At 44.8% G+C, this 1,077,640-nt stretch overlaps 2 protein-coding genes across 3 annotated transcripts; one reads left to right on the plus strand and one right to left on the minus strand.

The window, feature by feature from the left end:
- Nucleotides 1-251: 251 nt before the first annotated feature.
- Nucleotides 252-134,917, plus strand: LOC144773177 (interleukin-1 receptor type 1-like). 2 transcript variants are annotated; one of them, XM_078658049.1, is made up of 12 exons: nucleotides 252-483; nucleotides 26,616-26,690; nucleotides 28,161-28,230; nucleotides 58,437-58,692; nucleotides 64,597-64,780; nucleotides 66,089-66,257; nucleotides 103,678-103,743; nucleotides 106,584-106,713; nucleotides 114,277-114,425; nucleotides 129,125-129,268; nucleotides 132,241-132,408; nucleotides 133,372-134,917. In XM_078658049.1, the coding sequence occupies exons 3-12, from the start codon at nucleotides 28,173-28,175 to the stop codon at nucleotides 133,734-133,736; spliced, it is 1,689 nt and encodes a 562-aa protein (XP_078514175.1). In that variant the 5' UTR covers nucleotides 252-483; nucleotides 26,616-26,690; nucleotides 28,161-28,172; the 3' UTR covers nucleotides 133,737-134,917. The 2 variants fall into 2 exon arrangements, with proteins under 2 accessions (XP_078514175.1, XP_078514176.1); XM_078658050.1 differs by having other exon boundaries at nucleotides 264-495.
- Nucleotides 134,918-171,780: 36,863 nt separating this feature from the next.
- GRTP1 (growth hormone regulated TBC protein 1) lies at nucleotides 171,781-663,968 on the minus strand. The gene is made up of 8 exons (XM_078658051.1): nucleotides 663,253-663,968; nucleotides 598,841-598,992; nucleotides 514,147-514,305; nucleotides 436,065-436,189; nucleotides 381,858-381,954; nucleotides 292,925-293,097; nucleotides 257,664-257,849; nucleotides 171,781-172,211 (listed from the first exon to the last, which is right to left on the minus strand). The coding sequence occupies exons 1-8, from the start codon at nucleotides 663,312-663,314 to the stop codon at nucleotides 172,110-172,112; spliced, it is 1,056 nt and encodes a 351-aa protein (XP_078514177.1). The 5' UTR covers nucleotides 663,315-663,968; the 3' UTR covers nucleotides 171,781-172,109.
- Between the last annotated feature and the right edge of the window lie 413,672 nt (nucleotides 663,969-1,077,640).

Consider the following 1,077,640-nt stretch of genomic DNA (forward strand, 5'->3'; position numbering starts at 1 on the left):
TTGAAAAGGATAGTGGAGGGATAGAAGAGTGAAGGATTTCTAAGAGAAGATGAAAACAAAAATGTAAAGCATCTTTATTCCTCCATCACCTTCAGAACTGTGGCGTGTTTGGGGGGAGACTGCAGCACCCCCTAAAACCGGCACCTTTGGAACTAAGTGAAAGCTCAAACGATTAGACTCGACCGCTCTTGATTTTACACTTTACGTTGGAGGCTCAACATGTCATTGTGGGCGGGGCTTGTTTTCGCCTTGTTTCTTTCCCTGCTTCGCTTGTTCGCCTGCGGGGGCAGAGGCTCGTTCAGCCAGACTCCGCCAACTCCAGCTCGAGGTGTGATCCGCGGCAGGTCTGACCCTGCTCCGGTCCATTCTCCATACAGGCGGTGGGGGGGAGGCAGAAGTCTGGAAAAACCCCTCCAGGCAGGAGGCAGAAGTAAGGAGCCTGCAAGCCGATGGTGGCCCGCAGCCCACGCTCTCCTGGCACAGGTAGGCACGCAGGTAAACGCGCTCCGCGGCTTCAGAGGTTGTGAAGCTAAACAACCTCCGTGTGGTCTTCCTTCCTAACTCTTGCAGTTTCTTCGGGACTAAGATCATTGTTGTAAGAAAGGGTGCGTTTGGGGGCAGTTGTAGCGGGTGTCGTTCTCAGCACCGGGGAGAGGAGGGCAGAACGAGAGCTGCCAACCCCAAGAACTCCACCTCTGGCCCGGGGAGGGCGGCTTGCAGCTCCGGGTGGTTGCTCAATCCTCGCCTGGTACACCAGAGCAGAGATTTGTTTTGTTCGGTTACAAAGTGCCCCAAATACCACACGAGTGGCAAACTGGCTGGAAAACCGACTCCGAGGAAATGTATTCACTTGCTAAAACTGCAGCAGGAAACCGCTTCTGGCCATAAATCCAAACGCTGCAGTTGTTTTATCCCCCCCCCCCCCCCCCGAGAACTGTGTCCTGCTGAGATTTAAGTCCATTCTCAAGTTGAAACATGGTTTTTTGTGCCTCTTTCAGGCTGAAAAAACTCCACATTTCCAACAAGAATATTTCTAATTTTAAAAAATTCCATATTTCTAATTAAAAACAGAGTATTAAAAGTGACGTTCTGTTTGATAAATTGAAAACAAAACGTCCTTCTCCCCTCTCGAACATCACTTCCCTGGAATCTTAACGGGAGCCGCTGCTAATTTTACTGGATTCTCATAGATTGCTTTTAAGCTTTAACTATGCTTTAAACTATGCAGAGTTATGACTCTGCTAATGTTAGTATTTCTTACTCCAACCAAAGTCGTGGGGGTTGCATGCAAATATCTGAAAAGTTAGTGTGTACATTTCGACTCGATATTTTAGTATTATAATTAAAAAAAAGTCTAACCATTGTGGCTAACAATTAGTGTACAGCTGCACATCTACTGGTGAAACCCGATGTAGTGATAATGGGGCAGTCACCGGTTTTGTGATGTTACGCTTGGATTTTTTCTTTTCTTATTGGTCGATCATACTTTACACTATTAAAGTCACTACAGCTTTTTCTGTATTTATCTGTATCGCCGATTGGTGCAGATAACCTGCCATACTTTTTCTGTGCTGTCATGCGCTATAACAACATTTGCCTGTTATAGTTGTTAATGGACTAACATAGTCATATTGATAATATACATGTATACTACTAGTATAGCACTTTAAATAAAGGTCTAGTATTTGCCGTCCCACATTGTCAGCTTGCTTCTGTTCCATAATTTAGAGAGCGCTTTTTAACCACTTGTGAGGTCCAAAGTGCTTTTCTGGTGGCCGAATAAGCGTCACATTCGTTATGCATGTTTGCAAGGATGTTGGTTGATGTTTGGTCATGGGAAGGTATTTCGTGTATGTAGTGATCTACAGATCAAAAGTTTGAATCCCGGCAATACTGACGTGTTCTTCCATCATTCTGAGGTCGGTAAATTGGGGACCTATAAATTGGGTAATAGCCACCCTTGTTATTAACAGTGCTTTGAAACAGCAGAAGCGCTGTTCAAATACATTATTATTTTGTCTCTCTAGTGTCCTAATGCTTGCACACTATTTCACTCCCATAGGATGGGATATCTACTCCCTTAGTACTTGTGACTCTCAAAAGGTATCTTGACCAAGCAACAAAGACTTGCACAAGGAGATGACATAGGCTTAGAACTCGGATGTAGAATGAGAGATAATCAATAGCGAGTCTCATCCAGTGGCTGGAGACTCAAGCTTTTGAGGGTGCTCATGTGTAACATTCTGTCTTTCTTAAAAGAAAACTCTAATTCTTGAATCACGGTAGAAGACAGTACTTGCAACAACTGTATCATCAGCTGCCTGAGCTCTCTGGTGCTTCACACACCTGACTGGAATCAGAGCAAATACTCATTGGGCTACGTAGCCCGCTGTGCTATTCTCTACCAACCCAAAGCCTGATTTTGGAAAATGATGAGTGTTACTCGTTTGTTGTCTTCTCCCAGCTAGTGCTGCACAGCCTCGTCTTGGTTCCACAGGGCTAGTACCCCCCTGGACTGGTGGCCCTGTCAGCCAGCTGGTGCCTAATCTGAAACAGCGCACCTTCTAAATGTGAGTCTACTAGGATGCACCAGAGCAGAGTGTGTATGAGCAAGTGTTTTGTTGGCCTTTCTACACTCGGAGTGGAGGGTCAGCAAATGGGCACGTGGGTGTAGATTGGGACGCCACAGCGACACCCCCAAAATGATTTTGTGCTGTTGCCATACCCGTGACTTGCCTTGCACACGCACAGTAAGCAGATAGGTCTCTTAGGTTTCTCTTCATGAGTAGCTCTTGGATCTAGATGTATATACTAGCTCAGAAACTAGCAACACTGCAAGGTGTTCTCATAAGGCGCAGGCCCCAATGGCCGCTCCCAGAAAAGGAAACCCAGTTCGCCTTAACTCTAACAACCAAAGCAACTATCTTCTGCTGCTGTCCATGTGCCTTTTCAGAGGACTCGACGAACACAATACATGGATTTGACTCTTTCCACACGTAACCTAATCATACGCGTGCAGTCTGTGTGAAGTGAGAAAGCACATTTACGGAGAATGAAACAGATTTAGCAGGAGACTGTCAGTACACCCCTCTCCCAGGGGTACATATGTAAAGGACAACAAGGTGAATCTGGAGGTGAATGGGTCAGGATAATCTAAAAGCTGCCCTGCAAGGACTTTGGGCCCTACTCGCGTGTTGTCATGGTACTCCCATTGGCGTATCATATTGAGCTAACCTAGCCTTGGCGTGCAGCATTGTTTATCATTTGCCACTTACCTTACAATGTCCCTGTCTATTTAAGTGTCTCATGGTACCAACCTTACTATAGAACACTTTATTGATGTGTCTTGATACCTAAATGTGTGCTTGCATAGGGTGACAGTTGTGGCATATCAGTCAACATTGCTGCATCACAGGCTGAAAGATAGAATTGCCATTTTACTGCACCCTGGGGTGTGACAGGCTGATAGTGACTGTGGTTGTCACGAATCAGTATCCTTGCCAAAGCTTGCAGCATTGTTACTCGGTTTCTCAGATCAGTAGTCTGCCAATACAGTCTCTTCATTTAGTTCCCTTGACTGACAACCCTTATGTGTTAGTCTCATTCGGATATCACATATTGGTACACTTGACAGTGCAGTTTTCCCCCTCAAAATACCCGCACAAATGCCTCATTGTTATTCTTTGTTGATGTCACAGATTGGCAGTTTCTGCTCAGTGGACATTCCAGAGTTGTTGTTCTGCCATGTCAACGTCAGCCATGGTGATGTCACACGTTGGCACACTTGTTGCTGCTGTCACTAGCTGGGTGGAAGCCTGAAGTCTCAGTCATGACTCATTTGTTCCATTCTTTATTGTCTCTGCGCGCACTTTGGTATGATGGGTAGGTAAGTTATTTGTCCTTTCTCTGCCTCCACTTACTCTTAGTTGTATTTAATAGTTTTTGTCCTCAGATGCCATGCTATATCAAAACGTCTTCCCCATATACCTACTTCTCTGCATGACAATTGACCGTGACTTAAAATGTCCGATTATAGGATCTTTTTTTCTTTTGAATGGTCATCTCCTTACTTTCCATCCTCTGCATGCCTCCTCTCTCTGAGCACAGCGTATTTTAAGTCACGTGCATGTTTGCCTTAATCACTATTATTGTGTTTTCTGCAATTTGCCCACACCTGATTAAAAATAAAAGGAGAGTTTGCACAATTTGAAAAGTCCAACTAAGGACTGTAAAATGAGTATCCTGTATTTGCAGCCTTTCACGTTCCATTATTTACTTTTGATTTGCAATTTTTTAAAGCTGGTTGGATAAAAATGTCAAATTTTATAGACCTATCTTGAAAGCAGGCACTAGGTCTTCCGTCAACTTGGCTCTATAGCCTAAGTCAGAGGTCCTGTGATATTTCATGTCTATGCTTGTCTAGATTTTCCCAACATTTGCTATCTTTTCAATAGTAGTCTGGGTTTCTATTTTTAGATTGTGTTGTCATTGTTGGAAAAAAGAGAGGCACATTTGGGTTGCCTGGCTAGTTTTTGATTGTCTTTGCACGGCGCTGGCATGTTGTTTTTCTACCATCTCATGACACCTTCCATAATTTAAAGGGTTATAGTATATTGGATCTCAGTGTGGTTGAATGAACTGTAATGCCACTCTAGCCTATTTATCTGCTGTGTCTGGTAGTGGTGTGCTGTTTGATATTCCATTCTTCTCTGGGTGGGTCTATCCTGGATTTTTTCTGAAATTCTAATGCTGTTTTAGGCATATTAAATTATTCTTTCTTGGTCTAGTTCAGGTAAAACCCTGTCTAAAATTATATGTTTCCAGGAATGTTGGACACAAATGCTGATGATGCTGAAATAGACAACACTCCATGTTCTTCTTTGCACATCGACAAAGTGATTGTGAGAGCCCACACTTGTAGCCTGATTTAGTGAATGGTAGAATCAGAATTTCTGGAAAACCTGGTGGTATACCACCTGTATCGATACAGTAAATTTACCCTATCTATTTAGAATGAGATAGGTAGTGTGTTAAGGTGTTTGGAAATTACTTTGTGCCACCTCCTCATCTTTATGTGACGACGCCACCCATATTTATATTGATACAACCATCCAATAAAGAGTGTCTGATACAACAAGCGGTGTACGTTAGAATATTGTCGATCTAAATATCGCGATACAAAAATGTTGTTGCTAAAAAATAGACTACCAAAATATCACCAAGGTAAATCTATTCAGGGAATTTTACTATTCTTAACCCCACATCTACATACCTTCAAGATGTGTGCAGATTAAATTTAAGGTACGTCGTGTGATGTTAAGTAGGAGTGTGTGAAATTTGCGTAATTTGCTTTTGCATAATTATCCGGAATTTCAGGAACATTGTGATTCCACTAATTAGCTCTATATTTTAGTGCAAAATGCGCACACGGGGCAGTTTTTCGTGCAAGGATGTATTTCGCTCAAAAAGTGCAAAAAACACAATTGCTGTGAGCAATAGCTACTTGTGTTCTGTTGCGTTGTTCCTGCTCTAGAATTGCCGACATAGCGGCCCTTTTACTCAACTTGGACCTTGACTCTCCTAATCCTCACCGAAGCCTGGCTGAATGGATCCTCATCTACTATTCTTGATATCCTAGTCCCTCCCCAGTTACGATAAAATCCATCAGTACCGTGCTAACCATTTTGGGGGTGGTCTTGCTTGTATATATCAGGCTAACCTATTGGTTAAACTGTCACATTCTTCACTAGCCTCTGCCTGCGAATATATGAAGATCAACATCCCAACCAAAGACAACGCTTCCTGTGCCATGCTCACGGTCCCCCCCCCCCTTCTGTGATGATCGCACTTTCATCAAATAAATCATGGAGTTCATCTCCAGCAACAGTGCACCACACAATAGACAGATTTTCCTAGGTAACTTCAACGTTCGTTGGAATGACTCAATGACTCAAATGATCCACTAGTGAACTGCGTCAAGGGCTGTCTCCGTGAGCTCAACCTGTTCCAAGCCTGCAACAGTCCTACTCGTATTGAAGGGGCCATCTTAGACTTAATAATAGCCAAGGAAAACGCCATCCTTTTGGACACTATCTCACCTTGTGACTGTATCGACCACCACTGCATCACCTTTTCCATAGCGGGAAATGTAGCTATATCCTAAGGCCAGCCTGTGAAAACAACAAATTGAGTTAGAAACACTCTCATTCCAGGCTTGCTATCTGTCTCTGGCCACAATCTCCTGTCACCTCCCACTGATATGGTTAGCGCTAAAGACCTCACTAAGCACTATTTTAACTCTGTCCAACATTCTGGACTCTATAGCCCCCAATCAATTAAAGAGAATCCCAATGAGAAGATCCATGCCCTGGCTCAACTGTAGCTTCAATGAGGAACGCTGCATCCATAGGCTTGCGGAAAGAGCTTTCAGAATGCCCACCTCTTCTGTCAAACCTTGAACATCTGCGAATAGAACGAAGTGCCTACAATAGGTGCATCAGAAGGGCCAAATCATATTTTCTTCAGCAACTACATATGGCCTTCAATTATCTCAAAAAACTCTAAATTGGTTAAGCAACAACTTTTGGAAATGCAATTCCACCATGTCAGATTCTGCAACTCTACCTAATTGTCAAACCTTTTCCTCCTGCTTTTTTGAGAAAACCAAAATGCTGTGATTCTCTTACTGACTGATACCCCACCACGGCACACAACCATTTTGCAGGAAGTGTCCTGGCAACCAGCTCCTCAAACTGAAAAACAATGCCTCTTGGTCCACATTTCAGACATTTTATAACTCTGAACCCCTAAAACTACCGACCTCCACAAAATTCTCCCTCTTCTTCAATGACCCTCTCTCCTCCAGACTCCTCAATGAAACTTCGCACCTCCTTATAGCATTATGGGCAGAATTATCTATGCCTCCCTTACACAAGGCGCTATGCTGGACTAGCTAAAAAGTGGTCAAGTCACACTATTTTATTTTTTAAACCTGACGTGACCTTTCGGATCCCAACAACTAGCGCACCATTTCCAGCATCCCAACCTTAGCCAAACCCCTGGAAAAGGTCTTCATCAGCAGCTCTGCAATCACATTGCTCATCGCCAACTCATCGACCACTGCCAATCTGGCTTCAGATCAGGTCACAGTACTGAAACTGCCACGGTCCACAATGTCGACCTTCTATGCTTTCATGATCAAAATGAATCCTCTCTCCTAATCCTACTTGACCTATCATCAGCGTTTGACACGTTCAAACATGAGACTCTCCTCAACCTCTTAGAACACAGGATGGGTCTCTAAGGTGCGGTCTTCAAATGGTTCCGCTCAGTCCTACAAAACAGACCTCAAAGAGTCCCTCTCAATCACGCCTTATCTGACCAGGCATCTGTCATGATTGGCATACCCCAAGGCTTTTCACTCTCCTCCTCCCCCCCCCCCCCCCTATTCAATCTTTACATGGAACCCCTAACCGAAAACCTCAAGCTCTCTAACATCTCCTACCACATATACGCTGATGGTAGGCAACTTTACATGAAGATTGCCTGTCCGGATGACCTCAACCCTCGAAAACATCTTTAATCTTTCAAATGATTTAAGCGCATATTTTTCTTCATTACAAATAAGAATGAATTTTTTGTTAGTTGTTTTTTTTTCCTGAATATTGGGGGTTCTTGTGTCCATAAAAACTAAGTTCTATGCAGAGTGCAGCTTTACAGCTATAGGTTGTAGGTCTGTGTCTAACAAGCTGATTTCAGAAGCATATATGTTAAAATCTTTGCATCTGGTGTCCACGTCTTTAAGATGAGGAGGGTGCTTAAGATTCCAAGTGCAGGTTTACATGACCTTCAGCTGGTGAAGTGAATTCAGCATGTTTAGAGCCAATCTTAGGTCGCAAATTTCTAATTTGATTAGTTTGCTGGTGTCCTATTTGACATCTCTTTATTTTAGTGCATATGTAATTGCACAGATGTAGTTTAATGTCAGAGTACTTGGGACTCGCTGTCCGAAGATGTTGTTCTACATGCCTTCTCCAGACCTACCTCCGGGGCCGTTCTGCAGGACCAGCATCATTTTTCTTTCAAATTCGAAATCAATATGTTCGCTTCTGCCTCTCAGCTTTTGTGTGCTCTTCCCCATGCCTCCCTTTTTTTAGCCCATCACCTGCCTTCCCATATTCAAAGGTATCCTCAGAGCTCCACCTATTTTCTCAGTGCTTCAGGATGAACTATGTCCTCTTAAGATTCTTGAATGTAATCACATTTGATCTATCAAAACTGTTCATCGCCTCGTCGCTGTCACACCATTGGCCAGCCTGAGTAAAGGCATTAAGGTCGTCCTTCTGACCTAAAGTTCAGGTGTGCATTGCCTGACTGTGTAATGAAGGAATGGAGATGGGTAGGTTATCTTTTGGGGCATGCATGGTGTCTAGTTCCTTCATGATTATTTCCATGTTGTGTACTTGATCTTGCTTTCTTTTGGCTGGCGGTAGTTCTTCAGGAGATTCTTTCAGTGCTGTCATTCTTGATTTACTTGCTTAAACTTTCTGCCACTGTAGTAAGCTGGAATTGGTGCCTGAGTAGCTGTGAAAGACCTAAAACCTTCTGTAACCCACTTTTCCTACATCGACCTTGGGATCTGTGTGTGGGAGGAGGCGACTGTTCTTCCTGTGGCTGCAGGCAACCTCCGATGTGCATAGTGCAGCTCTCCCCCCCCCCCCCCCCCCTAACTAAGACACAAGTGCCACTCCTAGGAACTCTCAGGCCAGCATCACACTGCAGGACTCTCTCTCCCTGAAATGCCATAGTGAGGTTCCTTCTCGGCTCCCGAGTCCCTCGGCAAACAGCAGGGGCTCACACAGACAGCCGGACAGTGGACCATCAAAGCTGCATAGAGGTTGCGGTGTAGGCATGGGTTAAAGAGCCAGGTTTTCAAACCTGGTGAACGGGGTACTTTACATTACTCTCACTGTTGAGCCTGATGCAGGAAGACCGCACCCCCCACGTTGGCAGTCAACTTTCCTGAGTCAACAGGCGGCGTAATCTGACGGCAACTTTTCCTACTACATCGAATTTGATGTGTTGGACCGCACTTGCATAGGGAGCAGCGGTGAACAGCCTCTGTGCTCTGGGAGCGAAGAGGAAATCAAGGCGCGTCCGCCGTACTCGTCCACTCCATATCCTATACCCTGATCCGAATGATATTTAACACTACCTTTATTATTTGAAAAGAAATGTAGAAGGATAATATTTTTGGGGGCTGTTATGTGAAAAGTGTTCGGAAACACGCTTTGGTTTTTTTATGATGAACCCAGTTTATTATATTATGCTGTTTCGCGGTCGTCAGCAAACACTTGCTCCCGTCTTTGCAGTAAGTAACCTTTGCACCTTTCAGAAACTAACCCCTTTTCTACGACCAGGGTGCTCTCCACAGACGCAGCCTCCCGCAAGAAACCGGAAGTGACCTCGAGTTTACCCTCCGGTAACCTCGAGTACAACTGGCAATTACGTTGTTTGCCACAATGCAGTGTTTGCAGAATCACATGGCCAAACAGCTAAGCGTCAGTCGAGGCCATTGGAATTATGCGATGTCAGTGTTTCACCGCATAATTAATTATGAGTTTGTCTTATTTGCCACAGAAACTATTTTGCATATTTTATCAAAGGACAAAATTTGTTTCTAGCTCAAAAAGGATCAAAAGTCACTAAAAAAAGCTGTCCGATATGTTGCCGCACATTACCATACCCTTGCCCTCTTAACGACAGATCACTTTATTTTGCTGATTGTTAAGCTGTTAAACTGCTACCAAGAGAGGAAACCACTGCACAAACAACGTTAACTTTGCAAGCTGTGCAATAATGATGAAGCATAACTTGACTTTTCTTGCCGCATAATTTAGTTACCCTGCCACATAATGTGTTCCTCCCCCCCACTACATAATTTCTCAGTTCAAGAGGTTGGAGCCTGCAGACCTGCTACATTTCTTCTTTTGCTTCAGTCTCGAGATGCACCGTGTGCACAAAATTGATCCAATTCATAAACGTATTTCTGAGTAGCTGAAGTGATACTACTTCACTTACAGATGAATGTGTTGGATTTGTATTACAGTCAGGGCACGAGTTGGGGGGGTACACGCGGATGGACGGCGTCCACCCCCTTATTTGACGGGGGGTGCGCCGTCCACCCTGCCAAGAAGTTGGGCCCCCGCTGATAAAAGATGCTGAATTCGTCCCGGTGTAATTTCCAAACACCAGGGCACTTTCAGCAGCGCCTGCACTTTATCTGCTTTCGATCGGCAACAACGTGCAGGCGGGGAGGGGGCTCTCTCTTATTTCTAACTCCTGTTGGCTCTTAACAAAGGCCCAGTCTGAGGGGTCATCAGGCCTCCTTTTGTTCGAGACTCCTGGCTGGCAGCAGTCAGGAGCCTCACACCCAGATGCAAATGCAGCAGAAGAGAAACAAAGGCTGACTGACACCTTGTTTGCGCTTCACACATACTTAAGAGGCGCAGATTTTCACATTGTTCAGGCCCTGTTTAGGAGATATGCATGCACTGTAAGAACTGCAGATGCGTGGGTCTTTCCCAGTATTGCATAAAATAAATAGCATTTATATCGTGCTTACTACCCTTGAGGAGGCGTTGTAATAATTTAAATATCACTATTTTTTTTATTTTAAAGCACGATGGCTAGAGGAAGCTTTACCCCGACAAGTGGCAACATTGTTTTATATGTAGCGTACAAAAGTGTGAATCTACTGCCTAATTCAGAGAATTAGGCAGTATACTCGAAATGTGCTCCAATGTACTCCTAATACACCTGCTAAATATGTATGTGAGGGCTTAAGATGTGATGTCACGCAGCGTGATGTCACGCGTACTGATTAACTAGGTTAGTCCCCACACTTCTTATTTTAGTACTTGTACCCTGATTACAATCATAGAGAGAAACGGTTGACATTTTTTATGTGTTAAAGGCCTTCCAGGCAAGGTGACAGGGCTCTCAGAGAACCTGGCGGCGCAGCTCTGCTTGTGTTCTTTGAATGAAATCAGAAAGCACAGGTTGGAGGGGGGGGGGATTTGGGGGGGGGGGGGGGGGGGGTCGGTGGGGCTAGGTCAAGGATGGCAGCAATTCTTAATTTTTTTTCTTTCACATTTGCGATAGGAATGCATAACCTAAGGCTGTGTTCTGTATGGCTCCGCCGTTTCTCCTCTGCCACTGCGTAGCATTGGCTTATAATGGTGGGGGCTGCACATAACATATAATTATTAGTGGTCAAAAAGTGAATTACGGGGATGCTTTCCATCTCTGAGTTCTGAGTGGCGTCCTGGACAACTCGAGCTTCGCTCTCGTCGTGTTTTCTATGCCACTTCGGTCCCCTCAGTGAAAAACATCTCCGTAAATCACCATCCATTATTCTATATGTTAATTTACCCCTACATTTTTCACTCTCACTAAACTTTGTGAACATTATACTGTACGTGAATGCCTGATTAGGAATAACTGCTGCCTACTTTGATCATCCACATAAAACAGCCACAATGCAGCATTTCTGGTAGATGATTGCATAAAGCCTTGCCACTCTCTTACAGAACAGGTGATGGTTGAGGGCAGCGCTCTGCATTTTTCTCCTGCCTGTACTCCCAGCCCCTCCTTCTGAGATGCATTGTAGTGCTGGTGGGGCCATTAACAGGAGTTACTGGCCCCATTAGCCGGATATACTAAGCCAACTGGAATGACAAGATGCACTGTAACTCCAGGGGTGTCTCCTCTGGCACTGGGCACAGCAGGAGTCTACAGGTTGAATTCACGGTAATTACCGCCCGAGCCAGTCAGAACTGGAATTGAAGAGTCCCTGGGAAATTCTCACATCGAAGGGTCCTACTTGTAATTCGCCGACAATATGCACCCCCTCTCCAAGCTCTGATTTACCCTGAATAACCTCAATTACATGGAATAATGTCAACATTTTCAGTAGTAGTTCACTGTAAATTGTGCGACTCATTCACATTTTACAACTGAAAAAAGCAGGATTTTTTTTGTCTTCTCTCTTTCAAACTTCCTCTAGTGGTTTGACGTCTTAACTTTCTTTAGCTGGCAGCAATTCATCGAATGCAATTGCGACACACATGTAGAAGGAGGAAGTGCTTGCAACTGGCGAATCCCCAAAACGTGAACAGTTGGCGCTATTGCTTCCGATGTCCGTCTGGAGAGGAAGAGCAGCTGCTGCTGTCAGGATTTTTTTTAATGCCCTACTTTTCTACTTTCACGTGGTAGGGACTCTGCTTGGCAAGGCCGACTTTTCTCTTTAGACACGTTAGGAATCAGTGGTGTAGCAAGGGTGCCATGAGCCCGGGTGCAAGCAAGGCAAATGGGCCCTCAGTGCTGGACAGCTGGTACAATACAACAATAAGCGGGTTCGGAGGGTCCCGGTACCACTGCACCTGGCGCACCATTAGTAGCTACGCCCCTGGTAGGAATTCCCTTTTGACGGCTCGTTATTGCAGCAGGGCAAGGCTCGTTTCCTCCTTGACCAGGGCGGGGTCTTTGCCTTGCCAGGTAGGTCCATTGTTTTCCGAGGACAGGATCTGCTTTTTCAGGTCACGAGTTCTGTTGAACAAACAAGTGCTTTCCAGGAAGTGAGATGTCGTGGAGAAAGTTGGGTCCCTCCAGCTCAGTGGCACTGAACACAGAAGGCGGACATTTAGTCTGCCCAAAACGGAATACAACGCTGACTGTATGCTCCATCTGTGCCTACATTAATCCTCTAACTGTTCCATATTCACAGACCTCATCTGTGAGAAATCTAACTCCAACAAAGCCATCAAGCTTGGATTCTTAGCCATTTAAAAAAAAAATGGTGTCTCTTTATTTTTGACTGCACCAGAATTGTACTTGTTAATGGTATCCAGAGTGAGAACCCTGCTTTTTTTTCAACTTCACATGCCCGTCCATAACCACACAACCTGAAAATCCTGAAGAGTGGTTGACTACTGATGTGCCTAGCATTCAGGTGATTACCCCAGATCATCCAACATTTCTCGTCTTGCAGATTGAGTTGGTCCCCGCCCGCCCAAACCCCTCATTTAGTGTGCAAATTGGAATGTCTACGTGAAAGCTTTTGCAAGAATAAATGTTTTTAAAAAAAATACTTTATTTTTTATTTTTCATAATAACAATTGAGCATACAACATGCCGACAATACACACAGAGCCAGCAACTGCGTACAATTATTATAACCTCCGTATGCATTTTCTTTATGATTTACTTCTTTAAGGCAGAGTTTTCACCAAATGGCAATATGTTGCGGATTATAGATCTATGCATCCAGCATCTTGAGATCCCTGGGCCCTCCCAAACTGCTTGTTGTCTCTCTCCGTTGGGTCTCTGTTATAAATTGTTTTGTGACTCACGATCCATCTTTCTCTGATGTGATTGCCCTGGTATTCAGTGGCACACCTCCAAATTTGGGTCGGCTGGCGTAGGCTTCGCAGTTTGCGTAACATTTCAGCCCATAACACTCTCATGAAACTCATCGATCCACACTTCTTTCATATGTCGTTCTTCTGCTAGCTCTCACTCTGCCACTTCCCTAATTCAAGCCTGCTCCATTGGTCCACTATTTGACAGCCGTTGAATGACTATCCATCCTTTTTGCTAAAAGCAACCCCAGTGAAGGCAAATATTCTGTTGAGCTTTTTATCGTTAGATTAGAGGGTACCCCCTAAAAGGCAATATTAGAGTGACAATTACATCTAGATACCTGGCACCTTCCACAGTTTCTCAATTATCCCCCTCCAATAGGTTTCAACCTCGATGCAAAGCCAAACCATATGTAGGAATCCTGCATCCACAATTTTACATCCAGGGCATATTTTGGGTCTGGCTGGGTAGATTTGATGTAGTCTTGTGGTTGTAAAATAGGTACCATATATAAAAATGTCCAAGTTTGAACCTGGCATTGCAAAAGACCTTCCACATCTGGGTGCATGCTCGACTACATTGCCCGTCTGATAAAGGTTCCTGCATAACCTCCTCCCACTTAGATGTCGCTTTTAGGACCAGTGGAATCCTATCCATTTTTCATGAATCATACAAGTGTTAAATCAAATGACAAGCTGAACACGTATCTAATAAAGCCTATTAGGTTTTGGTTTATTCTGGAGGTGAGGGAAGACATTCATGTGTCCCTGGTCATTTTGGTCAGCTTTGCAAACTGCAGGAATTGACCCTAGCTTACACTAAATTGATCTTTCGCTTCTTGAAAAGTGATGCAACTGTGCCCAGAAATTGATAGCCTAGTGTTTCCCTCCTTCCCCCCTCCACCATGCCACAGACCCATTGCTACTTAGTTTTGTTAAAGGCTTTGGCCACCAGATTGGAAGTTACCTGGAGAAGGGTGGTTTATGCAGAACTAACTTCACTGCATTTTCCCACACCTTTGCCGCCTGATGCACAATGTATATACATTGTGCCTCCTGACTGACTCCCAAAATCAGTGATACCAGTGCATTTTCATCCCCAGCCCCATTGCCCGAAGACTCTTCTCCCAGGTGTGCTCTTCAGAGCACCACTTGGCTGCATGTTGGAGCTGTGCTGCCATGTAATACATTTCCAGATCTGTTAGCCCTAACCCTCTTTCATGTGTTTAATTTTAGGACCCTACTCTACTCCTTTTGCCCAACTATATCAAAGAGATCAAATGGTCGTCTATTTTCCTAAAAGTGTTGCGGGGTACTCGCCACATGAAATTCTGTAATGCGTAAAGACACCGGAGGTGGAAGTCCATTTTTGCAATGGCAATTCTTCCTGCTACGGAGAGTAGCAATGTTTTCCTGAAATGCATAGAGGCCTGCAGTAATAAATGTTTAATTGTATTTATGAAATGTATTCTAAATAATTACTAATTAAAAATGCCTTCCAATGTTTTCATACTATACAGCAGATAAATTGTTATACAGTTTGAATTAATGCCCTCTCAGGATTCAGATCTATGCAAAGGTTACTTTTTACTTAATTATATTAGTTTTGGTATCCACGTCATAGTAGGGTTATAAACTCACTAGCTAAGAGTCCGTTGTCTGGCCAGCCTGATATTGTCAAAACAAACGGGCTTTGACCAAACCAATAGGTCTGAATCTGGCTGCTTATCTTTTGGCTTTGCCAATGCTTAATTTGTTTGTGAATGATTTTTGTATGAATGTCACACAATGTGTGAAAACAAGCATTGTCTAAATGCCAAAAATGTATATATTTTTCTAAATATAAAATCACAGTACTCCCTGGCACTTAGGAGATTGCTTATTGTGTGGAAGTGCATATTGTGCAGGAGCTGAATGCCTGACTTGGTCAGGTAAGCCAATGGCTGGAGTGGGCGGCCGTGTGCCCTGCTCTGTATTGCTATGTTGGATGGAAGCAAAATGTGAATGACACTGTAGCAGACTAGTGGATGAACAGGCCTGACTAAAAGCATAGTACATATGTTGTCATCAAAACCTAAACTTCTTTATGAAACTAGACATTGTATAAAAGCTATTTATGTATAAGTGTGTGTACATCTCTCTCTCTATATCTCTCTCTAATCTGCAATCTGCGTGTCAAAATGTGATTCACACAATAGCAGAACAATGGTTGAAAATGGCCTCCACCCACCGCAGCATACATGTTTGGGGCAATGAGTCAACCCACTTCATACATTAGCTCTCCTGCACTGGGAGGGACTGCTTTTGTTGCTGATTACATGTGTCCATCGGCTTTAAAAAAAATGCTTTTCCATGCCAGGACTGATTGGGCGATATTAAGTTTTGTAAATGATTTTTGCTTCTCATTGTTTGTCATTTTCGAATTGTTTTAAGCCGTTCTGGTGTGTTTAAACTCTGACTTCAGCTTATTGTAATTCAAACCCAACAGTATTTCTTTGCAACAATAGGAATCCTATTTACTAGTGGTTGCAGTTAAAATGAAAGTGTATATGGGTGTTCTAACTACGCTTGCCTAATAAGTCCTTTCTAATTATATTAAAGGTAAATATGATATTATTTATTTATTTTTGCAATAATGTGGCTGCCACGTTGTGCGCTGTCATGTTTTCCTTTTTTTTTTTTGTGGCATCTGATTGCTACAAAAAAAATTAAACTTTGCCCCTGCTTGCAAAGCCCAGACTTACTAGCTTTGAAAATGCTTGTTAAATTTTGGGAATTTTTTAGGTCTCGCCTAAGATGGCACAGGTGTTGGCTCTCGCGAGGCCCTATATTACCCTACAGGGGGCTTAGAGGCCGGCCATTGCTTACCATTGGCTAGCTTCAATGTTACTCATTTGCTTCTTATTGGTCCTCTTACGTAGGCTTCATTCCTTTTCATGTTTGTTCCTCCCATAGAGCATGGATGTATTACTTGGGTTCTTCCACTGCACATTTTTTTGGGTGCTACCTTTTTAGGTCCTGACTAGATAGCACTTGCGCTGTCGGTTAGCGACCTGTTGTATAAATTGTTGGTGGAGTTCAACTCGGCCCATTGCTTCCCATTTGTCTGTCGGGGTCCTTTTCAAAATCCTTGTTCGGTAACAGCTAATCCTGCTTCAATGTCCCTGCTTGTTGTAATTGGCATCCTCCCATGGAGCAGTGCCTAATTTCCTGGTTCTTCACACTGTCTTTCTGTTGTTGTTATGGAACTCTTTGTTTCATTCACTCTCTCCACTTTGAGCTCCGATATGTTGTTCCTGCTCCAGCGCGGCACAACAGATGGTCATCAGCACTGCTGTGATTCCTGCTCATGTCAAATACTGTATTGCGTGCAAATCTTTCCACAAGAACCCTCCTCATGGAGCTGCCTACCTAAAGCATACTTTATATATCTAGTTTTTAGGTCAAGGCTACCGTCGCACTGCGAAGAAGATTTTATGACTTCTACAGTGGGGCTTTAACCCGCCTCTCTCTTCCATTGGCTAGCTTCGTAAATGTAGGCTAGCCATTGGAAGAGAGATGTCAATCATTCTTGGAGCAGATTCGTGGGCTTTTCTGTGTTTTTTTTAAGCTCTGCCCCTTTTTCCGTCATGCAGCGGTGGGTGTTTTTTTTTTTCTTTTTCTCAAGGCATGTTTTTGTCTTTCCTAACCTGTCTGTTGCAGGGGTGGTCTGCACGATTTCTGTTGCTGGGATGGATTTATCTATTTGCGAGCAGGTAAGCAGCATTTTGTAATATTTTACCCCTGCACTGCCTGCCGCATCCCCACTGGGAGGAGAGATCGTGAGTAATCGCACCGCAGCACCGGAGACGCTTCGTGTATCGAAGCGCACCCTCTCCTGTGCGCCGCGCCTCACGACAAAGAAGCATTTCCCCGCTTTCATCAGGCGCCACCCCGGAGTGTTCGTGGCGTACGCCAGAAGCGTACGCAATCGCACCAGCTTTTGTTTGTTCCCCCTACGCTACGTACCGCCTTGCCTTGGGGCCGTACGCCTCGCATCTGCCTGCAATCTCAATTGTTCCCCCTACGAGATGTACCGCCTTGCCTTGGGGCCGTACGCCTCGCATCTGCCTGCAATCTCAATTGTGCCCCCTACGAGACGTACCGCCTTGCCTTGGGGCTGTACGCCTCGCATCTGCCTGCAATCGTTAAGGAACAATCACCCCTGATCCTGCGAGCCGTACCGGCCTGTGGTTCTCTGCCGGGTACGACTCGCATTAGCTTGCTGTAGTGGAGTTCGCCTCGTATGCTGAAGCGTACCAACTGTGCCCCTGTACGCCGTGAACGTAACGCCTGAAGCGTACGCCGGCGCCCAGTCCCTGACCGCGGCGCAGAGCCTGGAAGATACGGCTCGCAAGCCGCCCTTGTGACCTGGCATTGTTTCCCCTTGAGGCCGCGCCGCACTAGAGCCGCCCTGAACCCTAGAAGCGTACAGGGTGCTCGGTGCCGCATTGCCGCCTCTGGGGTCCCTGACACCACAAAGGATCACCGATGACCCAGACCTTCTTAGAACCCCTCCGAGGTCCCGCCGGGACGCCCCCGCCCTGCGGCGCTCCACCTCAGCCGGATCCCCGCACGGACCAGGAACGTCTTCGCTTTGGCCCTACAGCTGCTGCAACGCAATCAGGTATATTGTGCTTCTAATCCCCGGGGCCTGCAGTGGACCAGAAGGTCCGTTTTTGTGACTGACAAGCCTCCTGCCTGTTAATTAGTAGAGGCCCCCACCCGGGAATCAGAACTGCGCAGATCGCTATTCACAAGAGCACTGTACAGTGCCTTAGAAATGACAATCTGGCACCACGTGTGGAGCCGGAGTGTATTGTATTTATTGGTAACAGTATATAGCTGTTAATGTTTTGTGTTCGCCCTGTCTTCAGTACTACCGGAGCCTTTGCGTGTCAGCAGGAAGGTTGCCGTGCTGATAGTGGCCACGGCTGCCATGGGACCGGCTCGCTTATGGCTGCAATGTGTGTTTACTCTGACTTTTATGTTAAGACAGTTGGAGTGCATAATCTGGGTGCATTACTATTTGCGCACAAGCATGCCTGCTGCCTGGTTCTCCAGGGAGCATGGCTGTGGCCCCAAGGTAATTGGGACGTGCCTCTTCTCCATCGGAGGGTCCCAGGGCTGGAGGTGATTCCTCTTCTCACCGCGGACTCCTGTGTCTCATATGAGTATTCCTCTTCTCCGGTACTCGGGACCCTCACCTGTTGATTAGATGAAAGCAGACATCATCCCCAGTGGTGTTCAGGGAGTGCATTCCTGTAATGTGTTTTGTTTGTGACCTGAGGAGTGGCTGCTGTGAGGCCTGAGCCTATTATTGCTCTGTGATTCCAGGGTATAGTCCATATTGGGACCTAATTAAAGGAAGTCTCATCCATTCTGCGCCATCCTATGCTCCAGCTCAAGTATCCACGAGAACTCGACCAAAATGTATGTAAAATCTGATCTGTCATTTTCTGCCAGGTGTTCATATTGTGAATTTCTTGCCTACTGTTCTGTATTCTCCCTTATTCCGCCTCGTCACCTGGCAGCATTTACCAACCTTTGTCTCCCTTCTACAGATCCTAGATCGTTAATTCTTCAAAGGCATTGTGAAAGTGTAGAAGGTGACAGCTCAGTTGGTGTGGTAATCAAAAAATGGGGGGTTGATTTATTGCCCCAACACCGGTCCTTTAGTGATCGGTCACTGGCCACAGAGAGGGTTCAGTGGCAGTATTTGGACTGGAAGCATCCAAAGCTGCAACGTTTTCCAGGGCCCTGCTTAATATATTAGTCCAGTCCACATTTTTTTCCTCAGAATTTTGGGACTTTGTCCTATTTTCATAATGGAATAAACCAAGTAAAAAAATCTGTCTGGAGCAGCACATCACAAATGAGCCTGGGAAGCTTGGCCTGGCTGAGCACCTTTTCTCCCCAGGGGACTGGGCACCTGGTTTGCTGCCAGGAGCTGTCTCCCTGGAATCTGAACAGTTAAGGGGTCACATTCCTTCTAAATCATTTTCTCCTGCAAGAGCGAGCTGCTAAATTGGCAGCTCCCATCAGTACCCCAGCCATCCCCTTAGCTTTATTGCCTTGTTCCACTCTCCTCCTGTGTTGTGATGCTATTCCCATCACTTCTGCCCTCCTCCCGCTTTACTTGATATTGCCTTCCCCTATCTGCCATCCGTCATGTTGCTTACTCCCTTCTGCCTTTCATCTGCTGTACTTGTTTGCCCACCCCCGCCCACCATAGCAAAAAAGTGCTTTAACCGTGCAAGTGCTAACGGTGTCCTAGCACTGTGTCTGCGTGGGTGGCTCTGTCTGTGTGCGTGGGTGGCTCTGTCTTTCTGTGTGTGCGTGGGTGGCTCTGTCTGTCTGTCTGTGTGCATGGGTGGCTCTGTGTGTGTGTGTGTGTGTGTGTGTGTGTGTGGGTGCGTGTGGGTGGCTCTGTGTAGGTGGCTGTGTGTGTGGGTGGCTCTATGTGAATGACTGTGTGGGCGGCTCTTTGTGTGTGTGGGTGGCTCTGTGTGGGTGCAAATGCAATAGGTCTCGCATTTGCGAGCGATTAAGCTATTGGCATTGTAAATGACAATCATTTATTTATGTTTTCAAAACAAAAACATAAATAAAAATAATGTCATGAGCAATGCCAATGGCTCTAACTTTAACAATGCCGAGACCATTGCATTGTAAATGCTTGTTTAGCCGCATGCGCGCTAGCGGTTTTCCCGATGCGCGCTGCGATTTTGAAAATCGCGCGTTATATGACGAGTTCAGCTCGTCAACCGCGTAGCGCACGTTACGCTCATGACGAGCTGAGCTCGTCATGAGCGTCGAAGAGGTTAAAGAGCAGTAAATGGATCAATAGCACCACAACACGCAATTACATGACGTTGTTTTTTCAAATATTTTAGCACGTGAAGATTAAATGAGTTGCCCCAGATATGCCGGAGAGCTCCAATTGTTAAATTGCTGTTATTGCAAATCGAACCTTTTCTTTTATTTCCATTTAAAAAAACTGCTGCAGTCTTTTCAAAAGAGAAGCAGATATCATAAAGAGCTAGCCAAAGACTTGGAGGGGAGAGAACCTGTTATTATAAAATGCATTCTGTTATAAGATTTATTCCATTCTTAGAAGGCCACCGTTGAATTTGCTGCTCACAGGTACTGCTTCATGGAACAGAGTGGGACGAGAGCGACGTGATGTGCAAATCTGTCCTTTTATTTGGTCAATGAGTTTATTCTGTTGGCGGACGGATATGAGTTAAACACGTCCACTTCCAGTCCTCTCTTATCCCTCGGATCCAAGATGGTGAGAACGAGACTTTTTTCACAGGGTGATTGCTTGGTTGCTGGGTATGAGGGCAAAACGAGGGGTCTTTTGGAGCCGTTTCACTGCCTGTAGCTTTTTAATGAGCGTTGTGTTTCTCCTCTGCAATTTAACGGTTGAAAATGACGTGGTTCCTTCCTGGTGTTGGAGGCATTGGCGCCTCTCCACCTTCCAGACCATCAAAGCGATTCTTTCCCAGGGTGGCGGGCAGCAGCACTGGAGACTGGGGAATTTTATAGGGCCAGTCTTTCCATTGCAAAGCAATCTGTGGTTTTGTTATTAAAACACGATTAGGATTACTTTTTGGGGCATTTGTTGGTCTGGCGCTGCTGTTTTGCGAGCCAAGAGGCATGGTACTTGTGGCTAGAGTACATCAAAATCGAAAATGGTATGGTTGTGTGATATCTGCTGCGCTTATGTACTTAATTGACTGTGTTCGGATGTGACCCTTGCCACGCTATAGGATGTACTGACATTTAAAGCACTTTTTGTTGCAGAACATCCTGTTTCCCTGGCATGATTTGTTTGACAGCTTGCCCTTCAAGGCTTGATAAGTGGACTTCTCCCAACCCTTTGGGGTACAGACCTGAGTTTGGTCCTCTGATCAGCATGTCTCACTAGCTGCCAGTTTCAATTGTTGTATTGTTAAATCTACTGCTTGCACACAATTTTTCAGTAGTATCAATATCGTAGACGATAAGTAGACATTGGGGTGAACATGGTGAGGATTCCGCCACCCAAGTTTTCTAAACGATTTTTGTGCTGTTGCTGTAAGTGAAGAAGGGTGTAAACGTGTATATTCCTATCCGGGAACCTCTAGTGACGCCTGTGGTAGTGCACCGTGGTTCGCCAGCACTGGATGTTCCTATCCGGGAACCTCTAGTTACTTGCCTTGTTGACGTTCGAGCATCTATCCAATTTTTATCCCATTTGTATTTATAACCAGTCACTGATAAAGTAGATCTGCAAGCACTTTACAAAACGTGTAGCCGCCTTTGGATACCATTTTGCCCCGTGAAGCATCTAGCATTTGTCTCTGAAAATTGAACGTTTGTACAATCAGGAATGTTAAGTTAAACAGATACATTTGAAAACAAATGTGGCTAATACCTCACCCATCTCATCTTGCAACCCCACTATCCCCTCCCATTCCTCACACACCCTATCTCCTCTCCATACTGCCTGCTCACACATACTAAGCACAGTATATTTCCCATGCCATTTCAAGGTTTCTGTCCCTCAACCCCATGCCCTCCTCCTCCTCTTTGGGTGTCTTCTGCATTCATAGGTCCTCCCTCTTTATGCGTCTGTGGCCTGCTTTCCCCTTCTTTCTCACACACGCTTTCTGCTCCTCTAGCTCGAGTTTATTCACCACTTCCTGCACAAGCTACCTATCCCTCTCAACTTCCTTTCTATTTATTCTTTGCAGCTCTCACCCCCATCGATTCACCATGCCACATAATTCCACTACACCACATACACTCCACACAATTCCACACCACACAATTCCACCCCATACAATTCCACAACTAACAATTCCAATATAACCCACAATTCCACACCACATACAATCCACAACACTCCAAACCAAAACACATAGGTAAAAGACATTGTCATATACAACTCCAATAGCTTTAACTTTGCCCAATGCAAGACCTATTACATTGCAAATGCTTTTTTTGTGTACGCACTCGGTGTTTGAGCTGCTACCCTTGTATACGTCTCCCCTCTCTTATCTGCTTTCCCCAGCACCTTCTGCCCACCCTCTGTTGAGCGTGTGCTCCCCGCCCAGTGTCATTGGCTCCCTCAATGTTGCCTTTCTCTCTCTTTGTTGCCTCCAGCCTCTGTGATCCCTTAGGTAGTAAAAAAAAAAAAAACAAGCATTGGAAATGCAATAGGTCTCGCAATAACGCGAGTCTGAACTATTAGCATTGTAAATGATAATGCCCTTTATTTTTGCGTTCTGGTTTTTGGAACATAAATAAAAGGCTTTGTCATTTACAAGGCCTATAGCTTAAATTTGCGTTAAAACGAGACCTATTGCATTGCAATGGTGGTGGTGCTGCTGAGTTTTCTCTGAATCTGCACTCTGAATCTGCATCTGCACTCTGAATCTGCACTCTGAATCTGCACCCACAATCTGCACCCACAATCTGCACCCACAATCTGCACTCTGAATCTGCACCCACAATCTGCACCCACAATCTGCACCCACAATCTGCACCCACAGTGTGTGAGTGGCGTTGCGTGTGTGAGTGGCGTTGCGTGTGTGAGTGGCGTTGCGTGTGTGAGTGGCGTTGCGTGTGTGATAGTGGGCGTTGCGTGGGTGTGAGTGGCGTTGCGTGTCTGTAAGTGTTGCTGTGTGGGTGAAAGTGGCACGGAGCCTTTGATGTGGCCTGGCGCAGGAGAAATGCTGCTGCTGCTAATTAAATACAAGAGCGTCCGGGAAGCGGCCGGGAAACACAAGTACGGCCGGCCACATAATTAGGGGAGGAGAAGCCGCACAGCACACGCTGGGAGAAGCCCTTTGATTTGCTGTGCGGCCGCGATGCGCGCTCTGTGCTGGGGGAGGGGGGAGGGCCATTAGCCTGAACTCGCGGCAAGATCAAACGAAGGGTGGGAGGGACATTGAGGAACAGATGGCCATGAAAGTGTATGGGCCAAAAGCGCGTGCCTGTGGCCACGTGCACTCGAAGAAAACGCCACGAAGAAAAGCGGTGGTTTGACAATCAGTTCGAGCACTTGAATTCTCGCCATTTCCCATTCCTTCGGAATGGTAAAGGCGAGACCTAAAAACAAGCCCAATGACCCGGGTAGCACTGCACTGCTTTGCTCGATGGCTAAAAAACTTTGACAAAGCCAATAAATCTCGTAGGCACGACACATTGTCTTTGCCAATGCTTGTTTTTTGGGTGGTAATTTTACCTACCCAGTACTAAGCAAATTACAGGGTCCTGCTCTTTCTGTTGCGTACGTTTTCTAATTAAAAATGCACTCCGATATCAGCTACACCTACAATACAAAAATAAGTGAGGCTATTATATAAACCTGTATTTCTTTCCAAAATGTTGCACGTGTATTATTCTGTTAAGTAGTTTATATGCCAATAATTAAACCATGAGTATTCTAGGATAACTATGTATTTCCAGGCAGCAACTTTAGTCTGGTGGTTGTTTGCGTAGGATCAGCCTTCTTTTATAATCCCCATCAAGTCCCGTGAGGGAAGAATGGTGTGAAAGTCATTTTAGTCAATACAGGAAACCAATCTACGTCTGCGGCGTGCAAACTCACATTCTCGTTTTCCACTTAAATGTGCGTGCGCGTGTGGGAAATGAACAATACAGTATTAGTAGTGAGTAATGTCACAGCTGTACTTTCATCTGCTTCTGCCCCAGGAATTCAGTGCTCATTTCCTGTAAATGTGTTGGAGCAGCGCCACACTGGGCTGGAAAAAGACATTTTGTAACCACCAGAAAGTGTCCACAGTTCGTCCAAAAAGCCAAACAACTGTAAAATTACAGTCTAAAGACCTCCGTTTTAAGCTGCTTTAGGTCTGTAGGTTTTCTTATAAAAAAGAATAGTTTTGTCAGACACGAGGTTGCACAACAACGTTTTCTCTGTATATAAAGGATGTCTTTGACTTTATGTCAAACTTCTGCTCTTGATGCTGGGAATGAACGTTTTAAAATCCTTCTTGAGCAAAGAAAGCCTTGATTTCCAAAGCGCATCAGAGAAGAGTCAAACTTCTCTCTAGTGGGAGGACTCATGGGAATCTCTGCCACTGCCAGTCATGGCTTTCTAGGAGTACTCTCGTGTGAAAATCGGTGTAAGCTAACTTTGATCTAGGGGGGTTATTCAGCAAGTTTACATTTTACTCGATTGTGCTTTTATGCCTTTTAAACCGTCTCCTTTGTCCAATTCTATTGGGAACGTCTTTTTGTCCGTTTACAAATCCCCTCCTCTGCACCCACTTTTAACATAGATAACTTCCAACACCGTTCCAACAACAAATCCCTACACCTACTTTTCAGGAGCAACTTTACATGTTTCTGTGTTAGAAAAATGAGCTAGTGACATGCGATTAGGCAACTGTACTTGTTTTTTGAGTTTTTAGTTAGATTCACACGCCACTCATTGTAGAAACAACCACGCTCCCCTTCTTTTTTTCTTCCTTCTTCTTTCAGGAATGGGGGAAATCCACCAGGTGCATTTTCCATATTGGTAAATGTGCTTTGCGGAACTAAAATTGCACCAGTCCATGTCATCCCAGCTTGAAAAGATTGTGAAGAGGGGAAGGGGAGGATGTTGTGTGTCTTGCTCCTCAAGATTTAAGAGATTCCAACTGGCAAGGCAGTTCAGATAGAAGCCAAAATGCTTCTTGGCCTCTTTTCAGTGAGACGATGCAGGGAAAGGGGTGAAGGACATTCAAGATTTCCAGGTTATCCTATCTGCTTATAATGCAGAGGATGGAGATTTCTGTTCCAGGTTACCGTCCATTTCTGATGACTATCTCCATTGCACCAAGGTGTGATTAGGAAAGTTAAATTGTGTACATGATAGACGCCTAGGTAATTCTAGACACCAGCCTGGAATAAACAATTGTTGATGAGGCACTGCATGAATAAACGCAATATATTTTTAGTGGGTTTCCAGAGAGCTCAGAATGGGATCAGAGAGATTATTAGTATCAGTTGTATGCAGAATTTTCACCAGAAAAGGCCACGTCTAATGGCCTGCTTTGTCTCGGTCTAATTGATTGCCCCCTCTTAACCCTCACTCTTCATAGTTACCTGTTTATCTATCCTTTTACCTTTCTATCCATTCTTGAGTCTATTTCACTCCCTATTCTTTTGTGCCCTCATTTCTTTCCGGACCTTTCTTATGATTCTCCCTTATACCTTCTACTCCCTCTTGCTTCCACTTTCCCCAAGTAACCACTTGCGGTTCTGAGAAAATTGAATCTGCTATTTACTTGAAGATTTTATGTTCATACATACATAAGAGATGCACATTGTAACTGTAAACAGGAAGCACAGACTTGCGTTGTTGTTGCACCGGACCTTAGAGATAGGAAGTTAGATGTTGGGACTTCAGAGGTGGGCGCTGGATGGCCACTCAGTGATGCACCCAGGGTGTCAAATGCCTCGGTGCAAGCAAGGAAAATGGGACCTCAGACCTTGAGTAATAAAAACCAGCCCTTGTATCGTGGTGACACGTCACCTGCAGCACCATTGAAAGTTTTGCTTGTGGTGTAACTCTCGCCCTGGGAATGGAAGAGAATAGCTAGTTGATGCCTCCCCATAAAAAACGCCATTATTCAGCATAAAGCAATATTATTTTTTTCATTGATAAGGTTAGTGTTGTCAGATTTTCACATTTTACGCCAAAACCCTGCACTCAACCTAGAGAGTATTATCATGACTCTTTGGAAAACCCCTATTTGATCATTATTCACTAAACACTCAATATAATTGTCTTTAAAAAAAAATTATGTTTGTAGCTAGATGTTGATCAGATAGTCACCAGAAATCCTCGTTGAGCAGAGGGGCACATTTCAGGGTTGTGTGCACAACAGTAGTCAAGAGAGGTTGTTCAGTGCGAATGATTTAATACTGTCCCAAAAATGTGGTGTGAAGACTTACAAAGCTATTTTGGTGGCTCCCATTTTTCATCATTGTAATGCCCTTTCCTTCATGAGCTGTCATTGAAACAGCATTGTAATCGTGTAATTGATGCTATTTGAGCAATTTGTTCAATTGAGATGTGGATTGTCGACACTTGGTGAATTGAGAATGCTCTACCAAATATACAATGATTTACTGACTGTATTTTTACTTTTTTAGGGGCTAATGATTTGAAGAAACTACTGGATAACGGCCATTAAAAATGAATTAGGACATAATGACTTGCAGCTTAAGGTATGTGCACATCATGTTAATTTACAAGAACATGCTGGCATGGTGAATCAGTTGGTTTTCAGGTTGAGCCTAGAGCAGCTCATGTGCTGCTTGCTCGACTTTAGTAAGGGGCTTTTCAAAGTGCTACCCACCGGCCACCAGCTTGCGGTTACAAGCACACTCGCTGTGCTGCGCCTCTCCAATCATTGCTGCGCGCGCATCCCTCGCATGCTTAGCACGTCATCGCGCTAGCTTTCATTTTCACCGTGATCGCGTGCTAAGCACGTGAGGGATGAGCGCGCAGCAATGTCCCTTGAAAAGTACCATCCCTTACTTTTTAATTTAAGAAAAACAGTTTGCCCTAAGTTCCACATGATCCAGAACTCTTATGTAGTGTGACCTATAACACTATATAGCCCTGAAGATCGTAGAATTAATAATAAAGAAAAGGAGAATTGATTAACTTTGGATGAAAGTGTTCATTTACTAAACTCACAGGTGTGCCAAGCTGGGACGTTTTGTCCTCTTTAGGAAAACGCATTGCTTAAATATTATTACTGGAGAAAAAGACCCTTAAGTGTGCAGCACAGTTAAACATTTAATAAAGAGGGTTATCGCAAAATGCTGCTGGGGCTGTAAATGAAACACTTTTGCTTAGCTGCGAAGCCTGTTCAGATAAAATATACTGTTCCTTACTATCCATACCGGAATTATGGGGGATAACATCATAATCCTGCAGTTTTCCCAGATACATTTTGAAAGGTAAAACTTGCTGAAATTTGTTATGTGGTAAAAATGTCCAGTAATTATTGGAGCTTGTGGATTTTGGTGCAGTAATCACTGAAACTTTCGTATAATTTTTCATTATAGAGGATAAAAACATAATTGGGAGCTTTTCATTGCATCTGGTGAATTTTGATCCAGTGGGGTCTGAATTCATTGGGTGAAATAAAAATATCTGCCCAAACGCTGGCACCTGTGAGGAGGACCGAAATATTTAGACATTGTTTATTGGTGACTTTGCAGATGCTTTAACAGTAGTAATAACCTTTATTTGCAACATCACGAATTAGGCAGTTTTTGAAATACTTTGTAAATAAAACATGTAAAATAGGATAATTGTGAGTGCCAGTACTCTAAAATGATCATTCAAATATGTGTGTGATAGGGTAATTATAAATGTCATTAAACACCTATTCTTTTATCAGACATTTTTATATTTTGAAAATGGCAGTGACGAACATGGTTCTAATCCTTACAGATTTCCAGCTGCCTTCTTGTTGTGGTTTGTTTTTTATAAATACGAGAATAGGTTTATAATATGTACAGTTAATATTAATTAACTAAATTCCAATTCAGTTTTATAGCAGAGTTGACCCATTGATATGTCTGTGAGTGGAAGTGAAAAAACATTATTTCAGAACTTTGTCAGAAAATGTAAAAATGAACCGTTTCAGCCCTCCAATCTTTTTTCCTTTGATTTCTTTGCAGCATAAGGTTACAATGGCATTTCTGGTGGCAGTCTGCATAGCCCTGCTATGTCTTTCTCTAGTTAAGGCAGGTGAGTACATGATTGATCCTTGATTACTCTGAAGCATTGACCTTTTTTCTGTCAAGTTGTCTGAGAGTTCAGTTTGCTAATGTACTCAGATCTCATTTACTCACGGCTTGTTGTATTTTTCACAAACTAGTCTTTTTTTCTGCACTTTCTCCTATGATCTTGTTCATGTTGCAAAATGCTCATGATTAGCACCATGTAAGAATGAAGGTCTTCCCTGTTTCTACTTTTCTGGTGACTCATTTGCATCAACGGCGCCTGTTTTCTCAGCATTACAACACCAACATTCCTCTTGCCCTTGCTTAACCTGCCAACACAGTTAATTTAAGAGTTGTTCAGTTTATGCTGAGTCATTTTAAGCCTCTGCATTGACACCTAGAATACAAAGATAAGCATTATGTTTGCGTAGCCAACACTTGTGTCCCAAGAGGAGGATGAGAGTAGCTTGTCGGTCTCCTACTTTGCTAGTTCAGTTTTCAAACTTCTTGACCACAGAATAGATATTCAGCAAAGTCCCTGATCTAAAAAGGAATTGATAATTTGTTTAATGCAAATTAAGAATATTAGCGCTCCATCTAAATTCTTAAGAAGTCTGCCACTTATGTCCTTAGTTTAAATTTGCACAAGATTGATGTTAAACACAGAATGTGCTGATATAACCAAAGGACCCCTCTCGACATGAGAGGGGTCAAATCATTATAGTTCTTAACAATTATGTATTTCATGTGGTTGCATTAATAAAGGGAGTAAAAAAACCTTGTCATGAAGAATTTGGCACTCGCCTTTTGGACCACGACTTCGCTCCATTGTGGTTTTAGAAAATATTACCTATTAAAGATTACTTACTTTCGTTGAACACTAGTAAGCACGTGTTAGACCAGGCATCTTTGGCGTAGTTCTCTAACATTTTGCCTTCGACCCTCCACTCTTGCCTATTCATGTTTGCTGGCTTTAGGACTTTTTTCACATTTTACCGTTGCTAACCAGTGCTAAAGTGCTTGTCTTCTCTCCTTAAAACATGGCAGACTTGGCTTTCACGCAATTGGCACATTTTGTTTACTCGTAAGTCCCTATTAAAGTGGTACTACATGTACCCAGGGCCTGTAAATTAAATGTTACTTGTGGGCCAGCAGCACTGATTGTGCCGCACACTTAAGTAGTCCTTTAGACATGGCCCAAACCTGCCAGTGCAGCCTGTATGTGCAGTTTCTAAACTGCCATTTCGACGTAGGAAAATAACCTTTTTGCCTGACCGTAGCCTTCCTTTTCAATACATATGTCACCTCTAGGGTAGGCCCTGTAAACCCCAGAGGGCAGAGTGCAGTGTATTTAAAAAGTAGGACATGTAATTTTAAGTTTTACATGTCCTGGTAGTGAAAAAACCTAATGTCGTTTTTCACTACTGCAAGGCCTACATCTCCCTTAGGTTAACACTGGAGTTATCTTCTTACATTTAATAAGTTGTAATTTCCAATTGGCAACAGGTGGACAAGTTGAGTTTGGTGCAAAACAGATAAATGAAATTGTAATAAAAAGCCATCTTTAATGGTGAAGTCTGATTGTAATCACAGTTCTGAAAATGCCACTTTTAGCAAGTTAACCATACCAGGGCAACCCAATATTCCCTTGTGGGTTTGGGTATTAAAAATCACATAAGTAATAGTGCCAACAAGGAATTCGTTCTTAGGCAAATATTGAAAGTACTATGTTAATTTTTCAGGATGCCTCTACATTGCACCGAAAATTAAATGGAAACTTACATATCAATTTAATTTTATATATATAAAAAGCCCTAATCCAACTGTTCTTGTGGGTGTGCTCTCTTCACCTGTGAAGTAGGAGTTGTTTGATTAAAAAAAATATATATATATATAATTTATATACACAATTTAATTTACAATGCCACATTCAGACATCCTGATCAGTTGACATAGTTTAGACTAACACTTCCTACTCTTGCCCTATATTCTAACACCTGTTCAAGATTGAAAGTCTGAACAGTTCTGTGTTTGAACTGTTGCAGTCCTATCATTTGCCTATGTGTGTCAGTGGTAACTAGGTTTATAGAGCAAGCTTGAGCTCTCAGAATTGGTTTTCATATGCTTGAAAACATGAACTGCTGGCCAAACCACAAGTTTGTTACCACATGTATGGGGAAACAAATATAAGGAAGACAAATAGTACATTTCCTGGAAAAAATTTATGTTTTTTGACCTAAATGAAAAGCAAATAAACAGAAATTGAACTTTTAAAATGCAATGGGTCAAAGTAAGGAGAAACGAGGCTTGCAATGAAGGACCACAAAGTATGTTCATGTGTGAAAAACGAATACTGAAACCCCTCGTGTAAATGCGACACACAGTATTGCAAAACAAGCAGAGAAATGTATAATGTAGAGTTCATAGAAATAGAACTGAAGCAAGTGAAATTATAACATCACAGGGGGTGGGAGCAGGCCGCTGACATGTCCAGCGTGTTAACCTCTAGCATCTTGGTTAATGTAGTTCATGTTTCTCGCTCAGATCTCAGTTCATAGCCAGTGCTCACATCATTATTTCAAAGCGCATCCCTAGACACGTGTTTCTGGATTATTCCTTCGTCAGTAGGGAAAAAGTATTAACAGGTTTCTGGACATGCTGCCGTCATCTATCAGGATAAGTTCCGCTCTCAGCATGCAGGCACTGCTCCCGAGTTCGTCAACTCGGCGGCTTGCGGAAGCCATTTATAACATCACAGGGGGTGGGAGCAGGCCGCTGACATGTCCAGCGTGTTTACCTCTAGCATCTTGGTTAATGTAGTTCATGTTTCTCGCTCAGATCTCAGTTCATAGCCAGTGCTCACATCATTATTTCAAAGCGCATCCCTAGACACTTGTTTCTGGATTATTCCTTCGTCAGTAGGGAAAAAGTATTAACAGGTTTCTGGACATGCTGCCGTCATCTATCAGGATAAGCTCCGCTCTCAGCATGCAGGCACTGCTCCCGAGTTCGTCAACTCGGCGGCTTGCGGAAGCCATTTATAACATCACAGGGGGTGGGAGCAGGCCGCTGACATGTCCAGCGTGTTTACCTCTAGCATCTTGGTTAATGTAGTTCATGTTTCTCGCTCAGATCTCAGTTCATAGCCAGTGCTCACATCATTATTTCAAAGCGCATCCCTAGACACGTGTTTCTGGATTATTCCTTCGTCAGTAGGGAAAAAGTATTAACAGGTTTCTGGACATGCTGCCGTCATCTATCAGGATAAGTTCCGCTCTCAGCATGCAGGCACTGCTCCCGAGTTCGTCAACTCGGCGGCTTGCGGAAGCCATTTATAACATCACAGGGGGTGGGAGCAGGCCGCTGACATGTCCAGCATGTTTACCTCTAGCATCTTGGTTAATGTAGTTCATGTTTCTCGCTCAGATCTCAGTTCATAGCCAGTGCTCACATCATTATTTCAAAGCGCATCCCTAGACACGTGTTTCTGGATTATTCCTTCGTCAGTAGGGAAAAAGTATTAACAGGTTTCTGGAGATCTGAGCGAGAAACATGAAACCAAGCCGCCGAGTTGACGAACTCGGGAGCAGTGCCTGCATGCTGAGAGCGGAACTTATCCTGATAGATGACGGCAGCATGTCCAGAAACCTGTTAATACTTTTTCCCTACTGACGAAGGAATAATCCAGAAACACGTGTCTTAGGGATGCGCTTTGAAATAATGATGCGAGCACTGGCTATGAACTGAGATCTGAGCGAGAAACATGAACTACATTAACCAAGATGCTAGAGGTAAACACGCTGGACATGTCAGCGGCCTGCTCCCACCCCCTGTGATGTTATAAATGGCTTCCCCAAGCCGCAGAGTTGACGAACTCTGGAGCAGTGCCTGCATGCTGAGAGCGGAACTTATCCTGATAGATGACGGCAGCATGTCCAGAAACCTGTTAATACTTTTTTCCCTACTGACGAATAATAATCCAGAAACACGGGTCTTAGGGATGCGCTTTGAAATAATGATGCGAGCGCTGGCTATGAACTGAGATCTGAGCGAGAAACATGAACTACATTAACCAAGATGCTAGAGGTAAACACGCTGGACATGTCAGCGGCCTGCTCCCACCCCCTGTGATGTTATAAATGGCTTCCCCAAGCCGCCAAGTTGACGAACTCGGGAGCAGTGCCTGCATGCTGAGAGCGGAACTTATCCTGATAGATGACGGCAGCATGTCCAGAAACCTGTTAATACTTGTTCCCTACTGACGAAGGAATAATCCAGAAACACGTGTCTTAGGGATGCGCTTTGAAATAATGATGCGAGCACTGGCTATGAACTGAGATCTGAGCGAGAAACATGAGCTACATTAACCAAGATGCTAGAGGTAAACACGCTGGACATGTCAGCGGCCTGCTCCCACCCCCTGTGATGTTATAAATGGCTTCCCCAAGCCGCCGAGTTGACGAACTCTGGAGCAGTGCCTGCATGCTGAGAGCGGAACTTATCCTGATAGATGACGGTAGCATGTCCAGAAACCTGTTAATACTTTTTCCCTACTGACGAAGGAATAATCCAGAAACACGTGTCTTAGGGATGCGCTTTAAAATAATGATGCGAGCACTGGCTATGAACTGAGATCTGAGCGAGAAACATGAACTACATTAACCAAGATGCTAGAGGTAAACACGCTGGACATGTCAGCGGCCTGCTCCCACCCCCTGTGATGTTATAAATGGTTTCCCCAAGCCGCCGAGTTGACGAACTCTGGTGCAGTGCCTGCATGCTGAGAGCGGAACTTATCCTGATAGATGACGGCAGCATGTCCAGAAACCTGTTAATACTTTTTCCCTACTGACGAAGGAATAATCCAGAAACAAGTGTCTTAGGGATGCGCTTTGAAATAATGATGCGAGCACTGGCTATGAACTGAGATCTGAGCGATAAACATGAACTACATTAACCAAGATGCTAGAGGTAAACACGCTGGACATGTCAGCGGCCTGCTCCCACCCCCTGTGATGTTATAAATGGCTTCCCCAAGCCGCCGAGTTGACGAACTCGGGAGCAGTGCCTGCATGCTGAGAGCGGAACTTATCCTGATAGATGACGGCAGCATGTCCAGAAACCTGTTAATACTTTTTCCCTACTGACGAAGGAATAATCCAGAAACACGTGTCTTAGGGATGCGCTTTTTGAAATAATGATGCGAGCACTGGCTATGAACTGAGATCTGAGCGAGAAACATGAACTACATTAACCAAGATGCTAGAGGTAAACACGCTGGACATGTCAGCGGCCTGCTCCCACCCCCTGTGATATTATAAATGGCTTCCCCAAGCCACCGAGTTGACGAACTCGGGAGCAGTGCCTGCATGCTGAGAGCGGAACTTATCCTGATAGATGACGGCAGCATGTCCAGAAACCTGTTAATACTTTTTCCCTACTGACGAAGGAATAATCCAGAAACAAGTGTCTTAGGGATGCGCTTTGAAATAATGATGCGAGCACTGGCTATGAACTGAGATCTGAGCGATAAACATGAACTACATTAACCAAGATGCTAGAGGTAAACACGCTGGACATGTCAGCGGCCTGCTCCCACCCCCTGTGATGTTATAAATGGCTTCCCCAAGCCGCCGAGTTGACGAACTCGGGAGCAGTGCCTGCATGCTGAGAGCGGAACTTATCCTGATAGATGACGGCAGCATGTCCAGAAACCTGTTAATACTTTTTCCCTACTGACGAAGGAATAATCCAGAAACAAGTGTCTTAGGGATGCGCTTTGAAATAATGATGCGAGCACTGGCTATGAACTGAGATCTGAGCGATAAACATGAACTACATTAACCAAGATGCTAGAGGTAAACACGCTGGACATGTCAGCGGCCTGCTCCCACCCCCTGTCAAGTGAAATTATACTATTTTATTATACTTACATTAATAACTATTTTTCACAATAAATTCAGATGAATAACTGCCAATAGAAATAATTTCCAGTGCCGATTTATTTAAGTAGGTGTGAAGGGTACTGGTGTAATTGGATGCCTTTAGGTTTTGTCCTGTTCTCTGTCCACCTAACGCGTGGCAAATTCCATCCTTGCAGTAATGGCATAAGATGAGATTGTGGGGCCTGAACTTGAGAAAAAGGTGTACAGGCCAGTTTTGCCGCTGATGTGCACCCTCGTATAGACTGCTGATCATGCACCCCATTACCAATTAGGAAAAAGAACTGGCTTTTAGCACTGGAGAGAGTGCCTCCGAGAATCAGTTTCACAGGAACTTCAAATGTGTCCAGTTCTATAACCAGGTTGTGCCCATTACCTTTCAGACATTGTGTCCCAGGTGGCCTATGCTTGGCTACTTTTGTGATAGGCTTCTTAAAATCATAGTGAGTCTGTTTAGCCTTTTGACTTAACGCGCTGGGACCTTACGTTCACTGATATTGCAGATCTTCTTGGTTGCTTGCTTATGTTATTCACTATGGAGTAAATAGGGGTATTATAATGATTAATAAAAAAATGGCAGCTACTTCCTTTCTGATATTTTAATTAGTTCATTGTACGTCCTTGCTCAATGTTATAAAAAGAGTCTCTTGATACCCCATACAGAAGTCCTTCTATATGGGGGTTATATTTCATGTGTTTTAATTTTCTTGCTGGAAGCTGTGCCCTTCTGTAATAATTTGGTAATATCAGTGCTTGCTGTGGGATATTAAGTATCAGCACTACATTTGAGGACACAGACACAATGAACTATGAATGAATTAACATGATGAGCTGATCTACAATAAAGAATACTGGCAAAGAGTATTTAAGCAGGATTGGTTTGTACCGCATATACAATTGAAATACAAATTTATTGAAACAGGACACTAGGCAAACTGATTAAAGGATTTTACTATTTTGGGCCAAGTGCAACATATACTGTAAGACGAGGGCAGCTATTGGGCAAATATCCAGTGACCTGCAAAAGGCTTGGTGTCCATGAATCCGCTGGTAAAAATAAATGATGATGGCAGAAATGGTGTTAAGGAGAATTTGGTTGATTAGGAGGCACAGCTTGTGATTGTTAGTGAATCCAGCCATCTGACAATGGCAGTTGTTACTTTGTCGTTTTATTTCATCTTTCAGTTAATGACTGAACATTTATTATGCAGCTTCCTAAATATTTAATAGTTCAACTATGCCCTCGTAGCCGGCCATGTGTTTAATGCTTTAGGCCTTGCACTACCGAGGATATGCCACTGTGTTTTATCCTTTTGTACTTTGGTTAGCAGATGGTTGTTGTGTTGACTGGACATCAATTTGTGTTGACGTAGAGCGCATAGTCCATTTCTGCATCTGTCCTAGGCAATTTTCCAGGATATTTTGAACGTGATGCATAGAAATTTAGGTGTCAAAGTTCTATTGACTGACATTTCCTAAAACATTCTGTGATGCTGTTTTTTTCATGTCTCCTAGTAGATGTGGCAGTCACTAATGTTTGAACAGATCTGATATTTTAGTTGGTGGGGTTTGATTAGTGAAGCCAGCATAGGAGGGACATTTAGAAAAGTAACAGTAATGAGGGTGAATGCCAAGGCACACCTCATAAATATTACTATTTGTGAACTATTGCGTTTAGTTGACTTCCATTGCAGAGGAACAATATTATCCATTGTAAGGATGTATCTGAGGTTCAGGTCTACTCTGTTGTTTTTAGCTTAATGACGTGGTCTATCTATAATATAATGTTACGTATAGGTTCAGTAGAATCAGTGCTTCATTACGGTCTGTGTCTAGGGTGAAAAGATTCTCACTGATGAATGCTACTGAATAGGTCATCTCTCCCATGGCTTTGAATCCTGATTGACCATTATTGTGATCCGTGTATTGTTGTTCCACATGTTCCTGAAACTGTATTATGACTTCTTATCCATGATTTTGTTTAGGTTCAAAAATTCTAGATGGGCCGCATTTGACTTGGACTTTTGGGCTGGCTATTGCTACCTTTTAGAGGAGCACATTTGAAACAACCTGGAATGCCACTTTATTAGGGATGCATTGATGATGTTTACAATGTTAGAGCCAAGTAGTTGGAACAATATTTGATTCATGAAGCAGGCTCCTCCAGTATGCTTGACGTTTTGAATTGTCTGCCAGCTTCCTCACCTCATTACAGTCCATTGAGGGCGGAATGAATGGTGTGTGGAATGGGAAGTGAACAAGATAACTGATTCTCTTTGTTCAGGTACTTCATTTTTTTGTTTTAAATTCAAAGAAACAAAGCTAGTTTCCACAGTGTTCTTTTGTAGTACATGGACTTTATAAAATAAGAACTCAAGTTGGAATGTATGCAGATGTTAAACAGTTCCCTTGATTGTTTGATTGTCCCTTTTGATGCTGCTGACAAAGTATAATGTTTTAGTCCCCATCAGTGTTATTTTCTCACCTAGTACTTATGTGAATTAGAAGCCCATCTGTGATAGATTGTGGGAGTGCAATTTTTCCAGATTATTTCCTTTCCTCTCAATGCTGGTAAGCTCCTTCCATACCACCCCTTGTGCTCTTGATGAGAAAGAAACCTATTGCAAAATGTGAATTGTACCGCAGATTGTATGGGTTACTTATCCAGGGATTATAGAGCCCTGTGCAGGGCCTTGAGGTAATTTTAAAATAGATTACCAACCAATTTGATGACTTAATCAAAATCTTCCTCAAACTAGCAACCCAGAGTTCCTTAAAAGTTCTCCTTTTACTGATCAAAATCCGTTTACGGCTTCCAACCATGCTTTGAAAACAACCAATCTTAACCCTGCATGATGATAGAGAACAGCCTCTGCATCTTTCTAGTTGGAGGCTCCTCCACATGCACTCCATGTTCAAGTGTGAGACCTTCTCTTTCTGCTCTGTTAACATTGTCTAAGTTTGCAGATCAAATCATCACTCTAACTTGTCAGTAAAGCCTTTCCCAGCCTCTCACATTATTGTATTTCCACTACTTCCCTTCACTAGCATTTAGCCCCTGAAACCTTGAAATATACATTAGCTTTTTCCTCCTGAAGAAATCCAAAGCGCATCCCATGCACATTTTACCCCTATCCCCATTTGGGATCTTCTCTCTACAGCATGATACTGGATAGGAAGGTAGCCAGATCACTCCATGTCAGTTCAGAGGTTCATTGGTGAGACCGAACTCCACCACCGACTAGAGTAAAACTGTGGAGGTGGTTTAAAGTCACAGAATACCATCGGGGACGTCTGTTAATGAATGCAATAAATGTTGTATGTGCTTTCATTGAAGTCAGATTGAAACATTGGTGTTGGGGGATGCTGAGAATCCCTGTCCAATTCACTTTATCGTATTTCCTTGGAGACTCCTTGACCCAAGTTTAAAAAGGAAAGCACTTGACATAATCTTTTCCGAGCTATCCTACTCAAGCATGATATTGCGTAGTAGAGGAGGAAATGTTTTTTTCAACTTTTGTGTTCCAATGGGTTCCCTGCTCCATTACTACTCGGCCACAGTGTGAGCAGAGCAGGTGGCTACTTTTCAGCGTCTGGTTTATGTCCGCATAATGCATACAGGACTCCTAAACATTCTCCTGCCTGTTAAAAAAGGTATCCAGCCAGAGTGTGTCTTAACATGAAGAAATAAGAACGCTGAAACTAAATACTATATGCTCCATACATTTCCTCCCGTTTGAACTTAGTATATACAAATAATATATTCTAAATCAAATTATATGGTTAATGATTTTTAGTGCATGTCTAGGCTGCCTTCAGAAAATTATTCCCAAATGGTGCCGCATTTAGGAATCTTGGTTTTGGGCATTCATTGTCCGTCTATTTACATATGAAGTGACTCTCTTGAATGGCAGGTCTCTCGTGTTGGGGGGCTCTAACTGGAAAAGACTATTTTGGGAAAGCATGACGCAAATATTGTTATTTTACAAATCGCATGAAATTTGCATTTTCATGCAAGCTTATGATGGAAGAAGTATTGTTTTAAGTGGATGAAATCCTGTAAATACTGAGCACCAACAAATCCGAACACGTTTTGGCAAAGTCAATAGGTCTTGCCTTTGCCATCAGGTGCCAAACTGTTCTATTTGCGTATGTGAGAAGCTGGCCCGGTATATGATGTCCACTAATTAAAGTGGGCACCTTGCAGCAGTACAAACAACCCTTATGGTGATTTAAGAGGTCAAAGATAACCTTAGAAAGCTATCCATGTGGTAGCTGTGGAGAGCAGCCTTCAAGCTCAGTCTTGAAAGGAATGTTAAGCAGCTTGTTTTACCAGAATGCAATCTTGTTGTATTGGTTAAATGAAAGGAGAACCACATAGTAGTTATAAAAATATGTATTTATTATTATAACACATCTTAAAAACCTAACAGTATCTGCTACACGCAGATAAACACAAAGCACACAATACTGTAGCACAGAAACAAACGTACGTAGCACTAATGCACATTGGGCTCCAAGGGGAGACAAAACCATATACTAAAATAGTGGTATAAGAACCACATCTCGAATCAAGACAGTGTCTAGGGGTTGTAGAATCGCTGGGACCCCAAGGAACCACCCAAGGTGAGGAAGTAGGGACCCCATGGTGGACGGGTGCAGTGTGAGAACACGACCGCGTGTTACGTACAATTCAATGGGAGAATCTTGGTTGCAGTTTTAGCAGTTTTAGTGTTTAAGGACCCTTCTCAGTGGATTACGAAGAAACTCTTTAGAACACAGAAGGTTGGAGAGCCACCCCACCCGTGGATTCCGAAGTACCAGAGTTACCGATCCCAGGGAAGCCGGGTGCATTGGGTCAAAGTGGTGTCGGAAACTGCTGTCTTTCTCTAGGGGAGTCTTCAAAGAAATGCCACTGCTGGAAAGAAGAAAAGTGTCCGGAGGATTCTTGAAGGAAGGTACGTGAAAGCAGAGGGGACAGAGTCTAGGTCACTCAGGGGTGACCAGGGGCTCTGTAGAATGCCCACCGATGTCTGGTGCTACAAGTGGGAAGATGGAGACCTTGACTCTGCAGCCACGGGGACCAGGAGACGTCAAAGATGACCAGGTGCCGGATACGAGCTGTCCCACCTAGGATGTTGAGTGCTGAGTGGTCGGTGTCCGGCAGTAGCACCAACAAGCCTTGGTAGCGGAAATCCTTGAAGGTCGCGGAAGGGCACGGTCTGGCCCAGCAAGGACCAGAAGACTCACTACAGCAAGGGGAGTCAAGGCAGGCCTGGAGCAATAAGGGGAGCCCAAGAAAATCAATGTTGTCCCTCAAATGGACCCACAGGATGAAGGAACAAGAGTCTCAAGTAACCCTGGGCGGCCAGCTACGCTCCGTGCACGGAGTGCACGGAGTGCCGTCTCCTACGCATTTTGCGTAGCGGGCGTAGCCAGGCGGCACTACGCGCGCTCCGCAGACGGTGCGTAGCCGGCCGCCACCCGCCTCCCTCCCGCCCTCCCCAAATACATAAATAAACAGTATAGAAAGCTTTTAAAAACACTTACCTTGTCTGCCGCGTCCCCGTGTCTCCCTCTCGCCGTCCCGCGATTCGCGCCGCCATTTCGGATCCTAATGCGCGGGCGGCCGCGCATGCGCATTTCTCATGAGGAATGCGCATGTGAATGCGTAATGTATTTGGGAGGGCGGGAGGGAGGCGGGCGGCGCGGAGTGGGGCTACGCGGAGTGCGCGGGTGGGCGTAGTTGTGTGCCCACTTCGCGTAGCTCCGCGGAGCCCCACTCCGCACACTACGCCCAGGGTTAGTCTCAAGGGGACCTCTAGCAGTTTCACAAAGTACCAGCTTGCAGGGCACACAGTGCAAGGAGGCTGAAGTCCTTTGTACGAAATATGTGCAGAGGTTGGGGCTATCAATAGCTCAATGCACTTAGTTGGAGAATACCAACAAGCATATGCAATTGCAAAAGTACGCGGTGACAGGGGTTCGGGTTATGCGGTCCCCACGAGGGATACTGGCCTCAAACTCAGTGAGAGGGCAGCTTGACCTCAAGGAACATAGGAACCCTCCTCCTGTGTTGCTGGAGCCTTCGTAGTCCGCAGGAGCTCAGGTTCAGCTGACCGGTCAGTTGCGTTACGGTGCCTGTGAATGCAGTAGAGTGACTCCTTCACCCCAAGGGCGATACTTCGGATGTCCTTGATGCTCCACAGGTCCTGCACAGAGCCTGTATGGTGCACGGGCTCAGACAATGCTTTGGACGGAGAGGGAGACTAAGTCGGGCCCAGACGAAGTCTAGTGAAGTCCAGAGTGTCCAGTGGTTTCTTGATCAGAATCTTGTCCACATCGAATCTAGGGTCCTACAGCCAGGTAAGCCCTTTTGTACCCATGGGAGAGGGTTGGACAGATTCAGGGGACCCTCCCAGGGAAGGGTCAGGACAGTGGGGAGGATACTCGCATGTCCTTTGTCCAGTTTCACGACGGAGCAGGAGCCAACGGCTCCCAGGACTGGTTTGAACTGGACTATGCACAGGGACACCAAGTGTGCCCCAGATGCAGACTTTCAGGCACTTTGGAAGTGCACCCCAGCCCCAATACACTAAATCCTGTCTAGGAGGTGGTCACAACTCCCTGTGACAAGATGTCTATTGTCCTGCCTTCCCCTGCTCGAGCTTGGCTCAGCAGCAGGAGGACAGAAATGTGTCTCAGGTCATTTGTGCTGCCCGGGTCGAGAAGGCTGGTATCGGAATGACCAGTGACCCTAGAAACTCGCTTCAGAATGGTGGAATCATACCCTCACACCGGTAACCGGTATGCAGGTATAATTCCAAGGTGTTTGATTCCAAACACAACATGTTTTGTTGCAGCCGGTTTCGAGATAGCATTTTGCACCTCTACCTATGTCTGGCTGTGTCACCGACAACCCGAGAGAATGGTCTCTGAAGGCTGCAGAGGGGCTCTGCTCATGTACGGGCACCCTCTCACGTAAAACCCAGCACCCTGCCTTCCGGATTGTCACGGCCTGTTATAGTGGTGACTTATACCCTTTAAGTCTAGTGACCTATAGCTATAGTAAACTTATATCTAAAGTAAGTGATGCAAGCACCATCTTACCCAGGCTGCAATGGCAGGACTGTAGTTCCATTTTGCACGGCCTCTCATGGGTGGCATAATAAATGCTTAAGCCCATGGGAGGGCTCTAGGGTACCTATGCCCTGGGTACGTTTGTACCATATACTAGGGACTTGCAAGGCTACCCCAGTATCCAATGCGGAGTATACCTAAGTACATGCATAACATTTTAAGGAGAAAGCAGATAGACTGGGGTCCTGATTAGCAGGATCCCAGTCAGATTAGTCAAAAACAGTGCAACATCAAGCAAAAAGTGGGGGTAACTATAAGAATCAGATCCTACTTTCCTACAGCTGTACTTTCTTCTGTTGTGCATGTGCACATTTGCATGGAGGCCATTTTGTAATGGAGTTTTTAAAAACATGCTGGCGCATGCATGGCTGCCATCTTTTAGTGGAGTTTCTTATGTTTTCTTAAACTACCATTACAAGATAGCTTCTGCATATGTGCACACAGCCACAGTGGTAATTTTGGAATGCCTTGCCAATGCCTCTGGAGCAAATTCATGATGTATTGGAAAAGGCAAAATACAATTGAGCTGGCACCAGGTATCGTGCTGCAGTGGAGTGAAACGGGAACAGCCACTTCCAGCAGTGAGGGAAATTGAGATGTGGGGCAAAGAGACAGCAGCAGGGGCTTGGGGGCAGAACAGTGGAGAGATTATTACAGAGCACTGCAAAGAGCTTCATGTAACCTTCTACAAAGTGCTACAGCTGTAACAGCAATTCACCCAGCCAGTGGCAACTTATTAAAATGCCAAAAGCCATTAGCTAATTAATAGCTAAAGCTCAGTATGCCTCTGTACCTTGTGTGTATGTGTATGTGTATGTGTATGTATATGTATATGTATATATATGTGTATATATATGTATATGTATGTGTGTTTCAAACCTGCCAACATGCACATTGCCACCATGGATCACCTAATATCACCACACAAAAACAGTCACCTATTAAAGTAGGCATACCACACTGAGTACTAGATCAGCTGGAAACTACTACGCAAAGTAGATTGCATCTCATGTACGGAGCCTTTAATCTTCAGAAATTCCTTACCGATTTTGGGACCTGCTTAGGACTGTGGTGGGTGGCTTCCCCTATTTTTGGAAAGGTTTAAAATTGCCAAGGCATGAAACCGCACTCCCCTCATTAGGTCACTTCCCTGCCAGTGACCCTTTGGGGCTCTGAGAGTCTACAGGCCCTCCCATCACTCGTAGGCCTCCTCTTACTGTTGAACCTGCCTTCTAACTCCCACACTTAGTATATCTTAATTTCCGAAGTTGGCACATTTAGTGTATATGTATTGGTAACGTGAAGTCTCTAACTAATAGCTACAGCTGTCTGCATGCTACACCTAACAAGCATTTGCAATGGAATAGGTATCGCATTTGGGAGAATTAGAACTATTGGCACTGTAAAATGAAAAATTATTTTACCTATGTGTTTCGGTTTGCGGTGCAGTGGCCTTTGGGACTTTATAAGTGTTTAGCGATGCACTTTGTAGTGTATGTAAATAAATACATACAAAAGATGCACAGGATCTGACCTTGTGTAATGTAATCGGGGGCAGGGTAGAGAGGGAGGCAACAGAAAACCAGAGAGAGAGAGAGCCAGGAGGAAGATAGTGTAGGAGACACATGGTACATGTCTTGAGCTGCAGTAAGACATCTGTGGCAGAAATGTAACATACACTTGGGAGGAATTCACAAGTGTAAGTTTATGCTTATACTTTTGAGTAACTTTTACTACTTTTGGCTATTCACTATTTTCGCAAGCATAGACTCACATGCCTCCAACTCATGAAACAGGGGATAGAGACAAATTTTGGCAGCTTATTCATAAACTACATTTTGGAGTTCTGTGGTATCATGCAGTAGCTGATGAATTATGAGGCAAGTTCGGCAAATCCGTAATTATGAGGAAAACGCCGTCGCTGCAGAATTGCGTAATTATAGTGGCCCCACTCAATACTCAGCAGTTCTAAAGTCGGAAGCTCTGGCCGTTAGGCCACATCTCCGGAAGGTGTCCTGCGATCACGAATTGCCTTTGAGTTTGCTAGCAAGAACATGTGGCAGATGTACCTGCGTCCTTTCTTCCTTTGGTGTAGGTAGATAAAATAGCTGTTTGGAGCAACAGTCTTCTGACGCACAGGGGAATTGGATACAACTAGTTTGTTTTGCACCTCCACAAATGAGGTACCACTGCGCAGTGCAACTTTTTCGTCTCTGCATCGCACCCCAGTCTGGACGCTTCGTTCCATCAGAGATGCGGAGCCTACTGTGCTGCACACCTTCTTCTTCCCTACTCTTAGCTTCTCAAAGCTTGTGGCTGCCCCTCACTTCACCTGCCCACAACAACTGTCTGAATTGGGTGTCAAACAGTGGTAATCCGATCCTCTTTTGACCTCAGCCCCATAACCTGTGTTTTTTTTTTATATGCTCGAGGAGGAGGGGCTGTGGAAGTTGCATGGTTTTGTGAAGAAAAACACGTGAATTCTTTGGCGCCAGCGAAGCTCTTGCGGATTGGCCGGAAACCCTATTGTCCGGAAACGATCAGGAAACCCGGAGTTTACAGCTGAGCCCTCCTTCGGGGCTAGTCCGTGCTCGCCTCTGTGCAGGGCTGCTTGAGGGTGGTTGCGAGAAGGCAGTGCAGAAGGAAGCGGCCCTTCTGTTTGCCATGCTCCCAGTTTCTTCCTACTCTGCGCCCCATATGCTGTGTACAGCCACACAGCAACTAGACTGGTTGCACTGGGGTCACTGGAAAACAGGCAGTCGAGCGCCCACTGGTCTGGTAAGACGAGACACACTTTTCTCTGTTTTCTAGAAGCAGCGCAGCTGTGGGATAACTCTTTGGGTGAATGCATCTGCTGTGGAAATCTGTATGGACCAACCGGTCACAGCTTTGTATGCCGCAGGACCGGCAGCTTTTTTCATTCTTCCAGGTCAATACTATGGGGTCTGGCGAATGTGGTAACAAGCACATCTGTTCACTGAGTTGCAGTTGTGCGTGACTGTGACAGCAAGTGTAGTAAGTGAACGAGTGACTTAATCAGGCGTACACTGGGTAAAGGGGATGAGACGTAGGTCAGTGTATACCCTCCATGTCTGTTACTGTATAAAGTATCAGACTTGTTCTGAGCTTCACCTCATACGAGCTTCAGCTTGAATTTTTGTTTAATTGCTCTGGTCTGCGTCAGTATTCATGTATCGAAGTACAGAAGTGCTGTTACTCAGTATCCAGAGTACCTGTTTTCGACTAAGTTATGGCGGTATTCTCCGATTAAATATATTATAACGGTGCTGATAAGTGCAGGTACTCTCCCTTTAAAATAAAAGAAGTGCAGACTGCGCCTGGCCTTTCAAAGCACTGAGAGACTGCAATATATCACAACAGGTCGGGGTTTACTGGACAGTTACGCTGCAGCTACCCACTGTTGACGCATACCAGCACTTTAATGAAGAGCTATGGCATGCCACTTAGGCCTTGTATAAACTAATTCAGGAACTTCCACCGTGCAGTCCCAAAATTCCTGCGTGACTTCTAATAGTTAAACAACTGGTGCACGCGCTCGCCACAGCGAGACATCTGTTTTGCATTATCGGCCACGATAATGCAAAACAGATGTCGGGCCTGCGGGTAACCGACACCAATAGGCCGTGGGCGGAGCAATGCACTCGCCTTTTGCCAATTGCGTGCTGTCTTTGTTAAAAAGACTCGTGCAAAGGCCAATAGCGTGGGGCAAAAAGAAAAGCACAAGCGTGTACTTTTCTTAGGTTAGTTTTGAAACCCCCTACGTGAGGTCTCAAACAAAGAAAGCAAGTGGTGCTGCGCACTTCAACGCTAGGAGCGAGACCTACAAACGGTCCCTATCCAGCCCTTTATTTCTGTCCTTTGATCAGTATCGAAACAAATGTATGAGAAGGGCTTCTTTTGGCGCAGAAAAAAATTTCAGCTTACATATGGTGTGTGCTGTGTTTCTACGTTGAATCAGTAGTCTTTTTCCTGCAGAGTTAGGGCAATAATAACCACGAAATTCTCGTGAGTGCAGTCTGAGATATTTTTAAATGCATCATAATCTGTGTACTTAACAGCCATTGCCCATCATTTCATTCTGTCATACTAGAGTGATGTTTATTGTGGCGTTGCCCATGATCCAGCATTTTCTTGACCCTCCCTTTTAAAACCTGCACTTAATCTTGGCCTGCCGATGAATCTTACTTGTGTGCACTGTGGGGAAAGGGAGTTAGCAGTGTACCTACACATTAACAGTGCAACCCATTTGACTACACGATGAGGCCAGGAATCAGTAGCCAAGTTGAAGGGTGTTTATTACAAATTAGTAATCAAATTTAAATAAATCACTCCTAAGACCATGCTATAGAAATACAAAATTGCAACAGGGAGACCAAGTCTCCTAAAGAGATTTAGACAAATCAATATGAAACAAACAATCAGTTCATCAGTGCTATACAAGCTAACAACACCAATATTTGATGCTCTGAAACAATCTAAAGTTATCTCGTCTATACATTGGTTGGACCTCTTTAGTTGTAACATCCCAAAAAATGTCCATGGTCCATCGATTTCACATGTTGCAGACAGGAACAATTCCAAAATGCCCCACACTAGACATGGGAACAACAGTTCTTTCACACACCCAGGTTTGGGGTCAATGGTCCATTCATTGACATTACAGTTCTCGTGTGCTCTCCGTCGAGGTCAGGTTCTCAGGCGATATATCTATTTCTAATAAAACAAGTATCTAGTCTAAACTAGCAATGCATGAGAGCCTTCAAGAAACGTCGAGTATGCATATTAAAGTACAGTGATTTCATGATTGCAACATGATAAAATACAGGCATTAAGAGTAAATGTCAAGTTAATATTAAATCAAGAATTTACATTTAATATACGTGTGCCCAACTTAAACCTAAATGAGTATAATTTCTTCAGTACTTTTAGTTCATATTACATCAGCACACAAGTATTCACGTTTCTCAATGTAAGCATGACTGAGAACTGCGTTGAAGTACCTACTTAGAAGATGTATAACCATAACCACCTAATCTCGCTAAAATTAAGAACACATTATGTATCTAAAATGTACTGTACATTATGCAAATACCATGAACAGTGTATCACAACATCACATGTCTTTATCTAACAGCCTTGAGAAAGTCGCGGGTTACATTCCCTCAACGACGAAACACGTGTCGGCTGTGGCGTCTCCAGAAATAAAACTACATCATCGACAAACCTGAATACAAGGAACTGAAATTCTTTATGAATGTATGACTGATGTATGGTGGAAACACATGTAAACTGTCATATTCTTACTAAACGTGTGCTAAGGAGTATCAAGTGATCTTGTGGCATCAGCCAAACTAGAAGAGTGAAAGTGGTTCTCTTCTCCTTGTAGCACCATATTTCACATTAACAATTGTTCTAGAAACAAACAAGGTGGACATTCCTTTGAGGCGCCACAACCTAGTCTAATACCACTAGTCAAGTTTAGAAAGTTCTTCAATACTAGGGGCAGACCATAGGAACACCATGACTTATGTTAGCAATGACAGGTTAAATAGAGATAAGGAAGCTGAAGACCTATTTAACAACATAGGCACCCAACAACCAAGTACTTCGTCAGGACAAGGGGGCCAACCTCCTAACCAAGAGGGTCTAAAGGAAAAATTTGTAAAATTAGAGAAACTAAAAATCAGTGAAACATCCAGGTGGTGGGATGCAGCTACTTTAAAACAGTATATCAAGGTAAAACGAGTTCCAAGAGGCCTCAGATCACAAATCATTCCAACATACGAGGACCTCGAACCTGATCTTTTATTAGCCTGGGAAAAGGAACTAACTAATAACTCCAATAATTTAATGATCATACGAATAGAAAACTGTGAAAGGAAAGTGGCCAAACTACAACTAGACATAGACAAACTGGAGTTAGAGATTAAAGAACTCAACCAACCAGATGTGACCAGCAAAAACTACCAGATACTAAACGACATATTACAACGACATGTCACTGACATAAAATTACGAAAAAGTAGGAAGCTCAAGAGAGATGAACGAGACTACTTGGGCGGCAGGGTGTTCACCTTTGCCAAAAAATATGATCACCTGGTTCCTAAAACCAAATCCCACACCCAAAGTGAAACCATCTCGGTTGGTTCTAGCACAACATCCCTAGACACAATTAACTCTAGTGAGAATGAGAACGAAGGACTGATGGGAGCTACCAGTACAGTTGACCCCAATAATAGTTTTTTTATTAGAGATCCACAGAATAAAGAAGGGGAACAGAGAGAGCAGAAAAACAGGACAATCAGGAAAACAAGGAGAGGCAAAAGAGGCGGCAGTAGGTCAGGACAGACAGGGAGTCAGAACCAGGTCCTGGAACCAGAATCAGAAAAAATAAAAAATGTATCGGTTATGAATTTGAGTGACTGTGTTCTCACAAAAGATTTGATAACAGTACTTGAGAAAGGCATGAGTTTTTGCCCTAATGAAAATTGGTGATATTTGTACGACTAAGATTGATCTGTTTAAATTCACGTGAAAAAATACTTTGAATTGAATAAACCAACAAATAAACAAATGCAGCAAAATTTGGGAATGTTGGCATGTGGTGATATTTGTATACAAGACATAGATAGAATTATGAGAGATCTAGATATAAATATGGACTATAACATCACAAGCAGTTTAAAAGAGAAATCCAAATGGACACCAACACTCACAGCGGGCAACAACATTGATCAGTTCTTCAAAGCAGTGACAGCTGATCTAGACAAACACAACTCAAAAGATAGTGCAACACACATACACCGAGATAACCTAACCAAAGGAGAAAGAAAAGCACTCATGGAGCTAAGTAGAAACGAAGAACTGACAATTAGGGAGGCCGATAAAGGGGGTAACATGGTGATAATGCAAAGTGATGATTATGACCATGAGATCCTCACTCAATTACATAACACCGAATGCTACGAACAAATCGGATCCAACCCTATAGGGAGATTAACTGAGTACATAAACACACTCCTAAAACGGTGGCATGGGATGGGTCTAATTGATGAAAACGAACACACATATCTAGGAGTAGACAAACCCAGATACCCGTGTATTTACACAGTACCTAAGGTACATAAACCTCACACTTTCCCCCCAGGTAGACCGATAATATCTGGAATTGGGGGACCAACGGAGAGACTATCAGAGTATGTTGACGTATTTCTGAAACCTCTAGTAGTAAACCTCCCATCGTACATCAGAGATACCAAGCATATTCTAGGGACCATGGCAGACCTACCGTGGGAAGACAATATGCTTATGGTCACACTTGACGTTGTCTCTTTATATACATGTATTAAAAGAGACACCGATTGACTGCTGTCAAAAAAATGCTAAGCAAACGACCTGCAAGTACATGGTCACATACAGAAATGCTCCTGGAAATGGTAGAAACTATTTTGGACAATAACGTATTTCTATACAAAAAGGATTGGTACAGGCAAAAACAAGGAGTGGCTATGGGCTCCAAATTCTCGCCCTCATATGCCAACCTAGTAATGGGAAGGTTTGAGGAGACGAGAATCTGGGGCCCACCAGCCTCAGAATGGAATAATGAGATACTCTATTGGGGCAGGTATATAGATGATTGTATCATGATTTGGACTGGAACACCATAAAAACTACACAAATTTCATGAATACCTAAATGACAATGACCAAAACATCAGATTTACTATGGAATATAGTAATACCAAACTCCCATTCTTAGATGTGGAATTCTATATTGAAAACCAAACAATCCATAGCAGACTATACAGGAAACCCACTGCATGCAACTCCTTACTGTATGCAACCAGTGCCCACCCAGAACACCAAAAAAGAGCAATCCCCTATGGGGAACTAGTCAGAACACGCCGCAATTGCAGCGATAACCAGGAATTTGAAACCCAAAAGAGAGGGGTGATCACGAGATTTGTTAACAGAGGGTATACCCAAAAACAATTACAGAAAGCAGCTAGCAGAATTGATGCAGTGGTCAGAGCAGATACCCTAAAAGAAAAACCTAAACGTATAAACAAAGAGGAAAAGATCAGGCTAGTAACAGGTTACAATAACTGGGCCACCATTCTAAGAAAAAGTCTTAACAGACATTGGCATCTACTCAGGACAGACACAACACTTAACAAATATCTAACAAAAAGACCCACACTAACGTTTAGAAAGGGTAAGACACTTAGGAACATACTGAGTCCGAGCTACCCACAAAAGACCAGTAAAACCACATGGCTAATGGAACCTGGATTCTACAGCTGTGGGATGTGTGTAGCCTGCAAATGGGCTTACAAAAAGAAAAAAGATTTTGAGGGACCGAACAATAAGAGACACCGTATCAACACTACTATAAACTGCCTTAGCAAGTTTGTAGTATACGCTCTGGACTGCAAATGCGGGAAAAGATACGTAGGAAGTACTAAGAGACCACTGAGGGACAGGATCAATGAGCACATTAGGGCTGTAAAACAAGGCGACATGCGCTACCCAGTGGCAGCACACATGTCCATCTGTCCAGCACAGACATTGAACCACTCTTTCCAATTTTTTGGATTTGAACACATAACCACCCATCCAAGAGGGGGCAACAGGGAACTAGCATTACGAAGGAGGGAGGCAATCTGGATAATGACACTTAAAAGTGTAGAACAGGGCTTAAACATTGACCATGAGTTACACTACTTTCTAGGCACATAAACATTTTGGAACGGCCAACTGAACAAAACCAGGACTGTAATTAACTGCCCTTGGACAAATGTTGAAATAAATGTGCCACGAACGTCGTAAACTATGTTAACTACTTCTGTAATGTATTTATGCCTGTATTCATTTTCCTTAAATATGTTTGGCCACATAATGGCACATAAATGTACTGAACCCATTTTGAATGGAGAAACCACAGATTCACTGGCCCACTGAGAACGTTATTCCCAAACGATCCAATCTAACGAGAAATCACATTTATCACCATCACTAAGAAATAGATTCCTTCACAAAACATAGTGAAATACCCACATTAGTGATCACGTTCACGTACACGACCACACTTTACTGTTTAGAAAACTAACCTTAAATAAGTATACACAAACACGCGAATATAGAGATATAACTGCCAAATAAACACCAAAAATGAACGCCTGTAAATTGGGACACATTTTAATGTTCTACAAATCACTATATACAAAATAAATGGAGGTCGATACAAAATAACTAAGATAACAAAATATTTTTAATTTGTAATAAGAAATCACGACTAACTCCATTAGTACGTAAACAAACTATTAATAATGCACACAAGATAGAATAACAAGGCACTGCTACTTACTAACGCCCTGGGCCATAGATAATATTATAATACAACTGGCAGGTCAAAATGGCCGCCATTTTCGTAAAAAGAAACCCACTCTAAGTATGTTTATGCAAACACCGGCTAAACCGGAAGTGAAAGAGGTTAGGAGACGCGGGACCTTTTTCGACTCAAAATATAAGGCACAAAAACGGGGATGCAGACACTGCACGATAAAGATTGCAGCGGGACCATATTTTGAACACGAGATAAGCAGCGAACAGGTAAGAACGAAGGGTTCACCATGAACGCGAGTAGTGTATATCTTATAATATCACAGCGACTGAGAGGCTATCTCCATGAAAGTCGTCTTTATGTGTGAGTTAGAGTGGCCAAAATAGAAGAGTCAGAGAATGCTTGAGTTGCCCATATTTATTTGACTAAATGACACACAGAATTTGCCGCAATTCGAAGCGTGACTTTAAGGCTAATATTGTGTAAATGCCAACCAATAGTATTTTTCTTAACAATTGCTGCCCATCACCAAAGGGCTTACAAGCTCCATAACGAGCAGTGACTTTACCAAATGTGATCGAGCATAATTAAAACCGCTGGATCACAGCCACGCCAGTATCCAAAACTGGGGTATGTAATAAGTACTTAACCAATAAGTAACTAAGGTAATATAGAGTCTTTAACCGGCTGACCAACGATCTTATCATGATTAGCAGGACAACGCACAATCAGATAGATGGAATTATCGAGCTAATACAACAAAGCCGCACTTCTAGACAAGATAGAATAAACGCAAGTCAAAGTTCGAATAAAAATACAGTGAGATAATAAACGTTTAAATTAATTCACAGCTGTCCGAAACATCGACCGACACTCCGGTCACAACGAATGTGCTAACCAGAAATAAAGTCCCCAAGCAGAACCCCATTGAGGGTTGGAATTATCACCTCAACAAATGTAAGTAAACAGACTAAGAACAGTGCGAATAAACTAAAATGTTAATACAAATGTAACTTACAAAGATCGGGACTCGAACTAAATTTCAATCTGCATTCCTTCCCCACAGAAATAACGACGTTTTGGAGAATAGGTATTTAAGCATGATTCACAGTTATGCATGCTATCACCAATCATAGCAAACTAGAGCCACACTTGCCCAAAGAATGAATCACTTTGCACACCAATAATTTGATGCATGATGACTAATAAAACCACTGGCTTCTCCATATTTCTCTTAATGGGTCCATAGACTTTCTGAACTGTCAGAAGCACTCAATGTACACCTAAAGGACAAGCATCAACTAACTTTGTACAGATAAATAACGAATGGTAACATAATAACTTAGAAGATGTATAACCATAACCACCACCTAATCTCTTATAAACCATAAAATCCATAGGTAACACCTCTTTAGTTGTAACATCCCAAAAAATGTCCATGGTCCATCGATTTCACATGTTGCAGACAGGAACAATTCCAAAATGTCCCACACTAGACATGGGAACAACAGTTCTTTCACACAGCCAGGTTTGGGGTCAATGGTCCATTCATTGACATTACAGTTCTCGTGTGCTCTCCGTCGAGGTCAGGTTCTCAGGCAATATATCTATTTCTAATAAAACAAGTATCTAGTCTAAACTAGCAATGCATGAGAGCCTTCAAGAAACGTCGAGTATGCATATTAAAGTACAGTGATTTCATGATTGCAACATGATAAAATACAGGCATTAAGAGTAAATGTCAAGTTAATATTAAATCAAGAATTTACATTTAATATACGTGTGCCCAACTTAAACCTAAATGAGTATCATTTCTTCAGTACTTTTAGTTCATATTACATCAGCACACAAGTATTCACGTTTCTCAATGTAAGCATGACTGAGAACTGCGTTGAAGTACCTACTTAGAAGATGTATAACCATAACCACCACCTAATCTCGCTAAAATTAAGAACACATTATGTATCTAAAATGTACTGTACATTATGCAAATACCATGAACAGTGTGTCACAACATCACATGTCTTTATCTAACAGCCTTGAGAAAGTCGTGGGTTACATTCCCTCAACGGCGAAACACGTGTCGGCTGTGACGTCTCCAGAAATAAAACTACATCATCGACAAACCTGAATACAAGGAACTGAAATTCTTTATGAATGTATGACTGATGTATGGTGGAAACACATGTAAACTGTCATATTCTTACTAAACGTGTGCTAAGGAGTATCAAGTGATCTTGTGGCATCAGCCAAACTAGAAGAGTGAAAGTGGTTCTCTTCTCCTTGTAGCACCGTATTTCACATTAACAATTGTTCTAGAAACAAACAAGGTGGACATTCCTTTGAGGCGCCACAACCTAGTCTAATACCACTAGTCAAGTATAGAAGGTACCTACTCGTAACATTAATTTATTTAGTTTCTGATGCTGTTATATTCTACTCATGTGAGGATGACTAAAAGGGAACAACTTGGTTTCTAAAGGTTACACAGACAATATAGCACACATTTACAAATAATAGACCATGTGTCCGTAATAAAACACATTAATGTGAAGGAAATTCTGCTTTCCATTCTATCAAATGAGTATCTCTAAAACGTCTGTCAAAAGCATTTCTGTGGAATAAGAGGTTGGTTCTTAAATTGAACATCAGAAACGTTTCTTTAGTAAGAGCATATTGTAATTGTGTTTACAGCATAACTTTTTCTTAGCATAAATCATTGTCACAATAGACTTGTGGGCAAGGTGCATGTTCATTTTGTGTGTCAGTCTCGTAGTTTTGCTCTGCACCACACAAAACTAAAAGTGGTTAGTGCATCGCAGATGGTGGTGATTCCCAACATCCTGAAGGCCATGCAATGGCACTCATCCATCCAAAATAAAGAATAAGCATTGGCAATACCAATAGATCGCGCCTACACAAGTTATTGGCTTGCCAATGGTTTAGCCATGTTGTACACAGTGTGACTGTTGTACAAGATGACTAAAAGCTGAAAGTAAAAATAAAAAAATACAATGTTCTAATGTGGCCAGTGCATAGCGCTTTTTCTTTTTTTAAATGCTGGAGGGAGGGTGGGGTGGGAGGCAACATGGAGGGAGTGGGGAGGCAACACAAAGTGCAGATGGGGGGGGCGACACTATGGCTTGACCATTGGGGGCTACGTCCTTGCGCTTTTTTTCTGGCGGTTGTGGGGCAACATGGACAACATCAGGAGTGTTCATGTGTGAGAGGAGCAATCAACTTAGAGAACAGAAGAGGGACAGGTCGGGGCAAGCATTACCAGCAGTAACTGGCGGGAGGAAGGGTGGTGTAGGAGGCAACAGCGGGAGGATGGGGGTAACCTTAAGGGTGAAGGGGAAGTGCTATTATACCGCTAGCATAGACTAAGTCATTGCTTTTTTGTGGGGTTTTTTCCAATGGCGATTTGTGGGGCAGCCCGGACAAAAGAGGGAGGGTGGACACAGGTGGGAGGGGAAAGCAACACAGACTGCAACAGAAGGAGGGAGAGCAGTTGGGGGCAAGCAACATGTGCAACAATAAAAGGGGTGGCAGGTAGAGGCAAACAACACCAGCAACAACAGAATGAGGGGATAGGTGGTGGCAACAATTCTGGCAACAATGAAAGGAGGGGGCATGTGGGTCAGGCAAGATGGTCAACAACAGACAAATGGGGTAGGCAACATGGGCAGCAGTGGAAAGAGGGAGTCCAGATGGGAGAAAGCAATATAGGCAATGGGGGAGGACTGTTGGGGGGGCTAGCAATGCTGACCACAATGGCAGGAGGGTGCGTGGGGCAACCAACTCGGACAACTATGGAGGGACGGAAGGAGGGCAAGTGATGGCTAGAAGATGGACAACAAAGGGAGGTGAAATACAGAAGGAAGTCAGCTGAAAATGACTAGTAAAGTGCTTAAAAACAAAAAAAAGTAGCACCTACATAGGTGATCAGTGGAGTGATATAATAATGTGGCCGTATTCCATGGTAGGGATAGACAGAAGAACAGAAATAAAGCCTATGGCGGCTTACAAATATCAAGCAAGCCAATGAGTGTGACAATGAAGCCAACCAATAGTAAGCAATGGGTGTGCTCTGAGTCCACTAATGGAAAACAAAAGGTCTTGATGAGTCAGTACACATGATGGCTAGGCGAGACCTAAAAATGCTTTGTACTTCCTAAATGTTTGCTTTCCTGGGTAAACTGTGCGCCTTTTAATCTTGGCCATATCTGTCAAAAAACAATTTTACTCGCGCCATCCTGCTTGCGTTTCTCTTTGGAGTCCCCAAAATTGATTCAGACGGACAGATGTTGTTTGACAGATTACATGAAAATAAGCATTTGCAATGAAATAGGCCTCACATTTATGAGAGTTTGAGCTATCTGCATTGTAAATGACAATGCCTCTTATTTATGTGTTATTAAAACAGATAAGTAAAAGGCATAGTCATTTTCAATGCAAATAGCTTAAATTCTCGTAAGGGCGAGACTTATTGCATTGATATTGCGTTCTGCGTACATGCTATAAAAAAATTCAAAAGCTTTCAGAGAGAGCGTGTCCTGCAACAGCAGGCAGGACAAACCTATTTGAGAAAATAGTGCTCGTAGGCTGTAATTAAAGTCTACCAAGTAGCAACTGGCGTAACGAGGTGTCGCCTTGGTAGGTTACAAAATGAGACCAGGCAATATTAAGGAGGGACTACTAAGCCTATTGGCCAATGACCAACCACAGTGTACAGTGGACAGTGACAAAATACAATGAAATAAATGGGCAGAGAGTAGGTGGAGCTTCAAGTCCCTGCCTGATTACAGCATGCCTCGCAGAGCAGTGCATGTGCTGGCCAGGCTCCACCTAAAAATCAGTTGTTTTTTGTTGGGGAAGACTTAATTTAAGAATTACAAGCCACACTCTTACTCACAAAAAGAATGCCCTACTTCTTGTTTAGGGCTTAGTTACTTTTGTAAAACCCAGCCCCATTTAGCTGGCCCAGACAGGCCTTGTTGGGCACTAAGCATTTTCCTGTGAGGCTGGAAGGGTGGGGTATTGTTTTACTGTGCATGGGGCTGGTTTTGGAGCTGGGAGCCATGGAGACGTTCGGCTGTTGAACTCAATTTAAAACGAATTGCCAAAACCAAGGCTTGAAAAATCCTCTCCCACTGGCATTGTCGAGCAAGATTTATTGAGGACGAGCTATTTTTAGAACCTACTTGCCCTTTCTGGCGATTAAAAAAATCCCCTAACTTCAGTCACATTACAAAAAGTACATGTAGGAAGTTAAACTGACTTTTCACCTCTGCCTTTGAAAGCAGAGCAAATGTGACAAGATGACACGATTTAAAGGCATCTTTATTGTCCACAAAGTGAAAGATCAATACAAATGCCTTTAAATCTTATCTTGTCACATTGCTTGCTTTCAGAGACCGAGATCAAAAGTCAGTTTGTCTTCCTACATTTATTTCTCTTTCTGTGACTGAAGGTAGAGGATTTTGTAAGATGAACTGTGTGACAATTGAACTGTGCAAAGCATGTTAAATGAAAGACTGTAAGATTTTTTCCTAACACAACACTGAAATAGCTAAGTGAACAGTTCAAACATTTCAATTAAATATCACTAGTTATGAAGACCCATTAGAACACTACTTGATGATGTGCAAATTTTAAATATTTTTGCTGAAACCCAATTTCCAAACATTGTTTATGCGCAATTATCAGTAAACCTACCTGTTAGCGGGAACTTTTTGTGGCCATTTCAATGGAAAATATGGTATCTGTATATGGCAGTGCACTACCACATCATGCTTTTGTAATATATTAATGAAAAGTAAGCTTTTAAACATGAACTGGGAATTATTACTGCTGCTGCCCAGATGACAATGCTATTAGTGAACATACAGCTAGATTCATCAACGTAAAATCGGCTCGCAAAGAGCCGGATTCTTAGAATCTGGCCCTTTGCGAGCGCAATTTTTGCATTTGGGATTCATCATCCCAAATGCAAAAATCGCTATTATAGAATTCGCATTTTTGCGAGGAATTGCATTTAAGGAATCTCTATTTGAGATTCCTTAAATGCAATTCATTAACCATTTTTAATTTGCGAATTCGCAATTTTTGGCCGCTTTTTACCGCGAAGTGTAACTTCGTGGTAAATAGCGAAAACTTAGAAAAATGCACTTTAGTGCATTTTTCTAAGTTGTATGTTACACACACACACATGTCCTTTGGACATGTGTGTGCGCAACACATGTGTACATTTGCATTTCAGGGGTGCTACAGGGTGTCCTTTGGACACCCCTGCACCCTTGAAATCGCATCCTTATTTGCGATTAGCAAATTGCTAATCGCAAATAAGGAATAACTCCCCATTCATTCCTATGGGCCTTTAGGCCCATAGGAATGAATGGGGAGTTATTCTTTATTTGCGATTAGCAATTTGCTAATCGCAAATAAGGAAGCTGTAGGAATCGCAATTTTACTTGCGATTTCTACATGAATCCCGTTTTGCAACTCCTTAATAGCGATTCCTTAATAATCGCTATTAAGGACTCGCAAAACGGGACAATGATGAATCTAGGGGTAAGAGGCAAGCCATGGATCATGTGTACCCTATATATGGCTCAATTCTTGTTCTACATGGAGCAAGCATTTAATCTAGTAAATAAAGTTTTTTTGTACAGCAGAAATAGCAAATTTTGTGATAATAAAGAAAAAGGCGACTCCATAAGACAAAATATTTGCATAGGATCACACAATTTGAGACCCGTTCACGGGTCAAGTACATTACAGTTAGGTTGAGTAGATTATTAAAGTTACTAGACCTGCAGGTCTAGTATATTTTTATGATTTCTTTGAGCCCGGAAAACACAGGGCTTTAGAGCCTCGATGCCAATCCATGGTCAGTATCTGCCAGCACAAACTTTAAATAAACATTTGTTTTTGCAATTGTTTTTATAGTCCGTAATCCCTACATAAAGAACGATAATCGCAGCCAGATGAGGAGCAATTACCTGTAGTTTGTTTTACAGAAGGTTAAATGAAGTGCTGTCAGTTACTGCCATAGGAGAGTGGGGTGCCCTATGATAGTGCACTCCTCCTTGACTCCCCTTGCCCTTAGTCAGAGGGGTAGCTATCAATAGTGAAGCCGGTGCAATGGCACCAGAGCACGGAGGCCTGAAGGGGCCCACTAAATCTGGATTATTGCTGTACTTTATTAACCTGGGCACGGGCCCTATGCTCTTTACTCGTACTAGGGCCTCCCGTCATTGTTATGCCAATGCACCTAGTGTGTGCCTAGGACTGGAGGTAACATAAGGGTGATGAAAAGTTCTCACACTAATCTTTCCATGCATACTGATTCTAGTTCGTCACCTCTAGAAATATCACTCATTTGTCCATCTTTTAGCACTTCTGTTTAATCATCTGCATAGTCCTCAATCCTCAAACATCCATCCTTTCTCAAATCTCTACACACATGTTAAATGTTTTTTCACACCTAAAATCAGACCTTTTGCCTTTGTTAATGATTATAGTATTTCTACTTCTGTGTAATAGTGTACCCTTCTGTTGAATTATGACATTTGTATGGTTGCCATCAAGAACACAGAATGTTACATAAAAATAATTAACATTGTACAACCTCTCACTACTAAAGGCTCTGACAATACAGCAATGTTTATTGCTGTTGTGAAAGTGATGCATGTGAGAGCTTGCGGGTGTGCTGACTTTACTTTTAACTTCCTACATCTGTTTGATGCTTTTTTTATAACACGTGTTTCTCTTTTATGTGTAGAGCAATGTGAAGACTGTGGTATTGAGTTTGATCGAACATACGTGTTGGAAGGCGAGCCAGTTTTTTTGGACTGCCCTCAATGTAGCTTGCTGAATTCTGAGGATAATGATGTGGCCTACAACTTTACCTGGTTCAAGAAAGATAGCAATATATCTATAACTACAGACCGTCTTTCTAGGATTTATGTGGTGGAGAAGACCGTTGCATTTTTCCCTTCAAAGTCAGAGGATGCTGGATTTTATGCATGTGTGAAAAGGTAAGTGTGGGTGAATATTGATGTGTTGGGTAAATCATTAGGTGCATCAATGTATGAACATCACTAGTGCTTCCTTTACTTCTACCTCTGTAGTGCTAAGCATGTGACATCACCAGTAGCTCCCCGAACAGTCTCCCTATGCGTGTAGTAGATGCGCTCCTGATAGCCCCCTGTGGGATTGCGCATCATATTCATGACCAATCTGGGTAATACTGTTGCTGGATGTGAAAATATGTTCATTCAGTGACTGCTCTGGGTGCTGTAATGTTGCTCCATAGACTTCTAAATCCATTTATGCTCTGGAATTATGGCAGACTGCAACCTCCACCAGGAATCCAAATACTTTGACCACCAGGGAAGTGAAATGGCAGGAGTGTACACAGGATAGGGCCGTGACTCCCCAACTACATATGTCTTTCCTCAGCGGTTCTGCTCCCTGAGAGGCATTTGGGAGGTAGACCTTCTAGTAGCCCCCATCCCATGTTGGAAATCCCACTAGAGCCAGGGATTTCAAAATGTATAGCCCACACCACAGAGCTAAGCTCCTTACCCTTACCCTAATTGTCCTCTTCACCTGGAGAGTAGATTTGTGGGTATGACTGCATCTGCCCGCTTTCGGGAAGGAGAGAGATTACTAGGAATAATGCATGTTGAGAGCAGGCCTCCTGGCATCAGGCCTGACTGCATCTGATTCCCATAAAGATAGCAGCCTTGCCCGTCCCCAGGAGAGGACAGATTGATGGGAAAGGAAAAGCCTGCTTGATAACAGGAAACTGTTGTCAGGCCTCCTCTGCATAGGGTCTGCCTCCTCCCAACTCCCTGGGGTTTACTTGCCTTTTCTTTCAAGTCAGTGATAATGATTATCACTGTGGGTTTGCTTCCACTTCTCTGTAGCTTATTGTGTCTGTACCGCTTGTCTATAAATGTTTGATCCTCTTTTCTATCTTGCTCCAGTGCTTACCTGATTTTATGTAATTCATGCCAATTTGGCCATTAATATGGGCTTTATTCAGTTTTTTAGGTCCTCGTATCGGCCTTAGATGTACAGTCTTGGCAGACCTGCACACTTTGCCGGCTGTTGTAATTGTTATTGCATTTATATAGTGCTTACTACCCCTGACGAGTGGGAAGAAATCCCATCTGAAACCCAATTTGCTACTTTGAAGGGAGCACATTGCAACATATTCACAAGCCATTTGTGTGGATATAATTCTTGAATGGTTACTTAAGTTTCTGTATACAACCAGTGTTTAAGAAGAGCTTACAACTTGGCTCCTTTCTAGCAGACTCTTCGGTTCCATCCAATTAACGTATATCACTGATCAAACTATTCTCATATTTCAGAAGCACTGGAGATAGTCCACTTTTCATAAAACATCTTGTCTTAAGAGCATCAAGTAGATCCTCAAACAAGTACAATAGCTTCACCTACATTTGTTTCTTTGTATATGATAGTAGACACAATTGTTCTTCTGTTACACCAAAAGGGTTCTAAAACTGGACAGTATACAAACATATGACCATTGTTTTCTTCTGGGACATCACAGTTCTGGCATTTACTTGTAGTTGGCAATTAAAATTTAGAAAGTGTCTAGGACACAGTGAATAACCCATGAAGCGTAAAAAAGTGTTATTCCTTAGTGTAGCCGGCTGAACAAGTTTAAAAATCATATTAATTAATACTTACAATTTGTTGTGTGCAACCAGCATGGACCCACGTTTCTTTCGAAGGAATCATTGTTTCTTACAAACCAAAATATTCATGTCATCTGGGAACAGAAGACTTGACATGGTCTTGAAATTAGTTTTAGTTTGGGATTTAATTCCAATTGTTCAAAAGAAATGTATGAAAATATTTGGAAATGTTTAACTCTGGGGTGTTTCTCAGAGATAACTTTATGCAAGAGCTCCTATGACCTGAGTTGTTCATTTTGCCCCAAAAATCATATACAGGCAAGCACCGCATTAGAGATAAATTGTCCTTTAATCTTTCAAACATGTCTGGAGAATCCCAACTTGGTTGCCATTTTCCATAATATATAATCCACAAGTCTTTTTAAAACCACATTTTGGAAGCTTCTTCATAATCTTTAACTGATCGTTTTTAGAATACTTGGGGCACAGATTGTATAAAGAAAAACTTCCTTTAATATATAATCTCATCATAACTTTTAAGTGCTGAACCCATTTGATGATCTTGCAATCTTTGCCCAGCCTTCCTTAATTACTGTCTGAGTTTCTTCCAAGACAGCCTAGCTCTATTTGATACCCCTTCAAAATTATCAGATATCCTTTCTATCTTAGTTGATTTCTGCCAACTTCCAAAGAGATGCTTCCTACGGAACACTTCTCAAGTTACTGGATGTTTCACTAGTTAATAATTCTTATGGATTTATCTACCTTGGATTTTCAGGCTAACCGAACACGGCTTGTTATACTGTATTGAAAATGCTGCATTTTACTGATTGCCCATCTTCGGCAACATATCATGCAACCTAATTCTATATCCTGCCTCTTTCTGCTTGAGTTTTCCAAATACTTTTTGTTTAAGTGGGGAGGCTAGAATTACATTTATAATAAGTCGTTCCTGTGAGCTAAATCTAGCTCCAGCTAGATTTTCTAATCTTTTCTTTAACATAGCTCACAAGTCTATAAACCATCACCCTAGAGACATTGAACCATATCAAAAATAAAAAACGTAACCTCTGTGCTCTTTTTGAATTTAGGACTGCTGCGAAGATCTGTTCTTTCACAGCGTAAGATGCAAAGTTTACCAGTGTCTTCCATAGCCCCTTTAGTTTTGTGTACCATTGAAAAGGATCTCTGTGTATGCTCTGTAGCTCCTGTGCTTATTTATCCACTCCTTTGTTGCATAGTAAGCAGACCCTTTAATATTGAAGATGTCTCCAAGAATTCAATACTCTCGGCTGAATAGACTGTACAAGATCCTTCAATATTTTAGTTCTCGGAGTAATGATCTTCTCTAGATTATTACAAGATTCATGAAACTCTTTCCGATATCACTCTGAGACCCCATGTCAACACATCATGGTGTTTCACAGAGCTTTAATAATTTCCTGAATAGGGCTTTCAGATACTTTTGGTGGCTTACTGCTATTTTGCAGAATACCATTAATATTTGGATTAGATACAACCGTGGAGTAGTGTGGCTCACTGGTTAGAGGCAGCAGACCCGAGAGCAGAAGTCAGCCCGGGACCAGGGTTCGATTCCCGACGCGGCAGGGTCATGGACCTTGGTCAGCGGACTCGATAATTCTCACTTCGGTGCTTACTCTAATCAGGGATCACACTCGGCAACTCTGGGCATTAGCTTGCCTAATCTCCACAACGGCCCCACCAATTCCAGGGATGCCTGGCTCCACCTTGGGGACTCCCAGCAGGGACCATCCCACAGGGAAAGCCAGGACGGGTTCCCCAGAGTTATACAGCACCGGGACGCCCCGTTGCTGGGGCAGCTGTGCGCTTTACAAGTATACTACATTTACATTTACATTTACATTTACAACCATCATTGAAGTTCTTACATGCCCATAAGTGGCCATTTCTCTTCAATGTTTGCTGTGGTATTAAAGCTATTCCCTACCAGAATTGTGGACACCAACAAAGGAATAACTGTAGCTTCTATGGGTAACTTGAAACTTTTGACCTTGCACCCAACAGCAGTGAGTCTAGGGAATGGATCTCTCCAAAGCTACAGTTTATTTTCAGGTACCCAGATCCAAAATTTGAAGGTGCAGTGGCTGACAGTTGTGGAGGAGATCGATCTATATGAGCAGATTCAGCTGCTGATTCATTGCCAAGTCTGCTGAACAATTAGGAGGAGAGTGGGGCGGTAAACTCAAACTGCGGGACATTTCAGAAAAGCTATTGCTGTTGGCATGTTCTTGTGTGGACTTTTGCGGCACCCTCTCTGCATTCTTGAATCTTCACTTATACTATTAATCAAAATTATTTATTTGGCAAAAAGCCATAAAAGACACTTATACTAATATTTTTCATGCACAGCTTTGAGAAATTTACTAATTCCTCTACTACGACTTGTGCCTACCTTTCTCGCTTGACCCGAAGGAGCACACTACCCTTACCCTCTTTTTACCACAGTAGCTAGTAATTTAAAATTATCACTTTGGTAAACCCTCTTGATTTGTGTTACTTTCCCTTCTCTTTACTAAGCTATATGTTTTGGTAGCTTATTTTTTATTTTGTACAGGCCCTCCCCCTTACAAAATATATTTGGAAGGAGCAAAGCTGCTGCCCCCTCCTCCCCTTCTGCTTCCTTGGGATTTTATTCAGATTTGGCCCTTGGGGATCCGGACCACAATCACCCGTACCCTTAATCACACCCTAGAAGGCTAAGAAGACCAGGGGCTGTAGAAGATTTGGCTGTGGACTCCTCAGAATTTTTCAGTAGAAGTTTAGAACCCACTCAGTCTCACATTCAGCTGCTCGTGCTACGGACAGGAGCCGGCAGGTTCAATCAGTTTCTTCTCCAACATCATTAGGACTCCCTGATTAAACATTGAAATCTGCAAACTAACTTGTTTCTGCACCACTTGGCACAACTCCTTTGTTGCCCCAGCTCGACATTAGCCGGTTTCGCCTGTCTTGCCTATACAGCCTATGTGTGACTACGTCCTTTTAAAGATCTTGCTACAGACAGCACCAACTGTCCATACAACATTGTATGTGTATGCAGAACTACACCGTTTCAGCCCTTGCTCATTATCAGATTAGTTTTTTTTCCAATGTCAGTTCCCTCTTAATTATGTTTGGCTTTCTTATTTATTCTGTTGTATTCCCTCCCCTGAAATATAGTTTTTTGATTTTTACCTGGCTTGGTGTATGATTTAACTGTTTACATCATTGAACTTCTTTTTTTTTTCTTTTCATTAAATGTTTAGCATTCCATGGGAATCTATAGCTTGCTCTTCAAAGCTCTCTCGCTCCTCAGCAGAGCAGCAAGTGCTGAATGCTGCTATGGTGCTGCCCTAGATGTTGCCCTGTTCACTATCCTTTGCCATTTCTTTGCATGGTGGTAGCTGCTATGGCTTTGCCAATGCAAGAAGCTAAATTCACTGTCATTGGCAGTGCCAATATCAGTAACTGGCCATGTTAAAAGTATGAAAAAACATTGTATTTTGTACCTGAAAATGGGTGCCTTCTTGTGTGACACAGTGAATTGCATCATGTGCATTGCCGTGATGATCAAGTTGCGTCTTGCAACATGTTGGCCATCTTGAAAGTATGAAAAACAAGATTTTCTTCTCTTAAGGTGGCCGGTCAGGCATCTGCAAAGCCGATTATGCCATTTGTTAACTTTGACAAAACTAGATCAATTGGCTTTCCCATTACTTGTGCTGCTTTTCAAACATCAAAGGCTAGGGCAGTGGTGGCCTTCTGAAAGTGGTGAGGCTAGAAGTAATTCGGAACCTCCACCTAGTCAGCAAAACGAGTGACACCAACTGACCCAATAGGGTGTTTTGCTTCTCGCTGAATGACATTGTCTCCACATTCAGCAGGCAGGCAAATGAATGCTCATATGGTCTACAATAGCACAAAAACAACAGCAAAACTGGTGGAGGCAGGGTCTGTCAAATGAAATGGCTGTGTACACTACTATGAAGCAATCGTGTCAAACCTTGTAGGAAATTGTTAGCCCATGCTGTAAAACGGAAAAATCAGCTGCTATAATTACAAAAAGCAACAGTGCATTTCAAACCATCAATACACAATTGGAAGCTCTGGACAAATTCTCAGCCCACGGTTTCTTTTCTATACAGTTTGATTATATGCAAAAGCTCAGCCATAAAAGACTTGAGTAAACTCTTTAAGTAACCTAACTTTTTTAGTGACCTTGATTTCTGTTCTTTTATTTTATTACAGGAATTCAACAAATTGCTGGACAAAGCAGGTTGAGCTCATTGTCTACAAGAACTTGGAAGGCTCTTGTTATAATCCTACTACCATGTTCAGGCAACAACTGTTTGCACAAAGCAACGATAGGATAAATTGTCCAGGCCTGGAACATTTTATTACCCCAGAACAGGCCCATGTTGTGTGGTTAAAGGTAAATGTTAAGATTTTGCATCCAGACCTTTGAATGTCAGTTTTTACTGAAAAGAATCTAGACGCTGCACAATTATTGGATTGTTGGTATTCCTACTTTTAACTTGCAAACCTACCATATGCGAGAATTTGTATTCTAGGCACGTTGTTAACAGTTTTCTGACACCCTATCTGAATTTTTAAGTGGTAAAAGCTGTTTTCTGTATTTTAATTTGTCAACTGTAAATTGCTTAATTCTTGTTTATATGCTAGATACTTTTTAAGACCCATATTTACATTCCTAACTGCCATTGTCCTAAACACAATGATGAAAATAATCTTTAATCTTACAGTATGTGGACTTTTTATGGATAACTACATGTATACCTACATGTTTACAGATGTATGCAGAATAAAGGATCTTTGCTCAAAATTGTATGCCCCATAACCCCTCCAAAGGCTATTTTCACATAGTCACACTGATTATGAGAGACATTGAAATTTAATGGGGAATGGTAAATACTAACAATATGGTTTTAAAAATACCTTAACTCCTTCTCTATCCAACCTCTGTATTACCAGCTACCACAATCACTTAGTTCATTAGTTCTCTTATCAATGCAGGAACAATGAATCAGTCTGTTGGAATTTGAACGTTTGAACTACAGGTTACACACAGATCTTTTAATCTGATATATTAACTCATTGAGTGTGGCCTCCTGTCACAGGAAGTCTCTTTATATTAATTAAGCCTCTGATTATTTCTTCCACTCAAGAAATGGCTTGATTTTATAAAAAAATAAAGAAAACTCAGCTGCCTGCCTGTGCGCTTTAATCTTTGGTGGCATGGCACTGACCGTAAAATACTACATTGAAAATAATTTCATCACTTGGGGAAAAAAAAGACTATAAACTTACCATTAGGTTGAACGATCTGAATGGCCCCATCCTGTGTCGATTTGCTTGCTTCTTCCTTGCTAGATGTTACTGGTATGAATTATGCCCCGATGATCCACATCACCAGGATTCACTCCACTTTGGATAGATCCTGCATTGAATAAACTAAGTAGTGCTCTGAGGTTTAATGTAGATATGCTAATCTTTTAGCCGTTGAGAGACGTGCACTTTTTTCTCCTATATGGCATATGCATTGAAAATCTTAGTTGTTTTTACGCTCATTCCCACTGTATCTTTGTAGTGTCTTGAACATCTGTTACTGCACCATATGATTTCTATTCCCAGTTTACTTCCATAAGCAGTGTTACCTCAAATGTGTCTTCATAGCCTGGTCTTTGGTAAAATCATGTAAAATAATGATGTTTTTGTTTAGGAATGTCAACCTTTGAATATTGACGGCAAAGGAATTAAACCTTTTGGCTTTTCGCTTCAAATAGAAAATGTGACTAAGGCAGACGAAGGAAACTATGCATGCAGTATATCACGTTACCATAATGGGGAGCTGTTTAACGTTTCTCGGGCTATTGAAGTGGAAGTTAAAGGTAAATGCCTTTTACATGTCTCTTCTAATAACCTAACCAAACACTGATTATGTTGCACTTACAATGTATATAGGAAAGTCAGCTTGCATATTTCTCTTTATTGCTCAATATTACTGATGACATTCATCGCTCTTTAGACAAAGGTGAATCCTCACTACTAATCATCCTTGACCTCTCTGCTGCATTTAATACTGTTCACTATTCCACCCTTCTAAACACTCTCAAAGATCGCTTTGGTTTTGAAGGCACTGTACTCAAATGGTTCTCCTCGTTCCTGCGAAATAGATCACAACAAATTAAGCTCAGCCAATGCCTCTCTAAACCTCAACCTGTCTCACTCGGTGTCCCTCAAGGATCTATCCTCTCCCCAACCCTATTCATTCTTTTCATGGAACCACTCACCCTCATTCTAAAATAAATCATTCATAAAATCAGTTATCACCTCTATGCCGACGATACTCGACTATATTACAAGATCAAATCCCACAATGACATCCTTCATCTCAATGATACCCTGATTAAAGTTCAAGCCTGGTTCCATCTGAATCATCTCAAACTGAATCCTAAAAAAACTGAAATCATCCTTTTCACTCCCAAAAACAATTCCCTTCCCATTCAACTCTGGATTAATGATATCAAAGCACTTAATTGCTCCCTCTCCACCTCTAATTCTGTCAAATCCCTAGGCATCAGCATCGATCAGAATGTTAATCTCATCTCCCACATTAAAAATGCAGCCAAAAGTGCTCTTTTCACCCATCACCAGCTCCAAAAAATTAAACCTTTTATTCCAGCTGATGATTTCAAAATCGTTTTCCAATCTCTTGTCCTTTCTAGGATTGACTGTGGTAACGCCACACTTACTGGCACCACTAAAATCCACCTCGCACCGATTAAATCTGTTCTAAACCTAGCTGCCAGACTTATTTCTGACTGTAAAAGATTTGACCACATCTCTCCCGTCCTCAAAAATCTCAATTGGCTACCAATAGAACAGAGTTCTTCAATCTGTGGGGCGCGCCCCCCCTGGGCGGCGCGACACTGTCTCAGGGGGGGGCGCGCACTCCACCCATAAATCTCACCTTTGTCTCACCAGCAGGCTGAGGCGCACCTCGAGTCAAATTTCGGGAGGGGTGTTTTTTTTCTTTTCTTCAAGCAAACAGCAGAGTGGGGCTTCAGGGTCCCTAAGAAGGGGTGAAAACCATCAAAGCCTCATTAACATGTAGAAGGTCTTTTAATGACCTGTGAAGTACTCTGGTGCAGCTGTGCAGGGAAACTGTCTCAGCCCGGGCTGACACCCCCTGACTCTCGGACTCTGAATTTTCTTAAGAGAAGGCAATGGGCTATTGTCCTACTTTCAGTGCTAGGGGAAATTCGTGGGGTACCAGCAATGACACAGCCATCATTGGTGCAGCAGGTGCAGTGATACCCCAAAGCGGCAGGGTGCCCTGGTTTCTTGTTTGCATTGGTGTCTATGGAACCATAGCAGCACCAGTAAGTTTTGGCTGTAGCAGCATCTGAGATCTTCAAGTTTAGTAACAGTGTGGTTTTGGCCTGCAGTCATTGTCTCGGATTATGGGGTTTAATGACAGAGGTGGTATCGCCCTGGGGGCCTGGAAATGGAATGCTGAGCTGGAGCCCGATCAGGTAGACCACTCCTCACCCCAGCATCACATGTGCTGTAGGGTTATGTTTTACAGACCTCAGCAGCCAAGACACCCTGTTTGTAGGACATCCTAGGAGAATGCAAACTGCTAAAACAACCTGTATACACAGCAGCGTATATAAACCGCAGGACCATCTGCTTGGTCAACACAATAACACAGGTTTGGGTAAAAGGCTACTTACTGGCTTGAATATGTTGGTGCACACCAGCTGATTGAATGGGCCTTTCCTACCTTTGACTCTAGATTTACAATTACTGGGTACAACAAATGGGCCAGCACTTCCAGACTTCTCATCCTATCAGAAGACGAGCAGCCAGCGAGCATATTAAAAAGGTGCATCGGCTTCACACTGGAAATGCCTCAGTAAGCCCTATACTTGCAAAGAGCAATAAGGATTTTACTCCACTCACGAAATTCTTTATATGTCTTGCTTGACAGCGTAGCTATCTATGAGACCTATTGTTAATAATTCTTTACAGTATACATATTGTGGGCTGTGGCTCCATCCAGAAGACTATTACTCTCTCACCTGATGAAACTGGCAGTTTGTTGTATCATTCACCTTGTATGGAGTGCTTGCATTGTAATACATGAGTGGCCATTTTACTTCTCAATAGTACACTTAATTAGCACACATTGAATTATTTAACTCATAATGCATTGTACATAGAAAATGCAGTTTTGTATTTTTCACTGTAGCAGTTTTTTTTTAACGTTGTACTCGGGAGTCAACTGCACTCCAGACTTTTGCCTTTGCTTGTTTTGAACCCGGGCTGACACACTGGGGGTCGGGGGAGGGGCTGTTGCAATTTCAACCGAGCAAACCAGGTTCATTCCTACAGCTGAAATGCTATGTATGGATAATGACACAGCGCGAATCACAGCAAACTTATATCTCAGACATGTTCAACCTTCACATAACCTCAGCAGTGAAAGGACACCCTTTAACCCTCGAAGCCTTGGGCATCTGGAAACCCTTCTCTCAGCCACCCTCAAACTCTGGATTCTTGGAAGTTCTTAGCTCCCTGCCCACCTTATGCTCCCAACTCTAGGATATACACACAGTGCGCAAACTACTACCCTGAACACTTAGACTTATAAAACAGCACACAAGAGCAAACACACCATAGAAATACAACTGTCGATACACATTGCCCCGTAACATGAGCAGAACAGTAACGAGCAAACAAAAGGGGGTAATGCCAACGGGATCAGTCACTCAGGCAGGACAGTGAGCATGCGCAGTACACCCTGAACACTGCACTATCCACGGGCCAGAATTATTTTCCATGTCAGAGGGAAGCCCGCACACATAGGTAAGCATTCTTCCCCGCGCGCCACATGACACACCCGCACCTCGGATTCTCACCCGGATTTGAATGAGTCAGATATTTACAGGCAGTAACATACACGTCACATGTTGCCGCAAACATGACCCCACTGCTCTGTTTCCCCTATTACTGTTGCACAAGGCAGGCATGTACCAGAGGACTACAGCACGCTGACGTGGTACTGAGCCTTCTAAGCACCTTAAATTACAGATGTGTACATATCAAGTTCTACAGTGCTACCTTTGTTGAAAAGGATAATAGGCTGAGTTGGCCCTGCCGTGATTCTGAGCTGTGATTAACATGTTATGCCGGGATTTCAACAGGAGTATATTTCACAGCAGCATCTATACGTATGGAGAGAGGAGAGAGGCGAGGGGGCCTCTCAGGGGATAGTGGGGAGATACCAAAGTGAAAGCACTCACACTGCACCTGTCTTTGTCTCACATCTGGTGCCTGAGCCCCACGGGAGGCGGACTCGATGAGGCGCAAACAAACTCAACACATGGAAAAGGTGTCTCTGTTAAATGGCAGGCTTAGGGGCCTTCAGCAACGGAAATCTACAATTAAACCACATTTTGTGCTCAGTTAAATCTGTGGATTTTGCACAAACCAGTGCATGCATTAGTGGTTCCAGCAAGTTCAGTCTAAGGAGCAACGGCACCGGCTCCGCTCACACACAGATGTGAATCATGAGTGGCACCGCTGGCAGCAGGACAAGCGTCCTTCATTCACACGGTACACTGGTGTGACAGTCTCCAGCAGTGGAAGCTTGCTGCACAGACCCACACCAGATACAGCAGCACTGCTTTCCTTATACTGGAAACTGTGACAGACTTTCCTCACACACAGGGACAGGAGCAGTGTAAACGTGCTCACAAGTATAGAGCAAGAACAGAAAGGGAGCCGTGCACTACTACATGCATCAGCACTGCAAGCTTCCCCCACACAAACAGAGAAGGGATTCCTTAGTGTTGCGACAACAGTACATTTATTCCTCTTTCATGCAGCTTTCATGCAGCACAGATATGATACGGCCTGAGGCAGGACAAACTTCCTTCACACTCAGTACAAACTCTCCTCAAATACATATACATCGTGGAACATAGGGGCAGCAGTGCAAGCTTCCCCCCTATGAACGGAGCTGGGATTCCAGGGGTGTGGCAACAGCAGTACTAGTATCCTTCATGTATGCAGCGCAGATATGAAACAGACTGCAGCAGGTCAAGCTTCCTTCACACTCAGTGAACATTACAAGCTCTCCCCAAATATATGTACATCATGGAGCATTGGTTAGCAGTGCAAGCTTCCCCCACACGAACGGGAAAGGTGATATAGCGAGATGAGGTGCATTGTTGGTGAGTGGTAGTGAGGGAATTCATGGAGAAGGAGGAAACTCATTGTTTTGGACATTATTTGCAAGATATGGCCCGGGATATGCGGGTGGCGGTCGATTATGTAGTGTACCAGATTCCAGAAATTTCTGTCAGGTGGTGGGGGGGGCCCGACATTTAAAAAAAATTCAGCGGGGGGGGCTCAACCTTCAAAAGTTTGAAGACCTCTGCAATAGAAGGACGAACCACCTACAAGATTGCTTGTATCACGCATAAAGCTCTTCACCAAAACACCCCCTCTTACCTTTCCGACAAACTACATAAAGCAGGGTGCTCCAGGTCCCTGAGGAGCACTAATTTCCTTGTCCTGATCCCTCCTAGACTAAAATGAAAAATGACCCAATCTCGTGCATTCTCTGGTAATGCTCCTACGATTTGGAACTCTCTCCCCAAGGATCTTCGCTGCAACCCCTCTTACCCTCTCTTCAAAAAAAGACTCAAAGTACTTCTCCTCAACAAATATTGGGGTACCTAATGGTTCTGATTCCGACCCTGCTCACTCTTTCTCTTCTCTTGCTCACTCACCTACCCACCCCCTCCCTCTTTTCATATACTCACTCCCCTTCCCTACACCCCTTTCTCTCTCTTTAATTGCAACACTCATCATTTTCTCTCTGTTTCTTTGCCCCCTTCACTCATTTAATGCAATGTTTTACCTCTTCTGAATTTTCTGCACTTTGTTAATTGTTTCTTAAATATGTTTACCTACCTTGTAAAGCGCTCTGATACTCTTGGGTCCAGCAGACCTATATAAAACCTTTTAAATAAATAAATAAATAAAATATTGATTGGTTTGTCAAGCTTGTCCTTCAGATTGTTTAACTAATTGTGGTCCGATTTTAACATAGACAGCAGAGGGACAAAGTAGCATGGAAAGTGTTTAAGTGCATGAACGTTCCTGTGATAACAATGTACCATGGCTTTTTTATGCCGATGAATGTGATATTAGGAAAATTGTGAAAGGATGTATGCAGGAGAAGACATGGGAAGTTTGTGGATGAATTAAGGATGATACATTTGGGTTGCAGAGCACCGGTGAAATTAAAACTGATGTCTATGTTGCAGACAGACTAAAGGGAGCATTCCTTAGTACTTCATAACCTTCTCTCAACCCCTTCTCTACAAACTTCAAACCCACACATCCCAGCAGCTACCTTTGTTATTGGCATACTAAGTAAGCCAATTTTCACTATTATAGCAGTTGTTAGTGAAGGTTGCCTTAGTTCGAAGTTACGGTTAGTACGTATTTCAGTATTATATCATGGAACATGTCTATATGGGTGAAAAGAACTTTGTGCAAGATAGGAATATCTCCAAAATGGCATAGTGAAATAAGTGTATTTATTTGCACTTCATTCACAGGCTTGGGAACCAAGGTACCATGGTTTATCAATATGCTAAAAAGTTGGAGTGCTTAATGTTTAGACTAGCACATTTGACCCACTTTTCCTTAAAGACTGGATTAATCACAGATCATAACCAAGATTTTGATGCAAATATTTCTCATTTACATGGTGTGTTCATGTATGTTTAGGTAGTTAGGTAAACTAAAGCATATTATGATCTAAAGCACATGCTTTTCTTTATATCGGCTGGTGGGGGTCTCTGTTTTGCTGTGCAGTGTGATGCGGTAGTGTCGGTACATGGTCCTCCCATTTGGCGCAGATGCAGTGTTCGTAATAATAGAAAGTGTCTGCTTGTAGCCCTAATTGAGTTGCTGGAAGTTGCAGTTGTGCCTACAGCACAGATGACCGGCCCACTAGGACTTCCATGATTTTTTTTTTTTTTTTGAAAATCTGTTTATTAGCATAGTAGGTAAAGCAGTCACAGAATTTCCAGTCCCGGAGGGAAACAGGGTAATACATACATAAGGTTGCTCAGAACATATAATTGCATAGTTGTCTCGATTTTGCAGTTTGTTGGTGACAAGAACCGTCACATTATAGACAAACCCCGGTCAAAGCTATCCCTCCCCCCACCCTCAACAAACCCACCCGACACTCTTACAAAAACATATGATTGAGCAATGATTAGACTGGGGCACGTACGGTAATACAACATATTGCTCCATCTGCCTGTACACATAGATGGAACGAGACTATTACAGTGATGGTGATTGTGATTGAGGGGGCCCCACGCACCTCTCCATAGCGCACCACCGTCAGTGACAGTGTATGTCAGTCCGGCTAAGGACACATTTATCTTACATTCGGAGAGGCACCTGCATCCTCGTCTCCTCCGTCGTCCCCAGCTTCAAACATACCTAATATGGTAAACCAGTCCAGTGAGATTGGCGTTTTCCTCAGGCCTCTGTATTCCTCCCGCTGCAGTGCATCTCCCTCTGCCTTGCCCCACCTCACCACTTCTGCCCTCCACAGTTCAGGGTCGGGAGGTCTGGGTGACTTCCACCTCATCGTGATGGCACGCTTCGCCAGCAACAGGGCCAGGTCCGAGAAACGTGCCGCCACGGTTCTGGTGCGTTGTGAGGGCCCCAACCCCAGTAACGTGCATTCCAGTGTAGGAGATCGGGACAGGGCGCCCGCTTTCTGGAGCGATTCATGGACCGTGGTCCAGTAGTATCCTAGTTTGGGGCATTGCCAAAGCATGTGTATTAGTGTTGCGTCCTCGGTGTCACATCGGGGGCAATTACTTTTCGCATCAGGAAACATCATATGTATGCGGCGTGGGGTCAGGTAGGCTCTGTGTAGGAGCATCAATTGGATGAACTTAAACTTGGGGTTCCTAGGTACTTTTTTGGGAAACTGAAGGATACGTTCCCACTCTCTATCCCTCAGGGGCCTACCAATGTCCCCCTCCCATGTTGCCCGGAGTGGCGACAGGTCGAAAGCCCTCCCCTAGCAGTGAGCCACCTTGTCAGGTGGGACTTCCATGATACCAGAGTTCCTACTGTGGCTGTCACTAGTCCTGGAGACTACAGTTTTAAGTCTCACCTGTGACAGTCATGCGCTCTGTCTTGCAAGAGATATTGTATGCAGTAAGGGGCTTGCAGCCTGCCCGTTGCTTACCATTTGTTGGCTACATTGTCACTCTTATTTGTTGCCTTCTCATTGGCCAGCACGTGATGCCTTCCATGTTGGTACTGGTACATTCTCCAAGCAAAATAACATATTATTTCAGCTTCATTGTTGTCCTTCCACTGATAGTTGTGATTGAGGCACTGCTTTTATTTTTTAATTCTCCTCTGTCATCCTTATGGAATGTCCTCCTATTTTCACTATGTTTAACTATGCCACACACACACACACACTTCAAAGAAGCCATTTTCTCCTTTGAAATGGATGTTTTTTGTGAAAACAGATATCTGTTAACATAACATTGTGACACCAGATGGTATGTCCTTCCAAATGTATTTTCACTAAGACATGGGTGCAATTGCTTTCTTTATATGATAGGATTACACATTTCTTTATTTTTCCTTTATTGAGAGATTAACAGATTTGCTTCGAACCACAGGGATGCAGTGCCTAAAAAGCATTGGCAAAACCAATAGGTCTCACTATTGAGACTATTGGCTCTGCCATTGCTTTTTGCTCATTCTGCGCAGCATGGGCACTGCTGACTTTGGAAATGATTTGTAGCCATGTTGTGTAGCAGTGTGGCTGCTGTGCAGCATGGATGAAAAAAGGATTATGATGCATTGTCTTAATAAAACATACATTCGCCCTGGCTGTGTCATAACACTTGCTAAATTGGTTTTAGCCACACTGCAAAGCATCTGTGCTGCTGTACAGAATGGCTAGAAAACATTGCCAAAGACAGTTGCTCTCATAAGACCGATTGCCTTTGCCAATGCTTGTTTGGGGTTGTCCTGAAAACAGTTGTACCGCAAAAATTGTAGAGGGTCCAGTTCTTTGGTACTATTTTGAATGATCGACAATGGAGTATTCCGGTGAGTTGAATTTGATAAAATATTCACTTTTCCAAGGGGCTGGGTGGAATCCATGCATCGTGGAAGTTTTGGTGCCATGGATTTAGGTGACAAACAAAGGCACTGTTCTCTTTATATCAAAAATATTTGCCTCCCTGTTTATGCCAGTGTTTGGGTTCTAGCAAGGCTCTGATTTTCCCATCTTTCCACAAATCTGCCCACAGTGGCTGGAAGGAGGTGTAAAGTGGTAGTTCCAGGGTCTTTTTCAAATATTGACACTCTTCTTTCTCAGGTAGTCAGGGAGTTACCATGGTTTTTGTGGGTAGGCTGGAGGTGAGGGTGCAGAGTTTTAGTTGAAGTTTTTGTAGATTGCTTTGATTTTGTTGCTGAAGAATTTCAAAAGGTTCTTGTGAATGGGTTGATGCTGTTAGTGGTAGAAGATGTTGAGGCGAAGTCTTTAATGAATGTGAGTTCTTTGCAGCTGATGGAGCTGCTGTCTAAGGTCTGCCTTTTGGCATATCTAATTATCTGGTGGTAGCGTGTCTCAGGACTTCTTTGTAGGTTTCCTTGTTGTTTTGATGGCAATTTGTTCTCCATCTTCTTTTCAGTTGGTTGCAGTGGTGTTTTGTTGCGCAGACTTCTTCAATTCACTAGCTTGCCTGCTTCTGGGTTCTCGTCTGTGTTTACAGGGTAGCAGGGAATTGGCACATTTTGTGATCCACTCGTCGAGCTGTTTGATTTTGCTATTTAGGTCATTGTCAGGGGTGTCAGGGTGTTGGACCAGTTTGATTCAGAGATGCTGCTCCAACTGTGTTTGACCAGGCTTGTGATGGTGGTCTTTCTTTGTTGATGGATGTTCATTTGGTTTACAAGCTTTTGTGGAGTGTGGTAGAGTTGGTGTCTTGTCTTACAGATGGAAGTTGAAGTCTCCTTGTAGGATGTATTCTTTAGAGTCTGGTGAGGGGAGTGACGAAAGTTGCAATGCTGTCGGTGAGGGTAGTTTGTGGTCCTGGTGGGTGGCAGATGAGGATTCTGGTGTACGTTGCTGAGATTCGAAGTGTGAAATCTAGGTGCTCCAAGTAGTGGGGTTGTTTGCTGTGGCCGTGGCGCAGTTGATGGATTCCTTAAAAGTTATAGCGATTCTTCCTCCAGGTTTGTGTTGATGGTTCTGCTGTGTGAATTTGTATCCTGCCAGGATGGCCGTGGCGATGTTGGTTGCGGAGTCTGAAGTCAGCCATGTTTTTGTAAGGAAGAGGCGGTCTGGGGCGTCGCTATCCAAAATGTCTCAGATATTCGTGGTGTGCTTGCTGAGTTAGCGGGTGTTGAGGAGCATGCATGATAGTTTCTTTGCATGTGGATTTGTAGGTGGAGTGGGAGTAGGAGGTGTGCTGTGTATAGTTTGAGAGTAAGGTGTAATCGTGGTAAGTGGGACTTTGCATGCGAAGTGTTAGCGGGTGCAGATGTAAGCACTGTGTGCTGTGCGGCAGCACTGTGTAGAGCGGGCAAATTGGGTTAAGAGATCTTAGAAACACTGCAGGATAGCGTAGGGAGGCAGAAGGATCAGGGTTTGTGGTGCTGGGCATGGCCCAGGAGCAGGCAGGATTGTGTTTGAGGTGCCAGTTGTGCACCCGCTGCTCATGTGCACCTGCTCTTTATTAGGCCCTGGGAGGTGGAGGAGTGCAGGGAGGGATTAGGTGGGGCTAATAGAGAGCGCAAAAAGGAACAGGTAAGAAGCAGGGAAGAGGAGACGGTGCGGAAGAATTGAGGGGGCGCGATTGGTGTAAGGTAACTGTTAGACCTGGTGTAAGGTAACTGTTAGACCTGGCGTCATTGGCGTGTGTCTCCCTTCCATTTTGACGGATTGCCTCCTCTGTTTTGATATGTATTTGCTGGATGTATGCTTTGGGCACTGTGCCACTGCTAATCAGTGCCACAGTGCAAGTGCTCCCTATGGTAAATTGATATACTAATTGGATTCCATGATTGCCTTATTTGATTTATCTGTCAGCCCCCAGTACAGTGCACCATGAGTGCCCAGGGCTTGTAAATCAAATGCTGCTGGTGGGCTTGCAGCACTGGTTGTGCCACCCACAGAAGCAGCTTGTAAAGTGTGTCTTAGGCCTGCCATTGCAAGGCCTGTGTGCAGTGTAGCACTGCTATGTCGACTTGGCCAAGTGCACCCACTTGCCAGTCCCTAAACCTTCCTTTTGCTTCATATTAGACACCCCTATGGTAGGCCCAAGGGCAGGGTGCATTGTACGTATAAGGTAGGACATGCTCTGATGTGTGTAGTATGTTCTAATAGTGAATTACAGCCATTTTTCACTATTGAAGGCTACCTGTTCTCAGAGGCCAAGAATAGGCAGTTAGGTTATTACATTCTTATAATCCTAACTGACTCGGGGAACATGGTAGAAATTCGAATTTAATATGCCTTAACTCAGAATAATAAAATACATATTTTAGTAAAGTTTATTTTAATATCCTGTGTTTGCAAATACCACTTTTAGAAAGTGGGTATTTGCTTGCCTGACCATTTGAGCCTGCCTCTGCTGGCTTGTGTATTCCCTGTCTGGGTTTGTGAGTGACAGGGCTGGGGAATTCCAGAAGACAGGCTGGGGCAGCCCAGTGGTGAATAGAGAGATCTGCATCTAGATGGGAGGGAGGAGTTGCACCTGGGACCTGAATAGGGCTGGACCTTCCCTCTACAATGCTGGCTCCACCCCCTGTGGCGGCTCCACCCCCTGTGGCTTGTCTGATGTCTCTGCCCTGCACAGTGAAAGGAGAGGAGGAATCATGTCAACGGAGTGCTCCAGAGATGTATCTTCCCTCCCCTGTACTGGCTCCACCTCCTGTGGGGCGGCTGATGTCTCTGCCCTGCACAGTGAAAGGAAGAAGAGTCATGTAAACAAAGTGCTCAGGAACTGGTTTGGACTAAGCAGAGGCCTCTCTGCCTTCAGAGAACAAAGGATTTTGGGTTATAAATATTGGAACCCTGATGTCAAGAAATCAGAGCACTTCTGGAACAAGAAACCTTTCTGCCAAGGAGAAGAACCAAGGAAGCTGCAGGAGTTTGGACTGCCCCTCTGCCAGTGTGCTGTTTGCCGGGTTGGCCTGCAGTGGTTGCCTCATTGTCAAGGGAAAGGAGAAGGAACTTTATAAGGGCTTTCATCTACAGAATATTCTCCAAGGGCTTGAACTGTGCTTGCCTCCTGCTGAAGTCTCAGGGACTAAATACTTCACCTCCAGCTCCCTCCTGAATTTCCTTGTTGGGAATTGTGACTCCAGTCCCTTGCGTGCCACTGGGAGTTGGAAGCGCGACGCATCGAGAAGAAGCGTGTCGCCGCTGCAGCTGAAATCATCGCAACGCTGGAGAAGTGAGCCTTCGCCGCATCTCCCTGGAAGCGTGTGTTCATTGAAGCTGCCTGCTGTCGCATCACCTGGAGAAGCGTGATGCCATAGAGAGTCGCCATCTCATCACCGGAGAAGCGTGTCGCAGGGCCTGTCGCGGCTCCAAAGTACAGAGTCGCCGCAAGGCTGCCAGGGCGTCATCGCATCGCCACATCAAGGGCGTCATCTTCTCGCTTCGCACCCGGATCGTCACATCGCATCAAGGCGCCATCTTGAGCACCGCAACGGGCCCGCAGGCCGAGAATCTACGCATCACCTCCGCACCGGTAAGGCTCACGACGAGTCCCCTACTCTGTGCAAGCCTTGAGGAAGGACGCAACCGTTCCCCCAGGTCATGGAACCGACGCATCTCCCCTTTTGCGAGCCTGTTGTTCACTTTGCGTTACGCATCCAGGTACTTTGTTGAGAACTTTGTCGCATTTAACAGCAACTTGAACTAAGAGACTTTAATCATCTTTTAAGCAATCTTAAGTGTAGTATTGTGGATTTTTGTCGTTTGTGGTCTTGTGTTTAAGTCTAAATAAAGAATACTTATTTTTATAAAACCTGTGTTGTGTCCATCTGTAGTGTCTTCACTATATGACTGTGTATGTTCACAAATGCTTAACACACTGTCTCTGAGATAAGCCTGTCTGCTCATGCCAAGCTACCAAGTGGGTGAGCAGGGGTTATTAAGGAGTGTAATCCCCTTATCCTGACTTAGAAGTAAGTGTCCCTATTTGGACAAAGGTGAATACCATTGCCAACTAGAGACCCCCAGATCTAACAGTAACACATAAGGCAGGAAGGTGATCGTGTGGAGGAGCACAAGGAGGATGGAGGGAAGTTAGAGGTGGGGGGGGAAAGCAGAGCACAGGGGGAGGAAAAAAAAGAAGGCAGAGTGAAGAGATCCAAAAAGGCACACAAGGGTGAGAAAGTCAAAACCATGGCAATGAGTGAAAGGCAGATGGGTGAGATAGAAAAAGAGCAAAGAGGCGAATGGCAAAGGCATGAGGGAGAGTGAAAGCGCATGAGTGGTAGAGGAAGCAGGAGCCTCAATGCGAGGAGCCTAGTCCACCAGTGCCTCATTATTTCAGTGGACTGGTCTCAGATAAGTCATGGTAGCAAGGCCTGGGGACCTGCTTAATTCAGTTAGCAGTTGGAATATTTTGTTCTTTTTTAAGGCCAGTCCAGCTCCTGGAAGTTGAATCTGGTCGTTATGGGGTCCTTGGTGAGGGAGAGGATGAGCTGGGCGTCGTCGGCGTAGGATACAATGTTGAGTCTGTGATGTCGGGCAATAGGAGCCATGTTGATATTAAAGAGCGTGGGGCTGATGGATTATCCTTGGTGTAATCCACAGTTGTTCTCTGTGGGTTCAGAGAGGAAGGGTGGAAGATTCTTTGGATTCTGCCGGTGAGGAAGGAGCAGAGCCAGTCGAGGGCGGTCCCCTGTATACCAGCTTCGTGGAGTCTGGCTGTGAGTGTGCTGTGGGAGATGGTGTGGAATGCTGCAGAGGGGTCGAGTAGGATCCGGGCCGCGGTGTGTCCTTGGTCAAGGAGGCTGCGGATGTCGTCTGTGGAGGCGAGTAGATCGGTCTCAGGGCTGTGGCTGCTGCAGAATCCGCATTGGGAAGGTTTGAGGATGGAGTTCTCCTCGATGAATTTCGTTAGTTGGGCGTCGACTATCTTCTTGGTGACTTTGGGTAGGGGCCAGACTTCTGCGCATTTCCAGTTGTCGGGGAAAGTGCTGGTTTCGAAGGTGGCGTTGATGGTGCGTCGTAGCTCCTGTGCAATGGCGGTGGCTCTGTGGAAAATGTGCGGGGGCAGGGGTCTGTAGGGACCCTTGAGTTGATGCCTTTCATGGTTGATGCAGTGTCTTTAGTAGGGGCTGAGGTCCAGGAGGAGATGGCTGGCGTTGCTGAAGGAGGGAGTGGTTTCGGAGTCAGGTGTCTGGTTGTTGAAGTTGTCATAGAGGACCTTGATTTTCAGATGGAAGTAGGAGCCAAGCATGTTGCAGAGGTCTTGGAAGGCAGTGATGTCCGTGGTTTTGCTGGGGGGGTTTGGTGAATTCCTGGATGATGCTGAAGAGTTCCTTTGAGTTCCTGGAGTTGGCAAGGATCTTGTTCTGGATGAAAGTACTTTTGGTGGATCTTATGCGTTGGTGGTATTCTGTCATGGCTTTCTTGTAGGTGGTGTGATCTTCTGAGGATTTGCTGTTTCTCCAGTTCTTCTCGAGACCTCTGCAGGTGCGTCTGGATTTTTGGAGGTCAGTGGTAAACCAGGTGGCCTTTCTCGGGTGCTGTCTGTCGGGGTTGTGCAGGGGCAGGTGCCAGTCTGTGCAGTTGGTGAGCCATCTGTGAAGTTCTTTGGCTGCGAGGTTTGCATCTGTAGAGGTGGAGTGGGCATCACGGTTGAAGGTGGAGTTTAGTTGCTCCAGTTCTTTCGTGGGGGCGGGGGTGGCGGTTTGGGGGCGGTAGGTTTGTTGACGTGGAAGTGTACGTAGTGATCGTTTGTCCAGGGCATTGCCTGGTGTGGCTGAAGTGGATGTTACCTTCGGCGAAGATGGAGTAGAGGGTGTATCCTGCCTTGTGGGTTGGGGTGGTGATGAGTTGTTTCAGTCCGAGGTTATCCAGGAGGGTGGCGAAGTTTGGGTCGCTGAGGTTGTCGAGGTGGAAGTTGAGGTCTCTGATGAGTAAGAAGACCATGGAGGCGGGGGCTGCGATGAGGTCGGCGATGGTAGTAGTGAACGCGGTTCGAGGTCCAGGAGGCCTGTAGGGGAGGGTGCCTCGTAGGGTTGTTATGGGACTGGTCTGGATCTGGAAATGGAGGTATTCGGTGGTGGGCAGTCTGACGCTCGAGGTGGTGAGTCGGAGGGAGCTCTTGTGTGCGATGGCAAGACCTCTTCCTGGCCGATTGGGGCGGACCTTCCTCTGGATCTTGTAGCTGTCTGGGATGGCGGTGGCGATGTCGGGGCGTAGGTGGAGTTGGTCCAAGTTTCTGTGAAGAAGGCGATGTCTGGCTTGAGGGGGTGCTGGCGTCAGATGGGGGGACTGCGGCCATGGGGGCGCGGAGGGTGGAGAATGTTTGACGGCAGGATAACTGGCTGTGGGTGGTGGTCGGCGTGGACAGCTGGCAGTTAATGTTCCTTCCGGGGTTAAGTACGAGCAGGGCAGCTGAGTCGTAGCTGTGGGTGGTCGGAGATCCAGGGCCTCTGGCGCTGTTCGGGTCGTGGACTGGTGCCGATGGGCTTGCCTTTGGTGCGCCAGCGGCGTAACATCCATTAAATAGGGAGAAAAGTGCCGTTGGGAGGTGGGGAGCGGGAACGGGGGAGAGGGCGCGGGGGAGCAGCAGCAGGAAAGAGTGCGGCCAATTGGGCACAGAGGACGCGCACAAGGGCCGCAGACATACCAACAAGCAAAAGGGCGAAATTACAGGTTCAACAGAAAAACACAGATAATAGGCAGACCCCCCAGGATATAGCGGCATAAATTGTCAAATTTAGCGGCACAAAAAAGGAAATTTAGCAGCATTATTGCGGCACTGTATTTTATTCGTAATCATTCCTTTTCAGCCTTAAATCAATGTAAACTGATTCAGCAGGGTATTCCACTGTGAAACTGGCATGTTTAACGTGTCTGTGGCTCTACGGAAGCACAGTCTCAATCTGTACCTCTTGAGAGGGGGCCGTATTTCTCCCTGGGGTGTTCTAGCACCCATGTATAAACCCCTGCCAGGGCACCGCTGCCTCCTGGACCCGTCTGTTTTAAAAAACAGTAATTTCAATCACCTTTTTAACATTGAAAATATATTGATAATACAAATATGACCCATAGAGGACGTCCTGCTTAGCTGCTGGAGCACTAGATTTACTAGGAAGTAATGCAGCGAATTGGTGAGTGGACAAAATACCAGGAAATTCATTTAAAAAACAATCCTCTTTTCTGGTCTAAAAGTCATGTGTGACAACGTCTGTGTGCAAACCTGCTGCCATCTTTACAAATGTTGCTCCATCTGAGTAATTTGGGCAGGGGACTAGGGTTGTTTAAATCACTGCAATGCGTTTGTTGCTGTGTTAACCCCTTTGGATCTGTACCCCCAAGGAGGCAGACTAACTGCATCTACAGTTTTGCAGCGTGAATCTTTCTGGATTCACTATGCTGTGCATTATTCCGCGGTCTTGTGGTTGGGTCCGGATTCGTAGTCTTTTCTCTGTTTTTTTTTTTTTTTTTCGTAGCCCAGGTGGGCGTCGGCGTCACACCCCCTTAGGTGTATTTCCGGTGACGTCGGCATGCTTCCTGCGGAAGCTCCCACTCTTGGGCGCCATCTTCAGATTCTTTTTTTCCGCGGTCGGGTCTGGATCGTTCCCGTTTGGGCTCCAGACATTTTTGGAGAAAGAAGAAAGAAAATACAGAAAAGACGAGGAGAAGTCATCTGAAGACTCCAGGGGACTTCATCGACGAACAGTCAGCAAGGAGAAGGCGTTTTTCATCGAGATCCTCGACGACCGTCGACGAACACGCGACCAGGGAGGCCCTGGACGCTCGATGATGGACAACACGCCGTTCAAGTTCTGCCGTAACTGCCACCACAAGTATGCGCAGAAGGACCAGCACCCGGTATGCAACCTTTGCCTACCGGTGAACCACGAAAGCGGAGACTGCAACGCCTGTTCCGCCTTTGCCCCGAAGACCCTTCGTGTGAGAGAGAGGCAGAGGGTAGCCCACGCCATCCTGCAGGGGAAGGCCCCGACTCCGTCCCTCTACGAGCTGGGGATGTCCTCCGAGGAAGAAGACAACGCTGCCGCAGAAGACGACAGCTACACGGTCGTAGAGACCGATTACACGAAGACTTCTGACAAGGTAGGAGACTCTTCGGCCCCCAAGAACCCGAGAGACTCTGAGTCTAGAAAAATCGAGGGCAAGACCCCGAAAGCGCCGACGCCAAAAAAGGCGGCGTCCGCGACTACTCCCAGGCCCAGCGGATCCTCCGAGAAGCAGTCCCCGGCGCCGAGAGCTGCTGATCAGCAGAAAACGTCGAAAATCGTCCCCGAAAAGGATCGATCGACGCCGAGGGAGAAAGACCCAAAACTGACGACGACGACGACCAGAGACCCAAAATCCGGTTAGACGTCAAACTTCGACACCGAAAGGCACGGCGCAGAGCCATCCGCCGAAAAGAACGGCCGACCCATCCGACGCGGAACACGCGGCCGAGATGGAGAAGAAGAGAAGGCGCCTCGAGGCCGAAATGGAGAACATCATACAGCGGAAGAAAGATTTCGACGCAAAGATGAAAGCCTTCACGATCCCTCACAAGACCAAGCCACCGGTGGTGGAGGCGGTCGAGGAGGAAGAAGAGATCGCCGAAGTCGCCGAGGAACAAGACCAGGACGTCGAGGTGGTCGACGACCAGGAGGAGTACGAGAATCCCTACGATAGTTACAACTATGGGGAGGAAGAGGAAAGCAGGACGGACACAGAGTCGGCACCCTTTGTCCTACAGGAGGTAGATTACATAGATGTCGACACCGACAGCCCGGAGGAGGTGGTCGACACTTACCCCTCGAGGCCCTCGCCGCCGGACGACATCGGGGCCTACAACTCGGTGATACAATCTGCCTCAGCAGCTTTCAAGCTCAAGCTCGACGAAGAGAAGCAGAAAGCAGACTTCCTTCTAGAGACATTGCTCCCAACACAAACGAGGAGCCAGTTCCTTCCAATGCTCGAAAGCGTCTTGGCTCAGGGGAAGGAAGCATTCAGGGAACCCGCAACATGCAAGGCAGTAACTCCCAGAACTGAGAAGAAGTACAAACATTCCACAAAGGACCCGGCCTACATTCAGGGCACGGTCTCCGCAGACTCCATTATCACGGCCACAGCAAGAAGGAGGGGTAACGTACCCACTACCTCGGGTCCGCCACCGGATAAGGAGAGCAAAAGGATGGATCTGGTGGGCAGAAGGATCAAACGGAATGCCGCGACCCACTGGCGCATGGCTAATTCCAACGCCCTGATAAACAGGCACATGTACCAGATCATGGAAGGGCTGGGGCAGTTGGTGAAGGACCTGCCCCAGGATGCCAGGCAGAAGGCCGAAAAGCTGGTTGAAGAGGGAAAAAACGCGGCAAATTCTTGCCTTAAGACGGCCCTGGATGGGGCAGACACCGCCAGCAGGCTCATGATGATGGGTGTCACGGAAAGGAGGCACGCCTGGCTCAGGATCTCAGGTTTCAAGCCGGAGGTGCAACACAGCATCCTGAACACACCGTTCAACGGCAACACGCTTTTCGGAACAACAGTTGATGAAACGCTCAGTCAACTGAAAAAAAAAAACGAAACGGCAGGATCCATGGGAGCATGGCAGTTCAGAGGGAACAAGAGGGGCACCCCGTCACGGAGGCCCGGCGGGAGAGGCGGAAACCAGCCAGGTACATCACACGAGGCTTTCCAGCAAACGCACCAGGCAGACTCGCAGGCTCAGCATGGTCAGCAGAAGCAGTCCTGGCAGTACCAACAAAGAGGCCAGTCCTTTCGAGGGAGAAATGGACGGGGACAAAATAAAAGAGGGGGGCAGCAGCCCACCTCTAAGTGACTTCAAAAAACTACGTGTGCCCGCACACAGAAAAGATCCCAAGAGGCAGCACGTACAGAGGGGTCAGGACAAAATAGACACCTACGACCACATAACACCAGTGGGAGGAAGATTAAGATTTTACCTCCGAGAGTGGAGAGAAATCACATCAGACAAATGGATCCTCAACATTATCCAATTCGGATACTGCATAGAGTTGGAGGGGAGGCCAACAAGCAGAAAACCAAAAAGAAAAACACTAGCAAGCAAGCAGCTGCAGTGTCTTCAGGAGGAGGCAAAGGAACTCCTGCGGAAGCAGGCCATAGAACGGGTACCCTTCAAGGAAAGAAACACAGGAATATACTCAACGTACTTCCTGGTACCAAAGGTAGACGAGTCAATGAGACCCATTCTGGACTTACGGTTCCTGAACAAATTCATAAGAACGCAAAAATTCAAAATGACCTCCCTGCAAGAGGTGCTCCCACAATTGCAGACCGGGGACTTCATGGTCACAAAAGACCTCAAAGACGCCTACCTGCACATCCCAATGAACAGAAAGCACAAACACATGCTCAGGTTCACCATTGGAGACAGCCACTACCAGTTCACGACACTGGCCTTCGGACTAAAATCAGCACCAAGAGTTTTCACAAAGTGCCTCGCAGCAGTCGCAGCGCACCTACGAAGGCAAGGGATACACGTATACCCTTACCTGGACGACTGGCTGGTGAAAGCAAACTCATACCAGAAATGCAAGCAGCACGCACATGCAGTAACGAGCACGCTCATAAGCCTGGGGTTCTCCATCCATTGGAAGAAATCATCAATGGAACCGGAACAAGTCAAGATCTTCCTGGGAGCACAGATCAACACCTTACAGGGCAAGGTGTTCCGCAGCGAGAAGAGGGCAAGGGCGCTGGTGAAGGAAACTCGCCTCTACCGGAAGGGACAAGCTCGGACAGTGAGGACTGCGAGCAAGATCATGGGCATGATGGCATGATGGCATGATGGCATCATGCATCCACCTGGTACCAAATGTACGACTCCACATGAGACCCATTCAAGAATGGCTACAGGAGCAATGGTCACAAGCTACAGGCGGTTGGGAGGATCTAGTGGTTGTAGCGCACGCAGTGCAGAAGGAGATGGCATGGTGGACCATGGAGAACATAACAAGGGGAAAGCCTCTAACGCCCCCAACGCCAACAGTGACCATCACCACAGACGCATCCCTGAAGGGATGGGGCGCTCACATGGAGGAACTCAAGGTGAGGGGACTGTGGACGCCAACAGATACGGCAAAGCACATCAATTACCTAGAACTGAAGACAATCTTCCTTGCACTGAAAGCCTTTCAAACAAGACTGTACAAACACAAGGTGTTGATACAAACAGACAACACCACTGCGATGTTCTACATCAACAAGCACGGGGCACACAGTCAGCCCCGCTTTCAACGCTGGCGCAGGAGATATGGAGATGGGCCATCCCTCTCAAGATAGAACTGCTAGCCATACACCTACCAGGGAAGGACAACATACAAGCCGATTGGCTCAGCAGGCAGACATCGGCATCCCACGAGTGGGAGCTCAATGCTCAGGAGACAAGGTACCTGTTCGACAGGTGGGGGACACCATCGGTGGACCTGTTTGCCACACGCCAGAATGCAAAATGCCAAAGCTTCGCATCCAGGCAGCCCGAGGAGGGGTCACTGGGGAATGCCCTATGGATAGATTGGTCAAGGACATTTGCTTACGCCTTTCCCCCGATACCACTGATGCACAGAGTGCTGAGCAAGTGCAGAGCGAGCAACATGACGCTGATACTGGTCGCACCACAGTGGGCGAGGCAGACATGGTACTCGCAGATCATGGAGATGACACAGGGTGCACCCCACAGATTCAGCAGGAGGAAAGACCTACTCTCCATGCAGAACGGAGAGGTACTACATCCAGAGCCAGAGAGCATGAGCCTAGTAGCGTGGCTCCTGAGGACATAGAGTTCGCACATTTGAGACTGCCAGAAAGCACCCTGAGGGTCCTTCGGGAGGCACGAAGGCCCAGCACTCGGAAGTGCTACGTTGCGAAATGGAAAAGATTCACAATATGGTGCAGACAGGAAAGACTTCACAATAAAATGAAGAGGGACTCCACAGTGCTAAGGTACCTGACGCACTTGCTGGAGAAGAACCTTAGCTCATCCTCTTTAAGAGTTCACTTGGCAGCGATAGTCGCCTACACAAGGGGAGAAACGTGCAGGAGCTTCTTCACATCACAGGTTCCTGGAAGGAGCGAAAAGGATCGCACCACCCAAGCGGGTGCCGCCACCTGCATGAAACTTGAACACAGTCCTAACGGAACTCATGAAAGAGCCCTTTGAACCACTTCACAAGGCCTCCCTAAAGATGCTAACTATGAAAACAGCCTTCCTGGTTGCAATAACGTCCTTGCGCAGAGTAAGCGAGCTTCAAGCGCTGACGCTACAAGAACCCTACATACAAATACACAATGATAGGGTTGTGATGATGACTGACCCACACTTCATGCCGAAGGTGGTATCCAAATTTCACATGAACCAGTCTATACAGATACCGAGTTTTTTCCAAAAACCAACTACTAGCGCAGAGCGAGCTCTGCACACCCTGGACGCCAGAAGGGCAGTCATGCACTACATTGAGAGGACGAAGGGACACAGGAAAACAAAACAGTTCTTTGTGTCATTCGCAAACAGCTTCATGGGGAAAGCAGTAACCAAAAAGACGATTGCACGATGGATCGCACAGACAATTCAACTCTGCCTCAAGCGTGCAGGTCAAGAGCTGGCAGAGGGGACACGTGCCCACTCCACTAGGAAGAAGGGCGCTACAATAGCCTTCCTGGCTAACACACCCATAGAGGACATATGCCTGGCGGCAACATGGGCTTTGGTACACACGTTCACGAAGCACTACTGTGTGGACATACAAATGAACAAGGAAGCTCAAGTTGGACAGAAGGTGCTACAGCACATATTCAACACCCAACGCTCATCTTCCACCCAGCCGCCACAGAGATGAGAAACCGCTACAAAATCTATGCACAGCATAGTGAATCCAGAAAGATTCACGCTGCAAAACGAATAGTTTTCTTACCTGTCGGTGTAGTTTTGCAGCTTGAAGATCTTTCTGGATTCACTAGCGAACCCACCCACCTACGCCAGAAAGATGAGGCTGGAGAGAGAAGAGGTGGTTAACAAAAGAAAGGACTTTTAAAGTACAAAGCGGTAAAATACCAACTAAATAGAACATTGCCATTACTTCGGAAACGGAAAAAAAAAAAACACGAAAAAAAAGAACCCGAAGATGGCGCCCAAGAGTGGGAGCTTCCGCAGGAAGCATGCCGACGTCACCGGAAATACACCCAAGGGGGTGTGACGCCGACGCCCACCTGGGCTACGAAAAAAAAAAAAACAGAGAAAAGACTACGAATCCGGACCCAACCACAAGACCGCGGAATAATGCACAGCATAGTGAATCCAGAAAGATCTTCAAGCTGCAAAACTACACCGACAGGTAAGAACACTATTCGTTTTCAGCTCAATGCTGTTTTCCCTGCTACTGACCCTGCCCAGCTCCCTCCCATCTTCTCAAAGAATACCGTACTGCCTGGCCAATGCTCCATCCATCTACCACCTGCAGCGCCTCCGATCGACCTATACTTACGGTGGGTCAAGCCCCTGCACCCTTGGTGTCCATCTGAACGCGGAGAGGCTAAGTAAGGGTGACTTTACTGTTGGGCCTCTTGGACCCCTCCTACTTTCGCCCGTTAACTGAACTGCTGCACTCCAAACACACACTAATCTCAGGCACTCCTACTGCTGATCGGATGCACCATCCATCTGCCAGCGCCCCCCACCCCCGTGTCAGGGGCCCTAGGAGCCTATATGCATACAGCGGATCAAGTGCCTCTCCCTGCCATGATCCCTGCTGCTTGGTGTGCTTCCCTATTACATCGATCATTTGTAAAGCAGTTACTTGAAAAACACTTACTCACTGTGCAAGGCGAGAGTGGCGCAGCCAGCGATTAGGTACGGCCCGCCTCGTGGCCACAACGAATTCCTTGGCAAACATCATCTGGACTCCAGGCATGAATGACTCTCCGCAATTAATAATGAGGGTTCCATCGGCCGCCGTGGTCCGCGGTCAGCTCCGGGCAGTATCTGTATTTTCATTTCGTTTTTTTTTTTTATTTACCACGTCGAGTTGAGCTCTGCCTGCCATTACCAGTGCAAACTCCGTCCCACAACCACCCGCTTACGACAGCGCTCTCAGTCCCCAGGCTGCTAAATTCAACTTTACTGCCTCAGTGTGGAGTGGTCTGCTGACGGCGGCGGTAAGGATTATGAGCAATATTGCCTCTTCATTAAGATTTTACAGACAAAAGAAAATATGATTACTTTGGCAACATTGTTGGCACTTATGCGCTTTTGTTGTTCTTTGGTATATGTAAGAATAACAGACAGATCTTGGACAGGCGGAAGCAGGTATTGGGCGGCTGCACGTAGTGACGTATGCGCGCACAGCCTATTATCCGGCATTGTTTGTTTTTCAGACACTTTGGCAAATATTGCGGCGATAATTATAAATATCGCGGCCATCGCGCTAGTCAGCCGATTTCGTGATTTTTTCGTGAATCGCGAAATGCTGGAGGGTCTGAACAATGCAAAAGAAAGACAGACAGAGACATAACAGGCACAACACGAAGACAGACAACAGTGGAACAGCATACCTTCCCTGGAGCCCTTCCTCTTCCCTACATTGCAAACGTTTCTACGACTGTGCCCCACCTCCTTTTTGGGGAAAAACGAACGTGCAGCACCTGTGCAGAAGCCACTTAACACAATAACTGGCACAATAGAGGATTACTTGTGATTTCTTCTCTGTGTGTTTACTGTTTTACTGGAGGAAAGCTCTGTAAGACATTGTCCGACCACAGCAGCCATATTATATGGTTACCTCTGTCTGTGGCATGAAGAGGTCGTACCCATCACAATTCTTTAAGGCCCACCCAGAACCTTTGTTTTGAAACTAAGATATCGCCATTATTACTCTACAGACAAACACATAACCCAAGAGGATTGTCATGTAGACCCTCTTTCACTGTTGACGGCTACCCACAGGATACGAATATATGCTTTCTTTCACTTTGGCCACCCATCTGCTGTATACTTGTATATAAACCTCATGACCCTAAACGGTACACCTTGTGACCCTAAACAGGAAATATTCAACAGTAATCACCCTTGGACGTTAAAGTTATGTTTCAAAATATGCCTTCTTTTGGAAATGACCTTTTTTGCGGGGTTACCCAACATTTTTTGCCTTCCTCCCTCTCTGTTTTTAACTTTGTTTTGGCTGGATTTAGGACTCTGTCCAGTTTTTCTGTACTGACCAGTGCTAGAGTGCATGTGCTCAGTGTCTAAAATGTAATGGCATTTGGGTTCTCCATGATTGGCATTTTTGATGTACTGATGCCTGGTAGAGTGCATCAGAAGTGCCCTGGGCCTGTAAATTAAATGCTGCTAGTGGGAGCTGCGGGTGTGCCATTCAGAGGGATACTTTGTAACTATCGGAGAGCCTAAAGTGATTCAAACACTACCGAGGCCTCTGTCCTGGCTCCTCACCATCAAAGAATACAGATAGACTGCCTGTTTGCGTGGAGCTAGATTAAATTTTTACCCCCATGCTGGCTGTGTTCAGCGGAAGTTAAGGAGTAGATCATTTCCCTGCCGATGAGGAGCCATCTGGTCTTAGTTTTTAACATGATTTATTTCCCAGCTCTCTCACTGATTGATGGTCGTGTCCAGGTTGCTCCCCTTACGTTCATTCACCCGGTCTTGAAGACCCGCTATTGAGGCTCAGATTTGCCCCCAAGCCACCCCCTTCCCCCCCCCACCCCTTTGCCAGGTCGACCCTTTGTAAAGCCTGGATTGTACATTTGGTCCCACAAAGGTACATTTGTGATTGAAACTAATGTCTCTGCTCAAAGAGATCATACTTGTGTACCTATAATAATTGTTACAGGCTATTTAAAAAAAATAATAATGATGTGTAGTGGGTCTATTTCCCTTTTCTTTCTTTGTCTAAATTTCGTCCACGGCGAACACTCTCTTTGCACCTTGTCACAAATTCTTTTGGAGCAACTGGTATTTGTAAATAGTGCGCTTATACTGAATTTTCAATACAGTTCAAAATTCATACATTTAAGTGTATTTATTTGTGCATGATGAAAATGTATATAGCTGTGTGCACTATTCCGTATATTCTTTACCCACCCCTATCTCGAGCTAGATGAGTGGAGGCCATGCTAATGGCACCAGAATAGACTAATTAAATTTTCCTTTCCTTTATTCTATCGGATTGGACCATTGTTTTCTGTACCACTAGTTGTGCCACCTACAGGAGTAGCCCTTTAAAACCTGTCTCAGGCCTACCCCTGCAGAGTCTGTGGGTGCAGTTTATTTTTTGATTTCAAACTCTTTCATTGAATTTTCGGAAGGCAAAAAGAACATAAGTACAGTGGTAAAAGAAATTAATACAAACTGGTTCAGTACCATGCACCGGAATGTAGGGTTACAGCAAGATGGGAGGGGGATCAGGCTGTTCAGTCATCATATCAGGGTTAAAGTGCAATATTAATACTCCTAGCAAATGCAATCTTAGGTTATGATGCAACCTTAGACACACATAGCACATGTTTGGTTGTGCGCATATCAAACAGTTTAATTGTGAGCAGTACGTCTAGATTAGTCTGTTAACCAATATACCTGAACAATGTCTACTCTTAGAGAGTATGTAAACATCATTTGCTTTGTTTGCATAACATGTGGTTGCAGGGTAGTTGTATATGACATTGTGTGACTTGCACTGCGGCGGAGCAAACTGTCCGCAATATATAAGGGAGCTAGGATGGGTGTAGCGTTGTTACACCTATCAGGCTTAAGCTTAGGTAGGCAACCTAAATGTAAGAGGAGGTAGCTAGGATTAGGGTAGAATTAAATCAGTATACACAAAAAGAAGCCACCCTGAATGAATGTCTGATTTTAAGGTGGAAAAAAGCGCTCTACGCCTCCTTCTTGTGGGGTGCTGGGCATATAAAAAAAATATGAAGTACTGTCCTCGCACACCACCAGGTGTCATGCTTCATCATCGGCAGTCCTCTCTCTCTAAAAAACACGTTTGATAGAGAGCGGGCCTTCACCTGGAGACAGGGAGGCACATTCATTATGGGTAGCTTCTTTTTGTATGTACTTGTCTTACTTGGAGGACAGCTCACCCTGAATACCCTGTAGCCTCTTGTTCCCTTGCCTTGAAATAACTAGGGTTTAGTGTGTGTATAAGTATTAAATCGGTGCCATTGCATATTCATCTTGCCTAATCATGGTGGCTCAAAGTTGAAAGAAGTGGTATCAAATAAGACCCACATCGGTCTGGAAAGGAAGCGCCATGGGGAGAACTGAAGTGCTGTATTATCAGCTCATCTCAGAAAGGTAAGCCATTCTTGCCACATACGAAACAATACACCCTTGAAGTTTTTCCAGTTGTTTAGTATCAGCTTACAGGCTAGTGTAAGCATGAGATCCAGTAAGCAGCTGTCATTTTCGTTTTTTAGGTCTTGCATAGCGTTGCAGCGCAAAATGCTGCTTGCTTTGCGAGGCATGCAGTATACAGTATAGCAGGGGGAAGTTTCGCCCACTTTCCAGCCATAATTTTGATTGGCTTCAATCACAAATTCTGCATTGTGATTGATTTTTGGCGTGTTAGTCCCACCTCCTGACGGCCATGCCGTCATTTTTGTTCTTCCGAGACTATCAGCCGCTTTACTTAAAAATCAGTTTTGTTTCCCTGCCTTTCCCCGTTCGCTCCAGCAGTCTGTAACTTCTTGGACCACAACCACCTCCCCACCCCTCCTGTTCATGCCTTCTTTCATGCCCGCACTTCCGTTTAAAATGCAATAGGTCTCGCGTCAATACGAGTCCTATTGCATTTGTAAATTCTTGTTTCCTCCTGTGATTGGCTGAGTGAATCCGCACTCTATTTTGCCTGACCTGTCCAGTCTCTAGTTTTTGTCCTAACTCACAGGGCTCCATTACCCAGAAGCAGAAGCGCTGCTGTGAGAAGGGTCAATGTCAGTAGTAGCAGTAGCGATCCAAGCCGGAAGAGTTTGCGCGCATAGACCCCGGACGCAAGCTTTGAGCAGCACACCGAAATAAGCGAGCCAGCTGCAGGGGAGCCCCACACCGTGCCCATCCAAGGCTCGCACTGCTCCGGGGGGTGGCTACTCTGCACTACCGTCATGCACAGCACCTGAGCCTCCAAAACCTATACTTCCTTTTTTTACGACCTCGTGGTGTGCGAGATCTGCATGTTGTTACTTTCCTATTGCCCCTTTAACTCTATTCTCTCTGCATTCGCTGCCCAAGAACTGCGCCTGCGGCACCATGTTCACGCAAATGGCCTCAGAAATGCGAGACTAGAATTAAGAGAACGTGCAGCCAGGCAAGAACGGGGCTACCTTGGGCGCCGCCAGCGGACACGTTGTGCTGGGTGTGTTGCTGAATAACCGCGTGGCCAGGGTGCAGTATCAAAGGAGCAGCTGGCAGCAGCCCCAACAGGTCAGTATCAGTACTTCCTTGATTAAGGGATCCTGTCTAGGTTGTACGACCCCACTTTGACCCCACTCCTGAGCTGTCTATTCAACCCTCTGCATATTATCAGCACAGCCGCAGAACATTACCTGTACAGCTCCTGATCTGTCTGTGCAGCCCCTCTGTGTAACCAGCACATCCATATTATATCACATGTACAACTCCTGAGATATGCAGCCCCTCTCCATTACCAGCACAACTGCAGAATAGCAGTATAGCTCCTGATCTGTGTTTGTGCCGCCCCTCTGCATAATCAGCACAGCCGTAATATATCACCATCCAGTGTGAGAATATATTTTTTTGTCAGTGTAAGCAGCATATCACGCTGCATAAAAAAGTCAGCTTTGTCAATACTTATAAGGTACCAAAGGTGAGACTGATTTGCTTGTTATTTAAGGGGTCTAGGGAGCCTGAAATTATTATATACGCAAATTCTCTAGTGGGAATAATCTTGAAGATGCACTTAATTCAATTGAAGATCTCATCTCAGTAAGTTTGCAGGATGGGGCAATAGAATAGCATATGAGCTAAGTTACCTTCATGTCGGTCACAGTTCCAGCAGTTGGGATTTTGGATAAGACCGGTCTTCCAGAGTCAAGAAGGTCCAATATTCTCTTGATAATCATAATCATGTATTTTGTTGGAGCGTGCGCTAGTAAAATTTTATTTGTGAAAGGGGTTTTGTTTATAGTTCCCCAATCAACCGAAATATTACTTGAGTTCAGCTCCATTTCAGCTCGTTTTGGGAGAGGCTCTATACAAGATTAAGCTGGAGGAGTTTGTAAATTCTGGATTCAACGTGTCTTGTATTGGATAGGAGGCCTAACAAGGTTTGATAGAAAAAGTTCAGAGAATGAGCATTTGTGGTCTGTACTCCCAATTTTTATAAATCTAAGTTGTCTAAACTTAATCTTCTCTGTACTATGGAGAAAGGTTGAGGTAAATCCCTTCAAAGTCTATTTGATAAGGTTGATGCCCTTCTCTGACCAGTTTGGCCAGGATATTAAGAAACCGTCAATCTTGAGTTTGGGGATGTGCCATAAGGGGACCAGATTAGAGTTCTGTATCTGTATCTTAACTTGAGATTTGACGTCTGAATGTAAGACTGAATTTTTTGTGTTCTGTATGATGTCTTTGGAGTGTGAGAGGAGTGCATTGGCAGAAGGGCTGCAAGGGGGATATTATTTATGAGCTATTTTTCCACGTCTACCCATGGTGGTGTATATTCTGGGTTATTGAAAAAACAGTTTGTTCCTTGTTTACAGAGGTAAGCTGTTTGGTCATTTCTAAATATGATTACACTTAGGCCCCCATTATCTTTGGCCATTCTTAGCTTTTTAAGTGAGATTCTTGGCTTCTTACCCTGCCAGACAAAGTTATTGAAAATGTTCTCTATCTTTTTAGGTCGCGGCCTAGTGTACACTGCGCAGCAGTGTTTGAGCAGCCAGAGTCCTTTTGGCAGGGTTTTCGAAACGGACCTGGAAATTCCACACGCTCGTGCGTGTGGATTTCCATTTACGGCCTGCTATTGGCCGTTCACTGCTTGCTATTTTGTAAAGTAGAGACCAATAGGCCAGAGTCGGGCGCGTAATTCCGCCCCTGGACTATTGGTGTCTATTACGCGCATTTCTGGCATATGCTTTCAATTATGGCGCCCACACACGGGCGCGATAATTGAAAGCATATGTTTTGCCATGGCACGTGCGTGCAGCATTGGCGCTGTCTCAGCTTCTAAGACATATTGCTTTCGGTTTCATCATTGCTCCGGGGGACCTGCTGGACTGCAGCCACCTGGATGTTACCGAGCTGCCCTCCCCGCTGCCTTCCTGGGCTGTTAGTATGTAAGTACCGAGGGAGCTCTGTCTGCGTGTCCATGGCACTGCCGCAAGACAACCCTTACCAAACAACCAGCCTCCTCAATAACTCCACATGACTTCTGAACACTGCCTCGCTGCATCTCCTGCCATGCGGCACGTTATCGTTGCAGCACCCCTGGTATCCCGCAGCCTCCCAGCCTCCTGTGGCATGCGAGACCCTGCGTACCCATCCACCAGACATCAGTGCACGCTTTCACCAGGCACACACACCACCAGCCATCAGTGCCCGCTTTCACCAGGCACACACACCACCAGCCTTCAGTGCACGCTTCCACCAGGCACACACACCACCAGTGCACAATTTCTACAGGCACACACACCACCAGCCATCAGTGCACACATCAATTGTTAACGTATCCACAATTAACTATTGTAGCAATCTCAGTATGGCGCACTTTGCTTTTAAACATATTCATCTAAAGGGCAGCATCACACCATTGCTACAAAAATAAATACACATTTTTTTGGCCTACAATTTATAGACTTTTGTTGCATTTGGTCTTGCAATATTTAGCAATGCCAATAGCTCAAACTTAATTAACCCGAGACCTATTGCATTGTAAATGCTTGTTTATGAAGTCTTCAGAAAGAGTCATGGATAACATGCAGATAAGGTAGTTAACCAATGATGCTATCATCATTTCCAAAGTCTCCGCCCTTCCCCACCAGGATAGGAACTTTGGGGACCACCCTTCAAGCCTCTTGAATTTATCAAGTAAGGATTTTTTGTTAGATTGTAGGGTGGTAATTAGATCGTTGGTAAATTCTAGTCCTAAATATTTAGTACAACCTTGTTTCCACACCAGCCCGAGGCCTCGAGAATCTGTGTTACCTAGATTATTAAGAAGTTTGACTTCAAAGTTTGTCCTTTTTAAGAGTATAAGCAGAGACTTGGGAAAACTCTTTGATGACATTAAGGTCTGTATGGCGGAGGTGGCGTTTTCAGAGATGATCAGTATATCATCCGCATAAGTGGCTATTTTGATTGTGGTACTGCCGAATGTGATGCCAGGGATGTCCTGGTCCTCCCTCAGGTGTTGAAGAAAAGGCTCCAGGACTAGTAGGAATAGTGGAGGTGAGCGGGGGCAACCTTGCCTGCTACCTTGTTTTTGATCCAGTGAAGATGAGATGATGCCTCCAGCTCTATCTAACTTTAGCCCTTGGTTTGTGGTAAAGAGCCATGATCATCTGTATAAGGTTATCGCCTAGGTTAAATCTCTCTAAGACCAAGGGTAAATACCTCCAATAAACTCTATTGAACGCTTTCTCTGCGTCTAAAGTTATCGCTACAGTAGGGGATTTTACTAGTTTTACTTTTTCTCTGGCATGACAAAGTAATCTAGTGTTGTCGCTAGACAGTCTCTGTTTTGAGAAGCCTACTTGGGAGGGATGAATGAGTTTGGAGATGTATTGTTGTATGTGTGAGGATAGTATTATGGCATAAATCTTGCAGTCCAAGTTTATCAGTGAAACTGGTCTGTAGTTCTTTGGGAAGTGGGGGTCTTTGCCATCCTTGGGTATTACTTTTATAATGGTTTAATCCAGGGTACCGGTAATCTGACCGGTTGTAGCAAAGTGTGAGTAGAGGTGAATGTCTGGTAGGATTTAGCATTGTAGCCATCAGGGCCTGGAGCTTTACCAGCTTTGTTTGATTCATATAATCTAATGCTCTTTTGCTTGCTGACCCAGATGCTTGCTCTAGTACTAACAATTTTGTTGTATTCATATTTTTTATTTACTACTTATATTTTGTTTAGCATACTGTTGTCATTACTAGAAATGTGGTGTATTTCTAGGTCTATGATGTCTTTTTCCAGATCTGAGTTTAGTGTTGGCATTTCTGTTTATCTTAGTTATTATTTTGAGTATATTGGTGGGGAGGTGTCAATGATGGAGAGGGTGATTTCAGATCACTCTTGATTTGATTGTAGTTTGATCTACTTTACTTAAAGAGTTGCCGGAGATTAACATGTAGTCAATACGTGAGTAGGACTTACGGGGAAAAGAGTAGAATGTGTAGTCCCTTTCTGTAGGATTCTGAGTTCTCCAGGCATCAATCAAGTTAAATTTAGTGCAGTTTTTAAGGGCTTTGTGGGATTTAGTAGAGTGGAATGGAAAATGCAAGTTCCTGTCCAATAGGGGTCTAGTTGTGAGTTAAGGTCCCCAGCTAGTATGAGTGCCATGTTACGTTCAAGGGTATCCTTCTTTACCGACCTCCTGGCCTCAGAGGTGATTTTTTTAGAGTCCATTGGAGCCATACTAGAGGAGGGACTCTGCTCCAACTCTTTTACAGTAATGGGGGGTTTTAATTTTCATCTTGAGGATCACAAAGACCTGGATACTAAGAGGTTGCGACAAGGGATGGGTAGGGGAATCTTAAACAGCTGGTAGAAGGCTCCACCCATGTAGCAGGACACACTCTTGATGGGATTTATTCCAAACTGACCTACACAGAGGTGCTGCCACTCCCTTGGACAGATCACTCCGCCATTCTATTTGAATTGTCAGAGCTAACTTATCTTCAATGCAGATCAGAGCCCAAGGAAAAGATAGCTACGAGGGCCTGGAAAGACATCAATAGCACAGAGCTAGGAAACCTACTCAACGCAACAGCCCAGAGCTTTCCCTCTAGAGTTGACAATTCTACTGTTGCCTACACAGAATGGATAGATGCTGCATGCGGTAAAATTGTGGACTCCCAAGCGGGCCCATCCATCATCCCCCTGGTATTCAGAAGAATTAAGAAAGCAAAAACACGCTTGTAAACAGCTCGAGCGAGCTTGGAGAAAAGGCTACAATAGGATTGATAAAGTGGTGTATAAATAAAGTCTCACACTTTATAAAAAAAATGCTCATTGATACTAAAAGGGTGTATTTTCGGAGCAGATCAATTAGGCAAAATCCTCCTCTAAAGAACTTTTTAAAACACTAGTTAAACTCACTGCCCTCAATAAGTCTAAAATACAGAGCAGTCCTGAATTATGTGAAAGTCTTGCCACCTTTTTTTAGCAAAAGGTGGAAGCCATCTTTTCCTCCTTTACGCATACACGGAAAGATGATACTGAGGTATCAGCAGAGCGTGGCTTTTTGGAGACAAAATACCATTGATACTAGATGGCTTCACACCATGAGAGACACAAGAATTTGGGTGTATTATATGGTCTGGCTTTGGGACCTAATTGTGGGATACACTCACCTTTGCTCTACCCGGGTAGCTGTGGCTTCGAGCTGCAAGGCTTGACAAAGGAACTTAATGTAAAGCATTTAACATTATCAGACCATGGAATAAGAAAGTCACTCAACACGAAAAAAATCAGATACCAGTTTATAAAAATAGAGTGAACTTGTATGAATTTTTTGCAACCTTGATGACCAAAATCCACAGGAGTGTTCCATAGATACATAATATTTTACTAAATAAATACTTTTAAATGCAGCACAAACAAGCATTAATCAACCATTGTTTTCAAACTTTTGACAAGTTTGAAAGAGTTAGTTTGGCAACTCCCGTCCTGGCTTGGGCAACCAAATCTGACTGGATGAAGGTCTACGGGGCCAGAGAGGATACTTTGAACAGTTACCTGGTCATGGCTATAATGGAGTGGCCCTGATGCGCAAGGATGCTACGTTTGAAGTGTGATCCAAGGGAGGTGCCTTTGTGGGGTGTCCTTGGTCCACAGGTGTTGTTGGGTATCTTTGGCCACAGATGTTTGGGTCCCACAAAGTCCTCTTGGTTGTTTTCGCTGGCCTGCCAATGCTGAGCTACTGGCTTCCTTGCGCCGCTGATGAGGTGAACACTTTTGTCAGGGGCTGGTGTCCCTCTTGAGTGATGAATCTGGACTCTGATGACACACCTGGATCCACGGATAGCTTGCAACTTTTAAATCGGTCACTTTGTGCTCCTGTCAGCAGGTAGTAGCAAATCCTCTGCAGTGGCTACCAGCTGGTCAGTTTGGGCTTCTACATCTCTTGTGTCCCTGGAGCTGGTTCCAGGGGATTAGCCAACTGATCCTTGGAGTCACTCTTTTGATCTGGAGATGCTCATCAACTTTTCCCTGAGCCAAGACATAGTCCAAACGTTACTAGCCCAAGGTGCAGTATGTGAGTCCTTCCAACAGTGCAGCATCTCTTCGTGCAGTTTCAAGGGCAGCAGGGCAGTTCTTTGGTCCTTTCTTCAAATCCAACATGTATGGGAGGAGCAGAGTGCCATATTCATCCCAGCAAAGTGCTTTGAGGAGACCACGCTGTCAGTAGCCAATGAGCTACTGGATCCCCTCCATTCTTGTGCGTGTTTCCTGGAATGTGTGGCACCTGGCTATCCCAGAGTGTACTATTCTAGTCACTCTCAAAATGTCGGGACCCCTCTTCGGTTGTCAGGGGCTTTGTAGCCTACTCTAGAGGTATAGCTACCTAAGGCCTATATACCCATGGAAAAAACGGTGCGGGGACAGGTTTTACCCCTTTCTATCCCTGCCTCCAATTTGTCTACATGAACAAAAGGCAGCCTGCCAGGCAGAGTTGTCTCTAGTGCCCTCCAATGGCGGCTTGCCCTTTGAAGCTCGCCTTTTGGACTAACACCTTGAGTAGCCTCCCTGGAAGAGCAGGTCACACCTCACTCTGTGGCAACTGCCTTTGTTCCGAAAGCCTGGGAGTTGTTCACACGTCTCCCCTGGTGGGAAGAAAGCAGTCCGATCTGTGTGAGGATGGGTGAATGTGCCTACAAAGGATTCTTTTCTCTACTTATTTTCATGTTTGAGCAATCAGTGGTAAGCTCTACACAGTAGCTTACGGATAGTTATTTCCAAAGCTGAATTACTTATTTCAACGTGAACAAATCTGAAAGAAAACACTTCAAGCGGGTGTATGCTTTTCAAAACGTAAGTTTATATCGCAACACATTTTAGACTGATAATTGCTAAAAAAAAATGAAAATAAGTAGAGAAAAGAATCCTTTGTAGGCACATTCACCCGTCCATACATCTATTACCCAAGCCTCCAAAGTTCTATTGGGTTTCCCACTTTTCTTTTTACTAGATTTGTGTGAGGCCACTAGACCAGCTGGGGCACAGAGTGGCTAGTTTCTAAAAGTTGGTTAAATTTATTAGTGCCATTAACTTCGACCTAAGCATCAGGTCGGATTTAATGCCACAATTAATTTGATACCTTACAGTATCCAGTTAGATAGTGTCATTCAAAAGTTAGCCAGACTGGGATGCCGATTGGTAACACTGTGTTAGCCAGAGGGGCTACTAACTTTCTTCCGCAAAACAACAACTTTAACTGTTTTGCTGCTAAGACGTGTATAAAATATGTCTTACTTAACAATGTATAGCTCCCTGCCATAGGGCTCCATAGATCTTTCTTAGGGGAGAATTACATGTTGAGTTCAGGGATAACGTGGCTTTGCCTTTGGTGTGGAATGGCAAAGTCAAGCTAGCAGTGTAATCACTTCCAGTCTGCAGTGGTAGGCTGGAAGCCATTTTGTCGTTTGTCACACTCTGGGTGGCAGAAACAGTGCTGTAGCCCTGAGTGGACACTGTCTTGCATACCCTGGGTACCTAAAACGAGATACTAATGAGTAATTCAGCACTTGCCAATTTGGTATAGCCAATTCGACATATACTTTGTAAGGGGTCAGAACACTAGCACTGAGGGTGGTTAGCAGGTCTCAGTGCACTTTGAGTCGAAAAACCAGCAGCATCAGTCCAACAATATGGGGGTGAACATGCATTTCCTTTCATATGCCCAAGACTTTGTTTCATGAAAAGGTCAGATGAGTTTTTCACCAAAAGAAACAAGCTTTGGACATTTGAACGCTCATGGCAAACACAAAAATGTAATTACTTTTTGTACTAAAGTTAACCTGTGAAAATATAAACTAGATAATCCCTACAAAAGCACAAAATTAGCAGTTCTCTCAACACACTGAAAGAACTATTTCAAATCCTCAAAGTTAATACTAAAACACCAAATGATCGCCTTTCTACACATTTTGATCCCAATAGAACAAATTTCATTACTTTACACTAAAACAATTGCAAACATCACAGAATGAATATCTTTCCCTTACCATATCCAAATAGTTAATGAACTTTCACAGATTTGTGTGAAGACTGGATCTAAGTTTGAGGTTATTTTATAAGAATGCCCGACAAAAGTTAAAAAAATTTGAGACCCACATTCCATCATGATTATATCATCCCAGCTACAATAATTAAAAACAACTTTCAATACTCAAGCAAAGTCTGGGGAATACTAATCTTTTCCTCCGTGCCTTGGGAACTATTTCCTGATACTCTGAAACAGGGAAAATGACACCCCTCTTTAATTATGCCATGGCTGATCACATTGCACTAATATCAGATGAATCATCAACTTACCTTCGTTGTAGAAAGTGATTAAAAAATGTTCTGCCAACCAAATTAATATTTAGATAAGAACAAAATACTTGCCACCTCCCAATCTGGATTTGACAAAGGATTTAGCACTGAAACTAATACATTAAAATTGCTAGATGACATTAATTCCATCATTAACAAAGTTGATGTTTATCCTGGTTATTCTGGGTACATAAAGGAAAGCATTTAACACTACTTGGTGCCAAAGACTTATCTTCTTGAACACCAGATGAACTTTAAAATAATGGTTCTCATCATTGGTGGCTGACTAACCACAACTAGTCCAGTTAGGCAACCCAAATGTTCCCCCAACCTCCTTACCCTGTGGTGTAACCCAAGGTTCTATCCAAGTTTCCTACACTTAGTCTAGTTGGAACCTAAAGTCTGTCTGCAAATTATGTTTGAGGACGTTCTCACAATCCAACAATATTCAGTTCATACCCAACTCTTTCTAACAACTCATAACTTAATGTCATCTGCACTCTGAAAAATTGTTTAATAAAGCTCCAAAGCTGAATCGCATTAAACATTTTGAGATTAAACACTTTGAGATTAAACACTGACAAAAATTAATTAATCATCCTGCATAGGCAAGACGACATTAAAGTTGGCTGAACCACAGTTAGTTGAATCCCTAACTTCTGCTTCTGAAGCAGAATCTTTGGGATATGGCTAGATACTCTTTAAAGCATGGTCTTGCACATAGGTCATAATGCAGAATTAGCTAGAATGATTGCACATTGCTCAGAAGAAGAACAAATCCAATACTATCCTCTCCAGACTTCAGGCATATTATCCAAACTCAGATCGTCTCCTGCATCGATTATGGGAATGACACCTTGATAGCATTGACTAAATCCACATTTGAACCTTTTAAAGCCTTTCTCCATGATACAAGCCACCCCCCCGTCCTTAAGATTATTCTCCTCCCTGCAAATACACTGGTAAAAAAAACAGTAACAATTGACATCAGACCCATCCTTCAACAGCTTCATTGGTTTGCCCTTGAGTGGAGAATTGCCTTTTAATATGACCTCCATTATCTTTAAAGCACTCCAAAGGCAACCACCATAAAGCACTCCAAATGCAACCACCAGAATTCCTTTATCACTCATTGAAAGCCTCCGGTGTTTGTAAAATCCCTGAAGCAAAGACACTATCAGACTTGTGGGGAAAAAAATCAATAGTCACATCACTGCAACTCATTCTGCCTCTGCAGTCTTCTCCATAGGGAACTCCGGGTGCATAGTGGCTTTTAATCCAGTCCTCAAGGAAACTAAAATCATACCTGTTTAAATGTCATATGGGCTGGTAATTCACGATCAATACAGCAGTTCATGCTTCTCTTTGCACTCTACCAGTCATCGACTTATTTTCTCTTTTTTTCTTAATGTTTTCATGTTGTTCTACTACCAACTCTCTTTGTCTCCTCTGCCCACTTTTGTTACCAGTACTCTAACTCACTCTCCACCACATAACTACGTTTACTGTTCTGATTCCATCTAATTTTTTCACACTGTCATTGTGTTTTTATCCAACCTTGCTTGCTCTTCCCTCTCCCTTTTTCCTTCTCTTTCCATCTTCAATCCAACCATTCTGCTTTCCTCCCGTTTTCCACTCGTCCTATCCTTTCCTATCCCTTTCTTCTTTTCACTCTCCCCAATGCTATATTCATATTGTTGAGTGGATGTTTCTAGGTTGTTTTAGTCCATCACTAGCTCCAGTCCTTTATGTGTCCCTGCTTACTCAAAGTGGGTTGATGTTGTCATCCATGCTTCCAGAGAAGATTGAGATCTCTAAAGTTGCTCTCTGTATAATGTGCTGCACTTTGTAAAAATGTAATTAAATCTGAAGGTGAACTACTCGCAATTAGTTACCAAAGCTGATATGTGCGCACTACTGGTTTCACACCATTTGATAGTCTTAAAAATCGACTGTGATTAGCTCTGACCTGCTTATTGGGCTGCCTTGTTCCTGCTAATAGACCTTCCTATTGTTCTCTGCCAGCGAAGCATTTCAGATGATCTGTGAGGCCCGAAATTGGTACTTGTTTTTATGGTCCTTTGGCTTTCAGACTTGTCTGTTTTATAATATTTCAGATATGCTTTTGCTTATTGCATTACTTGTTTAAAATATTTAATTGTATTTACATTAGCCCATAGATCCGATCACTACAGGTGAGGGTAATTCTTAATGTGTGAACTTAATTTTTTTTTCTAGTGCTTGAACAAGATAAACCACCAGTGATCATTTATCCCAGTGATGAAAAGCTGTATGTAAAGATTGGTAAGTAGCTTGACCGCAATTTCACCAAATAAATACTCACGATGTGAGAAAATAATGCAATACCAATTCAAGTGGTAGTTAATACAGTTGTACTAATTTGCTTGATTTGTTTGTTTTGTATCCCTAATACGATTGAATTTGGGTGGATCTTTAGTGTGTGTGCTGAAATACTGGTAACACTTTGTCTCCTTACAATGGTGGGGAGCAAATGAAGATCCAAGGATGAGATTTATTTTGGAAAAACATCAAATACACGTTAGTAGTTATCCTCAATTTAGAGATGCATCCCGCTTGAACATATGAATTTAAGGGGGTGAACGTAAAAATAGCTGCACCTAAAATTGAGTAACTGGAGGGCATGAAGAAATCTTAACAGACATGGGGATCTTTACATATAATTAAAGCTTGTGAAATTGAAGTCTTCCAAGTTACATAAAGAACTCCGATTTGATACATACGCCCCCATTATCTTTTAGGATAGAATGGGAGATATTTTGTAACATCTTACAAGTATAACTTCCCATTGGGACAAGATGGAGAAATAAAGTTTAGGCTTTCTGAACTCAAAATTTAATAACACATCTTTTACTAAAGATGGTTTTCAAATTGGGTGTTTGAAAATGCCACTTTTAGAAAGTAGACATTTTGTTGCTTAACCATTCTGTATTCCTCTGCCTGTTTGTGGATTGACTGTCTGGTTTTGGAGTGACATGGGCTGGGTATGTGCATGCACTCTAGACAGCTACTAGGGGGTTGACTTGTACCTGGCCTTTCCTGAATGACTCAAAGCTGAGTTGAATGGAGCTTGGCTGCATTTAGAGTAGTGGGAGGAGATATCCTTGCACCTGAATAGGGTCTGGCTCCCTTGCACAAGGCTGTCTCCACCCCCTGTGGTCATACTGCACCAGTGAGGACAGAACTGGTTTGGACTCAGCTGAGAGACCCTTGCACAAAGAGAAAAATGAGAAAAAGGGGCATAAGTAGTAGACCTTAACCCCCAGAGATGTACATCGCTTCTGGGCTCCAGAGGAACCTTTGCTAGTGAGAAGAGCTGAATAGCCATGAGGAGAAGTGCTGCCCCTTTGCAGTGTGGGGTTGGCCTGCAGTTGCTGTTTCTGCCACAGAAAGGACAAGGACTGGAGCTTTGCTGTGAACCTGCTTGAAGAAGAATCTCCAAGGGCCTGTGTGTGTGTGTGTGTGCTGGCCCCCTCTTTGGAATTCTCAGTGACACAAGACTTCATCCCCAGCTCCCCTGAACTCTGCTGCTGAGCGTTCTGACCTGCCAGGAGGTGCCTATTTCGGGTTTGGGCCTCTGGAGGTTGTTCCTGTTGTTGGGAGCTGGATGAAACCTGAAGAATTGAGCAAACCGATGCATCTCCCTTCTTGTGGCTGTTTTTCCAGATGCACGTAAGCCGTGCGAGAAGAATCTCCAAACACTGCTGTGCCGCTGCAGAGACGACACAGCGCCTGTCAAGGCTGCAAGAACCGACTCATCGTGGGATCGCGACTGAAGAAACCAACGCAGCACCGCTTGCCGCCGCTGCATCGATCGCCAGCACAGCCTGGATTTCCACACATCGCACCTGTGCAGCAAGTTTGCCAAGCGCATTACATCCGCGGACCAGCAGCGTCTTGGAGTCAATGCATCATTTCTCCCCACAGTCCGGATTCGATGCATCACTTCTCCTGCTTGCAGCAGGACTGTCACATTGCCTCCCCAAGGACTCAGGAACTGATGCATTTCTTTGTATCTCAATGCTTCCCTTCTGCGGCTGTTTGGCCTTGTGAATTTTGACGCATCTACAGGCACTTTGTGTAGAATCATGCATCCGTAGTTTTCTATGGACCAAGTTGCTTGAAACCTTTGAAAAGTCAGTCTTATTCCATGTGTGTTGGATTTTTGTCGTTTTGGTCTTGTTGAGTTTAGATAAAGATACGTAATTTTTCCTAAAATGGTGTGGTGTCCTTTTTTTGTGTTATCACTGTATTACTGTTTGTTTTGAGTACAAATACTTTAAACATTGGCTTTGGAATAAGTCTGTTTGTTCTTGCCAAGCTACCCAGGGGCTGAGCAGGAGTTATCGAAAGTGTGTATCCCCCTTTCTCTAACATGAGCAAGGATTCCTATTTGAACAAAGGTACCTACCTCTGCCAACTAGAGACCCCCATTTCTAATATGCATACTTAAAATAAATGATACATACACAATATAGGTAAGATTCAATTTAGTGTCTTGGGTGCTGAGGTTGGGTGGCATCTCCACCCGTGTCACCCTCTCCATTCCCCAGTCCCTACGCCTGTTATATGCGGTTCCTAGAATGACAAAGTGTTAGCGAGATGAGGATGAGGTGCAGTTGCTCCCGCTGATCGTGGAGAATCCTTTTCTTGTTGACATTGATAAACAGGCATGACTGACAACGATTTAACAACAGATTTCTCTGCAAATCTATGCTCTTCTTAAATGATCAGCTAATGTTCATTGTAGGGTTTGCTGCTAGGCTAGTTCTTCAGTATCCTGCAGGAAAGTTCACCTTGAAGTGGCTTAAGTCCCCCAAGGGTCAATGGAAAGATAAAATGCTGCATAAAGGAAACCGCAAGTGACCAAGTACATGGAAGGGGAGTGCTGTAAGGGAAGCATCTGCTCAGTTCACCCATTATATTAATCATTAATTCACTTGCTCATTCACAATACCATACAAAATCATCAATCTAAGTGACATACCAGACCAATTGGCTTTGCCAGTGCTTGTTTTACAGGGATTCTTTTATGTATGTGTTGAAGTCCATGCTAGTTTTAAAATGTTTATTCTTTAATTGTCTATTATTGTTACTTTTCACAGGTTCTCCTGTCCAACTGGCCTGCAATGCAACTTATACAACCAGCAATATCGTTGTTTTGTCGTGGGTAGTTAATGATACCTTTGCTGATTATTATTTTAACAGCAGCCAAGTGACGTTGAGAGACCCTTTGTAAGTACATCAACTAACACGTGATTGTGTTGTTCAAGAAAATCTCCCTGTTTGTTTGTGTTTTTTTGCTATTTTACATCAATTGCCACAAACATGGATTAAAATATGTGTAAATTTCTCAGTGGCAGAGTGTTGGCATAAAAATGCCATCCTGGTTTCAGTGTCGGAATAAAGTATTGTCAATATCCAGAAAGTACCTAAATGAGTTAATATTTGTTTTGTTTTTAAATATTTTATTGAAAAAATATTTGTTATAAGCTAAAACTAGGTTCAGGTGGAAGTTGAGCACTCCACACTATAGGAACACGTGTTGCTGGACATTGAATAATATTATATACTTGTGGTTACAGCTAAAATGTATGATCTTTCATATGTTGTAGAACGGAGATCCGAAGCTTGTATTAACATGATACACAGCGCACGTTTCATTTGTTACACAATCACACATTTAAAGTTGATAAGAAAAATGTATTGTTCAAGGCACAGTGAATTACACCGAGCTGCACACAAAATACACAATATTCACTGCACTGAAGATAGATCAGAACCCTAGCCGTGACGTTGAGATCGCATCTCAACCAATGTATCACATTTCCTGATTTCAGAATAGATGATTGCAGCATTTTCCTATTGACTTTTTCCTCTGAGAAAATCTTGTTTTTCATCTGTCTGCACCTTTGTGGGTTTATAAATATAGTAATAATAAACTGTTTTGTAAGAAGCATTGTTACACAGACAGAAATCTTTCTTTGAAGCAAAAATGTTATTTTCTTGGGCCTAACTGTATTGTGCTATAAACCATGCAGCCCTTTCTTATTCAAGTACAATAGCATGAAGAATTTGAATTGTAATTATGTTGTTGGATTGGTCAAGTCCGTCTTCACTTTGGGGTTTGCCCATTTATTGTACATTGCTTGAAGAAACAATTCCACAACGATAGCCATGTTCATCCAATGTCGTCCCTCATTATTTGAAGATATATATATATATTTACTGGAAAAAACTACAGGTTTCAGGGATGTGATTAGTTAAAAATTAGCATTTAAAAAACCTTAGAGATTCACTCAAAAAACCACAGGGGCGAGATATATATATATATATATATATATATATATATATATATATATATATATATATATATATATATATATATATATATATATTCACTGAAAAAAATCTACAGGTTTCAGGGACGTGATAGTTAGAAATTAGCATTTAAAAAACCTTAGATATTCACTGAAAAAAAGACAGGTTTCAGGGACGTGATATTTAGGCTGACATTTCACTCATACAAAACAAGAGCAATTCAGCCGTTTTAGTTAGCTGCGCTAACTAACTTGCGCCCCCGCAATGCACTGCTGATGACGTTGCATATTACATCACTCATGACATGGTAAGTGACATCACTGATGACATCTCAAATGACATCACTGATTACATTTTCTCTGGCAGCTCCACTATTCACCGACTGCTCAGAATGTTGGGCCTAGCCAAATATAAAACAGCAACCCTTCCCATGTCACTGTTGTTAGTCTCAACATGTTTCCGAAGACACTCCCACTCAGACAACTGTAGAATCTTTTATACACCCACTGCCGCTCCCACACAACCATTCACAAACCCATTCAGGAAGCCATATCAGTACTTGGGGAGAGGTGTGGCACCGCGGCCAGGGCGACTGACGCTGGAATTTAGGGATCACGGTTCGATCCCGGGCGCCTGCAGCAGATTAGCCCAGCACCATGTGACTCTGGGCAATAGCTTGTTTAATCTTCCTGACGGCCCCCACCGCCTGGAGACCCTTACGGGTGATTGTTTGTGCTTTACATGTGTGGATTATTATTATTATTATTATTATTATTACTTACAGACCCTCTCATTGATTCATTGACCTATACACACATCCACTCACTCATCCATACTGCCACTCATAGACCCACTCACTCACTAATATAGCCATTGACATATACACATACAGGCGCTGACACACTGAGTGAGTCACCCATAAAACTACTCACAAACCTAGACACTTCCCCCATGAGGTCACCCAAACAGTTACACACCCACCCACTTACTCATAGAAATAGGAACACATACTCACTCAGTTATACAGTCACTGACTGAAGCATGCACTCATCTGTATAGCCACTCTCACATTCACTTGCGCATATAGTCACTCGTATTTGACGTAACTCATTTATACTACCTTTCAGTTACTCACCCATACTGACACATTCACTTAATCCCCTACACAGCCAAACACACTCAATTACTCATAGAACTTTTCACACACGCAACAGTACCCCGTACAGCCACTGACTCACCCACTCACCAATCCATACAGGCAGTCACACACCACCTCACCCACACACACACAGACAACCATAGACGTAGTCAAACAACTAATCAGTCACCCATAAAACCATTCACGTACCCACTAACACACTCATACATCCACTTAGACATTAACTGACAGACCGATGCACACATTCATACAACCAGTCACTCACCCGTACATTCACTGAGACACTTAATTACTCACTTATACAGTCAGTCACGCACACACTGAGTCATCCAGTCACTCACAAACCCACTGATTCACCAATACACCTTGGTGTATATATATATATATATATATATATATATATATATATATATATATATATATATATATTTATATATATATATATTTAACACTCATAAACCTTTAAAAAACACTCAGTCAGTGGAACCATCGCTCAGGAATTCCTCTGCGTAAGACTTACAGGAGGTACCAGGAAGACATCTTGGCCCCCAAGGTCCCTCAGGAGTAAAGTGGACTTCATCCCCCCAACCAGTAGTGCACCACGAGGCGCGATTGCATAGTAGTGGAGGAAGGGCGGCGTGGCCTCCGAAAACCTATGAGCAATCCCACTGTGTGGGATTTAATGGAAGTACCATGGGGGGGGCAACTACCCCTCCTATTACCCCTAGTAAGTCCCACATAACAGGATTGCTGAGTTCTGATACGAGGCCATGCCCCCTTTGTCCACCACTCTGCAAATGCGCCTCCTGGCGCACTCTTGTTTGGGGGATTTAGTCTCCTTCGCTGCTAAGGGTCCTTAGGGGCCAACTAGCCTACCCGGTGGCTCCAGTAAGCCCCATACATTGGGATTGCTGAGAGGTGGTCGCAGGCCACACCCCCTTTCTCTACCATTCTGCAAACGTGCCTCCTGACGCGCTCGGGGTTGGGAGATCCCCATCCCCCGAGGCCTGGCCAATTTATTATTTAAAAAAATAATAATTTATATGGGAAGAGGGCTGAGCAGCCTCCTCCCCCAGGCGATTGTTGGCCCCAGGCACCCCCTCCCCCGGGCCTTGGCCATTTCTACTATTATATATTTTTAAAGGAGGGGGCTACGCGGTCCCCCTCCTCAGGCAGATTTCAGCCCCGGGGACCCCAACACCAGGAGCCTGGCCATTAAAAAAAATATATACATTTTAAAAAGGGAGTGGGGCCACTTTTGGCCCCGGGGACCCCATCCCCAAGGCATGGCCACATTCTTGTGGACCGCGGGGCAGACCCAAGGCCCCGTGGTCCCTTCTGGCTCCCTGCCTCCTGCAGTAGCCGGCATTGCTTTTAGACAAAGGGAGCTGCTAGCATGCAGCTCCCTTTGCCCAAAAAGAATTCTGCTTTGCTTCATGGAAACAAGAGCATTTTCAATGCTCTTGCTTCCATGAAGCGAAGCAGTGTTTGCTATGGTATGGCGGGAGCAGGAATATATGATGTTATTCCGCGGGATAATATCCCGCATACCATTACTCCGCATTTTTTATAATGCAAGTGCGTTCACTCCGACCTACCATGACCCCGCAAACATTTACTCCGCATATGCCTTTACCACGCATGCCATTACAACGCAAAGGCATGCTTGGTGAAGGCATATACTTTGTAAAAGTACTTTATTTAAATAGCCCTGAACCTTAAAAATAATCCTGTACCCCAAAACCCAAACCTAGCCCTGAACCCTAAAAATACCCCTGTACCCCAAAACCCAAACCTAGCCCTGAACCCTAAAAATACCCCGTACCCCAAAACCTAAACCTAGCCCTGAACCAAAACCCACCCTTTACCCTAAAATGACCCTGTGCACACCACTACCCAAACCCACCCTGAACCCTTAAAAGACCCCTGAACCCCAAAACATATACCCCTACACCCCAAAACCAAAACCATATACTTACCTTAAACTTAAATTTAAAAAACATATGATTTTACCATTCATGCATTTACAACTAATTTCGTTGTAAAAGCATGCGTGGTAAAAGCATATAAAATGTAATGCCATACGTTATAATGGCATTGCGGAGTAATGGTACTTGCGTTATCTTTGTATGCGGAGGGATTGTATGCGGATAAAAAGTTACGTCGTAAAGGTGGATTACCCAGGAGCAGTGCTCCCTCCATGCCATAGCAAACTGCAATGTCCATGGGGCGGGCACCCCAGGACATTGCTGGAACTGGCCCTGGAGAGCACCACCCTCCAGGGCCATGGAGGACTCCTGAAGGGGGTGGGGGGGCGGGCAGTGTGCAACCCTCATCATCTATGTAGCCCCGGGGAGGTGGTGGTCCCCGGGGTTCCATAACAGACCCCCCACATTTAATTATTTGGTGCCCCAGGGAGGTGGTGGTCCCCTTGGTTGTATGGGGGGGGGGGCTGAACCCGCACACCCTTTACTTTTTAAAGACACCCCGCAGAGGTAGCAGTCCCCGGGACTGTGGGGAACCGCCTGGCTCCCACGCATTTAATGCATACAACCCTGGGGAGGTGGCAGTCCCCTGGGCTGCGTGGGGATCAGGAGCCCCCCCACACATAAAAAAAAAAAGAATAAAGCTTGAAAGCAATGTGGCTTCGCTCCCCGCCATAGCGGATGAGCTGCACTGGTCGCAGTGAAGAATGCAGAAAGTGACGGATGGAATGCTTGAATTAATCTCGAACACTGGTAATTACTGAGGGCCGCATCCCATTACATCTTCCTTGATCCCTCCGATTAGACTCTGCCTCACACAAATCAACCTTGGTCCTGCTCAAATAGGAATAGTCCACCCTGAATTGCCAAACACGACCTCCCTGAACCAGAACACAAGTAGTCAAAGACTGTATTAGGCCTGTTTAGAATTATTCAGTCCAGGGTGCAACTTGCTTCCAGTGGCACATTGAGCATGGGATCCATGCCTCGGCATAGGATTCAAGGTGCAGCCTACTGACGAGGCCCAAACAGACTGAAACCAGTCTAGGGGTGGCTTGTGCTGTCTTCTGGAGGGGGGCTCTATCCATCACCTTGTTTGTTGTGGTTCGGATTTTGTGTTCACAGAGACACATACACACAATCAAGGTGAAATTAATGCAAAAATGGCATGCATATGCCCTTTTTACAAATTTCAAGACTTGTTCTCTACTTAAATCAGATTTATGTAATCAATCAAACAAATTTGAATAGCGCGCTACTCACCCGCTAGGGTCTCAAGGTGCTGGGAGGAGGGGGAGTCGCTACTGCTCGAACAGCCAGGTCTTGAGTTGTTTCCTGAAGGATAGATGGTCCTGGGGCAGCCGTTGGTGGGTGGGGAGGGAGTTCCATGTCTTGGCCGCCAGGTAGGAGAAGGATCTTCCTCCGGTGGTGGTTTTGTGAATTCGTGGGACGGTGGCGAGGGCGAGGCTGGCGGATCGGAGCTGGCGGGTGGGTGTGTAGAATGTGAGGCGGCTGTTGAGGTATTTGGGGCCCATGTCGTGGAGAGCCTTGTGTGCGTGGGTGAGGAGTCTGAACGTGATCCTCTTGCTGACGGGGAGCCAGTGCAGGTCTTTCAGATGGGCAGAGATGTGGCTGTGACAGGGGATGTCCAGGATGAGTCGTGCAGAAGTGTTCTGTATGCACTGGAGTCTTTTCTGGAGTTTGGCTGTGGTTCCAGCGTAGAGGGTGTTCCCGTAGTCCAGTCGGCTAGTGATGAGGGCCTGGGTGACCGTCTTCCTGGTTTCAGTGGGGATCCACCGGAACATCTTTCGGAGCATGCGCAGGGTGTTGATGTAAGGGCGTGGTCTTACATGTTTAGACTTTTTTTTTATCCCAAAAATGGAGAGGAACACCCACACCTAAAGTTGATGAGTCTAACAGGCTTCAGTAGGCCATAGTGGGTTCTCTAATCTAGATCTCAAAATATCATACTACCAGCTATAACTCCACCCTGATGCCTGCAACGTTAACACATTTTTTTACATCCATACTCCTCTCCAACTCCGCTTTGGCTTATGAATGCTGAAGGTGTTACAGAAGGCTCTCCATAGATATCTGGTTGAATGCCCACCATATCCTCCATGCTAATGATGTTTTTCTGATCCATGTCATGATGAAACAAGAGTATAACCGTAAAATTAGTTCAGCTATTCTGAGACTTTAGCTTCATAACCTCACCCAACCTTCTACACTCTCAGTTAACATGTCTATTCTTAAACTTCACCTTTGCCAAGTTCTTAATGGAGAGGTCGTCTGAGAATGGTGATCTATTGCATGTGTTTTATCGCAAACCTGACATCCCCGTCCCCACAGAGCCCCTGACAGAGATAATCAGAAATGGAGCTGAGTTGACAAGGGTCCTATTGCTGAAGAAGTAATTCTTTTTGAAAAAATCTAAAAGGGGGATACTTTTTTAAGAGGCGGGGTGCTTCATTGGTGGTCGTCATTCCATTTGTTAGCACTGTTCCCAGTCCATATTGAACAATATCGACTAACAACTCAGTCTTCACTTACTGAGAGTAAAAATCTGAACACTCTGATTTAAAATGAATCATTCACCTTCCACTAGAGCTGCAGTCTCTTCCATATCTGCATCTCTGGACACCCTTTTCATTTGGGGCTGACCTGAGATATTGGAGCCCTGTTTTTGAGGGCCACTGGGTAACTTGCTCTGAGAAGAGGAAACGCCAGCTTGGAGTATGGATTAGTATTACCTGTGGAGACCACCTCCACATCTTTGAATAAGCTCAAAGGGAAGTGGGTGTGTGTCCTGGAATTTATAGTGGGTGATGATGATCTAGCTGGGCGATGGGTGTGGATTATGTGTTGAGAAGGGATGGGACCCTTAACTAGAATGGGGAGCCCCACCTTCCTTGCTTTCAGTAGTGCCGAAAGAAACCTTTGTATTCCTCTGTATTTGCATCCATGTAGCATACTTTGTGCATTGTTCAGCGTTTATTGGATTCATAAGGGATGTCGCTTGTCTTAATTCTTACCATAAGGGACCATCTACCTGTGCTTTCCTGTAATGCACATTTGTTGAGCCTGCCCATGCCCAAATTTAATTTAAGTGCGCTAATTAACCTGCCCATTTGTGGCCCTCTGGTGCTAAAACTAACCAGGTGCACACTCATCAAAAACATAAATAGTAAATTAATATATATTTATATAGTAATTTACAGCAAGGTGAGGTTTTTCTATAGCATTGCATAGTTTTTCCAAAATGAAGCATTTTAAATTCATAAAATGAATTTAGACCGCAAGTTCCTAAAGGTTACTTCATTTCTTCCACAGTTCATCCGTTTTAGCCGATGGTACAACAGTGCAAACCCTGATCCTCGACATCGCATCTGTACAAAGAGAACATTATGGAATCAAGTTTTTCTGTTTTCTTCAAAGCATGACTGTTATGTCTGAGGCATACATTATGTTACAACCACCAGGTAAGTTTTGCCTTCCCTTTAAAATGTTCTCTTTGGAAGGGGCGGAGCTACCAGTGGTGCAGCTGTTACAGTGCACCTGGGACCAGTCCTGGGAGGGGGGGCCAACAACAACATCCGCTTGTGCAGCGAGGGGGCACCTAAGTAACCATAATGGAGTTCCGAAGGTGAAGAAGCATTAAAAAGGACTTTAACTTTCTTGTTTTTATGTAACATTTGCTGTGCGTTCAAAGACAGCCGTCAAATGTCAGTTTAGTCTTCTTACAAGTTGCTTCTTCTTTTGAAATGAAGAGTGGTGTTTACTTTTCTTTTGCTTACTGCAAAGTGTGAAGATTTTGTAAAGTGAACTATGTGAAAACCTTGCTGGTGTGAAAGGAGAGGCTGTAAGATGCCGTTTGCTTCTACGCTAAAAAAAAAAATGAATACCTATAAATTTCCTATACACATTTAAAAATAATCAGGAAAACACAAATTAAGAGGTTTTTTTTCTAATTCTAAAGTGTGATGAAAACAAAGACTTTAATGGCGTCAAAACAAATCAAGACACTTTACTTGGTGATGCGTGAAACACAAATATTGGCCGAAACCCAATTTCCACTCATCGTTTGTGCGCTACGTGACTTAATCAGTAAAATTGTATGTCTGTGCAAATTTATGGTAATTCCAATGGAAAAGGTGCGGTCAGTAAATGACAGTGGCTACCACACCATATTTTAGTAATATAGAATTGTGACAGTGTGTACCTAATTTCAACACCGGCTATATACTACACCCGTACCAATCTCCTGCTGAATGGGCGTGACTCATTTGCGACACTTGTTCTGAGGGTGATGCTTGGATTTTTCAGAGTCCCGGGGTACAGTGATGTAAAATTAATGGCAGCACCACCAGTCTGAAAATTGTTCCAGCACTGCTACCTAGTAGGGCCACAGGAGCTCTTGCAGCACTGGGAGCTTGCTCTTAGCGGTGTCTGATTCCCTCACCGAATGGCTGCACAGTGCGCATGCTCACCTTTGGAAATGCAGTGTGTGCCATTCGTCCCTGGCTGCCTGATTCCATCAGAGGTCATGGGGGGGGGGGGTGTGTGTGTGCGTGCGTGCGTGTGTGTGTCTGTGTGTCTGTGTGTCTGTGTGTGTGTGTGTGTGTGTGTGTGTGTGTGTGTGTCTGTCTGTCTGTCTGTCTGTCTGTCTGTCTGTCTGTCTGTCTGTCTGTCTGTTTGTTTGTTTGTTTGTTTGTTTGTTTGTTTGTTTGTTTGTTTGTTTGTTTGTTTGTTTGTTTGTTCACACGCGCTTCGACTGCTGTTGCAGATGGTGTCCATGTGAGGGAAGCTTTTATGGTTTCTGACCAGATCAGTATGTGTTCTGTGCGTGTAAAGGAAGCATGGGCTCCTGCCTGGTGCTGTACCTGAGAAGATTGTGATGCTCTTGGCCCGTGCTGTATGTCTTATGTGTGTGACACAAGGACCCCTTGTGCTTCTGCTCTCTGTGCTGTATTTCTGTGTCTTTTACGTCGGACCAAAAAACAGTTTAAGCTGTCTCACAAGCCTTAGGTTTTCTAAAATAAAAACCCAATCTTGCTTGAAGAAAATAGGATTTAGGTAACCCCACTTCATTTTTCATCAGTGTTATTCGCATATTAGTTCAGCCCTTCAGAACAGCATATATACAACTGGGCAGTGAATCAGTCCTCTTCAGCCAGTGGCTTTTCTGCCAATGTTTAGCTCTGCCTAGTAGACCACCTCTGGTCTTCAGGGTTTCAGGTAGTCTTGGTAATGGTATTTTGCCTGCTTACTCTGTGGTACGTTGCATCCAGAGAAGTCCAACCTCAGGAGTTATTTCCTTTAGTTCGACCCCCTAGCAGCTCACCTGCAATTGCTGACTGTCAATTGAGTAGTGATAGTACCAGCAGCTGTGCTGCCAGTGGTTCTGGACTGCAACTTGCTTATGCAGAGTGCCGGCATTACTGCTACAATCTGCAAAACCATGCCATCATTGTGAAATGATATTCTGCATAGTAATTTTCTTTTACTGTTCCAAGATGGCAGATGGGGGGAAACATCCTTTACAACGCAACCTTTACCACGCAGTGCTTTTACATCGCAACTTTTACAACGCAAACCATTACAACGCATTGCGCTGGGGGGCGCTCTAGGATAGGGAATAGATTTAATTTACTATCCAACACCTTCCCTACTATCCACGGGGACTGGAGTTGGAATAGTAAATTAAACTATTCACTATCCAGCACCCCAAAGCGCTATGCGTTGTAAAAACTGCGATGTAAAAGCATGCGTGGTAAAAGCATGCATTGTAATGTCATACATCCGCAGACGGGTGCTATGCTGTTTTTTGTTTTTTCTTGATTTCTTACTTTATTTATTTTAGCATATGTTTGCATACAAAGGACCACCTTGTTTTTTAGAATGCTAGTGAGTTTTCTTTTTATGCCCAGACTATTCACTGCAAAACTCCACAAAGATCAGACACACATCGGGCTCGATTGCAGATTTAGTGGTGCTGCGCCAGGTCTGCTGCGCAGCCAAAGCCATGGTCAGACCGCCCGCCAGATTAGTAGTTTCCTTCTGTCTGGCGGGCTGGTTTATGTTGTTCCCACGGCGGTGCCTCAGAAAATGGACACCGCAATTGGAGCACTAAAAACAGTTCCTGCATGGCATTGACTGAGAAGTCAATGCAGTGCAGTAACTGGGGCGCATACACACTGGGGCACATGTGCTCCCCTGCATGCACCCCCATGGTGGCCTGAGATTCTAGGTAACCGTCCCGACCCAAAAGCTGAAGTAAAAAACCTAGGAGTCTGGGTAGATTCCTCCCTTAGTTTTACTAGCCATACTAAGAAAGTCGCAGCCACTTGTTTTGGGATCCTACGGAATTTCAAACCTATCTCAAAATTTTTCGACCCTTCCACTCGTCAGCTCATGGTGCAATCGGCCATCCTCTCTTGCTTGGACTATGCAAGCGCCTTGCTGCTAGGGGTAAACCAGGCTGAGGTTGGAAGATTGCAGCGAGTGCAAAATGCGGCAGCCAGAACCTTGATAGGCCTCCCCCGCTGCCATCCGGTTGTGGATACCCTGACGAAACTCCATTGGTTGCCGGTGGCTAAACGGATTCAATTCAAAGCTCTCTGCCTTTCATTTAAAATCTTGAAGCTCGCGACTCCACCTATGCTCTGCCCTCTCCTGACTCCATATGTCCTCGAACGATCCTTGCGCTCGTAAGGCCAGCACCTGGTAGCGGTCCCTAGGATAAAACGCTCCATGATGGGTGGCCGCTCATTCCGCTATCTAGCGGCGAAACTATGGAACGCCTTACCATCTCGGCTGCGTGGCTTAAATGATCTCCTGACGTTCAGGAAAGCCATTAAGACCCATCTTTTCCTTTAGACCGGAACTTCTGTTACTGTTATGTTAGGGCTGCCGCACTGTGCTTGCGACAGCTCCCTTCCTACTGTTTGAAAAGCGCCGGGACGCCCCTTAGCTGGGGCAGCTGAGCGCTATACAAATATATGTAACATAACATAACATGTGGAGGAGCCACAGGAGGGCTTGTTGGGCCCCCTTTGTTTCGCTCTCTGCCATGGTGTTCATGGAGTAGGAACTTCCATGGCACTGCTGGTGGAGAGGAAACTCTTAATATGCTTGGTGGGTCTGTCACGGTCAGCTAAGCATATTAGGGCCTCCTGACTACTGCAACACTGGCAGGGATTTATTTATTTATTTATTTTGAAAGTTTTATATAGCGCGAACAAGATCTTTGCAGATATCAGAGCGCTTTACAAATACAGGAGGTAGGAAACAAGAAACATGGGAGAGATTAACAGACTTTTGAGCATAGAATACTTGTAGGTAAAAAATGAAAGGCAAAATAGGGTGGGTACATGGGGTAGCATAATAATTGACTAAAACCAATGATACAAATCGACAATCGAACAAACAAACAATAGTGCAGATAGGTGTATATCTTCAAATAGATCAAGAGTAAAAGTTCAGGTGAATTTAGTCATGAGGATAGCTTTTACTTTTTTAAAGAATGCAGAGGAGGAGATAAGTCTGGTTTCGTGAGGGAGTGAGTTCCAGATCCTGGGTGCCATTCCTGAGAAAGAGCGTTTATATGTTTTTTCCTTCCGTAATCTACGAGGTTTCAGGAGAAGATTCTTTGTGCTTCTAGTGGTTCTTGAGCCACCATATATTGTCAGTTTCTGAGTGAGGTAGCCGGGTGAGTTGTGGTGTACAGCTCTGTGCGTCATGCAGGCAATTTTCAGATGTATTCTGGCTTCAAAAGGCAGCCAGTTCAGGGATTTTAAGCCGGGGGAAATATGCGAGTGTTTTTTTGATCCAGTGATGAGTCTTGCTGCGTTCAAAGAGGCTCTCATGGGTGCAGTTGTAGAAAGAGGGAGTCCGCAAAGGGCGACGCTACCGTAGTCTAAGCGAGGAATTACTAGGGCTTGTACAGCAGTTTGGAAGTCTTTGGCTGGGAAGAAGGGTTTAAGTTTCCTCAGGGTATTAATTTGGAAATTACCTCCCTTAGTTGCTTTGCTGATATGCTGCTGCATGTTGAGATTGGTGTCAAGTGTAATGCCTAAGGATTTCGCTGAGTCCACGATGGTAGGTTGGACATTGAGTGCAGATAGGTGTTTAAGCCAGGTTTGGGTGGTGGAGATTTTCGCGGGAGGGGAGATCAGAAGGAACTCCGTTTTCAGAGCGGTTCAATGCGGCAGGGCAGTGACGGTTTGACTGCCCAAATGGAAATAGGGCGGTTGGGAGACCACCACTGCTGCGGCCCCCCGAGTCTGGCGGTCCGGGGAGCGCCAGACTCTTAATCAGGCCTATAGTCTACAGTGCTGATACAAGTATAGGTTGAGAGATTTGATAACCTCAGTGGGCATTCAGGCTTTAGTGTAGCCTACTTTAAGAGCATTGAATTTCACTAATGGACAACTGCACCAGATACTCAACCTGTGTATCCTATGCCACCATTTGTCAAAACTCTGCTCCTTCCTCTTGAGCAGTGTGCCTGTGCGTGAGAATTGTGCATGATCGAGTGCAGGATAGTAACTCTGTTCTATGACTGCATTGTGAGGGATGTTCCTGTGTCCCTGTACGATTAACATTGTATTTTGTGAGTGCAAGGTAATTGGTCTACAGGTTGAAAGTTGTGCCTCAGAGTGCAGAGGGAGTCCTATACCTGTTTGAGTGCTGTGTGAAGGAGTGTGCTTGTAGGAGGACAGCAGTGTGAGGTCCCCGCATGTTATGTTTAGTGTGCATGCACTTTACAAGGGCCAAACCCAATGGCTTTGGTAATGCTTTTAGGGTTATGTTTTGACTTGCAGAAATGCAGTGCAGGGAGAGAGAGGGAGAGTTTTGATACGACAGATGCAGACTCTGTCAAAGGAGGTTGAGGAGTGTTGAAAGCATCTGACAGACTGAATTGTCACCCTTGTGAGGGAGCCCAGTTACTTTGCTTGCACTAAGGCCCAATGCAACCTAGCTATGCTACTGCTTGGGCATCTGGTGTGCTAGCTGAACTTGTTTAAAAAAAAATCCAGAAGTCCATCCTCACACGGGTGGTCCCTTGTTTTCCTAATGTAGTCACATTTAAGGGCACCCATCTCTTGTGTGGAGGGTGAAAACAAAAGGTGGCACTCTGCAAACTGAGCGTTTTCCGTGTTTTTAAGTCATGCCACTGGTCCGTTTACTGTGCAATATATTTCTTACAGATGGAAAAATCCCTGTCTGTTCTTTTTTATGAATGTTGTTCCACCTTGATATACGTAGCCTGTGCGAATTTGCAAAGTTTTATTATTTGCTGCATTTGGGATAAACAACTTCAAAATGTTTTGCCCTGCAACTTCGAAGTGCAAATAGTTTTTTGCAACAATTTGTTATATCCTTAATTAACACTAACAAAATTGTTTTGCATAAGGTCAGCTTTGCAGAAAACGTTTAGTGTTCTTTTCCTCCGCAGTGACATTATGCATACAAATATTTATGGGTAGAAAAATTCTGTAAACGTTTACCTTTGTACAGATTGTGAAAGTGCTTTGCAGAAGATGCAACGTTTTACACAGAACCAAATTATATGCTAAAGGTTGCAAAAGTGTTCTTTGCATATAACGTAAGAAGTAAAAAATGAGTAACATCCCATGAATGTTTATACCTTTTAGGTTTCATGAGTAATCGCCAAATATAATGCAGGCACCTGCCGTAACAAAGGTCAAACATGCTACGCATGTGGCTTGCATGCCTGCAATCTCACCAATAGACGCATGGTGGCAGTAAAACGCCATGCATTCGATGCTGTTTAGCTAGACATTTCCAACCTCTCTTACTGCCGACATAGTGGCAACTGAATAGCAGTGTATCCGTCCACGTAATACCAGATCCTGTACTGTATGGAGCTCTTTAACAATTGAGAACAGACCGCTGCAGATATCTGTACCCAGATCCAAACAATAAGCGAACGGGTATATCATGTGTGCATACATGCATATATGTATGTATGTGTGTGTATATATCCATGTATTTTTTTTACAGTATATATGTACACAAACATATATGTACTTTTTTGAGAAAAGATCCCTTGGGGTCCCTGAGAGTACCTGGGGGGGCAGAGTATCTTTCTGGGCCGCCAAGTATCTTTCTGGCCCCCGAGTGTATGTTGGGTAGTGCATTTCAGTTTATGTATCTGTCTTGCCTTAGTGGGAGTTATTTAAATGTGATAGAATTTGGGGAAGATTAATTAAACTTTCTTTAGTGAGTGATCAGTCTAATTGCTGTGCATAGGGTTGCTTTTTGAAGGGCTAAGTGTTGTCCTAGAGGCCTATAGAAAATGTGAGAATGGTTTGGCCTTCGGAACAAGCTAATACATTTTTTAAAGAGAATTTCGGGACAGCATCACCCATAGTGGTTTGGGATACATTCAAAGCAATTACTAGGGGCTGTACACAACAATATATTTGGAAACAGAATAAAGTTCGAAAGGTGGAAATAAAAGAGAATATTGTAGCAATTTGTGTTGTAGAAGATCAACATGCGGAGTCAGTCCGGAAGGACACTGATAATACCGAGCGACTCGGGCTTACATTGATCGATTTAAGGTCTGCATTGAAGAAAACATTTAGGGAGACAATTGTGGCAAGATCTGAGAAATACCGTTTGGCCCAGTATGAATATCCATAACGTGTTTAACAATGTCTCATGCTAATAGTGAAATAATGGTGACCAGAAACTCCTTAAAAATGTATAGAGCATATATTGACTACACTATATCCGCCAAAGTAATGCAGTCACCATTGCACACAAAACCCAATACTCTAGCAAACACCATTACATGTGAAACCTAAAAACACACATTAATTCTCATTCTTTTTTTAAAATGTACCATGCATTAAATATTTCCATATAAAAGACCAAGTCGACGCCAGACCTGTTGGCTTTCCTAATGCTAGTTAAGTTTGCTGTTCTAAAGTATTTATGTGACACAGTCCTGCCAAGTGTCACATATCAGGCTTGATTCTAACGCATTTCAGTGTGGTAATCCGCATCACCACACTGAAATGCATTAGTCCCGCATTATAGCGCTGCTCAGCCGTCAATGCAGAGCGCTGCTATAATGCACTATAATGTCATAACTGTGTAAGCAACAGTAGCGCGACGCGCACTGTTCCCGGCAGGTTAAGGGTCTGGCAGGTCACAGCTCTGCGAGTTCTCTCTCACTACAACAATGTACTTTGCAGCACCGTGGTGGACGTCACATCCTGCTGGTGGAGCGGGGAGTTTTGAGGAAGGTGCCCCTCCGTGCAGGCCGTTTTGCTGGTGGCGCCGCAAATTGAATCATCAACAATATAAGTGTCTCCTCCTACGTCGGATTCCACGTGACGCTTCTGCAACACAAGTGACATGGGAGGGGAGAGTCTGGCGAGAGCTCCTGGTGTTAAAATTCAGTACCCTTCACTTGTGGGGGCGAGCGGACGGCATCGGACCGAACCAGGCAGAGCTGACGCGAGCAGGACTGGGCCCAAGGGGTTGGGCCGCTCCTGCACCTGGCTGCTTCAGGCCCTCGCACTGCTGGCCGCAAAGATTGAAATTAAATTACCCCATCTCACTACCCGGCTACTCATTCAGCATGATGGTGGCAAACTACTAGAAGGGGTGCCGCACCTGCGACCGCGTTTACCAGCCGCACTGGGTACAGAGGCCAGCCGAGAGGTGAGTGGGCACTGGGGACGGTACAGCAGAGCGAGTCAGTGACAGCCAGCGTCTCCTGACTGTTAGAGTGGTGGAGGGGAGGAGAAGGGCAAGGAGTGTTTAGGCTGTTGTGTAAGTAAGTCCTCTGAGGCCTGTGGCAAAATCGGGGCAGCAAATGGCACACCAATTACTAGACAATAACTGTCTTGCGCTGGAACCCCGGTGGCTTATTACGTCATAGCAGGGACCTAAGATATTCTATTATGAACTATCATGCAATGTTTTTCTCCACCCCATATCTACACGAGTGGATGCTGTTCGTGTAGGTCTAAATGCAGTGCTTGTGTGTGTTTTCGTCCTTATTTCTGGGTTTACTTTAGTCCACGTAGTGTCTTTATCTAGAGCTAGCACCTCAGACAGTAGAGTCCAAGCACTATGTTGTACATGGTTTCTACTTCTTGCTGGTTGCTCAAGCCAGAGTGAATGTGGAGTCTATGTGGAATGTTAGAGTGCGTGATGTCAGAGAGTTCAGAATGTGTGTGTGCCTGTGTGCCTGTGGAATGACAGTTGAGAAGAGTGGGCTGAGCATCTAACATCTAGCTCCTGGTGGGACTTTCTATGGAACTTGTATCAATCTTCTAATAAACCTACATCTTGGATAAATTACCTGGCTACCTGTACATTTTATCATTTCAATTACCCACGACATTTTGGCGACGATTGGACTCTTGAACCTACAGATTTTGAATTTTCTTCTACAAGGAACATTGAAACTGCAACTATATAATCCACTAAAGAAACTGCAACGTACGTATTACAAGCTTCAAGCATCTACATGAATATTCAAGTACGTTCTAAAGAAACTGGCAGCTCCAGCCCCACCAGTGGCCTTTTCACACCGGCCAGCCTTAAACAAGTCTGCCAGATTCTTCTTCACTCAAGCCTGAGTGTTTTTGCAGTATTTTCTCAGTTTTACAAGGTCTGAGTTTTTTACATTTTGAGCTCTGTGCTGCATCTAACAAGTTTTGGGAATTGACAACAGCGAGTTGCGTGCTAAAGATAACCGACACCCATGGTGAGCATTTAAGTTGATTTACGGGCTGATTATGCCCCTTAACCTGCTGTCTGTGGAGGCCTATCATGATCGACATGTGCTGTATCTTTTGAGTGCCAGCCACACTGTGAACGTCGAGGAGACGACCCGCTGTACAGTTTTGTTACCCTGGTGAGCTAGTGCATCTATTGATCATTTTCTAATGACAAGCACTCTTACACCTACATGGAGGTCTTGTACACAATGACTGGAATGTTGTGGAAAGGTTTACTATTTTCATTTGTTAGGTTAAGTACATCGTTTAACCTGCTGTATTTCAACCGTCCTTCGATATTTAAAAAGTTAAGGTTTGCATTATTCAGCAGTGTGAGCATCGAGTGCCACCTAGTGGGCTTGCCAGTGTACTCCATTTTCCGCCGTCAAGCTAATGGAAATATTGTTATCTACGGTCTTAAAAATGATTTATGGTGTCTGACAGCGTAATTGCGACATCTAGATAACGATTTGGACAGCATTCCAGTCCTGAGTGGAAGTCGCAGAACTCAAGTATTTGAAAAGTAAAAAAAAAAAATGAACAAATACTTTTTCTTGCCGGTAAATCAGAATTCATTGAAGCAAGCTGAAATTGGTTTATCAGTGGACTCTGGGAATGTGTCGTGAGTGTTTCTTTTATTAACTATTATTTCTATCGTTAAACCAACTTGAAGTCGTTACCTTCAATGTGGGCTCGAGCGAGCTGTCCAACTGTTTCTCCACTGTCCTCGAGCTGGTAGTGTGCTACGTCACTGACAGTTTGTGCTCGTTCGCCTAATGAAAACAACACTTGCATCACGTTGTTCACGTCGCTCCTATAAGCTCAACTTTCCGTGGAAAGGACGCAAATACGACGTTGGAGGCCATCATAGGCAACATCACCATGACAACACCACGGCAAGTCATTTATCGACATGTCGGATCGGAGCTGTTTCTGCTATATGGTATTTGTGAAAACTTTGTTTTTAAGGTATTTTGAGACAAAGAAAGGTATATTCTGCGCTACTCTAAAGACAGACTGCCACTCCAGTAAATCTCGAGTTCTCTTCACATTACACTTTGCGGGAGCTACTTGAAGTATTTGTGGAGAAGCCTATATTTTGCTTTAAGAACTCGGGTGAGAGAGTTCGCTCACCGGTGTTGTAAATTACATTATTTAAACTGTATTAATTATTTTACATTAATTTTGAGCATGAATAATCTAATCTCATCAAAAACTTTTTAGCAAATAGCATGGTTTCATATAATATAACACAATTTTCCTTCTAGCTGAATGTTATATTATTCACTGCTTCTTTTAGCCTTCTCATAAAGTTGTCAGGTACTGTATTTAATATTCTTAAGCACAAATACCATCTTTATTCGTAGGATAGTGTGAGAAAGAAGCTGGTCTTCTTGCTCTCATTAATTTATTCAGTGAGAGTGGTGCGCACACTCTTTAACTGTTACTTACCTACATATTTGTGTGATAACTGGCTTACTTTCACCATACATCCTGCAGTGTAAGTTTTATTCTTTTAGCCATGTTTTTAAATTAATTTATTAATAGTGCACTCTAGTTTATATAACTTTAAGTGTGTACTATTTAACTTTAAAGCGCAAGTAGTAAGACTCAATGCAATTCTCTAAATATTATATGACTCAAGAATATAGTGCAAGTATTTTAGCACAAACTTTAATTTTTTAGTAAATACAGGTATCAAAACACGTATAGATATCAAAACACGTTAGCTTCAATGTTTAGGAATTACAGGTATTAAGACGTGTTAGCTTCATATACTAAAGTTCAGGTATTAAGACGTGTTAGCTTCATAAATTAAAGTACAAGTTTTAAAACGTGTTAGCTTCTTAGATGAAAGCACAGGTATTAAGACGCATTTGCGTTATTATTAAGGAAGCACTGGTTTCAAAACGCATCAGCGTTATTATTAAGAAAGGGCAGGTATGAATACACCTTGACGTTATTATTGATAAGTTTAAGTATTGAGGTTACTTAATTATAAGTTGTGCATTCCCATTATATGTATACTGCAGTGAGATTTATACTATATGTTATTGCACTTTACAATTTTTTCAAATTCACATTGTTTGATTCCTCCAAAAGAAAGGGATATGTGCCATGTTTTATGGTTTATCCTTTTACTTTGCTTCTTTCTTTTCTTTATTCTTTTCACCTATTTCTTTCTCTCTTTCCTGTTGATCTGTCAACTTCTTTGCAAGTTTATATTTCATGTTATACTTGCTTAGTTGTAAATCATTATGTTTATTTCCTGTTTATTCCCTGTGAAGAAAAGGGGATATGTTGTACATAGTTTCTACTTCTTGCTGGTTGCTCAAGCCAGAGTGAATGTGGAGTCTATGTGGAATGTTAGAGTGCGTGATGTCAGAGAGTTCAGAATGTGTGTGTGCCTGTGGAATGACAGTTGAGAAGAGTGGGCTGAGCATCTAACATCTAGCTCCTGGTGGGACTTTCTATGGAACTTGTATCAATCTTCTAATAAACCTACATCTTGAAAAAATTACCTGGCTACCTGTACATTTTATCATTTCAATTACCCACGACACACTCCAAATGGAAAGTTAAGTGCGGAGGAAAAACATGTGGTAGGTGGCATTTTCAGCCGTGTGTCTTCTGATGAAGCAGCACTGTGCAAGGGATCCTTGTCATTCCAGAAGACCGTTACTCAAAAGGCAATTTTCTGAGAATCCGTCACAATGAGGCTCCAAACAGATGTTTTAATTATCACTACTTTACCCACTGCGGTGGACCAGCTACAACTGTACAACTGACTCTTCTGTAGCAAATATTTTTAATCATCCTCACTGAAAACCCATCCATATTCAAACCTTAACCACACGTGAACTATAAATCTTTACACTAAGCCTTGACCAGACTGTAATATGTACAGTATCACTAACCCTATGTTTGTTTTAACCCTAGACATAGTCCTTATAGTACTACTCTATACACCTTGTACCTCTGTTTCTAGTTGCTTAGTGCTCTGCATGTGTTGCTGAGGTTCTTTCTAGATGCCTGCCCCCTATCGAACCAGGCAGGGTGCAGGATCCTGAATGATTTTGATTTTGTTGTGGTGGGCACCACAGGAAAGTCAATCAAGAGCATATCTTTAACATGGTTCTCAAGCTCCTGGCCCCCACCCCCCAGACAACATGACTGTCTTTCACTGACGCTGATGTCCGCCCTTATATTATGTTGTTCACACCCAAATAGCTGAGAGGTCCCATGTACATACCGCTTACAGGCTACCAGATTTCCTATATGGATAAAAGTTACACTTAGTCCAGACTTGATCACCTTGGATTGTGGCTTTATTTTGCTCGCAAGAATGTGTCAATCATTGTCGTTAAAATGTCACTCATAATTACATTAAAATTATGAAAATGTCACACATAGCAATTTGAAACCTGGGCAGCTATGGTGACAGTCTTACATTCCACATGCCTGTAATTTAAGTGCTTAAATGCATATTTTCTTATTGTCCCCATCATATATTGCTGGTAAAATGCATTGCAAAAATTAAAGCTTTTTTTAACACTTGTAAAACAGCCACATCAGTTTTTTTATTTGATATTTTTCATTGTAAGCATATAGGTCAGTTTTCTTCTTTTTATGTTTGGAGCATATGCTTGCAATAAACAAATGTAAAAACAAATAAACAACTGTTGCACCAGCACACCAACACCAGGCCTATTGGTTTTGATACGGCTTGTCTTGACAATAACATGAATCAGCATAAAATGTAGCACACAATTATGCATTAAACTAACTTTTGGTACATTAAAGTATGAAAGGGGCCGAAACAAAGGTATAGGCAACAAAAATGCTTGCTCTCTTCTACAGTCAAAACTACTGAATAGAATTAAAACAAACCTTACATGAAATTTGAAATATTTCTCAAAATGCAAACTGTTTGTGGTTCAGTGTAAATACATTTGGTAGTTTTTGAGATATTTGGGTTAAAAAACAGTCGGGTAGATGTCAAAGGTTCAACTTACAGATTCCTTAGGGGTTTATTATCTGGTTTGGAACCTCCAATGGATCTTAGGATAATATATTTGAATAATAAAGAATCTGATTGGATGATAAAACATGCTTTCCTTTTGTTCGGTGTGGGATCTGCTGGTATTCACATTCTGATTGGCTCATCTAAACTGAAAATGTTTGTTGCTGTACTTATGTGATGCAAGGAGCCTGAGAGTATCTGTAAAATAAAATGCACGGAAAGAGAAAGGGGCCTAGGGCTCTTACTCTGACCCCTGAGAGGATGAGGTGGGTGTCTTTGAGGGCAGTTATTGTCCCTCAAAAACATTTTCACCAGATGATTCACGGCTCTAATAGATGAACTAGAGTCCTTTAAATCCTCGGTTTTTGGTATGTTTTAGGTCTTCAATTCTGTTGGAATCTTAGAATGCAAGAATCCAGCTGAAACTGTTGATCCAGGGTGCCATTGTGTGTTCTCACACTTAACACAATGCAAGAAAAAAAAGAAAACCCACATTGATTTGTGCTTTGTGGATGCAAGCCCTGCCCTAATGCTCCACTATGGAGACTTAAGCTGTGCACATTGGAGTTATTTCCACATGGGGACTGGAGATGGAGGCTGGCCAAAAGCCACGTACAGTACCCAAAGAAGCGGACATGGGTGTTAGCACAAGGTCAATTCTAAGGGCCTACCTGTACATTAATCTGACTTTCCTGAGATGTAGGTGAATGCTATGAAGTACAACAAGAAAAGAGAGATGTGATTGTGCTGGAATATTGCTTCTGGTGAATTTGATAGTGGGATTGACAGGTTTAATAAAAGTAGTACATTCTTCCTGTGTCTTGCCTGTAAGCCATCCTGTAAATAGGAATTTTTTGTCACTTGTGTGTCGTCCTCATGGATATAGCGTTGTATCATTGATAGATCTTGCCCATACGGGTGTGTCTTAAGTTGGTAACAACTGTGGTTGATGGCCTTTCAATGGATCTTGACATAAGAGCTTCAGCTAAGACCACAAGATCATCATCATATGGTAAACTGGTGTATCGTAACATCACACTTTGGCCATGTAGCTACATTTGGTCCTTTTAAGTGCAGTTTGGTGCTTCTCTCATGTTGGGACCATAGGTAGCTCCACAGTGTCACCTCTCTGTTGATGTATCCTTGGTTAGTACATACATGCACTCAAAAAATGATAATATGCAAAAAATAACGGTTGGACGTTTAGTACTTTTGTTGCTAAAAACTTGCAGTATCTGTCTTATTGCATTTTGGAAGTAATCTTCATATATTTACCTTCTCATTACAAAAACAGTCTTGCAAGTTAGAAATCATGATTTGAGATGTATTGTTTAAAAGAAAACTGTAGTTGTTCTAATGACAATGTTGCTTTGTCCTTTACCCACAGCTCCAGACTTGCAGGCGCCTTTGATCGCAAGCTTTGTTGCATTTGCCTTTGTCATTGTTATCGCTGTAGCAACATACAAATTGTTCAAAATCGACATTGTACTGTGTTACCGACATTCCCTTCATCCTATCATAAATAAAAAAGGTATGTTTGAAGGATCATTCAGTAAACATTATATTTGGGTTTAGTTAATTTGCAGCCTACTATTGTCTCAAAAGTTTGTTTTTTGATTCTTCTTTTCAGTGTCTTTAACTTTTTTTTTAAATAATTTTTTTAATTTAGCATCATGAAGGATGAAGTATGACTTGCTTTGAGTGAGCTCTGCCTCTAAATACATAGTTACCTGTGTTAAGGAATCATACATTTAAAAAAAAATTTTTTACATCGGTGTGGAGAGCATTCAAATGCTAGTAAAGTACCCCTGCGATTGGACCCAACACAGATTAAACGAATATATATACTACCATTGCATAATATAAGAATGTTTTTCAGACTGGAATGTATTTTTTGATAACTAAAAGTTTAATAATCTGGTCAATTTCATCACCCATGATTTTCAGTCCATCCACAGAGCCCCCGAGAGGTGCAATTGCTGCTGGTCTGTGCCTATGGTCCTCATATTCCGTTTTTTCCTGATGGTCATTTTGGTGGCCTCATGGCAATCAACCCGGTTTCTGAAGCTAAACCTTACCAAAAGCAAATTTGTTATTTATGCCATCAAGTAAATGCAAACAAAATTGTGCAGACTTTGTTATCAACTATTGACGTGGACGTATTCTCTACTGCAGATGGGATGTGGGTAAAATTCGAAAAACATACCTGGCTAAAAAAAAAAATACACCAACCAAGGGGCAGGATGTAAGAACATACTCTTCGCAGAAAGTGGTCGCAAATCTGGCATCTACTTTTTCGACCAGTGTTTTATTTTGCAAAATGGCCCATGTACTATATATTACTTTGCGAAATCATCAGTCATGTGGGGTTGCAGAACAACCTGTCTGATGAATATTAATTACACAGGTGTGTGACCGCCTCTGTTGATTGGTTATAATCACAGGAATGGTGGCCTGCAAGGGACGCAGAGCAACATCCTTGTGTTTGCATTCACAAACTGAAAACTTAAAAAGATTTTTAAAAAAGGTTTTGAAAAGCCTGTGTCCCTTAAAAGCTAGTGCTGTTTTGAAAACATACGTTTTCCATCTGTTAACATCAGATGGAGTAGGCAGTGTACCAGTGCTGGCACCGCCCCCCACTCGTCACCCATATCCTCAGAAAATTTACTTTAAAAAACAGAGTTCGGGGGCCAGTTTATGGTCCATCCACATGTTAATCTTCCACTATACCAGTTTTTTATCAGGCAGATGTGATATGATTCCATAAAGAGTCCTTGTTTTAACTTTTAGGAAAGCTTATGTTCATTACGGTGGGCCTGAGTTGGTTTGTGTGAGAAGCCAATGATCAAAGCAGTGGGACAGACTTATTTATTATGGGAAGCTGTTAAAGGCATCAGGCATTTAGGGGTAGATTGTTATTGTACTATGTTAAAGCCTGTAGACTGGTATTTTTTTTACTTGTAACCTCATAATTACCATATTAGGCATGGATGGGTTTGGTATTGGTCACCAACTGACTAACCCTAAAGGTGTTAAAAGATTTGCACCATAATAACCCTCATTCTGCCCTCTTAAAAGGGGATGTATATTGTTTTGCCAACTGTAAATTAGTACATATGTGTAATTTCATGAATTTATGCCTGATTTGTGCCTTGTATGGAAGGTTGGGCTTAACACATTATGCTTGATTTGGGCATGGTGACAACTCGAAGATACAGGTTGTAGACCTTAGTGGTTCATTGGGAAAGGTTTATCAGGTGCCGTAGGTCTGATCCATTTATAATGAAATGTTGTGACAAATTCAATAGGCCCAACTCATTTATTGAGAGCCAGTTGGCCTTTAAGGGTGGATTGTTCTTACATTGTGTTAACGCCTGTAGACAGGTTCTTTATTACATAGAATCTCACAAATTGTTGGAGTAGGCAAGAGCTTTGGCGTTGATTATTTCCCTTCTGACAAACCCTGAAGGAGTAGACTGCATGGAGCAGTGGGTCAGTCCTCTTCAGCCATTTTACCCTACAGCCCGGTTATTGATGGCATTTTGCCGGAGTACATGCACAGCTGCTTAAGCATGTGTATGCTTCAGTGTTAGGACCGGGAGTGGGTACTTTGACTTTCCAGTTTACTCTTTTATAGTCTCCTTTTATTCATCTCCTTTTTTCATTTAGTTTGTTTTGGACTTATTCCATGGTGTATCATTGTGTTACCCTTCCCAGATGGCTGCCATATTTAAATGCAACACATTAGCCATCTTTGACCTGTACAACAGTGGTAAACTTTACACAGTACCACTTCAAGATTGCTGTCCAATGAGATGGTTTCTGAGCTGACATTTTAGAATAGTATTCTGCTTAGTGCATCATTCTCTTAATGTTTCAAGGTGGCTGAAACGCGGCTGTCATGCTGGAAATTTAGTACAGTGATACTCTATGCACTATACCATTTCAATTTTGCAACCCATTGCTATATTTCAATTGTCACTTATTTATTGGAAGTCAATACCTTCTATGTTTAGGCAGAAATGTTTTTCCTTCGGTTCTACTTTATTCATTTCATTTAGCTTGCATATAATTATTGAATGTGTGTTTGTGTCTTATTGCGCATCAGTGAGTGGGTGAATGTATGATGAGTTATTGAGTGCTTAAACTCACTAGAGACTGAAGACGCACTTTCAGTTATAAACTAGGTCTGCAGCCATAGCCAATGCTATATTAATATAATTGTTCAGCATCCCATTGTTTCTAAGTTATGTTTGTGCTTTATTTAAAAAAAATTATTACAAAAGGAGTTCGAAAGAGAGGAGAGCAACAAGTTTTATAACAATATTAAGTGCATTAAAGTTAAACGTAGGTCATAAACTTGCTGAACTCGTTTGCCTTTCCAGCAATAAATGAGACTGAACATTGACATATAACTGAAACATAGCTTAAAGATAGTATATAAACCCTTTTTTTTTTTTTTTTTTTTTTTTTTTATAAACAACATTACTCTTTCTTTTTCAGCTTCAGATGGGAAGATGTACGATGCCTATGTTATGTTTCCTAAGGGGAGTGAATATCACCAAGTTTACACCGTAGACCTATTCGTACAGAAAGCGCTGCCTGAGGTTCTGGAGAAACAGTGCGGATATAAATTATTTATTTTTGGGCGGGATGACTTGCCGGGAGAAGGTACACTTTACAATTTATAGTAACAACAATGATTTGCATGTTCACTTGTCACTAATCGTTCCCTCTTGTAAAACTTTACCTTGTCCTTGCTTTTTTGTGTGTGCTCCAAATGTATCTTTTCACTTTGGTTGCGTTCGTTTGTGGGTGATGTCAATGTATTGTAGTGTATGGTTCCCTTTGCCTAATGCGAGGGCACAGTGTTGAACAAATCCTTGATATAGTAAACATACATTTATTCAGCGGTTAGGCTTGTCATTGCAAACTGGTTTATAAGGGACTATTTGGTCAGCTAATTAGTCCCCATTCGTCAAATCATGTTCACCCCACAGAGGGAGTATTTTTTGAGTATTCTCAGACTGTTTAAGTTCCCCATCACCACCACCCTCTCCCTATCTGTTTGCAGAAAAGAAAATAATTTCCCCTGTTTCTCATGTGGCCATAGGGAATGGGGGTTATGTGGAGAAGGTGCAGGAAAATCAGAGAGTTGTAGATTTGCATGCATAGTCCTTTCTAACTTTAGGAATACAAAAATAACAGACTAGTGGACCAGCACAGACTAATTTCTGTGCTTCTAAATTGTGCTTGCTTTTGTAAACTGAGCCATATTCCAGAGGTGGAATATAGACATCAAGCATCTGGCTATGGATTCGCATCCATAATATATTGTTGTATGCATGTAAATGGTCGTAGTGAATACTCCAGGTAGACACGTTTTTAACATCACTCGTTCTAGATTCCTAATGTTTGAACATATTAGATATTCTACTGAGAGGAAACTAAAGTGCTTAATGTCTTTTATTTTTTATTTTTAGAATGATGTGCTTTTACCAAGAAGATTAATTTAAATTTATTGTGAAAATGTCACGAATTATATCACAATTAAGACCAGAAATGACGAGTTTATTTGTAATTTTTATTTTGCCTGTTTTACAACCTTTCTTTTTTTGGCCTTACCGTTTACAGCTGTGGCAGATGTCATCGACGAAGCAGTTAAAAAGAGCAGAAGGTTGATACTGATTCTAACCAGAGAGACGTCACACAAAGACTTCCTGTATAATGAATTTGAACAGTGCATCGCTCTTCACGACTCGCTACTGAGCAACAAGACTCAAATCATTTTAATAGAATTGGAGAAAATAGACTACTCCAATGTGCCAGAATCTGTGAAGTACATCAAAGGAAATAGGGGGACAATCTCATGGAAAGGAGATTTCACAGGCAAGGAGAACCTTTCCCCAAACACAAGGTTTTGGAAGAGGGTCAGATACCGGATGCCACCAGCACCTGGCTCTTCTTCAGGAGAATCATCTTTTATTCCCGCTGTCTAAGGAGGCCGACAAAATTTAACAGTCGTTTCTAGGACACCAAGATGGAGCATTGTGTTCTATTTTTACATTTTAATTTCACAGCAGATCTTAAAGTGTTTGTGAAGATGGATGTGGGCAAATTGCGACACCGGGATGGATCAGATTTTGTTCGGCATGCAACTGTTTGTACACTTTTGTAATTAGAGCAAATGTGTGTTTTTTTACCCCGTGGTTACACTTTATAACATGATTCAAAAAAACTGCCCTCACCAAGTAGTGTCAGCATATTAATAGTGAATTTATGGAGCCCACTGTCTCCCTTGGGAGTCCTGGCACTACATTAGAATTACATGTTTGTATGCATGTCCTGCTGTCTAATTGTGGAAATTCTATAACATTTGCACTTTGACGTGCAAATATGTGTTTTAATTCAGAAGTGTTACATGTAGTTTGGACTCATAGCATCAGCCCAAACACAGTTAAAGTTACCACAGGCAAGCTTTGCAAACCATTTTGTGCTGTGCAAACAGGGGCCAAAAGATGACTTTGCTTCAAGTACTGTGATATATATATTTGCATTTTGTCCAGTCCGGGTGTGTCATTTCTGAAATCTCAGATAGTCGCTGGATCCCCACAGAAGATAAAAAAAAGCATCCATCAAAAGGCTATTCCATTAGACACCCAAAATGCCTAATAAATTCGTTTGTGTCCTTCCACTATTATTCTCTAAAGAGTTCACTTGATTTTAGGTCCAAGATTAACAGATTTTAAATCAATGTAATGGCGATTGAAGATGGTGCAAACTTTTAAATCAATCAGGGTTGGTGAAGTGCAACTACTCACCCGTGAGGGTCTCATGGCGTGGGGGGCGGCTCTCTTAAGAGCTGTGGTCATCCGAAGAACCTGGTCTTGAGGTCCTTCCTGATCTGGGGCAATGTGGGAGATTGCTACAAGTGGAGTGGGATTAAACACTGAGGTATGGACATACATCAATGTACTGTTTGCAAGTGGGAGTAATACAGCAGTGATGTTTAATCATGAACACCTAGTATACACGTCTGTGATAAATGCTAAAACAGCCACGTCTGGGAATTCCATGTAAATAGTTGTGTATACAAAAGCATATTTTGCACATTTTTATATTCAACAAATGTCCACTACAGAAGATTAAAGAAACTGAATTTACATTTTTGGACAATAAATCGTCCGTCTTCATTTTCTTCACGAGTTTCCATCAGCTTCACTCCTAATTTGTGCTTTCAAACCAAACTGCTAACTTAAATTGCAGTACTGCTCATTGAGCCTGTCAACTTCCTTGGTTTCTAACTCACTCAAGCAAAACTTTATTTGATTACTTTTAAACTCAAGAGACATTTTTAGTGTCGCTTATTAGATGAATCACTTTTTACCATATAACACCTGTTTGCCCTTTCCATTTGGCAATGCCCCGGTTTCACATCACTACTACTGTGAATGTGTGATTATATACGATTTTTTTTTCCACCATCTACTTTGTCAATAGTGATAAAACGGTTATTGTTGTCAGGTTTTAAGGTGCTTTCTTGGACTGCAAACAAGCAAATAGTGAAGTCCTAGTAAGTGTATTGCTTTCTTTCAAACAAAACATTTCCCTTACTCTACGTGCATTTTGTGGTGACCAGTTTTCCATGAAAGCATTTTTTTTAACAATGGCAAAGCCATTAGGTCTGACTTTAATTTGCTGACCTGATTAAACACTATAACAGAATTTCTGCAGTTAAAACATAGAAAATATAATTGCTTTCTGTCTACAGTGTACCACAGATAAAGAATTTAGTCTGTGATGATTGAGTGTACTTGAGAGATATAATATTGTCCCTCATACATGGCAGCACAGCGATTTAGGAGGCAGACTTAGACACCAAACATTCACAGGCATAAGGTGAGAGGAATACTTATGTGGGCGGAGTCAAAGCGCACTGCCAGTATATAAAAAAGAATTAGTGACACTAGGTCTTGCAGGCAAGTGTTCTGCCAAATCAGACCTTAAAAAAACAGACAACAGTCATTTATGTATATTGAAAGTAATCTTGCTAGGGTGTAGGAAGTCCAGGGATGGTGGTGGTTCTTGATGGGCAGTGCGCATAACTCCCCCAGGAGGTACTGGAGCTCACTTACATCAGGCTGCGGAAGGATGGAAAGGGCCACTAGTAGCAGTTTCATGCCGACTCCCTGTGTTAGTGCTGCGCTGTATCACGGTTTTGTTATTTTGGAATCTCCTTCATGCGAGGCAGCCTCATCTGTTCTCGGCATAGCTTTTTTTCCAGTTTTTGGGTGTGGGCTACCGAATGTGCTCCAATGCGTTTGCTATGATGGAGTTCGAGTTTTTAGCATTCGCATCTATCAGCTGCCTTACCGTGAACAGGTGATTTGGGGGCAGGGTAAAAAGCCTTGAAAAGACATTGAGAGTCTTCTCCATGGATTACAAAAGCCTTGCTGTGCTCATGCGCCCACTGGGAAAAAGTTGTTCCAGGGGAGGTGGCTGAGACCCTAACTTTGTCCTCTCTTGAGTATTTTTTTGGGGAGTTGAGAAGCTGCTCAAGTAAGTGGCAAAGTAAATTGGGAGTGAAAGGAACCCTCCTGCTACTGCAGGTACAGGCCAGTGGGCTTGAGAATTCTGTGAGTTGCAGCAGCAAGTGAAGGAAAAAATTAAATAATAAAGTAACCTGTAATTTGGCAATTATTTCACCTGCTAAACTTGCTACTTTTGGGTACTTGGACGTTAGTCCCTCTGCAGCCTCACAATTGTTAGAGTAAGAATTTAGTACCATGAAGTGAGCTGGACTATATTTTTGATCTAAGTAAGTTAGTATTACTAAATAGGAGCTCTGTAATCCCCCCAATTTTGTGTCAAAGGTGTTGTATACGGTCCCCAGGCAGTTAGGAGGAGTGATGGAAGACCACACTGATACTCACTAGGCTATTATAACAGATTCAGGTGTACCTACACCTGGTGTCTCTGGTAGTACAACTAAGGCCAGTCATTTGAGACGTAGTGAGGTTGCAGATGTGACTACATTACCAGAGCCCTCGGATAATATTACATCAGTTAATACATGTGATGCAGATAATCCCCATCAAATAAAAGCCTTAAAGGAGTGTGAGTGTCGGAGGCCGCAAGAAAAACGAAACCATCTGCTCAATACCTAATGTTTAACTATAAAACATCAGTGGACATCATTGTAATAGCTAAGCCACTAGGGCCATCTGCCAGTAAAGGTATCATGAATAATATTGACTCCTGAGGGTTAGTGGCTAACATATGGGCTTGTAGCCTTCCAGCCATTTCAATAATCTCAGTTAATCAATAAGGGTTTTCTCTGAGAGGATGAACTGTGTCCAACATCTAGAACAAGGCTGCAGGAATTATCTGATTGTCATGAGTTAGTTCCGGTAGAGTTGGCCCAGTCCATTACCAGTTGGTGACTGAAGTTAAGCCAATCAAAGGAATCCCAGTCAGTCATTTCCTCTAAAATTGAAGAGAATTTAAAGTTCTAGATGAGAAAATCCAGTTATATGAAAAATGGGAAGAGTTGGAGACACGCGTATCAACTATAGAAGATACTTAGAGTGGAGAGCAGATCTCAATATCTCAGCATCAAAGGGATCAGATGTTTGGTAAGATTAAAATCAAAGGAAAAGCGATCATGAAGAGCAAACCTGAGATTTTTGGTATACCAGAGACTTTAGGAAAGCGAGGGGAGATGGCAGAGGTCTTTGCTAAATTGATTTATAAGCATGTTCTCCAAGAACCTGAGTTATATCTCTTGATAGTAAGGACACATAGACTTCCCTTTGGTAAACCAAAAGAAGGTTCTAGGCTGCAAAGCATTGTCATATTGTCAAGATTTTAGGATGTAAAAAAATACTTAAGGCAATACAACTAAAATCTGTAAGGACCGAAGACTTCTCGTTTAAGGTTTTTCTGGGTGTCTCCTTTGAAACTTCTAGGCAGTGGTGGGAGCTTAAGCAGATTCTGGGCAAGTTTCATGCACTGGGGGTAAATACACAGATGGTGAATCCTGCGAGACTGAAAGTTTTGAGGGCAGGAAGATTTTATATTTTTTCATTGCTCTCTGAAGCAGAGTCAATCTTGACTACTATTCAGGATTCATGGAAGGAGCAAGTATGAAGTAAGACTTTATTTATGTTTGCAAAGAGGGCAACAGGACTGGCTTAAGTCCAGATTAAATGCACCAAGGAAATGCTATTGGAGCACTTGGTTGCACGCAGCTTTCAGGGTATAGGTGCACTGAAGAGCAGGGTACAGTTTTGGGATGGGTATGTTGGGGTAGATGGGTTGAGTTCACTAGGGAGTTGTAGTGTGGGATAGTGAAAAAAGGTAGAGGGTCAGTTGTGTTGGTTCTTCATGTCTTGGCTCTCTTTTCTCCATTTGTTTATTTTTTCTCTTTTTAGGTTACCTGGGCTCATTAAAATTATGTTGGGCAATATAAATGCTGTTAAAACAAAGAGGAAATGTCACACTATTCTAAACTGGATAAATACTCTTAGACCACGTTTTGTTTTGGCAAGCGACCCATGTGAAAAGCAATGACCCTAAGATATTGATCCCTAGATATGCAGCTATTGGTTGAAACTGCTTCTTTGGACTGTTCTTGTTTTTAGTTAGGGAGAGGTCAATATTCATTAAAATTAGCTTTTTTTGCCCTCTATCCTATTTTAAGTCACCACTTCTTTTTCTTTTGGTATTGCACTGCACATATTCCCATCGACATTCAATTCTTACGGTCACTAAGTGATTGTGGGTCTGACCCAGCTTGCCTTGGGTATGGAATCAGTCTCAATGATCAAGAGACATACCATTCCCATTTTGGATGACCAAGTGAGAATATTGATCATGACAAGACTTTGATGGGAATCTGATGTTTGTTTATGAGTCTCACCAACAATCACTTGTGGTTCTGTGTGCTTGGGTAGTATCGTTCCCAAGTTTAGAAAGACTACAAAGGCATTTGTGTCCTAACTCACCTTGGAAGGAATCTAAGGGGCATATTACCAACAACTAGCGATATTTATCGCTAAATGTGCTTGGCGACTTTTTTTTTTCCCTGCCTATCGCTGGATATTTTAGCGGAGAAAACATGCTATTAGCAACGTTTTTCTCCATAGCGCTAAAATATCCAGCGATGGCGGCGTAATGCGAGAATATCGCTGAGAATATAGCGATATTCTCGCACTAGTGACGAAATGCTCTTAGCCATGTTATCCACCTCCCATTGGATAACATGGCTAAGAACTGGTCAGAGCAGGCGTTAGTTTTTGGCGATAGCGGGAATGTTTCCATCGCTACGCCAGCCTTGTGAATAGGCGATAGCGCCGTAATCGACTGCTTTCAGTCGCTAACGGGTTGTGTACGCCCACTTTGCATGTCATTAGCGATAAATATCGCTGACATGCAAAGCGGGCCCCAAACCACTCGCTATCGCCCTTAAGCTGTCGCTAACTGCTGTTAGCGACAGCTTGATAATAGGGCGATAGAATTTTCGCCGCTTAGCGGCCGAAAACAGCCGCTAAACCGGCGAAAAGTGCCTATCGCCCCCCCTTGATAATATGCCCCTTAGTCCTCTTTGGAGTTCCTTTGAGGTCTTTTTAGACCCCCAGCTTTCTTGTTATAAACCCTTGAAATAGCGCCTGCTATTTGTGATTCACTAATAGCGAATCGCAAATGGAGAATATCTTCCTAATCATTCCTATGGGCCTCCTAGCCCATAGGAATGAATGGGTAGGTATTCCTTATTAGCGAATCTCAATTTGTGATTCGTTATTACGGAATATTAAGGATTTGCTAATATTTTAGCGATTCCTACCTACATTCAATTTTGCGAGTCCTTAATAGCAAGGATTCACAAATTTGAGTTTACCTACATCTGGCCCCATATCCTTTCATATGGCTCAGCTTATAATTGCAGGATGGGGTAGTGAATGTCGTAACTAGTAACTACTTGCACGGTTAAATCAAGCTGTTAGATAGCACTTTTTAGGAGCAGGAGCAAGGTTCATTGTGAAAATCATAAATGAAATGTTGGTTGATATATACACTGATATTCATCTTTAACATTGTAGATACCCCCGAAGAAGGTCAGGATGACCGAAATGCATTGGGTAATTTTGAACGTTGGGAATTAAGAAGTTTCTAAACGTGCCTGTGAATAAGCCTGGATAGGCGATAGCAGAGTATTAAGAAGCATGAAATAATGAAACTTTGCCTTTGACGTGATGGTTAAAAATATGGATGAAATGTCAAAATAAACTGGATAAATGGGCAAACTATGGATTACTTGTGGATACTGTTCAATATTGTGCATAAAAGCTGTGCAACTTCTTTTGTGACACGAAAACAGCGTGCCACTATATGGACTCAGTGCCCATCTTCACCACCACACCACGCCTAGTCCAACTTGTTATGCTCTCCCCATGGTCTTGCAGTTTCAACCTGTAACTCAACACTAAATTGTATTTAGCAATGTACCCCCACAAATCCTTCGACACTGCACTTGCGAGATATGGCCTAAACTCATTGACCATCACGTATCCTAACAATATCTCCAAGAATGCAAAAAAGAATCTCCAACACAAACTACTGAAACAACACCACAAAACACTGATAGTTGATACCTACTATAGCGTGACAAATGGCACCAAGAAAACTGACTTTATCTTCGATTCCAAGCACCCAGCTAAATGGAAAAACATCTTCCTTCTCTTCCTACAAGTCACTAAAACAATCAAAATACCCTATAGAACTAAACTGACGACCTCCCCCTCTCCTTTGTTTAGAGGAGAAATTGATATATCCATTTACAGGACAGGGAATATACACTTCTGTTAATTTTTTACTTTACTCACACAACAGGGCCATTTGCCACAAACTCCACTCTCCCCCTTACCACAGTCCATCAACCCTGAACAGCTGCCTTCTTCACCCTAAGGATTCACAAGCCACCTCTGTGTCACCCCTGGACATTACCGGTATCCTTGCCAAGCCTTCCAACACACACCACTGACTAATGGCCTCGAGCAAGACTTCCCATGATCCGACCCTTGCCAGTAATAACATGATAATAAACCCTGATGATACCCACCCTAAGCCTAGGGACGATGACCCCATCGTTAGGCCTTCATCCACTGTGCTAGTAGCAGATACACCCCTCCCTTCTAACAATAACCCTATTCTGCTCACACAGACTATCAACAATGCAAGGCCCATCGATTTCAATCGACACTATGGAACAGCACTCTCCACTCCCCTATACTCAAGACTTGCCACTCATCCTCCCTCTCTCAATGTATCCAACTATGGATCACTCCTGGACACAACCAGCAACCTTGCAGCCCCGCCCAACACTCAACGCAGACCATTACCCTCCAGTAGCACCTCGCCTGCTCCCACCCTTACAGGCAAGCACACTGACATATCCAGATGATGCCCACAGCAAGTCTAGGGATTTGGGCCCCAACCACAGATCAACACTGAATACATTCCTAGCTGACACCCCCCCCCCTAACAAGAAAGACCCTACTCATCTCACTCAGTCTTCAATCCTTGTCCCAATGGCACAGCTCACCCCCCTGCATAGTGATCTCTGCTCTCTCATACGAAGCACATGCTGCATTTTCTCCCACCCTCAAGGCGGGATGCACAAATAACTCACTCACACAGCTTCTGAACCGAATGGAACTTAAACTCGACTCCCTGGCAAATGACCTAGCACATCTTAGACAGGATCTCTCTAACCAGACCATCCCTGCCTGCTCGCACACTTATGAGAGTTGCACATTGCCTCCTCACACAAGTTCTCTGACAACCTCACAAGGCATCTCCTGGACCTCTACTCCCCTGTGCCGGCTGGCTAACAGACCTCATCGTTCTCACTGCCCCTTATCTGCACTGGAAGCTGCGGCTAAACTTTGGAACTCCCTCCCTTCCCAGATCCGCTGCTTGGACAACTATTTGATGTTTCGTAAGGCTATCAAAACCTATCTCTTTCCCCCGGCTTAGTTCTCTCTCCTTGTGTCTTGCTGCTCGCAGCGCCGGGACACCTCTTCGCTGGGGCAGCTGTTGTGCTATATAAGATGGCTTAGCATAACATCACATGTTCTCAGTGAATCTTACCTCCCTGTCCTTGGCTCCAAATCCTCCCTCCACAATCCCAGTAATAGTGGGAATAAATAGACCCCTGTAACCATCAACTCACCCAGACCGTCTGCTCAGTATACCACCATTCATACACTACGATCTGCTAAGGATAAGCCCTGCATTCTATCTTGCATGCTCATCAACTGTAGATTGGCAGCTCAACATGCGACAGGTATCGCTGAAACCATTCACAGAGAGGAATTGACATCACTTTTCTCGCTGAATACTGGCTCAATGACCACTCAACAGCCATACTTGACCTCCTCACCCTTACTGGTTACTCCATCATTAAACATGATGGACCTGAAAGATTAGGTGGCGGTCTACCCATAAACCACAAAGTTGATTTTCATCTTTCTATTTTAAATAACGTAGAATACTCAACTTTTGAATATCTCAGTGTGGAACTAAAAGGCAAAAGCTCCCCACCTATCAAACTTCACACCATCTACCACCCTCCTTTGGATCGCGCCCTCTTCTCAGAAGAGTTATCTGACCTACTAATTCAGTTTTCCTTAACTGACTCGAATGATGTGTTTTTGGGCGATTTCAACATTCATTGGAACAACGCAGATGACACCACAGTCCGAGACCTCATGTACCTTCTTGAAATGAATGACCTTAAACAACTATGCAATGAACCAACACACATCAAAGGCGCTGCCCTAGATGTGATTATCACCACAAATGAACCACGCTCCCTCCTCGGGAGATGTTGCCCGGGAATAACCTATCTGGTCCCCAGCAGAGAACTGCCAGCCTGGGAGGGGTGTTCCGGCATACCCTGCTCTTAGTAATCCGGAGGAAAGCTACCCCTCTTTCTGGGAACCTGTGCGCACCGAGTGACAGAGGGGACCCTAGGCCCGGAGGTGTCCGACCTCCTGGAGCCCTGGCTGGGATCGGGGAGGCGAATGAGCCCCCATCGGGACTTCCAGGGCAGCCCGGCCATCTGGTCGTCCCATTGGAAAGCATTGCGTGCGACCAGATGGCCGAGGGGGAGAGGATGACCAGATGGCTGGGACTGAGGACTCCCATCTGCCTGCCCGAGCTGAGCCTTCTTGGTAGGGCTCCTGCCTGCCCACACAGGGCTCAAGGGCTCCGCTTCCCAGAGGCTCAGAGACCCCGGCTGGGCCCCAGGCACGGGGAGACCCGCAGGAGCTCTCAAGGCCCGCACTCCCGGGGGAGGACTGCCCGGGACCCATGGAGCCTGCCCCGGGCACTTTGCCACACCGTGGGCCGGAGGAGGGAGCCCCGGATGCCTGGGAGGTGTTGCCCGGGCATAGCCCATCTGGTCCCTAAGAACCGCCAGCCCGGGAGGGGTGTTCCGGCATACCCTGCCCCTACTAATCCGGAGGAAAGCCAGCCCTCTTTCTGGGAACCTGGGCGCACCAAGCGATGGAGGGGACCCAGGGCATGGAGGCGCCCAACCTCCTGGAGCCCTGGCTGGGATCGGGGAGGCAAATGAGCCATCATCGGGACTTCCAGGACAGCCCGGCCATCTGGTCGCCCCATTGAAAGCATTGCGTGTGACCAGATGGCTGAGGGGTGAGGTGTGACCAGATGGCCGGGACCGAAAGGACTTCCATCTGCCCACCACAAGCCTTCGCTGTAAGGTTCCCGCCTGCCCACGCAGGGCTCGGGGGCCCCGCTTCCCTCCCGTGGGCTCGGGTACCCCAGCGGGGCCTCAAGCCCGGGGGAGGACCACCGGAGCTCTCGAGCCCGGACACCCGGGGGATGACTGCCCGGGAATCATGGAGCCCGTCCCGGGTTCTTTGTCACGTCGTGGGCCGGAGGAGGGAGCCTCTGACGCCTAGGGAGGTGTTGTCCGGGCATTGCCCATCTGGTCCCCAGCAGAGAACTGCCAGCCTGGGAGGGGTGTCCCAGCATACCCTGCCCCTAGTAATCCGGAGGAAGGCTACCCCTCTTTCTTGGAACCCGTGCGCACTGCGAGGCACAGGGGACCCTAGGCACAAACGTGCCTGACCTCCTGGAGCCCTGGCTGGGATCCGGGGAGGCAAATGAGCACTCATCGGATCTTCCAAGGCAGCCCGGCCATCTGGTCGCCCCATTGGAAAGCATTGCGTGCAACCAGATGGCCGAGGGAAGAGGTGCGACCAGATGGCTGGGACCGAAAGGACTCCCATCTGCCCACCCCGAGCCTTCGCAGTAGGTTTCCAGCCTGCCCACGAAGGGCTCGGGGGCTCTGCTTCCCTCCCGGGAGCTCAGGCACCCTGGCTGGGCCTCAGGCACGGGGAGGACCACCGGAGCTCTCGGGCCCGGACGCCCGGGGGATGACTGCCCGTGAATCATGGAGCCCGTCCCAGGCACTTTGCCATGCCGTGGGCCGGAGAAGGGAGCCCCGGAGGCCTAGGGAGGTGTTGTCCGGGCATTGCCCATCTGGTCCCTGGCAGAGAACCGCCAGCCTGGGAGGGGTGCCCCAGCATACCCTGCCCCTAGTAACCAGGAGGAAGGCTACCCCTCTTTCTGGGAACCTGTGCGCGTCGCGAGGCTCAGGGGACCCTAGGCGCAAATGTGCCCGACCTCCTGGAGCCCTGGCTGGGATCCGGGAGGCAAATGAGCTCTCATTGGGACTTCCAGGCTGGCCCGACCATCTGGTTGCCCCATTGGAAAGCATTGCGTGCGACCAGATGGCCGAGGGGAGAGGTGTGACCAGATGGCCGCTACCGAAATAACACCAATCTGCCTTCGCGGGAGGGCTCCCACCTGCCCTTGCAGGGCTCGGGGGCTGCAGGGCTCCCACCTGCCCTTGCAGGGCTCGGGGGCTGCAGGGCTCCCACCTGCCCTTGCAGGGCTCTGGGGCTGCAGGGCTCGGGGACTGTAGGGCTCGGGGACTGTAGGGCTCGGGGACTGTAGGGCTCGGGGACTGTAGGGCTCGGGGACTGTAGGGCTCTGGGCTCGGCGGGGTTGCTTGGAGACCCGACGCTGGGCCTCAGGCATGGGGAGGCCAGCAGGCGCTCCTAGGGCCCAGCCACCCGGGAAGGACTGCCTGGGACCCATGGAGCCTTGCTGGTCCCCGGGGCTCTGCACCAGGTGCCCTTGTCCTGGGCAGATGGCCAATTGGGAGGCCGCAGGATGGGTGCTCCCAAACCCCTGACTGAAACCCAGGCCCCGAGGCCAGTCCCTGCTTCTCAACCAAGGCAGGCCGGGGAGATGGGGGAGCCTGCCCAGGCACGAGGCACCCCTCTCCCGGGCACACAGACCCTCAGGACGTGCGCTCGTTTCCACACAGAGAACCGCCAGCCTGGGAGGGGTGTCCCAGCATACCCTGCCCCTAGTAATCCGGAGGAAGGCTACCCCTCTTTCTTGGAACCCGTGCGCACTGCGAGGCACAGGGGACCCTAGGCACAAACGTGCCTGACCTCCTGGAGCCCTGGCTGGGATCCGGGGAGGCAAATGAGCACTCATCGGATCTTCCAAGGCAGCCCGGCCATCTGGTCGCCCCATTGGAAAGCATTGCGTGCAACCAGATGGCCGAGGGAAGAGGTGCGACCAGATGGCTGGGACCGAAAGGACTCCCATCTGCCCACCCCGAGCCTTCGCAGTAGGTTTCCAGCCTGCCCACGAAGGGCTCGGGGGCTCTGCTGCCCTCCCGGGACCTCAGGCACCCCGGCTGGGCCTCAGGCACGGGGAGGACCACCGGAGCTCTCGGGCCCGGACGCCCGGGGGATGACTGCCCGGGAATCATGGAGCCCGTCCCAGGCACTTTGCCACGCCGTGGGCCGGAGAAGGGAGCCCCGGAGGCCTAGGGAGGTGTTGTCCGGGCATTGCCCATCTGGTCCCTGGCAGAGAACCGCCAGCCTGGGAGGGGTGCCCCAGCATACCCTGCCCCTAGTAACCAGGAGGAAGGCTACCCCTCTTTCTGGGAACCTGTGCGCGTCGCGAGGCTCAGGGGACCCTAGGCGCAAATGTGCCCGACCTCCTGGAGCCCTGGCTGGGATCCGGGAGGCAAATGAGCTCTCATTGGGACTTCCAGGCTGGCCCGACCATCTGGCTGCCCCATTGGAAAGCATTGCGTGCGACCAGATGGCCGAGGGGAGAGGTGTGACCAGATGGCCGGTACCGAAATAACACCAATCTGCCTTCGCGGGAGGGCTCCCATCTGCCCTTGCAGGGCTCGGGGGCTGCAGGGCTCCCACCTGCCCTTGCAGGGCTCTGGGGGCTGCAGGGCTCGGGGACTGTAGGGCTCGGGGACTGTAGGGCTCAGGGACTGTAGGGCTCAGGGACTGTAGGGCTCGGGGACTGTAGGGCTCGGGGGCTGCAGGGCTCTGGGCTCGGCGGGGTTGCTTGGAGACCCGACGCTGGGCCTCAGGCATGGGGAGGCCAGCAGGCGCTCCTAGGGCCCAGCCACCCGGGAAGGACTGCTCGGGACCCATGGAGCCTTGCTGGTCCCCGGGGCTCTGCACCAGGTGCCCTTGTCCTGGGCAGATGGCCAATTGGGAGGCCCCAGGATGGGTGCTCCCAAACCCCAAGCCCTGACTGAAACCCAGGCCCCGAGGCCAGTCCCTGCTTAGGGATCAACAACAATTGTACAGAGTTCCCCAGATTAAGTCAACTGAGTGACTAGATCTAACCTCTCTCTCGTTGAGTTTGACAAGAAAAGTGAATGTGATAAACCCTTTGCGGAATTAAGGATACCTCACACAAGTCAACGGTTGGACGACTACTGTCATCCCACCCGATGATCGTACAGTGTCATCATTGGTTTCCTGCTCCTACGGCAGGCTGGCGATGCAATGCCCGTCGGGCAGCACAGGGTGCTGCACTTTGGCGGAGTTCTTTTATTCCTTTGCCAATGGGTGTGTGAGTGTGAGGGGCCTGGAAAAAAGTGCAATAGTGAGCGTGAGTGAAGTTTAAAAAAAGTCAGTAGAGTCCATTAGGCGAAGCTTTAATAGTATGGCTCACTGCTTTGTTAAAAGAAAAATTGAGGGGTATTGAGGCGTGACAATTAAGGTGACCAAGCCTCATTCAACCCTCAGTTAAAGTGTGGTCGACATGTTTCTTGCCGCTAAGGCAATTCATCAGGACCAAAGTGCTCATATAATTGCTACCGATACCTCAGTGATTGGAGGAATCGAATATACGACCTGGAATGTGTCGTAGGATCAACCCTCCATTGAGGCCCTCCCTGGGACAAGGAAAGGAGACAAAAGAAGGGTACAGTCAATCACATGTCTGTTTTTTGTGAACATTGTAACACGTAAAAATAACATGCTGGTGATGTGTTCCGGGGGGGAAGGGAATTTACAGACCCCGTCAGGAGATAGCACTCGTGTGAGAGAGGGTTAGAAAGAAAAGTCAGAACGAGGTTGGACCGCGTCCTGCTAGTGACATATGAGCACCGCAATTCGCGTGCATAATTGTATTTGCATATATAGCGTATCATGCCATGCTGTATGTCGTATATGTAACATGCAGGCGCCGGTGAGTGTGCGCATTCACACACAGGAAACAATTAAAATTGAAAAAGGCACCATTGTAACACTCTAACTACTGGAGCTAGGCAAGTCGTGGCTAGCACCAGTGTGGTAAAAGTTCTTAATATAAGTAATCAAACAAACCGGGGAGGTAGTAAAAAGGGGAAGTCTTAGCCGCAGTCCCCGGTCGGAGATCCCACCGACTGACCTGGTGGGGCCAGAACTATATGTAATTCACCTGAAACGAGTAAAATCCACCGCTTATCAGGGGGTTACTTAGCGGCGAGGCTTACCGATTGGTGTAGTGCCGCTTGAGGTTCAACCGCGGCGATCGTAAAGAAACGCCTGTGGTGATCCTCGCGTTGGACCAGTGCGCCTTACCTTGCTCGTTTCTGGCATCAGGCATCTAGTCACCTACCCCGCCCACGTCGGTATCATCACAGGACAGCCGGTCAGACCGTGAGGTGCACCCGCCGCATAAGACAGCGAGTTGCGCGGGCGCCGTGGTAGGCGTGTCCGATGCGTGTTGCTAAGCAACGCGACGCGGGTGTGGAAAGTGAGGATTACCCAGCCTGGCTGAGAAGGTGAATGTGGGCGCCCTCTTGGAACAGGAAAGGTTGTTTATTTGGTGGCGAAAATTGTTTACTAGGACACGGACTATTAGGTCCGAGTTTGAATTATCTGGCTAACATTGTCCAAGGCACCGCATCATTAAGGCCGAGTTCATCAGTGTGCAGACTATGAACCCATCTTTGCTCCAATCTGAAGAGGGCTTGTTGGCTTATTGCGGAGTGACACTCTAGGACAGTCCATCGCATATTCTCTGTGGAGTGGTTGTGTTCTCTGCAGTGGTCGTACAGTCTTGTATGTGTCTTTAGGCAACGAATGTTACTATTGTGCTCCATGATGCGTTGTTTTACAGGGCGCATCGTCATCCCAATGTAAAGCATCTTACATGGGCAGATGAGAACATAGATACACCTTGAGCTATTGCAGTTGGTATGTTTATTGAAGGTCCAGATGAACTCCCTCGGTAATTCAATGGTTTTACCCTGGATGGTTTGAGGGCACACTACACATGATCCACAACGGTAGTGTCCAGTGACCGGTGGGAGGTCCCATAAGGTCTTAACCGGGTGTGTACTCGATTTTTTGGGGCGAGTGTGAATCAGAGTGTCTTTGAGGTTCGCTGTTCTTTTGAATGCAAAGCGTGGGCGCGGTAGTTCCATACCCGCTGTATTGAGGATCCCCCAGTGTGAGTTCAGTCTTTTTTATAAACGTTGAATGCTTGGTGTAGGATGTTACACATGTAATTGTGTCATCTTGCTCTTTAGGGTAGACTTCAAGCAATGACTCTCTGTTATTATTTAGTGCTCTTTTGGATGATGTCTTTAAAAGTCGTGTAGGGTATCCCCTCTCCCGGAGCTTGTGTTGCAGAATACTGGCTTCTTGTTTGTAGTCTTGGACAGAGCTGCAGTTTCTCCGGAGGCGGAGGAATTGCCCGAAGGGCAAGTTATCCCTCAGGGCTCTCGTGTGATGGCTCTTATAAAGGAGCAAACTGTTTCTATCAGTCTCCTTTTTAAAGAGGGTGGTACTGATCGTTGCAGGATCTATTCGGATGGTTAGATCTAAGAAGGGTATCGTTGTCTCAGAGATTGTGCCCGTAAACTTTAAGAATGGGTCCTGCTGGTTGATCCAAGTGCAAAAGGCCTCGCAACTGGGTCGGTCACCCTTCCAGAAGATCAAAATGTCATCGATATATCGACGCCAGAGGGTACGATTCTCTCGAAAGGGGTTATGTTCTGGAGGGTAGATGTGGTTCTTTTCAAACGAGGCCATGTAGATACATGCCAGACTCGGTGCGAATGTCGAACCCATCGAGGTTCCGCGGACCTGATGATACAGTTGGGATTCGTATCTGAAAAAATTCTCAGTCAGGGCTATATGGGCTAGCTCCATGATGAAGGCTATTGGGGTGGGGGACATCCATTCTTCTTGTCGCATCAGTGAGTCGACCGCTTCTAATGTGGCTTGTTGTGGAATATTCGTGTACAACGCCTCTACGTCTAGGGTTAGGAGTAGGTCGATGTCTTCTCTTCCGTCGATGTCATTAATCAGACGGAGGACGTCTCTGGTGTCTTGTAGATAGGATGGGATTTGTTTCACCAAAGGTTGAAAGAAGGCGTCACAGAATTGGGACAAAGGCTCCAGCACAGATCCGATGCCGGAGACAATGGGTCTCCCCGGGACTGGGGTAGTCCCCTTATGTATTTTGGGGAGGGTATAAAAATAAGGTGTGACAGGATCCAATATCACCAGGAATTCTGCTTCCTTCTTACTTATCCACTCATTCGTCTCAGCTTCAATGACAAGTGCCATGATGGTTGTCAACCGTTTAGTGGGGTCCTCCATGAGTGGTCTGTAATGTGTAGTGTTCGACAGTTGTCGTCTGCATTCACGGTCGTAATCCTCATAGTTTTGTATAACCGTGGCTCCCCCTTTATCTGCCTGCTTGATGACAATGGAGTCATCCCTGCCCAGGGAAATGGATGCTTGTCTTTCCGCAGCTGTTAAATTGTGGAAGGGTTTGATAGTTGGTTTATTCCGCAGGCTCATTAGAACCGCTCGCTCGAAGGTTAAGACTTCTGGTGGCACCATCCCATCAGTGGGGGTGAAGGTGGATGGTTTTTTCAAACCCGTGTCTTGACTGGGAAGTTCAGGTCGATCCTCGAAGAACGCCCGAAGGCGTACTTTCCTGAAGAATTGTTTAAGCTCAATCATTTCTAGGAAGTTATCAGGAGTTGGGGTGGGGACAAACCCAAGACCCTTTTCCAAAACACTCTTCTCTGTTGGTGAAAGGATTCTGTTGGATAAATTGACGATCAGACTCGTCTCCCCCTGGCTGCTATGCTCCTGGTTTCCATTGCTGTCGGTACTGGCGGTTGGTCCTGCCATTGTACTCCTTTCTGCCCGCCTCGCTTTCGCCCTCTTCCTCTAACCCAACCTCTGCCTTGAAAAGGTGGCGGATTAAGGGGGTAGAATTGCGGGGGGCCTTGTGGATAGAAAGGGTATTGCCATGGTGGTGTCATATGAGGTGGGCCGTGGAATACTGGGCCTTGATGGTAACCTTGTTGCCATGTGCGTGGTGGTCGTGGATTCCTAGAGGGATAGCCACCACTGGAGTCGCTGCTTGTCGATCCACGTCTGTTGTCACTGCCTGAGTTCTCATCAGACGAATAATTATTCTTTTTCCCTTTGAAATCATCTTTCAAATAGGGATATACCTTTTCTTTCGCAAACTTGGCAATATCCTTCTCAAGTTTTGTTGTCTTCTGTTTTAGTAAGAACTCATGGTGGTCAGCCATTTCTTGATTGATCTCAGATAACTTGGTGGTAAAAGCTGTCTTGTTATTCTTTGATATTGCGTTCTTCATGGTGGCCTCTAGGGCTGAGATTTTCTCTAGCAATGCGTCAGAGAGGCGCTTCGCTGTTTGGGTGATCAAAAAGAGTAGATCCTTGGTGCATTTCCAGGAGACCTGGCACCAGTCCACTTTGAAACGTTTATCATCCAAGAAGAGTCTTGGGATTATATTGACAATTAAGCCCTGTGGTGCTATGTTGCTTCTCAAGTATTCTGTCATCATGATCCCGTGGATCGTAATTCTTATAAGTTCTTGCTTCTCAACCAAGGCAGGCCGGGGAGATGGGGGAGCCTGCCCAGGCACGAGGGACCCCTCTCCCGGGCACACAGACCCTCAGGACGTGCGCTCGTTTCCACACATTTTTTCCAAAATTCTGCGTAGTGTGGCTACGCGCACTATGCCCAGCCCTAGTTGAATCCTTCATCATTCTTTAGCTCACTTCGCCGCCTCAGTTCAGACCCAGCTATATGCAAAGCAGTCTTGACCCTGTGCCTCATGGGAAACAGTCCAGCCCGAACTGCCAAGGTAGGTCTTCCCTGAACCCGAAAGAAGCATCCTGGGACCGGTTTCTGGGTAACATCCTTCATCAGCCAGGCTAGCTTGAATCCAGTGGCAAAGTGAGAAAGGGACCTAGGTCTGGGCATACCCGGCCAACTTAGGGCGAACACAGCAAACACAAGGAGATGATGGACGGAGCGCTGAAACTTTTCAGACACTCCCCCCCCCCCCCAGACACAGATCTGGGTTGAATCCATCATCATTCTTTAGCTCACCGCCACCTTCGTTCAGACCCATCTATATGCAAATCAGTCGTGACCCTGTGCCTCATGGGAACAGCCCCCCCCTCCACCCCGAACTGCCTAGACAGGTCCTCCCTGAACCAGAAAGTAGCATCCTGGGACTGGTTTCTGGGTAAAACCCTTCATCAGCCAGGCTAGCTTGAATTCAGTGGCAAAGTGAGCAATAGACCCACGTCTGGGCATACCCTGCCTGTGAGAAGCTGGCCTGGTATATCATGATCACTATTCTAGTGAGCACCTTGCACCAGTCCAAACAACCCTTATGGTGATGGTTGTAAAGTCATCCTTATAGACCAGCTATCCTAGTGGTAGCATGGACAAAAACAGTCTTAGGCTAAACTCAAGAGGGCATGTGAAGCCAGCTGTTTTACCATATGCAAACCTTTTAATACCAAATGAAAGGTCACCACACAGGTTATATATTCAAAATATATATGTATTTATTTTTAAACAACCCCCTGTACTCTTTATGAGCACAGATGCAGAAGCGTATAACAAGGAACTTAATATAACATACAATAAGTTGCACAATATGGATGGGCCCTGGTGGCCCGTTAAACCATATACTAAAATAGTGGTATAAGTACCGCGTCACGAACAATGGTAAGGCCTAGGGCCTTGGGAATCGCTGGGGCTACACTGGACTAACAGTAGTTAGGGAGTAGGAGGCCCACAGGATGCGGGTGCAGTGTCTAAATGCACACGCGTGCACCAATAGAAGTCAATGGGTGCGTAAAGTTAGAAAGTTAAAGAGTTAGGAGTCTTCCGATTGGACTAGAACTAAACTACTTGATACTAGGAGTGTAAATCTATACAGGAGCACCGCAGTACTCTCGTTACCTCACCCACAGGAAGCGGGTGCATAGGTGTCAAAGTATGTCGGGTTTCGTCGTGGAGTTCTATGGAGTCTTGGAGAAAAGATGCTGCAGGCGACCAGGAGAGAAGAGTCCGGTTGGAATCAAGGGTGGATCGAGGATGAAGAGTACCTGAAAGCAGAGCGGACAGAGTCTGGGTCACTAGCCAGTGACCAGGAAGGAACCAGGCGATGTCGGGAAGCAATCAGGTGATGTCGTGAAGCTCGTCTCTGCAGCCACGTGGACCAGGTGGTGTCGACGACGACCAGGAGCTGGTTACGGACTGTCCCACAAAGGCTCTCGCTGTTGGCGGTGTCGTATCTCGATTCGGAGTCAACAGGCCTTGGCAAATGCAACCCACGCAGGAATCAAAGATGGCTTCTTACTCAGGCCAGCAAGGACTGAGGGGCTTCTCCTTCGCAGGGAAGCAAGGGCCAGTCTGGAGCAGCCAGACCAGCGGTGTAGATTGTAGATTTCGTTGTCACAGAGGCCACTAGCCAACGGGCAAGTGACCGGACAGACGCGTCGAGCAGGATAATGCAAAAGGGCCCCACGCAGCACTCGGTGAGTGTGGAGAGGTGATCTTCGGTGCAGTTGGTGCTCAGGGCTGGGGCCTCTCAATCCCCAATGCATAACTTCGAGGGTGCCTCAGAAGTTGCACGGAAAGCAATTCGCTGGCTTTCCAAGATGGCCGGTCCCACGTCTCACGTCGCCTCCACAGGTCTCAGCTTTGCTGTGGATTGGGTCGAAGGAAGTCTGGAAGTCCGGGTCTTGTCAGGCTCTGTGTTCAAGCTCCGGCGGGAGCAACGACAAAGCAAACCGTTGAGCGCTTGATGGTGCCTGCTTGCACAGGGTGGTCACTCCTTGACCATAAGGGAGATTCTTCAGTCTTCTACGTCGAGTAGGATGTCGAAGGGTCCAGAGTTTTGTATCAAAGTTTCAGTCAGGATGATCTAAAGTCTAAGGACACAGCTCCTACCTTTATTCCAAATCAAAGGGCTGGATTACCTGCTAGGTCCCTCCTATGGGTGGGACCCAGGAAGGGGGTGGTTACACCCCTTTCCCCTTTGTCCAGTTTCACGCCAGAGCTGGGGCTGGAGTGCCCCAGCACCGGTTTGAACTGGACTATGCATGGGACACCTTGTGTGCCCCAGGCAGTGTCTCATTTCATTCAGCCCTCCCTGCCCCAATCCACTATCTCCTGTCTGGGGTGGTGCTAGCACCTCCCTGTGACAGGAAACCTATTGTCCAAGCCTCCCTCGCTGGAAGGACTCCCAGCAGCAGGAGGTCAGACTTGTGTCCGTGGCAGCAGCATCCCTTTTGTGATGCTGAGGCTCTGGTTAACTTTAACCGGGATTAATGGAAGTAACATGTCTTTTCCCTCTAGAAGGGTGGAATGCTACCCCCGTCGCCTGAACTGGTGAGGGGGTAGTATTCCAAAGCGTATGACACCTTACACGACATGTTTTGATAAAGCCAAACCAAAGTTAGCAATAACCGCGAGGATTATAATGCACTTAAGAGTATATGGTATGGCAATATCCTGGAACAGCTATAAGGACATGGTTCTGAAAGCTGCAGACAGGCTCAGCTCATGCTAGAGCACCATCTCACATAAAACCAGGCACTCTGCCTTCAGGGTTGTTAAGGCCTGCCTTAAGAGTGACTTATAGGTGCATATGTGTCCAGATTTAAGGTTAGACATAGGAATACTATATCTAAGCAAGGGGTGATTACACGACCTTGCCCCAGCTGAGTGATCAGCCAGTTGTGTCAGTTTGGATGGCCAGCCAGGGGTGGCAAAAGATATGCTGCAGCCCCTGGTAGGCCTTGGATGCACCTATGCCCTGGGTACCTATAGTACACTATACAGGGGCTCATAAGGTGACCCAATATCCAATTAGTTATGTACCTAAGGTACATGGAGTCCATTTTATAGAGAGAGCAGATAGCCTGGGCCCTGATTAGCAGGATCCCAGGCCAACTAAGTCGAAAACCAGCTAAACACAAGGCAAAAAATCAGGGGTAACCATAGTCAGGTATCGACCTTCCTACACTTTGGGCGAACAAAGCAAACACGAGATGATAGATGGAGCGCTGAAACTTTTCAGACACTCACCCCCAGTCAAATGTTCTGGGTTGAATCCATCATAATTCTTTAGCTCACTACACCACCTCAGTTCAGACCCAGCTATATACAAATCAGTCTTGACCCTGTGCCTCATGGGAACAGTCCAGCCTGAACTGCCAAGCCAGGTCTTCCCTGAACCCGAAAGAAGCATCCTGGGACCGGTTTCTGGGTAACACCCTACATCAGCCAGGCTAGCTTGAATCCAGTGACAAAGTGAGCAAGGGACCCACGTCTGGGCATACCCAGCCAACTTAGGGAGAACAAAGCAAATACAAGGAGATGATGGAAGGAGCGCTGAAACTTTTCAGACACTCACCCCCCATTCACAGATCTGGGTTGAATCCATAATCATTCTTTAGCTCACTCGCCACCTCAGTTCAGACCCAACTTAGGGCGTACAAAGCAAACACATGGAGATGATGGACGGAGCGCTATCTGTTGAAGGGACATGGGACCACTTCCCCCCTTCACCTGTTTGGGTCACTGCGTACCTCCCCCTCATTCTGATGGGGGAACTGGAGCCACCGTCTTTAGGATCATACAGAGGTCTTATTCCTTTGCAAGCTCCCTGGGGTCAGTGAGCTTACAATCAACCAGCTGTTGGCGTAGCTCTGGAAAACAATGACTGAACATGTCCTCTCTGGCAATCAAATTGTACAGACCCTCATATGTGTTTACCTCACTACCCTTCACCCAACCATCACAAGTAAAAGTTACACAAGTAACCTACAAAATCCCCCAAGGACTGTTAAGACAGTTTCTGACTGTCCCTGAATCTCAACCCGTACTTTTCTGGGGTGAACCCATATCTCTTTACAAGGGTCTCCTTCATTGTGAGATACCTCAGCCTGCCTCCATTTTCTAGGGCAGGTAGGGCATTGCTACCATCACCAGGGTTCTGCCTCCAAAGGCTAGCTCCCCAATCCTCCTCAGGGATCCTGTGCACCTCTAGAGCTACTTCATATGCCTCAAACCACTTGTTTGTCATCTCTACCTGAAAGTCGGGCACCAAGTCTCTAGGTGTGTGGGCCCTTTCTTTAGCACTGGTCACTGTAGTTTCACTGCCACCATTCCTGCTGGATTGTAACTTCAAGTCCAGCTCTGTAAGACTCAGTTCAGGAGCCAACCTAATGTGTCTCTCCTCCATCTCAAGTTTGGCCATCTGCAGCCCAAACTCCCTATCAGCTTTCCTGTCCTCCAGCTCCTCTGGGGACAGGCCTTGGGAGATCAAACTGCTTTCAGCTCTGGGAGGGTTCTCCAATTCTGGAGCAAACACATCCCCTTCCCCTGTGAGATGCATCTCAGACCTGCGTCTAGGTCCTCCACATCAACATCCTCATCCTGGTCCTCTGTTGCTGTCTGCAACTGGTGAACCGTCCTCAAGGCTCTCAGAGCTCTCTGAAGCTCTAACGTGTTGGAGCCTTTTGTGGCTGAGCTCATGGAGTTGTGTAAGGAATGGAGACTTCCAACAAAAGTGTTGCTCTCCAGTTTTGTGAGCTAAAATTCCATTCCTGCAGGTATGATCACAGACAGTCAGGTAGAATGAGAATGAATCGGAAAAAAGCAAAACGGCCAATCAAGGAGGAATTTAAACTCAAATCGATCTTGGATATGGGGTGACAGTATACACACAATCACTGTATGGCAGTGCACAAAGGCGGTGCACAAACACAAGTCCTATCCTCACCGCTGATCACTAATGTTAGAAAATGGCTTACTGGTTGACTAGAGTGTGAGCCCTGGTCAAACAGCAACTACAATCCTAGTCAGGGTGAGACACAAGCAAACCTCAAATTAACCTGTGCTGAACCCCCTGGTAGGTTGGCACAGATCAGTCAGGCTTAACTTCGAGGCAATGTGTAAAGTAGTTGTGCAACATTTCACACAGTAAAACAGTGAAATCACCACACAAAAAGATGCCACACCAAGTTTGAAAAATAGACCTTTATTTAATGAACAAGACTAGACCAAAACGACAAACATCCAACCAATTGAACTGTATTCATGAATTTTTAAAGAATAAACTGTAAAATAGCACCTAAAAACAGAAAGCACCAATCACAGCTCTATGGTCGCGCTGGAATGGATCAAAGTCAAAAGTTCAGGCCGATCATGATAGAGCGCGGTCGGATACAATCCCAGATTAGTCCTGCTGAAGGTTTACCTTCCTAAGTTGTGTGCCAAGAGTCTCATTCACGTGAAAGAAGATTGCTGGGAGCAAGGGCAGTGTCGCTGGTGGTAGTCAGCTTGACATGAAGAGCAGGTCTGGTGTCGTAGCTGGAGCTTCGTGTGGACTATCCACACAAGCGATCGATGCTTGTTGTGCAAAGAGACAGGCTGTCAGCAGCTCCTGCTGAATTTTGATGTGGACCGCGCAGTTCGGGTGCAAACGAGCCGGTCTGCGGTCGTGAAGAGGCCAAAAGCTATAAATGTATGAGGAGCTTTAAAAATTTGATTGCCAGAGAGCACATGTTTGGTTTTCCAGAGCTATGCCTTAGAGCTCAAGAGGCACACCAAGGGTCAAATTTACAGCCTATTTACTTCATACACACCCAGTGGCCTCAGCAATGATTCGAGCATTTCTAATAATCGCTCTCTAATCAGCCTTAGTGAATTCACTCTTACTACTTTCACAGAAGTGCTTAAGCTCATCCAGTCTACCAAATCTGGATCTCCTTAAGACCCCTGCCTCCCACCCCCTTCATTCTTAAGCAGATTCCCGTACCTATAGCTTTTTTATTTTATTAACATCTTCAATGAGATATTTGCAACTGGAATTTTTCCTACTATGTGGAAGAAGGCTTCCTTCTTCCACTTCTCAAAAAACCCAGTTTGGACCCAGAAAACCCAGCCAATAACCGTTCTATCTCAATACTGCCATTTCCTGCAAAGATGGTAGAAAAAATTATGAACACTCAATTGACACAATTCATCCAATCGTCTATTGCATCCCATACAATTTGGTTTTTAGAGCTGGGCACTGCACGGAGACTGCACTGATCAAAGCCACCACTGAGTTAAAGGCCACCTTGCATGAAGGAGGCATGGCGGCCCTCATCCCCCATTACTTATTGGCGCCCTTTGATACAGTGGATCATTCCACATCGATCCACCACCTCAAACATCTGGGCATTAATAACAGAGCTCTTGCTCTGTTAGATTCATTCTTGAAAGGCAGAGAACACTGCGATGCTGGACAGTTTCCACAATTAGCCCCCTACTTTTCAACATATATGTCACTGAATTAGTCTAATCATTAGGTCCTTTGGATTCTCACCCACCTCCTCTGTAGATGACACACAAATTGGGTTGTCTGCCTCCAACGATGTTAACTACACAAACTTCCAACTTCATAACTGTATGAGCGCTATTGCAGTTGGATGGGCAAACATTGCCTTAAACTGAACTCGAACAAAACCGAGGTTATCCTCTTAGGAAATAACCCACAATTCTGGAACCCTACCTGTTGGCCTTCAGAAATGGGAGAATTCCCAGCCAAGTCCAAAAAGCAAAAAACCTGAGTCACAATCAATGACAAGCTTAATTTTAGCAGACACATCAACTCAGTCATCTCTTCTTCTTTTAACACCCGGAGATTTATCAGAAAAATCCTTCCCTTCATTCCCCCCCAACTTGAAGAAAACAGTAATCACGTTGTTAGTCTTAACAAAGTTAGATTAATGCAACTGTTTGCACCTAAACCTTCAAAAGGAATACTTGAACAAACTGCAGTCTTTACAGAATGCATGCCTTCTTAAATTTCATTCGGTCTCCCAAGCCCTTAAAGGACTCCACCGGTTATCGGTAGGTAACCAAATTAAATTCAAGGCACTCTGTCTTACCTACAAAGCCCTTCACAACTCTGGACCAGAGTATCTTAAACAAACCCTAGCCTGGTACGAACCCAGAAGAGATTTGCAATTGATAGGATCATTGAAGGTTATCTACCCAAGATTCAAAAGATAGATATGGTGTGGTAGTTCCTTTGTTTCAGGAGCCTCTAAACTTTAGAATCTCCTACCCTTTAACATCAGAGTTGCTCTCTCTTTATTAACCTTCAGAAAGCTGCTCAAAATATGGCTCTTTAACAACTAGCATCCACCCCAGTCTCTATTTGTTATACTGAGTCAGCGCCAAGACACCTTTGGGTATACATGTGCTTTTATTAATTTATTAACATAACAGTTTTCAAAAAAATATATACATATATATAAACTTGGAAGAAGGGTAATTTTAGAAGTTTGTGCCATTTCTCTGTTCCCCAGGATAACTATCTGAGAAAGCACTTACTACACTGGCTGACCTGCTTAATAATGAATAGATCTTTAGTACTGGAATTTCAATGCCAAATGTAGGTCAAGTGTCTCCAAGGTTTTACCCAAATACTAAAGCATAATGGTGATAGTAGTGAACACTGGGGTACTATATACAATGATTTATTTTTTGATGAAAAGAGTAATCACTTGGTAGCTCCGCTTTTCAAGAACTGAGTCTATCCCATTTTTTTAGATTTGTGCCCACTATTTAAATACAGTTAAGTACACTGCACTCTTTAATAGTGTCATAGGCTGCAGTCACTCATTATGCTGGGTAGGTTTCATGTTTATCCATGTCGTGCAGTTACTCTTTACTCCTGTGTCAAAACACTATTACAGGAAATCACACCAATGAGCTGTAGAGAAAGAGGAAGCAGTCTTTTTTTTAAATTAATTTTCATTTATAGTGAAAAAACATGAACACCATACAGACACAGCTGCACATTACCACTCAAACAGTACAGTATAGGTCCCTTTTCCCTCCCTCCCCCCTTCCCACTGTATAACCATAGTTCCACATATGTAATTGTCTATGACCGAGACAAATCATGTTCTGAGCCTCTTTATATATGCAGTCTCACCCCACATAGTGCTCTCCCTCCTGTGTCCCCTTTTCAATTCACCCAGTTGGGTAACTTTCTATCTTCCTGGTAGCTAGCCTATACCTCTTGATCCCAACTCCCCCAAATCTTCTCAAACTTTTTCTCAAAATCTCTACCCTTGTGTACCTCTCGCTCTAGGATTTTACAGCATTCCACCCCACTACCCATTCTCTGAGTGATGGAGGCACATCACATCCCCATTTCTGGGCTCTATCTTGTTTCGCCACCATAAATCCCACATTCACCAGAATCTTCTGGCATCTCATAAGGTCTGAAGGTCCCCATATACCCAGCAGGATCATTGGAGGTATAAGCGCAATGGCAGCTTCAGGGATTTCGTTACTTGTTCCCAAAAAGTGATGTGTCCTAGGGCAGTGGCACCAGGTATGAATAAATGTGTCTTTTATACCACACTTCCAGAGGGAAAGAGCATCGCCAGCCCTCACAATTTTGTGAATCAAGGTTCTAGTTTAGTACATCCTATGGAGGAGCTTTAGCTGGATTAACCGGTGGCTAGCCTTAATGGCCACTTCTGTTGGGAAATTCAATGACTCCTGCCAGTCCTCGTCATCCCCAATATCCTGTTTCCATCAGTCTTAGAGGTGTGTTAATGTGCACTGTGTATTCCGCATTAATGTGCTATATGTCAGGGATATCAATTAGTGTCCGACTCGCCCATCTAGCAGCCTCCTCTCCAATGGGGAGTACTCCTAGGTCTCCTTTTTATCTATACTCCTGGTGAGTGCATGCCTTAACTGTCTGTACTTCAGCCATTGAGTAGTTGGCATCTTAGATTCCTTTTGGAGGCGATCAAAAGGATCCACACCATTAGCGTCCCACATGTCTGCAAGCATGGAGATACCTTATTCCGGCTCTGAAATCCCTTCAGAGAAGCCACTTGTCACAACCTTGTGCCTTTCCAGAGCGACATGCAGGGTGTGAGTCTCGCATTCGATTGCATGTCACAAAGCAGACTTCTCCACACTGCCAGAACCGTGTCCGTCGCCGGGCACGCCCGATTGCCCCCATATAACACAAGCATATAACTCTGGTCACCCATTCCCCATCTGTCCACTTGAACCGCCGGGTCCTCCCTGTCTGCATACACCCAGTCATTCGCCGCCATGCTGACCCGCGCTGCCTCGTAGTATTTTTTAACATTGGGGAGTGCTATGCCTTCTTCAAATTTGGAACGCTGTAGAGTATGCATCTCCATTCGGGGTGGTCCTCCCGCCCGAAAGTAATGTCCAAACTAGGGCATCCACCTGGGCAAAGAACGTGTTTGGTATTGTGTAGGGTCTGTTTTGCAAAAAATATAACAGCCGGGTTGAGCAATCATTTTAAACATGGCTGCCTTGCCTAACAGGGACTATGGTAACTGTTGGACTTGGCCCTTTTTGCAGGGTCATCCCTGAACTTTTTGCCTTCCTCCTGTATTTTGTCAGACCTGTTTTGTTGGTTTTATGACTCTGGGCACTTTACCACTGCTGATTAGTGCTAAAGTTCATATGCTCTCCCTATTATAAATTGATGTATGAATTAGTGATTCCATGATTGGCTGGTTTAGTTTACTTGTCAGACCCTAGTACAGTGCACTGAGTGTGCCCAGGGCTTGTAAACCAAATGCTGCTAGTGGGCTTGCAGCACTGATTGTGCCACCCACAGGAGCAGCCTGTAAAAGTGTATCTAAGGCCTGCCATTGCAGAGCCTATGTGCAGTCTTGTACTGCCATGTTGACTGGGCAAGTACACCCACTTGCCAATCCCTAAACCTTCCCTTTTCTTCATATTAGACACCCCTATGGTAGGCCCAAGGGCAGGGTGCATTGTAAGTATAAGGTAGGACATGCCCTGGTGTGTGTGGCATGTCCTAATAGTGAATTACAGCCATTTTCGTTTTTCACTATTGCAAGGCTACCTGTTCTCCATAGGCCAGAATGGGCAGTTAGATTATTACATTTTATAATCCTAACTGACTCAGGGAACATGGTAGAAATTCGAGTTTAGTATGCCTGAACTCAGAATGATAAAATACACCTTTTAGTGAAGTTGGTTTTAACATTCTGTGTTTGAAAATACCAATTTTAGAAAGTGTGTATTTTCTTGCCTAAACTATCCAAGCCTGCCTCTGCTAGGCTGTGTATTCCTTGCCTGGAGTTTGAGTGACAGGGCTGGGGAATTCCAGGAGACAGAATGAGTCAGCCCAGTGGTGAATAGAGAGATCTGCATCTAGATGGGAGGGAGGAGTTGCACCTGGGATCTGAATAGGACTGTGCCTGCGCCCCACAGTGCTGGCTCTGCCCCCTGTGGTGCATCTGATGTCTCTGCCCTGCACTGTGAAAGGAGAGAAGGAATTATGTCAACAGAGTGTTCCAGGGCTGTGCCTTTCCTCCACAATGCTGGCTCCACCTCCTGTGGGGCATCTGATGTTTCTGCCCTGCACTGTGAAAGGAAAGAAGGAGTCATGTAAACAGAGTGCTCCAGAACTGGTTTGGACTAGGCAAAAGCCCTTCTGCCCTCAGAGGACAAATGATTTTGGGGTATAAATATTGGGACCCTGATACCAAGAAATTAGATTACTTTTGGACAAACAAGAAGAAACCTTTGCTGAGGAGTGGAACCAGACAGACTGAGAAGAGACAATCTCTAAGCTGAAGTGCTGCTTGGGGATTGTCCTGCAGTGGTTGCCTGACTGCCAAAGGAAGGAGAAAGGAACTTTGTGTACTTTGTTTTCAACTTGTGACGGATCTCCAAGGGCTTGAAACAGAGCTTGCCTCCTGCTGAAGTCTCAGGGACAACAGACTTCACCCACCAGCTCCCCAAGAGTCTTCCTGAAGTGCCTGCAGTTGTGCTGGACTTTTTGAGGATTTGCGTGTCGCAAGGAGCTGGAACCGCGATTTAAGAACAAGAAGCGTGTCGCCAAACTGCCGCTGCTGCTTCACATCACGAAGCGCCACGTATTGCCGGAGAAGAGGATCGACGCCGCCGCATCACCGGGAAGCGTTTCGCAGAAGAAGAGGATCGACGTCACATCAGACGCCGCCGCATCTCAGAGAAGTGTGTCACGGGGCCTGTCGCGGCTCATCGCAGGAGAAGAGGATCGACGTTGCATCAGACGCTGTCGCAACTCCGAGAAGAGTGTTGCAGGGCCTGTCGCGGCTTGCATTGTTGTGGAAGCAACTCGCATCGCCAGGAGAGAGGATCCACGTCGCAGCAAACGCCGCCGCATCACTGGGAAGCGTGTCGCAAGGCCTGTCGCGGCTTGCATTGTGGAAAGCATCTCACATCGCCGGAGAAGAGGATCGACGCTGCAGCAGATGCCGCCGCATCACCGGAAAGCGTGTCGCATCAAGGAGAAAGCGCCATCTTTATTTCTTTGCACCGGATCTTTGCCGCATCTTCATCCCTGCAACACTTTCGTTGTAGAAGAGTTACACATCGTTAGGTACATTGACTCAAAGTGTCGCATTTTAAGAACTAAACAGAACTGAGCTAATTCTACCACTTTAAGTACAGTATTGTGGATTTTTGTTGTTTGTGGTCTTGTGAGAAGTCTATATAAAGAATACTTATTTTTGATATAAAACCTGTGTGGTATCCATCTGTAGTGTTGCCACTGGATTACTGTATGTGTTCACAAATGCTTTACACACTGCCTCTGAGATAAGCCTGTCTGCTCGTGCCAAGCTACCAAGGGGGTGAGCAGGGGTTACTTTAGGAGTGTACCCCTTTACCCTGACTAGAGGCAAGGGTCCCTATTTGTCACAAGTACCTACCTGTGCCAACTATAGACCCCCAAATCTAACATTAACGCACACCAGTTTTTTACTTTCCTTTCCAGTCTTAATCAGCAGGTTGAGGTTTACCTGGATGTATGATGTGGTGCCCCTGGTGATCTATATTCCCAAATACTTGAACCAGTGGCGTTCCACTTGCAACGGTAGTGGCAGCGGAGTGTGCTGCCTACAACCCCCTATTCGGAAGAAGAGGGATTTCTCCCAATTAATCGCATAGCCTCACAATTCACCAAATACTTGGAACAGTTCATGAAGCTAGTCAGTGATCATTCAGTATCAGTCAGGTAAAGTAGCATATGGTCTGCATACAACAATATTCTTTTTTCACCATCCTGAGTCTCCCCTCCAACCCCATATTAAGGCATCTATCCTCATGAGTTCTGCCAGGGGTTCCACCACCAACACAAAGAGCAGTGGCGAGAGAGGGCAACCCTGTCTTGTGCTCATCCCAATGGGAAACTGCCCTGAGAGGCAGCCATTGAGTTTTATCCTGGCCTGCGGACCATTATATAGCAATGTGATCCAGTTAATATAGTAGGGCCTTAACCCCATTCTTTCAAGAAGCAGGAACAAGAAAGGCCACTCTACCGAATCAAATGCCTTGTGGGCATCCAAAAACACAATGGTCCAGGGTTCCCCCTCCACGCCTGTCTGTGCTATTTTGTTATGGAGGCACTGCAAGTTAAGTTTTGACGAGCGATATGGCATAAAGCCTGTCTGATCTGCATGGACCAGATCGGTCACCATAGCAAGTTATCTGTTGGCCAGCATTTTTGTGTCCACATTATCTAATCAAATCAGTCTGTAGGAATCACATTTGTTTTCGGGTTTTCCTGCTCCTTGAATATGAGGATAATTGTCACTGTACGCAAATCTGCTGCCAGCGTACTGATGCGGCGCTCATCGCGATGAATCGAGAGCAGCAGTTTAGCCACGGTTCTATCTATTTTGTGGAAAAATTCTATGGCCAGCATAATCGGGCCAGGGGTCTTCCCTACCTGCATCTGAGTCAGTGCCACCATGATTTCCGACTCTGTGAGATCCGCCTCCAGTGTTTCCCACTGGTCAAGGCTCAGGGATTTAGCTGAGCAGTCATGCACAAATCTTCCAATTTCCTCCTCTGAGGCACCCACCCTGGGTTCATAAAAGCCAATCTAATAGATTGCTAATGCTGCACCAATTTGTCTACTACCCCTCACAATCTCCCCTGTCTCCAGTCAAAGCTCCCAAATATGCATGTTTTCCCGTTCCCTGCTACCTATCCAAGCTAGCAGTTTACTGGCCTTGCAAGGAAGGTTTTCACCTCATGGCACACCACCTCCTGGTACTCTGTGCATTTGAGTTATAGGCTTTGTTTAAGGGGTGTCACAGAATGGGTATTGTGTTCCCTCTCTAATGCCTCTAGTTCATGTTCTAGTGTCTAAAGACGTTTATGTTGTTCACTCTTGTCTGCCACTTCTGCTGCTATAAGTACAACCATCATTGTTGTCTTATATGACTCCCAAATTGGGCTAAAAGAACAGATGATGGATGGAATGCTGAATTCATCAAACATACACCCCTAGTCACAGATCTGTATTAAATCTATTGTTTGTTTGCAAGCTGCGCCTTTTCTAGTTCAGACCCATCCATATGCAAATCAGTCTTGACCCTGTTTCCCATGGGAAGTGTCCAGCCCGAACTGCCAGGCCAGGTCTTTTCCTAGACCAGGAACAAGCATCCTGGGACCGGTTTGGGGGTAATACCCCTCATCAGCCAGGCTAGCTTTAATCTGGTGGTGTAGGGAGCACGGGGCCTACGTCTGGGCATACCCTTCCCACTTAGGGCAGCAAATGCAAAAAGAACAGATGATGGATGGAATGCTGAATTAATCAAACACTCAACCCCAGTCACAGATCTGGGTTAAATCCATTGTTTTTTTGCACGCCACGCCATTCCAGTTCAGGCCCAGCCATATGCAAATCAGTCTTGACCCTTTAAGTCGTTACTGCTTGTCTCCTACCTCTGCTGCTATAAGTACACCCATCATTGTTTCCTTATATGCCTCCCAGATTGTGCTAGCACTTTTTACGGTGCCCTCGTTCTCTCGAAAGTAGAGCTCAGTAGTCCTTTCAAGTGCCTTTACCACCTGTATGTTGGCCAGTCGCAACGTAGCCATCTGCCAACCCCAGAGTTCTTTAATCAGTCTCCTTTGCCACATTAAACATAAAACAAATCACTACTGTACTACTCCCTGTGGCCTAATATTGTTGCAGTATTTTAGAATATTGAATTGCTGTAATGGCTCTAACAGATATTTATCTATTTATGTATTATATTTTATGGTTTCATGTACTTTTATGACTGGTTGCCAAAAAAAATTAATGATTGATTGAATTATTCAAAATGTTCAAACTAATGTAACGTAAAAGTAAACAATTAGGGCTTCAGTGATAAACTGCATTTTGTAGTATGTAAAGTAGTACTACTGCCATACTACAAAATGTAATTCACAAACCTATGGCTGGAGACATCTGCCTCTTCTCTCTTTTCAGTGCGAATATTTCTACCATGGTTGCAGAGATATCTGTACATAGGTAGATGAATTAGTAGTAACTGTAGTAGGAACCAGGGGAATGGTGGTGAAAAACAAAAATGGGGAATAATTACCACTGAATTGGAGGGGTTTAGGGAAAAGGGATAATTTAAACTTTAAATGTTTTCTTTTTTTTTAATTAAATACATTACCTAATTAAGTTTACAAAATAGTAAATACAAATGTTAGTGAGGGTGAGTATTTTTTAAATTGTTCAAAAATGTATATTAGTAAAAAAAAAAGACTGCATTTAAATTATTGTATCTAATACAGGTTTAATTTGTTAATGTGATGTAACATATTTTATTATTTACAGGTTAGTAATACATCTTTCAAATCAATTTACATTATATATCAACATTTTTTTATTAGTTTGTTTATAACATAATGTACATGATTATATTTCCCTATACTTCCCATAAGGAGATCTCCACCTGAGAGGTGAAGATCTCCAAAAACAGATGGAAAGTTACTAGCAATAACTTAACACTCATAAACCTTGTACTAGGAGGCGGCAGCCAATCACTGGAAGGGATGGAGACATGCAAGTGCACACCTAAGCGTAAATCTCCACTCTGAAATGGTGAATAACAAAGAAGTGGATAGCAACAACTAGATGTGGACGTAAATTAACACGCTAGAATATACATACATACATATATATATATATATATATATATATACTTGTTAATTATGCCCTTACTGATTGAAACAAACGGAAAAAGAAAACAAAAAATGGGCATAGGGATCAGGAGGGATTAAAAGAAAAGTAAAAAGTTGCATAAGAGACACAAGGGGACTCAGAAATCAATGTAAGTCAATGGAGTGTGGAAAGCTGGGACCTAGACAACCCATCATTCTGATCCATTATGGGGTGATGTAGAGTCGATGGCTCTGCCCGGAAATGAAAACTAGGCACTCTTCATGCCCAGTGGGTGATGGAGTTAGTAATCTTAGCTTATAACATTTCTGTACGTCGAAGCTCTTCAGTGGGGGAGGCTGTAAGTTGTAGCCATACTGGACTACGTGATGCTGGGTATCTGTCTGAGACTTCTTAGTAGCCTTTAGATGTACAGTAAAATAGAAATATAAAAACGTTGTTACTTCTGCCTCAAAAGTTCAGGAAATGCATTGTTGGATACAAGCCTTTGGGTTCGAGATGTAAGAAAGGAAGGTTCCCCACAAATTGAGTTAATTTGCACAGCACTATGTTCAGTTGCAAATAGTTCAAGGTTACTTCTGAACGACCTACACTCAAATACAAGGAGGACATTTTACATGCGCTGGCTGAAGAAATGCCCAGCTCCCACTGGTCTATTGGTTCTCATGCAGACAGACACAGCTTTGTCTTCAGGAAATTCTGGATTTTCCAGCTCCAGGAGGGAAGTTCCTGGAGGGCAAGCAGGATGTTTGCTTTGTTAGATCCTTTTACCCACTAAAGAAAAAACTAAAATTAATGTACATTTGTAAAGCGCATGTTTACTCGGGAGGTTAATAGCATGGTCTGTTGTGTTATTTATTTTTTATAGGGCACAACATAAACCCAATAGCTTTTTGGTGTTACTAATTAACCAACGAAATTAAGGCACAGAATGGAAGAAAGGATAAAAGGCTTCAAACAAGGTCTATTATCAAATAGCATTTGTTTTTAATTCCTACAGAAAAACAAGAAGTGAGTGAGAGCATGCATTTCCAATAGAATATTGTTCCAAGCCATTGCTGCAGCAATGGAAAAGGCCTTTTCATCAATAGTAAGTTTTGGGAATAGATTTACAAAGGGTTTCAGGAGTGACCGAGTGTGCTGTACAATTCTGGTTGTATCATGGAACAACACATTCCATTGCAACGCATGCCTTTACCAAGCATGCGTCACAACCTGAATGCCTTTCCCACATATAACCTTTACCACGTATGCTTTAACAACGTATTTTGTTGTAAAACATGTATGGTAAAGGCCTATGCTTGATAAAAGTTTTCCCTAACCCCTGCTCTCAGTCCTCAAGCCAGTTCCTAGGCCTCCCCCACACTGTCCCTTTTTTAAAAATTCCAGACCCCTGCCCTAATGCCTAAAAATAGTCCCCTGCGCGACCCCCACAGCCCCCACCTTTTTTAAAAATTACCGACTCTTTCCTAAACCCTAAATCTAGGCCACAGAGCGACCCGCCCCCTGTTAAGATGACCCAACCCTTCCCTAAGCCCTAATTCTAGACCCCAGCACGACCCCCACCCTGTTAAAAAATACCCGACCCTGTTACAAAATACCCAACCCTTCCCTAAACCCTAAATCTAGAACCCTGTGCGCCCCCTCCTAGCCTCCAGCCCTTTTAAAAAATACCTGGTCCCTGCCCTGAACCCTAAATCTGCCCACTGGCCCCCAGTTCCTTTAAAATAAAATTGCTTCAGTCCTAAAAACAATCACCCTTACCTTTTATAGGACGAGGCAACTCTTGTGAGGCTCTGTACATACAGGTCGTCAAGAGGAAGCGAAGGATCTATTCACTCCTCTAACGATGCTGATAGCCTTTACCACGCAGGTGCCATTACCATCATATGCCCTCACCACGTACTTTTTAAAAAGAAATGCGTGGTAATAGTGTATGTGTGGCAATGCCTGCGTGGTAAAGGCCCTGCGTGGAAACAGCAGCGTTGAAATGGCTGTTTCCCTACAATTCTATGCTTTTCCTGCAAGATTTTGTAATGAACTTTAAATTCATGCAATGCTTTGTGCCATGGGAAGCCTGCACAAAACCTTAGTGGCCAAACCTCCTTAGTCTTTGGTACTTGTGGAAGCCATTTGTCTTGCAGACCGTAGGAAATGCTGTGGCACATAGTCTGGGGAAGCATTATCAGGTAGATTCATCATGGTCTCGATTTGCGAGTCCTTAATAGCGATTATTAAGGAATCGCTATTAAGGACTCTCAAATCGGGATTCATGTAGAAATTGCAAAATAAATTGCGATTCCTACAGCCTCATTATTTGCGATTAGCAAATTGCTAATCACAAATAAGGAATGCGATTTCAAGGGTGCCAGGGGTGTCCAAAGGACACCCTGTAGCACCCCTGAAATGGAAATGTAGCCTGATGTTGCGCACACACATGTCCAAAGGACATGTGTGTGTGTGTGTGTAACATACCACTTAGAAAAATGCACTAAAGTGCATTTTTCTAAGTTTTTGCTATTTACCACGAAGTCAGACTTCGCGGTAAATAGCGGCCGGAAATTGCGGATTCGCAATTTAAAAATGGTTAGTGAATTACATTTAAGGAATCTCAAATAGAGATTCCTTAAATGCAATTCCTCGCTAAAATGCGAATTCTGTAATAGCGAATTTTGCATTTGGGATGATGAATCCCAAATGCAAAAATTGCGCTCAAAAAGGGCCAGATTCTGAGAATCTGGCCCTTTGCGAGCGCAATTTGCAATGATGAATCTGGCTGTATGTATCCTGACGGAAAATGACACATGACTTAAATAGGACACATTCTTGTATTGGGAGCGAATGTGGGGACTTGGAGTGATATGATTCCTTCTAGTTCCAGTAATGAGTCTAGAACATGGGTACTCACAAACTTTCTCTCAGGGGCCAAATTTACAGTGTGGTTTGTGGCCGAGGGCCGCACCGGTAGGGGCGGTCTAGAGCAACAAAAAAAATGACCATGAGGTTGAACACAGGCCCCTGCAGCGGACGCCTTCGTCCACTAAGCCACCAGACCCGGCATACACAGATCTCTCTCTCTATCTCTTTCACTCTCTCTCTCTCTGTCTCCCTCTCTCTCTCTATCTCTCCCTCCCTTTGTCTTCCTCCCTCCCTCTCTCTCTCTCCCCTCTCCCCCTCTCTCTCTCCCCCTCTCTCTATCTCTCTCTCTCTCTCTCTCTCTCTCCCTCCCTCTCCCTTCTTCTCTCTCCCCCTCCTTCTCTCTCTCTTTCTCCGTCTCACTCACTCTGTCTCCCGCTCTCTCTCTCTCTCGGTCTCCCGCTCTCTCTGTCTCCCTCCCTGTCTCCCCCTCCCTCTGTCTCCCTCCCTCCCTCTGTCTCCCTTCTGTCTGTCTCCCTTCTGTCTGTCTCCCTTCCATCTGTCTCCCTCTATCAGTCTCCCTCCGTCTGTCGCCCACTGTCTCCCTCCCTCTGTCTGTCTCCCTCTGTCTGTCTCCCTCTGTCTGTCTCCCTCTGTCTGTCTCCCTCCCTCTGTCTGTCGTGCCCTGTCTCCCTCCCACGGTCTGTCGCCCTCCTCCCTCAGTCTCCTTCCCTCTGTCTGTCTCCCTCCCTCTGTCTGTCGTCCTCTGTCTGTCGCCCTCAGTCTCCCTTTCTCTTTCTCCCCCTCTCTCTCCTCCTCTCTGTCTGTCTCCCTCTATCTCTCCCTCCCTCTATCTCTCCCTCCCTCTGTCTGTCTCCCTCCCTCTGTCTGTCTCCCTCCCTCTGTCTGTCTCCCTCTGTCTGTCGCCCTCCTCCCTCTGTCTCCCTCTATCTGTCTCCCTCGGTCTGTCGCGCTCTGTCTGTCGCCCTCTCCCCCTGTCTCCCTCCCTCTATGTCCCTTGGTCTGTCTCCCTCCCTCTGTCTCCCCCTGACTCCCTCCCTCTGCCTTCCTCTCTCTCTTTCTCCCTCCCTCCAATCGAACCACCTCCCTAAGAGTAGGTTGTGAAGGACAGCCCTGCCGTTAGGCAGGGGCAAGCAAGCTTATGTATGTGAGCACCATAAACCTGCATGCCAGGCCAAATCCCTGCAGGAAATATATGTGCCACATACAGGCACGCAACACCCATCGAGTTCAAAGGGCTTCGCCCCCGCCTCCTCCTCTCGTGTGTGTCAGCCCTGCTGAGACAGCTTCCCAGGAGCAAACACAGCTGCACCCGAGTAGTTCACAAGTCTGTAAAAGACCATTTATATGCTAACGAGGCTTTGTTGTATTTCACCTCTTCTTAGCGCCCCTGCATCTCCACTCTGAATATCGCTGCCCATAGAGCAGAGTCTCTTGTAGTCCGCACTGCTGTAACAGGCGGTGTTTGCTGACACTCATAAATATTTTTTTTTTAAAAACAGGTACATGTCTGCAAGGTACGCGGGCCGCCAAGGAAGGCTTGCCGGGCTGCTGGCTGACCGCGGGCCGTACTATGAGTACCCGTGGTCTAGAAGATGTGATTTGAACCATCCGCAGCCTTCATCAAACATATCTAGCTTGACAAGACCAACTAAGTTGCCACAGAAGAATCACGATTGAACAGGTGCTTTAAGGTCACCCAAATCAACGGCACTCACTTTACTGACCTCACAGAATGAAAGTCTGAGTGGACCTGCTGCGAGTTGACCCCTCAGATCATGAGGGCAAACATATGTAAATGTACAGGAATTTATATAGCGCAAATCACCGAGCGGTTTCTAAGCGCTTGCTTAGGGAACCCGTCCTGGTATTCCCCTGTGAGATAACCCCGGCAGGGTATCTGCAAGGTGAAAGTCAGGCATCCCACCGCGAGGGGCCGTTGTGGAGATTAAGTAAGCTATTGCCCAGAGTCGCAGAGTGTGAACCCATGAATCGAGTAGGCACCGGAGCGAGAATTGTCGAGTCCATGGACATTTTAGGACTCAAGACCCCGCCGAGCCGGGAATTGAACCCTGGTCCCGGGCTGACCTCTGCTTCCAGGTCTGCCTCCTCTAACCAGTGAGCCACACTTCTCCACTCCCCTGCAGTTGATGCGTTTGGTTATAAAGCCATTAGACCCAACATCATGAGAGGAAGGTGAAAAAAAGGGGACTTGCTGGTCGGTCATTAGAAAAGTCCCATAGTTTGTGAAAACGTATTAATGCTGTACAGTAGTCTCTGGAATGAAGAGGAAAAGGTAATTGTATTCACATTGAGAACAGAGGATACAATGCTGTAAAGGTTGGGCAGATCCACACACTGAACGCTAAATAAGCACAGCAAATCTAACTCCAAGAATACTTTTATAAATAATTTATTGAAAATATCACAGTAGATCGTAGTCGAGCTTCCTTTAATTTCATATTCTAAGTAATCAGTAAGAAAATAATCCAAACTGACGAAGTGTTTGAGACAACTCTTATTAATTTACAATTCATAATCTCTGGTTCTAGGTAGGATGAACAGCTTAAATTTCGGTGGAAATGAACTACAGTAAGTAAAAATAATTTACAGCACTCAAAAGTCAGTAGGAGTTGGTCAAGTACTTGCTACCAGTCATGGACGCAAGATCAGTCAGTGCAATTATTCATTGGAGGAATGTGCGGTTATTGAGAAACTATGGCCGAGATCAGCCCGGGAAGCTATCCTGGGCAAGGAGGGTAGACCGGGACGTCTCTCGTAGTTTGTTGATTGTCGCCATTGGAAGACTTCCAGGTTCTGAAAATATTTTCTGTAAAAAAAAAAAAATATATATCATTGTTAAACCATGTAATAATCTGGCAAAGATCTTTTACGCTACTGTGTTGTTAAAGACCATATTACGATTTAGTTTCTGTATATTTATCTTAGAAATATCACATCGTACAGGTTACTACACTTTGGAACAATCTGATAAGTGGTAAGAAAATTAAACCCAAGTCACACACGCTGTGTTTCAGAAACTAAGAGGGCTTGACGGCCCAAGTAGGCATATAGAGACATGCCCAGTAAATATCTCCAGTTTGATTAGATCAATATACAGCTCACTCCCTAAAACCAACATAATTAACCTGGGATTATTGCTGGGAAACAAAAACACCTCTTCCCACTTCGGTTCAAATTGTTCAGTTATTCAGATTAGTATTATAGGTAGAGATCTTTAAGAATATACTATTAAGATACCTTACTACTGTTTCCTCCTCTCAAAGATGTATTCCATTCAGGCAAAACGAGCGTTATGAATCTCTCTTGACTGAAAAATAGACACTTATCATTTTACCCTCTGTCAGAGACTGTTAACCGCAGTCACAGACCATCTGTGTATGCCAAGATAACCAACATCCCAGCACCATGCAAGACAGCCTCAACATCCTTGCCATCACACATAATAACTTTACACAATACTCTAGTCAAATGGAACACAAAGGGTATTCATTCTAGTGGTTGGGCAGTAGTCCTCACCCCAGTAATTCGCCATGCCAGAATTTTAATTTAGAGATATTTTGTGACGCTGGGCATCTGCTTCACACCTCGACTCATATCATAGAGACAGACTGCAGTGAATCAATCATTGAGGCGAGCACTATGGAAAGGCTTGCCTTGGCTGGCAGAGTCACAATACATCTGGAAGAATGTATGTCTTCCTAATTATGTATTCACTCCGACTTTTTATCCAACCTACAATGCTGAAGGCTACATCAGATAGTCAAATATATAACTGTGATCAATTAATGATGGAATAACATTGTGGGAAGGGTATAATCATGAAAAACTCAGAAATTATAAAAAGTCAAATGCCTTTAACATATATCAAGTGCATATGTGTGAATATGCGGACGGCCAGAACAAAGCACAACCCGAAATGGAGTAGTTAACTGTCTCTCTGAATATCTGTCAATAGTAGTAAATAAAAACATCCAATTCTGTGTCTGTACTGGAACATCTATTTCACAAAGCAGAATCTAGTAGTAACATGGACCAACCAGTTATGCCCATAGCAAGTTAAATTAGGGGAATCGTGTGGTTTAACGGCTTGAGGGCCAGCCTTTGGAGCTGGAGAACCAGGTTTGAGTCTGGCGGGAGGCTCAAACATCCTGTGATTTTGGGCAAATCACTTGGGGCCTCATTACGGTGTCGGTCATAAAGCATTTCAACCGACTCCTTGTCAGAATCGGTTCCGACCGACTCAGGTTTGAAGAGTCCACCTGACCAATTACAAAGTTTCCGAACATTGGGGCCCATTATTATCGACCATAGAGGAGGAGGGAACCTCCGCATGGCCTGCGGAGTTCCCTCCTGTCCAATTAGGATGTGACCGCCACCCTGGCGGTCACATCCTCTATTTTTACCATTGCGGCGGGTGTGGCTTCAAGCTGAACCCGCCGCAATGGTAAAAATGCATACATTGCATTTGTATGCAGAAAGCGGCAGGCACCGTGCGGTGCCTGCCGATTTCTGCATACAAAATGCAGGGGGGTACCATAGGTACCCCCCATGTGCACCCCCCAGCCCCCTTCACCCAGGGGGCCAGCAACGGGCCCCCGCAGTGAAGTTCCACATGCTTTTCCACGGCGGAAAACCCGCCGCGGAAAAGCATTTTTTAAAGCCCATCCTAATATGGCTGGCGGTGTCTGAGAGACACCGCCACCATATTAGAGCTTTTCCGCCGCGGTTGTAAGCCAACCGCAGCGGAAAAGCTGCGGACGGAAACCAGGACCCACCAGCCATCCTAATGTGGCGGTGGGTCTTTGGTGGGTCCGCGGCAGTTTTTCCGCATCCTCCAGGCCGGCGGTGGCTTCCGCCGGCCCGGAGGATGTGGAAAAACCGCAATCGTTACAGGCCCCATTGATTGGTCGGACTCCCATTGAATTCAATGGGAGCCTGTGTTCTGACCAACATAGGCTCCCATTGAAAAATGGGGTGGTTGCAGAAAACCTTTCACCCTGTTGCAGGCACCCCATGGTGCCTGCCACACTGTGCATGGTTGTAAAGATGGGTCCCATGGGTACCCCTATGGGTTCCAACAGGAGGCCTCCGGGTGAAAGGGGGGTCCTGCTAAGGGCCCCGAAAGCCAGTTTCTGACAGCCGTTTCGTGTCAGACAGACCAATTCGGAAATGCTGTCCGAATCCGACATCGTAATATGTCTGTCGGAAACGCGGTCAGTAGACCTGTACAATTTGGCACCGACTGTCTCGGAGTCTCGAAATGCCAGTCGGAAAGACCGAACGGTTACCTTATATCGTAATCGGTCTGTCGGAAATGTTTCTGAGTTGGTCTGAAACATGGGTGAGAAAAATTCAAATGCCGTTTTGGAGCCTTTCTGACCGACATCGTAATGAGGCCCTTAATCTCCCCTACCTAAAAACGAATGTGTACGTCTGTAATGCAACTGGCGCTCATGTAAAGTGCTCTGATACCTTCGGGTTGAGTAAGCGCTATATCATTATATAAAAAAATATGCAAAATTAAGATGCAATGTTGTAACACAGCGATAATACCAGCATCTCAGAAGATCAAGGACAGTTGCAGGCAACCTGCCAGCAGAACCATATTTGAGATTTCAACAGACAACAGAACAGAAACAAAAACCCATATAGAACATCTGTGCTGAAAGCAATACATTTGAAATACAGTGAGAGGGGCCCGACGAAACCAAAAAGGACAAGGCACCGCGCATGACTCAATGTCAAAAGTATAATTCCCTTTGGGTACATAGATTAATAAACACTCCACATCCACTCACATACATCAAACCAGAAGTAATGGGAGCAGAAATTAAAGGGATATCGAAACACGTATGGTTCTATTTAATGAAAAATTATTTTGTGTCACATATAGAGCAAGTTAAAAATTACTAAAAAACTTGAATCATACAAAATTCATAATATAAAAATCGGAAATTACTGGCATGGTACTATTAGATGCTGTAAAATTGTTTTATCTGGTGTCTTGGGTATTTTTATGGGCAACTATGGATTGAATGCATTTTCCCAGAAAATTCATGAACCGCTTACAGACATTATACACTACACCCGATGCCAAGATAGTCACAATGGGAACGACATTGCAAAACATAAATATCAGTAGGGGCATGTGAAAGAGATGTCTAATATCACCACTTTTATTTTCTATCTATATGCTACCCTATATTTAATTAATAATTAGTTTACACTACATAATACCAGTAATACTAAATAGAGTTCATCTCCAGATCTCTGCTTCTGCGGACGATGTGGCAGTTTACTCTAAGAGTGTGATACAGGCTATGAAAACTATTCAGATAATTGCAGAACAATGTGGATATGAGTTCAGATCGACTGTTGATAAAACATAGATGGTGATCAACTATAAAGAACAGAAGAATGGCTGCCATATAGTAAGAGCAGCATCTTATCTCAGCGTTAGAATAGATAGTCAAGTGGATACAACTATTGGTACCAATTACGAAGAACCATTGAATGAATGTACACACATTTTTAAATGACTAATACAAAACTTCAAAATAGGCATAAATGATTTTTGTGTGCTTTTTTTTTTTCCGGTCCGGCCAAGAGGCAGCTGTTGTGTTTTACCAACCTCATATTTTCCAAAAACATTCCATTTATTTAAAAATAGACATAAATGTACACCTACAGTACCTTTCAATCAGCCCAATTAAAGAGCCATTCAAAATGTTCATCTGCTCATACTCTGAAGTATACAAAATTAAGTGGTGGATGGAAAGCTTGAATTAATCTCAGCTATTGAGAATCACTCTGGGCTGCAGCCCAGCCCATTGTTATTTTTCACATTATAACTCTTCAGTTTGGACCCAGCTATATGCAAAACAGTCTTGACTCTTCTCCAATAGAAAACGTCCAGAGCGAACTTCCTGGCCAGACCAGGTCCTCCCTCAGCCGGAACACAAGCAACCCAGGACCAGTTTCAGGAGGGAAATGGCCTTTACAATGACTCCTTGACAACGAAGCACCTGAACCATGACTCCTTAACAACGACCTGAGCCTGAATCACGAGTCTTTTAACCCCTTCGCTGCGGGGTTATTCCCCTGCTGTGCTGGGGGGAGGGGTGCGCGCACAGCGCCCCCATGCTCATGACGAGCTCAGCTCGTCATGAGCTACAGCGCTCTGGTGCTCATAACGAGCTGAGCTCGTCACAGGTGTATTGACTCCTGTGGAACGCTCAGCACAGCAGGGGAATTCTCCCCGCACCTGAGCGTTCCACAGGCCATGACGAGCTGAGCTCGTCATGAGCACCAGAGCGCCGTGGTTCATGACGAGCTCAGCTCGTCATGAGCGTCGAAGGTGTTAACCACTAATGCATTTACAACTACCAAGGCCAACAACCTATAATATTTTTAAGTTTAAAATTACCTCATAAGGCCAGTAGATGGCACTCTTAGATTGTATATGACAGCTGTATAAAAAATACATAGTAAAAAAAATGACATTAAAATGTAAGTATTTTGGTAAGTATTAAAGGTAAGTAGGTATATATATATATATATATATATATATATATATATATATATATATATATATATATATATATATATATATATATATGGTTGCAAGTGTATTTTTAAGGGTTTAGGGTGGATGTGGGTTTTTGGGTTGCAAGGGTATTTTTAGGGCTTTGGGTGGGTATGGGTTTTTGGGTGGCAGGGGTAATTTTGGGGTTTAGGGTGCGTATGGGTTTTTGGGTGTCAAGAGTACTTTTTAAGTTTTGGGTGGGCATGGATTTTTGGGTAGCAAGGGTAATTTTAGGGTTTAGGGTGGGTACGGGTTTTTGGGTGGCAAGGGTATTTTTAGGGTTAAGGGTGAATGTGGTTTTTGGGTGGAAAGGGTAATTTTAGGATTTAGGGTGGGTATGGGTTTTTGGTGGCAAGGGTATTTTTTTACGTTTTGGATGGGCTTGGGTTTTTGGGTGGCAAGGGTAATTTTAGGGTGGGTATGGATTTTTGGGTGGCAAGCGTATTTTTAGGGTTAAGGGTGGGTATGGGTTTTGGGGTGGCAAGGGTAATTTTAGGGTGGGTGTGCGTTTTTGGGATTTCAAGGGTAATTTTAGGGTTTGGGTAGGTATAGGTTTTTGAGATTGCAAGGGTATTTTTAGGGTTGAGGGTGGGTGTGGGTTTTGGGGTGGAAAGGGAATTCATAGGGTTTAGAGTGGGTATAGGAGTTTGGGTGGAAAGGAAGTTTGTAAGGGTTGGGGTGGGTGTAGGTTTTTGGGTGGAAAGGGATTTTATAACATTAAGTATAGGAGTATAGTATAGTATAGGGGTGTGTGTGTATGTGTATATATATATAGTGTTAATACTTACCTAGATTAATTTAAAAAAGCATGTCTTTAGCATGCATGCATTTACCATGAAATGTAAGTGTTTTGCAGGTACATACACACCCATCACACACCCACATCCATTACACACACACACACCCACACCCATTACACACACACACACACCCATTACACACACACACACCCATTACACACACCCATTACACACACCCATCACACACACACACACACACACACACACACACACACACACACACACACACACACACACACACACACACACACACACACACACACACACACACACACACACACACACACACACACACACACACACACACACACACACACACACACACACACACACACACACACACACACACACACACACACACACACACACACACACACACACACACACACACACTCTATATATATATATATATAGGTTTATGCTTTCCTGTAAAATAGATACATTAATGGGATAAAGGCAATCATGGTAAAGGCATAGTAGTTGTAAAAAACAGTTGTTGTTAAAACTTTAGTGGTTTAGAATACGTAGTGGTTAAGGAGTAGTTGTTTAGACTGTAGCTGTTCAAGTGGTCGTTGTTCCATCATACAACCGTTTCAGGATTTACATGTGTAAACTATGGTATACACAAAACAAATGTAAATATTCTTTCACTATCTGCATGTATTCTCTGGGATGCCTTGTCCTCAAAATAATTTAACATAATCTTTCCTGTTCCCGTATGGCTATCACGTACAGGTTGCACACCACGCAGCGCCATCACATGTAGCTCCAACATGAAAAAGGGAACTCCGGCATTCAAACTCCCAACATTCAGGAGTCATTGGACCTAAATTAGGTGCTAGGCTGGGTTGATCCTATGATGAAGTAAGTGTGCCTCTTCTTTTAGGCAACTCAGCTCTTAGTCTGAATTTGTGGTAGGGTACTGATGAGTGATGTAATGTAAATGTAAATTGATACTTGTATAGCGCACTACTCACACGCAAGGGTCTCAAGGCGCTTGTACGAATACCGCTGTGGAACCCATCCTGGCTTTCCCTGTGAGGTGTCCACTCCTGGGCACCCCCAAGGTGAAGCCAGGCATCCTTAGCGTTGTGGGGGCCGTTGTGGAGATTAAGCAAGCTATTGCCCAGAGTTGCAGAGTGGGACTCCATGATTGGAATAGGCACCGAGGCGAGAATTATCAGGTCCGTGGAATTTTTGAGCCCAAGACCCGCCGAGGCGGGGAATTGAACTCTGGTCCCGGGCTAGACCTCTGCATCAGGGTCTGCCCCTCTAACCATTGAGCCACACTTCCCCACAGTGATGTGGATACTCTCTTTTTACAGTGTGTGACACTAGGAGTATCTTGCCAGGGGCCCGTTGGTTCTCTAAAAATGAGTGTCTTTCTACTGATGAGAGTATGATTACTAGTCTGTCTGTCTCTAAAATAAACTATTACAGCAATATCATTTATTGCATCAATGCATCCAAAAGACTTTTCTGAACAATGTCCACATGTTTGCAATGGATGTGCATGTTTCTGGGATGTTTACGAGTTCAAGAGGTGTTGAACAAGTGATAAACGGCTTTCTACAACACTAATTGTGTCATATGTGTTCAAATGATTTCATATAATCCACCACACAAGGCATGGCTACGAATATTTATCTCCATCACATTGATGAGGGCACCGTGTACACAATCAAGGTACCTTGATAACTATCTCTTTTTTTTTTTTACAGGTACCAGTATATATTATTATTATTAATTTAATTTATAAGGCGCAACAGCTACCCAAAAAGGGTTTCCCAGCACCGAACCAGACCAAGGAACAGATACCAGCTTAAATATTATTGGTTAAAAAGCCAAGTTTTTAAGGATTCGCGGAATTGGACATACACCGTTTCATTTCGAATTGAGGTAGGGAGAGAGTTCGATAAGGGGGGACCAAGATATGCGAACGATCGGCCGCCCATCCGGAATAGTCTGACTCTGGGCACAGAAAATTTCCCTGGGTGGATGAGCGAAGACAACGAGAAGGCACGTAGGTGTGGAAAAGTAAATTTTGCCATGTTATATGTGCCTACGTGTTCCCCATCTTATGTTATATGTGCATGATCGATATGCATGTATTCCCCTCTGATCGATTAAAGACGCAATTACAGTTGTGTCCATCTCTAGTATGCCAGTTTCCAGTTATCGTGAATACAACGAATATCAGGCCTATGTAAAGCTACGTTGCCACGTTTTCACAGTGTGCACGTTAATTCATTGAATTATCCCCGTTTCTAGGCCTCAAAAGGGCCCGGACTCAGATTCAGCTCCTGTTTCCTGAACCCTCTCCGAGGAGTGATACAGCCCCCACCTGTATCCCTGACCCTTCACTTACTTTCATGCCACGCAGTGCCCGGCTCGGCCTGGCTCTGCCTCCCAGTCTGCCAAGAATATGTTATGTTTCTAGTTATCAGTCCAGCCCTCCTTCTCTGCATTCCTAAGCTACTGAATCGCATCAATAGTTTCCGTCATGGTCTAGCCTTTATGTCTCCATGTAAGAGAAATACTGTATTAATATTCATAGAATATTCCTCGCACACACACTACATGTAGAATTATGCATGCACCAGTCTTAATGTCTGTTAGCCTTTGCCCTGATAACTTTTGGATTCTATCAACATGTACTCTAAACATCAGATACCAGATAGGCCCTGGGTACATGTCGCTCTGACACTCCAGACTTTAGTCTCCTCTTCTAGCGCAGAAGTCATAGCCCCCAGTTCTCCCTAGATAACACGTCATTGCCAGTTTGCGCGCACCACCAGGTTAGAGGTCCCAGCTGCTCAGGTAGCCCCCTCCATGTTTCCGCCCCGTTTATGACATATTCTGTTACGTTTACATCACATGACTATGTATACGCCCTGTACACACCTCTTGTTACACCCACTTTATGCCTTATCTTTCGCGACTGCTACAAACTCCGCCTACTGCTACGCCTACTGTATTGAATGCAATGTATTTTGTTTAACTATATATATTGTGCACTGTTATTAAAGTTTGCTAGCCGATTCCCAGATCCTGCCCCCGGCAGCTGCCGGGCCCCTGCCATCCCATTCCCGTACAGGCTGTCCTGTTCCTGTCCTTTTATGCTTAATTAAAGCCTGTCAACTTCAGCTACCTCGTATCTTGACTCTTATTTATTGAGCTATCTGTTTATATTGTATCCAGTCAAAAATAGAACCGGTAATTAATTATTTATTTACCACATAATGGCGCCCGAATAGGGACTTGCCCTTTCCCCACGCGCCGGAGAAGCCACGCAGGCCCCCTGATCCTCTGCAGCCGTGACGGAACCATACCGTGCACGTGCAGATATTTCTGCTTCAAGTATCCCTCAGGCCCACGGAGGAGACGGAGGTTGCGGTCCAGCGTCCAGACGAGGCGGTGGAGGAACGCGGCGAGTCCCGACCAGAGCCCAAGCCGAGAGTCCAAGGTCCGAGGTATCCGGAGGCCCACCTGTAACTGAAGTCCGAAGTTCGTCCGTCCGTCGTCGTAGCAGTCCAGTCCAGTCCGAGGCCTTCCGTTCTTGCTGCCCGGTGAGTACCGTTGCTGGGGTAGTATCTAGACAGGGTCAATTAATTTGTCTCTGGTCCGTGGGTTTGGGTACACAGATCCAACACGAAGTGTTCACCTAGGTGGATGCGGGTCCTGACGTGTCTCTTTATGAGACCGGTAAGTTTTGTACTGTTTTAGCAGTGCATCTAGTCAGTCCAGTAAGTTCTGTTCTCGAGAAATTCATGTGTTCTGTTCTCAGTATTTCAGGTAGTATTCTGTCCGAACTGTTATTTTAAATGTTATTTCATGTGTTTTCAATGTCGTGGTATGAGTGATTTGTTTTCTTAAAGTTATTATTGTGTTTATCGTGTATTGTACTGTGTCCAGACTCTAGCCTAGTTATGTCTCTGTTCTCGAAGTTACGTCAGTTAAAAACTAGAAAAGGTCTGCTCGAGGAAGCAGTTCCTGTCCCGCCTAGGGACAGTCCAGGTCATTTTATGTATCATAAACATGGCATAAGTGCCATATTATATCTAGATTTATGGGTAGAGTACACCAAGGAATTAGAAGAGAAATATAGATGGCCTGTATCAGGTACGTGGGATGCCGAGTGCATCATGCGAGTAGAAGAAGCATTATGGAAAAAGAAATCCAGACAGTCCCAGAAAGATGCCATCGAGTTATGGCGCAAAGAATCTCATAAAAGAACAGAGAAAGAAATCAGAAAGTCAGAGCTAAGTAGAGAATCCTCAGAAAGAGCCCAAGAAAGGGAATTGATCGAAATAGGTGAACGAGTTAAAGCCGAACAGTCAGACAGACAGAGAAATGCCCTCATTAAGGGTATGTATCCTCTTCTTGCTGAGGGCTTGCCGAAAGCAACCCCGGAAGCACCATGTAATTTTCCGCCGCCATTAGTTCCGATTAAGCTACGTCACAAACCGACCGCAGCTGATATTTTTCTCTCGTCCTATTTGGACGACACAGTCCCAGAATATGCAAATCCTGCTCCGCCAGCTCCTGTAAATAATGTAATTCCTGTTCTTCCAGCCACCGGGGCACCTGTTACAGCACCTGTTACGGTACCCCCGGTCCAGCCCATAATACAAGTTCCCGCTACATCGGTCACTCTGCCAGCACGAAGAGTATCAGTTGACGATTCCAGTTTAGGGGCCGCGGGGGGAGGTCCTCCTGGTACCCCGCCGCCACACAAACGTGTAACATTAGTCGAGTTACATGAACGTGCGTTACAGCGTACGCCCAAACATCAGTCCGTTGCAGATATCAGACGAGCTCTTACCGAATGCCATTATGATCCAGTCCCAGGCGATGATAATATGGTTATATATTCATTGCGTGTAAGACGGGTGACCGAGTATTTGGACACCCTACCGAATATGAAAGAAGATCTAGACAGAATATATCGTTTCATCCGTACAGGAGACGATCCAGAAAGTATTGGCGAAATCATGTCTCTAAGGAAAGCTGAGACTCAGCTCATGCTATTAAAATTTTTAATCAATTGTTTAATAAGGGAACAAGATTGTCCGACTAAAGATCCGACCGAAATGAAAGTTCTGACAAGGTGGAGTGATAATATAGCCGAGGGTAGACACAAGACACTCAGTAGTATAGAGAGTATGTACAAGAAAATTCGTAAGGAAATAATAAGGTTACACGACAATCGTAAAACAGCACAAGTAAGCGAGAAAGAAGACAACACTGATACTGAAGAAGTAGAAGACGAGAATACCGCCAGAATAGCGTATGTAGGTAGATCTAGACTTCCCTACCGACATTCACGCCTAGAACATAAGAAAGTTTTCCCTCCTCCAGCACCAGAACAAGGTTCTCTTGAACAAGTATTTCAAGCTACCGATCACATCCTGAAATCACGAATCGGTTATAGTGAACTTAGTACTATGCATGAACAAGAACTAGCCCGATCAGCAGTCCGATGGGTTACTGATTCTACCACTTTTCCAGATGAAATAGTGGCACAAATGTTTCTGAAACTGCCCCCAGCCGAGCAGCGACTGGTGGGTATGTATATGATCCAGCACCTCATTACACTGTATGAGGGTCAGCATTCTGATCCAGGTCCGTTACATGATGTTCTGAACGAGTTACTCCAGTATAAATGGAAAGGTTTAGGTACTGATTTAATTAGCGTCATTCTAGAACAGCGCCACAAATATAGAACGTTTCTGAATCCGCATTTTGTTCAAGTCTCACCTCCAGAGAGTAAACCATTTTACATAGATAGACAGCATCCGTTACGAGAAGTACACCCAGTTAGGACAGCGGGTGGTGAAATGCAACGAGTATTTGTTTACACCCCTATCACAAAGATGGAACTCTTAGAGATGAAGAAATTAATTCCCTGTCACGACAAGGATCCAGCAGGGTTCCATCGAGAATTAAAAGACATACTCCGTATGGGAGAATACACGTATCCAGATATTATTAAAATGTTAAAGGTCCTGTTGCCCGCAGGGGTATATGAAAAACTCAAGGAAAAAGAATGGGAGGTGGGAGAGAAAAAGATTGATTGGACAGCTCTAGAAGCTGAAGATAAAATACGAGTACCAGGTACCGGTCTTGGGGATAAATGTAAAGAATTGCCCGAGTTATTGATACAAGTTTTGCCAAGGTTACTAGCCACGAAAAAGGAAGATTGGGATGCAATCTCAGCATGTAAACAGAAACAGGATGAAGACACTAGTGATTTTTATTCTAGATTTGAAAAATGTTTCATTATCAACAGTGGTTTAAAGACAGGTAGCGAGTCATACCCTCATCTTTTTGTTACTAAACTAGTCGAGAATTCAAGTCCACAAGTTAAAAATCGAGTTTTGAAAGTCGAAAGTAGTTGGCAAGCTAGTACCCCGTCACAAATGTTACAGATGCTCCAGTATCACCAGAACAGAATCAGGGAAGAGCAAGAACACGAAAGAAGACGTATGAAAGACACGAAAATGAAAGTACTAGTTGCACAATCTGTTCCACAAGACAGTCAGAAGAGGGGTCCGAATCAAGCCAGTCATCCTACAGCTCCCGTTAAAGGGACATGCAATTATTGTAAACAGCCAGGTCATTTTATAAACGAGTGTGCAGTTCTGAAACATAACATAGCAACTGGTAAAACTAAAGAAAGACCACGTCCGCCTAGACAAGAACAAGTTTCGCAGACTTCTCAGCCACCACAGAATGCACAACAGACAGCTCCAGCACCGCAGCCTATCGCTGCAACACAGCATGTTACACAGCAGATGTACCAGTATGCCCAGACAGAGTATCCAGAGTATCAACCGTATTCATGAAACAGCCTAGAGAGGGAGGTAGGCTTGCCTCTCATCGAGATACCTGTAGATCAAGAGGGTCCCTATGTACACAGTCAAGTATTAGGGAAAGACAGAAAGTTTCTGATTGATACAGGGGCAAGTAGGACTACTATCAGTCATGACGAGGTTCCAGGGGCTCCGCTCTCAGGCTCTAAAAATGTTTCCCTTGGATTTTCAGGAAAGCCTATTGTAAACGAGATTTCAAAGCCAGTTACTCTAGAAGTTGGTCCATTGTCCCGAACTACTGATTTATTACTTACGAAATCATGTCCAGAAAATTTGTTAGGTATTAAAACACTGAAAGAATTAGGTGCAGTAATTTGCTGTTCCCCAGAAGGAATCCGATTGTTCTTAAGGGACTTTAAAGGTCACTATGTATTACGTGATTTTGATCCAAGATTGTCAAATGTACCGCAGCATTTATGGGCGCAAGGTCCAACTGATGTAGGTTTTATGCAAATCACACCCCATCGTGTGACTCTCAAGCAAGGTATAGTCTTGCCACGAATCAGACAGTACAGATTGCCACCTGAGGCTGTAGCAGCCTTATCCAAAATTATTGATGAGCTCATTGCTCAAGGAGTGATTGTAGAAACTGACTCCAATGTATGTAATTCTCCTATCATTCCAGTCATGAAACGTACTGATCCAAATGCACCTCCAGTATATCGATTAGTGATTGACCTTCGAGAGCTTAATAAATGTATCATACCCCAGTATCTAGTAGTCCCAGATATTTCTTCCCTATTAACAGCCATTGATTCTGAAGCTACATTTTTTACTGTAATAGACCTCAAGAATGCATTTTTCAGTGTTCCCATTCATCCAGACAGCCAGTACCTATTCGGTTTTTGTTTAAATGGAAGGAGCTATAAATTCACACGAGCTCCTCAAGGTTTCACAGAAAGTCCTAGTATTTACAGTCAAGCACTTAAAAGACAACTAGACAATATTCACATGCCAGCTGACACTGCCCTGCTCCAGTATGTCGATGATCTACTGATCACAGCCCGTTCTGAACTTGATTGCGAGCGAGCGTCACTTGCAGTCCTGTATTTCCTGGCCGAGATGGGGCACAAGGTGTCCCCTTCGAAGCTTCAATTCTGTGTCCAGCAAGTGATCTACTTAGGCCACTTACTGTCCAAGTGGGGTAGGCAGTTGACACCAGACCGTATCCAGTTAATAGCGAGTCTTCAACAGCCCAAGACACAAAAGGAGGTACGTGCTTTTATCGGCCTCACTTCTTACTGCAGACAATGGATTCCTCAGTATGCATTTCTAGCCAAGCCACTGATACAGTTAACGACACAGGAGGCAGCCGTATCGACTGTCCTCCCTTGGACATCTGAACATACACTTAGTTTTAATGAATTAAAGAAAGCTTTATGCCAAGCACCTGTTCTAGCAACACCGAACTACAGTAAGCCTTTTACACTTTTTGTCACAGAACGTAATGGTACTGCATTATCTGTTCTCACACAAGATCAAGCCGGACAGTACAAGCCCTGTGCTTATTTTTCGAGCACACTAGATCCAGTAGCCCAGGCTCTGCCTGCGTGCCTCAAGTCAGTTGCAGCTACAGCTCTAGCTATCAGACAAAGTGATTCCATAGTATTAGGACACTCCCTGACAGTACAAGTTCCACATTCCGTGGAAGTTCTTTTAAACCGAACACAGACTCAGCACTTGACCATTGCACGTTTAACAGGTTATGAACTGACACTGTTCCAGCCACACATAGAAATCAGACGCTGCAACGTTTTAAATCCTGCTACACTGTTACCGTCAGTTACTTCAAATCCTGCCACACATGACTGTGTGGAAGTTGTTAACACTATGACCAAGCCAAGACAAGACCTGACAGACATTGCATTACCTAATCCCGACCTGACACTTTATGTGGACGGTTCATGTATGAGAACTAGTACAGGAGAACTAGTAGCCGCGTATGCAGTAACTACTGAAACCGAAGTTATTGAAACACACCGTATTGACACCCTGTCTGCTCAAGCAGCAGAGCTAGTTGCTCTGACCCAAGCCTGCATACGTGCCAAGAACCTGAAAGTGAACATATATACAGATTCACGTTACGCATTCGGAGTTGTACACGACTTTGGAGTACTCTGGCAGGAGAGAGGTTTCATGACTTCTCATGGAACCAAGATTCAGCATGGTCTCCTCATTCAAGCTCTGTTAGATGCAATACATTTACCGACAGCTATCGCTATCATGAAGTGCAAGGCACATACGAAAGTTACTGACATCATTTCCCAAGGTAATGATCTAGCAGATCGAACAGCCAAGCTTACAGCTCAGACCCCAGACATTCCAGTTAACAAGACACAGACATGCATTCCAGAACAGACTACTTGTATGACAGTTAAGGACCCTACACAAGATGTCATAGACATACAGTTACATGCCACTCCCGAGGAAATCAAGAAATGGTCCGAACAAGGAGGGGTCCAGACAGATCAGGGATGGGTGACGAAGGGAAAAGCCACATGGTTTCTCCCCGACTCTATGGTTCAAGTCATTATCAATACCGCACATAGTCCAGCACATCTAGGAGAAACAGCCATGTTAGACAGTATACAGAACCTTTGGTTCAACAAACACTTACGAGCTGCAGCCAAGCAGAAAGTCCGTACCTGTATGATATGTTGCCAGTTCAATCCAGGTAAAAGTGTCCCGGTGGAACAAGGTGGATTCCAACCCCCTGACCACCCTTTTGAAGTCCTCCAGATGGATTATATTCAGATGGAGCGATGTCGAGGTTTCAAGTATGTCCTTGTAGTTGTATGCGCTTTGTCCAGGTGGACAGAAGCATATCCAGTTCCAGATTACACAGCCGCGACCACTGCCAAGCAGCTGGTTCGTGAATTCTTCCCCCGTTATGGACTCCCTAGGGTCGTGTATTCTGATAACGGCCAGCCATTCTCATCTGAACTCATGAAACATGTTTCCCTTTTGTTAGGGTACCAGTGGAAGTTCCATTGTGTGCGCCATCCTGAAGCAGCCGGTCTCGTAGAGAGACATAATCAGACCCTGAAAATCCGTATTGCCAAGACATGTAAGGAGAAAGGTGTAGACTGGCTAGTTGCCCTGCCAGTTGCTTTATTCTTTATGCGCATGGTCGCACATTCCAGATCAGGTCTGTCCCCTTATGAGGTCGTATTCGGCCGCCCCCCAAACATGTGGGGTACACCTAGACCCCGCAGTATTACAGATGTTTCCAGTAATATGTTGACAGATTACCTAGCTTCCTTGATGTCTGCCCTACACTCTTGTCGTTCACAGGTTGCCGCCGCATTTCCAGACAATACTGAAGTGAAACCGCATGAGGTCATTCCAGGTGACCTAGTACTGGTCAGGAACTTTGATCGTTCAAGTCCGCTGGAGCCCCGTTGGAAGGAGCCACGACTAGTCCTCCTGACCACCCGCACGGCCGTGAAGTTGGAAGGCCGCAAGGGATGGGTCCATCTGTCGCATATCAAGAAATTCCATGGAGTCCGGAAAAAGACGTTTATAAAGGACATTTCTAAAGACTGTTCCATTTCTAAAGACTGCCTGAAGCCAGACTCTAAACCAGACATTGATTTGAATCCCGAACTGAAAGTTCCTCTGTTAGAGAAAACTCCGCAACAGGAGTATAAGTTAAAACTCCGGTCTAGTAAAATAAGTCAGCCAGTTTAATTGTCTAAGTCCCCCTCGGGTGAAACGGTTAGACAGGTATCTGACATGTATGAGATAGACCCCCATAGTGAGAGAGTTAGTCAAAACTCTATCAGATGTATCGTTTTTCTAAGTTTTCTATTGTTTCTAAGTTTGATGGTTACCTGCACAAGTTATGCATTGCATTTATGTTTTCCAATTTCTCATGTAAATAAGTTTTCTAATGCCACAGTAGAGCACACATTTAGTGATCTGCCTCCTCACGAGTTATCCTATCGTCTTGCTATGAGAAATAATACATTCATTAGAATGTTACACTATTCACACCAGACCAGCAATGCCACTAATTGTTGGGTGTGTGGTCGACTCCCCCCTTTCCAGACACCGAAGGGAGTTCTGCCACTCTTTCCTTATCCGTTTTCACATAATGGTTCGTGTGGAGCATGGTCCACGTTAACGTCATCTTCAAATGATATGTCCCTTCTGAATAGAACATGTTTTCCAGACAAGCAAGGTCTCTCCCATAGAACAGGGTTAGATCTAGAAAATGAAGTTTATAATTTAGGTAATTATTCTTCGAATTTTATGGTCCTGAATGTTCAGTCTGATACTACTCCAGACTTACCTGCTATTTCAGTACTACCAGTAAAAGGCGAATTATGTGTCCGAAATAATGGTTCCGCACATGTAGGACATAGTGATTGTACTACTACTGTCGAGTATAGTGACAGTGGGAAATCTATTTTTAAAGCCTCACGTCATTCTTATTTTGTTTGTGGTCAGACCGCATATGTTCGTCTGCCCCTCGAGTGGGATGGAACATGTTACATTGCCTTCCTACTGCCACCAGTTTTTCTAGCCCCATCTGATTATCACAGAAACACACATCTAGTACACGTCAGACATAGAAGGGAGATCGAGTCCCCAATTGTCGATCAAACTGAAACTACTCTAGAACAGTATCAAGACTTTAATAAAGTTTTCTTCTTCTTTATAGGACCTGTCCAGAATAGTAAGTTAATACGTAGACTAACCAGAACCCTTGAAGCAGTAGTGAATGAGACTACTTCTGCTCTAGGTAACTTAACTGAAGAGCAATCTGCTATGAGATTTGTCGTGCTCCAAAATCGTCTCGTTCTTGACGTCATACTGGCCGATAGAGGAGGAGCATGTAGAGTCATCGGATCTAGTTGCTGCATTTTCATTCCTAATAACGCGCCGTCTGTTTATTCAGCTATAACCAGACTTCATAAAATTGCCCATCAGTTACACCAGAATCCAGGCACCTGGACATGGTCCGGTTGGCTCTGGAGTATCATATCTGCCTGGGGATGGAAAGTATTGTCATTCCTAGGTATTGCAGTAATGATCATATTCAGTTGCTGCCTCTGTATACAATGTGGCCCTGCGATTTGCGGCATGTGTGCTACCTCTTGTATTCCTAGTCCTAAGTCCCGTTCCAAGACAATTCGAGACGAGCAAATGATGCTTTATGAAATAATAGATGGTATCATGAATATTGATGTATCCTGATGGAAACGTAGGGCACAAGGAGGGAATGTGGAAAAGTAAATTTTGCCATGTTATATGTGCCTACGTGTTCCCCATCTTATGTTATATGTGCATGATCGATATGCATGTATTCCCCTCTGATCGATTAAAGACGCAATTACAGTTGTGTCCATCTCTAGTATGCCAGTTTCCAGTTATCGTGAATACAACGAATATCAGGCCTATGTAAAGCTACGTTGCCACGTTTTCACAGTGTGCACGTTAATTCATTGAATTATCCCCGTTTCTAGGCCTCAAAAGGGCCCGGACTCAGATTCAGCTCCTGTTTCCTGAACCCTCTCCGAGGAGTGATACAGCCCCCACCTGTATCCCTGACCCTTCACTTACTTTCATGCCACGCAGTGCCCGGCTCGGCCTGGCTCTGCCTCCCAGTCTGCCAAGAATATGTTATGTTTCTAGTTATCAGTCCAGCCCTCCTTCTCTGCATTCCTAAGCTACTGAATCGCATCAATAGTTTCCGTCATGGTCTAGCCTTTATGTCTCCATGTAAGAGAAATACTGTATTAATATTCATAGAATATTCCTCGCACACACACTACATGTAGAATTATGCATGCACCAGTCTTAATGTCTGTTAGCCTTTGCCCTGATAACTTTTGGATTCTATCAACATGTACTCTAAACATCAGATACCAGATAGGCCCTGGGTACATGTCGCTCTGACACTCCAGACTTTAGTCTCCTCTTCTAGCGCAGAAGTCATAGCCCCCAGTTCTCCCTAGATAACACGTCATTGCCAGTTTGCGCGCACCACTAGGTTAGAGGTCCCAGCTGCTCAGGTAGCCCCCTCCATGTTTCCGCCCCGTTTATGACATATTCTGTTACGTTTACATCACATGACTATGTATACGCCCTGTACACACCTCTTGTTACACCCACTTTATGCCTTATCTTTCGCGACTGCTACAAACTCCGCCTACTGCTACGCCTACTGTATTGAATGCAATGTATTTTGTTTAACTATATATATTGTGCACTGTTATTAAAGTTTGCTAGCCGATTCCCAGATCCTGCCCCCGGCAGCTGCCGGGCCCCTGCCATCCCATTCCCGTACAGGCTGTCCTGTTCCTGTCCTTTTATGCTTAATTAAAGCCTGTCAACTTCAGCTACCTCGTATCTTGACTCTTATTTATTGAGCTATCTGTTTATATTGTATCCAGTCAAAAATAGAACCGGTAATTAATTATTTATTTACCACATAGGGATAAACCACGGACTGCAGATACTGGGGGGGGGGAGGGGCTGCACCTATTTTGATCATATAGCTCAGGGCTTTGAACTTAATTCGGTTCTCTACCCTGAGCCAGTGAAGGTCCTGCAGGTGACCGGAAACAGAGATCGCTCTAGGAACCAGGCAAAGCAATCTTGCAGCAGAGTTTTGAACCATCTGCAGCATACGAGTCACCTCCTTATTGGTCCCCAGATAAAGAATGTTACCGTAGTCCAGTCTAGAGGTGACAAGCGCCTGGACTACTGTTCTCTGGGTATGCTCCGGCAGCATCCAAATAATCTTTTTTATCCATTTCAAGATGGTAAAACATGTGATAGCTACCTTAACAGCTTGATGTTGCATGGTTAGTGAATCATCAATGATGACACCCAAGTGAGGAACTTGGCAGGAGGGCTGAGGAAGAGCACCCATCTTACTAGGCCAGTGCTGGGGGCCTCAGAGATCCTTGTTTTTCCCTAAAACCAAGACCTCTTCTTCTCTCCGTTGAGCTTGAGGTAATTAGCCTGCATCCAAGAGGCAATTTTACCCAAGCCCAACTGGAGGGGGGGAATTCTCGGCCGCCCTCTCCACTGAAAGAGAGAAAATAATCTGGGTGTTGTCTGCATTAGAGAACATGGACAGCCCAGCTTCTTCAGCAACATCAGCCAAAGGTCTGACATATAGATTGAATAACAGAGGGCTGAGAATGGAGCCCTGAGGCACCCCATAGGGTGAAGAAGGGTATCGGAACTGGCTGTTGGGAGACAAGACTTGGAAGGTCCGATTGGCAAGAAATGAAATAAGCCAATTGAGAGCTGAACCACAAATGCCCAATGATCTTAAGGGTTTCACTAACACGGTGTGAGACACCGTGTCGAATGCTGCGCTTAAATCAAGCAATAAAAGAGCCACCGTATCTCCAGAATCTAGGTGTCGACGCAGTCTTTCCGTGACTCCGAAGAGAGTTGTTTCAGTTGAAAAGCCGGCTCTAAAGCCCAATTGGGATGGAGTAAATGTGGTTCTCTAAAATCTTAGAAAAAGCAGTTAACCGAGAAATAGGCCGGAAATTGGAGGGCAAATCAGGGTCCGCGTTAGCCTTCTTCAGACGGGGGAGCACCACAGCATGCTTCCACTCTGGTGGAACTATTGCTTCCTGTAATGACGCATTCAGGAGGTCCTTAATTACCGGCAATGATGGCAGCTCAAGCTGCTTGAGCACAGAGATAGGGAAGAGGGTCCCTGGGAGAACCTGATTTAACACTGTCTAAAAGACGTTTAAAAGAATCCATGTCTAATAGAGGTCATGTATCCAGTTCGTTTGTGGGTACAGAAGGCACCCTATCATGATCAAGGTAGGTATTGTCAATTAAAAACAGTGTGGATTCTGATTGGGGGAAATTATCAATTTGCAATGGAGTTGGAATATTAAGCTGCAATCTCTCTATTTCAGAGTATATTTTCTCTACTTTCTAGAGAAAGAAATTAGCCAGATCTTTACATTACCGAATATTTAGCGAAGGGGGCCTAGATTGAGTTTTGGAGCCTGGGAGCTCCTTGACCATGTTAAATAGTGTTTTGGAGCAACTCAGAGCACCAAAAATGATTGCCGATGCATACTCCGCACGTTCAGCCTTGCAAAGATTATGGTATTTTTTTTTTAGCCCTCTTATAAGCAATTTTGGAGTCAGACGCATAGTTCCTCATCCAACATCTTTCCAGCGCCTTACATTTGGTCTTCTCTATTTTTAGTTTATATAGTATATATAGTTTCAACCCCCTACATTAGGCTGGAGGTACAAAACAAGACACTTTTGGTATACGTGTAAGTGCATACGTGATATGAGCGTGTAGCACTTTCTCACATTCATTTCTAATTAAAAGTGATCTATACCTAATAACCTGTGTGGTACTTGGTTGTTGCTGACAAAAACTGAAAGATCTTCCGACAATACCAGCTGACACATGTTGACCAGGGAGTGAGATGGTCATTAAACTTTACCATACACCCCATTGCCTGATTTAACAATGCCAAGGCTGTTTGTCACCATTAAAGATTAATTTTGCAACCTTAGACTTTTCTAATCCCCTCTTTTTTTCAAGTACCCTCGTCTAAAACCTGCAGACTACCAAACTAAATGCTCTTCCCATAAATGGAATTGAGCCCGTACCGGGTGAGGGCTTGACGATGAAGCATGCCACCCAGAAATATGTGGGGGAGAGTCCGATAAAAAGCAGGAGTTTTGCACTCTTTTAGAGTGGAGGCTTTCTTTGTAGAAATTTATGGTCACCTCCCTATGATTTTTGTATACCTCACGTTGCACGTGTGCATGCATATGGCATTTCTATATTTTACAACATCCTAGTTCTGGTCACTGCATGCCATTTTAATTTTGTTAGTAAGGGGTTTGAAAATCTACTCCTAACCAGTGGCGTCCCAACAGTACGGCCGTCAGGGCTTCTCCCCCTCCCTTTTCCAAAGAATGGTGCGTGTCTGGTCAGGCTGAGCAAAGTACAGCCTGACAGACACTCACCATGTCAGGGTCAGTCAGCTAGGAGCGTTACATGTGCAGGCACTTGGCAGCTGAGCCAAGGTTTGTGGGGGCTGAAAATCTCATAGATCCAGAGGATCTTCCCTGTCATGACGAGGGGCCGTGTCATTGACAGTCAGCCTTGGGCACTGGAGTTTTAACCACTGAGATGCCAGGGCTAGCTATATATCATTGACGCCTCATACACCACTCTTTCCAAACTTGTCATAGAGTGGGTGGGATCAGCAGGTCCTACTGAACTCACTACACACTATGAGGAATTTGGAAAGGTCCTCCTCTTATTTGCTGACCCATGTCAAGGTTAGCCTCCAGCTACTTCCTGGGCTTTCGTAAGTCTCCCACCTGCCACTCACTAGTCCTGGTATCATTATTTGGGTGTGTGTGCTTATGTATGAATGTATGTGTATCTGTACGTATGATGTGAACAGCAAGTTACTAACCTTAAGTAACACTCTTTCTGGTGGATATTCTATCTAATCACAGATTACTCCCCTTCAGAATATCCCCAGGCACCAAACTTGATCCAGAAGATTTGAAAAGCACTACTCCTGAACGCTGGTAGGTGGAGTTGTTAAACTCCACACCGACTTCGCTCCGTCCCAAAGTGATGATGGATCAGCATAGAAGCGTCACACCTGCGAGTTAGTCCATTTATTTCTTGACTCAGTCGGCACCCTTGGGTGCGGAGCCCAATAATAATATAATCAGAGGTACAAGTATGCAGACCCCCAGTTTGTCGCTGACCTAACAGTCAAAGAGCCCTTCTTGTTGACCTACCTTTCAAACCAGTAATGGTTTGTGAATGCACTGACTCCCACGCCACGGTCTGACAGATATCAAGAAAAGTCACTCTGTTTGCCAAAGCAGTGTTAGGAGCATTGGTCATGTGGGAAAGGGCCCTCAGTCCTTCTGGGGGATGCCTCTTGGTCAATGCATAACAAATCTTAATATAGAGGATTAGCAACATTGACGGAGTCCATTCCTGCAATGCCTTGCTGTTAGACCTGTCATCCTTAGAGTGGTCTTCCCCCAAACCTTTTGCCTACTTACCTCCTCTTTTTGCTGATTTTTTTGTTGCTCTTGGAACTCTGAGCATTTTACTACTGCTGACCAGTGGTAAAGTGCATGTTTCATCTACCCTAAACATGATAACATTGGTTTATACACAATTGGCAAATATCATTTACTTGTAATTCCCTTGTAAAGTGGTATACCATATACACAGGGCATATAAGTTAAATGCTACAAGTGGGCCTACAGCACTGATTGTGCCACCCACACAAGTAGCCCTTTAAACATGTCTCAGGCCTGCCACTGCAGAGCCTGTGTGTGCAGTTTCACTGCCAATTCAAATTGGCATTTGAAACCCTTTGCCAAGCCTTAAAGTTCCATTTTATTACACATGTCACCACTAAGTTAGGCCCTAGGTAGCAGGGTGCTGTGTAAGTAACAGGTGGGACATGTGCTTTTAAATTGTGCACGTTCTGGAAGCTAAAAACACCAAAATTAGTTTTTCAATACTGTGATGGCTACTTATCTCATAGGTTAACTTTGAGAATGCCTTAATACACTTTTAAGCTGTGCCATGTTTTTTTTCTCACAATAAATGTTATCGCGTTTTTGACGCATATCAAGGTCAAGCCGGCCCACATACATATACAGAACAGTGTAATGGAAAATCCAGTGAACAACTAGAACAGAAGAACATGCACAGTGTATCCAGACTACACCCCACCCTCCCCAAGTCAATAGCAATGCCCCTACTCAGATGCAGCAAAAGACCCCATCTCAATCCCTCCTGCTGCATGACCATAATGATGTATTTCAGCTTCCAGTTGAGCTTCCATGGTGTGGACAGGGGCCAATACTATACCCCTGTAATCTGCCAGCTGTGCCAAGTTTTATACTTTTGGAATGGCAAATCCTCTTTACTGGTAAAGTTGGATTAGACATTACTATTTTAGACATGCCACTTTTAGAAAGTGAACATTTCTCTACCCTTCCAGCTCTGTGTACATGCAGCCTGTCTGCAATACACATCTGCGATGGGTGACAGTTACACTTTGTGTATCCACTCTAGACAGCCACAAATAAAGGGAAGTTAGGTGTATCTGAGGACCCATCTGCATACTGATGGTCTATCCTGGGCAGGTTGGGAAGGAAGAGCTGACATACCTGAATAGGCAGTGTCCTGTCACCACACAAACGGTTAATTACCCCACTGTAGCAGTGGCAGCCGACACAAGCAAAAAGTGGTGAGGTGGGTGGACGAGGTACGGGTGAAGGCTCGGTTTGTTAAAAATAGTAAATAAATAAAATGTACCTGGTGTTGCCAGAGGTCTTGTGCCTCGGTATTCCTCTCCTTCCTGCTCCCAGCAGTCCCTGGGGCAGCATCAGAGACTCCCCATCAAATCATCGCGCTCCTCTCTTGCTATTACCAAGCATGAAAGCATCACCGGAATTGGCCTAAGCGGGCTGGTTTAAAGCTCGCTGAAGCACAGGGAGTCTGTGCTACTTCTCCAACCTGGCTGTACAATATAGCTGGGCTGGAGAAACCTAACTGCGCTTAAAACGGCCGTCCAAACCGACATGCACACTTAGCAGTGCACATCACTCCACTTGCTATGGTCTGGCCCCTCCCCTCCCTAACATGCTGGCTAAACCAGCAGCTGAAAAATAAAACAATAATAAAATATTGCGGTTTTTTCCAGCTGCTGGCTCAGTGCCAGAGGGGAGACGCTCCTCCACCATTGCAGAGGAGCCACTGCTGTACTGTAGTGAGTCTGGAGCCAGAGTTAGGGAGAATGGACTTCTGTGCACTTCAAAGACCCTTCTTTGAAGTCACCCCTACTTCAAAGGGACAACTGGGTATAAGTAGTGGGTCTCTGACGCCACCAAATCAGATACTTCCGGACCTGTAACTGGGTTCGGTTTGAAGAACTGCTATGCTGAATCAAGGACTGACACTCTGCTGGACGGCTGATCTGGAAGACCTACTTTTCTCCTGTGCTACCCTGTTGCCTGGTGCTCCCTGACCCTGCTAAGGGAGAGCTTAACTCTGCCTTGCAACTGAAGTGATCTTCAAGGGCTTGTTGGCTTTCCTCCTGTTGCTTGAGAATCAGGGCTATCAAAGTCCCTACATCTGGTTCGCTGGAAGAGGACCCAGATACTTGCATTAGAGAAATCAACACATCTCCAGTCTGCGTGTACCAGCACCGGTGCATCAACCCTGTTGTGGGAGTAGAATTGGTGCAATGCTCTCGGAACCAATGCATCACCTTGAGAGCCTGACACATCGGAACCGAGCATCACCGCTGCAGCAGTGTGGAGAGATTGACACATCGCCTCCACTGTGTGGAGAAACCTGGTGCATCACACTTTGAAACCAACATATTTCGGACCAGTGCTTTGTGTTTGGAACCGATGCATCGTCACCACTGCAAGGAGAAAAATCGATGCATCACCTCAACTGCGGGCTCGACATAGACGCATCGCTCATCTGCACCCCGCATCTTGCTGTTGGGAACATGATCAAGGTATTCCGTTCACCGTGGCTCTTGTGCTCCATTGCAGTGATTATGTCACAATGCTAGACCTGTTACTTATGGTGATGTGATTATCCTTGACTAGGCCCTCCTATATCTCCATTAGGATGGGGACATTGCCATCTCTACAGGCTAATGTTTCTAGACCAGGTGCACCACTTTCTGACTCTTTAAAACAGAGAACATTGATTGCCCATCTAACTCTACCAATCTCTACCTCACCTGCCACCCACATCTAGTGAGAAAAGCACAGGTAGGGGGGGTTTAAACACAGCAGTAAGATGAGGATCAAGATAAGAAAAACGTGAGGAAAAGAGTGGTGTCGCCTCACGGGAGTATCACCGTGGAGGCTCTGCAGGAAGGTACTCGCCTGCCGCCTAGGATCTCATCATCAGCGTACACCACTCGAACAGAAATTGTGAAGTGTCAAAGAAAAAGAATAAGAGTAGGTGAAGGTGCTAGGGTACCAGTGCCTGCATATACACCCAGATTTGTGTATAGCAAGATAGAACCCCACTGCGTTAAAAATGAGCTAATACTAGCTGGCCTTCTGTGATTTATTCTAGGCTGCTAGTCTGCTCGTGTTAAAATGCCGACATGTTTCATTGCCTATTAGAAAACTCACGGCAATTTCTTCAGGGCTTGTGTATCTTCACCCTACACCCATTCATTGGTATTTCGTTTCTCCTGTATAGGAGGGCATACCTATACCTCCCTTTCAATGGTCTCTGTGTCACCAGTTCCAGTGATGTTCCTCCCAACTGCTCACGTCAGTTTCGGAGCAGGCTGTGTCCGGGCGTTATCTCGGCAGCCTCCATTGCAGTGAGCCTGAACTGTTGACTTTGCCATGGTCAAGTGTGGCCAGATAACCCCTATTGGCGCTTATTGCATTCTAAGTGCTAGAACTCTTAAAAATTCATATCTCGACTTCGACTTATTGGATTTTTGTCACTTGGTCTTGATTTATTTATAAAATTATTATCTATTTTTCTAAACTAGCAGGGAGTTTTTTAGTGGTGTTTTCGTGGTGTCTCTGTGTGTTGTGTTGCACAAGTACTTTACACAGTGCCACTATAGATAAATCTGACTGATTTATGCCAAACAACCAGAGGGTGAGCACAGGTTATCTTTTAGCGTGTATCTGATTTACCCTGACTAGGATTGTGGTTCCTGCTTGTACAAGGTGCATGCCTCTGCCAACCAGAAACCCAATTTCTAACACCTGCCTTTTTTGCTCTAGAGATCATACACCCAATCAACTTTTGTTTGATCGATGTAGAAGCTCAAGGCCGTCTTGAGATAGAGTCAATAGAGTCTCTACTCCTCTTTCAATGGGTTAGGTAGAGCAAGAATGTTGGCATGATGATCGATTGCACTGTGCAGTGTGTTCAGTGGATCCCCAACAGGTGTGCAGAGGTAAAAGCAGATCATTCTAATGCTCTTTTTATGGTAATGTGAGTGAGCAGTTAGGCTTATCAGAGGGTAGTGCTAAGCATTTGTTGTCACAAAAACAGGCAATAAATGAGACACACTCAAGAATAGAGTCCAATTACGAAAAATGAAATCATATCTTTATATATATTTTCAGAAACCAATGACTTTGTTCTACAGTTAATAAATGCTTTGTATGTCAATTTTTAACCAAATGCAGTTCAAAACACAAATGCTTACAGGTTTTAAGCAAGAGCGGTCAATACCGTCAGGCAGAGTCCGGCACGGTCAATGGGAAGAAAAGCATAGGGTTTGCCAGCAGAGAACCGCCAACACATTTACCATCGTGGTCGATGGAAGCAACACTCCACCACATAGTTTTGGGGAGACAACGGTCGCCCAGAGTTCAGGGGAAGTTCTACTCCAGGAGAGTAAGAGTTTTGGAAGTCACAGTGTTTGGGCACAGCAGGCAGTTCTTGGTTACCTAGATCAGAGGTGCGGGAGGTCTTGGGATGCAGAACTGGTTCTTCACCGGCAGCATTCAGCAACAGGTATGGTGAGGGCAGTCCGTCGCCGTTGGGTGGTTGTGCCCAAGTTGCAGCTTTCACACAGTCGACGACACCGAAAAGCGGGTACAGGCTCACAGGAGTGGTGTGGAAATCGCAGAAATTGATGTTAGCATAAGCTGAAGCCATTTCAGTTGTGGCATCCATTTTGTTAAGCCATGTGATTCTTCTGTCTTCCGTCTTCATTGTTGCTTGCCTTTCTATTCTGCTTCAGTCATCAGCTTTAGTTAACTCCTTCTATTCTAAGCCAGAGCAATGTATGAACTGAGAAAGGCCTGTAGCTGCTAGAATGCACCTGTTTTAGAATGTAACTGTCCGGCTATTCCAACTGATGTAAGCAGTTCTGTCTCCCCTCCCACTTTGATGACCAGGTGATATCTGTCTGCACATGTTAGTCAATAGCTACTCCTGTGTATGCCTGTACCTTCTATTTTGAGTCTCCATGCTTACTCAGCAACAAGCTGGGTATAAAAGACCCTTGGTTTCTGTATTCCTTGTACTACCTCCTACAGTGCCCGAGGGTGTTGTATAGATGTAGTCCCACTCATGAGTGATTAATAAACTTGTTATTTGATATTCCAGCTTCAGTGCCAATCTTTATTTTATTGGTTTGAGGACCAGTGGACAGATAAGGGTGAACCCCTGCACAAGTGGGCCCTTAAAATGGCTCATTTCCACAGTGGGGCTGTTTCCAGCATTGGTCGCAGGTACTGTGAGGATCCCTCAGTCTGGTGGATGCACTGAAGGGGTCGGTTACCAGGCTGGTAACCAACAGACCTTGGCTGCCGAAACGTTTGGAGGACAAGGTAATTTGCGTTGACACCAGTCCGTGCCAGTCTTCACCTTGTGGAGGTCTTGTGCCAGGGACTAGTAACACTAGTCCAAAGGGAGGTCCCAGGTAATTAGCGAAGGCTGGCAGGGCTTTGGGGTTCTTGGAGGCTGCACAGGTCTTAGGTAGGGACATCATACCACAGTTGTTGAGTACTTTCTCAGTTGACAGGATTTGGAGCTGGTTTCTTCTGCAGCATGGTTCAGTTCATGGATCAGCAGCAGGTCTTCTTCCTTTTGTCTTCTTTAGGTCTGTGGAATCTAAAGTCAAGGTCTCAGGAAGCTACCTAAATACTGCATTTAGGGGCATTACTTTAGGGTGTCTACACCCTCTAGTGACTACTTCCTGTGGTAAGAGGCACTAACCTAGCCCTGATTGGAGGTTTTTCCACCATCCCAAGATGGTGGAATTTTAGGATAGGTGTTCGCCTTGGCTGTTCCATCCTAGAGGTAGTTTAGGTTGAGGGAGGGGGGACTCTCCTCCTCATCTAACTAATTTTCCTGCCTTTCTTTCTGCCACATGTGGAGCAGGAAAGGGGGCTTTGTACTCCTCCACTATCTAGAGGTTCCTGGGTTGGATTTCAAAGGCGGCTACGCCTTTGAAGCTTCCCGCCCGGGAAGACTATCCTTTCCTGTAAGGCGGCTGTACAGAGAGAACATGGAGTTCACTCATGAGAAGAGATGAAGTTATTGCAACCAGGAATTCATTCTTCAGAGTACGAAGACGTAGCAGGCAGCTGTATGCTGCTTTAAAGGGAGTGCACATAAGGAAAATGAGGACCAAATTGAGAACCCACAGTAGAATCACAAAGGGTCTGGGAGGAAACGTGTCAAACCTTTTATAAACCTCATTACAATAGGTGATTAGAACAAGCATGGCTGGTCCGGCCAACGCAAAAAGGCTGAAAGGGCTGACAAATAAACTTTAACAGTGCCCACTGCAAATCCTTGCTGGGCCAGAGATAAAAACAACAAAACCTTCAACACTTTGGCCTATAACTGATCCGTATTGTGGGTGCCACAACAGGACACAAACTTGCAGAGGGATACCTGGCAGCAAGGGTGACATCCACAAATTCGGTAGGAAGATCGAATGTAGTCAACTGCCGCCACTCAATCTGAATGCATGGAAGTGTAGATTGTGCAGGTTTGGGTGCAGGATCCTGTCTTCCTGATGTAACAGGAGATCTTACCGAAGTAGTAGCCTGATCGGGGGGATAGATGCTCATGCCCAGAAGTTCTGAATGGCACACTCGCCGTGCCCAATTTGGACTCACTAGTATGACTTAGGCCCAATAGTTTCCAGATATTCTTCAAACCTCAGGACTTGAGAGACAGTGGCAGAAAGGCATTAAGGTGTCCTGCGCTCCACCTTATCCGAAACTCCAGCACCTAAAAGTTCTGGCACTGCATGTTCAACTGTGGCAAAAAGATCTAACCAGGGTACTCCCCATTGCTGAAAGATGCTCTGTGCCACCTCGGATGCAACTGCAACTCAAGATCTGCCAGGTACCGCTGGCTAAGTTTGTCTGCCGTGATGTTCAAAGATCCTTTTAGGTGTTTCACAACCAGGGAAATGCCCTGATGCTCAAGCCCGCTCTAAAGACCAAATGCCTCTTGGCACGGGGCCCCACACTGCCCTGTTTGTTATTATTATATTATTATTATTACATTTCTTATATAGCGCCAGAATCGACCCCCGAAGGGGTATCTCCGCGCTTGCCTTGGGAACCCGTCCTGGTTTTTCCCTGTGAGATAGCCCCTGCAGGGCATCCCCAAGGTGAAAGCCAGGCATCCCGCCGCAGGGGGGCCGTTGTGGAGATTAAGCAAGCTTAATGCCCAGAGTTGCAGAGTGTGAACCCATGATTAGGTCAGGCACCGAAGCGAGAATTATCGAGTCCGTGGACATTTGAGCTCAACACCCACATGGCGTTGCTGTTATCCTTAAGAACATGAACCAGCTTCCCTTTGATGGATGACTTTTAGTTCCTGGTAAATGGCCTTTAACTCCAACAGGTTGATACATAGACAAGTGTCTCTTAAGCAGACCAGGGTTCTCTGATCTCTACCTATACCAGACTGCCTCCCCAACACAGCAATGACTCATACGTCACCACAGTCAGCTCTGAATGAGGCTTCTGCTGATAGTCTAATTGCAGTTGTGTAGCCACCACACAAATGTTTTCTAGTCTCCTCTGAAACCTGGATGAAAGCAGACATGTTCCCCTGGTGTTGGCCTACTGAGACTTCAAATTCCACTGGAATATGCCAAGCAACAGGTAGAATGCAGGAGGCGAAGAGACCATGAATCCACAGAGCCACTCTTACTGAGACCCAAGACAGAGGCTGAAACATCAGGATCATATCCCAAATGTCCTGGACTCGTTGTGACAGATGGAGGGCCTGAAATAGCACTGTATCCAGAAAGGCTCAGATGATTAGGTGGCTTTGCAAAGGAATTAGGTGTGATTTTGGCACGTTGAGTGTGAACCCCAATGAAGTCAGGAGTTTTGCTGACATCTGGAGGGGGTCTACACCTGACTGTGGCGAGGCTGCCTTCAACAGCCAGTCCTTGAGGTAGGGGAAAATCCCCCAAACTCCAAAGGTGTGCTGCAACCACCACCATCACTTTCGTGAACACCTGAGGGGCATTGGTGAGGTTGAAGGTGACTATGCCAAATTGAAAATGTTCCTGGCCTACCTTGAACCACAAGTATCATCTGTGTGTCTGCAGGACCAAAGCCACCATCTAGTTGCTTTGATCCAGGGCTGGCGGAACCTGGACCACCGTGTGCATCTTGAATTCATCTTTCTTCAAGGTGTACAGAGGATGGAGAACTGAAATAGGAAAAAGTCCTCCATTTTTTTCAGCATGAGTAACAGCCAGTCCCTATATTTGGGGCTGCAACCCTCTCTATGTTTCCTTTGACCAAAAAGCCTGCACCTCTTGGAATACAACTGAGAAGTGCTCCTCTGAAAGCTGCTTGATGTGGGTGGAGGATGAGGTTAGCCGAAAATAAATGGCAGGGTATAGCCTCTCTGAATAATCTGAAGGACTCACCTGCTGAATGTTATATTTTGCCACCCTCTGAGGTAACGTTGGTCTCTGCCTCCCACATGGTAGTAGTGTGTCACTAAGTGCAAACTAAACTGACATGAAAGCTGGGGTGGGGGGCGCGTTAGTATATGTGCTGCCTTTGTGGCCTGGAAGAAGTTGTCTGCTGATCCCTACCCCAACCCTGAAAGAGCAGCAACTTCGACTCTCTGTTGCAGGGGCGGCTCCACCATCATGGCAGAGGAGCGTCAACCCACTGCTGGAACCAGCTGACGTACGTAAAATGAAATGATAATAAAGCAGTTAATAAAGCTGCTTTATTATCATTTTATTTTACTACAGAGCCGCCAACGAGTCTTGAGGGCGGGGCTTCCAGCAGCAGGAGGAGGTGTGAGCTCAGGTACTGCCGCTGCGAGTGTAGGTTTGGCCAGCCGTCCACGGCCGACCAAACCGACTTGCACACTTGGATATCTCCAAGGTGTTGCTTGGAGATATCTGCAAGGCTCAGGGGCACAGGCTCCCAGTCCCTGCTGGAGTATGGAACCATCCCGCTCCGCCAAATTCTTATGTTTCTCTCATGCTGGGTAATACCAGCATGAGAGTAGCAGGAAAGGGCACCCTCCTGCACAAAAAACAATCCAGAGAGGGGTTTTCCTCTTTCTATGTGTGCTGTAGAATGCAGCACACATGGAAAGAGGAAATAACGTGGGGAAATGAAAACATTTCTCCTCATTTCGCCTGCTATGGGGAGGAGTAAGGTTTTGCAGCTGCCCCAGGTTTACATGGGTTTGTAAATCTGGTGCAGCGTCAAAATCCATAGGTGTTGCGTGGGAAAACCCATCGCAATGTCCACAGAAGGCCTACTTGACATAGAGTAAGGCAACGCAGTGAGTTACTCCAGATCTATGAGGTCATGCAAAGCCACGCAGAGTGACTTTTCATGGCCTCATAGATTGATTGAGACGCTTGTGTCACCTGAGATTAAAAAAAAAGTGTCTCTGGTTGCTCAAGCGTCTCATAAATCAGCCCCAAAATATTTTGTTGGTTCTTTAGGTCTTTCAACATCAGGTAGCTACATATAAAATAATGGGTAGCTTAAATGAAAAATACATCTTAAAAAGTTGTTACTCAGAGGGAAATACACTGTAGTACATTATGAAACCTCTATTAGTTAATGCACTGGCGAGGTCTGTGTATAACCAGAGAGCCACAGAATTTAATTTGGGTGATGCAGAGAATAGTGACTTGTGTATTTTTAGTGCTACGAGGTCACAGCCTGTGACAGAAAGCACTTTGAATGTGTAAGTCATTATTTTATGCTTGCATTACACACATTATAAGATAGACTGCTGCAAACTGTGCAAATTGTTTAGGATAAAATGGAGCTTCAAAAATATAGATTTTTAGTAACACATGACAGTAGGTAATGCATCTTTTCTTTTTTGCATAACTGTCCCTTCAACACCTCCTCAGGGGTACTAAGCGCTGTGTAAATACAATTACGATTAAAAGCAGGTACTTCACAGTTCAGTTTTAAAGCTTTTACTACTACCACTAATAAAAAAACAAATCTTTGCCATCACAATGCTTGGAGTGAATCGAGCAATTAAAGCCCGAACTGCTCCCAAGCACCTTTTACCTTTGCAGATTAATTCATAGCAAAGGTTTGCATTTTATTCAGGAAAGCACGCACCCTGGCACGAAGGACTGTTTTACCTGTCTTACAGGCCTCTTCATTTCAAAGCACAGAAGCCTCAATTAACTTAAGCTGAAGAATTTTAAAGATAAGAATGAACCGTTCCAGACAGTGAGCACATGTTCTGGATTCCAGGCAGAATCAAGGCCTGGAAATGCTTGACCCCCTTCCCAAGACTCCACGGCCCCCCTGGGGGTCGCGCCCCACAGTTTGAATACCTCTGCTATACACAGTCATTAAGGAATACAGAACAGTTTGAGGGTGTGCGCACACAGAGGTAGTGGCACATCCAGCCATCAGAAGGTGTCACGGGGTTGTGGAATGCATATTACAGTAGAAAGGCATGAGACAAACTATCTAATATACTTTGGGGGACGATGTATACAAGCACTGTGTGAGCAGAAGGTGTGGGACGCGGGAGTCTGAATGCAGGGGTTAAGTTTCAGTTTAAACGAAAAGTTACTGTTACAACCCATGAAAAAGGCCACCTACTAGACCCCATTTTCTCCAATTTGGATGAATTAGCAGTAAAGGAACCCCTTTCAGTGCCCTGGTTTGACCATTTTCTAATCCCATTTTATTGGACCCCCACTTGCGCCATGCCCTTAACTAGGCCTACCTAGAACTATGGCACGTCTCTGGTCTAAGCTCCCATCAGAACAATGGATCACAGTTTTAGAAAATTCTAAACTGACCCCCGATCTAGATCCCATCATTGCTAATGATAATTTTAACAAATGGTTAGAAAGCTCTCTAGACCAGGTTCTCCCGAAGAAAATGACCCAGATGAAAGATGGGACTAATAGAATGGCATGGTATTCTCCTAAGCTTCAGGAGTTAAAACAAACCTGCAAAAACTTGAAAGAAGTTGGAGGAAAGATTTCTCCTCAAATAAGAAAATAGAGTATAGGGAGGCACTTAAAATGTACAAAGCAGAAATCAAACTGGCCCAGGCTGCATTTTATGAAGTAAAAATCTCCTTGGCAGCAAACTCCTCGCGTGAAATCTTTTGCATTGCGAAAAAACTGCTCAGAGCATTCTACTCCCAACTACACCAAATGCCCCAGACGTATGTTGCAATAATCTCGTACATTTCTTCCAAAACAAAATTCAATCCATTTACACATCTTTTCCCCCTGCAGAGTGCCTTATCAACAAACTTCGGATATTAGTCCTCACCGTAAGGAACACTATCTAGAGGCATTCCCCAGGATGGACCTCGAGTCATTAAAAACCATTTCGGCCAGTGCTTAATTTGTAAAAAAAGAAGTGCAGGTGCTGAAAATTTTGCCAAGGAGGCCACAGCTCACTTCTTCCTCCGGTGAGCCCCACTTTCAACACTCTCACTGCCTCAGTCTCTATCTTCTAACCTTGATCTGTTGTCTGTCCCCTACGTCTTTGCTCTAAGAGTCTATCTTCTAACCTCTCTAATTGTTTTATATCATCTTTGTCACACCTGGTGTGTTACCTTATTCCTTGCATTTCTCATTTGCCCTCTATTCATTCTACCCATGCCCTTTTATCCTTTTCACTGGTATCCATGCTCTGCCCTCTCTCCCCTCGATTTTGGCTCTTTACGATCACTCTTCTAGCAGTGATTAGCTGTGTCTCCGTTTTATCACGTGCCTGCTTTTTTCCTCTGTCCTGTCCTCTACATCCTTTCATTCTATCTTCTCTCTTCTTAATGCTCTCTTCTTCACATCATGGTTGCTTTCTCTTTGTATCTGATTTGCTCTCCTTTTCTTCTACTTAGCCCCGCCTTATCTCTCTCCTCTCCTGTTGTTTCTTTCTCCACTTTACTCCTGCTCTCTCTCTCATCTATAACACTGTTGCTGCCTGTGACCCCTGTCATTAGCCTGTACATGTCCCTGCTATTTTGAACTCTGCGTTTTCCTGCTGTCTTTCCTAAAGAAGAGGAAGATGACATGTGTTTTACTTTCTTACCTACACCGAGTGCAAAAACAAAATATACACCAAATGAAAATTCTTTTTTTGCATATATTAATCAGTGCAGTATAACAGGCATCAGCTCAAGCACAGCAGGTGATGTCACTACTAGTGCTGCCTGTAATTAGTAGGTCCAGGGAAGGCGACGGCATTGGCATCCACTGCTCAGCTTGCTGTGACCCTGCCTGCTACAGCACAGGCATTGTCCCCAGCCGTAATGCTGCCAATGCCGGTAAGTATGGCTGTGGTGCCTACTGGACTCACGCACGCTCAGCAATTAACATGCTGGGGTGCAGCTCACAGATTCTACAGGTGACGCCATGGCACACAAAAGTTGTGTTTAGGCACAGCCGCATCGAGCACGTTGAGGATAGCAGCAATGCAGGGCTGCAGGATATGCTACTCTGGCTACACAGCAAGTGGAAAGTCCACACTTACTTTCGTTTATTCTTCCTCAAGAGCCCTCACTCCCAAGTTCCAAATGCGCTCTTGCAGCTTTCTTGCCTCAATTCCGTCTTGAGCCAGCCCCCAGCTACAATTATCCAATGGGAGGCTTAGGCTTAGGCAGTGGCATGGTGCAGTAGACTCTGGGAATAAAATGCAAGACATAGTTTGTCGATGACTTCTTGGATTTGTGATCGGCAAGATGACATCATCACTAACTTGGTGATACACAATCATTCTTGCCTGGACAGGCGTATGCTGGCCTGTCTATGAACATTTACCAGCCAGAAACCATGCAATGTATGTTATTCTTTTTATTTTGAATTTGAACAATTAATATTGAGACCACCACCTGCAGGGTCAGAAATTGTAGTCCTGGCCCTGTGAAAGAAGTGCAGGTGCTGAGCACCTGAAAGCTCCTGCTCAAATTAAGCACTGCACATTCCTGATCAAGGCAAATGTCATCACTGGATTCAAAACTCGTCACTGTTCAAAAGCAGTGAATAACTAGTTTCGTTTTTGCTCCGTTTTTCACTGCTCTAATGTCAGAGCAGTGAAAAGCTGATTTTGAATCAGGTCTGGCTGGTTCTGATCTGCTACCTCCCTTGGATCTTTAGTGACCCTTGCCATCTACACCCGGCCTCCTTCCGTCTCTCTAGACTCTAGAGCCCCAGAAGATAACCACAGTATCTCTTATCAGTCGGGGTTTCGATAGAACCAGGGATGACAGGGGGCTGGCCTGTTCTTGCAAGCAGCTTAGTGCCGATATCGTCAACCCCTCGCTTTTTAAGTAGCCGTGCTGTGCAAAATAAGCAGTCCACACAAGTTTTGTTGGGAAAACAGTTTGCTGCAGGTTTATTACATACATGCCAACAACCAACTTGGTAGGTTAACTTACGGGCGATCCAAGGGCAGGCAGCGGTGACTAACCTAAGCTGCCACGCCCACCTGATGAGCCAAACTGCACAGTGGCCAGCCCAATCAGTGCTACCAGTTATGTGGGGGTTCTCCCCCTTACATACCATGGACCCCTAGTCCATAACTTTAACTCATGCCTTTTTAGTGGTGGACTGTATCTAGGCAAGCCCCCGGTTGCTCAGGCTTACAACCCTCCGAAGGACTAGCGGGCACCGTTGTCTCCAACCAGTGTCCTGCCCTAAAGACTCCATGGATTTTGGCATAATGCACCTCTATTGTGCTCCTGAAAGGATGCCCCTCGTACCAATCAACCTCCGGATTGCCCTGTAACTCCGCCTGTAACACAAATGTATACATTAATACGTTGCGTTCGTTAACCAGCCCTCCCGATGGCATGCAGGGTAAGCGGATGGGAGGGTGACAGCATGTCCAGCGGGGAACAAAGAGGGTGGTCAGTGGGTGGGGGCAGGTATAAGTACCTGTCCCCAGCCCACTGGAAATGACGCAGCAGAGGCACCTGACGTAAAAGGGACATCAAGAGGAGGGGGTCCCTGCGACATGGTGCAGGGAGGTGCCTAATGGGGCACTAAGGGGGCCGCCCTCTTACAGGGCCCACTGCGTGTGCAGCGTGCAGCCGCATTCCCACTGCCACTATGAGAAAGTCATGGACCCAGAGCAAAACACTGAGGTTGATAAGGGCAGGCATGATTCAATGGGTTCTGGGGATAAGGCAAGATTATAGGTATTTTTGTTCAAATTACGATGGGGTGATGTTAAAATGTCAACTAGGTGACGGAGGGCATTACAAAAAGGGGTCTGGGGGCTGTTACCAAAGCTGATGGAGGGCTGGGAACAGAGCACTGTTTTTTTAATTTTGACTGGGTGAGTATTTCACTGTCGATGGCGGATACGGTGCCAAGTTCTTCAGTTCTTAAGTATGTTTTCTCGACAAAGAGAGAGTGAGGTGGTAGGACTCTGGGTATAAAAAAAACTGACGAGGGAAGGGGCATCTTTAAGAGCAAGAGAGGAGGACTGAAGGCTGGTAAATATATTTGTATATTCGGGGCAAGGGGACAACTGAGTTTGGGGGCTCGAGAATGGTAAAGGGGGATAACAAAAGCCAAGATGTGTTTTGCTCCCAATTAATGACTCCTCTCCATCCACGGTCAGCTTGTTGGGGGTAAACATAAAATTATAGGTGGGTAGCTGTCAATAATGACATCAAAGAAAACTCAAGCCTTGTTCTCATTGACTATATCACTTGGAGGAAAACAATCGTATTAATGACGGCTAACCAGACATACTTCTATATGACGTGGACAGGTTTTCTTTCTTAAATGGCACTTTAGTGCCCTCTTCCGAGGTACTGAACAACTAATCCTCCCCCACTTGTTCTGTGCACTTTGGATGTCTTGAATTTACAGTCTGCTAGGCACCAAAAAGCTGTTCTTTTCCTAATGTTGTCTATCAGCAAAACGAAGACTGACGTGCTCGGTTATCAAAAGTTGAATTACGCAGGAATTGTGAGGGCGGGAGTGTGTTCGGGTTCCCTTGTCTACCCCTCTGGTATAAACCTCCACACTTCCTGTGGCTTGAGAGACAGACTCTCCAGGTTCTGTGCTAACCACAAAAGATGTTATTCTCTGCTCTTCATGGTTGCCTTGACGAGGCTTCCGCCTCAGGGAGACATTCTGCATTCTGGAGACAAAAGTCTGCACAACCAATTCCAAATATGGGGGGGGGGAGAGAGAGAGAAAGAGAGAGAGAGAGAGAGAGAAAGAGAGAGAGAAAGAGAAAGAGAAAGAGAAAGAGAGAAAGAGAAAGAGAAAAAGAGAGAGAGAGAGAGAGAGAGAGAGAGAGAGAGAGAGAGAGAGAGAGAGAGAGAGAGAGAGAGAGAGAGAGAGAGAGAGAGAGAGAGAGAGAGAGAGAGAGAGAGAGAGAAAGTCAGCAGGTCAGCTTTTATGCACATGCAAAATGGTGGGCCTTTGGCACATCTATGGGAACAGAAAACACCACATTGGAATGGAACAGTTACAACAATGTAAGGTATTTGTTGGCTTTATTTCTAGAATTACCCTTTCCTGAAAAGGGAGTTTAATTTTTTTAATTGAGTATCTGCTGGGAATGCTGGAAAAAACACAATGTACATAGAATAGAGTGTAAAGTCTACCAAACAAGAAGTACCCAATTTTTGTAATTTTTTTAAGGCCACTAAAGTAAAACCCAGGTCTAGAAATATTAAATACACTCTTTCGCGTGTCTGTGTTGTAGCTACTACATTCTGTTCACTTATCAAGAAGCACTTACTTTGTTCGGATATCTCCCGGGTCACAGGGGACAGGAGATGGGAGCTGGGTAACCGGATTGATGCGTTAAAGGATTTAGAGGCCCAGGTGCAGCTGCGGTTTCCAGCCTTCTTAAAAGTGGTTCTAGCAAATAAAATGCATAACTTTAGGGTTCCCGAGGCAGTAGATAGCTTTTTGGCACAATGCAATGCCGCTGTGTAAGATGTGGGGTCAGTGAACCAGCATTCAACTCTATTTCTTAACACTATACTAGATATACAGAGACTAGGGGCTCCCGGCTCAAATAGGCAATATTTATTGCCGATAGGTAGTATGGGAGGGTGGGGGGGTTGGGGGGTGTTGGGGAGTTCTGGGTGTTTTCACGTTGTTTGGTGGGGCACATTGGGAAAAAATAAAAAAATATATATTAAATTCATGTGACATTACAACCTCTAGTAGCCTCTGCAGAAGGTGGAGTCAGATCTATGTTGGGGGATAGGCCTACCCAGGATGGAATCAACACCTTGAATGTCTTAGTTGGAATGTTAATGGCTTGAGAATTATAAGAAGACAAAGTCTAATTCTTCAGTATTTAAGGAATAGTTCAGCTAAACTCCTTTTGCTTCAGGAGACTCATCTCCTGCAAGCAGAGTGCAAGACACTATTTGGTAAATTAAAGTGGGTGGATACAATCCTTGCTTCGGATCAGCAATGCTGCTCTAAGGGGACTGTGATAATACTAAAAAGAAACTCTGGAGTAGAGGTAACTAAGTCCCAGGAAGATTGCAGAGGACGTTGGGTCATCACTGAGATTAAATTTAGGGGGGTCAAATATACCCTGGTTAGCTTTTATGGGCCTAACAAGGATGATATTTCCCCTCTGAGTAGCCTTTGTTTGGCCCTTGCCGAGTTTGAAGCACCCCTGATCCTGTCTGGGGATTTTAATGTACTGTTAGATAACAGACTAGATAGGTCCTCCCCTCGCACTCCGATAGCAGTTGCTCGTGTAAAAGCGCATCTCCTGAACATCCTAAAAAATTTCAACTTATGTGATGTGTGGAGAAAAAACAAGGTGAGGCTAAGGAGTATTCCTTTTATAGTAAAAAGAACTTTCATTATTCCAGGTTAGATTATGTAGTTATGGAACATGCGGACATACATAGGGTACTCTTAATCAAATATATGCCCATTCATTTATCGGATCATGGTGCCATGCCTCTCAAACTAGATTTCCCCCCGAATTTCTCTTTAAGAAGATGGACATTAAATAGACGGTTTCTCCTGTTATCTTCTACTCCATGTTTTCTGAAGTTTGAAACTGAAATCTTCTTCAATAATAATCTTGGGTCTGCCCCCCTGTATATCGTCTGGGATGCCTTTAAGGCTTGGCTGAGAGGGATACTCAAAAGGGCAGTATCAGCGTGGGCTAGGTCAGAGAGGGAAGAATCGGCCAATTTAGAACAGCAGATAGCAGGGGCCAAAACTGAGTTGAGGGCGTGACCTCCTGATGACCCGGGAAAAGAGCAGTGGGTAAAGGGAGTGGAGGAGTGTCAACTAAAATTTAAACTTAAAATTGAAGAAATTGTACATCAAAAGTGGGAGATAAGTAAGATGAGAGAGTTTGACCAAGGGGAGAATTGTGGTAAGTTTCTTGCCATGAAGTCTAGGACTGATAGAGCCAATATGTATATCAGTAAGATCAAGATGGCACCCAACTGACAGAGGAAAAAGACAAAATAGAACAGGTTTTTTTTCAAGATCTATACCATGAAGATCTCCAGGGGGTGGATGAGCTTACAGATAGTTGGTTGATGGAGAAACAATTGCAGCGGTTAACAGAGGCTAGTCAAGAATTTCTCTTTAGAAATATCTGGGAGTGAGATACTGGAAGTATTAAACTTGGCTAAAAAGGGAAAGCTGCTGGCCCAGACGCAATTCCGATCGAGGTTTATTTCATGTTGAAGGATGAAATCATTCCGGTCTGGATGAAGCAGTTTAACGAAATACTAAAGGGTTCTTGCACACTACCTGACTCATGGTCGGAAGCAGTTATTACTCTGATTCTGAAGCCCGATAAGGACCCTTTTCAGTGTCAATCATACCGCCCAATTTCCTTATTAAACGTTGATTGTAAGGTTTTCGCAGGGATTCTGAATAAACGGCTTTGTAAAATTATAGGCCAAATAATCCATGAAGACCAAAATGGATACCTTCCGGGTAGGCAAAAGTCAGACTTGGTTTATACTTTAGTCAGTACAGTGGACATGGCATCATCATTGTGTCTCCCTCTATCAATTATTACAGTTTACGCGGCCAAAGCATTTGACCGTGTTAACTGGCATTTCCTAGACAGGACTCTGAATGTTATGGGCTTTAATTCGGGTTTTAGAGAGGTCATTAAAAAAATGTATAGTTCACCACGGGCTCGGATCTTAGTTAATGGCAGCCTTTCCCCGCGTGTTACCTGGGCGTAGTAGGCGTAGTGGGGCTACGCGAAGTGGGCAAGAAACTACATCCACCTACGCACTTCGCGTAGCCCCACTACGCGCCACCCGCCTCCCTCCCGCCCTCCCTAAATACTTAAATAACCTTTTAAAAAGAATAAAAACCACTTACCTTGTCCGCTGCGTCTCCGGGGCTCCCTCTCGTAATCGCGCCGCCATCTTGGATACTAATGCGCATTTCTCGTGAGAAATGCGCATGCGCGGGCAGCCGCGCATGCGCATTAGTATCCGAGACGGTGGCGCGATTACGAGAGGGAGCCACGGGGACGCAGCCGACAACGTAAGTGGTTTTTATTCTTTTTAAAAAGGTTAAGTATTTAGGGAGGCGGGCAACCTCGCTACGCCCTCGGAGTGGGCGTAGTGTTGCCTGCTACGCCTTCTTTGCAAATGGCGAAGTAGGCAACACCACGTCCACTCCGTGGGCGTAGCGAGGTACTACACCCAGGTTTAGTGTTAACAATGAACGTGGAACAAGGCAGGGATGTCCGCTGTCCCCCATTTTATTTGACATTTATTTGGAGCCTTTTGCTCAGAGTTTAAGGCTAAATAAAAAGATTGTTCCATTTAAAGTGGGTGGGTTTGTTAGAAAACTAGCTATAAATGCAGACGATCTAGTCGTGTTCTCATCTAATGTAGACACTACCTTGCACGAGCTTATATTTGAAACTGAAACCTTCGGAAAGTTCTCAGGTTATGAGATAAACAAAGATAAGACGGAGGTTATGGCCTGGAACATTGCTAATCAGGGAGAGGCATACACGATAGAACTTAGATATCTCAGAAACACAACAACTCAAGATCCCAGGAAAATCCCAAAGGTGAATTTAGACGGAGTTTCAAAGGAAGTTGAGGTTCTTCTAAAAAGATGGCAGAACATACCACTATCGCAATACGGCAGAGTCAACCTGATTAAAATGTGTGTCCTCCCAAAGTATACTTATCTTTGTAACAACATAGCTCTGGAATTTCCAAAAGCAGAGATCTTTAAAATTCAGGGTAAGATTTCCTCTTTCATTTGGGCAGGAAGAGGGATTAGACTGTCCTGGAAAAAACTCAGGCGCAAATTGGCACAGGGTGGTATGGGTTTACCTGACCTTCAGCTCTACTGCTGGGCTTACTAACTAAAAAATGCTCGGATGCTATTGTATACCCCGAATAACTCTCTAATTGGTAACAAGTTCAAATCCAGGCTGGAGGGGTAGGAGACTATGGTTTTATGTACAAATTTGGCTCTCCCAAATTTTACAAAAAGGTTCGTTTGAAAACGCTGGGCATGGCGGCCAAGCTCTGGTTGGACTGTGGAGTCTGTTTGGGACTTCCTTATTACAGCAAATGGGTGCCGGTGTGGGACTCTCCTAGAACGCCGGAGTGCCTTTTAGAGGCCTTAGCTCACCCACTAAAAGCGGCAGGAGCCCGAGTATGGGGGGATCTGGTACTAGATTGCAAATGTCTTTCCTGGGATTTCTGGAACTAAACCACAGCTGGAACTCTGTCTAGATTTAAACACCATCGGTTTACGTCATGGTGTAATTCTCAAAACTGGTCGGGTTGTGTGGATAATGACATGGAGAAGGACTTGCAAAATCAATCCCCGAGTAAGAAAGAAGTTGCCTTATGGTATAACTATTTTCTGGCTGCAGCAGAAAGAAGAATGGAAAAGCCGTATCGGATATGGGAGAACTACTTGCCTGGTGAAGATTGGAAGGAGTTATGGCAAGTATCTATTGATAGGCTTTATTCTGTGATTAAATCTGCTGCACTCAGAAGAAATTGTTTCTTCACACTCCACAGGATATACTGGACCCCTTTTAAGATCTCTAAATTGAGGGGTGGAGGAGCAGCTACTGATAGAGGTGTGGCTCTCAGAACGCGGATGATGTCCATATATTCATGTCCTGTCCCAAGATACACAAATTTTGGTTGGATGTCGGTAAGGCCATCTCCAGGGTTCTGGGTATAGATATGGAGGTAAGCCCAACTCTTTATCTTTTTTGGTGTGGTGTCTATGCCGGGTGGGATATGACCTCAGTGTGGGCCTCAATACAAACTGGTGTTTTACCTGATGTTGTTGGCAAGGAGGGAGATCTTCCTGCTGTGGCGACAGGAAACGTCTCCTACGAGGAATGCCTGGTGGAATTCTGTTAAGTATTATCGAGCCATAGACCAGAGGGTTAATGTTTCTAGGAACAGGGTAGACGCTGGGTTGTTCTGGAACTGGCTGGATGACCCCCCCTGAGTAGATTGTAGAATCTGGATTATCATATGTTAGATCTGGATCTAGGACATCTTCCAATGATTAATACCTCTGGGTCAGCTTAAGTTGAGTATAAACGGGCACTCCCCGTTTAGAACATATCAGCTGAGACTAAGCATTCACCAAAAGCTATTTGCGCCAGTGGTGGGGCAGGTCGAGAGGTGGCAGTAGCTACGGAGGTCATATGAGGAAAAAAAAGAAGCACTTACTAACAAGGTACACAATCTCACGTTAGAATCATATTTGTTGTGGAAATAGAGATGTTTTTAGAAGAAGTGCTGACGATTCGCCATTCTGGAGCTCCATGTGTCTTACAGAATTTGAATATTAAAAGGCAGTGATTGCAACTGAGGAAGCTACTGTATGACATGCAGAACAGAGAATGCATTCCAACAATGCAGTGGATGCCATTGAATAAAACTCTCTTAAACAGTGGTTTGCTCCCCCTGGATTGCAGCCCCCCACTTCCATCCAGGAGATCATGAACTAAACACAAGACTGCTCTCAGCGGCACCTACAAAGGGCCAGCACAGGAACCAATTCTGGGAACTGCGCTCAGCTTCATTCACTGGCACACAAATGCTTCAGTGAGGGAGTGCTTGGGGAGGCAATGCAACAGTTCTGCTGCACGCCGGAGAAGTGATGCGTCGAATTCGGACTGTAGGGGGAAGTGATGCATCAAGTCCAAGACGGTTCTGCTCTGTGGGTGCTGCGTCTGGAAAACTTGGCGCACAGGCACAATTTGTGAAAATCTGGTACGTGCCAGAGGCATCTGTCGCTGCAGCAGACAGGCGCTGCATCGATTTCTTCAGCCAAGTCCCACAATGCGCCGTTTCTTCTACCTGCACAGAAGGGCCTGCATCGGAGTCGGTGCGGTGATCTCGAAATTCAGAGGTCAGTGCACTGGACTCAGAGTGCAGCGGTTCTTTGGGCCGCTGACCGGCGCTGCGTCGATTTCTTTGGCTGCATGGGGTTGTGCGTCTGGATTTTCTCCTGAACGACGCTGCTGCATCAAAAAATACAGACGCCGATGTTGCAGGTTTCCTCCGTTCTTTGTAGTTCTTTGCAGCAGGAAAAACCTTCAAAGGCCCAGAGATGGGTTTGGCACCTCAAGGCGGCTCAGAACTCCTAGCAGTAGAGTTGAAGGAAGCTGCAGGTGAAGTCTTTGTTTTCCCGAGACTTCTTAACAAGAGGCAAGCTCTACATCAAGCCCTTGGAGAATCATCTTAAGCAGGATACCACAGCAAGGCAAAAGTCCAGTCCTTTCCACTGCCCACAGACGGTGCAGCAACTGCAGGCCAAACCAACAAAGTAATGCACAGCAAAGGGGCAGTACTGCTCCTGTCAGCTCTTCAGCTCTTCTTCTTGGCAGGGTCCTCTTAATCCAGAAGTAATCTAAAGTTCTGGGGTTTTTGGTCTAATGCTTATACCCCTTTCTCCCTTTGAAGTCTTTGTTCAGAAAGTCTCTCTTGCTCAGCAAAACCAGTTCTGTCCTCCCTGGTCCAGCCACACTACAGAGGGCGGAGAAGGCATTGTGCAGGACAGCTACAGCCTATTCAGGTGCCAGTGACAACTCCTCCCACCACTCTAGCCCAGGATGGCTCATCAGTATATGCAGGGTGCACCTCATCTCCCTTTGTATGAGTGTCTGGGGTGAATGCACAAACAAGCCCCTGTCAGTTTAACCAGACATTGATTCCACAGGCAGGCAAAGGCACATGATGGGTAAACAAGAAAATGGTGATAAGGAGACTGAGTGTTGAAACCCTGTTGTGCCGTTGCTGTGCGAAACGCCGCCCGCCCGTCCGACGCTACTCCCAGCAGTAGCCCTGCCCCCACGCCCATACGTCAATCGTCATGCAAGCGTCAGCACCAGTTGAGTGCCGCGTCGACGGCAACGCAGGACTAAGTGGGAAGCGGAGGAAGAGAGGCAAAAGCGGTGTGCCGAGCCTGCTGGTAGCGGCTTAAAAGCGCTGATTGCTGATTGTGTCAAAGGTAACAGCCCACCGTGAATTGGAGTGACTGGGGCACGGGGCCTGGGCGCGGAAGCGGCTCTTCTCGCACGCACAGCAGAGGTAAGTGGTGAGGCGGAGAGGCGCGGTAAAAGCCTCATTGAGATTGTGAGAGTGGCCACCTGGGACATTAATTAAACAGTGGCCGATCTCCTTGAACCTTCCTAAGTAATAAGTTTAAATCAGCGTTTGTGGAGCCAGGCGTCCCCAGAAAGAGCTCCCAAGAGATTGGGTGATTGTCCGTCTGGGCCCATTGTTTCAACAGTAGCAGATCGCCCTAAACCCTTAACAGGGTAAAAGTTTAATCTAGCAACTGTGAAGCTGGTAACCCCTGAGTAAAACACCAGAGATGGCCCTCAAGAAACTCAAAAACACCCCGTAACATAATCTAAGGCCAAGATTAAATCCAGCAAACCCAGTAAAATCAGGTATATTGGAAGAAAGCAGAGGGAGCCAAGAGCTGACACCTGTGAAAGGAAGGAAGAAAGGAGCAAAAAGGAACACAGCTGTAAATAAAAACCAGGGTAGCTCTGCCTCAAAATCAATAAAGGAATATGTGGGGAAACGTTTTTTAAAAGTCTTCCCACCTGCAAAAGATCAAGACCTTGAGATAATTGAGTCAGCACCGCAAAATGTGAGTCTCGGTAGGGAAGAGAATATGTATATCTCCTTACCCTTGGAAGGAAATACAACTGAATCCCTAATCCTAGCTAACCAGTCTCTGCAGCTGTTATTGGACCACAGGGGATTAGCGTCACCACGGTTGTCATCTTCACCACAAGGTATTTTCTCCTATGACCCGGAGATAGGCCCCCAGGATAGCCCGATCTCAAAAGAGGACACAGGGAGAGAAGATGAAAGTACATCGAGTAGTAAGTTAAACCAGAGAAGAAGTGAAAAGAAAAGTCCGCCTGAAATTCGGAATGCCAATCTAGAACAATGCACGGAACTGAACTTAACCCCTGAGACAAACTGGGAGCTTTCGGCAATGTCCGCTTCATCAATGTTGGATCTAATGCTAATACTACAAAGAACTGTTCAAGGACTTCTAGAAGTGACACTGACAAATAATGATATTTTAAAAACTCAAAAAATGTGTTTAGCTAAAATAGAGGGGGAGTTTCAGGGGATCAGATGCCACATGCCATCTATGTTAAGACAAAACCCTGACCCCGACCCTCAGCCCCGGGTAGAGGTACAGGTAGAAACTGCCGAACCACCCAAAGAAAGCCATGAGGTGTATATCTCAAAGTGGCCAATGAGGGTAATAAGAAGAGGAGAGTTGACTAGACGTGGGCAAACAAATAGAGCGAGGTGTGTAGGAAGGAAATCACGAAAGAAAGGGAGTGAAATTATAGAGAAAGGCCCAAGGGTGGAGAAGGTGATGGGTGAAAGGGGGTATGAATCAAAGTTACCCAACCCTTCTATGAGTACAATAAAGAAGAAAACCTTAAAAAAGCAGGAAAAAATGCATACTTACATAACATCTCCAGCCTACAGGAGAATTACGCTATGAATAAAATCACATCACAGCCCAAGGAGCCCGGGAGACAGCCAGGTTGTGTCTATGGAGGAAGTTTGCAACCATGGATCACCCGGGAGGTGCGAGGTAGCAGGCCTAACACTCAGATAAATAAGGCCTATACGACAGAACCCCTGACACTAAACGGGGTAAAGAAAGAGGGGAGTGAGAATATGTGGCTACACTTTGAACCAATCCCATTAAGGAAAGGGGGTAAGAAGCTAGGAAAGAGGTTGCCCCTAAATAGGTCACAACTTCTGCAAGGGTTTGCCAAATGCCATCATCTGAAAGGTATAGGATCAACTGATCTAAGACAAGTGGGTTTTAGGCAAAATAAAGAAGGGACGGATGTGACCAGAGTAATGATGTACTCGAATCTGGTAAAAAGTATGATTGAGAAAGCAGCAAGTGAGCTACAGAAAGAGGGAATACGGCTATTAGCCGAAGAGGATATACTATTAGAAGTAGAAGGGAAGGGGTGGCAAGGAAATAATTTTCTAGGATGTCATGCAAAATTAAGAAAGAGACAAGTAAGGATAAGGACCCAGAAGAAGATGAAGGAGCACCCCTGGGAAATATTAAAATAGTAGCAAATAATTCAAATGCGGAAAATTGGTGGGGAAACTGGAGCAAGGATATAGGCCACGAAGGTCCCTCAACTAGAGTCTCTGAAGGGCATGGGGAGGATGGCTGGCTAGATGACGTTGAATAGGTAAAGGGTACGCCACATAGCATAAGAATAGCCTCCTGGAATATAAATGGCATTGGAGATGGAGCCAAACAAAAAAACATAAGGGAATTAGGAGAAAACACAGAGATTATGTGTATCCAGGAGACTTGGCTATGTGTCAAGACCCCGACATTCGACGGCTTCTCCCAGCTAAACCGATTAGCAAAGAAACATAGATTTGGCCGCCCAGCCGGGGGAATAATGACTCTGGTGTCAACTAAAATAGGGAAGAAGGTGACTGAAATAACTGTAAAGTGTAAATGGCTGCTTGCTTGTAGGATAATGCTATGTGATTTTGCAAAAATGAAAATGATAATGCTTATACATGTATACATGCAATGGGACACCACAGAGGAATATGCAGCAGAAATGGGATATTTTAAAGAAAATATGGATATAATTTGTGAAAAGTATGGCAGGGATTTGATTATGTTAATGGGAGATTTTAATCATAAATTACACCCCAAGAAAGTAGATTGCTGGTTTCAAGAAATATTAGAGGCCTACGATATAACGCAAGCAACTTTCCCAGAATGTATAACAACTGTCAAGGACATCAGTTGGGAAACTTTTTGGGACCCAAAAACCTCTTTTGCCTAAATGGAAGATCCTCCTTAGATTGCCCAGCAAAGAAAACATTTAAGTTAGGTTCCCAAAACTGTCCAATCGATTATGTTTTCACGACTCCCTGGAGCTTCCAACTAATTAAAGGGTTCAGGATTTCGAATAGAGAAGGGAGTGACCATAACATTTTAGTTCTGGAGCTCCCTGATGTACATTTGAACCCTGTACCCAAGTCATTGAACAACAGGTGGAATACCCCAGGCGGTGTACAACTAGGTTAACAGAAGAATATGTGGCCAGACTAGTAAAGTTACAACAGAACTTAGACCTGGGCACAGTAAGCGTCCAGCGTTTAGATTGGTACGTGGGATAAATTGAGGAAGTGGTCCAAACCCTTAGCGATGGATTGAGAAAAGGTAAAATAAATGACAAATCGAACCATTCAAAGCAGGAGGTACAAGGACGGTGGTTCACAAAGGAATGTCTGGAAAAGAAGAGAGAAGTGAGGAGAATGGCACGTCGCCAATTTATAAAGGGCTGGCAGGGTAGTGGAAAAGCCCTCGTGATTCTAAAAAGAGAATATAATATGTTAATTAGGAAGGCAAAAAGAGAATATAAAGAAGGCTGTTGGTTCAAATTACTTGAGGCAATTGAGTCAAGGAACCTACGCCAGTTCTGGAAACTAGTTCATTCGGCAGCGGATCACCAGACGGCCGCAATGAACTGTGTAGTGGAAGAAGCAGCCTGGGAGGAATATTTGCAGGACTTGTATAGCCCCGGGAGAAACCGAGAAGAGAATCAGCATCCAGATTGGAGCGGTCTGGTAGCAGATATAAAACACGACTTTTCAGTCCCTGAAGTGAAAAGCACGATAAAAAGCCTGAATTAAACAAGAGCAGCGGGCCCAGATAATCTCCCGGCCTTGACAATTAAAACCCAGACAGACTGGTGGGCTGAATTTTTTGTCAAAATGTTCCAAGTTATTTTAGATACTGGGAGGTTCCCCAACAACTGGAAAGGGGCAATAATAAGGCCCATACACAAGAAAGGTGATATGCATACCCCAAAAAACTACATATTAATCAATCTGTTAGATATTGGGGAGAAGATATTTGCAAAAATTGTGTTAGGCAAACTAAAAAATTGGGTGGAAAAGAATTCAATTGTCCCAATAGAACAGGGGGGATTTAAAGAAGGGAACTCCACAGTACGCACTTGCCCGGAAGTCGATAGAACAAAAGGGGAAAATGTACTGTTGCTTCGTCGACTTCCGGGCGGCCTTTGATTTGGTGGACCGCAGGAGCTTATGGGAGTGCTTGATCAAATATGATATCCCAGTAGGCCTACTGACAATTCTAAAAGAATTGCACAGAGGAAACTGGGCCCAAGTAATTAAGGCCACTCAAGGGGCACTGACAAAGAAAATAGCCATAGGAAATGGGCTAAGACAGGGCTGGCCTCTCTCCTTTTTTCAATTTTTTTAGCAGACCTACCAGCAGCACTGGAAGTAGAAAGAAGCGCAAGCCCCAGAATGAGCGGTAGGAAAGTAGCAAGCCTGCTATATGCGGACGACCTAGTGATAATTGATCAGACGGAGCCAGGGCTACAGAGAAAACTAAATGCTTTTAGAGACTACTGTGAGGCTAAACTTGTAGTGGTAAATATGGACAACACGAAGATTTTATGCTTTGGTAAAAGGTCCAAAAGTTTTAGCTGGTATCTAGGTCAAAGAAAATTGGAAATTGTAAAGGAATATAAATATCTAGGCCTAAGGTTTGAAAGCTCCTTAAAATGGGGTACACACTTGGAAGCCCAAAAAGCAAAAGCATCGTCCTCCATCTGTGGATTGAAAAAATGTAATAAAGACTATCGGGACATGTCACATAAACCAATGTTAAAAGCTTATGAAGCTATGATCCCGCCCCAAGTATTGTATGGGGTAGAAGTTCTCCTTTTAAGTGGCAAAGGAGGGTGGAATCGGGAGAAAGGTAAGGCCTTAAAAATGCTATTGTCCCTACCTAATTCAGCTATGATACAGGCAATTAGATTAGAGACAGGAACAATAGCATGAAATAGCCAGGCCCAAATGGCCCTGGCAATATTCTGGAAACGTCAATCGCAAGGGGACACACAAAAGGTTTCACATTGGTGCAGTGAGGAAATCCGGCATAGCAGCCTAAAAAGGGCAAAGGAAGTGAGAAGGAAAATAAAGGCGATAACTGGGAGTCTAAAGGTGAGAGTAAACCAGAATCCCTTAGATGTAGCTTTTACCAAGAGTTTACTTAGGGCCCAAGGTATGGAGCAATCGAGGAATCAGGACCTACAATACTTGAGAAAGAAAAAAATCGGTCCAATGCATGATAAAAGCGTGGGAAAATGATGCTTGGTACCCGTATCTAGAAACCCTGCCAAACCACGGTCTTAGATGCGAAATCTTGAAGATACGAATTGGCAATAACCCATGGCTAATGGAGGGGAAACTAAAGGCAGAAATGCTATATCCTGACGGATTATGCAAATGCGGGCTGGGGACCAAGTGTGAAATACTGCACATATTGTTAGATTGCCTTAGGATTCTAGAGGTGAGAAAACTGTTTTTACAGCCACTATTTGTAAAATACGGAATAAGGTCACGAGCTCAAGCCATTGCATTACTGATAGAAATGAAAAATCTGGATATCGCAATTGCACTAGGAAATTATATGAGAGGTGTAAACCGTTTTGCTAGGGAAAAACTTAAGCAAGGACTGTGATTCATTTATCTTCAAACCCTCCCACTCAGTAGATAAAGGCTTAAGACCAAAGGGAATTTTAGATCAATTGGTTTTAATTTATTGCTGCTAAGAAATAATGATGTGGGTAAAGTACCTTTTAATCTTAGGATCTAGGTTATCATTGTTTTATGAGGTTTTTACCTTTTTAACTGAGTCTATAAAACTGAAAATATAGCGGCGATGGTAGATACGGTTTAATCACAGATGTACTAAGCAAAGCTGTTCGGAAAGTAACTGTGTGATTTTAAATGTTAATGTGTTTTTTGGTTTTTGTTTTGCTGCTGATTGGTATTGTATAGTTTTATGTATTTATAAGATCTTGGAGTTTAAAGACTATGGTCTAAGTAAACAGAGTTCTCTCTCTCTCAAGAAAATGCCCACTTTCTAAAAGTAAAAGGAACAAATGATGGACAGAATGCGGCACAATGCAAACATTCACCCCGTCACAAGGATCTAGGTTTAATCCATCATTCTTTTGCTCAACACGCCACTCCAGTTAAGACCCAGCCATATGTAAATCAGTTGTGACCCTGCTCCTCATGGTAACAGTCCAGTTCGAACTGCCAAGCCAGGTTCTTCCTGGACCGGAAACAAGCATCCTGGGACCGGTGTCGGGGCATCACCCCTCATGAGCCAGGCTAGCTTGAATCCAGTGGTGTAGCGAGCACAAGACCCATTTCTGGGCATACCCTTTCCACTTAGGGCGATAAAAGCAAAAGGAACAAATGATGGAGGGAAAGCGAACTATGCAAAGTATTCAGCCCCAGTCACAAGGATCTGGGTTTAATCTTTCGTTCTTTTGCTCACCACCCAGTTTGGACCCAGCCGTATGCAAATAAGTCTTGACCCTGTTACTCTTGGGAACAGTCTAGCCCGAACTGTCAAGCCAGGTCCTCCCTGGACCGAAAACAAGCATCCTGGGACCGGTTTCAGGGCGTCACCCCTCATCAGCCAAGCTAGCTTTATTCCAGTGGCGAACTGAGCACGGGACCCATGTCTGGGCAGACCCTTCCCACTTAGGGCGACAAAACCAAAAGGAAGAAATTATGGACAGAATGCTGAACACTGCAAACATTCACCCCCAATGACAAGGTCCCATGCTCACTGGGGGTGAATGCATCTTAGGAGAAAGCAGTTAACCTCCTGTTGATAAGACATCAATTGTGTTGCTAAATTCCAGTATTCTCACAAAGAAGACACAAATATATTTTAGGTAAGCTTGCACGTGCCACTGTCTGCCAGAACTCAAGTAATTACCAAATACACCTGTTAATAAGCAGGTTAAAGATAGAAGCTGTGGCTGCACACTGTTCTTTACAGGCATTTGTTTGGGTAGCAACAGTGTTAATACATGTATTAGGTAGAAAGAAAGATCCTTTCAAATCTGTGAACCTCACTTTTATTTAGATGTCCCAGGAACAGGTTCACAACAACTGACCTGCGCTTATAGAAAGTGCCAGGCTGGATGGCGAATTGCTCACTATAGTTGAACTGAGAGAAACACAGGTGATGATTTTAGGAAATAAGCCAACTCTGCAAACAACAATTGGACGGCCAGAGAGCCTGGTAACTCCACCCACCCCTTTATCTCCCATAATGAGCCTAGGCATGTGGTTGGACAGCTCCCTATCAGGAGGCCCAAGTAAAATAAACAGCATCTTGTTTTGGGCATGATTAGAAGCCTACGCAAAATCCTACACTTTTTATCCATACAATCTTGGAGAACAGTGGTCTAGGCATTGAATCTTTCCTACCTGGACTATCGGTATTTCTCGTAAATGGGTTCACCCAAATACATTATTAAGAGACTCCAGCTAGTCCAAAATGTGACAGCAACGATTATCTTTTAGCGGTCCAAGCACTCCTCTGTAAAAGCTGCACTGGCCTCCTTGCACGGGTTTAAAGTAGAGGAGAGGATTATGTTTAAGGCACTTTATCGGGCCCATAGGGGAATCAACCATAAATGGCCCCTTTGATAACAGACTTTTTGGTACCTTACAGCCTTAATAGAACCTTAAGATCTTCTAAGGCACCACTACTAAAGGTGCCGGAAATCCAAAGGTTCAGATGGGGAGGTAGATCATTCTCACATTTTTGAAGCTGTAGAATTATATACCTGCTGAAGTGAGAAACTAAATTAATGCTTAAAACATGGCTATGCCCACATTAGCCCTAGCTATTTACTGTCCTAGAAGTGCGGGTTGCACGCTATGACTCCCTCAGTTCTGGGAAGCCTTCAGGTAACTAATTGCTTTATAAATTCACATATCATAGCATAATTCCTTTGGAGTACACAGACACTGAATTGTCCATGGACTGTAATGGAGGCACAGTGTTTAAAAAGTATCTTCCCACCAAAGGTAAAAAAATTTAAAAATGTATATTTTTATTATGCATTAATAATTATTATAAGTATTTTACTATAGTTAAAAGTAACTGAATTCTATTTTAATAAATATTAGTGTTACAATGATTTATGAATTGAAAAAAGTGGTTAAAATATTTCAGACTCGAATAATGTTTTAGAATCTTTTTTTACCATTACATCATATTTATTTATATTTGTAACTATTTTAAATCATTTAATATAACGATATATTCTAGTTTTTTTAAATTATTTTAAATTCCTACCTCTATTACTTTCTATGGGAGTGTGTTGCAGTACCAGTGGTTGCCCATCTGCGGTGCTGGACTTACTTCAACTCTAAGCGGGAGTAATTGACTTCTATTGTGGGTCCCTTTTTTGACTGTAGTAACTTTGGAAGTGCAGTTAGTGAATAGCAACAGACTTACACTTTTGTAGGAGGGTGCTTGTCCCTACCTAAACCACCCCTTACTTCGTCTTAACCCCCTCCCATTTATTAGCAAGTGTGTCCCTTTTTACAGCCTGTCCCTTTTCCACCCACTCCCCTAGTAACTCCCACATTTACTATTAGGTAGTAAATTTACATGTGTGAGGACGTCCCCGTACAAAAAATGGGAGAAGTGTAAATTTACAATCGTGAGTTTGTGAATAGCATTTTGTAAATCTTTGGTAGCGCTATTGTAGTACTACAGATGGTACTACACAATGCAGTTTGTGAATAGGCCCCTCAGTATCCACCTAAGCACTGGGTAAAAAGTGGGCAAGCAAAGGCAAAGCCAACAGATCTAGCTTTAATGTGCCAAGCCAGGCAAATGCAGACATGTACAAGACCCTCTGGGGCAGATATACTATTTGTTTGTGCACCGCACTGCAGCAGCCGCAAATGCTGCACTACACTACATGAAAAGGATAGAAGAGGAGAGCGCCCTATTTACTAAAATAAGGCACACTCCTCCCCTCTCACTAGTGCTGACGCTAAAATTAGCTGCTGTGCGCCACGAAGACACCTTTGCGTGATGGTGCAAGGGTGTCTCCGTGAGTCTAGCATATGTTTTGAACTGGAAGGAACCCTTCCAGTACAAAATACCATGCACAGACTCACTTTAATCATTTTCCCATTTTGCATGTGAGCTGTAAAGTGCAGCACATGCAAAGTCAAAAAAAGGAAGGAGAAATGAAAGCATTTCTCCTTCACTGCGCCTACTTGTAAAGGGTGCAGTTTTCTCACGCTAACCCCAATCTACTTTATTTAGTACATATGTTTAGTGTGAGAAGCCTTAGGTGGTTGTATGGGAAAGCCCATGCGCCACCCTTGGTACGCCACCCCATGGCGCAAAGTAATGCAAAGCAGCGCTATGTGCTGCTTCGCATTACTTTTCCGTTATTTCCAGAGCTAAACAAGTTTAGCTCTGAAAAGAAAATTGAGGGAAAATATTTTGCACCGATTTGTGTCACTTTTGTGATGCAAACATGCCGCAAAATATTTATAAATCTCTCTCTCCCCACGTTAGCAAAAATGTCCAATGCCTGTCAAGAATAATCTCCCCCTAGGTACGACTAACTCCCCAGCCATAGGCACACATTCCATTCAACATTACAATATCTATCACCAAACTGACTTCAAAAAGTTATTGCAAATAGTTTCAAGTTGACCTAGGGATTTCGGTGTCACTGTTTTCCTTTCAATTTTTTAAGCAATATTATTTTTTTCAGAAATTCGCTGATACATATACGACAAAAGTGACGCATTTGATGCAGAAATAATAGGATTGTGAAACATATGAAGCACAAAAAAACGGGTGTTTATATTAACCTAACATAAATATGCCTCAACAGACGTAAACGGTAAACTCACAACTAATGTTTAAAAGGTACATACAAGCTCATGATTTACTGTTAAACGTGTACTTTGCTGTTTTATGCTTTACAATGTGGGCAGCAACACCGAGAAATTGATTAAGGGGTACTTTGACAGAATACAATACAGCATTTGAAGCCCATTCATGGTACATTCTAATTGCGCTAGTCTTTTTAGTGCATACGTGTGTACCCTAAAAGAACCAGAAGATGGCAGCATTGTGTAATCCATTGAAAACAGTTGTCCATTTACATCATATGTTATAGAATAAATATACCACTAGAACCTCGTAATGGCAGATTTCAGGCAAAGCGCCTGGTTGTGGAATAAGGGCGGCGCTCAGGGACATCTATCGCACTACGATTGAAGACCGTAGCCAACATTTTAAGCAAATTTCTCTGCCACGGGGGCATAAACGCGCTTTGTTTTCAGACTGTGACTTACTTATATGCAGGCCTCTAAAGTTAGTATTAACTCGCTGGTTTCTCTCACAAGAATTGTTAGTGTCCTGTAGATTACACGTACAATTGGAGTAAAATAGCCCGCCAGCTGCCTCCTTCACATTTTGACCTGTGACTTAGAGAACCTGTTCCATTCTCTGTTATTTCCTCAATATCATGATTTTTATCCGTTTTCGCTATCCCTGTTCAAGCTTTGGGCCCTTGACGATGCAGCTTTCATCGGTTTATATGTTTTTCTATTTTTGTCTAATTAGGGCTATTTCATTATTACTTTCCTTTCGCTTTGTTTGCTGTTCCACTAGTTTAGCTCTATACCCTTTGCATTCTCTATCTCATTTCATCACTTAACCTTAGATTACTTTTAGAATTAAAACTAAAAGTTATTAGCATTTTATTCCGTTATATATACGCAGCATTTTATTCCGTTATATATACACACCATTTCTGCTTTACAATTAGCAAAAATAAACATTACAGGATCGTGCCTGAGAGTAAAACACACAAAGAACATATAAAAGGACTGAACCCCATATATACAGAGGTTATTAAGAACAAATTTACTTCGTAAAAGCTCTTTCAGGTGGATACTAGATTTAATGGCAAAGAATATTCACTATGTGCCAGACTGGATTTGGAGATTTTTTCATAGCAGTACTCCTGCACCCCGCGAGGTGGCGCTGTGCAGCTTCGCATTGGCTCTATACTGCCACTGGGTCTAACTGTGGACCTTTTTAGATGTTCAAAAGAGGCCATTCCAGAGAACAAGGATATGGGAGAGCAGTGTGGGATCTGCGGTTAGATAGGGAATCCATCAGAAAGAGTGTGATCGAAGGTAAGTAACTTGTACTTTTGATAGTTACTTCTAACTGCAGATTCCTCACCTCAGAATAGAAACCATAGCATTAGTTCCCCAAGGCGGAGGGTCTGTGCTGGAGTGGACTCAGACCAAAAAACCTTGCAGACCTGAGCAGGCAAAGTCTCCTTCCTGCCAGATCTGGCTTTCGAGGCAGTAGTACTTCATGATCACATGCATAGATATCCATGTTGCAGCCCGGAATATATCAGGGACAGGCACACCTCCAGTGATAGCAGCCTTACCCTTGGTAGAATGGGATCTCCGATCGTCCACCCGGGGGCTACTTCTTGGCCAGTGCGTAGCAAATCTTAATGCAGATGGCTATCCACCCCAACTAGATCATCTCCTGCATAGCCTCCCCTTTTTTTTTTAGCTTTAAAGATCTCACAATAAGCAGATCACCCAGTAGGTGATCCTTGGAAAGATCTATGCAAAAGCTTAGAGCACTTTCGTGGCCCAATAATTGAAGCATCTCCTTCTATTTCGAAGCGAAGCAAAGAAGGTTGGCAGAGTGGTGGAATGCCCAACGTGGAAGTGAGTTACAATTTAGGTAAGAAGGCGGCAGAATCCTAAGCACCAATTTATCAGGCAGAAAGGGGTGTAGAGCGGTTGCACTCAAAGTGTTGTAATTCACTCATGCAATAAGCTGATGAAATTGTGTGAAGAACAGTTTTGAGAGTCAAGAGATGCAACCAGCAGCCATGCATTTGCTCGAAGGGCGTACACATGAGAAATGGCAAGACCAAGTTATGGTCCCACTGTTTCATCACAATGGTGTGGGAGGAAACATGCGTCAAACCTTTAATGAAACTTATCACAGCACGTGATTTTAAACGTGAATGCTTGGTCCGGCACACGAAGAAAGGCTGAAAGAACCAACAAATACCTTTGATAGAGCTCACTGGGCTAAAGGCAAAATAAATTCAATTACATACAAAAGCTTTGCCTGTAAGGGGTCTGTATGTTAGGCATCGTACCAGATCACAGATTTGTCCCAGCACCTGGCATAAATGGAATTTGTGGAAGGGTGCCTGGAATAAAGGATGACATTCACCACTTCAGGCAGCAAATAAAATGCAGTCAATATCCACAGCTCATCCTCCACGCATGGAGGTGTAGACTGCATGATTGAGGTGGAGGACCCGGATGTACGTTGTTACAATGCATGCTTTTAGCACGCATGCTGTAACAACGCGGTTTTTATAACGTATTCTTTTACAACGCATAACATAAAGGGGTGTTGGATAGTGAATATTTTAATTTACTATTCCAACACCAGTCCCCGTTGACACTAGGGAAGGTGTTGGATAGTAAATTAAAAGTATTCCCTATCCTTGAGCGCCCCCCAGAGTCATGCGTTGTAATAGAATGCGATTTAAAGACCGCGTTGTAATAGCACTGCGTGCTAAATGTTGTGTCGTAAACGACGTTCCCCGGAGGACCCTGCCTTGTTGCTGAGGCAGAAGATCCTCTCCAAGTGGCAGCTTGATCAGAGGACATATGCTTATACTCAGACGGTCTGGATACCATACTCTCCTGGCTCAATCCAGGGCTACCAGGATTGCTTTGGCCCATTCATTCAAGATCTTCTTCAGCAGCAGGAACGTACGTGGGAGGAAGGAGTACCCTGAGTCTCTTCCTCCATTCCAGCCAGAATGAGTCTCCCAAAGAGTGCACTTGTGGAAACTCCAGAGTGAAAAACTGTTGCCACTGTGCATTGTCAATGGTGGTGAAAAGATCTACTGAGTGTTCTCCCCACTGGTTAAAGATGCCCTGCACCACCTTGGGATGTAACTGCTAATCCAGATCAGCCAATGATGTTTGCTTAGGTTGTTTGCCCTGGGATTCAGGGACACCCCAGGAGAATGGCAGTCATTAAGATGCTACGGCTTCATCACCATCTCCAGGGACACAAGATCTCCTGGCACAGGACCCAGGAGCCCATCCCGTCCTATTTGTTGAAATACTATACGTCAGTGGTATTGTCCATGCGAACCTGCACTAGCATCCGCTTGATGGTTGACAGGAAGCCCTTCAGAGCCACATAAATGGTCCACAGCTGCAGAAGACTGATGTGGAACCAGCCCTCCACTGGACATGAGAATCCTTTGATCACCACCTTCCCCAGGTGACCCGACCAACCCAACAGTGATGCTTTTTTCATTGCAGTCCGCTACAAGTCTGTAAGGGAGATTGACCTATCACAGGGCAAACGGCAGTCTGTCAACCACGTCTGTAAGTTTTGTGTTGCCTCCTCTGAGATCTGGAAGGCGATGGAAAGGTGATACTGGTGTTGGGCCCATTGGGACTTCAAGTCCCACTGTAAGGTCTGCATGTGATACCTGGCATTGTTGACAGGGAGGATGCAGGAATGTAAGTCATCAAGAAGCCTCAGAAGGAGTAGTTTCTGTTCTGTAACTCCAGTTCTGTAGTAGGGGTATCTCTGTTATAGTCATAATCTAGTGAATAGTCCCGCCCATGTGCGTGGACCCCGGCAATCAAAAATAATCTCTTAAGCTGTCAAAAAATTGCAGAACTGCAAAGACACTTAAGAGAAAATTTAAAGACAAATAATGCAGCCTATATCCACAGGCTACACTGTCCAGTACTTCAACTAGAAATTCCACCAAAAATCCACAAACAGCAAAGCCTGTCCAGATTTCCCTTGCCTTTACTGCAAAACCCCTCAGAAATGATAGAGAGGAAGGCCTGGACAGACAAGCCCCATAGGCTGCCATTATGTGGCTTAAACAGGATACTGTGCCTTTAAGGAAACCTTCTAGAACCTTCTCCCAGTATCCCAGAATGCATAGCAGGTCCCACTGACTTCAGTTCTTTTTGAAGGCGTAAAACGCCAGACCTGTAGCATTAATTACATGAACAATTCTCCACCGGGGAGGAGGGCGGGCGCTTATGACTATAACAGAGATACCCCTACTACAGAACTGGAGTTACAGAACAGAAACTACTCCTTCTGTAGTAGGGGATCTCTGTGTACAGTCATAATCTAGTGAATAGAATGGCAAGCCCATCCCCACACCAAAGCGGCGGTGGAGAAAGAACATGACGCCACTACTGTGCGAACAAATTCCGCAGCGAAGCCTGCCCAACCTGAGCGTCTGCCCTGGCATCAGAGTCCAGGCAGTAATGCTTAGCAAAGGTATGAACCGACTTCCAAGTGGCGGCCTTGCAGATTTCTGCAATCGGCACACTACGGAGCAAGGCTGTCGTGGCAGCTTTGCCCCTGGTGGAATGAGCCTTAGGCTTACCTCCTAAGGTCTTATTAGCTTTTTGGTAACACAATTGAATGCAGGACACAATCCACCTAGAAATGGACTGCTTAGAGGTAGCAAGACCCGTCCTGACTGATCCATAATTGACAAACAATTGGTCTGGCCTACGAATATCTTTGGTTTTATCCAGATAAAATTTCAACACCCTCCTCACATCCAGGGAATGTAAAGACCGTTCCGCCGGAGAGGAAGGATTCTGAAAAAACGTAGGCAAAGTTATGGTCTGGTTGACATGAAAATCAGAAATAACCTTGGGAAGAAATTTAGGGTGAGTACGCATCACAACCTTAGCAGCATGAAAGACAGTATAAGGTTCAGTACAACACAACGCCTGAATTTCACTCACCCTGCGGGCCGATGTAATGGCCACGAGGAACGCCGCCTTCCAGGACAGGTGCTGCAACGAAGCCTTGTGAATGGGTTCAAAAGGCTCCTTCATCAATCTGGACAGCACCACATTCAATTCCCATGAAGGCGAGGGAAGCCTGACAGGAGGGAACACCTTCTTCAATCCTTCCAGAAAGTCTTTGATCACAGGGATCTGGAAAAAAGAAGTCTGTGAAGGGCATTTCCTGTAGGCAGTCAATGCAGCAAGATGAACCCTAATGGAATGAACATTAAGGCCAGACTGCGCCAAATGTAAAAGGTAAGGAAGGATGACATCTTCCTTGCAGGTTGTAGGGTCATGGTTCCTAGACTGGCACCAGATACAAAACCTCTTCCACTTGTAAGCATATGAAGTCCTAGTGGAAGGTCTCTTAGACTCCTTCAGTATGTCCATGCAATCCGCGGGCAGATTCAGATGTCCATACTGCACTATCTCAGGAGCCATGCCGCCAAACTCAAAGACGAGAGGCTGGGGTGTAACATCCGCCCCCCGAACTTCGTGAGAAGGTCCGGCCTGCACGGCAACCGAATGTGAGGAAGGAGAGATCGGTGAAGCAGGTCCGTGAACCACCACTGCCTGGGCCACTCCGGGGCAATGAGAATCATCCGAGCCCTGGACCGGGCCAGCTTGATGAGTACCGCCGGAATCAGGGGAATGGGTGGAAAAGCGTACAGAAAGCTGTTCGACCAGCTGATCCATAGCGCATTCCCCAGAGACCCCGGCTGGTAGTACCTGGAGGCGAAGTCTCGGCATTTGCTGTTTTCGGCGGTGGCGAACAGATCTACGTCCGGAGTTCCCCACCTTGCGAAGACTTCTCCCAGCACTTCGTCGTTTATGACCCATTCGTGGTTTTCCTGAATGAGTCTGCTGAGTTCGTCCGCCTGAACATTCTGCACACCTGGCAGATGGGTAGCCGTCACCGTCAGCCCTCTGGCCAGGAGCCAGTGCCAGATCGTCTGCGCCTCCTGTGACAGAGTGCGAGATCTCGAGCCCCCCTGCTTGTTGAGGTAGTACATCGTGGTAGTGTTGTCCGTTTGCACAAGCAGGGAGCTGGTCTGGAAGGACAGAAGAAAAGCCTTCAGTGCCAATTGAACAGCTCTGAGTTCCAGGAAGTTGATGTGATAAGTGGCCTCCACCGGAGACCACGTTCCCTGAATCTGCAGAGTCCCGGAGTGCGCTCCCCATCCCAGGAGAGAAGCATCCGTCACGACAGTCTGCGTGGGAATGTCCTTGTGAAAAGGAACCCCTCTGAGGAGATTCTCCGCCGAACACCACTTCAGAGACTGAAGAGCATGCAGAGACAGACGTATCCTGTCGTCCCAGGATCCTTTCCTCTGATCCCACTGGTCCTCCAAGCACTCCTGCAACGGTCTCATGTGCAGGCGTGCGTGCGGCGTCAGGAAGATACAAGAGGCCATCGAACCCAGTAGAGAAGACACCGTCCTCACTGTTGTAGATGGAGTCGACATAAGAGCCTGAGCCTTCCGAAGGAGAGATAATCGTCGCTCTTCCGAAGGAGACACGCTTGCAGACAGCGTATCGATGGAGGCTCCCAAGTACTGTATGCATTGGACCGGAGTCGGGACCGACTTGGCCATGTTGATGTGCAACCCCAGCTTGTCCAAGAGAACGCACGTCTTCTGGAAGTGTGCTTGTGCTTCCGAGAAGGAGGATGCCTTGATCAACCAATCGTCCAGGTACGGGTAGACAAACACCTTGTTCTTCCGCAGGTGCGCCGCCACCACCGCCATGCACTTCGAGAATGTTCTCGGCGCAGACTTCAGTCCGAATGGGAGTACTGTGTATTGATAATGATTGGTGCCGACTTGGAACCGCAGGAACTTCCTGTGTTTGCGCGCAATGGGCACATGGAAGTATGCATCCTGTAGGTCTATGGCACAGAGCCAGTCCCCTTGTTGCAACTGAGGATAAATCTGATGCAACGACAGCATGCGAAACTTTTCCCTGCGAATCCACTTGTTTGCCTGTCGCAAGTCCAGAATGGGCCTGAACTCGTTCTTGTCCTTCTTGCGAACCAGGAAGAACCGGGAGTACAGGCCTCTTCCCCTCTGGGACAGAGGCACGTCTTCTATCGCCCTTTTCCTTAACAGGGTATCGGCCTCCACCTGGAGCTCTAGCAGCTGAAACCGCGAGCTGACCGGAGGAATCGATGGAGGCGGGCTGGTGAACCGAAGACTGTATCCATTGCAAACAATATTCAGCACCCACTTGTCCTGAGTAATTTTTCTCCACTCTGCCGGAAAAAATTGGATGCTTCCCCCTACCGGAGTGGGTAACGGATCCGGGGGAAGTAAGTTCCTAGGGCCTAGACCCAGCCTAGCCCTTGGGCGTCGGAGCCGACTGCTGGCCTCCCCTGCCCCTCTGGCGCTTCTGGAACGGCTTACGGAACTGTTGTTGCAGTTGCGAATGTCCCGAAGCCTGGCCACGTCCACGGCCTTGTCCACCGGACCGCCGTTGGAAAGAGCGGTACGGCTTCTTCGTCTCCTTAGGCTTCTCGAGGCCCACCGCCGTGAGCGTCTCGGCCTCCGCTTTCATGCGGGCCATCTCGTCGTCCGCATGCTGTCCAAAAAGAGACTTGCCGGAGAACGGCAGGTTGGCCACCCTCTGCTGTGCGTCCGGTTTCAGGGACGTAAGACGGAGCCAGGCGTGACGCCTCTGGTTGACCCCATGGCAAAACCCATGAGCAGCCAACAGGGAAGAGTCCGCTGCCGCACTGATGATCTGGTTGGCCACCAGCATCCCTTCACTCAGCACTTCCTGAAAATCCTCACGCTGTTCACAAGGCAAGTGCTCCGCAAAACGCTCAAGGGAGTCCCAGAGGGCGCGGGCGTACCGACCCAACAGCGCCGTGGCACTCGCAGCCTTCATGGAGGTGGCGGCAGTTCCACAGACCTTTCTCCCTGCCGAATCCATCCACCTGGACTCCTTATCCGGGGGAACCGTGGATGACGGAGCGGAGGCATGTTGTTTGCGTGCCGCCGTCACAATGACGGAGTCCGGAGGTGGTTCCGCTCTCAGAAAAGCCGGATCCGAATCCGGGGCCCGGTACTTCCTCAGCAACCTAGATGGCGCCGCCTTTGTCACCGCTGGGGTGAGGAAAAGGTCCATAGCTGGTTCCTCCAGGCCCGGTACCAGAGGAAGGAGAGGGCGAGACGAGTGTTTTTGGTGCAACGTCTCAAAGATCACGGACGTCTTCGGCGTGGGCACTGTCAGGGGTATGCCCAGTTTCGCAGCGCCCCTCAAGAGGACATCCTGGAACGCCACCAGGTCATCAATTGGGGACACCCTCGTATCCGGTGATCCCGACAGGGTAGGAGAACGATCCCTGGAGCCAGAGGACCCCGTGCGGGAGCGAGACTCGCGCCTCCTATGGCGGCGTCTCGACCGCGAGGACGATCTGTGTCGCGACCTGTCCCGTCTCCCAGAGCGAGAGCGAGAGCGAGACCTGCCAGTCCGTGGCCTCCCCACCGGTTTCCGTGGTGGAGTCTTCCTCGGAGCCTCCTTGGGCGCAGGTTTAGGGGTCCCCTTAGGAGGTACAGGCAAAAACGGCAGCGAAGTGGACCTCGGCGGAGGTACCTCCGGCTGCGGTGCCGGCCCACGCGGAGGGACCGGTGGCGGCGGGTCGTCCGCTGGAAGTGGAGGCAGCGTCGGAGGATCCTCTTGAGGCAGAGGAGGAGGAGGAGTGACCGCCTTCGGAACAGGTGTATGCGTCGACCGAGGCCGAGAAGGAGTGTACACCGCAGAGTACACCGTGCCCTGTGATCCTTTAGGCGAAGAGGGCTGAGAGCCCGCCCCTTCAGCCGGAGACCGCTTCCTCTTGCGTCCCCCACTGGAAGCAGTGTGACTCCTGGGACTAGAATCCCTCTTGCGACGTTTTGGAGAGCCTGACCGACTCCTAGACGTCGACCTCGGTCTGCTCGACGTCGAGCGTCGCTTTTCCGGCGTCGAAGGGCGTTTCCTTGACTCCGGCGTCGAACGCCGCCTCCGCGACGTCGACCTCTTCTTCCTCGGCGTCGAACGCCGATCCCTCGACGTCAAGCGCCGACTCCTCGATGTCGACCTCTTACTTCTCGACGTCGACCTCTTTCTCCTCGACGTCGCACGCCTCCTCGAAGTCGAACGGTCCTTCCTCGACGACGAGCGTCGCCGTCGTCGTCTGGATGTTCTCGACGTCGAGGATCCCCTCGACGTCGACCGGCGGTGTCGCCTCGACGGCGAGCGCCGATGTCCATGACGTCGGTATGAAGCCCTCGACGTCGACGCCGAAGACGACGTCGACGGCGGCTTCGTCCACGGTGGCTTCGACGTCGAGTCGTCCCGACGTCTCGACCCGGAGCCCCGGGGAGAAGGGGAGCACACCGCCGTCATCCCTCTCGACGTCGTCGTCGACGCTATCGACGTCGACGGAGACCGGGATCGCTTGCTGGGCTTCCTGCCTCTGGGGATGCCCCCAGAGGCCTCAGCAGAGGCAGAGGGAACCTTCCCTGACTGCCCAGACCCACCTGCAGCCTGCAGGCGCCTCTCCTCAAGGCCAGACAGCCTGATCTTCGCCCTTTCCTTCAGAGTGCGAGTTGTAAACTGCTGGCAGATGACACACTCCTCAGGGACATGATCTTCAGGGAGGCAGACGATGCAGATATCATGTGGATCACCTCTGGCCTTCTTCCTCTCACATGCTGGACACTTCACAAAGAGGCCAGGCATTTTAGAGCCCTAAAACACCTGAAGCAGCACACAGAAGAGAAGAGAAAACCAAGAAAGTAAACTGCAACACTTTTAGAATACAAAAGTGCCAAAACATGCAATAACCCCTTGAAACAAGGGAGAGCTCAATGCCAGGGTCCTGTAAGCAGGAGCCGGAAAAAAGAACTGAAGTCAGTGGGACCTGCTATGCATTCTGGGATACTGGGAGAAGGTTCTAGAAGGTTTCCTTAAAGGCACAGTATCCTGTTTAAGCCACATAATGGCAGCCTATGGGGCTTGTCTGTCCAGGCCTTCCTCTCTATCATTTCTGAGGGGTTTTGCAGTAAAGGCAAGGGAAATCTGGACAGGCTTTGCTGTTTGTGGATTTTTGGTGGAATTTCTAGTTGAAGTACTGGACAGTGTAGCCTGTGGATATAGGCTGCATTATTTGTCTTTAAATTTTCTCTTAAGTGTCTTTGCAGTTCTGCAATTTTTTGACAGCTTAAGAGATTATTTTTGATTGCCGGGGTCCACGCACATGGGCGGGACTATTCACTAGATTATGACTGTACACAGAGATCCCCTACTACAGAACCTCCCTCACCTAAATCCAGGGGTCAGCCTGAAACACTGGGATCATACACCAAATGACCTGGACCCATTGCTATGGAGAGAAAGCCCTGAACTCCGCTGTATCTAAGAGTGACCCAATGAATGCAAGCCTCTGAAAGGGAATCAGGTGGAACCTCGGCTAAGTGATGCTGAACCCCAATGGTGTCAAGAGTTCTGGCGTTGTCTGGAAGTGGTCTATGACTGACAGGGGCGAGCCTGTCTTTAGCAGTCAGTCATTGAGGTATGGGAGTATAGGGATTCCTGACCTCTGAAGATGGTCAGCAACCACCACCATCACTTTTGTGAACACCTGAGGGGTTCTAGTAAGGTTGAATAGGGACGCGGTACACGAAAAATGCTTCTGGCCCACCTCCAACTACAGGTAATGCCTATGGGACTCCAGGTCAGGAACATGAAAGTACTTGTCTTACAAGTCCAGGGACCCATCCAGTCACCTGGGTCGAAAGCAGAGGGGATCCGGTCAAAGTGAGCATCTTGAATCTATCCTTATGTAGGAAGACATTGAGAGGACGGAGGTCTGAGGCCCCCACTCTTTTCCAGAGTCAGGAAATAGAGTAACAGCCCCAACTTTCTCTGCGTCGGGTACCTTCTCTATGGCACCTTTAGAAAGAAACAGGAGGATGGACAAAACGGCTCTTGTGTATTAGGGAAATTGGGTAGTTCGGAAAGGAATTGCCAACCCTGGAGGTATGTTGGATCCTGTCTCCCACAGTTTGGGCATGAGCTGCTGAGGGCAAACTAATGCAGCAGCTTGTTGGCCTGTGCAGCAGTGGAGGACGAGTTGAAAGACGTATGCACCTGCTGGCCAGCCCATTGTCTACCAGATCCATTTTCGCGGCCCCAAAAAGGTTGGGCTGTTTGTGACATCATGGTTGGAAAGGCTGCCTCTGTCTATAAATTATAAAAAACAAAGGAAACCCTGAAGTAACTGGGGACCTGGGGTATCAAAACTGTATAAAGAACAATGGCCCCTACCAACATAATGTTTTCTTTGAAGTTAGAACACAAGAACATTTTTAATCCAGAAAACAAATTTAAATTGTAAAATAGATGACAAGAAAAAAACCATTTCAGTGAGTTGCAAAAATGTGCACAGTGCTCAGGCACTCATGATACTCTTGAAGGCATATATTAATATGTGTATCACGCTGGATTTAAACAAATGAGGTGCTGTCTATTACAAATTATTACCATGGGGGGGGGGGGTAGCGGGTTTCGACGGACAACGACGAGGGGAAATGATTTATTTATTTATTTTCCCTCGTCATTGTCAGTCAAAATCCACCCCACCACTCTTACCTGCACAGGCCGCGGCTGGACACTGCATGACCAGACAGCGAATGTGCTGCTCCGTGCTGTTTTCTGTACCTCACACTTATTTACACGACACTCCCGTTTTTCCAGCTGACCTCTTGTTTGCAGTTATGCATATCCGTTTCTGCTCAAACAGCCATTGTACTGCTTCATTTCTATTCCTCTGTCTATATGCCAGACCTCTGGAGTAGCTCCTAAATATGTTTGGTAGCGGCCAACAGCCCCAAGGAATGTGCTGTAGCTCTACTATCTCTAAAGCATTCCAAAGCAGAGTCCTCCTTTTTACCGTAGAGACGGGATTCATCAAGGGGCATGTCCATCAACAAAGCCAACACATCGCCAGATGAAGCGCCATGCTGGAACTAACCACCATGCCAAGGCAATCTGTGGGATCCAAATCTGTGCGGCTAACATATTTGGCTGAATCTCGTCCATCATGTATTGTCTGAACCAAAGAGGCCCTCAGATCTACTGGGACTGCCCGCAAAGGGCATCGGTGTAACGACTTAACAGGTAGACCGCATTGACCAATGCTATGCCAGACTGGCTGAAGGAAACATGTTTTTTTTCAAAGGTGACAATCCTTTTAGATTCCTTACCGGGAGAAGTGGTGGGGAGGGGGTTGAGATTCGTTTTACGGGGTGAGAACTGCACAATAAGGTCCTCTGGAGTGGGACACATGGTAAGAAAATCCAGGTCGCCAGGCGCTGGTCTGTGAGGTCTAGCTCCATGCCTGGTCGCAGGCGGGCAAGAAAATGGTTTTGCCCAGGAAGCCATCAGAGTATCAGTAAGAGCATCAGTGAAAGGAAGCAAGGGCCTCAGATGTTGCCTCTCCAGGCTGTAGGATTTTTGGCAAAACATTTTATTATAGGGCCTGATTTAGAGTTTGGCAGATGGGTTATCCGTTTCAACGTGATGGATATCTAGACAGCCTTATTACAAGTGCCCTATGATGGGATATCCATAATGTTTGTTATGAGATTACCTGCCTGTCAAATTAAAAATCATGCCCTTAGTCTCAACGGAGGGCAGCAGTAGCTCTAGCACCTCGGATGACCTACAAACCAGCACTGTGAATGAAGCACTCTCCTCTGTTGTTGGACCACGTGGCAAGTTGAGCTCTGCTCAGGTAGGTGTCAGGCCCAGTGGGGTTTTGAAATTCAAGGTATGAGGAATCATCAGTGTAATAAGAGGGGAGCGCCATTATCATCATCCTGGAGTGCAGGCTGCTCATGCACAGGATCAAAGTCAGGACCAGGAAGCTAATGGAGCCTCTGTTGATAGCTATGATGCTGTAGAGGCACAGGAACAGAGCCAGTCTACGTGAAAACCAGTTGCGTTTTAGTAATTTTGCAGCATGACATCGGCCAAGGTCAGGCTGACGTTTGTTCAACACCGGTATGGCTTGTGCGGCCAGTGTGGAAGTCTGTACTGTAGACGGTATAGGCACAGTAGTATGTCCCAAGAGGGCACACAGTGGTATTGGAGGACCCGCTGTGTAACCTGACTGAAGGCTCCTGTGGTTCCGTGGGGCCCGAAGGAACATCTGAGGGGTCTGGGAGTGCACTGAATATCTGCAGCATGCTCTATTTGAAAGCCTCGATCTGCTTCGGGATAAACAATGGCCCAGGAAACTCAGGGTGCATCTAGATCGGCTCAGTGATCAGCAACCTTAATGGAGTGTGACTTACCTCCTGACGCCCTCACACCTTCTCCTTTGGAGATGGAATGGCAGGATGCGGTCGAGTCCTGCTTTGCTTTTTTTATTCTTTCATTTGCACTTGGATCTACCAGAAGACTGAGTGGGAAGTGAAATGTTTGTGGGAAAGGCTCCAAGATCGAGACTGAGTATGGAACCATGGCTTGGACTTGATGTGGGACCTGCTCGAAAGCCATGCGTTCCCCTTGGGCTTGGCGACTTGCAGCTTTGCCTCCCAGTCTCAAATTGCCTTTGGGTGCATAAGGATATAGGGTGCACTTATCACACAACTTTTGTATCCTGAGTCCAGGCACCAAAGACACACTTTCTGGAGATCTTCGACCGACATCTGCTTCTTGGAGTCATGAGACAGTTTGAATCTGGTCATTTTTGGTAGAGGCATGTTCCCTAGCACACTGGATGGAGTGTGGAAGTCGTTGAAAAACTAACAGAGTCAGGAGTTGAGCTCCAGATCTATGTTGATTGGCATGGGACTGATATCAGTGTGTAGGGGTGGTGCTTATATACAACTCTGCTCTGTCACTTCCAGTGGCGTAACAAAGGCCCCTGCAGGCCCCGCAGTGCGGGGGGCCCCAAGCTCTACAAGGCCTCCTCAGTACAGTATTCTGGCCTGCGAGCTCCCAAGTATGTCCGGAAGGGGGCCCCTCCTTGCACTTTGCAGGGAGGCCCCCTCAAGTTTCGTTACGCCACTGGTCACTTCCGAGGTGGTACGGAGCCTCCTGGTACAACCTAGAAGCGCACCGGAACATTGCTATGCAAAATCACCAGATCTAGTCTGGCACCTGGGAAATATGTTAAGGTGAGGAATCTGCAGTTAGAAGTATATATTAGAAACTATATCTATTAAACACCTGGAGTAGAAAAAAATTCACTCCTGGACAAGAAATCTTTCCTTAGTTAGCTCAGCTCTTACACTGAAAACAATAATAACAGCGTGGTAGGCCCTTCCACAGAAACTAAGATCATTTTTAATCACGAACAGTTGAACAGCTTGACCATATATTTTTCAGGGTTGCCTCCATGAATTTCAAGGCATATTGAATTAGTCTCAAACCCACAAGCACAGCCACATAGCTTCAATTCAGGTGCCAATATGTTGTTTTCAAATTTCTCGTTGGTAACAAATTAGGCTCGGCATTTGGTAAAAATAAAAATATGCAATAAGGTCTCTGTGCTTAAATGGCACAAACAGCAGATCCTACCCTGCTGGTCAAAGTTTTTTCCAAAACACTATAATTCCCAAGATATCTACTTGTTGGAAACAATGTGTTAGGAAACTTGTAATATATATTTGTAGAGGGACTACTGCCAGTGAAGAGTTAGTGAACGGAAGTGTTGTCTTTGCGTGGGGGTGAACTTTTCCTCCCAAAAAAACCTCTAACCATCTCTTGTGCTACAACCCGTAGCACCATAATAATGGGAGCAGATACTGCACAAACTGTTTCACAGCTGGTTGTAATTATTAACGAGGTACCCATTCACCTATCTCTGTATGTGTGTTAAAACCCGACCGCTCACCAAAATCACTGCTGTTGGGGTATTTTCAGGGAAGTAATGTGTATAGCTGAAATAAAGAATCGCCGACATTTTGCAGCAGGCATACCCATTTTTTAAGTGAACAGGAGTTAAGGGTATTTTGTTAAATGGACTTAAATAGGACAATCAGTCTCCACATAGAGACACCGCTAATGCACCAGTAAAGTAAATCAGGCATTCCTAATAATAAGTCACTCACAGCACATCAGTCCCAATTGTTGTTTCACACGTCTTAATACGCATTTGAATGCAATCACAGAAATATGGGTACTCGGCAGCATCTAGTTCCTAAAAAAACACGTACTTTCCGCCACCAACTAGCAATTCATAATTGGCCAAGGAGAGGACACACCCACATCTATGTAACATACACCTGTCTCGCACATCCACCTTATTCTTTCCTTTTCTTTAGTCAATACTATTTGAAATAAATTAGATAGTTTCTGCTTTCAAAAAATGCTCTGGCATACTACTTCTCTCTTATTTTCTATCCCTTTAAACACAGTAGCGGCTGCTACTGGGGAGTAGTGGTGTGGCGGGTGTGTTCAAAAAAGGAAGGGGGGATATAAAAAACTCACTTACATTCCCGGTGGCAGGCTCTCCTCCATCCTCTTCGTTCACGTCCACGATGCAGGAAGCACCCAGGTCCCCTAACCAATCACAACAATGCCTTACAGTAGCGTTGTGATTGGTCTGGCGCTGCGGTTTGGTGCTCATACGGAGACAGAGAGCCTGCGCATGATCCCCACCAGGCTGTGTAATGCAGCCTGGTGGGGAACATGCAAAGTGCGCATCACTGTTTGGCCAGCGCAAGAGGGCCGGCCAAACAGTTCATGCGCACCCTAGAGTGTTCTCTCCAATCCTCCCCTCTGCAGCCAGCACAGCCCGCCTCACCCGCACCTTTACAGCGCCAGTCAATAGTGAAAAATAAAATAATAATAACATTGTTATTATCATTTTATTTTTCCTGTGGGGCGACGCTGCTCCGCTTTAGCGGAGGAGCCGCCACTGTTTAAACATTCTCTGAAGACGCTGATAAAAGCAGGCCAGGCAGAGGCAAAGTAAAGAATCCAGGAATTCACAGGACAGACTAGCAGGCCTTTTCAATCTATGCACCCAAGATCTGCAACAGCATCCCTGAATCCGCCCAGACACTGCTCCAATTTAGGAAAGCGTTGATTGAAGACTTAGCTCTTTAACCCCCTCCCCCATGCTCATGACGAGCTCAGCTCGTCATGAGCCACAGTTCCCTTGTGCTCATGACGAGCTGAGCTCATCATGACCGTTGGAACGCTCACACGCGGGGATAATTGCCCTGCTGTGCTGAGCGTTCCATTAAACGGGCGTGGTCGTGACGAGCTCAGCTCGTCATGAGCACCAGGGCACTGTGCGCGCCCCCCCTCCCCCCAGCACAGCAGGGGAATGTGCCCCGCAGCCAAGGGGTTAAAAAAGACTCCATCACAATGCAATAACTGTCCCCAACCCCGCGTTCTCTCCTATTACTCGCTGACTTTGTGCTGGTCTTTGACCATGTACAGGGCTCCGCTGCCTTTGTTGCCTCCACACCTGTGATGTAATCATGGTCCATCACTGCTTGAACAAGTACTTGAGAAACAGCAGGCATCACTCCTTAGCATCACACGGATACTTGCTATCGCGAGGAGAGCAACCCCAACACTGGCACTCTAGCGGCAGCAGAATCTTTCCCTTTGCCTTGTACAGCCAACCGTGAGTCCAGCCCCACGAGACATGGAGACTGCAGGGCCGCACATGCATATGGAGGCAAGTTAATACAATGGAGCTAGAGAGTATCAAAGATTCTCCCATGAATTTCAGCTGTATTTTGGAGAATGTCTTTCATTAGGTCTTCAATGTAAATGAAGAACAACTCAAAACAAAAGAATATATATGCCATGGAGAAATCAGAAGTGCGTAAATGTATGCTTCCAACAACGTAAGACACAACCTCGAAATACAGAAATTGTAGGTCAGACGGGGCCCGCTGTACTTCAAGGATTTAAAAACGTAATAGATTAATGTAGGCACAAAAAGCTTTGACCTGTTCTAAAATTTCTGTACTGCACCTCTTCTAGCTTTAAAATATGTCATATGTTCGGAAACGCACCGGTATTAAATCACTGCACAGATGTACGGTTCTGTCAGTTACAGCTAAACGTGGACAAAACGCTAGGGGGTGCCCAATAGTGCCATGCTGCTAACAGACCCGGACCGGCCTTCTATTCAACCGGGCATTTCCCTGGTGGGCTGGAGCCCTGGGAGGCCAGATTTGAAAGCCTTGGGGCGCACCTGGCGCCTCTGTCACTTTCCCCAGCTCCCACAGGTTACCTGCAGCAGGCATCCGGAGCCTTCAAGAGAGGGAGGGGGGAAGGGAGAGAAGAAAAAATTAGAGAGGGAGAAGGAGAGAGGAATGGAAGGAGTTAAAGAGAGAGACTTGCCGAGAAGAAGGGGGCGGGCAGGTTAGGGAGTCTTTTTAGCCAGGGCAGCCTTTTGTTACTGGGTTCGTCTCAGGTCACGAACAGCCCAACTCAATGGTCACTATTCATTTTCAGACTTATAATTAGTTATATTCTATGGGGATTTCTTCATTATTGGAATTAAAACTCTACCCTGCTCAATGCTTTGTATTTTAAAGTTGACACTGGCCCCTCTAGCACAAAATGCACCCTTTTCCAATGCCTAATGTGAAAGGGTTAAAAAAAAGTTGTAAAATAGCAGCACACCCTTCCGCTACCCCTCTCACAATCCTCTGGACAAGCATGCATCCAGTTTCCACCACAGAACATACATGCCCTCAATACTCTTTCTGTCTGTGCTCCTTATTGTAAAGTAGTGAAAGAGGACAGGTAACGCGAGAAGCTGGTTTTCCTTTTTGACTTCTTTTCAGAAACGTTCTGTGCAAGTGGACACTATTCAGTCTGTCGAGTATCAGTTGCAGGATCCCGAATGAAAGCCAGGCATTCATGCAGTGGAACAAACCACAGCGCCAACTCCAAGTGACCTAATAATAAAATTAATTTGTCCTTTTTTTGTCAACATGAAAAATCGTTTTTTCACCTTTACATTAACCCTTCTCCCAGGCTTTAAAAGATATTTGACAAATGACGTTGACATCTTTGTGTGCATCTGAACAAGATAAGGGGTATATCGCACACCCCTGCAGCGTCGAGGAGTCCCCATTCATTCTAAAGACTACAGATATATGCTCAATATGGGATGCCTAGGGACCCCATGTAATATTGAAGGGTACCCAGTTTATTTGGCCTTATGCAGTGATGTGCATCAAACAACACTTAGGGCCTAATTACGATGTCGGTCTGAGTTGCCTCCAACTGACACCATTTTGTGGAAGGAACCCCCCACTATAGGTCGGTGATTCTGACAGCACAATTACAATGCGACCGCATATGTTGCAGTTGCAAACTTCCATTTTTCATTGGGAGTTTGTGCGGTCGGCTGAAACTGCCTGCAGCACAAGCTCCCATTGAAAACTAGAAGTTGTTAAACCTCCCTGCCCCATGTGGCAGGCACCTTATGGTACCAGTGCACATCCTATTCTTGATAACTATTATCCAATAGGCATCTAGCCATACGCATCCGATATGTCCAATGTACGTTAGTCCATAATTGAGGCACACAAATTTCATCAATATTCAATGTTCTTTTATTCTCTTGTCACAGCCAGCCAATGGTGCCTGCCTCACAGTGTGGGTATGTTTAGGCCAAATGCTGAGGGCAAGGGGGAGGGGGCTCTGCTAGGGGCCCGTAAAGTCACTCTCTGACAACCAATCCATGTCGGAAAGGCTGACATGGATTGGCTAACGGAAACTGGTATCATAACCACGATGGTGGAAACGCCGTCCTTAAGGGATTATGAGGGCTTTCCGACAGGCCAACAGGCTCCTTGAGTCAACCCGAACTGTGTCAGATTGCCTGGCCTGTTTAAGCTCCGACTGCCGCCTTCATATTATGCCAGTTGGACTTTAAACCTACAATGTTGGTCGGAGGCTTTCCGACTGGCATCGTATACAGGCCCATAGTCTTCTTTTTCTATTTAAAAGAAAAACTAACGGAGCATCCCATGATTTTTATTGTTATCAATGAAGTTAAAAGGTGACCATTCCACAATGAGAATTTGCATTACCTTTCTACCTGCACCTTGATTCTGGGATGCAATCCCACAATAAGGGATTACTGATTGCTGCTATTGTATACATTTTCATCTGCACGAAGTTTGCGCTTACATTATCTTACATATATATATTTTTTAAATGTACTGAAAAAAAACCAACGGTTAAAGTGATATTATAGTTAGGTGATGAAGTCAAACAAGAACTAACATTTTGAAGCCAAAACTACTGAACTTCAACAGTCCCAGACCAGTAAGCAAACTATAAACTTGCACTCCCGTGGTGCATCGCTTTTGACTTCACATATCACATCGCTCATGGCATGTTAAATTACGTCATTGATGATATCGCTCATGACATCTTAGATGACATCCTCCTGTAAGTATGACTGTGTACTACATACTTTTTGCACTAGAAGGTGTTAAACAAACTATACTCATGACCAATTTTCTATCACCCCTCAAGTGGTGAGGGAAAAATCCTTTTGTCACATTCAGGAAACTAAGTATACCTCTCAAGTCACACAGGTGTTAACCTTTTCTTTGTTGGTATTCAGCTGTCTAAGAAATTAAACAGCTCTGTACACTTTAAGGAGTCGGAAACTTAATGTGCCTTGAAAACCCTCTGAAAAGTGATTTTTATTTATTTACCATAATGGGGTGTGCCTGTTAAACACCACACCTGACATACACTTTTAAGTCAACAAGTTACAGGTATGCATTAGCAACTGATAAGGCAAGTGGAGCCAGGCTCTATAGACAACCTTGTTTAGTCAGCCAGACATTATACATTTTTCAACAATGTATAAAGTATCAAAATATTTACGGAACTTCTGGAAATAAATATCCGCTCCTTATAAGCCTCCAGTTTATATAGAAATTGTCTGTAGCACTGTACAACAAACATTTAATGTGGGCATATATACAGAGATCAACAGTTGACTGATCTATTGTAAACAGAAGCTTTAAATGCATTTATTTTTTGGCAACAGGCCTTGGATACAAGGGACAACAGTTTGAAACGTGCCTCTACTAACATGTGTGGTCAGTCTCTATATTGTTTGATGGAAAGTAGTGCTTATACTCAAAACTTTACTGGCAAGTAAAGTGTGTATGAATGCACCATGAAATGCATTGTGAAGTAGACTTGTCTCCTGTGTTCTATATTGCTATTCTATAGATACACATGTACACAGAGAATTTATATGCCGTATATGACTGTATGTCTTTTAATAAAACTTTGTTAAAAAAAATCTAAGGTTTATGGAGTAATGCAAATAGCAGCATTATTGATGATGGCATACATTATGTCATAAATTATGTCGCTAACCATGTCATGAGTAATGTAATATGTGAGGTCATAAACAGTGCATGACGGGGGCACAAGTTATAGTTAGCTCACTGAACTATAACTGGAGAATTTCAGAGTTTTCTGGCTTTTTAAACATTAGTTCTTGTGTGACTTCATCACCTAACTATAACGCCACTTTACACTTTGTTTTATTTCAAGTTTTTTTTCCATGTAAGCTATGGTCTTACCTCCACACTAGAGGTGGGCGAGTCACTGAAGGTCAAGCCAGAGTCCTGGTTCTGGCTCAGCTTGAGGTTTCCTTGGGCCCTCTAGCCCAAAATGAACTGAGCCTTCATGTGGCTTAGGCCAGCCAACCATGCTATAATGTGCACCAAAAAGACAAAGCATTAATAAAGCAGGAGAATGAGATATCCATTTTAGAAGGTGGGCATTTGGTATGTGCCAAAGCACCAATGCCTGAGACCAGATGTAGGCCTTTTGCCTGTATTGGGGCCAGCTCGTACTGTTCCTCAGAACTCTAGAGGTGCAGCAGCCCCTTCCCAACCCAGCAAAGACTATCGACCGGCCCATTGCCATTCTGTGCAGAAGGCAATGGCCCAGCTGGAGCAAGAACAGCATGCTTTGGGCCTCCTCCAAACGCAGCCTCAGGACACAACAGGGAGGCTTCTGAGCAGCAGTGTTTAGATTCCCCTTGCAAAGCGAAGTGGTGTGTCCAATTGAGGGAATTCTGCGTTGGTACGTGCACCCCCATTTATGGTGCCAGATGAGGAATCTCCCAATCTGATTTTGCCCATCTAGTTTCTAAGTTGGACAGTTTGAAAACAAAAAATCTGGGCGCAATCTAGGTCTCCCTGATTCACAAAATGGTGTGTTCCCAAGTTAATATTTTTTTTTCTTCAATATCACCTTCAAATAAGTGAGTTCAGGATGTGCACTGTGCAAAGACTTCTAGTGTTTAATTTAATAGACTATAATGTTGCTCCATGTATAAAGGCCACATGTAGGGTACAAATAACAGACTTGCCTTTTGCATCATTATTGGTATTGTTGTTATGCAAAACAGAACCCCTTCAAGAAAGAAAATTCAAAATCATTTGAGATTTGCTATTGGCTGAGCTCACTTTGTTCTTTAGTGCTGATTCCTTCATAACATTGGAATACGGATCCCCACTATTAAGACTTTGGGCCTGATTACGAATTTGACGGATAGGGTTACTCGGTCAGAAACGTGACAGATATCCTGTCTGTCCGATTACAATTCTAATATTTCCTATGAAACTCGTAATACAGCGGACGGGATATCCGTCAAGTTTGTAATGGAGTATCCCATCCGCCAAACTCGTAATCAGGCCTTTTAACAATTTCATGTGCGCCGCTGGAGCTGAAAGCGTGACCTGTAAGAATATTGGCTAAACCCTTTATGCAGCTGTGGGATGGGCCCAAGAGGGGTTCCAGCTGAGCCAGAGCCAGGTCTCTGGCTCGATCCAAGGCTCGACCTACAGTCGCTTGCCCACCTCTAAGAGGTAAGACTTTAGCTTACATGAAATAAAATGTAATCACACCGATAAGGTAAATTCAAGCTGTGGTTCTCATTTACAAAGGAAAAACAACTTGCCAAACCCAAGTTATATGTTGACTTTGCCATATTTCAAATTATTTCATGCAGACTTTTGTCGTCAGTTAGAGGGGGGGAATGAATGTTTCTAATTACATGTTTAAAAACTATCAATTTTAATAAGTACCTCTCAATGCAGTGACATAATCTAATGTACTGAGGTTAAACGCTCCAGCATGGTTAACAAATACACTTTCATGCGAAGATATTTCATCAAAGTTGTACATGATGTTTGTTGCGCGATTTATGGGGAAAGCGTTTCCAGGGCTTGGCCGGGGCACGGGCTTTTAGAGCCAAGCCAGACCTGTGGATCAACTCTCCTTGTTAAGTTGTTGGCTCTTTTCATTTTAAGACACTTAATCCATCTAACCCTGGACTAACAGTAAATTGATGTCATTTATCACTATTTCATGGAGTAATCTTACAACTTGACATGACTATTGTTGATCTTATGGTAGTAACCTTAACCATGACATGGCCATCCAATGATCTACTCATTCACCATCAGCTTTGCTACCATACAATACTTAACACGAAGCCCGATGGTATAAAGTTTTAGCAAACAATTAGGAAGTGTTTGACTATGTTGTGTTTATAATTATATGAAACCATTAGTAAGTATGTGCTACATCACACCAAGAATTGACGTGTATTACGTTGAGTATATGCCAATATTGTGATGGTTTTTATTAACCTAAAACAAAGTTTGATACATTGTTCCATGCCCAAGTATAATGTCACTTTAATCTTAGTGTTTTTTCAGTGAATATTTTTTTTTTAATCTTAATCATATTTTAAATGTAGGGTTTGTGACTCTTTCTTCAGGCAGGGAACCCCAGTGCTGATGGTGGGTGGCCATTTGCAGTAGAGCATTGGACAAAAGGCCTGGCCTCTGACCAGACGTTGTGCCCAGCTCTGTAAAATCACCCACCTGATCCTGTCTTTTGTTTAGAGGAGGCTGTATGAACAGTTTTACCTTGGGATATTTTTTGAGCCTTTTTTGTGTGTTTTTTTCTCACTTTTTCGGGTTTATGATTACAAAAAAGTGTTTTCAGTTGTGAACTTCTGTTTTATTCAACTTTGTATTTTGCGAGAACCCCACAGGGATAACTTTAGCAGCTATTTCATCACTTTGGTTAGGCAAGAAACATAATTCTTAAATGTATGCACTTTTGTGTCAGCAGTTTCCAAGTTCTCTCTTAAGGAACTGAAGGATGGGCAGTTGGCAGCTGTGGTGGAGGAGCCACCTGAGGAAGACTGGGACAGATCAATACTATGTGCTGCAAGGGCCTCAACTAACTCTTGATTTAAATTATTTCGTTTATTTATTTGCATCAAGCATATATGACCCAGTTAAGCCAAAAATGATATTCAGTGCCAAATCGGGAAGACCTCCATGCTGCCAGGGAAACGAAGCAGACTTCCTTGACAGGTCTGGTAATGTGCAGCTCTGTGTGGATACTGGAGTGAGATGGTGGTGGCTGGAGGAGCAATGACAGGATCTTAATGTGTAGGTGACGTTCAAGTGATATTTGTAGGGACTGTTTTATTATCCAGAATCCGGTAAACAAGCGATTAGATTTGTAAACCTGTCTTTGCTTTTGACAAAGCAGAGGTCGCGAAGTCGGCACTATCACTGAGCGGGTGCAACAAGAATAGGCGGGCAACAGCGGAGGTTTCCCTCCTGATGTCAATAGTCTCCAAAACAGGGAAGCAATACACAGTCAAAACTCTGGAACTATGTTAGAAAAATGTGTGAGAAATCACAAGAGAGGGCCCCCTTGAGTGATTAACAGTGTTTCTGGATTACTGGTAGTATTTAGTACGAAAACATATGACTACCTACACATCCCATAGTTTATACTGTTACACTATACAGTTGTTTGAATAAGTTAAGTAACAAAGACCTGTGATGCATGATTGTCCAGGTGTAGATATCACTATGCTGAGTGAATAAGCATTTGTAAGTTGAAATGTAGGAGCTGAGAATGTATCAGGAGTTGGGGGTACTACCAGAACTGACAGATTACGATGCGCGGCAAATTAGCTTTGGTTCATTGCTGATATCTTGGTTGTAAAATATTATGCTGTTTACGGAAGCGCCTCTTCATTTATTTATAAAGCGAAACACGTTTAAAACAAAGGTTAGTAGTATTGAGGTGGTCAAAGTGAATTATAATTGTGATGTAACGCAAGATGGCAGATCTAGGAGCCTCAGGTAGGTTGCTGGTATGAGTGATTTGATGGACGTCAAAGGAGTAGAAGCTCTATGGGTTGTTTGTTTTTAAAAGTGGATACTGACAAAAGGATCAATAGAAGTCCACCGCTTCTAGGAGCAGAACAGTAACTTTGCTCCTCCATCAGCTAATGGAGTCATGGAGTGCATCCTTAAGGAGTTAGTCATGGATTATTATTGTCTCCTGATTAAGGTGGGTCAGTTGAATCTAGATTCAAATTGTCTGGTCACGCAAAGAATCCACCTAGGAGTTTGCTACACTTCGATTTGAAGTAAAACTGTTTGTTAGCGATTTATTATAGACAATGTATTATAATACTAGGAATAAAACCATATACTGTGTTCTATGTCTTGTGTATTCACTGAAGCTCTTTGTTTAATGTGGTGTGCATGTGTTATATTTTGCAGGGTTTACTCTGTATTTTTCTACAAATGTGGTATGCCTTCCAATATCTTGCCTGTTTTCCTATGCCTTGCACATGCTCTCAAGTGCAACTCTGGTTTGCAACATGTAGCTTTTTGAGTGGTGGTTGGAAAACAGTTTGCTTACCACCTATAGAGGCTTGTCATCCTTTTGCAATTCATCACATCTTTCTGGGCCTAATTGAACAAATTCAAGAATCCATATAACATCTTTCTGGGCCTAGGTGAACAAATTCAAGAATCCATATAACATCTTTCTGGGCCTAGGAAAACAAATTCAAGAATCCAAATAACATCCTTCTGGGCCTAGGTGAACAAATTCAAGAATCCGTAAACATCTTTCTGGGCCTAGGTGAACAAATTCAAGAATCCAAATAACATCTTTCTGGGCCTAGGTAAACAAATTCAAGAATCCATAGAACATCTTTCTGCCTAGGTGAACAAATTCAAGAATCCACAGAACATCTTTCTGGGCCTAGGTAAAGAAATTCAAGAATCCATATAACATATTTCTGGTCTAGGTGAACAAATTCAAGAATCCATATAACATCTTTCTGGGCCTAGGTAAACAAATTCAAAAATCCAAATAACATCTTTCTGGGCCTAGGTGAACAAATTCAAGAATCCATATAACATATTTCTGGGCCTAGGTAAACAAATTCAAAAATCCAAATAACATCTTTCTGGGCCTAGGTGAACAAATTCAAGAATCCGTAAACATTTTCTGGGCCTAGGTGAACAAATTCAAGAATCCATATAACATCTTTCGGGGCCTAGGTGAACAAATTCAAGAATCCAAATAACATCTTTCTGGGCCTAGGTAAACACATTCAAGAATCCATAGAAAATCTTTCTGGCCTAGGTGAACAAATTCAAGAATCCATAGAACATCTTTCTGGGACTAGGTAAAGAAATTCAAGAATCCATATAACATCTTTCTGGTCTAGGTGAACAAATTCAAGAATCCATATAACATCTTTCTGGGACTAGGTAAACAAATTCAAGAATCCATATAACATCTTTCTGGGCCTAGGTAAACAAATTCAAGAATCCGTAAACATCTTTCTGGGCCTAGGTGAACAAATTCAAGAATCCGTATAACATTTTTCTGGGCCTATGTAAACAAATTCAAGAATCCATAGAACATCTTTCTGGCCTAGGTGGACAAATTCAAAAATCCATAGAACATCTTTCTGGGCCTAGGTAAAGAAATTCAAGAATCCATATAACATCTTTCTGGTCTAGGTGAACAAATTCAAGAATCCATATAACATCTTACTGGGCCTAGGTAAACAAATTCAAGAATCCATATATCATTTTTCTGAGCCTAGGTAAGCAAATTCACGAATCCATGTAACAGCTTTCTGGGCCTAGGTAAACAATTCAAGAATCTATATAACATATTTCAGGGCCTAGGTGAACAAATTCAAGAATCCATATAACATCTTTCTGGCCTAGGTGAACACATTCAAGAATGCATATAACATCTTAATGGGCCTAGGTAAACAAATTCAAGAATCCATATAACATTTTTCTGAGCCTAGGTAAACACATTCAAGCATCCATGGTAGATGCAGCAAAGGCTGGAAACAACTGTATGCAACTCCGAAAAGGTGTTTATTAAAGCCGGGGGTTCAAACACAGTGCTGCGATACAGGAAGTTTCAGCCATTTTCAAGAATCTGCTCATAGGCAGCACAGTCGAAGTCGATTGTTTTAGTAAAGAAGTGGAACGGGCAGACTTTCTAAAAAAAAAGGCTTAACAAGCTTAAATTTGGCGACAGACGCCAATGATTACATGAAACTCATTTCTTTCAAACAGGTCGTTCTGGTTGGGATTAAAGTGAACTATATGGAGAAATCACGGAGGTTTGCTAACAGAGAAAGTTCATTTTAGGACCGGGAGAGCTGCAGGAAAGCCAGAGATTGGGATATGCTGCAGTTGTGAATCTTCATGAAAAGGGTGCATGATAAATAGTTCTTAAATCAATTTTAGGGACTTGCACCCTCTTTTACTAACTTTATAAAATCTTATTAAAACAAGCATTTACAATGCAACGGTTTCGCCTTTGCAAAAGTTAGAGCTATTGGCATTGTAAATGACAAACGTTTTATTTATGTGTTGTTTTTGAAAACAGATAAATAATTGGCATTGTCATTTACAATGCCAATAGATTAATCTCTCGCAAATGCGAGACCTATTGCATTTGCACCCACACACACAGACACACAGAGCCACACGCACCCACCCACCACACAGACCCCCTGTTTTTAAATGATATCGACCCCCACTAACATGCTGTGCCTGGACAATTTATAGGTATGTTATGACTAAATATGAAGCTAAAGAGCAAGACACGACACAGAGCAGCATTAATTATCATAAATACACTGCACTGTAATATAATGCTAAAGTTTCGTTTTTTGAATTACTAAACATAAAGCATAGGATAAAGCGCAAGATGGTGGTTATTTTAAAATTGCAAAGCAGCAGCCCGGTAAAATAAGAGAAGTCGGAAACTGAATGTTACCACTTCACGCGCAGAGTGAATAATATTTGACAGTGCACAATGGGGAGTGAGTGACAAAATGAGGGGACGGGGAGAGGTAAGTGAGGGAGCACGGGACCTGTACCGAGAGGTAAAGGGGTCGGAGCGGTGCTTGGAAAGGGGTCAACGAGCGCGAGACGGCGGTGGGTGAAGAGGGGGCTTGGAGAGAAAACCATCATTCAGCGACAAGTGCCAGGGTGCCGGTTTAACGGAAGATATCGCGATACGAATGCCGATCGCAATATCCTGCTAAGGGAGACAGGGTATGTGAAAGATACACCTTGCCCACCCCACTTCACCTCCCCCCACACACTCACACACTCTCACCCCACCTACCTGAGCATGGACGGGCAGTCAGCGTCGTCTCTCCAGAGGGCAATCCATCCCGGGCTGCCAGGCGAAGTGCGCCAAAAAGCAGACCTAGGTGGTCAAAACAGTTGCTTTTCCCGACCAGCACCAAAATCGAAAAAAAACAGCTGCCTCACGAAAAATCATTTTGAAAACAGAGACTGAAGTGTCTGCCTTGCGTGAGTGTTGGACGAGTTCTTCCGCTGTGGGTGGACGAAATCAAGAATCTGTCCAGAGGGGGTAGGGGGACGCGCAGCAAATCACGGGGACTCGGCATCTGCCGACAAACACAGACATCGCTGCCAGGCCAGGATGCGATTACACTGCTTATTTGCGCGGATGTTTACTTCAGGAGAGAGGTTAAAATGGAGCAGGGCTCCATTGTATAACAAGTTTGTAAAGTTATAAAAATAATAAGTTACATGAACTGTTGTGCGGTTAAGTGTAGTTATATGTAGCAGCACGATCTGAAAATACAGCAGTTTGAAGGAAGGCATATGGGACAAATTGTATTTGGGGTAAAATCAGCATTTTGCAATGGAAGGGGCAAGAGAGTCATTACTTCACAGGGGAGGGTTAGAGTTAATACATACTCGTAGGCAAACCAATGCCAGCAGGAGCCTATAGCAGGAGTTATAACCCTTGTATGAAATGTCAGCAGAGGGGAAAGAAGGATTATGGAGGTGGGGGGTGCAGCAATGGGAGTTTAGCGTCCCTGGGGGCTGACGCAGGAGAGGATATGGGAGGCTCCATTTCCAGGAGGGGGCCCTGGTGCCTGGAGCAGGGAGAGATGCTGCGAGGCTCTGCCTCCCCTCACTTCTTGGCTCAGCTGCTGCAGGAAGTGTGTGGGCTTAAAGTGACACTGCAGTGAATAGTGCCTGATCTGTTTGTCTGCAAAAACATTTTATATTATACTTGTTTATCATTGAGCTGATTAAACATAATAAACACCACAGTTTTTTACAGAGCGAACTTGACCTGACGGTATTGGGCCTCTTTACATGAGCAGCAGTTACATTACACCAAGGCAAATTAATTTTTGGGGTACAAGGAGAATCATATGATGTCAAGCAGACGCCGAGACTAGAACTTAGCTTGCCAGGTTTTAACGCATCACACCACATCCTTTCTTACATTTAAAAAGTAGAAACGCTGGGAAATATAGCAATTAGAACTCAGTGGGGTAATAGCGTGCTTTTCATTCATATATATTTACACTGCAGCAAACAATACGGGTGACAAAATGCAGCTTTTAGGAAAACATGTTGCCTTACTTTAATTTCTGAACCATCCAATACAATTGACCGCTTTTGGTTGTAATAAAGGAAGCTCGCACTTCAGGTGTTCCTACTATCCTGCCACAAGACCGAATAGGTGAAGCCCGCTAACACCGTAACAAGTCCAAACCAAAACACACTTGACAAACAAGAGGAAGGGCCCATCATCTCTCATGAAGAGGGAGAGAGAGTGTATCAGTTGTGCTGTACAACTTAAACAAAACACTTCCCCTGTTTCCTGAGCCTCTGCACAAACCCTGCTGCTTGAGCAGCAACAAGAACAGGCGCATAATGTAAATTGTGACAATTGTATCAAGAATTCTATAAATGCACAAACGTACAAAATTAATGTAAATGCACACTCACTGGCCTTGCTTGCCCTCCATCTCTTCTAGTGAGGCACAAATAATGGGAATAAAGCAAAACACTGCAATCAAGGCAAACCATGTGTGGCGTCATTGCAACAGCAATATTGAGAACAGGGCACTGACTTCGCTGTGGGATGCCCGTTCTGGCGGCTGTGTTAATAACCGAGGGACTGCTCCGTCCTGGTTTAGGGCCACCTCGCAGCATGTGATCGCATTTCTCATTCTTAGCATAACTGAAGATGAACGTGTCTTACAGCAAACTTCAGAACTACGCTGCTCAGCTGCGGCACCTCTGTCTCCCATGTTAACAAACGTTTGCAGCTCACAGGCACATCTCACATTCCCGGCGTGCAAGAGTGCGTGATGTTGTATTTTTTTAATTGAGCTGCAGTGCAGACGTATCCTGGCCGGACTGCTTGAACCTAGTCTGCCCCTGGCTGCAATCGTCCACAAAATAAATATAAGGGCTTTCTGAGCATGATCGTTAAGACTTGCCTGCTTCATGTTCTGGAGCGAATGTTAAAAGCGCTTACTGAACACTTGTACAAACGGCCGCCATTGTCCCGCCTGCACTTCGAAAGTGTAAGTGGGCATTGCGTGCTGATTGTAAGCGAAGCACGTCTTTGTGCCAATAAATTAAACAAGCGCACGTCTCCATGACCGCCACAAGCTGCGAGACAGCAGGAGGAGGCGGGAACAAAGGGAACAGGAACACAGCTAATGGAGGGGGGAGCGGGAACAGAAACTAACAAGTCAGGTCCCGGGCCGGCCAGCCAATCACAGCGCGGCCCGGGGAATGACGTCAGGGGGGTGTCCCGGGCCGGCAGCCAATCACAGCGCGGCCCGGGAATGACGTCACGGGGGTGTCCCGGGCCGGCAGCCAATCGCAGCGCGGCCCGGGACAAAGGGGCGGGGCTTAAAAAAAGCACCAGAAACGCCCCCGAATCGCGTTTTCGAGAGAAAGCGCGATTGACAGCCTCTGCCTCCCAATGGCTAGCCTCCATTTATGGAGCTAGCCAATTGGAAACAGAGGCTGTCCTAACCTCACTATTAAAAACAACAGATTTCGATCTGGGAGGGGCTTCGCCCCTCGCCAGGTTACGAAACCTAAAAAGGGTGTAACCAGGGAACATAATATAAGTCAATGGGACAAGAGACAGAACTGTGATACACACTTACAATAGAGGTAGCAGGAGTTAACACAACATGCGTGGTGAACATGCAGACATGGGGTTGTACTACATTTAGAAATATACATATTTTCAATATAAAATAATGGTGACCGGTAATCATGTGAGAACGCTGAATTAGGACTTTCATAATCATCCATGCCCTCTAGGAACTGCCTGATACCCGGTACTAGGACTTTTAGCTGGCAAGGGCAGTCCTTAATAGGCAACAGAAGCATGGCATTTCGGCGTCAAGCCAGAAGCAAAAGCACGTTACCTTAATAATATTTTTGATTATTAATAAACAAATCGGACCACACTCACATATCAATGAAATTGCAAATAAATTCACCTGCATGAACGTGTGACAATCCGTGACAAAAGATCCCTTCGTGATTTCTTTAAATTTTTCACAGACATCAGGAAAGTTTTTTGCCTCCAAGATGTAAGCCTGATGCCGTTTGATTAATGTTAAGGCCACTCGGAAGAGGAGTTTGGATCCCTCGAAGAACAAGCAGTCCCAGACTCGCAGCACTGTCTGTGGAAAATGAAACCGAGCACATTCAACACCATGGAATCATTGTAAATATTTTTTTACATTGTAAACACGCGTCAGCGAACTATATAATAGAGTATATTAGAGCATAGGAGTATCACAAGTAAAACATTACCAAAACACACATTTCTGAAAATTAAAGTCTAAAAAGTTTTGAGCGGATAAAAAAGGTACTCACTAGTAGTCTTGGGTCTTGTTGAACGGGCGTTAAGGCCATTATGCTCCAGAACATTAATCACAAAACAATTTAAAAAGTCAGGCCTGCGCACCTGCCCAAAAAGGAGGCTCGGGGACACTGCCCTCCGCCAGGCCCAGATTTCCAGATAGATCCCTGGTCACTATTCACCACAAAAAGGAGGCAAAGGCTATTTTCATAGGAGAGGAGTAGGTGGTTAGCCGTCTGACAATTGGAGCTTTGTGGCTACCAATGCATAAGTCACAACAGGGTGTGACTTGTATTTACTGGAACACTCAGTCTCCCTTCATCCTGTCTCACAGGAGAACTACAAAAGCGCCCCGACTGACAGAGGCAGAGAAGGAGGGCGTGGCCTAGCCGCCGACTGTAATGGCTGCACGAAGTTGAGGCTCCGCCCGAATCCCCGTCATCCAGGGGCGTAACACAGGCCCCCGCAGCCCACGTGGTGCGGGGGGGGGGGGGGGGGTGGGCCTTAGCTCCAAGGGGCCCCCTCGGCACTGCACTCTGGCCGGAGAACTCCTGATTGAGCCCGGAGGGGGCCCCCCTAAGTACCGTGCAGGGAAGCCCCTCACTTTTCGTTACGCCAGCCATAAACCGACCTAAACGCTGCCATTCAGGATAGCCAGTTAACTGCACATTCTGTCGCCATACCTGGGACCATCCTGATGTGAGGAGGGGCAGCATGGACACTGCGGATGGTGACCCAAGTTGTCTGGGGAGTTGGATGGGCCATTGGGCCCTCGCTCTAATCTGGCTTCACGGCGGTGACGCAAGAGACCTACGCTACTGTGGTCTCAGACTCAGAGGAACTGCATTGCGGTGCCTGGGTGTTCCGATAAAGCGACAATTTGCAGTGCCATGCAGTGTGACCCTCACCTCACCCCACCGGCCCGCAGATTGATTCCACCAACTGCGTAGGCCTGTGCTGCGGGAGTGACGCCAACGGGGGCCCTGCTGCTGCGGTGCCGGGATGGCGACCCACCTGAGGTTCTCGCAGCTGTAGAGAGAGGAGATGCAGAACCTGGCGCAAGAGTCAAGTGGGATATGCGCTGATGAACAACACCCAGAAACCAGTGAAGGCCGGCCCGAAGTCTTCCTGGAGGCCCAGAGGTGACAGGGGCCGTGTGTGAGCCTGGGAGCCACCCTTCGGGCCATGTTGGGCCGGACCGCTGCCTCCTGTTCGCCTTGCTTCCTCCCTGCACGCACTGCTCCTGCATCTGCTGACAACCTTCAACGGCACTGGGTGACATTTGAATATTACTGGGCCTGTGCTCCAGACCTTGCGATCCACACCTACTGCTGCGGAGGCCAGGGCCTAATCTTCAGCTGCGGACCAGCGCCTGGCCCCATCGGAAGCTCCTGCGGGGTCAGCTGCCTGCCCGATACATGGAGGGATGAAGGTCCCCATGTAACCTATGGGCTGGACGCTCTCACCCTTTGTTAGCTACCAATCCTGCAACACATTGGAGATCCCACCAGTCACCACTGACATGGCTGCATAAGCTCTGGCAAGGCATTTTATAATGAACATAGCTTGACCCACAGGAACCTACACCTCAGACCCAGTTGCTCAGCCCTGGCTGTCGGGCCACTCCTACCTGCTGGGACAGCCGAGAACTCTATCCCACCATAAACTACTTGCGTGTGACCATTGGTAGCTCTGCACCCCCTCCTGCCCCTACTTGTGAACTGCTCCAGGGCAGGTGGCTGTGGGCCTTTCCACTGAGAACTGGTAGGTACCTCATTACTCCTTGCAGAGGTTGCCTTCAACACCATTATAAGCACCACATTAGTCTTCTGCCTGTGCTCTTGATTGCTGCAGCATAACTAAGCACAGCGGAAACTACTAGCAGAGAGCTGTGAATAGTTGCTTGGACCGGATTTCCACTCCACGTCCTGCTACACACATGCTTTGGTTTGAGGATACCCAAACAGAGCTGATTAACCTTTGATAAGTGAAAGCCTCCTGGCGCTACACAGAATCAGGCGATGGCTGAGGGTGTGGTACATAAGATGCGGGGCATACCTCGCTGTCTGGCAATCATGAGGGAGCTTCGATTGGGCTTTCAAGCCATAGATGGCGATTCAACAGTTTAGATGAAAGATTAGATGAGCTGGGCGAGCATCTTGACTGTAATGAGCATAGGTTCGACACTCCTGAAGAGAGAGTGTCAATTCTGGCAGATGAAGTGGCCCAAACAGTAAAAAATTGGATAGTTTGGAAAGACTCAGGAAGACAGTAGCAATGATTTTGGAGGCAAGGAGTAGGCGGAATATTATCTGTATCTTAGAAATCCCAGAATCCACAAAAACTGGCCCCCTGGATCAGTTTGTCGAGGCAAAGACTCTATCACGCCAACCTTCATGGTTGAGAGGGTCCACCACTTACTTGGGCAATGCCCAAACCTGGGATGCCCACCGAGGTCACTGATTGCTCAATTGTTGAACTTAAAGAACAAGACACGGCCCTACGTCTGGCTAGAGAAAAAGGCCCATTGAACTGGCAGGGATAGGCCATCTCCTTGTTTCCAGACTTTACTGCGAGGCACACCGCAAGGATACTGGAGTCAAGGCTACGTTCCACAACTTGAATCTGTTTTACAATCCAACTGATGTGGACTTTTTGCTGACAATATTCCGAAGAATGATCCTCATAGCGGTGTGACTCCCTGGTGATGTCACCACCAGACATCCATTCCAGTGCTGATCTCTTTTCTACTAGTTGATGTCCTAGAGTTTGGCATGTTTATTACTGATTCATTGCAGGAACTGATGACACACAAACACTGAACCTTTACAAATTAATGGCTTGGTGCTCTTTGAGAAAGTGTTTTCCTGATAGAAAGAAGTGTTTAATTCTTTATCCTTTCCCACAAGGAACGGGGACCCGACGTGACACTACCACATCCCATGTGGTATACACATATATGTCAATTTGTTACCACCTAATGGTTAGAGGGATTATGTCTTTTGAAATTCTGGTGTGGTTGGGTTTTACTTGGCAAAGGTCTGCCAGGTATGGGAGGGGGAGGTGGGTGTGAAATATGAGGATTTGTTCGTATGTTTGAAGTTCCTGATTCACTGTTATGAGTTTGTACCGTATCACTTCACATACATTAATTTTTGCTATTACTACTCAATGTCACTACACACTAATGTCCACCCATTCGCAGACATCACCCTAATGACCTGGAACAAAGGGGTCTGAATGATTTGTGCAAGGGTAAACAAGTGCTCCAGTGTCTACAACGCTACAATGTCGATACTGTTTGCTTACGAGACACTCACCTGTCCCCCAGAACACCATCCATATTCGCATCTGTATGGGGGATGCATCGCTTCTTTTCTAGTTATAGGACTTAATCAAGGGAAGTGTATCCATACATAAACAATTGCCATTCTAGCTTTCCACGGTTTATACCGACATGGAGGGCAGGTATCTTTTAGTTGCTTCAGAGCTCCGTCCATCATCTCCTTGTGTTTGCTTTGTTCGCCCTAAGTTGGCAGGGTATGCCCAGACAGGGGTCCCTTGCTCGCTTTACCACTGGATTCAAGCTAGCCTGGCTGATGAAGGGTGTTACCCAAAAATCACGTTGGTATGAGAGGAAAGGCTTTAGGATGTCGTTTTCTTCGAACACACAACACAATTGAAATACCTATAATTGAACTGTATAAATATTTCAAAATAAATTAATGCGAAAGCACAAATGAAGCACTTTTTGTTTCTAATTCCAAATTGCGATGGAAGCAAATCAAGGCACTTTACTTTGTAAAGTGCAAATGATAAATATTCCTTAAAAGACATTATAGTTTGTGCGCTATATAGTTTTACCAGTAAAAGTGTATGCCTGTGTGCATTTAGTAGTAATTTCAATGGAAAATGTGCTGTCTGCAAATGACAGTGGCTACCGCACCAGGTTTTAGTGATATATTTGTAACAGTGTGCGCCTGAATAGAACAAAAGCCAGAATCTGTCATTGCGCGGGATCCTGATAGGGCTTCCCAGTAGAGCCTTCCATTCTTTTATCGGTGTATGGGCGACTCAAATCAGTTTCCCATTTGTCATGTAGCTGTGTGAGGGGAGGCGCTGCAAAGGTATGCAGCGAATCCGCTAGCCAGTGGATTAGATGTCTCCCACGCCCTAGAGCATGTAGGTATTACATAGTTATGTGAGTAGGTGGTTCATTTGTTATTTCCCCTCATCTTTGAATCAAAGTCCATATAAGTGAAGCATGTAGCAGAAACGGACCCGATGGGAGCCCATTTTTTTCAATCAAAACTGACATATGGTAAGAGAGAGCCATCCAAATAAAGGTAGCCCATAGTCTGAATCCCAGCTGCCTCCCAGTCCACGAGCTCTGCTCTAGTGGTGAAGCTATTACCATGCGGTGTACCCAATAGTGCCAGCTCTGGGGTGTATGGGAAAGTGTGGCATGTGACATATAAGCAACACTTATAACATCGGTAAGCTACCTGTATAAACAGAGGCATTGGCAATGGGGGGTCAGGCGCATGGATGAAAAACTTGAAATAAGGCAGCATAGCTCCAGGTCAGTAGTGGCATGGCCGTATCTGATAGGTGCAGTGTCACTAGCCGGCGTGTCACCCACTGTAGCTGCGCCACTAGGAAATAGTGCGCAAAATTGAGTACTGCAAGGCTATTGCGATTTGTTGGCAAACAGAGTTTTGACAGCGCAGCCCTGCAGTGGAATTTGTTCCAAATGAAGTCATGTATCACTCCCTCAAAAGACCTCAAAGGTTTGCAAAATAATATAATAGCCGGGAAAGCACCACCATTTTAAGGAGCGTCACACGACCCGTCACGGATAGTGGGAGTGACTTCCAGAAGACCATCTGGGTGCGCAGCGATGTGACAGAGCGGCCCAAGTTACATTCAAAAAGATCTAGTGGGGAATGATAGATCTTAATTCCCAAATATCTAAACACATTAGGCTGCCTGGTAAGTTGAGTTGAGTCCACTAGGATATTGGAGTCTGGCACAGCAGGGTCAAACAGGAATGAGCGCGATTTGCTCCGATTCACATGTGGGCCAGATATGGAAGCAAAGTGCTGGAGGATATTCACAACCACTGCAGGCTTAGCAGTAATGTCCCATAGATAGATAAGTAAATCATCTGCACATAAGGATACAGAGTGTGTGCCATCTACCAATGAAAGGCCCCAGTTTGTTCCACCAGCCCCCGGGAGGGTTGCCAAGGGCTTCATCGTCAGCGAGAAAAGTAGTGGCGACAGGGGGCATCCCTGCCTGGTGCAGGCTTGTCAAGTTCCTGTTTTTGCTCTAGTGAGAGTGTGGGTAGTGTCACAGTAGACATATAAGAGTGTTGTGGTGTAATGACATACCAGTTCCGTTTGAATGTCTCTCTGCAAATGCAAGAGAGTGCAGTTTGTTGATCCCAGTCCACTTACAGGGACACCTAGGCGATCTTGACAGATCAGCTTGGCTAGGAGGGATCCCACTTTGTCTGCTTCAGCATGGGTTTTGGCTGATTGAGCAGGGTAGTTATGGCAGCGTAGCCACTGCAACAGCACTGCTCGCTCAGCATGTCCCTCAGGATTATCTGCTACCGCCACTTCCAATCGTAATAGCCTCCGTTTCACTCGTATCAGGTCCTTATCAAGCAGTTTACGAATGTTCCCCATTAAGCCTAGGCATGCGCCCCGGAGTGTTACTTTGAATGCATCTCATTTTAGTGAGCGTGTGTTTTTTGTGCCATCTTTGTTATCAAAATACTCTGTGATTGCTGTGCTCACTGCTGCAAGGAACCTCCAGTGTAGTGGGTTGTAACCTCCAAATGAGAATTGGGGGGGCGTGTCGTGTTCCATGCCAGGAGCTTATGGTCTGAATGTGTACAGCCCAAGTAGTGGCGACAGGGGGCATCCCTGCCTGGTGCAGGCTTGTCAAGTTCCTGTTTTTGCTCTAGTGAGAGTGTGGGTAGTGTCACAGTAGACATATAAGAGTGTTGTGGTGTAATGACATACCAGTTCCGTTTGAATGTCTCTCTGCAAATGCAAGAGAGTGCAGTTTGTTGATCCCAGTCCACTTACAGGGACACCTAGGCGATCTTGACAGATCAGCTTGGCTAGGAGGGATCCCACTTTGTCTGCTTCAGCATGGGTTTTGGCTGATTGAGCAGGGTAGTTATGGCAGCGTAGCCACTGCAACAGCACTGCTCGCTCAGCATGTCCCTCAGGATTATCTGCTACCGCCACTTCCAATCGTAATAGCCTCCGTTTCACTCGTATCAGGTCCTTATCAAGCAGTTTACGAATGTTCCCCATTAAGCCTAGGCATGCGCCCCGGAGTGTTACTTTGAATGCATCTCATTTTAGTGAGCGTGTGTTTTTTGTGCCATCTTTGTTATCAAAATACTCTGTGATTGCTGTGCTCACTGCTGCAAGGAACCTCCAGTGTAGTGGGTTGTAACCTCCAAATGAGAATTGGGGGGGCGTGTCGTGTTCCATGCCAGGAGCTTATGGTCTGAATGTGTACAGCCCATGTAATAAGTGTGCATGACATGCTGTGCTACCTCCAATGTGCTCATCAATCTTTCTAGTCGCACATGTAGCATGTGCAGCGTAGAGTAAATGGAGTATATCTTAGCTGTAGCATTCTACAAGGCCCCAGTTATCTAACCTGCTTGCTAGAGCTCTGGCATTTGGTGAAGCTGCACTGTGTGGCGGGTAAACGATTGATCTAGGTGTACATCTAGTATGCCAATCAAGTCACTGGGTAATAGCTATGGTACCCCCACTACACCCTGAGAGTGTGTTAAGATATGATGAGTGATCTGTGTTTGGGGCATATTATTTGTCTACCATTCAGCTTGCCCAGCACAAGAGTGTATCTGCCCCAAGGATCCAGCTCAACATCTTGTATACAAGAAGGGCAGAATGCCATTGGGTGCCCGCCCAAACCAGGGTCTAAGAACTAAATGTCCACCAACAAGTATTTCAGTGTAGGGAAGATAGCAAGAAGCAAACAAGGACAGTTCACTGTGGACCCCTTTCAGTTATGGTGAAAATGGAACTGGTGCAAATACTTGTGTGGGATTTAGGTTCTGTATACTATGGTAAATGGAACCATTCCTCAAGTGAGGTGGGGATCCAAGCGCTGCAGGCAGCTCCTGTCCGTGTGCATCCCTGTAGATCATATGATGTCCTCTGGTGTCTGCGGGGTCACCTCCGGTGGAGGTATCGAATCTGTTTGGGAAGGCCACAACTCCACTGAGCTGTCCCCACTGGAAGACTGAAGCGAGTTTGCATCAGGGCTGCTGCGCTGTGTCCTTTTGGCAATTGCGGCTGTATGTTCCAGCACCTGACGGCGGTCAAGATAAACTGTTCCAGGTTCTAGAATTTTCGATGGCGATCAGCAGGGCATCAAATTTACTTTCCATAGCCGTCAACAGTGCCGGTCAGGGTCACTGATAGCAGTCTCCCTATCTCCAGGTGTGTGAGCTCACAGTGCCTTCAACAGCAGTGACCCCCCCCCAATAGGTATGTGGCTAATCAGAGCAGAGGACAGGGCGAACACCTCCACAGCTAATGACCCAGTTCCAACCTAGACAGTCCAAAGCAGATTGCTTGCACCTCCCATAGTGCAATCTTTACTAAATGCTGGTATGTCTCTGGTAAACTCAGAGGCATGTCAGTTATCATGTGCACCTTACAAGTGCGCTAGATTATTATTTTCCACAGTTCAAAATTATAGTCCGTTAAGTCAAACTCAAGAGGACTCATCCTTACATATTTCAAGGTTTTCTTATATGCAAATGAAAAAAATAGGAGGTACAATAAAATATATTAACTGCCTAGGATTACACAATTTGGTCAAGTAGTAGTTTTATTTCAGGTTTTCTGGTCTCACATTCCATAATTCAGCAATTAGATTACATTCAGCCTTTCTCACTCCTGTTTGAAATCAATCTTATGCTTTGTCTTCCATTCTTAGTGCATGAGGTTAGAGTGTGGGTAGCAGGCAGAAGCCACAAGAAAGCTCAGTTCATTTTGGACTCAAGGGTTCAAAATGACATCAATTGAACCAGAGCCTAGCATTTGGCCTAAGCCTTCAGTGGATGTTAGAAATTGGGTTACTGGTTGAGAGGGGTGAAACCTTATTCGAACAGGAATCACAATCTCTGCCAGGGTGAAACACAAGCAAAACCCAAATTATCCTGTGCTTAACTCCCTGGTAGCTTTGCACAAAAGCAGTTAGGCTTAACTTAGAGGCAATGTGTAAAGTATTTATGCAGCACTTCAAATAGGAATAAAGTAAAAACTCAACACATGAAAAATCCCACACCAATTTAGAACAATAGAGCATAATTAGATTAATTATTAGAGACCAAAATAGCAAAAATCCGATCAGTAGAACCAGAGATACACAATTTTAAACGTTTTAGTAAGTGTCAACTATCTGTTCGAGCCGAACTGGGGCAAAGTCACAAGTTGAGGCCAACCAAAATGGCGCGGTGAGCAGATACAGGGACCAAGTTAGATCCGCTGAACAAGAGTACCTTAAATCTTGGTTGCAGAGCGTTGCGAGATCCCACGTCCAGGATGCGTTGTGCAGTGGTGGTTCTGAGAAGCTGTAATACTAAGTCCTGCTTCATCATAGAGGATGCCGTCGATGAAGGGTTTGCGATGTGTAGTCCTGCATCGAAGATGCGACATGCACACGCTATTTCTGAAGACGTTGCGGGGCTTACAATACGGGTTCCTGTGTTGTCTTTGAGGATGCTGTCGACAAGAAGCTTACGATGCAATGCGAAGGCCTGCCTCGAGGGTGCGTTGCACATTGGTGGTCCCAATGAGGCTGCGATGGAAAGTCTTGCATTAGGGATTTGTTGCTCAGCGGAGATTCAAAGGAGACTGCGGGCTGAGATGATAAGTCCTGTGTCAGGGATACATCGCGCAGCGGCGGTTCGACAGAGGAGCTGCGAGGAGAGACATTGTGCGGCTTCAGTTCTGCCACAGGACCATAGCATGGAGGACAAATCACCTTCTGACCCACTTCCAAGGGTTTGGGACTGGGGTGCCCCCTCTTGGGGGGTTGGACTCACAATAGACATAGTCCAGGTGATGGCTTATAGGTGCTTGGAGCCTTTTCTGTCACCGAGGCTTTTGATCAGGAGGTCAGCCAACTGGCCGTTGGCGTCATCTGTTAATCCTGGGCTAAAAGTGCAAGTCCAGTTCTTCACTCATGTAGCAGGCAAGCAGGACAACAGAGTAGCAGTCCTTCTGGCAGAACAGCACAGCAGTCCTTCTGTGTCTTTCACAGGTCAAGGGTGTACTGAAGAGTTTGATTTGAGGGTTGATTATTTATACCTGGTGCCCACTGTGAAGTAGGAGAAGGTTCTGGAGGTTTCCACCCGTAGAGGTGCTTGAAATGTCCTGCATCCCTGCCCCACATTGTCTGGAGTGACAATAGACTAGTGTCAAAACCTTTGCGAGTGTGCTCAGGCAGAGCATTTGTGATGTGAAAGTGTGGTAGGTGACACCTCCTCCCCCTTGTTAACTCAGAGATGGCCCATCCTACCAACACCTATGGCTGTTTGTTTCACTGTTTGTGAGCAATATACAAAGATATACTGCCAGCTGCACCTAGCCATGTGACCCAGAAAACAAACTTCAAGTACCAAATGGTTGGGGCAAGAAACTACCAACTTTATAAAAGTGGCATTTTCAGAACATCCTCGACTCGAAACTCAGCATGACCAACCAAGTCAACGCAGTCTCCTCCACCTGCTTCTACACCCTCCGCATGCTCTGCAAGATCTACAGATGGATCCAGACAGACACATGGAAAACCGTCACCCACGCCCTCGTCAGCAGCAGACTCGACTACGGAAACACCCTCTACGTCGGAGCCCCGTCCAAGCTCATCAACAAACTTCAAAGAATCTAGAACGCCTCTGCATGCCTGATCCTCGACTTCCCGCGCCGAGACCACATCAACCCCCACCTGAGAAACCTGCACTGGCTCCCCGTCGACAGAAGAATCTCCTTCAAACTCCTGACCCACGCACACAAGGCACTCCACACACCGGCCCAGCCTACCTCAACAACCGACTCTCATTCTATGTACCCAACAGGAAACTCCGCTCCGCTGACCTGTCACTGGCCGCCATCCCACGCATCCACAGAACCACTTCCGGGGGCAGGTCCTTCTCCCACCACGCCGCCAAGACTTAGAACACCCCCTCTCTTCCTACCACAAACTGAAGACCTGCAGACCTTCAGGAGACTACTCAAGACCTGGCTCTTCGACCACTAGCAGCAGCTCCCCCCCCCCCCCCTCCCCCCCCAGCGCTTTGAGACCCTCGCGGGTAAGTAGTGCGCTTTACAAATCCTCTGATTGATTGATTGATTGATTTTAAATCCAACTTTACCAGTAAAAAGAGCTATACATTAAAATTGTTTAGACACCACAATCAACAGTTTTACCTGCCCCAATTGAAAGTTATCACTTATTAAATGTAATAAGTTAATCACATATTATCCTATTGGAGAGGCAGGATTGTAGTACTGAAAAAACAAATATAAGAGATTTTCACTACCAGCACATGTCGAACTTTGGAAATACACTGCACCCTGCCCCATGACTGTTTAAGGCCTACACTAGGGGTGACGTATAGGTTTTAAAAAGGAAGGTTTAGGCCTGGCAAAAGGTTCATTTTTCCAGGTTGAAATGGCAGTTTAAAACTACACACACAGGATGCAATGAGGGCCTGAGAAATGTTAAAAAGTTTGGTACCATCTCATCCAATTGAACTCCAAGCTAAAAGGACATTTAGAACCCATTTCATATATGTTTTAACAACTTTTTTAGGTTTATTAAAAAAAAAAAAAACAAGGATATCCCAAAGTTAAATTGACAACTTTAGTTCATTAAACAAGAGATTGTTTGGTCAAAGGTCAAAAGAGTCAGAGACAAATTCGTTCAGTCTTCTTGCTAGATTGATCCACACAGATACCCACAGCAAAATGGGGGTGATTTTTATATGGTTCACAACCTACTTAGACCCAGCTTCCTCAAATAAGATTACTGTCACATTAGACGGAGGTAAACCAAGCATGCACTTAAAAATGTATTCTCTTCTGCCTGGACACAGGATGCATGGACGCATCCCCAAATTGCTATCCCAAACGTCACTAAAGCAGTGTTCTAAGCACTATAAACTGCTAGTAACCAAGTCAAGTCAACTGTGATTAAAAGATGATACCAAGATACTGGAAGGTATTCACAGTGCTGATTATTGTGTTGCCTACATATACAATTCATGATCTTTATATTTTAGGGGGGTCAAGAGTCCTAATTTGTGAATTTGCTACATTTGTTTCCAGCTCGAGGATCATACAAGTCACATAACTGGAGATCAGTTCTTGAAGCCTGCTTGATGTTCTTTACAAGAGGACGGTGTAGTCTATGTAGAGAAGGAATGCTACACTTTTCCTTCCTAGACTTGGTATGCCTTATGTTTAATTTATTTTTGGTTGCTGTTGCATGTTTGTATGGAAGCTGAAGAATCCTGTATGACCCATATAGGGCCCACAGTGTAAAAAATGCTGGCATTTGCAAGGACGTGGGATCCTGAAAATATATGACTGATTTATGATGTTTGAAGAGATAATACATGTTCCTGCAAAATAGTGCTACAGGAGGAGTTCAGATGTGGAGAGTTCAGCACAGTCTATCTCGGTGAAGGCTGATTTGAAAGGGTGATGATTCACACAAAGCGACGGTGAGCACGAGGTCCGACAGAGGATCCGTTGAGTATCTAATGCTTTGCTACTGTGTTAGACTTCAGATATGTCAGATATGAGAGTGTGCTTTTCTCGACCTACTTTTTCAGCCCTACAAGAGGGAATTTCTTGAGGGTGTTCTGGTCTGTTCAGGCAGGAGCTCCTTAATTCAACACTGTAGAAGGTGTAATTCTTCGATTGTCCTAATCTGTTATGGTAGGAATTCCCTGTGCAGTGATCTCTTGACATTGGAAGGCAGCCAATCATGTAGACTTCCACTAGAAAAAGCTAGGTGTTTTGTATCCAATGTGAGAACTCATATATTTTGCGGAAACTGGGCTAATGGATGTTTTGATCCCGAGCTCGGAAACATGACTTCACTCTAAGTCTGTTTCACAGTAACATCTTACCTGTGTATTCCATAATGCAGCCTAGATATCCTATCAGGACGCTAGGAATCTAAATTGCAGGACTTCTGTGAAACAATCCATTGTAGTTTACATTTGGTAAAATGTTGGAGGAGTTTGCTGGTCCCACTGCATAAGTATATCTGCGCAACGGTTCCAAGTACTGTTCGGTCTATTAAATGAGATATGTTCTTTTGGAAACTAAGGGGAATAATGGTTAAACGTTATTTCTTTGCTGAATTTGTGTTTCCCTATTTCCTCTTAACCCAGAAATCTTCAACTGTTTTTGTCAGGGCTCCCCCCACCCCAATAAGCAAAATGTTTTGAAGTCACCCGTACCTCGCAAACTCTACTGTAAGGACGGTAGGTGGTTGAGTGGCACTTGACTGGGACGTAGTTGGAACAAAGGGGAAGGACGAAAGGAGGGGTTATGAAATCATTTTAGGGGTACTTTTACTTGGCCCATAACTCACATCAAATAATCCCCCTCACCACAACCCTCTACCCTGGGCATCCATCTAAGGCACAAAGCAACACAGGTGCAGCAAGAGTAGCCCGGGGCCTAATGCTATCAAAGAAGAGATTTTCACTACCAGCACATGTCGAACTTTGGAAATACACTGCACCCTGCCCCATGACTGTTTAAGGCCTACACTAGGGGTGACGTATAGGTTTTAAAAAGGAAGGTTTAGGCCTGGCAAAAGGTTCATTTTTCCAGGTTGAAATGGCAGTTTAAAACTACACACACAGGATGCAATGAGGGCCTGAGAAATGTTAAAAAGTTTGGTACCATCTCATCCAATTGAACTCCAAGCTAAAAGGACATTTAGAACCCATTTCATATATGTTTTAACAACTTTTTTAGGTTTATTAAAAAAAAAAAAACCAAGGATATCCCAAAGTTAAATTGACAACTTTAGTTCATTAAACAAGAGATTGTTTGGTCAAAGGTCAAAAGAGTCAGAGACAAATTCGTTCAGTCTTCTTGCTAGATTGATCCACACAGATACCCACAGCAAAATGGGGGTGATTTTTATATGGTTCACAACCTACTTAGACCCAGCTTCCTCAAATAAGATTACTGTCACATTAGACGGAGGTAAACCAAGCATGCACTTAAAAATGTATTCTCTTCTGCCTGGACACAGGATGCATGGACGCATCCCCAAATTGCTATCCCAAACGTCACTAAAGCAGTGTTCTAAGCACTATAAACTGCTAGTAACCAAGTCAAGTCAACTGTGATTAAAAGATGATACCAAGATACTGGAAGGTATTCACAGTGCTGATTATTGTGTTGCCTACATATACAATTCATGATCTTTATATTTTAGGGGGGTCAAGAGTCCTAATTTGTGAATTTGCTACATTTGTTTCCAGCTCGAGGATCATACAAGTCACATAACTGGAGATCAGTTCTTGAAGCCTGCTTGATGTTCTTTACAAGAGGACGGTGTAGTCTATGTAGAGAAGGAATGCTACACTTTTCCTTCCTAGACTTGGTATGCCTTATGTTTAATTTATTTTTGGTTGCTGTTGCATGTTTGTATGGAAGCTGAAGAATCCTGTATGACCCATATAGGGCCCACAGTGTAAAAAATGCTGGCATTTGCAAGGACGTGGGATCCTGAAAATATATGACTGATTTATGATGTTTGAAGAGATAATACATGTTCCTGCAAAATAGTGCTACAGGAGGAGTTCAGATGTGGAGAGTTCAGCACAGTCTATCTCGGTGAAGGCTGATTTGAAAGGGTGATGATTCACACAAAGCGACGGTGAGCACGAGGTCCGACAGAGGATCCGTTGAGTATCTAATGCTTTGCTACTGTGTTAGACTTCAGATATGTCAGATATGAGAGTGTGCTTTTCTCGACCTACTTTTTCAGCCCTACAAGAGGGAATTTCTTGAGGGTGTTCTGGTCTGTTCAGGCAGGAGCTCCTTAATTCAACACTGTAGAAGGTGTAATTCTTCGATTGTCCTAATCTGTTATGGTAGGAATTCCCTGTGCAGTGATCTCTTGACATTGGAAGGCAGCCAATCATGTAGACTTCCACTAGAAAAAGCTAGGTGTTTTGTATCCAATGTGAGAACTCATATATTTTGCGGAAACTGGGCTAATGGATGTTTTGATCCCGAGCTCGGAAACATGACTTCACTCTAAGTCTGTTTCACAGTAACATCTTACCTGTGTATTCCATAATGCAGCCTAGATATCCTATCAGGACGCTAGGAATCTAAATTGCAGGACTTCTGTGAAACAATCCATTGTAGTTTACATTTGGTAAAATGTTGGAGGAGTTTGCTGGTCCCACTGCATAAGTATATCTGCGCAACGGTTCCAAGTACTGTTCGGTCTATTAAATGAGATATGTTCTTTTGGAAACTAAGGGGAATAATGGTTAAACGTTATTTCTTTGCTGAATTTGTGTTTCCCTATTTCCTCTTAACCCAGAAATCTTCAACTGTTTTTGTCAGGGCTCCCCCCACCCCAATAAGCAAAATGTTTTGAAGTCACCCGTACCTCGCAAACTCTACTGTAAGGACGGTAGGTGGTTGAGTGGCACTTGACTGGGACGTAGTTGGAACAAAGGGGAAGGACGAAAGGAGGGGTTATGAAATCATTTTAGGGGTACTTTTACTTGGCCCATAACTCACATCAAATAATCCCCCTCACCACAACCCTCTACCCTGGGCATCCATCTAAGGCACAAAGCAACACAGGTGCAGCAAGAGTAGCCCGGGGCCTAATGCTATCAAAGAAGGACAATGAGTCTCACTCCCCTGTCAAGTAGGAAGTCAGACAAGATCGGTGTCTGTCTTATTGGTGCCACTGCATCTGCTGCACAAATCAAATGGTAAATATGGCTCTGAGAAGGAGAAAACAGACTACCCACTATGCCCTCCTAAAAAAACAGACTACCAATCTATGCCCCCATGCCCCCTTCTGAGCCACCTCTCTAAGGCCCAAACTAGACCAGGCTTTCTCCCCTGCCTCTTCTGTGGGCCTCCATGAAAATTATCAAAGACTTTAAGAAACACTGGTGCAACAAGGCCCCTAACACTAGCAAGCAAAGTGGGCCACCCCTCCTATTTTGCATAGTAAGACAGAATGTTGGGACAGTAAAGGTCACCTGCATGGCTTTGGAGAGAGAGAGCATCCCTGCTGAAGGTTTTTGATCCTCAAAAGCACTTGAGGTACTTTCTGTAACACTATTTGAGACCGAGGATAGGGTTCTGTGCTCCTGATGGGTACACCATGTGCACTCTCTTCTGGTTGAGTGCAACTACCATAAGCTCATCAAGCTGTAGAGGAGTGCCAGTGGTGGCAGAGATACCGCTTCTAGTGGAAAGACAGTCCTTTGTACTTGCCCCTTTCAGGAAAAGAGTTGTCTACTGACCTCCCCTGCTTTATAAACTGGTCAGTCAGTCTCCTGCAAATGGGTCCTTCACTCATCCCTGCGCGACGTGGATGTTGGGTAGGTGTACCATTCAGCATTAATGGAAAATGCATATAGCCACAGTGGGTTCCTTTTGCGTTTGCTGCACTTCAGTGGTACCCAATACGGAGAGAGTAATTGCAGATTGCAGAACTGTTCTCTGGACATTTCATTTTTTTTTTAAACCTTTATTGATGACAAAAGTGATAGGCATTACACAGCTTCACGCCTACAACCTGCAAGCGCAGGCCGGCAGTCACATAGAATAGAGCCCAGGGCAGGCACAGAAGTAAAAAAGGGGGCACGACAATAGTACCTAAACACAGCATGCCGCCTACAACCCTCTGGGCCGGCCGCGATAGAAAAGTGGCCTAGTCAGGTAGTACAAATGGCATAGCTACAGGGTAGAAGCATATTGTATACCAGCAAAAAGCAATTGAGGCTTCATTTTCAATTTTTTAATGAAAGAAAAAAACAGAAATCGAACTCAACTGGGGAAAGTCCTTCCCATGATATACCACCATACAGTGTATGTGGATCAGAGGATCTGAGGGTGAGGAGCCTTAATGCAGTATTAAGTAGTGGGAGGAGCAACCTCCATCAAGGGCAGTAGACACCGCACCAACGAAATACTTCTGGCTGGTATGGGAAGGGCAAAGGGGGGAGAGGGGGGGGGGGGGGGAAGAAGGGGGGAGGGGAGGGGGGAGATTCATAACCCAACCCATGAGGTCAATAATGTGCAAAGGTCGTGTATGTAGTGCTACATGTAACATGTTGCTAACGTGAGTGTGCAGTCAGGTGCAAAGTATGCGTCGCGGACCAGCCTAAAGCCGGGCATCAGGAACTGCCAGGATGTAGAGGAGTCTATCTATTGGTACGGGGGACGATAAGAGAGCAGAGGTGGAGGACAGTGAGTAAGGGCATTGATTCAAGTGTCCGGATGCTCCTCACTCCGTTGACGGAGGAGATAGGCTGTCAGGGGACCCAGATATCTTTGGGACGTGACTTATGTGGTAAGAGTTCGGCATAATTGTGGAGGTGATCTTGCCAGGTTGACATAGTATTGAGCCAAGTTTTGAATTTAGGAGCACGACCTCTACCCCATCTACAGGCTACATGGCGTTTGGCTAATAAGAGGCCCAGTGCGAGAAACTTTCTATGTGATTGCAGTGCAGGGACCGAGTGACCTAACAGGGCCGTCTTAGGACAGGGATCAATAGCAACCCCAACCATATCCGAAAGGGCACGAAAATCGGCCTGCCAATATGCCCCGACGGAGGGGCATGTCCACGCCATGTGGAAGAAATCGGCACCCTCCACCCCACATCTAAGGCACCGGTTAGTGTCACGGAGGCCAAGCCGGAATAGTTTGGAAGGAGTAAAGTAAATGCGATGCAAGAATTTGAAATGTATCAACCGGAGCCGGGTATTACCGGTTACTGCATGAGTGTGCGAGCAGCTCTCCTCCCACTGATCATCCGACAGTGGGGAGCCAAGGTCATTGTCCCATGCACTGCAGACTTTGAGCGGAGGCGGCGTTGGGGCCGGCTGGGCATGCTTGTACAGCATTGACACCACATGTTTGGGGTTGCCCGTTTGTAAAAGCGAGTGCTGGGGGGCTAGTGTGTCCGGCTTGTCAGGAAAGTTCGGAGTAACCGCCTTAACGTTCTGTCGCAGCCGGACATAGAGGAACGTGTCCATGACCGAAGCGGCGTTCTCTCCGAAGAATTGCGCCGATGTCCGGAACTGCCCCTGGAGGTATAAATCACCCCACGTGTGAATCGCCAGTTTCAGGAGTAATTTACGACCAATCTCCTCACAGGCGACTCGCAATCTAGGGTCATGTGCTAGAGGCATACATGGTGAGTACAGAAACTTAACCTCCATGTGATCCGCTATTCGCCTCCACGCCTGCACCGTGCAGTCGACAGTGGTAGGGTCTCGGTCCGAGACTTTCGGCGTAGTATAGAGATATCCCGACGGTTGCGCAGGGCGCATGTATCCATCTTCCACCGCCAAATGGGCCATGAAAGGGGGGGGGATGTAGCCAGTACGCGACGAAGTGACCCTGGGCACAGTCGTAGTAACGTTGAAAGTTAGGAACGTCGAACCCTCCCTGGTGATAAGGTAACATGAGCATCTTTAGGCTAATCCTGGCCTGTTTACCACCCCAAATAAGCCTCGACATCTGGGAATTGAGGGCACGGAAGAAATGGGAACCAGGATTATGTGGTATGTTAGTAAAGAGATATAGCAATTTGGGGAGGACCACCATCTTTATAAGTGAGACACCTCCTGCTATTGAAAGTGGGAGATGGATCCACTTGGTAATGGTATCGGTTAGTTTGTCAAGCGCGGTACCATAGTTAGCCCTGATGAGGGTCTCACGATTCAGTGACACCACAACCCCGAGATATTTTAGGTCCTCCGTTTCCCAAATCAAGGGATAGTCCAGGGGAAATTGCGTGGTCTTATCCGTTAAGGGGAATAGAGCCGACTTCGACCAATTAATTTGTATTCCCGAAATAGCGCCGAATTTGGTGATTTCGCGTAGTATGGGGTTGAGGTTTTGTTCTCTGGACATTTCAGGAATACTATGGAAAGGAGGCAGTGTACCCTTTTGAAGCTAGGGCAGAGCTTTCAAAACTGTGGGTTGAGACCTAATTTTTGGTGGGGTTGGGGAGCATGAGCATTAAATAAAGATGCCTTTAAATTCTGCGTTTATCTTGTCACATTTGCGATGCTTCAAAGGCAGAGGTCAAATGTCAGGATCTGACTTTTGGCAAATTGCTACTTATTATTTTAGCATAGGGATTGGAGAGTACTTTTCCTTCTCTGACTGCAAAGTGAAAAGAGTGTTGAAAGTGAGGTATGTGGCAATCACGCTGGAGTATAGGGAGTGTGAAAGGAAAGACTGTAGGATGTTGTTCTTTTGGCAACATACAGAAACATGTAAATAACTGTAAATGAACTGTATATATTCAGCAGTTAGGAAAGCAAAAATAAAACACTTTTTCTGTAATTCTGACGTGGGCTCGAAATAGAGATTTTAATAGGATCAAAGCAAATCAAGCCACTTTACTTGGTGATGCACAAGTGATAAATATTCTCAGAAACCCGATTTACTCACATTGTCATTTGTGCTATATAGTTTTATCAGTAAAAGTGTAGGTCTGTGCACACTTTGCAGCCATTTCAATGGAAAATGTGCGGTCTCTAAATAACAATGCGCTACCACACGATTCTTTAGTTACATAAAAAAATCACCCAGCCTCGTGTCCATTAAAGGTAGGTGGGTTGCAAAAGTCAAGGTTCTAAAAAGTTGCGAAGTACTAAGCTAGGGAGTTTCCCCCTGGCCTTTCCTATGCTATTGTTTTCTGAACAGGCTGCCCCCATTGGTTAGCAGGTAGTTCATAGGGACAGCATACCCTTCTTTTGTTTCCTTGTAGGTGTCTCCTGTGATGAGATACAAGGAAAATACTCATAAGCAGAAGTGGGGGCCATGAAGGAGCCAGGACAGCACGAGCCGAAGATTTCCGCTACAATATCAGGGAAGGACCAGCACCAATATGTTAGGATGAGGCCCAGGAGAACCCAAAGTGTCTCAGCACTGTGACCTGACCATGCACTCCTGAGGAAGGAGGGTATTTTGGAACTTAAATCTACCTGAGATCCGATGCTGCAAAGAAGCCACAAGGTACCTCAAATATTCTGACTGCAGTCGCGGTCTCTAGAAAAAACAAGCATTTGCAATGCAATAGGTCTCGCATTAGGAAAGTTTGAGCTATTGGTATTGTAAATTACAAATTTTGTATTTATGTGCTGGTTTTGAAAATAGCTAAATTAATGGTTTTGTCATTTACAATTCCAATAGTTTTAACTTATGCAAATGTGACACCTATAGCATTTGTAATGCAATATGTGTTGTATTTACGTGACTTAGATGTATTGATATTACAAATAGCAATGGCATTTCTTTTTTTTAATAATTAATACTTAAATAAAAGTTATTGTAATTTATAATGGCAATAGCTTAAACATTTGTAAATAACTTTTGTGAAGATTATGTTCAGTGTATTTTATTGTGACGAAAATCCAAGAACAGAAGTGAAATATTAACATCTTTTAGTGACATTTGTAATAAAGCTTGAAACATTGAGAGAACATATTTGAACCAGTTGTTGAATGGTTGCACAGATTGATGCTGTGGTGGCGCTGAGTGATGTGGTGGCGACGAGTGATGCTGTGGCGATCAGTGATGCTGTGGTAGCGCATAGTGATGCTGTGTTAGCGCATAGTGATGTTGTGATGCCCCTGAGTGATGTTGTGGTGCCCCTGAGTGATGTTGTGGTGCCCCTGAGTGATGCGATAGAGTGAGGGCGATAGATAGAGTGAGGGCGACAGAGTGAGGGTGCGACAGAGTGAGGGTGCGACAGAGTGAGGGTGCGACAGAGTGAGGGTGCGACAGAGTGAGGGTGCGACAGAGTGAGGGTGCGACAGAGTGAGGGGGCGACAGAGTGAGGGTGCGACAGAGTGAGGGGGCGACAGAGTGAGGGGGCGACAGAGTGAGGGGGCGACAGAGTGAGGGGGCGACAGAGTGAGGGGGCGACAGAGTGAGGGGGCGACAGAGTGAGGGGGCGACAGAGTGAGGGGGCGACAGAGTGAGGGGGCGACAGAGTGAGGGGGCGACAGAGTGAGGGGGCGATAGAGTGAGGGCGATAGAGTGAGGGCGATAGAGTGAGGGCGATAGAGTGAGGGCGATAGAGTGAGGGCGATAGAGTGAGGGCGATAGAGTGAGGGCGATAGAGTGAGGGCGATAGAGTGAGGGCGATAGATGGAGTGAGGGCGATAGATGGAGTGAGGACGATAGATGGAGTGAGGACGATAGATGGAGTGAGGACGATAGATGGAGTGAGGACGATAGATGGAGTGAGGACGATAGATGGAGTGAGGACGATAGATGGAGTGAGGGTGATAGATGGAGTGAGGGCGATAGAGAGAGATGTAGAGAGAGATGTAGAGAGAGAGGGGTGTAGAGAGAGGGGGTTTAGAGAGGGGGGTGTAGAGAGAGGGGGGTGTAGAGAGAGGGGGGTGTAGAGAGAGGGGGGTGTAGAGAGAGGGGGGTGTAGAGAGAGGGGGATGTAGAGAGAGGGGGATGTAGAGAGAGGGGTGTAGAGAGGGGTGTAGAGAGAGGGGTGTAGAGAGAGGGCTGTAGAGAGGGGTGTAGAGGGGTGTAGAGAGGGGTGTAGAGAGAGGGGTGTAGAGAGAGGGCTGTAGAGAGAGGGGTGTAGAGAGAAGGGTGTAGAGATAGGGGTGTAGAGAGCGAGGGGGTGTAGAGAGAGTGGGCTAGAGAGCGAGGGGTGTGTAGAGCGAGGGGGTTGTAGAGAGAGAGCGGGTGTAGAGAGAGAGAGGGGGTGTAGAGAGAGAGGGGGTGTAGAGTGAGGGCGATGGAGTGAGGGCGATAGATAGAGTGAGGGTTATAGATGGAGTGAGGGTTATAGATGGAGTGAGGGTTATAGATGGAGTGAGGGTTATAGATGGAGTGAGGGTTATAGATGGAGTGAGGGTGATAGATGGAGTGAGGGTGATAGATGGAGTGAGGGCAATAGATGGAGTGAGGGTTATAGATGGAGTGAGGGTTATAGATGGAGTGAGGGTGATAGATAGAGTGAGGGTGATAGATGGAGTGAGGGTGATAGATGGAGTGAGCGATAGATGGAGTGAGGGCGATAGAGAGAGATGTAGAGAGAGAGGGGTGTAGAGAGAGGGGGGTGTAGAGAGAGAGGGGTGTAGAGAGAGAGGGGTGTAGAGAGAGTGGGCTAGAGAGCGAGGGGGGTGTAGAGCGAGGGGGTGTAGAGAGAGGGGGTGTAGAGAGATAGGGGTGTAGAGAGAGGGGTGTAGAGAGAAGGGTGTAGAGAGAAGGGTGTAGAGAGAAGGGTGTAGAGAGAAGGGTGTAGAGAGGGGTGTAGAGTGTGAGGGGGTATAGAGAAAGTGGGCTAGAGAGCGAGGGGGTGTAGAGAGAGAGGGGGTGTAGAGAGAGAGGGGGGTGTAGAGAGAGAGGGGGTGTAGAGAGAGGGGGTGTAGAGAGAGGGGTGTACAGAGTGAGGGGGTGTAGAGAGAGAGGGGGTGTAGAGAGAGAGGGGGTGTAGAGAGAGAGGGGGTGTAGAGAGAGAGGGGGTGTAGAGAGAGACGGGTGTGGAGAGAGGGGTGTGGAGAGAGGGGTGTAGAGAGCGAGGGGGTTGTAGAGAGCAAGGGGGGTGTAGAGAGTGAGAGGGGGTGTAGAGAGGGGGTGTAGAGAGAGAGGGGGTGTAGAGAGAGAGGGGGTGTAGAGAGAGAGGGGTGTAGAGGGAGGAGTGTAGAGTGAGGGGTGTAGAGAGAGGGGTGTAGAGTGAGGGGTGTAGAGAGAGGGGTGTAGAGAGAGGGGTGTAGAGAGGGGTGTAGAGAGGGGTGTAGAGAGGGGTGTAGAGAGAGGGGTGTAGAGAGAAGGGTGTAGAGATAGGGGTGTAGAGAGCGAGGGGGGTGTAGAGAGAGTGGGCTAGAGAGCGAGGGGGTGTAGAGCGAGGGGGTTGTAGAGAGAGAGGGGGTGTAGAGAGAGAGGGGGTGTAGAGAGAGAGGGGGTGTAGAGTGAGGGCGATGGAGTGAGGGCGATAGATGGAGTGAGGGTTATAGATGGAGTGAGGGTTATAGATGGAGTGAGGGTGATAGATGGAGTGAGGGTGATAGATGGAGTGAGGGTGATAGATGGAGTGAGGGTGATAGATGGAGTGAGGGTGATAGATGGAGTGAGGGCAATAGATGGAGTGAGGGCTATAGATGGAGTGAGGGTTATAGATGGAGTGAGGGTGATAGATGGAGTGAGGGTGATAGATGGAGTGAGCGATAGATAGAGTGAGGGCGATAGAGTGAGGGCGATAGAGTGAGGGCGATAGAGTGAGGGCGATAGAGTGAGGGCGATAGAGTGAGGGCGATAGAGTGAGGGCGATAGAGTGAGGGCGATAGAGTGAGGGCGATAGAGTGAGGGCGATAGAGTGAGGGCGATAGAGTGAGGGCGATAGAGTGAGGGTGATAGATGGAGTGAGCGATAGATGGAGTGAGGGCGATAGAGAGAGATGTAGAGAGAGGGGGGTGTAGAGAGAGGGGGGTGTAGAGAGAGAGGGGTGTAGAGAGAGAGGGGTGTAGAGAGAGAGGGGTGTAGAGAGAGAGGGGTGTAGAGAGAGAGGGGTGTAGAGAGAGTGGGCTAGAGAGCGAGGGGGTGTAGAGAGAGGGGGTGTAGAGAGAGAGGGGTGTAGAGAGGGGTGTAGAGAGAAGGGTGTAGAGAGAAGGGTGTAGAGAGAAGGGTGTAGAGAGGGGTGTAGAGTGTGAGGGGGGTATAGAGAAAGTGGGCTAGAGAGCGAGGGGGTGTAGAGAGAGAGGGGGTGTAGAGAGAGAGGGGGATGTAGAGAGAGGGGGATGTAGAGAGAGAGGGGGTGTAGAGAGAGGGGGTGTAGAGAGAGGGGGTGTAGAGAGAGGGGGTGTAGAGAGAGGGGTGTACAGAGTGAGGGGTGTACAGAGTGAGGGGGTGTAGAGAGAGAGGGGGTGTAGAGAGAGAGGGGGTGTAGAGAGAGAGGGGGTGTAGAGAGAGAGGGGGTGTAGAGAGAGAGGGGTGTGGAGAGAGGGGTGTGGAGAGAGGGGTGTAGAGAGCGAGGGGGTTGTAGAGAGAGAGGGGGGTGTAGAGAGCAAGGGGGGTGTAGAGAGTGAGAGGGGGTGTAGAGAGGGGGTGTAGAGAGAGAGGGGGTGTAGAGAGAGAGGGGGTGTAGAGAGAGAGGGGTGTAGAGGGAGGGGTGTAGAGAGAGGGGTGTAGAGAGAGGGGTGTAGAGAGAGGGGTGTAGAGAGAGGGGTGTAGAGAGAGGGGTGTAGAGAGAGGGGTGTAGAGAGAGGGGTGTAGAGAGAGGGGTGTAGAGAGAGGGGTGTAGAGAGAGGGGTGTAGAGAGAGTGGGCTGTAGAGCGAGGGGGATGTAGAGAGAGGGGGGTGTAGAGAGAGGGGGGTGTAGAGAGAGGGGGGTGTAGAGAGAGGGGGTGTAGAAAGAGGGGGGTGTAGAAAGAGGGGGGTGTAGAAAGAGGGGTGTGTAGAGAGAGGGGGGTGTAGAGAGGGGGTTGTAGAGGGACGGGTGTAGAGGGACGGGTGTAGAGGGACGGGTGTAGAGGGACGGGTGTAGAGGGACGGGTGTAGAGAGACGGGTGTAGAGAGACGGGTGTAGAGAGACGGGTGTAGAGAGACAGGAGAGACTGGTGTAGAGAGAGGGGTGTAGAGACAGGGGTGTAGAGAGAGGGGTGTAGAGAGAGGGGTGTAGAGAGGGGTGTAGAGAGAGGGGGGTGTAGAGAGAGGGGGGTGTAGAGAGAGGGGGGTGTAGAGAGAGGGGGGTGTAGAGAGAGGGGGGTGTAGAGAGAAGGGGGTGTAGAGAGAGGGGGATGTAGAGAGAGGGGGATGTAGAGAAAGAGGGGTGTAGAGAGAGAGGGGTGTAGAGAGAGAGGGGTGTAGAGAGAGAGGGGTGTTGCCCGTGGGACTGTGCAGGCGGGTGCTGCTTTCACAGCTGTGCTGGCATCCGTGGGTTCCAGCACTTACAAAGTGCAGGCAGGTACATCCATGCAGCCCGATTAATACAATGGTGGAAACGGACCTTATCTCTAAGCACGTTACAATATAATGCGAGGGTGGTCAAGGTTGAAAATCCAGGAGCGCTTTTCTCGGGGTTTAAGCGCGTCTGCACGAAAGCGACTGGTTGGGGGAGAAATTAAAAATGTCCGATCATGCGCTACGAGTATTGTAAATGTGACTAAAGTACCTATCAAATGCCTACAACTCGATAGGCAGCGGGTGCGGATAGGACTCCTGAGGCGGAAAGCCGGGAGTGAGAAAAACGCTGTTTTTTAAAAAACCTTTTAAAATTGTTGTGATACTATGCTCTGATCACCCCCCCACCTACTTGCACTTTGTGACTTTTTGAACAGCGCTTCACGCTGCAACGACTCTCTTCCTGGGTAGCCATTCTCGAGGGCGCGGCGCCTGATTGAAACACGCCCCCTCGGTTGGCCACGCCCCCCGCTGATCATATAAATAGAGCGCGTCAACGCTAGGCGTCGCACTAACGATAGGACTCCTGAGGCGGAAAGCCGGGAGTGAGAAAAACGCTGTTTTTTAAAAAACCTTTTAAAATTGTTGTGATACTATGCTCTGATCACCCCCCCACCTACTTGCACTTTGTGACTTTTTGAACAGCGCTTCACGCTGCAACGACTCTCTTCCTGGGTAGCCATTCTCGAGGGCGCGGCGCCTGATTGAAACACGCCCCCTCGGTTGGCCACGCCCCCCCTACTTCCCGTCCAGCCGCTATAAATCATGTGTCTTGGTAGGAAGCGCAGCGGACGAGCGCAGCGGGCGCGTCGATTGCGCGCCGAAGGCGCGCCTAAGGCAAGCCCGTCTGCGCCCGTCCGCGACTGGCCGGGACTAGGGGCGCCTCACTCTACCCCACTTATCACCTTCACCCCGGACCTACTACGCACCTACCAGGGCCCCTGGCCCATCTCGGCTACAACAAGCTCTCGCATCGCTGCTCTTGGCATAGCTCCCCTCACTCCCCCTTCCCTTCTTACTCCCACAGTTGGTATTTCCCCCACGAGGTGTGGGTCTGTTTCTCCGCCAATTCCTAATAATCTTACTGCCTTTTACCTTAACACTAGATCTGCTGTTGCCCATGCGCACGAACTTTCGGTCCTGCTGGACCTCCATGCTCCCGATCTTCTCTTTTTAACTGAGACTTGGTTCTGCGACGACTCCCTCCCTGCTCTCCTGTCCACCTTACCGGCCTCCTACTATGCCCTCAGGGCGGATCGTTCTTCAGGCAGAGCCGGGGGTGGCGTGGCGGTCATCGCACGTACCACTCTCCCCTTTCAAATTTTACCCCTACCGACCATCGCTACTACGGAATTCCTGGTGATTCGCACAGTTTCCACCTCTCCCCCTCTTACCTGCTTCCTCACTTACCGTCCCCCTCAGTCCCCTTCACAGTTTCTCCCCGACTTTTTGGAGGTCCTGGCCACCATTACAGTCAACAATTCTTCCATCTTGCTTCTTGGCGATTTTAATTTCTGGCCCTCTGATCCCGCCGAATGCTCATCATCTAAGGAATTCTCCGATACCCTTCACTCCCTCAACTTTACCTCTCATGTTCACTCCCCCACCCACATTAAAGGTCATCGGCTCGACCAGATCTGGTCTCTGAACTGCCCTGTGGAATCACTCTCTATTTCTCCCTGCTTGTGGTCTGACCACCACCTGATTTCTTTTCATCTTCCCATTCTTCCCCCAGCTAAGCCCCTCCGGCCCAAGAATACCTGGGTCCGATCATGGAGCCGTGTCAACCTCGAGCATCTCTCCTCTCTCCTTACTGGCTCTCTTCCTTCTCTTCAGGGCCTCACCACTACCTCCCAGGTTGATGCCGTAAATCAGTGGCTTTCTCATAGCTGCGACTCCGTTGCCCCGCTCAAGCGCATTACCTCCAAACGCGACAAAGACGCTAATCGGTGGTTTAACAATGAGCTTAAAACCACCAAATTAATAGTCCGCCGCGCGGAGCGGGCCTGGAGGAGAAATTACTGCCCCACTCTGAAACTGGGATACATCAACATCCTGAGCCTGTACAAAAAAGCCATCTTGGAGGCTAAAACATCTTACTTCTCCTCCAAAATCTTAGCAGCAGAGAACCAGTCCAAAGAGATCTTTACCATCGTCCATAACTTGGCTTTCTCGGACAGAACTACTCTAAAACCAGCCCCGTCCGAAGATCTCTGCTCCTCTCTTAATAACTATTTCATTCAAAAAATTGCCACTATCAAGGCTAACATCCCCCCACCGTCCCCATCTTTTGTTGATCCTCAATGTCCTCCCGCCAAGGGAACACTGACCACCTTTCCCCCTTTTACTAGGGAAAGTCTGACTTCTTTGGTGCCTTTGATCAAATCTGGTTCCCCACTCGACCCCTGCCCTGCCCACATCCTCCGTCATGTCTTTATTTCTTGTCCAGATCCTCCCCTCCACCTTCTCAACAGCTCCCTCTCACAAGGCATAGTTCCGAACTCCTTGAAATCCGCGGTCATTGTCCCTATCTTAAAGAAACCTGGGGCAGATCCCTCTGTCCCGGCCAATTTCCGCCCCATCTCCCTTCTGCCATTTCTGGCTAAGGTGCTCGAGCGCCATGTAATCTGCGCTCTGAGCTCCTTTGTGGAGAATCACGGAGCTCTTGCCCCCCGCCAAGCCGGTTTCCGCCCCGCACACTCTACGGAGTCCGTTGTCATGTCGGTCTTAGACACCCTCAGGGAGGGTATGGACACCGATCAGCACCAGGCCCTCGTGCTCCTCGATCTCTCAGCCGCCTTTGATACGGTAGATCACAACATCTTACTCTCCCGTGTCGGGGCGGCGGGGATCGGGGGGAGTGCCCTGGTCTGGTTATCCTCCTTCCTGAGCGACCGCACCCAGGCTGTTCGCCTGGGTGACTTCACAGCGGACACCGGAAAGTTCAGTGCGGGGTCCCCCAAGGTTCCTCTCTCTCTCCCCTCCTGTTTAATCTGTACATTGCCCCCCTGATTTTCTCTCTTCAACAGATGGAGGTCGCCGTATTTAATTATGCGGATGACCTCCAGCTGGTCTTCAATCTTTCCTCTCCTTCGGCTGTCCTCAACTTTCAAACTGTCATGCTTCACATCAGGGACTGGATGAACCACAACCACCTTAAACTCAACCCTGATAAAACAGAGTTGGTGTTGACGGGTGGCTCGTCCAGTCCCTGGTCCCCTCTTTTTTGGCCCCCTTCTCTTGGTTCTTCTCCTGTTCCCTCTTCCTCAGTTAAAACCTTGGGTATAAAACTTAATTCTCAACTCACCCTACACTCCCAGGTTAGTTCTGTGGTGTCTTCCTCTTTCCTCTCACTGCGTACTATACGTAGGGTGTCCCGCTTCTTCACTTTTTTTGCCCTCAAACTTATTATCCTGGCCATGGTGGTGTCCCGCCTGGACTACGGGAACGCCCTATATGCTGGTATCCCTGCCTACAGCCTGCGCCGCCTACAGCAAATACAAAACCAAGCGGCCCGCCTGGCCTTCAATCTCCCCAAGTTCCACCACTCTACCCCACTCCTGAAATCTCTTCATTGGCTCCCCGTGCGAGCTAGAATTCAATTCAAGCTCGCATCCATCACCTTCCTGGCCCGATCAGGTCTGGCGCCGGCCTTCATCTCCTCTGAGATTGTCTCTTATGCCCCCACCAGGGCCCTACGTTCCTCCTCCCAGTCCCTCCTTTCTATCCCACGTTTCCGGAGAAAGAAGTGGGGCGGTTCCAAATTTGCTTTCCTTGCCCCCACCCTCTGGAACTCTCTTCCCCTTGACCTTCGCTCCATCCCCCTCTACTCACAATTCCGTAAATGCCTTAAAACCCATTTATTCACCAAATCCTTTGAATAACTGCTCCCTTCTCCTTCCTTCCCTTTAACCTCAGTCCCCGTTAGCTATAGCGCCAAGAAACCGCTGGTATACGTTGCGCTTTACAAGAACTTTTAAACTCAAACTCAAACTCAAACAATACAATACTTCCACTGCTTGGTGCAATTAAAGTGATTGTGGGGTTTGGGGGGAAATCAAGGCAGCTTGTTTGTGCCTAAACGCTGAGGCATTGCTTGGGCTCCAAGGAGCCTGACTTCTTGATAGCGTTGGTGGAGCGGGGAGACCCCAGGGAGTGGAGGAACCCGGGCGCAGAAGGAGGATGTCGGGCAGAGCAGCGAATGCTGCGGGAGAGAAGTGAGGAAGCATTGCTGTGTGTTTATGGAACAGTCTGCCTTTGTGTTCAGAGGGTGGGTCTCATAATAGGAAGCGGGCGGGGGGATCGAAAAAGCTTAAAGGAACATACGACGCAGAGCAAAACAGAAGTAAGGCGGCGCCACTTCAAGAAAGCTTGTTAATACAGAAGTCTTGTAGAAAATTGGAAATTCCTACACACCCTACTGTTTGAACAATAATCATGCATTTGGAAAGTGAAGCGCACTGTGAAGATTGTGCTGCATAAATAAATCAACGATGTGCGCAGCACATCTGTTCAGTAAAAAATATGAAATGCGATAGGAAAGCGCCTGCAAGATTCAGTAAAAAACATGAAAAAAAGTGACGACAAGAACAGCAGTGGAAAAAAGAGTAGGCTAATGCAAACAGCTCGTGAGAAGTTAAAATAAAACACGTTGCGATGGATGACAGGGATTCCTTTGAAGTCTGATGCTGAGGCTCGGGGAGCAAATGGCAAGCGCGCGCATGGAGCACATGCACTGTGCGTAATCCGCCTGCCAAAGCCCTCTTGGTAAGCTTTCCTAGTGCACCTCTATATGTCTCGACAGCTGCAATGCGCAAGCGCATTGGCAGGTCGAGACCTAAAAAACCTGAGTGCTGGAACTGGATTGACAGAGAAGCCAGTACCAATGACTAAGTACTCACCATGACAACTAGTGGTGGCCACTAAGCTTGTTTGGCTGGTGGGTTTGTGTGTGGGCCAGAGGAAGATCCTGAATCACAAGATTCACAAAGTTGCGAGCACTGCAACTCCACACCTGCATTGGACTGGTCCGGCCTGCGCTCACCTGTGACATCACACCACCACCGCAAATGCCAGACGGGCATGGCCCCTGCCTCCTCAACTCTGTGAACTGAGTGCCGCTCACCACATAGAGCTGCAATGCACACTGACACGCTGCAAAGAGGCACTGCCTGCCATAAAAATTACATATAAAAGGAAATAAAGGTACCATGCATCATGGGAAGAACCCAGGCGTAGGGAAATGCAGAATGAGAAGGTAGCTGTCTATATGAACCCTCTACCAGGTTTGTAGACATCACTAGACTTTTCTCACTTCACACACAACCTTGCGAGAAACTCAGAGTGTGAATAAAGTAAAAACACTTCTTACTAAAAGACTAAACATTGGCTGGACATATATTTGTTGATCTGTGAAGGATGTCCGGTTGACCTATGAATCTGTAACCCCGAAAGAAAGCCTTCACTACTCGACGTTGCTACCCTGAGGGTTAAGTGCTAAAAGGGAGTACTTGGTGCTCAGTTTTGAGTCTATATTGAAGTCCTAGACACCACTAGTAAATGGCTCGGATTGATACTATTTGAGCCCAATAACTCCTGGAACTCCTAAACAATTTCTCACACAGACCAATTGGAGTGCAGTAGGCTTTCACACCACTTGACCCTTGGTACCACTGCACCTGCTACATTGATAGCTATAGCTCTGCGTAGCAGGGTGGCTCATCCACAATTCCTTTTTTTTTTAAGTATTGAACTTCCAAATCTTGCACCCTTCCCTGTGCCAGCTCTCGGAGTCTTGTGTCCACTCTCTTCTCTGCCTCTTTTTCCCTCAGGGGTCCAGATGCTGGGACATTCCCCTCAGCCTCCTCCCTCTAGACTTAGTTTAACAGCATGGAAGCCCAGGAATACACTTCTAGGACATCATTATAAGCACTGGCAGACTGTCTCTCCTCCTCACCTTGTGCCCTCACTCCATGCAGATAAATTTGCTTCACTAGGTATGCAATCACGCTCCCTCAGGGAGACCCTGTTGAAAACCTCTGCCTTTAACAGAAGAATTAAAGTACCAAGATGCTCGTCAGTATCAAAAAGGTAGTATGTAATGTAATACCTCAAAATGCAAACCATATACCTAGAAGGCTAGGCAGAGGGCAGAGAAAAGCATTTTGTTCCTGAGGTTTGATCAAACCTAACTGTAAAAGTCTAGCAGTTTCTGACACAGAGACAGTGTATCCGGGTGGAGCACCTGCTACTTGCCATTAGATGGGAATACGAAAACAGTAACCACACCCATTTATTAGGAGAAGTGACAATGCTACAGAAAGATCTTTTAGAAGACCACACCATAATAAAAATTGCCACAGAGGCAGATATAAAGGGCTTGTAGGGTCCACGACCCAGCAATAATTCAGAGCAGGAATTTTCACAGTATTTATCATTGTCTGACATGTCTTCCGGCGAAGTCCTTCCCTAATGCGGGCCAAGGAGGCAGGCCCGGCTCCAGGATTTGGGTTCTGGGTGGGCCATAAAGATAAGTGGGGTTGTCTAGAGACTCACAGTTGTCTGAGAGCAGGGTCTGGGAATGCTGGACTTTCTTGTTCGGGCGAGAGCTGCACACCATACCTATTGCCGGGTTCCACTAGTTATAGCTGTGCATTTCTAGAGGTTTAAACCTATAGCACAAGTTACTACTTGTGTAACGATATATCTGTAAGAGACATTAGTTAGTGATAGATTCCTTACCATAGAATATGCCCAGGCGTCAGACTAGATCCGGAAAGTTTTTGTCAGCAGTACCCCTGTGCGTCGGAAGGTGGCGTCCTGCAGCTCCAAGTCTGCCACTGGCGTCGTAGGCGCTGAGATAACGTCACAGAGACTACTTAGGCGCCACCCATGCACGCTAACATCAGTTCTGTACACGAATTTCCACACCAGGAGCGCAGAGCCATGCAAGAAACTGACCACTGGTGCCATGAAATTAGGGACCTGAAAGGGAGGACCGTAACCCTAGAAATTAGTTCGCAGAACGGGGAGGATGGGTGGGGCGGTAAGGAATCTATCACTAACTAATGTCTCCTACAGATATATCGTTACACAAGTAGTAACTTGTCCATCCGAAAGAGACATGTTAGTGATAAATTCCTTGCCTTAGAAGAGATACCCCAGCAATACCAATCCCGGTGGTGGGTCTGCGAACAAAGATCACACCAGAAAGTCACAGAGAACAGAACGGCCAAAGAAGCTGTCTCTCCGGACTTGACTGTCAAGGCAATAATGTTTGGTAAACGTGTGCAGCGAGGCCCACGTAGCTGCTTGACAGATTTCCTGCAAGGGGACGCCGCGTCCCAAACCAGTAGCGGCTGCTGTTGCCTTGGTAGAATGAGCACAGAGCCCCACAGGAGGCAGCTCCTTAGCCAATGAGTAACAGGCTTTGAAGCACACAACGACTTACCGAAAGATGGTCTGTTTGTGCGCGGCCCAACCTTTTTTGGTGCCCACATAGCCAACAAAAAGTTGGTAATCCATCCGGAACTGTTTTGTGCGTTTTAGATAGAATGAGAGCGCACTTTTTGGGTCCAGACGGTGGAGCCTCTCTTCCTCTTTTGAAGAATGCGGAGGCGAAAGAAGGTGGGAAAAGTGATGGTCTGCCCGATGTGGAAGGGCGTGACAACCTTTGGCAAGAAAGAAGGACGAGTCCTTAAAACCACCTTGTCCGGATGAACAGAGAGAAAAGGAGGTTTAGAAGACAGAGGCTGGAGCTCACTCACTCTTCTGGCAGAGGTGATAGCTACCAGGAAAGCCGTCTTTAGAGTGAGAAGCCGTAAGGGACAGTTATGAAGGGGCTCAAAGGGAGCGCACAACAGAAAGGTCAAGACAAGATTCAAGTCCCATTGAGGCATTATGAAAGGCACGGGAGGAAACGTGTGTGTAATGCCTTTCAGGAAGCGATTAACAACCGGGGACTTAAAAAGAGAAGGCTGATCTGGAAGGCGTAGAAAGGTGGTAATGGCCGCGAGTTAGCCTTTAATAGTGTCCAGAGGAGAGCCCTGCTGGGCTAAAGAGAGAAGGAACAAAAGGACCTCGGAAACAAGGGCAGAAAGCAGATCCACAGCCTTTGCTGTACACCATGCCACAAATTTGTCCCACCTGCCGCTGTATATCTTCTTAGTGGAGGGACTCCTGGCTGCCAGAACGACATCACACACTTCGGGATGAAGGTCGAAAGCGCTCAACTGTCGCCGCTCAATCTCCACTCATGGATGTGGAGGCTGGACAGGTTCAGGTCGTAGACCGTCCCCTGCTGCTGCGACAGAAGATCCTCCTGAAGAGGCAGTCAGATCGGAGGATTGATCGCCATGCTGAGTATCTTTGGATACCAGTATCTTCGTGCCCAATCCGGAGCCACAAGGATGACTTGAGCCCCGCCGCGCCAAATCTTCTTGAGCCCTCTGGGCAGAAGTGGTATAGGCGGAAAGGTGTACAACAGACCGCAGTTCCACTTGTGACGAAAAGCGTCGCAGAGTGAGTGCTGCATTGGAAATTCCAACGCGCAGAACTGATGACATTGCACGTTCTCTTCGGTGGTGAATAGATCTAACCAAGGCTCTCCCCACTGCAGAAAGAGGCCTTGCACCACGTCAGATTTCAGATGCCATTCTTGATCCATCATGCACCGGTGGCTGAGTTTGTCCACCCTGGTGTTCAGAGAACCTGTCAGGTGTTGAACCACCAAGGTAATGCCTTGATGTTCCAGCCATGTCCAGAGGCCTCCTGACATAGGGTCCATGACCCCACCCAGCCCTGTTTGTTGAAGTACCACATGGTGGTGGTGTTGTCTGTGAACACCTGCACTACACTTCCCTGGACAGAGGGAAGGAATGCCTTTAGTGCAAGTTGGATCGCACGAAGCTCCAAAATGTTGATATGGAGCCGGGTCTCTGATCTCTGCCTCTGCCATGTGGCCGCCCCATCCCAGGAGGGACGCATCCGTCACCACTGTGTGCTCCGGTTGGGGAAGGGAAAGGGATCTGCCACTGATCCAATCGCAATTCGTGCCCTCCGAGATCTGGACGTGATTGGACAGGTTGCGCTGATGCTGTGTCCACTGTAACTTCAGGTCCCACTGCAGAGCCCGCATATGCCATCTGGCATGCAGCACTAGTAGGATGCAGGGGGCCATTAGGCCTAGGAGCCGGAGGGTCATCCTGACTGAAACCTGGAATAGAGGCTGAAAGATCGGAATCATGGCCCGAATATCCAGGACTTCCTGCTCAGGAGGATAAACCCGAAACTGCGTCGAATCCAGAACCGCTCCGATGAAGGGGAGCTTCTGAGCGGGACCCCAGCAAATGCAGAAGGTCGGCCGTAGTCTGGAGGTGGGAGACGACTGCCTGGAGTGAGCCCGCCTTCACCAACCGTCGTCGAGATAGGGGAAGACTGGAACCCCTGATCTGCGCAGATGAGTTGCGACCACTGCCATCACTTTCATGAACACCCAAGGGGCACTGGTAAGTCCGAGGGGGAGCACGGCAAACTGTGCTCCTGGCCTACCATGAACCTCAGGTAACGCCGGTGGGCCGGCAGGACGGGGATATGAAAATATGCGTCCTGCAAGTCCAACGCTACCATCCAGTCTCCAGGGTCGAGGGCAGGCAAGACCTCAGCTAGAATCAACATCTTGAACTTCTGCTTCCGGAGGAAGCGGTTGACATTCCTGAGGTCAATGATGGGACGCAGGCCCCTTTGTCCTTCTTGGGGACCAGAAAGTAGTGGGAACAACAACAACTTCCTACTTCTGGCCCAGGAACACGCTCGATGGCCCCCTTGGCCAAGAGGGCTGTGACTTCCGGCTGGAGAAGCGCAAAATGGTCCCCCAACATGCGGTGGAACTGAGGTGGCATGGCTGGAAATGCAGACTCGAAGGGGAGGGAGTAGCCCCTTTGGACGATTTGCAGCACCAACGTGTCTGAGGTAACGGAACGCCAGTGAGGAAGGTGATGGCGAATCCTGATGCCCACCGGTGTGAGGTGTGCCTCAAAGTTCCGACTAGGAAGGCTTTGAGGCGGATGCTGTGGGGGCGGAGGTGGACTGACCCGCACGCTGGCCGCGTCGGGAACCACGTCCGCGCAGAGGTTGGTTCTGTGCAGGCTTCTGGCTGAACGAACGTGTGGGGGCGCTCCTTCAGTGGCCACAAAAAGAATGAAAAGCAGACGTGGCCAGGCATGTGGTGGAGAGACCTAAGGACTTGGCCGTAGCCCAGGAGTCCTTAAAACGCTCCAGCGCACTGTCTGCTTTATCACCAAAGCACTGGTTTTAGCTGTTGTTTTCTACTGAACTCTCCCACTTATGAGTCTGAATTAAAGCTTAGCATCTGCCCTCAATGAATAGTAGGCTCATAAAACCTGAGGCTGGGCCTCACTACAAAAATTGTTAACTTGGGTCTGATGACGAGCTACAGCAGTCAATGCTCTTTATACCATCTTTCGGTCAGTAGTTTAAACATAGCATGAGGACACATCTTGTGTGTGCTTTCTACCGGACACATGCAGCTTACCAATGATGTGACCCCTTGGTTCCTAAACACTCTGTTGCAGTACAAATGTTAATCTCTGCAGTATAATCTGAAAAAGTTCCAATTTACCTCGACTGGAAGAACATCGATAAACAAGCAGATGAACCAGCGGGAAACAACTAGTGTCCACATGACGCCATGACGCTCCATCAGCTCGGCCACTGCTGGTACCTTCATCTTCACAAGCTGCCCCAAAACCTCCTGGTCCGTTTTCAGGCCCATCATTTTCGGGCTGTAGTAATCTGTGAAAAAAATGCAGGAACTTTGAAAAGTGTCTCACCGGATATATGTTCTGGGCAAAATATATTAGCAAATCATGTACAAACATAAATCGTACAATAATTACACCCATGGCAGTAGGAACTGTAGGGGACGCGGGGAATTTAAAATATCCTTCCTTAAATTGGGAGGTGGAGGAATACAGGCGGCATGGATGGGGGATGAGGGAGACAAATGACCCTGAAATTTTAAAAAAAAAGACAGCGATGCAGTTTCTGTTTAATCTTAATTCGTTTTTCAGTGCATTAAAAGCATGGCGACTGAAAACCGAAATAAGTTTAAATGGGCTGCCAACTTAAATTCAGCATGTCTCTTTTCTCTGAACCAAAAGCGAAATGCCCCATTGCACCAAAAGGGCTTCAGATCCCTGCTCCACCACATACTATGCTGTAGCCTAAGCTGCTGCAGCTTTGATGACACAGGATTCTTAGCGGATGTGTGTACCTGTCTCCAGGTCATTGAAAGGCCTTTTAAAAGTAGAGGTGGCTTTGTTTTTTAATTGCTTCTTGTGTACCCTGCTGTCTCGCAGTAGGGGCCACTTGCACTGGTCGGGGGAGGGGGGAACACACACACACACACCTGCTGCACACTCCCAGCGCTGCTCACATGCTGGGAATACTATTCCCAGCATGTGAGCAGTGCAGGGATTGGGCTGCGCGCCTCGGTTCAGCACTCAGACATAGTGTGGGAGTCTGTGTTGGTTTCTACACCCAGCTGTACAACACCGCTCGGTGGATAAAGGATAAGTGCGCATGACTGTTTGACCGGTCCCATAGGGCCAGCAAACCGTCATGAGTACTTGGCAGCCCACCACTTCCCCCTCCTCCCTGGTGCTGCAGCATCACAATGGGAGACCACGCCCCTCCTTCGGGTCGCAGCTTGTGGGGCTCAAAATAAAATGATAAAACATTTTTATTATCATTTTATTTTTGTCCTTTGCCGGCTTTCAGCATGGGAGACAATCCTCCTCTGTCATAAAGAAGTAGCCGCCCCTGCTGTCTCGTGCTCTCTTCAGCCCTGCTTTCAATGTGTCAATTAAAGACTTGGTGGGGAAAGATGAACAGGGATGAATGGCTACATTAGCATATCTCCCCCACTACATTAGTATCTTGTCACACTCATAACTACTACAGAGGTGGTTTCAGTCAAAATATAAATGAGCGAGACCGTTATATTGTAATATTAGATTGGCATTTCTATAGTGCTTTCCTAATCCTTGTGAGTCCCAAGAAGCTGTAACATAAATATTTATGACAGAATATAAATGTTAATACTTTCTTAACCCCTCCGTTGAACGTTCCGCGCCGGTGTGGAACGTTTTATTGTGCGGGTGGGGCCGCGACGTTCAACGGACGTGCGCAGCACTACCGAGGTAGTGCACGCGACGGCCGCTGAACGTGGCCAGCACTCAAGGGGTTAAATGTCCTAGCGCCTTAAAACCATTCATAACATAACACACTATTTAAACAGAACCTTTAATGAAAAAAGGTATAATCAGCCCTCCATGTTCATCCCCTCTTCTCATCCCAGGTAATTGTTTCATTTAACGAAGTGTATTGTGGGTGCCGTAGGTCCTATAACACTGTAAAGTGCAGGTCACATTTTCCTTCTACAGAAGCTGTATTCAGGTTTATTGGGTGAACTTATGGGCCTTTTAACAGCATGAAACACAGGGTTCGCACCTCTGAAGGTTGGTACCCCTCATTTCATACGAAACTAGACCAAACATAGACCACAAATCACTCACACACTTCTATTTAGCATATATTAGAATCAGCCTAAGAGTACCCCATATTTTACTCCTGTTCAACTCAAATTCATGTATAGGAGCAGCAAAACATGGTAGGAGCACAACTCTGATCACCACATACGACATATATGCAACCCTTGGGCATTATGTCGGTACCAATGAGGTGAAACATTTACCCATACAGTGTTAGGATTTGTAAAAAAAAGGCAATATACGAAGGAATAGAATCACGAAAAGAGTCACATTATGCTGCACGATTTGCTTTTTACTGCTGCATCACTTAGTCAATGCTGTCACATAATTTGGTCCTCCCTGGCCTATGGGTAATCGATTGTTCAGAGAGTAAAGCTCGGTTGGTTAATATGGATGGGTGAGCCAACAAATAATCAGGCCGAGCCAGAGCCAACTGAAACGTTTGTCTTTGCTCTTAGAACCCGTGCCCTGGAAATGTTTGCCATGAAAATCATGGACCAAACATCACTTAAAATGTCAATCAAAAGGCTATTTGTAAAGCAACTGGCTGCCTCGTCTGAGGCGTCCCGGCACGCAAAAGCAGAGACTGAAGAACACGACCAGACACATATCTACACTTGATTAAAAAGCCAAGTTTTTATATCTTTCCTGAAGCAGTGCTCAGACGCAGCAACACAAAGGTGAAAAGACAAGGTGTTTCAGAGCCTAGCCATCTATACTGAGAAAGACCTGCCACCCCAGCAAACTCTGGCAAACCTCGCGTTGAGCATGAGTCGAAGATGACTGGACCCCAGGGATCTCTCCTGTTGGAACTGGCTGAGTCTGTTTCTCAGGTATTGAGGGCCTTTGCCCCCAGTGGCTCTGAACGTCAATGTCAGGTGTTTGAACTCGACCCTCTTGGCAACAGGAAGCTAATGAAGCTACCTATGGTGAGGTGAGATGTGCTGTCGGAAGGGGACCCGCCAGATCAGCCTGGCCGCCACATTCTGTATAATCTGAAGTCTATGGATCAGGAAAGCAGGAAGACCCAAATATAGGCTATGATAAAGTCACTTAAAAATTCAAAAAAGTGTATTTCTTTAACATTAATACGTCACATTATAGCACTGCACTGAGAAGTATTTACAAAAAGTGACAGTTTTTAAACATGAACTTAGAAGCATTCCTGTCCTGACAGTTGTCACATGAATCCTTCATGCAGCCCACATTTTTTATAATAGAACAACATTATAATCTATTAAATGATAGACTAGGTTTTGTACAGTTGGTACTCTGAACTCACGTATTTGAAGGTACTTTCATAAACAATAGTGAAGAAAAAGGAAGATGGGTAATAAGAAATATTATTTGCTTAAGATCACCCAATTGGTTATGCAGGGAAGCTATGACTAATCCAGGTTTTCTGATTTCACTTTGTACAAATTAGCCACTAAATTGGTATTTGGCTCGCCTTTTAACCTAAAATCTTAATGCTTGTTTTGATCTTTTGATGCATGAGGGTAGAGTGAAGGTGGCAGGCAGAAGCCACAAGAAAGCTCAGCTTGTTATGGGCTCGAGGTTCCAACAGGACCCTGATCTGAGCCAGGGCCAGGCTTCAGGCTTCAGGCTCAAGCCTAATGAACTTTCAGTGGTTCGCCCCCCTCTAGATTAATATGATTACTTCAGATATCTGTATGTATAACTGGTTGGTGAACTTTGGGCTAGTAACTTGTGTGTTTATAGACCTACAAGGTCTCTGCCTAGGATTGAAATATGTTGGGCAATTTCAAAATGTATTACATGCTGCATACAGTATAAGATAGACTGCCAGAAAATGTGCAAAAAGATTAAAGGAGACATTTTATAACTTTTTTCACCAGGTTTTTGTCACAAAAAAGTGATCCCAACACAGGACAAAGTGTTGTGGTAGGATTCTCATTCCAACACACATACTGATTTGCGTTAATACGTTACCTTGCATAAAGCAAAGTAGAGCTAAGCGCTACTTGGCAGCAAGGGTACGTTCCATGGGTTGTATATGGGCATACCCAAAAGAGGTTTGGCAGAGCCACCAAATTAACAGGGAGAGCCAAGCCAGAGCAGAGCCAAAGGTCTGGTTAGGATCATAGAGCACGTGCAGGAACCAAGTCCTAAATCTATTTGCCATGCAAATCATACGCAAACAGCAGGCGATGATGGACGGAGTGCTGAAACATTTGAGCCACCTCCCCCAGTCACAGATCTGGGTTGAATCTATCATCATTCTTTAGCTTACTGTGCAACCCCAGTTCAGACCCAGCCATATGCAAATCAGTTTTGACCCTGTGCCTCATGGGGACAGTCCAGCCCGAACTGCCAAGCCAGGTCTTCCCTAGACCGGAATTCATACAACAAACGAAACGTAAAGTATGATAAAGTCTCTACAAAATTCGAAAATGTGTATTTCTTCAAGATGTGGAATTTCGTACATTAACAGGGAACATTATAGCGCTTCACCAAGAAGTACTTGTTAAAAGTGATCATTTTCTAACACTGATAGTCTGAACTCAAATATTTGAACATGCCTTCATAGGCAATAATGCAAGAAAAAGTTTTTGTGAAATAAAATATTTGCCCAGGATCGCACAATTTAAACAGGGTAGCCGCAGTTTATTCAGGTTTTCTGGTTTCACTTTCTACAAATCAGCAAATAAGCGGTTATCTATTTGTCTTCTCTTATGGTAAGGCTATATTTTTATCTCTTAGTGAATTTTCTACAGTTTTTTAAATATAGCATGATTTTGACCCGAAGATTTTGGAATGCTTTATATTAGCCCCAGGTACATTACCCAAGACCATATGCATTGTTTATTGGCATGGAGATATTAAGTGATTGGCCCAGAATCATAGGAGGCAGAGCGGACACCAAGAAGCGAACCTGATTTCCCAGTCAGCAGCTCTGACCATAATGCCACATCCTGAGTAGAGGAGGAGGTGGTGACCAGGCAGAAGCCAAAGCGCAGCTTGTTATGAGCTCGAGGTCCCAACAGGACCCCGAGCTGAGCCAGAGCCGGCTTCAAGCTCCGGGCCTGGCTCCAGCTTTCAGTGGCTCGCCCAACTTTAATTCCCATACAGCCATCCATGTTTTTGATGCAAAGCCTTATTTACTAAATTAAAAAGGTAGATAGAACTTTGTGCCAAAAGTGTACACCTCATCGAGACAGGCATAAAGAATTAGCAAAGTTTTTTTTTCTAAAAGTTTGAAACTTTACGAATGTACAGAACTTTACAGCACTGTATCGCATACATTCAGTGCTAAAAATATTAAACTATGTTAAAGCTTAGTTTTTCTAGAGAAGGGTACCCTTCCACTACAAAATCCTAAGCTTACATCACACACACACACACACACACACACATGCACTAAAGTGCATGGCTGTGTGCATTGACGCAAGGCAGCCAAAGGTGCACCAGCGCAGGGAGAGACTAAACCGGCATCATACCCTAGTAAATATGGTGCTGTTCTACTCTCTCCTGTTGATGCAGCAAAACATTACTGATACTGTTCTACGTTGTATCAAGAGTTACACATTTTCCCCTCAATGTTTAAATGCTTACACAGCTTTCAAAAATATTTTTTTGTATAACACATTCGAACTGTACCTAATGCAAACCTTTCCATGACTGGTAACAACTTTAGAGCACCTTTCAAAAAACATAACTCTCCTACACCAGGAAGCTTCAAATGATTCTATGAATTAAAGCCTGGATGGCTCCTAAGAAGACCATATATTTGCTTGGTAACCACGCATCACCCACATGCCTCTAATTCTGCTTATTTCACTACACTAAATTCTGAGAGCATCTCACAATCCGGTGAAACATTTCTCATTGTTTCAAGCATCTCATGGGTACTGCGTCTCACTATGCAAGATTTATGCATTTGTATGACCCGTCACAAACACACCATCTCGTTTTTTAGGTTGAGGCTACCGTCGCACTGCGTAAGCAGTGGGCGGAGCCGAAATTTTATGTGTGTAGTATGGGGGCCTGAACGCGCCCCTCTTCTCCATTGGCTGGCCTCGTAAATGCTGGCCAGCCATTGGAGGAGAGAAGCGTCACTCAGTTCAGGGCCAGCCTTGACGCGATTCGGGGGCGTTTCCGTGTGTTTTTTTAAGTCCCGCCCCTTTTAGCGTCATGGCATTCTGTGCCCTCACACCGGGTGACAGCGGCTCTCTCTGCCCAGGGCCCCCTCCTCCTCTGGAGACCTCCCCCCTCCCAGCTTGTTTTCAAAATGAGACTTCCATCTTGAAAAGTTGTCGTAGTGAGTGACATAAACGGCCCATTAGGATAAAACGAACGCCTTATACACCGTGCTGAAATAAAATAGTCTCTAGCCAAGAAGTATAGAATGCCGCCTACAGCGATTCTACTGACTTACAATTTGCGCCAAATATTTAAAAATGTGATCGATTTCATAGAACATTCAGGAAATGTACAGTAATGCATAGTACCTTTTTTCCTATAATATAAAAAGTCTGTTTGTAAAAATATATTTGAAAACGAAAGTTGCACACTGGACATATGTGTCTGCAAGGGTGACAGCCCTACCAAGCCCTAATAGAGCTGTTCACAGTACGTCAATTCAAAGTAAGAGGCATTCTTAATTTCGTTGCGTGATCTGTGTTATTACGCGTACACCATTGGGTGATTCCAGATTACAACAGGCACAATTCAGAGACGTCACAGTAATGTTTACATGCTAATCCCATCTGCTTTCCACCGCCCACTCGACTGGTCCTGGCAGGTACATCGAGTTATCACATCTATGGGCGCATCGAGGGTATCGGAAGAATGGGTTGAGCAAGTGAGCAAAGTTAGACTGAGGGAGCCATGCTCAGCCGGCGCCGTGGAAGAGACTTCTTCGGGCTGGACAGGTTCGCTGCACGACCTGTACGTATGCAGCTTTTGGGACTGCGGGCAGCAAGCCAAACTGCAAGCTGGCGGCGACACGGGAGCGCGAACCTGAGTGTTGGAGACGGCAGTGAGCGGGCAACTGTTGGGGTGAGAGGATCTTCCGCAGGGCATGCTATTGGAAGGGGAGTGTGGCAAGCGTAGGAGGTGGTTAGTTAAATCTTTGTAGATTTGTGGACAACATACACAACTAAGTGGTACATGAAAGGGGATATTTATTGTTACTATGAACTATGTGATACAAGAGGGTGTAATACAGGGGTGATGGAATCGCTAGATATGTTTAGATGCATACCATTTAAGGGGGGTCGTGTGGGCGGGGTACGGTCATAGTGTTGATCAGAGTAGTCCTCCGTGCATCTTTCCTGTCGAACATTTTACTCACTGGGCAAGAGGAGTTCAAATTCATTATTGCCTTATCAGGTGAGTTTAAGGGTGGTGATCGATCAGTGAAAGGGCCGATAATGCTCGACATATTTGGACTGAAGACTACTGCAGCCGAGCACAGTATCCCGGGAAGCACAGTCTGCAGGCTGCCCCTGCCACTCAGCAGGTTTCTGACACTTTTTCAGACACATAGTCCTAGGGCGACCCCCCCCTCCCACTCCCACCGCCAACAAAGAAACCAGGTGAAGGGATTCCCAGAGTTTCAATGTCCGCTTGAAAAGCACTTACCTGCACAGGGGGCGGGGCTTGCAATACTAGTGGACGCAGTGTGTCACGGACCCTGCCCGATGCAAGGAAGGAAAGACACCCTCCCCCTGGTCACTGTGTGAACTGTTACATGCAAAAAATATCAGGGATCTGTGGGCCACTCATGCCTCTAGGCCCCGGTGCCACTGCACCCGCTGCAACAATGGAAGCTCAGCCCCTGATGTGGTGGCTTCGGGTAAGGGCGGCCTGGTCTCTGTTACTCACCCCGAGCTCCTCGGTGACTCTCGTGACCCGGCGGACATAGATTGGCTCACGCCTGGGGTGAGTGGTCCCGTCTGCCGCCGTCTTGTAATGATGCACCGGGGGTCGCTGCTCCCCTCCTGACGAGCATTGAGGGAGCCGGGTCAGACTGACCGCTGAGAGCGGCCCAGTGTCCATGAATCACACTCTGCAATTCAGGAGCAAGGACTTTTCTTTCTGGTAACGGACCCTAGAGTGGCAGCCAGGCTGATCCCAGAGACCACCCCAGTCTCCCACCCCCTCAAACACCGGTCATCAGCACAGTGTTTACATCTTGCAAGTACAAGGTTCACGCAGAGCCGCCCCTCAGCTCTGTGCTGTGAGCACAGCCCCATCCATATATAAGGGATCCCAGCGCACCCTCTGCTGCTGGTGTGATCTCGGATCCTGGGAGTATGTCCCCAGGGGGCCCTCGAGTCCCAGTCGCTTTGTGTGATTCTTGGCACCGAGGGGCCCTGTTTACAATTAACGATGGGGCACATGGAGCCATCATAATGATTAGGTGTCCTGCGCACATTGCACTGAGAGAGGGCACGTATTCACTCAGACCTCCCTGAGCCCATCACAGAGCGCCTCCTTCACCTTTGACACCTATTGTGATTTGTGACACAAAGTAAGTGCTCTCCATAGTGCCAGGCATAAATGGCTTCACTAGTTGACTCATTCTGGGCTGTGCAGAGTTCAGTTTTCAGTGCTTCACGCGTCATTAGGCAGATGACACTCGTGCACCACCTGGGGAGGGGTGGGTGGTTTCACAAAGACAGATGTGTAGGGTCGGAAACAAAAAACTCTGCATGCTGAAAGATGTGCAGACCTGCCTGAATTCCCAACTATATTGTTGTCTAATGATGATTTGTGTTTTCATAAGCAAACATGGATCGCGCGTGAGTACTATGAGATAGTCCTGTCTCGAGGATTGCCCTGTTGTTGGAGCCAGAGAGGCGCCCTGAGCATTATTCTCTTAGTGGAAGGCTAGCACCTTCCCTAAGCAGCACACGCATTCTATGTGATGAATAACATGTGAATTCCATGTGGTCCTTTTTAGGTTTCGCCTGGCATTTACAATGCCAATAGCTCTAACTTTTTCAAAGGCGAAACCGTTGCATTGTAAATGCTTGTTCAAACATGTTACACACACCTCCTTTTATGAAGGCATCTCACATTCTAGGGTTTATGTATCTGTTTTTTCACATCAGGTTTTTCATATTAGTAAAGAATGTTTCTCTAATATGTCTCATTTTGCGTGTAATTCTCACACGAAGTATAGGGTAGCACCATAGAAGGATGTATGTCAAACCTCTACACTTGAAAAGGGAGAGGGAAAGGAAACAAATGGGCACCACCCAGTTGTGGACAAAAACCCTCACTCACCCCAGGGAGGCATGCTTCATCATTGGGTTCCTCCAACACATGGGGACCGCAAGGTACCCCTTGTGGGCTACAACTTTACCCGAGGGGGAAGGAGCAGGAGTGCAAAGCACGTGTTGGTTCTACCAACTTGATATGGTAAGGAGGGGCAGAGTGCAAAGTGAAAAAAGTGTGTTAAAAACAACCTACTTAGGGGCAACAACTTTATTCTTCCTTCCTGTGTGGTGGTAGTTAAAACGAAAGTGAATGTAGGGTTATAGATATATACTCTATCTAATGATCAACCTGTTTCTGCCATAGCGACAATAATGTTCTGGGCATTCCTCAGGATCAAACAACAGTCACTCTGCTATATCATGTGTATAAATAATAATGTGATACTAGGCCTCATTTTCTTGACCATCAGACGCATATGTAGATCATTATGATGGGTCAGAAGTCTCTAAGTGTAGTATATGGGTATCAACTCAACCTTCTACCGAGTATCACACTATGTCCGTTCTTCTTGTAAAATCGCACGGTCCTCTCTTTACTACTCGGCATACAGAAGGCATATTTAATGTCGTGTTTGTCTGCATTTTCAGCTATTCTGTTTGTGTGCAATCTGCACTTATGGCATCCATCCGCACTAATTCTTCCCCCAGATTAGACACCAACATTTTAAAGTTTTTTGTGTTGTATATTTTGTGCTGCGTTGAGTGCATACATCGTTTTGATCTCTACCTCCCTGCCACAGAAGAGCAAGCAAAACACTTCAACTGTCTTTGGTAGTATCCTCACTCCCCCTCCCCATTCCCATCCTGTGCAATGCTAAAGCAAATGGAAGCATAGTTATCTGTTGAAAATGTGATTGACCATGAGCACACAGTTTTTCAATGATGAGGCTGGGAATAATACTCATTTTTCCTGGTTCCACATTGCCCGCAGCACTGCAGTTACAGTTGGGTAGGTTCTGATGAAAATCCCCAAAGATTGCCCTTCTGGACAAAAGCCACTGTTGGGAAGAATGGCAGTAAGAACTGAAATCTCAAAAAAGGCACAGAGAAAGACACAAGACTCCATTGCTCAATATCATGAAATTGACCTTTTGCTAGCTTCATCTCAGTTAACTGTATTATCAAGTATGTTTAAGTACTCTTCAGGGCCAGAACTTGCAGACATACTTTGAAAAAATGCTTCCAACTAAGAGAGCTTTTTTTTTTTACATAGGTTGAGAAGCTGCAACAGGTTATCTTAGTTATTCCAGTATTTTCTTTGAGGCGAAGAGAAACTTCATTGATCTCCACCAACTGAAAACTTGGTTAAGGTCAAATATGTCCTTTGAAAAGACTGAATCATGCTGTATGAAAAATATATAAAGAGATGATGAAATCATTTGACACACAGACAATAACGAAAGAATGTGTCTTTCTCAGTGAATGGTGCAAGAAAATATTTGGTTTTTCATAGAAAAGTTCAGTGTTTTATTATAACTACCTGAATCAAAAGAGAAAGGTTTCTGATTAATCCAGAAGCATTTCAAGGTTTATGAATGTCGATAGAAAGATTTTGTTTAGTTGTCCTTTTTCCTCTCCCACCCTTGTTTGCTTGGTGAATGAAGATGCAAGGCTCGTGTTTTTGCACGTATTTTCTCATTATTTTCCAGGATGTAATTAAAAATTAAGTATAATTACAGACTGTGACGACATACCCTCCTTTCTTGCTATTTCATTTCAGGACAATGCCACTGTATACACGGATAGAATCCTGCAGCTCTCAGACGATGGGCACATTTTATAGGGTGAATGAAAAGGCCCCAAGGCTGTACGTGTCCCCCAAGAAATTTCATGTCTCCTACTACTGATTGTGTTACTTCTTCGATTTATAAAACATGTTATACTTCTATTTTAGCACGGGCATTAAACATTTCTTTCTGTCTGTCTGGTTACACATTTTTTGCATGCATGCAATGTGTCTACTCCATCACAGCAGTTCCCATAGGTTTACATTTATGTAAAGTAAAAATGTTGCAATGCGTTGGAACAGCAAATAAAATACTTAAGCTAATGTACGAAATTAAATTTCAATTTACTTCAGTAAGGTGTATTGAATGAACCAGTGATGACTGTGTACGAAAGGTCAAAAACCAATGTTACCATGAGTGAATGAAACAGTGAGTGAGTCACTGTGTGAAAGTGAGTCAAACGGATTGCACAGTGCAGATTATCGTCTGGGCAATCCTGTGCTCAATATGCTGTAGGCTTTTGGCCATGCTCAGCATGGGCTGCCCGCATGGCCTGATGGGCAGTCAACTCCTGCTACACACTGCCTTCAGCCGTGGATCTTACGGGTTGGCCACAGCCTATAGAAGACAGGTGGTAACTTCATCCATGTTTAATGCTGAAATAGTAGTCCTTCTGAAGTCGGACAAGAAAAGTACATTGTGTAACTCCTATAGTGCCTTTACCCTGCAAAAGATTGACAATAGGGTTTGTATGAAAATTCCAGCCACCCGCTCGAGGGCGCTGAGCGAACGTGGCCGCTCTCGTACCATGAAGGCGGCCCAGCAGCGGGCGAAGGAAGTGGTGAGCGTTGAAGCCCAGCGGTCTTTGGAGCCGGTAAAAGCCCCCCTTTTCATTTCTCTTGTTAAAAATGACCAGGTCGTCCTGTTGAAAGACTCTTCTACAGCTGGTACCTGTAATACTAACTGGATCTTTTTCTTGTCTGACTTTTATACAAGATGAGGTGTCTGCCTAATATTATCAAAGGTCTGGCTGTCACATATAAAACAGGACTGCTCTTCGTCCAAGATATTTGGAATAATCTGGGCCTGCCCATTGGCTGGAATTTTGGTGGGGGCTTTATCAGCGGGGGTGCCACAGGAGCTGTCTCTTGCTCCGGCGGATTTAATGCGGGCGGGCTCTGTGGCGGCGCAGCGGGGGAGGAGAGGTGCTCAGCGCGGCGGCCAAAAGCGCTCTGTTTCGGCCTCCGCGTTGGTATCCGACGCTGTTACTCGGGGGGAGGGGGAGGAGCGGGTGCGCGTCTCGTGCTCCCTGTCTCTCCCTCAGCTTAATACCTTTGCATGTGAGGGGGAGGGCCAAGTTTTTGCTGAGGTCGCGGAGACTGTTTCCGTGTCAATGTGTCAGTTAGGGAATCGAGTTCTTTTCCACAGGTTCGTTCACCTTTCAGGGGTCACGAGGTTGTGGGGCATAAAAAACAGTTTTCAGGTCAAGTGGCAGATGACGTTTTCGATCAGGGGGTAATGGGGCAATTCAGCCCTTTGTTGTTTTCCCCTGCAGTTTCAAATAGGGGTGACGTTCTTTCTGTCAGGAGTGGTTCAGTAGGGGAGGGAGAGTGGGCTCAGACAGGGGGTTGGGTCGATATGTCTTTTGGGGCGCAGGGACAGCAAACAGGCAGGCTATCTTCTCCAGTTTATTCCTTAGGGTCCAGCAAAGTGGCTCCTTTTAATTTGTTGCAGGCAGGCTCTTTTTCTTCTAAGGAAATGGTGGAAAAGGGGCTGGGTGTGGGAGCAAGGTCCTGGGAAGGATTAGATATTTTTCTTTCATGGTCTGAGGGTGTTCGTGAAACTGGTAGGGACAGAAGTGCTGTTAGTTTTGGTTTTCAGGATCAGTCAGGGCTTTTTGTTCAATTGGATAATCCTAAATTGGGGAGTCGGATGTTGGAGGCTCCTGATGTATTGGTGCAGAAACAGGTTGTGTCTGGAGGACAATCTTTAGGCCCTGCGTCAGCTATATTACAGGCTGTACTAGATTGGAGCAGTGGGGAGGAGGTGGTGGAGCCTTCCCCTCCTCCTAGTAGAGTTTGTTTGCCGTCAGTTGATGAGGGACTGCAGGATAAAGGGATTGTGCAGGGAAATGTTGTAAGGGGGTCAGTTGGTCCTAGTGTGGTTCGTAGCCAGGGTCCCGGCACATCAGTCCAGCCTTTTTCTTTTCAGGTTAGGGACCGGCGTGGGACAGCAGACTCGGTAGGGCGGAGTCCAGCCCATTTTCACCGAGGAGAAGGGAGGGTGGAGCCCAGCGCGGCACATTCCGTACCGTCGGGGGATCCCGGCGCGGTCAGCAGATGCAGGTCCAGCGCGACCTCGCTGGCCCCTACATATCTTCACACACGAAAGATGGATTGGTCTGCTGCAAATATTTACAGGAGTTGTAAACAGTCAGGGGAGTACGGCGCATACAGTCGGCTCCCCCTTTGAGTGTTAAACAAATGGGTTGGTAAGGCCCAATCTAGTGTGGTAGAGCCTGGTAAAGTACAAACAATGAGCAGAATGAACCTGCTCTAGTGTGCACTGTACCTATTGAACTCAATGTTCACAATTTTCAAACATTAATTACTAACACACATAAACATAATACCACAATATTGATATACTTCATATCACTGTTTACTCATTTTGTTCACTGCCTCATAGGGAAGTGCGCTCTAAGGAAGGCTCAAAGGAGGAAGAGTATGAGCTAGCTAAGCGCCCTAAGGTACCGCTGACTATTGAGAACTGGACATCAGCATTTTTAATTTACGCTAGTGTGTATTGCGAAAAGTTTCCAGAGCGCTGCGTTGCATTATTTAAATACATGGATGTTATCAGGAAAGCGCAGATCACTGGTAGTGGCTTTGCTTGGGCACAATATGATGAGGAATTCAGGGCCCGTATGGCGTGGGACCCTGACGCCAAGTGGGGCGAATTGGACACTGATCTTTGGCAACACACGATGGGTGTTTCAGTGGGTGGTAAGACCATTTTGCCAGCTAGTGGCTTACCGTTAGTTTACTGGCCCTTTCAAGGAAAGCCCACCAGGGGAGGGGTGGGAAACACAACAGGTACACAATCAGGAGGGGGGGCTTGTTGGAATTTTAACAAAGGGTTGTGTTCAAGGGAATTCTGTAGATTTCGACATGAATGCTCCCAATGTGGTAGGAAACACCCTTCAGTCAAATGCTGGGGGCCTAGACCAACAGGGGGGCAGCAGTGGTCACAGCAGAGTGCTGGTACGTCCGGCCCCTCCCAACATTCCCAGGCAAATAGAGGGGCGAAGAGTGCTACTGGAGTTGGGCCCAAAGGTTCGTACTCCGGTTAATTTGGTCCAGTTAGCTGACAGTCTGACAGGGTATAGTGATGTGAGAGCTCATGAAATTTTGTTAACAGGTTTTCGTGAAGGTTTCAGATTGGGATATGCAGGTCCTCGTGTGCGGCGTTGGTCCATGAATTTAAACTCAGCTGATGAGCTTCCAACAGTGGTTCAGGACAAACTGGATAAAGTGGTGTTTGAAGGGAGAATGGCAGGCCCCTTTGACGATTGGCCTTTGGAAGATTTGATAGTTTCACCTATAGGAGTCGTTCCTAAAAAGGAGCCTAGTCAATATAGGTTGATTCAACACTTATCATGGCCAGAAGGGGCATCAGTGAATGATTTAATTGATGAAGAGTCAGCTTCAGTGTCCTATTCGTCTGTGGATGTGGGCTTGTCTTTGGTGGTGGCAGCGGGTCCCTGGGCTGAAATGGCAAAATGCGACATCAAATCTGCATTTAGACTGCTTCCAGTCCATCCTGAAGACTGGTGTCTTTTGGGTATCCATTTCCAAGGAAAATGGTACGTGGACAAAGCACTGCCAATGGGTTGTTCGATATCTTGTGCTCTTTTTGAAACCTTTAGCACTTTTTTGTAGTGGTTTTTCACTCACAAATCTGGTCATGAGCTTGTCACACACTATTTAGATGATTTCTTTTTTGTGGGGCCTCAGGGATCCTCCGAGTGTCAGGCAGCCTTGGACACATTTCAAGAACTTATGGATTATTTAGGAGTGCCTTTGGCTCCGGAAAAGACCATGGGTCCTTGCGCGACCATATCTTTTTGGGGAATTGAGCTTGATTCAGAAACCATGCAGGTACGCTGACCACAGGATAAGAAGGTGAAAATGCTGGATCTTTTACAGACAATGTTGGCAAAACCAAAGGTTACAGTGAAAGAGGTACAGGTCCTGTTGGGTCATTTGAATTTTGCCTGCAGGGTGGTGAGAGCGGGCAGAACTTTCTGTAGGCGTTTATGCAGGGCTCTGTCGGGACATCATTTGCCTCATCACCGTGTGAGATTGACTGCTGGAGTGAAAGAGGATTTGCAAATGTGGTCCACCTTTTTGCATTCTTTTAATGGAGTTCCTTTGGCTCGTGAGGAAGACTGGCTGTGGGAGGTTCAAATTTTCTCAGACGCAGCAGGCAGTGATGGTTTTGGTTTGTATTGGCAAGGCAGGTGGTGCGCGGAGAAGTGGCCGGAACTGTGGAAGGATGGTGGCAGAAGCATTGCCTTTTTGGAACTGTTTCCAGTGGTTGTTGCCTTGACTCTGTGGGGGCAGGATTTCGCTCACAAGAAGGTTTTGTTTCGAATTGACAATCGGGCTGTGGTGGATATCATTAACAAACAGTTTGCCAGAGATCCCCAGATTCTGAATTTGCTGCGAGTCTTTGTGTTAGGGTGCCTTAGGTATGACATCAGCTTTAGGGCTCTGCACATTCCTGGTGTGGACAATGACATTGCGGATGCTTTGTCTCGTTCGCAGTGGGAGAGGTTCCATGGGCTTGCCTTGGAGGTGGACAGGACACCGACACGCATGCCGGAGCACTTATGGGAGGTCGGCAACACAGGGTCCTACAGTTGGTGGTAGGTTCGTTGTCTTCATCTACTCAAGTCTCATATGACCTGGCTTGGGGGGAATTTTTGGCGTCTGGAGCTTGCAGGCGTGAACCTGGCTGGAGGCGTTTGGATGATGTGGTTCAATTTATTCTGTACTTGATAGATAAAGGGTTATCTAGGGTTACTATTGCTGGGAAGTTAGCGGGCATCTCTTTCATGGGTAAACTCCTTTGGGGTTACTCTCCTTCGGCAGGTGAAGTAGGGAGGAGATTGTTGGAAGGGTGGGCCCGAGAACACAGTGTACAGCAGTCAGTCCGGAACCCCTTGTCTTGGCAGACCCTGGCCCGGGTGGTGGAGGGACTTCCTTCTGTTTGTACTGATGATTTTGAGGTTTGTCTGTTCTCCACACTTATGGTGTGGATGTTCTTTGGAGCATTCCGGGTTTCTGAGTTGCTGGGGTCTAAGTTCAATGTGGGTGTTGGGTGGGGGGATGTTCATTTGTCCGAGAGAGGTGTTCATGTATGGCTGCATCGTTCAAAAACGGATCAAAGAGGTAAAGGAAAAGGGGTCTGGTTGGAAGCATCCTCCCCCTTTTTGACGTGTCCCCTGCAGTGGGCCAGAAGATGGTGTTCTGTTTCTGGGGGAGCTATGGAAGCTGGCGTTTTTCAGCACGCAAATGGCGCCAGGGTTACTGATTATCAATTGCGCATGGTGCTACGCAAAGCGTTAAGGAGCATTGGTCTGGATGAAAGAAAATATGGCACTCACTCCTTCCGAATTGGGGCGGCCACTGAGGCACATAATCGGGGTTGGTCTGGGCAAGATATAATGCGCTTAGGGCGTTGGTCATCCAAGTGTTTTCAGCGCTATGTTCGACCTGAAGTGGGCGAGGCGCTTGCGTCATCCTCTTTGTCTTAAAATTTGATGCTGCTTTTCTCATTCCAGGTACAGTGGCTGGTCCCCGGTCAACGGCTCTGACCATTTGGATTGTGGGGCACTCATTCGTGAAGTGGGCACAGATTCAAGCACGAAATAGTTATTTTGGTCCATTGCTTGGTTTTAATGAACGTTTCTTCAATGTTCTTTGGAGGAGTAGGGGGGGAATGTGTTGGAAGGAATTGATTCCTGCTCTTAATTCCTGGTTGGGTGGGGGCCATTGTCCTGATGTTTTAGTTATACACCTGGGGGGAAATGATCTGTGCAAGGTAAAGGGAGTTGTTCTCTTACGTGCTATAAAGAAGGATCTTTCTCTATTGAAGCAGCAGTGGGCGGGTTGTCACGTTTTTTGGACTGAATTGGTCCCGAGAAGATCTTGGAGAGGAGCTAATAAGCCCAAGGCAATTGATAAGGCGCGGAAAAAGATTAACTCAGAGGTTTCCAAGTTTTCCAGGGAGTTGGGTTTTGAACGTGTGTCGCATGGTGACATTCGGTACGATACGGTGGAGTTTTTAGTGATGATGGTGTTCACCTCTCTCGTTTAGGTATGGACTTGTACCTTTTGGAATTGCGCGAAGTTTTGTCTCGCTGTTTGAAGGTTCAGGAGTTTTCTGGTTAATTTTCCTTTTCCTTTTATTCCTTTAGTGTATTTGCAATTTTTGGGGGGCAGAAAGGGGGGTGTATTTCTCCCCCCCCCACTTTCTGGGTGGCGGGGTTTAGTTGTTTTTGTCAGGCTTGGTAAGTTTGTGGTTGGTTTTTACTTGGTTGGCACATTCGGCAGGGGGAATTGGGCATGTTGACGGTTTGGGATGGTTGCATACGTTGGGGGACCAAGAGGGGTTCGAGGGCAAACTGTGGAGTTTGTTTTATGGTTCGGAGGGTTTGATAAGTTGAAATGTTTATGCGTGGTTTCGCATTGTTGGATTTGTAATGATGTAATGCTTGGGTGTGGGTGTTTTAGGGGTGGGGGTGGGATGGTGGAAATTAAGTAAGTTATTATTATTTAGTGAGGTTTAGTTTTGTAAGGCATTGGCCGAGGTTTTTAATTTGTTAATGTGCACCTGTTTCAATAAAGCGGCCTTTTTCACACACATATTCTTGTTCTGGTGGTCTGCTCGCCCCCCCTCGCCTCTCCCTCCCAATGTTTGGTTTCAGTTTACAGAGAATTAGGATGGTTATGGCTCGAGATGTGCACCTAATGGCAAATATTTCGATTATGGTATATTTTCTTGAGTTCAATATTCAGACATGCACAAGTCAGGGACGCCTGAGTTCCCTGCTTCTTTTCGCCATGGCGATAAAGTTCCATGCCATAGTCCAGCGTTTCTCAAACTGTGGTCCGAGGACCCCCAGGGGTCTGTGACACATTCCCAGGGGGTCCGCAGGACGGACTTGAGTGACTGCAGTCCTAGTGAAAAACGAAACGCCTATGCGCTCTCACAGCACACAAGAGCTGTGAATGTTGCGCAGGGGCAACAAAACCACAATACAATCGCGGCGAAACCACAATACAATCTGGCCAATCACCATTTAGCTTTAGGTGCAAGCTGAAAGGTGATTGGCCTTAAGGCGTATTATTTTATTATTTATTTATGCCGTTACCCGACGTCGAGCTCCCATAGCAGTGCGTGCATTTCCTCTTGTGTTTGCGGCCAGCCCCGGGGGCATTTACCATATGTCCCCTTTTGGACTGAAAGCAGAGGGCAGCTGTGCCTCTTGTATCGAGGCTGAAGAGTATTCGAGCACCTCGAACCGGGAGGAGGGCTCTTCCTCTGGAACTGCATGTGAGTGTTTTATTTAAGTGTACACACGCATATACAGTAAAAGCGCGCGCATGCTTTAAAACTGTCTTTCCAGTTTTTATGTCAGCCTCATGTAACATAGCTACCATTGTTTCAGATTGCCTATGTGTGACATTTTCATAATTTCAATGAAGAGCGCGCATGATGCACCAAGAGCTTTTGGATGCAGTTTGAACGTTGTTGGTTCTTTAATTTTCTTAGTTTCACCTTAATTGTCTCAGTTCCCTGGCTCCTTCGTTCCCCTTTTATTATTTTTTGGGAGGGAAGTGTTAGAGTCCAACCACTTAGGAAGGCAGGCACCCCCTACGCCAGCAGACCTACTGCTGCTGACCAATTCCACTCACCGGTAGGAATGCTGCCAGTGCCTAGCAGTTGCTGGCCTGAACTGTTCCAGTCCCTTATGTTTGCCAAAGCTGCCACCGATTTTGCTGCCACACTGCCTGCAACTACGCCTCCTTAAACTTAGTCTGCATGCAGATCAGCACACACCACCCTCCCGCTATTTAAAAATGCTGGTATTTATGGAGGAGCGCTGCTGGAGTTCGGGAGGCTAATTCCGAGGCGGGAAACATCCTTTACAACGCAACTTTTACCACGCAGTGCCTTTACGACGCAACTTTTACAACGCAAACCATTACAACGCATTGTGCTGGGGGGCGCTCTAGGATAGGGAATAGATTTAATTTACTATCCAACACCTTCCCTACTATCCACGGGGACTGGAGTTGGAATAGTAAATTAAACTATTCACTATCCAGCACCCCAAAAGCGCTATGCGTTGTACATGCATGTGTTGTAAAAACCGCGTTGTAAAGGCATGCGTTGTAATGTCATACATCCATCCGAGGCAGCAAGTATGGAAGAGCTTGCGGCTTACACAAACCTTTGTGACACTGACCCAGGGCATTTTGCTACCATATGTCCCCTTTTGCCCTGAAAGCGGAGTACAACTGGCAGGTGGGCTCTTCTCCCTCTGGAACTGCACTTAGTGTTTTTTACAAGTGTACGCCCGCATTTACAGTAAAAGAGCGAGTGTGCTTTAAAAATGTCTTTCCTTTTTATGTCATCCTCGTGTAACATAGCTGCCAATGTTTCAGATTGCCTATGTGTGACATTTTCATAATTTCAATGACATTTTGGGTGACATTCACAGACTACAAGTGACACTTCTTTGTGAGCAAAAATCAAGCAATTATAGAGCTGTTTATGTTGATTTTTGTGTCTGTGGCTGCTGCTGTGGAAAGGCACATGTGTACAGGTTAACGTTACTTGGCAGGCGGGTAAAAATAGATGCAGCCAGGATCAGCAGTAGGATTTGTGTGCTGCTGTCCAATTGCTCACTTTCCATAAGCCCTTGGGTGAATTATGTCTGTTGTCAAGCTTTCATACTCAGACATATCAAGCTCTTATACTGTGTAGCCTTTGCGGTTTGTTGTTGGCAGTGGGCCTCCTAACAGGAGAGGGTCATGTCAGGTGCCAAGCAAGGCCTCTCTGAAATATTCCTAAACTGCACTGCTCACCCCCCGTGGTGGTAATATGTTGTTCTGCTATCTGTGTCTTGTAAAAATTGCTTGGGGTCCCCGGCCTCCTGTAGTGATTCAGTGGGGGTCCTCATGAGTCAAAAGTTTGGGAACAACTAGGGAAATCGGGCAATAGTTAGAAAGAACTCTGGGTTAACTGAATGTTTCTTAAGGATGGGTCTAACTAGTGCACATTTGCAACTTCCTGGAAGCTTGGCTGATGTTAACCGCTGAACTGTGGGACTTGGACCACTCTTCAGTGTCATTCCCAAACATTCTGCCTTCTGAACTCGTTTTTGTTGGCTTTTAGGACACTGCACACTTTACCACTGCTAACCAGTGCTAAAGTGCTTGTGCTCTCTCCCTAAAACATGGTGAAATTGGTTTACACTGATTTGCACATTTAATTTTGTTGTAAGTCCCTTAGCAAAGTGGTAATTCATGTACCCGTGCCCAGTAAATTAAATGCTACTAGCTGGCCTGCAGCTCTGATTGTGCCACCCACTTAAGTAGCCTTCTAAACATCATTCCTACGCACAGCGCACAGCAATGTGTCCCTAAGGTTTCAAATGGAATTACAAACAAATATTTAAATCATCACATCAATCCTTAAACAAAATTTACATGTATGATTTGAAAAAATTATTGCATTGAATATTTTTGGGTTCAAAAGTATGTGTTAAACCAACAGAAAATCTTCATCTCATGAAGTTTCAAAGATACAAACCTTCAACGCGTTTACATATGCTAAACGATATGCTCAAGGCATGTTCTGTGGTATATTTTGTTTAATGATTGATGTAATGATTTAAATATTTGTTTATAATTCCATTTGAAACCTTAGGGACACATTGCTGTGCGTAGGAATGATGTTTCTACGTTTCCTCATACTATAGTTTTGCTCGTTGGGCCACGGGCAGGGCCCCTAATTCACAGCAGCATGCACTGACACAAAAATGCTATTGCACTAAACCAGTGATAAAACTCATTAATTTGGAGTGCAGGTTGGAACCCGTTTTTCTTCTCTTAGCAGATCAGAGAAGCCACTGACAGGTGGGAGGATCCCCTCACAGTGCATGCCAGAGAGATAGGGGCCGCAGCCCAGGATTCTTGAAGTGGGCCAGGACCGACATTGCCTGTCGGTCCAATGGCGATCGTCCTTTTGAGGCCAGGTGCCGCAACTGTCCGCTCCACAATGCACAGGCCTGAGGGCAGATGCCCACTGTCAGAGGCCTGGAGACAACTGCAGGCAAGATCATGCTGAACCCGCTACTCCGAGGGCAGAGAAGCAGGAGCACGCAGACGGTTGGCCATGGGGCCCCATCATAGTGGGTCATTGGAGGCCAGGGGCCATGCCAAGAGGACTGAATGAGCGGGCAGGAAGGCCTGCGGGTGGTGTTGGAGGAGCGGCCCATGGGTGGCCAGGGGACGACGGCACCCAACGCGCCACCTGTTACTGAACGCACACCCATTGCCATGCCGGGGACACTGAGACACGACAGATGCCTGGAGACTTGTGAACAGTGGGGACCCAATCAACAGGGCCTGGGATAGTTTTGAGGGGACTGGGATGCAGGACTCGAGCCATGGCCTCCACCTGGCCCAAACATGATAGTACGATCAAGGAGCTCCTCCAGGGCTCCATCAGTAAATGCAAAGGTGATGGCCTGAAGGTTCCGAAACTGGCTTTGGGGGAGCTTCAGGGCCAGGTAGAGGATACAGCCAATGACGACGACAAACTCACCAAGAGCTTCATGACCCAAATGTTTGCGGACCTCATTAAAGAAATAGGGTCGGTGAAGACAAACTTCAAACGCAGCGTTTCAGATGTGCGTCATGACCTCACTGAGCTAGGGCACAGACTAAATTCCCTGGAAGAGGCCCAAGATGAGCGGTGCCTAGTTATTGAGGAATAATGCGCCCGACTGATCAACATACAGGACCAGGTGATTTCACAGCAGGAAAAACAAGATAATTTGGAAAACATATCCCACTGTGGGCCAATCTACACATTAGAGAGGTCCAGCCAAGCAAAGAAGGCACAGACATTTTACAATACATTAAAGGCTTTGCAAAGTTGCAACCTCCCAGCCTGAAATAGACAACGGTCCACAAAAACTTGCAGTACGAGGTAGGGCTGCCCACTATCCCCGCTTCTCTGTGCGACAACCCTGGAGCCTCTGGCCCAGAAGATTAGGCTGCACCCTCAATCCAGGGGATTCGGTGTGAGATAGAGTATTAAGTTGACTATATTGTACACCCTTTTTAACAGGGTGTGACTACAGGGCTGTATAGAATGACAGTGGTGACAGCGATGTGTTAATATGGCAAGATAGGCCTTGGTTCCTTTACGCTGCAGACTGGATTTCCCCCTCTAAACTGCTCTGCCAGTCACATGCAAACAGGCTCTTTGCTGCATCCAGCTGTATATGGATGTAAACATGCTGTGTGTGCAGTACAACAAGTATTCCTGAAGCCATTGTAATAAGCAAAATTCTAGGTTATGGGAGGATAGGAGATGGTGGTTCCCTCAGCAATGCTGGCAAAATATTTGATTGTGTCCCTTTGCTCGTGTCCTTCATTTTGCTTCTGCTGAGGTATTACTGCTATCTGGTCAATTGATGTAGAATGTGAAGTTTTCTCCATCTTTTGTGTCCATTATTTGGGTTTTTTAAGCCAAGAGAATCCTAGTCCTATCTCTCCTTACAGCTGAAAAGTTGAAGACAATGGAGGTGGCCTGGCTGGAAGGACCAAGCAAGAGGAAGAGAACCACCTGTAACCAGTTCCCGAACAGTTCTCATAGAATCCACAAACTATCTGAAAACTTAGTATAAGAATGGGCCAGAAACTGTGCATCAGTATCCCAGGACTTCTCACTGGCCAGTGTCCAGGCATCATCCCAAGATGTTTGAGAAACTTCTACAGTCCAGATCTGGTATTTTTAACAGCCAGCTTCCCAGAGAGGTGTGGAATATCTCCTGGGGTCCAAGCAGTCCCGCTAGAAGTGCTTAGGATCTGCCCTGTGAAGAGGAGCCTCACCTTGCTGCTGAGAGAGAACTGCTCGAGGTAGTTCTGCAGAAGGCGAATGCCTAAGGGCAACCTTAAACCTTCTCCCCCTGCTCATTGAATGTGCATCTCAGGCCTTTAGATTATCTTGGCTCTCTTCCCTGGCCTGAGAGAGTTTGTTGAGGTTTCCATTCTGGAATCATCCTAGAGCAGAGGGCATCCATAATCATACAGGTCCTATATACCTCCCTCTCCTCCCCACCCCCCCAAAAAGAGGAAAATGCCCAAAAAAGAGAACTGCGACCAGGTGGCGCCATGGTGTCAGTGCACCCCTGTTACCTTTGCCCCGATTAACAATGCCCATGGATCCTGAAGCATGAGCTCCAGGGACAAATGTAGCCCCTTATTAGACTTCCGCGTTACTAGCGTTTCAGGCGAAAGCAGGGTTGGACGGGCTCTCATCTCCTTTGGGCATTTTGGGGGGTTTGTCTGGTCTTATGATTACAGCTACTGAGACAAGGACATCTCGATGCAAGAAAAGTGTGGTTGATAATGGTTTATCTACTGGATTTTTTTTCTACCTGCAGATTCCTCACCTCAAGAAACTCCTCCAGTGCCAGACTACATCCAGGAAAGCTAAAACAGCTCACCTATGCTGGTAAGCTCCAGCTCAACTCCAGTGCCTCACTAGATGTGATATCATGTTGCTGTATATGGCACCACTCTGGCACACGAGCATCTGTTTCTTTACTTTTTTCATGCCCTTTGCGGAAGAGAAAAATGTATAAAAGTGCAGCCTAATGTTATTAAACATATTACAACCCTCCTCAGATCGGGGTGGTAAGTAGGTCAGTGAGCAATCTGCAAGCAGACAGAGTATCCACCAGGAATATGCTGATCAAAATTAAGTAACTTCTGTTGAATACTTATACTCGCGTATTCCTCACCTCATGAATTAACAGCAAAACAATACAACCAAAAGGATAATTTGAGGAGAAAACTAAATCCACAACCACTTCATCAAAATCCAGATAAGCGACCAATACTGCAAGCTCTGGGTGGAAGAAATAAAGTCTGAGGAGGAACCGAACAACACTGTCACAACAGGGGGAGGAGCTACGCGGCAAACTAAGATGGCCGCGTAGACTCTCGGCTCCGCCGAGTCCGTCCACCTGCCCTGTAATCCTGCATGATATCCTGTCCTCCGGGCCCTGAAAGCTCCACCGGAGATCACACGGCGCTGGTGGGGCCAGTTCCGAAGTCCAATGGTTACCGGGGGCCGAGGCTGTGCCCGTTTGAAAATCGGGCCTCCGTAGCGGTAAACCTGGGGACTAGAGTGACCACGCTGCCCACCGCAAGTTCAACAACAGCGGCGATTCAACCTGGAAGTTGCCGGTTGGATTCGCCTGAAGCGCAGACGCTCTGGGTGCAGTGGCGGGACTTGCGCACATTGTCACATTGGCATACACCCCCAAATTACATTTCGTAGAGAGAGAACGCTAGGTACTCTACTGAGCCCTAGCTATCCGATCAAGAAATCAGAAACATGGCTAGACCAATACTCAAAGGGATTCTACAAATGTGGCCACTGTAGGGTTTGTAAATGTGCTTTGGATAAAACAAAGTATTTTCAGGTGGAAAATGGTAAAAGGTATGATATACTGACGAATATCACGTGCAGTACCAAATACGCTGTGTATATAATTCGATGTAAATGTTGCAAAATATATGTGGGGAGTACGATCAGGATGCTCAAAGAACGCATTGGGGAACACCTGAGAGCACTTAAACAGAATGATATCAGGTACCCAATAGCTGAACATGTACATAATTGTCCAGCCCAAAAAGAACACAAGAGCTTTACATTCTTTGGGATTGAACAAGTGAAATTTGATCCACGAGATGGCAACAGGAACCTTATGCTGCGAAGATGCGAGGCAAGGTGGATCATGCGATTAAAAGCTGTAGAGAATGGCATAAATTTTGACCAGGAGCTTCAATATTTCCTGGGTGACTGATATGAAACCTATAAATGATTGGATAACTGGTATTGGTACTTACCATGTAGTTGCATTAAGTTGGCACAGGCTACTGCCTTAGACCATAGAGACTACAGGGTGGTATAGTGTTATGATCACCCTACTTTCATCAACAATATATCTCAGACTTTCCTGTATTCTAACTTTAATTTGAAATGCACAACCATTGTGAACTCCTGGCACAAGAGCATAAATCATTTAACCTAACCCCAGTGTGGCATTCCGCACTGAATATGCCCATTATATATTATAAGACATATTTGGCCATAAAATAAATAAGGGACAAGATCGATATCATTAAATATTACAGAAATAACCGGTGGACTAATATACTTGGCAGACTCAAACTTATCCTAACCTTACATAACACGGATGGGGCCCAATCGGGCTCTCCATTCTAGATTTAGCCCTGAACTTACAGCTGAATATTGACGCTAGTTCTGTCTTGTTTATGTCAGACTATAAATTGCCCGGGATCTGTGCATCAATAACTTGGTATCCTTGATGGCATCTGATGATAAATGATTCGATTGGGCTTTTAAATAATTATCTGTGATAGATAGCTGATGTATAATAATTGACCGTCGCTATATGAATATTCTGCTGACTTCCTAACCAATATTACTGCATTCTTAATATAAGTTATGTGGACACCAGTTTAAGATGGCGCCCATATTTCTACGAAAACGGAAGTCCATTTTCAGTGTCTGCGCGTTACTACAACAGCGCAGACGCGGAAGACTGAGGTGCTCGCCTGTACACGGGCTGTAAGTGACCGGGAGTCTCGGCTTTGCTAGAACAAGGTAAGAAATTCCATTTCATATATCTATGCAGGACCTTTAATTCTGACAGTAAGGCTCTAACGCTCATACTGACTCCCCACCTTTGATTAATTGTCGTAGGACTAATACGGACTCTGCTGCGAGGCATTGTTACATGGGACCCTAATTTCACATTACTGACATGACGAGAGACTTTTACGCCAGTATTACTTATCATGGAATAGAGGATTTTCATTAATACTTTTTAAGGTAAGGAAGCTTCGTCTGCCCCGATGAAACCACAGCGAAACGCGTTGGCACAAGGGATTGGAATGTTTTGAAAATAAAGACAAGAATCACAAGAAGCCCCAATGTTTATTTTGGAAAAATGTGCTTTGTGTAACTTATGATCTCACATAATTCAAACTTTATTTGTGCTTGTGTGCTCGGAAAACCTTGCTCTGTTTACAATGACGCTTGGAGCAAGTTAAAACATTAACACTCCTGACGAGGGCTCTTAAGCAAAGAAAAAAGAAGTTCCTAAAATGTTCATTAAATGGGAGCAGTGGATGGATAGTAGTAATTAGTCCATGCTCTTGGGGAGGGCTAAACACAGGAAAAAGCATGACGCATGCATGCCATGGACAAATGGGGAGAAAGAATAGGAGAATGACGATGGAGGCAGCAAATGGAAAGCCTATAGGTGAGCTAAAGCCCAAAAAGAATATAGAACATGTCTCTTTTGGGACAGAGCATGCACTGTCTAGAGCCGAGACCTAAACATGACAAATTAAGCCTTCTGATTGGCCTGGTCGTCCCATAAGACCGAGTGCTGTGATTGGCTGGCTGCAACATGAAAAGAATTGTCGGGGCTGCTACTTTATGAGTCAGTGAAAAAATTAAAATAAAACAACATATAAGGGTGCATGGTAGGGGTATCCTGACCCTTGTGAGGGAAAGCCCCTGGGCTAAAAATGCAAAAAAAAGTCTGTGTCCCTATGGACTCGCGATACTTGGTGCAGTTCCCACTTCCCAGCGTAAAGTTGCAGGAGTACCGCAAGTTACCATGGGATCCAAAAATGTTTTAAATAAGTTTGGTTAAGTGTACGTTGGTGTTGCATGACTATTGGGGGTTGTATAGCAATGGGTGGGCTGGCCACAGGCGGAAGGCAGGTTATAGTTACTTCAGTGAACGATAACAGTTGGATCTCAGTTTTTTCCCACAAAATTACACCGAATTCAGCAAAAAGTTAAAGTTTTACTCAGAAAGAACACATTTTGAGAAATGGTGTAAATACAATCAGCTGTTTTCAAGAATTTTGCATTATAAGAAATTCTCAAGCGGGCTTGAAGGGGTTAAAAAGATAGGTATATCTGGACAGGTGGTCCTGCGGGAGTCCCACAGTACTGGGAAAACAAATAGGACCCTCTGATTGGCTGAGAGATCGTTTTCTCCTTTCAGCCATTTCTGTACTGAGAGACTAGGACCGGTCCTGCAGTACCAAGTGATCGGACCCGATTGGCTAGCCGCAATCCAGAGAAAAATATTATGATTGCCATTACCAGACTTGGTCCCAATGTTCTGTAAATATTAGTATGTAATATAGCATAAGGGAACAGGGTAGGAACACACTGATGTCCAGGTACTTTTGGGGTGAGGACCCAGAGGGCATTCACTAGGAGGTGGGTTGTCCAGTGGATTGGCATGTGCAGGAGGCGGTTGGCCTCCAAAGGCTGTGTTAGGTGCAGGGCTTGGCCTGCGGCCAACCCCCCACTGAGAATGGCCAAAAGCTGAGCACAGTGGGGAAATTAGCTGAATATGATTTAAAAAGCCCAGGAAAAAAACAAAGATTTAAGGGCCAGAATCGGTTGCAAAATACTGGTCGCAATTTACAACCAATATTTTTGCGACCAGTATCGTATTTGCAAACCGACAAATGTATTAATAGGTCAGTACACAATTGCAAATTTCTAGGGGTTCGCAATTCGATCTACCTTCTAAATATTAATGTGGTAAGTCACAAATTGCTACCCACTAGGAATGGAAGCATTACAGTGATGGTGGCAGTGCTTAATTTGTAAAAGAATGAGTGCGGGTGCCCAAAGCTCTCCTAAGAAGAGGGCAGCCAGTGCAATTAAATGTTGGTGCACTCAATACGTGTAGTCCTGAGACCACCTTGTGCCACTTTAATTCTATATATGGCACCCCCCGCCCCTTTATCTAATTCTTGCAGGTTCTGGCTTTCTCCCTTTATGATGGTTTATCCGTCTTTCTCGTTCTCCATCTTTCTGCATTGTTAATTTTTCCTTCTCTTGCTCTTGGTAAATGTCTGATGCAGAAACATACGTGCTGGATCCCAGAAAATGAGTGCCAGCAGGACTGACTGGCTCAAATTAAGGACTGGAAGGTGGCCTGCTGGGGTCAGGAGACCACTAGGGTTATGATTGCTTTTAAATAAACAATTGTTATGCAACCCATTTTCCTTAAAGAAAAATGGGAAGCATCTAAAAACAAAAAAAATGGAAAGTATAAGTTTCCATTTTTAGGTCTCGCTGAGTCAGCGCGCATGCGCTGCCCAGAGAGACTTAAGTAGGTGAGTTTTAAAAATTCCTGCTGGCTGGCCTATCGCTTGCATTCACGCGAGCGTGCACGCGCGCAGGCCAGCCATCTGTCTTTCATTAGCACCACTCGGCCGCAAGTCTTTTGCTTTGATCGCGATTGCGATCACTTTTGCTTTCATGTCTGCGCGGATGTTACAATTTACCGCTGACACACAATCTGTGCAGTCACACTCCAGCATGCTTAATGGCTGTTGAACGACAAGCCGAGCTTCCCTTCTAGATAAGGACCCTGCCGGACTTTCGCTGATCACTTTCAAATGCTGGTCTGTGCCACTTTCTCTCCAGTGTCCGCTGTGGCTTCTTGTGGGATAGGAAAACTAATGAAAATTAGGATTTTGGGAAGGTACCTAGGGTCATTTCCTTAACTTCCTTCAAGTACTGACAACACAACATCTAAGAAATACGTGGTGTCTTTATAGAGAGGAAATGCCAAAGTATGAACCTGCATTTCTTCGCCAATTAAGGGCAGAGATCTCCATGCACACACACACCAGAAGATGTAAGTGCACGCTTCCACCAAGCATACACACCACCAGCCCTAAATGCACACTTTCACCAGGCACACACACACCACCAGCCGTCAGTGCACGCTTTCACCAGGCACACACCATCTGTCGTCAGTGCACACTTTCACCAGACCCAAACACCACCAGCCGTATGTGCACGCTTTCACCAGGCACAAACACCATCAGTCATCAGTGCACGCTTTCACCGGACACAAACACCACCAACCGTCAGTGCACACTTTTACCAGGCACAAACACCACCCGCCGTCGGTGCACACTTTCACCAAGCAAACAGGTATATAAACAATAGGGGTCATGCCCCAGTAACCCTCTTATACCTGGGCAAAGGACATCAGCGATGTAGAATTAAAGAAAAATCAGTATAAAGGGATCAATCACAAACATTTATTTTCAAACAGAGTAGAACTAATTACCCTGTTTTCACTAATTCTTATTTATGACAAATTAATTTCCACTTTTATAACTTGTAAATGTGTCAGGTGACGGGGCAAAACACAATATAATCAAAAACAACTGATACATATATCAATTTCATATATACACCATGTACAATTCATTACAAAAAACATAAATCACACTCATATATATATAAATACACTACATATATACAATATATATATATACAACATATACAAACATACAAATATCAAAAACAGAAGAACAAAAATAGAAAAATCAAAAAAATCAATAGATAGTTCCCCTACTGAGAGCAAAGCAATCAGAATGTACACCACTTTTAATTCAATGTGGTACACTGTAAGGTCGTTCCTATTGCGCCTTAGAGATAACACCTCTAAAAGAATATTTAACAAGACGCTTTCTTTAGTTCCTACAGTTCCAAATGATGGGACTCCTCTGCAAATGTCAATGCAGGAGCGGTCGCGTTTCAGACAGTAATTTCTATTGGCCTCATCAGGACTGGGGGATCAGTAACACTACAATAATAATAAAAATTAATACATTCCACACTTTCACCAAGCACACACACCATCAGCCATCAGTGCACACTTTCACCGGACACAAACACCACCAGCCGTCAGTGCACACTTTCACGGGACACACACCACCAGCCATCAGTGCACGCTTTCACCAGGCACACAGCACTAGTCGTCAGTGCACGCTTTCACCAGGCACACACACACCACCAGCAATCAGTGCATGCTTTCACCAGGCACACACACCACTAGCCAGCAGTGCACACTTCCACCAGGCACACACACACACCACCAGCGGTCAGTGCACGCTTTCACCAGGCACACATAACCAGCCGTCAGTGCGCGCTTTTACCAGGCATACACACCAACGGCCATCAGTGCACACTTTCACCAGGCACAGACATCATTAGTCATCAGTGCACACTTCCACCAGGCACACACACCACCAGCCAGCAGTGCACACTTCCACCAGGCACACACACACCACCAGCCGTTAGTGCACACTTTCACCAGGCACAAACACCACCTGCCGTCAGTGCACACTTCCACCAGGCACACACACACCACCAGTCGTCAGTGCACGCTTTCACCGGACACAAACACCACCAGCAGTCAGTGCACACTCACCAGGAACACACACCATCAGTCGTCAGTGCACGCTTTCACTGGACACAAACACCACCAGCCGTCAGTGCACACTTTCACCAGGCACACACACCATCAGTCGTTAGTGCACGCTTTCACCAGGCACACACACACCACCAGCAATCAGTGCACGCTTTCACCAGGCACACACACCACTAGCCAGCAGTGCACACTTTCCACAGACACAAACACCACCAGCCGTCAGTGCACACTTTCACCAGGAACACACACCATCAGTAGTCAGTGCACACTTTCACCGGACACAAACACTACCAGCCGTCAGTGCACTCTTCCACCAGGCACACAGCACCAGCCGTAAGTGCACGCTTTCACCAGGCACACACACACCACCAGCCGTCAGTGCACGCTTTCACCAGGCACACACACCATCAGCCGTCAGTGTACACTTTCAGCAGGCACACACACCACCAGCCATCAGTGCACGCTTTCAATAGGGACACACACACACCACCAGCCGCCAGTGCACGCTTTCACCAGGTAGAGAAACCATAAGTCATCAGTGCACGCTTTCACCGGGCACAAACATCAACAGCCATCAGTGCACACTTTCACCAGGCATACACACCAACGGCCGTCAGTGCACACTTTCACCAGGCACAGACACCATCAGTCGTCAGTGCACTCTTTCACCGGGCACACATACCACCAGCCGTCAGTGCACGCTTTCACCAGGCACACACACACCAACAGCAGTCAGTGCACGCTTTCACCAGGCACACACCATCAGCCGTCAGTGCACGCTTTCACCAGGCACACACACCATCAGCTGTCAGAGCACACTTCCACTAGGCACACACACCACCAGCCGGCAGTGCACAATTCCACCAGGCACACACACACCACCAGCCGTCAGTGCACGCTTTCACCAGGCACACACCACCAGCTGTCAGTGCACGCTTTCACCAGGCATACACACCACCGACTGTCAGTGCATACTTTCACGAGGCACAGACACCATCAGTCATCCGTGCATGCTTTCACCGGGCACAAACACCACCAGCCGTCAGTGCACGCTTTCACCGGGTACAAACACCACCAGCAGCCAGTGCACGCTTCCACCAGGCACACACCACCAGACGTCAGTGCACGCTTTCACCAGGCACACACACACCACCAGTCGTTAGTGCACGCTTTCACCAGGCACCCACACCACCAGCCATTATTGCACGCTTCCACCAGGCGCACACACCACCAGACATCAGTGCACGCTTCCACCAGGCACACCCACCACCTGGCAGTGCAAACTTCCACCAGGCACACACACCACCAGCCATCAGTGCACAATTTCTACAGGCACACACACCACCAGCCATTAGTGCACGCATCAATTGTTAATGCATCCACAATTAACTATTGTAGCAATCGCAGTATGGCGCACTTTACTTTTAAACATATTCATCTAAAGCGCAGCATGCCACCATTGCTACAAAAATAAATACACATTTTTTTGGCCTACAATTTATAGACTTTGTTGAAATTTGTGTTGCAATATTTAGCAATGCCAATAGCTCAAACTTAATTAATGCGAGACCTATTGCATTGCAAATGCTTGTTAAGAGTAGGCAGTGGTCCCGGGGACCTACTGTTTTTCCCCTTTGAATCAACTTGCTAAAAGTACAAATAAGCTGGATAGTATGAGTAGGCATCATAGTTGACAAAGTCTCTTGCCAGTAACCCAATCAAACCTCTTTAATCATTACACTAATCAGTTGGAACATGAACAGTCCACACATCATCTGTTTAAGTCATATGCTGCACCAAGAGGAACCTGGGCCCATTAAAATGCTACTGATTTGACTGAACCATGTCTTCAACCACAACTATTGCACCAGAGTGCTGAAGGTGTTATAGAAGAAATTAATTATGAAAACACAGTGCAGCAGCAGAGAACGTCACACAGCTATATGTGATGGAAGAGCCAGGGCCGGCCTTAGGCACGTGCAAGCTGTGCACATGCACAGGGCCGCCAAACTCCAGGGGCCCCCACGCCAATATATATCCTTAATATAATAATCCTCTGAGGATGGATACATATATGCAAGGCGGGCCCAGTGGCAGGGATTTGGCGGCCTACGGCTCTGTTCCACTTCCAAACACCCTGACCTCCCCCTCTTCACTGGCCACCGTGCTCTGCCCCGCCTGGACCCCCTCTTCCGGGGCCTCCGACCTACGCTCCCTGCCAGGGCCGCCATGAGCCTAGAGCCGCCCCTGGAAGAGCAGCGCAGGCCAAAACCTTTGTGCTGATGAAAAAGAGGAGAAGAGTTTACTTGAGAACAGAGTGCATTACCTGTAAGGTCATAGTTAAAGGAAAACCAGTGTTTGACAAGCTTGAAGGATTTTATGGCCTTAGTGCACGTATTCTGAGTTTCCAATAGATTGAAACTTGACTAGACAATGGTAGCAGGAGACTGAATTAGCGAAAAGCACACAGAATCTGATAAGAGGTCTTAAAAGCACAATGATAAAGCACACACACAAATAAATATACATTCATCATAAATTCATATGCATTCAAAAGTAGGAGAATACTTAGTTTGTTAATCATTGTTACAACTGCAATAAAGGATGTGTGGAGAACTAGTTTGAAGTCTACGGTCACAGGTGACCTCATGTTTTTCCATAGCTAATGAGTACCAATGTGTCTGCCTAGTAAGTCATTGTTTGAACTTTTGTAACCAGCATTGTTGAACCGTGTATAAAAATAGCTGCCTGTGAAGAAGCAAATTGAGACCGGCTGGTTGCTTGTCTGAAGACGGTCGTTCTCCCTGCCGCAACAGGGAAGAGCTGTTTTTACATTGATAAGAGCAGTCTGTCTTTTTCTTCATTTTTATTTAACCTGCAACAATGGCTAGACACATCTGTCTCAGTGTCACCATCATACATAAATAAACTGTCATGGAAAGCTCAGGAGACTAAGCAAATTAGAAGCAGAGACAATTCTTCTAGCAAGAGTTTAGATTCAAGAGGGATGCCGCTTAATGTCCACTATTTATTATTAGGCTGTCCGGTTTTAGGTTTAAACCTATAATAACTGATAAAACCCCACTGAAAGAGAAATAGCCCTCCCCAGTGAAAACATATAAACACTGAAAAACACCTGTACAACCACAAACTAAATGCCATTCAAAGAAAGGAAAAAGAGAGCGAGTCATTTTTTCTTCCTGAAGGGGTCAATAAAATGTAACTTTGATATGCAGGCTAGCAGTAAGAAAGTCTGGGCTAACATTATTCTGCTTGAGTTGTTTTGTTGTTTAGGAATGCCACTAAAATATTGTTTTGTCTTCCTTTTTTCAGTTTTGTGGTCTTTGGTCTAAAGATGCAGGGTTTAGAAGCATGTTTTAGGTCTTCTTTAATTATTTTATAAACTGTAGGGAATCAGGAAATATCAAACTCATATTGGATATTTTGGCAGTGTTTGATCTTTCCCTAATAGGTTAAAATGGCTAGTTTCATGAGAATCTTTCCTAATATGTGTCATCACATTTACCCACAGAGAATGGGTAAAAACCCTTAATACATCAGCCCCCAGTTTCTAGTGAGTCAATATTGATAGTAGGTGAATTGCCACATTCAATGCAAGGTATAGTGGCAAGTATATGTGAAAAGAGCGCTATCACCAAGTATATCGCATCGTGCTGAAAACATGACACCAGACTTTTGAAGAACATGGAACGCAGTGTCACTTGGAATGCTCTTCAAAAAAGGTTCTTTACAAGGTCAACAAAGATTGGAGTGATATTGTTCGTATTTGCAGTGATTCAGCTATGTATATGAACATTTTCTGTGATGACCTGTCAAAATTGATACCTGAGCTGAAGTGCTTCCCTGTAAGAGATCCTTGCCACTTGCTAGATGGTATGCTGAAAGCATCTTTACAATATTCAGAGTAAATGAGGAATGCTGTTGACTTTTTAGTCCATTCTGGTGCACTGTTTCCTTTTGCACAGGAACTAAAACACAAATATTTATCCTTTCGTGCTTTGTGTGAAAGAGTCATCCCAACTGTGTCCCTTGGCTGATGGTTCTCAGTCCAAGGTGCTATGAATGCTATGTTATCCATGTGGCAACCATTTACAGAATGTTTTCTGAGTGATGATGCCAAAGGCAAGAAATGTGAGTATCTTTTGGTTGCATATTGAGAGTGATGTGAAAAAAGTACACTCTACTGATTTCTTAGATTATCTTCATCTCGCTCACCTTTGACCAGGAAGGCATCCAAGCATATGAAAAACGTTAATAGGTTCTTTTAACAGGCAATGACATTGACTCACTTGGAGGTGTGTTACCGAAGTACAGCCTTCGCATTCTGGCCTGACAAGGTCTTGTAACTGAGAAAATGTCTCTTTCAGCTCATTGATTTCTATATTTCTCAAAGTGAGTATGGGCTATTTAATACAAGCGCGGTCATCTTTGCTGATGTTTTTCACCCCGGCAATCAATATATACACACACACAATATTTACCTGCATGTTTGTATTTAAAGTACAAAGATGTAAAAGGATATGATGTTCAACGTGTTGTATTACATGCGTTGTAAAGTACAGCGTAGCAAAGGTATATCTGATAACATTTGACATTTAAGCAAGAGGCATTCTAGCTACACAACATTTAAGTGGCCATTGCAATAATATAGAAACCTGTTCATAACGAGGTGACATTTTGAGAATGACACTGAAGCCCTTTCACAGAGGATATGAAAGAATGTAATTTGTGACACTTTACGTCCACCTAGACTCCCTAGATTGCGACCCTATAGGCTAAACATCGTGCTTGATAATGGAACTATCAAGTATCTAACTAACACTGCACAAGGCAAGCTCAGAACCCCAGAAAGTAATCCGCTCACTTGCTGTACAAAGGGCAGGATTAAAGGATTACTCTACATTGATAAAACACGAAACCAGGTGACTGTATCGCAATGTTAGTTTAACCCCTTCCACGCTCCAAACCGTAATACATGTGTTATCTTAATCAGCTTTGCTACTGGAACTCACACTTCCTCTCTGATGGTCACAGTGCTTTCTTAAACTAATATCAACAGGTGTACAGGTATTAAAGAGAATTGAAATCACAACTGGCAACAGGTCTCGGGTGCAACTAACAAGGTGCCTCCAAGGTAGTGGAATCCACAATGACTAATCCGCGCAGACGTAGCTCAGATTTACAAACATTATATAATACTCAGTTACCACCGAACACTGAACTAGACTAGAGTAAAGAGGCGTGAGTGTGAACAAGGAGGAAAGAAAAAACAGACTCAACAAAACGAGGGTGAGTGAGTAGATTGCTTTTTGAGGTTCAGTGCAAGCATCTTCTGCAACCTGCTCCTCTCATTTACTAAAAACAGTAAACCGAAAAGGCTTTTAACTGGAATTTGATCCAAGGCTCAGGACCACCTACAAATACCGCGTCTTACCTCGCTGTTGCCTCCATACCATAAATTTGTATACATTGTTCTTAATTTATTGTTATTTCGCATGGCCAAGAAGAAGTCTCCAGTTCGCATTGTGAGCTTTTGGGTTGTTTAATCAGATGTGAAGGCAGGATGTGAGAAGCAGTCACTAGGGGCAACGTGATCCAGGACTGCAGCGAGAAACAAAGCGCAATACAGTTGAGTGGCCTACTTGCCTGGAATGAAGCGTTCACTTTGTTCCAGTCAAGGAAACCCTTAGTGAAACTTCATTCAGAAAAAAATGGGGCTTCATAAGCAAAAGACCTGAATGGAGCCATCTAGCTAGTTCTCACAGCAAAAATCGCCAAATGGCAGACTGCCAATGGGAAAAAGTACAGAGTGGAAGCAGGCAGCCAATGCAATCAATGGGGAAAGAGAGCTATTGCACAAAGGCCATTTGATTTTGATATTACGGTACAAAAAACAAAACGCTAGAAAGTACTGCCCGCAGAAATAGCATGCATGCATTCAACTGTAATTAACATATTGAAAAACACTGACAATATTTACTAATTCCAACCGGAAAACCAGCCCCCTGACACAAGTGGGAGATTCAAAACGTGACCATGAGCATATAACATACAGTTAACAAATGGGTTCATTTTTTAATTTTAAAATGTTAAAGATGTATTAGGCAACATGCAGTAACACAGGAAACTAGAGGCAAAAAACAGTTGTCCGTCTCCTAACCATACTTCTTGAAGAATTGCCTTGGCCACGAATTCCCATCAGATATTATTGAGCCATTCCATGAAATTAGGCTCTCCATATAAACAACTCAGCAGCGAGTTTTTTAACTGGCCTCTCAACCCTTTATTTGGTGAAATACTGTATTTGTTTTTTACCCTGCTGCACTTCCAAATTTGTAAAAAAAAAAAAAAAAAAAAGTGCCAGGGCCCTCATGAATACCCCAAAACAACTTGCACTAGCCATTGCCTCTGCCAGCAAAGCCAATGACAGTACTAGCACAGCTACAAAGCATCACACTCCAATTGTGATATTCCAGATTATTTCAGGCCCCCAAAGCAAAAAAATTGGCTTGGGCGCAGACATTGGCCATTTTTAATGTATATTGAATTAATATACAACAGTTGTTGTGCTCATTGTGAATTAGACAGACAGACAGCGCCACCATGTAGCAGACTGTCAAAGTGCCGGCAATGACAATTAAGTGCCGGTGCCGGGCGCCGGAAACCACCGGATCAAATTAAGCACTGCCCTGCTGAGAAAAGCGACATTAAATTGTGTTATGTATTGATGCAGGAAGCAATAGCCCTTTAACGGGTCTTCATGTAAATCTGAGGCACATGGCATAAAACACTTTTTCCATTAATTTTAGTTTCAGATGTGTAAGGAGTGGGGGACTCAGGGTTGGACTGGTGAGCCAAAGAAGCCCGAGCAAAAAATCTCAAACGAGCCTCACGCCCTAGGTATCCCTATACAATCTTTATTCCATCCATCCATTCTCTCTCTCTCTCCTTCTTTCTTCACTCCCTCTCTGATTGCTTTGTACCTTCCCCTCACTCTCTTGATCTCTTTGGCAAAGCCTCTCCCTTCTCTACTTCAATTTACCACGGGGAGCAGAGGAAAGTAACACGGGCACCAGGAGTCATCCTGGGCTTTCATAACTGGCCTCCAGCCAATCGGGGTTAATGGCCGATGGAATAATAGGCATGTCCGGCCCTGCAGACACTGGTGAAGCATTTGTGGTAATTATCTGCATATATAGGAGTTTTTCTATTGAAAGTAACTACCAAATCCTCTAGAGTCAATAATTAATTGTGTTTATTTTGTCTATAACCTTCAGAAAGCCGTTATGACCTGGTTGCCTCCTGGTCCTTTGCAATATCAAACTACCACAGCTAAAGTGTAGGATGAAACACCATTGATCAGGGAGGACCTGGCCTGGCAGTTCGGGTTGGACTGTGTCCACGGGAGCAGGGTCACAGTTGATTTGCATATGACTGGGTCCAAACTGAGGTGGCATTATGTGAAACATAACAATGGCTCGGATGAGCGCTTTCAGACATCGAAACATACTACTGGGCGGCCCACCTCACACCCATAAACGACTGGATACATGCCTCATGGGACCATCCCACCTATAGAATAGAAAAGGGAAACACTGACACCACACAGGTTTATGCATTACTTGTACGGGGGGAGGGGGCCTCACAGGCTGCTTCAAGCAACACGAGTCACTATAGAAGTATGGGAAAGGACTACCAGGGTGTTGGGCTGGGCCCACAAGATAACTAGGACCACACCATTATGGAAGGGAACCTGGTGCAAAGAAATGAGCAGGCTCCAGGGATCCGAAGCATGGGACTTGCTCGGGATCTCCACAGTGGGTGACATCACAGTCAGGGGCAAACTCAAATCCTTTACTGCCCTCCAAGCTGAATTTCCAACTCCACACCTCCCAATTCCTCAACTTCGCCCAACTACGACACGCATGGGGAGCAGAGGGTGTAGGGGAAACTGAGATTCCAGAGTACATGCCACTAGAAGGGAGAATACTGCAAGAAGAGCTAACGACCAAGGCAGTCTCCGTCACCTACAAAACAATAAATAACAATATGCCCGACACCCTGGGCAAAATGGAAGAAACATGGGAGGGAGACCTGGGGGAAATGGAAGAGATAGACTGGGAAGCGGCTCTAATGCACCCCAGAGAAGTCGCAATCAAAGTCAGACTCATCCAGTTTAAAATCATACACCGGGCCTATTACGATAGAGAAAAACTACATAAAATGGGACGGGCGGAGTCTGCCCAGTCTTAGCGCTGTTGAGCCGTATCAGGTCAATTTTGCCACACGGTCTGGGCGTGTCCTCATATTGGGGTATTTTGGCGTGATATAATCAACGAACTGAACGCAATCCTGGGAATTTCCCTTCCATTTGACCCTAAATTTATCCTTTTGGGAATCTCCTGTGACATTGATGTTCCTCGACCCAAGCTACTTTTTAGCTCATTGGGCTTAGTAGGGGCAAAGCGGGATATTGCACAATACTGGGACACACAGGAAACTCCCACACTACATGACTGAAAACGGGGTATGGAACGCTGCATGGCAGCAGAAAGGGTGACATATAAAAGTAGAGGGTGCCCCAAACAATTCACGAACATTTGGGCTAGTTAGATGAGATACTATGGCCTCATTCAAAGCGACAAAGACAGCCAAACCGCTACAGCAGGGGCACTGGACTAAAAGAAGCCAGCTGAACCTAGGATGTATGGGGAGGGAGCGAGTTGGGTAAACAGTGTAATTTCAAATATACCCAAGGGCTATAGAGGTAGTCATATACCTGTCATTCATTAAGATTGTAGATGGACACCAGAAATGTGAAAACTCTACACATTTGTCTGGTCTAAGTGCAACTTGTTACTGTTTTGTAATTCTCATGTTTCCAAATTCGCTGATAGCTAAAAATGTAAAAAAAATAAATAATAGCACAAAAAATAACTGCTCAGATGTGGCCCGATTAATTACCAGTGGCTGAGATTAATTCAAGCATTCCATCCATCATTTTTTGTATACTTTAAGCATAAATGTGGTATCTCCAGGAACTCACTTGAGACCACTTCTTGACCTGTGAACGATCAGAAGACGATGACAAACTGTTGTCTGAGACCTGAGATCAGCCTAGAAGACTGGACCTGCTTTCCATCTTGTACCAAGTTCAAATAAATGGACACCTATAAGACTGACATCCTGTTAAAGATACAGGGACACAACAAGCTACTAGAAGCCTTTTCCTGCAATAGCCCAGATGATCAGTGGCAACTGGACTCTTCTGTTGGCCTCTGCCTGCCACTGTTTCCTGGGTGCTTTAGAAGTGTTCTCCTGTGGTGGATTGCTACTTTAAGGACTAAAGTCAGAAAGTAAAATATTGGACCCGGATGAACCTGGTTAGTGTATCCGACTCACGCTCCATTGCGGTCATAGAACAATTGCGCATAGGTTCTGTTTCACCAAAACCATTGACTATCATTGGCACTTTGTGCTTCCTGGTGTTTTTTTTAAAAGTTAAAAAATTCATATCTCCCGTTCCCCTTATTGGATATTTGTCATTTTAGTGTCACTTTGTTCATAAAATGTAACTCTATTTTTCTAATTTGTCTTGAGCGATTTTTATTGTTTGGCATTTCAACTTTATTACTGTTTTGGTACTGCATAAATACTTTACACATTGCCTCCAAGTTAAACCCGTCTGGTCTATGCCATGGGTACCAGGGGGTAGAGCTTAGGTTTATTAAGTGACTATTGGTTCCCACTGACAAGAACTGTGAGTATTACTTGAGGTGGGTGCTTGCCCCCCTCAACTAAGAACCAAAACCTGTTGTCCAGGCGTTGATATCATTAAGGCTTGAATACTGTCATTCTCTTTATCTCATTTTGCCTAACCGCCTTACAGACCCTAGTGCATACAAAATGAAGCTGCACACCTCATTGCTAGACTGAATAAAATAACTTGCATATCCTTACATTTGGCCTCCTTTCACTGGCTACCAATCCACGAAAGGTGCCTATTTAAGACTATGTCTGGGTGATAGATTTCTACCGGTCCTTTTGATCAATGCCTGGAATCTTTTTCTGTCTGCGATCTAATTCCAATTGCTTCAGTTCTAGGAAACAGTTTTCTCTTCCCATTAATTAGATCTCTATCCCTTTCTCCTCTCTCTGGGGGCTCAGCCTCAATACATTTATGCCAGCACCAAGACACCACATTTTCAGAGGGCCAACATGAACAAATATTCCTATAGCACTTTGAGCACGGGACACACGTCTTGCAAAATGCCTTAATTCAGCATTCTAGCCAGGCTTATCTCAGTCAAGTACTTATAGAACACCTAAACTGCTGTCTATGTTAGGGTAGAAAACTGCTATATTTTAGTTACCATTAGAGGCAAGAGGTGAGCATTAACCTTATGATTTTTAGCCTGTTCTTCAGTCTCATTTTGATGTAGTATCCAAAAGAAGGATCTACTGAGGGCTGTGGGTGAAACCCATCTATTTTAAAAAAAAATCTTTGTATTTAGCATTTTATAGGTACATTTCGTGTCATACAGCACAGTGCACATCACAGGATCATACCACAGCAAGACGGATATGATTTGCACATCAGACACTCACATCATTTCCAGGGCAAGCTAGTACAGCTATTGAGACAGCTACTGGTTAGGATGAAAGTCTGATGTGCCTGGGAGTAGGTTGAAGGATATGTGTGTTTGAACAGCCATAAAAAGGACACTTTTTGTAAGAACAGATGTTAAAACTAGTCCACACTTGCCAAATAGTGCAGGAGTACCAGTGCAGTCAGTACTAATACGTGGAGATCCATGATAGTGAGACCGAGAGGGGTAATCGCGTAATCTATATTACAATGAAGCTGATTAATTTGAAAAAATATATAAGTGCAGGGCACCAGCCCATTTCTCCTGTTAGCGCCGCCTAAAACACAACCAACAGCTAACTACGAAAGTGGGGAGAGGATGAGGCATAATGGCCAGAAAAGCTGACTTACAAGCTGGGGAACCAGGTTCGAGTCACAGAGGTGGCTCAATATCCTGTGATTCGGGGCAAATCACTTAACTTCCCTGTAAATTAATGTGTCCTTAACTGGTGCTCATGAAATGCGCCGGTGTTGATGATTAAGTGCTGGTACTGAGCACTGGAAACCACTGGCTCAAATTAAGCACGGCCCGGGCGTCACTCCCACCTATATAGGGCTGTTGTGTTTCAAAGGCCTTCTTTAAAATCCAAGCACAATTTGTTCTTGGTAAAAAAAAAAACAACGAATGAAGCTGCTGTAATTGGGGACATGGATGGATGTGAAATATTAATGACCGTAGATAATATCTCTGAATGAAGGCCTGTAGGGAAATATTTTAACTACTTCAAAAGATGTGGCTAATAGGCGACAGCAGATGAAGAAGACTATCGTGTTTCTTATAAAAGGATCATTATAAAAGAGCTAAAAGGTATCTGATTTGTTTTAACAATTATATGTCTCTAAATGCCTGTTTTATGGCGTGCTTAAAAAAATAAGAAACCCTACATTAAATAAAGAGAAACTGCACACATTAAAACATGTCTGGTTTTGGGGTGCGCAAACACCTTGGAAAGGAAAGTTTCAAGGCACTTAGCTACCGGATGTTGAGCAAGGTGCACGTGTCTTGTTGTGAACTTGACAACTGCCGAGCCGTTTCTCTGCAGACACTCTGGACAGGTGACTGCATCCAAAGAGGTTAAAGGTTAGGCTGATTTAATGCACCTTAAAACACAAAAGTTCACATTTTAAACATCAGACACTCGTGATAGAAGCTGTACCTAATGCAAAGCCTGTATTAAAAACATATCATTTTAACACTTTATAGAGGCTTGAAATTCCAGATCCGGAGTTTTTATTGCCCGAGATAACAGATGACGATTCTATTTAGGGACTAAACAATCTGCTAATGATATGGTAATGAGAAAGGCACTGCTGCTGACCATCCCGCTATCCTATTACGAATGTAAACTTAGCCCGGATTAAAGCGAACTAAACACAAGCCGCTCTAATCTCCTGGCATCGCGCTGTTCCAGACATATTGTTTTACACAACACTGTGAGCACCGGTCACGCATCACTGGTTATCAGATCCTGATGTACACATGCCAATGCTTAATGTATAACGCAATTAAAAGGAATCAGGCAGTTTTATACCCAGGTGCATCTGACAGACATTTTTTCCTACTAGAAATAGGTAGCCATATAAGTTATTTATCGACCAACAGCCTATCAACATGCAATCAAACGAAGCTGAAAGTTGGGATCAGATGGTGGACTTCTGGGGGTGGAGCCAGGGTTCGGGAGGAAGGATTGTATTGGCCTAAGTGCAGGGTGGTGTTTATGAGGGGACTGGAGTGTGGTAAAGAAGGGGCAGGGCAGTTTCCTAGGAGTGGGGAGGTTGTAGGTCAGTGATCAAGCGGGATCTGCGGCTGCAACTGTTGGATGGCCTTTTAGACCACCATTACCGGTGAAGCTGTACAGAGAGAGGCAATGCTGAATATTGGGCAGCTTTAGAACATGTGTATGGGGTTATAGTGCCCACACCATCAGTGCTTGCTTCGCCCATGCGCTCATTACACTTACATACCAAGGAAACTCATGAGACATATTTGTGGGAAACCAGTGGTGCAGGTTTATTTGCGTACAACACAGGTACTGATAGGTGGGTCATCTTACAGGCGATCCAATGCAGCAGCCTCTCGCTGACCCGCATGCCCAAGGAGCCATCTTGCACGGCGAGGCGATGCTCTGACGGTGCAGTACATTATCACTTTATTTCGTTAGACTCCCGCCCTCCCTGTCAGGGCGGGAGATGAGGCACACCCCCGGTCGGTTCAGGCCCCCCGACCGCCCGAAGGACTAACGGGGCGCCGACGCGGTTTCCTGGAACCCCCTCGGCTCCAGGTTCCTGGCTCGGGCACCCTACTGTGCCAGGCAGAGGTATTTAGACTGTATCCTTCTGCCGCAGAGGTACCCCTACTGTCCATCTGCTTCCAGATCGCCCTGTGACTCTGCCTGCAACATAAAACATGATCATTAAGGTCTTCAAAAACTGTGCCAGGCGCTCTGCAGCTGGGTCAGGGTTCAGGGTGGGTTCAGCGCAGAGCAGCCTCGGACTAGGCGCGGGAACTAAAGGCCGAGCCTAGATGCTGGCCCGGTCATATACCCTTGGACACGCCTACCCCGTCCCCAGGTGAGCCCTCCCCATTGGCTGTTGGCCGGGGGGGCGTCTCAGGGGGGCGCGCTGCAGGCTACGCTCGCCCGACGTGTGGGACTAGGGCGCTGTCCCCCCATACTCCCCTTCGTGTCGTGGTGCCAGGGGCATAGTGCCCACACCATCAGTGCTTGCTTCGCCCATGCGCTCATTACACTTACATACCAAGGAAACTCATGAGACATATTTGTGGGAAACCAGTGGTGCAGGTTTATTTGCGTACAACACAGGTACTGATAGGTGGGTCATCTTACAGGCGATCCAATGCAGCAGCCTCTCGCTGACCCGCATGCCCAAGGAGCCATCTTGCACGGCGAGGCGATGCTCTGACGGTGCAGTACATTATCACTTTATTTCGTTAGACTCCCGCCCCCCCTGTCAGGGCGGGAGATGAGGCACACCCCCGGTCGGTTCAGGCCCCCCGACCGCCCGAAGGACTAACGGGGCGCCGACGCTGTTTCCTGGAACCCCCTCGGCTCCAGGTTCCTGGCTCGGGCACCCTACTGTGCCAGGCAGAGGTATTTAGACTGTATCCTTCTGCCGCAGAGGTACCCCTACTGTCCATCTGCTTCCAGATTGCCCTGTACTCCGCCACAGCTCTGGAGGAGGCCTCCGTCGATGACAGAGCCCCCCACCCATCTATCTACTTTCTGACACTGTTTCGTGCACCTCTATCATCTTCCCCTTTTGTTTCATGCACCTCTATCATAGTCCCCTTTGCCACACCATTATGGTGTGTACACGCCCTTAGTTCCATAAGCCGCACCTCTAATGAGAATTGCGTAGACACGCCCTTAGTTACCGAAGCCGCACCTCATATGGGGATGCGTAGGTACAGGTAGAAAAGACACCTTTTTACACAGGGTGCTGTACTTGTTTGAGCCTCAAAGTGCTTTATAACATACTGGACACCCAGTTGTCGCATGGTAACGCCCCATCTGAACCTGCCCGCACTGGATTATGCTACAAGGGTAGGTCCCACTCACACAGGACTGGTTACCACAACATTGCTCTCGCCACCTTGGGACCTGAATAACCCATAATTCACTGCTCAGGGCGCCCGCTAAATATGTACCCGGCCCAGGGCCCTCCACCTCTTGCGAAGCCCGCAGTTTGAATTAAGCTGTTTGGCATTAGCTGTCAATATCGCAAGAGGGGCCGCATGTCCTCGCTTGGTCCCTGCTTCTCTGTTGCATTCTGCATGTTATTTGCAATATTTTATCGGATGCTAATGGAAGACCTGAATTGAGCTTCTCTGTTGCATTCTGCATGTTCCATTTGTTGTAGCTTGTTACTTGCAGCTCACAAACTGGAATCCTTCTAATATAGCACTGAGGACTATGAAGGATAGGGACTCCTATACCTTGTAACCTTCGCCGTCTCATGTAACACATCATGGATACTGCTAATTACCCACTTATGCAATGCATTGTCCATGTATAATGTGCATTTTACTTAACAGCGATCTACCATCCTGATTGGGAAGAGTACAGAGGCTGAGAGCATCTTGTGCCTCAGCCTCGTGGTTGTTTTGACCGGGCCCAGCTGCGAATGATATCGTTTACACTGTGGTGGCATTCGGCCAAAGGTGTGGCATTCGGCCAAAGGTGTGGCATTCCGCCAATGGGGCTACCCCTGATTTGCTTTGAAAGACTGAGGCTCATTGTTTGCAGGTCAGGCAGAACAGAGCAGCGCAACTGTACACAAATGTGAAACCTCTTGCAAGCTCAATAATTTGACTCACATATTGCACAAATATCACATCGACCCACTGAAAGTCCATTTCAGGGGGGTCTGCCTATATTAATTAAAGACTATATGTAGAAAGTAGTGCAATTCTGCAACCAGTGATACATGTTTCTGCATATGTTCCAAAATTGACCAAGTTCGTTCCGCAAACGCTGCTTTACCACTCACTTACTATGAAATAGTGGTGTCGGAAATGATATTATTTATAGCGCATGCGCACTTAATGGTTGATATATCTGAATACTCCTTCATACCTGGATTAACTCCTAGCACCTTATACAAGCGATCAACAGGATGCCACCAAATATAATCTTGTAAACAAATTTCCATAATTCAATGAGAAATTAACTTAATCTCCATTGTAATTGCAAGGGAAATTGTTCCCATCGCTCCATTTGAGTCAAAACGTTTTGCTGTGTATTTACCCTTATGTTGTTAGAGAACTTTAGTATTCAAGCTCAAAGCAATCATTTCAAGATGACAATCTGTAACCGTCAGTTTTCCTTGTGTTTCAGGCTTAGGTCACACGACAGCTAGCCGTCTCTTAGGCCTACACATGCATGGGGTGACTAGCAGTGGTCTTGCCTACACAACAGGGCCGAACAATGCTAGCTCTGGGGGACCTAGCCACAAGAAAATGATTGAAATTGCCTGAGCACTGTTATGGTCCCTCTCGTGCGATTTGTATTTGTTTACGTCAAATGAGCATTACGCAAATGTAGGCTCCACCGTTGTGACTGCTTCTATTTATCAACACCTGACTGCTTCTACTTATCAACACCAATGCTACTATACAACACCTCATGCTAATACACCAGATAGGGGCTTTAGGCTTTCTAGGAATTTCATGAAAGTGATTTTACGATAATATGCACATCTGTACCATGGACACAGTCTTGCACCTCGTACTGCCATGTTGCTTGCTAAAGAGCACACATACAACAACAAATAATATCTGGGGGTCAAAAAGCGGGAGTCAGTAAGTCTAGCAGGAAAGACCCCTATACCAAATGCATACAAGACAGTATCAGTGAGAAATAATAATTAGTGAACGGTCAAGTCAAGACTCAAAAGTACATAGAGAGAAAACTATTGTTCCCATCAGAAGCCACACTGTACCGCCCTTATTGTCATCATTTGGGATCTCCTTACCCAGGAGACAAAATGGGCGGTAAAAAATTACCGTGACCGAAAAGTGATGTGAGGGCAGAGCAGAAGGGTATGATAGTGGCTAATGACAAATGCAGTGTATAGTGATAGGAGTGAAAAAGTGAAGGGTAATTATAAAATTAGGTGAATTGGGTGGAAAAAATAATTTTTTATTAATATCCCCCAATCCCTAAGATTAAAAGGCAGGTGTGGGTGCAGGTTTTAAATAATAACCGCACGTAATGGTGGTCGACATGTTTCTGCATTTCACAAGAAAAGATTTTCTAATGCATTCCTCAGGACCTAAAAAGGTACACTACTGCTTTGTAAATATAAATGAAGTAAATAATAAAGATATCACCTGGACATCCAGGCGTACTCAACCGTATACTGTCAGTGCATAATGGTGAAGGATCCAACATGTAAAACAAACAAACAAACAAACGGAGAAACAAATAGGACACTTAATGTTATACATATTGTTTCTGTTTGTAATCATAATGGCATTGCAATATGTTCTTTCGTACTAGGATATCATCTCAAGTATACACTCACCCTTCTGTGTAGGTTGAGAGGCTTCACCCCACCTGGCTGCAGCGCAGGTAAAAGGAGCACCGCTCTGGGGATAATCATATTGTATTTGCAGAGCGGTTAGTTATGTGACACTAGACAAAACAAATTGAAAATAGAGTGTACTTCGAGACGAGAGGTTGTCTAGACCTCTTATAGAATCAAGTGGTGACCAGGCTAGGCGTGACCGCCGTAATCTATCACAATCAATAGGGATGACCACCCAGCGTTGGTGTCTTTTGAGTCTATCGCATTATGTATAGGGGCGAAGTACTCAATGAGCGATCAAAGCGGGCGTAAGAATGGGTCGCTCTCATGATTAGCCCAACACTCGTTAATCGCACGGATACCTGTTATACATGGCAAACGCTCCGTGTGAACATTATTTAAAAGCGCACAAGTAATACGAGGTCAAAGCGATACCTGCAACGCTTTATATCTTTAAGACCGGAGTTGCCTCTAGCGGCGTGTGTTGCTCCGTATCTGCGCAAGGAAAGAACAGACGCCACGCGCATTGAAAAAGCAGTTAGCGCAGCGTTCACTCACCTCTCCGTCGGTGTCTCCGGGCAGTCTTCAGTACTGCTCGGGGGGGCGCCGATCGCGGAGTGAGGTGATGTTTTGTATGGTTGTAATTCTTCAGACATCACGTGACAGAAACAATCACGTGATGCTTAGAATTATGGGAGATGTAGTTCGCTACCCATTTCAGCCTCTAATTGATGAAAAAAAGTGCTATAAAGCTGCACAACAGTGTGTATAGATGTACATTGCTAAAACACACTCCGTGGTATTTAAGATCACAAGTTCCGCGTCATTAGTATCAGAGTGTATACATACTGGAGCGTGGGTGCTTGATGGTTTTCTGACAAATGTTAGTAAACAATGCATAATGACATTGTATAGGGCACCATTCAGAGGGACATTATACAAGGCACCATTCAGAGAGACATCCAGGGTATTGGCTCATTGAGGCCCTCCTTGTCGCTGTTAAGGCGGTAAACCCATTTTTGCTCAATCTTGAACAAAAAACGGCTGACGTCCGCACATGAATCAGGGATGTGCGGTTGCTCAAGGACTGTCCAGTAAAACTCTTCAGGACCTTGCTAAAGAGCATCAATAATTTTAAAGGTAGCATCTTACATTGATTTTGTCCACTCCGCATGAAAAAGTGGAGGAAAACTTTCTTAACTGGGTGTCAATCAGACCGCCTCTTTAATGAGCTGTATATTTTAAAGAATTTTATCAGCAGGTAAAAGAATATGTTGTTATTATATGGCTTTGGTCTTGCAATTAATTATGCCTAACTAATCTTTTAGCGCCTTTTTTTTTTAAATGAAAAAGTATTTTTGCCGAAGTGAAAAAACTTTGAATTGTAAGGATCTTACACATGCTCTGTGACTTCACGACTCAAACCCCTTATTTCTTCTCCGCAATGAAACCTTTCTCATTTACCTGCAGGGTGGAGGGATTCATTGACGTTCCCTGATTTGTACTTAAATGCAATATGACAAATACAGGTCGAAAAGCAAAATCCTATAGCATACAAGGATGGATGCATTGATGCGAGAATGTTCCTGTTCTAAGAGCTTTGAAGTGTATGGTCCCATGACCTTAGCGCAGCACTTTCTGCCACAGTGCGGTTTTTAAGACTATGGCACAACTTTGGTGCTCATAGTACTGATGTCAGAAAGTTGCAAAGCTGTGTTGACCCTATAGAGATGTAAATATTTAATTTGTAGGCACCACACAGTTTCTAAGCGGTCACAACTATAACGAGAATTGCCTAGGAAACGGAAAGAGAATAAGGTTATTTGTGCCGCAAATACATGCCAAAGTGCATCCTTTGAAACAAAACACCACGTAAAGGTTATAAAATCTCATGACATATGACTGACTACTCCGCTGTTGCAGCACGCCGTGCATATTTACAAAGTAAACTCCGTTTTTCCAAGTCGCCCTTGTTATAAATCTGTTTTCCACGGGTTGGTGCCATAACCAGCAAGAGTGCACGTTTGAAAGTACCCCTCAAAACCTGTTGCCCCTTTTCATTATTATCTTCAATTGGCACCGGAGCGTGCCGCACGCAGGCCGCAATGCGGCTGACATGGCGGTGGTTATTAACCTGAAACAATCCCTTTCTTCAGCACAAACCTCTCCGTGGGCGGTTTTACTTTTGTCCCGATCGGACAATCACAGCGCTTAGAACGGGCCCGTGGTCACGGAGACCAGTGAACACCGGGACAAAAGCCAGAGTAAACACTCACACCCTGGAGTGAAAGAAGCTTACAGATAAGCGCGAAAGACCTTATTTACGGAGAATACAAGAAGATTTAGTGGCTTTCCGCGACGACGTTAATGGGAGAAAATACAAAGAAAACGAACTCTCTTCTCTTACAGTTTGCTTGAAAGTCAGTCTTTCGCGTGGATCCTACTACCAAAGCCGCATTCAAAGTTTCCGGGATGCGAATGTTGCTAGTTTACTTTGCAATCAAGCTATTCTTCTTGGTCATAAAATAATATTAAACTTTATAAATACTTTATTGGCTCTTGGGAAAGAGGAATTTTATTCCTACTCCATCATGGCCTGAGCCGGTCGCACTAGGCAGCAATAGATGGGGGCGGGAACCACGCTCGGTCGAGGCCACGTCGCAGCGTCTAAAATCACAGTAGCAACTGTTCATTATCGAACCCGCCTGACAATGCAATTGGCACTTAGATTTTCAACTGTCAAGTATCCAGAAAGGCGCAGAGCATTACAGCATCTTTTATTGTAAGGTTGCTGCTAATATACGTTTGAAACGAAGCCAGCACTCGTGACAAGAATTTAAAACAATTTAATTTGAGGACCTTTAAGCCTGAATGTCTGCACTTTTGCGGAAAGCAGCGTTCAAAAGATTTCTTAAAGTTTTGCTGTTCTCAGTAATGAATTTCTTAGATCACGCGACATTTGCATGGAGATTTGAACCCCGATAAGAGGTATCTGAATGAGCCGGTCACAAGCAAGAGCCCAGATCTTGCAGGCTGGACCCGGATTTTTGTTAGAATCAGGGTCCAGCAGGAACACAAACCTATTCCTCCCGGTTGTCTCCCAGCAGAGACACATATAGCAGGAATTTATTTAATTTGCATACCCATTATTAAAGACTGGATTTATACTCCAAGTTTCCTGGAACATCGTGAATCATTCCAATGGGGAACCCGGGATAAATTAAACACAGCCTAGTATCCCTTTACAGTCGAGAAATGTCGCCCACACACTCGTCGCTAACCCGGAGGTATTTCGGGGGGGGTGTGGGGGGGGGGGGTATCACTGATGCTGGCCTTGCAGTGTGAATTAGTTAACGCTGCAGTGAGCACCTCGCAGAGACAAACAAACCCATTACTGACGGAGTGTGTCCGATAGACACATCCCCCCACTCCCGCGCGCATTGTATTTCTGCCAAATCCATACCCCTTCAGGCTCACACGTCATGATTTTCCAGCAACAGGCTTATAGGAACCACACATTTCATACAGTTAAGGGAATGTTATGTTATGTTATGTTAATTAAAATTTATAAAGCGCACATACGCCCAAAGGCTTCTTGGCGCTGAAGAGAGGTAAAAAAAAACATAACGTAAAGGATAAACCATCAAGAGTCACTATTTCATATAGGCCTGTGCAAAAAGATAGGTCTTAAATGCTTTCCTAAAAGCAAGAAGATCCTTGCTCTGTCTGAGGGTTAACGGTAGGGAATTCCACAAGGAGGCTGCTAAAAAGTGAAAACAGCTGCCACCCTGTCGCTTCTTCTTAAACCGGGGTACCTCAAGCAAGTCTTTGTGTGCTGATCTCAAGCTGTGTGAGGGAATATATCTCCCTATCAATTGCCTGATAAAGTGGGGACCCTTGCCTTGCAAAGCCTTAAAGATGATACAGCCGGCTTTGAATGCGGCTCTCTGGGCCACAGGGAGCCAGTGCAGACTTTCTAGCCCTGGTTTAATCGATTCCCACTTGGGGACCTTACAGATCAATCTAGCAGCTTGATTCTGCAAATATTGCAGTCTCCTAAGTTGACCTGCAGGTAAACCTAGGTAGAGGCTATTTGAAAAGTCAATGTGGGAAAGGACTAGGGCCGTGATTACCTGAATCAAGGCAGAGTGAGTAAGGAAGTGTGCAATTCTTTTTATTTTCCTTAGTTGAAAAAATCCAGAAGAAACGACAGTTCCAATCTGGGTTTTTAAGGCAAGGTCCTCATTGATGGTAACTCCCAAACTCTTTACCGTTTGGGATTTTTTGGGGGGAAAACCCATATCAGAAGGCCAGAAATATGGGTTCCAACTTATCTCACTCTTCCCTGGCAAAATCAATTCAGTCTTCCCCGGATTTAATTTGAGGTGGTTTAAGGACATCCAGCTCTGGATTAGAGTCATTGTTGCCTGAAAATTCTCGACAGCATTAGGTGTATTTAACACAAAAACTAACTGCAAGTCATCTGCATAATTATATACAGTGACTTTGTGCTCTCTTAAAGAGAACAAAAGGGGTCGCATATATAAATTAAATAATAAAGGGGACAGGGAAGAGCCTTGAGGGACCCCACAAAAAGAGTCAATTTTAGGAGCTTCAAAGGACCCTAGCCGAACAGACTGAGTACGTTCAGAAATAAAAGATTTCACCCAGGCCAAGGCGGAATCTCTGAGGCCAGCCTGTTCGACACGGTTGACCAGAATGGAATAGTCAACCGTGTCGAATGCTGCGGACAAATCAAGAAGCACCAATGCTTGATGTAGATTTTTGTCGGCATTTGACCTCAAGGTGTTCTGAACGGCCAGTATTACTGCCTCAGTGGAATGACCAGGCCGAAAGCCTGCCTGGTTGGATTGTAAATAACCAGAGTCTTCAACAAAATTTGAGAGGCTATTGGTGACATGAGCCTCCAAGATCTTGGATAGGTAGGGCAGAAGAGATATAGGACGGTAGTTAGTGAGGTCAAGAGGGTCTATGCCAGGTTTCTTAGTGAGGGGGATCAATGAGGCCTGTTTAAAACTACTGGGCACTGTCCCAGATGTGAGGGAGATGTTAAGCAGTGATATCATGCTATTAGGGATGGCTCGGCCAATTTCTCTCATAATTTGAGGGGGACAGACATCTACGGGAGATCCTGATTTAACTCTAATTAGTAAATCCCAATTTTTTTTAAAATCTATAGGAGGAAAAGAATGCAGTGTTAATGGATTAAAAAAACATCATCCACAGGAGCGCAAACTATGTTATTTCTACAGTGCGCTACACCTTCCCTTGCCCCAATTAACAATTATTTAAGTTTGGTTCCGAGGAGAAACGCAATGTAGGGGAACTATGTTATTTCTTCAGTGCGCTACACTTTCACTTGCCATGAGTACGCTGTTCAATAATATATTTGAGGAAAGAGAATAGCTAGGTAGTAAACAAAGGCAATTTGTAGTCTCTAAACAGTGGTGACCTGGCGACAGACAGGATTGGCTGGTCAGGCAACGGCTATTTAAATAAGTGTACAGTAGCCTCAACTAAATGTTATAAAGCTTCTTAAAGTGAAGTTATAACTTGTTACCCAGAAGAAGATTAAATCAAGCATCGCTTTAGATGTGGGAAACCTCCTTCACCATCGGGAATCGAACTCTGCCTGTCTCCACGGACGCGCCACGACGGTACCGCTAAGCCACCAAATTGCGAAGTACCCGAATTAAAAGTACATTGTTTAACGTTCGTTGCCGACGGGCGGTCCCTCGAGCGCGCCAATCAAGCGTGGCATGAGATACACGTCTGATCTCTTAATATATCACAAGAACGTTTTGTGTGACAAAAAGATAACCGATATATGAGCACAGCTGTGTTGTGACTGCAATAAGGCCATTCCCCTGAAAGTGCGGCCTTCGCCGTGCCTCTGACGTCCCTAATTATGCCTCCATTATGTGTTGTGTCCGGATGTGCATCTGGGGCCGGACAATATGGCAAACACCAAAGAAACAATGGGGGGAATGCTGCCGCACTTGCTTGACCCCCAGGGCCCTCCCAGTCGTGCACACCACTCGGCGTCTGATGCCCGGTGGAGTCCGCCGCTCAACCTCGGGGACAACTACGATACCCCTGCTCTCCGAGCCCTGCCAGGGTAACCTGTCTGATGTGCGTCAATGATACAAGGCCGGGAAAATTATGGCGAACGCCACAGAAGCAATGGGGGGAATGCCGCCGCACTTACTTAACCCCCCAGGGCCCTCCCGGACGCGCACAAGTCCGCTGCTCAACATCGAGGACAACTACAATACCCTTGCTCTCCGAGCCCTACCAATCTAACCTGATTATCAATTTTGCATCCCCCGCAAAATGCCCTCAGACAGGATCAGACGGGCTCGGGGAACAAGCCAGCACTCACCGTAAACCCGTAGAAGAAAACCCGACGCAAGACCAGAGGCTGGCAGTCGCAGAATGACCGATACAGCGGCAACAGCGCAGAGCAGCCTCGGACTAGGCGCGGGAACTAAAGGCCGAGCCTAGATGCTGGCCCGGTCATATACCCTTGGACACGCCTCCCCCGTCCCCAGGTGAGCCCTCCCCATTGGCTGTTGGCCGGGGGGGCGTCTCAGGGGGGCGCGCTGCAGGCTACGCTCGCCCGACGTGTGGGACTAGGGCGCTGTCCCCCCATACTCCCCTTCGTGTCATGGTGCCAGCGGCAAAGTGTGGGTTCAATCTGAGCTGCATTATATGAGATCCCGTGCTGTCATGAAGGTTGAAGCCGGTCCATCAGTAAATGGGAAGAAGGGGCCGGGCACGTAAGTCAGTTTGGCTCCCCAGAGCAGACATCAGACGCGCCCCATCCCTGAACACCTTCAGGAAGACCCTCAAGACCTGGCTCTTCGGCTAAACAGATCTGCGGACCCCCCTCCTTCCCTCCTGCACCTTGAGACCCTCACTAGTGAGTAGCACGCCTAAAATTTCCTGACTGATTGATTGAGAGCAGAGATCGGTTCCTACATTCAATGGGTGGCAGATGAGGGGGGTAAGCTGGCTTGGGTTGCTATGAGAGTGATGGAAGCGTTGCCACCCCGTCATGTACCTACTGAAACCTTGACCTTTGGGAGGTGTGTAAATTGAATACTGAAGCCAGAATATCAATGGGACACACTATCAATGACAAAATATAGGGGAAACAATATTGGCAGGTAGCTTCACATTTTTTATACTTAACCCCACATAAATGTACTTACGCGCTATAAGTGTGTTCAAGGTATGTAGCTGTAGAGTCTGTAAATTTAGACTTCTCTATATGCAGTTTTCTTTTACTATTTTATCCCTCAATATTCTGTCCTCAATAGGCTTCTATCACATTATTCTGGAGATCGATAGTCAGAAGTACAATCCCATGGGATCCCCACTTTCCTACTGCCTGCTACTAACCGTTCCATGCACTACTTTACCAGTGGTCTGGTCTTGTCTAGATTACTGTGATCTCCTCCTCCTCCTCTCCTTCCAGACCTCCTTCTCATGCGACCAGCAGACTTTATCTTGCATTTCCATCAGCTTTACCAGATCAAGACACTCTTTCTCCCCCTCAAAGCCCTGCTCGCAGGCTCTGGGATATTTCATGCTGTTTTCCACTTCAGGTAGCAAGAATCCTCAACAACCACCTCTCTAAGGAGGGGAAAGATACCACAACCCTGTAGCCTGAGACTGCATGGCAAGCCCAGTAAAGTAACAGACTGATTTCAAGGGGAGAGTCAGCTAAAACCTTGCAGACAAAGAAAAACTACTAGAATACCAAGAAAGACCTATTGAACTCCAACATTTGCTCTTATGTCACGTGAAAGGGCAGATAAGGTACTATGTGTGGTGCCGGGACTCTGGGGCTATGTGAAGTGCCTAGGCTGCAAAGTGGGGCCTTATCTATACAGTTGCAATAACACACACCAGACACTGACTATGGCTACGGGCCGAAGACCCCGAGCGGTCTCGCGCCCATTTATTTATACCCCGGGGCTAGCCCGCCCTCGGGGTCTAGGGATGCGTGCGTGCGTGTGTACGTGTGTGCGTGACTGCGGGTATGAACGGGCCGGGTGGCTCCGTTAGTACATCCCTCCAAACTCACAGATGCATAGTTCATTTCATGGGGGCGAATGTCGCGGGCCCACTGTCCAGGCATAGTCCTTTAGCCGTTGGCTTGGGGTGGGGTTAGGCCTGAGGTTGTATCTCAGACTCCGCTGACTCTCTCCACTCTTCCTAGCCTCTGGTGCTGGATCCTGGTGTGGGCTTGTTGTTCTTTCGCCACTCTCGGTTGCTTCTTGCTCCGGTCTCACACGAGGGCTATCCTCCCTCCTCTGGCTCGGCGGTGTTTCGCAGGGGGCCTGACCTCCTGCCATGCTATCTCCCTCCACCGATGCTGACTCCTCATATTCTTTGCTCCCTGTGGCACGCTTGAACCAGGATATATTTCGCGTCACCGCTCTGTTACCTCTGGCTGCGGATACCATGGTGCCCCTCACGTTGACAACTTCCCACACTTCCGGTTCGTATGCAGTGAGGTACTTCCAATTGTGGTGTCGGTGCTTCAGGATTACTCGATCTCCGACCACCAGGGTCCTGGAGGCAGCTCTCCTCGACCGGCTGGCTCGTTCGTTTGTCCGTTGTCTCCGCAGCCGTGTTGCGTTTTGGTCCAAGTTTGGCGGGCGCCAGGAGGGAACTGTCGGCACACAGTCTCTCGAGACCTTAAACATCAGGTGCGCTGGTGCACATTTCATGGTGCAGTGTGGCGTTTGGTGGTACGCACTCAGAAATTGCGACAGACATTCCTCTGCTGGTTCTCCTCTTTCCACTCCGATTTGAAGTGCCCGGTTTAGCGTGCACATGAATCTCTCGACCTCTCCATTTGCCTGCGGCCACTGAGGCGTGATCTTTCTATGGTGAATGCCTCTTGTTTCTAAGTAGGTCTGGAATTCTTTGCCCTGAAATGGCGGTCCGTTGTCTGACCTTATCTCGGAGGGCAGGCCCATCCGGGCGAATGTTCGGTCCAGGGCTGTTTTGACATGTGAGAATGCCGTCGACGGCACTATCTCGACCACCGGAAAGCGTGAGTGAGAGTCTATCAGTACCAGGGTATGTCTTCCATCTGGAAACGACCCGAAGTCGATACTCCGTTATTCCATGGTTCGGTGCAGGGTTCCTCGGTGATGACCGGGTGAGGGGCCGGGTCCTGGCCTGTGATGTTGCAGGAGTGACAGTTGCGCACCTCTTCCTCGACAGCCAGGTCCATGCCGGGGAACCACACTTTGTTACGCAGGCGTGCTTTCGTTTTGGATACCCCTTGGTGGCCTTGATGTGCGAGTCACACTACTTCACTCTGCAGACTTGAGGGGATCACAATGACAGTGCCTCTCAGTATTATCCCGTGGGGGCCCTCGCTGAGTTCACTCTGCGCATTCCATATCTGTTGACGAAATGTTTTCTCAGCTGGTGTGAGGGCGCTAGCTCCATCCAGGAAGTGCTTCCAGCTGCGATCCGCTAGAGTTGCTTTCACTCGGCGCAGGCATTCGTCCTCTTCCGTTGCCTTCCCGATGTCCTCTAGTGTGAGGGCTTCTGGACAGGCATCCTGCAACAACATGCGCACGAACTCGTCCACTTCTTCGGTGTCTTCTTGATCCGCCACGGGGGTGGCGTCCTTCGGGTGCCGGGACAGGAAGTCCGCAGGGTTGTCGGCCCCCGGCCGGAAGATGACCTCAAACCGATATGTTTGTAGCTGGACCGCCCATCGTTCTATCCTCGGGGGCGCGAGCCGGTTCGTCCCTGCGAACAGAGGCACCAATGGCTCGTGGTCTGTGACGACCTTGAATTCGTGGCCGTACAGGTATAAATGGAAATGGTGACAGGCCCATTTGATTGCCAGGGCCTCGCGTTCAATCTGTGCGTAGCGCATTTCCGTGGCCGTGAGGGCACGGCTGGCATACGCGGTGGGAACCCATTCGTGCGCTTCGGTCTCCTGCATGAGCACCGCCCCCAATCCGACAGGGCTGGCGTCGACCACGACTTCAGTGCGCTGGTGCGGGCGGAAGTATGCCATGACTTTGTCGTCAATCAGGGCATCCTTGACTGCAGAGAACGCACCATCTTCCTTCACAGACCATGTCCAGGGATGGCCGGTTTTAGTCAGTGATCGCAGGGGCTTGGCAAGGGAGGCGAAGTTGGGGATGAAGCGTCCACAGTACGTTGCCATTCCCAAAAAGCTCCTGACTTCCGTGGCCGATGTGGGTCTCGGTGCTGCACGAATGGCTTCCGCTTTCTTCGGGTCGACGCGCAGTCCGTCACGTGAGAAGATGTACCCAAAGAATTCAACTGATTCCTGGTAGAAGGAACACTTGGCACGGTGTAGGGTGAGGCCATGGTCTTTCAGACGTTGCAGGGTGGCCCTGAGGTGGGCATGGTGCTCCTCCAGGGTCTTAGAAAATACAAGGATGTCATCGCTAAGGTTGATGACCCCCGTCAAGCCGGAGAGTGTCTCTTTGATCGCATTTTGAAAGACCTCAGCTGCCGACGAGACGCCAAAACTGAGCTGTTTGTAACGCCGTAGTCTGACGTGTGTGGAGAAGGTTGTTATGTTGCGGCTGTCCGGGTGGAGTTCCAGCTGGTGGTATCCTGCGTTGAGATCTAACTTTGAAAACCACCTTGCCCCATTCAGGTCCGCGACGATGTCGTCCATCGTGGGAGTGAGATGTCTTTCCCGTTTGACGGCCTTGTTCGGGAGGCGCATGTCCACACACAAGCGAATGGCGCTGGGTTGTTTGGGTTTCGGTGCGACCACCAAGGGTGAGACCCAGGGCGTTGGGCCCGATACCTTTTCAATCACGCCTAGCTTCTCGAGCTTCCGCAGCTCCTCTTCCACCTGCGGTCGCAGGTGAAATGGCACCCGCCGGTGTCTCAGCGCCTTTGGTCTAATGGTCTTGTCAATGTGCAACTTGAACGTCTTGCCTTTGAGGCAGCCCAGCCCGCGAAAGAGAGTGGGAAAGTCTTTGAGCATCAAATCCGCGTGCAGCTCGTGCACTTGATTGGCGAAAAACACCAGTTGAAGGTCTTCGGCTGTGTGGCAGCTGAGTAGCGTGCCACGTTTTCCCCCGGTGACGTGGAATTTCGTTTTCACTTGATGGCCGTTGCTGGCGACAACCACATCGATGACTCCGCGTGGGGGTAGTGGATCATCGCTGTCATATGTGTATATCCTGGCGTTGGACGGTGATAGGGATGGCCGAGGGGACAGGCGGTCATATTGAATGCTGTCCATGACATTAACCGACGCCCCGGTGTCTATCAGGGCTTGCACTGGGGATCCTGCGATCTGCACGTCGCACATCGGTGGCGGCCGTCGTCTGGCGCCATGTCTGCCAACGAAAGAGACGAAGTACACCTTGTCGTCATCTTCTAGGCTGAATGCTGCACGCGAAGGGTCGCTGCACGGTCCAGGGTCTTCAAGCGTTAGTTGGTGAACTCCGCGAGCTTCTCCCCTGGCGCCGTAGTTGTTTGAGCGGCGGTTGGCACCACTCCAGCACACCTTCGTGAAATGGTTCTGTTTTCCACAATTCCAGCATGTCTTGCCTTTGGCGAAGCATTTCCCGCTGGCGTGGTGCTCCATTCCACAGTTTCCGCATGATGGCTGCGGTGTAGTCCTGATGTTCCCTCTTCCTGACTGTGGACGTTTGTGTATCATGTCGAGGTGCTCCTCCTTGATCGCTGGCATCCGGGGCGCCGTCCCAGGCCGGTGCAGCGCTGCTTCCATCTCATCAGCACGTGCGTTGGATAGTTCGTGGGAGCAGGCCTATATCAGTATCTCATCTAGTGAGATTCGCGGTTGCCGGAGGATGAGGCGTCGTAGCTGAACGGACCTGCACCCTTGAATCAGTTGCGCCCGGAGTTCCGCTCTCTGGTCCTGTAGTTCGCAGGCCGTAGCAAGTTTTCGGAGGCGCGCGTAGTAGGAATCAATCGATTCAGTCTCGCCTTGGCGCGCCTGGCGCAGTTTGAACCACTCATAGTCTGGGTTGACACGCGGGTCGAAGTAGCGATTCAGTGCTGTTACGGCGGCGTCGTAATCATGAGCGTCACCCCTGTCCGGCAGAGTCTCAAACAGCTCGTATAGCTCATCACCGCCATAACACATGAGTAGGGACCTCTTGACTTTGCCGTCCGTCTCTCTTACGCCGACGAAGTAGTGGTCCAGTCGACCAATCCACAGCCGCCATCGCGCCGCTGCAGTAAAGGGGTCCGAGAGTTCGCTGAAGGGCGGCAGGGGGGCGGCTACTCCATGGCCGATGTGTGCAGGTCGCGCAGCTGCGGGAGGCCCAGGGCCGCCAACGTTGACCGGGAGCACGGCCGCGTTCTGGGGCACCGCGACTTGTGGGGCTTGTGCGGCGGGGGCTCCGGCGCCATCAACAGGGGCTGTTTGGCTCATGACTGGTATGCGCGTGTCAGCCACCTGCAGGTATTGTCTGTGCGTGAGGCCTTCTATGGTTTCAATGAGTGGGGTGACGGTATTGAAAGACCCCACTGCTGGGGGTGCATGCTTCCAGGAACCTGTGCCACGTGGTAGGCCTTACTGACACCAATCGTTGCCTCCACACCCTCAGGGCGTCCGCTGTAACGTTGCTGGCGGGGGCTGAGCGAGATGTGGCCCCCCTTCTCTTTCGCGCGTGACTTGCTCCAGGCACTGACGTGCACTGATGGCGATGCGCGGGCAGCTCTCTCAGGAGCGCCGCGGGAGACGGTGCACTGGGCCGGCAGGGGCGCTGATGCGCGATGGCGTTGCACGCCGCAAAGCAGACATCCAAGCCTCCCAGCGGGGGAGGGCTTACCTGGGCGCCGCACGGGACGCGTCGACAGGCAGCAGGGGGGCACAGTCCTCGCCGTGGCCTGCGGGTGCAACGGCAGCCAGGCAGGTTCGTGGGGTGACACTTCCCGGGGTGCCGTGATCACCAGGCTTAAATGCCGAGGCGCGAGCACCGCAAGATGTAAGCGGTAGTGGCGATCGCGGCGAGGCGTGGGCAGACCTGCCTCGTCGCCAATGTGGTGCCGGAACTCTGGGGCTATGTGAAGTGCCTAGGCCGCAAAGTGGGGCCTTATCTATACAGTTGCAAGAACACACACCAGACACTGACTATGGTTTCGGGCCGAAGACCCCGAGCGGTCTCGCGCCCATTTATTTATACCCCGGGGCTAGCCCGCCCTCGGGGTGTAGGGATGCGTGCGTGCGTGTGTACGTGTGTGCGTGACTGCGGGTATGAACGGGCCGGGTGGCTCCGTTAGTACACTATGTACATGTACAATATAGACTGTTTTGATACTAACTTCTGTTGGGTTCATAAATCTATGATTGAGTGGCTTGTTTTGTGCCTCTGCTTTATTTGGGACTAATACTTAAGACCCGGCACAGCTTGGTAGACAAACATCTCACATGCATTTACCACTGCACTGTTGTCCTAAAACCCAAAGAATTGTATACAGTTTGTTTCACCACACTAAGAGCTATACACCAACACGTTCTAAAACCAACAGTGGCATGTACTTCTTCTCTTGCATTACTTTTCTACCACAGGAACACCCAACTATTTACAGGCTTTACTACACACCCCACACCAAGCGTGCAAAGCAGGACATGTCCGCCGAATACCTGATTATTGCTGCATTACAAAAATCTCCCACAGACGTGACACCACATAATCACCCAATCAGTACAGTAAACAAAACTTGCAACACAAATAACATACACAATACCCATAACTGTCAATTTGTAAACACCCCAAAACACACACTAAATAGAACACTGTAACCCACAGGGACACAAGAGGATACCAAATCCACACAGTAAGCAAAGCAATGCCAATTCAACAGTATTCTTCCCTCACCACACCAACATATGTCTTAAAACTGTTCAGATAATTTATACATAGCATCCCATCGCGTGCACATCACTGCCTCAAACTATATATCTGGCTAGTAATGCCTATCTAAGAAACAAACCTTACAAGATGAACAATCGATAGCCGAGAAAGCAAACTCAATTAAAAACAGTAAAGTCCTTCAGCACACAAAGAATACAACAAATCATAATGGGTGTAAAGTCATTTTACTCAGTTAATCAAAATGAAGTAGCATTAATAACTAGGCTTTGAACAAACAATTCTCTTTTAAGAATACACAATCAAGAGCAATAAACAAGTGGTCAAAGAATAGAGTCGTATGATAATGGTACCCAGCTCATGAAAGCACTATTGGCAGAAGGTATTATGTTTATTTTGGCTGCCTAACAAAAATTAAAGTATGTCAAAACAGCAATGAATGGAACAAAAATCAATAACATGAAATTTTCCATAACAAAGTGAATTGAGCTTGATCATTTTCAGGTCTCGCCTATAGAGAGCTTTTAGATGTCTGCTTTGAAGATCTATTGTGGTCAATGCTAATACTTCGAGTGGGCGTTCGATCACTCCATTGCTAACCAGAGGTTGGCTTTCTTTTTACTTTCATAATAGCAATGTTCTTTTTTCTTGTGTTTGTTTCTCCCATGGAGCATAGTTTCTCTGTCATCCTATTGAATGGATGACCTATCTTTCTTCTGCTCACATCCCACCACCCTCCAATAGGATCTCGATAAATCTTTGCCCAGTGGTTCCCTGCTTGGGGATAACCACAGGAGAGCGATCCCCAAGCAGAGATCCACCCACTAGACACAAGGGATTTGAGGGAATGCCCCCCAGGCAAGGGCTTGTTCTCCGCTACATCCCCAAAAATCTAAGTTGTTCTACCCTGGGGGGAGGGGGGAGCAAAATGTTCACTAGACACCAAGGAAAAATATTAGAAGAAAAATATAAGCGTGAAGGCTGCCCAGCATGGGCATGGCCATGCTCCCAGCCCACAAGGGAGCAAACAGCCTTTCTGCCCACCTAGAGGGCTGATGGGAGCAATTACCCCCAATCTGCTCCCCTGCGGGGGGCCATGCCCCCACCAAAAATGGGCAAACAGTCCTACTGCCATCCTCTGGGGTGGGGGGAAGCAGATTAGAGGCTTGCCCCAATTTGCCTCCCGGAGGCTGGGGAAAGGCGGAAAGCCCACTAGACACCAGAGAATTCAAATGGTGCTGGAACAAATAAAAGGAGAGTGCTGCTTACCAGGCGTCAAGCCATATCCCTGCCAGCAGGCAGAAGGGGCACTAGTGTCCTTCTGCCCCTCCCTGCACGGCAATGTCCCTAGATTCATTAAAGACATGATCACTAAATACAAACCCACGCGCCACTTACACTCAGCCCACCTTCAGCTGCTAACAATTCTTTCATTCAAACGGAAACGGCAAGGAGGATGCTGTTTCTCGTACCTAGTACCCAGTTTCTGGAACTCTCTTCCCTTGACACTCAGGAGCTGCGATAATCTTATGGTCTTCAGGAAAGCCCTGAAGACTTGGCTGTTTGAGCAAGCCTACGCTTAGGTACTTTGTCAACTCCCCTCAGACTTAGCGCCATGAAGCCTACGGGTGTCCGCGCGCTCTATAAGTTGTTATCAACATAACATGACATAACACAATGCGGAAAGAAAGGTCTGTTCCAATTGGGTAGAAAGCCCACTAGAAACCAGTGATTTTGTATTTGGGGCAAAAAGAAAGGGTGCAAGCGTTATGCTCTGGCATTGGCCACACCTCCACCCCCGAAATTTGCCCCGGGGTGGCAGAATGCCCACTCTATAATGAAAATATTGTTTTTATATAAAATAATCAGGCCCTACCTTCACCCTAAAGCCTCAACAGTCTTTCCTTTCCCCTAAGAACTAAAACATCACATCCCAATGGCAAGCAAGAGGACATTTGAATCTTTTGGGTGTTGTTTTTACATATGGGCCAGCAGGGAAATACCAATATCATAACACTTGCCATGGTGAATGGCTGTACTTTTTGGGCTAGGGCAGGCCACCACCTGGGGAAACCTACCACACCCAGACATTTCTGAAAACTAGGTACCCGGGGGAGTTCAGGAAAGTGTGTTTTGAGTGGATCCCCCATATTTTCCGACCCACAATGCCCTGCAAACCACAAACTTTGTCAAAAACAATGCATTGTCCTTGCATTTCTGTAACAAAGTTGTGGAATCCGCAAGGCTCCAGAAAATTCCTTTCACCCATTTTCTCTCACTTCTTCTGATAAAAACACTAGCCCACTTTTGTAGCTGAGCCTAGAACCTCAATAAATATGGGTCATACAAGGGTCAATAGTAGTCCTCACAGGGGACTCCCATTGACCTTGATTTGATTGTTCCTGCTGTGGGCACTAGACCCAGCCACACAAGTGGGGCAGCGTTTTTATTGGGACAAGCGGGGTATCGCTGGGTGGTAGGAATTTTGTGGATTCCTGTGGATTTCGGAAATTTCTAAAACAGAAATGTATTTATTTATTTTATTTATTTATAACGTTTTATATAGCGCAAACAAGATCCCGAGGGATCTCAGAGACAAAATCCCTTATCAAAATAGAACTCACAGGACAAGAACGGTTACATGTACATGGAATCAGCAGAATAAAAAGAACATAACTGGTACATATCGATATGGAATACCAACCAGCGCAAGGGCTTAAAGGTGTAAGTCCAATGCATTAGGGCAGACAATCCAACAACCTATTAAGGTAAGAACTTGTTTCTTTTTACTTCCGATTCGAAGGCATCCTTGGAGGAGATTCTACGTAATTCCGGTGCGATGGAGTTCCAGTTCTACGGAGCTGAGCCGGAGAAGGCTCGGTGGCATGTTCTCTTTTTCCGAAAGATCTGAGGTTTCAGGAGGAAAGAGTTAGCAATCCTAGAGGGTCTAGCCCCTCCTGATAGTTCCAGTTGTTTTGTGCTAGATAACTGGGGGGTTGAAATGGAGGGCTTTGTGAGATAGGCAAGCAATCTTTAGCTGTATTCTCGCTTCATATGCAGCCAATTTAGGGATTTTAAGACTGAAGAGATGTGCGCATTTCTTTTGGTACCCATGACCAGTCTGGCCGCCGCATTCAATGAGGCCCTGAGTGGGGCCAAGGTATATTTGGGGAGACCACAGAGTGTAGCACTGCCATAATCAAGTCTTGGCAAAACACGCGCTTGGACCACTTGTTTGAAGTCAGCTTGTGGGAGGAAAGGTTTGAGCTTCCTGAGTATCCTCAACAGGTGGTTAGCTCCCTTGCATACTTTGCTAATATGAGTCTTCATGTTCAAGTGCTTGTCCAGAGTGATTCCGATTGGGAATTAGCTGAGTTGATAATGAGGGGGGAGCAGTTGAAGGTGGTGAGGGGATTCAACCAGAGGTCTAGCTTAGGGGTGTAATTTGGAGGAGAAGGAATTCTGTTTGGAGGTGTTGAGCAGGTGGTGGTTCACAGTTAACCAGTTTTGATTAGTGTAGTTCAGTTTTGAGTGAGGTGATATTATCCAGGGAGGAGATTTTCAGATAGAGTTGAGTGTCATCTGCATACATATGAAAGAGAATGTCCATGAAATTTAGTGCATTAGCTAGTAGTTCCAAGAACAAGTTGAAGAATATGGGAGATATGGCGGGCCCTTGGGGGACACCCATGGATACTGGAGATGGCTGCGAGAGAGAGTGATTTGCCTTCACTCCTTGGGATCTGTGGTGGAGGAAAGACGAGAATCATTGCAACACCGGACCAGACAGGCCCATACTGTGCTCTAGGATGGATAGGAGGTTGTCGTGATTAACAGTGTCAAATACAGAGGAAAGGTCGAGGAGGACAAGGAGGCATGATTCATTTTGATCAAGCATTTTTAAAATGCTGTCCATAACGCGAGTGAGAGCGGATTCGGTGCTATGCCCACTACGACGAGATGGAAATTCTCAATGTGAGCACAGAGTTGCGACTGGATGCATTTTTCCAGGAGTTTGGCGATGGTGGGGATGTTGGAGATAGGGCGGAAGTTGTTGAGGTCAGTGCTGTCTGCTGTAGTTTTTTTTTATATGGGTGTTACCTGAGCTGTTTTTAGGCAATCAAGGATCATGCCTTGTGACAGACGCGTTGACAATCTTTGTCCAGATGGGAGAGACGACATCCTTGATTTCTTTAAAGATGGAAGGTGGCAACGGGTCGCTGAAATGATTAGAAGGGTTGATACTCTGAAGAACCTTTTTTAATGTCTCTTTCACTGAGGGGGGAAAAGGTGTCCCAGAGGGCATTGTTTTTGATGCCCAGGCTCAACGGTTCAATCGTGTCCCTTGGGGCCGGGAGTAGACCCATTGGATAGCAGTAGGGCCCACTTGGTATCCAGATCAATATTAATGAGTCTTGATTGCTAGGTAAAACAAGCATTAGAAATGCAATCGGGCTCGGATTTATTTGAGTTTGAGCTAATGGCATTGTAAATGCCAATGTATTGTTGCTATGTGTTATGGAGTGTGTTCATGTGGTTTGTACTGCCAGTGATCTCCTTGTGAGTGTGAGAATATTGCACCGTTACTGCCTGTGATGTCCTTCTTGTGAGTGTGAGGAGCTTGCACCTCTGCTGCCTGTGGTCTCCTTGTGAGTGCAAGAAGATTGCACTGCTGCTGCCTGTGATGTCGTTCTTGTGAGTGTGAGAAGCTTGCACCACTGCTGCTTGTGATGTCCTTGTGAGTGGGAGAAGCTTGCACCTCAGCTGCCTGTGGTCTCCTTGTGAGTGTAAGAAGCTTGCACAGCTGCTGCCTGTGATGTCCTTCGTGCGAGTGTGAGAAGCTTGCACCGCTGCTGCCTGTGAGTATGAGAAGATTGCATTGAGCATCTCTGTGCTGTGCCTGTTCTTTGTAAGGGACTCTTGCTCTGTTGCTGCTGCTGCCTTGGCACAGTACCTGCTGTGAGTGTGTAAGGGAAGCTTGCACCACTGCTGCTTGTGATGTCGTTCTTGCGAGTGTGAGAAGCTTGCACCTCTGCTGCCTGTGGTCTCCTTGTGAGTGTAAGAAGCTTGCACTGCTGCTGCCTGTGATGTCGTTCTTGTGAGTGTGAGAAGCTTGCACCGCTGCTGCTTGTGATGTCCTTCTTGTGAGTGGGAGAAGCTTGCACCTCAGCTGCCTGTGGTCTCCTTGTGAGTGTAAGAAGCTTGCACAGCTGCTGCCTGTGATGTCCTTCTTGTGAGTGTGAGAAACTTGCACCGCTTGCACTGCTGCTGCCTGTGATGTCGTTCTTCTGAGTGTGAGAAGCTTGCACCGCTGCTGCTTGTGATGTCCTTCTTGTGAGTGGGAGAAGCTTGCACCTCAGCTGCCTGTGGTCTCCTTGTGAGTGTAAGAAGCTTGCACAGCTGCTGCCTGTGATGTCCTTCTTGTGAGTGTGAGAAACTTGCACCGCTGCTGCCTGTGAGTATGAGAAGATTTCATTGTGCATCTCTGTGCTGTTCCTGTTCTTTGTAAGGGACTCTTGCTCTGTTGCTGCTGCTGCCTTGGCACAGTACCTGCTGTCAGTGTGTAAGGGAAGCTTGCACCACTGCTGCTTGTGATGTATTTCTTGCGAGTGTGAGAAGCTTGTACCTCTGCTGCTTGTGGTCTCCTTGTGAGTGTAAGAAGCTTGCACTGCTGCTGCCTGTGATGTCGTTCTTGTGAGTGTGAGAAGCTTGCACCGCTGCTGCTTGTGATGTCCTTCTTGTGAGTGGGAGAAGCTTGCACCTCAGCTGCCTGTGGTCTCCTTGTGAGTGTAAGATGCTTGCACAGCTGCTGCCTGTGATGTACTACTCACTACTCTACTCTACTCACTACTCTGCACTCACTACTCACTACTCTGCACTCACTACTCACTACTCTACTCACTACTCTAGTCATTACTCTGCACTCACTACTCTACTCACTACTCTACTCACTACTCTACTCACTACTCTACTCACTAGTCTACTCACTAGTCTACTCACTACTCACTACTCTGCACTCACTACTCTGCACTCACTACTCTACTCACTACTCTACTCACTACTTTCTACTCACTACTCTACTCACTACTCATTACTCTGCACTCACTACTTTACTCACTACTCTACTCTACTCACCTCACTACTCTACTCACTACTCTACTCACTACTAACTACTCAACTCACTACTCTACTCACTACTCACTACTCACCTCACTACACTACTCACTACTCTCTTCTCACTACTCACTACTCTGCACTCACTACTTTACTCACTACTCTACTCTACTCACCTCACTACTCTACTCACTACTCTACTCTACTCACCTCACTACTCTACTCACTACTCTGCACTCACTACGCACCTCACTACTCTATTCACTACTCACTACTCTACTCACTACTCTACTCACTACTCTACTCACTACTCTGCACTCACAACTCACTACTCTAGTCACTACTCTGCACTCACTACTCACTACTCTACTCACTTCTCACTACCCTACTCACTACTCTGCACTCACTACTCACTACTCTACTCACTACTCACTACTCTACTCACTACTCACTACTCTACTCTCTACTCAATACTCTACTACTCTACTCTCTACTCTACTCACTACTCTACTCACTACTCTACTCACTACTCTACTCACTACTCTACTCACTACTCACTACTCTGCACTCACATCTCTGCACTCACATCTCTGCACTCACTACTCACTACTCTACTCACTACTCTACTCACTACTCTACTCACTACTCTGCACTCACATCTCTGCACTCACTACTCTGCACTCACTACTCTGCACTCACTACTCTGCACTCACTACTCACTACTCTGCACTCACTACTCACTACTCTGCACTCACTACTCTGCACTCACTACTAACTACTCTACTACTCTACTCACTACTCTACTCACTACTCAACTACTCTACTCACTACTCTACTCTCTACTCAATACTCTACTACTCTACTCACTACTCTACTCACTACTCTACTCACTACTCTACTCACTACTCACTACTCTACACACTACTCTGCACTCACATCTCTGCACTCACATCTCTGCACTCACTACTCACTACTCTACTCACTACTCTACTCACTACTCTACTCACTACTCTACTCACTACTCTACTCACTACTCTACTCACTACTCTACTCACTACTCACTACTCTACACACTACTCTGCACTCACATCTCTGCACTCACATCTCTGCACTCACTACTCACTACTCTACTCACTACTCTACTCACTACTCTACTCACTACTCTACTCACTACTCTGCACTCACATCTCTGCACTCACTACTTTGCACTCACTACTCTGCACTCACTACTCACTACTCTGCACTCACTACTCACTACTCTGCACTCACTACTAACTACTCTACTCACTACTCACTACTCTACTACTCTACTCACTACTCTACTCACTACTCTACTCACTACTCTACTCCCTACTCACTACTCTGCACTCACATCTCTGCACTCACTAATTAAAACTTAAACGGGCAGAGCTTCAGCGAATGACTTCTCCTCGTGGAGAACTAGGACACCCCTGTCTTTGTGAATGTGCTCTGGATTTGTGCACCGTTTTCCACGTTTCCTGCACGTTAAGTGTGACTTAGGCAAATACACTTGTGTGTGAAACAGGGCTAGACGACATGAAATTGGGGGGGGGATAGGTGTAGTCACCCACTTCAACATTCCTGAAAAGAGAACGCTATTCATCATAAGACAAGAGTGCTCCAGGCAGGACGCGTGATTGACTGCCGAGTCAATGACATCATTTAAAATGTTACAGTGCTGGCCAACTGTACCATATTTCTTTTCTCACCTGTCTTACGAGTCCCTTCTAACAAGGAGGCTGGCGCGTGACTAGTCCTCTGACAAGAAGTGTTGGGATAATTTATTCCATTATTACTGCTCTCAGCTGAAAGCAATTAATTATCTCCAACAGGACTCGGGAGTGAAAATTCAGCCACAGAAAGTGATGAAAACCGCACACCCTGCTTTAAAATAATAGGTGCTTAATGGCTTTTTGTTTGCCGGCTCATCTGTGGCGGCTAATAAACAACTCAAGGGTAGTTATGAGCTTTGAATTGTGAGTTTGTGTCTCCCTCTGCTCTGATCATTCGAGCATCCATTATCTGCTGGAAAGGGATGTAAAAGATTTGTATGTTCAGCCTCTCCTGCACTGCATCACAAAACCGGATAATACAACGTTTGCATAATCGCGCAGCCGATTACCAAGTACACGTCCGTCACTTGAGGACTCCGCGCTCTTTTTATTCTGACTGATAGCACCCCTAATCCACGGGGAAGGGATGGCGTTATGCCTTCTGCAGGAAAAACACGGGGCCCTGGAGCACTAAGGTCGTTGCACAAAATCCCCCGACCCATTCCTCCACAGATTCTTCAGCTTCCGTTGAAAAAGCAAGGACACATGTGCCCGATGTCTAAATCAGGCGGGGAGACGGGGGGTGAGCCAGAGAGCGGCAGAGCAGCTCCCCGGGCCGGCAGGAAGGAGCCGCACACGGCGTCTATGCCTGTGTGCACGTGAGGAGGACGCGCGCCAGACAAACACACTGCTAGATGGTGAACGCGCGCACACCATCTGGAATGCATTACACGGCCACCCTGACAGCTCCTAATTATAATTAATGTACTTCTTTGCGCGAGCACGAACGAAATATGCCCAAAATGGCGGAACAAAACTACATTTACCCTATCACTTCAAGCCTATTAAAACGACAACACAACGAAGACGAATCACTGGCCAGATGACAGAACACGCTAAGGAATGTGTGGAATTTGTCTCGGCCAAAGCCCTAGGAGATACTTCTTTTTTTTCTTCTTTAACATTAGTTCTCAAACTCCTCCCACTTTCAGTGGGGAGGAGTCCGAGCCCTAAAAAAGCAGCCAAATCATCACATAGGGGGGGTCTGATTTCCGAATCAGGGCAATTTGGTGCTTCCACCGATTGTTGTTTAACCAGTTCAAAAAGTTTCTTGGGGCGGGTTGCGGCTTGAAATAGTCCGCCTTAGCTCTCTTGATTTGCTTGTTACAGGAGCCCCTAGCCGATTTAAGGATTTTTAGCTGGTCCGTGGATGGTTTGGATCTCCAAGATCTTTTGATAGCCCTAAGGTTGCGACGTTCTGAGTTAAAGTTGCAGTTGAACCATGGTTTGGATGTTTTTGTTGAGGCTTTTTTTGTTGGAGTTGAGCAACGGAGTCCATTATGCTAGAGATAGTAGAGTTATAGAAGTCGGATAAGTACATGAACCTCAGACATGTCGACTTGGGAAGAGAGGGCAACTATACAGTGGGGTGCTAGATTGGCTGTGTTGATATCTCTGAGGTCCCTATTCCAGATCTTTGATTTCGTTGGTTGACTGTTCCTTAGAGACACCTCCATGTTAATATGGAAGAAGATGCTGTGGTGGTCGGACCAATCACACAGGGTGATGGTATCCATTGTGATGATACGTCCTTTGGTGATGATGAGGTCCAGAGTTTCACCTTTATTATGGGTTGGCAGGTCACAATGCCATGCGGGAACTATGTTGTGTGGTCCTATTGCAGTGCCTTTTTCAAAGGCACCACCATCCTGCCCGCCAGACCACTTTAAAGTCCTAATCTGCAGGCGGTGGCGAGTCTCGTTGGTGCGGGGGTGCTGCTGTGTACCAACCGCTTCCGCGCCGAAACTCGGAATTGGGCCCTTAATTACCATATGACAACAAAATTAAGAAAGTTAGAGTCTAAAATTGTTTGAGGCTTGTAATGTTATATCTAGTTCTTCTGCACATGACTCCACGGTATGCAATGCAAGCATTCTTTCAACCCCAGAAATGATCCCTATGTGCACCTACTATAGCAGCATATTCAATACTATAAGGCATTGTTACAGGTTATGAAAATCATTCTACACCATACATAAGCTACACATAGAAACATATGTTATATAAACACCCCCCAACTTAATATGTAACAAGTTAGAAGATATACATGTTGCACAAATCATTATTAGTAAATCTAGAGCATGTTTAATGAACGTATTCATTGTCTGGATTGTAAGGTGCTATTTCGGACTCCACCTGAAAAGTACCAGGCCCCTCAAAACAGACACCATAATCTGCAGAATGAATGTGGCTGAGGATATCGTAATCCCCCAGGATCCACCTTGCCTCGTAATACTTTGATATATCGTTAGCTCTGTATCTAATGGTATAATATTAAATTATAAATAAGAAAATAAAGTGATATTTAAAAATAATTATGAAGCACTGTGACTTGAGTGAGGACACTGTTGAGGGGCACGGGGTTGCAGAAAGTGAGCCACGAACCACTGCAGTGTAAAGACATCCTGACTGTACTAAAAATTTAGATGGCTACTATCTTCCAAGGATAACGCCCTAAAATATGAATCTCTATTTTTGGCATACTGGTTGATTGAGCTCTTTATTCCAGACACTAACCGGCCACCTTTCAATGTCAGACGCGTTGGATGAGTAGGAGAAAAAACGGGCCCGCTGCACACTCAGTTGGTTACAGGGAAAGGGTTCAACAGCGAGTATCATATTAGTACAGGGTATGTCTTTGCAGGCTTCCTACTGTGTCGGCCAGGTTTCTGGGCCAATTTTTCAGGGTGATTCTGAGGTCGCCTCCTTTGCAGTCTTTCTATCTGCTAATAGTTATCTTTGAATATCTCTTTGGCTGAATCCAATATGTTTTTAACACTATTGTCTGGAACACCAGTTAATCTACTTGTGAGATGCTTCGGAGATTAAAGCGGTCAAGCTCCTTGTGCGTAAACCTCGTAAGCCAAGAGACTAGCCATAAGCCAAGAGATCTCACCTTGTCTCTTGGCTTATGGATTACCTGTCCGGTGATGCACTCTACATTTTTAGAGCTGGGTATTTTCTTCAATGTGGCTATCTTTTAGTGTATTCGGGTCTCACTGTCTGGTTGCTTCTAGGTGTATCTTTGTGGCTATCTCATACCTCTGAGGTTGGCTCTTGTTATTTCTTCAAACTGTTGTCTTTTTGTTTCCTCTGAGTGTCTGATGGTGCCTAGGTTATGGTCTCTCTCTCGCCATGTGCAGTTTTCTCTCTAACATTCTGTAGCGGGGAGGACATGCAGACAGAAGGGGTGGCCCCAAACGTGGACTGGTGGGTCACTGATATAACTGCCCCTCCCTCTTTCCATTCACATCAGAATGATTGGAGTTCGAACTCCCAGTCCCTGTGGAAAGAAAACGCCGACGAAGAACAGGAGGGTTCCTTTAACCGGGCGTATATTGAGGACGAAGCCACGCCCCAGAATGACGTATACACTGCGGGATCGGTCAAAATGGAGGAAGTAAGAAGACCGGCGTGTGACGTCACCGGGAGAGCGTGTTTGGAGTGGAGCAGAGTTCCAGAGGGGACTAGAGAAGAATGATGTCGGGAAGAGGAGACAAGAGAAGGACGAGACGAGGCACGACAAGAGTAGGTTCCAGCGCCAGGAGGCCACGGTCACCGTGATTCGCCCAGACACACTCACAGGGGAGTGCGGCTTAACCAGGTACGGAAGCGCGTATCAGGCTGGCTGGGGAGGCGCCCTTCAGTAGTAGAGAGAGCGCGTTGCAGAGTACGGCCTGTACATAAGGCATTGTAAATACTCTGTGTGCTCCCCTCCCTTTTCTATCCCGGATACCTAACACACCCTCTCCTCACAGTCCCCTCACCACGTGTAAATACTTGTAGAAATACACAGTTCACTGTGACCCAACACACCCGGTTTATCCTCTGGGAACTGCATAAAAGGACATAACCTGACTGGTCGTCATTTCTTCCCCACGCATGTCCTACGGTGGGGCAACCGAGGAGGAGCGGATAGCAGAGGACCCAAAGACCGAGAATAGGAGACCACAACCGAGTGCAGGAGGAGTCAACCCAGCGATATTGGCCAGAGAAAGACTCTCGCAACGGAAAAAGAAAACCTTCATAAAAATAAAACCCTATATACCAAGGTCTGGTCGCCGTGCCCTTCCTTCAACCCCTTCACCCCCGCAACAAGTGGTGTCAGAAGTGGGATTTTCCCCTTCCGTCTCGTCACCAGAGATGGACCAACTGATACAACACCTGATAAAAGGGCAGGATAAGCTGGAATGGGCGGTCGAACGCCAGAAGAACTCGGGGCAAGAAGACGGAGAAGTGTTCAAAAACGCCATGGCAGCCCAAATAGAAGGCCTACAAAAAGCAATAAAAGAACCAGGAGCAACAGCCCTAACAGAACGCAGGGCTCCTGTACCACACCCCTCTGGGATAGCATTACAGAAATATATGCCAGGGGAGGATCCTGATGCCTTCCTGACCAATTTTGAAAGAGCGGCGAGAGCCTGTGGCTGGCCTGAGGACAAGTGGCCGTTTTTTTTAACCCCCTTGTTGACAGGAGAGGCACAGGCCGCATACCAGGTGGCCAACAATAACAGAATTACTCCACACCACGAAATAAAAACGATAATACTAGACCATTTAGGACTTGATGTCTAGGCCTATAGAGTCAGATTCAGAAAAGAGAGAGGAACACCAGGTGAGTACCCAAAGACTTTGTATTTTCGTCTAAAAGCCGCTGCGGATAAATGGATAAAACCCGACCATAAGAGTAAACAGGACATTATGGATTGTATATATTTAGAGCAATTTATGGAGGCTCTTCCATATGGGACACAAAGATGGTTAAGACAGCACTCGGGTCTGACTCCGGCCCAAGCAATAGAAATGGCTGCCAACTACTTCAGGGCCCAACCAAGAGCCCTTCCGTGGGACACCGAAAAAAACAACCAAACAGATACAAGGACAAAAGACTGAGAGAAAGTACAAACCAGGGCCCGAACCTATAAAAACAAGGCCCACCAAAATCAAGTTCCCCATAATGAAGGGACCCCAGTGTTTCGACTGCGGGGAATGGGGCCTCATTGCACGCTTATGTCCCCGGAGAAAACAGACGGAAGAGCCTATGGAGGTGGGGTATTTACCCAAGGCCGTGATGTATACTGCAGAAATGGGACCCTCCTTCTATGTACGCGTTTTGCTCAATCGAAATAAAATTAATGCTCTGCTAGATTCAGGATGCAGGCAGTCAGTCGTACAAAAATCATTGTTAAGTCCCGATCAACTCCTCCCTAATACCGATGTACACATAAGGTGTGTCCACGGGGGACGTAAAGCCTTGCCCCGTAGCCAAAATAACCATACACCCAGAAGGGAGAATGCCTTGTACAGTGAGGGTAGGAGTGATAGAGTCTCTACCAGAGGATCTCATAATAGGAGTAGGCAATCCTGATTTCTTGTCCTTATTCCGAACAGAGGTAAGGGAGGCAGAGAAAGGAATATCCAAACCCAAAGCAGCCCTCACAACATCCGAACCATGGATCTTAGACCGTAACTTTAGATTTGCCCAAGCTAATGTTGCAACACTCTTCAACGCATGGGAGTTGGCTCACATAACCCAAAACGATCCACATACACCATATCCAAGATTCCTCATAGAGAATGGTCTGTTATATCGGGAGGGAAAAGAAGGGGAACCCCGACAGTTTTTAGTACCATCATCCTTTCGGGACCAGGTTCTCTTCTATGCCCACTCTCATCTAACCGCAGGTCATTTGGGGTCAGAAAAGACTATACAAAACATGTTAAAATGGCTTTACTGGCCAGGCATATATAAAGAAGCCACCGAGTATTGCAGAACATTTGACGTATGTCAGAAAAAGAACCTGTATAAACCCCCTGCCGTGCCCCTACAACCACTGCCGATCATTAGCAATCCATTCGAGAGGGTAGGAATGGATATAATTGGCCCCCTGCCTAGAACAGCAAACGGAACACATATGCTTTGGTGATTGTTTACTATACGACCAGGTTTCCGGAGGCCTTTGCACTCCGTGCGCCTACTATCAAAAATATCGCTGAAAAATTTCTGGAACTCTTTTCAAGAGTGGGGTTCCCTAAAGAAACTTTAACCGACCAGGGAACCCCCTTTGTGTCACAATTGATGAGGGAGGTATGTAAGATGTTGAGTCTGAATCAGATACGTACTTCAGTTTAATCACCCCCAGACGGATGGTCTGGTAGAACGGTACAACCGTACTTTAAAGTCTACCTTGAGAAAAATGTTGTCCATAGAACACAAAGATTGGGACCAACTTTTGCCTCTTGCTCTTTATGTGCTAAGATCTCAGGTCCAAAGTAGTACTGGATACTCCGCTTTTGAATTACTGTACGGAAGGCAGCACAGGTCTTTACTTGTGATTATGAGGGAAGCCTGGGAAAAGGAGGAAGTAAATGCTTCCAAAACCCTCTTAGACTATACGCAACAGTTGAAAAGTAAGCTAAGGAAACTAAGGGACCTTGCATACTCTAACCTCGAAAAGAGTGAACAACGCCAAAAGGTCCACTATGATAAAGGAAAAAAATGGAGGAAAATGGTAGTGGGAGACTGGGCATTAGTGTTGCTGACCTCTTCTTCACAAAAGTTCCAAAGTGAATGGATGGGTCCCTATCCAGTCATAGAGACATTGGGGAATACCACCTATTGGTTACAGATATCACCCACAAGGAAACAATGTTTTCATATAAACCTCCTGAAGAAATGGTTGGGTCCCGTCCCAAAGAACAACCAGTTCGGATTACCCACTGCACCAAAAACAACTACTTTGGAGCAGCTACCTGTAAACTAGGAGCTGTCCCCACAAATGAAAAACGAACTAGCTGCAATGTTACAACCATTCGCTAGTATATTCTCAGACACTCCTGGGCGAACTAACTTAGTCGAGCATAAAAGAGAGACCGAACCAAGAAAACATGTTCAGATGAGGCCTTATAGAATACCAGAAGCCCGACGTCAGGATGTAAAAAGGGAAGTACAAGAGATGTTGCGCCTGGGGGTCGTACGTCCATCCAGGAGTAGTTGGTCCTCTCCGATTGTGATGGTACCGAAGCCGGACGGATCCACTAGGATCTGCATGGACTTTCGATCACTGAACACAATATCTTCTTTCGATGCCTATCCTATTCTCCGAGTGGATGAGTTGGTGGAGAGGATAGGGGAGGCCCGTTACATAACTACACTGGACCTGACCAAGGGTTACTGGCAGGTACCTCTTCGGGAAGAAGATAAATGTAAAACTGCTTTTGTCACAGACGAAGGCCTGTTTGAATTTATTGTACTTCCCTCTAGGCTCCATGGGGCCCCAGCTACTTTCCAGCGGCTAATGAACGAAGTGTTACAACCCCATAAGTCCTTCTGCTCCGTCTAGACGATATAGTCATTTTTAGCAACTCGTGGCAGGAGCATTTAACACATTTCTGAACTGTTCTCTTAGCACTAGAGTCAGCGGGGTTGCACATCAACGCTAAAAAGTCAAGGGCTGCTTGTTCCACGGTTAAATACTTGGGTTTTATACTGGGGAATGGAGTTATCGCCCCTCAAGAAGAGAAGGTTAAAGCGATTCTAGGCACTCTCTTCTTCCCTACCACAAAGAAAGACCTAAGAGCCTTACTCGGATTAATCGGGTACTACCGAAGGTTCATACCTAATTTTGCCGAAGCTGCCAGTCCCCTCACTAACTTACTAAAGAAAGAGGTACGACCACACCAACTACATCAACCCCCTGACACAGCAAAACAGGCTTTTGAGAATCTAAAACTAGCCTGAACTACCAGTCCCATTCTCATAGCCCCAAACTTCAACAACACCTTCTTTTTAGCCACAGATGCTTCGAATACGGGGATAGAGGCAGTATTATCTCAGATAGGATCAGACAATTGAACACCCCATCCTCTATATTAGTAGAAAGTTACACCCCAGAGAAATGAAGTATCCAACAGTAGAACGAGAAGGTCTAGCCATAAGGTGGGCAGTGGAGAAACTTAAGTACTATCTGGAGGGTAGGACCTTTGTCCTTTATACCGACCACGCTCCACTACAGTGGATGTACAGGAATAAGTCCCACAACCCCCGTATACTCAGGTGGTTTTTGTTCCTGCAACCGTTTTACTTTGTGGTTAAACACAAAAAAGGTAAGGAACATGGAAATGCAGACTTCCTTTCCCGGTCTTGTTCTCTCCCTGATCGGTAGAAACCAAAGGGGAGATGTGTAGCGGGGAGGACATGCAGACAGAAGGGGTGGCCCCAAACGTGGACTGGTGGGTCACTGATATGACTGCCCCTCCCTCTTTCCATTCACATCAGAATGATTGGAGTTCGAACTCCCAGTCCCTGTGGAAAGAAAACGCCGATGAAGAACAGGAGGGTTCCTTTAACTGGGCGTATATTGAGGATGAAGCCACGCCCCAGAATGACGTATACACCGCGGGATTGGTAAAAATGGAGGAAGTGAGAAAACCGGCGTGGGAGAGCGTGTTTGGAGTGGAGACGAGTTCCAGAGGAGACGAGAGAAGAATCATATCAGGAAGAGGAGACGAGAGAAGGACGAGACGAGGGACGACAAGAGGGGGTTCCAGCGCCAGGAGGCCACCGTCACCATGATTCGCCCAGCCACACTCACAGGGGAGTGTGGCTTAACCAGGTACGGCAGCGCGTATCAGGCTGGCTGGGGAGGCGCCCTTCAGTAGTAGAGAGAGCGCGTTGCAGAGTACGGCCTGTACACCACACATTGTAAATACTCTGTGTGCTCCCCTCCCTTTTCTATCCCTGATACCTAACACACCCTCTCCTCACAGTCCCCTCACCAAGTGTAAATACTTGTAGAAATACACAGTTCACGGTGACCCAACACACCCGGTTTATCCCCTGGGAACTGCATAAAAGGACATTACCTGACTCGTCCTCATTTCTTCCCCACGCATGTCCTACGGTGGTGCAACTGAGGAGGAGCAGATAGCAGAGGACCCAAAGACCGAGAATAGGAGACCACAACCGAGTGCAGGAAGAGTCAACCCAGCGATATTGGCCAGAGAAAGACTCTGGCAACGGAAAAAGAAAACCTTCATAAAAATAAACCCTATATACCAAGGTCTGGTCTCCATGCCCTTCCTTCAACCCCTTCAACCCCGCAACACATTCCTAGTTATCTGCCTTAGAGGGAAGAAATAACCTCCTTGCAGTCGCACTCCCTTAGACTTATGGTTTGATTTGCTTTTAATATACATGAATTGGGGGGAGGAGCTTCGCGCGCAACCAAGATGGCCGCGTGAGCTTAGGGCTCCCGAGACCCTCGCAACCTCCGGCATATATCCTGCGGATTATCCTGATTTCTCCGCATGTCTCCGTGAAGACGAACCACGGTAGACGCGAAAACTCAAATCAGAACTCGAATCGGACCCAGGGTGCCAAAGTTGCGCCGATTGAAAGTTGCGGCCTTTTGCCTCCGCGATGCCCGGCTGTGGGGTATGTGTGGTGCCCGAGATGAAGTTGAACAACATCGGTCCGAGGTGAAGGAGATGACCGGGTGGGCCTACTTTCACTTTCGTTTTTCGCCCGAGGGGAAGATCCCACATGAGAAACTTCCAGTCTTCTGCCGCGGCGGTTTGACCTGCGCTCCAGTACCTTCGTAACCCTAAAACACGATCTGACTTGATAAAAACACTTGATTTATATTTCCTGGAAAATTAGGGTTCCGTGTCGTCTGCGATATCGCTTTGGGAGGCCTTTAAGACAGTTTTGAGTGGGCTGGCTTTGTCTCTGATCTCAGGTGTCGAAAAACAAAGGGATGAGGCTGTAGTTAAGATTGAAACGGAAATAGCGGACCTGGAATCAGATCTAGAACAAGAGACTACCCGTGCAAACACGCATCTGTTGCCACTAAAACAATTAGAGTACAAGGCGTTAGTCACTGATGCGGCCAAGACTGTGTACCGTGAGCAACAGGGCCGCCTATATGATGTGGGAGATAAGGCAGGGAAATTGATTGCTTGGCTTGATAAGAGGGAGAGAGTTAATCGCGTGGTGCCCGAGATTGAGCTGGCTTGCGGTACACGGGTGTCTGATCCAATAAAGATTGCTGAGTGCTTTGCTGATCACTTTAGAGCGGTGTATTCCCCTGTCTCGGGCAGACCAGAGGAGGACTCCCGCTTGTTGCTGCGTGACATAGCCCTCCCCAGTCTTTCTGAAGTAGATAGGGACCACATGGACTCCGCGATAACTGCGGATGAGATTGCTATCGCAATTCGCTCCTTGCGTTCTGGTAAGGACATGGGACCGAACGGACTGCCGATAGAGCTGTATAAGTTGCGACCGGATAAGGTAGCCCCCTATTTGAGAGATATGTTTTTGGAATCTCGTAAATGTGGCACTCTCCCTCGGGACCAGCGACTGGCGACAATTGTTGTTATTCATAAGGAAGGGAAACTGAAAGATAAGTGTGGGTCTTATCGACCTATATCGCTCCTGAATGCCGAGCCAAAGATTCTGGCGAAGGTTCTCGCGAACCGATTGATTACGGTCATTAGCGACCTGGTTCATCCGGATCAATCCGGCTTTATTCCGCACCGGAATACTGCCCTGAACCTCAAAAGGCTTCATGGAGTTCTCGCGAGGGCGGCGTCACTGCGTGAACCGGCCATTTTGGCGTCCTTGGATGCCACGATGGCTTTCGATACTATCGAGTGGCCATATTTGTGGGCCACGCTGGCTAAGTTCGGTTTTGGTACCGGGTTTATTGGATGGGTGCGGCTTCTCTATGAAGACCCGCAGGCGCAGGTAGTGGTGAATGGTCGAGTCTCGGCTCCGTTCGGTCTTGGGCGTGGCACCCGTCAGGGATGCCCGCTTTCACCCCTTTTGTTCGCCTTGGCCCTTGAGCCCCTTGCCGCCTGGGTTCGTTGGGAGCCATCTATAAGAGGAATTCGGTGGTTCCCTGAACATGCTATATGCGGACGATATTCTGTTATATCTGACCTCGCCCAGGAAGTCCTTAATGGTTTTTTGTGATGTCCTAGCCTCCTTCGGGAGGAACTCGGGTTTGACGATCAATTGGGGGAAGTCCTATCTATACGTGATCTCAGGCGACGTGCCCCTCCCCCCGCGGAACTGCCCCATTCAGGTGGCACAGGGGGGATTTCAATATTTGGGTATTTGGATCACTTCAGAACCTGTGGCTAGATACGAATGCAATCTTCTTCCACCCTTGGCTAGGCTACAGCGAGATGTCTTGGGTTGGCGTAGGCTTCCACTCTCCCCGCTAGGGCGGGCGGCCCTCTTTAAGATGATGTCCCTACCTCGGTTCTTATATGCGCTCCAAAACACGCTAGATGTAGTTCCCGCTAGTTATTTCAGTAAAATTGAGGGCCTTCAGAGGAAATTGATATGGGATGGCCGAGCACGTATTGCGCTGGCAAAATTCCGTGGTGCGATGGGGGCATCGCCCTCCCGGACATCAGAAGGTATTATTGGGCGTCCCAACTTGGTGCCATCAATCACGGTATGTATGGCCCTCGTCCGAACACGGCATTTGCGATGGATAAAATGCTGCTTCCGGGCGTTAATTACTATAGAGCTCTGTACTTGACATCGGTGATCAGGTCATTGTCTGGGCTAACTAGTACGGCCGTCCGCGTGTGGCATGATGCTACTGCCTCAATGGGCTGGAGGGGCCGACTGACTCTTGCGAACCCACTCTTCGACTCTGCAAGGCTCGGTAATTTGTGGAAGTCCAAGGGGTTCGAAAAGTGGGATCTCATTGGAATTAGCAAGGTGGGAGATTTGTGGGTCAAGGGACAGGTGAAATCATTTGATGTTTTGAAAAAGGAATTTGAGCTGAGTGACACGGAATATTTTAGATATATCCAGATCCGTCATGCTTTGATGTCGGTTTTCGCTGACGGTGAGTCGGTTCCTGAATCGGCTCCTCTGGAGGATAGATTGCTAGACGGTTACGTTTCAGACAGTACAATCTCCCTTGTATATAAAAAACTGATTAATGACAGATTGGATCTCCTGCTACCATTACGTGACCGTTGGGTCCAAGACGGCCTCGAGCTAGATGATGAAGACTGGCAGTCTGCTGTCTCCTCGCCTAAGGAGATTGGGATTCCTGCTAGACTTCGACTGGTCCAACTCAAGATTCTGCATAGGGTATATGTTGCTGGGCCCGTCTAGTCCATATGGGTTTTTAGGTCTCGCCTTTCGATGCGCATGCGCATCGAGCTTGCGAGACTATTGGGGCTTAACCACTCTTTAACTAACTTGCAAGGAATCGTGGCGATTCCTTGCAGTGCCCGTGACTTTTAAGCGCAATGCGCATGTGCATTGAGCTTAAAAGCGCGTGCACATCAGTTCCCTCAGCCGCACTCCAGGCCCCTGCTGTTTTCACACCCTCTCCCCGCTCCGCCCCCTCCCCTGCCCGCCGTGTCGCATTTCTCCTCCCCCCTCCCCTTATCTGCCTTTCCCTCCGTCTTACAGCGCTTTCGCTTTTACAGCTGCTTACAGTTTGGCAAATTGCGGGGTTTCATTTTGCGTGTGTGCTACTACATCTTACAACGCTTTTGCTTTTCCAACACCGCACATTATATCAGTGTGTTACGGCGCTTCCGCTTTTCCAACACCAGGCATTGTATCAGTGTGTTATGGCGCTTTTTCTTTTCCCCACACCAGACCTCATGTTGCTTGTATTTTTTACCATGTCGCCTACGGCTCTTTCGCTTTTTCAACACCAGACCTCGTGTTGCTTTTTTCCTCCGCCTACACTGCGTTGCGTATGCATGCGGTCACAGCAGCGGGTGGTTTTGCCATGCAGCGGGGGGGCTCCTTCAATAAAGCTAACATGCTCCATGCTGACCGAGTGATATGCCACCAGCGGGGGTTTTACCCTGCCGCAGGGGGCCTCCCTCAATAAAGCCATCATGCTCCGTGCTGACCGAATGATTTGCCCACACTCCCAGGTTGTTGAGCCTATGCCGGGTCTCAAACCTTCATGCCTGCAGCCTCACTTTGTTTTGTTTTTTATCTCCCACCTAACCCTCGTTGCGCTGTTTGTTCACTTCACAGGCTTACAAGCACTTCACATAAGTGCCTCGGCTTCATCTTTCAGCCTTGCAGCCGTTTTGGGCTGAATTATTACCACGTTACAAAAATCCAAACATTTATTTGCCACCCTTTTATTTCACTTAACTTACCTGATCCTACTTTAGTTTGCAAGTGCTTGTTTTTTCAGCTGATCCTCGTTAGTTGCTTTGCAAACTAAACGTGGATCGGCTGAAAATACAAGTGATTGCAGCTTGTGTTTTCAGCTTATCCTTACCCCTCCCCCCCAGCCGTCCCCTAACATTTTTGTTTTTCAGAAAGCACACATGCTTACGGCCGATCCTCGCCTCCTCCGACCCCTTTCTCCTGATGATAGGCATCCCTGCAAACACATGTGCTAAGAAACACTTACTTCAGAGCCGAGGACACTGCCAACCGTCTGCTCCCCCTCCCCTTATCTGCCTTTCCCTCCGTCTTGGTTTTTTTTTTACCCGCTCCGCCCCCTCCCCTGCCCGCCGTGTCGCATTTCTTTTCTCCTCTTTGCTCCTCCAGCAGTTCTCTGTCACCTTTCCTTCTCTCCTCCCTTGTCCACCTTTTCCTTGTTTTTGCCCACCTCTCCTCCAGTTGAACTCTGTCACTAGCTCCTTTCAGCCCCTTCTCATTCCAGTGTTTTCGGGTCCCATCTCATGCTTGTTATAAAGGGGCTGCCAAAATGCGGACACTCCTCAAGCCTCTGCTTCACATGAGACTCTGCGGCTCTCCTGGGACAGTAAACCACTCCAGAACAAACATGGAGTTGTCATACGCGGCCATCTATCTCAATTAAAGGCCACATAGCTTCTCTAACCTCTAGGAAAATCTAGCCCTGCTAGTTAATTTTGGTGCGGGATTACTGTGTAAAGAAGGTTTGCATAACGTCTCATCTGACTAACTAGTGCTTTAGTTTAGCATTGTATGTGTTTTCATAGGCTTGTGTGTATGTCCTTTAATGCATGTGCATGCTTGTCTTTTTCTGTTCAGTTCCCGTGTCAGTGTGTGCTTACCTGGATTTCCGTTTGTCTAATTTATGTGGCCTTTGTCAACGAGGCAATCCGCTACTCTGTCCAACGTTTATGAAGACGAGACACTCAACCACGCAATGCCACTCACACACACAACGCCACTCACACACACAACGCCACTCACACACGCAACGCCACTCACACACGCAACGCCACTCACACATGCAACGCCACTCACCCACGCAACGCCACTCAACCACGCAACTCAACGCCACTCACACAAACAACGCCACTCACACAAACAACGCCACTCATCCACGCAACGCCACTCATCCATGCAACGCCACTCATCCACGCAACGCCACTCATCCATTTGCAAAACGAAAAATGTTAAACTCTTCTATTGCGAGACCTATTGCATTTTCAATGCTTGTTCTGATGAGGGGCTATGTAAGCGGGGCTGCGGCTCGGTGGGGACATTTCTTCCTATTCTTTGGGAGTGTCCTGAGATTGTGGCCTATTGGAACGGAGTATATGAGGTGATGAAGGAGGTCACAGGTGTCTCTCTCCTACCGGAAGCCAGACGTTGTCTTTTGAATGTCTGGGAACCCACGGATTATACTGTGGCTCAAACTCAATGGGCGACCCTGGGTGCCATGATAGCAAAACGTGACATTGCGCAGCTGTGGGGCTCGCATAGACCACCTCATGTCGAACTTTGGAAGGAAAACATGGACTGGTGCATGTTTCGGGAAAAGACTGTATATGAGGCCCGGGGCCGTCCACGGAAATGGCAGAGGGTGTGGGGACTGTGGAACGCCTACCGAGGTGATATATGCACTCCCCCAGTGATGGACAATATTGATACTCCGATGTCTCCCTAACCCCGCGTTCACTGATTGCAATTTTGATTTATTGTTTGCCCCTATGATTCCCCCCCTACATTTAATGTTTGATTTTTATTGTATTCACTGTCTGCCTCATGCTCGAAACAGCACTCTGTACTTTGTTTATGCCTTGCTTGTTTTATAATCAATAAAAAAAAATATTAAAAAAAAAAATATATATATATATACATGAATTGACTTTAAGGTGCACAGCTGGGATATTAGTTTCTGCTACCTGCCTAGAAGAAGCGAACCTGAAATGTACCTGAAACCAGCTGGCCAGTGTAGTGGTTTTACTTTAGTCTGATTATGTTTTCGAAAGAGATTCTTGATTAGTAAACGCTGGTGTTTACAGTTAGACAGTTTGAATGCTGTATGTGTTCAGCTGACTGTAGAGCAGTTGGTCACAGATGGAACAAACTGAAGAGAGGAAGAGATGGGCACGCCAGGTATCCTGAACAGTTTTAATGGAAAGTGGTCCCAAAGTAATGATTTTGATTTATAAACCTAAATGGGACCCTTCTCTTGTAAGGTCATGAGAGGGGCCTGTGGCTCCAGAATTACTGACCCAAATTATGAAAGCTGAACCTAAGATTAAGATAGGGCTATGAGATGAGAGGTGGATCCTGCAATCATCAGGATCACTGGTGAACTATCAGTATTCTAAATTAAGCAACCTCAGGCGCCATTAAGGGGCCACCAGGAGGACAGGGGCTACTAGGCCCCAGCCATGGTAGCTGAGGTAATTTGCCATCAGTGGCCTTACGATGGCTTTGTAAAGTGGGTCAAGTAACGCTTTCTAGACTTGATTTTATGGGTAGCAAAGTTGAGTAGTCCAAGGCGGCTCATGGAGATAGTGCGGGGAGTAGAGACACAGAATTCGAGCAGTCACACCGTAGATGTAATAATGTTATGTTCAGCCCAATGCTTGTTTTTTAGACAAAGGTAATTTGTTTAACCATGACAGATGTCAATACATTACACACGGAGTAGCAACTCTGTAGGAATGCGTTATGGGGCCTTCATGGTTCTCTACAGAGTGAAAACATGGGCGTTTGTTGCAGCTGAGGAGCTTCCTAGTGTTCTGTGACCTGCAAGTCAGTCTGTAGCAAATGACTATTCAGCTCTTGTGCAGGATTAGCAATGTTTGATAAATTGTTCCAAAAAATTCTGTTAACCTTAAGTTCCCAGTTGATGTGTCTCAGATGTGTGAAATTAACTGACGTAGAGTTCACTGCTGGCTCAGTGGCTGGGGTGGAAGGATCTTCCTCCTTTGGTCTGTGGTGCTGGTGTAACAGCTGAAGTACAGTGAAGGTAGAGTCCGCAGAGAGCATCTGCGTCAGTCTGTTGCGGTCTACGTATCGGGCAGTCTATTTTGTAGTTGGCTCTGGCAAGTCAGACACCGCCCTTCCTCAGTCAGGCCTAACTCAGCAGGGAGACCGGGGACCTGGGTACTTCAAGGATCTTCTTCTTGGTGCTCTCCCATGAGCCCTTTGCTCTCTACTGGCTGCTCCAATGGTCACTGCAGAACAACAGATACTTCCAAGCAAGGCTTGCAGAAATCAGAGTAGGACCATTACCTTTAGAATACTCACTATCGGTGATACATGTCCTGGAACGCAACAGCTCTTCTCCTTGGGCAGTGAAGCATCTCAAACTAAAACAAAGTGGGGTTGGCTTGAATCCACTTTTACATGGTATTTTCAATGAGGGGGATGCAGATCCACTTTCAAGGTTTAGAAACTGGTGTGGCACGGTTTAATTTCATGGTTCATTTTTCCTCTGTAGCGCTGACATGGTTTTTTTATGCAAGGTGATAGCGGACAATGCTGGGAGTACCCACAATAGGAGTACAGTAAGTGTGAAGCTCTGCACCTGACTCATTAGCCTTCCAGGCTTGATAACTTTTTTATTTTGAAAAAAGTAATTACTTTATTTCAAGCTAATTCTATACACAGGGGTACTGGAACTATGCCACAAGGGAGGGCTAAATTATGCAGCAGGGTAAACTAAATTATGCAACAAGAAGCTGCAAATTATTTGGCATTAATGTGGCACATTTTGTGATACCATTACTTTTTATTTGCAGCTCATTAGTACCAGTTTAACACCCAAATATAGCAATAAGCAACAGAAAGGTGACCAGTCAACCTTTTCAAAGGGCCTTCCAATTCGAGGCAACATGTATTGCTGCGTTTTTAATAACGCTTTAACTACTGGAGCAAGAAACTTTTTGTTAAAATCTGCAGATTATTCAGTAAATGATGGATTATGTGGCAATTGCAGCAAATCCACAATTATGTGAAAAAAGCTGTGGCCGCACAATTGTATAATTACAGTAGCGATGTTTATACACAACTTTTAGTACCCATCCTAATATATAATATAAATGTTTTACTTTATATATGTGTTTTTTTAATAAATCTTGGAAAAATATTTTTTATTTAATTTCATATACCTAAATTAATTGTAGCATTTTAATAATATATTCTTTATTTAACTATGTATAGAATTACAAGTACAAAAATTTTAATTATTTCTTTCAAAACTTTAAGTAACTTTTTCATATTTCCTTATACTTTACCATAGGGAGATCACGGCCAAGTATGCGAAACATCCAATTCGGTGGTAAAGTCATTACTAGTAGTAACTTTACAGCCGTATATAGTATTTTAACTGACTCCACCCCTTGTTGCACGAGGTGGAGGCATGCAAGTCTACACTTTTGAGCACCTTTACACTCGTATATGATTAATAGCCTAAAGCAACACATACACAAAAGTGTTAGAGTAAACTTACATTTGTAGATTTACTCACATGTAAATTTAGAATATAGCATGTTACTACGCATGCTATCACATCGCATTCCTTTACAACGCGGTCGTTGCAACGACCGTGTAGGTAGAACGCGGTACCTTTACAACACAAATCATTAGATTGACTTGCTGTAGGGGGCGCACTGGACTTAGGAATAGTATAATTTACGATTCAAACTCCAGCCTGCGCAACAGTAGGGAAGGTGTTGGAATAGTAACTTATATACTATTCCTTATGTTAGGGGGCCCCCAACAGCAAGTCGATCTAATGACTTGCATTGTAAAGGCATCGCGTTCTAACAATGCGGTTGTTGTAACGACCGCGTTGTAAAGGAACTGCGATGCGATGACTGCATTGTAAACGCTGTCTCCCGTAAGTTTACCTTTGTGAACAGGCCCCCAAATATTTACGTTGATGAGAACTACATCAATGTAATCCATTATGATTTCTTTTTTTCTTAGGAGGCCTACACCATCACATACCCCGCCTAAAAAAGAACTACATCAGTCTTAAAAATATGCCCACCATTCAAGGCAATACCATGAGAATGTGGCAGCTGCCTAATTCACTTAGTCTAAACTGTAAAATTATATCTCAGAAGAAGACAGATGCTTATTCAGAAATAAATTATGCTAAGGTGACCGGTCTACAGAAACCATGTGTGGATGAAATATCTGTTCCAGTGTTACAGGCCCAAGCCAAAGGTGTGGGAGCTTATTCATTTATTTATTTATTTATTTTGCAGAGTTTCATATAGCGGGAACTAGGACCGAACCAAATCAGTTATCAGAGCGCTTTACATAGCACCAGTTACGTTACATGAGGACACACTTTCATTTTTTTTAGGCACGGGGAGATTAAGTGATTTGCCCAGAATCACAGGGGGTTTTAGGCGTCGTTACCGAGACTTAGGCCAACCCCTCTCCCCTGCCACCAGGTATTCAATTGGCATCGTTGTGGGCTATGAATCTTTTAGAAATGTGTACCACCTGACAGTAGAATGTCCTATTTAAAGAAAAACTCTCGCTGGGAGCTAAGCGGCATATAAAACAAGACTGTAGCTCACGGTGGCTTTGGCCTCCCTCCTTCCTCTTTCTCCCTTGTCAAACTTCCTTTATGCTGCAGTTTACCAGACTAGAGGGAAAAGCGATCTGCAGAGGTATCCCAGTCCTTCATTATGATAGTGCTGCTGTCATAGTGTTATGTGGACCAGAAGTCTCCTCCTCCCTTTCACTATTTATTTATTTATTTATTGTTAGAGTTTTATATAGCGCAAAGTAGACCCGAAGATATCAGGTATCAGAGCGCTTTACAGGAGCACCAGTTTCGTTACAGATGGACACATTCATTTTTGTTAGGTACGGGGAGATTAAGTGATCACAGGATGTTGAGCGTCAATGTCGAAACTCAAACCCAGTTCCCCATCTTTGAGGTCAACTGCTGTAGCCGTCAGGCTATATCCTCTCCCCAAGCAGACATTGATGGCCACCTTAAAGAAGGAATTTCCAATGAACCAGCTAGCTATGGAAACATGTCAACTAATCTACTGGTTTGGAAAAAAGACTAAGGGACTGGTTTGGACTTGCTTGATAATGGGAAATGCATGCACTTTATAAGAGTCTGATTTAAGATGTTTGGCTGGCACATTTTCCTCCTTATTTACCACTCTGCCCCAAAAAAAAAGTATGTTTCAATAACGTCCCCTGTAAATCAGGCCCAAACTATTTGGTCAATGCACAAAAAAAGGAAATCAAAGCAACCTTTTGCTTAAAACGTCATGCAGATCACTGGGACAAAAGAAAGAGAAACTTCAATGTATTTGTTTAGTTTTTACTCCCTTTGTATATCCTCCCCATCAAAATGCTGAACATTTGGCTAGGACAATGAAAGTTCCTCCTAGAAAAGGCATTGCTTCTAATGCATCATCCACACATTTCTTCTTTTTAGGTATAAATGTCACATTTTGATAAATACTTTTGAGCAATAAACAGAATATGCTTAAAGCAAGGCGCATCAAGAGTAGCTACTAAATGCAGCGAAGGTTAAGCATACCAGGTAGAATTCGTCCAAGAAGAGCATCTAACAACCAAAAAGATTTCTCTTCGTCTCGTGTGATAAGAATCAGGTATCCCGTTATAAAATTCATGCCCTGAAAAACAATTAAAACAATTATAAATGGTAAGTTTATATCAAAGATATTTTGGTAAAGACAGTAGCTTACAACAGTGACTCCGCCTCACTTAATTTAGAGAGCTATTTATTACATGGATAATTGGACTTTTTTTAAATCAGGCATTTCACCCTACGAAAAGTAGTCAAATTAAGTACAACACGTGGCCTGCGTAGTTGTTAACAAGTAATGATAAAGCCAATGTGTCTGGCTTTAATGTGCATCTGTTTGTATCAGTTGGGACATTAGAGCAAGGAAAACCTGCATGTTTGCCAATGCTTGTTATGTATGTCACATGTATGGGACACTGCAAAAGTGTCAAGGAATGTGAAATCCAAATTTGGACGGTTTAACAATCTGCACTCTATGGGCCCGATTCACAGAACTAACTTAAGACAAAATCCTAAACTTACTACCATTTACTCATTTTGGTATTCACAGGAGGCACTTTCTCAATGATGAGTAAGTGCCTTCTGTGAAAACCAAAATGAGTAAGTGCTCGCAGACAATGAGTAAGTGCTCATTTTGGTATTCACAGAAGGCACCTACTCATTAATGGGTAAGTGCCTTCTGTGAATACCAAAATGAGTAAGTGCCTTCTGTGAATAACTAAATAGTAGTAAGTTTAGGATTTTGTCTTAAGTTAGTTCTGTGAATCGGGCCCTATATACTTGACACCAAAATGAGTATATGGCATGCACTCAACACCTCCACACTCATATCATAGATGTGGGGAGGAGTGGGCTACCTTCTTCCACATGGTTTGGATCTGCCTCATAGTGCCCATATTCCTTGATAACTACTGTTTCCATAGTAGATTGACAGAGGGATCCCAATCTTGCTCTAGAATCCAGAATTATATAGCAGGAGCTTAATCTCAGCATACTTGATTCATGTCAATATGCATAAATAAAAGATTGCTATATCTATTTATGTATTTCATGATGATTGTATTAGTATCTGAAGACTCATTAAAACTGTTTGTTCACTTGGGTTAGGTCCGCTGTAGTTCTCATGTGGAGAACTGTTCTGGAGGGGTAGCAGTGGATTGCTAATAATTCTGTAATACTATTATATTTTCTTTGTCAATCAGGAGGTATCGGTTGTGGTGCTTGCTATGTTCTTATGTTCCTCTAAAACAATAACGTTGGTTAAATAAAAAAAAACTATTTGTTGAAACGTAATTGTATTGCATGTGTTTATCTTATCATTGGCTCTGTCAACTGCTAGTACCATATGTACAATTAATAAATACTGATTTACAAGAAATGTATGCCACATGTATAACTATTTTTTCACATACAAGCAATACCAAGAAGTCAAAGGAAGTTTCATTTGGCAGGACATTATGTATTCACACCTTTGTATCCAAATGATTATCTTATAATACATATCAATGTACTTCACTTCGTGTTGCAGTGTAAAAAAGGTATTGTGTTCAGAGCTCAAGTGTGACAAGAAGGATATATAATACTCTAAAAATAAATAAATAAATATATTGTGATAGGAAGTGCAAAGGCTCACTGTAGTTTTAATATATAAAATAGTCCCTTTTGAGCTGCAATCGATGCACTTCCGAGGACAAAGAATGATACAAAAAAAAGAGAGTACACTCAAGACAGACTTACAATTCACAGGGTGATTACCATGGGAAACAATCAGAATAACTTTTTTGTACTATTTAAAGTTTTTTTTATACTCTGAAATATTCCAAAAGTGTTAATAATGACTAATTCGCTGCATATAAGAGAAGTAAAAAAAAAAAACAGTGAAGTACGGTCTCTGTGGTCTAAATTAACCTCACAAGTAGATAATAGGTTACTTTCCACACAGACCACCTAAGGTTAGGCATTAGGTACCCTAAATTCAGTTGATAAAAATGAATGAGATAATGGTGCCATACAAGTTTGCAACCTATAATAGCCTTACTGACATCGTTTGATCAGAAATAAACGGATTCTCGTTATTTCCTCTATCCTGTGGTGTAACAGAGTTAATACTACAACATAACGTGATTATATAAAAAAAAAAGAAAAACCAAATAACAGACAAATCAAGCAATACTGCCATTCTTGTCATTCATAAACGTGTGTTGTTATGGACAGTGATTAACTTTTATTCGAAACAGATAGATTTTTATTTTTTTATAACAGATGAGGACAAACGGATTATAAGAACAGTTTGTAAGGGCTGAGAAAGCAAAGCACGTAGCCACACCTGCATACAGTTATTCAAGCTGTTCGCTCCAGACTGACAAACAGAAACATATACAATTTGTTTAATTCCAGTTTAGACTGATAAAATCTAGAGATGTATTCCCAAGACATGAACGGAGTGGCATGAGGCATGACTAATAAAACTTGCAGTGACATTGTTTCCAGCAAGACTGACATGATTTAATCAATTTCTATCAATACATTCTTGAAGTGGAATACAGAAAACCACTTCTCGCCACATCAACATTGGGGGTGTCATTAGCTCCACCAATCTTTTGCCATGCTAGCTTAACAACCTCAAGCCATACTAACATGTTGCGGCATCAAGGGTTAATCAAGGGTTAACTATTTCTTGCCGTAATGACGTAGAGTGACCTCGGTGTCCGCCATAATTAAACGAAGTGAAAACATTTTAACTACTTCCTACCATCCTGACATGAACCAATGTCATTGGTTTGACAACGCTGCCATGCTGAACTGCAGTGATACTAGGTTAAAAACATGCCTATCATGCAGTTACATCACTTACTCTAAAACTGGCTTTTAACATGACAGTGATTGCACTTGTCCGTTTTCAGTGTATTCCTGTTTCTGAATGGTTAGTAAATGTTGTCCTATTTCCCACACTGAGAAACTTTATTTGGGAAAAGACGAACTACTTTGATTCTGTGAGTAATCCAAAAGTTTAAAAGAAACTACTGTTTTCTGGTATGAATGGTAGTGCATATTATATGTGATATTTGTAAATGACTGTGTACGTCGGCGACTGACTTTGCAACAGCCTACTGGCCTTCCTGAGTCACCGCCTTAATAAGGAATTTACGAAGACTAGGCCCAGCAGGCTTAAAGGTCCAGGTAAGCCATATTTGTACCAACATTTAGTCGCAATTTGCTGACAAGTGATTGACCTGCACCCACATTTACCAGCTTTATGAAGCTACTGGGCAACAGGTGACTGACTCGACATTTGTCCTACTGTCCTTTCAGAGGACTTGTGACTTGTCCTACATGTTGCTCACATGTGCCCCTGACATGCATGACTCATTGGTGGCCTAACATGTAACACACTTTGGCCCAGACTTGCAGGGCTCTTATAGGCACATTCCTGGCATAAGTTATTCCATCCAGGCCCTACAGGCCATCCAGAAAGAGAACTGCAGCCTATTTCTCTTCCACTGACCTAACACCCCAGTGTGCGTCACAAATACATGTGTAGTGAATGGTAAGATGCAATACTCAAAAGGGGAGACCAAAGATTGTTCACAGGGACCAAAGTGGTGGTGACATAAATACATTTGAGTATCCAACCAAAAGTAACGGTCAATAGATTGAGTCCTACTTTGCATTTTAAAAGTGTTTTTCAGTAAAGCCTGTTACTGCTTAAGACCTTTAGATTCCTCAAGGTGTGGTGAAACTCAATTATAAGAGTGCAGTCGCTTGCACACTTTGCCACAGGATTCAAGCTAGCCTGGTTGATATTGGGTGAAACCCCGATCCTGGTCCAAGGATGCTGGTTTCCAGTCCAGGGAGGACCTGGCCTGGCAGTTTGGGCTGGACGGTTCCCATTGGGCGCAGGGTCAAGACTGATTTACATATGGCTGGGTCCAAACTGGGGTGGCTTAGTGAGCAGAAGAAAGATGATGGATTAAACACAGATCTGTGAACGGGGGTGAGTGTCTGAAAAGTTTCAGCACTCTGTCCATCATCTTGTTGTGTCTGCTATGTTCGCCCTAAGTGGCCAGGGTATGCCCAGACGTGGGTCCCTTGCTCACCTTGCCCTCGATTCAAGCTAGCCTGTCTGATGAGGATTGATTCCCTAAAACCGGTCCCAGGATGCTTGTTTCCGGTCTAGGGAGGACCTGGCCTGGCAGTTTGGGCTGGACTGTTCCCATGAAGAACAGGATCAAGACTGACTTGCATATGGCTAAGTCCAAACTGGAGTTGCTCAGTGAGCAGAAGAACGATGATGGATTGAGCCCAGATCTGTGACTGGGGTGACCGTCTGAAAAGTTTCAGCACTCCGTCCATCATCTTATTCTGTTTGCCATATTTTATAATAAACAGATGGTAATAGCATATCTTATGCAGTGCTTATTGGCAACTGATTTTATGATGTGCGCTCCCTATGGTCAGATCAAGTCCAGGCCAGTGCCAAAATGACTCATGAAGGAGAAAGGAAAGGAGCATCAGCCTAGTGACCTCAGTGTCACAGTTACGAAGACGTATTCACCAGATTGGCATCACTGCTACCTTCTCTTCCTCCATCAGTGTTGTCACGCTGTTTCCTCCACTCCTCTACTGTGTCTGACGGTGAGGGGATGGGGGAAAACTTCTTCCAAGCCCCATACTTACTGGAAACATATTGTAATTGGTCAATGGGGATCAAGCCCTGCATTTAGTCAGACTGAATTGTGTGGAAGAGCCAGGGCCTACTCTGTATATTTACATATTTGCAGGAGCTCCGGCTGATCACTCAGGCTCAGTATATGCGCAAATATGTACATGACATAGGTTGCAGGTCAGGCAGATCAGACTAATGTTTGACTATGCTTCTTTCAAAGCTGCTATCTGCATGGCACGCAGCAGGTGCCAGTCATGAAAGTAACCCACCAGGTTATGCAGGAAAGCAGACAGTATGGTGATTCTCAACATGTGATTCTCAACCCGTGAGGGTCTCAAGGCGCTGGGGGGGGGAGGGGCGCTACTGATCGAAGAGCCATGACTTCTGAAGGCCAGCAGGTCCTGAGTCTGTTGTAGGCTGGTAGGGAGAGCGTTCCAGGTCTTGGCGGCGAGGTAGGAGAAGGATCTGCCGCCGGCGCTGGTTTTCCGGATGCGAGGGGCTGTGGCGAGGGCGAGGTTGGCTGAGCGGAGGATTCGGGTGGGGATGTGGAAGCTGAGTCGGTTGTTGAGGTATGTAGGTCCGGTGTTGTGTAGTGCCTTGTGTGCGTGGATGAGGAGCTTGAAGGTGATCCTCTTGTTGACGGGGAGCCAGGGCAGGCCTCTCAGGTGGGGTGTGATGTGGCTGCGTCGGGGGACGTCGAGGATCAGTCGTGCCGAGGCTTTCTGGATTCGTTGTAGTCGTCTCAGGAGCTTGGTTGTTGTTCCTGAGTAGAGGACGTTCCCGTAGTCGAGGCTGCTGGTGATGAGGGCCAGGGTGACGGTTTTTCTCGTGTCGGGAGGGATCCATTTGAAGATCCTGCGTAGCATTCGGAGGGTGTTGAAGCAGGATGCGGAGACGGCGTTGACTTGCCTGGTCATGGAGAGGGTGGAGTCAAGGATGACCCCCAGGTTGCGTGCGTGGTCTGTGGGTTCCGGGGCTGTGCCTAGCGATGTGGGCCACCAAGAGTCGTCCCAGGCTGATGGGGTGGGTCCGAGAATGAGGACCTCCGTCTTGTCTGAATTCAGCTTCAGTCTGCTGTCTTTCATCCAGTCGGCTACGGCCTTCATTCCTCTGTGGAGGTTGGCTTTGGCGGTGTGGGGGTCTTCGGTGAGGGATATGATCAGCTGGGTGTCGTCGGCGTAGGAGATGATGTTGAGGTTATGTTGTCGTACGACATGGGCGAGCGGTGCCATGTAGATATTGAACAGCGTCGGGCTGAGGGAGGATCCCTGTGGGACGCAGCAGATGATCTCGGTGGTTTTCGAGTGGAAAGGTGGGAGGCAGACGCTCTGGGTTCTGCCGGAGAGGAAGGATGTGGTCCAGGCTAGGGCCTGGACCACATCCAGACCTGAGCAGGAGCATCTAGATGTCTACCCTCGGCCACTCGGAATAAAAACGGTGCTACCCCGAGCCCAACTTGCTCCATTATCAAGTTAGGTCAATGCTCCAGTAGACATCCTAATCTTAAACACACCCTGCCTGCAGCTCGCAGCCTGACAGCATCCAAGACTTTCTGAACTTTAGTATAAAAAAATACCAAAGGTTTGTTACAAAGAGATTAGGAAGAGATGATAGATAAGATGAAATCCGGAAACAGATGAATCCCTTAATAAAGACTGCATTCAGTGCCATTGAAAAAGAAGCAGTCCGCTCAATCAACTAAGAGAGGCAACTAAAACTGCTCTGGCCACAAATCAATACAAAATCGAAGGCAGACTAAGGCAAAAATACATCCCTGCTCTCCCCGATGAGCAAGTCACAACCTACCTGACACCTGCAAGTTAGCCACATGAGCCGATGAAGCCCATACCCTTCAACACCACGTGAAAAATCCAATCTTAAAGCACAATCTTTGGTACGATAGCTAGACATAGTACACTAACGCAGTACACTGAAGTAACTGAAAAGCAATATGAAGTGCTTTATAAAAATATATAAAATGAATAAAAACCCACCTATTTTATAAAGAAGGAAGACAACAACAAATATTAGAAAAGTCAACAGGAATGGTCTTTTTTGATTTCAATACATTTTTATTGGTCGTTCAAAGGAAAAAAAAAGAACAAAAAAGGATGATAAAATACAATACAAATACACTAAATACAATAATAATAATAATAATAATAATAATAATAATAAACATTCCACCTAGCATACAACATACAGATACATCAAAAACCTAAAATGTAAAAACAGAGCGAAGCATAGTCTGAATGCAACAGCTGTGGCGTAAATGGTGGAGTGTATAATGGAAAGATATAATGTTACATACAACATAAAATAATCAGAGAAATCGAACGAAACAAAAATCAGATACAATGATTGAAATAAATAAATAAACCAAAGACCGTGCGTCTTAGTGCAGGAATGGTCTTTAAGTGCTAACACATGCAAAAAAAGGTACGCACAAACAAATGTACAGAGACCATTTGTGCTGGCTCTCTCAGCATATTGCCTCTTTCTGTGCCGGATGAATGTGTGCCCTCATTTTAATTTACCAAGCATACAGTGCAGCGTGGAGCAGCACCACAATCTTACAAACTAAAACGCATGACACCGACATAGGAGACACAGACAGCATCAGGTTGCAGACATGCATGTTTGTCTTTGTATAATCAACCGCAATGGATCGCACACCGCTAGCCCCTCCTCCGGATCGCCTCTAAGGATTCTGGTACGTATAGTTCATAAGCGGTTCACCTCAGTAGGTGCAAGTAAGTACTTGTTGTTGTGAAGATCTCTAGACCCGAGACATGGCCCGGGTTTCGGGATATCTTCCCTCATCAGTAGAGAACGTAGTTGGGGTGGAAAAGAAGGCGGCCAAGCAACCGTCACAGGCCTTGATGCATGTTTGTCTTTGTATGCACTAGCACAGTAGAGCCAGACCAATTTTCTTTCCCAGTGCTTGTTGCCAATGTGTTTGGGATCTCTAGATTTTACTATTTCCGTTTTGTCATGTGGAGGATATGATAAGGTCAGGATTTTGGAAGTAATGAACAAGTGGCCTGACTAATCCATCCTAAAATGATTAGAAATGTGTACTTGGTGTTTCTTTACGAAAATGGGGTCCAGGGTAGAGCCTTTAATGTGGGTACTGAAGATGCCATGTTTTATAGTATGTTTGTTATCCAATTGAACGATTTAAGGATGGATATGCCTTCTTTTTCACTATTTCCCCACAGAAGGGTGAAATATTGCAGAAAAGTCTGATCACATGACGAGGCAAGTTGACTTGTGCCATAATCAAGGAAACCAGAAGGAGGGTGGGTAACCCAATAAACCCTTGCGGGCTTGGGCAGGTAACGTTAAATAAAAGAGTGCCAGCAAGGACATTTTTTTAAATATAAATTGCAGCAAATAGAATCTATGCTTTTTAATTAAAGATCCAAACTCGTAAAATCAGTCGCTGAAAATTTAAATGTATTCCGTACCTCTTGAAAAGAGTGATGTTACCACACTAACTAGTGCTTCCCTTTTCTCTTTCACTAGAGGTGAAGAGAATTGTATCCTAATGGTATGATAGTACTATAGAGGATGAACAGAACCAGGTTTCCGTGAGTCCAATAGCATCAAGGTCTCTGATATGGATGGTGGCAGATAAGAAAGCTTTATTAGCGACTGCAGGCCTACAGTTAAGGAAGGCAGCTTCGATGTGATGTGAACTAGATGGGTCACTGGGTTGTGAGGAGGTGAGTCTTTTGAGGTTGCTTTGGCAAATTGATCTTGGTCTATATGATGTCTACTTCTGGGGACTGAGGTAACAGGATGTGTTGTGGGGTCGGTTACCATAAAGTATTCGGTTGAGTGGATGTGGTGAGTGAGTGATTGTGTGTGTGTGCGAGTGTGTGTGTCCTCCCCCCTCCGGCACTGGGGTTTGTGTGCATGGTGTCTTCTTCGGGAGTGTGTTGAGTCGTATGCAACATCTAGGAAGAGAGTGTATATCTGGGAGTGAGCGCTATAAAAGGTAGTTACGCACTTTGTACTTCATGCAGATGATTCACTTTCAGTTTGATGCACTGGCTGTAACTGTGGAGAGTAATCACATTTCTCTAGGGAATCCTGCCCATGGACAATCTAGTCATTCTGCAGAGAGAGTCAGCTAGTAGGCTGCTGTTTAGGTGCAGGTGAATTTAACCTGAACTTTGGCTTACAGAGGAGGGCTGTACTGAGAAACAGTGGTGGCTACTGGCAGGGTTCTGGGTTTATTCCAGACTGTCATTTTGTAGCTAAGAGTAGAAATAGCTATGTTCTAGACTGCCTTGAAATATGCTGGTATTATACTACCTTCTTCCATTCCCTAAGAGCTGTGTCGATGATCAATGGGAAACTAGGGATCGGAGGAAGGTGTGCGAATGGTCATAGCCTGTAGATATGATAGGTGAGTTACCAGTGTTAAAGTCCGAGCCATTGTAGAAAATGTTACAACCTTCAACACTTCACACAATGTGGTGGAGAGAGGGAGTTTGAGATCTTTGAATTGGAACATGACCTTCACAATTGTAAACAGGCTAATGCAGAGGTCTTCAAACTGTATGACGGTTTCACCTGGAGGCCTGATTTGATATCTGAGGGGAGGTATAGGCTGTACTAAAGAGGAGCATTTACTATATCTTATGGTACCAAGACAGCAATCATCCTTAAAACAGAGCTGTGGAATTAGTCAAAGAAAACAGTGTGGCGGTGAGTTACTGTTTTTGTCACTCATGTCCCGTAGGTGTCAATGTGGCAGGAAGAGGAAATTCAAATAACCCTCAAAGTCCCTCACACTGTGGATCCTTTTACTCCCTAAGGGAGACCGGGCTGCCAATAGCATAACAGTAATCATGTATTTCATTGCATTTCAAAAAGGGATAACTAAACATAACTACAAAGCTTGAATTGGTTTACATGTTCAGAGCCGAAGAAGTCATAAATAATTATTGTGAGACAAAGCCTGTCATTCTGGGGGGTTCATTGAGGTTTTCTTGCATGTGGGGAAGAGGGGTATTAAAACGTTTGAAGACACCACCTCTGCTTTTACTGATATAGTTAGTTTTACCCTGTACGGGATTGTTGTGCTTTTGGAGACTAAGAAGAAATAAAAACCTTAGAGTACTGATTGAGAAGTATCTCAAAACAAAGGTGCTGAGTTTGAGACTATGATGCTGGTCACTGTTTAAGGTTTCCATGTGGGCAACAGGATTCAGTGCTCATGCTATTTGGGGGTATTTTGGGATGTCGCCTCCAAGGTCTTCTTACCTGCATCCTAAAATGTGATCTGAAATCAATCTTTCGTTTTTTGGCTCGGTGGCCATAATAAGATCACATGAAAAATCTGTAGGATATTCATTTTAAGAAGCAGATTCGGTTTTAAGCTGCTTCCCTATGCAGCCAAGGGAGCTCGCATAGCGCAGCACCAAAGGCATCACAACGATGTACCATTAGGTATAAAAGGTGAAAATGTTTAGGTGCACGAATCACATTTATTTGCAAAATCACATTTACGACCATAATTCACTTTCAGGAGAAAAAAATAATTTGCAGCTGCACCGTCAGTTTTAGGTGCAAAAGCACTTGGGGTGCAGCATCATCAGGAGAGAGGAGACCTTTTTAGGAGCAAAAACACACTTGAGTGCAAAATAAACTTTGGTGCCAAATTACATAGTATGCACAGAAATATTCCTAGTAAGAAGTCAGGTTTGCAAGCTTTTCCATGTACAGATGCAGTGGAGACCACCACAGCAAAGTAGTGAGTTCACAAACCTTACCCTTACAAAGGCTGGGGCTGCCTTACATAAAGCACCTACTCGACCCTCATTTGATGTTACCTACGGCCACAGCATAATTTGCATAAAAAGGTGGAATGTTCTTTTTACTCTGTGTGGGTCTACGGAGCAGCATTGCCGCCTCTGCAATTGTTAGAAGGAAAGTCTTGCCTACATAATATGTGTTTGGCCAGTCTTGAAAAATGGAAGACGCTTCGGGTTGAAGCCTTTGTTTCGTAAACTTGGCATAAGACAATGCAATATGGCTATCTTCGTTTGTCTGAGTGTTGTGAACCCGCAGCTATCGGCCAGATGTGTGAAATTCCTCAAAGAAGCTAAAAAAACGACGGAATTTATCGTCGGAGAGTCCTTAACTACCCTCACAGTTGAAGAGTTATTTCATTTTTTACACTGAGTGCCTTGACTACTTCTATATAACATTCTTCAACACGTCCATATTCTGGTTATATCGATACCTGTAGGTAGTTGTATTTGAGTAGCATATTTTTACAGCATTGTTAGATCGACTGCAGTATTACTTAACTTAGGGCCTACTGCCTTGGTCTTGGAACAAGATTTAATGGGCTTGGGAGGACATGCTGTGCCCTGTATTGAATCTGATTAGTAGACCCTAGCCAAAATGCCGTGGTTTTAGTAGGTCACTGGTGTCCGATCCAAATAATCGCTTGAATCTATGCTCAGATCATTGGACAAGCTGCAGAGATGCTGTTGGAGGGTTTTATTTGGCGCACCTTAGCAACAATAATTTATTTACTGGACATTTCCTCATTATAGTTCTCGTGGTAGTCCACCAACCTTCTGTCAATTGAGTAGGTTGTTATTTTTGCATCATTTGACAAACTTTTTGTGCAAGAAGTAGGCTTGTTTTTGTCTTTTTTGATAGTTCTATTGATTTTAGGAGGTCAGTATTGCACTTTAATGGATCTGGTTCATGCCAGAGTTGAGTGCTGATATATCAATCGCAGGATTAAGCCATGCATTGTCTGTTGCACAGTATTATATGTTTGATCTTGATTGTGGTATTGTGATGGTTTTAAATAACTTGCCCCAATAAAAATTCTATCTATCCTTTTATTCTGTGTTCACAGCTGTTCAGGCCAACTGCCCCAATGTGACTGACCGGCAAAATGTTTGGGTGTTGGCATGAGGGGTGGATAATGAAGGAGAAGATGGCTGAGCGTGACAGTTCGACTGATATCCACATCCGACCCTCGACACATACAAATTGAACGACAACCCGTTCTCCAGTCATAGGACGTTTGAAACTTGTATACTGATGGACAATGGATGGGACACACAAAATTATTTAACAAGAAACATGAGCAAATTAACAGGAAGAACTGAGCCAGAGCCCTTCACCAACTCAGCCATGAAAGTATTTACCATGTAAAACCTACAAATAACATCTTGTAAAAATATGATAAAAATTCTTTAAAAAATATATAAAAACTGTATTTCTTTTACATGTAGAAGTCTTTCACCTTGGTACATCCGAATATATTGCTGCATTAAATTGGCATTTATTAAAAGTGATAATTGTAAAACATTCCTGCCCTCTCCTCCCCCCATCCTGACAGCAATACTATTGGTGAACTAAGGGGCAAATCACGTACGATTCTTAGATGGAGCAATATTATTATCTATTAAATCAAAACACAAAATGTTTTGGTACAGCACACATCCTAAACTTGGATATTTGAAGGTGTTTTCATATCTTATAATTAAAAAACACAAGAAGCTCGGTAACATAAAATATTTGCGAAATATAACAATGTTATGAGGCAGGGAGGGCAGATCTCAGGTTTTTTAGTTCAAAGTTGGACAGTTCAGTCACTAAACGTATCTTTCTTTTGCCAGTTTCACATCAAAAGTTACTACTTTGCCCATCATTCTTGGTTAAATCCGGAATGCAGAAATCCATGCGTGGTGGAGGTGTGAAAATTTAACTGGGACAGAACTAAATCACGCACTGTACAACTAGGCGCAGTATTCAAGTGTGTGTACCGTGCAGTGGCACCGGGGCCCAAGGCTACGAAAGGCCTCCTGAGCCCCAAAACCGAGATTTTTACTACGTAGCAGGGGACTAACGGGTCCCTTTCAATAGTGACCATCGCCATCATTGCTGTCACTGGATTTCTGCATATTTCTGTCAAACATATGTACAATCTGAGGCACAGGGAGATTTTAATTAGTCAAAAGCGGCAGCTGTGGATCACAACCCAGATCAGCTATTTAACCTCTACATCAAAACTCCTCATTATGCTTTTCACAGGTAAACCTGACTTTGCAAGCTAAATTGACTAATTTATGCCAACACTGCATAAACCCGTTATCAGCTCAGAGTCACTCGGGTGATCTATTATCACAGTGTGTAAACACAGATCAGCGGTGGCTTCCTCACAGGTGCACGGCTGAGCTTCATTACTCATTAACTGCTAAATAGGTTTGAATTTTCAGGAAATAGTTCTAATAGCCTACAGTTTAACCCGGTGGATTTACCGATTGCTCAAAGTACCATATGAGCAGATAAAGGAGTTCACTGGGATTATCGGCCTGGCTAACTCACAGTCAAACATTTACCAAGAAACACGTCCCTGGACACTATGGTCAACACGGTATTGACCCTTTCCCAAAAAGATCAAGAGCTTTTACTGGCTGGCAGTCCCCTGCGCTGCTGAATATAGAGTGAATTCATATATTTTTAACCACTTTATATTGTGAAAGAATTGCTTCAAAATGTATCTATAAGTTAGGAAAATAGCTAACGCCCTTGATATAAAATGCGCTGTACAAGTTACCATAAAATATACGAACACGTACATACATGTTTTTTTTCTCCTTTAGTCCAGTACCTACATATGGAACACTTTTTCTCGCCACCCCAATCACCTCACACCGATACTATGAGTGTAATTCGTCTGAGGCCTGCGTTAAGAACACAGGAGATCAAACCATACAAGACTTTGGCATGTCCATAAATGAATCCCTATCACAACATACTGTTGACCAATCAAACTTGGTTGGAAAGGTTGACATTAACCAATGGCAGAGAGTTCTCATAAATATTCAACAGCCCAAGAACCCAGACCTACTTTTCTCAACCATGCTGTCTGGATGGCAGCTGACCATGTGGCAAAAGAAGGAAATGCAGCCACCCCACCTCCGTCTATGTAGCAAGTTTTCTTATCGTTCTGTAATTTTTTATTGAGTATATAAAAAAAAATATATTTACATGGAGCAGTTTTCTTAACAATTGTAAAGTTTTTCCAGTAAGGACAAATAAAAAACACACCAATCTGAATGTAGCAATAATCAGGATTTATAGGATTTTTGTTAAAAAAACTATTACAAATCTGAAGATTCCGTGTCTGAGGGGCAGATGAAAGAGCATTTAAAAAACTTTTACAAATCCGATATCCCGGCAAGTTGGTGGGTGTTTTCCACACCCATATAGAAAGATTGTTCCTCACTGAAATAATCTTTCAGCAGTTTCCTATAGATTTCCCTCCAGTCCCGCAAATCTTTCCTCACCTTATCATAATTTGTACTTTTGCCATGTGGAGGTCCTCTGCCAATAACCGCTCAGTCAAGTCCTTGCACCCACCCTCGTCCCTCGCAGCCAGACAAAGTCATTATTTAAAGGATATTCAACATCTACTGGATTACATGAAACAGCTCATTGAGGAGCGGCCATGACAGAGGTGAAGATACATTCTCACTGTCATTACAACACAAATAAGCACCAATATGGCTCATAAATAAGAAACACAATTTTGTGGTTGGATATCCACCAGTTTAGACATTAACACTCAATTTGAAACATGCAGACGTCGACAGGTTGTAGGACGAGAAAGTTGTGAAAAACCTAAGAAAATAAAACTACATACACTGCTGCTACACACCACCACTGAATGACCATCTTCGAAGAGAACTTTCATAAAAAGTCGGGAACAAACTAATATGACAGCCGACCAGCACCCTGCATGCTGAATTCAGCATCGCAGCAATTTGAGAAAAGGAGTCACCTTTCTTAGGTATCCGGACTGCTCGGGAATCTTGTACCGGTCTCCACTTGGATAAAGACGTATTGTTTTTGCCTTGGGGGTCTATTTTCACCTTGTATGGAAGGCCCTCAGAGGATTTAAGTCCTCTAGTGTTGAGGTCTCTCTTGACCTCTAATGAAGTCTTCTTTCTGGCCAGTATGTCTAGAATCCAGTCAAGCGACAGGAGAAAACAATAAGACAATGGACTTCCCGCCCACTCCTTTCTTTTGGTACAATACCTATAATGCCTTCTGACATCAGTCAGACAAACCTAGGACTACCATGACCGTACTTCGAATGGTGGCCTATAACAGGGCAGTAACAACAGTAAAAGTTTTCTATGTCAGCGATGTAGCTCCTGTTTACATTTCACAAGTTTTACTTAATCTTGCATTCCCTAAAATGGTTTGCTTTTTCCATCACATTTTCTCTAGCTTATTTTTGTGCAGCATATTACTCTTGTATAGTGTATAGTTGTAATTTTAAACTCTAAGGGCCTGATTCACAAAGGAAAACTTACACTTTTGTGTACATTTACAATTGTTTGCTGTTCACAAAGGGATTTAGGAGTAGTACCTTTACAAGTGGGAATCTCCGGATATAAAAAAAATAAGCCTTTTAATAAGCGCAGACTCCGCACTCATAAATATACTACTCTTATACCCCTTTGTAAAAATAAAATACAAATCCAGTACTTGTATAGCGCACAAATCACCCCCGAAGGGGTCTCAAGGCGCTGGGGGCCGTTGGGAAGATCAAGCAAGCTATTGCCCAGAGTTGCATGGTGCTGGGCATACCCCTGCAGCGGGAGCTGGGGATCGAACCATGTTCCCCAGCATCCAGCGTCAGTCGCCCTGGCCATGGCGCCACACCTCTCCCCTTTGTTTGTGAATAGCAAACAATCGTAAATGTAGACGAAAGTGTAAGTTTCCTTTGTAAATCAGCGAATACATGTCTGTATGAGTTGAGGTAGTGGGTGGGTGGGTGGTTGTCCGCAACAGACCACAATTCAGAGCTCTGAAATTGAGGCAGAAGGACGTGTGAGTTTCCTACAACTCCTGTCAGTGGATCATAACGTTGTCCAGGATATATGCTCAACCAATTTACAGCCTCTCACACAGAGCAATGGCCTTGTGTGCCAATTGTGATTGCACACAAAGGTGTGTCAAGGAGGTACACAGCTGTCTAAATATTGAAGGAGCAAAAGTAAAAGAAAATGCAGTGCTTACAAAAAGGGTGTGTTGTGTGTACAGGGGATGGTGAAGTGAAGTAGATGTAAGGACGAACATGCAGAACAGTGAAAAGAGGGCTCGGAAGAGGGAAGAGATGAGCTTTGAGATATGCAGAAGGAGGATTTCAGAAAGACATGGGCAAAAAAGGGTAGAAATGTCTAACAGAGAGACTGCAGGGGAAAGGGATGTGAAGGGCGGAACAAAAGTGATTATAGCTGTCCCACAGACTGCTACCCTTGACATGGATCTTAGTCTTGTTTTTTTAACGGTAATTTTTTAGTTTTAATAATACAAGTAAAACAAAGAGACATACAGTGCAAGAGTTCAGCTGCACACATATTATCCCAAAGAGTATAAAGGTAAGGAGGTTACAGACATGGATTTGCTTCACCCTTCAGGTGCCACAGCTGCAAAGCAGTACGTACAATGGGTCGAGCAATTTGTGGAATGAACCAAGTCAACAAGCAAAACATCCAAGGAGGTGTACATCAATTTCTCGCTAGCCATAAACAAAGCAAGGCTAATATCTATCAGTACAATTACCCCTCTGCTTCAGAGCTATTATCGGTGCTTGAGTCTCCATCCTCAATGAATTTCACAAGCAGTTGGGCCCAGATCAATATCTCCTCCGCCACCCCCTCATCAGTCGTGACGTTCTCATATGGTGTTCCTATGCCATTCCCCATTCCATTAGGTCCCTCATCCACTGAGCCACCAGCAGGACTCTAGAGCCCAGCCACCCGATGGATGAAGCAAGTGTTTAGGGGATCTTCTGTCTCCTGGGTCTATCCATCACGCCCAATAAGCAAGCGAGTAGCGTTTAATGGATCATCATTCCAGTGGCTTCCTCAATGCATGGCAACACTTGCCCCCAGTAGGACTGGACCCCGGCATAATTCCAAGCCAGATATAAAAGGGTGGAGCACTCCTCCCCACAGTGCACACATATGGTACCTCCAGTGGGGTCCATTTTGTTCAGTTTATAAGGAGCCATTTAGGTACAGTGTAGAAAGTGAAAATGAAAATGAAGCAGTTTGAATCTGTTGTTACAAGACACTGCGCGCACCAAGGCAGTTGCGTAGGACCAATCAGGATCTGAAATGGGCTCTCCAAATTCTCTCTCCCAGGCAACTCGCGCTGTGAATGGCTGTTTATGCATGTCGCCTTTGCCGGCCTTGTAAAAGAGCGTGATTAGAGGTCGCCCCTCTCTTCACCTGCTAAGGTCTTCAATTAACTCCAAAGGCTGTGGCGCCACAGGAAAATCACCCCACACCTCTCCCGCGACATTCTCTAGCTTGGCGTAGTATAGGAAATGGGTTGGTCTGACCCCAAAAAAGTCCTCAGCTTCTTGAAAGGTGATAAACGTTTCACTGGGATAGAGATTTCCTGCCATCTGACTCCCTAACGCTCTCCATTGTTCCATGGGCATGTCTGCGTATAGTTCGACAGGGAGTGAGATCACACAACTGCAGCAACCTGCTGAAGGGGGCTTAAGGAGAGCCCTCTGGACCACCTTCTCCTAAATCTCAGCTGTGGCTTTAAATAAATATGGAACAGAGTGCTCAGATCTGCTCCCATGCCTCAGTAACTGTGGTAAATTGTCTCTTCCCACCATGGTCCCCAGTAGTAGTCTCTCCCAATTATTAGTCCCTGTCAACTATCTGGCAGCATGCTGCAGATGCACTGCATAATAGTAGAGCTGTATATCTGGGACATCTAAACCTCAATCCTCAATGTCTCTCCTAAGTATTTACAATGCCACCGTGATGAGCTTCCCCGCCTATATTAGAGAGAGAGAAACAGGCTATCCCGTTTGCAAAAGAACCTAGTCTCTAGTGGGAAAAGTGAGGTTTGAGCAAGGTGCAGGCAACGTGGGAGGAAGACCATGTTCACAATGGCAGCCCTGCCCATTACAGAAAGAGGGAGCATGTTCTAGAATGCAAATTGGATTCTCAAGGCTGGACACGACCCTACCCAAATTCTTGAACTTGTGTTTTGCCTCAGAGTGTGTGACCCAAATCCCCAGGTACCACAACTCCTCCAGCTCCCAGTGGAGCCCCACAGTACGAAGTTGATCTGGATGTTTCCCAATCAGCCAACCCAGAGGGAACAAGAGCGATTAGAGGGCATAGACTTTACGGCGGGAAACTGTGCCAAACGAGGCCAGCAGGCGCATTCAGAATGGAACAGACTCACCGGGAGATCGTACACAGACTAGCATGTCATCCGCGCAAAATAAAACAATATGGGTAAAATCACCCACCCGGTTCCCCCAAGGTTCCGTCTCCCTACGCAACAGCAGTGCATTGTCAGCACAAAAAGGAGGGGGTGAAAGAGGCCCCCCCCCCTGTCTGGTTCCCCTACCAACCCTCCTCGGCGCAGAGAGCTTACCACCCACCCTAATTCGTATAAAGGGCTCAGTATACAGGAGTTGAATCCAGGCACAGAAATTAGGCCCGAATCCCATGCCACGTAATGCAGACATTAAATATCCCCATTCCACCGTATCAAATTTATTTTCGCAATCAAGTGAAATCAAGGCCATTTCCCCCTCTCTGTCCAAGGATTCATGCAATAAATGGGTAAGTCTATGTAGATTATGGGTGGTGGTACACGCTGGCATAAAACTGCATTGATCCTCCTGAACCAACTCATGAACCACCCCCTTGTAATCTAGACCCCAGAATTTTGCATAATATCTTAAGGTCTGAGTTAAGTATGGTGAGGGGCCTGTATGAGGAAGGGTCTGCCAAATCACCCCCAGGTTTCAGCATGACACATTATCCGCTCACATAACATCGCTGGGCGGAGTCCACCCTACTTCGCCTCAATTGCCTCAAGAAAGATCTCCAAGAGTTTCTGCTTAAGAATAGCAGAGCAGGTTTAATTCAACTCTACTGGAAATCTGTCATTAGTTGGGGCCTTGGATTTGTTAAGCGCCTTTATGGCGGTACCCAGCTCCTCTATAGAGATATCCTCCACCAAGTCCTGTATAAGGTCTTGTAGCAACTTGGGGGAGCCCAACCCTTGCCAGGGACCTATCTATCGGCCCTCAGGGCCAGTTGGACCAGCCTGGTACACCAATTTGAAATGATCCAAAAAGGCCGACAAAATACCCTGCCGCCTGGTTTGTAACTCCCCATATACATTCTGACTGTGTAAAATGGAAGGTATATCATTTTGCGTCTGAGAATCCAAGCCAATTGCTTGCCAGAATTATCGCCCTCCTTATGTAAGAGCGGACAGTAGGATTTAGGGGTAGTTCTATACAGAGTGTCCCAGAGTTCATGCATTTCTCTATGAATCCCTAGAATCATTGGATGCACATACCCAGAGAATGCTCATGCTTCTGCAGGTAGCAAACCGACCCTCCTGAACCCTAAGATCTGCCATCAATCACCACCAAACCATGCAGACAGGCTCTACATTCTCTCCTCTATCTATCGCCAGGAGCACCTCCCACTCATCAGCTCTAGTGTCCATGGTACCCAATTTGCTTCTAGATAATTTTCCAAAGATGTTGCCAGTTATTCCCAACAGACTGCTTCAGTGAGGAGGTCAGAAGGCATTCACCAGGTTCTACGTCAGAGCAGTATATCTCCCCAAACCAGAGTCAGCAGTACAGGAGCATGAGCCAAAAGAAAGTGACCTAAAGGCATCACTGCAGTTAACCGTGAATGATCAAGTCCTCCCACCAAAAATCGGTCCAGGTGACTATAGAAATTGTGGGTCCAGAAGTGACAGGTACACTTGCAACCTCCTGGGTGTATCGTTTGCCAGGCATCTAGCAGACCCAGATTATGCATCATCATCTAAAGAGAGTCCACCATTAGTGGTTAGTGCTCCTCTTGGGTGGATACCGGTCCATCGCCCTATCCAAGATACAGCTGAAATTACCCACCAGAGTCTGGGTGAGCCCACACTGCCCGCCAACGTGTCCTAGGGCCAGTTATAGAAATGCCGAACGTCAACATTAGGGGCGTAAGTATTGTGACCTCCCTGCCATCCAAAATGCCCTGAAACAAACCATAGCACCCTTCCACATCCGCTTTGTTATAAATGTGCCTAAAGAGGACCCCTGGAGCCACCCCTATGGCCACTCCCTGCATAAAAGGAGTAAAAAGCAGAAAACCAACTGATCCCTCCATTTCTTACCCAAGTTCCGTGTTAACCCCAATGAGGTGTGACTCTTGGAGGCAAGCAATTTACACTTTACGGCGCCAAAGGAACAAGTGAATTTGAGGCGCTTGGAATAATCTCTGAGCCCAACATTCCATGTGATAATATTGATCCAATCAGCCATGCCGTAGGCGTGTCCTCTCCTGTAGACCCACCTGGAACACCACCCTCACGGACTTCAATGTCAAATACCACCAAGAAGGAAGATATGTGTACTGTCTACATCTTGGCACTGTAATAAGAAACAAACAACCTCTAACAGTTGGATCATGAAACAAGAAACCTGGTCTAAATCCCCCCACCCCAGATGGGCAGCACATCAGACATTTACTATACTGCGAATCCAATGCATTTCCCGCTGTCAGGACCCACAGCCTAACCCCTACACCCCCAACCATTGCCTACCACTAATCGTGGAGAGGCATCCAGAGAACCCCACATATACAACGCCTTATTGCCTTAATGAATTCACTTTAGATATGCTATACCATGCCAAAACACTGCACTCCGATTCAACAATCCATAATGCATACATCCCCTTCGACAAGAAACAGAAGGAAAGGAAAAAATAACTCTCCCTGTAATAAGGAACGAAGGGCTGTTAGACTGAGCTACATTACATATGCATATCCTCAGTTGCCACACCAGATCACAGTACCATCCCACATCAGCAGAGCCTCCAGAAGAGATGCTTTATCTCCCAGCTCCAACTGCTGTTCCGAGTCGGCTAATGCCATGGTACCATCATCCTGAATCACAACCCTGGTGGGACTACTCCTCTCAGGGGATTGTCTGCCCCCAGTCGTGTTCTCCTCACTTGCCTGCCAGGAGGGACCACCGATGCCAGCTGGAACTCCAGAATTTCGCCTTATGCCTGGGTATCTTGTCTCACACTTCCAACCAGCACCACACATCTTCAGGATGATCGGAAAAGTAAGATTTGCCCCAGACAACCCCCTCAATCCGGCTGGATTCAGCAACCTATATTGGAGGCCCATTGAACAAAACTTGGCTTTAACCTCCAGGAATGTTTTCGTGCCCCCTGCACCTTGTTGGTGTAGTCAGGGTAAATTGAGATCTTTTGGTTCTCATACCTGGCAGTGTCATTGTCTCTGGCCACTCGGAGAATGCTGTCCTTTTCTTTGTAATTCAATATGCGGGCTATTATGGCCTGCAGCGGTGCCCAATGTGCTCTCTTGATGGTGCACACTGGGGACAGTCCACAAGGTTTCAGGGTATCACAAATCCATATCTCAACAAAGTGTTCGGTTGTAGTCCCTTCTGCCCGTTACGGGAACCTTAGTAGGCGAACATTGTTACGGTGAGACTTTCCACCTGCGTCTTCTATTCGCGCCTCCAGGGCCTCTGATCTGGATGGGACTGGGGCAACCTGCTTCCATAAGGTAGCCAGCTCTGCCTGGAGCTCCACAATAGAACCCTGGGCCACCCAGACCTTTTCAGAGACCTTACAGAGGTCTGTGCGCAACAGGTTAACCTTGAGGGCCACAGTCTCAATTTTTTTTCCAGTGCCACACTTTAGCCCTCAATGGCTGCCAGTATTGTTCCATGGTGTTCCCCTGAGGGGTCCCAGCTTGTTTATTCCTCTCCATGTGAATATTAATGGTGTCAGCAGTTATTTACGTCTGGCCCCCTGGTCCACTAGCTGGGCACAATGCTGAGTGGTGGACAAATCTCCCTCAGAGCAGACCAACTCCAGTGGTATGTACATCAAAGGGGGCAACTGTTCTCGTGCCCAGCATATTATGTTGGAGGCCCCCTTATTGAGTAAGGACACAGTAGTGCAGGCCAATCCACCTGTGTTGCAGAAACCCCATTTTTTTTGTTCAAACCAGTAGAACACTGCCCTTCGAAGGAATCAGCATTGGCCCAGGTAAGTCATGGCGTGCATCAACCCCCACGAGGCAGGAGAGCCTGCATTCCCACAAATGCCACCAGCTATCAGCAACTACTCGGTTTGTTGGTTGGGATTTTTTAGGTTGGACAGGGCATTCCAGGGAAACCTAGGGAGTTCGGAGCCCACCCTCCCCCAAGGTGGCAGACGGTCACCAGCCCTGTTTTGGCTCACCCTATGAGGTCGCACAACCCCGACCGATGGTGAAAATCTATCAAGCCTGGCCACCTCCTCATGACATGGCCCTCACCGCTCCCGGCGTGTAAATTGAGTTTCCACTTATTGGGGCCCGGCCTGCCCAAGTGCTGCCCCAGCTTACTCAGCTCCGTTCTCCAGGTCGCCCAGGAGGTATGATCCAGCCAATGGAGGCCAACCACCCTGTTCGCTAGGTCGTTTGTGGGTACAGTGTTAGGCTACCAGATTCCGCGTGGCCCAGCCGGTCATGACCGACAGCGGGCTTGCGGGAGGGAGAAAGGAAGAAGCGTCCTCCGGTGCCGGCTATGGATCCTCAACCAGTCGTGGCAGGATTATGATGGCCCCCTTTATCAAAGCAAGGAACTTCCTTGTCTCCTAGAGACAAGGACAAAGCCGGCCCGCAGATCGCAGCCTCGTCTGCTCTCAGCACCCTCCCGACAAATGCCTCTGGGCCCACCACAAGTCACTTCCTATTGCTGCTGTCCGGGGTGTCCCCACATACCGCTCAGGATATCGGGGTGCAGGTACGCGCCGAGGGTGCATGCTATAGTCAAGCGGGTTCAGCTACCACAATTCAGGCAGGATTCCGAACGATAATCTGGGGTCGGATAAAAGCCTCATAATAGCGCATCCTGTCAGCCATCTTGGTGTCCACGCCCCCAGACCTTAGTCATGTTTAATTAACAGTCTCATATTTTCAAAATGTAAACATTTTCAACTCTAATTATTCATAACAAAATCAAAGTTGTTACTCATTTATCAGATTCAGCCAACACGCTCTTCTACTAAATCCCTTCATCAGCAGATTCTGGTGATTACTCTTTCTGACCACTTGTATCTACTGTCACATTAGCTTTGAAACATACGTCACTCTGTATCTTCAGCAACAAACCAGCGAGCAGAACAGTGCAGACCTGTTGAAAGCGTAAAACAAAACCAACTGTTTCGCACCTGAGAATGAGGTTAAAACTCCTTCAATATCTTGCCATACGTAGAACCGCCAGCAGATCGACAACAGTGTGGGGCCGATCTATCAGTTCAGGATGGGAAAGACAACCTTTTGGTATCAACATGGCGGAACTGTGAAGGCAGCTCCATATGCATGTTGTCTCCAGTCCACATGCATAGATGCAGCCCCAGGGTCCATAGGGGTTGCCACCACCAGCTCTGGTTTGTAGTGGGAATCTCAGGACATGCCGACCAAGATGGCAGGGGATGTGGCAGGGGATGTGGAAGGGGATGGGGCGGGGGATGAGGGGCTGGGGATGAGGGGCTTGGGCGGAGGGTGGGTTGTGACGACTCAATGGATCTGCCTCTGTCTGCATAGGCTGTTTCCAAGCCGTCACACATCATTTGACACCAGGTTTCAGGGCTATCTCCATGGAATATGAATTGCAACAAAAAATATTCAGTTGCAGCAAAAAGTGATGAAGCAAGAGGGTCTAAGGTAAGAAGCTCTTTGTGAGACGACTTTCAGGTGCAAAATAAAAAAAAATGAAGCAAAAGAGGTAAAAAGGCACTTGGAAACCATTTTACAAGTTTAAAACAGAAAAGTGAATAAAGAAGTAAGAGAGACTACTAGATACAACGAAAAACAAGGAAGTAATGCCTGTTGTTGACAAGAATAACATTCAAAAGTTCTCCCATTTCCTAACTTCTTTCTTCCTTTCTATATATGTCTATATATTTCTTTTTCTTACGTAGTCTTGGACTTCCCTCCATTCCTTTTCTTTTCTTTCTTTCTTCTTCTTTCCTCTCCGTTCTTTTCCTCCTCTTTCTCCCTTTTACTTTCGCCTATGTCAGATTCATATCACACCAGTATGTAATTTACTTACATTTATTTGTGAATTATTTGGTGTATACTTTTTGATTACTTCTTGCCTATGTATCGTTACACTTTCATCTTATGTATTTGAAAACTAAATAAAAAATTCTTAAACAAAAAAAAAACATTCAAAAGGTAATCTGAAGAAAATATTTTTTGAATTCAAGAAACCTCGAACATATCCATTTAAAAATATTCGTAGTGTAAAGAATGTATCTTAATTTGTTGATTCAAATGTATTATTTCAAACTTGCTTGTCTGAGTGCTCACTAAGAGCTGAAGTTGGTCATGAATTCTGGGATTGAGAAATGTTTTTATTTCTCAATTATTTATTATTTAGCCTTACCTATTTTCCCTGCTATTGTTAAGTTATGCTCGGGGTGAGGTTGCAAGGTATTACGTTCATTTAAGTGTGCTACAAGAGTGCTAAAATCCAAAGCTGAGTCAGGCCTGAAGGCGAACCACAGCGTCTAGACGTCCTATTTTGCAATAAACCTGTGTCCACAAGTCACCTGCTGAACAGATGGCGAGTCTCGCATTGGGGATATTTTTCCTGAATGCACGGCGTCGCATGCTGGAAAAAAACTCACATGAATGGCATCTTTATTCCTATGACTCAGAGAGGTGTTTCTTGTTGTCTTTACTACAAACAAGCTCTGTGGTGTGATGTGATGTAATTCCTTGTAAATGTGCCAATTCAGAAAGTTAAATAGAATAAATATTAGCATAGCCCAAAGGCAACCAACCTTTTATTTATTTATCTTAATAGGAAGTCTCCATAAATGGTGCGTCGGCTCACTGTACATTTATTTATTTTTTTGCCCTCATATTAACCACAGGCAGATTAGTAGGTGGATAACACTGTTCCATACCTATCTGTCTGGCAGATATTTTGCGAAATACACTTAAAAGATCAAAGGCCCTATGAACCACCTAAGTGTGTTATCGTCAGCTTAGGTTATTTCAGACCACTGCAGAGGGGTTTACTCTGGCCAATAGACATTTCAGTGTTGACAGCGGCCACCCACCCACCAACAAATAAATATTCGTTGACTGTTGGAACGCTGTCTTCCCTCCATCACTTCTAGGTTCTCACTGTGGCCTAACAATAAGAGATAAAATAGCAAGCTGCATTCTGTTTTCAAGTAATCAAATGATATCCTGCTGAATTTAAAGGATAATTATAAAACACATCTACCGCAACTTCTCAAAATATTTCCGATTACCTGGATTACGCCTAAGAAGGTTGGAGTCTACGATAACTGTAGAACATTTGGAGATCGTCTGCTTTTCCAATACACACTTAGGACATTTAACTGATGATTCATGATAGAACTTTAATAGTTTCTTTGTTGCCCAATGTAACCTGAAAATTGTTTTAAAAATGCTGTAATGCTTCTGGAAGAGACACTATCTGCACAGTGTTAACCGATACTGGTCATGTGTTTAATTTATTAAGAGGTCTGAAGTTCTCCGTCCAAATTCGCTTTGGCAGGTTCATTCTGGTTTCTTCTATCTCAAACTTCAGCTGGTACCACTTCAAGATATCTTTTCTGAATACAGCTAGACTTGAATTTTGAAGATGGTGAGCTGCAAGGCATTGTTCTAAGCACGATTCTCCTGTAACCACTTGTTGATATAAAAGTGTTGGAATCTTGAGAGCTTCTCATTTGTTATTTCTTTCAGATGTTCCTAATATCGAATTTTCCCTTCCTTTTGTAAATGTGATTTGGCTTGATTATTAGCTAATTCCAGAAGGGGACTAAGCCTATCCCTCAAGTGCTCTTTGGTACCTAGTGATTGCCCTTTCGTTTGATAAAGACCATGGTATGATGTACCCAAAAATTCAAAACCTCTAACCACGTCTTGGAGGATGAATGCAATATTTTCCATCTAATCACTCTGAAGAAGGCACATTTATGCATGAACCCTTCCTCACTTTTGGACTGTCATAGAAAGAAGCAAGTCTGGGGGGCTGTATCTTAGTTTGAAAGGGGAGACGTGATCTACAATGTTTTATTTTAGAAGTCAAACAGTAAAACTGCAAGTTTGGAAGGGCCCACCCTTTTCTCTAAGTGCAAGTTATTGTTTTCTACACCCAAGCCTTTGCACTTTACCTCCCTATATAAACTGAACACTGCCTAAGTTTTATTTTGGCTTAATGTGCGATTGAATTGCATCAAACATAAAGGCATACTTAGGCAATACTATCACCTTTAATATATTAATTCTGCTCCGTAAATGTTGCGCTTTGAATATTTTAGTTCATGAAGTCATTCATCTAAAATTTTCTAGAACCGGGAGAACTGAAAACCTGACCAAAATTTACTTTTGACAAATCCTCTAAATTTATTTTTAATCAATGTATGCGCTTTATACACTTATTTTATTATGTTCATGACTGATCTGCTTTGGCTTTCCATGCAAGTAACACACCAGATATTCATCATATTCAAAATTTTAAAGTGTATTGGTTCCCCATTTCTTAAAACTCATGGCCTCTAAATTTGTTTGCAATTTTAATTTTGTTGATTGATTTGAATTCGGTAATCTCTGTTCATTTTCTAGGCTGCTATCTTGGACTAATGCTGAATAGCACTATATTTCCTTTTTTAGATTGTGTAATCCCAGATTTTTAACACGTCAACAGATAATGTTAATAAGGATAATACAACAACTAACACATACCTTATAGGCATCCCATATTACATTTGCCACTGCTGTGCCTAGATGAAATTGAAAGTATTCCGTGTTTCTTGTGACACCTATAAGCTTGTTTTTGTTTCTGAAGAAGGGATGGATCAGATGTCCATCTGGTGCTCGAGTCCTTAATTTGAGCTCCAAGTTCCAGCTGTACTGTTGCATGATGAGAACCATAGGAAAAATACGGCATCAATTAAAACACCATAAAAATAGCCATAGTCTCTCCCTGCCATGTTAACTTGTGGACAGTGCTGTCAGATGAATGGGGAAAAGAGAAAAGTAAAAAAACGTGCTTATGTTACACAGTTAATGAATTGAACCATGTGTCCTGCTTGAGAGTTAATCTTCATGTGTAGAGTATTTGTTCACTCTATCAGAAGAATGTACCTTCCTCCTTTATCAATCAGCCTTTACCCACAGTGTACGTTCGCCGTGATACTAGGAAGAACTCCTTATCTGGCTACTCCTTAAGCAGCAATACACGAGAGGGGATGTACTTGTCCACAGATCTAGCCAGCACTCAAGAAGGGAGATCCCAATCCTCTGCCTACGAGCCTACTAAGAAATCCATCAACCCAAGTGGGGTTGCAGACTATAAAGGCAATCTACACTTTCTTCTTTTGCTAGAAAGTGAGCTCAGGCAAAATGCTTGTAAGAAAAGAAGCATAGCTGGCTTGACATATGCCCCTGACCCTATAGGCCAATAGATCTTCTATTTGAAATTAGGGAGGAGATGGTTTACATTTAAATATGTGTTTGGGACACAAGCATTTATTTGATTGTATTATATTCAACATGTCGCAAGTAGACACTTCCAGCTCCAAGAAATCGGAACCAATCTCATAACAGATTCAAAGGCTGATGATGGAAGGGTAGAAGAAATCCATAAATAAAACCTCACATGCAGTTTGTCCCATGGTGAGAACTATGTTGGATTCTCTGATTGATGAAGGTACCCACGTTTCTACTTTGGGGTGGGGAGAGCCAGTGAACTGATCTCAGAGAAGCTTGGATAAAGGTCATAAGTGTCTTTGAATAATGTGGTTTTCAAAAATATTTTGAATACTGCTATGTTGAGCAAGGCCACAAGTTAGAAGCCAGTGTGGTCCAAAGTTGTGAATTCTGAGTTCTAATTGTTGTTCCACTGTATTTCTTTTTCTTGCGTTTGGATTGGTTCATTAGACTGCATTGTTGGTTCTTTAATCGTAGGAAGGGCTTCATTTTCAAAGTTACTTGAAGCACTTTTCACCAGAAGGATGTGTGAACAACGCACAGCACACTTTGAATCTAATCCTTTGTTCAACCGGGAACCAGTGGTTTATTCAGAGGTGAAGTTATACAGTTGTGCTTTCACAAATGCAGGCATTGTGTAGCAGCTTGCTTCTGAAAGCTCAGGAGCTTCTGCACATCTTTAGAGATATGGATGTAAATTGATTCCAGTAGTCTAGGCACCATTACTCTTGGGAAGTTGATACAGTGGTTCAGCTCAGAAAGTGATCTGGAAGAAGCATGTACCTGATCACAGCTGGGATTTATTAGTTGAGAGAAGGATCTGAGTTGAACCAAACATCAAGGTGTTGTACTGATCAAACTGACAAGCCAGCAATACCCAATTCTTTTGGACAGTCAAATGGTATGGTAGATCTGGCAGAGATTAAATAGGCATGGGCTCCCTCTTGGAGTAATTAAGATCATCGCATTTATCTCTCAGCCTAAAGTAGACCTCAGGCAGTTGTAGAATAAGGTGAGCCTCTCTGGATTGCTTCCTAATCGAATGTGAATGTGTGTGTTAGAATACATTGTTAATTGTCGATGATGAATGACCAGATCCACCAAAGGCTGCATGAAAGTGTTGAAAAGCAGTGCCAAAATGAAAATCGGTAAGCATGGGTTTCAATTTTTTTTTCAAACGTTTGAGTTTGTAGACATATCGACCAAAAAGTAATATGAACAGATACCGACAAATATCTGACTGAGCAGCAGCCATAGTTCACCTGGTGAGGACAATAAGTACATAGCATCCAGAAGCACGGTGATCTGTCACACTCGTTTATGTTCCGCCATGCAACTTTCAATAATGTTCTTCAAGGTTGCAGTTTATTCAGCCAGGTTTATCACTACCTAACACTATATACATTTCTCTCAAAAGCATCAAGTCCTTCTGTATTATGTCATTCATTCGCACTTCCCATATGCTGAGCTCCTGTGCGAAGAGCCATTGCTCCAGATCCCCCCACTAATCCAAATAAGAAAAGACGGTGCATTATAGCCAGGGGACCATTATGCGCCTCTTCACTTGGAAAAGGGAGATCAGCACTAGTTTGAACGTAAGCTTCCCCTTATATGCCAAGGATGGTATCCCTATATGCAGTGTTGCAGTGATAACTCTTCTACTGCCCCATCCATGTGCTTTACTATTCGGTCTCAGTAGTTATCCCTCTCCTAGCATTTCCAAATCATGTGTACAGTATCTGCTTGTTATGTCAAGCACCTTGGGCACTGTCCTTTGTTCCCTGCACCAATTATGCTAAGGAACACTGAGGAGAGCAATGTCTGATGAAGAAACGTGTATTGTGTATAGATAAACCTAGTGTCACTGGCAGGGCTTTAAGTGGGATGAAAAAACTGGGGGGGTCTCTCAGAGGAGGGTGACCAATGTAATTAAGGGGAATGCCTTAAAAACACCTAAACTAAAAATCTGTGCTTATCATACAGTGCCGCCCGACTTGTATTTTACTGTTTCTGTCATTAAATCCAGATATATGATACAACAAGTAACATCATACCTACAACAAGTCAGGAATATTGGCTTTGTCAATGGTTGTTAGTTGCATAAGATAAATAAGCAGCAACTATGGCTTGTATATAATATTGAAAAAGCTTCCACTTAAAGCCCTGGTGACATCACGACAATGTTGCTGCTCCTGAGTTTCAAAAAGAGAAGGGAAATTGAGAGAGAGTATGACTCTCTTTAAAAGATTTCCCTTCCCCTACAACCATCACCTGGCATGACGTCATTACGTAACTTCTCTAGTGAAAAGTGAGCACGCGCACATCGATGTGCCTGCTGTCACTACAGTCTGGAAATAACGGACCGCCTGTGCCAGGCCACAAAACAGAGCCCGGTAGAGACCAGTTTTGAGGCCTCCTTAAAATAACTGCCGGTGCTCAGACCCGGTGAGACCGGGCCCAGTTAAAGCCCTGGTCACTGATCACCAAATTGCTAAAGAGGAGTATCTGTTACCACAGTCCCTCTCTGCTTTTGTGCCCCCAAGTCCTTTACCACTTAGCTTTAACTTGCAGCACTGGGCCAGGTTGATTCCTGGAAAGGGCCCTGTACAAGGAGAGGTTTGATTGAGGATATGGCACTGCTAATTCTTACATGTTGGCTTCAGCCCACCGGAAAGGTGGCCTCCACTGTAAGGCTGAGTCAGAGCCCGCCTCATCTCGTTTAAACCTCTTCTATTTTTTGGAGGTGTGGGACCAGACCAGTACGGCGCATGATTTGACGACCTTTCCGTCTCCCCTGCCGCCGCTGCTGGAGAACCCGGATATTGGGCCCGGGCGGCACATTCAGGCTTTTGCTCGGTGGCGCCCGGCGGGATGCAGATCTCTCTTCCACATATACACTGGGGAGGGGGTGGCCCTCTTCGAGAGTTTGAGACAGGAATACGGCCTGCCGGATTCAGAAAGGCTTAGGTATCTTCAAGTGCGTCATTGGGCGCTAAATGCTCAAGTTAGGAAGGAGGCGGACCGGAGACTCAGCCCTTACGAATATTGGTTAATCACGCGGACAGCGGATAAAAAGCTCATATCAGACCTATATCGTATGCTATTGGATCGGTATTCACACATCTATATCTCGGGAAGGGTTCGCTGGGAGAAGGAACTGGGGCGGGTGTTGAGCAACAAGGAATGGGAGAGCGTATACTATCGCGCGCCCCACTCCGCCTACCATATGGGGTTGACAGACACCTTCACTAAGCTAGTGACGTACTGGTACTACACACCTGAAAGGTTACATGAAATGGATTGTACAAGGGAGGCATCTTGTTGGCGGGGATGTGGAGAGAGGGGTACGTTGGTCCATCTACTGTGGGACTGTGACTGGATTCAGGGGTATTGGAAGCTGGTGCTCGATGAGATAGACGTACACTTTGAGACGGAAATCCCAAGACTCCTCGCCTATGTCCTGCTGGGTTTACCCAATGCTATCACCAATCCGTTGAGAGCACGTAGGGGCAGATTAACTACTATAGCGCTAGGCTCCGCCATTCAGAATGTGTTGGCTTCTTGGCGCACACTGCATGTTCCCACATTTCAAGGATGGTTACATCGCCTTTGGTCAGTTCTGGGTATGGAAAAGTTGTCATTGGTTAAGGCAGAGGAAGGGGCCAAGTATGCGGAACTGTGGCAGCCATTCTTGTCCTTGCTGGCTACAGAATTCAGGGAGGTGAAGTGCCCCCGGTATCTGCGTTTGCTTCGCCTGTCAGAGATCGACTCGTGAGACACTCTAGAATGGATGAATGCGTTAAAATAGAGGGGTGTTGGACCTGGACTGGGGGTGGGTGGGGGGGGGGGGGGGGTCGGGGCGTGGGGGGGGGTGTTTGGGAGTTGGTTCTTGTTCTTGTTTTTTCTTTTGAATGCTGGCCTGCAGATTGGTCAGGTGGATAGAGAGCTTCATGTCTCATCTAGGCTCAACATATGCTTTTGTCAATGTTTTCCCTTGCCATTTTCTTCTGCATTGAATGTCTTCCGACTTATGGGAAGTTCTATTGTCTGTGGACGAGCTGATTCTTCAATAAAAAGATTTAATACTAAACCTCTTCTATTTTTAACCTATGCTTGCTTTTCAGAGCTTTATCTATTTTTAGAAAGCGTAAACTTTTCAGACACACACAGTTATGTTGCCATCACACCTGCTAACTATCTGGTCTGACATATTTTATCGTTTTCAGTTATGGACTCTGCCATAATATCATGAGCGCTCACTGTATTAGCTGACATGTTTTTGTAGTTTATAGTTATAGGAGCATAGAATCAATATTTGACTTGAAATGATGCTTTTATCATCATGGTTGTTTAGTCTTGTCGATCCTTTAGTGTCTTCAAGTGCAGTTTTGTTTTATAAATATAAAGATAAAAACGGCCAGCAGATACTATAAAAACTCAGGCTTCTGACCACAGGATAAGGGGAGCAGTGCAGAGAAGTGGCCTTCAGCATAGCACTGTTTATCATTCCCAGCCAAAGCTTTGATAGAGAGCAGCAGAGTCGGTATTTTCCTAACATAACATAACATAACTAACAAAAACAAGTATCCTGTGCGATCCATTTTAAGAATCTCAAACAGGAGGCTTGCCATTTACTGCTTAGGTTAAAAGTTAGCTTAGCCTTAGAAATTAAGTTAGGGTGCTAAGATATTAAGAACTTGCTAACCATATTAGAAATTTTCCGTTTTTTAAATTATTTATTTGTATTATTTTCCAACAAAAAACAGAGACATAGAGTTTATGCATCAATGCACATAGCATACAATATCACAATCTGTCATACATTAGAGTACCACGTGTAATATCTGCATATAACATTACATTTGTAGCCTACAACAATAATATCAGAGAGAGTGAACTTCTTCTACTTACTTATGCTCAACAAACTCTCCAACTGAGCAAAACTAATAATCCGACCCAACCTTTTACGTCGTGTTGTAGTCTGCAGCCCTAATCCAAACCAGCAGTCTCTGCTTATGTCTCAATGGCGGTCACATATTAGAAATATTCTTGCTGTTTTTGCGGTCCATGGCATGCACTGCTGCATTCCTTTTAGCATTCTGTGTGGTTACCCTTTTTAATTTTTGCACTAGATTTGGATTTTAAAATAAACATTTTAAAGTGCCTTTCCTGTTTTAGTGTTATTTGAGTGTGCTATTAATTGATGAAGGAGGGTTTGGTGTTCCTCTGTGTCCCCAAACTAACCTTGTGGGATTCATCATTAGTACAAACATTTCCTGCACAGTATTGCTCAGCAGGTTGAATACGGGTTGCAGTCGTCCAATTGGATTTCTAATTCATATTGGCTCTTACCTATTCCGCTATTATACGGACTGGACTCTACATGCTTCTTGTTACAGTGGGGCTTGGCTGCTGTATATTGGAATACTCTTCTAGGGACGTCCATTATATAAGCTCACACACCTACATGTGAGCATAGGACTGTACCCTCTACAATCTCAGCATCCACCATCGGGACTATTTGGCTAATACAACGATTAATCCTCCGGTCTGTTTGAACACACTTGGTCACGACATCCGTATGGGGGAGCCTTGCATTTGGTATATGCAGGTGCCTTTATAACTTCCCAGGTGCTTTATTATGACACTTGGACCAGGATTCTTTGATTTTATATTCTTCAACACTTGGACCATTACCTGACTTTTCGGACTTTCTTTTTTATATGGTTCCATTTTTTATATCTTCTTGTTTGGACAAGCCCTTATGTGACACACGACATTATTCTTCATCCTGCCTAGCCTTGAAAAAGTCTTTAGTACTTACCCCTAGTACTGACGAAACACGTGTCGGCTGTCTTTTTGTCAAGCTTACTCCTATGGAATTTTGAATAAAGAATATGAGAAACTGAACTCCGTTGTTCATTTGTGATGTCTAACCATCAATGTCATTGGAAAACCTTTTCTTTATTGAGAAACAACCAGGAGATTTATTAATCTGCCCCTGTATACTTACATGTTAGGATTGTGCTAAACCTGACCCTTTTGTTTCTCATATTGGGGCATAACTTGGACCGGGGGTTAGAAATCCTACCCCTGTGGTTTGGGGGATGATCGTATGAGCTTCAAATTGCTTTATGATATTTCATGATCTACTGTGTCATATACAGGTCAATAAGGATTAGAACTTCCAGTGATGAAAGTTCTTCCCTAACATGGACCAATCCGATTGGTGATTGTGAAGAATGTTATGTGCAGTTGTTGAGTGATCAATTTCAATGATCTTGCAGGGAAATGGGAGAGTAGGTACTGCTCAGTAGTTGACGGGGTTTTGGGGTCAACTTTCAGATGTTTCAGAAGTAGGATTATAGTTGCCGGTTTTTAAACATGAAGAGTAACAAGAAAACAATTTCCTAAAGGTTAGCATTTAAACAAACAATAATTTGTTCAAGACCATATTTGAGAAATGTTATTACATAATCAAAGGACAGAAGAAAAAGGGAGAAGTAAGACCAAGATTTGTCAGAAAATGTTATTTAAAGATTTAATGGCTTTCAACATTCGACCAGTATTAAAAAAAGTGCATGATAAGTGAAAAGATTCCCAAGTGCAATGTGCATAAACGTGCACAGGTGGTTCAAAATGTTACACAAGAAAAAGGAGAGAACAGAGAAAAGAATGAACAATATCAACAATGTTCATGGATTAATTTATCATTCATAGTGATTCCATTGCTTGTATATGATCATGATTCAACAGGTCATGATCAGTACAAAATGATATTGAAACACCCACAAGAGGAAAGATTGCGGCATGGGGAGAATGATGACAATAAAAACAAGCATTAACAATGCAATAGGTCTCGAATTTACGAGCGTTTGGGCTATAGGCATTGTAAATGCCAACATTTTAAACTTTCGCAAATGCGAGACCTAATGCATTGCAAATATTTTTGTTGTTAAACAAATGCTTTTTTTTGCTGTAAAAGCCCTCATGCCGCAGTTTCACCTTAATAGCAGCTGCACACCGTTCCTTAGACACGGCTCTTCTAAAGAAAGGGGCGTGGCCTTCATGCATGTGAAAGTGCAGCATGGGGGCTTTGACAATAAAAACATATTTACAATGCTATAGGTCTCGCATTTGCTAGAGTTTAAGCTATTGGAATTTAAAATGTCAATAGCTCAAACTCTTGTAAACGCGAGACCTATGGCATTGCAAAGTAGCGCCACACCATAGTCCCAGCTGCTTGGAAAGTGAAACCGCACATGGCGCGCTGTATGTAAGGATGTAAGGAAAGCACATCGTGCCGACAGTAGGGCAAAACCCATTAAAGAAAATAGTGCTTACAGACTAATTAAAACATACGGTGTCGCAACAGAAGTACAAGGGCTAGTCGCCAACGGAGGTTTCAAATGAAGACAAGGGGGTACTAAGGAGGGTCTAACAAGGCGATTAAGGAATAAGAAGCCAGCATTTACAAAGGACGACACAAACCAATGAAAAATATGGACGGAGAGTGGGCGGGGCTTCAAATCCCTAACTCAATACAGAATGGCTCGCAGAGCAGTGCATACTCTGCCCAGGCTCAACCTAAAAACATCTTTTGGTATATTGTACAGGAATTTGCAAGAATAATTTAAAAACCAAAACAGAAGGCCAACTTAGAAGTACATGCAAAGTCGGTACTGGGGACCAGATGTAGGTAATCCCAGATTACCGATTCTTAAATACCGAATCATACCGATTCGGTATTTAAGAACTGGCAATCGGGATGTAGGTAATTTTACCGATTTAATTACCGAATCGGTATGATTCGGTAATTACCGAATCGGTATTTACCGATTCAGTAATTGCCATTCATTCCTATGGGCCTGGAGGCCCATAGGAATGAATGTCAATTACCGAATCAGTAAATACCGATTCGGTAATTGGGGGAAACATTGAAGGGTGGCGGGGTGTCACTTTGACACCTTGTTGCACCCCTCAATTGTGCATGGGTGCACATGCTGCAGACATACATGCCCTTAGGGCATGTATGTCTGCAACATGGGACTGTTTGAAAAGCAAAAGAAATGCTTTTTAAAGGGTTTTAATTATTTACCACCAACTTCTAGTTGGTGGTAAATAACGAATTCTTAAACCCCTGAGGAACATGTCAAAAAACAGATTCGGTAAAATTACCGAATCTGTATTTTAACATGCCCCTACATCCCAAACTCCAAATACCGGTCTGTAACAATTAGCCCCTTTAAAAATTGATAAATGGCAATAACCAAGACAGCGGCATTGGTTTTAATGTACCAAAAAGTACCTGTAAGGAGTTACTCTAGTACTGATGAAAAATGCCTCATCGAGGAGCACAAGAAAATCGTGTCAACAAGATAGTGCCAGCATCCGGAAATAAAAAGGGGAAGGAGGTGGTCATATGACGTGAAACACTCCAGCACGACTAGGGTGTTCAAAGGCATAAGGTACACAGAGGGGCACACAAAATGTGCATCGCAAAGAGCTTGGCCGCACCCACGGGCCGGCCGAGCACTTTGCCAAGGCCAGTTTTGGTTCCCAGTCCGGCCCTGAAGCCCATGCAGCTGAAGAGCACTGAGCATGGCTAAAGGTCTACACACCCAATAACACTGGAATGCTAACCATGAAGCCCCTAGTAAAGTGGTACTGCAGGTACCCAGGACCTGTATATTAAATACTACTAGTGGGCCTGCAGCACTTATTTCAAACATGCCTCAGTCATCCCATTGCAGCCTGTGTGGCCGTTTTGAAACTGCCATTTCGACCTGGCAAAATAAACCGTTTAAAAGGCCCATACCTCCCTTTTCTAATCCATATAAGTCACCCCCAGTGTAGGCACTAACAGTCCAATGGGCAGGGTGCACTGCATTTAAAAAGTAGGACAAGTAATTTTAAGTTTCACATGCCCTGGTGTTTTTCACTATTGCAAGGCCACCCCTCCTCTAGGATAACAGTTGGGCTACTTTATAACATTTAATTAGTTGCAACTTCTAAATGGGAACAGGTAACCAGTTCATATTTGGTGTATTTATAATTGTAATTAAAAATCCTCTTTAATGATGAAATCGGATTTTAAATTTAAATTTTGGAAAATTTCATTTTTAGAAAGATGGCATTTTCCTGCCTTAGCCATTAAGTGCCTGCAGTCTGTCTCTGGGTCACATGTCTCGGCGCAGCTGGGCTTTGTGTATTTCTCCTAATCAGCCACACACAATAGAGAGCTTGGGTGTGCCTGATTGAGCCATCACTAGCAGGATGGGAAGGTAGAGCTGGGAACTTGACCTGCATCTCTTGAGCCTAGGACCCCAGAATAACTCCAAGGGCTAGTTGGCTGGCCTCCTCAATAAAGCCATAGTGACAGTAAGCGCCAACCCCCTTGACCCCAGCACCTGGACTCTGTCACCTGTGAGTCCTACTGAGCTGAGTGGTGACACCCCAGTCCTTGGCCCTTGGAAGTGGGCCTGAAGATACTTTGCAAATCTGTGGGTCCAGCAGAACCAACACATCTCCTCTGCTGCGCAGCTCAACACCGAGCAGTACAACACACTGCCTCTGCTGGAAGGATTTTCCCAGAGCAAGGACTCCACATCAACCTCGGAGCCCACATCAGAACTGCCGCTGCTCAATGCCTCCTCGACATAGGCCCTCATATCGCAAATCCCTTATTGACGGCAGCCTCGACAATGATGCAGGTTCTCACATCGCAGCTACTCGGAACTGACCCATCACCTTGACTGCACGATGCACCCTCGACGCAGAGCTTGACATCGCAAGCCCTTGTAGATTGTCTCCTCAACGTCAACTGACATCACAGCTTCTCAGAACCCGACACATTGCATCGGATCTCGTAATGCTCTGCATTCAGGATTTATGGTACTCTTGTTCAGCAGGCTTACTGGGTACCTGTAGCTGGCCTGTGGTTCAGCATGGTTGGCCTGAACTTGTGACTTTGCCCTGGTATAGCACAATCATATATAGACAGTTGTCGCTTTGAGGCACTATTTTTACTGAAATCTTTAAAATTGTATATATTCAGTTCTGTGGCATAGATTTTTGTCTTTTTGGTCTTGTTTTATTATTAAAGATTACTCCATTTTTATAATCTGGTGTGGGAACCCTTTTGAGGTGGTTTTTTTTCATTTTATTACCGCTTGAAGTGTTGAACAAATACTTTACACATTGCCTCTATGTTAAGCCTGGCTTCTATGTGCCAAGCTACCAGGGTGTTGAGCACCAGTTAATTTGGGGTTGCTTGTGACTTCACCCTGACAAGGATTGTTGTTTCTGCTTGAGTAGGGTTTCACCCCCCCCCCTCCACCATCAACCCAATTTCTTACACATAGCATATGCTTGGCACTTCCTATCGTGTTTTATGGGCATTAGAGAGACCTATCCTCTTTATTTACAAACTGTTAAAATCCAATATTCCATCTCTCCTACGATCTGAAAGCTCAGTCAATTGGCATCACTGAACATCTGGACCCTGGGAGACCGGTTTCCATATGGAAACCTTTTCAACTTTAGAGCAGTATATACAAAGGGGAGATACCAACCCCTCTAGATATTTTCCTCTGCTGGCGGCAAAAAAAGACTTGATAATCCTAGTTGAACTTCCAACCCTAATGGCTCCGACACTCATCTACACTTCACAACTGCCCGAAGCATAATTACACAACTTTATAATGTGACCGCAAAGGAGACACTCACTCATCAGTAGCGAACGAGGGGGAATTGGGAAAGGGACCGCAATATGCCAATAACCAATAACATTGGAGGATTATTTTGTCTCCAGACGTACTGATTCTCATTGTATAGTAGGCACAGGCTCATCATTTCAGGTTTTTGCAAAGAGTGCACAACACCCCGGCTAAGCTTCTTGCAATGGGTCCAAATAATGATCAGGAATGCTCAAGATGTCATCACACCAAAGCAACAAACCTCCATACAGCATAACAGGCCCGGACTGGCCATAGTGGGCACCGGGCAATCCCCCAGTGCGACGCACGGATGGGGGCCGGTTTTGGGCCCCTAGGGGCCGTTTTTGTTACAGGGCCGTTTTTGCAGCATAGCTGAAAAATCGTCCCTATACCAAAATTGACCGAAAACCGGCCCCGGCAAAGAGCTCGGTGGCACTACCAACCCCCCTCCCCCTCCCGAGTGTGGAGGGGGGCAGGCCGAGCACTTTGCCAGGGCTGGTTGTGGTTCCCAGTCCGGCCCTGCAGCATAACCCTGCTCCCCAATTGACACTGTCTGGGCATCATTATTTGAAAACCTATCCCAAATGTGGTCTACCCCGCTGTCCCCATTCCACCTGCAAACTCTACTAGGCTACACTGAGAAACTCCCTCCGAAAACTTGCAAATTAACTACACTGGCACTTCTTTTTACAAAGAGGAGGGTGCCAATTCATTGGAGCCTGGGACCACCCCCAACAAGGGAGAAGGACTTGATGGTAGACCTCATTTACTGCAATGGCTCATTGGACATGTTTGCCTCCACATTACTATTCACATCACAACCAAAAGATATCTGGTCACATCTTCATGCATATCTTTCTACAATCAGTGCCCCAGACTCCCAGGACTCCATACAGACCTTATAACTTGCCAAACGTAAGGTAGTACTACAATGTTACTGTTCTAACACCACAACAATTGAATTGATATGCAAATCTACTTATGTCTGGATAAGGCTTTGTGGTTTAGTAATTATTGTATCCTATTTTATATCCATGAACTCATGATAGAAAGGTGCAAATCTGTAATAAGATGGTGTATATTATACTGATTGTATATGGTATAACATGTTCCTCAAAAATATATTGTTTTAAAGATATGCATAACGTTCATTTTTCCAGGAAATAGCCCTAACAAAATATTTTTTGGCAGAGAGTTGTCCTGCAAATTTGTTTTTTTCAGGGCCATTTCACCTACAGGTGAAAATGCGCAAAAATAAACATGCATCTACACTAAGATATTGACTTTGCCAGAAAATATTTATAATAAAGCTCAGAAAAACTATCTTTTTAAAACATATGCTGAAACTTATACTGAAAAAGACCAAGATTTGGCCTGATGGCTAACTTTAAATCTTTCTTCCACCAAAGTCAACTATTAAAATATGCAAAGCCAGTCACCAAACAAATATTACCTTTCCAATAAAGTTTGTATGACAAAATATTTCATAGACAGTCTATTCTACAGCACAACCGTTTCCACCATAAAAATCCCTCCCTGATGACAATTTGAAAAAGCGTTTGTTAAGCTGCTGATGCTCCTTCTATTGCAACTTTCTGCAGATTAATAGACTCTATCCTCAGTGTTGACTTGACTCATTACCACAAAGGATGCTTAAATCCTTGCTCAGTCTTTCATTTCCAAGAAGCTCCCACTTCAACCAAGTGTTCCCATATCAGTTTAGCTGATAAAGGATCATGCAGTGTGTTAAATTGCTGTTAAATTAGAATTGACCTATTTTTTCTATGTTAGGTCTACTATAAAAATAGATTGCAAACAATTAGTTATAAGATAGAGGGAAGCCATCTAGCCATTAATGGTCTGCCCTCGATAAAACAAACAAAAAACAAAAGACAATATATTTAATGTGTTGCCCCAGACATGATCAGAATTGTTGAATCAAGTTGTCCCTCGCCATCACTACAAATCTCTACATTATTTGTGTTACAGACTTGTGCCATCATTTGGTGAACTCTAGGTAACAAGACCCAAGGTTAACTGAACAGAAAATATGATGGATTTATAGAAAGCAGGGTTTCCAATGAACCCCAGGGCAACACAAGTCAGTATAGGAAAAATAGAAGGTGGATGGTGGCTGACGAGCATTACAAGTATTAAAGAGCTGAATATATTGTGATATGTAATGATTATCCCTCTAACTGTGGAAGGCATTGGAGCAAAGCCCTGGGCAAGAATAAAACTATCTCTGAGCTTCATGAACCTCCTCAAACTGAACTAATCCTGCCATCCTCTGAATGAAGTCCCACCATATTAATAGGAATGGTGGATGAATGATACATGGCAAACCACCCTCTGCCTCCAGTTCAGTTAAGTAGAGACTGCAATCTACACTATTCCTTTGCTGTGGTTAACTATTCTCCACAGCAATCAAACGTGTTTAAATTGATCTGATTACGTTGATCAGGCACGCACATCCCCTAGACTTACTCAATAAGTGGGGGTTGGAATAAGATTATGTTTCCTTGACTGACATTTATTTTAGAACCAAGTCTTGTAGCCTAGAGGCAAGCTCTGTATCTGCAGGCAATCCAAGCAAACTATAAGGTAGGCTTTGTTGGGAATGGACAGTGTCCGTTCCATTCTCTAGTTCACCATCACGATTCTAGAACTCACTGCTCTCAAAATCTGCACTGTTTCTTAGCAGGTATCTTTGCACACGCTATCAACCTCATATCTCTTTAGTTTATCCTTTTTACTCTCCAGGCCCGGACGTAGGATTGTCACTTTTTAATAAAATTACTTCTACGGCGTTCTTCTCTTTTCCTTACCTGACAGAATTATTTTCTAATAATGTATTTTTACCTCTCTTGTTGTCTCTCTTTTTCGTCTGTTGAGGAGACATTTTATACACATGATATCATTAGGGGTTGCACGAGAGTGAATGAGCCAGCATACTGTTAGTAAGCAAACAGCATTCCGTCATCTCTGAACGCGAATGAACAGTCTCAAAGGATTTTTAAAAAAATGGTTATTATCCTTTTAGGCTAAGTAGACAAACTGCTTTAGCTGTTTGCTGTGGAAGACATTATGTGAGGAATACAATGTTTTAAGTGGGTTTGTGTTGGTCCCTTATTGACAATGGATGGCGTTCTTGTCTATCACACTTCCCTGCTCCTTATTAAATGGCAAAAGACACACAATTGATGGACGGAATGCAGAAAAAATCAAAACATTCTTCCCCAGTCAAGAGATCTGGGTTAAATCCATAATTCTTTTGCTCACCATGCTACCCCAGTTTAGACCTGGCTATATGCAAATCAGTCTTGACCCTGTGCCTTATGGGAACAGTCTAGCTCATGGGTACTCACAAACTTTCTCACGGGGGCCAAATTTACAGTTTGGTTTGTGTCCGAGGGCCGCATCGGTGGGGGGCGGGGTCAGTGGGGGAGGGGGCGGGGCTATAGCAACAACATAAAACTGACCATGAGGTTGATCACAGGTCCCTGCAGCGGACGCCTTCGTCCACTGAGCCGTCCCAGCATACACACATCTCTCTCTCTCGGTCTCCCTCACTCTCTCCTGTCTTCCTCTGTCTCACTCTGACTGTCTCACTCCCTCTCTCTCACTCCCTCTCTCTCTCCCTCCCTCTCTCTCTCCCTCCCTCTCTCTCTCTCTCCCTCCCTCTCCGTCTCCCTCCCTTTCCCTCCCTCTCACTCACTCTCCGTCTCACTCTCTTTCACTCCCTTTCCCTCCCTCTCCCTGCATTTCCCTTCCTTTCCCTCCCTCTCCGTCTCCCTCCCTTTCCCTCCCTCTCCCTCCCTCCCTCTCACTCCTTCTCCGTCTCCCTCCCTTTCACTCCCTCTCCATCTCCCTCCCTCTCACTCCCTCTCTGTCTCCCTCCATTTCCCTCCCTTTCCCTCCCTCTCCCTCCATTTCCCTCCCTTTCCCTCCATCTCACTCCCCAACAGTCTCCCTCCCTTTCCCTCCATGTCATTCCCCATCAGTCTCCCTCCCTTTCCCTCCATCTCACTCACTATCAGTCTCCCTCCCTTCCCTCCCTTTCACTCCCTCTCCGTCTCCCTCCCTTTCCGTCTCACTCCCTCTCCGTCTCCCTCCCTTTCCGTCTCCCTCCCTTTCCGCCCCTCTCCTTCCCTTTCCCTCCCTCTCCGTCTGCCTCCCTATCCCTCCCTTTCCCTCCCTCTCTATCTCCGTCTCACTCCCTCTCCCTCCCGGTCCGTCTCCCTCACTCTCCGTCTCACTCACTCCTTCTCCCACTCACTCCCTCTCCCACTCACTCCCTCTCACTTACTCACTTACTCCCTCTCACTTACTCACTTACTCCCTCTCACTCACTCCATCCCTATCACTCACTCCATCCCTATCACTCACTCCCTCTCACTCCCTCCCACTCACTCACTCCCACTCACTCACTCCATCTCACTCACTCCATCTCACTCACTCCCTCTCACTCACTCCCTCTCACTCACTCCCTCTCACTCACTCCCTCTCACTCACTCACTCCCTCTCACTCACCCACTCCCTCTCACTCCCTCCCTCTCACTCCCTCCCTCTCACTCCCTCTCTCTCACTCACTCTCACTCACTCACTCTCACTCACTCCCTCCCTCCCACTCACTCACTCCCTCCCTCTCACTCACTCACTCCCTCTCACTCACTCACTCCCTCTCACTCACTCACTCCCTCTCACTCACTCACTCCCTCTCACTCACTCACTCCCTCTCACTCACTCACTCCCTCTCACTCCCTCTCTCTCCCTCCCTCTCTCTCACTCCCTCTCACTCACTCCATCCTTCTCACTCACTCCCTCCTTCCCTCTCCCTCCCTCCCTCCCATTCCCTCCCTCCCTCCCTCTCACTCACTCCCTCCCTCCCTCTCACTCACTCCATCCCTCTCACTCCCTCGCAGTCACTCCCTCTCACTCTCTCCCTCTCACTCCCTCACAGTCCCTCCCTCTCACTCCCTCCCTCCCACTCCTTCCCTCTCACTCACTCCCTCTCACTCACTCCCTCCCTCTCACTCACTCACTCCCCCTCCCTCCCTCCCTCCCACTCACTCACTCCCTCACTCCCACTCCTTCCCTCTCACTCACTCCCTCTCACTCACTCCCTCCCTCTCACTCCCTCCCTCCCTCACTCACTCACTCCCTCCCCCTCCCTCCCCTCCCTCCCTCCCTCCCACTCACTCACTCCCTCTCACTCACTCACTCCCTCTCACTCTCTCTCACTCCCTCTCCGTCCCCCTCCATCCCCCTCCCCCTCCCTTTCCCTCCCACTCCCTCTGTCACCCTCTGTCATCTCACCCTGCCTGTGTGTCAGCTGGGGCGCGCACACGCTCACAGCCGCACCCGAACACTTCACAGATCATCAAAAGCCCATTTGCATGTTAATGAGGCCTTTGTATTTCACCTCTTCTTAGGCCCCTGCAGCTTTACTCTGGCCATTCCTAGGATCGCCCGCCGGCAGCCCCCACAGAGCAGCAGAGTCTCTCGCGCTGCTGCAGACACGTAAAAAAAAAACCAAACGTAAAACACAGGCATGATGTCTGGGGGGCCAGCCGACACGTGTTTCGTCGTTAAGCAGTAACAATGCTTGTACGACTCATCAGGGCTGTAACGCGATGAAATAGGGCCAAAGGTCGCTAGGCCGGTGATACTTCCAACCCGGCCCCTGCTCGAGACCAGGTTACTGCTCGTCGGTAATTGGTGCTCCAAATATTGAGAGTACTGCAGTTAGGGCACGCTCTGTGTTTCAGAATCGGTGCTCCAGGCAATTATGGTGTGTATGGAGCCACAAATGAATAAAGCGAAGCCTCTGTTTAAGTGGTGCTTAAATATCTGGGTTGGACGATCCGTAGTGGTGGTTCAAGATGCTAGTGCTCGCACAAGTATGTGCGTTCAGAAATTGAAGCGAGTTGCTGGTGGCAAGGTCTGCGGGATGTGTAACTCCTCACAGCGGTTCCGGGTGCGGACCCGTCCAACCCAGATATTTAAGCACCACTTAAACAGAGGCTTCGCTTTATTCATTTGTGGCTCCATACACACCATAATTGCCTGGAGCACCGATTCTGCAGTACTCTCAATATTTGGAGCACCAATTACCGACGAGCAGTAACCTGGTCTCGAGCAGGGGCCGGGTTGGAAGTATCACCGGCCTAGCGACCTTTGGCCCTATTTCATCGCGTTACAGCCCTGATGAGTCGTACAAGCATTGTTACTGCTTAACGACGAAACACGTGTCGGCTGGCCATCCATACAATTAAAGAGGAACCGCACAACTTCGCTTCCCTCTTTTCTATTCTGAACTTGGACATTTGTACAATATTATGCCCATTGAGACATCTCTTTCTATACTGTTTATTGGTGTGCATTGGGTAATTGTGTTGTATTTGTCAAACGTGTGCCCTGCACACTCTTTAGAGGGGTTTAGGGCCTTTTTCCCCTCACCTTTTTGCACCCAGACCTAACCTTTCTTTACACTTACGTAAGTTGTGCGCCCAGTATTTCCCTGAACTTCTAAAAAACCCGTTCCCCACAGCTTCAATGATGTCTGGGGGGGTCCGCGGGCCGCCAGGGAAGGCTTGCCGGGCCGCCCCTGGCCCGCGGGCCGTACTACGAGTACCCCTGGTCTAGCTCGAACTGTCAAGCCAGGTCTTCCCTGGACCGGAAACCAGCATCCTAGGACCGGTTTCGGTGTTTCACCCCTCTTCAGCCAGGATAGCTTGAAACCAGTAGCTTGGAGAGCACCGGACCCACCGACACCGGTCCTAGGATGCTTGTTACCACTCCAGGGAGGACCTGGCCTGGCAGTACGGGCTGGACTATTCCCATTGGGCGTAGGATCAAGACTGATTTGCATATGGCTGGGTCCAAACTGGAATGGCACGGTGAGCAAAAAACGATGGATTTAGGCCCAGATCTCTGTACGGGGGTGAATGTATGACCATTGTTCTGCATTCTGTCCATCAATTGTTCTTTTTGCCCTTATTAAATGGCGACTTTCTGCGCCTCTGGTCTGGTCGCCCCCCTGCTCCTCTCCGCGCCTGCCACTGCAGCCCTGCTTACCTGCTGAGAGTTCTTCGCCGACGCCGCCAGCAGCGCCCCAGCCGCCGCTGGGCCGCCCGCTCTGCCGGTCCCGTTCCCGTGCCTCCTGCCTGCGGCCCCGCCCCCCCGCCACACAATTGGTTAACCCCTTCCCGCCTCCCAGCGGACCCGCCCTCACTGCTCCCCTCTTAAGGGGACCTCGCCTGCCTCTAGGGAGCGACCACTGCGCCTCTGGTCTGGTCGCCCCCCTGCTCCTCTCCGCGCCTGCCACTGCAGCCCTGCTTACCTGCTGAGATTTCTTCGCCGACGCCGCCAGCAGCGCCCCAGCCGCCGCTGGGCCTCCCGCTCTACCGGTCCCGTTCCCTCGCCTCCTGCCTGCGGCCCCGCCCCCCCGCCACACGATTGGTTAACCCCTTCCCGCCTCCCAGCGGACCCGCCCTCACTGCTCCCCTCTTATGACGCCCCCTCAGCGACCGCGCAGCGGACGCGCGCAGCGGGAGCACCGATTGAGCGCCGAAGGTGCGCCAAAGGTAAGCCCGTCTGCGCCCGTCCGCGCCTGGACCGCGCCCAGTGCCAGGACCCCTGGCCCCCGCAGACCCCAGCCCACCCGCCAGACATACGACGCCGCCACCCTCAACGCACTCAACGCCGGCCGAACCCCTGGATGCTACCCCGAGACGCACCCACGGACCCTTCATCTGCCAGGCCTGCAAGTTCTCCTGCACCCGGACCTGCACTGCACCAGCACCCACCAAGCCGAACTCCAGCAGCAGCCACCTGAAGTGCATCCTGCTCAACACCCGCTCCGTCCACAGACACGCCGTCGAGCTCTGGAACCTGCTCGACACCACAGCCCCAGACGTCGCCTTCCTCACGGAAACCTGGATGAACGCCTCCTCAGCACCCGACATCGCCATCGCCATCCCGGACGGCTACAAGATCATCCGGAGAGACCGCGTCAACCAGACAGGAGGAGGCATCGCCATCATTCACAGGACCACCATCCGCATCACGACCAACACCGACGACACCATCGCACCCGCCGAACACCTGCACTTCCAGGTCCACGTCAACCCCAAGACCACCCTCAGAGGCACCCTCATCTACAGACCCCCGGGACCACGCACACAATTCAGCGAGGACATCGCCGACTTCATCAGCCCGCTCGCCCTCCCCTCAGCCGACTACATCCTCCTCGGGGACCTCAACTTCCACCTGGAGAACAACGACGACCGCAACACCACCACCGTGCTGGAAAACCTCGCAAACCTGGGACTCAAGCAACTGGTGACCACCCCCACCCACCTCGCCGGACACACACTCAACGCCGTCTTCTCATCAAGCAAAGACATCGCCTTCAGCCACGCCACAGGACTCCACTGGACGGACCACAGCTGCGTCCACTTCACCTTCAGAAGAACGACGACCCACCACCACCAGCAACAGGTTGCCCGAAGAAGCTGGAACAAGATCACAGCCGACCAGCTCGCCGCCTCCCTGAGGCAGCACCCTCCCGCCAGCTCAGCGAACCCCAGCCAGGCCGCCGACAACCTCACGAAGTGGATCAGCAACTGCGCGGACGAACTCGCCCCTCTGAGGACCCCGCCCAGCAGACCCGGCAGCAAGAAAGCCCCATGGTTCACCGACGAACTCAAGAGCTCCAAGAAGAACTGCCGAGCCCTCGAGAAAGTCTGGAGAAGGGAACCAACACCGGACAACATGACCACCCTCAAGCTCGCCACCCGGAAGCACCACCAACTGATCCGCGCCACCAAGAAAACTGCATTCAAGGACAGACTGGACAACAACGCACACAACTGCAAGGAACTCTTCAACATCGTGAAAGAGCTCTCCAACCCCAACGCAGGAAACAACGACATCACCCCATCGCAAGACCTCTGCAACTCCCTCGCCTCCTACTTCCACAACAAGATCGCGGACATACACAACAGCTTCAGCAGTCAACCATCGCACACAACGACCGCAGCAACGCCACCCACCACCACCCTCCGCGCCTGGACTCCGATCAGCACCGATGACACCGTCCGCATGATGAACTCCATCCACTCCGGATCACCGACCGACCCCTGCCCTCACCACGTCTTCAACAAGGCCGACACTGTCATCGCACCCCACCTGCGGGACATCATAAACACCTCCTTCGACACCGCCACCTTCCCGGAGAGCTGGAAGCACGCCGAACTCAGCGCTCTACTAAAGAAACCAACAGCGGACCCCACCGAACTCAAGAACTACCGCCCCATCTCGCTCCTCCCGTTTCCAGCCAAAGTCATCGAGAAGACCGTCAACAAACAGCTGGCCGCCTTCCTCGAGACGAATGGATCCCTCGACCCGTCACAATCTGGCTTCCGAGCCAACCACAGCACCGAGACCGCCCTCATCGCTGCCACCGATGACATCCGAGCCCTGATGGACAACGGAGAAACAGCGGCCCTCATCCTCCTAGACCTCTCCGCCGCATTCGACACTGTCTGACACCGCACCCTAGTGCAACGCCTCAGCAACGTCGGAATTCAAGAGAAGGCACTGGAATGGATCGTCTCCTTCCTCGACGGAAGAACACAGAGAGTCCGTCTACCACCGTACAAGTCAGAGGCCACCGAAGTCATCTGCGGCGTCCCTCAAGGATCCTCGCTGAGCCCCACCCTCTTCAACGTCTACATGAGCCCCCTCGCACCCATCGCACGCCAACACAACCTGAACATCATCTCCTACGCCGATGACACCCAGCTGATCCTCTCACTGACCAACGACCCCGCCGCTTCCAGAGCCAACCTTCACGAAGGGATGAAAGCCGTAGCCGAATGGATGACGACCAGCCGCTTGAAACTCAACTCAGACAAGACGGAAGTCCTCATCCTGGGCTCCTCGCCCTCCGCCTGGGACGACTCCTGGTGGCCCCCCGCCCTGGGCTCCGCACCCACACCGACAGACCACGCACGCAACCTGGGCTTCATCCTGGACTCCTCCCTCTCCATGACCAGACAAGTCAACGCCGTCTCCTCGTCATGCTTCAACATCCTGCGCATGCTACGAAAGATCTTCCGGTGGATCCCCACCGAGACCAGGAAGACGGTCACCCAGGCCCTCGTCACCAGCCGACTGGACTACGGCAACGCCCTCTACGCCGGAACCACCGCCAAGCTCCAGAAGAGACTCCAGCGGATCCAGAACGCCTCAGCCAGACTCATCCTCGACATCCCCCGACGCAGCCACATCTCCGGACATCTGAGAGACCTGCACTGGCTCCCCGTCAACAAGAGAATCACCTTCCGTCTCCTCACCCACGCACACAAAGCCCTACACGACCAAGGCCCGAGCTACCTCAACAACCGCATCAACTTCTACGCTCCCAAACGCCACCTCCGATCAGCCAGTCACGCCCTCGCCGCCGTCCCCCGCATCCGAAGATCGACAACAGGAGGAAGGTCCTTCTCCCACCTGGCCGCCAAGACCTGGAACTCCCTCCGACCGACCTGCGGCTGACCCAAGACCACCTTTCCTTCAGGAAGAAGCTCAAGACCTGGCTTTTCGAGCAGTAGCAGCACCCCCCCCCAAGCGCATTGAGACCCTCCGGGTAAGTAGTGCGCTATATAAATGTCCATGATTGATTGATTTATACTTATGTTTATCCTACCAGGAGCACTTCGGTCGCACTGTGTTTTGATTGGATAGCATGTATGCTTCTATTGCTGTAGGCAGACCTTTTTTGCAGGGCACATATATTCTCTATCTCTAACTGTACCCTCTGCAAGCTTTTCATCTATTTCCACCCCTCTTTTTATTTTTTTTGTAAAAATGTTCCATAAGCCCGCTTACACCAAACAACCACCCTCACATCGGAGTGTCACCCTCCAGGCGGCCATCTTAAAATGTTTTTTAACCATTTTAAAATGGCTACTCATGGACGTGAGATAGGCAACTATGAATGTATTTTGTTGAAATATAACTAAAAGCTTTCCAAGATGGCGACCGCGGACTCACACATCCATAGCAACTACCTCAAACAAGTTTCCCAGACAAGGCCTACTAATATTGCCACGGATTGTTTTTACTTTAATAACCGGCTTGCCCAGAGAGGAGTGGGTATGAAATGGTTAAGCAATCAAGACACATATTCTGTAATAATTTCTCACTCAACTTTGTCATGACTCATGATTGTACACTGGTGTAACAATCCCTTCATGCTCTTTTGGTATTGTGTCTGATCGAACCTTAGTTTTCAAGCATTATAATTTTACGGGATTGATTTCCTTTTCATCTAAGAGGAAGAGGAAGCCTGCGGCGTACAGTATCTGAAAGTTTCCACCAGCCTGCAAACAAAAGGTCAGAGCACAAGCAGTGACATTTCAGTCAGACTGCAGTAATGTATCCGCAGGTTTATTGAGAAGCTCAAAATTGAAGCTTTCAAGAAAAAAATGAACTTTAAAACAGCAGAAATGTAAAACAAAATCCCATCAAGATGTCTCGTTCTATAAGTCTTATTTACTCATCACTGAAGGAAACACCATCTGTGCCCCAGGCCCCAGTCCGTCCTAAAACCCACTGCCGGTATAGAGGGCTGCTTTGAACTAAGAATGTACGCCAACGGCATTGCTTGGTATTAATTAATTAATTAATTGTGGGTTTCTAAAGCGCTAGAATCGACTCCCGAAGGAGTATCTCTGCGCTGTAGACCGCTGGGGAACCTGTCCTGGCTTTCCCTGTGAGATGGTCCCTACTGGGTATCTCCAAGGTGAAACCAGGCATCCCCGGCGTATGTGGGGGGCCGTTGTGGAGATGAGGCAAGCTAATGCCCAGAGTTGCCGAGTGTGATCCCTGTTTAGAGTAGGCACCGAGGCGAGAATTATCGAGTCCGCTGACCCTGGTCCACGACCCTGCCGCGTCAGGGATAGAACCCTGGTCCCGGGCCGTCCTCTGCTTCCGGGTCTGCTGCCTCTAACCAGTGAGCCACACCACTCCAATGACTGTGACTGACTGTGACTGTGACTGTTGACTTACTGAACACAGTGTATTCGATTAATGTTTATTAAGAGGAACAAACCAAGATTGTGTGCAAAGGGCATTTATAATCTAAAACAGTGTCATTAAGGAGACATTTCCAGAGAGAAGAAAGTACCTGTTACGCCGAATGTGGTGTAACATCTGCATAGTGCTTTACATCACCATGGGCTCTGAGGAGCACTCTCACGTCTCTGGTCTTTCTCACCGCTTTACTGTCCAGAGGGCACATAGGGCGTTCGCATCCCTGCCACCCCTGGGGGCACCCCCACAAACCATCATTGCAAAATGTACCTACCTGTCCTGTGTCCTCCTCCTTCCGTTGGGATTCATGTTGTGTCTGGTGTGTCTTCAAAAGATGGCCCACCCAGAACCAGGCATTATGACTGCATCATGTTAGTGATGTCAGTAGTGCACGCCTGCCTTTCAAGGAGCTTTTTCTTTTGCATTGGTTAATTATTACAGTTGGAGGCGGGCTGATAGGTGAGCTACGATCAAGGCAGGCTGGGTCCTGGAAAGTTTCGATCTCAGCAATAAACTTAATGCGACATCGTCGAAGTAATTAAAAAGTGCGTAGATGCTTTCTTTTAACAACTCGTACGCACTAAAATGAAAACCCAGCAGAAGCAGGCCATAAATTATTCCTTTTGACTTGTCGTTTGCACTGTATACTGACGCTCTTGGCCTGGGCCGGGGGTGCCCAAAAACACATTATTTGCGAACAATCTAATGGAGCCAGTGCCACTGGGACCGCAGGTCCCAGGAAAGAGAGTAGTAGATAGTACTCCAACAAATCGCTATTAAGTAGTCTGGAATAGATTTACTATTGTGTATCCCGTTCACCAATTTCTTTGCAGCAAATAAATGTATAAGTTAACTGTCAACTCTGCTTTTTCAAGATCAGCACCTCATGACTCCACAGCACCTTTCCTCTGCCACACCCGACCTCCCAATTTATGGGTTCCCAAAATAAATTGCCAGTGTCAGTGCTTTTACGCATATGTAAACTGGCACATTTTTCTTTATTCAGAATCTGCAAATGAAAAAGGGCAGGTTACAGCACTTGTCCGCAGCTGCAGTACAAATTTTAGGCAGAACCCAGTGACACAAGTATGGACAGAAGTTCCTGCAGGTTATCTATGTTTGTGTTTCTAGCGCAAATTGGTCCACTGTAGGACCCCTGGATCTAGCATCTCCATTCTTGTAGTAACCTTAGATGTAAATACCGAAGTTGAATGATATCAAACAAGCCTTGTGCGTGAACACTCACAGATATTTCAAATTTGCGCATTCATCTCAAAGGCCCGGATTGTGCCACGTTTCATGTGAAAGTTTCCATCTGCACTGCTTCCCCGCCAACACAAGGCAACATGAAATGAATACTACACCTTTTTACAAAAACAAGGGGTAGTTTCATATTGAAAAATTTTTCTTTTGAGCTTAAAACTAATTTAAACAGCAGAATGTAAACAATGCATGCTATTTTACTTGTGTTTTGGCCCAATAAAAGAATACCACTATCACTCTCGCACGCACATTTTTTGCACGCATTTTTTGCCCCTTTCACGCAATTCACACTAGCGCACCCACAGCTATCTTCTAGCTGCCTGGCCACTTCATCGTTCGGCAAAGGAATGAATTAGAGCTGCTTTGTTTGAAGTAATTTGTAGCTGCTTAACTTGGGAATCTCTCAGGAGGCTGAAAGAGAGAGGGTTGGTTTGCTGTTGCTTTGAACATTCATCACCACTTTTTCTCACAGTTTACCTGATTTGAAGCTTGGGATGGTTAGAGGACACTGGAATGTTTTGTTTATACCCATATGGAGTAATGCTAAACAAAACCGGACATTGTGTGGCAATGAACAACTTAGAGGACCTTATTAAGCAGGAAATGAAATATGAGCAGCAATTGCAAATAGAGCTCAACTGCAACTTTTGTCTATGAAGTATTGGTGCAGCTCACCTAAAAACCATAGATTGCATAAATATTATATATAATATCACAAAGAATCACGTCTTGTTCTCTGGGGTGGGGCCAAGGCTGTTGGTGTATTTACGGAGCAGGGGTTGCAAGACATTACGTTATGATCTGATATTGAGACTGTGAGCCTGGGTTCCTGCAAGTGCATTGCAATGGTTGATGCTTCTTTTTTGGAGGGTCCGGACCGGTTGCAGCACAGGAGACGGGTTGGGCAGTCAGGTGTGAGTATGGGACATTCCAGCATAATCATCATCAGAGAAGAGCAGCAGGGCTTTAAAATCAGAGTTTACCTGAGTCTGCTCGCTGCCAGCACTGGCCTCCAGACAGTAGCTCTGTCTTCGCATGGCTCTCTACCCACTGCCAGGCACCTGCAGGGGTTCTGTAAGTCAGATCCTGACAGCATGTGTATAGAGGAGCTAATGGGCCCTTGATAGTCTTCCTGTGGGCAAGAGATGTGGAGGTGAGATGTCATGGGTGTGTGGTGCTCAATCTTCCACCTCTCTGTGTGTATTTGTGGTGTTTTCAGATTTACACCCATGTGGGTGACAGGCACCTCCTCAGGAACTTGCAGTGTCACAGCTTGGCCCATCTGTGCTTCGATGACACACAGCTAGTGACTGACCCTCAGCCACAGGTGCACAGTACAGGGTACAGACTGCCCTGTTGTGCATCCTTATAGCCATGCACATGGTTCATTTCCTACTCTTTCAACCTGGAGATTTTGGTTCTAACCCTTGTTATGGCATGTTCAGCAATACTAGTTCTGGATGTGGGTGGGTGGAGCCAATAGAGGAAGTGGGGGGAGCCAGTGGAGTTAGTGGATAGAGCCAGGATGTGTGGGTGTGGCCTCCTTAAACAGTTTGAGCACCTGCACTTAATATTTTACAAATTAAGCACTGCTATCGGGCACTCCATTTTTGCCCTCACCTTAGGATGAGGTGGCCAAAGCTGCATCTCTACTCAAAGGAGTACATAGTGGGAGTCAGCAATGTGGAGAACTTGATGCAGACACAGCAAGGTGTACTGGTAGAAGCTGTTGAGTTTGAAGAGACGGGGCAAGATAGACAATTACAAGATAATACTGCGAGGTGTACCGAAGCCTGTTCCACCTACCTGAAGAGCTGTGTCATGAGATTACTAGGGCCTTCCATAAGAAGGCAGTTTCTGATTTTCTAAGCTGTTAGCCTTGCTATTGCTTTAAAGAAAGACCTTACAAAGGGAGAGCAGGAGTTGCCAACTGTGTGGTATAATACTGAACACCCAAGTCCCACTGAGCAGGTGAGAGGTGAGTCTGAGGATACACTGGGAGGCAAAAGAAGAGTTTGGGCAATAATAAGCCCTTCCTAATTAGAGTTTGCAACAATGCCCTCTGAAACTGGTTCAATTCAAAAACATAAGGCCAAAGGTAGAATTTGTATTGCATTAGAGGCAAATACATTTGTATTTCCATCTAGCAGATTCGCCAAGCCTGTACTTTACCATAATATTACCTCCTGTACTGGAAGGCATTTTTCCGGTGTGCCATTTTTCATTAAGGAAGAATGATTCTTCACTCAGAAGAAAAAATAAAGTTGGTTAAAAAAACACAATCAATAAAATTCCTCCAAGATGCTTCAGTGAAGTGATGTTACAGTTAAAATACAAAAAATAAATTCCAGATAAAATGATGGCGAGCAACACAACCCTATATTTCCTGATGAACCATTTATTGTCACAAATGACATCACAAAGCACATCAGTTTTGTCATCACATGGAACTACATATGCCAGTGACATCACTGAAGGTGCTCAATGTCTGTTCAATCCAGAATCCACTAGATCCAAACTGTGGCTGCACCCAGAAGCCCCTCAGAGCAGACACCAACCCCACAAAGCCACAGAGTTGAGGGTGATCTTTTGCTAAGGTCAGAGCTCGCCTAAGTGATGATGGGGGATTTATACACACAAAAGGAGGGGTGTAAAAAAAAATAGTAAGACGAATATGTGCCTTGCACTACAGAGTAACTGATGACTAGAATGACACAAAAGGACACATTTTACACGTCACACACCGTTAAGAACAAAAGTAACATATTCAATGAAGCAGTGGCATGAAAAAGGCCCTTTGCAGACCATATTTGTCAAATACCTGGCAATATCCTACTCTCTGATTATGGTGTCCATACGCCACCAACACGTTGTACAAAGGCTGCTGTAAACATGGCTCTGCGCTTTTTCGAAAGCGTACGTTATCAGGAAAGGTTCTGTTCATATCTGAAATGAATAAATTGATAAACTCAGTGATCAAAGGCGGTTTTCAACGTACGTTATATTAAGTTTGAGCGCTTTGTTTCTAACCTATGACGTTTAGATTGCTCATAGAAGCCTCCAGCGTCATTTCACTGCTCAGCATGAAACTTCTGAACTGATGTTAATCAATCAATCAATTATTATTTATTCGGCCATACAGCCATAAAAATGCATACAAATATCACAGTATACAGAAGACATACAAGCAATAAAATGCAGTGAGATTAAATAAGTCATAGAATACAATTCCTTCAAATACATCTAGAGACAGGAGATCAGAGACTAAGATACAATATTTGCAAAAAAATAAACAGATGCAGGCAAGGGTCCAGAGCTAGGATTAGGAAGGTGTTAGCAAGCACAAGCCCTTCAACAAGGCATTTTTTGTGCCTAAACCTCCACATAAACATCAAGAATCGTGAAACAGCAAATACAATAAACTGTCTTGGATCACTTCTTAAACTACTAAACAAAGCTCTAAGTTCCCTGAGGCATACAGAAATGATCCACTTCCTTCTATAACCATTATAGGTTGGAGAGAAGAATACAACATGTTCAGCTGTTTCCTCTGCTTGACAGCAAATGGGACAGGACCCATCTAACTCACTGGAATCATGCTTCCACTTTGCTGTCACAGAGCGGAGTGGCAAAGTCATCATGCGAAATATTAATATAGTGTGTGTAGCAAATGGGGGCCCAATCTCACCCAAGAAGGCTTCCAGAAAGGAGGGTGTTAGTGTGTCTGACTTTCAGGGTTAAGCGTCAGGCCATCAATGTAAAGCCAGCCAGTAGGCTCCCTTTAGCATCGCTTTCGATACCTCGATGGCTTCTGCAGGGGTAGACCAAAGACTCTCACACCCAATCAGATGTCGTCGTAGCCCAATAGATCAAAGCCAGGAGATCTTATGAGCCCCAGGCTGCCCCAAAACATCCTCAAGGGCCCTTTGATGCTAAGCCTCCACCAGTATAAGAGTGGTTGAGACCCACTAGGTGAACAACAGATCTAAGTCTGTAGTCCAGCAGTAAAGGTAGAAGCGGGATACTGACAGGGAGGCTATTAAGGTGGCGCATAAAACTGTTTTCAACAATCTCCAGGGATCTGGCATTATTGCCCTAGAGTTCCCCATCGTATAAGGCCACCCCAGGGCATGGCAAGTATATATTTCAAAAGCAGGTGATATTGGGAGAAATTAAGCTCAACGTTGAGCCCTCACAATGCCCCTGGAATATTGTTCTAATTCGAGCCTGCACTTCTGAACATAGGGGGACAAATTAAAGTGCTCTGTGAGCGTGACCCAAAGGTAATCAAACACCTGAACTCTCTCCAGCAATACGCCAATAAGAGTCATATTAGGAAGGGTTGTTGGACATGTACTGGATACCATGTATTTGGTTTTGCCAAGGTTGATCTCCAGGCCCCACTGTTTGCAAAAAAATAAAACCGATCCAGAAGCTTCTGGATCCCAATTGGAGATTTTGTCATGAAGGTGTCACTTGCAAACAGAAGAGCCAGGACCTTCTCACCAGCTAGTCTTGTGGCATCATTCTCACATTTCTCTAGTTGTGACACCAGGTCATTAGTATAAAGAAGAAAATGTGTTTGTGCCAACATGCACACTTGCCTTACGCCCCATTTAACTGGGATGGTGGATGTCAGTTTGCATCTGACCTGGGTAAAATGACTAGTGTGTAGCCTAATAATGACACTTAAGAGGTATGGTGGGACCCCCATTTCCGCCAGCACATTCCACAGGGACTCCCGGGGCAAGAGATCAAATACAGACCAAAGGTCCAAAAAGATCACAAAGTCTCCACCCCCAAGGTGGAGCAGCTAAAGGCAAAAGACCTGGTGAATGGTTTCAATACCGTCCCTGAAGCTGACTTATAGTATGGTCAGCACACCAGAATCAGCTATCCTATCCAGAATAATTTGGCTGAATACGTTTTGTGAGCTATCAATGAGACTGATGAGCCTATAATTGGAGGACATGGACCTGGAACTCGTCTTAAAAATTGGGATGATCTCAGCCCCTGCCCATGTAGGGGGCATCGGGGCACCAGCCATTATAGCATTAAAGAACAGAGAGAAGTATGAGCACTGTACATCCCTAAGCATCTTAAAAAGATCTCCAAGGACATTATCCAACCTTGGGTTTTTATTAGGAGTAATCAAATCTAAAGCTTTGCTGATCTCAGGGCTGAAGATAAAACAGACATGTGGGGCCTTGGGCTCAGAACTGGAGATGAACATGGCAACACTACCAATTTCACAACTCCTGTCTGTTCAAAGGGCACATCCTGAGGATGTTCCAGTCCAGCAGCCCCTGAATATAACATGGAAAAATGTTCAACCCAGTCGACAGCAGAAATATTATTAGCCAAAGAAACATGGTCGTCAGAGCCACCACTAGCAAGGATACGCCAAAAGGAGTGGCAGTCTTTACCTTTATTGGTACCCAGTATGGAATCCCATTCTTCTCACTCCCCAAGCTCTCTTGGCGCTAAGAATTGTTGCTTTATAAGATGCCCTGGTTTCCTGAATCACCTTTCTATTCCCTGCTTGTATAGCTCTACAGAGGGCATGCCTGGCTATTCTGAAGGGGTTAAGCCAACCAAAAGACCTCTTTCTTCCTTTTAGGGATAGTCCTGGATTCTACTAAGAAGAGACCCCTTAGGGAAGCAAACACGGAATAATGGATAGAGCTAGGTCTCAACCAGGAATTTGTTTGCACCAAAGACGTTCTCTCAGCCAGGACTGCATCAAGACACATGGACACTACCTCATATACCTTACCCAAAGCTATATTAGTTTACACCAGAGAGTTCCGTTTAAGCCTGGAAGGTTTGATGGTAGAAACAAGCTTCTTGTTGAATAATTTGTTAGAGGCCTTCAAAAAAGAAGTACCAAGAGCTCCCAGCGTTAAGACAATGGTATTGTGGTCACTGTCTTGGCGGAGAGTCACGAACATATCAATCTTAGAGGGCCACAATCTAATATCCAACAGGATCAAGTCAATGAGACTATAGCAGTTTACATGGTTGAACGGGTGTCATTGGATCTTCTGTTACAGGATCGAAGACCATTGATGAGCGTAAAAGCATTTAGTTGTAACACAACAGCAGTCCATTTCTTAGCGAGGGAAGTGTGGGACCAAGAACTGACCAGACTTTATCCTCCTTGCCATTAAGGACCTCAAAGGACATGCATAGGCTCAACTTTACAATTAAAATCACCTGCGTCAATTTTAAAATAATCTACGGGTGGGACCGTCATATGAGGTCCAATCAGACCTATGACCTGCAACTCTGCTCCCTTGCCCCCAGACCTGATAAATACCACCAGGTGAAAATGTCAAACTAACACACTCCAGATCAGGACAGTCCAAGTGTATCACTTTGCAACATAAAGCAGAGTGCTTTTTATCCAGATTACTAACCACCCAAACGGTCTTCCCTTCCCCATAGAATTTGCAGCCTGAGAAAAATTAACAAAGCCTGAATGAAACTGCAGGGAAAGAGACCAAGTCTCCTGGAACAGATAGATGTGTCAATAAACTTGCCCCATTCTGGGAAGGAGAGTCTGGACACTATTCAAGCTAAATTCCAAGAAACAATCTTGGAGTGGATGCGATGACTGGAGAGGGCAGTGTCTGAGACTACGGGAGATGTGGGGATCAACCTATCAGTAACGGAACCTAGCGGTGGAGTAAGTACATCCCTCACCTCCTCAGACCTGTTGCCGATTCAGTCATCTACGATTAAAGTTGGGCATCAATCTATACCGTCAAGGCTTGACAGGGGGAGGAATCTATTAGAGGTAGTGACAGAATAACCATTGGGTATGTCTGCCCTGGTTTGCAAGGGCCCAGGCCCCACCACTTGCCTGTGTTGCAAGTGTTTGTAGAAGAAGCCTAGGGGGACAATATTGATCTCTCAACATGTGAACCTCGGCACCACACTTAACTAGGCGAAGAGCCAACCCTGAACTTTTTGAAATTAATAACCACACAATCCCCACTGATGATTTTGGGCAAGGGGCCTACCCACCCGACCCTCCTTACAAACAAAATGTCCTTGTATTTAGAGATTCTAAAATCTGTGTGTCAAGCCAGCCAGTGGCACACCTTATTTTTGAGCTGCGCTGTTGATTCCGCCTGAGAGCATTTAGGGAACAAAATGCCTGTCAAGATAGCTACGTAGTGGCAGCAGTCAGGGGAATGGTTCAGGCAGGACTGGGGGTGGAGGTCAGGCCTGGGAGTTACTTCCATGGGTTAACAGCCTATTCATTACTTTGGGACCTTCCTGATGGTCCTGGGAGCCTCCTTTGCCTCTGTCAGACTCCAAATGACATGGAGCATCTGCGACTGACGGGGGTGGGGGCCGGCCTTGAATATCAGATGTCCCTAAGTAAGGCAATGGGAGGCTGTTACCAGTCCCACGCTAGCGGTCTAGGGCTGGGCAACTCTGGTGGTCGATAGATGAACAGGGCCCTGCTCGACTAATGGAATAGTCCCAGGTGAGTTTACTGGTTAATGGTGTTTTCTGAAGAACAAATCTTATCCACCAGAGTGGCAATTCAAAACTTTAATGATGGTAAAATGTCCCTGACATTGAGGTACAATTAACTTACTTCACTTGGTCTAGGTTCCCATTGTGGAATTCCCTTTTCCACTCCATGTCACCAAGGAGGGCATGAACATCAACTATTTCCCGCTATGACGTAGGCAGTAACGGTACAGGTTATCAAAGTATACCTTTCAAATATGCATCCTAGTTGGGCATACACACCTCCTGTTCTGTTTGCCTGTGTGGTTGATGAAAGGGCACCAGGTCGCTCAAGAGCTTCTTATAGTCCCTTGTACAGCTTGATTGACACTCTACATAGCAATTATATTTTAGTTTTTAATCAGGCACTGTTCGTGTGGACATACAGGGGATAAAGAAGGCCGCCTCCTTGCAAAGATTAGCAAAAGGGAGGAGGATGGAAGGTGGGTAAGTGAGATAATAGTTAATATAAGAGAAGACAAACGATAAGGAGATTGCATCCACATTTGTGGAATACTATAGCGCCTTCTGTGAGGTGGAAATTTTAACTGGGATTGAGGAAATTGAGAACTCCCTCAGCAGTCTTGACCTACCAACTCCGGGAAATGACGAGAAAGGAGCCGGAAGCTGAAATGACCCCAGATGAGGTATGGAGGGCAATTAAGCATATGGAGAGTGAGAAAACCCCAGACCATAACGGGATACCAGTGGAACTAGACAAAAGACTCAATTTTGATGTGTCCCCACTTACAACTGGTATATAAAAAAAGGCAGAGTGAATGGAATTTTGCCTCCTGATCCAGGCATGTGGCTATTACAGTAATCCACAAAGATGGCGACCCACAGATAAATAAGCCTCTACCCATCCAGCCTCATTATTAAATGTAGAAATGAAGATCTTGCCAACCAGTCTGACAACTAGATTGCTGGGGACTCTCAGCTCTCTCATACACAAAAACAAGTGGGAATTCATGCAGAGACAATCCACCAGACTATGGGCCTGATTCAGATCTTGGCAGACATGTTACTCCATCACAACAGTGACTGATATCCCGCCAGCTGGAATTCAAACCTCCTAGGATATAATGGGATTTATTCATTGTGGCAGATGGGATTTTGTCACCATTGTGGCGGAGTAAATGGTCCGCCAACATCTAAATCAGGCGCTTAATCTTAGACGACAATAATTGATTAGCAGCGACACAATCATGAGCAGAGCCCAGGCTATAATTTTGCTGGATGCCGATAAGGCATTTGACTCTGCCCACTAGGCATTTCTGTTCCAAACACTGCGAAGGTTCGGGTTTGGTCCATACCTCCGTAGATGGATGGCTTCCTTTACCCAGGACCAGGCGGTGGCTATCAGGGTGAATAGGGTGAAATGTCACCACTTCCCTTTGAAATGGAGTATGCAGCAAGGATGTCCTCTCTCTGCACTACTATTCGCCTTATGTGTGGAACCTCTAATATGCTGGGTTTGATCTCTGGAGTAATCAAGGGATTCTGCACAGGTACTAACACCCAACTACAGTACTCCGGGTGTAAAATAAAATGAGAGACGTCCATCATAATTTAAAAACAGAGACTAGAGGCAGAACTGAGAACAACATTTTTTGAAGAGGGGTTCAAGCACTCCAGGACATATACAACACTAAGGGCAGAGCTATTTCTGGCAAAAAAAACTTAGAGCAAACAATAGAGGATTTCCAGGGAGACACAAGTATATGGAGATCTTTCCTGCTTACAATACTTGAGTGGGCAACTATTTTTAAAATTGCCTGCCTGCCAAAGCCACTGTCTGTAATGCAAAATAGACCATACTCAATTCATAAAAGTGATCTTGGACTAGATAATGACTTGAGGACCTTAATTTGGGATATAAGTATGTTGAGAATAACAATAAAAACACTCACTAGTTCCATTTAGAACAGAGGGACTGCTCTGCCACAGGTAAAAGCCTACTACTGGGCAGCCTAGATCGCCCCAACAAATGACTGAATCTTTGCACTGAAAGATGACTCTTCTGATAGGCTAGAAAGGAAAATGAGGGAACCACCCACTTTCATGCACTACATACACGGTGGTAAGAGGAGGACAAATCTGCTGCAAGCCACACAGTCGACATTGGTGGCATCAGAGAAAATGACAGTGTTTGGGTTGTGAGGGCAAGATCACAAAAGAAACATCATTGTGCAATATTGCAAGGCGGGACCGCCGAGGACTGCAGAGCATATTACGAGTTTCCCCACCGACAGCCTTTTCGAGGAAATGAGCCCGCCATGAAAAGGCTGGTGGTAGGGAAACAAAGGGGGCCCTACAGGGCCCCCATGCCCCTGCCACCATGGGGATGCATTCAGGGGGGGGGGTTGCACAACATGTGCCCTCCTGTTTGCAGGCACCCCAAGTTCCATCACGGAATGGACGTCACAGTCCATGCTGTGCTTGAACTGCTTTTGCGTTCCCATTGCGGTGCCTATTTTCAGGCCACCGCTGTGCGAACAGCAAAAGAAAACCCCGCCAGACGCGATTTGAACTCATAATCTGGTGGGAGGACCTTGCATGGCTTTGGTGGTGCTGCGCCGGCGCAAAGCCAGCCGGCGCAGTACCACCAAAGTCGTAATCAGCCCTATATTCTTCATAAATACCCGCCCTAGGTGGCCCTGCCAGTTTTATCCCTTATCCCCTTGTGTGTCCCCTAAAGCGCATTTAGAGATTCCACTGGTTCTCAGCAGATGGTATATAATGATATGAGCTGCAATACCCCAAGACTTAAGAGGAACTGCACCAGAGGTTATGAATTACAAGCCTTCATTAGCTGTCATATAGGACATCCCCTACTACGGATGACTAGGAGAGTGATGTTTCCCATAATGTAATACTAACTGTAAACAATGCTGCTAAAATGGAAGCTGCAGAGGGATCTATAAAGGTTCCTAAATGACCTGTATGGGAAGATATGGGAATTTTGGATGTACTTATTCTAGATGTTGATAGGTCACAAGCACTGTTGACAAAAAACAGATGATGGTAATGTGTAAATGGAGCTCGGCAGCTCTCAATAAGGACAGTCCCATCTTTGAACAAAACGCTCTAATATGAGCTATGTTTTTACTCTTGGATATGGAATGAGCAACATAAATATCAATGCTATATGGTATGATAATTATAGCTTAAAATATAACTAATGTATGAACATACTAAATTCTATGTAATAGAATGTCTTTCTTTCACTTTTGAACTATAGAAAGCATCAGAGAAAATTAGCATTGCTCAGGATCCTCAGCCAATGGCTAACACTGTAAATCTTTTCCTGCCTATGCTGTTAAAAACAGAATGAAGTTTCAGCACCGAAAGCGGAGAGATGTGTTAGAACAGTGTTTATTTTGACAAAACTGACGTTTTTGAAAAACAGCCCCTTCAATAACATATGACTGGGAAAAGATTTTCTAGCCGCTGCAGTAAATATCTGGCTAAAGCACAATTTTTATATGTGCACATACGGACATAAAATGATTGATTGTCTACAAACATCCTATATATCAAGATCTGCGAGACAAAAATATTTTTTGTTAGAAGCTAACAAAATGTATAACTTGTTTACACTTGTGTATCAATCATGAAAAAAACCAGTATCGCTCAAGTCAAGTCAAAAACCTTCAGACAAATTCAATTTACATGTAACCCTCAGAGATCACTTGAATGGTTAAAGATGAATGCTAAAGGTTTTTAAAAAGGCGTTGTAGAGGTTGTTCAATCCCTCGAGAAGCTGTTTTATAATGCCGAACTATATTTAGATTTTTAGATAGTTAACCTTAGGACAAGTTCCAGAACTGCGCTGCATAGGTTAATTCTAGTATGCACATTGGATACACAGTGTGTTTACATTTTTTTTAAATGAAATGCTTAAAGAAAGAACAGATGAAATGCACTTGGCAACTATAAAATAACTGAAGGTTTGTGCTTCAGAAGACATGTGCATTGCTAACATATGTATTAACACTTGATTAACTGTAATGGGTGAACACTGCTCTAAAGAGGGCATCTTCACCTCCATGTATCAGAAAGCAAAACATTTTACAAATAATTTTTATTAGAAACAAGTTTATTGACATTCTCTAATTGATGTTAAAACAAGTCAAGTAATGCAGTCACATTCTAGGTGGTTATGCATCCACGTTTTACATGTACGTCACAGATAAACTCATTTACAACAGGAGTAGTAGACATCTTGGCACCAGGGCAGTTAAGAAATATGAACAACATTTTTAAGACTTTTATTGACTTGAAGGAAATCAGAAGGCAGTGGAGACATAGGAAAGGTTTAGGAAATTGGATTATTATGTGGTAATGCAGGTTAGGCCTCACCATGCAATACTAACACTACACCCCAAAGTTGGTCCTTGGATTCCCAATAATAAATTCTTAGCTCAGTCCTGGTAGTGTGGCAAAGAGCAGTTAGCCTTTACTGGAGGAACATGTATTAAACATTTCGCAGTGCCAACATAGGCTAAAAGTAGTTGATGTGACATAAAGGAAATCCGGCACCAATTTATACAAATAAAACAGATTTTTATAAGAATTTATACATCAAAACAAACACAATTGGAAACATATAGCCAGAGTTATAGATTTTAGAAGAAATCATAAATCAGTGCAATTCAATTTTGCAACTTCATCATTGCGGTCAATGGGAAAAAAGGTACTAGTGACAATTGGTCACTTGCAGATCGAGTTACGTGGAACCCACGGAGGGGTAAGGTGCTGCAGGTCCAAGGACCAAGTTACAACAGTCAGTTCAATTTTCCCTGGTTCAAGAAGCCCGGGTGCAGAGTTGTCCTGGCTGTCCCTGGCGCTGAAGTGGGAGCTGCGTGAGAGCCGAGTTTACTGCTTAGACAGTGCTTTGTGGAAAACGGATGCAATAGGTTGATAACAGGGCTACTGCTGTGGTCGGTTTAAGGTGGCGCGTGGTTCTCTCTTGTTGCAGCATCAAGTAAAGGGGATGGCAACCAGACTGGTCACCAACAAGCCTTGGCAGAGGTAAGGTCAGCGAATCGGTACTTTGACGTCCGGAGGGAAATGGTAGCCGCTTGAAACTTGCTGGAGGTCAGGAGTTTGCCACAATGCACTGATCCATCTACTTTTGGGGCGATCCCTCAGAGAGCCCAATGGCTAGTGATTCTTTGGTTCCAGGATGATGTTTTTACCTGCAGGGTGTAGGGACTAGTGCCACGGATTATGGGGAGCCTGAAGTTGCCTTTGGGTCTCAAAGGGGTCCCCTCTGTTTGCGGGAGACAGGTCTTTGGTCTAGGACGAGTGGCAGTTATGCAGTTCAAGGAGTGTGGCCACTGGTACAGAGTATCCTGACTTTGGTTTGTGCAGCTCCTGCTGTCGCAGACTCTGGTCTCTTTGTACTTTGTTGCAATCTACACATATCTGAGGTTCTGATGTCAGCGGTCAACAGAACTATCAGAAATCATAGATTTAGGGGCATTTGGGGTGTGGTTGCAAGTGGAAAATGGCCTACTTGCTTCAGCAGCTAATCAGCCCGTGAGGTGACCACATCAGAGGGTGTGTGTCACCTTTTCGAACCCTCTGTTCTACCACTTCTAAAAATGGCAGAAATCTTCCTTGGCTGAGCAGACCAGATAGCCCACCCCAAGAACGGCTAGCTTTCTGGGGGTGTTAGCCCTCTAACTTATTTTGCAGCCTGCCCGGGTGCAAATGTGCCTGGGGCAGGGGGAGGGGAGAACAGCTTCTTTCTTTGGGAGTTAGCCTGCATGCATATCAGCGGCAGTTAAGGCTTTTGAAGCTCATCGCCTTGATGTGCCACTTAGCACATACAGATAATGGCGATTTTCCGATTTGAGAGTCCTATCTGGCACATACTGTTATATCAGACCGGAAAGGAAGACCAAGTGTGTCCAACAGAAGCCCCGGTAAAAAAAAAAAAGAATCTTGAATTGCAAGTTCAAGTTTTATTTCCATGATTTGGAACTTTGGAAGTTTACCTTCATAATAAAAGTAGTAGGAAAGCAGTAAAACTACTTACTCATTTTGTTACAGACATATGACGTATCTTATAAGCATAATTCATAGTAAAATTTCTATACAAATTTTAAAAAAACATTTAAAATAGTTAAAAATTCGAAAGCAGAACATTTCATTTGGGGGATTAAACATAATTTGCAAGGCCTCAGAGGTAGTTCACACAGACAATTTTAAGAAAAGAGGGCTCAACATCTTATGACTGCAAAGCTGCAGAGCAGGGTAGATAAATGTCTCATGCTTCAAATCTTGAACGACATTTTTACAGAGATAACATATGTTTGAAGACCCATGCCATTTAGAAGTTAAAATACTTTAAGGCAGGATATTCAATCGCAAGAGGGTCCAAAAGCGTCTAACACCATGGGGCATATTCCAGCTCACATAAGGTTGAGCGTTTTTCATGTTTATGGACTCCATTATTGGGTAAAAGTTCCCAATATTACTATAGACATTACTGTCCAAACGAAACCTTAGATTATATGAAGCTTGTTTTAGACTGACCTTTAATTAAGTTAGTGATATTGAAGTCATCAAACTTTGGACCATGTCAAATTGATCTACAGCAAATTTGAAATTTCTAAAAAACACAAATATTTTTCTTTTTTCTCCTCAAACTTTCCTTAGCTATGTCTTTAAGAGTCACCTTCAATTTTCAAAAGGCAGGAAGCCCACCGGATGATTCACGCCAAACCTTGCGTGAAGAAACTTTTGATCCCAAACTCCAATCCTAAGGCAGCAGTCGACGCAAAGGTATTACAAGATACTAATTTCCTCAATTCCTGGCCATCTGTTTTTTTTTTTTAAATCCTCCATCTTGCCACATCAATTAACTCCACTGCGTACAATAAGGTGGCTGGGATTTTAGCTTGATAAACAGATAAAAGATAAGAAAATGTTTGCTGTCTACAGCATTATACAATGCGCCCAAACCTTTAGCCTGAGATTGTGCCGTACTGACAGTATTAGAAATATGGTCAGTGTCACTTGAAATGCTATACCTAATTTCGATCTCAAAAACTGTAAGAATTAACCAGTTCCAATTTTTGGGAGCCTAGATACTAAGAGTGATTAGCATATTTACAACCTTTCTTCCCATGAAAGCATATGACTTTGCTTTTTGAGGAATTAATTTTCTAAAAGTGTGCATCATCACACTGCTGCAATGCCACTAGTCAGCCATTTAAACCTTCAGGGATTAGGTTCACAATAACAATACCTGTGCATAAAAAAGACAGGATATTGACCGACCCGCAACACTAGGCAAAAAGGCTATTCGTTTTGAGACAGGAATGGGCAAATCAAATATATTCAGAGAAAACAACAATGGAGTCAGTAAGCACCGCTGCTGTTGACCATTTTTCATCAGGAACCTCTAAGAGAGCCCTTGGATGCCCCCTAACAGGACTTGACACTAGGTTGTGGAGTGAAGGGCATCAATTAAATTCAAAAAGGTTATTGGCATGCCAAGGTTAAACAACTTCTTCCACAGCGTTGGGCAGACGACTTTAGCAAAAGCCGTCAAGAAGTCAATAAACAAGGAATATACTGAGGAACCTCTGACAGCCGCATATTTTTCATTAATGAGTTGCAGGGCCATGTTGAACTAATGAGCAAATAACATAAACTGATGGATTTGTATTATCTTCAGAACATTGGTGGAATTCAGCTTTTTCATATGACATTGCCTGACAGAATCTCCTTCCGGCTTTTTAAAGATGTTAGTAGTAGCATCGTTAATGCTGTGTGATAACTACATAGCCTACGGTATTAAAAACAAGCATTTGCAATCCGTATCGCCTTTGTGACCTTATATGTATTTAGCTATGCAGCACATTAGCCTGGGTGCTGAAACATTTACTGTTCTTTAACATGGAGGAAAAGTAAACGCCAAACTGCGTGAGATAGCAGGTATGGATTGAAGAGAAATATTGCCTTTCAATGGGGAATGGTATAGTCCAAAGCTCTGTTTTTAATATAAAATAAGGGTCTTTGGTGGTCATATCACTGAAAATACAACATTTGAAAAAAAATATTATTTCTACGGGTGCTCGTGGAAGACAATTTCTAAGGACTGGAATCTAGAGAATGCTAAAGTGATTCTGGTATTTTACTGACCTCTGCTGGTCGTTTTCTATCAAGATAGTTAAATAGACGCAGTTGCCAGAAATTTAAAACAAGCATTTACAATGCAACGGTTTCGCCTTTGGAAAAGTTAGAGCTAATGGCATTGTAAATGACAACTTGACTTCCTTCCCTTTGCGTGCATTTCTCTGCCCTCATTTGTACCCCCTTATCATTAGAATCTCCTAACCTGTCACTTTTTTAATGTTTTTGCCTTTTCTCTCCTTGCTCCCTGCCCTACCTTTCTCTGTTGCACTCTTATTTCTTGGCCATCTGTTCTCTCCACATGACTTCTGCTCTGACGATCCCTTCCAGTCTTCAAGCGCCCCCTTACCTCTTTCTGCTCTCATTTGACCTCCCATGAGCTCCCCAACATACTTTCTTCTAGAAACTGGTGCTTTGTGTGCCTTCCTATATACCTTTAGTCTCACAATTGTTGATTGGGTAAGTGTTCCATGTACCTGGGGATTCTCTCCTCCTCTCTGTGTCTGTTTATAGCTCGTTGCTTGTGCTTGCTGTCCTGCCCCCTCGTTCGTTGTGCTTGCTCTTCTGCCCTGCTATTGGCATTGTAAATGACAATGCCATTTATTTATGTTTAAAAAAACAAACATAAATAAAAATAATGTCATGAGCAATGCCAATAGCTCTAACTTTAAAAATGCCGAGACCATTGCATTGTAAATGCTTGTTCTTTTTCTTTTTGGCAAATCCACTAGTTCTCCTTTGGTGACCGAGTTATAGTTTGCATGACTATTTTGCAATTTATGGATTGTTAATGTCAGTGGGATTTTTAGGCTTTAATTCACAATCATAACTGCACCGTGCGTGTTTTTGTGCGTTTCCAGGTTTTTTTTATCAAAACAGTTTTTGGTGCGATAGCCTAACCATAACTTCACTTCAATAATTTTCATGAAACTTTACCAAAAATAGTTCATGTAACTAAAGTTAATTAAAAAAAAGGCTTATGCAAATTGATGAATACATATTGAAGGGGAGAGAAGGAATTCTAGAGCTGAGAAATAGGTTGTATTTGCCCTTCATATTCCCATAAGAGTATTTTGCCACACCATAGCTAAAAAACGCTTAAGTGAATGATTCCAAATTAGCACAGGCGCTAATTTTTTGTGTTCCTATATACATGAATAATTGGTTACCTCAATGAATATTCAGAATCGCTGGCCTTTGACCTACAGAGATTGTCGGGTATCGAATGTCAGATACAGTCTACTCTTCCACTGTCACTAACGACAGTTGCTGACCTCCATGTGCTTTTTCTCATATGTAGCAAATAAAAAAAGATGCTGACCGTTGATACCATTTAGGCTGTAATCTTTAAGCTCTTTCATATATATATAATACCTTAGCAACCAGCCCGCCTCTCTGATGGATTTTTGTTGGGGAAAGCTAATAAAATCCCCAGATTCAAATTTAGTTTTGTACTACTTTTGTCAATGCCAATCCGTCAGCTCGCCTTGAAGGCTTGGAAATAATGGATGGGAACTGAATGTTGTTACACCAGGATGTTTAGTGATGTCATCTGATGCCTCTTCCGGCATCGATACAAAGCCAGCGTACCACTAACAGCAGTCTGAAAGCTTTGAAGTTTCCGTATCCAGTGTGATCCTTGGGATTATTCTACAGGTAAGAAATCTGCAGGTAGACCGAGCATCCACCAGATAGGTCGTTACCACAGGCATGTAACTTTTTCTTCACATACTCACAATACACATGTTATAGGGGGAGTCTAGGGTAACCGCTGTGCACCTTACAAAGTATATTGAGAATAGTACTCCTAAATTGACAACAAATGTTTATACTGAACAAAATAGAACACATGTTGCAATGATTCCCATTTGCAACAAGAGTAGGAGGCCGAGTCTGCGAAGCTACTGACACTGCAGTGAGCCAGGCAGAGGAATAGGGAAGGAGCTGGGGCTGTCATGAGCCATACATAAATCGGGGGATCCAAACGACTGAAGTGCGCAGACCGCAGGCCTATGGTGTATGTGTTGGAGGGTGGAAGCAAAATGTGAATAATGCAGAAACAGACCAATGGATGAAAGGAGCTATCCCAAAGGTCTTATAAGTACATTAAATATGAGAGGGTAGAGAAAGCACACGGACTACGGAGGGTAGGCAGAGCACATGGACAAGGAAGGGTGGGCAGGAGAGGGTAAAGAAAGCACACGGGCAACAGAGGATGGGCAGAAGAGGGTAGGGAGAGCACGTGGACAACGGAGGGTGGGCAGGAGATGGAGGGGAGAGCACATGGACAACGAAGGGTGGGCAGGAGAGGGTAAAGAAAGCACACTGGCAACAGGGTGGGCAGAAGAGGGCAGGGAGAGCACAAGGACAACGGAGGGTGGGCATGGGAGGGTAAAGAAAGCACACTGGCAACAGAGGGTGGGCAGGAGAGGGTAAGGAGAGCACATGGACAACGGAGGGTGGGCAGGAGATGGAGGGGAGAGCACATGGACAACGAAGGGTGGGCAGGAGAGGGTAAAGAAAGCACACTGGCAACAGGGTGGGCAGAAAAGGGCAGGGAGAGCACAAGGACAACGGAGGGTGGGCAGGGGAGGGTAAAGAAAGCACACTGGCAACAGAGGGTGGGCAGGAGAGGGTAAGGAGAGCACATGGACAACGAAGGGTGGGCAGGAGAGGGTGAGGAGAGCACATGGAAAATGAAGAGTGGGCAGGAGAGGGTAAAGAAAGCACACTGGCAACAGAGGGTTGGCATGAGAGGGTAGGGAGAGCACATGGACAACGGAGGGTGGGCAGGAGAGGGTAAAGAAAGCACACGGGCAACAGAGGGTTGGCATGAGAGGGCGGGGAGAGCACACGGAAAATGGAGGGTGAGCAGGAGAGGGTAGGGAGAGCACAGGTCAACAGAGGGTGGGCAGGAGAGGGTATGGAGAGCACATGGACAATGGAGGGTGGGCAGGAGAGGGTAAAGAAAGCACACGGGCAATAGAGGGTGGTCAGGGGAGAGTGGGGAGAGCACACGGACATCGGAGGGTGGGCAGGAGAGGGTAAAAAAAGCACACGTCAACAGAGGGTGGGCAGGAGAGGGTGGGGAGAGCACACGGACATCGGAGGGTGGGCAGGAGAGGGTAAAGAAAGCACACGGGCAATAGAGGGTGGGCAGGAGAGGGTGGGGAGAGCACACGGACATCGGAGGGTGGGCAGGAGAGGGTAAAGAAAGCACACAGGCAATAGAGGGTGGGCAGGAGAGGGTGGGGAGAGCACACGGACATCGGAGGGTGGGCAGGAGAGGGTAAAAAAAGCACACGTCAACAGAGGGTGGGCAGGAGAGGGTGGGGAGAGCACACGGACATCGGAGGGTGGGCAGGAGAGGGTAAAGAAAGCACACGGGCAATAGAGGGTGGGCAGGAGAGGGTGGGGAGAGCACACGGACATCGGAGGGTGGGCAGGAGAGGGTAAAGAAAGCACATGTCAACAAAGGGTGGGCAGGAGAGGGTATGGAGAGCACATGGACAATGGAGGGTGGGCAGGAGAGGGTCGGGAGAGCACACTGACAACGAAGGATGGGTAGGATATGCTGGGTCAAGCAAAATGACAAAGGATGAAAGGCAGGAACAGAATGAGTGAGAAACACAGAGGGGGAGAAGTACACAAGGGAGCCAGCTGGAGGAAACACGCACTCTCATAAAGTGGTGCTTAAATAAAAAGAAAAAAGTACCACCTGAAATAGTGAGCCATGGATGGACAGCAGTGCGTCCATAACGCTAAAGAAGAAAAAAAAACAGAAATAAAGTAGAGGGAGAAAAACCTACCGAAGCTAAGAATTCCAAGCAAGCAAAGGAGAGTGACAATGAACCGAAGTAGAAATGGGCGGGCGCTAAGTCCACTGTAAAGTACCAAAACGTCTGGCAACAGACAGAGGTGAGACATAATAAAAATAAAATGATGTACACAGTGGGCTTTGGATCCAGTCAGAGGAGTATTGGTCACTCGCCTCCTGGTACAGGACAGCGAGGGGGGGAGGGCGGGAACGGGGCACAGGACAGCGAGGGGGGGGCGGGAACAGCACACGGTGTTCAATTATTCTCCTGGCGATGTGATTACTGCCAAAAGAGTCCACTTCAACATAAGAAATTCAAGGCATAGTGCATTTAATCAAAAGTTTGCTAATCCTCTTAATAGCACCATGCCCTGCTCCCAATTAGATAAAAGCCATACAGAAGAAACCATTTAAACCTTTGCGTTTTCAGTGGCAATGTAAACCGAGTGCATTCCAGATGATTTCTTGTTAACTGCAGTCAAATAGTAAGCCTAAACTTGCTCTAAATAGTATGGCAACCACGTGCTTGGGCGATACAAGTCTGAATGCAACCCCCTGGGCACCAAAAACAAACAAGCAACGGAGAGTGAAAGGGGAGGGGGGGCGGAACGGACAGCGGGAGGGGCGGGAACGGGGCACAGGACAGCGAGGGGGGGGGCACAGGACAGCGAGGGGGGGGGGCGGTAACAGCACACGGTCAGCGGGAGGGGGGGCGGGAAGGCAATGAAAAGGAAAAACAAGCACTCACCCACCTGGACTTCCTCCAACGTCGGTCGGCCGCAGAATGAGAGCAACATGGCGCCGGTCCCCAGGGATCTTGTTGCCTTCTCTAAAGGCAAACAGCTCGTTAGCCCCCGTATCAAGTCCCTTTAACCCTAAACAAGGAACATACCTTTCTCACCCCTCTCTCCCGGGACAGACTGGCTCTGCCTCTCCTTCAGAGGGTGACACCGTATTGCCTCCCTCAACAGTATTTGTCCGTGCTAAAGGGGCAAAGGTTTACTTCACACGTCCCGAGCACATCTCTCCCTTCTGGCCCACAGCTGCCCCGTCCGCGCCCCTCCCGGATCTCAGCAGACCCATCCCGGGCCGCGGCTACTCACACAGCCGTCTCCAGGAGCCTGCCGCGGCCGCTGTGAGTGCGCCCGGCTCCGCATCGCTCAGACCACAACCCCTCCTGCGCACAGCGGCCGGCGCGCGACCCGCGTCACTCAGCTGAGCCGGCGCGCGACACTCGCGTCACCGTCTGGCCTACAATGAAAGAAATGAAGGAAGGACAATCCGGGAAGAGAAATCGATAACACCGAGAAGACATCAGGAACTGCATTTATTTATATCAGAGTCAACAGTCTGCCCTCAACCAAAGAAATGGAGACTTGTTTAGAATATACCCTGTCTCTTACGTTGCTTCTCTTGAGGAGCTTTCATTGTTGCCAATTTAGAAACAAGCAACGGAGAGTGAAAGGGGAGGGGGGGCGTAACAGGCACACGGGGAGGGGGGCGGAACGGACAGCGGGAGGGGGCGGGAACGGGGCACAGGACAGCGAGGGGGGGGTGGGCGGGAACGGGGCACAGGACAGCGAGGGGGGGGTGGGCGGGAACGGGGCACAGGACAGCGAGGGGGGGGCGGGAACAGCACACGGTCAGCGGGAGGGGGGGCGGGAAGGCAAGGAAATGGAAAAACAAGCACTCACCCACCTGGACTTCCTCCAACATCGGTCGGCCGCAGAATGAGAGCAACATGGCGCCGAAAAAAACAAAAACAACTCCGCCCACCGCCGCATGACTCACAGAGGGAACGCCCAGGGAAAAAATCGAGGGAACGCCCACGAATCTGGTCCGTGAATGACGGACAGATCTCTGTTCCAATGGCTAGCCTCAATTTATGGAGCTAGCCAATGGGACAGGGGGGCGTATTCCAGAGTCCTTACTGAAATCAAGAGATTTCTCTGGAGGCGGAGCTTACGCTCCGTTCTCCAGGCGAAACCTAAAAAGAAAGTCCCTAAGCAGAAAGCACTTCTGGTATTTTACTGACCTCTAGTGGTCGTTTTCTATAAAGACAATTAAATAGAGGCCGTTGAACAGAAGTCCCTAAGCGGAAGCAGACAAGTCCTAGGGCTGATCTCCAGAGCCCACAAAGTACATACACATATAAGTATACACTAAAGTACATACAAGAGGTCTTGAAAGCTCGACCAAACTAGTATTTGAGCCCATAATATTCTTTTAGTCTGATTTGATTTTGGGTTTTATAAAGCACGCGAATGCCCATGGGCGTCTTGGCGCTGAGTGACACTAGAGCCTGCTTCCTAGGGGCCTGTTTCAGAGACTTGTAGTGAATAGCCAGGTCTTTATTTCCTTCCTAAAAGAGGACAATGAGGGGCAGTTTTTGATTGCTATTGGGAGCTGGTTCCAAAGCCTGGCTGCATGTAGTCTGTAGCTTCTCCCGCCTCATCTCACCTGCTTGAATCTTGGAACCTTAATCATTTTCAATTGGCTGGATCTCAAAGGTCTGGAGGGTTCATACCATTTCAAGTGATTTTTTTAGGAACAGGCAGCCTATTCTGTGGAGTTCCTTGTATGTCAGGCAGAGCGACTTAAACTTGACTCTCTTAGCAATTGGCAACCAATGCAGCCCCCTCAGTTTATGCGCCACTGGTTCGTGTTTAGGGATGTCTAGCGCCAATCGGACCGCGGCATTTTGAAGACGCTGCATAGTCGCCAATTGTTTGACCTGGATCCCGGCATATAGTGCATTACCAAAATCCAGCCTTGATAGCGCCAGTGCTGTGACCACAGTTTTGCGTGAGTCCAAGGGAATGAAGGGTAAAAGTGTCCGAATTGTTTTGAGAATAAACCAAACGGTAGACGCTAATTTGTTTGTTTGTGCCTTATACGTAAGTTTGTCATCCAGGAGAATGCCCAGGTTTCTGACCTTCTCAACTGGGCTGGGGCATTGGCCAAGGTCCTCTGGCCACCATTCCTGTGACCAGGATTGCATGTCTGTCCCCAACAGCATATGCAGAGACACCCAGTGCCAGGTTAGCACTGTCTTTGGATGTGTTCACTGGACTCCTCCTCATGTCCTTACTTCACTATGTTTTCCTGTGGCGCTTGAATTTTCATACATTTATGCATCTTTTTTCACACTTGTGGCAAGAGAATGCTTGTGAAGAGGCTTCTATTGAGGTAGAATATGAAACATACTGCACTTGAATATTTTAGAGCATTTGTTAGGCTATTTGTAAATAGAAAGTGGGAACCTACGTTTTGGTCAATTACTTTCACAGACTGTAATAACAGGCATTTTCCCTTCAAACTCAATGACCATTCAATCCATGCTGCTTTTACAGTTTCTTTCACAAGACATAATCACTTCTGCATGTCAGTCTAGAGCTTCTGGCTAGATCCTTCGCTATCAAATGCTGAACCAAGGGCAGGGATCAATGCTGCATACGCCTGAGGATGGGCGTCAAACGATCGAAAATTCTCTCAGACATAGTAAAGATTTTCGGAGTTCTGTCTCTCCAAACACGTGTCTGTAACAGCAGAATATCTTCCTGGGGTATCTAACAAAGTAGCAGATTGGCATTCAAGGTATCTCTGGGATTCCAGCATGTGCTAGCCAGATCCACGAGTCTTCACACAACTGAAGCAGACCTGGGGATCCTTCTCTGTGGAACTTTTCACTTGCAGACTGGATCATCTGATGCCCAAATATTTCAGTTGGAGACCGGATCTGGTAGTGACGGACACTTTCATCCAGGATTTTCAAGCAAAGACAGGCTGTGCCTTTCCCCTCTTCCAAATGATTACTAGGACTCATCACACCAACTTGGATATCGCACGTCTGATTTCTGGTTCTTCTGTAACTTTCCTTGGATTCTCCAATCTGTTTACCCTTCCACCCTCATCTTCTAACACATTTGGAAGGATTCCCACACTACCTGATTCTCAAAGGCACCCTATCTGTGAAGGCCTGGAAGATTACTGGGTATGTTGGAAAATCCCAGGCCTTTCGGATTACGCTTAGGTATTCATTCTCAAAGTGTAGGCAGTGAACGCTAAGAAGAGGTTTAGATTTGCGTGGAAAAGATGGCTCGATTGGTGTGTGCAAAGACATCCGAGTCCCAAGGGGACAGACATCGTTCATGTGCTGAATTTTCTGTCAGAACTCACTCTGCAAGGGATGGCGCAACAGTTGGTAAATGCCTTCAAATAAGCCATTTCAACAGGTCATCTTCTTTTTGAAGTGGGTCAGGTGGAGAAGCACACCCTGATGGGCAAACTTCTCAGGGATATCAGACTAAAACTTCCTCTAGAACCAAGATATTCTAAATTATGGGATCTCAATTTGGATTTGAACCTTTTTCTCTCTGGGCCACCAAACAAATATCGGAACAGGAAATATCTATCTGGTAAGTTGTCAATGCTTTTGTGCATGGTGTCATGTAGACAAGTGTCGGATATGAAAGGTCTTGATATATCTGGTAAATTGTATACCCCGGACGGGGTCAAGTTTACAGTCTGTCATAGTACCAAGATGCATACTAGAGTGGAATCCTATTCTGCTTTCACAGAATGTCCTTTGTTGTGTGTGGTAGAATGTTTAATGTCTTATCAGTCCATGACGGAGGAATTCAGACCAATGGGCGAGCATCAATTGCTCATCCACAAGCCATTCAAGGCAGTTTCACTTCCCACCATTTCCCAAAGGGTGAAATGGATCATACAAGATGCTTTTTAGAGCCATTCCGAAAAGGGGGGCCATGGCATCTAAGGCTTTTTTGGTAGGGGTGAGCCTGGAGGACATTTTAAATGCTGCAGATTGGTCCTCTGACCCCCCATTTAAAAGGATCTATCATGGGCATAGCCTCACTGGTGGTAAATAAGCTTTGAAGTTGCATACTCCTCACCTTTGGTCCTCACAAAGAATGAAGAACCCTAGCAATCATAAAGTTTCAATTCTATTAAAGACATGTATGCGAGGATTATTCCCACCTATAGCAGTTGGGCACATTCTCTCGCCCTCCTGCCCCTTGAATGTGTATATTTCTACCTAGGCATTATGAGTCTCCACGTTATTCAGTAAGCAGGTATTTTTCATTTTCGATGATTTGGTTATATAAACTGTAATACAAATGTTGTCAACGGGTTCCAGATTTGGTTTATTAACAGTAGGATTTTTATTCGGAAGAACTGAATAGAAGACAGAAGGGTGAGTTATAGGTCAATTTAACATGGATTGTCATGTGAAAAAAAGAGAAGGGGCAGGGTATACTCCTTGTTTCTCAAGGAACAGACGGTTACTGATTAGTGGATTTGCTTTTCTCTTCTGGAGTTCTGGGAAATGTAGTTGTTACTTAATTTTTTGTCTGCTGCTGGGAAATAAAGAAGAAAGTTGTCCATAATCCTCGCCTCTGTGTCCGTAATAGAATTGAAACTTTCCTTTATGATTGCTAGGAATATTTTCATTAATATCATACATTTCCATTAGATACTAGGGGACAATGCACGAAGCCCAGGTCACAGACCAGACCATGTTTTTTGGCATACCGACTGGCTTGCAACCTCGTTTGGAAAAAGAAAAGCTAAAAATCATAAAACTGTGCTGCTTTTGATAAGAAAATTGTTACTTGGTTGCCAGCATGCACCATAAACTCAAATGAAAGGCGGTGGTGTCAGGAATTTGAAGATAAGGAAGGTAAAAAAAAACAGGCATGGCTAAGTAAACAGCAAAAGGCAGCAGGCAAATTAATTCCAGAGTGGAGGATATGAAAAGGTGCAGCCTGGACCTGAAGAGGCAAAACAGGAGAAAGGGACAGACTCAGATGGTTAACCAAAAGAAGAATAAGGTCAGCAAGTCCTGGTTGGATTATGTAGAGTTAATTAGATGGAAGCAGTTGCTTGCAACTTCGTTTGTTGTAGGTCTACCCACTGCCAGAAAGTTGTGCTTACCGTTAGCATTCCCTTTCTCATTTGTTGTATTTCCCTGTGTTTTCCCCAGTTGCTTTCTCTTTTGCTGTGTTATTCCAGATTACCTGTTGTCCTCCAAATCTGTTGGCGTTATCCATATGGCTCTATAGCCGGTGGTCCAGAGTCTACGGAGGGTTCCTGAAACTCTCCTGGGTCATCAGCTGCCCGGTTATTGGAGCATCAGGTAAGAGAGAAATGTCATCAATAATTTCAACTAATCTTAGATATTTGTGGCTATATCTTAATATAAGTTTCCTATGCTTTAAGAGCCGCACTCATGAGAAGGCAGAGAAAGCCCCCAGGGGAGGAGATTAAAGGTGAACTGATATAAAACCAGACCAGTGGAACCTACTAGTGTTTCTCTCCATCTCTCTCACTCTCCTCCCTTACCCAATTTATCCCTGGGGGTTACAGCAAAGGCAGCAGTTACTAGTCTCCATGTGTTCCTTCCCTTTAGTCAAGGGAGTGGTTGATAAGAGTCTGTAATTAGTGCCACAATCTTGCTCCTCAATAGTCGACTTGTGACAGGTGGGTGGGGTAGCAAATAGGACACAGGAAAATGGTGAGAGGTGAGAATCATTGTAATACTTGAGAACGGGGCAGGAGAGGGAAGGCAGAAACGCAAGAGGTGAACCATGTGAAAGCAGAGAAGGGACATTTTCATTGGGTCCTCTACCAGGGTGACCAGACATAATCTTTATTAATTAACCACATTGATATAATAGAAATCAGTTTATAACACACATTTTCACAGAAACCGCATCATGGCAATAGGAACTAAAATATACAAAATATGAGACCTAAACGTTACACAAAGAAAATAAGTGGAAGACTTTAAAGCTGTTATTTTTTTTATAACCTTTATTTTCATTTTGTTTAAAACAGTTGGTCGCGGTACATAATGGTGAAATAGAGTAAGTAGAGTACACAGGGCCAACATGTTCACTTAGGAATCGTTATATCAAATTTCCGCGCAGGAGTGGATCCTACAACGCGCCATCTCATCTGTACAGTACTACGAACATTATCTTAAATATGGGTCAGCTCCATTCATTCACCTTCATCCTCTTCCATACTCACATCCGTGCTATGAGCTTCTGAAGAGTCAGTGTTCACAACTAGCATGCTTACAGCTTTACTGATCTCTCTCCAAAAATTCAGGCTGTTTACCAATTTATTTTCCCTCCTGTTCAACTTTATATTTTACTCTTCTGCCACGGTCCATTCTAAAACCACTCAACGCCAATAGCCCACTGTGGGGAAATGCTGTCCCATCCAAGTAATAGCCACCCTTCGTTGAGTTAATACTAAGGCCAGGTGCAAGAACTTATAAGCCATTTGTGCTTCTTTGGCCTCTTAATAAGGCCCAATAAGCAAGACAGTGGGGCGCCGTCGATATGGATGTGTGTGATCCTATGCAGTTCTGACACCACTTGCGTCCAGTAGTCCCATACCGGGGGGCACCACCATGCTAAATGTAGAAAACAAGTACTATTGGCCCTGCATTGTGGACAGTTTTCAGGTCTGAGGGGATTTATATGATGAAGTGCTTTTTGGGGTTGCAGAAGTCCGATGAATGAAGTTAATACGAATACATTTAAACCAGGCATTACATGACACTGTGGGCGTGAGCCCAGCCAGGGCTGTTCACTCGCTATCAAACAGTGGGGTCTCAAGATCAGCATCCCACACCACCCGTGATTTAGGTACTAGGCCAGTCGAGTCCTGGCTCATGGCCCTGTAGAAGTGGGTTATCAGGTGGCGACCTGTGCCACAGGTCAGCAGAATGTCCAGCGTACATGTGGATTTTGGGGCAGCCAGATATGTGGGATAAAACACCCTGGCAATATCAGCCAGTCCAGCATAGTGTAAGTATTGCAACTGTCCAAGCGTAAAAATGTCAAAGGCCTGTTCATATGTGAGGAAGAACTTACCAGGGTACATGTCTACCAAAGTCTCACATCCACCCTCCTGCCAGGAATGGAAGGACATATGCTCCATCATTTGTCGAACCGGGCCGAGATCCAAATAGGGAGTTCCTGATGAAATAAGGAGCATTTCAGTATTTTTTCAATGTACGGTTGATAAATAAGCTCAGTGTGGTGCACTATGTATGGTTGGTCCATGCCGACTCCCGAACTCTCCATTAGGGTCACAGTTAGATGTTCTACCGACACCATTCCTGCTAATAAGCGCTGCTCCCAGTTATCTCTATCGTCAAACCACCTGGCTGCATGTTGCAAGTGTGCGGCATACTAATACAAGTCAAATTGCGGCACTTCAAGGCCTTCCTCCTTGTATCGCAGGGAAAGCTACGTAAAGCCACTCTGCTCCATCGGCCGGCCAAAAATAACAAGATGGGTGCATACTGTAGTTGGTTAAAATACGTCCTAGGTATGGTGCATTGTAAGTACGGTAACATGTATACGTAACTGGTAATACCACCATTTTAGAATCCGCCGGTCTGTTCATCAAGGACAGCGGTAGAGTGTTAAAAAAGCAAACAAATTCCACAGTGTATGCGTGACTCAATCCATATTTAATTGGAGTACCTGAGTGTCAGTGTCTGAACAACAAGGGCAACAGGAGGCAGCCCGGCCGCGTCACTAGGTCCATCAGCCATGACTCAGAGCGGTTTTGCCCAACTCAAACCCTGGCACACAGTTCTGCGTAGAGCAACTGAACCCACCGTAAAAACTGTGGTCCTGTCCCTACAGCTTTCAGTACCTCCAATAGATTGCTCCAGTCTACAATATTGAATGCCTTTTCCAGGTCTACCGGTACCAACGCAAGTTCTTCATCCCTGTGTTTTATTTCGTGGAGTACGTGGGTCAGACGGCGCAAATTCATGCAGATGTGTCTGCCGTGAATTAAGCCACATTGATCCTCATGAATCAGTAGCAGCATGTGAGGTGCTAATCATTTGGCCAGTAACTTACAAAATATCTTGATATCTATGTGGATCATTTTGAGCAGCCGATAGGCCGCAGGGTTTAATTTATTGCCCCCAGGTTTCAATAACATGCAAATCTTCCCTTCCCTCATCGACGGGGGGAGGACCCCGCCTCAGTCAGGACCTGAAGGAGACCCTGAGTTACTGTTGCAGAAAAGGCCTGGTAAAACTCAGCTGGAAACTCGCCCCCCCCCCTGTCTCCTTCGCCGTCGGAAGTGCCTTTGATGACTCCTGTAGTTCCTCTTGGGTTAGCTGGGAATCCAACTCGACTACACTCAGCGTCATAGCCTTGGGAGGTGCAGGCCCTCCAGAAATGGAAGGAAACAGCCCGGGTGACAGTGGGGTCGGCCGCGTAGACCTGCTGCAAATGCTACTGGAAATCGCTTACGATACCGGGCCTTGTACTGACCCTGGTGCCATCAGTAGATACTAGATATGTAGCCCGAGGTGGGGAATGCTCTTTCCACAGTATCCAGGCCAGTAATCCACCTGTTTTATCCTCTTCCCTATGAAGGCGTTGTCTCTACTGTTTGAGGGTATTTTTATCTAGGCGGTCCCAGGTGTTGCTGATTCGTCTGTGCAGTGTTTGTTCCCTAGGGCAGTCCTCCAGGTTTAAGGGCCCTCCCGTCTGCAAATCAGCCAGTTCTCTTTCCCCGTAAGTGAGCTCCTTCTGAAGTTGTCTTTGGATGCCGCATATCAGTCACAAACACGTCCCTCTCATCATAGCCTTCAACGCCTCCCACTCAATAGCTCTGCATGACAGAGTGCCACAATTAATCATCATATATTCTGACATTGCCCGTGATAGAGCCTACCTCCCTTCAGGATCCTCGAGGATGTCCGCGGACATCCTCCAGTAACGGGACCCTTCCGTCGATCTACCCCACCTCACAACACAGCTGACTGGAGCATGCTTCAACAAAAACTGTGCCATATGCGTCACCATGACATCCTCCAGTGGTGCGCTCGAACCTGAGTTTTTGCTTTCTACCCTGCCGATTTTGACTCTGCTTTTGCTAGCGTAGTGTGCCGACGATAGCGCTTCAGCAACGACGCCGCTGCGTGCAACGTGACCTGCCAGCACCGTGACGAGCACCACCTTCATCTCGCACCACGACCCTGGTTTCACCGACAATGCCATCCGACACCGCCACCGAGCCGCTGCTCGCACCGCAACCTGGGGGCACCGCACACGCACCACTGCACTTCGCACCGCAGCACATGATGCCTGCCGACGCCAGTGCTCATGATCCCAACAGAGAGGAGGTTGACCTGCAACGCGTGCGACTTTGAGGGCCCCGTCGATTCCTGCACTGACCTCCTGAACCGACGCCGTGTTTTTGGAAGCACAACGAGAGGTCACCGACACCCTGCATTTCTAAAAGGTACTGTTTGCGGGTCTTCCAGACACCGTAGCTGGCCCGTAACGCCACGGTCAGGCAGAACTGGATGTGGATTTGTTTGCTCACAATGCTGTGATAGCCCCGGACGGAGTTATTGACATCAAGGAACTATTTTTAACACCTTAACCGCGGCGGTTTTTCCAACACGGTGTGGGCGTTCTGAAGAGTGGGCAGGGCGCCGGCGGCCGTTGGCCAACTGCAGCACCAGCAAGGCAGTGCTCCCGTCGGCCAATGGCCGACGGGAGTACGGAAGGGGTTAAAGCTTATTTTGAACTGTAGATGTTTAAGTAGTGTATTGTGGATTTGTGTCGTTTTTGGTCTTGTCTTAAAGTATATAAAAATATTGGCTATTTTTCTAAACTGGTGTGGTGTCCTTTTGTAGTGCTTACACTGTATTCCTGTTGGTTATGTGCAAATGCTTAACACACTGCCTCTAAGATAAGCATGACTGCTCGTGCCAAGCTACCAACGGGGTGAGCAGGGGTTATTTTAGGAGTGTTACCCTGACTAGGAAGAAGGATCCTTATTTGGACAAAGGTGCAAGCCCATGCCAACTAGAGACAGTATGCATCTACACTCCAGAGCTTCCTGGGGTTAATCCCATCTGGTGAGGAGGCCTTGTCCCCACGCTTTATACTCAAGCTCACCTTCTCTTTCATCCCAGCAGTCATCGCCTGTGTTCCTCCAACCCCACGTAGGCGATCTCACAGTTTAGCCTAGTATGCCATTGGGCTGGTAGGCACAACCCCGGCCACATGTACTCGAACAGACAAGTCCAGGCCTGGCCCAGGGTGAGTCCATCATTCAAGCCAAAGCATGTAATAAGGGCTGAGTCTGAGCAGCAGGTGGCCACTGTTAGGTTTCCCCCTGCCGCAACACTTCTTTGTTGCTTCTGTGCCTTTTGGGCTCAGCTGTATATGCTGCAAGCACATAGGGCACTCCGATATGGCAGGCAAGGTTAAATAGGCACACAGGGCCATGCATGTGCACCCCAGGGCGTTTCTCCTCCGGCTGCCTGAAGTCCTTTCGAGTCAGTTAGGCAGATTGCAGAGGATCAGTCGGGAGCACGGTCATGGCCCCCTCACAGTTGCAGGCTGATCTGTCTGCTCTCACTGTCATCCCGATGACCACACCAGCAGCCCACCACCGCAACCGCTGCACCCTTCAGCCGGGTCTCTTCCATCGGCCATGCCCAGCTATGCCTCCATGTCTCGGCGCCACTTGACACCGGCGCAGAGGCCGCGCACAGTCCCACCTCGGCTACGCTGTCCTCGGGTCCTAAATGGCTCCCGCTGGGCCCTCTGCAGCCCGGCCACCCACAGGGACCACCTCGCCGTGTCCTTCGCAGGCCACTCAGTCACACTGAAGTACAGCTGTGCTGGGGCTCCGAAACTCCAGTCCCAGCGCCCCCACCCCCGGCAATTGTGGTGCATGCTGGGGCACTCTCTTTCAACCTAAATGGATATGACCTTAAATGGAAGGAGTGGGCATCCCCGAATGCTCCAAGGGGCTTACGCGCCTCATCTACGCTACTCCGGGCTCATTCAATACCAGCTGGCGCCAGGCACCACCGGGATTCATTTACTTCATGCTGGGTTGCCGGTAAGTCTGACGGCCGCAGTGCACTATGCATGGCTATGTTACAGGCTGTTTTCAGCAGCATTATGCAGGATTAATAAGCTGTTTGGCCTGGAGATTCGAGGCTCACGTCCTGTCGGCCATACTGCTTGGCCATGCCCCCAACTTTACAGTTATTATTAAACAAAAATCGGAGGACAGAGTTTAGATTAGAGTACTCTGTGAAATTTTGGTTCCACCCTTCCATGTTGGACCAGGCCACATATGTTTACGTATGGCGTCATGTATTTGTGTGACTTAATGTAATGCAGTTCACCTGATCAGATACAAAAAGTGCATTTACTGCGTAATCTTGACAGTGCATATTAACGTTTTAATCATGGAACATGGAACTGCAGTTCTCATATATCTGCATTTGCGTGGCTTGAATAATATCATCAATTCTTATATATTTACGTACTCATTTGAATAAAACTCTTAATGTATTTTAGAACTGACAATGACTTCATTTGAATAGTATACATCTATTTTATATTCGTATATGTATCTGTACTGAAATGCTTGCCACTTTAGGTTGACCAAAGGCCTTAAGCATTTGGATTTCTTAATGTTCAGTGTGAATGTTTGCTTTGGATGAAATGTTTTTCTCTCCTCTGCAGATGCAGTCGTGTTATCCTATGAACAGAGAAAAGTACATTGTGTGAAAGAGATAGTGAGAATAGGGAGGAGTACTTTTGGAAAGGATGGGACGCCTTAAAGGACTTGGGAGGACAACTGTCCGTGCGGAATAAGGGGACAGAGGGAATCCAAGGACATCTGATGTTTGGACCAAAGGAAAGAAGTCTCAAATGTAGTTGCCAAGTTTTAGTGTTTGAAGAGGGAAAATAATGAGACATGTGACATGGGATTCCCGAAGGTTCTGTGGTAGGTATAATTGAGAATCACACTTTAGCTTTATTCAGATTCCCTTTAGACTCCAAAAGGCACAGACCTCTTTGTGTAATCTCGGTTATGTGGCTTCATACTATACAATATTCTTTCCCTTTAGTGAACTTCTACAGAGGTTCTGCTTTGCTGACACCTTTCTCTGCGTCCATGACTTAAATAGGACTTCCTGATCCCTAGTTTAGAATACATTTTCTTAAACAACATCATTTATAGGCAGGAGGATCGAAGCTTTCAATCTACTCACCAGACTTGGGTTCTATTTCCTTGTATTGCAGCTACAGAATCCCTAATTTGCTTTCTGTTATTGAGGATACATTTTGTTAGACGTTTTGGATATCAATTAGTGATTCTGTATCTTTATACTATGTTCTGAAACTGATTCATATCAGCTTGGCTTTGAATCTGTAATAACTCTATACTTAATCCCATCTTCCGACTAAGGGCCTGATTCCAATCTTGCTAGGAAGACCTCCAAACGGGTTCTGGAACGAGCAAATCCAATTCGGAGCCTAAGTTTCCGACTGATTCGTCCCCCGTTCTACGTCCCCCGTCCTGAACAACCAAGTACGATGCGAAGATCTCGTCCGCGTCGACCGAATCGTTCGAGAAACCAGATCCTGTCAGTCTGACTCATTCGCAGCCGATTCGTGCTGTGCAATGGAGCAAACTTCCGAACGACCGAGTACAATGCCAGATTCAGACAGCTGTATCGACTCGGCCTCAGAGAGACGAAACAGCTGCTGGAATCAGACTTTGGGGGCTGTAGCATGCCCCCCTTCACCCCGGGCCCTCAGAATCAGTCCCGTGGGGGTACCCATGGGTCCTCCCCCCGTTTCCATGCATGCACAGTGGTGGGGGGGCACCATGTGGTGCCCACCACAGGGTGTATGCTTTTCCTGTATGCTTTTCCCCACCCACCCCTTTTTGGTATGGGAGCCTAAGTACATGTTCGGTATACAGGATCCCATAGATTTCAATGGGAGTCCGAGCGAACCGAGTCCGTTAGCATATGGATGCATCGTACTCGTTCGGTCGGACTCTCACAGAGTTATTCACTAGTAAAGTCCTCTGGATCCGAGTCGTACGACGGGCTTTCCTAGCGAGATCGGAATAGGGCCCTAAGAGTTATACTGTGCGGCCAAATGGGTTACACTGTAATTGTTCACTTGCAGTTGATCCGGACTCCTTTTATTCCCCAGGAACCTACAAACTTCCATTGCAGAGGGCAAGTAAGAAGGAGCCCTAATTCTATGTGTTGTCACGTGAAAAGAGCAGAGAGCCCTTTAAAGCGGTGGTACTTTCAGAAATAGAAGATCTCAGATCTCCTGATGGAATCTGGGGAACAATGAGATCAGAAATAAATACCAGACCTGTGTCATGGTATGCTCGTTGAATAAAGCGCCTTAAAATGAATGCTCTGCTAGGCTGGCAGCTAATGAAACATTCAAAGTACAGCAAAGACCTAGTCAGATTTTCAGAGCCAGTCTATACCCATAATATTTCGCCATATTATGCAGCAATTCTAGTTTCCCCAATTCGTGTTTTAAGCAGACCAATGTACATGCCATTACCATAATAAAAGCGTGCCAGAATCATGAATCCAATGATAGTTACATATTTCTCCCTAGACATAAACATGAAGATCTTTTTCTGTAGGTACATCCTCAGAAGAAAGAAACAAGAATTACTGAACCGGTTAATAAGAAGTAATATCTTGATCAAAGGTTTTTTTACCTTATGAACAGGAGGAGTAAGGCTGTCCTAAATGTCAGACTGAAGCTGGTGGACCTTAAAGAAGAATCCCTTTCCATAGTCTTAATGTTGGTGTCATCACTCATAAGGGGAGGATAGGGTAGAAACCAGACGAGGTGTTCAAGGGGTTCTACTCTTTGGATAATGTAAGAAGGGCTACAAACATCTTGGGGTTGGCAAATTGGGGGAAAACCTGAATCACAATGGTCAACTCATTCATTATTAATAAATGATCAATTAAGGCGTTCAATACTACTTTCTCCTACATATGAAACTGCTAAAGTAGCCTTCTACTCAGCAGCCACTCACCCCTCACTTGAGCGGAGGGCAGCAATGTGGTCTCACTGATTGACGGTAGACGAGAACGGGAAAGAAACTCCTATTCAGATGTTGCTTTTGGCGGGTGTTGAACTTTCAAACTGTGGGACTTAAATATCCTGCCCCATCATACAGATCGAACCTACTCCCTCTCACCCTACAGGAGATTGTGGGGTATTGTTATCCTGTGAAAAACATGGCCATATAGTCCATTTTAAAGCACTTTTTTCATACAGACTTTTTTTTTCTTCAAAAACTTAAAGACTTCTGGCAGTTCAGAATGGCCACTTATGCAATATTCCAACACTCCTTAATCTGTGCAACTACTCAAAGTAGTCATCCAGAACTCCTGACAATAAAGCCGTGGGTTTTACAGTTTGTCCTCTTCCTTCCCTCTCTAGGCAGGCATTTAGTAAGACAGCATCAATTTGGAAAGGATAGCAAATTTAAAAAAGTACACAGATCTCATGATCTCAGGCCTTAGAGAAGCTATCCCTTAAATTTCACAAATCGTACGGGCTCAGATTGCAACTTGGATCGAACTAGTACAACAACTGTTATATACTAGTGATGATATAGCTCTCTTAACATAAGTGATGAATCTTTTTACACTAGACATGAAAAACTTGTCCCAGCAACAAAAAAGTATGGAATCAAAAATGCTGTCATGGCACGCGCAATGGGTGTCTGTGTGCCACGCATTACCAGGGTTATGTCCCGGTGTTGTGTGCTTGAAACATTTGCACTGATGGTTGTGCATTCAGTGTGGATGCTGTGGCTGATTCTGGAGAACAAATCTGTATATATTCCAGGTACAAAGAAGGACAACATGGGTGGAATGAAGAGCATGTGCTACAGCCTGTTGCTACAAAGGTGATCTATCGTTACTGCTGGAACTTGAAGAAAGGGGATGTCTGCATACGACTTCTTGAGGCCTACTTTAATAGTGTCCCCAAATCAGCATGCGCTATCATGCAATAATATGTTTCAATATTCTGAAATGTACTCTTTTTTTTCTCAGAATAGCAGCTGCTTACTTTTAGTAAATTAACTTGCTTGTGCCTAAATATAAGCGTATCATCTTCAATAAATACAGCCATTTTGTCCACAATAGCAGGTAAACCAGCAGGGCGAGTCGACATTGAAGCTCTATATGAGATATGGGGGTTTAAGTTTCGTAAAGTTCACTAATCCTTTTATTATTCTGACTTTAAAAAAAACAGCGTCTACCAATTTGAGTTGGGTAATAATAATCGTATATAAAATGTTTGCTGTATAGAACTTTCACAAAAAGCAATTTAAACACTAGATTATTATAATTAGAAACACAATGTTTTCTTTCTTATCAAATAAGTAAATGAACCTCATTGCCAGAATGCTTTCAGGTAGCCCATATTACCCTACTGTTAGAACTGGGGGTCTCTAGTTGGCAGAGGTAGGTACCACTGTCGAGAATAGGGACCCTTGCTTCTAGTCAGGGCAAGGAGATAACCCTCTGAGATAACCCCTGCTCACCCTCTAGGTAGCTTGGCACGAGCAGTCTAGGCTAACCAGAGGCAATGCGTAAAGTATTTGTACCAACACTCACAGTAACACAGTGAAAACACCACAAACAGACTCCACAACAGTTTGGAAAAAGAAAGGTATTTTAATCTAAACTACACAAGACCAAAACGACAAAAATCCAACATACACGGTTCAAGAATATGGTTTCAAAAGAGTTCTTAAGGTTGTGTTAAAATTCTTTAGGTTGCGATAGAATTCTCTACGGTGCGATAGAATTCTCTACAGATGCGTGAAAAGGTCACAGTTGCGTCTTGTTTACTCACAGTACCTTTTAGTTGCAACAAAGTTCCAAAAGCAGAAGCTGGTGCGGTGGAAAACAAGCGATGCGTTGCTCCTGAGACCCTGGGGAGGCGTTTGCGACAGCCCTGCTGCAGCAGCGGGCGTGTTGCGACGAATCCGGTCTGTAAGGGGAGGAAGGCCACTTGTATGGATTCCGGTGCGTAGGTTCCGTAGGAAGTCTGTTCTCGCAAAGGCACGATGCGATGATCTCGTAGGGGCTGCGACGATCTCCGGGGCGACGATGCGCGGTCCAGCGGTGATCCTCTCTCTCGCTGCTCCTCGATGCGATGATTCTGCGACGATGCTCGCAGCGACGTGATGCGGTCCGCAAGCAAGCGGTGCGGCGATCTCACCCAGCGACGACAGGCTCTGCGACGACACTCGCAGCGATGTTCGATTTCCCCGCACCGGTCTGGTGCGTCCCGCAAACGAAGGATGCGACGGCTCTGGCAGCGGCGTCAGGCGCTGCGACGATCTCGGCCTTCGTAGCGGCGGGAAACTTCTCCCACTGTCGGGGATGCGCTCCGCAAGCGAGCGATGCGACACTTTTCAATTTCAAAAGTCTCTCAAGCTTAGTTTCAAGCTTCCCAGCACAGGTACAACTTCCAGAGGCCCCACAACTGGATCAAGCACTCTAGGAAGGACAGAACTCTCTCAGCAGAGTTCAGGGAAGCTGGGGGTGAAGTCCTTTTGTTCCTGGGACTTCAAAACAGGGAGCCAGCTCTACTCAGGCCCATGGAGATTCCTTCAAGACAGAGGACACAGCTCAGCAGCAAAGTCCTTCCCCTCTCCTTGGCAGCAAAGCAACAGGTCAGTCCAGCAGAGCAACATCAGGACAGTCTTCCTTCTTCAGTTTCAGCTTTCTCCTTGGCAGAGGTTCCTTCTTGATTCCAGGATGATCTAATTTTCTGTTGTCAGGGGTCCTGTACTTATACCCCTAAAGTCTTTGTTCTCTCTGTGCATGTGGGCCCTGAGCCCGGTCTGAACCAGTTCTGGGTGTTTCCTGAGTACTTTGTTTTGCTGTCTTCTTCCTTCCTTTCAGAGTGAGGGGCTGGGTCGTCAGCCGCCCAGCAGGAGGTGGATCCAGCATTGTGGAAGGCAGGCACAGCCCTATTCAGGCCCAGGTGCTAAATCCTCCCACCACTCCAGTTGCAAATGCAGTCATTCAGCCTAGGGCTGACTCAGCCAGCCTCCTGGGGCATCCCCAGCCCCTGTCACTCTCAAACCAGACAGTCAATACACAAGCAGGCCCAGGCACACAGAAGGGTCAGACAAGAGAACAGCAACTTTCTAAAAGTGCTGTTCTCAAACACAGGATTTAAAAACAACCTTTCCTAAAAGATGTGTTATTAAATTCTGAGTTCAGGGATACTAGATACTTATGTTCTATCTTGTTCCTATGGGAAGAAATGCTGTTAACCACTGTAGCCAGCATTCCCCATGTTAACCTATGGAGCAAGATAGCCTTACAATAGTGAAAAAGGAAAATGGCTGCCATTCACTATCAGAGTATGTCACCTGCACTAGTACATGCTCCACCTTCTATATACACTGCACCCTGCCCAGGGGGGTACCTTGGGCCTTCCATAGGGGTGACTGATGCGCACAAAAAGGGAAGGGTTAGGCCTGGCCAGTGGGGACACTGACCAGGAGGACATGGCAGTTCTAAACTGCACACAGGCACTGCAGTGTCAGGCCTGAGACATCATTTTAGGGCTACTCCTGTGGGTGGCACAATCAGTGCTGCAGGCCCACTAGTAGCATTTGTCATCACCAGCCCTGGCACACCCAGTGCACTTTACTAGGGGCTTCATGGTGATACAAATATGCCAAACATGTATATCCAATCAGAATAATACTTTACATAGGGAGCACTTACACTCAGGCACTGATCAGCAGTGGCAGAGTGTCCAAAGCATCTAAACCAGCAAAAACGAAATCCAGCACAGCATCAAAAAATACAGGAGGTAGAGGCAAAAAGATAGGGGGAAACCACGCCAAAGATGCCAGGTCTAACACCTACCATAAGTGACTGAGCAGGCCGGGGGTAAAGTATCATAATGCTGGGCCTGCATACAGGCTAGGGAGACCGAACTGCTGTTCTTTGTGTCTGCACCAGTGATTATCAGGACAGGATCTGCTGCGATCAGGGCGATGCAAGTTAGAGGGCTAGGAATGGCCGTGCTGAGACTGAGTGTGTGATGTGAAGTCAGTAAGAGTTGTCTCGTGCCTCTTCCACACTTATGTTTGTCCTTTGTATGTGGACTGATCAACTATCTATGCACGCATGCACCTGTAAATCTATGGCCCACACCATTCAATCGGTTAGTTTGTTTACCACAGTGGCGGACATTAAAAAATATGCGTCTTCATTTAACACGCCCATGGGCTTGCCAATACTTACGCAGCACCTATTTTTTTGAAAAAGCGCCCTACTAACTTTTAAAGGGTGTGCTAATGGAGAAACTAAATATGGCAGTCTAACTTAAACCCCTCAGAATCGGAACAAGGTGTACACATGCACATTGTTCAACAAGCAGCAAGGATAAAACCATTAGTCGAGAGTTAATCTGAGATAATCCACAGGTATTTTGCTTACAATAGCTATATTTAGAGGTACGATAATACCAGCCACGTCACAGTTCATTAAAACACCAACAGGAGTCACTTTAAGAATCACAGTCGTCTACATGGAAGGGTTTGAATTGGAACATCTTCTGACTGGAGAAACTGAAGCCCTGATGTGAGACACTAAGACACCAGGAATGTCTGTCTGAGTCTAAAATATGTAGCAATTTAACAAAGTGACACCGAGTGATGAAAGTGTTGACGGCCAGATTATCTAAATACTTCCAGAATTCTTTTCTCGCACCAAAGACAGAAGCCTACAATCGTTTTTGATACTTTTCTCATGCATCATCCAATTCCTTAGTAAATCTCTCTAAATCCAAGAAACTCTTCGTCTAAATTGGCAGAGCCTACTTAGGTGCAGGTGTCGATACTTGTAATGTTATTTATTTATGTTTTTGCTATTTTGGTGTTAAGCACTGGGAACAAAAATTATCTCCAGGCAAGCTGGGGCCACTTTACACAAATAGGAGAGAAACATCATCTGGCAAGTTAGTTTAACTAAAGTGATGTTATATTTATTAGATAGGTATTTTGGCCAGCAGGAATAATTCTATAGCACAGCAGGAACAGCTTATCACCTAGAGGCCAAGTGGCAGACACATGGACTTTGCTCATGCTCTGGAAGACCGTATTTCATTTGCTCAGCTGTGTGGAGGCTCGATCAAAGAGACATGCATGATACAAAATTACTTAAACTGGGTACCAGCCTAAAAATAAAACATTTGAAGGATGAAAGGGGTGTAGGAGCGTGCGCTCCATGTTTTTTTGTTGCCAGCTTGTCGCGCCACAGTTTTGCAACCTTTGGAGGTCTGCTATGGACTTGAATGGGAGGCTAATGTATAACTGACACCAATTACGGCAGGGTTCCTTTTCGAGTTCTTCGTTTAAAAGAACAGAATGTATTGCCAAAATTAGAATTTTTAGGGAGGGGAGTTTGTCGAAAAGGATACTCCGATTCTTGCATGATTGGCTTGCTAATATCACAATTACTGGTGCTACCAGGGATGTTGCTAAAACGTCTGTAATAGCTAAGACTCCTTTTAGGGATTTTGGTAATACTTATGTCTAGAAGTGATGTAAACACAAAAGTGAACTGGAGCACTGTTTGGTCACCAGTGCATTGTGTACAATTCTAAATGTTCAGATTGTGTAGGATAGAAACTAAACCAAATGGAGTTCCATCCCATGCACAGTAGTTCTGCACCAGACACCAGGATGCAATAGTGCACCAAGTGCACAACAGACTTATTGTTACCTAACAGACCTTGGTACCACTTCTGTAATATTCCTGATGAAAAAGTACCCATTGCTTCGATTTGGAATTTGTATAATTTATGTAATATAGTGCTCTATGAATGGCTGGTATGGCTGTTTTGCAGAGACTTTGCATGGCATGATTTCAAAAGCCAATAGCTTGCTGATGTGATAGTCCACAGGAGACAATGGTTAGGTTCTGCCACCCTCAACCTCCACAACGTACAATGCATATCCATGATCAATTCTACGTTCTCTCGACCAGGTTCTCACTCGAGTCGTGGTTCCTATACCACTTTTTTAGTATATGATTTGGTCCCCCCCTGGAGCCCACTGTGTATTAGTGCTATTTACTGTGATTTCTTTGCTATATTATTGTGTGTGTTGGGTCTATCTCCGTGTGGGAGATACTGGAACATACTAGAGAGTATTCTGTAATAAATACATATTTTTATAAATACCTTCCGTGATTCTGTTGCATTTGATCTATACTATAAGATTGCATTCTGGTAAAATAAGCTGCTTTACGTTCCTTCAAGACTAAGCCTGAAGGCTGCTCTCCACAGCTACCACTTGGATAGCTTTCCAAGATTGTCTGAGACCTCTTAAATCACCATAAGGGTTGTCTGGACTAGTGCATGGTGCCCACTTAAATTAGTGGACAGCATGTACAAGGCCAGCCTCCCACAGTTGCTAAGAGGGAATACACTTTTATTGTTATATGGCTAAGAGTGTATTGTTAAAAGGTAGTGTAAACATCCGGTTCATAGTACATGAACGCTGTGTCTCACTAAAACAATTAAGCAATGTAGCGTGCATCCCAGATCAAAAAGCACCACACTTCAATTCAATGCTTCACTCGCTGGAAAAATTAGCTGCTAAGCAATCAGGTATACCCCAAAACAGGCAAATCTGAGTTTACAAAACTCTCTGAATGTGTTTATATAGCCATGATTAGAAATGTTACAGAATCCTATTAGGGAACAGTGACTGATATTCTCAAGCTTTCTGTTAACCCCAGTTCTTGAAATTCCTCTGAGAACTATGAAATCAATTCTGTAAGGCAGTAAACATTAGTAACGGTGTCAAGGATATGGATAATGTTGCACTTACCTTCTAGATTATGTAAATGTGTTTAAATGGCTCTCCATGGCAGTGGCGTGAGCAGGGCCACAGGGGTGATTGTCCGGGGCACAAAATTCTTAGGGGCGCAATTTTTTTTTATTTTCTTAAAATCAAATAGATGAGCTTGGGAGTAAGTGTCTCAGCAATGGATTGGTGGAAGGGACTCAGGAAGTGCGAACGATCCACCCGGGCGCTGGCAACCCAAGCTACGCCACTGCTCCATGGTCCAACACCTGCCTAAATGCTGCAGGTATCGCAGACCCTTTCGTTTAGTTACGTCTGGCTTATGTGCCCCTTTTCAGCCTAGATATACAGCTTAGCGAAATAGCTATCTTGGATTATCATGGACTAGAGGTGGAGGAGTCAACAAATTAAAAGGGAGAGCTGAGCCACAGCCGAGGCACGGGTCTGACTCGCATCTAAGAGACCGTCCATGAGCCAAGGCCTGAAAATATTTGCTATATAAATCATACAACAAACATCAATTAAAGTCTGATAAAGTCTCTTCAAAATTCAAAAATGTGTTTAACATGTTGAAGCTTTGACATTATTAGGACACACTATAGCACTGCACTGAGGAGTACTTATTAAAAGTAATACTTTTATACAACTGGTAGTCTGAACTCACATATTTGAAAGTGCGTTCATAAGCACTAATGAAGAAAACAAGTTGCGGTGAAATAAAATATTTGGCTTAGATCACACAGTTTAAGCAGAGAAGCTGCAAATTATTTCGTTTTTTTTGGTTTCACTTTGTACAAATCAGCCAGTAAATGGATATCTATTTGCTTACTCTTATAGTAAGGCTTTGTTTTTACTCCTTAGTGCAATTTTCTGCAGTTTTTGTAATGTAGTGTGAACTCGACCCAAAGGTACTGGAGCGCTTTACCAGAGTACCAGTTACATTACACCGTCACATGCATTGTTTAGAGGAACAGGAAGATTAACAGATTTGCCCAGAATCATAGGATGTTGAGCCCCTGCCAAGACTCGATCCTGGTTCCCCAGTTTGCAGCTCTTGCCATTACGTTATATCATAACAAATCATAGAAAACATAGGGCCCGATTCACAGAACTAACTTAAGACAAAATCCTAAACTTACTACTTTTGGTATTCACAGAATGCCCTTACTACTTTTGGTATTCACAGAATGCACTTACTACTTTTGGTATTCACAGTTCACAGAATGGATTTACAACTACTGACTTTACGTCTGCACTCGGGCCGGAAATTCCGGCCCGGAGGCAAAGCATCCGGCTTGGGGGCGGAGCTTGCGGCCCGGAGGCGGAGCTTCCGGCCCAGAGGTGGAGATTTCAGCCATGGCTAAATCCCCACCTCCGATCCGGAAGCTCCGCTTCCAAGCCGCAAGCTCCGCTTCCAAGCCGCAAGCTCCGCCTTCGGGCCGCAAGCTCCGCCTCCGGGCCGGAATTTCCGGCCCGAGTGCAGACGTAAAGTTAGTAGTCGTAAATCCATTCTGTGAATACCAAAAGTAGTAAGTTTAGGATTTTGTCTTAAGTTAATTATGTGAATCGGGCCCATAATTCCATTCTTCCATTTGGACCACGAGGTTGCTTCCTGTCCAATGTTTTAATACATTGTACCTCTCTTTTTCTAAAAGTACCTTTTCGAAGTTAGTCTATGGCCTGCATGCTACGGTCTCTTTTTGGATATTTTAGCTTGTTGATATAGTGTTTGGACTCCAAGAAGAGAGCATCTAATGTGGATTTAATGTTTTTGGTTTGTATGTTGCTTGTAAGTTCGCTCAAATGTATTTTAATTTTACCTTGAGCTTTTTCAATGTAAACCAGCCCACATGGACATTTTAACAGTAAATGTAGCTTTCTGATACACAGATTCTGAAGGTTATTCTTTTTGCTCGTTTGTGGATTAATTACTTCCTTTCCTGTGATTTAGAAAGCTCAAATCAGAAGCCAGACCTACAGCTAAATCATGCTAGGCAGAATAACTTAATTCAAGACATGGGCTTGAATGTAGAAAATCAGTGAAGAAGGATTTACATGTTCTTGAAAAGAAATGGCTAGGTGGAAAGCTTGTCTTGTTTTTTATGCCGCCAAGAACGGTACAGAGAGGAGCCACCGAGCTGCCAATGGCCAATAAGGCAAGTTGACAGGGTGGAGTAAAGAGTTTTGTTCAAAATTAGGGAACAATTGGTTGGATACTCCACAGCGTGTTTGTTTATCTATTTAGAATGGTTGTAAAGTGTTGCATGGCACCTTTCAGTTACCTCAGAGTGCAATGAATGATTACATCATAAAGTTAGCGACGTGAATATGATGTTAGAGTCCCATTGGAAAGGTGGGGACAGTGTCCAATAATCTTTACCCGTTCAGTGTAGTGTTCGATTGAAAACTAGTATAAATATCTTCAGTATTCAGCACTTTCCTGAACCGCTTGCGAATGTGTTTGGCTTTCAAACACGTGTTGAGGGAGTTCTAGCATCTAGGACCTTGTACAATGAGGGGTCTATCGCCCTAAATCTTTCAGCTTCTTGAATAATCGTGGATTAAATCAGAGCTGTGGTGTCCCTGTTTATTTTTGGAAAGGATGCGCTGTTGGAAGACATTTTGAAATGAGTTGATGCTTATTTGTAAAGACGTGAATTGGAAGACAGAAAAACGTTATTGGGGGGGTGGTGGGAATAGTGGGTTAACTGGGATGACACTTGGTGGTGGAAGGAAGGTCAATGTAATCTGGATGCAAAAAGAGAACAGAGGAAAAACAGTAGTAGGAGCCCAGCACAGTCCTTGGGCCTACGTTGTAGTCTAATAACCACTAGACAAGGAAAGAAGATAGTGAGGTCAACAAGATGGAAGGTGGCCATAAGGTCTGAAAGGGGCATAACAGTTGGACTAAGACTCCTTATAATGAGGTTGTGGTTGCACCATGGATCCATCAAGGTTGGATTAATATTAGTGGGTAGCCAAATTTAAGGAAATGGCTCATCAGTTTGCTGTTTATGGAATTCTTAGTTTACTATCAATGGAACAAATGCTGCAAAATGTGTAAGTACTATTTACCTTAAGTAAAAGCACATTTTTACCAAAAAGAGGCTGAATGAGCTCAATGAAATGCCCAGAAATACTTTAAGTGTCGCTCTGGCACAGGAGTTATAAAAGTACCAGTGGGAGAAGAGACTCAGTAGTCAGGCTGCAAAACCCGGGCAAGCCAGCAGTATCCAGAGTGGGTCAAAGAAGAGCAGATCGAGCCCACTTTTCAGGATAACAACATAAGATCAATTGACATACAATGAACCTAAATGTAAACACTGAGCATAGTCTGTGACTATGCTTAAAACCTAGCATGAACTTCCAAACCTATAGCCAACCTGAATAACTTTATGGGGAAACTGAAACTTCCTGGAACTTTAGTACCTGTTAGCCATGTCAACCAAAAATCTAGTATTGCAAATATGCTCTCTCCACATCAACCGCATGCTACAGCCCGGATGGACATTGTGTGGGTGAAGGGATGATGCAGCATCAAGCTGCTGCCAACTGTCCATCTATCAGGTACATGTAATTGTAAAGCGCCCATTCACCCCTTGGGACAGTGTGGTACAGAAGAACATGTGTTTTTCGTTACCCATCTCAATAGCACTTTTTGTTATTGACCACAGAAAGGTGACGGGCTGAGGGGAGCCAACATGATTTGAACCTGTGGCCATGATGTCAAACACATTTTCTGAAAGGGATGCATTGGTTCACTAGGCTACCAGATCCGGCTCGAGTTGGTGGCTGCAACATCAGTATGTTGCGGTAAACTCTGGAGTGCTGGCACTGCGGTCTTCATAGCCCTTGCACCGATATTGTGTCTGTACTTTCTTTGCGAGTAACATGCCTATTCCGGTTCTGGATTGTTGGAAACCCGGAATAGACGAGTCCGGAATGACCAAACACAGCCTGGCAAATTGTTCAAATCAGCCAAAACAAAATGTATTTTTTAAAAGTGCAAGGACCCAAAGTTTTGCTCAGAATCCTACAGCCAGTTCTACAGATGGCTGGTTTTGCCAAATACCATGGCTGCAGAGTATAGATACCACACAATTCTTCCTTCATCTGCCAGACACTCACTCCTGCCCCTTTATTTCACTCTTGTAAGATCTTTAAATCCCTGCTTTTTCCCTTTGTCACTTTTTTCCATTTTCCTCTTGTTCCTTTTCCTCATTTTGTGTTTCATTTCTCTAGCTCTGGATCAAAGTCTTTTGAGGATAAACAAGTGCAGGGCCACAAATATGAGTGGTGGTGGGCCCCACCTGCAATCAATTAAGCACTGAAACACCACAGGTGGCTGAGAGTAAAATGGGGCCATCGAACACTCACTCACCCTATCAGGCTCTAAAGCAGCCTTCTACCCTGCAGTACAACATGAAAATGGTGGCAGAATGGCCAGTCCAGACCTGGTCTAGAATGTGCCAGTTTGCTGTCTCCCAACCCAATACAAAGGGCGTCCTTCATTTCACCGATAAAGGTTCCTATAATTAGGACAATGCAGCCCGAGCCTTCACATCAGCAAACATCTGTGCTGGTGAGCCATGTGTGTTTATTGGGGGTAAAGCTCGGCTTTACACGGTATTGGTTTCACATAAACAGTTGTTTCAACCGTCAGTACTTTCAGAAAAAGAACAAAAAGTGCGAAAAGAAAAACGTCAGCAGCCTTTTCACGACTGATGCAAGATACTCAGCTTTGCAACTCGAACTTGTAATAATACAATGTTTCATGGAACTCGAGAGCTCGCCCAGCGCCGCAGAACAAGGAAGCCAGTGATATGATAAGGAGGAAGAGAATGGGAGCAGGAGATAGGCGGAGGCCGCGTTTATCTGCGCCCGCGCGCTCTTCCCATGACCTTTGCTGGCGTCGAGTCTCGCGCTGCCCATTTACCAAGTGACAAGTGACCCGAAGCATCAACAAAATGAAACGCAGGCATGAACTATAAATAGCAAAACAGGCATGCACGGTAAACTACTGTTTGGCTGTCGAGCTTTTTTCATAAATAAAAATTTATTTGAGCCTAAATACGAACAATGGAAAAATGCAAATTGTTGCCTGTATAACAATGATTAGTACTCACGGTGCTGAAGTGTTATGCTATGCTGCTTTATTATGTACAAGAATGTTTTCATGCTTTGTTGTAATGAAACTTAATAAAAATCTTTTTTTGTTTAAATAATTAATTTGTGTGCTTACTATTCAACTTTTACTAATTTGCACACAAGTGATGACTACATGGTGACTGGGGTCGAAATAGCCGAATCAACATTAAACGAGCTACACCACCAGGGTCGGATTGGGATCACAATTCGGACCGGGCACTCCCTAAAAAAGTGTCCCACATTCCCGGAACGCACCTTTTCATTAAACACCAATTGATTAGTCTCATTGGGCACATGTTTATAGAAATATTTGGTCATTTTAACATTGTATATTTTATAGAGCCAGTAGCCTGGGTAAAAACTAGAAGCACGGAGTTTTGGCCAGGTGGGCAAGGTGAAATATAATGGGCCAAGGGCCACTACACCTGCTCTGATAACAATGTTCAGATCCTATCCTGTACAAAAATGACAAATATCACCAAAATCCAGTATTTTCCCCCCTAGTCAGTATGTATTTTAAACATTTAACGTTAGGCAAATGTACTTTATATTGATTTCTACAGCTGCCTTAATGATCCGTGACGGATTGTCAAATTAACAAAGGCAGAAAAGCCATGTTAAAAAAGAATAAGGTTTTTATTCTGTGTAAAGATTTGTCTTTGATTATCATGCTCTGGCGCTAGCAACATTTGAAATCATGAACAATGGCCGATCATTGTAAAAAAAAGTTTTTGTAGTTTTATATAGTGTAGACCGGCCCCAAGGGCATTGGATCTAGTTCAATGAGCACCAGCTGAGCTAGAGAAGATCAAATTCGTTTTTATTTTTCAGCCCCAGGACAAGAAGTGATTTGCCCAGAATCACAGGATGTTGAGCTAAAGCGGGGATTCCAACATAGTTCCAAAGTTGGCAGCTCTGGTCATGGTAACCTCACAGTTAGGTCCATGCAAACACCCCCCCACCCCACCCACACCACCTTACACTCCAAACATAAAGACACTAGGGCTGAGAAGACAACACCTCGCCCACAGGAAAGCCCCTGAATACGCTCTCCCTCCCTGTCCACTAGGTCTAAATGTGATGTGATGGCCTAGTGGGGGAGGGGCCAGGGGAAAGACAGTGATTTTTGGCTGGGTCGAACCCAAGGGGGTGTGCTGAGAAAACAGCCAGAAGAACAACTGTTCCCCAGGGAGGCCTCTGGTTGGTTCACACACACATCCTCCCCAGCCCACTATAGCCTCGGGGCTATGGCCTGGTAAAGGTGGAAGGAAGCAAAGAATGAAGCTTCTGGGCGGGCCTCCAAGGTGAGGGGCAATGGGGGCTGAGGTGAAGATGGACCATCGGCCGTTAACACCGGACACTGAACACCCTGCAAGGCTGCTTTACTCTTCCCACCCACCTCTGACAGCCCAGGAGGGGAGAAGGAGCACTGCTTGTGGGTGTCTGTGCAGTCCCTGAGGGGCTAAGCTGAAGTCTAGTGAAGCAAGTCCCTGCCCCGATAGTCAGCCTGCCTTACAGTACAGCTGCCTGGCTGGGGGGCTGCCAAAGATTGCAGGGCTGTTTGGGCCAGTTGACACGCGGCTTAAAAAGAAAAGGCCTGCAGGTGACACTTAGGCGTCGGCCCATCGCCCAATGCCCGACAGCTTGCCTTACCAATCCAACCCTGTACACCACCCTTGTGTTTTTAATCTTTAGATAGAGACACCAAACAATTTTACCTCACACACACCCGATTCTTAACGAGGTCTGAAAATGTAAAAGAAGGCAAACAGAAATGCAAAAATACGGCAAATAACCTCACCCAAAATAGAGAACCCATAACTAGTAGACTGTGCAACCAGTGAACTGTTAGAAATTATTCTCTTTTGTGTGGTATTCCCCCAGATTTTGTGCTATTTTTAGCTGAACCCATTTTTGTTGGCCTTAGGACTGTGCTTTTTACCTTTGCAAACCAGAGGTAAAGCCTGTAAGCTCTCTCCTTTACACATGGTAAAACTAGCATCCACCTGATTGGCACTTTTCATTTACTAATAAATCTCTAATATATAACACTACATGTAACCAGGGACTGTAAATTAAATGCTAGATGTATTCCCATCTCAAGCAATACCTGGATGTAATCGCAGCCTAGCCCTCTGTATATTTGTCATTTGACTGTGACATAAGTCCTATGGTTCCTAAGCAGTGTAGTTCATTCTCCCAACACTCATCTGGCTTACGACCCTGATGCCAAAATTGCTCTCATCAGTACCTCCAGCTCCCAATTTATTTGGCCTGTCCATTAAGAATATTACCTGCCTACTCATGTCATTTTTAATATATAAACTTTCTTTCTCCTTACACTCCTAACTGGGCTGCCATCCCTACTAGGACACGCTCTCAGAATGGAGATTAGTCCTGACCCCACAGTTTCCAATGCCTTCATCATCAATTGCCCATCTAACCTCTCCAAAAATGCGGCAAAAAAACACAAACACTGCATACTCAAATCCAGACCCAAATCTTTAATCTCAGAGCCCGACTTTTGTGCTTACAAGGGTACTCTTAGGGATTTCTTATTTCTCTTTTCACCCTGTAGATAAGTAATATTCAATCGTTTTTAGCCTGATCGATGTGTAAATGGAACCCTGAGTGAATTTACTTCTTGAATAGTTATAACTCTAACCACTAGTATACTTAGTAGTTCTTTGTACTTAATATGTGATTCTGAGCTTTCCCGTTTGAATCTCTCTCCTTAGTGGCTCTACGACGCATACATTTCCTTTTCTGCTAGTTGTCTCTCTTCTTTGTGGGACTCTTCAACTCGTTGTCTCCCTCTCTTTGTCCCCCCTGCCCCTTGCCCTTTCGTGGATTTTGTCTTTTTCTGGATCTCAAATTTATCCTGGCATTGAATGTTATCTTTTTGTAATTAATGTGATTTTTTTTTTCTTTTGCCGTTTGTTCCCCCTCTGTTGACCTGCCAGTACTGACCTACCTCCTAGTCCCCTGTCCCTTGTGCCCTTTGACTAAGCACTCCTTCTCCCCTTGTTGGGGAAAGATCCAATATTTATACTCTGGAGTCTCAGTGTTCCCTCTGAGAGAGTCAACAGCGCTAAGGGAGCCACTCACAGTTGAGGTATGGTATGGTGCCCCTTGCCAAAGCACTCCCTCTCCCCTTTTTGGGGTAGGATCCAGTAGGTAGGTCTTGGAGTCTCAGAGACCCCTCAGAGAGTCCACTGCGTAATAGGGAGCCTCTCGCAACAGAGATGGGGGAACGATGTCACTTCCCCTGGGATCACAGTTTACTGGACTTTGGACGCAGCTATTTCACGTCTACCGGTTTGTGGTCCCGTCACCCTCACCCTCTTTTTTCTAGCTGTGTCTTTCACCCTCCCCCTCCTCTTTCCCCCTTCATTCTCGGTCTTCTTCTCCTGCTCCTACCCCCTCTCCCCTTGAATCTCTCCCCTTGCCGGTTTTGTTTTCCTTACGTATATGTCCTTATTGTCTGTCTCGACCTAACATGTAACCATGTAGCTATGCTCTAATAACTGTGTAACCTTTGTAACAATGTAACCTGCAACTATGGTCTGATACTCATGTGAAGAGCTCGGATACCTCCGGGTCTAGCCAGCGCTATAGAAACCCTTTCAAATAAATAAAAACTTCAACATGGTAAGATAAACCTCTTGAGTATTGAAAAATTAAAAAGTGGTTCACATCTTATTTTGCCTGAATATATCAAAACTCAAAACAACTGTATCACAATTTATGCGTGCTGCAAAAGGCCAGGGAGCTGCCTGTCTCCCGTTAATGTTATTGCAATATGTTTCAAGTAAGTGTGTACCTGAACCCCAGGGCACACTGCAGAATGTATTTAACTTTCAGTTTTAACCTTGTATACAAATAACAACTATTGAATAACACTAGTTAAATATTTCGAAGAATCACTTTTCATTTTGATCCGTTATGCCATTCTTCAACTTTTCACACATATGCCAAAACAATGTACATTTCATCAAAAAGATAATCATACAATAATATAATTTCCCAAAAAATCCTCATCTGTAGATTCCATTATATTCTTATGTTGCCCTATGCATTTCGGGACAAAGGTCCCTTCCTCAGAGGCCTGTGTGTAAAAAATAAATTCAAAAACATGTTTCTGTGAAACCAAAACTTCATATCCAAGTATGGACAATAGCCATCACTAGTTTAAAACGTTGGTACTTCCACTATACCTACCCAGCCGGACATTGGGCACAGTTCTTCCTCGTCTCCCTGCTATGGCTCCTTCCTTCCCTCCTTTCATTCGAATTCTTTCAACCTCGTTGTTTGCTTACTGTACCTTACTACATAACTACGCTATGGTAACTGATGTAGCTTGTAACACAAAGTTCCTCTGGTAAAGTGCTCTGATAATTCTGTGTCTAGCCAGCGCTATATATACTCAAATACACTCAAAACTGGTTCCCCTGTTCGCTGAGACCTGAGCAACACGGCTGATATCCAGTGGAGCTGCTAGACAGTTATTTAGGAGATGGGTCCTGGTTTTCCCCTGACCGTCACCTACCCAGCCGAACATTGGGCACAGTTCCTCCTCGTCTGCTTGCTACTGACTCCTTCCTTCCCTCCCTCCTACGAATTCTTACAACATTATTTTTGTGTACTGTACCTTTCTATGCTCTTGTAACTGATAAAACTTTTAAAGTAATCGATCCTAAATGTAAAGAGCTCTGATACACTCTTGGGTCAAGTTCGTGCTATCTAAAACTCTATAAAATAAAATAAAAAAAATACAAAAATCAGTCCATTTGTTACAAACACGCCAATGCTGTGTGTGTAGCTAGCTTGCAGCCATCAACTGTCAGTGCTGTTCAACAAACACCTCAAACCATGGAGATGCAACTAGTACATGGAGACTCTCCGAAATACTACCCCAATTGTTACCCTAGAAGCATATCATCATGCTCTCTTACTCACATGATAATGAAATATTCAATCCTTTTCAACAAGAAAAAGGCCATCCAGTCGGGATGAACTTGGTCCCTGCAACTGACCAGCCACTTCACTGCGGTCGGCCCAAATTTTTGACTTTGATACGGTCTACCACAACCAAAAATCCACACCTAAAACATTAACATCTCTAACTCTGGTTCTACTTTTTGAAATTGTCATTTCGGTGTCATTTTATTCATTGAATGGCCTCAATTGTTTTTAATTGGCCCGGTAATGTTCTTGTGTCCTGCTTTCACTGTATTACTGTTTGAGTGTTGCAAAAATACTTTACAATTTGCCTCCAAGTTTAGCTTGACTATTCTGTGCCAAGCTACCAGGAAGTTAAACACAGTTTTATTTACTGACAATTGATGTTCATCCCGGATAATGATTGTGATTATTTCTTGAAGTGTATTCTCACCACCTAGGACAAATAGCTCAATTTCATACGAAAGTAATATACGTCTGGATGCTTTTCAGTGATAGATGTAGAACCCACTGATGAAGCATACCACAGTGGAGCCCTCATTACAAGTGAGCCGATAAATCCAGCTTGGATTAACTCAGTTCCAGCAATTATCATTCAATAGCAGGCTAAACAGCCAAGGATGTGAGAAGGCGTAGATAGCCCTCTGCACAAAAAGAAAGCAACACAATCGTGCCCCTTCTCTGGAAATGCCCCTATCTGGATCTCCCTCCCGAAAAACCTTCGCTGTGACCCCTTGTACGCCAGCTTCAAAAAAGGCCTCAAAACCCACCTCCTTAACTACTACTGGGGATCCCAATCTTGTGCCTGACTCCTGATCTCATCTCACTATACCATATCTGTCCCTGTAATATAGTGGCTTTCTTACTGTAATCCAATTTACCTATCTTACCAGTATTATACTGCTTCATCTATTGCTTCATTCCTCCTTGATTTTGTAATATGGTTGTTTTTTACTTTGTTGTTATGCTTTTTTTACCACTTGTGGCCTTATTCTATCATGATCATGTAAAGCGCTCTGATACCTCTGGGTCTAGTCAGCGCAATATAAAACTTTGAAAATAAATACTAAAAAAATAAATGCAGATGAGCCTTTCACTGCTAATTGGCAAATATAACACAAACACATGAAACCTGCAAACTAACAAACCTGCTATTTACCAGAAAAATGTGAGCAGCAGCTGGACGTGTCTGAACAGAACTGAGAAAACAAAAGCAATGTATTGGCATCACTCTTCCCGAGCCCTTCCTCGGCCTAGAGGTTGGCATGTATAATTTATGCTTTGGGTGGGGTGCCTACAACGCCACTGGGACGCGCCCTGCGCTGAACAGGTGCAGCTTGTGCCGCAGGTGGTCTACTTTGAAGGCACCAGTGTCTATAAACAGGTATATTCTCTCTCATCCTTGAAAAATGAAAGTTGTCCCTAGGGTTTTAGTTGCCAGATCTTCATTACTTTTGTTCACCTTCTAGTGCCAATGGATGAGGTTTCCAGGGCCACGGGTCTTTCGAACAAGAAATGTGCCAGCTCTGTTCGACTTCGCGTGGATCATGTAATGCTCAGATCTTGAATTCCACTTGGTCACATACCTACGGTTTCTACTTCATCCAACTGTAGCACTGGGGCATTTGCACGTTGGACTGTAAATGTCCAACTGAAAAATCAAAGGCATTTTATTCATTAAAAACACTAACCACACCCACGGGACACAACTGTATCATAATACTGGGGTCAAGAATACCGACCTGCACATATACGGACTCCACAATATTGCCTACCAACATGTCACAAAGATTAACACACACAGAAAGGTACAGGTATACTATTCTTAACTGCATTTAATCAGGTGCAGGTCGAGATTTAAAATCTCAATATTGTAGTGGAACGTCCTCAAGGCTAATAAGGAGCTCCAAAAAAGGAACTTCATTAATTGGAACTGTCACCACACTCGTTCTGCAGGTATCTAAAAATCAATAGCAAAAAAACAATGCATCTGCCCAACTACAATGTCAACCAGTTTAAGACAGGGACATCTTCTATAGCGCTTGCCAAATAAAAACGATTATCAAAGCGACGCTGGATGAAAAACACAACCTCCCATCACACACACCTTCATTCCTCGCAATTGCATCATTCACATGGACCTCACATAACAAACTAACACCCATTATGATATGTTTACAGAGCTTCAAGTACTATCACAAAGGAAGCAAGGCACCACTACAACGTTTGCCAGCTCATCAGCACATCCTCATCAACAGAATCCCTTAGATCATATCAGATAACAACCACCAATTTCCATGACACCCACGATATTGGCTATGCGGTTGTTCATTGTAGCAGTGTTCCTGTTAGAACGACCCTTAGTTTTCTGAGATCCTGAGCATCTGCTAGACCTTGTTTTGCTATCCTTGTTCCTTGATTCCTGAACTATAGCTAACAGGGCCGGACTGGGAACCACAACCGACCCTGGCAAACTGCTCGGCCGAAAACTCCCCCCCTGGGTGGGTGCCTGGGCTAAGACTGTGCCAAGAGCAGACCTATCTGCACTTGCCCGCGACCAGATGTGGCTGGGTTAGGACACCCCTTTTTAATGTGCAATAAGGGCACCATAAGATATGTGAGTACATACCATCTTTGCATTGCCATCTTTGATCAGTTGCGGTATAAATCCAACTGAACTTACAGAATCACCCCTTCTTTGTTTCTTCCACTCGTCGCTAACCACATTTTTTTCACACGCTTAAAATGGGTAAAAAATGGCGCTGACAAATCTGTTACCAGAAGATATTCCAATCATTGGCTCAATCACTAAATTTTTGACTGGGGGATAAACACATCAGTTAAGAAATAGGGAACGTAGAAGAAAGGCTGGAAGCTACCCAGCGTGCGGTCAAGAACGTCCTTCCCAAATCCGATGGCATGTTACCCAAATCTGAAACACAGCCAGTCACACCGCAGTCTCCTAATACTCTAAATAAGTGTTATTCTAACCCGTGTGTGACAGTCTTGCCCCAGGATCAGATTGAAACATTCACCATTTCAACACTGCACTCACCAAAGGCAAAGAAAAAGAAAGGGCTCTCTAAAAAAAAGATCAGGCAAGGAGCAGCGATTAGCTAATACCACAAGAATGTTACCATTAAAGAGTTCTTCACTGGACATATCATCTTCGGAAAAACTGGTACATACAGCAGTGGAAGGCGCCTCTAAAATCTGGAAAATGGAAGGAGCAAAGTATTGGAGCTACTCTAAAGTCAGCAATCTCCCCTGCCACCTTTTCTATCGCCACATGTAGAATCACAGACAATAAGTTCTGAGAACATCACCGGCAACGCTAATGGCGATGCTAACAGGCTCTCCAAAACAGCAAATCTGCAAAGCCAGTCTGGAGGGACAAATAGGAAGAAAAATACATATGCCCTCTCTTAGCGTGGGTACGTTTGGGCACGATCAAGAGACAACCCTCAAATCCAAACAGCCTATTGGGCAAGCAAGGGGTTCGGTCCCAAAGAACAACAGGCTAGTACCGCCATCAAAGGTCGATGTCCGTCATCTCCCCACTGAATCTACTCGCTACGTTTTAGTTCTAACATGCGTACCATCTCTGAGCGCAGTTAAATTTGAATTGGACCCACTACTCAAAAACAAAGTGGTCAATTGGCTCACACAGAGAACGTCCATGGTCAGCACTTTTTACAATCCCATATAAATTGGCCCGAAGAGTTATCTGGATAGGGCACATGAGAAAGTCACGCAACGGAGACTGCATAATAATTAACTTTTGATATTCGCACATGGTTGAAAAAATTGTAGTAAACTCCTAATTTTCAACCTGTGGGAGTAACATCCAAGTTGTTCCCCATGGTTTCTTTTATTCTCCGGCCTGATATTTCCAGCAACATACGATGCATATTCCTCAGCCAGTACGCCTGTTAATATAGCCTGAGATCTCATTGAGCAATTTTTTGGGATGCAGTGGTGGTGAATCTACTTGGCGCTGCGGTGCGACGCTCCCTGGCTTTTCCGTACCATTCTGAGCCTGTGAGCCCCCCTCCCCGGACCTCGCTGCTGCCCTTTTCGCAAAGACATACTGACTTGCCCGGACCTTCTTCATGAGGATCGTCAACACCGATGCCCCCATGGTCCAGAGTCTGTGCACATATCTTACAGCCTGATTCGCTTTTGGTTTTGTGGCTGCGTCCCCCCTCGGATTCTACTTAATGGAATCCTGTTCTCTGGGTTCCTCTTCTGGATTCTTGACTTTGGTGACTTTTGTTCATCCCGCCATTTTTGGAGATGATCTCCGTCTATACCCAAGACCAGGACCCGCCATTTTGTTTGACCTTTGTTTCACTCCTTCTTCCCTCCCCACTCCTCCTGATGACCCTCGATCGTTTTTCTCTTTTTGCTGCACTGCCTTAAATATATATATATGTATTATATAATAGTCCAAGCCTAATCGCTGTTAAAATGTAATCCTGTGTGAATTTACTATTTGTATATATAGAACTCTAACCACTAGTATACGTAGTAGGTTTTTGTACTTACTACCATTCCTATGTGATTTTACAGTTTATCTGCTTGTATCTCTTCCTTGTGTGACTTTACAACTTGTACATGTGCAATTTTTTCCTGTTTTATATCTCTTCATTGAGTGACTTTACACCTTCTGCATTTGCAATTTTTTTCTGTTTGTATCTCTTACGTAACTCATGTAATCCAAAGTCCTTATGTAACGCAACTGGTTCTTTTGTAAAGCGCTCTGACACCTTCGGGTAATGTTTACCCTATATAAAATCGCATTAACTCAAATTGAAATAAATAAAATAAACCTGGTCCACTATGGAGATGGCACTAGATGTTTAACAACAGTCTGCACAGCGGCTACCCCATCAAATAGGGGAAGAGCTAAGGGAGGAATGGAGGACTCTGATCTCCACAGCGGATTCACTGAGACTTAATAAAAGCTATTCGGCCTCACCTTTTTATCAACTCATTTTGCCACGCACTAATGGAAAACTGGACATTATGATTATAAATTATTAATTCAATGTAGTTGATAAGTCTAGGGCTCAGGTTATAACTGATCTGAAACAGGCATTGGAGGACGTTATACCAGAAAGAGATAAGGAACTGTTCATAATATAGGCAGGACACTTTAACCTGTCCAAATGTACTCTAACAGTGGAAAAAATATGCAGTTCCGATTCCCCAAATGAGAACAGTACTGACCACTTTGCGCGGTTTGTACGGCACCCATCTCAACAACCTAGCACTTAGACAAGATTTGATCCTTATGCCTCCACATTCTAATGGTGAAGATACTAAGCAACATACCTTTATAGGACCCAGGGGTCAGAGTAATATTGAGCACATACTGGTTTCTAGAAACCAAAGAGTGCGTCCATCTAATATAGTGATATATAAAAAAATTGTCAGTGACCATAATCCTCTAATGATGTCGTTAATGATGCCCTCACCCATGAATGCTAACAAGGAAGCCATTGATCTTAATTACTTAGTAGGACAGAAATCTGTACGGATAAACAGGGTAGGGTGTTGACCGTGATCAATTCATGGGTGAGCTTCTGAGGGCTAATACAGAGCATTTTAATTCTACTTTAGAGGATAACGCTGAACCTACAACAGTCATAAACACACACACCCTAATCTCTAAATCTAAAAGTCAACAACTGTGGAAAGAGGTTAGAGTCAACTTCGAAAAACCCAATGTGGGGTTTGATACAGAAATAGCCTTTGCTGTAAAGCATGCAGGGAATTAATTAGACACCTACACGTTTCCAAGGGACAAGGTCGCTATTGCAAACAGCAGAAAGCAATATAGATAAACCATACAACTGAGAAAGAAACTTACAGGACAGAGCCTGGACTAGTCCTGTACAGGGTTCCAACACAAAAGGATTATAATCTTTTTTGGAGGACAGTAAATGCCCCTTCTTGATAATAATTCCAGCCCAAACATTGAAAATTCTATTAGGGCAGATGACTGGGTGGATCACTTTGCCCTAATCTTTGCTCCCGCCCCAGAGTTAAATGCTGAAGCCAGCCCTTCTTATTATACAACCCAATTTGAGATTAACTTTGAGTTTGAGGATGTCCAGAGAGGCATAGCAAAGTTTGCTTAGGGAAAAGCCCCTGGCCTAGACGGAGTACCAATTGATGTATATAAGTACCAACTGGACCTACGGGTACCTCAGCTTACACAGATTTGCACTGTAGCGGGGAAGGAGTGTACTCCATCGTCCTGGCCAGATTCTACAATAATACCAATATATAAAATAGGCTGAACAGGATCCACAATGATAGACACATCTCATTGTTGGACTCCTCAGCTAAACTAGCGGGAGGTAGAGTATTATTGGAGACATTAGAGGACTAGGCTGAGGCCAACAACATACTGTCTAGGGCACAGTATGGTTTCAGAAGGGGTTTAGGAACTGTGGAACAATGCCTCCATTTACATCTTATAATCGGCAAATACCTAAAAGCTAGGCTAGGCACTTTGTATGTGTGTTTCATTGACCTAAGCAGTGAGCTTGATCTGGTGAATCATAGTAAGTTGTGGAGATGTATGTCCGCCTTGGGGGCCCCAAATAACATTGTTGCACTACTTGCCTATATGTACAGCAAGCTCACGGCAAAGGTTTGGATTTAACTGATCCTCTTAATATTCGGAGGGGGTAAGACATGGGTGTGTCTTGGCCCCCTTTCTCTTTCAATCTATATTAATGCAATATATGAACAACTTTAATTACTTTGCACAGACTCCCCTAAAGTAGCAGCCATAGTGGTACCTATTATGCTATATGCAGATGATGACGTCCTTTTAGCATTAACTCCAGCAAGCTTACAAACTGTAATTTATTCTTTTAGTGATTTTATAAAAGTCACTGATCTTAACCCCTTCCACGCTCATGACGAGCTGGGCTCGTCATGAGGTAGCCTCCTCGCACGCTCATGACGAGCCCAGCTCGTCATGAAACATGGGAATCAACAAATCTCAGCACAGGAGGGGAATATGCTGAGCATCGATGTGGTTAAGCTAATCAGGGCAAAGACCGTTACAATGTCATGCACGGATGTATGACGGTACAACGCGTACCGTTACAACGCGTCCCTTTACGACGCAGTTTTAACAACGCAAGTCGTTACAACGACTTGCGTTGGGGGGCGCTTATAGTGAATAGTTTAATTTACTATTCCAACACCAGTCCCCGTGGATAGTAGGGAAGGTGTTGGATAGTAAATTAAACTATCCCCTATCCTAGAGCGCCCTCCAGCGAAAGTCGTTGTAACAACTTTCGTTGTTAAAGCTGCGTCGTAACGGTACCGCGTTGTACCAGTTACGTTGTAAAGGATGTTTCCCGTCATGCACAACCAAGAAGGGGAGATCTTATTCTATTTATCTAAAGGGCAGCACAATCGCCAGCACAAAGCACTTCAGCTACTTAGGTCTCAGATTTACAGTAAATGGAGAGTGGGAAAAACTTAGAGAAACTGTGTGGTGAATATGGCTACGAATAATGAGACTGCCTGCAGATTTGCAAGCAAACTGGGGTCTAGGCATGTTCCAGAAATGATAAAACTATACAATGCAAAGACAGTTTCAGCCGATTTATATGGGGCAGGTATATGGAGTTTTGGGTACAATAACAACTTGCAAAATCAAGAAGACAAATTTTTGAAAAGGCTGATAGCACTCCGAAAATCAACATCAAGCCCCTAAATACATTTTGAATTAGGCCACGGCCCACAGCGAAGATCCTAGGAGAGAAACCAATGTTACTTTGGCACTCCATATGGTCAAAAAATGAAGCCAAATTAACCCAGAACATAATTAAACACCAAACGTCCTACGGTACTAGCACTCATGATCTTAGTACACCATCACAAGTCTGAGTTTTCTATTCACCAACAAACCTCAAATGAAATAATCCACTATGACTCCAATCAATGAGAAAGCCTAGAACTAAGAAGAAAGGGCTAAGAGGTTTCAAAAGCGAGATCACACAAACAGCAGTACTGTACCGTACACAAGTTGGCCTTGTTGTCCCTTCCTGCAGCCACTGGCCCCTTACCAGCCTGATGTAGACTGTGTTAATGTCTATGAACATAGATATCCGGGCCACTATGAAATTGTCTGGGATTTCTTGCTTCAACAAGTGTTAGTTTACATTGTGACGTTCTGTTAATTCAAGGTCTAAATGACAAACGCAACAAGTTGCCCTTTATGTCATTGGCTTTCACTCCTTTGAAAAAGGTGTAATACGATAAAAGTGATTCAAGTTATTCTAGTGGAAGACTAGAATAACTAGTGCAAAACAGTTCACTTGTTCGAATAGAGATGTGCTCCAACGCTCGCCCCACCACCCGATAGAGGTGCATTGCACAAATCTCTGTATGTACAGCCTTCAGTCGAGGCTCCAAAAACGATAATCAGTGCAAAAGCTAACACTGATTAGTTATAGGTGGTAAGGCCCAAGCATCACTCAACCCAGCTGAGCACTCTTTTGGGAACACTCATGCAGGTCAGGCTGGAAGGATAAAAAGAGCTGTACTACCCTCTCATATAGCATCACCAAAGAAAACCTTTTCACAAACATACAGATAAGGGAAGGTCATTTGACTCTCCTCACCCCTAGAGACTCTCTCGAATAAATCCTGAGTCTGCAGCCTACACAAGAACCTTTTTCTTAAAATGCAATGCTGGGAGAGTACGGCAGCAGCCTCCTCCGGGACCGTTGGCAGCACCAGTACAACCATATTCCGCAGAGAGTGGGAATAGCAGCCCAAAAGGCATGCAGCATTCATGGACCACAGTGCCAGGCTAGTGGAAGAAAACGTCTTCTTGCCTAAGTTGTCTAGCCTCTTGGATTCAAGATCTGGTGCTGCGCTTGGGAATGCGCCAGGATTTACATGGGCGGTGGAAGCTTCAACCACCAAGTTCTCCAGGGTAGGGTGTAGCATGAGGAAGTTGGGGTCCTCTGGAGCAGGGCAGTGGGCAATTGTCCTGTTCAACAGGAGCTCCTTTGTTGGGCTTGGACAAAGTCCTAAGTAGGACATCAGTAGGAGCTTTTATTAAATGGGAGATGCGGTTCGGAGGGGGACACACCCGGTTGAAGCACTTCTGTCCAGATGTTAGTCTTGATTGCCACCGAGGGCAAGCTCAGGTCCAGGACCTCTGCCGCCCTTCCCAACACCATTGCAGATGAAGCTCCCACCTCCGTATCTACGGTAGGGGAAGAAAGCATGCCAGTGTCAGGAGAGGCATCCAGTCCGCTGGCTCCACCAAATCCTCACATCAGTACATGTTTGGATACTACAGCTGGAATTATTCAGTGTACGGCAACCCCTCCCACTCTTCCCTGAGTCCTAGCTCATGAGAATAGGACCCAGGCTCTTGCCGGGAAGGCATGGCTCCAGTGGGCTCCGGAGTAGGCGTCAGTCAATGCCCCTCCGGCTCCATGTCGGAGTCGGAGATCAGAATCTAAACGACGCCGCCAGTGGGCGCCAGAAGCATCGGGATCGCGTCAGGGAAGGTGGCGGTGCTACAACTGATTATGGGGTAACTCTTCTCTGGAACTGCGCTGACTGGCCATGAAAGAAAAGAACACATGTCAGTGTGCTGGGGTGGCGCCTATAAATACACCACATTTCCCCTCCGGCATAGACTATGCCAATGACTACATGCAGAGCAGAACGATGCCACGTACCGGCACACAGGGGTACTGCTTGAAAAAACATCCAGATCCTGTCTTACACCAGAAGATAATTCACAATGGAAGGAATCTGTGACCCGAAGTCTCTATCAGATTAGTCCCCGAGCTTCACTCTACTGCGGGTTAGGTTGTTACTTCCTCAGCTCAAATAGTAATGCTATTTACAGACTACCATAAAGAGCTATACAGGGCAAGATCCCCAACTGTGGGTGAGACTTCACGTCCAATAATGGCCAAACTTGTTATACAAGTGCTCTCTGACTGACTGCAGGGAGGTAGACCTACCTCTAAGTTTGCAGGAGGTGCACACCCTATTTGCGGAGATGCCGTCCAGCAAAGCTCGAGGTCCTAACGGACTAATGGTTTAAATGTTTAAGCATTTTTCCTCTCTTTTATCTCCCCATTTATTGAGCTTTTTTGCACAGACAGATAAGGCACTAATACTGACCGATCTTAGGAAGGCTACAATAACTATTCTCCGTTATCCTGATAAACCGCTGAACAAATATACGTTTTATCGACCTATCTGGCTGCTAACTGTCAAGATAAAGATATTGACAAAACTCTTAGCTACCAGGATGTACAGGGTGTTGCTGAATCATCCACGAGAATCCGAATAGGTTCATGCCATGAAGAGGTACTAGGAACTCCCTGAAACAGGGATAACGTGGCCCTTGCATGGGTCTCTGAGCTGTGGGGGCCAAGCGGTTTTGATTTCAATAGATTATGGGAAAGCATTTGTTAAGGTGCATTAGCTCGTTTTGTTCCAGGTCCTGCAGAGGATGAATGTACACCCAGACTTCGACAACTTATCATACTTAAAAAAATATGTACACTGTCTGCATTATCCTCTTGACAGCGAAAGCATCTGCCATCAAATGTAGTCCCCCACTTAACCATACGCGCAGGAGTGTAGTATAAATCAAACATAGATTTAGAAAATTGAACCCTCAGATTTGCAGACATAAGTACTTCCATAGATAGTGCAATAAGTTTCTGAATATTGATATCTGGCTCCCCCAAGTCCCTAGACCATTTTGCCCTATATTTACCCAAATCATCCAAATGATTAGCTAATAATAATTGATATACTTCTCCAATTCTGCGTTGCCGCCTAATTTTTTCAATTAAGGGATGGGGTTCCCTGATGAAGTTAACCCGCTGTAAAAATCCGCAGATATTTAAAGAATTGTGTTCTAGGAATACCATACTGTATAACCATTTCATCAAAAGATTTACAGACCCCTTCCTTAGAGTAGAAGTTACCTAAAATTCTAATACCCTGTTTCCCCCATGCTGAGGCAATATTATCCTGACATATACCAGGTAACAACTTTCCAGCATGCAGGGGTGTATAATAAGAGATTTTCCCAACTTTTATCGATGTCTGAATTAGTTTCCACACTTTCTGAGCACTAATTAAAACCTTAAATCTCGTACGCTTATAGTAGCTGCCATCCACTTCAGTAAATAAGCATTGCCTTGCAATAGGACCCATTAAAATTTCAAAGATCGTAGGTGAGTTAGCCATACTACTAGCCCCTTCACCCATAAGTATCCACCGCATTTTCAACAGAAAGCAAGCGTAATAATACAAAACAAAGTCCGGGACTGCTAGGCCCCCTCTCTCATGGGGCAGAGTCATAAAACGCATCGCCCGTCTGGGCTTACCTGGACTCCAAATGAATTTCCCACAAATTGACTGGAGAGTTTGTAGCCTAACATTTGAAACTTCTAAGGGAATGGAGCGAAATAAGTACAAAACCTTAGGTAAGATCTTCATTTTAATGATATGGCACTGTCCCAATATTGTAAAATTGAGCCGACCCCATCTATCCAAATAATTTTTAATATTTCCAATCAAGGAATTCCAATTTACCTCCATCAGCTCGTTAATATATGACTGTTTTAGTATACCCAAATATGTTACTTCTTTTATTACTTGGTCATCTCTAAACTGGGTGCTATTTGAGCACAGAATTTGTGTTTTTAACACATTAAGCTTATACCCTGACTTCGCCCCAAACTCTGATGCTAGCCTCTCAATTTCATCCATTGCGCCAGCAGGGTCAACAGTGATCACAGCTATATCGTCAGCATATGCGAAAACAGAAAATTCATAACCATGAATCCCTGCTCCTTTTCACTGTGGCTGTAAAGCCTTTAGCAGAAAAGATCAGTAATGCACCCAGTTAATAGGATGCTGTTGGCCAAAAGTACAAGAGTATAGAGTTGCAATGTATGCTGATGATCTGCTTGTTTTTCTCCAGTACACACAGATCTCTGATCTAAGATTATCTGATATACTTTGCGTATATGTAGAAGCTTCTGGGCTAACTATGAACTGGCCCAAATCCACATGCGTTCCCATAGCCTGTCCCCCTCCGTCGCAGATCGCTCTATCTAGGCTTAGGATGGCCACCTCCCATTTAAAATACTTAGGGTTGCAGTCTCATTGGATTAGCACGTAGCTTGGGAACTGAACATTGTTCCCTCGATTTGGTGCACCGAGGCAGATTTAGAGGCTCGGATCAAATATTGATTTCCATAATGCGTAGGGGCGCTTTAAAAGATGGTTGCACTTCCACAGAATTTATGTTCTATAAATTTTCCTCTTCCTTATCTAACTTCTTTACAGACATACGATCCATGTTCACAAGATTGTTGTGGGCTAAGAAGCCTCAATGGGTTTCATACTTTAAGTGTACTCAGCATGTATATGAGGATGAATTGGGGATCCCTGATCTTAGAGCATATTACTGGGCAGCCTAACTGGTTCAGATAGGAGATGGGCTCTTTGTTAACCACCTTGACTTGGCATTCAGACTGCAATGCGAGGCTTTGGCACGTCTTAGGGTGTTGGCTCTTCTGTACAGGGAAGCTCTCCCTCCTGAGTTTCCCCTTGTCATGAAACTACCTTTACTGTGTTGGCCTATGACCTTGAAAAATATTAGTTTGTTACACAGGCTCACAAGCCTGACTCCTTTGTGGGACAGTTCTTGGTTGCGGCATTTCTTGACTGTGCAGGGATTTGGAGCCTAGGATCTTATTAGCATATCGTATTTAGGAGATGTCTCAGCTTCGGGTCATATTAAATCCTATCAGCAATTAAGTGAGGAATTCCAACTGCATAAGTGCCAATTTTACAGATATTTCCAGCCCTGCAAAGCCCTTAAGATGTATGCATAAGAATTGAAGGAGGTCCTGAAATGTAATCCTCTTGAAGCAACATTTTTTTTTTTTAATTAAAATTTTTTATTGAAAAATAAAAAGTGAACATTGGACATTTACAAGGTTACAGTGCACTTAGTAATTATATACAGTAATGTGAAAACATGAAGTGGATATATTACATGCCTATGGAACGGAGACCAGTATCATGATTAGCATGCCTCAACAACAGAGCCCCACCTCCCTGGACACTCCCGTCCCCCCTCCCTTAACTATCTGAATCCGAGTCGCTTCCTAACTGAGGTGGTTCACAAATGTCCCCCCTATATTCGTTCCAGGCTCCCCAAAGTGCCCCCCACTTTCGCGGACATTCCTATTCAAGTATACTGTCCTTTCAGCGACCATTGCTGAGTCCAAATCCATGCTCCAGTCTCTAAGCGCCGGTGGCACTGTGGATCCCCAGGCCATGGCCACATTCCTTTTTGCGTACATAATACCTAACGTAGCCCAAGCCTGCTGGTGGTTACTGAGGTCATTAGGCTCCCAAATGTTTAATAGGCACCGTCGTGGCTCAGGGAGCAGCGAAACTCGTAACACTTGGAATATAGTTCTCATTTCTTGGGTCCAATAATTAGCAATCACTGGGCACTCCCAAATAGTATGGTAGAACGTCCCCTCCTCCCCGCAACCTCTCAGGCAATATCGGTGTGTGGCTCTTCCTATCTTATGTAGTGTGACCCTAGTGTAATATATTCTGTGTAAGACTTTCAATTGCACCAGTCGGAGTCGTGATGATATAGCAACCTCTGGAGGCGAGGAGAGTGCGGTTTGCCAGTCCGAGTCGTCAAAGTCATCCAGTTCTGTGGTCCAGGCGGTTCTAAGTCTGTCCATGGGGTCAGGCATGTTGTTAATTAGCTTACGATAAACCAATGAGGTCGCTTTCTTAAGCATATGCTCCGTGAGCAATCTATCCTCCAGAGGAGTGGATTCAGGTAGCTGTCCCTCCGCCGGTAGTACAGAACGCAAGCCGTGAGAGATTTGCAGATAGCGGAAACGTTCCGCTTCCGCCAAACTAAATTGAGCCGCAAGTTGGTCGAAAGTTAGGATTTTACCTCGTCTATAGATGTCACCGATCGTCGAAATTCCTATGTGGTCCCAGGCCTCAAACCCTTTGCTGTTACAAAGTCGGCCGAGACGGCGCGACACCCAGAGTGGTGTCATCTCCGTGATTGCGTTCTTACATTTAAGAGGTGCTGACGCCAGGTGCCAGAGCTTCACCGTGTGGGCCGTAGGGCCCATCAGGGTAGCTACACTCCGGGGATCGTAGAGCGCGGTCATCACTCCCCCAGCCCCCAGGTCATACCTGTCCGCCCTGAACGCGGGCTCCGTCTGAGGCGCATGAAGCCAGTAATTTATTTTATTTTTTTTTTTTTTTTTAAAAACCTTTATTGAAAGACACGTATAAGTACAAGCGCTGGCCTACAACCACAGGGGCCGGCCGCAAAGTCAGGAGAATCAAAATAACAAAGCAATGTATACGATAGGGAGAATACAGGATGGATGCAAATAAAGTCGTTACATCGCCAGCGCCAGGATAAAAGAGGTTTCATTTTACATTATATAAAGGAGGCAGCAACCATATCTACCAGCGCGTCATGCAACATATACAGAAAAGAAGGGGGGGGGGCGGGAGGGAAATAGCCCCCCACGCAAGCAGACGACCACAGTAGGGCAAAGCCCAAAGACCTCACACGCCCATACCAGGTGCAGAATAGAGGAAGAATACCAGCAAACAAATAAAGTGGACGCCACACGTACAGCCCACCCGCCCCGAAAAAGGAGAAAGTGCAGACGCTAGCGAAACAGAGGAGTAAACACCAAGGGACATAGCCCACCCCCTAGAAAAAGGCAATAAAGGGACCATAGAATAAAACAAACTAAAATAACAAACACCCCCCCCACCCTACATCACTGTAATGGCTACGGCCTACCCCACTAAACAGCGTGCCTGTCGCCCAGAGTCACCCGAAATATAGAAAAAGAGAAAGGGAATTATAACGAAGAAAGAGAGGGGAATAGGAAAAGGAAACAGAGGATAAGGAAGAAAGAGAGAGGAGAGGAGCCAGCGACCGAGACATAAAACACTACCCCCCCGCAACAATAATGCACTAATCGAGGTCGAAAAGGAGAGTCAAGAAAAGCCTACACCGGGATGTAAACAGGAACCATCCAGAATAACGAGGCCCGGAGATGCCATGTAAAAAGGGTCCCACAGGCATCCGGGCACGATCACCCCTGTCCACTTTTATGAAGAGTCGAGCTTCCCAACCCCGCCACAGCCAAAAAACAGCAGAACACAGTGGGTCCACACCAGTCAGGAAAAGCCGGTGGGATCTCCGCAAAACACCGTCCCGGCAAACCAGAAGCAACCAGGAGAACTCGGCAGCAGTCAGAATGCAAAAGTTCCTCAAGGATCCATGTGACCAAGCACAGTATCTGAGCCGTCCAGCACGAAGCAAAGAAAACAGGATGTAGAAAGCACTGCAGCATCGGCACCGGGTCCGCTAGATCCCATAGAATCGAGCACCCAGCCGGAGATCCCAGCACAGCCGCCGGCGAAGTTCCAGGCAGTACAATTCGGGGAGACGACACTTCGTCACAAAATGGCGGAGCCACCATGGCAGCTATCCGCAATTCCATGGCTCGACATTTCAAGGACAGGTCGATCCGCAGAGCAGACAGGGCAAACAAGATAGCACTCCGAGTAGGGGCCGCCCAAACCACGCGAGGGCTGGAGAAAGCAAATGCGGCAGCCTCCCTGTCTCCAGGAGAAAGACACCCCGAGGGGCCATCCGCCATCTTAAGTACAGCACCCTCCGCCATCGCCACAGGTTCTTCCAAGTCCACCAGGAGCACCGGCGGCCCCAGGGCTCACCGCCAAACCGCGGCGGAAGGCGCTCGGCGGAGAAAGGAGAGTCACCAGAAGAACGGGCGTGCTCCCCACAGCACTCGGGGGGAGCCCAGCACCGGATCCCGGTCGGGATTAACAACAGGAGTGGGTTTCTCACTTGAGGGGTGCCGGACAGCGCGGCTTCTCTTCTTCGGGCCGGTAGGCGAACGGACATGCGGGGTGGCCCACCAGCGGGGGCGGGTCCGCCCCGGGGGTCCCGGCCCGCGGCTCTCAGGCTCCCACCATCGGGTCTCTCCACCGGTTCCGGACCGCCGGCACTCCGAACATCTCCGGGCAGGCACAGCACTCGAGGCCCCGGCGTCAGGGCCGGGAAGGCCAACAAGGTGACCAGGGCAGAACGCCGAAATCACTGCACGCCAGAGCCCCGGAGAAGGATGGTAAGTGACGGCTCTTCCTCAGTGACCAAATTCTGAACACCCCGAACAGGATGAAATACAGGATAGGTGGCGGGGAGGAAGAGATCACGGAGCGAGGCGGTTATGCGACCGTTCCGATCGCCATCTTGGCTCCTCCCCTAATTTATTATTTTTAGTTGTGAAGCCCAATAATACAACTGGACATCGGGAAGTGCGATACCCCCGTCAAACCACCCTCTCACCAACTTTAGTCGGGAGATACGTGGAGGTTTATCCCCCCAGAGTAGACCAGTGACTAACGCGTTGATGGACTGAAAATATTTCAAAGGCACCAGAAACGGGGCGTTTTCTAGGATAAAAAGAAATCTCGGCAGTGTCATAATTTTAAACAAAGCGGCTTTTCCCAACAAGGTCAGTGGCAGGGAATGCCAATGCCTCACATCCGCGCGGATTCGCTCAAGTGGTGGCAGCAAATTATGACGGTAAAAGAGCTCTGGACTCGGCGTCACCCATATCCCCAAATACTTGAAGGGTTCGGCAGTAATCCTCAAGGGGCAATCGTTCGGGAGGACAGGTGGGGGCCCAGTAAGGATGAATAACACCGACTTGGCCCAATTGATGGTGTATCCCGAGGCCCTCCCAAAGATCTTACAGATGTCGAGGAGAACCAGGAGAGAGCGCCTAGGACGTGTCAAGTATAGAAGAATATCATCAGCATATAACGATATGCGGTTCTCCCACGATTCAGTCCAATTAAGTCCTTTTATCATGGGGTCCCATCGTATCCATGCTGCTAAGGGTTCAAGAATTAATGCGAAAAGCAGAGGCAACAGGGGGCATCCCTGACGCGTACCACGTCCCAGCCGGAAATCCCTCGAAATATGGCCATTAGCCACTACATGTGCAAGTGGCTTCGTATAGAGAAGTTTGATCCATGCGCAAAATTTCGGCCGGAAGCCTAGATGTCTCAGGACCGCGAATAGATATGGCCATTCGACCATGTCGAAGGCCATACGTGCGTCTAGTGATAAGATCACCGCCGGCTCAGATATTGCTGGGATCTGTGCCATGACCGCCTGAATTCTTCTTAGATTTAAAGCAGTGCTCCTGTTTGGCATGAATCCGGATTGATCCAGATGCACCAGTGTTTCCAAATGAGGGGTCAATCGTGCAGCGATCATTTTAGCCAGTATTTTTGCCTCCGCGTTCAATAGCTAAATAGGGCGATATGACGTACATTCGTCTGGGGGCTTATTGGGTTTTGGTATAGCTAGGATTGTTGCCGTCCGCTGATCCCTGGGTAATTCTCCCAAGGTCAAGCTATCATTAAACATTTGCAATAGATGTGGGGCTATATGATCTGAGACGCGCTTATACAGTTCAATTGGGATTCCATTTGGCCCCGCCGCCTTACCCGATTGCAAGGAATGGATAGCCCCCACTACCTCCTCCACGGTGAAGTCCGACTCCAACAGGTCAGCATCCACGTCTGAGATGGAGGGCATTCGGATATCCTGAATGTAAGTCTGTGCCTCCTCAGAAGACATCTCCGAGGAAGACGTGTACACCTCCTCGAAATAATCAGCCAGAACGTTAATTATAGTTGTGGGGGAAGTGTGCACCTCACCGTCAGTGGAGCCCTGTCTTTCTTTTTGAGCCATGCCAAGAGTTTCCCGGCTTTGTCACCCACCTCATACACTATATGTTGAGTGTGCAGGAGCCGTTGTCTGACTTGCACTCGCTGATATTCCGTGAATTCCGCCTGTTTGGCCTGCAATTCTCCTATGTCTCGTTCTAATGTCGTCAGGTCTTCCTGCACAGTCCGTTTATAACCTGTCACGGAGGCAATCACTTGGCCCCTTAGGACCCTCTTGTATGCTTCCCAGAGGACCCCAGGGGAGTCCACGGTAGCGACATTCTCTTGGAAGTAACATTTCGTGGTCGCGACTAGGTCCCGTCTGATTTTGGAAATCTGTAAATAGTGGGGCAGGATCGGTAAAATACGCCTCCGGGTTTTTACCAGAGAGGTGTACACCAGAAGAAGCGGGGAGTGTTCCGATATACCCCTCGGACCTATCTTTACATCTAGTAAGTGTGGCAAAATGTCAGTTGAAACAAAGAAATGATCTATACGAGACAGGCTGTTGTGAACCCCTGAGTAAAAGGTGTATCCACGCTCCCCGGGGTGTTTGAACCTCCACCCATCCGTAAGACCCATAGCATCTACATAGCTCTGCAGCCTCGCTCTGCTCCCCCCTGTCCTATTGGGGTGGCGGTCTAGACCCTCATCAATAACTGCATTAAAGTCTCCGCCTAAGATAAGCTCGCAGTCCGAGAGCGTGAGCAAGAATGCACTGAGGGCGGGGAGAGCCACTGAGTGTAAGGCAGGGGGGACGTAAACCGATACCACATTAAATCTCTTCCCCTCCCATAAGCAGGAGATAGCTGCAAATTGCCCACGTGCATCTTTCCACACCTGTTGCACTATCACGGGAGAATTTTTACGCTTCAGGATTCCCACCCCCCTGGACCCGGACTAGAACTCAGAGTGTACCACCATCGTGTATCCCCATCGATCCAAAGCCTTACATGTCAACCCCACCAAGTGTGTCTCCTGAAGTAGCACCAGTGCTGGGGCCGCTCTACGTACATATTGTAATACTAAACCCCTTTTGATTTTGTCCCCCAGCCCACGCACATTCCAGGTAAGCAAGGTCAGAGGGGGTACCAGGGCCACCATCGGGGCATCGCTACTTGTCATCACTTCAGCCAGGACCCCGTCTGCCATCATTACTGAAACATTTTTGAAAGCTCATGCGCAACCCATACATGCAATCACTGATTCCCTTGTAATACAGTCCAAAACTAAAGCACCAAACAAAGTGCAACCAACCCTCCCCCCCTTGAACATTGCAATCTGAATTGGTACACCATTACTGCAGTCGTGTTCATCAATAACTCCGTGCCAACTCCCCCCCAAAGCAACCCCTTGACTCCCCTCCACCCCCTCCCTGCACCCCTGCCTGTGGACCGCAATTCGCCCACCCCCCAACCCGGCACAGTGCCTATGCGTCCCCCACCCGTGCTAATTGCGTAGAGGCGAACCGTTCCCTCCCTCCCTGCGGCATAGTTATCTAATATAAGGTCATAGCAGTGCAGCCTGCAATCGAGTACATTGTCCATGAAAAATCGTCACAACATGTCTAAGTGAATACAGTAGACCATATTATAAACCCGTAATCACTAAAATCAGTCACTTACTTCCAAAGGCACCCCTCTGAAACCACCCATCCTCCCTAATACTTGCAAGTGTACATCATGGTGAGTCCTTCTGTAGGTCTCCTATGCCTCTCACTCCTGTTCCGAGAGGCCGCTCGCCCCCACGTCATCTCCCACAGCTACCAACTCCGGTGTGTCTCCAGATCCTCGGTCAGGTGCGCCGCGGCGTCCACCGGGTCTACCTCCGACTTTAGTCCAGCCATCCAGCCAGTCCCAAGTCGCCTCCGGTGAGTCGAAGAACCAAGATTTACCGTCCATCTCGACTCTAAGTTTCGCTGGAAACAGCATCGCGTACTTGATGTCTCTGCCTCGCAGTTCTTGTTTCACTGCCTGGAAGCTGCGTCGCTGCGCCTGGACCCAAGCCGTGAAATCCGGAAAGAAGGAGACCTCGTAGTTGTCGATTTTAAGTGGCGGGCCTGCTCTAGCAGTTTGTAGAATATTGTCACGGTCACTAAAGTTAAAAACTCTGGTGATAATTGGCCTGGGAGGGGCCCCGACCTTAGGCCTCCCGCCCGGTACTCTGTGGGCTCGTTCTATGGAGAAATATGCAGACAGCTTCTTGGGCTTCAGATGTTTCGTAATCAGCTCCTCCACATAGAGGTCAGCCGTAGGCCCCTCCGTTTTCTCCAGAGCCCCGAGAATCCTGACGTTGTTGCGACGGGCCCTCCCTTCGTAGTCATCGAGCTGCTGCGCCATCCGAGCCTGTCGTTTTTCCATGTCTGACATTTGTCGTCGGTGGTATCTTCTTGAAGTGCCGCCGTCACCACTTTGAGCTCTCGCACCTTCTCGTTTGTCTGCTTAAAATCGGCACGAAGTAGTGAAACTTCTGTCGTCACAGAGTCCATAGATGTGCGCATTGCCCCTATGGCAGCCGGGACGTCGTGAAGTGTGGGCTCCTTTGGGTGGGGAGATGACCCTTTTGCGCTATCTTTTTCAGTCCGGGTGAGTCAGTTTTGTCTCCACCCTGCTGCCACGCATACTTGGACAGCTTCGCCTGGGCGTTATTCTTGGAACTCCTACTTCCTGACACCATTTACTCCTCCCAGCAAGGCCCAGCCGAAAAGGCGCGACGCGGGATATGTGGCCACGCTACAGCACCACTTCCCAGAGCCTGTGCAATCGATATATGGCCTGCCCCACACCGACAGACCGTCGAAGGGCCCCCGGTGTCCCGCAAGGGCCCGGACACCGCAGCCAGCACCGCACAGTAAATGGAGGAGCGAAAGGGGGGGGGGGGGCACACAATTCTCAGTCGAACAGGCCGTCTGGAGCCACTCGAGCAAGTCGAGAGGGGCTGGGGCTTCACAGGAATCCCAACCGGTGCCCAGCGGGCCCCCAGAGTCCCTACGCTGTTACTATGAGCCCCAGGCTCTCCCTGGGCGTCGTCTTCCAAAGCTCCCTCCGGGTGCAGAGGGAGCACTCCCAGCGATTAATAGAGGGCCCCAGGCCCCGGTGGCTCAGCCGTGCGCCCCCGCAGTTCTCAGCAGGTCAGCGCGTCCCAGTCTGCCGCTTTCCTCTGCCGCAGCGGCGCTGTCCCACCGCCTCCACAATTGCCCGCAGGTAGGCCGCAAAGCCGGGACCTAAAGTTGCTCCCGGATCCGGGAGCTCTCCACCACCGCCTCCGACAAGTACCGGCAGGTCGCCACCCCTTCAACCGCCGGGTTCTCGCAACGCCGCCCGGGGCCAGGCCCCCCCCTCACCTCACTTGGTGGAAGGGGGCGAAGTCGTCAGAGGGCCGCCCGAAGGGGAACAGGGTCGCGCTGTCCTCAGCGCATCGGGCCGCCATCTTGCGCTGAGTGCCCGATCGCCAAAGCGGCGTCTGCCGCGCCAGAAAGTCACTCCACAGCCCCCGCAGGGGTGCCTGCCGTGATGGGCACCACAGGAGAGCTTGATTCCCGGTCCGCAGGCTACAAGGCGATGTATCGCCGCGGGTCGGGAAAAGCCCGTTCAAGCCGCGGCCATCTCCATACATGCCAACATTTTAGCACAGGGAAGTGGGAGATTTAAAATAAAAAATCGGGAGAATGAAAATTCCCCATTGACTTCTATTGTAGAAAATGCTATTTCAGGCGGGAGACAGCTCAAATAAAGCCATTTTTGGCTTGAAAAATCGGTAGTCTCCCGCCTGAATCGGGTCTGTTGGCATGTATGCATCTCGCACGGCCGCCTAGCCACGCACCTCCTCTTGAAGCAAAATTGGTGATTGAACCTCCATCCAGGGGATCTCAAGTTTATATCGTCCCTGATGGCGATGTGCCAGACCCACTCACTGGTCTCAGAGCCACCTGGGGGTAATGATGTGAGGGAGCTGAATGACGATGATTGCCGGGAAGTCAGAATGGCAGCGAGAGTTTGAGCGATCCCCGTCAACCTTCGTCTTATACAGTTTACATTTTTCCACAGGGCGTATTACAGCCCTAGCAGGCTGAAGATGGGCAGGCCCGCTAGTCCTGATTGTACTAGGTGTGGGCAGGAGTAGGGTACCTTCTACCAATGGTGTGGGATTGCACAGCCATCCAAGGTTATTAGAGGAGAATCTATAATGCCCATGCAGCATGTATGGTATCCGGGAGGAGCGAGACCCCCACAGTGTCCTTACTGGGTGTAATTTATGGTTCGCTGGACTGCCAACACCACAGAAAACTAGTGGGGCTTGGATTCTTGATTGCAAAAAGGGACACTGCTTGTGCGTGGTGTGAGGCCTCTCCTCTTTTGTTGGCAGACTGGAGATGTGACATGGACTATTGCACCACAGCTGAAAAGGCAGTATATAAATGGAGAGGTTGTGCTGACAAACACAACAAGGTGAGGAGAGCATGTCTTGTCCATCATGGCAAAATGTGATTCCCAAGTAGGTTCCATCGTTGAGCTTCTTTCCTTTTTCATATACTGGTTGTAAATGTGCAGCGGTGTTTGCTTAATATTGGACTCTCCTTGTGCAGTATGTATGGTGCTGATGGCTGTATTTGTTTGCAAAAAATAATAACAAGAATTGTTAAAACAACAACACAATAAAACAGTCATTAAAGCTATCGTTTAAGTGATTCACAGGAGGCTGATGAGAGGTGCATGCAAGCTTGGCTTCACAGGGAACCAAAAGTGAAATACTTGATGGTAGGCATCTTTTTATTTCCTTTCAAATCAGATTTTTTTTTCTTCTTTTTTTTTAAGTTTATGCATATATTTTTGGTAATTTTTATGGCACTAACATTGCGTATTGTCACAAGAAGGGGGAACGGGGGTTGGACAAATTTTTAACGGGGTCCAATGTACGTGTCCTATAACGTAGATAACAACAAAGAATGTACAGAGTTCCCCAATAAAGATTATTTGACTAAATTAACCCATTAAAACCTCTCTCTTAAGTGTGTGATAGAGCAGGGAAAGTCGGAGTCCCTTATCGGAATCAAGGATGCCTCACACAAGTCAAAGGCTGGATGACTACTGTCACCCCACCCGATGATTGTCCAGTGTCATCATTGGCTATCCTGCTCCTTCGGCAGGCTGGCGATGCAATGCCCGTCGGGCAGCACCAAAGTGCTGCACTTTAGCGGAGATCTTTTATTCCTTTAGCCAATGAGTGCATGTGTGTGAGGGACCTGGGGAGTGCAATGAGTGAGCGTGAGTGAGGTTAAAAAAGGTCAGTAGAGTCCAACAGGGAAACCTTTAATAGCATGGCTCTCTGCCTTGATAAAAACCGTGAAAAGTTGAGGGGTATTAAGGCGTGACGGTTAGGGTAATCAGGCCTTATTCAACCCTCAGTCCGGGTCTGGTCAACATGTTTCTTGCCTCTAAGGCAATTCATCAGGACCAATTGCTCATAAGATTGCTCATGAATTCCTCAAAAGTTAAGGAAGTATACGACCTGAGAGGTGTCGCAGAATCAACCCTTCATTGAGGCCCTCCCTGGGACTAGAGAAGGAGACAAACAGAGGGTACCATCAATCATGGGTTTGTTAACCCGAAACATTGTTTGCATGTGAAAATAGCATGCAAGTCATTGTGTATTGTGGGGGGTCCCAACCCCTGTGAGAATATCACACTTGTGTCAGAGAGGGTAAAAGGGAGTGTAAATTAAGTTAAATTAAAGTGGAGAACTGTCTTACCAACATGCGCCATTGGTAATTCGCGTTTTGGCAAGCATTAAGTATGATCACAGCTCAGAAACGTACCACACCAGAATGGGTGACACATGTGTGTCATGCACGTGTTACAGGTATGTGCTTACACACCCACAATAGGAGTAAAATTTCAAGGTACCACTAAAACAGCTAGTAGTGTACTGGAAGGCATCAGTCATGCTCATATAGTGATAACGTTTTCAGGTAAAATGCACCGGGTGGGAGGTGAGTCAAAAGCATGAGGTGTTAGCGGAACCGCGGCGCTCACCCGTGGTCCCTGGTTGGATTTCAAACCGGCTGACCTGGTGGGGCCAGTGCTGTGAGGTCGGTACCTGGGAACAGATCAAGCGTCCTGCTCGTCAGCAAAGTAAGGGGCGGTGGAGCTTACCTCTGATACATGCCTCAATCCGTGTAGAATCGTGGCGATCGTGTAGGATCAGCCTACCTTACCTGCAAGCTTCTGGCAAGGCGTGTGTCACCTACCCCGCCCACAACGGAAATGCCGCAGGATCGCCGGTAGAAGCGAACTGCTTCACCGCCGCTAAACATAGCCGGTCGCGCGGGCGCCGTGGGGGGCGTGTCCCGTAGGCGTTGCTAGGAGACGAGGCACGCTAGGGCACCGAAAGCAATGATGTCCCTATTAGTATCGTCTCAAAACAATGAGCGCCATCTTGGAACGGGTTAGGTACCGAGTGTGTTAATGGTACTGTGAACTCGGTATTCTTTAATTAGGCAGTAGAAACTATCTGGTCAGCATAGTCCAGGGCACCGCATCATTAAGGCCAAATTCATCCGTATGAAGGCGATGGACCCATCTTTGTTCCATTTTAAAGAGGGCCTGTTGGTTTATTGAGGGGTGGCATTCCAGTACAGTCCACTTCAAGGTCTCAGCCACATGATTTTGTTGTCTGCAGTGCTCATATAGTTTGGTATGAGTCTTATGACAGCGAATATTGCTATTGTGCTCCATGATTCGTAGTTTTACCGGGCGCATCGTCATCCCAATATAGACCATCTTGCAGGGGCATGTCAGTGCATAGATGCAACGTGAACTATTGCAATTAGTGTGTCTATTGATGATCCAAGTAAAGTTCCTGGGCAGCTCAATGGTTTTGCCTTGGATTGTTTGGGGGCAGACTACACACGATCCACAACGGTAATGGCCAGTGACCGGTGGAAGGTCCCACAAGGTATTAACCGGTCGTGTACTTGATTTCTTCGGGCGAGTGTGAATCAGGGTGTCTTTGAGATTCGCCGTCCTCCTGAATGCGAACCGCGGGCGAGGTAACTCCAAACCAGCTGTGTTGAGAATCCCCCAATGTGAATTCACAACCTTTTTGATAAATGTCGAATGCTTGGTGTAGGACGTGACACATGTGATTACATCCTCCTTTTCCTTGGTGTGGACTTCAAGTAAGGACTCTCTGTTATTGTTAAGTGCTCGTTTGCATGATGTCTTAAGTAGCCGAGTGGGGTAGCCCCTATCTTGCAGCTTATGTTGGAGTATACTTGCTTCGTGCTTGTAGTCCTGGACAGAGCTGCAGTTTCTCCGTATACGGAGAAACTGCCCGAAGGGTAAATTCTCCCTCAGTGCTCTCGTATGGTGACTGTTGTAAAGGAGCAGGCTGTTTCTGTCTGTCTTCTTTTTGTACAGAGTGGTAGTCACAGTTGATGGACCCAATTGGATTGTAAGGTCTAGGAACGGTATGGATTTCTCAGAGATGGTACCCGTAAATTTCAGGAAGGGGTTCTGTTGGTTGATCCAAAGACAAAAAGCCTCACAGCTGGCCCGATCACCCTTCCAGAAGATTAAAATGTCATCAATGTATCGACGCCAGAGTGTGAGGTTATCTCGGAAGGGGTTCTGTTCCGGAGGATAGATATGGTACTTTTCAAAAGATTCCATATAGATACACGCCAGACTGGGGGCAAATGTCGAACCCATGGAAGTCCCGCTCACCTGATGGTACAGTTGTGATTCATACCGAAAAAAGTTCTCAGTCAGGGCTATGTGTGCCAGCTCCATGATATTGATATTGCGTAGACAGGCTTCCCTTTTGTAACAAATATTTATTTGTTTTCGGAAGAAGCCATATTGACAGCCCCACGGGCAGTACAGAGAAGCAACTGAGAAGGCAATATGCATTACAATTTCAGAGATTAGCATTCCTGAGGGCCTCCCAGAACTGGCTGTAATCGAAGAGTCCCATCAAGGAGCCCCAAGGAGCATTCTACTGCCCCCCCACTTCCACCCTGTAGTCGATTCAGAATACAGCTCGGCTCTCCTCCACATGTTACAGTCCAATAGACAGATTCAAGTGGAAAACTCCCAAAATCCTTCCCACCCCACCGGTCTTCAAACACCCCAACAAAGTACCCCCACCCCATCCACCCTCCCAGGCATGCCGTTGGCCATTAGTATACTCAGGCTGTCGCCTAGAACACTTGCTTTGCCCACCAGAATCCCTGCCTCACAGTTATCAACCTAGGGTGGTCCGGGAACACTGGAGAAGAGTCCTTGCCAGGCCCTCTCTGTACCCATCATGCCCTCCCTCCATCAAGCGTCAGCTGCTTCAATCAGCCCGTGCGCCCTTCATCTCACGGGGCACTCCCTTCCCATCTTCAATCGGGTGCTTAACCAGTTCCATAAGCGCCACCCATGCCCGAGCCATTTCCATTGATTTCTCACTCCCATTGCGCCTGGTCAGGCATAGTCTGCCATTCCACTCACTCTCTGCCCACTTCGCAAACTCCCTGCGCCAGCGTGTAAGTGTAGGCCCCTTTTTCGCCTTCCAATGAGTAGTAAGTTCCCTTTTTGCCAGGACCAACTCTAGACTGGCTTCCATTCACATTGAGCACGGTAAAGAGCATTTGAATTAGGGAAAATTAAAAATCTATAGGATCTATGATTTTGGAAGCAAGGGTAAAGGAAGGCGACTTAGTGCCAAACTGGCCTCTCATCTAGGAAGCTGCCTACTAATGTTTCTTTAGAACAGAAGATTGTACTTCACTGCTTTTGGGAGGTGAATGTGCCATTGCATTGCATTTAACATTACTCTTTTATGTAGACAATGGGGACAGAGGGCGCTTTCTTATTAAATAGGATCACAACAATCAAAGGTAAACTGAACTGGGTCTAGCCAGATAAAAATGATAAAAACTGTGATTTGCTTCATAAATAAATTCACCAACTACATTAAATCCCAACAATATGGTGATTACAATCCAAGCTACTCCAAATTCAGATGTCAAAACCTGTACAAATTAAAAGTTATGAGTGTAGACAGGATTCTGCACACACCGACAGATAAAGACCAGGCAGCACATCAGACTCTTGTTTATTTAAACACACGCAATTGCAGTAGCCTCTTGGGGCTAGTGCAGTTTGAGGGGGCGGAGAGAAAGCGTTACATAGTGAAAAGCCAAGGCTTTGCACCTATGTAGAAGGCCAGTTGTGCTTTATGCCTTATGGGGACAGAACGAGGGAGCTCCGAGGAGGGTCGCAGGGCCCCCAGGCTTGCAGTTGTAGGGAACGTTTGGTGGAGGCGCATGTGAAGGGTTTGTTGTGTGACTTAGGTTTAATTTACTTTGTGTCATATCATGCCTGTGCCAAATGTCCAACAACTAATATTTACTAGGAACCTCGTGCAAACATTAATATATATGAACTGGGATTAAAGGTTTCACAATTGTACCCATGAGCCCACGGACGTCATTGGGGGTAGTCAGGGGTCGCAGCTGCAACCGCTAGCTTGCTCCCTGGTACTCCTGGCACTTCCTTTGCGACCCCTGTCGTCAGAGGAGGCAAACGTTTAGCCCCGCTCTGTGGCCAGGAGTCTCAAAGGAAGTTCCAGGAGTTACAAGCTAAAGGTCGCAGCTGTGACCTCCACCGACCCCCAAATGACGTCCATGCATGGCCCTGCTTTTAGAGTTACTTATTAACAAATACTTTGGTGTAAAATTGGTGATGCCAAGAACAACTGCAACCTCTACATGTTGTGTTCGCTGCCTTTACCCTGTCTGGAGACGATACAAGTTTTTCCACCAGAGGAGTCGCTAGAGCATTCATCTTGGACTTCACGTGTAGGCGAGGCTCACGTCTTTCCTAACTCCTCTCTAAGGCGGTATATACGCCCCAGTATGAGTTGCTGGGCCTTTGGACTTGTAAGGCTGCACCGACTGGTTGTGTGCATCTACTCAACTGCCAAAGATTTGGAAATGTAAGCTGGAGCTTTCCTGCAGCTCAATGAACATAGGTTGGACTGAAGATCTCGGATGACCCGGTTCTTGAAGGTACACTCCACGGTGTAGCCAGACTGCTGTCCACTTCCTCCTGGCTAGACCTGAGTCTACAGCACTTCTGAAGGTCCTCTGGCCTGCCCTGATGCTGCTGCTCACTGTGCTTAGACTTTGAAGCCTCTAGCCAATTCAGACAAACCTCCATGGAGCGGAGGCTGTTCTACAACTCACGAAGAGACAGGGGTGGGCTGCGGAGAATATTATTGTACACTGCTCCAATGCAATCCATCCTACCTTAGCCTTCCTCTCCGTGCTCGCTGAATACATTTCCGCTTCAAGGTACATGGTTTCCCGAACTGCTTACATATTCTACTCATCTCGGCAATGATACTTCTTGAAGAGGTCACTCCTAAACTGCCCCTCTCCTGAAAATATATTCCAGAATGCAATTTTTCAGCACATAAAGTTGTACTTTTTAACACACAGAGAGGTGTGACATTCTTTTTATTTGCCCAGTTTCATAATCAAGTGATGGAAAAGGTACCAGAGGTTTATACAAAGATGAATATGGCCACCCCCTTTTGGACATCATCTCTTGGTGGTTACTGAAAGGGTAAACCAGAAGCTACGTTCTCAAATAAAAAAAACTAGCGGTCACAGTTGCCCCACAAGTGTCAAACTATGCCATATTTTCAGGATATCGATATATGATATATTTACAAAAGATAAAGCTAAATAGGAAACATTTACACGGTTAGTGGAAATCCCACAAGTCTGGAATGGCTACAACTCTTGTCAACCAACACAGAACACACCTTGTCTAAAGAACATTAATTGGGTAGCCTGTATCAAGAGTCTGTGTAGATTAAATGACTGAAGAATTAGACCCGGAAAAGCTATCAAAATATTAAAATCCCCTATCAAATGTACCTTTGACCTAGTATTGTTACGGATTCGATTGCCACTTACTTTTTGTTTGCATGGTCATCAAGAAACTACATGACTGCACAAACCCTGTCCCTCCAATGTAATCACAATCTGAAGGTGAAACCCTGATATCATTAAAACTCAAATGGGAGTGGTTGAAAACATTTCAATGCATTTTTTACTTGTATATGCTTTACCAAAAGGTCGATATTGACAAATGACCTTTCAAGACATGGACACAACTACTGAATAGCTGGAGTACACAAATAGCAATGTAAACTGCCAGGTCATTGAAACATCTATATTTGAATAACTTTCAAAGATATCAAATGAAGCATGCATAACAATGAGCATTTCTTGTCCCCAGTACATCATAATTTAAAATCGCTTTGTTTACTTTAGCTGAAAAAATAATTACCAATTTTATTTCAAGAACTACCTCTCAAATACCCAGCTATGACAAATACCTTTCACTTTTTGGTGAGTGAGGTAGATTTTTTATGATACGTATTACAACCTTCTGACAAACTTATACCTAGACAATTACCGACAAAACAGTATGAATGTTCTCCCAGTGTACTCCTACAGGGAGCAAGTGCAAGAGATGTGGCAATGGTAGGGCACTTGCCACCAGTCATGTTAATCAAAGGAGACCCTATGTATTTCTGGCTGCAAAGATAGTGGGTATTAGGTACAGAATCCCCTTTGTGCTGTAAACCAATGAAGGTGGAGTTAGGAACTCACCTGTAACGATAGACTCCACTATCCTGTTATTTTTTTCACCTTCCAGGAGTTTCTGGTAGTATCCTGGGTTGAGATCCAGTTGCTCCTGGGCTCCGCTGACTATCATCCAGATCAGAGAGCGATGCTCGTTGGGAATACCTTTCCTAATATATCGCTTCACTATAAACAGAAAAAATAAATGTACGTCAATTTCATACTCCTACAAATCAACAATAACTATTAAAAGCTAATTAGGTGGTGTGAAAACTTCATAAAAATACTTTGCTGTTAACATTCTAAGCTCAATTACCTAAAATTAGAACAAACTCATACCTATTCAGGAACATGATTTCAGACATCATCTACTTATATTAGTCAACAAAATCAACATAAATGCCCCTTTTCTCCCTAGGATGAAGATTAGGGTAATTTTTCTAATCATTTTGCTTCAGTTGAAAAAGTTCTTGCGATTGTGCAAACAGCTATTTGAAGGAATGACCCTCGTCGCAGCGAAAAATAAGGATTGTGGTTTCTTCTGTACTGGCACTAGAGACAGCCACAAGGCCAGTATTCCTAATGCCTGTGCCCTAGACCACAGGTGGGTGCAGTGGCCCTAATCTAGAAGTACTGTGGATGTAATGTTTCAGTATGAGCCCACTCTTCGTACACAAAATTTGCTCCAATATGAACAACATGTTCCTTAAAGACCAAAAACCTTACCCATTGAGTCCTATCTGAGCATATTCTACATTCTGGTTGTGCTCAACCAGCGGTAAGAACAAAATATAAGTATTCTGCAGCCTGAATGACAGTGCAGGGTGCAGTGAAAGATGCTGTATTCTGTCCACAGCACATCCACACAAAGATCTTAGAAGAAAGCCCTGCAAAACATGCAGAACATCATGCCCTGTTACCTGCATAAAAGAAGGCTAATCCATCAGTTTCCACACTAAAAGTGTCAGATTCATCCTTGTTTACGCAAGGATACATTGTTAATTGGCAACACGGGCCCTTTATTGGATTGAAGAATTCAAAGGGAAAACCTATTAGGAATAAACCGACTTGCAATTACATATGCTTTGAACGTTTCAACAATTGATATTGTCCTTCCTTTTTCTGTTTCGGATGGCTGGGATACAGAGACTGTAAAATGAATTGTGTCTGATTTAGAGGCATCTGCCACTTTAAACAATGAACATCCTTATTTGAATGTTGTCACTTACAAAGAAATGGATTGTTATCATCACTGTGTACACTATTACATATATAGAACCAGCTATCCTAGAGAACTATGCAATTACACACAATGGTTGGACTGTGAAGCTCCACTTCCTAATCGTCATCTAGATTTCTAAAAGAAACTTCCCTATTTCCAGATTCACTGCAGTTCACGTCATTCAGCTTTCCATTTTTCACACAGTATACGACGATCATCACTAACAAGCTGATGTATTCAAATAAATGCTAAGTCAAAGAATCTTTATTCGATTTAGTTAAAAATCATACAAAGAGAATAAAAAACATTTAAAAATAAATGCAGTCAGAACCTGACCATCCAAGGAGAGCCTATTGGAAAGAAAATGTTGATGGGAAAAGCATGTGGGTAACAGCATTTTGGCAGATTCAAGACAAGGAAACCTTATTTCAAGCATGCTTTACACCTAAAGAAATTATTTTCTTGAACAAAACAATTAAGCAGACTACCTGTCTGGGATTTGGTACCATGAAAAACTTTGAAAAACCTTTTATATAAAAAGTTCATTTAACTCTGTTTAATAATTACCAATCACAAATGAATGTTTCTGACTATGATGTAAACGAAATGATCTAGAATGAAACTTATAATTCTATCCAGTTCCCAGCTGGAGGTTTAGACTTATGGCCTTGTGATTCCAATTCCTACATGTGTCATTTTCTTTCCAACACCCCTGTCCTAACCCACATTGACCTGATCTGCGATATAATACACAAACACCTGTAGTAGTTACCACATACAGTGTGGGCAAACAGTGCCAAAGCTGGTTAACACATTCCTTTAGCTATGAAAGAACACTTATCCTCAATCAAAGAAAACATGGATGTTTACGACTTCCTTCTGGGACCACTTCCTACTCAAAATAAACAATTCATTACGTCAGGAACATATGACATTTATAATTAATGACAAAAATACTCAGAAATAGAAGCTGCAGAAATAATTAGACAAATAAAGTGAGAAAACCTGCAAACAGTTTCAAAGTTATTGACAGTGGCATGCATACACTCTCCAAGAGAGTGTACTCATTAAACCACATCCTCTACTCTGCATTAGATCTCCTCAAAGGAGATTTGAGTCTTATACAACACCACCAGGCTCAGTTAAGAACTATTATACAACTAAACTGGACTTCACAAACCCTAAGATCATTGTAGGAAAGTAGGATCTGCTTCTTATGATTACCCCCACTTTTTGCTTGATGTTGCACAGTTTTTGACTAGTCTGACTGGGATCCTGCTAACCAGGACCCCAGTCTATATGATTTCTCCTTTAAATTGTCATGCACATACTTTGGTACATTCCAGATAGGATAGTGGGGTACCCTTATAAGTCCCTAGTATATGGTAACCATGTACCCAGGGCATAGGCATCCCAGAGGCCTCCCATGGGTTGAAACATGTATTATGCCACCCATGAGAGGCCATGCAAATTGGAATTACAGGCCTGCTACTTCAGCCAGTGTAAGCTGGTGCTTGCACCACTTACTTTAGATATAGGTTCACTATATCTATTGCTCACTACACTTAAAACTTATATGCCACCACTAAAGCAGGCCTTATCAATCCTGAAGGCAGGGTGCTGCGTTTTAGGTGAGAGGGTGCCCCTGCATGAGCAGAGCCTCTCTGCAGCCTTCGGAGAACATTCTCTTGGGCTGTCTGTGACTCAGCCAGACATATAGGTAGAGGTGCATTATAACATCGCAGTAAATGCTATCTCGATAAGGACTGAATAAAAACATTTTGTGTTTGGTATCAAACACCTTGGAATCATACCTCCACACCGGTAACCGGTTTGGGAGGTATGATTCCACCCTTCTGAAGCGAGCTTCATGGGGTCACTGGTCTATCCGGTGCCAGCCTTCTCAACCCGGACAGCACAAAATGAATGCTGCCGACTAGAGACACATTTCTGCCCTCCTGCTGCTGAGCCAAGGGTGAGCAGAGGAAGGCAGCACAATAGGCATCCTGTCAAAGGGAGGTGTGACCTCCCAGACAGGATTTAGTGTATTGGGGCTGGGCGGGTGCACTCTAAAAGTGCCTGAAAGTCTGCACCTGGGGCACATTTGGTGTCCCTGTGCACAGTCCAGCTAACTAGTTTTGGGAGCCATTGGCTCCTGCTCCGGAGTGAAAAAGGCAAAAAACACAGTTGATGGACAGAATGTAGAACAATGTCATACATTCACCCCAGTACAAGGATCTGGGCCTAAATCCATCGTTTTTTGCACTCCACACCACCCTGGGTTAGACACTGGCTATATGCAAATCAGCTATGACCCTGTGCCTCATGGGAACAGTCCAGTCCGAACTACCAAGCCATGACTTTCCCAGACCGGAATCAAGCATCCAAGGACCGGTTTCTGGCTATCAGCCTTCATCAGCCTGGATAGCTTGACTCCAGTGGTGTGGAGAGCCTGGGACTCACGTCTGAGCATACCCAGCCCACTCGCAGTTTAATTGTGGATCATTTGGAGCTAGGCAAGCCAAAACTGCTTGCCTCCTAGTTCGAATATTCTCCGCTGGTTGAATTTTACTTTTAATATGTGTAGCCGTTTTTGTGAAAGTTGTTTACAGGAGCATAATAGATGCAATAGGTCTTCTGATGCTAACCCGCAAAGGCGGCACCTAGGGTCCACCTTCCCCTTTAGCCAGGGTGGTGAATGCTGAGTGCCAGGCAGCAAGCCAAGTCTAAACTTCATGAAGCTAATTTTTGTATGCTTGGCATAACCCGTGTTAAAGTACTTTTGGGCTGCTTGCTCATAGTATGTGTTCAGAGTCATCCAGCCGTGAGACCTTTCAGCGAGTGAAGCTTTATCCTCCAGTCACGATAGATATTTGACTGATTTCCAAGTTAATTTCTAAAGTACACCAATGCTAGTTGGAGTTTCCCACAGCTGGTTTAGTCCCAGTTTGTGTAGCCATTCTTTAAGGTATTTTGCTGCGGGTGAGCTAGTATGTCTGCTTAACTCTTTCCACAGCTGTGCATTTAGTGACCCTGGAACAGCTTTCCGTATTTTGTCCCACATTATGATATATGCCCCGTGTCTCGCAAGAGATTGCTTCTGAATGCCAGACTCAAGCCTTATTTGCGATGGGGAGGTATATTTGGGTAGTCCGAATATAATCCTAAAAGCCTTTGAAACTGTGCAGTCCAGTAATTTGGCATCTCTTCCTTTCTGTGCTTCACTGCCATAAGTTATTGTTGCAATAACTTTGCACGAATTACCTCAACAATGGGCACAATCAATGGGCCAGTTAATTTGGAATTCAATGATTTCAGAGAGATTGCCAGAGCGATGCCTTTGAGCCTAATGCTGTTTTTCTGCGCAAGGAATTGACCTCCCTTGTCAATCTTTACACCCAGATATTTATAGCCCGTGGTGCTCTCAATTCGGGTGTTGCCCCAGTACCAAGTGGGGGGCTTTTCCCTTTTTTTGCTAACGGTAATGGTCTTTGTTTTGTCAAGGTTTATCGTTAGGCCATTTTCCTTTGAGTAATCGTGAGTTGCATTTATAAGATGTTGAAGTCCTACTCTCGTTTTACTAATCAAGACTATATCGTCTGCAAATAGGAGACACGGCACTAAGATATCGCCCAATTTTGGTGCATGCGAGTTGCAGGCGTATAATCTCGGTATGAGGTCAGCTACAAACAGGTTGAAAAGTGTGGGAGCCAGAACGCAGCCTTGTTTAAGCCCTTTGTCCGTTGGGACGCGTCTCGACAAGTATGTTCCGTCGCCCAGTTTGATCTGGACCCAGGTGTTAGTATGCAGGCTTATCAGAAGGTTTAAAAGGGGTTGGGGGAGCCCCCAGTTATGAAGTTTGGACCACAGTCTGTTGCGTTTTATGTGATCAAAAGCTGCTTTATCCATACTAATATTATAAAGAGAGAGCGCAAACCTTTCAGGTGGATAATCTCAGTAACCACAGCACCAATCACAACACCCAATACAGCGTTGGAAAGGGCAGTTGCAGCAGAAGGACATAGGCTATGCAGACAGATAAAAAAATGTATAAAAAAATTGCAAAAAACTACATCATCCAGAAGGCTGAGGGCCAAAATAACATCAAACAGGAAATGACGTAATAATGTGACTCACTATATTGAGACTGAGATCCTGGAGCCAAATTGATCGTGAACAAGGGATATGCTATGCCGAAACGCGTAGATTTGTGCCTGCCTGCTTGAGAAACTCCATGCTGTGAGGATTAAATAAAAAAGCACATAAGTGAAGACAAATGCGAGTTTGTCCCGTTTTTCTCCCAGCTGGGGGAATTGGTTGTGGATTTAAATGCGGCGTGGTTGTGCCGCGGGGATTTACGAACCGGCGAGAGAGCACTGCAAATTCTGGCGAAAAGGAACCGAGGGATATTTATATATATATATATCCTTGTACTCGTCTCACCCACAGGAATACAATCTCCACAGAGACGAAGAGTACCCACAGTCGTGCTGCAATATTTTTATTTTTCACCCAGCACCTCCACCATGACGCGTTGCGGTCCTCCTCGGACCTTGCTCACATGACAAGTTACATGGGGAAGCTCATGATATTTAAAGTGACAGTGCAAACCTTAGTGCAATGAAAATGGACAACAGACTGAGTGTCTACCACATCGTAATTATACCTGTAAAATACAATATATGGGATGTGCAAAATAGCTGCTGATGTTTGGTGCAAAATACATCAATAAATATTTATAATAAATATTTAAGATCAATCCAAATGTGATTTAAAAGTCATAAAAAGGAAAATCTAACTTTATAAACATGATTATTAAATTAATTTATATATATATATATATATATATATATATATATATATATATATATATATATATATATATATATATATATATATATATATCTCCATACTAATATTATAAAGAGAGAGCCCAAACCTTTGAGGCGGGTAATCTCAGTAACCACAGCACCAATCACAACACCCAATACAGTGTTGGAAAGGGCAGTTGCAGCAGAAGGACATAGGCTATGCAGACGGCCACCATATACATTTAAAAGGTAAGAGAACCGTGCCAACAAAGTAGTCCCTTGTGGGCGTGTCTGCGTTCTGCTGTGGGCGTGACAAACGCTGGGGGCGTGTGGTACGTTCCGCCCTTCATTCCATGTGAGTCGTAATTGCGCCGCATCAAGGGGCACGCTGGGGGCGTGACACACTGGGGCCATGACAAACGCTGCGGGCGTGTGTCCGCTCTGTTGGCGTGTGTCCGCCCTTCATGCCATGTGAAGCGCCAATTACGCAATCGCGAGGCATCAAGGGGCACGCTGGGGGCGTGACAAACACGGGGGCGTGTGCTACATTCCGCACTTCGTGCCATCTGGGTCGTACATTAATCAGATCGTCTGCTGTGGCCGTGTGCTGGGGGCGTCACAAAGGCGTTCACCTCAAAGCGTGGTAAGTAACCATTCGCAAGACTCCCTTGGGGGACTGCCCGTTGTCTCACGCATACTGGAGGTGCCGAATGAGGTGTGTGCCTTGGCCTGGGTGTGTCTGAAAGGGCCGAACGCAGTGTGTGGCTTGGCCTGGGTGCGTCTAAAAAGCACTCGGGCCGAAGAGCATTGGTGTGGGTCATAAAAAAATAAGAACAGCGGGAAACAATCATTCAAGACTCACACAATTCTAATTGTTAGACGGTCGCCGCGGGCCCTCAAGCGGGGGCACACGCGACTGAGCGTGTCTGCGGGGATAATTACTGCAGCCTCTCATGCGCGCTGTTGCTGAACTATCACATTAAACCAAATTACATGCGCCTGCTAAGATCAGCCAGGGCTGTAGCCGGGCTCAGGCGGCGGATCACTACACTAATTACATGCGCCTGATTACATGAACCGGGGCTGCAGATGGGCCTCAAGTGGGGGGACACGCACCTGCTAACATCAACCAGGGCTGCAGCTGGGCCTCAAGCGGGGGAACACGCGAATGACCGTATCTGAATAAACACATTACACATATTCTATTTCATACCCGGACAACGTCGGGACGGGCTGCTAGTAATCAATAAAGCACAAATGCAGGGAGCTCCTAGTCATTTCCGCCATGTCGAAGAGCATTGCCATCGTTATTATATTTGTAGTCGTCTCCACATTTTTTGCAAAACCGGTCTGATTCAGGGGGATGATGGAGTTTGCTTCTGCCCAGGCTTGGAGCTCTTCCAGGAGCGTTCCAGCGAAAAATGTTGCCTCATTGTCCTGTAACGCCACTAACCGATAGTTCTGAGGCTCTCACCTATCCCCTGCCTTATGGATTGGTGCAATAATGGAACCCCTCCATGACTTTGGTAGAATATTTGTCATCCTAATTTCCCTAAACAGTGGTTCTAATGCTTCAGCCCAGAATGTTGGCTCTTGCTTATAGAGCACAGGCGGTATACCATTTGGGCCGGGAGCCCCTTCCCTCCTTCCTTTGCCAATTTGCCTTTTTATGATCATAGTCCGATTAGTTGAAGTGTCGGCAGTTAAGATGTCATTATCGGGTTTGCTTTGTGTGATCTGATTAATTCCAGCATATTCAGCACTGATATAAACAATTTGTGAAGTGCCCGAGGAGTTTTCCCCTTTTGATCTAGTCTCCGTCGCTTCATGGAAATGAGAACTAATACATTTTGCCCAGGCTGTCTCAGAGATGTTGGAGGTAGTACCCTCGTTATTTGGGTGAACAAAGTTGTTTATGGTTCTCCAAAAACTTGCGCTGTTGTTTTGCTTTATATCCGCATGTAATTTGGCCCACATTGCGTTCTCTTTATCCCTTTTTGCATCCTTTTTTTGTTTTTTTAACCGAGCCTTTTGCTTTCGCAGCGAATTTAGTAGTGTTGTATCTTGAGGGTTCCACCGTAGCTGTCTCAATATACGGTTGATAAATCTCTTGGTGCGCCTGATTTATTTCAGCGCAAATTGAGATATCGATTTCGCATCGGCAGAACTTTGTTGGGCTTTTGGCTTCATGGTCGTTGTGTAGGCTGCCATAGTTTCAGTAAAGCTTTCCCATTTTTTTACCTCATCTGATACGGCTCTCAGTTCAAAGTGATCCTTAGCAACTCCCATCATTCTGCAATGTGTGGCAGACCTGAATTTGATTCTCTTAAGATTAATGGTATAATCTGTTCCTTGGGCAGTCTGGCAATGCTCAAAAATTTGAACTGTTGTTCGAAGCTCAATTTCTTGAGGACGGATGATCGCTGTCTCCTTTATCCCTAAACGAAATAAGTTAATTTGGTGGAATAGATCAAGGGTGACGAAGGTGTAGTCCAGAATAGTATTTATTCTGGATGAACAGTATGTCGCTACAGGGGGATTGTCTCCTCTTGATCTACCGTTTAGTGCTCTTAAATGTAAGTTTTCCAATTCCTCCAAGGCCGATTGACCTGCCTTTGTTTGCTTACTAGAAGGAGGCTCCCCTTGCGTTGGAATGTTCCTGATTGTATTTTGTATAGACATTTCAGCGTCCGCGGAGTACCCCATTAGATTTAGGTTTAAGTCACCCGTAAGAATGAGCTCCGCAGATGGTCCTTCTGTAATATATTTTTCTACCAACTTACACATTTCCTTTATTAATTTACCTTTTCGCTTTGGTTGGATATAGACGTTGATTATTGTGATATTGAAATCCGTTGCTCGTGTTAAGCAGGGTAAGTTTAAGGCAAGACCTGCAGATAAAGGAGAGCCTAGATCCTGGACTTTGAGATTTATGCCACATGCAACATATGTTGCCAGGCCGCCCTGTAGATGACCGTATTTTGCCTCAGCCAATGCACTCGTGTAAAAGCGCAGAAATTCTTGCAGATGTAGAGGTTCTCTCAGCCATGTCTCTTGTAGAGCCACTATATCAAAGGCCCTGATATAATCAATGAAATCCGCATCCAGCACTTTGCTAGCCAGGCCGTTCACATTCCAACAACATATCCGCAGAGACCCCCTTATGTCAGATCTTTTTTTTATTCCGCTAAGTCATCAATCTGTTTCCCTGTTGTTTATTGTTCTTGAGATCCATCTTATGTCGGTATCCAATCTCGATATCGTTGTGGGGACTTACAGCCTGATTCATGAAGCGAAATAGCGCCCGCAATGGCTGCGAAAATGCAATTGCGGGTGCAAAACACGGAATCGGCATTCAAGTACGAAATAGCGAATTCGCAAACACAGAATAGCGATTTAAATAGCGATTACGCTATAATAGTCGCAGACTCCGGGTAGTCGAGCATTAGCGATACAGAAATAGCGACCAACCACGGAATCTGCGAAATGAATAGCGAAACGCAATATTGTCTCAATCGGCATTCATGAAAAAAATACAATAGCGAAAAAGCGCTAATTCGCACGTTTGCGCGGCGCAATTTAAGGACAACTCAAAGCAGGTGGTAACCATAAAAGCCATGATTAAGTAAAATTTGAAAAACTGTTGGCCAATCACCAACAGGTCCAGGCCTGACCAATCACACATAAGGACATTCAGCAGCAGCATTAGGCGTTCCACAATGCCAGGGATGTACATGGTGGTGAGGCGGCGAAGGCTACAGCGAGCAGCACGGAGGAGACGCATGAGGCAGGAAAGGATTTACCGGCAGCGGGTCACCTTGCTGGGCCAAACCAGAGAACAGATTTATGCTAAATACAGGCTGAATGGACAAATGATCTCCTGGCTGATACAAGAACTCGACCCCATCATGCAGCACCCAACAAGGCGAAACAATTCTGTGCCCACACATGTGCAGGTATTGTGCAGCCTGCACCTCCTGGCCTCCGGCAGTTTCCAGGGCATAGTAGCCGCTGCTGGGGGGATATCCCAGCCCACCATGTCACGCTGCCTCCACACTTTTGTTGACGCCATGCTCAGCCAGCTCCACCGCCACATCACATTTCCCACGAGCCAACAGGAATTGGACCTGACAAAACTACAATTTTACAATGTCGCCCATTTTCCCCATGTCCTCGGCTGCATAGACTGTACCCACGTCGCCATCTGCCCACCAGCTGCCACGGAGTATATGTACCGCAACAGGAAGTCCTACCACTCCCTCAACATACAGATGGTCTGCAATGCCAAGACCATCATCACTGACATTGTGGCCCAGTACCCAGGGAGTACCCATGACTCCTTTATCTTCAGGCACAGCGGACTCCACACACGACTGCTCAGGGGAGAGTTTGGGGAAGGACACCTACTTGGTAAGTACACTTTGTCGACAATGTCACATTGCTATGAAGTAACTGCGCTGCACAGGCAATCAACATCTGCTCCTCTCATTCAGGTGACAGTGGCTATGCCCTACGGGAATACCTCCTGACCCCTTACCTCAACCCTGCCACACCTCAGCAACGGCGCTACAATGTTGCGCACATCCGGACAAGGAACTGTATAGAAAGGACATTTGGCCTGCTCAAGAGCAGGTTCCGTATTCTGCACAAGACAGGTGGGGCGATGTATTACAGTCCTGCAGCGTGCTGCCGCATTGTGGCTGTCTGTGCAATGCTTCATAACATTGCAACCAAGCGCCGGATACCTGTTGACATCTCAGGCAGTGAATCTGAGGGGGACGACCGGCCACCAGCACATGCACACCATGCACGCGGGGAGAACCCAGCTGAAGGCCACAGACGTCGCAACCACATCACAGCGAACAATTTCTAGCCCACCCTCTTCCCCCAACCCACATATCACAATTGCATGCAAAATGTAATGATTACACAAGGCTAATGTGTGAAGCAAAATAAATGTATTTGTTTCATTCACAAGAAAAAGGTTATGGTTTCAACTATTTACAAATTACAGTATTCCTGCATACTGCAGTGCGAAGAAGGTTCTTGGCAGGCTTAGCGTCAGCCTGTGGCAGTGTCCCTCAGACAGTGTCAAAGGCGCCTCCGGCGCGTAATGCCCAGGCGCCTGTGAGGCTCATCCTCATCCTGGGCAGCTGTACCAGGCGTTGCCCTGGTGCTGCGCCTAGGTGGCGGGACCTGCGTGGCAGATTGGCTGCTCACGCTGGAGGCACCCTCACTGGCATCGTCTCCCCCTACAGTGGCCGGTAGCACAGGTGTGTGAAGTGCCGTCACGGCGGTGGTTAGGTGCTCCAGGACACGTGTTATGTCCTCGCAGCACTGGACCAGTTGGTGCTGCTGGGTGAGAGAGCGCCGCGACAACTGGGTGGTGGCATTTGCTGCCACATAATTCGACCTACTATAGGACGACAGCCGGCTCATTAGCTGGTGGTGGCGCCTGCTTGCTACACTGCGGTGCTTGATGAGCGCAGCAGTGTTATCCTCCATGGCTGCTGTCATGCGGCACATGGCCGCCGTCATGCGGTCCATCCTGTCTCCAACTCCCGCCACATTGCGGCCAATTTTGTGCAGCTGGAGCTGGATGGCTCCTTGCTGCTGCGACTGGCGCTGGTGGATTCTGAGCATGCGCCGCTCGACGCTGATACAGGCATGGAGATGCCCATTGCCCCTCCTGCTGATCGGCCGCTGTGTTGCCGCTGTCGCAGGCCCAGATCTCGTTGCACGAGCTGCAGGTGGTGTCGCAGCAGGTGTTGCTGGTGCGGCAGGAACTGGAGGCACATTGGTGGGGTGCCTGGCTCTGGCTGCGGGTGGTGCGGCAGATCCAGATGCAGCTACGGTGGGGGGCCTGGCCTTGGCTGCGGGTGGTGCGGCAGATCCAGATGCAGCTACGGTGGGGGGCCTGGCCTTGGCTGCCGGTGGGATGCTAGTTGCAGGGGCCACAACGGTGGGGGGCCTGGCTGCTGGTGTTGGTGCAGCGGCAGATGCAGGAGCAGGTATGGTGGGGGGCCTGGCTGCTGGTGTTGGTGCAGCGGCAGGGGCTGGTGCCTGTGTTTCGGGTTGTGAGTCCTCCTCCTGGGCCTCCTCATCAATCTGCAGCCTCTCGCTGTCGCTGCTATCTGCGCCACCTGTGAGGGTAAGTGGATACTCATTAGTTGCATGTGACTGTCAGACGTGCAGATGTTACATGCATGCTGGGTGACATTCCCTGGATGGCTGTGGATTTGCGTACTTTGGAACCTTTCTGGCTGCATTGTGGTACTACTACATTGTGGACATACTACATCTCCCACAATGCTTCAGGGCATTTCCTGATGCACAACATAGGCATGACTAAGGGCCAATGAGTGAGCCTATTTGGTCAGGGACGGTCATAGGGGACAGGGTCACAGTCGCATGCCACTTACCTTGGGTGTCTTGGGTGGGGCGGGAGGAGTCCAGAGGGGTCACGCCAACGCACGCCTCCCTCTCCAAGGTGTTCTCAACCTGGTCCTCCAGGGGTGTGTTGGGTGGGACTGTCGGTCCGCCACCTCCAGTGCCCGATGCCTCACCAAGGCGCTCCGCCACCCTCTCCTTGGCACGACCTCGGAGGTCGTACCAGCGCTTCTTTAGCTCCTCCAAGGACCTATCGGCCACACCCACCGAGTTCACGCTGGCGGCTATACCCAGCCAGATCCTCCGCTTGTCCTGCTCTGGGACCTTTCTGGAGTTGGTACCAAAGAGCCGGTCATGGTTGGCCACCACCCCTTCAATTAGGTTCTCGAGCTCCTGCTCTGAGAACTTGAGCTTGCGCTTTCGTCCTGCGCTGTTGCTGGGGCCAGGGACAGGTTCCTCAGACATGGCGGTCGCTATTTCAGGCGTTTCTGGAGTCGCTATCGCTGGTTAGGCGTCTGCTTACCGACGTGCTCACTCGTAGGATAGCGTCACTGTGGTGTTTGGGGGTGGGAACTGCCTGCTTCCTGGATGTGATGTCATCACGGTGCTCGGAATGCGTCTTCCCGTTTTCCAGATCGCGCGAGAATGCGAGTCGCAATCCCGATCGCACGGGATTGCGAGTCGCAATCCCGATCGCACGGGATTGCGAGTCGCAATCCCGATCGCAGGTAGCCGGGAATAGCGATTTTTCTGCGTTTTTAGTTGGTCGCTAACGGCTTTAGCGCCCGCGTGCGAGTCGCTATTTTTTCCCCGAAAAGTACATGAATGCCGTTTTGCGTTTCCTCTATAGCGAGTCGCTATGAATCGCTATTAGGGACACGCAAAACGGCCCGTACATGAATCAGGCTGTTGATGACTTTCACGTTCTGCCAGGAAGACTTCTTCATTTATTTTACTTTGCCCCCTGGCCCCCTTCAATACTGAGATGATGGACCTACCATCAGGTGCCGAGTTTTCAATTGTTTGTTTTGGCCTCAACAGATCGGGATATCCTGGTTTGATGTAGGGCGTAATGGTTATCCCCCAGTTCTTGAATGTGACCCTTTCTTGATATATTCTTTGTGCAATAGTAGGTGACCCCCATGAAGCACGTGTTGTTTCCCCAAACATGGATTCCTTGTCTTTGATAAATTCGATCAAGACCAGGTCAGATGACCCTATTTCTGACAAGGTTGGTATGTGAGATAGTAAGCGAAGAATGTTGCCTAGATTCATAATGTCAAACCTGCCCTTAGAGATGTATTCTGGTGTGAATAGCAAAGCTGTCGTATCCTGCCAGTTTATGCCTTTAAGTTCCATTTCTTGCATATTTGATTGTGCGGCGGCCTGCATCTGATGTACTCCTAATTTTCTATGAGTCCTGGCTGCTCCTGTTATTTGATTGTAATTTCCGGTTTCCATCAGTTGGCTCGCTGATTCTCTCTGATGTTGTTCCATGCTGATATGATTTTGCTCTGCAGGTGCCTCACGGTGTTGTCCCCGACGATGATCTATATTTATGAAAGTGGGAATTGGTAAGTCTCTCGTGACCTGGCTTCGGTATTGGCAAATGCCAATATTTTTTGTTTCCCTGCGGGCCATGGCCTGATTGAGATTGTGGTCTGTATTTGTAATCACTGGGTGTAAGTATACTGTGCCCTGGTTGCTTTTGTTCACTCTGCCCCAAGCCAGGACATGATTGTCAATGTTTGTATTTTGCGCGGTTTCTGGTGCCCCCCCCCCTCCTGTTTATGGGCCTGCAACTGACTTATCCTCGTGCTAAGAGTAAGGTTACATCCTGATGACTCCCTCATATTAGGGCTTTTCTTTTTGGTTGTCTCTGTTATTGGTGTATTTTCTTGATCAGGCTCCTTCTCAGTTGGTGTTTTCCCGAATAGGCACGTAATTCCATTGTTTTCACAGATATGTTTTTGATTCCGGCCCTTGCGTTTTTGTGCTCGTCTTTGTTTTGCGTTCAATTTATTTTCCCTTTTTTCCTCTTCTGAAGTCTCTGTCATTTTATTTTCTGTCTTTGTTTTCTGGCCAGATGTTTCATTGCCTTTAGTTTGTGTATGTTTAATCATGATGGGGTCATTCTCACCATTTGTAAACAGTTGATGGTGATTTATCATATCTATGTCATTTCTAGTTAAGTGTTTTTCCGCTATTGACTCAGTGCGATATTTAAATGTACAGTTTTTTACTTGTGCGCACAGATCGTTTAACATTATTGGAAGAGTGGCTAATTTATCTACAATTGGGCTGCAGGCGCAGTTTTGACTGTTGGCTAAGGCATAATCCTGAATCTTCTGCAGGGAAGTGTTCAAGGTTCCTAACTTGCTATCGATTGCGACCACGAATACTGCCAAGGTGTTCATTAAAGTTAATTGGGTGTCCATTTTATCGGACTGATATTGCAAGGCTTCTACCAAAAGTTGTACTGTTTTTAATAAACTCGCCCATGCACTCATGGTATCCGACTGGTGCATATTGTCCGGTTCCTTCTCAGGTGCATTATTTGGGCAGCCTATTGCATTTGTTTTTTCTTCCGAAGCCTCTTTTTTGGTCCTCAGTGTTGGTCCCTGCCGTAGTCTTGTTCCTACCGTGGTCTTGAGGGTTGGTTTCAAGTAGTGCCTCCCAATCTTCTTTGTCAAGATCTAAGAAATTGTCCAGATTTTTGCTCACGTCCAGTTTGCTCCATCCACTTTGACAAGGTGACGCAGGATTGTTTTGGGGTGATGGTGTAGCAGACAGTTTATCTTCAGAATCCTGATTTACATTAAGTATTTCCGGTGCGCCCTCTTTTAAATTTTCTTTTGCCTTAGTGGGCGGGCGGTGTCCTTCCGTTACCTGTTGGATTTCTTTGTAGCTGTCTAACTCATGAATACTTAGAGTTTCCAATGTGATACAGTTACCCCTTCCGACCTTATGTCGTGCTCCGCTCTCAGAAAATATAGTATTTAAAATGATATTTGCATCCAGGCTCTGAGGCCCTTCGCTTTCGTTAGAGACTTCCCAAACATTTTCTGTCCTGGTCATTGTGTGCAACTCCCTTGTTATTTTTGTACCTTCTTCCGTATGTTTATAAAATACGGTCTCAGGCCTCTTGGGGGCTGGACTTGCTAGAAATTGTGTGGTTGTTAGATCCTTTATACATTCAGTTCTAGGTAGAGATGATAGAATGGGAGAGCTATTTAAGCCTGTGACATCCATCTCGCTACTTTGATGTGTTGTTCCGTCGCCCTCCCTCCTTCCAAATCGGTTTAGGGGCTGTAAGGGAGTCAGAAGACCTATTAAGGGAGTAGGGCCTGAAAGAAGGGTGTCACCCGCGTTCTTTAGAAAACAAAATTTTGTGTCTATTTTAGGCTGGAAAAAGAGCTTCTTCAAACCTTTTTCCCCTGAGATTGAATTATTTATGTTGCCTGATTTTTTTATATTTGGGGTTAGTTCAAATATTGCATCAGATGTTTGAGTAGTTTGAGTAGTTGGTTTTATTTTGGCATTTTGTTCCCCAAACGTGCCGGCTGGTACTTTCAGCTTCCTTTTCCGTTTATTCGAATTGTTAGTGGATGTGACGCTGCCGCGCACGCGTCCTGACCCCATACTTGATACTGGTATTATGATGCAATATAACACCTGCAGGGAGGATGTATTGTGGAGTTGGCAGATAGTCACAGTAATCCTCCTGCTGTCCCTCCTCCCTCACCACCCCTGGCTCGGCGGGTTAGGAAGCGGGAAAATTGCGGGAAGATTGTGGATCTTTGTGAATCGTTGCTGATGGATTGCCTGATGCCCTCACAGCCTCACAACCCGCAGACCCCTAACTCTTTTAGAAAGTCCAAGCAACTCTGGCTTTCAGAGGGGATAGCCTCCCACGGTGGCAATGCAAGGCGAACAGGTGCTACGTGGCAGTATGTAAACTGAAATGGCTGTGGTGGCTGCGGTGGCTGAAATAGTAGCTGAATTCCCAGTCACATCGAACCCCACCACGCCATTGCTTTCTATGCTCACCTGCTTCCGTTGCCTCTCACTTTGCGCTCCAAATCTCCTCCTGCCTGCTCCTGTGGGGGAGCCTTGAGCACTACTCGGCGCTCTTCCGCTGCTGCTCAGGACCGGTGAGCTCAAACGCTCCGGCACTACGTTGCTCCAGGTGCTCTGATATTCTCCCCACTGCGCTGCACTGCACAGAGAGACCGCCAAACCGGAAACCAGCGTAGCCCCAAGGTGTTGGAGCTTAAAGCTTTTTCCCAATGCTGGTCCTATCGGTTTCAAGTTTGCCGATTCTGCCGATTCTGCCGATTCTACCGCTCCGGTCCAGGTGTGCGGTTCCAGGCTTTTGGCACCCGCGGCTTTCCCGCGGTCTCCTGCGGCTTCACACAGCTTTCCACGCCAGGTGTGCGGTTCCCTGGCTTTCCCGCAGTCTCCAGCGGCTTTTGCACAGTCGTACACAGTCGTGCAGCCCCCCCCCCGGCTCTGCGCTCTGAGCTCCGAGCGAGCGAGCGGGCTCCAGCTCCTGCTGCTGCTCGAGTGCTCGAGTGCGTGATTGCCTCTGTCTCTGCCTCTGCAAAACCAGGACTGGACTCTCTGGACTCTCGTTCGTCACTGAGCAGTGCAGTCTCCATCACTCAATGCACCCACTGGCAGAAGGACTTTAGATTTTATGTGGACAAGATTCTACAAGAAGAAACAACTGACCTTCGAACATCTGGACGCTCTGGACTTCAACTGGGCCGTCTCCCTCTCTGTCCAAAGCTTTGTCTGTGCCCTTGCTCCATACAGGATCTGTGCAGGAACTGTGGTGCACTAAGGACAACTGTAGAATCTCCCTTAGGGCGAAGGAGTCACTCCCCTGCATTTGCAGGCACCTCAACGCAACTGAGCGGTCTGCTGCTCCTGAGGTCTTGCAGACTCCGAAGATTTCAGCAACACAGGAGGTGGGTTACGAAGGTCCCTGAGGCTGATCTGCCCTCTCAGCAAGTTTGAGGCCAGTCTCCTTTGTGGGGACTGCATAACCCGAATCCCTGTGCAACGCGTCCATTTGCAGTTGCATATGCTTGGTAGCAATTCCCGAGCTTGTGCATTGGACTCCGTGTAGTCCTCACCCTGAGCAGTATTTGCACCAAATAACTCATGCCTCCTTGCACCGAGTGCTCCGTGGGCTGGTACTTTGCAATCTTGCTTGAGGTCCCCTCGCGACTCCTGGTCATTCGGCCTGTGGGTCCTCCTGAGGGTCATCTTGATTTCTGTTGGGCTTTCCTGGTTGCTCCAGATGTGCGCTGACTCCCGTTGCTTGGTGAGTCCCCTGGACCTTGCTGGTCCACACCATAACCTGCTTGACCTTCCTGCGTGAGTTGCTTTTGCCAAGGCGTGTTGGTGCTCCAGCTGGACACCGACCCCTCAGCACTCGACATCCTTCGTGGGACAGCTCGCATCTGGCTCCTGGTCATTGTCGAGGTCTCCTGGTCCTCGTGGCTGTAGAGTGAAGCATCCCTTCTTCGCACCTGAATCACCCGACATTGGTGAGCATTCGTCAACCGAGCCCCTGGTCACTCTGAAGCGACCCAGACTCTGTCCCATCTGTTTTCAGGTTCCTCCCTTCCAGAATCCAGGCTTGGATTCCACCGGACCTTTTTCACCTTCACGGCAGCAGTACTTCTTCACAGGCCTCCATTGAGAACGAGGGCAGTTTCCGACACCACTCCAGACCTATGCACCCGGCTCCTGTGGGCTAGGTAACTTCGGTACTACGGTATCCACAGATGGGGGGCTCTCAAACCTCTTAAGTTCCAAAGGGTTTGGTTAAAGTCCTCCTAGAAGGGTTCTTAAACTGTAAAATTGCAACAGCGACTTCCCCATAGAATTGTACGGAGCCTGCAGTCGTGTTAGCACACCGCACCCATCCTCCGTGGGGTCCATATCTACCCACCTTGGGTGGTCCCTTGGGGTCCCAGCGATTCTACGTGCTCCAGACCTTGTCTTGACTCGAGTCGTGGTTGTTATACCACTATTTTAGTATATGGTCTGGTCTCCCCCTGGAGCCCACTGTGTATTGTGCTACTTACAACTGTTCTATTGATCTCGTTTTGTGTGCTTTGTGTTTTATCCTCGTGTAGAGGATAGTAGAGAGTGTTATATTAACAAATACATATTTTTATATAACTACTGTGTGGTTCTCCTTTCATTTGAATAATTCAGGAGGTGATATTCTGGTAAAACAAGCTGCTTTACATTCTTTCAAGATTAAGCCTGAAGGCTGCTCTCCACAGCTACCACTAGGATAGCTTTGTAAAAGTTATCTTTCACCTTATACATCATAAGGGTCGTTTGGACTGGTGCAAGGTGCCCACTTTAATTAATAGACATTATATACCAGGCCAAGTTCTCACAATCATGTTTCGTGCCCTGGCGCCTTCTGAACAAAACAGCTATTTTTAAGCCTTAAAATTTGACCTTAACACAAAAAACAATGGTGAAAAGGAATCTGCATACACTTTGCTAAGTATCGAGCAAGAGAACCATTTTCAGTTTGTGACCATCCACCCTTTACCTGGCTAATACATGGCATTATTTCTCTTTATCGATTACAACTTTTCATTTTCACAACTGCCAGAAATACAAGTCTTTAGGCTGGTGCAAAACAATGTGAAATTCACATCTGTTCCATCTGTGGAAGTTTCCTTTTTCTTACATGTGTTTGAATGAAAATGATCCAGAGTTTATTAGTACATCCAGCTGTAGAAATCAGTTAGTTCACTCCCTTCTGTGTGATATAATCTCCTTGCATGGAATCTGTAGTGTTTATTTAGTCACTCCTACTTCATACATTCCCACACACCATGAACTACTGTACGATGGCTCCTATTTAGTGCTAACTAATGTTACTTGTTGTGGCTTGAAACCAGGCCAAATATATTTCATTACGCTTTCTAAACTATACTGTGTTGTGGAAGGACCTAAAAAACAACTGCCTCACCATGTAATCAAAAGCGCCCCTAGGACTAGTATTTATATGAAAGGCATGAGTTTTTATTAAATTAGTCGCACTATTACTACAAAAAGAAGTCCCTTTAACTTCTGTGCCAGAAACATACAACCTACAGACAGTCAGAACAGCTTTGTAGATTCAGAGGCTGTTACAGATGCAATACTCTACTCACTTTGCTCTCTTCTGTCCCAGTTTAGGGAGCACCTGGCCTGACATTTCAGGCTGAACTGTTACCATTGGAGCAGGGTAAAGACTGATATACAAATGGCTGGGACTAAATTGAAGTGGCATGGTGTGCAAAATAACTATGGACTGGGATGTGGCCCAAGTAATTACCAGTGGCAGAGATTAATTCAAGCATTCCACCCATCACTTTTGATGCGTTGTGTAGAAATGCAATTTCAGCAGGATGCATTTTTGTCATGCTCCATTTTTATTTTTTAACTTTGATTATAGTATTTTCATGTTTTCCACGTTTTCCTCAGCCTGACCTGTGGTTTGGCAAATCCTTTATAGGCCCTTTGATATCTTTTCTTTTTCCTCTCCTGCATCGAATCACAGTTCAGCATTATAAAACGTCATAAACCCACCATATTAGCACTATTCCCTAATATGAATAAATTACACTCATCCTGACCTTAATGTCATTGGAGATGGCGAAACAAATATGACACAACAAACTACTGAAATACACACAGCTGAACAGTCTTCTGTGAGCAAACAGAAAGAACCTTGAAAGTAACTAAAAGGCATACGCCATAGTTCCTTCTATAACAGCAAATCGTTACAAAAAACAGTGCATATTCCGCTGCGTGCAGTGTAAATATGAAAATATATCAAAAACAAAACAGGGAGTGCCCCCTCAATCCTATCTGGGACGGGGTTTTACAAAGTGACAACAGCGAAAAGTCCCACCTAGTTTCTGCTGTTTAAGCAGTGACTCGATGTGTGAGTCAGGAGACCTTATGTCTCGAAGTACCCAGTAATTACCACGGGAATTTGCAATCTATACCAAAGGCAATATATAACATTAATAGTACACACATATATGCATTTCGTGAGGGGAGTTCTATGTGACGCACATAACACCAGATATACGTTTCTTTTAAAAGGTTGTACAGTTTTTTATTTAATAAAAAAAAAATTTTTGGACCATAACACGATACACAATTATACACAATCAAAAAAATACATTTTAAAATTTCATGATTAACTCATAGAAAAACCAAAAACAAAGTCGACGCGGCGTTTCGGTGCTTGTAAGTAGATACGACACCTTCTTCAGGACGGTTAATCTATAGGAAAAATACATTTGTGCATATTTAGTACATAGACTCCTCTTGAACCTCACAGGTATATAAAATTCATCAATCCTTAAATGCAGTACAACTGGTACATTTTCTACTCAATCTATACAATAGTATTCATACAGAGATCCCATTTCTGTATTCCATACAGTGCAGTTGAGTCCACATTCTGTTTTTAATCTTTTAATCTCCACCTCTAATTCAAGTGACAGTGCATGAAAAAAAGAGAGGAAAGGTGGATCTCATACCTTATTAGCAAGCTAAAATTGTTCCAATCAGAGATCCCTGCATTTGACTTCAAGGGGGATGCTCGTAAGGCTTCCAATATATACGGATAAAATATGGCACCTGGATTGGGACAATATGTAAACTTAACGGTCTATGTCATAACCTCTAGGGAGATGGTGCTATTTAGTTTACAATCATTCTCAACCATACCTGTTGTTAAAAATCAGGGTTTAACATGAAGCTGTATCGGGGTTGGCCACCGTTTCCTTTTTCTCATTGGTTGACAAATTACCCAGTTGGCATACCTGAACAGAAATACACGCCTTTATTGAAGAACGCTCTCCTAATAACTGGTCTTCGTGAACATCAACAATATATTATTCTCACTCTTGTGAATTATTCTCACTCTTGAGAATGATTGTAAACTAAATAGCACCATCTCCCTAGAGGTTATGACATAGACCGTTAAGTTTACATATTGTCCCAATCCAGGTGCCATATTTTATCCGTATATATTGGAAGCCTTACGAGCATCCCCCTTGAAGTCAAATGCAGGGATCTCTGATTGGAACAATTTTAGCTTGCTAATAAGGTATGAGATCCACCTTTCCTCTCTTTTTTTCATGCACTGTCACTTGAATTAGAGGTGGAGATTAAAAGATTAAAAACAGAATGTGGACTCAACTGCACTGTATGGAATACAGAAATGGGATCTCTGTATGAATACTATTGTATAGATTGAGTAGAAAATGTACCAGTTGTACTGCATTTAAGGATTGATGAATTTTATATACCTGTGAGGTTCAAGAGGAGTCTATGTACTAAATATGCACAAATGTATTTTTCCTATAGATTAACCGTCCTGAAGAAGGTGTCGTATCTACTTACAAGCACCGAAACGCCGCGTCGACTTTGTTTTTGGTTTTTCTATGAGTTAATCATGAAATTTTAAAATGTATTTTATTGATTGTGTATAATTGTGTATCGTGTTATGGTCCAAAAAAATTTTTTTTATTAAATAAAAAACTGTACAACCTTTTAAAAGAAACGTATATCTGGTCTTATGTGCGTCACATAGAACTCCCCTCACGAAATGCATATATGTGTGTACTATTAATGTTATATATTGCCTTTGGTATAGATTGCAAATTCCCGTGGTAATTACTGGGTACTTCGAGACATAAGGTCTCCTGACTCACACATCGAGTCACTGCTTAAACAGCAGAAACTAGGTGGGACTTTTCGCTGTTGTCAATATGAAAATATAAACACACAGTGAACATTATGAAACAGCCATATTTTTAAAGTTGGGGTCGAGGCCTAGTTAAACATAGGCAAACATGTGGTTCTACACACCGTTTTTGTTTCAAATTGCAATGCATTCATGTTAATAAGCACATATAGTTCTAATAAACAAATAACTCTCACAGAAGCAAAAAAAACTTAAAAGATAGTCAGTGAAGCAATCGCATTGAAGAATAGGAAAACATACAAGTCATCTTGGCACCCTCACACCTCATATGGCTCTTCCTCCCCACACTGTTTTTCAGTCAGCATGAAACATAAACCACTACTTGTTCGAAATATAATCTAAACCAGGGTTCTTAAAAGTCGGGCCTGGAGGGCCAGAAGCATGCCCAATTTTTTGCATATCCCCATTTAGATAAATGTAGTTATCTTAAAAATCTGGCATGGGTCCAGTCCTCCAGGACCGAATTTGGAGAATACCGATCTAAACACCAGTTAACAACCTAGAGCCTTCCAAATGCTATGCTCTTTTATTTAAAAAACAAACAAACAATATTTAAGATAGCGGCCCGCCACATTCATCTGTGGGGCATCTCCATAATCACACTTCTCACCACAATGGGAAGATTGAACAGCAACTCTAGACCAGCACCAGATTCTCTCACCTCTGCTTTCCGAAAGTGTTGCCCCACTCAGAGCCATGACAAACCTCTCTGTTCACCCGTTCGTGGTGGTCGACCCCTTGTAAGCCAACAATGAACAGCAGATGCCCTATACATCCATAACAGAATCAGAAAAAGTGACAACTACAGGTAGATGGCTCATAGTAGTTGCACCACTACAAACTGGCTGAACTACCAACCTCCTTGCAGGAACAGTTTTAAGTAAGGAGGCTGCCACCAACAAGACCACGAAGAAAAAATTACAATGAGAGTAGGGGAGACAGGAGGAGTTGAAAAAGCCTGTCACTGGCACAAATGCTGGTGCTGGGATTCCCAAATGAGGAAAGAGGAGGGAGAAGGGGGCAAGAGAACAACATTAGTCACTACCGCCATTATAACATAAAACTGTGCTGTATAAAACTCAAAGGATTTAAAACATGGATATGAACCTAGGTGGAAAAACCAAGTGCAATCAACACAAATTTCAGTCAATAAAACAATTATAATAATGAATTTTGATTAAGACTTACGCAAAGCTAAAAGAATATTCAATCAAATGTTTTCATAAAGTCAAAAAGGCCAATTTGTCCCCAATTCTTACTATAAAAAAATATATAACTTACAGCATAGGAAATCTAAGAGCATTGTAACAAAAGTGCAATCCTGTAGAAAAGTCCCAATAACGTCAATGCAAAGGTTTTCTCAAGGGTTCGAAAGGAATGCCTGTCAAACATTTATTCACTCATCCTGCAAACAAAAGGAATTTAGCGTAATCAGGCTGCACAACTCAATTACTTTTTTAAGTCGAGTTTGAAACCTGTTGTATATAGTTTAGTGGCTTAAGGCCCTCCCACTGCTTTTCATTTGTTTGTTTCAGCGTCCTTAAAAAATCCTTGCTTGCTAATGGTCAATCCTTCCTCTTTGTTCCTCCTTTTGTTCTTTCCCCCGTTATTGATGCCATCCTTCCCGCTCCGTTGCTTGCTACCCCCATTACCTCTGGGAGGGAGAAAGAGTGAAGGAGGCCACATGTGCTAATTACATGCAGCACAAACATTATATGATGTACCATGGACACAAAAGAAGGATCGTCCCAAGTCGCACGCAGACATTTCAATGTAACTCAGTGGCCATCTTGGGACAGTGACATGTTTCTGAATGAAGCTCGACCAATTCCAGCATCATGAACTAAATGTTTGTGGTGACAGACCAAATGTACGCTGAGAAAGCGATGTTATGCGCCGTGAGCACACAAAGGACTTTATACTGTTTTCTTGAATTCAATTCAGCTCTTTCCTAGCAATACAAGAAGTATGAGGTTAGGACACTGATTGGGGACTTTTGCTCGTTAACTATTTGGCCAGTTTCATCTGCTTAGTGTTTCAGATATTGTTTCCGCTCTTTTTTTGGTCAATGAGTTCGTTCAGTAGGGCACACTGTAGTGCTTCAGGATCTGTTCACACCACATCAATGCTGGCAATTCCCTTTCCAGTGCCTCAATGGTGCTGTTGCCTTCATCAGGAAGGTGAGTGATTGGTGACAGCTCATGGAATCAGCAACAAAGTCTGGTCTGATTGGAAAAAATGCCTACCTACATGCGAGCACCAGAAAGAAAACATAGCTGACAAAATTAACAATTATTTATTTTGCGGGGATTCAATCTAGAATGTGTGTTTCCATGTCGCTAGGTAGGTCAGAACCCAGCATTTCAGTTGTTCGCAAAATGGTATAACAAATTATGAAGCTCTGTCTACTTTTTCATTAAACAGAACCTTTTTATTTTTCTAAGTTAGTGTACACTAACTGATAGCGTAGTGGACACTACTTGCTAATCCCTTACTTCGCAGGCATGGATGCTCTGGCTCTCCCATCTTTCCATCTCTTCCGAACCTGTTCCTTCACCTCTGCCCTCTTTCTTTAAAAATTAAATTTTCCCCTCCTTGGAACGCTGAAAGTGCCACAGACAGACATATAGGGAGATTTCAAACTTTGCAGTGGTGCTTGAAATGTTGCCATTCTTCAGGTTGTGCTACAAGCGACGACCTTCACTGAGCACCTGATGGGGGTGCGGGAGGGGTCTTGTGAAGAAAATGTACAAATGTGTACATGGCCCCCACCCCCTCGGGATTCCTGCATTGTTTACCAAAGCAGACAGCTGCTGATCGCCTCCAGTGTTTATGGACATCTTTAATGGGGAAAAAGTTGAGAGCTGGATTTAAAAGGAGCTGGACTGTGGCGGAGCTAAGGATAGTTCCATTTAATGAAATTAACACATTTTCTAGCTGAATGTGCTGTGACATTTCTGATAACGGTACTTGTGAAGATGCCCTTTGCATGTACGAAAGGGCCACTAGAATCAGGGCCCCGGAATTATGCCACAGGGTTGGAGGCTCAAATTATGCTGCAACTTGAGGCAAAGTACCAGTCATTCTGTAACATGTTTACGTCATACGGTATTTTATAGTATCCAAGCTATATAGTGTCACTTCTCATGCCGGTTACAGAAATCAACAGCTACATGTAAAAAGTTAACTTTTGCAAAGTGCCTAGCACGGCTCCTTCCATCTCTTTGAGATTGAGGCTGTTAAATTAGGCGGCTTCAAGTTAACAGCAGCATTCTCACCCCAGCCTACTTTGACCTGCGCAGAGGAGAAGACTGAGTTGCTCGTGCAGCTGGAGGTTTTTGTATTGAAACATGAATTAAGAGAAACTCAAGGCAAGAAACATAATTGGGTTATTTTAGATCCCTCCAACTGGAATGGGTGTCCAGCCCTTTCTCTCTCTCTCTCTCTTCCTCTCTCTCTCACACACACACACACCAATGCAGCATCTGAAAAGAGCAAATACTGTTAGGGAAATGCAAGATGAAGTGAAAAGTTACAAAGGCTGCATATTGCTGCCAAAGATTACCTGAAAGGATTTTAGAGCCAATCATTGTTGAGAAATCAATCAATTTGCCTGTAAGCTTAAGGACTAGAGTATAGGGGGAAAAGAAAACTTGTTCTATGTCTGTCTTCTTTCAGATTTCATGAGCCAGTGTGTATTAATTGTATAGCTCTATAATCCCTGGCGGCACAAGTACCCGGGATAATGTGCCCCATGGCTAAACACTTATAGGACCCAGAAGCGAGACCTATTGGCTATGCCAATGCGTGTTTATCTGGGTGAGGATTAGGCACAAGTTCAGCTAACTTAAAGCAGTCTCACTTGTTTAGTGGCCCAACTCAGCTCAGTGTCTTTTTCAACCCAAAGGCTTTACTGGCCAGCAGTCTTGCTTCCACACATCAGTCGGTGTCATAGTATGCAGTTAAGCTCTGCTGTCGGTTGCCATCCAGGGTACATTTCCGTTCTCACAAAAACTTTCCAGAGTGCCTGTTTACTCTAAAACCATTTCAAATATAAACCGAAGAGAACTCAATACAATTTAGAAACGCCTAATTAGAACCAATAGTAATTTGCATTTGGCTAAAAGAAACTCTACTCAGCCTCTGTTAGAAATGTGGTTTCGGGTTAGCTAGAGTATGCACCTCAGGAAAGGAGACCCCCACCACTCTTGTCAGGGCAAGTAAGTTGCACACCAAAGATAACCTGTGCTCACCCTCTGGTAGCTTGGTGCAGAGTAGTAAGGCTTATCATCAGAGGCAATGTGTAAAGCCTTTGTGCAACACACTCACACAACGCAATGAAAACCCCACAAAAGAGACTACACACAGGATTATATAAACATACATATGGAATATTGTATTATGATTTGGGCCTGATTCTAGCCAAAAGAGAGATCGCCATGCACTGGAAATCTAGCCAGGGACCCAGCTACTTGCGTTGGAGGGCCGCTCTGATACGGTGGGCGAGGGCGGAGAGTGCATTGCGGCTGCAACAGGCCAGGCGCCTAGATAATGACAAGGCCATAGAGGTGGCTAGAGCTTGGGAGGCCTTGGTGATAGCGCTACAGCTGCCTGAGAGCGAACTGAGTGACGATGAGGGAGCAGCAGCACCATAGGAATGTTATACTAGGGGATACCAATTGTGAACTAAAGCATCCCCTGGGGAGTGTGCCCCAGGGGATGCTATTAGTTCACAATTGATAGCACTTTTTGCTTTGAATACTACTCGTCCATAGGGCAGAGGACGACACCCGGGAGCACCTACCTTACCTTTTGAACATCAACACGACATAGAGTTGAATATAGCTGTGCACTTGTCCACCAAACTTTTACTCATTATACTAGGGGATACCCCACTTCCAACGAAACACACGATTACCACAAGTAAGACAGGGTTTCTGAGAGATCGGATCCCGCACTAATATGTACTACTTACCTTATTCCTTTTATTTTTAGCAGGGAGGTGACTTTCTGTTGGTTAACAGCTCACTGAGGGGGGACAAGGGCACACTGACCGGGGGGTGGGGCGCAGGGCGGGAATTGATCTGGGGACTGTTATGTATAAAAGGCTTTATGTACGAAATGTCTCATCATCCTGATTTGCCATTTCTTGCTGCATTATTTTCCCAACTGTACGGATGTTTGGTCGAACATGATTGCCAATAAAAATTGTTTTTACAAAGAAAAATATTTGGTATCCCCTAAGCGAACCGGATGTAAAATCTTGTGGAAAGAAGTAAAAAATCTGAAAAAAAAAATACATATGGAATATTGTGTGTAAACAAAACCAAAACAGCATGATTCATATACTTAGTGCAAAAAAATGCAGGTTCTTTTAGAGACACATAAGTTGCAGTAATCTTGCAAAAAAGATATGAATCAATAAACACATTGTCAATAGTACAATGGTCAAGTATCACAGTGAATGTAGTTTCACAGACATCGCTCGTGTTAATTTCACGACTATAGCAATCACATAAATAAAAGTATGCCATTAAATGCACCCAATATGCGTCGTTTCCAGGAGCACCTACGCTTCACTTATGTCCTTTACGGTAACTTTTGTAGTGCCCTTTGGGATGATCCTGGTCAGGGATCGACGAATAAGCTCTTTGGAGCAGGTCAACACAGGCCCCCCCATGTCTTAACAGTACCCAGTAGGTGATGGGCCCCTCAAGACCAATCTACAACAAATACTCAACTGCCTGCTGAATTACATGGGTCGGCATCAAGGGCCTGGGGACTGTCACTGTACATCTATTTATTATTTATTTTATTTATTTATTATTTGAATTTGTAGGGTGCAACAGCTACCCAAAAAGGGTTTCCCGGCGCCAAAACGGACTTTGTGCTGAGCAGAAAAGCAGGGCATGCAGCTGAAATTATTGGTTAAATAACCAAGGGCCAGATGTAGGTCGCCAATTACCGGTCGGTAACGGCCGATTTCGGCCGTTACCGACCGGTAATTGGTTTTCGAGATGTAGGGGGCAATTTTTACAGATTCGGTAAATTTACCGAATCGGTAAATTTACCGAATCTGTAAAATACCGAATCGGTATTTTTACTGATTCGGTAACGGCCAGATGTAGGTGGGACTCTTCAGAGTCCCTATGGCCTTACAGAATCGGTATTTTACCACCCAATCCAATTGGGTGGTAAAATACCGATTCCAGGTGTGCATGCACATGTGTGCATGCACACCTAGCCATGTAACAGACAGACATGCCCTTAGGGCATGTCTGTGTGCCACATGGCAAACATGCCCGTCTTTGGGGTGCTAGAGGGTGTCAAAGTGACACCCCCTGCACCCTTGCTAAAATCGGTATTTACCGAATCTGTAATTACAGATTCGGTATTGCCCATTGATTCCTATGGGCTTCAGGGCCCATAGGAATCAATGGGCAATACCGAATCGGTATTTACAGAATCGGTAAATACCGAATCTGAACGATTCAGTATTTACAGAATCTGAAATACCTACATCTCCCCCCCCTCTATTTTACCACTTCTTAAATACCGAATCGGTATGATTCGGTATTTAACAAGTGGTAAAATAAAATTACCTACATCTGGCCCCTAGTCTTTAAAGCTCGACGAAAGGTAGTGTAGGCAGATTCCTTACGTAAGGCCAGTGGAAGAGTATTCCAGAGGGACAGACCTAGATAGGAAAAAGATCTTCCCCCCCATATTGGCCAGTTTGACTCTAGGCACCACAAAGGTGCACTTAGATTCGGACCACAGATGGTGGGTGGGAACATAGGGGTGAACAAGTGACTGAAGATATTGAGGTGCAGTGCCAGTTTTGATTTTGAACATATAGCTCAGGGCTTTGAATTTGATACGGTTCTCTACCCTGAGCCAATGTAAACCATGCAGATATTACGATGTAGAGGAGGTTTTGGGTATCCTGCAGAGGAGCCTAGCCGCAGAGTTCTGCACCAACTGCAGTCTACGGGTAACTGCCCTATTTGATCCCAGGTACAGTACGTTCCCGTAGTCGAGTCGTGAGGTGATGAGGGCGTGGACCACAGTTCTTTGGGTAGCGGTGGGTAGCATCCAAATAATTTTTCTAAGCCATTTTAAGATGGTAAAGCAAAGTGCAGTGGTTTTAACTGTTTGCTGTTGCATGGTCAGTGCATCATCAATTATGATGCCCAGATTTCGGACATAGGGCTTTGGGAAATAACCCATCTCCGCTGGCCAATGCATTGGACTCCAAAGGTCTTGATTTTTTCCTAGAATTAGTACTCGGGTTTTTCACCATTTAATTTGAGGAGATTGTGACTCATCTAGGTGGAAATTTTGCTAAGACCTTGTTGGAGAAGAGAGGGAGCAGAAGGGTCAGAGTTGGAGAGGGAAAAAATTATCTGTGATTCGTCAGCATAGGTGAAAAGCTTTAGACCGGCTTGTTCCGCAATGTCTGCCAGGGGTCTGACGAACAGAATCAATGTTGAAGGCTTGTTGAGCCAAACGATCCCACAGTGTCTCGTTAATAAACCGTGCCGTGCTGCGGGAGTGGGTCAGCAGACCTCGGGAGCTGGGTCTGTGTCGTCATAGGCATTCAATTTGCACGCCAGTGGTTGGAGGTTAGCACACTACACGGCTCAGATGGGTGGAGATGGCTTACGAGTCGTATCTTCAAGCACACTCCTAATCACCCTGGTAACACCTCGTGGTTGTCTCACACTAAGAGGCACTGCAGACGGGCCAGCAATACCTAATGGCACCAGCCCGGCTGTGATGTTTTGATTTCTGTAGGCAGTGCCGACCAAGCGCCAACAGAGTACTAAGTCCCCCAGAAACAAGGGAAAGCATGGATCCTCATCATGAAACGAAATGTACGTTCAGGCTCTAAAGGCTGATCCAGGTCAGTTTCCCATTGTGGGACTCCTCCAGCGGCAAAGTCCAACAGCAGGGGGAATGTGTGAGGTCTTTGATGATCCTGAGACCTCTTGAACAGGGGCAAGTCAGCATGCCCTTAGACAACCCTGGGGTACAAAGTGAGGAGCAGGCAAAGAGGCAGCACAATAGTTTATTTTAGAGGAGTGGCAGTGCCCCTAGCAGGCAGCAGATCAGCACAACAAAGCAAGTAGTCTCAATGGCAGTTCCTCCTGCGCAGCAGAGCACTGCAGCCCTCTGGCAGTGAGCAGTTTGTAGAGCCAGCAGCATCTGGTTACAAGTCCGCATAACGTCTAAAAACATGGGTTAAGAGCCCTTCTACTTGTACTCAAAATTGTCTTTGATGAAGGGGTGATTTCAAAGGAATCCTTAGAAGTGTGCAACAATCACTGTAGATCCAGCACTGGCTGCAGACAATCAGTAGGGGGTAAATCAGCCCTTTGTGTGAGGGCAGGACACAACCTTTACAAGTGTAAAGTGTGAACGACCTCTCCCTCTCCCAGCTAAGGAAGACCATCAGTACGTAGATGAATACAGATGTAACGCCTGTCATACCCACCCCTCCTGTGATGTGGCTGTCCGGAAAATATACACCAAGTGTAGACATGTATTAGAATCAGGCTGCAAAGCACAAAGAGTCATAAGGACAGAGAAATGCCCACTATCTAAAAGTGTAATTTTTAAAACAGTAATGTAAAAAAACTACACCAGTAAGCAACATTTATCACCACTATTATAAAATTATCAAACATGGCAACATCACTCTTTTTTTATCTGGAAGTACCACTTTAAAGAATATAAGAGAATTCCCAATGATAGCCTCTGAGAGATGTAGGCCTCACAGCAGTGAGAAACGAAAAAGGCTGTTTGTCACTACCAGGACATGCCATACATAACGGCACATGTCCTACCTTTTTACTTACACAGCACCCTGTCCAGGGCTACCTAGGGCCTACCTTAGGGGTGACCTATGTGTAATAAAAGAGGAGTTTAAGGCTTGGCAAGTCGTTTTAAATGACAAGCCAATGTGGCAGTAAACTTTGCTCACAGGCCTTGTGCTGGTAGGCCTGAGACAGGTTGGAAAGGATATTTCTGTGGTGGCACAAGCAGTGCTGCAAGCCCACTAGTAAAAGGAACAAATGATATACAGAATATTGATCAATGCAAACATTCACCCCAGTCACAAAGATCTGGATTTAATCTATTGTTCTTTTGCTCAATACGCCACCCCAGTTTGGACCCAGCCATATGCAAATAAGTCTTTTTTTAGGTCTCGCTGGTGTTAGCAGCGCATAGCGCTGCTCCAGCGAAAGACCTATTGTTGTGGGTTTCCTGGGAATGGCTGAGAGGGGGTGGTTAGCGCATAACATCGGCGATTTCTCCTCGAGGACGTGCTTCAGCTGGTGGGCTCGCATCACGTGTTCAGACTCTCCAGGGCGCTGCAGCTCTGGTGTTGTGAACGCCCCGAACGTGCCTATTGACCGCGCCTAATGACTTCCGTCTATCAGTCTAGCCGTCAATGTGCCCCGACGCCCCCACTCACCGGGTCTCTCATACTCCTCTCGTCCTGTCCCGCGGTAGTGGCGCTGCACGGGATTCGTAGGCGGCTAGCTCCCTTCCCTTCACAGGAGCGCGGGGTAGGCTCCCGTCCGCTTCCTGTCTGTGCTGGTGGCCCGCCCTCAAGCAGGCAGTCCCGGGCAGTCCAGCCTGGCTTCCTGTGTCTCCCCCTTGCAGAGGGACCGGAAACACTCCATCCAAGAAAGGTACTGTGAAATGGCCCCTCGGGAAAGGACCCGGGGACACCGTCATGTACACCACCCGGGCTGCCGCCACTCAGACTCTCACCTTTCCCGGCGGATTCTACAGCGGCAGCGTCCATGACAACAAAATTCCCTCCCCTCTCTGTTTTGCAGGAACCAATCCGGGAGACCCGAGAACCGGAAGCACACCCGTCTGACCCCGGAAGTCCAGCCTCCCCGCCGCCGGCAAGAGACAGAAAAGACGGAAGCAGAGGACCAGAAGGCGTCGGAAGATCGTGGCAGGAGATTGCGACTGGCGAGGAGGAAGAGAACGGAGAGAACGGAGAAGCAGACGAGTGGTGCGAGGACTGGTGGAGTCCCCAGGAGGAAGCTGAAGAACGGCCGCAACTCACCCGGAGAGTTGCTGCGGAGCGCGTGAGTAACACCTAGCCTCTCTGTTGCACCTTAAGTGCCTGTACATAGTTTAGAACATTTTTTGTCTTACCTACTGAGCACTCGTTAGGCACGCTAACCCTGATAGTTCACTGTCAATAATTGTAAAGCACCTATGATGTACATAGCCCTAGGATACTAACCGTCCCTCCCCGACACCTAATCACGCTGCTGCACTAGCCTCTTTATTTTTCTTCGTCCATTTCCCAGTCGCCCTGAAACCCGATATCCTTCTTCCCTCACGGTTCCATTTCAAGCCCTCACGACCCGGTGTAGGTAGTGGTGCTTATATACCATTACGGTGGGACTAACGGCTCCTTTCTTCTGTCTTCTCTTACCGCCCTCCGGAGGACTCCCCAAGGCAGAGCAGTGTCCCATCCAGAGACCCGGACCATCAACCGAGACCTCGACCTTCACCCAAGACCCAGACCTGCACTCCAAGACCAGCACTTCATCCCAAGACCCGGACCCCTCCGAATCCATCCTTGTCTTACCTACAGCCCACTGCGCAGTTATTGTTTCTTTGGTTTCTTTCCTCCCTCACACCTCTTGGACTACGTTATCTGGACTCTCATTATACATAATAAACCCTACTATTGCACGCTATATCCGGCCTCCTTGTCTGCTTTTCCAGTCAGCCGACCGCCCACTTTCACAGGTACGTTGCTTGTTGTGGTCGGCATTTGCTTGCAGCGTTTCTCAGTAGTGTCTACCAACGTTGTTTGATGTGCTCTAAGCTTTCAATTAGCTAGATAAGAATATTTACATTTTAATGAGCTGCGAATGTCGCTGTATTCAAGGAGGCGCGATAGGCCAAGAATCACAAGCTGATGAAGTGGGGAGCCGGGATCCCAACCTAGGTTTCTTCGAGAGAGAGAGAGACACACTTTCTGCTCTGCCCCAGCTCACCTCAGTCTGAAGTTCCAACGCTCACTCTGACCTGAATGGCGAATTTATTTACTCTTATAGCCTTAGACAAACTTTACCATTTATAGACTGTTTTAGGAGGAAAAAAGATTGCCTCAGCTGTGCGAGATCCTGTCTTCCTTGGATCCACCTGTTGGGCAGACTTCACTGCAGGCTCTCTGAGCTGGATGCACCCTGTTCAGTAGCCTCTTTATGCCGGGTGAGACCACCGCCTTTATCCTCTGGGACTCTCTCCCAGCCTCTCATGGCCCTTCCTGTGAGATTCAAGCAGACCTCTTCTCTGAGGTATTGAGCCCCCCTCACACCCCATTGGGCCCCTGCATGCGGGCGCAAAGCCTTGAAGCACCCTCTCTGGGGCTTTGCCTGTGTGGCGCTCAGTCCGATGCCCGCAGCCCTCATTCTAGGCCCTGCCTGTACAGTGCAGCTCGCCAAGATCCCTCCGGACTCTTTGCCTGAGGGGAGCCAAACCAATGTCCCTCCATCAAGGACCCCCATGGGGTGCGCATCCACCCATTCCTATTTGTACTGCAGAGTGCAGAGCCACTGCCCCTTCCTCTTGGCCTGGCCTGTGGGGCTTATAGCGCGATGTCTCTGCCTGTAGAGGGCACCTGTGCATGAACCCCCCTCACTGGGCCCCGTCTGTGGAATGCAGGGGTAATGACCTTCCATCGATGCCCCCCATGGGGTGCGCATCCCCCCAACCCTTTCCCATTTGTACTGCAGAGCCAGAGTGCAGAACAACTGGCCCTTCCTCGTGGCCTGGCCTGTGGGGCTTATAGCGAGATTTCTCTGCCTGTAGAAGGCAGGTCTCCATTAACCCCCTTCCTGCTCCCACACCTGCGGAATGCAAGAGGTAATGTCCCTCGGTCCGTACCAGTTCCCGCTCCCTCACACCCTGACACTTTCAGCTTCTGCTCTGCCTTTCCCCTCCGGGTTGAGGGTCCTGCGGGTGGGTGCGCTGCTCGATGGGACTTGGGAGCCCGCTTCCCCGCATATGCACTCAAGTACTGAGTGCTTTAATGCCAATCAGGGGCGCAACTAGGTCTTCATTTCGGGGGGGGCTAACATGGCAAAAGAAGGGGCGTGGCTAATGTTAATCAATGGGGCGGAGCTAAAATGGCAGATAATCAGGATCGGTTAATGCCCCCTCACACCTTAAAACCCATACCTGCCCTGAACCCTAAAATTACCCCCGGCACCCCAAAACCCATACCGATCCCTAAAATTATACCCCCCTGGCACCCCAAAACCCATACTCACCCCACACCCTAAAATTACCCCCTGGCACCCCAAAACCCATTACCACCCTGAACCCTAGAATCAACCCCCTGGAGCCCCAAAGCCCATACCCGCCCTGAACCCTTAAATTACCCCTGGCACCCCAAAACCCATACCCACCCTGAACCCTAAAATGACCCCTGGCACCCCAAAACCCATACCCGCAGTGATCCCTAAAATTACACCCTTGCCCCCCAAAACCCATACTCACCCTGAATCTTAAAATTACCCCTGACACACCAAAACACATACCCACGCTGAACCCTAACATTAACCCCATCACACCCTAAAACCCAAACCCGCCCTGAACCCTAAAATTACCCCTGGCAACCCAAAACCCATACCGATCCCTAAAATTATCCACCCGGCACCCCAAGACCCATACCGACCCCACACCCTAAAATTACCCCCTGGCACCCCAAAACCCATTACCACCCTGAACCCTAAAATCACCCCCCTGGCACCCCAAAACCCATACCCACCCTGAACCCTAAAATGACCCCTGGCACCCCAAAACCCATACCCGCAGTGATCCCTAAAATTACACCCTTGCCCCCCAAAACCCATACTCACCCTGAATCTTAAAATTACCCCTGACACACCAAAACACATACCCACGCTGAACCCTAACATTAACCCCCTCACACCCTAAAACCCATACCCGCCCTGAACCCTAAAATTACCCCTGGCACCCCAAAACCCATACCCATCCTGATCCCTAAAAGAATCCCCCCCCCCCGCGGCACCCCAAAACCCATACCCACCCCACACCCTAAAATTACCCCCTGGCACCCCAAAACCCATTACCACCCTGAACCTTAAATTACCCCTGGCACCCCAGAAACCATACCCATGCTGAACCATAAATTCCCTCATTGCCCTCCAAAACCCATACCCACCCTGAACCTTAAAATTACCCCAGGCACCCCAAAACCCATACCCATGCAGAACCATAAATTCCCCTCTGGCGCCCCATAACCACCCTGAACCCTAAAATAGCCCCCTAACATCCCAAAACCCACACCTGCCCTAAACCCTAAAATTACCCCTGGCACTATAAAACACATACCCACGCTGAACCCTAAAATTAATCCCATGGCACCCCAAAACCCACACCCACCCTGAACCCTAAAAGTATCCCCCCCACCCCTAGCACCCCAAAACCCATACCCACCCCACACCCTAAAATTACCCTCTGGCACCCAAAAACCCATACCCATGCTGAACCATAAATTCCCCCGGCACCCCATAACCCATACCCACCCTGAACCCTAAAATTGCCCGCTGACACCCCAAAACCCACACCTTCCCTGAACCCTAAAATTACCCCTGGCACACCAAAACACATACCCACGCTGAACCCTAAAATGACCCCTGGCACCCCAAAACCCATACCCACCCTAAACCCTAAAATTGCCCCCTGGAACCCCAAAACCCATACCCGCTCAGAACCCTAAAATGCATCCAGCCTCTCGAAGGTCTCAGAATAGATAGGTCTCCTGGATTCTCCTTGCCTGGGTCCCCTCTGCTTCTTCGCTGCTGCCCTTGGATGCGAAAATAGAAAGATCCATGGCCCTGTTCACCATTTATCTGGTGAGCAGTGCGGTGGATGTGAATTCCATCCAAGTGCACAGACAGCAGGGGGAAAGGGATGGCAGTGCAGGTGATGCTTTTCCTTTGAAAATTAATTTCTGCTGGTGTCTTAGCCCAGGGTTTGCTGTCTGTGCACTTGTATGGAATACACATCTATACAAGTGCACAGACAGCACACCCTGGGCTATGACACCAGCAGAAATTCCTATACAAAAGAAAAGCGTCACCTGCACTGGCCATGCCTTCCCCCCTGCTGTGCACGTCACACCCCATGCTTACAACCCATCAAGTGCTTAGGTGAAATCCCTGCCTTCAAGCAAGGATTTCACCTCGGCGGCGCCACTCTAAAGGAAATCAAGAGGTGAGGGCAGGGGGGTTCACTCGAGGAAACTGTTCAGAGGCTGGCTGTCTGCTCGGGCTGCTGGGCCTCTCAGAATGCATAATAAAAATCACATTCTCGGCTCCGATGCGCAGCGTTAGTTAATGATTTCAGTGCGTGTCATCTTAGCCCGGGCAGAGGAGGCGATGGGGGGGGGCTGAAGCCCGGTGAGCCCAATGGGTGTTGCGCGCCTGATGCCAATTAGGGACGGCTGCCACACAGCCCCATTGCGCGCCGCCGGGCCCTGAATGCATCTGCCTAGAAATGAACACGAGGCGGGAGTGGGTCAATGGTCAGGGGAGGGGGCTCTCCCGGAGGAAGGGGCGGGGAGCTAGGATTTTATGGAGCGCTCAGAAGCAGCGCCTTTCAGATTTATGTGCACTTCGACAACCGCAAGATCTGAGGAATCCCTTCGAGGGGGCTTCAGAGGGACTATTGCAACCTTCTCAAAGCGGGCTGCGGCTGATCTCTGGAGGGGCTTGGCATCAATAGTAACGTTTCCAAATTACCATCATGACTCTGGGCAATAGCTTGCTTAATCTTCCCGACGGCCCCCAGCGCCTAGAGACCCTTACGGGTGATTGTGCCGCTTTACAAATGTGGATTATCATGTCATGTGCTGGGATTCCCATATAACTGTAATTACTAATCAAAGGCCGGCTTAATACCCGCATTCTGTTAGCCCCGCGCAGCTGGTCAGGGGGCGTCCTCCGCAGAGGGGTCTGGGCTGCTGCTGCCCTCACACTGCACTACAGCTAGTGCATACTGGCCGGGGTCTGCAGGAAAACGCACAGCTGATACAGCGCCTCTCAAGAGACAACCGCGTGGGAGCTATGCAAATGTTTATAAGTGTGAATGCGTTGGCACTGGTGCCTCTCTGGTGCCTATTAGACTTGCAGGTCCTTGGGGAAAAAAACTATTTTGTGTTTGTAATCATTTTGGTGCATTTAAGACAGAGCTGCACGAAACTTCATCTTAAAAGGATGCCCTGCCATGGTCTAAGGTAGCTCTGTGCCACCATGGCTCACTGCTTTTCTCTGCCCGGCCACAGGCTCTGGTGACTTGAGAAATCTGTGGCTCACAGGGCTGAGGGTGGCTTCCTGACACTGTGGAACTGTTCCTTCTATGTTGTCTCAGGGATACCTGTCTCTGTCGGAATTTGGCCTTCCCCTGGCACGGCTAGCATTGGGATGCTGTGGCTCACAGTACTCTGCGCCGCCACAGGCGGGGACTCACTAGAGTCAAATCTATAGTTGCACAGTTCATTAAAACAAGCATTTGCAATGCAATAGGTCTTGCATTTGCGAGAGTTTGAGCTATTGGCATTGTAAATGGCAATGCCTTTTATTAAAAGCGTTTGAAAACCTGCAAGCTGTGCGTAAACAAGCACTTTGTACTTGTAGTCCTTGCTTATGAGAAGCAAAGCTGGCAGTCTCTTTTACTGACAGCCTTGCTTCTCGTAAGCAAGGACTATACGTACAAAGTGCATGTTTATGCATGGCTTGTAGGTTTTCAAAACAAATGAATAAAAGGCATTGTCATTTACAATGCCAATAGCTCCAAATTTTGCAAATGCGAGACCTATTGCATTGCAAATGCTTGTTTTTATATTTTATTATGCATATGCATAAATTTACGAGTTTCTCACTGAGTAAAGCTTATATAAACATGCTTCTCAACACAATCTGCTCCTCTCGGAGATACATAAAATCCTTACATTGAATTTACAATGAGGCGTGTAACATTGTATCGTATTTTAATCACTAATGTCCGTTGCTGACTCGTCCGGAGGTGACGCACAGATATCTCCTCTGAAATCGTTCCACTTTCCCCACACCCGCTTCCATTTCTTAGGGCACCCTCTGTGTATATATACACTGCCTTCTCTGCCACCATTGCTCCGTCCATATCATTACACCAGTCACGATGAGTGGGAGTCACCTGCGTTCCCCAGTGTTTTGCGATATTACGTTTTGCAAACATCATATCTAATGTTGCCCAGTCTTGAGCTGTGTGGTTAAGATCTGTAGGTTTCCAGATATTAAGGAGACACCTCTTGGGTTCCGGTGATAACGTGACCCCGCCAACCTGTAAGATGGTATGCATAAATGTCGCCCAGCATGTCACGATCTTTGGGCATTCCCACAGCGTATAATGGAAAGTGCCGCCCCCGCATTTTCTTAAACATAATGGGTCAGTAGCGCCCTCCATCCTGTGCATTGTTAGTCTTGTGTAGTAGATTCGTTGAAGTATTTTTAACTGCACTAGCTTTAATTTGGAGGGTATCGCCACTTCCCGTGGGGACGCGAGTGCCTCCTGCCAATCTGTCTCATCTAGCTCACCTACATCAGCCTGCCAATTTTCTCTAAGAGTTTGTGTGGTGTCCGATTGGTTGTTAATAATCTTACGATAGGTTAGGGAAATGGCTTTCTTGTCCATGTATTCAGTAATGAGCCTTTTCTTGCAAATCAGTCTTGCCCCTATTCCTCATGGGAACAGTCCAGCATAAAACTGCTAAGCCAGGTCCTTCCTGGACCATACACAAGCATCCTTGGACCAGTTTTGGGGCCTCACCCCTCATCAGCCAGCCTATCATGAATCCAGTAGTGCAGTTAGCACAGGACCCATGTTTGTGAATACCTTTTCCACTTAGGGCAACAAAAGCAAAACAAACAAATGATGGACTGAATGCTGAACAATGCAAACATTCACCCCAAGTCACAAAGATCTGGGTTTAATCCATTGTTCTTTTGCTCACCATGCCACCCTAGTTTGGACCCAGCCATATGCAAATCAGTCTTGACCCGGTTCCTCATGGGAACAGTCCAGCAAATGCCAAGCCAGGTCCTCCCTGGACCAGAAACAATGATCCTGGGACCGGTTTTGGGGCCTCACCCCTCAACAGCCAGGCCAGCTCGAATCCAGTGGCGCAGTGAGCACTGGACCCACGTCTGGGCACACCCTTCCCACTTAGGGCGACAAAAGGAACAAATGATGGACGGAATGCTGAACAATGTAGCATTTAATTTAAAGTATCTCGGTATATGGGACACCATGTTACAATGGACTTACAACTAAATCAAATATGCCAAACAGGTGTAAACCAATCACACCATGTTTAGAGGAGAAAGCACATGCATTTAGCACTGATTAGCAGAGGTAAAGTGCCCTGAGTCCTAAAGCCAACAAAAATATGGTCAGAAAAATAGGCGGAGGAAGGCAAAAGTTTGGGGATAATCCTGCAGAAAGATCCAGGTCCAACAGCCTCCATGTTTAAAAATGAATACGGATATCTTGTGAGATTATTCATAACTAAATTCACAACAAAATACCTGCTGTGAAAGCACCTAGGGAAGCTATCCCAATAAAACACTGGGCCCATGTTTAGCTGTAGGAATTATGCTCAAAGTTTTTACAAAACTTCTAAAAGGCTAATGTGTGACTTCCACATGTAAAAAGGCTTAAATGAGGCAGCATTGCTTAGAAGACTACATAAAGCCAGAAATGTCTAGGTCATGCATGCAAAAGCGTCTTCTAAGCAGGAAGAACTGGGGCAAACATAAGCATAAAATTGACAGCAGTAACCGCTCTGGGCATTCCCAGAGAAGTAGTCAGGTAAATTGAATGCAATAGAGGTCAGCAAGCATACAGTCAAAACTCTGAACGTACTCGAACATTTCTAATGCATTTTCCAAGGTTAGCTGCTGCACTTCTACCTAAATTATCTAGGTATTAGTGGTGCAGTAGGTGTGGAAAAAGCTTCAATATTCTCATTGTCCACAAAGTATAGGAAAGCATAGAAGATATTTGATGAAAAAGCATTTTCCATAAAAGAACAAAAGGAAATAAATAATTTTCAAGCTTTACTATTTCCCTAACCCTACGAATAGAGAATTTCCACAACGTGGGATCTATGCACACATCTGGTTAGGCAGAACAGTCAAACATCAGGAAGGTATGTGAACATCAAAATTCCAGAGTGTGCTCTTTGTATCTCAGAAAATGAAACTTTCCTAACTCTATGTACTGCGATTATGCGAGGTCATATGCCTACCCATCTAGGATTTTGCATACTTTTGTGAACTATGCCCAAAGTCTAAACAGTGAATGACCAAAGACTGATGCATCTGTGAAGTACAAAAAAAAGATTTGATTGAGTAGATTTAGGACCAGATCCCTGTACTGGGGTGAATGTATGACATTGTTCTACATTCTGTCCATCAATTGTTCTTTTTGCATTTGTCACCCCGAGTGGCATGGGTATGCCCAGATGTGGGTCCTGTGCTCTCCATGCCACTGGAGTCAAGCTATCCTGGATAATGAGGGCTGAAAGCCCGAAACCGGTCCTAGGATGCTTGTTTCCAGTCCAGGGAGGACCTGGCCTGGCAGTTCGGGCTGGACTGTTCCCATTGGACGCAGGGTCAAGACTGATTTGCATATGGCTGGGTCCAAACTGGAGTGGCATGGTGAGCGAAATAAACTATGGATTTAGGCCCAGATCTCGGTACTGGGGTGAATGTATGACATTGTTCTGCGTTCTGTCCATCAATTGTTCTTTTTGCAAGGCTAGTGAAAGTGACAAGAAACACCCTTTGACCTCCCGAAGATATGGCAGGTTTGAGTCTTTGAACTACCATTAAGTCCTCAACAGATTCGTACTGCTGAGGGTGGGGGGGGGGTGGAAACAGTAAAGAAAGAAAGCCTTCAGCTGGAGCCTTCATGACACTTAGATACAAGTTGTAACAGTGGCAGACAGGGCCAGTTTTTGGCACGGGCGAGCTGGACCCAACTCTGTTCTCTCTTTACATTCTGGAACTTGCAGTTTAATTTCCACTCAAGAAAATCCCTGGTGCATAGTAGCCCCCCAATCTGCCCCCCCGGGGGGGGGGCAGAAAGCCCACTATACACCAGGGAATTTTTTTGTGTGCACTTTTTTTTAGGGTGGGGCTGCCCGAAATGGGCACACTAATGCCCCCACCCCCCGCCACCATTACAGACTTTCTGCCCCCCCGGGGGACAGATGGGGGCAGTAGCCCCAATTTGCCCCCCCAGGGGGGCAGAAAGCCCACTATGCCCCAGGGATTTTTTTTGTGTGCAATTTTTTTAGGGTGGGGGCTGCCCGAAACAGGCACGCCAATGCCCCCACCCCCGCCACCATTACAGACTTTCTGCCCCCCTGGGGGACAGATGGGGCAGTAGCCCCCAATCAGCCCACTTGACACCAGGGATTTTTTTTTCATGCAATTTTTTTAGGGTGGGGGATGCCCGAAACAGGCACGCCAATGCCCCCACCCCCGCCACCATTACAGCCTTTCAGCCCCCCCGGGGGGCAGATGGAGGCAGTAGCCCCCAATCTGCACCCTCGGAGGGGCAAAAAGCCCACTAGATGCCAGGGATATTTTGGGGCAAATCTGAATTAGGGTGGGGGCTGCCCAAAATGGGCATGCCAATGCCCCTACCCCTCCCCCACAAAAATTACAGCCTTTTTGCCCCCAAGGGGGCAGATGGGGGCATTAGCACCCAATCTGCCCACAGGGGGGGGGCAAAAAGGCCAGTAGAGGTCAGGGATTTTTTGGGCAAATGTTAATTAGGGTGGGGGCATTATCATGCCCGTTTTGGGCAGCCCCCACCCCAACTAAAATTTGCCCAAAAAACTCCCTGCCGTCTAGTGGACTTTCTGCCACCCCTGGTGGGCAGTTGGGGGCATTAGCACCCAATCTGCCCCGCCAGGGAGGGCAAAAAGCCCACTAGACGCCAGGGAATTTTTGAGGGGGCAAATATGAAATAGTGTGTGGCTGCCCAAAACGGGCAAGCCCATGCCCCCACCCCCGTCCCCCAACAATTGCAGCCTTCCTGCCCCCACCTGGGGGGCAGATGGGGCATTACCCCCCAATCTGCCCGCCGGGGGCGGGGTGGCAAAAAGCCCACTAGACGCCAGGGATTTTTTTGCGGGCAAATTTGAATTTGGATGGGCTGCCCAAAATGGGCATGCCTATGCCCCCACCCTCTCCCCCACAAAAATAACAGCCTTCCTGCCCCCCCTGGGGGCTGATGGGGCAGTAGCCTCCAATCTGTCCCCCCTGGAGGGGCAAAAAGCCCACTAGGCACCAGGGATTTTGTTAGGCAAATTTTTATTAGGGTGGGGGCATTGGCATGCCCGTCTTGGGCAGACCCCACCCTAATCAAAATTTGTCAAAAAAAACTTCCTGGCGTCTAGTGGACTTTCTGTCCCCCCTGGGGGCAGATGGGGGCATTGCACCCCAATCTGCCCTGCCGGGGGGGGGGGCAAAAAGCCCACTAGACGGCAGGGATTTTTTGGGGGGCAAATTTAAAAATACGGTGGGGCTGCCCAAAACTGGCATGCCCATGCCCCAACCCCTCCCCCGCTAAAATTAAAGTCTTCCTGCCCCTCCCGGGGACAGATGGGGCAGTAGCCCCAATCTGGCCCCCCTGGGGGGGCAAAAAACCCACCAGACACAGGATTTTTGGGCACATTCTTCTTAGGTTGGGGGCTGCCCAAAACGGACATGCCAATGCCCCCACCCGCAACAATGACAGCCTTTCTTCCCCCCTGGAGGGAGCATGGGGGCAGTAGCCCCGAATCTGCCCCCCCAGGGGGGGGCAAAAAGCCCACTTGACGCCAACGATTACGCTGGCTTTTTTATGTGTGGGGGTGGGAGCTGCCCAGAATGGGCATACCAATGCCCCCACCCCCCCAAAAAATATAGCCACAATGTTTCTGCCCCCCTTGGGGCATATCGGGCAACCCCAGCCCCGAAATCTTCCCCTCAGGGCAGCAGAAAGCCGACTAGGCACGGATTTGTTTTTAGCAATATGCCTACCTGTGGATTTTGGGCCCTAGCGCAGCCGCCACATAGGGAAACCTAGCAAACCTGTACATTTTTGAAAACTAGACACACAGGAAAATCCAGAATGGGGTGACTTGACTGGCTCTCAACAGGTTCTGTTACCCAGAATCCTTTGCAAACCTAAAAATGTGTCCAAAAAAACAAATGTTCCTCACATTTCTGTGTTGGAAAGTTCCGGAATCTGCATGAATCCACACAATTCCACCCACTCCATGGTTCCCAAAGCCTTCCGAGAAAAATGGTACCTCACTTGTGTGGGTAGGCCTAGCGCCCGCGACAGGCAAGGGCCAAAAACCTATTGAGGCGACATCAAAATTACCTAACACAAAATAACCTGGTTTTGCAAGGGGGGTCCCATGAGTTTTTGGCCCAAGGCTTGGCGGCCATACAGGGAAACCTACCAAACCCACACATTTCTGAAAACTAGACATCCGGGGGAGTCCAGCGAAGTATGACTTGCGTGGGTCCCCCTAACGTTTTCCTACCCAGAATCCCATGCAAACTCAAATTTAGCTGACAAAAATCACTTTTTTCTCAAATTTTTGTGTGAGAAAGTTCTGGAATCTACATGGATCCACAAATTTCATCCCACCCAGCGTTCCCCGAGGTCTCCCGATAAAAATGATATCTCACTCGCGTGGGTGGGTCAAGGACCCGCAACAGGCAAGGGCCCAACACCTAATGAGGTGACATCAAAATTACCTATCACAAACCAACCTGGTTTTGCAAGGGGGTTCTCATGAGTTTTTGGCCCGGGGCTCGGCGGCCATGTAGGGAAACCTACCTAACCCATACATTTCTGGAAACTAGAGACCCGGGGGAGTCCAGCGAGGTATGGCTTGCGTGGGTCCCTCATCATTCTCCTACCCAGAATCCACTGCAAACCTCAAATTTCGCCGAAAAATGTGTTTTTTTCTCACATTTCTGTGTGGTTAAGTTGTGGAATCTACGTGGATCCTCAAATTTCCCACCCAGCGTTCCCCCAGGTCTCCCGATAAAAATGGTACCTCACTTGCGTGGGTATGCATAGTGGCTGCAACTGGAAAAGGCCCAAATCGTACGGTGGAGACTTAAAAATTACCAATAGCAAAACTACCTTATTTTTTTTGGGGGGGGGGGCACCTGAGTTTTTTGCCCCGGGCTCGACGGCCATCTTGGGAAACTACCAAACCCAAACAGTTCTGAAAACTAGACACCCGGGGGAGTCCAGCGAGGTATGGCATGCGTGGGTCCCCCAACGTTTTCCTACCCAGAATTCCCTGCAAACCTTAAAATTAGGTAAAAAACCCACTTTTCCATACATTTTTGCGTGGGATCTCCGTGCCGGCACAAATGTCCTACCACCCACCGTTCCCCTTGTTCTCCCAAGTAAAATGATACCTCACTTTTGTGGGTGCCCAAAGCAGAACAGGCTAAAAATGTATTTTTAAAAAATTGTAGCGTATGGTATTTACAAGAAACTCCGAGAATTCTACTGTTTTGGGGTCATCCTAGTCACATGCCTTTGGCCCACCCACACAAGTGAGGTATCATTTTACTCGGGAGAACAAGGGGAACGCTGGGAGGTAGGACATTTGTGCCGGCACGGAGATCCCATGCAAAAATGTATGGAAAAGTGTTTTTTTAACCTAATTTTAAGGTTTGCAGGGAATTCTGGGTAGGAAAACGTTGGGGGACACATGCATGCCATACCTTGCTGGACTCCCCCGGGTGTCTAGTTTTCATAACTGTTTGGGTTTGGTAGTTTCCTAAGATGGCCGCCGAGCCCGGGGCAAAAAACTCAGGGCCCCCCCCAAAAAAATAAGGTAGCTTTGCAATAGGGCATTTTTAAGTCTCCACCGTACGATTTGGGCCTTTTCCAGTTGCAGCCACTATGCCTACCCACGCAAGTGAGGTACCATTTTTATCGGGAGACCTGGGGGAACGCTGGGTGGGAGGAAATTTGAGGATTGTAATGGGGTGTATCGGAAGTCCCTTTCATACGACTCGTCCCCACCGCCTACAACTCCCAGAATACCTCGGGACGCCACGACATGCATGGAATTGAATGACCCTGTGTTTCCATCACCCCCTACTGTCTCTCTTTCCTCATCTCAGGACATGGACCCGAGCAGGTCGGACGTGGCCGATGTAGAGTGGCCCTTTAATTCCTGGAAGCTGACCGAAGGGGAGGAGCCTGCATGCTACGCATTTCCGTCAAAAGGTCAGGACCCGGAATCGGAGGTGTGCTTGTACACCTGGAGGTCGGAGGAGAGGATCGCGTGGAGTACGGAGTTGGAGAAGACGAAGATAGAGACCGGAGAAGGAGGGTTCGGGAGACGAGGGACGTCGGAAGGAACATCACGGGAGACGGAGGACGACGGAGAGCGGCAAAGACCACCAGAGGCCGGGGGAGTACAGGAGGAGAAACACCAGAGAGAAGCTGAGTCGGCGCCAGCTACGGACGGCGAAAAGCCTGGAGGCCACCGTTCCTACGAGCCGCCCAGCCACTCACCCAGGGGAGGTGCGTGGCTCACTCAGGTGCGTGACCGCTTGCGGGGCTGGGCTAGTAGTAAAGGTACACTAGGTACCAAGCCACGGGAGACCTAAGTCCCGGTACCCTATTCCTGTGCACTACCCTTCAACCACATAGGGCACTGTTAATAGCTTGCGCACCAGTGAATTCTCCCTCACTCCCTATCCCTATGTTCTCGTGAGTGTGCAGTACTCTCACACAGACCCTGTTTCTTTTCTGTTTTCCCGTCTGGGGAGGAGCACGAGCCAGCCGCGACGGACTCCGAGGAAGAGCCAACCCCACGTAATCCGGAAGTAATCCGCAAGAAGGAGAAGGTCCGTAGACGTGGAAGGAGCCGCAGCAGATCACCCCGGAGGCCCCCTGAAGTCGAAAGAGCTGTACTGACCATTTGTTTTCCCTAATAAACCCGCACTTGACCAGAACTCGGTTGTTGCCTATTTCTGCCGCGCCCCCACTCGGCCCCTGTCTTACAGTGGTGGAGAATGCGGGCACACTGACTCTCGATACAGAGATGGAGACCATCATCCAGCAGCTAGTGAAGGGGCAGGAAAAGCTTGAGTGGGTGGCCGAGCAACAGCTGACCTCGGCCCAGGCGGACAGAGAAATCCTCAAGAGAGCCCTAGCTACAAGAGAGGAACACTCGACACCATGGGTAGACCCGACCACCTTAGGGGGGGTACGAGAAGACCGCCCGATACCCCACGGCTCCTCAGCGGTCTCCCTACAGAAATACCATCAGGGGGACGATCCAGACTCCTTCATGCTCAACTTTGAGCGAGCAGCCAGGGCCTGTGGGTGGCCCATAAGCAAGTGGCCCTTCTTTCTAGCTCCCCTCTTGTCAGGAGAAGCCCAGGCGGCTTACCAAGTCGCCAACCCCAACGGGGATACCCCATATCATGAAGTGAAGAAAATAATCCTGGATCATTTAGGTTTAGACACGGAGGCCTATAGACTACGTTTCCGGAAGGAGAGAGGAGCACCGGGAGAGAACCCCAAGACTTTGTTCGTACGTCTCAAGATGGCAGCCGATAAATGGTTGACCCCATCTACAAGCAATAAGAACGATATCATGGACAAGATCTATCTTGAGCAATACCTGGAGGCACTTCCGTACGCCACGCAAAGGTGGCTCAGACAGCACCATAATCTGACCGTTACGGAAGTGGTAGACATGGCAACGACTTTTTCAAGGGCACAACCCCGCTCCGTGGGATGGGAGCCAGACCGTTCGCACAAACCTCCTGTGAAGCCCAAGAGACGGCCATCTCGGCCAGTGGATCCCCCCAAATCCAAACCATGGAAGCCGGAGAATCCCACTTCATCGGGGCCGCAATGTTTTGACTGTGGCAACTGGGGCCACATAGCCCGGTCCTGCCCTACGAAGAGATCCGTGGAGGAGCCGATGGAGGTGGGATACCTACCTCGCGCAGTCGGTCCTCCCTTCAGGCACTTCTGGACTCAGGCTGCAGGCAGTCCGTTATACAGTCATCCCATGTGCCTCTGTCCCAATTCCTCCCGAATGTGTCTGTCAATATCCGATGTGTACACGGAGACGTAAGGGCATATCCGCTAGCACAGGTTCCCATACAACCCCTGAAAGGCCCCAAACAATACATAAGGGTGGGGGTACTCTCCTCCCTTCCAGAAGATCTGATTATCGGAACTGACAATCCCCGGTTCCTTCATTGGTTCAGACAGAGTATAGGACACCCCGTAACCGGAGTGGAGACCACCAAGCCTGCTCTTCTTTCTCCAGACCCCTGGGTTATGGACAGGAGTTTTAAATTTGCCCAGATTAACGACTCCTCATTGTTTAACGCCTGGGAACAGGCTCACCAGGGCCTTACCGATCCTAGGGACATATATCCCCGCTTCCTCATCCGCAATGAGCTGCTATATAGACAGGGTAGAGAAGACGACCAAGCACAGCTGTTGGTTCCGCTCTCGTTCAGAGAGCAAGTCCTGTTTTTTGCCGACAGCCAGTTAGTGGCCGGACACACAGGAGCCGAAAAAACGATCCAGAACATTCTACGGTTCTTTTATTGGCCCGGGATTTATCGAGACACCAGCAAGTTCTGCCAGGAGTGTCGCTTGTGCCAGGTAAAGAACATGTCTCGTCCTCCAGCGGTGCCCCTGCAACCCCTTCCCATCATCGGAAAACCATTCGAAAGAGTCGGAATGGACATCATCGGACCCCTCCCCAAAACAAGAAAAGGATTCCAATACGTCCTCGTGGTGGTTGATTACGCCACTAGATTCCCTGAGGCCTTCCCTCTTTCAGCTACTACCACGAAACAAGTCGCGGATAAAATGATCGAACTCTTCAGCAGAGTGGGGTTCCCGAAAGAAATCCTAACGGATCAGGGAACCCCCTTTGTATCCCGATTGATGAAAGAGGTGTGCAGATGTCTGGATGTCCACCAAATACGTACCTCCGTATACCATCCCCAGACGGACGGGTTAGTAGAGCGCTACAACCGCACCCTGAAAACCACCTTAAAGAAAATGATGGAGGTCAACGGGAACGAGTGGGACCAGATCCTTCCCCTGGCCCTATATGTGATACGGGGACAACGACAGAGCAGCCTGGGCATATCGTCGTTTGAACTCTTGTATGGGCGACAGCCGCGGTCCTTGATGGAAATGACGAAGGAAGCCTGGGAAAACGAGACAACAGTAGAAACCACCTCCACCCTTGACTATGCTCATAGTCTCAAGACCCGGCTTGGCAAGTTGAGAGACCTGGCATACACACACCTGGAAGCCAGTCAAAGACGACAGAAAACCGCCTATGACAAAGGAAAAAAATGGAGACAGTTGAAGAGAGGGGAATGGGCTCTGGTGCTACTACCCTCCTCCACCCAAAAGTTCCGTGCCTCCTGGGTTGGGCCCTACGAAGTAGTCGGGTCTATAGGCAGAACCACATACACCCTACAAACCGGACCCCAGAACACCCAGGCCTATCATATCAACCTCTTAAAGAAATGGCTGGGACCTCCTCCTGTGAACATACAAGTGGCGACGCCCTCGAGGGACACCCAGTCCACAAGACACCTATTGATCATCAACGACGACCTAACACAAACACAAACCAATGAACTACAACAGGTACTCGAACACCATGAGGGATCATTCTCGGACCAACCCGGCAGGACTACGATGGCGGAACACTGCATAAACACCCCTCCAGGAAAAATCATCCAGATAAGACCCTATAGAGTACCCGAAGCACGAAGGACAGCCATCAAGAACGAAGTGAAGGACATGATGGACCTCGGTGTGATACGACCTTCCAAAAGCCAATGGTCTAGTCCCATCGTCATGGTACCCAAACCCGATGGCAGTCGGCGTTTCTGTATGGATTTTCGTGCGCTCAATGAGATATCTGAATTCGATGCCTACCCGATACCTCGAGTTGACGAGATGATAGAACGCCTGGGTGAGGCCCGGTACATCACAACTCTCGACCTTACCAAGGGATATTGGCAAGTGCCCTTGAGAGAAGAGGACTGCAAGAAAACCGCCTTCAGCACCAACGAGGGTCACTATGAGTTCACGGTCCTCCCGTTCGGGTTGCACGGGGCACCCGCTACGTTTCAACAGCTCATGAACACCGTATTGGCACCGGTTTCCTCCATGGCTTCTGCCTATCTGGATGACAGTCATCCATAGCAAAACTTGGGACGAGCATCTCCAGCACCTACATCAAGTCCTGCTGGTTCTACAAAACGCCGGACTGCGAATAAACGCAAAAAAATCCAGGGTCGCCTTCCAAAAAGTAAAATATCTAGGGTACCTGCTAGGACACGGCATGATAGAGCCCCAGATAGAGAAAGTGAAGGCTATTGCTGACACTCCCTTCCCCTCCACCCGAAAAGACATGAGGGCGTTTTTAGGATTAGTGGGGTATTACAGGAGGTTCATCCCTGCTTTTGCGGATATAGCAGCCCCCCTTACGGACTCTTTACGATCCCAAGGGAAATCCAATGCCCCCGTCCCACGAAGCGAACTCATGACGAACGCCTTCCTACACTTAAAGCGCATTATCACCTCAGCACCTGTGCTGACGTCCCCTGATTTCACGGTTCCCTTCATACTACATACCGACGCCTCAGACTACGGTATTGGCGCGGTGCTGTCCCAAAAGGGGGTTGATGAGCACGAACACCCGGTGGTGTATGTTAGCCGCAAGTTTTTTCCCAGGGAGTTGAAATACGCTACCATCGAAAAGGAGTGTTTAGCGGTCCGCTGGGCCGTGGAAAAACTAGCCTATTATCTGGAGGGACACCCGTTCGACCTGTACACGGACCATGCCCCCCTCCTATGGATGGCACGTAACAAATCCAATAACGCCAGGGTGATGAGGTGGTTTCTGGCCCTGCAGCCCTACACTTTCACGGTGCATCATAGGAAGGGCTCGGAAAATGTGAGTGCGGACTTCCTCTCCCGTCATCCGCTCCCCAATCGGGAGCATCCAAGGGGGGAGGTGTGTAACGGGGTGTATCGGAAGTCCCTTTCATACGACTCGTCCCCACCGCCTACAACTCCCAGAATACCTCGGGACGCCACGACATGCATGGAATTGAATGACCCTGTGTTTCCATCACCCCCTACTGTCTCTCTTTCCTCATCTCAGGACATGGACCCGAGCAGGTCGGACGTGGCCGATGTAGAGTGGCCCTTTAATTCCTGGAAGCTGACCGAAGGGGAGGAGCCTGCATGCTACGCATTTCCGTCAAAAGGTCAGGACCCGGAATCGGAGGTGTGCTTGTACACCTGGAGGTCGGAGGAGAGGATCGCGTGGAGTACGGAGTTGGAGAAGACGAAGATAGAGACCGGAGAAGGAGGGTTCGGGAGACGAGGGACGTCGGAAGGAACATCACGGGAGACGGAGGACGACGGAGAGCGGCAAAGACCACCAGAGGCCGGGGGAGTACAGGAGGAGAAACGCCAGAGAGAAGCTGAGTCGGCGCCAGCTACGGACGGCGAAAAGCCTGGAGGCCACCGTTCCTACGAGCCACCCAGCCACTCACCCAGGGGAGGTGCGTGGCTCACTCAGGTGCGTGACCGATTGCGGGGCTGGGCTAGTAGTAAAGGTACACTAGGTACCAAGCCACGGGAGACCTAAGTCCCGGTACCCTATTCCTGTGCACTACCCTTCAACCACATAGGGCACTGTTAATAGCTTGCGCACTGGTGAATTCTCCCTCACTCCCTATCCCTATGTTCTCGTGAGTGTGCAGTACTCTCACACAGACCCTGTTTCTTTTCTGTTTTCCCGTCTGGGGAGGAGCACGAGCCAGCCGCGACGGACTCCGAGGAAGAGCCAACCCCACGTAATCCGGAAGTAATCCGCAAGAAGGAGAAGGTCCGTAGACGTGGAAGGAGCCGCAGCAGATCACCCCGGAGGCCCCCCTCAAGTCGAAAGAGCTGTACTGACCATTTGTTTTCCCTAATAAACCCGCACTTGACCAGAACTCGGTTGTTGCCTATTTCTGCCGCGCCCCCACTCGGCCCCTGTCTTACAGGATCCACGCAGATTCCACAACTTTCCACACAGAAATGTGAGAAGAAAGCAAATTGTTTTTGCAAAATTTGAGGTTTGCAGTGGATTCTGGGTAGGAGAATGATGAGGGACCCACGCAAGCCATACTTCGCTGGACTCCCCCGGGTGTCTAGTTTCCAGAAATGTATGGGTTAGGTAGGTTTCCCTACATGGCCGCCGAGCCCCGGTTCAAAAACGTATGGGTACCCCCTTGCAAAACCAGGTTGGTTTGTGATAGGTAATTTTGATGTCGTCTCATTAGGTTTTGGGCCCTTGCCTGTTGCGGGTCCTTGAGTCACCCACGCAAGTGAGGTACCATTTTTCTCAGAAGGCTTTGGGGAACGCGGGGTGGCTGGAAATCTGTGTATCCACGCAGATTCCAGAACTTTCCACCACAGAAATGTGAGGAAAATGCGTTTTCCCCCCAATTTTTTAGCTTTGCAAGGGATTCTGCGTAACAGAACCTGGTGGGAGGCAGTCGAGTACCCCATCCTGAATTTCCCTGGGTGTCTAGTTTTCAGAAATGTATAGGTTTGCTAGGTTTCCCTAGGTGCCGGCAGAGCTAGGGTTAAAAAACGACAGGTAGGCACTGTTCCAAAAAGGCTAATTTTTCACTGCGAAATTGAGATGCGACCATGTTGCGTTTTGCGCTGTTTCCTGACGCAGGCACTAGGCAGACCCATGCAATTGAGGTACCATTTTTCTCAGAAGACTTTGGGGAACGTGGGGTGGGTGGAAATTTGTTGATCCACGCAGATTCCAGAACTTTCCACCACAGAAATGTGAGGAAAATGCGTTTGTTTTGTAAATGTTTTAGCTTTGCAAAGGATTCTGGGTAACAGAACCTGGTGGGAGGTAGTCGAGTCACCCCATCCTGAATTCCCCTGGGTGTCTAGTTTTCAGATATGTATAGGTTTGCTAGGTTTCCCTAGGTGCCGGCAGAGCTAGGGTTAAAAAATGACAGGTAGGCACTTTGCAAAAAAAGGCTAATTTTTCACTGCGAAATTGAGGTGCGACCACGTTGCGTTTTGCGCCGTTTCCTGATGCAGGCACTAGGCAGACCCACGCAAGTGAGGTACCATTTTTCTCAGAAGACTTTGGGGGACGCGGGGTTGGTGGAAATTTGTTGATCCACGCAGATTCCAGAACTTTCCACTACAGAAATGTGAGGAAAATGTGTTATTTTTGTCAATTTTTTAGGTTTGCAAGGGGTTCTGGGTAACCGAACCTGGTGGGAGGCAGTCGAGTCACCCCATCCTGAATTTCCCTGGGTGTCTAGTTTTCAACAATGTATAGGTTTGCTAGATTTCCCTAGGTGCCGGCAGAGCTAGGGTTCAAAAACGAAATGTAGGCACTTTGCCAAAAAAGGGTCCGTTTTCACTGCGAAATTGCGGTGCGAACACATTGCGTTTTGCGCTGTTTCCTGTCGCAGGCACTAGGCAGACCCAGGCAAGTGAGTTACCATTTTTTTGGGGACACCTGGGGGAACACAGGGTGGGTGGAAATTTGTTGATCCACGCAGATTCCAGAACTTTCCACCACAGAAATGTGAGGAAAATGCATTATTTTTGTCAATTTGTTAGCTTTGCAAGGGATTCTGGGTAACAGAACCTGGTGGGAGGCAGTTGAATCACCCCATCCTGAATTCCTCTGGGTGTCTAGTTTTCAAAAATGTATAGGTTTGCTAGGTTTCCCTAGGTGCCGGCAGAGCTAGGGTTCAAAAACGAAAGGTAGGCACTTTGCCAAAAAAGGGCCCGTTTTCACTGTGAAATTGCGGTGCAAACACGTTGCGTTTTGCGCTGTTTCCTGTCGCAGGCACTAGGCAGACCGAGGCAAGTGAGGTACCATTTTTTGTGGGATACCTGGGGGAACACGGGGTGGGTGGAAATTTGTTGATCCACGCAGATTCCAGAACTTTCCACCACAGAAATGTGAGGAAAATGTGTTTTTTTTGTCAATTGTTTAGGTTTGCAAGGGATTCTGGGTAACAGAACCTGGTCGGAGGCAGTTGAGTCACCCCATCCTGAATTCCCCTGGGTGTCTAGTTTTCAGAAATGTATAGGTTTGCTAGGTTTCCCTAGGTGCCGGCAGAGCTAGGGTTCAAAAACGAAAGGTAGGCACTTTGCCAAAAAAGGGCCCGTTTTCACTGCGAAATTGAGGTGCGAACACGTTGCATTATGCGCCGTTTCATGTCGCAGGCACAAGGCCGACCCACACAAGTGAGGTACCGTTTTTATCGGGAGACTTAGGGTAATTCAGATTTGTAAATCAACTGTTATTACCTATTGAGTTTTCATGCATTTCTCCCTTCCCAATGAAAGACATTGTGTAAAAAAAAATCTTTTTGAAAAATGACCAATAATTCTCATGCTAGTATGAGTATTTCCAATTTTGAAAATGTGCAAATATATACTGTTTCTAAACTCTATAATTTGTACCCAATTCAGAAATACATAGGTGTCTTTCATACCGATTTTTTCATGTATACATTTTCTAAGAATAAGTGCTCTATACCCAGTAAATAATAAAATACCATTGCAAGTTGCTGCTCAGTTTTTGGCTCTGGGTTCGTCGGGTTCTTGGTGAAACTACAAGTCCTATATATCCCCACAACCAGGAAGGTCAAACAGATGTAACGGTATATTGCTTTCAAACAGCTGTCAAAATTACAAGAAGTTACAGGTGAAAACGTTGAGACAAAAGGCTGTTTTTTTCAACTAATTTTCAAATATTCCAATATCTAACTGTTAGTTTCTATAAAGAAACCTTCATGGATTTAGACAAATTACCCCTTTCTGAGTTCAGAATTGTGTCTACTTTTCGAAAATGTATAGCTTTCCAGGATCCATTATTGCTTTCAAACTCATTTCTACCATTAACTGGAAGGAGGTTGAAAGCTCTAAAAATAGCAAAAATAGGCTATGTCCCAGAAAAATGCCAAAACGGTGTGAAAAATGTTGGTTCTCTGACAAAAGACTGTCATTCACTAAAAGCTAAGAAAATGGAGATTTCAGCCCCACAAACCCTTTTTTGATAACATTTGCAGGGAAACACCCAGAGGCTTTCATTTGCAGCCCGTTTTTCCCAATTTTCTGAAAAAAACAAACTTTTTACTGTATTTTGCTTAATTTCTGGGACCCCTGCAAGGGAATCCACAAACCCTGGGCACCTTTAGAATCCACATGATGTTGGAAGAAAAGGACACAAATTTGGCCTGGATACCTTATGTGGTCAAAAAGTTACAGGGGCCTAAGCGCGCACTACCCCAAATCGCCAAAAAAAGGCTTAGCACAGGAGGGGAAAAGGCCTAGCAGCGAAGGGGTTAAGCACCCAGCGCACTTCGGAATCTGCCTTAGTCCGCTGATTACCAATATTAGGAAGGGGAACCCCTGGTAAGCTAATGGAGGTAGAGAATCAGGGGAAAATTCAAAAGTCACACAGAAAAAAAGTCTCTCTACCTATATGTTTAAATTCGTACAATGTATCATATATTCAAATATTGACACTCTAACTGGACCAAAAGACAGAACCTCTAGCACATCGTAAAGAGTCTGTACATTATTTGATTTTATTTTTCATATTTTTCTTTAGACAAAAAAAAAAGTCCGTTGATTACGTCATTTTGTGCAAGCTCCCGGAACTAGCTTTGAGTTTCTAAACGGCAGAGCGAGGTGCAGGTTGGCACAATATGTATTTGTCTGCGCCGAACCCTTTGTTAGTCATCCTGGGCGTGCCACTCTTGTTAAATGCCCTTGTGCTTTTCAGGTTGTCTTTCTGTGCACCCAAGGCGTGACGTGATATTTACAGAAGCAGAAATAGTTGCCAGGTTCCGTGGGAAAGGAAATACAAAGAGACTTGGTGAAAGTGGAGCATGTATGCAATGGTGATAGTATTCACAAGGGTTTTTCTAAAACATATGGACTGCAGAAAGGTGGTGATAAGAAATCCACTCAACTTCACAGCGCAGGCTGACCTCAGTAGTGCTGAAACGTGAGCAGGAGTATTTATGATATGAATTGTCGAGAAGCGGAGGGCAGGCCCAGGAAAGCTCAAGTGATCAAGTTATGGAAGGTGTATAGTAGGGCAAGAGTTTGGTATGACCAGAGGAGTGTGTCAGCATGGCTGCGGGATGGCCAGAAAGCACCAAGTGGTCCATTCTTCTCCCTGGGACTGGGGACTCTGGATCTTGCAGGCGAGAAAACTGGACTCATTCAGGGCCTACGAGCTACTTGAAAGTGATGTTGGCGGGACTACAAAAAGCTCACTCAGAGAGGAGCCTTCCCCTGACTGCACTGGGGTCAAGGCGGTGGCTGCTATGTTTGGATTATGGATGGTGGGTTTTGGTGAGCAGGGACTGGCCCAGGCATAATGAAGGACAGGGACTGGCATACTGTCCAGGAGGAAAAAGAACCCCACAAAGGGCCGATAAGGGAGAGAGAGCTCGCTTGGCCTCCATGGAGAAAAGGCACCACAAATACAAAAAAAAGAGAATGATGGCCTTTGAAAACAAAATGAAGGAAACTAGAAAAAATGTTTTAAAAGAAGGTGGATGATTCAGAAAGAATGACACAAGTAAAGATCGCAATGAAATGACTGGAAAAAGGAACATTAAAGTTTACCGACTCGCATGGTGCGCTTTGGGGAGCAAGTGGAGATCCAGGTGAATGTGAGGCCCTTACTGTAACCACACTTGTATGAATTCTGCATCTATGCCTTATTGGATGCTGGAGGCACCATGTTACCCTTCTCCTCAGGGCTACAACCAAACAGGAAAACCTGCTGTTCTACCTTGCAGTTACTACTACCATAGCTAAGTAGAAGTCAACAACAGCCAAACAGAGTCCTTATCTACATCCTGCCCGGCTCCTCAAAGAGACATAGCCGATACGAAAGCACTCATCAAGTTCACAAAAAACTCCCCGGGAGTACTGACTAACTGGGGAGGCACACTGTTCCCTTACCAAAATCTGCTTTATTAAACCTGTGGGGACCCTGATCCACCATTCCAGACAACTCTAGTCTCCACCTGGACAGGCATGAGCATGGGTCCAAATCAGCCTTTGAACTAGGTGGCAGCAGAAATGGTGCTGAGTCACACTTGGGTTTGGGGCCTAGGTGCCCATGCTTTACTTTGCAGTGATCTAGTACCTACTTGGTTCCTGATCAGAGTGACGGGACCCCCAGCTTCCTACTCATCCTGACTCTTTTCAGTGAAAGAGTGACTGAGAGGTGCGTATTTCTGTACATTCTTCACAGCACGCTGTTCTTCCATGATGGGTATGCCCCAGAGTATATTTCATAATATTAACAATGAATACATTTCCATGCCATCCATCTAAATAGGAGCCATTATTGGGCACTATGGGGCACATGCATCAATATTGCTTTTTGCGATTCCTTAATTGCGAAAAATAAGGAATCGCAAGTAACCCATAGGAATGAATGGGAAGACATTCTCAATTTGCGATTAGCAATTAGCCAATCGCAAATTGAGAATGCAATTTCAAGGGTGCAGGGGTGTCCAAAGGACACCCTGTTGCACCCCTGAAATCAATCTGTGCACATATGTTGTGCACACACATGCCCTAAGGGCATGTGTGTCCACAACATGAAACTTTGAAAAATGCACACAAGTGCATTTTTCAAAGTTTTCGCAAATTACCATGAGGTTCAAGCTCATGGTCATTTGCTCCCCCTAATTGCGAAATCGCAATTTTTTTAAGTTTCATGCATTGCATTTAAGGAATCGCAAAATGCGATTCCTTAAATGCAATCGCAGTTTGAGAAGTCGACAATATTTGCGAATTCTCAAATTGCTTTGGCCTTCACCCTTCATGCATTCCAAAAGCAGATTTTGCGATCGCAAACGGCCGATTTTTGCGATTCGCACCGTTTGCGATCGCAAATTCCTTTGATGCATGTGCTCCTAATCTGATAAAATCCAGTCCTTTGACAGATTGTGGATGTCCCCGATGCAGACACAGAGGAGTTGGAAAACACCAACTCTCTGTTCCAGAGAAAGAGCACAGGGCCAAGCGAGACATCTGAAATCCGGTTTTCATACTGTATCTTTTTCAAACGTCAGCATTTTCACACGGCCCTATCTCTAAGCCTATCCTATGCACAGCATCTATCCGTCATAACAATAGGCTCGCGCTCCATTACTCAACGAGGTACATAATAGAGCATAAAATATGTATCCACCGTGGACTGGTACCAGCCTGCAACGCGATGCTGACCTCATTCAACGAAGTGAGTCACAATGAGTAATGCTTCCAGTCAACACATTTTGCCGCAGGGCCGTAGCTCGAATGTGCCATGTCACAAAACACGAAGCAGCCACTGCGTGCGTTCACTTTTAGAAGCACAGCAGCTATGCGATTAAAGCGTAAAGTTTCCCCTCGACTGGTCTTAGTCAGTGTGTTTCTTCCTTTAGGCTCCATAAGGCCCAATCTCTGTCCTATTCTGGGTTTGGAGTCATTCCTTTGCCTAATTCATCTTCTGCTTTCAATAAACAATTTATTACAGGCGATTAACAACCAAAATAATATTTTTCGAAACAGGTGTTAAAAGATTTAATGAAAAGACAACACAGGAACTCTTTTCTGTACACAAATGTATGAAAGAATAACCATACACGTAGAATCCCGTCTCTGTAATGCAATAAATCAGCCTTTTTTTGTGCTAAACCGTCAGATGATCATGAAAGCCAAGTTACAAAGGTGATATTTATTTATTGCAGTTTGTTTATGGCGCGAAGGTATGGACGTGTTTTACATTACACAAGGTCACATTCATTTTTTTAGGCAGGGGAGATTAATTGATTTGCCAAGAATCACAGGGTGTTGATTCAACACGGAGACTCAACCCAGTTCCAAAATTGGCAGTTCTATCCATAACTTCACATTGCCTCCTTAATACAGTACTGTAACTCGCAGGTTCAAACACAAAGGTGTACAACACGGGCTATGTCCAAACCGTTGTAGTCAGGGACCATTCATAGGGATCTTGTGACATAAAAAAACATCTGTATACACCCCATTTCCACGTTCTTCAAGGCACTTCATCCAGTGCATGTCCACTTAGTTTTAAACTGCTGCGAACGCGGGACTAATATACATCAATTACAACCTAAATAGGAAATCTGAAACTGTGAGTCAGTTCTTGTTGCTATTTCTGGCCTAAGAAGGCTCAAAACAATAAAGGTGCAACTCCACATTAACAAAGACATCCGGCCTGTTGCACTACGGCACCGCAGAATAGCATTTCACCTTTAAGAAGTGGTCAGAAAAGAACTAGAAGCACTGTTGAAACAAATCATCAAGCACTTTACTGGCCCCACACCATGTGTGTCGCCCATAGTGGTAGTACCAATAAAGGACAGTGGAGGAGCAGTGTCCATTTGCTTGGATATGCACCAGGCCAACAAAGCAATCGAGAGAGAAACGCATCTTGGTCCGCACATTGCAGACATGATCATGCAGCTCAACGGAGCCTAAGTCTTCCCCCGTCTTGACTTGAACAAAGGATACCATCAAGTCGTACTGGAAGAAAATTGTAGGTACATTACTACTTTTTTGACTCACATTGGTTTGTTCAGATACTAGTGGTTGAGTTTTGGAGTGTCATCGCTCCATAAATATTCCAAGATGTTATACGTACTCCAATTCCAGTACGTAATCAGTCTTTGGGAGTTCGTTAGGGATAAGGTTTGTGTGTAAATCATCTAGAAGATGCTCATTTGGAGATTCCCCACATAACCGGAGTAGGCTCCACTGTTACCTCCTTGGCAGTGAAAACTGTGGAAACTATCACATATGCAAAGTAAAGTAAACAAGTGGACCAATTTCTTTAGAACTTTGCAGATATTCATGTATCAAGGGAAACAGGCACAAAAACTACATAAGGCTCTCAATATAAGGTGAAAGATTTTTTTTAAGATGTTGGCAGTAGTAATTTAAGCAGAAGATTTTGCAACCTTTGTGGCAGGCACAGAGGTGCAGGCAAGGATCCTCTATAATGCAATCAACAATCATCATAAGACAGTGGCATTGCTTTAGAAACATTCAATGTGGGAAAATGACAAGTTTGGATGAAACTGTGAAAATTCAAAGGAGTTCACAAGAGCTCTCTTTGGAGAGAAACTGTTTGACCCACACTTGGAAGAGGTGCTGATGAAGGCTTTTAACGACAGAAACATTTTCTAACAGTCCAAAGGAAATCCATATCAGATGCTACAATACAAGCTGTTCAGTCACATAGGTCTAACAAGTCTTCCTGGATTCCATAATCAAGTGCTGTTGGTGAAGGAGAGTGTGTTCCTCAAACCATTTCTGGCATGTCAGGAAAGAAGGAGCTGGTGACCTTCATGTGGGACAGATTTCAGTGTTCAACAAGGTGTGGCGTCACATCATCAGCAACCTTTAAGTACTGAAGATTAGTACAAAATCAAGTTTGCCTTCACACTTGTGAACATCTTTGAATACCAGTGCTGTGGAACAATTTTAAAAAACTGGTTCCGATGACAGTGGAAATTCAGATAAAGGACATATTAGGGTATAATCTCAGTGCCTCTCAAAGAAAGGACAGGGTCATTGTTCTTGAGGTTCCTAGAATTGAAGGCTTCTGGCAGTGCCGAAGTGATTATCGATTTAAAAGCCCTCATATTAACCATCAATTTCAGAAATAAGGCTCAGGACAGGACCCTAACCCTAGTTGTTGTGGGAAATTTGTAGCAACTCTAAATTGTTAATGTTCCTCTGTCAACATTTCTTTCAAACAAAAATAACTGGTAATCTTGGAAATTGCAATTCCAGTTTACAGCCGTACCCGTGAATCTAAATTCACCACCAGTGGTTTAAAAAAGTATGGCACCCTGGTGGGAATCCTATGCAATGTAGTGAGGTTACTATATCCGTTTCTCAAAGACTGGCTGGTCCATCATACACCCTCAAGAGAGCAGACAGTTATGGATATGGACATGGTCCTCAAACTTCGCACAAGGATTGTTTTCTGCTGCCGAGGCTTAACAGCAATCTACCTGAGGAAGATTTTCCTACCAACATCAGAGCAGTGAAATTGAGAGCTCTCCTGAAGCTGTGGTGATTTCCCTTTTGGGCCCATTTTGATTTTTCCTTTGTTGCATGCATTAACTGTTTTAGGCTGCCCCTGCTTTGCACAGCCACACATAATACTTTTGTTTTTGTTATATGATATTATTTTAGAAATATGCTTCACATATTATTGATTATTCAGTGACTCTTGGGATTCAGCATGAACATTTCGTAAAAAGTCGAACAACATGGTGTACAGTTTTCCTGTGCCCGATCAGCAACATCTCGGAATGTTTTTAGACATAACATGGTAGCACAGCTGCAGTTTTCCAACACAGTAGTTCTTGTCATATAAACTATGTCTCGCCCCTTGAGGGCAGAGAAGAGAATTCCAGGGAGAGACCAGTCATGGAATAGAAAAAGCGGTCTAGCATAAATGGAGTTTAAATCTATGACACAAATGACCTAACTTCACACATCAGATATAGGGTCCGGTGCTAATCCCAGAGATTACTAATATATCCCTTTGCTCACATAATGAGGATAGGCCTAGATGGATATATTAGTTGCCATGGTTGGCTTGTTCATGGTATACAGCCCACTAGTAATATAAAGTTGCTAGTTGTATTTGTTTACTAATCGCAGCACACTTGCTTCAAAACAGACTACGATAGATTCAATAAATGTACTGTAAACTTACTTTGTGTCTTTCCTTTGTTTACTATGAACATGCTATGGACATGTTTGAGTGAGAAACGAAAGGTGATTATCTATTTCCACGATTCCCTTGCGGAATAGAGGTTCATGTTCTAGGTTTGTCGAAATAACGTGTTACTCAGGAAAGGTTATGAGTTGAGGTGAGGCTCTGTGTGCTCTTCAGGCATGGGTGTACAGGTACAGCCATGGTAGAAAGACCCAGTCCCTACATTCTGACGTCCTGTTCTCCCAAGCCATAGTTCTGCTTCTCAGCAGAATCTCTGCAACGAAGCAACTTAAAGCAATAGAGAACAGCAATGTTTGCATGCGGCTCAGATAATAGGGAAACAGGAAGGCAGGCCCTTCTCCCTGTGTTTTGGGGGTCACCTCCAGCGAGGGATAGTTGTTTGTTATAGGCTACGTTTGAGCTTTCTTCACTCACAAAATGAAATGGGGGGGGAGAGGTACCATTCCTTCCAGACAAATATCCTAACACACACTAAAAAGAGGGAAAGAGGAGAACAAATCGAAAACAAACTCCCTCTGTAGGAAACCCTAAGTAGTTTTTCAAACTGCCCTCACCCATTAAATAGTGGAATGCTTCAGCACAGAGCATGCTACACCACTCTGGTGCAGACCAACAGCACCAATTACACAGGTACACCCAAATAACAGTTTTTAACCCTGCCAGGGGGGGAGGGGTCCCAGAATAAATTAGAAAGGGTATCTCTTAGGTATTTGTAAGTTCATTTTGCACAGTGGATCTCTTGTAAGGCTGGCGCATTGACTCCAACAAAATACTTTGCGCCACCCTGAGCCTTGGTCTGCGCCCAAGTGTTGTAGCACACCCTATGAAGAAGCATGCCACTATTTTGTGGGTGAGGGTGATTTTAAAAACCACTTCAAGTTTCCTACAGAGGGAGTTTGTTTTAGATTCGTTCTTTTCTTTGTGTTAGTACATTTGAGCTTTTCCAACTGGTATGAGCTAGTAGACTTTGAAGAAGCACTTTAGAAATGTTAACCCAAATTCAAGATGCTATGGTCCAACTCCAAACTGGCAACACAACAACAAACACCTCTATCAAAAAGATGAACGGTATTAGGACCTAAATGTCACCAATCTTAAGATAGAGAGAGAGCACTGGGTGGAAACACATAGAAGACCTCCACAACACTCAGGTGGAATCTCCACTGCAAACTCTCCATTTGTCTTCTCTGAACTCTCAGAGACCTATACTGGGCTGCTTTGGCTAGCAGCAATATGATCTTCTATCACCCTTTACTTCTCAGTTTCTAAAACAAGGCATTGGAGGAATGGGTTCCCTCTCCTCCCCTAACCCACAGAGGATCTTTATTGGCTTCCATCCGAATTCCTTAACTGTTGAAGCTCCTTTAACCCGTTCCGTGCTCCCGCCGGCCAACGACTGACGGAAGCACCCCCTTCCTGGTGCAGCGAACGGCCAACTGCCGTCGCAGCCCCGCCCACCTTTTAGAACGCCCGCACCGCGGCGGAATTACCGTCGCGGTTAAGGCGTTAAAAGATCAGGAGTTCTGGGCAGAAATTATATTAGTTACTCCCAAGTGAACCAGTTCCTTGTTCCTTTTGCTCAAAGGGGAAGGAGTGGATCTTCTAACTCAACGACCCAGAGTACCTGGTCATCTAGATTCTTCAGAGTTCAGCCCTAATCACCTATCCAACAAGGCAGCAACGGCTGTGCAACAAATCTGGGGCTTATTAAAAATTAGAGATGGAACTCCCTCAGCTGATTCAGGTAGATTTAGAAGACGGATTGTAGGGAGCTGGCTCTCTATATGATATTGCCACTAGGTGACAATACCGTGCAGAGAGTCTAGGGGTTCCCCAAACGTGTACAGGGCTCAATGTAAAACCCAAAGCGCTCTATTAGAGGTAGTATGGGCAAGCAACCTCAAGCCTAACACAGAGGAGTGTCAGATATGTATTTCACAAACAATGATCAATAGTGGACACATTACTCAAGAAGGAGATTCAGACAAATTTTAGAGAAATATACTTTGTTTGCATTTTATTTTAGTACCAATTTCTTCGTAATAAGGTAGGTAGGTTTTCAATTAAAATTAATTTCCACTTTGAAAAATCGACACTCAGAAACTTTTAAACACAATCTAATGTTATCCTATGGGGAAAACAATATTGGTGTAAACAGGTAAGCACTGCAATTTAAATCCCAGTCTTCAGAGCTAAAAGTCAGCAAGGGTCAGGGTTTAGATGAGTACCAAAACTGCACCACCAGCAGCACAGGGGCGGTGGAGGCAGAGGTCAAAATCAGAGTTCGGCCTAAAGCTTTACAATGGAGACAGAGGGTACCTGGAGCCACACTGCTTGCAGGTAAGTAGATCGGTTGTAGGGGCCAAGCTTTGGGGGTCATGTTAAGCTCCGGGTGGTCACAAAGCAGTACCAAACACACTACCAGCAGCACAGGAGCAGTCGGGTTCAGGGTACAATTTTGACATTGGGCACCCAATGCTTTTCAAATGGGAAAAGAGGCTGCAGGCGTGGCACCTGAGGTTGCAGGATGAAGACCAAGGACCGCAGAGGTAAGTAGAGATGTAGAGGGTTGTAGGGGCACCCTCGGTTCAGCTCACCAAGGCCTAAGGGCTTCGGGTGCAGGGGCTCCTTTGGACGTCAGAGACTTCTTACCGGAGCCAGTCGGGGGAGCCTCTGGATTCACACTGCAGGTACCTTTGTGGGAGGCAGGAGAGTTCAACCAATGCTGGACATGAGGTCAGGATCACTGGGGAGACTTCCATGTACTGAGGAGCCACTCAGACTCAGGCCATGGATGTCGGGTGCAGAGTGAGGAGGATACTCGGAGTCCTTGGAGTAGGTTTATTCAGGACAGGTCTGCTGTCCACGGGAGATTGGAGTCTTTTTCCTAGGCAGCAGTTCTCCCAGGGGTTTCAGCGGACGCTGGGTGCAAGACAGGTCGTAGGTTCACAGAAGCTGGGGACAGGCCGGTAGGGTGGGTCCAAGGCAGCCGTTGTATTCAGTCTTCCCTGCAGGGTTGTCTTCTTTCTTCTTGGGTCACCGCAGACCTCATTTCTAGGTCTGGGGGAGCCACCTAAATACTAAATTTAGGAGGCGTTTAGGGGATTAGTAGGGAAGGACAATGGGCACCTTACCAGGGGTGTCTACAACCCTTATTATGCCACCTCCTGTGGGAGAGGGCATAGACCTAGCCCTGATTGGAGGGATCTACTCATCTTCAAGATGGCGAAGACAAAGTTGTTCTTCACCTCGCCTCCCCCACCTTAGGGGTGCGGTTGGCAGAGATGGCCACACCTCCTACTCTTCTGAGTTTTTCCCGCTGGTTTTCCCACCCAAAGTGGGCATGTAAACCAGGGGCTACCATCTGCTGATAGCAGCAAAGGCTGGGGGTTGCATCACAAAGGCGGCACGCCTTTGAAGCTTTCTTCTTCGAGCACAGGCCCATCCTGGGGGAGGAGGTGTGACACCTCTGCCCAAAATGTGCATTGTTTCTGGTCGCAGAGAGCAGGGTCTCTCTGCCCAGGGGCCCAGAAACATGTCTGGTGGTGGCTGGCTGCTTACAGCCGGTCAGAGACCACACCAGGGTTAGCAGCTTATTAGGAGGCACCTCAGAAGTGCCCTCTGGTTACATGGTACAATAAATCCCACTCTGGCATCAGTGTTGATTTATTGAAAATAGTAGTTGGGTACCAACCACTCCGGGATCCAGTGATGACATCATGGTGTGGTGGAACTTGAGTTGTCAAGTTCCCAGCCCATGTACTCTCTATGGTTTCCGTGGTACTTAGGAATAGACCCCAATATTGTAGGGGCATATCTACTCATGTAAATATGTCCACACCTGGGATATTGTGCACCTTGCCTTAGGGCTGGTAAGGCCTGCTGCTGGTGGGGTGCAGTGCTAGCTGGCAAGGCACAAAAGGCAATTTGCCATGTCAACCTGGTAATTTTATTTGACCTCACAAGGCATTTCAGCTGCAGGGGTAGTGGCATGGTCCTAGTGACAGGGTCCCAGGAGGACCCTCTTCAGACTCCAGGACCTATGTACCCAGGATACCACCTACTAGGGACTTGCAGGGGTCAGAAGTGCTAATTGTGAACATGTTTTTAAGGAGAGAACACTAGTATTGGGAAGCTGGACAGCAGGAACAAAGTACTTTACAGTCTCAGTTGCATCAAAAGCCAGGCAAAAAGTGTGTGAGGGTACTGCAACAGAACCCCATTTTCTCACACGAATGTTTGCCTCTTGTGCTGAAGGCAAGCATTATTTATGGCCTACATTGAAAGGGTATGTATAACAACCTAAACTGTGCCTAAACTGTGCCTTTCAGGTTTGTCATACAGCAGGCATTACAGATGAGGAAGGGGAGGGACATGGAGTTTGGTACCAAAGCTCCGGCTACGGTTTACTGCAGCAAAGTGTTCGTAGGGTAACCACTGATTTAATAAATCCATGTGTGCTCCAGCTATCTACTCAGTTTTTTTCAGTCACAAGTATCCTACTTGGGCACATCTACTTACCTACTTGAGTAAGGCCTCACATTTGTAAGGAAGTGGATGAAGAAGTGGGCTTAAGAGGCAAAGGTTTTATTACTTACTATTAATCTTCATGGCTTTGAGGAAGTTTAAGAATAAACTCCCTTGGTTGAATGATTTAGCAACAACTGAAATGTGTATATAAAGTTACATTTATTAACTGTATGAATATTTCCTTACTATGCAAGAAACACATATATATCACAATGAGGTGCTCCAACATAATGGTACAGTCACAGTGAGTGGTAACAAAGGTGAAGTTGTGTGCAGTGCTATATATACATTATATATACAATACTAGGGGCTGACACAAATGCACATTTTTACAGCACGACTCAGTTTAAGAGTACAGTGTGGACATAAATATAGTTGATATCGGTCCACTATTGTGGCTTTCAAAGTTTTATCATTTACAGATACAAATTCTTGGCTTTATGACTCAAACGAGACCTATTAAATATTATTTTCGACTAGGATTCAACATCCAATAACTGGTATGGTATTGTCTACAATCCTCCATCATACAATGTAGTACACTGTATTACGTTGTATGGTAATTAGTTTATCTCTTTTAGGTTGCTACCATGTTTTTTTCTGGATGATGACCATGTTAGACAATGTCTTTTAGGGTTGAAACATCGACAACCACACTAGTGGACTGTATTTAGTGAGTATGGGTTTCCCACGGTTAGTATGTTTTTGTTTAAGGTCCCAATGGACACAGTCTCTAATTGTACAGTTACAGTATCACAACGTTTGTGTATCACACGTCATTTCCAGTCTTTCAGTCAATTGCACATATTAATGTATTTATATAAAAGAGATATGCTTCTCAAGACAATGGAGAAAGAATCTTCATTACAGCTGTTTCCACACTTCCACACTTGACAGAGAAGTACAAAGGCTAACACTGAGGCCAGAACTGTAGCGGGATGGGCCGTTTAGAGCAGTCAATCAGGATAGGGTGCCTGCGACATAGCCTTTCAAAAAAGGCGCTCATCCCCATGATCGAGGGCTGTGTTTGCGTATTCCCTTGTAATTGCAATGTAAACGTCGCCATGAATACTCATTCGAAAAATGGCCTTGGAGAAGCCAAATCCACGAAAGGGGCCGCTAACAAGGATGCTTGTTTGGCCTAAAAACAAGAGAAACATCTCCCACAGAACAAAGTTTAGACACTGATCTGTCAATATCAACACCAGAGGTAGCCATGCTATTCATAAAAAAAGACTTGCACAAACTGATGCAAAAATTTCATAAAGTAACGTCCTGGTTGTGCCAGGATATCAACACATCTATCCGTTAACTGATCATCATCTCCAGAAACTGGATGGTTGCACATAACAACTCAAAGGGCTGGCAATTGAACAGAATCATGGACAAGATACCTTATTTGAGAGGGTTGTAGCCTCAGAGAGATGCCAACAGTCCCCAATAAGAAAATTTGACGAGGGGCAAATCTAAGCCGTCGCAACAAACTGTACTTAAGAGGAATAAATGTACAATGTGGCATTCTAGACTGGCCCCACCAAGTGAAATCAATCAGGTCATGCATTGCTCTTGTTGGCACTACAAGATAAGCGGTTGGTGGTTGTGCATTGCGCTGGTGCTAACTGGACTGAAAAAAAAGTTACTTTCCTTCAGTAACACTTTGTCTGTATTGAGATTATCTGAATGCTGAATCCGCACTATTTGAATATTCCCCCAAGACATTAGACTGGATCCTGAAATCTTAAGCAGGACCACTGCGTGACGGCAGGGCATTTTTCCACAACGGAAGTGAAGCGATGGGCCCTGGTTAGGTGCCAACCATGCTAGCTGACGGGGGCGCTAGGTGGCGCTGGACTGGCATGGCCGATCTAGCGTAGAGCTCTCGTCCCGCCGGGAGGAAAATAATCATAATCTCCATCCTGCCATTTAATTGAAACTTATAAACGCCACCTCAACGCTCAACAAGCTGTGGTGCACACTTGGTGAAATTCCCAGATCCGTGGCCATTACAGCAAGCCCGGAATCGACGAGAGAAGCTGCCGCGCTGTGAGGCTGGCGCGAGTGCGGATCTGCTGGGCGGCCTTGAAAGGTACGCGATGACGGTGCTGTGTGGGCCTACGGATCGTCGCACGGCATTAGAGCGGCGCTGCCCACAGTGGACGGCTAGGAGCTCGGCACCACCTCGGCCAGATAGGTGGACCTCCATCGGACCCCGTTGCGGCACACACTGAGGAGCGAGGCGCGTCTGCCCTCCCTCCTCTCTACTCCCGCCGATAGCCGCTGCACTTACCAGCAGTGCCGGTTACGAATAATAGCTTGAGGGAGAGTCCATACAAGCTCACTCCCCTCGACGCGGCAGGAGGCTGGGGGGTTAGATTGTCTCGCTCGGGTCCGGAGGTCCGTGAAGACTCCGCTAGGAGCGGTGAGGCGGGCGGATGCAAAGGTGTAGACCATTTTGAAGCCCTTGGCTCGCCCGGATCCCCGAGCCTTCCAGTACTGTGCTTACCCTGGACCGCTTTGAGCCCCCTGCTCCCAGTCAGAGCGCTGCTCTGTTACTTCCCTGTAGCCAGAACATTACTTGGGAGGCCTCGGAGCACTGAGTAGGTGCCTGAACTATTATTGCCGCCATTTTACAGCGCGCTACACTGCTGCCACTGCCTCTGCATGTCAAGCCCCGTCATACGGCCATACTGGCGCATTATCGCATTTCTCGTTTGGGCCACTGCCATGCGCCTCTGTCTCCAAAGGAGGAGATAAGTTCTGCGACCTCCTTCAAATCGCCAACCGTCTGGACCGGCGCTACGCCCCGTGTCATCGTGCCCTTGCCCTACTCATATCGGGAGCAGTTCTACGCCGACGCTGCGGTTTCTTGGGAGTTGAGCCAACTGGGAAATTACTGTCTTCGCTGGATAAACCTCCACCAGTCGGGGGTAGAGGATTCGGCTGGTGCTACTCGTCTCATTTCTCTCCTCCTCCACTACTAACGACGCTCAATTGCAGGACCGTGCTTACCGAGGTGGATGGGCTTGGGGAAACACCTACTTGGTTTTTTCCCACACTGGATCTACGCAGGCAACCAGGAGGACTTTTGAGGACCTACAGCGCATCTACCTCACCACAATCGCACACTATTCGGCCTGCCACTATGGGCAAGACAGAACCCAAACAGTCTAAATTATTATTTAACGGGCGTAAAACATCTGGCACTAACTCTAAAACTCAAGGTGATGAAGACCCACCGGAAACACGAGATGTAGGTTGGAAGGCCCTCCTGGTGTCCATGCAACAGAGCCTCACCTCTATAGACTCTAAAATTGACTCCATGAACCACAGGCTAGATAATGTAATCGCAAAACTTGAAGGACACGAAGAACGCCTCAAGGAAGCTGAACAAAGGGTGTCGGATCGTGTGGATGGCGCTACCTCTTATCGGCAGCAAGTGGAACCTCTGGACAAGCTGCTAAAAGTGATAGCAGATAAGAATGAGGAGTTGGAAGCCCGGTCTCGTAGGAACAATGTTTGCATGCTAGGCCTGACGGAATCCACCAACACGGGCCGTCTGGAAGACAATATGGAACGCTTGCTGAGTGATCTGTTTGGACGTGCCTCGTTCTCGGCACAGTAGGTCATTGAACGGGCACACCGGTCCCTGGCGCCTAAACCCCCTCCGGGAGCTACTCCTCGCCCGATCATCATGAAATTCCTCAATTATCGCGACCGAGATACCTTGCTACAACTAGCTAGAGAGAAGGGAGAAGTGCGCTTTGAAAACACAATCTTATCTTTTTATCCTGATTTCACTCAGGCGGTCCTAGATGCTCGGCGAAAGTTTCTGACGGTGAAGGAACAACTTCAATCCCGCAGCATTCAATACGCGATGCTCTACCCTGCATGGTTGCGTATTCACCATCAAGGCCGTCAGCACATTTTCCAGACACCTCAACAGGCTGAGGAATATTTGAAATGAGACAGGAGATCATCATCACGCGAAGCGGCTGCACGTCATCGCTCACGCTCCCACTCTCCCATGTCAGAACCTTCTTGAAGCGCTATCTCCTCCTAGTGTTAACCGAGAGCTGCTGATCCCCAGATGGCACGATGAAGCTCAACTAGCTGGTGACGTATAACACTTTTATTGACTTAATGGCGAACATTGACTACTGGCCGCTCCCCTCCGTCCCGTCGGCTCGACCCCTGAGACCCAGGTGGTAGTGGATGGGTGAAATAAGGAGGTGGAGCGTAACGGACGGGAGCCCCTAGTGGCCCCTGCAGAGGGCATTACCCATTGTTATCTAATGACTGTTGAACTTTGGTTTTTTTTAAGCTGGGTGCAGCGACTCAGTGTACTTTTCGGGGGGGGGGGGAAATTACTTCCTGGCGAATTGGGGTTGCCAGTGTGGGCGGGGGGGGGGGGGAGGAGGGAATTAGCAATGTTCATTCCGAAGTGTCAAGGATCTTTGCATTGTACCTAACAAATGGCGCTCTGTCCTCAACTGTTTCCTTAAGTGAATCTCCACCGCATGCCGATCCAACACTACACGCCGAATTCACCTCTGTAAGCCGTGAATAGTCCTAGAGCAAGCCAGATTATCCGGTTGACTTCCTGGAATGTTAGAGGCCTTAATGACCATAGAAAGCGCAGACAGATTCTAGGATATCTAGATAGACATGGTATTAATGTGGCACTCCTACAGGAAACACACCTTGCTCCGGGGCACTCTCCGCAATTTGCGGCGAGATGGGCCTCGAGTCGCACCTTCTCGCCCTACTCCAACTATGCTAGAGGTGTCACCATTCTGGTGAAAAAGGGGGTGGCCTTCACGCCCACTGGGTGTGACACTGACAAAGAGGGTAGATTCTGTCTGGTATGGGGGCGCTTGTTCACGCACGATGTTATATTAGCTAACTATTCCGGCCCTAATGTGGATAACGCTTCCTCCCTGCTGACACTGTGGGGTAAGATTCAAACACTGGGTATCACACACGTCATTTGGGGTGGAGATTTTAAAAGGGAGCTGCGGCCTGCCTTAGACAGATCTCGACCGCTCCCCTCACACTATTCTACCACACAGCGCACGCTCTGTGACATAGTAGAAGAACATCACTTGACAGATGCTTGGCGAAACGTGCACCCCGAGCTGCGTGAAGGCACAAACTACTCAACATTCCACTCCACTTGGGCACGTTTGGACTATGTCTTCATTACTGCGGGGGTAGCTCCCTGGCTGCGGCACGCTGCCCACTTGGCCCGCACATTCTCTGATCACTCCCCAGTCCTCTTGGAGCTGCATATTCCTCTAGAAAGTTCCTCATATCTTTCATGGCGTCTTAACCCGGCGCACCTCCGTGACTCGGACTTCAAGGCTGAATTGGAACAGGATATTCTGGACTTCTTCGACCGCAATATTTCATCCGTAGATAGTATTGTCTCTGTTTGGGAAGCCTTTAAGGTAACCGTCAGGGGCTGGTGCATTGCCAAAGGGGGAGGTATTTTAAAATCTTTGCGCACTGACTTACATAAACTAGAGACCGAACTGGGGGACCTGGAGCACTCTCTCAATCATAGCCCTACTGACCTTGCGACTCACGAGCGCATGCGCACCAAACTTTTTGAATACGCACAACTTGCTGACAGAGAGAGCCACTTCCTTGGACGCCCGCACTTGGCCCGAATATACGGTGAGGGCGACAGACCCGGGAAAGCCTTAGCTAATGCGATTAAACCCCCTAGATTTGCCAATTATGTTACCGAACTCCATGACGAGGCTGGTAATATTCATAGGAACCTCCCTGACCTGATGCGTATTTTTAGGGACCACTACCAGGCACTATACTCCTTGCATACGATTGAGCCCCTCGATCTCCCCACATACTTTGATGATGTCGCTCTGGCATGGCTGGGAAAGGCTCAACAACAATTCCGTACATTGATGACATTTTCCTCGTGTGGAAGGGTAATGAAACACAGTTGAACAACGCCATTGAAAATCTCAACACCATAAACGACCGGATTCAATTCACTCATACTTACAGCAGAACTGAAATTTCTTTTCTAGATGTCCAAATCAAACTGATCAACAATCAATTCATCACATCCATATACACGAAAGAAACTGATCGCAACAATTACCTTCATTATCAAAGTTTTCACCAACCCAGTTTGAAACATCACTTACCATACTCACAACTGCTACGTGCCAAACGCATCGCCTCTACACCGGAGCTGTATACTCAAGACAGTCAGAAAATTATCTCTAAATTTCATCATAGAGGTTATCCCACACAAATTACAAAAACTGCAGAACAACGAGCAATACGTCTCAACAGAGCAGACCTCCTCAAACCCTAAAACACTTCTCAAGAAGATGAAAATCGTCCTGTTTTTGTTTCCAAATTTTCTACACAATCTAAAAAAATCAAGGAAGTAATTCGCAAATACTGGCCGATGCTTCAATTAGAAAAATATTTCAACAATATTTTTGACAAAATGCCTATTTTTGCATACCAACGTTCCAACAATTTACAAACTCTTTTGAAACAACCCACCTCACGGACTTCAATTGTCTACAAAGGTACCATACCATGCCGGAATTGTGGACATTGTAACAGTATTATACCAGGCAATACCCTTTGCCATCCAACGAAAGGTACCCCCATTCACCTCCAAGTGAATGCAACGTGTGACTCTACGAATGTTATTTACATGATGAAATGCCCGTGTGGCCTCCCATACGTGGGCAAAACTGAACGCAAAATTAAAACTCGTCTCACAGAACATCGTAGCAACATTCGCACGAAGAAACTAAGTTCATGTATTGCAGCTCACTTTGTGGCACAATCTCACAACCTAAGTCAAATTAGTTTCCTTGTTCTGGAAGTTGTAAAGAAATTTCCTAACAAAGGCAACAACAAATTGTTGCTACAGCGTGAACTTTACTGGATCTATCTCTTACAAGCCCTGCAGCCTAAGGGGCTTAATGACAGAATTGAACTCAGTTGTCATCTATGAATTTTTTTCACTGATGTTTGCTCTCTCCTGCCTGTGATTTATTATGAATGTACTGGATTTTCTCCTTAGATGATTTGTTTTTACCTTGACCACTGTATAGTATTTATACTATCTCCTCATTTACATTTCTTATTTCGAGGCATTTTCTTATGCACATATTTTTTCCACTTATATTTCTATTTGTTTTTTCGTTTTCACCCTTCTTTATCTTTCATCCTTTTGCCCTTGCATCACGTCGTTTGCCCGTTCTATGGATGTTCTGTTGATCACGTACTATATCGGTTCTATTGTTTCTTTCGTGATTTTTGCACCCTGAGTCTATCTGTATTTTGTTTCCAGCTTTCATTTTCACGTTGCCTACTGTATTCCTTTCTTTTACCTTCTATTTCTTGTGCCTTCCCGTTTCCCACCTATGAATCCCCTCGTGTATTTATGTTTGTTTATTCCTACTTAGTCCAGTCCTATTTCTTTGGTGACGGTTCTTTTCTCCTTCTTTTTTAATGAGCACCTCTGCGCATGCGTGGCGTCTTCCGGGTCCCCACTCGGTTACTCTGAATGCAGTCTACCTGTTTTCACTCGGTACCCTTTTGGTTCTAGGTAAGCGACCATTTCACCACTGACTGACGATGTGATTTCTCTCTTTTTTTACACGAGCACGTTTCATTGTGCGTTGCACTTATTTATTCTAGATGATCCACCAATTTTCTTTAACTTCGTTCGTACTCAATTCTTTTCGGGCTGGTCCTTTCATATCTTTGTTGTCCAGCACACTTCACTGGCTGTTTTTTTCATCTGGTGGATTTGGTTGCTCACGTTATTTTTCGTTTTAAAAGTCGGCACCCTTTCACGCACTTCCAGTCAAGAACTCCATAATTCACCACTTATCTAGTACATGTTTTCCGTCATATCTTCATGTACTCCTGTAGTTCGGCGATCTACATTGTGTATATATTTTGTTTTTCTTTTTAGATACTTAATCCCCCTGAAGAAGTGCTAATTTCAGCACGAAATGCATCGGGGCTGCTAAACTTATCTACATAAGAACCTTATTGGATTATACTATCCTTGTTGTTCTTCACAAGTTATTATGAAAAACATAGGATTATACAATATGTTCCTTGGATACTTTCGAAACCTTTTTGAAGAACTGAATAAACTTCATTCAAAACATTTGGAGACATTAGTACGTTTTTCGCAACTACCTATGTGTTACGCACTTATTGTGCTTTCAAGAGTCCTCTGAGATAGTTCTTACACCTTGTAAGACTTTCATTTGCTCAGTTTTCTTGCACCTTTCGCAACCAGAAGGTGATCTCTCAGAGTACCTAATATATGATTAATTCTGAACTACCTATATTTCCTTGATTACCTCGGAGTGCAGCGGCCATCTCCACGTTTTTTCAACAACAATTCCTCCATGCGGACCTAGAACTAGATGAAATTAATGAGGCTATTATGGGCATGCGGTCGGGCAAAGCTCCGGGCTCGGATGGCCTTCCTATTGACTTTTATAAACTCTTTGCCCCATTCTGGCACCCATACTGAAGAAAGTATACTATGCCGCAATGGAGGAAGGTAGCTTGCCCCACACTATGCGCGAGGCTCTCATCACCTCCCTGCTTAAACCTGGTAAACCCCCTTCCCAGTTTAATTCCTATTGCCCGCTATCCCTCTTAAATTGTGACACCAAAATACTTGCCAAGGTATTGGCTACACGGCTCAACCTCCTCATGGAGCGCCTTGTTCTGCCGGACCAGGAGGGTTTTGTGCCCAACCGTGCTACCTCTCATAATTTACGTACCCTTCACGCCATGCTCCAAGATCTTAACCCTAAAGGCGATGCTGTGGCTGTGGCAGTGTTCTTAGACGCTACCAAAGCTTTTTATTCACTTGAATGGGACTATCTGCTTGGTACACTACAACATATGGGGATGCCCTTCAGCTTCCTAGACTGGGTTAAGTTGCTTTATCACCAGCCCACGGCTACCGTGCTTCTCAATGGTTCCAGATCCGCCCCGTTCACCGTCCAAAGAGGCACCCGCCAAGGCTGTCCGCTTTCCCCTATCCTCTTTGCCATTGCCATCGAGCCGTTGGCTGCGATGCTCCGACAAAAACATAATCACTGCTCCCTTATCTGTCGTACCTGTCCACTCCTTGTCTCACTATATGCGGACGATCTAACGCTTTATATAGAAAAACCCTGTGATAATTTAAATCCAGTCCTACGAGAAATTACGAAATTTGGAGGTATAGCCGGAGTGCAAATTAACTGGGTCAAATCGGCAATTTTCCCACTCACGGATAACACACACTCATTTCCACTCGATAACCCGCTGGTGTGGGAACAGGACGACATGAAATACTTGGGTGTCCACATCCACAGGGACAAGGAGGCGCTGATGCGCGCAAATTACGGCACTGCACTTGTAAAAATCACTGACAATGTCACCAAGTGGCTGCACCTCCCTCTTTCCATGGCAGGCCGCATTGCGTTAATTAAGATGAACATATTGCCCAAATTGTTATACCTTTTTGTAAGCATGCCGTATAATCCTGGCAAGGTTTTCTTCCGCTCCCTTAGTTCCCAGATCACACGTTTGATTTGGGGTGGGAAACAAGCGCACCTTAGCCTAGACACCCTTATGCTTCCGTTTAATCTAGGGGGGTTTGAGGTGCCGAACTTTGAGAGGTATTATGATTGTGCACAAGCGCACTTTGCTGTATACTGGTATCATCCACCACCATACATGGCGCATCTGGCTGTCGAAGAGGGATACATGGCTCCCATAGTTCCGACTGTCTATATTCACACCTCAGTTAGTCAGAGAAGCCGAGACCCCTCCACTGTGGATTGCACTGTACAGGCCTGGAATCGGCTGGTGCAAGCTCTTGACTGTCCATTTGTCTACTCACCCAAACTTCCCTTGATCAATGATCCGAGATTGCAGGTTAAATGCGAAGCAATATGTCACAAATTACTTCGGAAATTGAATATTTGCTGCTGGGGAGACTTATACGTGCAGGGCACTTTCCGAACTACTGTACAGTTTTTCGGGGACATGTCCCCGTCTTGTATGGATACTTTTCTGTTTACCAGACGGAAGCAAAATGTCCGGGCCCTTACCCCTTCATTCCCAGCAGAGCCAGACACGTCTGCTCCGCTTCACGCCATAGTACAGCCCGACCATCCCAGACATGTGATATCCACGCTCTACAAACATGCACAGGCCGCACCTACTAACACTATCATTAGGGCCAGGAAGGAATGGGATAGAGACCTCGATTTGCCACTGACGGACGAACAATGGGAGACAAGCTGTACTCAGACATGCGTGATCACAGGCAACAATAGACTGCGGCTATTACATTATAAATTCCTTCATCATATATATCATACTCCTGCTAGACTGAAAAAGCTCTGCTCGCGCGAATCAGACTGCTGCCTCTGCTGCGGCACCGCTGGTGCAGATTTTATACATCTAGCATGGTTCTGCCCCCAGGTTGCCAGATATTGGGAACAAGTTTTCACTGGTCTTGCAAGCATGCTAGGCGTTGCACTGACTCCATGCCCTCTCCAGGCGCTGTTGGGCTTGACGCAGTCTGTCGCCACTAACCACAAAAGATTTCTGGCCCTTAGTCTTCTACTTGCCAAGCGCCTAATCGCTTGTCGCTGGGGCAGGGGCCGAGCCCCAAAATTTAAGTGCTGGATTCGCTCCCTGTCTACTTGGCAAGAGCGACTACATGACTACGCAGAACTACTGCCCCCGAGTTCACAGCCTAAAGATATATGGGCACCTTTCACGGCATATCTCCTTAAGCAACGGGTGGAAGAAGAAGATGGCCTGGCAGCGGGGGCTCTATCCACTGCAAATGTACCACAGTCACCGATCAGGTGACATTCTTCTCAGTATGCACTACACGATTGTCCGCGAGCAAGTTACCATTTTACACTGTACGGTCCTTTGAACGCCTGGCTATTGGATTAGGGCCAGCGGGTGAGCTTCCATCTGGGCATTACTGGATGGTTGCAATTATTAAAGTATTTTATGATATTGTTATGTTAGAATTGTGGAGGACTTTCTTTCTCTATTGAGACTTCAGGACTTGCATATGATTTGATCTTGGTACTTCGGACACTTAACCACTTGCAACAATGCTAAGTTGGGGGATATTTACTGCACGTTTTATGAGTAACCGATTATTGCTCCATATCGCTATGCATGGGAAGATGCCTTTATTTTCGTACCACAATACTATGTATACCAATTCGATTTTATTGCATTGATGTACCATGCTTCATGATTCAATAAAAGTTTTTGAAACTTAAAAAAACAACAACAAAAAACCATGCTAGCTGACATCAGTTGCTTTCTGAGCCGCAGAGGCAGAGCCCAACTTCAGATTGGTTGTGACCAATGTGCAGATCTTTAAATAGGGACCTTTTTAGATCAAAAGAGACCAGTTCACAGAATGTGGAGGAGAGGGTCGTGAGTATTCTGCTGTGAGAAAAGGGATCACTACCAGAAAGAGCATTACCGAAGGAAAGTAATGTGTTCTTCTAATAGAGGCATCTAATTCCTCACCTTTTGAATATTACCAAAGCAATACCTCCCAGGAGGTGGGCCTATGAACCGCCTCAAACCTAAAGGTCTTGCAGGTCTGAGCGGGTAAATTACCCTTCTCAACAGACCTGGCTGTCCAGAAAATAGTGCTTTGTGATCATATGGAGTGACGCCCATGTAGTTGTCTGGCAAATGTCCAGGACTGGCTCTCCACATGCCAATGCGATGGTAGCAGCCTTGACTCTGGTGGAATGAGCCCTCAAGATTTATGAAGGCTGCTTTTTAGCTAATCCGTAGCAGATCTTAATGCAAAGCACAATCCATCAAATGATGGTCCTTCTCAGCACGGACGTTGTTTGCTTCAGTGAATTCAATAAAGAGCTGATCATTTATACAGTGTTCTCTGGTATGGTAAGGTAAGCTGAGAGCCCATTTTGGATCCAGCAGATGAAGTGTCTCCTCCTCTTTAGAGGGGTGAGCTGAAGCAAAGAACATTGGATGGGTGATGGTTGCCCGATGTGAGAAGGAATCGTCATCTTTGGCAAAAAAGAGGCCCATGTTCATATAGCAAGCTTTTCTGGGTAGAAAGTAGTGTAGTTGGTAAACATATAGGGCCTGCAGCTTGCATACCCTGTCTGATGCCAATGTTATGGCGACAAGAAAGATAGTCTTGAGGGTATGGAATCTGAGAGGACAGCTTGCAGAGATTTAAAAGGAGAACACATTAGGAACCCTGGAACCAAATTTAAGTTCCAAGGTGAAGGTGAAATCATATGTTGTAAACCTTTAAGAAAAGAAATCACAACAAGTGATTTTAGCAAAGGAGACTGAACCTTGAAACGTAAAAATCCGAAATAACTGACAGGTACCCTTTAACAGTGACCGATTCAAAGCCTTGCTGAGCTAGGGACAACACAAACAACAACATCTCAGACAATTTTGCATGAAGGTGATAAACCGGTTTAATGGCACACAAAGCCTCAAACTTATCCCAGACAGGCTGGCTTATACAGACTTTGTTGAGGGAAGCTTGACTGCCAAAATAACATCTTCATGACAAGAAGAAAGGTCAAAGGTGTTCAACTGCCACCCCTCAATCTCCAAGTATCGAGGTGGAGAGTTTGCAGGCTCAGATTCAGGACCACGCCCTCCTGCTGCGACAGGAGATTCTGACAGATGCTCTTGCCCAGGAGTTCAGGATACCACAATCTGTGTGGAAGCCGGAGCAATTAGGATGGCTATGTCTGGTTGCAAAGACATATTTGGGACATGCTGAAAGCTGACCTAGAAATGTACTCCGCCCACTGCTTATCATTGACTTTGTGCTGTATCACTCACAATTGCTTGCTTTTTATTTCCTGGCTTTATCTAATTTATTCCGCCCAGCACTTCTTTTTCTCTACCATAGAGAATACTCTCTTTACCAACTCACTGACTGGCTCCTTCTACTCTACCACGAGTGCTCGATTTTCTAGAATTCTTTTTTTCTTTTTCTTGCAGCACTCCATGAGAGTGCAAGTGTTAACCAGCTATCTCCCTTGTATGCTTCTCTCCTCCCCGGCTCTCTAGGTCACTCTATAGCACCTTGTGCTTCTCTATACCCCCTCATCGTTCCACATTGTTGCCTTGCCCGTGTGCTTCTGTTCCTCCTCCATCTTGGGGAACACCCATCGCATCGTATGCGTATACGTCGCGTGCTGTCACAACGCATGCGACGTTACGACGCGTGCATTCACTACACACGACGTTACATCGCGGGCGCCATCACATCGCGGGGGCTTTTACAACGCAGGGACGGCGGAACACGGCGAGAGACAGGTACAGTGAACTTTAGAGGAGGGGAGGGTTTTAGGCTTTAGGGTTAGGGCTTAGGGTTAAAAGTCGAATATGGGGGTGTTTTAGGCATTAGGGCTAGGGCTTAGGGTTAGGAGTCGAATATGGGGGTGGTTTAGGTTTTAGGGCTAGGGCTTAGGGTTAGGAGTCGAATATGGGGGTTTTTTAGGCTTTAGGGCTAGGGTTAGGGTTAATGTTACTATATGGTACTGTTTTGCCATTACCGTTTACACTTTAGGGTTGTTACTGTATGGTACTGTTTTGCGTTTACTGTTTACACCGTAGGGTTGAGGGGAAGTGTCAGGGCGTTGTACTGTGTTTGGCGGGGCCGTAAGGGAGATTTTTGCGGTGTGATTGAAAGCGTGATCTTAGTGTGCGATCAAAAAGTATTTTTCATGCAGGTGAATGCGGAGTCCGATGTAATGGTTTGCGTTTTGAATGCGTGTGATGTAATGGTGTGTGCGATGTGAGGAATGCGATGTAATGGTGTGCGTTGTGCTTGTTTGCGTTGAATCATCATACATCCCCCGTCTTCACCCATATTGATCTCTCTTGCTCGCGTGATTCTCTGCCCCCTCTGACCTCATTATTCTGTCATGTCATCCATGTGTTTCCCTCTGCCCTGCTTCACTTCTCCCCCACCCGCTTTTGAGCTAGCTTCCATTAGCAAAGTCAAAAGGCCTTTAAGCCGAGACCTGTTGACTCTGCCAATGATTGTTAATGCTGTTGTTCTGTGCTGGGTTTCAACACCCTTGGCCTCTGTGATGGCAGCGCTTCGGAGGTTTCTCTTGACTCCATCTCAGAGTTGGGCTTTGATAATGTTTGCTGCAGCTTTGTTTCTTGTTATGAGACAATCAGTGGGAGGTGACTGTCACAGACAGAATACTGCTGAAACCCAAGCCACCCTGGGCAACTAAGGAGGGCTCCCTCCGTTCATCTCCTTAGCCTTGGCAGTACACCAATAATGGAAACTACAGTAAAACTTGCTCTAGTTCTTCAAAGATTTTGGAGCTTATGATTCAGAAGGTTGTTGTTACAATACACAGGGGAGTTTAAGGATTCTTACAATTCCAAGCATTGGGACTCAACATTCAACATGTTCACTAAGAACGCTCAGCAGGTTAATGCATCTGCTGCACCAAATGGTGTGACACCAAATTAGAGAAGCTTCGAAATATAATCAGGACAGTTTTTTACATGTGGCTTCAGTTGCAAAAATGAGAACGTCAGTAACCTTTTTGGAACCATTGGGTTAGAATCCCATCAAACTGACTTAGACCTTCATGCTTCGAAAATTGACAATGCCTAGCGACGAATTGCAATAGTAACACGTTAGTTACAATACTAGGAAGCCGCTGGATTATCGCAGGAAGTAATACATAAAAAACAAGCTTGCAGAGTAATCCAGGAACGTTTTAGTTCTTTTAAATGTATCAACTGCATATTTCTCTTCCCTAAAAGAAAGGTGAGTGTGGTAGTTGCCGATGCACAAGTTCTCCTGGCAGGGGCATGGCAGATATGTGCTCTACCTTACGTTTAACTGAAACTGACTTAGCAGATAGTAAACGCCCACCAGCCTACCAAGAGCCTTTTCTGCCTTTTTTTCCTTATACGGTAAATTGGGATTTTGGTGTGTGGCAGATTTGAGCAGTTGTCGATCCTTTACATCTTTCGATTAGATAACAGCAGCACTCCCTGTGCAGTGGCAATTGTGCTCCCCTTACTGCCCCGTGAGCTAATTTTTGTCATGTGCCCTGTGACATTCTCTACAGCACAGCTCCAGGGGCCTTTCATCTGCTGCCATCAAAAGTGGGTCTTGTGTTGTGTCAACTTGCTTTTAGACTAATTTAGTTGCCTTAACATTTATCCTCAGTTCTTATGGTCAGGCTTGAGTGTGCAGCTGGCGCCAGACAATTATGTTAGAATCACCAAATGAGGGGCTTTTGCTCCATCTACATGTTGGGAGCCAGGAGGACATGTTATGATTGGGCAGAAGTTGTGTGCTTTCAAAAAAGTGCTTGCCAACGACACAGCTGTGTCATTTTGTTTATTCATGTCCGAGCTTGAATTTTCAGTGAACCACATATTATGCTGATATTAAAGTGTCTTAGATAACTAGATAATTCACGGTGTTTTTCTTTGGCAGCATCACATGTGGGACGAGTCCAGGAATATAACCTACATGAATGTTTGGGTCTAGCTTGACAGTGCAACTGTCATATTACCTTTTTACCTAAACCAATATTATTCTACAGTTCTTAGCTACCACACAGATACAGAGCCATTCCAAATCGATCTACTTGTAATGATTCACATTACCACAAAAGATTCCTTTAAAGCCAGGCTTGTTCTAAAAAGGGAGGAGTTACCAAAGGTGATTTATCTGAGGTCTTCATGGCCCAAACATCAGTAGATGATCATGTTTAGGCAAACCAAAAATGCTAATCTTCTTTCTGTAGAACATGCATAATAACAACATAGCCAAAATCTTGGTTTCATCATGTAATACTATATTTTCTGTGTCTACATCTTTATAAAGTGGACACTTAGCTCATAAATCAGACTGTATACAGAATACACCCCCTACGTCATTGAACCTCCCAGACTTTGTTTAGCATGTGCTTTGCTGGCACAAAACTTTAATTAAACCCACCTTCTCTGACAAAAATTAAATCCGCCTTCTCTGATCAAAATATTGACCCCAGGCAAGTCACTTTCTTTCCGCCTGCCTCAGTTCCCTCATTTAAATAAATTGAGAGGACTTACAGGTAGTAAAACCGAGCCCGGTTCTTAATATCTTTAAAATGTTCCAGTTAGTATTCACAGAAAACTAAGTGCCCGAATCATTTTGATTGCTGAGTTGGCAATTCTCCCACTTGCAGGATCAATGGAACCGAAGACAGAATTTTCCATCCTTGCTAACGTTATCTCAGCTGATTCTTATTCAAGTCGCTGCAGAGTGACGACTCACTGTTTCCTCAAAAACCAGTTCATGCACTACACAACTATATTAATTTGATACGGGTCACCATTGGCTGCCAAAAGGCTAGACATATTGGCTTTGCCTGTGCTTTTTTTTTTTACCAATGCAAAGGGTGTTTTTTCTACATTCGTAACTAAATATTGTTTTTTTTTCTTCAGTGTAGGCAGTCAAAAACTATTGTTCATGTCCTTTACTATTTTCAATAAATATTTTCATGGGTCAAAAACACATTTTAAAAAGTGAATTAACCCAAATAAACATGTAATATAAAACATAAATAATAGGTAACTTGTATAATAATGTGGCCAAATAGTGCCATGAAGGGGTTCAGTGAGCTACTTAGTAACCCCCTCCCTTAGATAAGGCAGAAGTGTTGCAGTCATCCCCACCAGTTGTTGAATGTGGAGGGTCCAGGTAAGCTGAGAGATGCCCCTGGCTTTTTTGTGTATTGTGTTTTAAATATCCACCTTAAACATGCGCCAATTGAATAATATGGCGTATACTAAGCCCACTCTGATGCCGAGTATGGTGACGGAGATGTATAGCAAGTCCCACTCCCATCCACAATTGGACTATGAGAGGTTGGGGAATGTGTGATGGCCAAACAACATCGTCCCCCCCGTGGACAAGGGGGGGACGACGAATATATTGTTAAAAATTCCTTAAGCAAGGCAAAGACTTCGTTATTACATCTCATAGAAGAGAGAAGTCACAATCCTGGCCAATTTTCTGAAAAAAAGGTACAAGTAGAGACTACTGCATTCACTTGGGAGTCACGGAAAATAGGTTGTCCTTCTTGACATCAACGTTCTTTACTACTGAAACTTGAATGGGATACTGATCTATTTCACAAACTGAGAATGCATTTGATCAGCGGGTCACAGAGCGACTAACAATTAAGACCTCAGACTTCAATGCCAGCCAACTCTTACTTGTCCAGTTTCTCACTCACATAGTCAGGCTTGGAGAGCAGGCTGGAATGAGACCATAATCCCTAGTTCTCAGAAGAATCCAAGCTAGCACCATCTGTAGAAGTGTGGAATTGAGGAACCTGAGATTTAATGAGGGCCGGGAGCTGTGTGAACATTAAATCCAAGTACAGGGGAGAGTGCTGAAGTACAGTGCAAGCTAGCATTCTGGCCTTGGGAAAAAAGATGGGTCTTGCACACTGTCGAAAACGGTCTTGCTAAGAGGATGACAAGCTTATCAGAGTCAAACGCCACCAACAGATCAAAAAAGAGTCAAAGTGCTAACACTGTTGACATTGGCTGCCATGTGCAGATCGTCCATCACTGACAGCAGGGCTGTTTTGGCCCTTCTACCCCACATACTGAGCGAGATGTGTAGTTACATGATTTTCTAACAGCGCAGCAGCAGCCGCAATAAGGGTTATTGGCCTAAAATGTGCGGAAGCATTAGGAACTATTCCAGACTTTTTTTTAAACGTAGAAAGAACAATTGCCTTCTTAAATTCCTTTGATTCTAAGCCAGTCAATAGGAAGGAATTCAAAACGCCCTGGAGAGACAGGTCCATTTTAGGCCCACTTTATGATCTAAATCCCTACGAGAATCAGAGTGTAGAGAAACATTGGCTTCAGTCAAACCCTGTTCCAACAACAGAGATACAGGGACAGGAGGAACAGAAAAGGGAAAGTTGAGGACAGAGTGGGCCTGTTCACTGAACCCAAAGTCTGATGGAATTAACCTTACTTATTATGAAAAAGGACAACATGGCTTAACAAACTTGATTGAAGTGCTCCGGGAATTTTAGTCGATATGATTTCTGTACCAAATGCCTTTATAGAAAAAATTACAGTGGGCTTTTTATTTTCTCGCTTGGATACAGAACGCGGGAAGGACAAAACCGGCCTGTAGCCTCAGAACGGTCAGCATCATTCAGCATTTTTACACACCATTTACAAGTCTGCTAGGGATTCGTTGAACCAGGGGACATAATGGCATAGCTTTTTGGCTGAAGCTGAACAGGGCACTGCACATGTGCCCACAGGAGGTTTTATCCAGCGTACAGAGGAGGCATAATCTCCGTCTCTTATGTGTTTAAGATTATCATAAAGATGACCACAATCAAGGCTGGTCACTTAAAAGTCAGCAAAGGTATGGTTCTTTAAAAGCAAGCCCTATCCCCTACCCAACCAGGATTTTTCAATGTAATCTTCCAATGTTTATGTAGACGTTTTGAGCCAAGGAAATAAAAGAATGGTGCATATATACTAAAACTAGGGCGGGGTTTGGAAAAGGTATGGGGGCGAGCAACTATCCAATACATTTGGAAGATCTAAAAAAAAAGAGGGGGTCAACAAATATCAAGGTACAGAGTTGCAGAAAGTTTGGTTTAACAGGATTAAGTCACAAAGATATAACTCATAAAACACAAATTAGCAAAAGAGGCAACAATTTGTTTTTGAAGTTTAATGTAGGCCCAACATATCATCCTTCTCTCGCAGTCACCTAGTGCGTCTATAAATGGTGCATTAGGTTTTACTGTAGTGCAACATTGGATCTAAATACCTGGATGTAAACTTTTATTGTGTCATCTTACCTCTTATACTTTTTTCTACCCCGCTGTTCCCTTGTAAAAGCTTTGACCACTTAATGGCTCTCCTGGTGAGTACCACAAGGTATCTGGAAAGAAATTCCTCGTAGGCTGCATAATCAAAGCTGTCCGGCCTTTCAAATCCATAGGAGTCAATTCTGGAGGATGAAAAGGAAGGGGAGGAAAAACTCAGTTATTCAAAGACATCATTTCATTCAACTGAAGTGAAGATAAATATAGTTGTAACACAAACCCTAGCTGTACACATTTTTACAATGTAAAATGATTCCAGTAGAAGTGAAAAGTCATGTAAATTACAGCTTTTCTTTTCAACGAATACCCTAAAAATATGTTGCTTTTCACACGCAACATGGTGTGTGGCCATTAATGCCAATTTGGGCCCAAATGACATTTACAAACCATGCAGCTTTCTGGACCATTAAGTCACCAAACACCCAATGCCATTTAAGTATCAAAGTATATACTTATATATTACATGTCAGCCTGCAATTCCTGTATAAAAGCCAGTCTCAAATTCCTTTTCATATATGACTTGTGCCATTCCTAGTTGCAGTGTAGCCACTGTAATAAAATATAACAGTTGAGTTCTGACCTCACCATGCCTTCTTCTAGAGCCAGCAGCTGAGGGGAAAGAGAGGTCACAGAGTATAATTAACCCCTCGGGTGCTATTGATGCGAGATCGCTCTCAGCTGGGGAACTATTGACAGGGAAGCGACATACAATCATCTGGCATCGAAGCAGAGCTGCTGTGTGCTGCTCCGCTCCCCCTCCACTGGAATAGAAGACCCACCCCTAGCTGAACAGTCCCGTTCTGCGCACTCGCAGGGAACTGTGCAACAAGCATTTACAATGCAACGGTCTCGCCTTTGCAAAAGTTAGAGCTATTGGCATTGTAAATGACAAAATTGTTATTTATGTGTTGGTTTTGAAAACAGATAAGTAAATGGCAGTCATTTACAATGCCAATAGCTTAATCTCTCGCAAATGCGAGACCTATTGCATTTGCACCCACACCCACACAGAGCCACACACACACAGAGCCACACACACCAGCCACAGAGACATACACACAGCCACACACACACACACACACACACACAGAGCCCCCCACACACAGAGCCACACACACACAGAGTGCCACACACACAGAGTGCCACACACACACAGAGCGCCACACACACAGTGCCGTACACACACAGAGCGCCACACACACACACACACACACACACACACACACACACAGAGCGCCACACACACAGAGCGCCACACACACACAGAGTGCCACACACACAGAGCACCACACACACACAGAGCGCCACACACACACACAGAGCGCCACACACACACAGCGCGCCACACAGAGAGCCACACACACATACACAGAGCCTCAGAGCATAATTCCAAGAGCCAACAAAGGGTCGAAGCATTGGAACCAGGTTACACAGTATTCCCTTTTCATGGCTGCCTGCCCCCTCCTTCCTCCTGCCCCCTCCCTCCTCTCGGCAGCATGTTCTGCTCTCTGAATCAATGCTCAGTTGAGATTTCCAAAGCTGGTCAGTCAGCATTCAGGCAGTCATTCCCCAGTTTAGGCCGATAACCTACTTACCTACTCATTGCCCGAGTTGTCTAACCTCGTTCCCACATCTGCCCGCCTCTGCACATCTACTGAATAACACAGCAGCACTGCACATTCCCAAACAGCTGCGCTAACACCCCATGGGTCGCCAGAAATGTACAATAGCTGCTTATGAGGCCTCTGCATTTACATTCCCTGGGTGTGTAACAGTCTTTAATGGCATTTCCACAATCGTAAAGTATCTAGAATTATGCGGTTAGGCTTCCTTGTAACCTTTGAAATTGGTAGTCACTTTGCAAGCGTAACGGGATATATACAGCTCCATACTACAGGGACATTTACACACCTACGTTTCCTGGCTGTGGAGGTTACATCATCTAGTAATTCCAGTGTGTACACATGTATGGTTACATTACACAGTAATTCCCTTGTATTAAGACATCTGGGCCAGTACTTTCAGGGCATCCAGGCGTCTACAGCAACAATGCTTTGGCAGGCAGCCATCTAGGCTTACATTCCCTTTGTAGGTAGGCGCTAGTTACATTCCCTTCACAGACAGGCCTCTTGGCACTGTCCCCCGTGGGGACAGACGTCTAAGGTTACACCCCCTTGGTAAGGAGCATCACTGGTTACATTCTCTGGGTATCCCGGCATCCTCCGCTACCCTCCTGGGGTATTGTGGTCCCTACACTGAAGGAGACCTAGAGCCCTTTACAAGTCTGGGGCTGAGACCACAAAGGGTCACCTTGGAGGGGACAAGGTGTCGACCACCTTCTGCATATTTGCAACTCGGTGAATAGCGATCCCGTTGCTGTTTTGGGGGGGCGGGTGAAGATTTGGAACATATGAGAGTGGGGGTAGGGTGTCAAAGGAAGAGCACAAGCTTCAGTGGGAGAAAGCCTTGTGGCAGATTAGGAAGTGGGTGTGACCGGGTCACTGGTGGGTGGCACCCACTGCAGGGTAAGAGGGGGCTGTACTCCCTTTAGCAGGGAGAGAGGGGCACAAATTAGTCAGTACATGTGAAGGCAAAGGTGTAAATTAGGACCATCAGACTTTGGATCAATCAGCGTCTGACAACGGGAGGGGGTGCTATCTGGGACATATGTCTGGATGGAGAGAGATAATCCTTGAAAAGGCGGGACAGCGAACAGTGAAGGCATGCTATACAGCACCCCCTACAGCCCTGCAGAATGGACCAGCCGCAGCGCCTAGATGCGACTTCAGAGACCGTGGGAACGAAACACACCCCGAGCTCTCCAAGTGAAATCATAAACACACCCCGCGCTCTCCAAGTGAAATACGCAGCATTTTCAGAGAGTGGTAAAACTGTCTTGCGAGCCCAACTCTCCCCTCACGAGCCAGGAGTTTACAAGGGAAGTCGTCACCCCAGGCAAGCCATGTCCGTGAGGGTGAGGGTGACTGAGGGTGTGAGAGGGAGAGTGAGGGTGTGTGAGGTTGAGGATGAGAGGGTGTGTGAGGATGAGAGGGTGTGTGAGGGTGAGAGGGTGTGTGAGGGTGAGGGGATGTGAGGGTGAGGGGATGTGAGGGGGTGAGAGGGGGTGTGAGGGTGAGAGGGGGTGTGAGGGTGAGAGGGGGTGTGAGGGTGAGGGGGGTGTGAGGGTGAGAGGGGGTGTGAGGGTGAGAGGGGGTGTGAGGGTGAGGGGGTGTGAGGGTGAGGGGGTGTGAGGGTGAGGGGGTGTGAGGGTGAGGGGGTGTGAGGGTGAGGGGGTGAGGGGGAGTGAGGGGGTGTGGGGGTGGGAGGGTGAGGGTGTGAGGTTGTGGGAGGGTGAGTGAGGGTGTGTGAGGGTGAGAGGGCATGTGAGGGTGAGTGATGGGGTGAGAGGGTTGTGAGGGTGAGAGGGTTGTGAGGGTGAGGGGGTGAGGGTGAAGGGGTGTGAGGGTGAAGGGGTGTGAGGGTGAGGGGGTGTGAGGGTGAGGGGGTGTGAGGATATGAGGGTGACTGAGGATGAGTGAGGGTGGGTGAGGGTGATGGGGTGTGAGGGTGAGGGTGTGTGAGGGTGTGTGAGGGTGAGGGGGTGTGTGAGGGTGAGGGGGTGTGAGGGTGAGGGGGTGTGCGGGTGAGGGGGTGTGCGGGTGAGGGGGTGTGAGGGTGAGGGGGTGTGAGGGTGATGGTGTGTGACGGTGAGGGGGTGTGAGGGTGAGGGGGTGTGAGGGTGAGATGGTGAGGGGGTGTGAGTGTGAGAGGGTGAGAGTGAGTGTGTGTGAGGGTGAGAGGGTGTGTGAGAGTGAGGGAGAGGGTGTGTGTGAGGGTGAGGGGTGTGAGGGAGAGGGGTGTGTGTGAGGGTGAGGGGGTGGGTGAGGGGTTGTGTGAGGGTGAGGGGGGGTGAGGTTGAGGGGGTGTGAGGTTCTGAGGGGGTGTGAGGGTCTGAGGGGGTGTGAGGGTCTGAGGGGGTGTGAGGGTCTGAGGGGGTGTGAGGGGGTGAGGGGGTGTGAGGGTGGGGGTGAGAGGGGTGAGGGGGTGTGAGGGGGTGGGGGTGTGAGGGTGAGGGGGTATGAGGGTGACGGGGTGAGGGGGTGTGAGGGTGAGGGTGTGTGAGGGTGTGAGAGGGTGGGTGAGGGTGAGAGGGTGTGAGAGGGTGAGGGGTGGGTGAGGGTGTGTGTGAGGGTGTGGGGGTGTGTGACAGTGAGGGGGGTGAGGGTGAGGGAGGGTGTGTGAGGGTGAGGGGGGTGAGGGTGTGTGAGGGTGAGGGTGTGTGAGGGTGAGGGGGTCTGAGGGTGAGGGGTGTGAGGGTGGCTGAGGGTGAGGGTGTGTGAGGGTGAGGGTGTGTGAGGGTATGTGAGGGTGAGGGGTCTGAGGGGATGTGAGGGGGTGTGAGGGTGAGGGTGTGTGAGGGTGAGGGTGTGTGAGGGTGAGGGGGTGGTTGGATGAGGGGTGTGAGGGGGTGTGAGGGGGTGTGAGGGTGAGGGTGTGTGTGAGGGTGAGGGTGGGGGGGTGAGGGGGGAGTGAGGGTGAGGGTGTGTGGGGGTGAGGGTGTGAGTGGGGGTGAGGGGGTGAGAGGGTGGGTGAGGGTGAGAGGGGTTGAGAGGGTGTGAGAGGGTGAGTGGAGGGTGTGTGTGAGGGTGAGGGGGGTGTGAGGGTGAGGGGGTGTGTGAGGGTGAGGGAGGGTGTGTGAGGGGGTGAGGGAGGGTGTGTGAGGGGGTGAGGGTGGGTGAGGGTGAGGGTGTGAGGGTAAGTGGGAGTGAGGGGGAGAGGGTGTGAGGGTGACGGGGTGAGGGTGAGCGGGTGTGAGGGTGAGGGTGTGTGAGGGTGAGAAGTGTGAGGGTGAGAGGATGAGGGGGTGTGTGAGGGTGGGGGGGTGAGGGGGTGTGAGGGGTGAGGGGGTGTTTGAGGGGGTGTGAGGGTGAGGGGGGTGAGGGGCTGTGAGGGTGAGGGTGACAGGGTGAGGGTGAGTGGGTGTGAGGGTGAGGGGGTGTGAGGGTGTGTGAGGGTGAGTGAGGGTGAGAGGGTGAGGTGTGTGAGGGTGAGAGGGTGTGTGAGGGTGAGGGTGTGAGGGGGGTAAGAGTGTGAGAGGGGTGAGGGTGGGTGAGAGGGTGGGTGAGGGTGAGAGGGGGTGAAAGGGTGAGAGGGGGTGAGAGGGTGAGGGGGTATGTGAGGGTGAAGGTGTGTGAGGGTGAGAAGTGTGAGGGTGAGAGGATGAGGGGGTGTGTGAGGGTGGGGGGGTGAGGGGGTGTGATGGTGAGGGTGTGTGAGGGTGAGGGTGTGTGAGGGTGAGGGTGTGAGGGTTGTGAGGGTGAGGGGGTGTGAGGGTGAGTGAAGGTGTGTGAAGGTGTGAGGGTGTGTGAGGGTGAAGGGGTGTGAGGGTGTGTGAGGGTGAGGGGTGAGGGGTGTGGGGGTGAGGGGGTGTGAGGGTGAGGGGGTGTGAGGGTGAGGGGGTGTGAGGGTGAGGGGGTGTGAGGGTGAGGGGGGTGTAAGGGTGAGGGGGGTGTGAGAGTGAGGGGGTTGTGAGGGTGAGGGGGTGTAAGGGTGAGGGTGGGTGAGGGGGTGTGAGGGTGAAGGGGTGTGAGGGTGTGTGAGGGAGACGGGGGTGAGGGTGGATGAGGGGGTGTGAGGGGGAAGGGGTGAGAGGGTGTGTGAGGGTGACGGTGTGAGGATGAGGATGTGTGAGGGTGAGTGGCATGAGGGTGAGAGGGTGAGGGGGTATGAGGGTGTGTGAGGGTGTGTGAGGGGGTGTGAGGGTGAGGGGTTGAGGGGGGTTAGAGGGTGAGAGGGGGTGATAGGAGGTGAGAGGGTGAGGTGGTGGTGGTGGTCACCCACTTACCGTTCACGTCCGCAGCAGCCGTTCCTTCATCACACGGGCGGGGTGCTGCCGCACACAGGACTAAATACACAGTCTTATGGCTTAGTAAATTATAGGTCTCAAGATGGAATCCTGGCATGGCCGACTCAGCCGTTCATCTTTCCGAGGGTGTACAATAGATTACGATTACATTGATTACCAATAAAACCTGTTTTTCAGTGCTTAGAAATGAAGTGCGCTATACAAAACAAGCATTATTATGCACAGAGCTTATCTTCAGCACATAAATCAAGAAAACGAACGAATATTGATGGTGTTCATCAGTACGTCATCTCACCTCTTCCCAGCCTGCACCTCGGCACGATAGCTAGGCAGCTATGTACACCTTCTTGCGAGGGATCCCGAGGAGATGGCATGTAGGTACCAGCAAGAAGCGCCAGGTGGTGCTGGCGAAGCCCACGCAGGCAGAGACTGGCCGGGACGAGCCTACGAAGTGCAAAGTTACTCGGCTACCCCTATGACTTAACAGAGGCTGGGTCACTGAGTCGGTGTCTTACGTGTATATGGTAATGAGAGGCCACCACTGCTCACTACAAACTGCAGCAGAAGACCCCCACAGAAAAGAGTAGAAGGTTGCCTGAGACAGTGTGAAAAGTTAGTACTCGACTATTTTTATTGTCTGCCATATTACTCCTCGGAAATTCGACTAAACAGATACTTCATGCTGCCATGTCTGCTTTAGGCATTCCAGTAGCCTCTTGCCTTGATGAATAGGTTTGTCGTGTTTGGAAGACATTTTGAGTAAAGGCCAAGCTCTACTGAATAAAAGGAATCCTTTGCAGCGAGCGTAGTGATGAACAGATCTGGTGAGGCTATCGCGGTTTATAAGTTTAAAAAAAAAATATTCTATTATGATGAAAATATTATGAGGATATCCCTGCTTGTGCCTCTTGCCTGTAGGCGACTGAAACAAGCGCCTCTAAGCCCCATCCTTTTCAGACTGGGCGCCCGACTTCCTGCTGGGGTAAAAGGTTCCTTATCTTCTTTATGGGGCCATCTGGACCCATAAAGAAGATAAGAAACCTTTTACTTCAGCAGTAAGTCAAGGAACCCATTCTGAAAAGGACGGGGCTTAAAGAGAAAGAAGAACGTCACTAGGACCTCTTCTCCAATGGCTGGCCACTGTTTAGGAGGCCAGCAAATGGAGAAGAGGGGCGGGGCTTAACCCTCGCTAGTGAAGTTCACCCCGAGACATAAAATCTCGCGAGCTCGACTGCGCATATGCGCAGTACGCCACGCGAGACCTAAAAAGGGAGGTATTCGAGGAAAAGCTGAGAAACTCAGTAAGATGTGCTCGCCTGGCGCCTCCACTAGAACCATGCATTTTGTTTATGGTCAGATGGTGGTGGAGGGGGATTTATAATGAGGCATGACCTGGCATCCACCTAATAAAAAAAGTAAATACATGCATCACATTTTCCAATTCCTTGAGGCGAGTTTTTTTTTTTTTGTTATTGTAGAAAAACAAAGTGAATCATTGTCATAAATAGTGTGCCTCAGTAATATTTCATATCACATATAGTGGCTTCTGCAAACTACGTTACATGTATTGGCCAGGTGTTTATTATGTGGCTCCACATTTCATGCTTTACGTCTTCCTGTAGTCAATATAAGTTTTTGCTTTCATCGTATATCTTGTTTCAGTACTGTGTCATGCCACATGTGACACCTGTGTACTGCATACTGTAAAGTGAGAAGCCTGCAGTGGTCAAGTTGTTGGGTGAGTTCATAATGGGCCCCAACACTTCATGCTTTACGTCATCCTGCATTCCATAGGAGTTTTTGTCTTTCCCTAAAGGTGTTTTCTGTACTGTTTCATACCAAATGTGAGTGTGACGCCTGCATAGTGGCTATCTACTGTGAACTGAGTTGCTTACAGTGATCAAGTTATGGCCCAGGCTCCATCATGGGCTACCAAATGTCATGCGTTACATCATCCTGCATTCCATGAAAGCATTTTCTTTTTCCCGAATGGGTGTTTCAGTACTGTTTTACGTCACCCATGGTCCATGTATTGAGGTTACTACTAACTATGTACCTCAGGTCCTATGATGGGGTACCATTTGAGAGCTCTGGAGTCGAGGCCGAAGGTAGGGCGAGTTTATCAATGTGCTTGTTAATGTGTCATAAATATTTTAGATTATGTGCTTATATCATTTTTAGCTTCTCTGACGAGCACACTGAGCCGAGGTAGTAAATGTCAACTGTATTACTGTGGTGATTGTATGTTTCTTTAATTACCAATGGAACTGTATGATGTAATAGAACCTTATGTATGTGTTCTGCAGATCGTAGAATGTTGTAAGATCATATTGCTGTTACCTGACTGATCTGCTGCATGCACTTTTCTTCTTATGAACTTACTTCAATAAATACTTAAGAACAACTATATTGGATCCTGTCTTCTAAAGAGATCACTACAGATTTGACGAGGATATTCTAGGACCTGTGAGTTGGCAGGATGATTCTTGTAAATACATATTGGTACTTGTTGATGGTTAGAAATTGAAATAGTTGTGGCAGTGAGCACAAAGAGTGTAATTAGTTTTCTGGAAAGGTGTTTTTTGAGGGAAGGTTTTCCTGCCTCAATTTTGACAGATAATGGTGTTCAATTCAAATCTGAAGGAATGAGAAAATTTTTGAGCAACATTGGTATTGAACAAAAATTTACGGCACTTTACCATCCTAGGGGTAATTCTGTTGTTGAGAGAGTAAATAGAGTTATAAAAGGAGTTTTGCAATTAGCCAAAAGAGCGAATACGAATTTTGAGGATGAACTCAACAAACTCATCTGGTCTTACAGGGTAACTTTGCATGAAACGGTTGATGAAAGTCCTTTTGGTTTAATGCAAGGAAGATTTCCTCATTGTAAGATCAATCTCGGCTGGATGAGTAGAAGCAAAAGGTACGAATGGGATGTTGATCAAGTTAAGCAGTCCATTAGTGTTTCCCAGGCGAAAAACAAAGAATTCTTTGATAGCAAACATGGTACATAAGGAGTTTCAGTGAGAGTTGGACAATGGGCCAGGATCAAACTGAAAAAAAAATCAGGGAAATTGGAACCTAGATTTTCTAATCCTAAATTGATCACCAAAGTGATGAAAAATACTGTTCAATTCGAGGATGGAAGCACACATCACATGAGTCGTATAGCTTTATCTAAAACAGGTGTTGTTTCAGAGAACAGGAAAGATGATTGTAGAGATTATTGGTGGTTAGATGCTTTGTCAAATTTGGTGGAAGAGGATGTGCAGGGTGAGTCTTCTCAATGTGTAGCTATGCCTGACATCAGCTCTTCACATTTTGAAAGGGACACTGGTGTTCCTGACATATCTGTTCCTGACAGTAGCACAAAAGGTGGTGTTATCTCTGCTCCTATTTCATCCGCTTGTAGTTCCACACAAATACCAGAAACTCCTGCAGCAGAAGTTTCTCCAGATCCAGCTGCAGTTGAGTTACAGAATGCTGGAGTAAATAAGTCTAGCAGCTTTGGAAGATCTATTCGTATTCCAAGTAAATTTAATGATTTTGTGCGTTTGTAACTTTGTGATTATTTTGTTTTAATCAGTTATAAAGAAGGGGGATGTGTGGTGATTGTATGTTTCTTTAATTACCAATGGAACTGTATGATGTAATAGAACCTTATGTATGTGTTCTGCAGATCGTAGAATGTTGTAAGATCATTTTGCTGTTACCTGACTGATCTGCTGCATGCACTTTTCTTCTTATGAACTTACTTCAATAAATACTTAAGAACAACTATGTTGGATCCTGTCTTCTAAAGAGATCGCTACAATTACCATTTTGCGTGAAAGTGTGCGGCAGAAGGCAGTTTGATATAGTTGCAGTTTAGCTTTAATGTCTAGAATTTTTGTTCTCGTTACCAACATTCTTCCAGTCCATATTTTTTTTATGATTGCAAGTACCAAATATTATATGTTCATTTAGATTTAGCAAAACATTGTGCATTTTTATTTTAAGATTCCTTTGTCAGAGTATTGCTTTCGGTAGTTGCTGTGTAGGTTGTGCAGTTGGTAGAAAAGATTCTACTACTGAACTTTGTTACATTTTACTTTGTTTCATTTCTTTTTCTGCGTTGATCTCGTTTCTATTTTTATATTATTTGTATTGTGTGCTTTTCATTGCGCGACGTGATTCGTTGTTTTTCCTTTTACTAATGTTAGAGAAGTCTGATTTTGTTCTGTTCAATACAGACTGACATCGCATCTGCAAACACATTCTGTCAGAGGAATCGGATTTCTCTGATGATGAAGACACATCAGTTGTTGGTGATCATGGTCTTTGACTGCTAAGCAGGAAGTGCAAGCTCCACTGGTACCTGGAGCTTACCCCAGTCTCTTAGGTTTGTGCCTGCTGGAGGAAGGGCGGAGGAGGAGGTGATGTGCATGGCTCCGGATGAAGTCCAACCTGTTCTACCTCCTTTTATTGTAGTTTCTGGTTGCTCTGCGGAGACAGTTTCACTTCAATTGATTATTTTAATCATCTCAAAGATGATGGATTTCTCAGCTAAATGGTAGTTCAAACACGCCTGTATCCCAAAATAGTATTTGTTGCAGCACCAGGACAGAAACAGCCCCATTCAAGAGGGCAATCAGAAAATGCAATAGACCTCGCCTTTGTTTATGTTACAGCTATTTGCTTTGCTAATGGTATTGTATTTTAGCTATGTCTTATTGAGTGTTTGTATGTGATATGTTGTGCCTTTATGTTGGTTGAATTGTAATTGTTAGGTGTGTAGTACTTGAGCACGCATAACGCTAGAAGGAGAAGAGCAGTGTTTAAGATTTGGGACGGAGAGTGAGTAGAAGAATAACATGAGGGTAATGAAGTATAGTAAGGAAGAGAGTAGCATGAGGCAGAAGAAAGGGGAGTGGGGAGAGTAGTATGAGGGAGAAGGAAGAAAGCGTGGAGGAGATTAGCGTGATTTTGAAGGAAGGAAAGTGTGGAGAGCTGTATGAGGCATAATGAAGGAGAGAGGAGTAGAAGAGTAGAAGGAGGGCTATGAAAGGAGTGAAAAGTAGAAGAGTAGTGTGAGGTAGCAGGAAGGTAAGATTATTTGCTTCGTATTAGGCATAAGGAAGTAGACAGGTGCAGAAGAGCAGTTTTAGGGAGATTGTAAGAGAAGGAGGAGGAGAAGAGCAGTGTGATGCAGAAGGAGGGCAGAGTGATGAGGATAAGAGTAGTGGTAGGCAGAAGGAGAGTGTTGCAGAGAAGAGCAGTGTGTGCTAGAATTTTTGTGAGTGTGGATAAGAGTAGTATGAGGCATATGGATGTAGTTGTATTGGTAGTTTGTCTTGGTAGTGTTGTGTTGTTGGTGTTGGTGGCACTGCGTTTGTGTTGTTTAGCTAATGGTGGTTGTTGATTTTGACATACATCACACGCAATTGAGGACACAGCCATTAATGCCCACACTATGAATACCAAGATTAAGCAGCACACGCTGACTGGTGCTTGGGGGCACAGGTACCCAGAGATACACACATACTCATAGGCACGAAAACAGAGTTGTAATCATTAAAATACCCAACCGGCTTCCAATCATATAAAGACACGAAATGCATATGAATACTTAGACATCTACAACATGCACAGCAGTGTCCATACAACCGAATAGAGGAGAACACACACATATACATGTATTTACAACACACACAAACAAGGATACACATGGGATACACACAAGCACTGAATTAAACTCACAGAAACCCAGTTACACAGACGTGGAAATGCAAGCAGACAGAAAGAATATATCAGGCAGGCGTATATCAAGATGCATAGACAAATGCACGCACACCCTGCTCCAAATGCACATCCAGAGAAGCACAAGTCTCATAAACCCCACAAACACACATGAGATATCTAGCCTTACTAACGCCAGTCAACTCCCAGAAACACTGGTGGAACAGGGACAGAAATGCCCTGCTTCCTACCAACGGGTACCCCAAGTTGGCCAAGTTGTGTGATCACATGCAAACCGTGGGATCTGTCGGTGCCCCGGTCCCATCTTCACCACACTGTGCACCACAAGCTGGGTAGGAACAGAACACCAACCATTCTTCCAGAGCTTCACACACAGGCCGCAGGCAGAAAGCAGAGAAGCTGCATTTGGTGCAGATACCGAAGGGAGACGCCTCGCACTGCGTGGGCAGAGGACTGGAGGAAGAATGTGGATGTCTGCACATTTTTTCTGCCTCACTATTGTTTGTCCTCTTCAGCTCTCTCATTTTCCTCCTAGTTTCCCCAGGCAGATCTGCTGACTGCAGGCGTGAAAAATGAAAGCCAGGCTAAAAGGACCCCTTGCAGCGGGAGAAGGCTTCCACATGAAGGGTGTAAGTGGGCCTAGCGTACACCACACTGTGGGGGCCACTGGCCATCCAGCGAGTGGGGAACTCTGGGCGTAGCGTGGACCTTCTCCTTACACAACTATTTGTGTACTCTGTGTGAGGCAAAGCGGTGTCCACGCCTGAACCTGGACCGGTTACGTTGTAGGTTTTGTATTTCAGCAGTGGGATCCTTTTCAGTAATTGTTTCAAGTGCAAACATGCAATATAGCCATTTTAAAGCTGCATGTGAGTGCCACGTGTGCATGTGCCAGTGTATGAGTTTGTAGGGCGCCTGATAACTTTGTTTAACAAGCATTTGCAATGCAATAGTTCCGATTGCATTGCAAATGCTTAAGTTTACAACTGAGCGCGGCGCCCCTTGAAGGACACCGGGCTTTTAACTTTAACACTGAGCGCGGTGTCCTTGAAGTGGGTGCTGCCCTCAGTGTTAAAGTTAAGAAAGATATAAATAATCCGAGTGTGGTGTCTGTGAAGCGGCACCGCGCTCAGTTTTAAAATTAAAATAAAACAAACAGAAACAGAGCACGGTGTCCCTGAAGTGGGCGCCGCGAGAATGTAAGTAAATAAGAACACAAACTGCTGTCGCCATGCCACGCCACGCCATTGTGTGAATGAAAAAAGAAAGTGCTCACCCAGTAATTAGAAGACACTGTCACGCTGCGGAGGAAAAGATCCAGTGCAGGTGGGCGGGGCCAAAAGTGGACAGGGTGGTAACCAGGAGGGACTAAAAAGCTTCCGGTACAATCATCACACTCCGATTAGCATAATTAATGACGCCAAATGACGCACACCAATGGAAATTACAGGCCGAGCGAAAGATAACTTCTGAAACCGTATTGATTCCAAGAAGCCCTCGAGGAGCGAGCAGCGCATGCGCGCTGCAACGCCACGCGAGACCTAAAAAGGGGCAACCCAGTAATCCTGGGACCAGAGTAGAACAATTAAGAAAGACACAAATGGTCCCTGTGGGGGAAGTGTAACCCTAAACGTCTGCGGCAACAGGTAAAAAAATAAAAATAAAAACTTCAATAGATAGGTTTTATCTGCAAACCCCCATTTATCCTGGTCAGTCACTTGTATGTATTTGCTTTTTGTATAGCTCTTTCACTAATTATACTCACCTTGTCACCAGCACTGCATCATAACTAGGGCTTCCGGTTTTCCGTTTTTACTGATGTTTACAGATGAATGCAGACAGAAAACTATTTATTTTCCTGTTTGTATTTAATTTTAAATACGAAAAATAGGGCTTCTTTGGATGGTTTTTCTACTGTCAATCATGAGTGCCAGGTCAGTAGGTGTACAGATTGAGAGGTAGGAGAGATGAAAAATGACAATAGATTTCCTAATTAAGTGCAAATCTACAGTTATTTATGCTATTCTACAATGCAAATCTTGTCAGATAACTCTATCGCACTGTATACTGCTGACACCTTTTGGACATTCAAATTAGAGTATACACTTATCAGTCAAATATATGTGGAAAAATAGCCATTGCAGCTTCATTTATACAGAAAACACAAAATAAAAATGGATAAATACAGAAAAAATTAGCAAAAAATAAATATGGATAAATCCAGACCGAAATGACGAAAAAATAAATACCACAAAACCAGTAGCCCTAATCATAACACTATCTGGAGCACCCTATTTTCAAATATGCTGTTGAGCTGAATAGAAGAAATTCTTTAAGTGACCATTTTGAAAATTATTGAATGCATTCTGTTTTACATCACTATGGATGGTTTTTTACATGTTGCAGCGGACGTTGAGGGAAAGTCCAAGATTGCTGACAAGTGTCTATTTGACACAACATACTCAATCTGCGTGCACGGTCAGATGGCTGAAGTCTAGAAGCCGAATTGCGTTCTGGGTGAGGTAGATAAGCATGCCTAAGGGCCAGATGTATCAATCATAAGGATAGCAATGACCTAAATGTGATTCTCTGTGAATAGCAATTGGGTGATTGCTATTCCTAATGTATGAAACTTAGAGTTTCATTTAGCGATTTCTAGTGGGTCGCAAATCGAACTGTCTAATGAATACTAATGAGGTAAGACGCAATTTGCGACCCATTAAGAATCGCGAAAATCACGGGGATGATGGCCTGCTGGGATCAGCATACCACTATGTCCGGAATTGCTTTTAAAAAAAGCAATATATTTTTTTTAAATCCAGCCCTTTTTCTTTAAAGGAAAACGGGTTGCATTTCAAAAAAACAATATGAAAAGTTTTTTCATTTTTAAAGAGCAGGCAGTGGTTCTGAAAAAACGTTTTGCCTCCCATTTCCGAAGGGGAAGGGCTCCCTAGATGCTTCTGCCCTACAATGCTGCTCCTATGACCTGCATCTGGTATACAAAGCTGGCTGTGCCCTGATGCAAACAGTAAGGTACAATATATATATATATATATAAATTCAGTCCGGTCAGTTCATGGGGGTGGACTTTTGTTTAGGCTTGTCTTTATGTCTTCTCAAGTTTTCTTTCCTTCTTTTAGTTGAAGCTGGTTCTAGACCTGAGTCCCTTGGAAAAGCGTATTGAACACAGGTAAGTGTACTGCATAGGTGGTAGTTCCACTCTAACTTTGTTTCTCACACCACCCTCTATAGTTTCTGTGTGTGGAATACTCTTCCTCTTTATCTCTTGTATCGTAGGTCTCTTATCCTTCAGTTGATATACCTCCTATCAACTTTAGGAGTTATCCGTTTTTCTTCCCTTCAATTTAACACTCTCTCTGTCTCAGAGTCAGAGATTCAAGATTCTCAATTTGTATTCCCTCAAAGGTTTAGTGCTGCTTCAGAGAAAGAAAAATAAATCATAGGCCTGAATCAAATTATAGAAGCTGGAGATAATTCAAAGTAAAAAGCAAAAAAACTGTTGTGGTGGCCTGCTGACTGGAGTTCTGTTAAGGCTACTTGTAAATGCAGAAGGTGTTCTTTACAGTTTTTAATAAAAATAACAATTTCACTGAGATAAGAAGAGGCATAACTTCAGTGAGATTCTAGGATTAGATTCATCTATCTTTGAAAGGTTACGAGAGCCCCATGCAGTCCGAAGGGGAGATCCCTAAATTGGAAAAGGTCATATGGTGTCGAAAAGGTATTTTTCTGCTTATCCTCCGGCCACAAGGAAATCTACCAGTACCCTTTCGTGAGGTCTATGGTGTGTGTACATATCAATCAATCAATCAATGCCATTTGTATAGCACACTACTCATCCGGGAGGGTCTCAAGGCGCTTGGGGGGAGGGGTATGCTACTGCTCGAACAGCCAGGTCTTGAGTTGTTTCCTGAAGGCGAGATGGTCCTGGGTCAGCCGAAGGTGGATGGGGAGGGAGTTCCAAGTCTTGGAAGCCAGGTAAGAGAAGGATCTTCCTCCGGCGGTGGCTCTTCGGATGCGTGGTATGGCTGCGAGGGCGAGGCTGGTGGACCGTAGCTGGCGGGTGGGCGTGTAGAAGGTCAGGCGGTCGTTGAGGTACTTGGGGCCCAGGTCGTGGAGAGACTTGTGTGCGTGGGTGAGGAGCCAGAACGTGATCCTCTTGTCGACGGGGAGCCAGTGCAGGTTCCTCAGGTGGCTGGAGATGTGGCTGCGTCGGGGGACATCCAGGATGAGTCGGGCGGAGGCGTTCTGGATGCGCTGGAGTCTTTTCTGTAGCTTGGCTGTGGTTCCGGCGTAGAGGGCGTTTCCGTAGTCCAGTCGGCTGGTGACGAGTGCCTGGGTGACAGTCTTCCTGGTCTCGGTCGGGATCCAGCGGAAGATCTTGCGAAGCATACGCAGGGTGTTGAAGCACGATGAGGAGACGGTGTTGACTTGTCTGGTCATCGAGAGGGAGGGGTCCAGGATTAAGCCCAGGTTGCGTGCGTGGTCAGTTGGCTTGGGTGCGGTGCCCAGGGCTGGGGGCCACCAGGAGTCGTCCCAGGCGGAGGGCAAAGATCCCAGGATGAGGACTTCCGTCTTGTCCGAGTTCAGTTTCAGGCGGCTGTCCTTCATCCACTCGGCGACGTCTTTCATCCCTTCGTGTAGGCAGGTTCTGGCGGTGTCGGGGTCTCTGGTGAGGGAGAGGATCAGCTGGGTGTCGTCGGCGTAAGAGATGATGTTGAGGTTGTGCTGGCGTGCGATGGCTGCGAGAGGTTTCATGTAGATGTTGAAGAGGGTGGGGCTGAGTGAAGATCCTTGCGGGACGCCGCAGATGACTTCGGTGGCCTCGGAGCGAAACGGGGGGAGGCGGACTCTTTGTGTTCTTCCGGCGAGGAACGAGATGATCCACTCCAGTGCCTTCTCTTGGATACCGATGTTGCTGAGGCGCTGGACTAGGGTGCGGTGGCAGACCGTGTCGAACGCAGCGGAGAGGTCCAGGAGGACATATAGATATATATAGAGATGCATTCCTCTAGTTGTTTAATTAACTCCTCTATTCTCAGTTACAGATAATTATTGAACCTTGATATCTTATTTACTGCTCGAAAATCGATACAAAACTGGTTTATGAACAAGGACAATAGAACACCAATCACTAGCAGAAGGTTCGATCACTTTTAGCTTTTTTTTTTGTTTTGTCCAAGTTCACATGTATTACATTTTAACAGACAAGGTATCAACTGTTTTCTGTTGTACAGTACAAGTAAAAAACGGGGGAAATCACTTACAAACAATTGGAAGATTCTATTTGGATGGAAAAAAACGGGATGATATCTATAACTACTTGCTAAAGCAAAGTCTTATGTATAAGCTAACTAAGTGGTCAAGAATATTTTATTATTTTCATTTGGATCAAAAGTACAATTTGAGACACAAGTAGTCTCATACTATAATATCAACATATTACATTCATCAATTATATAACAGCTTTTGTTTGTTTCCCTTTTGTTTATAACAACTCCACCCCTCTTCCCCCCACCCCCCAAGCCCAATCCCACAGAGCAGACCAATAAGGAAACCGATACAAACCAATAATTAGTCAGCAGTACCCTACAGTGCGGTATCTGTTAATATCATCTTCTTAAGTTTGATTGACATGTTTTATGTACTCACATTTACATCATATCTTGTGGCTAAGCAGGTACATTGTGAACGGTACCCAAAGGCCTTTAGGCCTAGAGGCTTCAGGTAGTTTCTCTGCATAAACATTTAGTTGTTCCTTACAGAAAGCGAGATCTCTAATCCAGTTAACCAGTGTTGGAGTAGCTCCGGCATTCCAGCACATGGCCACAGCTCGCTTAGCAAATAGAGTGGCAATGGCAACTGTAAGCCGGTTGCACACCTTAAGTCTCTTTAGATATCCCAGTAAACAGATCTCCGGTATACAATTGACCGTTTCTGATATCACTTCAGTTAGTATCTGTATCACTCTCCTCCAAATTTCGCTATTGAGGCACACTCCCACGCTAGATGTATAAAATCCGCTCCAGGCCCAGACAGTACAATCGACTAGATTAATTTATTTCCTATGGCTTCCCTCACAGGGATACAATATTCTAGCCGCCAATGGTGAGGGATGTACTGTGTCCGCCTCTACCGCCAAGTTAGCCAGATATTTTTGTGGAAAAACACAGTAATGCGCAAACTGTGCCTGGGCACTTAAATAATACAGACTTATATCCGTTGCCTCATACCCCCCCCACCCCCCATTTGAATGGTAGGGTCAGCGTGCTCCAGCTGCATCTCGGTTTCTTACCAGCCACACCAACGACAATAGACAGGACTGCAGTGTTTTAGAAAATGCAACGTTAAGTTTTATTGGGACGTTAAAAAATAAGTAGAGTAGTTTAGGTAGTATCGTCATTTTTACCACAGCTATTCTGTCCACCAGTGACAGCGGCAAGCGCATCTAGCGTGATATTTTCTCAGTAATGTCTGTCACTGCCTTCCCATAATTTATTTTAAGTACCATTTCAGGGTTTCTGTGCACCCACACACCCAGATACTTCACTGGGTCCACAGCTCAAGATAATGGATAATCCATCTGAAATTGTAGCATACGGTCTGTTAACGGGAGGATAGTAGATTTTGCCCAGTTTATTCCCAACCCCGATTGCAGTTTGAACATGACATACTCACGCACCAAGGTCGCTAAACGAGTAGCTGGTATCCTGCACATACAGTAACATACCATCCGCATGTCGCGAAATGACTACCAGGCATTGTCTAAACCCTAGTGCGGCAACCCCATGCTTCTGACGAATTTTACAGGCCAAAGGTTCTAATGCCAGGGCAAATAACGTCGTGACAGTGGGCATCCCTGCAGCGTGCTCCTACAGACCGGAATTGCCTCAGTGACCCAGCCACTGGCTCACAGCCTAGCACGTGGGTCGGTGTACAATAGCCTTATCCACTTCAGAAAGAATGGCGGCATTCCCATTCTTTGCAGCACTACAAATATATACCCCCATTGCAACGAGTCAAAAGCTTTGGCTGCATCTAGCAATACCGCCACTGCAGGGTTATCAGGGTCTAGGTGGTGCATTACCGCAAATTTCGTGTGGAGAATATGTACTCTGGATTGTTTGGGGACAACCCCGATTGGTCAGGGAAAACCAAGTTAGGGATCAGTGGCTGTATCCGCCATGCTATCATTTTTGCCAAGATTTTAGTATATATATTTATAAGTGACAGCGGCCTATACGAATCGCATTTGTTAGCCACTTTATCAGGCTTTAAAAGTGTGACCAATAGGGCTTCCCTGAGAGAGGGGGGCAGCACTCCTGTCTCATACGCTTCGGTGTACAACTTTAATAATTGCGGGGCCAGCTCTTTACAATAAGCCTTGTAGAATTCACTGGGTAGCTCGTCTAGTCCTGCCGCCTTACATGTGGGCACGGCCATTATAGCCGCCTTAACATCCTCCACATCAAAAGGTTGGGTCAAGTACTAACGCTGCCCATTCGATAACCACCCCAAAGCAACGTCCTCTAGATAGTTCTAGATCTCATCCTCAGAAGCCGTTTGCCTGGTCCCATACAATTTAGAATAGAAGTCAATGAAAATTTTACCTATGTCAGGGGTAGAGTGCTGAACGACCTCGCTTTCATTTAGCAATTCCGTGATGTATTTCTGTCCTCTGGGTAATGTTAGTTTATGTGCTAATGAACGGCTAGGCCTACCTCCCTCGCCATAATATCTTGCACTGGACCTCCGAGATTTATATAATATCTCCTGGACCGCCATTTCGTTGTATTCCGTGACAAGCTCTCTTATGTGGGCCTAAGTGTCAGCTCGGAAATTCCTTTCATAGTCACATTCCAGCTTGCCAATTCTATCCACTGGGACCTGCATCCTATTTTGTAGGTCTTTTAACACTCCTGCTTGGGTGACCATGCACTTTCCCCTTATGGTGACCTTTAAGCCTCCCAAAGAGTGCCTACACTTTCCCCTGTGCCCTCATTTTCAGGCAGCGTCCTAGCGAGATGCCTAACTGATGGAGTCCAAGAAGCCGCCTCTCTGTACACTAGCCAATAATCCAGCCTGGACCATGAACCAATTTACCGTTGACACAAAAGTGCCCTCCTTCACACCTGGGTTATGGGCCCTCCATACATCCACTAGCCATTCTGCCTCAATCAGTTCCCCCAATATAATTGCAGCTAGCTTTCCTCACCTGTCTGCATTATTAGAGCGGTCCATTCTAGAGTCCCGGCATACATTCATATCTCCGACCCATATTACCACAGCTGGCGGGTAGGTTGCAATACGTCTCCATACATCATTGAAAAAATGCAGGACTGTCAATTTTGGGCCCATATGTATTATATTAACTAGGAGCACCAACGTATCACCAAGCTTGCCCAGTTCTAACAAAACCCTCTCTTGCTCATCCACCTCAGACTTGCTAAAAGTATATGGAGTCCCTTTTTTAACCAAAAGCAATGTGCCCCTGGAGTATGAGGAGAGGGATGAAGCGATTCTCATTGTGGCCCAGCAGGTACGCACCTTCAATTTGGTATGTTTAGTTAAATGCGTCTCGTGGATACATGCAATCTGTACATCTTGTCTATCTAAATAGGCTAACAAATTCCAGATTTTTGGGGGATTATTTAACCCCCATACATTGCATGTTATTAGCTTAATGCTATCACCCAGAACCGCCCAATCTTATATTTTGCACAGTACATTCACTGAGATATTCCGGTGTGGACACAGCATAAGAATAACGCACATCACATCAATTCCCCCCCCCCCCAAGTCTGCCATGTACCACCCACCCCCCAAACCCCCCACCTACTTCGCCATCCCCAACTTGCTAAAGGCAACCATAACTACAGTAACTAAGCAGCTGAACACCCAGTTAACCCATAAAAACATTTGGGGTACTCCCAGTTGGGGACACAAGAGTGCTCTCTGCCTCCCATTGTAATTGGGAGGTGGTCGAGCTAATCCAATATTCAACAAGACATCCACGCCCGTCCGACTAGTTATACAGGATAACATCATTATACAAAATTACAGTTCACGTTCTCTTTCCCAGGTGCTGCATGTCCCTTTTGCAGTACATACCATAATTTGCTCATATTCTAACTATCATCATTTTTTTATTTTTTTTATTCTAAGGGTTTTATAAAGCGCCGGACAGACCCAGAGGTATAGGAGTGCTTTACAACCCTTTGTCATGTAGCAATCGAGTCCAAAGTGAAACAATATAAACACAATAGTAAACACATTGATTTGTGAACAAGTCCTGATTCGGGGAAGGGGGACAAAGGTAGCATACGAATACAGAGGTAGAACAATAGTAAACAAGTTGCTTCATGCCAAATCTTGTTTTTGGAGGGGGAACAAAGACACGAGTCAAGAGGTAGGTGGTGCAAAAGTCTTCATATCAAAGTGATTATATTCTCCAATGGGCAAGATTTTGTGTTGGGCGGCAGCTATCTCTTCGGAAAGATTGGTTGAGGTAGAGGTCTTTTTTTTTTTTTAACAAACTTTATTGCCTTTTATTTTGCTTACATCATACATCTTTAAATGAGCAGTGCACGTTAGTCTTGAGCAGACAATGCAACCCATGGACCTGTTGATGCCCTCGTTGAGCCTCATCTGTGCATGGCTGCTCGGAAAGGTAGAGGTCTTTGAGCGGGCTTATTAATTTTTTGAAGGAGGGGTTGGTCCTGATATAGACTGGGATGGCGTTCCAGATTTTGGGTGCATTACCTGAGAAGGAGTATGATAAAGTTTTTTGTTTTCGAGTTTTCGGAGGGATCAGAAGTAGAGTGCTAGTACTCCTGAGATTCCTGGTCTGACCAGCCTTGTTGAGTTTGGAGGCCAGGTAGGTAGGTTTGCCCGTGTGCAGAGCTTTGTGTGTGAGACAAGCAGTTCTAAAGCTTGCACGCAATTCGATTGGGAGCATCAATGGATTTTAGCCATTCTGTGATTTGGGAGATCTGCTCTTTGTTGGATATGGGTAGAACACAGCTTTCTAAGATTTTGGCAAAGAATGGGAGATAACGGGACCAGAAACTAAAAACTTTTTTACACTACAGCAATGGTAGTGGCCAAAAAGAGACATAGCTTGCGCTTGGAAGTGCCCTGACCCTCCCTCTGCGGTGAAGTGACGGGCCGAAGTAGTCTGGTGCGCCTCGCAAGAGCAGACACTGTACAAGGCACGTGTCTGCCCCAAGAAGTATCGCAGGGTCTGGGGGAAGTGGTTGAGAGGTATGGCCTCATTTTGGTGCGGATGCTTCCTTATCCGCACTTCTGAATTTGTATGTCCACGGCCTTTGGGTCGTCCAGAGTAATGCAAGTAATTCTTTGTTATTGTGGTATCGTGGTGATTGGCTGGTATTTTCTGTAAAATCAATAAAAATGGGTTTATCAAAAAAAAAAAATGGGAGAGTAAATATAGGCCTGAAAATATTGAGTTTGTTTGGGTCAGAGCCCATTTTTTTTTGTAGTGGCATGACTTGGCCAATTTTGAGACAGTCTGGCATGATTCCGGTTGTCAGGGAGCGGTTTATGATCTTGGTCCAGAGTGGGGCTAGGGTGTGTTTGAGATTTTTTGCCAGTTGGGCAGGGATAGGGTCCGCAATGTGTGACGAGGGATTGGATTTGGTAATCATTTAGATGATTTCTGCTTCAGAGATGGGGTTGAACGACTTCCAGTTGGGAGTGGGGTGTCTGGGTGGGATGCTTTCATCTTTGCTATGTGGAGGGCTTTCTCTGGGTTGACGGAGGTGGTTGTCCAGGGAGAGCTTAATCTTGGTGATTTTATCGTTAAAGAAATTAGCAAAATTGGCACATAAGACTTTGGAGGCCTGCACTGAGATCGAGGGGGCTTGGAAGTTTGTTGTCTGATGAGACTGAAGAGTTCTTTGGGACGATTTTTGGCGTCGTCTAGTGCTCCACAGAAGGACGTTTTTTCTTACTTGATATGCTTTTTATATTTCCTGCGTTCCTTTTTGAGTTGATCAAGGTGGAATGCGGACGGGTTGTTCTGCCAAAGTCTTTCTGCAGCTCTTAGTTGTATTCTTTCCGAATTTAGGTCTGTGTTAAACCAGGATCTTGATGGGATGTTCCTTACCCTTTTTTGTTTCAAGGGAGCCATTTGGTCAAGTATAGAGGTTATAGTTGCGTTGTAGTGTGAGGTCAGTTCTGTTGTAGATAGGTCGTATGTGGGGGTGGGAGGGATTGAACTTATCCTTTCTTCCAGGTCAGCAAGGGGAAATCTGTGTTAAGAGTTCTCGCCCATCGGGGTGAGTTCCAAGTGCGAGGTGGGCAATGGATCTTTTGGTTGATGTGAAATAGAATGATGTGGTGGTCTGACCAGTCAACAGGCAGTATGTGGTCAATAGTGACCGTATCTTCGTGAGCTATGGTGGCATCCAGGATGGAGCCTCTGTTATGGGTTTGCTCTGAGCAGTGTTGGATAAGATTGTTGTTGCGTAGAAGTTCATTCATGGATTGGATCAGAGAATTATTATCATCATCCCAATATAGGTTGAGGTCGCCTAGTATTATGTTGTTAGAGCACAAGAGTAAGCAGTGTGTTATCAGGTCAGGCAGGTGTTCCTCAAATGAGGGGCGTGTTGCCTGGCGGATGGTAAAGCAGATGGCAGTATGGCGCTTAGTTGTCTTGATGGTGGCAGTTAGATATTCGAATGGGTTATATTTGAAGGAGTGTGTTTCTGTTACCGAGATGTTGCTCTTGTGGATGATTGCAATACCATCGCCTCGCTTGTTATTTTTGTCTTTGTTGATGATTGAGAATCCCGGGGGCACAAGCATGTCAATGAAAGGGGGAAGAGGATTCATTCAACCAGGTTTCTGTGATGAACATGATGTCTATGTCAAGGGTGAGGATGGTTTCTGCCAGTTCTGTTGCATGTTTGGTGGCAGATCTACAGTTTGTGAGCATGCAGTTGATTGACCCCTTATTGTCACTGGCCTTAGTTAGGGGAGCCATGCGGTTATTAGTCAGGGCTGGAGGCCTCAACGTTCTTGGTGCGATGCGGTCTCTTCCGAATCTCGTGATAACCTGGATCTCGGAGCGGCGGTTGATAGTTGAAGTTGAGTCATAGGATTTGGCAAGATCAATGTCTTCACTCAAGAAAAGTGTGCGCTTGTTCTTTGGTCTTTGCGGTTGGTTCAATAAGGGGGTCGTGTTCCAGATGTGTGGTTGGACCTTGGGAGGACATGTGTGTTTATTGTCAGTGGCTACAGGTGTAGGGTGTGGGCCTTGGGTAGATTCCAGATGTGATGTGAGGTTCACTAATATTTTGTGGATTTCCTGTATCATGCTCTCTAATTGGTTTTCTAACATATCAAGTCTCCGAGTCAAATTCCTATGGGAAGGGGTAGGGGAGTTTGGGTTCAGGATGTCCTAAATGGGGCAGTCATGGGAGGGAGGCTGGTCAGTGGTAGTGTGGCTCACTGTGTTAATGTTGCGTATGTTGTCCCTGGTTATAGCTGTGGGCAATTGGTGTGGAGAGTACCGTCGTGAATCAGGTGGCCGCCTCTGTGGTGCCGGTGGGAGGAGAGAAGTTAGAGCTATTGACTGCGGGTCAATGGTTGCGTTTGTTGCGGGGGGGAGCAGTGGAGGTCGATAATGGATTGTAGAGTTGTTTGAGTGGGAATAGTGTAAATGAGTGAAGGCATTGCATGGCGTTGGGAGCAGGGTGTCAAAAGAGTCAAGGTTGTCATTGTTGGCTTGGATCAGAACTGCACCATTGCTGTAGATGGTTGCAAAGGTGCTGCCATTGCGCGTGGGGCAGTTTAGGATTGAGAATGTCAGTTTGCAGCTGAGAAGGGTGCTTGTAGTTTTGGTTATGTGAAGGTGGGTTCTAAGAATGGTGTTCCAGTTCACAGGGCTCTGGGAGTGGAAAATGAGATCCATTTTCAGCTGGCCTTTGGAGGGGCAGTGGTAGATGTCGGCAAATAGTGTTTCCGGGTGCTGTCTAATCAGCCTGTGTTTGAAATTTCTTTTTGCTTTGAGTGAGAGATTGGGGGGGGGATATGATGGAGAAAGAGTTAGGGCCATGGGGTTTCAGGCAATTCAGTGCAGAGGCGCGGAGGGCGGTTTAATTCGTCGGAGTAATTTTGTCTCTGTAACGATGGATGGATTACCATTCAGATCTCTCCTCAACCTGCTGGTCTTAGAGGGGTAGAGCTAGGATGGAGGCAGGGACTCGTTTCCAGGGCCTGGGACTAGCTTGTTTCTTGGAGGCTTAGTGATGTTTAGAAATTTGCCCCTTCTCTTTCCCGAAGACTTGCTCAGCAACGGGACAACAGCAAGAGATTCCCTGGTCTCAGTGGGAGGGTAATTTCAACTCGTTCCACCACATCGTTGTACTGCGGGTCCCTGGGGAGAGGTGTCATTGTTAATCCACTTCGCGCTGTGGGACAGTAGCCGCCGAGAAGAGATGTAGGGCATAGGGGGGAGGGGGGGCAACTGGTATTTACACTAGTGAGTGATCCCTGTGTCCTGGAGCCTGATCTCAGAGCTCTTTTTTCCAGAACAGCCAGTGTACATCATACTAGTCTTGAGTCCTGGTGCACAAGTTACTACTTGTGTAACGATATATCTGTAAGAGACATTAGTTAGTGATAGATTCCTTACCTTAAAATATCCCCAGGCGTCAGACTGGATCCGGAAATTTTTGCGTAGCAATACCCCTGCGCGTCGGTAGGTGTCGTCCGCGGCTCCGCGTCCGTCATCGGCGTCGTTAGCGCCGGAATGATGTCGTCGGAGTACTTAGACGCCACCCATGCGTGCTGACGTCAGTTCTGATACACAGCTTTTCCGCGCCAGATACGCAGAGCCATGATAGAACCAACACTGGTGCCAAGAAACTAGGGCCCTGAAAGGGGATGACCTTAACCCTAGATATCGGTTCGCAGAACGGGGAGGATGGGTGGGTCGGTAAGGAATCTATCACTAACTAATGTCTCTTACAGATATATCGTTACACAAGTAGTAACTTGTGCATCTGAAAGAGACACGTTAGTGATAGATTCCTTACCTTAGAATAGATACCCCAGCATACCAACCCCGGAGGTGGGTCGGCGAACCAATATTCACACCAGAAAGTCCTGGAGGACGGAACGGCCAAAGAAGCCATCCCTCCGGATTTGACTGTCCAGGCAGTAGTGTCGTGCGAACGTGTGCAACGAGGCCCACGTAGCTGCCTGGCAAATGTCCTGCAAGGGCACTCCCCGGCCCAGGGCAGTTGTAGTCGCCGTGGCCCGAGTGGAATGAGCCCTCAATCCAACAGGGGGCTCCTTCTTAGCCATGGAGTAACATGCCTGGATACACAAGATGATCCACTGGGAGATGGTCCGCTTGTGTACCGCCTTCCCCTTCTTAGCGCCCACGTAACCAAAGAGTTGGTCATCCACCCGGAACTGGCGTGTGCGATCCAAGTAAAATGAGAGCGCACGTTTTGGGTCCAGACGGTGGAGCCGCTCTTCCTCTTCAGAGGGATGCGGAGGCGGAAAGAAGGTTGGCAAAGTGATGGACTGCCAGATGTGGAAGGCTGAGACAACCTTGGGCAGGAAAGATGGCTTGGTACGCAACACAACCTTGTCCGGATGGACAGAAAGGAAAGGTGGAGTACAAGAAAGGGCCTGGAGCTCACTCACTCTCCTGGCAGAGGTGATGGCAACCAGGAAAGCAGTCTTCAGAGTCAGAAGGCGAAGAGGACAGTTGTGAAGTGGCTCAAAGGGAGCGCACATCAGGAAAGTAAGAACAAGGTTCAAGTCCCACTGGGGCATCACGAAGGGAACAGGAGGGAACATGTGTGTGATGCCCTTAAGAAATCTATTTACAATAGGGGACTTGAACAGAGAAGGCTGATCAGGCAGCCTCAAGAAGGCAGAAAGGGCAGAAAGGTAGCCCTTGACAGTGCCCAGAGCAGAGACCTGCTGGGCAAGAGACAGAAGAAAGAGGAGAACCTCAGAAATGGGGGCAGAGAGTGGGTCCACAGCCTTTGCTGTGCACCATGCCACAAATCTGTTCCACCTGCAGGCGTATACCGACTTTGTGGAGGGACGCCTGGCTGCCAGAATGACATTACAGACTTCGGGAGGCAAGTCAAATGGCCTCAACTGTCGCCGCTCAATCTCCAAGCTTGTAGGTGGAGACTGGACAGGTTCGGTGGAGGACCGTCCCCTGCTGCTGCGACAGAAGGTCCTCCCGAAGAGGCAGACGAATCGGGGGATCGACTGACATGCTGAGTAGCTCGGGATACCAGTATCTTCGTGCCCAGTCCGGAGCCACAAGGATAACCTGGGCCCGGTCGCGCCTGATCTTCTTCAGCACTCTGGGCAGAAGTGGTATAGGCGGAAAGGCGTACAATAGACCGCAACTCCACTCGCGACGACAAGCGTCTCCGAGCGAGCGCCGCCTTGGAAATTCCAACATGCAGAACTGATGACATTGCGCGTTCTCTTCGGTGGCGAATTGATCTAACCAAGGCTCTCCCCACTGCTGAAAGAGGCCTTGCGCCACGTCCGAGCTCAGACGCCATTCGTGATCCATCATGCACCGACGGCTGAGTTCGTACGCCCTGGCATTCAGAGAACCTGCCAGGTGTTGAACCACCAGGGTCACGCCCTGATGTTCCAGCCACTGCCAGAGGCGCAGAGCCTCCTGGCATAGGGTCCACGACCCCACCCCGCCCTGTTTGTTGCAGTACCACATGGCGGTGCTGTTGTCCGTGAACACCTGCACTACACTCCCCCGGACAGAGGGGAGGAATGCCTTCAGTGCTAGACGAATCGCCCGTAACTCCAACAGGTTGATGTGGAGCCGGGCCTCCGCCGGAGACCAGAGTCCTCTGATCTCCGCCTCTCCCATGTGGCCACCCCAGCCCTGGAGGGACGCGTTCGTCACAACTACGTGCTCCGGGTGGGGTAGGGAGAGGGATCTGCCACTGACCCAATCGCGGTCCTTGAGCCACCACTGCAACTGTCTTGCAGTGCCCTCCGAGATCAAGACATGGTCGGACAAGTTGCCCTGATGCTGGGCCCACTGAAACTTCAGGTCCCACTGCAGAGCCCGCATCCGCCACCGGGCGTGACGCACCAGAAGGATGCAGGAGGCCATCAGTCCCAGAAGCCGCAACGTCAACCTGACCGAGACTCGGGATAAAGGCTGGCAGATTGGAATCAGAGCCTGAATATCCCAAACCCGCTGTTCGGGAGGGTAAACCCGAAACTGCGCCAAGTCCAGAACCGCTCCGATGAAGAGGAGCTTCTGAGAGGGACACATGTGCGACTTCGGCACATTGATGGAGAACCCCAGCAAGTGCAGGAGGTCGGCCGTAGTCTGGAGGTGGCGGACGACTGTCTGGGGCGAGCCCGCCTTCAACAACCAGTCGTCGAGGTAGGGGAAGACTGACACCCCTAACCTGCGCAGATGAGCTGCGACCACCGCCATCACCTTCGTGAACACCCGCGGGGCGCTGGTAAGGCCGAAGGGGAGCACAGTAAACTGAAAATGCTCATGGCCTACCATGAACCGCAGGTAACGCCAGTGGGCCGGCAGGACAGGGATGTGAAAATAAGCGTCCTGCAAGTCCAACGCTACCATCCAGTCTCCGGGGTCCAGGGCAGCTAAGACCTGAGCCAAAGTCAGCATCTTGAACTTCTCTTGTCGGAGGAAGCCGTTGACATTCCGTAGATCCGAGATAGGGCACAGGTCCCCCTTGCCCTTCTTGGGTACCAGAAAGTAGTGGGAGTAACATCCACACCCTACTTCTGGCCCAGGAACGCGCTCAATGGCCCCCTTGGCCAAGGGGGCCGTGACTTCCTCTTGCAGAAGTTGCAAGTGATCCCCCGACACGCGGTGGAATTGCGGTGGCATGGCTGGAGGGGTCGCCTCGAAGGGGAGGGAGTAGCCCCTTCGGACGATTTGCAGCACCCACCTGTCCGACGTGACAGTGCGCCAGTGGGAGTGGTGATGGCGAACCCTGCCTCCCACAGGCGTCACATGGGCCTGAAAACTCGGAAGGTTTAGAGGCAGGTGCTGCAGAGTGAGGTGTGGACTGGCCTCGCCGTTGACCCCGACCGCCGCCACGGCGGTTTCCACGGCCGCCACCACGCTGCTGGGTATTCTGCGGTGCGTGGCTGGCAGCACGTGTGGGGACGCCCCTTCCGTGGCCACGAAAGGAGCGAAAAGCACCCGATTGCTGGCGCGTGGCCGAAAGGCCTAAGGACAGGCCGTAGGCCTGGAGTCCTTAAAGCGCTCCAGCGCATGGTCTGCCTTGTCGCCAAAAAGGCGACGGCCATCGAACGGCATGTCCAGAAGAGTGGCCTGGACATCGGCCGAAGAGTTGGCGGACCTCAACCAGGCGTGTCGTCTAACTGCTACCGTCGTTGCCATCGCCCTGCCCAGTGAGTCCGTGGTATCCAGCCCACACCGGATAGAGTATCGTGCCGCATCTCGACCCTCCACAAGGGCTTGGGCGAGTTTAGCCCGGACCGCCTCCGGGCATTGTGGCAGTACGTCCGCAACCGTGTCCCACAGGGTGTGGGTGTAGCGGCCCAAGAGACACGCGGTATTGACAGACCGCAGTCCCAAACTCAGGGACGAGAACACCTTCTTCCCGAACTGTTCATATCTCTTGGATTCCCGATCGGGCGGGGCCGTCGGGAATGCGGTCTGGGAAGTGGAGGCCTGGATAACCAGGCTCTCGGGGGTGGGATGGGTGGACAAAAAGCAAGGGTCACCCGGAGCCGGGCGGTAGCGTCTGGCCACGTTCCTATCCACAGGCAGACCTGTGGCGGGCTTGGACCAAGTGCCCACAAGAACGTCACATAAGGCTTCATTAAACGGCAGCAGAGGCTCACTGGAGCTTGCCTGCGGTTTAAGATCCTCAGTGAGGAGGTTAGTCCTCACGGCCGCAACGGGGAGCTCAAGGCCCAAGGCCTTGGCTGCCCTCGTCAACACTACGCTATAAGCAGCCCCCTCCTCCGTAGCCACGGTGGGAGGGGAGACAAATCCAGTGTCTGGCGAGGTGTCAATACCACTGGCCTCCCCAAGCTCATATGTCCAGTCCTCTTGAGACTGGCATTCCTGTGCCAGAGGGTCCTCAGACCCCTCCCAATCACCTCCGTCACTAGTCTCCTGTAACCCAGGGTCAACAGACTGGGCCTCCTCATGGAAATAAAAATCTCCAAAGGCCGTCGGAAGCGGCGCCCAACGGCGCCGTTCCGGCGCCAGAGTCGGACCGAAGGGAAGATTGGGGACGGCGTCCACAATGGGCGCCGGGGGCGACACCCTCGGGGCCGGCGCCGGTGAGGTCGTGAGGTCGACCGGCGACAACACGGATCCGGAAGTGGATCCGGTGAGGTCCTGCGGCGCCAGGACCGAAGTCGCCGGCGGCGCCGGGGCCGAAGCACCCGGCGGCGTCGGGGCCGAAGCGCCCGACCCGCTAGGGCCTCCAGCCGGGACCGCTGGGCCCGAAGGCGCCGCGGGACCCGGCTGAGGAGGGAGGGACCTCATGGCCATGAGGTACCGCTCGACCTCCGGCGTCGCGCCGTGCCCAGGGACCCGAAGGTGTGGGGCAGGCGGCGACGCTTGCAACTCACTCGGAGCCGTGTGGGCGGTGTCGCCCGAACCCCCGGCCGCATCGCGCGAGCGTCGGGGTGGGTCGGAGGAGCGATGATGCCGCTCCGACCTCTCATGCCTCTTACATGAGGACTTGGATCCCGACGACCGATGTCCACTCCCGGAGCTGCGAGGACTCAGACCCCACGACCGGTCCCTCGACCTCCCATGGGACCGGGACCTGGAATAGCGCGGGGCCGACTGACGGAGCTCGAGCCGCTTGCGGGACCGCTCCCGCCTAGCCTTCGACGTCAGGGCCCGGCAGTCGGAGCAGGTGCGGTCGTCGTGGTCGAGGCCTAAGCACTTCAGGCACCGGCGATGGGGGTCCGTGACCGACATTAGTCGGTCGCACTTCGAAGAGGGCTTGAACCCGGGCATCCCTACCGGCACCGTTGGAGTCGAAGACTCGAGTAGAGAAATGATCAAAAAGTTTAGTCAAAAAATTACTAGGGATAGAGCATCTCCGGATCTGCGCTAGCTGGCGCGGAAAAAAGAAGAACTGACGTCAGCGCGCATGGGCGGCGTCTAAGTACTCCGACGGCGTCATTCCGGCGCTAACGACGCCAACGACGGACGCGGAGCCGCGGACGACGTCTACCGACGCGCAGGGTTATTGCTACGCAAAAATTTCCGGATCCAGTCTGACGCCTGGGGATATTCTAAGGTAAGGAATCTATCACTAATGTGTCTCTTTCAGATGCAGCGTAACAATCCCACATCAATCCCCTTACAGCCCTTAAGGTGCATGATCTCAATTCAAACCTCATTGCTCCTCCTCATCCAGTCCTGCAGAGGGTTCCCGTCTGCGTTTCTTTAAACTTTTCGCATGTTCCATGGCTGCTCGAGAGTTTGTGAATATCTTGGACGCCCCCTCTGGACCAATCTTCACGCACACAGGATAAAGAATGGCATATGGAATTTCCCAAGCTTGCAGTACATTTTTTTGTTGGGAAGAATTCTCTCCTGGCAGTTTGCACCGCAGTGGTGAAATCCGGGAAGAACGCTGGGTTGTTCCCTTGATGCATAATCTGCCCCTTCTCAACAGCTAGTCTGAGGATAGTGACCCGGTCACGATAATTCAGCAGTCTTGCAATTATGGGGCAAGGGGGGGGCACCCAGATTTGGGCGCGTCGCAAGAGAGCGGTGAGCATGTTCTACTACCAACATTGGGGATAGGTTATCAACTCCAAAAATCTCTTGCAGTAGCTTCTCCACAAACAGCTCCATTTTACCCATGGTTTGTTGACTCCGACAGCCATATTATTGTTACATTATTTCTTCTGGACCTCGCCTCCAAGTCCTCGTTTTTAGCCTGTATAACTGCTGGCACTTTTTCCATATTTAACTTTTGTCTGATACTGTTTGCAACCCGTCCTCCACTGTGGAAACTCGTTACTCCACCTCACCCAGTCTGGCACCCTGTTTGTCCAACTTGGCCACCATATTGTCTATACGCAGATTCAGCGCATAAATCTTCCCATCGATGGACTGCAAACTGTGCTGCATCGCAAGTAGCGTGGACTCCAACTTAGGAGTTGCGAATACGATGCTGCTTTTTACTGCGCCCTACTGGCTTTGAAAGTAAGGCACGGCTGCAATTTATCGGGTTTGCCCATCTTGTACAATCTTTTGGAGTGCTCTCTATACTGTCTTTCTTACTGAATGGGACTATAGCAGGCACACACCACCTGCCCTAGTGTTCTAACAGTGCAGTGAGATGGCGCACACACTCCGAGCAAACATGTTTCCTTAAGATGCCACACAAACTATGTCCTATATTCCCAGCTCCCACCTCGCCTGCAACAACTCAGACACTAGATTTATCCTGTCGACTCTAGGATTTCGGCCATAGGTCTCAGTCTCACTTCGCCATACACAATAGCTGATCCACATCTTCGATCTGCCAGCACGCAGGTTGCCACCTGTCCCCATGTGTCACTGGAGCACACTGTATTGGGCCACTACTATTCATTCTCGTCCCACTCAATAGGCTGCTGTCACTTCAGAAGACCAGGGCCGCCGCATGAATTTTGGTGCTTCCGCTCTCCGCCTACAACCATGCCTGTCACTCCGCCACCATATTTATGGCCCCGCAGTTGGCCTCAGTGTCCGTCACCTACTTTTCACCGCAGTCGGCCCGTCTATCAGAGAGGGTCAGTAGCCCGTAGCTATTTCCTCTAAGTGGGTCACCATCAGCAGCTGTAAGCCTTCACGTGTGTTTTGCTGGCGCTCACAATGTAGGGCTTGATCCCATGCTCTCCTCGCACTCTGCAAGCTAATATCTCCACCAGAGACCGGGCTTGCCGCACGGGCCTTCGCACCTGTTCCTGCCGCTTCCAATCAATCCAGGCGCCTCACAGCGATATTTGTGTCCCCACAGTCAGCCTCAGCAATTAATAAGCGGCTCAGCAGTGTCCGACACCGCCTCCCCCTGCAAGCGTACCATCTTACCAGAGGTGGGTCAGCGGTTTGTGTCTGTTCGCTCTCGTTTGGGCCCACAGTCTGCAGCTTAAGGCCTTCGTACGATCTTGCAGCACAGGCCTCACTTAAATCTCAGCCGAATACCTCTTTCAACAGTTCCGTGCCCCATACCGCCTCATCAAGGCTGCAGCGGCGTGGCGTTTCCTGAGGCTTATTTTCTCGGTTCTTGTAGTTCTTCTTATTGTTGGGGGGCCGCTGCAGAGTCTGATTCCCTACTCACTCCGTCTGTACCCTACAGCCTTCGCGCCGTCCCAGAGTCCCAGCCGCGGTTACACAATAGCCATTTGCTTGCTTTCAAGGCTTCGTTATTGCACAGCTGTCCCTCGACTCCCCGATCACCTCCGCACAATCACATCCCAGTTATCAGAACCTAAGGAGCCACGGCCCCCAGTTCCGTCGCCGGAGGCCTCAGCAGAGAGTCGTGGCCGCAATTTTGTCTGTTCCGCTGCCTCTTCAGCTCTCTCTCGTTCACCTTCTTGGGGTGTATGAAAGGTCCGCACTCAATCCAAACAACGTCAGTGCAATTTGCGACATTTTGCTTCACCAGATGGGCCGTTTTACCTCGCCGGAGAACAGGATATTGGTCGGATTGCTGGCTCGACCGGCAGAGCTGCACTAAGGCGCAGCCATCTTGCTGTGCGCCCTCTAGCGCCCCCACATTCCTAGCTTTAGCATCTGTTCTAATTCTCCCTGGATGGGTCTGGCTTCAGGTATTCAATAAAGTTGTTGCTTGACGACTTTCCCTACTTCTGTATAAATGGCATGTGTCGCTAGGTGAGTCCAACCAGGAAGGTTTACAAAACATTTGGGTAAAAGACTGTAAACAATGGTTTAATTCTTCTTTTTTAAACCCCTTACCATTTTGCCCATGGTAATGTAATTACAGTACTCTCATATACCTTTACCCTTGTCATCGTTTGAACCGGTATGGGGAGGGAGGGAGATCTAACAATTTCCTAAGTAAATGTATGCAATATATTTGCATATGGCCACCGAGACGCAGTAGCTTAGAGGTAACTCGTCTCATCCTATCTATGATTTTATGTGGCCTTTGCCGCTCGGATTGTAATTTATTTTCTGATGTGGGAAGCAATACTAAGGTCCAATCCCTAACTTTTAGCTTGCTCCATTTTTCTTTATTATAAAAGTGTTATTGTCGCTTCTGGCCCATTTCTAGATTGGTTAAACTCAGAAAGTTTTCAGCTGGCTTGTATATTCTAACAAACTTTTCTCTTCGTGAATCTTTCTCCCATGCCTCTCAAGTAATTTCAAGTACGGTTCTGGGATTTTGCACGAAAAGTTATTAAAAAGGTGAACAACCCAAACTGCCTTGGGGTTGATGGCAAATCAAAAATAAAGCCACAGGGAGTGGCTGATCCTAGTTTCTTTCCTCTCCTGTATTTTTTTAAAGTTTTAATATTCCATTACATCATTCCACCAACCCATTGGTTTGAGGGTGTTACACGGAGGTTCCTAAATGTTTTATATTTAGCTGCTTACAGATTAGGCCAATTCGTTTAGAAAGGAAAGGAGCCCCTTGATCGGTCAGGATTTCTTTTGGGAGACCTACCCTGGACTATTTTTCAATTATAGCATTAGCAATGATTTTGGTAGTAGTTTCTCTAACAGGGACTGCTTAGGGATATCTATGAGTAATCAACAGGGACCAGTATATATTTGTAGCCTTTGCCAGATGCAATCAAAGGACCTACAAGGTCCAGACCTACCCTTTGAAATGGGTTTCCAATAATAAGCATCCTTTCTGTAGAGGAACACTGGGAGGATGATAGGGATTCTTCTTCTGACAGATGTCACATACCTGACAATATTTCAGGATTTGGGCTAAGATACCCAGCCAATAAAATTAAGTCAGTATGGCGTGTGATGTCTTCTCTTTTTTTAATTTTATTTAGTAACAGAGTAAGAACAATCACATGATCTGGTGGGTACATTACAGTATCTTGAACATAGCACTGTGTCAGAATGACATGAAATAGCACGACAATCATAAAACGCGTGGTTATAACAAGCGGAGAGGGGACAAGGCAATAAGACAAAATTATAAATGTACATCTGTCCTATAGGATGAATAGAGTAAGCCAATGTATACACTTTCCCCCTTCTCGTACATATAACTTGTATCTGGGAAACAATTTATAGAGCATCTTCACCCTCTCTCTCTGCTTCACTGGTTTCCTTGCCCACCAAGTACATTTGGTATTGACCTCAAAAGCGCTAGGGATGACTCTTGGGAGAAAACAGATCACTATGTATCGGTTTGCGTATTACAATATATCATGTCTGTGTGTCAGTCTTCTAACGTCTGGGGGGCCCTAGTCCACCGCATCGCCACACAGCACATAGCAAGAAGCAACCCTATCACCACGAGTCTTCTGACACTCATATCAATTGCTTTGTTGAAGCCCAATAGAGCGAGCAACAGGTCAGGTCTAGATGAAAACCTGTATTGTTTCCCAATTCGTGAAAAATCTATTTCCAAAATTCTAGCACTGCCGGGCAATACCACGCAGTGTGAACAAACCCAGCCTCTTGCATACAACAGCGCTGACATTCTACAGTATTACATGAACCAATTTGATAAAGTCTCTCTGGTGTATAGTACACAGGATTGATATATTCAAAGTGTATTAGTCGGTGCCTGTCATTTAAGGAACTCCCCCTGGTCATGGCCCAACAATACTGCCAACATTTATCATTGATTATCCTATTGAGGTCTCTCTGCCATTCCAGGCGTGCCCTCAGCATAGTAGGCCTCCTGGTTTCTTGTGCAAATGCATAAAATGTGGTCACTAATCTTACAGGAGCATCTTAGTGATGACTTACCTGCCCTAAAATGCCCTGCCATTAGATGGAAATAGGCAAAGAATAAGATTTATTTTGGGAAAATGTTAGGTACTTATAAGTGGGGATACTCATCTTTTTTTCCTATGCGATTTAATGGACCATATTTCATCTGAAATAACAGATTTACCAGAGGGGTTCTTTTTGTCTCTTCTCTGGCCTTCTACCAAGCACACTGAAAAGGTAGGATTGTTCAATTTTGAGTCCCTAAAGTTTTTGCTCAACTTGCAGGGTTCCTAGAGAATTTTGGGATGCCAAACTGAAATGCACGTGGCTTTGGCAAAGACCGCAAGGTCGAAACGCGTCAGCCAATGAATTAAACTATATCGGTGAATCGTTTACTGGAGTGCCGGCTCTTCCTATGGTGGATTTGCATCAAGGGAGTCATTTTGCATGTAAAAAGCAGGTCCTGTTCCCGCCGCTGAGCACTCGTCCTGAGAGGTGGACGTAGCCTGATTAGAAGCAGGAGGCATTTAGTGCGTGTGTGTATATATATATATATATATATATATATGTAGTCAAGTCAAGTCAAAAACCACTTTATTCGATTTAGTTAAAAATCATAAAAGCATGCTACAATCAAGGACAATTTACAGAAACATTAAAATTCATACAGTGGAAATTCATTATATATACAAATTTTAAAACAAAACATTAAAATATTTACAAGATAAAATTACCGTATGTACGAACACTTTAACCTCTAGCTTGGACCCCAATATTACATTTTCATTCTCCTCCTCCTAATCCTAACCGCAGCAACAAGATAGTTGGCCACACTAAACATAATCAAGGGTGATTCTAACATTTGTAAGTACAAAAGAGCTGGTTTTGCCTGTAAAAATGCTTTACATTTTAATATGGGGACCAGGTACTTCTGTCTAGGAGTATTAAAAAATGGACAGAACAACATTAGGTGCATATTGTCTTGTATGGAAAAGTTATCACACTTGCACGCAGGTGCGTCCTCAGGCTTATGCCAGCTATGACTGTCACAAAGAACCATGTAGATCTGGTTAAAACGAAATTTAACCAGAAGCCACCTGTGGTAAGGGATATTTACAGCAGCAAGGTATGGTTGAATGGCTAAGCAAGTGATCGTCATAAAATGGGCTCTGACCGTGGGTTTAATTAGTTCATTTTCCTCTCGATCCATGCCCTTCAATTTAGAGAAGTTTAACTTGACCCAATCTAGGTCTGCCTTTTGTAACCCCAGAGGGGAGGAAAAGATCTCAGGGCGTCCAAGATCTATTGAACACTTTTGAATGTATGACAGCCAGTCAATGTCTTTAAATTTGTCAAGTTTTAAACAGTCCATCAATATTCTATGATTCAAGTCTAAGTTGGCGTTCGTCCAAACCCTGATCCATAAAAGAACAGGAGCCATGGAGAGGATATCAGTAATGTACCCTAAACCAAGCTCCTGATGAACTGAAAAAGTGGCTGTCGACTGAGGGAGCCCTAATATAGTCCAAAGAAACTTGTTTTCCTCCCTTTCGATAGTTTCGCTTTTTGTATAACCCCACAGACCTGCTCCGTACCTAGCTATTGCTAGTGTTTTGGCCTTATACAAGGCTAGTAGTGCACCAGTTGGTTTCCCACCAAGTCTCCTTGAAAAACTTATGATTGCATTTGCCGAGCTCCTCACCGCTTTAGTTTTAGCTGTTATTTGTGGAAGCCAGCTCCCCTTGGTATCAAAGATTATTCCAAGATAAGTAAAAACTTTGACACTAGTGATCGCTTCGCCGTTACAAAAAAAGGATTTGGTGTTATTTTTTACAGACCCAAATGCCATAACATGCGATTTAGAATTATTCACCACTAGGTCAAGCGAGGACATAAAAACACTAAAAGTATTTACTAATCATTGAAGGCCCAGGTGTGTCCGAGCTATTAGTGCAGCGTCATCCGCGTACAGGAGAACAGGGATACGAGTATCTCCTGCACGCGGTATGTCCACAGAAGCAGTTAAGAGGTGCTGCTCTAAAGAGTTTATATATAAAGTGAACAACATAGGGGCGAGGATGCAGCCTTGGCGCACTCCCCTACTTGATTTAAACCAGGCCGTACGATTCCCTTCTTGGTTCATTCTGATAGATGCCTTTAAATCTTTATGTACTTCAGCCAGGAAATGGACAAGAGGTGGGTCAAGGCCCAATTTTAACAACATGGACCACAGCTTGGCTCTGTTGACTAAATCAAAGGCTGTTGACAGGTCCATGAAGGCCACAAAAATTGACCCCTTTCCTGCCTTTGTGTATATAGAAATTATCAAATGCAAATTTAAACACTGATCCTCTGTACCTCTTCCTGAACAGAAACCATACTGGGCATTGGATAAGATGTCATTTTCCAATGACCACTTGTTTATTTTGGCGAGCAAAACTTTGCCCAAAATCTTCATAGAAGAATCCAACAAGGATATCGGGCGGTAACATTTGGGGTCACTTCTTTGCCCTTTTTTAAAAATAGGAACTATGATTGAGCATGCCCATGTTTTGGGAAAACCCCCAACATATACGCAATTAAAAACATTCGCTAATATGATTGCCCACATCTCTGAATTTAATTTGTACAGATCCAAAGGTGGAGAAGCGTGGCTCAGTGGTTAGAGGCGGCAGACCTGGAAGCTGAGATCAGCCGTGGACCAGGGTTCGATTCCCCGCCTCGGCGGGTCTCGGGCTCTAAAATTCCACGGACTCGACAATTCTCGCTCCGGTGCCTGCTCGACTCACGGGGTCACACTCTGCGACTCTGGGCAATAGCTTGCTTAATCTCCACTACGGCCCCTCGCAGCGGGATGCCTGGCTTTCACCTTGTGGATACCCTGCCGGGGTATCTCACAGGGGAATACCAGGACGGGTTCCCTAAGCAAGCGCCTTGATGCCTTCGGGTGATACGTGCGCTATATAAGTCGCAATACATACAAAGTAACCCCATCTGGACCAGGGGCTTTATTCCCCGCAGACCCTTTTATCGCCACCTCAACTTCAGTTTTACTAAATTCTAATTTAGGTAGCAAATCGGGGTGGTAGGGCATATGAAATGTCTCAATGACTTCATTGCTACCATAAATTGCTGAGAAGTGTTTGAGCCAATCAGCTTCTGGGATATTTACTTCAAGATCTGTATTTCTGGATTGGGCAAAAAGAGGGTTATTTATAATAGACCAGAATTTAGAGATATATATATATATATATATATATATATATATATATATATATTTCTACGACGTCAAACCTTCGTACTGTTTGAAAGAGAAAAGGCACACTCGAAGGATCTAAAGCAAGAATGCTTTATTGGTGCTGACCCCCCCAACCAAGTCGGGTCACACTCACTGGTGAGTTCTAAATCCTTTATTTTCGTTCCTTCATAAATTCATACAACTCAGGACCAAACCATGTCTCAACACATTTCGGTCTCACAGATACCTTGCTCACGGGTAAGTGAACGTAGATTGTAGGAGATGTAGTGCAGAGGTGTATTTGTTAAAATCATTCCTTAATTAATGAAGAGCAAACGAGAACAAACATGTACCGGAACGGAGGGACTCTGCACTGTTTTTTTGAAAGGGTAACAATCTTTCTGTAAAAAAGTAAAAAAGGATGTCTTGACCCATGAATGATTAAACAATTTCAGGTTGTGAAATGTATTAGACCAATAATAGGACAACATGATTAAATTAATAAAATTGCAAATACTAATATATGGTTATAGCTGATTAGCGGACTTCTAGCAGGCCAGACAAAATTATGAGGTTGGCTTAATTGATAGCTCATATAGAATCATAACTATGTGTTTTCAGAATAGGTGGCTGACCCGGTTTTCCCTCTCAAGAACAACTTGCCTCCATTCCTGAATATGTTTTTTTCACGTTTGCACTTCATTAATTAAGGAATGTTCCCAAAGCCAAGTAGCAAAGACAGGAAATGACGTTGACGTACGTTGTACTTAATAGCATTTACAATCTACGTTCAGTTACCGGTGACCAAGGTCTTTGTGAGACTGAAAGCGTTGGGACATCTTTTCTGGGACATCCTATGGTCCTGGCTTGTATGAATTTATGAAAGAACAAAAATAAAGAATTTATAACTCACCCGTGAGTGCGACCCGATTTGGTTTCTTCGTATTGTTTGGGAATATTTACACCGCAAGGCTCTGCCATTTTCTGGGATCGCACCACCTGAGAAGCGCCGATATATCCAGCTAATTTGAGCCGCGGTTGGGAGATATATAAATATATATATATATATATATATATATATATATATATATATATATATATATATATATATATATATATATATATATCTTCATTCTCAGCGACAGTTCTGCTCTTTCGGAAGGAGCACAATGGCACACAAAGTAGTTGTTGGAATCTGTTTATTGTATTTTTTGTTTTACATTTTTTTACAGTACAATGGCAGACAATAACATTAAGCATGTCTTACAAAAGCAGAATAAAAAACAATAGATTTACAGCGCCACAATATAGCCAAGTCATAGTGGTGAGATGCACTAGGGAGCCTGTGAGGATTGGGAAATCTGAGCCGAGTTTCAGTAAAAGATAAATGATCAATCTTTATGTACATGCATATGTATAGAGACTCTAATATGGCAACTCCTACAGTATCAATAGGGACAGCAGACTGCCAGAGGAGTTGTGCCCTGACATTAGAAACAGTGCCATGAATTTCAGTAAACTTAGAATAATAAAGTCCAAACAAAACATCCACAGAACTCACAGCTCGTCCCCATCCCCTATTGTCAGTATGTTTCATAGCCACCACCATGGTAAATGTGGGTGTACTTGTAAAGCGCACTGCGACTCCATGAAGTATCCTGGCGCTGAAGACCGCTGGGGAACCCGTCCTGGTTTTCCCTGTGAGATGGTCCCTTTCTGGGTATCTCCAAGGTGAAACCAGGCATCCCCGGCGTCTGTGGGGGCCGTTGTAGAGATGAGGCAAGCTTAATGCCCAGAGTTGCCGAGTGTGTTCCCTGGTTAGAGTAGGCACCGAGGCGAGAGTTATCGAGTCCATTTTGACCCTGGTCCACGACCCTGCCGCGTCGGGAATTGAACCCTGGTCCCGGGCCGTTCTCTGCTTACGGGTCTGCCACCTCTAACAAGTGAGCCACACCACTCCACTGCATGAAGTGGGTTTGTAGTGGTTTGGTTGGTGGAGAGGGTGCCTGTGTGAGTGTGTGTTTGAGAGTGTGTGTGATCAAAACGTCCTGAGAGTCATCAGTGCAGAGGTCTTCAAACTGTGGGGCACGCCCCCCTGGGGGGCCATGGCAGTGTTCCCAGGAGGGCACTAATGCCTCAGTAGAACTTGTAAATTAAAATGGCCTGGAAACACGAATTTGCTTATTTACTGCGTTTCCAAGCTGTCTTCATTTACAAGCAGGAGCTAAAAGTGCATGGCAGGGTCAAAAACATTTATTTAAAAAGAACACCATTTTCTTTGACTATTTTGTTCTGTTTTTTCACCTGCATGGAATTGCAGATAACATAACACACACCTGAAAGGAAAAATAGTCTCACAGTAATACTTATGAAACCTCAATTTGTTAATGCAATCATTTCAGCTGTCTCTGTGTAAGGCCAAAGGGTCACATAATTGAATCCTTGTGGGCACAGTGGGGAAAAGAGGCTTTTGTGTGTATATATAGTGCTACAGGTCCCAGTCTCTAACAGAAAGCACTGTGAATGTGAATATGTAAATCATTATTTTAAAACTGTATACACAGTATAATATAGGATGCTGCAGAATGGTTTAGTCAGTCACTGGAATTATGTGACACGGGTGCACCAAATTATGCAGGAGTGTTGAAAAAACTATGCAAGAAAAAAGGAAAATAATGCGGCATATGTTTTTGCACTATTAATTCATTCTTTTGTACTTTTTACACATAATACTATTTGGGCAAAGAATTTACTTCATTAGTACCAGGTTAACAAATACAGAATTAGGCAAATGAAAGGTGACCAGTTAACGTTTGTAAAGGGCGTTCCACTGGCTGGGAACACAGTGCCACATTTTAATAACTTTTGATCCTTTTGAGCTAGAAATATTTTTTTTCTATAATCTGCAGCTTACACATCAGGTGATGGTTTATGTGGCAAGTGTGGCAGATCCAGAATAATGTGAAAAGAGCCACAGCATCGTATAATTCCAGTGACTCTGGGTTTAGTGTTTAAGATAAAACAAGTGCTTTCAAAGTAATAGGTAATCAGACTGTACCTAGTGCAAGCATTTCTATAAGTATCCATTAAAATGGCACTTTCCAGAATTCACAATCATTATGTTACTGGTCATCTTGAAACTTGAAGTGACTCCATCACTGGGTCCGCAGCAGCCCTTACATTTGGTGATTAACCAATTGCACACAGTTACAATTCATTGAGGTAGAAGGCACCTTGGTCACTGTCACGCCCTAGGCTTCACGACACATGAGAGCACCACATTCCCCCCTCTACTTTCACTCAGAGGCACCACAACATCCACATTAACCAATCAAGATGGCTGTTTCTTTTTTGTTTAACAAAAAGTATGAGCACTGGTTTTGTGAAATCACAAAAACATAGGGACATCAGTCCCCACAGATCCTGCATATTGACATTTAGATGTCCTTTCAGGTAGGTTGAAGGGTGGTTACAGGGTCACATTTAGAGCCCTGATCAGGCGGACCCCTGGGGCTTCAGAGTAATGGCCCAGGAGAAAGAGGAAAAGAGTGAGATACATGGATAACATCAAAGACATGGCCCGTACAGGGGTGCTATCTGTGAGCTAATGTTTCCATCTACAAATGGACAGACACATCTCAATCTTCGAGAGATGACTTGTGGAAGGAGGCAACATATGGGGGCTGTTTTTACATGAAAGGGCCAGCACTACCATTAATGTAGCAGATGCAGTGACACTGGGACCGCGTTTATGAGGGGGCCACTGCACTCCAAGTATCACTATCTTTCTAGCAAGGAGTGGAGGCCCATTTTACTTGCTGGTATTAAGGCCTGGGTCACCCATGCGGCATATGGAACGGGACCCCAGCACCAGGGAGGGGGTGGGGCCGAGATGATGGGCTTTGTTCCCTTTTTTATTACACAAATGGGCAGACAAGCCTCAGGCCTAGCAGTAATAGCTCTGTGTAGTGGGCAGAGCCTATTTCGTTTGGCTGTAGATATCATTGGTGCTGCAGGTGCAGTGGCACTGAGGCCCAGTGGTGTGAGGGGCCAACTAAATACCAATTATGGCTGCTTTACTTTACTTCCTTGTTCCGCGTTTGCATTAGACCCTGCGCACCCTTGCTGCACCAGTGTGTTTGGCCTCATGCAATGGCCCAAGGGAGGAAAAATATATTGATGCAGAGGAGATAGCTGAGCTTGGGCCTCAGAGTGACGACTGACTGGGTATGGTGCGAGATCGGGCCCATGTTTTTAACAAAGAACTGAGGAGACTGCCTGTTTCGCAAGGCAGCAGCTATCGTTAGTGCAGCAGGTAAAGTGGCACTGGATCCCAGGGGATTGAGGGGCCCAGTGCATCAGATCATGACGGTCTTACTCTCCAAAAGAGGAACAGGACCTTGCTAGCATTAGAGCCAAGGAAAACATTTCTGCAGAGTGGGGGCAACTTGTAGGGGCCTATTTTTTTCTGAAAGAGACAGAGTGTCTATTTCAGGATTTGAGTGACAGCCAGGCATGGGGGGAAGGCAGGGCTGAGAGGCAGCCTACTACTCAGGGATGCAGATATCGTTAGGGCAGCAGGTAAGGTAAAGTTGCTTTGGGGCCCAGGTGTGTGTGGTGCTCACAACACCCTAATTATGTGGGGTAGAGTTTTTTGGGACAATTTTTGTTTATGTTTGACATATTTGCTCTTTTATACTATTCACATTTAGTGCAGAATGTAAACTACAGGAAAGTACCCCTGAAATCATATAGTACTCCCAGTCCCCTGTGCTCAGCCTTACGACTTTCGCTCCCCTGAGCCTAGCCATAAAGTTTTGGAGGGGGGCTAGACTTCAAAACATTTTCATTAGGGGGCTCAGAGCAAAAATGTTTGAAGACCTCTGGTCTACAGCTACCTACTGCGCAACCAATGTCTCATCCACCTTGCTTGGACACCTGCCCATCGTGAAAGAGTTATTAGTCTGAAAATCAGATAAAATGGTGTACCAATAAGTAGCATTTGGGTACTTGCATAGTCTAAGCGTTTCCTCCCTATGGAGGGCCACACTTTCCGCTTGCACTCAGTTGAGCATTGAATGCATCAGGCTGTGACCAGTAGGGGCTCCAAGGCTTTCCTTCTGCAGTTGATGAGACATTTAGCCACTATGAAGCCCAGATCTAGGAAGTAGGAGAAAACCATGTGTCTCTTCCGCTTATGAAACACATTCCATTTGTGCAGGTCAGGGTGCCCTCCCACCGGTGTCGCAAAGGGAGGAACTGGGGAGTAGTGTGGGAGTGGAGGGAATCAGCAAATCAATGTATAAGGTGTCTGCCCCCCCATCACATGTAAGTATTGAATCTTGAGATGCACGGGAAGTTTGTTGGTCACGTCGCCCCAGTGGTGCCCAAGCGTGGCAAGCAATGCGTAGCAAGAATTTTTCGGAACGTAGGCTATCTTCCTCCATTATCCCCTCAAATGTTGCCAATGTGCATTCCTTGTACAGGTCCCCCAGTGTGTGTATGCCTGCTTCATGCCATACCGCCAATTCAGCTTTTGAAATGCACCCCCCCCCCCCCCCCCCCGGCCTAGGCATACTGTCTTGCCAGGCCCAACCCCTCCTTTTTAACACACGTAAGTCACCCCTAAAATAGGCCCCGGACAGTCCAAGGGAAGTATGCAGTGAACTTAAAAAGTAGAACATGTACTCTTAAGTTTTACATTTAATTTGTGTTCAAGGCTTGTGTCTCCCATAGAGCAACATTATGATTACTTTATAAAAACGTATAAGTGTCATATCCAATTGGGAACCTATCTCCCCACTACACTTTTAAAGGGTCACTTATTTACAGACCACCAGGCCCCAGAGGCCGGTTTATTGAGCAGGTGGGTAAACTCATCGAATCTGGTATCCTGTCCAGTTCCTATACTATTCTGGGCGATTTTAACTTCCATTTGGAAGCTCTTCTAGATCCTGACTCAGATAAATTCATAGATGTAATGAAATGTAGCAACCTCGAGCAACTGGTAATGGAGGAGACTCATCAAGCAGGACACACGCTTGATGGTATTTTTTCCAATAACTCGCACTTACTAGTCACTAAGATTGCTGCACCTCCTTGGTCGGACCACAAAGCGGTGTTATTCAATCTCTCCGTTCCAGAGCATCTCTCGCAGAAACCAGCTGTAAAAAAGAAGCTGGTGAAAAGAGCGTGGAACAAAGTGGAGGCCGTGGATCTATGTGACACCCTAAATAAGACCGTAGGCTTACCTCCTCATAATTTAGAAGATGCCACACGCTTCTTCTCTAGTTGGTTAGAATCAGCAGGGAATGTGGTGGCCCCCCAAAAAATGATCTATCCTACCAGACCGAGGCCATCCGCCCCCTGGTACTCACAAGTACTCAGGGAAAAAAAACTGAGATGCAAACACCTGGAGAGAAAATGGAGAATAGAATACAAGGATTCCGACAAGAAGAAGTATAAATGCGCCCTTTTCACATATAAACAGCAGATTAACCAGGCCAAAATTCAATTCTTCTCTATGAGGATTAACAAAGCAAAAAACTCAGCAAGGGAATTGTTTAATACAGTTACTAGCCTGGCTAATCCTGTGACGATTACATGTTTTAGTCAAGAGTTATGTGATAAATTGGCTAGATTCTTTTTTGATAAAGTGGATGCTATTTTTTCCACTTTTTCCAATGCTACAGCTAAGAACATCGTAAATCAAATGAACGATCGACAAAGAGAGCTGAAGGCGGCTCTGGAAAAATTTGCTCCTCCTTCAGTCACAGAAACTCGCAGTCTTCTCAGTCAGGTGAAATCCGGTTCCTCCTCGGACTCCTGCCCGATTGCTATTTTAAAGCTAGCGGCCGAGCCAGTATCTCAAGTTCTTACTCCGATTTTCAATTCTATGTACTCAGACGGATATTTCCCGTTAGATTGGAAAAAAGCTTCTGTTCTGCCCCTCTTGAAGAAACCAAATCTTGATACAAAAGACCCTAACAACTATAGACCAAAATCCAGACTCACGGTTCCTGCTAAAATGATTGAAAAAAACTTAAACATGCAGTTGAGCAAATTTCTTGAGTCCTCTCAAGCTTTGGACCATACACAATATGGATTTCGAGGGGTCCATAGCACTGAAGTTGCCCTCTTGAAATCGACAGAAGAGATAAGGACTATTCTAGATCTCGGCGGTAAAGCAGCCCTGATCTTGTTGGATCTCTCTGCAGCATTTGATACGGTCCATCACGTTTTGTTGATGGACCGGCTGCAGGAGATTGGGGTTCAGGGCGCAGCCTGGAGACTATTAAGATCATTGCTGTCCAACCGGACACAGCAGGTGGCGATGGGGGAATTTGTATCTAAACCATTTTCATTACCATGCGGGGTCCCTCAGGGGTCCTCACTGAGTCTGACACTTTTTAATATTTATGGGTCTTCCCTCGCACCCCTGATCCAGTCCTTTGGGTTTAGCCTGACTAGCTATGTAGACGATACCCAAATAGTGGTGTCTCTTCTTCCGGCAGAATAAAAAAATACAGCAATTCGTTTTAACGATTGCATGAATGCAGTGGGGACATGGATGGCCCAAAACTGCCTAAAGTTAAACTCCAATAAGACGGAGGTGGTATGTTTTGGGAATGATTCCAATTTCTGGATGCCAGAATGGTGGCCAGACTCTCTGGGCCCTCTTCCCGCACCCAACAAGAAGGTAAAAAATCTTGGGGTGTGGATAGATCAGAAGCTCAATTTTAAAGACCAGGTTAATTCAGTGGCTTCTGCCACCTCCTACGCTCTTAGGTCCTGTAAGAAAATGTTGCCTCTGCTACCGATTGACTGTCGAAATAGAGTGATTAAAGCTCTCACTATGTCGAGGCAGGATTACTGTAATAGTCTGTACTTCACCATTCAGGAAGGTTCCATGCAGAAGCTGCAACTCTTACAGAATGCAGCTGCTAGACTCCTGCTGGGCATTTCTAAATATGCTCCTATAGCGGAAGAGATTCGAAAATTACACTGGCTGCCACTCAGGAAGCGCACCATGTTCACGGCAATGTGTCTGGTACACAAGGCCCTTTATGGAGTAGGGCCGGCCTATCTAAAAGAACGCCTCTATTGGTACATGCCAAGTAGATTATTACGCTCATCAGATGCCAAATTGGTTCATGTGCCATTTGTTAGGAAGGCCACCAGGGGTGGTAAAAGCTTTGTGGCAAATGCTGCCAAAGCATGGAACAAGCTTCCATACCAGCTTAGAGCTACTTCAAAACTTTTCATCTTTCGAAAGGCTTTAAAAACTTGGCTGTTTTCGGAATAGTTAACTAAGTATCATTCTTGGCTTGGTCCCTCTGGAGAGATTTCATATAGCGCCAGGACACCCATGGGTAACAGTGCGCTCTATAAATGTCATAAATAAATAAATATACAAAGGGCACTTAAATGTAACTGATTAGCCATCCTGGCCAGGATGGGAAGGAGGAGCTGACACTTACACATGAAAGGGCTGTGTCCTTTCCCCACACAAAGGGCTGCACACCCCCTGTAGGAAGTCTGGAGCCACGGCGGGGACTCTGTGCACTCCAAAGGCCTCTCTTTGAAGTCTCCCCCACTTCAAAGGAACAACTGGGTATATGCACTGGACCCCCGACACCACCAACACTGGAGCTGTGGATACTCTTCCAGGAAGAAGGATTGCTGTGCTGTTACAAGGACTGCCACTTTGCTGGACTGCTAGTCCAGCTGGAATCGTGCTTGCTGTGCTGACTTGCTGCCGCTTGCCAGGGAGTGAGAAGTATTGGACCTGCATCTCTCCAATCCAGAATTAGAGTGACTCAAAGGGCTTGCCTCATGGTGGAAGTCTCAGGGGCATCAAAGACTTCTTTCCAGTCATTACTAGCACCTGTACTCTGCCATCTGAGAGTTTTGCCCTCCCAAGTGGTTCCAATCCAGCCCTGACCCCTTGGAAGTGTGTCCAAAGTGCTGCAACTTCCAAAATCCACACTTTGCAGTTGCTGAGTGACTCGTAACTGGTGAATCACCCTCAACGCATCGCTGCTGCCACAAGGACCAAAAACCTTGCATTGCCGACTGCGTGCCACCTCGCCTCTAGCTCCAGATCCAGATGCATCCTCAACCTGCACGGCTCGACAACGAGGCAACGCCTACATCTTAGGGTTCGAGGACTACGCATCTCTGATTCGCGTGGCTCGGAACTGACACATTGCCTACATCCTAAAGATTCTATGTTGATGTATCGCCTTCTCTGCTTCTCACATCTCGTCCTCAACGCAACTGTGAACCAAGGTACAATTTCATCGAGACAAGGCTGATCTCTGTATCCGGCCTGTGCTGCATCACAGTCAGCCTGAACTTTTGGATTTAACCCTGTCTAGCGTGACCAGGCACCTCTGGTTAGCCCTTTATGCGTTTAAGCACTATATATTAAGATATTCTTTGACAATTATTAAGTCTGGTTCTACCTATTGAATTGTTGACGTTTTGGACTTGATTTTTTCAATGAGTTAAGCTCAGTTTTTCTATCTAGGTGTGGTATCTTTGTGTGGTGTTTTTACTGGTTTAAGTGTTGCACAAATACTTTGCCCATTTGCCTCTTAAGAGAGGTCTGACTGTTCTTTGCCAAACTACCAGAGGGTGGGCACAGGTCAATTTAGGGTGTGTATCTGACTTACCCTTTTTTTTTTTTTAAAAACCTTTATTTTGACAGTGTGAGGTGGTATCGCAAGAGATATGATGGCTTAAGTTTGAGGGGGGGGGGGTTGTTTCAGTAGGTCCATTAAGATAGGGGGGCATGTTAAGCAATGTAACCAAGACAATAATTGGTGACATCCAGAGAAGTTGATTTAAGCAACCACGAGTGGTCGCACTCCTCGCAGGAGGGGTGAATAATATCACTGTTTGGAATTTTATGTTACATGATACATGATGCAGGACTGTTACTTTAACAAAAGAAAAGTTATGATTGAATGTAACAATATCACTGCTTGATATGCCTTCATGTCAATAAAGATTTTAAAAAAAAAAAAAAACCTTTATTTTTTATTTTATAAGAGATACAAAAAGCAGAACCCCCCCCCCCCCCCCCCCCCCACATAGGCATCATTAAAAAACACAGTATTACATCAATCGATGGACTCATTATGGCATTCTGCGGAAAAAGACCACATCTGTAATCAAGGAATTCCATGTGACACCAATGCGTCACCAACAGTACAGTACAGAAAAAGCGTGAGGCATTATGGCCAGGTGCCATGACTCGCCCTCCACATATCGGTGTTCATAGACTCACTTCCCCCTCCCCCTCCAGTTCCGAGTCAGGAGCAGAGAACAGCTTGCCACTGGTCTCCTCTGAGTCAGACTGGGACTCCCGACCAAAGCCCGCCATACACAGGGTTCGCCAAACCAACAAATCTTCCTGCAACTTATCATCTCTCCTGGAGCATTGCATATGCGCTTCCTCAGCTAGCACCCATTCCCATACATCTTTGAGCCAGATGTCTACCTCCGGAGCCCTCTGTCCCATCCATGTAATATCGACCCTACGCCTAGCTAAAACTAACATCAATTGCAACAGCCTATACTGAAGTTTACGTTTCCTGGGTTGAGGTACCAGGCCCAACAGGCAATGCAAGGGGGACAAGTCAATTCAGAGTCCGGTAACAGCCGCTATACGACCCACCGCTCCCGCCCAGAAGCTTCCAACCAGTGGGCATTCCCAGGTCATGTGTAAAAATCCCGCCCCTCCTACGCCACACCTGGGGCAACTGTCCCGTTTGTCTAGTGAATAGTGGCTCACCGTCTTGGGGGTAAGACAGGTGCGATGGAGAAAATTGAAGTGAATAAGCTTGAAACGAGCATTACAAGACACTCACTTCGTCAAGGTCCCTATGCGTTTCCGCTGACCTTCGTCCACGGATATGCCCAATTCCGCTTCCAAGGCCGCCCATGACGGCGGAACCGGGGGGGCCGAATCTCGCCGCATCGCCGCGTACAAGGTGATCAATTTACGTCCCCTGCCACAGGACAAAATGATATGAAGAGTGTGGGTCATCTGGGGGATCTCCGGACATTGCGGCCAGATCGTACGGAAAATGGAGCGTAGGCCCAGATAGTGAAGAAATTGCCCTCCGCCGAGGCCAAAGGTTTCCTCCGCCTGCTCATAAGTCAGGAAGCTATCCGAAGGGTACAAGTCCCACAACAACTCACAACCCCCCTCCCTCCACTCTCGGAAGGACATCTGGTTCTCCACCTCCACCATGGGGGCCAAGATCCAAATTGTTAGGACCCTTTCCACGAAGCGCTGCCACGTTAGCCGTGTGCCGTACGACATATGGCAGCTCTGAGGGAGCCCTCGAACCCCGCATTAGCGCCTGCTGAAGCTCCTGCGTCGTGGCCCACCCAAGCAGCAGTCGCGACTCCCACGTGTCCGCGTCTGCAAACCATCTAGCCGCCGGGAGGAGTTGTGTTGCATAATAGTAAAGGTCAAAACGCGGGGCCTCCAATCCCCCCTCCTCAAAGGAGCGCACAACGGTGCTCAGGGCCATCCTACTACGCCGCCCCGCCCACAATAGGGACGTGAGCAGTGAATTGAGGGATCGAAACACCCTCGGAGGGAGGGGGCACATCGAATTCTGTAGGACATACAGCATTCTTGGTAGCATCACCATCTTGGCAATGGCGAGCCGGCCCATGAGGGATAATGGCAGGGCATTCCAAAACTTGACCGATTGACAAAGCGAGGCCACCACCCTGTCTGCATTGTGGGCGAGGGACTGATCCTTCGTTGAAGTGACGTGTATGGCCAGATATCTAAAGCTGGTCAGTTCCCACCGTAACCCTAGCTCCGGCAGGTTCTCCACTCGCATAGAGTCAAATCCCGAAAGCGGGAAAATCAGAGATTTATTACGATTGAGCCGCAAGCCGGAAGCCTCCTCGAAGGAGTCCAGCAGGCGTAGCAACCGCGGGAGGGCCTCCCTAGGGGCGGACAGATAGAACAATGCGTCGTCCGCGTATAGCGACAACACATTGCAGGTGCCGCCCACCGTGATGCCCCATTGATGAAGTTCAGTGCGAATACGAACCGCGAAAGGTTCTATAGCCAAGTTGAAAAGCAGCAACGACAAGGGGCAACCCTGTCTCATTACCCGCCCCAGCTGCCACTCCTCCGATCTCGCGCCACCTAGGCGGACCCGGGCACGGGGAGAGCTATACAAAATCTCAACCCAGCGAGCAAAGTTGGGTCCGAAACCCATCTTCCGGAGCACCTCCTGGAGATAACCCCAGTCAACCGTATCAAAGGCCTTGGCCAGATCAATAGAGACCAATACCGTCTGCTCATCCCTACCACTCACCTCATGCTGTATGTGATTTAACCGTCTCAGGTTCATCGCCGTATTACGGCCCGGTATAAACCCGCACTGGTCTTGGTGCACCAAATGTTCCATGTGAGGCGCCAGCCGGGTAGCCAGCAACTTGGTCAATATTTTAACATCCGTGTTAATCATAGTGATGGAGCGGTAAGAGGAAGGGTAATGCTTGTCCCCCCCTGGCTTAAGAATCATACAGATCTCCCCCTCGGCCATGCTGCCCGGAAGAACTCCCCCCTCAAAGGCCTCCAAGTAGACCTGCAACAGGAGGGGTGCTAATCTGTCCCTAAATTCGCAATAGAACTCCAGGGGGAAGCCATCACTCCCAGGCATTTTGCGTGTTACAAACCAGCCAGCGCCCTCTGTATCTCCAAAAGAGTCAGGCCCGAGTCCAGGCCATCACGGGACTTACCCTTACTAGGATTGTGGTTGCTGCTTGGACAGGGTGCATACCTCTGCCAAGCAGAACCATAATTTCAAACACTGGGGATCAGGGGTGAGGATAGGACTTGTGTTTGTGGAACGCCATACAGAAATTTAGTGTACTCTAACAATATATACCTTAGACCAGTTTGAGTCAAATCTCCCCGATTGGTATTTATGTTTCTATTCTCACGGATTGGCATTTTTAATTTTTTCCGAAAAACATGTCTCTCAATGTTTGCACATGGAAAAATGGACTTCAGACGGCAAACCTCGAAGATTACATTATGGCTTAGCTGAATGATTTCTGCAAGGGAGTGGGGCTTCCTGCAAACAGCTCCACTAGGAAGGTGGGGCTGTAAAAGGTGTTGAGGACCTGGGCAGGAGCTTGTGCTGCTTTGAATGCAACCCCATAGGAGGATGAGGAGCAAGAACTGGACCAGGATTCAGAGGAGGGTTTTGGACTGCTACTTGTGGGGGAGGTGGGACAACATCCTTCCACGATTGGAGATCCCACCCTGGGGAAAGACCAGTGTGTCAGCCAGAGGCCTGTCCCCAGAGTAGCTGGAAGAAAGGAGGGAGAAGAGAAATTTAAAATTGGAGCTTGCCAAATTAAAAATAGAGGCAGAGCAAAAGAGATTTGCTCTGGAAACAGAGCAGAAGAAGTTGGCCATGGAGGAGAAAATCATCTTGGAGCGTTTGGCTCATGAAAGGAGCCTTAGGGAGCTGGACCTCGAGACCAGGCAGGCAGAGGCCAGCAGTGATGGTGGCAGCATTTTTTCAGTGCCCTCGGGAGACAAGACAGTCCATATACTTAAGGGCCTGTGTGGTGGGAGACAACATTGATATGTGGTTTGAGGCCTCAGACTACCATACAGATACACAAGATCCCGGAGGAGGATTGGGGGGGGCTAGGCTGGGGAGGCATATCCCTAGTGAGGGGAGGGATATCCTATTGCCCCTAGAGAAATAGGATAGGATACCTCCCCACCTCCTTCCCCCCAGGCACTGACTGGTTGGGTGAAGGGCAGTGAGGGTAAATTAAATTAATACAAAGGGCTGAATGATCTATTTGCTAAAGAGCACGTGTTCAGCAATTGTTTTTCAGATCTGCACCAAAACTTGATTGATAGTAAGCTCACGGACCCCAGAGAGCTTGCTAAGGAGGCAGACTGCTGGCTCAGCACCAGGGTCTACAAGAAGGTATCTAGGTATCTGGGGAGGTGGAGGGTGGGGAGAGGTAATCACCACAAGGGTGGGCAGGGTCCTCACCAAAAGAAGGAGGGAGGGACAAAAATAATAGCAAGGAGTTCTCTAACGGGCCCCAAAATAGTTCTCATTGTTAGGACTCTCATCTCTACAATGAGAAGTGAAAGAGATGGGTCCCTGATTGTAGGTCTGCAGGGAAGGCATCCTCTAAGTGCTTTCAGTGTCAACAGGAAGGACATTTAAAGGGACAGGCCAAGTGACCCAAGAGGGAGCAGCCCCCCACCGGGGGGAAGTCAGTGGAGTTGGCGGATTTGTAGCGCTTGGGGAGGAGATTGTCCCAGATAGTTTTGGGGACAGCACAGAGGTTACCCTAGTGTCCTTGGGTGACTGAGAGATGGCGCAGAGAACTGTCATGCCTAGTAATACTAAGAAATCCAAGCAGTGGGTCGCCATCAATAGGCAGAGGGTGGTGGCTCTGCCAGTAAAGCAATCATCTGGTGCCATCCTGCGTCTTCAGAGCAGGTAGTCCCTAATGTTTTCCACCAAGTTGTTGCAGCTGACAATCATGAGAGCCATCACCCAGCGGCTCTGGTTCCCTTTGAATGGGGGTGGGGTCCCTTTAAAAGGGTCGGCACCAACATCATTGGGCTTATGAACCCAAGACAGCCCTGGGCAACACATTTGCCTGGGTCTTGGTGGAACATGCCACCGGATACCTGGAAGCTATTCCTCTGAGAACGGAGACAGCGCCCACCATGACCAGGGTACTAACTGGAATCTTTACCCATGTTGGTTTCCCCAAGGATGTGGTATCTGACCAGGGTACTGTCTTCACGTCAGGATACATAAAGGCCATGTGGAAGGAGTGTGGTATAACCTACAAGTTCCCTACTTCTTACAACCCACAGACCTATGGGCTTGTTGAAAGATTCAACAGGACCCTGAAAGGCATGATTATGGGCCTGCCAGAGCCCATTAGCCTGAAGTGTGACTTCCTCCTGCCATGCCTTTTGCTTGCATACAGGGTGGTACCGTAGAAGGGGGTTGGCTTTAGCCCCTTTGAACTTCTGTATGGGCACCCTGTGACAGGCTCTCTGTTTGGTAAAGGTGGGTTGGGAGCAAGCTCCAGGGAGAGCCCCTAGGATGTAGTCAGCTACACTTTGGCCCTCTGGAACCACACAGCACGACCAGTTAGCTTCAGTTGGCATTTTATGCACTAAATTTTAAGACATTCTTTGAAAAGTAATAGCTCCAGGTCTACTTATTGGATTTTTGTCCTTTTGGACTTGTGTTCAATAAATAATGCTCTCTTTTTTTAACCATGTGTGGTATGTTTTTGTGTGGTGTTTTTACAGTTTTAAGTGTTGCACAAATGCATTACATATTGTCTCTTGGGTTAAACTTGACTGCTTTGTGCAAAGCTACCAGGGGGTGAGCATAGGTTAATTGTGGGTGTGTATCTGACTTACACCAAGTAGGATTGTGGTTCCTGCTTGGATAGGGTGAATACCTCTGGCTCATTCAGTTTAAGTATTATCACACTATGTTTCAGCCAAGAGGCCATGGCAGGCAAAGAAGCTGCCTACGCCCATATTCTTTTACTGCCCAGAGGAGAAAGGCAATTTCTTTCACATGGTGTGGGGATGTCCCATCATTGTACTATATTGGCAAGCGATCTTTATCCCTCTATCGACCGTCCTGGGATGACCAATGGACCCTTCACTGGGGATGGCACAGCTGGGTATTATGGATACTTTAGACTGCGATTGAGGACAGCGTACCCGATTTTATAATCGGAGCATTGATTGCAGAGACGCTGCTAAATACTGGAGACTTGCAACTCCCCCGGTTCTGGCGGAGGGTCGCGTGGCAACAGACTGGTGTGCGTAGCAGGAGGAGCATATATACATGGCAAGGGGATGTTCCCAGAAACAAAAGACAAGTTGGAGCAAGTGGTGAGCTTACTTCGGCTTGGGGCATTGTGTGTGAAAAATCATAATGTGTGTTGATTGTCGAAATTCTTAACTGTGATTGAACTGTGCATGTTGATATGTTTATTCAAAATAATAATAAAATGTGGTAATTAAATAATATATATTCATAATTATAAAATGATTACTCCCAAGTAAAGTTAAAGGAGAGGTGGTAGCAGGATAGGAGACATACCAAAGCCCTCAATGCCATTCCTTGGCTGGAGGCCAGAGTGCTAATCCAAACACAGCACTATATTGTAACAGAAAGTAAAGTAAATCTAGTATCGGATCGATGTGAAACTTTTTTCTTCAGTACGGTCACTCGTTCAAAAGGGGCGATTTTGTGTATGCCATATAGTGGTTTAACCCAGGGCACTGCATATTATATTAGTTGCAGTGACTTCCAGAGTTTTTGTCCACTTTTTCTTATAATTGTATTTATTTATTTTTAGATGTCAGCCCTCCTCTAAACCCTTTGTTTCTCCATTCCACCTTCCAACACACCTGCAGAGTCTGGCCTGCTCGGATTGCTTGCCTACATTATGTGAACAGTTTCACATCCTAAGTCCTTCCACCTCATCTACCTGCAAGCCAGGTTATAAATGGAAGTCAGGTGGGCCAGTCTCACTCCCCGCCCCCTCACCTCTCTCTCCAACGTACCATGGAAGGACCCTGGTCCATCCAAGGCCCACTCAAAACTGGTAAACCAGTTTGCTCTTTTTTCTGTAATGCTTCACAGGAGAGCCAGAAGTCTCACTGGCTACGCCTAATGGTTTATTTTGTAATATCAATCACTTGGGCTACTTTAAGGCTGGGGTCATGTGTAAAGTCAACGAGGATAGAAGCAGCTATAGTCCACAAACAGCAGGGGATTTCAAACTAGAGTCAAAAATACTCAGAAGGCAAAACTTCTTTGCCTTCTCTATTACATTAAAGGAAAATGTGCAAACGTTTATAACACATGTATTAGGATTTTTTTTCCTGCTTTGAAGCCATTCCTAACTTGCAGCACTAGATGAACAAGCATTTGGAAAGCCAATAGGTCTTGCCTTGTAGATGTACTAGTTATGCTAATGATCTTTGTTAATAAAGTGCAGTATTAACAAATATAAAAATTCCTTTGCCATGTCTGTACAGCATCAGCATAAATAAAAGGAAAGAAAAATGTATAACAATGCAGCCACGTTTGCAATAACTGAGGGTTCATACACTTGCTGGAGAGATCTGTGTATGTCTAGTCATATTTCATCATAAGGTATCACAGAGGGTTAATGTTCCTGTTACAAAGCACAACATATAACATGGCAATCACATATTTGTATTTTATGTACATAGCTCAGTGGATAACTTAAGTCAGAAAAAAGATCCCTGGACTATATACATTTTTTTCCACACTCTATTTCACATGCACAACGATCACTAAACCAGCACAAATGTTATTATATATCAGGCCAACACGGAAATATGACGTTTACACTCTTCTTTTTTTATTAAGATATTTTTTCATAGGTTAAAATTCAGATCACTGTCTGAAAGGCATCATTAAAAACGTATACAGTGTTGTCCAATTGGAACAAATTAGTTACAATGTTACATACAAATACACAATAATAAAAAACACAAGCAAATTATAAAAGTTATAATCATTCAGTTACCACAATTTCAAAATGCATAATAAATCACAAAAACAACCCCTACAACCGGTAGGTAAAGAAGTATTCCCTACTACTGTTTGATCCTGACCCAATATCCTCGTACGATTTTGAAACAAAGAAATAAAGAAATAAATAAATAAAGATCACAGTATCCAAAATCAAGGTATATCTGCTTTCTGGTTGGGTTTCTGTTGGGTTCTATTTGTCTGTGCGTCGACGCGTTTCGGTGTTGTCTCACTGATACATTAACACCTTCTTCAGGACAGCGAAATTCATGGGGTTCATCGTTAATACATATCCTTTATCAGAGGGAAGGATTGCAATGTTTTAATTCCTTCCTTGTTCTTTTTCTTTATCGATCTATCTTGGACTAATAATTTCTGATACAGGTAGATCTCCCTTTTTTTGATTCAGGGCAGCTTTTGCTCAATGGTGGACCATAGATATAAGTCCTATTGCACTCCTCTCTCTGATCTCATGTATTTGTAGTTCACCTATATAATGATTGAAATACTCCAAAGGCTCGTCAAAGAGTTTTCAGAAGCCTCTGAGGAAATGCTCGGGAGAGCACGAAACGCGTCAGGCTGATAAATTGAATGGACTTTGTTCTCATTTTGCCACGCTGTTTTCCTGCAATAAAAACGAAATTCACAAAACCTACCTGATGTTGGCTCTTCAAAATGGGGAAAACTCATGTGTTGGATTTGTTTATCTGCCGTCCCCGGTCGGGGAAGAGCCTCACCACAATTAAGTGGTCCAAGCTGCAGTCACCTGGCTTAAAGCATGAATTGGCAGGCAAGGTCGTTTTGCATGATGTTATTCACAGCGTGGAGGAAAGTGAACATTTTCCAAACCCACTGGGGTGTTATTTTTTCACTAACAATTTTACTCTGGGAGCGGCTTACTTAAAGCGTGATTTATTGCACTACAAGCACCAGCAGGCTCTGGGGGCGCCAACGCCCACTGGAGCAGGTGCTGTGATTGAAATACTCCAAAGGCTCGTCACAGAGTTTTCAGAAGCCTCTGAGGAAATGCTCGGGAGAGCACGAAACGCGTCAGGCTGATAAATTGAATGGACTTTGTTCTCATTTTGCCACGCTGTTTTCCTGCAATAAAAACGAAATTCACAAAACCTACCTGATGCTGGCTCTTCAAAATGGGGAAAACTCATGTGTTGGATATATAAATATATATATATATATATATTTACACGCACACACACACACACACGCCCACATATACATATGCACACAACTTCTCCCCTTACAGAAAGACATGAGCCGCACTCGTAATGCTGTGGCTTAAAACCAATTTAATGAGCAGCTGCGGGCAATCCTAACGTGTTTCATTCATCCAGTGAACTTTGTCAAAGGTAAGCCCTGGCCACAGGAACCAATTGTGAGCTAACGGAAATAATCGCATACATATATACATATATTCTGCAGATGGTGGCGAGAACAGCATTGCTGTCTCTTGCACTTATCTCATGTTATTTTGAAGGAAGAGTCGTGGAAGGCAGCGGCGAAGGCTCAGTCCCCTTGGCCAGCCATTGATGTTTACTTTACAGTGTTTGCCATTGTAGACGTGTGTAAGTTTGTTGCCACTTCCCGGACGGCGAGATAAGTTGTCAGACGGCGAGGGCCCGCCAGCCTATAAGAGATAGATGGCGAGGGCGGCTCGGCGCTAACAGGGCTCGAAAATTCCACTCAACCGCTCGCATAGTCGAGCTAAATTTAACAAGGTAAAGCTGTTTTTAGGTCCTACTCGCCCTTTCTGGCGAGTAGGAAAACAAACCAACTTTTGTCCTCTGTCTGTGAAAATGGAGCAAATGGGACAAGATAAGATTTAAAGGCATTTTTATTACTCACAAAGTTAATGAGCAATAAAGATGCCTTTAAATCTTGTTATCTTGTCACATTTGCTCCACTTTCAGAGACGGAGGTCAAGTAGGTTGCAGTTAGGTCAGGGGCATTTTTTAAGGTACTAGTCCTGCAGGACTAGTACCATTTTTGGGATTTTTTGAGCCCTGGCTAAGATATGTGTTTTTAATCAGGCCGCTGATCTACGGGCCTCACTCATCTACTCAATTTCTCACGTACACACTGGATATTGTAAACTGCACGGAGCTCTCGCAAGCCTCCGACTCCATGCAGTTGAAGAAGGGTACATTAAAAGCGCCCACTGCAGATTTACCCGCAGGAGTGTAGGAGGCACTGCTCAACCAGAAGGGAGAAGCATTGTAATGGCCGCTCAAGTCATCTGTGGGAGAGGATTAAGTGGCCAGACTGCAAAAGGGGGGAATCCTACCCAAAGCTTCGGAGACAGCAGGGTGTGGCCAGAAGATGAAATTCAACCAGCGAGCCCCGTGGGAATATCCGCGGTCCTCGGAACAAGTAATACCAGTCGCACACATCGCCCTCCTGCTCCTGGCCACAGGATGCATAACTCGGCATGCCACGAGCCGGGGGGAGATCCGGCCCCACCAGCCAAAGTCATCTTCCATTTTCAGTGTTCGAGCCTCGGCCTGTGCGTATATCATTTAATCAGAAGCTGTCGCCATTGCGCGAATGAAAAAAAAAATGCTTAACGACTAGCTAAAGGACACCGTGTATCACCGCAAGGAAAAAATCCAGTCCGGGTGGGCCGTCCCAGACGGAGACAGGGCGGTAACAAGGAGGGACGAAGAAGCCTCATTTACAATCAAAAGCCAGCGTTTAGCATGAATGATGACGTAAGCCAATCAAAAAGATGGGCGGGGTTTCAACTCCACTTCTAAAATCTCCTCTACTACAATATGCCTCGCAGAGCGAGTAGCGTATGCGTGCTGCAACGCTAGGCGAGACCTAAAAATAAATTTGCACTATTTAAATCATTATCAGTGTAATTACTCATACAAACAGATACATGACAGGGGTCTCATCTGGTAGAAAGCATCCTGCTCTCATTCTGATCAACAAGCAAAGACAACACTAAAGTAATAATAATAATAATACTTAAGTAAACCAAACAATGACACCGAAGGGAACTATCTTGTGCGCTAAAGTGCTCCTGGTGAAAGGGCTAAATACAGTGGCTGAAGTAGGTTGGCCCAATGGCCCTTGACGTATGCTGTAGTGGCTGGAAGCAAAATGTGAATGATACAAGAACAAAGAGAGAGGTGGCAGAAAGCTCTTGTAAATAAGTATATTATACATATAGTTTTAGTAAAATCAAAAAGTCTTGGCTAACGCCAGACCAAAAGCCTTGCATTTGAACCATTAATTATCAACGGCTGGGAGTTGCCCCACCCAGATTTCCCAGGAGGTAGAGCACCAGACCTGATTTTACCAGCCTCAACTCTAGTCAGTAAAATCGCTTTGGGATTGGGCTACAAGTGTAGCCCAGCCCCGGTCCCCGCCTGATCAGCTTTTATGGTTCAATTCTTTTATTAGGATCCCCGAATGGGGTTTCCTTCCCCATTAAAGACACTTTGTTCTTTTTTCATGCACCTCAGCTAGAAATATCCTTTTTGTGAAAATCTAAAAGCTGTCAAATTATGTGGGAAATTATATGGCAAATGTAGTACATTCATAAGTATGGAGTACACAATCCAGCCACAGAATGGCATAAATCCAGAGGCCCTCGTCATTATCTTATCAATAAATTAAGCAGAAAAAATAAACATTAGAATACTAGAATTCCAATCAGTGACCAGTGTTAGTAGCACTTTGACGAAAACAGTCTTTCAATTAATACTCCAATATAAACATGAAATATATGTTCAATTATTGCCATCCCAGGGTTTTAATGACATTTATAACCCACTTGGCTTTGTGGTACATGGTGTCACCAGAACCCATACATGCAATATTGAACTAACTGTTCATTTTATATATATGAATATTAGGGGTTTATATATAGGAGCATCTGAAACTGTTGTGTAGCTTAATGCCTGACATTTTTAAACTTCGCAGCTTTGTCTCTGTGTGGCAATGGTAACGTTTCTGCTGCATACCTCCCCTTTCTCAAAGCCTGAACTCCTACAACAGAACTTCCTGCTGCAGGGGTAAAAGTAGGCAGCTGGTTGGGTGGATGTTATTGTGTCACAAAATACACAGATGTCAGCATCTAACATATCACAATTCCGACAACCGTGTATAGTTTTTAGCAACTTCCCCTTCATTTTCATGCATGCCCCCCCCCCCAGATACAAAATTCTGGAGTCGGCCCTGTTGACCTGGAACTTCTCTCCATACAAAAATGTCTACTAGACCGCTGATCAGCGCTTCACTTCTTTTAAGACAGGTTTTTGCACATCATCGTTAAATCCATACATTTGCCTAACACTGCGAATCTGTATAAAGGCTGCAGTTATAGGTGGCTCGAAAAGTTTCAATATAATGTCATATACTTTCAGACCTAGCTCAGTATATAGTGGTGTAGTAGTACTGGCTTTAAGGTTACCTACTACAGGACATGACCAAAATCCATGCCCTATGCCTGTCTACAGAAGAAGGCTGTGCCCAACGTTTATTAGGACCAGGTCGTCGCCATGGATATAGGTTTAGATCGTGAATCGTTTGCACTAAAGCACAGACTAGTGAGAAAGCTGTGGCAGAAGGGAACACTTGCGCCAAGGGGAATAACAACGTGCCCATCAGGCACTAGTGGTGGGGCGACTTGACAGGTATCCTCACCACACTAAATTTGAACAAATATTGCATTACACTGGCTGCATCTGCATATGCAAACGCATTAATTTCAACTTGAACGAAATCGGCTCGTTAAAACCAATGGTGACATCCTGCCCGGCAAGAAGGTAACTGAGTGAAATGAATGTTGAGTGCAAAACTTTCTATAAAACGTGCAGATAATAGATTTACATCAGAAGAGGATTATTCGGGCTTGCATACTCCTGGGATCGAGGGGTACAGTGTAGTATCAACAATATACCTTAAACGCGACAAACAGCTCAGTTAGTGGCAAGAACTATGCTATACTTTTAATATTCAATGCTGACAATATCGATGCTTGCAGCCGCCTAGCAAAAGTGCCAGGTGTCCCAATGCGAGCAGGGAAAATGGGCCCCCCATCACCCTCCTGATGAATACAAAAACGTTCATAATTGGGACGCAGAAGGCATTTCCCAGATCATGTCCGCGGTACCACTGCACTTGCTGCACCTTTGACAGTTAATCCCCTTCTTTAAACTCTACCTTACACAGACATCCCAGTTATAAACCTAGGAACTGCCCTGTAGGATTTCAAAAGAACACAGTGCAAACGCTTTGCGCCTGAAGCCGTGTGGGCATTTATTAAATATTTCTTCCATGTTTGGTGCTCAAATGCAGCACTGGTTTCGTCTCAAGCCGATGTGGTGAAAGCAGCCGCTTGATTGAACAGGTAAACACATGTCGGCACAGGGCAGGTGTTACTTCCGGGAGAAAGCATCACGTCTCTGTGGCACTGTACATGCTCGTCAATCATTAGCCTGCACCGGTTGGAGCCAAAAGGCCCTGTACAAATCCCCCCCACGCCCACAGACAGCAAGCAGTGCGTTCTCGTCGGAGAATTCAAACAACCGACGGATATGGGGTTGTAACGTCGACAGTTTTGCATGTCCAGTGCCGGTGTACGCTCAACTTGGGCTCTGCTAACCGCACTTCACCCTAAACACAATTGAAAATTACACAGGTAAAGGGCGGTACTTGTTCAGCAACTTCTTCTGCCATATGACTCATTCCCGTTGGTTGACAAGTGTCATCAGCTTCCAGGAACTCAAGAAGTAAAGAAGTAAACCATGCAAACAGTAGGGAGAAGGGGCGACCGTTAAGGGATACACGTTATAAGCAGTTTCTCCTCTACAGACGCAAATCAAGAAGAGGCAATGCCAATAGGTCTGTGTTGCATGTGCGAGCGTGAAATTATATGCTAGGCACGTGCACGGTGTTTACATTTGCATCCTAATGCTGTATAGTGTATACGAAATAGACAAGCATATGTTGATGGTGCCTTCCCACAGTCGGGCTTTAAAATAATGTTATATGGTGCTATGAAGCATTACAAGTAGATAGGAAGGAAATCGATATGCATTAACGTGGGGGGAAAACTGTAGACGGATAGTAGTGTAGATCATAAGGTAAATCAATAATTGCCCAGTCTAGCCAGACCTAAACATTCATGTCGGTTAATGACTGCCCTCTTCCCATCTGTTCTGCTGCCAGAGAACAACATCCTAAATTATATTGCATTCTAAGACAGTTTAATATTATTACCATGTGTGCGCCCCTGAAAGTCCAACCTCTGGCAGCGGGATAAATACAATGCTCACAGCTTAGCGGGAGGCAAGCACCTTGTTTGTGGAAGCGCATAACTTTAGCCCAATCAACACATGCACTCTTGAGTCCCAACATGTGGGCTGGGCCAACGTCTCCAACTGGTGATGCTCACGAATTGTCTGGCGACAGCTGAGCTGTCAAGCCAGACCATAAATAGGGACAAGCTCCTCCGCACCCATTTAGAAACAGGGGCGGTATGGTACCTTGATATGTGGCGTGCACTACAAAGAGGCATTTCTTCAACAAGTGGTCAAAGAGGGCAAGATTGGCGAAGAAACTGTACAATACACCCACAAGAAAAGCCACCAGTTTCACATCCAGTTATCCGGAGATATGCAACGTTCAGGGACATCTATAATCTTTCGTCTCTAGCAGCCGATGCAGTGTTGTTGAAGGTTGATCGCACGAGCGTCTTTTAAAGGTTAAAAATATACCTCTCCACTGTGGGGAACCTGTTACGTGCTACAGAGAAAGCTTATAGCATCAAAAAAAACATTTTTTATCTGCTTCAAAATATTCATGTGGGGAATAAGGTTTACTCCCAAGAAATAATTGAACTTCCACATTAGCCAAGGATAAAATAACCTCACTGCAAACGTATAGAATCCCGCATGTCAGTGCGTAATATGTCTCTTTCACCAGTGGCCATAGTCCGATATATTTATTTATTTATTTAATGCATTTTTATAAAGCGCGGACTTTACCCGAAGGTGTCAAAGCACTGTACAATAGAACCAGTATATTGCCAAGGCGGCAACCCTCCCCCGCTTAGCAGTATTGGTCGCGCTGTAATAAATAGTCAGTCCACACCAGTGTACTATGTGCCCTTTTCCAAGTGGCCCTTCAGGAGATGCAATGAAATGCCTGCGCATAATGTGTTAATTTTAAAAGCGTACTTTTTAGGGCGGGATTGGAGCGTGATTTCAAACGAATAAGTGATTATATTTCAGATGACCACATGCCAGGGTGTGGAATCGGACAGTGTACACTGAATCCCAGAATCTGTGTAGCGTAGGTATATTAAATGTTAATGTTTTCATAATAACATTTAGAAGAGGCTTGTGAAGGGTAACACTGGAATGCGAGTCTTTAAGGTGCTGGCATGAACCTATTCTGTAACAACACCAAACTATGTTTATTGTTGTATATCTACTTCTAACGTACACTATTGAAAGAACTGCCATAAGCAGAATCAGCTTTTACCTCATTCTAATGGGATCAGAATAAAGAGGCAAGGCAGCGCTACCATTATGTAGTGAACATTAAAGAAACGGCTTGTATTAAATACTTTATGAAATATGTCGAGATCACCGGTGCACCGAGAGCTGCATCTTTGAACGTTAATAAAGATCGCAAGCTTTTCCATGTAGCCTGCTGCGAACAGAACCACCCAGCGTGCTGTTTTTATTTAATTTCTGGTACCTTGAAACTCGCACGTATAGTGTTAAAGGCAAAACTTCAAACTGCGATATCAACAAGAAACTTTGATGCGAAATAAACTCGAACTAATATTAGACAACTTGATGTAAAAGCACTTGAATAAAAAGTGTTTAGTCCAAAAAGGGTTTTACAAACTGAAGGGTGTTTGTATTTTGGTAAACACTATACCCACAACCACACTCTGGTTACCTGTCAATCCTCTCTTTGGCAGCCTCCCGTGTCATCTGTTGAGCACCCCTGCCCTGTTCCATTGAATGAGACACCCTTCACAAATTAAAAATAGACACCCTCTGTTTATCCACTGCCTGTTGCTGTAGAGAAGAAGAGGCGGTGCACGGTCAGTCGAGGCACCTATGCCGGGCAGGTGCAATCTCATCCACAGGACTGGGACTTCTCAAATATCCAAGGCGAAGTCCAGCTTGGACACCTCACACCCAGCAAAGGCTACTCCTCCCGCGGCTGATCAGAGAGGGGCGGGGGCCAGCCAGAGTCATTATCTCACCTTCACTGATCCCAACACAGCAGGACAGGCAGTTCCCTCTTCTACTTTTCCTCCCTCCTCTCATGTGATCTGAATATGCCGGTGCTCCAGCCTAGAGTAGGAGGGAATGACAAGAGTTCCCTCCCCTCCACCTGTCTCCACTCACAGGTCTGCCCTCCTACATCGATCCTTTCCAGCAACTTTTTCCCCCCCGTCCTCTCGCATAAGACTAAATACTCCAGAGAGGAGTCACGGGTGCTGCCCAGACAAACTTTGATGTAAACCCGAATTTCCCTCCCGGCCAGACTGTGGTTAGCCCTAGTCCTCCCCCTTGGGTGCCCTGCTGTTGCTGACACTGTTCCTTGGCTCTCGTTTCCCCTTCCCTCACACGCTCTTCTCTCGCAGCCCTTGTTGTCAGTCATCTACAAGCAATGGGCGTGGCCAGGAGGCAAGCCGTCGTCGAGGCGGGGCTAGCAACGGTGCGCTCCGGCACAATAATCGAAACTGAAAAGGGGCTACAGCTACTCTATCGCTAGGCTCCTGGATACAACTTCAAGCAGGTGGCCTTTTGAAATCGTTGTAGAGGTGGTTTCTTGATGCGCATTTCCATACCAAATCGTTGTGTTTGAATGCAGGTTCTTGAAATAGAGTTTTGCAGTCCTATATTTCTAAGTAATTATGGGCAATTTTTTTTCGAGATTGTAACTGTTTTTTTTATTCAAATACATATAACTATGAAAAATACAGAAAACAAATTCAATCAAAATAATTGCGCTAGTTTGAAAATTAGATTCGATATGTGAATATCAGTATTTATTGTTTATTCCCATGTTACCTTGCTATTTTTTAATTTTCAAATATGGCCGTCATTGCGAAGTGCGGCTAAGGCTGTTCCAGGCGCTCAACTATCTTTCTTGCTCTCTTTCATCATGGGCGGTACAAAACAGTCTTCCCACCGGCTTTGGAATGTTTCCCGGGTAGACTTTCATAGGGTATATTTAGTGTCTTACTTCTAGTGCTGTTGTCTTGCCTGTTCCGCGACATTGTCACAGAATCAGTGCGAGTCGACGTTCTATCAGATATTGTGCTTAGAAATGTCTCCTGGTTCTCTTTTTATGATAGTAAAAAATGTTAACATTTTTGACGCACTTAGATCATATGTGGTAATCATGCTCGATAAGGATTTAGCCGCTATCTGCCATGTGATGGGCAAGGAACTCTATATATCCTATGGGCAGTCGATTTTAATGCTCACCTATGTACAACACACTATAAGGCCATCTGTGGGATTATGGATGCAGGGATATGGTTACATTCATTTCACACGGCAAATTTAGAGAGGCACTTGGCATAAATAGGATTTGAAAGTTAATTTTACTAAAATGTTTGAGGGTGAAGGCACTAAAATACGTACATATTTAGGAAGCGGTGTTGAGCTTAGAAAATTCAATTCATTCAACTATCTCGGTATCCTGTTTGATTCAGCAAGCAAAGAGGTACAGTTAAAGAATACAAGAAAGCAAAAAATAGAAAATCTGTAACTACCTTATTCAGAGTTGTCACCAAATTGATTATGAAACGTATATAACAATGACTGCGATCTATAGAGCAAAGTGTGATTATTTGGCCGCCTATGGGGCGGGTGTCTGGGGTTACATTCATGCCGAAACCTTGCAGAAACCCGAAAAGGCTTGTGTAAAGATATGTTGGCCAGCCCAAATGACTGGTACCTGTGCGTGAACTATCTGGAAGATCTTATTGCATTGACATAGGTTGGATAGACCTGAATTGTATGAAGAGCTGGAGAGTTTGACTGAGATCTATTAAATCGACCTTGAGGTCTTCTATTTGAAAATGTGTGAAGAGGACATATTTAACAGGAAGCTTCTCAAAACAAGCATTGTTTCTGTGGCATCGTTCTAGTGTTTGGGCAGCAGTGCCGGATCCGGAAGCTACCCTCCGGAACCGGAATTCGGCCATTTTGTGTGGCGCCGGTCGGCAGAGAGTGAAAGCACGATATCCCGGCGCTCTGGTAATAAAAGCCTAAGGGCCCGATGTAGGTAAAACGCATTTACCGATTTTAAAATACCGATCCGTACCGAATCGGTATTTCAAAATCGGAAAATGATATGTAGGAAATAATCATCGGAAAAATACCGAATCGGTAGCATTCGGTATCGAGAGTCGATACGTACCGATTCGCCAACTACCGATTCGGTATAGGCCGGGTCGGACAAGTCCGAATCGGAAAAAAAAAAATGCGGAACCAACCGAATCGGTAAACGCCGAATCGGAATTATAAATACGCCCCATGGGCCGAAAGGCCAATAGGAAGGCATTATACATTCCGAATCGGTATTTACCGAACACATTCGGAAAATACCGAATCGGAAAATACCGATTCGGAGAATGCCGTTTTGCCGAGCAGGTTGAGTGACACTGAAGACATCAGCCAATGAGCTGTAAGCACCCTCCCCCACAGGGAGTGGCAACCCAGGCAGGTGCAACTCATCAGAACTTTCTGGAAAGCTGCCTGAGCTGAGCAAACACAGAGAGAGCAGCATTGTGAGCAGGATCCCTGTGAGACATGGACACCAGCACAGAGAGCCAGAAGGCAGCGCGTAAGCGCAATCCAAAATTCAGCACCATGGAGCTGCAAACTTTGGTGGAGGAGGTGGTGAGGGTGCACACCCAGCTATATGGAAGGCTGTCCCTCACTGTTCCGGAGAGCACCAAGAGGAGGCTGTGGATCGACATCGGGGAGAAAGTGAATGCAGTTGGTGTCACCCACAGGAGCCTAGACGACCTCAAGAAGAGGTTTTATGACATCCGTGGCGTGACCAAGCGCAAACTGGCCGACCTGCACAAGCAGACTGGACTCACTGGAGGAGGAACAAACCGTGCGCCACCCCTCACTCAGCTGGAGGAACTAGTGGCGACCACCATCGAGAGGGCCAGTGTCGTGGGAATTGGGGACCTGGATAGCTCATCCCGAGCTACAGCTACAGGTAAGAAGCATGCGCAACTTGACACACCATACCAGACACCTCCCCTACAGACCCAATGCACAGCCAAACCCCAGGCCAGTACTGCTAGCAACAGACATGAGCAATGCATCTTGCTAAATGTACTCTGCAAAAGTTACCAAAAATGCCACAGCAGAAGCATGAGATAAATAACTGTAATACAGCATCAACGTGTTTGTAATGAGATGTGCAATGCTTTAATAGTTGTGACTGGAACACATTAGCACCCACTTGACAAATGCTTCTTTGTACCTAGGGGCACCATCAGGCGGGGGAGCAGCATCAGCTCCAGCACCAGCTCCAGCACCAACAGCCAGTGCGGCGGTGGCAAGCACCATTGCAGCAGCACAGGAGGAGGAGGACAACAGCTGTGCCCTGGCAAATGAGGAGGACACTGGACATTCCCTCACAACTCCACACTCCCCCGACTGTCTCAGTCTCAGTCGCCCTCATTGGTATTCTCCCCGGAGAACACACCACCACAGAGCCACCCTGCACCTGCCACTTCCCCGGCCCGGAGGAGAATAGTAGCTCCATTAGTCATCATGGAGGGGGCAGCGGGTCAGGCTCCTGCACAAGACCCCGTGACACCAGCGTCACCAGAGCACACACAGCAGGGCAGCAGAATTCCACGTAGGCCACGTGCAACCAGCAGCCCAATACCAGCACCGGGAGGCAGCGTCTTCGCAAGGCTGGAGACCAGCATGGTCACGATACAGAGGATGCAGGCGAAATCCATCCTGGCCTGCCATCGCCAGTTGCGCCTGCACAACCTGCAGATGGGTGAGATGACACAGGGCTTCAAGACCTTCGTTGACAGCAACAAGGAAATAGCGACATCAATTGGCCGAATGACCACTGCCATCACCCAGCTCTGCAACAGGTTGGATGACCATGAGCTGAGTCGTCGCAGGGATGCACGAGTCACGAACAGGTCACTCAACCGCCTTGCGGCTGCGACTGCCCAGCTATGCCAACGTGGGGCAAACATGGAGGCCAGCCTCACACAGAACATGTCCGAGGTCACTAGGGGCATGGGCCGTATTACAACCGCCATGGAGACACTACTCATCTCCAACACCGTAGTGAATCCCGTCCTGGGCGAGGCTGGGGACAGCAGCAGCCGCAGCAGCCCGGCCAGCGCTGCGTCAGAGCCGCGCCGGAGCAGCAGGCGCTCAGCTGAGGCTGCAGGGCATTCAGAAGGGGGTGAGGCTCATCCCAGTGGGCCTGCTAAGCGCAGCAAAAAATAGGACTGCCACTGCGGGTGAGGCAACCCGGACATTGGACATTCCTACCCCTTCTTGTTTAACTTTTCTTTTGTTGCACATCAGTGCAGTAACGTTGATGCAACATTATTAAATTTAATTTCTGAAAACATACATTGACCTGTTTGTGCATCTGTACTCACTCAGAAATAGTTGTCTGTGATCTCCTGACGCCTGTATCTGCCGTCAGATGGTGCAGAGACTCCAGCAGGTAGTGGTAGTGGCACAGCATTGTCATCGTCAGGGTCCTCGTAGTCGGATAACTCTACCTCAGTGCCTTTCCTGACTGCAAGGTTGTGCAACATTGCACAGACAGCAATAATCTTGCAGCAGGTGATGGGGGTATATTGCCTTGCACCTCCGCTCTTGTGCAGACATCTGAACCTGCTCTTCCAGATGCCAAAGGTCCTTTCCACTACGTTCCTCGTGCTTTTGTGGGCACGGTTGTACCTCCTTTGGCTGGGTGTTGAGGGGTTGAGGTAAGGGGTGAGAATGAACGAGCGTAGGGAATATGCACTGTCGCCTAGAAGGAGAAGGGGTAACATTACTCACATGCATACATGTATTTCACACTGCAATTTTGGTTATGGGGGTCTGACACTGTGTCTTACCTAGGAGGTATCCTTCGCCAAATTCCCCTGCCATCAGCCGTGCATAAATTCCGCTACTCTGGAAGATATAGGAGTCGTGGGTACTCCCCGGAAACTTTGCAACCAGGTCAGTGATCACACACTTGGCATTGCATATCACTTGCACATTTATGGTGTGCCGTGACTTCCGATTGCGGTATACGTATTCGGTGTCAGCAGGGGGGCAAATCGGTATGTGTGTGCCATCTATGCAGCCAATGATGTGGGGGAATCTTGCCATCTGATAGAATTCAGCTTTTATCTGTGCCAGTTCTGCATGGGTGGAAGGGAAGGAAATGTAGTGGTCCATCCTCTGGATCATGGCATCAAGGAACTTGTGGAAGAACCTTGACAGGCTGCTCTGGGTCACCCCTCCTGCCACAGCAACTACACTTTGATAGCTGCCAGACGCCAGCAGGTGTAGGCAGCATAGCACCTGCACCTGCACAGGGATTGCGTGTGCCCTTGGGGTGGGGTGCTGCAACAGGGGTTGGAGGTCCCTGATGAGGTCTCTGATGGTGTCTGCCTCCAGCCTGTACCTCTGTAGGATCTCTGGATCTGTCAGCATGCACAGGGTCACCCTCTGCCTGTACACCTGCTCCTCTCTCTGCCATTCCCTCTCTCCTTCCTGCTGTAGCCGTAGCCGTCTTGCTATGACATAGAAAGCTGCCATGTTGCAAGTAGAACTGCATTTTGGGTCCTTTTTTATAGGTTGCACCTGGTTACCACCTGATTCCAATCCATGGTAATTTCCGACTCTGAAATACCGAATTTGGAGCAAAATCGGTATTTCAGTGCTTACCTACATCTCAATCTTAGGCTTTTCGCATGGAATCGGATTTTCACCGATTCTGAATATATACCAATTCGGCGATTTTACCGATTCGGAAAGTCACCGAGTCGGTCGGATTCCGAATCGGAAAAAAGTAGGAATCGGAAAAATCTCTGATTAGGTAATCTACCGAATCGGAGAATTTTTCCGATTCCTACTTTTTTCCGATTCGGAATCCGACCGACTCGGTGACTTTCCGAATCGGTAAAATCGCCGATTTCGCAGGATTTCGGCCTCCTAAATCACGTTGTCTCTATTCCGATCGGTAACGGCCGAAAATACCGATTTTCGGCCGTTACCGACCGACCTACATCGGGCCCTTAACCCCTACAGCACGACTCTGTGTCTCATTGTGGGCGAAACCCACACTTTACAATGGTGACGAGGCGGGATGTGATCCAGCAATAGCTACGCTGGTCCCGCGGGGAATTAAAAAAAATAAGGAAAAAAAAAACTGACAGCTCCAATTATTTGCAGGGAAGATCCCCGAACCCACAGAGCATCAGGAGGCATCCCGGGGCGCGGCAGAGGCGTCGATCAGTGCACCAGCCGACGAGCAGTCTGCGTTAACCACTCCAACACGCAGCGTGGTGACCACGTGGGCAACCACCACAAGAGCAGCCAAGGAAGGTAGCAACCCCAGAGTACACCCGCCCCGCACCAGGCACGCTGGCGGATCAGCAGGTGAGGGGTGCGGCGGCAGGCAGAGCAGACGGGGGTAGTCTACGCTCTAACAACAGCGTAGAAGGAGCGACCGGTGGGGCAGACAGCAGGGAGAACAACGAAGAAGACAGCGAGATCAGACAGGCGCCAGGCAGCCCGCCCAACCACGCGGTTTCCGCCAGGCAATCCCGAGGGGCGGCGGCAGGATGGCGACACCATCCACTTCCCTCACCCACATGGTCCCTTTCCTTCCGAAGAGAGGGGAACCCACAATGCCGTGGGAAGACTGGAAGAGATACTTCCTCAACTACTTGGAAGCCTTGGAGGATGAAAGCCCTGGGCATCCTGTTAAATCCCAGAGGCATAGAGAAAGTGTTACTCATGGACATGGATAGCGGGCAAGAAGAGGAGGCGTGGCACAGAGAATATCCAAAGGTGTTCAGTGGACAGATTGGTGAGCTGGTCAAGTTCAAGCACTTGATACGGTTGAAGGATGGAGCAAAACCAGTCATCCACAAGGTCAGAAACATTCCATTTCGATGCAGAGAAGCAGTGCAAGACGAACTGGACAGGTTGGAAAGGAGCAGAGTGATACAGGCCATAGAGAGCGCGGAGTGGTTGTCGCCCCTAGTGGTGGCCCAGAAGCCCAACGGGAAGGTGAGGCTATGTGTAGACCTCAGAGAACTTAACAAAAACATTCTAATAGACAAATTCCCGCTCCCACGCATCAACGAGATGCTGGCTATGACAAAGGGAGCTAAGTGGTTCTCAATGGTCGACCTGTCGTCAGCCTACCATCAAGTAAAACTCCACCCGTCCAGCAACCATCTTACATCCTTTATAACACCTTTCGGATGTTACAAATTCGTGAGAATGCCGTTTGGGCTGGCATCCGCGGCAGCGATATTCCAAAAACTGATGCACAGGCTCTTTCAGAGGATGGAGGGAATCCAATTCTTCCAAGATGATATCCTCGTAGTGGGGAAAACCAAGCAAGAACACAACGAGAAACTCCACATAGTGCTACACACTTTACAAGAAAACGTACTCACGGCGGAATGGGCAAAGTGCAAGTTCGGAGTCCCTTCTGTCACCTATTTGGGTCATGAAATTAGCGAACAGGGGATTGTGCCTAAGAGAGCCAACTTGGAGGCGATAAAGAACGCACCTGCCCCAGGAAAAAAAGAAGACATCAGGTCGTTTCTAGGGATGGCCGAGTTTTATAGCAAATTCATCCCCAACTTTGCCACCACGACGCACTGCCTACGCCAATTGCTGAAGGAAAGACACGGGTTCAAGTGGGCCGAAGAAGAGCAGGAAGAATTCGAGTCCTTAAAGAGGGAAATGGGAGAAGCCATACCACTGGAAGGTTTTAACCCGACGGCTGAGTCCATACTTACCACTGATGCCAGTGACCGAGGCCTAGGTGCGGTATTAACGCAAAGATCCGACAGAGGAGACATATCAACAGTCAGCTTTGCCTCCAGATCCTTGGCCCCAAACAAAGAGAAGTTTAGCGTCATTGAAAAAGAGATGCTGGCCGTGGTATGGGCGATGGAACGCTTTAGACAATACCTGTGGGGAGCCAAGTTCGTGGTCCGCACAGATCATAAACCCCTGATAAAGATGCTAACGTCAAGTGGACATGCGCACGCCACCCCGAGAATAGCCAAAATGACACTAAGGCTATTAGACTTTGTGTATGAAGTGGAGTATATACCGGGGCCCCAGAACAAGGTAGCAGACTTCCTGAGCAGAGCAGCAGCCATGGAAGGAGTGGAGGTACAGGAGAAACCTGGATGGGAAGGCTACGTGGTGGCGACCGTGCAGGATATGGAGCAGGTGATCAGTGCGCAAGAATGGGCGGAGGCCTACAGGCTGGATGAGGACTTGGAAGCAATCAAAGGCCCGAGAAGAGGCATCTGAAGGAGGAATTGAGGAGATACTGGGAGGTGAGAGAAGAGCTGTCTTTGCGGGAGGATCCCCTTTTCCTAATCAGAGGAGACAAGGTCATTCCCCCCCGGGGCCTAATTGAACACCTAATGGCGTTACTGCATGAGGGCCATCAGGGGATCACGAAGACCAAGGCCCTGGCCCGACAGGCGTACTGGTGGCCTGCGATTGACGCCCAAATAGAGAGATACGTGAGACAATGTGAATCCTGTTCCAAAGCAGACAAATCCCAAGTGATGCTGAGACCACAGTTGGGAAAGTTCCCCACGCCGGGAGGACCATGGGAAATGGTGTCCATCGACATAATAGGACCGATCCTGGATGTTGAAGGAAACCAGAAGTATGCAATAGTGTTGATGGATAGGTACTCCAAGTGGCCGGAGGTGGAAGTGAAGGACACAGTGGCCTCGGATGCGGTAATCGCCTTCTTGAATGCAGTGTTCATAAAGGAAGGAATCCCAAAGATCATAACGTGCGACAATGGGCCCCAGTTTGTCTCGGCTAAATGGGAGGCATACATGTCCAGAAACGGGATTGAAGTAAAACATACCCCCATATATCATCCAGCGGGAAATGGCCTTGTGGAACGTTTCAATCGGGTGATCATGGGAACCATCCAAGCGGCGATAAACGATGGACTTGATTGGGAGAAGGAACTGCCCAAGATGCTATGGGCCTACCGCATCACGCCAGGCAGCACAGGCTACAGCCCCTTTAAGGTGTTAAGAGGAAGAGAGCCTTTCACCAAGGACAACATCGCGTGGAGGCAAATGGTGGTGCAAAGTAAATGGTCACCAGCAATAGTAAGGAGAAACCTGGAGAAGGCGCAAGAAACATACACAGAACAGTTCAACAAGAGACGGAATGTGCAAGGAGTGGCTCTTGAGAAAGGGGACTGGGTGAGAATGAAAGTAGCGACCTTGAGGAGGAAAGGGGAGAGTAAATTCACACCGCCCCTACAGGTGATTGAGCCATTTGCCAGATCGGCACTACTCAGTGACGGCAAGGTTTGGTCGCAGGACAGAATGGCCAAATGTAGCAAAATACTGAAGTGGACAACAGGAGTGGACGAGGAAGTACAAAGAGACGCAGAGCGAAGAGAAGTGGAAAGTTGTGAAGAGGGACAAGAGCAAGTGGATAGAAGAACACCGCAAGTGGAGGAAAAGGAAACCATGGATGGCGGGAGCAATGGAGAGAGCGAGGAAGGTGGTAGCGCAAATAGGAAGGGAGAAGGTGAAGAGAAAAAGGTTGGAGAAGGGATGAAAACAAAGGCCCGAGGAAGGATCACAATGAAGGACAGACATGGAGATGGGAGAGTAGAGGGAGCAGTGAAGACGAGAGCAGGAAGAATAGTGAGAACTCCCAAGAGGTTTTAGGACTATGATATGGACATTAAGTAAGAGATGTTTTCCTTAATTATATTGTTGATTGTGTAAAAGGGGGGAGATATGTGGCATCGTTCTAGTGTTTGGGCAGTAGTGCCGGATCCGGAAGCTACCCTCCGGAACCGGAAGTCGGACATTTTGTGTGGCGCCGGTCGGCAGAGAGTGAAAGCACGATATCCCGGCGCTCCGGGAATAAAAGCCTTAACCCCTACAGCACGACTCTGTGTCTCATTGTGGGCGAAACCCACACTTTACAGTTTCTCACTCGCTTGTTTTAATTAATAAGGAATCTAATGTAAACCCCATATTTATTCTGACATGTTCCTGGTGCAACATGATTCACCATTGGAGTGGCTTTTCCTAGGCAGAATAACTGATCTAATGTTTTACCTAGCTGTCCTTGTGATGGGTATTCCACCCAAAGCTCACTGCACCTTAGGTTTTTCTGCAAATTGTATGCTTTACCGAGAGACCGATATATCCAATCACTGTTAAAGAAATGTCATTTTAGGCACTGCAGACCGGCACTGATTTTTGCAGCAGTTACATACTCCAGACGTCTGCTTAGCAGTGGCAATTGTTTTTGGCAGGGAATGCACATTCAAAACTGGATTGGCGATGTCTAAATGTATTTTCTGTGTTTTTATTGGTTGGTTGTTTGATATATTTTATGGTATTAATAAATGAATTATGGAATATGGAAGTAATATATGTACTTTTTTTTGTTTAATTTAACCAAATCAACTTTTACTGATTGACTGACAAAAAAGGAACATCTTAAAGTATTCTATGATTTCTTAATCAGTACGTTTGTTTTTGACACATTTATCAGCTGTTTTTTTTAACAATACTGAGCTCAATCTTTGATTAGCTAAATGCACAGGAAGCTCGGTTAACAGAAGAAGAATGCATCCTCTCGGATTATCAATATTTGGACACCCTGGGTGTGGGCCAACATCATTCAAAAATAGGGAAAAAAACAAAAGTGCTAAAACGCTCCCTTGGGCCTAGGCTTACAAAGAATTGGCGCTGTGCAGAGCAGCAAGCAAAAATGATGTGCTGCATTGCGTCTGCTGGAGATAGCAGAATTACTTAATGCCTGCAAAGAAATGCTCAGTTCTGCCCTCTCCCTGCACTGATGCACTTTCTGCAGCCATGTGCTATTCTGCTGTACACCACTCCTCTGTACGCTGCTCAACTATACCAATTAGACAATAGCACCCTCTATTCCAAACAGAGGGTAAATACCTCAGTTTTCTGAGCATAAATAATCCCAATTTGAGAGGGGAGCCTATCTGGGAGGAGGGTGGGCCGCATGTGAATCTATGAAAGATACCAAAACTGGAGAACTGCAGTTGCAGGTCAGTAACTAGTTTTCTCTCCAGTGTTGGATGGTTCATATATTCACATGCTTGAATCAGAATAGCAAGCAGTTTTGTAGTTAAATATATTTAAATATATAACAGTATTCTTGAGGATGGTGGGTAACAGTTTAGCACATAGCTATAAACATATAAATGTATATCCATAAAATATACATACATAAATCTCTCTCTCTCTCTCTCTCTATATATATATATATATATATAATTATATATATATATATATATATATATATTACCTACTGGCGGTCGCCAGTAGGTATATATAGTTAGGATTTTTTCTCTATGGGATTTTTGAAAATTCTATGTCTAATAACTTTGGCGTTTGTGGACGGAATTGGCTGAAATTTTCAGGAAAATGGCACATTTTGTTTCTGAGCAGCCCTTGAAAATTTGGGGGGGGTTCGTCAAGGGGGGGCCGAGAAAAAAGGGGGGTCCCAAAACGTGTTTTTAACATTGAGTTTTCCATAGGGCGGTTGGCCTCACTTTTAGCCCGAACGGCTGAATGGATTTGCATGAAACTTGGCAAAATTGTAGGGACTGGTAGCCCGATGTGCCTTTTGTAGGTCTCAATATATGTGCTACAGTGGATTTTGAGAAATTAACGTTTAAAAAAAGATATATATCTGTAACAGCGGACCGGGCAGCGCTCCAGGACGCGTACTTTTCGCGCAACGGAGCTTTGTGAAGCGAAGCTGATTGGTTATCCGGCGTCTGTCAACATTCCAAACAGTCCGTAGCGGCCGCCATCTTGTCTCTCGGTAGGATCGAGAGACAAGAGGAGGCGAAAGCGAAGGGGCAAATGACCATAAGGGGGAATAGTAGATCCTCGCTGACCCCCTAGGTTTGATGTGGAGGTTTTAAAAGGGCCCCGCGGGGCAAAAAAAAATAAAAATAATAATAATCGAACGGCTGAATGGATTTGCACGAAACTTGGTAAAATATTAGGGACTGGTAGCCCGATGTGCCTTTGCTAGGTCTCAATATATGTGCTCCAGTGGATTTTGAGAAATTAACGTTCAAAAAAAGATATATATCTGTAACAGCGCTCCGCTTCGCGTAACGGAGGTTTGCGACGCTGATTGGTCATTCTGTCACTGGGCTATAGTTGGGCTACATCTGGCTGATATTTGGGCTACATTTGTTTTTTTTCGTCTCTGGCGGCCATCTTTGGGCTACATTGGGCTACATTGGGCTTCATTGGGCTTCATTGGGCTACATTGGGCTACATTTGGGTTCCAACATATATATAGGCCAATGTAGCCCAATATATATTTTTCAAAGTTAATTTTCGTAAAAACCACTGGAGCATATATCTTGAGACATAGCAAAGGCACATCGGGCTACCAGTCCCTACAATTTTGCCAAGTTTCGTGCAAATCCATTCAGCCGTTCGAGCTAAAAGTGAGTCCAACCGCCCTATGGAAATGAAGGAAATGAATGGGTAATTTGTAATTAGCAAATAGCTCATCGCAAACTAGGAATGGTAAAGAATCGCTATTTATTCCTTAAAGTTCGCTATTTAGGAAATGCAAAAAACTTTGATGATACATATGGCGGTTCATCTCTAACAAGATAAGAAGCATAGGGATAGATTTATGATGACTGGCGCATCACCAGGGATGTGTTAGTCATTCTGTGCCGCTGTTCCGTCACCTATGGTGTGCTGCATTTACAATGCGGCGCATCATGGGGCAAAAACAGCACAGATGCGTGATGTATCTGTGCCGTAAAGGTGGCGCATTGCTGGAGTTGTATCGCAAGTGTGATGAAGCTCCGGCAAGGGTCGGGGGTGCCCCTGTCGCAGGGTTTCTGTTCTCACACAGAACTGTGGACAGAGGATTGGAACCTCGGCGAATTAGGGTGTCCCAAAACTCACCTTAGTAATCAAAAACCCCTTAGCAAGCTAGGTACAGTGTCACATTGGATATAACAAACTCTCAATGTTTAGACAATCCAGAATATGAACTTATAGTACCTCAGGATACGTGGAACTCATGAACAGTCGGTCGTTATATATTTCTTAGAAACCAGAACATGGAGTTAAGAAGAACACATGTGTATTTGAAATGTTTATTTACTAATGCCGTCTTCTCAGGCGTAGTATCTTAGATAATACAAGTACACATATTATCAGTAGCAAAATTACCAGCATAGTTACTAGTACATAAAAAGCGAATGGTGACAGTATGTTAACATGCTGTAAATGAATAAGAGTTAGCAACACTTATAAGCAGCCGCGGGCCGTGGAGGGAGTTACGGTGGGGCAGGGAGGCGGGGAGGGGGAGGGGCAGGGTGGAGAGGGCTCCACCCTGCTTCTCCCCCTCCCCGCCTCCCTGCCTCACCGTAACTCCCTCCACGGCCCGCGGCTGCTTATATCTCACCCTCCCTAATACACATATTATATTATTTGCTAAGAAGGTCTCTTTGTGTTGGTTTAGGGCGTGCCCATACTTTAGTGTCTTAGATTTGAAGGAATCACATCAGCATACACCAGCTCTCTCTTCATGTGAACCGCATCAAGTGTTGTGTATGTGTGTTCGGCAAAGCAATATAAAACCCGCCTCATGCCCAGAATTGGCAGAAGTTGCACTTATGTTATGAGTATGAAGTCGTGGAGATCAGACCTCATAACAATTCTGTATCGTGTTGTTCTTGAAACTTTAGCACTCGCTGTACAGATATAGTTTAACAAGCAAAGCAGATAGTAGAGCAATAACATATTATTCTCATGTAAACCACGATGAACTACTAGGTTGAAAGCTAAAGCAACAACTAAGTGTCGTGTGCAGAAGTTGCAAAAAAGGAAAAATGGCGTTTAAACCGGTAATGAGCCCATGCTAACTTAACACGGTGTAAAGATATCCAGGACGTAGATGACACCTCCCCATGATCCGGAAACGAACTGAATAAGATAATAGAAGTGCCATCTCATGAGAGCAGATTGCAAGTTTATATGTGGACGGTCCGCAAGGTAAAGCATTAAAAACTAGGAAAATTTAATGCTAAAGAAAAATAAAACAGCCAAGTACTTTATCGAGTCTTAAGCCAATAGGCAAGGTAAATAATAAAAACTTGACAAATAAGTCAATGAATTGTCAATGAAATGCTAGTACTCAGCATATCAAACATGAAAAAGGTCTATGACATAACTGTGTATGCAAAATAAGCTGCAACAGCCTCCAATAGGAAGTCACCGTCTTCATCCGAAAACAGTTCAGCCATCCAATTTAAAAGCGGAAAAGAACATACGTGCTCTCCCAGCACCGGATCCTCTATCACCATCAGAGGACAGCTCGGTGGGTTTTCAAGAAAGCTCTGTTCCAAGAAAGACTGTGTTGCCGCCAGTAAATTCCAGGGACCAATTAGTCCATGCATCAATGCCACAGCCATAATCCTTTCGCCAGGACAAACCAACTCGTGAGTAATGATAGGAGTCATCAGCTGATTAAAGTCAACGTCAGGAGAAACCGGTCCGCAGAGACACAAATCAATGGCCCAATCGAAATCACAGGTCAGGCAGTGAAATACAGGCTGGACACAGGTGAAGTAGGAGAATCGAAAAGATAATCCATATGCCGTGCTTAATATCGCCAACGGCATTGTGCCATAATATTCTAGCATGCGATTGCGGAACAGTGTCAGCAGCTGCAGGGCGGGAGGTTGCATAGGAGGGACATCCATATTTAAAAATGTAAAAAAGCACAAGAGCGTCCGCTGGTAATGCAAGTAAAAATGGCAATCCACGAAGCAGAGTGGAAAAAATACAATGAAAGAAAGCAGGGATGACTCCAAAGATTTTCTCAAATGAAGTCACGAGACCACTGGTAACAACTTTAAAAAAGTGCGCCAGGGCCTTTGTGGAGGATGCGTTAGAGATAGTCCGAACCATCTTGCTGAAATGGAAAGGCAAATCTGAATTGAAAAGGGTCTGCACCTCTGTACGGGTGTTCGCTATGTGAAGCACGAAAGTTTCACGGGCCGAACTCAAGGCCACCTCTCTCTGAGACAAAAGAGCTCTTATTCTTGCCATGCCGTTAAAATCTGCTCCCAAGGTTGGTATTTGTGGCGAGATTGAAAACTCCCTATGTTCATGTGTGGGAGGAAATAGAACATTTCTGCAGCAAATAACCCGTTCACTTACTGTTACGATAAAAGGAATACTTTTAATTAACCCAGAACAATCTTCATTATTGAGCATCAAATAACTACCATTTTCCAACAACTTGAACGTGGGGATGATAGCAGGAACTGGGGTGCCTTGCAACACGCAAGCCATATTTGGTCGGTGTTTGTTGCATGAACCGTGTAACTGTATGTGCCTACACATTAGTGAATGATCTGGCGTCTCAGTGCATTCCTCTCCATTCAGATAAACTTCTTGATCATCTTTGAAACATCTGTATGTGTATGGAAGCGACCAGACCTCATGAAGAAAAGCACTACCTAAAGGTTCATAACGACCTATTGGTATATATTTCATACAATTTGAAAACTTATATAAAGCAAAAGGCAGCGTTATTAAACCGTGGATAAGGCACGTTGCCAAAAAACCCGCAATCCTCTGCTGATGATGTCACTGAGCATGTCATGAATGATGTAATATGTGACATCATCAGCAGTGGATTACGGGTAATAGTATCTCTAGTTTACTCCCCTATAGCTGTCTTTCTTTTAACATAAGTGTCTGTTTCCTTCCCTTATACTTACTGTTTTTGGTTCGCTTCCGGTTCGCGTACCGGCGAGCGAACTGGGAAGCGAACTAAGAGAAATAGAGGTTGGCACAGTTCCAAATATTGTACCAATTTTTTAATAACGGGGAGGTAGTTCTGAAAAGAACTTTTTTTTTATTGTTTTTGTTGTTTTATATTTTTTTTATTATTTTTCAGAACATTTTTTTACTTTTTTTGAATTTTTCTGAACAGTTTTATATTTTTTGGGGGTTTTCTTGGAGGGGGCAATGAAAACGATTCATTGTAAAGGGCTCAACAGGAGCAACAAAACAAAAAAAGAAGTATTTATTATTTTGGGCGTTTCGTACAAACTTGCATATGATAGTCAATAGCTCTGTTGATCAGAGTGATGCTTCTTTCTCCGTAGGAAATGAATCCATCGCAAAATACGCAGATGTGTTTTACTTCACCAAATTTCATTTGTATATTTGGCACCATCTCCCTGCCCTCTGGTCCCGTTACTTCCGGTACAACAGATCTTCTGGCCATAATAGGGAGATTATCTAGGTCGTTCCGAAACTATGCAGCACTGTAGTTGTTAGGATGCCACCTAGTCATATGGCGATGCATTGTGTAGTTTCCGAAACTGTATTTTTTCTCGGTTCCTCTGGACAGTCTATCTTGACATATAAGGCAAGTTACGTATCTTGCATTTACTTTTTTCTGACCTTTGGGAATTTTAAAAAATTGCCAAATGAAGTTTTCTTTCCGGTGAGACGTCCTGGGCTGCTCAGGCAAAAACTGCCTCTCTTCGTGCTCGTCGTCCTGTTCCTCTTCTTCCTCTTCTTGTTGAATTATAACTTGAGCAGGTGGTCCACTCTTCCTTGGATGTGGTGGAGGTGGTGGGGAAGCACCAGCTGAAGCTACTAAAGAAGCCATTGCTCAGTGATCACAAAGGGTCTTTCTCTCACAATGATGAAAGTCAGAGTGAGGAAAGAAGGAGGGATTTTCATCATTTGGGAAAAACAAGAGTTCTCAACCAATGAAAAGTGTTCATTTTAGATTATATGACCTAGTCTTACATCATTAGGAAACCAAAAGTGAAATGAACCAATGAAAAGTGTTATTACCAAGTCACATGACCTGCTGTGTTTACGTTAAGCGCTTTGCAGGGCCTCCCGGTTTGCTTCCAGAAACCTGCGCTTTGCGACTCGCTTCGCGTACCAGTTCGCTAACGTAGCACGTCATATGACGTATCACGCGACAACGCGAAACGTCATGCGGACGGGAGGCGTCACGATGTTGTTTTCTAACGCGGCAGTTGCGGTAAAGAAACGTTTACCGGCTCGCGGTCTATTTCGCGGCATCAAGGTCAGCTAACGGTAAGCTTCCCGATTCGCGAAGCGGGAACGAAGAAAAAAAAATATAAAAAAAAAAAATTATTCATAAACATATAAAATATATTTTTGGATTTAAAGAAGAATACATTTTACAGCTACAGATATTAGCTGTTAAAAAAACCAATGAAATTCACTGAAAAAACCATAGGTTATAGACCATATATAGTTAGGAATTAGCATTTACAAAACCTTGAAAATTCACTGAAAAAACCATAGGTTATAGACCATATATAGTTAGGAATTAGCATTTACAAAACCTTATTTTACTCACACAAAACCATTGAAATTCCATATATAGTTAGTTGCACTAACTATATATCGCGCACCCGCAATCCACTGCTGATGATGTCACATATTACATCATTCATGACATGGTCAGTGACATCACTGATGACATCACTGATGACATCTCAAATGACATCACTGATGACATCTCATTTGACATCAATGACCACATCACTGATGATATCATTCATGTGACAATACAATGCATCTCCTCACATTTTAATATAACCTCTGTTTCACCCAGTGTTAAATACAGAGTATAATTTTTGAAACCATTGACACACCAATACTAGTTACTACATACGCACTCACTGATTCCTACGTCTACACACACCTTCACTCATTCACCCATACAATCATTCATACATACAATCACTCATCTTTACAACACTATCATATGCACTCACACACCTATACAGACAGTCACAGTCTGCCACTCATCCATGGAGTTACTCACTCACCTAGTCAGTCATGTAAAGAATCAATGACACTTCCATTTTCTTGTCTATACAGTTAAACATAGAGCACCTTACATTTTCAAACATATACTAACACATACTTACCTTCTTATACAATCATTGATACAAGTACACATTGATCTGCACAGAGTCACACACCTCCCAGCCAGCCACACACACACTCAGTCTCCCATACAAATACTTGGGCAATCAATCAATAACCCATATAGTTACTCATACAGCTACTGATCAACACATGCAGCAGTTTACAGAACAACAGACATAATGATGCACAAATTAAGACAGTTTAGTCACTAACCCATGCACTCAGTGAGACACATTTAATCACTCACTCATACAGTTAGTCATGCACCTACTAAATCCTTCGTCCAGACACTTACACATCCACTCAATCTTCAATATGTAAGACATATTTAAACTTTACAGAAACAAAAAATCACTGGATGTTGTTATCAGTCATGTCATCAGTGATGTCATTTGAGATGTCATCAGTGATGTCATCAGTGATGTCACTGACCATGTCATGAATGATGTAATATGTGACATCATCAGCAGTGGATTGCGGGTGCGCGATATATAGTTAGTGCAACTAACTATATATGGAATTTCAATGGTTTTGTGTGAGTAAAATAAGGTTTTGTAAATGCTAATTCCTAACTATATATGGTCTATAACCTATGGTTTTTTCAGTGAATATATATATATATATACACGATCTCAGCCTTCTCTCACCAGGAGCCCTTATACCGGATACCAACGGTGCAGAAGAAGAGAGGAAGACCCAGGGTGCAGGTGAGCAGTGATTTTATTCAATAGCGTGCAAAGGCCCACCTCAGCATAACGTTTCGGCCTACACAGAGGCCTTGGTCACATGACGCATAGGGGAGGGAAGGCAAAATTTAAAGTGCAAGTGCAAGAATGATTAGACCGTGATTGGTTGCATTAGTCAGATGCTCCTGCAGTAAGTTCATAAACATGAAAAACATACTGTAAGGCTACTCAAATTGTGGGATAATCCCCGTTAAGCAACTATACATGTGCAAAATCGTCAAGGTGTAAACAGTTATATCCAAAATTGGGGTTTTAAGAACACATAATAGGCATATTTACATGGTAAAAAATCCATTTAAAAATACGCACTTTATAATGTTGTCTATAATTATATATCAGATAAAATTCATCAATATAAAACCAGGATAAAACCATACAAAAGTTAAAATAAATTTTAACTTCTTATAAGAAAAACACCCTCGGACCTTCATATTCAAATATTGCACATTTTGTGATGGTTGGCGCACATTACTGTGTCTATGCCATGGAGGAGCTAATACCTGTCCCAATACATTATCACAGCCTCCAATGTTATTACAAAAACGGTAATATCATAACTTTGCTAGTCTTCTCAGGGAGCATTCGATATATTACAACCAAAGTGACAGTGCATAGTGATTAACATAAAATAAGTTTGTTTTCTGTACTACTATTTTTTTCTCACTTATTGCATAGCCTAATCCTAGGCTATGATGTTCAACTACTGTGTCCACATTGCTCATCAGACATAGGGCCTATGATGTTGTAACAGTTTAATAGCCCTGTGTACACTCTGCTGGGATACGCTGTATAGTAAATCCATACTGTTTAGTTCATTATCTGTGCTACAAGATATTGCGGGAGGGAAGTGAGGTTCAAAGGCAAGTGTAAAAATCCTCTGTTGAGTTGAGACCTCCTGGTGTCTTACTGTCCATCTCTAGGATGTACCTGGTCTCTAACATTCTCAAAGTTCCCTCTCTATCCCCTCCTCTCCTAAGAGGGCCTACAGAATCAATGGCATAGTATTTTAATAATGCACTGTTGTTATTATGGCACTCTTTGAAGTGCCGAGCTACCGGATACGCGGAGTCATTAGTGTTAATGGCTCGTATGTGCTGGAGTATCCTCTTGTGAACCTGCAACTTGGTGCTACCAACATATCGCAGGCCACAAGGACACTCCAGCAGGTACACCACGTATTCGCTCTTGCAAGTTAGTTGTTTGTTAATCTTGCGCGGGGTAGCTGAAAAGGGAATGGTGTATTCTGATTTGTTAACCCGATGGAGGCAGGCCTTACAGCTGGAGCATTTTCTGAAGCCCCTGCTTTTGTCCATCCAGTTTTTAAGTGTAACCACCTCTGGACTAGATTTAACTAGGGCATCCTGCATAGAATATGCTTTCCTAAAGGTGATTGATGGCTTGCCCGGCATTTTTCCTACTATAATAGGGTCACATCTAATTAGATCCCAATGTTTGGTAACAGCTTTTCTGAGTGCGCCATGTTGCTTATTGTAAGCCCAGATCAGTCTGACAGATTGTTTATCGTGTATCTCTATGGATTTAGGTTTTTGCTTGCGCTCAAGGGCCAAGTCACGAGACAGTGCATTTGCCTTACGCATAGCCTTATCGATCTGCCCTACCTTGTAGCCCCTAGCCAAAAATCTAGTTTTGCTAGCTTCCTGAGCCTGGCTACATTGTGCGTCAGTACTGCACAACCGTCTAATTCGGAGCATCTCCCCGTAGGGGATGCTCCGGATCAGATGGGCGGGGTGATGGCTACTGGCATGGAGCACAGTGTTACCTGCCGTAGGCTTCCTATACAGTTTGGTCTGTAGTTTACCCTTATTGATCTCAATGGCAATGTCAAGGAAGTGTACCTGAGATTGGCTGATGTCTGATGTAAACGCCAAGTTATAGTCATTGCAGTTGAGAGTATCAATAAACTGCTCAGCTTGTGTTAGTGTACCGCGCCAAATTAAGAACACATCGTCTATATAACGATACCACTGAACAATGGAGCTTGCAACGATGTCAGCATGCACACCATAGAGGAGCTGTCTCTCCCAGTAGCCCATATGCAAACAGGCATAACTGGGAGAGAAACAGGCCCCCATGGCTACCCCCCTGATCTGCTGATAATACTGGTTGTTGAACATAAAGAAATTATGGTTCAAGCAAAAGGTTATCATTGACAAGATCATCCTATTGTGTTCTGACATGATTATAGGTCTTAGTCCCAAATAGAATTCAATAGCTCTAATTCCATCCCGGTGCACAATACTGGTGTACAATGATGTTACATCTAAGGTTATTAACCACCAGTTCGGATCCCATTGAATATCCTTAACTTTGCGGAGGAAATCATTGGCGTCTTGGACAAATGATGGTAGGTTTTGCACGTGTTCTTGTAAAAATGAGTCCACATAAATTGTTGTATTCTCCAATAAGCCCCCGCAAGCTGCAATAATGGGTCTACCAGGAGGTTTAGCTGGATCCTTATGAATTTTTGGGATCAGATACAGGACAGGCGTGATGGGGTGGTCATTTTTTAGGAACTTTAGTTCATCCATACTAATCAGACCATAAGACCGCCACCCCATTAGCAAGGAGTAGAAGTCTGTCTGGGCTTTTCTTACCACACCCACATCACAATGTCTATAGCAGTCAGAATTGTTCAATTGAAAGAGGGCCTCTTCCAGATAGAGTTGCCTGGGCCACAGCACAATATTGCCCCCTTTATCTGACTGTCTGACAATGATATTATCATCTTGTTGGATCTTTTTAACCAGTTTTATGTATTGATCGTTCAGCTGGTATTTTTGTTGCTTAGTTTTGAGCATTTTAGTGTACAGCACCTTGATTTCTTTAATAGCTGCCTCATGGAATATGTCTATGTTGTCATACAGCATGACAGGCGTATAGGTGGAACGTGGCTTGAAGTTGGTTAGACTCCCTAAATTGGTGTGCGGCTGTTCAGGAGTGCTCTGCGAAATTGATTGTTCACATCTGAGGGACTCCATGTCATGAAGCAACGGGGCATCGCGCGCCAAGAGCCCTTGGTTATTTGTTTCCGCTCTCACCTCGATTGCCCGTGTTTTACTCCCAGCAAAGTGTTTTTGTAGCTTCAATTTACGGACAAATTTGAATAAATCTATCCTAATATTGGCATAATTGAAGTCACTAGGAGGACAATAGGACAGTCCCATCGACAACATGCGCAGTTCAGATGCTGAGAATTTAATATTGGTAAGATTTAAAACAGACAGGGCAGTACCTGAATTGCTCACTTCTTGTTCCACCGCCTGTTGAAATTTTTCCTTTTTGGTTGACTTGTTCCTTGCGATGGCTTTTCGGCGCTCGTAGCGCTTGGCGTTGCGGCTTTTAATTTTTGTTGCGCTGGTACCCTGGGGCGAAGAGTCTTGCATCTGTCCTTGCGTAGACACTCCACCTCTTGGGCCAGCGAAAACCGGGTAAACCCCAGCCGGGGTTCCGCCTGCGAAGTATTGGAATCCGTGTCGCTGTTCACACTGGAGCTGAGATTGGATTCAGAAGTGTCTTCCTGTTGAACTAAGCCAGGCATGGCTTTGGAAGTAGACGGTTGCGAAGGGGGGACGGGCTTGAACGCTTTACTGGCTTTTATAGCGTCATATTTTTTCACGAACGTATAAATTCGCCCCTCAGCATAATCAGCCTTGTCGCGTTGAAACTTGTAAGTTTTCCTTTTTCTAATTATGTCCTCCTCTTTCTGTAGCTTTGCCATCATTTCACTCCTTAGCTTAGTGAATTCCGCGATTTCCTCAGTGCACATAGCTTCGATTTCTGCGTTCAATTCCTCAATCTTTGCTTGAGTCTTCACACGGTCACTATCTGCATATCGTACCAATATTTGCACAAGCCGACGGGAGTTATCAAGATTACATTCTGCCCACTCCCTGAGCATATCTGGGTCAGGATCTTCGAAACTGGGGGCTAACATGGCTCGCAACCCCCTAGGTATTCTATTGACCTCCAGATAGCGGCTCAGGGAGCGGTGCTCCCACCATTTCGACTGTTCACGCCTCATAAGTTTCTCAAGCTTTTTAAACTTCTCACGAGTGCTAGCGTTTTCACTCTCTGCCGTTTCCTGCAATGTGGACACAGCTGCATCCCCGGCCGGGGAGTCATCAAACGCGTTAAGGGCTGCCAGCTCCCTCCCACGTATAGCGTCTGCTGACATGGCGCTTCCCAGATGTTCTTGACGCACAATGCGCACTCACAGTTACAATAGCGGCTTTAACAAATGCTTTCCGCTATCTAACTAGGCACTCACTTCCTCACCGGCTCAATCTTTATCCGTGACGGCTTCACGAAACCAGGCTTCAGGTGCAGACAGAGACAGCTGTCCCAGCGCTCCTCGCCTGGCTCAGGTTACCGCCACCGTATGCAGCGTCCGGGTGCTGGAGCAGTTTCTCCCCAACGGGAGGCAATAATCGACTTCCGGGTCAGCAGAGGTCTTGGCTTCCTGCTGCTCCGCCACTTGAGAAGGAAGGGGTCAACCAGAACCGGAGAAGCTCGTAACCGGTTGTAGAGATAAACACGATCTCAGCATTCTCTCACCAGGAGCCCTTATACCGGATACCAACGGCGCAGAAGAAGAGAGGAAGACCCAGGGTGCAGGTGAGCAGTGATTTTATTCAATAGCGTGGAAGGCCCACCTCAGCATAACGTTTCGGCCTACACAGAGGCCTTGGTCACATGACGCATAGGGGAGGGAAGGCAAAATTTAAAGTGCAAGTGCAAGAATGATTAGACCGTGATTGGTTGCATTAGTCAGATGCTCCTGCAGTAAGTTCATAAACATGAAAAACATACTGTAAGGCTACACAAATTACGGGATAATCCCCGTTAAGCAACTATACATGTGCAAAATCGGGAAGGTGTAAACAGTTATATCCAAAATTGGGGTTTTAAGAACACATAATAGGCATATTTACATGGTAAAAAATCCATTTAAAAATACGCACTTTATAATGTTGTCTATAATTATATATCAGATAAAATTCATCAATATAAAACCAGGATAAAACCATACAAAAGTTAAAATAAATTTTAACTTCTGATAAGAAAAACACCCTCAGACTTTCATATTCAAATATTGCACATTTTGTGATGGTTGGCGCACATTACTGTGTCTATGCCATGGAGGAGATAATACCTATATGTATATATATATATATGTATATCTCAAATCCAAGAGTTCCCCCAAGAGAAGTGCACTTCCACAGGTTGCAGATTTAATGGCAGAAAACTAACTCTGATGCAAGAACACAAAAGGCAGTGCCATGCCTGATGCGTTTCGGACCTAATTTCCTCTTTTAAAGGCAGCCCTGTTTCCAATTCACCCCCTCGGAGTTGTATTTTTGCTATTTAATTTGCAATCTGTGAGAGTGCACTCATAATGTATATTCCTGACACCTTACATCTACATCCGTTCACACACTTTCATGCGACGTCTGTTTCAATTACCATGCTCCACTCTATGCCACTGCATTCAATACCACTCCACTCTACATCACTATACTCATTGCTATAACACTTTACGCCATTCCAGTCTACATTACTCAGCTACACGCCTCTCCATTCCATGTTAAGCCACTGTATGCCACTGCACTCCACTCTACGCCACTCCACAGTATGCTATTACACTGTACACCATTACAGTCTACCCCACTACACTCAACAACGCTTCACTGTATAGTATTCAACTCTACAAGAGTCCACTCTGTGGCACCCTACTGTATGCCACCCACTCTATGCCACTCCAGTCTACGCTATTTCACTGTACCCCACTATACTATTCTTCACTCAGCTCTACGCTACTCCAGTGTATACCACTCCACACTGCGCTATTCCATTCTACTCCACTCCACTCTATGCCACTCCACTCCAGTGTATGCAATTCTGCTGTACACCACTCCTCTGTACGCTACTCAACTCTACGCCGCTGCAGTCTATGCTATTCCACTGTATGCCACTACACTGTACCTGTCTCCACTCTACTCCAGTCCTCTCTGCATCACTACACTGTATGCCACTCCACTCCATGCATGCCACTGCACTGTATGCTATGCCACTTTACGCCAGTCTATTCTACCACATTCCACTCTATATCACTGCACTGTACACCACTCAACTGTATGCTATTACACTGTACGCAACTGCTATCTGCAACTTTGTCACTCTACAACACTACACTTTACGACAATCGACTCCACAACACTGCTGTCAACGATCGCCACTGTACGACACTCAATTGTACTCTACAACATGCCACTCCACTGTACAACATGCCACTACACTCTGCAATACTCCACTCCACTATACAACACACCACGCCTTTCCACTATATAACCCTTTACTCCACCATCTGAAACACCATGGAAAAAGGAGTGGGCTAGAGTGATGAGGAGTAGAGTGGAAAGTCCATGTACCTAACCACTTCCTCCTGCCTTCAATGGTTTGTTGTTCTGCCACTCCACTATATGCTATTCCACATTAGGGCACGACACTGTACACTAATCCGCTGTACCCCATTCCACTGTATACTATTTCACTCTACCCCACTCCAGTGTACGCTAATACTGTCAATCACTCCACCATACACAACATCACTGTACGCTACTCCACTCTGCGCCACTCCAGTGTACACCACTCCACTGTAAACCACTTCACTGTATGCTATTTCATTGGACACCAGTCCACTCTACTCTATTCTACTGTATGCCCTCCACTGTACGCCGCTCCACTCAACGCCACTTTATGCCACTACACTCTACAAAACAATATACCATTCCACTGTAGCATACTGTGCCACATTCTAGTCTACTCTACCTCATTCCACTGTGCAACACTGTACTCCACTTTATGCCACTACACAGTACTCCAGTATGTAGCAGTTTCACACACTCTCCAACACAGCATACCACTCCACTGTACATCACGCCACTCCCCTCTATAACACTTTACTCCACTCTATGCTACGCCACTATAGTGTACTACACTACACAGCACTCCACGGCACTGCACTATACCAGATGCCACTTCATTATATGACACTTTAGTCCACTCTACTCTACGCCACTCCACTCGGTTACACTGCATAACAGTTCAGCCCACTGCACGCCACTCCAATGTACACCCATTCACTCTACAATATTCTACTGTTCTCTATAAAACTGCAATCTACAGCACTTGACTACAATGTATGCCCCTGTGCGACACCGTACTACACTGTATGCTCCTACACTGCACCGTACAACGCTGTACTCAACTCTATGCCATTTTCAAACACTTTGCTCAACTTTTTGCCACCACTCATCCAGCACTCCACTTACGATACTCAACTCCACAACCCTACAGTCGATGATACTCCACTGTACGACACTCAACTGTACTCTACGATATGACACTTCACTGTACAACACGCCACTACACTCTACAATACTCCACTCACACTAGACGACACACCACGCCACTACACTCTACAATACTCCACTCCACTAGACGACAAACCACGCCACTCCACAATATAAAACTTTTCTCCACTATACGCAACACCATGGAATACGAAGTGGAATACAATGGAGAGAGGTAGATTGGAGAGTCCATGCCCCTAAACCCTTCTTCCTGCCCTCAATGGTTTGTTTTTCTGCCACTGCCCCTCCTACCTCCCTTGCATGGTCTGTTGTGCTGCCACTGCCTCTCCAGCCTGCCCGGTGTGGACATCTTGCTGTCTTTGTTCCTTCCCACCTGACTTCCGTTACCCGAATCCGTGCCCCTGCCTCCTCCCTTCCCACTATCTCCTTTTTAGGTTTTTAGGTCTTGCCTGAGCCAGCGCATGCGTTGCACTGGCGAGACATTTAGTAAGCAGCTTTTCGAAGTGCCACTATAGCGGCCAAGCGGCCACCAACTTGCGGTCATGCGCGCCACGCTCTGCCTCTCAATAACTGCTACTCGCAAAATAGATTTTTTTTCTATTTGTTTACTTTTGCTATAATCGCGTACCGGCGCTTTACTTTTAACATTAAAAGTAAAGCGCCGGTGACGCAAATATAGCAAAAGTAAAGAAATAGAAGTTTTCTCTTTACTTTTGCTATAATCGTGGCACCCGCGCTTTACTTTTAATGTTAAAAGTAAAGTGCGGGTGCTGCGTTTATAGCAAAAGTAAAGAAATAGAAAAAAACTTCTATTTCTTTACTTTTGCTATATTTGCTGCACCTGCACTTTACTTTTAACATTAAAAGTGAAGCGCGGGTGCCCCGATTAGGAAATAGTGATTGATTTAAGCAAAGGGACACATAAACTGAAGTAAGTAGGTTTGATGATGTGTGTTTACGGCTAAATGGCCTTTATTTTTTTGGTACTTTAATGTTTTTGCGAGTTTTAGACTTTTTTTTCTTGTCATTAATTAACACTCTTCGTATATCCTCCAAGATTAAAATAGTGACATTGCTTTGTAAAGATGAAATTCATTTTGGCTTTTAATTTGTTTCCAGTCAACATTCCACCAGATAATGGTATTTCCAGCGCAGAAAAGTAAACTGTGTCCATCTACTAACCCCAAATTAGATACATGAAGATACATGAAGTATTTTCCTGTTGCTGGCGTGCTATTAACAGAGTGGGATTTTGCAGTGATTGAAGGACTGTAAAGTTAAAGCGCCGAAGCCGCCTCAGCGCTACAGATTGGAAAGCGCATTTTGGCAGCGCTCTTTGAAAACTCCTGGCAGCGCATTTTGGCAGCGCTCTTTCCAACTACAGCTCGCGTTTCCCGCTTCGCGGGAAACACTCGCCTGGGTGTGCCGGTGGAAGGCAGGTCAGAAACAAACCACATTGACCAGAAGCCTCGACGGACAGGACCAGTCCCTGCCACGCCCCCCTCACCTGGCTTCATTAACGCCAGAAGACTGCAAAGAGGTGGAGAAGTATTTTCCTGTTGCTGGCGTGCTATTAACAGAGTGGGATTTTGCAGTGATTGAAGGACTGTAAAGTTAAAGCGCCGAAGCCGCCTCAGCGCTACAGATTGGAAAGCGCATTTTGGCAGCGCTCTTTGAAAACTCCTGGCAGCGCATTTTGACAGCGCTCTTTCCAACTACAGCTCGCGTTTCCCGCTTCGCGGGAAACACTCGCCTGGGTGTGCCGGTGGAAGGCAGGTCAGAAACAAACCACATTGACCAGAAGCCTCGACGGACAGGACCAGTCCCTGCCACGCCCCCCTCACCTGGCTTCATTAACGCCAGAAGACTGCAAAGAGGTGGAGAAGTATTTTCCTGTTGCTGGCGTGCTATTAACAGAGTGGGATTTTGCAGTGATTGAAGGACTGTAAAGTTAAAGCGCCGAAGCCGCCTTAGCGCTACAGATTGGAAAGCGCATTTTGGCAGCGCTCTTTGAAAACTCCTGGCAGCGCATTTTGGCAGCGCTCTTTCCAACTACAGCTCGCGTTTCCCGCTTCGCGGGAAACACTCGCCTGGGTGTGCCGGTGGAAGGCAGGTCAGAAACAAACCACATTGACCAGAAGCCTCGACGGACAGGACCAGTCCCTGCCACGCCCCCCTCACCTAGCTTCATTAACACCAGAAGATCCCGCATCGCGGGACGCGCGCGGGCGACGCCGGGCTAAGCCCGGGCAAAGGGCGGGCCCTCTGTGGCCCTCAGTGGCCGAGGTAGGCTGGGCTGGGCCCGGTTACTTACATTGACTGCGTTATTTTAATTGTGTTTCCTCGAGACTATCTGATATTCGCTGGACGGTCAGAGGAAGATTTACCTATTGAAACTGCTCCGTCATCTTCTTGAACTGTTCATTTTGTCAGTCTCTATTGGATCTCCTGGATTATATGTTTTATTGTGGAGTACTATTTTAATATCTTATATTAACTCTTCTGGAAGTTCAGCACTTTTTTGTACCACTAGTTTGTGAGTTAACCTCATAAAAGATGTTTAAAAAATTGCGTTCTGGGAGGGAAGTAGGAGGCACATTAGCCTCACAAAAAGAGCCTGTTCGTATAAGAAATAAATCTGTTAATAACCCCCCATTGAAGGGTCAATGCCAACTATTTGATCTCTGGGATTTGCCGACCCTCAAGAACGCTAATCTGTCCATGAATAAAGCCACTGGTGTTACGGCCCAGGAGGTCCATACTCCTGTCTTTACGTCTCCCCCGCCCATTTTGGTGCAGCCCTCAGGCTTACAATCTGTACTAGTGGTGTCTTCTCCTCTTGTTCATGCTGAAGGGAAGGGAGAAAGTAAGGTTGATCTTGCTGGACCTGTAGGGGATCCTATGAATTATCCACTGCTGTCTTATACTCCGCAGAATGATAGGTCGGGTGGTGGCTCGTTATTATTATCCACCGACCCTGAACTCTGTGGTCGATATGTAAATATAGCTAAAGTGGAAACACAGGCCCCTATTAGATCGTCGGGGGGTGCGACCCCTTCTGGGCTTATGTTGTATAGTAGTACCCCCTCTTTAAATGGTCAGGACACGTCTAATCTGTTAGATGTTTCTGGGTCTTTGGGTCTTAATCTATCGGGTATATGCCATCCTCAGGAGGCGTGTGAAAAACCTATCTCTGAATCCATGATTGCCTTGGAACAATTATTATCCTCGATTTTAGCCCTATTGGGGAAATTTGTTGGCAGCTCAGATTGCATCTTGGACTCAGTTACCCAAATTTTGAAGGCTCTGTTACAAAAATCATCTGATACGAGAGGTGTTATTCCTCCTATGACTGAACACAGCCTCCCAGTGGGAGAAATAAATGCCCCTTTAGAAGTCGCTAACACGAAGGATGTGGCGGCATCTCTGCAAATACACACTGTAGCTATCCCCTTAACTGCAGCGCCAAATTGTATTAAGAACTCAGCTTTAGAGATTGAGGAAGAAAATAAATCCATCTCTGGTTCTAAAGGGGTTCAAGACCTATTTCCCATCTTTACGTCTGAGAATAGAAAAGACGCGAATGATTCTAAACATGAGGTAAAGGTAAAAATTGCCAAACATGGAAACAATAAAGGGAATAAAAAGAAACCAATTCGAAAACATAGGAAGAAAAGGCAGCGTCGAATAATTTTCCAAAATTGTTCGGCCGAAGTGGAGAATGAAGTAGTGGATTTGGAACTCTGCTCATTATCCGCAAAGGCGGATGCTGAGTTGAACTCCTTCATTCCTTCACCTTTAAAAGGTGATAGTGAACCGTGTCCTTCAACATCTCTGGAAGTCTTGTCACAAATAGGGGGCCATTTTCCAAGTCAGACTTTACCGCCTGTGAGTGGAGACCCAAATTATTTTCCATCTGGGCCTCTTAACCCCTTGGCTCCTCCTTTCTCTATAGTTCTAGAGACTGATGATGGCCTTATAGCGGATCACCCCCAAATAACATTAAAAGCTCCAGTGGACACTCTTGTCTTAGACTTTCTCCCTCTATTTGATGTGGACCTTCCCTTAAACAGAGCCTGGCTACTTAAGCGCTTTAGTGAGAGTGAAAGTCTCCACCATATCCAAACTAGGGACATTGAGTTGGTTACCCTGTTTGGTGAAGTCAAGGTCTCTAGTATAAGGGTTAAATTTTATTCACCTATTATTGTAAACCTGATACTGCAGCAAGCTGAGATCTTTCAACGCATAGGTATTGATATTCTCCCGATCTTTAACCTGGGAAATATTAATCACTCCTTTGGGGAGGTACCTGGAAGAGATAAGATTAAGGGGGTAGCCTCTTCCCTTGAGGATCTGAAGATTCGGGTCTCTAAGGGAAAACGCTCGGTTCTGCAAGTGAAGCCACTTCTGCTAACGCAGACTGCCTCCCTTATAGAGGATAACGATCGGTGGAATTGGCTGCATAGTGCCTTAACTACAAAAACTAAAGATAACCCCAGATTGTTTCAGCATCTTTAACACCTCGCTGAAAATTATTTCCTGGAACGCGTCAGGGATTCATAGCAGCCCAGAGAAATTTGGATACCTTTTTTCGTTAGGAGCTAATGTGATTTGTTTACAGGAAACTTGGTGTGTCAATACGTTGAATGTTTCTAAGGACTATTATGTCTTGGAAGTGCCTGCTGCCCCTTCCAAGAAAGGGCACGCTAGGGGGGGAATCGCCTGTTTATTATCTAATAAATTGCAATGGAGATTCTCCCATTATATTGATTCCAGTAAACTTTTCCATGCTATAACTATTGAAAACATGTTTAATGTTGGCATAAAGGCCCCTATCGTGATTTTAAATGTGTATATTCCTCCAGAAGAGCGTTTTAATGTGTTAATGAAGCGGGTATTTCGTTATGTAGACCAAATTAAAAATGTTCCATTTCCCCCGGAAGTCATGATTGTGGGCGATTTGAATTGCAAGATTTCTAATGTTAGTCTGGAGCTCTTTAGGAATAAGTCTAAAGAAGAGGCGTATTTTGTTCCTCAAGCTCTCTTTCCTGAAAAGTCAGTGACAAATAAAAGAGGGAAGATCCTGTTAAAAGAATTACTGGCTGTCGATGGGCTTATATTAAATGGGAGATTCCCGTCGGACGTCCCTGCAAAATTCACTCATAAGTCTCCCTTTGGGTCTTCCATCCTGGACTATGTCATTGCTGACTACGGCCTGTTTCCACTTATTCTTGACCTTAAGACTATACCTACCCCTCTGAGTGATCATACCATATTATTTGTAACTATTTCCTTAAATTCCCTGCCTACTGCACCTTGGTCCCTTAAGGGCAGTGATCCTGCCTTTCATGTTTCATCGGGAAGGTGCTTTTGGAATTCCTCAGCCATCAATGGGGTGCAGGACCTTTTATCCGATACCCTTTTAGCTCTAAATGAGTGGCGTGGAAATGAAATAGTATACTTTGAAGAATTTTTGCGGAAGATTGTCTCTTGCGCTAATAAATCTTCAAGATCGAGAAGAGGGGTTGCAGTTCCCAGTACACTGTGTATCCTAAATAAGGAAATTAATAATTTAGTCCGGGAACAATATCTAGATCGAGGTACGGAACGTGGAAAAGAGATTTCCAGGCTAAAAAGAAAGAGAAGTAGACTTAAGTCAAAAATAAAAAAGGGCAAGGAAGACAATGTCTGGATTGACTTAAGGGAATCTGTTGCTCATGGCAGGATTAGAGATTTCTGGGCAATAATTGGTAAGGGGTGTGGGTCTAGATTAAGCCCCTCCCCGATCCCTATAGCGGAAGAGGTATGGACCACTTATATTCGGGACCTTTATGCAGGGAATTGTACTTCTGATACTATCGCCTTTGATGATATTTTAGGTGATGATATCACTATCGGTCTGACTGCGGATGGCCTTATGAACTATCCTTCTGAAAAGGAAATTGAGATGGCCATAAAAAACATGCGTGGCTCCGGGGCAATGGGCCCAGATGAACTCCCCATGACGGTCCTCAAACAGGATCCTGTAAGGTGGAGTAAAATCCTGTACCCCTTGTATAAAGCATGTTTTATGTCTAAAATGGTACCTGCCTCTTGGAGGGGGAGTATCCTGGTCCCCATTTTTAAGAAGGGAACTAGGGATTGCCCAAGTAATTATCGTTTGATTGCTCTCCTCGACTCAATCGGAAAGGTTTTTGCGAAATGTCTCCTAGGATCCCTCTCCGCTTGGGTCGAGGAGAACAACATCCTGCCGCTTGAACAGACTGGCTTCCGCAGGAACCACGGAACGTTAGATAACCTTACCGCTCTTCATGTGGTCACGGATAAATATGTACAGGTGAGACGGGGGGCAGTGTATGCAGCTTTTATAGATTTCTCCACAGCATTCGACAAAGTGGACCGTGGAATGCTGTGGAGAAAATTGGCTGCGCTTGGTCTCCCGTCTTATCTGTTGGAGTTGGTGCGGGCTCTCCATACAGAGACTTGGTGTAGGGTCCTGCTCGGGGGTGAAGGGGGGCTATCTGATCCAATTCCATCGGGTAATGGCCTCAAACAAGGTTGTTTACTAGCTCCCCTTTTGTTCTCCTTATATACGGCTGACCTGCCCGCCGCTTTATCTGCCACAGAGGGCATCGCCCCATTGGTGGGGGGGACCCCAATATCTTGCTTGATGTACGCCGATGATGTCCTTATTCTTGATTTAACCCCTAAAGGACTCTTAAATCGGCTACATGCTCTCCATAGTTATGCTGTGGCTCATTGCATGAAGATTAACATAACCAAAAGTAAAGTCATGTGTATAGTAGGCAAGAAGAGGTGTCGAGCTGCAGATTTCGGTTGGTTTATCGGGGGGCAAAAATTGGAGGTTGTAAAGTCTTATATTTTTTTGGGGAAAATCGTTACGGCTAATTTGAGTGAGAAGCTGCATATAGAGCATTGCTCTCGCAAAGCTCTAGCCCATGGCAAAGGTTTAAACTCACTATACCATGCAACGGGGAAACAGCACTTTCCGATTTTATTGGAAGTGTACAGATCTAAAATCCCCGCAACAATTCTTTATGGCATTGAGTTAATAGAGGTGAAAAAGTGGGACTTTTGCCATAAGATTGAGGGGAAACTCTTAAGATCTCTGTCTTCCCTAAATACCGCTTGCTCTCTGGCCGCCTGCAGGCTCGACTTTGGTCTAAGGAGCAGTTGGGTACAGGGACTATGTGCCCTAGTAAGATGGGTGGCCTGTCTTGCGAGAGCGGAAGTTGGGACATTGAGAGTTCTCCTTAAAAGTGAATTATTGGGTAATTTCAATGAGTTTTCTCAACTTGTTCGTAATTTTAGAAAAGCCGTAACTCTTTTAAAATTAGATGAAACTACCCTTTTTGTGTATTCCCCTTTACAGTTAAAACTTGTTTTAAAAGCAGCCTCTTGGGACCTTTGCTTTCAATCGGATAAAAAGTTAATTCGTGGAAAAAGGAATGTAGATATCCTTTTTGACACCTATCTGATGAAGCATCCACAACCTTATGTGCGTTGGTCCCTTCCACACGGTATTCGTAGATTTTGGTTCCTTCTACGTTACGACCTAATACCATTAAATCTCTTGTTATCTAAATGGTATGGTTCCTCCTCTTTGTGTAATTTATGTAATTTGAATATTCAGGACTGTATGCATGTTTTACTGATTTGCCCGGCGCTATGTAAATTGCGCTCTAGATGGATAAAAGTTATTTGTCTCCGTCTGGGCATTGCATTGTCACTTTGAATGACTTTCTTCATGCACTTTATCGTCCCCCCAATGAAATGTTCTGCTTCCACATTTTTAATTTTTTTAAAGGTTTCTTAGCTATTTATTGATAATCCATGGAGATGCTTTTCGACTTGCCAATTTTCCACAGTTCTGTTTTGTATGTTAGTTTGTATTCAATTTAGGTATCTTTAGGGCAGACCTTGTTTGTATAATGCATTGTATTGTTTGTATTTCTGTATATTTTATGTGGCCCTCTGCTGAGAGCCAAAACATAATAAAACAATACATGCTCCGATTTATTTATTAAATATTAATGTCCTGGAGTATTGCTTTTTATTTGTAAGTGTGGTTCACAAAACCTACATATTTCAAATGTAAGCATTTGAGATACAAATATAAAACCTAACTCAGTGGATGTGTGCCTGCATTGGATTAATCCACATAAAACTGTTATGTGTTTTGGCAAACCAGTGCTTGCCTTCTGCTCTTTGTTATGTGCTTTGGCAAACCAGTGCTTGCCTTCTGCTCTTTAAAATAAATTCTGTGCATTTCCCAAGCGTCCATCTTTGCTTGGGGAATCATCAGTATTTCCACTTTAGAAATCTCTTAGGAACATTGTTAGAAAGGCGGTCCCAGGGGGGGGGACAGAAGATGTCTGACTGTCCGCCCCGAGACCCCTCCCTCTATGGAATAGGCCGAGCGCCGTAGGGAGGCCTCCTTGGCGAGGCTCCTCTCCTACAATCGTAACAGCTGAGCAATCACACTACTACAGATGGACACCACACGAAAGAGTATTCACAAGTAGTTTTATATAATAAAAGGAAGGCACGTTCTTGGCCGGTTAGCAGGCAGGGATCGAGGGATCCGTAAAGTCTCGGTTTCGGGAGAAAGGGGGGTAGCGGGACAGTCTTGGCACCAACGGGTGCGTGGATAGTTCACGGGGTCAGGCCGCGACAGCGTCAGCAGGGCCTCGAAGATGGTTCAGCTTGGTCAGGCCGCGACAGCGTCAGCAGGGCCTCGAAGGTGGTTCCGTTCGGTCAGGCCGCGACAGCGTCAGCAGGGCCTCGAAGATGGTTCAGCTTGGTCAGGCCGCGACAGCGTCAGCAGGGCCTCGAAGGTGGTTCCGTTCGGTCAGGCCGCGACAGCGTCAGCAGGGCCTCGAAGATGGTTCAGCTTGGTCAGGTCGCGACAGCGTCAGCAGGGCCTCGAAGATGGTTCAGCTTGGTCAGGCCGCGACAGTGTCAGCAGGGCCTCGAAGAGGGTTCAGCTTGGTCAGGCCGCGACAGCGTCAGCAGGGCCTCGAAGATGGTTCAGCTTGGTCCGGCCGCGACAGCGTCAGCAGGGCCTCGAAGATGGTTCAGCTTGGTCAGGCCGCGACAGTGTCAGCAGGGCCTCGAAGGTTCCAGGGCATGAGTTCGGATCAGGATCAGCCGCGACAAGGTCAGCAGGGCTTCGACTCCAAGATACAACTGGAGTCCTACTGCAGGGCTGGCCCAGATATAGGACTGGAATCCTTTGATGTCCGGACCCTCGTGCCTGGGGGTCAGAGGGGCCGGGATGAAGGTGTCCAGACACCCAGCAGGGGGGTGGAGCCAGCGCCCAGGGAGGCTGGAGGGCGATCGATACCAGGCGTCCGGGGACGGCTGGAGGCCCATCGAAACTCCCCATCTCCGGGATCCGTCAAGTGGCCACTCTACCACCTGGGAGGATCTTGGTGCCTCGATGTCGGGGCTTCGTTGGGGCCGGGGCCAGGGATGGCGGCGGCCACGTGCTCGGGATGTGATGGGCCCAAGATGGAGTCGGGCCGGAAAGGGTGGCCTGGCATGGTCGCCAGACCGGCAGTGTTGGCGAGCAGGGTCTGCCGGGGTTTCAGAGGGGAGAGCCGTGGGTTGCCAGGGGGGCTGCTCTCGTCTATGGTTCGTGTTCAGGGGGGTTGACGGCGGGTCGACGGAGGCCGATGCCGTCCTGGGCCCGCCATGCGGGAGGGGTAGGACCACGCCACGAGGCCGGGTCCAACAAACATCCTGTAGTGATGCTTTGTTATGGTTTTTCCCTAAAAAATTTAAAATATGGCATCAATTGTTTTTCACTGTGACAGGCCGTACTTGAGGTGGGATTTACTAACAGCAAAAATGAAGGTCCTCCGTGAGGAATTGACCCCATTGCAGATTCCAGATGTCCGCATGGAGGACGTTTTTATCCTCTTCAATTGCAAGCTTTAGAAAAGACACATCATAGTCCAAAATATCATAAATAAATGAGTGCACTGTAATTATTAGTGTTAGCTTTAAAGTTAACGCTAGGTGAGGGAGTCTCAAAATACAGGAATCTACAGGGGTCTGGAAAGGTAGGACTGCAGCATGAACAACTGTTCGTACTAATGGTTTATATATAAAATTATCATTTTTGTCTTGTAATTAAAATATTTTTTAAAGTTCCCCTTTCAATATTTTGGTTTACAATTGTGTTTCAAAGGCTTATGATGCTCTTGATGTTGTGAAATATATTCTGTAAATTTGTGTCCTTAAATCCTGTAAAATATATGGTGACAGGTTTCACATAAGCAAAATGCTGCTTGGATAAAAATGGGATTGCAATTGTATTAGTATCACGCAAACCAAGCCATAAGGCAGTGGTGCTCTATCGAGGGTCAAAGATAAGAATGCAATCACTTTTGCTATAATCGCGGCACTGGCGCTTTACTTTTAACGTTAAAAGTAAAGCGCGGGTGCCGCCATTATAGCAAAAGTAAAGAAATAGAAAAAAACATCTAAAAAAAACATCTATTTCTTTACTTTTGCTATAATTGCGGCACCCGCGCTTCACTTTTAATGTTAAAAGTAAAGCGCGGGTGCCGCGATTGGGGAGACGCATGAAACTGAATTCACAGACAAGCAGCGGACAGCTGGCCACAGTAGGATCGCACCTTATGGTAAATATAAAATGGCAGAATCTGAGTTGGCGGCTCTTTGTATCACTGTGGGCAACAAAATCTGAATTATTTTGCATTCCATAGTGCAAATCCAACACCGTTAAGTACTGTTGGCATTTTGTTTGGTTTAAAATCTTTAGCTCAAAGCTAAACGTTAATATTACTTCATATTTAGTCCTGATTCTTAACTGTCTCCTCGCCAGTGGCCTCTATTTTCACTCTGGGCTGAAGCGAGTTTGCTTTAAACTGGGCCAATAGACAACTACTTTACATTTAACACGCAGTTGTTATTAATTTCAGCCATCTGACATCCAGCAGAGCAGGCGTTTCTTCATGTTTGCGATTTGCCCACGTGCATTGTTTAAAATGTAAAATCACCAATCAGTAAATAAAGCGCACATGCTGTAAACATTCACGCCATTAGTTGTTTAAGTGCATCTTTAATACATTTCACATGACTTGGTTACAGCACTTGGGGCCAGATGTAGGTAAAACGTATTTACCGATTCTTAATTACCGAATTTTACCGATTCGGTAATTAAGAATCGGTAAATAAGAAGTGGGGGTATGTAGGAACATCCAGATGTTCCATTTACCGAATCGTTAAGAATCGGTATTTACCGATTCGGTAAATACCGACCGGTAATGCTCCATTCATTCCTATGGGCTTTGAAGCCCATAGGAATGAATGGGGCATTACCGGTCGGTATTTACCGAATCGGTAAATACCGATTTTGACAAGGGTGCAGGGGGTGTCACTTTGACACCCTCTAGCACCCCCACAAAAGATTCGGGGGCCATATGGCAGGCATACCTGCCCTAAGGGCAGGTCTGCCTGTCATATGGCACAGGTGTGCATGCACACATGTGCATGCACACCTGAATCGGTATTTTAACATCAAATACAATTTGATGGTAAAATACCGATTTTGTAGGCCTTGTGGGACTCAGAAGAGTCCCACCTACATATCAATTTTACCGATTCGGTAAATATACCGGTCGGTAAATTTACCGACCGGTATATTTACCGAATCGGTAAAATTACCGATTTTCCCTGTTTACCTGCCCCTACATATCAAATGCCAAATACCGGTCGGTAACGGCCGAATTCGGCCGTTACCGACCGGTAAAACCCTACCTACATCTGGCCCTTGGTCTCTAAAAGGGCCGTGGCCTGTGTAATTAAGGGCGTCGCTTAAACACGGACAGTACATTTCTATCATCCCCACCCAACAAGTATATTGGGGCGTGCTACCAACTGGCCTAGGAAAAACCATGCCCTTTTTTTCAGAAGAAGTTAATTATTGAACAAAAGTTACCACAGTGACTGCCCCGTCAGTTTTTTTTTGCTGTTGTTAGGGCTGGGTTAAGGATTTTTGTTCTGGCTGCATGTCTTCACCGCTCACCGGCCTATGTTTATTAGAGCGCCATCCTTTAAGGTGACATCATATATCCATCCAGACAAAAGGCAACACAACTCACTCAATCTGCATTACTCTGCACACGGCTGTCTACGAGACCGCTGCCGACATACAGCTTTAATATTTGTGCACATTCCTGAAATGATTGCAAGCGCACCCAGCCTGGTAAACATATTAATGCTAAGGAATGCATGCAGACCTATGCACATTACGGAGTAATGATACAACAAGTGTGGCATGATTGCTATTGAAATATGTGCACATGTTCTGCTATGTGCAGTTGTCTAGCGCCTACTTCTCATGTATAATGCCTCGAAGGGCATTTGGATTTTTAGCGGTCCTCGGCGTTCTTATAATCGTTATTGTGAAACATAAGTAACAAGCAGTGGCATATCCAATAGGTCTTGCCTTTGGGACCTTATAAGTGTTCAGCCATGCAACAGGTGATGTTGTTGCACCAAGAATATTGTGCTGCATAACTAAATACTTATAAGGTCCCAAAAGCGAGACCTATTGGCTATGCCAATGCTTGTTCAAGATGTTGATATGTGATGCAGCGCCTTTTCCCAGTCTTCAATCTTAAGCGCTAGTGATGAACCGGGAACTATGTTAATCTCCTATGCATTTTATTGCTTCACCACTGGAATTAGTCTACATGTAAATTCTATATAAAAAATACATTTCCAAATTAAATGTAAAGCACATTCGACTTGACAATAAAGGTTGACAAAAATTATAATGAAAACCATGAGGGTTTATTGAAAATTTAAAGGCATTCCCAGAAACCAAAATCGATGACTAACAGTCAGTCAGTTAGTCATTTGACTAATAAAAGCATGAATCTCAGAATAAAATGCTAATAATTAAATATCAGAACAAGGTATAATTGAGCTTAGTAAACAAATGATAAATCAAAGGTTAGAATGACAGAGTATCACCTTCTACAGGTCAGGGGAGAGTGAGCCCAAAACCCTCTCAGCAAGTCTCATTTTATAGGGTAAAATACAATAGTATTGATACATTTGGTGTTGATGTCGAAGGTCTGAATATCTCATCCAAATATGTTAAAAAAGGAATGATACAGTTTAAATTCACATTTGTCATCAATATCCCACAGATTCATATAATTTAGTTCCTATCCCCAGTGCCCCTGAAACATAATATGGCTTTGTGCCAATGTTGCTATAATTCAAGGTTAAGTTCTAATGAGCCTTCAAAAGGGCAGGTGGAGGCTTACTCCAACTGTAATAGAGACAATTAAATACAAAGAACTGTATGCAAAATATAAATGTGCCATTTTTGATTCAAAATCTGATCTTTTTACTAAGAAACTAGGCGGTACTAGCAACACACCAATTAACTTTTTATAGTTGTGAAACAGCTCTCCACCCCCCTACACTGCAATTCTTAGAGAACTCGCAAAGCGTTTGCAATAAGATTGCAGATTAATTTTAAGAAAAAAGATTGAATATATTCTCTGATTGTAAGGAAGATGAGGACAATTTTTCTCATGATGCGGATATGGGGGTTCCCTTGGTCAAGGAATCTGTGATAACTCTGTCTACCTTTACCGCATATCCTGCATACAAATTAAAGCTCTCCTTATGCATCTGAAATCAGGCTCCCCAGAGGATTCTTGCCCCCACCCAGAGAACTTCAATTATCCCTGACTTGATTACTACTTTCTTGGAAAGAGTCTACAAGCAGGTAATCTGCACAGGAATCTACCCGCAAATTTGGAAAGAAGCACTTGTCATTCCTACTAAAAAAGAAGCCAAATGGGGAGGCAGGTGATTTTAAAAATGTGCGCCATATTTAGTTTCTGCCCGCCCTGGCAACATTTCTGGAAAGCTGTATTTTTCAGACTTTTGCCTACTTCCACCCAGAACCTGCTGGACCCCTCACAGAATGGTTTCCGTAGAGAACACAGCACCAAATCGGCTCTGGTAGCTGTAACAGACAACATTCAGTAACAGGTGGACCAGGGTAGCATTGCCATCCTGGTCATGCTGGCTTTGTCAGCAGCATTTGACATGGTGTCCCCCTCCCACTTGTTACATCGTTTGCGACAAGCGGGGATGAGGGACACCACACTGGACTTATTGAGTTCTTTTCTCACTAAAAGAACTCAGATTGTCAGTTGCGGCGACTTCATGGCAGAACCCTTCTGTCTTCCTTATGGGGTGCCATATGGGACCTCACTCAGCCCTACTTGGTTTAATTTAAATGTAGCAACTCTAGTGAGGCTTCCAGGTTTTGTCAAACGCAGACGACACCCAGATTATTGTCTCAGTGTCTAAAAATGTGATATCAGTGCAGACAAATTCAAACTTTGCATGGTAAACATTGAGACTTGGATGAAAGAGAACCGGTTGAAAATTAACTTGGAGAAGACTGAGATCCAGTGTTTTTGGGCTCAGCATTCAGTATAGTCAGAGCTGTGGTGACCTGTGTCTTGTGGTACCCTACCTGTACTTGTTGTCTCTGTTTAAAAATCCTAGGATTAATCCATGATAAGGCACTCAGTTTTATACTCATTTCATCAGGACCACAAGCGCTTGCGTTTTCCGTGAACATTTTGAAAAAGATCCTTTCTTTTATTCCTGTGTGACATAGAACTGCAGTAGTCATTGCACTAATCACCTCTTGCCTCAACTACTGCAATGCTCTTTACTTAAATATCAATAAAACCTCACTCAATAAACTTCAGATGATTCAAAACGTGGCTGCCTGTTTGATACTGAATATTCCCAAGTGCCAGTCAGTGAGGGACAGCTTGCGCTCTCTACACTGGCTACCTGTGAGGATGGTGCATCAGGCCATGCACCACCAGGGACTGCTTTCCGTGAGAAACGCTTTCCAGTGGTATTCACCTATAAGGCAGCTGAGATCTTCTTTCTTGAGGAAGTTGGTTGTTTCAAGGGTCCGAAAGGTGAGATGGGGTGGCTTCAACTTTTCAGTGGTGGCTGCCAAATTGTGGAACACCCTGCCAATCCACATTGCTAGCTTAACTGTTCACATGGCCGTCCGTAAGAACTTGAATACTTGGTTATCTGGTTAAATTCCCCCCGTAACTGCTCTTCTTGTGGATTGCTTCTTTTCTGCTGACGGTGCATTGATTCCTTAGGGCATAGTGCATTTTATTAATCAAAAAATCAAAATCAAATCATTCAGGAGAATCACATTGTGGTCTCAATAGGTGAGACCTTGGAAAAGATTCACCGTACTAACACAGCAAGAAAACAAAGTTTGAGCACGAAGCTTCAGGTTGCGTTTGAGAGAAGTTCATAGTGTTAAAAAGTTTTTAACAAAATATCATTATATGCTGAATGCACAGCGAGGAAAGGCAGAAAGATTACTGTGTGCAAGGCAACGATTTCGACAGACAGCAACAAACAATGGATATAGCCTTCACACCTACATATTCTATTAAATAAAGTTAATCTGTGGTTAAACAATGTATGTCTATTGTGTGCTACCTTGAAACCTGACCCCTCCTGTCAGGATAACTAACTCCTAAATGATGTGTACAAACTTTGTCACATACTTCAAAGTGCACCACTCATGACCCTTAGGTGCAGCAATGAAAGTAAATACTTTTTTTGAATAATTCTTCATTCTGATTTATTACGATTTATCAATTTTTTTTAAATGCACAAAAAAATATCCGCAATGATAGCAACTATGAAGACAATAGATCTTCGACATTTCTTATGTCGCATTTAATGTTCATGTTACAATCTTCACATTGCATTAAATTGCAATCAAAAGATCATCATAGAGTATCCAATGCCGTGTTCCCAATGCATTTCGAGAAATCCCTTCGTCAGGGGAACTCCGGTCATCATGTGACCTCACAATTTCAGCAAGGTAAACTTCCTCAAGCGGCAATAGATGTAAGTGCTTTACTGGTCAATCAAGGAATACTAGGTGCAGCAGCTTTTTTTTCACTGCACCGCTGCCGCGCATAACTCGCTCTCGCCCATGTGATTCAGATAGCAACAACCATTTTGAAATCAAAACCTACTTCATTAATGTTAGAATAAACACAACTTTTCAACAAAATGTCTCCAATTCATTACACAGTAATCTAATGCTATTAATACAATTATGCATTTTCAACCACTATACCACATGAATGCTACTGCACCAACAGTCTGTACTTATGGCAGAGGTGTGGCACACCACAAGATATCATCATTGATTTAATCAATGATGTAATTGAACATGGAGTGAGTGATTTAATATGTGAGGTCATAAGCAGTGCATAGAGGGTCACAAGTTATAGTTAGCTCAGTTAACTACAACTGCCCAATTTCATTGGTTGAAAACAGCACAAAATGAGTAATATTCTTACCTAAATATAATTCCCCTTGAACCACCTTTGTTTTTTTCATTGAATTTCAATTTTTTATTTTTAAACTTTAAATAAAATATTATTTTCAACGCTAATATTAATGTTGATTTTCTATTTGATATTATTTTTATTTTTTTACAATAGTATTCAAATGTTATATATGTTTTGATGTATATATTTTTTCTAGTTTCTTTGGTACCACTGTACTATTACAGGACTACTGTAGCCAATGGGAGGCCTCCACTGGAACACCAACATACTTTGTTTGTCTGTTCCGGTCTCAAGGTGTTATCATAAGACCGCCAAAAAATGTAAAAAGTTGTGTTTGACATAAAAAAACGGATCTTTTTTTAACTTTGAAGCCAGAGTTTTTATAAAATGGTCACATCATGAGGATCACTTGGGTGGTTTTTATTTCAATTTGCTTTGTGTTTGTGTTTTGTGGTCCCCCAGTAGTCTATGCCGCAGTAGTCTCGCTGGACCGCCACAACTAATGGCAAACCTCGTGGGAACTCTGAGGATTTGTACTTCCTGTTCGAATCTTGCGATACTACAATGAGGCCGCTGCAAAATCTAAAAACCTTGGGACTCCTTCCTACACAATAAAAATCCTCCCCTGCATGCAGACACACTTGCACTCTGGTGCAAGGGTGCCTGCGTTGGCGCTACGTTGCTAAACTTAGCGCCATCGCAGGGGGAAATGCAAGGCTGCACCACATTCTTGTAAATATGGTGTAGCCTTGCATTTCAGAAGTGGAGGAGAGAGGCGTTAAGCCAGGAAGGATAACTCCTCTCTCCTCCATTTCCTTGTAGATATCCCCCCTTGTGTCTAGTTCAAAATACCAATTGTTGCTTAACTTTGAGACAGGAGGTTTTCGAGGTGGGTGAGATTATGAGAACCCATAGGGTGTTTATACATTAAAAAAGCTTTGTTTATGTGTTTTAAGGTCTCACAAGAGAGTTGCAGTAGTCTCACGGGGTTCCACGAGAATGCTGTCATCCACATGAAAGCTGTCTGATTGGTCAAAATCACTATCTTTCTTTGCTGAGACGAATATCTCACCCTTCAAACGTATTCAGGAGAAGCACCTAGTTGGGATCAGTTGGTGTGCACCTACCTCCCTGATTTATTTTGGCATTTTATCCAATTCTATTGGGGTGTCCAAAAAACAGTAGATGACATCTGGAGAGGAGGCCAGAGGAGATGGAGGAGGAGGGGCAGGTTTCTAGACCAGGCAAGGAATTGGTGGTATGGGAAAATTTGTCTCTTTTAAAAAAAAAACCCTATTCTTATTGTTATTTCTTAACAGGTAACCAATAGTGCGGTCTCAGGTAAAGCCATATTGCAATCCATTGCAGTGAAACACAGTACAGTACTACATACCGAGTCCATATAACAGTGTTCCTTCATCAAGAATAATGTTGGACAGTAACTGCAGATCAATTCGTTAGTCAGCTTACTAGTTCCTGATTTCGCACTCTCCTCCCATTCATTTCCCATCCCTCTCCAAATGGTACATGATACATTCTCAGGAGGTCTCGTTTTCCCTGATGATACCAGTAAGATTGGCTCCATCCCGTATCCTTTTCTACCCATTCCTCCTATTTGTTTTCATTCATCATGCAAGTTTGGGATAGGGTGTTAGGAGCTGTCAGGGGCATCATCGTCAGTCTTTTAAGCATTCCACAGCATGTCCCAGGCCCTAACCTTATCTGTGGTGCTTCGACCACTCCTCTCCTCCTGAAACAACTCTGCTCCCTCATATCCCGCCTACCACACCAGGGCCCTCTTCCATTTGGGTATCTGGAGGTTGATAGAACAGAGTTACAGATTGCTTGTTTCGCCAACACCGCAAGTGCTAAATCCACAAATATATTAGTGACTTTATGTTTCGCAGGGCAGGGGAATCCCCCCAGCAGGCAAACCAGCGGTGTGCATAGAAGGGTCCTGTCTGTTACTCCATTAATGCATGATATTACTCCCTCCCAGTACTTTCGCAACTCTGGGCAAGCCCAAACCATATGTAGCATCTCAGCTCCTTGTCCCCTACACCTAGGGTGTCCCACCCCTTGTGCCCTATAGTTCCGCATTATTTTCCCCAGCATAAGATATGCCCTATGCAGGAAATAATAGTTAATGAGTTTACATCTGGTGTTACAGGAGACCGTATATGTGTTAGCAAGTACCTTGGCCCAGTGTAATTCAGGTATCGGATCTTCCGAGTCTTCCTCCCATTTCTGGCGCAGCTCCTCTAGCGGAGCGATTATACCTCCAGTTAACGCTCTATAGAGCATGTACCTTACCAGATATTGTACATAATGTGTGGCTGCTTAGGTGAACCGAGGGTTTCGCTGCTCCCATCCTACAGTGATTATGTACAGTTATCAACACCGCGCGGTTTAGCAGAAAGTATCCCTGGGGAATCTCATAGGTCTCTGTAAGTTCTTCAAAAGATAAAAGCTCGCCATCCCTATAGACGTTGCCCACCCGAGTTAGGCCTGACCTCGCCCACTCCACCTTCCCACGTAGAGCCACCGTCCCTTTAATAATCTCTGGGGCCTTCAAGGGCAAGTCGGGTGTGTATCATAGTGAGGTGCAGGTACGCTGTCAGCCCTGCTGCCAACAATGACGCACTGCCATCAGTTCCCTGACGCTGCCTGGATGGGGGCGTTTGGGTGTCAATAGAAACTGAAACAATGTACTAGCGCTTGGGGTGTCATGAGGGTCTCTCCCCCCAGTATTCATCGGAATATACAACCATTGCTTAAGGCATTGTATTTCAGGCTCCACGTAGTAGATCTCGAAGGCAGATGTCGCTAGCCCCTCATTGTCCGTAGGTCTTCGCAGTTTGGCCATTACCACCTGTTGCCTGCCAGCCCCCAGTTCTACCAACAGTGAGTTCAATTCAGTAAACAGGCCCGGGGAATTATGATTGGTAATGTGGTAAAGAAGTAGAGCAGGCGAGGTAGCTCCACCGTTCTTGTAACTGCTATCTGACCTGCATGGTCTCCCACAATCCTACACTGGTGTGAAAAGCTCGAACTGGCGCCCAAAATTACTGGTTCATATGGAGGCCCCATATGGAACTGAATAGGTTCAGTAGTGAGATTGCCCGTGGAAGTCCCTCTCCACGTTGGCCAGGAAGAGATGCATATCATCTGCGTATAATGCAATTTGATGAGATACTTCCCACCGTAGAAACCCCAGCTAAGCCTCCCCCTATTGTGCCCTACTGGCCAGAGGTTCAGCTGCAATTGCAAAAATCAGGGGATAGAGTAGGCACCCCTGCTGGGTCCCTCTCCCAACCACATGTGTGCTAGATATTACCCTGCCAGTGCGTACACGCGTGGAGGGTCTCATATACAGGAGCCTTGTCCAAGTAATAAACCCCACACCCAAGCCCAGTTCCACCATCACCTGGTATAAATAATCTCACCGAAGGCTGCCAAATGCGTACTCTATATTAATCAAGACTATTATTGCCCCGTCCTCCTCTGGCATCCTGGTGTCCATGATTGAAAACAATCTCCGTTATGTTACTCCCAGTTATGAACCCAGTATGAACGTGGACAAGTGGGGAAGGTGGCAGGAAGCTAGTAGCCCACTCAATATTTATATTCCACATTAAGCATGGATCGTGGACAGTAAGCCCAAACATCCTGGGGTTGTTGACCCGGTTTCAGAATTGAAACCACCAGTGCCTCGCCTCGTAGTCATGGGCAGTCAGCAAGCCTTTCAGGCTGCAGCGTAGACCTCCACTAACCTGTGTGCCAGTTCATCCACATACTTGACATAAAACTCTATTGGGAAGCCATCAGTTCCCGGGACTTTCCCTCAAGCCATGTTCTTAATAGCAGCCCGCACCTCTTGTATTGTGATAGGACCTGCCAGATCATCAGCATCCTCCGCACAGAGGCGCGGCAAGATCACCAACCCCATAAAATCAGTCAGGACTTGCCAACAGGGGCTCAATGGAGGGGCATATAATCCCTTGTAATACTCCTCAAACTGCCATTGATAGCACTTGTTGATACAGGCTCTCTCCTGCTAACAACTCCACCTCCAATATCAAGGACCCTTGGGGGTGGGATTGGTAAGCCAGGCCAGAAGCATCCCCGTTTTATCCCACTCCGCATGTGCTCTGGTCATATATTCTCTGTAGTCAAAACACCAGACCTTTTCTATGTGTACTGCTAATTGCTCCTTCACTTCCAGGAGCTGTGATTGTAGTTCCGGGTGTCCCGGCAGGGGTGGCTTCTCCATGTGGGCGGAGGAATGTTGCACTACTGCTTTCTCGCAGTGCGAGAAGCAGAAACATAAAATACAATTTTATGTTTCTGCTTCTCACAGTGCGAGAAGCAGAAAGATTTGGATGGGGGCGGACCTGCTTGAGAATAGGAGAAGAGTGACTAGTCCAATACTGCGGACCCTGACTGTTTGGTCGACCCTCTGGTGCCGACCAAACATGTCATGCGCACTATTCCTTTTCTCCATGTAGGCTGCATGCAGCCTACATGGAAAAAATGGCCTCGCCATAGACGTCTGCATGGTCAGGGTTTCAACCAATCACAATGCTGCCATTGCAGATTTGTGATTGGCTTAGAGGAGGGGAGGGAGGCTGCCTGCTTCCTGTTCCTGCGGAGGCAGGAAAGCAGGAACAGACCCAGCAGTGAAGACGCGGGACTCATTAAGGTAAGTTTTATTTTATTTTATTTTTCTTATTTAAACCCCCCCTCTGCCCGTGCGACCCCCCCTTGTGACCACTCGCTCGTTCCCCCATGCGACCCCGCACCCTTGAGCCATGCAAGCCGTGATGGTGTCCCGGGCAGGCATGTTCTAGGTCCCTCAGCACACACTCATGAGTTTCTACCTCCTGTATCAATGTTCTCCTAACCCCTATGACTTCTTCAATGTATCTCCCCCATAGTACTGCCTTAAAGGCATCCCATTCACTGAGTAGTGATATTAGGGACTGCGCATTGTCGATAAAGTAATCTCTGATGGCTTCCCCTATTGTTTGATGGAATACAAGGTCATCTAAATCCTCTATTTGCAGGTGCCAATCTAGGATGCAGGGATGCTCACTGTTCCAGTTGAGTGCGAGGAGTATCGGGTTATGATCAGACACCATGCAGCAGAGATATTCTGCATGCCTCACCTTGCAGTGTACGTCCCGCTAGCAGAGGAAAGTGTCCAATCTGACATGCAGGGTTTGCATATTAGAAAAGCACAAGTAATCCCTGGCAGTAGGGTGTAGTTTCCTCCAGGTTTCTATCAGTGTCCAGCATAGTTGCCAGTCCCTAAAAGTGCACGATACCCGCAATGCTAGAGAGTCACCAAGGGGCAGATGAGATCGATCTAAATTAGGGTCAGTCACACTATTATAGTCCCCCATGATTATAACAGGCTGTGTTAAGTGGACAGCCAACATCTGAGAAATATTAGTAAAAAACCCTCTTTGATCTGCATTAGGGGCGTACAGTCCAATGATAGTTAGGTCTTGTCCCGCAAGTCTACCGGTGACCAGAACATGTGTGTCAATAAGCACCTCTGGTTTCTTGAGTGGGATGCTGGGTGTAACCAATATCAGGACACCCCCTGCGAAGGCAGAGTATGTTGTGGCATAAATGTGTCCTCTCCAACTCCTGTGGAGCGCCTTCCTCTCTATGTTAGTCAAGGGGGTCTCTTATAATATGGCGATATGGGCTCCTTTCCACTTTAGATAGGCATGGAGTTTGTACCATTTTGTCATACTATTAAGCCTTTAACGTTCCGACTAATAAATGTATATGTTAAGGGGGTTGCCATGGCAGGAAAAGACAGCAGAACAATGATCTTCCCCCGGAGAGGCACCAGAAAGAGTCAGTACTCTCTGCCCCATTTGTAAGAGGTTGAGTAAGAGAGGCGGGGATAACATACCAAAATACTCCTAATGGGTAACCAACATCAACCTCCCAACTCCCCAACCCCAGGACGAGCAGTGAACGCTGCCCCATCCAAACTATCAGACAACATGTCAACTTTCGTTCATGTTTCATATGCCCAACGTGACTGTTGAGGGGGTGCATACATTAAGATACGCCTGTCCGGAAAAGGAATAAAAGTTATATACACATTACTATCCAACCAATATCACTTCAGGCTTGCGTTTTCAATACTGTTGTGAAAGGTACGTCTTGTGGCTACACCCCAGACCCCCCTTATAGACAAATTGCCCTGTAACTCACAATGTTAAACAAGGTCTTCTGATGATTGTGGAATGATCCGTGGGAGGGAGGCCTCTGTGGTATGAGAGGAACTGGATCCCTGGTCCAAGTCCTCCTCTTCTTCTTGGCCCTGCTCTGATGGGGTGGGGGACCCAGTTCCACTTATAGCCAACACGACTTCCACCTCCTGCAGGCAGTCCTGCATAGCAGGAATTTGTGATGGGATTGCTCCCGTTCCAGGTTTCACCCGCAGCCACCGGTGTCGCAGTCCTTTTCTCCATCTGTACACAGGTGGGCCATTCTCTTGGTCAGGGAGCTGTTCAATCCACCACCAGAGCTGATCCGGGGTAGTGAAGAATTGTGTTGAGCCCTTGTGACTGACTCATAGTCATGCAGGGAAGATCATAGCATCTGTGATGCTCAGTTGACGTTTTGCCTCGGTAAATGAAGCCTGTTGCTGCTGTACTACTCTAGAAAAGTCTGGAAGATCATGACTCACTTGTTTTCCACAGTGATCTCGCTCTTTGCCCGGGTTTGGGACAGGATATAATCTCGATCTTTGAAATGCAGCACCCTTGCGACGACTGGCCGAGGTCCCGCTCTAGGCAGCAGAGGCCGCAACGGCACCCGATGAGCTCTTTCAAGTACAAAGAACTGGGAGAGTCTGTTCGGTGCTATCTCTGTGTGGAGCTAGTCATCGAGGAAAGCTGTCATGTTTACACTGTGCTCAGCAGGCATATAATCCACTGATTGTTTCGTCTTGCCCTGTTCTCAGCTTCTTCTGCCTGCAATTCAAGCACCTTGACCCTGTTGCCCATTGCAGCCAGTTCACCCTTCATTTCATCAACACCACCTTGGGATGTGTTTCTTCCAGGGTCCACTCTGTGGTGGTAAACCTCTCAGCTAGTTGTTAATGGTTATCTCTAACTAGGCGCTGGTCCGCGACCAGTGTGTCAATTTTTAGCTCTAGTGATCCTGTGATGCTTTGGTTGCTTTCAATATAGAGTCCACTGCAGTGCTACTACAGCTCTCCAGTAACAGTCCCACCACTCCCACCAATGAGGCAGTGTCCTGGGGCCAGTCATGGTCATTGGTGTCTCTTTTCCTGTGTTCTCTTAGGCCCTGTCACCCCTGTATACAGGGCACACCGCCTTTCGGGCCTTTAGATGCAAGGTACCCCCACTGTCCTAACACTACACAAATACTGGTCTTCCGCTAGCTGGGAGTACTATGCTGCAGATCAACTACAGTAGGCTGAGCCACACACGTGTTCGCACTCCTGTTTGCTGATAGTATTACGTGGTGTCTCTTAGGGGCCAGGACAAAGTTTCTGCACATCTTACAATGAGATATGTAACAAGGTGATGTACTCAGTCTTATGGACCATCAGGTACCATGCACAAGTCGCCGGGTGGGGCAAACAATATGCAGCCAGAGAGGAATGCGGGTAACCACCCCTGCCACTGACACACTGCCTTTAAATCTCTCTGGCCGCAATACTCCCAGCCCTAGCAGCTCCTTTCAGCATACTAAGTACAGGCTCCCCTGTGGGCTTCCATTCCGGTCATGGAAGCCCTCAGGAGGCAAGTTCAATTCAGCCGAGAGGCGGCGCTTACATCTTGGCCACTTTCTGCAGGGCTCCCAGCACCTTACCCGCCATCAGCTGCACCTCGAGGACTGCCACGCTACTCCCACTCCTCATAGGCAAAAGTCTCCTGGCCGGTTGTCCCTGCAGGCCTAACATCTGCCACCATCAACCACAGCTGGCTCTTGTCAGGTGGGGGGAAGGGAAACGGGTCGGGAGAGGTCTGGCCCTAATGCGGCCCCCGCCGCCACAGAGGAGATACCAGGTAGTATCATGTTTCAGCAGTCCCAGCAGGGAGCTCGTGCAGCTTCTGTCATTCTGGCTCATCGTCAAGGCCCCTGAGACTCTGAGCCCGTTTTGCTCTCCGCAGCAGGATCCCGCCACTGGAACCAGGGCCCCCCTGACACTCACTGTCCTCAGCCACTTCTCTTGCTGGGCATCTCCATAGATGTATGCACACAAGGGGGCTAAAGGAGGTTTTAGGACCAGCGGGAGCTAACTCCCCAATCATTAATCACATCACAAACGAGCCCCCGGGTCCGTAGTTGAAGGGAGGTCTAACAAGTAACTCGATGTGCTCTAGTGCATAACAGGGGATTCCCTTTTAAGGACAGTTCCCCTCACACACCAGAGGTGTCATGCTTCATCATGGGGGTACCTCCTTGCGTGAGAGACCTAGTTCTTACGTGGGCTACAACCCCCTCACTGCGAGGGAGGAGCTCAGGGATGTTTTTATTTATCCTGAAGGGTGTACTAAAACTGTATGAGAGCCTAGTGTGTTAAAAAAGTCCAGTGCTGTGACTTAGGTGGTTAAAACTGGCTACAGGGTTAGCTATGATGCAATTTTTATTCAGCTACCCGGTATCAGGATTAAAAACAGAATATAGCTCTTCACGCAGGTGCCAAAATTCAAGGCCTCTGTGTTATTACAAGACCAACAAGTTTCAGCCAACGACCTAGAATAGTGTCATGGCTTTCTTCAGGGTAGGTAATGTAGCTACTGCAATAAATAGGTGAGTAGAACGTGAAAAAACCTGTAAAAACACGTGACAAACAAATAATATGATACTGAACAAGGGATTTTTAGCTGTTCAGTATGTTCAGCACATAACCTATGGTGGAGACAAAGAAAAACATATCACAATTCTATACATTCATCTAACTGATGTAGAGCGAGTACAGAATTAAATCCTCCCATTACCAAAGACATTGAGACACATTTCCATACTAAAACAATGTATAATAAACTATGATGCATGACTCACCACTTTGGGTGTACGAAGTTCCCCACATCTATCCCGGCTTCATAACCACCACAACCTGTTAGAGAAGGTTCATAGCATTTAAAAACAGAAAACCCCAGGGGGTAAGAAGAGAATAGAACGCTATGTCGATGTTTTTTTTTGGGGGGGGGGGGGGGGGGGGTAGGCAGAACTAAAAACATGCGCAGATTTAAGAGTGTAATTGTCCTCTAGTTAGTGTTTAGCTAACTCAAATAACCCAAGGATTAAAGCAGAGGTCGGCGCGCTTGATAGGGGACGCAGTCACGCCACTGTAGAGTGGCATCTCAAGGTGGCAGTGTGGCCATGGAGTGGGCTCACAGGAACACTGCACTAATAAACTGAGCCGTTAATCCCTAATCCGGTGGTGTAGGATGTAGGAGATGATGGCTGCTACTTGAATGTGTCCCATGTCCACTTGCTGGATTCTGAACAGGCTCAGGGTGCAGATGAAACCCTACTGTAAATGATGTTGAGTGTCACTCCCGACCACGGGGTGATAAGTGTTGCCATCAATAGAGTGGGAGGGAGGGAGTTGGTGGCGCTATCGATGTCAATAACTCTGTATGCCCAACAGAGTTGGGCGAAATGGGAGAAGTGCCTTAGGGGCTAGACTGTAGCATTGGAGCAGTGGCGGTCGATACCCCAGTGGGGGTTAAGTACTGGTAACAAGGGGCCAGCATGGCCACAAAAACTAGCAGGCAGTCACCACCTAGATGAAGGACAGCTGCCTCAAACTCAACTCCAACAAAACCGCAGTCCTCATCCTGGGAACCACCCCCTCTGACTGGGACAACTCCAGGTGGCCTGTAGTGCTTGGAGCTCCCCCGACATCCCTGACCATGGACGTAACCTCAGCATCATCTTTGACTCCTTGCTCTCAATGAACCGCCAAATCAATGCTGTCTCATCCTACTGCTTCCTCATGCTCTGCCAGCTTCAAAAGCTTTTTAAGTGGATCTCCACCAAGTCCAAAAGACCGGTCACCAGGCGCTCGTCAGCAGCAAACTTGACTAGGGCAATACATCCTATGCCGGCGCCACCCAGAAGCTCCAAAAGAAATTACAAAGAACCCAGAATGCTGCCGCAAGACTTATCCTGGATATCTCCCTACAGCCCCATTGCAGATCACCTGAGAAACCTCCACTGGCTCCAGATCAACAAAAGAATACAAGGTTCTCTACAACAATGGACCTGCATACCTCAACCACTGCCTCTCCTTCTACACTCACACCAAACACCTCTACTTCGCCAACCTGGACCTGGCCACTATCCCATGGTTCCGCAAGACCATGGCTGGAGGAAGATCGTTCTCCTACCTCATCGCAGAGACCTGGATCTCTCTTCCTCTACATCTTAGGCAATCCTCCTCAATGCCTCAATTCAGGAAGGACCTCAAGACCTTGCTCTTCGACTGAACTGCAGAACCCACCTCCTGGTCCCTTGAGACCATAACGGGTGATTGGCCATACCCTATAAGAACACTGATTGATTGATTGATTGGTTGGTTAAAAAATACATTGAACTGGTGTGGTGATATCAAAAAGGCTGCCAAAACATTGCAGTGCCAAGCAAACACCATCTTATTAAACATAAAGTTGGTTGCCATGTCCTGACTGTTATCTTACAAGTTTATAGCCAAAAAGCTGTACCTGTAGTACTATATACCGCAGAACAATGGGGATACAGTGGCTGCAAGCAATTATAAAAAAAATGAAAAATTAATTCTTGCAATCACTCATGAATTTGGGTCCAGGCACGCAACTTCTTCCCTATACTTGGAATTGGGTGTGGTGACCATCTTGGATACTATAGTTCTTTCTCCAGTGTTTTACTGTCTATGCTTAAATCGCAATCGCCACGGGGCGTCATATTTGAGAGTGGTTATTGATGCATTGTTCCCAGGTAACCTCAAGTACTATTCTGGCTAATCTATGCTAGGAGATGTCTGTATGAATTTGAAAATTAGTCATCTCTGGCCCAATCCAGCTCTCATAAACGTATAATGGCGGCCTTGGTAAAACACCTTCTGTAGCTGAAAACTGAAGTTTTGTCTTGGACAAGCCCGCTCCTAGTGCTTGACTGCTAGCTATCTGCAAGTAAAACAGGCATTGGGTATTGTAAAATTTTGAAATTAAATAGCACCTGATGCACGCCGCACTTTGATTTTAAAATTTCACTTGGGCGTTTTGCCTACCAGAGTGTATCAGGCCAAGTTTGCTGATAACTGTCCTAGAACTGATTGCTGTGATTGTAGGTTTTGAGGGCAAGAGACACTAATGCACTTCATGCTGTTTTGCACGCAAAAAAGCAGCTCGCTCTCAATGGTTTGTACCATTGTTCAAGCAGTTCTCAATTGTAACCTGCACTAAAGCACTTGCGCTTTGTTATAGTACTGATAATCCAGCGATTTATATGGCAGTGCCTAGACAGCTATGAGAAGACACTTGTCACCATAAGCTTAAGCCAACAACCAACCAGCTTGCCATTTCCTTGCCCTAAGTACAGGCCTATTGACCCATAGATTATTCCCTAATCAATGAAGAAACTGTCTATTTATACTTTAAAGACTTTCTTTTGGGGCTGAATATGCAGTACGAATTATGGAAACTGGTGATTTCAAAAGAATGATAGTGTTGCTATTTGTTGTATTTTGTGAGAACATGAAAGAGTCTTGTAGAGTGGAGTTGCACATAGTGGAGTAGAGTGTGGTGCAGTGGGTCGGTGTAGAGTGAAGTGTTGTAAAGTACCATAGAGTAGGGTCAAGTGTTGTGCAGTGGAGTAGAATGTAATGGATTCCAGATGAGTGGCGTAGCATAGAGTGGAGTAGTGTGTGCTAGAGTACAGTGGAGTGGAGTTGAGGATAGTGGAGTGGCATAGTATTCAGTAGAGTAAGGTGGTGTAGAGTGGAGTGGTGTGTGGTACAGTGGAGTGTACCAGTATTTTATGGAGTGTTGGAGAGTGTCATAGAGTGGAGAAGAGTATCACGCAGTGTTGTACAGTAAAGTGGCCTGGAGTAGAGTAGAGTGAGGTATACTATGGTAGAGATGCGTGTGTTAGACGTTTGTAGAATTGAGTGGCATAGAGAAGCATACAGTGTAGTGGCACAGAGTACAGTAGTGGAGTATAGTGGAGCAGTGCCTCATAGAATGTAGTACATTAACTGGGTGTGGCAGGAGTTGTGTATAGTAGAGTGTTATAAGGTAAAGTGGAGTGCTTTACAGTGGCATTGAGAGGAGTACATTGCTGTCTAGTGTACTGCTACACAGTAGAGTATAGTGTGGTACAGTGGAGGGGTGTAGAGTGTTGTTGAGAACAGTATAGTGTTGCTGAGTGGAGCATAGTGGAGTAGCGTGGAGTGGTGTTGGGTAGAGTAAAGTAGCTTGGAATGGAGTATACTGGAGTGGAGTGGGGTACAGTGGAGTGGGGTACAGTGGGGTGGCGTGAAGTGTAATGGCATATGGTGGAGTGTTGTAGAGTGGATGGCATAGAGTAGAGTGGAGCAGAGTGAAGAGGCATACAGTCGAATAGCATTGAATGGAGTGGTGTAGAGTGGAGTGGCATAGAATGAAATAGCCGAAGCACGGCCACGGCACATGCAGGTAAGAGCAGTGGGGTGATGGATGGGGGGGATTTCCACAGACGATGACGAGCGAAACTTAAATAAATATTTAATATCCCCTCATTGTTGTCTGTCAAAATCCCCCCACTCGGCCCCACTGCCTTGTGGAAAAACAGCCAATCTTTAACGAATACCAAGGCTGTTCGGCGCAAGACGCCTCTAATTCCCAATATAAATAGTTACCAAAATAAAGAGACAGGCACTGGCAACTGGAAAGCAAGAACAGGTTTATTACTCCAGAGGAGAGCACGTCGACGCAGACAGGCTGAATGTCTTTGGGAGATGCTCTAACAATTTCTCTGCTGCCCTCCCTTTTATACCATTTTCAGTAACTTTATTAGTGGTCAAACATCCTAGGAATTCCTACCTCCAGCCGGTTCCCACACAGACCCACCAGCTGTCGTTCCCCCTCCCAAAGCTAACAGATGATTGTCATCTTGCAGCTGGATATTCCAACAGGACATAAAAGTGTGTGGGATCGGTCAGATCTAAAGGTTATGTAAGTGATAAGATCAAGCATTTCTGTTCGTGTAACAAGTCCTGCTGTGGTGGGGCAATAAAGTACGTCCACAAGGCTTGGTTTACAGCTTGGGACCGAATCAAGTGGCAGGTGCAGTTGGGGGTTATCAGAGGGCCTAGGTCATGTGCAGAGGATGAAAGGACAAATGTGTTTTAGGGTTGGAGGTGGCTCCAGGGCTTTGTCAGGCTGACAAGGTTTCATGACCTTAGTGCATTTGGTCATGCTGAATCAGGGCACCGGGATGGTTGCAGGGTCAGGGTGAATCACACGTGACTTGCAAAGCACAAGATGGCCGCGGCACCTAAAATGGATCCCATTTATGTGCGAACAGTGGCTTTTTGTTAGGCAAGATGGCGCCGGTGATGTTCATGATTGTCGATTACTTTTCAACAGTCACCCCTTTGAACATTCCCAAGACATCTTGCTAGTCTATTTTGATCTGTGTCCAGTCTTAGGTGCACAAAGGGTTTAGACATAGGGAACACAAGGGCGCTGTGCAGTCGGGTTGTCTATTGCGGTCTTTGGTGGCCTATTTGTATTAAGGGCAGATGAAAACAATCCTGCTATCAGTAAAAATAATATCGTCAAAAAAACGTATGCAGTCAATGTGACAGGCGAGGAGGCAGTGCATACAAAATGACATTTGTCGTATCATACGTTTAGACCTGGAGATGGGCATATTTCTTAGATGATGCAGAAAGTTCATTCAAATACAAACATGTTATCATACAAATTGTTCTGGTAGGATAAGGATCATTAAGTGCATTATTTGAGGTCTAGGCTCCATGGGAATCCAAACTAGAGAGCATATTCATGAGGACAACTGGTGTTCTACACTTATCAATATATAATGCTAACTCTTTCTTTGTTATTCATATACAGTAAAAGTGACCGATGTAAGGTTTCAAAGGAAAAAAAAATTCTTGGCCAATTGGGGCATAATCACTATGAAGTGGTTGGGAGAGAAATTCAACTTAATACGAGAGATAGTCTGGGAGTGATAATGTTCAAAAGGCTCTTCTTTCCAGTGTCTTATTACAGCGAGCCATCACTGGTAGGCTTCCATTGTTCTTCTTCTTTCGTTCGCGCTGTTGAGCACCGGCGGTGGAGCTATGCGTCCAGCTCGGATCCAGATTCCACGTTGCAGGGCGTGGCCATTCTTTGCTCTCGGACCACAGTCCTTTTTGCCCTGTTCTCTAACTAATCTATCATGGGTACCTTAGACAGGGTACCCGCACTCTATTCTTGATCCGTGAAGTCCAGCCCTGCTATCCCTATTCTATCTGTGCGCTGTGTTTCTTCATCAAGTCAATTTCAAAAACTCCATATGAAAAAGGGGGTGTGCTTTGGAAGGTCGAGGGAAGAGAGGGAGGAGTGGGGTCAGATCTGAAATGGACCAAGGGAGGCAGAAATTTCACGCAAGTGGGCCCATCAATTAGGCTCAATGGGCTGGGACTTCTGGCACGTGTTTAAACAACAGGTTGGAGCTTCTGGACAGCCCTTCTTTCTTTCATTTTCCATGTTGGGAATGGTGCCTCGTCCAGCATCTCTTTGCTCTGCTGCTCCACCTTGGTCGAGGTCATGGGTGTTCTACGATCTGCAGCCAGGCTGTGCGTCACGTCCGGTCCCTCTCCTCCGACGACTGCATGATATCTTTAAATAAGTCCAAACGAATTTTAGAGAACTGTCAGGGGAAGATGTTTACACAATTCAATTTCTCTCCCAACCCCAAGTAGCTGGGGAAACATTTATCGGTTGCTCAAAAATGACGATAGCGTGAATGTTCTTTAATTCTTACATCGGTGCATGTCATTAACTCATAAACCATTACTGTGGTGCAGGTCTGCAAGTATTTCTATGAATTTCCACCATCATTTTTATCTTTGGTGTTCATTCTTTTTACATTCGTGATTGTGGCAAGAAATCTAATATCTATTAATTACATAGTCTGTCAAATTCAAACCGGCGGGGAGGAGCTTCGCGCGCGTCCAAGATGGCCACGTGAGCACAGGGCTCCCGAGACCCTCGTAGCCCCTCGAATATATCCTGTCATCGATCCTGACTGCGGTTGAGTGCTTCATGTAGATGAACTGCTGGTGAATCGAAAGCTGTTAGCAGTGTCCCGATCGGACCCCAGATGCCGGAGTTGTGAGGTTTGAGAGTTTGCGGCCTCTTTCTCACGGATGCCCGGCGCTTGGGTTGGCAGAGTGCCCGGGGTGTAATTCAACAACAACGGCATTATCTCCCGGAAGTGGCGGTCCTGCTTTACTTTCGCTTTCACTTTTGGCTGAGTGTGCCGTTCTCGGACTCCGGTGCCATGGTGCAGCACTTCCATCGCGGTCTGTGAGCTGGCTGCTCTGCACGGCCCTCGACGTGACGATCCCTTGCCTTGGGTGCCTAGGGACGGATCGGCCATCGTCGGTGACCTGATCACGACACTATGTTGTAGTTTGGCCCTGAACGGTGTGGTACACCCTCATATCGCTACTGGGGCGCCCCACGGGACCTGGGTCCTGGAAGATCGTCCTTGGCGACCGATGGTGTGAAACCCCCTTTGCCTTGAACGACGATTTGAAGTCGTTCTGCAATAGCGAATAAGCCGGAGGGTGAGAAACAGAAATTGAAGACCACTAGACGGGGGGGTATACCCAGTCGAATGTTATGGACCGTCATGCCCAGGTTAAGGGATCACCTGGTGGGCCGAGTAAGTCGCACAATGAGGTGAAAGATCCCCTGGTTTCAATGGCTGAGCCGACATTGCAGGACGTGATGGCCGCCATCGATGGGATTAAGTCTGCGCTCGGACAACAAATGGAGACTCTGGCCCATAAATTGGATACGGTATCCATTGAGGTGAATCCGATTCGGACGGACCTCACGAAAACGAGTGAGAAGGGCAAATCATTGGATATTAAAACGTCGAGCCTCACCGACGACGTCACAAAATTACAGACTGAGGTCCTCAACCTGAAGGCCTCAAATGACCTGGTGGTCCGTCGCCTAAAGGACTTTGAAGGAAGGGCCTGGAGGAACAACGTGCGCATTATTGGAGTGCCGGAAAAAGCGGAAGATCAAGCTACTGATCTCTTTGTCGAGGACTTGGTTGTCAATCACCTCAAACCCAAAGGACTGAGTAAATCTTTCACTGTTGAGAGGGCGCACAGAATCCCTGGTGGAAAGCCGTGTGTGGGCGCCCCGCCTAGACCCATAATAGCCCGAATATTTAATTTCAGGGACAGAGACGCCATTCTCCAGGCTTCTAGAGCGGGTGGGCCCTTGAAGTATGAAAATGCGTCCATCAGTGTCTTCCCAGATTTTACTCAGGCCGTCCAAAAACAGAGACAGAGCTTTCTGGGGGTGAAAAGAAGACTCCGGGACATGGGACTCAAGTACGCTATGTTGTATCCGGCGAAGTTGAGGGTCAGGGATGAGGAGCGGGCTTACTTTTTTTGAGAGGCCAGAACACACGGCTGACTGGTTGGACACTCTGGCAGCTCAGCAAGAACCTGAGAGACAGAGTGGTGGTGCAAAGGGGGGCTCGCAGGAGCAGGAATGATCGCTGTGGCTCGGGTATCCGGGGTCAACGGGGATATGATTACTGCACTGGTTCTTTTAACGGTTTATTGAAGCACGCACTATGTTGGGGCCAACGAGCTCTCGGTGTGTCTCTCTCCTCCTCATATCTACTTTTTGTAGTGCTAGTTTTAGATGTGGGGGCGACAGGCACACTGCGAGTTGGGGTGGCTCTTTAGTCGTATGCAGGGGTGCTGGGTGGGGGGTGTTGTAACGGGATGTTTGGGGTGTGGTGGGGGGGCGTTGTTTTTTCTGTGTTGTTTGGTTTCTGTTTCGGCAAGGCACCGTATCACGAGAATGTTCCATTGTTGTGCTGGACTTGGTGGGGGGTTGGGTCTTCTTCCTCTTTTGCGATGGGGGGTGGAGGATTGAGGGTGATGAGCTGGAATGTGAATGTGTTGGGGGATAAGATCAAGCGTAGTGTGGTGTTGCAACTTATCAAACGACATTCGCCAGATGTGGTGCTACTTCAAGAAACCCACTTGGTAGGGAATACTTGCAAAGCGATGAATAGGAAGGGTTATCGATTGGTGGCTCATGCAGGGTTTACATCTGGGTCCCGTGGGGTTGGGGTCCTCCTTAGGAACTCTCTCCTGTTCGAGGTGGAATCTATGGTGTTGGACGAAAGGGGGCGCTATGTGGCGGTATCGGGGCGCTGGGAGGGCCGTATTTTGTCTTTTGTGTCGATTTATGTTCCTCAGGGCCTACAATCCACGACTTTTGCTGACCTGGGAAGGATGGTACTGGATCTTCCTGGGGGTTTCTTGGTTCTGGGTGGTGATTTTAATGCCGTGGTTTCCGGTGTGCTGGATAGATACCCACCCAGGGATATTAGAAAGGCTCACGGCTGGCTGCCGGACTTTATTGAAACATTAGGCCTGTTGGATTGTTGGGGGTTACTTCACTCTGACCAGCGACAATACTCCTTCCACTCTGGTGCTCATGGTAGTCTTTCGAGAATAGACTATATTTTAGTCCCGGCAGCTCAGGCTCCGTGTGTAGCTGAGGTCACGCAATTGGCTATGGTCATTTCCGATCACTCCCCACTCTGGCTTAGATTCGAACTGGCTCCTGGCTCGTGTGGTAGAATAGCGCCCATTAACCCTTGGTATTTACGTAACCCCAAGATTCGTAGCGAATTGCTGAAGATGTTGGAATATTATTTCCAGGACAATGTGGGTTCGGTTTCGTCGTCGGTCTCGCTGTGGGAGGCTTTTAAGACTGTACTCCAGGGTCAGGCCTTGTCCCTTATTGCCAGTGTCAAAAAACAAAAAGAGGAAGATGTTGCGAGAGTTGAGGCCGAGATAGTTGCATTAGAGCAGGACCTAGAATTCGAGGTGACCCGCGCCAGAATTCACGTGTTGCAGCTAAAGCAGCTTGAGTACAAAACATTGGTTACGGACGAGGCAAAGGTCCTGAGTAGAGAACAGCAAGGGCGCCTTTATGATGTCGGCGACAAGGCAGGTAAATTAATAGCCTGGTTGGATGAGAAGGATAGAGCTAGCCGAGTGGTCCCTGAGATTGAGACTGAGGGGGGAGCTTGTATAACTGAACCGCAAGGGATAGTGGACTGTTTTGCCGCCCACTTCCGTACTGTGTATTCTTCTGTGTCGGATAGGCCGGAAAGGGGCTCTTGTTAGTTGTTGCGGGACATAGCACTCCTGTGCCTACCTGTGGAGGATCGTGACCTTATGGACAGTGGGATTACTGCAGATGAGGTAGCCCTAGCGGTTCGTTTACTGAATGCTGGTAAAGCAACGGGGCCCAACGGTCTCCCAATTGAGCTTTACAAGCTTAGGCCAGATAAGATTGCCCCTTATTTGAGAGACATGTTCCTGGAATCCCGAGAATGCGGTCTTCTCCCGCGAGATCAGAGGATTGTTTCGATAGTGTTGATTCCTAAGGAAGGGAAGCCTAGGAATAGGTGTACCTCCTATCGGCCGATCACGTTGTTGAATTCAGAACCCAAGATTTTGGCAAAAGTGTTGGCAAACAGGTTGATTAAGGTCATCAGTGAGCTTGTTCATCCGGATCAATCGGGCTTCATACCGCATAGGAATACGGCGCTGAATCTTAGGCGTCTGCACGGGGTTCTCGCGAGGGCCTCTACATTGCGTGAGCCAGCCGTATTGGCGTCGCTGGATGCCACGATGGCCTTTGATACTGTGGAGTGGCCGTATTTGTGGGCGGTTCTGGCTAAATTTGCTTTTGGTCCGGTCTTTATCGATTGGGTGCATCTTCTCTATACGGAGCCCGTCACTCAGGTTGTGTTAATGGTCGTGTTAGGGCGCCATTTTGTCTTGGGCGGGGCACTCGACAGGGTTGTCCGCTTTCCCCGCTCTTGTTCTCTCTGGCCCTCGAACCTCTCGCTGCTTGGCTTCGCTGTGTGCCTTCGATTAAGGGTATTTGTTGGTCGCCGCAATTTGAAGACCGCATCTCTTTATATGCGATGATATATTGCTTTACCTGACTTCCCCCAGAAAATCATTGATCGTGCTGTGTGACATTTTAGCCTCTTACGGTAGGAACTCAGGACTAGTCATAAATTGGGCAAAATCCTTTCTATACGTTCTAAGCAGTGATGTGCCTGTCCTGCCTCGTAATTGTCCGATTCAGATAGCTAAGGAAGGATTTACATATCTTGGGATATACATCTCCGGAGATCCCGTTTTCAGATACGAAAAAAACCTTCACCCTCCCTTGGCTCGGTTGAAGCGTGACGTAGCGGGCTGGCGAAAGCTTCCTCTCTCTCTACTGGGACGGGCGGCTCTTTTCAAAATTATGTCGCTCCCTCGTTTTCTTTACGCCCTCCAGAATACTCTTGATGTTGTCCCGGCTAGCTATTTTCGTGAGTTAGAAGGTTTACAACGGAAGTTGTTGTGGGATGGTAGACCGCGTATATCGTTAGCTAAACTGACGCTCCCTTGATATGATGGGGGAATTGCTCTCCCGGACATAAAAACAATATTATTGGGCTTCACAACTGGGGGCTATTAACCATGGTACGTACGGGACCGACTCGGATCCCGGCTTTGCCATGGATAGATGGATACTTCCCGACGGCAAATATAATAGAGCACTATACACGAGGTCAGTGGAGAGGAGTTTGACCGGGTCGACCAGAGCGGCGGTACGCATATGGCATGATGCCACTGCTTCGCTGGATGCAAAGATTGTTTAACATTAGCGACCCCCCTTTTTGGTTCTGAGAGGCTTGGCAGACTATGGAACACCAGGGGTTATAGGGGAAATATCTGTGTGCCGCCTGTGTCCGCAACTGATTCTGTCCCATCTTCCCCGTGATCTCCCGCGGTGGGCCCTCCCCTCCCTCCCTCACCCCAATCGATTGCCATCTATTTTGTTGTAATGTGATAATGTGGACGACCCTCATCTGTCTATACATTCATGTATTCTGTGGTTGCCTTGTGTATGTTTTCAATAAAAAGAAATATTTAAAAAAAATTCAAACCGGCTCCTCCGGCAGAGACTCGTCGTTCTAAACTAAATCTGTGCAGCTATATTTTTCTTCAAGGTCTGCTAACTACGAAAAGTGTGACGTGCTATTATCATGGGCATACAGGTACCCTTTCTAGTTATTGTTTACCATAAAGTACACAGGCTAAGTATTGTTCCAACCTGTCAATGTTCCTTACTTTTGGCTAAACATTTTGGTTTCAGTACTCATTCAGCAGGGCTTACTACAACATTCTTTTCACTTTGGTTCGAATCATTTGTTATAAACATTATTCTAATTTCTGCATCATCCTTTACAACCTAACTACTTCATTAGTCAATGAGGGACTTGCGATGTCCATACAACTTATATCTAGGGTGACCGGAATCTTAAAGTAAAAACAACTAGGGACATTTCACAAAATTGGGAGAAGGACTACGATCTGACTTCAAGCTACGAGTGCGTTTCTTAGCAGAGAGCTACAGAACGGTCAGTAAGAACTTACATAAATTGCGAATTTTTAAGCCTGGCGGCTTGTTTGTCAATTAAATCTTTTCTGGAAACAACGGTTAACTTCTATCAGTTTTAGACGATTTATCTTTAAAAACCGGGACATGAGCTACATTTCTTAAAATTTTCTGCGACAGCTGGTACAAAACTGGCACCATTCTGGAAAAACGGGGACGCTTTGGTTACTCTACTTATGTGCAATGGGCCGGGTAATAGGAATGATGAGGGTTGTGTCACTAAGGCACTAAAACAAAAGCCACTGACATATAGCTCCCTTTTAAGGGCCAGATTAGGGGACCTCAGTCGTCTTACCTGTCCTTTCTTTCTCAGCCAATTAAGTTCCATCATTTTACAGAAAGGAGAGGTAGTAATATGGAAAAATATGATGTTTTGTTTCTGTCAATTTGTTGTTTAAAGCCAATTAGACGTGTACCGGTGAGGTACAGTGTCGTCATTTATTCAAAAGTGAGCTCTCAGAGAGAGAGAGCATTGTGCACAACAATAGGCTATTCAGTACACGTACAACACTGAGAGAGAGAGAGAGAGAGCGTGTACAATAATAGGCTATTCAGTACATATACAACATAGAACAGTACAGGACGGTTTACATATAAAACACACAAGCCGAGGGAAAACATAAATGCATAGTTTACGTACACACAAATATCGAATAGGACGCGTCAGTACATGCATCAAGTACAAAAACCGAAGACAAAACACAGAGTTATTTTGGACAAAAGGACTTTTTCATGCATGTTGCGTATTCTCAGTACTGTACTTAATTTATTCGGGGGTCGGCCTCCTTCTTTCCTTCTTTCCTAATAGTCGACAATAGTCGACAATTTTAGCCGGTGGCCTATTTTTAAAATACTTACTCCCCTTTAATTGGTCAGACACTAGCCCAGTCGTACTTATACTCACGGTGGGGTCCCCCAACATCTAGCAACGGTGGTCCAAGCTGAGGTAAAGGAGGGATGTCAGTCGGACGTGTGACGGTACAATTCTTATTTTTCTATGTGGATAGAAGAAGAAGGGGTAAATCTAAAACATGACAATATCTCTAACGTCTGGGTGGAGGAGGATTTGGATGAGCCCCAACCCGGGGTACTCTTCATTCCTCTATTTGGTCAGTACATAAGTCAAGTCACAGGTGCGCATTACTTTGCTCGCACACTTGGGATATCGGTTGGAGTCGGGCTCGTTGTACTGCAATAATCCTTCAAGCTCCTGATGTGGGCTACCCTTCCATTCACTAGCTTCAGAGAGAGACTCGTTTCTAAGTAAGGTATGTGCTATATTTCTATTCGTCTTTCGCATGTAGGTACCATGTTCAGGCCTATTTTTCTCATCCCATTAACCGTTCGATCAACACTTCAGCTATACAAAAAAAAGCATTCTCTTATCGACCCAGGCGTACACAACACATAGCATTCATACCATACAAATCAGGACATACACACGCATTCATACCATACAATTTTTCACGCTCCCAGAGATAGTCTCTGCATACAACGTACCATCTCACAGTACTAGCCTATTTTTCGCGTGGAACACGGTGCGTTTAGGCCTTCTCCATTCTTCAGCTGAAACCCCGATGTAACCTAAAGAAAAAGAAAAGAAGGGGAGGGGCAGCATTCAAAGCACATCAGCGCGCATTATAACGAAAATATTTTTACTTACCATGTACCTGACTTATCTCTTGGGATGCCGTCCTTGACATCGCGGCATTGAAGCCCAGAGGAACTGTTAGTGCGGCAAAGATAACCAATGATAGGATGCTCACTACATAGATCATTCGAGTGCGGTATTACAGACCGCGTGTAGGAAAGGGTCAGAGGCCAGAGGTACTCAGTATACGGTGAGGGGGGTGATGGGTCAATGTTCTCACAGAAGAAAAACGATCGATAGTGGCCTGGGGCCGTTCCTATTCGTGGAGCAGGGAAACTATAGGTGGTAGCTAGTTTCGTTGGGTGCATTCGTGCTTTCAATGGTATGCATTTTTGCTACACGGTAAGACCACTAACAGACTTGTCTAATGTCTGCATGGAGATCAGTTTGGCGGACGGGTGGAGGACACAGCGCAGTTCTAGTTCGATAGCGCGGGAGCACAGTTGTGCCAGAAAATCACAGATTCGTATTTGCTAAGGCTGGCAGACCTATTCATGGGATCCATAAACACGGACTAAGCCAAGCCTGAAATGTTTGTGCAAGGCATACCAATCTATAACACACAAAAGAAACTGTGCCTTTCTAAAAACCGATAATATGCATTTGTGCCCGACTGCTAAAATACAGTGCCTAGAAATGTCTTTCATATATAATCTAAACAGATGACCGCTGCGTTAGGAGGTTACGAGAGGTTAAAACAGAGCAGAGCTTTCCTAAAAATGTTCAGTCTAATCATATAACTTGTGCAAGGACATCAAACGCTAACATTTAAAAACGAGCTTTCTCGCGATGTTTTTCGAGCCCTGGCTTTGGCCATGCAGGCAAATATGGTTTAGAGAAGATTTTTCTCTCCTTTTTACTTAATACGTTTATAACTTACTCCTGCCTAATGTTAGACTGGATGTCATTCCTTTGGTGAGGCTTGGGAGCATTTGAAAAACTCCTCTGAAACACGTGGTGTGTAAAACAAAGATTATGATGTTTTAGGACTCCAAGGACCAGAATGCACTTGGGGTTCATAGCTAACAAATTTCGGGCTAATGTACTTCTTTGGGAACCTTACAACAAAAATTCCTAATTTGAAAAAGGCGCGCCTTTGCTCCTCCGAGGGAGCTACTAAGTAAAAGAGGTTTGATCTACTGTCCTCTTCATTGACATATCTAAATGTCAGGATCTTTACCGATTGCTTACGTTGTAGGAGTGTAAAATACAACAGATCTTGACTATTCTTTTGACATTGTTTCTGCGTACTGTATCTTTTTAACTTTTTAGAATCGAGTTACTTCAGTAGTATAGGTTGTACACTACTCATCACCATGTATTTTCGCTAATTGGATGTGACAGGTGGCCACGCCCCCTTGGCCATGCCCCCCTTAAAAAAAAATTGATATAAAAAAAATTTGATATAAAAAAAATTGATATAAAAAAATTTGATATAAAAAAAGTTTGATATAAAAAACAATTGATATAAAAAAAAAATTGATATAAAAAAAAAGTTTGATATAAAAAAAGTTTGATATAAAAAAATTGATATAAAAACAAATTTGATATAAAAAAAAAGTTTGATATAAAAAAAAAATTTATATAAAAAAAAGTTTGATATAAAAAAAATGTGATATAAAAAAAGTTTGATATAAAAAAAAGTTTTATATAAAAAAAGTGATTAAAAAAAAAAAATCGCATATAAAGCGCTAAGTTAGATTTTGTGAATTAATGCACGTTAAATGATACGCGTTGAATTTTTTTAAAAAGCGTGTAAAATGACCAAGCATGCCGGGGGGTTGCTAAGAAGCGGTACTAGTTTGAAATACGAGTCAACAAGCATACCGGGGGCGTGTCTAGCATTTTCACAGAGGATATAAGCCAGCATTCCGAGGACCGTGTGTTAAGAAACCCCAGCTTTTTTCCGACGAAGAAAACTCGAGCTTTAAGACAACTTTGAGAATGTCTTGCAGTAGCGTGGAACTTGGACCCCTTGGAGAAACTATAACGGCGATGCTGAAGGAAGCCGCAAACGCTGCAGATGCCGCTGTCAATGTCGCGGATAGTGACAAGGAAAATTGCGATCCAACAGCTCCTAAGGCCGAGATGGCGTCGACGCTGCTGAATAAAAAGCCTGAGACAGGCGTCGCCGAGACGGCGCTGCCGAATATAAACCCCGAGACCGGCGCCTGCGAAAAGGCGGGCGCGCATGTTGGAAAAACACCAAACAATTCCCCCGATGCTACAGACGGCCGAGGAAGACCGGAACCGAGTGAAGAAGACGAGGGTATTTACCTGCAACAGCCGGACCCCGAGGACTCTAGCGACTCTACAGAGATGGATTCCGGAGATGAATCTGTAAACGAGCCAGAGAAGTCAACGGACGCTCAAGAAGAAAAGTGTGAAGATGGAAAACGAAAAGTAAGTACAAGAAGCGATTTTTCAGCAAACCTATGGGGGGCGTTTAAGAGTGTGATGATGAGGCGTGTAGTTATGAGGAAGGTTGAGGTCCAAAAAATCCCCTTTTTTCTTTTTATCAGCAAAAGAGAGGAGGAGGAGCCCCAGGCGACAAAACTGCTAGCACGACTATGGAAGTTACACATCCATCGCTACGTTTTTCATGTCTCTGCTGTTCAAGACAGAAAAAACTTGCCATTACGCATAAAAACTGCAGCTGTAAGCGCCTAGACGCTGTTGTCCAACTTTGGCACGGTGACAGGCGGGGTGCTGAACAGTATCACACACTTTTGACCGCTATAGCGGCTATCATAAAATTGTGCTTAAAGGCGGGGTGGTACGACGATTGCGAAGGTTGTAAAATTGACGACCCGAGTCAGCTGCATCACGACTGTCTCATGATGGGGTGTGAATATGAAGATAGGTTGATACGTAAACTATGTTGTAAGCTGGACCCCCATAAAATTATGGTAGCGTTGGGTGAGGTCACGTGCGTGAAAGAAATGTTTCTACCCGACGATTGTATTAAGATGATTGTGAATGTTTTAAAATATATTAAAAGAACGCAGACCCCCTCAGAGCATGTTAAAAGTATGTATGCGGCGGGTGGTGAAGAGATAAGATCGATAACGAAACAGCATCTGAGGAAGATGAATTATCGTAGATATTTTAAGATCAAGTATCTTTGTAGGAGATTAAAACCGAGGAACATGGCATTTATTAATGACGCGTAAATGAAAACATGTTGATGATCGTTTTCGCTACTATTATGTATCTGTGTTTTTCTGTTGCAGGAAAGTCTGTTTCGACACATGGTCGGGATCGGGGTGCGGCCGAGCGCTAAATGCGTGGAAGATGCTTTTTATTTTCTGATCAGAGCAAAGATGCCGTACCCCAAACCTGTGTTTCGACCTTCCGTGCTATGCCGTAACAAACAATGTGAAGTTATTGAAGAGTTTGAAAAAGAGCTGAGTCGGAAACCTAGAGGCTTTTACACATTGAAAATAGCAAATACTTCTTGGACGTCGACGACGTGCTCGAAGACTGCGTCAACAATTATATAGCACGGACATTTTGCACCCTAGGCACTACTATGAATAAGAAACAGTTTTTCAATTTTATGAATACAATAGCTGATTTGTATTGCAGAGCCTTCATAAGGGGTCATGGAGAAGATGCAAGAAGACTGATACCATACACAGCTGGCAAAATCAACATACTTATTCTACGTCATGAGTTTTTAAGATCAATGTGTTAAATATCTATGTATTTGTTGTTATTAGCGTTTATAGCGTTGTACATTCCTATATTTCGCACTTTAAAATCATAAGCTGTTTAATTCATGTTTTATTAAATAATCTACTATTGCTGCATAAACCGGCTTCTAGTCCTGATTATGTGATAAAAGGAAAATAATAAATAAAACAAATGTGGATGAATAGAGTAGTGGCGAGGGAGTAGGTGGAGTGCGGTATTTTAGTTCAAGAAGCGCGACGATGCAGAAGCTTTTCAAAAGAGTTTATTACAGCCCCTTGAAGGTTGGTAGTTTTGGCGGTGTAGACGCCTTGTACAAGGAGAGCAAAATCCACAACGACGCTGTTAAAAGAACACATGTACGTGACTGGTTATCGGGTGAAGACGCCTACACGCTACATAAGGGGTCCAGAAAACGCTTTCAAAGACGCCGTGTTTTAGTCAGCGGATTAAATCATCAATGGCAAGCAGACCTTCTAGATGTCCGTGAACACGCGGAGGTTAATGATGGTGTAAAATTTATATTAACAGTGATAGACATACTGTCAAAGTATGCATTCGCAGTCGGTTTGAAGGAAAAATCAGGGAGTGCGGTCACAAAAGCGTTTGATTACATTTTCAGCGGCGGAAGAATCCCTAAAAAGTTACAGACAGATAGAGGGAAAGAGTTTGAAAACAAGACGCTAAAAGCACTGCTTAAGCGGTATGGGGTAAAACATTTTGTCACAAACAACGAAGTTAAGGCGGCGATTGTAGAAAGATTCAACAGAACTCTCAAAGCTCGAATTTGGCAGTATTGTACAGCGTATAACACATTTCGTTATATAGATCGTTTACAAGATTTTATTAAAAGCAACAATCATAGCTATCACAGAACCATTAAGACGGCGCCAGTAGAAGTAACCCAGCAAAATGAGTTGAAAATTTGGAGAACTGTGTACGGGTCAGCGTTCAATAACAATCCTGTTTCAAAAAGCACGTTCAAAAAAGGTGATCATGTTAGGGTATCTAGATGCAAGGGCGTATTCCAAAAGGGGTATGAGCAGACTTTTACAGATGAGATCTTTGTGATAGACAAGATTTCCACGCATTCAGGCGTTTGATATTTGAAGGGGTATTTCTAAAGCGCAGCGTTCGCTCCGGAGGGAGCATCATGGCGCTGAGATTCCTAAGGCCCAGTGTAAGAGGTTGTCGGAGGCTAGATGGCAGCTTTAGCCCAGTCATCGGGTAGGGAAAAGATCCATGTTTTTAGAAGGTTTCTGAAGGGTTTTTCCAGGGTTTGATGTCTCAGATGATTGGGCAGGCTATTCCAGGCTTTGATGGCCAGGGAGCTTAACGTCTTTCCACCTTTCGTCTTCAGGTTGTACCTTGCAGGGGACATGAGGTTGTCGTGTGCAGAACGAAGGAGACGAGTCGGGACGTAGTGGCGGAAACGTCTGATTAGATATTTAGGGCCAGAGGTGTTAAACGACCGGAAGGCGATAACAAGCATTTTAAAAAGTATTCTTTTATGCAGACGGAGCCAATGCAGGGAACTGAGAGCTGCAGAGGCAGAAGATTTACGGGGTAATTTTAAAACCAGTCGGGCAGCAGTATGAAGAACGCTCTGAAGTTTGGCCAGAGTGGACTTTTTTGTTCCTGCCAGGAGGCCGTTACAGTAATCCAAGCGCGAGAGTATGAGGGCCACTGTGACAGTTTTCCTAGCGGCCAGTGGTAAAAAGTCGAAAAACTTTTTTAGGGATTTAATAATCCCAAAACATTTGCCGGCGACATTCCTGGCGTGCTGATCAAAAGAGAGATCCGAGTCGAAAAGCACGCCAAGGTTTCTGGCTGTTGTTACAGTCTGGGGGGGGGCAACAGAGTTATCCGGCCACCAAAGAGCTGGACAGAAGGAGGTGTTCTTTCCGATGGGAAGGATCTCTGTTTTGTCAGAGTTACATCTAAGATGATTAGAGTCCAACCAGTGGAAGACCGCTGTTAAACAGTTTTTAAGATTGAGCTCAGCTGAGGTTGAGTTGTCCTGTAGGGGTACAATTAGCTGTGTATCATCGGCATACGAGGTGACCGGTATGCCGAATGATTCTATCAGGGATAAAAGAGGGATGAGGTAGACATTAAAAAGAAGGGGACTAAGGATGGATCCCTGAGGTACTCCAGAGAAGACCTTTTTCTCTTTGGATTGAAAGGGGCCAAGAGCAACGGTTTGGCATCTGTCAGTAAGGAATGATTTAATCCATGCTAGGGCAGTTTCAGAGATCCCTATGTCCTTCAATCTGTTGATCAGGATGGAGTGGGATATGGTGTCGAAAGCTGCTGTTTGGTCAAGAAGGATGAGAATAGCCTTCTTCCTCTCATCCTGCAGCAGCTTAATTGTATCTGATAGTTCGATCAGAGCTGTTTCGGTCGAGTAATTAGGACGAAAACCCGATTGTTGCGGGTGGAGTATGTTGTGAGCGTCCAGATAGGTTTTAAGTTCTCTATGGACCAACAGTTCTGTTATTTTTCCCAAGGCCGGGAGAAGAGTGATCGGGCGGAGATTAGTCAGGTCCATCGGGGGTTTATTAGCCTTCTTCATGAGAGGTTTCACTATGCCTGTCTTCCAAATGCGGGGTACAGATCCGGTACTGAGAGAGGAATTAACTATGTCGTTAATAATGGGATTCACCACATCTATGAGTTGGTGGAGAATCTTGGGGGGGCAGGGGTCGGCGGGGGAGCCGGATTTGCAGGATAGGATTGCTTCTCTGGTTTGCACAAGGGTGACAGGGGTGAAGTATTTGAGTCCGTCAACTGAGGAATCCAGTTGGACAGGACTAGAGGGCCCTGGGGACGTGATTGGGGGGGGGAAAGTCATTTTGAATGGAGGCAATTTTTTTCTCAAAGAAGTCTGATATCTTGTCGCAAAAATCTTGGGAAGGGGGAATTTCAGTTTGGAGTGCTCGTGGCTGGGTGAATGATTTGACTATTGAAAACAAGGTTTTTTGTTTATTGCTAGCTTGATTAATGGCGTTAACGTAAAAGATTTTTTTGGCTGATTTGATATCGGACAAATAATTTTTTCTTTGTTGAATGAAAGAAAGGCGGTCGTCGGTGTCGTAAGATCTGCGCCATTTACGCTCGGCTTTCCTGCAGAGTAGATGGGCGGTGGCTAGAGCGGGGTAAACCAAGGGGCGTTGATTTTGGTTTTTTTATGGATTCTACAGGGGCGGTTTGTGGGGTCCCGAGTTTTGATTACTTGTGAAATCCAATTATTAAAGAGTTTTGCGTCTAGTTCGGTATTACCAGATAAGACGGGGGATTGAGTTTGAGGGATGGGATTAAGAGTGAGATTTTTTTGTACTGTTTTCCAATTGACGGAGTCGACGCGGAGTGGCTTAATTCTATTGCTGGTTTGAGGATGTACATTGGTGATATGGAAGGGGATTAGACTATGGTCTGTCCATATCATGGGGAGAGGAGGTAGGGTGATGAGTGAAGGGGAATTAGAGCATACCCCATCAAGGGTGTGTCCTAGTGAATGGGTTGGCAAAGTGACACTTTGTTGAAGATTAAAAACTTCAAGGGTCTGCAGGAAGCTGTTAGTTTGAGAGTCCGATGAGGATTCAAGGTGTAAATTAAAATCCCCAAGGAGAGTAAAATGTGGATAACGGAGTAGGAAGTGGCCCAGTGAGTCGCTCAGGGAGTCGAGGAATTTGGAAGCATTACCAGGGGGACGGTAGATCAAACCACCTGAGAAGGAGGAGGATTGACTAATTTTAATTGAAAAACCTAAGCCTTCAGTGTTGGTTAGGGGGTCTAAATTAAACGTGTGACATGAGTAGGTATTTTTCAATATGATTGCGACACCTCCCCCTCTTCCTTTTGGTCTGTCTTGTCTAAAAAGGGAGTATCCCTGGGGTATGGAGTTGGCTATGTCAGGGTTGCAGTCATCTGTAAGCCAGGTTTCGGTGACCAGGAGACAGTCGAGGTCAGAGTCAATGATGAGGTCATGAATATCTTGACTATGCTTGCACATTGACCGTGCATTTATCAAACCGCCGATGAAGGGTGGAAGGGAAGCTTTAGGAAGGGGTGGGGAAGTGAGGAAGTGGGTTGGGTATGAGGTAAGGGACCAGTGACAGTATTTGCAGCTGGTCGAGCTAGAGACAATGGGCAGGTCAATTTTGCATGAGCAATAGTTCTTACCTCGCAGTAGGTGGAGGGCACTGGAAGAGTACCTGATGTGCGGGGTGAATTGGGCAGAGTTTCCTGCGCCTGTCGCGGTCTTGGCGCGGACGGGCGCAGACGGGCTTGCCTTAGGCGCGCCTTCGGCGCGCAAACGGCGCTCCCGCTGCGCTCGTCCACTGCGTTTCCTATGCATGCACATTTGTATAACAGAAGGGGGCGTGGCCTGTAGTGGGCGTTGTCAGCGCGCACGCCTGTGCTGATGGCGGCCGCTCAAGAAATGCTAAGCGCGAACAGAGTCAAGATCGTCTGTGCGCTGTAGAAGAGGTAGAATTGTGGCGTTTTCCAAGCACAGAAAATAAGTAAGTGACACCACACAATATTACAATATTTAAAAACAGTGGTTATTTTTAAAAACAAATTGAGCAAGGTCCTCGTACCACCAGCTCCCGGCTTTTCGCCTCAGGACTGGGAAAGCAATCTACCAAGCGCTAGCGATTCAGCGCTTATGTAGGAAGGGGTTTAAGGGGGCATGGCCTGTAGGGGGCGTGGCCTGTAGTGGGCGTTGTCAGCGCGCACGCCTGTGCTGATGGCGGCCGCTCAAGAAATGCCAAGCGCGAACAGAGTCAAGATCGTCTGTGCGCTGTAGAAGAGGTCAAATTGTGGCGTTTTCCAAGCACAGAAAATAAGTAAGTGACACCACACAATATTACAATATTTAAAAACAGTGGTTATTTTTAAAAACAAATTGAGCAAGGTCCTCGTACCACCAGCTCCCGGCTTTTCGCCTCAGGACTGGGAAAGCAATCTACCAAGCGCTAGCGATTCAGCGCTTATGTAGGAAGGGGTTTAAGGGGGCGTGGCCTGTAGGGGGCGTGGCCTGTAGTGGGCGTTGTCAGCGCGCACGCCTGTGCTGATGGCGGCCGCTCAAGAAATGCCAAGCGCGAACAGAGTCAAGATCGTCTGTGCGCTGTAGAAGAGGTCAAATTGTGGCGTTTTCCAAGCACAGAAAATAAGTAAGTGACACCACACAATATTACAATATTTAAAAACAGTGGTTATTTTTAAAAACAAATTGAGCAAGGTCCTCGTACCACCAGCTCCCGGCTTTTCGCCTCAGGACTGGGAAAGCAATCTACCAAGCGCTAGCGATTCAGCGCTTATGTAGGAAGGGGTTTAAGGGGGCATGGCCTGTAGGGGGCGTGGCCTGTAGTGGGCGTTGTCAGCGCGCACGCCTGTGCTGATGGCGGCCGCTCAAGAAATGCCAAGCGCGAACAGAGTCTAGATCGTCTGTGCGCTGTAGAAGAGGTCAAATTGTGGCGTTTTCCAAGCACAGAAAATAAGTAAGTGACACCACACAATATTACAATATTTAAAAACAGTGGTTATTTTTAAAAACAAATTGAGCAAGGTCCTCGTACCACCAGCTCCCGGCTTTTCGCCTCAGGACTGGGAAAGCAATCTACCAAGCGCTAGCGATTCAGCGCTTATGTAGGAAGGGGTTTAAGGGGGCGTGGCCTGTAGGGGGCGTGGCCTGTAGTGGGCGTTGTCAGCGCGCACGCCTGTGCTGATGGCGGCCGCTCAAGAAATGCCAAGCGCGAACAGAGTCAAGATCGTCTGTGCGCTGTAGAAGAGGTCAAATTGTGGCGTTACAGTTTTCAACTTAAAAGACTACGCGGGGGAGGATGTCGTAGGATGTTTTTACAAAGAAGAGCTACAAAAAATAAAAAATGGATCAAGACCGCGTAGTCTTTTAAGTTGAAAACTGTAACGCCTAAATGCGTGGAAATCTTGTCTATCACAAAGATCTCATCTGTAAAAGTCTGCTCATACCCCTTTTGGAATACGCCCTTGCATCTAGATACCCTAACATGATCACCTTTTTTGAACGTGCTTTTTGAAACAGGATTGTTATTGAACGCTGACCCGTACACAGTTCTCCAAATTTTCAACTCATTTTGCTGGGTTACTTCTACTGGCGCCGTCTTAATGGTTCTGTGATAGCTATGATTGTAGCTTTTAATAAAATCTTGTAAACGATCTATATAACGAAATGTGTTATACGCTGTAAAATACCGCCAAATTCGAGCTTTGAGAGTTCTGTTGAATCTTTCTACAATCGCCGCCTTAACTTCGTTGTTTGTGGCAAAATGTTTTACCCCATACCGCTTAAGCAGTGCTTTTAGCGTCTTGTTTTCAAACTCTTTCCCTCTATCTGTCTGTAACTTTTTAGGGATTCTTCCGCCGCTGAAAATGTAATCAAACGCTTTTGTGACCGCACTCCATGATTTTTCCTTCAAACCGACTGCGAATGCATACTTTGACAGTATGTCTATCACTGTTAATATAAATTTTACACCATCATTAACCTCCGCGTGTTCATGGACATCTAGAAGGTCTGCTTGCCATTGATGATTTAATCCGCTGACTAAAACACGGCGTCTTTGAAAGCGTTTTCTGGACCCCTTATGTAGCGTGTAGGCGTCTTCACCCGATAACCAGTCACGTACATGTGTTCTTTTAACAGCGTCGTTGTGGATTTTGCTCTCCTTGTACAAGGCGTCTACACCGCCAAAACTACCAACCTTCAAGGGGGTGTAATAAACTCTTTTGAAAAGCTTCTGCATCGTCGCGCTTCTTGAACTAAAATACCGCACTCCACCTACTCCCTCGCCACTACTCTATTCATCCACATTTGTTTTATTTATTATTTTCCTTTTATCACATAATCAGGACTAGAAGCCGGTTTATGCAGCAATAGTAGATTATTTAATAAAACATGAATTAAACAGCTTATGATTTTAAAGTGCGAAATATAGGAATGTACAACGCTATAAACGCTAATAACAACAAATACATAGATATTTAACACATTGATCTTAAAAACTCATGACGTAGAATAAGTATGTTGATTTTGCCAGCTGTGTATGGTATCAGTCTTCTTGCATCTTCTCCACGACCCCTCATGAAGGCTCGGCAATACAAATCAGCTATTGTATTCATAAAATTGAAAAACTGTTTCTTATTCATAGTAGTGCCTAGGGTGCAAAATGTCCGTGCTATATAATTGTTGACGCAGTCTTCGAGCACGTCGTCGACGTCCAAGAAGTATTTGCTATTTTCAATGTGTAAAAGCCTCTAGGTTTCCGACTCAGCTCTTTTTGAAACTCTTCAATAACTTCACATTGTTTGTTACGGCATAGCGCGGAAGGTCGAAACACAGGTTTGGGGTACGGCATCTTTGCTCTGATCAGAAAATAAAAAGCATCTTCCACGCATTTAGCGCTCGGCCGCACCCCGCTCTCGACCATGTGTCGAAACAGACTTTCCTGCAACAGAAAAACACAGATACATAATAGTAGCGAAAACGATCATCAACATGTTTTCATTTACGCGTCATTAATAAATGCCATGTTCCTCGGTTTTAATCTCCTACAAAGATACTTGATCCTAAAATATCTACGATAATTCATCTTCCTCAGATGCTGTTTCGTTATCGATCTTATCTCTTCACCACCCGCCGCATACATACTTTTAACATGCTCTGAGGGGGTCTGCGTTCTTTTAATATATTTTAAAACATTCACAATCATCTTAATACAATCGTCGGGTAGAAACATTTCTTTCACGCACGTGACCTCACCCAACGCTACCATAATTTTATGGGGGTCCAGCTTACAACATAGTTTACGTATCAACCTATCTTCATATTCACACCCCATCATGAGACAGTCGTGATGCAGCTGACTCGGGTCGTCAATTTTACAACCTTCGCAATCGTCGTACGACCCCGCCTTTAAGCACAATTTTATGATAGCCGCTATAGCGGTCAAAAGTGTGTGATACTGTTCAGCACCCCGCCTGTCACCGTGCCAAAGTTGTACAACAGCGTCTAGGCGCTTACAGCTGCAGTTTTTATGCGTAACGGCAAGTTTTTTCTGTCTTGAACAGCAGAGACATGAAAAACGTAGCGATGGATGTGTAACTTCCATAGTCGTGCTAGCAGTTTTGTCGCCTGGGGCTCCTCCTCCTCTCTTTTGCTGATAAAAAGAAAAAAGGGGATTTTTTGGACCTCAACCTTCCTCATAACTACACGCCTCATCATCACACTCTTAAACGCCCCCCATAGGTTTGCTGAAAAATCGCTTCTCGTACTTACTTTTCGTTTTCCATCTTCACACTTTTCTTCTTGAGCGTCCGTTGACTTCTCTGGCTCGTTTACAGATTCATCTCCGGAATCCATCTCTGTAGAGTCGCTAGAGTCCTCGGGGTCCGGCTGTTGCAGGTAAATACCCTCGTCTTCTTCACTCGGTTCCGGTCTTCCTCGGCCGTCTGTAGCATCGAGGGAATTGTTTGGTGTTTTTCCAACATGCGCGCCCGCCTTTTCGCAGGCGCCGGTCTCGGGGTTTATATTCGGCAGCGCCGTCTCGGCGACGCCTGTCTCAGGCTTTTTATTCAGCAGCGTCGACGCCATCTCGGCCTTAGGAGCTGTTGGATCGCAATTTTCCTTGTCACTATCCACGAGATTGACAGCGGCATCTGCAGCGTTTGTGGCTTCCTTCAGCATCGCCGTTATAGTTTCTCCAAGGGGTCCAAGTTTCACGCTACTGCAAGACATTCTCAAAGTTGTCTTAAAGCTCGAGTTTTCTTCGTCGGAAAAAAGCTGGGGTTTCTTAACACACGGTCCTCGGAATGCTGGCTTATATCCTCTGTGAACATGCTAGACACGCCCCCGGTATGCTTGTTGACTCGTATTTCAAACTAGTACCGCTTCTTAGCAACCCCCCGGCATGCTTGGTCATTTTACACGCTTTTTAAAAAAATTCAGCGCGTATCATTTAACGTGCATTAATTCACAAAATCTAACTTAGCGCTTTACATACGATTTTTTTTTTATCACTTTTTTTATATCAAACTTTTTTTTTATATCAAACTTTTTTTATATCACATTTTTTTTATATCAAACTTTTTTTTATATCAAACTTTTTTTTATATCAATTTTTTTTTAAATAAAACGTTTTTTTTTATATCACATTTTTTTTATATCAATTTTTTTATATCAAACTTTTTTTATATCAAAGTTTTTTTTTATATCAAATTTTTTTATGTCAAATTTTTTTTATATCAAACTTTTTTTATATCAAATTTTTTTATATCAATTTTTTTTATATCAAATTTTTTTTATATCAAATTTTTTTATATCAATTTTTTTTAAGGGGGGCGTGGCCAAGGGGGCGTGGCCACCTGTCACATCCAATTAGCGAAAATACATGGTGATGAGTAGTGTACAACCTATACTACTTACTTCATTTTACTGGACATTTAAATTCGAGTTTCTTCTTTGCGTATTTGTTCCTCAATGAGTCATACATTATGGGACAAATGCCATACTTTTTATTCGACAAACAATTCAAGCTAAAACAACCATTTTCCAATAACTTCAGAAAAGACAGGCATGATGGAAATCGGTCAAACAAAAAATCTCAATTAATCCTAAATTCAGACAAGGAGTCTGCATTGCCTGTCCTTTACTATTTGCAAATAGTAACTATTATTCAAAAACTAATAATCAATCAATATTCATGTTGCTAATTCCATATTTCTCGTGAAGGGCTATTCCTAGCGTTTCCATTTTTTTGTGGGGTCAAAAGATCCCATCAGTGGCCAACTGATTTACTCGATTTTTCCTAGTGAGTTTTATGCCATAGTTTGCTAAAAGCTACAGCGGCTAATCCATATTTCATATATATATATGTCCTTTTTATTAGGGGTGCCCTCCGGTGGAGCCGGATGACTGACCTCTAATAAACGGTCCGGGTTGAACCAATTACCAATCAGTGGGGAGAAGATAGGCATGACGTATAATCGGACAAGTGAAAATCTCAAACAATTGTGGACAAAGGTCCGCACTACCTATCCTTCGCTGTCTGCAAAGAGAGAATATTCCTATTCTTCGTTGTTTGCAAGCATGGAATATCTCAAAGAGAACCAATGTACCAAATAGCTAACGAGCTAAACAAGCCAATAAAGCGCAATACTAGTATTTCAATCCAAACAATTCCAATATAATCAATCAATCAATCAATCAGATGGATAACCCATCCTACCAATCAGACGTATAAACGTCCTACTTAATCTTACCCGGACCACGTGGACAGTTCTTCGCCTTCCCTTTCCAGCGCCCGATCGTTCTCTTACTCCAATTTTACCGCAGCACTCCTGTGGGATCCCAGTCAGGACCTCAGGTCACTCGAGAGAGGTCCATTCGGAACCGGTGAAGTTCGGATGATCGGCTGCCCAGACAAGGGTCTCTTTTGGGCAGGTGCACTTTCCTGAGCATTGAAGTCATTCACTCCGTCGTTAGGACCTCTCTACCGGACCCGCATGTCTCTGATGGGCGCCACGTTGGGACGCCAATTGTGGAAAAACAGCCAATCTTTAACGAATACCAAGGCTGTTCGGCGCAAGACGCCTCTAATTCCCAATATCAATAGTTACCAAAATAAAGAGACAGGCACTGGCAACTGGAAAGCAAGAACAGGTTTATTACTCCAGAGGAGAGCACGTCGACGCAGACAGGCAGAATGTCTTTGGGAGATGCTCTAACAATTTCTCTGCTGCCTTCCATTTTATACCATTTTCAGTAACTTTATTAGTGGTCAAACATCCTAGGAATTCCTACCTCCAGCCGGTTCCCACACAGACCCACCAGCTGTCATTCCCCCTCCCAAAGCTAACAGATGATTGTCATCTTGCAGCTGGACATTCCAACAGGACATAAAAGTGTGTGGGATCGGTCAGATCTAAAGGTTATGTAAGTGATAAGATCAAGCATTTCTGTTTGTGTAACAAGTCCTGCTGTGTGGGGACAATAAAGTACGTCCACATGGCTTTGTTTACAGCCTGGGACTGGATCAAGTGGCCAGGTGCAGTTGGGGGTTATCAGAAGGCCTTGCTCATGTGCAGAGGATGAAAGGACAAATGTGTTTTAGGGTTGGAAGTGGCTCCAGGGCTTTGTCAGGCTGAGAAGGTTTTATGACCTTAGTGCATTTGGTCATGCTGAATCAGGGCACCGGAGATGGTTGCAGGGTCAGGGTGAATCACAGGTGACTTACAAAGCGCAAGATGGCCGCGGCACCTAAAATGGATCCCGTTTACGTGCGGACAGTGGCTTTTTGTTAGGCAAGATGGCGCCGGTGATGTTCATGATTCTCGATTACATTACTTTTCAACAGACTCACCACTCTAACCTGCATGGGCCACGGCTGGTGAAGCAGAATACCGTAGAGTAGAGTTGTGTATCCTGGAGTGGCATACACTGGAGTGCTGTATGGTGGAGTGGCATAGTAAATAGTGTAGAGTTGAGTGGCGTAAAGTGGAGTTGGTTACAGGGGAATAGCATGGAGTGGAGTGGTGTAGATTGGAGTGGGGGGGTATAGTGGAGTGAGGTATAGTAGAGTAGCTTACAGTGGAATAGTGTTCAGTAGAGTGGTATACAGTAGAGTGTGGTAGAGTGGGCTGGGATAAAGTAGAATAGCATAGAGTTGAGTGGCGTAGAGTGCATTTGCTTATAGTGTATAACATATACTGGAGTGGAGTGGTGAGAGTAGAGTGGGGTACAGTGGAGAACAAGTTGTTGAGGAAATCTCTCGGGTGCGGAGTAGTTAACACCATAACCCCATTGTCCAAGAGGGATCTGATCTCATGTCAAATCAGTTGCCTGTCTGTGGTAGAGTGAATTAGGGGGCGTGGAGGCATGGCCTGAATTGGGGTCCCGTAGATTTCTATGTGGAAACCTAAGACTTTGAAAAACTCACACATCATCTGCCCACCTCTCTCCAGGGGTGAAGAAAGAGACCCAGATGATCTCCCACCTTTGGTTGGGAAAAAGGGTACTCTTACCTAAAACCCCACCGCGCACTTTGTTTGCTCCACGGAAGCCTCCTCTGTCCCAACCTCTGCCCCCGGATGCAAAGAAGCCTCAGTACATCTTCTGATTCTGATCCTGGATCTGCTGCTGCTGACAGCCACCTGCAAATCTCTGCGAGACTTGTGAAAAGGGATGACCCGAAGGGCACCCTCTGCTGGCCCCTCCAAAAATGTGCTTGTTGAATACTCAATTCATGGATTGTTGGTTCTTATCCATAGACGAGAAGGTTGTAGCAAAGTTGCTTAGCTTTTTAATAAACAAGTCCCCGAAGATACATCAGTCAACCACCGGTACGGCTTCCAAGATGGCCAATTCCCCCAACTTGGGCTCAGTCTTTACCAGGAGGGAGCATCTTCTTTCAGATGAAAGGGTACTGTTTACATTCCCCAGGAAGCATATGGCCCTTTGACAGGAACTCTAGGGAAATTAATTTGCCGGTATCTTTGGCCACCTCGATTATATCGTCTATTTTTGTTGAGTGACCCAGAATATCTTGTAATTTATGTTGGCAGGCTCTTCGGGAATGCTCAATCCCTTTCTTAAAGTCCCTAATATTTTGGTAGTAAAAGTGACCAATTTGCCATCAATTTCTGGCGTTAAGGTGATCTTTCCATCAAGGCATGGCCCAGGACACCCTGACCTCTGTATATAAAAGTTTTCTGATTCTGCTTGTCACATACCTGGATACTCTAGGTACTTGAAGCCACTCAGTAAGACTAGCATGATGGATGTCATCCAGATTGAACATGCCATCCATATCATTGACCCCTGAAGCCTCATCTTTAGTAAGGCAGTCCGATCTGAGTGGTTCAGGAATGCCTTCCATTCTCCAAGGTCTGCTCAACCCTCACCCCCGGGTCGTTATTTGAATCATCATCTTTACATGGGTTGACTAAGTCTTCCCCCTAATTCCATCATCTCCAAAAGGAGAAAAGGAGCTGCTTGTGCTTCTTTGGGGGAAAGCCCAGGTTGACCTGAACCACTGGTAAACTAAAAATGCGGAATTCTCTTGGGAAACCCAGAAGATTCACAACTCCTACTGATGGTATTTAATCCCTTGTTTTCCACGCAAACCAACAATCCATACGCACTCAGCTCAAAACCAAGGACCCTACTAGGCAGTTATAATATCCATATACAATGCTACAAGGAATTACATTAAAAATAGATTGTATTTAAAAATTGCTAAAAATATCGTAGGGATCATAAAATAATCCACTACTACACAATACATAAAAAACACAATGTTATACACATATAATAATGAGAGACACAAAAAGGTGCAAATTGTTAATCACATCTTCTATGGGTTGCTCCATATGGAATTCATTCTATTATTTGTTCAAATGTCCATAAATCTTATCCTCCATTGGACATAAACGAGTTCCTTGAATGCAACAACATATAAAAACACCAAGGTGTTGACGCATTTCGGTGGTATTTTTCTTGATGATAACCACCTTCTTCAAGACAAAAACATAATAGTCTCTCCTGTGTTAAATCTCGAAAACCTAATAAAAACATAAGTATACAAATCATCAGTCTTATCAAACTCATCCCAGTGTATTCAAATACATTGCCTCAACCTATATCTATGTTCAGAGTAGAAAGTTATCCAAACATAAATACAACGCATTGCGATCAGAATATTCCAAACACTTTAAAATACAATAAAAATACATATTGATATTAAAAGTTAAACAATTTAGACTTGAACCACCGCAATCTTCTGGGGTAGAGGCTCTGTGATTCAGAAACACTTGACGGAGCCATTTGAAGGTGTTGGGGGGTGGAGACCCAGGAGCCTGTGTATTCACTATGGGGCAGATATACAAGCCCCTTGCGCCACTTTTGCGTCACTTTTCCCATGTTAAAAGTGATGCAAAAGTGGCGCAAGGTGCTTGTAAATCTGCCCCTGTGTCTTTAGCCTTGCCCGTAGGATTTGTAACAGGCATCTCCTCTAAAGGCCTCTGAGGGGCCATCACTTCCTGCAAAGTGGGACTCAGGCTGTGCTGCGCTGTCACCAAAAGTATTTGGCTCCTCAAAGGCTCAAGGGCGAGGGACATGGCCCTCTGCAGTGTGGCATCTACTGCGTCCACAAATTCATCATCCAGTTCAAGGAGGCAATGGTCCATCCCCAAGCAGGAAGGGCTCCCCAGGGCTTGCCACTGAAGGTCAGGCATATATAAATGATAGAGCTGACAGTGAGGGCCTGTAGCAGTCCGCCAATAATTTCTGCAGAACTTTTAGAAAAAGGTCAAAAGAATGGAATATTACAGTGCGGTGTCCTAGTGTACTAATGCGTTGTCCCGCTTAATACAGTGTTCTAAGGGGGAATATTTTGTTGAAGAAAATCTTTGGCAAAAGGCAAAAATCAAAATCTGACAGGAGGCAATAGCCTGCTCCCGCCCAGCCGAACCTCTGTCGTTTGCGTTTGGAGGAAGCGAGACGAGATGGACACAAGCATCTATTTTGCCTCAGGCGGCCTTTAGCAGTGCCTCGCTAATAATCCCTGTACTTGGCCCACTGCAACCAGTAAACATCCCACATATCCATTTGTGAATGAAATTCCATCAGCTGTGTGTTTGTATTTGTCTCGTGGGAATTCATGGCTGCGGTTTTATTAACATGTATGATCTATGTTTTACATCATTGACCTCATAAATCACAGTGGCCAGTCACAAATCAAGATGATTTATTTATTTATTTATTTCAAAAGTTTTATATAGCGCTGGCTAGACCCGGAGGTATCAGAGCGCTTTACATGAGCATCAGATCATAGTTACAGGTTACATCGTTTCAAAGGTTACATAGTTCGTACAGCATGGCCACGTAGTAACTTGTAAGGTCGAGATAAACAATAAGCTAAAATGCGAAAGGGGAAAAGCAGGCAAGGTGAGAGATTCAGGGGAGGGGGGGTTGGAGCAGGGGAAGTAGACAGATAATGAAGGCGGGAAAAAGGAGGGTATGGTGAGAGACACAGCATGGGAAGAGGAGGGGAAGGGTGACGGGGACACAAACCTTGTAGACGAGTCAAGGCAAAACATCCAAAGTCCAGTAAGCTGTGATCCCAGAGGAAGTGGTATCACTTCCCTAACTCTGTTGCGAGAGGCTCCCTTTGCGCAGTGGACTCTCTCAGGGTGGTCTCTGAGACTCCAAGGCCTACATACTGGATCCTTCCCCAGAAAGGGGAGAGGGAGTGCTTTGGCAAGGGGTGCCATACCAAACCTCAAGTGTGAGTGGCTCCCTTGGCGCAGTGGACTCACTCAGCGGGTTCGCTGAGACTCCAGAGTGTAAATATTGGATCTTTCCCCAACAAAGGGAGAAGGAGTGCTTAGTCAAAGGGCACAAAGGACAGGGGGTAGGCAGAGTAGCAGGCAAGGGGAGAGATTCGGGGGAGAGGGGATAGTAGCTAGGGACGAGACAATAAGGAGAGACGAAAAGAAGTCTGTCTAATGACCGACTGGGTAGGTGACGACCAAGGAGGGAATCCACGGCCCATCTCCCCTATAGCTAAACCAAGTAGCTCCATCGGGCATCAGACAAAATAGTTCAGTCTCAATACATTGAGAGAGGAGGGAAGGATAGACATAAATAGAGGGCGGATGCGGTAGGAGACTGCCGGAGAGACGAAAGGAAGTGCAACAATGTGGTTCAACAATATATCAGGAAAAGATCAAACAAGTAAACATTATATCAAACAATCAGCAATACATTAGGGGAGGAGAGAGAGGAGTGAAAAAGTAGGGGGGTGGGGAGGAGGGAAAGTGAGGATAAGGGAAAAGACAACCGTAGAGACGAAAGCAAGTCTGCCTAAAGGCCGACTGGGTAGGTGACGACCAAGGAGGGAATCCACGGCACATCTCCCCTTATAGCTAAACCAAGTAGCTCCATCGGGTATCAGACAAATTAGTTCAGTCTCAGGTGGCGAGGGAAGAGGTTCACAGAAAAACAGGGTGGGGAACAAAGGGCAAGGGCATGTGAGGGCAGAGGACAAAGGCTGGAAAGAGAAGAAGCGGAGAGGGGGCAGTGTTGGGGGAAGGAAGAGGGGGAAGGTAAGGTCAGGAGAGACGCGGGAGCGTTAGCCCGAAGTCCAGCTGTGTAGGTGAATAGTCAAAGGAGGGAGCCCAAAGTCAATCTCCCCCATAGCTAGCGAGGTAGCTCCACCGGGCATCATACAGAAGTAGCTGGGTCTCAGCTTTTCTCCCCGGGGCTGTCAAAGTCGCCATCATGGGATGTTTCAGCCTAGATGAGTTTGCAGCATTGGATCTCCCAGCAGGGGTGGTGTACGCGCAGGGGCACATCAAAGCTGTAATGCGCAGGAGGTTCTCAGGAAATCATCAGTATGCTAATCTGCCCTCGTAGTACTGTGTTGCTTCGCCGAACCTTGGCTAATCGGCGGCGTCTGCCAACAGCTCACAACTCTCCACTTGTGCCGCCCACTCGCTCATGTGGTGTTCGCCAGGGATTACCTGGTACTACGTCGCGTTCTTAACTTTCGTGGGGGAGGGGTTGCGTGACTTCTTTGCCTGCGCTGGTAGTCCGCTGCTCACTATTCTGCCCCTGATGTATTGTGTTGTCTCACAGAGCCTTGGCTACTCAGCGATGGCTGCAAACATCTTGTGACGCTCACTCGCACTCGTGGTGTTGACCCTGGGGGGAGGAGCTTGTGCTTGTGGCCTCCGCTTTATACATCGCTCACTTCCGTCTTAGATCGCTTCATTGTTGCGAAAACTTCCCACACAAAAATGGCGGCTGACCGGTGTTAGGTTTCAGTTTCGTTTTCTCTCTCTTTTTTTTTTTTCTTTTCTTTTTCGGGGGGTGTCTAGGTTCTAGATTTCCCCGCTACTACCCCCTTACTGAACCCACCGGGGGTTTCATCAGGGCAGAAGGAGGTGGTGGTGGTGGGGCATAAGAGTCGCCTCACTTACCTTGAAACTGCCGCTCTCACAGCACTCTCGGCTTCGCAGTCGGGTGTGGTATCGGGGGGTTTCTCTTCTGTTCCAGGACTGATCCCCCCGTGTTCGCAATGCAATCATCGGACTCGGCGGGTTCGCAGCATAAATCATTCTAAGTGTTAAAAATCATTCTGACGGGGGGCGTGGCTAGCAGCCATCGATGGCGGCTGCAACTTAGAGAGGCTCCCGAGCGGTAGAGGCGTCCCGCATTTATCCGACACATTTATCCGGTGACTAAGAGTGCCAGACGGGGTGGAGGAGAACCGAAGTCCACGCAGCATCCAGCGCTGCAAGTTTGAGGCTGAAGCGACGAGTTTGAAACCCCAGAACGATCGAAGAGGCCTGAGAACTGGTGAGGCCTGTCGGCGGCCTGAGGCAGCGGAGCCACAGTAGCCCTTGGATCCGGCCGGAAGCCGACTCCCAGCAGTCACGCTTGGCCGGAAGTGCCGGCTCCTCGTCGGAGCTGCTCGCGCGGCCGTGATCCTTTCTCTCCCCGGGAGCCCAGTGACAGGGGCGGAGCTCCGAGACCCCCGGCAGCAACAACAGGGGGCCGTGGACGTAACCCGGGACCTCAATACACGCCGCGGATCGTAAGGAAGGAACCGCCATTTTTGACACCGGACGCGCGTCGCATCTCTACAGCAGTGGCCCCGGCTTGGTGGTGGTAGGACCGGGGCCCCGGACACCTGGAAGGGGCTCCGCGACCTCAGTGATTTCGCCCACAGCGACGTGGACGCCGGGGGTGCGGTTGTCTTCCGCCCCCTCCTCATCTTTCCGATGTGACTTCGAGCGGGGGAAGGGGACCATCAGGATACCCACGCCAGGAAGGAAGCCTCCTACTAGTGGCACGCGGGGTCGCGCCTGCTAACCTAACTGGGCCCGCAACACCGCGCCGACCGGGAGGGCAGTGAACAACGCGGCCTGACCGGCGGTGAGGGAGGAACTCTGTCATCGGCCATCTGGGGTCGCGGCGCCCTACAGTGCCTGCTGTGGCAGCTGTGGTCAAGACCAACAACCGCGAGCGCAAGCAGAGTGACTGTCCGCCCTCACGCCAGTCCTTGCGATTCGGAGGGTGTCAAGCCTGCCCTGATCCGGACACACATAGCATCATGTCACAAAGAGGCCCCAGACAAAAGGCCACCCAGGCCAAGCTGGACAAATTTGCGTATGACAGGCACTCCCCACCCCAAGAACAACGCAGAACGGGGGGGAAAACGACGGAGACGGAGGGCGCCAAGAAGGCCACAATTGAGGACGTCCTGGCAGCGTTGGCACAGGTGCAAGCCACAGTGGGTGCTACAGCTACTGAGGTCACGCTGATCCGGGCAGACCTCCACAAAATGTCTGAAAAGGTCAAACAAATGGAGGTGGTCACCAAATCCCTGGTCGAAGATGTATCGGAACTGCAGACGGCAATGGAACGACTGCAGACGGACAACAAACTGCTTCGTGACAAGTTGGATGACCAGGAAGGGCGCTCTAGACGCAACAACGTCCGAATTTTAGGGGTGCCGGAATCGGAAAACACGGGCGCAATGGACCTCTATGTGGAAGAAATGATTAAGACCAAGCTCCAGCCTAAGGGACTCTCAAACTTCTTCTCGGTGGAGCGGGCCCACAGGGTGCCGGGGGGGAAGCCTAAGACTGGAGGGCCACCTCGGCCAATATTGGCAAGGCTATTCAATTTCAGAGACCGCGACGCCATCCTACAGGCCGCGAGAGTGGCACCGGACATCCAGATTCAAAACTCGAGAGTGGCATTCTTCCCGGACTACACGGCAGAGGTCGCCAGGAGGAGGAGGACGTTCTTGGAAGTAAAAAAAACATTGCGGGAAAAATAACTACAATATTCGATGCAATTTCCAGCCCGATTGCGTGTGGTAGCGGACAAGAAGGTGTGGTTTTTTGACACCCCGGACGCTGTCCGGGACTGGCTGGAAGGGTGGCATACTGTTGACCCACAGCGAAAACCCCCCCGACAACATCACGACCGCGGTGGTCACAGCGGGACAGGCTCGCAATCTTCCGGCCGAAATGGAGCAGAGGGATCACCCTCACATGGAGTTGCGGGACATGGTGGAGAGGAGTGACCCCTATTCGGAAGATGGCTTCAATGACGGCTGCTGATCGCCGTCAAATCATTTAGTAGCGGTGTTTGGACTCTGGCGACTCTACCCCAGAAGCACGCAGGGATGCCGCCTGCTCAGGGAGACACTCTCCCCCCTTACACGCAAGTACTCTGGTTGTGGGATGGGTAAAGCGCTCTGCTCAGTTGGGGAGGCGGGCAGTTGAAAGTCCGTTAGGCAGGGATGCAGGGAGGGGGCATTTGGGAGGGGAGGGTTTTGTTAATGTTAGGAGCGAACAAGCATGGTCAATGAAAGTAACTAGGCTTCCATATGGATCTAAGCTAGACAAGAGACATGAACAGGGAGACGTAATTTCCACCGGAGCCTTTGACAGTGGTTCCACTCTGGGTAGGGGGGGAGGACGGGGGGGAATGCCCCCCGTGGGATCCTCCTGATCCTTCATGGGCAAAAGCACACCCGATACCCGGGTAACACTTCCCCACCACTACACTATCGGCCCCAGAATACCCAATGGCAGATGTTTCCAGTCCAGTGAGGAGTGAGGTGGATGTTGAGACACAGTGCCCTGCCTTGCGTGTCATGTCCTGGAACGTGAGAGGACTGGGGGATAAGGTTAAGCGGGGGTTGGTCCTTACCGCGATTAGGAGACAGAAACCCATGATAATACTACTGCAGGAAACGCATTTAACCGGAGGAGCGGTTAAGGCCTTAGATAGACGAGGGTACAAGATGATAGTCCACTCGGACTTTACGTCCGGCTCTAGGGGCACCGGGATCCTGATACAGAAAAACACACGGTTTATTCCCCTACTCACAAGAACTGATGACCAAGGATGTTTTGCAGCCCTGCAGGGACAGTGGGAGGGGAAACTTCTCAACCTGGTTTCGGTATACATTCCCCCGGCATTGCACTCAGTACACCTCCCTAAACTGGGCGAGTTTATCCTGACTCTCCCTGAGGGGGAGATTATCCTTGGAGGGGATTTTAACGCAATTCTTCACACTCAACTTGATAGGTTCCCCACACAGGCCCCGACGGGGGGAATCCCCCGCCTTCAGCGATTCTTAACTGCCATGGGCCTGACTGATATCTGGAGACATCTCTACCCCAGCTCTAAACAATACACCTTTCACTCCTCAGTACATGGGAGTTTGTCGAGAATTGACCTCTTTTTAACTCTGGGGGACGGTCTCCGACTCGCGGAGGCAATGACGATTCACCCTCGAGGGATCTCGGATCACTCTCCACTTACACTCACACTTTCCTCACAGACAAGAACACGCAGGCGACTATTCCCCATACAGGCCGCTTATCTCAAGATTCCCCAGGTCCGTAAAGCTCTTATGAAAGCCACATCGCAGTATTTTACTGAAAATGATCACTCAGTACGCTCCTCCGAGATACTGTGGGAGGCTTATAAGACAGTCCTGAGGGGGGAAGCCATAAACACCATCACAGGGTACAGGCGTGAACAGTCCCGAGAGTTAGATAGCATAGACCTGACTTTGCAGGAATTAACGAAAACGCACGAACAGTGCCCCACTCCTTCTGCCCTGCACGCACTGACACTACAACAACAGATCTATAGCGACCATCTACGCCTGCATGTCAAGGGTCATTTAGCGGACACCCAGAATAGGGTCTACGAAGTGGGTGATAAAGCCGGGAAACTGCTGGCATGGCTCGATAAACGGGAAGGGAATTCTAGGGGAATCCCGCGTCTGAGAGACAAGTGCGGAACGCTGCATACCAACCCGGAGCGAATTGCGGATCTCCTTGCAGACCACTTTGAACAGGTATACACCCCTGTCCAGGTGATCACCTCGGAAATGGCCAGAGACGTGCTGGCACCGATCGAGGTCCAAACACTATCTCCGGAGGTGTCAGGAGAACTGGAGACAGATATTACCGCTGAGGAGATACACTTAGCTATTCAGGCCCTAAACCCGGGTAAGGCCACGGGGCCTAACGGGATACCGGTGGAGTGGTATCAAGCAATGCCTGAGGCCCTTAGTCTACATCTGTTGGCCATGTTTAAGGAATGTCAGGAAAAGGGCATACTCCCGCCTGACCAAAGAATAGCGACTATAGTGACCATCCCCAAACCGGGCAAACCACCGGAGGACTGTTCCTCTTACCGCCCTATCTCCCTGCTCAACGTAGAAGCAAAGATACTCGCCAAACTCCTGGCGATGAGACTCTTGCCCCACTTGTCTTCACTGATACACCCAGACCAGTCCGGGTTTATGCCGCACAGGAATACGGCGTTGAACCTGCGGCGCCTCCATGGTGTGTTGGCCAGGGCAGATTCGGTGGCGTCCCAGGCAGTAATTTTGGCCCTCGATGCCAAGATGGCGTTTGATCTGGTGGAATGGGAGTACTTGTTCGGGGCGCTGTCGCGCCTGGGATTTGGGCCCCGCTTCATTGCATGGGTCAGGCTGCTATATACTGACCCGGAGGCTAGAGTGGTAGCCAATAGCCATATCTCACGGAAGTTCTCACTGGGAAGAGGTACAAGACAAGGTTGTCCCCTCTCTCCCTTGCTATTTGCGATCTCGCTGGAACCCCTCGCCACGCTCATTAGAACCTCGCCTCTACTTCGGGGCATCTGCTGGAGGGAGGGCTGGGAAGACCGGCTGTCCCTCTACGCAGGCGACATGCTGGTCTACCTGACTAATCCAACCGACGGAATTCCGGCCCTGTTCCAGCTTTGTGAGGCCCATGGCAGGGTCTCGGGATATACGTTGAACTGGAATAAATCGGAACTATATGTTCTGCAGGGGCAAACTCCAGCCCTTTACCCGAACTGCCCTCTACGGGTGGCGAGCTCCTCATTCAAATATTTAGGCATCCATATCACATGGGACCCTACTGAATTCATTGAAAAAAAATTGAAACCCCACGTAGATAGACTCAGACGAGATGTCAAGTTCTGGGCGGCCCTTCCTCTGACGCTCTTGGGACGGGCCGCACTTTACAAAATGATGGCTCTGCCCAGGTTTTTATATGTCCTTGAAAACACGCCTTACCCGATAGCCCCTAAATTCTTTCAGACGGTGGCAGCACTGGTCTCCAGCCTCCTGTGGGGGACCCACCCTGCTCGTATCGCCCAATCAAAACTACATAGGGGTTGGTTTGATGGGGGAATCGCCCTACCCAACTTGAAATTGTACTATTGGGCAGCACACCTTAAACCCATCAACCACTGGCTACATGCCTCACAGGGTGAGCCAGCATTCCGGGCCGACAGGGAACAACTGGGCTCTGACAGCATGTTGGCTCCGTTATATGACCACCGCAAACTTCGCTCCTTAATGGGACCCACCAAATTAACAGTCGCGGTCTGGCACGCAGCGACAACTGCACTGGGATGGAAGGGGGTAATCACCAAGATGACTCCACTGTGGGACTCTCGGATCCTCGGGCACATGAGAAACAGCAAAGGATTTTCGCTTTGGGACACTATAGGGATCTCCACGGTGGGGGATCTTTGGGAAAGGGGCGGAGTTCTGCCCTTCAATAGGTTACAGGAAACATATGACCTCAGTGAGAGGGAACTCTACAGATACATCCAGATACGACACGCAATACTGGCGGTTCTGCCTGTGGACACCGACTTGCCGGAGTCCTCCCCACTAGAGGATCGTCTTCTTACTGAATTTATGATAGAACGCGCCACATCCCTTATCTACCGCAAATTACTTAATAATTCACCGGACCCAACACTGACATTGAAGGCGAAGTGGGAGGGGGACACTGGTGAGATGGATGAACATGAGTGGAGTGAGGCACTGGCGTCACCTAGGGAAGTCGGCATCTCCTCGAGACAAAGACTAGTACAATTGAAGATAGTACATAGGGTATACTATACTAGAACAATGCTACATCGTATACACAGGATAGAACACCCTTACTACCTACGTGGATGCGGGGAGGAGGGTACATTCTTCCACACCATATGGGACTGCCCCCGAATTCAAGAATATTGGAAACAGATACTACGAACGATCTCGCAAACGCTTGAATTAACACTGTTACCAGACCCGAGGAGGTGCCTCCTCAATATATGGGAACCTACAGATCTCTCACGGCATGGACGAATTTGGGTCACGGTGGGGTTGGGGGTGGCAAAAAGAGATGTTGCACAGCGTTGGGGGGTTCCAGAGACGCCGACCAAGTCACAATGGTGTTTGAACATGGACAGGATAATGGTAACAGAAAGGGCGGTATACTCTAGCCGCGCTTGCCCGGGGAAATGGAATAAAATCTGGTCAAAATGGAATATTTACAGAGGTGAGATATGTGAACCATTGCCGGAGGATGACCTGGATGAATCGGAAGAGGAGGGGGAGGAGGGTTAGTTGAATAAGCGATATGTGGGATCACTGGGGCCAGATACGGAAGGGGGGACATTTTTTATAACACCTCGCAGGGCAATATGGCCGGAAATGCATAGAATTACACGTCATAGGCATACAGGCTTAGACATAGACTTTAATCTTAGGGGGAATTGACGAAACCACGGAAGGCTCTGTCATGGAACACCTAGAAAAGATACTTACGAATGAGCAATACCACACTGTCACTGACCACAATCTTGTTCCTAACGGTTATTTTGTTTGTTTGAATGGTTATAAAACTGGGAAATCAAAAACCATTATTCGCTGGCGGACTGCTTTACATGCCACGACCTGTGACTAAATAGACTGCAATTCTCGGCATTTTGTTAATTATATCTTCGAAATGTATATGATGTAACACTGTAAGTTTGACAAAAACAAAAAGGAACAGAACAAAGTGTATAGCGGCCAGCCCACTGGGTTGTAGGCATTCCGCTGTGTAACTGAAAGATGCAATAAAAGTTTTTGATCCCAAAAAAAAACAAAAAAAAAATCATTCTGACAGGATCACAAATCTTAAACGAGTGACAGGTCATAAATCATCAACGGTTGACAGGTCATAAATCATCTCTGCCATATATATGTAAAGTGCTGACATTTGCTAGTCATAGTTGTGACACCTTTTAGTTGTTGAGGCAATCATGCACACCATGTTTTTGGGGTCATAACATTTCTTGTTTTATTTCCGATTGCGAGGGGTGGTAGCATCTCACAGAGCCCTCCATCAGTCTGGATCTGACTATCTTTTGGCTAGGATTGCCTTTTATAGCCCTGAGAGAGTCATACGCTCATCTGGTAACATCTGTCCAAGGTCCCTAGGGTTTGTTTAGCTTCAGCAGGCGTCACCCCTTTCTTTCCTGGGCCCTGTAGGGTGGAACAAGCTCCCTCTTGACTTGCGTCAAATTAAGGTTGAAGCTGTTTTTAAGAAAAAGTTTAAGACCTGTCTATTCTCTCAGTAATTGCCATCTGCACCTGCTGTTTTTTTTCTCAGATCGTATAGCGCCTGGACACTCTTGAGTAGCAGTGTGCTCTATACATTTTATCACTATCACTAGTCGCCTTCCTCTGGCACACCGCCCTGCCGGTGTGCCTCCTTTATCAACAAATGTACCCCTTTGGCAACTCATCCATACTCCAGCACTGTGACAATGCTGCTGTTCAGGCCATCCTTGGCCCGCTTTTCACACCCTGGGGGAGCAGGATGCCTCCCCCTTGCTGTTTGGCGCGCTATAGAGGCCCAAACCGGAATTTATGGTTGTTATTGTGCTGAACCCTGATTCCTCAGTGCCTGAGCCAGGGGCGTAACACAGGCCCCCGCAACCCCCATGTTGCTGGGGGGCCCCCTCAGCGCGGAGCCAGTAAGTACTACACAATACACATCTGTGACCATCTGGGATTTTTTTATAGGTAATTAATTAATAGGTAGGGGTGACGTAACTTACGTTAAGACGTTAAGATACCCTCGCTCTAGACTTCATAAATTAAAGGGAGGGGGCGTGCTCCAGGGGCCCCCTCAGCGGAGCCAGCAAGCACTATACATCCGTGCCCGTCTGGGATAGGTAATTAATTAATAGGTAGGTTATGTAACCAACTTACGCTCGCTCTAGACTTGTCTTCATATTTCATAAATGAAATGGTCAAATTAAAAAATGGTAATGGTGCACACAGTGCAGTGTGCAGATGTCTCCGCCGCAGCGTCTGCACGGTTTTACTCTTCACCCTTAGGGTGGGGCTGGTGACCAATAATTGGCATGCACATTGCGACTCGTGAAACTGAAAGTGCACATGACTGGTGAGGCGAGGAGGCCTCTCAGAGGCCAGAGACAATTGAGAGGCACTGTGCGACGGTGACCGCCGGCCATAATTTTAATATTTTTAGCCCCTGGCTAGCCTTCTTTGCCCTGACATCTGCAGCCCACCCAGGTTAGTCTGTCTGTTCCAGTCAGGGTGAAATGGAATGGGAGGGATGCATGCATCATCTGGGGCAGTGGGCGGGTGGGCGGCCGGGCCTGGATTAAAAACCAAAGGTAATATAGGGCCAGGCCCGGTTCTGCGCAATGGACCCCGTGAAGATACATAGCTCCAGTTACAGTGAGAGCAGAGCGAGGTGGCTGGTGGTTGCAGCATGCGCACCATTCGTGGCCGCCCGTCGCGTGGCTGCAATAAATCAACATTTTTAATCATGAAGATTATCACGTTGACAATCATCATCATGATTACAATTTTTGATTTATTGCAGCCACGCTGCAGTGTGCATGCCGCAACCAACAGCAGGCCTTCCAGAAGCAACCCATCAGGGCCCTATAAAGTTTCACATTTTGTGCATTCCCCTCCCATCTCATGACCCAGTGCGTGCCTCACAGAGCTGTTCTCTGAAGTGCTTTAGCATTCAATAGGGATACAGTTGATTCTGATTGAGATCAAAGAAATGTTGCTAAAAAGGCAATTTGACATATGGATTGTACATGGGAAACAATGTAATGCTGGCGAATGATATGGGTGATGTAATATGATATTGTATGTGTGATATGTTAAGTGAGGTTATAAAGATGTCATGGCTGGGTGGGAGGTGTTACCTTAAATGATGGATTCATGTTATCCTCATTTATTTAATGTAAATCAGTTTTCAATTCTATTCAAAAACCACTTTATTCGATTATTTAAAATCATAAAAGTATGCTATTCAATTACATATTAAAATCACAATTACAAAACGAATGATATTTACATAATATACAATTCATATACACAACTCACAAAGTTAGTCAAGTCCATGGGTTTACAGAGTATCATACAAAATATACACTCTATGTCCAAATCAGCATTTTAGTGGTCAAGAGTTCATAATCAATTATCTGTTCATTTAAATCTGTGAAATTTCTACAGCCATTGAGAATTACTTTTACTCACAGTTTATTTCCTCTAATTGCCTAGTTTTTTTAATTACGGATAGATGTTACAATGAAGTTTGCTACCCCAAACATAACAGCGGAGGATTCCATCATCTGTAGATATATTAAAGCAGGTTTTACTTGGATAAAACCCCTATTTATCAACAGTGGCTTAATAAACCTTTTCCTTCCCCCTGTATAAAAAGGACAGAAAAACACAAAATGCATCGTGTCCTGGTATGAATGATAGTCGCATTTACAGGGAGCGGCTTCCTCTGGTTTACTCCACTCCCTGTAATTTCCCAGTAACACATGCAATTGGTTAAAACGGAATTTGGTTAACAACCATCGATGGAAGGGTTTAGTGACTATTGTAAGATAAGGCTGAATAGACATAGTCAATATCAATAAATAGTGAGCCCTCACTGTTGGTTTGCAAAGTTCAGTGGCTTCACGGTCCAAATCTCTAGTTTTTATAAAGTTGGTTTTTAGCCATTTAATATCAGCTTTGACTAGACTTTCTGGGTTAGAGAAGATTTCTGGGTGCCCAAGATAGTTTGATATGGTTTTGATATAACACAGCCATTTTATTTCTGCCACTTTGTCTAGAGCCATACAATCCTTGATAATCTTATGGTTCAGGGTCAGGGCGGGATTTATCCATGTTCTAATCCATTGCAGGATAGGTGCCATATTCAGGTGGTCTGAGATATATCCCATCCCTAGCTCGCGATGTACAGCAAAACTGACAGTTGAATGGGGAAGGCCCAAAAGAGCCCGCAGAAATTTATTTTCCTCCCTCTGTATAGGGGTTGTGTCTTTATGGCCCCAGATTGCAGCCCCATACCTGGCTATAGCCACAGATTTTGCTTTGTAAATAGACAAGATGGCTTCCCCTGGCTTGCCTCCCAATCTCCTAGCAAAGCCAAGGATGGCAGAAGTAGATCTTCTTATGGCAACTGCTTTGTTCAGTAATTGGGGGGCCCAGGAGCCTGCATCATCAAACACCACTCCTAAATAAGTGAAGACTTTAACCTTGGTCATTGTACTGTCATTACAAAAAACTGTTTTAAAATGTTTTCTACGTTTCCCCAGAGACATGACGTGGGATTTATCTGAATTGACCACCAAGTCCAACTTAACCATAAACTCTCCAAATGAATCAAGCAATCTTTGTAAGGCGTTAGGTGTTCTTGCCAACAATACTGTGTCATCCGCGTATAGGAGTACAGGAATGGGCGTTCCTCCCATACGTGGAATATCTGATGTTACTTTTGCCAAGACCTTTTCCAGAGAGTTAATGTAAAGTGTGAACAACATTGGGGCCATTATGCAACCTTGACGCACCCCTCTGCCAGATTTAAATTTAGCAGTGCATTTTCCCTCTTGCGTCATTCTAATTGATGCCGACAGGTCCCTATGTAACTCAGCAAGAAAATTCACCAAAGCCCGATCTAATCCCAACTCCAGGAGCATCCACCACAGCTTTGACCTGTTGACTAAGGCAAAAGCTGTGGATAGGTCCATAAATGCCAGGAAGATCGAGCCTTTGGATGCTACTGTGTATTTATTAATTATTAAGTGTAAGTTTAAGCATTGGTCTTCTGTGCCTCTTCCCGCTCTGAACCCATATTGGGCATCACATAAAATGTCTTTATCAGATGCCCAAGCATTTATCCTGGCCAAAATTACTTTCCCTAGAATCTTGATTGACGAATCAATCAAAGAAATCGGATGATAGCATTTTGGGTCCCCCCTTTGCCCTTCTTGAATATTGGTATTATGATAGAACGGGACCAGGTCTTAGGGAAGGTGGCCGGGGTGGAATTTGCTGCTAGGTCAAAGACATTAGTCAGTATTATAGACCAAAGTTCGGGGTTGGCTTTGTACATATCAGACGGCACCCCGTCTGGTCCTGGGGCCTTATGGACAGATGTTTCAGCTATTGCTACCTGTACCTCTTTGATAGTAATACTCTGTACGGGTCCTAATATTTCTTTAGGGTATGTCTCATAAGTATCAAGATCCAGATTACTCCCATATACATTCTCGAAATGGTTTAATCATTCCCGTTCTGTTATATTTATTTCTAGCGGAGCATTTTCAACCCCGTTAAACACAGGGGAGTTAACTATAGACCAGAATCTAGGACTATTCCTTAGGGTTGCTTTGTCGAATAATGAGTCCCACGCCTCTTGTTTTAGTTCATTTTTCCGCATTTGTAGTGTTGTTTCGTATAATCTCCTTAAAGAGGAGACCACACTCTTATCTCTGGGCTTCTTATTAAGAGCTTGCAAAAGCTCACCATGTATTTTAGTACAATTATGATCAAACCATCTGTGCACCTGCTTGGGTTTCTGTTCTCCCTTCACCGTGAGTTCTAATGTGACCTGTTGACAAATCTTTTCAAAGGAAGATATTACATCGCCCCCAAAATTAAGTGGGTCTCTGCAGATGTTAATTTCATTCCCCACCTTAGATTTAATTGTAGATAGCAGTTCCTCAGGTATAATTTTGTTCCATTTTAATCTCCTCCCCTGGTCCTTTAACAGAACTCCAGTGAGAATTTTAGGAACCTCTATTTTATTAAAACAAAGTGTAGTATTGACCAATTCCAGAACAACCGGATTATGGTCACTAAACGTGGATTGAATAGCATTATAAAATAAAACAGAGCTTGATAATACAGGAGATAGAAACATGTAGTCTATAATGGTTTCGCTTTCCCTTGCGTTAAATGTAGGTGCCCTGTCTTTAATGTCAGCAAACCCCGGTTCGAACAGGTCTACCTCTGTGAGTAATTCTTCCAGGGCAGATCCCTTTGCTGAATGTTCGAAATGCTGGTTACTTGAGTGGGCCGGGTAATCTGCATCTAGGAACTGACAATTCTGATCACATAAATGAACATTAAAATCGCCCATTAGGATAATAGAGAAAAACGTGGTTTGAGCCTCTTTATATGTAGATAAAAATTTTGTAAGTGAATGAATGTGCTCATTAAGGTAACCTCCTTGTGTTGCGTTATAGAAGTTAATATATACCACCTTATTATTAGTTGGCAATAAAACTTCTATAGCTAAGATGTGCGGAGAGGTGGTATTAAGCTTTTTCACTATACCTAGTATATTAACCGAAATTAAAAACATCAGTCCTCCTTTATCCCTCCCTGATTTGGATGTACATGAGGCTACAGAGTAAGAGGTAAACCCATCCACCCAAAAATTACAGTCCCTGTCCCATGTTTCTTGCAGCGCAACTACGTCATATTGCCTCAGAAATTCAATCCATATCTTATTATCCCTCTTGGAGCGGAGTCCAGCAATATTCCAGCTCATGAGCTTGACAGGGAGCTCCCTTTTTTCCTGATGTAATATGGGGCATGTGGGTGAGTTAGATGGACGATCTTGTATTAGTCAATCAATATCCCCCAAATGGGATAAGGGTGTAAATCTGTTTGACGTGGTAATGCCCTCATTTGTTACAGTACTATTATGGTAACTTACTTTTGGGTGCAGTCCAGATTTTTTAGTGACCCAGATGTTTAAGGGTGGAGGTATGATTTCTGGATTTCTGACTAATACTGTTCGCCCAGTCTCTTGTGAGCTCCTCCTGTGGGATTGAGGTCGAGGATAAAAGAACCCAAGTGGTAGTGCTCTTATCTCTCCCTCTTGTATATGCGTATCCGTTCCATCCCAAAATAGCCGGGATGCTTCATGTGGTCTATTAAAGTTCACAATGAGACAGTCTCCCTTAAAATTTTTGGGGGTATTTCCCACCCAGCTCACCCGTTTCCCCGTAATTATACTGGAAGAGAGATTTTTACTCCCTGTACAGTTTTCATCGCACCAAACCTTGATGTTTCTTAGCAGGGTTTCATGTGTCTCTACCTCTCCTGTTTTAAGAGGGGGTACATTTACTAGGATGGCCACATATGGTGTAGCCTCTGGAGGTAGGTGCATGATACGTATAAGTTCCACATCTCTGTTTTTGGTGTACTCTCTCTCAGCTGTGGGATTCACTTGATAGGGGTATGACCTATCGGGAGCACTAGGCTGCCTCCTATCCTCAGGGCCCTTACCCTGGTCTCTGGGTATTATCCCACTATGTGGCACAAGGGAATGTGGTGGATTCAAAGCTATCGGTGGGCCACAGACATTTAGAGACCCCTTTGTTACAATAGGCTGGGTTCGGGGATTTGTAGTCACTTTCATATTGTCAATAATTGGTGAATGTTCATTTGAGGCCAAGAATGTGTTTATGCGTTCACATTTTTTCAAGATTTCCAATACACACTCTCTTAATGTTTCAGTAATGTCACTGCAAATTTGAGTCAGTACAGTTTCCAATTTTTCAGTCAGTATTTCCTCGATCATGTCTCTCATTGAAATTTCAAAATGTCTAGATACAAATTGTTCCGTTTTATGAGGTGTAGGCATTTTAGATTTTTTGTACTGCCTTTTAACATGTTTCATGCCTGCATTTGTGGCCTCTTCAGTGGGGATTTTATCAGTTGAGTTTTTTACAACCTCTTCACTCTCTAGCGTACCTGTGGTGGTCGAGGGTATAATATCAGTCATGTTCCTAATGGCGATCGCAGGCTCCAGAGGAATAGGCAGTTTTTCAGATGCGGACGCCACAGATAGCTCAAATATAGAATTTTCAAGACCCAATTCTTTTTCAGTAGTTGCGATTTCTTTGTTTAGTTTACCCACAGCAGAGGTGAGGTACAATAATATGTTTGAGGGATTGTTAGTATTACGTGGGACTTTGGCTTTCACACCGCCCGCATTATCAGACGTTTGTAACTTGCGCTTACCCATTTTAGTCGGTGTTTCTCGGAGGGGTGGCCCGTCCCGTCCCTTGTCGTCCCCGGACGGCCACAGACTGCCCGCCCTCTGCCCGGGCTCCGCCCGGCAACACCCGGGCGCGTCCCGCGAGGCGGGAGGGGCGGCTGTCTCTTATGCGCCTCCGGGCGCTGCTGTGTGAGGCAGCCGGTCAGCGCAGGCAGTGAGGGGACGCTGGAAGTTGTGGTCCAGTTAGCTCGCCCCCCTCGGCGGCCGCGATGTCAGCTGCGGCGGCGGGGGAAAGCGTGTAGGTCAGAGGATGTCCACGGGACCCCGCAGGTAAGGGTCCGCTTTGAAATGCCCCAAAAGAGTAATGACCCCCACTCGGCCGCTGCGGCGGCTGTCTCTTATGCGCCTCCGGGCGCCGCTGTATGATGCAGCCGGTCAGCGCAGGCAGTGAGGGGATGCTGGGAGTTGTGGTCCAGTTAGCTCACCCCCCTCGGCCGCCGCGATGTCAGCTGCGGCAGCGGGGGAAAGCGTGTAGGTCAGAGGATGTCCACGGGACCCCGCAGGTAAGGGTCCGCTTTGAAATGCCCCAAAAGAGTTAAGTTAAGATTTAGGGGTTCGTTTTAAGAGATATGTTATGGGATTGATTAATTATTTAAAATATATGCAATACCTTTTCATACTTAGGGCTCGAGGTTAGGGATGGTGATCCAACGGTAATTTCACAGTAATTTTTCAATGCAAAACCTCATTTACCTCTATTTTACCACTGAAAAGGTGTTGAGCTCTTGACACCGTGTATTACCTTCAGGAGACTTTACATAATCATGAAAAATCAAAAATTCAAATAATATTTAAGCCAATAAAGAGAGTTGGTGAGTATTGTAATGGGTTTTATTTTTGAGTCAAAAGTAAAGTTTCTCTGACCCTTTATTCATTAGTCAATTATCAAGCAGGTTACAGAATTTGGAAAACAGGAAAAATAGAATTAACACAGAACATATTATAGGTTGCATACAAAACATTCCATAAAGGAAAGGAATGAGGCATCAAATGTCATTCAGAATTCTTTGAAAAAAAGTTCAGGAAAATATGATTCAAGAGTGAATTATGCAAGGTTAATCAATAATTAATAATTGGCAAAAATCTCCCACTAAGAGAAAAAATGAATGAGACAAATCTTTTCAAAACGAATTAATTAGTCAAAGCATAATACTTAAAGTTTTAGCATCTCAATCTAAACCTTCTGCCCTGGTCTGTTCAATCTGCCTTTCTATGCTTAACCAGGAGCAAGACAGCCCGCCCTTCACAAAACCACACAGAAATGTGATCTGCCTTGCCAAAAATATGATGTGCAAGGCCTTCTCTGAAAAAAATATGAGCAAGAACCCCTACCTCCCTGTGACTCTCCTCGGACGCAATCTCCTCCCAGGCTGCACCCGCGACGTTCGCGTACCTAACCCATATGATGTCTGATCTCATCTGCTTCTTCTCCTGTCTTCCCTCTCAGACAGAAGCCCACTGAGGCTCAAGGCTTAGAAAGCAAGCAAACACCCCCCTAAGAGGTCATTATTTATACTCTAATTCTTGGCTGACTATACTAATAATGTTGCAGTTTTCAGTAAAGCTTGTGCTGTGATTGGTTAGCATAGATGACTAGAGGGTCTCACCATCCTGTTCTCATTGGCAAATCCAACTCATACCAGTTTTAACAAAGGAAGTGTTAATGCTTGATACAGGCTTATGTTTCACCAGCAATAATTATACAAATATGCAACATTAAGGCAGAAAAATGTATCAGTCCATTTCTTCCTTCCTTTCACATTGCATGCTGGAAGGATACTTTTAACAAACATTGGTTCATTGTAACGATAACAAGAATGTACAGTTCACTGTGGCCTTGACTCCTTTCTGTCTTTACTTGAGGCACTTGGCAGTCCTGCGCATGCGTCTTTTATTCAGTACAATTCGCAGCCAGGCTGGATTCTTAGGCAGCCATTTAATGGTGGGCCCTTAACAAAAACAAACATAAAAAGAGTATTAATGTTATGTAAATAAAACCATTATGTTTTACTTCCCCAATACCAGTACCCTGTATTAATGATTACCTAGCGAAAGCTATTAGGTTAAAGCAGCTTTTCTATTATTTGTGCACAACATGCAAAAATGTGCAATGTACAACATAGCATAAATATGCACTAGTGTAAATTTTCAAAGCGCACACAGTTAATACATACTCATAGCAACATGCTCTATTGTTTTAGATAGCTTTTCATGCAAAATGCGTGTTGCCCCGCGTGTAGCATTGGTGCATGTTGTTATGAACTGAATGTGGATTGTATAAATATGCAACAACGACAAAGTCTCTTAAGACAGAAACAGGCAGTGCAGATTACAAGGAAAATGAGCTGGGAAGAAAGAACACATTCCATGATTATCTTCAAAGCTAAAAAGGCCACTGAAAACAAATTTTCTCTACACTGCAAAAACACATGTTAATTCAGCACTATCATTTCAGACTGACTAGGACTCACTTCATGCTTTATGTGCCATGAGTGTTCCACTTGCACCAAAATCTGCGTCATTTTAAATGCAGTCTGTCTGAAGCACAAAATAAAGCACTGCCTGACTCCAGATGTAATTTGAGCTACATCATTGGCAGCATTAGTACATTCTATTAAAGTAATGAATAGAATTTTAATGGCAGGGAAAAGTAGAGATGAAAGAAGAAATGAGACATAAGCAGGTCAAACAAGGATGACAAGGAGAGGAGCTGCCTAGATTAAAGGGGAGGAAGAGGCCGGAAAAACATAATGTGGGGGAGGTGAGAAAAGACAGAAAGAGTGGGAATATGTCAGTTTTTTAGGTCGAGCCTATGGCAGCGCCCTTGCGCTGCATAGGAAATCGACCTCTTGGAATGACTTCAGCTTCTGTAGAAGCTCGTGCTTGTGGTGCTCACACACTATTGGCCTTTGTGCCTGGCTTTAGTACGCAATTGGCCAAAAGCGTGTGGATGTCACAGCTTCTTTGAAATGTTTACTCCCAGAGCGTTTTGTTCTAGGGAGCCAGCGGCGGCGCGCAGGGGCCATGTGTTTTTAATTAGCAGCGGCGCGCTGCAGTGTGCCATCTGTTTCAGGTTATGCCGCGCTTGTGTTCTATGGAACCTTTAATTAGTGTCGCTCCCCTGATCGAGCTCTAATTCAGGTATTGTTTTAATTTTCGGTGTTTCTCTACCCTCTCCAACCTCCCACCTTAGCACTTTTCCCATAACTTTTAGCCTTGCTGAATGGCTGAAAGGTATTTCAAACAAATAGTGCTACGGTGTATTATAATGCTGTGAAAAAAAATGCTATTACAATACATTTCCTATAAAAGTGCTCACGATGTATATACATATTCTTTTTATACTATGAGGGTGCTTACAGTCACAACATGTATATCCAACTAGGGGGCATATCAGCAAGGGCCTGTGATAATTATCGCTCAGAGCTCTTAGCGCGAGGATAATTATCGCAGGCTAACGCTGGATTCTATCACGGAGATAGCGTGCTATCAGCAAAGCTTATCTCCCAAGCGATAGAAATCCATGCGTTAGCCACAAAACAGTGCGATTATCGCTGGAAATCCAGCGATAATCGCACTGTGGCAGTCGATACCTTGCTGATAGGGCAGGGTGGACTTAGCCATGTAATCCACCTCCCATTGGATTACATGGCTAAGTCAGATCGGCGGTAGGCGTAAAGAAACCTGCGTTAAGCGCGGTTAGTGCTTCTTTTCCAATCGCTAAGCAGGTTAGCAATTACCTTGATAATTGGAGAATTGTCGGTTAGTGACATTTCTCCAGTTATTTTGGGACGGAACGCCCACTATGCATCTAGATGCAAAGGTGGGCGTTGCGGGAAAGGGCGCTAAAGCAAGGATTCACGCAATAGCGTGACCTTGCTGATAAGGCGATAAAATTATCGCCGCTTTTCGCCAAGAAACAGATGCAAAAGCAGCGATAATTTCAAAGCGCCGCCTTGCTGATATGCCTCTTAGTTTTACAGTATATTTCCATAAGTAACATATTGTGCCTAAAGCAGCACTACAGTGACGTCCACAGGAATTCTAATTTACTAAATGATCAACTGTGTTGTAGAATGTCGGCAAGGTAGGCAATTAAGTTACCTTAGAAAAGGCAACATCGCCATCTGCTGGAGTGATACGGAAAGCACTCTGAAATAAAATGTCAAGACTGGCTTCCCGAAATCTGGGCGGTGCAACAATAAAAGAGAAGAGCGAGTTTTGGGTGGGGGTTCACCACATTACAAGGCTAATTATCAGACCAGTGCCGGACTGGCTACCGGATGTTTTGGCATGCTGCCGAGCTGGGGGCTGATATAACTGCGGTGGGGGCTAATTTCTTTGATGGAGACCTGCTTGTGCTTCGAAATAAACAAAGCAAAACGAATTTCGTTCAGCACACGCAGGTCCCCATCAACGAAATCAGCCCCCAGCTCAGCAGCATGCCAAAACGCCTGGTAGCCAGTCCGGCCCTGTATCAGACTGAGCTGTGACAGATAAACGGAGCAAGAGTTTTTTGTGTTCTCTGCCGCAATGATTAAGTTCTGCAGTTCACACAACATATTTGGCATTTGGCACAGTTCTAATGATGCACGCTACTGAATTCTATAAAGACATGAAAGGCTTTACCCCCTACTACCCACCTTTTCATGCTGCTTTACTCCCTCCAACTCTGCTGTCATAGCGCTTTTCCCATAACTTTCAGCCCGTTGCATGGCTGAGAGTTATTTAAAAATAGCACTGTGACTCGGGGAGGTCCTGTGCAGTCCAATGTCATGGATCGCTATACCCTCACTAAGGGCTCTCCGAGTGGCGCAACTAAACCCCCGGCCACCTTTGGGTAAGACTCCCTGTTGGATGAAGAACCGTCGTTGAAAGACGTCATGGGCGCCATTGCTGGGATGAAGGCCACGTTGGGACAACAATATGAGGCCCTGACTCACAAGCTGGACACGGTTGCTATAGATGTTACTCTGATCAGGGCGGACCTCGGAAAGACTAACGAGAAGGTCAAATCCCTTGACCTGAAGACATCCAGTCTTATCGCCGACGTCTCTGAGTTACAGACTGAGGTCGGTAATTTGCGATCTGCCCGTGACTACCTCACTCGACGCTTGGACGATTTTGAAGGCCGCGTACGGCGGAACAACGTCCGGTTGGTTGGTGTCCCGGAGACGACAGACTCGTCGGCGGTAGACCTATTGGTGGAGGACCTTGTCCTGAATCACCTAGCGCCCAAGGGCCTAAGCAAGTTTTTTGCAGTGGAACGGGCCCACCGAATGCCGAGTGGCCCGCCCAAGCTGGGAGCTTCTCCGCGCCCCATCATTGCGCGGATCTTTAACTTTCGTGACAGAGATGCGATCCTGCAGGCGTCCCGCACATCGGGCCCTACGAAATATGAAAACGCCGCGATCAGCTTCTACCCGGACTTCACCCAACAGGTTCAGAGGCAGCGACTGGGATTTCAAGGGGTGAAGAAGAGAATGAGAGACAGAGCCATGAAATATGCCATGCTTTTCCCGGCTCGACTGCGTGTGGTTCACAATGATAGAACATTTTTCTTTGACCATCCTGGAGCTGCTAGTGACTGGTTGGACTCGTTGCCCCCTGGGCAGGAACAATTTGACCATTCGGAACACTCCGGTGGAGCGGAGGGCGGCCTGATGGAGCAGGAATAGGGAGTGAATCGGCTCCTGGACCGACGTATTGACTTTCGGCAGTGGTTTGATGCTACGCCATTATTGTCCGCTACTATGTTGTCTTAATGGGGTGTGGGAGGGGGTCGGGTGTATCTTCCTCCTCTGGGGTTCTTTTCGTAGATTAGTTGTATGATAGGGCGACAGGCACACTGCAAGTTGGGGTGGCTTTTGAGTCTCACGCAGGGGTGCGGGGTGGGGGTTTGATGTTGGTTTGGGGGGTTGGGGGGTTCAAGTTTAGTTTTTTTTGTTTTATTCAAGGCATGGTACTGATGATCTACTGTGTTGCAGTGTCGCGGCTGGTGTGGGGGGGGACCTGGGGTGGACTCTGGGATGGGGGATAGGGGACTACACATTCTGTGTTGGAACGTAAATGGGTTGGGAGACAGAATTAAACGGGGGTGGTTTTACAGTTGCTACGACGCTTGTCTCCTGATGTGGTTTTGCTTCAAGAAACGCACTTGCTGGGTAATACGTGCCACGCCATGAATAGGCGTGGATACCGTCTCATAGCCCACTCGGGTTTCACTTCCGGCTCTAGAGGGGTGGGCATTCTGGTTCGGACCTCCCTCCCCCTTGCTGTTGATGACGTTATACTTGATGATAGGGGGCGTTATGCCGCTATTGTAGGGCGCTGGGAAGGGAGGGTGATTACTTTACTCTCGATTTACATACCCCCAGGCCTTCAAACTACAACCTATGCAGATTTGGGAAAAGTGATCCTGGGCGTCCCCGAGGGTGTACTTGTAGTAGGGGGGGATTTCAACTCAGTAGTGTCTGGAATGTATGATCGTTACCCTCCCCGTGTCCTCGCTAAATCTCAATCCTGGCTGGGGGATTTTCTGGAGGCGATGGGGCTAACCGATTGCTGGCGTTTACATCATCCTGGGCACCAGCAGTATACCTTTCACTCCGGGGCCCATGGCAGCTTCTCGAGATTAGATTATGTTTTAATGCCCTCCTCCCAGGCTTCCCTCATAGGGGAGGTGAAACATCTTGCCAGGGGTATTTCGGATCACTCCCCGCTGTGGTTAGTTGTGAACGCTCGTCTGGGGTCGGGAGGTCGGATTGCCCCGATTAACCCATGGTACCTCCGTGATCCTAAGATTAGAGTGGAATTGCTTAAAGCGATCGATCGTTACTTTGCTGAAAATGTGGGTTCGGTGTCCTCTTCTGTCTCCTTGTGGGAAGCATATAAAACTGTTATTCGGGGACAAGCCCTCTCATCGATTGGCAATGTTAAGAGATGTAAGCGAGAAGAGGTTGTCCGTCTTGAGACTGAACTTACCATCCTTGAGGGAGAGTTGGATTCTGGAGCCTCCCCTGAGAAGCTGCACTTGTTAGACCTAAAACAGCATGAATATAGAGCACTTGTGACTGACGCTGCGAAAGAGATGGGTCGTGAACAGCAGGGGCGTCTGTATGATGTGGGAGATAAGGCGGGGAAGTTGCTTGCTTGGTTGGATAGGAGAGAATGCGCGAGTCGAGTTATCCCTGTTATAATTGATGTGAATGGTGAAAGTATCACTGACCCTGCTGGGATCGTTGAGCGGTTCGCCGATTATTTTCGGATAGTGTACTCCCCTGTGTCCGATAGATCAGAGCAGAACTCCCGCTTGCTTCTACGCGATATCTCGCTGCCATGCTTGTCTAACCCGGAACGGGACCTGCTGGAAGCTCCGCTCACGGTTGATGAACTTGCGACCGCTATCCGATCGATTCGCTCCGGGAAGGCCTCGGGCCCTAATGGACTCCCCATCGAGCTTTACAAACTTCGTCCCGACGTACTGGCGCCGTATTTGCGATCGATGTTCTTGGAATCCCTAGAGTAAGGGTCTCTTCCTCCTGATCAAAGGCTGGCCTCCATAGTGGTTATCCATAAGGAGGGAAAGCCGCGTGACCGCTGCAAATCCTTCAGACCTATTTCCCTGATTAATGTTGAACCTAAGATCCTGGCCAAAGTTCTTGCTACTCGTTTGATATCTGTTATAGGAGATCTTGTTCACCCGGACCAATCCGGCTTCATACCACATCGCAATACGGCACTTAATCTTCGGCGCCTCCATGGAGTCCTGGCGCGAGCCGGGACTCTGCGGGAGTCGGCCATCTTGGCGTCCCTAGACGCCACTATGGCGTTTGATACGCTTGAGTGGCCTTATCTTTGGGCGGTCCTTTCTAAATTTGGTTTTGGGCCGGCCTTTATCCGTTGGGTGCAGCTGCTTTATGCCGGCCCTTTAGCCCAGGTAGTGGTGAATGGGCGTGTTTCGGCCTCCTTTGCGCTTGGTAGGGGTACGCGCCAGGGCTGTCCTCTGTCCCCACTTCTGTTTGCTCTTGCCTTGGAGCCATTGGCGGCTTGGTTGAGATGGGAACCATCCTTGAAGGGTATTAGATGGTCGCCGGAATTTGAAGACCGTGTATCTCTGTACGCGGATGATATACTCTTATACCTTACGTCGCCCCGGAAGTCGTTGATCGTCCTTTTCGACGTTTTGACTTCTTTCAGTAAAAATTCCGGTCTAGTCATCAATTGGTCAAAATCTTGCGTTTATGTTCTTTCCGGCGATGCTCCCCTCTTGCCACGTGGATGTCCTATTTCGGTGGTGCTCGAGGGATTCAAATATCTGGGAATCTTTGTTACCCTAGACCCTACGCTTCGTTACGAGCGCAATTTGTTGCCCCCTCTCCGACGTCTTCGGGCGGATATAGAAACGTGGAACAGACTCCCTCTCTCTCCCCTGGGACGAGCGGCGTTGTTTAAGATGATGTCGCTCCCCCGCTTTCTTTATGCGCTTCAAAACACGCTTTACGTCGTACCAGCTGGGTATTTCCTGGAGATCGAAAGTCTACAGCGACAGTTGGTATGGGGGGGCCGTTCTCGTATTGCCCTTTCGAAGCTCACGCTCCCTTGGTATGATGGCGGCATTGCACTCCCAGACATCCGTCGCTATTATTGGGCCTCTCAGTTAGGGGCCATCAACCACGGTACCTATGCTCCTTCACTAAACCCGGCCTTTGCGATGGATAAATGGTTGCTGCCCGGCGGCGATTACTACAGGGCTTTATACGCGAAGTCAGCCGGTGGATCTCTTACAGGTCCTACTAAAACAGCGGTGCAGGTGTGGTATCGGGCTACGGCGGCCACGGGATGGGCTGACAGACCGACCCGAGCTACTCCACTCTATGCCTCGGAGAAACTTGGCTCCCTTTGGCAATCGAAGGGATTCGATCGGTGGGACATGATAGGGATCAGCAGGGTCGATGATGTGTGGATCAAGGGTAGGGTCAAAACTTTTGAGGAATTGAAAGTTGAATATGGATTGAATGATAGGGAATCCTTTCGGTATGCGCAAGTCCGGCACGCAATCTTGTCTGTTTTTCCCAGAGGTTCGGACGTGCCGGAGGCATCCCCGCTTGAGGATAGGATACTAGATGGGCATGTCCCTGATAGCACTATCTCGCTCATTTATAAAAAACTGATTAATACTAGGATTGACTTATTGGAAGGCCTCCGAGGGTTGTGGACCAGTGATGGTCTGGAGCTCGATGATGAAGATTGGCAGGCCGCGATTTCTTCCCCGAAGGAGGTGGCTATCCCGGCACGCCTTCGGTTTGTCCAACTCAAAATTCTGCATAGGGTGTATGTGACTGGTTCGCGTCTGGTGCGAATGGGATTCTCGACGGATGGATTGTGCAGACGTGGATGCGGCGTGGTGGCCACATTCCTCCATATGATTTGGGAATGTCCGGCCGTGTTGAACTATTGGAATCGCGTGCATGCGGTAATGAGTGAGGTTACGGGTGTACGGTTGATGCCTGAAGCGCGGAGATGCTTGCTGAACGTCTGGGAACCGAATGATTACAATCTGGCGCAGCTTCGTTGGGCGACCTTGGGTAACATGGTCGCCAAGCGTGACATTGCCCAGCTATGGGGCGCCCAGAGGCCTCCGACAGTCCTAGTGTGGAAACAAAACATGGATTGGTGCATGTTTCGAGAAAAAACGGTTTATGTTTCCCGTGGCACACCTGGCAAATGGGGGAAAATCTGGACTCAGTGGAACACATACCGTGGTGAAATATGTGCTCCCCCCATACCGGAATGTGATATTGACTTGCCCTCCTCCCAACCTGATGTTTCCTCCGCAGGATTATAGATGTTTTGTATACTTCTGGTCTCCTTTTACCCCCCCTCCCCCCGATTGACTGTTTGCAATTATATCTGATTTACGCTTGTACCCCCCCCTCGGGCCGAATGGTGACACAATTCTATTGTAATGCCTTGCCATGTTTTGTTTTTCTGTTTTCTTGTTTTTACTTTCAATAAAAAGTTTCAACAAAAAAAAAAAAATAGCACTGTGCTGCATTAAAGTGCTATGAGACAAGCGCTATGACGCGCCCAGGACTAGCCACGTTAAACCACTTTCTTCTTTCTTTTTAGCTATGCTGTACAACATGGCTAAAAGACATTGACAAAGCCAATAGCTTCCACATCGGCGAGGCCTATTAGCTTTGCCAGTGCTTGTTCTTAAATAGAATTCGGAATGATCCGACCTATAGGAAAACAGGGACTTCTGTCAAATCTAATAGTAAGGTGCTCCCACCCTTTCATTATTTTGAGATTTAATGCAGATTATGTTAGCACCTGCCTTTAGTGAGGATGAAAGGAAGAAACCATGAAAGAAGTAAAAGAAACTATAAATGAACGAAGAGTGGAGAATGTAGAGAGCAGAGATACAGCGATGATATGAATAACTGGTGGAAAGAAAATGACAGCGAAAGAAGTAAGAGAGTGAAGGCATGAGGCCAGAAAACAAAATGAAGGGAACACGTGGGTGAAAATTAAAGAGAGAAACAGAATGAGACAAATAGTAGAAGGGAGTGATGGAAGGGAAGGAAAAGAGAAAAGAAAGACAATGAATGGAGTGAGAGCGAATGAAAAACATAAACGGGGAGAGAAAATTAAAGTGGATGAACGAAGAGGAGTGGTAGAAAGAAGAGCAGTGTAGTGAGGAAGAGGAGAGAGAAAAAGAAAGCAAGAGAGAAACATGTGTGAAGAGGAATAAATACGAACAAAAAAAGATAATAAAGACAAAAGGTAGTGGCGGTAAAGAGAGGAAATGAGCAAATGAAGAGAGAAAAGCTAAAAATAGAAAGATGGGACTGAAAACAAGAAAAAAGCAATAATAATAATAGTATTAATAATAGGATGTATGTCGTTAGCACGCATGCTTTTACAACGCATGCCTTTACCAGGCAACTTTTACAACGCAAGTTGTTACAACGACTTACGTTGGGGGGCGCTGGATAGTGAATAGTTTAATTTACTATTCCAACTCCAGTCCCCGTGGATAGTAGGGAAGGTGTTGGATAGTAAATTAAACTATTCCCTATCCTAGAGTGCCCCCCCCAGCGCAAGTCGTTGTAACAACTTGCGTTGTAAAAGTTGCGTGGTAAAGGTAGTTCGTTGTAAAAGTTGCGTTGTAAACGCTGTTCACCTTAATAATAATAGCCATACTTCCCAGTTTATCTTTTTTACTGATTTGTAAACTTGCAACTAAAGAAAACCATATTTCCTGGGCTGTCCTTATTTTTACAGATGGAAAAATGGAAAGCAGGTCTTCTCTAAGTGGCTTTTGATGTTGTCCATCATAAATGTTAGACTAATAGCTGTTCAAATTGACAGCCCGGTATTTAACATGTGAGGCGTTTCCCTTGTGAAGCTTAAACTGCTGACAAAGTTCTCGCGCTACCTTGCTGAAGTTTACGATGGGTGTGTTGATGTATTATTATTATTATTATTATTATTATTATTAAAGGCTTTTATAACGCGCTCTATTACTAAAAAATAGTATCCTGGCGCGGTAGAGGCGGAACAGACTGGGAAAGGACAAATATTAAGAAACATAGCAGAAAGGATTAGACTTTAATATTAAAAAGGTGAGTTTTCAGTCCTTTCTTAAAAATATTAAGAGACGGTGCAGTTTTTAAGTGGAAGGGAAGGGCATTCCAGGATTTTGCTGCTTTTACCGAGATTGATTGGCCGCCAAGTCTGCAATATTTAAATTTGGGGACAGACATCTGGCACAAGTTGGCCGATCGTAGAGGGCGGTTAGGTACATACAAACAGAACCTTTTTCTCAGATAGACAGGGCCAGTTTGATAGATGGCTCGGAAGGCCAGCACTAGAATTTTGAACAAAATCCTGTGGGCGATCGGGAGCCAGTGGAGAGCACAAAGCAGGGGACGGGCGCTGGAGCGCCTAGGTGCATTAAACAGGAGTCTGGCGGCGGCGTTCTGAATGACCTGAAGGCGGTGAATCAGGTATGCCGGCAATCCACAGAACAGTCCGTTCGAGTAGTCTAGTCTAGAGAGAATTAAGGCACGGATGATTGTCTCTTTTGCTTCTTGTGGTAGAAGAGGGAAGAACCTACGTAGGGTTTTTAGGGTGGCAAAACAAACCCCCGTGAGTTTCTTTATATGGTCCTCGAACTTAAGGTTCTTGCCAAACCAGACTCCCAAGTTTTTCACTGGGCCAGAAGTGGCTTTTGGGGGGGGGAGATCAGCAGGCCAAAGACGCTCACTAAAATCCTCAGGAAAAGAGCCGTACAGCAGAACCTCGGATTTACTCTCGTTGCATTTTAATTGTGCGTGTGCCAGCCATTGAAAAACAGAGGACAGACAGAGTTGGGCATCCGACGTATCTAAATTATCTTTAGGCCAGGTGAACAAAAGCTGCGTATCGTCGGCATACGCCATAATTTTTGCCCCTAGTTGTTCAGCGAGATAAATCAGCGGAGTGAGGTAGATATTAAAAAGCAAGGGACTTAAAATGGACCCCTGGGGAACACCTGTGAGAAGTTGTTTAGGGGTGGAAGCAAATGGGGGCAGCCAGATCTGTTGAGTACGATTATTCAAATAAGAAGTCAGCCAGTCAAATGCTGGACCAGTGACACCAATATCTGCTAATCTGGCGAGTAATAGGGAGTGAGGCACCGTATCGAAGGCAGCAGAGAGGTCCAATAAAATCAGAGCCGCTCTGCCACCTCCGTCAAGGCACTCCCGAATAGCTTCCGAGATTTCGACCAAGGCCGTCTCGGTGCTATAGGAGGCCCGGAATCCGGATTGAGCTGGATGTAGGGCCTCAGTTGACTCAACGAATTTATCCAGCTGCTTAAAGACAGTCTTTTCACAAATCTTTGCAAGAGCTGGGAGCAAAGATATAGGCCGGTAATTAGACGGCGTGGCCGGATCTAATCCATTTTTTTTAAGCAATGGGAGCAATTTGGCTTGCTTCCAGCATGCAGGGACCGTAGCTGTAAGGAGCGAAAGGTTGATCAGCTGAGTAACCTCATTTCCCAATGTTTCCGCTAATCCCGCAAATACTCTAGCCGGGCAGGGGTCAGAGGGGGATCCTGATTTTAGAGCAGCCACAATAGAAGTGATGTCAGATTTTAATTGGGGAGTAAACGTAACCAATTGCTCAGTACGTGTGGGCATTAAGGGACGCAGAGTGGTTAGAGGTGGTGTGGGGCCATTGCAAACATTTTGTAGGTCCTCCTGAATTTTAGCGATTTTTTTCAATGAAAAACTCAGATAGTTCTTCGCACCATTCCTTCGAAGCAGGCAACAAAGGTTGTGATGCACAGGGGGACACAAAACTTTTTACGATCGTAAAGATTTCCCTACTGTTGTTGTTTGCTTTATTAATGCGTCCTGCAAAATAGCTGCGTTTAGCCGATCTGATGGCTGCATAATACTTTTTTTGTGCAACCCGCAGATCCTTTTTTGCCTCGGGAAGATAGGCTTGTCTCCACAGCCTCTCCAGCTTTTTACAGTTTGATTTAAGGTCTCGGAGGGCAGGGGAAAACCAGGGTTTGGAGGGGGTAGAACGGAGTCTACAGACCCGACTACTATTAATTGATGCAGCAGTAGCGCATTCCACCCATGAGTTAAATGCGTTGGCTGCGGCCTCGATATCAGAAGGTAGCGAAGGGCGAGAAGCAGCAAGACCCCCAGAGAGGGTGTTAAGATTAATCTTCTGTGTATGGGCAGTTTGGGGGTGGATCATAGCGGCAGTTATCAGAGGCCAAGAGAATCTGATAAGCTTGTGGTCCGACCAGGTTACTGGCTCAGGATGAGTCATAGTGATATCAAAATTAGAGCATACCAGATCTAGAATATGGCCTCCTAAATGGGTAGGGTCAGCTACCCATTGCCTTAGTTGGGCCATAGAGAGAGCTTCTGCAAGGCGAGCTACCTCTGGTAGGTCCGGGCTATCAACATGAATGTTAAAATCCCCTAGGAGAAGATACCGGGAATGGCATAAAATCCGAGGGACTATCAATTCTTCTAGGGCCTGCACAAAGTTACCAACGTGACCTGGAGGGCGATAGACCAGCGTGCCGCCTATGGAAGAGTGGGCGTTAAAGATTAGGGAAAAATGGAGCATCTCGGCTTCAGGCAATTGTTGTTGGGAGTCGTAAGAAAAGGACCAATGTTCTCGAAAGACAACTGCTATCCCCCCGCCTCGACCTAGAGGGCGGTCAGATCTAACAATTTTAAAACCGCGTGGAACGGCCAATTCAACAGAGGGGGCGCAGGTATCATTGAGCCAGGTTTCCGTAATGAAAAGGAGATCCAGCTGATTGTCACTCAGCAGCTCAAAAATGTCTGCTGCATGTTTGACCAGTGACCTAGCATTGATCAAACCGGCGTGGACCAGTGAAGGTGTATTGTATGTGGTGTTCAAATTATGAGGCAGTGTTGAGTAAATTATGCAGCAGGAAAAGGCAAATTATTTGGCTTAATGAAGCACATTTTGTGATAGTATTACTTTGATATTTTGTTATTTTTACATTGTCAGGGCATTTGCTGCACCTCATTAGTACCAGTTTAAATCCAAATATAACAATCGCAAACAGAATGGTGACCAGTCAATCTTAGCAAAGGGTCTTCCACTGCACAGCAACACATGTTGGTGCATTTTTAGTAACTTTTGAACCGTTTGAGCTGGAAGCAATTTTATTTAGTCAACATCTGCAGATTATGCAGTTTGTGATGGATTATGAAGCAAATGCGGAAAATCTGTATAAAAAAGGCGGCAACCTCACAATCGCATAATTTAAGTGACCCAGCGACAAATTGAAGCTGCCTTTGCCCTTACCTGGGACCCGTGTGTGAGACCGCCAGGCTGCCCCTTGGACCCGCGCTGTGAGCGCTGGTTGCCTGGGTTGCTGCTCCCCGCCGCCGCCGCTCTCAGATCATCTAGCGGTCGCCGAGTGGGGGGAACAGGACCACAACACCCAGAATCCCCGGCTTGTTTCCCGCCCCCAACCAGAGCCACTTTCGCGCCCGGAGGCGCTAAATTCAATCAGCCTTCCTTGGTGGAGCGGGAGCCCTGTGACAAATTGAAGCTGCCTTTGCCCTTACCCGGGACCCGTGTGTGAGACCGCCAGGCTGCCGCTTGGACCCGCGCTGTGAGCGCTGGTTGCCTGGGTTGCTGCTCCCCCCCGCCGCCGCTCTCAGATCATCTAGCGGTCGCCGAGTGGGGGGAACAGAACCACAACACCCAGAATCCCCGGCTTGTTTCCCGCCCCCAACCAGAGCCACTTTCGCGCCCGGAGGCGCTAAATTCAATCAGCCTTCCTTGGTGGAGCGGGAGCCCTGTGACAAATTGAAGCTGCCTTTGCCCTTACCCGGGACCCGTGTGTGAGACCGCCAGGCTGCCGCTTGGACCCGCGCTGTGAGCGCTGGTTGCCTGGGTTGCTGCTCCCCCCCGCCGCCGCTCTCAGATCATCTAGCGGTCGCCGAGTGGGGGGAACAGGACCACAACACCCAGAATCCCCGGCTTGTTTCCCGACCCCAACCAGAGCCACTTCCGCGCCCGGAGGCGCTAAATTCAATCAGCCTTCCTAGGTGGAGCGGGAGCCCTGTGACCAATTGAAGCTGCCTTTGCCCTTACCTGGGACCCGTGTGTGAGACCGCCAGGCTGCCGCTTGGACCCGCGCTGTGAGCGCTGGTTGCCTGGGTTGCTGCTCCCCCCCGCCGCCGCTCTCAGATCATCTAGCGGTCGCCGAGTGGGGGGAACAGGACCACAACACCCAGAATCCCCGGCTTGTTTCCCGCCCCCAACCAGAGCCACTTTCGCACCCGGAGGCGCTAAATTCAATCAGCCTTCCTTGGTGGAGCGGGAGCCCTGTGACAAATTGAAGCTGCCTTTGCCCTTACCCGGGACCCGTGTGTGAGACCGCCAGGCTGCCGCTTGGACCCGCGCTGTGAGCGCTGGTTGCCTGGGTTGCTGCTCCCCCCCGCCACCGCTCTCAGATCATCTAGCGGTCGCCGAGTGGGGGGAACAGGACCACAACACCCAGAATCCCCGGCTTGTTTCCTGCCCCCAACCAGAGCCACTTCCGCGCCCGGAGGCGCTAAATTCAATCAGCCTTCCTTGGTGGAGCGGGAGCCCTGTGACAAATTGAAGCTGCCTTTGCCCTTACCTGGGACCCGTGTGTGAGACCGCCAGGCTGCCGCTTGGACCCGCGCTGTGAGCGCTGGTTGCCTGGGTTGCTGCTCCCCCCCGCCGCCGCTCTCAGATCACCTAGCGGTCGCCGAGTGGGGGGAACAGGACCACAACACCTAGAATCCCCGGCTTGTTTCCCGCCCCCAACCAGAGCCACTTCCGCGCCCGGAGGCGCTAAATTCAATCAGGCTTCCTTGGTGGAGCGGGAGCCCTGTGACAAATTGAAGCTGCCTTTGCCCTTACCTGGGACCCGTGTGTGAGACCGCCAGGCTGCCGCTTGGACCCGCGCTGTGAGCGCTGGTTGTCTGGGTTGCTGCTCCCCCCCGCCGCCGCTCTCAGATCATCTAACGGTCGCCAAGTGGGGGGAACAGGACCACAACACCCAGTCCCCAGCTTGTTTCCCGCCCCCAACCATAGCCACTTCCGTGCCCGGAGGCGCTAAATTCAATCAGGCTTCCTTTGCGTCGCGGGACGCGCCGGTAGAAGCCCGGGACAAGGGCGGGCCCTCTGAGGCCCTCAGAGTCCGCAGGAGACCGGGCTGGGCCCCCCCTTTCACTCGAGTTCTGATATGAGACACAGACTCCTTGTATACTGTAGCAGTAAGCTGGTTACCTAAAGTAGTCACTTTGGTTGTTTGTAAAGTTTGATTAGACCTGTGGGGGTTGACAATAATTGTGTGGTTCTAACAGGTTCCAATAGCGACTTGTGATGTCGTCCCCCATTAAGGATAAACTCGTACCTGTAGTAGGAGCTAACCAACGCACATTAGATAGCTATATAATTAAGGTTGCCACAGGTACAGATAAGGATATCGCCCTTGCATAGCGACGTGCAGAGAGACGTCGCTCTATTGAATTTATTAAAAATAAGCGATCGTGCTTGGGTTCACTACAGTTAGTGATCTCACCACGCCATAGTACCCCTTCTATAAATGAGGACGGCGAGGCATCCCTTAATAATAGCATTCCATTACTCCTGCAAGAGAGAACATCCCCACTAGACATAACCAATGACCTGATTGTAAATGGCTCAACTTGTCTCCTTAATTTGACACCAGAGATAGAAGTCCTGCCTGCTACCCTGTCATCACGAGTAGATCCAGCCCATTTATCAAAGGAAACTTCTATAACCCCCAGAGCTCAAGGCCCCCCGCCCAAAAGAAGAAGAAAAGGGGGGAATCCATCACGGAAAAATAAGTCTATTAATTATAACTCTGGGCATACCAAAAGTTCCACACTTAATGTACTTACCTCTTCCATAATAGTTAACCCAACATCTATTCCACCTATTGATCCATCTAGCACAAATCTAATGGGCAGCATAGAATCTCTAATGAAATCACTTACACTGCCATTAGCAGAGAGGCTAAAAGGATTAACCCACCAACTTGAGATTTTAGAACAAGCTATTGGGGAAATTAAAACGGCAATTAAGGACTTATCTAAACCAACAGCAGTGTCCCCAACCACAGTGTTGCCTCCAATTACTATTGCCCAAAATGGTTCAAAAACTACTAATTTGCCCAAACCAAAACCTCGGAAAACTTTACTCCCCATTATAGTAGGGCCAAAAACTAAAAACAAAGAGAAGGAGGCACAGGATTGTGCAAATTTAAATTTCCCAGGAAAACCCCCTAAATCTAATGACTACGAAAAACCAGTTAGGGCCCTACCACCCAAAAGGCCTAAAGTAGATCTGCCACCGAAAGCAGTTCCGTATGTAGTGGTCCTTACAGGAGTGCCAGTCTTAGAGGAGGGTAGTGGTGAAGACCAGCATCAGCTGAAAAATAAAGTAATACATTGGCTGAGACAGAATTGTCCACTACCACCAAATATAAATGGGGTAATTCTCAATGTCAGGTGTCTCCCCTGGCTGGGTCAAAGAACCAAGGACATAATGGGTGACATCGTTATAATAAATTTTCGAGATGTCAGAGCAGTCGGACACATTGTAAATTGGTTCCCCCAAAATACTAGTAACTCAATTACCGTACGGGATTTGACTTACTTTTACCCTAGAGGATTAGTAGCGCCGGCACCTAACTTTAGGCCCCGGTTTCATTACCAGAGTAATTGCACTGGTATCCTACCTCAGTATGAGAATGCCGGGTTTGGCCCTTCACTCCAAATGCAGGAAAGCAGACCTAGACCATTTCTTAACCAACAGGTCGATCACTCCTTGCCCAACTACAACCGTTTTGCGGCTCTAGCAGGCATGGAGGGAGTAGACTGACTTTTCTTAGGGGCTATAATAGACGATGATGCCGTTAGTTCACAAAAAGTGCCCTCTATAATTGAAGAACCAATTCATAATGGCAATGCGTATGTCCTCCCATTAAAGCTTACATGCCCTCAGGACATACTGATTGACAACGTGGCTGCAGATGAGGGGCAAATCACCCCCTTACAAGTTTCAGGATTGGGAGGTAAAATTGGGGAAACAGATGAGGATGTAATCAGAATAGTGTCGTGGAATATAGCCGGAGTGGCAGCCAAATTTAAAAATACAGAATGGCGCCAGTATATAAGCAGATTTAATATAATCTGCTTACAAGAAACTTGGGCAGTTGATAATAGTTCCCTACATATTCAAGGGTACAAGTGTTTCTTTGTCCCCGCAAAGAAATCTAGATCAGGTAGGGCCATGGGAGGACTATCTTTATATGTAGACCTGAGCCTCCATGGCACATGGTCAACCACAAACTGTGACTCATATGATATTCAAGAGGTACGGTTTAATGGTAAAGGACTAAAATTGACCATGTTCAACGTTTATAACAATGCAGCAGGTGGAGGTTGTAAAGCACTGATAAGTGCATTGGAATGCAGATTGTGCCAGGACTCTGCTGGAGGAACTGGGCCCCACGCTCGAAACACTTTGGTAATGGGGAACTTTAATTGTCACCTCTGCCCGGCTCTTTTTCCACTGGATGTGGCTTGGTACCGCGATGCCCAGAGGACAACAAAGCTCACTTTGAGCACTCGGTAGATGGTGATGCTCTAACACAATTTTTGTATAACCAAGATCTGGTACACACCATGGATATGGTGTATATACCGCAGGATGGCATTTTGCCACCAACTTTTAAGGGCAGGGGATGCTCCACATATATTGACTATATCCTTGCTTCAAGGTTTTTCAAAAAAAGAATTTCTAGAGTCGGGATTGACTGGAGCCCGTTCAGCCACCATAACCCCCTGGTATTAGATGTATTTTATCGAGCCTGCCCCAGACGGAGACAGGCCGAGGTGATAATTGAGAGGGTTACTGATCAGGGCAGACGCCTTAGGTGGTGTAAAATTGATGCAGAAAGGTTTTATAGATCTCCGCTGGAGAAGGGGAAATCAGCTTTTGAGGTGTGTTTAGACATGACAGTTGAAGGGCAGCATCTACTTACAGCATTCGAACAGATTGCCGGCCTGGTAGATGGTCTGTTAAAAACTAGCGCCCCTGAAAAAAGAACTAGCAGTCAGCCGCGGTGGTTTGACCGGGATTGCTCTAAGGCCTTGAGAGAACTCAAAAATAGCATTAAAATGAGGCCAAGGGATGCCCTACGAGTCGTGTCTTGTAGGAAAAAATATAAGAGTGAGCTGAGTAGGAGGAAATTAGCACTACAAGCAGAAGGATGGGCAGATTTAAGGGAGGCGGGGGAAAAGAGGGACATGACAGAATTCTGGAGGATCATCAATAGACCTACATTCCAGGATGATAAGGCCCCTGAAATAGGAACCAACATCACGCCTGACATGTGGATCACTCATTATAGGGGTTTATATAATCACAAAGCGGGAACATCTGACGAACAAGGGAATGTTGACCAGGGCCAGCCAATAGCCTTTACATTAAAGGAAATTAATGCGGGGATAGAGGGCTTGTCTAAAAACAAAGCTCCCGGCCCAGACGGTATTCCGCCCGATTTGTTCCTTAGCTCTGTGGAATTATGGTCCCCTATAAAGACCAGGGTTATAAACACAGCAATATGCTGTGGTTTGCCGCCCTCCTGGTCAACGGCTATCATTGTCCCTATTTTTAAAAAGGGAAACAGGGACGACCCCCAATGTTATCGCCCGATCTCTCTGATCGATGTATCCGCCAAAATCTTGGGAAGGGTGATACTAAACCGTTTATCTGAGTGGACTGAGGCAAACAACGTTATCTCAGACACTCAGTACGGTTTTAGGATGGGCCGGTCCACGAGTGACCAATGCTTGAACCTCTACATGCTAGCAGCCAAATACACGAAGGCTAGTAATGAATCCATTTACATGGGGTTCATGGACTTGGCAGCTGCCTTCGACCATGTAAATAGAGTCAAGCTTTGGGACATGATGACCAGATTAGGGATAGAGGTCGGCCTTATTAGCATCCTAAGAGAATTGCATAGCAGCACCTCAGCACAGGTTCGGTATAACATGGAGGGTGGATGCACTGACTCCTTCCCTTGTAAAAGTGGGGTCCGCCAAGGTTGCATTTTGGCGCCCTTCCTATTCTCTCTCTATATTAATAATTTGGAGCAGCATCTCTTACAGCTGAGATCTGATTGTCCACGAGTAGGGTCGCGTCATGTCCCTGTGTTACTTTACGCAGATGACGCGGTCCTCCTCGGACGCACACCAAAGAGTCTACAGATTTTAATTGATGGCTTCGTATCTTTTATGGACTCATTAGACCTGTCTGTCAATTTGGGTAAATCTTACGTCTTATCTGTAGGCAACAAACCCTGTAACAAATGTTCCTTCATGATAGGGAGCCATAAGATAGAGAAAGTCAAATCATTCTCGTATCTGGGCTTACTTTTTGACGGGTCATTAAAATTCAACTGCCTGGTGGAAGAACGCTGTCGTAAGATGAATGCTACTAATGGTGCCACTCGCAGTGTTTGCCTTGACCCTCAGCTCACTGCCTGGAAACTGCGTTTTGCGTGCTGTCGCCGAGGGCTGCTTTGCTGCAGGACGCTTTTTTCGGACTTGGGAGCCCGTGCGCTCCATCTCGGACTTTGGTGCTTGCTGAGGGAGAGCGGCGTCCTATTCTACCAGCGGGAGCGGGACTGCGAGGCCCAGAGGTGCAAGCGCTTGTTCATCGCGCGCACCTGGTGCCTCTTCCCGCCCCCTTCCTGAAGGTGTATTTACTTCTCCTGGCCCCCGCTTCGCGGGTGCCACTCGCAGTGTTTGCATTGACCCCCAGCTCACTGCCTGGAAACTGCGTTTTGCGTGCTGTCGCCGAGGGCTGCTTTGCTGCAGGACGCTTTTTTCGGACTTGGGAGCCCGTGCGCTCCATCTCGGACTTTGGTGCTTGCTGAGGGAGAGCGGCGTCCTATTCTACCAGCGGGAGCGGGACTGCGAGGCCCAGAGGTGCAAGCGCTTGTTCATCGCGCGCATCTGGTGCCTCTTCCCGCCCCCTTCCGGAAGGTGTATTTACTTCTCCTGGCCCCCGCTTCGCGGGTGCCACTCGCAGTGTTTGCCTTGACCCTCAGCTCACTGCCTGGAAACTGCGTTTTGCGTGCTGTCGCCGAGGGCTGCTTTGCTGCAGGACGCTTTTTTCGGACTTGGGAGCCCGTGCGCTCCATCTCGGACTTTGGTGCTTGCTGAGGGAGAGCGGCGTCCTATTCTACCAGCGGGAGCGGGACTGCGAGGCCCAGAGGTGCAAGCGCTTGTTCATCGCGCGCACCTGGTGCCTCTTCCCGCCCCCTTGTCCTCCTACTTAGCTTTCCCATCTAACGCGAACGCGGGACGCGCGCGGACAGAAGCGCGGACGAAGACCGGACAAAGAGCGGGCCCTCTGTGGCCCTCAGTGGCTGAAGTAGGCTGGGCTGGGCCCATTTATTAACATGTGGAGTATTAGATAACATTTTTAAACTTGTAATCCATTCATCCTGTATTGACTTTGGCAACTGCTGCACTATTGGTGACTCAGTATACGCGCCTCTCTGGTTTTAAGACTTGATAATATTTTGTTATATATATTCTTAACTAGATCACTGATACTGTATATAGTTTTATTATTCACAACCTGATATTGCCTGTAATATGACTGCAAAAAAGCTTAGATCCGGGAGATTGTTGGGGGGAAGATCAGCAGCTACGACTAGATCCAACCCCCTCCGAAACAAAAATATCTCAACAATCCAGTTAAAGGGCCAAAATCAGTTATTCCAGCTTTGGGACAAATCGGTGGATAAGGTGCCTCTGGAAAATACTAATTCCAATAAGGATGTCTCCTTAATTCCAGTATATAACCCATCGCTTAATCAATTTCCGAAAGAGGCGGAACTGGGAAATTCTACTTTATGTCCACATTCGACTGTGGGCATTATACCATCACCTTGTGATAATGACAATTGCTTGGTCTCTAATCTAGATAATTCTCAAAAAACCAAGACTCCTCTAACATCTGTCAATGTCTTGTATAATGGCACCTTACACCTCTCCAAACTGAGAGAGGACTCTAACGAAGATTCACAGCCCTTGGAAATTGACCCAGTGTTATGCGAACGTTATTTGAAGGATGAACCTAGGGTATTGTCAGATGCTGTTAAGACCCCAATAGGCGTTACCCCTCCCGGTCTTCACCTCTATAGCAGTACCCCTTCCCTTAACTTCCAAGATCTATCCTTTCAGACAAATATGTCGAAAAGTCCAATACTCAATATAACGGGGATTGGGGTTATTAATGATCCTAGTTTAAAATTATCAGAGAAACCTATGTCTGAATTCCTGATTTCCTTGGAATATCTGTTATCCTCAATCCTAACGTTATTGAACACATTTGTGGGTAGTTCTGACTGTATATTGGAATCTGTCACCCAAATTTTAAAGGCTTTACTATCTAAAACCACTGAAAGGAGTTGTGTTTCTGACCCTCCTATTACAACTCCACCTCAAACAACTCTGGCTAAAGTACCTAGTTTATCAACTGAGAATATACTTGTTGCACCTGTGTTAAAGGACTTATGTCCTAATCTCAAAACGTCTGCTTATAATTGTATAAGTGATTTAGTTCCTGGTATTGCTTTAGAGGAAAATAGTGTTGTATTGCCAGATGTTAATGCTGAAAAGGCAATATATCCTATTTTTGATTCAGAATATAAGGGGCCGGAATTGGAGGAAAAAGTGGGAAAACAAGGAAAGTATAAAGGAAAACAAAAGAGGAAGAGTCTCCGTAGATTTAAAAAGAGGAGGCAGAGACAAATTCTCTTTGAGAATCCCCAAGTTTCCTATAATTCCTCCCCCGCTAAGGTTGAGATGGATAATGGACCTTTGAGGCATGATTCAATTGGGTTGTCACCTGATTCTGTGGGGCCTTCCGCTATCATTGATGAAGTTAGTATTAGTTGTTCTAACTTAAATTTGAGAGAACAGGGTGTAGAAAAAGCAAGGCAAATGGTCCACTCTCCAGTGGTGGAAGTAAGAAGTACTGTCCCGGTGTTATCCACTTCTCTTAACCCCACAGCTCCCTCTTTCCATATACGGGCAGAAAGGGGAGCCTCTGGTCAAATTCCTGTCTATAAAGTGATGGAAACCCGCACTGACTCATTGACTCTAGACTTTGTCCCTCTATTTGATCTTGATTTGATAATGAATAGATCTTTTTTGCTGAAATGTTGTAAAGACATCGAGGGCTTAAAACTAATCAAATCAAGTGATATTGATCTAGTAACAATATTAGGAACGGGGTCTATGTCATTTATCAGGGTAAGGTTCTATTCACATTTGATAGTGAATCTTATACTAAATAAAGCAGAAACTTTCCAGAGTCAGGGGACTGATGTGGTGTCCTTTACACCCATATGTACTGATAACCATAAGGAGAATGGCTATAATAGGGGTTTGGGCCAAGTTGGTTCTTCTCAACCTTTTGAAGACTTAAAGATTTGTGTCTCAAAAACAAAAAGGATAGTTACACATGTTATCCCCCCCCCAATAACAATAAACAGGGGTATAATTGAGAATGAACAGCAATGGAACTGGTTACCTGGTGCTTTGTCATCCAAGATGACAGATAATCCAAGACTGTTTTCCCATCTTTAGCAGTGTCTTTTCTGTTATTTCCTGGAATGCCGCTGGCATTAATAATAATTCTGAAAAATTGTTGTATCTTTTTTCTCTGAACGCCAACGTAATCTGTATCCAGGAAACTTGGTGTACTGACAAACTGAATGTGGGGAAGGACTACTTTGTATTGGAGGCGGCGGCAACCCCCTCTAGCAGAGGTCATGCAAAGGGGGGAATTGCTTGCCTATTGTCCAATAGAATAAAGTGGAGCTTCTCCCATTATATAGATCCCAGTAACCTCTTCCAGGCAGTGACTCTCTCCAATTTAGATAAAACAGGAGAGAGACATCCCCTTGTGATAATAAATACTTATATACCGCCCGGTGACCTTTTTAACAATCTGTTGAAGCAAGTTTTTATTTTTATTAGACAAACTAAGGAAATAGCTCCCCTCTCTAACTTTTTGTTAGTTGGCGACCTGAATTGTAAAGTCTCCAATCATAGTTTGGAGCTCTTCAGGAATAAATTAAAAGAGGAGGTTATGTTGATTCCCCAAGCCCTCTTCCCAGATAATATAAAAACAAATAAACTGGGAAAAATTTTGCTGGAGGAATTATATAGCATGGAGGGGCTTATAGTTAATGGCAGGCTTCCATCTGATGTTCCTGCAAACTACACACATTGTGCCCCCAATAGTAAATCCATTTTGGATTACATAATTGTTGATCACTCTATTTTTACTTTCTTAAGGGATTTGGTTGTTATAGAAACTACCCTTAGTGACCATAATGTCATTATGCTAACTCTTCTAGTTGATCCCCCCGATTCTGACCCCTGGGTGCTTGATGGGGATGCGGTCTCCTCCCAAAAACAGGAAGATGCTTCTGGGACTATAAAGCTATGAAGGGCCTGGAACCTATCCTTGAAAAAACTTTATTTAATTTAAATAACTGGCAGGGGGTGGAACAGTCCTCCTTTGAGGCTTTCATGAAGAAGATCATTTTTTCCGTAAAAAAATCGAATTTAATTAGGAAAAAAAATACCCTCCCTAAAGCAGTTGTTTCCCTTAATAAAGAAATAAACAAATTGGTGAGGGAACAATACATATGTGGAGCAGCAGAAAGATCTCGGAAAATATCTCTTCTTAAAAGAAGGAGAGGTAGGATAAAGAAAAAAAAGAAAAAAGAAAAAGAGGACCTACTATGGATTGGTTTGCGGGAAGCCGCTGCCCAAGGGAAATCTAGACTATTCTGGACTCTCATTGGGGAGGGTTGCGGCACACGAGCGCGCCCCCTTCCAATCCCTATCTCAGAACAAACTTGGGTCAACTACATCTTAAGTCTGTATGCTAAGAATGACCTGCAAGTGGAACTTAGGGGAATTGGCGAAGATAGTAACTTCACAATCGAATGCCCCTCAGAATCCTCTATAGAATTGGCTATTAGGGATATGCGCCCATCAGGTGCTATGGGACCGGACGAACTCCCAATATCAGTCTTGAAACAAGACCCAGCGTCCTGGAGTAAAATTTTATACCCTCTCTTCAGGATTTGCTTTATTAAAAAATCTATCCCAATATCTTTGAAGGGGAGTATTTTGGTCCCTATGTTCAAAAAGGGCGATAGAAACTTACCTATTAACTATCGTCAAATTGCCCTTCTAGACGCAATTGGGAAGGTCTTTTCTAAATGCCTATTATCTCTAATTAACGATTGGGTGGTATTAAAACGAATCTTACCACTAGAACAAGTAGGCTTTCGTAAAGGCCATGGAACTCTGGATAATCTTTCCGCCCTTCAGACTATTACAGATAAATATGTAAGGGTACGTGGCGGAAGAGTTTACGTGGCCTTTATAGATTTCTCCACAGCATTCGATAAGGTTGACCGCCCGTTGCTGTGGAGAAAGCTTTCTGCTTTGGGAATGCCGCCATATCTATTAGATATGATTCAGGTGCTACATACAGACACTTGGTGTCAGGTCTTGCAAGGTGGAGACAGGGGCCTTTCCAAGATTATCCCTTCATGTAATGGCCTTAAGCAAGGCTGTCTCCTTGCCCCGCTACTTTTTTCATTATATATTGCTGATTTACCTGCCTCTCTCTCTTCTTGTGATGGTATAGCTCCAATTTTGGGTGGAAAGCACATTTCATGTATGCTATATGCGGATGATATTATAATAATGGACCTCATGCCTAAAGGCCTAGCCAAACGCCTCCTTGCTCTTCATTAATATGCAGATTCCCATTATTTAAAAATTAATGCATCTAAGAGCAAAGTTATGTGCATCTCCGGCCGGAAAAAACATACATTTACGAATTTTTCCTGGTCTGTGGGAGATGACAAACTTGAGGTAGTAAAGAGTTATGTTTTCCTAGGAAAAGTAATTTGTGATAATTTAAGTGCTAAACCCCATACCGATAGCAGTGCTCGGAAGGCTTTATCGCAGGGGAGAAGCTTAAGTGCACTATATTCGGCAATGGGAAGAAGGCACTTCTTATATTTATTGGAGGTCTTTAGGGCAAAAGTTCCTTCCACTCTTCTATATGGATTGGAACTAATTGATATAAAGTATTGGGATTTTTTAAACAAGGTGGAGGGAAAACTGTTGAGAAGTGTAACCTCTATTAGTTCCGCCTGCTCAGTGGCTGCTTGCAGACTTGAGTTCGGACTGCGCAGCAGTTGGGTGCAGGGCCTGGCAGCTGTAGTACGTTGGGTCGCAAGCATAGCCAGAGGAGAAGAGGGGACTATGAGGTCCCTCTTAAAGACGGAACTATTAGGAAGTTTAAGAGATCATTCCTTAATCGTTAGTAACTTCAGAAAAGCTGTATCGCTCTTGCAGTTGGAAGAGAGTACTCTTTTTTCTTTACCTGTATCCCAGCTAAAGACTGTCTTGAAAGAAGCTACTTGGGATCTTAGCTATAGACTAGACAGTACTTTAATCCTTGCTAAGAAGGGTGCTAATCCCCTTACTGATTCATTCGCAAGAAAATTGGTGCAACCTTACGCGACTTGGAATCTACCCCATAGTATTCGGAGATTCTGGTTTCTATTGAGACAGGACCTGTTACCTTTAAATAACCTTTTATTTAAATGGTATGGAGTTTCTGCAAATTGCCATTTTTGTCATCAATCCATTCAAGATCGAACGCATATACTTTTTATATGTCCAGTGCTGCGCCCTTATCGTTGTAAATGGTTAAGACAAATATGTCTGCAAATGGGTATTGTAAATGCTAATTCTTTTATGTTTGCTCTATATAACCCCCCTAATGAGAGATTTTGTTTCAACATTTTTAATTTCTTTAAATGTTTTTTAGATATCTTCTGAAGAATGGCATGCGTATTAATTGTGTTACCTTGTATTGCAGTATTTTTCATAATTCGTCTTTTTTCACTATGAATGGAATTTTATATTTCAGCTTTTTTTCGTTGCTTCTCTTATGTGGACCTCTAAGGAGTTCCAAAACATAATAAAGTTTGAATTTGAACGGAATGCTACTAATGGCGCAATTGCAGGCTATGGACGAAGGTTGGGGAGATGGTGTCCTGAACAGGTGCTTAACCTGTATAACTCCATGTGTTGTTCTAAAGTTACTTACGGGGCAGAGGTGTGGGGCTTCGTGAATACTTGCCAACTGCAGCGGGAGGAGAACAAACACCTACGGTCCATCCTGAAAGCCCCACAAAGTCTAGCTGCAGTAATTGCACACAGGGAGTTAGAGATACCCTACCTGGAAGATCTGGTGAAGGTTAGGCCAATTTTAGCCTGGCTAAAAATATGGGTTAACCCAGAGGCGACTTTAAGCAGGGAAATCATGAACGACTGCCTGGGCAGAGATAAATGGATGCGAATCCCGTGGCTCATTTATGTCAAGTCTGCACTAGACACACTGGGCCCTGGGAATCTCTTTGCCGACCCGGCAGCAATAACTCCCCAGCACAAAATGATTGTAAAAAAAGCGTTTTTGGCACACAAAGTTACACAGAGAACAGAATTGGAAGGGGCTAAAACGACTGTGTGTGCTTATAACCTTGTAAAGATCACAGAAGGAATGGAACCCTATTTATATTTAATACACAATGCCCAGGACAGGTTTTTAATGAGTCGTTTTAGGCTCAATCTTTTACCGTATTTATTGGCGTCACCACTAGGGTATTCATCTACAATTGAGCAGAGGGGAACCTGCAGCTGCGACAATAGGTCTCCGCAGGATTCCCTTCATTTTGTACTGTTATGTTCATTTTATTCAGAGCCTAGGCGTAGATTTTTGGTTGACATTTTAAAACAAGCTAATATAAAATGTGCTCAAGAGGCTTTGATCTTTCTGCAACAAGCGACCGACCCCCTTACATTGTGCTGTATCATTAATTTTATCAAAGTAGCGGTCCGATTAAGGGCAACCAGAGGGGAGGTGGAACTGTGAAATTTCGATGATAGGTTTTAATGGCTAGTAATGTCTTTTTTCAACATACTGTGATTTTGTCTGTATAAATGTTAGGATTCATGTTGTTTAATTGTTTTTTAAAAGGAATGTATATTATATGTCTGTACTTTTATGGTGATTTTTAATCATCTAATAAAGAATCCTGACTGACTGACAAGTGACCCAGCGTATCACATATCTACTGCTGATAGATGGTAATCCCTACAGACTTGGTAATTATTTTCTTTGTCTTGTAAAAACAAAACTGTGGGACGGTTCACAAACAAAGGTGTAAAATATGGTTCTAGCTCTATAGCCTCACTTGATCATATTATTACACTTATTTGTTCTTCAAAAAAGAGGCATAATGGTATGCCTGGAAAACCATGCAAGGCTCTGCTTCCACATGTACCATTGTACCACTGATGTGACTTTTTAAAAATTGCCTGTTCCTCCTTGGCACACAATTTCACAGAATTAAAGAAAGCCCTTTCATTACATCCATTCCAAATCTGGAGGTGATCTGTTCCCCATCCCATTCTTTAAAAAAAATGTATTGGCATTTTCAGGGCATTCTACAACAAAAAACATATATTCTTCATAGACATCTCCTCTTTGAAGTTTCAACAGGTCAGAGGCTGTGCTTTGGTATGTTGCAGGGTACATGTCAGTAAAGGAAGTTTAAGTGAAAGGGGCAGTTTCAGGCAGAAGATCTCTGGTAAGGAGGTGCACAGCGGTATTTTTTCTGGGCACAATGGGAAGGGTCTTCCCACATTCCCATGTCAGTACAGTGCATCAAGGTAACGTTTATCATTACAGCGTTGTTTCAATGTTGCGCCCGCTGGTCGATCATCAGGTCTGGTCACTACGTATACTTTGAAAGGAGGCAATATATCCTTCAGTCTGCTGGGCACCGGCATGAGGGACCAGAAGCCCCCTAGCCGCATCTGGCAGGAGTTTAAATCGGGTAACATACTACAGGCGCTGGACGAAGCAGAACTATCCCAGAGCATAGCAACTCACCTCTTCGCCTGGATTAGCAACATTGTAGTGAGTTTACAGACACCAGCAAGGACGTCTTTTGCACATCCAGAGGCAGCCACCAGGGGCAGTGGTGGTATTGGAATAGCCGTAATATCTTCTATCATGCAGAATACCTCAGTTCCAGTACTTTTCTATACTAAGCAGTGGTGGCTCCTCCGCTAAGGCGTAGGAGCATCGCCCCACTACCATTAAGCCGCAAAAGAAAGTAAAAAATAAAATGCTAATAATGTAATGTTGTTATCAATTTATATTGTCCTTCTGCTGCAGCAGCTTGTGTGAGGGGGTGGGGCGGGGCTGCAGAGCAGGGGAAGAGTCGTAGAACACTCCTAAGTGCGCAATGACTGTTTGGACGGCCCTCTATGGCTGCCTAAAACAGTAACCCCGGGCGGAGCTTGCGGAGTATAGCTACGCGGATGTCCACAGAGTTGGGGGGAAACTCTGTGGAACTCCGCTTCGCCACTCGCCAGGGGCGTAACACAGGCCCCGCAGTCCCCCGGAGGGGGGGGCAATTCCAGGGGGCCCCTCAGCCCAGCACTTGCAATTCCTCCTCTGATATTGGGACTACTAAGGTTCTTCTTTGTTCATTTGCTCTTTTAGGGAGGTCTAGGTCCTATAGTAACTTTTGCTAATGAATTGCATGTTGGGGTCTTGTTAGTACAAGTTTGAGTAGAATTCCTTAAATAATACACCTTTTGCCTCTTGTTAAAGATGATCTTTCCATTAGAGTCTTTGATTAACACTAGCCTTTCACTGGCCCGTTTAGACCGTAGGGCCTGCGTTAATAGCTTGTGTGCCTTATTGCCAAACTTGTACGCCAGATGTGCTAATTCGGATAAAGATAAACTGTTTATCTGTCCCATCAGCTTTGCCACTTCTCCTAGATCAAATCTGTGTCCTGATTGCTTATGCCTACCTTCCCCAGTCTTAAGATCCTTTTCAAATTTGTTCCAAATCAAGGTCCTGCTTCTTTTATAGGAGGCTGTTAAGGCTATTTTCTTCCCCTAAGATCTTCTTGTACAATCTCTCGGGGTGTATTTGGTGTGTCGTAAGTTGTCAAGTAGACAGGGATGGATTGTGCAACCTCAGGCCTGTAGCCTACATCCCTTAAGATTTATATTATCATATTAGAAAACTGCATATCTTAATGCAGTTTTTATAATTGTATCTTGATTAACGAAAGAAAAATGTAACCAATAAAGCTACATGTGAAAAGATTTATAATTTTCGAGAGATGAAAAGGATAGACAGTTTTGTGGTTGAATAAATTAGAGTTATTCAATTCTTCTCTTTTTTAAAAATAAATTATTATGTTTTAGACAATATTGAGATGTATTTGGGATGATATTTGTACAGAAGATGCATATTTTTGAAAATGTTATCACATTTTCTCGATGAAATATTGTTTACAGTATATTTTAACTTTGTATTTGTAAAGGTTTGTTAATAAATTTGAGTAAACCAGACATCTTTGCACAAAAAAGCCTTCAGTGTTTAGAGAGTATAGTGTAAGGAGTTGTAGGATGAAACTCCTTTTATACGATATACATTCTTGACTGGTATTGACAGAGAGTGTGTGGTACAAAAGGAATCCTTCCTTGTTTTAACGAATAAGGCTACTTACTGCTAGGAAGTATATTGTTACTTCTCTTTCTCATAATGTTTGACCTATGGTAAGAATTTTCACCTATAGCAGTGGCATTTAAAATGTTGAGCCCCAAGGCTGCTAAATCCTCCTTGTAGTTTCAACACATCACTGAAGATAAATACACAGCTTAATTTATTAGTAATCTTGCTGCCTTCACCACATAGCTGAATAGAAGCTTGAGGATAGAATGCAGGAGGCACAGAGAATCAATATCTGAAAAGACTTGGTCGGTTTCTTGTGTATTCTGATCCTCAGTTTTGGAGGTGTGAACCGAGTAATTATAAAGCGTGATGCTGTTGAACATTTCACGGATATTTTCTACTGACAAAACAGGAACTGTGGCATGTAGCATCATATCACTCAGCTTCCCCAGACAAATTAAGTTCCCCCTAAAAATATAGAGATATTACTTTGGAATCCCAAGCGCTGATTCCATGTTTTTTATTTAATTGTTTTTGTTAGCATGTTATATAAGAAACATATTATCAAAGTATGAGGTAACAATCAATTGGTTACAAGTGTCAACTTCACTACAGGGATCATCGGAGGCAGTGAGTACAGTCTACGCCGATAGGTGCAGATTCACTCCTGCAAATGGGAGGTATCACAGCATCTGGAGTCTAAGCCTCAGAGTGAGGATTGCCAGTGCTCAGGATGTGAAATAGGTCACTGTATTAACCCTGGGAAACAATAATAAAGGGGGACCAATGGTAGAACAAATGAAAACAGAGCTGGAGTAAAAGGCGACGGGAGGAATGTCTCGACCCTACTATATGGCAAGGTGAGTAGTCAGTGGAAGGCATGCTGGGCTGCTCGTCGATGGGTATTGAAGTGCAGGGGTCAATAGCCAGTCCCATTGGGAAGGTGGTAGACGGCATGCGTGGATTCTTGGCGTGAAAGGATCGGCAGAATGGCAGGGGAGTTAAATATACCTGGCCCCTGGCACTTGGCACGTCGGAAATGACAGGAAGCGCCGGACCCCGGAGGGGATCATCCTTTACAACGCAACTTTTACAACGCACTACCATTACCACGCAACTTTTACAACGCAAGTTATTACAAAGCATTGCGCTGGGGGGCGCTCTAGGATAGGGGATAGTTTAATTACTATCCAACACCTTCCTTACTATCCACGGGGACTGGAGTTGGAATAGTAAATTAAACTATTCACTATCCAGCGCCCCCAACGCAAGTCGTTGTAACGACTTGCGTTGTAAAACCTGCGTCGTAATGCCATGCTTTGTAAAAGTATGTGTTGAAACGTCATACATCCGACACCGGAGGTCCAGACACTAGACCCGTCGGGTTAGTGCCTAATGTGGCACTAAGGGTGCAGCTCTCATATGGGGCCCCCCTGCGTGGGCTGCGGGCAGCCTCAATAGCCAATCCCATTGGGAAGGTGGTAGATCCTCAAGTAAGGGAAAAAAGTATTTAGGAGGAGGGTTCACCATTTAAGGTTGCTCTGATCAACTTGGACATCAGGGTATCCCTGTTGGATGCTATTGGCCCTAGGCGCAGTCCTCTTTCTTCCTCCCTGGGGAGGGCTACACTTTCCGACTCAGCCTACACCTTGAGGGATCGTCCCAGAGGTGCTGAGGGTCGGCATGAGGGCTCTTCAAGTGAGTGGTAATTGTATTTTTTTGCAAGCACCAGCCCCAAGGTGAGGAAACTGGAACCCTGTGTTTTATTGGATGTTGGTTAATACCTAATGCAACCACCTCCCAACAGTGTCATTCGGGCAACCTGGTGATCGTCTTGAGTCGACTCATTACCTCTCCCCAATAGTTACAGAGAGAGAGAAAAATCCCAAAGAATGTGTTTGAAGTCAGCTGCTGACGAGGTGAATCTAATGCAGGAGTCTGATGCCCTGGGGAAAAATCCCACTGATGCATGCTGGAGAAAGGTAAGATCTGTGGAGTATATAGAACGGTGTAAGCATCAGCCGAGCCTTACAAGAGACTTTCTGCAGGAATTCTACTGCTGAAACCCATTCCCTCTCAAGGAGGACCCTGCCAAATTCCCTCTCCCAGATTTTGAGTGTGGTTTGCATTAACACCTTGGCGTGGTTAACAAAAGCCTTACTAAGCCAATTGATTAGCTGCGACCCATTCCCATAGCGGATGCCATATTGATTACCTTGCTAACATTCTGTTTGTCCATGTAATTGATAGAATGTACTTCTGTCTTGCCTCTGACATATTTAGCCTCACTCTCGTGGTTGGCACTGCTAAGCAATGATTTCAAATGATTAGCTCAACATCTCAAAGTTTATATTTGTCAGTATCTTTTACAGAAATGTAAACCTGCTATCAGAGTTTCAGCTTCTGTCACATTTTCTCGCCTGAAACATGTATTAAGAAAACCTATAAACACTCTTGCAAATTGGGGAGGGGTTAGCATTAGCTGCTGACAGTTAATGATAACAAGTGAGGGGGTAGTATTACATATTTCTTAATTAATAAATAATGCTGGCAAGGGTACAGGTGTACTTATACTGTCTATCCCTTCTCATTCCTGGGAACACCACAGATAAAATGTAGGGTTGCAAGTAATCCTTAGAGGTGTTCAGAAGCTCCTCGCACTTCAAGCCACTGGATAGGCTTGGGATTTCATAAGGGAATGGCGTTTCTCCAATTACCATACAGAGAGAATCTTGATTTCATTATAAAAAATGGAGACTAACATTTTGCATAAATCTTTTATTGCTGCCCCAACATGCAGCCCTTTAAAGAACATAAAACACATCATAAACAAAACATTCCAGTTTAGAACTTTTAAACAGGATATAGCCTCATGTCACTATGCATATTCTTCTTTTAGGCTGCGACAAAACGTAAGATGCTCCTTTGGCTTGACTGAAAAGGTTCTTTCTGCACAGAGTTATCTGAAAGAAAGAAGAAACCAAGTGATATGAAAAAACAAGTGATACAAATGGATAATCAGTTACCTCTGTAAAGTAATATCAGGTAATGATACAATTACAATAAACCAAGTCGACAAACTCCAAGTACACATTTGAAAATAAACTAATTGGGGTGGTCAGTGAGATAATGTTAGCCTCCATTGTATTTAATGAAATCAAGATTCTCTCTGTATGGTAATTGGAGAATTGTAAATTTATTAGAAGACTGGAGGCTACCATATGCATGTCTAAATCTTCCCAGTGCCAGACAGCTCAACGTGATCCACCAGTTTAAGATAACATTTTGCAAACTTGCTAGCACTTGACCTATCTACCACCTTTAGAAGTGTAACATCTGCCGAAAAATCCTTACTAGCTATAGCACCCCTAGAGGCTTGACCTCCGGATTTGGTCACATCGATTCCAGCCTCGGACATCACTGCTCTTACCCACAGTGAAATAGTAGCTGTTGATGCTGCTTTATAAGGTTTCATGTAGGAAATTAACAATTGGTCCTCTCCAACAGGTCTAAACTCCAACATTCTTTGTTTATAAACTCTAATGCAACTCGCCGCACATAACATCTTGCAATTTTTAAAAAGTGGAAAGAAAATGCTATCAGACATCGTTTTTTTTCAAAGTTGACTCCATCTAGGAAATAAAACCTATTGCAAACCTCTAAAGCCTTTACACCTTAGACTCTTCTAAAATAGATTAAACAGAGCAAAGTCACTAATTTCCATGATATTTATCTCAAAGAAAAATAAGTATTATCTGGCCAGGAGACAAAATGGTCAAAAATTAGATTGACGATTCATAAAAAGTCATACCGAGCTGTAAGTGGCTATCAAAGTCTTATTCCTTTCAACACCCTATGGATTAGAAGGTCAATGCCATTAGAAAAATTATTTCCTAAGGAATGTTCTGTTAAGACACCTGATCTGTAACAATTTACTGTGCTATAGAACAAGCCTGCATTTAACCAATCAGCAAGGTAGTTTGCCACTTTAACTGCATGAACCTCCAAGGGATCCAAATTCCTGTCCAAGCACCAACTACACCACTTCCTCCACACTCTCTGTATCCTTTCCTGGTACTGGTGCCCATGATTCATCTAAAACACTCTTAGCCTCTCCTGAAAGGCCAGAGTATCTACCAGATCCTCTGAAATCCTCTAAACAAGAAGGTTCAAGTTTCCTCCTAGTCAGACCCTCCAGGATTTTGCGATTTCGGGATTTCGCGATATGCAAAAAAATCACGAAAGCGGCAGTTTTGTAAAAAGGCCGCGATTTTTACAAAACTGCCCGTGAAATTCCGAAATGCCATTTTTTTTTCCTGCTAACCACAGAGGAGAGAATCACCACAGGAACCTTCACTAGGCTGAAAGAGGCCAGGTCCCAGGAGTAAAGAGAAAACTGCTGAAGTTAGACTCAAAGGCGAAAGGAGGTAAGGCATCGAAAGTAGCATGCACTCGGCAAGGCGTGTATGGCAAGCACACCAGACGCAGGGGCAGTGAGCCTGTCTCGGAGCTACTGAAGACCAGTTCTACTTCTTTACTATCATTGCCAAAGCACGCATTCATGTTGTAGTGAAGTTCTGTGGGACTGTTCTACATTTTTCACTGGCTGTGTGTGATAATTTCACATGCAAAAACGTTGATGTTCTTTGCATGTTATTTCATCGAAACAGGAAATTGCCTACTTAGGGCCAGATGTAGGTCGGCAAATACCGGTCGGTAACGGCCGATTTCGGCCGTTACTGACCGGTATTTGCAAATGGAGATGTAGGGGCCTTAAAATTTACAGTATCGGTATATATACCGAATCGGTAAAGTTACCGATTCGGTAAAACACCGATTCTGTAAATTTACCGAATCAGTAAATCAATATGTAGGTGGCACTGAAAACAGTGCCACAGGCCCTTACCAATTTGTTATTTACCATGTGATACTATTGCATGGTAAATAACGAATACCTGTGTACATGCACATCTGTGCATGTACACCTGTGCCATGTGGCATGTATGTGTGTCACATGGCACACAAGCCACAAACAGGGGGTCACTTTGACACCCTGTCCCCCTTGGCAATTCGGTAATTTTACCGATTCTGTAATTACCAAATCGGTATTTGCCATTGAATCCTATGGGCTTCAAGGCCCATAGGAATCATTGACAAATACCGATTCTGTCGGTAAATACCGAATCATACCGATTCGGTATTTTTTACCGAAAAATTACCTACATTAGATTTACTGATTCATGAATACCGAATCGGTAAAATTCAGTATTTATGAATCGGTAAATCTAATTTACGTACATCGGGCTCTTAGTGCTTTAATTAACAATTTTGAGGGAGATTCCCCCTAGTACTTGCCTCTATACCACATGTCGATTTTTTTGTTTCCCGTGCTTGCTATTTCGGCAGAGCAAACGCTGATTTCCATCTCCTTGATGAATTTGCGGGAGCTTTGCACCCTAAATCAATGGCAAACAAAGTTTGTTGTTTTGCTGTCAGTATTTTTCCTGTGATGCTTTTCTCTGGAGGGGTTTCCATCTGTGAAGCACAATCCCCCAACTTGCTGCTTGAAATTGAAATAATGTCTGGTATAATAAAGCCCATTTTATGTGTGAGCCATTATATCACAAAGCTGACTCGCTAGAGATAAAAATGTGTAGTGCTGTATGCTACATGTGCACTGCCAATTGCATGGTACAAACACATTGAGCAGAGCTCCTTCCCACCAGAAGATGCTCCCCTGAGTGTCATAGGCTGCTTCACACTGTTATTCGACCCATGTGGATGTCACTGGTGCTTGCAATGAGCAGGTTAACATGGGCGACACTGGAAAGTCATTCTAGGCCGCGGCCAGACTCTTTGATGGTGTCTTAGTGCTATGGGCAAAAAGAAACCTCTATATTATTATAGTCATTTGCATGGAGGAAGAGGGTCCAAATCTATAGAACTTGTGTAAACATGGTAACTATGAACGAGATTTCAGTAAGCTACATTTACTAATTAAACCCACATAATATACACATTAATGGGAGGATTTGTGGAGAGAACAGATTACCTATAATAACCCACTATTCGGACAGGAATAGTGATTCTGTCTCTGCATTAAATTGAAATATTATTGAATGGAAATGCTTCAGCATACACTTCTCATCCAGCAGGAATTTATAAGGTTGCTTGTGTTCCCGTGCAGTGGGGACATTACTTATGTTTGTGACAGGATTCTTGTTTGGGCCATGGCCAAGACAGATTTGCATATTGCTGTTTCTCTTTTGCAATAAAATATAAGAGCTAATAATAATTAATACCCATTGCTATCTAGTTCTCAAGAAGTGATGGCCCAAACATAACCATCCATTTTTTTAGTTGAGTTGCGAATCTACTGACATCATTTGACTGATCCTGAGGTGACACAGCTCGGAATTTGAAAACCTGGACTCATCTGACCTTCAGCCTTGGGATCCTAAAGAGGGGTGCATGTTTCCTGTGTAATATGTAAGCTTCCGAAACAAAATAAATTAGAAACAGCTCAAACAACTGTGCCTGTGGACCGCCGACCATATCTCCTGTATCCCAATTTCTTGCACTGTGTCTCATGCAGTAAATGGGTAGATTTCAATTCTTTCTAAACAGTCAAGACACTATAATTGATTGCAATTTGGTATTCTGCTTCACACTGACAACATCCTGTTGGGTTTTAAGATGCCTTTGTGTATTATGCACAAGAAATAGTACCAGGGTGTTAGGTGTATTCTTAAGTCGACCTATGAGGACTGGACCAGGTAAGCAGGAGGTGACTTCCCTAGGCAGTCTGTCTCACTTATTTGGATCAGCCACTATGGGGCACATGCATCAATATTGCATTTTGCGATTCCTTAATTGTGAAAAATAAGGAATCGCAATTAAGGAATTGCAAAATGCAATGCATAAAAAAATCGCAAAAAAAATTGCGATTCCCTAAAATTCCTTAATTGCAATTCTCTAATTGAGAATCGCAATTAAGGAATACCACACCATTTATTCCTATGGGCCTAGAGGCCCATAGGAATGAATGGCAATGACATTCTCAATTTGCGATTCACCATTAGAAATTCGCAAATTGAGAATGCAATTTCAAGGGTGCAGGGGTGTCCAAAGGACACACTGTTGCACCCCTGAAATCTGCCCATAAGTACATTTTGCACACACACATGCCCCAAGGGCATGTGTGTGTGTAAAATGGAACTTTGAAAATGCAATTTAGTGCATTTTTCAAAGTTTTCGCAAATTACCATGAAGGTCAACTTCATGGTAATTTGCTCCCCTTATTTGCGAATTCGCAATTTTTTAAAGTTTGTTGCATTGTGAGATTCCTTAAATGCAATCGCAATTTAAGAAATCGCAATTTTGCGATTTCTTAAATTGCGAAAGTTACAAAAATGATAATGCATCCCAAAAATGGGAATTGCATTCGCAAACGGACGAATTTTGCGATTCGCACCATTTGCGAATGCAATTTCCATTGATGCATGTGCCCCTTATGATCCTGCGCCCTAGGGTGCCTGAGGAACAGGTGTCCTGCCTCACAGATCCGGGAGGCAGCGGTGCCCCGGCAGGGGTGCATACATGGGCGCTAGAACATCCCAGGGAGAAATGCAGCTCCCTCCCACGAGGTTAGGACTGGAGCTGTGCTTTTGTAGGGCTGCAGATACTTTAAACATGCCTATTGCAAAGTGGGTTACTCTGCTAAACCAGTTTCCATTGATTTCAGGCTGAAAATGAATGATTATGAGTAAAATAAAGTGCCGCAAAAATGCTGCTAAATGTCCATATTTCCATATTTGTGCTGTTAAATTTCCATATTTGTGCCGCTTAATTTGCTAATCCATGCCGCAATATCCTGGGGGGTCTGCCTAGTGCTAAAGGATGCTCCTCTCCTTCCAGTCCTTCTAAAAGGCCTGCGCTCACTGTTATCAGATGGAGAACTTCTACTGCTAGTTCCGTTACCCCAGAAAACCAAAACTGAGAGGTCCAAAATGGGGTTACTAGAATGATGCAGCATCTTTCCCACTGAACATTTAACAGTACTCTCTAGATCAGTGCAAATGGAGGGAATCCATAACAATTCTCTCCTCCCCAAGTCTGCACAAAAGTTTCCACTGCCAATGCTCTGGGGTCAGGCCTCAAGCTGTAAAATTGTTCTACTTGAAATGTCAAACTGCCGACAAACAGGTCCATCTGAAAGGGACCCCATAAATGCTAAATCTTTTTAAAACACACTGGGCTCAGATTCAGTCGTTGGAATTCCTCAAGTAAATATGTAAAGGTATACTTGTAAAGCGCACTGTTACTCCATCTCGCAGTGTCCTGGCGCTGTATACCGCTGGGGAACCCGTCCTGGCTTTCCTTGTAAGATGGTCCCTCCTGGGCACCCCCAAGGTGAAGCCAGGCATCCCCGGCGCTGATAGGCCGTTGTGGAGATTAAGCAAGCTATTGCCCAGAGTTGCAGAGTGGGACCCATGGTTAGCTTAGGCACCTAGGCGAGAATTATCGAGTCCACGGACATTGACCCAAGACCCTGCCGTGACAGGAATTGAACCCTGGTCCCGGGCCGACCTCTGCTTCAGGGTCTGCCGCTTCTAACCAGTGAGCCACACTTCTCCGTACCTGAGTTCTAATCTGCTCTCTGGTTCTGCTAACCTACGATGAACTCTGACTTTAAGAGAATTTTCTGTTCCCAACATAAATACCAAATTTCGTTGGCTAGATCCACAAGTTGTTTCATTGTTGCCCCCAAGCAATTTATACAAGATACAGCCGTGAAATTGTCCAACCAGATCAACATCATGTTGTTTGCTATAATAGACTTGAAACTCATCAGCCCTGCTAGCAGGTCCAAACACTTTATATGTAAGGATTGTTCCTTCCTATACCATTTTCCTGCAAGCTCTATCTCTCCTATCCTTGCTCCCCAGCCAAGATTATTTGCATTTGAATTCCCAATGAATTCCGGAATGTTCCCAAAAATTGCCTTGCCATTCCAGCTCTCCAGGTTGTTCAACCACCATTCTAAGTACTTTCGAGCATCCTGGGACTGGGGAATTACATCTGCATACCAAAGACCCTTCCTCAAACCTAGGGTTTTCAGTCTCTGGAAAGGCCTGTAATGCAATGGAGCCGGGAGACGGCCTCAATGGAGGATGACAAAAGTCCTACCACGCTTGCCACATCCCTCAAAGTCACTACTTCCTTTGCTGGGACATAACCTACTTCCTTTTTTATTTTCTTCAATTTCTCCTGAGGTAACAAACAAAGCTGGGCCAAAACGTGTATCAACCTGAAACCCCAGAAACTTCCAATTTTGTGTAGGAGTCATGATAATAATAATAATATTAATATTAATAAGGCATTTATTAAGCACGCAGCTACCCCAACGGGGTGTCCCGGCGCTAATAGACAGACAGCAATCTGTCAAGAGCGCTCACTAGTCCTGGCAGCTGAGTAGCCAGGTCTTGAGAGGTTTACGAAACTCAAGTTAAGACTGGATCAGGCGGAGGTGAAGGGGGAGTTTGTTCCACCATTGAGTGGCACCCACCTCGAATGACTTGCCTCCTGATCTAGATTTTTTGAATCTGGGGTGACAAGCAGATGTTTAGTATGAGAGCGTAGGGCTCTAGAATGTTTGTAGGGGGCGGAGTCCCCTCCTAAGGTAGGCTGGTCCTAGACCTTTGGCTGCCCGAAAGGCCAATGTCAATGCTTTAAACTCGATCCTTTTGGCTATGGGGAGCCAGTGCAGTTTCTGCAAAAAGGGGGATATGCGTTGTCTGAGCGAGACGCCGCAGACTAGGTGGGCTGCGGCATTTTGGACCGTCTGCAGTCTGTGGAGCAGGCCCACCGACAGACCCAGATATAATCCATTCACATAGTGTAGGTGCGAAGTAACCAATGCATGGACCACAGTTTTGCGAGTATCGCTGGGCAAGTAGTCAATTAATTTTTTTATCGTTTTAATTTTGCCAAAGCAGGCGTCTGAGACTGTCTGAACCTGAGCGGCAAAGGACAAGCAATTGTCCCATCTGAAGCCCAGCTTCTTGACTGAATCTTTGGGAAGAGGGGCAACGCCCAGTTCCTCCGGCCACCATTAGAGGCGAGGGAGATGGTTGGTTAAAAAATCAGATCTCGATCTTATCCGCATTGAGTTTCAAGAAATTGCGGTCCATCCAGGCCGCAATATTCCTGAGACATTTTTTGAGGTCGCTAGGTGAGCCTGACTTGCATTTCTGTAGTTCCAGAAGAGAGATTTCCTCTGAAATTTCAGCAAATTCTGAGAATACCGACATGGGGATCTGTACCAGCACATGGTCCTCAAAGGACTCGGTGTCATCATACAGCTTGGGAAAAGAAGCATAAATCAATGCAATTTTATCTTCAAAGAATTCAGAGAGTTTATTACATAGCTTTTGTGACGTAGGATGAGTGTGAGTCAGGGTCTGTGGATCAGTGAAGGATTTGACAATCTTAAAAATCTCCCTGGAAGAGTTCTTAGCATTATTAATTCTATCGGATAGAAAGGCTCTTTTATTCTTTATGAGTAGTTTGCGGTATTCTTTGAGAGCTGAGCACTAGTCAGCCTTGCTTTCTGCAGAATACGTGAGTCTCCAGCTGCGTTCGAAAACCTTACAGGCGGACTTTTTTTGTCTAAGCTCCCCTGAGTACCAAGGTGCAGAAGGGGAGGATCTGGGGGATCTAACTGTTTTCTGAGCTGCCAGGGAGTCGAGAGCACTGCCAATCAACTCATTCACATTTGAGATGCTAGACTCAAGATCGTGTGCTTGGGCCGGCTTAGAATCCTTCATGTGATGTGCTAGTGATTCTGGAGTGATGTTGCTCTAGTTCCTCCTAAACTCCTTAGGAATAGAGGTGGCTTTATCTGTGTGAGTCAACTGAAATTGAAAGGGAATTAGAAAGTGATCTGACCAAATTACTGGCAAAGGAGCATGGACCATAATGTCGGGATGATTGGAGCATATCAAATCCAGCGTGTGGCCTGCTTTGTGTGTAGGAAGAGAAACTAATTGCGTGAGGTTGCATCCCGCTAAAGTGGCAATAAAGTTTGAACTGTGTGGACAGGACACATCGTCCACATGTAAGTTCAGGTCCCCCTGTATCATGAAGTTAGCATAACGTATGCATGCTTGAGAGATATAATCGGCCAAGGCAGGCAAATGGATCAGGCTAGAGTTAGGAGGTCTATAGAGCAGGAGGCCAGAGCAAGAAATAGACGTGGAGAGCTTGATACAGAAAGAAAGTCCTTCTACACAATCAATCTGCTCAAAGTGAGGTGTTGTAATCCCCCATTTTATTTTATAAACGATAGCCACTCCTCCTCCCTGTTTCCCGTTCTGTCTATTGGCACACAGAATACCATAGTCTTCGGGGATAGCCAAAGTCAGAGATGGATTAGTATCGTCACAAAGCCAGGTTTCTGTCAAAAATAGGAGGTCCCAATCGTTATCTTTAATGGACTGCAAGATATCAAATGCGTGTTTGACCATGGATCTACAATTTATTAACCCGGCTTTTAGAGATATTTTCGAAAAGGATGAGGTAGAATGTAAGATGTGAGGTGAGTTGCTTCTATGCTGACTGGAATTGTTTAGAGAGAATCCATAATGCGGGCAAACATATTTCATCTCAATATCTCCAAATGTCTGGATCGTTGGGTGAGGGCACAGATTAGGCCTAAGAGCAGTCATATTCGTGTGGCTACAGGCAATCCTGCGAGAAATAGGGAAACGGGCAGTGTCTCTGACCCTGACCGCAGTCCGGTCACGGACGGGCGCAGACAGCCTTCCTTTGGTGCGCCTTTGGCGCGCCAGCAGCGCACGTCCGCTGCGCGTCGGCACCATACTGAGCCTAAATAGGTAAATGCCTTTGCAAGACTAGAGTGCCACCCTGCCACAATGGCCGCTCTAGTAAGCGTATGCAGAAAGTGAGGAAAAACGCCCTGATTCAGCAGCCTGGAAGGTACTCCCTCCACTCAATCAGCATGGGTTTGCTGCGGTGGACCGGGGAGACCAAACTTCGGGCAACAATCGTAAGTAAAAAAAGATAGTGCGATCTGCAAGTACAGTTTTTTGTTTAAAAACAGTGATTAAAATACTGTGGTAACAGTAGCGTAGCGCTAGCGCAGCTTGGAAGCCTTGTGAGCCTCAGGCTGGCTGGCCCTGATAGACTTCTCTATATTGATAATGAACCCTATTGAAATAAAACAAACCAAATGACACCACACAAATCAACACAAATACTAAACAAGCAGTCATTGAAATATACAGTAAGGATTAAAAGAAAAGTGGCCAAAAAATAATCGTAAACATTACAGAGGAGCATATTGTACTGGAGCATAATTCAAGGTTTCATATTTGCAAATGATTGCAATGACACACAATTAAAATGATTCATTATCAACAAGGAATGGAGGATCAACATTAAAGGGGGTGTACAGCCAACCTCTACTCTTGTTCCAGGGGGCCCAGATTTTCATCCATTTACCCGGGCAACATCTGCTTTCATACACCACTCTCTCAGCTTGTATACACCAGTCCATATCGGACTCCCAATCAGTGCATTTCAAATCAACCCCTCCCTTCCACGTTCTAGCAATGTTTCGTTTAGCCACCATGCATCCCAGAGAGACCCAAAGCCGCTCAGGTCTAGACAGATCAGTGGCGTCCCAAATGTTCAAGAGACACAGCCTTGGAGTAGCCTCAACATCCTTATGGCAAGTCTGGGATAAAGCAGAAATGACCTCCCCCCAATATCTCTGAAGAGTCGGACATTCCCACCGTTGATGCAAATAAGTACCTATATGGCCACAGCCACGGGGACATAACGGAGAGTCATAGAAGACCCATTTTAACCAATACGGAGCTTGTGTAGTGGGCTCTATGTATTAGTTTAAGCTGAATTAATTTAAACCGGGAACGAATCTCAACTTCACGAGGTGACGCCAGGGCCTCCCTCCAATCCTCGTCAGAAATCTCACCCACGTCCGAGCACCATATTTTATACGGACTTTGTCAAGGGGGTCAGGTGAATTATTAAGGATTTTACGGTAAGTTAGAGAGATGGTTTTGTCTGGAAAACAGTCATCCAATAGCCTGTCCTCCAAAGGGGAAGACACCAGCAGTTCCTCGCCTCTGGGAAGCGCCTTAGTCAGTGCACTTCTCACCTGAAGGAAGCAGAAAGTTTCCCCCTCATGTAATTGATATTGCTGCTGCAAGTCACTGAAAGGCACAATTCCACCCCTGACCCACAAGTCGCCCACCCTGGACAGGCCAATCAAATCCCATTTATCAAACCCAGGCTGCCGCCCAAGAATACCCAGGCAACCAGAATCAAACATGGGAGTCGCTTGTGTAATTTTACCCCTCCAGCCCAATGCCGAGTTCGCAGAGTGCCAGATGGAGACTGTTGTGGAGGTCAGGTGAATTTGGGTTCTAGTTTTGACCCTCCATACAATGCCCATAGATAAGTACCAGGTAGCATATTGTGTTTGTCCATCGGATATGGAGGGTTGGCAACAGGTCGATGCATCCAATGATTAAGGACAATAAGTTGTGAAACCCAATAGTATGATCTGATGGACGGCAAATCAATGTCGCCATCATACCAGCTCCTAACAGGTTTGGCGGAGGCGATTCGGGGTGTTCTGTATTCTCTACAAGAGGTTGCAAACTTTGGACTCGATGGAAGTGAAATACTGAGGTGAGAGTAGGTGTGGTGTATTCTGCAACGCATAGAGGAGGTGAGGGAGCGCCATCATTTTATAAAGAGCTGCCCTCCCCAAGAGTGTAAGAGGAAGAGTCCTCCAATGTTGTACATCTGCCTTAAGACGCTGAAGGGGGGGCAGCAAATTATGCTGAGAAAAGACCGCCTCATCTGTCGTAATGTATATTCCAAGGTATTGGAAGCCATCGGTGACAATTTTGGCACCACAACCCGACGGTAGAAGTGGAGGGTGTCCACTCAGGATATATATTAGGGATTTATCCCAATTAATAGTATAGCTGGAGTATTTTTGAAAAAGGGTGAATATATGGAGTACTCGGGGTTTGGCCAGATAAAGCAAAATGTCATCAGCGTAGAGGGACACTTTGTCCATCCACTCCAGCGACCAGTTCAGTCCCCGAATCAGGGGATTCCCCCTGAGTCATATAACTAGAGGCTCAAGCTCTAAGACAAACAGCAAAGGGGACAATGGGCATCCCAGTCTTGTGCCCCGTCCCAATTAAAAAACGGCCGACCTACTTCCATTCACCGCAATTCTCGCCAATGGTTTTGAATAAAGGAGACGCACCCAAGACAGAAACCGGTCGCCGAAACCGTACCTCTCCTGCGTTGCAAAGAGGAAAGGCCATTTAATCATGTTGAATGTCATTTTGGCGTCCAAGGACATAATAACCGAGTCCTCCTGTATAGTGGTAGCTCACCCCAATATCCCCAAAAAAAGCGCAAATTAAGTGCTGTATTTTTAGTTGGCATAAAGCCAGACTGATCCGGATGGATGCATTTGTGAAGGAGGGGTGAGAGGCGAAGAGCCAGTATCTTAGCCAAGATTTTGACCTCATGGTCAAGGAGAGATATGGGCCGGTAAGAAGAACATTGGTCTGGAGGTTTTCCTTGCTTATGGTTGACGGCTATATTGGCTAACCATTGCGTAGCCTGGAGAACACCTTCTTGCACACTCGCATTGTACATACGCAGCAGATAAGGGGCTATGAGTGATGACACGGTCTTATATAGTTCAATCCGGAGCCCACTAGGGCCCATGACTTTCCATGGACTGCAGGGAGGAGAGGGCCTTACAGATTTCGTCGGCCGTTCGCACCCCATCTAGCTCCACGACCTCCTGGGAGTCCAGGCGCGGCAGCCTCCTCTTGAGTGGAACAAGACACGGGGAATAAACATGACCGAAATAAGTGGCAAAGGTGTCTGCAATACCGGTTCTATAGTGATGCCGGACATCACAATCATCCACAATTTCAGCTGCCCATCTATTCGCTAGATCTCTCCTATCAAGCCAGGCCAACAACTTGCTAGCTTTATCCCCAGTATCATAGATCCTATGTTGAGTGGCCCTATAGTGAGTTTTAGCTGAATCTTCTGCGGTATCCCTGTGTTCTTTTTGCTTGATGGACAGTTTGTGCAAGATCTCTGACGAGTCACCAGTGCTTAATTTGTGCAGGTGCTTTCCGGTGCTGAGCACCTGCACCTGTTTCTCAGGGATGTATGTAGTTACAAAGCATGCTATTACAACGCATGCCTTTACGACGCAAGTTTTACAACACAAGTCGTTACAACGACTTGCGTTGGGGGGTGCTGGATAGTGAATAGTTTAATTTACTATTCCAACTCCAGTCCCCGTGGATGGTAGGGAAGGTGTTGGATAGTAAATTAAAACTATTCCCTATCCTAGAGCGCCCCCCAGCGCAATGCATTGTAATGACTTGCGTTGAAATGGTTGCGTCGTAATGGTAGTGCGTTGTAACAGTTGCGTTGTAAAGGATGTTTCCCATTTCTCAGGGCTGGGTCTATTGAATTTTTCTCCCATGCAATGCCAGCACTGTGCACAGGCCATTAAAACTTCCCAGCCTCGGAGCGAGGTTTGTGCAGCCACACGTTCAGTTTGGTGCATGCTGCTAGTGTGCTTACTTTGGCTTGCGCCAGTGCCTGGTCTTCAGGGTGGGGGAAGGGCATGTGTGTTGTGTAATGCGCAGTATAAACTATACTCACGATGAACTGGGAGCATAATTTCAGCTATGCCAGACAGCGGTCTGCGCTTTCCAGTGTAGCTGAAGCTGCAAGGCTAGGTTAGTTGTGCGTGCATTATTTTACACACAACTGACATCCTACAGGTAACAGAGTGACAGGATAGTGCTTGGCTGTGGGACACCATCGATGGATTCCAGCACAGCGGCACCTGCAGCAAACTGCCCAGTAACTCCCTGCCCCGGTAGCACAGACAAGGCCTTGCAGCATCATAAAAAAATACGGGAAGGAGCTGAGGGTGGTCCGAAAGTGAAAACATTTCTTCCTGCCAGTCAGTGTATTAATACCTAAATTATATGCTATTGATGGCATTTCAATAAGCACTAGAGTGAAATCTGGTTTCACTGAGAATTGTGTTATACCGAGAAAGCTTTACTTTAAATAAATCATGATAAGTGGGAAGTTTGCGAACAGTACACTGCATGTTACTGAGTGATTAATAAAGCATTCTGTCAAAAGGGGCAGTGAAATGAGGTGTGCGCAGGCAAAAGATTTGCTGATGCTTGCAGGGTGCATGCGGCTTCCGGAGCTTCAAAGACACAGAACACAGTGTTTGTATACTCATACTCACTCCTACCTGTCCCAGTACCGTCTCGTCCCTATCACACCCGTCCTCTCCCTTCTGCGATGGGCACTGTTGCAGCCACAGGCGCCTTGAAGAACACCTCCCATCCCTGCCACTGTGACTGCGCCCCACCGCTACCTCCGACAGTGCCCCTCTCTCCACAGTGGCCTTCTCCCACTAACACTGCTCCTCTCTCCACAGTGCCTTTCTCCCCTGTATCTCAGTGCCCCTCTGCTTACAGTCCCCCTTGCCACTGCACTCGCTCACTCCTGTTACAGTGCCCCTTAGCTTCCGCCCTTGCTCTCACGACACTCCTCCCCATTATCCCTTTGTATTGAAGCCTGCACTGGGCCCTGAGTATCCATACTTTTAAGAATTTGCATGCGACACCATAAATCCCTCCTCAGTCTTGGCCACTCAAACCAGGAGGCTTTCCCAATTATCCCCTAACCAGAGAGAGGATACAAGGGGAACTTTTCTGCTTTGACCTGGAGAAAAATAGCATTGATTCAAAACGTGTTATCAGAGGAGCTAGGCTGTTTTGAGCGCTCGTTACCTCCCCCCACCCCCATGAGCCTGCTGAGATCTATTGCCCCACACCGTCTCTTCACCTCCAAAGACCCATGTCCTGTAGACCCCTGCTGCATACATACAGCCTTATGTGCCTGTTGGAGAGAGATCAGAGTTTTGTCTATTTGTAGTTTTGACTGTAGTGCAGAGGGGTAATGTAGAACATGTACCATGGAGATGACAGAACTATATTTATGTGGATAGCTCAGTGGGTTTCTGTTTTTTGTCACACACATCCTTTTGTTACTTGCTGATCATAAATTACAATCCTAATATAGCACTTGGCGGCAGACTCAGTTGAATTTTGTGCTTCATTAGTTAAAAAGTGTAAGTGGAAGCCTCTTTGAATGGAGTTGAATGTCTGACTTAATTTGAAAATAGTTGACAGTGGGATTTCATGACTTATAGCCTGATCATGTAATAGAACTATTTGTTTGAAGCATGAGATCGTGGTTCTCCATCAAAGTGTAATCCCAATGGTATAACTGACACTTTATTATGTTCTATCAGGAATACCTATTATGATGGTACAAAACATCTTTTAATAGCATAAAACTTAACACAGTTAAAGAATCGCGATTGTGTGTCTTGGACATCACTGCAATGCATTGATGATTCAAGACAAGAACTATACACTCCTGACACCCCTCAACTTTACATAATTAATTATTGTATATTCAATAAATCAGAGGTGTACTCTTTTCTTGCTCTCCCTCATATCTGCTTTTCTTCCGACCCCTCACACCTCATTCCTTCCCTTCTCTCCAATCTTCCGTCACTTTCTGCCCTACATCCACATTTTCTCTTAATCACCACCTCGGCTCATTACATGCTTTACATTGTTCACCTTTCAATCTTTCCCTTCCACTCTACTCTCACACGCTCCCCGCTGTGCGCTCTTCTTCCCTTGCCTTTCTCCTCTTTTCACTTTTCCTTCTCACCACGTTCCACTCCAATCTTGAAATCCCAATCTCTGCTATCTACATTTCTCTTCACATTCTTTGTCTACCGTATCTATCTTTGCCTTCAGACCTCTCCTCCTCCCTCACTCTTCCTTTACATTTTTTCCTTCTTGCACATATGTTTATATCCACTCCAGGAATCTGTGTCTATCTCAGGGTCATGCATTGAAATCTTGGTGTGACCACTCAGTCTTTCATCTTTAGAGAAAATTAATGCAATTGAACTGGATAACAACATTTTTAATTTGGTGTCAAGGCCCACTTTAATGAATATGTGCTTTACAAACATGCCTGGTATGTTTCTCCCTCTATCCCTTCATTCCTTCCTTTCACATTAATTTCTTATTTCCTCCTTCTTTCATCCATTACTTATTTATTTCCTTACTCCAGTGCTCCTCTTCCTGCCGGCATTTGTTGCTGCCTTCTTTAATGTATTCCTTCCTTTATCCTTTCCTTTCTTTTAAACAGCACAGTACAAGCACATTTTCTTTCATTTGCAAAGCTGCCTCTAGTCCTCAAATTACCCTTTCTAAAGCTGCATTTTAAGATAAAAAAACACCTTCTCTAATTTGAGTTCACTTTTATGTGTTTGTCATGGGCTTCCTACATGTTCTATTATGTAATGTTATATTGAGTTGAAAAGAGCACTAATCACCAAGGAGGGTATCCAGGAGCTTGGACAGGTGTGTAAGTGTGAGGTGCCTGAGATGCTTTTGTGAAGAGCCAGGCCTTCAGCTTCTTGTGGAATTCAAGAAGTTCGGAGGTGGCTCTGATGTGTTGAGGCTTGTTAATGTGGTTGGAGTCAATAAAGGAAATGGGTGGAGCCACTGGAGGAAGTGGGTGGGGCTGTGGATGGGGGTGTGGCCTCTTCAAAACCTGTGAGCACTTCATATTTTACAAATTAAGTACTGCTGACAACATCTCAGAAATCAGGTTGTGTTCAATGGTCGTAATCTCACTTTCAATGGTATCAAGTTGGTGGTGCTTTTCCTTCTTATGCCCAGTTACAGCCGCCACCCCACGCCCCCGTATCACGGTCTTAAATCCTTTCCACAATACAACATCCGACTGGACCGAGCCAACATTTTCTGCAAGATAGTGCTGGGTGGCCTCAGTCAGTTTGGTACGTATTTCTGGGATTCTAAAATACCAGGGATTAAGAACCATGACTCGACGGCTGGCGAGGGGTGCACCACCATAGTAAGCCACAATAGGTGAATGTGGTTACATGAAAGGGTAAATCCAAATGTCACTGGGACCTGGGTATTAGACAGTACAATGCAAAGTGGTCCCAGTAAGCAATTATTCAACAACAGACATAATATAGACAGAAATTCGGAAACATACTCAAAATAACCACGTTGTGTACTTAGTGAAACAGTGTTATTTAATCACACTGAACATACACTAATTAATAGATCAATGATTGAATAGAACACTTTAAAAACAACAAGTGCCCAGAAGGGAATAGGAGAAAGTGTTGGGAAAGTTTGGTGATTTGAGTGAGGATAAAGGGGTACAAAAAGAAAGAGTATTGTGCAAATCACATATTCTTGTTTACATGAAACAGTGGCTCATCCTTTAGCCAGAAACTTCATAACAATATCCCAAAATCATGTAGCCATGATTGTAAACAATAACACAGTGAAACAATCACTGTTGATTATGACAGCAAGATATAAAGTATCGACGTTTCGAACCCTCAAGAGAATGTAGGTTCTTGAATTCCTTACGGAGGGGTCTTCCTCAGGACTGTGGTGAAAGGGGAGAGGGCACCATAAACAGACCCACACGGAGGGCTGGTTGGAAAACGTAGGGCGCGCAGGCTCCAAACAAACAAGATTGGAAAAACTGCACTTATAATGGATAGATATCTAACATGTTCCTTCCAAATCTTTGCCTGATCAAAACCAGATTACTTGGCTTGATCACTCAGTTAAACAATCTGAAGGATTCATCAGGATACAGAAACGGCCTGTTTGGTGCACGGTCGCTACACACGGGGATGCCTCGGAGCAATCAGGCGAACCAACGTTGCAAAATCGCTACTCGTGGGGATGGCTCTGTCCGCGGGAAGGGTGAAAGGTCGGAGATACCCCTGGGAAGGAAGGATAATTTATCGAACCTGGGGCGCTGACCAGCCTTACAGAAAAGAAAATCAATGCGAGACAAACTACTGTGCACACCAGAGTGAAAGGAATATTTTTTCTCATCGGGATTACAGACTCGTCAAATGTCTATGATACCAAGAGCCCTCAAAAAGTCAGACAATAACTTCCCAGATGATTCGCCCACTCTAGGGGGCAGACCATTCAACACTCCATCCAAAGCTGCATTACAGTAACCTCCCAATAGCATATCTCCTTCATGCAAATTCAACAGATGTTATTCAAGGTGGTGGAGGGAATCTTAGGGGGGGATATATATGGATGTAACATTAAGAGATCTACCCTCCCATCTCCCCGAGACCGAAACAAATCGACCCAAAGGGTCACGTATAATTTTCTGAACTTGAAAAGGGAAGGAGCCGCGCACCAGGATGCCAACCCTCTAGAACCACGTTTATAACATGCATGGGCTATGAGTTTATATCCCCACCTGTTAAGCACACAGTAAGAGGGAATCATCTTGTTTCATAATGTTAGTAGCATATCGCCCCCCCAGACCCACCCCTGACTTCAACGAGAGCTTTCTGGAACTCTTGTCCGATCTATGCTCCAGATATAAACACCTCCTAGTAGTGGGGGACTTTAACTATCACTGGGACAGGTTGCATAGAGAACCCGCAGAATCTTAATTTGAGTCAAATATGAGCTCTATGGAAATGGTGCAATTAGTAAACGGACCTACCCATATTAAAGGGCATACGTTAGACCTAATCTGGTCTTGCAAGCCGCTGGCACAGATAAATGATATCAGTCGTTGTGCCTGGTCGGACCATTCGCTGATGAGATGCTGGGTCTCCATGGATAGCCCACTTTTGCGGCCACCTCCTCTGTGGAGGAAAGTTAGGCTATAGAAGAACGTCGAGGCAGATTCCTTAATTGCCTTACTCCACTCTATCCCTGTGCTAAGTGAGGATAACTTGGATCACAAATGCGCAGCTCTGTTCTCCCCATTATGTCAGGCCTTTGATTTCTTGGTGCCTGAACGGAAAGAAAGGGTTAGCGATAAAGGGAAAGGAGCCCCTTGGTACGATGAGTCCTTAAGGGCAAAAAAGCAAATCCTTCGCCAAGCTGAGAGGAGATGGAGACTTAGGTATGACCCACTAGATATAATAACCTATAAATCTTTCCTTGGCACATATAAATCAGCTATCCTAGGTAAGAAGGCAGCATTCTATGAAGCTAGGATTAGCTTTGCGGGAAACAAACAAAAGGAGATCTTCGCAATACTGAAGGAACTGAGCCAAAAAGGGTACAAAAACACCATGGGAGACTTGCCGACCTGTGATAGCTTCCAGGAGTTTTTCCTTCAAAAAGTTCGGGATATTGTCTTAGAAATCACCACAAATTCCGTACACCCCAGTCTCCTGGACCAGCATGCCCCCCCATGCCCGAGTAGCCAGTTGTCTAGCATCCCAAAACTTGACCAGGCCACTTTAACCTTAGTAGCCAAACAGATCAAGTCAGGCTCGCGAATGGACCCCTGCCTGCCGAGCCTCTTTCAAATGGCCCTGCCGGGAGTGGAAAAGCAGGCCCTAGAACTACTTAACGAGTCTTTAGATCTAGGCTATTTACCAGCAATGTTGAAGGAAGCAAGGGTCACTCCCCTTCTGAAAAAGCCAGGGGCAGATGCCTCAGCCTTAAAAAACTATAGGCCCATCTCACAGCTCCCTTTTTTTGCTAAAATACTGGAACAACATGTCCTGAAATCCCTTGTAAAATATCTAGATGACCATCATCTGCTCCACTCTAGACAAGCAGGGGCCAGGACACATCATAGCACTGAGCTGGTGATGGTGTCTGTGCTTGACGAGCTTAGAGTCCGAGCCGATAAGAAACATCCGAGTGCTCTGATTCTATTAGACCTGTCAGCAGCATTCGACACGGTCAGCTTCGACATCATGCTGGGCCTTTTGTCGAATTTGGGCATAAAGGGGTAAGCACTTCAGTGGCTAAGATCTTTCCTGACCAACCGCACCCAAAGAGTTCAAATGGGTGATCAGATGTCGACCTTGGGCTCCCTGACTTGTGGAGTCCCACAGGGCTCTGCCTTGTCTCCACTCCTATTTAACATCAACCTCCAGCCCTTGGTAGAGGCACTCACAGGCAGGGAGTGCCAGGTCTTTAACTACGCTGATGACACCCAACTCTTGGTCCGTCTCGAGCATACCAGCCAGGCACAAGAATCAGTGAGAAACCTTCTCAGGTTCACGGTTAACTGGATGGCAGCCAATTCATTAAAAATTAACCCGGACAAAACCGAGGTGCTTATTGTTCTAGCCCAAAATAGCCCTTGGTGTGAACTGTTCTGGCCCTCAGAATTAGGTGTGGCACCGACCCCAGTACCAGTAGTAAAGAGCTTGGGCTTGAAGATCGATTCCAACCTGTCAATGTCTAGCCAGGTATCGGCAGTGGTGGGTATATGTATGGGCCTACTTAGGCAATTACGGAAACTTGTTCCACTCCTTTCCATTTCGGCCCTACAATCAATTGTTTCAGCTACGGTCATTCCCCGGCTAGACTATGGGAATGCCCTTTACTTAGGCATCCCACAGAGGCTATTGAGGAGGCTGCAGGTGGTACAAAATGACGTTGCCAGGTTAATTTTCAGCCTCCCTAGGTGTATGAGAGCCACCCCCCTACTGCATAAATTGCACTGGCTGCCTATTGAACAGCAGGTGCACTTTAAGAGCCTGTGTATAGCCCATAAAGCCCTACATGGAGATGCGCCAAAATATATAAAAGACAGAGTACAAAGGTACGTGCCTGGACGGGCTCTGCGTTCCACAGAGGCATGTAGACTAGCCTCCTCTAGATACAATCTCAAGACCAAAGGGGGCATAGCGTTCTCGGTCTTCCTGCCACGGATCTGGAACGACCTACCAGAGTCCTTGCGCAAGAAAGCTGTTAAAAACCCACCTGTTCAGAGAAACACTGACATCTGTTTAATCCTCCGTCTGGCAGTCATGTAGTGCCCTGCTCCTTCTTTAGCGCTTAGAGACCAGTGGTAATTTGCGCTATATAAAAATAAAATAACATAACAATAAAATAACATAACAGGGACCCTGAATGTGAGTCTCTTGAAGAAGTACCAGATCAGGAGTTTGTCATTTAGGGTACTGCAACACTACTCCCCTCTTGATCCAATCGCCCAGACCATTGACGTTCCAGGAGAGAAGTTTAAGATGGCCCAACGATGGGCCCATCGATCAACCGCACTTATCCATTAAAAATTAAGTTGGGGCCCACGACCCCCAAAACACAAGAGGGATATTGCTGACATTGTAGAGATTCACCCCAATAAGAACCATCCTATAAGTGATATGCAATTAGATACGAAATAAATAATCAGGCACTTCTACAATAAATGCCCACACAACTATAATGATGCCCACACATTTTAGACTGCTAAGGATGACCACTTGAGACAGACTGCGAAAGAACCCAAATAGAAACGCCTAAACAAAACCCCAAGAACTACTAAATATTACCCCCCTCCCTGCCTCCCTGCAACAAGGACTTAAAACTGCCCACCCCCCCAAATTGCAGAGCGCCTGTATACCAAAAAACAAACAGACTAAATATAGGGAAACGCTACTCAGCCTAGACAACCCAAGAGCGTAGTCCATTAAGTACAATTTCCCCCCATCAGACCAATAAACCTGCCCAATGTAAAGCGTTATAAAGAGCTTTGCACAATAATTGCCTAACGCATACCAATAGGACTAAACTGTCCCTCCTCCACCGCCCCACAACCCCACCAGTCCTTCTGAGACAAGACTAGACACCCTGAATAAGGAACGGTGCGGCCAATCCATTATTAAACTCCTTTATGTCATGATCTGGTATAGGCGCCTACCAACTACATCTCCCAGAATGCAAACTTAGTGGGAGGTGTTTGGAGTATATACCACTGCTTACCACCGGGGTGCACTGTATGTGATTGTGAATTCTGAATCTGTTTGTTTCACAACGATTCCGTGGAGAGGAGCTGCTCGTTTCAGAATCCCGGAGAAAATAGGAACACGAGTTCGTGATTTCTACATTTTGTACTAGAGAGTTGCAAGAATAATCTTTCGCGCAAGAAATCATTGTCCACACCTCTTTAGGAGCAAGAAAGGCCACTTTATTTTAGGACAGGTGCATCATAAATTTCATAACACATTCATTCATTATTTATTTATTTACATAACGCAACTCTACAGTGAGCCTACGAAACCTAAATCCCAAAACCCCGAACAAACTCCTGCCTACTACCCCTAGACCTACCCAACTAGCTACCCTTCAGGATGGCCAACCCGCTCCAGGCTGCCCACCCCCACTAGCAAAAACCCGCCTCCAAAAAGAACAAAGGCACCCATCCTAACAGTGGCAAACCCACAGAAACGAAGCAGCGCTTAGAGCACCGCAAAAGAAAGAAACCCAAAAATAAATAAAAAAGAGGGAGGGTGGGTGGGGCAAAACAAACCTCCCTTCTAGCCTCCCACCACGCAGTTCCCAACCGCCAGCCTGTCTCCCTTATATCCCCTCCGCTAATCAGTCCCACCTGATTACTGATTCTCGCGCGAACATACCCAGGAAGAGACCGGCTCGCGCCTGGCTCTCCCTGGGTCCCCCCTCGCGCAAGAAATCATTGTCCACACCTCTTTAGGAGCAAGAAAGGCCACTTTATTTTAGGACAGGTGCATCATAAATTTCATAACACATTCATTATTTATTTATTTATTTACATAACGCAACTCTACAGTGAGCCTACGAAACCTAAATCCCAAAACCCCGAACAAACTCCTGCCTACTACCCCTAGACCTACCCAACTAGCTACCCTTCAGGATGGCCAACCCGCTCCAGGCTGCCCACCCCCACTAGCAAAAACCCGCCACCCAGGAAAACCTTTAGCGTTTTCCTGCCCCACCTAAAATTGGAAAGGAAGGAGCACACCACAACTGCACCTGAAGAACTTTACTGATCAACTCCCTGAGTTCCAAAAGGTAAAAAGAGATGCCTAACGCAGAGAGATGCACACCGTCCTCACAAAATAGATGCTGTTCAGAGACTTTTAAATGGTAATGATCCAAACAGTAGATACCCAAATGGTGACAAAACAGTCGCATTGTGCGATTAACTTTCCTTCTAGCCTTGTCCAGGGCGGAATGGCTCCTCGCCCCACGCCATTGCAGACGAGGCACAAACTCAGTCCATATCAGCATGGTGCTCACCCATGTGGATTTGATGATTTCCAGGTCTTGCTTCATCAATTTTAACAAAGTCAAACCAGAGAGAGAGACTAAATCATTCTCGCCCAAATGCAGTACCAGTAGATCCGGAGGGCCCCCCAAACACTGCGAAACCAAAGCAGCCAAGGCGGGAAAAAGCCCACCCCAACGCATGCCCCCCGTTCCATGCCAGGAGACTTCGTGTGTCATGCTGTTTAGTCCAAGTGATCTCCCACAAAGCTGACTGGCAGCGGCAAAAGCCGCCCGTTTAACAAAAGAGTGCCCTAGTATCCACACCCTCCGTTTGGATCCGACGACTGATGGCCAAGGACCTAGGAGAAAAAGAAATGTTAGACATGCAAAAATGTACTATTTTCTCACATACTTTTCACAGCACTTGGAACGCCAACGGCCAATGCGACGAATTTGTGACCAGTCCCACCCCAACCGAGCGGCCTCAGTCGCCGCACCAATTCTGAAGGAGTGTGTACCAAACTGAACAGGATCCCTCCCCAGGCGCAACAACACCTTGCGTAAAACAGCCAACAATTGAGATGCCACTATGGGACTACCATCAGCGTGACAGAAAATGGGCCCCTGTAGGAAATGTTTGGAGGCCACAAACCCTTCCCATTCACCAACCGGGCAACATGCAACGACGCCACTCCTACCAAGAAATACCCACTTACCCCTCCCCATCTGGTCGGTTTTGGACGCCCGCAGCCACAGCCGCACTCGGTCACTTTCCAACACCACCTCACCGCTGGTCATACCTACCCTACCCCTCAACCCCAGCAACTCAGATGCCCGAAATGCCCCAAAGAACAACCAAACAAAACACAAACGAAATTTGGCACACTCAAAATCATCATGGCAACACACCTCCAATGCCGGTAGCAGCAACTGGAGCAACTCAAACGTCACCGGCTGCCGGAGCTGTTGACCCCCAGCCCGAAGCCTGGCCAAACCTTTCAACACTTTCCGAACCAACACCCCCCCAACCGGGTCCCTCCCCCACCAAAGCTGCCCGTAAAAAGAAACACCAGCCAACTTGCCAGAAATGGTTGTGGGCGATAGCCCCTTGTCCGCCAAATGTAAAACAAATTGTAAGATGCGCTGTTCATCTGACAACCCAGCCCGGAATAGCCCCGCCAAATCCTTACCAAACTGCAGAAACTCATGCCAGGCCTTCACATAACCCCGCCTTGTGGAGTCAGCCACTGATTGTTCAACCAATTGGTGTACCCTCAATCCCCCAGGTCCCATACGTACTGCGGGATCGCCGTGGGTTCCAGGTCCGCCCCGGGAGCCAATTTGCGAAATTCGGACCACTGAAAGCGAGACAAAGAGTCAGCGATGCAATTAGAAGTACCAGGGACATGCCGTGCTTTAAAGACAATATTTAATTGCAGACACCGCAGCATGAATGCGCGCAGGAGCCGCAAAACCCTCAAGTCACGAGCCTTCTGGTGAGTGACAAGGTGAACAACTGCCAAATTGTCCACATGGAACAAAACGGAGCGATTCTGAAACTCCTCCCCCCAGAGATACAAGGCAACCAGCAGCGGGAAGAGCTCTAGAAACGCTATGCTGCGACCCCGTTCCTTCCAGTGCGCCGGCCAGCCGGCCGCGCACCATCGACCTTCCCAAAATACACCGAAGCCGTGAGCTCCCGACGCATCCGTGAACAACTGTACTTGCCACACCATGTCCTCATCCGCAAAAAACAAGGACACACCATTGAACTCCTGCAGGAATCTAAGCCAGACCGTCAAATCGGCACGCACAGCGGTGGTGATGCGCACCCGATGATGGGGAAGGCTTGCGCCGGACATGGAAAGACCCAGACGTCTACAGAACGTCCTGCCCGCCCGAACAACCCGGCAAGCAAAATTGAGATACCCCAAAAGCTTCTGGACGGTCCTCAAAAACACTTTCCGCTCCCCCAACACCAGATGTATGAATGCTGACATTTCCTTCACTTTGGCCTCAGGTAATCTCGCCACCATAGACACGGTGTCAATTTCAATCCCCAAGAAAGTCAGGGAAGTACAGGGGCCTTCTGTCTTATCCGGCGCCAATGGAACACCCAACTCCTCCGCCAGAGCCTGAAAGATGGTCAGAGCCGATTGACACTGCCCAGAGTGACCCTCCCCAATGAAAAGAAAATCATCCAGGTAATGACAGACCAAGACATGGCCGCTAACGAAAGTGAAGCGCCACTGCAGAAATGTGCTGAATGCCTCAAATAGGGAGCATGACACTGAACAGCCCATGGGCAACACCCTATCCACGTAGAAACTACCATCAAACTGCATTCCTAACAAACTGAAATCCCAAGGATGGATGGGCAGTAGCCGGAAAGCCGACTGAATGTCGCTCTTCGCCAGCAAAGCCCCGACCCCAGCCGTGCGCACGAGCCGTAAGGCATCGTCCACAGAAGCATAATTGACAGTTGAGTCAGCTGGATCAATAAAGTCGTTAATGGAGGCACCCTCGGGCCATGACAGGTGATGGATAAGGCGAAACTCCCCTGCCGCCTTCTTGGGTACCACACCCAGAGGCGACACAATCAAGTCAGGCAAAGGACAAGTCAAAAAAGGACCAGCAATCCGACCCGCTGCAAGCTCAGCATCCAGCTTTTTTCGCACAACATGGGGACTCTCCTTTACAGATTTCAAATTGTCCGACCACCTGCCCACCCGGGGACCTTGATACCCAATCCGAAACCCAATTTTGAAACCCCAAGACAAAATCTTAGCAGCCTCAAAATCAGGGTATTCCACCAGCCAGAGATCAAGAACATCTTGCCTAATAGGAGTAGGAGCCCTTGTAAACAGCTTGTTGTGGCTGTCCTCTACCCCCTGAACCCCGTCCTTGATCACCAAACGCTGGCCGGGAAAACACTGGGTGAGCGCATGCTTCCCTCCACACTGCGAACACTCATGCTTATACCTGCAAGCTGGTCTGTTACAGGAACCCCTGTTAAAATGCCAGCAGGTGCCAGATGCGGATGATTGACCTCTGCCCCAAACCCCCGCCCCATACTGAGCGGGGCGAGCTGAAAAGGGCCGATAGTACACCGGCTGCCCGCTAGCCGTGTGGGTCGTAGCAGGCGGATTTGCCGACGCCATCCATTGCAGCCATAATTCAGAATCAACCGCACCCCATGAACGCTCAGGAAAAGCGCTCATGCGCGCCCTGAATTCGTCATCATATGACAACCAGGCAAAGCCCCCAAAGGAACTGTGAGCCTTGCGAATGACATCTACATATTTAAACATGTCTATTGCCTTCTCTGGATGACGTTGGCAATAAACGCTGGCATAAATAAGAAAGGCCGAAGTCCAATTTTCTATCGACTTCGGAACACGAGGCCTCCGAGCCAATTCTAGTTCCTCCTCCTTTGACCCTTCTTTAGCTTGGACATCCCTATGTAAAAGCCGAAAAACATCCACAAAAGCACCAGACCATATGAGATTCTTTGTTTTGTCAGACAAATGGGACCCCAACGGCATCCCCACCCCAGAGTACGGCAATTTCTTCGGTAGGATACTATCCTCCGTGACCCGTGAGGCATTCGCCCCACCAGACCCCACTGTAGAAACATCCGTTGCAACTTGCACAGTAGAAACATGTGAAATCACCGGCCGCTCAAGCCTCGGTGCCAGAGCGACTCGCTCAACCACAACCCCATCGCCTGTACCAATAGATCTAGTACTCTTAACAGGGAGACTCTCCCTAGGTTGCCACACAGACCACCACCCATCCTTACCTCTGGGCAACTGGTCCGACTGTGGCTGAACAGCCCCACGATCCTTTTGAGAAGATCCAGACCGCACTGCCCCTCGTACAGCTGCATGGTCCGCTCGAGACTCCTGCAAAACACGAGAAACAGTGGGTTGTCCCACACCACCCCCTAGGGCCCGTGCTGCCAAAAGCCCAACGGTCCTGTCTCTCAATTCCCCTTCTTCCAAATCATCATCATGAAAACTCCCACAGAAAGCTTCATCAGAAAATGCAACTTGATCACTGCCACTGGGCATAGCCCCATCACCAATACCCCCATCATAAAACTGCCAGTCAATATTCTGAAAGCTGTGTGCACCGAAAGCTGTAGAAGGGCCATCCGCTCCAGACAGCCCCCCTGTAAGCCCACTACTGGAAACAGCCGTGTGGACAGTTCCCGGGGCCGCAGAAACAGCCAACAGCCGCCCAGCCGAAGGCGCAGATTGAAAACTGTGGCCGCTCGAGCCAGATGAAGAGTTCGCAACCACATGCTCCCCGACAGCTGAACCGCAAGCACCCCCCACAGAACGACCCACCGACGCCAGACCCGGAGCACCACCTGACCCAGGCGGAGGGCCACCCTGGAGGCCACCCGGCCGACCCCTAGGTACCGGGAACAGGGCCTGCCCGGGGAACGCGGGCACCCCCTTTTGCGACCAACCCCTCCCACCAGGCTCCAAGGACGTGGGGGTGACAGACCGGAGGCCAAGTACTCCGGTGGCCGCAGTCGTAGTGACCGGGGGGGGCAGCAAACTGTGTGCAGTGCCCACTGAAACCACGACAGGGGCAGGGGAGGGAGTCGCAGGGGGGGGGTGAGCCGGCAGCGCGGCAGTGCGTGACCCGGCGGCAGCGCCACCGACAGGTGGGGGGCCAGGAACAGGGGGGGAGACAGGACCAGGCCCCGGCGTGGCAGGGGAGAGCATGAAGCATTGGCCATTCAGCCACAGATATGGAGAAACCGTGTCTGGCAAAGCGGGCGCTGTAGGTAAAGAAACCACAGGCAGCACAGCAGGAGGGGGGGGCAGCGAGTGCCCGTGGTAATCCAGGCTCCGCCCCCGCTTGGGCTTAGGGCCCGTCTGCGGCTTCCCCGACTTCCCCGGGACCAGACCGCCTGAATTCGTAGCCTGCCGGCCCACAGAAACGCCCCCGCCTCCCCCCGGGCGCCCCACGTGAACCAGCGCTAAAAAATGGTGAAGCACATACCTGCTGGAGGGCGCCCGGGTCACCCGGCGGGGGCTCCACAGCTGCGGCGGGCAAAACGAGCATGGGCCCGTCCGCTGGCATGGCCGCCTCGCCGTCTTCCTCCTCCTCCGGACCCAGTGCCAAACACGCCTCCACGGCCCTGGAAACTCCCTCCGAAGCTTTGCGAGGGGGGCGGGCCATTCCTACCCACGCCTCCGCCGGGACACCCGGCCGCAGCAGGTCTTCGCGCCCGGCCTCGCAGAGTATCTGCACGGCCCTCCTGACCTCCGCCGCTTCCTCCATATGACCCGCGTAAACAAGGTACAAAACGCACGCCGCAAAACAAACCTCCCTTCTAGCCTCCCACCACGCAGTTCCCAACCGCCAGCCTGTCTCCCTTATATCCCCTCCGCTAATCAGTCCCACCTGATTACTGATTCTCGCGCGAACATACCCAGGAAGAGACCGGCTCGCGCCTGGCTCTCCCTGGGTCCCCCCTTCCTGCATATACGAACTTTGTCATGGTGTTTTCCCGCTAGCGGCTGCAGCGGGAAAAAGGCAGCGTGTTCTCGGCTGAGACGCGTTTGTGTGGAGACTCAGGAAGCGGAGTTTTCAAAGGATATTACTTCGCTCTTTTTATCCTTCTCGCTGGTGGCTACTGCGAGGAAGGGTTTTGTTTGCATGTTATGTCGAATTGGGACACGAGTAGGAAAATGAAGTCCAGCTGCAGTAAGCGGCTATTACCTTGAGCTTCTGAATCATCGTTGGCTGTGATGAGAGGAAGAGCAGCCTTTTGAAAATGCAGTGGTGCAAATACTAGAATCCGGTACCAGCTGTATTTATGATATTGTGAAGTTGTTGGCTACTTTGGGAAAACAGTGCGAATTACCTTGAGGAGCTCCAGAGCACTGTTTCCACTGGACCCTACAAAACAAATGGTTTGAGGGTTTGCGCTAATGGGAAATAAGACTTCAAGCTGGTAAGCCTCGGAGGAGGTTGAACTTGTTCCTATACAGAACTTATTTTTATGTGTTCCGTTTAGTTGGGCCCAGCTAGGAATACTGTATTTTTGGTTCGTTTGTATAGCTCTCTTTTGGATGAACTGGTATAGTTTTACATTACTGTACTGAATCCTTCAACTTCAGAGCCCTGGAAAGACATTTGGTTTTCTACAGAGAAGTGATAACTTCTGGGTTACTGGAGAGAGTCCTGTTATAATTTCAAGGGAACGGAATCAAGGGTGCGTTCTCTATATGTATAGTTGTGGTAGTATCATTCAGTGTGAATGTGAACCAACAGTAATTCTTGGTTTGGTTTATAGGAAGCAAGTGTAGGAATATAGAGACGTATTGACGAAGAGAGGAAGGGCTCACCTCCTGATTCAAGTGGTAGGTAGAGATTCATTAGCGAGAATGAAACGAGAGTAGTTAGGATTTATATGTTTTAATGCTCTCCTTTTGTCGTTTCAGCTATCCCTTCCGTTCCTGTCCTTTTCCCTTACCTTTCCCTCGCTTGATTACCTTTGTGCTCTGTGAGATATAATTGTCAGAGCGCGGGGAAATCAGGAGGTGGACCCCTTTCAGCATCACCCTGATCCTGAGGAGGAATTACCGTGACACTTTAAGCTTACAAGTCTGCCATCAGTTCACACCAATCCAGAACTAATCGACCCTCAGTGGTACATACACTTTTACAGCAACCGAAGTGCAATCTCCCCGAGCGTGGCCCTGCAGGCTTTACTCTCCACCTGTTCGGGGTTCGCCAGATGGGGAAGAGCCCCTCCGTGCTTCAGCTGATCGCCATCCCTCCAGCCAGTCCCAGGTTTCTTCTGGGGTTTTAAAGAACCTTGCCTTTCCATCGGCCTGCACCCGGAGTTTAGCAGGTCACAGCATAGCATACTTCAAGTTATGACATCTAAGTGCACACTTGACTTTCAAAATAGACCTACGCTGCATTTGCACTTTGTAAGTGAAGTGTGGGGAAAAGGTGATGGCGGAGTTTTCTAACTTAAGCGGTGGAGCAGCCCTCGCTGTCTGCAGGATAACATCCCTATCACGAAAATTGAAGATTCCAGCAAGGCTAGGGCGTGGCGGAGCCCCCGGCTTGGGGGGACCCCCAGGTATCCTGTGAGCGCGCTCCACCGAGAAAAATTGTGACAGGGACCGAGGCTGCAAATGTTTTTGAATGAGGTCCTCCACAAATAGATCCGCTTCCTGTCCCTTCTCCCGTTCCGGGACCCCCAAAATATGCATGTTGTTCCTGCGCGTTCTCCCTTCATAATCCTCCAGCTTGGTCTCTAGATCCGAAGTCTGAGCTTGAAGACGCTTGACCATGGTTTCCAACGTTGTGGTAGATTGTCAAAGGGTGGAGATGGAATTTCCATTTGCCTTAACCCTGTCCCCATGTTTCTCAAGTCAGCATGAATCAGGGTAGTCTCCATGGTCACTGTATCAATTTTCGCCTCCAGTGCCGTGCGAACCCCCTGGATAGAGGTCATTATATCAACCAAGGTCAGGGCATCGTCTTCTGAGTGATGCTTTGAGTCAGGTGAACCCTTGTGTCCCTCCGCCCCGTCTGACCTGATATGGGCATACTTAGCAAGCCTCATATCAGGAGGTTGCTTGGATCCCTTGGCGGCGGCCATCACAGCAGTGTCTGATCGTGTGGTGGGTCCAAACATGTGGGGCCACAACCAAATGCGGGGATGGTAGACAAAAAGAGTAGAGCAAAGCGAACACAAAGTGAACACAACGGCGGGCTCTCCAAGCCGCAAAATGGCAAAAGTCATAGCACGCCAAGTTGCCAATAGCTGCCCCTACAGCAACCCAGGGAGCGCAGGCCAGCGTTTTGTGCAATAAGGGCCACAATTAGCATATATTAAAAGAGCCAGGGGTGAAAAATGTCGTGGAGGGCAGGGGGGAGGCCCCTATTGTGCAGTGAGTCCCGATGTCCACCTCAACCCCCGTTGCATCGTCCCTCCGAAATTATATCCAGGGGTTCCCTGCAGACCGTGGCACATCAAGCCAAGGGGAATGAGAGACCCAACTGGTCCGGCCCGTCCCAATTGGGAGAAGAACCGCAAAACGGCGGACGCGCCAAATGCCGTTCCGACTCTCCCAGGCTGAAGTGGAGGAGCACCTTGAATCATCCCCTGTACTCACCTCCACTCAGGCATGCAATCGTCTTGCTAGCCGAAATCAAGCGGGCCCTGAAGACCTGGAGCGGCCCTCTGCCACAACCTCCAGCGGCCGGGGGGCTCCCGGAAGCACTGAAGTGGTGTGCCAGCCGACGATGCGGGATCCCAGGGGGCCTCAAGTGCATCGCAACGACTGGGGCAGCAGAGAAACTGCCAATGAGGCACCAGATGGCGGACATCGTCTCACCCTGCAGCCCGCCGCGGAGAGCTGTGCGACGTCTAACCCTGGGCGAAGAACTACGCTCCGTTCGCGGAGCTTGCGGAGTTTCGGCAGTTCCGCGGAGAACGCGTAGCTGTCGATTACTCCGCGATCCGGTGCGTAGCGTAGTTCTCGCGCGCTGAATAACATTATCGCATGCGCGGCAATGGCTTACCTTGGTTCTGCGTTCGCTTTTTCCCGGTCGCGTGTGCCACCATGTAGGTTCGCGCGATATTTAGCGCGATCACGCACTTTTGTAGTGCGAACGAGAAGATGAGTTCCCGAACATGTCTTGCACAACCCGAACACATTACTTGTGACCCGGAACAGGAAATAAGGGAACGCAAGCGGGCGGGACAAACCTCTTGGGTAACTTAGCGCGCTAGCCATCCCGAGCATGCAGGCAGCGCCCCGAACACGCGCACCGCGCTCCCGAAGACGAAAAACGGCGCGCGAACGGGTCTAGCAAGCAACTACGCATGTCTGCGGAGCTACGCGTAGGTTGCGGAGTGCAAGTGCGTCTTCGCGTAGCTCCGCGGAGTGCGGCTCCGCGAACTACGCCCAGGGTTAGCGACGTCACTGCTGAGGCTCCGTCTCTGCAGTGGCTCAGAATGTCGGGTCCGAGTTATCAGGGTCCCGACCACCGATTCCTTCTATTACAACGGAGGGCGAAATAGATCATCTAGGGGGCCTCAATCCTCACTTTTGGGCCAGTGAGATGGATATATGTGGCGGATACGGGGGAATCAAGTTCCAGCGACGGCCGGAGCTCTACATGAAAATGGCCATCTTGGGGATTGGCAAGTCATGCCCCCTCTAATAGATACCTTGTCCACTTCATGTGCTTCAGTAATTCCTCCTGATCTTAAGACATCACACCAGTAATATATTGTCTAGGTAAATTATCAAGCGCACTCCCCTCTTTCTCAAGAAAGCAACTACGGGGCGCAGGGAGTGAAGCACCAGGGTGCTGACGACAGACCAAAGGGAAGACAGGAGATCTGGTACAAAATACTTCTCCAACTGAAAAGTAAAGTTTTCTGAGAATCTACGTTCATGGGAATTGACAAGTAGTCATCCTTCAGGTCCAACTTCACTAGCCAGTCTTTTTGCTGTAAAACGACTCTCAAAAGATGGATCCCCACCATCTTGAAGTGCCTATACACTGGAAACTTGTTTAACTCTTTTAAATGTATTACAGGCTGCCACCTTTTGACTGACAACCCCTTCTCTGTGTCCAGGACCTTACAAATTGCCCCTTGTGCATCATCTGTGAAACCTCTGAATCTATCTGTGTCATTTGGTCCTGATCTGAGGATAATTCCCTTGGTTAACACCTTTGGTAAGAGGTGTACCAAAATTATTTTTTTAAACCCCTCACCGTTAGCAACACCCATGAATTCTTTGTTATCCCCGACCAGTTTTGGAAGAAAAAAATGTACCTTCTGTCTATCATCATTGGTCTTTATTCGGATATGTATTATCCATAAAAGTGCACACATTTCACATAATCCATCGTCCTATCTTTGATTGGGAAGAACTAAACAAAAGGTTGAGGCTTACCTTGATCTTTAGCTCCTTGAGATCTACACCTGCTGCAATGAGTGTGAGGGGTTTGTCCTCTTTGCGGGAAGAAGCCAATGTTGGACCGGAAGTTCCTTCCGTAGCCCCGCTGGTCTTGGTAATAGTACTGGACCTTTGTGGCCAACAGCTGACAGCCAGTCCTTTCCTGTCAGCCCTACCAAAACCTCTAGTGTTAAACATGCAATGCATGTTGAATTGTGCCTTACTAAAGGCAGTAAACGAAGACATGTACTTGCCCAACATTTTAACAAACCTCTTGCCAAAAAGTAGACCATTCGGGTCACCTGAAGTTTCCTTGTTGGCTAGATCGCCCAACTTAGGATTAATCCTCATACGGATGGCTCTTGGTCTTTCAGCAATTGGCCCGGAATTGGCGTTCCCCAGCAGGCATAAGGCCCATTGGCTGCCGCCCCTGAGTAGCTCAGCGTCCACGGGCAAGCTCTTAAAAGAAGCTTCCTCAGCCATGTCTAGGATTCTGGCAAGCAGACCCAGGATGCTCAACAATCTATCTTGGCACTGCTTAAGGTAGTGCTCCATGCCTTTCTTAGAATCTTTCCAAGACTTACAGAGAAAAGTCAACAGCTCTGGGTCCAGATTTCGAATTATTCCTGCTTTGTTATCCAGGAATGGTCTAGGGCACTCAGCCCTCAACAAGTTACGTGTCTCCTTATCAAGAGATTTTCTTTTCCAAAACTTAATAAAATAGGTCATACGGTCCACCAGTCAGAATCCCTTAGGTGCCTAAGGAGAGTAGAATTAAACATGTCTATCCCAATGGGTCTTTAACAACTCTTAATGTTGAATATTGCTCAAAATCCTCATCCAAAAAATCTGTTTCCAGAGTCTCCTGTGGATCAAAAACATAGTCGTCTACCTGATCTAAATCATTGTCATATTAAATGATATCTGTATCTGTACTGTGAGAGTATTTACCAGCGTTTGTGCCATAAAGGCCACTCATTCCACTTGTGCCTCGAGGGACCGCAAACCCCATTGCACCAAAATGGTCTCAATTGTTTATTGTGCCGCTATGGACACCATTGTCTGTTGTAGCGTTCAGGCTACCTTGTCTCTGATCTTTATTGACACTGCATTCCTCCCTTGTCAAGTGTTTAGATTTTTTGAAGACCATACCTCCCTTCTTAATAACAATAGTAGACTCCTCCTTTGATAGAGAGAAAAGGTCCTCATCAGAGGGAGGGTCTCTTTTTCTCTTAGCAAAAACTGTTTCTAAAGCCTCCTTTAGGAGGATCTAGAGTTCAAAGTATTTTTTAAAGACAAAGGCAGAGGGGGCCCTGTGAAGCTGCATCATCAGCCTTCATAAGAAGGACTCAAAAATATATTTAGTTAGAGTACCTTGTTCCGGTTTCCTTTTTTTTGTATAATAGAAAAAAGCCCTACAATTTGCCAGCTCTCCGTTGAGCTTCGTTAATTAAAATGAGAGAATTATGCCCGACAGTTTTAGGATGTATGACTCTGTTGGAAACATTTCTAAGCTAAATAGTTACTAAATTATCACTGAATGTGTTTTTGAATAATCTAGCTTATCATAAATACTCATTTTACATTTACAGACTAAAAAACACCTGGTCCTGAAGAAAACCACTACACCTCTAAGGGAGGGTGATGAGGCTGAAACATGTTGACCATTTCTTGTCATTAACTGCGGGTATTTGCTCTTCCTGACAGCGCCCTGTGTTTATTCCTGGCCCAAGGGCTGTCAAATAAAGAGAGATTATGTACCCTGGAGCTAGTTTTAATTCCACCTATTTTTTTGCACCGCTTTCCCCACTGACCTTGAGCTCATCATTGCAGTATTTAATATACCTTCTTTCCCATACAAAACATTCCTGACCTCCACCACCTTTCAGTGGAGGGGTTGTAGCCCGTGCCGTGACTAGGCACCACATGACAAGGAGAATCCCAATGATGAAGCATGCCACCTTTGGTGGGTGAGGGATTTCGTCCTTTTAAAGCAACCCACCATAGCTAGGTCATCCCGTGAGTTTTTTCCAGTCCTAGAATCAAGGGTTCCTTTTTGTGATATATATCTTGGTTGGGGAGCCAACCCTAGCAGGTCTTTAAGTTTCCTCAGACTCCAGACTTCCTTCACTTTTGTGAACCACAATACTAAGGAGCATCCATGCTGCAGTGTTCTGCATTGTCTTGAGCTTATTCTTTCACCTTTTTTGTAGATTTGGAAGAGTCCATTTCAGTAATCCAGTCTTGAAAGGACTAAGGCTGTGACCACGGTCTTCAAGGAATCAAAGGGGAAAAGATAGGCGATTTTATTTATTATACTCAAGATGTAAAAAGAGAAAGAGATGATGGCATTGACTTGGTCTTTGTAGATAAGCGTGTCATCTATGAAAACACATAGATTTTTTACTTTTTTTGCTGGCATGGGGAGTGTCCCTAGATCTTGTGGCCACCAAGAGGAGGACTAGAGGAAAACATTGTTTCCGAAAAACATGACTTCCGTCTTGATTTATTTTAATTTGAGACAGTTGTCACTCATCCAATTGCTGACTGCAGCCATGCAGTTCCTAAATTTCTCAGCTGTATTGTGGACATCATTGGAGAGTGACACAATGATCTGGGTGTCATCTGCGTAGGTTACCAATGTAAACCTGAAAGACTTAATCAAATTGGCCAAGGGAGTGACATAGGCATTGAACAGGGTCAGGCTTAATGACGAGCCTTGAGGAACTGCACAAATAATAACAAAAGGCTATAAGGTGAGTCCATTGTCAGTTACCGATTGAATCCAATTGGCAAGAAAGGAGTGAAGTAGTGCAAGGGCTGTGTCTTTGAGCCTGATATTCCACAAATGGTCAATCAAACGAGTGTAGGATAAGGACTACTCTGTCGCCCTTATCTAAGTATTATCTGATTTCCTCTGCGGCTACAGTAAGCGTAGTTTCTGTACTGTGGCCACTTCTGAATCCATATTGGGTCTTGTCAAGAAGATTGTTAGTTTCAACGTAAGATGACAAATGAATGTTCATGGCTTTTTCAGCCATCTTGGCTGGTAACGGAAGCCTGGATATAGGATGGTAGCTGTTAATGAATCACTCTAGATTACACTTTTCACACCACATCTGTTTAACGGCCCCACAACACCAGTCCATGTCTACAAACCAGTCCTTATAGTTTGTGGTTGCTTTTCCTCCCCAGAGTGTAGCTATATTTTGTCTGGCCTACGTCAGACCTGTATTTCACAACAGATATTAATACTTGGGTGGCGATTGCTTCCTTCAGACGCCCAGCTGCATATTTTAGCATCCCAATCTATTGCCAATTCCACAGTATCATTTAGTGGTCTATATTTACTTTAAAATTGAACAATCTTTGGACAGCTCCACCACAAAGGCAAAAAATACCTCACCACTCAATACACTGGTTCAAATAAATTTGATTTGAGACATCCCATCACTCTCATCCTATCACTTATACTCTAAGTGTAATAAAATATTATGAATTTTAATCGGTGGAATCCTGGTTTAATGGCCTCCTCATCTGATTAGCCAATGTCCTTTTCCCATTTTCTCTCACCTTTATTAGTTATTTTGGTGAGTTTTCGGCAAATTTTTTGTAATTTAACAATATTGCTTTTTACACTAGCTGTTCAGTGTGGGTTTTATTTTCAAGCAAAGAAATCATTTCCATTTCATTCAGCTGCTTAATATGGATGCCCAAGTATTGATGAAGTATTGTGTTTTATACTGTGTGATTTCTCTCTTCTGTTGTTCAGATGGTTTCATCCCCCCTCCTCCTAGATGTTCCCTACTTAGATATCTGGATTCTATCCCATTCTAGAAAGCTTGCTAGCATTTCCATCTCCTTTAAATCCCGACCGCAATCCCATAATCGGGTTTCTTCAGTGATTTTATCTTCCCAGTTAGTTTTTTGTGTGCTTGTTTTCCTGGCTAACTGTACCATACACAGCGGTTCTGGCAAAATCTGTCATGAACCGGTCCAAAGCTGTCTATGAGTTTAGCCTGTGGTTTTCCTTAACGTCTCTAGACATGTACATACCTAGACCAGAGGTATTGAAGCTGAGTGGCATACGGAGGGCCTACATTGATGCTATGATGCCAAAGCAGTGAAAAGCCCAATCCGTGCAGAGACAGCATGTAACGTTATCAGATGGCGGAGGGTGCAGTTCCTGTGGAACTGAATCAGGTAAAACCGGGGGCAGTCAGGGGGCAATCGGTCAAAACCTAGGACTGTTCTCAGAAACTGGGAATGAAGGGTAAACTTATCGGCAATTGAATATTTATCATGTCGTACCTATCAACTCACCCGTATGGGATGGTTGTTTGTTTCCCTCTTTTTAGGTTTTGCCTGAGCCAGAGCATGCACTGCTCTGGCAAGACTTTTAGTAAGGGCTTCAGAAAATGCTACCATACGCATTTGATGGTGGCCTAGGGCTTGCGGTTACGCGAGCGGGCGCACGCTTACAAGCACAGGTGCTATCTCGCGGGCACCCTTACAGCTAGGATCACTTTCACTTTAGCTGCCGCGCGGCAGCGTCACTTTCACGGCCGCACGGCCAATGCTTTTACATTTTTTTTTAACTTTTAGCACGCCTGACTCTTCTTGGCAGCTTAGTGATATGCATTCAGCACTTAATCAGACATCCACGCATCTTGGCGTCGGCTTCACGGTCCAGACCCCTAATTCAACCAACGTGGACTAGAGCAAGAACCATTGATCAATTTGTGCTTCTTCCGCACCTTTCTCACCATCTCAGTCACACAAACAAACCCAGGACAGACACGACATGTTCGCCAAAGCTTTTAGGGTTAAATCCAACACCGCCATTAAAGGCTCAGACCGGTGAGTTGCGGAGTTCGCTCTAGGGATTGATTTACTATACACATAACTCCCCAGGACAGACATTTGAGATTACGAGACTCTCGGAATCCTAGTTAAAGCAGACAAAGCAGGGGGCGGGGCAATCACACAGGAAGTGCTCAAGGGAGCCTGAGAAACGCCGGGCCATAAAGTGCCTCCTTTGAAAATGAACTATCTTGAAATCACGAGTGCAGATTACGGGAGGAGGCGGCGTGCACCTTATTTTCAGGCTGTTTACTTAACCATGTGCTTGTTAGAATATGGCTCAGTGGGGCACATTCCTTAGCTCCTGGGGGCTCAGAGCACTGGAGAGTGAGGTCTTCAGAAGTGAAAGCTTCCCCCACACTGTCCATCACCCCTGCGCCAGAAGACCGGAGGAGCATGTGCTGTGGAGTCTTGTTTAACATTGGACCTCTTGAGTTATATTTTTGACACAGTTGGTGAAACAAACCACCCTGGACAATGCATGCTCTGACACTCAGTGAGGAGATCCGTTATAGTGGTTGTGTTCTTGGCCTCGGAATCACAAATCCACGATTCCATCAACAAATGGTGTGATTCTAGAGACCTCACTATAGGTCTCTGGTCCTAAAATGTGTGCATTGTAATAAGCATTTATTTGCAAATGTGTGTAATGTCAATTTGTATAGGACAACTAGATTGTATTCCGTCTGAGTTAAATGCCCCCTCCTTCACACCCTGATTTCAGTAATCCTCTTATCTGGATCCATACACACCAGCAGACATATATTGTTTCCGCCCTCTGATTGCGATGTCCCCTGCTACAACAACAAGCATTGGCATAACCAATAGGTCGAGCCTGTGGGCCCTTATAAGTGTTTAGCCATGCAACGGTTGATGTTGTTGCACCAAGGATATTGTGCTGCATAGCTAAATACGTATAAGGTCCCAAAAGCGAGACCTATTGGCTATGCCAATGCTTGTTATTTCTATTCAGTGGCCCCTTTAATGGTGTAAACTACTTGTCAAACCTTAAACTGCTCCCAAAAATGTGTTCGTTCACCATTGATTTTAATGTAATCACCCTATTAAATGCCTAACTTGCCTCGCATTTTTTAAGCAAAAGGTTGACAGGTATTACTTAGAGCTCAAAGGGAATTAAACTGCAAAGTAATACAGTGACATCTTAAGGATTTTGTGGGTCCAGGGACAAATGTATTTTGGGGTCCCCTGTTCGAAATAGCTTTGAATTTATGAGCCAATGTTAGCTCTTTCATTCTCTTTGGCCAGGCCACTTACAGTGCACAGGCACACTTGTCCAAATTCTAAACGTATTTACATTTATTATTCAGGGATAGTTACATGTTTTCAATATTGTAACTCAACAGCAGCTCACTAATATTCCTGCAAATAATCTCTGTGACACCCTCCCATTTCTCATACGTGAGGTCTTGTTTTGATCTAAAAGAAACTTTTTTTTATAGATGTTGCATGAAACACAAACCCAACATTTCTCAGTGAACTGTCTGTAATAGACTCTCACACATCACCCACGTTAAAAATAGATTAAATGAAAATTGCATTTAAAACAATCTGTTTAAGAATTATTCAAAGTAATAAGGGAAAGATTCTGCAGAACAGAGTTGGCTATATCAGGAGGCCCGCTGAGAGACTGGGGCCCTGGACATAGAGCCCACTTTGCCCATACCTTAAAACATCTCTGAACGTAATGTTTTTTTTTTCTGGTAGTATACCCTAATGGGCCTTTTGAACTTAATGTTTGTTGCCATTGCAGATAACGTCAACTTCTCTCATGCTTCTTTAAGGAAATGCTTTCAATTTGCAGGTTACATTGTGTTGATGGTACAAAATGTCAATGCTGGTCGCCGCCTCTTATCTGGAGAGATGGAAGACCTTGCAGAGATGATATGGAACCAATCCCACTCTCTGACCACACCTACCAGTTTGGTTCAATTGCGCGAGCTAGTGGTCTGATCATAAAAGGGGAGAGGGCCCTTGTGGATAGGTGCATAGATCCCCTGTGAAGTTGTCAACCTGCGTGAAACACAAGAAGGAATGCATATAACTAATAGGGTTTCCTTCCAGTTTGGCCCTTAAATTATAATGTCTTCGGCCCACACCCTTTCCCTTGGTAAAGTGAACGTACATGCGAGGCAACTGGCGTATGCGTGTACCTCTCGAAGGGTTGTATGAGTGCTGTGCATGAGGAGGATCTGAAAAAAGATTTGTTCTTGTGAAGGCTTAAATGAACAGCCTGGGAGCGCTGGTCTGACTTCTTTCCCAATAGGCTGGGAACCAAAAGGCTGACGAAAACCTAGGCAAAGCAAGTTGTTTTGTCTTGGGTTCTGTTGAAATAGACAAGCTGCTGTCATGCCCAAGGTTTCAGCAGGGGGTCTTGGACAAATCCTGAGTGATGACTCATGCAGCTCACAGCAGGAGAGTTCTAAGTGCTTCTGCAGGAGGCTCTCACTGCCCTCTGAGTCAGCACACATATGAGGCAGAGTACTCAGTTTTTGAAGCATGGGCACCTTTGGCAAAAGGAAACAGTGAAGCATATAAACAAAACAAAGAAGTATGGGCATTTGTAGATAGTATATAGGTAGAGAAATACGGGGTGAGTAATGATTGCACGTGTAATGTACATGAATCAAATACTGTGAGTGTGGGCCTCATAACCTGTGGGTGTATCTCAGTGTATGGGGGTTGGAGCGATAGAGACAGGTCCCTGACACAAAATTAGTTAAATGTTTCCAATTACTAAAATGTGTAAGTGAAACAGATGTTGACAGTGGACCCTGCAATAGACCAGCACTTGACCCGCTATCCCTAAGTACTATACATATAGTGGAAATCACCCACCAGCCATGTGTGCACACTGTTAATGCACCCACTGCCACTGTGTCATCCAATACAGGATATTAACAATTTAAAAACAATCGCAAAGGTGCACCACTAAACACAAAAGAAAGCAGACACATAACAAATTGTCAAGTCTGTGTCCATAGCATTAGTTCTTCAAGTTTCTTCTTTTATTCAGATTGTGTTAAAAACCATTTGTGATTGAGAAAAACAGCCGATGCGTTTCGTCCAGAAGGTGGACTTCTTCAGGGCATTCAAAGAAATACAGGTACTCCTAGGCAATGTTTTCATCAGAGTTACCATGATAAGTACAAGTTTCAAGCAGGATTGCGAAAGTTGTTTCACCAGAATTTCTTATGACAGCGATGTGCTCTTCTCCCAAAAGTTTAGGGAAGTCAACGGTATAATAACCAGCATAGGATGAATCAACAGTCTCACCGAGATAAGGTGGGCTGGAAGTATAGACGATAATCACCGGCTCAGACCTTGATAGGGTCGGGAACCGGCCAGGCGAAGCCTCCTGCAAGCTGACGACGGTGAACTACCAAAATGTGCTTTATGTTGAACCTAGGGCCTTTGTTGCTTAGACTCTTCTGCTCAAGAATGGACCCAGTATAAAGACTAACATTATGTTCTTTAGAAGTGCCCAATGCCATTGCTACTGTCTATATTTCCACAGGTGATCTTACATCAGTGTGCATCCATTATTTCCATATCTGACATTGGCAACTCCCACAACTTTCTCCTCATATGCAGCATCCATGGGAAGGTTAATGGGACAATAAAGAGGGGCAGGGCACTCGAAACAGTGGGATGGTCGAATGATGAAATTAATATTTTGCAGACTCTGCTATGACCATTGATATGGCTTGTTCACCATTGCATAAGTTTGTTGGGTTTGGGGTGGGGGCTGAGAGTTTGACAGGAAGGAAGCTTGCTTGTGTACACTGAGGCTACTCGCTTTTGTGTCTGCATTTGAACATATTCCCCTTTAATTATTAACGTTGAAGATATTAACAACTTTTTTAAACTACAACTTTGGTGTGATAGTCAGGGAGCGAGATAGAGAAGTATCAATGGTCACTTACATGTTGTAAGCTTTAATTGGCTTGGAAGGGTAGGGGGGAAGTGGTAGAGCAGAGGAAGAATACACAACATTCCTATTGTATTTTTCTGTTCTAAAGTGGGGGGTAGGAAATGTGCTTTTAGCCATACATAAATGCGCCCATACTAGCTGTCCTTTAGCAAACAGTATTTGACTTGATTTTATTATTTTAAAAACAATTTTGCCAAAGTTTGAAAATTATGCTTTTCTATGGTTTGTGAATTAAGGAAGACGATATCATCCCTCAAGCTTTCCAATTAACCTCATCACTGCGGTGCGAATTCTGCTACAGTGCTGAACATTCCGATCGCGGGCGTGGTCATGACGGCTCCCGGCCGTCATCAGCACACGCCCACCATGACTCATGACGGTGGGGAGCCGTCATGAGCATGGAAGGGGTTAAAAACAGCTTTTATTATTACTATATTTACATTTACTCATTTTGACATTGGAACCTGAGGACCTTAGCTCTATTGTAGGCCTTAGCACTTAAGCAAATACAGTTTGACTGTGGGCACACTGTTTTCTTTAACACATGTCATATAAAGTGGCTATTGTAAAAGAACGTGCAATGTGAAAAAAGTAACTGTACGGTTTGCTGTTTAGTACTGTCTGAATTACAGGGTGGTATCACTATGTTCACCAATTCTGTTTTGTTTTAAATTTGATGTCAGACAGAGCGCCATTCCAAAACACACACACACACACACACACACACTTCTATATAGTCTATAATTGGGTCAGCCATCTTTAAATATTGGTCTGTTCAACAGACATTCACATTCAGTTTCTGTACAGTACTCCATGCAGCATGGCTCAGACTTTTTGGACCACTGGATCCCTTCACAGCGAGGGAAATGTTACATGTCGCATCCACCGTAAAAAACAGTAGTCCACCTCTGTGCTCATGGTAGCAGGCGGATCTTTGCTTTCCTTTCTTTTTTCATTTTCTGTTATTTCTTTTTACTCATTTTTATCTATTGGTCAGTTTTTGCTTTTTTTGTCAAACATGCACATGGCACCTATTAATTGCAACATTTTTACTTTTATCACTTTTAAACTTGTACTGACCATTGGATATGTTTGCAAATATTAGCATTTAAACTTGCCAGACCAAGCCTATCGGCTTTGCCAATGTTTAACTTTTTTGGGCCAGCGTTCATTACATTAACACAAATGTACTGGCCAACCATACGCTGGCTGCTAGAAACTTAGGACTCAGCCCCATTTCACACCCTCCCCCAACCTGCACCTTGTTAAATTTTATGTAATATTTTCCGATTTCTAGCACTGGGTGTTAGAAGTGCAAATTTCATGGCCTTTGTTTTTAGGTCGAGCCTGGGCAGCGCATGACCTTCTCTGCGAGGCATGCTGTATTCGAGTATGTACTTGAAGCCCTGCACACTCTCTGCCCATATTTGTCATTGGCTGGTGTCATTGTCCTTCGTAAATGCTGACTTCTGATTCGTTAATACGCTTTTTAGTCCCTCCTTAGTACCGTTTTGCCTTCATTTGTAGCCTCCCATGAGGACTGGCCCTTTTACTTCTGTTGTTACACAGTAGGTCATATTTAGTCTGTAAACACTATTTTCCTTAATGAGATTCTCCTACTGCAAGCACAACATGCTTTCCTGCAACATGCAACAGGCCAGGAGCACATTCACTTTCCAAGCAGCCTGGGACAATGGTGATTACTTCTTTACAATGAAATAGGTCTCGCATTTACAAGAGTTTGAGCTATTGGCATTGTAAATGACAATGCCTTTTATTTGTGTGTTAATTATCAAAAGAGATAAGTAAAAAGCATTGTCATTTAAAATGCCAATAGCGTAAACTCGCAAATGCAGGACCCATTGCATTGCAAATGCTTGTTTTCACATGTTGAAGAATTTCTAAAGAGAGACTCACTCTTAATCAACTGATCATGAGTCTTGTGTTTGTGCCCATTGTATTCCAACACCAAGGGGCAGATTTACAAAGACGTTGCGCTGGCACAAAGTTATGCAAAGTGATGCAAAGTAGCCCAATGTCTTGAAAGGGTATTTACATTCCAGCTAATAAGGTGCCCTTTTCTGGGTGCAAATAGTGCTTCGCTCTGCTTTGTACCACTTTGATTCACGGGTCCGGTACATGGGTGTAACTTAGGCGGATCTTTGCATCAGGGGTCTGGTACATGGGTGTAACGTAGGCGGATCAGAGCAAGAAGTACCTATATTTTTGATTGAAAACCCATTTGCTGAGATCAAAAAATAAAACAAAAAAAAGTTACATGCAGCAGGTGTCATTTGGACAAAAGTTTTAATCACTCCAAACATTCCACTAAATGCATGGACGCTGCACTGTACAACACACACCCAACATGTGGAATGTTTTGGAATGTCTCTAGGTGTAGGATTTTGTACTGGAATGGTATGTTTCTAGTTCTTTTATTGTGCTAGTCATCGCTAACACACATACATGCGCCATTGTACAAAGGTTGTGCGCCATGTTAGTCTGTTTGTGGGAAAGTACAGAAAATAAGAGCAGTAGCAGTTTTATTTTAATTTTATTTATTGTTATAAATATTGCTCTGCGCTGCTTTCTCCTCTTACTCAGCGCAGCGTAGCGCAGCTTTGGTTGCTCCGCTGCGTTGATAGAAAAGAATACATCTGCTACCAAGTTCGTTACTTCATCGTTGCTTAAAATAAAAGGAAAGTGGCATTTGTTGGACACAAAACACATTTCCCTGGTTTTTTTGTTTCATTTTACGCGGAGAAATTTCTACCACAACAAAGTGGCAGTATTTTCTGCTGGTGTTGATACGGTGCGCTGTTTTTACGGCGATAGAAGTAGTGTTCTGCCATCTAGTGGTAATGGAGGGAGAAGTCGCTGTAACTAAATAAACTGACTAACCTGGAACATCCATGAATGCGACAAAAAAACTTTCCGGATTCCTAGGGTCTGTGTGTATACACCAAGAGCTCTGTAGTACAAGACCACATTAAAACATTTAACAGTAAATAAATATTCCAGTAAAAATATGATTTACCTACGGTTGCTCGTATATACTCACTAGAAACCGCCTGTCGTTTTTAAACGTTCAGTGGGCTCTTCTTGCTGATTGTGTATTTGATTGTCGTATTCCAACACAATGGGGGAGATTTCTACCCTCAGCTAGTGCAATCGGTGATTTAAATATAAATAAAGACGTTCTGGTACTCCCTGCCCAGAGTATCTTTTAGCTCCTGAGAAGTGCAGGTACTCTCGCTGTCAAGTTAAAATAGTGCTGGTAGGTACTGAGGGCATGAGGACAGTGCTATCTTTGTAGAATGTATGACACTACTACGCAATCATGTTGATCACGGTATCTTACAACGCGGGCTTTACAACGCAAGTCTTTACAACGACTTGTGATGGAGGGTGCTGGACTTAGGGATAGTACGATTTACTATTCCAACACCAGTTGACATACAGTAGGGAAGGTGTTGGACTAGTAAATCGTACTATTCCTTAGCTTACAGCGCCCTGCAGCGCAAGTCGTTGAAACAACGAGCGTTGTAAAGCCTGCGTTGTAAACCTACTGCGGTGAAAAACTCGCGTAATAAAAGTCGTCTCCCATCTTGGTATGTGAGGGGATTTCGCACTCAACGTTGGCACTTGTGAATCCTTTGGGGATCCGGCGCTCAGTGTCTGACACTGCCTGCCGAATTCAAGGAGTGCATCCAGTGCCCTCCGGTTGTTAGGGTCATCACCAGGTATGGCGGCAAATTCTGGTCACTGACTGTAAACATTCAGGACAAAGACTCAAAATTCAGATAAGAATTCAGGAAAAGGGTCAATTTCACAGAAACAAATAGAAGATCAGGAAGTAGTATAAAATAAGGCAAAAGATGGCCAACAGGCCCAACACAAGTACAAGGCAAAATAGGTTGAAGTTTTTTTGAAACGTAATTGTAATTGCATTTATTTAGTGCTTACTACCTCTCATGAGGGGTCGAAGCACTTTTTTGTCGAGTAGCACGCTACTCCGGAACCCATAAAAGATTAGTGGTGAATTAATATAGGAAAGAAATCCTGCCGCGCCTGCGAGAAAGCCTGGCGCCACAACCAGTCAACGGAAAACATGACAGCCCTCAAGCACGCCATCCGCGAACACCACCAGCTGATCCGCACCACCAAAAGGTTATCTTTCAGAGAACGCCTAGACGACAACACCCACAACAGCAAGGAACTCTTCAACATCGTGAAAGAGCTCTCTAACCCCATCTCCAGCAACAACGACATTGCGCCATCACAAGACCTCTGCAACTCCCTCGCCACATTCTTCCACCGAAAGATCACCGACATCCACGACAGCTTCGGCGCTCAGAACACGTACCCGGACACCGAACCGACGCCCCCCACCACCACCCTACGCACCTGGACACCGGTCAGCATGACAGACACCATCCGCACGATGAACACCATCCACTCTGGCTCCCCAGCCGACCCCTGCCCACACCACAGCTTCAACAAAGCCGACTCCATCATCCCACCCCAACTCCGGGACATCATCAACATCTCCTTCGCATCCGCCACCTTCCCGGAGAGCTGGAAACATGCGGAGATCAGCGCCCTCCTGAAGAAACCCACCGCTGACCCCATGGACCTCAAGAACTTCCGCCCCATCTCGCTCCTCCCCGCTAAAGTCATCTAAAAAAACGTCAGCAAGCAGCTGACCGCCTTCCTCGATACAAACGGCTCCCTCGACCCATCACAGTCCGGATTCCGAGCGAACCACAGCACCGAGACCGCCCTCATCGCAGCCACCGATGACATCAGGACCCTGCTGGACAACGGGGAAACTGCCGCCCTCATCCTCCTCGACCTATCGGCCGCATTCGACACGGTCTGCCACCGAACCCTGACCACCCGCCTCCACCACGCCGGGATCCAAGGAAAAGCGCTGGAATGGATCACCTCCTTCCTCTCCGACAGAACCCAAAGAGTCCGTCTCCCGCCCTTCCGCGCAGAAGCCACCAAGATCATCTGCGGCGTACCCCAAGGCTCCTCGCTCAGCCCCACCCTCTTCAATGTCTACATTAGCCCCCTCGCAGCCATCGCACGCAAGCACAACCTCAATATCATCTACTATGCTGACGACACCCAACTGATCCTTTCCCTCACCAACGACCCCGCCACCGCGAAAGCCAGCTTCCAGGACGGAATGAAAGACGTCGCGGAATGGATGAAGCTCAGCCGTCTGAAACTGAACTCAGACAAGACGGAAGTCCTCATCCTCGGCCCATCCATCTCCGCCTGGGACGACTTCTGGTGGCCCCAGGCTCTGGGCACCCCCCCCAAGCCCATGGACCACGCACGCAACCTGGGCTTCATCCTTGACTCCTCCCTGACGATGACCAGGCAAGTCAACGCCGTTACATCCTCCTGCTTCAACACCCTCCGCATGCTTCGCAAGATCTTCCGCTGGATCCCCACCGGAACCAGGAAGACCGTCACCCAGGCCCTCGTCACCAGCTGCCTGGACTACGGGAACGCCCTCTACGCTGGGACCACGGCCAAACTACAGAAAAGACTCCAGCGCATACAGAACGCATCTGCACGACTCGTCCAGGACGTCCCACGAAACAGTCACATCTCCACCCACCTGAAGGACCTGCACTGGCTCCCCGTCAGCAAGAGGATCACGTTCAGACTCCTAACTCACGCTCACAAAGCTCTCCACGACCTGGGACCCAAATACCTCAACAACCTCCTCACGTTCTACACGCCTACCCGCAGCTCCGCTCCCCCAGCCACGCCCTCGCCACCGTCCACGGATCCGCAGATCCACCACCGGAGGAAGATCCTTCATCTACCTAGCGGCCAAGACCTGGAACACCCTCCCCACCCACCTACGACTAACCCAGGACCATCTCTCCTTCAGGAAGAACCTCAAGACCTGGCTCTTCGAGCAGTAACCCCCCCCAGCGCCTTGGGACCCTCACGGGTGAGTAGCGCGCTCTATAAATGTTCTGATTGATTGATTGATTGAAAAGGATGTATGACGTTACAACGCATACTTTTACAACGCCTACCTTTACATCGCAAGTTTTACAACGCATACCATTACAACGCATAATGCTTTTGGGCGCTGGATAGTGAATAGTTTAATTTACTATTCCAACTCCAGTCCCCGTGGATAGTAGGGAAGGTGTTGGATAGTACATTAAACCTATTCCCTATCCTAGAGCGCCCCCCAGCTCTATGCATTGTAATGGTTTGCGTTGTAAAAGTTGCATTGTAATGTTAGTTCGTTGTGAAAGTTTCGTTGTAAAGGCTGTATACCGATTGAAAATATTAAATTAATTTGAGCGGTGGACATGTTAGTCTGTTATTTTGATGGAAAACGATAGTGGGGTGATAGAAGTGCGAAGGGTTTACATTTATATGTGGCTTGCTACCCCTGATGAGGTATTGAAAAGCTTTTCGGCGAGTAGTATGCTACTCCGGAACCCAAACAGGATTATTGGGGAATTAGTATAGAGTAATATGAAATTAATTTGAGCGGTGTTCATGTTAGTCTGTTATTCGGATTGAAAAGGATAGTGGAGGGATAGAAGGGGGAAGGGTCTAGAAGGTTTTTAGTTTTTGAGCTCATAGCAATAGTAGGAGGTCTTTGGTATGAGTAAAGGGGAGGTGGAGGGGTGCCACTGGGACTGCCACCCATAACCCAACCATGACGGAGTGCCCCATTCCATGCTCGGCCTCCTGCAAGGTGAGCCTGGCCGAGCATTGTTTCCAGTGATAATTCTGTTTTTTTATTTAGCCCTGCTGGCAACACTATTGGTTGAGAACAATACTGGTTAGTTTTAATTACATCATGTTGTTCAAAAACATTATCTACAGTTTCACATTCTTTCATATGTTGCCAAAAATCACATGGCATGGCAAATACGTTTAGCATAAAACATGTCCTGGAACTTGAGGATTTATTGAGCTCAAGCATTCTTTTCCTCGCTTTCAAATTATCTTCTATTTCTGCACCCATGATTGGAGGAGGCCAAGGCTGCGGATGAAAGACACTCCTTTCTGTGCTAACTCTCTTTCTACTCAGAATTCGTTCTGAATAGCTTTGTGTTTCAGTGCATTAGTGCCTGTATTCCACTTTTTAACGTGTCGATTTCAATATTATACCAAGAGTATCGCCCCAAAAAAGCATTCTGAGAAGTGAGTGGGCAAAATCTGAAATTATCTTTAGTCCATGTGCAGACCATAAATATGCAGAAAAAACTGCCCAACTCTACTCCATAAGCAAACAAGAGAAATGTGCGGATTTCTAGCATGCAATGTGCAATACAGGTGGAAATTCAGTAAAAACAAAGGATTCACTCTGTGGTTCGCCCTTATGTACTGCTGCAGAGAAAAAACGGTGCACAATACTCAGCATTTTCATGATGAATGCTATTGTTGTTCCGGAAACGCAGACTGCTATTTCTTGTTGAATCTAGAAAGTGGGCTTCACTGACGCACTGTCAACAAAACTGATTGACCTAGGGAAAAAGCGCAGGTAGGTCTGCAAACTATTCGACACAAAGCCAGAGTAAACGGTAATCAGATATAATATCGAAATTTTTATATCGAACTGACATAATATCGAACATTAAATATCGTAGGTAAAAAATATCGCAATACAAAATATCGTATACAAAAATATCGTAAATAGTATGTGTATTATAATATCGAAAGGAATTACATCGGAAGTCAAAATATCGATTATAAAAAATATCGTATAATAGTAAATATTAGTTAAAAAAATATTAAATAAGTAAATGTTGTATTGTAATCTGTTAATGTAATTTTACAAAAAATAATAAAAATAAAATTTATAATATAATATTTAAAAATACATATATATTTTTAGGAGCGGGTTATTGGGTTTATAGGGGATAAGGGTGGGGAGTGTTTTCAAAATATATGTATTAAAAAAAAACTTACAAAATATATTATATATATAGAAATAATTATATAATGAATCGATTTATTATAAAAGAAATTAAAAATTTTAATTTAAAATTTTTAATTTAAATTTCGAAATTAAAAATTTGAAATATATATTTTTTGTAAATTTTTCGTTAAAATATATGTATTTAAAAAATATATTGCAAAATATATAATATATATTTATAAATAATTATATAATGATTAGCATTTTTATAAAATAATAATACATTTATTAAAAAACTATTTAAATATCGAAAATATAAAATAATTAAAAAAAATATATATATAAATATTTTGCCAACATATATGTATAATTAATGTGGGTTATTGGGTTTTTAGGGGATAAGGGTGGGGAGTGTTTTAAAAATATATGTCTTAAAAAACATGTATTAAAACAAATTATTATCAATTTAGAACTAATTATATAATGAATCGAATTATTATAAAAAATATTAATTTTTAAAATTTTAATTTCGAATTTAGAAATTTGAAATTTAAAACAAATTATTAAAATTTCGCAAAAAAATATGTATTAAAATAACATATTGGAAAATATAGAATATATATTTATAAATAATTATATGATAATTAGCATTTTTTTTAAAATGATAATTTTAAAATAAAAATATTTACATTTCGAAATTAGAAAATATATTATTAAAAACATTTTAAAAATATTTTGCCAACATATATGTATTATTAATGCTAATATAGTATTGTCATCTGTTAAAATAATTTAGCAAAAATTATATAAAAATATATTATAATCTAATATTATAAATACATTTATATTTTTAGGAGCGAGTTATTGAGTTTATAGGGGATAAGGGTGGGGAGTTATTAAACAATATATTTATAAGAAATTAAACAAGATTAATAAATATTATATATTAATACATTGTTAGAATGAGAAACATTAATTATTATATAACATTTTAAATTTAAAAATATAAAAATCGAAATTTGAATTTATAAATATAAAATATATTTTTATAAATTAGAATATTTAGAAATATTATAAGTGTATTAAATTTATAAAATAAAGATATCTATTTTATCTAAATATTTGAAATATCAAAAATGTTTATTACATTATTTTAAATTTATATAACTAATATTAAATGAGATCTATTCATATATAACATTTAAAAATTTGGACTATTTTCAGTAGTAGTAATGAAATACTTTTTAGTGCATTAGGGTAGGGAGTGAATATTGATTAATTTATAAAAAAATATTGATAAAAATAGATATTGATCCATACAAATCAATATAAATTGTATAAAATCTTATAAATAGTATGATTTTGATTAATTATTTAAAGATATTTATAAAATAATACAATTGGTAGCAGATTTTTGGTTGTATATGGGATTTTTGTAGATAGTTTGTTTACATTTAAAATATTATCGATTATTTTTGTAAATAATGTATTTAAATTATATATCGATTGGATATTTAATTAGTGTCCAGCACCTACTTCTAATTTATGTAGATTGGAGTGGGAATAGTTAATTTAATGCCATTAGTGTCCAGCACCTACTTCTATTTCATGTAGACTGGATTGGGAATAGTAAATTAGATTAAATTAGTGTCCAGCACCTAATTTAATTTTATGTCGACTGGAGTGGGAATAGTAAAGAATATTTAATTCGTGTCCAGCACCTACTTCAATTTCATGTAGACTGGAGTGGCAATAGTAAATTATATTTAATTAGTGTCCAGCACATACTTCAATTGTATGTAGATTGGAGTGGGAATAGTAAATTTTTTATAATTAGTGTCCAGCACCTATTTCAATTTTTGTAGACTGGAGTGGGAATAGTAAATTATATTTAATTAGTGTCCAGCACATACTTCAATTTTATGTAGACTGGAGTGGGAATAGTATATTATATTTAATTAGTGTCCAGCACATACTTCAATTGTATGTAGATTGGAGTGGGAATAGTAAATTTTTTATAATTAGTGTCCAGCACCTATTTCAATTTTATGTAGAGTGGAGTGGGAATATTAAATTATAATTAATTAGTGTCCAGCACGTATATTAATTTTATGTAGACTGGAGTGGGAATAGTAATTTATATTTAAATAGTGTCCAGCACCTACTTCAATTTTATGTAGACTGGAGTGGGAATATTAAATTATATTTAATTAGTGTCCAGCATTTACTTCAATTTTATTTAGAATGGAGTGGGAATAGTAAATTATACTTTATTAGTGTCCAGCACCTTCTTCAATTTTATGTAGACTGGAGTGGGAATAGTAAATTATATTTTATTATTGTCCAGCACCTTCTTCAATTGTATGTAGATTGGAGTGGGAATAGTAAATATTTTATAATTAGTGTCCAGCACCTACTTCAATTTTATGTAGACTGGAGTGGGATTAGTAAACTATATTTGATTAGTGTCCAGCACATACTTCAATTTTATGTAGACTGGAGTGGGAATAGTAAATTATATTTAATTAGTGTCCAGCACATACTTCAATTTTATGTAGACTGGAGTGGGAATAGTAAATTATATTTTATTAGTGTCCAGCACATACTTCAATTGTACGTAGATTGGAGTGGGAATAGTAACTTTTTTATAATTAGTGTCCAGCACCTACTTCAATTTTATGTAGACTGGAGTGGGAATAGTAAATTATAATTAATTAGTGTCCAGCACTTATATTAATTTTATGTAGACTGGAGTAAATTATATTTAATTAGTGTCCAGCATTTACTTCAATTTTATTTAGAATGGAGTGGGAATAGTAAATTATACTTTATTAGTGTCCAGCACCTTCTTCAATTTTATGTAGACTGGAGTGGGAATAGTAAATTATATTTTATTATTGTCCAGCACCTTCTTCAATTGTATGTAGATTGGAGTGGGAATAGTAAATATTTTATAATTAGTGTCCAGCACCTACTTCAATTTTATGTAGACTGGAGTGGGATTAGTAAACTATATTTGATTAGTGTCCAGCACATACTTCAATTTTATGTAGACTGGAGTGGGAATAGTAAATTATATTTAATTAGTGTCCAGCACATACTTCAATTTTATGTAGACTGGAGTGGGAATAGTAAATTATATTTTATTAGTGTCCAGCACATACTTCAATTGTACGTAGATTGGAGTGGGAATAGTAACTTTTTTATAATTAGTGTCCAGCACCTACTTCAATTTTATGTAGACTGGAGTGGGAATAGTAAATTATAATTAATTAGTGTCCAGCACTTATATTAATTTTATGTAGACTGGAGTGGGAATAGTAAATTATATTTAATTAGTGTCCAGCACATACTTCAATTTTATGTAGACTGGAGTGGGAATAGTAAATTATATTTAATTAGTGTCCAGCATTTACTTCAATTTTATGTAGACTGGAGTGGGAATAGTAAATTATATTTTATTAGTGTCCAGCACCTTCTTCAATTTTATGTAGACTGGAGTGGGAATAGTAAATTATATTTTATTAGTGTCCAGCACCTTCTTCAATTGTATGTAGATTGGAGTGGGAATAGTACATTTTTCATAATTAGTGTCCAGCACCTACTTCAATTTTATGTAGACTGGAGTGGGAATAGTAAATTATAATTAATTAGTGTCCAGCACTTATATTAATTTTATGTAGACTGGAGTGGGCATAGTAAATTATATTTAATTAGTGTCCAGCACATACTTCAATTTTATGTAGATTGGAGTGGGAATAGTAATTTATATTTAAATAGTGTCCAGCACCTACTTCAATTTTATGTAGACTGGAGTGGGAATAGTAAATTATATTTAATTAGTGTCCAGCACATGCTTCAATTTTATGTAGACTGGAGTGGGAATAGTAAATTATATTTTATTAGTGTCCAGCACCTTCTTCAATTGTATGTAGATTGGAGTGGGAATAGTACATTTTTCATAATTAGTGTCCAGCACCTACTTCAATTTTATGTAGACTGGAGTGGGAATAGTAAATTATATTTAATTAGTGTCCAGCACATACTTCAATTTTATGTAGACTGGAGTGGGAATAGTAAATTATATTTTATTATTGTCCAGCACCTTCTTCATTTTTATGTAGACTGGAGTGGGAATAGTAAATTATATTTAATTAGTGTCCAGCACCTACTTCAATTTTATGTAGACTGGAGTGGGAATAGTAAATTATATTTAATTAGTGTCCAGCACATACTTCAATTTTATGTAGATTGGAGTGAGAATAGTAATTTATATTTAACTAGTGTCCAGCACCTACTTCAATTTTATGTAGACTGGAGTGGGAATAGTAAATTATATTTAATTAGTGTCCAGCACCTACTTCAATTTAATGTAGACTGGAGTGGGAATAGTACATTATAATTAATTAGTGTCCAGCACTTATATTAATTTTATGTAGACTGGAGTGGGAATAGTAATTTATATTTAAATAGTGTCCAGCACCTACTTCAATTTTATGTAGACTGGAGTGGGAATAGTACATTATAATTAATTAGTGTCCAGCACTTATATTAATTTTATGTAGACTGGAGTGGGAATAGTAATTTATATTTAAATAGTGTCCAGCACCTACTTCAATTTTATGTAGACTGGAGTGGGCATAGTAAATTATCATTAATTAGTGTCCAGCACTTATGTTAATTTTATGTAGACTGGAGTGGGAATAGTAATTTATATTTAAATAGTGTCTAGCACCTACTTCAATTTTATGTAGACTGGAGTGGGAATAGTAAATTATATTTAATTAGTGTCCAGCGCATACTTCAATTTTATGTAGACTGGAGTGGAAATAGTAAATTATATTTAATTAGTGTCCAGCATTTACTCCCATTTTATGTAGACTGGAGTGGGAATAGTAAATCATATTTAATTAGTGTCCAGCACATACTTCAATTTTATGTAGACTGGAGTGGGAATAGTAAATTATATTTTATTAGTGTCCAGCACCTTCTTCAATTTTATGTAGACTGGAGTGGGAATAGTAAATTATATTGATTTAGTGCGCAGTATTTTCTTCAATTTTATGTAGACTGGAGTGGGAATAGTAAATTATATTTAATTAGCGTCCAGCACATACTTCAATTTTATGTAGACTGGAGTGGGAATAGTAAATTATATTTAATTAGTGTCCAGCACATACTTCAATTTTATGTAGACTGGAGTGGGAATAGTAAATTATATTTAAATAGTGTCCAGCACATACTTCAATTTTATGTAGATTGGAGTGGGAATAGTAATTTATATTTAAATAGTGTCCAGCACCTACTTCAATTTAATGTAGACTGGAGTGGGAATAGTACATTATAATTAATTAGTGTCCAGCACATATATTAATTTTATGTAGACTGGAGTGGGAATAGTAATTTATATTTAAATAGTGTCCAGCACCTACTTCAATTTTATGTAGACTGGAGTGGGAATAGTACATTTTTTATAATTAGTGTCCAGCACCTACTTCAATTTTATGTAGACTGGAGTGGGAATAGTAAATTATATTTAATTAGCGTCCAGCACATACTTCAATTTTATGTAGACTGGAGTGGGAATAGTAAATTATATTTAATTAGTGTCCAGCACATACTTCAATTTTATGTAGACTGGAGTGGGAATAGTAAATTATATTTAATTACTGTCCAGCACTTTCTTCAATTTTATGTAGACTGGAGTGGGAGTAGTAAATTATATTTAATTAGTGTCCAGCACATACTTCAATTTTATGTAGATTGGAGTGGGAATAGTAATTTATATTTAAATAGTGTCCAGCACCTACTTCAATTTTATGTAGACTGGAGTGGGAATAGTAAATTATATTTAATTAGTGTCCAGCACCTACTTCAATTTAATGTAGACTGGAGTGGGAATAGTACATTATAATTAATTAGTGTCCAGCACTTATATTAATTTTATGTAGACTGGAGTGGGAATAGTAATTTATATTTAAATAGTGTCCAGCACCTACTTCAATTGTATGTAGACTGGAGTGGGAATAGTACATTATAATTAATTAGTGTCCAGCACTTATATAAATTTTATGTAGACTGGAGTGGGAATAGTCATTTATATTTAAATAGTGTCCAGCACCTACTTCAATTTTATGTAGACTGGAGTGGGAATAGTAAATTATATTTAATTAGTGTCCAGCACCTACTTCAATTTAATGTAGACTGGAGTGGGAATAGTACATTATAATTAATTAGTGTCCAGCATTTATATTAATTTTATGTAGACTGGAGTGGGAATAGTAATTTATATTTAAATAGTGTCCAGCACCTACTTCAATTTTATGTAGACTGGAGTGGGAATAGTACATTATAATTAATTAGTGTCCAGCACTTATATTAATTTTATGTAGACTGGAGTGGGAATAGTAATTTATATTTAAATAGTGTCCAGCACCTACTTCAATTTTATGTAGACTGGAGTGGGAATAGTAAATTATAATTAATTAGTGTCCAGCACTTATGTTAATTTTATGTAGACTGGAGTGGGAATAGTAATTTATATTTAAATAGTGTCCAGCACCTACTTCAATTTTATGTAGACTGGAGTGGGAATAGTAAATTATATTTAATTAGTGTCCGGCACATACTCCAATTTTATGTAGACTGGAGTGGAAATAGTAAATTATATTTAATTAGTGTCCAGCATTTACTCCCATTTTATGTAGACTGGAGTGGGAATAGTAAATTATATTTAATTAGTGTCCAGCACATACTTCAATTTTATGTAGACTGGAGTGGGAATAGTAAATGATATTTTATTAGTGTCCAGCACCTTCTTCAATTTTATGTAGACTGGAGTGGGAATAGTAAATTATATTTAATTAGTGCCCAGCATTTACTTCAATTTTATGTAGACTGGAGTGGGAATAGTAAATTATATTTAATTAGTGTCCAGCACATACTTCAATTTTATGTAGATTGGAGTGGGAATAGTAAATTATATTTTATTAGTGTCCAGCACCTTCTTCAATTTTATGTAGACTGGAGTGGGAATAGTAAATAATATTTAAATAGTGTCCAGCACCTACTTCAATTGTATGTAGACTGGAGTGGGAATAGTAAATTATATTTAATTAGTGTCCAGCACATACTTCAATTGTATGTAGATTGAAGTGTGAATAGTAATTTTTTTATATTTAGTGTCCAGCACCTACTTCATTTTTATGTAGACTGGAGTGGGAATAGTAAAATGTAATTAATTAGTGTCCAGCACTTATATTAATTTTATGTAGACTGGAGTGGGAATAGTAATTTATATTTAAATAGTGTCCAGCACCTACTTCAATTTTATGTAGACTGGAGTGGGAATAGTAATTTATATTTAAATAGTGTCCAGCACCTACTTCAATTTCATGTAGACTGGAGTGGGAATAGTAAAATATATTTCATTAGTGTCCAGCACCTACTTCAATTTTATGTAGACTGGAGTGGGAATAGTTAATTATATTTAATTAGTGTCCAGCACCTACTTCATTTTTATGTAGACTGGAGTGGGAATAGTAAATTATATGTAATTAGTGTCCAGCACATACTTCAATTTTATGTAGACTGGAGTGGGAATAGTAAATTATATTTAATTAGTGTGCAGCATTTACTTCAATTTAATGTAGACTGGAGTGGGAATAGTAAATTATATTTAATAAGGGTCCAGCACATACTTCAATTTTATGTAGATTGGAGTGGGAATAGTAAATTATATTTAATTAGTGTCCAGTATCTACTTCAATTTAATGTAGACTGGAGTGGGAATAGTACATTATAATTAATTAGTGTCCAGCACTTATATTAATTTTATGTAGACTGGAGTGGGAATAGTAATTTATATTTAAATAGTGTCCAGCACCTACTTCAATTTTATGTAGACTGGAGTGGGAATAGTACATTATAATTAATTAGTGTCCAGCACTTATATTAATTTTATGTAGACTGGAGTGGGAATAGTAAATTATATTTAATTAGTGTCCAGCACATACTTCAATTTTATGTAGACTGGAGTGGGAATAGTAAATTATATTTAATTAGTGTCCAGCATTTACTTCAATTTTATGTAGACTGGAGTGGGAATAGTAAATTATATTTTATTAGTGTCCAGCACCTTCTTCAATTGTATGTAGATTGGAGTGGGAATAGTACATTTTTTATAATTAGTGTCCAGCACCTACTTCAATTTTATGTAGACTGGAGTGGGAATAGTACATTATATTTAATTAGTGTCCAGCACATACTTCAATTTTATGTAGACTGGAGTGGGAATAGTAAATTATATTTAATTAGTGTCCAGCACATACTTCAATTTTATGTAGATTGGAGTGGGAATAGTAATTTATATTTAAATAGTGTCCAGCACCTACTTCAATTTTATGTAGACTGGAGTGGGAATAGTAAATTATATTTAATTAGTGTCCAGCACATGCTTCAATTTTATGTAGACTGGAGTGGGAATAGTAAATTATATTTTATTAGTGTCCAGCACCTTCTTCAATTGTATGTAGATTGGAGTGGGAATAGTACATTTTTTATAATTAGTGTCCAGCACCTACTTCAATTTTATGTAGACTGGAGTGGGAATAGTAAATTATATTTAATTAGTGTCCAGCACATACTTCAATTTTATGTAGACTGGAGTGGGAATAGTAAATTATATTTTATTAGTGTCCAGCACCTTGTTCATTTTTATGTAGACTGGAGTGGGAATAGTAAATTATATTTAATTAGTGTCCAGCACCTACTTCAATTTTATGTAGACTGGAGTGGGAATAGTAAATTATATTTAATTAGTGTCCAGCACATACTTCAATTTTATGTAGATTGGAGTGAGAATAGTAATTTATATTTAAATAGTGTCCAGCACCTACTTCAATTTTATGTAGACTGGAGTGGGAATAGTAAATTATATTTAATTAGTGTCCAGCACCTACTTCAATTTAATGTAGACTGGAGTGGGAATAGTACATTATAATTAATTAGTGTCCAACACTTATATTAATTTTATGTAGACTGGAGTGGGAATAGTAATTTATATTTAAATAGTGTCCAGCACCTACTTCAATTTTATGTAGACTGGAGTGGGAATAGTACATTATAATTAATTAGTGTCCAGCACTTATATTAATTTTATGTAGACTGGAGTGGGAATAGTAATTTATATTTAAACAGTGTCCAGCACCTACTTCAATTTTATGTAGACTGGAGTGGGCATAGTAAATTATAATTAATTAGTGTCCAGCACTTATGTTAATTTTATGTAGACTGGAGTGGGAATAGTAATTTATATTTAAATAGTGTCCAGCACCTACTTCAATTTTATGTAGACTGGAGTGGGAATAGTAAATTATATTTAATTAGTGTCCAGCGCATACTTCAATTTTATGTAGACTGGAGTGGAAATAGTAAATTATATTTAATTAGTGTCCAGCATTTACTCCCATTTTATGTAGACTGGAGTGGGAATAGTAAATTATATTTAATTAGTGTCCAGCACATACTTCAATTTTATGTAGATTGGAGTGGGAATAGTAATTTATATTTAAATAGTGTCCAGCACCTACTTCAATTTAATGTAGACTGGAGTGGGAATAGTACATTATAATTAATTAGTGTCCAGCACATATATTAATTTTATGTAGACTGGAGTGGGAATAGTAATTTATATTTAAATAGTGTCCAGCACCTACTTCAATTTTATGTAGACTGGAGTGGGAATAGTAAATTATATTGATTTAGTGCCCAGCATTTACTTCAATTTTATGTAGACTGGAGTGGGAATAGTAAATTATATTTAATTAGCGTCCAGCACATACTTCAATTTTATGTAGACTGGAGTGGGAATAGTAAATTATATTTAATTAGTGTCCAGCACATACTTCAATTTTATGTAGACTGGAGTGGGAATAGTAAATTATATTTAAATAGTGTCCAGCACATACTTCAATTTTATGTAGAATGGAGTGGGAATAGTAATTTATATTTAAATAGTGTCCAGCACCTACTTCAATTTAATGTAGACTGGAGTGGGAATAGTACATTATAATTAATTAGTGTCCAGCACATATATTAATTTTATGTAGACTGGAGTGGGAATAGTAATTTATATTTAAATAGTGTCCAGCACCTACTTCAATTTTATGTAGACTGGAGTGGGAATAGTACATTTTTTATAATTAGTGTCCAGCACCTACTTCAATTTTATGTCGACTGGAGTGGGAATAGTAAAGAATATTTAATTCGTGTCCAGCACCTACTTCAATTTTATGTAGACTGGAGTGGCAATAGTAAATTATATTTAATTAGTGTCCAGCACATACTTCAATTGTATGTAGATTGGAGTGGGAATAGTAAATTTTTTATAATTAGTGTCCAGCACCTATTTCAATTTTATGTAGACTGGAGTGGGAATAGTAAATTATATTTAATTAGTGTCCAGCACATACTTCAATTTTATGTAGACTGGAGTGGGAATAGTATATTATATTTAATTAGTGTCCAGCACATACTTCAATTGTATGTAGATTGGAGTGGGAATAGTAAATTTTTTATAATTAGTGTCCAGCACCTATTTCAATTTTATGTAGAGTGGAGTGGGAATATTAAATTATAATTAATTAGTGTCCAGCACGTATATTAATTTTATGTAGACTGGAGTGGGAATAGTAATTTATATTTAAATAGTGTCCAGCACCTACTTCAATTTTATGTAGACTGGAGTGGGAATATTAAATTATATTTAATTAGTGTCCAGCACATACTTCTATTTTATGTAGACTGGAGTGGGAATAGTAAATTATATTTAATTAGTGTCCAGCATTTACTTCAATTTTATGTAGGATGGAGTGGGAATAGTAAATTATACTTTATTAGTGTCCAGCACCTTCTTCAATTTTATGTAGACTGGAGTGGGAATAGTAAATTATATTTTATTATTGTCCAGCACCTTCTTCAATTGTATGTAGATTGGAGTGGGAATAGTAAATTTTTTATAATTAGTGTCCAGCACCTACTTCAATTTTATGTAGACTGGAGTGGGATTAGTAAACTATATTTGATTAGTGTACAGCACATACTTCAATTTTATGTAGACTGGAGTGGGAATAGTAAATTATATTTAATTAGTGTCCAGCACATACTTCAATTTTATGTAGACTGGAGTGGGAATAGTAAATTATATTTTATTAGTGTCCAGCACATACTTCAATTGTACGTAGATTGGAGTGGGAATAGTAACTTTTTTATAATTAGTGTCCAGCACCTACTTCAATTTTATGTAGACTGGAGTGGGAATAGTAAATTATAATTAATTAGTGTCCAGCACTTATATTAATTTTATGTAGACTGGAGTGGGAATAGTAAATTATATTTAATTAGTGTCCAGCACATACTTCAATTTTATGTAGACTGGAGTGGGAATAGTAAATTATATTTAATTAGTGTCCAGCATTTACTTCAATTTTATGTAGACTGGAGTGGGAATAGTCAATTATATTTTATTAGTGTCCAGCACCTTCTTCAATTTTATGTAGACTGGAGTGGGAATAGTAAATTATATTTTATTAGTGTCCAGCACCTTCTTCAATTGTATGTAGATTGGAGTGGGAATAGTACATTTTTTATAATTAGTGTCCAGCACCTACTTCAATTTTATGTAGACTGGAGTGGGAATAGTAAATTATATTTAATTAGTCTCCAGCACATACTTCAATATTATGTAGACTGGAGTGGGAATAGTAAATTATATTTTATTAGTGTCCAGCACCTTCTTCAATTGTATGTAGATTGGAGTGGGAATAGTACATTTTTTATAATTAGTGTCCAGCACCTACTTCAATTTTATGTAGACTGGAGTGGGAATAGTAAATTATATTTAATTAGTGTCCAGCACATACTTCAATTTTATGTAGACTGGAGTGGGAATAGTAAATTATATTTTATTAGTGTCCAGCACCTTCTTCATTTTTATGTAGACTGGAGTGGGAATAGTAAATTATATTTAATTAGTGTCCAGCACCTACTTCAATTTTATGTAGACTGGAGTGGGAATAGTAAATTATATTTAATTAGTGTCCAGCACATACTTCAATTTTATGTAGATTGGAGTGAGAATAGTAATTTATATTTAAATAGTGTCCAGCACCTACTTCAATTTTATGTAGACTGGAGTGGGAATAGTAAATTATATTTAATTAGTGTCCAGCACCTACTTCAATTTAATGTAGACTGGAGTGGGAATAGTACATTATAATTAATTAGTGTCCAACACTTATATTAATTTTATGTAGACTGGAGTGGGAATAGTAATTTATATTTAAATAGTGTCCAGCACCTACTTCAATTTTATGTAGACTGGAGTGGGAATAGTACATTATAATTAATTAGTGTCCAGCACTTATATTAATTTTATGTAGACTGGAGTGGGAATAGTAATTTATATTTAAATAGTGTCCAGCACCTACTTCAATTTTATGTAGACTGGAGTGGGCATAGTAAATTATAATTAATTAGTGTCCAGCACTTATGTTAATTTTATGTAGACTGGAGTGGGAATAGTAATTTATATTTAAATAGTGTCCAGCACCTACTTCAATTTTATGTAGACTGGAGTGGGAATAGTAAATTATATTTAATTAGTGTCCAGCGCATACTTCAATTTTATGTAGACTGGAGTGGAAATAGTAAATTATATTTAATTAGTGTCCAGCACATACTTCAATTTTATGTAGATTGGAGTGGGAATAGTAATTTATATTTAAATAGTGTCCAGCACCTACTTCAATTTAATGTAGACTGGAGTGGGAATAGTACATTATAATTAATTAGTGTCCAGCACATATATTAATTTTATGTAGACTGGAGTGGGAATAGTAATTTATATTCAAATAGTGTCCAGCACCTACTTCAGTTTTATGTAGACTGGAGTGGGAATAGTAAATTATATTGATTTAGTGCCCAGCATTTACTTCAATTTTATGTAGACTGGAGTGGGAATAGTAAATTATATTTAATTAGCGTCCAGCACATACTTCAATTTTATGTAGACTGGAGTGGGAATAGTAAATTATATTTAATTAGTGTCCAGCACATACTTCAATTTTATGTAGACTGGAGTGGGAATAGTAAATTATATTTAAATAGTGTCCAGCACATACTTCAATTTTATGTAGATTGGAGTGGGAATAGTAATTTATATTTAAATAGTGTCCAGCACCTACTTCAATTTAATGTAGACTGGAGTGGGAATAGTACATTATAATTAATTAGTGTCCAGCACATATATTAATTTTATGTAGACTGGAGTGGGAATAGTAATTTATATTTAAATAGTGTCCAGCACCTACTTCAATTTTATGTAGACTGGAGTGGGAATAGTACATTTTTTATAATTAGTGTCCAGCACCTACTTCAATTTTATGTCGACTGGAGTGGGAATAGTAAAGAATATTTAATTCGTGTCCAGCACCTACTTCAATTTTATGTAGACTGGAGTGGCAATAGTAAATTATATTTAATTAGTGTCCAGCACATACTTCAATTGTATGTAGATTGGAGTGGGAATAGTAAATTTTTTATAATTAGTGTCCAGCACCTATTTCAATTTTATGTAGACTGGAGTGGGAATAGTAAATTATATTTAATTAGTGTCCAGCACATACTTCAATTTTATGTAGACTGGAGTGGGAATAGTATATTATATTTAATTAGTGTCCAGCACATACTTCAATTGTATGTAGATTGGAGTGGGAATAGTAAATTTTTTATAATTAGTGTCCAGCACCTATTTCAATTTTATGTAGAGTGGAGTGGGAATATTAAATTATAATTAATTAGTGTCCAGCACGTATATTAATTTTATGTAGACTGGAGTGGGAATAGTAATTTATATTTAAATAGTGTCCAGCACCTACTTCAATTTTATGTAGACTGGAGTGGGAATATTAAATTATATTTAATTAGTGTCCAGCACATACTTCTATTTTATGTAGACTGGAGTGGGAATAGTAAATTATATTTAATTAGTGTCCAGCATTTACTTCAATTTTATGTAGAATGGAGTGGGAATAGTAAATTATACTTTATTAGTGTCCAGCACCTTCTTCAATTTTATGTAGACTGGAGTGGGAATAGTAAATTATATTTTATTATTGTCCAGCACCTTCTTCAATTGTATGTAGATTGGAGTGGGAATAGTAAATTTTTTATAATTAGTGTCCAGCACCTACTTCAATTTTATGTAGACTGGAGTGGGATTAGTAAACTATATTTGATTAGTGTACAGCACATACTTCAATTTTATGTAGACTGGAGTGGGAATAGTAAATTATATTTAATTAGTGTCCAGCACATACTTCAATTTTATGTAGACTGGAGTGGGAATAGTAAATTATATTTTATTAGTGTCCAGCACATACTTCAATTGTACGTAGATTGGAGTGGGAATAGTAACTTTTTTATAATTAGTGTCCAGCACCTACTTCAATTTTATGTAGACTGGAGTGGGAATAGTAAATTATAATTAATTAGTGTCCAGCACTTATATTAATTTTATGTAGACTGGAGTGGGAATAGTACATTATATTTAATTAGTGTCCAGCACATACTTCAATTTTATGTAGACTGGAGTGGGAATAGTAAATTATATTTAATTAGTGTCCAGCATTTACTTCAATTTTATGTAGACTGGAGTGGGAATAGTCAATTATATTTTATTAGTGTCCAGCACCTTCTTCAATTTTATGTAGACTGGAGTGGGAATAGTAAATTATATTTTATTAGTGTCCAGCACCTTCTTCAATTGTATGTAGATTGGAGTGGGAATAGTACATTTTTTATAATTAGTGTCCAGCACCTACTTCAATTTTATGTAGACTGGAGTGGGAATAGTAAATTATATTTAATTAGTCTCCAGCACATACTTCAATATTATGTAGACTGGAGTGGGAATAGTAAATTATATTTAATTAGTGTCCAGCACATACTTCAATTTTATGTAGATTGGAGTGGGAATAGTAATTTATATTTAAATAGTGTCCAGCACCTACTTCAATTTTATGTAGACTGGAGTGGGAATAGTACATTATATTTAATTAGTGTCCAGCACATGCTTCAATTTTATGTAGACTGGAGTGGGAATAGTAAATTATATTTTATTAGTGTCCAGCACCTACTTCAATTGTATGTAGATTGGAGTTCGAATAGTAAATTTTTTATAATTAGTGTCCAGCACCTACTTCAATTTTATGTAGACTGGAGTGGGAATAGTAAATTATATTTAATTAGTGTCCAGCACATACTTCAATTTTATGTAGACTGGAGTGGGAATAGTAAATTATATTTTATTAGTGTCCAGCACCTTCTTCATTTTTATGTAGACTGGAGTTGGAATAGTAAATTATATTTAATTAGTGTCCAGCACCTACTTCAATTTTATGTAGACTGGAGTGGGAATAGTAAATTATATTTAATTAGTGTCCAGCACATACTTCAATTTTATGTAGATTGGAGTGAGAATAGTAATTTATATTTAAATAGTGTCCAGCACCTACTTCAATTTTATGTAGACTGGAGTGGGAATAGTAAATTATATTTAATTAGTGTCCAGCACCTACTTCAATTTAATGTAGACTGGAGTGGGAATAGTACATTATAATTAATTAGTGTCCAGCACTTATATTAATTTTATGTAGACTGGAGTGGGAATAGTAATTTATATTTAAATAGTGTCCAGCACCTACTTCAATTTTATGTAGACTGGAGTGGGAATAGTACATTATAATTAATTAGTGTCCAGCACTTATATTAATTTTATGTAGACTGGAGTGGGAATAGTAATTTATATTTAAATAGTGTCCAGCACCTACTTCAATTTTATGTAGACTGGAGTGGGCATAGTAAATTATCATTAATTAGTGTCCAGCACTTATGTTAATTTTATGTAGACTGGAGTGGGAATAGTAATTTATATTTAAATAGTGTCCAGCACCTACTTCAATTTTATGTAGACTGGAGTGGGAATAGTAAATTATATTTAATTAGTGTCCAGCGCATACTTCAATTTTATGTAGACTGGAGTGGAAATAGTAAATTATATTTAATTATTGTCCAGCATTTACTCCCATTTTATGTAGACTGGAGTGGGAATAGTAAATTATATTTAATTAGTGTCCAGCACATACTTCAATTTTATGTAGACTGGAGTGGGAATAGTCAATTATATTTTATTAGTGTCCAGCACCTTCTTCAATTTTATGTAGACCTGAGTGGGAATAGTAAATTATATTTTATTAGTGTCCAGCACCTTCTTCAATTGTATGTAGATTGGAGTGGGAATAGTACATTTTTTATAATTAGTGTCCAGCACCTACTTCAATTTTATGTAGACTGGAGTGGGAATAGTAAATTATATTTTATTAGTGTCCAGCACCTTCTTCAATTTTATGTAGACTGGAGTGGGAATAGTAAATTATATTTAATTAGCGTCCAGCACATACTTCAATTTTATGTAGACTGGAGTGGGAATAGTAAATTATATTTAATTAGTGTCCAGCACATACTTCATTTTTATGTAGACTGGAGTGGGAATAGTAAATTATATTTAAATAGTGTCCAGCACATACTTCAATTTTATGTAGATTGGAGTGGGAATAGTAATTTATATATTTAAATAGTGTCCAGCACCTACTTCAATTTAATGTAGACTGGAGTGGGAATAGTACATTATAATTAATTAGTGTCCAGCACATATATTAATTTTATGTAGACTGGAGTGGGAATAGTAATTTATATTTAAATAGTGTCCAGCACCTACTTCAATTTTATGTAGACTGGAGTGGGAATAGTAAATTATATTTAATTAGTGTCCAGCACCTACTTCAATTTAATGTAGACTGGAGTGGGAATAGTACATTATAATTAATTAGTGTCCAGCACTTATATTAATTTTATGTAGACTGGAGTGGGAATAGTAATTTATATTTAAATAGTGTCCAGCACCTACTTCAATTTTATGTAGACTGGAGTGGGAATAGTACATTATAATTAATTAGTGTCCAGCACTTATATAAATTTTATGTAGACTGGAGTGGGAATAGTCATTTATATTTAAATAGTGTCCAGCACCTACTTCAATTTTATGTAGACTGGAGTGGGAATAGTAAATTATATTTAATTAGTGTCCAGCACCTACTTCAATTTTATGTAGACTGGAGTGGGAATAGTAAATTATATTTAAATAGTGTCCAGCACATACTTCAATTTTATGTAGATTGGAGTGGGAATAGTAATTTATATTTAAATAGTGTCCAGCACCTACTTCAATTTAATGTAGACTGGAGTGGGAATAGTACATTATAATTAATTAGTGTCCAGCACATATATTAATTTTATGTAGACTGGAGTGGGAATAGTAATTTATATTTAAATAGTGTCCAGCACCTACTTCAATTTTATGTAGACTGGAGTGGGAATAGTACATTTTTTATAATTAGTGTCCAGCACCTACTTCAATTTTATGTAGACTGGAGTGGGAATAGTAAATTATATTTAATTAGCGTCCAGCACATACTTCAATTTTATGTAGACTGGAGTGGGAATAGTAAATTATATTTAATTAGTGTCCAGCACATACTTCAATTTTATGTAGACTGGAGTGGGAATAGTAAATTATATTTAATTAGTGTCCAGCACCTTCTTCAATTTTATGTAGACTGGAGTGGGAGTAGTAAATTATATTTAATTAGTGTCCAGCACATACTTCAATTTTATGTAGATTTGAGTGGGAATAGTAATTTATATTTAAATAGTGTCCAGCACCTACTTCAATTTTATGTAGACTGGAGTGGGAATAGTAAATTATATTTAATTAGTGTCCAGCACCTACTTCAATTTAATGTAGACTGGAGTGGGAATAGTACATTATAATTAATTAGTGTCCAGCACTTATATTAATTTTATGTAGACTGGAGTGGGAATAGTAAATTATATTTAATTAGTGTCCAGCACCTACTTCAATTTAATGTAGACTGGATTGGGAATAGTACATTATAATTAATTAGTGTCCAGCATTTATATTAATTTTATGTAGACTGGAGTGGGAATAGTAATTTATATTTAAATAGTGTCCAGCACCTACTTCAATTTTATGTAGACTGGAGTGGGAATAGTACATTATAATTAATTAGTGTCCAGCACTTATATTAATTTTATGTAGACTGGAGTGGGAATAGTAATTTATATTTAAATAGTGTCCAGCACCTACTTCAATTTTATGTAGACTGGAGTGGGAATAGTAAATTATAATTAATTAGTGTCCAGCACTTATGTTAATTTTATGTAGACTGGAGTGGGAATAGTAATTTATATTTAAATAGTGTCCAGCACCTACTTCAATTTTATGTAGACTGGAGTGGGAACAGTAAATTATATTTAATTAGTGTCCGGCACATACTCCAATTTTATGTAGACTGGAGTGGAAATAGTAAATTATATTTAATTAGTGTCCAGCATTTACTCCCATTTTATGTAGACTGGAGTGGGAATAGTAAATTATATTTAATTAGTGTCCAGCACATACTTCAATTTTATGTAGACTGGAGTGGGAATAGTAAATGATATTTTATTAGTGTCCAGCACCTTCTTCAATTTTATGTAGACTGGAGTGGGAATAGTAAATTATATTTAATTAGTGCCCAGCATTTACTTCAATTTTATGTAGACTGGAGTGGGAATAGTAAATTATATTTAATTAGTGTCCAGCACATACTTCAATTTTATGTAGATTGGAGTGGGAATAGTAAATTATATTTTATTAGTGTCCAGCACCTTCTTCAATTTTATGTAGACTGGAGTGGGAATAGTAAATAATATTTAAATAGTGTCCAGCACCTACTTCAATTTTATGTAGACTGGAGTGGGAATAGTAAATTATATTTAATTAGTGTCCAGCACATACTTCAATTGTATGTAGATTGAAGTGGGAATAGTAATTTCTTTTATATTTAGTGTCCAGCACCTACTTCATTTTTATGTAGACTGGAGTGGGAATAGTAAAATGTAATTAATTAGTGTCCAGCACTTATATTAATTTTATGTAGACTGGAGTGGGAATAGTAATTTATATTTAAATAGTGTCCAGCACCTACTTCAATTTTATGTAGACTGGAGTGGGAATAGTAATTTATATTTAAATAGTGTCCAGCACCTACTTCAATTTCATGTAGACTGGAGTGGGAATAGTAAAATATATTTCATTAGTGTCCAGCACCTACTTCAATTTTATGTAGACTGGAGTGGGAATAGTTAATTATATTTAATTAGTGTCCAGCACCTACTTCATTTTTATGTAGACTGGAGTGGGAATAGTAAATTATATGTAATTAGTGTCCAGCACATACTTCAATTTTATGTAGACTGGAGTGGGAATAGTAAATTATATTTAATTAGTGTCCAGCATTTACTTCAATTTAATGTAGACTGGAGTGGGAATAGTAAATTATATTTAATAAGGGTCCAGCACATACTTCAATTTTATGTAGATTGGAGTGGGAATAGTAAATTATATTTAATTAGTGTCCAGTATCTACTTCAATTTAATGTAGACTGGAGTGGGAATAGTACATTATAATTAATTAGTGTCCAGCACTTATGTTAATTTTATGTAGACTGGAGTGGGAATAGTAATTTATATTTAAATAGTGTCCAGCACCTACTTCAATTTTATGTAGACTGGAGTGGGAATAGTAAATTATAATTAATTAGTGTCCAGCACTTATGTTAATTTTATGTAGACTGGAGTGGGAATAGTAATTTATATTTAAATAGTGTCCAGCACCTACTTCAATTTTATGTAGACTGGAGTGGGAATAGTAAATTATATTTAATTAGTGTCCAGCACATACTCCAATTTTATGTAGACTGGAGTGGAAATAGTAAATTATATTTAATTAGTGTCCAGCATTTACTCCCATTTTATGTAGACTGGAGTGGGAATAGTAAATTATATTTAATTAGTGTCCAGCACATACTTCAATTTTATGTAGACTGGAGTGGGAATAGTAAATGATATTTTATTAGTGTCCAGCACCTTCTTCAATTTTATGTAGACTGGAGTGGGAATAGTAAATTATATTTAATTAGTGCCCAGCATTTTCTTCAATTTTATGTAGACTGGAGTGGGAATAGTAAATTATATTTAATTAGTGTCCAGCACATACTTCAATTGTATGTAGATTGGAGTGGGAATAGTAAATTATATTTTATTAGTGTCCAGCACCTTCTTCAATTTTATGTAGACTGGAGTGGGAATAGTAAATAATATTTAAATAGTGTCCAGCACCTACTTCAATTTTATGTACACTGGAGTGGGAATAGTAAATTATATTTAATTAGTGTCCAGCACATACTTCAATTGTATGTAGATTGAAGTGGGAATAGTAATTTTTTTATATTTAGTGTCCAGCACCTACTTCATTATTATGTAGACTGGAGTGGGAATAGTAAAATGTAATTAATTAGTGTCCAGCACTTATATTAATGTTATGTAGACTGGAATGGGAATAGTAATTTATATTTAAATAGTGTCCAGCACCTACTTCAATTTTATGTAGACTGGAGTGGGAATAGTAATTTATATTTAAATAGTGTCCAGCACCTACTTCAATTTCATGTAGACTGGAGTGGGAATAGTAAAATATATTTCATTAGTGTCCAGCACCTACTTCAATTTTATGTAGACTGGAGTGGGAATAGTAAATTATATTTAATTAGTGTCCAGCACCTACTTCATTTTTATGTAGACTGGAGTGGGAATAGTAAATTATTTTTAATTAGTGTCCAGCACATACTTCAATTGTATGTAGATTGAAGTGGGAATAGTAATTTTTTTATATTTAGTGTCCAGCACCTACTTCATTTTTATGTAGACTGGAGTGGGAATAGTAAAACGTAATTAATTAGTGTCCAGCACTTATATTAATTTTATGTAGACTGGAGTGGGAATAGTAATTTATATTTAAATAGTGTCCAGCACCTACTTCAATTTCATGTAGACTGGAGTGGGAATAGTAAAATATATTTCATTAGTGTCCAGCACCTACTTCAATTTTATGTAGACTGGAGTGGGAATAGTTAATTATATTAAATTAGTGTCCAGCACCTACTTCATTTTTATGTAGACTGGAGTGGGAATAGTAAATTATATGTAATTAGTGTCCAGCACATACTTCAATTTTATGTAGACTGGAGTGGGAATAGTAAATTATATTTAATTAGTGTCCAGCATTTACTTCAATTTAATGTAGACTGGAGTGGGAATAGTAAATTATATTTAATTAGCGTCCAGCACCTTCTTCAATTTTATGTAGACTGGAGTGGGAGTAGTAAATTATATTTAATTAGTGTCCAGCACATACTTCAATTTTATGTAGATTGGAGTGGGAATAGTAATTTATATTTAAATAGTGTCCAGCACCTACTTCAATTTTATGTAGACTGGAGTGGGAATAGTAAATTATATTTAATTAGTGTCCAGCACCTACTTCAATTTAATGTAGACTGGAGTGGGAATAGTACATTATAATTAATTAGTGTCCAGCACTTATATTAATTTTATGTAGACTGGAGTGGGAATAGTAATTTATTTTTAAATAGTGTCCAGCACCTACTTCAATTTTATGTAGACTGGAGTGGGAATAGTACATTATAATTAATTAGTGTCCAGCACTTATATAAATTTTATGTAGACTGGAGTGGGAATAGTCATTTATATTTAAATAGTGTCCAGCACCTACTTCAATTTTATGTAGACTGGAGTGGGAATAGTAAATTATATTTAATTAGTGTCCAGCACCTACTTCAATTTAATGTAGACTGGAGTGGGAATAGTACATTATAATTAATTAGTGTCCAGCATTTATATTAATTTTATGTAGACTGGAGTGGGAATAGTAATTTATATTTAAATAGTGTCCAGCACCTACTTCAATTTTATGTAGACTGGAGTGGGAATAGTACATTATAATTAATTAGTGTCCAGCACTTATATTAATTTTATGTAGACTGGAGTGGGAATAGTAATTTATATTTAAATAGTGTCCAGCACCTACTTCAATTTTATGTAGATTGGAGTGGGAATAGTAAATTATAATTAATTAGTGTCCAGCACTTATGTTAATTTTATGTAGACTGGAGTGGGAATAGTAATTTATATTTAAATAGTGTCCAGCACCTACTTCAATTTTATGTAGACTGGAGTGGGAATAGTAAATTATATTTAATTAGTGTCCGGCACATACTCCAATTTTATGTAGACTGGAGTGGAAATAGTAAATTATATTTAATTAGTGTCCAGCATTTACTCCCATTTTATGTAGACTGGAGTGGGAATAGTAAATTATATTTAATTAGTGTCCAGCACATACTTCAATTTTATGTAGACTTGAGTGGGAATAGTAAATGATATTTTATTAGTGTCCAGCACCTTCTTCAATTTTATGTAGACTGGAGTGGGAATAGTAAATTATATTTAATTAGTGCCCAGCATTTACTTCAATTTTATGTAGACTGGAGTGCGAATAGTAAATTATATTTAATTAGTGTCCAGCACATACTTCAATTTTATGTAGATTGGAGTGGAAATAGTAAATTATATTTTATTAGTGTCCAGCACCTTCTTCAATTTTATGTAGACTGGAGTGGGAATAGTAAATAATATTTAAATAGTGTCCAGCACCTACTTCAATTTTATGTAGACTGGAGTGGGAATAGTAAATTATATTTAATTAGTGTCCAGCACATACTTCAATTGTATGTAGATTGAAGTGTGAATAGTAATTTTTTTATATTTAGTGTCCAGCACCTACTTCATTTTTATGTAGACTGGAGTGGGAATAGTAAAATGTAATTAATTAGTGTCCAGCACTTATATTAATTTTATGTAGACTGGAGTGGGAATAGTAATTTATATTTAAATAGTGTCCAGCACCTACTTCAATTTTATGTAGACTGGAGTGGGAATAGTAATTTATATTTAAATAGTGTCCAGCACCTACTTCAATTTCATGTAGACTGGAGTGGGAATAGTAAAATATATTTCATTAGTGTCCAGCACCTACTTCAATTTTATGTAGACTGGAGTGGGAATAGTTAATTATATTTAATTAGTGTCCAGCACCTACTTCATTTTTATGTAGACTGGAGTGGGAATAGTAAATTATATGTAATTAGTGTCCAGCATATACTTCAATTTTATGTAGACTGGAGTGGGAATAGTAAATTATATTTAATTAGTGTCCAGCATTTACTTCAATTTAATGTAGACTGGAGTGGGAATAGTAAATTATATTTAATAAGGGTCCAGCACATACTTCAATTTTATGTAGATTGGAGTGGGAATAGTAAATTATATTTAATTAGTGTCCAGTATCTACTTCAATTTAATGTAGACTGGAGTGGGAATAGTACATTATAATTAATTAGTGTCCAGCACTTATATTAATTTTATGTAGACTGGAGTGGGAATAGTAATTTATATTTAAATAGTGTCCAGCACCTACTTCAATTTTATGTAGACTGGAGTGGGAATAGTACATTATAATTAATTAGTGTCCAGCACTTATATTAATTTTATGTAGACTGGAGTGGGAATAGTAAATTATATTTAATTAGTGTCCAGCACATACTTCAATTTTATGTAGACTGGAGTGGGAATAGTAAATTATATTTAATTAGTGTCCAGCATTTACTTCAATTTTATGTAGACTGGAGTGGGAATAGTAAATTATATTTTATTAGTGTCCAGCACCTTCTTCAATTTTATGTAGACTGGAGTGGGAATAGTAAATTATATTTTATTAGTGTCCAGCACCTTCTTCAATTGTATGTAGATTGGAGTGGGAATAGTACATTTTTTATAATTAGTGTCCAGCACCTACTTCAATTTTATGTAGACTGGAGTGGGAATAGTAAATTATATTTAATTAGTGTCCAGCACATACTTCAATTTTATGTAGACTGGAGTGGGAATAGTAAATTATATTTAATTAGTGTCCAGCACATACTTCAATTTTATGTAGATTGGAGTGGGAATAGTAATTTATATTTAAATAGTGTCCAGCACCTACTTCAATTTTATGTAGACTGGAGTGGGAATAGTAAATTATATTTAATTAGTGTCCAGCACATGCTTCAATTTTATGTAGACTGGAGTGGGAATAGTAAATTATATTTTATTAGTGTCCAGCACCTTCTTCAATTGTATGTAGATTGGAGTGGGAATAGTACATTTTTTATAATTAGTGTCCAGCACCTACTTCAATTTTATGTAGACTGGAGTGGGAATAGTAAATTATATTTAATTAGTGTCCAGCACATACTTCAATTTTATGTAGACTGGAGTGGGAATAGTAAATTATATTTTATTAGTGTCCAGCACCTTCTTCATTTTTATGTAGACTGGAGTGGGAATAGTAAATTATATTTAATTAGTGTCCAGCACCTACTTCAATTTTATGTAGACTGGAGTGGGAATAGTAAATTATATTTAATTAGTGTCCAGCACATACTTCAATTTTATGTAGATTGGAGTGAGAATAGTAATACATATTTAAATAGTGTCCAGCACCTACTTCAATTTTATGTAGACTGGAGTGGGAATAGTAAATAATATTTAATTAGTGTCCAGCACCTACTTCAATTTAATGTAGACTGGAGTGGGAATAGTACATTATAATTAATTAGTGTCCAGCACTTATATTAATTTTATGTAGACTGGAGTGGGAATAGTAATTTATATTTAAATAGTGTCCAGCACCTACTTCAATTTTATGTAGACTGGAGTGGGAATAGTACATTATAATTAATTAGTGTCCAGCACTTATATTAATTTTATGTAGACTGGAGTGGGAATAGTAATTTATATTTAAATAGTGTCCAGCACCTACTTCAATTTTATGTAGACTGGAGTGGGCATAGTAAATTATAATTAATTAGTGTCCAGCACTTATGTTAATTTTATGTAGACTGGAGTGGGAATAGTAATTTATATTTAAATAGTGTCCAGCACCTACTTCAATTTTATGTAGACTGGAGTGGGAATAGTAAATTATATTTAATTAGTGTCCAGCGCATACTTCAATTTTATGTAGACTGGAGTGGAAATAGTAAATTATATTTAATTAGTGTCCAGCATTTACTCCCATTTTATGTAGACTGGAGTGGGAATAGTAAATTATATTTAATTAGTGTCCAGCACATACTTCAATTTTATGTAGACTGGAGTGGGAATAGTAAATTATATTTTATTAGTGTCCAGCACCTTCTTCAATTTTATGTAGACTGGAGTGGTAATAGTAAATTATATTGATTTAGTGCCCAGCATTTACTTCAATTTTATGTAGACTGGAGTGGGAATAGTAAATTATATTTAATTAGCGTCCAGCACATACTTCAATTTTATGTAGACTGGAGTGGGAATAGTAAATTATATTTAATTAGTGTCCAGCACATACTTCAATTTTATGTAGACTGGAGTGGGAATAGTAAATTATATTTAAATAGTGTCCAGCACATACTTCAATTTTATGTAGATTGGAGTGGGAATAGTAATTTATATTTAAATAGTGTCCAGCACCTACTTCAATTTAATGTAGACTGGAGTGGGAATAGTACATTATAATTAATTAGTGTCCAGCACATATATTAATTTTATGTAGACTGGAGTGGGAATAGTAATTTATATTTAAATAGTGTCCAGCACCTACTTCAATTTTATGTAGACTGGAGTGGGAATAGTACATTTTTTATAATTAGTGTCCAGCACCTACTTCAATTTTATGTAGACTGGAGTGGGAATAGTAAATTATATTTAATTAGCGTCCAGCACATACTTCAATTTTATGTAGACTGGAGTGGGAATAGTAAATTATATTTAATTAGTGTCCAGCACATACTTCAATTTTATGTAGACTGGAGTGGGAATAGTAAATTATATTTAATTAGTGTCCAGCACCTTCTTCAATTTTATGTAGACTGGAGTGGGAGTAGTAAATTATATTTAATTAGTGTCCAGCACATACTTCAATTTTATGTAGATTTGAGTGGGAATAGTAATTTATATTTAAATAGTGTCCAGCACCTACTTCAATTTTATGTAGACTGGAGTGGGAATAGTAAATTATATTTAATTAGTGTCCAGCACCTACTTCAATTTAATGTAGACTGGAGTGGGAATAGTACATTATAATTAATTAGTGTCCAGCACTTATATTAATTTTATGTAGACTGGAGTGGGAATAGTAAATTATATTTAATTAGTGTCCAGCACCTACTTCAATTTAATGTAGACTGGATTGGGAATAGTACATTATAATTAATTAGTGTCCAGCATTTATATTAATTTTATGTAGACTGGAGTGGGAATAGTAATTTATATTTAAATAGTGTCCAGCACCTACTTCAATTTTATGTAGACTGGAGTGGGAATAGTACATTATAATTAATTAGTGTCCAGCACTTATATTAATTTTATGTAGACTGGAGTGGGAATAGTAATTTATATTTAAATAGTGTCCAGCACCTACTTCAATTTTATGTAGACTGGAGTGGGAATAGTAAATTATAATTAATTAGTGTCCAGCACTTATGTTAATTTTATGTAGACTGGAGTGGGAATAGTAATTTATATTTAAATAGTGTCCAGCACCTACTTCAATTTTATGTAGACTGGAGAGGGAACAGTAAATTATATTTAATTAGTGTCCGGCACATACTCCAATTTTATGTAGACTGGAGTGGAAATAGTAAATTATATTTAATTAGTGTCCAGCATTTACTCCCATTTTATGTAGACTGGAGTGGGAATAGTAAATTATATTTAATTAGTGTCCAGCACCTACTTCAATTTTATGTAGACTGGAGTGGGCATAGTAAATTATAATTAATTAGTGTCCAGCACTTATGTTAATTTTATGTAGACTGGAGTGGGAATAGTAATTTATATTTAAATAGTGTCCAGCACCTACTTCAATTTTATGTAGACTGGAGTGGGAATAGTAAATTATATTTAATTAGTGTCCAGCGCATACTTCAATTTTATGTAGACTGGAGTGGAAATAGTAAATTATATTTAATTAGTGTCCAGCATTTACTCCCATTTTATGTAGACTGGAGTGGGAATAGTAAATTATATTTAATTAGTGTCCAGCACATACTTCAATTTTATGTAGACTGGAGTGGGAATAGTAAATTATATTTTATTAGTGTCCAGCACCTTCTTCAATTTTATGTAGACTGGAGTGGTAATAGTAAATTATATTGATTTAGTGCCCAGCATTTACTTCAATTTTATGTAGACTGGAGTGGGAATAGTAAATTATATTTAATTAGCGTCCAGCACATACTTCAATTTTATGTAGACTGGAGTGGGAATAGTAAATTATATTTAATTAGTGTCCAGCACATACTTCAATTTTATGTAGACTGGAGTGGGAATAGTAAATTATATTTAAATAGTGTCCAGCACATACTTCAATTTTATGTAGATTGGAGTGGGAATAGTAATTTATATTTAAATAGTGTCCAGCACCTACTTCAATTTAATGTAGACTGGAGTGGGAATAGTACATTATAATTAATTAGTGTCCAGCACATATATTAATTTTATGTAGACTGGAGTGGGAATAGTAATTTATATTTAAATAGTGTCCAGCACCTACTTCAATTTTATGTAGACTGGAGTGGGAATAGTACATTTTTTATAATTAGTGTCCAGCACCTACTTCAATTTTATGTAGACTGGAGTGGGAATAGTAAATTATATTTAATTAGCGTCCAGCACATACTTCAATTTTATGTAGACTGGAGTGGGAATAGTAAATTATATTTAATTAGTGTCCAGCACATACTTCAATTTTATGTAGACTGGAGTGGGAATAGTAAATTATATTTAATTAGTGTCCAGCACCTTCTTCAATTTTATGTAGACTGGAGTGGGAGTAGTAAATTATATTTAATTAGTGTCCAGCACATACTTCAATTTTATGTAGATTTGAGTGGGAATAGTAATTTATATTTAAATAGTGTCCAGCACCTACTTCAATTTTATGTAGACTGGAGTGGGAATAGTAAATTATATTTAATTAGTGTCCAGCACCTACTTCAATTTAATGTAGACTGGAGTGGGAATAGTACATTATAATTAATTAGTGTCCAGCACTTATATTAATTTTATGTAGACTGGAGTGGGAATAGTAAATTATATTTAATTAGTGTCCAGCACCTACTTCAATTTAATGTAGACTGGATTGGGAATAGTACATTATAATTAATTAGTGTCCAGCATTTATATTAATTTTATGTAGACTGGAGTGGGAATAGTAATTTATATTTAAATAGTGTCCAGCACCTACTTCAATTTTATGTAGACTGGAGTGGGAATAGTACATTATAATTAATTAGTGTCCAGCACTTATATTAATTTTATGTAGACTGGAGTGGGAATAGTAATTTATATTTAAATAGTGTCCAGCACCTACTTCAATTTTATGTAGACTGGAGTGGGAATAGTAAATTATAATTAATTAGTGTCCAGCACTTATGTTAATTTTATGTAGACTGGAGTGGGAATAGTAATTTATATTTAAATAGTGTCCAGCACCTACTTCAATTTTATGTAGACTGGAGAGGGAACAGTAAATTATATTTAATTAGTGTCCGGCACATACTCCAATTTTATGTAGACTGGAGTGGAAATAGTAAATTATATTTAATTAGTGTCCAGCATTTACTCCCATTTTATGTAGACTGGAGTGGGAATAGTAAATTATATTTAATTAGTGTCCAGCACATACTTCAATTTTATGTAGACTGGAGTGGGAATAGTAAATGATATTTTATTAGTGTCCAGCACCTTCTTCAATTTTATGTAGACTGGAGTGGGAATAGTAAATTATATTTAATTAGTGCCCAGCATTTACTTCAATTTTATGTAGACTGGAGTGGGAATAGTAAATTATATTTAATTAGTGTCCAGCACATACTTCAATTTTATGTAGATTGGAGTGGGAATAGTAAATTATATTTTATTAGTGTCCAGCACCTTCTTCAATTTTATGTAGACTGGAGTGGGAATAGTAAATAATATTTAAATAGTGTCCAGCACCTACTTCAATTTTATGTAGACTGGAGTGGGAATAGTAAATTATATTTAATTAGTGTCCAGCACATACTTCAATTGTATGTAGATTGAAGTGGGAATAGTAATTTCTTTTATATTTAGTGTCCAGCACCTACTTCATTTTTATGTAGACTGGAGTGGGAATAGTAAAATGTAATTAATTAGTGTCCAGCACTTATATTAATTTTATGTAGACTGGAGTGGGAATAGTAATTTATATTTAAATAGTGTCCAGCACCTACTTCAATTTTATGTAGACTGGAGTGGGAATAGTAATTTATATTTAAATAGTGTCCAGCACCTACTTCAATTTCATGTAGACTGGAGTGGGAATAGTAAAATATATTTCATTAGTGTCCAGCACCTACTTCAATTTTATGTAGACTGGAGTGGGAATAGTTAATTATATTTAATTAGTGTCCAGCACCTACTTCATTTTTATGTAGACTGGAGTGGGAATAGTAAATTATATGTAATTAGTGTCCAGCACATACTTCAATTTTATGTAGACTGGAGTGGGAATAGTAAATTATATTTAATTAGTGTCCAGCATTTACTTCAATTTAATGTAGACTGGAGTGGGAATAGTAAATTATATTTAATAAGGGTCCAGCACATACTTCAATTTTATGTAGATTGGAGTGGGAATAGTAAATTATATTTAATTAGTGTCCAGTATCTACTTCAATTTAATGTAGACTGGAGTGGGAATAGTACATTATAATTAATTAGTGTCCAGCACTTATATTAATTTTATGTAGACTGGAGTGGGAATAGTAATTTATATTTAAAAAGTGTCCAGCACCTACTTCAATTTTATGTAGACTGGAGTGGGAATAGTACATTATAATTAATTAGTGTCCAGCACTTATATTAATTTTATGTAGACTGGAGTGGGAATAGTAATTTATATTTAAATAGTGTCCAGCACCTACTTCAATTTTATGTAGACTGGAGTGGGAATAGTAAATTATAATTAATTAGTGTCCAGCACTTATGTTAATTTTATGTAGACTGGAGTGGGAATAGTAATTTATATTTAAATAGTGTCCAGCACCTACTTCAATTTTATGTAGACTGGAGTGGGAATAGTAAATTATATTTAATTAGTGTCCAGCACATACTCCAATTTTATGTAGACTGGAGTGGAAATAGTAAATTATATTTAATTAGTGTCCAGCATTTACTCCCATTTTATGTAGACTGGAGTGGGAATAGTAAATTATATTTAATTAGTGTCCAGCACATACTTCAATTTTATGTAGACTGGAGTGGGAATAGTAAATGATATTTTATTAGTGTCCAGCACCTTCTTCAATTTTATGTAGACTGGAGTGGGAATAGTAAATTATATTTAATTAGTGCCCAGCATTTTCTTCAATTTTATGTAGACTGGAGTGGGAATAGTAAATTATATTTAATTAGTGTCCAGCACATACTTCAATTGTATGTAGATTGGAGTGGGAATAGTAAATTATATTTTATTAGTGTCCAGCACCTTCTTCAATTTTATGTAGACTGGAGTGGGAATAGTAAATAATATTTAAATAGTGTCCAGCACCTACTTCAATTTTATGTACACTGGAGTGGGAATAGTAAATTATATTTAATTAGTGTCCAGCACATACTTCAATTGTATGTAGATTGAAGTGGGAATAGTAATTTTTTTATATTTAGTGTCCAGCACCTACTTCATTTTTATGTAGACTGGAGTGGGAATAGTAAAATGTAATTAATTAGTGTCCAGCACTTATATTAATGTTATGTAGACTGGAATGGGAATAGTAATTTATATTTAAATAGTGTCCAGCACCTACTTCAATTTTATGTAGACTGGAGTGGGAATAGTAATTTATATTTAAATAGTGTCCAGCACCTACTTCAATTTCATGTAGACTGGAGTGGGAATAGTAAAATATATTTCATTAGTGTCCAGCACCTACTTCAATTTTATGTAGACTGGAGTGGGAATAGTAAATTATATTTAATTAGTGTCCAGCACCTACTTCATTTTTATGTAGACTGGAGTGGGAATAGTAAATTATTTTTAATTAGTGTCCAGCACATACTTCAATTGTATGTAGATTGAAGTGGGAATAGTAATTTTTTTATATTTAGTGTCCAGCACCTACTTCATTTTTATGTAGACTGGAGTGGGAATAGTAAAACGTAATTAATTAGTGTCCAGCACTTATATTAATTTTATGTAGACTGGAGTGGGAATAGTAATTTATATTTAAATAGTGTCCAGCACCTACTTCAATTTCATGTAGACTGGAGTGGGAATAGTAAAATATATTTCATTAGTGTCCAGCACCTACTTCAATTTTATGTAGACTGGAGTGGGAATAGTTAATTATATTAAATTAGTGTCCAGCACCTACTTCATTTTTATGTAGACTGGAGTGGGAATAGTAAATTATATGTAATTAGTGTCCAGCACATACTTCAATTTTATGTAGACTGGAGTGGGAATAGTAAATTATATTTAATTAGTGTCCAGCATTTACTTCAATTTAATGTAGACTGGAGTGGGAATAGTAAATTATATTTAATAAGGGTCCAGCACATACTTCAATTTTATGTAGATTGGAGTGGGAATAGTAAATTATATTTAATTAGTGTCCAGTATCTACTTCAATTTAATGTAGACTGGAGTGGGAATAGTACATTATAATTAATTAGTGTCCAGCACTTATATTAATTTTATGTAGACTGGAGTGGGAATAGTAATTTATATTTAAATAGTGTCCAGCACCTACTTCAATTTTATGTAGACTGGAGTGGGACTAGTACATTATAATTAATTAGTGTCCAGCACTTATATTAATTTTATGTAGACTGGAGTGGGAATAGTAATTTATATTTAAATAGTGTCCAGCACCTACTTCAATTTTATGTAGACTGGAGTGGGAATAGTAAATTATAATTAATTAGTGTCCAGCACTTATGTTAATTTTATGTAGACTGGAGTGGGAATAGTAATTTATATTTAAATAGTGTCCAGCACCTACTTCAATTTTATGTAGACTGGAGTGGGAATAGTAAATTATATTTAATTAGTGTCCAGCACATACTCCAATTTTATGTAGACTGGAGTGGAAATAGTAAATTATATTTAATTAGTGTCCAGCATTTACTCCCATTTTATGTAGACTGGAGTGGGAATAGTAAATTATATTTAATTAGTGTCCAGCACATACTTCAATTTTATGTAGACTGGAGTGGGAATAGTAAATGATATTTTATTAGTGTCCAGCACCTTCTTCAATTTTATGTAGACTGGAGTGGGAATAGTAAAATGTAATTAATTAGTGTCCAGCACTTATATTAATTTTATGTAGACTGGAGTGGGAATAGTAAATTATATGTAATTAGTGTCCAGCACATACTTCAATTTTATGTAGACTGGAGTGGGAATAGTAAATTATATTTAATTAGTGTCCAGCATTTACTTCAATTTAATGTAGACTGGAGTGGGAATAGTAAATTATATTTAATTAGCGTCCAGCACCTTCTTCAATTTTATGTAGACTGGAGTGGGAGTAGTAAATTATATTTAATTAGTGTCCAGCACATACTTCAATTTTATGTAGATTGGAGTGGGAATAGTAATTTATATTTAAATAGTGTCCAGCACCTACTTCAATTTTATGTAGACTGGAGTGGGAATAGTAAATTATATTTAATTAGTGTCCAGCACCTACTTCAATTTAATGTAGACTGGAGTGGGAATAGTACATTATAATTAATTAGTGTCCAGCACTTATATTAATTTTATGTAGACTGGAGTGGGAATAGTAATTTATATTTAAATAGTGTCCAGCACCTACTTCAATTTTATGTAGACTGGAGTGGGAATAGTACATTATAATTAATTAGTGTCCAGCACTTATATAAATTTTATGTAGACTGGAGTGGGAATAGTCATTTATATTTAAATAGTGTCCAGCACCTACTTCAATTTTATGTAGACTGGAGTGGGAATAGTAAATTATATTTAATTAGTGTCCAGCACCTACTTCAATTTAATGTAGACTGGAGTGGGAATAGTACATTATAATTAATTAGTGTCCAGCATTTATATTAATTTTATGTAGACTGGAGTGGGAATAGTAATTTATATTTAAATAGTGTCCAGCACCTACTTCAATTTTATGTAGACTGGAGTGGGAATAGTACATTATAATTAATTAGTGTCCAGCACTTATATTAATTTTATGTAGACTGGAGTGGGAATAGTAATTTATATTTAAATAGTGTCCAGCACCTACTTCAATTTTATGTAGATTGGAGTGGGAATAGTAAATTATAATTAATTAGTGTCCAGCACTTATGTTAATTTTATGTAGACTGGAGTGGGAATAGTAATTTATATTTAAATAGTGTCCAGCACCTACTTCAATTTTATGTAGACTGGAGTGGGAATAGTAAATTATATTTAATTAGTGTCCGGCACATACTCCAATTTTATGTAGACTGGAGTGGAAATAGTAAATTATATTTAATTAGTGTCCAGCATTTACTCCCATTTTATGTAGACTGGAGTGGGAATAGTAAATTATATTTAATTAGTGTCCAGCACATACTTCAATTTTATGTAGACTTGAGTGGGAATAGTAAATGATATTTTATTAGTGTCCAGCACCTTCTTCAATTTTATGTAGACTGGAGTGGGAATAGTAAATTATATTTAATTAGTGCCCAGCATTTACTTCAATTTTATGTAGACTGGAGTGCGAATAGTAAATTATATTTAATTAGTGTCCAGCACATACTTCAATTTTATGTAGATTGGAGTGGAAATAGTAAATTATATTTTATTAGTGTCCAGCACCTTCTTCAATTTTATGTAGACTGGAGTGGGAATAGTAAATAATATTTAAATAGTGTCCAGCACCTACTTCAATTTTATGTAGACTGGAGTGGGAATAGTAAATTATATTTAATTAGTGTCCAGCACATACTTCAATTGTATGTAGATTGAAGTGTGAATAGTAATTTTTTTATATTTAGTGTCCAGCACCTACTTCATTTTTATGTAGACTGGAGTGGGAATAGTAAAATGTAATTAATTAGTGTCCAGCACTTATATTAATTTTATGTAGACTGGAGTGGGAATAGTAATTTATATTTAAATAGTGTCCAGCACCTACTTCAATTTTATGTAGACTGGAGTGGGAATAGTAATTTATATTTAAATAGTGTCCAGCACCTACTTCAATTTCATGTAGACTGGAGTGGGAATAGTAAAATATATTTCATTAGTGTCCAGCACCTACTTCAATTTTATGTAGACTGGAGTGGGAATAGTTAATTATATTTAATTAGTGTCCAGCACCTACTTCATTTTTATGTAGACTGGAGTGGGAATAGTAAATTATATGTAATTAGTGTCCAGCATATACTTCAATTTTATGTAGACTGGAGTGGGAATAGTAAATTATATTTAATTAGTGTCCAGCATTTACTTCAATTTAATGTAGACTGGAGTGGGAATAGTAAATTATATTTAATAAGGGTCCAGCACATACTTCAATTTTATGTAGATTGGAGTGGGAATAGTAAATTATATTTAATTAGTGTCCAGTATCTCCTCCAATTTAATGTAGACTGGAGTGGGAATAGTACATTATAATTAATTAGTGTCCAGCACTTATATTAATTTTATGTAGACTGGAGTGGGAATAGTAATTTATATTTAAATAGTGTCCAGCACCTACTTCAATTTTATGTAGACTGGAGTGGGAATAGTACATTATAATTAATTAGTGTCCAGCACTTATATTAATTTTATGTAGACTGGAGTGGGAATAGTAAATTATATTTAATTAGTGTCCAGCACATACTTCAATTTTATGTAGACTGGAGTGGGAATAGTAAATTATATTTAATTAGTGTCCAGCATTTACTTCAATTTTATGTAGACTGGAGTGGGAATAGTAAATTATATTTTATTAGTGTCCAGCACCTTCTTCAATTTTATGTAGACTGGAGTGGGAATAGTAAATTATATTTTATTAGTGTCCAGCACCTTCTTCAATTGTATGTAGATTGGAGTGGGAATAGTACATTTTTTATAATTAGTGTCCAGCACCTACTTCAATTTTATGTAGACTGGAGTGGGAATAGTAAATTATATTTAATTAGTGTCCAGCACATACTTCAATTTTATGTAGACTGGAGTGGGAATAGTAAATTATATTTAATTAGTGTCCAGCACATACTTCAATTTTATGTAGATTGGAGTGGGAATAGTAATTTATATTTAAATAGTGTCCAGCACCTACTTCAATTTTATGTAGACTGGAGTGGGAATAGTAAATTATATTTAATTAGTGTCCAGCACATGCTTCAATTTTATGTAGACTGGAGTGGGAATAGTAAATTATATTTTATTAGTGTCCAGCACCTTCTTCAATTGTATGTAGATTGGAGTGGGAATAGTACATTTTTTATAATTAGTGTCCAGCACCTACTTCAATTTTATGTAGACTGGAGTGGGAATAGTAAATTATATTTAATTAGTGTCCAGCACATACTTCAATTTTATGTAGACTGGAGTGGGAATAGTACATTATAATTAATTAGTGTCCAGCACTTATATTAATTTTATGTAGACTGGAGTGGGAATAGTAAATTATATTTAATTAGTGTCCAGCACCTACTTCAATTTTATGTAGACTGGAGTGGGAATAGTAAATTATATTTAATTAGTGTCCAGCACATACTTCAATTTTATGTAGATTGGAGTGAGAATAGTAATACATATTTAAATAGTGTCCAGCACCTACTTCAATTTTATGTAGACTGGAGTGGGAATAGTAAATTATATTTAATTAGTGTCCAGCACCTACTTCAATTTAATGTAGACTGGAGTGGGAATAGTACATTATAATTAATTAGTGTCCAGCACTTATATTAATTTTATGTAGACTGGAGTGGGAATAGTAATTTATATTTAAATAGTGTCCAGCACCTACTTCAATTTTATGTAGACTGGAGTGGGAATAGTACATTATAATTAATTAGTGTCCAGCACTTATATTAATTTTATGTAGACTGGAGTGGGAATAGTAATTTATATTTAAATAGTGTCCAGCACCTACTTCAATTTTATGTAGACTGGAGTGGGCATAGTAAATTATAATTAATTAGTGTCCAGCACTTATGTTAATTTTATGTAGACTGGAGTGGGAATAGTAATTTATATTTAAGTAGTGTCCAGCACCTACTTCAATTTTATGTAGACTGGAGTGGGAATAGTAAATTATATTTAATTAGTGTCCAGCGCATACTTCAATTTTATGTAGACTGGAGTGGAAATAGTAAATTATATTTAATTAGTGTCCAGCATTTACTCCCATTTTATGTAGACTGGAGTGGGAATAGTAAATTATATTTAATTAGTGTCCAGCACATACTTCAATTTTATGTAGACTGGAGTGGGAATAGTAAATTATATTTTATTAGTGTCCAGCACCTTCTTCAATTTTATGTAGACTGGAGTGGTAATAGTAAATTATATTGATTTAGTGCCCAGCATTTACTTCAATTTTATGTAGACTGGAGTGGGAATAGTAAATTATATTTAATTAGCGTCCAGCACATACTTCAATTTTATGTAGACTGGAGTGGGAATAGTAAATTATATTTAATTAGTGTCCAGCACATACTTCAATTTTATGTAGACTGGAGTGGGAATAGTAAATTATATTTAAATAGTGTCCAGCACATACTTCAATTTTATGTAGATTGGAGTGGGAATAGTAATTTATATTTAAATAGTGTCCAGCACCTACTTCAATTTAATGTAGACTGGAGTGGGAATAGTACATTATAATTAATTAGTGTCCAGCACATATATTAATTTTATGTAGACTGGAGTGGGAATAGTAATTTATATTTAAATAGTGTCCAGCACCTACTTCAATTTTATGTAGACTGGAGTGGGAATAGTACATTTTTTATAATTAGTGTCCAGCACCTACTTCAATTTTATGTAGACTGGAGTGGGAATAGTAAATTATATTTAATTAGCGTCCAGCACATACTTCAATTTTATGTAGACTGGAGTGGGAATAGTAAATTATATTTAATTAGTGTCCAGCACATACTTCAATTTTATGTAGACTGGAGTGGGAATAGTAAATTATATTTAATTAGTGTCCAGCACCTTCTTCAATTTTATGTAGACTGGAGTGGGAGTAGTAAATTATATTTAATTAGTGTCCAGCACATACTTCAATTTTATGTAGATTTGAGTGGGAATAGTAATTTATATTTAAATAGTGTCCAGCACCTACTTCAATTTTATGTAGACTGGAGTGGGAATAGTAAATTATATTTAATTAGTGTCCAGCACCTACTTCAATTTAATGTAGACTGGAGTGGGAATAGTACATTATAATTAATTAGTGTCCAGCACTTATATTAATTTTATGTAGACTGGAGTGGGAATAGTAAATTATATTTAATTAGTGTCCAGCACCTACTTCAATTTAATGTAGACTGGATTGGGAATAGTACATTATAATTAATTAGTGTCCAGCATTTATATTAATTTTATGTAGACTGGAGTGGGAATAGTAATTTATATTTAAATAGTGTCCAGCACCTACTTCAATTTTATGTAGACTGGAGTGGGAATAGTACATTATAATTAATTAGTGTCCAGCACTTATATTAATTTTATGTAGACTGGAGTGGGAATAGTAATTTATATTTAAATAGTGTCCAGCACCTACTTCAATTTTATGTAGACTGGAGTGGGAATAGTAAATTATAATTAATTAGTGTCCAGCACTTATGTTAATTTTATGTAGACTGGAGTGGGAATAGTAATTTATATTTAAATAGTGTCCAGCACCTACTTCAATTTTATGTAGACTGGAGTGGGAACAGTAAATTATATTTAATTAGTGTCCTGCACATACTCCAATTTTATGTAGACTGGAGTGGAAATAGTAAATTATATTTAATTAGTGTCCAGCATTTACTCCCATTTTATGTAGACTGGAGTGGGAATAGTAAATTATATTTAATTAGTGTCCAGCACATACTTCAATTTTATGTAGACTGGAGTGGGAATAGTAAATGATATTTTATTAGTGTCCAGCACCTTCTTCAATTTTATGTAGACTGGAGTGGGAATAGTAAATTATATTTAATTAGTGCCCAGCATTTACTTCAATTTTATGTAGACTGGAGTGGGAATAGTAAATTATATTTAATTAGTGTCCAGCACATACTTCAATTTTATGTAGATTGGAGTGGGAATAGTAAATTATATTTTATTAGTGTCCAGCACCTTCTTCAATTTTATGTAGACTGGAGTGGGAATAGTAAATAATATTTAAATAGTGTCCAGCACCTACTTCAATTTTATGTAGACTGGAGTGGGAATAGTAAATTATATTTAATTAGTGTCCAGCACATACTTCAATTGTATGTAGATTGAAGTGGGAATAGTAATTTCTTTTATATTTAGTGTCCAGCACCTACTTCATTTTTATGTAGACTGGAGTGGGAATAGTAAAATGTAATTAATTAGTGTCCAGCACTTATATTAATTTTATGTAGACTGGAGTGGGAATAATAATTTATATTTAAATAGTGTCCAGCACCTACTTCAATTTTATGTAGACTGGAGTGGGAATAGTAATTTATATTTAAATAGTGTCCAGCACCTACTTCAATTTCATGTAGACTGGAGTGGGAATAGTAAAATATATTTCATTAGTGTCCAGCACCTACTTCAATTTTATGTAGACTGGAGTGGGAATAGTTAATTATATTTAATTAGTGTCCAGCACCTACTTCATTTTTATGTAGACTGGAGTGGGAATAGTAAATTATATGTAATTAGTGTCCAGCACATACTTCAATTTTATGTAGACTGGAGTGGGAATAGTAAATTATATTTAATTAGTGTCCAGCATTTACTTCAATTTAATGTAGACTGGAGTGGGAATAGTAAATTATATTTAATAAGGGTCCAGCACATACTTCAATTTTATGTAGATTGGAGTGGGAATAGTAAATTATATTTAATTAGCGTCCAGTATCTACTTCAATTTAATGTAGACTGGAGTGGGAATAGTACATTATAATTAATTAGTGTCCAGCACTTATATTAATTTTATGTAGACTGGAGTGGGAATAGTAATTTATATTTAAAAAGTGTCCAGCACCTACTTCAATTTTATGTAGACTGGAGTGGGAATAGTACATTATAATTAATTAGTGTCCAGCACTTATATTAATTTTATGTAGACTGGAGTGGGAATAGTAATTTATATTTAAATAGTGTCCAGCACCTACTTCAATTTTATGTAGACTGGAGTGGGAATAGTAAATTATAATTAATTAGTGTCCAGCACTTATGTTAATTTTATGTAGACTGGAGTGGGAATAGTAATTTATATTTAAATAGTGTCCAGCACCTACTTCAATTTTATGTAGACTGGAGTGGGAATAGTAAATTATATTTAATTAGTGTCCAGCACATACTCCAATTTTATGTAGACTGGAGTGGAAATAGTAAATTATATTTAATTAGTGTCCAGCATTTACTCCCATTTTATGTAGACTGGAGTGGGAATAGTAAATTATATTTAATTAGTGTCCAGCACATACTTCAATTTTATGTAGACTGGAGTGGGAATAGTAAATGATATTTTATTAGTGTCCAGCACCTTCTTCAATTTTATGTAGACTGGAGTGGGAATAGTAAATTATATTTAATTAGTGCCCAGCATTTTCTTCAATTTTATGTAGACTGGAGTGGGAATAGTAAATTATATTTAATTAGTGTCCAGCACATACTTCAATTGTATGTAGATTGGAGTGGGAATAGTAAATTATATTTTATTAGTGTCCAGCACCTTCTTCAATTTTATGTAGACTGGAGTGGGAATAGTAAATAATATTTAAATAGTGTCCAGCACCTACTTCAATTTTATGTACACTGGAGTGGGAATAGTAAATTATATTTAATTAGTGTCCAGCACATACTTCAATTGTATGTAGATTGAAGTGGGAATAGTAATTTTTTTATATTTAGTGTCCAGCACCTACTTCATTTTTATGTAGACTGGAGTGGGAATAGTAAAATGTAATTAATTAGTGTCCAGCACTTATATTAATGTTATGTAGACTGGAATGGGAATAGTAATTTATATTTAAATAGTGTCCAGCACCTACTTCAATTTTATGTAGACTGGAGTGGGAATAGTAATTTATATTTAAATAGTGTCCAGCACCTACTTCAATTTCATGTAGACTGGAGTGGGAATAGTAAAATATATTTCATTAGTGTCCAGCACCTACTTCAATTTTATGTAGACTGGAGTGGGAATAGTAAATTATATTTAATTAGTGTCCAGCACCTACTTCATTTTTATGTAGACTGGAGTGGGAATAGTAAATTATTTTTAATTAGTGTCCAGCACATACTTCAATTGTATGTAGATTGAAGTGGGAATAGTAATTTTTTTATATTTAGTGTCCAGCACCTACTTCATTTTTATGTAGACTGGAGTGGGAATAGTAAAACGTAATTAATTAGTGTCCAGCACTTATATTAATTTTATGTAGACTGGAGTGGGAATAGTAATTTATATTTAAATAGTGTCCAGCACCTACTTCAATTTCATGTAGACTGGAGTGGGAATAGTAAAATATATTTCATTAGTGTCCAGCACCTACTTCAATTTTATGTAGACTGGAGTGGGAATAGTTAATTATATTAAATTAGTGTCCAGCACCTACTTCATTTTTATGTAGACTGGAGTGGGAATAGTAAATTATATGTAATTAGTGTCCAGCACATACTTCAATTTTATGTAGACTGGAGTGGGAATAGTAAATTATATTTAATTAGTGTCCAGCATTTACTTCAATTTAATGTAGACTGGAGTGGGAATAGTAAATTATATTTAATAAGGGTCCAGCACATACTTCAATTTTATGTAGATTGGAGTGGGAATAGTAAATTATATTTAATTAGTGTCCAGTATCTACTTCAATTTAATGTAGACTGGAGTGGGAATAGTACATTATAATTAATTAGTGTCCAGCACTTATATTAATTTTATGTAGACTGGAGTGGGAATAGTAATTTATATTTAAATAGTGTCCAGCACCTACTTCAATTTTATGTAGACTGGAGTGGGACTAGTACATTATAATTAATTAGTGTCCAGCACTTATATTAATTTTATGTAGACTGGAGTGGGAATAGTAATTTATATTTAAATAGTGTCCAGCACCTACTTCAATTTTATGTAGACTGGAGTGGGAATAGTAAATTATAATTAATTAGTGTCCAGCACTTATGTTAATTTTATGTAGACTGGAGTGGGAATAGTAATTTATATTTAAATAGTGTCCAGCACCTACTTCAATTTTATGTAGACTGGAGTGGGAATAGTAAATTATATTTAATTAGTGTCCAGCACATACTCCAATTTTATGTAGACTGGAGTGGAAATAGTAAATTATATTTAATTAGTGTCCAGCATTTACTCCCATTTTATGTAGACTGGAGTGGGAATAGTAAATTATATTTAATTAGTGTCCAGCACATACTTCAATTTTATGTAGACTGGAGTGGGAATAGTAAATGATATTTTATTAGTGTCCAGCACCTTCTTCAATTTTATGTAGACTGGAGTGGGAATAGTAAATTATATTTAATTAGTGCCCAGCATTTACTTCAATTTTATGTAGACTGGAGTGGGAATAGTAAATTATATTTAATTAGTGTCCAGCACGTACTTCAATTGTATGTAGATTGGAGTGGGAATAGTAAATTATATTTTATTAGTGTCCAGCACCTTCTTCAATTTTATGTAGACTGGAGTGGGAATAGTAAATAATATTTAAATAGTGTCCAGCACCTACTTCAATTTTATGTACACTGGAGTGGGAATAGTAAATTATATTTAATTAGTGTCCAGCACATACTTCAATTGTATGTAGATTGAAGTGGGAATAGTAATTTTTTTATATTTAGTGTCCAGCACCTACTTCATTTTTATGTAGACTGGAGTGGGAATAGTAAAATGTAATTAATTAGTGTCCAGCACTTATATTAATGTTATGTAGACTGGAGTGGGAATAGTAATTTATATTTAAATAGTGTCCAGCACCTACTTCAATTTTATGTAGACTGGAGTGGGAATAGTAATTTATATTTAAATAGTGTCCAGCACCTACTTCAATTTCATGTAGACTGGAGTGGGAATAGTAAAATATATTTCATTAGTGTCCAGCACCTACTTCAATTTTATGTAGACTGGAGTGGGAATAGTAAATTATATTTAATTAGTGTCCAGCACCTACTTCATTTTTATGTAGACTGGAGTGGGAATAGTAAATTATATTTAATTAGTGTCCAGCACATACTTCAATTTTATGTAGACTGGAGTGGGAATAGTAAATTATATTTAATTAGTGTCCAGCATTTACTTCAATTTAATGTAGACTGGAGTGGGAATAGTAAATTATATTTAATAAGGGTCCAGCACATACTTCAATTTTATGTAGATTGGAGTGGGAATAGTAAATTATATTTAATGAGTGTCCAGTATCTACTTCAATTTTATGTAGACTGTAGTGGGAATAGTAAAATATATTTAATTAGTGTTCTGCAAGTAATTGATATTTATGTGGATGAGTTTTGGAAGAGTAGTTTTTTAATGTATATAAAAATATATATATTTTTTGTGTATGGGAAACAAAAATTTTTATGATAATGTAAAAACACAGACACTTCATACATTTTTTCAAGAACATACATTTTTTAGGTATTGTATAATTTGCAGAGAGAATCATTTTCTAAATATATTATTGACATTTGTGAAACATGTATATTTTAGAAACAAAAACATTATACAAAAGTAAAAAAATTATTTAATGAGAAAAAGAGAATATAGTATTATTTAATGTCATATCACATTTTTATAGTGTTACATATGTTGTTATTAAATACAATTTTTATATTAATATTTATGATATTAATATTAATCATTTAAACAATATATTTGTATATATTTTGTTTTCAACATAGGTTTCTTTATATACAAATTGAAAATTGAAATAACAACAATTTGTAACATTTTAGAACATTTTTCATATTTTGTCAATAAATATTATTTTATTTATAATATTTATTTGTACAGTTTTACTACATATTTCACAAATATTTAATATAAGGAATAAAAATATATTGAGTAAAATATTGTACTAATTTTGCCATTATTGTAGGTAGTTTTACACAGATTTATTGATATATTTGTCATAATGGACTATTTTGTTGATTTTGGCTCTTTTATTTTGTAACGGGGTTAGGTCGTTTTGTGTTATTTGGATGGAGAGCAGCTCGCGGTTGGGAGAGACTTCACGTCGCTTAAGGTAAGGTTTGTTTTATATGTTTTATGTGTGTTTAATTTTATTTTTGAGACTAGTGTAGTGCTATTTATTGTTGTTAGATGTGAGTTGTATTAAAGTGTTTAAGATCGTTTCTTTACGTGTGGTAGGTACTCGTCGTTTTACCTTGTTTTAGGCTTGTTTGGAGAGTTACTATATACATGTTTAAAGTATATGTATTAGGAATATTATGTTAATACTAATGTTAGTAGTTGGTTATGTGTAGTTTTATGTGGGTGGGAATGTATGTTTTATATGTTTCTGTTCTAGGTGTTCGCCATTTCGGAAGAAGCGTTTTTTTTTTAAGGAAGTGTTTCTTAGTTTTTATTAACTAATGCTTTTCAAACACTTCTTTAAACTTTTCGGTTTTCCTGGAGCGTTTATTTTATTTTTCTACAATTTTCGGGATTTTTATGGTTTTCCTAAGGATCTTCGTTGGATGGATTATCGATTTTTGGTACAGTTGTATTTTAGCATTTTTTTGGGGAACATTATTCACTAAGTGGATTATTTTGGTGGAGAAGGATATCCTGGATTGTCGACATGCTTGGTAAGTTATTTAATTTTTAATATTTTGTGGGTGGGTAATGTATTTATTATTGTTGTTATGTTTATAGTAATGAACTGTAAGTAATGTGTGCATATATATGTTAAAAAATAATATATATATTGCATACATTAAAGAGTATTGAAACTAATGATTTAGAAGTTGTTTTTATTGTTTAGGTTTCATTTTTATGTACTGGTTTGCTGTTCAGATTTATTTAGAGTAGTGTTTTGGCAATTAGGTTTAGGTATTCAATGCCTTTAGTACTAGGGTATAACTTTACTTGTTGTTCTAGGTATTTGTGCATTTGTTTGGTTTGTTTAGATGTTTTTGGTACTAGTTCAGTAATGGATTGTTCCATTCTAAACTCCTGGTTGCTTTGTTCTTTTTGCAGGCATTTAATGAATTTTTCTAAACTTGGTTTAGTTCTGCTAGTTGATTGTAAAAAGGCATTGTGCCAACCTTCAACTGCGTTATTTGTTTTTGATTCTCCGTTTAAGGTGCTTTTGTAAACGTTCCACCAGGGTATTAGGAATTTAGGGTTTCTTCTGTGGCCAGATCTATGGAGTCTGCGTACCCAGGTGTCTTCAAAGTAGTCCAAAAATGGACTCAGTTTTGCCTCATTTTGTTTATAAAAGGTGCTATCTATTAGAATGTTGTAGTGTTCTGCTACGTCTGTTTCTGGAAAATAAGCCAGTGCTATGATTTTTTTTATTTGATATGCAAAAGATGAGTTTGTTGCATATTCTATGCTTAAGGTTGTCTTTTGTAGATGCCTCCATAGACACTGGTTTAAATGGTAGTAGCAGCCTTGAATGCAGGTATGGGGGTATAATTTCAAGATGCTTGAAAGCATTGCTTGCTCAAAATCTAGGATAATTTTTTCTGGGGAATAGTCATTAGTTTTTTGTTTGATTATATTTAATAATTCCATATATGTGGAATTAGTTTTATTTGGTAGTAGTGCATAAAGTAGAGGTATGTTGCAGTTGTGATATGGGCCATGTATGGTGTATAATTGGTAAAAGGGTTTGGGACAGATGTTAAAAGTCCCGTCCATCATCCAATATTGGGTTTGCTGAAGTTTTATTAAGTTCAGATTTGTTCCAAAAATTATAAGTCTTTTATCGTTGCTTTCATTGTCGTAAATGATAAATGGTTGTTTGTTTAGAGTTATGGTTTGGTTGGCATTTAAACTTATATCACTATATGTTCTTGGAGGTGGTGTGGTAGTAGTAGTAGTTTTTTTTGTTCGTGCTATAGTTCTTTTTAGTGCTAGAATATTTGGCATCTGTGTTGTTGCTGTTTTGGGGATTTTGGGGATTTCTTCTTTTAATATGACACTGGTTGGTTTTTGGGAACCTGTGCTTGCCTCTTTTATGTTTTCTAATGCTGTTCTAACTTCTATTTCTGTTATGTTTGGTGGGTGGTTGTGTTCCCTCGTATAAAGTACAGTTGCTTCTCTAGTTGTTGCCCTTCCATAACACTTGTTAGAATAATATTTGCAACATTTCCAATTTACTTTCAACCCATATTGTTTCTCCTGGGTATAAGTGTAACCCATGTAGCAGAGTAATAGCTTTCCTTTCTGGCTGGTCACAAGTTCTGCTCCCTCAGTCATTTTGTTGTTAGTAAATCTACAAGAGATATATTTAATAGTTATGTAAATGGTAATGTTTGTTTTTAAAATAAATTAATTAAACAATAGTTTTGTATATACTTACAATTGGTCCAAATCTGTGAAATATTTTGATATGCTTTATTCTTCAGTTGTTGACTGTGTTTTCTGATTGTCTTTGATCTGTTAGGTAAAAATTAGAGTAATTGTTATGACTTGCTTTTGTATATTGTTAGAGTTTCAGTGCCAATTTTTTCTATTAAATTGGCTGCTAATAACTGTAGGATATTATAACAAATTGTGAATATACTTACTTTGTTATTTTTAGGTAGGACTTTGGAGTAGAGTTGTCTGTTATTTCTTAGTAGAGTATTATGTAGTAGTATCTGAAAAAAAAGAACATATGTGTTAGAAATGTTAACATGTATTTATGTTTTTAACATTTTATCAGTTACTTTAGTCCTACAATATACTTACTTAGTTAGTTATATCTTTGGGATTGGGTGATTTATTTTCTGTATTTTGGCAGTAGAGTTTTCTGTAGTTTTAAGAGGGGAAAAAAAGTAGATTTTTTTTATTAATTAGAACATGTGCTATTTTTGGCGTTTTAACCCTTAGTTTAGTTTTTGGAGGTACTTACTTTGTTAGTTTTATTTTCGAATGTATAATTTTGTTGTTTGTTCTTTTGTAGTATAGTCTTTTGTAGTGGTTTCTAAAATACAAAAATATATATGTATTAGAAATGTCAACCAGTGTTTAATTTTAAACAGGTTACTAGTGAATGAAGGTTTTGAATATACTTACTTTGCTTTTTGTATCTTTGGTTTTCTGAGTATTTTTCTCTGTTTGTTGTCTGTAGAATTGTCTGTAGTGGTAGTAGAAAATAAAAAGTAGATATGTATAATTAGTTACAAAATGTGCTCATTTATTTGGATTTTAGCTTTCAATTTAGTGTTTCATTATACTTACTTTGTTAGTTTTATCTTTACGTTTGAGTTCTGTATTCTTGTATTTGTTAGGATAGATTTCTGCAGCGTTAGAAGAGAAATAAAAAAGCATAGGATTTTAACATTATGGCATGTATTTTATTTAAAAAATGTAAACATGTTTTAAATAAACACAATATATTGACATTTTTTGGCGTTTTATTTTATCAGAAATCAGTTCTGTGGTATATCTTATTGGACTAATCTGTAGTTGATTGAGAAAAGGAAAAGTGCATTTTTAATAAATAATTTAAATTTTAGTAGTTAAATATAATTATATTATTAGAATTACTTACTTGAAAGTCATTAATTTATTCTGCTAATTTTGATGTTCTTGTCGTTGTAGTGCAAATCATCCATAGATGTGCCTCCTTTCGTTTGTTTTTGCATGCGGTTTGTGTTTAGTGGGTAATTGTTTATATAGAGTATTGTAATTAGCAATTAGTTTGCTATTGGTTAATTTTGTATTTCTGTGTGTTTATTGGTTAGTTAGTATATTTGAATTTTTGTTAGGAGTTTCATGTTGTTAGATAAGGCTAATGTTATTTATTTATGTTTAAAAGCAAAGAAAATAATTAGGTATAACTTTTTGGGTAGTAAAAATGATAATTATTATATGTTGTTGAATTTTAAAAAATGTATCAAAATCTCAAAATAAATAAGAGGTATTTATTTTATAGGAAATAATAAATTTAGGCGCAGGCAATTATGTTTATTAAATTATTTTATTTTATCGATATATTTAAAATGACGATATTGTTGTTCACGATATTAGTGATTTCGATATTTTAGTACTGGTGTATACTTTTGAAAGTGATCGATATTTATGGTTTTCGATATGTATGTAGTCGATAATATAGAAATCGGTGTTAATGTATGTCGATATTTTGTTCCCGATATTTTTGTATGTTCATAGTTAAGTATAGGAGGTCGATATTAATGCTTCCGATATATTTGTGTCGATATTTTATTATGTCAATATTGTGTCTTTCGATAATATGTCAGTGATTCAGAGTAAACAACTGCAGGACACCCAATGATGTGGCCAGCCTGAAAACACCAGTTCACAACAGGCTGTGCGCCTGGTTCTGTAATATGGCCGTTCATGTGCCTCTGAACATGCAGCTAACTAAGTATATTGGTTTCACTTGGTGAAAACATGGCTACCCACAATGGCTGATGTCTCTGTGCTTAAATTCATCCAATACCGCCATGTTGAGGTCAAGAGTGCAAAAACAGGAGCAATGACTTTTGTGTTTGTTTTTGCTCTAGTACAAAACGGGAGTCGAGAAGTTTATAAGGTTACTCAATTTAGCTATTTATCTGTGCCATGATTGCCGAGAAAAACTGTAATGTATTTTTCTGGATTTAGGCTATGTTATTTGTTTGTCTAAACATTTTATCTTTGAGTTTATGTTGTTGGGTTTTTGTGTGAAATTTTCACATAGGAAACTGGTGTAATGGACCTTCCTAACGAAATTACAAACTGCCAGATGTGCAGTCTCTTCTACTAATGTAAAATACAAAATTCACGTGCACAGGGGTGCTGCCTTGCATTTTTCTGTAGCACAAATATCACTAGGGTGACCACCAATCACCAAATCAAATCCTGGACAGTGATTTCATAAAATTGCTTATTTATCCAGAATGTTTTGACACATTAAATAATCACGAAACAGGTAGTGGAGGGTCTAAGGGAATTTTTAAGACCTGCCCAAGCTATCAGCCCCTAATACACATACTGTTAAACACAAAAAACCTGGGGGTCTAGTGGGAGAGGCAACAAAATACTCTCATCTTTTAAGACTCTGAGCCCTATCAATCAATCAATCAAAGCATTTATATAGCGCACTACTCACCCAGAGGGTCTCAAGGCGCTGGGGGAGGGGGGTCCGCTACTGCTCGAACAGCCAGGTCTTGAGTTGCTTCCTGAAGGCGAGGTGGTCCTGGGTCAGGCGGAGGTGGGTCGGGCGAGGTAGGAGAAGGACCGCCCCCCTGTGGTGGCTCTTCGGATGCGGGGGACGGCGGCGAGGGCGTGGCCGGTCGATCGAAGCTGGCGTTTGGGAGCGTAGAAGTTGAGGCGGCTGTTGTGGTATCCTGGGCCTTGGTTGTGTAGGGCTTTGTGTGCTTGGGTGAGGAGTCGGAAGGTGATTCTCTTGTTGACCGGGAGCCAGTGCAGGTCTCTCAGGTGTCCGGAGATGTGGCTGCGACGGGGGACGTCCAGGATGAGACGTGCTGAGGCGTTCTGGATCCTCTGGAGTCTCTTCTGGAGTTTGGCGGTGGTTCCGGCGTAGAGGGAGTTGCCGTAGTCCAGACGGCTGGTGACGAGGGCCTGGGTGACCGTCTTCCTGGTCTCGGTGGGGATCCACCGGAAGATCTTACGTAGCATGCGCAGGATGTTGAAGCACAACGAGGAGACGGCGTTGACTTGTCTGGTCATGGAGAGGGAGGAGTCCAGGATGAAGCCCAGGTTGCGTGCGTGGTCTGATGGTTTGGGTGCGCTGCCTAGGGCGGGGGGCCACCAGGAGTCGTCCCAGGCGGAGGGTGAGGATCCCAGGATGAGGACTTCCGTCTTGTCCGAGTTCAGTTCCAGACGGCTGTTCTTCATCCATTCGGATACCTCTTTCATCCCTTCGTGAAGGTTGGCTCTGGCGGTGGCGGGGTCGTTGGTGAGGGAGAGAATCAGCTGGGTGTCGTCGGCGTAGGAGATGATGTTGAGGTTGTGCTGGCGTGCGATGTCTGTGAGGGGGCTCATGTAGACGTTGAAGAGGGTTGGACTGAGCGAGGAGCCTTGAGGAACGCCGCAGATGACTTCGGTGGCTTCAGATCTGAACGGGGGGAGGCGGACTCTCTGTGTCCTTCCGGCGAGGAAGGAAATGATCCACTCTAGTGCCTTCTCCTGGATTCCGACGTTGCTGAGTCGCTGCACTAGTGTACGGTGGCAGACAGTGTCGAAGGCCGCGGAGAGGTCTAGGAGGATGAGGGCTGCTGTTTCTCCGTTGTCGAGCAGGGCTCGGATGTCATCGGTGGCTGCGATCAGGGCGGTTTCGGTACTGTGGTTGGCCCGGAAGCCAGACTGGGAGAGGTCTAGGGATCCGTTCGTCTCGAGGAAGGCGGCCAGCTGCTTGTTGACGGTCTTCTCGATGACTTTTGCAGGAAACGGGAGGAGCGAGATGGGGCGGTAGTTCTTGAGGTCGGTGGGATCGGCTGATGGCTTCTTTAGTAGAGCGCTGAGTTCGGCGTGCTTCCAGCTCTCCGGGAAGGTAGCGGTGTCGAAGGAGGTGTTGATGATGTTCCGCAGGTGGGGTGCGATGACAGCATCGGCCTTGTTGAAGACGTGGTGAGGGCATGGGTCGGTTGGAGATCCGGAGTGGATGGAGTTCATAGTGCGGACGGTGTCTTCGGTGCTGATGTGGGTCCAGGCGCGGAGGGTGGTGGTGGGGGGCGCTGGTTCGGTCGTGGCGTGCGTCGGTTGGGTGCTGAAGCTGTTGTGTATGTCCGCGATCTTGTTGTGGAAGTAGGAGGCGAGGGAGTTGCAGAGGTCTTGCGAAGGGGTGATGTCGTTGTTTCCGGCGTTGGGGTTGGAGAGCTCTTTAACGATGTTGAAGAGTTCCTTGCTGTTGTGTGCGTTGATGTTGAGTCGCTCCTTGAATGCGGTTTTCTTGGTTGCGCGGATGAGTTGGTGGTGTTTTCGGGTGGCGAGCTTGAGGGCCCTAAAGGTGCTCGTTAGAAAACCTAAAGAGTCCTATGTCAAATATACTGCCCAACGCATTTTCCTCCTAGCAAAAGTAGGTGAGACCCAAGGTCTAGAGATGGATTCCCATCAATGTCTTGTAAGTGATCTTATAATCTTTTCATTTGGTCATCCAAAAGGTTGGGATGGGGTATCTCTGGATAATTGTGATACCTTACAAACCACCTTCTAGGACATATTGATGTGACAAGAGGCAATAAATAACATGAAAATCTTATTGTGAAATTAATTAGGACATGCGCAAACTAATGTTTAAAATGTAAACATTTATATGTGTAATTCACTTTTAACCTCCATCAGGTAATGTATGCTGTTCAGTTTGTTTCCACCGCAGGTGTGGATAAGCATAATTAGTTAGAATGAGGGAGTGTCGTTTTATTAGATAGCAAGGCCTGAAAAGAAGAAGACGGCCGGGAGAATCGTGATAATGAACATGCAGAGGAGCTCTCATGGCAGAAAGAAGGAATGACACAATCTCAGCAATATGGGAAAGGTGGGGAGAGTATCCAGTTGTGCTGGAGTCATGGAAATTTACAGAAGAAAGAAGTCACATGGGAGTGCCCACTCGGATGTGGTTGATATTCTGTGCTGAAATTAGTGCGGGAGAGAGTCCATCTTAGGTTTTCACGATGGGCAGACCTGTGCTTCTGCTTGAGTGGCTTTATGCTAATAGACCCATTGTTGGAGAACTTCTACTGAAGACTCTGATGGCTGACACCTTTCTGCTTTCCTTCTTAGATTTACCCTTACTGGATGTTCTCTAGCGTAAGGATGCCACTTAAGGATAATGAAGGGAAAGATTGGTTGCTTGCGCTTCCTCAGGAAAAACGTCTGCTGACATTTGATGGACAATTCTTTTTCCTCATAGGTTGCATCATTATTTTAGAGCTAGTCATTTCCTTGAACTATATAGGTGCAGGAAAGTAGGATCTGTTTCTTATGGTTACCCCCCTTTTTGCTAGATGTAATGCCGTTTTTGACTAGCCTGACTGGGATCCTGCTAATCAGGACCCCAGTCTATCTGCTTTCTCCCTAAACTGTTGTGTTATGTATTTAGGTACACCCCAGATTGGATACTGGTGTACCCTTGCCAGTCCCTTGTATATGGTACCCATGTACCCAGGGTATAGGTACCCCAGAGGTCTCCCAAGGGCTGCAGCATGTATTATGCCACCCATGAGAGACCATTCAAAATGGAACTACAGGATTGCCATTGCAGCCTGTGCAAGTTGGTGCATGCACCAGTTATTTAAGATATAGGTTCCCTATATCTAAGGGTCACTGCACTTAAAACCTATAAGTCACCCATCTAGCAGGCATTTACAATCCTGAAGGCAGGGTGCAGGGTTCTAAGTGAGAGGGTGCCCCTGCATGAGCAGGACACTCCTGCAGCCTACGGAGACCATTTTCCTGGGTTGTCGGTGAAGCAGCAATATATAATATAGAGGGGCACTACGCAACCGCGTGATGACCTTCTCGAAAATGGCTGCAACAAATCCTATTGTGTTTGGTGTCAAACATGTTCGAATCATACCCCCACACGAGGTATGATTCCACTCACCAGGAGCACCCTCCGTGGGGCTCACTGTCTTCCTGGTACCAACCTTCTAGTTCCAGACAGCACAAAAGTGTTGCTGCCGACCACAGACACATTTCTGCCCTCCTGCTGCTGAGCCAAGCTCAAGCAGGGGAAGGCAGAACAATAGGCATCCTGTCACAGGGAGGTGGGACCACCTCCCAGGCAGGATTTAGTGTATTAAGGCTGGTTGGGTGCGCTTGCCAGCGCATGAAAGTCTACGTGAGGGGCACATTTGGTGTTCCTGTGCATTGTCCAGCTCAAACCAGCCCTGGGAGCCGTTGGCTCCTGCTCTGGTGCGAAACTGGACAAAGGACATGGGAGTAACCTCTCCCCTGTCCAGACCCTCCCCTGGGAAGGCCCCCTGAATCTTTCCAACCCTCTCCCGTGGGTACTTAAGGGCTTACCTGGTTGTAGGACCATAGATTCGTTGTGGACAAGATTCAGAACTGAAATCACAGCACTTCGACCGTCTGGGCACTCTGGACTGCGCTGGACTTCGTTTGGGCCTGACTTCATCTCCCTCTCAGTCTGCTTCCTCGTCTGTGCCTGTGCACCATACAGGATCCCTGGAGGGTCTGTGGAGCATCCAAAACACCTGAAGATAATCTGCCTTGGAGTGAAGGAGTCACTCCCCTGCATTCGCAGGCACCGCAACACTGCGGACCTGTCTGCTGATCCCACACTTCTACAGACTCAGAAGGGTTCAACAACACAGGAGGTGGGTTTCTATGTCCCTCGAGGCCCGAGCTATCCTCTCACCCAGTTTGAGGTCAGAATCCTTTGTGAGGGCTGCAATACCTGAATCCCTTTGCACCGCATACTTTCGCAAGTGCAAATGCTTGTTGGTAATTCTGCAGCAAGTGCATTGGGCTCCAAGTAGCCCCAACCTCTGGCAACTTTTCCTGCAAAGATCTTCATCCACATCGTACCGTGTGCACCATGGCCTGTTGTTTTGTAAAGCTGCCGGAGGTCCTCCTGCAACTCCAGTGTCTTCGACCTGTGGGTCTTGTGGATGGTCAACTATGACATCTTTTTGTGCTCCTCTGATTTTTCTGGGATACCCCCGACTCACTTGCATGTGTTGAGTGTCCTGTACCTTGCTGGTCCTCTTCCTGCAACTTCTTGAGTCTCTGCATGGGTTGCTTTTGCCAAGGTTTGTTGGTGCTCCCGTCGGACACCGACCCCTCAGCACTTGACATTCTTCGTGGGTCAGCTCGTATCTGGCTCCTGGTTGTTCTCCGCGTCGCCTGGTCCCCACAGCTGCAGAGTCAATATCATCAACATCTATCCTGAAGCACCCGACATTGGTGGGCATTCGTCTACCGAGCCCCTGGTCACTCTGAAGTGACCCAGACTCTGTCCCCTCTGCTTTCAGGTACTCTCCATCAAGAATCCACATTTGGATCCCTCCGGACACTTTCTCCTCTTCCAGCATCAGCACTTTCCTGAAGGGTTTGACTGCGGTTTCCGACGCCACTTCACACCTATGTACCCGGCTTTCCTGGGATAGGTAAGTTGGGTACCACGGTATCCACAGATGGGGTGGCTCTTCAACCTTCTGCCTTCCATGGGGTTTCTTCAGGGTCCACTGGAAAGGCTCCTTAATCTTCAAAATTCTAACCGCGACTTGCACAAAGACTTGCACGAAGCACGCAGTTGTGTTCACACACTGCACACGCACTCTGTGGGGTCCCTGTCTACTCACATTGGGTGGTTACTTGGGGCCCCAGCAACTCTACGTCTTCTTGACATTGTCCTGACTCGAGTTGTGGTTCTTATACCACTTTCTTAGTATATGGTTTGGTCCCCCCTCCCCGGGGCCCGCTGTGTATTAGTGCTATTTACTGTTTACTGTGATTTCTTTGCTAAAGTATTGTGCTTTGTGTCTATCTCCGTGTGGAAGATACTGTAACATACTAGGTAGTGTTATATAATAAATACATATTTTTATAACTACTCTCTTTTCATTTAATCTATACTATGAGATTGCATTCTGGTAAAACAACCTGCTTTACACTCCTTCAAGACTAAGCCTGAAGGCTGCTCTCCACAGCTACCACTTGGATAGCTTCCTAAGGTTGTCTGCAACCTCTTAAATCACCACAAGGGTTGTCTGGACTGGTGCAAGGTGCCCACTTACGTTAGTGAACATCATATACCAGGCCAGCTTCTCACAATAGGGTACAACTCTTCAGGAGATTTGGATTTATTTATACGTTCCTGTATTTGTATATGCTTTTGCTTAGATTGATTTACATTGACTTATGTTTACATTTATAATTCAACTTTCTAAACTCGGATTACGTTGCTGAGTGGATTCCTGTGTGGGGACACTGGTTGCACTGTAATGATATTTTAACCAGTGACAGTTGTTTCCTCTGCCCCTCATGCTTCCACAAAGATCGTTGCTCTGAGAATAACTGAAAGATTGGGCCCAGGCTCTATCAACTAGTAGTATTGTTGGATGGTTGGTTCTTGAAGCAGAGGAAGTAGAACTCAATTTAGAATAGTCCAGACTTCAACCTTAGTAGCCCTAATTTGAAATATAGGATCGAGATACAGAGATTAGAGTGAGTTACAGTGGCGTGCAATGGCGGAGAATTGAGAATTAATAGGGATGTGTGTGAAGAGGATGCTTAGATTGCAGTACAGTACTGCTTGTGTGATGTCTGGCGGAGATGTTGCGAGAGTCGTGGGAATTTGGTGTTATGTTGAAGTTGTTGATTAAGTTGTTTAAGTTATTATCAGGTCCAACGTGACCTAAGATCCCCGGATACATAATAAGGTGCAGAAGGCACTGCACTGAAATGGTATGCTACGTTTGTCGTGAGACGTAATCGACTGCCCATTTGAGATAGGGAATTTTGTTATGCAAGAAAGAACTGAAATTAGTGTGGTCAAACTTTTGCATAGAAGGTAAACTATACTGATTTAGGTGCTTCCCCGCTAGTCAAGGTTTCATTTGTGCATGTCTTTTCTCTGAGTGAGTGATTATATTGATTCTTTTAGAGGAGCAGACAACTGTTAGTAAAAAGTTTAGCGGTAAAAAGAAGTGAAAGAAAGAGTGAGTGTGAGAACAATTGTAAAGGAGGGTGGCTGCAGCGAGGATTGAGAGTGACGCCAGTGTGTGCCATGCTGTGATAGGCCGGTTGGTGTAATGTCACACTGGTACTGGCGGGAAAAAAAATCTTGGAAATGTTGGAAATTGAATCGCTTCAAAACTAGATATTGTTTAATTTGCATTTGGAGTGAAATTGTTTAACTAAGACTTTGAAAGATGAGATGTTTCAGAGCAATCAGAGACATAATTCAAGGTGATGTAAAGGTACCATCAAGAATAGGTGAGGAAGCACCACCGGTGGTTACACCAGCACATCATATGGCAACAAAAGTAGGGCTCCATAATATTATTTGGCTTAAGAATTGGCACAAGGTCACAGAAAGAAGGAGCATTCATGTTTCCATGCTAGAGCATTTTCAATTTAAGAATAATCAATCATTTGAAGGGAATATTATTTGCAATGAAACCTTAACCTAGACCTATCCAGTTTGAAGGGATTAATGCATGGGAACAAGCAGCACATGTAAAACAAAGGGACAGAGATTATTGGAAAAATGAAGAAAGCAGTGAGATCATTTGCATATGCGAGATGGGATGAACAACAGAAAAGGTGGAGAGTAAACATGATTGAGGGACCCAGATTATACCCTGCCATCACTAGTGAGGGAAGGACCCTGAGAGAAAGCGGAAGGAAAAGAGGAAATGGAAAATGCAGACAGTGACAGTGATGCAAGCGACAGCTTTCTGGGTGGACTGTTAGCTGAACATTCACCACCATTAATCAGATGCCTGCGGGAAATGGGGGAAATGCGAGTCCTAGAGATAATTCTCAACATGCTTCAGCACAGAGTGTTTCTACTTGTAGGGGTTATGTCAAATGGCACAACACAGACCGCCGCAGGAGGAAATACAGGAACATGTATCTTAGGTCCTTCGGGAAATAGTAATACTAATTTGGCTTCCAAACTTCTAGATGCTCTTACCGTACCAGTCACTTTTGGACCTACAGTCCCTATGTATGACCATAGTTCTGCTGGGAATGAGAATTGGAGAACGCCCGCTTCTACTAAATGACGTGATTCCTATCAAATGGGAAACTCTTCTGAACTTACGGAATAGTACGCCCCAAGATAGCACTCCACACACAGCGACTTTTGAAAGTCAACATCTATTTTATGTAAAGCGCTCTGATACCTTGTAGTCTAGTTAGCGCTTTATAAAACTTATAAATAGTAAGTTTGATGTTCAGGATTTGGAACAATGTGTGAAGGAACACAATAATAATGAATCAAATGGAAACAGGAGTGCACGAATGAGTCAGGGGACAATAAAATCAGCTGTGAAGGTAGATCTGATAGATGCGGTTAAGCTAAAAATCGAATTGGATGAAATGATAACTGGGAATCTAGAGTTAAATAGGATAGATACCTATCAACAAAGTGAACTTTTGTTCATGAGCAAAGATGTTACTAGGAGAATGAGGCAAGCTCATGAGAAATTATCAGAATTGGCCCAGAAATATGATGTTTATTTGGAAAGGACAAAGGCACTACAGATGAATTACAGGCTTACGTTTAGTGATCAGGACATAGATAATTTGAGAGTGCTACGATTGAAGACCCAAACTCGAGAATTAATTCTGTATATTCAAATTTGGAACACTTTTGACAAATGGGAAGAACAATGGGCAAAGAGAAAGGCTTCTGAAAGGCCGATAGGAGAGCCTCCTCGGTTGGGGGAAATAGGAAAGGGAGTTGAAGCTTTCCCCTTACAGGATGTGACCAGTGGGGCTATGTCCATGTACCTTGAGTAGGGGTGATCTTGCAGCATTTACCAATGACTTTCTGAGATTGAGAAAGAAACCTATGGAGTGGTATAAACAGGTTGATCGGTTTGTGAAAATAAGGAAAGTGCTGTGGATCGACTTGAATACATTGATTGAAATTGTGGTGCCTTGTAATTTGTAGTCAGCATGTAAGATAGCTATAGATTGGCCTAAGGGAAAGCCTAAGAGAGATCCAGTGACACATGGTCTTTTACCCATAGTGATGAGAAAGAATGAGCAGGTGATAACTTGGTTGAAGGGAAAGGTATTGTGGCCAGATAGCGATTGGGTAAAGATCGACAGGACAATTCAGGAATCTAAAGAAACAATTCATGCATTTTATGAAAGGTTGTTGCCGGGTTCCAAACAGTATAGCGGGCTGGATATCCTAAAGGCCCAAGGATATGGGACAGTTTGTGTCATGGTTTGTGACAGGATTGAAACCCGGGATTAGCATGATGATACAGCAGCACTTAATCTGTTAACAGATAAATCTGTTGACAAAATTCTGACCTATGCAAAATATTGAAGTGACAAAATTGAAATGAAGCACTAAAAACTAAAGGAGAAGCTGATGGTGGTGCCGATGAAAGCTGCTCAGAGAGGTCAGGGACAATCTTATGTTGGGAATGCTATCCCAATGCAAAGAGTTTAACAGTCAGGGACTCCGATGCAACAGATTGGAGAATTTCAGGGACAAGGAAGGGGAAGGGGTATTTCTATAGACCCCAAGACAGGAGTTGGTGTTGCCACTTTGAAGAAATCAAGCCATGCCACTATTGTAACAAGTTTGGGCATTGGAAGTGTGAATATCACTTTAGTCCTGCAAATCAAGAACAGTTTCAAGGGTTGAGTTGAGCCGAGCTCAGGGTAATACTGTGCAACCCCAGTATGTGGCCAGATCGAGACTTCAGAATACAGCTGTTTCACAGGGTCCAGTGATGCAGGTACCACTACCCTGATGCCACAGCAAACTGCTAGCAGTGCCCAATACAATCGAAATACAGGGATGAATGTCAAATACAAACAATTCCCAGTGCTTGATCACCAAATGGATATGGCCCAGATCAGTTCTTATGGTGGTGCCTGGTGGGGGAGGAATATTGTACACTTGGTGCAGTCTTAGAGGTAGACCAGAGTGGCCATATGTTGATGCTGACATGAATGTTACAATGTCAAATTCTTGATTGATACTGGTGCTACCCACTCTACTGTAAGAACAGAAGAGGTTACAAACCTACCCCTCTCGGGAAAAACTATCCAAGTTGTGGGCGTTGCAAATAAACAAATGTCAAATCACCTTAGCAAAGAAGTGCCTGTGAAAATAGAGACATTTGAGGATAATCATCAATGTGTGGTTTGTGATTCTAGCCCTGTGTGTACATTACGAGGTGACCTACTGTGCATATTAAACTGCACCATCTATTGTACACCACAAGGTATCTGTATTAGACCAATGAGGAGGACATTACCTTTAGGCGTGCAAGTCTGAACGTATGTGTCACTTTGTTCTCCATGTTGACAGTGGAAGATTTACCAATAGACCTTAGAGACACTGTGAAAGATTTAGTTTGGTAATTCTCTGGGAAGGAGATCGGACTCATCCGAGGTGTTGAGCTAGTCCGGATCCAGATCAAGCCAAATGCTAAATTTCCCGGAATGCCATGGTATAACTTGATGTCTGAGACAGACTCAAATACAGGCATGTTTCCAGCAACTATGATTGAACAACATATTCTGAAGGAGATCCTAGGGAGTCTATGTAACTCATCTATTACGAGCTTGCAGAAGCCGAGCAGCAAGTACTGCATCATACACAATTTCTGATAGGTTAACAACATGGTAGTTCCTTGTTGTCTCATGGTACCAAATCCATCTGTGATATTGTTTCAGATTCCAATGTTTAGAGTTGTTGATCTTTGCCAGCCATTCTTCTCTATTTCCCTCCACAAGGAGAGCCAGTTTTTATTCGGTTTCCGGCTGGACAATCATGTTTTAACATGGTGCAGTGCACCACAAGGGTATAAGGAGTGTCCTTCCATCTTTACCCAGATCTTGAAAAAGAATCTGGAGTCCTTGGTCATGCCCTGCAATTCTGTCCTGGTACAGTATATTGATGACCTACTCATTACGTTGAATGCTAGAGAGGCTTGCAAAACTGACACAATTGCCTTACTCAACCACCTGGCTGAGAATCGACATACGCTGTCCCCAAGCAAATTGCAGTACTGTATGAAAGAAGTCTTTTACTTAGGACATCACACTGTGAAAGGTGCGAGAAAGGTGTCACAAAAAAGAATCTGCGCTTATGCAAATGAATCCGCCTTATACACAGAAAGAAGTCAGGAAGTTTCTGGGAATGGTGGTCTACTGTCACCAGTGTATACCCAACTTTTGTCTAATGGCCAAGCCTTTACAGAGGCTGACACACAAAGATGTGTCTGATCCGGTGCCCTGGGTTAATGATTGCTTGAACACCTTTCTGGAGCTGAGAGAAAGCCTTTGTTGCGCTCCTTGTTTTGGAATGCTTGATTACAACAAAGTGTTTTCACTCTTTGCAGTGAACAAGAGGGATGTTTGCTTTCAGTATTGACACAGACTCATGGAAGTGCCATTGACCAGTGCCTTATTTTTCTGCTACTTTAAATCCGGTACCATCAGTGTTACCCGGATGTCTCAAATCTGTTGCTGCAACAAGTGTCAGCATAGAGAGATGCGAGAACATCGTGATGGGTCATCCCTTGACTGTATTTTTCCTCATTCTGTAGAGATTTTGTTGACTAGAACCCAACCCCAGCACTTGCCAAATAGCAGGCTCACTAGATATGAGCAGCTAATTCTAGCTGCTGAGAACGTGACTTAAAAGACGCACGGTCTTAAACCCGGCACACTACTTCCCTTACCTGATTGTGATGCGGATGAGATTGAAATAGACCATGACTGTCTCGATGTCACAGATCTATGCACAAAACCCCATCCTGATATTTCAGATTAATCTCTGTCTGAATCTGATTACACTCGATTTGTGAATGTCTCTTGTCTTAGAGACGAGGAGGGAAATTTGAGTTTTGCTTATGCTGTCTATACTGTTATGGGAGTAGTGGAAGCTGCCTGGCTTCAAGGGGTATTCTCCGTGCAGGCAGCAGAATTGATTTCCCTTACCAGAGCATATTGTGTTTCAGACCAGCTAAAGGTGACAATATTCATCGATAGCCAGTATGGGTTTGCCATGGCCCATGATTTTGGAAAGCTATGCTCTCAAAAGGAATTATGACCTTGTCAGGGTCCCCAATCCGCAATGGAGAAAATTTGAGAAAACTGTTGGAAGCTCTTCCAATGCCAGCACAAACTGCTGTTGTAAAGGTTTCTGCTCATTGCAAAGGAAATAATTATGTGACCGTTGGCAATCGATATGCTGATGAAATCGCACATTACTGCACTTAATGTTTGTACTTTCAATGGCAAATAGACAAATGAGGGAGCAGATGAGACCCATTTCAGCCTCCTGAATGATCGGAAGAAGTGAAAAGGTTACAAGTGGAGGTTACTGAGGCTGAGCAGCAGAGTTGGATCCGAGCAGGCTGTGTAAAATGAGATGATGACATTGGATTTCAGGAGATGGGAGACGAGTCTTGCCCAGTAGTTTGTTGCCCTTGATAGCGAGGTATTTCCATGGCCCAATGCATTTGGGAAGAGATGTGATGGTGATATTGTTTAGACAGACTTGGTGCAATCCAAAGTTTCGAGTGATGGCTGAGGACGTGTGTTACTGATGTGTGATTGGACAGCAAATTCATGTTGGAAAAAGAGCTGCTGTTACACTGAGTCATATAGGATGATCTGGCGGTCCTTTTAACAGGATGCAACTGGACTTTATTGAGATGCCATTCTGCAATGGATTGAGATACGTTTTAGTGGTGGTATGCATTTTTTTTTACGTTGGGTGAAAGCCTACCTGACCAGAAAGTGCGAAAGTCCCACTGTAGCGAAGCCTTTACTGAGGGATTTCCAACCTCTTTAGAGTCAGACCGAGGAAATCACTTTAATAAAGAGATCTTGAGAATGATATGTGCAGCCTTACAGGTGGAGCAGAGATTGCATTGCAGTTATTGGCCTGAGACTTCAGGTATCGTGGAACAAGTAAATGGCACTTTGAAATCTAGACTTGCTAAAGTGTGTGCTTTAACATATTTGAACAGGCCTGATGCTCTGTCCCTTGTGCAAATGAATCTTCGTAATGCCCCAGATCCAAGAACAGGATTGTCTCCTCATGTGATAATAATGGGGAGAGCTATGCAATTGCCTGCTGTTCCTGCAAACTTGACTATTGCACAGGATTGGCTGATGTGGTTCTTTCTGTGTCTCACCAGGTTGAAGTGGCAACAGCCCTGCCACATCACGAGCAAGGCCACAACCTTAGTCCCAGGGACTGGGTCATTGTGAAGAAGCATGTGAGGTAGAACTGCCTTGAGCCTTATTGCCGTGGTCTGTATCAGGTGATCTTGGTGACGACTGTTGTGAAATATTGATGTCTTCCAAATTGGGTGCATGTGTCCCACACTCATAGGGTCCTATATCCCCTTGAACGAGAAACAGCACCTTCTGCAGAAGAGACGCAGGTCTTGGTCAAAAGGCCACGGGAAGGTGTTAGTAAAGTTGTAGGGGACCAGACCTAGTCTGAGACAGCACTTGAGTGATCTGAAGAGGGTCTTGGTGAGTCTGAAAATGAGTCTGAGCTTGAAATAGTAGATGGTGTGCTTGTGAACGAAACAGATTCCAACCCTAGAGAAGGAACTGGCGCTGTGGGATGATGAGTTGTGGAGGAAAGTTGGCCAAAGACAAAGGAAAGAAGACGGTGGAATTTGTTTGCTGAAAGAGATCTTGCACCCAGAGCAGAAGCATCTGGTGAATCTGAACAGAGTGGAGACAAGGGTGAAGGATCAAACCTCTGAAGTTCTAAGAGTCTCAGAGTACCTTGTCAGTGATATTCTTCTGCTGAGGGGCTCATCTCGCTACTGATCACAAAGAGGGAACATTTGGGAATTCTGGACTAGTATGTAGAAGTTCTGCCGAAACATCCAGATACTGATATGAAAATTCTTCTTGCATTTGTGGTTTGAGGAACCTAATATTGAATTAAACCAAATTTCCTGGTGCCTATTCAGAAGAGTATCCTGAACATGGTCCTCACCTTGTTAGGGAGGATGCTTGAACTTTGTTGAGTTCTAGAAAGAAGAATACCTGGGCTCGAGTAGAAAAAGAATACATTTAGGGTTAACCTTTAGAAGAACACTGAGTAGGGTTTTGGAAGTCTCACGAAGATTGTACAAAGTATAAACAAAGTTACAAACAGATTAAAGACTGTTTTACAGAATAGAGACTATTTTGCAGTTTGCACAGGTGGACACCCATAGAGAAGAACCTGTTGCTGCTATCTCTCTACCCATCTGGTCTGAATCTAGAGAGTATGGAAACGAATGACAATAGTAGTAGACGTAGGTACAATATAGATGCAACACTAACAATATTAGTGATAGGCGTAATCGCGATAATTGTACAGTTATATTTAAGCCCAACAAGGTTGTAGTGGAGAAACATGCATCTGTACAGAAAACCTCACCTAAAGAAGGTGGAGGGTTATACTCATTAGAAGAGCACGATTTACATAATGACTTATCTAGAGGAGATTACACACTAAGGGGCTTATTTACAAGCCCCTTATGCCACTTTTGCGTCATTTTTAACATGGGAAAAGTGACGTACGGGTGGCGCAAGGGGCTTGTACATATGCCCCTAAATGCTTTTACTAATTTGCTCTATGAGTATGTGAACATGAAGGTATTTGCATACAAACATAGCAATACCTAGCTTTCATCATCAGTGGCAGAGGGAATTACTTACCATACATACCGTTGACATATGGCATTACTTGCAGTCTATAGTTAAGTATTTTTTATGGACAAGGTAATTTTCACTATTTTTATTCAAGTTATGGTCTAGTTTTTTCGGAAGTTTCACTCTTTAAGCATTTCAATAGACATTCTCACGCTCGAAATGTTGAAACTGTCAGTAGATATTTTGCATTGACTAAAACTCTGGATACAGGTTATGGCCATAGGTATAATTTGACTTGTGTTCTTACTGACATTGAAAAGAAATATTTAGAGCAAGTAGAAGATAGATATAGAGCCGTAACGGTCAATGAAGTCAAAGGAGTTTGAGTTACTAGTTGGTCACAGGAAGTGGTAGATCATCAAGCTGCAGTAAACACAGGATCACTGATATTAGATTGACAACACAAAGGAAAGTTGTGCAAACATAGTGATAAGAGTGATTACGATGCTACCCCTGTAGGGAAAAGTGAACGTGATCATACCTTTGAAGTAAGGGGATCTTGGAAATTGTTTCTGGAGGGTACAGACCCAGTGATTCCTTGTATTTATTTCATCTGTGGGAAGAATGCTTACTTCAGGTTGCCGAATAAAGCTATGTTGGAGCAGTGTTCCCTAAGATTTATCATGTAGAAATCTTTGATCACCCTGTATTGGACACAAGGTGCTACGGCAGGAGAAATAATGGGAGATATTTTTGACGCAATAATCCCAAATGTAGGGGCTATATTGAATGATAGTAAGATTAGAAAGCTTTCTACTGTAGTTGATAAGTTGTCTACTAACACAGCTGGGTCTTTATTGCTTGTAAATACAGAAAATGTTGCTATTAGGGCTATTTTTATGCAGAATTAACTTAGTTAGCTATATTGCTCACAAAAGAAGGCAGAGTCTGTTCGGATGTTAAAGGTCCAACAGTGTTGCAAATATATTCCAGATAAGAGCGAAGACTTGCAGAAGTTTATAAAGAACTTTACTGATGTATACGATGAAGTGAGTGGGTTGGCAGAAGAAGGTGTTTGGGACAAATTTGGTCATTGGTTTAGTGTTGTAGGAAGATGGTTTGCTGATTTAGGAAGTGGAATAGTGGGTTCTATCTTGATACCGTTGCTAATTATTGCACTTTGTGTAATAATTTTGGTTGTGGGAGTGAAGGTATACAGGAGGAACAAGGAGCAGAAAGGGGTCTCAAGAAAAGGAGGAGCATTGGAGTTAGAAAAGAAACAAAATGAATATTACCATGAGATGAAACGTCTAGAAGAATTCCTATCTTTTTATATGCTTTGCTAAGATTGATTTACATTGATTTATGTCTAAATTGATAATTAAACTTCCTAAACTCGGATAAAGTTGTTGAGTGGATGCCTGTGTGGCCACACGGGCTGCACTGCAATGATATTTTAACCAGCGGCAGTTTCTTCCTCTGCCCCTCATGCTTCAACAAAGATCTTCGCTCTGAGAATAACTGAAGGATTGGGCCCAGGCTCTATCAAAAGGGACCTAACTGTGGCAACACAGCATGTCCTTCCCAGCTGTTAAACATGACAACATTTTCCTTGTAATGCTGAAAATTACCGACAAAAGGCGTCCGGAATCGGGCACTTCAAATTTTCACTGACACAGCACCATAATTAAAGACAGTTTGTAAAAATATGGACAGGTGCGCAACTTTCTGCTGTGCCCTGGCAGTAGTGTGAAAAAGAGACCTTAGTTTAGGGTGAGAAGGATATCGACTAGTGGCAGAGAAGAAAGGCTCTGACGTGGATTAGGTGCACAGTACCCATGACCAGCGGCCTGCTGCTGCCTTATCACCCCCTTCAGCATCAAAGCATAACACGGCTGGGCGACATTCAACTCCAGAAACACCATGTGTGTGGAAAGGCATGCTAGGCATACAAGTGGCAATGCACTAGGCTATTTTGTTGTTTCAAAAATAAATTTTTTAATTTTGTGAATACATACCTAGCCAAGCAATAGTTTAGACCAGCAGTTCTTAATCGCCTCACTTCTTTGGAGGCCTGTTGAATCGGTACTGGTATCTAGGCATGTTGCCCTAAGCAATTTCTACAGCTTGAACCTCAAAATAATACACAAAAATGCTGAAGCAAGTACAACTATACAAATTATGAAACGTTTTATTAAATTGACAAATAACGAATATACAAAAATCGAAATTTTAAAGGGAAAGTGGGAACATTTCAAAATTGGTTTTGTTTCTAAAAGACAGAGCAATATACCAAACCCTAGCATAGCAGTTTTTTTTACTTTTAATCTATGCTTTTTTATGACGATGACAGTGTAGATGATTCTTGAAGCCCTAAATTGTGTACTTGAGCTGTTTCCACAAATCAAACAACGGATACCACCTTGATTTTTGGCAGTTGATGGAGCGAGATAGAAAACAAAATTTTGTTTAAACTCGCAAAGTCACATTTCCATAACATGAATAAAATTATTAATGATTTGTGATATGTCGTGCTAATACAACCTAGATTAAACTTTACACGTGGGGGGACTAACATGTGTGCTCATAAACGTGCATAAATGTTGCATCTTTTTGTTCGTGCAAAATAATAAAATAATTTATTGTTTTCATTTTTGTCATTACTAACTGCTGCATATTTAAAATAAGCATGTGCTTGTTTTGCTTTTTCTTGTCTGTGTGATGTCATTTCTACTATTCTAGGTGCATATGGGTCTCATAGAAAAACGGAGACTGGTAAATATAAACGCTGCTTTATTTGTTTGCAATGGCTAGGTAACATTTTGATTAATCGGGTGGGTTAATTATTTAGTAAACCATGGGGTGGATACAGAATATACTTTATTTCTTACATTAATACTTTTCTTGTGTTTGTTTTATACTAGAAATCACAAGTTGCCTGCTTTTGAGGCCTAGCTATTTGAGCCGCAAAATAAAAGCTGATCTATAATTCTGCAGAAAGTCACGAGACGCCCATTCTGAATTAAAACGTTTATTGAAGCTGCATTCACAAAGCAAAAACTGATGAGCTGACATCATTCTGTCGGACATGGCCAAGGTCGAAAGTGAACTTTTTGTCAGTCCTTAACTTGGCATCCGCGGAAGTTGCACTGTAAGACTATGGAAGCTGCGAGGATGACTTAAAACAAAGTTGCAATCGCAGGAAGCCTCTGGCTTCACGTGGAAGAGACAATGGTCTTTGTAAGACATGATTTTGTGGAACTTTTTAAGAATCGGGTGACATGTCACTTGTCACTCTCAGCCAATGGGACGTCGAGTATTTCTGAAAATTTTCCTTTGCTAGTTTAGTTAGCGTAGAAAGGTATAAAAAGTCATGCCCTTAGGGTTGGGCTGGCTGCTGCTTTCTGACTTTCCGATGAGGGTGATGTGCTGCTGGACTTTGCGTGGAGCACGTAAGAATCCTCAAAGAACTTTACTTTAATTTCTGTCTATTTAGCTCAGTTAGGGAAATAGGTTTTAGAAATGCTAAACTTTATATAATTTCTTTAAACTGATTCAATTGCTTAAATTGTACTTTTCTTATTTCTTACCATCATGCTTGCTTTATTGCTAATAAAATTCATTTATAAAACTTACAACTTATATACCATAATTTAGAAAATAAAATCTTACTTTTGACAAACAAGCTGGTCTTGGTTATTCATAAGTATAGGTTACCTTTAGCTAGATCACGTCGCCTATGGTGGTCGTTTAAATGATTGGGTTTTATTCTAATGACAATATTCTTTCTGCAAATGTATAAATATGTATATAGTGTGTAGATAATGTGTATATAGATTTATTCTGACCACCTGATTCAGTAGGCCCAAAATATATCAGATTCATAAATGGGTCCATATTTAGTATAGAATTTTGTTTATAGGTTATGAAGTTGGGTAGCGTAGTTTATGATATATTTTCTATAGCCCGCTGGATCAATTATCTGGTAGCAGAAATTGATGGTTGCTAAGCGGTAACCAAGGTAACATGTTGGTTGCTAAGGATTGCGTCATGGTATGAAAATAGGATCAATGTTTTAACACTCGTTAAGTTCGTTTTTCGTGCCTATCTGTAAGCTATACCGGTATAGATTGTGTGGCGAGAAATTAGTCACGCAAGCCATCTGTTCGTTTGTAGTGATATCGCCGAGTATCACAAGAGGTATCGCCGTGTACCATAGTGTTGTCGCCGAGCAGCACAGTTTTAGGGCTAGGTCTGATTCTTGTATAGTGAGGATTTTCTAAGAAATCAAAGCAGCATGAGAATAGGGACAAAGCGCCTTCCATAAAACTCACTGTGATGAGAGTAATAGTTATATCCAAGCTTGAGTGAAGGGTAAAATTTAACGTCGGTGCATGATTATCTATAAACAGGTTAGAGTCCTGTACGGGTACATGTTTCATATCTATAAACAGGTGAGAGCCCTGTACGGATAACGTCGTTATTTTGCTAACGGTGCATGATTTCTATAAACAGGTGAGAGTCCTGTACGGATTTCGTGTGTGTTTGAATTTAGGGAATTTTCCGTGTAAAAGTGCGAGTTTGAGTTGTATTTTATGTTCAAGTGGAACTCTTAGAACTTTCACTTCGCGGTGGGTTCAGAGCAAAGCGAGTTCATAATTATACGTGTTAGAAGGGTGGGGTAAGGTTACTCTACTGACAATTGAATATTATCCTTAGTGTGAATAGCGCCGTCTATTCCGAAGTGTGGATACTTGAATGTATGTAAACTATCCTAATTAGTGAAACGAACAGATGTTGTCTTTATAAGTCATTGTTAAGAATTAATTTACACTGAAAAGTGTTCTTAAAATGGCGCTGTGAAAAGATTTTGTGAAGGAGGGGTAAGCGCCAGAAGTGAGAAGCGAAAAACCGCAGCTGCTGTGTACGTCACAGAGCCGCGCTGGGATTGGGTGACCTACGTCACAAGCTGTATTCTGATTGGCTCCTGAGTCTCTGACGGCCTGTGAGCTGATTGGTCCTTAGGAAAATCTCCAAAATTATTGGTTGAGCAGGAAACTGACGTAGCTCAACTGCCATTGGCTTGTTGGTGTGTTTCGCGCACGGATTGGTTGTTTTGCGGAACATCCCGGAAATATTTTACGAACGATTTTGTGAAATAAATTTTACTTTTGAAAATGAGTTATCATTTTAAACATGTTGAGAAAAAGACAACATTATTTCAGAAATTTAAGAATTTATTTTCACCTGACAAGAAAATCGAAACGCGAGGTGGTAAACTACTTCATAAGTATAAAACACCTGCAGCGTACATGGAAGGTGAATACGGATATCATACTGTCTTATGGTTCGACAGTTGGAAACGTTATACTAAAAACGATGGTGTTTTGGCTTGGCCTGATGATGGTTCATTTAATGTAAGAGTTTTAAGAAACTTACGAGAAAAAATGAATGCTCTTGTTCCAAAACCGAGACCAACTCAATTTGAAGCTTTAGTTGAGTGGGAAGATGAGATGTATCAGTTACAAAGAGAAGCTAGTGGAATTAAAAGACCTTCTAAAAATCCATCATGGAAAAGAGAAACTCATGAAGATAGATTACGAATGTGGAGACAGGGAAACATGAGTGAAGGATTGTATTTAATTCATGAAATGGTAATGGGTTCTCCTACAGGAAAATCTATGGAAAGTGAATCTGAGGATGCAATTATGGAAGAAATATATACAACTGCTAAAAATAAACAGCCTAATCAGCCTTTGAGACCTTCTAGATCATGGTCTACTCCGGTGGTTTCTACTGAAACTTCACCGAGTGCACCTCCAATTAGCGAAGCTCCTAAACTTTATCCAAATAATTGTGAAATCACTGAAACTCCTAGAAGACCAGAATTTGAGAATGCTCGAAACGAGGGTAGACATTTTTCAATGACTCCAAGAGCAAGGGAACCTCCAAAAGATTATGCAAGAGAGACAAGAAATGTTGATGAGGTCGATTATAATGAATACTTAAGGTCTAAAGAAGAATTAATCAAAAGAATGACAAAAGGCATGGAAGCTGTCACAGTTCCAGTAACAATAGGTCCTGTTCAACCTGTATTTGATCAAAGAAATACAAACAAAACTGGATTAACTATTCCTTTAAATACAGAAATTCAAAAGCCTGCTGAAAAATTTTATTCAGACTTGACTGAATTAAACACTTCTAGATCGAGAATGCCTGATTTAACCTTTAATGAGGATTTATCTCCAAAAACACCAATGGGTGCTATGTCAGATGTAGGAAGTCCTGAAGTCAGGGTAACTACACCAAAGCTTGATGTGGCCAAATTAAAAGCAAATATTGAAGAATTAATAATTGGAACAATTGGCCCAGATAGTTTAAATTACTATCGGGATGATGAACTACTATTCATTTGCAAAAGTATTCAGTGGAAAACGAAAAATAAATATGATCAATTAGAGGATCTAGCTGCAGAACTTGAAATCGATGTGAGTAAACAAAAGAATTTTGCAAAACATTACAGATTAGATTTTTCAGAAAGCGACATTGAGAGTTTGAACTCAATGGGAAGAATAGTTCACATTAAAGATTTAATTGTCTATATCAAAAAGCTAGGAGAACTGAACAAATGGAGAGTGAAATGGACTAAAAGGAAGGAAGATGAAAGATTAGAAAGAATGTCAAAACAATTTCCAATGAGAGAAGTTGCAGGTGGAGGATATGTTCATGTCCCATGGTCGAGACAAGACATTCTGTTATTCACAAATGACTTTCCGAAATTAAGAGAGAAACCTGTTGAGTGGTACAGGCAAGTCGATAGATTTATCAAAGTGTCAAAAGTTCTGTGGATTGATTTGGATGGATTTTTTGACATTGTTGTTCCATCTGATCTTTGGACAGAATGTAAAATATCTATTAGTTGGCCAAAAACAGAACCTGAGCGAATCAAAGAAACAGGTGCCCCAAATCCACTTGTAATGGATTTTTATGAGAAAGTAATTGTTTGGATGAAAAACAAAATTCCACCCAAAGAAGTTGATTGGGTTAAAATAGAAAGAACAGAGCAGGAAACAAAAGAATCAGTTCATTCTTTTTATGAAAGACTACTGTTAATCTTTAAACAATACAGTGGTTATGAAAAATTAGATGAGAAAGACATGAGTCATTTTATCTATAGATTTGTTTATGGACTAAAGCCTGAAATTGGAGAAATGATCAGAACTAGCATTGTCGGATGGCAAGCACTATCTATTGATGATATTCTGAGAAAGGCAAAATATTGTAGCGATGAATTAGAAGTAAAACAGAAGAAGCTGAAGGAGAAAGCCATGTGGGCACAGGTAAAGGTGGCTGAGCAACAGATTGCCAGCATGGGAAATAAGAACACTAATTTTGTTCAAACTGGAAATACGAACCAGATACAAGGAAAGTTTAAAGGTAATAATTTCCAAAAGAAATTTAGCCCAAAGATAGAAGAGCTGAAACAAAGATTACCTTGTTTTAATTGTGGCGAAATTGGACATTGGAGGGACGAGTGTCCTCATCCTCCTAGAAACTTAAAGAATCCCTTATTGAATCCACAGATGCAGAATGGTGTTAACGTGCAGCAACAGCTACAGATGCAACAGGGGTTAAATGAATTTAATATTCAGCGACAATTACAACAACAGCAACAACAACAGGTGAATAATCGTCAGGACCAGTTGCCACAACCACCTTTTCCGAATTGTGGGGGAGTTCAAAATTATAATCCAAACGTGGGATTTCAGGGATGTGAACAGGTAATAAAACCACAAAAACAGCAAAAGCAGCAAAGGGTTCAAATGCAAAATGCTTCACAACAATTTTTATTAACAGAAAGCCAAGACAGTGATTCTGATGATTATTGCTGACGGTGCCCGAGAGAGGAGGAAGAGTGTGTTGTTGGAGCCACTCTTGAGGTTGACCAGTCTGGTCCTTATGTAAACGGGAAAGTTAATGATGTAGACATCACTTTTCTAGTGGACACTGGTGCTACTCGTTCTACTGTTAGATCAGTGGAAATTGAAAACCTACCTCTCTCTGGGGATACCATCCAAGTTGTCGGAGTAAGTAATCAGCAAATTAAAACAGACCTAACTGATCCAGTACCAGTTGAAATTGGAAATTACAGAGACAAACACAGATTTGTGGTTTGTAATAGTAGTCCAGTAAATCTATTAGGTAGGGACATCCTATGTAAAATGAATTGCAGAATATATTGTTCTCCTGAAGGAGTTGAATTACAAACAATGGAGGAAGATGGTTTGTACAGAATGACAATGATGATGATGGAAGCAGAAGAAACAAAATTGTTTCCTGCATTTGAAGAAAAAGATTTACCTGAAGAGCTAAAAGAAACAGTGAAATCTGAAATATGGGATTTTACTGGGAATGAGATGGGTCTGATGAAAAACGTAGATCCTGTTAAAATTGCATTGAAACAGGGAATAGAATTTCCAAACACTCCACAATATAAAATGAAAACTGAGACAATTGAAGGTGTTACACCTGTAATTGAAAAATTAATCAAGCAAGGTGTATTGAAAGAAATGAAGAGTAGCTCTTGTAATTCACCAATTATGGGAGTTAAAAAGGCTAACGGAACATTTAGGATCGTACAAGATCTGAGAAAGGTTAATCAAATTGTTATTCCATGTTGTCCTGTGGTTCCAAATCCAGCAGTAATTCTATTTCAGATTCCATATGATGCTGAATGGTACACAGTCATTGACCTTTGCAATGCATTCTTTACTGTTCCTCTACACCCAGACAGTTATGAAATCTTTGCTTTCAGATTCCAAGGTAAGACCCTTGGATGGACAAGAATCCCTCAGGGCTATACAGAAAGTCCTTCAATCTTTAACGAACTGTTAAAAAGATCATTAGAAGATTTAGACTTACCAGGTAGGTCTACGTTGGTGCAGTATATTGATGATTTGTTAATAGCTGCAAAGACAAGAGAAAATTGTGTAACAGACACAATAATTCTGTTAAATCGCCTTGCAGAAGAAGGACATAAAGTGTCCCCAGCAAAATTACAGTTTTGTAAACAGGAAGTGAAATATCTTGGTCACAGAATTGCAAAGGGAAAAAGACAAGTAACAATAGAGAGAATAAAAATGATTCAAGCAATGTTACCGCCAAGAACACAAAGACAGGTCAGAATGTTCCTGGGAATGGTAGGTTACTGTCGACAATGGATAAGTGGATTTTCAGTAATTGCGAAACCACTACAAAGACTGACCAAATCAGATGTAAAAGATCCAATTATTCTCAGTGATGTTGAGATGGAATCTTTTGAAAACTTGAAAAAGAGCTTATGCCAAGCTCCTGCTTTGGGTATGCCAAATTATGAGAAAGATTTTGAACTGTATTGCAGTGAGAGAGAAGGATGTGCATTATCTGTGTTAATTCAGAGACATGGAAACCTAAAGAAACCTATTGCATATTTCTCTGCAGTTCTTGATCCAATTGCAAAAGCATTACCAGGTTGTTTGAAAGCAGTTGCAGCTACAAGTATCAGTCTTGAACAAAGTGAAGGAATCATTATGGGATTTCCTGTGAAAGTTTTTGTGCCTCATTCAGTTGAAATATTACTGACAAGAGGTAAGACTCAACATTTAACAAGTAGCAGATTGACAAAGTATGAGAAAATCATACTAGGAGCAGATAATGTTTCGATTTCAAGATGTTTGAATCTAAATCCTTCTACATTACTGCCTGATTCAGAAATCGTTAATGACATTGAGACAGAACATGAATGTTTAGATGTCATGGAATTCTGCACAAAACCAAGAAAAGACATCAAAGACAGACCTTTGCCTGAATCGGATTTTGTCTACTTTGTAGATGGCTCATGCTTAAGATCCGAAGGTGGTGTCTTGAAAGCTTCATACTCAGTTTGTACAGTCGAAAACATTAAAGAAGCATCATGTCTTGAAGGAGTTCGTTCAGCACAAGTGGCTGAATTGATTGCTTTAATTCGTGCATGTGAAATATCAAAGGATATAAGAGTTACCATTATTACTGATAGTCAGTATGGGTACGGAGTTGTGCATGATTATGGACAACTCTGGTCACAGAGAGGATACATGACATCAACAGGGTCACCAATTAAAAATGCAGTTTTCATTAGAAGATTAATTGAAGCAATACAATTGCCAAAAGAAATTGCCATAGTCAAGTGTGCAGCACACACTAGAGGGACTGATTATATTTCCAAAGGAAATGCCTTCGCAGATGAAACAGCAAAGTACTGCGCAAGGAAAAATTATTCTTACAATCGGAATAGAAGTACAGAAACTGATTCAAATTCATTAATGCTAACAACTATTGTAGAAACATGGAATGAGATTAGAGATTTACAAAACGAAGCAGATGATGAAGAAAAAGACCAGTGGTTAAGATCAGATTGTAGACAACGTGATGAAGATGGAGTGTGGGTTTACAAAGATGGCAGAGTAGTTTTACCAAATTGCATGATTTCTGACATGGCCAGATTATATCATGGTCCTGCACATTTAGGAAGAGATTCTATGGTCAGACTGTTTAAAGAAACATGGTTCAATACCAAATTTAGAACCATTGCAGAATCTTTTTGTCAAAGGTGTTTGTCATGCCAACAAATGAATCCAAACAGAAAATCAATGGTGGGGACAGGAATAATTGGTCGAGAGGGTGGTCCCTTTACCAGGTTACAAATAGATTTCATTGAAATGCCCTTACACAACTGTTTGAAATATGTACTTGTAATTGTATGCTTGTTCTCAAGGTGGGTAGAGGCTTTTCCTACACGACATTGTGATTCAATTACAGTAGCAAAACTAATGCTCAGAGAAATCATCCCAAGGTACGGTTTTCCAGTCACTATTGAGAGTGATGGAGGAAGCCATTTTGATAATAAACTGTTGAAGTTAATTTGCGAAGCTATGAGTATTGAGCAGAAAATACACTGTGCATACAGACCAGAGGCATCAGGTGTAGTTGAACAAATAAATGGAACTATCAAAAACAGAATTGGAAAAATGTGTCTAGAGACAGGAGTTAAGTGGACTGATGCTCTTCCACTTGTTTTGATGTCAATAAGAAGTACACCAGATAAAAAGACAGGTTTGAGTCCTCATGAAATTTTGATGGGAAGAGTTATGAGGCAAGCTTTTGTACCTGTAGGTAAACTGTTGAGCATAAATGACAGTGCAATTTTGGATTACTGTAAAAGGTTATCTGATATGGTAACTTCTGTGTCTAATCAGGTGGGAACTGAAGCACAATCAAATGACAAAGTTTTGACACATGATTTGAGACCTGGAGACTGGGTCAGAACGAAAGTACATCGGAGGAGGAATTGTCTATCTCCTAGATGGCAGAAACCTAGGCAGGTAATCTTGATCACTACTAATGCTGTAAAGTGCAGAGGATTGAAGCGCTGGATTCATCCAAGTCATACTATTCCAATACCAACTCCTGAGAATTCTGATGTTGAAAGTGATACCACAGATGACTCTGATTCTGAAGCAGAAGACAGAACAGAAGGTGAAGTAATTCCAGATTCTGAAGATCGACAAGAAAGTCGACATCTGGAAACTGTGCCAGTGAATGGAAATCTGACAAGAAAAGACTTAGAAATAATTGAAATAGATTCTGAAGGTGAAGAGAATCTGCTAAAAGGAAAGATAACTGAGGATTCGGTTGTCTATGTTGAAGACAGAGAAGCTGAACCAAAAGAAGTTTCAGACCAGGAGAGTATCGAAAGGCAGAGAACAAGCTCTGAAGTAAGGAACAAAAATCCGAAATCTGGGAAGCTAGAGGTAATTGAGGAAGAGGAGGAGAACGAATTACCGAGTACCAGTGATGGAAGACAAAGTGAAGTTCCTGAAGGAGTGAAATTGCCGTATAGAGAAGTTCCTGAGTCAATTGAAATTTCAGACTACGAAACTGAGGAAAGTGACGTGGAAGGTGGAAGTGAAAGCAGAAAGAAAAGGACTTGGAAATCTGAATCGAATAATTCTGAACCAAAGAAAAAGTACGTGAGAAAAGCAGACTACTGGCCTGGTGGAAGATTGAGAGTCAGATTGATTAAAAAGCCAATAGAACAAGTTGAAGAAATCAGTAGTCAAAAGAGTCCTGGAAAAGAGGTTGGAGTTGGAAGGAAAATAGAAGTGATATCAAGAAAAGGGAAGAGAATAATTAGACCAAACCAGAAATACAAGTCTCCTGAGTGGACTTACTTAGTAATTCCACCTGTTATAGACATATATGATAGTAGTGAAGAAGAAAACGAAATCCAAGAAATTAGTGACAATGATTGAAGTACAAAATTATTAAATTGGCATAAGGCTGAAGAAATCCTGTTAGTTGACACAAGGTCGAAGAAAAACTGTCTAGTAGAAGAAAAACTTATGTATGACATAAGGTCGAAGAAATCTTGTTTAGGGTTATAAAAGAAAAATATATTTTAAAAGGGGGGTGTATATAAATTTTAAAATTTATTTTTATTTTTGAGGCTAAAACTAACCTAAAAATGCCTTACATTAAGGAGAGCACTTCAAAATGCTCTGTTTTTAAAAGATGCTGTAAGATGACTCTGGTGTGTCTGCTTATTTTAGTTCTGCTCTGGTTGATACTAGCTGTGATTATACCTTTAGAAATGAATAGGGAATTACACAAAGTTAACTTAACAAGCAAAGCTCTGGTTAGCCAAACTAAACATAGTGCATCTGCAAAAGTAATTGATCATCAGCCTAACATTCATCAAGATAAATCAATAGGTGATTTTTCAAGCAATACTTTCACAAAGCTTTTGAGTGAATATGTAAAGGTAATGGATGCAAAGGATTGTTATGTATGCGTTAAGTTGCCCGCTTCTGTTTCTGAGGGAGTAACATATAATATGCTTCCTCTCACTTATGCTGTTACATGTAGTGTATTAACTAGTTTATTTTATCAAACTGGTCGTTTAGAATATTACTATTCAAATTATGATGAGATTTTTGCTAATGTTAAAATTGATAATGCTTTAAATAAGCATAAGAAAGCTAAACAATTGAGAGAATATTTCCTTGTTACTAATGAACTCACTTATGAGTATGCTTACAAGAATAATCTAACATGTAAATTAAGTGCTGAAGGGAAGAAATTTCTGAATATGGTTGAGGAGAGAAGAGCAATTTATAAGAGAAATGAATTAGTCAAGCAGGCTAAGTCATCGTTCTGGCAAAAAGAGGATGAGAAACTAAATGGCAAAATGCTTGAAAATATTGCAATTCACATAGACAAACCTGTTAGTGGAAAGCTTTGCATTAGAAGAGATAACACACTTTTTGATAATTATTTTGTAGGTGCAAGCAACTGTGAAGATACTTATCAGATTTTGGGAGGTTGGGGATTTAAAGGTGGAAAAGATCCTATCTTTCCTGGAATTTATTTTGTTTGTGGTGATAAAGCCTACTACAACCTTCCAGACCATTGGTATGGAACTTGTTATGTGGGAATTGTTTTTCCTAAAGTGTTTCATGTTGACAGAGATTCAGAAGGATTATTTAAAATTCATAATTATGTAAATAGAGCTAAAAGAGAAACTTTTACTGAAGTTCTGGGAGATATTTTCCAAGCTGTAATACCTTTTGTTGGTATAACCCTAAATGCAGGGAGAATCAGAAAATTGTCCACTATAGTTGATAGATTATCAACTGACACTGCTGATGGATTTCAATTAGTGAATGTTGAAGTTATTGCAATTAGATCCATGGTAATTCAAGACCGTCTTGCTTTAGACATACTCCTAGCAAAGGAGGGAGGAGTCTGTGGCATTTTACATGTCCAACATTGCTGTACATATATACCGGATGAAAGTAAAAATATTGAAATGTATATTAAGAATATTACACAAATGCATTCTGAAATAATTCCTTTAGAAGAAGAAGATTTTACTGGGAAACTTTCAAATAGGTTTCAAGCAATTAAAAACTGGTTTCATAATATCGGAAGTTCAATTCTTGGCAAGATTCTGGCACCTTTGATTATAATTATATTCATTATTATTTTGACTAAAGTAGGTTGTCTGTTGCATAAAAGAAAGAAGCATTTAAGAGAAAAGAAGAGAATTTATAAACTCAGAAAAGAAGAGGAAAGGGAGATTGAGTTGCAGGAGTTACATAGAGAGCGTCATGTTAATTGCAAGGATTATGCTGAAACAGACTTTTAGGTTTACTAATACAATGAATTTGAATCGATTTCTTATAAATTAAATTTACCAAAATTTTGAGTGCTGGTGTGGTGATTTGTTAATCACCAGATGAGGGAGTTGATGGAGCGAGATAGAAAACAAAATTTTGTTTAAACTCGCAAAGTCACATTTCCATAACATGAATAAAATTATTAATGATTTGTGATATGTCGTGCTAATACAACCTAGATTAAACTTTACACGTGGGGGGACTAACATGTGTGCTCATAAACGTGCATAAATGTTGCATCTTTTTGTTCGTGCAAAATAATAAAATAATTTATTGTTTTCATTTTTGTCATTACTAACTGCTGCATATTTAAAATAAGCATGTGCTTGTTTTGCTTTTTCTTGTCTGTGTGATGTCATTTCTACTATTCTAGGTGCATATGGGTCTCATAGAAAAACGGAGACTGGTAAATATAAACGCTGCTTTATTTGTTTGCAATGGCTAGGTAACATTTTGATTAATCGGGTGGGTTAATTATTTAGTAAACCATGGGGTGGATACAGAATATACTTTATTTCTTACATTAATACTTTTCTTGTGTTTGTTTTATACTAGAAATCACAAGTTGCCTGCTTTTGAGGCCTAGCTATTTGAGCCGCAAAATAAAAGCTGATCTATAATTCTGCAGAAAGTCACGAGACGCCCATTCTGAATTAAAACGTTTATTGAAGCTGCATTCACAAAGCAAAAACTGATGAGCTGACATCATTCTGTCGGACATGGCCAAGGTCGAAAGTGAACTTTTTGTCAGTCCTTAACTTGGCATCCGCGGAAGTTGCACTGTAAGACTATGGAAGCTGCGAGGATGACTTAAAACAAAGTTGCAATCGCAGGAAGCCTCTGGCTTCACGTGGAAGAGACAATGGTCTTTGTAAGACATGATTTTGTGGAACTTTTTAAGAATCGGGTGACATGTCACTTGTCACTCTCAGCCAATGGGACGTCGAGTATTTCTGAAAATTTTCCTTTGCTAGTTTAGTTAGCGTAGAAAGGTATAAAAAGTCATGCCCTTAGGGTTGGGCTGGCTGCTGCTTTCTGACTTTCCGATGAGGGTGATGTGCTGCTGGACTTTGCGTGGAGCACGTAAGAATCCTCAAAGAACTTTACTTTAATTTCTGTCTATTTAGCTCAGTTAGGGAAATAGGTTTTAGAAATGCTAAACTTTATATAATTTCTTTAAACTGATTCAATTGCTTAAATTGTACTTTTCTTATTTCTTACCATCATGCTTGCTTTATTGCTAATAAAATTCATTTATAAAACTTACAACTTATATACCATAATTTAGAAAATAAAATCTTACTTTTGACAAACAAGCTGGTCTTGGTTATTCATAAGTATAGGTTACCTTTAGCTAGATCACGTCGCCTATGGTGGTCGTTTAAATGATTGGGTTTTATTCTAATGACAATATTCTTTCTGCAAATGTATAAATATGTATATAGTGTGTAGATAATGTGTATATAGATTTATTCTGACCACCTGATTCAGTAGGCCCAAAATATATCAGATTCATAAATGGGTCCATATTTAGTATAGAATTTTGTTTATAGGTTATGAAGTTGGGTAGCGTAGTTTATGATATATTTTCTATAGCCCGCTGGATCACAGTCAATTTAAATTGCTAGACATTTATAGAGCGTTTTAAAATGTCTACATTTCAATTTTGCTTTTTTTATGTATATATACTTTTCAAATTTGCTAATATTATTTAACTTTCTAAACAATCCCAGTCACTTTGAGTAGACTTCTCAAACCCCAAGGGTTTCACACACCTCAGATTAATAGCCACTGTTTAATACTGCAGGCTAGCACATTCGATTACTGAAGGAGGGGGGGTATGGTATTTGAATGAGGGTATAGGAACAAGCCCCTATGGTAGTTAAGGTGGAGTGACGGAAATACATGATGGAATTCCAGTTGATTCAATACTGGACAAGGCCAGATGAAAGTTCTGCGAATAATCACTTGATTTTATATTTAAGGGTAGTTTCTGGAATTGAATATATAAGGAAAGATGAAAAGGGCACAGAGGTGGGAAAATATGATATCAAATGTGCATCTGCATCTTGGCCTCTGGGGTTCTGGAATATTTCTGCCATTTGGTGAGTTAATGTAGGAGACAATATTTATTGGCAAGGTAATGCCTATGAAGTACTTTGTCTTTGAAAAATCTGCTTTCTTCTTGTAGCGGGTCTTCGGGGTTGGCACGTAGTATGACTAGGGTCTGGTGGCTTAGTGGACCAATGGGCTCACTGTAGGGCCCTCTGTTAGACTTCATGGTCACAGATTCAAATCCCAATGAGTCCACTCAGCCTTTCATTCTTCTGAGGTCTATAAAATTAGTCCAGTTGGGTAACAATAAACATTTGCTATTCAGCACTTTGATACCTTTGGGTGATACATACGCTTCACAAATATATGTTATGGTAGGTGTTGCATAGCGATATTATTTTCTGCTCCTGACCACTGCAGCTAAAGTAGGAGATTGCAATGATTTTTTGAGGACTTCTAAAGAAATAGTAGAGGAGCTGATGGTATTTCTCACTCTTCCTAAAACAGAAGTAGTATTCAGGTCAGTTGTGTCCCCTGGAAACAAGCAGATGGACTCTATGATTGTGAAATCGACACTAGTGAGCACAATGTGAAGAAGTTGAAGGAGTGTTTGAACACAAGCTTTTGCCGAGTTACTGGGGCACAGGGCAAGACTTGTGTAAGTCAATTGCAAACTTCATGACGGGGTAACATTCCCTATTTTCTTTGGAGCCTGGGGAAGCAGAATATCAAGGTTGCCAAGAACTGATTCCAACCTTATGCCTCTTTCTTCTTGCATCAGACAACTCCACAAAAGATCATGGTAGGCTTCAAGATGTGGTAAGACTTTTTGTACCCTATTCAAAGATGGCTGTATTTGACTTGATGGTAAACTTGCTGAGTGGAAAGTGGAGTTGTTTCGGCATGGCAAATTTAACGTGTTTTGCTTTGTACTGGCAGGGGCATTGGCGTGCAAAGGAATTTATTTCATGGAAGGGGAATAAGCTTACCCTAGGCTGTTTGGATTTTTTCTGCTGGCAGTGGTAGGGCACCTGTGGGCGGTAGAACGTCTAGCCAAAAGAATGGTTAGTTATAACGTGGGTGATGAGACGGGGATGGCATTGGTGAACAGGCAATGGAGGATTTCATGGTATTGTACTTGCTTTGGTTGTTTGTTTTGAAATACACAAGAAACATTATTGACTCTGGAGTGCGTTACATTCATCAAGTGGACAATATCATTGCCAATGCTTTATCTCCTTCCCATAAATGCAGTAATTATCTGACTTTCAACTACACAACCTCTTAGTACCTTACACATATAATCCCAGCCTCTTCCCTTTTGTGACCCACCATGATGGAAAGATGTATGCCATCATTTGGTTCCTGAAGCTCATTTCTCGACTTTACCTTCCTCCAAACTACAATTGCTACTCCGTGTGGCAGTAGAGCTGCAGGCTAGTTACTATAATCTGACCCACTACTCCTGGGACTCTTTGTACCCAGAGCCATGACGTAAATTCACCAAAATCCCTGGGGTAGCAGAAGTCACTCACATCCCCAATTACATTCATTTTCACTCACACAAGCAAGCTTACATATGCCCACACATTCACACATACACGCTCTCTCACATATACACACACTCTCACCCGCAAGCACGCACACAACCCACATATAAAGGCATTTTTAAAAATACCTCAACTGCCAAGGAAAGTCATATTCCAGCTAGTTGTACTCCAGTTTTACTACACAAATAGTGATTAATGTAATAGTATTCAATACTAATGGAATAACAACTTGACAGAAAACAAGGCGAGTGGAGCCCCAACCTACATCAATAAGGACGAGCTGATGTTTTCATTGCACTGATTTTGTCACCTCTGAGGCAGGGGTCGCAAAGGCAGGGCCAAGGGTCGCAAGGCGGCAAGTCAGGAACTGCAGCTGCGCCCCCTGGCGACCCCTAAATAACGTCCATGCTCAGAACAAACACTCTCTCCAGAGGACCTACTTCTTAACACAAAACCTAAGTGCATTTCCTAACGTTTTTCTTAGGAGTCTGCCACCCATGATGATGAGTGCTTGGGTACTAGAATATCAAGGCTGCCTAGAACAGGTTCCAACTTTATGCCTCTTTCTTCTTGCACCAGAAATATCCAGTTTCTTTATATCACTCTGGTCGGTTCCTTTTCATTTCTGCTTTCTTCCTCTTTCACTGTTTTTCTTTAATTCTCTTCCTTGTTCTTTCTCACTTTTCTGTTTTGACTCTCTTACTTTGGGTCAAAGAATGATGGTTAAAAATAAGTCCCGGTCCTCACAAATGAGTGCTGGTGCCCATCACCTGCCTCGATTGGCACAACTTAAGCACTGATTAGTACAATGCCAGGTTACTCATTTATTTTTTGGGTTACTTGCTGCTGTTGTTATTATCATAGTCACATTTATAAGGATACACGTTCAAACCATGTGTGTCATTTTATTTAGTGCTCTGATTATACCTCCTTCCCAGTTTCAATATCATCGTATTTATTGTTCTTACCGCTTTTCCCGGTTGTGTCTGTTTCTATCACTGTGGATTATAGGTAACTACTTGTTGCTGTGCTCTTTGCTCGCTCATGCTTTGATTACTATGTTCTTTCTCCTTGTTTATTTGATCAACTTATTCCCAATTTCAGGTTCCATTTGTTTAAATTGCAGCTTAAGTGCATCTGAAAACCCTCCTTTCCACAAAGTGCCTCTATTCAACCCTGTTGTCGTTTATTGGTTTCCAATTTTAACGCTTCATCCCACTGTGTTGTTGGATCCTTGCTGAACCTATTTACATGTCTAAGAGAGATTTTTAAAAAATGGCTTGGCTGGCAATATGATGACACTGGGTAGCCCTGACCGGCTTGGTGACTGGATACTTCTTTTAGATGTGGGTGGGAGGAGTGCTCCTCATTCCGCCCTGAAGTAGCATCACGCCATATTCTCATCGACACACACTCTATTTGCTGCTGGTCTGAGCTTATACTTCTCTATAGTGTACAATGTCTTTAAAATTCTCATCAGAAATGATTATCTTTTAACATTTATCTTCATATTAAAATACAATTATGTTAAAAACACAGTCACTGGTGTGAGAACCCTCCAAACCCACTGGCGAGTCTCAGACTCACTTGCTCTGATATCTTAATAAAGTATAAGACTGGTATTAAAATACTTTCTAAAGTTGCTATAAGCGCCTCTTCCGAGTCGGTATTGGAAGTATGTTGTTGTCTCTGTTGTAGTCCATTGCTGAGACATCTTGGGGGTATTTTAACAAGGGATTTATCTCCGCTTTTTTGTCTTTGAAAGCCAAAGAAGCGGAGATCAAAATATCGTTTTATCAACAACAGGGTGCTAACATGCAAAATCGCATGTTAGCACCCTTTTTCACTATGCTTCCCTTTGCATCTCTAATGAGATGCAAAGTGGGCGTTCCAGAGCAAAATAATAGGAGAAATGTCGCTAAGCGACGTTTCTCCTATTATCAAGCTTCACGCTAATCCTGTTACAGACAAAAAAAGCAGCGCTAACCACGGTTAACGCTGCTTTTTTACGTCTGTTAATTTTCAGACTTAGCCATGTAATCCAATGGGAAGTGGATTACATGGCTAAGTCCACCATGGGCTATCAACAAGGATATCCCTATCCTTGTAGTTTTATCGCTGCATTACCAGCGATAACCTCCCAAAATGCCGCTATCGCTGGATTTTTATCCCCTAGGCGGTTAGCGTTGTTAATAACGTGATAACTAGGCGATATTATCCAGCGATAGTGGGTGTTAAAAAATTAACGCTAAGCGCCCTTAGCGTTAATCTTCCCTGTTCCTTGTTAATATGCCACCAAGTGTATAAGCAATGCTCAATCTCTACTGTTCTTTGGGCACATTAGGGCATCCAGAATGTGCCTTGTGGTTGTCTTCATGTTGCAGTGCTACCTGAAGCTGGACTTTGAGCATGAATTGTGGATTGGTGGCCAGGGGTTAGTTTGGGGTTTTTGTGATCACCAGGTACCTTCTAGAGTAGGGTTTCTCAAATTTGCTGAACACAAAGTCGTTGACAAGGTAGCCTTTGCAGCTGGAAAGACAGGGGATCAATTACTTTATCTGATGAGCATGGATCGTGGCAGTAATCTGCTAGGAAAGGACAACTAAAGGTCACGGATGGCTGGTGCAGAGTTTGTAAAAATTATTCCTTTGGTGTTATTTTTCATTTAATGAAAAAGCAACAATTAATGTCGGAATACCGTGTTAGGAGCTGGAGATGGCATTATTTTGTAATTGAAGAAGTCAAGACCTTACTTCCAGATTATGAAGCAATGATATGATATTAGTTACATGGTATCGCTTTGATCGGATTTAAGTAGGTACTAGGGTTGGATTTCGAGTCGGGAAAATTATCACATGCTTTATGACTTTGCTTGTGTTTTTTATGTATATAAAGAACCTGCTTTATTTATTTGAAACACTTAAGGCCTTAGTTTCAGTTTTCGACCAAACCCACTATAGTGGTGCATTACTCCCGCACCGGTGGTCCAACTGCCCTATAACAAGTTGAGCAGTCGGACTGCCATGGGACCACTGCTACCTCCCGGGATCTGCGATCCCTGGCAGTTTTGCAGTAGTCTGAGGCCCCTAATATACTCTGCGCCACCGCCAAGCATAGTAGCAGTTTCCTCACCACCACGGTTTCCATTGCAGTGAGCATGCCATGAAAAGTGTGGCAGTAAGGAAACAAAGGTGGCCCTACTGGTACCTCTGCATGCATCAGTGGATGCATGCAGGGGGACAGTGCCCTCCTGTCTGTATGCACCTCGAGTTCCTGCAGGGCATTGACTTGACAGTCCATGTCATGCAGGTATGTGCAATGGCTTTCCCATTGTGGTGCCATGCTAAGGCTTACTTATGAGCCTTAGCACTGCACCGCTGTGGGCCAGCCGACGCAGGACCGCCTGACCATGTCTCTTGGAAAGTTTTCTCTATGCATGTGGAGTTGATGGTTTTTTGTTGGATTGGTAGATATTTATTGATGTAGGCACTAGTGTTCAGCATGAGTTTGGTCAAAAACAGCAGTGGTTCAAATAAAGCAAAGCAGTTGAACAGTTGAGTGTAGCGCATATCGATGAAATGTGAGAGTATTGTAGAATTGGTAGAGTGAAGGTAGGAGCTTGTGGGAAGGGAATTAGGAGTTAACATTACCATGATTGATTTGGTGATTACATTAGAAGTGCTGAAGCCTGCAAGTCCTATGAGTGTGTTTTTTGTTGGATTTCAGGGTACAAATCTGCTCATATATTGGCACAGGATTTGTTGTGATGAGAGGGTCAGAAAGTTTCTGACATCTATAGAAGACTGGTTGTGCTAAAGCACTGGAGATTTGGTTTCAGCAGAAAAAAGGGCTACAAACCTAAACCTTTAGCTAAGATATTTGGCAGAGTCTCTAACCAGGTCGCCATTGCCAGCATTTGACAATCACTTTGGTGGTACACACCTACAGTAATAAGAATGTGTTGGCTGCCTCATGAGATTTATCTATGTGGTTATGATTTACTATACATGGCAGTTATGGGTGTGAGAATTTCAGTAGCGGCTGCTACCGGACCTGGGTGGTGAGGTGGGGGCAGGGCAGTGAGAAGAAAAAAGTTTTAAAAAAACACTTACCTGTGACGGACGGCCGGACACCGCCTCTCCTCCATCCTCTTCTTCCTCACTCTGGTCCAGCAGCAGGATGCAGGAAGCAGCAGAAAGCATCCAGCTCACAACCTCCCAAAAGACAATCACAACGGATTGGTCTGAGCACCGTGGCTCGGCGCTCACTCAGGGAATGGGTGCCTGGGCATGTTCTCTATGCAGGCTGTCATGTAGCCTCCATAGAGAAGATGGGAAGTGTGCATGAATGTTTGGTTCTCCCGAGAGGGCTGGCCAAACAGTCATTTGCACCTAGGAGTGGGCAAACCACTCCTCCCCTGCTCGTCTGTCGTCGGAGCAACCCGCAAAGCTGCAGCAGAAGGAAACAAAAAATGATAATAACCCAATTACTACAATTTTTATGATTCCTTCACTTTACTGCTGCAAAGCAGTGGGACGACGCACCTCCACCTTAGTGGAGGAGCTGCCACTGGAGAGTTTCTGTTTACAGACTAAAGATCTGAACGCATGCTGTCTCCCAATTACAGGTATGTGTCTCTTTCAACAGGGTGGGCGTGCCTGTGTACATGCTCCTATTAGACCCATCAGATGAATGTGTAAGACACAGCCTGTGAGAGGGGTGGGATCACTGTTACTATAATCTAGCAACTGGAGGAAGGCCTTGTATAGCGTCCCGGCAGGACCTGGTGCTCATTAAGCAGAATGTAAGCGTTTGAAAGCCCACGTGGGTTAACAAGTGTTTCCTGAATCTGCCTATTACAGATTTGCCTGAGCGGCTCTAGAGAGGTTAGTGTTTCTTCGAGCACCTCCAGGGATCCCACAATGGATAGGACAGGTCTGGAGCAGTCTAAGAGTCATACAGATGGGCCCCAAAACCATATTGAGCTTCTGAAAGATGGAGGTCGGGGTTTCCTGGTCCTCCATCGCACTGGTGGACTTAAGTGTTCTGAATCTAGGAAAGTGTATTAACAGATGTTAGAAGATGAGAGTAAATGGGCAACATGTCAGATCATGTGAGTGTGTGCTAATTGACCTGCGAAGTACCCTTCCAATTGCCAGGGTGTACTCAGTCACAGTAGATGGTTGCAGCAGGCTGGTGATCTACAGAGATGGCCTCAGACTGAGAAGCCTGGCACCCTGATCTTTAATTAGTCACCTTAGTACTGGCGAGAGGGAAGATAAGACCTTTTGGTTCACCATGAGACTGCGATGGTTATTCTAGAAGGCACATATGTTCACTCCAGCAGGTAAGGAACAGAGTTAGAGAAGCTACTGGGACTAGGGGGGCCAGTATGATGAGAACTGTGACCTTAGAATGAAGAACTAGGCCTCCCGATCGAGATGTACCAGGTGAGAAGCCTCCTGGAGGAAACAGTCAGAACAACGCGGGCAGAGCCACACGTGTTCCGACAATGCAAGCCCTACCACGTTTGCCTTAATCACGCATATGCATAGGTAAGGCAGTGTGCGGTCTAGCTGCTGCTGGTCGGAAGCAGGAAGGATCGGGAGAGGACACGCTGAGGTAAGTGGGGCTGGGTTTTGGGGGTAGTTTGTAAGGGTTGGGGGTATTTTTCAGGGATGGGGTTCGGGTCATTTTTAGAGATTAGGGGAGGTTGGAGTAGTTGTTTTAAGTCGGGGTTAGGGTTTTAGGTCTCAGGGCAGGGAAAGGGGTTGGGGTAGTTTTAAGGACAGCACGGGGTGGGAAGTTGGGGTAGTGTATGTTAAGGGGCAGGGTTTTAGGCCTAAGGGGAGGGGAATGGGTAGTCGGGGTAGTTTTTAGGGCTAAGGGGAGGGTGGGGTAGCTTTTAGGGATCGGAGCGTTGGGTTGGTTTTTAAATTAGGGGTTAGGGTTTTAGGCTTCAGGGCAGTGGAAGGGGTTGGGGTAGTTTTAGGAACAGCGCTAGGTGAGGGGGGTCGGGGCAGTGTAATTTAGGGCAGGGGGATCAAAGTAGGGGCGACCTTAGCCACACATACCCCCTTACCATTCATGCCTTTACCAAGAAATTACAATGCAAAGGAATGCGTGGTACAGGAATGCATGGTTAAGAACCATTCCTGGTTCAGGCTGCGTGGTAGAGGCACACATGGTTTAGCAATGCGTTGGTTCACTTCTTTATACTGCATAGGGCATACCTCACCCCGGCGAAGATTAACCAGTACTTTCATGTGAATACAGCACAGTGCCCCCGTTGTATGTTAGTAAGTGCAGACTTGGAGCATATATTGTGGGGTTGTCCGCAATTAGGCACATATTGGGAGGATGTAGTGGCGCTATTGTGTGATATTACGGAGCGGCAGATTCACCCGGACAAGGGTACCTGCATATTGCATTGGTTCCCTCACACTAGTAAAACGAAAGTCACTAGTAAATTTCTAGATCTGGGATTGTTGCTGGCTAAGACTGACTGCGACTAGTGGGACTTCTTGGTTCTTGCCTGATGTTTAGTCCTTATATATCCTGAACAGAGCTGTTATCGCTGTTGCTGCGTGGACTCTGGATTCTTTTATTTATGCACTGTAGAAGATACATGTATTGATGTACTTGGTCACTGTGTTGTTTGTTTGTGGTGGAAAACTAATAAACAGATTTTTTTTTAAATGGTTTAGCAATGCGTGCCTCTATCATAAAACCGTGTCCTGGGCATTCATTTGTATATTCCCCGTGTGAAAAGGCCTACCTGCAACAAACTTTATTTGGTCCACAATCAAAACAACTTGACACTCATGAGAGAGAGAAACAGATCTGGACTGGAAACAAAAATCAGCTCTGGCAAAAATATTCAAACCCGCCCTTCACTACAGGAGGTTGCAGTTCCCAATGGATGTGGGACCTTCAGTGGTTGGGCTATGGCAACCCAACCAGATCTGAGAAACGATGCATAGTTTGTAGCCCACTGGGAAAATCGAAGCGAGGCAGAATGACAAGTCTGAATCTGGATGGAGGCTGTGTCATTTCGGGGAGAGAAAAAGAGTTTATGGACTGCGTAAATCTAAGTGGTTTACCAAGGTTGTTGGGAATGTAAATGCAAATGTAAATGCCAGCATTTGTAAAGCGCACAGCTACCTCCAACGGAAGCGTCCCAGCGCTGTCCGTATACCGCTTAGGAACCCTTCCTGGCTTTTCCCTGTGAAATGTCCACTCCTGGGCACCCCCAAGGTGAAGCCAGGCATCCCAGCGCTGTTGGGGCCGTTGTGGAGATTAAGCAAGCTATTGCCCAGAGTTGCAGAGTGGGACCCATGATTAGAATAGGCACCGAGGTGAGAATTATCAGGTCCGAGGAATGTTATGCTTCTGTTAACTAGAAACAAAGGAATCAACACATAAAAATCGACTCTGTCACCCACCAGTGAGATGCTGAGGAGCCTCCTACTGATAGCTTACACAAGATTGTGCTGTCTCTAGTCACGGTATTGCTGCAAAAATTGGGATGTATTTAATATTTATTAATCTATAGCAAATTCATCCAAAGTGTTGAAAAAAACTCCAGTGAATAGTAGGGTCTTTACTTTATTTGTTACGTAATGTTAATGCTCACATTTGCAAATTTTTTACATCTTGAGTTATCTATGCAAGTAACTGCTCAAAATAAGTGTATGGGTGGAGAGCAGCTGGTGGTGTATGTTTGCCAACTTGCACAATGCTGGTTTAGGACCTGGTTATGGTGCAACAAACCAATTCTTATAATGCACTTCAATTTCAATCACATACTAGGGTTATTTCACAGTAATGACCTCCGATGCGACTTACCTTGCCAATATGTGACAGAATTTTATCTTGTACTCTGTAGCATAAAAAACATTGGACCAGCTGTGCAATTATTTATTTTTATCAAAGGCTGGCTCTCCTGTTGGTATTATGATGCAGCTTTAAAATATCAATCCTGAACAAATGAATTCCTAAATATCGGTTGCAGTGACTGGTTTATGTGCAATGACTTGGGAGAATGTTTTCATTGTAACAGGTCGCTGGGGAGTCACAGTATCGATGTTTTAATGCCTCTCTTCGACAATATTGACTCTCCAGTGTCGTCTTACACTATATCATCCAGGTACATACATACAAACAAATTTAGAAGAGTAAATCTACCCTTCTCTATCTATCCCATGACGATCTTCAGTTTGACGCCCTACACACGCCAGGTGTCCAGATGAGGGTCCCATGCTTATTGTGCCTTAAGGATCAAGCTATGCTTCGCAAACAGGGTGAAACTGGTCTGGGGTTGCTTGTGTTCCCCTCTGGAAGGGTCTTGGCATGAAAGTTAGACTGCCCAGGTGGAGCAGGTCCAAGACTTATTTGGATATGGCTGGTGTCTGTCTAGAGTGGCACAGTAGGACAAAAACAATTGATTACAGTATGCCGCCCAGTAATTAGAAGTGGTTGGATTAATTGAAGCCTTCCATTGATCAGCTTTTTCATTTCTTTTGTGGGGTTATATGCCAGAATAATGTATACAGAAATATCATGTCATAAAATGTGATTTACAAATATGTTGGTTTATTTAGTGTAGATTGTCTACTCCAATAGGGCAGTATATTTAGGACACAATATTTAAGTTGGTACCACACCCACTGGACATACACCTAATATGTGTCGATTTTCTTGTCCAAGAGGGTGATATTTGGAAGACTATATTTATGTTGCTACCACGTCTGTTGTAGATATTGTTGAATGTGGTCACAGGAAGCATTACAGACAGGTGCATAACATATATGTAGACTGGAGAGGTTGGCAAATGGGGAAATATTTACAGATTCACACAGACCTCAAAGGAAGAGAAATGGGAACAATTCAAACTGCTTAGCTGCCTTATCTTCCTGATGCTCAAAAATATTAATTTACACAACACTTGTCCTTTGAAAATTGCTTGGGACTACACAACTACCTCAAATGTCTATTTGTCCCAAACTATATGTCTCCATGCTTCTTTTTAGGTGCAGCGCTTGAAGGTGTCACTTGCCCTAACAACAAGTGGCTTGAACGTTTGTTTCGGGCTACTGTGATTCTCACTGTAACTTTCTGCTTTGTATTTTGCAGTTTGTGACACACCTGTTGCGTCCTTGCAAGCTGCCTTGTATTTCTTTGTTGTACCAGACTGATCTTGGTGAGTCGGCTCAACCTTGTGAGTCTCTCTGTGTTTGCCTGCCTCATCTGGTGGTGGTATCTGATACTTTTGGCTGGTGGTTCTTTTCGGCGTATCCACACTGCTCTCAACCCTTTTGCCTTGTTGCTGCAAAGCTGTGTCTGGTTGGCCTTTTTGCATTCCTTGTACTGCTGGAGTTTGAGACTTGGTTGGCTTCCTCTCGGCTTTTGGCAGGCTATCTTTTGTCTTTGTTGCAACTTTAGATTCGCATGTTCGTGATTTAGAGGGTATTTTCTTATGCTTATGGATGTTGTGTGTTGCTCCGGGTCCAGGTAGTGAAGGAAGACCTTTCTTAGTACTTGCCTCATTGTCTTTTGTAGATGCCACTGAGAGTGTTTCCTGAACATTTGGGAGATGAGGCACTGTTCTGGAGGTTTCTATAGCAGGTTCCACATTAAAAAATGCCTTTGCTTGTTTGTGAGATAGTGATGGGATATTTACTGAGACTTTTTCGACTAGGAGCATTTTTTGGGTTCCATGGCTGAGAGTCCTGTGCATTGTGGGAGATGGCCCTTCAGCCTCCATGGTGTTTTTTGGGCCCGTTTTGCCAGCCTCATTAATAAGTTCCTTGTGTGTGGACGCTGAAGAAACTTCTGGAGTGACAAATAAAGGCGGGCTTGCCAAAGACGTTGGTTGGCAAACAACGTTGGAATGCGACACTGCCCAGAATGTGGGTGGAGCCCCGGATTCTGCCACCTTGCGTTCATCCATACAGTTTTCACTCTGTTTTGTTGTATCCGCGTTGCAGCCGGCAGGAGCCCCGCTGTCAGAGACAGGGAGTCTCTCCAAAGCAGCAGCCAAGCTAAGTCCCTCGGTTGAGAAGTCTATTTTAGTATCAGTCATGTCTTTGAAAATATCTCTGACCTTGGGCTCGTCACATGCCAGCGCGCCCGCTTCTTCTCTGTCTTGCCCGCCCAGCACTATGACACCTGGTAATTCAGAATCAGGTTCCATATTATTTTTATTATCATCACTAATCGACCCGCTTTGTCCCCGAGGGCCACTCTCTTGCCCTTTATTCACCCTGTTTAATACCGAGGTCTCAGGTAGTTTGTGTGTGCCTTCCATATTAACGGTGCGCTGTGTCTCACTTTTAGCGGCCATCTTGGCACGTTTCCCTTCAGCGCTGCTTCGCCCTTCTATTTCTGTATCAGGTTTTATGTCACTACGACAGTAGGAATTATTTGTCTCCGCTTTTTGCGTAACAGGAACCTCAAGTGCCCTTGTGATGTGTTTTCTATCCTCCATATCGCCTTTCTTTGCTTTTGGCAGTTCACTGCTAGGTTCTGTTTTTTTGGCGGAGCAGCTCCCTGCTTCCGTTACTGGTGTCCCCTCGTTCTTCACTCCCGCCTTTGTTTCCGCCTTTTCCACAACTTGACCCTCAAGTGCCCTTTTCAGTGGTTTTTCATGTTCCATGCCAGTCGTCTTTGGTTTTGGCAGTTCAGTGCCAGACTCTGTGTTTTTGGTGGAGCTGCGCCCCATTTCCGTTATCTGTGTCCCCTCGTTCTTCTCTTCCGCATTTGTTAGAGTCTTTTCCGTAAATTGCCCCCCAGGTGCCCTATCAAGTGGGGTTCGGTCCTCCATGTCTTTTCTCAGTGCTTCAGGGCTTTCCTTGTCAGGTTCTAGTTTTTGGGGGGTGTATTGTCCTGCTTCCGTTATTTGTATCCCCTCGTTCATTTCCCCTTTATTTGTTTGTGCTTTTTCCTTAACTTCACCCTCAAGTGTCATTTTCAGTGATGAACTATGCTCCATGTCTGCTGTCATTGGTTTAGGCTTTTCGTTGCCAGGGTCTGTGTTGTTGGTAGAACAAGGCCTTTCGTTATTTACTTCTGTAATATCAACTATATTGTTTGTCAGGATCTCACTGGGAGGTTGAATTGAATCTGTTCCCCTGAGCTCAGTTGACCCTAGGTCTGATGCCCAGTGATCACCTGGGAGCCCATTGAGCACTTCATGCCACCGATCTGACTCCACCTTTTCAGTCATGTCTTCGAGTGGCTTCTGAATCTCAGCAATGCTGGACAGGGTGGGTTGCCCACTTTGTGCCACATTCCCATTCAGTATTGAGTTTGATGGTTTCTCTCTCTTCACATGCTTCATAGTTTTTCCTAGCGTTCCGTTGGTGTGGTTTATGTCACTGGTGCTTTGAGGATCACTCATTTCTTCAGTCTCAAAACTGTCATAATTCGTCTTCGGAGGTTGAGTCAACTCTCCTATCTCTTCTGGGAAATGGCCGCCATGCTTGACTTGACCTAAGCATACACTATTACTCTTCTCTAGAACTTCTGTTCTATTGGCATCTGTTCCTCCACTATGTAAAATAGCCAAGGTGTTGCCTGGTGTATTTTCAGCTTGTTTGATGGTACCAGTAGAGGAGGATACAATTCGCGAGCTCACACTTTCAGTGCTACACATCAGCAAGGTGGGAGGGCAGCTTATGATAGACACAGCATGAAATGAGGGTGGGGGGACGTCTGTGCACACCATATGTTGGATGGCAGGTCGATATATGTTGGTGACAGCATCTGTGGTGATCTGTAACCCTCCAATTTCTGCTTTGCATATTTGCCTTGTTTTTGGCTTTTTCTTGCTCTTACCACCAGTGGGTGCCAGAGGTTTGTTTAGCTCTGTCACTGAGCACAGGGAACTGGTTTGCTCAAACTTTTCTTTTAGTTTTGACAGCACCGAATTCTTGCTGATTATTTTTGGCAGACTGCTCTTCGAAGACATTTCTTTCCTGACACCAGTGTTCTCTTTTTCTTTCTCTTCTGCTGCAATAAACTTGCGTAGAATATTTTTTACTGCATTTTTTCCCGCAGGATGGGTCCACCTTATGCGGTCAGATGGCATTTTGTTTTCTTCCACTGCCAACTTCTCTTTCTTTTCTCTTGCTCTGTCAATTTTGTAAATATTGATGGCTATGCCTCCCCTGCTGACAGACTGCTTTTCTTTAAAGATGAGTTTCCCAACTTCTCTCGTCCTCTTTATTGGAGGCTCGCGGTTTGGATTCATAAATTTGGACTGCAAAAGCTGGAACCTAGTTGGACGTTTGGCAGTGCTGTTCATGCTGCTGCTGCTGTTGTTGTTCGGACTCAGATGTTTTGTGGTGCCAATAGTCTTGCTGCTTGTGATGACAGAGGTGGTGGGTGTCTTGCTCTTCTGCTGCGTCACCCACCCAGCGAGCTCCGTGATGTAGCAGAGAAGACTGCGGAGAACAGCAAGGTCTCCAGCGTTTCCTGGTCTGCTGATTTTTTTCTTGAGCAACAAAGGGTCTACCAGTCTGTTATCTTCATGAAACTTTGAACGCTTGGCGCTGCATAAAAGAAAACGAAGGCTCTTTTGAGGTCACTGATAATATTAAAAGTTATTTATCACATTCATGCTACATGCTGTATTGTTGAAGCGATTCCAAGACACTGGTGACATCAGTTGCCTGTCACTTGCATTCAACATTTCAGAACTATTCAGAAAAGAGTGCTAACATCTGAGAAGATTGGTTTTTCTGCATGCCTTTACTGAGTAACAACTTAATTTAATGGAAAATTTACATCAGGGTTTGCACAAAAAAGTAATCATCATATTTTTTATAAGTGATTACAGAGAGATAGGATTACGCTCCAATAATGCTTAAAAACTTGTGATTAAATGTTGAGGTCTGTTTTTTTTCCTGTGGTTTTAATGGTAAATTCGCAACAAACAACCCCCCTGTTTAAATTACTATACCCTGGATGTTCTGAAACCTGACTGAACAGTTTGCTGGCTTCTCATTGGTCCATACTTTGAGCAAATGGGAAATCATAGATGGGACTGAGGCATATTGTCCATTTCCATTTTCTAGATGACTACTGCGTCGTTTGAAATATTCTCCTCTCTTCGAGGAGGATGGAGGCCCAAGGTCTCCAAGGCTTAAACCGTATTTCAAGAGATGGGTTATTACTTTTATACCACTTCCTTAGCTGTAAACTTTCATGTTAAGGGCACACATTTTAAAAGTTAAGCAAGTGGTTTTGGGAGAAAAGAGTAGCAGGCTGGCTAAAATCCTCAAGGATTTCAGGAAGGACTAGAACTTATAGCAAATAGTGCTTTCTAAAACTCTCAAACCTACAATTGCCCACTTTGTTGCCATACTAAGTAATGTGGGATTACTCTCTGTGACTTGGTGCCGTGAGGAGTGTAAAGTGCTGGGTCAACCGCTGCTGCATCTTTCCATCTTTCCATCTCTATTCCTCACCGCACCCGCTCCGCGGGTGCCGCTTCGTGGTTTGGGGCAGAGGCATTCAGAACCCCCAGAAGGAGCAGAGGTCCCTGTTGTTGTTCCTGCTTGAAGGTCGCATCAGGGCTGCGAGCGTTGTTGCAGGGACTCCATCTCCCAGGAGTCCCTGCCTGACCAAGAGCCATCACCTGGTCCGCTCTCCCTGTTGCTCCGCCCACAGCCCACCCGAGGGGATTTTAATCGTCAGCCTACATTCCCTATGTGGGATTACTCTCTGTGACTTGGTGCCGTGAGAAGTGTAAAGTGCTGGGTCAACCGCTGCTGCATCTTTCCATCTCTATACCTCGCCGTGCCGCTTCGTGGTTTGGGGCAGAGGCATTCAGAACCGCCAGAAGGAGCTGAGGTCCGTGGGATCCTGCTTGAAGGTCGCATCAGGGCTGCGAGCGTTGTTGCAGGGACTCCATCTCCCAGGAGTCCCTGCACGACCAAGAGCCATCACCTGGTCCGCTCTCCCTGTTGCTCCGCCCACAGCCCACCCGAGGGGATTTTAATCGTCAGCCTGCATTCCCTATGTGGGATTACTCTCTGTGACTTGGTGCCGTGAGGAGTGTAAAGTGCTGGGTCAACCGCTGCTGCATCTTTCCATCTCTATACCTCGCCGCACCCGCTCCGCGGGTGCCGCTTCGTGGTTTGGGGCAGAGGCATTCAGAACCGCCAGAAGGAGCTGAGGTCCGTGGGTTACTGCTTGAAGGTCGCATCAGGGCTGCGAGCGTTGTTGCAGGGACTCCATCTCCCAGGAGTCCCTGCCCGACCAAGAGCCATCACCTGGTCCGCTCTCGCTGTTGCTCCGCCCACAGCCCACCCGAGGGGATTTTAATCGTCAGCCTGCATTCCCTATGTGGAAATACTCTCTGTGACTTGGTGCCGTGAGGAGTGTAAAGTGCTGGGTCAACCGCTGCTGCATCTTTCCATCTCTATACCTCGCCGCACCCGCTCCGCGGGTGCCGCTTCGTGGTTTGGGGCAGAGGCATTCAGAACCGCCAGAAGGAGCTGAGGTCCGTGGGTTCCTGCTTGAAGGTCGCATCAGGGCTGCGAGCGTTGTTGCAGGGACTCCATCTCCCAGGAGTCCCTGCACGACCAAGAGCCATCACCTGGTCCGCTCTCCCTGTTGCTCCGCCCACAGCCCACCCGAGGGGATTTTAATCGTCAGCCTGCATTCCCTATGTGGGATTACTCTCTGTGACTTGGTGCCGTGAGGAGTGTAAAGTGCTGGGTCAACCGCTGCTGCATCTTTCCATCTCTGTACCTCGCCGCACCCACTCCGCGGGTGCCGCTTCGTGGTTTGGGGCAGAGGCATTCAGAACCGCCAGAAGGAGCTGAGGTCCGTGGGTTCCTGCTTGAAGGTCGCATCAGGGCTGCGAGCGTTGTTGCAGGGAATCCATCTCCCAGGAGTCCCTGCCCGACCAAGAGCCATCACCTGGTCCGCTCTCCCTGTTTCTCCGCCCACAGCCCACCCGAGGGGATTTTAATCGTCAGCCTGCATTCCCTATGTGGGATTACTCTCTGTGACTTGGTGCCGTGAGGAGTGTAAAGTGCTGGGTCAACCGCTGCTGCATCTTTCCATCTCTATACCTCGCCGCGCTTCGTGGTTTGGGGCAGAGGCATTCAGAACCGCCAGAAGGAGCTGAGGTCCGTGGGATCCTGCTTGAAGGTCGCATCAGGGCTGCGAGCGTTGTTGCAGGGACTCCATCTCCCAGGAGTCCCTGCACGACCAAGAGCCATCACCTGGTCCGCTCTCCCTGTTGCTCCGCCCACAGCCCACCCGAGGGGATTTTAATCATCAGCCTGCATTCCCTATGTGGGATTACTCTCTGTGACTTGGTGCCGTGAGGAGTGTAAAGTGCTGGGTCAACCGCTGCTGCATCTTTCCATCTCTATACCTCGCCGCGCTTCGTGGTTTGGGGCAGAGGCATTCAGAACCGCCAGAAGGAGCTGAGGTCCGTGGGTTCCTGCTTGAAGGTCGCATCAGGGCTGCGAGCGTTGTTGCAGGGACTCCATCTCCCAGGAGTCCCTGCCCGACCAAGAGCCATCACCTGGTCCGCTCTCCCTGTTGCTCCGCCTACAGCTCGTAACCCTCCCTACTTATAGGATCCAGCATCCCGCAGCGCGGGAGCGACGCCGGGCCAAGGGCGGGCCCGTTTGTGCCCGTTCGTGACCGGGCCTGACCGGACCGGGCCCCCCCTCGTGCATCTGTCATCACTGTTAGCAACTTTAGTGTGGGGTGATGTCCTGTCGTGAAACAAGGAGCAAGTCGTTCTCAGCTGGAGGCAACTTAGCTGGAGGTATGGAAACATTTCTGATCAGAGCCAATACCCTAATCGACACTGAAATAAACGTCCTTGAAAAACGCTTATCTAAGGAACTATCTGCTAGAAAGAGATCTTCCCTTGGAACATTAGCTAATGCCAAAACCCCCGAGCGGCCCACTGACACTATTAACAATGATGCGATTGGCCAAACTATAACACTCAAGGAGGCTAATTTGGGGGCCCTTGGCCTGGACATTCTGGTTAATGAAATTCTCCCAGAAATTGATATAGTTCTTGACAATAATGTGTCCACTTCTTCGGAGCCAGAAGTCATTTGTAACAATATGTCAAATGTGGTCAATGAAGGGGCCGTAACCAAACGCAAGAGATCTTACCACACAAAATCGGGCAGAAAGTCTAAATCAGCCAAGCACAAACACGATACCCCCTACCCCACATTAGGCCTAACCCAATTGCTGCCCAGTACGGGGTTAACACTTGAAAACCTGGGAGCTCTTTTTAAATCAATTCTGTTCCCTCTAGAGTCCAAAATGGAACGGATAGAACTCTGACTTGCTAACATCGAGAAATGCACAGATCCCATTTTGGCTAAATCTACCAAGCCCAACACCCAGTGTAACCCCCAAATCACCCCTACTATCTCAGGTCCCGCTCTAGTGAAAGATGCCCCTCACCCGCCCTGTCCCCTAACAGGCCTTTCAGGCCCCATCCCCATCCATCACAACATTAAAAAACTCCCGCCTTGCCACCTCTAGGGCCAGTCCAATCTATGGCTAATACTAACGGGGTTACAGCTGATGGCCAATTAGTTTCCTCAGCTCCTGACCAGATAGCCCCTAGAACGCGACGGCCTGATCTGCCGCCTGAGGCCAATCGCTTTACGGTAGTTTTGGCTGGAGCTTCACCGCTGGAAGCCGGGGAAGCTGAGAGCTTTCAATCCCTCAAAAGTAAAGTTGTTAGATGGTTGAATTGGAACAGACCCCTCCCGGCCCACCTTCATAACGAAATCATTATGGTTAGAAGGGTACCTTGGCTGGGTAAAACTAGGAAGTCTATAAATGGGGACTGTATAACGGTCAGCTTTAGAGATCCCAGAACTGTCTCACATATCTGTGCAGGCTTTAATAGATCCTTGGATTCCACCATCCAGACGCTACCAGTGTCCTTTTTCTTTCCCCCTAACCATCTGCACCATGACCGAGGTAGAGACGACTGGACCAGGGTTGAGCGGAGGGGCACATATAGAAGATTTAATGCAAGACCAGTTATGATGCCCCCGGATACCCCATTCTGTGATTTTAACCGGTTCAACTGTCTGGATGGTTTAGATGGAGTCGACTGACTACCTATGACTCATGCTTCAAGCCCTCTCCTCCCTGGTACTGGCATTAGTTTACAAGAGGCTAAGGGTAATGGTATACCAACGGACTCAGTCTCTATAATGTACCCTACCCCTAAACATTCTGTACTCCGGGATTTAGACCCATGTGCTACCCATCTCCCACCAACACCTATGGTTACCCCTGATGAAACTTCACCGTTCACTGAGCCCATTAGTGCCCCTAAGTTTATTGATCATACAACGTGTTTCCCTGGCTTTAAACTTGCTAGCTGGAACATCGCAGGCTGGAGTCGGCAAACGTTGTCGCTGGGTTGGAGTGAATCCCTTTACCAGTTTGACGTTTTATGCTTACAGGAGACCTGGGTAGCGACTGATATCTTTTATGATGGTTTTATGTCCTATAATAATCCTGCTCAAAGGTCTAGTATGGGCAGGGCTAAAGGTGGGCTTGTAATTTTACTCTCTGTGAATGTCCCTATACGTGTGAAATTGCATTTGACTGTGGGTTTTCATTCACAAATTTTAATTTTGGAATATAAAAGGGGTTATGAAACATTGTTGATCAACCATTATAATAACATGTTTGACGCTACAAACACCTCTGTTGTGGATGAGCACGATTCAGCAGTGAGGAAAATTTGTAAAGATACTCATAAGATCTATAATATCATCTGGGGTGGGGATTTCAACATCCGTACTTGTCCTCACTCCTTCACCAATGCATGTGGGTTTGACGGGGATAACTGGGAAAACCGGGCACATTTTACCCACACACCCTACGGCGACTCACTTAATTCCCTTATGCTTAGCCATGATTTATTGATTCATTACCCGGCTACAGATAATGAGGGTAATATTATCCCAACTTTTGTAGGTAGGAATACGGCGTCCGTTATTGACCATATACTGGTATCTGCATATATTGCCCCATATTGTTCAGTCCCGACCGTTGTAGACTTTGGTAACAGCGACCATAATGCCATCACTATGTTGACCTCTATCTGGGGGCCACCACCCTGCGATCAGCGCATGATAGTAGAAGATATAATCCCCTGCAGGCAAAATGGTATTCATATCAAATGGTGTGGAGACAATTCGGAGAAGCTGTTGCATAAAATTGTGGAAGTCGGGTCGGAAGTGATATTTAAATGTCTGGATTATGATGCTACCGCCCGGTGCATTATTGCTGATTTTGAGGAACTTGGTACTATCATAAAAAAGGTCCCTTACCATCACCAAGGGCATATCTAAGAGGGCTACGGTAGGCTGGTTTGACAGTGCTTGCACTAAATCTCTTCAAGAACTCAAGCGCGCACTGTCAAAACTACCCAGAGACAGGGAGGTTATTACACACCTTAGGTTGACCTACAAAAAGCAACTTATCTGTAGAAAAAAGGAGTTAAGGGAGCAAGCCTGGGACAACCTGACAAAAGCAGCAGCCTTGCGTGACAGTAAGCTTTTTTGGAGCACGGTCAATAGTCCCTTCCTCCTTAAGGAAGATTTCCCTACACTTACAGCCCAAGTTAGCGAGGACAACTGGGTACAATATTTTACAGGAATTTTTGGCCCGGTTAGGGGGGCCCATGACATCTCTTTTGCCTCCCCTACTAATCCTAAACTATCCTTGGGGATTACTGTTCAAGAAGTTGAAATTGCCATCAGTAGTAGCAAAGGTTGGAAGGCACCGGGACCGGATGGGGTCCCGGTTGACCTGTATAAAACCAACCAGGCACTTTGGAGTCCACTCCTGACCCAGGTGTTTAATGCATCCGTTAGTGATAGTACACCATCCACATGGTGTGAATCCATAATCCTGCCGATCTACAAGAAGGGAGATAGAGGAGAGGCTAAGAACTACCGCCCTATCTCCCTTCTGGATTCCTCACTTAAAATCATGAGCAGGGTCCTACTAGCGCGATTGGAGGAATGGGCTGAGGACAACAAAATTCTTGCGGATTCTCAATTTGGCTTCCGTAAGGGCCTTGGGACAATTGAGCAGTGCATCAACCTTGATCTCATTATAGGGAAATACACCAAAGCGAAACAGGGCTCTTTATTCCTTTGTTTCGCTGACCTCTCAAGTGCATTTGACCTGGTGGACCATACTTTGTTATGGTCCACTTTACTCGAAATGGGAGCCCCAACAGCAATAATCTACTTCCTGGCCAGACTTTACAACAAGCTTTCAGCCCAGATTCGCTTTGGCCAGGCAGGGGAATGCACCAACAAGATCAGGGTCAAATCTGGCATAAGGCAAGGCTGTGTGCTGGCCCCATTACTTTTCTCCCTTTTTCTAAACTCTATGGAGTCCGAACTTAAAAGGGTTCAAGCTGATTCCCCGCAGATTGACGCCCATCCAGTCCCGGTACTGTTATATGCCGATGATACGGTCCTTCTCTCAAGAACCCCAAACGGTCTCCAAAATCTTATGAATTACTTTTATGATTTTATCCAGGGGAGAAAATTAAAAATTAATAATTCTAATACCTTCATTATGGCCTGTGGGAAAAAGCTGAAACAACTTAAACCATTCAAATTCAAAGAACACAGAATAGAGGTTGTGTATAAATGTTGTTATCTAGGTGTAACTTTTAATACTAGTGGGTCATGGGCATCTGAGATTTTAAATGTGAAGGCCAAGATGGATAAAAGCTCCTCGGGAGTATTTCGTTTTGCCTCAAAGTTGGGCAGTCGCCGCATCCCAGATATGTTAAATATCTACAAGCATAGATGCGCATCCATTGCCCTATATGGTTCAGGTGTATGGGGACACTGTAACCATGGGGATCTGCAAGTTACAGAGAATCAGTTCCTCAAAAGACTCCTGTCCCTCCCCTCTTCGGCATCCACCGAACTGATTCATAACGAGGTTGGGTTAGATTATCTGACAGATCTAATGGGCATGAGACCCCTTATGGTTTGGAGGTCAATTTGGGCAAAGGACGAATTAGAATTTACCAGGCGAATTATCCTAGACTGCCTTCGGTTGGATAATGTTCGCAAGATCCCCTGGATAAAATTCATTCTCACGTCCTATAAAGAAACTTTTAATCTGGACATTCTTGATGACCCCTTAAGTGCCGTTAATATACCCAAACAGGAGGTTAAAAAAGTTTATTTGGGAACTAAATCTAATTTGCGTAGAGCCCAATGTAGCCATTTTACAACCCATGCTTTTTACCATTCTAATAAGGAGGTTGGCAAGGACATGCCTATGTATTTAAAAGAAATCACCAAACAATCCCACCAGTTTGTTCTCACCATGCCGAGATTAGGTATTGTTCATAACTTGGTGGCATTCCCACGGATGAAAATACATAGTTCAAGCCCTTACCCGTGTGATGGTACCACTAAGCAAAGCACATTGCACTTTATGCTAATCTGCCCATTATACTTGCACATACGACTATGTTATCCTAAACCTGTTTTTAAGAAATATTATGTGTCCACTACTGCCCATGCCATGAATTTACTATTTGCACTTGACACTTTGGATATCTGCTTTTTTACCGCTACTTTTATTCTAAAAGCTGTGTCCCATAGGAAAAGTCTGCTTTTTTATGTCTGACCTATTTGTAAAAATTCCTCTGTATGGTCGAATATTTGTCTCTAATTGAGTTGTCCCATTTATTGTGACCTATGTTTTTGTTGTGTATTTTATCTTGTAACTGTTATCGCTGTATGCTTTTATGATTGTTATTAAATAATCGAATAAAGCTTTGAAATTTTAAGTAATGTGGTTGGGTATCAATCAATCAGTATTTGAATAGTGCAAAAATATTACCCCTAGGGTATCTGGGCATTGAGGTCACCTGTCTGCGTTGAAGCAGGCTGTAAGTCGCTTTCTGTAGTCCGTCAGAGAGGGTGCCATTTGGAGGTGGAGGGTGTGGGGTAATTCAAGGTCATGGCAGTGATATAGAAAAAGGAGTGTTCACGCTGCAGCTATTATGGATGCAGGAGGTGTGTGCGAGGGCGAGTGAGGCAAAGTGCACACTTCTTGCAGGCAGGTGGAAGTTCATACAATTGTTGATGAAGGATGGTCCTTGGTTGTGTAAGGCCTTGTATGCATGCATGAGGATCTTGAACTGGCATCTTTTCTGAATGGGTAGCCAGTGGAGGTCTCTGAGGTGAGCGTTGATGTGGGTCTGTTTGGGGAGCTCTAAGGTGAGTCTGGCTGTGGTGTTCTATATGGTCTGAAGTCTCTTGAAGAGCTTGTTGGGAATTCCAGCGTAGAGGGCTTTGCCATAGTCGAGGTGGCTGGTGACGAGGGCCTGTGTCCCGAGTTTTCTGGTGTTGATTGGTATCCACCTGTAGATTCTGTGGGGCATGTGTAGGGCGTAGAAGTATGACGCGGAGACTGCATTCACTTGTTGTTTCATGGTTAGTTAGTTGTTGCGGATGATGCCAAGGTTGCATGCATGGTCTGTCGGTGTGGGGTTTGGTCCAAGTTCTGCTGCCCACCAGCTGTGGTCCCATGCGGATGTGTCTTTTCCAAAGATGAGTACTTCTGTTTTGTCGAATCTGAGTTTGAGGCCGCTGTCTCTTAACCAGTCTGCTAATTTAGTCATGACGTTGCAGAAATTTGTTCTGGCTTTGAAGGGGTTCTCTGTGAGTGAGAGGATGAGCTGGGTGTCATCAGCGTATCAAATGAGATGTCCTTGGGAGCTGAGGTGAAGGGAGGTAGTTGGGTGCTCTTTGTGCGTCCTGAAACGAAAGAGGTGATCCATTTGAGGGCTTGTTGCTGAATTCCAATGTTGTGGAGTCAGTCGATGAGGATGTGATGGGAGACGGTGTTGAACGCCACAGAGCGGTTGAGGAGCATCAGGGCCACCATTTCTCCTCGGTCGAGGAGAATCCTGATGTTGTCTGTGGTGGGGATCAGGGCAGTCTCAGTGCTGTGGTTGGCCCGAAATCCTGATTGTGAGGCATCGAGTAGTTGGTTTCGCTCCAGGAAGTGGGAGAGCTTTTGGTTGATGTACTTGGGCTGGGTATGGGAGTAGGGAGATCAGCCTGTAGTTTTTGAAGTTTCTGGGGTCGGCACAGGGTTTCTTTAGCAGCGGTCTGACCTCAGCCTGTTTCATTCCATCTGGGAAGGTAGCCATGGAGATGGAGACACTGAGGACATTGGTGAGTTCTGTGCCAATTATATTTTCTCTGGCGGTGAAGAGATGGTGGGGGTAGGGGTCGGTGGTTGCCCCCAAGTAGATGGAAGACATGATGGTAGTGGTGGTCTGAATGTCGAGTGGAGACCAGGTTGTTATGGCTGGACCAGTGTTCGCTGGATGGATGCGGTTGTCGAGGCTGAGCATAGTAGGTTGGGGTCGAAGTTGTTGTAGATGGTGGCAACCTTGCTGTGGAAGTAGTCTGAGAAGGTGTTGCAGAGTTGTTGAAAAGGGTGGACATTGTTTTCTGTGGCTGCCATGTTGGAGAATTCTTTTATGATTTTCAAGAGTTCCTTAGTGAAGTTTGACGCGGCATTGATGCTGTCAGTGATGGCTGCTTTTTTGGCTTCCTTGATGCGCCAGTGGTAGTCGCTGAGTGCTGTTTTGTATGTGGCTCTGCCGAAGGGGTCCTTCGTGATGTGCCAACGCTTCTCAAGGCGGAAGCAGTTTTGCTTGGTGGTTTTGAGCTCTGGGGTCTACCAGCCGGCTTGGCTTTAGGTTCTACTGGTTTTTGCGGTTTCAGTGGGGTGACTATGTAGGTGCATTTGTTGATCCATGCGGGGAAGTTGTAGATGGCCTGGTCGAGTTTGGCTGCTGTGTCGAGAGGTGTGGTGCTGAGAGTCTACATCCATTGGCTCTCAGTTACCTTGCTCTAGCAACGGTGGGTGGCGGTGTGGTGCTTGGTGATGGTGTGTTGGGAGTCAGAGATGGTAAAGTGGATGATTGCGTGGTCAGTCCACATGTGCTCCATTGTGTGAGTGAATTTGATTCTGTTGGAGGGTGTGCCCGGCTTTGTGTGTAGTTTCGGTGACTAGTTTGGTGAAGCCAATGTTGTTGAAGGTTCTTCAGGAGAGAGGTGGAGTTGGTGTCCTTGGGGTCCTTGATGTGAAAATTGAGATTGCAGAGCAGGACGTAGTGGAGGTAGTTGGCGAGGCGGCAATGATATTGGGGATGGTGTTAAACAAGGCTCGTCTGGGTCCTGGTAGTTTGTTAGCGAGGGTGCCTCTTATTGTTGTTTTGGGATCGAATTGTATTCAGAAGCTGAGGTGCTCCATGAGAGGCATTGGGTCGTCATTTGAGGCAGTGCATTGGATGGATTCCTTTAATATTATGGTGATTCTCCCTCTGTGTTTGTTGGGGCGGTCTTGGTGTACCATCTTGTAGCATTCAGGAGTGGCGATGGCGATCCCAATGTCAGGGTTCGAGGTGGGGTTGAGCCACGTCTCAGTGATGAAGGCCACGTCTGGGGTGAGGGTGTTGATGATGTCACAGATTTCTATGGCATGTTTGCTGAGGGATCGGGCATTGAGCAGGATGCATTGGAGTTGTTCTGGGTCGGTAATGGACTTCTGGGTGGTAGCGGTGCAGAGTCAAGGGTGGGAAAGCATTCCTATGTGGCAGGCGAATCGGCTCTGGTGGCAGGCGAAGAGTCCTTTGGTAGATTGCAGAGAGGACGTGAAGTAGTGGGTATTGTGGCGTCCGGAGTTGCGGGCCAGGAGTTCCTTGGTGGAGTAGCGGCAGACTGTGGGAGGACCAGGGATCCTCCATATATAGTCCTGGGAGGTGGCAAGGCCCGCAGGGAGGGTGGGAGCTGGGAGCGGGAACTGGCGGGAGAAGTCGGCAGCAGGAGGAAACACTCGGGGAGAATATATAGACTAAACCAGTACCAAGCACACCAAAAGAAAAGTGAATGGACACTAAAAGAGACCAAAATAAAACGAGACAGTGCAAAATAAAAACATATAATGTACAATTACTGTGAAGTTAGAAAAGGAAGGGAAAAATGTAGCGGTGATGGCAGTGTGGGGTCCCTAAAGTAGGCGTGAACCTGGGGGCTCAGAGACTGAGGAGCGGTCAGCAAACAGAGCCAAGCAGCCGATCTGTGTTAGCAGTGGGAGTGGCGAGGCAAGACCACAGAGGTCAAGGGCAGCTCACAGGGGCCGTGCAGTGGACTTCATAAATAGTCCTGAGAGGTGGGAGGGGCCGGCTGTAGGGTGAGACGGCGGGAACTGGCGGGAGAAGTGAACGGCAGGAGGAAACACTTAGTGAGAGTAAACAGACTAAGGCAGTACCAAGCAGACCAAAAGAAAAGTAAATTGACAACAATGTGAGACCTGGTCTGGTCCTATAAAGAAGCAGGAAGGAACGTGCTGATCCTTTGAAAGCTTGAGGTCATCATATGAAGAGGATACTGTGGAGAGGTGTAGTGTTGCAGAGAGTAGCACTGCCATGCCCATACAATAGAGTTAATTGTATTAATCAGAATGATTTTTTGTGAATGTAGAGTGAGAGATTGTTAATGATCTGAGATTTGATAGAAGAAAAACTTCTGAAGTAAGTGTGTGGGTGGTTGGTGTAGGTCTCTTGCCTGAAACGTGCTTAAAGCTCCCCAAGCTGCCATTCTTTCTAGGGCTCATGGAGTGAGAAAGGATTAGGGTATTTCAGTTAAGATGCAGGAGCTGCTGGTTATCTTTCAAAGTGGTGGGTCAAGCAAAGTGCCCCACCACCTCCAAAAACACATTTTTCCATACTAAAAAAAACTCTGCCTCAAAGGCCAAAATAAAAACATGCCCTCCCTCCAAATTAAAACAAACTACATGCATTATTCTATACATTCATTAAATAAAACTAAAGTGCACTTACCCACGGGCTTTGTGTCCTTCTCGCTGTCTTTCGAAGCCTGTGGAACGAAGAACACCCCCTAACCAATCCTTCAGCTGCTTTCATGCTGCTTGAGAGCAGCGCCAGGATTAGATAGAGCGGTTTGGCCAAATGCTCCTTCAGGCTCTGGAGGCCTCTGCTTGGTCTCCACCCAGCTGCCCAAGACAGCTGGGTGGAGAGCTTCAAAGTGTGCATGTCACTTTGGCAGGCGCAAGACCGCCGGCCAAAGTGACATGTACACTTTGAAGTGTGTGGGCACCACTACCCCAGTCCTCCTGCTGCCAATCGGCTCAAGGACACGCCCTCCTGGCTCACGGGCAGGCTGAGGGCTGTGGCTCACCTTGGTTGGAAAAAAAATGGCAATGAAATAATCCCATTGCCATTTTATTTAACACTTCGCGCGGCTCACAGCGGGCGGAGGGTGACACTCCTCCGCTTTCATAAAGAAACAGCAGCTGTTAGGATGATGACAACTAATATACCGCCAGGGGAAATTAGGAGTTGGGATCCCTGCTCTGTGGGATTTCCAGGTGGGTCTTGCGTGATGTGTAAAGGTTCCCCATAGAGAGTAAGGGCAGGGCAGTTAGGTAAAATGCTGGACTCGGAATCTTCACCTATATGTGAAAGGTCTTCCTCTAGGGATACCTTACTCTTTTCTCAGATTTTCGAAGACATTCACTCCTTGATGTCCCATTGTCTTCTCAAAATGAATCCACTCATATCTGGGCTCTTGCTATAGACATACTGTCAAGAGCTAGTCTTCTTAGGTACCTATAATAAGTCTACTTTTTTTGGAGGTATGCCCTACTATATCCAGATACAGTGACAGATTGTAATTGGGAGTCTTGTGGTGCTTCAGAAAATAATGTGGGGCAGAAATGAAAAAAATGGAGACCAGAAAAACCTTCAAGACTCGAAGAGGGAGAAACACTTGTTCGGCATCCAGGAATTATCTGATCATTGTGCTTGGCCCCAGTGCAATACACTGGACGGTGAGAAGTTTGAGACTAACACAAGAAAACAATGTTTCAAGAGATTTTACCTGCTGACTTTCTCTCTGTCGGTTGTTCACAGCATTTTTTAGACCCCCATCAGGCAGGCTTTCGTCCTGCGCACTCCACAGAGTCTGTCATCCTCTCTGTGCTGGGTGAGCTTAGATGCGGAGCCGATGCCAGCTCTTCTCAGGCCTTGGTTCTCCTTGACCTGTCAGCCGCCTTTGACACGGTCGATCACACCATCTTGATCGATCGTGTCAAAGGCGCAGGTATTCGGGGATCCTCTCTGGCTTGGATCACCTCGTTCTTGGAGAATCGCCAGCAGGCCGTTCAGCTGGCCGGCTTCTCTGCTGCTCCTCGCCATATTACCTGTGGTGTCCCCCAAGGTTCCTCTCTTTCTCCTCTTCTTTTCAATCTCTACATCTTTCCTCTCATCTCTGCTCTTCAGAAATTGGACGTCACGGTGTTTAACTACGCCGATGACCTCCAACTTATCTTTAATATCTCTTCTCTTTTCTTCCGTTTTCAACTTTCAATCAGTTATGACTTTTATCAGCGACTGGATGAATTCTAACCACCTTAAGCTTAACCCTGATAAGACCAAGCTAGTGCTTACTGGTGGTGTCTCCAGTCCCTGGTCCTCTTCTTTTTGGCCCTCTTCTTTGGGTCCCCCTCCCTCTCCCTCTGTTTCTGTCAAAAGTCTCGGTATTAGAGTTAGCAGTGATCTCTCCATGCACTCTCAAATCATTGCGGTGGTTCTATCTTGCTTTCTCAATTTACGTTTTATTAATAAAATCTCTCGTTTCTTTTGTACTGCGGCACTGAAACTAATCTTGCTAGCCATGGAAATATCCCGTCTGGATTACGGAAATGCTCTGTATGTCGGTATTCCAGCATACGAGCTCCGCCGTCTCCAATTAATCCAGAACCAGGCTGCCAGGTTAGTCTACAAATTCCCCAAACACTACCATGTTACCCCACTGTTGAAAACATTACATTGGTTACCGCTCTTTGAACGCTCTTTTTTCAAACTTGGATGTCTGATCTTTAAGGCTCTTGCCGGTACAGCGCCTGCTTTCACAACTGCTAAACTTAAGGCTTACGTCCCCACCCATGACCTTCGGTCTTCCTCTAAGCACCTTTTGTGCATTCCTCGTTACAGAAGGAAGAAACATGGTGGCATGAGCTTCTCCTTCTTGGCCCCCTCCTTTTGGAACTCTCTACCCCTTAGCATTAGGACTACTGCCTCTTACATGGATTTCCGTAGGGCTTTGAAGACCCAGCTCTTTTTGCAAGCTTTTGCCGAGTAGGCTGCACCCCCGCTCTCCATGTACTTCCGTCTTCAGCGCCAAGAAACCGTTTGGTCTACGAGCGCTCTATAAAACTTTTAACTTTAACTTTTAACTTTAACTCTATAGCACGGGACCGACGCACAAACCAACATTCACAAGTAAACAACGGCCTAATAGGCATCCATAAAGACACATTCTTACCTGGGGAGAAACCATCCTATTTGATATTACGGAATGCGAAAATGTGCCGGTGTGTGCGGGTTTAATTAGGTCGTAATGTTCCACTGGCATACATAAGGACGCATATTTATCTTGGGAGAATCTACCTTATCTGAGATTACTGAACGCTGAAATTTGCTGGTGTGTGCATGTATATTCAAGCTGCAATTTCCATTGCCCTGATGAAGAATGAAACGCGTTTGCTGGAGTGTCTATGTCTGATTACTTTTATAAATTTGGAATAAAGAAAATATTTTTACATCAATGTCTAACTATTGGACTTTATGATCTAAGCACCCCCATTTGACATTTAAACAATTCTTTGATCTGGAGCACAGTGACGTCACGCACCGGCTGGCGTTGGGGTTGGTTGCGCGGCAAACTCACTAATTGGAACTGGCGTGGGGTGCGGAAATAGTGGTCCGCCGTTGCTCAGCTTGGACATTTTAAAAACCTTCAAACTGTCCAAGCTGAGCAGTAGGGCAAGGAGCAGGAGAATAAGGCAGCAGAAACTGGAAAAAGTGCAAATTACACTGAGTCCAGTGAGCGAGCAATCACAAATAAATAATTGCTATACAACTGGACTTAAAATAGACTTCCCCTTTATAGAACTAAACAGGATGTGACAGTTCAGAAAGTGGTTTGGCTATTTTGGATTGGGATAAAAAAAAATATTTACAAATCATAGCATATCAACAGGTAACCAGATAGGCAAAACATAATTTGCAATACAGTATACATTTGTTTAAACTGTGGTGCTCTAACTCAGTGATTACACTATTCTTCCTGCATGGGGCCTACCATTGAGCTGGCATGCAGGGGAAGTCGTTCTAGAATCCTCAACGCGGCTTGAGTGAGCAGACATTTACAAGAGGAGAACAAGTCGGATAGCAACTCAGAGGCAAGCAGCAGGGTAGAGTCTGTGCTATGAAGGGGGTGAAAGCACCACTGCGTCCTATGGAGAAGTCCATTTGAAATGAAATGAAATGAAAATTAAACTTATATAGCGCGTAACTACCCTGAGGCCTCGCAGCGCTTTAACTAGAACCATTAAGGTGGCAGGGCGCTAAGCTCTTGCAAACAAATGCGTTTTTAATAGCTTTCTAAAAGCCGTCAGGTTGTTATTTTCTCTCAAGACCAACGGAAGAGCGTTCCACAATCTTGCAGCATTGTGCGAAAAAGAGCGACCACCCCAGCGGGATTTTTTTACTTTTGTGGTGGTGGCCAGATGTAGCACACTGGAGCGGAGAGCTCTAGAAGGGAAGTATGGAGTGACCAAAGGGAGCATGATGACTTACGAAGAGCCTTCTGAACCAGGCACATAGATTTAAATTGTATCCTGGACGCTACCGGGAGCCAATGCAACTTCTTCAGGGCATGTTTGGCCGACTGCCAGCGAGGAATCTGAAAAAGTAGTCTGGCCGCACAATTTTGAGTAACCTGGAGTTTAGTAATTGTAGCAAGGGGGGCTCCAAGGTAAAGTGCATTGCCGTAATCCAGGCGTGAGAGAATCAGGGCCTGGACCATGACTCTCCTCGCCTGGAGCGACAATAGAGGGAGAACCTTCCGGAGCATTCTCATAAGTCCAAAGCACGTGGCAGAAGTCTTAGTAGCCTGGACAGTGAAGTCAAGTGAGCTGTCTAGCCAAACTCCCAGGCTCTTTATCTGGGGTTTGGGGGAAGGAGGGGGACCTAGACAGGAAGGTCAGATGGGGGTCAGGATGGTAGGTGAGGGATTACCCAGCAACATGACTTCCGTCTTTTCCCCGTTTAATCTGAGACAGGAAAGTTCCATCCATCTGGCGACAGCCTCAAGGCATGGGCTCAGAGTGCTAGACGACCCCTCAGCATTGTTCAAAGATACCACAAGCTGAGTGTCGTCTGCATAGGTGACAATACGGACGCCAAATGGATGGACGATCTGTGCAAGGGGCCTCATATAGACATTAAAAAGTGTAGGGCTCAGGGCAGAGCCCTGAGGCACCCCACAGCTGAGTGGCTGTTTGGCGGAGGTAGCTTCCCCTTCAAAAACTTGGAAGAAGCGTTCCTCTAGGAAGGAGTTGAGCCATAACAGTGCCGAGCCCGACACTCCCATGCCACTAAGACGGTGTAATAAGGTGGCATGGTTAACCGTGTCGAACGCGGCGCTGAGATCAAGTAATATGATGGCCGCTTTTCCTCCCTGGTCCAAAACTGTTCTGGCCTCCTCAGTCACTGCTAATAGAGCTGTCTCTGTCCCATGTTGAGGACGGAATCCAGTTTGAGAGGCACATAACAAATCATTGGATTCAAGATGTTCCACTAGGATGTTATTAATGTGCTTCTCCAGCAGCTTACTCATCCATGGCAACAGAGAGATGGGACGAAAATTAGCTAAATTATTCTGATCTAAATGAGTTTTTTTTAGTAAGGCCGTAACCATTGCACATTTCCAGGACTTTGGGACGGTGCTTGAGATGATAGAGGAATTTAAAACGTTCAAAATGGCTGGGCGAATTAACTCAATAGCCGAGGTAAGGACTTGTGGCGGTGCAGGGTCCTTGGGGGAGCCTGAGGTGACTTTAGAGATTATTTTGTCGAGCAAGACTGGGTCTATAAGGGTACATTTTTCTAAAATACAGGAAGGGGGTGTATTGGGGCTTGCTACTATCTCTGCCTCAAGGGTGGTCAGATCAGAAATAAAAGAGGAGTAAATTGTCTGAATTTTTTGATAAAAGAAGGTTGCTAGGTCATTGCAGCGAGCAAGTGCCCCATCTAATGGTATTTGCTCCGGGGGGGAGGTGATCAAAGACTTCGCTATCCGAAAGATTTCCTTTGGGGCATTGGCGGCTAAAGTAATTTTTGATTCATAAAACTGGGCTTGAGTTGCTTTAATTTCAGTTTTATAGAGTCTGATGGCGGCTCTATAATCTGCCTTTTTTCCCTGTGTCTGATCTTGTCTTCAGATCCTTTCTAATTTGCGGCATGATAATTTCATATCCCTCAGTCTGGGGGTGTACCAGGGAGCTACTTTTTGCCTTTTTATACAGTGAAGAGCTTCCTTCGGAAGAGCTAAATCAAGAGAGTTGTCAATCCAATTGTCAAAATTGGCACTAGCTATATCGGGGTTAGAGGACCTCGGAAACTCGCATGCCACAAGCATGGATTCCTCCTTAATGGAGGGAAGTTTTGACCACTTCCTACCCAGGTGTCTTTTAGGTTCTTGTACAGGGGGGGAGCTCCCAGTGACCCAGTTAATGGGTAACAAGTGGTGATCCGTCCAGGGTAGAGGAATAGGGGGTTCAGTTTTTAGGGCATCAAGATTACTGAACACGTGGTCCAAAAGGTGACCTTTAACGTGTGTCGAGAGGAACCCCTTTTGAATCAGGTTGATTGCTCGAAGGCTCAGCCGAAGGCTGTTGGCTGCGGAGTCAAGTTGATCGTCTAAATGAAGGTTTAGGTCACCCAAGACGGTGAAGTTAGCTGATGTAATTGCTAAGTTAGCAGCTAAGTCTGCTAAGTTTGAGGTAAATTGACCTGACGATCCGGGTGGTCGGTAGATCAAAAGACCCGTGAAGGAATCTGTAAAAGATAGCTCTAATGAAAACAACAGGCTTTCGCAGGCTGGTATAGCTGTAGGTGTCAGACGGCATTTAAATCTTTCTCTGTAAATGATGGCCAGACCACCTCCTCTACCCTTATTACGATCGAGTCTCTTGATTGTATATCCTTGTGGGGTTGCCCATACAGTGGCTGGATCAGCTTCTAAATGGAGCCAAGTCTCCGTCAGGAAGAGTACGTCAGAGTTTTACTCCTCTATTAGAAGGGTCAGCTCGGTGTGATGTTTGGGTAGTGATCTACAATTGAGAAGGGACATCTTCCATGTCCTGTGGGTGGGGATTCTTTTTAAGGTTTTTCCTGGTTTGCCTCAATAAAAATCAAGAGACGCTGATTTACGTATTTAGCAAGGAAGGGGAGCAGTGAAACCGTCATAACATTTTCAGGCTTAGTTGGATCTGAAAGTGTTTTTTAAAGAAGTGAGACCACAATAGCTTGTTTGAACTGCTGAGGAACATGGTCCACCTTAAAAGAGCTGTACAGTAGGTCACAAAGCACTGGTAATATAGATGTCATGCCTCTTTCCAGAATGTCGGAAGAAGCAGGCTGCTCTTTGTAGCCCACGACCCAGCCAACACAAGCATATACTCAGTGCTGGCCCTTGCTCAGATAGCACCCTGAGCGCAAATACATTTGGCACCATAGCTGCAGCTCTTGAATAAAATAAGGCCCATTTGTGTTCACTGTTCTGTCACACATCAAATCAGTGACTGGCCTCTAAGCACCTCCCCCAAATATTATTATTCACTTATATGGTAACTTGATCACGCTAGTGCCAAGTTATTGGGTGTGTAAATGGCGAATGTTGGGGAATGGCAGCGGGGTGAGAGTGTGATAAGAGGTAGGACGGGGGTTGATTTGGTGTAGAATGGCACCTAAGGCAAGTAAAAAGGGATTAGGAGCAGTTTAGTCTGCAACATTAGTGTCAAGAGGGTCACTGCTGTCTGCAGGAATTTAATACAGGAAGCTCCGTGTGTCCCTTTGAAGATTGGCACCCTAGGCCTGGGTGCACCTTGCCCATGCCAAAGGCTGGCCCTTCAAATACCACCTTGTTGTTGCTTTTTAGGTACTGATAATGAGATAATTGGGCTGGTGCTGGCTTTGTTTACATGGATATTTTTGGACAGTCTTCTCAGAAATGTAATTGTACAGGACCCCTAGTAGCCACCGATTTAATAAATAGGCAATTGAAGAAAGCAAGGGGCACCAGTTAGCTGTGGCCTTTGGAGTGGAAACTAAATAACTCCAAGGTAAAATTTATATATTTTAAAATTCGATTTGTTCCGTAAAAACAAAGAACAAAGGTATGTACAATTCAATCATTACAGTATTTTTGGGACCAAACACACTCCTTCACCATGGAGAAGAATTGCACATGTGAAGCACACAACTGACAAGACTATTGTGCAGAATCAGGATACAGTGACATTGTGTGTGCTCTTTTTGTACATGTACAGTGGCAGAAAAATAGAAGCAAATATATAGTGATAGAAACATGTGTTATTTTTTTACTAGATTTACATTTCCTTAACCCCTTCGCTGCTAGGCCTTTTACCCCCATGTGCTAAGCCTTTTTTTTTGCTATTTGGGATAGTTTGTGCTTAGGCCCCTGTAACCTTTTGCCCACAAAAGGTATCCACGCAAACTTTGGGTCCTTTTCTTCCAACATCCTGAGGATTCTAAAGGTACCCAGGGTTTGTGGATTCCCCTGGAGGGGACCAAGAAATTGGCCAAAATACAGCAATACATTTTGTTTTTATTTTTTAGGAAAAATGGCATACAAGTGCTGCAGAAGAAAGCATCTGGTTTTATTCCTTCAAAAGATATCCACAAAGTATTTTTGGTGCTGAAATTACCATCTTCCCTGCTTTCAGGAACAGGCAGGCTTTTGTCAGAAAACCCACATTTTCTACACAATTTTGGCATTTTACTGGAACATAGCCTATTTTTTGTGCTTTTAACATCCTTCCTGTTAGTGGTAGAATTGGGTGTGAAAGCAATAATGGATCTTGGAGAAGTATACATTTCTGAAAAGTAGACAAAATTCTAATTTTAGCAAGGGGTCATTTGTGTAGATCCTGTAAGGTTTTTTCATAGAAACGAACAATAGAAATAAAAAAAAATATAAAAATTGAGTTGGAAAAAACAGGCATTTGTGGCAACCTTTTCACATGTAACTTCTTTTAAGTATGGCAATTTTTTTTCTTCTTGTTGCTGTGATGCGCCCCTGGTGCGGGGATGTTCTATTGTTCTTCCTTGTTCTAGCTCCTGATGTCCGCTATCATATGCTGCTTGACCACCCTGTCCTAGTGGCAGGGGTGTATGCCTGGCAAAGCCATGCCTCCTTTGGATGACTCCCTACCTTGTCTGTGACTATTTCCTTCCGAGTTGGGGGCTCAACCTAATTGGGGGGTTGGTGTGGGTTGTGGGTTGGAGGGGTTGTCATGGTCTGGGATGCTGCCTCCTCTTAGAGGCCTGTTCTTCTTTTTGCTTTCTTTTGTACTTTGTTATTGGTCACATAATGTGTTTAATTGCATTCTGTATGTCCTGGCACTCACTGTTTTTAACACCATGGCACGCTTGACATGCATCGTTTCATATTCCTGTTTTACCGCAAATGTCTGACACCATGTTCTGGACCTGGAACATTAGAGGTCTAAATAACCACCGTAAGGCACGCCATATGCACGCGCACCTCATACGCCACCAGGTGGACATCTGTTTCATCCAGGAAACCCACCTTCTCTCTGGTACCTCCTCCAGGTTGCAATCGCGACATTGGAGCGAGACTTATTTGTCCTTTTATTCTAACTATTCCCGCGGCGGAGTTTCCTTCCTATTTCGTAGGGGGCTCCCCTGGCACACCACCCAATCCTTTATTGGCTCGAGGGGCTGCTATGTCATTTTAAAAGGGACCCTCCTCACTCAACCCTTAATTCTTGCTGCAATATATGGCCCTAATGTCAACACCCCAGATTTTTTTTATTAAGCAAATTATTTCTTCCCTCGGCCCTTGCCCTCTCTTCTGGGGGACTTCAACATTGCTCCTTCTCAGACGCTCGACCGCTCCGGTCTGAGTGCACAGCACCCTCAGGCCACCTCCCTTCTCGATGTTATCATCTCTGACCACTCTTTGCTTGACATGTGGAGACATAGCAATCCGGATCGGCGCGAGGGCACTTGATGTCTGGCTCACCGGGGTGCTGGTCCCGTTTGGACCTTTGGCCCGCCACACATGATGCGGCCTCATGGGGTACATCCGCAGACTATATGCCCACACCCTTTCCGACCACGCTCCCGTGCAGCTGCTCTTACAGCTTCCGCTTTTCACGGGCCATATGTTTGCTTGGAGACTGCCCCCGCATGCTCTCCGGGATGTTGTCTTCCGGGAGGAGATCCGCATTGCCATTGTCAATTATTTTGAGCTTAATGTCGGCTTGGTGGAGTCACCTTCCACCCTCTGGGAGGGGTTTAAGGTTGTAATCCGGGGTGAGTGCATTTCTAAACAATCTGAAGTGCTACGTTCCCTTTGTGGCACCCTTAAGCACCTCAAGACAGAAATCAAAGCTTTGGACCTCCAAAAATCCCTCAACTCACAGCTGGACACTTTAGCTCAGATTCGGGGAAAACATTCTGAATTCCAGGAGGGGGCAGATAGAGAACTAGCATTTTTAGGCCAAGTGGCAAAAGCTTGCGTTATGGTAAGGGCGACCGCCACGGCAAGTCCTTGGCCTACTTACTCCGGCACCCCCACGCATACTCGTATATCGCCGCTCTACAGAGTGGACCCTCTGACAGAATTACTTCCCCTTTGGATATAATCGCCCGCTTCTCCGCTTTTTATGCCCAACTTTACTCCGCAGGTGCGGCGCCCTCCCGCAAGACACTTGACCAATATTTTGATACCCTTGAACTCCTATGGCTGGGCAATGCACACCGGGAGTACCTGGACAAGCTGTTCACTCAGGAGGAGATTTCTGCCGTTATCTCAGGACTTCCTGGGGACAAGGCCCCCGGCTCTGATGACCTCACTCCGGCCTTTTATAAACAATATGCACCCCTCTTGGTTCCACACCTAGCCACCATGTATAATGATTCTCTAGAATGCGGGTGCCTCCCCCCTTCCCTTTGGGAAACCATGCTTATCCTTCTTCTTAAGCCTGACAAATCCCCTGAGCTGTGCGACTCATACCGCCCATTGTCCCTCATTTATATTGACAAAATTTACGCTAAATTACTGGTCTCTCGTCTTCTTCCCCTAATGTCGTTGATCGCACGTCCTAATCAATCCGGATTCATTCCCGGGCGCGCCACGTCGCATAATCTACGGACCATCTTTGCTGTGCTCCCCCAGATCAACCCGTCTCTTCCTGCTGTTGCAGCACTTTTGGATGCCACTAAGGCTTTTGATACCCTAGAATGGCCTTTCGTCTTCTACCTCCTCCCTAGTCTGGGCTTCAGTCCGGACTTTGTGCGCAAGGTCCAGCTTCTCTATACCCTCCCCACGGCCCGCATCCGTATCAACGGGCACGTCACTGAGCCATTTTCCATCTCGAGAGGCACTAGGCAGGGGTGCCCCCTATCCCACATGCTTTTTGCAATCGCTATGGAACCTCACTGCCCAGCTCCGACAACACCACACTCAGCGTGGCCATGGCTTCGCGGCCCGTGCCCTGGTCGTATCCATGTATGCGGATGATGTCACACTCTATATCCCCAATCCGCAGGACAATCTCAGCACTATGACGAGTGAGGTCATGCGCTTTGGGGGCCTCTCTGCCATCCAGGTCAACTGGAGCAAGTCTATTCTCTTCTCTCTTACCGGCGCCACCAAACCCTTCACCCCCGAATACCCTTTTGTCTGTGTTTCCTGCCCCACCAGATACCTAGGTATCTGGCTTAGCCGTGACATAGATTTCACGCACCGCGTGGCGTGAGGACCTTGGCAGGGACCTCCCTCAAGACATTTGGCTGTATTGCTGCAATCAGATAAAGCGCTTGTCGCCTAACTACCGCTTGCGGTTAATCTATTTTAAATATATGCATAGACTATACCGCACTCCTGCTTCATTGCATAGAATAGGGGTTTTCAAAAAGCGATAGTTGTGCGTGCTGCTCCTCCCCTGCTGCCAACTTCTCACACCTAGCTGCTTGGCTGTGCTCCAAGGTCTCTACCTACTGGCAGGCTATATGCGCGACCATTAGTGACATCACCTTTGAGAGAATCAATCCTGATCCGTTGGTATGTCTCCTTGGCTTTGTCAAACATATTCCTAACCCTAGCCGCAAACTTACTGCCATGCTTCTAGTCCTTGCCAAACGCAGGATATCCCCAAACCGGCGCCCACAGTAGCTGGTTGGCTAAACAACGCTTCCCATTGTCAAACGTTATTGGATGAATTTTGTGACCTGATGCCTGCTGCTAGTCGTCCCCCTGATATCTGGGCTCCCCTCATTTCTTACTTACAGAGCTCAACTGCCGAAGTCAGCCCCTCGTCTGGCTCCTCAAGCAGTGATTTACGTGCTCCTACTGATCGCACTACTGCCGCCCCTCCCTCGCTCCTCTGCTCCCTGTGTAACACGCTCACACTTCCGCTTGTATCTTCGTGCCTGTAATGTGCCTATTTCCATTCATGCTTCCTTTCCTTAGCTTTTTTATTTATTTATTTTAGGAGTTTTGTATAGCGCTTGCTAGACCCAAAGGCATCAGAGCGCTTCACACCAAGTACAATAATGGGCAAACAGATGATACAGGAGGAAAGCGGAACATGGGGGTTAGGGGAGGGAAGGGAGCAAGAATATGGGCGAAGTGGCAGAGGAGAGGAGGGTGCAGGCCAAGTCTGATGATCATCCGAGCGCATTAGACAATTAAACCGTTTAGGCAAAAAAAAAAGTAAAAAGTTATTGTATACCATGTCATGCCGCCATTTGCCTATTTTGTACTGTTTCTTTTTTAAATAAATAAATAAAGTAAGAAAAAAAAATGAGGCTGTTTTTTTAAGCAATATAGGGTTATGTCCGCTGGAACCTGTATATTTTTAAAAACTAGACACCCAGGGGATTCCAGGATGAGGTTACCTGTGTAGATCTCACTACGTTCTGTTGCCCAGAAACCCTTGCAAACCTCAAACTTTGTAAAAAAAAAAAAAAACACATTTTCCTCACTTTTCTGTGATGGAAAGTTCTGGAATCTGTGGGAAGTGTTGTAAATACAATTCACTGTTAATACAATTCAATGCAGTCTTTTCTTCATGTTGTTACTAGCTTATACTTCCAGAATGTTATGATCGTTCCTATGTTCTGACTTCACTTAGCTGACATTCCAGACTCGGCAGTTGGAGTCTGGTCAGGTGGTGAGATGTACGTTTTGTCTCTGTGCTACTAATAAACTTACCTGATGTTCCCACGAGAGTGCTGTGCTGTTCTTCACTCAACTTACAACATTTGGCGAGAGATCTTAGTGCTGACCAGGCTGTGGGACGGATTGTTACTGTAGCGGAAGCAATTATAAGACGAACAAGAGACAGAAGACGAACGACATCCTCCAAAGAAAAGAACCCATGCTGTGCAGTTCAACAAGAAAATTTGAAGGGTATTGTTTCAAAAGAAAATTTATCGAGGAAATTAGCGGAGAGTGACGTCCGTGTGAGACGGTGAGCGGACTTTCAACTCTATTGCGCAAACGAAGTTTGTGGAGTGATGAACATTGCTTAGCAACCACGGTTGCCAGTAGCAGTGTGTCCCCACGTAGCGACGCGTCATTGAAGTTAAGGTATCCAAGCATCTTCAGCGTAACGTCGTGTGATGTAATCACGTACGTACGCAGGCGGCCATCTTGAAAATAAATCTCCGATCGCAACAACAACGAGCGATGTCATGTACGGTGATACGCTCACCTTAATTTGAAGATTATTTGCATACCCTTAACATTTAGCGTTGAACAAGAATTTATATTCATTTGAATTAAACACGTTAAAGTCTAACAATCAAACAAAAGAAGAGAGAACTATTTGTTAGTTTCGAGCGTAAATTGGCACGGTGATATGCTCACCTTACATCTGCAGTGTTAACAGTTTTACAATTCACCAGATTAACATTGAAAGGACCTCTAGATCTACGTAACGAGCGTAACTGTTAATCAGTGATACGCTCACCTGGTACTTTATGTTGTGTCTTATAGCATTATATTCAGAGCTCTATTTGTCTTACACTCGAGAATATTTCAAAGTAGCATTCTCTACAGCTGAGTTTATATTACACTCAAGAATATTTCAAGTTGCATTCTCTACAGCAGAGTTTATATTCCATTAAGACAAATTATTAATTAAGTTAATTGATCTTCATTGGTGACAAATATTCTTTAGAGTGTATAAGAGTTTGATTTGCATTTCAAACATGTCACAACAGGTTAACGTAGCGCTACCACCTCAGTTCCTCAGTGAACCAGGTACTCCTCAAATATCATGGGAGGATTGGATTGTCATGTTCGACAATTACATCGAAGCTTTGGATGGAGAAGACTTTTCACCTAACAGAAAGAAAGCTTTGTTGATGACAACATTAGGAAAGGAAGGTCAGCGAGTGTTTAAATATCTCCCTCAGGTACTACAATCGAGCAGTCAATCCCCCTTGGATGAATATAGAGAGGCAGTCTCAAGAATAGAGGTTAGATTTGCAAAAGAAGAAAACTTAGTTATGAACAGGTATAAATTCTACAAGAATAAACAACGTAGTGAGGAATCAATAGACGATTTTGTGGCTCGTTTACTGGAATTGTCAGTAAAATGCAATTTTGGGCAGATGACGGATTAATTAATCCGCGATCAGCTGATTGTACAATGTAACAATAGAAAAATTCAAGAGAGGTGGGCAGCCAAAAATCCTACTTTGAAATTAGCTATAGATTTAGCAAAGGTGGTGGAAGAATCAGAAAAATGTATGAGAGAACTACAAAAGTGCAGTTCGGAGCAGAAGATTGCAGAAGTTTCAGACAAAAATAAATCTATTTGATTGTGAATATGGTGATGATGGTGCAATAGCTCTTGTAAAAAATAAAGGGTATAACTTACAGAAGAAAAGTTATCTTAACAAAGGTCAAAACAAGATGTGCTCAAAATGTGGTAGTAGTACACATACTTCTGATGCTAAATTTTGTTTTGTAAATAACAAAGAATGTCTAAAATGTGGCAAAATAGGTCACTTCTCTAGGATGTGTAGAAGCAAAGTTAGAGGGAAAGTAGCAGTAGTTGACGATGATAAATGTGAAATCAAAAGAGATTTGAACAAGATTTTAATAATTGATGACCCAGATATCATCACTTGTGATGCGAAAAGAGACCCAAAGCTGAATTTAATATAGATGGTCACATTGTTACCCTTATGGTGGACACTGGTTCAAGGTGGACCATACTTCCGGAATCGATGTTAAAAGAAGTATGGGGGAAAGGTCACTTTTGGATAGTGATATATGTCCCACGGGTTACCAAGGAGAAAAGATAGATCTAATAGGATATTTTGAGAGTGACATTTGCATCAAGAATAGGTCGACATTTGGTAAGGTATATGTTTCAGTGGGTGGACCACCCATATTAGGCTGGATTCACCAATATGACTTGCATATCATTGTCAATCCTAGAGCTCAAGTGCAAGTTATGGTCATTGATGACTTTAGCATAAATTACATCTTACTTGATTCTAAAAATGTATTCAGGGATGAATTGGGGGAGTCGAGAGGTTATGTACACAAAATATTGTTAAAGGAAAATGCCATACCCACACAGCACAAAGCAAGAAAATTACCTCTTGCAGTCAGAGAAGAGGTAAAGAGTGTTATTGATGAAATGCTTCAAGGGGGTATAATTGAGCCTGTGGAGGCATCCTCATGGGTGTCTCCGGTGGTGATTACCAAGAAGGCGGATAAAAAATAAGATTCTGTGTGGATCTCAGATCATTAAATAAAAATGTGGTGGCAGATGTTTTCCCACTTCCCAATATTGGTGAACTGGTTTCTACGCTGAAAGATGCAAAGTTCTTCACCAAGCTTGATCTGAAGAGTGCATATCATCAGATACGCCTTCATGATGAGTCAAAACACCTCACAGCGTTTTGTACCAGTGAAGGTATTTTCCAATTCGCGAGGTTACCTTTTGGCCTTATTTCTGCAGCCAGCGTCTTCCAAAGGATGGTTACAGAAATTTTCAAAGGCATTAAAAAGGTAATATTCTTTCAGGATGACATACTTGTCTTTGGTGACACCATATCTGAACACAATGATGTATTAAAGGTCGTCCTGTCTCGAATGGATGAAGCAGGTTTGACACTGTGTAAAGAAAAATGTTCTTTCTTGGTACAAGAGATTGAATATTTAGGATATGTGATAACTGCGGAAGGTGTTAAACCTTAGAGAAATGTATTAATGGCCATTGAATCAGCTCCATGTCCTGTTGAGAAGGATCAACTAAGGTTCTTTATGGGGCTAATAGAGTTTTATGCAAAATTTGTGAGAGATTTTTCGGATAAGACATCTGTTCTGAGGAGTTTATTAAGGAAAGGTGTAAGATTTACCTGGAATTAGGAACATACAAATTATTTCAATATCATAAAAAAAGAATTGTGTCATGCTAAAATGTTGTCCCCGTTTGACATCAAACGTTCCTCTATCTTAATGGTTGATGCTAGTAGCATCGGGTTAGGTGCTGTGTTGCTGCAAAAACATGGGGTGAAGAAAAAACGATAGCCTTTGCTTCTCGTCCTTTGAGCACTTCTGAGCGTAATTATTCCATTATAGAAAGAGAAGCTCTTGCTGCCGTTTGGGGTACACACTATTTTAGGACCTACTTGTGGGGTAACAGGTTTCAGATAAGATCTGATCACAAGCCACTAGTAAATGTGTTAGCCCCTGGTGGTGCAGGTAAAGGCTCACCCAGATTAGCGAGACTTGCCTCAAGATTGCAAGAGTATCAATTTGAGATGACCTATGTTCAAGGTTGGCGTAATGTGCAGGCGGACTGTTTATCTAGACTTCCAACCAAGAATGATATTTCATGTCATGACTTAGTTGAGTTCCAAGAAGAGAGTGCAGTAGCTTTCTTTCAAGATGTTATATCTCTTGGGGAGGGAACCTTCTCTAAGCATGAGTGGTGTTCTAGCTTGGAAAAAGATTTAGTTCTTTTGAAAGTCATAGACCTTGTCAAAATAGGTACCAGACATGAGAGTAGTGTAATACCCTCAGTGCGACCTTTCATAAAGATTTTGGAGGAACTGTCGGTCTCAAATGGTGTGATTTTGATGAGGGGAGACAGATTTGTTCCTCCATGTTCATTGAGGCCTAAGTTATTAAAGTTTGCCCATGAAGGACATCTAGGCCAGACGCTCAACCAGCGTAGGATAAAGACTAATTTCTGGTGGCCTTCGATTGATGCAGAAGCAGCATCTTGGGTTGAAGATTGTGAGAGTTGTAAGGAGGGCGAAAAAAGACTTAAGATTGCATCTGGTCAGGTAACAGGTAAAACAAATTCGGCAAATCAGCCTTGGCATAGTATATGCTTAGACTTTATTGGGCCAATGGATGAACTGCCTACCAATCAGCGTTTTGCAATTGTTGTTGTGGACATTTTTTCAAAGTGGCTTACAGTTATTTTTGTAAAAGAAATCACTACTGATTGTACCTTTAACTTTTTAAAGGGAGTATTTCATGAAGAGGGATTCCCTTCTATACTTATAACAGACAACGGTACACAGTTAACATCCAACAAAATGAAAATATTTTTAGAAAGCTGTGGCATAACACAACATTGCACAAGTCTCTACAATCCCCAAGGAAACGGAATTTGTGAAAGAGTCAATAGATTAGTAAAGGGTGTAATACAAATGACGTGTGCTTCAGGTTGTTTTTCTAGTGAAAAAGTTCAAGAAATGATTTGGCCTTACCGTTCTACTCCACACAAACAGGATATTAAGTCTCCATTTGAAGTAATGCGAGGAAGGTCCCCAGGTACAAAATTGACACCTTCTTGGTTGAAAAATTATAAAGATGATCATTCACCACAGATCAGTCAAGGCGATTCATTTAATTCTATCTCAGTGGGAGACTTGGTGAAGGTCAAACCTGGAAGAGTGTCTAAAGGTCTTTCTAAATTTAGAGGCCCATTTTTAGTCAAACAGGTATACCCACGCTACATAGTTTTAGAAAATGGGGAAAAGTGAAACTACCGCAGGGTTGCACTATATCAAAAGTGTTCTGTTTCTAAAACAAAAGATAAAATCTTTGAGAATTCATTAAGTAACAGTGGCTATATGTTCTCAACTCAAGAAGATGTCAGCTTCCCTATCTCAACAGAGTAGAGAAGAGAGGAAGGTAATGGTGATGCTTCACATCATCTTAATTTACAAAGTCATAATTGTCATACGAATGGTTCTTATCTGTTTGCAGAAGGTATGTCGACTAATGATAATTTTAGAAGTTCAAGATCTCGTCGACCACCTGTTTATCTGAATGATTACGTTTGTTGATTTTCACATGTTATAATAAATTGCATCTTTGTTTTCTTTATTTTTTATTATTCCAAGGGAAGGAGATGTGTTGTAAATACAATTCACTGTTAATACAATTCAATGCAGTCTTTTCTTCATGTTGTTACTAGCTTATACTTCCAGAATGTTATGATCGTTCTTGTGTTCTAACTTCACCTAGCTGACATTCCAAACTCAGCAGTTGGAGTCTGGTCAGCTGGTGAGATGTACGTTTTGTCTCTGTGCTACGAATAAACTTACCTGATGTTCCCACGAGAGTGCTGTGCTGTTCTTCACTCAACTTACAACAGGGAGCCACAATCTTCTAACCACCCAGCCTTCCCCAAAGTATTCTGATAAAAATGGTACCTCTCTTGTTTGGGTGGCCCTAGTACCTTCAACAGGAGACTGCCCAAAACGCAATGTGGACACATCACATTTTTCCAGCAAAAACTGACCCTTTTCTTTGCAAAGTGCCTAGTTGTGAATTTTGGACCCTAGCTCTGCACCTAAGTAAACCTTGCAAGCCTATACATTTTTGACAACTAGACACCCAGGGAAATCCAGGGTGGGGTGACTTGTGTGGCTCTCACCAGGTTCTGTTACCCAGAATCCCTTGCAAACCTCAAACTTTGCCAAATAACCCACATTTTCCTCACATTTCTGTGATGGAAAGTACTGGAATCTTCATGGAGCCACAAACTTCCACACACTCACCATTCCCCCAGGTCCTCTGATAAGAGGGCACCTCACTTGGGTAGGTAGGCTTAGTACCCTCGACAGGAAACAGCCCAAAATGCAACTTGAACACTTCACATTTTTCCAGTGAATGCTGACCCTTTTTTCACAATGTGCCTATATGTGGATTTTAAACCCTAGCTCTGCTGGCACCTTAGGAAACCTAGCAAAACTTTACATTTTCGAAAACTAGACATCAAGGGGAATCCAGGATGGAGTGACTTGCATGGCTCTCACCAGGTTCTGTTACCCAGAATGCATTGCAAAGCCCAAGCTTTGCAAAAAAAAAACACTGTTTCCTCACTTTCTGTGTCGGAAAGTTCCAGAATCTGCAGGGAGCCACAAACTTCCACCCACCCAGCCTTTCTATGAGTCTCCCGATAAAAATGGTACCCCACTCGTGTGGGTAGGCCTAGTGCCCGCGACAGGAAACTGCCTAAAGCGTACTGTGGAGACATCAAAAATTATCGATTACAAAATTACCTTGTTTTGAGAGGGAGTTACCTGCGTTTTTTATCTCGGGCTTGGCAGCCACCTAGGGAAACCTAGGGAGGTGTGACTTGCATAGATCCTCCAACGTTTTCCTACCCAGAATCCCCTGCAAACCTCAGATATAGCTGAAAAAAATAAAATGTTCCCTACATTTCTGCTGTGATAACTGCACCGGCACAAATGTCCTATCATAAGGTGCTAATGAACCCATCTGTCTCCGGGGGAGCAGAAAGACTGTGGCAAATTATTTCGGGGGCAGCCCCCACCTCTACGTATACAAAAAATGAATCCCAGGTGCCTAGTGGGCTTTCCGCCTTGTCCACCCCTAGGGACAGATCAGGGGCTATTGATCCCATCTGCCTCCTGGGGGGTCAGAAAGACTGTGGCACCACACCTGAACTCTGAAAAGAAATATCCCTGGTGCTTAGTGGGAATTTTGCATGGGAGGGGGAGAAGTGACCCCACCCCGACCTATAAAAAAAAAGCATCCCTGATGTCTAGGGTGCCCGGGGGGGGGGGGGGCAGAAAGATTGATTATGGCAATTGTTTTGGGGGAGCAAAGGCATTCGCTCAAGGGGACACTCCCCCCTCCCTGGTACCTAGTGGGTGGATGACTGCTTGGGCATCCCTGCTTGAGATAGCCCAACAAGCACTAAAACAGTGAAACTGAAACTAAGTTTCAGTTTCATTTCCAATATAATGACGCCAGCACCCCATGCGTCCGACTGTCATTTCATTGGTAAAAAACCTTGGTAGGCAAACATTTTAAAAAGAAAATACCTCTGCCGTCCACAGCAGAGGGATTTTGTGCTTGTGTGTGCATGACGGAATGGTTCTGTCATGAGCACACGAGTACTGGTGCTCATGATGGAACCATTCAGTCATAAGCACCAAAGGGGTTACGGAGTTTAGTTATCCTAAAACGCAGGAATGGAGTTCTATATTTGCTTTTATGTACCAAGGGTATGGGCCGAGTGAATCCATCCGGATAATTGGTGTAAGCACAGAACTTGCTCAGTGACGGCTGATGCAAGTAATCAGTTGTAGGGCAAAGAATGCGGGGGCACAAGGGCGGCATGAGGATGATGGTGCGAGGTTATTATTTAATAGAAAATAGACTTACCTTACGCTGACAGGTGCCTCGGTGCTCCTCTGCTCCCAGCACAGGCTCCCAGAGTGCCACCCAATCCCGACATTGCTCTCATGCTATGTATACCAAGCATGAGAGCAGTGTGGGGATTGGCCTGAGCGGGATGCTTTGACGCTTGGTCAGAGACAGGGAGGCGAGGCCTTTTCCCCACCCAGCTCTGCAGCACAGCTCAGATGGAGAAACCTAAGTGTGCATGTCAGTTTGGACGGCCTATGACAGCCGGCCAAACTCAAATGCTCACTTTAGTGCACCTGCAAAAAGAACAATTGATGGACAGATTGCCGAACAAAGTCATACATTCACCCCAGTACAGAGATCCGGGGCCTAAATCCATTTATTTTTTGCTCCCATGGCATTCCAGTTTGAAACCAGCCGTATGCAAATCAGTCTTGACCCTGTGCCCAATGGGAACAGTCCAGCCCGAACTGCCAGGCCAGGTCCTCCCTGGGCTGGAAACAAGCATCCTAGAACCGGTTTCGGGGTTTCACCCTTCATCAGCCAGGATAGCTTGACTTCCTTCGGGGGCATTGGAGCACAGGAACCATGTCTGGACATACCCGTCCCACTCGGGGGTGACAAATGCAAAAAGAACAATTGATGGACAGAATGCAGAACAAAGTCTGGATGCTTGTTTCCGGTCCAGTTCGGTCTGAACTGTTCCCATGAGACACAGGGTCAAGACTGGTTTGCATATGACTGGGTCCAAACTGGGGTGGCGTAGTAGGCAAAAGAACAGTGGATTTAACCCAGATCTCTTGACTGGGGGAGAATGTTTGAATCATTCAGCATTCCGTCCATCATTTGTTGAAGTTACACTTTTCGCCCTAAGTGGGATGGGTATGCCCAGACGTGGGTCTCTTGCTCACTGTGCCACTAGATTCAAGCTAACCTGGCTGATGAAGGGTGACATACCCCGAAACCGGTCCCAGGATGCTTGTTACCGGTCCAGGGAGGACCTGGCTTGGCAGTTCGGTCTGGACTGTTCCCATAAGGCACAGGGTAAAGACTGATTTGCATATGGCTGGGTCCAAACTGGGGTAGCGTAATGGGCAAAAGAACGATGGATTTAACCCAGGTCTCTTGATTAGGGGAGAATGCTTGAATCATTCAGCATTCCGTCCATCATTTGTTGCAGTTACACTTTAGTGCACCTACCACTCCTCCCAGTCCCTGCCCTGTTAACCTGTCCGGCCCCTCTCTATGTTCGCGCCGGCTGCCAGACAAGAAAAAATAAAATTATAATAAAGCTAATTCATTATCATTATTTTTTTTGTTTTCTGGCTGTTTGCAGGGGGGTGGGCGGGGCCGCTCACCGCCATTTCGGAGGAGCTACCACTGATTACTTTTCTTGAGTGCATTCGAAACAAAGCAAGCCCAGTACCTATTTTGTTTCAATCTTCACTTTGGAAATATGACCAGAATGTAAGGGGCTGTGGTGTGTTGCATGCCACAGGACTGCACTCTGACATTTTGGTGCCTAGGAGAAGGCTGACACATCACAGCCTGTAACCTGAGCTTACTGAAACTCTGAACACATGCAACATGCAAACATTGCCTCTCACCTACCACGTCTTGGATAAAGATAAGCAACAAAGTATGCATTTAATTAGATGGCCCTAGCCAAGTTTATAAAAAGGACAGATGCTAATGATACCTCTACCCCATGGGATTAAGTTGTTGACTTTTCTATAATAATACATGTCCTATTTACAAGGGCTTCTGGACTTCAAATAAGTGTTAAGTTTCTGAAAGTTGCAAGACAACTGGCCTCTGGCCGGCGGTGCCAACATAAGCAGCACATTTCTGAGTTGTATTTCACGCTTGTTATCAATTACAGCACTGGATAGATGTGCTTCAAGGGGCTTTTAAGTCATGCTGGCCGATTTTCAGAGGAAATCTGTGATTTTCTTGATAATGTCATAAAACATTATGAATACACAGAAAAAATGGTACAGTGGCTGATTGCTTTCCTTAGCAAATATACATAAGTAAATGCAGATTGTCTAAATTTGCACGAGTTAATGCTGAATAACGTGCATTTGAGCTCACTGATGTTTTTCTTTTACTTTTTCTGCAAAAGAAAATTACTTGTTCTTTAGGAGAAATTCCATCCCCTGCATTCCCACCATTTTGGGGGCTTGTTCTCGTCTCTATTTCCACCCTGTGTAGGGATTTATTTGTCCCCCTGACAGAATTACAACTGCGACGGTATGAAGGGTGGCAGTGGACAAAGTAAACGTTTATGTATACCCAAAAACTCACAAGTCTGTTGATGTTCACTGACTTTCCATGGCTTTTATGCCAAACAACCTTCCTACGTGCCCAGGGAAGCAAATTCATGCCAAAATAAAATTATACCAAGGTATAATAATTTTACATGCGAGTAAATCAATTGACGAGTGCAAATTCACGTTTTGCAAAACTCAAACTTGATTTTACACTTGTAAATGAGGTCATTAGTGTACCTAACAGTACTGATCCTAATGATAAACAATCACAACCCCCAAAAGGACACCTTAGTTAAAACACACACACACTTACACACCAGCACTCCAATTCATGTGTAAATATTGCAATTTGTTTCACTTGTCCAAGAGCCCATGGAAGATGACCTAAAGTTGAGAAGTAGACTGGGAGAGATACATTTACGATGAGGAGGCATAGAAGACTTGAGAGAACAAGAGAGGTTCAGGTGGAAGCGATGGCACCGCAGTAGAAACAGAGTCTAGATTGCGAATAGGTGAGATCCATTGCAAATATATGAGAAGCAAAGCTCGAGTGCTGTCAGTGCTTGGCCTTACAAGTGGAGGGCTGTCTAGACTGTCTGATTTAGCCTTCATGTCAAAAGCCTCAATTGAGTCAATTGTTGAAGACTCAAAGTAGGCTAACAGAGGGGGAAGGCAACTAAGGCAGTGCCTAGGCCAGCTTGATTGATGAAAGCCAAAGCAGTGGGAACCAGGGGGGATGCGAGTCATCAGAATCGCTGCATCACCATGCCTCCCAATCTTGTGAATTACTCTCAGGATAAGGAGAAAGGGACGAAATGCTAGCAACAGATCCCGTGGACAAGGAACGAAAGACGGTCTATTATCCATGCTCCCTGAAACCAAACCCCTGGAGCAGAAACTTTTGCACAGGGGACTGTGTGATGGCGCCAATAGTTCCAGCCATTCCAGATGTAACTGAGTCTCAATCTCATTGAAGAATGCAGAAAGAAAGGAAAAATCCCTGGAAGGTGGAAATAAACAGCTGGGCACATCAACCTATAAACTTTACATCCTTGGTAGATAGGCCAGAATTGAATGAAAGGTGGCACTCCAATGAGAACACGTGTTTGTGAGCGACTCTGCTCAGAGAACGAGAATTGGTCTCTCTCTTTCTGTTTATGCATGACTAAATTGCTATGTTTTCTGTCTGCCCCAGATGGGAGCTCCCCCAAAAACAATTGGGGAAGCATGCAGAGCCCCCATACTCCATTTGGAGTACACAGAGGATACTAGGAGAGATCACTAACCCTGAGCAGATTAAGTATCAATCAATCTGTATTTCTTTAGCACAGCTTATCACCCCAAGGAGTATACAGACGCTGGGGTATGCTGGGGTATTCAGAGGGGGTATCCAGTATCCAGTGACCCACCAGCCATGCCTCTGGCTTTTGCTAAAGAAACCAAAGAAAGCAAAGGGTTAAAGTTGCTCCCCCTGAAAGAGTGTACAAAACAAACCACAATTGTGACAGTGAACCAAAGCCAGCAATACTTAAAGTGCTGGATCAGAGGTTGGAGGGGCTACTTGACCCAAGGCATCAAACGCATGCAGGAGGCCGTGTTGCCCTGAGAGTACAGTCATAGATGCAGGACCTATTCTGTAACTGAGAATCCACCCCTTTTGAGACATCAGAGTTTCCACTCTTGGAGGAAGAAAAAATCCAAACTGCTCTCCTGGGCGCCAATTTTTCCTTCTGTTGGCAGAGTAAAGGCTCTAACATCTGGACATTTAGCCTCCACCCAAAGGGCACAAGGAGGCAATAGACTTGAGAGGTGTATGCCTCAATCAGAAAATGATGACTCGGCTAATCATCAAAATACAGATGGGCCTGAATCCTCATGGAATGAAGGAAATCCACAAGAGGGGACTTCATTTTTGTGAACACTCTTGGCTGATTTCAATTAACGGAGTTGGACTAATGTTGTTCTGTCATGAGGGAATTGCTAATTGAAGGTATCTCTGGTGAAGAGACTAACTTAAGATGTAAAATTATTTGTCCTCCAGGTTGAAGGCCCTAGACCAGACTAATGTTCTCAAGAGCTACAATCCGAAAGGTGATGGTCCTTAGGTATCGATTGTCTCTCTTTAAATATATGATTTGTAGAAGGGTCATACTTGACTTGGAAATATGAGTGGAAATGACAAGACACTCGAGTCTCATTCCTCCCAGAGAACGTGGATGATCCACCTGTTCCCCAGCAGGTAAGAAGTTCCCAATTAGAGCGCGAGTTGCTTTCATGGGTCACCAGGACAACATGTCAAGTATAGTCCAGAATCCAGAGGAATATGTGAGGACTCCAGGGCAAAACCTCTTCAACCACTCCCAAAACCCAATCATTGGATTAAAGCTTCTGCCAATCATGGAAGAAGGGTGACAGGCATTTTCTTTGAGAAAAGAGATTCTACAGCGCCCCCGTTCCTTCAGTGGGGACTGTCTCTGTCAGTCATAAAGGGATTCTTTCTAGTGCCTCTTCACGGATGAAGGGAAGAATTGTAGCAGATAGCAAAAGGATTTGAATGCTGAGATTGGAGACCTGAACACCTCCATATCCGACGTGGAAGCTTTGGGCGAAAGAGCATGGAAAATTTGGAAGCTTCAATTGCTTCTTTGACCGTATTGCCCACATTGTGGTCAGAACGTGTTTGACCAAGAGATGACAGTTTTAGATGCAATGCCTTCTTGGATGCATCCCCCAATAATGACCTTATCCAGTACTGTGTCCCCGTAGCAACTGCAAAAACTGTCATGAGGGCTGCAACTTTCATCCCATCAGTGGCCACACCAGAAGACAACTGTCATTGCTGTTCCATTATTTTTAATATAGGGCAACAATCTTCCCCCTGCTCTAGGGAGATGAGCAGGGTTTGGAAACTGTAGTAAGCATTATTCTACAAATACAGAGGGAGTCTGGGACTGTAATGAAAAAAACTGCAGTAGTATGCACTGATTTCAGAGATAAATACACTATGAATGGCGTCCGTGTGGGAAGGCCCTCCGATACTGCGTCATGCTGTCAGGAAGACTAGGCACTAGACAATCAATTCTGAGGGTTTTAAGGAAATCCTCATCAAAATTTAGCAGAAGATTACGATTCAGTCAAACTCTGGGCACCACCACCTTCTCTAGTTATGCCCATTCCTTGAGGATCAAAGACTTTCAACCGGGCAGAAAGGGAAGACCTGGTTCTAAAACTGGTTGGTACCTGGCAAAGGCATCATCCAGGTGTAGGCCAATAGCTGGAGTCATGGAAGGGGAGGAACCTCCAGTAACCTTAAGTTTCACTGGATGTGAGCAATGACATCCGATATAATATATTTGTTCACACAATCCAGAATAGCTAACTCCTTAGAGGCATCCTCCACAACAGAAGACAAGCCAACAATTTCAAAGCAAGGCCTTTTGGACGCAGAGAGAGTTGGAAAACATTGAACAAGTACATCCTGTACAGTCAATTCAGTAAGACAGTGCAGTTGTGGATGAGTCACAGGCACCAGCAGCTGACACTCTGAAACAGAAGGATCTTGAGTTGAGCCTCAACTCAGGAGAAGTAGGAATGCTGGCAGGATGAGGAGGAAAAGTAGAGATATCTATGTGTCTGCTTCTGGGGCTGTCTCTGTCACCACTACAAAGAGAATGAACCCTCCCTTGAGGCAGAAGGCACATGTCATTATTCATACTCTTATTTTTCAGAGTTCATTCAGCAGCTCATACAGGCAGACATCTGAAGAATATAAACATTAAATAATAATAATAAAAGAATCTCACACCTGCTTGGCAGATGCTCATTTGAATTACGGTGTGCTTCCTCAAGGCCCCTTGACTCTGCGTGGCCTGCTTGAAGGTCAAGGGTCACCTGGGAAGAATGGAATCATGCAGCTTGTTACCCTGAAGAGACAGGAAGTGAAGAAGGCTGGTGCACAAGAAGATTACACCAGCATAACAAAGCCTCATAGGGAAGGACATGCCTGTGCCTCTGCAGGCACTACAGTGACCTCCTCCTCCAGTCCTACAATTTGGCGACAGGGGCAAATATTATAACCCTACAGCAAAAGAGAAAAAGAGCAAAGTGAAAAACTGCTAGCGCACACCTGGGCAGTAAAGGAACAGGAAAGGCTAGCAGCAGGTTAAGCGTTTTAAAGAATACCCTGATTACTCTTAGTCCTACTCATCTTTGACCCAGTCATAAACAACATGAGGTAGTATCCAATACTAGACAGGAAATAAAATAGGAAAGACTTTCGAACCCCACCCACCCGTCAGCTAAGGGCTATAGTAATACTATCCACACCTTAGCACTTCCTGAAATACCAAGCACCACAAAGGCCTAATATCTGGAGGGTGGGTGGAAAGTATGACTGGGTCTAGGACAAGTAGGACTGAGAGTATTGAGGATGACCGGTAAGTAATCATGACATTACCTCTATGTCCCTCGTCCTCGACCCAGTCATAAACAACATGAAGTATACCAAACCACGCCCTAAACGAAGGCCCTTTGTAGTACCGAAACCTGAAAGAAAGAATGACACAGGATATACAGCACACCCAATTGAAATTTAATTCTATATCCCAGGTCACAGAGGAGCAGGAGTCTCCACTGCCTGCTACATCCAACATCCAAAATTCATAAATCTGATTGAGCTCAATTCAAATAATAATGCCTAATGAATAGAGGGGATGGGTAGTTGCCTCTTCTGACACATACGTTACCATGTGTGAATTCTATTCTCTGATGTGTGCTCAATCCATGTACTGTCATGCGATGCACTATTTTCAAAATAAAAATACATTAAAAAAAAGAAATGTCTAATGAATGTGTGCTCAGAAGTCCAGGTTCTAGCACTACAGATCTCATCCAAAGAAACTTCTTTAAAGGCAGCCCTAGAAGCCAACACCCCACAAGTGAATCTTATTTAAATGTTAGAAGGATAAGGCAATTTAGAGCCCTGATAAGCCAAGGGGGTGGTGTCCTTAATCCAGCGAGTCATTTTAGAAGTAGCTTTCCCCTGTCTTTCAACACCAAAAGTAAAAAAAAAATTGTCAGGAGTCCGAAATGCAGCAGATCATTCCACATACACAGTCAAAGCACATTTCACATCCAAAGTGTGCAATACACATTCCTCTGGAGAAGAAGGACAGAGGCAGGGTAACACCAGCTCCGGAGATGCCTGAAATCTAGAATGCACTTTAAAACCAGAATTTAATCTCAAAACCACTGCTTCCTCCATAAATCTCTAAAATGGAGGAGAGCACCTGAAGGCAGAAAGTTCCCCCAAACATCTGGCAGACATTATAACAACTCAAAGAGCTTCTTTAAAGGAAATACACTTCATTTCAACAGATGCCAAAGGCTTCAAAAGAGAGATATTGAAGAACCAGAGACAGATCCCTAGAAGGAACAGAAGCTCTGACAGTGGGAGATGATAAAGAAAAACTCTGAAATAACCTAGAAACCAACGGGCCATCATTTGAGGAAAAAGACACTGACTCCCTAAAAGCCATGTTTGCTACCCACTGGCTCTTTAAGGTAGGGCATGAATATACTTTGTCAAACCCATCCCCAAAACAATTGAAGGAGAGAAGAAACTGAACAAGAAGTAGGAGAAAGAGCATGCAGCGAACACCAAGTGTCAAAATTAGCCCAGTGTTTAGAGTAAGAAGACAGCGCAGAATTCCTAGGGAGCCCTGAACCACCGAAATAATGCCCCTCTAGAGTCCCCTGCAAGCATTGGCATTTGCTCACCTCTATACCTAGCCTACAAGGGATCATACCAGCAAAACCCAAGATTACATATAAACGGAGTCCCAATTTAAGAAACATCCTCTGTCCCAGTTACATCACCCGAGAAAAAGGGGTGGATTGGCTCAGCAGCAAGCTAACAGGCTTTTACACTTGTAGAGGTTGCAATATGTGTGGTCTTGGCAAGGATAAAACGAAAGAGTTCTGTTTCAACAGCACACATAGGTACAAAATCAATCATTACATTAATTGCAATACCCCCTACGTAGTGTACGTTCTGGGATGCCCATGTGATCAAATCTATGTGGGCAGTACAAAGAGGGCACTCAAAATCAGAATACAGGAACATGTCAGGGCACATAGAAATGGGGACTTTAAATATGCAATGACACATCACATGCTAGAAAAACATCTACCCAGTGATACTATCTGGTTCATGGGTATAGATCATATCCCAGTTAACCCCAGGGGTGGGGATAGATTATCAGCGCTACGCAAGAAGGAAGCAATGTGGATTTGTAGATTGAGGACACTGGAATTTGGCCATAATTTTGACGATGAATTACACCATTTTTTGGCATAATCTGATCAGATGTCCGAACTAGAAATGCCTTCAATATAGACTTTTAAATTGGTTGCTCTGTTATAATGACTACTCTTAGGACTGCAATGTTCTTGCCAGACATGTTTTTTCTCACCTGTTTTTTCACCTGTATGTATTATGTTCCATTGTTTGATTTTCTGCGTTTCGAACTATTACCAGCAATGGGGCACTATGTCAACACCTCGAGTGTACAATACAGATGTACTATACACAATGGATAGATGAGAATGTGTATCTTGTTTTTCTCAGTAGATTATGCTTTGATATAACTCCCCTTTTCCCTCTTGCACCTCCATGATGATTTAGCCAGTTAACGTGCTGGGTCCAGTTGGTTTGCTATTCCGTCCTGTCTCTTTCTTTTGCATAGTTAGATTTCATTTTTATCTACATCGTTATGCACTTCTTTAATTCCCAGTCTTGTTTCATAGTTTTTGTCTCTTTTCATTATATTTTTTCGTGAGTATATGTGATTTACTCTTTAACACACTCTTTTAGTTCCTTTTAGACCTGACTATGAAGGACACTCGCGCTATACAGGACCCATTCCACCTTGTTAACACACCGTTATATTTTTGCATGTAGATATTTTTTAGAATTACTAACATGGGTGGGATTCGTTAAACTTCAAACACCGTTCCTACTTGACCGCGAGAGCTATACTTTAAGTCCTTTATTCCATGCTTAATTTAGGCATGAAGACCTTTCCATTATGGCCGACACGTTCAATGGCTTTAACGTGCGGTTCATAACAATGACTTGTTCAGTCACATTTGGAATCGACAGGCTTTTTTCTCCTTTTTCCATTATATATTATTTTTACTTATTTTGTAAATCAATTATTATTTCATGTTTTTGCTCTTGGTTACAGTCTTCCGTTCAATTTTTATCTTGGATATCATTCCCTTGTTTCAGACGCCCGTGTACTGCTCTAAGATGGCCGCCCCCTAATAGATGGACTTAGACCTTTCCATCATGGCCGCCACACTTTTTGGCGTTTACGCACGCTTTACTGCGTTTATACGCTTAGTGTTATTTCGAATAAATCGGCAATTTTTCGTAATACATTTCACATATTTTGTACAATTCAATTTACGTTGTTATAGTTTATTTTATAGTTGCAGTTATTACCATGGTTGATATTAGTGTTTCTTAGACGCACTTAGATTGCACCCATACTGCTCCAAGATGGCCGCCCGCTAGTAGACGTCCTTAGACTGCTCTAATATGGCGGCCACGTTAATAAACTTCAATATACCATGTTATATACATAGCGGATCAGGCCACTACGCCTTCTTATGGCGTATAATCATTCATTAGCCTTTAATTCTTTTTAAGAAATCAAGCAATATAGATTCCTTGCTCTCCTTGTACAGGTTTCGTTCGTCATTTTTGTCATTACATCCTTACTTTTTCACTCAGACAAGATGGCGGCCGCAAAATGCCGACATCCTATAGCCTGTTCGCCCACACTGCCGCGCAGGTGATTTCCATCACTCAATCAAGATAGGTATATATACTAGTGCTGCCATGGCCGGTTACCATCAGGCGTTATTCATACTGAAGGGACCTTTCATTTGGGCGGTTATCTCCCGCTTTTTCCATCTTCTCCGAGGTGAGTGCTATTCGGTCCTTTTTGCTGTTTATTTTCTTAGACACGTTATTCTTCCCAAGGCTTACTGTGCCTTGTCCCCCCAGGGTGTATTCTTTTATTTTTAGTTCCTTATACATAGTAATTGTTGGGCTATGACTTTTGCTATTAAGCTTAACCTTCTGGACTGAGGGCAGTCACTATAATTCCCCATTCCTTAAGACCATTAATTATTTCATGGATACAGTTTGTTTTGAGTGTATCTAGTTCAAATGTATTTATTTTGTTCACAAAATGTATAGTTAATTGCCACATCACTTTCTCCTTTTGATGTGTTTTGGTTTCTTAGAACTAAGGAGGAGGAATCATGAATAAACTCCTTTGATGTCAGGATATCCGCTGTAAGGGGCACTTGGTCATCCATAGGTATATTATATTATCTTATGTTACCCTTTTTCTTTTAACCCAATTCACACAACATGACTTGTAATAATGATTGTTGTTTTCTCTTTTCTCTTCGTTTATTCAGATTGTAGTGCACATCGTATTGTTGGTGCACCATATACTTATTCTCACGTGATAATTGGATCTCAAATCATTTCCCCTATTAAACGTTGATAGTGTATTTATAGGTAAGCAGGGTCTACAATTCTCTGTACTTTGGTTTTGTTACTTCGCCTCTGCTTAGTTCTTCTAACTTAGTTTAAATCATACAGTTGTGCACGGACCATTTACTATCTAAGAATAAATTCTTTAAAGGACTCTACACACCAGATTGTCTTGATTAATAACAATAATATAATAAAATTATCCCCCTTTTTTTCTTATTCCTCTTCATAGTACTTTCTGCCAAGACCCCGTGTACACATGACACTTCATGACTGTACTGTTTCATGAACATCCACGTGGATACTCACTATTTTGTAAGTGGTATATTTTCTCGTCTTGGTTTTGATCATCCATGTTGATTTACCTTAATATGGATTTTCTGGGACGATAGAATAGCTTACCTGTATACTTGGTTCTCTCCTCCGTTGATCCCCTTTCTCTTTATTTACAGATGGGTTGTTTCACCTGTTTTTTCATTTACTTTGTTTACAGTATTGAAAATAGAGATTGACAGAGCGGTCTGCAACCCAATTGGTTTCTACACCTTATCCTGGACATTTATTTATCTCTTGGTAGGTGCACTTTCCCTATCTTGGGTCTTTTTCTCTAGGTGCCAAGAGGTTCTCAGATTACTGGGCCCTGAAGAAGTCCCGGCAGGGACGAAACGCGTCGGCTGTCCTATTTTCACTTTATTGAAAAATAAATCAACTAAACAAAACGGACTTTCTGGACATTCATACTTGTGAAGTGATTATTGAAAACCTGTTTATTCTATGGTGCACCTGTGCTTTCAATTAACTCATGTTGTAGTTCTGTTCTGAACTGGCATTGTGTTGGTGGGTGTCGTATCGGTGTGCACATGATCCCCACCTAAGGGTTTAGATAAGGGGAATTTTTCACAAAAGTGGCCAATTTTTGTATCAGGTGCATTTGTATCAAGGTTCCGCCATCCACCATGCTTTAGAAGTGCACTTTGGAATGTTCAACAGAAACTCATGGCTCCTTAGCACAGCTATGGTCAATTCCAGATAATGCTGCATAACCAGGGCAGATGGGGCCTGGAGTAACCAATAATCCAGATATGGGAACACAGAAATTCCCTGCAGATGAAGGTGGGCAAGCAATGGTTACCACCTTTGTGAAAACCATGTGCAGTGACCTGAGGCTGAAAGGTAGAATGTAGTATTGCCAATGATGCCCCATCAGGGAGAATTGCAGATACTGCTGGAACTTCAATGCCATGCGAACATGGAGATATGCGTCCATGAGATCCAGCGTGGTAATCACTGAACCTACTTGGATCAAAAGAATGATCCATTACAATGGGTATTTTTCTCACATAGTTGTGCAGAGCCTTGAGGTTTATGACAATCCTGAAACTTCCTATCACCTTCGGGACCAGGAACACAATCAACGCCTTGACCTCTCTGTTCTTTTGGTCCTAGAACAATAGCTTTCTTCAAAAGAAGAGACCAAATCTTAAGGCCTTCCTTCTCAGTGGATTCCTTGGAAGGGGCATCTGAACAGTTCCTGCTGATGGGGAGGTTCCACTAACTCGATCCGGCAACCACTCTCCAGAATGCTCAGGACCCATTTGTCTGATGCACTACTTAATTTGAACCAGTGGTTTCCAGTGCTCAGCACCAGCATTTAATCATCAACACCAGTGCTTTTCATGAGCACCAGTTAAGGACACATTCATTTACGAGGCGTTTAAGTGATTTGCCCAGTATCACAGGATGTTAAGCCGATGCTGAGGCTCAAACCTGGTTCCCTAGATCTGAAATCTACAGCTCTGGCCATTATGACACACCCTCTACCCACTATCACCGTTAGAAGTTTGTTCTGTTTTAGACGGCACTAACAGGAGAAATGGGCTGGTTCAAGCTGAATTCTTATGAGAGCCCTGGCATTAATTGTTTTACAAATTAACCACTGGTCTGATGTAGTGTTGTGCCAGTGTTCCAGGAAGTACCAAATTCTCCCACCAACCTCTGGTACTTCGCCAATCAGTTCGGAATCGGTGGTATAGTCAGGAACGCTGATTAGCATTAGCTATTTGGGACTTTTTCAGGAACTTCCCCTGGAAATCTTTCCCGTGGAATTCCTGGCCACCTCCAGAACTCTGTTGTCTCCAAGAAGGCTGAAAAAAAGATTCTGCAGAGGATAAACGTGAAAGCTTATCCTACTTCTATTTTCGAAATGAATCTGAATGTTTCCTCTCTTTAAAGACTTTATGAAGCTTGTCTTCCAGGTCTTTTCCAAACAAGCATGGTCTCACAAATGGCAATCTGAAAGCCTTAGCCTTTCCGAGAAGCATCAGTGTTCCACCCTTTTAATAAAAGTTTGCATCTGGCTGCAAAGGATGCTCCACAGGCCAAGGCAGAGGCCCTGACTGAGTCAAACCAAATTTCTGAAAGAAATTCTGTTTGTCTCTCCCTCGCTTCCAACAACTCCAGACATTGTCCACCCTCTGCATCGCAAGGAACAAAATGTTAAAGTCAGATAATGATTGACTCACATAAGCCCCAAAGATTCCAGAACGAACTACCAAATGTGAACCAGCATACGCTTTAAGAAAAAAAAAATGTCAATCTTATCTACCCCATCTTTAAGAATATGGTTCTCGGCGATAGATGGACACCCCATCAGACTGGCCACAGTGGAATCCACATGGACTGTCTCCAGAAGTTTAGACTCTATATCCTTTAAGAGGTACAACTTGGACATAAAGCAGGGCACATAAATGCGTTTTGGATCTTTCCATTAGTTGAGCAGAACATTCATGACAAATGGATGAATGGGTAAGTCTTTAGAAGCATGCTCTTTAAATTGTAGCAGAACCATTTCTAGAGACGTGCTTGCCACATCTTCCTCTGGAAAACCTATGTTCTCACTCACATGGGTAAGAATGTTGGCAACATATCCTTAGAGGCATACTTTGCTCTATGCTCCATAGCACTCAATGGAGACTCATCTGATGATTTGGAACTGGAACTATCTGAATAAAACTCATGACCACATCCAGACTGAGAAAACATTGAGAACAACAAGGACCCCCTGCTAATGATCAGCTCTCATAAGGCAGGGAAAATATATTGTATATAAAGACCTTAGGAAGCCTATTATTTGTTAGTTTAAAATATCTTAACATGGAAAAAGCCAAGCAATGCAGATAAAGTCAACCTCAACATTTTATCAAAAATATAAATTTAAAATCAGAAAAAATTTGAGAAAATTAATGATAGCTCCATTCACTATGTCTTATTCTATGAGTAAACTATATCATTATATCTCCTCATCATTTCTTGATAGAATACAGGAATACATGTCAAATGTCATGGAGATCATTTTCCCACAATAATCAACAAGGAATAAAACACAAAAAGAAGTTGGCTTAGATCGTGGCTGGTTCTTGGTAGGATTGTGTCAAAGCACGTTTCGTCGACCAGTGTGCCTTCATCAGGAAAGCCACAGATATAACCACCTGTATTATGGGAAGAGATCAACTTCTGAATAGTGTGACATCTCCCACAATAAGGTTATATTACCGCTCCACGCGAAGATAAGGTTGTCTATAGGTGAGATAGCATGTCACAATAATTGTCCTTTTCTTTCCATCTCTTCTCTTTCTTTCCTTCCGTGTTCTTTTAGATATCTATCTTTATGCTCCACGTGTTCAAATATATTTGGAGAGAGTTGATATTCTCAATATTCTGCAGACAACAGTACTTCATTGTTAATACAATGAAACACAATGATAGAAATCCTCACAGGTTCGTTGCACCCCCAAAAGAGGCTCGGGTGCCATGTGGCAGGCATACCTGCCCTAAGGGCAGGTCTGCCTGTCATATGGCATAGGTGTGCATGCACACATGTGCATGCACACCGGAATCGGTATTTTACCATCAAATTGATTTGATGGTAAAATACCGATTCTGTAAGGCTTGTGGGACTCAGAAGAGTCCCACCTACATCTCAAATTTACCGATTCGGTAGAAATACCGATCGGTAAATTTACCGATCGGTAATTTTACCGAATTAGTTACACATGCCCCTACATCCCATTTCTGTAATACCGGTCGGTACCGGCCGAAAATACCGATTTTCGGCCGTTACTGACCGACCTACATCGGGCCCTTAGTCGGTTACCTCCTGCTTGTTACCTGTATTGAGGCTTCTGCGTATAGTGTCCGTTGTTCATTGTTTTCACAGTAGAGCATATGTTACATAGATCAGATTCGGAATGATAGGTCACACATGTATGAGTCAGTAAACAGGTAAGTCCATCAACAAATTAAACATAAGCAAAGATAATATAGTGTCGCGCTCTAGTGTTTCCGTCGGGCGTGACGGACGACGCTAGGAGCGCGGGGTGGAGATCGCGATAGAGCAGCCCCGGGATAGCGAGAGAACCAGGAGTCTTCCCCGGCGCTCTCTTAAATAAAAGTTACATACTCAGCGCTACGTGTCTGCCTCGGATGTGCCCTAAACGCTTCACTACAAATTGACAATAAGGCTGGGGAGGCAGACACGCGAACAGCCTGAACACGCCGCGGCAGCTGTGCACACGCGGCGGCGCAGTACTGTGAGAGAGCACGGCAGGGGAGCCACTATAGCCGGCACTGGCACAAGGGAAGCAGCACGGCAGGGGATAAGAGTAGCATCTCACCGGCAGCAGGCTAAGCAGCCATCCAGCCTCACTACCATGCCAGAGGGGCGGCAGAACTGTAAGTAGCAGTGCCCCTCCCGCACAGGACGCACATGGGAGCTGGATGCAGAGTGCGTGCGCCAGCATCCACACTGAGGGTGAAGTGTAGACCAGCACAGGGCACAAGGACCCCTCCCATGATAGCAGGAAGTGTGCAGCAACCCCGCCCAGACTACAGGGTCCCACAACAGTCACAGCAGGTCCCGGGGCCCAGGGAGCAGCTACTAGTGGAGAGGGGGGTGCACCTAGTCTCCAATTCTAGATGTGGGGAGCACCCAAAGCCACCGCCCAGCCAGTCTCGGGCACCGGTTTCACCACTGGCGAGCACATCGGCGGCACAGAGGGGGTGAGAGCAACCCAGCACCAGTGGGCACCACAGAGCAGGACTATGCGAGAGCAGACTGGCCTGCCACGAGGGAGCAAGCAGCCAGTAGGCACTGCCCTGATCCTGACGCACCGGCCAGGCAGGCAGACCCACAGTAGAGGTCGGGGAGGCCGGAAGCAGCTACGCCAGGTGCCCACGGACAAGGGGGAAGGCACACTGAGCGACAGGTGGACAACTGATCCTGGCGCACCAGGCTCAAGGCAACGTGGCTTAAGACCTCGGGCCCAGGTAGATGCGGCGGGTCCGCACCACCAAAGCGCGCCACGGAGCCCTCCGCATAGAGCAGACGACGCCCCACCCAGAAGGCAAGCCGCCATGTGTGCCCACACTTTCTCCCTCACAAACTCAGTCCCCTTCCTACCGAAACCGGGGGAACCGGCAATGAAATGGGAAGATTGAAAAGAATACTTCCTGAACTACTTGTCAGCTCTGGAGGACGAAGAAGGCGAAGTGTTCCCGAGCAAGCAGAAAAAGAAGATCCAACTGCACAACTTATGTCCGGAAGGCATCAGGGTGTACATGAACTTGGTAAAGAAGACCAAGGCTCAGGACGATGATGACGTGTTTCAACACGCAATTGAGGACTTGGACAACCATTATCATCCAGTGGTATGCATTGCGATCGACCGCTTCAACTTCTTTCAACGGAAACAGAATGCGGGGGAATCAGTGGATGACTATGTGGCGGCGTTGAAGGGACTAGCGATCAACTGCAAATTCAGAGCCCTCCATGATGACTTCATCAGGGATAAAATTATCATGCACATGGTAAATACATCCATACAGGAGAAGTTATGGGTCAGCGGAGAATCCCCCCTCAAGGAGATAGTTGCCATGGTCAAAAAAGCGGAACTCTCAAAACGGTGTGCGGAAGCTGCCAAAAAGAAAAGTGCCAGCAGAGCCATGGTGAACAAAGTATCAGACGCCACCCCTCAAGAGCGCAAGCAGCCGTTCAAGGGAAGCTCAAGACAGTCCAAAAGGTATGCACCCAAGACACCTACGAACCGGAAACCCCACGGGGAGGACAAGAACTTGTGCTACAGGTGCGGCAGTCAAGCACATGCAGCCAACGACAAACGTTGTCTCGCCTTCAGAGCCAAATGCCTGTACTGCGGTATCATGGGACACTTCGGGAAGGTCTGCAGACGCAAACCCAAGAAAACGCCGATGAAAGTGTCCTGTGCATAGACGACCAGGTCTTAGGCATAGACTGTTCACGCACGAAGAAGCCGTTGTGCGAACTCTTAATAGGTTAGTCCAAGTTGCAATGGTAGCTGACTCTGGTTCCCCACACACCATCATACAACGCAGCATCTGGGACAGAGACTTCTCGCAAACGAAAGGCGCATACCTCCTGGCCCGGACATCCGCCCAGTCATCTTCACGGGGGAGCCCATCCCCATGGTGGGTTACTGCTCCCTCCAATTTGAATTCAAAGGCCGCACGGTGGAAGGGAAGCTCTACGTAGCGGAAAAAGGACCCTCAGTATTAGGATGGGTGGACCAGGGTGAAGTAGGTATTCAACTGAACCCGGGAGGCACAACGCAAGTTCTGATGACGACCCCAGCGCAGGCATATGAGGTGGAAAAATGGAAGGCGGAGTTCCCGACGGTATTCGGAGGCACCATTGGCAAGTTGACGAAGTTCACTCATAAGATCTGCCTCAAGGAAGGAGCAAAACCAGTGAGCCACAAAGTGCGGAATATTCAGTTTCAGAGCATGGAAGCGGTACAGCAAGAGTTACAACGCTTAGAAGATAATGGGATTATTGAACCGATCGAGAGCGCAAAATGGTTGGCACCCCTGGTGGTAGCCAGGAAACCCAACAGCAAGGTATGCCTCTGCATCGACTTGCGGGAGCACAACAAAAACTTTTAGTGGATAAATTCCCATTACCCAGAATCAACAAGATGTTAGCCCTGACGAAGGGCATCAAATGGTTTTCCACCATAGACCTGACCTCTGCCTATCACCAGAGCGCGCTGCACCCCACCTGCAAGAAACTAACCTTGTTCATTACTCCGTAGCGTCCGCCGCTGCGGTCTTCCAAAAACAAATGCATCAACTGTTCCGAAACGCGGACGGTGTGCTGTACTTCCAAGACGACATCCTTGTAATGGGCAAGACCAAAGCAGACCATGATCCAAAGCTCTCCACAGTACTTCGCATACTAAGGCAGAACGGCCTCACCGCAGAATGCGACAAGTGCAGGTTTGGAGTGTCATCAGTCACGTACCTGGGACATGAAATAAGTGACAAAGGCATTGCACCAAAACAGGCTAATGCGAAGGCTATAAAGGATGCACCTACCCCCAGAAATAAGGATTATGTTCGGTCATTCTTTGGAATGGCAGAATTCTACAGCAAGTGTGTGCCTCACTTTGCCACCAAAACACACAACTTGCGTCAGTTATTAAAGGAGAAAACCGCGTTCACTTGGTCGGAAACAACGCAGGAAGAATTCGAGCAAATGAAAGAGGACATATGCTAGGCTGTGCCCCTACACGGTTTTGACCAACGGGTATTGTCCATTCTCACCACAGACGTGAGTGACCGAGGGTTGGGAGCAGTCCTGATGCAGCATTCCGCAGAAGGTGAAATGACGATAGTCAGTTTTGCGTCTCAATCCTTGCCCCCAAACGAGGAAACATTCAGTATGGTGGAGAAGGAGATGCTAGCAGCAATTTGGGCAATGGAAAGATTCAGCCAATTCCTGTGGGGCTCCAGGTTCCTCCTCCGGACGGATCACAAACCGTTGGTGAAGGTACTTACGTCAAGTGCACATGCGACGGCCATGCCTCACATAGCAAAAATGACCTTGCCGCCCTTGGATTATGTGTACGACGTCCAATACATTCCTGGCTCCAAGAACAAAGTTGCCGACTTCCTCTGCAGGGCAGCTGCAATGGAGAACGCTCCGGTGCCAACAGAAGAAGAAGATTACACCATAGCATTCATGGAGGACCAGGAAACGGTCATAAGTGCACAAGAATGGAAGACGGCATACAAGGAGGACACAAACCTGACGGCAATCAAACAGTTCATAATCAAGGGTGGCCAGAAAAGAAACACCTAACCACGAAACAGTGGAAATTCTAGGAAGTTCGAGAAGAGTTGTCAGTCGGAGACAACAAGACGTTCGTGCTCAGAGGAGACAAAGTGGTGCCCCCAGGACGACTGGTAACGCGGTTGCTTCTTATTCTGCATGAAGGTCACCTGGGAATAGTGAAAACAAAACAAAGAGCTAAACAAGCATATTGGTGGCCGGCGCTGGATAGCCAGGTGGAGAGGCATGTCAGAGAATGCAAACAGTGCAGCCACGCAGACAAAACACAGACCACGATGCGACCCCCGTTAGGCAAGTTCTCCAACCCAGCCAATCCATGGGAAGAATTGTCAGTGGACATATTGGGTCCCATATTAGATTCAAACAGTGTACCCAAATATGCCATCGTGCTCGTCAATCGGTACTCCAAGTGGCCGGAAATTGAGATATGTGAGACCGCGGACACCGATGCGGTACTGGCCTTCCTCACATCCACATTCCTGAGAGAAGGGATCCCACGAGTCATAACTTGTGACAATGGACCCCAAATTCACGTCTGAGAAATGGAAGGCATTCATGCAAAGGAACGGAATACAGATCAAACACACCTGATATACCATCCAGCAGGGAATGGCCTGTCCGAAAGGTTTAACAATGTCATCATGGGATCCATCCAAGCGGCCATCAACGTAGGGAAGAATTGGGAGAAGGAACTCAAGTGCACTGTATAGGCCTACTGTATCACTTCCACTAAGACAGGGTACATCCCATTCAAAATATTGAGGGACCCATTTATCAGAGACAATGTAGCGTGGAAACAACACACAGTCCAAAGCAAATGGTCTCCGGCGGTAGTGCGCAGCAATCTAGAAAAGGCGCAAAAGATCTACACGGACCACTACAACAAGAAGCACAATGTCATAGAAGCAGTGCTGGAAAAAGGGGAATGGGTCAGAGTGAAGCTCGCTCAATTGAGGAGGAAAGGCGACAGCAAGTACAGCACACCTCTGCAGGTCAAAGAAATGTACACCAGGTCAGCCTTATTGAGTGACGGGAAGATATGGTCCATAGACAGGATGTCCAGGTGCAACAAAGTTATGAAATGGGCCAAGACAGAAGAGACCCCACTGGATGAAAGTGATTATGGGAACCTGGAGGAAGAAGAAAATAACAGAGACACAGAAACACCTAGCAGTGGCGCGGAAGGCATCGAGACAGGAGAGGCGAACACCACCAGGACACAGAAGAATCCAGGAGATTCTGAGTGGCAGGCAAGACAAGAAGAGCAAGGTACCAGTGGCACTGTCACCAGGGACCTATCACAGGAGACAATCAACGCTGCCCCACACAGTGGCAGTAGAAACATGAGGGTAGGCACCCTGCCGAGACAGACCCGCACAGGTAGGACCGTGGTACTGCCCAAGAAGTATCTCGAGTACGACATGAAGTCCTAATCACATTATGGACTGAACTATCTACTTTTACCCAGTGGTTTTGTATCCTTTCATGGTGTTGTTAAAGGGGGAGATATGTAGTGTCGCGCTCTAGTGTTTCTGTCGGGCGTGGCGGAAGACACTAGAAGCACGGGGCGGAGATCGCGATATAGAGCAGCCCCGCGATAGCGAGAGAACCAGGAGTCTTCCCTGATGCTCTCGTAAATAAAAGTTACATACTCAGCGCTACGTGTCTGCCTCGGTTGTGCCTCAAACGCCTCACTACAGATAACAACTGAACAATGTAGTGATAGTTCCCCCTTAGATCAACCCATCTCTCTACGCCCCCAGTTCCGTTTACATTGCTTGATGATTACAATATATGTTTTTGCTATCATATACACAGATGTTGAGAAAGTTGAACAGGTGCTCACGCAGGTGACTTTTAGTCTGCAACATCGTGCGCAATTCCCATACTTATCAGTCAGTTGGCCACTTTCAGTAGTCCTATTAAGTGTCACTAATGGTTACTGAGTTCCTCGTAATTGCACCCACAACTCCCAGCATTTAAAGAGAAGGGAAGGGGGGGACTAACACTTCTTCCACCGCTCAACCCTCAGCATCTTAACTTCCCTGGCTAAGGTTTCGGTGACAACAGTTAGGTTCTCCAGGGGAGGACGGATGAGTTGTCTGCTCAGTACCAGGTTGCGTCCCCTGAAAATTGTGTAGAATGGCCTCCTGTTTGCAGCAATAGGCTCCTTGCGGAAGGCCCGGGTGTCCTCAGCTCGCAATGCCACATCTTCTCCCCTGGCCCACACCAGAAGTGACCGTCTCCAGGACAAAAGGGCGAGGGATCGGGTGTCTTCCAACTTTTTGTGATCAGGCGTTTAGCTGTCAGCATACCCAGGATTAGGAAGCAGGAGGTGGCTTTCAGTCTTTTGCCTCAGGGGTTAAGGTGCAATATGCATTCCTCCCAGTGCACACCAGGGTACAGCCTGTACATGCTGCTAGGGCAGCACTGTCCAGTCGCCAGTAATTGAACATAAATAGGCAGGCCCATAGCAGGTGGAGAAGGACAGCGTCCAGCTGCTGGCACCGAGGGGACATCACATCTGCCCGGTTGTAAAATGTGTTGATTTTCGCTGGGTAAGGTATGCTCTGAAGTATATATTGTTGGATGTGTCTGAATAATGCTTTACGTGGGACGTAGTTGGGGCTGCTCAGTATCGCAGTCCATTCCTGACCCTCGAAAGGGCGTACTCTGTCCGCTTCCCACCGCTGTCTAAGTGGGGCCAGTGACACCTCAATGTGCTGATGCAGCGAGACGGCAAACCAATAAGTGAGGTGTCTACCCCTTCTCATGACAGGTAGGAATTGCACTAATTTCTAAGCCGATGCCAAAATGATGGCTCACAACACGTTTTTATTATTTTAAATTTTTATTGGATTGTGCTATGTATTTTGTACTTTTATGGTCTGACAACCGAATAAAGTTTATTGGTTAGTTGTAAGGTATTGTATGGCCAGGTGTGCAGGCTGTTCTGTGGTCATGTCATCCCATTTATCTCTAACGGCTGCCAGGAGGGAGTTGTACTGTAGGAATTGGCCAGGGGACAAGTCGTTCAGCTCTGCAAGTGTGTCATATGGTAGGAGCGCCTCTTCTTGATGTAGGTCTCCCAGTGTTTGGACTCCAGTTTCCAGCCAGGTTGATAATTCTGCAGCGGTCACAACGCCACCACCCCGCGGTGTACCCTGCAGCGGTAGCGCCGTTGCGTATGGCAGTACTGTGTGTGTGATGTATAAACTTCTACAGTAGCATTGATGTCCGACCTTAAGGAGTATTTGTTCAGGCATTTTGCCCTTGGCGCAGGGATGAAACATTCGAAGGATATATGCCAGTGACAGGAGTGGGCCATCAGTAGTGGTGTCTTACAGTTGTAGCCCTGCCCGCCATCCCATTGCAGGTTCAAAGTTAGATAGTATTGTTCCATGTTGGGGACTTCTAGGCCTCTCCTGCCAGCTGGAAGATAGAGCTTTGAGAGGGCTACGCAACAGTGGGAATTATTCCAGATAAATTCTCTCCTCGTCCGCTCAAACACTCGGAAGAGAGAGGGTGTGATGTATAAGGGCTGATTAATAAAATAATTTAACATCCTGGGGAGTGCCACCATTTTCAGTAAAGCTATCCAGTCCGCGACTGACAGGTGGAGTGTGCGCCAGAAGGTCATCTGTGAATGCAATGCAGTGATCGCATTCCCAAGATTGCCATCCAGGAGGTCTTCTTGCAGATGGTAAATTCTGATACCTAAAGAACGGAAAGTGTCAGGCAACCCCAAATGAGGTCTCCTTTAAAAGTGGTTGCCGGGTTCGGTTGTCCATGTGTAAGGGATAGAGGCAGGACTTGTTCCACTTGACCCGAAGACCAGAAAGGTTTGCAAATGCTTTGAGTGTTTGAGTTAGCGTGGGCTGGAGCAAACGCACATTTCTACACTGGATCAAAGACACCAAGAACCCGGACCACAAGGAGCTTGAGATCCGCTGCAAATCCGACCTCCCCCCCCCCCACACACATCACATCGGTCAGTGACCTCAATGATCACTACTCCACAACCATGTCGAACATTCTGGATGACCTAGCCCCTCTTAAACTAAAAAGAACTCAGGTCAAAGATAGAAAACCCTGGTACACGGGTTCCCTTAACAATGAGAGGAGATCCCTCCGACAAGCTGAAAGAACCTGGAGACAACACCCCTCGGCCGCTCACCTAAAACTTCTCCCCCAGGCAAGAAATACATCCAACAAGAATATCCTCAACTCTAAAAAAGAGTTCTTCAGAGCCGAACTAGGAAATGCCCAGAACAGACCACGCAAACTATTTGAGCTGGTCAAACATCAATCGAACAAACTGACCAAAACAGTGAAAGAAAACCCCAAGTCTCTCATCTCATCTGAGGAATTCTCCTTGTTTTTTGCAAACAAAATCAAAACCCTAGGTAACAAACTTAGTGCGGCCTCAATATGTCTACCAACCCCTGACCTTCCCCCCCACCCGCCCTGCCTCCACAATCCTCACCTAAGAATCTAGCACATTGTACCAACTTCTCACTCTACGACGAAGACTCTGTCACCAAAATCCTTTCCACCTTAAACCTGAACAACCATTTCAACGACCCGCTCCCTTCTAACTGCCTTGCGACCGCTGCCCAATCCATTATTCCCAGCTGGACTACGATAATCAATGCCTCTCTCCAGCAAGGTTCAATCCCGGACTCTCTAAAAGCGGGCCAAGTCCTCCCCATTCTGAAAAAGCCGTCGCTGGACCCAGCCTCCCCAGACAATTCCAGACCAATCTCCAGCATTCCTCTCTTGGCTGGAGAAGTGTGTGCAACTGCAGTTAAGCCACCACATCAACAACTTCCATCTACTCGATGACTGCCAATCTGTCGACCCGGACACAGCACTGAAACCACCATGCTCTACATTGTCGATGACGCGCTGCAAGCCCTTGACCAAGACAAAACCTGTCTCTTAATCCTCCTAGATCTATCCTCGGCCTTCGACACGGTCAACCATGAGATGTTACTCGAACGCCTCAAACTTAGGATGGGATTAGATGGCACTGTCCTTGACTGGTTTAGTTCCTACCTCCAAAACCGATCTCAGAGATTCCTTATCAACGGCAACCTGTCCGCTCCCTCCTTGGTCACGGTGGGAGTCCCTCAAGGATCAACGTTGTCCCCCACCCTTTTCAACCTCTATTTAGAACCCCTTGCCGAGGTCCTCCGCACTGCAAATATCTCCTGCCATATGTACGCAGATGGCACTCAGATCTACATAAAAATCTCTTCTCTTGAAGAAATCCTCAACCTGAACGAGGCCCTGAAGCTGACCGTCCAATGGCTTTCCTCCAACCAACTTAAACTCAATGCAAAGAAAACTGAGTTCCTCCTAATTTCCCCTTCTAAAAGCAACTCGAAGATCCAGACATGGATCAAAGCGATCACAGCCTTAAATTGCCCCCCGACCATTGTGGACTCGGCCAAATCTCTGGGTATCACCTTGGACTATAACCTTAACATGCAAGACTGCATCAACTCAATGGCCAATTCTGCCAGATTCCACTTGAGCTACCTTTGGAAATTGAAACCATTCCTTGATGCTCCCGACCTAAAACTTGCAGTCCAATCCCTAGTTATTTCCAGGCTGGAATATGGCTGCTCCACCCTTTCTGGTTTACCCAAGATCTCCCTTGCACCTTTAAAAGCCTGCCTCAACGCAGCTGCCAGACTACTTAACCGCACAAGGGAATTTGATCACATCACCCCTCATCTGAAATCATTGAACTGGCTCCCACTCGAGGCTAGGATCCATCTCAAGTTGGCATGCATCATGCACAAGGCCCTACACTCAAAGTCCCCTGCGTATCTAGCACAGAAACTTGTGATATCCGGAGGAAGCAGAAACTCACGATCGGCCAGTGCCCTCCTACTCCAGCCTGCTCGCTTTCGGGAAAAAAAAACTACAATCGAGCTTTCGCTGGGGCAGGACCAAGAATATGGAACTCCTTTCCACCCACCATCAGAAGAATCCCCTCTCTGGCACGCTTCAAAAAGGAGGCCAAATCCTTCCTCATGGGTAAATTCCTTGACTAATCCCGTTCCACTACCACCCCAAAGACTACTGCCTCCATCCTGGGACCTCGCCCCACCAAGAAATCGAAACCGTCCTTGACAATTGTAATATTGACTATCCTGTATAATGCTTTTCCCTCTTTCTCCCAGCAACCCCTCCCCCCCTATTTTACAGTACTCTTGTGTTATCCTTCCTATTGTTTACTTTGTGGCTCTGTAAAGCGCTCTGATACCCTAACGGGTCAAGTTCGCCCTCTGTAAAACTCTAAAATAAAATAAAATAATAAAAAATACCAGGATATTGTCTGCAAATAGAGAAACCGTATGCATGCCATCACCCAGGGGAATTCCCCACTCTGCACCTTGCTAACGAAGTGCTGCACAAGTGGTTCTACTGCTAATGCAAATAATAGTGGAGATAGTGGGTATTCCTGCTGTGCGCCTCGACAGATGTGTATGGGTGCGGATATGTGACAGCCCGTCTTCACCCGCACTGTCGGCTGCAAGTATAATAGTCGAATCAAGCTGAGAAAGGGGCCTGTAACTCCATATTTGGTGAGAACTGCAAAAAGGTAGTGCGTTTCTAGTGAATCAGAGGCTTTCTCTAGGTCTAGGACCAAGCCCCCAGAGTTTGGCCACTGTTGGAGAGAGTAAGTGGATACCCTAAAGAAGCGTCTGAGGTTCAGTGATGGGACAAATCCATTCTGGTCTAGATGAACCAGCGTTGGCAACAGTGGGGTCAGGCGATCAGCCAGGATCTTGGCTACGATTTTATAGTCCGTATTCAGTAAGGCCAACGAATGGTATGATCAGGGTTCAATTGGATCTTTGCCTGGCTTGGGTAGGGAAACAAGCAGTGCCTCCCGCAGCAAGGCAGGAAGGAGGCCGGTCTCAAGCGATTCGTTATATAGTGTCAATTCCGTGTGTATTTTGATTTGCGTATGTAGTATACAACCTGTTGCATCCCTGAGCCACGCTAAGAGGCGACCCGCATGGTCGGTGTTCACACGGGTGCGGGCAGAGTGTGCTGCGTAGTTTACACTTCTGAGGCATTCCAGTAGATCAGCTTGCTCTCCTCACTTTGCCTTGAGTCAAATTGCATTGTCTGGCTGCGTCACTGATCACGTTTCCAGCTGTATGAGTTCCCGTTCTATCTTCCCTATGGCTTTGCCAAGATGTTTGTGGATGTTCCAATTAATTCCCAAGCATTTGCCCCTGATAGTCGCTTTCAACACCTCCCGTTCCGTACGTTTATTTCCCACCGTCCCCTCGTTGAGTTCAAACTATTCAGCTGAGGCAGACCCCATTGTCTCCTGAAACGGCTAGTCCTCTAGGGTGGATAGCTAAAGGCACCACATGGTTATAACTTGCTGGGGTGTCCCCCATTGAAATTATAAAAGTTGTGGGTTGTGGTCGGAGTGTGTGCGGCTGAGGTATTCTATGTGGCCAACCGTGGGGTATAATGCTGGGGGACCCTACTATGCAGTGAATACGTATATGCAGTCCATGTGGTGCTGAGTAGTGGGAATATATTCTTGCCCTAGGATTCCGTATATGCCACAGATCTTCCAGTGACCAGTGGCTCATCCATTCTCCCAGTGTTCAGGCATTGGTTAGGGAGTTCGTACTTGACAGGGGGACAAATGAGCAGTGTCAATGACAGCGTTGAAGTCTCCACCCAATATCCATAGGAGTCCGCTCCATTCGGCTAGTAAAGCAGAGAGAGAATGGAGGAATAGCGCCTGTTTTGAGTTGGGGGCCTATCCTAGCACTAATTGCAGGCCTTTGAGGCGGGCTTTTATGAACCTCTTCTGCAACAAAGGGCATCTCCGCCCGTACCCAGACTAGCACCCCTCTGGCGTAGGATGAATAACCACTAGCAAACACTTTGCCATGCCAGCGGCAACGCAACTGGTCAGCCTTCGGAGGGGTCTGATGTGACTCCTGCAGAAGGGCTACATGGCTGGACCTTGTCTTTAAGCAGGAAGAGATAGAGTAGCGGCGTGCGGGTGTGTGTGCATTCCCCTCACGTTCCACGTTATTATATTTGTGTGGGTCATCGCTGTTGCAGTTGTTTGTGCTGCACACTACGCAGCACCACTTTATGATGGGGGCCTATTCCATGTCGCACACAGCGCGCGGGAGGGAGATTATGTAGGGTAGGACAACATCGCTCAGCTGAAAAGAAACTATAAAAAACAACAATTCAAGCATTACATATAGAAGATTAATAGAGCAATTATGCGACAGGGATCCACCCAAACTGATATGCCAAAGATTGGCAACAGACGTAACCCCTCGTACATAGTGGGGAAGGCGTGTACATCTATAAGGTGAGAGGCCAAGTCCCAAGTTTCTCTGTGCCCCTTTGTCCGTGCATGCGGTGTGTTAGCTGTATAGTGCGTTTGTCAGGTCGGCAAGGGTGGTCCGATGCAAGTCTTCCCCCCAACCCCGCCTCGCGTCAGTTGTGTGCCCTACTGAGCCCATGTTGGCCCATGCATTGACCATGACTAATTACTACAACAGTAAGTTATGTAGGTTTTCAGTGATTTAGGGATGTAATTTGGTGAAGACATTGTTGTATGGTCAGATGATGTCGTCTGCAGTTTGTGGTGTTACGTCCGGTGGTGTTGGTTTTGCCGTCCTAGTCGTTCTCTCAGTCGAGGAGCCATCTTCGCTGGTGGATTTGACAGAGGCATTATCCAGGTCGGAGATGAGGTTTTTGGAGTGTAATGCGGCTGCTGTCTGCAGGGCACTTCTCTCTGATATAATCTGCTCTAGATTAGGTACAGCTGCAGGGGGCCTGGGCCGGCCAGTCCACCGCCTCTGTCCATGCCTGCAGCCTCCGGCACACCACTTTTCCCAGTTTCAGTGGACGGTGTAGCTGCTGTCACATGTTCCACAGTCTCCATCCAGTCCCATGCATCTCTGGGGCATCAAAGAAACAGGTAACACCATTGTCTACTACACTAAGGATTGCCGGGAAAAGCAGGCAACTTCGTATGTTCAGTTCCCAGAGGCAGCGTTTAACAACTAGGAAGGATGTTTCTGTACAGCTAGCATATGATCTGGGAATAGCATAAGCACTGGATTGTTCACTTTGATCTCTTTAAGCCGGCGTGCTTCACGGAAGATGCTGACTTTATCTCTGTAGTTGAAAAGTCGAACAAGGAATGGCCTTGGGTTGGCTCCTGGCGGTGGTTTCCGCGATGCGCCCATTCGACTGTGAACTGGGGGGACAGCTCAGGGGAAGGCATCAGATCTCTTATTCAGGCCTCCATGCCCTCCGTGAGTCCAATCACTCGGATGTTATTGTGCCGTGACCTTCATTCAGCATCTTCTACTCGGTCTTCCAAGGCAGTTACACGCCCCAATAGTGCTTGCAGTAAAGTCGTGTTTTTTTGGGTGACTGGTTGCAGCTCCTCCAGTTGTAATTGGGTGTTGCGTTGCTTAACCGCGGGCTTGCGCTGGTCTGCACACAGCAGGTTGAAATCTATGGTAATCTTGTCTATTTAGCTTTCAAGGGATGTCCTCATATTTTCTAAGGCTGCACCAATTTTCTCCACTGCTGACAGGACTCTCTCTAATTTGTAGTTTGGCGCTATTTCAGTTTGTGTGCCCCCCTCTGGTTGTTCCACTGCTCCCAAGGCTGAGCATGTCTGGGCAGATAGGGTGGTCGAGCACAAACGTCCCATCACTATTTGTTGGGCAGTGTGCATCTGCTAGTCTACGGGCTTCTTCTTGTATTGTATCTGCAAGCCGGGCAGGAGTGGCACGGGTAGTTCTCCAGGTGCTCAGCGATTTGCTGCGCTAGGGTATATTATCTGGGTGAGGCATTGTCCTTGAGGGATCGTATTTGGAGCCCTTGAGAGCTGTGTACGTCTGCAGATTCCCCCAGGGTATGTCCCCCGCATTACCCCCATGCCTCTGTCGGCCCTCAGGGAGAGGGTAAGTTATAGTTCCTCTCCTGGACCTGCTTCTATTAGCGTGGTGTAAGGGAGCGCAGTAGGATGATGCAAAGGAAGGTTGCTAGAGGGAGATGGGGAGACAGGCTCACTGAATTGTACTACAACATTACCTCACATCTTGTACCCCGCAGTGTCAAGCCACTTGACCCCTCCCCCCACCCTTGTGACTTGTAGTCCACCCCCTTACTCTTATCAGGTCCACAGCATAACCTTGTAGGGATTTCAGGCCAGCAGTTTGCAGCAGAAATTGGGGGTTAATGAACAGAAGTCAGATCAAATCGTGGTTAAGCAACTTACGACAGCCCAGAGAGGCCAACCTTATGTTGTCCCACTACACATGAGTGTCAACCTGTCTGATGTTGTCGCCGCTCCTCTCTTCGTGCCCTGCCCACAGTCGCCTTTGGAACAGCAGGAAACTGCACCCTAGGCCTCCTGCACGCTTCCAGAGGGTAAGTATTTGTTCACCCTGCTCGCCTCGCCCGCCGGTATGGCCTAGACCCGATCCGGCCTCCAGGCCACTCTACGTTAACTCGCCAATAGGAGGGGAGTGTGTTTCTCTGCAGCTGGTAGGGCCCATGTGCGGACCATTTGGGGTGATGCCAGAACTTCAATAGTTCCTCCTTTGGGCCTTGTCAGCTCCCTCTTAATGGAGCGGTAAGCAAAAATGCCCTCCAGTGGAGACCGCATAGTTTGGGCCTGATCCCGCCTCAGGACCGGTCAATGCTCAAGGCGGGCTGCCCACGCTCAGATGGGAGGGGATAAAGGAGCCTCCCAGGTGCGTTCAGGGCAGCAGTAGGACCAACATTGTTCTGGGCAGCTGAGGGCCCGTTTCTCAGTCAGTAGCCGGCAAGGCAGATTTTGCTCGATGCCAGGCAGAGAGTTGCCCTGGCTGCGTTGTTGGGCGCCCCTCTGGTATTGCGCTACTTGTATGATGGGGTGGCGCAGCTCTTCAGCTCAGCCAATTATGCTTTCTATGGGGCCAGTGTTTTAGCACATTTCCTACAGGGGGTACTGGTCAGACCTGCCAGACTCTTCCAATTAGGGGGAGGCAGATGCGATCCCCCCTCCTCCCTGTGCCTCGTGGTCTAGGCCCTACCTGACCCCCGGGTCCAAGCGGCACAAGTCCTTCAATTGGAGGGGACTGTGGGATGGGTAGAGATGGTGCTCACCTTGCGGTGGCAGTCGGTTCGGGCCCCGTGCCAGTGTCCCGGTGTGCAAATATTCGGGGGCTGCCCTCTTCGCCATGTGCAGGTGCAGAACAGGCTTCACACAATGTGACAGCTACAAGTGAGTGCTTAAGCATCTGCGAACAGTCTGCAGGCTGGCTCACACGTTTCGCAGGCCCAGCACTCAGGTCCAGTCAGGCCACAGGGCACCTTCTGGGCGGGGTGCCTCACCTGAGGGGGTTGATTGTGGGCGGGTGCTGCAAGTACGCTGTTGTCCACAGCCATCGCATCCAGTCCAGTGATCCTAGCCCTCGTGTGATCCGCAGCAGCTGGGCGCCGCCTCCACTCTGCTGCCAAGATCAAACGGCCAATGCGACCACACAAGACCACAGCCACAGGGCAGTACTCCTGCATGCCGACTGTCACTGCCTCGCGTCCCGCCATCAATTTGTCGCCCCATTGCATGCTGGGGCCAGGCCCGCTCAGCTCATCAGCCCACCACAAAGCAGTACTCCGGTCAGTGTAGACCCCAGTGGGGAGCTCTCCGACTCACTCCAGTGCATTTGTGTGCAGATCCTCTCTCCGGGCAGCTGGGAGGGATCCCAGGGTATCCGGATGCCTCCTGGCAGATTGGATGGTGAAATTAATTCACAGCTAGACAAGATTTATGCTGGATTAAGGGCCAGGGATGTGGTGCCTCAGGGAATGCGTCCTCCATCTTAGCCTGCTGGCAGTGTCCCCCCATCCTGACACTGCTTTCATGCTGCTGAGTGCAGTGTGAGGAGGGGCCAGAGTGCAGATGATTTGCACTTCCCACACAGACTGGGAGCCCGTGTCTGCTCACTCCAACCAAGCAATGCAGCTGGGGTTGGAGAGCTTCACTGCGCATGTGGGTTTAGCCAGCCTGAGACGGCCAGCCAAATCCACCTGCGCAGTGAAAGCAGTGTCCAACACTCCTCCTCCAGCCTGTCACCACGCTCCAAATTAGCCTTCTATTAATTCAGAAAGCTCAAAGCAGAACAGGACAGAGACAAATGCCTACGGCCCAGCAAAAACCCTTGACTCTGCTCGGGGCAGAGCAGGGCGGAGACAAGCACTCGACCACAGCAAAACCACGCTATGACCCGGCTCAGTGCAGAACAGGGTGGATACCAGTGCATGTGGTCGCAACACACCGGCATTTGCAGCTCAAACCTAGTCCCCCAATGGCCCATCGCACATGGGCTACTACATGGGGACACCGAGACTCACCCATTGAACTCAGCGGTCCTGCATGCCAATCCACACTGCCAGAGCTGCCCACAACAAACAGGCCTGACTCTTGAAAACAGGATGCACACATGGGGAATAACCCACAGGATTCAACGTCTGAGACATGCCTTACAATCTCAGTGGTCTCATTCATGTGCAAGATCCTAAACGAGAAAGATCCCAACAAGCCGGCTGCCAAGATTCAACCATGGTAACCTCAGTGACCCATAAAACTCACCTGGCTAGTACTCAATTCATAAAGGAGGCCATAATTGCGTCCTGACCAAGTTGCTCCCTCGGAGGCCACCAATGCCCCTCGAAGTCCGGCAAAGGGAGCAAACAGGTGGCATCACAGTAATGTGGATGGAAAATCCTGGTAGTTACATATATGTTGCCAGTTCCCGTCACAGACAGAAAACAAAACAGGAAGTGCTAAGGTGTGGCTAATATTATTATAGCCCTTAACTGGAGCATGGGTGGGGTTAGCAAGCGTTTCCTGTTTTATTTCCAGTGTTTGGATACTACCTCATAATGTTTATGACTGGATCGAGGATGAGTAGGACCAAGAGTAAGGAGGATTACCTGTAAGTAAAAACTGTAAGTTAAAATGAGTAGCCTGCCGCTAGCCTTTCCGATTCCTGTACTGCCCAGGTGTGTGCTAGAAGTTTTCCACTTTGCTCTTTTTCTCTTCTGCTACAGAGTTATAATCTTTGTCCCAGTCACCAAATTGCAGGACTGGAAGAGGAGGCCACTGTGGTGCCCCTAGAGGCAGAGACGTGTGCAATGCTACTCTACGAGGCTATGGTATGCTGGTGTAATCTTCTAGTGCACTAGCATTCTTCACAAGCTGCATGATAGCCATTCTCCCCAGGTGACCCTTGACCTTCAAGCAGGCCATGCAGAGTCAAGGGGCCTTGAGGAAGCACACAGTAATTCAAATGAGCATCTGAAAAGCAGCTGTGAGATGCTTTTAATATTATTTAACTTTTGTATTCTGCATCTTTCCGCCGGCTTCAGTCATGAGCGGCTGAAAGAACTCTGAAAAATAATAGAATGAATAATGGCATGTGTCTTCTCCCTCAAGGGAGGGTTCAATCCTGGCAGTGGTGACAGACAGGTCCGGAAGCAAACACATAGACGTCTCTACTTTTCCTCCTCATCCTTCCAGCACTCCTGCTTCTCCTGTGTTGAGGCTCCACTCAAACTCCTTCTGTTCTAGCATGTCAGCCGCTGGTGACCGTGACTCACCCACAACTGCATTGTCTCATTGTACAGGATGTACTTGTTCAATGTTTTCCAACTCTCTTTGTGCCCAAAAGACCTGTTTTGAAATGGTTGACTTTTCTACTATTGTGGTGGATGCCCCTGAGGAGTTTGATAATCTGGATTGTGTGGGCAAAATATTAATGGGATGTCATCCCTCACATCCAGGGAAACTTAAGGTTACTGGAGCTTTCTCTCTCTTCCATATTTCCAGCTCCTGGCCTACACCTGGATGATGCCTTAACCAGATACGAACCGGATTTGTAACCATGTCTTCCCTTTCTGTCCAGTTGACAGTCTTTGATCCTCAAGGAATAGGCATAACTAGAGAAGGTGGTGATGCTCAGAGTTTTCTATAATCTTTATCTTCTGCTAAATTTTGATGATGACTTCCTTAAAACCCTCAGAATTGATTGTCTATTGTCTAGTCTTCCTGGAGCATGACCGCAGCATCGGAGGGCCTTCCCACTCAGACGGCATTCATAAAGTGTAATCATCTCTGAAATGAGTGAATGCTTCCGCAGTTTTGTCATTAAAGTCCCAGACTCCCTTGGAATTTGTAGAATAATGCTTACTCCAGTTGCCAAACCCTACTCATCTCCCTGGAGCAGGGGAAAGATTGTTGCCCGATACTAGAAATTATGGAACAGCAATGACAGTTGTCTTCTGATGTGACAACTGATGGGCTGAAAGTTGCAGCCCTCATGACGGTCTCTGCGGGTGCTGCGGGGACGCAGTACTGGATAAGGTCATTATTGGGGGATGCATCCAAGAAGGCATTGCATCTAAGACTACCATTTCCTGTCAAACACTTTTTGAGCACAATGTGGGCAATATGGTCAAAGAGCCAATTGAAGCTTCCAAATTATATATGCTCTTTCGCTCAAAGCATCCACCTCTGGTTTGGAGGTGTTCAGGTCTCCAATCTCAGCCTTCAAGTCCTTTTTCCATCTGCTACCAATTTTCCCTTCACCAGTGAAGAGGCACTAGAAAGAATCAACCTGACCGAGGCCTTTTCTTGTATACACCCCTAAAAAGACCTTTAGATTGACAGAGGCCGTCACCACTAAAGGAACGGGGGTGCTGTAGAATCTCCTTCCTCAAAGAGAATGTCTGTCACCCTTCGCCCATGATTGGCAGACACTTTAATCCAATGATTAGGTTTTGGGAGTGGTCTGAAGAGGTTTTGTCCTACAGATAGCACATGTTCCCCTGGATTCTGGGCCATGCTTGACTTGTTGCCCTGGTGACGCATGAAAGTAACTTGCGCTCTAATTGGGAACTTCTGACCTGCTGTGGAACAGGTGGGTCATCCACGTTTTCCGGGAGTAATGGGACTTGAGTGTCTTGTCATTGCCACTCATATTTATCTCACCCATGTCAAGTATGACCTTTCTACAAATCATATTTTTAAAGAGAAACAATCAATACCGAAGGACCATCACCTTTCAGATCGTAGCTCTTCGGAATATTAGTCTGCGGTAGGGCCTCCGAATCCTCCATCATCCTGGAGGACACATACTTCTACATCTCAAGTTTGCCTCTTCACCAGAGATATATACAATTAGCAGTTCTCTCAGGGCAGTACCACATTCTGGTACACAAGTAGAGCCCAATTTCATAACAGTCGTAGAGAGAGGGGGTAGGGGATTGTGTGTGTGTGTGCATGTATGCGTGCTTACGCACGACCACAGGTGTATAGACTACATCTTGCCAAACTGTTTGTTTTTAAGTCTGGGTGTTAGCCGAAGAACTCTTGTTGTGTACTCAGCATTTTCAGATGTGTATATTTTGTGATTGGCAACAAAAGGAGTTTATTTCATCCATACCCAATAATAACTGAAACGTATGCATGTTATATAACTTTATGCCATACAGCAGCCATTAAAGCTCTGGTCATTCGCATTGTTCTCTGCTACATATTTGCTGCGTATGATGCTTAAGTATGCGTTATGGGATAATACATTAATTTTGGAAATGTTTCTTAGCAAGCATAATGTACAAATGACCAAAATTATGCGAGTTTATGCTCACGTAATGGACATTTCATTAGGGCTAAAGTTATTTAACAAAAAGAGAAGGGAAAAAGCTTACCTGGCTGTTAATTTTCTATACCTTCCAAGGTGGTATCAATTCCATTTAGTCCTTACAAACTAGCAGGATCCATAATCTCCAACACTTTTAATTCAACATTACTAAGGTTAAGCTCTAAGGGACACCCGCCACCTGTCCCTTTAGCGTGTTGCTTTGCCTTGCTATAATCTTCATGCACTTTCATGTGGAGGTCATATCACCTCTTTTTGATATTAGATGGCATTATCTTTGCAGGATACTGTCCCAGATACCACTTTTAATGTGCAGTTTTCCAGGACAGAGTCAACAAGCAGTTCCAAGGATTGTTCGTAAAATTAAGCCTTCCTTTTTCTACATAGATTTGCATTGGTCATGTTTGTAAATAGATTACCTTCAGCAGAGTAGCCTTTATTCTGATAAGTGATCTGCCAAACAATCCTCTGAACAGAAAAATGCTTCTGTTATCTTCCTGCACCAAGCTTTTCTAGCAGCAGCTAAATTAAGAATGAGTTGTTGGTGGCAAAGTTTGCAGGCCAGATTATCTGTCAGCATTCAGAAATGTAAACACCTGTGACACCCTTTGCTTTAAACTCTACAAATCGCACTCCAACACATTTCAGACTATTTCTAATGTTTGCTAGGCAAGCCCTTCTAAAATATCGACAGAACACCAACTCCCTACCGATGAATTAATAGGAACTTTTAAAATAGGTTCATAAATAACATTACACTTCAGATGCTAAACTGTGGAAAGAGAAATGGAGATAATTGATTGCACTTCTCTTCGAACATAATCGGCACCAAAAAGACAGCACAAGAGGTAACAATACTTCTCGGCAAAATGTGAAAGTAAGTGCTTCAGTTTAATGCTCAGAAGAGCGGGACCTCATGCCCTATAAAAAGGGTAAGTCCCTAAGGGGAGAGGTCTATATACGTGGTTGAAGCTAGACCTTATTTGAATATAGAATACACAAAAATGCCTAAACCACACTTACTTCAAACGAAAGCCTTTCTTTTTGATTGGAATTCCAAGTAATCCAGTGCAGAGAAAGTGCGTGTAGAGAAGGTGCGGGTGTGCGGAGGAATTACCGAGTTTAGGGGCATACGAAGCATTAACAAGGAAACTGGTTGATGGTCACACTTTCCCCGATATTTAGTCGCTAGACGGCAAACTGAAGATTGCCCAAAATATTACGATTGAATCCCTCGGTGCCCCAGAACCTACCAGCATACCGCCTCCTCCCTACAAAAAGAGCCTGATACAAAGATTAAAAGCCCTGATGAGAGACCAGGGACATTCGTCCTGGCCTTGAAAAGTGTCGGCAGTTTTTTTGGTGGAATACAATGTCATTAGCAAAGACAACTAGGACTCATGAGTCCAGTGAATTTTGAATTACTGTCATTTATTTGACAATATTCCCCATGCACTAGATTTTTCTTATTCATTGATTATTAATGTATGTATTTGTGTTTTTGGTGTAATGTATTTATTTCTTTGTACGATGTTTGATGTTGGTACATTTGTTCAAATATTGTTTAGCTCTCTATGTACGAAAGTGTAAAATATTTCAATGTACAGTGTTTTTTTCTGTTGTTTAAAGCATAAGTAGTTTTTGATGAAGTATAAAATAATTGGCAAAAAATAAAGTTGCCAGGTTTGGATTGAATAAATATTTTTCCATCCCTTGAAAGGCTTTCGTTTGAAGTAAGTGTGGTTTAGGCATTTTTGTGTATTCTCTATAAAAAGGGTAAAGCATGACTATTTGACATGTGGCACGATGAAATAAAGGATTGGGAGCTGGAGGAGAGACTCGTATGAAAGTTGAAAAAACTGCTAGAACAAACATCAGAACATTTAGTTTATAGAAATTATATTATTTTGACCAAGTGAAAGCTTGTAAAGGTCTATTATATTTAGTGATTTCTATTTTCTTTTATTCAGTTTTATTAATTGTAGTAACTGGCCGTTCTCCCATGAATACCTACAAAAAAGGGCATGTCTTGAAGATGATAGATGCATTCCATGATGCCAACTTACATAAATAACTACCCTCAGTTATGAGTTGTTATATGAGATGCTATATTACATAGTTCCTTATTGAAAATTAGGCAGAAACGTCTATTTTGACTCAAGAAATGAGATGTCAAGGTTGAAGTCTAATCAGCATAAATAATATGTGTTAAGAATTATTTTTAATAGCAGTTTGTGTTCATTCAAGTTGGTATGTTTGGCTATGAAAAGCAACCTGGTGTGATTAGGGCTATCATGCCAGATTTACTGTATTATATTCTTATAGAAAGAAACACGTTTGGTCCAATTAAGAGATTTACAAGTGATTGTTGAGTGTTATAAACTGTGCTTATGGAGCTTTGAGAGCGGAAATGGGTCAACATGAATATAATCAGCGAGGCCACTTATCTGGATACTGCCAAGGTGAAAGTGAGGACAAAAGCACCTAATGGGGTCAAATTTTGGGACACCTTGGATTGCCCTGGTTTACTGAGGAGGTACAAAAACACAGAAAATGGGGTTAGGAATTGTTTTCGGTGGCATTTAGAAAAAAAAGCAAAAGTATTGGTTTCTTGTTGCCCACGCAAGTACCACAAAACATGCGATGTATGGTGGGAACACGATCATTAATTGTATGTACAACATTCGAAGGTGGGACGCAGAGGGTGGGAGTTAGGATTGATTAGCAGTAAGCCAGAATGTCTTTGCAATTATATTTTACTAAAGCAGTGCTTTTTGTGTATTATATTGGTTATATACCTCAAAATGCAACAAAAAGACTGGACTAAAAAAGAATGCATTCCTAACATCATTACAGCCCGTTTTTATGGTCTGTCTTGACAGCTTAGCTGTTGCCGGACAATTATGTTACAAGGAAACACCAGGAGAGTGGCTTTGGCTCCCACCACATGTTGAGAGCCAGGAGTACATGTTTAGATTGAGCAGAAGTTATGTGCCTCCATAAAATAGTGCTTGCTCTCCACATAGCTGTGATCATTTTGTTTATTTATCCAGCTGCCTGGAGTTTATTTTTCAGATACACAGACATGACAGTCTAATGCTATTAAAGTGAATTAGATAACTAGATAATTTATGGTGTTTTTCGCTGCCAGCAGCACAGATGGGAGGAGGGCAGCCATTAACCTACATGGAATTTTAGGTCTGCACCTGACCTACACCAATATTATTCTACAGTCCTTTGCTTCCACACAAATACATATCCATTCCCAGACCTGTTGGCATTGCCAATCCTTGTTTTGTATTTATGTGCAACAGAAAAGAGTTGAGGAACTACTGAAAAATGGGGACTCGTGGTGTTTTTCCCGAAAAGGGTTTTACAAAAAGGAACAAATGTATGCTTTGTACACAACTTTTATAGAGTGCATTGATTTGGAATGTATCTGTAAATGGGAGTTCAAAATTCTCGCAGTATGAATTATTTCAGGAGAAGCAACCAGAAGGGATCTTTTTTGTAGGTTGCTTGTGGCAGGAGTCACTTTTCAAGATAGTATTAAAAAGGAAAACCTAATGATGAATATTAAAATACAATTATAATTGATTAAACTTGTTGAAAAATGTTGCTGTAGTGTTACTTTCAGTTCACCACTCAACTGAATTCCACCCATGCAGGCCATATTCATCAATATTACACACATGCTTCTTTCCCGTAAAGGAACATCATTGCGTTGAGTTGCACATTTACTAAAGTTATTCATGTTCTCAAATGAAGATATGGCATTGTAATTTGCTCAGTTGCGGTAGGAATAAGGCAAGCATTGGCAATGCAATAGGTCTCGCAATTGTTTGAGTTAGAGCTATTGGCGTTGTAGAAGTTAATATATTTGGAATAAAATTGTTAAAGGAAAAAGTTATGTTTATTTACCATTAAAAAGATTTCCAAAACCAAATAAATATCATACCTAAAACAGTCAGTGATAGAAATAAATCCTTCTAGACCGAAATACATAGAAGACACTAGCAAGGCCTTTGTTATCAAAATGCATTAGCCCCTTTGCTGCAGGGGCAATTCCGCCGCAGCGCTAGGGGGCAGGGGGGGGGCGCGCGGCGCTCGCATGCTCGTGACGGAACCGCTCCGTCACGAGCCTCGGGTGAGCTGTGCTTGTTGCGGAGCCGTTCTGTCACGGCCCCGCCCGCTAAATAGAACCTGCCGCGCAGGCGCGGCGGCCGGGCCATGACGGAACCGCTCCGTCACCTGCACAGCCCACCCGAGGCTCGTGACGGAGCGGTTCCGTCACGAGCATGCATGAGGTTAACAAGAGGCAACCTTATAAAACAGCACATATATATTTTTGTGCATCAGAAAAAACAGGCACATCGATTTGCACAGGTGTTTTACAAACAAAAATAAATCCTTTGAGACCAAATTAGGTATTTGAATTACAAAATGCACTGCGTTTTAGAAGTTATTGAAATGTGTTTTAATTGCTACAGACATATATAGCAAAGGAAACAAATGGAAAACTTTTCTTAAATGGCAGTAAAACACTGTGCAATAGTAGAAGGAGGACTAGCAAACAAATTGAATTAAACTCACACTTTTTTATTTCTAAAAAAAATTGAAAAAATGGTGTGCCACAGAGTCTAGAGTGGCCTAACAGTTTTCAATGTTTCACGATCTGCTGGGAAAGGAAACAACAATCCTATAATAAACTGAACAGGAGCTTTGTAGTTACGATCGTTATCAGTGTTGCAGTGGCATATGGAACTTTTTCACTTCAATCTGTTTGAAAAGCGTTCGCACCTTGTTCTCGAAGGAAGAGAGAATGGTGCCAATAAAAATAATATTTCTAAGAGGGTCAAAGGGAATATATTTAACTACTTGTCATCTCACTTCCCTCCTGTAATCATATCAAAATACAAGACAGAGATGGCCGCTCCACTGTGTATACTTCTGTACTAGTAACTAAGAACCAACAGGATTCATACAAAGAAAAAATGAGTTACATCTGGCTGAGAAATTCCCATCAGCCCACCCAACTTCATTAGCATCACCTTTTGAGCAACATTCTGGCTAGAGTTTTTTTCTGATATCCATATCCGCACCGTCATTTGATGGTTTGGGCGGTGTTTGGATTGATTAACAAATCCCACATGATGAGATTCCGCCAGAAGGGTGGGCTGATGGGAATTTCTCAGCCAGATGTAACTCATATTTTCTTGGTAAGAATCCTGTTGGTTCTTAGTTACTAGTACAGAAGTATACACAGTGGACCGGGCATCTCTGTTTTTTATTTAGAGAGAATCGTGCACCATGAATTCGGGAGTGGTGTGAACTCTTTGAATAAATCAATCAATCAGGGGGTTTATAAAGCGCCCTGCTCACCCCTGAGGGTCTCAAGGTGATGAATAGTTTCTAGATGTGTTTAAATTGGAGACTTCCGTGGTATAGTAAAGAAAAATGTAGCCTAGTGCTTCAGATTGTTATCATTGGTATGAGCTGTATAAGTCTCTTTTAACACCATATACGCATGGATGCTCTATAAACAACAGGATGGGGACTTTTCAACTGAGAAGGCAATGTTGTAGTCCCGTCCATGATGGGGAGGTGTTTGCGATGTTAGAAATGATGTTACAAAGCAGCATGCTTTTGTATTTGTATACGCATGCAGGGGTAGTGTGGCACACTATATAAACTTACACGCTATATAAACTTACACGCAGAGTTACACGTGTGCACTACTTTATGAATGTGTGTGCATGTGAATATGTCGGATGTTATGTGTTAGCAGTCTAGTAGCTGGGTGGGAGGAGCTAGGTGGTCAGGGAAAGGAAGAGGCGGAGCAGGGACAGGATGAGGGCAGTCAGAGTAGGGACAGGGAAGATATTGGAAGCATACAATAAAGCTCCAGTCACACAACAAGAAGTGTCTGTGTTTACTTGTAGCAAGATGCTACAACTGGCGACGAGGGTGGGATCTGCATGACTGCACCCCACAGACCCTCATGAGAGTGCCCTGTCCCCAGTAGCGTCGAGTAAAGGAGCCCGCTGCCGTGTGGTGCTGCTGCCTGAAGAAAGAGGTCAGCAGCAGGCGACCCTGCTCCTCCAGTGACCGTGGGGAGCCCAGAGGGAGCCACCGTGACGAGCGCTGAAACGCTCGAAGAGAGAAGCTGTTTCGCGCCGAAAGCGCGAGTCCCGCCGGATGCGTGCAACTTGGCATCCGTGAAGAACCGGAGTCGGGAGCCCACTCCGACCCGGCCTAGCCCCCAGAGCGAGACAAAGGTATCTCGGCGTGGAGGACGCTGTCCCCGAGAGACCGCCAGCAAGCACCGCCGAACGCGCTGGAGCTGGAGCCCGGGTGCCATCGGAGGTCGGAAAACTTCACGCCCGATGCGTGAGCTTCGGCACGCTATCGGCGCTGAAGAGCGGGAACTTGGAAAGTAAGGTGGGAGCCCACCCCAACCTCACCTGGTGGTAGCAGAGGCTGAAAAGAGGGAATCCTGATGTGTGCTACCCTGAAGTCGACCGTCGGTGAGTCTTGATTGAACTGAAGGTGAATGAACCAGGAGAGAAAGCCTCGTGTGGGCCTGCAGTGACGGCGGCCATTTTGAAGTCAGGCGCCTTTCAGGACAAAACCCTTGGGTGTTGTAGAGCGGCCATCTTGAAGTCAGGCACCCAGCAAAAGAAACAAGCACTGACTGAGACAAATAAACAAGCATTGGCGAACAGAAAGAAACAAGCACTGTCAAAAGCAAGTAAACAAGCATTGGCGCGCAGAAACAAACAAGCATTGGCAAGAAGAAACATACAAGCATTGTCAAGAGCAAGTAAACAAGCATTGGTGAATGAAAAGAAACAAGCATTGTCAAGAGTAAATAAACAAGCATTGGCAAGAAGGAACAAACAAGCATTGACAAGTATCCAGCACAGTATTTTGCGGTCCCACGATGTCGACGTCACCGCGACGAAATGAGGTCAAGCCCCTCTTTGCAGGAGGATCACATTTGAGGGCCCCAGAGCCAGTCACCCTAACGAAAGGTGGAAGCATGGGCCCCAAGTGGCAGGAATGGCTCGAAGACTTCGAGGACTACCTTGAAGGGTCCAAAGTGACCGTTGACTAGGACAAGCTAATAGCTCTCCGGAATCTGGCTGGGCGTGAAATAAGTAAACTTATCAAGGATCTCCCTGTTGCAGATACCGGAACGTATGACAAAGTGCGCGACGCACTAAACAAGAGATTCCTCCACAAAAAGAACGTGGACTATGAGCGCCATGCTTTTCATCAGGCACGTCAAGGGAAAGACGAGGCAATGAGCACATTCATCACTCGACTGCGGCGACTATCGAGGCACTGCGACTTCGACAATTTTTCAACCGACGCCGCCATCAAGTCACAGATCATAGAGGGGTGCCACTCTGAATCCCTCAGAAGACGACTGCTGAGAAAGCCACAAGAACTGGACGACATTGAGGAACTGACTCACGTATACGATCAGGCTGAGGAGCATGCCGCCACCATTGAATCTGGGCGCAAAGTGAGCAATGAGCAAGCACATCGAGTTCAAGACCGTGGTGGCGGGCGAAGACGCTCAAGAGACAATCGCTGGACATCGCGACCGTCGTCTCGCTCGAGGCGATCAGATCACAGGAGGCGGGAAACCGGCCGGAGAGAGAAGAGACCAGAGAGAGCAAGGAGGTGCTACAGGTGTGGATATGACTATCCTCACGTGGACGTCTGCCCTGCCATGGGCCAGCGGTGCAGAAAATGTGGTCGGACGAACCATTTCGAAGCGATGTGCGGCGAGTACAACAAAGAGAGGCGAAGTGGAACTGGGAGGTCGTCCCGATCAGGCACCAGAAAGCACCACATTAGAGCCGTCCATGACAAAGACACGGGGTCCTTCAGCTCGCCACATTCCAGCCGGGAGTCACACAGATCGCGATGGGGGCGCAGGTCTCCGTCCCGAGGCTCCAGATCTTCATCTCGAGACTCCGAATACACGACTCACTATGCGAACATGATCGCAGACCCAGATCAATTGAAGAAGTACCCTCGGTTACACATTAAAGTAGGGAATCATGACACTAAATTTGTGATGGACAGCGGAGCTTCGCTGAACTACATCCCCGTCACCGAGTATGAGAGGATGCGCCCCAAGCCGACACTTGCTCATGCACCTGTACGGGTCTACACCTGGATGTCAAGGAAACCCCTGCAATGTCTTGGCAGATTCCCGACTACACTTGCACATGACAATGTCACTATTGATGCAGTCATTCATGTCATCAAAGGCCCCGAAGCTGACTGTTTGCTCAGCCTGCCGACTGCGGAACGTCTCCGTCTTGTGGAGATCCTGTTCAAAGTCTGTGATGACCAGAACATCGTCAACCGTTTTCCTCGCCTTTTCATTGGGCTGGGGAAGTTGAAGGACCGTCAGATACACCTGCACGTCAACAAACAGATCAGACCCGTTGCTCAACACCCCCGGCGCGTTCCTTTCCACCTTCAAAAGGCTGTCGAAGAAGAGATCAATGACCTCCTGTCTGCCGACATCATTGAACGCACGGACGGTCCGACCCCGTGGGTTTCGCAGGTGGTCGTTGTACCAAAAAAGGGCTCCACCAGCAAAGTGAGACTGTGTGTCGACATGCGCATACCCAACACTGCGATAGAACGTGAACGCCATCCAGGGCCACTTCTATGTGACATGATCTCGGCATTGAACGGAGCCAAGGTATTCTCTAAATTGGACCTAAACAAGGGCTATCACCAGCTGGAGCTGGATGCCCAGTCACGCCCCATCACAACTTTTGCTACACACCTAGGACTCTTTAGATATAAGAGACTAAGCTTTGGTGTGTCATCAGCTGCCGAAATTTTCCAAGAGGCTATTCAAGAAATCATCCAAAACATCCCCAATACGCTCAATTACAGCGACAACATCCTTGTCTATGGCTCCGACACCCGTGAGCACGACATTGCACTCAACCGTGTTTGTCATGCCCTGCTTGATGCGAACTTGACCCTGAACAAAGACAAGTGCGAATTTCATCAATCAACGTTAAAGTTCTTCGGTCATATCTTCTCGGGAGCAGGAATGAAACCTGATCCAGAAAAAGTGGCATCTTTGAACAACGCCAAGTGTCCTCAGGACGTCAGCGATCTACGATCTTTCCTGGGAATGGCCAGCTATTGCGCCAGGTATATCCGGGACTACGCGACCATCAGCCACCCGCTTCGCACCTTGACCAAGCAAGGACAACCCTTTGAATGGACTCCTCAGTGTGAGCAAACATTCACAGAGATCAAGCGGGCCGTGGAGTCGGCCGATAACCTTTCATACTTCAACCCCAGACGCATGACTGAAGTCACCGTGGATGCCAGCCCCGTAGGGCTGGGGGCCATTCTGGCACAATATGACAATGACTCTGACCAGAGACGTATAGTTGCCTATGCCAGCCGCAGCCTGTCCGATCCTGAGAAGGCGTACTCTCAGCCTGAGAAGGAGAGCCTTGCAGTGGTCTGGGCATGTGAACATTTTCATGTCTTCCTCTACGGCAAGCACTTTACCCTGATCACTGATCACCAGGCACTAGTCACCATCTACGGCAACCCACAATCTAAAATGCCCCCCAGAATTGAGAGGTGGGGCCTGAGGCTTCAGGAGTATACCTTCACGATCGTACACAAGCCGGGAAAGTCTGAAAACCCGGCAGACTACATGTCTCGGCATCCGCCTGCATCAACCAATTCTCATCCTTCAATTGCAGAGGAATACATCCATTTCGTAGCCGACCAGGCGCTACCTCCTGCCATTCCAATGGATGTAATCCGAGACGCCACCGTGCAGGACGCCGTACTGCAAAAGGTACTCCGCAAGATTCGAATCAACAGGTGGAGACATGACCCTCAGGATGAAGACAGTGAGCTGAACACCAAACAAGAGCTACAAGCATTCCGGCATGTCCATGAGGAACTGTCGGTGACCTCAGACGGAATCATATTGCGGGGACAGCGAATCGTGATCCCCAGTAATCTACAGCAAGGCGTCGTCGATCTTGCTCATGAAGGTCACCGGGGAGTTGTGTCCACGAAGCGAGCACTCAGGGAACGTGTGTGGTTTCCCCTACTCGACCAAATGGTGGAATCCACCCTGAAAGACTGTCACCCGTGCCACCTGACAAGCAAAGGTGATCCCCGGCCCCATTGCAAATGACCCCTTTACCGGCTGGAGTATGGCAAGAAGTTGCTGTGGACTTCTATGGACCACTATCTTCCGGCAAGTATGTGATAGTCATAATCGACGAGTACTCTCGTTTCCCATTCGCACAGTTCGTACCCTCCACTGGTGCCTCCAGTACTCTTAAGGTGCTGGATGAATTATTTGCAACCTGGGGTGTCCCTAGAGAGGTGAAGACGGACAATGGTCCCCCCTTCAATGGACATGAGTTTGACGCATATGCCCGACACTTGGACTTCCATCATAGGAAAGTCACACCCCTTTGGCCACAAGCAAACGGCACCGTTGAACGCTTCATGGCCACGATCAAGAAAATATTTCAGCAAGCCTGTGCCGAAAAGGACCTAAAGATCGCCCTCAACGAGGTCCTCAGAGCATACAGGACAACTCCCCACTCGACCACTGGCAGTGTCCTGCCACGCTGATGTTAGGTCGCCCCATGAGAAACCAAATTCCATCCTGGGACGGAGCACTGCGAGCTATATCACCCACCCACAACCATCTAGAGATGGCAGACACGGACAAGCGAAACAAGGACAAGATGAAGTCGTATGCCGACGCCAAGCGAAGAGCAAGGTCACCCTCCGTACATGAAGGAGACTATGTACTAGTGAAACAAGACCAACAGAAGAAAACGGACTGTCGCTTTCGTGATGAACCACTACTGGTCACTCGGCAGAAAGGCACTATGCTGACAGCGGAGTCTGACCACCGCAGAATTACGAGAAACGTGTCTCACTTTAAGAAGTGCTCCCGAGACTCGACCGGATTGTTGCTTGACCCCACTGCGTCACTAGATCCTGAAACCCCTGAACGGGACGCTCTAAAGGATCTGGGCCAACTGGATGTACCCCAGACTGAAGAGAACACTGGTGAAGTGAACGTAAGGCCGCGCCGCAATTTCCAGCGACCCAAGAGACTCATTGAAGAGATATGATTGAATATGTCATTAGTTTTGTTAAGAAAGGGGGAGATGTTATGTGTTAGCAGTCTAGTAGCTGGGTGGGAGGAGCTAGGTGGTCAGGGAAAGGAAGAGGCGGAGCAGGGACAGGAGGAGGGCAGTCAGAGTAAGGACAGGGAAGATATTGGAAGCATACAATAAAGCTCCAGTCACACAACAAGAAGTGTCTGTGTTTACTTGTAGCAAGATGCTACATCGGTGTGCCTGTGCTCGTGAGTGTGTGCTACTTGACATCTCCTCTATATGACATGTGGTTTAACGCCTTAACCTCGGTGGTTTTTTTGCCGCGGTGCTGGCGTTCTATTAGGTGGGCGGGGCTCCGTCGGCCGTTGGCCACGGCAGCACTAGCGAGGTAGTTAGTGCTCCCGTCGGCTGTTAGGAGGCAAGGGGTTAAATAAAGTGTAAACATTTATTCAAACAGAATCGCAAAACAAAAGGAAACAAAACACAACTGCAAAACAAACAGCAAGCAGCATATGAATGGTGGTTGAAATAGAAAATATATAAAAAGGTGCCCTAAACAGAAACACCAAAATGCTTTTTATAATAACTTTTGAAGCACTGGAAAAAAACATTACTGGGAATGAACGTTTCAACGTCTTTTAAACGTCGTAAAAGGTTACATTTTACTGATGTAACAGGTACACTGGCATCTTCCCAGCCTGGCTTTGCTAAAGGCAGGGCTGGTCTATGTGCACTGTGCTGTACAGCGGGCTGCACTGTGTGCAGGGGTAGTGGAAGCAAGTACTGCAAACATGCCCGTATCTGTACCTTCCGGCGCCTGTGGTGTTTGTGTGGCTATTTAAAGGCTCCCTGGGGGAGGAAGATGGGGATGCTTTTGAGGGGTTACATAGGTGAACAGAACATTTACAGTGTAACAAAGGCAGCGCGGCCTTGTTGTGTAATTTTGTAAATGGTGAAAAATATAAAGCGTGACCTTTAAGTAAAGGCGTCAGCTAGTATTGGGGCGCATTATAGAAGCAGCAGTTAGATTACAGTAGGTTATTTTTTACTGTTAGGCATGGAAAATTAAATTAATTGAATGAATGATACATGTTTTTTTGGAACAGATGGAGAGATTTAGTGATTCACTGTATGGTGAGTGTGCATTACAAAACAACCGTAAACAAAACATAACCACAAAAAAAAAACTTTAAATGCCTTTCCAAAGTTATTTATTTTACGTGCCCTACAAATAAACACAAACTTTGAAGGCTACAAAATAAACAGGAACGCAAAACTATTTAAAACACAAAAAAAAACATGGTGCCACCACAAACACAAAGGATGTAATCATGCCTTTTTTAAACCAAAATAACAAAAGAAGTTCAGAAAACAGAGCCTATAAAACCAGCTGGTGGAGTGAGATTGTACTTAGTCGCTGCTCTCGGGGAGGGGCAACAGTAAAAGAGGCATGACAAATTCATACCTTTAACAAATCACAATAAAGAATGTACAAGTGAAAATGACGGCAGCCAATGGCAAAAAAATGACCTGACTCCAAGCACACTGACTGATTACAGCAGGTCTTGAAGAGACAGTGCAAGCACTGCCTTGCATGACCTAAAAAAGCATAATACATGTATACAGTTTTGAATTACCACAAGGATGTGTTTCCTCATGCCATAGTCACCCTGGTACATATTTCAGAAGTCATGTTTTAGAGGGGCAGTCCTAAAAGGTACAACTGGCCTTTCTTATTGTGTTTCTAATCTTTGACGTTTTATTAGTGGGTTGGTGTCCCTTAGCAGGCACAATATTAGGAGGGTAGTGAAGACTTCACGTGTAATATTTAGGGCAGGATTAACAAAGCTTTTTCTGTGCTTACATGTGTCTTACTCCAGGCTTAAGTGTGGCTTACCTTTGAACCTACAAAAGGGTAACTATCCATAAAAATGGTTTACCTAAGTAACCAAGTCTTAATCCTACAAACTACTCCCAGAAAATGCTTTGTGAATGAGGCCTGGATGTTCAGTGTAATACTTCTAAGATGTAAGTAAAGCACAACTGGGTATACAAAAATCTTATTATTGCGCCTGGTAACAGACAATAGGTGAAGAAAATAAAAGAGTGAGAGAGACCATAACAAAGGGAATTGATGAGAGTCTTAGGCCTCATTACAAGTTTGACGTTGCATGAGCGGGACCGTCATGCCGCCACTCCGCATCGCCAAACCTATGTGCGCACCACCTGACAGATTACAACTATTTTGGTCACTGGCAGACATTTTTTTGGCAGTCCCACTGCGGTGTCTATGAAATAGGCTCCACAATGGGAACGTCAAAGGCAGTACATGCATGGCATGGACTGGTGCAGGTACTAGGGTGCATACATACAGGGGGGCACCACAGGTGCTCCCCTGAATGGACCCCATGGCCCTGAACCAACTGGGGGCCCTGTAGGGCCCCCTTTGTTTCTTCTCGGCCACAGTTTTCATGGTGTAAGAACCGCCATGAAAACCGTGGTGGAGAGGAAACTCGTAATATGTTTGGCGGGATCGTGGCGGTCCCACCAAGCATATTGAGGCCCTAAGAACACCACGCCACCGGCAGCGATCTCTGATCCCTGGTGGTTAAGGCAGTGTAATGGCGGTCTGACCACCCTAGTTATAATAGGCAGAAGACCGCCACATCCGCGCCACTGTGAGTCTGGTGGTCCGTTAACCGCTCGACTCATAATCAGGCCCTTAGAAACTTCATTAATAGGCTTGTAAATGAGGCAGTTGGCAAGAAACAAAAATAAAAGATTAATAGAAAATAGGTTGGTCAATGAGCTTCTCAAGAGATGTGATCATAGATGAGAAAGTGAAAGAACCAGGCGAAGACAGACAAATAGTGGGTCTAGAGGTAGAGGTACTTAGGGTGAGCGCACAGGGTGAGAGGGGCACAGGGTGAGAAAACATAAGGGCAGGGAAGCATTGGGTGGGTGAAACATAAGGTTAACAGGAGAGGAGTGGAGAGGTGTGGCTCACTGGTTAGAGGCGGCAGACCTGTAAGCAGAGAACGGCCCGGGACCAGGGTTCAATTCCCGACGCGGCAGGGTCTTGGACCAGGGTCAACGGACTCGATAATTCTCGCCTCAGTGCCTACGATAACCAGGGAACACACTTGGTAACTCTGGGCATTATGCTTGCCTCATCTCTACAACGGCCCCCCACAGACGCCGGGGATGCCTGGTTTCACCCTGGAGATACCCAGAAAGGGACCATCTCACAGGGAAAACCAGGACGGGTTCCCCAGCGGTCTACAGCGCCAAGACACTCGGGTAGAGTAACAGTGCGCTTTACAAGTATCCCACATTTACATTTACATTGCTGAGCGAGGAATAAGTTGTGAGGCATAATTTAAAGAAAGCATAGGGTGAATGAGTTGAAGAGTGAGAAAGACTTAGATGACATGGGCATAGGGTGAGTGTGGCATAGGATAAGTGAGGTAAAGGCTGGGAGTGGTCTAGGGTGTGTGGAAATGGTTAGTAAGGCACAGTGAGAATGAGCTGGGTGAGAAGTGTGGGTTGAAAGAGAGAGATTAAGAGAGACCCGGTTTGAGAGTGACATAGGATGCAAGGCTTAGAATGAGAAGTCATAGGGAGAGATATGCAAATGGTGAGATCAGACTAGCGAGACAGAGATAAGGAGTGAGATTTATTTGAGCGAAAGAAAGAGTGGGTGGGTTGGAACAGAATGAAGAGTAAGGGACATGATTTAAAAGACAGTTGATGAGTTAGTAAATTAGGTGTAAGCTTAGAAAGGGGGAGCAGGTTGTAGCAGGGAGGAGAGAGTGAGGAGTCATAAATTAGAGACATTCACGGTAACTGTAAGTAGTGCTTGAAACGAGCAAACACTGCTGTTAGGCTAGAATACATTTAATTATTTTTTATTTGTGGATCAGTACAAGCACTTCTCAACAGGGCTGCTGAGGCGAGATAATGGAGCGAGATTCAGAAATGTTTTCATTTCAGCTCGTGAAGTCACACTTTCCATAACAAGAATTAACTATATTAATGAATTTGTGCTGTGTGTGTATTAATTCAACCTAGTTTAAAGTTGCATTCATGAGAAAAACACGAGGGTTACTAACATGTGTGCTCATAAATGTGCATTTCGTTGCATTTCCTTGTATGTGGAAAATAATAAATTAATCTTGTCTATTGTTGTGTCATAACTAATAGCAGCTGTTTTAAATAATGGCATGTGCTTATTTTGCTTTCTTGTCTATGTGGAGTTACTTTACTCTTTACAGGTGCATAAAGAATCCTGTTGGATTAAATGAAGAATGATAGATATAAATGCTGCTTTCTTTGTGCGCTTCAGCTAGGTAATTTAGACTAATGGGTTAATTATTAGCTATGGTGGGTGGCAACAGAACAAACTGTATTTCTCACATTAATTATTTTCTTGTGTTTGTTTATATAATAGTTTTCGAAAAGTGGTTTTGGGCCTAGTACATTCGTGTTTGCTAAATTCTGCTCGGAGCAAAAGAGAGTCCATGACAGAAAAATTCCTGCTGCCTGAAACATTTTGTTGTGATGAGCTGACTGTCCCCTAATCAAGCAAGGCCAAGGCCAGGAACCGGCAGAGGAACGTGCGACAATTTCATATACGAGGAAGCAATGACTTTATTTCGGTTAAATGATGCAAACTGAAGGAAGCCTCGTTGTTCGAAAACTAGAGACAATGGACTCTAAGAAAGTGACGGAACTGATGTTCTAAAAAAATGGAATGACACAATGGTGTCACTTGACAGCCAATGGGACTCCGATTTCAGCAGAAAAATATACTTTTACTTAGATTAGCTTAGCGTAGAAAGGTATAAAAACTCTTCCCCGTGGAAGAGAGAGGCTGCTTCTTGCTGACCTTTGATGAGGGTGTCGTGCAGATGAACATTCCTTGGAGCACGTAAGAGCCTTCAAAAGACTTTATTCTTTTATTCTTTAGTATAGCAAGTGTAGTTAGGAACTTAGGATTTGAAAAATGCCAATCTGATATTTTCCATTTGCAATAATATTTTGAATTTCATAAAACTGTCATAACCATTCGCAATGATTCTAATAAAATGCTTTAATAAAGATTTCTAATGCATTTACTGAATAAATAGCTAACAAAAATCTTACTTTGAAAAACAAGCTGGTCTTGTTATTTCATGAGTTTAGGTTACCATTAGCAAGATCTTATCGCCACCGTGGCTTAATTAATTTGTAGGGTTTGTAAAATATGATGAATTCATTTACCGCGGTTGTATATAAATGTATATAATTTGTGAATAAGTTAATTAGGTCACATGATTCAGTTGGTCAAAATATGTCATGATTAGTTTATGGGCCTTGTGATTGATTTATGATTAATGGTGATTAATGTGAAGTAGGGTAGCGTAGTTTATGACATATTTCCTATAGGCCGCTGGATCAATTTCCTGGTAGCAGACTTGATGGTTGCTATGGTAACCAACATGCTACATGGTAGTTCCATAGGATCGATATCTAACATATGTTGAGTTCGTTCTCTTGTTACATGTAGTTGAAAGGGTTTTTCCTGCAGTGTGAAAAATCCTAGTTGTACCGGTACAGAATAGTGTGATGAGAGTGTAATCACACAGTACATTTGATCTGTTTCAGAATTGTGGTATCGTCGTATATCACAGGTGTTGTGGTCGTACAACACGTGTTAGGGATAGGTGTGTTAGATAGAATGCATGTATAGTGAGGATTGTCTTTAAAATTGAAACTTTGAGTATAGGGACAATGAGCCCGTTCTAAAACTCACTGTGAAAAAGTAATAGAATATATTCAAGCTTGAGTGAAGGGTAAAATAACGTCACTTATTTTACTAACGATTCATGTTATCTGTGGTTGGTTAGAGTCCTACCAAGATTTCATGTGTATATGGTTAGAGATACTTTCCGTTTGAAAGTGCGTAAATGATTCTGTAATTTCGTTCGAGTCAAACTTTGAATTGCTACTTTAAGTGTATTCAGAGAGAAAAACGCGTTCGCTATTACCTGTTTGAAGGGTAGAGTAAAAATGTTACTTTATCGGCGAATGTATATTCTGTGAGAATAGCGTTGTCTATTCCACGTAATGAATTTCTTGTATGTCTGTAAATTCTATCACTTTATTTAGTGAAACAGACAAATGAGTTGTCCTTTTTGTCGTTGTTAATTGATTATCATTGAAAAAGTGTTCTTAAAATGGCGCTGTGAAAAGTTTTTGTAAAGGAGGGGTGAGCGCTAAGAGTGAGACGCGAAAAACCGCAGCGGCTGTGTACGTCACTCAGTACGCGCAGTGATTGGATATAATACGTCACAAAGAACTAGTTACTTACCTGTACACTATGGTTCTCCAGTATTATCTTTCATAGATTCACATGCTTGTATCTTCCCCGTCGTCATGGTGGGAGTCTCCCGGTAAATGATAACCATAGCAGTAGAAGAAAAACTGCCAGGAAGCCATAGAGTAGTGAAACCACTAGGTAACCTCTCCTCCTCATTATGTGGCCCAAACTGCAGCCAATCAGCAGCCAGCACCAGCCTACACCATTCCCAGCAGAGCCACCATACCTCAGATTTCCTACCGCCCAAGAGTGAGCTATGCAGGAAACCAGAGATAAAAAAGGTGGTCTACCTAATGGAAACGGGGAGGCGGGCGGGCGCATGTGAATCTATGAAAGATAATACTGGAGAACCATAGTGTACAGGTAAGTAACTAGTTCTTTCTCCAGTATTCAATCTTTCATAGATTCACATGCTTGTATCAAAGTAGATAGCAGTCCTTGTAGTTAGAGCGTTTCTAGGCTAGACCCCTTTCTTTTCTCGGGGCTGTGTGCCATAAATTCCTTTCGGAAAAAAGAACTCATTACAAATTAAAAGGTACTAAACATCAAACTTTGCTATTTCAGATATTAGCATAAAGGGAAAAAACCACTTTATATATACAAAAACAGTAGAATAAAATTCATAAACATGTACCTTATTTAAAGAGATGTCGCAGAACTGCCTGTCCCACTGCCGCATCTGCTTTCCATTCCGTGTCCAGACAGTAATGTTTGGTGAATGTATGAACATTCGACCAAGTCGCTGCTCTGCATATGTCTGGAAGGGGTACTCCTGCAAGCAATGCAGAAGACGTCGCCATCTTCCGTGTATCATGGGCACGGACTTTCATGTCGAGAGGCCTTCCTGCTTTCTCTTGACAAAAAACAATGGCGGATGCAATCCATCTGGAGATGGAGGAACGTGAAAGGGCCAGACCTTTTCTGGGCCCCGAGTAGGAGACAAACAGTTGGTTTGATTTGCGAAAGCTTTTAGTCTTTTCAATGTAGAACTTTAGGCATCTGCCAATATCTAAAGTATGCAGAGCTTTTTCAGCCGCTGTAGAAGGATTTTTAAAATATGTGGGCAGGATCACTGGTTCATTTAGATGAAAAGACGAAGGTATTTTAGGCACAAATTTCGGATTAGTCCTTAGCATCACCTTATCTGGCCTGGATTGTATGAAGGGATCCTGTATAGAAAAAGCTTGGATCTCGCTGACCCTTCTGGCCGATGTGAGCGCCAGCAGTAATGCTACTTTCCATGACAGGAATTGCAGTTCAGCTTTGTGGATCGGCTCGAACGGAGCTTTCATAAGTTGTGACAAGACTGTGTTAAGTTGCCATGTGGGTGGAGGACGCTTAATTGGAGGAAACCTTCTGAATAGTCCTCTTAAGAACTCCTTGATTAGTCTGTTAGACCACAGAGATGGACATCCTGGAGATCTTCTGTATCTAGATATTGCTGCTAAATGGACTTTAATAGATGAGTGTGCAAGCCCTGATCTGGCTAAATGCAGCAAGTAAGGAAGAATTTGCTCAGGAGAAGACGTCAAAGGATGCACTGTATGAGCAAGGCACCAAATACAGAATCGTTTCCATTTAGCAGAATATGTCTTGTTGGTAGACAGCGCTGCGGAACTTTGCAATATTTCACGACATTCCGGAGTGATATCTAATGACTGGAATTCGTGCTCAAAAGGTTCCAAGCCGACAATTTTAGAGATGTCAATTGCGGATGAAGTACTTGGCCTCTGTTCATGGAAATCAAATCCCTGGTCGTTGGGAGCTGAATTCTTGGCTCCACCGACAGTTGAAGAAGCTCTGTATACCAAAACTGCCTCGGCCAGGCTGGGGCTATCAGTAATATTTGGCAAGGTTCTGATCTCATTTTCCTCAGTAATCTGGGAATTAGGGGAAAAGGAGGGAAGGCATAAGCAAACATCCCTGTCCATCGGAGGTGAAGAGCATTCCCTCTCGAACCCTGTTGGGGGAACCTGCTGGCATAATGTCTGCACTTTTTGTTGCTCCGAGTTGCAAACAGGTCCAGACTTGGCTTGCCCCACGCATTGAAAATCCGATTCAGCTGGACTTGACATAGTTCCCATGTCGGATGACCTGCTTAACAGATCCGCTTTTATGTTGTCTACCCCTGGAACATGTTCCACTTGCAGCGTTATGTTCTGACACAATAGCCATTTCCAGATCCTTTGTGCCTGAATCGACGTGGGGTTTTGATCTCGTTCCACCCTGCTTGCGCAGGTAAAATATTGTTGTTGTGCTGTCCGTACGCACTAAGACCGAAGAACCTTGGATCCTGGGAAGGAAGGCCTGAAGGCCCAGGAAGACGGCTTTCAATTCCAAGAGATTGATGTGAAGTTTTGTCTCTTGAGGAGACCAAAGGCCTTGAATCTCCAGGTCTTGTAGATGTGCCCCCCAACCTCGTAATGAAGCATCTGATGTCATGACGTAGCTTGGAGATTGAGGTTCGAATACCAGGCCCTTTGTTAGATTGCTCCTGATACCCCACCATGACATTGCACGTTTGATCTGATGGGTTATGACCAGCTTGTCGTCGAAGGAACCTAGGGCTTGGACCCATTGTTTGTCCAGGGCTTCTTGCAGCGGTCTCATCTGTAAACGGCAATTGGGAATCAATGGGATGCAAGAGGACATCATTCCCAGTAATGACTTGAATATTCTGATGGAAGTGGACTTTTTTGTTGCCAGAGATGCAGTCAGATTCAAGATTTTTGTTACCCGTTCTTCTGATGGGTAAGCTTTCATTTTCTGTGTTTTCAAGATTGCTCCTAGGAATTGTAGGGTACAAGTCGGAGAAAAAATTATTTTTCTTTGTTTATCCGAAGGCCTAATCTTTGGAAGAGATCTGTGCACATCCGTAGAGATCTCTGTGTTGCCTGGAACGATGGTCCTTTTATTAACCAGTCGTCCAGGTATGGGAAAACCTGGAGACTTTGCTGCCTTAAATGCGCCGCTATTGGAGCCATGCATTTTGTGAATACTCTGGGGGCAGACTTCAGGCCGAAAGGCAAAACTCTGAACTGGTAATGGCGCCCCGCCACCATAAATCGCAGATACTTCTTGTGTTTTTTGTGTATCGGAATGTGGAAGTATGCATCCAACAGGTCTAGAGAGACCATGTGGTCTTCCTTGCGGAGTAGTAGAAGAATTTCCTGTAAGGACAGCATACGGAAAGAAATTTTCTTTATGTATGTGTTCAGATCTCTGAGGTCCAGTACCTGCCTCCATTTTGATGATTGCTTTTTCCTTATAAGGAAGAAGTGTGAGTAAAAACCTGTTCCTCGCTGGTCTGATGGGACCTCCTCTATCGCTCCTTTCAGTATGAGTGATAAGATCTCTGCTTTGAGAGCTGCTATATGTTGATGAACTCTGCAGAGAGGTGGACGATTTGGAGGCCTTTGTGAGAATTCCAGGGTGTGACCCTGTGTAATGATGTCTAATACCCATCTGTCCGATGTTATGGACTGCCAATGCGAGAGAAACTGAGAGAGGTAGTGGAACTGGTCGATCTGAAGCGGAATTGGAGGCGCCTGAGAAACATCACTGTCTGCGACCAGAATCTTGCTTCCCTCTGGCAGCGGACTTTCTTCTTCCTTGTTGTTGGAAGGAAGTGTTCGAGGACCGGTATTGCTGGTTGGAGGAGTACTGACGGTAACCCTGTTGGTTGTAAGGTTGGTACCGATTAGATTGGAAACAGGAACGTTGCTGCTGAAAACGTCCTCTGGATCCTCGGCCACAAAAGGACTGATAACGACCTTGCTGTAAAGATCCCAAGGATCTAGCAGTATCCGTATCTGCTTTTATCCCCTGTAAAGCCTCATCGATCTGCTTACCGAAGAGGCTTTCGCCATCGAATGGCATGCCCAAGATTTTAGACTGGACCTCCGGACGAAAGGATGTAGCTTTGAGCCATCCTTGCCTCCGTAGGGTTACTGCCCCAGCCATCTGGCGGAAAGCTATAGACGCTATGTCCATTGCAACGTCTATGGACTCCGATGCTGCTCTGGCTCCATCCTGCAGGATGGTAGTCACCTCCTCTTTCTTGTCCTCCGGAAGGTGCGACAGGAATGGTGCGATGTCAGACCACATCTGTCTATTGAACCGGCTCAGAAGGGCCATCACGTTTGTAGCTTTGATGGAGGCTGCTGCCATGACTGCAAAACGTTTACCTATGCCGTCCATCTTCTTGCCCTCCTTATCAGGAGGCGCCACACATGTAGCAATAGGGTTCTTGGAGCGCTTCTGCGCTGCTTGAGTCACAACCGAGTCCGGTCGAGGATGACCAATAAGACATGCTGGAGCCGTCTCTACAGCGCGATACTTTTTGTCCAGCCTGGGTACGGATGCTGGGACTGAGGCTGGAGTCTTCATCAGTTTGAGTCCTTCATTCCAGATATGGTCAATAATAGGAATGGCTCTTACCAACTTCCTGGAGGACTCCTTGAAATCATAAAGGAAATATTCGCTTTCCTTGATCGGCATATCAAGCTTAAATCTTTTAGCCGCTTTTCCCATCAAATCGTGAAAACTGGCTATGTCCTCTGGAGGAGAACTTGATTGAGGCAAAGGTGACACCGGGGATGTTGGAGCAATATAATGGTCCCATTCATCTCCAACCCCCTCATCCTGAGGAAGTTCCCCTTCCTCTTCTTGATCGTCCTGATCGGAATCATTTAAGTCATCCCGAATAGTAACAACATTTTGGACCTCCGTCCGAGGAGGAGGAGGCGGCAGTTGAGCCGGGGATGTCTCCTTTGCAGGCTGAGAGGCTTTTTCAGCGGCCGCAGAAGCATTATCTTCCGGAAAGCGACGATAATAGCTATCAATCATGCTTCTTAGGTCTGATATTAAAGAAGTAGGCACCGACATGGCCTCTTCCCGCACAGGCGTATCCACCTCCTCTTCATCATCATAGTGGTAGGCCTGGTGAAATGACTCGTATCTCATCTGGCCTTTGACCGGCCGATCCGTAAAAGAGAAGTGCTCCTGGTCCTCCAGGTGGTCTTCCTCCTCGGAATCCTGATGTTTAATATGGAGCTGCGAAGGACTGTAAGCAACACCAAAAGATCCTTCCTCCTCTGATTCCTGGCAATCCAGAATGGTAGAGGGCAGTAAAGGTGAAATCTTCGGCGTGGAAAACTCCCCTTTTTTGCTCGTCAACGCTCCCGTCGACGGAGCAATCCTCTTAATGGAAATATATGTAGAAGTTATCTTGGTTGGAGATGGCATCGTCAATGATTTTTTCATCGTCGACGGGACCGTCGACGGGACCGTCGACGGGGCTGTCGACGGAACAATCATCCGCATCGTCGATGGTATACTCGTCGAAGAAGATCTTGCCATCGACGAAGGTCTGGCACTCACCGTCGACGGAGTCATCGTCATCATCGTCGACGAAGCTGTCGTCGTCGAGATTGTCGTCGTCGTCGACGAGATGGTCGTCGTCGAAGTCGTCGAAGGCCTCGTCGGCGATCTGACTGGAATATCGGTAGATTTCGTCGACGGAAGCGACGACGGAGCCTTCTTTTCTGTGGAAGGCTTGAGAGGAGTTGGAGGGAGTGAAGTAGAAGGGTTCACCTTCCTTAGATTTTCCTGCTTTTTGTTTCCTCACATCTCCCTTTTCCTCAGAGGACCCTCTTTTTAATTTCTTAGAGGTGTGTCCCTTGGCTTCTCCCTCAGACTCCGAGTCATGAGTTTTCCTTTTCTGAAGCCATAATAAGAGGCGCACTTCTCTATCCTTCAGTGTTTTGGCAGAGAAGGTGCGGCAATACTTGCAGTCCTTAGGAATATGCTTAGGGTACAAACAGTACAAGCACTCCTTGTGAGGATCCTCAGAAAACAGCCTGGCCTTGCCACAGGACCTGCAAGCTCTGAAAAAACTCTTCTTGGAGCTTTCAGACATCTTGAATGAAATGGAGCTTGGTAATAAAAGAACAGTACCTGTCTTCCAACTGTGAAAGGTCAAAAGTTCAGTGAAGAGAGAATAAACTGAGCAGAGCTCAGGGAGGCTCCTTCTCACACGAAGGCGGTTGGAAATCTGAGGTATGGTGGTTCTGCTGGGAATGGTGTAGGCTGGTGCTGGCTGCTGATTGGCTGCAGTTTGGGCCACATAATGAGGAGGAGAGGTTACCTAGTGGTTTCACTACTCTATGGCTTCCTGGCAGTTTTTTCTTCTACTGCTATGGTTATCATTTACCGGGAGACTCCCACCATGACGACGGGGAAGATACAAGCATGTGAATCTATGAAAGATTGAATACTGGAGAAGCTGTACTCTGATTGGCTCACGTGACTTTGTCCAGCTAGACACTGATTGGCTTTTGTGGGAAGCTCCATTCTTATTGGTCGAGCAAGGTAGTGACGTATCTCGAACCTGATTGGCTTGTTGGTGTGTTTCGCGCACGGATTGGTTGGTGTTACAGAACAACCAGGAAACTATTACGATCAATTTCAATTAAGTGGATTTGATTTAAAATGAGTTATTATTACAAAAATGTTGAGAAAAAGCTTACAATATTTCAGAAATTGAAAATTTTTATTTCACCTGACAAGAAAATTGAAACGCGATGTGGTAAATTACTTCATAAATACAAGAAACCTGCAGCGTATATGGAAGGTGAATATGGTTATCATACTGTTCTGTGGTTTGATGTATGGAAGCATTATACAAAAGATGACGGCGTATTGGTTTGGCCGGACGATGGTTCATTTAACATAAAAATTTTAAGAAATTTAAGAGAAAGATGTCAGCTCTTATACCTAAGCCCAGACCAACACAATTTGAAGCTTTAGTTGAATGGGAGGATGAGATGTTTCAACTTCAGAAAGAAGCAAGTGGGATAAAAAGACCTCCAAAAACACCGAGTTACAGAAGGGAAACACATGAAGATAGAATGCGTATGTGGAGACAGGAAGACATGTGCGATGGTCTCTATTTAATTAGAGAACTGGTTTTAGGGTCTCCAGGTGAAAAGAGAACTGAAAAGAAAAATCGTGTTGCTGTAGAAAGTGAATCAGAAGATGCAGTCTTAGAAGAAATTTATACCACAAATAAAAAGATTGCCCAACTGAGACCGCCTTGTTCATGGTCTACACCGATGGTTTCTACAGGAACCACACCAAGTGCACCTCCATTAAATGAATCACCCAAATTGTACCCAAATAATTCTGAATCTTTTGAAACTCCAGAAAGATTAGAAACCAGAACCAATTCTAGTGTTTATAATGAAAGCAGAAATTTTTCAGAAACTCCAATGGAAAGGGAAGCCCCTAGAAATTTAACGAGAACTGCCAGAGATGAGGAAGTTGCAAATACTTCAGAATATTTACGATCAAAAGAAAAATTAATTCAGCAGATAACTAAGGGCATGGAAGCATTAACAGTTCCAGTAACGATTGGTCCGGTTCAGCCTGTTTTTGATCAAAAGGAAATTAAACAGCCAGGTTTGACAATTCCTTTAAATGCAGAAATTTAAAAGGTAGCTGAGAAATTTTATTCAGATTTTTCTGAAATTCATCGTGAGAAAACAAAAATGCCTGATTTGACTTTTAATCAAGGTTCTTTTAACCAGTGACCAATGGGTGCAGAATCAGATGTTGAAACTCCTGAGAAAAGAGAGTCAAATTCAAAACTTGATGTTGCGAAATTAAAAGCAGATTTGGAAGAATTAATAATTGCCACAATTGGTCCTGACAGTCTAAAATTTTATCGCGATGATGAACTCCTGTTCATCTGTAAGAGCATTCGATGGAAAACAAAGAATAAATATGATCAGTTAGAAGAACTGGCAGTCGAATTGGAAATCGATTTGAGCAGACAGAAAAGTTTGGGAAAACACTACAGATTAGATTTTACAGAAAGGGACATTGAAAACTTTAACACAATGGGAAGAATAACGCTTATAAAAGAATTGATTGTTTACATCACAAAATTGGGTGACTTGAGTAAGTGGAGAGTGAAGTGGACTAAAAAGAAGGAAGATGAAAGATTGGATAAACTGGATAAACTGTCTAAACAGTTTCCCATGAGAGAAATTGCAGGAGGAGGATATGTTCATGTCCCATGGTCAAGACAAGATATTTTGCTTTTCACAAATGACTTTCCTCGGCTGAGAGAAAAGCCTGTGGAATGGTATCGACAGGTGGACAGATTCATTAAAGTTTCAAAAGTTCTGTGGATTGATTTGGATGGATTCTTTGACATTGTTGTCCCATCAGATCTTTGGACAGAATGTAAAATTGCTGTGAGTTGGCCAAAAGAAGAACCGGAGCGAATTAAAGAAACAGGTGTTCCAGCCCCAATAGTCATGGATTTATATGAAAAAGTAATTTACTGGTTGAAAAATAAAATTGCCCCAAAGGAAGTTGATTGGGTAAAAATAGACAGGACAAATCAGGAACCAAAAGAATCAGTTCATTCATTTTATGAAAGATTATTACTGGTTTTCAAACAGTACAGTGGTCATGAAAAATTAGCCGAAAAGGATATGAGTCATTTTATCTATAGATTTGTTTATGGTCTTAGACCAGAAATTGGAGAAATGATCAGGAATAATATTGTCGGATGGCAATCAAATTCAGTTGACGATATTTTGAGAAAAGCAAAATACTGCAGTGATGAGTTAGAAGTGAAACAGAAAAAGTTAAAAGAAAAGGCAACGTGGGCACAAGTGAAGGTGGCTGAGCAACAGATTGCGAGTCTTGAGAATAAAAATGTACATTTTGCTCAGAATCAGAGTCAGGGTCAGGGAAAATTTAAAATTAATTTTAACAAGTCAAAGTTTAATGCTAAAATTGAAGAATTAAAACAGAAATTGCCTTGTTTTAATTGCGGCGAAATCGGTCATTAGAAAAACGAGTGTAAAAACCCACCCAGAAATTTTAAAAATACATCATTAAACCCACAGATGCAGAAGGATGTTGATCTGCAGCAACAGCTACAGCTACAGCGACAGTTAAATGACCTGAGTCTTCAGCGACAGCTACAGCATCAGTTAGTGCAGCAACAGAATCAGATTCCACAGCCTCCATTTCCTAATTGTGGGGAAGGTCAAAAATATAATCCAAATGTGGGATTCGGAGGAAGTGATCAGGTAATAAGAACTCAAAGATCAAATGTGCAAAATGCAACAGGACAATTTTTGTTGACAGAAAATCAAGGAAGCGATTCTGATGATTATTTCTGACGGTGCCCGAGAGAGGGGGAAGAGTGTGTAATTGGAGCCACTCTTGAGGTTGACCAGTCTGGTCCATTTGTAAATGGAAAAGTGATGATATAGAGATCACTTTTCTTGTGGACACTGGTGCTACCCGTTCTACTGTTAGATCAGTGGAAATTGAAAACCTGCCTCTCTCTGGGGATACCATCCAAGTAGTCGGAGTAAGTAATCAACAGATTAAAACGGATCTGACGGAGCCTGTGAAGGTTGAAATTGGCAATTTTAAAGACGAACACAGGTTTGTGGTTTGCAATAGCAGTCCAGTGAACTTGTTGGGGAGAGATATATTGTGCAAAATGAATTTCAGAATATATTGCTCACCTGATGGAATTGAATTACAAACCATGGAGGAAGATGGGTTGTATCGATTAACAATGATGTTGGTTGAGCAGAAGAAACAAAATTATTTCCTGAATTTGAAAAAGAAAATTTACCAGAGGAATTAAAAGAGACAGTCAAAACTGAAATTTGGGATTTGACTGGAAATGATATGGGTCTAATGAGACATGTCGATCCAGTCAAAATTACAGTGAAGCAAGAAATAGAATTTCCAAACATTCCTCAGTATAAATGAAAGCTGAAACAATTGAAGGTGTCATTCCTGTGATTGAAAAATTCATTAAAAAGGTGTTTTAAAAGAAATCGAAAGCAGTCCTTGTAACTCACCGATTATGGGGATCAAAAAGTCAAATGGAACGTACAGAATAGTTCAGGATTTGAGAAAAGTTAACCAAATTGTTGTTCCCTGTTGTCCAGTTGTTCCAAATCCAGCAGTCATTCTTTACCAAATTCCGCATGATGCAGAATGGTACACTGTTATTGATCTTTGCAATGCATTCTTTACTGTTCCATTGCATCCAGAAAGCCAGGAAATCTTTGCTTTCAGATTCCAGAATAGGACCCTCGCATGGTGTAGAATTCCTCAAGGGTATACAGAGAGTCCTTCTATCTTTAATGAGTTGCTGAAGAAATCTTTGGAAGACTTGAGTTTACCTGGCAGATCGACATTAGTCCAATATATTGGCGATTTGTTAATAGCTGCCAAAACAAGAGACAACTGTGTTACAGATACGATTACTCTCTTGAATCATCTGGCAGATGAAGGACATAAAGTGTCCCCTGCAAAATTGCAGTTTTGTAAACAGGAAGTAAAATACCTTGGTCATAGAATTGCAAAGGGGATGAGACAGGTGACAATTGAGAGAATAAAAATGATTCAGGAAATGCAAACTCCAAAAACACAAAGACAGGTCAGAATGTTTCTGGGAATGGTTGGTTACTGTCGTCAATGGATTAGTGGATTTTCAGTAATTGCGAAACCACTCCAGAGACTGACAAAATCAGACATAAAAGATCCAATTGTTCTTACTGACTTTGAATTGGAAGCTTTTGAAAAGCTAAAAAGAAGTCTGTGTGAAGCTCCTGCTCTGGGCATGCCAGATTATGAAAAAGATTTTGAGCTATATTGCAGTGAAAGAGAAGGATGTGCTTTGTCTGTGTTAATTCAGAGACATGGAAACATGAGAAAGCCTATTGCTTACTTCTCAGCAGTTCTTGATCCAGTTGCAAAAGCCTTACCAGGTTGTTTAAAAGCAGTTGCAGCAACAAGTGTTAGTCTTGAGCAGAGTGAAGGAATCATTATGGAATTTCCTGTAATAGTCTATGTTCCCCATTCAGTTGAAATTCTTACAAGAAGTAAAACGCAACATCTGACTAGCAATAGACTTACAAAATATGAAAAGATTATTTTGGGATCAGACAATGTATCAATAGCAAGGTGTGTGAATTTAAATCCTTCCACACTGTTACCTGATACTGAAATTAGTGATGAAAATAATGTGGAACATGAATGCTTGGATGTTATGGAATATTGTACCAAGCCAAGAAAGGACATTAAAGATGTACCATTACCCGAATCAGATTATGTCTAGTTTGTAGATGGCTCCTGTCTAAGATCAGAGGGAGGTAATTTGAAAGCAGCATACTCAGTTTGCACAGTGGCAGATGTTGAAGAAGCATCATGTCTTGAAGGAATTCGTTCAGCACAGGTGGCTGAATTAATTGCTTTAATTCGTGCTTGTGAATTGGCAAAGGATCTGAGAGTCACCATAATTACTGATAGCCAGTATGGGTACGGAGTTGTGCATGATTATGGACAGCTCTGGTCTCAGAGAGGCTACATGACATCAGCAGGTTCACCAATTAAAAATGCAGAGTTTATCAAAAGATTAATTGATGGCATACAGTTGCCAAAAGAAATTGCTGTAGTGAAGTGTGCAGCACACACAAAAGGTGAAGATTTTATCACCAAGGGCAATGCTTATGCAGATGAAGTTGCGAAGTATTGCGCAAGAAACAATTATGCACTTAATCGGGAGAAAAACAAAGAATTTGTTTCGAGTTCACTGATGCTAACATCAATTGTTGAGACATGGCAGGAAATCAGAGATTTACAAAATGAAGCTGATGATGATGAGAAAAACACATGGTTGAAAGCAGAATGTAGAAAGAGAGATGAGGATGGAGTTTGGACATACAAAGATGGCAGGGTAGTTTTACCAAATTGCATGATTGCTGACATGGCCAGAATGTACCATGGCCCTGGTCATATTGGAAGAGATTCAATGATTAGGCTTTTTAAAGAAACTTGGTTCAATACTAAGTTCAGAACAATTGCAGAGTCTCTCTGTCAAAGGTGTTTGATCTGTCAACAAATGAACTCAAACAGGAATCAGTTGTGGGAACAGGAATAATAGGTCGGGAGGGTGGTCCTTTCACCAGGTTACAAATGGATTTCATTGAGATGCCCAAACATAACAGGCTGCAATATGTTTTGGTGATTGTTTGTCTGTTTTCAAGATGGGTAGAAGCATTCCCCACACGACACAGTGATTCAATTACTGTAGCGAAATTGCTTCTACGTGAGATTATTCCGAGGTACGGAATCCCTGTGACCATAGAGAGTGATAGAGAAGGACATTTTGATAACAGACTGTTGAAATTGATCTGTGAAGCCTTACATATTGAGCAGAAGTTGCACTGTGCATACAGACCAGAGGCATCTGGAGTTGTAGAGCAAATTAATGGAACAATTAAAAATAGAATTGGAAAAATGTGTCTAGATACTGGCATAAAGTGGACAGATGCTCTTCCACTTGTTTTGATGACTCTGAGAAGTACACCAGATAAAAAGACAGGTCTAAGTCCTCACGATATTCTCATGGGTAGAGTCATGAGACAAGCATTTATACCAGTAGGAAAACTGTTGAGCATTAATGACAGTGCAATTTTGGAGTATTGTAAAAAGCTGTCTGACGTCGTGACTTCTGTGTCTAATCAGGTGGGAACTGAAGTGCAGTCAAAATACAAAGTGCAAACACATGATCGGAAACCTGGAGATTGGGTCAGAACAAAGGTTCACCGAAGAAGAAACTGTTTGGTCCCGAGGTGGCAGAAACCGAGGCAGGTGATACTTGTGACAACAAATGCAGTAAAGTGTAGGGGAATAAAAAGGTGGATTCATCCGAGTCATACTATTCCAATACCTACACCTGAAAACTCTGATGAAGGGAGTGATACAACAGCTGATTCAGATTCTGAAGAAGAAGTTGAAGAAAATCCAGATTCTGAAGATCGACAGAGACGTCGACATCTGGAGAAACTTTCAGTGAATGGAGATCTGATTGGAAAAGATTTGAAAATTATTGAAATAGATTCTGAAAATGATGAAGATCTGCTAGAAAAAGAATCAGCAGAAGAATCTGAAAAGGAAGTAGGAAAGACAAAAGATCTTGATCAAGATAAAGGAAAAGAAGCTGAAATGACAGAAAAATCTGATCTAGTTCAGAAGCAAGACCAGGAGAGTATCGAAAAGCAGAGAATAAGCTCTGAATGCAGGAACAAGAAATCCGGAACTGGGAAGTTGAAGGTAATTGATGAAGTGGAAGAAGACGAATTGCCAAGTACCAGTGATGGAAGAAAAAGTACTGTTCCTAACGGAGTGAAGCTGCCGATTAGAAAAGATCCTGAGTCAAGAATTGAAATTTCTGATAGTGATTCTGGAAAAAGTGAGCTGCCGATTAGAAAAGATCCTGAGTCAAGAATTGAAATTTCTGACAGTGATTCTGGAGAAAGTGATGAAGATTGTCAAAGGGAAAGTGTGAGAAAAAGATCTTGGAAAACAGAATCTAATGTGACTGAACCAAAAAGGAAAATTCTGAGAAAAGGTGAAACCTGGCCAAGTGAAAACGGAGGGTTGAGAGTCAGGTTAATAAAAAGATCAAAAGAGCAGGTAAATGAGATCACTAGTCAAGAGGATCCTGAAAAGAAAGCAGAGAAAGGAAAACAAATAGAGGTTATCTCTAGAAAAACAAAGAGAGTTTTGAAGCCAAATCAAAAGTATAAGTCTCCTGAGTGGGCTTATATTATAATACCACCTGTAATTGAGATAAATAGTAGCAGTCAGGAAGAAATTGAGGACAATAGTGACAATGATTGAAGTACTAATCTGTTAGAATTTAGGTTTCTAATTTTGGCATAAGGCTGAAGAAATTGTGTTAGGTGACACAAGGTCGAAGAAATTGTGTGTAGTTGGAAAATAATTTGTGACATAAGGTCGAAGAAAAGTTGTTAGAAGGATTAAAAAAAAATTTTGAAAAAGGGGGGTGTTTAAATTTTGGGTTTTAATTTTTTATTAGACATAATTTAAAATTGTTGTTTTCTTTTTTTTCTAAGATAAGGCTAGCTAAAATGCCTGTTGTTTTGAAGTGTAGTACATCAAAATGTTCCATTCTTAAAAATTGCTGTAAGATGACTCTGATATGTATGCTCATATTAATTCTGCTCTGGTTAGTGTTAGCTGTCATTTTTCCTTTCAGGATCGATAAGGATATGTACAAAGTCAATATGACAAGCAAAGCTTCAGTTAGTCAAGATAAACATAGTGCAACAAACAAAGCTAACAAAGTTATTGATCACAGACCAGAGGCTCATCAAGATAGGTCTGTTAGTGATTTTTCTAGCAATACATTTTCAAGGCTTTTGGGAGAATATGTTAAGGTTATGAGTGTCAAAGATTGCTACATCTGTGTAAAGTTACCTGCTTCTGTTTCTGAGGGAGAGACATACAATATGCTTCCTCTTACTTATGGCATAACCTGCAGTGTGATAGCTAGCTTATTTTACCAGACTGGTCGCTTGGAATATTATTATTCAAATTATGATGAGATGTTTGCTAACCTGAAAATTGAGAATGCTTTAAATAAACACAAGCAAGCCAAACAGATGAGGGAATTATTTGTAGTTACTAATGAACTCACCTATGAATATGCTTACAGAAATAATCTAACTTGCAAATTGAGAATAGAGGAAAAGACTTTCCTGAACTTAGTTGAAGAGAGAAGGGCAATTTATAAAAGGAATGAAAAGGTCAAACAGACCAAATCCAAGTTTTGGCAGAAAGAGGATGAGAAGCTTAATGGCAAATCTTTTGACAATGTTGCAATTCATATAGATAAACCAATTAGTGGCAAGCTTTGCATTAGGAGAGATAATACTCTTTTTGATAATTACTTTGTAGGTGCTAGCAATTGTGAAGACACTTACCAAATCATGGGAGGTTGGGGATTCAAAGGTGGCAAAGATCCAATTTTTCCTGGGATCTAGTTTATCTGTGGAGACAAAGCTTATTATAATCTCCCGGACCATTGGTACGGGACATGTTATGTTGGTCTTGTTTTTCCAAAAATATTTCATGGTGACAGAAATGCAGAAGGTTCGTTTGAAATCAGTAATCATGTAAATAGGTTCAAAAGAGAAAGTTTTTCAGAGATTTTGGGAGATATTTTTGAAGCAGTGATACCTTTAGTAGGTATAACCCTGAATGCAGGAAGAATCAGAAAATTGTCCACAATTGTTGACAGATTGTCTACTGACACAGCAGATGGTTTCCAATTAGTGGATACTGAAGTCATTGCGGTGAGGTCAATGGTGATGCAGAATCGCCTTGCCCTAGACATACTCCTAGCAAAAGAGGGAGGAGTCTGTGGCATTTTACATGTCCAGCACTGCTGTACTTATATCCCAGACGAGAGCAGGAATATTGAAATGTACATTAAAAACATCACAGAGATGCATTCAGAAATAGTTCCTTTAGAAGAGGATGACGTTACAGAACGTCTTTCAAAAAGATTTCAAGCTATCAAAACTTGGTTTCAAGAAATTGGTGGTTCAGTTCTTGGCAAGATTTTAACACCTTTGTTTGTGATAATTTTTGTGATAGTTTTGACAAAGATCAGTTGCATGTTACACAAGAGGAAGAAGCACATGAAAGAAAAGAGAAGAATTTACAAAATCAGAAAGGAACAAGAGAGAGATATAGAGCTAGAGGAGTTACGCAGAGCTCAATACGATAGTTGCAAAGAATTTGCTGAAACAAATCTTTAGAAATACTAACACAGTGAAATCGAACCATATTCATATTAGATAAAATTTGCCAAATTTTGGGTGTGGTGTGGTGATTTGGAAATCACCAGATGAGGGAGTTGATGGAGCAAGATTCAGAAATGTTTTCATTTCAGCTCGGGAAGTCACACTTTCCATAACAAGAATTAACTATATTAATGAATTTGTGCTGTGTGTGTATTAATTCAACCTAGTTTAAAGTTGCATTCATGAGAAAAACATGAGGGTTACTAACATGTGTGCTCATAAATGTGCATTTGGTTGCATTTCCTTGTATGTGGAAAATAATAAATTAATCTTGTCTATTGTCGTGTCATAACTAATAGCAGCTTTTTTAAATAATGGCATGTGCTTATTTTGCTTTCTTGTCTACGTGGAGTTACTTTACTCTTTACAGGTGCATAAAGAATCCTGTTGGATTAAATGAAGAATGGTAGATATAAATGCTGCTTTATTTGTGCGCTTCAGCTAGGTAATTTAGACTAATGGGTTAATTATTAGCTATGGTGGGTGGCAACAGAACAAACTGTATTTCTCACATTAATTATTTTCTTGTGTTTGTTTATATAATAGTTTTCGAAAAGTGGTTTTGGGCCTAGTACATTCGTGTTTGCTAAATTCTGCTCGGAGCAAAAGAGAGTCCATGACAGAAAAAATCCTGCTGCCTGAAACATTTTGTTGTGATGAGCTGACTGTTCCTTAATCAAGCAAGGCCAAGGCCAGGAACCGGCAGAGGAACGAGCGACAATTTCATATCCGAGGAAGCAATGACTTTATTTCGGTTAAATGTTGCAAACTGAAGGAAGCCTCTTGTTCGAAAACTAGAGACAATGGACTCTAAGAAAGTGACGGAACTGATGTTCTAAAAAAATGGAATGACACGATGGTGTCACTTGACAGCCAATGGGACTCCGATTTCAGCAGAAAAATATACTTTTACTTAGATTAGCTTAGCGTAGAAAGGTATAAAAACTCTTCCCCGTGGAAGAGAGAGGCTGCTTCTTGCTGACCTTTGATGAGGGTGTCATGCAGATGAACATTCCTTGGAGCACGTAAGAGCCTTCAAAATACTTTATTCTTTTATTCTTTAGTATAGCAAGTGTAGTTAGGAACTTAGGATTTGAAAAATGCCAATCTGATATTTTCCATTTGCAATAATATTTTGAATTTCATAAAACTGTCATAACCATTTGCAATGATTCTAATAAAATGCTTTAATAAAGATTTCTAATGCATTTACTGAATAAATAGCTAATAAAAATCTTACTTTGAAAAACAAGCTGTTCTTGTTATTTCATGAGTTTAGGTTACCATTAGCAAGATCTTATCGCCACAGTAGCTTAATTAATTTTTAGGGTTTGTAAAATATGATGAATTCATTTACCGCGGTTGTATATAAATGTATATAATTTGTGAATAAGTTAATTAGGTCACATGATTCAGTTGGTCAAAATATCTCATGATTAGATTATGGGCCTTGTGATTGATTTATGATTAATGGTGATTAATGTGAAGTAGGGTAGCGTAGTTTATGACATATTTCCTATAGGCCGCTGGATCAGGCGAGACAACACGTGGACATCTAAGCAGAGCGGTTAATATTATAAGGGACAGCATTAGCACTTTTGAGCAGGACAACTATATTGCTAGCGAGACAGCCCCAGTACACCCAAGGACACTCTCAGTTTCCTCCAAATTTTATTCCAGAGGAAAAACAATATACCACTCAATCAAGGATCTTTGGTTTCAGATCGCACACAGCTCAGACAATAAGTAGTACCTAGTTCCTAACTCAAAAAAGACATGTTTTATTGATCAGCATTGGTGAAATGGTTGTCTTGGCGTTCCCAGAATTGAACCTGCAACAGCTGCTCAACACAGATCAATCCACTGAGCTTGTGCCCTTGTACTAGGTATTTTGGCTTAATCTTTCTAGCCTGTAGAAGTGTTGAGAATTAATCTTTTAAACATATTCGTGGCTATCCACAAAGCTAACTTATACTTGTGAGTAAGTGATACATGTAAGTTTACTCATACACTTTTTAGTAACTTCACCACTTTTGCTATTTACCATTTATGGTTGTGCAGCTACTCAAAAGTATAGGCTTACCTATTCCCATCACCTGAAACAGGTAATAGAGCCAAATATACGAGTGTAAATTGCTAATGTAAAAAAGTAGCAGTCCAAAACCACACATGGTCAACCACAGATACTGCAACACCCTATCATTGAAACTAATGGAGACAGACTCAAAATAGGACACCATAGGAAATAATGTTAAATTATATTTACTTCGAATTTTAAATATATAAAATTAGTTTAATGTCATAAAATGTAAAAATATTCACAAAAATAAATATTATTTTAATACCTTTTTCATTTAAAAATAAATGTAGCTTTAATGTTTTTTAACGAAAATAACATTATTTTAGATTAATTCTGTACATAACTTTTTGTAATATTTAATAAATAAATGTAAACATTTTACTTTAAGTGTTTAAAAAAAATAAAGATATCTTAAAGAAATGTTAAGTTGCATTTGCACCATGAGGTCAGCGATCCCCCTATGGTAAAATATAGAGCAAACTAAACTAAGGGGCACATTAGGATTGCGGTTAATCTGCATCCTCCGGGCCGGCGGAAGCCACCGCCGGCCCGGAGGATGCGGATTAACCGTTGCGGACTGAAAAAAGACCCTCCCGCCAGATTAGGATGGCTGGGGGATCTTTTTTCCGTCCGCCGCTTTTCCCCCGCAGTCGCCTTCCGTCCGCGGCGGAAAAGCACTAACATGGCTGGCGGTGTCTATCAGACACCGCCAGCCATATTAGGATGTCAGCTGTGCTATGCCTTTACACAGCGGCATTTCCGCCGTGCAAAGGCATACAGACTTTTCTTTGGGGGCCCGTTGCGGGCCCCCAGGGGTGAAGAGGGGGTGGGGGGTGCACATGGGGGGTACATATGGTACCCCCCTGCCTTTGCGTGCATGAAGCGGCAGGCACCACGCGGTGCCTGCAGCTTCGTGCACACAAAGGAAAACATGGTTTTTTAACATTGCGGCATGTGCTGCATCAAGCAGCACCCGCTGTAATGTTAAAAATACAGGATGTGACCGCCAGGGTGGCGGTCACATCCTAATTAGCACGGAGGGACCGCCGCTGCCCCTGCGGACGGTCCCTCCTTCTCTGGGGTGGCGGACGGACGAAGGTCCGTCCACCATCCTAATGAGCCCCTAGGTTTTTAACCTTTTAAAAAATGGTAAACTTGTTTTTATGTTTAATATTGATGTAAATCAGTTATCTATTTACTTTAAATGTAGTGCAAAATAGAACAATTCTGCAGCAATATTAAATACATTTGATTATTTTGAATATTTTAGATTAAAAGTCAATTATTTTTCTAAAGTTTAAATGAAAATCCCACTAAAAGTAAAACAAAATGATATTGTATTATTTAAAAACATATTAAAAGTGAATAATATAGTTAAATAAATGTAATTTAATTGTATTTGAATATCAATATGTTCAATCATCTTTTAACTCCAAAATGGTTTATTAAAATATTTTTAAATTAAAATTAAAGGTTTTATTTCTGTATCATTTCTTAACAGTAAATCGAATTTCATTTAAAATTGTAACTAATTTATATTATTTATTTAAATGTAACATGATTTCCACTGGTTTTTTTTAATGTTTCTACCTCCATTATTTCCTATGGAAATTTCTTAGAGCTGTAGTGCATTTCCTAATATTTTGGATCCTTTTTGGCTGTAGTAGCGTTTGAAGTGGTGTGTGAATAGTAATGGATTTGCTCTTTTGCGGGTGGGTACATGTCCCTCATTAAACCTATCCATGGGCTTCCCTAAACCTCTAACTCCTACCTAAACCCCTACCATTTATTACTAAGTATGCCTCTTTTCTCCAGCCACTCTCCCTGTCCCTCCCATATTTACTAATGTATAATAAACTTACATAAGTGAGGCTCACCCCATACAAAAAGATAGGAGAGGTGGTGTTGCAGATTTGCACTCGTAGGTTTGTGAATTGCATTTTCAAGTAAGTAAGTAGTACTATTGTAGTACTACTTGACGCACTACAAAATGCAGTTTGTGAATCGGCCCTTGATTTAGTGCATGCGTTGTAATGTAAGGACCTGACCAGATATCTGGTTTGCAGACAAATACTACTTTTCGTTTTCTACTGTGTGAACGTTTTGTGCCCTGTCCCTGCGGTGGATCTATCTGGTTGAGCTTTCTTTTTTAAACCCTTTTATAACCCATCCGTGGGATAAAGACAGAGCAATGTGACAACAGGTATCAGTTAGAGATAACCACACTGGTCTATCAGGGCCACTTTGAAATTTGCAGTGTAAAGGCTATAACTATAACTCGGTGCTCAGAAAAATGCATATAGCTGAGGAACATGAATGTGCAGGAAAAAAAGCTGTGTTCCTGCCATTCTGAATTGCAATAAATTGATTTTATGTTTTTAGGGGATATGGGGAACGAATCAGGCAGGCTGGAGCGAATAGATTTTTTGCCATCTTGTGTGGTGCAATAAGGTCTGTTAATTGCCCACATCCTCTTATGGCAACTTGTATGATGCTGTAGTCCATATTTATGAGAGTGAATAGTTACCAGCTGCATGCAATAATTCATATTTGTATGTAAAAGCATCTGGTATAGTATCACAGTATCACAGCAGCTATACCAGGTAGTCTTATGGTGAGTAAAACACCTTCTACCCATAGACACCTGTATTTCGGGTTTACATGGACATTATGTGATGCCTAGCTGACACGTCATGGAGTAAATCTAAGGATATACTTTCTTATAAACTTTTGAAGTTATTGTGCCACTAATGGAAGCACCACCCCCTTTTCTGAATCATTTTGTCCACCCTAAGCGTGGAAGGGTATACTCAGACATGAGTCCCTTGCTCACTGCTCCATCAGGATTCAAGCAAGTCGGGCCGACGACGCCTGAAATGGCAGAAACCGGTCCCCGGAAGCTTGTCTCCTTTCTGGTGAAGAATTGGCTTGGTAGTTTGGTCTGCCCTGTTCCCATGATGCACTGGGCCAGGGACAGACTAATTTGCATATAGCCAGGTTCTGAGCTGGGATGGGGCAGTGAGCTAAATAACGGTGATGGATCAAGCCCTGATCTTTGGACTGGGTAAGAGTGGTCTGCTTAATTCAGACACTCTGTTCATCATCACCCCCTTTTCTGAATCACTAATGGAAGCACTAACATTAAACATTTATAAATACAGTTTATGTTTTCATTTCCTTGCAGCAAACCCACAGCTGTATCTTTTTGATACCTTTCTGATGTTATACTAACACACCAGTCGCAGCCAGTACGACTCGTGGGTGGGGGGGAGTTTAATAATTAAAAAAAAATGTAAGTTAACTTACCTGTGTTTTTTGCGTCCCGTTCCGCCCGCGCCGTCCGTCTGAACAGGAAGCAGCCACTGGGAGCCTCCCTCCCCTTACCCTAAGCCAATCACAACGCTGCAATGGCAGCGTTGTGATTGGCTGGGACGCTGACCCCCACAGGCGTCTATGGGGAGTCCATTTTCTCTATACAGGCTGCATGCAGCCTACATACAGAAAATGCAGAGTGAGTATGACTGGTGTGGTCGGCCCTGCACTCAGAGTGGGCAAGCCACTCCTCCCCTGGACTCCTGCAGGATCGCTGACCCGCGCTCCCCCAGCCAGGCATACCCTTTTGCTTTGTCACAGTGCAAGAACCAGAAACATAAAATGGTGTTTAAAATAGAAAGCAGTGGGGTGACGCTCCTCTGCCCACATGGAGGAGTCGCCCTTGTAACACACAGCAGTAAATCTGCTCAAAGGTATATTTTCATTATTGCACTAAACTGAGAAGAGGACTCATAAAACATAAAGACCCTAAGCTATATTTTCTAAAAAAAGAATGAGTCTCCAGCATGCAATGATCTAAAAAAGAAACAAGAGGAGCCCAGGTTGCTGCATTGCCTATGTCTACGTCCTTTGCTCATGATGTAAGGATATCTCTTATGAGTCTTTAATGTATAATGTAAATTAGAATTTTTTTACTGTGCCAGCTGTGTTGAGCTACACTTTGAAAGCAAATGCTTGCTTTTTTAGAACCTCACACTTCTTAAATGGCTAGGTCTAAGCACATGTTGAGTACCCTTCTAGGACCTGGCAGTTCAGTTTGTGGCTCTGTAGGCTTTACCTTAGTAAAGACTAAGATTTGGAAAACATCACCATTTTAGACAACAAACTCAAAAGGTCTACATTAAACTAAATAGGCAATGAATAAAAGGGATGTAGATGTCGTTCACAATTACAAGAATCACCTTTTGGAGATTAGTTAATAGAAACAGCATTGTATGGATTTAATGGAATAGGGGTAGGATCATGCTATTTATGCATGAATGCATTTTGACAATAACAAGAAAGGTGTACTTACTATCAGTCATATGATTTCTTAGCCTGAAAGCCGTAGGCAGTTATTTAGAAGAGCTCAATGATTTTTCAAATGGCAGTCAAATGCGGTATTAATGATGAGGCACTTACTAACAAGTGGATTGGTGTAGATGTAAGATCTCAATTAGCAGCAGGTGTTGATGGGACATCCACCAAATAGGCAGGTGTCCACTCTACCTTCCATTTGCTTACCCCGCCACATCAGAATGTTGGGGAATGGGGTTTTCCAAAGGTATTTCTGATGGCAGAGACTCTGCCGGGTCTGCCAAGGATAAACCATGGTGTCTGTCTGAATGCCAGTGGAAATCTCGTCAGAGAGGCTGCCCAATTCAGGTCATGCCCCGTCTTGCCAAATTTCACACCAGCATCATTTCTTTCTACACCAGCCATGTAACTAAAGTGGTCATGTGCCTAAAAAGTTCTGAAATGCCCCCCAAATGAAGGAAAATTCTTTGTATAGACCAAACACAAGAAACTCATTTCTATAATCAATTCTATAATCATTGTCTTTCAATTTGCAGCAAGCCACTCATGAGATGGAAAGGAAAGATGACAAGATGGATACATGGTTGAATGTATGATCATAGGATAGTAAATACTCACTTTAGATTAATCCTGCGCTTCCAATAGAACTTGTGTCTCCAAAGTCAAGCTCCAGCAATCAGTTTTGTGGATGCTTTGTGTTGGTTGACTTGCCTGCTATCTTTCAGAATGGAAAAATAAATAAACACAGGACTGATTGTAATCAGAATGAATGAATAAGTGTGTGATAGCTGTTGAACAGCACAACGCCCTGAAGTGCTCCTGTGCTGAAGAATCAGACGCAAGGTGTTTTGAAGAGGTGAGTTGCATGTCTGTGAGCAATTGCATATGGGGAAAGCCTTCCAAAATTAAGGTTTCAGAAATGCAAAACATACTTTATCTTAAGACCTGCAGGTTCAGTTATGCTTTGAGATTAATGATTTAACCCCTTCGCCGCGGGGGTAATTACCCTGCTGTACTGGGGAAAGGGGGGGCGTGCACAGCACCCCAGTGCTCATGACGAGCTTGGCTCGTCATGACCACACCCGTTTTCATGGAACGTTCAGCACAGCAGGGGAATTATCCCCACGTGAGAGCGACATGGCGGTCATGACGAGCTGAGCTCGTCATGAGCATGGGAGGGGTTAAAACTGTGTCAGTAGTGACTGCAATTGAGCTGATATGGTGCAATCTCTTATGTTGTGGGCCTCTAGACTGAAATAATCTTTTTGGATTGGAATGTCATGAAATTGTGGAGCATTAAAAGTAAATAGTGTCTTGTAATGCTCCACAAAAATATCTGCGAGATCAAAAAGGTAAGGAATCACTTTCTTCCCTGTGCAATCCAAATAAAAACTTTAATTGCATTTTGTGATCCAGGCGTGCAATGCCCATTCGGCCAAAAGGGCTTCGGCCCCCCCCTCGTCACATGACTTAATAAGGGACTTAGCTATCATTGGTGCAGCAGGTGCAATACACCGGGGCCCAAAGGTGGAAGTGGGTACAGTCTGCCTGCTGATGCTATTTCAAAGGCTGTCTGTTCTGATTTGTTTTTTAAACACAGTGCATACCAGGAGCTTGGCTGTGTTTACTTTGCAGGGGAAGGGGAAATGGGGGGGAGAGCCAGGGAATAGTAAAGAAAGGAGAGAAAAAGGATGAGAGAAAATTAGAGGGTTAAAAGTTAGGAAGGAGGAAGGAAAAAGGTAATAGAATGGAAGAAAGAATAAGGATGAGCGAGAAAGAAAAAGGAGATAAGAATGAACAAGGGAAAATGAAGATAAAGGAACCAAAAGTAAGGACAGAAGCGAAGAAGGAGATGAGGATGTGTGAGAGATAGAAAAGGAGAAAGAGAGAGACTGGGCAAGGGGATAGAGAGGAGAGTGAGGAAGTGTAATCGTGATCCCATCTGAGATAAGTTAGGAGTGAGTAATAATCATTTGTAGTCATATTCAGAGTAATTAATCATACTAATTGAAGTGAAATAGTGCATATTTAAAGTATCCCATAACACAATATTTGTGCATAGAATGTGAATATTAAAGTTGTGTAACCCTTACATATTTTGATGTGACTGGAAAAATTATAACGAAATGCCTTGTGAGATTATTAACTAGGATGTGTGCAACTAGTATTTGACATCATACTTATAACCAGAATTAATTATGCGCAGGTATGATTACAATTACACTTTCATTATTTGTTGCATTATATTCATGCATATGAGAAGCTGCATCTATTTTATTTGTGTGTAAAAATTGGCACCTGTTTGTAACCTAGTGACGTAGCCAAAGTCGACAGTTAAATTGAGACCTAATGTGTATTTTAGCCTAACTTCCTGTTTCATTTCATTTTAGCATAATGTTCTCTGTTTCTGTGCAAGCTCGCATTGTAATCTCACGTTTTTTCTGTGTCTAGCCTTTGCTGCAGAATGCTTCGTCCCATTTTGTTTCCATTGCAGGTGTGGATAAGCCTCATTAGTTAGAATGAAGGAGTTTTGTTTTAATAGATAGCAAGGCATGAGAAGAAGTTGTTGGCCGAGGGAATCGGATTAATGAGTGAGAAGAGGAGTTCTCATGGCAGAGGAGAGGAATGACCAAGGACAAGAGAAGATTGCAACTTGTCGATGTGGAAAAGGTGGCGGGAGTATCCAGTTGTGCCAGAGCTATGGAAAATTATCAAAGAGGAGGTCATGTGGGAATGTGAATTCGACTGCAGTTGATATTATGTGCTGTACTTAGTGAGGGTGAGTCAATTTAGGTTTCACAGAGAACAAACCAATGCTTCTGTTTGAGTGGCTTTATGCTACTGAGGCCCATTGTTGGAGTATACCTACTAAAGACTCTGATAGCTGACACCTTTCTTCCTTTCTTTGTTAGACTTACCCTTATCAGGTGTTCCTTGGATTAGGGTTGACACTATAGGATAGCGTAGGGAAAGATAGATTGCTCATGTTTCCCAAAGATAATCGCCTGAAGACATTTAATGGACATTTCTTTTTCCTTATCGTTTGCATCATCACTTTTAAGTTAGTTATTTGCTTTGTACTATATAGGGTACATCTCTGCAGGAGATTTAGACTTATTTTGACATTTCTGTATTTTATTATGGTTATGATGAAACAGAATTACATTGACTTAGTTCTAAACATATAATTAAATCTTACTAAACTCAGATACCGTGTTCAGTGGATTCCTGTGTGGCCATATTGGTTGTACTGTACTGATATGTTAACAAATGATAGTTTCCCCCCTCTGCCTCTCATGCTACCAAAAAGATTGTCGCTCTGAGAGTAACGTAAAGTTTGGGTCCAAGCCCTCGCAAGAGCATTACATTGATGAAGGAGATGAGAGGAGAGAGGGTTGGAGACAGGGAAGTGAGAGGAAAAGATGAGTAGACTGAGAAGCTGCGAGACCCGTAAATTACATTAGTGTAGCAGGTGCAGTCACACCAGGATCCAGACTTGTCATGAGCGTGCTGTACCTTATTCATATCAGTAGTTTAATACCAGCAGGTGGGTCTAGTTCCATTGCGTGCACTAGGGCCCATGACCCTCAAGTTACGCCACTGATCTTAGCTTGCGCTCCTACAGGTTACTGGACACACGCTATTCTTCAGCTGATGTTTACTGGGCTGAGCTGGGGATGTGGCCTCAGTGAAGCCTCGTACAAAGTATTTTGCAGTTCATCCAGAGAATGAATGCATAACAAGTTTGGGAACTATTAATTTAATTGGTGGGAAAAGCATTCTTTTATGTTATAAAAGCTCAATTGGATAATGCAATTACCACAGAAGGCTGTGTATGTAACCAATCACATAACAGAATTCTGGTTGGTGTACTGGGGTATAGTGACGTACCATTGTACTACGAAGTCCCAACCTGCGACTCAAAGCACTTTAAATATGCAACTTAAAATTGTATTACATACAATATAAGATAGAATGGTGCAAGTGCACAAAGAGAGTTAGACTCAGATTTACTAACACTTTGTGCCAGAATTGTGTCCAAAAAGTAATGCAAACCCAGCACAAAGTGTAATTAGCTGTGGGGGCGGAATTCCTAGTTTGAATTCTGTTCTGCACAATTAAGAGAGCTTGTTGTTCCTGCACCCGGAATTACTGGGTACCGGGACAGCAAATCTGATTTTACTGGTCGGTAAATCCAGCAGGTAAAATCACTGAGGGAAACAACTGCATTGTAGCCCAGACCTTATCCATAACCTCGTCTCAAACCTCAGACATGGAATATCTACTCCCCCTACCAGCTAGCATTCTACCATTCTTCCTTCCTTGCTTCACCTCCCCCAACTGCACCTTAACAATGCCATATGCATAATTTTAAAACCTACTCATAGCAGGTAGTATTGCCAACGGATGGGCATTCACTTATTCAATTTCAGGAGAAATGGAAAATGTATTAGGAACTAAGCCTTTGACGTGCCAGTACCACATCCTGAAATCAGATGTGTTAGTCCATTAATCTCAATATTTTGAGACCTGTCTATGTGTGGCCTCAAACGAGCAAATGTAACTTTGGTCAACAGTTAGGTAGAAGTGCTTTTCTGAAGACAGAATCAAAAATATTTAAAGAGCTCATTGTTATTTCACTGAAAGAATTTTGGAGCATTGGCAAAAAGGGTCATTGTCTTGAAACCTCTTTGTGAAATCTATTTCTAAAGAGCTTTATATTGAAAAATGTAGGTGCTGCTTTTTTTTCTTCAGATCTCTTATTCACCTTCTTAAAGATCTTCCAGTAGCCTATTGAACATTGTCAAATCTACCAAAACATGTCAGTAGCCTATAAAAATGTATAAATCCACTAAAACATGGTTACTGTAATCATGTGATCAATATGTTTAAAATACACAATTTATCACAGTTTTCTTGTATTGTCTCTAAGGCTAGCTCTGCCCCTCTGATATGTTAGCACTGCCTCTATTGATTGACCTGTTAGCCACCACTCTCCGAACATTGGGTCTAGTTGCGCAAATGATCTGGTCTGTTACCTTCACTTCTATATATTGTCTGACATATATTCTTGCCAGTATAGCTACCAAGAAGTGTATGACTTATGTCAGTTTTTGTTGGCACTCCTGCACATATTCTTGTTATGGATATAATCTAGAGCTGATGACATTGTCATGTGCAGTTTTGAAAAAATATTCTTGCGGAAGGAAACAAGGCAAATCACATACATTCACAAACCAGGACGTGGTGCATATGGCCAGTTTGCATCTATCATAGACCTGTGAGGGAGAACACACATACTACCAAAAAGCGATGCACATGCTTACCACTATCGCTAGGGACACAGAATGGAGGAAAACTTACCACAGCCCTTTCAATAAGAGAAAAGGATGCAATGACATACCTGTATGTTAGCAGGTGGTGGTGTTACTCACAAGCTCTTTCATCCCTGTTTAAATCCAAGGGTAATTGCCACGAAATGGCATTAACGTTCACACACAGGCTTACCATCAGTCAGTCAGTCAAAGCACGCTTTATTCGATTTTAAAAAAAAACATAAAAAGCACAAACAATACATATACATTAAAATCACATTTCATAATTAATACAACAACGGGATAAACCCGAAATTTACTGAGCTACATCGTGTCTGATACTAATAAAAGATACCTTATTTACAATAAAATGTTCGGTGGAGCTCTTTTTTTTCTAAAACGGAAAGCTTCTGCTAGGAAACTGGCAACACTAAAAGAAATGTAAATATTGCCCAACATCTGGAGGTAAATTAAAGCAGGTCTAACTTGAATAAAACCCGCCTCCCTCCGCACAGGTAATAGATGTTTTTTCCTAGCAGCAGTATAAAACCCACAAAACATCATAAAATGCATGGTATCCTGCTCAGAGAAATTATCACAGTCTCAGGGGGGTGCATCTTTCGAATGATTCCATGAGGGGTAATAACCTAGAGAACATTGGATCAGATTAAACCTGAATCTTGTTAATAAAAATCTGTGAAGGGGTCTTGTAACAAAGTTCAAGTATGGTTCCAGGGTTGGGGTAGTGATTAACATAGCGTGAGCTCTTATGGATGGTTTCATTATTTCCCTCCCCTCTCTGTTAAGGCGGACCCTGTCTGTAAAATGGACTTTAATCCACTTTACGTCCTCTCTCTTAATGTTGCGAGGAGATAAGAAAAGTTCCACTCTACCCAAAGCTAAAAATGTGTTTTTTTAAAACTTACCATCATATTTAAGGTTTTGGTGCTAAAAATGAGGAATAACATCCAGTAACAATGTTACCCAGCATTTTCCTAATTTTATCTACGTATTTGACAGCAGTTTTGCTATCGTAAACAGTAAATTAATACAATCCTCACACCATGAGTTAATAAATAAAATAATTCATAATGCAGCAGCATGCCACCAACATCAGCTTGTAACATTTGAGGGCATAACACCAGCAAAACAGGGGAAGGAGAATGAAGATGGCCGAACATCAAGATACAATTACTTCCTTTTGCTCGAACCTGGGCAGTTTTCCAGCATTGGTCCGAATTGTGATAAAAGGATAAACAGCTTGGAATATATATTATTCCAGCAAAGAGACAGATCCAGACCTACCTATAGCAAATTAAATGATTTTAATATACCAGCATCAGGCATGTGTATCATTTTAACAAGGCACGGGTACTCAACAGCACTGTGCCAGTATAAGAGGCCTTCCATACTGGCTCAAAAGCATTGACAAAGGTAGCAAGGAACCAAGTGGATATGTGGTATTTAGAGCTAGGTTAACACATAGTTAAGGCATAATAAGTAAGATCACTGATTTATAATAAAGATCAGTACTAACTGATTAGGAAGGGCTGTCATTTAAAAGAAAGATTAACTCCAATTTTACAATAACAAATGATAGCAAAATAGCTAGGGGGAAATATAGTCATACAAATTGCATTTTATGCTGGAGCTCTTGAAATCAAGAAGATCCAGATGTGTGAAAATAAAGTTCATATTTAAATGACAAAGAGAAATTTCAAGTCCTGCCAAATGATTCTCCAACAATACTCGGAATATATCAAAACACTTCTAAATAATGTCTTTGAAAACAGCTAGCTAATTGAAAATACACAGTATTGTTTAAGTTAAGAATATTCAGTGACACCAATCATTTACATCAAAATACTTAAAACTTTGATGAATCTGCATATTGGACCCATAAAATCTGGGTTCAACTGACTTCTGAATGTCGAGACACCTTTTAAAACATTCTGAAGAACATTTTGAATAAAACGTTTCAACTACACCATTAATGTTTTGAGAAAGATTACTAAAACAGACATGCAAAATGAACACTTTTTTGTGTACTATTGATGTAAAATGATTGTAAAACATTCAGAACGTAAAACGAGTTTGGAATGGATAATGTTAAAGATGGGAAAGATGAAGTTTCCATTACTGAAATGTTACACGTAATAACTTCATAGAACTATTTCTAATTGTAAGACAAAAACTAGTGACAGATATCAGAAATGCGGATTTGATCAAAAGCAGCATCTGCATGTACAAATATTGTTATGCATAAATTAAGTTTCACACATGTCATTGTCTTAATAAGGATTGGAATAGAGCAAAATGTACAAGGAACATAAATTAAATTGGATTCATTGAGAGGATTTCATTCTCATTAAAACTAAGCAAAAATAATATTCACTTTTTGGATGTAAAATTAACTTGAGACTCAAAAATGAAAAATAGCTGGTTTACAAAACAAGCTAACCGAAAAAAGTATTTAATTGAAAGGGGGTAGTGTTCAAGTCAAATCCTACTTTTAAAAAGGAACCGTTGAAAAAAACAAGACTTTGAGTGAGAACGAAGAAAATATAATATATGAACAATTTGCAGGTGGAAGCTATAACAAGTAAACGTTAAAACAAGTGATAAAAATGCATAAAAAGAAACAAGGGATTAACTATGGGAAACTACACATAAAGGAAAAACTACAACATTAATTTATGCATCAAAATATTCTACATTACGTCCAAAATGTAAAAGAATTGCCTTAAAGGATTGACAACTTTTGGAATGAGGTGAAGAAAATATTGTTTACAAAAACAGCGTTTGCATATAAAAGGAGTTTGAAGCAAAGTTTGGTGTGTACAAAATGAAAGGCAATGAGATTAAAACAAATCTATCTTATTCCACAGAAAGTATGTCTCTGTAGTACACCTCTGACAGTTTGATTAAGGAAGATGCAATATACTATCCTTATAATTGCAAAAGGATAAGGTTGTCATGTTTTAACTATGTTTATTGCAATAAATGCCCATGTGGGCTTTGTGTAGTTAGAATGACCATGTGGGCGATTTCCTAAGAGGAGTTAGCCTTGAAAATAGACTATTTAAAAGAGAAATTCATGGAATTTAATTTTGGGGCAAATTCAGTCCCATGGCACTAAATTAAAATTAAGATTTATATGTTTTCTTCATTAAAGTAACCACTGATACAAACTGATCATTATCAAACATGCGTCATCAACTAATTGAATAGAAGGAGGAAGATAATTAGAAATCAACTGCAATGAAGAAAAAAAGACTCGAAGAGCAAGAAAAAGGTGAGAAAGAGAACGATGCACAAGGAATTAAAAAATGGCCTGCATTGAAAAAGGGTGGTATGAGAAAGCACCTGAAGAAATAGAGAAAAACATAAAAAGGAACCACTAAAACTTGTTTAAAAAAAAAGAGCTACCAACATTTTTTGAGTTGATAAAAGAATACATTAAACTGCACCTGCATGCTGGGTAAATAGAGAACCCTGAAGTTTTATATTTAGCAAAAGTGTATGGGTAAATTCCGACATTTATTTGTCTTAATATAGTTCTATAGTTTAGTGTGATGAATCTGAATTTAAGTATACTTGGATTTTAGACGAAATACAATTGTGAATTGAAATACAAAGTGTTGATCCCCTCAAGAATAGATGAGCTTCCTGGGTGCATGGAAACAGTATTGTTTGATAGGCAAATAGCTAATAACACTTCAAGCAACATAGAACTCAAAGAGCAATGTTTTTCCAAAGAGAATTACATTTCAGAAAATTGAGAGTTCATGTTTGGATTTCATCATTTAGAATGATTAAACAAGTCTAAGCATTATGCGTGAAATTTAGTGAGTTATTTTTTACAAGCCAACAATCCTCCTCGAATTTTGGTAGACAAACTGGGATATTAGGAACCGCAATAATGAAAACCTATTTCCTCCCATCTTAGGTTTCGCCTGCACATTGCATGCGCTGTGCTTGTGAAATCCACTGTTAATATATATGTTAAAAGGTTCTTACATCCCACCCCTTTGCTTTTCATTGGTTTCTGTGCTTGCCACTCACTTTTCCTCTGTTTCTATTGGCTGTAGCATACTATTTCCTTTTCTTCCTGTTGTGTTGGCTCTTATCAGTGTCCTGTGGCCTAAGTACTGTATTCATCTACTTTTGTGGATTGTTTTGTAATGTTTCGGGAATTCCACACGGCCTGGAACACATCGTTCTCCAAGCCTTGATTTTGAGGGACACAGAGTGTAAAAGCTTGTTTAAATAACATCTTGTGTCTCCCGCTTTGCGTGATCACGTCACACGTATCATGGATTGTGACATGATATTGACGCTTGGAATGCATGTTGCGTTTCAAGCCTTGTATTCACGAGAAGTGGCTTTGTGCTCAGCGTGTGAAAGTAATACTGATTAAATACCGACAGTGACTTTCAAATTGCTGCACTTCTGCATGAGGGGTGATATCTAAAGTCCAATGGGGTATCAGTCAAGCCACATTTAAATACCAGCTCCCTCGGGCTAAAACCAAACTACAGATGTGAATGTACTAGGCACCATACTACACGGGGTAAGTGTAATTGAAAATGTTTCTACCCCTTGCATATAGTTATAAAACATGGCCCATTCATGGTTTGCTCTCCTACCCACCAGGTTAAAGGCTACCTCTGTGTGAGTACTATAGCTTAATCTTACACTGGTGAGCATTTTATCTACTCTTCCCTTCCAATTTTTATGCACCTAATTTTCTCTTCCTGTGTCCTCATTCTTTACTTTTGCGCTACCTTATGCACCCCTGCTGATGCAATCCTTCCTCCCCTCCCGCCATTGGCTTTCATTCGTACTGGATTTATGGAGTATGCCCTCCTGTGTCTCTGTCTGCCTCCACCTGCCCTCCGTTGTCATGCTGCCTCCTCCGGAGCAACACCATCCCACCTCGTTCACTGCCCCGCATCTTCCTGTATAGTTTTCTGTCCTGTCCTTTCTTGTTTGTTTTAATGCTGACCTTCTACACTCCCACCCGCCAGCTACGATCCACCAGCCTCGCCCTCGCCGCCGTTCCACGCATCCGCAGAGCCACCACCGGAGGAAGGTCCTTCTCCTACCTGGCGGCCAAGACATGGAACTCCCTCCCCATCCACCTCCGGCTGACCCAGGTCCATCTATCCTTCAGGAAGCAACTCAAGACCTGGCTCTTCGAGCAGTATCAGACCCCCCCCCCCCTCCCCCCCCCCCCAGCGCCTTGAGACCCCTCCGGGTGAGTAGCGCGCAATACAAATGCTATGATTGATTGATTGATTGAATGCTTGTTAAAGAAAATTATCTGTGTTATAAAGACAAGGCTACTGTATTCACATGTTCGCAATACACACAAAATATCGGAGCAGTAATTGCCTGAATTAATTGCACTAGAAGCTGGAGTCTCACTGGCCACTTGGTAAATGCTGCCTGATTTGTGACTGTAACTAGAAAACTGTGATCCATAGTAAACATGGAAATGTTCATATGCAAATAAATAGACTTGCTGTAAAGTGGCTACTAACAAGGGGGGTCTAATGGCCAGAGAGTACTTTCATCTAAGATATTGTGTGGCCTACATCTAGTGGCATAGTGTTGAGGAGTGTGGCTCCCTGATTAGAGCGGCAGACCCTGATACAGAGGTCTGGCCCGGGACCAGGGTTCAATTCCCGTCGCGGCAGGGTCTTGAGCTCAAATGTACACGGACCCGATAATTCTCGGCACGGTGCCTACTCTAATCATGGGGTCCCATGCTGCAACTCTGGGCAATAGCTTGCTTAGTCTCCACACCGGCCCTAATCGCTAAGGATGCCTGGCTTCACCAAGGGGGTGCCCAGGAGTTGGGCGCCTCACAGGAACAGGCCAGGACGGGTTCCTCAGCGGTTTATTCAGTGCGGGGACACACTGGTAAGTGTAACCATGCGCTTTATAAGCTTCAGAATTACAATTATAGTAAGAGTGCAGTTAACCCTGAAGGAAGCAATTAAATGTGGTCCACATTTCCTGGTTTTACAGTAAAAAAAAGCAGCCTCTAATTGAGGCACAGTGATCTCCCCACACCCCTGTACTTCTGCACTATTGATAACTAACTCCTCATAGTCGCCTGCTGCTGCAGAGCGAGACAGTGGTGAGGCCCATCCATAGTCACAGGCTTTCTTTTTAAACACCATTGTAAACTGAATAGTTCAGTAGATTGTATTATCTTGATGCAAATAAACTCTACAACTCCCATAATGCATTTATCTGTAGGTCTTAAACCAGATGCTCCCTGTTTGTTTTCTTCCGCATGCTTCTTCTGTAAAATAACCTTGACGTACCACGGGCACAAATGCTTTTCTCCAGGAATGAAGCAGGAACACATTGTAGTGATGGGGTACATTCATAAAGATGCTTCACTACGAGCTCATATATTTACACCACTTATGTGCACTGTAATTACTTTTGGAATAAAACACTGCAAATATCAACTTTCCAGTGAAAATGTTAAATATCTGTTAAAACCATAGCATTCGCTGAAGCTTTAGGCAATAACTCGAATCCCTTATGCATCTGTTGTCTTATTTACATTTACTGTCCTACTGTGGTTAGTAAAATTGCTGTTAGATGCTGCCTGATTTTATTTGCAATGTGTGTTCTGCTAGTTGGTATACTAATAGCTATTGTTAATATTTCATCAACATACACATTAATGCTTTGCTATTTTTAATTCACATCTTTAATTCTTAGGTCTCTCTTACAAATAGCTCCCCTACTTTTTCATCCTTCCTATGTCTTTCTTTATCCTTCCAACACTTTTTTCATTCTTTCTTTTTCTCTTACTACGTTTCATTCTTCTTCCCTATCTGTCTTTCTTCATCCCTCACTGTCTCTTACTCTAATGCTATGCCTTGCTCCCTTCCTTTTGCTCCCTCCCTATCGTTCTCTTTTTTCCTTTTCTCTCTATTTTCTTTCTCCCTTTGTTTCTTCCTTCCTTCCTTCCTTCCAGCCCTCTTTTTATACCTCCCCTATTTCGATTTTACACTTTCTACTGCCCCTTCTCTTCTCCCTAACTTCCATTGTCCCTTACTTTCCCGATTCTTCCCGACCACCTTCCCTTTCTCTCCAACATCTTCTGTCCCTTTCCTTGACTGCTTCCTTTCTTTGAGTGTTTTGTCTCGTAAAACAGCGCCCTATGGCTCCAGAGACATATTTCTTGTAGAAATGTATGAAGCATTTGCTTAGCTTGTCAACATTTTTTCGGTAATGATCCGAGTTATGGCTGTAATAAATGCTTGGTTTTTCATCCACCTTTTACCTATCCTCTCCATTGCTGCACCAATTTCGAGTCTACATATCAGGTACATGTATTTTTATCATAGTATTGCCCCATTTACCTAATCTCCCCACTTGATAATAAAACCAGTAACAACAAAATATATTGACTTGGAGGCCTGAAGAATGAATGAATGAATGAATACTCATTTCTATAGCGCATGGTTACCCGGAGGCATCCCAGCGCTGCAGTGCACCAATTCATCATCCGAGAGATTACAGAAATAGGAAGGTTTTTAACATTTTTCTAAACCTAGTGTGGTTCTCTTCCATCCGAATAGAGTCCGGCAGATTATTCCAGAGCTTAGCTGATTGGACAGAAAAACGTCTGCCGCCCATGCGGATTCTCCTTATTCGTGAGACTGTCAGAAGATTCTTACTACTGGATCTCAAGGTCCTATTGGTTTGGTAAGGGCAAAACAGAGGTTGGATTAGACCAGGACCTGTCTTGAGGAAGGCTTTATGAACAATGGTCATCGCCTTGAATTCAACCCTTTGTTGTATTGGCAGACAACCAATGAACCAGGCCTTTTCTATTTTCTTCAGTGTCATGGTGTAGGATTGGCCATCACTATGACGATGCTCCCACTAACAGAGACACCATCCTTGTGAGTGTGAAGGGTGCACAGCAAACACGTCAGTGATTATCCACACTGAGAGACTGTGTCTTACCCCAGAACTGCACGTCAAAAAGGCATCTATAAACAGAAAGAAGCTAGGGTGCTCAGGGAGACAGCCGATTTAAAAGCATTGCAAGTTTGGGGCATTAACCCCTTCGGTGCTGATGACCAGTTACAATGGGCGTGTGCTGATGACGGCCGGGAGCCGTCATGACCACGCCCGTGATCGGAATGTGCCGCACAGGCGCAGAATTCCGGCCACAGCCAGGGGGTTAAGCATCACAGCATTACCTGGTGAAGAACAATACAAGGGCCTCCCCCTTGGAGTCCACAGTTTTTGATAGGGCTAGCAGTGGGATGATGGCATTGTAAGGTTAACTGTAGGCCCCCCTATTTGAATACATTTGGATGAAGCTGCATGCCTGGAAATTACTGACAGAGCTACACCTGGTGGAGACTGCAGTTCTACCTGCCTCAATTGACTGAGCTTTTATTTGGATCTCCTAGGTACAGCTGAAGATAGGGTTTATTGGCAGTAGTGGTCAGCTATGACAGCAGAGCTTACTGTAACCTAACAACACTGGTTGAGATCAATCTCTGGGAGTAAGGCTTCCAGGCAGCTACTGTTTTTGGAAGCTATGACTGGTGGCAAACACAAGGTAAGCCAAACTGCCCATCAACATACTACTGCTTTGGCTATGCTAGACATGCTCATGAAAGAGCTTAGGAAATCAATTCCTCTCACAACTTTTGAGGCATCATCCGCAGAAACAATCTGGGAATTATAATTGATATATGCAGAAACGCCTGTAATAAAAAAACAGATACCTCAAAGAAACATTTTGACATCCTAGCACAGAAAGTACTGGATACCCCAGATAGAGTAGCAGACTGATGGAATCTACAAAAAAAGACACTGACTTTGGAAGATAAAAGCAGGAGAGACACTGCCCACCTCTTTAGGCTGCCAGAATTGCAAGAGGGGGTAAATTTCAAGGGCTTTCTAGCAACCTTTATCAAGAAATAATGTAACACTAATTTCCACTCATCCATTGAATTCCAGAGGGTGCACAGGATCGGGAAAAGAAAAACTGCTAATAAGGACGCACCGTGACCAGAAATAATGTGTTTCTAGAACCACCAGCCTGTGCGACTTCTCCTCCAGGCGATGTAGCAACATGGGTTTGAAAATTACAGTTACGGCTAAGATCAATCTACTTTAGAAAGAAATCTTAGACCTGCAACCCCTCCTCAAAAAGAAAGGTGTCAGCTATAACCTCATAGACCGTGATGATGTTGATGACATTGGACCACAGAATACAAGAATTTTATGATCCATAAAATATTGAACTCGATGGAGATAGTACTGATGCCTCTTGGTGGAGATGCCTCATGGTGGAGATGGTTTTATTTCGCTACGGCTTCTTCTGATGCATCAGAGGCTGTTCCAGTGAGATCCCCAGTGAGAAATAGGCACCCTGGACGAGACAGAAGCCATGAGGAACCACTTTTAAGGTGCAATGATCAGTCTACATTTCTTCTTAGGGCTTAACGGATGGCATCATGCTAATCTGATCATCTAAGGGGGGATTGAGATGTGATGCTTTTATTTTCTGATTTGTTATGTTCCTATAGCGCTTTATAAATCTTCAACGTTGAGGACGACTGGATTATATTGGAGTGACTGGCACAGCACTCACATGGAAGCTGGATGCGCTCAGTGGAGTTTAGCACCATTAAATCGTTTATATACATTGAATACTAAGTAACTGGTTAAAGTAGTGACTATATACATACCTGTACCCATCTCTGGTTCTTTGCCAACTGATGATTCATTGACTTCTTCCTACTCAAATACATTTACATCTGAAACTGCGCTCAACTGATCTGCTTAAAAGTGAACATGTATAAAACAAAACCACTTTCATTATGTTCTTAATGTAAACAGCCTTACGAAATAATGAGGTGAAAAAAGTCCTGAATCACCTTATATCCAAAAACTCTGACATTGCACTATTGCTTTGGACACTTGTGTTACAAACAGAGGCTGACAAACTCAAAAAAGACTGGGTAGGAACTGATAAACCAACCAGAGTATCAGAATTCGGGACCAGCCCTATAGAAAAGGTGGTGTTGCTATACTTACTTGAAAAACGTTTCCAATGCGGATACATAAAACGTTATGAGACCCTGCGGCTCGCTTCGTTTTTATCAAAATTACAATCCAGACACAGGTCCTAGTAGTTGGCTCAGTATATGCTCTTAATACAAAAAAATCTGATTTGTTTCCAAAAGTGCAGAGTATTTACCGAAATAGGCAGATTGCCTGTGGTAACTAGGGGAGACTGAAATCTCTCAGTTGCTCTGATTCTTGATCACTCAGCCCACTTGCACCTCAGATGTGATAGTAATAGAGTAATTCTCAGAGATCTGATGTCTGATCGCTAACTAATCAGTCCTTGGAGACTCAGGCACCCATTGGAAAGAGATTATACCTTTCTATTTTCTCTTCATGGCATGACGACGAGAACTGGCTATTTCTTGATACATGCTAGACACTTTCCAAAGTAGCAGAAACTGCAATCTTAAGCTCTATTTATGATCAGGCACCAGTAATCATGCTAAACGTATGATTAAATGTACCTATGATAGTATTGCGGAAAATCTATGACACAATATCTAATCCCTGAGTTCAAAAATAAATGATTTAGCTATCTAGAGGAATATTTGGACTTGAATGAGAACTCTGTATCCTTAACACAAACTTTATGGCAGCATGGAAGTCCTATGTTCCAAGTATTATGATAAGGGATGCCACAATAGCACATTATACAGCATTAGAGCACATATTGAAGTTCAAAGTGGAGAAACGGATTAACCAAGGACTTCAAGTAAAATTGACTGAGGCTCATCTTAAAGCCTTTACTTTGAAGAAGTACAAATTAAATAATATATTCAGGCTACAAGCCGAAAGGCTCTCTGTTGTATAAAATGGCATTACTAAGAGAAAAGCAAAAAGGCCTACAGACTCGTCGCCCTACAGTTTAAGAATATAGAGGCGAGGTCAGCTGTCCCAGTGTTGTATGAAGAGAATAATTCACTGCTTACATGCTCGAGGGTTAGTGTCAAAGAATTTACCTCCATCTACTCTCACCTGTACACCTCAGAAGTTCCATCAGAAGAGGTAATTGCGAGAGCTTTCATGATTAAGTTACTCATTCTACATCTAACTGATGAACTCAGAAAAGACTTATATAGAGAGATTACGTACAAGGAAATTGCAGAGATGAATAAAACAACACCATTGGGGAAGCCGCTTAGAGAGGATAGCTTCCTAATAGAATTTTACAAATACACTCTCCATCCCACTTCTAGGGAAGATGTTCAGAGAAGCCATGGAGACAGATGGCATAAGTGTGGACATCAGTTAAGCTTGCATTCCCCATATACCTAAACTAGGGAAACATCTGCTTGATTTCAGAAAATCATCGAGCTATTTTCGTAATAAATGTTGCCATTAAACTCCTAGATACAGTTTTGGCTACCAGATTGAAGAAATCAAGTTGGGGTTGTCCCTGAATGTTTTACTCAAAATCATGTGTATCCTCTTGAATTTACAATGAAGTTTCCAAAAGGGATGGAAACACAAAGGTGGCCATCTCCCTTGATGCTGAAAAGGCATTTTATCACCTGGGGTGGGGATATCTGTTTCACTTCATGGCCATGATAGAACTGGTACAGACCTTCATTGACATGGAGAAATGGTTATATAGGAACCGAACGGTCATAGTCCTAAGTACTGATTTTCTATCAGACAGAATTACTATTCCCAGACAGGGTGCCCTTTGACTCCTCTACTTTTTCTGCTGGATCTGGAATAATTGGCAATTGCAATTAAATGTCCACAGGAGATAACAGGCATTTACACCCCGGCTGGCAATCTTAAACTCGCGCTGTATGCTGATGACATCCTGCTGATACTAACTTCCCCCAGAAACATCTATTTTAGCTCTGATGCAGATAATCCAGACTTTGGTTTTATTTTCAGGATATAAGATAAACTGGGCCAAGAGTGAAGCCATGCCAATGTCACCGTACAATATGGCCAGTTCTCTTTATGATCACCCATTAAACTAAGTACAGAATGCAATGAAATGGCTAAGAATCCTGATTAGCAGCAACATCCAGAGGATGATTAAAGATAGTATGGATGTCCTTGCTGAACAAATGCGTAGGTACTTTGAGAAGTGTAGCAAGACCCAGCGCTCCACATGGGGATGGGTACAAACAATAGAAATTGTATTACCACCCTGTTTTAATTAAGTTTTTGCTGAGCTACTGTAGGAAAGTAGGATGTGCTTTTTATGGTTACCCCCACTTTTTGCTGGATGTAATGCGGTTTTTGACTAGTCTGACTGGGGTCCTGCTGATCAGGAACTCAGTCTATAAGCTTTCTCCCCAAATTGTTATGGTATTTACTTAGGTACAGTCCAGATTAGATACTGGGGTACCCTTGTCAGTCCCTAGTATATTGTGCACATGCACACAGGGCATAAGTACCCCAGAGGCCTCCTATGAGCTGAAGCATGTATTATGCCACCCATGAAAAGCCATGCAAACTGGAACTACAGCCCTGCCATGGCAGCCTGTGTAAGTTGGTGCATGCACCACTTATTTAAGATATAGGTATACTATATCTAAGGGTCACTGCACCTAACACCTATAAGTCACCCCTCTAGCAGGCCTTTACAATCCTGAAGGCAGGGTGCTTGGTTCTAAGTGAGAGGGTGCCCCTGCATGAGCAGGACACCCCTGCAGCCTATGGAGTCCATTCTCCCTTCTTGGGGCCCCAGGTGTTCCGGGTACCAGCCTTCTAGTCCCGGATAGCACAAAATAGTTGCTGCCGACCAGAGACACATTTCTGCCCTCCTGCTGCTGAGCCAAGCTCGAGCAGGGGAAGGCAGAACAATAGGCATCCTGAGATGTGACAACCTCCCAGACAGGATTTAGTGTATTAGGGCTGGGTGGGTGTGCTTACTAGCGACTGAAAGTCTGCATGAGGGGCACATTTGGTATCCCTGTGCATAGTTCAGTTCAAACCAGTCCTGGAGGCCATTGGCTCCCAGTCTGACACAAAACTGGACAAAGAACATGGGAGTAACCCCCCCTGTCCAGACCCTTTCCTGAGAGGGTCCCCTGAATCATTTCAACCCTCTCCTGTGGGTACTTAAGGGCTTACCTGGCTGTAGGACCTTAGATTTGTCGTGGACAAGAGTCAGAACAGAGACCACTGCACTTCGAATGTCTGGGCACTCTGGGCTTCGATGGACTTCATTTGGGCCTGACTTTGTCTCTCTCTCAGTCTACTGCATTGTCTGTGCCGGTGCACCATCCAGGATACGTGTAGGACCTGTGGAGCCTCCAAGACACCTGAAGATAATCTCCCTTGGAGTGAAGGAGTCACTCCCCTGCATTCGCAGGCACTGCAAAACTGCTGATCGGTCAGCTGATCCCGAGTTCCTATGGACTCTGAAAGGCTCAGAAACACAGGAGGTGGGTTACTGCATCCCTCGAGGTCCGAGCTGCCCTCTCACAGTGTTTGAGGTCAGAATCCCTTATGGAAGCTGCATTACCCGAACCCCTGTGCACCGCGTACTTTTGCAAGTGCATGTACTTGTTGGCAATCGTGCGACAAGTGCATCCAAGTAGCCCCAACCTCTGGCAACATTTCCTACAAAGATCTTCAACCACCTCGCACCAAGTGCTCCATGGTCTATTGTTTTGTTAAGTAGTCCAAGGTCTTCCTGCGACTCCTGTGCCTCTGGCCTGTGTGTCCAATTGAGGGTCTTCTTTAATTTCCTTTGGCTCCCCTGCCTGCTTGGGGCCTGTCCTGACTGCCCTGTGTGTGGTGAGTCTCCTCGATCTTGCTGGTCCAAACCTTACACTTCCTTGACTTCTTGTTTGGGTTGCTTTTGCCAAGACTTGTTGGTGATCCTGCCGAACACCGACCCCTCAGCACTCTACATCCTTCATGGAACAGCTCGCATCTGGCTCCTGGTCATCATCAACGTCGCCTGGTCCCCGCTGCTGCTAAATCAAGATCACCGTCAACTATCCTGAAACACCCGACATCGGTGGGCATTTGTCTACCGAGCCCCTAGTCACTCCCAAGTGACCCAGACTCTGTCCCCTCTGCTTTCAGGTACTCTTCGACAAGAATCCACATTTGGATTCCAATGGACACTTTCTCGCCTTCCCGCAGCAGCTCTTCTACAAAGTCCTCCATTGGGTTTGACAGGGGTTTCCGACACCACTTCACACCTATGCATCCGGCTTTACTGGGTTAGGTAACTCTGTATCCTCAGGTGGGGTGGCTCTCCAACCTTCTGTCTTCCACAGGGTTTCTTCGAAGTCCACTGGGAAGTGTCCTTAATCTTTAAAATTCCAACTGTGACTTTCACATAGACTTGTACGGAGTACGCGGTCATGTTCTCACACTGCACACGCACTTCGTGGGGTCCCTATCTACTCACCTTGGGTGGTTACTGGGGTCCCAGCAATTCTACATCCTCTCAACATTGTCCTAACTCGAGTTGTGGTTCTTATGCAATTATTTTAGTATATGGTTTGGTCCCCTCCTGTGTATTAGTGCTATTTACTGTGATTTCTTTGCTTAAGTATTGTGTGCTTTGTGTCTATCTCCATGTAGGAGATACTATAACGTTCTAGATAGTGTTATATAATAAATACATATTTTTTATAAACTACTTTGTGGTTCTCTTTTCATTTAATCTATACTGTAAGATTGCATTCTTGGAAAACAAACTGCTTTACACTCCTTCAAGACTAAGCCTGAAGGCTGCTCTCCACAGCTACCACTTGGATAGCTTTCTAAGGTTGTCTGAGACCTCTTAATTCACCAAAGGGTTGCCTGGACTGGCGCAAGGTGCCCACTTACATTAGTGGACAGCATATACCAGGCCAACCTCTCACAGCTTCCCACTATAATCTACCATACACAACTTCAACAAATTGATCATCACATTAAAGACATTTGGCAGAATGGCTCATCCAGGGTGGCAATGGTCAGATTGCATGCTTCAACTACTTCTAAGAGTTCTCTGACTCCCTAAGATAGAAATGTGTCATACTGCCGAACATTTGTCACAACTAGTGTATCACTTTAACATTGACCTGAAAAAAATGGTTTGAGTGATACTGGAAATGTATCTACAGCATGCAGTGGCAGGTCCGCAAGTGATCTATGTGCACCATCCTATAAAACATGCACATAAGCAGACAAATGCTCAACTGGACAATGTGGGTCAGAAAAGGAATATTGACTGTTAGTCATATACTTTCAAATGATGTGACCATCTTTGCATGGAATTTCATTTTGATTATTTGAAATTTCTTCATCATTAGAACTTAGGCACTGTAAAACCAAACAGGATAAATTGTTGACTAACCTGGTAATCATCTCTCCGTAAATTCCTGTAACAATGGGGTGGCTACATAAATAATCTCAGGCTTCTACACAACATTAATCGAAGAGGTATACTCTAACCTACTATGGACCACTTCGAAGAGCGCCGTAGTCCTATATCGAGAACAGCTTCACTGATGCTGAATGTTTTGCCCTTTTAGCCGACCATGATCGCAGTCTTAGAAAGGACAGATTAAAGCTCAGTTATTTTAAATGAGTTCAAGATTTGGCGCTGGTGTCAGTATAACCTACACAGGGCAAAGCTGACTGAGGGTGAACAATGCCAGAGGTGAGACAGAGTGAAGGAGACATTTAGCACATTTTGTGGGACTGCCATTTTTGCATAATTTGTGGCCTTCAGTTTGGCACCATCTGAAAGATGCTGAGTGATACAAGTAATTTGACAAGTAAACCATTACATGAACTCTATGATACCTGTGGAATCTCAAAAGATTACAAACCATATCAAATAATGGCTTGACTCGACACTAGCAGGGACCAAAGAGTGTATTCTGAGGCACTGGAAATTAGTTTAACCATGACTGTCTTCTGTGATTTTAGCAAATAGTAGTTGCGCAGTAATATATCTTTTTTTTAAATTGACCATCTCCCACTTCCCTCTTTTATCCTTCATTACGCCATGCACCATGCTATAAGTATGTATACATATTCACTGAAGAAAACAAAGGTTAAAGTGATGATATAGTGAGGTGAAATTGTCAGTTAAAACATGGCATTTTAAATGTACAAAACTACTGAAATTCACCAATTATAGTTATCTCAAGTGACTATAACTAGTGCCCTAAGGTAACTATAACTCGGACCCCTTCCATGCAGTTTTCTTATTAAAAAAATTGCAAATGTTGCAGTGATACTATCAGTAGTGTCATAGATCATGTCATGAGTGATGTAATATGTGGGGGTAATTAGCAGTGCATAACATGAATTATACTTACATGGGATCATTCTAACTGGTGTATTTCATTGGTTTTGTACAATAAAACAGCATGTTTTAACTGACATTTTCACCAAACCATAGCGTCACTTTAACTTTTGAATTTTTCAGTGAATTTCTAGGTTTTTCTTTTTTACTATTAAGTAATATTTTATTACTTTATGGTAAGCCAACCGCCTCCCATCAGCCAACCCCATGATGTGCATGGCCAGGCCCGGCTCCCAGCCACCTGCAAGCAGCCAACCTAACACCAGGCACTGCCTTTTGTCATGTGCAACGCAAGTCACGGTTGCATTAGTTAGACTTACAGACTTTGCCAAGGAGTCACAACACTAAAGTATAAAAAGTGACCCTATTCTCATCTTTCTCCAAAAGTTACCGATATTTTTAATCTAGTGTATATTTCAGTAATTCACACAATGCAATATTTTAATAATAGTAACTGCTATAAAAATATTTTAAAGACCTTTTGTATCAAAACATGTCTGCAAGTTTCCCTGTAGCATAGTTTTTATTATTGAATTTTGTGGGCTGAAAAATATTAAAAGAAATACTCAGGGGCATATTGGTTTGAAAAATACAATCAACATATTTCTAAGTCTTTATTTTATAATTTTTTTAGCCCACAAAATGCAATGATAAAAACATCAAGAGTGCCTTGCACTCCAGCTGAAGAGCACATAGCTCCAGCTAGGAGTATTAAAAAAAAATATGTAAGCTGTCCTGGGGTCATGGTTTTAATGACCCACGAGGCTTAGCTTTTTTTAATGTTGCTTGGGGGGATCTGATTCACTTCCTGCAGCCCTCCAAAACATTAAACACATACTTACTGTTGATCCTCCCTATTCCAGGGGCACCACCAGGCTTAAAAGTTAACGAACAAAAAAGTCCTTGCAAGGCATTATGGGGTGCTCCATGCTGGAGCTGTGAATAATAATTTATTATTCATTTTGGTGTCCAGGTGCCAACGCAGAACACTCTTATTTTTTTTATTAAAGGGTAGGAGGTTCACAGCCTCACTCCATGAGCATTTTTAACCCTGGGGGCCTCATGCCCTAGGTCCTTTCTTTTTATTTAAGGGGAAGGGGATCTCATTCCCCCTTCTTAAGCAACTTTCTTCCACTGGGGCCTTTATTTTTTATTAAGGAGAAGGAGGTGGACGTCCCCCTCCTGGAGCAACCTTGGGCCCCAGGAACCCCATCCCCCTGGGCCTTTATCTTTAAAGAAGGGGAGGGGGCATGCAGCCCCTCCTCCCTGAGACTTCTTTGGCACTGGGGCCTTTCTTATTTTTAGGGGAAGATAATGAGTGGCTCCCCTTTGGGCACCAGTGACCTCATCCCCATGGGGCTATTATTTTGAATAAGGGGAGGGGCGCGCACCCCCTTCCCTGAGCCTTAAGGGTTCCCTGGACCCCATCACCTGAGGCCTCAGATGGGTGCCCTGGGACCCACCCAGGGTACCCACAAACCATTATGTTGGAAGCTGCAGGGGGAGATCCAGGGCCCCCGAAGCCCTGCCGACTCCCTGCATGCCCCCATTTTGGGTGCATCAGTAGTCAGAATTGCTACTGCTACTACAGGCAAGGAAACAAATGTCTTCTCCCACTTAGCAGGAGCATTTTCAAAGCTCCCATCTGGTGGGAGAAAAGTTGCCTTTCCAGCAAGTGCTCAGGGAAGTTTAAAAATGCTTTAACTGGGTTGAATCAGACATATGTTACCCTGCCCATGTTTTTGTGGGCAGGGAAACTACTGTGTTCCCGGAGAAGGGCTCCCAGGGACACAGTTTTTGAGTGTGCCCTGGGGGATGGGGTCCCTGGGGCCTCTTAGAAGCCTTGTGAGGAGGGCCATCCTCCCTTTAATTTTGTATGCAGCACTGGGGGATGGGGTCCTCTCGGCCCTTTCAGGCTCAGAGAAGGGGCTACACTCCCCCACCTCAGCTTAATTTTCCTTTATGGCCCTAGATGATGGAGTCCCCTGGAGATGGGCCTGTTTAGGCTCGAGGAGCATGCCTCCCCTCCCCTTTATGCTATTGTCTGTCCCGAGGAAGGGGGTCCATGGGGCCTCCAAGAGGCTGGGGAGGGGCCCACGTGCCCCTTTCCCCTAAATATGTTTACCGTCTAGCCTTGAGTCCTGGTCCACCCAGGGAGGTATTTTTTTGTCTGAGTGTTCCACTTTTAAAAAATATTTTTCATAGATCCTCCATGAATTTTTTTAAATACGTTTTTGGCCCTAGGCGGGAATCCCCTGGGACCATCCCATCAGCCTGGGGTGTCAGAGTATGCCTACTCTGCCCCTTAAGTCTGTTCATTTGACCTTTATTGTAGGACTCAGGACTGATAACAGAGTCCTATAATGGCTGTTGCCAGATACTTGTTGATGTGTTGGCAGCCAGTCAGATCCCAGCATAAGATCTATTGGGTCCTCTGAGCCTCAGTAGTGTATAATATACACTTGACTTGACTTATCACCCCGAAACTTTCCAGGAACGAACTGAGGTGTATGAGGTGTATGAGACTCTTTCTGTGGAAAGTTTCGTGAAGATTCGTCAAATGGCACCAAAGTTATTAGGAAATCCCTGGGCGACCACCACTGGGAGATATATATATATCTATATCTATCTATCTATATATATGTATGTGTGTATATATATATATATATATATATATATATATATATATATATATATATATATATATATATAAGAACAGTCCCTGCTTGCTCTCGCCTGGAGCCCAATCCTGGATACCACAGCGCAGCGGAAGAAGAGAGGAGACCCAAGTGCAGGTGAGCAGTGTATTTATTTTCTCGAGGAGACGGCACACCACAGCCGTATATATATATATATATGCAGCCGAAAATCGTCATACATCCCTGCAGAAAGACGACAGCGGACCCAAAACTTGAAAGTGCTATATGTTTATTGTGCTAGACCCCGCACCTCCGCCATGACGCGTTTCGAGCCCCAACGGCCCTTGATCACATCACGATATATATATATATATACACTTGCAATTTCCCACCTGTGACGATTTTTCCATGTTTTTCACCCTACATATATACATGTATATTTATATACATGTTGTTTCCCTTTTTTAAGGTGAGGCACCTACTATTTAATTATTTTACTAAACGACTTTTGAATTTTCTTTTAAAATGTTTTGATTTGTATAGTCTTTTTCCCTGTGACTGATGAGATGGCAAACATTTATTTTGTACCCAAAGTCTTTTCCCTATGTTTATTATATTCTTTTCTCTCCACTGTGTCTCACTGTATGCTATTAATACTTTGCCACAATGTATAGTTCCCAGCATTGACAAATCCCTCCTGGTCGAAACGCGTCAGCTATTTTAATAAATCTATCTTGGACTTACCTGGAGTGCGGGCATCGTTCTTCTGGCGTGGCACGGCTGCTTCAGCGAGGACCTTTCAAACATATATATATATATATATATATATATATATATATATATCTTAACTTCTGTCCAGGAGGGAGATGTTGTTTTCATATATATATATATATATATATATATATATATTCTTTTTTGGCAAAACCCAGTGGAGTATTTACCACATGCTACGGCTGCTTGTTGTATCATTCCTCCTCTTATGAAGTGCTTGAATTGTAATGCATGAGGGAATTTAATTTACATCTTAAAATTATATTGAATAATCAACCATTACAATATTTCTCTCATAAATATCATTATTTCACTGCATATACTTTTTGAATGTTTTAGTCAGGACTCAAAATAAAAGCTAGACCAGTTAACTTTTGCTTGGCTTGGATCTTTTGTTGGGCCTCGATTTTTCCTAAAGGCCTTCTCTGCCTCTTTTCCTTTTTCAAACACTTAACTATTTTTCACCTTTTGAGACTCCTAAACTGCAGTCATTCTGCTCTTACCATCTCTGTCACATGTTTTGAGAACCAAAGTTATTTTCCTGCTTTTTCCATATGCATCTTATTTTGTTTTAGAATTATCATGGAGAAAAATAAAACCCATTGAAACACATTAAAACAAGCATTGGCTGATCTCAAGCTAGATGACTACGAAGGCTGACTTCGCCGCAATAATCTCCACATCCTGGGAGTTCCGGAGAAATCGGAAGGGCAATCCCCTGACCTGTTTGTTGAAGACCTTATTTTTAAACACTTGCAACCCAAAGGCCTTAGTAATTTTTTTGTAATTGAACGTGTTAACAGGGTCCCGGGCGGGCGACCCAAACCGGACGCTCCCCCGCGGCCCATGCTGGCTCGGGTATGGAACTTTCGTGACAGAGATGTGATTCTCCAAAATTCCAGAGCTGGGGTCACCCTTCATCATGAGAATGCTGACATTTCCTTTTTTACGGACTTCACACAGAGAGGGTAGAAGCAAAGGAGGTCATTCCTTTCTGTGAAACGCGACCTGAGAGAAAAGCGCCTGAAATATTCAATGCAGTTCCCAGCGTGCCTTCGGGTAGAGGCGGAAGGAAGAGCGTGGTTCTTCGACCGACCTGAAGGAGTGGCGGAGTGGATCGAATATCGAGGAGCAAAGAGTTTGACGGGTCGAGGTGCTGGGGAACATGCGGACATTCGACTTCCTTGTGATAGAGACTTGGATGATGGCAGCCTTAAACTGAGTAATGGGAAAATTGATGTGAGGTGGGGCGGGGAGGGTGGAGTATTTGTGTCTGATTGCGGGGACTGGTAGTTTCATTTGGCTTTAAGTTACTTGCTCAATAAGGGCATGACATGGACATGGTTAGGGGCAGGGACACAATGCGCACTATTTCCCCCTTTTTTCTTCCTTTGAATTCTTTTCTAGGGCGATAAGCACTCTGAAAGTTTTCGATGGGCAGTTTTAAGCCCAGAGTGCAGGGCAGCGGGGTGGGGAGTTGTTGGATTGGGGTATTTTGTTTGTTTGCTGTGTGTCACATTTGTTGCATCGATGCAGTATATGAATACATCCACAAAAGAGTTACTGGAGAAGTAAATGCGGAGGATTTTTGGCCTTACGATTTGCATGCCAAGGGTGATGGGAGATAAAAATGTTAATATTCTGAGCTGGAATGTTAACGGGTTAGGGGACAAAATCAAACAAAGTGTGGTTCTCTAATACATTAAGAGGCACGCACCAGATGTAGTTCTGCTTCAGGAGATGCATCTGGTTGAGAACCTATGTAAGGCAATGCACACGGAGGGTATAAGATGGTTGCACACTCTGGATTCACCTCAGGCTCCAGGGGAGTGGGTATCATGATGAGAAACACATTCCCACCGGCACTAAGTTCCACATGGATGGATGATCGAGGCAGATATGTTGGTATCTCTGGTATGTGGGAGGGATGGTTCAATACTTTTATGTCCATCTATGTTCTCCCAGGCCTGCAGGTCACAACGTTTGCTGATTTGGGGGCAGTCCTACTCACCATTCCAGATGGGCTCTTAGTCCTAGGGGGTGACTTTAATGCAGTGGTCTTGGGTAGGTTAAACAGGTATCCCCCGGGAGGTGAGACAGGCTGCCCGTTGGTTGCCGGATTTCTTAGAGGCGATGGGACTGGTCAATGACTGAAGACTATACCATCTGGACCAGATACAGCACACCTTTCACGCTAGGGCTCACCACAATCTCTCCCGTTTAGACTATAGTCTAGTATCAGCTGCACAAGCCACCTACATAAACGAAATTAAACACTTAGCCGAAGGTATTTCTGATCACTCGCCCATTTGGGTCCACCTGCTTGTAAGCTGGGGTACGGTGGGAAGGTTGGCCCCAATTAACCCTTGGTACCTTCATAATCCTAAGATCAGTTAAGACCTTATTAAGGCCATAGACAAATATTTCTCTGATAATGTATGGTCAGTGTCCTCCTCCCAGTCCTTGTGGGAGGCATTTAAGACTGTAATTAGGGGACAAGCATTATCGTTGATATCTGGCTCCAAGAGAGACAAGCAAAGAGAAGACCTTGAGCTTGAGGCTGATATTTATAGACTGAAGGGTGACTTGGAGTCTGGGGTGACGCCGGAGAAGCTCCATCTGCTAAGCCTGAAGCAGCACGACTATAAAGCACTAGTCTCAGACAGGGCCAAGGCCCTTAGCAGGGAGCAACAGGGTAGGCTCTACAATCTGGGAGATAAGGCCGGGAAACTCATAGCGTGGCTGGACAGAAGGGAATGGGCGAGTCGGCTGGTTCCGGAGCTCAGAGTAGAGGGAGACATCCCAATAACTGAGCCACAGGAAATAGTAGACAGGTTAGCTGGCCATTTTCAAACCGTCTATATGACAGTAACCTCCCACACAGAAGCGGACTCGCAGGAATTACTCCAGGACATCAAGCTCACCTATCTCTCCCTTGATGATTGGGAATTTATGGATAGCCCTCTTACAACTGATGAGATTCCACAAGCAATGCGCTCATTAAACTCAGGGACAGCCCTGGGCCCAAATGGACTCCCCATTGAGCTTTACAAACTTAGGCCAGATAAACTTGCCCCCTATTTGAAATCTATGTTCGAAGAAACTAGGCGGGAATGCTGCCCCTGGAGCAGAGAATAGCCACTATTGTCGCTGTACAGAAAGAGGTAAAGGTCAAAACAGACTGTGCCTCATACAGGCCCATCTCTCTTCTGAATGCTGAACCCAAAATGTTATGCAAACTCTTAGCTAACCGCTTGGTGAAAGTGATCAGTGATTTAGTACAACCCGATCAATCAGGCTTTATGCCCCATAGGAATACAGCCCTAACCCTACGCAGAGTTCATGGGGTGGTAGATAGAGCCCACACCCTTCGAGAGCCAGCTGTGATTGTGTCATTAGTCGCAACCATGGCCTTTGATACTATTGAATGGCCCTATTTATGGGCGGTTTTGGCGAAGTTTGGATTTGGTCTGGAGTACATCCAATGGGTGTGTCTTCAATATTCAGCGCCACTGGCACAAGTGGTGGTAAATAACAAAGTGTCAGCTACGTTTTCACTCAGTCGGGGAACTCGTCAGGGTTGCCCGCGATCTCCCCTCCTTTTCTCCCTGGCCTTGGAACCCCTTGCTGCTTGTATCCGTTGAGATCCAATGATAAGGGGGCTGCGTTGGTCCCCCAAATGGGAGGACCGCATATCTTTATATGCAGACGACATATTGCTCTATATGGCCTCCCCCAAAAAACTCTTACAGTAGTTTTAGACATTCTTAGATTCTCTGGACTTTCCATCAATTGGGGAAATTCTTACTATTTGTCTTGAGGGGGGACCCTCCCGTCCCTCCCCGGAACTGCCAAATACAAATCAACCCTGTTGGATTTAAATATTGGGGGATTTTTGTCTCACTTAACCCCTCGGTCCGCATGCCCAAAATCTTCTTTTCCCTCTTCCGAAACTAAAAAGTGATATTGCGAGTTGGAAGACACTCCCCATCTCACTCCTTGGCAGAGCCGCCCTATTCAAAATGATAGCCCTACCAAGATTCCTCTATGCCCTACAAAACACTTTAGATGTAGTTCCAGCACATTACTTCAAGGAGATTGAGGGCCTGCAGAGGGACCTATTATGGGACGGCAGACCTCGAATTGCTCTGAACAAACTAACGCAAAACTGGTACGATGGAGGCATCAGCCTCCCAGATATCAAGAAATACTATTGGGCATCCCAGCTGGCGGCCATCAATCATGGTACGTATGGTTGTGCAGATGATCCGGGCTACGCCATGGACAGGTGTCTCCTTCCGGATGGGAACTATGGTAGAGCATTGTACTCCTGACCTAAACGATTCTTGTTAACAAGGCCCCACGAAACACTCCGTTCAAATTTGGCATGACACTACTAGCTCACTTGGCTGGAGACACAAATTAACATTGGCCACCCCTCTTTGAGACTCATAGAAACTGGGCGATCTTTGGAAAACGAAGGGCTTCGATAGGTGGGATCTTATTGGGATTTCAGCTATCATGGACGTTTGGGGGAAGGGAAGGATCAAGTCCTTCAATACTCTTCAGAGTCAATACAAACTGGCAGACACAGAATATTTTCGATACATACAGGTTCTACAGTCACTCCAGTCTTCGTTGCCTAGAGGAACTAATCCCCCGGTGGCTTCTCCACTTGAGGACAGAGTTTTAGACGGTCACCTCCCCGAAAAAACGATCTCAGTAATATACAAAAAGTTAATTTATCACATGGCAGACCCTCTGCTAACACTGCGGAATAAGTGGGTGCAGGATAGGATAGAACTAGACGATGAGGATTGGCAAGTAGCAGTGTCTTCCCCTAAAGTGGTGGCTATCCCAGCACGCTTGCAACTGGTTCAGCTTAAGATCCTTAATAGGACCTACATAACGGGGCCCCGATTAGTAAACATGGGGTGGTCTGACACAGGAGAATGTAAAAGGCGTTATGGCCTCACTGGCACATTCATACACACTATTTGGGAATGTACACATATTAGCTCCTACTGGCTCCAAGTACATGACACAATCAACAAGGTGTTACGTGTCTCCCTCGTCCAGAGGGGAGGCGATGCCTTCTAAATATCTGGGAGCCCACGGATTTAAACACTTCTCAGACGCAATGGGCCACTCTAGGGTTCATGTTGTCAAAAAGAAATATCGCCCAACTGTGGGGGGCAGCACATCCACCCACTTTAGAAGCCTGGGAAAGAAAACTTGATTGGTGTATGTTTAGAGAAAATACAATATATCTGGCATGGGGTTGCCCTAAGAAGGGGTCCCATATCTGGAACTCGTGGAATAATTATAGAGGAGAGATCTGTACACCACCTCGTAGTATCGAACAAGATGAACCCATTTCCCCGTAATGTTCCTCTCCTTTGTAATATCTATGTATCCTTCCACCCATACGTACTGTGTTGTATAAACTGCCCAGTCCTCTGTATTGTATTACTTGCCGATGTATGTTTAATAAAAAGATTTATAAAAAAAACAAGCATTGGTAAAGTCAATAGCCTGGTGTTGGCTGCCAGCTGTATGGCTTTGTCAGTTCCTGTGTTTTGCCATGGTTTTTGCAAAATTTTATTGTTGGGAAAGCTGCCAGGCCCTCGTCAATCTAAGAAAAATAATAGAGATAAAAGCAAACATTTTTTTTTGGGGTGTAAAAAAAGCACATGTTGCCATAGTAGTCCCTGGCAATGGTTGGAGTCTTTGTGTTTGGATGTGTCTC

Source organism: Lissotriton helveticus, chromosome 8, assembly GCF_964261635.1.
Source record: "Lissotriton helveticus chromosome 8, aLisHel1.1, whole genome shotgun sequence".
Classification (NCBI taxonomy): Eukaryota; Metazoa; Chordata; class Amphibia; order Caudata; family Salamandridae; genus Lissotriton; species Lissotriton helveticus.

What these genes read in the sequence shown, in the direction of transcription:
- LOC144773177 (XM_078658049.1), top strand. Translation starts at nt 28,173, where the DNA reads ATGGCATTTCTGGTGGCAGTCTGCATAGCCCTGCTATGTCTTTCTCTA. An exon ending in TATTGAAGTGGAAGTTAAAG is followed by an intron (nt 66,258 to 103,677) that starts GTAAATGCCTTT and finishes TTTTTTTTCTAG; the next exon opens with TGCTTGAACAAGATAAACCA. An exon ending in GTGACGTTGAGAGACCCTTT is followed by an intron (nt 106,714 to 114,276) that starts GTAAGTACATCA and finishes TTTCTTCCACAG; the next exon opens with TTCATCCGTTTTAGCCGATG.
- GRTP1 (XM_078658051.1), bottom strand. Translation starts at nt 663,314, where the DNA reads ATGGAACAGGGCAGGGGTGCTCAACAGATGACACGGGAGGCTGCCAAA. An exon ending in AGAGAGTAGGATATTGCCAG is followed by an intron (nt 381,955 to 436,064) that starts GTATTTGACAAA and finishes ATTGTTTTTCAG; the next exon opens with GGCATGAATTTTATAACGGG. An exon ending in TCTTGGACGAATTCTACCTG is followed by an intron (nt 293,098 to 381,857) that starts GTATGCTTAACC and finishes TTTTTTTCACAG; the next exon opens with ATTACTACAGCCCGAAAATG.